This window comes from Penicillium pulvis (genome assembly GCF_028828015.1).
Source record: "Penicillium pulvis strain IBT 33274 chromosome Unknown contig_12_segment0_segment0, whole genome shotgun sequence".
Classification (NCBI taxonomy): Eukaryota; Fungi; Ascomycota; class Eurotiomycetes; order Eurotiales; family Aspergillaceae; genus Penicillium; species Penicillium pulvis.
Genome location: NW_026643072.1, coordinates 307,085 through 1,376,999, shown reverse-complemented (window position 1 = coordinate 1,376,999; position 1,069,915 = coordinate 307,085). Strand labels below are relative to the sequence as shown.

Genomic DNA, 1,069,915 nt, shown 5'->3' with positions numbered 1-1,069,915 from the left:
AAAAGGGAGCTAAACTTGTTGAGAACAGCACGGAGAATATCGAGGGAGAATCTTGTCAGCTTGTGCTTGTGAGAAGAAGTAGTGCCACGCTTTTCACCGCGCTTGGCTCCTTGCAGTCTAACCAAGAACCGCTCTTCAGTATAAGACCTGGCGGTAGCCTCTTTGCTGGGAGTGACATTTTCCTGGTAGGATTCCTTGATGACCTCGTAACAGAACATCAACAGATCACGACTTTCGGCATCGGGATTTCTGATAAGACCAATACCAATTCTGCGCATCAACTCGTCAATTTTCCTGACGATGTTGGAGTTGAGCTTCTCACGCAGAAGTGCTTGGAGAGGTCGAACGAGATTTGAAAGATTACGAATAGTTGCATTCTTAGCAAGAAGTTCCATCGAATCGTAACTCTTGCTGCTCTTTACTTCCGTCATCTTGCTGACGTAGTCCTCGGCTTCTTTCTCCTGGCCGACGGTACCAAAAATATCGTCCATGACAATTGCGACAAGCTCGTTTAAGCAATAGTCCAAGTCACCTTGTTTGAACTCATCCGTGGTGAACACGAGCATCGAGTGAACGGTGAAAGACAGGACGTGGAGCTGGTAACCTCGCAAGAGAGTGTTCCGCAATTCCTTCAGGATATAGTTGAAGTAAGAAGGACCCAGCAACAGCGCAATCTCGTTCAGTGTTTTCCGGGCAGTATCTCTGGAATCCTGCGCCTTACTCTTTAGAGTGCTGCAAACATCCAGAAGAACAGGAGGGAGACGAATAGCCATATCCTGCTCAGGAAGAATCTTGAGGAGCTTGATTGTAGTGATGGCAGCGGGCAGACGCAAACTCATTTCCGCCTGGTTCTTGTGGTGAAGGAAATCGGTCAAGAATGGAATGAAGTTGGCGATCAATTCTTTCGAGACTTGAGCAAGAGAAGGCGAAGTTTTGGCAAGCGTGCACTTGGGTAGCTCTGAAACCTCCATCGCATCGACATCGACGTTGGCATCGGTATCGCCATTGGTCTGCTCTTCTGGTCCCTTCTTCTGACCCATTGCAACAGACAGAGCATCCGACATCCGACCCATAAGTCTGAGGATGTTCTTCTCCATCTCCGGCTTACTCTGCATGTATCCACGATATCTCCGGAAGTTAGCACGGAACTGCGCCCAGTCAAGCCATTCCGCCAGAGAGCCAATGGTGGCGACAGCTTCAGCAATCAAATTGTGACCATTCTCATCGGAAGCCTCCTCGAAAGCGAAGTGTTCAATCAGAGGCAAGAAGATCTTGCTTAGATTTTCGGACTTGAGGTTTCCTTTGCTGGCTTCACTGGCCAAGCGACGGAGAGCGCGCAGACGACGGTGCTGCTGGATGTGAAGAATGTTGTTGAAGAAAGATGCCTCCTCGTCATCGCCGACCAGGAGCGCATTCATATCCTGCACAGAAGGTCGGGTAGGGTTCAGCTTGACAAAGTAACCCAGGACAGAGACGACCTCAGAGCGGATCAGTTCGGACTTCTGGCGAAGACCATACTGCAGCGAGGGAATCAGGACGCCATTCACAAGAGCCTCAAAGTCCTCCACGTCAGTCTCAGCGGCAGCCTTGTCAACAAATCTCTTCAGGCCAAAAGCAGCACTGGACCGAATAGCTAGCTCATCTTCATTTCGGACATAGAAGAGCATATTATACAGAATGGGTCTCCATTGCTTAGCGGTCAAGGTCTGGGAGAGATCGTCACTGATTTTTCTGAAAGCTTGCAGACGACGCTCATAATCGGGCTCAAGTCTCTTCATTGAGCGAGAGTTTAGGTCAGCGCACAGGGCAGCTACTTCTTGCATGTTCTCATCGTGAGCAGCAAGAGCCATGAAAACTCTTGATAGCACTTCGCGGTTCGTGTCATCCTTGAAGTAATCGAACAAGGAAGAGGCGGCTTCGAAGACCTGCTCAGAAAGGGCCACATCTTCCTTGGGATCGTAAAGAGGCAGGAAGTGCTCCAGAATCTTCAGAAGACCAGACTTGGTCTTGGGGTTGACACGGTCTGGGGGTTGGCGAAGCAAGTATGTTGCGATACTGATAAGGCTCGAAGTTTCACCAGATGACTCAACGCAAGGCGCGGTCAAAGACAAGGCGGTTACACCTGAGTACAGCACAGGCTTCGATGGGCCTCTCTTCAGAAGACGGCCAAGATGAGAAAGGGCATGCTCCAGGTAGGGCGAAAGAACCTCGGAACGAATTTGCTCAGCAGGGATGTCAGGCATTTCTTCGTCTTCCTCAAGCTTCTTGCCGCTAGCCAAGCGAACCAATGGTACAAGGACTTCATCCAAAACGAAGATCTTGACTTCGTCACGGGCCGATTCGACGCTGAGACAGTCAATGACCTTGTTCAGCACGTCTTTGTTGTGCTGCACAAGATACCCGGCGGATCTCGGCGAAGAAGCCCAGGTGTGGAACAGACGAAGCAGACCAGATACACCCTGGGCTGTCTCGATAGGGAATTGGTCGAGTCTGCTGTTGATCACCTCATCGAAAATAACTCTGACATATGGGGTCCAATCACTGTCTGATGTGACGGAAAAGACCAAATTTAGACAGCGAATAGCTTCTTGACGAATGTTCTGGTAAACACCCCGGAGACGCTCATCAACGCTGCTCTCGTCTTGAAGAGCCCTGCAAGCTCGCACCAAGCAATGAATGATAACGTTCATGGTTTGCACAGAGTAGGGAGCCATGCGACTCTGAAGGGTGTCAAAGACCGTTTCAATCATCTTGAGTAAACCAAGCTGTCTTCTCGGGCTAGTAAGCTCCTCGGAGAATGCCTTGTCGTTTGTTTTGCCGTCCTGGACAACTTGAACTTCCGCAAGGGGACCGAAAGAGAGGTGCATGAACAGTCCGAACTCCTCTTCGGAGAGATGCGAAAGGGCACGCAGGATAGCCTTACGTCTGCCAGCCTGACCAGCTTGGGTCGCGCTTGCACCGGCTTTGGAGATCATTCGACCATACAGTAAGCGAAGAAGAACAGGGAGCAGGGTCGGGCGGTGCTCTTGCTCAATCAAACTGTCATCGCCACCAACACGCACGAAGACTTGAAGCTCATCTTTGAATCTGGTTTCGTCCAAGATGTTGAGCAGATTCTCCTGGTATGGCAGGACGTGCGAGTTCTTCCAGGTGAAAAGCACCTTGAGAGCAGCTTTTTGGATCTCTGAGTTACCGTGACACAAAAGACCCAGGACAGCATCGTGGACCTCGGTAGCTCTGAAGAGGACAATAGGGTTCAGGAATTGCCCAAACAGACCGAGCATGGAAAGTCGGTCCTTGAAACCCCAGCGAATTGGAGCGTTCTCAGACTGAGTGTCAGGATCAGTACTAGCGGGAAGGTCGTCTTGGTCATCGCGCGATGCCCAGGTCAAAAACAGAGGCACAATTTGCCGTGAGCGCTTTTCCGCGATGTTGGGGACAGCATTCAAAACAAGCAGCGCATGGCTGCGAGGCCAAGCAGGAATGATATCCGCCTTTTTGTGGTCCTTCTCGAACTGTTGAGTTAAGATTGCAGTTGGGTCCTCCACGGTCTTCAAGTTGGCGGCAAGAACACTCTCCACCTTTGCAACGTTGAAACACACGAAGTGACCTGCAAGGTGGTTCTCCTCCGGCTCCTCTTCCACATCTCCCTCCTTAGCGCCAGAGTCCCGCTCCTGCAGCCACTGAATGGACAAATCTGAAACAATTTTCTCACCCTCGGGGTGCTCACTGATGGTTTTCAAAGCGGCAGCAGAGTCTTCCCAGAGAGGAGTCAGCTTTTTTGAAAACAGACCGAAACAAAAGTATGGAATCAGAGTAGCCATCCACTTGCGAGAAGCGATCTGAGGGTATAGGATCGCCAACTTGCGGACGTGCATTGAAAGGGTTCGGGCACTCTGCAAAGTAAGGGGACTCTCTTCAATCTCGATGGCCAATGAAACTGGTGATGGATCATCCTTATTGATGCGAGTAACCAGCTCGCGCAAAATTTGCAAAGATACTAGTCTTAGTCTGGCCGTGGGGCTTGCTAAGTTGAGGATTAAACTGTTGGCAAATCCGTCAACTGCGGAGTTTTCCAAATCTGCCGTGCTTGGAGCAGAAGAAATGAATTCAAGTACACCCTCCAGGAATAGAGACAGTCGAGAGAATTTGGTCGAGACTGTCAAGATGGATTCCCAGAGAGTCAAGTCAAGCTCTCCAGACTGAGTAGCCAATTCAACGTATGTCTTGAATCCCTGACCAAGATAGAATAACGATCCATCTGTTTCATTTGCTGTTTTGGAGGCATCACTGAAAGCAGACTTCAGGTTTCCATGCAATTTCTTCACGATTTCAGAACGAGCAGCAGAGTCGGAGAACATCGAGATAGCCTTTGAAAGTTTCACAAAGGCGTTCAACCCAAATCCATCAGTCGAAGGGTACACCAAGGAGGCAAATATACGGGATTTCAAAGCATCTGGACATGAGATGTAGCCAGGCTTTGAGACCTCCGGTGTAATACAACCAGCTTGGTTCAATCGAAGTAGCGTCAAGCATGTTTCCCACTCTCGCTCCTGCCAGGAAGTAGTGATGAACTTCTGGAAATGGGGAAGTAATATACTTTGGAAGCGTTCTGATCCCCATTCTGAGAAGGTGGTGCAAAAGAACAAGAAGTATTTCGAGAGGGGTCCTGTGGATACCAGATCCATAAGTGGGCGCACGAACCTAAGCATTTCATCCATTGGCGAGACCTGAAGAGCGTATGCGACAGTTGTTAGAAGTTCAAGGGTTGCTTTCGAATATTTCTCCGAGTTCTTCGACACTTGTTGTAGGAGTGATACCAGAGTCTGGTGCACAGACTTCCAGTCTCGGACTCGAACTCCCTTGCGAGTTGCCACGCAGATAAGCATTAAATGACAGCACTCCGGGATATTGGGGTTCTCAGAGCCTTGTGAGCGAGACTCAATAAATTCTCGGACAGTGTCGAGAATGGGCCCGAAGGTCTCTGGTGTAGTGTGGTGGATGAGGTTTGTCACCACTCCATACACAATCTCTGCCGGAGAATTACAGTTCTTATCAGCTGGAGGCATCTGGTCTAACGCGCAACGAAGAACATCCATTCCATTGGAATGAAGGCCATTATTCACACCCTTGATGGCATCGGAGAACATGACCATCAATCCCTCCTTGTATTTTTCGACATCTTTCCCATCTTCGGCGGTCTTAGATATATCGTCGTAGAGGTAAGAGAGGGCGTTCTCGAGTGGCGCTTTATTCTTGTAGTAGACGAGACCTGCTTTACGAATCAGGAAAGACATGGACTCGGCGGCGAATCGAGCCACAAAAGGCTTTTGGCGCTCCTTGCCCAGATATGGTGTCATGATGCTCAGTAGCTGTCGCAAGTCCGGCACTAAAAGACGGGACAGAAATTTGAAGATCCATGCCAAACAGGTGAAAGCCCACTCAACAACTTCGACGTCGGCGTGTTTTGCAGCAACAGATGCAACCAAGGTCACGGAAGTCGCGAAGTATTTCTCAAATCGAACCCCCAAGTCTCTGGCAAACTGAGCGAGCAAGCTCAGTAGCGGCTCCATGGAGTGTTCATCATTCTTCTCAATGAATTCCACCAATAGTCCCATAATCTTCTCTTCATGGTACACGATCTGGGCGAGGCTCTCGGAGAGGGGATTAATGCGGCGATAAAAGGTTGAAAAGTTTTCCGAGAGGTTCATATCCACCCAATGGTCGAGGGCAGACCGAAAATATGAAGTAGTTTCGTCTTCATCTTCGCCGAAGCTGGCACGGCGCACGCGGTGGATCGGGTCGATTTTGAGCTTTGCGATGCGCTGAGAGAAGGGCTCCCATCGGTGGTTCTTTGTGGTTTTGGTGCCATTTTGTGTTCGCTTTATATGCTTGTCTCGTGAACCTGGCACCACCATCTTGACGGTGTCAAAAAGCAGCAAGGTAAACGAGAAAGATATTCGGGGAACTTTTCTCTGCCCGCATGCTCAATACAAAAAAAGTTGATCGGCTCCCGGGGCTTCATTTATCCGATATGGAGTTCCACCCAACCAAACATGGACTAGCGTTGTCACGAGCTGGTCCAAGCTCCTTCAAGAAATGCGCCGCGATCCTCGTTGCATTTTCCCATTCAACTTTAACAAAGCGACCTCAATAGCAACTTACACCAAGAGCCTACCATTAAACGGCTTTAATTTTGGTGCAAATCTGGAGTGATTTCCCCTCCTCTTCCACGCCTCTGCAGAAGGCAAATCATACCATTATCGGAACATGGCTTCGAAGATGTAAGTGAGCTTTAATCCAGTCATTGGATAAGTATTGACCAGACAAATAGCATTGTTCTCGGAGGTGTAAACTGCCAGTTAAAAGCAGTGTTCACAAAGCTAGCCAAATTGCAGGTCAAACAAAATTTCGCCTTTGCAATTATCGTCGGAAATCTCTTCGGCGACTGCTCAGCAGAGAGTGAGCTGGATGAGATCTCTGCTTTACTCCAGGGGAGCATAAATGTACCCCTCCCAACATATTTCACAGTTGGCGATTTACCGCTTCCAACTCGGATAGTGGAAAAGATCGAAGCCAATGATGAAGTGTGCCCGAATCTGTACTTCCTTGGCAAGCGAGGCACCCTGAAAACTTCGGAAGGAATTCGTATTGCTGCTCTTGGTGGCAAGCTAGCAAGTGCAGATTCACACAAGCCTGAGAGCAATGCTAGTGGCAAATTCCAATCAACTTATGCCGAATCTGATGCCCGTGCCCTTTTCGGCACCCATAGCGCCGATATCCTTATTACCAACCAATGGCCCAAGGGAATTCGAGTCGGGTCGAAAGCACCCCTTCCAGAAGACCAGAGCGTCTTTCCAGCTGAAGTACAGTGTGTGGCCGACGTCTGTGCCACTCTAAAACCTCGCTACCACTTTTCCGCATCCGACCCATTCTTCTATGAACGAGAGCCATTCTTCCACTTGCCGACAGAAGACAGCCCTGATGTTAAGCCATTGACGCGTTTCATCTCCATGGCTTCCTTCCAATCGAAGCAGAAGTCGATGTATGCTTTCTCATTAGACCCACAGGCTGCACCATCGTACACAGTTCCGGTCGGTGCAACTGCATCTCCTCTTTCCGCTCCTCAATCTAAGCGCAAGGGACTTCCTACTCAACGGGAATCATTCCAACGCTTTGCACCAACAGAAGGTGAAGGCCATCGTCCATACAAGCGTCAGAGAGAGCGTGCTCCACCCCCAGGCCCTGACCAATGCTTCTTCTGTCTCTCCAACCCCAACATCGCCACACATCTCATCACTTCTATCGGCGACGAAAGCTATCTCACAACAGCCAAGGGTCCCCTCCCACCAAACGATTTCTTCTCTTCTCTTGGCTTCCCGGGCCACATGCTCATTATTCCATTTTCGCACTCCCCAACACTAAATTCAATCCAAGACCCGGAATCCCGTGCGTCTACCTACAATGAGATGCAGCGTTACCGCACTGCCTTGCACAAAATGGTCACAGATCGCTCAGGTGGCAAGCTCGGTGCCGTAACGTGGGAAGTCAGTCGTACGAATGGAATTCACACACACTGGCAATTCCTTCCTGTGCCAATCGACCTAATCCGTGACGGACTAGTCGACGCCGCATTCAAGGTCGAAGCCGAGAACCTCAAATACCCCCGGTTTTCTACCATCCCAGTGTCAGAATCAAAGGGCGCTGAAGAAGCAGGTGACTTTTTCCGGCTGTGGATCTGGAACTCTGTGGATACAGATGGGTCTGCAGAGGCTGACACAGCGGCGGGTGAGGAAAAGATGCTAATGCTGGAGCTATCGCAGGATTTCCGGTTTGATCTTCAATTCGGTCGTCGTGTAATGGCCAAGCTACTGGAGCTGGATAAGCGGATGAACTGGAGGGATGCGACCCAGACCGTTGAGGAAGAAGAAGCCGATACCGCGGCATTCAAGGAGGCGTTCAAGAAGTATGACTTTGCCCTAGAGTAATACCCAATAGTCTGAGCATATATGAAACTCCGGCCATCTAACCCAAGGCCGATTTGAACTTCTCAACCCGACGCCATTTAAACCTAAATTACTGACCACAAAGCGGAGCAAACCTTGAAATGACGGCGTGTATACTCACATAATACTACATAATCAAACATGTATGTGCACAGAAAGGCAAGGTGTCTAAAAATCCCATGCATTGGCGAAATGCTGTACCTAATATCCAGGGTAACAAAGAAAAAATGCCTCATAAAAACTGAGACATAGATGAATCATATACGCACAAGATATCCATCTTGTAAACAAAACCCCAAGTACGACATGAATAATCGTTTGAGATCAGAGGACATGACAAAAAGTAAGAGATGGTATCAAAATGAAAAGGAGACACTCCCTCATGAACCTGTCTGCCTCAAGCAGAGAGGTGAAAACGAACCGAAAACACAAAATTTTTTCAAGAAGATAATACGGAAAAACGAAAAAACGAAAGCATCATACTTTTAGTATGTACCGGTCCAGCCATCAAATCAGAAGTTCGTTGCGGGTTGCCGTCCACTCATCAATAAAGTCGGAGGGCGATTCCTCGCTTCCTGTGTCGGACTAACGGCCTGGCCAATGGGCTGGGCGCTGTAGTCATGGCTCTGGTAGTCATGCGGCGAAGGCGCAGGGAAAGAAGGCGGTGGGGACGCGGGCTGAGCGGGTGACACACCGCGGTATGGAGGCTGGGAAGTATATGTGGGTGGGTACTGGCTTGAGCCGAAGGACGGCTGGCGGGTGAAGCCAGCATTGTTGTGAAACGTGTCCTGGGTTTGCATTTGAGCGGAACCATAGTGTGTGTGTGGGTTGTAGGCTGCTACTGGGGGAGGGGGATGTGAGGCCATGGGCAGCATAGCCACCGGTAGGGTTGGCCATTTGGTTTGCGCCGACGGGGCTGTAGTCGTCGTATGGCTGAACGTGGTCATAAGGCTGGTGTTGATCGTAGCCCTGGTGCTGGTCATATGGTTGGCTGTTGTATGGGCTTACGGCACCGACAGGAGAGGTCAGACCAGGCGAGCGAGGGCCATAGGGATCCTGGGCGGGGGCATAAGCGGCATTGGGTCCTGGGGAGCGGCGAGCATAGGGATCTTGAGCAGCAGCAAATGCGGCTGCGGGACCGGGCGATCGACGTCCGTATGGATCCATAGCAGCGGCGGGGCCAGGAGAGCGCCGATTGTACGGGTCGATAGCTGCTGCTGCTGCGGGGGAAGTCACGCCAGGCGAACGTCGGCCATAGGGATCCTGGGTGGCCGCTAGAGCAGCAGGGGCTGGCGAGCGGCGAGCGTAGGGATCAGTCGGGTTAAATCCTCGGTATCCAGCAGCACTAGCAGGTGTGCTCGTGCCAGTACCCCGATCCGGTGGGTAGTCTGCGAACGTGTTGACATGCAATGGCGTACCAGCGCCATGCTTGCGATCCGCGGGGTTCAATGCCTCCATTTCCACGTCCTCGTGGGGATCTGTGTCCTCGACGTGCTTATCGACAGCATTTGCCCATGTGGGCATTTCAGGGAGCGCATCTTCGTTGATATTAACTGCAGGTGATTTGGCCGTGTCAAAGGTGGCAGTCTGCACGGCGCCACGGTACAATGGTGGTGCTGGGGTTGTGGGCTGCTGATTGTACGCGGGAGCTGGGTTGTATCCCGGGGACTGATTGTATGAAGGAGTCGGGCCTGGGGGAACCAATGGGGGGTCATCGTAATATTTGGGTTGCTTGTTCCTGCGGCGTCCAGAAGGACAGCAACAACCGCAACAGGCGGTGCAGCATCGGTAACCACAGCAAATACAGTTAACGATGCAACCTATGACCGCAATGAGAATAACTGAAACGACGATGATCGCAACAATGACAGGCCATCTAAATCGCGAAAAGATCAGTACATGGTCACCATACTCCTCACTCGGCCTGTGTCTTGCTTCTGATTGACCTACTTGCAGTATGATTTGGCCATACACTTGTCCCAACTTGTGAATGTCGCTTCAGTCGAGGCAAGGTCGCGCGCAAAGAGTGCCATATGGGCCGCGCCCATCTTAAGCGAAGGCATAATGTATACACCGCAATCAGCGTGAACACATTCGGAGATTCAAGTTGACTGTAAAGCGCCAAGTCTTTTCCATGCGACGCGCGTAAGCGAGAATTCAAGTAATAATCAGGCCAGGTAAGACGGCTGTGTTCGTGATGCAGTCCAGCTCAGCAACAAGTAAATCCGATAGAGCGCAATTGAGACCCTGAATCAACTGCCAAGCAAATCCGAGGCGGGGCGCGCACAGTCGGAACTAGTGACTGGAGACGTATTCACGGAATTGTGTTAGGGATTCGAAAATGGCGAATGGAAGGGGAAAGGGTCCGGGGGATGACGACGACTTCGAGGGTTGCGGGCTAAAAAGAGCGACCCAGGCAACAGGTTTCGTATGCAACTGGGATCTAAGCTGACAGTCCCAGGAAATGAAAGACTTTGAAGTGCCGGCCCCCAAGACTTAAAACGAGTGACAGTCTTGCGATTGAAGATGAAGTTGAAGTTAAGAGGGAAAAGACTCTTGAAACACGGAGAGGGGAATGGAGTAAGGGTTAACATGGCCCGCAATAATCTGCCTATCAGAAACTCCGCATACTTGAAACCGCCAATCGTCATTAACCATGCACCCGCCTCCTCCACCGTTTGCCGATCACGCAAATTTGACAACCTCGTTAAAGTATGCGGAGACTAGGAGTCTGGAATTTTACAAGGAAAGAGAAGCATTGTTTGAATGGTTTCATTTCTCACAAAGGGGACAACATATTCAACAGCCTCCTCAAGGCGTTTGGCCACAATTAACCCATTAAATCCCACCAGGATTCAACCTTCGGAAAGGTTCCTTCCTGTAACACTGCCAGGCATATTCGTATATGTACAGCTGGCTCACAGCCACTCATGAATGCACATGAAACCCCAGGATTCCCCCACAAAACAACCCCAATACAGATGGACAGGCAAAGGGGAAGGGGGGGACGATATTAGCAGAAGGGGCAAAGGTACAATGCAATGCATGCAAAAAAGCGCTCAAAAATAAGTCGCATCGCAATGAATATGCAATTCAAGGGAATGGAGGTCTGTTCCAGGAGATTGGTTTGAAAACTGTACAAAGAAGGGTGAAAAGTGCATTAAAGGGCAGTATTCGTGAAAAGAGATTAGATGGAGAGAAGGAAATGCCAAAGTAGTGGCGAGTTGGATGAAGCGTCTGTGGACGATCAGAGAGCATAAGGAAAGGTCCCGACGGAAAGACATGGCCCTTTGGGCTTCGTAAGCAATTCAAGTCGGTTCGATTGGTCGTAAGACAGGACATAGGAAAAAGTTGTCTCAGGGTTTCATCGCCTGAGGGTGGGTCATCAAATTGGGTTGCCCAGGCGTCGTCGGTAGTGCTCATGGGTAAAAGTGGCGTGTCTCAACCATGCGGTGAGAAAGATCAGATGTCCTGATATCATATCGGTGACAGCAAGGAAAATGGTAGAAAAAGGAAATCGCTGAATCGTGCAGGACTCTGAATGTCAAGAGTGAGCCGGAAAAAAGGAAAGGACGATATCACCAGCAGGATATCGTGGCGATGCTGGAGAAGATTCAAAGGGGAAGCTGTCGAAGACGGGTAGAAGGCGAAGTCAAGGGATGTGCGCTCTGCGCAGCTTCAAAATCGGTATCGCAAACCAGGGCTGCCAGAGTCGAGCATTGCGCTATGCCGATGCTGAAAATGAAAAGTGGTTCAAAAACTTTTTGTGGCCACCAGGGAAGAAGGAAAAAAAGCAAAATGCCACGAAGGAAACACCTCGCTCCGAGAAACAATAAACAATGGTATCCGTTGGGCGCCGTAAAGCAAATAAACGAGAAATTGTTTAGTAGGACAGCATCCGACGTCCAGGAGTACGATTTGGGACGGGACTGTCAGCCATGGAGAATGGAGAGCTCATCAGTCGATTGGTGCGCTCTTCATCGAAGCGGCAGCGACCAGTCGGGCTATCCTCCATCTGAGGGGAGTGCTGGCCAAAGGCGAAAGTCTGAGCGCGGTTCAATTTAGAACGCTGCTTGACCTTGCCAAGGCCACGCTCACACGCGAACTCATGCTCCTTCGCGTTCATCTCAACGTAGTTTTGAGGGTAGCAAAGGGCGCTGTGCTCAGCATAGAAAGCGCTGTATCCACCTTCCAAGATGTACATATCCGGGTAGGTAAGATGGGGATAAGAGTCAACATTGACGGCACGGTCATGGTGACGAATGTACTTGGCCATGATAGGCGCACGGTGGGCAGAATACTCGCAATGAAGGATCAAAGCGGTTCGGGACTTGGGCGAATTAAAAAGCTCACCAGCAAGGCGATCTTTATCATTGAAATTAACGGCGCCATCAATGTGGCCACCATCATACTCGTATTCGAAGCGACAATCGACAATCATTACATTGTCGAATTGGCCACGGAATTTGCCATCGAGAAGTTCCAAGAGGGTGTTTTTGGCGATGCGAGGCAGGCCGTCCGCCCGATCCTCAGGTGTGAAGTGAGGAAGCTGGGGCTGAGGAGCGGCTTCTATGTCACTGATGGACTGGAGGGACTGTAGGGGTGCATTTGTTGATACCTTAGCCTCTTTATCGGCAATAACATCCGCTGGGTTCTCAAACATGCTCAATGACCGACGACATTGCTTGCGAGGGCGCATCAAGGGGTGAGAGGGTTTGCGAATAGAGTTTGGAGCGGGCGAACCACTGCTGCGAGAGTGGGTGAATGATGGGCGAAGCCGGGGCAAAGCCAGGTTGCTCGAAGAGCTGTTACGAGAGACAGATCTTTCTTGGGGAGGTGAGTCACCGAACATATCCTCCAGCGAGGTCGAAGTGCTCAAAGACGTCTTGGCTCCCTGGGTGCTAAACCGGAATGCAGGTGCTTTGGTTTCCTGACTAGATCGGTTCATCCCAAGCTGGAAAGAAGCGGCTTTGCTTTTAGCCAGGCTAGGCCGAAGGAAGGGAGGGCGACGTCTTCTATATTAGTTATTAGCACTGACCGTCGGCCAAAGTATACTGCCACAACTTACTCAGGTGCAGCATACGTCGGAGCTTCCATAGGCGAGGCCTGCAAAGGGCTGGGAGCAGCCGACGTAATAGGAGAGTCCATGGGAGTATTCAATGGGGAAGGCGAGTGGACCTCGAACTCGGTGGTCATGATGAAAGCCGCCTTGTGCGGCAGCGGGCTCATTTCCATAGGATCGATACCGGGCGACGAGGGCAAGGGAGGCGTAGTCAACACATTATCTGTTCCACTGTCTTAGCAACTCCCACTTTATAGATCCATCCGAACTGAAGATTGCATACCACGTCGATTGGCCATACCCAACGCATTGGTCGAGAACAAAGACCGCCGGGGCGTTACCAACTGCGGACTAAATATAGAGTCAGTCTTCTTTGATGCTCTTCCCGCATGTAAACGAACGATCCATGGAACCAACGAACCTTTGATCAATGTGAAAGTTTTGGGACAGGTCAGCTGCCAAACTGGCAGCGGGCGAAGAACCCTGCAGAGGACCCATATTGAAGTAATCGGCACCAGACTTCTTCATTGAGATGTCTTTGAAGTTGAATGGGTTACTGCCAAACCCTGACAATGGGTACGAAGTAGGAGCCTCAGATCTGAAGCACCGCCCAAAGAGAGCAGGTGAAGGCTGCATAGCGGCCAACGGAGACGAATGTTCCATTTTGACGACAACCGGACGTAACTGGGCCAAAGTCCAACCTGCTACACACGATCCTCAAATGTCGAAAGACACGCCAACTTTAATTGCCGTCTTTCTTTTCCTTTTCCTTTCCCAGTATATCGTCCTTTGCGATGACAGTATCAATCGCAAACCTATCGGAGAATTTCCGAACCGAGCACCACCGATATCGTATTCCCAGCGAACCAGAAGAGAAAATCCCAGATCCCAAGCCCAAAATCCACCGGCGGCCGAAGATCTGATCGTAAGCTAGCGTGGAGAACTTAAAGAATCATGGCCGAAAAGTGCGGAGATCGGGGGGGCGGAAGCTGCAATTGGAGAGGGGCGGACAGCTCGTGGGCTGAGGGGGCGATGCAGAGTGAGATGTATCTAACTGGGTGAAGCAACTATGAACTAGAAGCCCGTCGGAGGGATACGAAGGCCACTAAAGGTACCGGGGGACGGTCGGAGGGGTTGTCGGATTGGAATGTCGTAAGAAATGAAGAGAGAAGAGTAGAGAAAAGGTGGAACAAAGCGACTTCAAGAAAGAAACTCGTGAAGCTGAAGGGATGGGTCTGTTGCAATGGCAACGCAAGTGGGGAGGATCTCCAGATAGTGTACGGTACAGTGAACGATGTATTATACCGGCTCCCCATACGTAATAATGCGGCGGTAACCCGGTTGTGTGCAAGTCGGTGATTGGAAAGGAAAAAGTGGGGACTTGGTCGTGCTGCTTCCCCAAATTAACTATAGAATAGTCATTTTTTTAAACATTCATTTATTTGATTTAATTTTATTGGTATGCAATGTAAAATCTGCCTCCGACCTGCAGGCTGAATCGAGTATGGATGTGCAGCTGTTTTCCCATGCTTTCCCTCCAGGGGGAAGTTTGGCCCCAGTCTGGTTGCCCGGGCTCCCTTGCCGCCCATCGTCCGGACTACTGGCTGCTCAGCAACCCAGCGCCTATCAGAGACCTTACTGTCTGTGTCCGCCTTCATTCCTTTCTGGGCACGGTTACCAGGGGAAAATCCCAAAATGACCCAAAACCTCTTGGCACCATGTGTCTCGGGCTATTAGCTACCTATTAGGCTCAGCTCTGACTGCGGACTCAGATCCCTTCCCCCTGGCCTACAAGAACCTGGGGAAAACCCTGGAACTCTGTAAATCAATATACTAAGGCGAGGGGACAAACTCGGTTCCATGAATTGAAAAACGGTTTTAGGGTTATTTCCTCTGGTGCCCACCCTGTATAGAAAAATTTTCAGGTACCATCGGGGCTTATACCTCACAAATGGATAGTTTCGGTGCGTCTTCCATGGGTCTTCGGTCTCCACTATGGAGTGGAAAAGAGTTTTTCTTTCGTCTCATAAAACATCCCGTGTGTGCCGTTGCAAACCTGAGCTGAAAAACGGAGCGAGATCGAGCCTAAGGAATCAGGGCTCCACTAATTCAATTTAGCGCTTTCCACTGGTTCGGAAAATAGAGCTTCACTACAAACGCCAAACGAGGGCTTGATGCAAGTGATCCCAGGATCGCCCATGCAAGGACAAGCATGAACTGGATACCCAATGCAATGGATTCAATGCAATAAAGGATCGAGAAACGGCTTGAATGGCCTTGTCTCTGATGTCATTCTACATTACCCAGCTCAGATCTTTCAAAGGGCACTCGTGAGAGCTCGGACTCCATTCGGCATGACCAAATAGGAACATCCAGCTGATTCCCTGAACCTCATGAATGGCGCGTTGTAACTTGGGGACGATCATTCCCGAAGTGAGGACACTAAGGAGGGTTTAGGGCCGATAAGAGATTAAGATGAGGAGATGAAAGGTTCAGACGAAAAGGGAAGAGGGAAATGATCCCCAGAGCATGTGTGCCTGGGATCGGAGATCCTAACCGAGGTGGTGATTGGTGTGATTTCAGTGATGGCGCATCATCGAGCAAAAGAGTTCGTCCCTGCATGATCATTACCCCGTTGGGCGGAAGAACGCGATCGGAGCAAGCTAGCTACCCCACCATCATGCCCCAGTTTCTCTACTTTCTGCACCTGCTGGACAGATATGGTTGAGCAAGGAATGGAAGGTTATCTCAAGTCCATGGAATTCAATCATAATCCCATAGTCCATGACGCTGCCCTTACTTGCATTCCAGTTGATCAAGGATCCGCGAGGAGATCTTTCAATGTCGCGCATCCCTTGAGCCCCTTCGTAGGATGTTTCTGGTATTAATTGCTATACTTGGGCCATTGGTTTTAGGAACCTTTATCCCGTCCTGCTGAATGTCTGGTCGCTCTTCAAACCCCGAAAAATGGATTTTCCGCAACGATATCAGAAATCGTCGGCTCCGACCGTGGGGCTGACGAATACAGAACTACAAGCTCCATAACACTATCGGAATTACCGCAAAACACTGGGGGCCGATTGATGAGATCACGTCACCGGCGCTTGTTGCTAATAAATTGCCCGCTAATCTTTTTTCAGCGTCAATAATGAGCCGATCGACTGGTGCTGAGGCACAATTGATCACATTTGGCGGCAAACCGACTCCATTTCTGGGTCTCATGGTAGTCTCCGGATAACCGATGCAGGATATCAGACGTGTGGGACACGCTAAAAGCAAATCAGCAGGTCCAATTGATCAATTTAATTTGCCACCACGCTGCAAAGCGGCTCTTCGTCGTGCTGAAACTGCTAGTCGATGGAGTCGGCTACATTCGTCCAGTCAGAGTGGGTTTGATGCATTGAGCCAAATCCTGCACCCCACGACTTGCTATTCTGGGAACTCAATGACCCCTCTTTCGTGAAACACCGGGTTGCTTCTGATACGTGAGCTCTTTGGGTCGAGCCACATGAGCCTGCATGACGGTTGATCCATCAACCTGCAATTGCTCTGTCCCATTGTCTGATACATACACCCCGTGGCAGCCACTATAACAATGCGGTGTGGCCTCGCACGCCCTCGGGTTCTCGGAGTAGCGTCGGGAAGATTTCAACTGCCTCAAGCTACAGGACCCCATATTGGTCCGTGTGCCTACGTCACACTCGCATCATTTCGGCTTCATTCTCATTTCAGACTTTATCATCCGGATCTAGACCATTTACTTGTGCTCTATCCTGTTGAACACCCATCATGACGTGCGTTGTTGATTGGAGTGTACGTTTGTTTTGAAAAAATTGACTTTCCAGACGCGTCGCGAATTGACCATCAAGTTGCAATGATAGCCTCGCCTAATGCACCCGCGCATGAGAGTGCTCCAATCATACGAGAAAAGTGGCTGCACCAGGTAAGCTGACTATTCCCTATCTCGTCTCTTGGGAACTTTGAACCGGGGTATCCTGTCGGTCAGTCCGGTCTGTATCTTGCAGGGCTGCGCCACGGCTGCAGTATTCCAAGCCCAGGTGGGGTTCGGGGGAAATCCACGATGATGTGACCCGTCATCTGCGTCACAGCGCCATGTGAAATGGGCCAGTCGTGTCGAGTCTCCAGCCGATGTGCCCTGTCGCAGCTGCGGGGTCGTCACATCGTGGAACATCCCAAGTGTCTGGGCCTTTCATTTTCCCCTCAATCTGCCTTATCATGATGTCAGATGTTGTGCCCATCTCGCGTTAAAAAGTAAACAAAAAGGAAACCTTGAACGCGAACCGCATGCGGCATCCCGTGACTATCACCAATCACTGACATCAGAACAACAAATTCGAGATCCAGATCTTGATTTCCATTATTTTGATCTCTCATCGTGATAATCCCTGTATTCTATTTTGGTATTCTTCGTTACTCGAAATACTAATACATCCAATTGTCAAGCATGTCATCACCTCAGGCTCCAGACTTGCCCCGGGGATTTGTCAATAAATTCTCCAGCGCGGCGTCCCCGATCTGCGGCGCTATTGAATGTCCCGGCTGCCACCACCCATGCGACCTAACCCACCTGGCCTTCGTGCCTGTCACTTTCCCATACTAATTTACCCCTGATCGTGGTGCTATCGCCAGTCTAACGACTACCCTACACCCTATCCAGCGCTGGTCGCACTCCACCGGTAGCGCACAGCCCCGATCGTGGCACGGGAGACCTAGCCTAGTAGCGACCGGCGCCTCACTCTGAGGTCAGATTTTAGACAACTAACAGTTTAAGGAAACATTTCCCCGGTTTGCAGACAGATCAGACAGACCACAAAATCCACAATTCTCACTAATCGCATCACTATTAAACATCGTATAGCGTCACAACTGACGTGTTGAAATTGATCCATCATCACCTTATTTTGGGCCTATGAACTCCGTACTCTATCGAACGTAGCACCAAAAAGCAATGCTGATCTTCACTCTCAATGCCTCATTTTGGTCTGCCGCTGCCAAAGCCTAGTCCATAGTGCCATCCACGCGGCGTTCAGTGCAGCGGGTGAGATGTATCATCTCCGGTACCTGTCATCCGCGCGGAAACGCATGGCGAACCGCGGACCGTCGTGTCACACTCTACGTGTCTTGTGCCACGGCGCTGCAGTATAAGGTTATTTTCTCAATGATTTGCAATTGCTTTACATTGTTTGCTTCTTTAACACTTTTTCCCCCTGAGCGAAGCAGAGATATATAAACCCGTTGCTGGGGTTTCGTCGGTGGATTTCTACACTTCACAATATATATCGACTTCACTGCATACTTACGGGAGTACTCCGGATACCCAACAAAGTTCCAATGCAATGAATGCATGGATCCATCGTTGCCTTTTGCGTTTAAAAGTACGTTTACGACTCCGCTGAGTGGGCAACAGATCATATTATTGGGGGCCATGCAAACATCGTACCGTTTCCCCCTTAATATCGGGCGTCTGGACCATTCGTGCTCCACGCCAAAACGATAGCCAATGTAGCTACCCTGACAACGGATTTTGGGGTCGAAGGAATCGGCCGATTGCAAAGCATTTGGGTAGCAAACTCGGAAACGACTATTGTATCGAAAAAGTTTGTTAATTTTGATTTTTGTGCTACGTGGAGTTTGCGAGATTGGTACGCTGTGGGGAACTGATGGAAAATCGTCGCTGTCCGGGAAACCGTGTTCAGAGCATCCATGGATCAATTTTTCGTACTCGAAACATCGAACGGGCCACCATTGCTGTCTTGTAAGACCCATCAATCTTTCAGCTAGCCTTGTTCGAGTTTTATTGTTCTCACAGCTACAGCCCTGACTACAGTAGGTTTCGTGTTAGGGGAGCCAGTGGTGATCAACTGCAAACCAATTCATGTCTTTCTTAATAAGAGATGTTCAAACTATCTATCTGCAGTCTGACTGAGCCGTCTCGTTCATGGGTCTCTAACTTGTCGCACTGGCCTGGCACGTTCCACTGTCAGATATCGGAATGGCTCTATGGTGTGGATTGAATGATTGTTGAGCGTTAGATTGAATTGACTCCAGTCATTTGGCTACTTAATTGTGCTATTTTGATAATAGCTTTTGATTATTGATGTCCCAGTGTTGCCTCGTCCTAAAAATTATTGTGCGAATAATAAAGTTGCGGGGTGTGGTCACTATATATTTTTGCAACACTAAGTCCCGCAGCGTTCCATAGAATTGCAGGTGAAGGGCTACTTGCCCAAGTGGGAGACAACTACCTAAGCAACACCACACTTTTCACCAATTGCTCATACTTAGATACTAATGACTACAGCTGTTATCATTTTAGCATGTAAAGACGCTTTTTCCAACTCAAAATTATACTAAATTTCATCTCTGTACAAATTATAGCCTTATCAGCTTATCGCATCGCGCTAGTCCACAAGGGGCAACAGCCTCCCCGAATTTTCTGCGCCGCGGCGAGCAATGTTCACTTGATCCAACCTCGCGAATAGCTCCATCCCGAGAGCTGCGACCTTGATTACCACCGCAAAACATTCTTGAAATCAATCAATCCCGCAACAATGCCGCCACACTTCGGCGGCCCGAAGAAGCGTCGTCGCGAAGGCTACAACATCGACGTGAAGCTCGTGGAGATCTATGAAGATCTGGCCAGCGAGAAAGACGAGATCCGGCTGAAGGCTGCCCAAAGCCTTGTATCGCAATTCACACCCGACCAGAACCCTACCGATGAACAGATTAAGAAGGTGCTGCAGAGACTCTTCCGCGGTCTTTGCAGTAGTCGCAAAGCAGCTCGAATTGGATTCTCCATTGCGTTGACCGAGGTCCTCACTCAGGTCTATTCTACTCCGCGCGACTCTGCGGAATTTAAACTGTCGGATGCCCTTCAACTTTGGCAAGTGCAAACCCACGCAAGTGGTGGCGAGACAGGACAGGTGAGTTAGCCTCAGAGCAATCCTCATATTATGATTAGCTTGGTGCTAATGGAGATCACCAATGCAGGAACAACGCGACCACCATTTTGGACGTCTATTCGGTGCCGAGGCGATTATTAAATCTACTGTTCTTTTTCAACCCGGCATTCCCTTCGAGTACTGGACCAAGGTCCTCATCCTGATCTTCGACCTTGCCCAGACCAAGCCATGGATTCGAGAGGAATGCGGTTGGATTCTCTACCGCTGTGTGTACGACCTGTCTGCTCGCTATATGGATGCCAAGTTCGTTGAGGCTATTTTGGAAGGCCTGTGCACTCACGAGGTGGCTCGATCGCCCGAGGGTGTTGCGGTCTGGCTGGCTGCCAAAGACATGTTCCCCAAGGTCAACTATCCCAGCAAGGTTTGGAAGCACGATGACCCGCTGGACACAAAGGAGCGCAATAGTCTGTCGAAGATCATGAAAGAGTCTTCTGCGGAGGAAGCTCAGGGCGAGAGCAAAGCCAAAAACTCTGGTGTCTGGAACTCCAAGCTTCACTTTGCCTGGGATGCCGTCATTTCCCGAACTGGCGAGAGCGACAAGTCAAAATCGAAATCCTCTCGCTTGTCATTCAGTGATTTCTGGACCGAAGTTGTGGACAATGGCTTGTTCGCCTCTGCTTCATCCGATGAACGCAAGTACTGGGGCTTCCTCCTGTTCACCAAGGTTCTCAACGAGGGTTCGCCTGAGCAGGCATCTCACATTTTCACCAAGAACTTGGTTCGCTGCTTGACAAATCAACTTGCCGTTGAGGATCGCTACTTGCACCGCATGGCCGTCAAGGCCGCTAAGGCAATTCAAACCCGCGTGTCAAAGGAGCCCGGGTTTGCATCTGCAGCTGTTTGTGGTCTCATGGGTAGCAGTGGCACAGTCAATTTTGACCAGGCCACCAAGACAAAGACCATCGAGAAGATCGTGGCAGATGCCAACCGCGAGGCCTTGGAGGATATCATTCCCCTGTTCGAAAAGCTCCTCAACCGCCCTGAAGCAAGCGACGAGAAGCTTGCGGCTTCAAACCGCCAATTCATCGCTGGTCTCCTCCTCTCAGTGGTGCGCGGCAAAGCTGCCACTGGCAACAGTGACGACTCTGAAGATGACTTCCAGTCCACTCTCGAGCAGATTCTGTCCATTCTTGTGCGCTTTGCATACTTCCCGAACACCAGCAACGCCTCCTCCGCTCCCCAACCTGCGCTCTCCCAGGCTACTCAGGAGATGCTGCGCAACCGTATCAATTCTTCATTGAACAGTCTCCTTACATCGCAGACATATGCCTCGACAATTCCTTACGCAGTCGTGAAGCAAATTCGTGATGCCGCCAAGTCCGAAGAATATGGCAAATTCATCATTAACATCGATGATAAGATTCAGGAGTCAGTGAAGACTGCTTTCAAGTCATTGAAGAAGCTCTCTACCAAGGAACAGAAGGGTGACACATCCGGAATTTCCGCCTTCAAGCTCCTCTACTCCATGACAGTCTTGCAAGTCTACAATGGTGACCCTGATGCCGTGTCGATGCTCGACGAGCTCGAGTTTTGCTATTCCAAGATCATGGATGACGAGGACTCGGAGGACGCCTCCGACGCGTCAGATGCCCTTGTTGAGATCCTCCTCAGCTTTGCTTCAAAGCAGTCACAGCTTTTCCGTCGCATGAGTGAGCAGGTCTTCGGTGCCTTTGCTGATCAGATTTCCGAGAACGGCCTGGAGTCGTTGATTTCCATCCTTGAGGCAAAGGAGAGTCTTGCCGGACAGCAGGAAATGTTTGAAGACCAAGACGAAGGTGAGGAGGAGTCAGAGGATGACGATGTCGAAGAAATTTCAGAGGGAGACGAAGACAAGATGGATGTCGACAGCGACGTCGAAGTTGTAGAGGCAGGCGATGACTCTGACTCCGAGTCAGACGATGAAGAACCCTCAGATGTCGACGAGGAAGATGCCGCTGAAGTCGCCGACTTTGAAGCCAAGCTTGCCGCCGCACTTGGTACCCATCTCGCAGACAAAGACGGAAACGCATCCGACTCTGACTCTGATGCCGACATGAATGATGACGAAATGGACGCCGTCGACGAGCAACTGGCCAATGTCTTCCGCGCTCGCCGCCAAGTCACATCCCAGCAAAAAGATAAGAAGGGCGCACGCGAGAACATGGTGAACTTCAAGAACCGTGTTCTCGATCTCATCGAGATCTTCGTCAAGAAGTGCCACTCTCGCGTCCTGGCTCTGGATCTCCTCCTCCCTCTCCTCCGTCTCTCGCGCCGCTCTTCCGTGAAGCAGATCGCCAGCAAGGCCAACAGCGTGCTCCGTGAGTACACCAAGCTATGCAAGGGATCTGCCGTCCCAAAGATCGATGGTGACACTGAGCCTGTTTGGGAACTGCTGCGGTCTATCCACAAGGAGGCAGCACACAGTGGACCTCAGACCCACGCCGCTGCCGCTAGCCAGGCTAGTTTGCTTGTTGTGAAGGTCCTCGTTGCGCATGACAAGGCTGATATTGCTGGCGTTGTCGATGTGTATGGCGAGACACGTAAGGCTCAGCTTTGCAGCACTAAGTGCCATGTTCAGCCTTCGTTCTTCACGGAATGGAACAACTGGTGTGTTTCGGCGAGCAAGCAGCTCAAGAACTGAGTCTCTCGTCTGATTAAAATTTATGTCTGCTTGGGAACTATATGGAGTTAATTGTAGATTTGGTGCCTAAAATATGGGCATAAAATGATATGACTATTGAATATTCCAACATGAAATGCCGCATCGGCTGGCAGAAATTCCCACGAGGGGAATTTAAGCTTTCCCTCGCACCTAAACAAACAGACAAGCACTTTTGCTCATCTTGATAATCGTACATGTCATCGAGCTTCTTGCTAAGCCTGCCGACAAGCCGTGGTCTCGAGAATATGTTCAGTCTCGACTGCAGTGCCCAACCCATCTTCCAGTGCCTTGACATATTTAGTTTAGAAAATAGAGCTTAGGAAAATGGGCTATCAATCTCGCCAGGTTGCCGAACGTGGAAACTTACGTTTGCAGCATTGTGCACCCGATGTCACACACTTTACAGCCTATGATCAACCCGTCCAGCTTGACATTGAATGTCCTCCAATGCCTTTGAGGCATAAATGTAGATACCACTAGGGAAGATCACCCATTTCAATAATTGCGCAGCATCGAAAGACGAAAGTTGCTTTGATCTAACTGTCCATTCACTTGGACTCGAAGGAAATCTTTTAGCACCTTTGATTCATATTGACAGTGTTTGGCAGGTACATAACCTGAAGGGTAAAATTGAGTCGACCTCCTCTATGTAAAACAACATGGAAGTAAGCCCTATCCGTAAGGTGCGCTCTGCATACATCTCCGGGTCCTGGCCATACGTAAATGTTGAAATACAATGCATACAATACCTACGTGACCGAATATATATCTCAGCTGAATCGCTTTTTTGAGGCTTTAATTTGGTTTGTGACCACACGACTAGCTGATGGATTCGATATTTTGTCGAGTAGAAGATATGGAAGTAGACTTCAGGTCGAGTAGGTAGTGTACGTTTGACTAGAGGAAACTGTACTTCCGTTTAACCCATACAACGCTAATAGGTAGAGCAGATAATGCCAGCAGGCATTGATACAAAACATGTGAAATTTTGTCCTTGAAGGGAGCGTAAATTTTAGAACACTTGTGGTAATACATGATAGCCTGAAATGCATGAATATTGCCTTTCTGTATTTAGGAGGGCCACTGTCACAACCTTGTCATGTATGGAATCTGGAGCCTCCATTTTCCAGGGGGACCTCCGGTCCAGAATGAGTAGTCGTTACCATTTGAACCTAAAATAGGAACTTGCGGGCTGCGTTGGCACCTCTGAATCTACCTCGCAGTGGAGCCTGCAACGCGAAGAGCAACTGCAAGTTAGAAACAATGGGAGATATTCACCGATATGTTACCGATAAAAGCCTTGTAAACTGAAGAGTGATGGATAAGGACAAAGTCAATTAATTATTCAAACAAAACACAACATCTAGCCACAGAAGGTAAAAAGGCATTAGCTACCTCGCCTAAAGACAGTAACTGACTTGTCAATTGTTGTTTACTGCTCAAGCACGGCCGGAATTCTGGTGTGCGTAGTGATATTCTAGATTTAACAAACGAAAGATCGCCATTGTTGCTAAATATGTGTACGCGAACCCACCTTTCTTGGGGATAAAAGGTGCTAGCCAGTGCATGGTCGTCGGGATGGGGATGCTGTATATGAGGGGCAGTGGGTCCACTAGTTTGACTAGAGCTACAGTAGGGCAAGGCAAATACGACGAATACGGATACGTTCTGGGCATGATCGACATTGGAAACTTTATACTACGACACTCGAGACCTGGCCATTATCCATTAAATCAATTTTGCATGTATTCCAGGAGAAGGAGTCATGATCATCAAGGCTTGTTGAAATTGATACCCTAGAATAGAATGATCTACTAAGACCATTGTTTCAGTTCAGACGACCGAATGAGATACCAGAGTCTCGAGGCTATACAATTGCTGCTTCGCAAAGATCAAACTAGCAAGAAATGCAAAAAAGCCTTGGAAGCAAGTCTCGAAATATAAAGAGTACCGAAATGCTATGCAGATACCTCTCCAAGGGCAGAAAGATCAAGGCCGGGGTCCCTAGATCGGACAAGCAACTCGACAGTCGGATCAGTAACAATCTCGCTGCCCATCTCAAAGCTCTTCGGCCGCCCGCTTTCATCTTTCAATTTCCAGTCATACTTAAGCAATAAATGAATTAGCAAGATCTTGGACTCGTTAGCCGCAAAAAAGCGGCCCGGACAAGCGTGGATACCGTGACCGAAGCCATAGCTTTCACGGGTAGTTGTCACGAATTGGTGCTTGTGCTCGTGACCTGGTTCTTGGCGCTTCTTGAGAAAGCGGTAGCCGTCATATTTCTCGGGGCTCGGATAGATGGTTTCGTCTTGGTTGATGTGGGCGGAGACAGCAATCATGGCACCTTTAGGGATGATTGTACCGTCTGATAGAGGGACTGCTTTCAGGGCCAGGCGATTTAGGGACGCTGCAAGGTATTACGTTAACTGAATTCTGAGTAATTGAAATATACACGACTTACTCATACTAATTGGGTGTGTGCGCTGCGACTCCTTCATCACACTGTCCATCAACTTCAGTTTCAACAAACTAGTCTTCTTGAGCTCACCATCCTCAGCGATGACGGCAATAATCTCGTCGCGGAGAGGCAGGAGGTATTCCGGGTACGCTGCGAGGTCGTACATGATGTTTGTGAGAAGATTCGAGGTCGTATGGATAGCAGCCAAGGACAGCGCAACTTGCCCACGTGTCATATCAAAAGGCATGTTGTATGCCTTAGATAGTTCCTCAAACCAGTCGAGGGCATCGACCTGGGCCTGAGGTGGATCATCCGGTGGCAATCCGCTATCGCGGATCATGTTGCGCTCCTCAATCTCTTGTTTCACAATGGCCCGGGCTACACCAAGATGGTAGCGAACCTTTTGGATGGATGGTAGGAAGTAGTGCACTACCGGTCGTAAGATGGACGGCCACAGCCGTAGCTCGCGGGCCCCGTTGAAGGAGTCGATCGTGTAATGAACGGCGACGTTGATCCAGTCCTCATTGCGGCAGGCTTTCTGACCGAGGAAAGCCAATGTGGAGATACGGGCTACCATATAAGGCACTTTGCGGGAAAAGTTGTACGGCTTCCATCCTGGATTGGAAAACGTAGTCAGCACTGAACGTCTAGTAGTACTTTCGCATCATGCCATACCATCCGATGGGGGAAAAGCGTCTTTCACAGTCACAGCAGTCTCTTTGGAGAGCGGTATTGTCAGGCCACCTGTAAGCCGATTAGAGCAGTCCTCGCTAGGGGTTGGACTCACATACCAAGGGCTTGAGTTAGCTTGATTCGCACCGAATCCAAGAGGACCCTAGATGCTCCATTCGCATGGAAGGGTTCGAAGCCGGCGATACGACCCGAGAAGAAGTGCTGAATTTTTATTAGTCTTCAAGACTCCAGAGTTGTGAAGGCTACTCTTACTTTTTGAGTAGCACCATCAAAGTCTAGGTGGGGATGACTCTTGATTTCATCGATATACTTTGGATGCAAGACAATCAATGGCCTGGTTGGAGCCATGACCTGGAATATATCGCGGCCCTTCTCTTGATCAGCATTCTGGATTCGGAGCACGAGAATCTTCCTACCTTGGTAAAGCCCTCCGCAATCAAAGCCCGCGCTGATTGACTGAATCTAGACTTGGCCTTCTTGTTGGAAAGATCCCACCAGCTTTTCCCAACCAGAGGAAATCGAGCATAGGGAATCTCATCAGAGACATCATCCCATACACTGGAAATAAACACCACCAGGAGCGCAATACAGATACTCTGAACAATATAAGGAGTGCTCAATAACTCGGTCACAAGCGCCATAGCTTCGATGAGGGTAGGGGGGGGGATGAAAAAAGCAATGATGCCGGTCAAAAACCTGCAACTTCTGGGCCTGAAGAGTTTATAAAACAAACCAAGGCAAACCTTCTTCGAGGCTCCGCCAGTTAGACGGAGTCATTTGTAGAATGCTCAGGTTCCACCCAAACATTCCGAAGTGGAGTCCTACCCCAGTCACTCGGATATGGCTTGGGCCGAGAGTCAGGGGAAAGCTTAGAGTTTTGCAGAGCTCAGGGGCTTGACCACTCCGAGAGGCAGCATCATGATTGCTTTTTAGTCGAGGGTAAGGAAATACGAAAACGAGAACCGATCCTTGCCCGAAAGGGTAGTTGGAGGATACGTCGCGTCAAGTTTGGATCCGTGCTTGGATGACTCGAGGCCAATCAACATGGATGAATTAGAATCGAAAAGTTTTCACGCCTGTGGAACATGAGGACAAGCTGTAACCATATAGTGTATTATCGGTATAGTAATGAATTATGAAGTTAAGGAGCAATAGAAGAGGCCAATCAGCGGTGAGAGATGGCAAGAATGTATACATAATCAACCCCCGCATTTCACTTTCCTCTGATCTCTCCAACTTCATTTGCCTCTTTTATATAACTCTGACCCTGAAACTTCTGACTTCTCATCATGGGTGACTATGGCCCCGCATCTAACCACTCCACTGAACCTTCGCTTGCAACCGCACCCGACATCTCCGTACTGATAACGGGCTTTGGCGTAAGTGATCTGCGCCCGGATCCAAAGCGTTTCCGAGTCCGATCTAAGACCTCACTGTGTAACTAGCCCTTCAAAACCAACCTTGTCAATGCTTCCTCCCTGATCGCCAAATCGCTTCCTGGCTCTTTTACCTTCCCAGGCCCAGGCCCCACGGACCGCCGTATCATTCTGCATGTCCACCCGGACCCGATCCCTGTTGCCTATTCGTCTGTTCGTGAATCTTTACCCGTAATCTTAAACGATTTCGCAACAGCCAATCAGGGCCGTCGACCAGACCTAGTGATTCATATAGGTATCGCCTCGCCAAGATTGTATTACTCGGTGGAGCATTTGGCCCACCGGGATGACTACAATATCACTGATATCGATGGCCGCTCAGGCTATGAGGACGGAGAGAAGAGGTGGAAGGAGCTAGGACTTCCACCGATACTCTGTCCAGGGAAGGCGTTCGTTGCCACTAAAGAACAGAAAGACCAACGGTCCCACAAGGGACCCAAGAGTGGCCCCTACCCACCAGAAGGTCACTTCTTAGAGACGTGGAAGGCCAATGCGTCGGCGGGTCTGGATCTCCGGATTTCCCATGATGCTGGTCATTATCTCTGTGACTTTATTTTCTATACTAGCATGGCCCTGGCTACGCAGCAGGGCCAAGACCGCAATGTCTTGTTTTTGCATGTCCCCGGTGCAGCGGAGGATGCTGACGTCGAGCGTGGGCGAGAAATTACCTTGGCTTTGATTAAGGCTATGGTGACTTGTTGGATCGATGAGAAGCATTGTGCATGAGAAGGACTGCATACCTGCTGTTACTTACCTAGGTATTCGCATTTTCACGCATGGTGTTTATATCTGGCTTTTCTTGTTATTGATATATCCTCGAGTTTAATGTAATGATATTCAACATCATATATGCTCATGCACCTGGATCAAATGAATTTCCATTTCTTAGAGAGAAGACATATATTGACGTAGTCATAGCTCAGAACAAAAACACTTCTCATCACAAATTAGAAGCATGAGAAATCACCGAAACCAGAGCTACTGGTAAAGCTTGGAAGACAATGGACACTCGGACCCCCGAGATGTGGCTATTGCATGCACGAGCAAGGGTTCGATGACTTGGCATTACTACTCCCCCTTGCCCCATCACACCGAGTCTTCAACCCTTTTTTCTTTTTGTCTTCTTATACCGATATGAAAAGACAATACTTAATCGGTGACTCCAATATCCAAGGCCGCACGCTCTTACTTTCACATGCCATCAAGCATGTCCCTAGAAGGAAATGCTGACCAAAGTCTATTAGACAATATGGGGAACCATGAACATCTAACACCCACACTCAGAGATGGTAAGATAGATTTATGGAACTTGAGCTGAAATATATAAGACCACGAAGATTTTCGGGATTGGCCCATGTGTGGCTTCCTTGAGCTGGTCACTCAATCAACCTCACGCTCTTGGGATATGAACATGTCGTCATATTGAGCTGAAATCGCAGGCGGCACAACGCGGCAGAAAAGGGCTTATCAATTCCGACAGAACTAGAACCCTATCTTTAACTATGAGTCTTCACAGCATTTAAGACTCGACCTTGTGTTTAGGTCAAGAATTTAACCATGAATATTATGATGGAGACAATACCTGCAACATCTGTCCTTATCCTAGGACTCGTACTTTTACTTCCAGTTCTACTCTTTCCCCAGCTGAAGAGATGGACCCATAAGTCATCACCGTCAGCAAGTTTGCTGCCGCACCTACGCCTCTGGAGTAGGCGTCCCAAGCAATCCAGTGAGATTATATCGCTGCGTATGTATCCAATCAAGTCCTGTCGGGGCTTTGAGGTGCATCAAACTACCCTCAAAGAGCACGGCCTTGATCTCGACCGGCGCTGGATGCTCGTCGACGCCTCAACAAACGAATTCCTGACCATCCGCCAAATCCCAAACATGACCCGCATCGGCACAGGGCTCAGCGCAGATGGCGAGAATTTAGTCGTGACAATTCCAAGTTCAGCTTCATCAACTCCAGCATCGACGCATCAACCTGATACAGCTTCTGATACTACCAAAACAATCCGCATTCCAGCCCACCCCACCCAAGAATGGCTACAGAAACACACTACCATTGCCCCCGTCAAAATCTGGGACAATGACACAGATGGCTATATCTACAATGACGAGATCAATGCTCCCTTCTCAGCATTCATGGGCCGCCCAGTTGCACTAGTTTATAAAGGCCCAACACCCCGCGTTCTGAAAGGCAACGGCGCGCCCAAACTACTGGGCCGTGTACAGACAACCGGCTTCCCCGATGTCTTCCCCATCCTCATCGCATCAGAGGCCTCTCTCGCTGAATTGAACACGCGTCTCACTCTCAAGGGCGTGGATCCCATTACCGTCGAACGGTTCCGACCGAATATCGTTGTCCGGGGAGAAACAGCGTGGAGCGAAGATTCCTGGAAACTGGTTCGGATCAGAGCTGGAAATGGCCCTAATTCCGACAAGAAGGTAACGCAGGCCCCCCTGGTTCTTGATATCGTGGCGCGTTGCGCGAGATGTCAGGTCCCGAATGTGGATCCTGAATCAGCGAATAAGCATAAAAAGCAACCGTGGGATACTCTTGTCTCGTACCGCCGGGTCGATGAAGGAATTAAGTACAAGCCTTGTTTCGGAATGCTGAGTGCACCGAGGAATGAGGGTGCTATTGAGGTTGGGATGATGTTGGAGGTCTTGGAGGAGACGACTGAGCATCGTTATATCACTGGGTTCTAAATCAGGCGAAAGGTTACAACCTTGAAACTTAATGTATCGATATTTGTTGGACTCTGCCGGCACAGAATAACGCTCGTAATTTCATATGCATTCTATTATGTATTCTCAATTCGTATGACACATGATCGTAACCCATATTAACATCAATGTCTTCCAATCCTCCAAAGTCAATCACGATGCAAATTAAGGGGGAAATGCCTCAGCTTTGTATGATCCCTCAAAGAGAACTGCAAAAAACCTCGTAGCTGTGGAACTCTTCGTCTCCACTTAGACAGGTGTTCAGCGCAACAGCCTGTCCACCAGCATCGCAAGAATCACCAGTGTAAACAGACACTGTTTTGAATCAGCATTATGATAAAAGCCAGTAACAGGGTGAAGAAACATACCAGTGCAGTTATTGATAGCATACTCAAAGCTCACAGACTCAACCTCATTATCACCAAAGCTTTGACAGCTATTCACATAGTCGCCGTAAACACCGAGTTCCCCAAGATTCTGTGCTGAGCATCCAGGTTCACCATAAAGGCGAAGTTGAACATAGCGAGTATTTGCCGGAGTAGCCGGAGAGGGAACAGCAGAGACGCTCATCGCGAGAGCAGTAACAGAGGCAACAAGAGTGGTGAAATGCATTTTGTTGGAAGAGAGACGACTTCGAGTGTGTAGTGGAGGGTGTGGTGTATTGATAAAGCTAGACTTGTGTAGATGTGTGTAGATGGATAACAAAGTCAGAATACCAGGAAAAACAACGCTTTAAGTACTTCACTGGAAGGCGCGGTGAAACATAGATATTCGCCTCCTAAGGGTCCAGCTTGGCGGTGATGTTATGATTGGGTAGAATGCGGGGCTCTACGTAGCCAACATGCCATGATCTGACTACAGGACTGTAAGTACTTTGAATCTTAGGCATGTCTCACACACTGCGCCCGTTTCTGGTGCTACAATGCCTTCTTTGATATTCTGGCACATGATGTGTTCACGGGACAAAAGAATACATTGTAAGCACAACAGTGACTAGGAGCGGGGGTTCGGGGCCCCCGGTAAATGGAACGTCATGTGTACACTGGCATCTTCCCTTACTGATAGTTTCCCTGCCGAAATCGCTGAATAAGCTTTACCTTACTGTGACAATGTGGGCGGTTCTATTTCTATCCTGGCTTCCTATTCGTTGGTCGCCTGCAGGATTACATCAGTTCTTGATGAGACTCAGCTAATCAATAGGTTCTACAAGCTACGTTCGGGACCGATCTGGACTCAATTTCGAGACAGAGATCTATGTAAGCCCTCAGCGTCAGATTGTGATTGCCTATTTACGAGACAATTTACTACAATGTCGGTGTGAGTAAGACCAAGCCCCAATGGCTAGTGCCGATCACCCCGCACGTATCCCGTATAGACAGCTGGCAAGACCCGATGCAGGCCTTAAAACCCCATTTTCAAGTCTGGTGATCTATAATTCAATGCTATAGCTCAGCATATGAATGCGCATGCGAATAATGGTCGGCATTGGGTTTATGTCAAGGTCTGTCCCGGGGACCCGAAGATTGACGATCTGGAACCGGATTTTTTCCAACGATAGATTGCACAGATCCACTTGAATGACTACGTACCCGCTATTCCGAGATCCAGTAGGAGTTGAGCCAACGCTGTCCAGAAAGATCGAAGTGGATTCGTATTGCCAGGTTCAGAATGACTGTTAGGCGAGACGTCCAGCCTCATCTGGAAGGTGTTTCGGGGCCATTCCCCACCTTATCGGGAAGTCGTTTCATGACGTGGGTATTGCCATACGAGATGGTGTTTTCATTTACCAGATATACCGAGTCTCGGATAGATGCAGATCAATCCAGATGGAAATAGAGGTGGATAGAAAGTCTCAGGCACTGGCGAGAGAAACACATGGTCAGTAAACAAATCACTGAGGCATGGCCGAATAGATGGATGAGATCGTTGATGGTACAACAAGGCAAGAGCTAGCCAATAAAGCAGTTGGCCAGCTCGTATTGGTAAATGGTATCTAGCAATAGTAATCCGACATAGCAAGCAGGCTAAGCAAGAAATTTCTGTTAGCCAGAAAATAACGAAGTCCGCTGTTCTACCGAGCATAGTGAATAAATGTGAGTCCAGGACCATACCTCCATGAATAGTAATACCGTTGATAATTCGGTCAAGGCTTTTTGAGACAGGAGAATCTAGGATGTGGCGATGGCGAGGTTCAGTCATGGGTGGATGGTGCCAATAGAGAACCAAGGAGATCCCTGCAACGAACAAGGCGCACCAAAGACATTGATGGCGGAGGAAAGCGAATGACATAGTAACACTGCTTGTCTCGGGACTCATTGTATGCCTCCCTGAATGGTGCACCAGAGAAGGCCTGGATCAAAAAAACATTCCATCTACAAAGGCGGCGAAGGAATTAAGGCTATCAAGTGAGAAGACCTCATACCAGACAGCTGAAAACATTCATACTTATGAGAGTTATGGTCTCTATGGAAGTATTGGGGTCAACCTTATAACTACGAGGACAAGTCTCGGCGATGAAGTTTTAAGCACAGTTATAAAGCACTGTAACCAAGGATGGCCAACGTGAAAGAAAGACCGTAATACAATCATACGCTAATTGTGACATTTGAAGGTGACAACAGAGCCAAGTAATGCCCCCAACCTAGATAGGTCGCCTTAGAATAGTAGGCAAATCACAAGTCATGAATAAGAAACTGAACAGAGCAATACGGAAAGAAGTTTGAAGAATAATAAGTTGATTTTTCGATCGATCCTAATACAGATCGATCATCAAAAGAAAGGAAGCTAAATAACACTCGCCGATGACGCCCAGAGCGCAATTGCAAAAGCAAAATGCGCAAGAAACAAAAGACACCGGCACTGGAGTGTTCAAATCTGTAGTAAAGTTCTGGTCTCGAAATCGAAAAGGAAGGCAGCCATAAGCAAACTCGCAAAGATTCCCCATTCCATCTCGGACACATCATTAACAAGCCTGGGAATCACGAGCGGTATCACAGTCGATGAAAGCGGATCGAATCGATCGGAATATGCAAAGCAAAGAACAGTACAAATCAGAACAGATCGTATTATCGAGAGGAATGGAATGAAATCAAATCAAATGGAGAAGAATGATAATGTGATAAAGCAGAAAAATTGGAAAAAAGGTACGCTGGCAAAGACAGAAGAAGAGAACCAAACGCCTCGCTTGCGTCTCGCAATGTCGTTGGCCAACTGCATTTCATGTGCGTCGTTTCATTTCGGTTCGTCTATGTGGGTTGCATATGTATCGTCGTGCACATTCTTCTTTTGGGAGGCGTAACATTGGTTTGGAAAATCATTTTTGAGCCCATCGGTGATGGGCGAGGGTAAGCCGAAGAGAAAATGGAGAGGAGGAGTTCAAGTCTTGTCAGTGGCCTTGGTTCAGGTATGTGGGACATGAGACATCCATAAGACAAGGTGACGACTGGACAAGACAGGTAAAAAGAAAAGAAATATGTAGAGAATGAATCGCGCCGTAGCGAGTAGTGTTTGAATGTAAAGTGTTCGGGTTTTCGGGTCCAATTTTCAAATGTTTTTGGTTTTGTTGTTTTTCATTGCCGAAACCACGTCTAGTGGATCGAGCAATCTGACAGGAAAAGGAAATAAATTTGTCGCATAGCGATAGGGAGTGAACTTGCTATCATGGAAGGTAAGGCGGTTCTAGCGGTGAGCCTTCTTCACTTCCAAGATGCAATGAGTGTAAGGGTGATAATGAATGTATGTCCTGGTAGGAGTCGAGAGTCTCCGCTGCACTAGTGGAAACAAAGAGTGTCGAAGAAAACAGACACAGGTGTCCAGATATTTCACCGAGTATTCATCTCGGCGGAAATACCAAAACGTTGTTGAGAATGGCATCAACGCGGTGGAGACGAATCAACTACCGTACCAGGAGGAAAGGGCCCATCACAATTTTCTCTTCGGAGTCGGGATCATGTGTTGCAAATTTCAGGGATTGGCGAAGTCAAACAGAAAAGTTCCGAGACTCCAGCTCAAATATCGTTACAATCATCAAAGGCCGTGGCTGTCATAATAGTAAAAAGGCTGCAAAGAGGGGGCGGCACGTAACCCCCTTTCATCTCGTTCAGGTCATCATGCAAAGTGAAAAGATCTCGCAAAGGAATCGACGCCACAATGGGAACGGAAATTGCAAAATTGGACAGCGGAAATGCGCATTTAATTGCGCATGAAAGGCATGCTCAGGATTTGCCGGCGAATTCGCTCAGCATCCGAAAGGCCTTCCTCAAAGGGATTTTGTAGAGGGGGAGGAGGTCCTTGAGGCTTGTCCAGTCCCTGCATGGGAGAAGGATTCATAGAGCTGGGATAAGTCGAAATACCACCGCTCGAGAATGGATCGGACAGCGAAGGCGCGTGCCTAATGAATCGTCCAGGGGTCGTACGTCGCTTGAACTGACCTTCCACCTTGAAAGGTGAGCCCAGGCGTTTGATATGCTCACCACCAAGATTCAACAATGGGTTGACAGGAGGCTTGGTGATGGGAGTATTTTCTTCGGGCTCAATCTGGGAAGAATTGAGGGATGAAGGGGGTGAGAAGAGCTGGCTGACATCCCGAGAACGGTCGGCAGCACCAGTTGTAGCACCGCGGCTGCGGATGCGGACCCGACCATGACCAATGTCTTGGACTTTGTTATCTCGGAGGTAAGTGTTCAGACGTTGATGGACTTCTTCGTCGGAGGGGTCTCGGTCAATACGCGCCTTGGGGGAGAACACATCATCTTGCTCCCGAGGAGTCATGTCAAAGTGAGTGTTACGCCGAGCCCGAGTCGGAGCGGGCATGGTCTCGCGTCGAGCAGAGATAGGCACACTTTCAACTGCAGAGCCCGAGTTTCCAGGGCCCCATGTACTGTACACAAACGGCGATCCTAGGCGCGGGATATTGCAGTGTTCGACATTGAGATGATTGTTAGAGGGCTGGACGACATGAGTTTCAACATTGTTTTGCACAGGGTTGTTGAACCACTCGGTCTTCGATTCAGGAACAGGTGCTTCGGCAAGTTGAGTCAACGGAGTCGGGTCGTACGAGGTGACAAGAGAGACACCGAGGTCGCGGGTGCCGTAGGCAGTAGAATTATCAGGTTGGTAGGCGCCATTACCCATATCTGGTGCAGGCTCTGGGCTGCAAGACTGCATCATGCGCTGATAATGAGGCATGATTGAGAACTTGCGGCGACACAGCATCTTCAGGCGGTGACGTGTCTTCGAATCAGACTTGGGCCATGGTGTTTTGCTGTCATCAATAGCCTTCGGGGTCGAGCTGCCGCTGCGGTCTGAGGCCTTGAGGAACAGGGACTGACCCATGCGGAGCTTCTTGTTCTCCCAGGTCTTTCTCGCTCTCCGTGCCACGCGTGAGGTAACTCCCAAGGGTGGAATGCTGCCTGGGGTCATCTTGAATGGAGTCATGGTAGGGTCTTGCAGATACATCTGATAAGTGTTCCACAGATGATTGTCCATCTCACGAGAGAAGATTTTTTCTTTGACCTGCGTTCGCTGGACTTTTTTCTTGGGCAAACTGGGAGACGACATCTGAGTCTCCTTGGTAAATTCGAGAGGGAAGTAAGAGTCAAAGATATCACTTTCAACACTGGAACAGCTTCCTCCTACAGATGCACGCGATGCAAAAGTTTCGATGGACTCGACAGATGAATCGGACATATCTGAACATGCTGAGCCCGGGCGTTCAAAGTTGTGTGGCATAGGAGTCTGGTCCCATGAGGGCCACGCCTGTGCCTCGTCGCCTGACTCAAATGAAGTCCCCCGAATCTGAGCGGGAGGGGTCTTGAAGACCATTCTCTGGCGCGGTGGAGCTAGGTAGCGTTCATCATTTCCGGGTTGCGCCGCAGGGGACAACTCGAGCGGCGCGTTTGACTGACCCACTTCGATCGAGGGCAGGGGAAGATCGTGGAGACCCTGGAACCGAAAAAGATCCAGGTCCATACGCGCGCAGACATCAGTACCGGAGCGGACTCGAACGCGAGGGAGACGGCAACTGGAGAAAGAATGACGCGGTGGAGGCGGAACGTCGATGTGGGTCGATGGGCGTTCGGGGGTCTTGGGTTCATCCGCGCTCAGAGATGGGAAAGTGAAGTTCTTCGGCAACGTCCGCGAGAGCTGACGTTGAGACATGATGATCGATGACTCGTGGTGCAGCTCGCGAATATTGTGGGGTTCAATTCAGGAATGTAGGAGGAGGGGAGTCTTCGACGCGTTCTAGAAGGGAGAGATCAAGTTGCAGCTTGGAAGTTCGCGGGCTTCGGGTTGAAGAAGCGCGCGTAAGTCGTGGTAAATGTTATCGTGAATCGTGAGGAAAATGAGAAAAAGGAAAAAGGTTGAGCGAAGGCGAAGACTGAAAGGCGGTTCAAAGGAAATCGAGAGTGTCGGGGTGTGTGATGTTGCGGAATGCGCCAACTGGAAATCGGGATCACCAGATCACTGCGGCTCCATCCCCACGAGTTTAGGAAATGAAGTATTTCGTCATCCCCTGAAACGCCGGGAGAACAAAAGCAAGCGCAGCTGCGATTCAAATCGCAGGCAAATTTGGGGAAAGGAAACAGTAGGGAAGGGGTGGGTGGTCAAGAGGTGAAGAGGAGAAGAGAGAGCGAGTGAGGGAGAGGAGTTGTGGTTGGGCGCTGGAGTGAGGCGCCGGGGGGGGGATCGAGTACCCTGTACTTTGGCGTATAGGCGTGAATCAATACCTAACTCAGGTACTCTGTACTTAGACCTTGACCTGCAGGCCCACCGCGAAATTCTACAATCTTGCGCTACTCGCGACTAAAAAAACCTGTAATCTCAGAGAGAAAAAAAAAGAACAGACTTCATGACTCTACGGAATGTCGTTGGGGGGCATATTTGTTTAGATTTTCTCGAGTCTTTCCCATCCGGAGGCTGCAGGTTGGACCTTACTTGATGCACGCTGCGTACTCGAGTCAGGGTAATTTTTTGAATCGTACATACACTGATCAGTATTGTGTATAGAAGGAAATGGGGGGCTGGGAGTGTAGTGGTCCTCCAATTGGACTAAAATCTCCAAGCTAACCCATTTAATGATAAATGTACAGTCGATCGTGCTTATCCGAGAGTCCACTTTCTCCCACAACGGAGTACATACGGAGTACTCCTTCAGTTCGTGAGCCCAAGTCCCGTGAACCATCTGCAAGGGCTACAGGATCTGCCGGAGAACGGGCACGCTGCGTGGTAATCTGGTGATGTCCATTGCAGAATCTTCCTATGCTTTTGCTGTGCCTCCTGACTTCCCAGCCCTCGAAAACGGCGTTGTTTTCCAGGGAGTATCAGATGTTTTCATCCATAAATAGTTTCGAAACCAGGAACAAGCCCACAAGCCCACAAGGCAAATGGGGGAATTTTCCCAAAAAAAAATCTTCATCTCATTGTGCGGTGTAGAGTGCCCGTGGACACTGAGCGTGGGGCCGGAACATCTTTCAATATAACCTCATTGGGGAAGAAAAAGGCACGAGGCACGCGTTTCTCCACTGACGCGTCGCGTCGCGATGTTTTATTACCAAGATTACAGCCACGGAACACAATACCATACACGCTAGTCCTATATCGAGAGCTTCCAAGGTTCCTTCGGGACACAATTCAGGTCCAACAACGCTAATCGTCATGACCCACTGGGAACGGGTCAGTCGCACGATCCACCTGCCATGGCCCGTGGCCCAGATGCCTCGACCTAGCCGAGTCGTGGAACCTTGTACGAGACTGAGACAAAGAACGCGGCTCTAGGGTACCTACATCAGGAGCCATGGAGCACGACAGTGTACAGGGATCAGGATCCGCAAATAGAAGAATATCAAAGTCAATTAATCTCAATTCTGTGACAATTGATACGAAACAAATTAAGATACCCTGACAAAATATGAACAGGTAATAAATCTCACACACACCACGGACCAGGCGCATTCAAAAAACATACTAGTAGGGGTATAATTGTAAACAGGTGGTTGGGAGACAAACAAAAACAAAAGGAATAAAAAGGTAACAAGGGGGTGATCAAGATCGTTCAAGCTTCTTCTTCCGCTCAGCTAATAACGCCTCGATCTTGCGGAGCTGCAGGGCAAGTCCCTTCTTTTCCGCATTTGCAACGAGCCAGTCTTCCATGTTGCGACGCACATGGCGCATAGACTGGAGTGCAGGCAGAATAGGCGATGAAGTGGCATCATTGCCGCCTTCACGTTCCATACGCGCCCACCGCTCAGCACCAGGGTTAAGAAGTAGATCAAACACCTCAGCCCACAATTCACGGTCCCAGTATCGCTTTAATGACTCGCGAATACGGTAGGTGTGAGTGGCAGAGGCGTCACCAGTACTGGTGCGGGCAGGCATGGACTCGATATGCTTGCCAAAGAGCAAGACGTGAATCGTACCAGCGATGCCATAAAGGTCGATTTGATGGGTCCAAGGGCGCGCCTCACGAATCTCATTACACTCGTGCGTCCCAACCTTCCAGTCCGCAATAAACTGCACGGAAGGTTGGAATGCGTGCATGTCAATACTGCGGCCAAAGTCAATGAGATCCAAGCCCTTGCTTCGCCAACCATAGTGCCCACTTGGTGAGTAGTATACGCTATCACGCTCCTCGGAGGGCTTCTCGTTCAAGTCAAGAAGGGACATCGCGATGGCCGAAGAACTTTCAGTGTTGGAGTCGTCGAGACGAACGAGGCAGTTGTCAGCTTTGATGTCACCGTGGAGAATTCCGTGCGCGTGGAGTCCTTCAACGGTGCGCAAGAGCTCAACAGTAAAAAACATGGCGAGAGATTCCTCCAGTCCACCCTCACTGTGGTGGTTGGAGGTAATGGGATCATTGCGAAGTATATTGACCAAATCAAGCAGTGTGCCTTGGCCTCGATAGTCCTCCACAAGGAAACTTTCGCGCTGGTGCACGTGCAGTTCATGCGCCCGCACGATGCTTTCTGCAGCCCGAGAGTGATCAGCAGAGTGCTGCAACCGGTCATGCGCAGTCCGAATCATATAAAATTCCCAGGCACTGGACGGTCCATTCTCAACCTTGATAGCCTCGAATGAATACCGAGGAGTTTGATAAGGGCTGGCTGTCTTCGAACGACTGCCAGAAGTTAGGTTCTCGTTATCTGAGTCAGAATCGTAGGAGTCAAGGCTGTCTACGCTCTCTGCTAGGTAAACGGGAGCATAAGCACCGGCACCAAGCTCACGTCGGACAATGTAGCTTCGCTCTGCCCCGGGAAACTCCAGTATAGGGGTATCGAAGTCCTCATTAACACCCTTAGAGCGTCTGATATGTGTCTTGACAAACTTTTGGATCATAGAGGCGTAGTTACTATCCTTGACGTGGCCATGATATCCGGCGTAGGCCGCAAGAGGCGGCTCCAAAGAGTTTAGAATGGTGTTTCGTATACCCTTGTCAGTTGGATTGCACTGAGCTTCCTTGATCACAGCCTCGCCTCGCCGACGGGACTTCGGGGCAAGTGCTTTGAAAACAGTCGGGCTGAATGGGACATCAGCTGCAGATGTAAAGGTGTGGTCTCCATGGTATGGTGTTGGCGCTCCTACTGGGCTAGAGAGAAGTAGATCACCCATCTGCGGCATGCCGGCTGGGGATCGTGGCTTCGAAGGCGTTTTGGCGCTGTACAATGCCTCTCGAGCAACTGTCTGCGAGGGTATCGAACATTCGGTCCGTTCCACGATGGGCGTCATGAAAGGCAGACGATTCTGCGCCATAATGGCAGGGTCCCTATACGTACCAAATGGCGGAGCATAGTCGTCGGGCATTCGGGGAACGAAATGATCTCTTTCCGGGGTTCCTAGGTTGGACTCATCCGCTACTCCTTCACTGTAGACTGATTGTGATGTGATATCACCAGTGTCATGTGCAGGAATATCCTTGCTGACACTAAACTCGGTCCAATCACCATCGCCGATGCTCTCGGCTCTTGTGGTGTCTGCGTATTCAGTATCATCGTACGACTTGTGGAAGGTTTGCGTTTCCTCGTTGCCAAAGTCGCTCGAGGCAGCTGACATGTGTCCAGTAACTGTGCTATCCGCGTTGCTAATGAGGTCATCGTCTTCATAGTCGCTGCCGAATACGCTGTCCTCTACATCCTCCTCTGCTTCCGCTTTCAAGGGTTGGTTGAACAGGTCGTAAATCTCATCGGTTGCGGCGCGGGTATGCATAGTCATCGTCGGCTCCCTGGTACTCTTCCGTCGAACCTTGGAGTTGGTGGGCGAGTCGAATTTCATTTTTATGGTCTGGGTCTGGGTTTCTCCTTTGACCTTGAAACGTCGTGCCTTCCCAGGTTTTCCCTCGGAAGATGCATTCTGCTCCTGGTCTTGGTCATCAAATCCCGCTCTGAGATCAGGCTCTGATAGATCCTCATTAGGATTGGTTGCCTTGAGCTTTGAGACTGGAGATTCAAAGCCTCCGGCGTTTCCGGATATCTGTTGAAGGGGCTCTTTCTGAGCCCGCCAATTTTTGCTCATCCATCCCCGTTGCATAGCTCGAAGCTCCTCGAAGCTAATCTCATGGGCAGGGTTCTGGCGGTCAGGATACACTGCCTCCAAGTCGACAAAAACACGCTCTCGACGACCTGTTCGTGGATTTACCGCTTCCCTTACATGGTGTTCCGGAACGTGCTTGGGAGCACTCTTTTCTTGAGTTTCTTGATGTTGATTTGGATTTGACTACATATAATCGAAGCACATGGGTTCAAGCCAGTAATTAGTCCTGCGATCGTAAATATATGGAGGTCTGAAAAGGGATAAGCAACTTGACAATTGCAACTCACCTCGTCCCGGAAAATAGCCATCTTTTGTGTAGGCGCTGCCTTCTTCCCTGCCTTCAAAGTCTCCCCGGCCCACGGCTTTGCCTCCACTCTGTTTTCCTTCTTGCGCTCCTCCATTGATCCAATATTCTCCCATCCCTTTGTCCTTCCACTCGTGGCTGGTGGACTATCACTTGCTACACCGGCGTCCGAGAAAATAGCCATCTTTGGCTTTCCAGACTTCGTTTTTGGCGCACTGGCGGCTGAAGGGGAGGGGCGTGCCGCCTGAGGGTCCGTAGGACCATCCGCTGGTGCAAAGGGGTCCATTTTCGCAGCCAGCGCAGGTCGGACTTTCGGCAGAGCTGGTGATGACGGCCCAGCATCCTGTGGCTGCATCTCATATCGTTGCTGGAATTCGCTGTATTTTCGCAACAATCGCTCAACTGGCCGAGCCTCCCGGTCCACACCTAGCCTGTAAACTTCGTCGGCCTGGTTCCAACGCCCCGCACCTTCCAACCAAGCAGCAAATTCTTCATAGAAAAGCGCCAATCCTTCACCGATATGATGACGGGAGAGGAATGCGAATGTCTCTCTTGGTGCATCAGAGAACAATCTAATGTAGTGTAGCCACAATCGCAGATATCGTGGGTCATTCTTGTAGTCCGCTGATGAGAGGAAAGATTTTGTGGCGCGTTCGAGTAGTGGAAGCAGACCGGACTCGGGGGTTGCTTGGGCGGAGGGGTACGCGTTCAGGGTCCATTTAACATAGCGGTCGTAAACATCGAGGGGATCGTCTGATTCCGCAATCACTTGCAATTCGCTTTCGTATTCTTGACGAATGGCATCATTCAGTGTCCTTGTGTCGTTTGGTGTTGGCGATGCGTATTTGTCGCTGGTATTGCTCCCGCCTGAGAAAATCCGGGCGAGCTCTCGTGCTGATCTCCCACCTGGTAATGATTGGACGTTTTCCTTCTGGGCCTCGATAATGTCGAAATCGATCAAGTCGGAGGAGGTCGTCATCCTGCCGAGATCTTCGCCGGAAACCTCTTGGAGGTATCGACAAGGATTTGGTGTGTGTGCTGTCGAGTTGAGGTCAAAGAGGGGACTTGTGCTTTTGTTGCGAATTTGGTTATCGATAAACATCACATGACTGTTGCTGTGGTGACACACACGTGATACGATTCTACGTCCATCTCCTTACTGTCTGACAGATCCGATTCAATTAAAATCATTATTATCTTGTTAGACGAGTTTTTGTTGCAAAGAAGTGTGCTTTGACTGAATAACACATTGTTAAGGACTGGTTTCAGCAATTTGCATCAAATCAATTAGTGTCCAGCAAGGCTTGGCATTATTTGGACATCCTCTGGGTCGGCACATCCAATCAGAATCAGGACGCATTAGGTTTCTGGAACCAATACTTCAACCCGAGGACAACCATCCTCATCCTTTCAAGCAACCAGTGCATTATGTGTGAGTTTCATGAAGACGATGAGCCTCAAGCAGCCTCCGAAATCAAGGGCCACAAGAGAAACCTCAGCAACAGAACTGCGGATGCTTCTCCAGTGAGAAGATCGAAGCGGCAAAGATCAACCATCAACCTCAAGGAACAGTCTTCTTCAGACGAATCCGAGGAGGAGAACGACTTAAAGGTGACACTTGCAAAGTCTAAACAACCGAAAAAGTCTCGGGCCCCTTCATCCTCAAAGAAGGTCGAAAGTCCCGAAGCAAAAGCTGTTTCTGATGTCACGATTGTTTGTAAAGAGCCAACTGAGGTCAAAGCCGAAGGCGACGCTACAGCCAGCACCCAGAAGGCTAAGCCTACTCCCGCTAAGAGAGGAAAGAAGACCAAAGAGCAAAAAGAGCTCGAAGCTATGCCTCTTGCGCCACGTACACAGGGGTTGAAGATGTTTGTTGGTGCACATGTCAGTGCTGCAAAGGGCGTCTTCAACTCGATTCACAATAGCGAACACATTGGGCAAGTATCCAGTGAAACCGATAGCTTCGAGCATGGACTAATTGATGCTGCAGAGGTAATGCATTCGCGCTGTTTCTGAAATCTCAGCGGAAATGGGACAACCCGGCCCTTTTGGACGAGCATCGTGATCAGTTCCGCAAGCTATGCGAAGAGAAGGGATATGACGCAGCCAAGTAAGTAATCCAAGAATTCCAAATTGACTATATGTTTTAACATTATCAGGCACGTTCTCCCGCATGGGTCGTATCTAGTGAACCTTGCCCAGGGCGACAAGGCTAAAGCCAAGCAGGCCTATGACTCCTTCCTGGACGACCTTCGCCGGTGCGAAGCGCTTGGTATCAAGCTTTACAACTTCCAGTAGGCCCATTACGTTGACCACCGAATCACAAACGTAATTATACTTACACCTGACCAGTCCGGGAAGCACCAACCAAACTCCCCTCCCAGACGCCCTCTCTCGCTTAGCAAGCACTTTAACCAAAGCCATCAGCGAAACTTCAACTGTAATCCCAGTTCTGGAAACAATGTGCGGCCATGGGAACACAATCGGCGGCGCACTTTCCGAATTCAAGGACCTCCTCGCCCTGATCCCGAAAGAACACCACTCCCGCATCGGCATCTGCATTGACACTTGCCACAGCTTTGCAGCCGGGTACGATCTCGCCTCGCCAAAAGGCTTCAAGGCATTCCTCGACGAGTTCGAAAAGCTTATCGGTATCCAATTTCTGAAAGCGCTGCATCTGAACGACTCCAAGGCACCATTCGGCAGCAAGCGTGATTTGCATGCTAATATCGGAACCGGATTCCTGGGTCTCCGGGCTTTCCACAATGTGATGAATGAGCCACGGTTTGAAGGGCTACCCATGGTTTTGGAAACGCCCATTGACCGCACTGAAGGGGAAGTTGCGGATGAGGGAAGTGAGAGTGAGTCTGGCACAAAGAAAAAGGGCAAGAAGGCCAAGCGACTTACTGGTGCGTCGGCACCAACTGTTCAAGATCCTGGCGTTTGGGCTCGGGAGATCAAATTACTGGAGTCATTGATTGGAATGGATCCAGAAGGGGAAGAATTCAAAGCTCTTGAAGCGAAACTTTCTGAGCAGGGGCGAGAGACGCGTGAGAAACAACAGGAGCAGCATGATAGGAAAGTTGAGACGGAGAAGAAAAAAGAAGCCAAGGAAAAAGCGAAGGGTCAAAAGAGTTTGGTGGATATGATGAAGGGCGGGAAATAGTCAACAATGCTACCAAGGAAGTCGAGGATATCAGAAGACAGGTCTCGCTACCGGATATGTCCATCTTGACCAGCTGTCCAAGATGATCTGATCGGCAAGACAAAGTTTACAAATATTATCTAGTGACTCGGAGTTCTCATCCTGACCTGATTCTTGATTGTCTGTTGTGTTCTTGAAATACCGCATGTACAAACTGTATGTACGTAGTATATAGTAGGCCTTTTTTCAAATGAATAGGAGGACCATAGGTCCTCAAGAGAAAAGAAATTGAATTGTGGTATAGTCAATGGGCCGCTCTGTCATGAACCTAAAAATCGCCATGCAAGGATAAAAAATCCATCTTCAGACCAACCTAAGTGCTCATTGCTCCATAAAACCAAAGGCATCGCTTACATCAAATATTGGTAAACAAAAGACCCGAGTGTTGGATGACCAATTCGTAAGCCCCGAAGGTAAAACCCCACGAGGAACTGAAACAAGACAGGACCGGGCAAGTCACAATACAAAAAGCACCCATTCCAAGATGGCGTATAAATAGATCAGGTTTAGAAAAATAAGTATCAAGAATGAAGGTTGAAAAAGGCTAGTGATTCATAGGAGTGTGCTGCCGCACCGGCGAGATGGACGAAGTAGAGTGAACGCCTGGGGATGCCTCCCGATCAGACTCCTGGAGATGTGCGGGGAATGCCTCGGACATGGAGGTTATGGTTGGAGGGGCGGATTTGATGGGCGACCCCGGGCCGTCATTCTCAGGGATCGTGGACGTGGAAATCGTGAGCCCTTGCATAGCACCGCTAGCACGGACACGGAAAGAACGCCGCTGATCGCCTGCCAGTGAAGCATGCATGTCGTCGTTGAAATGATCTGCGGGGACAGCACTGATAAGACCCGGCTCGGGGTCCGCGACGCGGTGGTAATCACTGTTCTCTGCTCCACTGAGTTCCGTATCCTCGGTGTCAGAGTCTGGGCTACCCTCACGACTCCAGCTTTCCTGTGCTTCGCTGCGCATCCGGGAGATCTTCATATAGTTGTAGCATGCGATGCTGCCAATTGTAACAACAAGGCCAGTAACGTTGACGGGAGTTAATTTGTCATGGAAAATGATCCCCGCAGCACTGATGGTCACTACTTCCTTGAAGATACCGCAGATGCTCAGAGTAACCACCGAAGAGCGTTTGAGTAGAGCGAATTCAGATGAAATCATACAGAATGCCAGAATCCCCGGGAATACTAGCAGACCGGCTCCAACTGCCGTTCCATGTTGTTCAGCAAGTTTGAGGAATCCTTGGTGGATCTCGTTGGGACCCTCCACAGTGAGGGCAATGAAGATAAGAGAAAGAAACATCACGGGCGTGAGAAGGAAAAGAGTAGAGAAAGGGTTTGAGGTTGCCGGATGACGAAGTAGGAGAATCTGTGTAAGACCCCATCGGAAACCGGAAAAGAACGCGGAAGCAATAACGAGTGTGAAACCGAGCGCATTGAATGCTGTCTCGCCGGCAACCATCATAACAACACCGATTGTCATTGCGGCAATGACTACGATCAGTTTCACCGAGGGAGACTCAAGGCGGAAAAGGAAAGCAAAAAGAAGAACGAAGGCGAGTGCAGATGACTTGCACATTGTGAGGAAGGTGAGGGAGATGAACTTCAGCGACATGTTGCCTAGACCGACGTCAAGGGAGGTCGCTGCCCCGCAAGGAACGAGGCGCGTGAAGTAAAACAATTTGGTGAGTACCGGCTCCCTTTTGAGGTCCTCGACGGGTGAATTTGTGGCAGACTCCGGGGGATGACTCGGGCGCAAGGAGGGGAACAAGTATAGTAAAAGACTGGCGAGTGTGAATTGGACAGCCATGTGCAAGCTGGTGGTGAAAAGGGGATACGGAAAGACGACGTCGCTCTCAGAGAACATCCATTTGTTATACTATGATAGAGAAAGAGTAAGCTTCATTGAGTTTGGGAGATAAGGACTTTGGGATCAACTCACGATGGAAATGGATAACGAGAAGAAATACCACATAAGAATTAGACCTGCGTTAGCCATGAGTTTCTTGACAACATTGCGATCAGCCAGACCAAGCTGGAAGATGCCATTGGTGGATTTGGTGTCGGCGATGCGAGCATCCAGCTTGCGGCGTTGCCTGCGCCGTCGACGTCGCTGACGTTTCTGATGTGCTGTAAGACCAGTCTCCTCATCGTAGTGATCATCATCTGAACTAATGTCTATCTCGCGTGTATCCATCGCCGCTGCCGAGACATCCGACGTATCGGTATCCTCAGCCGTCAACGGCTCTTGTTCATCCCATTTGTATCTGTCGTCTCCTGGCCGGAGACTGTCATCCCTCCGGTCCGAAGAGCCCGGCTGGCCCGGTCGAGTCGCCCCTGTGAGCATCGAGCTTCGCCGTCGGTGGTGATTCGAGGCTGGTAACCCCATATTGAATTTTGGGTTTAAAAGCGGGAGGGGATGGGGAAGAGGAAAGCTGTGAGCCCCATGAGGGTGCGACCGGGAGAGTTCACACGACCCTTTATTGACGTGGGGGGAGCCTCGAATCAGGATTGAGGACAGGGGTGGATATCTCCCAGTGGATTTAGCGAATGTCGGAGAGTTATGTTGGAAGGTTGGGGAAAAAAAAGTAAAGGAATGAGGTGTTGGTAAAAGCGGTCACGGTGTCGAAAAAAAGAAAGTTGCTGAAGAAACAATCGAGATTGGCGGTGATGGATCGCACCCTTTTCGCCGGGTGTTTTTCTTTCTCCTCTTCCCACTTCATTTCAACCTCGCGCTATTACTGGTCGCCACAACTCCACCTTGGCCCAGCTCCACAGTCCGGTCGATCCGGGGTCCAAGGGGAAATGCACACCAAGGAAATGCAGGTCAGGCCTGCTCGCGTGCCATTGGCGGGTTACGACCTCCGACTTCCATCTCCTAGGGCGATCTCACTAGGATCAGATCGATATTCAACTTTATGTTGACAGGGCCCAATGAGAAAGCTGCTGCCCGAGCTCCCAAGCGTGAAGATGCTTTGAAAGAGCGAATGGGGGTTTTTGATCATCAACTCCGGGAGTTGGGGGCCGATCACCTCCCAAGGAGATCACGGCATTGATCGTCCAAACCCCCGCTTGAGAGAGCTTTTAGTTCTTCCATAATGATGATGTGTATCCCTCCGAGCTCAGGAACCCATTGATCGACCCTTATTGGCAGAGCCATTCTACATAAATAGGCATGACCTCAATTGGGAGCCATTATCATCATCATGTCGTTGCTTCCTAGAACATCCGGCCAGTATGTGCGATCATATATTATCTCCATGGTCGGGTAGAAGCCTTCTGGGCCAATTTCTCCCACTTCTGCATCCAGTCTTGCATGACATTGGTATCAGTACTTTTGAATATTACTTTTTCTTGAGACATCATTCCAGTGCTGTATCACCACCATCATAATGGCAGAGTACACGTATAATGCCATTGAGGACTATGGTCTGATTGGCGATATGCACACCTGTGCTTTGGTGAGCAAGGGTGGCAGCTTGGATTACATGTGTTGGCCGGTGTTTGATTCCCCTTCGGTCTTTTGTCGTCTCCTGGATGAAAAGAAAGGGGGATTCTGGTCCATTGAGCCACACAAGACGGTGATCGATGCCCATAGCAAGCAACGGTATCTGCCGTATTCGAACCTATTGGAAACCCGATGGACCAATGAGGATGGCGTTGTGACTATGCTGGACTTTTTCCCAGTCACGCCCAAGAGAAACGCTCAGTCAGGCCGACTCTTGGGAGGATACTGTCCATGCAACGACCCCGGAACCAACCGCTTCAAGTCGGGATTGCAGCATTCGGGCGTGATCAGAAGACTGGAATGCGGTCGTGGATCAATGGAGCTGCAAATAGAGCTCTTTCCTGCTTTCAACTATGCCCGAGATTCGCACAACACCCGCGCAAAACTAGAGAACGACATGTACAAGCATCGATTGCAGACGCTTCATTTTGAGAGTCTGACGGAGCGGTTGCAACTCGAAATCTTTGCGGACTGTCGGGAGCCAGAAAAACTCGGATACCCAAAGGCTAAAATGACTTTGGAAGAGCGACCAGGCTTGCAGGGCCGTGGGCTGGTGGCCTGGGTCCATTTGTCTGAGGGGCAGACTTTGCACTTTGTTCTGCATAGCCCCGAGAAAGCGGTGCCCAGTTCCGCCATGATGGCTGCGTACCTGGGCAGGATGGAAGAAGAAACGTCAGACTACTGGACAGAATGGACTCGCAAGTGTGCCTTTCGTGGCCACTACCGAGAGACCGTGGAGCGCAGTTTGTTGATTTTGAAGCTCCTCACCTACAAGCCCACGGGCGCGATTGTCGCTGCGCCCACCTTTTCGCTCCCAGAAAATGTGGGCGGCTCTCGTAATTGGGATTATCGCTATTCCTGGGTGCGAGACACAGCTTTTACCCTGTACGTCTTTTTGAAGATGGGATACAGCCGCGAGGCGGAATCCTACGTAAACTTTATCTTCGAACGAATCTTCCCACATGCGGCTCAGGATATTGAGCCGGGGAGCAAACGACCTTTCCTTCCGCTCATGTTCACTATCAGAGGCGAGTACGACATTCCCGAAGTGGAGCTAGAACATCTCGATGGGTACAGGGGAAGCAAGCCGGTTCGCATTGGCAACGCGGCTGTTTTCCACACTCAATTGGACATTTACGGCGAGCTCCTGGATAGCATCTATCTATACAACAAGCACGGGAATCCCATTACTTACGATCAGTGGTCTTCTATTCGACGCATGGTAAACTATGTGGTTAGTGTGCGAGGTCAGAAGGATATGTCAATTTGGGAATCTCGTGGTCAGATTCAGAACTTCATCTACTCTAAGGTTATGATGTGGGTGGCACTGGACCGTGGCATACGTCTTGCAGAAAAACGATCTAGTCTGCCATGTCCGGATCGTTTCAATTGGATTCAGGTTCGCGACGAGCTTTACGATGAGATTATGACCCGAGGATTCAATAATGAACGTCAACACTTCTGTCAGAGCTACGAAAGCCCGGACGTTCTTGATGCGTCCATTTTGATTGCTCCCTTGGTCTTCTTCGTGGCGCCGAACGATCCACGTTTCATCAACACCTTGAAAAGGATTCTGCTGAACCCAGAGAAGGAGGGTCTCTCCAGTGCCAAGATGGTGTTCCGATACGACCATGAGAAGGCTAATGACGGTATGTACTTTCCACCGCAGACGTTTGACTATTACTGATGCTCGTGTTTCACAGGTGTGGGTGGAGGCGAGGGTGCTTTTATTATGGTTACCTTCTGGCTTGTTGAGGCCATGGCCCGAGTTAGTGTCATCCTTCGTGTTACTACATCAAATAACCCCTCATTGACCCTTTGATGTATAGGCTGCCAAATACGATGTTCCGATTCCCAACATCTGGAAGCTGGCGCTCTCCCACTTTGACAATATCCTGTCATATGCGAACCACTTGGGAATGTTCTCAGAAGAAGTGGCTATTTCAGGCGAGCAGATGGGCAACACGCCTCAAGCATTCAGTCACCTGGCATGCGTTAGTGCGGCTATCAATCTGGAGAGATTGGGTGGTGATGATTACTGAGGGACATGGAGCGTAGTCCGATGAGAGCATTGCTGCTCACCCTTTTCAAAAAAAAAATTGCTACCCGCGATCTGTTGCTGCAATTATAGAGTCCACTTCAATTTATAAAATCATGAATGCCATGAATATTCCCTTTGATTTGCAAGATGCCCCGTATACGTGTTTGTATAGTTCGTGTTGAAACTTGTGGCGCTTACCTAAACCCCTTCTGATGATCCGCAGCGGAGCGATCCGTCAACTAACTCACTAGCTTATCGCTTCCCCAGACCCCTTCCTTCTCTCTCGCGCCGACACGACAGTTGACCGATGCGCTAGCTGTCGCTCAAGTCCGGAGCTCTTCCTCCATTAGTATCAGGATATGACTTTCCACCCCGCCATACCACTCGAACCTGTTATCACTGGAACATTCTCCTGATGGCGGATACCAGCTCCGATGGGGCTGATCGGCCACGCTCCGACGGGGCCTTATCATCCGACGAAGAAGACTTCGTTTCGAGCCAAAGCACTACCTCCGTGGATCCGGAAGCTTTAGTCAAGCGCCACCTCTCCTTGTTTCCGAAACTGACTTTGGAAGCGAATTCATGCGAAAGCTCGGACCAGAGCGCGACTCGGACGTCCACACCTGGCACTGCAGCCTCGGTCTACACCGCGTCAAGCTTCAAGCCAACAGCTAAGAGCCCGATGCAGCTTCTGGAATTGCCTCTGGATGTGCTGAAGGATATAATCAAAGAGGTATGACGCGTATTCTCTCGTTTTCTGACGGGCGCAAACTAACAGTTGTATTAACAGGTCACCCAGACAAATGATCTTACCTCCCTCGCCTTGACATGCTCAACACTTCATGGCTTGGCAGTGCCACACATGTATTCCCGGTTTGACATCGTCTGGCCTGAATCCTTGAATTCTTCAGGCGATGACTATTCGGGGGTGGATGCCTTGTCGTACGGGCTGTCGACTTTGGTAATGGGAGAAGACGTCTTTCACCATGCGCCGTTGGCAAGGTTCGATCGACCTTCAGATGACTGCTCCCATTGCGGATGCGATAAACCACATCATCGGACACACCAGGCAGGCACCAGTATCGGGCGATCTGTAGCTCGACGAGGGAATCATTATGCACAATACACCCGCACCTTTTCCATCGGAAATGGCCCCCTCAGCTGGGTCCAAGAGTACTCAGTGAATCGAGAGGTTGGGAAGATGCTGGGAACACTGGTCGCCTTGGCTGTGGCGCGGATGATCAATCTTGAGGCATTCATATGGGATATGCCGACAGGAGTGGTTCGAGAAATATGGCTTGCCCTTGCCTCCTTGGCCGACGGACACCATGATAAGTGTCGATTGGAACGCATTTGGGTGCGGTGGCATGATAACTCTGAGAATATTCAACGCGTGTCAGCAGCGCTGAGCGGTAACAGCCGTCTGCTCCAGAAGTACAAGCACGTCGAACACCCCTCGCTATCAGTGCTACCACCGCTCAAGAGTGTAGCCGTCCTCGATATAGATGAGACGGCTTATGTTGAGGAGCTTGCTGTTCTCATTGAACGCTCTCGTCATCGTCTGGTCGAGTTACGGATCGGCGTTGCATTGAAGGCCCACCTGTCTCCCTGGGTGGTTTGTGCCAAGGATACCGACCCAGTCACTGACTACAATCTAAGTTGGCCAAAGGCTGGTGGGGTTCTCAGCATTCTATCCAAGCGTGACTCTTTGCCTCAACCGGTAACATCTTTGCTGCCCTCGACTTGCGACCTGCTGCAGTTAGACGCGTCCACGGAAAACGACGTTAAGAGTGAGGATTATATTGCTCGGCAGGGGTCTAGTTCCCCATCGTCCATCGATCAGCAACCTTCTATCCATGCCAATGATAGCACAGCATCATCGCCACCAGGCTCGAAGAACCTTGCTCCTAAGGCAAGCGGTCCCATCTATGGTCCACCACACACCAGTGATGAAAAGCTGAACCTTGAGGTCCTGGAATTGGAACGAGTCCCTCTCTCCATACCGCATCTTCTACCTCAGCTTGACTGGACTCGCCTCACCACTCTCACTTTGATGCGTTGCGAGGAACATGAGAATCTATGGAGGGCTCTTCGCCGAAAGTATGCGCCACCTCAGCCGCCGCAGAAACGACCACAGAAAGGGGAAAGACGTCGATCAAGCCTGAGTCGGTACGACTACTCGCTCAATATTAAGCATCTGCGAACAGATACCGTCACCCCATACCTGATGCTTTTCATCAAAGATGCCCTCGCTCCGAATACTTTGGAAAGCGTTTACTTGCACGAAGCTCCAAACTTTGAATCAAACGTCAATATCGAAGCTATCTACCGCCACATACTTCGGAAGCATCGTTTGAGTCTCCGGAAGATTCTTGTTGATGCCTCCGAGCGAAATGGAAACGTCGACAGTCTGAGCACACGTTGGCACAAGTGGATGTTTAACCAGGAAATGGTGTCTTTTGTCACTAGTGGACGAATGCCCCAGCTGAGAGAGTTGGGGATGGCCATGCACTATCGCGATTGGGTAAGGAGGATATTTCTGTGATGAGTCGGAGAGCTCCAGGCTAATTTTGATTATTCCAGCACTATTTCCTGCAGAGGTTACCAAAAATGCCTCAGCTACGCGCATTGTACTTGCCTCGTATTAGCCACTCCGTTCACCGCGATCTGAAAGAGCTCGCCTTACAAGTTCTCGATATCGTTAGCATCCGCCCCGATCTGAAAATCACCTACATTGGTTTGCAATCAAAATGCTACCAGATTCTTGAAAAGAATGGCCCGAACAGCTCTACGGATTCGGATGGCACCCAATCTGTGAATTCCAACTTCCACTCTGGCAATGATGGCCTCGCCGCTTTTGACGACGAAACAATGGATACCAGTGACGACGATCAGGATATACCAGACAATCATGAGCTTCTTTCTGACTTTTCTGACGAATCTGATAGCGAGCTGGAGGAGAATGGCGCTAGTCGCGTTCATTTCAAGCTACAGGAAATTCTCTTCTACGATGATAAAATATCCATTTTCAAGGCACGTCATGGTGTGATTTGATGGCGTTCTCGATTCGACCTGACATGTCTGCTTCCTTTCTCGTTCTTGCTACATTTCTTCCATGTTTACCTGTTTCTATTTCCAGGCGTTTGGGGCAGGCTTTGATTTGGCGTTGAGCATGCGTTTTAAGGTTGCTACTTCTTTTAAGATACCACATGATCATAAGTTCGCATGAATGACATTATCAACCTATTGGCTTACTCTGTGCAATATTCAAGAGCCAACTCTTTGTTTATTTGCACCGGCTCGTAATACCATTGTGGGGCATTATCATCACAGTAAAAACCCACCATTTGTTTTCGCGACAATCTCATCATAGTAAGGCTGGAATGCCAACCATCCTTTCTCCGGTCCTCCAACTTGCTTCGACGTAAACTCCGCCTCCTCTTCATTGATGATCTTCCTCTTGTGACCACTACCTAGCTCAGCTGCATCAACAAGAAGCTGCGCATGACATGTTTTATCCAGACTGATAAACCAGAACGCCGCCTCATCAATACTTCCACCAACCTAGCAATGAACATCAGCACTTGTCCAGAAAGGCGAGAACTCAAGGTATAACTCACAGTAAGCAACCCATGGTTCTGCAAAATAACAGCCTTCCCATTCCCAAGCGCCGCTGTAATTCTTCTTCCCTCCTCCCGATCCAGAACCACGCCCCCAAACTCCGCGTAAACAGCATGGCTTTTATAAAAGCGCAATGAATCCTGCGTAATCATATCCAGCTCCCGACCAAAAGCACTGAATGCCTTCCCATGAACAGAGTGCGCGTGACACGCAGCATTGACCTCCGGTCGAGCCTTATGTATTTCTGAGTGGATAGCAAAGGCAGCTCCGTTGATAGGTTCGTCTCCCTCGACAACTTCCCCGTCTTCGTTCACCAGAATCAAGTCTGAGACTTTGATTAGAGCAAAATGCATGGATAATGGGTTCAGCCCTGGAGCGTATTGTTAGTATGAGCTATCGCTTGTTTTTAGCATTCCTTTCTGAGTGGGGTCAGGTCATACAAAAGTGATCTGTCAAGATGGGGTCTCGGACGGAGATATGTCCTGCGACACCCTCGTCAAACCCTCGATCGGCAAAGACGCGAAAAGCTGCAGCGAGGTGCTGTTTTCGGTAAAGTCTTTCTTCGAGAAGGGTGTCGAATTTAGGGTATGAGCGGATTTTGAGCTTTCGCCCATCTTTGGCTAGGCCGAGGGCACCTGATGCTGCGTTGGTGCGGTCTTCATTTAGAAGAACGGTAGCAGTAGGCGCCATATTGAAGTATGAGGCAGCTGATCTTCGGCTGATTGATATTAGCACAGACTTCCAAGGGTTATTAAATTTTCCAATTTTAGCTCGGCGAGTCTGTGGAGTTGAACTAGAAAGTGAGGGTACTAGTTCCTATATAGCTTGGCTTTATGTTCTTATTCTTTTGATGGATAATTATCCGAGTTGAATCGATTGTGCTTATTTTGATTCATTTCTATTGGCTTGTTCCGCTACTACTATGGCAGGTTGCGGGGTCCCGAGGTTATATTTCGGGTTCTCCGAATCTAGTTTCGAATTCATTTAATCTAAGGATATTATGACAGTTTGAACTTCGATCAATCAATGCATCGGTCATTCAATGACCATGATATCCCCTTAACTAGAGCTCAATGCATAGTTCGATTGTAATCAATTCTACGTGCGTCAGTACTAATGATTTGTCTGGGTGCGCCTGGTGGACTTCAACCATGAAACATTCAGAAAAAATCATTTGTAGATTTGCGAAGGCAAGAATAGTAAAACTGAGGCGGCATATGAATGGACAGGGGGACTTCACACGTCCGAAGCTCATTAGGCAGTGACGCAGCACAACGGCCATTCCCTTGTTCCCCAAGCTTCTCTCCTCTATCCACAACCCAATGATTTTGTGATCCAAGACTCCCCTTCACTTTGACTTCGAGCATCTTCATAAGCAATGGAGAACTATGCTGATTGCCTCCATCCTCCAGACCTTACCTCAGTTGGTACTCACTAACTCTTGCGAACAGGTACATGCTAACATCTTGATATCAGATAGTTAAGAAGGACGCCGCTCAGCCTACAAAAGATGAACTTGGTGAAGCGCTGGTGAGGAGTCGAAAGTACTGGTTTCATCTGGCATCACTGGCCTATGCCCAACGAGATCACGGGCTGGCTTCAGATGACATAGACCCGCGCCATGCACTGCACAGAGTCCCAAAATCCCTGGCACGGCCCAAGGAGGTCCTCGGCTGCGCGTCCAGGACTTGTTCTAAGTTCGATCGCTGGGTAGACGCCTCTTCTACCTGGAAAGTGTCAGGTGCGAACTGCGATGGACTCGTAAGAGAAGTGTCAAGGTGGGCCAGGTTACAACTCGGCGTTAGTCGCTCTCTGCAATTGAAACTCGACGGAGAGGTATTTAGCTCGTGGAATGGGACCACGGAGGAGAAAAGCACTGGTCCCAATTATTTGGGAATCCTCACTCTTGGATGGTGCTATGTCCTTTCTGCACGCCTCCTGGAACTGAGGGGAGAGGATGCTTACATGCGATACACAGAGACCAAGACGGAATGCAATAGCTATACTTTCTTGGAAAACTCAAGTTCGCATCTTGTTGACATTGGAGAAGTGGGCGAAGATGTCGCTCGCTGGTGGTCCGCGATACTTGCTCCAGGCGAAGGCTGGGAAGCCTTTGTGACTGGAAAGCCTGAAGAGTCTCTCGCTCGGTGGTGCGTTGAACGCATATGTGAAACGTCCTTTTCCATCACGTATTCGACACTTACGCCAAGTTCACCTACCTCGCCTCTATCTTCAAAACGAGCCTTTGAAGCGCTTGCTGAGTTTGCGCTTTTACATGAGCTAGGCAGCCAATTTCCTATTGCGCTAGCAACTGCTTTAACATTTCCGTTGTATCGATATTATGCCCTGACTCCTCGCCTACCACTCCCGAGAGCATCATATGGGAAGAAGTCAACCTCTCCTATTGGGAGTTTGCCGCAAATGTGGCTGAATCTTTTCGAAGACCTACCTTATTACATGACTTTGAGCTGTGACCCGGAATTGATGATGGCGACTTTCTGTGGGTCCTTTTGGGAACCCGGGGTTCCTTGCAATATGGTTAGCCCATGGCTTCATCCGGCTCTAAAGGAAGTCCTCGCTGGAGAGTCAGCAGAGGACCAGGAAATTCTTGCTTTAATGTGCGCAATCCGTCGTCCAAGTATAAGTGCTCTTTGGCTTGGAGCTGCGATCGGCGGCTTAGGTCCATGGATTCTCCGAAATGTCAAAGGGGGACACTCTCCCATGCATCCAAATGGCTTTGCCTGGACTGGCTCCCTGCAAAGCTTCATGGACATTACTGGCTCGGGTCCTTACACTTGTCAAACCCCTGAATACATACAGAGGCAAGATACCTGGCGCTTGCTCCACCTCCCGACAATCGAAAATGATGACTTGCACTTCGACATTAGACCACTCGGCGGGCCGTGGGCACCCTGTGGGATATCTCCAATCAAACATTGTGCGCTTCGGGTTAGGTCACACCTTGCATGCAGTCGACATGAATACCAATATGATCACTGGAGCTGGGAGCTTGAGGATGGCGTTTTTATCAAGGACTACGGTTTTTCAAGAGACCTTCCTCCATCCAATCCCAAGAGCCTATGTGCTACGTTTGACATAGAAGCGCCCATGTTTTTTGAAGAAAAAGAGTTTGATGTTGCTCAAGAGGCTTCAGAAACAGCTTCAAGGCAGATATTCCATTTTTTTTTGTCAACGGGGAGGGTCTACCGCCTGAAGAGATCTACCATGATGAATGGATCAAACCCACATGGGCCGACGAAGAGAGTGAATATGGGGGTGATGAAGTTGATGATCAAAAATCCGAAAGGTCTGACAGTGGACTTCAGGATCAAGTTCAGTGTTGGCTCGATTCAACTATTCATAGTACTCTCGTAGACGAGCTTTGAAATACAGATTGACTTACTCCTTCGAGGCCAGATGGCTAGCCTTCATGACGAAACTAAATAAGTAAGCCCATGATCCTTTGAGGTATGTTATATGCGTTGCTTGTTGAATTGCAATAGTCATCTAGAAATAGCTTGATAGAATCCATTGGCTCAACAGCAGATAGACAAAGATAGAGGCAGAACGTTTCTCGACAACCACATCTTCAAGGTACCTAAGTAGGTGAAGGTGACAACATTATTTCAGGATAGCCTTGAAAAGTTCGAGAGTGTTTTTGATAAATATAAGCATTCATAATTATATGATTGTTTCAGCTCATATTCCGGTATGGCCCGTTTATTATTTGCCAAGTCGCATTCAAGAGAAGGAATAATTGGGCTAAGTCGGAATCCGTCTATCCCCGTCGCCCAAATATCTTGGGATAAATGCACAGAAGAAGTAATACAAGTGGCACCCTCGCGTTGGAAATGCACGATTTCCTCAATTAAATACATGCTGCAACCAGCTCGCATAAGCATCCCTAAACGGCGATTTGCTATCCGCCAAGAAAATCCGGTGAGCAAGTCAATCAAGCTAAGCTAGCTAGTAGATCTGGAATAAATTGCTTGCGATAGAAGTCTTATTTTGACTTTCAGAATTTCCATCGCATGCAGCTTAAGATGCGATCGAAGCTAGGCCGATTCACCATGTCAGCATTGCATCACTAGAGGACCCTAGAGTTTTTAAAAAAAAAAACTTTCATACCAAGCCTTACTTATTTCTAGGGAGAGCTAGGAGCTCCTTATTAGAAGAAAACACAACTAGTGGAAATGCATGCCCCCAAAACTAGAGTGGTAGCGGGCGGAAGGTTCACTAGTGAAAAAGCGGAGACGAAAGCCACCCCAGATGAATTGTGACGGGTCCTCCTTGCATGATAGATCAACTTGCAGTGACGCAGCCAGTAATCATCACGGTGATCACCTCGCCTAGCCCCATAACTTGCCACGCCCGCTCTCCCCACCTCGCAAATTTGTAGGGATTCCATCTCTCAACCAGAATGGAGACCGACACCAATGAACCTCTATATACCCGAATTTGACCAAAACAAACAATTTTGAACCGAACGAACGAACCGGATCTGAGCGAAACTGAGTAGATTGACGGCAAAATGCCTCATTCTCGAACTACTACATCCTCGACAATCGAGGCAACACCGGCGCCCGATTTCCAAAGAAACCCGACCTCAGACTCGAGCACGCGATCACAGAAACGAGGCTCCAAAATGAGATCCTCCTTCCAAAGGACCCAAAGCCGGAACGATGAGTGGTCTCAAGGCCCAGATGGAGGATCGGGCTTCAGCTTTGTAGGCTGGTTCCGATCCCTACGCTCGAAAAGAAAGGAGGGCAAAATGGATGACTTGGACACGCAGAACAGCGGTGTCGGGTCACGGAGTGACTCTCCTCCTCGGCTTCCCGAGCTGGGTCTCGATGGCACGAGGTTGGAGCTGCTAGCTGAGGAGACGGGATTTTCCGAAGTGGGACCGGAGAGACACGAGCTTTGAACATTCGTTCAGGGGGGAATAGCGGTGAAGAAGCTCTGATTTTTTGGAGCTTGTTGGTTTTATTTTGTTTTCGACTAGGTCTCGGCGAGATCGGATACCAATTGTGGATCTCTGTTTTTTTGCTAGGAACGTCTGGAATGAGTGGCTGGGAACAGCACCTGGGAAGTTAAGATGGATCGCTGGTTTGTGTCTGATTTTACATGTTTGACCTGGTCAACAACATGAGATGGAACTTCAGACTACGTTTTTATAGGCTGGAGCCTTCATGAGATTTCAATTGCAGCTTCAATTTTGGTGTGGATTTTCCAATTTGTTATCTGCGGTCGCAAGTGGAGATCGATTATTATGTATAGCGCCATCTCTAATGTCTTGCAATATTTACCTATGCACCAAATATCTTCCGATTATTGCCTTGCCGAGTAGAGCGGATGTCAACATGAAGATAGACCTGCACTCGTAGCCTGCAAGAAAGATCTATAAATTGACCATTTATGCAAATCAGACATGGTATACTTTCCTGTCTCAAAGCAAGCTTCACCTTGAGAGACTCCGCAACCGGTTAAAAGTAGGTGACCATTTCTGCCCGACCTTTAACTCAGCCCAGCAGTTCGGATTAGCATCTCCAGAGCAACGAAGACATAGTCTCGGAAGCGTGGCCAATAGAACACTCCGACAATATGCTGTTAAGACAAGATTGGTATAGGCGGCGCCCCACAGTCTTGATATGGTAAAAGCCTCCACTCTGTCTTGCGCTGGCGTGGGAGCCTAGAAATGCCTCTTTTGGTTAAGGACGTGTTCTGAGCCCTGCTGAGTTCCTACCCAGGGAACCCGTTGTATCAGTAACTCTTGTGGTCAGATTGCCGGGGCGAGACTAGTGTTACAATTTGATGAAGCAAAAGGTTCTATTCAACGTTTGTGGAAGAAGAAGAATTACAGTAATGCAAGGTTCTCTCTGCGGCTAGTGCCGTCATTCATTTGCTTCCATTCCATAAGCCAATATGTTCATGTCTCAATTGAGATGACTTTGAAACAATCATAATTTACCTCCGCAACTCAACCACAATAGCCTCAGTCGAAGGTATATCCAGATTCATATACCCACTCCTCGGATAAACAGACCAAGATTGCTGCTCACCGAACTGCCCAAGCCGTCCATCAGTAGTATAGTTCCAACTATATCCACCCCAGGTAATACCAGTATCAGAACCAGCCCCTGGCCCAGACAACCTCATAATTTCACCCGAGTGCACACCCCGTGGCACACTGAGAGAAACCTTTCGAGTGGGACGCGTATAGCTTGTTGTAGTGTTCCACTCATTTAGATTAATAACGACATACCGAGACAACACACCCGACTCATACACAGCATATGCGGACAAATCCCACAGACCGAGATCCAATGATTTGACTTGCACGTTGTCGTGACGACCAATTACGTCTGCAGCCACGAGCTGACCGTAAAGTGGTGGTCTAACTCCGGGAGTTTGTCCGTTGTATTCCACTGGGACCCAGGCTGTGTATCCGAAAGTTGTTCCTTGGATAAGATTGAAGCGGCTGATACTCTGCAGATTGATTAGCTCTCCTTACTCTGTTGTATTTGATGAAGGGGGGTCTGGCTTACCAAGCTCATGCCATAGAGTAGGTAATCGAGCAGCCAGAGTGAGCTACCAAAAACTCCTTCCACTTGCGCCATGTCTAGGTTCACGTAGTCGCTGTTTGTCTCGCCTAGCAGGAATGTGATACTTGGATCGGCGTCATGTGTTGCTTTCATATCGGGGATATATTGACTTAGGTTCCCAGTGATAGCGGTGTGGTTCATGAAGGAGTCTGACTAAATGAGATACTACTTCTTTCTGGTTTGGATATGAACTTACTTTGTAGTCGGACCCATGCCTGGTTTCCAGCTGCGTATCTATAGCCATTCAGTAGGCGCACGTGTGAAAATTGATTCGTAGTTTGACAAGGCATACTGGTGTAGAGAAACAGTCTTGACATGGCCAGACTTATCAATCCCATCCTGGAACGCCTTGGCCCTGTATTGGATTAGTGATACGCACAAATCAGCCTTAGAATTTTGAAACTCACGTAGAAAACCCATCACCCTTATCCACAAAGGTCAAAGCCTGAAAAAGCTTCCAATAATCTAAGCCATAAGAGTTCCCACGCAAAACCTCCTCAGAGATTGCATCAGCAAACCCTGTCCATTCCCGGACATAGTCTGCCGTGGAGTAATTTAACGGCCGCACGGCACCAGGATACAAGTCAGGCTCATTCCCAACTTCAAACGCCACCAAGTTCTCCTTAATATGTCTCAAAGCAACTCGTGCCTCTGAGAGGGCATTTTCCAAGGCGTCGCTCTTGTTATTTGCGAGATTAACTTGGAAAGTCCAGGGAACACCGGGGAAACTCTCAAATCCTTCGAAAAACGTTGGACCAACGTAGACTTCCAGTGGAATTCCATTGGAGTATTCAGAGGATAGAATGATGGACTCCATCTGTGAGGCATTGTAGATGGCTCGGTCGCTATGGTGGCTGTTAGAGATTGGTACCCTGCTTTGTGACTGGAAACTGCTCACGCTGATGTACCGCCAACACGAATGTGGGGATATGCGCCTGTCTTCTGATGTAGAAGCTCGATTATATCACGGGAGAATATGTTAGGGCTGCTTTTGTTGCCTAGAATAAGTCAGGGTGAGTTCATTTGAGAATGTAAGCTGAACATACCGGCATATTCTGCAAAAAAATGGATAGGTATTGAAATGGAGGCAAAGTCGTGCGCCACTGGCTGAGAAGTATCTGCGGGTACACTTGAAGGGGCATGTATCTTGATGTTTTGGCTCGTGGCGATGGCAGCAACGGCTGGAATGTATACAGCCCAAATTGCCTGAGAGAAACGCATGTTGAAGAGTTACAGATTTGAAATACGACAGATCCGTTTTTTTTTCAATGCGATTATATCCATTTGGACGAATGCTTGACTTGTTACTTTTATACCTTTCTTCTCCGCATTGTTTACCCCAGACTATATTGTCAAATCGGGCACTAAGATGGTGCAATGGGCTTTAGGTTCTCGCATCGCGATCCGACTTTCGCACGGAACTCGGCTCGGGTGTCGCCTAATATTGTTCAAGGTAAGATAAAAAACAAGCAACCTTGGAATGAATGTCTACGTAAGACAACTGCTTCGAGGTAGATTATATATTCATGAGTCATATTCCCCTTTCCATGCTACCTAATGATCATATACAAATTGCTTCGCTATCCCGCAAATCCTAAAATGCTAAAATCTAAACACCAACAAAGTTAAACAGCTCCATGATGAGGGCTAAGCACCTCTCGCTCCAAGAGCTCTGCTTCAATAGCAGTTCGGCGGGCCTTCTCATACTCACTCGAGTTATCTTTGAAGACATGGTCCATCTGTTCAAGTGTACGGCCCTTTGTCTCGGGCACGAAGTAGTAAGTCCAAACACCCGAAAGCAAACAGAAGACGCCGAAGAAAACATAAGTGCCGTAGCCGGTGTCTTCAACCAGCGGGGGAGTGATAAGGCCGATAATGAAGTTGTTCAGCCAATTGGAGCAGGTGGCTAGGGCGACACCCTTTGCACGAAGAGAGGAGGGGAAAATTTCGGATGGGATTGCCCAGGGAATTGGACCCCAGGAGGCGCCGAATGCAACCATGTAGAATAGTAAGAAGGCCGCACTAACCCATCCTTGAGCTTGGTGTGATGGCCAGTCAGAACTGTAGAGACCGACCAGGACTGCGATGATGATCATCGCGATGGCCATGAGGACGGATCCCATCATCAACAGCTTACGGCGACCGATGGTGTCCATTGTGAAGATACTGGTCGTCACACCGACCAGCTGCAGGACGTTAAGAACACCAGACATGACAAGTTGCATACTTGTGTCCAGGCCCATGGTGCCGAATAGGGTGGGAGAGTAGTAGATGAGAGCATTGATGCCCACAAACTATATATATATTAGCATTGCAATTCAGATTCTGGAGGAGAACGGCAATTTACCTGTTGGAAAAAGCAAATCATGACACCGACGTGGGTTCGTCGCCAGCAACCTTTCTTAAAGCAATCGGCCCAAGAAGCAAGCTCCAGGAGAAAAGAATCCTTGGTACTTCCACTCTGCAAATTGGGATGCTTCTCAGCGTTCATTTCCTGGTGGAATTGCACTTCCGCTTGGATATCCATGAGTTCCTGGCGAATGCGACGGTCTGTGGCAGGAAGATTGCGCAGTTTGCATAGACTCTGTAAGGCTTCTTCGTTGCGACCCTTGGAGGCAAGCCATCGGGGCGAGAATGGGAGCAACATCACACCGCCGACAAGAATAAATCCGGGAACCATCTGCAACAGAAAAGGGAGACGCCACGCCCATTCTCCCGCCATATACCGGGTACCATATGTGATCCAGTACGCGATAACGATACCGAGAACAATACACCATTCTTCAAGAACGAGCAGTGTTCCACGACATTCCGGGGGACCTGGTAAAGGGAAAAAATGTTAGTTCTCTCACTATTCCTCAAGTCTAAGAAGACCAATCATCAGCGGGGAAATCACGTACTAATCTCGGAGATATACAATGGTGCAACCATGGACAGCATGCCAATGCCCACACCACCAATCAAGCGAGCCACAACCAGCATGGAATATTCCACGGCAGCGGTCTGCAAGATGGATCCAACGGTGAAAATCGCAACGGCAACCAAGATCGAGTAGCGTCGTGAGATCATATCAGCGATCCAACCCTGATTTAATGCGCCAAGCAGTGCACCCAATTCAATCATGGCAGTCAGTAGACCCTTCCAGAATCCCGCACCCGAGCCTGCGACTTGCGGAAATTCTTCTAGGAATTGATCCATCACCAAGATGACAGACACGACACCTTGATCATAACCGAAAATCAAACCACCTAGTGTTGAGCATGCTGCACACATCAACACGAATGGGTTACTCGCCAGTCCCCGCAGACCGGGGGGGCCATATGGTTCCCGCTCCGCTGTGATGTCCTCTGCATGGTGAGAGAAGCCCTCGATAGTACCACCATCAGGAGAGAAGGTCTTGGAGAGTTCCGGCTTGTCTGTCATTTCTTGAGATGGGAACTATAAGTAAGGGAAGAGGGATTGGCCTCTGGATGACCTTTTTGAGAAGAGTGAATGCCACTGGCTCTGGAATGCTACTGGAATGAGCCAAGAAGGACTCTCCCGCACATATTTATACAAAATTCTGGTTACGCTGGTCCTCCTATCAGGTACCACCCCCTCATTTTCCAGACCTCTAAAAGGCTGTTTCATGATTGGACGGGTAAGCCAAAGGCCGAAGCTGGTTTGCGGGGCCCCATGTCGGGGGTTTTGGTGCGCGATGACGGCAATGAGCGGGTCAATGGTTGGGCCAACGGTGCTAGAACCATATGGGGGAAATACGGGGTTGATCAGCGACTAGATTTAAGCGTGGGGTAGCTTGCGGTGCTAATCGCGTGAGACCGATTCGAGTTAAGGAGCGGCTATTGGATAAAGTCAAAAACTTGGCTTGTGGTTGGATGGGCATTGCGGGTCGGTTGAAGGAACCGGGAATTCCCTGTTCATTAGGTTACACTTCTTTTCATTGACTATATCCCGCGTGTGGTCCACGATACTTGGAAAGGTTCCATGATTCATAGACAACTATTTAGAAGATTCTAGAGTACTTTGTTACGGTCATGGAATATCAGGGAGTGAATGGGTGGATGTTTCCGGCAGCTTCGAATCCTTGTCTAATCTCGGCCTCACGCCGAAACTCTTTCTTGCCCAGACCAATCCAATCCTTGTAAGGTTCTTGCTTAAAATTCCCCTGCAGGTCAGAAGGGCTATACGAATATCCGGTCACGTAGCCTTGGCCCGCACAGAAGTATGATGGAATCCCACGACAAAGCGGCTGACGAATATTCGCATATGATCGAATATGACAAAGATGTATATAACTGAGCATCTGCGCTGAGTGGATTAGAGACCCCCATGGGGTAGTGATATGAACGACCCGATTTTAATATTGTTCCATCTTGCCCCTCTTCCTTTCCGCCTTTCGGGTGGATCATTCTGCTTATTCTCAACCTCGGAACACGCAGCCCGAACTTCTTCAGTTCCCGCCTCATTTACGGATTCCAGTTTCCGCAACGACGTCACTACATTACACCACGCGCCTCTAAACATTATACCACCATGGCTTCGTTCGTGGAAGAGCTGTGGTCGAGCGTCTTCACGCCGGGCCCCACACCGACACTGTTGATCGCAACCAACGTCACCTTTGCAGCACTCCAGTTCGTCTTCTTCGTCCTCCTCCTAGCCACCCATAGCATCCACTTCGTCGTCCTTTCCTTCCTGAGCGCCGGGCTGTGGTACTCCATCAACTGGTTCGCGCAGGAAGTCAGCGCCGTGCAGCGAGCACAGGAAGCCGAGAAGAAAGCACAGGCCGAGGCAGAGACAACTGGGTCCGATAGGAAGAAGGATTCCGTGGACAGCGCCGACAGTGAGACAGAGACCGAATCCCTGTCTGGCCAGAAGCCCACCGCCGTCGCAACCGGCAGGGCTGCGTCAGCGAGACTCCAGCCGACCGACGAGGATCCCAAGAAGCGTGTCAGTGCAGGCGGCGACAGCTCTGGATACGGCAGCACCGATAGCGAGTGGGAGAAGGTGGAGGAAAACTAGACGAATGATCGGATGATGTCGTATCTGTTGGGATCTTGGAATGATCTACAATCTGGTTTCGATGCGGTCCTCGGATGAGGCCCTTTTTATTTATGTTTTGTTTATCCTCTACGGACTTTGATGTCCGAGGTGACACGATACCCCCTGTCATAAGTTCAGCGTTGCACCCGATTTAAGTTGTCGCACAGTGTTTGTTGTGTTTTGGCGTTATTGTTCCTCCACATCAGGTCATGAGCCAACCTCACGCTCTTTAGCATCCACATCCAGCGATTTAGAGTAAATAAAGCTTGCAGATCAAGTTTGCTTTATAGCATCCGAAACAATACATGCCTTCCAAGCTTTATGATACTGAGTTGAAAGTTAAAGAACGTAGCTTGAAACATCTTGTCAAAGAATGAGGCTCACGTGATCACGCGACGGCCATTATGGCGTCCCAAACTCCCATTCAACAAAACAGCTTGCCATCTCGGCCTGGTCTGGTTTAACTCTAGATCTTACACCTCACAATGCTGAAGTTACCATGAACACCATGTCATCCACAAATCCCCTCAGTGCGGGATGCCGACGCGTATTTGGCTCCGTCTTCTCACCCGCGTCACTCGAAGCTCGGCCACCACTCGCATGCAGCTCCGACGAGCAGACCCCGATCGCCTCCTTTCATTCCACCTCAACGGTTCAAAACGAGTCCTTTGGATCGGTTTACCAGCCGTCGAATAACGCGTCAGACCGACAAACATCGGACCAAGCCTGGGCTGCCGCGAAGGCCTTTCTGTGTGTACCGGACCGAGGGTTTGCGCCCATTTACGATTTCAGAAACACCGATGGAAGCGAACTTTTAAAGGAATGGAATCGGCTCAGTCCTCCTTCAAAGGAGACTGGGGAGGCATTGGCGTACTTGACTGCTGCGGCGCAACATCGACAATCGACTCAAAAGAATCTGTTTGATTGGTACCGCGATGAGATACAGAGGCATTTCCTCAAAAACCTGCGGACCGGGCTCTTTAAAGTATGACCATGCTTGCTATCGTATGGTCTTTTGCAATGCTAACTGGGAAATAGCTTCTCGGCAGTTCTGAGAAGGAGGGCCTGTTAAGGACCATTGTGGACTGTTTGCAGTTGGCCCGCCGAATCTACTTTGCACCGATCGTGCACTATGTGATGCCGCTCATGGGAAAACCCCACCAAGGGCGCGTTTTAATTGGAATGCAAGCAATCCTCCATGCAGTCGTTACATACTCCTTGCCTTGGGAAGACATCTCAACCCTTCTGGCTAGCGACTTATCACGAGATGCGCTTGTTATCCTAGGCATTGATACGCTGGTCGAGGATTCAAGCCCAGAGAATGCCAGTCATGATGATATGGAGGTAGATCGACAGTACTCGGTCTCATATGAGGACTGGAAACAAAGCGACTCAGACACTCGTGCACATATAATGACCGAGGGAGAGCCCCAGTCCGTGACTCAGGCTCGCGATCAGCTTTTAGCCTTCTTGAATGGCCTTCAACAGGTGGGACTAGGTGGTGATAGGGCCCAGAAAGTGTTTGCAAGTGTAATGAATACAATGTTGACCGAGTTCGTGCGCGCAGCATACACTGGCGCGGCTTACAATGGTCGGTGGGAGAGGCCGACGTCAGTTGCCCAACATTTGAAACACTGGGTCGAAAACATCTTCGCTCGGCTTGCAGTACAAGCGTTGGCTCTTATTCGCATGCCTCCCGTTGGTAAACCGTCGGCGGGCGAGCTGGAAGTCAGCTTTAGGGACGTGGAAAAGTGGCAGGAGATCGCCATTGCCCGATTGGGTGCTCTTCGGACTAGTGAGCTTTTCGATGTGATTGTGGAATGGCCTGTCAGCTCTGGTGCCATTGAGGATCTACGTCACTTTACGACGCATCCCAACGCAAGAGCACATGTCACACAGTCATTCATTGCCACCCTTAATCAGCGCCTTTTACACCCTGGCGCCTCCACGGTTCAGATTCTTCAGCTGTACATCTCGATCATTCGAGCTTTCCACCTGTTGGACCCGAAAGGTGTGCTCCTTGATCGAATCGCTCGACCCATTCGACGGTATTTAAGGGAACGTGAAGATACTGTGAGAGTGATTGTCAGTGGCCTACTGGCAGAGCCATCCGCCACTGCAGCCACCGAGGCATCGTCACTGTCATCGGGCGATACCCTAGCAGAGCTGGCGACGGAGTTGACCAGAGCGCACCAGCTCTCCATGAACCAAACCGATAGCGAGCTTGATTGGAATGACATGAACTGGATGCCCGATCCAGTTGATGCCGCACCCGATTATCGAAAGGCCAAAAGCTCAGATGTCATTGACAGTCTTGTTAGCCTATTCGACTCGAAAGAAACCTTCGTCAAAGAATTGCAAACTCTTTTGGGCGATCGTCTTTTACAGAAACGCGAGGATTACGATCAAGAGATATCGGTTCTCGAACTTCTCAAAGTGCGCTTCGGCGACTCGGCTCTACAGGCGTGCGAGGTCATGCTTCGCGATATTTCTGACTCTCGTCGTGTCGATGTCGTCGTACGTAACGACCAAGGATTTAACAAACCTCCCTCGCGCATGACTTCAAAACGACTTCCAAGACGGGATATCCCAGAGCTTCATACCAAGATCTTGTCCCGCTTCTTCTGGCCTGAGATCCAAGATCAGGAATTCAAAGTCCCCCAAGAGATTCTCTCCCTACAAGAGAAATATTCCGAGGGCTTTGAGGCTCTCAAACAGTCTCGCAAGCTGACATGGCGTAACGGCCTCGGTCAAGTAACCGTTGAATTAGAGTTGGGCGATCGTTCATTCGCGGATGAAGTCACAACCTGGCAAGCCACAGTCATCTATGCCTTCCAAGACGAGTCCGACGAGCCCGTTACAAGAACCGCAGCTGAACTCGCCGAAACATTAGAGATGGCTGCTCCTCTTGTCCGCAGCGCTTGTCTATTCTGGGTTAGCAAGCGTATCCTCACAGAAGTCCATCGCGACAGCTTCCGAGTCCTCGAATACCTTCCCACGGACGAGGGACACGGTGCGGGAGGTGAGACTGGCTCGGTGGCCGGAGACGACGGTCAATCTGGTGACGCAGAAAATGCTGCTGCCGCTGCAGAAGCTGCGGCCGCCGCCGCCGCTAAAGAAACAGCTGAGGCGGCCGCTATGGAGAAGATGAACCTGTACTGGCAATTCATTGTTGGAATGCTTACCAACCAAGGCTCTATGCCTCTCCAGCGTATTGTGATGATGTTATCGATTGTGGTTCCTGGAGGATTCCCCTTTAGCCATGAGGAGCTACGTGAGTTCTTGGCTGGGATGGTGTCAAAGGGGAAACTGGAGATTGTGAGTGGTGGTAGTTACAAGCTTTTGCATTAGGACAGGAGCAGTCTAGCATTTGGTCTGGCGTTGCTGGTGGTTTTCTTATACCCATGAATAATGAACTATCGTTTCAAATATCACCCGTGTCAAACCGATACCACATTAGGCAAAAGGAAGTGGACAAAATAAGAGACATAAAGGTATCATTCCAAAATTCAGATATCTACAAATAATTATCATCACACATAAGATCACCCGTGCCTAAGCAAGAGACGCCAAGTTTCAAACAAACACTTGAGCATCCAATGTTTACTCCGCATCAAGAGGCGCAACAGGGGCCTGGTCATCAACCTGAATACCACCTCTCTTCTTCTCATTAGAGTCCCAGAACGGCAACTTCCACCCGCCCTCACTCTCAGGTGTCGCAAGCCACAACCGCATGAGGTGACGACGAGGCGCAGGAGGGGCAAAATCCGTGTAAGAAGTACGAGCATGCAAGATATGCGAGTTGGCCAGGAACTGGATGTCGCCGACATCCAAAATCATGTGCAAAGAAAGTCTGTTACAGGTATCCTCGAGGACCTGGATAGCGTCGAGCTGGGCATCGCTGAGTGGGGGAATGATGCCCGCATCGGAGAAGCGGGTCAACGAGCGGACGTAGTAAGGGTCCCATCTGAAAGAACAATGTTAGTATGTTTCATGTAGCAATGGTGATTTGGCTCTTACTTGGTGTATACACGGCCGTTCTCGCCGCGCTCAAGGTACACGACGCTAGTCCGGATGAACTCTTTCTCGCCTTTGCTTGTCTCGCCCTTTCGGTCGAAATACCAGATTGGCTCGGTAAGAGTCTTTAGGACGTCGGGGCGCTCAACGGCGAGTGTGTTGTAGACATTGTGCGAGGAGACGAGGTCTGATTCGCCGCCTTCCATTGCCTTGGTGATGCACAGTAGGCCGACGATATCGGAGTCATCGGCATGGAAGAATTGGCTGAAGTATACATTAGCGCCTGATTATGTCTGTGTAACGCAGCGCAGCTTACCGAGCATTTGTACGGTAGATGCGGACCTTGTCGATCTGAGTGGAGTCCTCGCCGAGATCCTTGACGTGGCCAAGTACATGGCCGCGACTGTTCTGGCTCACGAAATAGCCGAGGTAAGTACCCAGACCCATGTAGGCGACAGCCGACTTGTGGTTACCCCATAGCTGGACGGGGAAGCCCTTGAAAAGGATGAATCCCTTTCCGTCAATGAGGTCGAGACGGAGTTTCTCTAGGTATGGAGCTAGGACTGGCACGCGGAAGTTGTTCTGGGGTGGTGGTTAATTGTATGCATGTATACGATTCTAGGCGTAGCACGGACCTTGGTAATACCAGTGAGCGGGGTTTTGGATGCGAGGAAAGCATCGGCCGCATTGCTCAGCTCTTCAATTTGGTCTGCGGTAAACTGATGTGTCCATTTCTCTGGCTTCGAGCGATATTCCTCTGGATTCCACACGGTAGGACCGGTGATCTGCTTAGGGAACTTCTCGAATGGTAGGATATGCTCGTAAAGAGGATCGTGCTGACCGGTTGTTCTCAGTCCATCTGGAAAGATATGGAGGGGAGCTTCCTTGACGAGATTGTGCGGCGCGGTGGGCGCAGATGCGGTGGCAGCGGGAGCCATGATGGATGATGCTTTTCGGAAGTAGAGGAAACTCAAGGAAATCGCTTGATCACAATAGATATAATAAATGACACGACAGGGTTGCTGAGCTCTATTTATGATTTATGTCTACCGGCCGAGACCTGCATATGTTCACGAATGGCGTTATGCTCTCCAACCTTGTCCTGTGCTGATGAATCTAGTGGGCAATATGGCGTGCGAGGCTTGCGGTCCACCCATGAGATTGCGAATAGGTAATGAAACCAACGTCCCAAAGACTTAAGTGTCTGAGCCAATCTTGAAAGTTTGTTACTACATAAAACAATTTTTGGTGCACGGGGCTGATTGGGGAATTGGTGGGCGATGGCGCAATATGCGGAGGTGTATGTTGTGATGGCCGTAGATCGCGGCGGATTTCGGCAGGTCTTCAAGATTGACATCTCGATTCAATACGCTTGAAGATTTGAACGTTGATAGCTGCATTGTGACTGAATTGACTTATGGGAAAGACTGATTTAATCAGTGATTTGTTGAAGAGGTTCGACGTTGAATTAAAGATGGGGACCGCGGTCGGCACCTCCACCCCTAACATCTGAAAGTCGGGGAAATATCCATACACATGTCTGCGACATCACTCGGCCGATAGATGTACCTCTCCATATCTCCAGGATCATCCGCGCGATCATCACGATCAAGTCGTGATCGCCGACGAGCCGATGGTTTGGAGAATAGTCGTCACGATCTGGATTTCGCGGAAAGAGCTTAAAGAATGGCACCCATTCTCCCTCGTGCGAGAGGAGAAGTCACTCTAGAGGTAACCAAGGAGATCAGTCGGTGATTTCAGAGTCAGGTTCGGAAGTTTGATTGCCGGTGCCGTGGACCTCGGTGTATAATGTATACTTACAAAGCAATTAGGGAACTCCTTTTATTAGTGTTCTTTAAAATAAGCAGGTAATACGCACGAGATTGATCGATTTTCTGGATATAAACTTATTGCAGTACTTTCGCAAATCTAAACATCACCAGAGATCAGAGGCTAATCTTGAGTCGCTTCCATCAAATAAGGATAAACTGTAAGACTTCCAAGGTTAGTATTTGCGTCTGTGCAGATGCTTATATGCAGCTGAGCCTCAACAAACACTGTTCTGCGTCTACGTACGAAACACAGTACAGTATACTTTAACAAACGTGAATTGAACTGTAGACGATAATCTATACTTAAATGTCAGATGAATGCTCCCTTCCAAAATATCGAGTAAATATCCCTATAGTAACCTTGGAATCTGCAGTCAGCAAGACAGGTACCAGTCGCCATTGCCACCACTTCTACCCTGAAATTCTAAGGCAGTTTCCGCAATTTCCTCGGCCCGTACTCGAAATTCTCATTCCATTTGGAATTGGATTTGAAAAATCCACTTACCTTTTGATTTATGCGAATAAATGTGTTTACTGGAATACCGAGATGACTGGCACAACATTTGGCTCGTGCGCTGCCGGGTGGCTCACGAAAGTGGAGTCCTAGGTTCCGATCGCTTGCAATTCCTAAGTCGAGTACCATACGGTCTATGGCTAGATACGATAGCGCGAACAATCGCCATGAAGAAGTTTGGATGTGGATAATGTCAGCCAGTCGCAAATTGTGGGCCTCAAGCCAGCATCTGAGGACACGATGTGGCAGACGTAGATAGGCCACTAGGATATTCCACCACCCAAGGGTCTTCTTAAGGTAGCTACACTTTCCGAGTAAAAAGTAATCTAAATGGAGCCAATTTTGTATCGATAGTTCATTTGAGCGCTGGCGATCAGTGCTACGTATCACTTGACTTGTCACACAATTTCACTCAGGGAGTTATGTAGATGTTCCTACTTTGATCGACATACGATCTAATGATTAGAAGCCCCTGCATCTAAGATATGAAAGATTGATAGTCAACATTTTACTGTAAGGGGTCTAGAAGATGGCGATCAGTGCTGTGATTTTGACTTGTCGCACGATCTCGCTAAGAGAGACATGTAGATCTTCCGATCTTCAAAGTATGATCCAAGATAAGAACCCCCCTGCATTGCACAGTAGCCGGGGCTGAAAGATCGGTCTTCAATTATGCACTTTCTGATAGCTTTGCAGCCACAAATCAGGACTTTTTGGGGAGCACCACATATTCCATTGATGTAACATACGTAGAGACTAATATTGCTGCTGACATATTCAAATATATAAGACTGTCTTAGCTTCCTTGTAGTATGTTACTTTGCTAAATCCGCGTAAAACTTCGAACCCCTATTTCAAACTCCAACGAACATGCAATTCATTTACTTTCTCGCCGCATTCCTCGCTAGTGCGATGGCGCTCCCGGTCGATGAGCGGCCGTCCCAAGAACTAAATAGGCGCCAGGTAGGTTGACACCCACCATACCCCTCTCCCCGAAAGCTAGAAGCTAACGTATGGTGATTGATAGGATGTAAGTGATGATTCGACTCTTCGAAGGACGATGACTAACTAGGGCTAATACATGGTAACTGATAGGATGTAAGTGATGATTCTACTCTTCGAAGGACGATAACTTGCTAGGGCTAATATATGGTAATTGATAGCCTGTAAGTAATGGTACTCCCCCTCGAAGAAACATAACTGGCTAGGGCTAATGTATGGCAATGCACAGAGGGTAAGTGATGCTTTCCCCCCTGAAAAGCGATGACTGGCTAGGGCTAACGTATAGCGATTATAAGCTTGTAAGTGATGCTTTGCCCCTGGAAGTACGATGACTGGCTAGGGCTAATATATGGCAATTGATAGGAAGTAAGTGAAGTATCCCCCTCGAAGAACGATGACTGGCTAGGGCTAACGAATAGTGATTATAAGCTTGTAAGTGATGCTTCCCCCTAGAAGTACGATGACTGGCTAGGGCTAACGTATAGCGATTAAAAGCTTGTAAGTGATGCTTCCCCCCTGGAAGTACGATGACTGGCTAGGGCTAATATATGGCAATTGATAGAAAGTAAGTGAAGTATCCCCTCTCGAAGAGCGATAACTGGCTGGGGCTAATGAATGGCAATTCATAGAATGTAAGTGATGCTTTCCCCCCTGAAAAACGATGACTGGCTAGGACTAACGTATAGCGATTGAAAGGCTGTGAGTGATGCTCCCCCCCTCGAAGAACGGTGACTGGCTAGGGCTAACGTATAGCGATTATAAGCTTGTGAGTGATGCTTCCCCCTAGAAAACGATGACTGGCTAGGGCTAATACATGGCAATTGGTAGTATGTAAGTGATCCCTTTGAAGAACGATGACTGGCTAGGGCTAATGTATGGCAATTCATAGAGTGTAAGTGATGCTTCCCCCCCCCTTAAAAACCATGACTGGCTAGGGCTAACGTATAGCGATTGAAAGGTTGTGAGTGATGCTCCCCCCCCTCGAAGAACGATGACCGGCTAGGGCTAACGTATAGCGATTTTAAGATGGTAAGTGATGCTTCCCCCTGGAAGTACGATGACTGGCTAGGACTAACATATGGCAATTTATAGAAAGTAAGTGAAGTATCCCCCCTCGAAGAACGATGACTGGCTAGGGCTAACGAATAGTGATTATAAGCTTGTAAGTGATGCTTCCCCCCTAGAAGTACGATGACTGGCTAGGGCTAACGTATAGCGATTAAAAGCTTGTAAGTGATGCTTCCCCCTAGAAAAGCGATGACTGGCTAGGGCTAAAACATGGCAATTAAAAGATTGTAAGTCATTCGTTCGAAGAACGATGACAGACTAGGGCTAATGTGTGGCTGTTGATAGGGGAGACCGATCTAATATGTCCGTTGGACCAAGGACCTCAGGGTGACTTTTCCGTGCGGCCTTGATGTAGGTTTTGTCCTATGTCCTAGGTTTCCCTACATCTTTATGTGAATGCAAAGGCTTTGACTTTAGTCGTTGAGATCCTTTCATGTGCAACATAGCAAACCGTAGAGCTCGGAGCTTAGACATCGTGGATCTGTTATGCAGCGGAGGTCAGTGAATTTCCAGGAAACAATAAATCATCGATCCTTTCGGTATTTAGTACAACAATTTTACTTCCTCGTAGTAGCAGCACAGTGAAAAGTAGCGTTGAAGATGAAACCAGTGGAGGGAAATTAGCAATAGAGGACGCTCGATTTACTGAAAGCCACATCACCAGAATTCCCAGCCCGTCGAGAACATTTCGTGAAGATTGGAAATATTTCATAATGACTGATTTGCGCTAAACAATCATACTGCAAAAGACAAGATGCACGCAAGTAAGGCTAGGAACCGAGAAACAATGCTCGTGACTGGAGCGGAAACCATGAATTTTCGAAAGCACTGTAACGGTTTTTCTCATTAGCCATTCTCATTCGACACAGGGACTTGGCTTCCTCTTCGGGAGCCTCTTCTCTACCAGATTACTCACAAAAACCCTTATCAGGCATGCCGATCCGACCCCGCCCTATCACTAATGCATTTTCCATGAACTGTTAATTCAACAATTAATTGAGTCATCAATAAAATTGATACATCCTGTCCCCCCATAAACCTATCCTGTATTCAATCAAAAATATCACCGAACCCCAGACCAATAACACAGTCCAATCCGCATACTACTACTGCATTTAGCCCATGGCACACCGAATCCATATCGCCGTTCTAGATACGGATGTTCCCTGCCAGACTGTATACGCCCAGCGCGGTCTTTACAGCTCGCAATTTCGAACCCTGCTCCAGTCCGCCGCAAAGCGCGTCAACGCAAATACAGAACTGCAACTCCAAAATGGGCCGCTAGCTGTGCATATAACGGCCTTTGACGCCGTGGGAGGCTCACTCCCACCTCTGGAATGCCTGCGATCTACCCCCCGGTCTCCAGCAGACTCTAAAGCCGGTGGCCCATTCAGCCCTATCGACGCAATCCTGATTACTGGATCTGCAAGCTCCGCATATGATCTTGACCCATGGATCCGGGAACTCGAATCATTCATCCAGATCGTGCACAGCGATTTCCCACTGATCAGGATGTTCGGTTCCTGTTTCGGTCATCAAATCATCGCCCAGGCTCTGCTATCAGGCTCGCACGAGAAGAATGGAGCCGAAGCTGGCGTTCACCCAACGTTCCACGTCGAGCACTCCGCCCTCGGGTTTGAGCTTGGTATCCAGCCTATCACTCTAGAACAATCATTCACAGCACACTTCCCATTCCTGGCACAACACACCTCACCCCTGTTCCCATTTCGCATCCAGTTAATTCACGGGGACATTGTCGTTCCCACGCCTGCCGCAAAAGCCGCAGCCTTGGTCTCCGGACAAGGCGATGTTCCGCTTCCCCCAGGTTGGATGAATATAGGCCACAGCGCTGCATGTGATGTCCAAGGCCTGTACTATCCGGGTCGCATCCTGACATATCAGGGCCACTTTGAATTCGACGTTTGGTCAAACCGCGCACTATGCATTGAGTTCGGGCGACGCGGGAATTGGCCTACCGAGTTAGTTCAACGATACATTGAGCAGATTGAACGCTCGCTTGTTCCTGGTGCAGAGGATAACGACGATGCAAAGCGTGCTGCAGAGGTTGTTTTGCTTTTCTTTGCAGGTGAAGATAACTCAGATGTTGTGCGGAAATCTTCTGGACTGGGCTTGGGTTTGGGGAGTCTTGTTGCGCCAAATGGGATGCTTACGCCTCCACTTGAATGAGTGGTCGGCATTGTCGGGATCTGGGTCTGTTAGATCCCGTGTTATTCACCGGTACGTTGTGGAACGTGAAACATGGTGTTTCAGTGACGACGGGATTGAGTTTGATGGCATGCATGACGAATGCGATGAAGCTTTTTGAGTAGGTTCCTAGGTCATTTTATCTACAGGCAACAGGAACGACAGCAAGGGCTGAGCTCGAGCATTGAACGGCGGAGCAGGCATCAATAAGCGGGACTGGGATTGATGGCTGCGCCCCTGAGCAGTGGCGACAACAGGAAAAGGGCTGGTTGCCTTGATGGATGACCGCTGACACGCAGCTGGTATGTTGAACCTGCAAGGAATTGGGTTGGTTTTTACTGTACATAGGATGGTTACTTGTGTGTACCGCTGCAGTACATACAGTACATACTGCCATTGGGGATAGATGTATAAGAATAGATTGAAATAGCATTATTGTACATACAGCTATGCCGCTCCAAGGTAGCTCCATGAACTGCAGGAGATCATCGGCTGTAAAGCTAGAAACGGTTGGAGCTCGAGCTCCGTAACGGTAAACGTAACGTGTTTCTTGTTTCTAGCTCGACACACGACACACGACACAGCTCCACCGGTCTCCGCTCCGCCGCTTCGGGACAAAGTCCACTTCGACACCTAAGCTGGGGGGCCCAGGTCGGGGACAGCTCTGTACGAAGTATAGCTGTGTGATACACAGGTCTACCGTACAAAAATACCTGAGAAAGGGGACCTGGGACCTATAGATATCCACAAATGTATCGCAGAAGCATCTCCATCGGAGCCGATTGGAAACGGCAGGCGAACAAAAAGCAGAGTTTTTCAGTTGGGAGCTGATCCCCCTCCTGCACAGCCATCCAGATCCGGGATGGCGCCCTTGCCGCCCGAGTCCGGTGACCAATGGCTGGACAGGTAATAGGCACAGCTGGACTCCACCGTGCGCGGATTCAAACCAATCAGGTTGCTTTGGCATGCTCTACATCGGCATGTGCCCCCGCTGGGGAGCGGTTATACAGCGTACCGGGCTGTTCGGTGTAATACGGGAGTCTTACGCCGTGACCCATTTAGAGTTGGAGCTGGAGTCGAAGGAGTGGTAACAAGTGAGCTTGTTGGAGATGAGGGTACAAGTCATCGTTCATTCAGTCCTTCTTTCCAATTTGGGAGATTGTTCTTTTTTCTGGAAGGGGAGGAACATAAGTTGGGAAATGGACGCGGAGGCAAGGTACACAGCTGCCTAGATGCTAAACAGCCTCGGTATGCAGGTCCAATCTAGAATGGCAATATCTTCTTTATTGTAGCTTCGGATCTATAGATCAGGAATTAATTTCTTTCTTGCTTTGTTTCATTTTATTCCATTTTTTTTCCTAGATGACTTGCGTTATCTGGGTTGTAATTTACGGTACCGTGGCGCTAAAGTGCAGGTATTTGCCACCCGGAGCTCCCCTCCTTTCCAACGCAGAGCTTCTGGAATCTCAAGCTCCAGCTGGGGAGAGCTTCGGAGGGGCCACTGATAGCGCCTATCGCAACTACCCCCAACATTCTACGCGAAGCTTTATGCCATGATTCCGGGATATTTACGGGACTTATGAAGCAAGGTGTTCTTAAATATGAGTAAGAGGAAGAAGGTCCAGAATTCCAAAATCGAAATTTTCGAAATTTTCCAACGCTACGGCGTGGCACCGAGCTTTCCGAATAGTTTGTCGGGCGCTGTAATTAAAGAACAAAGTGACCATACACTTATCTCTCGAATCTACAAGCTTGAACAACCCATGTCATGCATGCACCCCCTCTTTTCTTATAAACAGAGTACAAGACTCAAATATCAAGGGTCATCCTTCTTGAATATAGTTAGAAAGTTGGAAAGAATTCACAGTTACTGAGTAATCATAGAGATCATAATGAAAATCAAGCGGGGAATAGAATACGTTAATTACGGTAAATACCCACGGCTACAGGGAAGCACCGCACTACGAGGATGGCGGATCGAGTCCCTCAATGTACTTGTACACTTTCCTCTTTCCCTTTTCTTTCCTCTCCCATAAAGAAGAAAGAGAACAAGCCAATCCTGGCGATTCTTCAGCCCTTTTTCGAAGTGTAACTCATTCTCCCCTTGTACTTTTTGTTTCCCTTCTCTTCTTTCCCTTTTACTTTCCTCCCAAGTGTGAGAGGCAGAGGGTCCTTTCGCCCCATATATGCACCATGCCTCCCCGAAGCTCGTTGACCAGCTCTTTCTCGGTCACCGATGCCAACAATGAAGTCGTTTGTCCTTTGAAGAATAACGACGGTTCCAATTGTCGCAAGCGATGCTTGGGAGTGAGTCTTTTCCCCCTCCTTTCCAGCCCCACCTGTTATCGTCCGCTCGTCCACAATGCGGCAACCTTTCTAGGACGACAAAGATCCAAAATCTTGCTATGCATAAGCTGGAAATATCTATAAATCAGTCTGATAGACCTGTATCGGAGGTGTCTAATCATTTGGTTCCAACAGGAAAAGCGCTATCGCTCCATGCAGGAGCACATCCGACGTGCGCATCCGAATCACTACATCCCGAAGCTCCCGGCTACCGAAGAGAGCTTCCTTTTGATGGTCAACACCCCACCAGAGCAAAGGGCGCATCTTTCACCACCAGATCCTGCTCCACCACGACGTCGACATGGTTAGTTGGTATCCGTTTGTCTGTGGAGCTCCGGATGACTGACGGCTACCTACAGATGTGGCGGATAGGGACATCTACGTCGCTGACGCCAGCTCCCCGGCCACGCCGCGAGCTCTCGACGAACCCCACCCTGCTGCGGCCACCGCGGCTGTTGCGTTGGCACAATTGCACCACCATCGCCTAGCTTCCGACTGGGACACAGACATGGTACGAGCTTGCATGGTCTTTGCCTTTTTTTTTTTTTTTACTGCCCCGCGCGATCCCGGTCGCTGATCCGTCTCCCCGCAATTTCTAGGACACCCACTCCGACACCGATATCACTCAAGGTCCCATGCGCTCGTCTATTGAACTACCGTCGCTGCGCGACCATTTCAAACAAGAATCTCTGCCTCCATTCTCGGCGCGCCCGCGGGGTCTTCTTCCTTCTATTCTGAATCATTCGCCTCCCGGTCGCTCATCCACCTTACCCCCCATCCAGCGCAAAGACAAGCTCTCTCGCCCGCGCAAATCATCAATCTCGCAATCGGCCCGGAAACCTAAGCATGATCGCTCAAAATCAAAAGAGTTTGGTCGCCGACCGAGCCTGGGCGACCGTAAGGCGTTATCGGCGGAACCTCAAACGGCGGCATGGGCGCAAGGCAAGCGCTGGGAAGATCTGATTGAAGCGGCGACGTCGGCTACGGAAGCTGATGATGAACGGTACTCTGAGGTAAGTTGGAGTTTCCTCACTGCGACTTGATGTTCTTCCTGACACCCTCAGGCTGGTCGATCTCCGACTATTGCCCCGCTGCTCGCCAACGTCACATCGGCGCCATCTGGCCCTAAGAACCGGTCTTCACTACCCCCAGCTTTCCAAACTGGAGGACTTCCGCCTCTTGGGTCGCACAGAGCCTTCCCACCACCCTATGCTGCTTCGCCTCTACACAAGTCACTTACCCCGCCACCATTCGAGAGCCGCGGTCGCGACAGTGATTTGGAACCGTTCCCTTCGATTGAATCATCTCTTGACTCAATGTCGACAGCATCTGGAAAGAACTTCGCTTCGTCATCATCCGGAATGGCTCATTCTGTTAATTCGGATACCAGTCCGGTTCTTAATCTTATCCCGCCCATTTCTCAACGCCAGCATCATAGGTTCTCGAACCCCACCCCGGCCTCTTTCCGTAATAAGGACATTCAAATCTACTGTGCCCAGTGTAAACGACCGTGGGCTTTGAATGAATGCTTTGCCTGTACAGAGTGCATCTGTGGCGTTTGTCGTGAATGCGTTGGCATGTTTGTCGCCAGTCCGCCTACTTCCTTCCGCAGCCCAGGAAATGGTCACATGAACAACCTTCCACCAGCGCCGACAAGCTATCCGAGTGTCAGAGGTTGTCCTCGCTGCCGGACAGTCGGAGGGAGGTGGAGAGCTTTCCAGCTAGACTTCAAGTGATCCATCAACTTGATGAGCTCATGGCTTTATGCTTATTATGACTAACGCTTTATACATGGTCGTTCTTCCGTTCATTATTCAACTTATATTTCATGATCCTTCATTCGACGATATGACAAGACCAAGATCATCAGACTCGGCATTGTGTCGCTCCATTCATATCTTTTATTTTCGGCAGGTTCCTTGAACATCATGCAGAAGCTGGTTCTTTTACGCAGGTGGTCCTTCCTTTCATTTGGCTTGGTTTGGTTGAGTGGCATCTCAGGGGTTTGGTGTGTTCGTGTTTATGTGTGGTTTTCTCTTCTCATTTGAATGATTACGCAGGTTCTGGATTTCTGATTTAATGCCTATATGATGCAATCTTGTTCTGCAAATGATCATTATCGTGATAGAAAGAGATGAGGAGACATCATGCCTCCCTTAAAATAAGGGATGGAGATCGTCTCACTCAAGTCTCGAATTTACATTTCTGTCCAAAATTCAATTCAAAATACATCGACCTTCAATCGCAATGACAATTGCAATACTTGGGAGACCGTCTAATCCTCCCAAATAACGCTGCTCAATCCCTCTGCAGTTCCAACCTTCCCAGGCTCACCAACCTGCAGTACAGCAACCTTCTTCCCCAGATGTCCAGTTTTGTGGTCCCGCTGAACAATAGCAACTGTTGACGTGCTCTGATCCCCAATGGCAACCAGATCACCCTTCTTATTAATCACCACAGTCCGAGGCACCTTTCCATACGAATCGGTCTTCCCCTTCATGACCACAGTACCATTTCCAAGACGATCAAGCGTGACAATTGAATCATCCGGCTTGAAACCCTGATCACTGCGAATGGAAACATAAAATTTCTCCCCAACCATCCGGATCTCCGCGGGCGTCGCGCCCTTGGGCATCTTCCCGCCAGGGTAAGGGACAAGCGTCTGCGTCTTCTGCAAATCCAAACATCCAGATCGCGCATACGAAACATCATAACTCATCATTGTACCCCCAATCTCATTGACAAGGTACATCATCGTCTTTCCGACAGCTGCGACCTGACGCATGTGCGTCGGTGCCCCAGTCTTGGTATCTGCGTTCTTGGTCGTCGCGTCTGTCCAGAATACGCCGTGTCGCGGTCCTGAGCCAAAAGTCACGTTTACGGGCGGACAGAGACCCAGGTGCCCGGTTGTGGCGTCGATGCTGTAAATTCGGACAAGGTCTGCGCCTAGATCGGGGGATACGAGGAAGGAACCTGTTGGGTCCAGGAAGACTTCGTGTGGGTGAGGGGAGTCTTGTTGGGCCACTGCGCCTTTGTGCGTCATTTTGAAGGGGAGGGTTTGTTTGGCTTCCGAGTTGGATTTTAGGGGCAGAGCGAAGGTTGAGATGGCGGAGCCTTCACTTTTGGGACGTTAGTCTTGTTCTTCATATACATCTCAAATGTTGGTAGATTCCGGGTTGGTTATGTTGTTCGGCATCAGCGCGTGAAGGTACAGTCTATATCCAAGATAGATATGGATAGCCATTCCAACACAACCACGCGAAAAATCTCACCAACCAGAAACCACACCTTGGGTACAAAAAAGGAGGAACTTACTAATGCGCAATAGCAATATACTTGTCCTTCTTCCCCGCCTCAAAAATAACACTGTTAACCCCACCTCCAACGGTCTTTGTCTTCGCGATCTGCGCCAACTTTCCACCAGGCCCATCAACATGGTACGCAGTCAAGGATCCATGCGTGCTAGGATCAGAAGTTCCATTCTCATCCGAGCAGTAGAGGATTTTGCTCTCCGAATCAAACGTTAACCAACTCGGCATAGCACCACAAGTCTTCTGCGTATCGGCAATCGAAAGATTAGAGCCGGAGAGCGTGAGTGTATAAACATTGCCATTGTAGTGTGTAGCCCACAACCGCGACTCGTTCGCGTGCTTATGGGTGTGTTTTGGCTGTGGCACCTGAGGTTGGAATTGGGGAATTGATGAGGCGGATGTTGTTGTCAGGAGGGTCAGGATTGCCCCAGTTGCTGGTGCAAGGAACCGCATGATGAATCGCGTAGAAACGTGAATTCACCTATGACTTAAGAGTACCCTTTGAATTTGTAGAAAAGGCCAAGATGAAAAAAACTAGGGAAGATGGGAATGGGGTAGTATAAGTGGACTGGACTACCAAACAACGCGCCACGCGCTCCGAGATCAACCCATTCCCGTAGGATATTTTTCCATGCATCGGAATGACGAGTGCCGAGTCCCTGACTCTGCACAGCGGAATGGATCGACACGATTTTGGGCAGTTTTCTGCATTGTTGTGGAGATATTGTGGAGTCCGGGAGGGGGTTGGGGAGCCAAGGGGGATAAAGTGCACTTCTCCGGACTATTGTACTAGCAGGAACTGGCTACGGTGAAGAAATTGGTTTGTGCTGATTTTCGAGTGGCGTGTTTGATGTGCCTGGGCAGTGGGGTTAGGTTGTACTGCAATGTATACTACCTACCCCTCAAAGCTGGGAATATCGGAGTAACTGCGGTGAAGCCGTTGAGGAGGTAAGGAGGGGTTATGGTGATCGGCATTTGACTGCGGAATCGGAGACTGTCCCTGCATTTTTAGTACATTCAGTTCACGGCTAAATGAGCGATGGAATGTTTATTGGTCTTTGTAGGTAGGATTTCTACTGCTTCTTTGGTTGTTGTTCCAATGTTGTTTGATACAAGCCTCTCGAGTCACTGTGTCACTATCATGTTGGTGATATGTAGCTGAGCTTGGTACAACCTTTAAGCTTGGAAAGTCTTTGCACTGGGAAAACCTAACCTAGTCAAATGTCCTTCTTGACTAAATTCGATATTGGTAGCTGTTCAGTTACATGTTGTGTAAACTCGAGCAATTGGACCTTCCAGGGCTGGAACGAAGGTTGAGAACATTGCGTGTAGGCTAATTGGTGCCTTCTTCCAAACCGAGGTCAGCCCTGTAGACGCATATATATCTGAAATTGGGTCTTGAAGCCCCTAGAATTGGAATAAGATTATATAAATTCATCCATACAAACTGCTCCCAGCGCGGATACGAAGGCGGTAACACTAGGATACGCGTCCAATATAGGTTGACAACGCCATTTTGGACTACCACTGGCCAATACTGAATGGCTCAACTAGTTACTGAGATCCCAAGTTACGATGATCGAAGAGATAGCTTAAATGACACTGGCGCAATTGTTTTGACAAGTCAAGTTCCGTTCAACATTTCGCCATGGATGCGTTGCACGAACTCCGGAATTCGAAGCAAAGCTTCATGCGCGTCAACCGGCAGCGTGACAGCTCTGCTCAACGCAAGAGCAGGACAGTCCTCTCATGCATCCCATGCCGGCAACGCAAGGTGAAATGCGACCGTCTCGACCCCTGCAGCCAATGCACCCGCCGTAATGTGGCTGAAGAGTGTGATTATTCGCCCAAGACTGCCAAAGCTGAGAATGCGACTTCTCCTGTCGCGAATTTAGTGCAGAGAAATGCAGACATTCCTTTGTCATCATTTGTGGCTCCAGTGGATGAGACTCTGATCATCCCAACCGATGCTCGCCCCGCACCAACCCCCACATGCAATCATGATCTTCCTGCCTCAAGTCGGATGGGCACTGTTGATTCACTGACTCAATCTTGCTTCCATGGCTCCGGGACAAGGACCAGATACTTTGGACGAAGCCATTGGGCATTGACAATGGACATGGCAAGCTCAATGATTCCACAGCTGGCCACAAGCTGCTAACGACCTCGCAGTTTCCTGATCTGAAGGCCCATTTACAGAAGTACCACCATGTAAAGAAAGGGCCGGTTGAACATGGATCAGATCATCTGGGCATGAAACGCACGACACAAAGACGACTGGAAGCGACATATCAAACACAGCCACAACCAAATCTGCAACCACCCAGACTTGAAACTCTGGTCCCAGATCGCCGAGTGACAGACAAGCTTGTCAATTTGTACTTTTCTACCTTCGAAACGACATTTCGCATTCTGCATGTCCCTCAATTTCTAGCAGAGTATGAAGAATTTTGGAACTCAAGGGGCAATTCATCCCCAAATTTTTGGACCAGGGACGTATTCGCGGCCAAGTTACTCAGTTTGATGGCATGCGCCGCCGATGCTGGAATCACAGCCGAGGAACAGACTCCCCAGGCATCAAACCAGTCAGCGAAGAGTTGGATACAGGCCGTCGGGTCCTGGGTCAAAACAGTGACAACGTATGCGAAGCTAGATTTGGACTTTATTCAGGTTATGAGTCTACTACTAGTCGCACGACAAGCTACCGCCTGTGAGGGAGATCTTGCTTGGCTTGCTGCTGGGTCTCTTGTACGAGAAGCTATGATGATAGGGCTCCATCGGGACCCAATAAACTTCAAAGGCGTCTCACCGTTCTATGCTGAAATCCGCCGGCGGCTTTGGGCGACTATTGTTGAGCTGGACCTTCAAGCTGCTCTTGATACAGGTGTCACTGCGGGGATATCTCTAGATGACTATGATTGTGCGCCGCCATCGAATCTGGATGACGAAGATTTTTCTTTCAATTCAACTGCGATCCCTGCATCTAAGCTGAGCACAGTATTGACAAGAACGTCCTTCCAGGTATCCTTAGCGCAAACTTTAGATACTCGGCTGAGGATTGTCAAGATTGTCAACCAGATTCGCCTGTCATCAAATTATCAAGAAATTTTGGATCTCAGTCAAGTCATCACGACCCATCTGTCACAAACGCGACTTGCCATGGCCGGACAAAGTCTAGGCCAAGGTGCGCCTTCCAAATTCCAACAATCGCTATACCTCTTTCTTGTCTACCGATATCTTCTCGCTCTACACCGACCTTTCGTTCTCAGTCTCACCGAAAGCCGCAATGAGATGTACAGATACTCACGAGAGATATGCGTAAAAGCTTGTTTATCTCTCCTGTCACCTCTCAAACTCGCTCCTGAATCTGAAGCACGTCCAGTATATCCCCATATTCTCCGTCTGCGAGGAGGTATGTTCCGAAGCGAGATATTCCATGCAGCCGCGACACTTTGCTTCGAGCTGCGTCTACAAGTCAGAGACAGCACACTACCACTTCTTCCTGGTGCTCTGGACCAGACAGATCAGGTCAGCGAAAAGCGCGATCTCCTACTACGTACAGTTGAAAGCGCAATAAAGTACTTCGAACACAAAGTTCGGACAGAGAAACAGGCGTGCAAAGCATTCATGCTACTAAACATGGTCTATACCTCAGCTCAAAGCGAACTTCATTCGGGAACTCATACTTTGCATGTGAATTGTGGAGTGATGAACAATCTGACATTGGAGAATGCCTGCCCTCGTGCGGCTAGACGCTGTCAAGAATTGCTACTCGAAGGCGAAGGTCGGGCAGACTGTCAACATTCTGAAGAAAATTGGCTTGGTTACCCAGGAAATCCGTTCATGGTAAGTAAAATTTCCTGACTCTGATCAGTACATAGACTCACTATTGTTACTATGTGCAGAATAAAGAGGTTCCTGAAGTGGAAGTCGAGTCTCAAAGCACAGAAATCAATGCCTCATCGTTAGAACAGAGCACGAATATAGCTCCTACCATGCCTACAGGGACTTCCGATCCGGACTTATTTGTGAGTTCTCCCCCACCACAAAAGATAATTATGTGGCACTAATCCTGGACTTCAGGACCTTTCATTTGATTGGGGCATGTATCTGGATCCAACATATTTGAATGAGGCGGGCAACCTATGGCCGTTGATGGACCCATTGATATAGGTTACATCTTATATGCGCACTGCAATCTTCCATCTCATTTGATTGTGTGAGTGTATTTAAAGGATATCAATGGCTTCTACATCTCGTATCGACAAGGGGATTTGATGACCGTGACCCATCACCGAGATTACGGGACTCCTTTGCTCAATTAGGAAATCACGATCTCCGAATGTGGGTCTGAAGTGTAAAATCAGGAAACACATCAACTGTAAAACAAGGCACAAGGAAGTCAAAAGAAAAGAAAGAATTTAAATCTTATATCCTGAAAGCAAGAAGCTTTCACCATCCAATGTTCTTTGGAAGCACTCAACGGCAACATGTAAGCTCAAGACAAAAGCTTCCGCAACCAGATGTACAGCGATTCAAGGTACTCTCAAGACTCGTCCTTTGCTTCCTCCCTTGGGCATTTTTCTTTACATCGATCCCAGTACAGCTTTCAGCAACGGCTGGACTAGGACCTTCCTGTCGGGTATATGCCTCCGGTTGCAGAGTAATAGAATGAATCCCATATTCATGGAAACATTCCCTGATAGTCCTAGCCAGGCTTTCGAAATCAGGCATGATATCGTCATCCAACACAACGTGTGCAGATGCAAGGGACTTTTTCTGGTTTAAGCGCCAGATATGGAGTTCGTGAATGGCGAGGATACCGGGGATCTATACTTGTTAGCTTGTTTGCACCAGATATAGAATAGAATATTGAAAGAGCAAACTCATACCTTTTCAAGATCATGTTTCACGTCATCATAATCGACGCCTTGTGGTGCACTTTGAAGAAGAATGAGACCGGATTGTTTTACTTGTCTAAAGTCAGACAGGTCCAGTAGCATGTGTAGCTGTTGGGAAAGGTATACATACTGAGTGGAATGGAAGAAATGAAGATCATTATCGCAATGCCCATGCTCACGGCGGGATCGGCATAAAACCTTCCACCGTAGCTAGCAAACCAGATCACCGCTGCTGCGATGACAACACCGATGTTGTTCGCACAGTCGCCGAGTACATGGATCAAGACGCCCATCATGGCTAGGTCTCGGTTTTTGTGAGATGAAGGTTTATTTGTGTGGTGCTTGTGGTGCACATGCTGAGAACGGTAAGCCCAACTGAACAGAATCGTGTAGGAGAAGAGGTTTGAAATATACCTTTTCATCCACGAGACCAATGGACATTGGGTTCTCTGGGCTATCACTACTTTCACCGTGGCTGTGGTCGTGTCCATTTCCATCTCCGTGGTCGTGGTCGTGATCTGCAGAAAAGACTTAATACTGGATTTCATGGTTCAATGTTCTTCAGAGGCTCACCATGTAAGAATAATATGCTAATGACATTCAGTCCAAATCCAACACAACCCATGATAAGGACGAGCTTAGGTTCCTCGACGCCTGCCAAATATGTCAGCTCTTAATCAAGCGCAGCCGAGAAATAGATTACTCACGCTGTACTGAGACGAATCGCTCAATAGATTGCAAAAACACACTGAGTCCCAATCCAAACAATAGCACACCATTGAAAAAGGCACCTAGAAGCTGGATCCGTTGCCAGCCAAATGTGAGCGCTTTCGGAGGAGTCTTCTTTTCAGCAACCTGATTTTATGTCAGAGTGTTTTCTACATCAATGTTCGAGAAATAGTACTCACTATTGCGGCAGCTAGAGCTATGACGAATCCCACGATATCGTTTAACTAAAATTATTAGTTTGGGTCGCGGTCTCAGCTAAGCTTAACGTACATAGTGGAAGGCATCGGCAACCAAGGCGAGTGAGTGAGTGTAAAAGCCAACTTTGAAATCGCATCAGATCAAATCCCCAGCTGTCTTTGAAGGATTTCGTTTTCTTTGAGGTAAACATACTAGAGATCTCGGCTATGAAGAAACACAGCGAAATTCCGATGACGGCGCTGAGCCGTTGCACGCGGGATATTTTGAATGCCATGGTGATTCTGGGCAAGTCGCTATATGTGATTTAGGTACTTATTAGGCATGGAAAGTCACTCTTTATATCCAATGGTACAGGCGAAGCATGTGACTTGGACACGGAGTTCGGATATCTTTATTACCCTTATGGGAAACAAAGAACGCCGAACAACCTCACCCGCAGAGACAATTGTTTTGTCGGTTTTCCAACATCGCTATAGATTTTTTTTTGGATTTAGCAGCTTGGCAGTGGCTTGTACGAAAGTTTTCTTAGATTGATTCACATTGATCATATATCCATGGATCCGACCACCTGGGCAGTGGCTCATAAGTCATATTATAACTGTTAATCATTGCAATAGGGGAATGTCCGCCACATTGTCTCTCATTCATTATGACTAGTAGCATAAGAGATAGTCAAATAAAAAGCGTATCGTAAATATCTCACTTCATATGCCTAGAGCTGCCTAGAGATTCCCACTATCAATTATCTGGTAAGGTAAATTCATCCAGAATATGTGGGTTATGGCGAAAAGACGGATCACACACGATATGAATAGCAGGCGAGACATCACGCTCCCGAATAGATCCCTCCTGACCAGGTACCGATCGCGAACCCCCGTATGTTCGAGCCATGAAGCACATTAAACACTGTAATGCGACGATCTGCTCCTCTGCAGATGCATCACGCATAGCACGGGTTGTCTCCGCGAATAAGGCCGGCAAATAATACAGAAGCACAGCCTCGCCATCATCAATTCCATTAACGTTCATTCCATCAACAAGACCATGACGAGTTTGCTCTGGTAAGCCTTCGAACGCTTGCTGGAACTGCTCAGCCACTGACCGGTCGGCTACACGGCCTATGGCGAAAAGCCGAAGTAAGGCCCGTTCCGAGCGATCGGCGGTAGATAATTCAGGAAAGCCCTGCTTAAAGACCAATTGCCCACGATTCAGTAACACTTGATCATACGCCTCGCATAGCGAGGTAGATTCGGTGATTACACTCTGTAGAATAGGCCAGGCCTGTAGAAAAGATTGACAGACTGGCTCGATCATCCGATTCGCCCCACGACTATCACGATGAGCGCCGGCGCCAGACACATCGAAGATAGTCTCGAAATACTTGAGATAGAATGCCTCGGGACGACCACGGAACTTGAGGATAGGCTGTAGGCTGCCAGGGATATTTTCGCCTTGCATTAGTTGGGGAATATTTAATGTCGCTCCAATCTGCACTCCAAGGACCACCTCCTCACGCCGGGTTTTAGATAGCTGACCGAGGGCTCTATCTAAGATCCCGCACGCGACAGCATCGGCGAGTAATTGATCGTGGTTTTCGTAGTCTGTGATTCCGACTTGTGTACCCATACGCGCCGCGATCTCGGCAACAAGATGTGGGTCTTTTCCCATGTCACCGATAACAAGCGCCACGATCATTGCGAGGAGCAAGTCGGCATCTTTCAGGAAGGAGTCCGATAGGCGCCTCAGTTCTTGGAAGGTCTTTTGGGATAACCTGATAGGGGGAGGTTGATAGTTCACAAAGGAGCCATAGTCGTTCGCAAGCACCCATTTCAAAGCGCGAACATTGGTGATTGAGCGATTCACTTCATCAAAGTCGGTTTCGAATAATAATCTCGATGGACTGAGCGCGGTTTCGATATCTTTGGTAAGGTTGCCAAGAGAAGGGGTTTCACCTTCATCTTTCTCCATGGCATGTGGGACACGGGTCAAGTGGACGATTTCTGGGCCAAATTGCGCGTGAAGTAGTCGGACAAGATCTTCATCTTGTAGCGAAGGCAGCTCGTGGCGATGCACGATTTCAACAAGAGTATCCTCCATGGATAAACAAAAGTTGGATGGTATCCTTAGGTTGCGAGGCTGTTTAAGTAATTCGGCGGATTGGAGGCTGAGGCTGAGGAATATGCCTCTCAATCAGACAAGTTAAGAGTTTACGTTATATTTCACGATGTTTTGGAGCTCAGCCTCACGTAGGTGGAGTGGCGGGGCAGCTGAAATTAGCCTTGCCCACCGCTCTACGAAGATACATTTTCTGTAAATTCGGTCGTATTCTATGTACTCAAAGCTAAGGCGTGACAGACCAGCATTTGCTGAAATCTTAATTCAATTGAACTAGAACCAAATTTAAGATATAAAAACAAATGAGTATGATAATTCAGGTATCAAGTATCATTTTTACCAGATCTCCCACCTGGGCAGGTGAAACATGCACAGTTCTGGGGCCAAAGATACAACTAATGCCTCGTCAATAGTTCAGGTATCTACGTAACATTCTGCCATTCTATTGGTATTGTTCAGCCACACAACAGACTGTGCGGAGTCATGCGAACCCCCACCATAGATCATTAACTGGTTAGGATTCAATATTGCAACACGGGCAAAACCAGCATGATTTTCATATTTCAGGGATTTGTCGCTCGTATTTTTATATGATTTTCTCGAACTAGATCCCTGACAAGTCTTACTTTAAGACGTTCTATTTCCATCACTCCAAGACCTCGGTAGGCAGAGATCGGCTAGTGCATTAGTACAGATTGTGCACGTGCATGCCTTTACTGCAACTGCGTCAGAACTTCCCCACTAGACCCACCGAGCCAAAAAGGAGGACATAATGAGAGTCACCTTCTGCCATTAGCTGAAAAAGGAATAAAACATAAAAATAAAAGCGATCTACAGGAAGCATTAGGAGGGAGTATTGTTGGGCATGAACTACCTCTGATACAAGGCAACGATCAGCAGTTGCTGCCTGACGAACCCGCTCGGCTACAGTACCGTAGATTAGCCAGCTTTGGCGGGATACTATCAGACATCACATTGACCCACTCCCAGCGCTTAGGATGTGCAAACCTGCAAGATTCACACTTTAGCGCCATTAAGTGTGAATGTTTCATCTTGCGCGTCTCGCTGTCATTGCGCATGCGTGGAGTAAACCCCATCAGAATAATCACCATTGTACTTGGTTCGGCGCCAATTTATTTTCGAGCAGGGCTGCGGGGGCATTGAGTCCATAGGGCACATAAATAGTAGGACAATGATCGCCGTCTGGATATTCAGTCTTCATGATCTAGTTCATAAACACTGATTGATTTCCTCAAGCCTTGATCCGTTCAAATGTTCACATACGATTCACGGTCACTGGCAACACCCCACACCATTGTATGTCGTCCAGTGTCAAGATGTATCTTATCTATGAATCTAACCCTGGAATACCTGCAGCATCCACATTCTCCAATGTCTTCTATCCCGCTCTTTCTTGCCATAAGTAAGGGTGACGGCGTCTTTAAACAATGGAGTCTCTTCATCGATGAAGAAACCCAGAACAACAAAACTGTTCTCCAAGTCAAAGGATCGGATGGCCATTTCCGATATGAACATGAAACCAAAGATATACGAAAATCGCCCGACTTACTTGAGTTGGTCTATATTTGCAACGTGGACGTTACAAAAGCAAACGATATTCAAAAGATCGCAAGTGAAGCTGCTGTTCTCAATGATATTCGGGGGTGGAATTGTCAGGATTATGTGCTTGATCTTATAGAATTGTTAGAAGAGAAGAAAGTTTTGAATGGGGGTGATGGGGTGTATAGGATGCGGATGGACTATGTGAGAGGCATACAGGAGGGTTTGGCTTAGATGTATTATATGTGTATGTTTACTCTGTATTTCGTCATTGGTTCGCTTTCTGATTTCAAGGTATAGACCCGCTTATTACTACTTGGACCTGGACATATAATCCATTACTATGGCATCTAAGCATCAAGTGACGGAGTAAGATAGAAATAGTGAAACGTAAGAAAGCCTTCTGGCAAATCATTGTTTCAACGAATCAAGTCAAAAAGAATCCCTAAGCATAAGCATACCTAAAGCTTATTGCAGCAACACTGACAATAACAGATTCAACGCAGGCTCAGCCCAGCATAACGCCATAGCTCATCATAATCACGTCCCAAGCAAGGGCTGAATGGAAACAAGGAAAACAAGACAGGCAAAAAAACAAGGGCAGACCAATAATGCCCTGCCTACCCGACAAACGCTCGCTAGAACACAGAACATAAAATGGCACAGAGAGATAGAAGAAGCTGAAAGAAAAGACGAAGGGAGTAAAGTACCGAGGAAAGAGATAGGCAAGAATGAAACCTTTGACGGAACCTCCTGCGCCGGGGGTAATTCAAATCAAAGAAATGGAGAGAAAGAACCTAGCAGTAGCAAGGTCTGGGGTTGGGTATCATGATTGAGAGTTCCGTCGGGCCTGAACCCATTATGTCCAGATAAAGCCAGCCCGGATCGGATCACGCGTTCATCAAACACCTCAAACAAAAAAACAAGCCCAAGATTCCTTCCCTTTTTTTTCAAGTCGCCTGCGATCAGGATGTAGATAGTCGTACAGTACGTAAGACGTAACGTAACGGACAAGAGAGAGTCGTAAATGAATAATAGTACAGAGAAGAGCGTCAACGCTTCGCTAGCACCTATCGGCTGAAGGTAGTCCACACGGCGCTGAGCCATCCGGTGGGAATGCCGACTTCTGAGGGTTGGATCATAGACAATTGTGCCCAGTCCCCTCCGTCCAGGAAGGCCATGACATCATCACCGCCAAGACTGGTTGACATGAGACTGGTGTCAGGCCCCTCGGTCGAGGTCAAGGGTGGTGACGGGGCCAGTTGAACACCTGATCCCGGCGGTGGGAGGACGGGTACGTGTGGAGCAGTAGCATTGATGGGTGGCAGCGACTGTGAGTATGGAGGGGGTGCGTTCTGGCGAGTAGGGAGCCAAGAGTTGATGGGCTGCAGCCGATTGGTTGTTGCAGTGAGATATTGCGAGGGAGATTGCGTAGTGGCTACCAAGGATGGAAGGCTGGGAGGGGAGGTGTACATAGGTCCATCTGGGTGGTGCTGTTGTAAAGATGGTAAAGAATAAGGGGATTGCGATGGCATGGGGCGGTTGTTAGGCAAAGGAAGACTGGGGCGGCGGTCTCCATCGTGGCTAGGTAAAGGCAAGCCAGGACTATTGACGGGCACCCAGGATTCGCGACGACCACCGGCACCATCCAGTTGCTGTTCAATGGGATCCCCAAGTTCACTCTTAACAGCATTGCTGCCGGCGTCACTGAGATTTGTCATGCGGTCGGGCATCAACTCTCCACCCATGGCCATTGCAACACCATCTTCATCCATTGAATCCTGCAGCTGATCCTCAATGGAACCAAAGTCCAGGAACAGCTTCTCCAGAAGCTTGAATTCCTCCAAGCCACCGCCAAGGCCACCATCCCGAATTGGTCGAGCGCCGTTCACACCCCCATGATCAGACACATCCGACATACTATCAAGGCGGTTGCGAGAGTACCGGCGGAAGTCTCGCTTAACCTTGGAGAAGTAGCTGTGAAGACGGTTCAGAGTACGGAACCATCCACTAGCCATCTTGAGACGTGGCCGCATCTCCCGTAGGATATCCAGGGCCTTGCGGGACTGCACTGCACCGGGCAATTGGCTATCATGACTGGCCGGCGGAGGTCTAGCAGCGAGGAGACCGTCGGGATCCATGTGGGGGAAATGAGAGCTGTACACACCAATGAAGGCGGCATTGTAGATCGCGAAGCCAACAAGGGGATTCTCAACGAGAGCCCCGCGGCCTTGACAGGTTGCAACCAGGTCGATCATCTCACGAGCCGCCTTGGACAACTCGCGGGCACTGTCCCGCCAGAAAGCCTCGGGTGGGCCACTGGCTTTATCGGAAGGCAGCAAGGGCTCGTCCAAGGGGCCAATGGGCTCATTGCAACGGAGGGGCAAGAATGGAATATAAGCACGGTGTAGAACGATGACCGACAAGAAGTAGACGACATGCATGACAGTATAAGAGGCCAGCGTGGTCTTGTACATAATGTGGGTATCGGTATTTCGGACCGAGTATTGGAGATTGCGGGAGAGGCTGTCCTGGAACTCGTTCAACTGCATCCGCAGCGTTGCGAAGCGCGACTCGGGATGCCATGGGGGGTACTGTTCCGTTCTTCGGCCACCCGCACAGGACCATTTCGCGATGCTTCCCCAAATGCGAATTATGCGAATCACCCTACTCAGGACCGACTCCTCAGCACCAACCTCCCATCGATCGACGTCATCCTCAGTCGAGTCCTTGCGCCGTGAGATTGGCGACCAAGCTTTGCCATCAGGGGTACCGTTCGTAGGGGGGATTTTATCATCACCCAACCCTAAACTCTGCCGAATACTCGGGATCTGCACACCCTGGGCCCCGAAACTTTGTGGGCGACGCACAGTCGGCTCATTTAACCGGGCTGTCCGAACCCGCTCTCCGAAAGCAAAGGCATTATCACTCGGAAGTTGAATTCCGAGATCCTGAATGTTGATCATGCGCGGACGATACTTGCCGCTGCTCAGGCATCGGTCGAGAATGAAACATGCCCAAAAGGTCCGACGCTTGGTTTCTTGTGCAATTACATCATCCGATGTCTGTTCCTTTGGCTCCACTCGACGAAGAAGCCCGAAATGATCAGCCTCGGGCTTGAAGCCCGGGGACGAGCGGGAAAAGTCCCGCGAGGGAAACTCATTCTCCAGCTCAAATGGTAAGCCCATGCTCTGAGCAAGCCGGATCGCCATTCCAACATATACCCATGCGCTCTTACCACGGCACATACCCCATTCATGGAGTGCTAGCATGAGTAGTGCCTGAACTCGGGCCAGGTCGGGCACAGCCAGACTTGCGCCATCAAGGCCGGCCAGCCGGCTTCGCAAAGCTGTCGCGTAGAATTCAGATGCTGCCAGTGGGTTCGATGAGTGTCCGGGTGACGCGGGGGAGTGGAATGCGACGAGAGGAGGGTGGAACCGAGCGGTTAATGCGAGGACTCCCAGCGGGATTAGTGATGAGGACGGATCGGCCTTGGAAGCGACATTGCGCACAGCTTCCTGTCCCTCTACCTGGATCGGGGTTGGCGGTGCTGGGGTGGACAGTTGACGTATTTGCCCGAGGAAAGTGGCTGGGTGGAGGAAAGGTAGGTGTGTAGCAAAATGCGACTGGAATAGATCGAAGACGGCTTCCCATACTTTCGTGGTAAGAATTGAGGCATCGAGGGCATCGAGACCGGCTTTAGATCCTGGTGAAGACCCTGGGATTCCGGGGATTTTGCGCTGGCGTGGCCGCTTCGGTCCATCTCCCCAGTCTCCATTGCGATCCTCCCCATCAACGAGCGCGGCCAGATCTCGCTTATTTCCACTTATGCCGATGGCGGGGGTTGGGTAGACACAGTCTCGGCCGGAGGATTCGCACGCGCGGCAGGTGGTATCGATGCCGGAATTGACGCACTTGATTTTACTGCGCCGGCATCGAGCGCAAGCGATACTGGACCGCATGGTTGTAATTAGGCAGATCCCACGTCTGCGGGCACGATTTCGGGAGTTAAAACGCTCAATCTGGAAAGTGGAATCCCATTTATCACTGTGGATTGCTGTTAAATGCTTGTGGTTTCGCTTGGGTTCACTGTCCGAGTGAGATGGTAGCGATGAATACGGGGAGGTATGAATCTAGACCCTGTTCAAGTGTGTATTGAACCTGATCTATTACCGATGTTAGCATTCTAGATCATTTGCGCAACAATATGTTCCCCATACGTACCTATATGACGGTGTGGACAAGGAAAGAAACCCCAGGAGAGAAGAACCCGAAGGGGGATAGACGGGAATGGGCGGAGTGTGGGGGAAAAGAAAGTCCACGGGGCACCGGGACCGGGAATGCGACTGGAGAAAAGAAGATCGGAAGGGAACGGAGTATGGATAAATCAAAACGGTTTGGAGCCGAGAGCCGCTGGGGAACTGGGCATTTGAAATTGCGGAGGCCCAAGGTATGCAAGGACGCGCGCTGGCTTGATTCGTGGAGAGTGGAGCCCCCAGGTTTTCCGGATGCCGAGCTTTTTAGTTCAATGGGGCTGTATTTTTTACATCGACCGGTATAGATTACCCCATATTTCCTAGTCTTACCCCATGTTCACCTGAAGACCGATTGCTTAATTTACAAACCCGAGGCCGAAATTCAACCACGTAGTATTGGAGAGAGGTCCGAGCTGGGATCTCATGATCCTCTTTTGCTCAACCCAACTTCCCGACAGTGGAACATTTCCAGAGGGTGACACCGTGTTGGTCCAGGTCTAGATGGAACTGGCTCAAATACCAATCCCACGGTCACTTCCCGCTCCATACGGGAACTATTAGAAGCAAAGAGGAAATTGAAATCTGGTATGGGTGGGGAAAGACCCAAAATATGAGAGATCGGACGACATCACTTTCTCCAGGATCATCCCGTCCTTAAGGTACACGGACCCTGGTCTTCCGATCGGCAAATGGCTGGATCTCGTACAAAAGATGACAGCGTACATTTCCCCGAGTCGGGAAGTCCACATCTGGCTAACGGAAATGATGGACAAAAGTCGGAGGGTACAGCGAGAACGGTTAGACCCAAATGCACTCCACATGAGGGATTCTAGGGCTTAGACTCCCACATGGCCTGGGGAAAAGCCACGGAGCCACGGATTCATTGATATACCGAGGAGGCAAAGAGAAAAAGGAAAAAAAGAGGGGAACATGTTCGGACTTCCCATCTGTGATCCCTCGGGTAGACATTATCGTAACTTTCTTCCCCCCCCAGACTTGACAAGCACACGACCGGGGCTCCCCGCAGGGACAAGAAGATCCACGATTGATCCTCGTTCCTACACTCCGAGAGTTACATCAGTACTTGGTCCCTCGCTAGGATCGGCCTACTATTTTCGCTTGATTGACGGAGGGCTCCGTCATGTCATCGTGTCACCCCTAGGCACAGCTTCCCGGGCCCCCGGTCTTTCATTCTTTCGGTCCAACCAATATGGACGGAATCTCACCGCAATGCGATGATCATACCCTAGACCTCGTTCAAACTGCAGCAAACGAGAGAACCCGATGCCGAGCTGCATGGGTGATCCGAGAAACTTAGAACCTGTTTACAATATTATTATGTACGGAGTAGAGCCCAAGCCCGTAATCCACAAAAATGAAATAAAAATAAAATGCCCCCCTTGCTGTCAGGAATGAACGGGAAAGTCATACACCGAGCATTTTATTTTTCCCCCACGGCAGTCCCGTCGATTCTCGGCCCCGTCCGACTCACAGCTGTGATTGGTCCCCAGCCTCCGAAGCGTGAGCGAACCGACCCCGGCCAACCCCGCATTTCCTAATTTCATATTACGTAAGGCCGGCTATGGCCCGAAATTCCCTTACAGTGATGGGGCCCACTGGTATGTGCTGTTTTAGCTGTTTTAGGGAAATCATTCGGGTCTAAATGATGTCTCTTTACGTACCAGTGGAGAAAAACAGAAATACCGTAAAGCCATCATGTGCCAATCCCGAGACGGGATATTCCTTTTGCCTCGTGTCAAGCCCTCGGTGGGTCCTGTATTTGACTTTTCCCCGGTGGATATTCTGTTCCTCGCAAAAGGGCCGGTTCAGTGATGCGGAGAAACACAAAAAGCAAAGCTTAAAAGGGAAATTTAAGCGCTGCTTTCCCATTCCCCGGTCTCTGCAACCATAACCATGTTGCATACTGTCATTGTAAATCTTCCCCACATCTGACTCCGATGACATTGTTCTCTTGTAATTATAAATGAAAACTCGGGTCATTCCCCGACTTCTCGGCTCCCCATTCCCCTTTTCATTTTCCAAATTCCCTTATGCTTTTTTTCTGGTCTTGGCTTGGGGCCATGTACACCCACTCATAAGCTTGGGGGTAACCCAAACCCGGGTCAGAACCAAACCCCCAACATGACCCAATGAACCAGTATAAAACCCTCCAGCTGACCAGCAAAAAAAAAAAAAAAAGTGGCCCCCTCTGGAGATTTACCCAATTGATGATCCTTCTGCCCTTTACCCGATCCTCGACCGGGGCCGCGGCCCTGGCTCCATGAGAATCAGCAGGGAAAATCCCGCGCTCGGATTACCGAATCGGTCTGTCATGGCAAGAGAAGCCTGTTTGATGGGAGATCTTTACTTAAAACTAACCTCTTGATGATTTCCCTGCTGAAAATGCAGGTGCAGAATCGAGCTACAGGTGGATGCAGAAACTACGTGGACCCTGGTATTAACGTAATTCAAAAATCTCACTTGTTGTTTTCTCGAATCTAAGAACATCCGGAAAATAACCGATCGGCTTCTGCGGGATCCTATCCTGACGCGGAGCCGACTCCGACCGTCAGCCCAGGCCAGCCCGCGTAGCTTGACTTTCTCTCAACAACCCTGCCAAACAAAAGGGGCCTGTAAATACATAGCTATTGAATGCCAGTCCCAAATTCAACCATTAGCCAAGGTCATTGTCCTTAACCCCCACGTATGTCATCAGGATTCAGATCCCGATCGTTTGATTACATCCCACAAATCCCCACATCGGGTTCGGGTAAAAAAATCCAGGCACAGTGGGATCCCGATTCCGAGTGCCCCGATGGTTATGTCATGCCTACCGGGCTTGATTGTTTATCCATTAAATTTTCTGGCTTCGTCATGTGTGATGTTATCCACGTTTTAATGACTTTGTGCTTACGCCACGGTCGGCTATTGCTGGGTAGTGATTTTTTGGATTTTCTTTTTTTTTTTTTTGTGGCTATCGGACTCCGTGGACGGCTTGTGTGGACAGGGTAAGGCTTGTGTGTGGACAAGGCATGGCTTGGCGTGTGGACAAAGCACCAAATTCCACCGTAGCAACCGGGATAATTTAATTTGGCTAAGTTACGGAAACACATTAGCCTGCATCTAGAAGCCGTCCCGGGGCTAGTTGCTGGGCTCCCCGTACGGGTAAATTGACTACTAAATTAGTCTTAGCAACGTTTGAGTACGGGGAATTTGGGAATGGTCTCGTGCCTATCACTTGCCTCAGGTGTCTACCTTGTCACTTTCTCATCTTTTCGGATTTTCTTCACAGATCCAACTTATGCAATAGACCAGGTACATTGGCTGAGTAATAAGGAGCCATTCGAGTGAACGTCAAATTCAGCATGTCACTCCCGAGGTCGAGCAAGTAACAAATGACTATCTCACAATCCTTATCCAGGTACTTTTTGACCACGGCACAATCATCTTTATCTCATAATTATATATCACACTTTTCACTCGCATTCATATTGTATCAATAGGCACGAGATCGCCTTTCCGCGCTCAAATGCTAGCTGACGGTGGATTGAAGTCTCCCTCCAGAGCTCTCAGCTCAAAATATCTCGTTATAGTTCGAAGCGGTGCCTTTGAAGCTACTGTACCCTCAAAACAACTTGTAAGGTATGGTGCCGTTTGCAGAATTAGAAAAGCAGTTTCTTCTGCCATGGCCAGGTTCTTTTCCAATGAGTCAACCTGTGTGCCAGATAACTTTTGCTGGAGTTTGATCATTCCCATAAGAAGTTCCAGACGAAAAGACCAAAAGGCAATAGCAAGTCCTGCCTTTTGGGTATTTCGGAAGCGAACTTGGTATGTTTCAGTTGGGAAAGAGGGTATGCAAACTGGGTCGATGTCGACCAACTTGCTGGATATTGGGATATTAGAATGCCAGTACAGGGGACCTTGTTCAGAAGCTTTCCAGTTGCTTTCCCACTCTTCCAGTTGATCAAAGACCGCCCAATAGTCATCTAAAAGTGAGAGAGCGGTTTCTGGGTTTTCCCTCGGGGATTCTGAGAGGTCTGCGCGGCTGGAGTCGTTGGGAGCAGAATGTTCAAGCCCATAGAACCATCGATTTGTTTGGTAGAAGAGCCGTGGTATTTGCAACGCAATATCGTGGAGAAGCTCCTTTTTGGTCTTCCGAATATTCAGAAATGGGAGGCGAATCCAATCTGAATCGGCTAAGAAGGTTGGATTATGTCTGTCAAGTCTAACAGAAAGCTGTAGGATCGTTAGTGAAAGCAGAAGCGACGGATACTAGAGGCATACAAAGACCCCCCTAAATCCACTAAAAGCTTGTCGCATTTGTGGTGAAGAGCAATTGCGCGGCCCATAGAGCTCTAAGATGCTTAACACACCGCGGATGTGGGCCAAAAGGGCTACTTCTGAGTACTCATTTTCGTTCACGAACTAGAAAAAGTGTTTAGGAAAAGAAGTTTCGCTTCTTTCCTATTTGGGGACCTGAATCTCACCTCAAATACTAGAAAAGCTATAGCTAATAGCAAGATTAATTCAATGTTGGCCTTTTGTTGAGCACCGCGTTGGCCATTCTCTATGACCTGCTGGATATGTGGACGAGCCTTTTTCAAGGCGGACGTATACGATGACTGTGCGAGCTGTGCTAGCTTTATGTCGTTTTTCAGGTTCCCCATATAAGTCGTGAGGAGACTGAAGATTGGTAAAGCGAGCGAGTCATTCCGCAAGCGTGTGAGCGGCAGTAAAGCTCGAATGCACAAAGCTGCGCTCGAATAATTGGGGTCGGCTCGCGATATTCTATCGCCGCTGAAGATGCCCCCTTGGGAACCAGGCTTAAAGTCTTCAATAAGTGCCAAGAGCGTCAAGCGCCCAGGAAAATCAATGGATTTCATATCAGAGGGTAGACTTGGCTTAGCAGCAGCTGGAGTAGTTCTTCGGGATGGAGAATCATCCGAGCCACTTGAGCTCTCAACGCCAGCGGCGATTAAGCTCGACTTTCTTCTATTTTGTAATGCATGGACTAGCGCTTTTTTATCGCTTTGTTGGGTCAGATTTGCAGCGTTTCGATTGATGAATGTCCGTGAATCTTTCGGGCTGTTACATTTAATACCAGCTTTGCTGCACCGAAGACATTCAGGTTTGTTCAGATCACACTTGTTGTATTCAGCATAGCTACAGAGCTTCTCTAGACATGGAACAATATCCTTACCTTCTTGCGGCGTCGGCGGCATTCATCGCATCCTCGAGAAGCTCCGGGGTAAAGCGGCATGGCGCGACCTGGCCACTAGCAGACAGCCTGAGAGACTCCAACGTGGGCCACTTATTTCAATGGCGCTCAGTGACTGCCAAATATGTGTTCAAAGTAAGTCTCAAGAGATAACACATCTCGTAGAATGATTGTGAGCTGCGTTATCCACGGTTACCTCATGACGTCCGCCAGCGCTAGTCCCAAAATGGAAGTCACAGCGCCTCTACACAACTCATGCGTAATCTAGGGAGTCTTCCTTTTTTGTTGAATAATAATTTACTGCAACTCGCAATAATCAAAAAACCGAACACCGAAGGTTTATAAATCAGATAATGAGGGACAGGATATAAAAGTGCAGACTAGGTGCTCTGGTTTAACTTGCCTTGCATTACACAAACATTCCAAGGTTTTACTCAATCGTTTGCAACAATGAGCTCTCATACTGCTGTCCTTCTTATTGATCCGCTCAATGACTTTCTCCATCCCGATGGAAAGTTGTACCCTCTCGTCAAGGCTAGCTTGGAGTCGTCCAACTCTTTCGAACATATGAAGGAGCTGGTGGCCGGCGCAAGAGCAGCCCGCATTCCTATTTTCTATGGTCTTCATCAGATCACCAAGGATGGAACTTACTCAGGCTGGAACCACATGAATGAGTTGCATGTTCAAATCAAAGAGAAAGTGACATTCTCCGAAGATTTTGGTGGCCAGATTCTGAAAGAATTAGAGCCTCAGCCTAGCAATGGCGATGTAGTTGTCTCTCGACACTGGAACAGCAGGTAATTATTGGAAGACCAATATTTCGAATCCTTCTCTTTTTAGATAGCGATACTGATCCATATAACACTAGTTCCTTTTCAAACACTGACCTGGACTATCAACTTCGGCAGCATGACATAACTCACGTTGTGTTGGCAGGCTTAACCACCAACACATGTGTGGAGTCTACTGCGCGTGCTGCTCGCGAACTGTGCGTATTCTTCACTTGCCCGATTTATATGTTGGGCGCTTTACTAATATTGATTCCTAATTGACTAGTGGCTTCCATGTCACTTTGATGTGAGTTTCAATCTACTTCTGATGTTGAATGGTGAAGGTATTGTAACGAGGTTGCTAACTTTTGAATCAGTACCGACGCAACTGCGGCATTTTCGATTGAGATGAAAGATGCAGCAGTCAATCTGATTTGGCCCGCGATCGCTGACCAGCTTATGACTGCCAATCAGTGGATATCTTCCTTCTCAAAGGGGCGTATTTGAGTGTGGAAACTTCAATTAGGGGTCCAGTATATATGGACCTATGCTAGTCAATGTTTTGGCTCCAGTGCTCCGGTGTCATTTGTGTTTACCTGAACCAAGGAATGCAAACTTAGACTACTCTACATCCATGCTTTATAGACAGAGCATGTCTTTGTTGCCCTAAATGCTTGAGGCTTACTGACCCATGCTCGAATTGCCAAGCCGTAGAGTATGATGATCGCCATCGACTTTACAGTCACCATTCTTACCCCAATAATCCGTTGGTTATGCAGAAAACCTTCTGAGGCCCATAAAAGTATTCAATCCGCAAGTAAAGAGGGTCTCTTTTCAAGGTTGCTTACTCAATTGCTTTTCAGACCCTACAATAATATGCTGTACCTATGTGAGGAGTATATGCACTCGAAAGCCTCGAAATCTACAGTGCAGAAAAGGATCTCAGTTTCACGGGAGATCATATCCAACACTCAACCATTCCATGTTGAACAAATACCCGGGCTATAAGGCATTTCGGGGACCTACGATAGTTTACGGAATCAAGCATTGTATTATAATTTAGTCGCATAGATATTTTGAAAAGTTGTCAAGTAGTTATGAAATAATACATAAAGAATGGAATAGAAACCAAGAGATAGATTACCACTACTAGTCATGCAGCCATACACCTGGTGGCTACCAAGCTAATAGAACCAAGCAGCAAGGGCAATAAGCAAATACATAGTCATGAGCAAGACACCCTCAAGCCAGTGGGACTTGCCATCACCGATGAGGTAGTTGACCTTAAACAGTATTAGCTGGGAGATTTAAAGTTTCTTTGGAGAAGGGTTACTTACCAGAAGAACGGCAACGAAGAGCAGGATGACTTGGAAGTTGTCGAATGAGAGAGTCTGTTTCAGGAAGTCAGTGTCAAGTAAACTTAATATTGGGATCCAGACACAGGATTCGTACCATGTCATCAACACCCATGCACCATCCAATGACAACGACCAGCGGAAGCACAAGCAGGGCAATCTGCATACTGGATCCGACGGCCACACCGATGGCGAGATCCATCTTATCCTTGCAGGCGACTGTGACGGCTGTGGCGTGTTCCGCTGCATTACCGACGATAGGTAGGAGGATAAGACCGACGAAGGTCTCGCCGATGCTACCAGTAGCAGTCAAGGCACTGATGGAGTCGACCTAGGGAATAATCGTATTAGTCACACGCTTATACTAGATCGCTGGATGGAACCTTGCAAGCAAATGCATCTTTACTCACCATGAACTCGGCACAGACACCAACAAAGGCAGTTGAGATCACAAGTGTAAGCGCGGCAACCCAGATATGCAACTGAGGCTGATCGGGCTCATCATCTGGATCCAACACCTGCATTTGCTGTGCGTGTTCACCGCCCATCGTGCCGGCGCTCATCTTGCCGATTTGTGCAAGGTTACGGGTAGTGTCGCCTTCAGTGACCTTTTGGCGACGTTTCTCGACCTTCGGGCTGGGACGGTTGTAGATCTCAACATGAGACTTAAGTTGGAAGAAGAGGTAGCAGGCGTAAACGACGAGGAGGAGAATACTGGTGCCTCGAGACAGAGGTGCAACTTTATCCGCGTGACCTGTGGAATCTTGATAGATATTAGCTTCTGTTGATATTATTCACTGACAAATTGAGGGAGAAACTGACCGTCAGACCAGCTGAAGGCGGTAGGAATGATCAAAGCGGCAACGGCGATGGCGAGGATACTGGCGGCTGTTTGGGCCACGGTGACGTTGAAGTGTTGCTCCATGCGATTGATACCGCCGAAGAAGAAGCACATGCCCATGACGAGCAGCAAATTCGACAACATACTGCCGATGAGAGAAGTTTGGACAATGACGACTTCCTTCTTCACCAGCGCGATGATAGCGACGATCAACTCGACGGCATTACCAAATGTAGCGTTCAGAAGACCACCAATGGTCTCACCGGTTCGCAAGGCAATCTCTTCGGTTGCAAAACTGAGCATAGCAGCCAAGGGAATGATAGCAATGAAGTTAACCACGAAAATAGCAACCGGTTGCACATCAGCAGCATACAGCCCAATACCAACCGGCGCCGCAATGAAGAGAACATTGATCCAAGAATTGAAGATAGTCGCCCTCAACTGCGAAGCAACCGTAAATTTAGGAGGCTTTCTTTCCTCCGTCTCATCCTTCAATTCTTCCTCCGTTGACCCACGCTTGAATCGACCGAAGACACCTTTCCGCTGCCTAGTCTTGCCATTTCCTTCTTCAGTTTCCGGTTCAAGTCCCCGCTCCGAGGCAACGTTGATAGGGTTCTGGCTACCAATCGACGGCTCGTTGCGCTCAGCGCTAGCTGCCGTGAATTGATCGCTGCTGGCTGTTCCGGGTGGAAATGTATTGGCGTAGTTGGGCACAGTCAAACCGTCAGTTTCAAAGTCCTGCTTCCGGCGCTGGTCTTCTGATAGGGAGAGATCGTTCACGCTGCGCGTCTGAGCCTCTAGTTGAATAGAGCGCCTCCGTTGTGGGCGTCTGCGGAACTTCTTGAATGGATTGCGGGAAGGTTCTTCGTCTTCCCCGTCGTACCATGCATTTCTGCGTGCCTCGCGTCGATAGATATCTAAGGCCATCTTAGTATGGGTGTTGATGAGTATGAACCAAAGTGTGAGGTATGATAGTTTCTTGGGTCGAGCAACATTTGGTTATTAAAAGACAAAAAGCTTGAAGACTTACGCATTATGAAAGTGCGAGGTATCGATTGGGATATTAATTGGGCTTTGATATGATCTTTCTGAAGGATGTGTCAATGAATGTTCCTTACTCTCGCTTCGTTGTGTTTGTGCCAGATATAGCCCAACCTTGGAACCAGTAGAACTCTGGAAGGCGAGGCGCAGGGATCAGGTTTTATCAGAGAAAGCGACAGCCTGGTCAGACTGGCATCGCCTCACCGCTGGCGTAAGCGCGCGGAATAAGACTTACAAGTGTGAAAGTCTGTTTCAAAGAGGAAATAGCATACGAGGCTCACTGGGTGGAGTGAAGCTTGAAGGTGGCTGAGGGTCTCGAAGCCACAGGATGATATTATGGGGATAATCAAAGGATTCAGGTTCCAATTGAGATTCTCAAAGGTAGGGAATTCGCCAAACACCAATCCAAAGGGTGGAGCGGGCGAAGCAAGGGAGGGATGGGATCAAACAAAGAGCGACATTCACACCAAAAGTGCGAGAAAGAAAAAAGAGATAATCAAAGGGGCTGTCGGTAAAGAACTGGGGGAAATTGGGAAATTGGGTTTGTATGCTGTTGCGATTCCTTTGGATTTTCCATCCAGTGTGGCTGTGTCCCAGGGGCGATCGCAATCAGGTGGAGTTGAAGCTTGGCACTTCGGCACTATAGTCACTATTGCGACGCCAATGGAGTTTCAGAATAAATCATTTGAATTGCAAAGTTTTGTCTAATGAGCCCGTTAATATATACCAGATTGCGTTGTCCTCCTGGGAATCATGTATCAGACTGCCAAGGGAAAGAGTGCGCTGGCGGAGAGCCACCAAAAACCTAAATACCAAGAAATACAAGAGTGCTTCACGGGTTGAAGCTTCCTGTCCATATCTTGGGCTCTTGGCAGCCATCACATCATTATTCGGTAATGATCTCTGGGCCCAATATTCAGTGACAGGTTAGGTCACACCGCATGGATTTCAGGATTTGATGGCTCGCAATTGACATTTGTGGCACATTACACACGGCCACGCCATACCTCGGTCGCTGATTGGACATAGGGGTTTGCAAGACTTCCCTTCATTTGTTGTCCCGCTATTGGGTGGGTCCAAGCGGCGCATCGAGCAATCAGAACACGGCAATAGGAAGCGATTCCAGGCCAACCGCCACAACCCCCTTGTCCATTTCTGTAGAAACAGCCACGTCGCGTCCGATGAGAGTCACGTGTTCTTTTTTGTTCGGAACGCATTGGCATGCGTAGGCACCTGATGGGGATTGACCGTACTTATATCCATGGTGAATATAGTATCGCCCGGGTGAAATATTTTTCAATGTGCCTGCGATACGACTTGTCAGCATGAGGCTGCGAGTCGCAACACAAGATACGTCGGTGGCTTTGACATCTGGGGTGATCCGCTGTGAACGACGCACAGACGGGAAATACCGGAGTGGCAGTACAGTACAGGACAGCCCCCTAGCCACATTCCCCCAGAGCCCTTACACTGTAGATCATGTCAGGCGCCAAAATTCGAGCGATCGGGTCATCGTCTCTGCAGTCGACGAATCGAAACCCCTATGTGTGTTGGCGCCCGTAGTGATCAGCGGGCCCGAGCAGGCTTATGTGATAGCCTGAAGATGGGCATGAAAGCGTGATGAAAGGCCCAGGATTGATATTTCCAGAGGTCTTCAGGTGGAAATAAGCACAAGCGCTAATTGACGGACGCTGGAGACATTTATTCTACGATCTTCTTTGCGGGTTTTCTGCATTATGTTGCTGCCTGCGCTTACTATATTTAGTGTGGAGCACTTACGCAGCTAGAGATCTGCTTTCTACTGTACAGCTTATGGACCTATAAGATCGGGCCTCAATGACAAAATGTTGATTTTGGACCCTACCGCAAATACAGTACTTTCTTGTGAGAGTGCTTTAAATATGCCCAAGTGTATCAGTCCGGGTGCAGATATTGATCCCTGGATATGTCTTCCAAGATTAAGGGTAACATGGAAATATATATAGAATTATTTGAAACACCAAGTCCCAAGGTAAACATTCGACTTTGAAATTTCAATTTGGAACTGGACTGACATAACAGCATGCCAAATGCCAATCTCCAGCCTGGAAGGCATCCTAATCTCAGTAACAGACTGCCCAACTTTCTCGTCTTGATGCTTATTTTAATCGCGCCCAGGCAGACTTTCAGGTGCTAGCTTAGATTCGACGGAAAATTGGAATTTTAGGCGGAGATAGAATTTTGTTTCAAATCCACAAGGCCCTTTATTTGTTGAATAGCAGGGGAACAGTAGCGACATTTTAGAACCGTGGTAGGGTAAGAAGGATGTGGTAGAGAGACATTGTTCATTAAAACAGCGGATATGGACAGATAGAAGCATAATCGGGTGCTTACTGAATCAGACAGACCTGTTCTGTCATGCACTCAGGGTTGCCCAAGAAAATACGATACTTTACAACAAATGACACCTCATATTCTAAACACCAACAATCAGTGCAGACTAACTATGCACTGATGATCACAGTACGTAAAGGAACGCACTATCCGTACAAGGCACAAGGAATGATTTATGATAGACCAACGAGAATTGAATGAGTACGTGTTCTTCTATCCATGACCTCACATAAATTCACACCATTTTGAGAGTAGCGGAATATTTTGCTTCGTCCTGCAAACGAGTCCCCGGGTCTATAGAGCTTGGCTCGAATATCTTTCAGGCGGCCAATCGCGGGAATCGTCGTTATACTGTGTCTCGCCAGATCTCCCTAGCTGACGAACACAACATCAAGATAAAAAATGAAGAACTTGACCTTGACTATGATAAAGGTGATGCAGCTCACCCCTTCACCAAGTACAGCACCCCAACGTAGTCATTTCCTCGGTCGGAGGACCCATAAGACATAATCTACAAAGTCAGCTCGCACATCTCAACAAACCGTCACAAAGCAAAAGTCATTCTACCTAATGATGAAAACTCATCGCGTACCTCTTCCCAAAACTGGGCATCGAGCTATAAGATCAGTGCTGATCGCCGCGCCTCCGGAGATGAGAGCTTGATGCAGTGAGTTGAATTTAAAAGGAGGAAAATTGCACTGAACAAGACTTACTCGTTTAAGTGGCAGGGCAAGACGTATGCGGTAGCAAGAATGCGGGCTCGGAGACTGGTGTCGCTGAATTGACGGTGATACTACGATATTGTAATGTTGTTGAGAAGAATGAGTTTGTTGTCGCTACCTATATTGCCGAGAAGGCTTTGGGGAGAGGAAGGGCGCTCCTATGTTTCGAGAAAAAAAAATTGATTTGAGTAATATTGTTGTAATAGCAATTGCTAAACGTGTTTCCTCACAATGATGGAAGCTGTAGATATGTGCTGCCGATAAAGCAAACTTCCGTCATTTATGGCAGACCATTTTTGAGACTCCATTTTCTCAGAAGACTTATGTACTTTGACACCCATAGCGCAGTAGTTTCAAGCTAGAGGGTCCTGCACCTCTTCGAAGGAACATTTATAGGCTACCACAATCAAGGAAGGCCTGATTGATGAGAGATCCACGGTGCACAGGTAGACATAAGAAGTGTCACTTCATCAGCCCTGTAGGACTCAGAAATACGAATTCTGTCAGCTGGCCATGTCAAAACGTTGGAGCGAAAATAGACTCTAGTGCTATTCAACGATAACGATGACAGACTACCAGTATGCTATAGTGGACCAATGGTGCACTTTGATTGCACTTGGTATCACAACTTCATAGGGAGCTGCATTGAGGGGTTATCAACAAAAACCAAAAACTGGTTCGATCTATTCTTGGAGGTATAGTCCCACATAATGTAGACCTCAGGAGAGATTTATCAGTATCGGAATCAACTGGTAGGTAAAATTTGCCAAATATTGGTAAGGACATAGTTTCAAATATGGATGAAAGACTGGTGTCGGATTGAAGTATAAATGGATCGGAAAACAAACAACTCGGCCCCTTCCTTCCTAGGTTAGTTTTAAGCCTTGGGGATTGGGGATTGGCGCTGCTAGAGCTCCATTTGTAGATCACAAGCTCGCAATATTCAGGAGAAATAGACGAAGAGGGATCGAAGATCACAGTGTGTCCTACAAATCCCAAATTGATTTCCCGTGTTCTGCATTTTCAGGGCCATCTCCACTCGGGCAGTCTTATGATTCATGTATAAAGCCAAGGAGTTTCGTACTCCGGGATTGAGTGCGACCGTACAAAACCAACCAAAGTTCAACGAAAGATTTAGGGAGAGTATCACAGATATACTCTATTGTGCTACGTTATGGAGCAGACGCATGGTCGATCGTAGCTGACATGTTTGTGGCGGCGAACGCGAGGGATCACCATAATGATGTACTGATATGCGCGACCCACATTTATTACCCACAGTGATAGTCAGGGGAAATTCAAAGAGGAAAAGGCAGCCATTTTCTTGACCAGCCAAGTCGAATCATGCCTTTGCTCCGTGACGCAATCGGGGCCCTGAATCAACGCTGTCTACAAACACTTGAGCCGTCCCGTCAAGGCGGGCCAACCCACGCCCCACTCGACTTCCTAAGAAAAGGCACGCTTTTTAGAATATTTCTGACTGGCTCAAGTAGTACCCGCCAAAAATAAATGTAAAAAACAATGTAAACTCAGATCAATGTCAGAACGTTTCTGCCTGGTCATTCACATGGGAAATTCTGGAATGCAACCCGTCACGTCTCCGTCTCCATGGTCTCCATAATTTGGCAGAAAGCTAGTTGAGATAAGCGATGGCAGAGAGGGCACGGACATTAGACGCTTTGGCTAGGGGCAATGGCAAGGTGGTACATATTCAAGTCGGATCTCGTGGCACGGCGTGGCATGGCTATTCCAAGGTTGAGACAAAATGTGGAATGAGACAATGCTCCGACATCAGAGCCATGTTGGCATTCCTTTCGACATCATCGCGACATTCACCTACTCTGCAGTAGATCGCCTTGGCAGCGAAGGACAAGCTTTTTGGTGTTGCGACTCCAGGTCCAAAGGGGGATGGACAGGGGAAGATCTAGAGAAAAAGTGTATTTCCATGCATTGTTTTGATACGGGATCCATACGGTGGATGTATTTATCCGACACAGAAATTGGTCGATTCCATGGGTGCTTTGCCTGTTTCTATTTATTTATCAATCCCATAATTTCCCGCATAAAGCAGGATTGTGTATCGGAAAGTGGAGCCTAAACCCTTTGGCCACTCAGGGTCTTCCAATCCACTCGCAACCCTGGGCCCCCAAGAAACAGGACCCTCGAAAGACCCTGAGACGGCCCAACCAGGGTCCAATATGACCAGAGTGTGGGTCTTACGCGGCTTACTAGCGAATACAATGGAGGAGCAGGTCTCAGGGGTGCGCTAGAACGACGCAGGGTCATTGGTGCAGGGTCCGTTCGGGTGGATCCATCAGGGACCGAAACAATCAAATAACTCCTAGTGGAAGTGAGAAGTGGAGCTCAGGGACCAATGACCCTGAAACCCTCGATATAATCGGTCTCACATCTTTCGCGAGGCTGGATCCATGCCAATCATTTCAGTTAGAAGTGGCATCCGCACATCAATGGAGCTGGCACAGCCCACTGATGATGCGTCGTTACTTTGGCAGTCCTGTATGTACCTGCATAGGGAAAAGTGACCTATCATTGTAGGGACTTTCCAGCGTAAGGGCAAGTACCTAAAGCTCTCAGGGTACACACCCCGGACCATCCGGTGCCCTTTCCCTTTCCCGAGCCCAGACCCCCAACCCCTACTCTCTGTTTCTTTTTCTCTCCCTTTTCAACTTCTTCTCTCCCCTCTTCTTTTCCCCAATTCCATTCGCTTCTCTTATCCCACTACATCCACGAAAGGCTCTGTCCTCTCAGTCATTCTTTTGGAGTTTTTCTATTTTTCAATCCCGACGCTCGCTCCACGATGAAGTACTCCATCATCGCTGGTCTGTCCCTCTTGGGATCGGCCATGGCGACTGTGCCCTCCATTGAGATCAAGGGCAAGAAGTTCTTCTACTCCAACAACGGTACCGAGTTCTACATCCGTGGTGTTGCCTACCAACCCGACTACAACGCCCGCAATGGCGGTAGCTCCGACACCGACTACACTGACCCGCTGGCCGACGTCGAAAGCTGCAAGCGTGATATCCCCTACCTTACTCAGCTGCGCACCAATGTCGTTCGTACTTACGCCGTCAACCCCAACTCCTCTCACGACGAGTGTATGAACGCCCTTGCCGATGCCGGTATCTACGTTATCAGCGATTTGTCCTCCCCATCGGAGTCCATTGAGTCCAGCGACCCCATGTGGAACGCCGACATCTTCGATCGTTACTCCTCTGTCGTTGATGCTTTCGCTCAGTACCCCAATGTCATTGGTTTCTTCGCCGGAAACGAGGTCTCCAACAGCGTCAACAACAGTAACTCCATGGCCTACGTCAAGGCTGCCGTTCGTGACATGAAGACCTACATCAAGCAGAAGAACTACCGCTCCTCTCTGGCCATTGGTTACGCCACTGATGATGACGCCAGTGTCCGTGAGAACATTGCTAACTACCTGGTTTGCGATGATGCCTCTGACTCCATTGACATGTTCGGTTACAACATCTACGAGTGGTGCGGTGACTCTTCCTACAAGACTTCCGGATACCAGGCCCGTACCGAGGAGTTCAAAGACTACCCGGTCCCTGCTTTCTTCTCCGAGTATGGCTGCAACAAACCTAGCCCTCGTACCTTCACTGACGTCCCCGTACTCTACGGCCCTGATATGGAGAACGTCTGGAGCGGTGGTATTGTCTACATGTACTACGAGACTGACAACGACTACGGTCTGGTTTCCACCTCCGGAACCGTCGTCTCCACCTTGACCGACTTCGAGAACCTGTCCTCCCAGATGAAGAAGGCTACCCCCACCGGTGTCGCCATGAGCGACTACTCTGTCTCCACCACTGTTGGTCGCAGCTGCCCCACTGTCCAGGCTGATGAGTGGCTCGCCGCTAGCAACCTGCCCCCCGCCATCGACTCATCCCTCTGCTCTTGCATGTACGACTCCCTGACCTGTGTTCCCGTTGACGGCATCTCCTCCAAGAAGATGTCCAGCACCTTCAGCTACCTTGGTGGTGAGGATGGTGTCATGGACGGTGTCATTGGTAACGGTACCAGCGGTGTCTACGGTGCCTACAGCGGATGCACCGCCAACCAGCGTCTGGCCTTCGCCATGGACCAGTACTACAAGAAGAACGACAAGTCCGCATCTGCCTGTGGTTTCAGTGGTGCCGCTACCACCAAGTCTGCCACTACCGCCAGCGCCTGCAGCTCCCAGCTGAAGGCCGCCGGTACTGCCGGCACTGGCACCGTTAGTGGCTCCCTTAACGCTGGCTCCACTGCCACTGGCTCTGGCTCTAGCTCTGGTGCCACCTCCAGCGGTGCCGCTGGTGTTTCCACCTCCCCCCAGGCTGTCTTCATTGGTGCTTGGCAGACCGGTCTTTACGGCCTCGTTGCTCTTGCCACTGGTGCCTTTATGATCGCGCTGTAAATTTCAAATGACTTGCTTTATTTTCTTTATCCTGCGATGTGATTTGAATATGGTGCCCATTGTATCATTGATCCGCGCGCATAAAATGGCGCCTTTTCTTGTATCCGTCTTAGTTCGGCAATCTGTTCATATATAATTTTTTTTCGCCCAATAGCAACCTGGTGTTCATTTGTTCTCAACCATACCTTATCTGAATTATCTCTTTCCCGAACATATTTCTACATGCTTTATCTACGTAGCCTAGCATCAGGAAGCAAGTACGTGGGTATATACATTATGATATAACTCCAAACGTCGAATACTGCGCCGTTTCGAATAAGTACCCTTAATCCTGGAATGTGGTGTTCAACTGACAGTGCGTGACATTCAGTCAACAATCCCCTTTAAATTGAATAGAGTATTAATGTAGCTACTTAGGTATGAATAGAAATGAAAGAAACGAGACGCATCAGAAATCCGAAGAAACAAATCCGAAGAAACCAAAAAAGGCCAGATCATATAACAGCCCTGTCCTACACTCCCTCTGGCATCAAAGAAGGCAACATAGCCGCCACAGTCTGCACATCCTTATCACCTCTTCCAGACAGACAAATAACAATATCCTTGTCAGGTCCAAGCTCCTTGGCAACCCGAACCGCACCTGCAACAGCATGCGAACTCTCCAATGCAGGAATAATTCCCTCGGTCTGGCTAAGCAACTGGAATGCATCAAGCGCGTCCTCATCAGTAGCGGCAATGAATCTCGCTCGACCAGTATCCTTCCATGCAGATAACTCAGGTCCAACGCCAGGATAATCCAGACCAGCAGACACAGAATGGGTAGAGGTAATCTGCCCATCATCATCCTGAAGCACATAAGTCCTGACACCATGGAGGACACCAACACTTCCCCGTCCCAGAGTAGCAGCATGTCTGCCCGCATCAACTCCGTCCCCACCGGCTTCGACACCAACAAAAGCAACACCCTCATCTTTAAGGAATGGATAAAACATTCCCGCGGCGTTTGATCCACCACCCACACAAGCTACCAGCGCATCAGGCAGTTTCCCATCCATCTCCTCCATAAACTGCGACCGAGTCTCCTCCCCAATAACAGATTGCATTGTCCGTACAATAGTCGGGTACGGGTACGGACCGAAGGCGGATCCGATAACGAAATGCGTTGTCTTGAGATCAGTAACCCAAGTCCTGAATGCCGCATTCACAGCATCCCGCAACGTTCCCTTCTCGCCTTCATGAGCACCAGGAACAGGGATAACAGTCGCGCCGAGTAAGCGGATCCGGAAAACGTTCAAGGCCTGTCGGCGCACGTCTTCGGCACCCATGAAGATGGTACACTTCATTCCGAAGAGTGCACATAGAGTCGCTGTAGCAACACCGTGTTGACCGGCGCCTGTCTCCGCAATGATAGCTGTTTTGCCTAGTCGGCGTGCGAGAATGATCTGTCCGAGTGCGTTGTTGATCTTATGACTTCCTGTGTGGTTGAGGTCTTCACGCTTTAGCCAGATACGGGCACCGCCTGCGTGGGCGGTTAAACGTGACGCTAGGTGGAGGCTGGAAGGGCGGTTGGCGTATGCGGCGTAAGATCGGATCTCGGCCCAGAAGGCTGGATCGGCTTTGGCGTTTTTGAAGCCTGTTTCAAGCTCGGTGAGGCATTCCATTAGGGCTTCTGGGACGTATTGGCCACCAAATTGGCCGAAGCGCATGTAGTTGTCGGTTGTGCTGGTCTCTGGGGTATCGGCCGGAGTCGATGCATGCATCTCACCCGCTGAGCTGGGAGCAGAAGTAGGAGTAGCAGTAGAAGCAGGAACTTCTATGTTCCTCGCCTCCTTCCGTCCACTCACATACATACAATAATCTTTCACCTTCTCCGCTGCAGTATCTGGTTCGGCATCTCGCGCAACAGTAATAATCTTGCTCCCAATAACAACACCCTCCGCGATATTGGCCACATTGATAAAATGCTCCCGAGTATTGATACCGAAGCCCACAACGGCGGGGATTCTATTGTTGGTGTATTTATGCACTCGTGCAAGAAGACCCTCTAGACCTTGGCCTAGGGACTTGGTGGCACCGGTCACCCCCATTCGAGAAGCAACGTAGATAAATGAATCAGCTATCTCGCAAAGCATTTTCATACGGGAGTCTGGTGTTGCGGGTGCGACAAGTGGAATATAAGATAGCCTGTTATGCGATTTCTGTTAGTGGTTGCTCTCAATCTTCGAGTTGAGCAAGGCAGAGAAGAAGGTAGAGAAATAAAAAAGAGATAGGAAGTTGCATGGGAAGGTAGAGGGGGAGTAGAATCGTACCCATCTCGTCGACACAATTCTCTAAACCGCAAAGCTTCCTCGGGGGGTAGATCAACAATAATGAATCCATTGACACCTGCGTCTCGACAATCACGAATGATCTTCTCTTCACCGTATGCGCGTACGGGGTTATAGTAGCCCATGAACATGACAGGTGTAGTCAGTCCGAGGCTACGTGCCTCGCGGACCATTGAGAGCATGGTTGGAATTCGAACACCATTTTGGAGGGCAACAGCGTTAGAGTTTTGGATGGTCGTGCCATCTGTGAGGGGGTCTGTGAAAGGGATTCCAAGTTCGATGATGTCTGGGCAATTTCTATGTTAGCATAGTCACGAGTCGAGGCTATAAAGATCTATTTCTAGATCTAATAAGGGTTTCGGATCTCGGATCTCGGATCTTAGATCCGAGGTATGAGCTTTGGGATTGGAGGGTTTTATGTACCTGCACCACCAGCTTGCATGGCGAGCATGATCGAGGGGGTTTCCTCGACAGAGGGGAAACCTGCGGTCATATACGTGATCAACGCTGCACGTTGTTCATCTTTGCATCGTGCAAAGACTTGCTTGATTGCTTCCATTTTGGCGGCGACTCTGGTGAGTTCCAACCAAGCTTTATAATCGAGTCGTTGGGTGAGGTGGAATAAGTGGTGTAGAGGGGAAGGAGAGAGGAAGGTAAAGATTGTGCTTTAAGTACCAGTGCGATTGACATGACTTTCGCGTTATGAGTCACCTTTGTCATGGATCAATTAAGCGGGTCAGGGTTGAACCAGAAAGTGAGGCTAGACTGAAGGATTGAACTATACCAGAACGGGATCATTGGTCAATGGTAGGGCGATGTAGATATCTCGGTGGACCCACTTGTGATCACTTTGAAAGAACTCATGATACTGGCCCAATCAGGGATTGTCAGCCTGCATTGTTCACTAAATTTACTCAATGCTATACCAGAATGTAGCGCTTTGTGTCAAATACCAAATTTTACAGCACAGTGAGTCACAAACCCCTTTCCAGATCTGAAAATGGTAGCGATGTGGAGGCATGGTTGCGGCCCGCAGGTCGGCTCCGACCCGACGGCGGATAATGCACCAGCGACAACGATGTTGATTGACTCATAGCCAAGCCTGCATAAGCCATTTGACCTCCAAACTAATTGTATAGATTGCTTGTTTGATATGGAAAGTTTCAGGTCTGACTACTTGGTCGAATGTGTACAATTTAGTCGTGGATAGATCGGATACTTTTGTGCAACAATGAGGTTGATGCTCAGTGGTACAGACTAATAAGAGGCAAATGATCTTGCACCAGAGAAACTGACTTGGAATGCATGATTAAATTTTGTAAATGACACCCGAAAAACCTCACATATTATTTTAAGTATTAGCAGTAGTATAATCCAGCAAGATAGTACCCATCCAAGGCATGTATCTAGCATGTTCTTTTTGAGCCCCGATAACCCGCATTAGCCGAATCCCATCTATATCCATCCATATGCACTCAGTCTAGTACTCCTCCATCAACTTCTCACCCTCCTCACTAGAAGCCAGACTAGCAAACTGAATCCCCCGAATAGCATGCCCCTTCCACATAAGCAGCATAACAAAGAAGAACGAAAAGACAGCAAAGAAAGCCATCATGCCATAAACCCAGCCCACATCCACAGCCGCAACCCAAGGATTAATGTAAAAGCTAATAGTAAGCCCGTAAACAATGCGATAAGCACCAATAACAATACCTGCCTCAGCAGGGTAGTGCGTGAAGCACTCAACAACGTAGTTAACAGTAACAGGCACACTAGCCAGTGAGCCAATGGTCACAATAAACACACCGAGCGCGAGCACCATGTAGTGCAGATGATACTGGAGCGCAGCACCGAAAATGCCCAATCCGATCGGGTTCAAGATCAGACTTGGAAGCCACAAGACGTGCAGGCGGTATTCTGGTTTCCAGACACCGTTGTTGAAGCGCCGGGCCAGTGCGAGTGGGAGTTTGTCATTGAGCCAGTGGCCGTAGAACTGGACAATGATAATACCGATCCAGTGACAGAAGGTGAATGCGGCGTTTTGTTTTAGTGTGAAGCCGTAGCCACCTTCTGCGGCAGGCTTTTGGAGCCAGACAGGGGTCAGGGCGTTGACACCGACGTAAAAGCCGAAGGAGATGAGGGTGAAGATGCCCATGATTATTGTTACGGGACAGATGCCAATTAAGAAGGGCACGGCAGCGATTTTGGCCTGATTCTGGTTAGTTCATGACTCATCTGGGGTATTGGGGAAGAGAGACATACGGTTTCCCTCCAGGTAGATGGAAGAACGACTCTCTGCCCGAAGAGGAAAGTCGCGAAGCGATTCGCAACTAGGTTCTGGGGAACCTCAGGGTTTCTTTCGAAATTTACTCTATCAAAGCCTGTTTCTTCTAAGAAGCAGAAGCAGCAGATAAGAGTGAATCCGAGAAGACCAACCGTCCACCAGAACTCAACAGGGAAGAAGGCGTTGGCGGAGATAAAGCCAGAGAACGTCGGACCGGCGATAGTGCCGAACAGGAACGACATGTGCAGCGCCGTGAATGCCCGGCCACGTTGATGCAGGAAGAACAAGTCAGTCACGATGCGCGGACCAAGAACTGTAGGAACAGCACCGAAGAATCCGGCAAAAAGACGTGACATGATAAATGGGATGTAGTCGTCTGAGTGGGTCATGACGGCTCCCCAGATTTGGCAAATGAGCGTGCATAGTATGCACCAGAAGATGACCGAGCTGCGGCCGAACACATGAGAGATGGGAGCGAAGAAGAACGGTCCACCTGCCATGCCTGCCAAGGCGGCGGAATTCTGCGACAAGTTAGACGTATTCGTATGGAAGTATAGATCTGGAAACAAGTAGGTAAACAAGTGGGATTGAAAAAGCGAGAACATACCGCATATGCCTCCTGGATCTTCGTCTTAGTATAAAGCTTCTCCTGGTCTGCAAGGTTGAGCTGCCCGGACAGCGGCGCAACCGCGCCGGAGAAGGAGGCCAAGCATAGTACAGCCGCGATGATGTATTTCCGCCTCAGGGACCAATTCTGTTAAGCTTCCGATTAGAGCCTCATATATCCGCACATTCAAGCCTTGCAGCACATACCAGGGGGTCGCGGGGGTGGGTACTGGGCCGGGGAATCAAAACAACGTGGCCCTCGTGATCGGGACCATCTGGAGGTGAACCCGCGGCAGAAGGGGCTTCAATATTCTTTGGTTCCTTGATATCCATGATGAGCAATTCCTGGGCAGATTGACCTCATCCGGAGAGAAAAGCTCGTGCAGGGGTTTGGGCCGTCTCCCTTTTTCCTTTTTTTAAAATTAAGGCGTGCCAACAAGGAGCTGGAGCTGGATGTCTTGGCGGTCCACACTTCAATTCTTGCCGAGCTGGGGTAGACGCGTCAGCCTTCGTGCTCGGAGCTATAATTGCGCAATCAGTTAAGTCAGAACAATCTCAAAATGATTGCTGTGTTGATATAAATGAGATTTTTTTTTTTTTTTCCTTTTTCTGTTTAAAGTATAGAATTTTCATGGGTCTAGATTGGAGGGACCCGTATAGTCTTGGCTGCGAAGCTTGGCTGTTCCAAGGTTACAATAGGTGAAGATCAGCCTTGTTATTAACCTCATGAACTTGAATGATGAACGGATCCTGAACAGGGTCTTGACCCTGAAACGTGGAGCCTGCAGGGTTAGTGTACATTATTGTTCTTGAATGTTCCGGAATCAGGCACATTCGTCAACTGGTCATTCCAACTCGGCGAACGAAGCCGATCGCGGACTCCACATCGGAGACGAAAGCGAAGAAAAAAATTCACGACTTTTGAAGACCCACGATATCGGCGACAGGTCAAGACGCCGAAATGCCCTGAGTACAAAACTGACCGATCATACCCATCTTTTATCTTTCCAAAGGAAATAGACATAGACATGCGACACTGTTAAACCTTAATCCCTCGTTTTTTTAACCTTCAAAATGGAAGTCAAACCCACCGATCTGGAATCACAACCCACGCCAGTGAATTCCCCGCACGAGTCGGATACAGAGGAGCCCCTTAAGCCACAACCGCCAGCGGGTTACGCCATCCAATTTTGGCGCAAATGTCTCATCCTATTTGTCGTCAGTTGGACGACTCTTGCCGTCACATTTTCGAGTACCTCATTATTACCTGCAACACCAGAAATTGCTGAGCAATTCTCCACGACGTCCGAAATCCTCGATGTTATTAATGCGGGTGTGCTCATCGCAATGGGCTTTTCCTCATTCATTTGGGGTCCGTTAACTAATGTTTTTGGGCGGAGGAATGCCTACAATGCGGCTATTCTCGTTCTCTGTGCCTGCTCGGCGGGCACGGCTGCATCTATTAATTTAAATATGTTTATTGCTATGCGCCTGCTCAGTGGTTTTACGGGAACGTATTTTATGGTCGCGGGACAGACTATTATTGCGGATATCTTTGAGCCGGTTCGTTTCTTTCTGCTATTTGGGCGGATGTTGATGACTGACCTGTATAGGTTGTGAGGGGAACAGCTGTTGGCTTCCTGATGGTGGGTTCCGTTAGCGGTCCTGCAATTGGTACGTTTACAACTTAGACGACCATCACAACAAATATTAATAACCCTTCAGGTCCTTGTATTGGAGGTATTATTGTCACATTCGCCCACTGGCGCATCATCTACTGGCTCCAATTCGCCATGACTGCACTCAGTCTAGTGCTATCTCTGCTTTTTGTACCAAACCTGGAAGCAAAGAAAGAGAACAAGCCGCCGCGAAAACTGTCATACGTGTTGAGCATGTTTAACCCTCTGCGCATCTTCCGCCCATTCATTTACCCAAACGTCTTCCTCTCTGTAAGTTCAATCATATCTTTCACTTGATTCGTCCTAACACACAACAGCACCTCACGTGCGGTCTGCTGGCAACATTTCAATATGGTATCCTCACATCTGCACGCACTATCTTTAACCCCCGCTTCAACTTGACTTCGCCATTAGTGAGCGGTCTCTTCTACCTTTCGCCAGGTATTGGCTTCCTGGTTGGAAGTGTCATGGGCGGCAAACTATCCGACCGTGCTGTGAAGAAGTGGATCGTCAAGCGTGGCGGGGTCCGTCTCCCTCAAGACCGGTTGAACAGTGGACTCATCACCCTGTTCTTGGTGCTACCCATCGGAACCTTAATCTATGCATGGACTCTGGAAGAAGGGGTGGGTGGTATGCCCGTGCCTATTATTGCTGCTTTCTTTGCGGCCATTGGACTCATGGGATCATTCAATGGGTTGAACACATACTCAGCTGGTGAGTTTCGAGTTCAGAGTGTTGAGAATTCTTTTCTAACTAGATTCTAGAGGTCATGCCACACATCCGCTCTGAGGTAATCAGTGGCAAGTATGCTGTGCAGTATATCTTTGCTGCGGGTGCCACTGCGGCTGTTGATCCTTTGATCAATGCGATTGGAGTTGGTTGGACATTTACAATTTGTGAGTTGAGCGGAATGTGCTATTCCGACAATCTTCTAATACATATTACTAGGTGTCTTCTTCGCCATCATTGGCGGTTTTAATGTTTGGATAATCACGAGATGGGGACTCGATATACAGCGATGGGTGGAAAGAAAGTTGAACATTGAGGCCAAGCCTCTAGACTGATGATCATAATGACTTGATGACACGCCCTTTGGTACCACTCTTACGACATGAACGCGTTGCATAATAGAGATAGATTCTTAATAGATTGAACAGCCCTGGGGATTGTGAATACTTGGGAGTTGAACACCTAACTAACCACATATTGTGTCATACGGTGATTATTATCCAGACAAATTGCCCTCTCAAGTATTGGAAGACAAAACACGCTCGTTTGATTCAAGTCAAAATGTAAGACAATGCCTCATTCGGGTTGGAATATGCACTGGGATTTCATTCTAGGTAAAAGAGGCGCCAACTCTATAACTCCCTAATCACCTTCACATTCCCGTATAGTCTAACGGGTGACCTTGGAAGCAGGTACCTGAATATCTAATTGACAATATTACTAATTTAAACTTCGAGTATTGTGCCCTACCTGATATGTGTAGTGTTCAATCTATAATTCCTGCCAAAATCTGTACAACCGTCTTATCAGCCCCCACCCGGACACTCATATGATTGGTTCGTGGTTCGGTCAAAGTCTCCGAAGCCTCGGCCAGTTCTTCGAATGACCGACATACTCTCGAGCCAACGCTCTCCATCCCTCAACCAATCTCGAGAATGATAATGGGCCTGACAAAATGGCACGAGTAAGGTTGAAACGGTCTCCTCCCGAGGACGAAGACGACGCTCGGCGAAACAGGAGGAAATTTGTCGCGTAAGCTGAACATGCTGTCTGCGAAAGAATACCACTCATCAAAAGCTGAGCAGATGTCAGCGATGCCATTCACATAAGATTAAATGCTCTGGCGATCAGCCATGCAAAAAGTGTTGTGCGGTAGGCGTTGCCGATGAATGTGCCTATGCGTCTCGCGACCGCCAGGTCAAAGTGAGCGAGAAGTATGATCGTCTTTACCCGGAACTAGTGTCTCGGAAGCCTGTTTGTCGAGCTGACGAATACCCCTTTATAGCTATCTTGACCAGCTCGAGGCGGAGATTCGGCGCTTGAAAGAGCAATCGGTCACCTCGGCGGGTGCGACCGAAGCTCAACCTGCACATGCGGAACGGTAGGTCGCATTCTTGTCCGAGCCCACAGAGTCGGCAATGCTTATCAATGTGCACAGAACGTTATCTCGCCCGGTGGAAGCCCCAGATGCTACGAGTATCCAGAATCCCATAATAGGCGATCGTGCCTGGTTCCATCGTTATGACCCATCTTCACCGCCGATATACGTCGGCGAAGCGGCGTGTTCGGCCTTTGCGACACGGTTTCGTCGTTTTCTAACTGGCGACAATGCTCTAGCCCATATTGCGCGTACACAATGGACGCGTGAAGCAGCTATCGCTGCTGCTGCTGCTAGTGAGGCCGATGTCCAGTGGCCAAGTCTACATCATGCGAGGCTGCTGGTTAGGATTGCCATCCACCAAATTGGATATTTGTATCATTTGATGATGCGCAAGGCTACCCTTGATAAACTAGAAGAGATATACCAGGCCGGGGAGTTTGACTGTAAGACGAACAAGTGCAAGTTCTTCGCTCTGTTTGCTTTTGGACAGGCTTATTCAATTCGTGCAGAGCCTACGTCTGGTTCTCGCGTGCCGGGAACAGCATATTTTGCGAAGGCCATGAGCTTGGTTCAGATTCTTCCTGAGAGAACAAGCATCACTCACCTGGAGACTTTGTTGCTGCTAGTAAGTTGCAGTGCCTTGATTGCTGGCTATCATTAACATGTGCAGTCGCTTTTTTCACACTATCTCAACCGTCGTCACTCTGCATACGTCCTAATTGGAAACGCCATGCGAATGGGTCTCACGATCGGTTTGAATCACAACATCTCCGAATCCCAGTTCATCGACCCCGTGGAACGACAGCACCGAATCGAAATCTGGTGGACAATCTACATTTTTGATCGCATGTGGGGCTCCAAAATGGGTCTTCCCATGCAAATCCTCGACGAAGACATCCATGTCGACATGCCAACGCCCGTTTCTCCACGCTGGAGACATGAGGAAGAATTATCAGATACCGAGTACATGACTGCCAACATCAAACTCGCCCGGATTGTTGGCGAAACCATCACAAAGCTCTACAGCCGGCGCAAATACCAGGAAACATTCCTGCAGCGCGTGCAGAAACTCTTGAAGTCATTGAAGAATTGGGTGGATACATTACCTGAGAGTCTGCGGCTGAATATGGAAGATCTAGACTCTAGCAAGAAACCCGTTGTCTCATTGCATTTGGCGTTCAATCAATGCGTCATTCTCTCTACTCGGCCAACCCTCCTTCACCTTCTCATCACTCTCCACAAAGGTGGATCTACCAGCGCAGGCGGGGAAGCAGTCTCTCAACCTGTTCTGACTCTCAGCGAGGCGTGCATCCACGCAGCGCGTCATTCACATTCCATGATCCTCACACGCTGGATCAACGGTACGATGCCAACATTCGGGTACTTCCACGCTCACTATCTCTTTTCCTCGGCATTGATCTTAGCGATGTCCAGCTTTGTGCCCATCGGAAATCCAAATGACATGAGCGGGTTTGACTCAGCCCTAGATCTGCTGCGGTCGATGACAGAAAATGGTAATTTGGCTGCTGCTGAATTCTATCACAACTTGGAGCAGGTGAAGGCTTGTTTGGATACGTATCGAGCCAATGTCTCTGGCGAGCTACGACGGACTGAGGGAGGCCAAGAAGGCAATGCCAATACCAGTACATATGGTATTGCCGCTCCAGTCCCAGCCCCGGATCACAGTCCAAATATGGTGCCTATATCATCAATGCTGGCAGCATCGTCAACAACCTTGACGAGTGCTCTTTCCACCGCGTCTGCACCACAGATAATGCCAACCGAAAATGATATGTTAGCAGGGCAATCGAGTCATGGTACGGATATTTATGCCTTGCCTGCCAGGGATGCGGTCAATGGGTACACAACCGAAATGGCATTCTTGGAGCCTACCATGCAAGATTTCCTCGCGCAGTCTGATATTGATCTTGGTTTGCTGCACCCCGTGGATACATTTTTGAATGAAGCGGAGAATTTGTATACTTGCCATGAGCTTTAGTCACGAGGATTCAATTATGAGTTACGAACAGACGAGTTTTTTAAAAAGTACGTTATCAAGCTTACATCATCGATTGGCCTTTTGTATAGAGTCGCCATTGGGCGCATTACCGATTTTTTTCCATGCGAAAGATACCACATTCGGTACTATATTCAATTATAACTAAAAACAAAAATTATAAGAGGAATTTAAAAAATAATAGAAGAAAAGTCAACTAATTCACTAAAAGTCCAACCAGGCGTCGAACTCCAAAGCCATCCAGACATCAATATATCCATCCAGGCCTGATCCAGCGTGCCAAGCATGCTTAGGATAGGAAATGGTATTGTTCTTCCTATACACAGCTTTTCCGCTCTTATCCTCATGCCAGATTCGACCATGCTCCTCCAGTGGCTTCAGAGGACAATGTTTGTAGCCCCGAGGATAGAAGGACTCAAGTGCATACGAGTTTGTCGTGCATGGATCTGGAGCCCACATGCCCCCCATTTGATCATCAGAGCCCTTCGGCGTACCCTGAGATAAACAGGTATGAAGCTCCTTAAAAGCGTTATCGCTATGGTCATGCAATCGCGCATCAACGTTGGGGCCTGTCGGTAAAACTTTTAGTGAGGAATGCGCTTGCTATCAAGATCAAGTCCTTACCAGCTGTCCAGAATTGCATGTGTGCAATGTTTTGCTTATCTTCCAAGAAGCGAAAATGAAAACCAGTCATGTTGTAGAAGTCGACATCCTTAAATGGCGCACCCCACCACAGATCCTGTACCTGGTTAAATTTAAGACCAGGGAATTTAATGCCTCCTTCAGAAATGTCAAATGTGTTTTTCACTGGAACATCAACGGCTTTTTTCCAAGGGCCCAGTGTTATAGGATTCTGAACTGGAGCTAGACGTAGAATGACTGCGCCCTTTTCTTTGTCGGCGCTCATGCCCTTCCGCTTGTCCTCGGGGTCGGAGAGTTGATGTTTATTAGGAAACGGCGCTCCACCCAATGGTACCTCTTGAGTTTGGTCATTTTTAATCACTGACCCGTATAAAGGCTTAATTCCATCCTCCTTTGATCCATCTATGGATGCCCCAGGTGGATAGACTTCAACACTGATAGCGAAATTGGCTACCTCCAAGAGGCACTTGTATGCCAATGTGGTAATCGTCTCAGGTCGCGGAAGATAGACCATGCCCTCACCAGACCAGAGTGATCCAATTATCCGAGGTACGGAAGGAGAATGTAACTGGTTCTTGTACAATGTGACTTTGGGTTCCGCTTCTTGATAATAGTGCTCCACATTGTAGCTGACCGATGCGAGGTCTGCTCTCCCTTTGCCCATGAAGTCTCTACATGCCTTGCGGTTAACACACACCTGGAGGAGGGAAATATAAACTGGACATTGACTTACGCTATTGTGCATCTAGCGGAAGATCTTTCTGCAATATGCCACTTGGAAAAAATGCCCTTTTCCAGATCAATTGCTTTATAGCAGATGATCCCCTGCAGCCGTCAGTACTCCAGGCATCATAATTTCTGTCTGTTGAAGGAACGTTTTCTCTTCACGTACCTTGTTCGGCGACACTCCTGATTGCAGCGTGGGCTGGCAAATTGCATTCATTAGCGTTGAAAGAGTCAAGGTAGCATGTGAATAATACGACTTACGCCGATCGGGTTATTCTGATCATCCCGGTCGAGTGGCCCAAACAATGACACAAGGAACTCGTCATCGCCATCCCCTTTTCTAGTCAGTTTAAAGCGTTACAGAGCTAGATTGTGGGATAGCAAATACCGTCAATATCAGCACAGATGACCTGATGGCCCGGACCATCTCCCCACAGTCGCTTCTGAGCTGGAGTACCGTAAACATCCAAAACATGTCGTTTCCACAAGTTTCCTTTTTGCCCGCGTTCGTTTTGTGTATAAGCACAGATCTTGGGACCATGGAATGGGTCGATTGTGGCAACGTAGGCAAATGGATTAGCCCCAATCCTCCCAGCATCAGCACTGCCAGTGCCCCACATGTCTCCAGCACCCGGCGAGAATGTATCCACGCGTTGTCCAATTTTGGGTACCTCACCGGAAGTAATGTGCTCTCGCTCCCAGTGCCCATCCCTATAGTAAAGCCAGTGAACGCCTTCCATCGAGGCAACAATTAATGTGTCCAGGCCGAATGGACCATCAAAGCTGATCTGAGTTAGTCTTATAACCATTGGAAGTGACTAGTTGAGGAGCGTACTGCTTAGCATATATTTCATGCACCACTCTGAAATGGCCATCATCGACAATGTCCTTTCGCCATTCGGTTCTTCACAATCGAGGTCAGCTCAAATTATATATTCGTTAATTTCAAGAGTCTTACATATTATCTAAGCCAGGGTTGCTTGGTGCCTGAAAGCAGATAATTGGAGCTGGGGTATACTTTTTCTTTGTCAACAGAGTTCATCACAGCCTTGTGTATCACTTAGTGTCTTCTCACCTTATCCCTTTGACCGTGGACGACGGGGGCGGCGATGATCTCTGGGAAAGATCTTCAGAGTAATTAGCAAAATATTGCGTCTCCGAGTGCATATGGTTGATATATTACCTCTGAGTAAAGTACCCAGTTGCAAGTCGATGCATTGCCGGCCACCGTCCGATAAAGTGCTCTTTCCATGGCTTGTCAGGGCCTGCTGGACCGGGATTTTCAAACCAAACTAGTTTTCCTCCTGTTGGATTACAATCAATCATGGTGTTCCCGAACTCATAGCCGACGATAACGTCCGAATAGCCGTTCCCTGTGATGTCCATGGAAGCCGTAGGAACTGGCGTGGGAAGTTGCGCGATTTGATAGCATTTCCAAGCTTTTTCGTAGGTCAGAAATGTCCGTCGTTCCCATTTTTGCATAGCTCTTACGTGGATCCTCGTCGGTATCTGACTCTGCAGAAACTTCTACCATCCATTTTCAGTTGTCAGCGTCCACTCGGATCGTCTCAAGAATATTCACATAGTCGCTTTCACTCACTCTCGCGCCCCTCGCTCTCCAGGCTGGATGCATTATTGTTTTCTGCAGATCGACACACATGAACCCATTTGGCAGCGTTGTCAGCGACAACGCTGCCACCCTTTCTCAGTGGATTTTCCAGATACTCAACCTTGCCCGAATTGAGCCCCGACCTTAGACTTCGTCAGCTTGCAACAAGTCGCGACAGCACTGGAAACGTACACTACTAGTCCAGGAGCCTTGTCGTTTTCATGAAAGTGAAACTTATCGATCCAATAGCCATCGCAACGCTCCTGGATGGTAACTGGCGTGAACTCTGGGGTCTGAACCATATTTGTTAGATATTGTAAGTGCTTTACAACCGGTATGTATGATATTGTTGACTCAAGAAAACTGTTAGATCCAATGTGTGGTATTCTGCTTGACATTTATAATGAGCGATTTGCACATTTAGGGTATTTTCTCGCAGTATCATCGCCCGAATGTCCTGCGTCCGGCCTATGACGCATCAACTTCAAACAGCATGAGCGTTTATTTTGGAGATCCTTGTTCTTCCAAATTATTGCACGCGCAATCGATGATTCATTGGCTCAATGCAACTACTCGCTTAATTCGGATGTCAAAGCATGTGTAGCCCTGGTGATAGATCAACGTGTTTTACGGTGTCAATTATGTGGGTCTTCCGAAGCCCTCGGCACGGTACTACCCTCCCTGGCTACGGCCCGCTCCTGCCGTGGAATGACCACGGTATGTTCCAGTGGTAGCTGCATGGTAATAATGTAACACCAGCTTGCCTTCCGTCCCTATTTTGGCTCCATCTTTGAATTTATTGCATGCATTCTTTTGAAAGCAGATTTGCCCATGAATTATGAGTCTAATAATGGGTTTAATCCAACTCCCAAACGGTCTTAAACAGCGGTAGCTGTGAGCATCTAGAGGCAATCTGATGTGGGGAAATAGTATTTATCATTTCTTATCCATCAAGGCCCCTAATAAGTGGGAGGTGGAAAGTCGGTGGTGCTTGCCTTGTGCATTCATCTGATGATACCCAGTATTTATCGCCACAAACCAAGACCCATGGAATGGTGATTATCGCTCTTCACAACTTCCTTGTACTTTGTGACCCTCGTATCCGAAACCGTCAAATCATGAGTGGTATTCGTTTTCACGACCCCTTGGTCTAGACTTTCTGTCAACTAATTCTTGGTTTCGAGTTGATGATGCCTGTCGCTAGCCCCATCCTTGCTCTTATTCATCTACCATGTTGACAGTCTTGACCCCATTGATGTGGAGCGAGCTATTACATACATCATAATTCTCTCAACAATCAGGAATCTTCAGGTGGTCGAAGTCATCGACGTCAGACACTTGAATTCAATATCAATGATTCTCTGCACAATAGCGCTGCAACTAAATAGCAATATCTAGATGGTGATGATGAGGACGCTGATGATGACGCTGATGAGGACGCTGATGATGACGCTGATGATGATACTGATGATGTTGCTGATGATGTTGCTGATGATGATACTGAGAATGATGCTGATAATAATGGGTAGACGTGCCCATACAGCCATCGTTTTAAATGGTATATAAACACTTCGAGCTACTCGTGGAAGCTACGACGTCAATTCACCTAATCAAATATTGGACACTGCTTCATAAAACACAATTCTCCAGATGTATACTCTTGAGTGTGACGTTTTGAGTAGGATTTCCTTCTTGAGATGTTTTCCAGGCTCTAATATGCGGCAGTCATTGGCTCTGGCCCTCTTGGTGCGACCTATGCCAGGCAAATTCTGCAGCCTTATAACGAAAGCGTCACTTCTAATGGCGATCTACCCCGCATAATCATGCTGGAGTCTGGTGCTCAGTGAGTTCAGTCTCTTCGTTGGATTATTGGCGAGTTATCTAATGAATTCGAAGGGAGTCTAAAATTCCAGGCGATCATAAGAAGAACGCTGTCAGCTTTCAGAAGGACATCGACGCATTCGTCCAGTAAGTAATCACAAGGACTCATATGTATCATTGAACTGCTGATTAATTTCTCGCAGTGTTATTCACGTAGGAATTCTTCACTCCCGGCTTTTTGATCGCAGCGCGACGGTATTAATGATCTACCTAGGGGAGCCTCCACACGTCCTCCGTCCCCACTCAGACAAACCGGAACCTCACGCTTCCCCCAGTAGCTTGGTCTCCCAGGTAAGATCGTATCACTCTACAATCCCTTTTAATTAGACCATCCATTGACTTTTCGTACAGAGTGGAGCAAACCTTCAACGGTCAGAACAAGCATCAGGACCCATACAAGAATTTGGATGCCAATGGAGTGTCTCGCACAGTCGGCGGCATGGCCACCCAGTACGTAGGGCCCCACATCCTTCAGAAGAATAATTTGGCTCAATCTCCCTAGCTGGACATGTTCCACCCCACGTCAAGATCCCAGCGTGGAGCGCCCTAAGATTTATGACGATAAAACTTGGGATGAGCTCTACACCAAAGCCGAAGGTCTGATCGGAACGAGCGAGACGGTCCTTGAAAATTCAATCCGCCAACGGCTAGTCCTGGAAACTTTGCGCAACGCATTCCCAGACCGCAAAGTCAAGCCACTACCCCTGGCAGCGAAAAAGGTCGAAAAAAAGAACCTGATCACATGGTCCTCTGCTGCAACTGTGCTAGCAGATCTGGCTAAGCTCAATACTGATATACTGAGGCCAGTTTTTGTCATTCTAGATCAGCACATTTGCAAACGGCTCCACGTTGAAAAAGTGAAAGGGAAAAGTAATGGAGCAAAAGCTTCCATTAAGTATGCCGAGGTCGTGGATCTTGCAGCACCGGGTGGCAAGGATAGAAAGATCATCAATGCCAAACATTTTATCGTTTGTGGAGGTCCCATTTTGACACCGCAGCTACTTTACAAGTCCGGCTTTATGCCTGAAGACAAGATCAATGTCTCGGTGCCTTCGCACCTCCGACTCCCTCACTTGGTATGCAGTCTCATCTCAAATTCGCATCGTTTCAACGCTAAAGTCATCTGCCAGGGTTACAACCTGACTGAACAGCCTATGTGCTTCTCGCAAATCGTTCTAAAGGACAACCTTGTCAGGGAGCTTCAAACTCGTAACTGGGAGAGCGAAGAATGTGACGACCACCGCAAGAAGCACCCAGAGGATATTCTTGGAATTCCCTACGACGACCTCGACCCACAAGTCAGCCTACCTTTCCTTCCATCCAAACCCTGGCATACTCAAATTCACCGTGACGCCTTTTCATACGGCGCCGTGCCACCTGCGATTGACAAGCGCACCATCGTCGATCTCCGCTACTTTGGGCTGATGCAGTCCCAAAAACGAAACCGTCTTTGGTTCGCGGATGATGTGACCGACGCATACGGAATGCCGCAGCCTACTTTCGACGTCAAGCTTTCCAAGGCAGACAGGATTGTCTCACACAGGATGATGGAAGATATGGAAGCTGTTGCCGGCAGTCTCGGCGGCTATCTCCCCGGGTCTGAGCCACAATTTCTTGCTCCAGGTCTTGCACTCCATGTCTGCGGCACCACTGTGGCGGCAAAGCAGCGGAGTGGCGCTACGGAGACGGAAATGAAAGAAGAGTCTTGCTGTAACGAGAGCTCTAGAATCTGGGATACAACCAACCTTTACGTTGGTGGACTAAATGTTGTCCCCGGTCCTAATGCTTCAAATCCTACCTTGACTGCAATGTGCTTTGCTATCAAGGGGGCTGAGGCCATCAGGAAAACACTTGGTATTACTACTGTCACTAACAAGAACAACAAGAAAAAAGAGCAAAGGTGTGGGGCTTCTTACGATAAGGATGATGCTTTGGAAACTTCGGCCGATGACAACGACTCTGAACGCGACTAGTGTTAGATACTACTGAATGGCTCTTATGAGTGGGTGTCTCTATGAACTATGTGGAAGTAAAGGTAAGCGAGCTGCTTTTGTTTGTTCGTTACTGTTTCGTCTATTTTTGATATGAATTTACAAAGATAAATCGTACCACGTGAAGTGAAACAACTTCTTTTAATTCCTAATCAGGTCTATAGTATACTTAAGTTGGGTATTAATCATGGCTTAGTTATAGTTCAAGTCATATAAATAGGCTACCAGTGGTCTAGGAAGCAAACTTGGTATCCGCCACGAAACAATATATGTCTTACTGTTACGGCCTAGCTTGGATTTTAGGGCATAATAACAAGGCAGGTCGGCATAAAGCCCAAACGGGCCCGATTCCGTCCCGGAAAACACCTGCATGATACGCTTTTTCGGGCATTTACTCCTTCATGAAGGTTTCAATGCACTTAAGGAATGAATCACCCCCTTAAGGATTAGTCTTTATCTATTCTATGACTTGCTTTTATGTGACGACTTTGACCTCGCTTAGTCAACATCCTTTCTTTACCTTACTCTAGCTTTCTAGAAGCTAAGTTTCTTTTTCGTAGGCAACATATTACCAACAATTTTTTATACCTATTAAACAGTTTCATTCTGCATCTTGGCCCCTTTCAAATCTTTACATAAAAATTTCTTTAACTATCACCCACCATACCCAGTTCGAAAAGCATTCGCTTGACTAGAAGCCTATTCAAAGTTCCATCTTTCCCTCAAGACCTTCTAAAGGAACGAACTCGCAATCTGAAGGCTGTACTTCATTCTTCGATGGATAAGGCTTATATAGACACGCCTTGTCGTCCTTATGGTGGAAGTTAGCGATAACTGCTTGGCCACTTTCGCTCATCACCCACTTAACAAAGTCTCGTGCAAGATCTTTGTCTCGGGCTTTTCTCCCAACCAATAGATGACCAGGGCTAAGAAGCTTTACTTCACTTTCACCGGTCTTGTAAACCTTTGTCTGACCTTTCAGAGGTTTCTGTTGACCAATAAGGGTAAGATATGTTCCTCGGTCGGTAATCGTGAACTCCCCAAGACGTATCGCTATCTTTAGAGCTTGAAGGGGGTACGCTAGGTATTGATGATACCACCTTGAGTAGTCTATTGCCCATGGCACCTAAATATTTCCAATAATTCTTTTAGTAGATTGACAGAATTTATTCGAGGGAAAGACTCACCTGTCCAATGTTGATCCAGAGCTCCGACTCTTTGATATTTGTAGCAGATTTATCATAACGACTGAGAAATCGCACATCCGTGCTTTCATTCTCTGCAGCTGAATAAATTTTGGAAAACATTGAGAGAATGTCATCTTCCGGGTTGATGCTGTCTGGGAGGTCTTTGTGTGGGCCAACCAAATAAAAGTGATCTCGAAATATGTAACAAGGAAAATCATGGCTATTGTCGCAGCAGTCACAATTTCCTTCTGTGCCACAAAACTCTTTGTCCTCAACGAAGTTCTTATCACTGTTTCGACATTTTTCGCAAGCTAAAGTTTGGTTACAGCCGTGCGCAATACCACTCTTAATGGCAAGTTTCTCTGCAGCTGTGCTGTAGGTGATACCAATATCCACATCTCCATGTTGAAGCTTTTTAATAGTTTCGGTTGTGTCACTTTTGACCCACTCGACTTTGAATGGATTTTAATGACAGTCATTTGTCCGGTTCGTAATAAATTTATCTGCGAGTTCTATGGCTTTTTGTTTAGCGTTGAAACAAGTATATCGTATATGAAACACAAGCACATACTCTTTATCAAACCAGTTTGTCCAGCTCCACCATTTCCAATTCGTAATATTTTTGGTTCTTCTTTTTGAGGAAGACAACCCCCATCATATATATCGGCGACCAAAAGAGGCGCCAAACATAGTACCAAAGGGATTAAACCCTTCATAAGTCGCATTTTAAATAGTGTTGAGATTTACTGACTGGCAGTGGGTTATTAGCTACCCTTCGCCAACAGCAACTAGGTCACCTTAAATAGGTAACACAGGATAGATTTAAGGCAAGAAGTATAAGTCATGACGTTTTTTCGTGGAGGGAAATGGCAAGAATGACACTTACTACTTGCCTTGCCTTCATCCATGACTTTCCGAGAACGTCTAGCTACTGCCAAAGAAACACATGCAGTTCATGGTTTGCCTCTGTTGTAACCTAGAAGTGTGGAACACTTTAAAAAATCTGAACCGAAGGGCTTCACTCTGTGCTGGTCAGTCTCTCAAGCTCTCAACGTCATCACTATTGTCGCGTAAAAGTGCCATTCAAGATAATCTCACATTCTAGACTTTTTTTGTTGGCCTTTCTTTCTTAACCCCGAGTCACTATTTTAACTCAACAACCGGCAAGAGGAAGTGTACGCCAATTCTACATATTTCGACCTTGCCTGGATGCGATCACGTCAACCCGTTAGCTAATAAATAAAATCGACGAAAGCCTACCTAATTGAGTCAAAGTCCCATTCACAAGGTGGCAGTTCCAAGAAAGGTACCAAGGTGCATGACTGTGGAAACCTAATTCCGATGGGCCAGGTTAAGTGACCGTACCAAACCGATATAAGTGGGACGTGAGGCTAGAAGAACAGTCTTTTTCTTGATACCATTTGCTGTACATCTATATTATTCATGCCGTCAGTAAAAGATCTTAGATCGCAAGATCGAATTTTGTATGGCCAGAAGGTTACGAAAATATGGTCTTTCAGACTGGAACTAAGGGAGAGATGCCTGGATGAGGAACATTAGTGATACCTATGTATGACTTGCTAGGTGTGATATATACATTTTAGGGTGAGGGTCTGGTGTAGGGTAATGTGATCAATGGACGTAGTTCCCGTAATAACCTGATCCAAGGTTACCTAAACTCTTAGACCGGGAACTAGTCCTGACTAGGAAGAAGCTCGGAGTTCCCGTCAGCTAAGCTCGAGCTACGGTAATTTTCATTTGACGAAACATGAGCATTTATATAGAAGAATTCCACATCCCTGGTGGTTGATTAAGAAGATATATTTCTATGGATCGGCCACAGTCTTACCGTTTGCGGACAGGATTTTTAACCAGGGATATCGGTGTTCCAGTCGGCGAGCCCAAGTGGTTGCATTAGACTCGCATACTGATTCATTAGGTTTATGATCAGAAGTTCTAGATTTCTGCTTATCTATCCCTGGAAGCCCGCCTATAGATTTGGCTAGATCGAAATCTACGGGAGCAACCTCTACCAAACCCTTCTTTCTATCTCTTTTCAACTCTGTCATATTCAGACCCGTAAAGCAGACTTTTCTAGATTAATCAAGCTCTTTCCGTCGCTGAACTCTCTTAACACGTATTGGTAACAATTTATATTTAGCTCACCATAGCCTAGATATCGGGACTACTATAACTTAACAAGTTTTTTTTCAAAGTGCTTTATGGTTCATCAGTATTAGAATTCACACAAAGATGAACAGTACTATGTATTAACTACAAATACTATATCTTTATGAAAAATTAATTTCAAAATTAGGTCAAAAAGTAGGTAGTATGACCAAATATAGCTTTATAAATAGACTTCCGCAGGACCAGGACCCAACTCAGACCCAACCTTGGCTAGGTCTGTGTCTACGGCAAAATTCTTAAACCAGCACTGGGCTCTGGGTTACCTCCCTTAAATTAGAGCTATTGCTGGGTACCTAATTGGGCAATAAATAAGATAAACATAATCTAGGCAAAATCAGCTATGTTTGACCAAAATAATATTCTTTATAATTGAGGTGAAAATAATACTTAATTGATAAAATATAACTGGGAAGCTAAAATCTTACTAGTAACATCAAAATTCAAATATAAAAATTGTATGTTATTTTCATTAACCTTAGGGAAATGTATTGTTTCCAATATTAAAAACTTGCATTTTTGACATCATATCCTATAATTACGCTACTTAAGTCATTTAGCTTATTGAAGACTATTTATAGATGGAGACAGCTTATAATACTTTCGAGATAACACTCTCAGGCCAGAGAAATGAGTTTTCCAACAGGAAACACTAATTGAAAACAAAAATAAAGATAAAAATCGAACCAAAACACCCTAGTTTACCAATTAACCAATCACAAGGATATGATCATTTCAGAGGGGTTCACTTTGATATAGTCCCAAAAATTCCTGGGAGGAAGTAGTACGGCAGGTATTTTGGTGGAAATATATTTTTCTAGCATGACTATCAGACCTCAATTTGGCTTCCATAGACCTCTAACAACTAAGGTCGGAAATGCTGTTAGGATTAGTATTATTCAAATTCCATGAGATAGAAAAGTTTACCTACTGGTTCAAAAGTAGAACTTCAACCTAGAAATCATTACATCTGAATAGCTGTGAATACATTGACCGGAACAAGTGTATTTTACAGTATGTTCTTTAGATAAGTCATCGGTTTTTTAAGCAAAAAATGGAAAGCCTTGACGATTTGATGCAGATCAGGATCGAAATGAATTGATCATAATTCGCCCTACGTAGAACCGCGGTGCGTATCTAGATCGAAAATTTTGATCCACAGATCCAGCGGATCGGGGTTAGGATCTAAAAGTTCGATCTGGATCCGCCCCATTTCGAGGTATACTGACAGTAGCCCCTCTTTTGGCTGTGCTGAGTTGCTGTGCCCTTGTACCATAACAGTGGTCCCCTCTGAAACCAGCTGCTGAAATGGTATGGTATGGTATGGTATTAAACAATTGCTTGTTCTCGTAAAGGGCAACTTAAGTAATTGAATACTACCTTCATAATACTTTGAGAATAATATCATCTTACAGATAGTCACATTGATACGATGACGTGTTATGTAGATTTTGAGAATGTTATTCTCCCGCTAGTGAAAGATGATACCAAACCTATCGAGAAAAAAAGGGTCGTCATCGAGAGCTGGAAAAGTGTAAGATCCAGACCAGATGCAAAGATGCTAAAACATCCATGATCTAATGACACTAGAGGTGGGATAAGTACAAGTCTGAATCAGACATAACGGTTGAGACGTTCAAAAATTTGACTCTAGATCTGGAAACTGTCTTCGTCGACTACGATCTATTTACGAAAGATAAGATTGTGAAAATCAAAGATGACCTTGTCAATGTGAGGGCTGAGATTGCGAGACTAAAGACAATACTTAAAAATATCGAAATCTCTATGGTCGGGATGGCTACTGGGATGGCTTTCGGAGCGATTATCCTGATGGTAGGCTTGGCGACTGGCGGACTAGCGCTTTGGGTATGTTTTCTTGTATTAACACTCAGATCACTATAACAAGACGCGACATTGCTAATTTTCGTATAACAGATTGGCGGCGCCCTGGCGGTTGGATCATTGGGTACACTTATTGGCCTTGCTGCAGCATATCGTGGCAAGTATACCCAACTGCCACTTTGTCGGGAAGCAAGTATATTGAATTACAGACTAACATGTTCCTTACAGCAAAACATAAAGATCTCCTGAGGAACGAGGACGAGGAAAGCCGCCTCCAAGGTTCATTAAACGACCTCATCGCGAGCAGAGAGCAACCAGGAAAAGTTGTCTGACGGCACGAGCCCCGAAATTGTAGAATTTTCAATGCATATTAATCTAGTGTCTGCTTTCTGGACAGAGTTTTCGAACGGTGCGACAAGAATTCTGGAAAATATCGAAAACATAAAGACGCAGGTAGGGCTTGATTTGGGTGGTCGGAACGTGTCCAGGAGCTAACTTGATTTAATTAAGGACCTGCCATTGGGCATGCAACTGAATATGAACAAGGGCAAGAAACTGTGTAAGATCTCTCCCGGTATAGATTATGTTGATCTCTATTAATCTTTTGAAATAGTTACAAGATATGCAAATTATCTCGACACATATGCAAAGGGGATCGTTTAGGTTCTTCTGAAGCAGATTCCTGCCTCGATGCGGGTTTTAAACCTAGGCTCTATCTAGGTTTTCCCCATATCATGATGTAAATGCAGAGGCTGTCAGAATGTTATGGTATTATTACATTATGCATTAAACACGTTATATAAAATCTCTAAAATTTTATATTTGTTGTTCTTCCAAGCCCTGGAGGCTGATTTCTCGCCTCGGCCTCCCATCATTTGCCCCTATCAAAGAGAGACTACCGTGGTATCGGGTGTAGATTGTACAGGTATTCAGGCTTTATCCCGCTAATAGAGTTTTATTTCATGAATTTCAAACCCTCACTTGTAATCTCTCTGAACCTCCTCCATAGCTGGCAACTCAGTTGGAAATCCCTTATCAAATCGCGTGAAAGGCAAACCCCGATTAACCGCTGAAGTATCTGGTAATTCCACAGCCTCATTAAGACTCCTCCTATACTCCGTCCCATACGATGGCGCAATCGAATTCGTGTGTCCAGAAGAAGAAATAGAACCCCCCCACCTCGAAGACCCAGTCGGCGAATGAGGCAAAGTAGGCGACATCGGAGGCTGCATAGGATACTGCGTCCGGTCAGCCGGGTTGAAAGTCCTCAATGTCCCATCCTCGAACATTGCCTGCAAAACACCTGCATCGAGAAGCTCGGCCTTTTTAATCAGGCGATCAACCAGAACCTTCGACGCTGCTTTCAGCTGGCTTTTCACAAACGCCATTAGTGTGATGTTGCATTTTATTTCGACTTCCTCGAGGAGGTAGAGCCCGTTTGCCGGTGCGCCTGGAATGCGTTGTTCGAGATCTGGCCTGGATTTTGAATCTGGTCCGTCCACTTCGTTGAGCTGAGTTCCCTCGACGCGGAAGTTGCTGAGCAAGTCAATCCCCATTGGAGGGTATGTATGTGCTTTCACACCCCAGGGATGATTCTCGAAACAGCCCTTGAAGCTTATTTTCCCCGAGCCCATCTTTCCAAAGCCAGGAAGGTATTGTACGCGTTGAAATATCTCGTACCATGTTGAGTAGTATTCATCTGCTGAGGCATTGCGCGGGGCTTTGATTGGGTTGTGCGAGAGGACTAGGGGATTGAGAGTGATTATTTCGCTGTGGCTGTGCAGGATGTCTAGGGCTAGTTGGCGGGGTATATTTGGGGGGAGGGGGGTGATTTTGGTGTAAAATTCCTTTTTTGACATCATCTCATAAATGATTTCAGGATGTAATGACGGGTTATGGGATGAGGAGATGTAGAGGGGGGAGTGGGACAAGAAATAATTTGTAGAGTTTGGGGCCATATTGGTGGCTCGTATTCATCTGCTTACGGCAAATATCAGCTCCTGTCATAGGGCGCCTCGTATCCACATGCACATGTGCTGACGATTAAACTAAACTACCGAGTGGGTTTGTCTAGTCAGCTGTTTATCTCAGCCCTGGGCTCGATCAGATTATCTGTGCGAAATTGAGGTTTATACGATCTTGGTCCTTAAGGCTGAGGAATTCCGCCAAAATAAGGTTCAGCTGACTGTCATTCTGAATGTAAACACAGGCAGTGATCTTCCGTAAGCCAGATCACTTATTCATGAGTTTCGATCAATCTCTTCTAATTGTTGAATATTGGATATGTCCTTTACGAGGCATTTAATGTCAACCATAGATGCCTCCAATTTTCGCAAAAATGCAACGTGCACCCAGCTCAATAATTGGGCTAGTGTAAATGAATCCAAGTCCACTTCCAGACATGAAACCACTTCCCAAAAATTTGCTCTACCTTCTATAGTCATCAAGGTCTGTGATATATCCAAAGACCCTTAAATGGCTGGTGTGTGGTAGATAAGATCTGCGCTGGATGTGTATCTCAGACCCATATTTCCGACATAAAACCACATGCGAAAGTCCGGGCGGGGCCTACCCGAGCAGGCCCAAACGGTTGATGAACCCCGAACCCTAACTGCATCTGGACAATTCCCCGCAACAGGACATGGAATGCCGGCCCTGCATAATGTCGATCGCCGAGCTAACTTGCAATTATCTAAGTTTGGAATACAATGCCCGACCACGAAATATACAATCCCATTTTCGAGGCGCTGTTGCCTTGTCCATGTGTTGCCATATTTATGTAGCGGACAAATTAAAGTCCATTGAAAAACACATCAGATGATCTGCAAAAATCTGCAACACAATCTAATTATTCAGGCTACTGAGTTTGTACATGGCCAGGCTCAATAGCCTCTTCAAGATTGCGATCGTCATACTTCGAACCCGTTCAGGAACCGAACTTAGAGTTGTCGTATTATTAACGTATATGCATGCCTATTGTGCACTCATGCCGAGGATTTTAAGTACTTAAAAACGGGCATGTTAAAAACCCATATGAAGTGAGTATGAGCAGTGTGGATAGTAAAACTTATTTAAACCTCCTAACTCACCCTTTTCCATCCCTCAATTCAGCGACCAGCGCCATTTACCTTTATCACGATGTTGCCTTATATAATACCCTTGCTAGCTGGCCTCACCATACCAGTCGCCGCAACCGCAGCAGGACCAGCAGCATGCACAAAAATAGCAACAGAACTAGGCTCGGCCAAAGTCAACGCTAACCAACTGAGCTCGAACTATACCAACAGCCTCGAATACTGGAACACAATCCAGGACGAGTACAAACCATCCTGCATTGTCTTCCCCAGTTCGGCGCAAGATGTCTCAGTCTCTCTCAAAGCCATTCGCGCCGCAGGAAGCCGCTTCGCAATCAAAGCCGGCGGCCACAATCCCAACACATTCTTCTCCTCCGTCCAGGCGGGTGTCTTGCTAGATCTGAGCAGCATGACCGCCAAATCTTACGACCCGGAGACTACCCTGGCAACCTACGAGCCAGGCGGCGTCTTCGGCGATGTATACGAGTACTTCGCTCAATGGAATCGCACTGTCGTCGGCGCCCGTCTAGCAGGTGTAGGAACAGGTCTCGCCCTAGGCGGTGGAATGAGCTACCTATCCCCGCAATACGGACTTGCTTGCGATTCCTTCCGTGAACTCGAGATCGTGCTACCTGACGGCCAAATCGTGAAGGCATCGGACAAGGAGAACCCGGATCTCTTCTTTGCATCGCGCGGTGGAGGCGGAAATGCCTACGGCGTTGTGACAAAGTACACAGTTCAGAGCCGACCGATTGGCGAATTCTGGGCTGGCAACTTGATCTACGTTGCCGATCAACGGGACTCAGTTATTGAGGCGATTGGGAACTTCATTCAATATAATACCGACCCCAAGGCCGCGATTATCGGTACTTATGAGAAACTGCCGTTACCGGATTTGAATCTTAATCTCGATGAGGCAATTCTCATGTTCCTTGTTTATGATGGGCCGAATCCGGGTGACGCGTTCAAGAATTTTACTGATATCAAGGCTTTGATTGATACGACAGGTATCAAGAGTTACAACGAAGTCGTCAATATGCCTGTCCCGATGTCGACGGAGATTTCCCGTGGTGCGAACATGTTCCGCGTCGGCGTTCATCGTCCAGAAAACAATTCGTATGAAAATGCGCTCGATAAGTGGCGGACCTGGGCTGAAGACAACAAGGGGAGCTACGAGCTTCTTTCAATCGATTTCCAGCCCATTCCGAAGAGTCTTACGGATGCTAGTAAGGCTCAGGGTGGAAATGCGATGCAAATGCCTGATGGACCGTACTTTTGGTTGAATTATCTCATTACAACGCCGTCTGGAATGACTGAAGCCAAGTATAATGCTGCGCAGGCTAGTTACCGGGACATGATCAAGGAGACGGGCAATGATGAGGGATTGCCTCTATTTATCAATGATGCAAACAAGGATCAAAACCCGTTGCAAACTTTTTCGACTTTCAAGAAGTTGCAGGCTATCAAGAAGAAGTATGATCCGGATAACTTCTTTGCGGATTATACTGGAGGTTGGTCGTTTGCTTGAACATTCACGGGTTCTCCTCAAGCGCTTAAGACATTTTTGTCTGTGAAGGTCGCGAGTTGGATTTAGTGATTTGCAAATATTCTGCTTTGTTATTTACTTATGTTTGGAGGAAGTTTCCAGTCAATAAGGCTGAGCAGAAGCTAGTGTGAGCAGACTGCGAAACGATCAATGCAATTTCATTCTTGCTGTGTCACCCTTACTTCTTTTCAGATGCAATGAGGATGAATGAGTATCAAGGTACCTACTTAAGTAAATACGTAGTACCATCATTCTAGCTATCCACGAGGGCATGAGAGCTGCAAATCTGGTCTTAATGTGCTCGAATCTGGATATCGCTGTCTATCAGGGTCTGTGACCTTGAGTGGCAATTTACCTTGCGAACCTAAATTTAGGGACTGAAGTTCCAGGGGTGTTTTAAGTTATTTTCCTCGACATGATCAGCATTACTAGCTTATAGAAGATTGTTAGTGGCTTGATGATTAGCGGCTTGATTATTAGTGATTGGGTATTTGCTGAACACAAAGTAGAAGCCCTGGTGCAGGAATGGAGGCTGGAATTACTGAAGAAACAGCTTTATCGGATGGTAGCCGCAGACGGTTCCAATAGAGGTGTGTCTATTGGATAAGGCCCACGGGCCCTGGTACTTAATTAGCAGACTAAAAGGAGAATGCTCACGACAAAACAGATTATCGGCTGTACGCTGGACAAAAACAACCAGGCGACAAAGCATGGCACAGTAATGCAAGGACAAAGTCTCTCAAGATTACAGGCGAAGCAAAAATTTTAAGGTTGAGATGCCGAGATGCCGAGATGCCCACGTTGATGTCGGATATGCCAGGTATGTGGAGACGAAGAGACTTTGTGGAATCTAGAGTGCAGATCAACTGACTACCAAATGCAAGTCGAGGCCGCGCTGTGAGAGAATATCCACACAGACAGACCAGGCTCGCTGAGAAGATGGATCCCGCGTAGCCATTTCGCGTAACCAGTGAACCGCTTTTCGAATGTCATCTAGAAGGGCCGCAGCTTCAATTGTGCCCGACTCGGTACGCATAAAAAGTTCGACCAGGATGATGGTGATTGACTGCATGACGTAATGCAGGACACACCACCACGGCGAGATCTCAAACAGCAACGATGCGTCTGTCCTTTCAGGGAGGGTAGAGAGCATTTTTCGAGCCGCTTCCACACATATATTTGCCATAGCATCACATACAGGACCTGGAAACGTTGACCCAGGAGGCTGGTGGGCGAGACGGCGGAGACAAGGTTGTGAGATGACGACTTTGGTGGTGTAAAAGCGGAATGCGAGACTGGCACGTTGGCGAGCAAAAGGGTGATTTAAATTAAGTTGGGCGAAATGGAACTCTATTGGCAGACGAGAGAGCCAGTTATCGGCGGTTTTGTTGAAGGACGAAATTGCATTTTCCATCTCCCCCACGATCGTCGCGTCGCTCCAGGGGCGTAGAGGGTCTCAATGGCCTCCCTCATGAGAAACGCAAGGTCCACCGCATATAAAAAATATAGTGAGATATTGGGAGCGAGGGAATCAGCCTTGGTTGGGCTAGCCTGGGCACTTTGTTTCCCTTTCTCGGATCCAAAATTCGGTGACATTATATTGTCCACAGGGCTTTCGCTTGCTCCAGGTGAATTGCCATGTGAGAGGAGCGAACTCAATAGATTTTGTCGCATGGAAAAGTCGGTTATAAGTTGTTTGACCTCCTTGTCTCCAAAATCTTCCTCACGAAAGGGTATGGGCCGCGGCGTTGTACAGAAATCATTGCCATAGCTAGGGGGGCGACCGACCATCACACACACCAATGTGTCCAACATGAACAGCGCCCACCACACACGGTATCGAGTCTCTTTCGAGAAATGGGCAATATTAAAACTCTCGCTACGAAGGTTCAAGCCCATAGCCACCGCTGATCGAATCGCGATGCCAATCATTCGCCATGACCTAGAGGCAAAAGAACGCGATTTAGCGAAGGTACAATAAAAAAATATGTACAATGTTGCGGGCGGGATGTAACTTACCTGTTGACTTTCCCATTGGCAAGGAGATAAAAAGCTGTCAGACCCTCCACTTGAACCTGTTGAAGGTTCGGATGGTCCAGCAAAGCAATGTCACCCAGGCTCAGTCGCCATGCCCGGGAAAAATACACCATGTGGTCACCAATATCTTCCTGTGGCGGACTATTGACTAAAGTTGAGTGTTTTGCTGCGATAGCAAATACCAAGTTCAGCACCGCCTTCCATCGCTTGCCAGGGCGTGAGTTCGGGTTCGAGTAAAATGACCTGTATTGACTCAAAAAAACTCCCTTCCCAATGATGGGGAATGCAGCATGAACTACCCGGAGATAAATTTCGACGAGCTTGTCAGCAATGGGTTGAGGTGGTGTCTCCGATTCGTCGACAATCTCCAAGGGGAAAGGCTCCATATCTTCTTGAAAGTAGTTCAGGGATGACTTGGAAGATTTATTGTGGGTTTCTTTGATGGGTGTTGAGGTTTCCTGGTCGAGGTCGCGCTTGAGTCTATAAAGCCATGTCATCTCTGAGTGTTCTCCCACATATCCCATTGCCTGGTTTTCATCGCGATTGAAATCCTCTTCAGTATGATCGATGATGGCCGATGGGTGGCCGATGCCAGCTGGAGGCTCGGAGCGGAATACCGAAGAGCTCGATAACTACAGTGACCATGGTTGGGGACGTGAGTTCTCATAGGGAGGAAACAGGGAGGTCCGAAGGGGGTGGATAGTCAGTGTGGACTCACTCTGACTAATTGATCTCCGAGGGTCTGATCAACATATTGGGCTGACAACGAGTCTAACCTCGGGTACACCTCACGAATAATGGCTTCATAAGTCTGAATTTGGGTCTTTAAATCATCAATTTCCCTACAGCCCTTCAATTAGAGACAGTATGTCACAACTATGATTCGTCAACACACTTCATAATCTTATCCTTTTTTTCGATCGCTATAAGAACATCGGATCCCAGAATCCTCGCAGCGGTTGCAGGTGGGGTGATGACCACTGCATTTAGCCTTCTGCTCGCGACAATTTTCGCAAGCTCGACTAGTTCGGCCGGTACTAGTCCAGGTTGCAGCTTGTGCGGAGCGAGGGATTTGAACCTTTGCATTTATGGACAATTCCCCCGAGTTCGAGCCCACCAGGTCTTCGCGGGGAGAGATCAGCTCTGTATTGGCCGAAAACTCAACGGGAAGCGGCTGAGGAAACCCAGGTACGACCCAGTCATAAGTGAACGACGACGCCTCATTGCCTGGGGTATCCGAATGCTGGTCAGACTTCGGCAGGCGGGGGAATCGGTCCATCGCATGCGTGTGTTACCGATGAAGGTCAAGCGCGAGGTGGATAAAAGAGCGCCCTCTTCAAGCTAACGAGTTTGAGAAAATTAGCCCTACTTAAGGGGCTAAGATTCAGATCGAATCTGTTCTTCTCGCGCCTAATTTCCACCTTGGGCCCCGATTTGGATATGCATGGGGAAAAATAACACACAAAGTAGCCAGAAACGTACGGCAAAATCCGAAGTGGGTTCGACCCGCGAAATGCTGAGCTCTGGTATGCCGGAGCTGGGAGCCGCGTGGATTCGCCACTGAACCGTATCTGACAGTTACCACCAATGAGAATCGCCCGACTGGGTAAACTTGGCAGCAGAGTCAAAAAAGCAACAAGCGTGAGCTTTTGAAGCCATTTGACGTGCTCTTCCTTGTAAAATCAAAGTCCCGCTTATTTGAAACGAAAATTCAGATGATGGGTGGATCCTCGGTCAGCCCATTGTTCTAATAAGCACACTGTAGTGCAGCATCACATTATTGCTGTACTTGGCAAGGAACGTATGTATCAGGTGTGTTCGGCAGCACCCGAGCAGCGGACTGGAGACTGGATGCGTATCGTTCTTGTAAGGGTGGTAAGAGGAATGCCGTCACCTTGCACGATCTAGACCATGGAACTTGGTCAGGCACTCTTGTTCCCAAACCCTCATTGGCGACAGTGCAGCGATATACCGGTGCTTGCCGTTACTGATCGTGCAAAGCGCGTGGTGAATGGTTGGACCGTTCTTAGTATAAACAAACCCTCGATAATGAGCATGTGTAAAGACGACCGTAAGCGGTATTGATTCTAATCAAAGACCGAGGTCAGTCCGTATGACCCCTTGGGATCGGTAAAGACATCCGAATCGGCCGTTGCAAGCTAAGCCGTTCCTTGCCCTTGCAACCCACCCAACGAAACATGGTAGACCGTCTCTTTACCACAGCCTCGCGTTATGATCTCAAGCATCGCTTTCAATGGTTTTCTTCTTTCATTTGCGAACTGTCCTCCAATTTCCCTGCATGTTCTTCGATCGCTAGCAAGACAGATCCAGCTCCCTTAGGGGATACCTCCAGATTCCTGCCTATCGACAAACGAGCCCTTGAAAGACGAGACCTACCATGAAGCTGGACAATTTGCAAGCTCAGGCGCTAGAGCCAGCGTGTATCCTCAGAACCTGTTTGATTGCAAATTTCCAGACACTACAGGCTGGTGATGGAGGGCCTGGGTCAAGCAATCTGTCCCCGGGCACATTGGAAACAATGGCGACATCCAGCAGCAGGCGTGGAATCCTTTTATCCATTCAGACTGTGTTTGCCATAGATGGATATTAAAGAAACCTCAGCAGCACACGCGATGGTAGACGAAAGATAGTAGCCGACGCTCAGATGAGACCCTTCGGTAAGTGAAGCAGCCTGCACCAAGGTGCAGGCAAATTATACTTACTCCCTTCGAATCTAAGAAATCATCATTCACGATGCCCCTTTGCGAGCCCTCAACAAAACGAGCCTGGAAAAATTGACGCACACAAAGAAAGCTGAAAGCCTATCGACCAAACGCGAAGCCGACACGAAGCCGACCGGTCCCCAGGGCATACAATCGATTCTTCTCGCCCGTTTCATCAGCGACTCCACAATGAAATGAAGAATACTGGGGGAAGCAGTGCGGTATGGTTTTGGTCACCAAGATCGTGGGACGGGCCCATATTATCATCGCGATGCCCCCATTCTGCATCGACACAAATCAGGACACCACACTGCCTCTCATAAGCACTGAAACTAACTTGCACTTCCAAGACAAGTTTTTGCAATGTATGCTGGAGAGCAGATGCGACAAGTGATTGGGCTCTCTAGGTGAAAATATTCAGGTCGATTCTTGGAGGGCAGTGGGCTTGAGGATCGGAGCTTGCACAATTTGCGATAAGTCCATTACACCAGTCTGGACTCGTCGATACGCCATACTTTTTTATCAAAACCGCCCTCCTGATCAAATATTGCTGAGTCGGGTCCCATGTCGTAAACGCTCGGATGCGTTCTTCAGACGAGAAGTGTCACTCGGGATTTCGAGACCAATGCCAGCTGCGCCTTGTATTGACTATATGAATCAGCGTTGAAGCTGCCGATTTCAGATGGAGGCAGGGTGGGGATGTGGTGTTCTCGAAATGCTGTCTCATCAACTGGAAGATTTCGCAGACAGAGGCTCACCAGTGAACCCATCGGAAAGGCAAGACACTGAACGCTGATACCGGTTGGACCTCTGGGTGATCATTTTCAGATCTGAGTTATGTTGAAGCCGCCAAAAGCAGTTAAGGGTAGTACATGATGAATTGCCACGCGGTAGGTCTCTGTGTCCAAGAGACAGCATCATACCCCTATTATTCTCGAACAATCTTCTTGCTAATGGCCAGTACTAGACTCTGACAGATGCTCCCACTGCCAGCGGGTTTCCATAAAGGTCAATATTCCGACGTGTTTGTTGATCTAGCCATACTCATGTCAGCATGAGGCTCACAATGTCGTCATCATGCCGACCGGCTAGAAGGGGCAATAATTTTGGCATAGCTGACTGGAGCGACTGAGCACATCAATTGCTTTCCTTTCGCTGGGGAGATGTTCTGCAGTCTCCAAGGAACCTAATTTGAGGCTCCTGAAAAGAATGCATCATTTGGTGTAGTGTACTTGGGAGGTGGCAAAATCGTGTCGAGCGTGAAAGAGCCTGCGTTAAGCCAGCCAATGACATCGGAAAATACTTCCGTGAGCGCGGGGAAAGAGCAACCAACCTACACTCCGAGAAGTCTGGTGTTACTCCACTTCTGGCCTAAGATAAGGGCCTAGGATGAAATGGCTGACTTATTTTTTCAGGGGTCGGGAGCAGTTGCGGTCAATTAAGCACACCGCAGCTTACAGCCTTTCATAGGTCGATGGACTCCATGAACACCAGTGTCATCTTTGAACAATCACCAGGGGGCATGTCGCATATCGAGTCAGAGCATTGTGGACAATCTACCGGAGTCTCTAGATAGGACAAGAGCTATTTCTAAATAGCCACTTAAGGTCAAATCTAAGTTCGCAAAATCTGATATCAGATCTAGAAAGTTAGATACCTGGATCTTTTGATACCCAGCAGGTTTGGATAAAACCGAATGCACCGGCGGATAGCCATTTCAATGAACAAATCCCAAACCCCAGTCCTTTCATGAGCCATATTCATTTCTATGATTTTCATCTTTGACTTGCCGAGGCTGAAATTTGTATCAATTTATCTCTACAGAAATACATGCTGTTCAGTGCAAGGCATATCTGCACCATTCGTCGCTCAGCGAATCAGAGACAGGAGGTTCGGTTTTTCCACAAGAGTCATTGTCCAGGCTGCGTAGGGTGCATAAGGGGTGCTGTTTTGGAGAAGATCTCAAAGCCTGGGATGAAGACGGAGTTGACCACATCTAGGTCTGTGGAGCCTTGGCGGATGGCGATCTGCGCCCCTAAACTGTGGCTGATGATGTGAGCCGAGCCATTGAATGCGTAAGTGCGGATTAGGTCAGTGATGAGCCGTGCCAAGGGATCTACTGAAGATGGGCCAATCACTCGGGATTATCCGTGTCCCGGAAGATCTGGGCCCAAGAGGTGATACGAGCTGAGGGGATATGGAATGACCAGATCCCAGGGGAGGTCAGAAACCAACACGCCGTGAATCAGGACGACGGTAGCTTGGCCATCTGTATTATGTGTAGTAAAGTGCAGCGCAGAACAAGTCTCGTCGTCGAGAGAGGCAGATATTGATGCGATTTACCGGGCTTCGCTAGATATGGCAAGTGAGGTGTTGAAATGATTTTGGGGGTTTCAATTATCAATATTCTTTGACAGCGTTCTAATCCTCCCCTAATCAAAATATCAATCAAAGCTCAGCCCAAAGGAATGTTTTGTCGACTTTATGAGTGGCAGAACAGATCACAGTAATGGCATCTTGTCATAGCTCAATGACATATCCTCAGCCTTGACTACCCATGAGTTATCAATTGATTCCCCACTCACCGAACACAAACTTCCAAGGTTGTCTAAATAGACGGTCAACTTCCTTGCTCTCTCCTGGATCCAACCTTACTCCACCGAATGTCTCCAGGACGCCATCAATGTAGATCTGCACCGCATCTTCCAGCAACAATCAATGTTGGTTACCATTGTAGCAAAGATCAGTCAACGGACGAGCTACTAGATAGTTCAGAAGTAGATAGCCCAGTCAACTTGGTTTTGGGGTATGAGGGACCAAATCCAAACGAAAGCACTGAAGCAGGCTTGTTGTGAACACGATATCCCATTTCTAGTCCTTCTTCATGTCGAATTTTCGTTCCATGATCCGTTGGGAAGTTGCCAAAGGAACAGTAGTCTCTGATGCACCGAGTAATTGTGACAGGGAGCTTGCCAGATGAATTTGAATCACCACAGATGGGATCCGCCAGCGCATTACCCATTACCTGGCTTGCGTACCAGCATTGAAGGCTGGCATCGATCTCTTCAATCCATGGATGTCAATAGGTCAGCCAGTCTGATTTACCAGAACTAATATGGTGCTGCATCAGCAACCACGCATATCAGCTCATCCTGTAGAGGACAGAGTGACATTGACTTCTTCAACAGCAATTGAAAGGCATAAGCATAGAACCCTCGGAGACTTTAATTGCTCAACGATCGTGTTTGGAGTTTTACGATTCGTTTCACATTCGTCCCGGACGGAATGCTTAGGGCAAGCCGAAAATCCCTGATACTGAACCCCATTCACAAAAGGCGTCAACCATATCCGGAAAGGGTCGGGTCTCTGGAGCAAGCTTCAACTTCGAATCGCTGCCAGAATCAACATAGGCGTCCGCCAAAATCGAAACAATGCCTGCATACCTAACGGCGACCGGTATGAATTCACTGTGGGTCCAAGAAGAGGACCAACATTCTTAGCTTTGTTATCTTGACCAATAACCTGCCCCATAAGAGGGCTAGCTAGATGTGGAACGTTGACCCTACACAAGCTGCGCAGGGAAAACATGTGCGTTTCGCAGACGCATAAATGGAATCCTTACGAACGCCGTTAGGGCCATCGTCATGCTATGGAATGGAACAGCTGTCAATATCCTGTTCTCAAAGTCGAAATTCTTTGTAAATAAATCACCTTATTCTTGTGATCTGGCAGGCTAGCGGTGCCCCAATGAGAATCGCCCACCAACAGAAAACCTTCTGCTCCAACGAAAGCGAGTGGATTAGAGATTCGAAAACTTTGATCTACACTTATGCCAAGAGCAACGAAGGAGGAGCCTTGTCCCGAACTTCTAATTGGGCGCCTGTCCATGACACCAAAGGAGAACCCCACTTCGGCATATCCGACTGTCCACTGTCCACTGTCCACTTAGCCGTCTGTGGGGACAGCAGTCGTAGACCCCGGAATTTCCCCAGATTTTCTTGTTGGATACTCCGGCCTTCAATCCATTTAAGATGGCATGATTACCATTGTATCAAGTACTAGGACTATTCACTTATTCAGTAAATTAGTCCTTGAGATTCAACATGACCGACTATCTCAAGTCATCCACTGCTCACCTTGAGTGGGAGGAGGCTGGATTCCTCAAAGCAGATCAGGGATTGGGTTTGATAGGTACCATTAAGACCCATTGGAGAGCACTGTTGATATGTAAGATTTGATACATCTATTTTACATGCCCCTTGGCTAACCTCATGTTCAGGCAGTCTTTCCTTTAGCGCCGGCACGATGTTCGGCTACGACCAGATTGTGAACGGCGCTTCGATCTCTATGCCGGCATTTATGCTTTACTTCGGAGATCAAGATGCATCCGGGCTATACCTACCATCGTTGTGGACTGCATTATGGACATCCATGTCCTCCCTCGCTCAGGCACTCTCGGCTACCGGCACGGGCTTCCTGGCTGACCGCATAGGCCGTAAGTGGACAGGGGTTATTGCAGGTATCATTGGCTTGGCGGGTGCTGCAGTACAATATACTGCTCTCACACGGAGCTCGCTACTTGGTGGCAAGATTGTCGGGGGACTGGGCATTGGCATGGCTATGTCCACCGGTATGACATATGCCTCGGAGGTCGTTCCTCCAAGGCTTGTCCCTGCTGTTCAACAAGGATTCGTGGTGTTCATTCTTATCATGCAAGCCGTGGCAATGGGTATCATTCGAGTTTTTGTCACCGACATGACCGAAAAAGCGTTCCGTACAGTGTTCGCTATTCAATTTGGTGTGGGTGGACTTGTCACAATTGCGTTTGCGATCGCACCAGAGTAGGTTTTCGATATCTTTTATTGAAAGATCCTCGCTAACTATTCTTAGGTCTCCCGTCTACTGTATTATTAAACAGCGCGAGGAGGGTGCAAAGAAGCTGTACAGGTGGCTCTATCGTGACGATGCAGACCGCGAGGAGCGCTACAACCATCTGGTGAAGACTATCGAGGAGGAAAATTCTCAGCGCGAGGAGAACCAGTCAAGCTACATTGAATGCTTCCAAGGAGTAGATCTCAAGAGAACATTGACGATGATGTTCCTTTTCGGAATTGTCAATCTCGGTGGTGGTCCCTTCCTCACGCAGTCGATCTACTTTCTCATCTCCGTCGGCCTGCCCACAGTTCACGTTTTCGATATTTCCATTGGCGGCTTCGCACTGGCTATTATACTCATCGTCGGCAGCGGTATAGTCCTAAAAAATGTGCGGCGCAGGAACACATTGCTCTCGGGATGCATTGTTAACTTCGTCTTCAACTTGATTGTTGGGGCTCTTTATTGGGCCAATGGAACGGGACCCAAGTGGGCTATTGCAATCTTTATGTATGATTTGCATCTATCAAGCTTATCTGGAGACTCCATGCTAATACAATGATAGGAATGTCCTCATATCCTTACAGGCCTGTCTCATGCAAAGTCCCGGTTGGTCAATTGCAGCCGAAATTTCCAGTTACCGGCTGCGCGCCAAGTCCATGTCACTTGGTATCATGTCTCAGACATTCACAACTTGGCTCGTCACATTTGTGGTGCCTTATATGTACAATGTTGACTCAGGAAACCTGGGTGCTCGTACAGGGCTGGTCTTTGCCGGTGCTACGGTGTTGCTTATCTGGGGTGTATGGACCATAGTTCCAGATACTACTGGATTGTCAACGGAGGATATTGATAACCTCTACGAGGCAAAGGTGCCTGCCAGAAAGTTCGCAACTCACAAGTTGGCCATCACAGCGCCGGATGATGCTTGAACAATTAGCAATCGACAATCTAATGTTAGATCTCCGATAGATACCATATGTAAAGGAATTTGCAGTTGCTCCAAAGCGTACGTACATGGTGTTTACTCGATTCCCAACAACCCTTAGATGGCAAGGATAATTTTTCTTTTCCACCTGTATACACGAGCAGCCAACGGAATGAGTCATGACTCAAGTGTTCCGTAATTTGGCCGTGACTAAAGAATCGTGGAAAGCATCGTGACATGTGGGGCCCTACAGATAGATACCATACATAGAGTAGTCGTCAACTAGGGCTGTTGATCAAATCCGAACTTCGCGTTTGGATCTTATAATATGGATTATTAATTCAACTCATTGCGTAATAGCAAAGGCTAACAGGATGGCTATAATTAAGCATGGCCTTGATCCTTGCGAGTCGTACAGGCCTTCCCCCGATGACATAAGAGCAAAGCTAAGTTGAGCGACGCGTTCCATGGCGTCATCTTGCTAATCACATCTGCAGCGGCAAACATGATCAAGTTGGGTTGAGAAATGTTATCCTTGTGTGATCGTTGGTCCGAATCACAAGCCAAAGCCTCCTTTACAACAGCAAAGAATCCATCTGAAGCCCCAAACTCTTCCAATTTGTCTCTCAAAAATCCAGTCTGTGTTGAATCTGCACAGATCACAACTACCCAAACGAAGACCTCGCTGAGGAAGCAGGTGATGATCTCAGGGGGCTCTATCATTCGTGACTTCGATTCACCAATGGACAAAGTCTGCTGCACCCGCAGATCTCGGATGACTTCCAGGCTGTGTGTGAGTATAGATCCAACATTCTCAGGGTGGTTTGTAAGTATGCTGTGCATCATATTTATTGCAGGAGAGATCTCCGGTGTGCCTGACTTTCCTAGTGCATTTTGCAGATCCAGAATCGGGACGTGGACAGTGAGATGGGCAAGGCGAAGATGTGCTCGAGCACTCTTATGGAAATGCCTTGATGTTTCATATGCAGCCACATCGGGGGCCGGTATAAATGCGTAGGTTTGCTCCCAAGCGACGAGCATTTCTGATAAACGATTAGATTTTGATCATAACCCAATTCTGTACATAAAGCTTACTTAATAGAACATATTTGCGCTTCGCAAGTGACATGCACACCTCTTGTTCCGGAGGTGACAAGGCAGATTCTGAATGACGACCTGATAGAAACCTCGTCATCAGATAGGCATAATGCGGTTTAATTTCAGGTTCGATGGTGATAGAAGAAGTCGAAGCTGTAAGAGTATGCGCTTCCGATTCACTAGATATCTGCCATATCTCCGTATCAAGGCTTGCCTGAGAAATCATTGAAATCTGCAGTGATAGATCGTATATATATATCAGAATTGTAGTGAGAACAAGATGTCGAGTCCAGGAGTTGAGACCTATTGAAGAGGCAAAGGAGGTTTGTCCGGGAGTTCCATCTGAAGACGTGTTATATGGAGCGGTTCCCAGGTCCAAAGGTCCCATAAAGGGGCTCACGACAGAAGCGAATGTTCTTGCCGGTGGAACGGATGCAGAGCCAAGTAAAGACCTCCAACGATTGGCCGTTGCGGCATGCCAGAATTCCTCGTCACAGGGACACTCAACAGCCATAAACTCTGCCACGCTAATTGAAGGTGGCAGGTACAACAAACATGGAAACATACAGTCGAAGCTGTAGATAATCCACAATAGCCTCTTTCTGGACTCCTTCAGGATCCAGGCCTGCCATCGGCCCTCCATGCTATTGCCAAATCTCTTGAGATCTTCTCTTGCCAGAATGAATTCACTGTCACGTATCTGCCGGCAATATGTAACCACTGCAGCCCTCAGACTTTCCGATAGCTCGAAAAGCCGTTTGTTGCCACACCACAGGCCGGCATAGCAGATTAATGTCAAGGCATAGACAAACTTGGGATCTCTCATAAGCTTGTTGTTCATTTCAAGGGCAATTTGTGAGCTTAACCTTGCCATGTCAACGAGCACGATTGAGAAGCGGCAGGTGTGCCGTTCGCGGCTGTATATAGCTCCTATAGCAATCATTGCAGCAAGAAGAGGATCAGGTAAGTCATCACATGATTGTAAAGATGGACGATGTATGACAGGCATCTGGTATTCAAAACGCGTGAAAAACAATCTGATGAAGATATTCGTGGTCTCCAGGTCTGGAAAATGAAGTGAGTGAAAGTTGAACCCCCTTCTTGCTGGCTCCAAAAGAAATGCGGTCACCTTTTGGTACCGTTGGTGGGAGATATCGAAACGAATTTCATGATCACGTCTCAAGGGGTGGTTTCCGGGCAATTCAATAGGCTTAGCGGCAGTAATCGCTTGAGATGCAGGGTCCCATTTGTATGGCCATTTGTCTTCTTCAGACGCTTCATTTGGAGGGGATGCTGGTCGACTCATTATTCCACCCCCATCAATAGAGACGTCGAGATTTTGATTACTGTGATCAATTGCCATTTGATCGTAATCTAGATCCATGGCCAGGATTGGGGCGGCATTGAAGGGCGGCATTGACCCAGTATCCAGCAGCACTGCCATAATGTCTTCATCAAAGCGAAAATCCTCGAATAGACATGGTTCCCGTATCCACCGAAGCAGATCATCATCGAATGTGTTCTCCACGGATTGATTTGCCCAATGACGAGCGTGCTCAGTCGGAGCCTGAGCCGTGAGAATGTGGGTCGATTGTATGCCAATGTTTAATGAATTCATAGGACTCCAGCTATTGCCAGTCTCATGTTGCACATCATTTTCTGCAAGCGAGCTAACATTCAGAGAACCCAGACTGGCTGAACCATCATCGTTATGCGTTTTAACCGAGGGAGCTTCATGTAACGCATCGGAAGGCTGCGGTGAGAACACCGCAAGGTCTTTTGGTGATTCGGTACGCCTCTGCGGCGTCACAGTCACGCTTGGTGACTGCTGCGTCTTGTGAATTGCCTCATGGCGCTGGCGCGCGTCACTTCTGGTGAATTCCTTGCCACACACGGGACAGCGATGCAGCTTTTTTTGTTTGTCTACGTTGCAATCTAATAAGCATACACACAGTAGTAGTTTGTGGATCAGACACTGACGGATCCGAGCATGACGATAAACGTTTTCTCGCCGAGAAAACTCCTTTGGGCAAAATTCGCATCGAAAGCGAGGCGATGCCTCTGGCGTTGAAACAGACATGTGGGAAAGTGGACAGTGGACAGTGTCCACGAAATAATGTAGAGGAAGATGTGAAAATGTGGGGTAATCATGTGAGACTATGTAGGTGGGTAGCAGGTGCCTGTCAAGTGACTTTTGTCGGGGTAAGATGTGCCGATCGGAATGTCCGAGACTAGACTTTCGACCCCGGATTCCCTATATGAGCTACATGAGTTCATCGAAATCATATCTTTTTTTTGATTTGTGGTGATCTTTGATTACAAAATGGCCCCTGCTTGGACACAAACCCCACCATGGATCTGGCTGCCGACCCATAGTGAGGACGAGAGCCAGCCCGGTCGGTATTTCCTTTTCCGCAAAAGCTTCCAATGGACTCAGCCGTACGGGCTTCGTGAATTTCCCGTTCATGTTTCTGCAGATAGTCGATATCGACTTTTTGTAAATGGCCAGCGTGTCAGCTTTGGCCCTTGCAAGAGCTATCCGGAACGTTGGTACTATGAGACAATCGACATTTTACCTTATCTCACAGAGGGAGACAATGTCATCAGTGCGCGTGTCTTGCGTTACTCGTGTGTCAATACTGGATCGTCGTCCATTATCAGCACCGAATTGCCCGGTTTAATGGTGCATGCTGAGATTGAGGTGAGTACCAAAAGCCCCAAGAGTAGCGGTCAACATATATTCACAGGTCACTGACATGTTAGCAGGGACTATCGATCTCTTCAGATCCTTCATGGAAGTGCTTACAAGAAACAAGCCGCAAGATTATTCCTCACTCCGAGTGGAACTACCTTTTGGGTCCACCCTTTATGTCAAACAACGAGAGAGTAACAGAAGCCCCAAAGCTCTCTGGTTGGAAGCAAGCAGCATTCGATGATACTACCTGGGAGTCCGCCATTCTTCAATTCCGCCCTGTAAAAATGCTTCCAATTCAACGTCCGTGGAAACTGGAGCCACGTCCTATTCCAGAGCTCCCAGAGATTCCTGGGAGATTCGATGGAGTGGTGAAATGCGAAGGTTCTATCACAAATGCGCAGTGGAATAGCTTCATCAAAGGAGAAGGAGATCTGATTGTACCGACTGGAGAGACTGTCAGCGTGGACATTGAATGCGCATCGCTAACCACAGCATTTGTCAACTTTCAATGTGGTGGGGGATTGGGATCAATCATCACATTCCTATATTCTGAATGCTACGAGAAAGATCTCGGGGTCGAAATCGCTCCTTTTCCCATGCCGAGAACCAAACTGCTCAGATCGGACTCCAAAGGCCGGCTGTATGGAGTGAAAGATATATATACAGTGGCCGACGGCCAAGCGGAGCAGATTTTCGAACCATTCTGGTTTCGAGCGTTCCGATATGTTCAATTGCATATCAAAGCTTCATCGCAGCCCCTCACGCTTAAGGGATTCACTCTTCGCGAGACTTCCTACCCATTGGATATCTCCACTGAAATCCAGGCTGGACCAGAATTGAATAAGATCTGGGATGTCAGTCTACGTACTCTCCAGAACTGCCGACATGAGACATACGAGGATTGTCCTTTCTACGAGCAAAATCAGTTTGCATCTGATTCCCGACTACAGATGCTTTTCACCTATCAAGTATCATCAGATGATCGACTTGCCAGGAAAACTTTGGAAGAGTTTCACGCCAGTCAGACTCCTGATGGATTGATCAAGGCACAGTTCCCGGCCGGTTTCAAGAGTAAGCAAATCCCTCAGTTTTCACTATACTGGGTTGCAATGGTATGGGATCACATGAGATACTTCGCGGACAAGAAGGTAGTGCGGCGGTACTTGAGCACCATCGACGGAATTCTCAACCACTTCGACGAGAGAATCAATGATCTCGGGCTGATTGGTCGATTCGAAGAAGATACGTGGCCCTTCATCGATTGGGTATCTCAATGGTCGGTCCCAGGGAAGATTTTCGAGTCATGCATGCCTCGATCGTACACGAGAAATGGCGCGGCGACGTTCAACAGTCTTTTGTACATTGTTGCCCTGATGCAGGCCGCTGATCTATGTGATTTCATGGGGAGAACGGATACCGCTGCCGAGTATTCCACTCGAGCACAGGCCCTCCGGAATGCTGTGAACAAGCATTGCTTTGATGATGCTCTTTACCTGGATGGTCCATCAACAAAGGAATACAGCCAACACAGTCAAGTGTTTGCTGTTCTTTCTGAAACCATTACGGGAACAGCAGCTCGAGAGTTAATGGTTCGCACAATGTACAATTCCTCATTGATGCAATGCTCCAGTGCTCTACAGTTTTACGTGTTCCGGGCTGTGGAAAAGGTCGGTCTTTACAACAAGATGTTCCCCGCCCTTCTGGATCCATGGAGACGTATGCTTGCGGATGACTTGACGACATGGGCTGAGTTTGAGGAGAATCCCCGCAGTGACTGCCATGGGTGGAGTGCCTGTCCAGTCAACGAAATCGTTACCCAGTTGTATGGTATCAAGCCGGCCACGCCGGGTTTCAAACGTCTCCGCATCGAGCCACAGATGGACCTGCTTACAACAGGAGAGGGCACTTTTGTTACTCCAATCGCGAAGATCAAGTTGAAGTGGACAGAGGATGGGAACCTGGAAGTCGAGCTTTCTACAGATACCGTGGCAGAGGTTGTATTTGGAGGTTCTGTGTACATTGTCCGGTTTGTGGCTGGGAAAACTGTGTCTTTTCTCAAAGAGACGGAGTCCATGGTCATAATTTGATGAGCCATATTAACACACGCCGTGCACAAGCACAATGTCACGTTTCTTAGTGACATATATCCCTCTAAGCTGTATTATCCAGGACTACAAACAAATAGACAGCCTGGATTCTCGGGTCTTCTAGCTTAGTAAACAAAAGCTGGGCTTGTAATTGATCTTTGTCTTTATCAAAGCCAAAAATGGTTGAAGTATTGAAATCACCTTTTGGTCCCCTTTGCATTGGTCACCTAATTTATAAATCGCCGCCTGAGGCATCAGCTCCACACCACGTGAGCTGGCCGGGGATCTTATCGCGCGAGCTGGATCCGCATGATTCCCCAAGTCAAATTCCGGCCGATGCTAAGCTCCGGAGAAGCTGTCAATTTCTTTGCGATGCAAGGAAGCTGAAATTAAAACCATGTCTTTGCGCGGGCCCATGCGGCGGTCCCACCTTAGGCAGGTGAGCGCCGCCAGCTTGGAGACCCTTTCGACCATCCATACCGAGACATCGTATCGCGATCATGACCCCACGCCAGATGAACGAACCGTTCGGCTATCCGCCAGCTTGGCCCGCCACCAATGCACCCTCTGGGTCCACGACGAAATGTTTTCGAGGGAGGAGATATTGTTGAATCCGTTAGCGTTCGGAGAAAGTGGAATCCAGGTCGGGGATGTGGTCGAGATTCTACCCGTTCGAGCTTCTGGGGATGCAGTACACTCTGCTTTGAAGCCTGACGTGGGCGTGAAGATGGCCCGCGAAAGCCATGCAGACATAAACCTGAGCTCCCAGACCGACGGCACCTCCAAGTTCAAAACCCCATTGCAAAGCCGATGCTTATTTGTGGTGAAGCCCTTGCCGCAAGATGTAAAGATGCGACATCCCAAGCTAGAGATATCGGTCACCAGCAGCGTAGCCAATATCTTCGGTTTCAAGAACAGAACCCAGGTTACGCTCTCGATTGTCGACCGCGAACACTGCGCCGCGTCTCACGTTGACATCTCTTTCCGTGACCAGTATATGGTGCGGTCTGATATGTGGCGATTGGTCATGTCCGAGCTCGTTAATAAGATTGTCTACAAAGGCCAGAAAATCATGTTCATGGGCAGCATCAAGGCGACTGTAAAGAACATTTTCATTCGAGAGAAAAAGGTTCTTTCAGGGTACTTCGCGCCTCATACAATTCCTGTCTTTCGCAGCGAGTCAGCAAAGTATGTCTTGTTTATTCAAATGTCCAGGGAAATGTGGGATTTTGACTCAGAAGGATCTGGGGATATTCTCTTCAGTCGCGTGATCAATGGGTTTTTACCAGAGCTGTTCAAGCGATGGGCTAACTCTGATGCGAAACATTTGGTCACCATTGTACTCTTCACACGAGTAGAATACGATGTTTCTGCACATCCGAGCATATCTCAACTCAATCCTGGCTTAGCAGGTGCTTCAGGTCCGAATAATGTTCCAACTCGAGACTTTTATCGTGTCGTCGTGAACGATATGGCTAGCGGTCATTGGACCACTATCTTGGATGAGCTCAAGAAGAATTTTAGAACCTTCTTGAGAGATGTGTCGATTTTGAAAACGGACGACCTGGATGCTGCCACTGGAAGCGGCATCAAGATCCCTTCCAAGCCACATACCGCGACAATTGCCGGACGCCCCAGCACCGCCTTGCGAGGCAACATTCTTGAGGCCATTCATCTTGCCTCTGCTCACCTGGCCTATATGCATATCGACCGAGATATGGTTCATACGGGAACATCTATCATCGTAATTACCCCGGGGAGTGGTGTTTTCGAAGTATCATACGAGTCTTTAGCCTCTACCACAGAAGCTTTGACGAATCGTGGAATAGCCATCGATCTGGTCTGCCTGAGTCCAATGCCTCTTCACTCAGTGCCTCTCTTCAAATATCGAGAGCCGGTAGAGCGAGCGTCTAGTTCCCTCGAAAGTCCGATCGAAACGCCAAAGTTGTCGCCTGAAGTCCACCATTCGATATCCAGTCTTGTCAGTAGATCTTCTTACCTCTCCCCTGGATCTTATCTCTCCGCCACCAGGATGCGGGAGCGAGGTCTGCCTAGATCTAGAGATTGGAGCTATGGCATCCCCCACTGGCTGGATATATCATACTGGAATCCGGAAACCTATCGAGAAGCTCGGCGCATCTTGAAAAACGATCCCAATGCTCCTATCCCGCACACCGTCACCCGGCCACACAAAGCGTTTACTCCACGCGTACGTATGTATGAGATTCAAATGATGGGCGTCATGGAGAGCGAACAATCCAATATCTCCATCCCCTACCTTCTTGAAGGGCGTGATATCGTAAAACCCCGCACGTTACTAGGATCAAGCTCAGCAATTCGTGCGCCTCCAAGAACACGATTCGCCAACACTTCTTCCCTCAAAGCGCAATTCAGTGATAGCCTACGACCAGAACCGTTTCTTGAAAATGTGACAGATCAGAGTGAAATCCATACCAGAGAACAGCGAAAATCTCGAAAGTCTATCATGGCTTGGATGGATCAGTACGATGATAATATCTTCGCCGCGACTACCAAAAGAAAGGACACGCCGAGACCTAGAAACAAGCGTCTGAGTGAGCCGGAGGTCCAGGGCACTGGTGCGCATGAACGGATGTCGGCACGATCTGTCCTGCATCTACGAGAGCATGAAACTAGCACGGCCGAGGGCGGCCAAGCACCGCGGGCTGGTCCCCGAAGGATCGACGGATCTAGTCTTTCTCAAAAGAGCACAGTTTCTTCAAAGAGCACGTCACCCAAAAAGTCGGCGCTGAAAACCAAGCCCGCACCACCCGCCTCGCGAATTTCTCGAACAATCAGCTTTGCGCTTCGGGGCTTAATTTCTACTCCTCCACGGGCTCAGGCAAGCACTGGAGTCCATGTAGAGCACGCAAGCGCACTTCCGATGTCCAATCAAAGGTCCTCTGGAGGTACCTTTTCCGACACTAAAAGTATCATCTCCTTGAGTCCATCGGAAACTACATCAACGGCGACAGTCACAGACGGAGCATCCCCGCCATCTACACCCCCGAGACTTTCACAGTACAACCGATTGACTCCTTCTAAACCAATCTCTATTAAGACACCAATGAAGAAACCATCAGATAGCCCAGAGCGATTGGAACCTGGAAGAGCCCATGGCTCACTTTCAACGTCTGCAACAGAAACTCGTTTCGTCAACCGGGACGAGGGGCCAGGTCGGCCTAACGACAATAAAGTTGAGATCTCTCTCAACCACAATTCACGTGATACTTCAAGAAACTCGCCAGGCAAGGCTCTCTCGCCCTGGGTTCGATCGGTTAACCCTTGCAATACGCCGAAAGATGTATTGCGCAAGACCAGCTGGTTTGGTCGTTGGCAACATGCATATCCTCGTCCTCCTCACGTTGCAGTAGTCAAATGGAAGAGCTTAAAATCACCTGCAGTGCTTCCTCTGACTACAGAAGAATTCCCAACTTCAAGTGAACTTACCTCGGATTATCTGCAGACGCCATACCGCGTTTTCGCGAATGACGACACAGATGGTATCGAGGCACCAAAGACTCGAGGATTCCTCCTACGAGAAATGATCTCACTTCGATTGTCTCACGGCTTTCAGATTGTTGTGGGCCGAAATGTGGCAGAAGTCTCGGCACAACCGGCCCTTGAGTCGCTAAACGTATTTGACACCCGAGGACTTGAGCGAGATGGAGTTATTGTTTTCCTCTCTAAAGGCAACGCAATTCATCGACTCATCACTGTAGACGGAGGAGAAATTGAGGTGACTCGCTTCACACATCACACAGCGGCGGCTCTTTTGTCACCTAAACGAACCAATTTCACGCTGTATCAGCCAGCCATGAGAACTATTCTGAGCCAAGAGTATGAGATCAAAGACATCAAGCTGGACCCTACTGCTGAAGAGTACAATTGGAATCTTGCTGATAATTATCTGGCTGGCCACCGAGATTATATTCACAGCCCGGCCCAGCAGCTGCATTTCTGGCGGGTCCGATATGTGTTGATTCCGATGCAATTGCATCCCCACTCTCGGCGACATCTACAATCCTTCAATGAGGATAATGAAGAAGAGATCCATTTGCTCGGCATCAGCCAGCTAACTCATATCTGGCAACGAAACAAATATGTCTCTCCAGAGGAAAAGCGATATGAGTCTGGCAACAAAAAGAGAGATCAGAATCCGCTCAACATTATGTATCAAACACGAAACCCATCCGAGGTTGTCGCAGCTGAACTTGATCGTGTACTCCTCACTGACCCTGGGCTTGACAATCCGCCCACCCAGCTTTTACCTGAGGCTGATTTGCTTGAGAGGTCTGGCGACCTCATATTGCAACTTTCGCAGATGATTCAAGGCGAGAAGGGTGTGCGGATGATGGATCGACGATGGCATTGGAGGCTACACTACAATTGTTTTATTGGTATCGAGCTCACAACTTGGTTGATACAAAATTTCCGAGATATCGAGACTCGCGAGGAAGCAGTTGATTTTGGCAATGAGCTGATGAAACACGGGCTATTCCAACACGTCGAGAAACGACACAACTTCCGAGACGGCAACTATTTCTATCAAATTTGCGCCGAGCATCGTATCACTCGCCCTGAATCTCGAGGTAGCTGGTTTCCTCAACTTCGAGCAGACAAGTCAATGCCCTCAACGCCGGCAGTTGGGAAGGATTCTCCTTCCAGCCTTCGCGCTCGCTCTGACAGCATTGATGAGCGCATACCAACAACGCCGAGTACCCCGTCAAAAACCAAGAACAAGGTTGCAATCATGTTGTCTAAGACCTTGAAGTATGATGTAGACACTCGCAAGCGGTCAAATCGCCCCGAGGTGATCGATCTTCACTACGACCGGCTGCACAATCCTGAGAACTGCTTCCACATTGAGCTTAGCTGGATGAGTACTACACCAAAGTTGATCGAAGACACCGTGCATTCGTGGGCCTCCACTGCGGAGAAATTTGGTCTGAAGCTGGTTCAGGTACCCATAGCTGAAGCCTGCGCCATTGATAAGAAACAGCCTTTCCGAAAGCCTTACCGGGTCACACTGAAGGTTCCACCGCCCAAAGGACCGGTCCACACAGTGTTCAACAACGCGTCTTTTGCACAGCCAGGACCACCGGACCGCCTCTATTACCAAAAGTGTATATTACGCAAGTTCGACTTTGTCTTGGATTTTGAAGCATGCACCGCATTCCCGGCCGATGTCGAAGTCTCATTTTCTTGGGGCAAGCCCGACTACAAATACCCACAGTATATCCACCGCAATGGTAGTCTCCTTGCTCAGATCACGGATGAAGGAGACTTCCTACTTCTCGCAAACCGACTGGTCAGTACTCGTGGCGTAGCGAGCAGAGACGCAGGTCGCTATGATCATGGCCGATCAGATTATCGTGGCCGTGCACCAAATCACGATTCTCTCGACCGCCTCTCTCCACGCCTGTCTCCATTGATCCGTCCTTTGCACGACATTGGAAGTCCTCTGCCTTCGACAGCTGCACCCAGTATCGACTCGGCAAATTTGTATCGTGCGCCAGAGCATATTCTCAACAGCCTAGCTGATTTCTGCAAAGATGCAGCCGCGCTTGAGCAGTTCTACAGCGAGTCTCACATTCGTCCAGCCTCAACCAAGGTCGAGCCTGCCACTGCTCATCTCATGGATACCTCTATCCCATCACTTGAGCTTCCCGCCAGTGTCGTCAGCCACCACATTTCGCCTCCACCTGGTTTGCCCTCTAGAGTGGTTGGGGAGTCTCGCGAGACACGGGACGGATTGAAGTCGCCTGAGTTGTCCCGAACCAGGGCTCGAGGCGAGAGCATGAGCTACAAAAGCAGTCCACGAAGCGGTAGCCTCCGACCACTGCTTTAAAAATGGCTGTTTTATCCCACTACTGTATCACGCTTCTGATTATCCTGTACCTAATATGTCCTGAGATACTATGTATGATCAATAACCTCGGAAACATTTGATGCTGCATCACGCCATCCTTGCTTTACTTAAATTGTCAACCTAGGTAGGACCTCCTTTGAGCACGAGGTGGCCCGACAAGTCACTTGTCCCGCATGGAAATTACCCGAATGCCGAAACCGAAAGATAGGTGATGCGCTCAGATAGATACAATTTAGCCAAATAGCAGCCAATTCACCCGGATCAACCTTGGTCGGGTGGCTGCGCTAGTTGAAACTAGGCTTAGCTATACATTATGGAGCTCTTAGCTGTTATCATAGGTCCCCAGAAGCTGTGGGACGTTGCCCCGCCTGACGTGTTTCCTGCAAATTAGACCAAAGACATTGTATGCATAGCTAGCTGTGGATCTGGACTGTTTCTCCTGTCGGACGGTCGTCCGTGTCGAATGTGGCTGTTCGGGTTTAGAGCTGCTTGATTTTGGGCTTTAATCGTCCTCTTTCTTATTTTTCTTTTCTCTTTTCTGGTATTCTGATATTCTTCAATCGGGCTTCCACGTCTTTATCTTCTTTGCTTTCAATCCAAATCTCTGGGGATTCGGAAGATATTCCTGTTGCATCTACTTGGTCCCACTTCTATACTAACACCACCGTTTGTCGCAACAGCATACTTGACACGATGAAGTTCACGGCTGGCATGTGGTGCCTGCAAGTAAGTAAATTTCTCTTGCAAATATCTAGAACGAGAAACTAAATTACCCGGTGTGTTGTAGGAGGGCGTGCAGATTGATTGGATGAGCAACGTGGAGCGATTGCGGATCGAACAAGAAGGTGTCAATCTACTCCTGAACAAATTCCAAAGACACCGCGGTGATACCTTGAATTCACGTATGTGTCCATATAATTGAATTCCAATCCAGCGCCATAACTGACATTCTACAGCTACAATCTCGGCTCAGGTAACCTCTCCACAGGAGGGTATTATCGCCGTGAAACTAGTGCATTGGTAGATTCTCCACCAATCAAAACCTTGGAATTTACACTACCGATCCATGGATTCACTTTTCGTTCAATTTACTAACTTCTCATTCAGGGCCGGACAAGTCGACAATGGTCCTCATTACGAGATTAGCCAGTCCAACGGACACACAAGCATCAATCATGACGAAACCACCAACTCCCTCAACTACGGCAGCGGGCCTTTGCAACTCGATATCAACACCGCAGCCAACGAATTAGATCTCGTCTTCCGCTCTCCATCCAACAAGAAACTCACCGGTCACTCGGGCCGCTCAATTGGCTATGTCCGGGATGCTCGTAGTGATAAATACCGCACCGATGATGGTATCTACGCTGAAAAACAGGGGTACATGCTCATGGGTCTCGATGTAGGTGTGGGTGAGAAGATCTACGGATTGGGTGAGCGATTCGGACCACTTGCAAAGAACGGACAGACTGTCGATATCTGGAATGAGGATGGCGGTACTTCATCCGAGCTGGCCTACAAAAATATTCCATTCTATATGTCCTCGAAGGGATATGGTATCTTCATCAACCACCCTGGAAAGGTTAGCTTAGAAGTTCAATCTGAGCGCACGACAAGAGTTAATATCTCTGTTCCTGGTGAGGAGATTGAGTATTTCGTTGTGTACGGTGAGACGCCTAAGGATGTGTTGAGGCGTTATACCGGGCTGACAGGGCGGCCGGAACTTGTGCCATCTTGGAGTTACAATCTGTGGTTGACGACTAGCTTCACAACAAATTATGATGAGCAGACTGTGACTGGGTTCTTGGATGGGTTCCGGGATCGCGATATCCCGCTTGGTGTCTTTCATTTTGACTGTTTCTGGATGAAGTCTTACCAGTGGTGTGATTTCGATTTTGATACGGAGATGTTTCCTGATGCTAGGGGATATATGAAACGGCTCAAGGAGCGTGGTTTGCGCATTAGTGTGTGGATTAATCCGTATGTTGCACAGGCGTCACCATTGTTTGAGGAGGGGAAGAAGAATGGCTACTTCATCAAGGTATGTGGATTTTTACTCTTGCCTGCACTTTCCATGGCGATACTAAAATATCTAGCGCGATAATGGTTCCGTCTGGCAATGGGATATGTGGCAAGCCGGAATGGCCGTCGTGGACTTTACCAACCCGGCCGCATGTCGCTGGTACTCTAGTCAGCTAGAGCGTCTCATGGAGATGGGCGTGGACAGTTTCAAGACTGATTTCGCGGAACGAATCCCCTCAAAGGGAGTCAAGTACCATGATAACTCAGACCCTGAGAGGATGCACAACTACTATGCTCTCCTCTACAACCGCATCGTGTACGAAACGCTTGAAGCAGGCGTAGGCCACAATCAAGGTCTCCTGTTTGCCCGCAGTACCGCTCCAGGTGGCCAGAAATACCCCGTACACTGGGGCGGAGATTGCGAGAGCACATTCGAAGCGATGGCGGAGTCTCTTCGTGGAGGTCTCAGTCTCATGCTTTGTGGATACATCTTCTGGGCATCGGATATCGGAGGATTCGAAGGAACCCCACCACCAGCGCTGTATAAGCGATGGGTACAATTCGGACTTTTATCATCTCATTCCCGGCTCCATGGATCGTCGTCGTTCCGAGTCCCTTGGATCTATGGCGAGGATTGTTCTGCTGTGCTCCGGGATTGCGTGAAGCGGAAGATCCTTCTTACGCCGTATATCCTGCAGGAGGCATTGAGGGGACACCAAGACGGGACACCGCTGATGAGGCCACTCTTCTTGGAGTTCCCCGAGGATCTGAATACGTATGCTGTTGATACGCAGTATATGTTCGGCTCTAATTTGCTGGTTGCGCCTGTTTTCACGGAGGAGGGCGAGGTGACCTTCTATGTCCCGCAGGTTGAGGGCACTGAAGGGAAGTGGGTGTCGTGGTTTGATCATGACAAGTCTTATGAGGCAGGCCGATGGTACACCGAGACTCATGACTTTGATACTCTGCCCATTCTTGTTCGTCCAGGTTCGGTAACCTTGATCAATCCCACACTCAAGGCGCCGGAAAATGATGCACTATCCGGGATCCAAGTGTTGGTGAACGGCCGCTTGGATGCGAAAACAACTCTGGAAATTGTGGATCCGAGTCAAACGGACAAGATCCTGAAAACAATCCAGCTCTCGCCTGCTCAGGATGGGCAGACGGTTCAGTGTGAGGGGCATGCCATTGAAGTTGTAACTATCAAGGAGTAGTTTACTATGCCAGGCAAAATACTTTCATAGATAATTCTTCAGTTCAATAGCAATTTGAAATCAAAATATTCTTTGGTAATATTGAATGGAATGATGGGCCTAGCAATAGCTGCAAGGCCTTGACAAATAATGGGTATCATGGTCAGAATAAGAGACATATGTATGCAAATAAAGGAGAATCAGAGGTAACACCATCAGTCCTGCGGTGACCTAGCGCAGATGACTTGATGACTTTGGCAATGGAAACAATGCAACGTATGCTAGGGTTTGCGAAGGCTCGGAACGTGTACAGTCCAGCGTCAAACAAATTACCAGGCTTCCTCGACATCAAGGAGCCATTTCCGAATGCCCTCTCGTAGAGTGTTATCGGCACCTGCCATGGCTCTCCTCCGTTCTCGGTCGGCTAGCCCCAACTCACCGTCTACGTCGTCACGGCAGTGCTCAGCGGTGACGACACGGACAACCTCTTCAAGAGCACCAAGGACCATCTTGCGACACTCCGTACGGGGAACTTCGACTGGAGGATCTTCACCACGAGGGGTTGTCTGACCTTTGTCCTCGGCTCTGCGAGCACGTGTTGGGGATGGCGCCCGGGAGTGAGCAAGCGACGAGTAGCCGCTTTGACCGAGAACTCGCTCGACGGCATCAACAAGAATACCATCAAGGTCCATGACAGGCTCTTCAATAAATCGTTCCTCCACGTATTGAGGGTCGTGTCCTTCGAGAACGGTGACTTCTGGGGACTTGGCATACCCCGAGAAGAAGCCAGAAAATGATGTTGACGAGGCTGTGGAGTTGCGGGTGTGTCCAACAGCTGGAGAAGGGGGAGTATGACTTGGCCCATAGTGGTGGCCCACGACAATCTTGCGTCTCAATCGTAGACGCTTGATAGAGGAAGATCGAGTGTCCGCGATCAAGGTCGTTGCAACGTCCACCCATCGCTCTGATCCTTCTGCATCAGGAGTTGAGGGGATATATGGCGAGGGCTCAGCCTGCATCGCGCGTTTAATGTCTGCTTCCAGAGTAGCGTACGGGCGGACCGCTTGCAGGGAGAAATCTTCATGGAACGATTTCAACCATCCAGCGACGTGCGTACTAGGCCCATCACTGTCTTTTCCAGCATTGTGAAATCCAGAGCCGCTACTGTGTGTGGATGCAATGGCATCAAAACTGGTAATTGAGGTCCTTGTTTTCTTGGGTGAGGCAATGGTGGAATCACCCGAAGAGGAGAGCGACAGGAATCCAGGAAGCGGGAGATCAACATCTACAATCCCTTCTTCCGCCCGAACGGACAACTTCAAGGGTGATTCACGGGCTTGGCTCGTAAGTGATGATGGTTCTGGGGAATCGTCCTCAGCACCATGGGTGGTAGCAGCAGGGATCGAAATGTTCCCACTGGTGGGCGCAGTTTCAGGACGATGCTCAGGTATGTCCTCTGTGGCCTCTTTGACCATTTGGCTCAAGGTGGGTTGAGCCCGCATGGGTGGGCCAGCTATTGTAGAGACTGATCGCTTGCGCGCATCAGCCGGGGAATAAATATCACCGGCCTTGGTCGAAGACTCTTGCCGTGAGCTCCATAGTCCAGAGAACAAACCGCCCCAACGGCCTTCAGCAGATGGAACACTGCCATTAGAACCCAAGTTCGAGCTGTCACTTCTTCGCAAATTCTTCAGTAAAGTCTCCGATGCCAAGCTCTCATTGGTATTCGTGGCACTGTCAGAACTTCCTTGACTAGCGCGACTTTGTTGTGATGTGAAGTGTGGAACAGGAACCGTGCTCTTCTGGGTGATCATGGAGGTTGTTGCTCCGCTGGCAGCCTTTGCCCGTGGGTCCTTCGCCTGGATGGTAGCACTTAGCGTTTTGATTGAGCGAGCATCGGATCCTCTGCGGGCTGACGTGAACTCGGCTGCAGAGGGTTGGTCGATTCCATCAGATGACCGCTGGGCCGTGTCTTGAGATGAAACGCTTACTGAGCGCCGGTGGTGGCTAATATCGCCTTGACACATCCGCTGCGCACGAGCACGGCGTTCAATTGCTCTTCTCAAGGATTCTTGTCGAAGCACCGGTACTGTGGGCGGACTCTGGGAAACAGCGCGCATGGACGCGGATGTGCCAGGTCGTAGTGGGGAGGGCAGTGGCTCTATACGCTGCTTGGATGGGAGGAAAGCCGAGAGCAAGAAGATGAGACGGCGAGCGGTCATTTTGTCCGGACAAACAACCACAGTTCGGTGAGTCAGAACGGGATCAATATCCTGTTGAGCCTTTTGCTGCTGGTTGTGCCGACGACGGTACCACTCTGGACCGAGGGCATTGAGCCACTCCGTGTGATTGCCCAGGAATGCCGTGAGCAGAACTAGGAAGAAGAAATTACTCTCCTTGTCGCCAAGGCCTCGAACAATGGAACGACCTTCTTCCCGCCACACGCCCCAGCGACTTTGGCCGGTGACAACGTATGGAGTCTGAAGGGCCATGCTGATACGACGGCTACTGCGAATAGCCTCTTCCTTGAGTTTGGAGTTCACAGACAAGATGTTGGCAGGCAAATGGACAATCGTCTGGTTAGTCCGTTGCATATTGGGTGGTTTGTCAGGCTTTGGGTGTGGTCCTGACAACGAATCAACCTTTCTCAGTAGAAAGAGAATCTCGTTCCGTGCGAGTCGCTCTAGGTGGGACAAAGTTCTAGTAATGACATCCCAATGGTCGACCAACAGGTCCAACCGCTCATCCAAGCTTGCAGGAGGAGATGCGGATGACAAACTATCGTCAAATAGAAACCCAGGCCAGCGATAGTCAGAATCCAAAGAGCTGGACATCCCTGGCCGAGGAGAATCAGGACCGAGAGTACTGAATCGCGACACAGGCCGTGGGGCATTCCGTGCTAGTAAAGGAATTTGAATAATTATCGCGACAGCATACATTGGCGTTTTCTTCTCCTTTATCTTCTTCCGCTTTGAGATGTCTGGGAATGGAAACCCCATTTCAGGCAGAGACTCTTGATAAAGGGCACTGGCATAATCCTGCCGCTCAGCAGAAGCCTCGGCTCCCTCTGGGAGGTTGACGCTAAACATCCTAGTTACGAGAACGGTAACTTTGGAGGGTGGCTTGTCCGGTCCTTTAGCTGGCCCAAAATCTGCCGAACTTCCAGTAGTATAGGCCCGAGCAAGTGGGCTGCGCGCTGCAGGCGACATACTTGTCCCTGTTGGTGGGTCATCATCAGCAGAGATGATGTGCATTTTTGTGGAGGATCCACGATAGCTGAATGCGCTACTACCGAATATGCAATTGAGGAGACCAGTATCATTGGTGTCGGTTGAATGCCGTGATGTGCCGTAGTCATGTTGTGTTCCGGTTTGTGCAAGAGTCGAGCTGCGTCCTCGAGCTCTTGAGAAAGCACCAGAGCCCGCAGGTGTTGGCCTCCGTGCATCTGCTGCCGAGGAAAGGGGGCTAGATTCAACGACTGAGGACTGGGTAAGGTAGTTCCGACGAGAGCCGCGAGAGAGACTTGACACAGTTCGCGTATGTCTGGTGCCGGCTTGATCAAGACCGTGCGAGTCGATTCCGAGGCCCGTAGGTGACGGGTCCGATGCACGAGTGTCTAGCAAAATACACGCATCACGATCTCCCAGTGCGTTCTGGGCTATAACCACTCGAAAGTCCTTAATAGCATCTAATTCCATTCCTCCACGGTCATCATATGCACCAGCTGTTGAAGCATTTGGGGAGTGAAATGTGGTCTGGAGTGGGTACGCGTGGGTATTGGAACGGCGGAGCAGGCTGGCATCGGGGAAAAGAAGGCCGGAGGTGTGTTCTTCCTCGGTGACTGATTCGAGAGGAGATCCATTGTTTCGTGGATTAAAAGACGCTGGGTTCAGACTTGAAGCAGCCGTGCTTAAAAGTCGACCCAACATGTTGAAGTTGTACCACGGGAAAGCCCGGGATAATTGTCCTTGAAGATGCAGAGAAACGAAGACGGCCCGGTCAAGAAAAGCTGTGTAACGATGGGTATCAGACAGCTAGATAGAACTAGACTGCGTCTACCCATATCTTAATTCCACTCAACAGGTACCATCATCAACAGATGGTATGAGGGGGGAGAAAGCGTGTGATTGAGGGGAGAATTAAGTGGGATGGGTTGCAGGACAGAGTGGGGCGATTGAAGAGGCAATTAGGAATTGGCGGGTAAGGCACCCCACAAGCGAGCTGGGTGGGTAATATCTGACAAAAATCAATTAACCCCAAGGATTGGGACAAGGAGCAGTTCTTGAAGAAAGAATGTATGTGGGGAGGTGGACTAGAGAAAGGGTGGATGCCGCAAATCGAAAGAGGCGGTGAAGGAGCGGACAACGGGCATGCCACATGATCTCAGCCTCAAGGTGACACCGCATCGTGCATTTTTGGTTCGAGGTTACGCGGTTTTCGACTCGGTGAGAGCTTCTGATCGTCGGTCCTACGGTAGAATTGAAAGGGGGCGTGAACTCCTAGGTAGCTCGAAAGGAACATGAGACACCGCATTTTGTCCTAGGTAGCCACATATATGCCCGGATTTATAACTTGCACAAATACTGTACAGTTTCGACATACATTCGGACCTACGTAAATCTTCCTTGGAACACCTAGAGCCTAATCTGCATTGAAAAATATGGATATCATGAGGTTTTTTTTGTTATCCATATATAGTGTTGGACTCTCTCTCGGAATACATCAATGAAACTATCATGCCTTCGATTGCCGTTTGACCTTTTCCACCAGGAGTTTCAGATCCGAGCTAGGATCCTTCTTCTGCTTCTTCTTGCGGTCATTGGTAGATACTACCTCGTTTTCACCGTCATCACGGGCGTGCCGGCGCTTGCGGCCCTCATCGAGCAGGGCCTTCATGCCGGAAGTAGCCTTGAATCGGGGATTGGTCGGATCAATGGCAAACTCATGGCTCTCAAATACACGAGCAAACCGGGGATCCTGGGTATCCACATTGAAGTCATCTTCAACAACTGCTTGCTTGGGCTTGCCCTTGCCCTTGCCCTTGCCCTTCCTCCGAGCTTGCTTCTCGGCCTTTTCGATCTCAGTCATGTCAAAGTGTTTGATTGTCGCCTTTTTGTCGTCCACCATTAGAAGTTCAAGCTCAGCCCGCTGAGCAGCAGAAGCAGCCTCTTCAGCAGCACGTTCCTCACGCTTCTTGCGTCTTTCCTCCTTACGAATAGATGCAGAAGTGACCTTGCCATCAGGATCTTCGAAGAAGGGATCGTTGAAGCCAAGGTCTTCCGCCTCTTGCGGTGCCTCGGCAGCAACCTCATCATGATCACTGGCAGCCCCCTTGTTTTCGTCGGAGGGTTCGCCTTGGTTGCCAGACTTGAGCTTCTCCTTTCGGCGCTTCTTGCGCTCGCGCTCCTTCCGCACGTATTTATCAATCGTGCTCTCCTCGATTTCCGGCTCGTTTTCGAAAATGGTGTCCTTTCCTTTACCGCCTGCGAGACCAGATGTAAATGTGACTTCCATCTCACCGACAGGACCCTTGGGTTTAGAAGAAGGAACAGGCTCTGCGCTCAGACCCAGCAAAGCACGCATGCGCTGTCTCTCGGCTTCCCGCTTCGATAATTTAACGCTTGTACCTTCACCCGCAGTGTTGTCCATCACTTCTACACCGCCATCTTCCTCATCCTCGCTGTCGGAGCTGTCACTTCCCAAGTATGCTTTTAAGTCATTCTCTTCAATGTCCTTTCGTGAACCACCAAATGCGCGTGCTTGCACTTCCTTTCGGGAATTGTCGTCCGCATCCCATGTCAACTTGACTTTACTGTGCTGCAGGGCATCTGTCACAAACTCGTTCGGTCTGTAGCCATCGGGAATCCGATTGCAGGAATCTCGGGGCTTGTCGTCATCGAAATCGGTGTCCTCGGGAACGAAACGTAGATCAAAGAAGTTGGCGCTGGATAGGTACTCTGCACCATCCACGAGATCATAGACATGCTTGGCACTATCCTTGGAGGAGAATGTGAGAACAGCATAGTAGTAGCGTAGCCGTTCCAGCTGATAGCGTCTCAGTTGTGTTGTGTTGAACTCCTCGCCCTCGTCGCTCTTCAGCAGAGACTTCTTAATTTCTTCCTCCTCTTCGTCGGAGTCAAGCTCCTCTTCATCCTCGCTCGCAGCTTCTTGCTTCTTCGCGAAAATCTCCTTCGGAGGGCCCTCCACTTCTTCTCTCTCCATACGCTCCCTTCCAAACTCACTGGGGTAGACATCGACCTTTAGCACACGCCCACCGGGCGGCAAGAAACTCGAGAAGACAGCCATGAGGTCCTCCGCTCGAATATTATCCCAGTCCAAGTTAACAACGGCTATCCGTTTTGTGACCTCTCCCAGAGGGACATCAGCGCGCTGTTTATCGGGGAATTCGAGTTCGTCATCTTCGTTCTCGGCCTCCGCCTCTTCTTCATCATCTTCATCGCTGGAGCTCTCATCTTCGGAGGATGAAGAAGAGAAGCCACCGTCGCGGGCAGGATCGTAGCCAGGGACGTCAACCCGCTTCAGCTCTTTTTGAACCTCGTCATCGTCGTCGACACTGACGTTGTCGTCGTCGTCTTCGTCGTCATCCTCGTCATCCTCGTCCAAACGGTAGAATTTTTTCAATTGCTGCTTGGTATCATCCCGAGCCAATTTGCGTCCATAGCGATCAACGGCGGCATTGCGAGAAAAATCCTTGTCATCAAGCATATGCGCAAAACGCTTGTCAAGTTTGACATGAGTCTGGCGCTTGCTGGGGAGACGATAACGAGGATCGGATTGAATGCTGGCAAATCGAGGATCGGCTGTAGAGTTGGTCAGAATTAGACTTTAATCCTCTCATTCGTGTATTCCGTTCGGCGCATAGTTTAGTGAACGTACTGATCACCTTGCCGGCTTCGCCTTTGGCTCCGCCAGCCTTCTTAGACTTTTTCTTGTCTTGGCCTGCCATCATGCTCTCCGACTGCTCAAATGCAGAGGAAACGGCTGGGAACAGGGAAACAGGAGGGGTTTTTGAAATATGTATCGCAAAATAGAAGTTGGAAGGTGATCTGATCGTCTGCGGACTGCGGACAATTTTCTTTTTTTCTGCCGGAGTTTTGGGGCGGTCAGACAGCACGTGCACTTATCCTAGAAGGGTCTATACATGGTTCAAGAGTCGATAAGCTCCAAAACACTGGGGGGTATTTGGGAATTCAATGCGAAGTTGTTCATGTTTTCATAAATCAGGTGTATTCGTGTACTTCAATATGTGTAGTGGGCGTTTATTTACTTTATCACCCAGATAAATGTGGACGATCAACATCCAAAGTAGCGCTTCTCCATCCACCGCGGCTCGCCATCCTCCTCAATCCGACCAACAATGATATTAATCTTAGGGAATACCGCAGCGAGGCGCTTCAAGCCCGTCTCTCCGGCTGCGCATGTCACGAAAACGATCTTTTCTTCTTGGACACCATGGTCAATCAAGACACGCACAGCCATGAGTGCAGCTCCTCCACTAGACATCTGTGGGTCTAACAGCAGGATGCTGCTGTGCTCCTCCAACTGTGGTGGAAGCTTTAGGTAATGTAGTTCAGGCTCCTGGCTAGACTCGTTAGTCTGGATGAGAACCCGGCCAGTGATGCAGTCGGGAATGCTTCGCTTCAGGGCGGTTTCTAAGCAAGAACCGCCACGTAAGATAGCAACAGCGGACACAGCTCCTCGGGGACTAAGACCCATATATTTATTCCCCTGTGGAGTTTCCACGTTTATTGGGCCATATTGGGTCATGTCCAAGGCTCTATACGGCGACCGTTAGCACAGGTGAATCGAATCGTTGACCAGGGGCAAGGAGTGTACCGCTCAATCAGAATTGAGGCAAGTCGATCGAAGTAGAAAACGAAATCAACCTCCTCAGTCTCGGGATTTTGTAGGATAGTGTTCATTCCAACAATCTGGGGGGTTGCAGGTAGTACATGAACGTTATGCGGCAGTTCTACTTTTGCAGCGATGAGCCCGAGCCTGTGGAGTTCCTCGGTATGCGCTTCAGACTTCTCTTGAAGCTTGCGTTGGATGTGTTTAACAACCATGTCTATAGACAATCAGAATCAAGGGCTTAAACAACCTTTAGAAGCTCGTGGATTCTTACCAATAGCCGTTAAGTTCTCTATTCCGCGAGGAATGATGATGTCTGATGAAGTTAGGCCTCTAGTAGATATTGTAGGCAGACGTTGTATGAGGACTTACCGGAGACTCCCCGTTGAGGTGCAACAAATTTGGTGTAGGACGGCTTGACAAAGGTAAACCACTGTTTAACGATGCCTTCGATATCCCGACCTCTTTCCTTGACATCGCGAAGTACTTTATATTTGATAAGTCATGGTTGCAAGGTGATACGAGAAGATTTGACCTACTCCGACGGCCCAAGCAGACATCCATGTCAGCCTCAACGAAGATCTGCATTTGATATTAGTATCACACCGCCCTGGAAGGGTAATATATAAGTAATAGCTAGCGAACTTACTTTGACATCTAGAAGCTCAGCAATTCTAGGGTCATGCAGTGCCAGAATACCCTCGAGGATCAACACTCGAGGCGAATACAGAGTGGTGGTCTGGGGCTGACGCTGATGGTCGGCGAACGAATAGACTGGGATGTGGCTTTTCTTTCTATTCATTCCGTCAGTCAGACCAAAGCAAGTGAATTATAAACTCTTATAACTAGATGTGTTTACCCTTTCTTTAAATCCTTGAGAGTTTCGACCAAAAGATCAAAATCAATTGAGTCTGGACAATCGAAATCATATTCATTTTGATGGGCTTTGTGGTGCTGCTCGGGAGTCAAAGTCTTGTAGAAAGAGTCCTATTACAAACGTCAATCAGACTAAAAGCCATTCTATAGATAGTTGGTGAGGTTCATACCATGACTAAAATCACGACCCAGGGAAGGTTTAGCGACTTGACGATCTCAGCGGCCACCGAGGTCTTGCCAGACCCGGAGCTACCTGCGATGCCGATGATGCTCAGGTCCTGCCATGGCGGAGAGTACTTCACCTCCGGAGTAAGCGAATGGAAAGGTGAGGTGGATTGCATGATCTCTAAGGTCCTCCACCATGTACTACTCAAGATCTGAAGTGTGTATGTCGTTTTCGGTTTATCTCCAACTCAATGATCGATTGGGCTTAGCGCGTGACCTTCGCTTCGTGGGTTACATAAGCGGAGCTACCAACTATTTCTTTCCGCTTTTTGCTTTCTTCCTCCGTTTCTTTTTCTCTTCTCTCTACATGGGCATTGGAAAAATTCTTCCTCCATCACCCTCTTCCAGCGTTCTGCCTTTACTCCATGGCTGTCGTCTCTCGGGTCGCCCTCAGAACTTGACGGATAGCTTCGAAGCTCTTATGTGGCACAGCTTGCGTCATGTCATCTGCTAATCTCGTATGCGTTCTGCTGTCTTGACAGCCTGGTTGCTGAGTTTTTAACACCGCACAGATGTCTCGCACACCCTCGACGACCACGCCGACCTGGCATCAGTTCGAGCGGAAGGTCGACGAGGTGAAGCCATCCAAGACGTGAGTTCACCTCCCCCTCTCCAGCGTTCCCCATTTCTCCCCTTTGGCCCTACGCTGTGATATGATGCATCTTGAAAACCAAGTTGGGAATCTCTCCGAAAATACATGAGGAGAATGTGTTGACTTGTAATCTGAATCACCTACCACAATTATCTTTTGATCAAATTGGCTTCGTGGTAAACATTGGCTAATGACAAGCTTCAGTGATATCAATTACCTGGTCATGGATTATCTCATCACCAATGGGTATCCCGCCGCTGCAAAGAAGTTTGCAATCGAGGCCAATATCCAACGGAAACCAGATCTGGAATATATTCAGGAAAGGGTGGAAATCCGGACCGCAATTCACTCAGGCAATATTCAGTTGGCCATAGAGAAGATCAATGACCTTAACCCTCAGGTAAGAATACTGTCTCTCACGCCACATTTACCACAATCACACCACACCCCTCCCCCTGCTGTTATGATTATCAACAGTTTCATGCACCACTCCTAGAACACCCTTCGGGGAGTTGCGGATAGTCAAACATCTTCAGTCCTCAGTATGAACAACAGCATTGATCACATTCAAAATCTTTTCAATACATGTCATTCTTGGGCCATGACTAACAAGATTGAATAGATTCTTGATAGCGAGCCACCTCTTCACTTCGCTCTGCTGCGCCTGCAGCTGGTTGAGCTAATCCGGGCCTGCACATCAACTCCGAATGGTGACATAAGTCCGGCCTTGGATTTTGCGACTTCGCAACTAGCACCACGTGCGACAACCCGACCCGACTTCCTCGAGGACCTTGAGCGCACTCTGGCGCTCTTGATCTTTCCCAGCGACAATCTGTCACCCTCTCTCGCATCCCTTTTAGACCCCAGCCTTCGTAAAGATATCGCTACGCGTGTTAACGAGGCCATTCTTCATGATCAAGGTGCTGAAAAAGAGGCCCGTCTACGCAGACTGGTGAAACTCCGTGCATTTGCAGAGACGAAGGCCCGCGCTGCCAAGAAGGATATCCCTGACAAGCTGGATATCGGCCTCGTTAGCGATACTCATGATAACAACAGCATCAACAGTAACAGTAACGACCCAAGCGCTTCCCAAAACAGTGCCGCTGATACTATTATGGCCAACAATGGTGATTCTTCCATCGCCATGTGATTCTGCTGTCCCCTTTAGAAATATTCCGGCGCTGTCTTCTTTTCTCTGAGCTTTTAGCGAGGCGCCTTGGTGTACCAATATGGACTTGTTTCGATGGCGTTTGGGGAATTAGGCCCTTCTGATCAATAAAAAAAAAATACAATACATGCTCTATTCATATGATCTTGAATCCTTTACTAGTTCTTGACAAATAATGATTCTGTAAGTAAAAGCCAAGCATGCCTGAACAATCTGTATGTATACCCGTGGGCCTTCCAATATCAATTCCGGTCCTTAGATACATACACTCAATTTCAAGTGGACTCCTGGAAGAATTTTCAACGGCTAGGCTCAATAATAAGGGCAAAGACAGATTGAGCGATTCCCAGGCATTGCCACCGATAACGGAGCCCCCACCCGTCGACTTTGAAATGGAATGCAAGACTTAATGAAAAAGCAGAACGCTCAACCATTTCCTAAGCTGTCGGTAAAACCTAGAAATCAATGCTCTTTGGTCATAGTTCAAAACTTTAAAAGAAATAGGCCAGATTGGACCCAGGTCGAGGTGTATGTATGTAGAATTCAAGTCCTGAGGATGCTGAAAGCTTCTTAGAAGCTCATGAGATCTAAAACAGAGAGTAAGAAGACAAACGGTTAGTTATCTGGAAAAGGCAAAGATGTGTTTTTGAGATAGAAACATACCTCTTCCGAAGAGGGCACGCTTAGCCCAGTCCATCGCCAGCATGCAACGGGTACGGAAGCTGACACTCTGAGCGAAGTAAATACTCCGCCACAGATACATAGTGACGACACCACCGCTGAAGCTTAGTCCACCAAAATCGAAAATAGCAGCGTTACTGATGTACGCAAGACTGCCAAGGTGCTTGTACTTGAAAGCACGGTAAACAGCCTCGTCAAGGTCACCGTAATCAATCTCGTTGGCCTTCATACCGGGAAGGGCAGAGGCGATCTTGGTCAACTTGCGGCCCAGGTAGGCACCCTGCTGGTTAGCGCGCTGGGCAGTTGCAGGGAGGGAGGTGAGTTTCGTGTCAATTTGGTGGAGAAGCTCGGAGAGCTCGCCGTAGTCGAGGGTTCCTGAATGGTCTTCGTCGTACTGCTCGAAGAGTTTATCCAGACGGCGAAGATGGCTTGAGGCTTGCGGGAAGCGCTTCTTCACTCTGTTGGCAACATCACGCCATTCGTGGAAGGTCAGATGGACCTTCTCTGGGTCAAGGCCCTTTTCCCAAGCAATGGTGCGGAGGAAGCGGATGATGTTCTCAGCAACATTGTTTTGAACAGTAGAGCAATCACCGATGGCGTAGACGTCGCCCAAGGGGGAACCAATTACACGGAGATGGGAGTCGGTTTCGATGGCGTGCTTGTTGTTCTGGCCGTCAAGTTTAGCACACAGAGTTTCGCATATTTTCGCGCGAGCTTAGATATATGCATTAGTATTGTGCTTTGATAGAAACGGAACATTAGTGGAACTGACCGACTCCGGTAGACCACAAACAAAATGCGGTAGGAATTTCCTTAATAATCTCCTTGCCGTCTTCCATCTGGCTGAAAAGGACCCGGTCATTCCTGACCTCCTTGACTCGGGCACCGGTCAAAACTTCGACACCGTCACGGTCGAAGCGACCCTATATATCATATTAGTCTTATGTCCAAAAACTTGGCCTCCAAATATTGATGGAATTTACCTCGGCGTATTTCGAAAGTGCCTCATCATAAGTGTTAAGAATATGAGTACGGCTCTGGATAATATGTACGGATATTTCATTCCGAACAATTTTGGGGAACGAATGCAGCAGATCTTCGTTGAGCAGATCGAATAGCTCGGCGGCAAACTCAACTCCAGTGGGGCCTCCACCACACACCACAAACGACAGAAGACGCCTGCGTTCTTCATCAGAAGTGGTGGGCAAACAAGCCAATTCCATGTTGTCCAGGACCTGGTTCTTAATCCGGCGGGCATCATCGATCGTCTTTAAAAAGTTGCAGTTCTCCAGACCCTTGACACCATGGGGGTTTGTGATGCAGCCAACACCAACAACGAGCTTGTCGTATGGCAGATAGAAGCTCCTTGCCTTTCCATCCTTGTCGACCTGTGAGACCTCCACCAGTTTCTCTGAAAAATCGACATCTGTAGCCTCGGCCTTCAAGAAATGACCGTTCACACGATCAACAATGCGACGAACCGGTTCCACGAGCGAGCGGAGACCCAAAGTGCCCACCGTAGCAGAGGGTAACATGGGAGTAAACAGGAAGTAGTTTTGGGGGGAAACGACTGTGACATGGTAGTCGCCAGGGTTCAGACTTTTGAGCAACGCAATGCTACCCCAGCCAGTGCCCAAAATCACCAACCGAGGCTTATCTTTCTGCTCGACCATTGACTCAGAGTCATAATCTCCGACAAGGAAATCAGCTATAGGCAGGTTCTTTGGGCCTCCATGGCGGGGGTTCAGCGCTAATTCCGATACAGGGATATCCACCGCACTGGGGGTTTCACGATATGTACTGGCATCGTAGATAAAGAACCCAATAACCCAGATTGTTGCGCCAGCAAAGACAATACCGCAGTATGAGAATGTCTTGCCAATAACTCTCATAATGCGAGATTTTCTGGTAGGCACAGCTTTTCCGGCTGCATTATCGGACTTGAATCGAATCGCGATTGACGCTTGCAAGGTTGGACCGAAAGCATGTCGTGGTAGGGGGCGGCGAGGAACGGTATTCAATGAACGTGTGAGAGGGAGTTTAGTGGTAAGATGCCCTCTTGTGCTATTCAATCGAGCCGATAAAAGCCCAATTGACCGCAGCGCAGGGCCGTCCGCACGACTCCGGAGCAACGCCGCGCTCATGATGGGGGAAGCTCAGGCAGCGCAGATCAGCTGTAGCCAAGGAGAGCCAGGTTAATTATCACCTGTTTTGCGGGCAAGCGAAACAGACAAGGCTACAAGATGATCAAGAGAAAAGAGCGAAAGAATAAACCCCAAAGATAATTAAAGGAAGTAAAAAGGTTCGATAACAAGTCAGCCAGAATTCCGGCGTACCCAGCCCAGATTTAGCTTGCGCTCCGACGTCATTCCTCGGTCACGTGAAGCCGGCATTCGGCACGCGCAGCTCAAATTGGCTTCACCCATTGTACGTGTGGTATAAACCAGATTTGCAGATTTGGAAATAATCAAGGCTACATATGTGAGATATGATTCTATTATTTACTCATGAAGTAGGGGTAATAGCAAAGCGTCAAGAGATACCGTCCGGCCCCTAGGTAAGCGCCGCCCGCATGCAGAAAGATGGCCTGTATCATGACCTCCCCAGTCTTGGTCAAAATAAAATGAAACGATAGCAACAAAAACCTCCATTCTCCGTGGAAAATCGGTATCACAAAATAAATAACCAACGCCACTCTCGCCTGAAATGCAAATGAAAATATGGTCGTCTAAATAGTAAGGGATTTGAACCGATTCGTCGTTCGGCGATCCGCTAGTCCCAATCATCGGGATCAATGCTGGATCGTTTCTTCCCAACAGAGCCTTTGCGGCTCTTGGGACGCTTACTAACGCTCGTACTTGAGACGGAGCTTTTTCGTTTCATCGGACGAGGCCCAGAAGCGACACCGTCCAAGTCATCAACATCCCCCGTAGCATCGGGATCTCCTTCAGCATCATCATCCCGATCTACCTTGAATTCCTCGTCGATGGCGAGCAAAGTAGAGAACTCTCGGCATTTTCTCAGCATGTCGTCCTCGCTATTCAGCGAATTCATGTTTCTCGCAATGGCATCCCAGAGCTTGTCACCAGTCACCCCATGCACCTTCGAGGCAGTCTTATTGAGCTCCTTGGTCACGGGTTTGCCGTCTTTACCATGGGAGGGAACTCCATAAAGACGGCGTAAGAATGTCCGTGCTTCCCACAGCATGGAAAGCGATGCAGCAGCGGTAGCAAGCGATCGCAGGGCAGCAGGGTTGACGGGCTGGGGTATGGTGGAGAGCATTGGCACGGCTGGAGCCATCTCCATCATGCCGCCTGGAGTCTCGATCATAGGAGGACCAATAGGACTAGGAAAAATGTCCGTTTCGATGGCATGGGCAACAACAGTGCCAGTCGACGAGACGATGCGTTCCAGGACCAGAATAGTGGGTACCAGTTCAGCTAACTGGCCATAATCGAAGTGAGCAAGATTTTGAGCAATGAATCTTGTCAGTAAGAGATGTTCTGGTGGATCCCCATTGGAGTTAAGTTTCTTCAATTCAAAGTTGACCTTGCCACAAAGGTTAGAGAGAAACTTCTTCTGGTACCGGCTATTGCTGATCTTGACGATTTCGAACAATGGAGCAAGCTTTGAGACATAAGGCCGAGCATATGCACCTGTAGAGTCACCGACAACATTTTTTTGGTAGTAAAAGGCCTCCTGCACGGCGCGCATGTATTCTCGCTCGAACATTGATTCATACTGGGAATGGAGCATCTTGTGGGTGTCAAATGCGATCTTGGCGATGGCAGGTATCGTCGATGTCTCCAGAGAGACAAGAACACCAGCGCACTCTTTAGGGTGTACCAATCCTTGTCGGTTGATGCTTGCAATGAGTTCAATAGCGGTGAGGGAATATGTATCCTGTCTTGACTGTGCTATCTTCAGCATGTTTTTGAGGAAGTGCTGGGCGATCAAGGCAGCGGCACCATCGTTATCGCTAGCCTTGAGCGATCCTCCAAGTCGAGTAGAGTCCTCTTGAGAGCCCATATCTGAGGTCGGCATAACCGACTTTTCGGACTTCCCCTCGTGAATGGCGAAGAAATCTGCAAATGAGCGAAGCACGATATTGTGCAAGCTCGGGCTCTCTTCCCTAAATACCTGCGCAAAGGTCTTGCGCGTAGGCTCACGACCGAACTGTGCTGGCCAGGATTGGCAGATGGAACCTAAACTCTCAAGGGCCATAACTCTCAGCTCCAAGGGTTGATTGTGATAGGTGAAAGGAAGAATAGAATCGACCATCAAACCAGCCACATCGCCGCCATTCCACGTAGGGAATGAGTTCTTGAAATGATTGACATACTTTTCAAGATCACAGTGGCGTCCAACACAACCAGCAATTCGAATATAGCTCTTCGCTCGAGCCAGAATAGCAGCATTAGTAGCCGATCCCACATCGACGCTCTTGTATTGCTGCAACGGTTTGAGTACAGACACAGTCAGCTTCACCAGTCTGTCAGTATTCTGTAGAACGCCATTGATGGTCCACAGACATGCCATGACCTCATTTAGCTCTGAGCGAGCCAACTTGGCCACACTCTTAAAGAGGTCATTCTGTACCTCCTTCAAAAGAGTATTGTGGGATGTCGACATGTAGGGCAAGACACAGCGATAGATGACCACAACGGAACGGAAGATGAAAAGATCATCTGCGGTTGCGAGGTGGCCAATGTAGGGGTGCAAAGCCTCCAGCTGATCTGAGCTGAACAACTTTGCATTGGACTTGGCGAACACGGTTATCGTTTGCAAGAGTGCCTGTTGAGATTCTTTGCCAAGCGCATCCGCATCCTCAACGAGGCGTTGGAACATGATGGAAACCATAGTTTTGCACACTTTGAAATTCATATCTGCCGACTTGGACTTTTCCGAAAGAACGGCCTTGAGACAAGTGCTCAGTGAATCAAGGGCAGTCTCGCTACGCTGGACGAGACTAACAATGAGCCCAACTTGCTCTCCAAGTGCCATTTTGAGTTTTGGGGCATCAGAAGTCGAATTAATGGATTCGTGGAATGGAACCAGCCAAATTTCCTCGAAGGTCTGCCGAGCCAAGGTTGCAACGCTTTCCTCCAGATCACCAGTACGTTGAAGAAAGCTATCAAGGATGGCCAACTTCAAATCCTGCCGAGAGGTTTTGTGGTAAAGTTCTTTCAGCAACCCAATGCACCGTTTACGAACACCAGCGGTCTGGTCAGTTGCGCACGCAAGAATACAGCGACAGCCTTCTTCTTCGAGCTTTGGTTTGAGCCCAATACATTTGGCGATAAGAGATAACGCAGAATCTCGAACCATAGGTGAAGCATCGGTGGTGCAGCGAAGAATCACTCGCATAACAGAAGCATCTCTGTCAAGCAGGTTGGGGTCTTTCTCGAGCATGTAGATGACACTCTTCAAACTTCGGCTGCGAACTTTGGCCTGCTCGCTTGCAATAGAGTTTAGCAAAACTTTGAGAATGGTGTCAAAAGCCTTGCCAAAACTTGAGTTCAAAACGGTTAAAATGTACGCAAATCGCCCGTGAGCATTGGAGATGGTGTCAAATTGCCTGTGAGTCTCCAGCCAACGTGGATCAGAGAACGATCGTGACAGAAGAATCAGTAGCTCATCCGTCAGGTCATCATGTGCCAACATCTCTTTGTCTTCAGGATTATAATAGAGCATGCAGACTGTCTTTGCCCATTGCGCGAGATAGTAACCTCGTGCACTGGTTAGTTGCCAATTGTCAGAACTTCGGTCCTGCGACAGATACTCCAGGGCCATCCTGTATGGGCCTCGAGAGGTGATTAGATCCCGTGGATGCAAGGCTCTGGAGGAGGACTCCTCGAACTGGTGCTTGAGGAGGTCGGTAAGATCGCTGTCTGAGTCCTCCAGGGCAGGCAGCATGTGTTGCGCAGTAGCGATCAGATCGGAGATTGCGGATCCCATCCACCCCAGAAGCTCCAGGGCCATGCTCTTTGCTGTTGCTGGGCTCTTGTCAAGGTCTGCAATACCGACCATGTGTGATGCCATGATTCGAAGAAGCAGCTCAGCAGCGGGCCAATCGGTCGACCCGAGGACGTTGATTAAGTCTTCAGTGAACAAGTCAAGGATGTTTCGGAACGGCTGATCGCCGCTCTTGGTGGAGGTCATTGCTCGCTGGACTATGAACTTCACAATGTATTGCGCACTGCGCACTGCATTGTCATATAGTCGGTTAACTTTGGTCGCTAGGCGCTCCAAAGACTCGTCTACTTCGTCGTCATCATTTTCATCATCCCATCCACCTTTCTTTACACCGTCGCCGTCACCCATCAATTCATCATCGTCATCGCCTTGAAATCGACGTTTGGCTTTGGAACGTGAAGGTGTTTCTAGGGCAGTTGTTTGCACGAGCTGGAGCACTAGTGCAGTAAGAAGCTGTATATTCTTGCCGTCTGCAAGTTTAAATTGTCTGGCACTTTGACGTGTGGAGGGAAGCTTCTCCAATGAGATCAAGATTTCATCCAGGATGAAGGGTCGCTGGTCCGGGTATTTAGAAAAGATCTTTGCAAGCACATCCATTACGGCACGTCTGGCTGGTTCATATTTTTGGAACCCGACCGCAGAGTCCTTGTCGTTGTGCGCATTTTCAACAAATATCAGCTTGGTCGCAAAGAACTCAGCAGCAGTGATGGTCCCTTCAGAGACATCGATGCGCGATAAGAAATCGGCGAACAAGGTCAGAGCTTTTTTGCCTTGGTGTATCAAGCTTGCAATGATACGCTTCTGGCTCGAGAAGAATGCGAACAATCCACTATCTTTGCCACCGGAGCGACATTCCACGGCAGGGATGATGCAATGGTCAAAGACCTGGTTCAGAACAGTCGGGATAGCTTCAATAAGATCTTCTGGACAGAGATCCCGCTCCGTCCGACGCCCCGACATTGTCTGTAAGAGAGTTCCAATTGCAAGCAATGCATTCTGGATATCCTCGATTTTTGCCACCCACTCCTGCACCTCTGTTTCACTGGATGAGTCATTGAGTCTCAAATCTGGCGCTTGAGATGCAATGATGGGTTTTTCACAAAGCTTTTGTATCCGAGTGAGGTAATCTGATGGAATGTCCTGCAGACGATCAAATCCAACCACTTTTCGGATGGCCTTTTGCAGACGGTTATGTGCGTCAGTAGACAAGAGCGCACCATGCACGTCCAACGATCTTGCGCTCACGAAGATCGGATTCGGTCTGTCGGCAGATGGAGCAATTGCTTGTTCAAGCTCAATCTCATCTTCTGCTTCAAGTATCTCATGGAGAAGGTCTTGCAGCTTCAGCAGGGCATCATCAGCCTCCGCCTTTTGGTCTCTGAGGCGAATTGCACTCATAGATCCCTCCGGGTCTATAACAACCTTTGGCCTTAACGGGTTCACTTCCAGGTTCTGCTCAGAGAATGTGGGTTTTGAAGGCGATGGTTTCACTGGTATAACCACAGATAATTGGCTGGACGAGCGTTGAATCGGTTGAGGCGGTTGAGACGGTTGTGTCGGTGCACTCAATTGGTTTGAGGTGTAGATTGACGTGTTCGAAGCAACTGCCTGCTGATTCCACGCGGCAGCGGTGTCCCTCACGGCTTCTTTTGGCTCCGATTTGACCTTTTCGGTGGCTTTTGGTCTGGCCTTTGGCGTACTGGAGTTGATTTTGGGAGTAACTTTAAGGGCGGTCGTTGGAGACGATACTTCAGGATCTGCGACTTGATCAGCGAACTGTCCAGAACAATCCCTCGTGCTCATCTTTCTCTCACATCGAAAGGCTATATCTGTAGAGTCGAGCATCATTTTGGCAAAGGAACCGAGTTGATTGCGACCAAAGGGACGGCCATCGGGGACAGTCGATTGCGAGGTTTGGCTGCGGTTAAAGGCAGTGGGGAGCTTGAATTTGCTGAACGATTTCCTTTAGTCAAAGAAAAAGTGAACTAAGCTGAGAGTTTTCACTTACAATTCAGTTAACTGGTCGCCATCCAACAATTGCTGAAGGTATTCACGGGATGTTTCCAAGCGACTGGACTCGTCCTGTCCGGACTGGATCTCCGCGTCCAGCTCACTCAATGTATTGCGGCCCGCTTGAAGGACATGGTTGATCGAGGTAGTGGTTGATGGCCGGCCAACATCAGGGCGTATGATGCAATCTACAAGTCAAATTGCTTTGATCAGATCCTGAATCTCTGGGCCAATTGTTCTGAAGGTTGGGTAATAAGGTTAACAAACCAAGACCAAAGACAGGCGCGCTGGACATGGAAGAGTACTGCAGCGCCTCATCGACCGACAGCGGTCGAGATCGGTTCGACAGTGACATATTCGGTGCATGAGCGTGCTGCGACTGGGGATAGCCATTAACGATGACCTGCACGGCGGGCCCATTCTGTTCCATGATGGGCGGTTATCGGAGACCCGGAAAAGGAGGGCGCTAGTCACGGGAGAGAAGACCTGCTCGGGGCAGAGTCATGGCAGATGGGAAGCACATCTACAACATGCTTCGCAGGTTTCCAAAGGTGTTGTTCGGACACAGAGGTGACGGAGAGAAGCTCCCGATGATCATGCATTCGTTCATCATTTCATCCAGCATCCTGTACTGCCTTCCGCGACCGCCTGCGCGGGTATCGCGGTGGTCCGTGCACTTTAGAAAAAAAAAGTCCATACCGCACGGCATCTTGATCAGACCTAGGTTTTGCAATATTGGAGACAGATTTCACAGCTACACCTTGAGCCCGTTTTGCTGCATATTTCACAATGTCCGTCATTGGATCCTTGATTTTCTGCACGGATTGCGGCAATCTGCTGCGCGAGTCCACCGGAGATGCCAATGCGATCCTGCACTGCACTGTCTGCGGAGCTCGGAACAACGGTAAGTAGTTCGATTGGACTTTTTGAAGAATGCCTGTATTCCAATATCTAATCTCTTACTTTCTCATAGACACAATCCCGCAAACCATCGTCTCGGAATCCAAACCCTCCGCATTCCCGTCAGCCCTAAGAGCTAAGCGCTCTGCCGTCCAAGAGCTTTCCGCTGATGACCGAAAGACTGAGGCCATTGCTGAGAAACAATGTGTGAAGTGCGGAAGAAAGGAGATGTTCTACACCACCGTCCAGCTGCGCAGTGCCGATGAAGGAAGTACTGTTTTCTATCGGTGTGTGTGCGGTCACAAGTATGTCAACTCAATCTCCGCCGGCAATTTGCTACTAGGTACTAATCTTCCATAGGGAAACTGAGAATAACTAAGCGAGGGCAAGAGAGGCTGTACAAACGTGAAAAGGGTCTATGTTTTGGCTGTACAACAGAGCGCGATAAGAGTATCAAAATAACGACGTGACGACTTTTTTTATTCCATCCTTCCCAAGTTCCCTTATGCCGCAGGAACTGCAGTAGCATTTCCATCGGGCACCAGCGCATACTCAACCTGGCCACTCTTCTCAAACTCTGCCATGTCAAGCGCCACAATCACACTATCCCGCACCACTTGTTCGGGGTCATTTAGGAACTTCTTCAAGGTGTCCTCCACACCCTCCTCATCGCCCAAGCTACCAAGCGCCTCGGCGGCCTCGTGCCGCACCATACCAACCTCTTGCAGATCGCCGAGGCATTCTGTAAGGCAAGGAATGGAGGCGGGATGGCAGAGCTGTCCGAAAACGAAGGCGACTTCATGACGGAAAAGAGCAGAGGGGTCCTTGAGACCTTTGGCCAGCGCGTTCACGGCACTGACTGCTGTGGGGAGATCTGGGGGTGAAGCAAGGTCACGAAGGCCAAACATAGCCCGGTATCTTTGGAAGAGAGGAAGCTTTGTATCCAGCAATGTCTTCTCCAAATCGGGGATGGAGGGCTCGTTTGTTTGCATAGGCATGGGAGGTGCAGGGTCAATAGAGGTGAAGTCACTGCGAAATGAAACAAGATTAGCAACCCTTGAAAATATACGCCGTATGGAACGTAGTATCAGCCATAACGATCTTACCTAGCCTTGAGTTTCTCTGCCTTCTTCTCCTCGGAGTTCTCCCACAGAATGCGGTCAACTGCAATATCACAGGTCTCGCGGATAATTTCCAATTCATTCTCATCATCCCGCAACTTCTTCAGAAGGTCCAAGCTGTCGGGATATCCCAAAGCACCGAGAGCCTCAGCAGCCTCGTGGCGACACATCGCATCCTCCTCAACATCTTTCACAACGTGTTGCAGGTACGAGACGGAGTCGCGGTTCTGAGTTTGACCCAGGCAGTATGCAAGCTCGTGCTTAAGAAGGGCTGACCGAGATGCGAAAGCGGCGGCGATCGCTTGGATAGCGGGAAGAGTCTTTTCGGTAGCAGGCTGCAGGCAAGCCAGGTGCTTAAGAGAGAACAGCGCGCGGAACCGCCGAGCGAGGGGCTCAGATTCGGAGACAAGGACCTTGCGGAGGGTCAAGACGGTCTCGTCGATGCCCTCAACGTCAGTTGCTGAAGGTGCCATTGTGATAATGGTGTGGAGTAGATAATTTAAAAAGTGGTGGGTGAAAAAGTTGGAGGGACAATCTTTGAGATCTTATCATGATTAATTTTTAGAGTGGGGTGGCGGGGCTGCGACGATTCGGGTTTGATTGATCCGCGCAAATTTCACTTAGTATACGGCCTCTTCGTGGTGTTTAAATCCTACCCAGATTGGCTCTGTGGGAATTTTTCGTTATGTGTAGACTCGTAATTAATCCCATTGGCCAGTCATTACATATTGTCAATTCTGAATACCTGTATATAGTTCCAAGGTTTTCGAAACGCATTTACTGCCAAGACGAGAGTTATATATACCCAAGGTTATCTTTTCCCGTTGACACCGGAAACTTTTTATCCAATGACTAGTCAGGTACGGATTGATAGATTGGAATAAATAGGCACTAGGTACTTGTAGAAATACTCCGGGGACTGAAAAACGCCATGTGAGTAATTCATGTCTGGATCCTCGCCGACCTCCGGGGCTATAGCCTATGGGTTCACGACAAGCCTGTCTTTTTCTCCTAGTCAGCGACTTAAGTGCTAACGACGCCCTACCTTTGAGTTTTTGTATAAGCTGCCCAGGTGCGTGTGGAACCCAGTTGATATGGTCAATCAGTTCTTTTCGAACTATCAAAGCAACAACTTTCATTAAAGAATGTATATATATCCTACGCCCCCCATCACAGTAATCTTTGAACAGTCACCATCCATGACATATTCGTTTCACTTGAAATGTGGAACGACCTACATCAGATGATCATAGGTCTCGCCCTCGGCTTCCAACTCTCCTTCCTTGTGCATGTAGTCCTTGAACTTGGCATCATCCTTCTTCATGTGGTCGTTTATCTTGTCCATCTCACCCTCCTTTTGTGAATCCTTGGAGGGATCCTTAGCTTCATGCTCATGCTCTTGCTCGTGCTTGTCCTCGTTCTTGTGGCGATGAAGGATCCTGTCGAAAAAACTCTCGTGTTCATGGATAGGGCCGGTTTGCTCTGTGGAATTTCAGTATCAGGACCTTTATACTCAATGTTTGGATACACTCACTGTCAGCCATGATGCCTGTGGAATCCACACTAAATTCAATGAATTTAAATTGGTAAGTTCCGATGAATGATTCTCTAGATAAACATATATCTTGAAGAGGAGAAGAGGCGGGGCGGTACCTAACTATATATGCCGTCGTTGCAAGATAACTATGTAATAATGGAACGATGCCGTCATCAACCAATCAACCCCGCATACAAAGGAAATCTTCGTGGCAACTTTCTTATTATAGGCCACTATGATAGTGAGCGCATCATTGACTGAACTCCAGCGCCTAGAATGGGTAAAACGTGGAGTAAAGCGGTAGCTCCTGATGGACTCGGAAATCAGAACCATGTGGTTGGCTGGGCCTTCATGGTGGAATGCTTCCTTAACAACTTAGGAGTCAATAGAAGTGGAAACAATTATGAATTCTTGATTGTACTAAATGAAGATGTTTCATGAATGCACCTTATTTTGTTGGATATTCAATGGCCAACAAAGCACAAGGAAGCTCCAAAAAATTCCTCCCCGTTAGTTTTCATTTTTGGGATATATAGGGATATAAGCCTGTCGGGCCAATCCCGATCCGTTTGGCAGTTTCCAAGGTTCCAGATTGAATTTTAGACAAGGAGTGACAAGTCCCAAGATTCTTCGAGTGTGTGGGGCCTCTCAAAACAGCCATCAGAAAGCCTATACACCTCGGAATAAGAGGCTTGCAGCAGCAGTTGCGAGCCGCTTAGCAGCATTGATTGAACAAAATCTTGTGGCATAGGAAATTGACTGAAAGAAAACCTGCATTTATATGTACATAATACCAAAAACAGCACTCATTTGGTCTTGATGTGCTTGAGCTTCTTAGGCTCGAAAACGAAGTTGTTCGCATAAGCCTTGGGGGTGACGCGGCGCTCATTAGGCTCCTGAACGAAGTACTCATAGCCCTGCTTCTGGGCAAAGGCGATCGCATCCTCCTTCGACTTGAACTTGATGTTGGTACCCTGCATGCTATCCGCAGATGACTGCCATCCCATCAGAGGGTTCTCCCAACGGTGACCCTTCTGCAGAATATCCCAATCCATGCGCCAGTGGTGAGAGTGCCAGGTACCAGATTGAGTAGCCGGCTTTGCGGAACGGAAGATTCTGTTAATGAGCAAGTTAGCATGGGTTGTTCAAGCCATGCGGCTTGTAAGGGTTGGCTTAGTACCTGACAGTGCGGGCCTGGAGGTCGGTCGGGGCGCCAGAGAGGACAGCAGCGGGCAGAGTGTCACCAGGCTCACTTCCATCCATGACGCGCTTGGGAACCGGGGAGAATAGTCTATATTGACGAGAAAAGATTAGCGAGAGAGCACTCGTGGGAGAGACCGATTCTGGGGGTGGCGCACGAAGTTGCGTGGTCAATTGTGGCCTCATAGTCAGGCTGGTGACGGGTCATAGCCTCGGAAGGGTTCTCCTTGTTGATCAGAGAGCTACCACTGTGAGTCGTGGTGGGAGCCTCTGAGGCGTTGGTCTTGACGGCAGGAGTACCCTGGACGACATTCGAGGCGAAGCGGGCATTGAGAGGGACAAGAAGACGGGTGCTTCGGAGGCCAGCAGCCCCTCCAATTCTGAAGAGCGACATGGTAAATGCGGGAGAGTGGGGAGTGGAGAGAGAGTCGACACAGTGATTGTGAGGTTAATCGCAGACCGAGTGCAGGTCACGGCTCCACCCAAAATGGTTTAGCGCGCTTGGCTTCATCCGACCACCCGCTTCCCGGCCAAAGGTTCTCTTCCTCCTGCATCATCAGTCGTTCCTTGTTCACTTGCGCTGCGAACTACCGTGAGTTTCCTTTTTGGGCTTTTTCGAATCCACCGACACTACTGCCGTTAAATGCGACCAATTTCTGACCATATACAGTCCAGACAAGATGAGCTACATCGCCCGCCGTGGTCTTTCGACCCTGATCCCTCCCAAGGTACGCACACCTGAATTGATAGCTCAGAGCCGCTATATTTATCTTCATGACACTAATACTTTGATAGATTGCCTCCCCCAACGTGAGTAACCCGAACTCTTCTGTCGTGTGAGCCAGCGAACCTGGCACCCCTCCCGCCCCCGACCCTTCCCGAAGGCTTTTCTCGTGCGAATAGCAATCAGATACAACGTCATTTCTGCTCGGAGTCAACGCTAATAAATTTGTCAAGGCTATCGGTGCCGCCCAGGATGCCGCCCGCATGGAGCGCGTGGTGAACTTCTACGCCGGTTTGCCCCGTGGTCCTGCTCCTCAGGTCAAGGCCACTGGTCTCCTCGGTCGTTACCAGGCCCGCTTCTTCAACAAGAACTCTGGTGCTCGTAAGTATTTGCAATGTGGTGTTAAGGACGAGATATGGATTTCTGACATGAATAGCCCTCGCCCACGCCATTGCCGGTATCCTGATCATGGGCTACAGCATGGAGTACTACTTCCACCTCCGTATGTGACTCCTGAAAATCCTTACCTGAATGCCGTGCGATAATGGCAATTGTACTGATAATATCTACAGGCCACCACAAGAACCACCCCCACTAAACTTGTTTTACCTTTGAATGAATGGGAGGAGGATTGATGTATATACATCCTCTGTTCCCCCAGAGCAAGAAAGTGTGTAGGAGTTAGAGACTCGATTGAATCTCATTTTGTTTCATTATCATCTTTTCAAATCGTATGATCAGCAATGTCGTAGCTACCAAAAAAAAACACGCCGCCGAGTATACTAGCTATGATTCGCAGTAGATTGTGGCCTGTTGGGATGCCTCCATGCTTCCGTATTTTCTAGTTGCCCTGCCACTTTTTCGGCCGCTGAGGATTCTACTCTTGACTTTGATATGAAAACAATCTAAGCGCCACCAAATGGCTCTCATTTCAAGTTTGCATTCATGTTAGATAATTCAAGGTGGGCGCCAGTCATAACATGGCTGAGGCCTCTCACAACAGTCCCGGGACTGCGCTAACCGAAAACAGCCAACTCTCAGCTTCAAACCCGAGACCCATCTTCAACGAGCCTGAATACCTTCGTATTCATCATCCACCCTCGGACACATCTCCTTCTCCTTGTTTTCCTCCCTCCTATCCCTGTGAAATTAATTTCCTGGGTTGTGGACTCCTTTCCTACTTGCGCCAGCCCGATCAGCGACGCAACACAACCCACCCCCGTCACCGAATCTCCAACTACCCCCCGGGAGGTGGCCCGCACAACTCCCCTCTTCTGGTTGTGGAATCCCCGATCGTTCAGGGTGCAACCAGCCAAGCGAGCAGTTCAACCGTGGCGATTCTTAAAACCTGACAATAGGTACGGCTTGTCTCTTTCCCGTTAACATACAAGCTTGATCCGCGGCTGCCTCTCGCGTCGCATGATTCCATCCCACTAGGATCTCAATTTAGAAGTACCCAGTTCTGACATATGTTGCATTTTGTGATTTCCGCAGACTCGAGCATTGTTATGGCAGAGCAGAGTAGCCGCGATGTGGTAGATCAGACCCTGTCGGGCGGCGAGCCTTCGCCATCCGACGTTCCTGCGAGCACAACCGACAAGACTCCTGCTGGAGAGGACGCGGGGGAGACAAAACATATCGCACCCACTTCTGAAACCCAAATAATATCTGAACAACAATCCAACGACGTGACGAGAGATACACCTGAATCTCAAGGCAAGCGGACTGGAGGTGACAAGGATACCGGGAGCTCTTCGATGGTGGGTACCGTTGACGGGAAAGAAGAGAATGATCAGCTGAACTGGCTGCAGGATGCTTCAAAGCAAGGTGTTGGACTAGTTGCGTCCAGAGCTCTTGAGTTGAATGGACTAGGGTCGGCATCGGACGGCGGAGACGATACGGCTTCTCAAGGTGGTTCGGAATCAGATACCAGTCGGACAGATGGCAGACATCACACGCGAACAGGATCGGTGAAGAAGCCTTCGACTTTCAAGCCAATGTCTTTCACGAAGTTCACTGTGCCAAAAGCGCCGGGGGTCCCTGCCCCTCCCAAAGCGCCTGAAAAAGGTATTTTTGTATATGGCTCTGCTGTGGCCTGTCTCTAACAAAGAATTCTAGTTCCATCTGCCTCCACTACTCCCCTCGGAACACCACAGCCTAGTTCACGCCCACGCTTAGTTGCGAAGACTACCAGCGGTATGCGCGATTCGATCTCCAAGACTGGAGCAGGTGGTGCGAAGCCAGGCGGGTCGGGCCCAGACCCCAATCAAGTCTGGAATAAGAACCGACGTATGATCATGTGTTCCGAATGAATGATCACGAAAATACTGACTATGGTCAATATAGCTGTTCAGCCGCCGCCACAAAAGCACTTGACGGACGAAGAATTGAAACAACAATATGGTATTCATATGACATCCAGAATCCAAGAGGATTCTGGTGGGACTGAATCGAAATGGGCGGATATCGATGATGATGAAGATGACTGGGCGCCCGAGACAATTGAATGGACAGACGGAACAAAAGTCACACTTACCCATACCGATCATCCGCCGCCGTCAGAGGAAAGCGCCCCAGTGCCCAAGGAAGCGCCGCCGCCGGAGCATACAGTAGCGCAAGAGGCCCCGAGAATAGCTGCGCCGAAGCCAACCACCTCTGTGGGACCAAATCCAACGGTACTTCGGCTCGGAGCTAGCGCTGAGCGGCAGGCCAAGGCCGCAAGCATTTCATCTAGAGGAACGAATGACCGAATGGCGTCGGGCTCGACGAGTCCTGCACCTCTGCCGGCTAAGTCCCCTTGGGCAGCGCTGCCTCCTGTGGAAAGAGTATCTCCAGTCAACCCGCCTTTGCAACCGCCCCCTCCAGCGTCGCAGCCCCGCGGCCTCGCCAATTATCCCCACCGAGAAGATGGTCACCATGCCGGATTTCCTCCCCAGGAAATTGCAGCCGATGATTTCAATCGCACTTGGCGAGAAACGACTTCGGGGGCCCCTCGAGAACTGTACAACTCTCGATCTGGTCGATATGAGCCTGTGGCAGATAATAGAAGACCTTCTTGGCGGCAGGATCAGGGCCCTCGGCCCCCTGCAGTGCTCCAGCGGCCTAGCCATGGCGAACATGGTGGGCCTGCGGAACCATCGGCGGCATTCCAGACACATCGATCAAGTCACCAGGAAGGTATGGGTTGGAACCGTCGTCGCACATCGTCTAATGTGAGTGGTGGAAGTGGAAGCTTTGGTCGTCGTTTGTCCTTCGGTCGAGATGCGCCCCCCCCACGATACAATGATGCTCGGAGAGGCTCTCATGCAAATGGCATGGTTGACCCAGCGCTATCGGGTCGTGAGCACGGGCTCGTCCGTGAACCTTCTCCAAATCGTCAGCATACCGAAGCAGAATTGCCCGCACCGCCATCAGTGAGTATGGGTAGCGAATCTTCACCAGTGGAGAAACAGCCAGCTCCGGTTGTAGCACCGGAAGTGCCGCAGGAAGATCCCCTTGTTCTACAAGAGCGTATTATGAAGGAGAAGCGATTGGAGGCTAGACAGCGCCGACTAGAACAAGAGGAGCAGGAAAAGCAAGCTAGGGAAGAGAGAATTCGTCAGAAGCTTGCAGCATTGGGACCTCCCCCAGATAAGAAACGCAAGGATAGCATCGAGAGCCGCAAGCCTCAGGCGCCAGTGTCAAACACGTCTCCTACTGCAGTGATATCTTCACCTCCCAAGCCCCCTGTGCCGGAACCTACGGGGGAACCTAAGCAGTATGGGATGATGAAAGTTCACCATCCGGATTCAGTGAAGAAACTTGTCGCAGCTAATGAAAGGGAACGTGCTGCTGAAAAGCAGGGCGAGAAAACTTCACCTCACTTGCGTCGTGCTACTACTTCCCCCCACCACGATTCCTCACAACCTCCTACTGCCCCTCCCTCCATCCATCATCCACCCACTGAGCCTCGCTCTCAAGATCCCAAAGTTGATGAGCAAGACGGCCAGCGGCGAGGGAATCTGAACGTTTCCAATTCCTACGCTCCTTGGTCGACTGGCCCCAACCTTACCTCGACCCCTCCTTCAGTGAATAACCTATGGAAACCCTTGAGCAGTGACCGTACCCTTGGAAACGGTATCTTTGACCCAGGCCTTGGTGGTTTTCCTTCCCGAGAGCTTCCCCTACGCAACCAGCTGAATCTTGACCAACCCACCATGCCTTCTGGTCCGTCCTTCACTCCTCAGGAAGCAGCAGCTCCGATTCCTTCTTTGCCATCGCCTGAGACTAGACATGTCTCCTACGACCCACTGAGTCCCATCGGCCGCCCGGGTCCGATCGGTCCACCTAGCTCTCAAACCCCTCAGTGGCAGGCTGACCGCGTGAACGCATGGCAAAACTTTAGTCTCCTTGCTAAGGAACGTGAAGGAGAAGCCGGAGATAAATTTCGCCAGCAATTCAAGGAGACCCAAAAGAGACGACAGGAAGTACAGCACGCCAATCGTGATCAGCCTGCCAAGCCACCCTCGACAATCAACCACCTATGGAGGAAAGTTGTGATTGGTGAGGATGGAGTTAGACGCACGGTCACAGCTGCTACGACGGATGGCTCTAAGGCACCTGCTCAACCCTCAGTTGAGCCCCCTCTTGAACCTGTCGTTGAGCCTGTCGTAGAGCCTGCCACTCATGCTCAGTCATGGAAGCGAGCCCGAGTTGGGGACGACGGTGCTAGGCGCCATGTCGATGTCCATAATAACCAAACCTCGAAACCCGCTATGCCACCCTCGAATCCCTTGAACAGCCTCGAGACCCCTGCAGATGGCCTCTCGTTCGCGGATAGCCACGCCCGTCCCCTCACCAATGTGCCTGCCCGCAGCTCACGTTTCTTCCCCCATGTAACTGAGCAGCCCAAGCGTATTCCAGCGGAGCAAGTTGAGGCGCAGCGAAGCCCATCACCTCCTCCCCCGGAGGAATATTCTCACCCAGTGTATTCTAACGGGCCTGGTCGACCCCTGGTCAATTTCCCTCCTGCCAAGCCGGTTGTCAAGTTGCCACCCAAGGCCATGGCTACTTTGCCCGCACCACCACGGACATTTGCCTCCATGGCTGCGGCACCCCCGCAGGCTAGCCCTACCCCAGTAACTAATTCGGCGTCAATGTCCTGGCAAGAGAAATTCAACGGTCTTTTTGGAAAGAAGACTTCCCCGGAGAAGAAGAGCGTTTTGGCTGTTGCTTCTGCTACGAAGGAGCCTCTTGATGTCCAGCTGCCAGCTGCAGCAGTGTCCGTTTCTCTTCCCAGCCAAGTTGAAGTTGAAGTCAGTGTGCAGACTGGTGATGGAGACCTTGCTGCCCGCCAGGTGGCTGAAGCAGAAGCAATCTTTGAGGATCGCGAGCCAGGCTCGCAGCCCGGTGTTCGAGTCCCCAACATGGCTCCGCCCGCTGCCTGGCATGCCTCGGGTCCTCCCCCACCCTCTCGAACGCGGTTCAAGCAACTGAAGCCGATGCAGGTACAAAGCATTGACATGTACTGGTTTGGAAGTGGCGAAAGAGATCAGCACGGAAATACTCGAGTCTCTATACGGTTCCCGGGTCAAGAGACCTGCCAGACTGTGCTCATGCCTCGAAAGCCTGGTCAAAATCGTCATCGCAACTCGTCTAACCCGAAGAACGCTCGCAAGGGCCCCAAGCCACGCGATGCATCAGGGGGATCGACCTGGAACAAGAAATCCTCTTCTTCCCAGCAGAGCAATGCTCCAACCTCCTCCCCTCGTCACCAGTCGCGCAATGCATCATGGGGTCCCCGAAATCAGACTGGCTCTTAGTAAGATGCCATCATCTATTTTGTCTCTCGGGGTTCATTCAGCGGAGAGGAGTTGAAGGCGCCTTCTCACTATTTCGGCTTCTATGACTGTGAGCATCACGCCTGGAATCACTGCTCAATGCTCTTCTTAACCTTCCCCCCAATTGCTTCAACCACATATCCCAATCATGCTGATTATCCCCCATGTCTTCGATATTCCCATTGGCGTTGGGAAAATTCGACTACAGCGTGGGAACACAGCTCATTCTTCCCATATTCCACCCACTCCGACTCACCCCCATCTACAATATCCCGCTTTCTTCATGTGTGTACTTTTGTGTTTCCCAATTTCCTTTGCATACCTCGGAATCTGGCTGTGTGAACTGGAGTGTGATTGATACCGAGGATTCGAGGGCGCCGGTGTTCTTTACCTTTTTCGGTGATGGAAACAGGTATCCATTTCCATGGGCAAACCCCATTATGGGACTTGAATTTCTAGCAACTATCGTTGCTCAGAGAAATGTCTTTTAACCTGGGGAGCTGATGCTGGAACTTCTCTCGTGTATTTTATCTGCCTCCAATGTCTCCCGACATGTTACGTCGACTGTCACCCACGCACTTGTTTTCCCATTCTACCGGATTACCCATGGGCTGGGTTGTGTTTTGTACCATGCAGCCTTAACAATCGACTATTTTAAAGTCAAGTTCAATTTCCAGTTTATTTCGTAGAATAACCAGCATGATAAAAAAGTTGGAATTGACTCGTATACAAGGGAAATAGCTAACCACGCCATTGACTTTGCGGTTGTCGTTGAACGTCGTGAGAAAAGCATCGATCAAAGGACTCAGCCTGGCGGCTGCTTCGTGAGCTGATAAAGATTAGATAGTATCTTATTTTGAAATCTAAACGTACACTTGCCAGACCCAAGAGAAGTCCAGCTCGTCATGAGAAAAAGACAATCCCAACCAAAACACCACCTTAAACCCCCCCCGAACACCATGAAAAGAACCCATCTCCTGGTCATGCATCATTACTACCACCTAGTCCCAAGGCAATCAATACCAAGATCGAGACAAAGCAACGCAAACCCCGATAATACGTTTGCACTCCTTACCAGTTCCAGGTCCGACTGGAGGCAGTGAACACCGGGGGCTTCCACTGCAGACGAGCAGGATCGATTCTCCGAGCGCCCTTGACTTTTTCTTTTTCCAAGCGCTTGTTGTGTTCACTAACGGCGTAGTCTGTGAGAACGATGACCCAATTTCCTTTCTAAAGGAAAGTTAGCACTCAAAACGAACGGTAATACTGTCGAGATGGAATATTGAAGGAAATTGAGGTGAAGAACGTACATGGTATCGAAGCATATTGAAGACTACTAAAGTCTCGTGCACATCCTTCTCAGTCATAGCGGTAAGAACTGCAAGCTCATTCTCACTCATAGCCTCGCGGCCCGGCTCGATCAGGAGTTCAACAAGTGTCTCGCGCCAGTACTGACGATAACCGAGGAGACCCAAATCACTGAGTGGCTTTTCGGGGGAACCGAGCTTGTTTTCACGCTTGCTGAGCTCGTAGCTGAAGGAGATCAACAGCCGGCCGAAACCACGCCGCTGATATTGCGGGAGCGTCAAGATACAAGCCAGATTGTAGCCTTCAGCGGAGTCTTTTTCCTTAGAGAAGTAGCCGACGAGATGGCATCCGGTTTCGTCACGAGTGCACATGCAGTAGAACATGAAGGGATCGACGTCGTAGTAGAGAGTTTTGTGATCGAGGAAAAGTTTGCTAAGGAGACATAGGTTGCGACACCAGGTGCGTTGCCGACGACCGTCGACCTCAAAGAAAGAGATATTATCGTCGCGATAGATCTCGTTACCAGGCGGGTGTACGAGGGTACACTTGGCGCGATGGCGCTCGAAAGCACGCTGGTTGTCGAAGTAGCTGAGACAAAATTCGTCAATGTAGACTAGGTCTACGTCGGAGAAGGCATCTGGGTACGGCGAGAAGTACCAGGGCTCAATGTCGTACTTGCCCATTTGAAGACGGGTCAGGTTGCGCACTCGGTGAATCTCAGTCGGGTTCTGTGTCATACTACCGCTGGTGCGAAGTCGCTCAATCTCCTCTCCACGGGAAATTACCTCCCCAGAAGCTGTCTTGACCTCATCTTCCTTGAGCTCCTGCGCATCTGTCATATCCACATCCTCCGAGTCCCCTTTGGGTGTCTCGGCGGCAGAAGCCGCCTCCGATGGAAACAGGGATGCATCGCCAGGTGTCTGGACCTCGAGGTTCTCTTTGCCACCAGCCTTTGAGGGCCGATGACTCTTGTCAACATTTATGTTCTTGCCACCTAAAGCATCTGGTGTCCCTGATACCTCACGGCTATCAGCCCGTGGCCGCTTTTGGACATTTTTGCTGGGTGCCGCCTTGTTGGCAGCGCCGGTCTTTTTCTTCTCCGACTTCTCTGGCTGGGGCCACTCAACCTCCTGGGAGAGGTCAATACGAGAAGCATGAATCCATTCTTTGAGATATTTCATTAGTATTTCATATTCCGAATGACAGCTGACAGCACCCGTTCGGCGCCTCTAGTATCAACATACCGTCAAGACGCTTGTTGAAATCAACATAATGAACACTGCCATACTCGTTAGCAAGGCCAACCCAAGCATATGTGTAATTTAACTTACTAGAATGAAGGACCGTCCTTGCGTTGCCTAATAGACAAGATTTCCGCTTTTCGAAGTTCACCATCCTGTAGTCGCGATCAATATCATATCACGTGACATACCACCAGATTCTGCGCTGCCACGACTCACCTTCTGCACCATCGCCTTCACACCGATCCTGTACCACTGGTCAGTAAATGCGACCGAGAAAAATTGAGTCCACGGCCAGAAAAACGATTATCTGTTTTTATTAAGCGGTCAAAAGGACTTACCTGACGGTGTTGAGGGTGGCGAACCCCTTCTCGACGGGATCGGGCGTCCCCATCGCCTCGCCGTGGGAGTCCCGGACGCCCATCTTGGTAAACTGTATGCCGATGCGGGCTCAGTCTGGATGATGGATTTGATGGATTTGATGCGATACGCGATGGATTGAGGTTGATGGTCGTGGCGAGGAGGCAGATCAATGATGGGGATTAAGTAAGCGGGAGCCGCATCGGGTGATGACAGGGAATTGTAATTTTTATAGTGTTGGAAGTTGGCACAATCTGGAGTTCAGGGAGAACTGGATCAGGACAATAGTGCCCATGTGGCCATGTTATACATCCAAGGGGCTTTGAAACTTCAGATCAATCGGTTGTCAAGGCGAACTTAGTTTCAGCAGCCCCGGCGACTTGTCCACAGGCGCCCTGAGTAATCTAGTATGGAAGGCATAGCCACAACTTAGAATTTACAACTTATCAGTGCTGTCTACTTTGAGACTGTGTCATATATCTGTATGTTTTATATTGACTAGAAGTGTCAGCTCCTATATCATGGCCGAACTATGGGATGGATTGCATTCGCCGATATGACTTCAGGGTCGAGCAATGACTAGAAAGCCTCTCTCGCTGCTTTCTTCCTTGTCCATCTCTCTTGCTCACCCTTTCTGGAAATCCTTGGCTCTTGAGATTATTTTCAAGTTATCTTTTTTTCACATGGGCCCCAAGTTATCTATTATCTCGTCCCATACTATAAGTCTGTAACTACCTCACCAGTCTCTCTTTTGCTTTCTTCTTCCAACTCACAACTTTCTTTCTTGGAACCTACCCGAACTCAATTCCTTAGCTCCCACCTGGTAGTTCTGCTAAAGTTTCGTTCCTGTGTATTCTTCGGTAAATGACCAACCAGCTGACTTTAACAGTTCAGGTCCATAACTTTCTTTCATTCTCCTCCTTCCTAGAACACCTTGCAGCTTGCTACGTTCACTATCGACCTCGCACTTTCCACACAATCTCAAACGGCAAGTACCTCATCATGGCCCGCCAACGCTCTAAAGCCGCCTCTTCCAAGGCTATACCCCCTAAGAAGAAGAGTCCCAAGGTCCCTGCTTCTGTCAAGGATGACAAGATGATTCTGCTTTGGATTTGCCTGTCAAATCACTCAGGTGAAGTAAGCTCCCTGGTCTCCCAGCTTTTCATAAACGTTGTTGATTCTCCTAATACCAAATCTTTAGATTGACTTTGATGCCGTTGGAGCCGCATATGGCATATCCCGCAATTCAGCCCAACAGCGCTACTACCGGCTGCGTGCCTTCATGACGATGCAGACCCTTCCCGGTCAAAAAGCACCCGCTCAAGTGTCCACCGATGACGAAGAGAATCTCGAGGAAGTTGGCGAAGAAGAGGAAGACAAAGAAGGGGAGGATGACGATGAGATCTAGTGGAGAAGGACCTCACCCGACCACAGTAAATTGTTAAGATACCATAAATTAGTTTGCATCATTAAACGCATTGCACCCTCTTATCTCTACGCAGCAAACACATTCTTCTCCCCTTTCTTACACTTCAACATCATCAAAATCCCTCGTCGTACTGGGTCTACTAAGGAGTAACGCTGAGTGGCCGCCTCTTCTTACCTTGTAATGGAATATTGATGTATATCCCAGCTCGAATGAAATGTCACTATACATGTTGGCTTTAATTCGGGTCATTTGCTCTTCAATACTTGGAATACAGTATGTATTGAGTAAAGTAGCATTATGTCTGAATATTAATTACTGCGATACACTCAGTGTTGATAGGGAGGTGTTCAACCATCACATTGTGGTGGTCAATTACCACCTTCCATAAACAAAAGACCTAAGCCGTACCTTTCAAGAGTTCCATTTTCACGCAACATGAAATCTTCTCTTGACTATCCTATCCCTTTCTGCATTGCCTTTCCCCTCATCATCAAAGTTCTTATGAGTATAGCGAGAAGAGCTCTTATATGTCCAGCCAACATAAAACTCCAGAACTGATTCAATGGGATTCTGTCATACTAAGCTCGATAATTTTGATTAAATGCACGACATGGAGGACTCACGCCCTTGCCCTTTTCATAAATCCGGACATGGTGTAGTTGGCTATCGCATCTGACTGTAATAGATTTATAGTTTATCAGAAAGTCCGCGGTTCGATTCCGCGTGTCCGGATAGCTTTTTGTTTTTGATCGTATTTTATATACCCCAAAAACATACACGCCATGTCTATCTTCCCCCCTTCTTCTTCCTGCCCAGGGGTAGTAGGGATTGGAATAAAATGAAGTGTCAACAGATGATCAAGACCTTAAATCTCTGGGTAAAGTCAGATGGGGCTGAAACCTTGCACCTCAGATTTCACCTTTCCATACCCGAAAGCGGACAAAAATATCAGGCGGTGGATGTTGGCTGGAAAGTCGAGACCCCTTTGGTGATAATTCTAGATATTCCCGAAGGCTCAAAACCCAAAACAAATTCTAGTGCATGTACACAGTATATGCGGCTTTGCCTTCCATTGGATGATTTTCCCAGACCATGAAATACCTTCAGGAAGGCTTACTCGTACAGTCAATCTCCTGACAACCTGTAAATTGTCGCTTGAAAGCCTCGTAGGAATATCATTGCAGTACAAGATAAATCCCAAGTGCAAATACTCTGCTCAACGTTGGAGAATATTACATCCTAAAAAAAGTTGTTTCTATGGCAAGTTGCGACATTCGGGTGCACTACATGTCTTCGACCTCAGATGGTGGATTGTAGAAGTAAACACATTACATATGGGGCTTTTGAAATAGGCGGACGATGCTTTTTCAAGTCAGGGAGAGAAATGTAGGAAACACAAGCCCGATGTGTCGTTGTATGTGTATCCCCACGAATCAAAAACTAAAGAATCATATCTCTTAAAAACCATTTGTAAATATGCAAGGAAAAAAGAGGCAATCTGACAGCCCTGGGAGCTAAAAATCAAAAGATCGTGTATCCGGAGCTGGACCTGGAGTACTTCAGGTGTAGGGCGTTCATCTGTGATGCAAAATCGCAACGAAGCTGTACGCAGTTTTGCACTGGGCCGAAGACGCTGAAAATGAAAATGGAATGATATCAGTCTAATGTAAGCCCCTGACGACAGGATCAGATATTGGCACTGGGTGAAAAAAGCCGTTCAATCCTCGTTTGTGCTGACGGATTTGGGCTTGCCGCCGGTTACCTTGGAGTGGTTTGCTTGCTGCGCCTTAATGAGAAACCAATGATATGAGACCGGGACTCGATGGTTCTGCACAAGATGACTGGTTGAATGAAAGATCTAGCCCTACATCTCGGTCAAAATGTACAGCGCTCGAAACGAGTCTAGGCTGTAGATCACACCGATCGGCGGGCTAGTGTTCCCCTTATAGTAGATAGTCTCGAACCCATGCCCCTTCTCTAGTAGCTGTTCACTTATACAGCTCATGACGAACTGGAATGTGAAGCATGGAGTTCATTTCTCATATAAAAACCCTCCCCTCTGGATGACTGCTGTTTTATTCCAGTATAATCAGAGCATCCAATATCACTTTTGAACTACACAAGTCCTCTCGTTGTCCATACTTTTATTATTGTCCTTAGTTGATATCATGGAATGGCCTTTTGCTTCCTTTTCTCCCTCTGGAACACCTAGAAACTACGGAGAGCATCTAGCCCATGGATATCCATTATGTTCCATGCCGTCTATTGTCTACTCTTCCTCGTCTTCTGGTCCAGGCATTTCAGCCATGAGCCCGACTCTCTCCAACTCTATGGAGGGCAGTAGCACATTGACCAATCCCGCTCTCACCATGAACAATGATCTAATGTGGGCTTCCTCCAACATACCCAGACGCGTTGCGAATTCGGAAAATCTGAATGATCTTTCCTTCACCGGCTCCTGGGTCAATACCACTTCATACGATGTGCCACCTATGCACCCCACGGCTTCTGGAGAAAGCAGCGGGCAACAAGGTGCCTCTAAAGACACTGCTCAAAAAGAGATACTACATACTTATTGTCACAAATTCAAACGCCAGTAAGATGCTACCTTCCGATCTCTATATCCAAGTTGATACTTAACACGGCTTCTAGAGGTAAACAAGGACTCTTCGAGTGCAGGTGGGAAAATTGCAAGAGGCCAGGTCCATTCACCCGGAAATCAGTGCTGTTGCGCCACCTTGAGACGCAGCACATCTCTCCGGGCTCTTTTGAGTGCCCAGTTGAAGAATGCAAGAGATTATTTAATAGAAATGATAACCTTGACGAACACTTTCGGCGGCTTCATTGGGATTAGGTTTATGTTCATGCTATGCGGACCATACCAAGCTTGGGCTCCGCCACTCCTTTGGATAACATGCCTGTCAATGATGTGCTGAATGTTGGAATATTTTTGACATTTTATTGTAGCATTTTGCAACCTTCTTCATATACCAAGCCAGCCTTCTCCCAGGTACTCAACTTCTAAAGGGCCATTCTTCAGACTTAAACAATACTTCACCAACGTTGTCTAAATAATGTATCGCCGCATCGATAAGAAGTCTGAAGGCTTTATACCCTGCAAGAGCTGAGATGAAAAGCAGCACATGCTCCAATATGACGGGCGATCGTATAATTACTGTTACGTATCGGACGTTATTGTCGCTGAGATGACTCTGCGGAGGCTCGTTCAACGGCACGAAACAATTCTGACAAAACTCAGCACTCATCAGGATTCCAGCCAAGATGATAAACCCAAGATGCAAGACTTGGAAAAGGAAGTCGAAGGCCTTGCAAAAGAAATCCTACTTCAAAAGCAAAACCTCTACCAGAAAGAAGAGGGGATCCCTGGCTGGCCTACTGCACGTTTACGGCAGGCATATGATGCAGTGAGAAAGGATCCTCTATGGTATCTTCGGCCGGTGCTTGTTGAAGACTGCGAATCTAGAGTAGGGTGTTACAGCCGGAGCTGTGGATGTTGTCAGAAGCGCCATTTGACTCCCCCATGGAGGCATTGGGCACTGCATGATAGAATGTGGATGTTGTTTGAAAAGTTGGGGGGGTTGATCTTTCTCCGGAGAAAAAGGACCAAATGTTCGATGACCTCAAAGGATTACTTGAGATCCCAATTCCTGCTCATCTGGCTAGGATTGATGATGCGGACTTTGAAGTTCCCAAGTCAGAGCCACCCAAGCCCAAACCATCCAAGTTCGAGCCATTCGTGTCTGAAACATCCGAATATGAACAATCCGAATCCGAATCATCCGAGTCTGAGGTACCCGAGCCTGAGCCATCTAAGATCGAGCCTTCTAAAACCGAGCCATTTAAGATCGGGCCGTCCAAGATCGAGCCATCCAAATCCAAGCTGTTTTTCTTGAGTATACTATGGGGTTCGTCAAGAAAACGCCCACGAAAGTGAGCATCGCAATACATGGGTCGGGGGATCATAATAGCTTTCAATGACTTTTACTAAAAATGATGGCCTATGATGGCCTTATGTTGCTCAATTGCTCTCCATGGGCCTACATGTACGTACGTGTCTTACTTACTAGAAAAGAAAACTTACCCGTAGCATTGAACTCTTTACTGATAACATCACGTCGTTATAAATATGAACTTGGAAGATTGAGATATCTAATGGAATGACTAGAGCTACTCAACTGTATTTGCTGGGTCCACCAAAGACTGGGTATGTAAAGCTCCGAATGAATTTGCATGATCCTAGCAAATTAACCTTCCTAATGGTACACAAATGAAGCTTGCAATGGGTCATGATTGCAAGATAAAAAAAGAAAGTAATGGTCTCGATACGCTATAATTTCAATGCCATCCATTCACGGTGGCGGTACCAGCAACCAACTCATCCAGCTCATCCTTCCGTGTCTTATACAATTCCTGGGCCTCCCGCTCCCGACGCATGACAAAGGACACATCTTCCCGTAGCTTCTCTAAGCGCCGAGAAATGGCTGCTTCTTCGGAGATCTGGAGTGTGCGGAAAGAGTCCAAGTCGTCTTGGACCTTGGGCAAAGCGGTGCCGGCTTCAAGAATCTTGGCGCGGAGTGTCTTGGCTCGTTTCTGGTATCCGCCATGAACCTTGGCAAGCTTTCCTTCGAGTTTGTTGCCCTGCTCGGCAGTGGCGAGAAGAGATGTTTGAACGCTATCGAACGCTGCGATCATGCGTTGTTCCTCAAGGAATTGATCTTGCTCTTCATCGTCGGCGTAGCCATCGAGGCCCGGAAGGGCATTGGCACGAGTTGACGACCAGACATCGTCAAACTTCTCTTGCCACACCTCTTGCTGTTGCTGGGCTTCAGTCGAGGCCATTTCGGCCGCAATAGCTGCGCGCGCTGAATCCATGAACATATCGTCCGGACGTCCCAATTTAGGTGCCTTGCCCTCAACCTTGGCACCAGGCAACGGGTGCTTCCGAGAATCATATGCAATCAGTACAGCAGCTTCTCGGGCAATCAGACCCTCGATTGAATTGTTGACTTCAGAAGCACGCTTCATTAAAGCATCAATGTCAAGAACGACTGGTCGAGGGAGGCCACGCTGATAGACCTGTGACTGGCGCTTGAATTCAGCCTGGGCGGCCAGCTCCCGGGCTTCCTGCTCTCTGCGGTCCCGCTCAGCCGCATCTTCCTGAGTGAATGCGACAGAGTCTGAGGGCTCAGCTGTTTCAGATGGAAGCTCTTCCAATTCCCACTCTGACTCCTTGGGTTTAGGGAGCAAAGATAGCTTGCTGCGGATCTGCTGGCGCGTGAAATTTTCATGCAACTTGATATCTCGCGGTGTGCTGCCAATAAGCTGTCCAGCTGCGCCTTCTTCGTTCAAAGAAAAATGATCGCGCGGTGTGCGGAGAGGGGTAGCGCCAGGCCCAATTCCACCGTGCATAGGAGTTGCGCCCATTCCGTTGGCCTGTCTGAACGGGGTGGCCATAGGGTTGGGTGTGACAATATCCTGCCTCCGCGGAGCGATGCCATCGAAGCCAGTAGAGGAACCGCCTTCGTGGAGGGGGGTGTTTTCTCCACCAAGCAGAGAGGATTGTGTTTCGGTCAAAGCCCGAATGTTTTTGATCTCGTTTGCGATGCGGTCCTCTTCAGGGGCAGCACGTGGAGTACGAATGGGAGTGCCTCCAACAATCGATCCATATTTTCCAATGAGTCCCCGAGTGGCTTCCTCGTCTGAGCTCATTTTGCTTGCCTTTTCTCCGGCCATGCCCATCTTTATAATGTCTTCCATCTCACCTTCGCTGATTTGGGGGGCAGGCAGAACCAGTCCTCGTCGCATGCTGCTTTGCTCTGCTTCCCGAATCTTTTGCATTTGGCCCGCACGTGCGGCAGCCGCAAATGCAGCCGCGTTGCTGTTTTTGTCGTTCTTCCGTTTCTTGCGCTCGGCATCGTCATCTTGATCGCCCTTTCGCTTGTTGGCCAGCTGCTGCTTCCGAGGGTCGAACATTTCACGTTGGCGCTCATTTCGCACCTCTTCCTCTGCAGTATCGTAGAATCCCGGTGCAGCTGGCTTCTCAAATGGAATGTCTGCATTGTAGTCCATCTGGCCAGGCTTTCGAGTCACAACCTTAACGTTGATACCGGCGTTCTTGAGCTCACGGCGCTTCTGTAGCACTGCGAGTCGACGGGACTCTTCTAATTGACGTTCTCGGGCCTTTCGCTTGGCCTTTTTACCCTGTGTGTTAGCAAGACGCGCTCGCGCCTCGCTGAGCATTTCTTTCTCATCTTCATCCAGATCGATTGTGTCGGGACGCGCAGGCTTCGATTCTGGGTCAGGGTCCAGCTCACCGGGGCTGTGAAATTGTTACTATAAATGCCATATCGTGTGCAGAATAGATCAACGTACCGTAAGCGGCGAACATCATCCGCGCTGGGAGCAGAAGCCTCTCCACCCTCCGGTCCGCCCAAACCAAGATCATCGTTTTCACGGGCCTCAGCCTCGTCTAGAAGTTTTTGGTATCGTTCAAGACACTGTGTTGCGGTGCGGCCGACGATGGGGGCGATGGTACGCCATTGTGTGGGCATCAGTTTGGCAAGATGCAGAAGCTTCTCATCCTCCTCTCGCGACCACTCGACCTTGCGAATACCAGGATCCAGCCATTCGATCCAGCGCGCTTTGCATTGCTTCGGCGTTTTCCGAGCGAGGAGAGAGGACACTCGAGCCCATTGATTGAGACCATATTTGGAGACCTGTAATCGTGTAAGCATTGCGCAATCATTTCAAGGGTTTAAATAGAGGAACATACAGCTGCACGAAGCACTTCGTCCTCGATATTGGTCCTGCAATGCGGTTAGTAGCGATCATAGAAGTGCAGCGCGATGGTTGTACGTACCAGACACCTCCTTTGACTACAGGCATGATGCGCGATCGGGACCGGAATTCCAGTTGAAGCGAGCGCCAGTTAGTTCAGTTGAATGTCAATCTCCGGGGAGATGAAAGGTCGAGAGTCCCCGGGCTTGAGGTGACGCGCAGCAGTAGGTGCAGCCAGAAAAGACGGGTTATGCCAAGAGTCGAGGTCCTTCACCGCCCGCATTGACCGCCCCTCCTTAGTCAGCAGATCCGGATTTTTTGGGGCTTTTCACTTTTTTTTTAGTCTCGGGTTTTCAACGGACGATAAGAGCATCAACCATGTCCAAATCTGTGGAGGCCCCGAACCAGTTCAAGCAGCCCTCCCGTAAGGGCAAAAAGGCTTGGCGCAAGAATGTCGACGTTACTGAAGTGCAGGAAGGTCTGCGCCAGTTGAAAGATGAAGAGATCAAAGGGTATGTTTTTATCATTCTCTTTTTCCTAAACTTGGGCCTCCTCCGTGACCATTTGCTAATACCTTATAGTGGCCTTGTTTCAGAGAAGCCATCTGACGAACTGTTCATCCTCGACACCACTGGAAACGAAGATGTGCGGAGACAGATCTCTAAGAAGCACAAGCCGCTCAAGGCGGACGAGATTATCGCCCAACGGTCTCTCATTCCCGCCCTCGACGGTCGCAAGCGTGTAAATTCCAATGTCACCGATGGAGTTATTGAGCCGAAGACCAAGAAACACAAGAAGGACTGGGTCAGCAACAAGGAACTGCAACGCTTGAAGCAGGTGGCCCAGGACGGAACCCCTACCACCAAGATTAACGGATGTGATATCTACGACCCGTGGGCAGAGGATGCCGAGCCAAGTGCGTCAGCCGTTGTAGACGACCCTCGTTTCAATTTCTTGGTGAAGCCAAAGACAAAGGTCGCACCAGAGACCATTAAGCACGCACCTGTGTCGCTTGCCGCCAATGGAAAGCGCATCCCATCAGTTCGCACACCGAAAGGAGGTCACAGCTACAACCCTGTCTTTGAAGAGTGGGATCGTCTACTAGAAGAGCAAGGTGCAGCTGCCGTAGAGGCGGAGAAGAAGCGCCTTGAAGAGGAAAAGAAAGAAGAGGAAAAGAGGCTCCTGCAAGAAGCAGCACAGGATGATGATGGCGAAGTGAAGTCTGATGATGAGAGCGCTTGGGAGGGCTTTGAGAGCGAATATGAGAAGCCCGAGTGGCTGAACAAGAAGCGACCTGAGCGAAAGACCAAGACCCAGCGCAACAAGATCAACAGGCGAAAGGAGGCCGAGCGCCAGGCGAAGTGGGAGGCTAAGAAGGCTGCGCTAGAGAAACAGGCTGAGCAAGTCGAGCTACTCGCCGAAGAGGCCAGACAGCGGGCAATTAGCACGGCCAACGACTCTGATGCCGATGATGACGAAGAGGGTGATGATACTCAGCTTCGCCGCAGGGCGTTTGGAGGAAAGCTTGCGTACGTATTACTCTATCTAGTCTCTGCATGAGCTATTGCTAATGATTATTAGACCCCCGGAGAAGCCATTGGAGCTTGTTCTTCCCGATGAGCTTCAGGACTCCCTCCGACTGCTGAAGCCGGAAGGAAACTTGTTGGATGACCGGTTCCGAACACTGATTGTTCAAGGCAAGCTTGAATCTCGCAAGCCGATAACACAGGCTCGCAAGGCCAAGAGAAAGATCACCGAGAAGTGGATGTCCAAAGACTTCAAGGTTCCCGGCTTCGACTAAACTGTTGTTCTTGTTACTTAATACCTAGGTAAAAGCGTGCATTGGCGTTTGGACATACATAAAATTTTGTTTGCACAATCAATGGGTTTCAAATTCAGGTCCGCTTCGTTCAGGATTTCATGTTTCCAATGTCATAGTTTAAACTAGGACTTCGATAGGCTGTAGATGGACAAACACAGCATTGGGTCCCCAACCACGCATCATGATTTCCCATTCTTTGCCTTTTCTTACATTTCCAAAGATAAAAAACGCAAAGCCGTATCTGACAAGAGGACGACTGAATTCTAGTATGTTAATCTGAAGTGCCTGTTACGGTCTAGCTCTAAATGGATTATAAAGGCGGTGTTCCTATCAGCCTTTCTGCCAGAAAAAAAAGTTGACGGCAATCAGCCATCTCCAATCCCCCTCACCATGCCCAAGCCCTGATACAATAATTTCACCGTCGGAATGAATATGAGCGGCCTCTCCAGCAATTGGAAGAAGCTACAGGCGACACTGAAGAAGGATAGCCAATCTACCACTACAGGCACAAAACGCAAAGCCTCAGACCGTGATTCGGGGTCTGGTCCTGTCAAGAAGCACAAGTTTACCGACAAAAAACAGACAGACCGGGCGCCGAGTGCCTATAGACTACAGAGGATGGGCGACGCATCTAAAAGCGCAGATGGTGGGGACTCAGTTCCTTCTCTACGCAGAAAATCTAGTGCTGGTTTCTCCGCGCAGCCTGCGGCTGATGCTCGGAGTACCAAGGTGAATGAGGGCCGTTCAAAAACGTGAGTACTGCCTTGCACTCCTTCAACTGGTTCACCCGAAATGTCACTCACACTGTCTACTCCAGGGCCGAGCTCGGAAAATTCATCGCCATGGATTGCGAGATGGTTGGCGTAGGCCCCAACCCCGACCACGACTCCGTCCTTGCGCGCGTCAGTATCGTCAATTTCAATGGCGAGCAAATTTATGATTCATATGTACGACCTAAAGAGATGGTTACCGATTGGCGAACTCATGTCAGTGGCATTGCCCCGAAACACATGGTGGAGGCACGGAATCTAGAAGCAGTACAGAAGGAAGTTGCCGAGATCATGGATGGTCGGATCCTAGTCGGCCATGCCGTGAGCAACGACCTAGACGCTTTGCTGCTTGGTCACCCCAAGCGCGATATTCGAGACACTAGCAAGCACCTCGAGTACCGGAAGATTGCTGGTGGTGGTTCCCCGCGACTGAAGGTACTGGCGGAGCATTATCTTGGACTGAAAATTCAGGAAGGTGCGCACTCTTCGGTAGAAGATGCCCGGGCGACTATGGCATTGTACCGACGAGAGAAGGAGTCCTTTGAACGGGAACATCTGAAGAAGTGGCCCGTTAGGACTCCTGTGGAAGGGAAGGATAAGGGAGACAAGAAGAAGAAAAAGAAGAAGACCACTCGCAAGCGGTAATGCTGAGACTATTAGCATGAGGCATCGCAAGAACTGTACTTATTGTAGAGAAATTTTGTATACCCCAAATTTGCATCAATTTCAAGAATTCGAATATCTATTCAAATGTGACTATAAGCAACAAATCGATCAGTACAATTTTAAGGAGTAGTTGGTATTCGAAGATCTAGTTCTGCATAGAGTAGATCCCGCTCCGCCCAATTCCACTTAACGCGGAAACGCGACGCGCTTCAAATTCACCTCCGCAAACCCAGCCTCAACATTGATCACCAACCCCACAGAGGCGCTATTGATACTTTATATTTAGCTATCTGCTGCAATTATCTTTTGATACAAGACTTGAGACTAATATAGCAGCCTCTGCGCCAAATCAACCACGCCATCACTGGAACCCACGCACTCCAACTCAACTCACAACAATGTCAGACATGTACGCCTTCCAAGCAGCCCCTGGGCCGAAGACACAAGAGAAAGAAGAATCCTCTGCTCCTCACCTTACACCGAATATCCTCCCTTGCCAAATTCATCATGATGGCCCAATTGCGTCCTGCGATCGGTTTTGGACGCCCGTCACAGACGCAAAAGGTATGCCCAGAACGCCCCAACCCTCTCCCCTTCGGCTGGACCTCAGAAATGTACAAATCGGCTGACCCATTACGACCATCAGACAACACACAGAATGCATACTTCCGAGGGCGAAAACTCCGCGGACGACGCGTTACGGTTCCAGAGGGATATCAAGGTGTGAACATCGCCAATTTCGGACTACTGTGAAGTACATTGGCTAAGCAGGTACTTTCTTACAACAGGAGTCATCGCAATGCCCACGGATCGGATTTTGCCTTCTCAGCAAGCAGATACGGGCGAGGACGTGGAGATCCTCGAGAATGGGCCCGAGGAGCCGGTCAAGGTTCTCGAGACACAGGGTACATTTGACGAGATGATTTTATGGCAGCACGAGTTCCTGCCTGCGGCGGACGACACGTTCGTGAAGGGCATAGAAGAGTGGGTGCGGTTTGCGGAGACAGTATGTGTATTCCATGTCTTGTGGTCTTTGGACTCAACGTTCTAACCCTGAATTTTAGATGCATGTAACTCCGGTAGATGCTGCGAAATAGAGAAAAGAGTGATTGACTCTTGTGCAAGCGATTGTGGGGTTGGATCATTTTGAGTGGTAGATATACCCATGGAGTTTGTCTGGATCTGTTGGATCTAGCGACAGGAACAATAACAATCATTTTGGTCAGTTCTGTCCTTCGGTCCTACTTTCCTCGAAGAACCCGATACAGAGGTCATAAGGAATAGTGGCTACGCATCTTTCGTTCATTGGTTCGAAACCAAAGTATACGAAATTCGAATTATGGGAGTGACTAGAACTTAGAAATGCAGACGAACAATAAGATCAAACCAACGGAGTATAGGTATTGATTTAGATAGTAGACTTGACTAAGCCAGTCTAAAACATGTGGATATAGAGAAACCAGCATGAAAATTGTGAACGAAGTGAATAGTATTTAAACAAAAGTACCTTCTTAATTGCTTTGATTGATATCTAAGCCGTCAAAGTTTAGTTTGATACACAACTCGATCATTAGATGATGTTATATCCTCATTTCCTCTTCACAGCCTCTCAAGGTTGTCGAGCCAGACTCTTTGTGACCATGAAAAAAGCCTTGCACGATTGATCTCCATGTTACTTGTTAGATTTAGCTACGTAGGAGACAACGAGAATTCACATGATCCCACTTTTTATAGATGAGCTAATGTGGAGAACTCCGATAAGCCAAACCCCGCAAACAACCACAATCTCTTTCTTCACACCCTCTAACCTACCCATCTCCAATCTAAAAATCCCTCAAAGCTGACAAGCCTGTCCTCAGTCATGGCTGACAACCCCGATGTTCCAAACACCCAAAAGGCCTTCGTGCCCCTCGGTACATACCACAACCCCGCACCAAGCAACACAGCACAGCTAACCAAGCAAAGAAAACAACCCGGAAGTTATGTCCCACCTAGTCCACCAACTAGGTCTCCCACCAACCCTAGGCTTCACCGACGTATTCTCAATCGACGAGCCAGACCTCATAGCCTTCGTCCCCCGCACCTCCCACGCCCTTCTCCTCGTCTTCCCCGTCTCCCCAACTTACGAAGAATCCCGCAGGAAGGAAGATAGCTCCCTACCAGAATACACAGGCCACGGCCCTTCGGAACCTGTAACATGGTTCAAACAAACAATTCGCAACGCATGCGGGCTAATCGGCCTTCTACATGCCGTCTCAAACGGCGAGCCCCGGTCCCACGTTATCCCCGGCTCGGATCTCGATGTGCTTCTTACCCAGGCGCAGGATCTAGAGCCTGCTCGTCGGGCGGATCTGCTTTACGAGAGTAAGGCGCTTGAGAGTGCGCATGCGGATGCGGCGAAATTGGGGGATACGGCTGCGCCGCAGGCGGAGGATAATGTTGATTTGCATTTTGTGGCGTTTGTAAAGGTTGGGGATACGCTTTGGGAGCTTGATGGGAGGAGGAAGGGACCTTTGGCCAGGGGGAAACTTGGGCCTGATGAGGATGCGTTGAGTGAGACGGCGCTGGGATTGGGTGTTAGGAGGTTTTTGAAGATGGAGGCCGAGGGCGGGAATCCGGATTTGAGATTTAGCCTTGTTAGTTTGGGGCCTGTTTTTGATTAGGTGTTTAGATTTTTGCTAGTCCTTTGGGCTTTTTTTGTGGTGTGGGGGCTATTTGTGTTGTTCACATAGACTGAGTGGTTTCGCTGATGGGACTAGGCCGCTGGCTTTTGAAGGCAATTGGACGTGAGAGAGCTCGAGGGACAGTCAAAGATGTACAGTTGATTCCAGCTTCTAGAGCCCCTGTATCTGTATTCCAAATGGTATTCACATTATCTATTGGTTTTTGTTTGTATCCTCTAAAATTCCTAGGGCCGATGGTCTTGACCACCCATACCTAAATTCCCCTCAATTATGCTTTACTCCAACCTCCAAGGCTGGAGCCTCTGAGAGAATCTCCGTTCCAGGAGCCACAGGCGCAGAGCTAACATCGGTAATAGCTTTTTGCTCTGCTAGCTCATTCACACTCTCATCCCCCATCTCAGTGGGTGCATCACCTCCCTGAGTTCCCAACGTCAAGAAAGGCACCATGAAAAGGGAAGCACCAGCCGCTGCCGCAGCAAACCAATAGGCAGTCAGATAGGGTCTGATAGCAGGCGTAGAAGCAGTCATCTGATTAGCCATCGCGCTTTCGACGGAGGTAGCGATGCCAAGGCCTAGGTTGTTGCATAGTTTGCTGACTGTGTTGAAAATTCCACCGGCAATTGATTGCTGGTCAGATGGGAGTGACGACATGACGTACATCTAGAACGACGTATTCGTTAGCCACCAGAAATTAAGGTGTGAAAAGTGATGGAGACGGTAGAAGACATACATTTGTAACGTTGAACTGAATGTCTGCACCAACGACCACAAGTATCAGAGCGGGGAATATGTATTCCCAGTAGATGGCATCTTCCTTCATGAAGCTCAAGATCAGGAACGAGGCGGTATATGCCAGTGCACCGATCCCTGTCAACAAGCTGTTGCTAACACGGTGTAAGATCAGGCCACATACGACATTCACCGTGACACCGCTGACAACCATAGGCATTAATCGTGCAGTGATCTCCAGTGCGGTGAGATGTTTAACATTTTGCAGATAGAGGGACAGGTAAAAAGTGACAGCAGAAAAGCCCATGAAGCCAAGGCAAAAGATTGCCATGAGCTGCGGAGAGAGTTAGCGTTGATTTTCCTTTTTTTTTATTTTATTTTTCTATTGATATTGTGGGGTATAACATACCAGGGCGAAGTTGCGATCTTTCCAGACCCATAGTGGCATCAGGGGGGTTGCTGTGATCGACTGCCACCACAGAAAGGCGACAAGCAGGAAGAAACCCACGATGAAAAGGGCAAGAACATACCCTGTTTTCCAGCCATCTGGTGCATCTCCAGCAAGTCTATCCAAGTATTAGCAAAAGCTCCATCGGTATTCAGGGTGTATCCAAAAGAGAAGGTTCCAACGTACGAAAGAGAGCTAGAGAAGAACGCGAACCCAACAATCACCAAGGCCGTACCGAGAAGATCAAACTTCTTGAATGCCTCAACGCTAATTGGCGTCCTCGCAAATCCATCAGGAGGAACCGTCCACACAGTCAACGCTGTAAAGATGGCATAAACAACAGCAAGAGCCCAAAAGGAGGCACGCCAGTTATACTCATTTGACGCAACGCCTGAAATAATCATGCCACCTACAAAACCAAGCGGATTTCCGGCACTGAAGCAAGCGAACGCGCGATTCTTGCGCTTCGATGGCTTCTCGTACACGGCTCCTAGGGTACCAACTGCCGGGGGAACCACGGCGGCTGCGAATAGACCCAAGATACCGGAGAAAACGTCCATGTAGATAGCATTTGTGGCGAAGCCGGCGATTAGTAGGGAGATGGTGAAACCACCCATGCCAATGATGAAAAGCACTTTCCGGCCGAACATATCGGCTAGTTTGCCAAATGTCAGTAGGAAGGCACCGCTGCTGAGACTGTGAAGGGAGCTTGGTTAGCGAATTCTGGCGCGAAGAAGATGCGAAGAAAGACTTGAGCAAATGTGTTTTTTTCTTCTTTCAATTAACATAGGGGATGGTGTTATTGAGATGTATATAGTTAAAAAAAATGCACATACGAGGCGCCGGCATTGATCCAGGTGATTTCAGCAGAATTCATATTCAGATCAGATCCGATTGATGCAGTCACGCCAACAATGCAGCCTTGGAAAAAAGACTGCTGGCCGATGGCCATGGTGGCTGTCAGAACGAAGAGACATTCCTGGAGGGTTGAGTTGAAGCATTTGGGTCGTTGCGCATGGCTCAATTGCTCGTTAGCGGCCAGTGTGACCTCGGGGCCTTTTTCCTGATCTGCATAGTCATTGGATTGGGAAACCATGTCGCAGTTTACAACCTCACTTCAAGGCGACAGGTGAAGGAAGTGAAGAGATTACGAGCTAGGAACAGCTTCTAAGAAATTAGCCCTCGGGATTTTCCAGGGGGCGATATACGTCGTAGCCTCGTCTTGCCCGCCAAGTGGGTCACTGATTAGAACTTTATGTACGTTTTCCCTACTAAATTCCTCTAAATAGCGGCCGGCAGTTTTACTGTCACCGCAACTTTTGCTGAACAATTATGCCTTTGTAAGCTGCCGGAGAATTTCCGCGTCTGAATCACACCTGGCCCGTCGGCATTTGATTGGGCTCCGTAGCCGGCGCTCAGGCCTTAGCTTAGGCGTTTCTGAAACCTGATAAGATCCCTTAACCGCATGCTGGATAACACTGCAGGATGATGATATCTCACCTAAAGGAAGGGATGAATTGTCGGTCAGGTCGAATCATCATGCTCAACCCAACAGTCTCGGGCATTGAACTTCACTACCTCATTCCCACATGCCCACCACTCGGAAGTTAAACTCCGAGCAAACACCTCAAGCGCTGAATAAGTCTTGCGAGTAGATTCGGACGTAAAATCAAACAATATCCGCTCAAATGCAGGTTTCAGATTCGGCTTTCGCGAATGGAGATCCGGGACAGCTGCAATCACTCTTCTGGTAATTGTACTCGGGTCAACATCGAGCAGATCGGCAGTATCTGCATTTCTCCGCGATGTCGCATCGCCAAGGTCTGCTACTACTGAAGTCGGATCTTTCCGCCCTATGACAAGAATTTCGTATGGCTTTCGCCAAACCCCATTCAACGGACACACCGCCTGTCCATCAGCAGTGATCTTGATCCAAATCCATTCCTCATGGATACGGAACCCAGAAGCTAGCAAAGCTTCATAGGCGACTTTGCGAGCTTTTTCAGAGTTGGTGATCCAGATGGCTGCAAAAACGTCTTGGGAAACCTGTTCTTGAGCTTCTGGAGCCGTAATTGTGTCTGTACTCGTAGCTGAATTTTCTGAGAAATCATCAAGTGAACGGTAGGAATGGACACGTAAGATGTCCTGAAGTCGCTGACTCAAGATATCCATTTCGTTGTAAGAATGAGTTTGATACCCTCTACTTCGCCGAACAGAGCGATTTGGCCAGGGTGGGTCAAAGAGCATCAGATTGAAACGCTGACTGCTAGGTAACCCGGGAATAGGTGTCTCCAGGGGTTCTGGCTGTGATAGCGGTAGGTTGCAAAGCACAAAGGCAGATCGAGGCGGGATGATGTATTCTGAAGGATAATGCACCCCATCGTGTCCAACAGCACTGATTGATAATACAGCCTCGTCTGCGGATGGATTTTTCACCACACCTTCAAGCTCTGATGTAGAGCTGAATATGTTGAGAGAAGTCGATGAAAGGATCGTAGGCGGTGCAGTGGTCCATAAAGAATTCCCCATTTCTCCTGACTGATTCGATAGGGACCAATGCCCACCCTGTGGTTGCTCTAGTTTCCGTTTCTTTGAAGGCGGATCAGAGATATCCGATGCTTCCTTTCCGCGCGCTGTTTCATCAAGAACAGCTCTGGGAAGACACCATTGCGAGTCAGATGGCGAATAACTGGCCCGTAAATCATCTAACGCGTTCGCCACAAGTGGCTGGATAAAATTACCATGATATCGCTGCTCGGACAGCGATGTTCTAGACAGAACTTTTGCGCGCGCAGAATCTGTTTTTGGCTCCGTGGAAGATGGGTACGGCATATTCAGAGCGACGGTAGAGATAGGACACCTCTTTTGTATTTTGTGCCTCCTATTCCCTTCATTTGATATGGTAAAAGTCTGCCCTGTTGGTACGCATTCATCTTGACCTGGTGTAGACGTGGCCTGCAACAATTCTTGTGCTTGGGCAATAGATTCTGGGATGTCAACGAGAAAGACCGTGTTTTCATTGTTATGAAAGAGTATGGAGGGGTTATATGGGGAATTGACCATTTTCAGCAGAGGTATGTTTAGGTTCAGATGGCGGATAGCCGGGGTTAGGGATTTAAGCATCGATGCGGGCGGGATGGGCAGATCATGCGATCTATATTCTACATTTTACAACGAATACAACTCTCAGTGCAGCTGAAGAATTCCATTGGAAACAGCGCAAACCAAACAATCTGCAGTTTAGCCCAAATCATACAGAAAAAGGATCATCAGATCAGAAGATACATGTCATTTGAAAAAAAAAAAGAAGAAATGCTCGTCTCCATGAAGATACTTGAATGTGTCTCCCAGACACCAGGTCCTCCCAGACACCGGGCACTTTTTATCCCAAGCCCCAAATTCCTCAGCCATATCCTTGCTGCCCTGCCGGCGATCCAGCGTCCGATCAGGCGGGAGAAACATGGCTTCACAATACAAAGCTAGAGAACCCGCTTAATCTCCATGATACGATGGCCAAAGAAATAAAACACGGAATGAATTTGTACAGGTAGATGAAAGCAGGGAAGATTTGATTAAAAAAATCATATGCGAAAATCAACGCTGAAATGAAGTATTAGCCACTGTCATGGCGGGTTTGCCTAGGCATCGTAAAAAGAACTCACCCGTCCACGTCGGCCTCCGCTAGACTGTCCCTGGACAGACTGCGGCTGCTGGTAGTACTGCGGAGGGTATGGGTAGACCTGAGCAGGAGGCATCACAGGGCTGTACTGTTGGGAAGGGTAGTTGGACAGACCGCCCATGGGGATGGGCCCTGCTGACAACGGCGACGCCTGCGGGTTTTGAATAGATCGCAAGTGCTCCACTGACGGCGAGTACGCGAGGTTGGTTCCATTGGTCCCGTAAAAGCCACTAGGAGACACTCCCCGTCCTTGGAGGTAGTTTTGGTACTGCTGCTGAGAAAACTGGGCCACATGATCCGGTAATCCAGCACCACCACCAAGACCGTTCAAAGGGTTCGTGAACCCGTTGTTGCCATTGCTGGTGTATGGATCAAGTTGCGGGGCATTGTTATGGTCGGCAGGGAAAGGGCGGGAGTCAGGGAACTGTCCACTGTACTGTCTTTCCATAGGAGGCTGGGAGGGGTAGTTGGCACTTCCGTGTCGGGAGGATTGACGTTGTTGGGGCTTCTCAGGGGTAGAAGAGTGGCTTGCGCCGTGCTCCCGTCCATGATGATGTTCACGGCCGGTTCCACGCGAGGAGAGGCCAACTTCATCCATCAGGCGTTTGTATCCCTGGCTAGGAGAGGCCTTCAATTTTGTCAAAACCTTTGCAACGTTCTTAACTACTTCCGCACGCATGGACTCCTCAAAGAACGGAGTGGTCAAAACCTTGAAAATCAAGGTCGCACCGGAAGTCTGGTCACTCAAAATCTTCTCCAAGACTTCGTCACCAGGGCTGAAGAACAAGGCCTTCAGAATGATGTCTCTGGCCTCGGCCTCATTACGCTGGTTGATGACCTTGAGAACTGTGAGGTAGGCTACCTTGTGGGTGCAAAGGTGTACAAGATGAGGAACAAGTCTTGGAGCAAGAACAGTCCGACGGCGGGGGAAGTTGCAGGTGTCAAGGAACCAAGTGAGCAGAAGAGCCCCATTGGCATTGGTCACCAGCTGCACTGTGTGAAGTGCAATGGCTGCAGCAAGAGTCCGTTGCTGGTCCTTTGTTGCAAGGTGGCTTTCCAAGCAAGCGCGCATGGCTCGGGCGCCGAATCGGCCCTGAGCAACCTCCCACATCCGACTAAGCATAGTCTCAAAGATAAAATTGTTGTAAGGAGCACCAAACCGCAAGCAGCATTGGAGCACATAGTTGCCGTATTGATCAAGGAAGAGTGGAACAGTGTATGGACGAAGTGCGTCAACAATCATGTTCATCTGGGTAGGGGTCTTGGCAACATCAATGATTTTTTGTGCAGCCCAAGTTCCATTCTTGTGGACACCGATTTCCGCAAGATGAGGCGCAATGTGGGAAAGCATCTGTTCTTTGGTGGACTCGGAGCAGAACTCAAAGAGCTTTTGAACGACGGTATTACCCAGGTAATCAGAAGCCAGCTCTGCAATTTCAGGAAGCATTGCGCCAGCAGTTTCTTCAATCTCTTGAATGGAGCAAGTATTAGCGTCGATTCGCTTGCGAATGTCACGGAGACGAGGAGCATCAAACATCCGAGTCTGGCTCGGCTCAAGGACGGGAGGAAGTTCGTCCTCATAGTTTTGGAAAGAGATAGCACTTTGAATGATGTTTGTGATGTTGTGTGTGTCATCCTCGTTGGCCCCAAACTCCTGGACAATGTCCACCATCTCAGGAAGAAGATCATTGAGGGCGGGAATCTGGGGAACTGAGCCAGTCTCTGCCCGATCCAGGCCATCACCGGACGCGAGGTTGGACTTGAAAGTGGAATCGGGGGTTGGGGATGACTGGATACCATTTGCACCAGGAGTGCCTGTCGCAGAAGCACCAGGAACCTTGGCATAACCGATTCGGACAGGTCCTGCGCCTGGGAAGATCTCTTTGCCATTCAGAACCGACCTCGCCTGTACTGCACTTTCCAGACGCTCAAAGTTGACAAATCCACAATTCTTGTGAGTCAAGACACGAGTAGACTCAATTTTTCCGTACACACCGAAGATGGCTTCAAGGGAAGTGACAGTTGTCGACACGGGAATACTGCCAATCCACAGCGCTCGAGTAGGTCCATCTTGGTTGTTCTCATCTGCCATCTCACCCGTTGCCCGCATACCCATCGCAACGGCGTTTGCACCTAGTTGTAACCCTAGGACAGACTCAGACAACTCATCGTAATCATTCTCCCCAATGAGATCCTCGGCATTGAATGAATTGTCCAGACGCGAGGGAGTCGCGAGGTAATTACGAATGGATGATCGGGTAGGGGGCGCCTCTAGAATGCCGGCAGTCCGGGCTCGAGGCCGGCTAACGGAAGCATGAGAAGCAAAAGCCTGGACAGCCAGATTGTGCTGGTGGATTTGGGCCTGCGTTGCGGCTAGTTGAGCAGCTGTCGCAGCGGCAGATGGCGTGAGAGTTCCCGAAGGAAGCTGGGAGTAGCGACTTTCATATTCCATGTCTTCGTCATCCGCATACTTCTCTTTGGCATTAACGGAATAAGAACGGAAGCGGTTGTTGCTTTTCATCATTGCCATGTCAAAAAGTCCTGGCAATCCTGGCGCGTGCTGTTGCTGCTGTTGCTGCTGCTGCAAGAGAGCTTCCATCGATGGCCGTGCAAGAGACGCCCGTGCGGACTGGGGAGTCTCGGCAAGACCAAGGTAATCCAGAGTTCTATCAGAGTCCGTGAGCCCATCCCGCGAGAACGAAGAATGACTGGGTGAAGTTGGGTCTTCTGAAGATCGAATACTAGTCAAGGTTGAAGCACGATCGCGACCAGTTCCCCACGCCGAAGTGAACAGTGACGAGCCGAAAGGATTGCCTGATCCAAGCAAACCGCTCCTTTGCGGCATCGAGCCAGCTCGAAGACGGGACAACAAGGCCGGGTTGGGTGCACCCGAGCTGGCAACTTGCGCGCCCGTATCAATCCCAGAGACACCCGGGGGGCGGAATGGACTGGTAGATGGTGTGGGCCGGGAGGTTTGCGAGATGAATGGCTGCTGAAGGTCCATTTCACTGAGAGTCGCCATCGGTGGGAATCGGGAAGGCACTGTCCCAGCTCGAGCCCTGCGGCCGGAGCCAGACATGGACACATTGGAAGTAGGAATCAGGTCGGGGAAACTATCCTGGCTGGGTGATTCGGGGATGTTCTCACGAAGCGGGGTGGAATGGCCACTGGTCGGAGGGCCCCAGATATTAGGAGACACGCCTTCTTGCGCTTGGATCTCACGGGCTCTAGAGGGCAAAGACATTTGGTCAGCTCGAATATTCCCCATCATTCTGTTGTTGAGGAGTGCCTACCGCTTGGGGTACAAGCGTCCCCCCAACTCCGAGGGGGATCCAGCCCCCAGTCTCGCAGCACCAATGGACCCGGGGGGGCCAAAGGGTGCCTTCACCGTTCCGGATCCAGCCAAGTCGCTAGGTGAGCTGCGTCCTGTCGAGGTCCCGGACATGGGCTGGGAGGTCGGAATGTAGTTGAAACTCATCTGGCCTTCGGGTCGCGAAACCGGTAACATTATGGTGTTGAATGCCCCACAGTAAGTTGATCGCTTTATCTCCTGTCACTCTATTTATCCCAAGACAGATACCGAAAGGGACAGACAGAGTTAATACTCGGATATGGGTTTCCTGCTTATAACCGCGTGTGCGTCGCCTGCACCATGTGGTGGATATGGAATGGAAAGAAGGGTTTTTGAAGAGAAGAAGTCGGTGAGACTCAATGAGGTTGTTTATGAGATGAAAAAAAACCTCTGTGCCGAAGAAATATGAAAGTCAGTTGAGGCTTCTCCAAGTGTACATATTTGGATCATCGGGGCGCGGAAACGGGGGAGGGGTTGACAAAGCACTTTCAGCTTAGTAGAAAGGTGAACTGTCCGATGTGGAGATGGGCCGATGCTGTTCCATATGACATACCAGAACGAGATCACTGACCGAGAAAAAAAAAAAGTCCAGGTAACAGACTGCCAACGTTCACTGTGGGGTGAATGATGACCAAAAAAAAACGATGGAATCAAGCGGTTGGAATCAAGATCCTCAGTTCAATCACCTCCAGTGCGCCCAAGGGAGATGCATAAAATTGGGGTGGAAAAGTAGCCCAGACACAAATGAGCGTCAAGTGAGGACTAAAAGCCGACGGGATGATCAACGGGGGAAGGGATCGAGGTGGCTGGAGAAGCACGTTAGTTTGCGCGGCTCCAGGAGGCAAATCACGGAAGGGAGATGAAATTACCGAAGACAAATCGCATACAATGCAGAGGGAAGAATACAAAGGTAATAAAAGAAAGAGAGGGAAGAAAGGTGGAGGTGAGAAGAGAGAGAAGGGTGGAAGAAGGGAAGAGAAGATGTTGGGGGAGATCCGGATGCTCGAGGGAGTTTGTGGTTGGTGGAGTGTGTCCTCCTTCAGCTTCATCTGCCCTATTTGACTCACAATCCAATTGTTCTCTGATGCATGAGCCTCAATGTTCACTATTGTAAACAATCTAATGAGCCATGATCATATTCTACGGTTCATGGTTTGTTTTTCTACTATCTAAATCTGTACACAACATCATACCGGAAATCGGCAATGGAACACAGCCCCATCGATGTCATTTCTGGAGACCCAAATTTTTAGGTGTCTGCCGGGGGAACCATTATAAACTCTGGGGGAAATACTACAGAGTACATCACATCTGAAACGATGGGGGCCCGTTCGGTGATCCCCTTGTCATCAGTATCAGAAAGCGCCCTGTCATAAAAGTGGTGTTTTTCCCTTTCTACGGAGTACAACATATGGCATGCCATGGTGAAGACCAGTGGGAACCACCCAAAGCCCCGCATTTCGCTGCGTCATGTCTCTCCAGTCTCAAATGTGAAGACACCCAGATTCATGGAGATTTACTGTGATGGAACGGAGTGATGCAATTGGTCATGCAAGGGGACTTGGGTTATATGGTGCAGGTCCGAAACAAGTTGAAAGATTGGTTCTAAGTGGTGCGCCGCAAGGGATGGGTCAGGTACGTGTCCTAGATCTCGGGCGCTTGGGACGGATTGGTCATCATTGGATCACTGGCTGTGTGATCAATGCTAGGTTAAACCTCCATGTCGTGCAGATTATACAAAGCAATGTAGAAGACTCCTGAGCCTGCCAAGCTTTAAGCAAGAAGTCGGGTTTAGCACCGATACGGAACGACCGGGAGAGATGTGCAGGCACCGAACCCGATAGAGTGGTGACCAACCGGAAGAGTTTTAAGTGTCAGTAGAAGATGGTTTAGTCCCTGGGAGGAGTTCGGTCTTAACCCTCTAAACCTACTCGCCAATGTACTGATGTAGCTGCTAGTCAATCTGCTACAGTTCCTGTACAGTTGGACACGTGCACACTTTGATCTCGTTGCCTGTATAACCAGGCACCGATACAGCCACACGCCACACTTGATCTTCATTTAGCGCCGCGGAGGAATCTCCCGGTCGCGTCTTAAATTGAATCTCCCGTGTCGACCGCACGATTCGGTCCATACATCATAATCTTCGACCCATTACCACCTCATCATGGCCGACATCCTGGAAACTGACCCGGACTCGACAATGCAGTCCTCGGAGGAGGAGGAAGCAGAAGTGCTGCCAGAGTCTCTGGTATTAGGACGCGCAAAGCGAAGCACTGCTGGTCGGCACATGTCTGCCCTCATCGATGCCGCCGCCGCCGAAGACGATGACCTGACATTACTCTTTGAGGAGGTGGAAGATGATAATGAATTTGCCATGGAGGATGGGGCTGAAGAAGATGAAATGGGGCTGGACTCCTCATCAGACGACGAGGATGACCAGGGCCCCAATGCGAACAACGACTACGAAGGCGAGAAGGAACTACAAAAGACAGAACGCAAGAAGCGCCGCACACAAAACGACCTCCGCTTCCAAACCCTACGAAAGCGCGTCAAGATCGATCCCACCGCTACAACTACAATCCCAGCACCTCCCCGCCCCAAGAAGAAGTCTGAGCGGATCTCGTGGCTCCCGACCGTGGAAGATGGTCCGACACGATCGTCGTCGCGACGACAGACAATGGTCAATAAGGAAATGACGCATGCTCGTCTCAAAGACAGCCAGGAGAAGAGAGTCCGTATAATTGCGACCATGAAGGAGGCAGAGAAACGCAAGGCCCACCTTAAGCCAAAACAGATGACACAAGAGGATCATTTGGCGGTAGCTGAACGGATTGAGCGAACCAACAGCAAGAGTTTGAACCGATGGGAACAAGCAGAAAAAAGAAAGGCAGACGAACGACGGGCGAAGATCGAGGCCCTTCAGAACCGCCGCCTGGATGGACCGGTCATGTCTTACTGGAGTGGATTGGCTACGTGGGTAAATGGAAATCTCACACGAGTGGGCCAAGCGGATATCAAGATCAAGGACAAAGAGGTGCCCAAGAAGAAAAAGACGGAAAAGGAGGAGAAGGCAGAGAAGGCAGAGAAGGCAGAGAAGGCAGAGAAACCTGCGGAAACCCAGGGCATTAGCATCGCTCCAGGGACTGTGCCTCCTATCGATGCCTCATCTGCTCCTATAGCTCCTACTCTTGCGCCTGCTGAAACTACCAACACACCATCTCAGCCTGACGGGACGTTAGCTCCAACAGCCCCCGAAGCCACCACAGCCTCCGAATCTGTCAACCAGCCCGACAAACCAGACGACAAAGCCCCGGAGCAAATCTCTCCCAAACAGTCAACAGTTTCAATAGCAGCCCCCGCCGTCGATCAAGAAAAGGAAGAGAAAGGTGTCGATAAAGAACCAGAACCGGAGCAGAAACTGGGGGATGCCAACACACCATCAGAACCTCCGCGGAAATCCTCCCAAGGATACCCCTTGCCTGTCGTGGAGATCGTGACTCGACGTGACCCTGGTACCACTTCCCAGATCTCATCATCTGATGAGCCGGCAAAGTTGCCGTCTACGAATGATGCGGATGCCATGGATATAGATAAGCCAGAGCCCAAGGCGGGCGAGCCAACCAACACCCATGCCAACCCTCCCTCTATAAGCACAGACACACCAACGGCTTCAGAAGTAGCCCAGACCAAAACTTCCAGTGTATCAGGACCCTTGGCGGGGCAGGATACCCAAGCGGCCACGTCTGTGACCACACCATTGGCCCCTCAGACGCAGACCCCTCAAGCCCCTCAAGCCCCGGCTAATGCAGCAGCCCTGCCCGCGCCACCCGAGATTAATGCACTCGAAGGCCCTGGTGTCCCTGCTTTAGAAGGTGTCCAACCGCCTGCAATTAATGAAACACCAGCCCAACCTGAGGCCCCGTTGCCGCCACCAATCATCGAGTACACGGGGCGCAACTTGACGATCCTCGAGAATTTTGATGACAAGACCGCGCACAGCAAGAAATACAGCATTTATTTCAATGCCAGGCGGCCTGCGCGATTAGCCAGTACGTGTCTCTCCGATTTTGAAGGTAATTGGCCTAACTAATTATTTTTCCAGAAATCTCATCCTCTTTGTGTGTCATCACGTCATTACCATCTCGCTATCGGGATCCCGAAACCTCTCTCCCTTATGCCAATTCTTTCGCATATGGGCAAATCCGAAATCTTATATCCAAAGGGTACATCTGGAGTGCCATGCTAGGTTGTTTCGTAGGACCAGCAGAAACCGCTGCCCGCGGTGTGCCAGCCCGATTCTTAGGGAAGGAGAAGGGCGCGGACGACCATGACAAGGAGCAAACACCGGCCGAGTCCGTGGACAAGGCGGAACCAGCAAAGACCACTACTACTTCCGCCGAGCCGATGGATATAGATCGGTGAAGCCGTGGATCTGAGTCGGCGAGAGTGAGTGAAAATGAAAAGTTGTACGATACGTCATACTGTATAGATACCCAATCCAATGTAATCCAAACACGCTACCGAAACAAGCTCAATTGTCAACATCATTCTACTCCACATTGAATCATAGACTTATGGTGGTTTGAAAACTTTGTCTCTGGAAACCCCTTAACTGGTCAATTCGATGGAGGACTCCATCGCTGACCAAGGGAATTCTTGAAGCTCCCAGACCCATTAGGTAAAGTGGTCTCGAGGGAAAAGGTTCCCCCCTGGGCGGCAACGGAAGACAACGGGAGTCAAAACAATTCCGTATACAAAGAAAACTCTGAAAACTAGATCTGACGTGACACACGACTCATAGAAAAATTTCCACTCCACAACAGAATTTTGAGTTGCGTACACACTATAGCTACTGTACATGGAAACGTACGGTGACGCAACGTATGTTTTTCCACACCTTGATTTTTAATTGACCCTCTAGGTTCCACCCTGTTTCGAGAGTTTGGTTTGTTTTGACGTCTTAGATCTCAGGCAAGTTTAGGCAACACTACGGAGTCTTCTCCATAATGACTCCGCAGCCCCAGACAGATCCAGCGACCCGAAACAGATCAACGTAAGATCGACAATTAGCATGATCCAGACTACCTGAAGGGTTTGTACACGCTTCTCTGCAGAATCTGATTGACAGGGCTCCCGAGTCTAGAATTCTTATCATGTGGATATGGTGGCCAAGCAACACGCACCCTGCCAAGCATCCAAGCACGGACTCGACGTGTCAAGGGTGTGTCACAGTGAGAGTGGAGAAAGAATTGTTCTGGGGGTTCGAGAACGCCGATCTATTTTCGTACAAAGGTGCTTCCGAGTCTGGCACGCCATAGTCGTCGTCATTTGGATGGAATGTGATTCTACTAGAGCATTGTAGATTGAATTTATGGCATGATGGTGTGTGGGAATTTGTCTATTGATATTTGGTATGAGGTGTTCCTGTGTGGAAAGTGTATCTAGCTACGTGATAACCCCTCGATCACGCCAGATCCGACCCCTCCGGAGATTGGCTCCCTGCCCTATGCAGGCTCAGCACACAAACCGGGAAACTGGGCTGCAGAACTGCGTATCGATAGGGCACGGGCGCTACTAGAGGTTCTAGACTGGATCTGAAGCTCGTGCGTACACAAAGATTGTATGGGTACTTCTTTCGTACTCGATATTCTAGATTGCTTAGGAAGCCCTAGAATGAGAAGAAAAAGAATCAATGTGTGTGTCTATGGAGTTCCACTGGGTTAAATATAGGAACAAATAGAAATTGAATAAAGAGAAAAAAAAAAGCTATGACACCACTGTTTGCGGAGACTGAGTCATCCAAGTCTGGACACATTGCGTGTACCAAGTGAACCTTGGAGGAGAGAAAGTGGGGGGGAACCAGGGCAGATCATCCGAAGTCTAGAACGCGAGCACGTTCTTGCTCTCCGGATATTTATACTCGAGGTCCCCAAGGTCTTTTCCCCATTTCATTTCTCCAACATAACCTTGATAAACCCTCTTTCATATTAAGTGGTTTTTAGTTTGCCCCCTATCAGCATCCTATCGCACCATCCATAAACTTTCGATCGGTATGTCATTTCCACCTCTCTCGTTGGCTGCAGCCCTTATCTTTACCCCACTCACCGGATGATAATCGTCTCCCCCGGTCAATTCTCGCCAGAAAAAGTGACACAGACTGACCAGCCTTATCAGCCCCCTCTTGTGTTTCCTAGAGAACATACATATTTGCCGAATCCCAAAGAGAGAAAAAAGAAAAAGTGCAAAATTCCCCAAATCAAGGAAAATAAAAATCATCCTGCATCAATCCGAAATTCCTGAGCGGTCAACAAGATAATCCCTCACTCGTGCTCCCCTTTCATATCCGGACTCCACTTCCAGTCCAGGGCGCAAGGTACACAAGATAAGATAGTGAGGCATTTGAAAAGAAGCCATTCGGCTTCACCGCCATCCATATGACTCAGTCAACTTCTCACCGTCGTTCTCCTTCTGTTCCCCATACCAAGTCCAAGTCCTCTCGTCCAGGTTTACACCGGAGAGGCACATCAACAGTCAACGTCTCCATCTCCAAGTTGGGTGCTGGCTCGGGACATTCTCGGGGAGCAAAGGACGACGACGAATTCGACATGGCGGCCAGTTTCCTCAACTTCTGGTAAGTTTTGATTGTTTTCTTTCAAAAATTGGGTTTGCAAAAGACTCGTTATCAGTGGCCCCTGCAGGGGTTTCTTGTCCTTGCATGCCAATTGCCGTCATCGGACTGTTGTATAGAATTTTGAATTTTTTTTTAAATGGAAGGCTAACCCATCCACAGTGCCATGTGCGAGAACCAAATCACCGTCCCAAACAACTCTATCCTCTACTGCAGTGAAAGGTACGTGCCATGTTTCAGTTCTCCTATTGTGTCCTATTTATAGGTCATTGTCCACCCATCTTACACTTTGCCATTGCGCCTCCTATAACACACTATTTTAATAATATACTCGAAAACATCAAACTAATTCTCATCCAGCTGTCGCCGCAAAGACTCTTGCAAACCTCTCTCCGCCTCAATGCCCTCAATGACCAACATGTCCTCAATCACCACAACTCCTCCTCACTCTCCCCCTCTCTCCCCACGCACTATCGTTGCTCCAATGACGCCTACTCGCCCTATCCCGGGCATCAGGATACCCGACTACATGCACGATGGCAAGTCAGATCTTGACCCCACCGAATGGAAGCCAGTATTACTGTCTACCCGGTCATCCACCTCCCTGGCATCTTCCGATGCCTGGAACTATCTCTCCAAGTTCCACGGTGGCAACGAGCCCCTCTTAGCCCGTCGTGCTGCCCGCAGCAGCGCCAGCCTCCCCGCTCTAGTCGGCGGGGCCGGAGCAACCGGAGCCCACGTGCCATCGCTTACGCACACCCCGTCCACCGTCGCCAGCTCTTTCAGCAGCACGGCCTCCGATGAACTCGGAAGTATGTACGAGGTTGCGTCTGGACCGGCTCAGCGCCCCTTGCCTCCGCGTCACAACCCGTACTTCGGAAGTATGACTGCTGCTCACAAGAGCAAGGGTGTTGATCTCGTTGTCCCGCACATGGGTCACGATGATGTTCCCGTTGAGGTTGTTGATAGTACCGATGTCTGGGAGGATGCGCATGAGCGTGCCCAGAAGACGGCGCCGATTTCGATGGTGCGTGGCGGCGGGTCCGCGCGTGTTCGTTCGGCTTGATGGATATACGAAAATTCCTTTCTTGGATGAAACCGGCTATCGGTTTCTGTTTTAGCCTTATTTACTTGATGTATCCCTCTGAGCGTGAGGAGATAATTTTTATGGATTTGCTAGATGGAACTTGATCTTTGATTTGGCTAGTAGCAAATAGATTATAATGACTGCAACAACTATACATTCAATTCGGATTCTGAATATTCTGCTCTTGGTAAACTGAGTTACATTACGATCGGAATCTATTGACGTGCTTGATAGGCTAAATATTGTGTCTACGTACTATATCGCCACAGCTAGGGTGTATACATCCGAGCTACTCCTAAACGGGAAGGAACCATTTTGGCAATTGGTTCCGATGAAACACAATATTTACTCAGTGGTTACCCCATGGGGATGAGATAAACATCGGAACATTCAAAGATAAGAATAAGATTGTAGAATTGAAATGGAAACCAACGTCCCCAGAAAGGAAACAGATATCGGAGTAAAAACAACACTCAAGTTCAACCAAGTGTAAAACAACATATCCAAAAGAAATACAGCAAATCACCCCCGCCACCTTACTAAAACCAGGAAACGCCCCGAACTGGGGTAGACCTGGAACACCGGATGGGAGAGATTGTTACCATCCAACCAAGATAACCAAAACTGGCATGAGTGAAAAAAAAAAATCTCGGGGGCAACTTGAATACAAAGTACGTCATCAACTAGCATAGATACCATTTGACTCTCCAACTGAAATCCAAACCCCAAATCAAGGCAGGTAAACCTAAGCTCGGTCTAACAAGCTTAAAAGTCAGGCGAAGTAATACAGCATGTGTAGCAACCTGCCCCATCATTGTAAACAGGCGAAGACTAGATAACCTCGGTTAGCTTCACCAATTCAGAACATCCATCCCAGCCCGAGTTATCACACTTACGTATGGCTTGGCACACTTAGCCTGAGCAGGAGTCTCATAGCACTGTCCCAGACAGAACCCATTTCCCTCATCAACACCGTGCGACTTCTGAGGAAGAACAGGCGCGACATTGGAACCAGGAGCCATGGGGTTACCAATTGGCGCAATGTTCTGGCCACCAGGCGCAGAGTTAGGGATAGGAGCGATATTCTCATCGACGTTGGCCGGAACATGCTCGAACTCAGGCGTAGTAGGAGTAGCACTTCCAGTTCCACGCTGAGGACTCATCATCAACGGGGGAGTTCCATCGCTGCTTGAATCATCTCCGTGTGTCTGGGTGAATCCGTTACCGTTTCCACCGTGGTAGCCACCGTGCTTTGTAGTGGCTCCGTTGTAGCTTACGGAGTCACCGGCTTTGGGGATACCGGCTGGAGCGGCGAAGCCCTCGTGCGGGTGGGGTGCGTGGACGGCATGGTTTAGGCCGTGGACGCGACCAGCACGGGCGGAGGGGGTTGCCGATGCAGAGTAGGGCATCGAGGCAGAGGTAGATGCGTACATCGACATGTGCCTGCTGATGTAGTGGCTTGCGGAGGAAGATGCCATAGGCGTCATGTAGTAGTGGTTGACACCGTGGCTCTGTGCTGGACGCTGGGGCATCATTGAGGATGAGGGCTTTGCCATTGACTGCTGAGCGGCCATTGAAGATGAGTATCCCTGGCCGTTGATCCCGCCGACGTTGCTGTTTTGCTCGCCCGCTGGGACTGGGACAGAGCCCAGCCCGAAAGGCATCGGGACGGTTTGGGCTTGGGTTTGGGCTAGCACGGCGGCCAGGGTGAGGATGGAGTAGCGCATCTTGATGACTTTGATTCTCTTTTTTACTGGTTTCTTTGGATTCTGAATTGGCTTGTGTTAGGCTTAGCGGGGCTGCTTGATACTGCAGCTGTCGTTGTCGGTTGTCGTTGCCGATGGTCGATTGCCGGTGGTGTCGAAAGTCGTATTGGAGGAGAAACTACGCGAGGATGAATCGAGTACATATTGAAGTGATGATGCCTTTATTCCAAGGGGTGTGTTTTGGTTGCGCGTAGGTGCATAGTTGGGTTGCGCGGCGAGGAATGTAGGTTTCAAGTTTGTATACAGGTACACGGACACCAGGCGTACCCTCTTTGCTTGTACATTAAAAAATCCATCTCCAATTAGATCGCGGGATTAGGCTTTTTCTGTATGTTTTTCTCAGTATAGCTGGTATTTAGAAATAACGCGTGTCCTTGATCAATTCGATACTTGATTTCATACATTTCGGACTCGTAGGTACTGATGAACTCCATGTCTCCGTCTCACCATGTCCTGAATTGATAAATACTTTGAATCCCCACATTCCATGAATCAAGTGCCTAGTCAAGGCGATGCGTGGTTCAAGATGTTATTTAAATGAGGCAGCTCATTCGCTGTTTTGCCCTGTAGGGAGCGCGAGTTCCTGGTGGTGGTAGAGATGGATACTCAATGAAGTAAGTTTTCAACAAGCTCTAAGGTCATACTAGGAACGTGATCTGCTATTAGTCTGCTCACATGACTCTCGAGATCTGACATGCTTCAGGTCACATGGTCTAGGAAACCAAAGATCACTGTAGGGACATTTGAGCAAAATAATCATAGGCTACGCCAAGACGATCAATGCCAGTAAAATTTTGTCGAGATCATTGAAGTGTAATCATGACCAAACAATAGATAGATGTTATGCAGCCGTGGCTGACTCCATCATGTGCCACGGTACTAACTAAGCAGATTCGCGTTAGTGCCGGGACAATCTCGGCTCCTTGTGGCGCATGGCATTTCTTCAGGCCTCAGATCAAAGCTTAACTCAGGATAATAGAAAACAAATAGAGACATTAAACTAGCCAGACGCTGGAGAGTATCGTCATATAATTTTTCAGATATTGGCAGGCTGCAATATTCAAGATACGCCACCGGTAGCACATTTGAATGCCATTTAGGGAAGGCCGGAACGCCCGATGGCGATGTCCGGTTGATCACAGCCTCTTACCAGCTCACTGTGTCTCAGGCCGGTCGATGAATGTACATGTATACACAAATTCTGGTTTTCATTGTTGAGCAATTGTGTGCGATGTGCTGCTGATAAAATCAGCTGCCCTTGGTATTAGTATCGCTGATCGGGGGAACTCGTTCCCATGTACGTTTAGCGTTAGCGTTCTTGGTCAGCTCCAAAGTCAAAAAGTAAAGTTGAATGACATGCAATGAATTGAATGTGTTGCCTCGACTCAAATGCTCAATGTCGGTAACCCCTTTGCATATTTGCAGGAAATTGTATGAACCAAGTTGACGGAGCTGATTTTCGGGGTGTAGGAGCTGCAGAGTACAGCAAACTCGGGTGCCGTACAGCAAGACAAGACACTATCCGCAAAGTCCCTTTCAGACAGTGACGATTCATCACAAAGCCACAGCAACGGAAACGGAGTTCAGTTTCAACCACGAGAACTCGTTGGTTCCGGCAGTCCGGATACCTTTTCCTCGGCCTGTTGCTTTCTTCATTCTCATCTGAACCTTGCCCTCAAACCAGCAGAAGTCTCAACGGCATTTAGAATAGCGCCTATCGAGCAAGGAGTCCTTCCAGGTTATCCAGCAAGTAAGTAACAGCATTACATCGGCCTGGATAATATGGACTTCATCAACACAATCCCATCTTCCTCACGCACGGCTCGGTCTAGCATGTCAATCTGACGCCTGTTGTGGTCGGAGGTAACGCCAGTGTGGAGCCGTGGCCCCAATAAACTCGCCAGGAACCTTTTTCCATGACTGAGGCCAATTGCCGCCACAAGGAGGGACCATATTAGGGTTTTTCCCCCATCCTCTTCTCGCCCTTGATAGGCATACAGCAATCCTATCTCTGGGTCGTAAACGTTCTTCATTCATTAGGAAGCGGTTGGTACTCAGGTATGGATCGAGTCATTCCGGTCCTTTGCTGAGCATCTGAGTGATGGAAATGAGCGTCACAATGTGCTTAGGATGAGGAACTGGAGCATTGGATATCCAGAGGGATCAAGGCTCTTGAACCTCATCGCCCGGCTGCATTAACAACCCCTAGCCATGAATCGAGGCCGTTACTGACACAAATAGCCGCAGCGCACGTTGAAAAATCCAGGGGATCTTCTCAAAATGAATGCATCAGCAACCCCTGGTCCTGAATAGAGCCGTAACTGGACACTGGGAGACCCCTGGCTGAAAACACGCTTGCCGACCGAATTGCATGAATGAAATCTCCGCCATCGAGGAGAGCCACAAGTCGCTGACATTATTAACCGTCTTAGAAAAGTGCAGTTCCTCGATCGAAGTCGCTTCTTGCGAGCTGCAGAATGATGACCATCTCTCGCCCCCGGCACGTGGACCTCCCCATCCTGCAAATCGTACCCATATCCATGCCAGAACCCGCGAGGAACGCGATACCACACTTCCTCTGACCGATTCACAAATTGTGGGCATCGATATCGGCGAGGCACGCATGAACAGCTTGCCATTACCAGGCCATATACTGAATGGCCAACATCTAGGACAGATTAGGATTGAATCTCCCCATGACCACATCCGGACCAGTGCCGGCATCGAGATGGCAACAAAGCCAGACTGGAGTCCCACATGTCCCACTGCAGGCTATGATGATCCCTATTATGAGCTTCGGCAACAGTTGAGTCGGCATCTTCCTGGATCAAGCCATAGGGCACAGCCGTTCCCTGTCACTAAGACATCCGATGCATCCAAGGTGCCACGTTGCTCCAGTGTTGATGACACGAGATTCATCAAATGGGCATGGAGTATCAATCATATATAAGCCCTGGCCATATTGGCGGTTGTGCCTCACTATGCCTCACTATGCCTCGTTATAACATGACTCGACTGCATCTCACAAGGACTCTCTGGTCACATTCATAAGCCTGGGCAGGATAAAGCGTCGAATCTTGTGAGGGCATTTCTCGCAAACAACAGATGTCAACCCATAGATTATTATGCCAAATGAGATTAAGGGGGCAGGGACGGAAGGATGGGTTTGAGGATACACGTCGCAAGGGAGTTCGAATTTCAAGATCGCAATTCCGGGCTCAGAGTGGTGATGCAGACGCGCCTGCCGGATTCGACGGATTAGTTTTCTTTCTGAGGAAGGAACAAGTCAGCATTCAAGTCGAGATCAACGGATCAAGCGTCCCTTCACTTATCAAAGACTTCATTGTTGATTGCATCCCTGAAGTCTTTCAGGGTAGTGCAATATCTCACTCTCCTCCACTCGGGGTAGACTCACCAATATCCCAGTCAAGTGAGGTCAATGAAATTTATGGGGTTGCCAGGCGGAAAGAGCTATCGATGGATGCCCGGCAAGAAATGCTCGGTGACCGACTCTCGTTGAACCCTTGCTAGCCAACAGCGGCCACGGCATCCATTGGCCAATCTCTCCATGCAAGCTCATCTACTGATATAAAGCCCACAGCCTCAACACGACCCTCCACAGTCGTTTTTGGTGATATGTCCTCGGTGGCGAGTTGTCTCTAGGGTCGATTGTCTTCGCGATCTGTCCCTGGGAGATCAAGTCAATACTAAACAGATCGCAGCAGTCCACTGTTACCCTGAGTGATTATGACGAATCAATTCATGCCTGGGATGTAGTGAGTACCGCGGCAAGTATTGAGCAGGGCCATCGATCTTTCATGAATCCAGTACGATTGCAAGACGGTCCCATCTGTTTTGGTCCGAAAAGACCCCCGATCCACGCAAGATTGCCCAATGAGGGTGTCGGGACCAACATGCCAACCAATCACGTCTATAATCAGGATCGTCAAATCGAAAGGGATGGCACATCGAACACCATACGGATCGTGAAGCCAAAAGAAAGACGAAATTGACGCTCTTCAGGCGAGTGGTTGTCGATACTGCGTGGGTCCGAGAAGAAGTAGGGACCAAAGTCGATTGGTCGGTACTTTTCTCCGGAACCGACAACAGCTTACGATTAGTGAAGAATCACCAAGACATAGATCGGGCTCTCCATACAGTCAAATTGGTTTTATTTGCGCTCGGGACACCGGAGAAATTCACAACCCCAGGGAAATGGTCCCACTAAGCTCCCATTGAACAGACGCCTTGTCGGGCCAAGTCCTTGCACATCATATTTGGGCCATGGGGCATCGGTTTCTGGTCTGGCGGGGATTATCGATCAGCTCGGGATCGAGAGTTTTCGTCTTTTTGGCATGTCCCGCCTTTTCCTTGGAACTCTCCCTTGACTGCATCGTCATTCTCGGTTTTTCTCCAATTTCCGTGTTGTCTCCTGCACAGAACAGTTCTCTTTACCTGAGTGGAGATCTTTAAACAAGTACACGCAAATTGTATGGCCGACCGTGTTCTGCCCTCTACCCGTTTCCCGCCCGTTGAATGAATCTCATTTCTACGTTTCTCCAGTCCTTTCATATCTCCCTTCTCCATATTCATTTGATTCTATTCTACTCATTCTGTTATACGTGCTGTTTCCTCTCGTACTGACTGTCTTTCCGAAGACGTCTGTGATCTCACGAGGACAACCCATAGAGAGGGGTATCTTGTCCAGCATCCTAGCATCGTTTGACAGCTCCAAATCTGAGCCCCTCAGGTCCTTTCCCCGTAGATCACTTTGACGACATTCGACGCAACATGTCAGAGCGACGCCCCACGAACGATCTACCTGGTAGCCAGGGAGTCCCAGCACGGGACGAGCGAACGCCGCAAGCTTCGTCGGCAGGAACTCCGAGGTATGTGTGAAGTTTCATCTGTTGCCCTCTGTTTCTATCCGTTTTCTGTCCTTTCGGCGATGGCCTCGCACTTTGTGTGAAGCAGAAAGGCCCCGGAGATGCACATAAGGTGTTGGCGCAGTTTGTGTGAACTTGAGGCTGAAACATCGCCCAGCCTGAGTGTCCCGAGCAGCAGCGGCACATCTAGCGGCACATCCAGCGGCACATCCAGCGGCATATCCAGCGCAAGTCTAGCTCAAGAACCCCACGAAATAACCCACTATCGCTCCCTGGTCAACAGGCTGTTGGGCTTTATCGCTACCCGCGACGAAGAGGCAGTGGCCCGCATCATCTCCACGATTCGCTCCGGCGCCACGCACGACCAAATCCTCGATGAAATTGATCAGCTTTCCGCTGGCTCCGACCTCGCGAACGGGAACACTAACGGTACTCGTGATGGTCGTTCTTGATGAAAGTTAATCCTTGTCGAATTTCCCGAGTTTCCTACTTCAGGTTCCTTTGGAGAGAGGCTTGGTGGGATTGAGAAAATGCGTGCGAGTGGAAAGCCATGCCGCGTTAATGGTGCCACAGATCGAATCTTAGACTTTGACGAATGATGATATTCCTGCTGTTGGCTAGGATTGATATGATTGGGTCCAATGAGAAAGCGACTTTAAACAGTGGCGAGGACCGACAGCAGTTGACTTTGTCGATTTATTTATTTTAGCAAATGCGCGACTGGCTTTGCTTGAATGATTCCGTGTACTCAAGATTTCAAACTCGGATTGCAGATTGCAGAGTCCAAAGTATGGGTGTCGCAACAGTACTAGTACGAGTGCCTATATTGTTAAATTGACGCAGTATTATCCAGGCGGAAACTTGAGCCTCGTGGCGAACAAGCCATGAATTGGTATAACCTGAAGGTCGGATGGTGACAAAGATCAAATCACAAGGACAAAGTCAGGTGCGGTCAATAAGATGGGACGTGAGGGGAACATTCGCCCCTGATATCATCAACCTCGCGAGTGACTAACTTATCCATGGATGGCGCGTGCGCGCTATGACGAATCTAGGGTTGATAACTCCCTCCAGAAAAAGGCTTGAGTTCACATTTGCCATCGAACAACAGGAGAAACAACAGGAGAAACAACCTATGAGGAGCATGTTGCCCACAAACCGTGGCCAAGTACATGTAGACCCGAGACATCATCTGCCTCAGCATCCAATCAAATTCACATCAGAAAAGCCGAGTGTGTATGGTCAAGGACAAGGGCATTTGCAACAAAGAACACGAAACTTACCTACAGTACCCTTGTCCTGTCATCGATCCAGGATTACTCTTCGCATAGGTGTACGGAGCCGAAAGAAACAACTGCTTACCCTGGTACAACATAACATCAGGAAAAGAACAAAGGGCAGATGAGATTAGACCAGCCCCAGGCTGAAATAGCCTTGAATCTCCTTGACGACTGGGCAGCGGCGCGAACTTAAATCGGACAAACGGAATGGCTCCTGTGGGCTGGTACGGATTTTATCTCCGTGCATTTGGAGCAATGGCATCACGGCCTGTGGAGCATGCCTGCCGACCTCTGTGCGGCCAGTCATTCGCTGGGTGCTTTGCAGCCCTTTCTTTTCTGCAGTGCTATGCGATGACCCGACTTGCCTGGAGCTTGATGATGTTTTTCTTCTTTGTGAAGGTGGATTGAGCTTGAATCTGCGCCGCGTCTGTGAAGGAGAAGCGGTGGAGCCCGAAACACAAATCATTTCCAACTGATCCTTGAAGAAAATCCGATAATTCGTCACTGCGGCTGAGGCTAGGGGATGGCGACGGGTGTTGTCTATGCTTTTGGGTACTTTGTCCTTGGTCTACTCACTCTCTTGAGCTAGAAGGGACGTGTTTTATGTTTGGTATCTCGGACAATCTGTTCAATAGATGACACCGGCCACCGCTATCTCGAACCCTCCAGCTCCAGCTCCAGCTCAAAGCTCTCCGATCCGCATCTCGTATCCATCTCCCTAGAGAGACTACACCGCCATAAATCTACCGCGCCCGGCCCAATCGAATCGAATCGAAACACAACTGCGTATCTCATTGCCAACGATGGCATCTACAATTCACAACATTAACCTGTTGCAGCAAGCACAGGAGTAGCGACAACAAGGCCGAGGCCCCCTTGCTAGCTCTCGTCCCGGTCACTCATAGCAGAAATTGCATCAGCCAGGCCCAACCAGCTCTAACATTAGACATAGTAGCAATAACAAACACAGGCGAATGACCCAGAGCCACCACTAACACTCAACCCAGTCACAGATCCCACGCCGCACCAGGAAACCTAAGCCTACACACGTACACGATAACGACATTACGTTTCCAACACGTCTAAATCCACATCATACCCACATGTACCATGCAGCCTCAGCCTGAATCTGAGTCCCAAGCACCTGGTCCCCGGTCATCATGGATACCTTTTTATTCAGACGTTCTTCGGAGACATTCATCTACACTAGCACTAGCTACGTATCCGGGATTCGACCGCTTAACCCGATCAGTATGCCCTGCCGGCTGGACTGTGGTTCTACCCGGGCGGGTTTCATTGCAATTTGCGCGTCAATGTCGGATCATGTTGTTCTCTGTTTTGTCTTACTGATAGGGCATGGTATGGGGAAAGGATCTGGAAGGCTAGTGCTGCTGTGTCACATTGTGTGAGTGAGTGGATATGATTTTATCTTGGACTTCAATCGAAATGTATGTCAGGGAAGGTGGAAGAGAGAACTCTGCGAGGGTAATAGATTGATTAGGTAGTTTATTTGGAAACTGACGACATCAAGAAATACCTTAGAATTAACAAGGCTCTGGTTTCTTTTTCCAAAGACGTTGCATTCTAAGTGGTGCGTAGGTTCGTGCCCAATATCCCAGGCACAGTAGAAAGAGAGCCTAGAAACCCTCAGGTATATGAATATGCACAGCTCTACTATTCCATGGCGTAAGGACGGCTTAGACAAAACGATATCATCAACGGCTTACCCAATAAATTACGTTTCGGTGAATATAGGAATATAAACAACGTTAAATGCAATGCTCTAGCAGAAATTCTTCATCTGGTTGATCCAGCTCACTTTTAATATCCTAAACAAAATTTGAAATCTGATGCAATCCATAGATCTTCATAACTATACGTAAAAGCTCACCAGCTTACGGGGTGCAACGGCTAGTGAAGCGAGGGTACAACGAGCAATCACGGACAGTGTAGCGAGCGCACATCCAAGCCAGGAAACGCTCCAGACCGAGGCCGTAACCTCCGTGGGGAGAGGTACCGTACCTATTTAATGTTAGTAAGGGATTGCAAAGAGAGTAGGTCATAGATAAAACTTACTTGCGCTGGTCGGTGTACCAGTAGTAAGGCTTGGGGTCCATGCCCTCGTGCTTGTAGGCGTTCATCAACTCGTTCCAGTCGTCCATTCTCATACTTCCACCGACGATCTCACCAACACCGGGCATGAGAACGTCAACACTCTCAGTGACGCGGCGGTCCTCGGCATCCTTCTTCATGTAGAAGGCCTTGATCTCGGCGGGGAAGTGGGTGAGGAAGATGGGCTCGTTAATGATATCGGTCATGCGACGCTCAGCAGCCTCGGCAATGTCATCACCGAACTTGTGGGGCTCACCCTCCTCGTTGGGGATTTCGTGCTCGACCAACCAGGCAATAGCGTCGGAGTACTTCATGCGGCGGAAGGGGCGCGATGGGGCCTTGAAGTCAGGGTTGAGCTTCTTGATGTAGGCGGCGGTCTCGGGCTCGGCCAGGGTCAGGTCGATGACACGGCAAATCATGGCCTCGAGGTGGTCAAGCAGATCAGTGAAGGTGATGAAGTCCAGCTCGGCCTCAATGTGAGTGTATTCCGACAAGTGGCGACGGGTGAGGGACTTCTCGGCACGGAAGGAGGGGCACACGCAGAAGACGTCACCCAGGGAGGGAAGACAGGTCTCCAGGTACAGTTGGGAGGACTGGGTCAGGTAGGCGTTCTCGCCGTAGTAGTCGAAGCCGAACAGGGTGCTGCCACCCTCCACCTGGGTCTGGACCATCGCCGGAGGAGTGACCTCCAGCATGCGGTGCTCCTCGAAGGACTTGCGGAAGGCACGGAGAACGGCGGCACGAACCTTCATCACGGAGGACGAGGTCTCTCCGCGCAGCACCAAGTGGCGGTTGTCAAGCAGGGTCTGGGGGTCGGCGTCATGGGCCACACGGTTGGTGATGGCCTCCTTGTCACCAGCGGCCTTACCAATGATGGTGAAGAAGTCGGCGTGCAACTCACGGTCGTTGGGGGCGTGTTGCTTGGGGGGAACGGCACGCATCTCACCGTGGATGGCCATGGAGGTCTCCAGGGTCAAGGTCATGATGTCGAAAGTCTTGACCATGTCGCCAGTCAAAATGCACTGCAGGTATCCGTAGCCATCGACCAGAGTGATGAAGACATAATCCTTCTGCGCGCGCATGCGGTGAACACGACCGAGAACGCGGACCCGAGTACCCGGAGCATCAGACTCGGGAGTGCGCAGGGTCACGACCGCAGGGTCAACGTTATCCAAGCGAATGCGCACAGGCTTGGGCAGCGAAGCGTCCTCCTTAATAACGATCTTCTTGGCCTCCTCCAGAACGGCCTGGCGCTTGTCAGCCTCAGCCTTCTCCCGAATGGCCAGCTCGTGCTCCTTGGCAGCCTTCTTCTTGCGCTGCTCAAAGAGGTTGGTAGCCTTCTTCATGGCGGACTTGGTGGCGGGCTTCCACTCCAACTTGGCAGCCGGGTCCACATCCTCACCAGCGGCATCGGTCTGGGACTTGCGGGTCAGGTATTGGATGCCCTCGGTGGTGGGCTCGTGGTTGACCATGGCATGCACGAGGGTCTTGTAGGGAGCGGTCTCGGTACCGGTAGCGGTGGAATCGTCGAGGCCGACGTCCTCGTCAATGTAGATAGAGGGAGCCATGATTGCGATTGATACAGTAGAATGCAAATCAAGGATGCGCTCTACCAATTGAGTCTATGGAGAGGATTTGGGGAGGGAGGATGGGTCTGCGCGGAACAAATTAATATGGTTCATTTGTGAGTCATCGCAGGAGATAAGGGGATATGCAATGCAAGATAAAGCACACATCAAGAATGCTTACCAGACTGGACAGTTCCAATACCAATATACAGGAGAGGAAGCAATGGCGCCAGGCCGACTAATATGGAAATGCAGAGTATTGTTCGAGATGAGAAAGTTGGAGGGGTAAATTTCGATACCATTTCCCCACATGATGCCTCAGGCATCAATTTTTTAATTCTTTTCCGCTTGGGCTTTGCTTTAAAATTCAGCATTAAGCCTGATCGGATCAACTCAAAATGATCATGACTAGGGAGGTTTCAGATGACCGATCCATGGATCAAATTAATTCGGAGATTGAGGCTGTGGATTGGGTTGATATAAGCATAAATCCTCTGGTTGGTCAGAATTGATCTGCATCTATGATTCATGTTAAAGATGGAGTCGAATACCTGCATATTCGATAAAGAAATTGCCTCCACTGTCACGCCAGATGAATCTATCGAAAGCAGTCTAGTCTTAATATTCCAGTTCGCATGCCAGGGGCACCGAGTGGACGGTGATTGGTGGGGCCTGATCCAGTTCTGCAGGAGCCACGGAACGTTGGTTTGGGGGTGTAAACAGTGATATCAGGGGAGCATGAATGAATCTCATTATAAGCCACGAGAACTCATGGGGAACAATGATGCTGTACTCCGGACGTAAATCGCAGGTCAATGAATATAGATCAACATTCTATCTCGTGGGGATATAGGAAAGAATGACGGGTACATGGCCCCCCTTTCTTTGCTTTCTCTTGTCTCGTTTCTCCTTTTTTTTTCCCCATAGATTTCGGGCAATTTACCTTTCCCCCCTTTTAAACCTTTCATACCTTGCTGGGACTCACCTTAATCCTTACCTTTTCGTTCCTTTCTTTTCGGTTTGGTTTCGGTTCAACACGTAAATATCTCCTTTCCCCACTCCTCCTTTTTCCTCTGATCTCATCTCTCCCCCCCTTTTACCTCCAGTCTTGTACTGTTTGGGACCTTGTCCACTTATTCTTTTTCAGCTAATGACTGTCATTTGATCTAGTCTTTTTCTTTCTTTTTTCTCCTCGGCTCCGCACATCTGCAGGGTTGTTTCTTTTCAGGTATATACCGTGTGACATTCCCTTTTTAAAAAAAAAGTTTAGCCGCAGGTTCGTCCCTATCCCCTTGGCCCCGATCCCTAAATGGATGCACATTCCAATTGACATTGTACTAGACACGTCGCCTGGAGAAAGAAGCTTCCTTTCTACGCGCCGAACCTTTTTTTTATTCTATTCTTTTCCCTTTCCACTCCCTAACCCACCGCCAACCTCGGTGCACCCCCCTGAATGGGAATCTGATATATTCCTTTGGATTACCTTTTTGGTTTGGACTTCACCTCAACCCCTGAGGACCTATCGCGTCTGGGTAACAGGTGGATTTTCGCCTCGCCATGCAAACCTCGGATGCATCGAGCATCCCGAACAGTTCGCGTCTGATCCCGCCTTCCAAATACAACTTGAACGGTGACACCGGTTTCTCCCACGGCGCCTATCACTCCAACCAGAATCCACAAGGCTTCTCCAACCGCTCGCGTCGCGCCAATATCCCTGCTATAAATACCGCCGCCGGCCAACCCGCCGATATGAACTCCGGCTTCGATATGAATTTCACCCCCCTGCTGCCGTCGCAGTTGCTCGTTGGCAGTCCCTTCCAGCCTGGAACCCCGTCCGCCTTTGCGTCCCCCCAATTTGCGAATTTCGGTGGCTTCCCGCAAGCCAATGCCAACGGACACGGTCAGAACTCCCACCTGGGCAGCCCTACTCAGGGGATGCAGGGTATGCAAGGAATGCAGGGTATGCAGGGTATGCAGGGTATGCAGAACCACGGTCTGTACGGCGGGATGATGTCGGACGGGCTAGGCGCACCACAGCTGCTGAGCCCCCAGTCGCCGATTAATGGCCTGGGCGGACTTGGTAGTGCGGCCCTCGGAGGTCCTGCGTCGTCAGTCTCGCCGGGAATGATCTCGGGAACCAGTCGTACCGTGTATTTGGGAAATATCCCCGCTGAAACAAGCGCCGAGGAAATCCTGAATCACGTGCGGAGCGGGCAGATTGAGTCGGTGCGTCTTCTGCCCGATAAGAACTGCGCGTTCATCTCTTTCTTGGATAGCAGCTCCGCCACCCATTTCCACTCAGATGCCATCTTGAAGAAGTTGGCCATCAAGGGAAATGATATCAAGGTAGGCTGGGGCAAGCCTTCACAGGTTCCGACCTCCGTTGCGCTGGCAGTTCAGCAGTCTGGCGCGTCCCGCAATGTTTATCTTGGAAACTTGCCGGAGGAGACTGTGGAAGATGACTTGCGGGAGGAATTGGGTAAATTTGGACCCATTGACACCGTCAAGATCGTCAAGGAAAAGGCAATTGGCTTTGTTCACTTCCTCTCCATTAGTCATGCCATGAAGGCGGTAGCTCAACTTCCCCAGGAGCCACAATGGCAGGCCCCCAAGCGCGTGTTCTACGGCAAGGACCGCTGTGCATATGTCTCCAAGACCCAGCAGCAAAATGCAGCACAATTCCTGGGAATTGCACCAGGTTATGCGCATGTGCTGAACTCGGCAGACCGGGACTTAATCTCGAATGCGCTCGCCCAGCAGTCCGTTGCGGCAGCTGCGGTAGCCACCACAGCGGGCGGCGTCAGCAACCTGGGAAACCGAACTATTTATCTTGGAAACATTCACCCGGAGACTACAATTGAGGAGATTTGCAATGTAGTCCGGGGAGGTCTCTTGCACCATATCCGTTATATCCCTGACAAGCACATTTGCTTTGTGACCTTTATAGATCCTACCTCGGCCGCCTCCTTCTACGCCCTCAGTAACCTACAGGGTCTGATGATCCACAACCGAAGACTGAAGATTGGTTGGGGTAAACACTCTGGTCCGCTGCCACCTGCAATCGCACTGGCAGTGAGCGGTGGCGCATCCCGAAATGTATACATTGGCAACCTAGACGAGACTTGGCCTGAGGAACGCCTCCGCCAGGACTTTATGGAGTATGGAGAGATTGAGTTGGTCAACACCCTACGCGAGAAGAGCTGTGCATTTGTGAACTTCACCAACATCGCCAACGCCATTAAGGCCATTGAGGGCATGCGCAACCGAGAGGAATATAGGCGCTTCAAGATCAACTTTGGCAAGGACCGCTGTGGCAACCCACCCCGTCAGGCTGGTAACCAGGGCCAAAATTCACAGAACCGTAACGGTTCTGGCTTGGAAGGACCCCAATCTCCTCCGGCCCTGAACGGGTTCCAGCAGAACCTCAGCCAGTCTGGATCTCAGTCTAGTCCAACTCGCCCTGCTCTGTCCCCTGCACCTGGCTCCACTGGATCTCAGAATGGACAACAGCGCCACCCTCTGCAGAACGTGTCCTCCCCATCTGGTGTGCTGAATGTGGGCTCAAACAACCCGCTCACCATGTACCTCAACCAGATGTCAGCCCAGCATGCTCAGGAGCAGGAGAACCGTCTCAACGACCCCATGGCTTTGGCTGGCTTGCAAGGTCAGTCTCAGGGTCCCCAACAGTCGCTCTACAGTGGGGTCAGCAATGGTGACCTTTCGAATGGAAACATCGATGCGCCTTTGCACCAGCATCAGCACCAACACCAACACCAACACCAACACCAACACCAACACAAACCTTCTGCCAATGGCTACCTGAGTGTGGGTAACGGCTCTTCTGGTCCTGGCCACCATGCGACTGCCAGTACCAGCAGCCTAAGTGTCCCACGGGCACAGCACTCTCGGGCTGTGAGTCTGCCCTCGTTCTCTCAAGAGCCCTTCGGGCCTGTCTCTGGACAGCCTGGTCACATCCGCACTGGCACAACACACCATCCCCAAGGCAGCTTCTCCAGCTTCTCATCTGGCCTGGGTGGACTGAACCACTCTGGGTTCGGACTAGCCATTCAAAATGAAAACTCTCTGCCTGGTTGGGCGGAAGAGGAAATTGGCGCCAAATAATCACCTTTTCCCCATGGAGATGCATACCTCGACTCAAATTTCCTTGGCATCTTTAATTGCATTTCCCTTCTTTTCTTTTTTGATATATAGTTTCTTTGGGTTGTGTTGCCATCTTATCCCTTTCCGCTTCGATTCTTGTATTGGTCTTAATACCTTCACAACTTCAATCTTTGTCTTTCTCTTTGAACCATTTCTTTTTTTATACTGTTTTTGGCTCCACCCTTTTGTCGAAATCTCCTTCTGTTCACCGCCAATGACCTTTATCCCCCTTTAATTTCAACGTCTTTCTCCTTATCACCTTGTATTGCTAGCTGGCTATGAGTCTTTTCTTTTCTGTTCTCCTGATTCTGATTTTGTGAGTTGGGAGGCAAGGGTGAGCCGGTTATTTGTTTTCAGGGTATATCACAAGACGGCGGGATTTACCCCATCTCTGTTGTTTTGTTCTGCCCTTTCCTTTTGATCATTTTATTTTTGATTGCCGTGGGCAGGTTGCATCGGGTGGTAGGATCCCGTGGAAATACCCAATCTCTTGCTCTGCCCCACCTTTAGGGGTGGGCAACTGGGCTGTGAATGTGTAATTAGTGGAAAGTTGCCGGAGAAATGAATGAGTCGATGAAGATTGTGTACTAAAGTAGCTTGCTATATACCCGGTAGTCATGGTAAACATCCATCACTATCCACTCCAGTGCTTGATGAAGATCATCTACCGATATGAAACTCCAGGGCTGTCGCAACTCGAAGAATGATCTACGATACGAAGATTATGAAGGTTACAGCTCACCCCCAGCGCCGAAGAAGGCTCCTTGGACTCCAAGCATAATCAAAAGTTCAATATAAGGACCAGTCAATACTACTCTTCCAGACTTCAAGAGCACCACTTGACAAGCAAGGGTGCTACCGTCGTGGCCCATCCATGGATGTGCTATATGGGGTGGCCATGAGAATCGAGTATAACTGGCTCCGGACAGCTTGTTTGAGGGTAGGTATCCATGAATATGCCCAATAAATGCTGAAAGGCTCTGGTCGGATAGCTCCAGTATCCTGGTGGGGCGCGATCTCGGAGGGATATGCGATTGTATATATTTGTTCTGCCTGAGAGTGCCCACCAGGCCAGGTGTCAGGCCAGCTTGGATAAAACCAATGATTTAAGCTCTTGACCATTAAGCACCAGTCCGCTCTCATTTTGACCCTGAGTGAGATATTTATATCTGTGTTCTCTCGAGGTACAAATCAACTGGTGGCTATTTATGTGCTTAATTCTGATCGGAATCAGCAAGCCTTGGGATCAAATACAGTCGCGGAAAGACTGTCCACGACCATAGAAGTCAGCGCGCAGTGTCGTAGTAAGACCTTCATTTGACTTTGGAACTTTGATGCCGGGGTTTGTAGCTTTCTCACAAGTGGCTGACAATGAATGACAGTTGCGCGTATCGGATTAGCAAAAGATGGAGGACGTGGAGTTGTCAGAAACCCCTCCTCAAATGTCCAGCTGCAGTCAACTCTGGACTAATACCATCCACCTGGGCGGCATGGTAAGGCGGACTTCTAAAAGACCCGGAAATCCGACGAGCCAAGAATATAGATGACTTCACGCACTAATGCCGGTTCATCACCTAGATTTGGAATACATTCATGAGTGCACATAAACAATTCAAAGGCCCCACCCACGCCAAGCTCAAACTAGATATCTACATATTCTATATTGGGTATAGGCAGAGAAGCAAACAACATGACCTGAATGGTCACAATTTCACCACTTAATTCTCCGGTCTGGACACCCTCTCGTCATGCCACATTATCAAAGCCTTACCATGTCAGAAACCCCGACGGTAATTTAATCCTAGTACCACTATGTCAACGCCATTCCTCACAAGGCAGCCCATCAGCGCCAGTCCCGCACCCTACCGCCCATGTGGCGAACGTGACAGCAATACCATGTACACAATGACGCCAGCTAATGATCGCCAGACCAAGCACATTCCTCAGAACATGTTGGTCTACTGTTGGTGGCGGAGTCTGGAATCTATTGGCAGTGAAAACAGGTTCGCGCCGTGGCTTGTATACTTTGCGTACCTGAGCAGCCTATTAACTGTTTCCCTAGCCATCCTAGGTTATTAACAGTAAATATGTATCCAGTAAAAAAGGGCAGAGGAGGGGTTCATTGCAGGGTTTGGCGCTGCTTAATGGTCTCTCGGTACCCTAGTTCTAGTGTCGGTACCCAGTAAGGATGTCTTGTTGTATGTTGTTAGGTCACTAGACACCCTTCTTTGAGCCCCCACTTTAGGCTCTTTTCTCCGAGTGACCGATGCTTGAGGTCCCCGGGCGAGCGGTGATGATGCCATTATTAGGTAGGTTTTCGGTGTTCATGAAACGCCTGGTCGGAGATATACTGATTTGGACAGCTACAGCCACGTGGAGTGGAAGGGATGCGGGGTTTGATGGAGGTGAATCGGGTATTGTCGGTGGTCAAGAAGTCTTGAACCTCATGAATCTGATTGGAAGATTCCAAGGTTTTTAGTGAAGATATGGCAGGTGAGGGGCATGTCCGTGATTAAAAGCGGGAAGACTGAATAATGGCGGGAAGGTCGGGAGATGATCATACTGCTAGTCCAGGGACTAATAGAACGCCATACACCAACAGCGCCAAAAGCCAACAGTATATACTCTCTTCCAATAGGGCCCTGGACACGGCAGAGAAAGGGAAGGTGGTAATCATAGCTTGAAATCACTCCAAAGATATGCACGATAAACCCTCGCACGATCTATTTTGGAAGGAGTCTCTTCTCAGCCGGCAGCAGTGCCTCGACCAAGATGACGAATCAGGCAGCCTGCATGCACTGAAACAGTTTGCTCTGCATCATGCATCATGCAGCCGATCCCGTGACGCGAACTGAGCCCGCGATCTGGCGGCAACTGATCTCATTGTCTTGATTTCTTAAGTAGATAGAACTTCTTACGTATAGACCTACAGTAGCGTGTACGCCCCTACTAGTATGATGCGATGCTGCATAAGATCACCGATGCCCTGTACCGTGGTATGAGACGGTATTACCATGACCGGTACAGGTTGTTTTGTAACTTGGTAACACACGGATCATTATCGTTTTATCAACTCGTAGCGACCCGAGGTCAAAGTGTTATTCTGTTTCGGGGGAGATGCCGACAAAGCTACCGGGTGAGTCCGCTGAAGAAAATCCCGTCTCCGTTGCAGAGTGCCCGCGTTTGCCGGGCGCCCTCGGAATGTTGAGTGGGACAGCCCCGTGGATAGTTTTTCAATAATCCAGACGAGTCTCGGCTTTCACTCCTACCTAGGATAACGTTCAATGAATAGTGGGGGTAGTACGTGCATATTGATTCGGTTGTGAGGCTCTGCCAGTTTAGTCGTCCCGATACGACAGTAGCTGTAACAAAATTGAAACACGCCGTGCATACATTGTACTCTACTTTTTATGTAGCGCGTTCCGTGTACAAAATGTGTATAATACTTCGTACTCCGTTCCGCAAAAATCTGACACAATTACAAATACTTCAATTACGATTCCATGGTTCAAGATTATTCACGGACAAAGTTTATGGGGTTGTGCTCGCTCTTACTTGTCGAATCGGGCGTCAACGGTCTCGGAGGATCATTACTCGGCTGTCGCCCGAATTTACCGAATCCACAGTGTAAACTATTTGAAACTCAAAGTTCAAAGTTTCGAACATCATATCCTGAAGATCATGTAGTCAGGGGTGCAGACTCTGGAAAGTACAATACCCATGGTAATAAAAAAAAACCTTTCACGGCCGAAGACGGAGATCACCGGTGCCCATCAAAGTATGAGGTGCGAGAGAAGCAGTGGAGTCTAGACGGCGAACCATAAACCGCTTAATCTTGAAGGATTGCAATACCCGCATTTGTAGATTTTTCTCTCGCGCAAAAACAATAAATAAATCTGGACCATTACCTGAATGGGGAAATGAGACCTCAGTATCTTCGGAAATATTACGGAAAATCCCGTGAAGAAGTGTAGGATGTGACATCAATTTCGAAGCAACACAACCTACGCACTTACACAGACCCCTACGTAGAAATTGCCCCAAGTAGAATGTTGTCGACACACAGGCTGCCTTAGTTCCGCGCTAATGTCCCGATGACATGTCCGCGGTGTGATATGGCTGTACGTGAAGCATTAGTCTCTGGCCATCACACGTTGATTGGACCGCTCGTGGAAAGAGGTTGGCCACGCATGGTCGTGAGACATCATTGATCTCCCAACATTTCACGGGTTTCGCGGCGCGTACACCTGCGCTCATGACTATGAGGTATTGCAACCCACCTGGATTCTTATGATTAGTGGACTAATTCTGATTCGCATGGGACTTGGGCAAGTGGTCGTGATCCCTGTCTCACCGAAACCGGGTTCGGATTTTACGGGATATGACTTCTTCGCTTATGGATTTATAATTATAGTCACAGTCCTGCACGGCAACATAGATCAGGCCGTATCACATCATTGCCCCCGCTACGTGCAAAGTACATTACTCCCGTGTACATGTACTGGTGGATCAGCAAATCTTGAATCTACAGAAATAAACCGGGGGCCGGTGGCTCCATTATATATTTCTGGGGTGTATCCACGGTCCCTAAACATGGGGCTAAAATTTACGAACCAGCGAATGGAAAGCCACCTTACCACTTCCAATTCGGGTTAGTGTGAGGCGTGAAGCCCGCAACGGCAGCACTTGAATGTTTTCGTGTCTAGTAACTTCCACCCGAAGTTAATCATACACCGATCCCGACCTAATGAGAGGAGCTCTGAACTCCTTTTCAGTCTATCAGTAATACCAATCCAATCAAATATATTTCCGACCCAGTCTACGTATCAGAGACAACTTTCTTAGACCCACACTTGAGGCGCGGAACATCTGTGACTGTTAGCGGGGCAACAAATTGGTGGCGTGAGACTCGGCCGCATCTTCTCCAGTAGATCATGGTTCATCTGACACCTAAGGGACAAAAGGTAGGAACACTAATCCCTTATGAAAGATCCCCCCGACGTTGCTCTTGTCCTTCGGTCTTCATGTCGATCGAAATCCTCTAGGGACGGAAGGGTCAAAGAAACCCTAAATGGAGATATGATTCAATGTCCATTGTCATTCCTTCATCCCAATCTCTAGTAAAATATGACGATGGATACGACGATCGCGGCAATCCAGGTGATCCAAGCTTCTGCAATCAGGCAATCCCTCACCCGAAACCCACGTGTCCTTAGTGCCCTACTAGAACGGTGGTCGAAGCGCAGCCTCTTAGGAGCCAAGGAATTCGGGCTGAGTTAGTTTAGTGAATGCACCTAGTAAATAGGGTCATTTAAAATGCCGAAAGTATGTTGGCGCCTGTGTTACCTTAAGGTAAAGCGTCGGCCTCACCTTCAACACATGTGTTTTGCTTGTAAATGACGTAAAACCCTTCCTTCGGCCATAAACAGCCCACAGTACACAAGACAAGTGGGCCGGGAACTACCAGCCACTCCGTGTGAAGAAGATCAAATACTGAAGAGAACCAATGGCAATATCCGGATTAGGGCTCCTACTGAGTTTACTGAACAGTGGTCCTTAAGCTCTCGGAAGCTATGACCTTTCTCCGTTCTACTCCATAATTACGCCGTATTTTCTCCTTTTCTCCGTATTGAAAACATGAATTCCATCGTAATCATTGGTCAGCGGGGAGGAATACGGGATTAAATCACACCCGTTTTTTTTTGCTTTTGGCTTTCATCATTTGAGACATATACCCGTGCGCTTAGCCTAGCTAGGTAAGAAACGAGAAATGGTCTATGGAAGAATGGCCAGATTTAATTTAGAAAATGTAATTTCACACTTAATTACCCGGGTCCAATTTTTGATTTGCTTGCTCGCTTATCATTTTCCGGACTGATTTGCGCCGTCGATCGATTCCCTGACTTGTGCCGGAATCCGGAGTCTGAGGCCTAGTGCAACTCCTGGCTTCATGTCATTTCTTCCCCCCGAGATCTAGGCTAGAAGAAGTATCATGCAAAGTTAATCAGGTGCTAGCTGCCCTGAGCTAACGCAGTACGTGATTTCCTTTGTTTGGCCATTGTCTAGACTCGGACTTTTGTCTCTTCTTTTCCGTTCTGGAGATTTCCTTTTGCTGAGAACAATGCCCTGTCTTTTCCCCTTGTACCTATACTCCTGCATGACATGATTCTGCTATTTCTCACTGCTGACGGTAGCTTCTCAATCTTCAGCATTTAGACTTTTCTTCCACGAGTGTCAGCAATGTCAGAGTAAACTGTAATCGAGCACGACACCAGTTTCTGGATTGAGAGGGATCCGGGCCACATGGTGTCGGAGCGCAGCCGTGCATTCCTCTCTGGAGCTAGTTAAGATCCGTACGAGAGGTGGGGACGAAACCAAGTGGAGTCAATACGTAACCACCGAACGAACAGTTTTGAGTTCTGCACGCCTTGGTGAGGCTGAAAACCTGGCTGGTTCGGGGCCGAGAGGGTTTCGGCCGTACCGAGGTAACAATACAGCGAAGCTGGATATCAATGCGGGACTGGATATATAGGTAGGATGGAAGATGAACCACGCAGATGTAAGCAGGAAAAAGGTAGATCAATAAGTTCCGACCATGCAGCTTACATGCTACTCTTCGCATCCAATTCCATTGTCTCAATTATCCCTTGAGAGATGATGGGCACCAGGGCCAAGCCCAAGCCGCGAACAGTTGGCTCATTGAACCCCAGATAGGTGCCGGGGTGTCCCACTTCCGACGAATAAGATATCCGAAATCCATGTCCAGCCCTAGGCCACGGGCGCAACACCAACATGCCACGCGTACGAACATCAATGAACTAACTTTCAAGGATCTATGCAGGGTTGAATCGGACAACGGTGGCCCGTATCGAATCGTCTTAATCAAAAAAAATCGCGCGAACCTGAACCTGAAACGACATACCGTGGCCCCTCTCCTCTCCTGCGTGGTTATCACCATCTAGTCCGCGCTACGACAAGTGTGTGGGGATGAACCCCAATTTTCTTTTTTCTCCTTTCCCTCTTTTGCCTTGGTTTTTTTATTACTGTTGTGGTGCACTTACCTGTCTTAGTCTCTTAGACCGGGATTCGGTCCTGCCGTCCCTTCCACCATCTGCGCGGTTGCGCAGTCACTGCGCCTTTTCATCTTGCAGGGGTCCTGCGGTGTGGATTCCAATGACGACTCACATCATTCGCTATGTCTCCCGTTCTTGTTTTTCCCCCCAAAGTCCGCAGGGATCGTCGACCTCGTCTTCTTTTCGCACTGGTTTCCATACTGGTCGCCTTGTGCAGTTCCGGTTCGAAGGCACAGGGTTGTTTCAATTCGCCTCATGTTGCCGACGTAGTATCCGCTAGGCAGATTGCGTGCGCAACACAGAAACTAGGATGCGGGATGTGGATTTCATATCATCCTATGGTACCGAGTTGCAGACGGCGTCTATCGCTAGCGGGTTCTGGGGTGATGGCGTCCATATTGTGGATAGGATGGACTGGGCTTGCTGATCGGGCGCAGAGGGTCGATTATCCCAAATCAAGCCGTGCGCCCCGGCGATCGAGCCTGATTTGATTTGATGAGGATGTCTCAATCAAAGTAATCGAAATGAATATCTTCCAAGCACGATGTAAGGGAAAGTATACAGAGCAGGATCGACCGGAATTCGATACATCCTCTCAGCCCATCACAAAATAGTGAGGAAAGGATTTTACTGATTGGTGGAACGTGTCATTTTTTTTCTTCTCTATTACACGATTATTTATTTTCATTACACTGACCAGCCACGTTCCACCCTGGTCAAATGGCCGTTGACAATCGCAGACATGCACGACATGACTCGTGCGAAATGTGACGCTCATTTCGGCCACAATAGTCTGGCGGCCGATGCAAACCATGGTTCGGAGAAGATCAGAGTCCAAGCTGTTTCCTTATCTGTACGGTAATTTATGCTTTACTTGATTCATTCGGACACTCCGAGCGGGTATCCCCCCACACGTGACTAAATGTCGCTGCGGCTACGCGACTAACGCCGTTCTAGTGTAAAATGATTGGATCTAGTGGAGCGAATGTGGACCTGGAGACAAAGAAACCGGGCGGGGTCGCAGGGCAGGAGCCATGTTGATCTTGATCTGCACGGAACCGGGAGCTCTAGCCCGCTCATCGAGGCGTTACGGGGCTGCAGGAGGGGAAAAGGGGTGGACAAAGAAATGCAGGCAGGGATCTTGTTGTCGAGAAAACAGGATAGATGAGAAATGAGACATGAGAAATGAGAGCGAGAAGTAAAAATGGGGCGGCATTGCCGCTATTGAGCTAGAGGCGTCCAGTTGATATTTTGATTCGTAGTATTCTTAGCTACGAGATTGCGCGGTTACTGCACCTGCTTAGTGGTATTGTCAACAGCTGAAACGATCCCTAGTCTGTTGCGTATACGCTACGCTAGACACCGTGCACTTTCCCTTTACCTGAAGAAAATCCAAGCCGTTGCAGATGATCAGCAATGGACGATCAGGCCCCCATCGCATCTATGTGCACGCCTTGACTCTCCTGAACAAAGACTTTACCCAGTTTCGAGGCTCTGATTTTGATTCTGTCTGGTTCTGCTCAAGTTGATCCGAGGGGTAGAGTGGAGCTTGTGAAGTCTCGACTCTCCATCGTTCAAGGGTTGGGTGGGGAGTTGAGGAGCTCGGCTGGATCGCCTGCACATCCAAAGCCGAGCGGGAGACCTCGCCAGTAGGATTTCAAAGTGGAAATTCCTGGCCCCGGGTGCTGCCGATGGGGGGCCATAATGCGCATCATGTCCCCGCGCAACTTGCCAAAGTGGCACACAGCTTCAACCATGGTTCGCTTTATCTCGGACATATTGAAATCACATCTTGACCGTTTAATTGCGTGAGTTCTTTTTTTTTTCACGGAAAAAGTTAGACCTGGGGGAATTTTTATTGAATTTTGGTTTCTTTGTTTTTCCACTAAGTTGCGAGCCCTAGCGAGAAAATCAATGTACAGGGGGAAGAAGAATAGAAAATAGAAAATAGAAAATAGAAATAGAAAACAAGAAAAAGCCGCAGTAAAATTACTTACAAAACGGTGAAAAAGATGCAGATGCGTTGGCAGACGCAAAATCCCCACCCTCTGCATCTGAGGCCCAAATTGAGCCCGCATTAGCTCATTTCTAGGCTCATGCTGATTCGTCCCGCGGGCCCAGTGCCACGGCGGCGTCGCAACAGGTGACTCTTGGTGATCCAATAGACGCCGTGCGTTACTGTTGGTTTTTTTTTCTTTTGACTTCTTCCATATAACGTGCGAGTCAGTCAATTCGCGCCGCATATCCGCGACTGGAAAAAAAAAAAAGGGTCTTCAACGTTCTGGGTCAGAGCGTCTTACCCACCACACTAGAGCACTCTCCGTTACAGTCTATTCTGTACAGAGTACCTACTCCTGTTGCTCACATGAAAGTGGATTAGGTCTAGTAACCAAAACAGAAAATGCACGCGAGTACGCAGCTACAGTATTTCTGATTCTGCATGATTATCATCTCAAGGCCTATGGGATTGGCTCGCATGTTTCCCTACCCAATCTGATCCCTGCAAATTATTGCTCGGTCTCTGCACAACCATTGATGGATCCCCCCATTGCGTCGCTACACTTCTCGCCCAAGTTTTTCCAAGTAATATCGGTATTTGTAATTTATGCTCTTCATCCATGGATAGAGTATAGCTAGCTATTTCCTTGAAGAGATATCGGTACTGCCGAATACATACGTATACCAATTACACGCGCGTCCCCACAATTTGTCATTCTTTTTTGCGCGGGCGATGAGTGTAAAAGGCTAATGCTAAGATACTGTATTTTTGTCTGGCATTTTGCATAGTGGATTCCCCCCGCGTAAATTCCCCCATCCACTTCGTATTGACCGAAATGAGATCAAATAATCATTTCAGAAAAAAAAAAAAAAAAAAAGAAAAAAAAAGATCGTCCGTGCTAGATTGTGTCATCGTTAAAAAAGCTGTTCCACCAACGGACGAAAGTGCCGCGTCTCTTGAGACAAAGAAACTCTACCCACCTGGAATTAAAAAAAAAACAATTATGAAAAAAAAGTAGCCGATGACCTGAAGATAATATTACCCGATCCATAGAATTGAAAATAACTTCTTGACAGGGCCGAGTAAGGCCGTAGATCGCCACCAGAACATCTTCACGGAATTTGAGATATCAATTTATACAGTGGCGAAATGAACCATATCCTAAAGGTACCGGACACGGAGCACCCTGTCCGGTTCACCGAAGTAGTACCCTCTTTTTTACTTCTCTGGGGGTGGAACCGAATGTAGGTCCCCTGTTAGCCCCGAGAGGAGCCTTGTGTGTATCCGCGGTACAACTATACAGGGGGGAGGGGGCCAAAGGAGCGACGACCAGCCCGACCCGCGTAATTGGTACGCTGCACCCAACAGCACATTTAGCTTGGGACTATTATTTTCGGATTTTATTTTCTTTTCATTTAAGCCCGTGTGTTTTCCAGGTGATCTGCCCTTCGATCTATAAACCTTGGCTCCCTTCTTGAACCTGAAGGTTTTTATTTTTTTTTTAAAGATCTTATACTTCGATCCTCCACACCCTGAAATATCTTTTCCCTTTCCTCTCCCCTCCCCACCCACCTCAATACTGGGAGACCCATTGGGGACTGGGAACAACTTGATATAGACTTGATTTGTCTGATCAATTCCATCCTGTGGTGGGACAATCCGGGTTTCACAACTACCCAGCTTTTGGACCAGAAAGAAAAAAAAACGAAATCATCTATAAATCGACACACTGCATTTGTCTCCCAGTCTATCGCATTCTGCGTTCTACATTCTACCGTCTTTACCTGAATCAACACCACCAACATCCCCCAAAATGGATGAGCAATGTACACACCTGCCAGCAAGGCGACAAAGTCGCATGAGAATCGACTCTCTGCTAAACCCCCCAAGTGACGAAATGGAGTACAGCACAACGGACTCTCCATACTCGCAACACGCAACACTATCCACCTCGTCACACAATGCTGGCTACACAACTTCCTCAGGCTACCCTCCAAGCCCCAACCAATACTGGTATGGCCGATATGGTGGCTACCACGACACAAGCCCTGGCGCAGCCTCAACAGCCACGACAAACGTCAGTAGCACATCGAGCGGTAGCACCAATCCCCAGCACCATCACCACATGTTCCTGTCGTACCGACCTTCAGGCGGCAGTGGTGGACGACCTGGATCCGGGCACAGCTCTCCAGACCCGTATCACCAGCGCGAGCGTTACGACTCCGTCTCCAGTAGCTCCAGCACCAACGGGAGTGATCGTCGACGACCTCCGAGACCAAAGTATGAGGAAGAGGAGATGTACTTCATCTGGTATCACCGCGTGGATCTTGGTCAAGAGTGGAAGGAGGTGCGCGAGAGCTTCAATCACCAGTTTCCCAGTCGACAGCGGCGCGGGTTCCAGGGTATCCAGTGCAAATTCTATCGCTTCATTAAGGAGAAACAGTGTCCTACACTACGGGAGCAGCGGAGGATGCGCGATGGAGAGTTCTTGCGTGAGGGTGCTGAATCCGGTGCGCCGCGCTTTGGGGTTATCGAGTATGCGGGCGTTTGGTATCCCTGGATGCGCTGTGACCGCGAAACAGCATCGCGACTGTCGGCGGCGCATCAAGAGCGGATGGCAGCGGCGGCATAATATAATTTGATGCTTTTGGAGTTTTGTTTATATAATGATTGGGAGAGGCTTTTTGTTTCACGTTTTTGGGAGAGGCTGTTGTCTTGCGTTTCCACAAAGATACCTCATGGGAGTTTTGTTTCGGGAGGTTATTTGCCTTTTGTTTTGTGTTCGCTTGGGAATTGGAGGCTATCTCGTCTTTCGCTTTTACACGGCTGCTTTATTAGCCTTTCTATCTCATGTCTTCTTATCGACATCTACACTTAAAAATCGACATAAATGTCATATCAGCAATGATCAAGAGCTATTCCTTCTCTCAGTGCCCCGTTCATCTTCTACTCAGCCTAACAACCCCTTTCTCTTGACAAGAGTGACAAAAGTCCATACTTCCAACAAGTCAATCCCACTAGCAGCAACTCAATTACCAGATTTAGAATGCCAAGCCCTTTAAACCACCACCACATACTGTTTCTGTATCAAGATTCCGCAAAATACATTCCAGCTCAAACTCTCAGCCTTGCCAACCTTGCCAGCCCTGCGAGAGAGGTCAAGTAACCATACGGTAATAAAACAGTATTACCAACAGCAGCGGTGCGGGTATTGAAACGATACGATACACTCTCTTAATCAGCAATTATCAAGGGCCCGCATCTATACCAAACAGGAAAAATTAAATTATATTAAAAATCCAATAGGCAATGACAATGTCAATCATGTATAGCGTATAGCACAATCCTCCGTGCACAAGTACTAACAGGATGGACTTGCGCTGATCTTTAGATTTCCCCTTACAATGCAGATCCCGCCCACCGCACCGAGCCGAATGAATCCACTTAGGAGGGCCTAGCCAGTCACTTACCCCTATGAACAATTTACTTTCATCCCCTAAATGCAAAAGATGGTCCCCGGACGGATTGCTCAAGTGGAATTGGCCATCAAATGACCGTGCAGGATTCAATTTAGGAACGAGTCTAGAGTCTATCTCGACTGAAGATACTAAAGCTGGAGAGCGAGTGCGAGAGCGATTACCGGAGATTTCGGAAACTAACTGGGTCCCGTTATGCTTCCTCTTCGTACTTTGAAACTGTTTTGGGTGATCCTTTAGGGGGTACGATTCTTGTCAGGAATTGTTTGCAAAGCTATGAATAGTTATCTGCCCGCTTATTTGGCGTTGAGGGGTCACCCCTTGGATGTGTGACCCCCGGGGCCCGCGGGGCTGATTGGGGCTGACGGGGGAGATTGTGCATTGCACTCACGGATCTCGGTCGGAGATGAATGGGTGGCTCGTAATTGGTGTTGGATTTGATTATGATATGCGAAAAGGGTCGGGAAATTGCCAATTTTGTTCGTTTATATTGGGTTCCTAGCGAGAATGGTGAGCTATGAAAAGCTGCGAGCAGGCGCTCTAGACGGCATACTGATACCAACTGGTCTCAATAACAGTCCTGTCTCAACAGCCTTGGTATGTATGCATGATGCTCTATTTTGCAACCGGAATTGCCGGGCGGGATGTGAAGAGAGCAAATATCCTCCACGTGGATCGCGGCCCCCAAAGCCCGCAAAAGGATCTATCTAAATCCTTCTAGTCATTCCATTTTCCTTCCTTACCACGAGGTATATAGAGCTCCATGTGACCGTGCTAGCCTTGTACATGACAAGCGATACCCGTGGACTGGGGGTATGTTCAGGCCTGCTACATATTGTACTGCAAGTAATATTCATCCCAGGTTATGTCAAACACGTGTACATGGATGTAAGAGTGTAGGTACCTACAAGTAACTACAGGTACCTACCTAGATACAACCTCATGGACGGCAGGTGGCCGACTCTGAATGGGATGTATATGTGATCATCAACTAGGACGCCTGATAGCGCGCCTTGAAATTTGTAATTAATTATCATTGTCGGCCCCGACCCCCTCTATTCCAAATATTTGCCGCTAACCCGAGCCCACCGAACTCATGATCATGCCACTAAATCCCTCTCCACTGCACTACTACAGTAGCAGTCAAGAACGCAGTGGCGGAAGGGTGATGTGTCTCAGCCTCACCGCGATTTGCTGCAATCTAGCGAAACGAGCTAATGCTTACTACGGCAACATCAGGATTAGTGCAGTAGCTCGAAGGATTGCCATGTGTCTCGATGCAACGATTTGGGGGCCGTTCGGGATCCTTCACTAAGTTGCTACTATTTTGGCTCCGTGCGTGGGGACTGCATTACGAATCCCGCTGTCTGTTGGCTTGGTGGCTTTTGGCGTTTCCTGCAGGATTGTGTTGATTTGGTCGCTGTACCCAAGTACAAGCTACTCGAGCCTGTTGCTATAAACAGGTATTAAGTTGTGCGTTGGAAACACCTACGGTTGTCAGTCACTCGTTATTACTTACTATCCCAGGTACGCGATTCTGCAGATTACTGTACCAAGGTCAGTACTCCAGAGTGGATCCATGCCCCCGTTCCTCCTTCCTCGTTCCCTTATTTCTCGTATTGCGCTTACTGTGGAACGCCCACATCCACAATTGTCCCGGAATCCCGAATGTAATCAAGATACTCGAGAATAGAATTCCTTCACAAATTTACGTGGTTCATAAACACAGTATAAAAGTTCAAAGAGTCCGTTGAAAATCGGCACTAGTGCCAAATGTAGTAAGAGGGGCCATTGGGTCATCCTGATTCGTACGGAATTGTTGTCTGTGCTCCCGCCCATCGCCTCGGGTAAACTAGCACGATCGTGAGGAACTCATGCTGGTGCTGAGGGTTTTGATTTCCTCTTGAGGAATGTGGCGCGTCGGCTTATCATTTTATCCACACACTCACCTCATGTGGAGTATCATGATCAGAGAGGTTGTTATGGTTATTACTTGAAAGTAAAGCATAATGTAAAGTTTTCTGTATTCAGATGCTACCTAAATCATGGTTAAAATTGAAACGAACCTCTGAGACTAACAAAGTAGCTCAGATGGTGAAAAAGTCCAGAAATCGTGTCGCTTTGAAAGAACACACAGAACATTGGACTCCCACCCAGGTGCTCACAACCACCGTATGAAAAAGATAGTGGGGCTTCAGCCCAGTCTCTTCATATCAATAGTCCTTTCTCTCTTGTGCACGCCATATCGATGATACTTTATCTCCTTTCCATGTCACGTTAACCCTTACTCCCTTGTCCATGCCATATCAACGATCCTTCCTCTTCACCACATGATATCAATCCATTTCACCTCACAAGTTGACATGGGGTAGAATGACTGGACTTGGGGTTTTCAGAAAGGAACGGAGGGAACCGAACTCCAGTCGCTCTCCCTGGTACCCTCACTGTCACCGTCATTCACAACATCAAAAGCCTCTGTACCACGAGTCTCAACATCATGAGTCTCCTCAAAGACTGGGTGGGGCACGTTCCCAGTGCTGTTTCCATTGCTGCCTCCATTGCTGTCACCCTGGATGACGTGCTGGGCGGCGACTTGTTGCGGGCGGGGAATGGCCCGGCGTTCAACAGATTCGTTTAACATGGCTTCATCGAAGCCTGCACGAACCCCTGCGGCAATGCCATTCGTGATGTACCGATCACTGCTATCCTGTTCCACGATGTACTCCATGTACCCTGGCTCCTCCGGGAGAAGCTCAGACGGGATCTTGTGTCGCTTGGCTTCAAGCATCGGGGATCGGGGGTAAGTGTTAAAATGGAACGCCTTCTCAAGCTGACATCTAACCATCCAAAGTAGATTAGCCTATACACCATGTCCTAGAAGAGCACTGGAACAACTCACGGATCCGTTTCAAACTTGGGTACAGACAGGGGCCAATTGTCCTCGAACCACTTAAAGACTCTTGCACCATAGGAGATGCTTCTCAGGAAGTAAAACACCGTGGTGTTCTACAAGGAGTCAGTTGTTCATTCCGTTCTCATTCGGAAAGCAGAAGATGCTCATGGGCACTTACCAAGTCTGGGCTGGTGTGGCATACTATGTGTTCAACCTTGTCACGGTCGACCAGGCCTAGAAGCCATGACACAGGCTTATCTTCGTGAAAATTAACTCTCACGACACGAGACATTCCAGCCTTGTGCAGGGTCACCGGAGCTGGGTCTTCCTCGATGGGAAAGTCAACCTTGACCCCGATCGTCTGATCATCCATGTCGATGCCCCAGGGGTAAGCAGCGCCATATGCGATGCAGTCCTTTTCAAAAATGAAATCCACATGCACCTCATGGGTGTAGACCATGATTTGGTCGATAGGACCCCCGTGAACCAGACACATCACGTGCTCGACATTCCACCAGTACGGGAGATTCGAGAAAATGATACGTCGCTTTGAGGTTGGCACAGCGGGCTTTGGAGGGGTCTTCTGATTAGCCACCCTGAGCCTGGCAGCGTGTTCCAGGAATGCCTGTGCGTCGAGATTTCCACTGGCTTTGAATGGAACCTTGTTTGGGAAGAGTTCGCCCTTGGACTTTGTGCCGCCGTTGGCAGTAGCTTCTTTGGCCGGCTCGATGTCTGCATTGGCAGGGGCTTGCGGAGGGGGATATTTGGTAGGCTCCAGAATCTTCTGGTAAGCCCGCTAGGAGTTAATATTGTCAGCATATGGTTACCTGCGGAGGTAATTTGAGCTGGAGTCTAGTAGAAGGCCCGGCAGGACATAAGTAACGACGCATGTTATGACTCAAGTGGAGGAGAGCTCGCCAGGACATGATTGAGACAGCTCAACATGATGAGTTCACGATGAAAGATGCTCCTTCCTAGCAGGATTGCACGATAGGAAAGGCTTCTCCACAGCAATGCATGACGACTACTCGACATATGATGCATCTCAACATGATTATTGCAAGACATGATGTTTGCACAAAGAAGGGTGTTTCTCAACAAGAAAATTTCAAGACATGATGGCTACTCAACATATGATGCATTTCGACTTGATGATTGCAAAATGAGGGATGCTTCTCAACAAGATAATTGCACGACAGGAAGGGCTTCTCAACAGGAATGCTCCATATGACGATTCCACAACAGGATAGATGCTTTGGGAGGATGGCAGAAGGTGCCCATGCAACCTATGAGTTGGCGCTAAACATACCTTGGACTGGGCCGGGACGGTCCAAACGTGCAGCACGTCAGAGAGGAACTCGGCCATGTTGTGATCATGGATCATCTTGGCCATGGCCTGATCCATGATCAACGCGTTAAAAAAAAAAGAAATACTCGATCAGAGGTTGATTCAGACCAAGCTGTGGGGATGTGGAAATAAGAAGGAGCGTTGAGGTGGGAGAGGGAGAAAAGGGCGGAAGAAAAAAAAGAATGGGCGATATAGGAGGCGCAAATGGGAAGTGAGCAATAATCCTTGCTTAGTTTGCGGAGACACTCTCTCACCATGACATTATGCGGTCAAAACAACCCATCTCGCTCAGCAGCTGACTCATGGAGGATCTAAGTATGCTCTTTACTCTGCCATTTGCTTACTATCATGGACGCCCTTCGTGATTCAAGCCTCGGGAGCTTCATGCATTAGGTCTATTCCCGACAGCCCAGGGAAAGTGATCGATTGACGACAGCATATATGTGCAAATGTACAAGCATTGGTCCTCTTGAAACCCCTCACATCTTTTGAAACCCCTCACATTTGAATTGAGTAACAAAAATTAAGCTTTTATGTCATTTGACGGCTCAACCGAGGCCCCAGTCTATTCTGCAATATCGGACTCAGGAATACCTAGGGTAAATCCACATACTCTGGTGGTCTCCATGAGTGTATTTTCTTCCACGATGCTCTCTTGCGAGTACCTTGGTCACAGAAATTATTGGACTCGAATGGGCATTCAAGGGAAATCCGAGGATGGAGCTCAGTGTGTTTAGATATTCGTGACCGCATGTTTTTATACTCCGTGGAATTAGCTTGATGCTTGCGTGCTTTTACAGAGACTCTTCAGCGGACAAGTGATAATTTCTGGTCCTTCTATCAACTCTTTTATGAACCTTCGGGCTTGCGGGGGATTTTACTGGCTTTTAGAATTTTTCGTCGGAAGTGTAGATTCGAATTTCTTATACTGCGTGGGCGTAGAAGAATCGGGCGTGCCTGTTCCGTAAAGAAATCCAGTCGTTTCGTCGCAAGTCTGTCTCGTCGCAAGTTCTTTTCGTCGTAAGTTCTTTCATCGAAGTAAACATGGAATTTTCATACTCCGTGGGCGTAATAGGATTGCGCGTGCACGTCGCGTGAGTGATATCTTGTGGGCCCAGCAAGTATTAAGTCTCAGCCAAATCACATACTGCATACTACCTAACCACAGATGCAGTCACACATTTAATATATTTCTAGCATAATCGATGGTCCTTCCAAAGGCTGTACTTTCTCTCTTACATCAGCATTTGACTATCAACTGGCCTACTGAATGTAATTGGGGGTTTTTTGGGGGCAGATTCTACAGTTTTTGAATACCATGTACAGTGCATTCAGTTAGGTAAAAGAACGGACATTTCTAAGTGACCAATGCCAAGTATGTATGAAGCTCCAGGCTGTGCGAAGGGCATGCTCTAATCTTGTGAGGTAAAACTTTCTGAGGTTGAAGGAAGCCTTGGAATGGTCAAACGAGGCGGATTTTGGATCTGCTGTGTAGATCGCTGGGCACCCGATGCCTAGATCATCCGGATTCATGAATTGAGCCGATCGAAAAGAGCTACTAAGTGATAAAGCTCAGCCTCAAAATACTGGCTCGGAGATGTCGGGAAGTTAATTTCCCCTCAGCGGGAAGATGTCCATTCTCAAGGTCGCTGACGTAGCTAGTAGCTAGATTATGTGCTACTTAGTACATTCCAGTCCGCAGTACCTCCGAAACCCCTCCTGCAGAGAATTTGCTGCTTAGGATCTTCTTAGTCCATTCAATTTCACATACCACTGTGTTGTCTCGTATCCAAGTCTATACAGTGTTGCGCTGAGGCGATCCTTGGAAATTGGTGGCAACCCCAAACCCGAAACATCCTTACGGTCATCACAGTCAGATTTGCCTCTCAACTTCCCAAATACCTACATCTCACCTATCTGACTCAAGCCAAGATCTACAGATCCACCACCATGACGGGATTCCACATCGTCAATTCGAACGAGGCCGTTCCCGGTGCCGAGGCCCCACCCCCGGAATTCAGCTTGACAGCTCATCCCGCCACAGACGTCTGGTCCAAACCCCCCTCTACCAACGCATTCAACGCTCCAATACTCTACCAATCCGTCTCCCTCAAATCCTTCAAACGCGCCCGTGTCGCTGTCGCTGCGCAATGGACACAGAAATATGATCAGGGTGGCCTCATCATCGTCCTGAACAAGGCGGATGGATCCCAAAAGTGGGTGAAGACTGGTATCGAGCTCACCAATGACAAGCCACATTTGAGCGTCGTTGCGAAGGACCGTTGGGCGGATTGGAGCTTGCTCCCCATTCCCTCCGGAGGAAAATCTGCAACATTGGAGTTGGTCCGGGAGGCGGATGGCAGTTTGTGGATTTATCTTGTGGAGGGAGTGCAGAAGCAGCCTATTCGAGAGGTTACCTGGGTTTTTGAGGAGACAGATGTGCAGGAAACTTGGATTGGGGTATATGCGGCGCGGCCGTCGACGGAGGGTGGAGAGTTGACTGTCAACTTTGGGCATCTGGTTATCGAGTCTGTTGGGGATAAGAAATAAGTACTGGTGAATACTACAGGACTGTAGGGAGGCATTTGCAAGAGTCCGATTTTGGGAGAACTGTCCCGGTGGGTATGTTCCAGAGTTGCCGCATGTGGCTCTCGCTCTGCAGATCTGTAGATGGAATACATGGATCTTGTTGTTTTGTCGCTCCCTAGGCCTTTTTATCAGGCTAATTGTGTCAGGGTGATTGAATTCCCGACTGAAACCTAGACAGCGGCAGCTTTGACAGCACGGGCCCCAATGCCATGCCAGGGCCAGATGGCGCCATCGCCATCGGACGATCATGGCCGGGGCGTACGGGATCCATTGATCCCCCACTGCGGGTGATCAACTGACGTGGACCAGATTTTTGAGGATGATCAGACTCTCCAGGTCATGATACACTACGTAGGACAAACGGGTAGATGCCTCGGATGTAAGAAAATGCAAACATGCCACGTGCCGTTGTCACACAGTGAGACTCATGACCGTGGACTGTGCGGCCCCCATGTACTATTAGATTCTTGGATACATACTCATCCAACATTGATGATTATGTTGTCCTCATATTGATCAGGTTGAAGGGACTTTTGCTTATAATTCACGCATACAAGGCCCCACAGCTGCAGACCAGGGATGCAAAAACGCCAAAAAGCGGTTCCTTCCGACGAACCAGCAGCCTTGGGTGCATCTTATCGATCATATCTTGATGATAAGAGGCTCTGATTCATGCGTTCTGTCCTTTCGGCACCTCAGGAGCCCTCCGGCTGCTGATGAATGGAGATTATTTCCCCCGCTTTGACTCCTAGTGCCTGACGTGCCTTGATCCACTTTCTTTTTTCTCTTTTCCGCCAAGTTTCCACTGCTTTTCCCCTCCATCGTCATCAGTACGGGTTGGGTATTATTTCTCTTATTCGTTCCAGCTGCCTAATTGAATTACCACCTTGACTCAAATTGTCTAGGTGCATAAGCTGCCGGAATGCTGGGGCGCGCTGAACTTGGATCGCGCCTCTCATCGTCCTCATCTGCACCAACACCCCGTCGGCGTGCATAAGTGCGACCGCCGATCGTGACTCGGTGCCATTCCGCCTTCCTCGAAGAAGACGAGCTTTGGTCTTTCCGGCTGACCTCTTGCCCCTTACAGGTTGGCCCCTCTTTCCTTCACGAGAAGAAAAAGAGTCATAGTCGGATCTACCCTCACGGTTTCCGCTGCCTGGTCCTGATTTACCCAAGTGGATTCGCGGCTTGCTAGCCTTCTATGGGCATATAATCGATTACCGCGCTTGCCTGCTCCTTTGCGCCGAGTCGCTTCGCCCCATATTTGATTTAAATTTGAATTCGGTGCTACACGGTTGGCTCCATTTATTTTTCTTTTCTTTTTTTTTTCCCCTGGTTAATCTTTTGATCTACCTGATTTGCTGGTGCCTTCGTGTTTGCTTCTTTCCACTCAGCGGTGGATCTGACTGGCTCAGGTCGGCCCCAAATCAGCTGCTGCCCAAGCGGTGTTTAGTCAAAGCAGGATTACCATCCCCTTTTATGTGATACGCCCGCTGTCGCTTCTTATGTTGCATGAACTCTCTTTTAAATGCCCCTGCCGGCGGTTACTTATTATTTGACTCTTATCGAGATTGCCGTCTTTTTTGTGTATGGTTTCCTCCAGTCTCCGCAGCTTTGATTATTTTCCTGTACATGGACCGAGTCATCTTTAACTTGGAACCTTAATACGGTGGTCATGCCACTTCTCGACGCGCGCGACGGTCCTTCCTACGGTGCGATACCGCGGGAGGAGAACCATACGAGTATGGATTATGAGCGGGATCAGTTGCTGCAGGACGGCTATGAGACCGACGACGACTCGAGTGATATCTCAACCCTGGACGAAGCACAGGAAGGTGTGCGGAAAATCGAGGCGATAAATATGACTTGGACAACCCGATCGTTAATGATCGCCTACGTCAGGTTCGTTTGTGGCTTGCAGCCAATCCCTGTGACCTTGCTGACTTGGCACAAAGTATATTCCTCATGGCCTTCTGCACGTCCCTGGAGGGCCAGACGGTCATGTCATTGTCGGCATATGCTACCAGCGCTTTTAGCAAGCACTCGTTAATCTCCACCGTTCTTGTGGTGCAGAATGTAGTCAATGGTATGGATCATGCATATCTATTCACTCGATACCTTTGAACGGATGGCTAACTGTTATAGCCGTGATCAAACCGCCTATGGCAAAAGTTGCCGATGTGTTCGGCCGCTTTGAAGCCTTTTGTCTCAGCATTACCATATATATCCTGGGCTATATTCAGATGGCTGCGTCGACCAATGTGCAAACCTATGCATCCGCACAGATCTTCTATTCCGCGGGTTCCACGGGTCTACAGATTCTCCAACAGGTGTTTATCGCCGATAGCAGTGACCTTCTGAACCGTGCCTTTTTGGCTCTGCTCCCAGAGTTCCCGTTTCTAATCACTGTCTGGCTGGGGCCGACCATCGCAGGAGCAGTGCTTCAGTCATCATCATGGCGCTGGGGCTACGGGATGTGGGCGATCATCCTGCCCGCTGCCTTCCTGCCGCTCGCCCTGTCGCTGCTTTTGAACCAGCGCAAAGCCCAGCGGCTGAATTTGATTAAACCGACAAAGGCTAGACGCCACAGAAGCATATTTAGCGTTATTCGACGAACTTGGTATGACCTGGACGTGGGTGGGCTGACACTGTTATCCGCGGCGGTCACCTTGCTTTTGGTACCTTTGACACTAGCGGCCAGTTCCAAGAATGGATGGAAGACTCCGAGTATCATTATCATGATGGTAGTCGGTGTCCTCTGCTTGATCGCTACCCCATTGTATGAATCATCTAAGAAGCTGGCACCCAAACCTCTGCTTTCTCTGCATCTACTCAAGCAACGAACCGCCGTTGCCGGTTGTGCCTTGGCATTTTGGTACTTCAGTAAGTTTGATGTATCACATACGTCTGGTGTGCAGGACTACCAAGGACGCTAATCGTTTCCAGTGGCATTTTACTTTTCTGTTCAACCATACCTTTACTCCTATCTCCAGGTCGTTCAGAACTATGATGTGGCCACCGCTGGCCGTGTCACCCAGACTTTCGCATTTACCTCAACTATTGCTGCATTTACCGTGTCACTCCTTATCAAGTACACCCGCCGATACCGGATATTTGTGACCATTGGCTGCGTTATCTACATGACTGGTTTAGCATTGATGCTCATGTGTCGCCAAGAAGGTGCCTCTCACTTGCAAGTTCTGGGCACTCAAGTTCTTGTAGGCTGCGGTGGTGGCTTGCTCAATGTGCCCGTTCAACTCGGCGTCCAAGCTTCTGCAAGCCACCAAGAAGTCGCCGCAGCCACCGCGATGTTTCTCACATCCATGGAAATGGGCGGTGCCGTCGGTGCTGCCATCTCCGGAGCCATCTGGACCCATCTAATTCCTCGGAAGCTCATGCAATACTTGCCGGAAGAGAGCAAGTCACATGCCGGCGAGATCTTTGGCAAGCTGACAACGGCACTGGAGTACCCCATGGGATCTCCCACTCGCATTGCCATCAACCGCGCCTATCAAGAAACCATGAACCGCTTGTTAACCCTCGCCATCATCGTGACTCTGCCGTTGATCCCGCTGAGTCTTCTTATGGTAGACTATAAGCTAGACAAGGTGAGTACTCCAGCCAATACCGATGTTATATCTACAGGCAAGAGTGACTGACTCGTCAAAGATGAGCCCTGACAGCCACGATGATGGAGCTGAGACTCCACTGCCCGTTGAAGTAGAGCCCGAGACCGATGATCAACATCATAAACGAACCTAAGGCCATGCCCCATGTGTGCATAGGCCTAACCATATTCACGAAAGCGACGATCACACGACCTGTTCTTTTTTTCTTGTTCTGTTCTTGTCTGGTCTGGATTTTTGATCGTTATGTTTTATCTTATTTCCATGGACCTCGCTCCGCTGCATTGGGCAGACTCAGCAAGCCGGCGTTTTGGGTATTGATTGTGGACACCATATTATCCATATTTGGACATGAGTCACGTGTACGGTTCGATTCATTTACACATGGCGTTGATTAGAAGTAGACACATGCATTCGAGAATGAATCTCTGGTCTGATAGATTTTGAATGTTTGCCAAATGACATCTTCGATCCCGCACATTAGATATCATTTCCCTTACCAAGATGCCCACACATGCGCCTTTCACGCATGTGCAAGTTACCACGGATCATGTGCCACATTCAAATCCCTTATACGATCCGTGGAATTTGGGAAATATCCACTTGAAGAGCTTTCTCCCAATTGGACCACCTATTGAAAAACATAGAGCTGTTATTGGGACCAACAAACACCAACGCAACCGTCAACCGTATCCGTATATGCTTTCATCTATTCATGATGCCAAAACTTGAAGATTACATCATCACAAGCGCGAGTGGTGTAGTGGTAACATAGGGTCCTTCCAAGACCTTGCCAGGGGTTCGATTCCCTTCTCGCGCAGATACTTTTTTGCATTCTATTGGTTTTTTTTCTTAGCTTGCTGGTAAGCTGCAAGCCCAATCTCACCCCCGGCAGGTGCATAACAGGGCCGACCCGTGCCAAGACGAAGCTTGGAGCTGATCTCGATTTTGATTTCAGGGTTGCTGGGGAAGAGCCACTCTGCAGCATAAATGCAATACTAATGTGCCTTGTGCATATGTATGTCGATCCCTAGGATCATAATTCGATATACCCACAGTCTACTCAATTTGAAGCCTTCCCGTGAAATTTTGAAGATAGAGCGGGCTATCTATCGGTGTGCTGGGTGATTCATTTCACTAGCGCTTGCCGAGGATCCGGACAAGTCCCAATTCATCACCTAAATAACAGGGGGCGGTGTGGACAACATAAATGAGGTTAGCGTGTTTAGGGATCCCCTTAAGGGGCATGTCGTTTCAGAGCGGTACTGCAATCAAAATATAGGCGGTGGCTTTTTGGGAGCCTGAGGTGGACTGTGTATGGAGAAATACGCTGGGGACCGAACATGAGTTTCTGATTTCTATGGGAATTTAGAAAATCCGAAAAGGGAGATAGTTCTGGGATAGAGAATATGAATCAATAGTATATAGATTTTTAGATTTGGAGAATTACTCCGGATAGATACACTAGCAATAGCTACGGGTGGTCAACGGAGCTATAGCTGGGTGGGTAATTAAAGCCGGTGTTGCTTCTGTACTCAACCTGTTCTTCGGTTTGCTTGCGCGAAAGGAGCAATCCGGGGCCAGCTAATTTGTGCTACAAAGTTACAAAGTATCCTGCAAAGCTATTTGGTATATAACGAAGAACATGTCAAAGTTGTCATGGTCCAATTTTGTGGACCACAGCGCTTAGCCGACAGCGGGTGGTCGTCACATCGAGGACGTTCTTTGATACCGCTTCTTGGCGCGACCCTCGACCCGTTCGTATTAATGGTATTAGCTATCAGCTAAGGTTCATTTTTAATAGGGATAATTTGCATTGAAGCGAATCCCAGAACATACAATAAATGTGAATGTTATAAAGAGATAATTGTAGAATAATTACCAAGTCAAAGATATAACCAGAGCTTGAAAGAGATGGTACAGGCCGCGTATCTCACGAGACTAGCACTTGTCTAGACTCCATCTGCTCTGCGGGTTGCCCCATTCAATCCAGACCACAGCTTCTCTCCCTTTTTGTCTCCCACAGTCCGCCTTTTCCTTCCCCCTCATTCTCCCATCTCTCCATCTCCATCCTTCTTAATTACCATCACCTTGGTTCGCCCCCGGTGCTCACAAAAATGGTTGTCGCTACAATCAAGTACGAAATCCCCCCTCCTTGCCGAGGCGCCCCCTCTTTTCAACACTAACCCCGACCTCTAGGTGTGTCGTGGTGGGGGACGGTGCAGTCGGAAAGACCTGTCTGCTCATCTCGTACACAACCAACAAGTTCCCTTCGGAATATGTTCCCACTGTCTTTGACAACTACGCCGTGACGGTGATGTAAGTTTTCGTGGATCTCCGCCCCCGTGGGCGATATAGGAACGCGCGAACAGCGGCGGAAAAAAAAAAAAAAAAAGTGAACTCCTGAAATCCTGACTTTTCGACCTTTGGAATAGGATCGGTGACGAACCTTATACCCTTGGTCTCTTTGATACCGCCGGTCAGGAAGATTACGATCGTCTGCGCCCGTTGTCCTACCCCCAGACCGACGTTTTCCTTGTCTGCTTCTCCGTGACTTCACCCGCCTCGTTTGAGAACGTCCGCGAAAAGTGGTTCCCTGAAGTTCATCACCACTGCCCCGGTGTTCCCTGCCTTATCGTTGGTACCCAGACCGATTTGCGCGACGATGCGAACGTGCGCGAGAAGCTTGCCCGCCAGAAGATGCAACCCATTCGTAAGGAGGATGGTGACCGGATGGCCAAGGAGCTTGGTGCTGTGAAATATGTCGAGTGTTCTGCTCTGACGCAGTACAAGTTAAAGGACGTCTTTGATGAGGTAGGACAAATTTGTGATCTTTTGAGGATGAGAAGGACGAGAAGGATGAGCCATTTTTCTCCCGCCCTTTCATCCTTGCCTTTGTATCGCTCACAGCTAACTTTCTCATGTAGGCTATTGTTGCTGCTCTTGAGCCGGCCCCCAAGAAGAAATCCAGGGGTTGCCGCCTGCTGTGAACAAATACAATGGACAGTCTTCACAGGGTGGTTTCTGCGTGACATCGGGTTATCAGCTCGTTAATTTGCGACAGAAACCGCAGATACGATGGAATGAATCTGTTTTGTTTTTTTTTTCCCTTTCAAATTTTGGGAGGGCTATCTGGCTGGGACTTTCACTGGGATATCCACTGCAATATCGGATCAATGTTATGGGCTAGCGTTCCTATCTGAAGCGTTTCTTCTTCAATGACTCTTCATGGCTTCCAGCTCGTGGCTTCCGTTTGCTCGACTTTATCAGGGTCACTCTCTGGTCGCGATCGTCCTCTCCATACTTCCTTCACTTCTCTTGCCCTTGGGCTCCGGCGACCATCCGTCAACATGCGGATCTCGATTCCACCATTTTAGCTTCGCCCTCCATTTCCAACTTCCTCTCCTTCACGAACTACAGCGACTACGAGTTTCGACCTTCCCTTTCCCTTACTCGTGTACTCCCCAACTTTCCCGATTACCCGTTTGATCCCTCCCACGCTTGCAACTTTTTTTTTTCATCGTCTATCGGCGTTGGATGTCAGGGCGTCGTGTCTTTTGGCTGGTCGATGAATTTTCATCCCTGTTACCTCTATTCAATTCTTCCCTCGACCTTGCACTTCGGAAATATGAATTTGAGCTTGCTGCACTTTTCTCCCCCCAAATCCGAACCGCATGCGTGTCTTTTTTCTCCGTTTTCCCCTCTCCACGGTTCCAATTTTTCCAGATATGAGTACCTCTCTGTTGTCATCTGCCTGGTCTTATGCTTCGCGCCCATGATTCTGAACTGCGCAAAATCATCCCGAACCTTAGAACGTCACAGACAGTGGACAACCCAATTGACAAGTTCTATGATGGTTCTTTTGTGTTATGGTTGATCGTAGATGGGCTTATAGATCGTTAATACTGATTCCAAACCCTAGAAATGAGATAATGGATATATTACGAAAGCAAATCTGGACATCATCATGACATGGGCATTCATTCGTCGTCTATATACGGATCATGTTTCTCATACTACATGCTGCGAGACAATTTACAGCTCATCCTTGCCAACCTCAGACTCGGCCTCGAGATCCTCGGAACCCTCAACGACCGGGCGTCCATACCAACCACCGATTTCCTCCTTAACACCAGACTTAACCATGCTGGTAATAATTTCAAATGCAACTTGCGCCGCAGCCAGAGCGGTAGTCTCACCCTTGTTATCATACGCGGGCGAGACCTCAACAATATCGGCACCAACCAGGTTAAGCTTCTCCAAGCCACGCAGGATACGAATAAACTCGCGGGTGGTCCAACCGCCAGGCTCGGGAGTACCGGTACCAGGCGCAGTCGACGGGTCCAAAACATCAATGTCAACAGACAGGTAAACGGGCTGTTCTGGATCAAGACCAGTGCGCTGCATAATAGTCTCCACAACACCCATAGGACCAAGCTCATCAATATCATCCGCATGAATACGGATGAATCCCTGCTCAGGACCGGGGTTGGTATAATCTCCATCATCAACACCAGTCAATCTGGTCCGCAAACCCGCATGAGCAGAAGTCGAGTTGCAGATCAATCCCTCCCGGCTAGCCTTGTGGAAGAAACTTCCGTGGTTGAACTGCGTCTGCTCAGACTGCCAGTATGCACTATAACGCACAGGATTCCATGTATCGAGATGCGCATCAAAGTGCAGCACAGTAATCGGCTTCTGGTAGATCTTATGCAGAGCACGCAGAGCCGGCAAGGCAATACTGTGATCGCCACCCAGGGTCACCAGCTTGGGGTGACCAGAGCCAATGTTGCCCTTGCCATTCGGGGCCTCGTTTACCACCTTCCGCGATCCGAGCTCCAAGAAAGCTTCGTACATCTGGCGCTCGGCGAGTCCGTTGTCGAACGGTGTAATCGGGATATCGCCGCAGTCGGTGATCTTTGCCCACGACTGGTAGGGGTTGATACCCGCACGAGTGTTGTAGCTCGTACCGGACATCTGGCGGGCGCTTGCTGCGCGGATGGCACGGGGACCGAACCGGGCACCTGGTCGGTAACTCACAGCTGTGTCGAAGGGAGCGCCGATAACTGCGATGTCATATTGCTCCGAGGGCTCGACTAGACACTTCACTGGGCGGAGATGGGCGAAGCTGGCGATGCCGGAGAAGGACCACTATATGTATATTAGACATTGACATTGGCATTTAATCAGGTGCTTCTATCTGAGCATACCTCCTGGTCCCATTTCTTCAGCAATTCCTCGCGCTCGTGCTCGGGCACAACCTCGGTATCACCGTGGTGGGCACACGAGACCGCAGTACCGGCCAGCGCCAGCACGCTCAACAGGGATTTCAATGCAGGCATTGCTGTGAAAAATAATCCAAGTAGCTAGAGAACGAAAAGAAAAGAAAGAAAGATTCGCCGGGAGAACCGAATATATAGAAGCGCCTATTTTCTTCTCGCTTCTCCGCTCAGCTTCCTAAATCAGAGAGCTTTATCTAAGAAGGAAAGACGAGCAGATAGCGCCCCGCCTCTCTCCGCCCGCCAATTATCGGCAGTGGAACCGCGGAGTCGTGCAGACCTTCCCTTCTTGGCTTTACTTCTACTTCCTCTTGACCATCAACTTCTTCGGCAGTACTTTCTGTGATTTTAAGATACGGGATGCAATGCGTCGTGTTGTCGTTACGGGTTTAGGTGCCGTGACACCTTTGGGTGTTGGTAAGTTAAGTGTATTTTGTTATGTTTGCTATCCGTGTTCCCCTTGCTCTACGCCCAAAAATCCCAGGCAATAATTGAAAGTGTCAATCGAGTCAATATTATGCCAATACTCTCCAGAATGTGCTAGAGGTTCCCTTGTGCTGCCCCGGACTTGCATGAGATAAAAATCTGGCGGCAAGTCTCCACACGCCGGAAGGGGAAGGTCTTGACAGCCAATGACGGCACCTCAAACGCTTAGCCCGGCGGACTTGGGACCGCATATTCGGCATAGGTGCTACAGCAAACAGTCGAATTGACCTAGCGGGATGCAATCTCGAATGCCTGAGATAGTGATCGGCACGTTGCTGTTAGTTTTGGGTGGATGAGCTAATCGATCTATGTCTAGGTGTCCGGCAGACGTGGAAGCGCTTGCTGGATGGGCATTGTGGTATTGTGAATGTGAATCATCGGGATGACCGCTTTGCAGAACAGCCATGTCAAATCGCTGCTGTTGTGCCCGAAGGTAGTCGGGAAGATGGTGGGTGGACAGCATCGGAGTGGTTAAGTCGGGGTGTAAGTTTGTTCTTGATAAAGGAATCTTCTTGAAATGGGAATCAGAAGTTCTTTGGTTTGATGCTGATTTGTTTTATTTGCTGATGCATTGTAGGAGGAGCGCAAAATGGCTATGTTTGCCCAGTATGCTATGGCTGCGACGGAAGAGGCTCTTGAAGATGCGGGTTGGAAGCCGACCAAATTTGAACAGAGAGAAGCAACTGTAGGATTTATCTGGGGTGCATTTGGGCATCTATTGCGATCTGATATTGACTTTTGCCTAGGGAGTCTGTCTTGGATCTGGAATTGGCAACTTCGATGAGATCTATAACACTGTTGTGGCTTATGAAAAGGGCGTAGGTTCGATGTTGCTGCAAATAGAACACAGTTCTCAGCTAATTGATCTCAGGGATACAAAAAAGTGAATCCACTCTTTGTGCCAAAGTTATTGATCAACCTCGGGGCTGGGCACATTTCAATGAAATATGGATTCATGGTATATTCTGAGTCAATAGATGCAGCTTGAGCTTTGCTAACTGCCCCAAGGGCCCAAATCATGCAGCGACCACTGCTTGCACTACTGGTGCTCATTCAATCGGCGATGCAGCGAGATTCATTGCATGCGGTGACGCTGACTTAATGGTTGCCGGAGGAGCCGAATCGTGCATCCACCCTCTTGCCATTGGCGGCTTTGCCCGGGCTCGAAGTCTAGCCGTCGATTTTAACGATAATCCCGAGAAAGCATCACGGCCATTTGATGCCGATCGAAAAGGGTTTGTCGTCGGCGAAGGTGCCGGTGTACTCATCCTCGAGGTATGTCTTCTGTGGCTATTTCGACCATATATTCAGTGTGCTAAAACCAGCTTAGGAACTGGAACACGCCCGTGCACGAGGCGCACATATCTATGCAGAGCTAAGAGGGTATGGCTGTTCTAGTGACGCACACCATATAACAGCACCAAAAGAAAATGGCGAAGGTGCATTCATGGCCATGAAAAAGGCTCTCAAGCAGGCACAGTTGCCCCCCTCGGCAGTCGACTATGTCAATGCCCATGCAACCTCGACGATTGTTGGAGACGCAGCTGAGAATGCAGCTATCAAGTCTCTTCTTCTAGGTCCAGAGGGCAAGCAGAAAGCGGAAGATGTGAACATCAGCAGTACAAAAGGCGCTGTTGGTCACCTCCTCGGCGGCGCTGGCGCCATCGAAGCGGTTTTCAGCACTCTTGCAATCCAGGATGTGAGTTTGTCTAATCAGTACACCCGTTCAACTGGATTATATGCTGACCTAGGGAGAATGTTATGCCGCCTACTATCAATTTAGATCGTCTTGCCGATGGATTCGACTGCAACTACGCGCCAAAACATGCCCAACCGAGGCAGATAAATGCAGTTTTGACAAACAGCTTTGGGTTTGGGGGAACAAATAGCAGTCTTTGCTTTGCAAGGCATAAAAAATAGTCCTTGAGGGGACCAGCTTGACATGTACGATAGTGTGATCTAAAACCGTGGCCGATATGGTAATTATCAAACGCGCGATCAATCAACGTAAGACCCCAGTTCTATGCTAGATCTAAATTCGCCAGACCCATTTTCCGGCAAGGAAGTACCAATTTATTACTTCATTGGACCCTGACCCTTGGGCTGGAGTATGGTGAATGAGGCCTCACGTGACGATATCCAAATGCGGAGCCCCAGCCCGTCCTTCCATCTCAAGAGTCCTATATGAACACAAAACCCCTGACAGTATCCTCCTCACCGAATAAAAACCTACCGGAAACAATCATAGCGCGAACTACTGTGTCTGGAACACTCCATATCTGCGCTCATCATGGCGACGAACGGCGAGTCCGGTCGAGGTAAGCGCACCCGCTTTGTGAGCGTGACAAAGGAATAGCTGCGCCTCAAATTTCAGACAAGACGGTCGCAGATTGGTTCAAGTGCCATGGACTAATTCCGATTTGCGAGAATAGCCTCAGGAAGCTTGGTGGATGCCTCGGGCTACAAGTTTACGGAGAAGGATACAAAGCCCGGCAAGATGAAGGTCAAGAAGACCTCCAAGGCCTCGACTAAGAAGAAGGCAGACGGTACAATTCAATCGCAGCCTAATGACTCCGGGCCTTAGAACTAACTGGAAAATGCTACAGATGCAAAGGATGGTCCCGTTGAATCCTCGCCTACTTCTCCTCTGCCCAAATTGGACGACAAGCTCGCCACTTCTTTCCCGACTGGTAGACCACGCGAGGAGGATCTACTTGAGACTGTCATTTGCAAGCACTGCAAACGCCCCATTTTGAAATCATCTGCTCCGGAACATATTCGTGGATGTCTGAAGGCGAAGCAAGAGAAGGCGCGCAAGAAGAAGGAAGCCCGTGATGCTGCGAACAGGGCCAAGGTAGGTGATGGTAAGGATGACGATGATATCCGCGATAAGATCGACGTGGGTGAAGACGCAATGAAGGGACAGAAGAGCGCAAAGAAGAGCGCGGTCAAGGGCACCGCCGATGACGGCACGAAGAAGGGCAAGAAGCGAAAGGCCGACGAAGACGATAGCAAGGAGCCCAAGAAGAAGAAAAAGAAGGATGAGCCCAAGGCTAAGACCGCGAAGCCTAAGGGTCCTGTTGATGTTGAGAAGCAGTGTGGTGTGACCCTGCCCAACGGTGCCCAGTGCGCTCGCTCGCTCACTTGCAAGAGCCATTCGATGGGCGCCAAGCGTGCCGTTCCCGGCCGGTCTCTTCCATATGATATGCTTCTTCAGCAATATCAGAAGAAGAATCAGGCTCGCCAGCAGAGTATGTCGTCTCTTTCTTGTTTAACGAAACCCCCCAAGAAATCCCCCAAGAATACTTCCAAGAAATGCCACCCGAGATTCCTCACCCCCTCTTCGGACTCAGATTATGATACAGATGGTTGACATGTTCTTTTATTTCTGTTGTACAGAGGCTGCGATCGATGCCAATGCCCCGCTGCAAGACGAAGTTGATACGAATGGTCCGGTTGATTCGGACGAAGAGAGAGATACTGTCATGGCCGCTATTGCCCGTTCCAACCCCAAACCCCTCGCCGAACATACCCTCATTACCTCACGCACAAAATATCGATATGTTCGCATTAAAGAACAAATGCTACACGCAATTGGTGGACGTGGCGGTGGTCTTTTCTCCACTGATGACAGCCAGCCCTTGTTTGGTGGAAGCATATTCCAACCATTTGACCCCGATATGGATAGTTCATCCCCGATGCTCCCCAATGCTGACCTTGGCGATGGCTCCATTTCTGTGGATGGATCAAGAAAGACCCCGGTGCAAGGTGTACGGAAAACACCTGTTGCTGTTGCCTCTTGAACAGCGAGCACCAAATAATGATTTAACGACTATCTCCGGCATTCACCCCCCATTTTGTTTTTCTCGGCCTTTTGCGGTTTCCCCTATGCAGTGCTGGCGTTTGAGGGCGCGAGAACTGTGCATACCCTGCTTTGTTTGTCATTTGCCTCCTTTTCGTTTCCTGGCCATGAATTCTGGCGTGGAAATAGGCTGGTTCTATATTTGATTCGGTGATGATATGATACCCCGGTTACTGGCGTGATAAATTCGCAAATAGTGACCTCAATGGACGTTTGATTCTCAGTTTGAGCTTAATTAAGAACCCTGGTAGTCTGTGTAGTTCGCACACGATACAATCAACATATAGTTCGTGAGGTTGATGGATTGATTATGTGATATTGAAACCTGAGGTGTCGAAATGCATCTGTCCAGCTCCGTCGATCATGTCTTTGACAATACTCGCGATTCGCAATGCAAGCCTACTTTTCATGCCTGTTTGAGCTTTAGCCGCATTTGGCACACTTGATCAATTCCAAACTCGTATTTCCTGTATGGTGCGCGTGCCGGTCACCTATCTCCCCCAGTCGCATTGAGCTTCCTCGTGCTCCCACCACTCGGCTTCAGCTCCCCTCGTCACAGCCCTGGAATTACCGCAGAGACGTCGCAAGTAAGCGATCGGTCACATTCTACGCCCTTGCTTGACCCAAAGGCTCGCCATGAGTCACTCCGTTCCCGACCTCGATGTGATAGGCATCAAAGCCGAACACGACCTAGCAGACCAATTCCGTCGCGAAGTCGCCCAACTTCTGGGACGCACGAACCTCAATTTCCCCGGCGCACAACCTGTCAGCTTTTCTGCGAAACATCTGGTGGAGCTTCAAAAAGAGGATTACTATGTTTGCGAGAAGACAGACGGGATCCGGTGCCTGATGTATTTTGCGCGCGGTGATCCCGACTCAGAGTCTCCGGAGATTCACTACCTGATCGATCGCAAGAACGACTATCGTTTCGTTCCAGGCCTACATTTCCCACTGCCGAACGATGATACCTTTCAATCTTACCACGTCGATACACTGGTAGACGGAGAGCTGGTCAACGATGTATACGAGGACGGGACCCAGCAGCTCAAGTACTTGGTTTTCGATTGCCTTGTGCTAGACGGACAGAGCCTAATGCACCGTACACTCGACAAACGACTCGCATATTTCAAAGAAAAAGTACTGAAACCATATAATGCGATGTACCGCAAATTCCCTGAGGAAAAACAGCACCGCGCTTTTGCCGTCGAAGATAAGTCCACACAGGTCAGCTACGGCATTGAGATGATGTTCCGTGAGATCATCCCGGCAGTCAAACAAATCCACGGAAATGACGGCCTGATTTTCACTTGTCGAAGCACACCCTACCGCATCGGCACAGATGAGCACATCCTCAAATGGAAGCCTCCCGCCGAGAACACTATTGATTTTCGCACACGTCTCGAGTTTCCCATCCTCGAACCAGACACAGACGACGAAGCAGAAGGCATCTCAGAACCTTATCCTGATTACGATGCTATCCCAACCTTCCACCTCTTCGCCATGCTAAACGCGGGCGAGTACCGCCATTTCGCCGAGATGTACGTCACACCCTCAGAATGGGAGGATCTGAAAGCCATGCGTGTTCCATTAGATGATGCCATCGTTGAATGCTACAAAGATGAGCAAGGCCGTTGGCGCTTCCACCGTTTGCGCGACGATAAGAATGACGCCAATCACATTTCGACCGTTGAAAAGGTCTTAGAAAGTATTGAAGACCGCGTCACGGAAGAAGATCTTATTCGTCTTGCACCTGTTATCAAGACTGCTTGGAAAAAGCGACAGGCGGGTATGGGTTCAGGTGCGATGCCGCCAATGAACGGTGGTACTAAGCGAAAATTCGAGGAGTGATGAATAAATAAAAAGAAAGACATAAACATTTTCCAGTTATGTGTTATCTCGGTGGCCTTCGTATCATTTGCAGGGTGTTTGGCGTTGGGCTTTTTCCAAAACTTCTTTTTTCTGTTCCGGTATCACTCGGGTTCGGGTTACTGGTATGATTGATGGGATTTTTCAGGTGATGCGAGACAAGCATTATATTGGAGACGGGGTTGGAATTTGTTTTATATTCATAGGAATGGATAGATACATCACCGATCGATCTTCATGCCAAATATATCAAATAGATACGGCTTTTCATATCAAATCACACATCTAATGACGGGGTACTGGGTGTGTAAGGAATATTGGATTCGTTTGCGTATGCGTCATATGAAATCGATACAGGGGCTGCACCTGCCAGGCATCGCTATGGGGAAGGAACGATCATTGTGGTTTAGGAAGGCGCGATGCAGTCGACTATAAACCACCCCCCCCTCCTTTTCGAACGCCACACCTTCTCTTCTTGCTATCCTTGGTTATTCCTCATGCATAGACTCATACTCAGCTCCAGACCCGTAGATCCAGTACTGTCTTGTATTGATCACCACCTTTGTATTGCATGGTAATATGCTTCGAAGTTTAGTTCTTTAATCTCATGATTGGCTTTTGGCGGATGCCTGCTATACTTTCCTATTTCCTCAGCCATTGACAAGTGAGAGATCTGGAAATGGATCCTACAGTGAAAATTTGTACGACTTGAACAGCCGAGCCACGTAACGCTGGGGCCGAAAATCTACGTATAAGCGGATAAACGCACGCTAACACAGCGCCAAATTATGCGCTAAAATATACGAGCTGTTCCATCAAGGTACCAACTTTTTACTATAAACGCCGCCTAATTTTGGGTACCCACCAGCCATGTATAAGTATCGGGATAAGTACAGAATCCTAATGGTATCAACACAATCCTCAGTGACAGTGAATTACCATGCTACTCCTCCAATTCCTCGCTATTGCTGCTGGCCCACTGGCATTCGCCGGTGCCAGCCATGTACCAACTCGTCGAACTTCAAGCACAACATCTGCTCTCATAGCAACGCAGTATGGAACTGTTTTTGATGCTCCGGTCACAATAGGGAATCAAACGTTCATGCTCCTCGTTGACACCGGCAGTAGTGATACCTACGTGATGCAGACTGGGTATAAATGCGTCAACAGCACCGACAATCTCGTCATACCGGAACTTGACTGCCTCTACGCGAACAAGACCTACCATAAATCCAAAACATACCACCACGTTTCCAATGAGATTTTCGGCGTCCAATACGGCGCAGGTATTGCAAGCGGCCTCATGGCCTACGAGCAAGTGTCAATGGGCGGCATAAGTGTCAAGGCACAGAAAGTCGGCATCTCGAATGATTCCAACCCCATGGGTGATGGCGTGAATAGTGGACTACTCGGTCTGGCCTATCCGTCTCTCACGTCCGCACACCCGGCGAACCAGACATCCAACAGCACATACTGGCATGATCGTCTGGTGTACAACCCGTTGCTGTACACGATGCATGAGCAAGGTCTTATAGATCCATACTTCAGCCTCGCGCTCGCACACACACCGCAGAATGAATCTACATCCTTTGGAGGTTATTTGACGCTTGGTGGTCTTCCACCCGTCAACCACAGTTCCCACTTCTCGACAGTCCCCGTGGAGATCACAGATAACATTCCACTGTGGTTCACATCCGGAAAAAGTGTTCGGTCGTACTGGTCAACCACCGTCAAGAATATCACTTACGGCTCATCGTTGGATAATCTGACTACAAACTCAACTTCGTTTCAAGCATTCATCGACTCCGGTAATTATATTTCTTATCTCCCCGATGCGATTGTCGATCCGATCAATGCTCTCTTCTCGCCCCCGGCAACTTATGATTCTGATTCTGGACTGTATTTTGTCGATTGCTCGGCTAAAGCGCCGAGATTTGGATTGTCGCTTGGTGACCAGACATTCTACCACGATGGCTCGGATCTTATCTACCAGACCTCTGAGGGAATTTGTGTGTCCAGTCTGGCTTCGTCTTCAGAGGTGTCTCTGGGTGATATTACTTTGAATATCATTGGTGTTCCATTCTTGAAGAACGTTGTTGCTGTCTTTGATTTCGGAAAGAACGAGATGCGGTTCGCTAAGAAGTTGAGCTCGACGCAAAGTGTATCGGGGAACACTACATCAGCCCCACTGGCCTCTGGTACCTCGATGCAGCACAATAGCCGATACGACATTGTGATTGGTTTGTTCCTGGGGGTAACGATCTGGCAGATGGCATGAAAAGCCGAGGAACTTTATATATTACCTTCTTTTTTAAGTTTCCACCCCATCTTTCAGGCTTAGCTTGATTTTTAAAGCTTGTTTTTAGAATGAGGACCTGGGGCTTTTTCTTTCGTGGCTACCACTTCGCCTTTTGTGACCTATTCTTCTCTATGAGGCTTTCGCCCCCATTCAAGCCCTCTATATATCACCCATCGCGGCCCCTCTGTAATTTCACGGTCCAATCGGACGGCCCGTCACAACTACCCCTCCTTTCTTTTTCCGCCTCTTTTCTTTTGCTAACAGATTGTGGCTGGGCTTTCGTCGCCTGTTTTCGCCTTGCGACTCGTAAAAGTAATGATTTGGTCCACGTAATTGACGCTTTGCAAAGACTGTGTCTTAGTTTCCAAAAGCCTTTCCACGAATGCTAAATCCCGCGAATACTGTTATGCAGCACACTTTCTCCACAATACTGTATGATCAATGGGTATCGCCTTGAAGTATTATGGATGTGGGTGGAGAAGTTAGGTCATAGGTATCCACTATCTTCAATATCCACTTTGTGCAAGAACCCATAGTTGCTCATCCGGATATGCCCTAACCGGATATAGATAGAAGATGAACATTCAAATAGGTATGCGTATGCGGACTTCTAAGCGAATGACCTCGGAAATATGGAATTATTCCCATAGCAACTTTCGAATCGCGACTGTGGCCAGGAGAGGGAAGAATATCATTCAATCGATACATCCATAGATGTTCTTGTAGGCTATACGCCAACTTGAGAGAATCACGAGAAGAAAACCACACATCCAAACCTGATTCCCCCGAGTTGATACCTGACATTGGGGGCCCGATCATAGAGCCGAGACAAGCCCTACCAAGAATAAATCTTGCTGGCGAGGCTGTAGTAGCCGACCGATCCGGATCTTCCGGACCTTGGAAGCTTTGTGTCTTCTCCACCTGTTTGCTGACTCGATACGAGAATTGATCTTACTGTATTTCTCCCATGCGCTGAGGCCTTTGTAAATTCCCACTAGGTATGCACTAAATCTTGGAGTCGTCAGCCGGCATTAAAATAGAATATAAGCATATAATAAGCTGCGCTTTCCCCGTTTTTCCCCCAAAAACTTTCTGGTGTCTCCCGAGCACTGTACGCCAGCTATGCTTTCCCCGGTCCGCCTGCTTCCTCTTATTGGGAGTCTTCTTCCATTCGTCTCCGGACGGCCGTCTACGAGCTCATCTGTGGTTCTTCCTCCTAGCGAAGATCCCTTCTACAGTGCCCCTCATGGCTATGAGACTAAAATCCCCGGAAGCGTTCTGCGCATACGTCACGCCCCGGGAAATCTGACAGAGTTGGTCAGCAATGCCTCCGCAGCATACAACATTGTCTACCGCACTACGAATAGCCAATATCGCCCTTCGTGGGCCGTGACCACCGTATTCGTCCCTTCAATTCCTCGTCACAGCAAAAACTCTTCCTTGCTCTCTTACCAAGTCGCATACGACTCTCATGACATTGACGCCAGCCCCAGCTATGCGATGTACTCTTCTCCTCCTATAGATGTCTCTCTCGCACTTGAAGAGGGTTGGTATGTCAACGTCCCCGATTATGAAGGTCCTCTTGCCTCTTTCACTGCGGGCGTACAATCCGGCCACGCTACACTCGACTCCATTCGGAGCATTCTTGACTCCCATGCGACCTTGAACTTCAAGGCTTCGTCCTCCTCCATCGCTTTATGGGGGTACTCTGGTGGTGCTCTTGCCAGCGAATGGGCCACCGAGTTACAGGTACAATACGCCCCGGAGCTCTCTATTTCCGGTGCTGCCCTTGGCGGCCTCACACCTAACATCACTAATGTGATGGACACTGTTACTGGCACCTTTAGCGCGGGGCTCATTCCCGAAGCAGTCCTTGGTATTGCGAGTCAATACCCAGCTACCTACGATTATTTGGTTAGTAAATTGAACAAGGAGGGAAAGTACAATCGCACGACTTTCCTCGCGGCAACAAAAATGACACTCTCGGAGGCGGACGTCGCCTTTGTTGAGCAGAATATTTTTGATTACTTCGTCGATGGCCAAGATACCTTCAACGCCCCTGTTGTGCAGCACGCGCTGAATAGGGACGGATACATGGGATATCACGGTGTGCCACAAACCCCGCTTTATGTGTACAAGGCAATCAAAGATGAGGTTAGCCCTGTGGCCGATACCGATGCTCTGGTAGAGAGGTTTTGTGGCGTTGGGGTCAATATCCTGTATGAGCGGAACACGATCGGCGGGCACTCTGCGGAGGGTGTGAATGGCCATGCGAGCGCCTTGGAATTTATCTCCTCCGTTTTGACTGGGTCTTATGATCAGCTATACCAGACGTCGGGATGTACCATCAGGGATGTAACTATTAATATTACTAGCTCGGCGCTATAGATTGCTGCCGTGCTGGTTGATGACTTGATGTGTCTATATAAAACAGCCACTGGATAATAATTCAGATGAGCTGGAGATACCAAATGTACATAAAGGTCACTCTCTTGTGTTAGGTGGATATTTCAGGCAACATGAGCGGTCATGTTTGGCGTCAGTCTCAAATGCCCACATTTTCTAATTGTAGCATCTTGAATGCTTCTTCTAACCCACCTTCCGTATCCACGATATCAGAGCCCACGTACTCTAATTTGAAATCCATCTCCGGAACTCCACTTTGTATATCGTCTTCTGATAGCAAAGCCTTCACAATAGCTACAGCCGTTCGTGCGTCCCAAAGTCCATCACGGGATGTAGATGAAGACCCCTGCATTAAGAAGAGTGACCTGCGCAGGATACGGCGATCATTTGTTTTTAAACAGATCAAGTATAGCATCGCGATAATGTTTGTAGAAAGGGTGAAACCCCGCTTGGGAGGCGATGTCTTTCCAGAATCAGAATCACATTCATTGGATGATAGAAGTGTTGATATTTGGGTAAGCGCGAGATCGAATCTGTAAGAGGCATTTAGAGGGGTATTTGCGCCATCGAGGGTACAGGAGATGTTTTCCAAGAGAACCGCATGAAAAATAAGCGCTTGGCTTCGTAGTAGAATGAGTCGTTGGCGTTGCGAGGAATCAAATGATTGGAAATGTTCATTCGTCGTCATTTTCTCTACTTTTTCTTCCAACTTTTGGAGTTGGGACTCCAGGTTCAGCCTTTCCTGAATAACAACGGATGGCACTTGAGCTAGAGGTAGGTTCTTGTATTCCACAAATTCCGTTAGATGCCACAAAATCCAATTTTGAAGCACGACAAGTGACTTTTCCAGCTCAGGTAGATCGGAAATTTCCTCTACAACCGTAGGCACCATCTCTGAAACTTCTTTTGGCGAGGCAAGTCTCAGAACAGGCGTCCTGTCGAGGAATATACTGGCGTGAATGTCAAGCTGGGAAAATATCGCCATCAATTGCACATAAGACTCCTGGTCATTCGTCAGACACGGGTAATCAGGCTGAATACGTCGCAACATATTTAGACCTTGATCAAGATGCCATAACGCTTGTTGCACATTGCCGATCAGACACTCGAATGTATAGAATATAAGGCTGCAGATAAGTGCAACTTCAACTGAAGCGTCCCGGGCAAGATGCACACGGAGCTGAGAGTGTGATCTGGTAATGAGCTGAATATGCTTGACAGACACCTTAAGGCGTGGTGACTCGGAAAAACTGTAGTCGCGATACAGACAGCTAAGCGCAACTAGAGAACTGCGTATTACAGGCTGGTCTTGACTTCTCTGTAGAATGAGGTGTTTCCATAGTGTATTCTCTGAGAATCGGGAAATGGAATCTGCTGCTTCGCAGCAGTAATAATGAAGTAGTTCACGATCTGTACGACTCCCGGGGACTTTGAACGGAATGCTGTACATTTTGATTTTTGATTGAGAGTGGGCAGCTTGAGGGTATCCGGGACAGCTTCGTCCTGTAGAAACGCATCGGTGACATTTGGGACGCTGCTCATCGCATTTCACTTTGCGGATCCTGGTTTGGTTAGTGACGGGACTGGGTGCTAGGAAACTGACTCACTTGCAGGTGGTACACCCTGTTCGAACTTTGGGCATGCTGCGGCGTGCTTTGATGGCAATCATGTCTAGATCAATTGAATTGATGAGATTGACTGGGGGATAAAAGGCAAAAATCAGTCAATTTGAAAATAGATAAAAGATGCCAAAGGAGGTGGCGCAACACTATACCAAATTTAGTTTTAGGCAGACGACGACTCGAGTGCTTAGTGGGGGCCAAAATAGTACTTGTAAGCTGTTCCTTCTTCAAGATCCCAACCTTGAAAAGGACGCGTGGCACGCCTCATTGAGGACTATTGGGAACTTTTTCATGCTCAAAATATCTTCTTCAGACGCTGGACTATGAGATTGATTTGAAAAATGAGATACCTGCGTAGGTGAGTAGCGATCTATATAATTTTAAAGCCCTGACACGTAGACTCATATTGCCTCGTCACAACAACTTTCGAACCCAAGATACCCAATCAATTAGAAAGCTTAAAGCCACCCGGAAGGCCCTTCTGAAAAAGACCCTGCGGGTCATACTTCTTGCTCACGGCCTGTAGATTACCTTTGCTCTCATACCCATACCCATCGATCACAGCCTGTCCGGCTCCCGCGTAATTATAATATTTATAAGGGCGGTATGCCCCAGCTTCCTTGGTAGCCGCCTCGATATTCAGAATCAACTTCCTTGCTGCGAGATCGACGTGCTGATCGGCGGAAGTATCATTGTAGTAGGCTGTTATGAGGGCAATGCCGAGTCTTTCCTCTCCCGTATCCAATCCTAGACTGTTCACGCGGTTCAGAACAGGAGATGGTTGGAGAGTTAGATACCAGTTCATTGCGGGAACGCTGGTAATTCCTGCGATAGATGCGTTGTAGATCTTGTAAATGGTTGAGTAGATGTCTGGGGTGTGTGCAAACGTTGTCGTGTACCAGGTTTGTCTGTCATCAGAAGATTTAGCATCCTTTCTATTATACAGTAGTACCCCGATTATTCAACATTGTGCAAAAGCTGCTTACCGTTGGTTATATGACTGGTAGCTATCCGTCTCTGCAGCGAATGACTCCATAGTATCAATGCGCAAGGCATTGGAAATAGAGGTGGCATTGTTTGCAAGACCCTGGAAAGCAGCTGGATACGCCACCGGCTTGGTATACGCCAGACCATTGCTAATCGAGCCTCCATACGTAGATGACCAGCCATAACTCTGAATCATGGCGGCATGAGGATCATACGGCTTAGCACCCATGAACCTCGAGAAAGCCAATGTCTGCGTAGACCATTGGTCGGCCTCATAAGCAATGAAACCTCCCCAGAACTTCCCAAGAGGGTAGGTACTCATGGTATACTTGGTAACAATTCCAAAATTATTCCCGCCGCCTTTCAGCGCCAGGAACAGGTCAGGATAGGAACTCTCATCCACAGTGACAATCTTGCCACTAGCCAGGACAATCTCGTATTCAAGGATATTATCGCAACCCCACCCTAGGATTGGGCCCAGGTAGCTCAGACCACCTCCAAGGAGATATCCCCCAATTCCAACGTCCGAGTCTCTTCCTCCGGTAACAGTCACATTGTAAGGATCAAGTGCCTTCCAGACTTTCCTCCATTTCCCCCCTGGTCCAAGCTCAACAGTCTGGCGATCTGCACTAAGCTTGACTTGGTTCATGAGACTGAGGTCCAGTGTTACGCCTTTATCGATGTTGGCTGCGCCGGCGTATGGCGTGTGTCCTCCACCACGCACGGCAAACTGGACCCCGGAATTGAGAAATAAGTGCAACGTTTGAATTGCCGTCGATACCTCACTGGACTTCGTCGGTTTTATCACACATGATGGCTCAAGTTCTTGCTCTTCTCTGCTGAAATACGAAGCTAAAGAGTCGGTGTAGCCCGTCGACCCGGGGAAGTAGACTGCGCCCGGCAGTTTTGTGTGGAGGGTATCGCAGGCTACCCATGTTGCATTGGCGTGTGATTGGGCTGCCTTTGCGAAGAGAGCTATGAAAACAATGAAAGATCTCCAGGGAATCATGGTGAACAAACAACAATGAAGATGGACAGCTCTGTTGAGCAAGGGTGGCTCTTTATATTAGATTGTAAAAAGTATAAAGTCCATTTTGCATCCTACGAGGCTGGTACCTAATTAGTCTCAGCCACTGGAGCTTATTTACTGCAGATGTAATGGAAAGGAGTAGAAGCTAACTACTATAGTGATGATCTCATTTTGTCCCCCACGTGGATATCACGAAGGATAGTAAGCAAAGATGTACCAGGTACCCGGCTTGCCTACACACTTACCATATTTATGTTTGCTATCACAAGTACCCAGTACATTGGTTTAAACTTCTATGCCCCTGTAATTCCCGGGGCGAGAAGAGAGGGGATCCGTTTCAGGTTCACGCAAACGCTAGGTTAACTAAGGTGGCGGTCATTGGTTCGCAAAGGCTGCTAAGAACGAACTAAAAGTCAAACACCACTACCTGACCATTCAATTTCGGCCATAAGAAACTTGTTTATTGCGAATCATAATCAGGAACCCAAAAGTCGCAATTATTACTGCCCCATATTTCGAGGACTGAGCACCATCCTGATATCCTCGCCTTTGGCGGGAGATACAACGCCAGGAATAGGCTTGGAATAATCCGGTCGGGGGAACGACGCATTCTTCGGGTCTCGTTGCTTATTCTCTGTGGCCCCCAATTCCCGATCTAGATCTCCTATGCTGATGTCGTATCGGCTAAGTAACAATGCCACGACGGGGTAGATGGCCCCTCGGGCGTAAAAACGTCCGGGGCAAAGAGTGCTTCCACCACCGAATGGACGATAACTGAGACTGGATTTTAGGCTCTTGGTTTGCTGAAAACGATCTGCTTGGACCGCTTCGGGGTTAGGGCCCCAGGATTCAGGATTGAGATGTAGTTGACGGTAAGATATCTGGAGAAACAAGCGTTAGCCTTTATACTATACAGTGTGTTTTTTACGCCTTACCAGCATCTTATTCCCTTTGCGAAGTGTGGTTCCACCGATGCAAACATCCTCCATCACATCTCGCACGATGGGAGTGCTCGTCGTGATGCGCAGGACTTCCGACATTAAAGAGTCGAGGATTGGGCAATTTTTTGTCAGATGGTGATGATCAATTTGGTCGCCTTTGATCGCTGGTAAGATCTCATTGCGTACGATCTCGAGATCGCTGGGAGTATAAACTAGGTGAGCGATCAGCCAGAATGCCGACTTGTACATATTTCCCACGATCCTATTAAGCCGTCAGCATTATGCTTACCTGGGAAAGAATTCACTCACGCCCAGGTCTGAAGAGTCAATACTCGAGCGAGCTCCTCAGTGGTAAAATTCGACTCTCGCATATTGTCCTCTAGAGCAATCATCCAAGGGGCCGCGCCCGGTCGCTCACTACGAGGTAATGAACAATACTTTTCAAATAAATCAGTCATCTCCGCCTTGGCTGCAAGCATATCCTGACTCAAAAATCCGGGCAAATTGAAGAGAAGCTTCCAGTTGACTCTTTCCCAGAGCATGAACCAATGCACGAAATCAGGCTTGAGTTTCCAGATCGCTGGTCCATAAAATACTTCAAGAACATTGGTAATTAGCGCCTCGATACATAGCTCCTCGAGAGAGATAGCCTTCAGGCCGTTCTTTTCGCCCAAAAGCGCTGGATGGGGGCCTTCGCGTTCGAAATCAAATGCGCGACGGACCAGAGGCAGCGTGTTCTGGTCAAGGAACACATCTAGCATAATTCCAGGCGCCAGATGATGGCGAAGAGTATCCACCATCATCCAGATCGGTGGAAGTGGTCGGGGCTGCTGCTGATTAAACGAAGCAGATTCATCCACGGTGAATAGCTTGTCCACTCCCTTTGGATTCATCCCCACACCAGCATGTATGCTTCGGACGATAGCCTCATTCGAGAGAACGGCTTCTTTCCTGTAAGTCTCGGCTACATGCTTAGGATCGGTAATAATGTAAATCTTGACTCCGCCCGCAACGATTGCGAACGGTCGCTTCGAGCCGCCGAATCGCTCACTGTGTGGCTGTAAGTCTTTGAAGGCTCAAAATCTCCAAGAATAGGTAACCAACATTATGCGGGCTAGCGATCCGTTGAAGTCAAGTGCGAGTGGTATTGCATGACCTGAGGTACATTAGACTCATGCAGTGGTACGAGGTTGCAGGGGGCAAGGCACTGTCTGACCTAGAACTATTGGCGTATCACAAACAAGGTCAGTGATTGTGACTCAGTCTGAAAACGAATGCTTGCCTGCAGCAAGACTCAGAAACTTACAGGGAATCCAATATGGAGCTTCTTTGGGTTCGTTTGGATATAGTCTGGGGAGAACGGAAAACCTCCACAGTCTCCAAGTTAGTAAGAGACCAGCCCCAATTAACAGTAAAATCAAGGTTGTGCTGTCACAGATGCTATCCAGGACTTGTGCCCATAAGAGCGGTAGATTCGCCATTTAGAAAGTGGTAAGATGGATTATTTCAGAGATATTGAAGAAGCAATTGTTCATTTAGTTATCTTCAGTTTCCCTTCGTCTCTGAGTTCCAACACCTTTATACTATACTTGAGCGACAAGCCTATCGTAATTGCTTAATCTGCCACACTGAAGCTCCAATCCAGTGCAGTGGTACTGTAATCCTTCAAATCTCCCCTTGTCAAATAAGATGGTTTGCGACCCACTTCTTGGGGGCTGAATTTCGATGGTCATGCAGGCCTACAGATCTGCAGTGAGCGTCCAAGACCATTGGTGGGGTTACATACAGAAACGCCAATACTGTCCACACCAACTTGGAAGGTGACTGCAGGGATGGAAGGGATAAGATTCCTGCACGGATAGAGCGCGTGGCCCCCAGGATCAACACAAGCTATCCACTCCCCAGACTTGGCCCCCATTCTCTGCCCTCTTTCCACCTAATTGCCGAAACCAACTCGTGTTTATGGTGGGGTTATATAGAAGCCATGAGATATCTGCGCGCCGCGTGGTGATTGCCCACCGTTCTTCAGACTTCCACCTGGCCTATTTTTCGACTTTGCAGGACCGCCATGTCTGCAGCCGACTTGGCTAGTATGCCTGCGGCAACGCCGCCACCTGGCGTCACTGCGAATTTCGACAATCCTCCATCAAATGCTTACATTCTTATAATTGTGACGACTATATGCATGGTGCTCTTGTATATGACTATGACCATCAGTCTATATGCTAAGATCAACATCCGGAAGAAGATGGCTTTGGATGATTGTGAGATGCTTGCCTTGTTCATTGACAGCCGCGTGACCATGCTAATACCTCCAGGGACTCGATTAATTGCGACATTTGGTACAACAATATACTACATCGCCAGCGTCATCGGTACTGCTTCCAAATTCATAAATTCCTGATTTTGTTCCAGGCCATGGACTAACTTATTGTGCTATGTAGCTGTTACCAAAGGCAAATTCGGTATTCACATGTATGATCTCACAGCAGCCGATGCCATGTGTACTTCCTTCATCATCTCGGGGTTCTTCACAAATTGGTTAACCGCACTGGTATGGCCATTCGCCAAGTCATCCTTCTTCCTCATGTACCTTGAGATGTTCCGCACCGTACGCTGGCAGCGATATGCCAATTATATTGGGCTATTCGTAACCTGGGGCTTCTACACTGCTGTCTTGGTGGCGACTCTATCCTTTACAAGCCCAGCGCCCGGCGAAACATGGCAAAAATCTTTGACCTCCGCACGCTACGCCAAAATGGAGGCTTGGATCATGCCTATCGCTTCAATTAATCTCGTCATTGACGTCTATATCCTTGTTCTGCCTATTCTTCCGATCCTGGGTCTGAGATTGAGTACCAAGAAAAAGTTGGGGGTGCTTGCAATCTTTGCTACCGGTTTACTGTAAGTGAACACCCATTGCATTTCTATAGGATGCTAACGATGCTACAGTGCTTGTGTCGCCTCCTCACTGAGTATCTATTTCAAAATGGTCTTGGATTGGCATTATACCGACTACAGCTACTATACTACCCCTGTTTTGATAATGTGTCTAGTGGAAATGTGTGTTGGTGTCACGGCCAGCGCGATGCCATCGATGGCGCTATTCTTCCGACATAAAGGCGGCAAGGTGACGCGGGTGTTCTCCCGGTTCACGCGATCATCTCAGTCTCGGTCATCTCAAAATATGAATGCAAAGCGGGTCGAGTCAGCGGGTGATTCTGTCGACTCTGACCAGTGGCCCCTTAAGGATGTTAGCTCCTCCAAGAGCCACTACGACGGCACGGACGACAACAACCATCTCAACTCAGTTCAGACATTTATTCAAGCTGCTACTCCAACCAGCCAGGTGGACCGTGACGGTGCAATTTGCCTGCAATATGCGTTCAATCAGGGCTATGAACAGCGCGGGAAATCAGATCCTGCGAACCAGGTCTAGTCAACCGCTCAACACGAAGAACAATCCAACTTAGATATGGATGTATATAATGAAAATCTCATGACAACATACTGATTTATCTTTAATGTTTTTTTTTTCTTATTCAGTTGAAAACAATGAGCTCTAATGTACTCGTTCTACAGATTAGTACCCTCGATTACGAAACCCTCGGCTTATCCGTGTATTTCGCATGGAACGACGCTCCCGTACCAGGCACTGTACAGAGAATCCTTCAGCTGCAACCTCACCTGAATTAGCCCATGCTAGTATCACATATACTCAACCCTTGCAGATCTCTCCTGCAATTTAGGCTACCCCGTGCTGTCCGCGTGTCGAATAGGTAAGGAGAGACATCACCCCCACCCTCTCTACAACCTTGTGAGTGGAAACATTGCATGTTGACCAATCACACTATCACGCCCTTATTCCTGATGAATGTGGAATGCAGATCCTTCAATACATGGTCCCTAAATATAGATACAAGCATGATGTGACTTAACAAGCGCAAAGTTACCTTTACTCTGAGACTATGATTAGAGTTTCGGCGTTATAACTATTGCCCTTAGTGCAGAAATCTACATTTGGGGGCTAAACAAAACTTGGAACCTAGAGGTGTAAGCTTACAGCATACCAGCCTTGGCGCATGTGTTGCAAGGTTTACACCCTGTCACAGCGCCAGGGAAAGAAAATCGTGGCGGGAACTTTAATCCCAAGCTCAAATCTTTGTATCTCGAGGTTATATTGAGCTGCCGCCTGGAACAGAATGTCACAAAATCCCAAAAAGCTTCGCATGGTCTTGATTGATTCCAATCTTGGCACCTCAATCATTTGGCACCTCGATCATCGTGATTCTTGCATCAATGTCCCTGGGATCGCATTTTCCACTAGTCATCACTAGCGCATAGACTCGACATTGATTTCGGCTTTAACGAGAATTTTCGGTAACGCGCCTATTGATCTTCAGCAAGGACCGAACCAGACCGGGATTATGATCGGCCGTGACCTCATTGTAGAATACGTCAGTGGTGACTCCTTATCTGAATTTGGTTTCGGGGCCATTGTAACCGTAAACAAGGAATACTCTGTGACCTTGGAGCTTCTCTGCTGATCTCAGTAGAAATTTTGAATGGCGTTGTCACTCTTTTTCCCCCTTTTTCCGTTACGTGGCGAAGGGGCCGTTTACATGAGGGGATTACCAAGATTACCAATTGTCTGTACTCAAGTGTTTTCAACACAAAGTTCTGTACAAAGACATGGATGGCCTTAAGTAGAACCCTGAAGTAATAAGCTCAGCATAGCTCTCCATCATTCCCGTCTGCTCGTTATCAGGCAGCCCATAGCTCTCCATGCTCCACTAGGAAGCAGAATGAGATGAGACTCATGCATATGAATAAGATACTTCATAAGGGACCCCTCGCTTGGGAAGTATCCCATGATTTTGTGGCGCTTGTGAATGTGTACGCCAGGCTTTCTAGGACTTTTTTACATTATCATTGGACCAAGTTGAAGGATCAGCGCAATGGATGCCCTACTTGGTTAATGCAGGATGTCGCTCTTAGTGGTATCAGTCGCTCGGCTATCGCATCTTTCGGCCTCGCCGTTATGAAACAGCTTCTAAAGTCTATTTGTGTATTCCGATCGTACTGTCCGGTTGAAGCTTCGCTCATCTTGTCTCAGCGGTGGAGAAGATAGAGCGCATATGGTTCTGCGAGGATCAACCTGATAGGCCGCATAAAATAGCCAAACACTGCAGCAAGCCTTCAGGCAATCTCACGCGATGAAATCTGCTGCTTGTTGTTCTTCAGGCGGCCGCATGCCGTGGCTACCCGCTAGATTACAGTATATCATAGATATTGTAAAGCCTTCATTGGTTACTGAATTCTGAATTTGGGGGCCAGCCCTCGCGCTCTTCAGGGCCGGATGCCAAGGTGTTGTGCAAACGAGATAAATACCCTAGTAGACTAAATCTACTAGGGTAATTTTGGAAACGTTGATCGAGTCACCGGAGATCATATAACGTCATCTAATCAAGAGACGGGAATGCTACCACGTTGAAGCTCTTGTACTTATCATATCTCAGCCTACGTTCGCTCTTGCTTCCTTCAATCATTCTTACCAACAAGTCATTCATGGATTCTGATCATCTAGCTCCTTGGCTCTTTGCCGTGGGGTTGACTGTACTTGTGTTGGCGGAGCTATACTTTCTTGTTCAGGTCTCTACTCCACCCTTTGAATCCTTTGTACCTGCAAGGGGCGTAGCGCTGACTTTATCTCAGGATACGACAGACTGCATCAAATACAAGAATCACTCGGTCTACAAGATTAAGCAAACCTTTGAAGATTTTGTCAGTTCCAATTTCATCTTTTCGACTGAGCAACTAAGCTTATTTACCTTGTAGTCAAATGGCAAATTTTACAATCCGTGGGCAACTCAGCCCATCATCATTGAGCCTACGAGGAAGAAGATGATTGAACTGAGTGAAAATACTGCCTTGTCACAACGTGCAGTATACGCCGATGTACGATGAGTATCGCCTCAGTGATAATTCCCTGGCCCACCAGACATTCACTGATGGTATGCAGATGTTTGGATTTAAAAACACATTGAGCAACTTCAACCATAATGAGATTGCGGCCCATAGATCACGACTATTCTCGCTGATCCTTAGTGTCAGGGGCAAGGGTCATCTCCGTCAAGTTTCTCCATATCTTCACAAGAGAATGGAGATTTTTGTTGGATGTGAGTTGAGTCTGAAGCCAGTCATGGCTAACGGTAGGCTCATGCATTTTGCCTCCGTTATCTCTTTATTGAGGTGCTGATATATTGTAGGATCTATTAAAATTGGGTTGGCAGATACGTGCAAGCTGGTGAATTCCCGTCTTATGGCGGTAGCTTTCTTTGGTGAAAAACTCGGTAAGTGGCATTTTGATGTGAGTTTAGGATGTCAGTTTAGTATGGCAACTAACCTATGCGGCTAAGCATCTGAGCCCATATTTGCTGAGGCTATCTACCAACATCCCTTGCAAACTGTGACTTGTATGAGTCTGTTTCAACTTGCACCATCGTTTACGTACCCGTATGTCCAACTTCTATTACATGTTGATGTATTAGGCTAACACTAACAGATTTATATCCGCCATTGTGACTCGGAACGGGCAAGCAATGAAACAAGTTGAAGAGCGGGTGTGCCCCATCATCGAGAAGGGAGTGGACAGCTGGGATCACCCCTCACAAGTAGAACATGTTAGTTGAAGCTCCCTATCTCTAGTTTTGCATAGGCTCACATATCTTATAGACAATCCTCTACAACATGATCGAAGAAACGAAAGATAACCGCGGCTACTGGACCCCGGCCGCCGTCTGCCAGGCAATTATGGGACTTTGGCTCGCAGCATCACATCAACCATGGGTGAATCTGTATATTTTCATATATCAGCTTTGCACACATCCAGACTGGCAAGATATAATCCGAGAGGAATTCCGCGCAAACGGCAGTGGCATGGACTTTGACAGCCTTCAAAACCTCCCCCTGTTGGACAGCTTCATGCGAGAGAGCTCAAGATTTCACTGTTTGGATAAGCGTATGTGCCGAACCTCCTTTTAAGCCACCGATACCTAATGGCTGACTGGCCCTGTGTTAGTAAATATCCGCCGTAAGGCCATGGGCGACTACACCTTCTCGGATGGTTCGACATTCGCCCCGAAAGGGTCAACTGTCTGCGTCTCCAACTATGACGTATCGCACGATCCCGGGAATTACCCGAACCCCGATATATTTGATGGCTTTCGCTTCGTGCGTGGCCGATCCAATGACCGGACTACTGGATATGCCGATGTCTCCGAAAAGAATCTTATGTGGGGCTATGGCTCGCTAGCTTGCCCTGGGAGGGTGCATGCATCTTTCGTCATTAAGTTTGTGTTGTGCTCGCTACTTCTTCGGTACGACATGCGGCTCGAGCGGGAGAACATGCGTAGTCACTGGACATACGAATCGTTCAGCATGCCTTATGGGTCGACGAATGTTATGTTGCAACCCCGAGAGATTAGCAGTCAAGTGTAAAGTTCTTAAGTTCTTTTGTTCCTGACGAGATGTGAAGACTCTTCTGGACACCTTCAAATTTTTCAAGTGCTATACTGTTAAATATTCTGACGGCATGTATAATGATGTCGAATTTCATTTCGATTGCTACAGTAACCAGAATACGTCGTAACTGAAACTTCTTTTTGGCTTAGTATATGCCCCAGTTTTCACTTTTACGGGAAGCGGGATAAATATTAAGCCCTTTTATCCCCATGGTTTCCCCACATTTTTCACTAATTACACTAAGGAAACTTGGATTCGGACAATTCCATCGTGCCATTCGGCGAATTACCATGACAAAAAACTTATAAAAATACTATCGGAAGCTATTCGGGTATTGCTGATCTCTCATTGACAGCTGATCTATGCACATAATGAAGTTCCACCTTGCAAGTGCTGTACTGCTGGCTGCTACAGCTCAAGCAGCAACGGATCCTTCTTTGACAGTTCGTACTGTCACAGGAGCCTTTACTGGACTTCGCAATGCCAATTTCAGCGGGGTGCGAGAGTTTCGTAACATCCCTTTCGCTCAGCCCCCAGTAGGCTCATTACGTTTCCAACCTCCTCAACCGCTACCACCATCAACCCAGCACCACTACTCCACACGCTTTCCCCCATCGTGTCCCCAGTTTGTGTCTAGCGATGCCAGCTTCTGGAATCTCTTCGTTCCCTATCTACTAGTGGAAAATGGAAACCAAAACCATACCAGCGGTCTCACCTTACAGACTAGCTCGGAGGACTGTCTGAGTCTCGCCATCTGGACACCATACAATGTCTCAGCAACAGCCAAGCTCCCCGTCATCTTTTTCATGACGGGCGGTGGCTTTGAAACCGGCGGAATCGACATCGCCGGCCAGATCCCTGCATCTTGGGTCCACAGAACCCAAGAGCATATCGTTGTAACAATCAACTACCGCGTCAACATCTTCGGCTTCCCCAACGCAGGCGGCCTCAACAACCCCAATCCCGCAATTCTCGACCAACGCATGGCTCTGGAATGGGTTCACGAGAACATCGCCGCCTTCGGCGGTGACCCCGAAGCTATCACAATGTGGGGACAATCCGCCGGCTCACAAAGCACAGATTACCACAACTATGCATTCTGGGATAACCCCATTGTGCAAGGCAGTTTCTCTCAGTCTGGAACAGCACTGAAGGCCCTTCCGTCAGAGGACTATTCACACTCGAACTTCACTTTCGTCGCTAAACATCTTGGTTGTGACTTCCCGCACAATCCCACCGCAGAGCTGGAATGCATGCAGCAAGTCCCTATGACCATGATTGAGAACTTCGTCGGCCAGTACGACGGGGAACCAAGCCTTACCTTCGGGCCCATCGCAGATGATCTCTACATTTTCTCGGATTATCCTGCCCGCGCTGCGGAAGGCAAGATCTCGCCCAGACCGGCCATCTTCTCCGATGCAGCTAACAATGATGCGACGCTTGATACATGGCCGTCTGCCAATGTCACTGTTGGGCCATATCAGCCTACGGTCAATGAGGGCACGCTTAAGGATTGGGTTTGTCCTACTGCCAATACTAGTATTCTGCGTGCAAACGCGAACGTTGCGACATACCGGTATCAGTATGCTGGAAACTGGTCGAACGAGGATCCGTATGCTTGGCTTGGGGCTTATCATTCTTCTGACCTGATGATGAACTTTGGGACTTACTTTTACAACGTTACCAATGCTACTACTGGTCCCTCTGCTCGGGAGATTAAGACGAGTCAGGTCATGCAGGATCATATTTTGGCATTTATGAAAGATCCCGTGAAAGGTCCGCCTGCTATGGGATGGATGCCGTATACTTATGGGAGCAATGTTCTGCGATTTGGAGCGCATGGGGTGCCGGTGCAAAATGTTAGCGGATATGAGATTGATGGGCCATGCTTTGGGAATGGGACTTATAATCCTTTCCCTTGATTTTCATATATAATGAGACGATGAGATGATCTCAATATTGGGAATGACTTGGCTTATTGGATGTCGAGAGTAGCTAAAACTTGAATCTTCTACTATCTTTCGAAAATTTGAACAGCTCAGAAAGAACTTAATGTTGTATTTGGTGCTTCAGTCCTCGGACTTGAATATAAAGACTGGGACAGGTTCAATAAAAAGACAATATGAAACATGCTTCTTCCAAGACGCGCATTTAACGCTTCTTAATGCTGGTATCGATGCTGCCAAGGAACCAAATAGCAACAAAGAAAGCAAGCAGACCGCCGAAAATGGTGAGAGGCTTGCGGAAGGCATCCATAAGGGTGTGGTCATAGGTCACCTAAATGTTGTCAGTATGTCACAAAAAATTTCACGGAGAAAGAACTTACCACCAGCTGCGCGTCACGCGCCTCGTCGGTCAGACTATCAACCTCCAGGGTCAATGTAGTCCGGCCAAGAGTGTCCATGTAAGTCTTGAAAGTGGAAAGGCTGGCATTAACCTGGCTCATACCAGGAAGGCCATTGCTATTGGCGCCCTCAACAGTCTCGAAACGGACGTTGTGGGCACCCTCGGGGAGAACAACGCGGAGAACAACGTGCTCATACTGAACACCCTCGGACATCTTGGGACCCTGCAGGAAGGGAACCTTGAGGACATAGGAGTCCACACCAGTAGCCCTGCGCAAGAATCCAGAAAGGTCGTTGTTCCAGCCCACCTTGAAGCTGTAGTTCCAGCCGCCAAAGATCGGGTAGCGAGGCTTCAACTCCAGGTTGGCGGCGGTCTTGCCGTTGCCGGGGCGGTAGCGGCTAGTCGAGACGTTACCAATGTCATCGATGAAGTACGGATCCACAGAGCCGGGCTGCAGAGGGTAGGTAATTTCACGGACAGCAGAGGATGGCGCCTTCTGGTAGCTAGCGAAGGTCCACTCAACGCGCGAGAACTGGTTGGTCAGCTGCGAGGCGTTGTTGCGTAGCCAGTACCGCTCCTCAGTAGCCAGGTTGCCACCCCAGTGGGAGACCTCCAGATCACGCTCCAGCAGACTAATACTGATCACAGGGTTGGTGAACTGGTAGCGCACAGTGATAGGCTGCTCAGTGCCCGGAGCCACCTTGGCCGTCTCGTATGGTCCATAGGTATAGGTGGCGCCCTTGCGCTCCGGATCAGCACCAGACTTGAGTCCAGAGGTCTCGGTGTAGTCGGGCACGTCAGTGCTTGGGAACTTGAGCTTGGTCTTCTGGGTGACGGTCTGGTAGGCAGAAGGCACGTAGGCGGAGAAAGAGTAGGTAAGGTACTGCTTGTCGCTTTGTCCAATAGTCGCAGGACGTGGGCTCAGCGCGGAAAGGACGGAGTAGGAGATTCCAAGGGTGATCTGAGCTTTCGGGGCGAGAGGCTCAGCGAGATGAACAACGAAGTACTGGTTACCACTATTGTATTGAGATGTTGATTAGTATTGTTTTATTTGTTTCTTCGAAAGCCATTGGCATCCACAGTTGCAACCTACGTAGAGACAACAGGCTCAGTAACCTCCACCTCGAAGCGACCATTCTCAGTTGCCTTCTTATCCCGAACTTCGAAGCCTCCAACGCGGCCAAAAACATCCGAAGGGAAGGGAATATAGTAGTCGCTCTGCGGCTGCTTGTCGACATTCTCTACCACAACATTGATAGTCTCCCGGACGTATCCTTTTTCCAAATTGGTGTTCCGAACCAAATTCACGTTCTTGAAGACCTGCGGGGGCTTGAAGTCGGCCGGGACAGCGAGTTGAGTTGGAGCTGTAAAGCTCGAGGCGGCAGCCAGGCTGGGCACAAGCAGCCCAAGCACTGTGGCGGTGAAAAACCTCATCCTGAGTATTTCACGGAGCACACAATGTCTCCGAATTGAAATGGGGTATCAAAATTGACGAGGTTGATGTGGAGAGGTGGTTGGACGAAGCTGATGAGGTGTCCCGATCTGTATACGCAATACGGCGGGCGCAGCGGCCAGGGAGCGCACTCCGCTTTCTTATCAGTGATAACAGCTTCTCCTCTTTTTACTTCCATCACTTGGCGTTCTACATTCCTCTCTGTACGCCGCAATGTTTGCTTCGAGAGCTTCAGTCTTGTCAAGGTGCTGTAGGGGAATGAGGGCACCTCGGAGTCGCTATTTTCATGACCTGCCTAGCTCTTCTCAGAGCAAATTTCTGAAGGTATCAGAAGAGGTTCGCGATGCTGTTGCAACGGGCAAGCCGGTTGTCGCGTTAGAAACGACCATTTATACTCATGGTGAGTGCTGTTGCATCTTAGTTTTGGAGATTCATAGTCCGTTCGGTGAGCAGATAGCTTAAATTTCGCCAGGCTTCCCGTATCCGGACAACATCGCTTTGGCATCGCTGTTAGAGTCTGTCGTTCGAGCCAACGGTGGAGTTCCAGCAACTATAGGTGTGCTCGGAGGTATCGCCCGTGTTGGCATGAGTGCAGAAGAAATCATGGAACTTGCCTCTACAGCCGAGAAGAAGACTGCATTGAAGGTCTCCAGGAGAGACCTGGGCTACATCTGTGGCATGGTTGGTTATCCCGCAACTCATGCATAGGAACGTACTAAACCCGTTTCAGGGCCTTGCAGGAAAGCCAATTCATGGTGGTACCACAATCTCCGGCACCATGATTCTATCCCAGCTTGCTGGTATCAAGATCTTTGGAACAGGCGGACTAGGTAAGTTTGACCTAGCAATTCTGTCTGAATACCCAGTCTAATTAATCTCTAGGTGGTGTTCACCGTGGCGGTGAATATTCCATGGACATTTCTGGTAGGTTACACATCCCCCGCAAGCACGGGGACTGTGCAGCAACTGACTGATCTCTTCCTAAAACAGCTGACCTGACTGAGCTGGGACGGACCCCAGTAACGGTCATCAGTTCTGGGTGTAAGAGCTTTTTGGATATTCCCCGCACACTTGAGTATCTCGAGACTGAGGGTGTCTGTGTGGGTACCTTTGCCGATGGACGTGAGGGCTCCGTCGATTTCCCGGCTTTCTTCACTCGGGACAGCGGATTCCGCAGCCCACGCGTTATCCAGAATGAAGCTGAAGCTGCTGCGATAGTTTGTAAGTTTTAGTCATGGCTGGAGACTTTGGCTACTAACAAAGTTTACAGACGCGCAATCCAAGCTTCCCGTCACCTCTGGAATTCACTTTGCCAACCCCGTTCCATTAGAGGCCTCTGTTCCCAAGCCCGAGATGGATGCAATAATTGAAGAAGCTGTTCGCCTTGCAGATGTGGAGGGCTATCATGGTAGTGATAACACTCCATTTGTTCTCGCGAAGATTAAAGAATTGAGCGGCGGGAAGAGTGTGATTGCTAACCGTGCTCTTATTGAATCCAATGTCGAACGTGCGACTCGTGTTGCCGTGGAACTAGCTAAACTTGAGGAACTTGACCGCGGAGGCGCAGCTCAGTGAGTTAAGCTCTAGATACAAATACATATCAGCGCTAAGTCCGGACATTTGCTTCTACATAGACACATGCCTGCATTCCCGAATTTTTCTCGGTCAGATCAATATCCTCCCACGCAGCCTAATCCTGAGCCCGTCCCAGAATCTCCTAAGGAGCCTAAGGAGGTCTTTTCTGAGGCAGAAAATGCAGATGTTGTGGTTGCTGGCTCCCTTGCTATCGATCTGTCCTGTGACTACACGCCATTCAGTGATGAAAGCGTCCAGGTGACGCCTGTACCACACACTTCCAACCCCGCTGTCATCGGGCAGAGCCTCGGAGGTGTCGGCCATAATGTCGCACTCGCAGCCAGCTATGTCGGGAGTGATGTACTCTTCTGCAGCGTTGTAGCAGACGACCTCAGCGGTCGAGCAGCACTCGCATCACTCGAGACTGAAGGTCTTAGCACTGCAGGTATTCAAGTTCTTCCACCAACATCTGGTACTCGCACGGCGCAGTACATTGCCATCAACGACGCCAAAAAAGATCTCCTCGTTGCAATGGCCGACATGGGCATCGTAGAGCTACCGGAGAAGCAGCTCGACTTCGATGGCTTCTGGGAGCCTTTACTTCAGAAAACGAAACCGAAGTGGGTCGTTGTCGACGCGAATTGGCGCCCAGAGGTCCTAGCTAAATGGACTACTCTTGCCAAAAGTCACGGTGCTCGCGTCGCTTTTGAGCCTGTCTCTACCGCTAAATCTCGTCGCCTCTTTGCCCATGATGGCGTCAGCCCGGTCATCGGACCTGCACAAACCGTCCCCAACCACGCTATTAGCCTTGCCTGTCCCAATCGTCTCGAGTTAGCTGCTATGTACACAGCTGCCCGTGAAGCCCTGGTATTCGATTCTCCGGGTTGGTGGGGCGTTATTGATGCCATGGGCATGTCGCAGAGCGGATCCCGAGAACGGCTAGTCTACCTCACCTCAGCCGCCCTTGTCGATGAAGGTCTTCCCCAGCAATCAATCCAACTCCTTCCATTTATCCCCTGTATTGTCACAAAGCTGGGCGAGGCTGGTGCACTTTTGACGCAGCTTTTGCCTCCTGGTGATTCTCGTCTTACGGACCCTGATTATGCGCCGTATATCATTGCCCGCGCATCAGCATCTCCGGATGTCTCCTTCGGTGGAGTGTATATGCGTCTTTTCCCACCAGCTGCTAAAATATCCCCTGAGAATGTTGTTAGCGTCAACGGCGCCGGGGATACCTTGTTAGGTGTTTTGGTGGCTGGTTTGGCAAAGAAGGATTCCGCTATGCGTATCGAGGATATCCTGTCGGTGGCACAGGAGGCTAGTCGGCGAACCCTTGCAAATGCTGGGGGTGTAAGTAAAGAACTAGTGGGCTTGCGGGGCTCCCTGGGATTATGATATCCTTAAGATTCGGTGCATCCGTCATTTGCATAGGTACATAGCGCTTGTTGATATTAAAACATCTAATCAATGCATGGAAGGGTAAATATCTGATATTTTTTTCTCACTCTTTATCTACATCCATATTATTACAAGGTTGATAAAGAGCATATCAACCTATCACATCCATCTTCGGCACAAGTCCGGAATCCAAAACCCCAGCCTGTACAAGTACATCTGCCTGATCCCAATACAGACTCTGTCTCACAATACGATCCGCACGAAAACAAGCCACAACAACGATGTTCACAGAGATATCGCGATCCGTCGGCTGAACACCCGGTAACAGCCAAGGTACCTCAGCAGTATGGCAAAACGAAAAGCGGACCTCGTCCACAATTTTATCCGTGCCTACTGTTCTTGACAGAAGACGGATATGCTGACTAGGGGGTCCAGCGGGGATGAATACATCTTTGAAAAAGGACTGGAGGGTCTGATAATCGGAGCCTAGTAACATATCAGCAATAGAACAAGCATATATCAATATGACAGGAACTTCAAGATTCACCTCCTGCTTTAGTTGGAATGCACTCCACAGATAACCCCTCTTCGTCTTGATCCTCACCCCGTCCCCCCATAATCTCAATAGCAGACCTCGAGGTATCAATATTACCTTGCGCTCTGGACTGGTCCAGCTCGGCAAGTAGTCGCTGCCAATACTCTTCCCAGATCGTCTCAATGCCAGCAACAGGCCAGTTACTTCCAACTCCAAATGCGCGTGTTAAACAACCTAGTACCCTGCTCCAGGACAGATTCAAACTGACGTCGTCACTTGGTATATCTTCTTTCTCTCGCTGGATCTGATGTCTGTATTCCGCAAACCCGGCTTGTGAATCTGGGTACGTAAATACATGACACCGATGTCGCTTTTTGTACGTAACATCTCCCTCAGAAGATAATGTTATCCAGGGCCAGAATGTGCATTTGCTTTCCATTTCGCCTGGCATATGGATTTGAATTGGCAGGAAGTTTGCTGATGAGCCTGGTTGGAATATTGATTCGGTTTCTGAGCAAGCTGGAGTACCGCATAGGCTTTGAATATCCATGCTGGATTTATGAATGTATGTTGATGAAAGGGGGTAGTATGCTATTAGAGCACATAGTCGTGGGAAAGGGTTTGTATTGCTTGAGATGAGATGGTGGGATACTAGGAGGTAGTATGCTGGTCGATTATATGCTGTTATTATAGTTAGCTTGGACTTTTATAGTTAGATCATTGGTCTCAACGTTTATTCTATCATCTATAAATGGGCGGTTGCATTCCAACGTCTCTAGCCTTGGATATTTGAAGTGTAACTTACCAATTATAGCATACCTCTCCCCATGCTCCAAGTCATCTTCCCTCATTTGCACTTTATTTTCCAGTGCCTTGCGGTCTTTCTCAGCATCGCCAGTGCACATAAAAGGCATATATTCCACGTCGAAGGCCTCAGCCCGAAACTGCCGAATAATCTCCGGATCAAATTCCGGTGAATCAGATATCAAGATTAGAAGCCGTGGTATTGGGTCTTCTGCTTCATAGTCATGTCGACGAGCGCGCTTCACTGAAGCAGCACTGTCTTTTCTATGCAAGACATGGGAGTTAGATGAAATATTCGAATCTTGGCCTGCGCCGGTTGTTCCGCTCTCGGTGTTGGAGCCTGTCGCTCGTCTAGTGAGGCGCTGAAAGATGTTCACCATTATGGTAGTTGATCTAGAATGTAACGAACTTATGAGGACTACCTGGTGTGTCAAAAGGTGAAAATCAGATTCTTTGGGACCAGGGGTACATATTACATTGCGTTGTCAGTGCTTAGGGTTGTGACGTCGACGAGTACCGATAAGGTCCGGGTAGAGTTGCTCCGAATGCCCACCTGTATGATTACCAACAGCTTTGAGAATCCTTAACATAGGCACATCTATTTCATAAGTTCTATCAAATAATCCGGCATCTATATGCTGCTTTTCAAGGGGAAGCTTGATAACCACTTCCGATCTTCGGCAGCCTTCTCCGACGCGTGCCCGTCATCAACGAGGTACCGCTTGTACGCATCCCGCATAAGACTCTGTCGCGCAACTTCGCAGTCGATACGAATATCCTCGATCAGTGCATCCACCGAGACGTAATCGAATTCTGGCCGGATATATCCCAAAATGAGCAGGTTGAGGTGCGTATTGTAGAAATCGGGGAGACGGTTGAATTTGGGCTGCGGAACGGCTGTTGGAGATGGCTCGGTGAGAGAGGGTAAGATATGAATTTCCTGGGTTACAGTGTAAGCTATGTTCAAAACCGAAGTTTTATCGATGGGGAAAGGGTCAAGGCGAATGAGCTACTTACCACCGACCGCACGGTATTCTTATAGTAAGGATTGTACCCAATGCTCAGAACTGCCGGCTGCACAATAGCCTCTCTGGCTTTCTCCGTATCTCCAGTTAATCCATGTTCGTGTGCAAAGTCCTTGGGGTCAAGTGCTACGACTCCGTAGTAGACGCCTGTTGTCAGTTCTGGGTGTGTCTTGGATAAGTCGTCGGCGGGGATGTTGGCGGTTGGGATTCCAAGCTGCAGACTAAAGCTTAGTACACTTCTACATGGTTGAATGCAAGGAGTCCACGCAATGGAAGCTTGGTTCGGCATACATCTTTGCTACCTCGGCCAAAGCCTTTGATCACAGGCCCGGACAGTCGAATGGGGAACGGGGCGTCAGGGCCGGCATCAGGGCCAGCAACAGGATCGCGGGGCTTATCGGGTCTCATTGTGAACAAATTGGAGGAGAAATCAAATCCTCTACAGGATTTTCTGGCGATCGAGTGCGGTGATCAAGATTGTGCGACGTGGAGTCGGTGCGCGGGGCTGCGTAACTCCAGATAGCGTAGTTGGTAAATGGAGTTGGTAGAAATTGCGATGACAAGAATTTGACCAATCAATCAAATAGATAGTTGAGTGACGAAGCTTTCCAGGTATTAGTGAAGTGTAGTAGGAACCGACAATGACAAGGGAATGTCAGATAGAAGCTATTGGAAGCGGAAGAGCGGATTGATGGTGGGGCTACCGATAAGCAAAATCCCACACCTGAGGCATCTCTACCAAATGCATATGCAACTCAAATCCACTATAGTTAAACTGATATCCAAGTGATCGACATCTATACGGAAAGAAGGTTGCTTACATTGAAATATATGAACGCATTGACAGTCAAAGGATAAATGGCATTAATCTCGTAAAAACACAATCCCAGCCCAAGATATCATTTTTAGCCTTTTGAGCGCCAGAAACACAAAAAGAAGCATCCAGCGGCTCATGCTGGGCCATGAACCGCTGGGCCTGAAACACCATATGTATGTACGAGTAAGAACAAACACAGAATGGGGGGGAATCATACAGTCCCACAAGAAACCAAAATATGTACCGGAAGTCCAGATCAAAGAGACAAAAGACTAGGTTCGTCCTAGTCGAGGGTATGAAGAGAATAACAAGAACGGCCGGAAAGCGCAGTACAAGAAAAATGACAAACTATCATCCCCAAGGAAAGGACGGGAAAATTCAAATCAGGTAAAGTGGAAGAAATCAAATGCAGGGCAAGAACTATATGCATGATTAGTTCAGAGAGTCTCTTGGTGAAAAATCTTGGGATACTCACATTCATCACGATAAGCATCGGAATGTCGAACACATCGCGCTTAACTGTCCAGCAGTACGCGCACTCGACCTTGCCGTCCTTGAAGCCCAGCTGGTTCATCCCAGCCTCGCCGGCAATGCCACCTTTGCGTAGGTGGTTGTTCCATTTTCCATTGTCGTCCTGTCCCACCTCCATGTCTTCCTTGGTTTTGTACTTGAGGAGCTTGCAGCGGGTCATTACGCTACCGCGAGAATCACCAAATGCTAGACGTGCAAAATCTTCGTAGAATTCCACGACACTATCATCGTCAAGAAGTTCAGCCAGAAATACTGGTTGCGGCCGGCCGTTGGTGTTCTCTAGGGTCGAGCCTCGGGGTGTGAAGCTGCCCCGTGAGCTAGTGCCGGATGCCGGTTGGGATGTACCACCGGTGTTGACATTGAGATTGGCCTCTTTGCCTAACAATACATCCTTCTTCCATCCCGTCAGAATGCTAAACTCTTTTCCCACGGCGGCAATCTCTCCTGTGCGTCGACAGACAATTGTTGGTGTGCCGCAGGCGTTGATGAAGTCCTCATATTCCCAAAGCGTTCGTTGGAAGCATTTTTCCATGAAAATCAAATCATCCCGATTGAGAGTCTTGGTGGTAGCGATAAAAGACGGTCGAATAGATGCCAAAGACTTAGCGATACGCACAGTCTTCTGCGGTGAGAAACGACGCTGGATAAAGGCAGTGAGGTTGTGGAAACCACTCGTGTAACCGTATGGTTCCTTAACACTTTCATATATTGAGGAAGGATTCCGATGACGTCGCTTGGGCCCGACATGTAATTGTTGGTGCTTTAAGCTAGGCGTGGTAATCACCGGTCGTTGTCCATTAGGTGCAAGACTGTTGGACTTGGCGGTGTTGAAGGATCCATCGTCAAAACCAGAGGTAGCCACATGTGGACTACTCGCCGATCCGGGGCTGGTGAAGTTGGCGGGACCGCTTTCAATAGCAAAGGCATGTGGTCCGTCTGCTTTCATGTGTCCCGGGAGCATGCCATTCTGGCCATATACGCCGCTGACGTTCACATGCGGCTGGCCCGAGGCCTGTCCAGTTGACCACTCGTTCAGCAGGGGATCACCAAACATGAATGGTTGATTCCCTGGACTTTCGCCGAACCCAGGAGCTGGCGTGGAGAACTGCGCCGATCCGCTGCGGCCTATCGACCCTCGCTGCGTGCCCGAGTCGGTAGGCGAATCTCCGGCACCGGTCGCCATATGCCCTAACATCCCAAACTCAAGAGCACCATAGCGGTTTTCAAAATTCATGCTGGACAAATCAAAGTTGAAAAGTGCGGGGTCACTGGGGTCGAAAAATGGCCCCGCGAACGGATTTGGCGGTTGGGAGGTGTCCCCGGAGAGGGCGGTGCTGGGGGTAGGCTGTTGGTTCACCGTGGACGATAAGCTGGGGTTGCGACCATTCTGACTGGTCTTTAGGTTGTACGTAGGTGAAACAGGTGATTGGGTGGTAAAAGGACTTTGACTCATGGCTGTTTCTTGGTACATGTTATAGGACCCCTGCGGCTGGGGTTGTGGCTGAGGCGTGGGGTAGAAGTTGTTGTTCGCTTGCTGCTGCGGGGGTTGCTGGGGTTGCTGCTGCTGCGGCTGAGGCTGCTGCGAAGTGCTCGAATTGGTGCCATTCCTAGACATGGGCAAGCTGTTTCGCATGGGAGTGTTGGTAGGATAGAAATTCCCGGGCACTCCGGGCATCAGTGCTCCGTCCGGAGCATCATGAAGATACTTGGCCTTTTTACGGACCCCGTCATGACAAGCATCTTGTAGACCCCGCTTAATACAGCGTTGACATGGTCGCTCATCGCCTGATAATCGGGGATGTTAGCCAAGGAATTATTTCGTGCAAGTGTCTGTCGATCATCATGCTTACCGCACGTCAAATGAGCTCGCTGACAGGCAAAGCAAGCTCGGCGAGCCTTCTTCCGTCGCGGTCGCGATGGGTCTTTAGCATTCGCAGCTTTGCGGTTCTCCGCCTTCATATCGCCATTGCTCTTTTCTCTTCCGGAGTCCAGTGGCTCCGAATGTTCAGTGATGTCGGCGGAATCGCGATCGCCGTCCATGGGGACCGGGGTGCCGTTCTTGGCTTGCACGTTCATTTCGTCATATACCCCAGCACGGGGAAGTACAAGAGTGACACAGACGCGCTCCCAGGGCTTTAAACTATGCCCGGTCTGCTATCCGAAGAGCTATATCAGCGCCTTTCGTTCTTCGATCGCACGATCTCGATGCTGTGGCGACGGGACCATCCGCGCACTTGGATCGTCTCGGCAAATGGAGAGATGGAGACCGGGGGGATCCACGTGCTCGCGCAATTCTGGACCGAGCAAAAATATACGGTCGCAAATTGACAGCACTGTGTGTCGCGCCCCTACTATCCACCCAGGTTGTCACTGGAGCTTGCGGCGGTATTCGGCGTCTATAGTCGCGAGCGCGCGACCAGTTCTGGCGGGGGAACGGAAGGCAGGTATCGGGTTGAGTCACGGGTGTAACGAGGCACAATCGACTCGGAGTAAGACGTGACCGCAAAGATCTGACACATTGAAGGGTCGTGTAATTGTAAGCTTGTTCAGGAGTCCACGCGACGAGGAGAGAAAAATGCCGCAACGGTTTCGGACGCAGATGAATTCGGGAGTGGAGAGAATGAGCGGCAGACTCGTCGGCTGCGGGGAAGCGGGAATGTATTCGGTCCGCACGAGGCAGTAGAGGTCTCAAGGTAGACAACTTCAAAGCTGTCGGAAAAATCCAAGAAGATAACGAAAGCCTGTCAGCTTCTGCGCGGGGAAAAAAGATGAAGAAGGTGGAGGGTCTGAGAATGGTAACTAACTTCGGAATGTTCCCGTGACTTTGAGGTCTAAGCATCAACAGGCAGGACTTCAACTGGACCGATTGCTGCAAGAACCAAGACTCGTGTATAGGAACTAGGATACCTCTTCAATCTTTTTCAAATCACTCTTTTTGTATTCATCTTCTTATAATACTCTAACAACATGAACATTCTATGGAGATGCATCTTCAACGCGTAAGGCTACCAAAGTGGATATAGTTCGAGGTTTCGTAACACGCCCGTTTTTTCCCTTGTTTTACATAATTGCAAACGAATGAATATGGGATTTGATTCTCGTATAAGTCAGAATTACGAGTCGACTAATAGCAACATCACATTCTGTATTCTATTGTACTGGTTGAAATGAAATCTGTGTACACCGCGTATCATCACTTTTTTAATTCACATGCTGACGTTTGAGGCGTCAACGACTGGAGCGCGGCATTTGCAAAGTGGTACATCAGTTCCCATTTTTTTTACTAGTGAATTCTTACCCGGATTGGCTGCACCGGCAGATCGTACATCCCCACGACTGGGGCAGTTGTGCACGTGTGGAAAAATTATCTTGCTACACATCAAGAAATACCTTATTGTACTTGAAAAAGGGGTTGAAAGAATGGAAAAAAAGCCTCAATCTCTTCATGCCCCCGCTTATAACCTTGTATTGTCCTAGGGTTCCGAATTTCTCCCTCGAACAAATCCCGCTTTGTCCCGAGGCTATGTGTTAGGGAGTGCCTCGGTTAGAGGGATTAAGTTAGGCCCCAATTCGGTTCCTAAGTTCCAAGGTATCTCGTTCAATTGCCGTAAAGGGAAAATAGTACTAGAAATTCAATTCAAGTCCACAGAATGCTCGTGATCTTTGCAACTGGCCTAGAGCGGGAAGGGATGTCGGAGAATTGGACTTTGGCCCAAACCCACCCCAGGACAAGGGAATTGTGGGCCTTCTTGGCTTTGATCTAATCGCACCAAAACCTAAACAGTAAGACTAAGCCCGGATCAAGAGCCGAAGCCGAGAGTATATACAGTAGTTTTCAAAATCAAGCTATACGGTCACACTCCTACTACTCAATTCCAATTAGTCCAAAGACCGCTAATCCAGTTTAACTCACCGCTTTACAATTCAGGCAGAACCTTTTTCGAGATGTTTGTATCATGATTGAGCCATCGTTATAGTAGGTACCGTAACAATACATGAAACTCCAGAGAACCTGTCAGCTTCTCCGCTTCCCTGTCCGTTCAATCACGAAGTAAACATTGTTGGAATGCTTTACGCCAATCATTCATACCCAATTATCGCCCTCGTCACAATGCATAAGCCACAATGCCTTAGCTATGAAGATATGTAAGAGAATGAGCAACAATATTGAGTAGCTTCTTTATCTAGCCCCGCCAATGGAAAGCAGCACATCTTCAAGAGTATCGTGCGGGTCTGGAATATAATCAGGCATGTTGATTTCATCCCCAAAAAGGCCGAAGGAGGGCTGCATAGGGAGGTCAAAGTCTTCTGTAGTGCCTTGCTCAGGGAATTGAGCGCCAACGCTGGCGCTACGATCGTAGTCAAACTCTGGTGCCCCAAAGAATTGCGAATACGAGACTTTGTCCTTAGATCGGCGTTGCTGATGAGAAAGATCGGTTGGTACTGCCGAATATTGCACATTCGATCTGGTGTTCATGGGAGCAAACTCGTCAAGATCAAAGCCAGTGGGCGCGATACGACGAATGCAGTTGCTGCAGATTTCAAAAGCTCGGCGTGCAGAGGCTTCTGTTTTTCCAAGGCAGTATAGCCACTGCAGCGCTTTCCGGGCTGCGGTAAGAACAGCTTCGTGATTGACAGAATCCGACGCACCAGGCAATTGGCTAGCGCTTGAGCCACTGGTGGTATCATGGCCACCCAGTTTTCTGGACGCCAAGTCTTCAAATGAAAGGTTTATGAGCAGAATTGTGGTGGCTTGTACCAGAAAATGCAGAACGTTCCACCACAGGACGTGACAGACCCAAATCGAATCTGGCTGATCAGGAAAAATGGAGAGAATCGCTAGAGCCGAATGCAGGCAAGTCATCGCGCTCTCTTCCTTTGCCCAAGACCGATAAGAATTACTGATGCCGTCCCCAGCTGTCCTCGCTCGGGCGAGACAAGGTCTGTTGAGGATAATTCGAGAACTGTAGTAATGCAGAGAGAGAGAGATCTTATAGGCATTGACTTTAGACAAACTCTGTCCAGCATCAACTATCTTGAAATTGATGCTGTCAGGTAAACTAGAGCTCCACTCGTCCATTGTCTTATTGAAGAAATTAAGACGGCTTTGTATTGAATCCCATCCTTGCTTAACAGCATCGGTGCTATACACTCGCGTCGAAGCAGTGTGCGAGATTAGGACGATGTCCGTCAAACAAAAGAAGTAAAGCTCATCATTAGCATCCATGCATTTCATTGACGCTCGTTGTGCCTCAAGCTGCTCGTGTGACTGGTTAATTGTCCACTTCATGGGTGGGTTCTCGGTTGGCCGTTCTAGACGGACTTCTGGTGCGTTATCAGTAAAAATTTCCACGTCTCCTGCAACAAGAGGCGGGGGTGCAGAACAGAAGCTGTTTCCCAAGCCAGACGCCCGTCCAGTCATAACCGAGAGGAGGCTTTCCAGAATGAAAATCGACCACCAAAGCTTATGCCGGGCTTCCAGAGCTGAAGCGCTCAATTTATTATGCGTAGCTCTGAGATGTAGACCTAAAGCAATGGCGGAACGAGTAGCCGTGCCAATCATCTTCCAAGCCCTGTAGAAGGTCAGATAGTCATGTCGAAGGGATTGCCTGCTTCTACAACGTACCTGTTGATTTGTGAGGAAGTCAATAAAAAGAATGCCGCGAGCGTTTCCGCCTGCACTTGCTGTAGATCTTCATGGTCCTCCACTAGGCTTTCTGATATTATCAATTTTTGTGCACGGGCGAAAAATCTGTTCTCCCTGTTATGGGTATCTTGGCCGGCCATCTGACACAATTTGCTACTAATAGCGAAAATCAGGTTCAGCAGGGCCAGCCACTTTCTTCCAGGTTGTATCGAATTCCCGGAGTATAACGAATTGAACTGGTCTAGGAAGAGTGTCTGGCGAATGACGGGTAATGACGGTTGGACACTGTCTATGTATAGACTTAATAAGCGTTCGGCCAATGCTTTCGCTGGTAGGGTGTATGGATTTTCGTCTTCCAAATCGCTGCCGGGATATTTGGCAGATTCGATATGATAGTCCATAGAGGCAAATGAATCATCGATCGGTGGCAGTTGATTCTGAATGTCCTTGGAGGCTCCTTCCTTGCCTCGGTCAACTCCGGCTTTCAGTGCCAGACTTTGCATCCAAGCAACTTCGGAACTCTTTCCATGATAGCCCGTAGCTATGCTCGCTTTACTCCGGTTGATGTCTTCATCGAGTGTATCCAAAGCGTTCAGGGAGCCGATGGAAGATGTTGAAGATGTATTAGAAGCACTGCTTACTTCTCCTTGTGTCTCCTGGTCTCGGGGCGCAAGCCGCTAGACGGTAGTTAGCTTAAGGATGCCTAGGCATCAATCCAAACAAACCAAAGCTTTCGTAATTTTCCTCGCGACAGATATATCGACTTCGTGAGATATTTCTCGAAGTAATTCCTCATAACGTTCTACTTCGCTGTTTGCCGACTCCAACTGTGTCCGCTCCTTATCTTGCTTCGTCTGTGAATAATAGCATTCGTCAACTCCTGTGCTTACGCACTGAGTGCATCTCGGCCTTTCTCCGTCGCATTTTGTTTTGCGCAACCGACATTGGTCGCAAGCACGAGCGGTGCGACGCGCTGGCAAACTCTTTTGCCGATACGGCAAACGCGGGATTGGGATAGGGTTAAGCATTGCGTTGCTGCCCATAGCACAGTGGATTCCGTGTTGACAGGTAAAGCCTGTTTTCAATAGACGGGAAGCACTTAATTAGCGGACTGACCTGCATTGATTAAGGAGGCGATAATTTCAGCATTGTATGACAGGCGGCACTTACCCCCTCATTTATAATTTAGCGGCTAACCAGGGTTGGGCAGGATCATCGTCTACGAACCGATCTACAGGGAGCCAGATATGACGTAGACCCCCCGGGGCATTGCTACTGCTCAAAATTATAGACAATGTCGAATGTGCGCCTAGTGAAGAAACGCTTCACCAACTTACCTACAAAAAGAAGCGAAGTGGTTGATAAAAGGACCTTATCGGAAGTAGTGGGGGATAGCCTAGTAAGTTTGATACTTCCATGGTCTATCAAATCCCCGCAGCTCGCCCTGCCTTTAGCCGTGGGATCCGATTGAGTGGCGAATGTTATAAATATAAAGTCAATTTACCATCGCAATGCTCGACGTATATCATTCCAGTGCAGTGGTACCAATGGCTACCCCATAACCCATGTTCAATAATCACCGACGGTGCTTCATTATTGTAACTCGTCTTTTATTCCTACCTGTCAAATTCTAGGTTTTGTCAAGGTAGGAATCCTATATTTTCTGTATTTTCGGGTTTTCAAAAGTGTTACATTCGTATCTAGCTTACATTGGACACCCAATGCCGAGATGAATCAAATAGCGCAATATCCACATTGTATCCTTGACCTCATTGGGTCGAGGTCAGGCGAATAGGGCGGCAGATAGACCAATTTCACACCAGCTTCCGCATACATGCCTGCAAGACGGTCTGAATGCTGATATGGAACGTTTTCCATTACGAGGACTTTATTCAATTCTGGCCATCTTCTGCAATGCTAGAGTATCCTCAAACATCCCGTGGTATTCGTAGAGCGGCGGAAGACACGCAAAAAGACAATCAATGCTTGGCATACGTACGCAGTATTTGATATTGCTGGTCGCAATAGATTGCTTCCATTTGTAGTGGAGATTACCAAGCGGCGCCCAATCTGTCCGCCTTCACACAGCCCGTCTATCACATCAGGTTCCACCAACATATACCAAGTATATTGAGATTCCGACAGGTTATGTAGATAATAGTCCCGTAGGTCGGCATTTTGCTTCCTTGCGCGCTGCCTTTGGGTCTTCTAGGACCACTTTTTAACGACAAGAGCTCTTCTTAGGCTGAAAATTGTGACCAAGCTGCAGATTTCATGCTAAAGAAAGATAGTTATTCATCAAGGAAGAGACGGGGCATTTAGAGTAAGTGATCGAAGGATTGGAAGGGCTTCCACCATTTACAAATTATCTCTGAGTTATTCAAGCTCCCAAACTGCCGTAAGTGCCTGCGAATGTTGATCATTGTGAGTCTGCTGCATTCCGCTTCATCGGCCATCCGAGACGTATAGTAAGGACAGGCTACCTGCAATATCGCGAATGAGATGAGGCTGTGCAGCAAGGATCTAGGAAACACGTCATTTGGATCGAGCATGTGTGTCTTTGGCAGTAGGAAAAGACGCAATAGTGGCTGATGAGCAACGAAAGGGGGGCCACGGAGGTGACAAGTCTTTGGCAGGTTCCTGTTATTTACATTATATACCGTTCTAGCCTTGTATTGTAATATAGGATACTTTCTCAGGAAGCGGTCTGGTAGGCGGCCCGACCATCTATCTTCTATTTGGGACTAGCGCGAATCCTAAAATTGCTCGTATGAAGAATGCAGAGGTATGACTGATTTCAGGGAATACTTTGCCTCTAAATCCGGAAGATGAGTAGGGTCCCCACATCGCAAGGGAAGCCGTCTACGCTTTCTAATGTTATCTCCATTGTAAATCCAGCTGTGGGTAGGACAGCAGCTGGACTATTAGGCTTTGATTTTGAGGACCAACCGAATAGGATCCCTATAGTGTGAGGGGATCAATGTCCAGTGCAAAATTCGTTGTCACAGGATCACAAAGTAGACATGGGATGTTGGGGAGAGCGTTGAGCTGCAACGCTACCTAAGGGAATTATGCAGGCGTCCCTTTCAGACTGCGCAGTTGGGAGCAAAACCGTCTTGAATTAAAATAATGTACGGCATGTATGCTCAGAGCATCTCCGTACATGCAGCAATAAACTGATCTCATCAGGGAATAATATCACGTTTGCTGGGTGGCATAACGACTCTTCTTCCGAATACGACTTCCATATTGAAAGAAAAGGTACCTATATAGACATCAGTAACAGCCTTCAACGGTCATGCGAGGTGAGACTTCGGTTAGCCAACATCCGTGGCTGCATGCAGCTGGAATATCAAACCAACCCTAGACTCACTTTTCGTGGGCTTTTGATACAGGGAAAGCAAATGTGTGATGGCCATAGCGCAGGGAACCAAGCTGAAGGAAACAGGAGTAACAAATCAAACTTACGGAAAGGGAAGCATGACAAGGGTCAGAAAGGCCAGCAGTGAAGTCGCCCAGTGATACCCAAGATTGTTATACACTGTATAGCCGTTAGCTAGAGTTCACAGTATCATTGCTGTTTTGACGGGACACAAGATGGATACTGGCCTGTCTCACAAGGACGTCGAGATCGGCGCTGGACACACGATGCATGTCTTGCATTGCCGCATGTAGAGCACAGGCCTTCAACTCTGGGCATGAATTCAATAAATTGGAGGTCAACTTACTCTGGATACCAAACAGGGGAAATATTCCTCCAAAGCTCGAGCGCATAAAGCTATTCGCTGCTAAAGCACTGGCGGCAAAAGTGGGATAGGCATCAACCAGAAATGTGAAGATGCCCGCGTAGACCAGGATAACCCTAGTAGCACAGCCCGTCAGCACCATGTTCCAAGTCCTGGAACTGTCTCAAGATTATGGCAGGTCAACTTACCCTGCTCCGAACACAGCACTGCCGATGATAGGAGCGATCCAGTGCACGTCAGGATAGATTGTCCAGGCAAATATGAAAAGCCCGATGGTGACCAAAGGCCCACCGAGAATTGCTAGACAACCATATTAGCACTTGTCAAGTTTCCAAGGTCGCGGCTCTCACCTGGAGGAAGTCGCCATTCTGGCAGAAATTCATCGGACTGGTCTTTCTTTTTCAGGAAGTTCCGTTCCAGTCGCTCATAGTTGCGGCGCCAGAGCGGATCTGAAAGGATCGCAAAAACCATACCCACAAAGAGACCCAAGAAGCACAGACCCCGTTGCCAAAGCGGAAACCCATAGACATGTTCGAAGATCAGTTGAAAGGCGCCGAAAAAGAGGTAAAGAATTCCTAGGAGGATGGCTGAAAAAATACAAAGGCTCAAGCACATCGGCTCTAGTGCCAAAAGGAGAATGGGGCGATACATAGATCGCAAGACTGTTTGCGCTACAGAGCGATGTAGCTTCTCAATCGGAGCGATGTATCGGTCGTCTCCGGTTTCTTTGCGAAGTTTCTGAGCCTTGCGTCTTAGAAGCCTAGAACAAAGGTCAGAGGGTAGATTTCTTCGTCAAGAGCAATCTTGGAGACATACACTGGGTGATAAGTTTCCGGTACAAGGAAAATCATCGAAACAAGCAGCACGCCTGTCCAGATCAACAACACATAAAATGTCCAACGCCTGCCGGTGAAATTAGGTTGACTGTTTGACAGAATTCAATTAGGCACGTACCAGTTGGTGAACTCGTTAATGAAGCCACCGACCCTATTATGTGTCGCTGTCAGATAATGTTGCAAGCAGACATATTGATGAACTCACAAAGGTCCGACCTCGGGCCCAATGAATGGACTAGCAGTGTAAAGCATCATGGGAAATGCAAGTTCCTGTCGATTGAACATGTCGCCCACCGTGCCACCGGCAACACTGAGAAAAGCGCTTCCTGCTAGGCCATTGAAAAACCGGCAGACCAGCATAGTTTCGATATTCTTCGCCACGGCACATGGAATAAGCCAAATCAGAAACAGTGAGAATGAGGTAATGTAGATATTCCTTCGACCATAGAACTAGACATCGTTAGCTTTCTTGCTTACTGATAGGACAAGTCGGTCTCACTTCGGACAGTGGACTGAGAAAAAGCGGACCGATTCCTGGGATAAAACAATCAGCAATGAACCCCAAATGTTATGATATAAGACAACAAACCAAGGCCCCAGATAAAGAAGGACAGTCCGAGTGTTGCCACTTCCTGGGAGCAGTTGAACTCTTTCATCAACTGATCATATGTCGTTGTGTACATCGAGGATGTGCACGTCCTGCACGGGTCAGTCTACACTATTAAACCCCAAGTGATCCAAGGCGTACTCACACGCAAAGAGAACCAGTCGAAACAATGATGACGATCATCCAGCGTCTCGCCTTGCTCATGTTCCGCGGGTTCATGGGGTCATTCTCCTCCCAGCGTACAGTAAACCCCTGATCACTATCTGCATCTTGTCCCGCTTCATTGGCCTCACCTTCAGATTCGTCGCGGCCAATACTCACACCATCATTCAAAGACCAGCTTCGATCCAGGGAATGCGATCGGGAGCGGGAGCGCCTCGATAGCCGCTTTTCCGCCGCCGCATCATGTGGCTCTTCATTGGTCTTCAGCTGGGCGATCGGCGCGAAACCTATATCTTGAGTTTCGGATCTGATGCGATCAAGTTCTTCGCCGCTTTTCTCACTGCCAGAAGTGTGTTCACCGACCATGGTTGTCCCAATTGCTGCTTCGGCGATATTACGGAATGGCAAATGTGCGCCGCACGAGAATTGGAGTGAACAGAAGAACGGGTAATCGGCAGCCACGAGTGGGTGCCAGCGATTGGAAGGCAGATCAGCACAAGGTGAGTCACGTCCTTGTGATTAAATTGATTGAACTGAGGCTTCCTCAATAATCGGTCTACGTAGAGGCCGAGCTGATTAATCGCATCAGGACCGCGCGGGCCGCAGATTGCATCAGTGTTTAGTCCATTTTTTGGTTAGTGCGGGTCATAACTTAACCAAACCCAATTTTAGTTTGGGGTAACTCGGATCAAACGAGGTTGCATCAGGGACAAGACCATTGTCCTATTGTCCTAATTACATATGTCCCATGACTGAACTTCACCCGGGCATGCTTGTTTCTTTTACGTCGACTACAGAGAAAAAGCAATGAACTTGCATCCATTCTTATTCTCCGACGCAACTCCGATTCGCTAATAGAGATGACGCACAAAACACCATGAACGACGATCTATAGAATCCCTTCATATGCCTTACTAGCACATTTTTATTTACTTCTGCATGAAACATCTCGCTAGATGTTATTTTACGCCATTGTTAATTCTGGACTTACCAATCATTCAGATGAAGAATATTGTTGAGGCACTGGAGATATCTTCAATCCGAGGTGCCAGCTAACTAGCCCTTACTGTAAGCCTCTCGCTGCTTCGTAGCCGTCAACCTCCCAGCCAAGGCAGTGACTTGCGGTAAACATTCGGTAGAAAACTGGGTTGGTATTTCCAAATTAATAATCAATGAGGTCAATTGACCTGTGCATGGGGTTCGTCCAAGGTTTCCTTCGGCGTAGCTTCACGGTCAATGTACTCCCAACATCTGCATGGTCAACAACTACACCTACGCAGGCATAGAGATTGGTGGTTTGCGAGGTCCTATGAATACCTCTTGAGTTGCGATATTCTCATAAGATACTCAAGCCGTATTCTACAGAAGGCCTTAGATATCAAGTTGCACATGGTATGTTCAATTAACTATGTTGCTAACACTACGGTAAACCCGTTCAGCGAAACGCTTCAACAGAAGAAGAAACCAACAGGAAAGACACCATCAAACAGCAATCGCCCAAGCACCGTTCTCCAACCCAAGCCCAAACTCCAGACAAGCATCCAAAAAGGATACGATCTTCAAAATAATTATCGGATCTTCCAGCAACCCATAGACCGTAACTCAGCTGTACATGAATGTAAAAATAAAAGCGCCAGGGTATCCCAAACTTTTCTTCGGTTTCAGTATGGAAGATTTACCCTCTACAGAACCTGGCTCAGCTGGCTGGCAGCACCAGCAGCGTTCTCCTCGGCCCATGAGCCCCACAGCGCCTGCTTGCCACCGATTTTGAGAGGAGCACCAATCGACTTAGAGGACTGGTCGACCTTGACAGCATCCTTGGTGGCTAATACCAAGACTTCGAAGAACATTCTCGTCGCGTCGGCCTTACTAGAGCGCTGCTCGGGAAGCAGATCTTGGAACAAGACATTCTTCTTCTGAGAAGAAGCGTGGTCACCCAGCTGCTCGCGCAGAATGTGAACAGCATGCTTTGTACCAATAGATACAGGCTCGTTGTCCACGGGGCGAATGGTGTCTTCCATTTCATCCAGAGGCGCATCCATCCCTTCATCCTCACTGAGGTGCAGATCCTGGGCTTCATCTCCAGGGAAGTCAATTTCAGACCGCTGGTTGAGAGTTGTATCGAGACCAATGCCCTCGTCAAGGGCAACAATAGCTTCATCGTCACCGAGTTCCAACTCAGGAACATCAGCAGCTGCCACATCCATATCAGAGATACCACTGTCACGCTTTCTCTTCAGCTCGCCAGCCTTCTTCACCGAGTCTAGAGACAACAACCCACGCAGCTCAGGAGCCCACCCACGACCACGATCCTCGCCAAAGATGCTGGATACGAAATCGCCGTTCTGTTGGCGGGTCATAAGTGTGAGAAGAACAGGGTCACGAGGCAGGAAAGAGGCGGGCTTTAGGATGGCAGAGCGATCGGCTTGCTGCTCCTTAACCTGGCTATTAGAGAAATGCGGTTGTATGTCTGCGGGAATGAGATTCTGGACCTTCTGACGCTTGGCACGCTGGGCGTGCTGAGCTGCAGTAACTTCGGGTGTGGCAGAGATGTCACGGTTGTATTCCTCTTCAAGTTGATGCATTTGAACGGATCCTGCGTCAGACAAAGGGCTTTCGGTATCACGGTTGAATCGGTCGCCATTGGCGCGCGGGGTCTGACCCCCAAAGTCATCCTCGCCTCCAAAGTCCATCGGGGCATCCATAATATCATTCATGTGGTCGTCATTATCAATATCCATGTTATCCAACGGAGCACCATCATCGCCAATGTCGAGGGCCAGGTCATCATTGTCAATGAGCTTTCCAGAGTCACTGTGAAGGTCCTCTTCCATAGGTCGAGGTGCAGGTGCATCTCGACCAATTTCCATAGTCGTGTCGTTTCCGAAAGGCTCACCAAAGTCCAGGTCAACCAACGAGGGGTCTTCAAGACGGAGAGGCTCCTGGGACATGGATCGGCGGAAACTGCTATCTCCAAGTAGTTGGCTACCAAAGTCCAATGAGCCAGGCTGTTTGCCTGCAGGCTCCAGGTCTAGGTTCTGGGGGAAAAGAAGAGATGTATCCAGGTTGGTGAACAGATCAGATTCGGTCAGCACATCAGGCAGGGTGATGCCACCTGGTGCCACCACTGTTGTTGTCAAGTCATTGTTGTTTGTGAGTCGGAAAGCCTGTTCCATTTCCGTTTAGCAAACGCGACATATTTGACTGCTGAACTGAGAACATACCATTTTGATCTTCATCAAGGCTTCATTACAATCATCCAAAAGATAGCGCGCTTTACGGCTGTAAATACGCACAACACCAAGCAACAGCTGACCGCTCAGTCGCAAGGCCATGGGCGCTTGGCCCTGATCAACAATTGCATTGACACTGCTTTCAATGTCAGACTGAAGGATGTGCGACTTGGACAGTTTGCGCTCGATGTTGGCGGACAGCCACACGCGGGCCAGCGGGCCCGTTTTGGATAGGAGAGTCTCTGAATAGAACATAGCGGCAATCTATCGTTAAGTAACACTGTACAAGGACAAGTGGGAATCCCAACGATGTGGAGAGATGAAACCCGCCCGGCGCGGGGTGAGGCGTAGCAGGAAGTGACGCGCGTGAAGAGGCCGGGAAAACAAAATACTCAAGCCCGGGCTTTATGACAGATCGCGTTTTCACAAAAAAAGGATGTTGTGGAAGGACGGCAGGTAAAGATACAGATTGAGGAGCACGTCGCGTTAAAAGTCACGTCGTTTGCACCGAGCGCGAGGGACTAGTTGGCTGAGAAACCAAGAGGAACGAGGGATGCGCGTGGGAATTCGGGCAAGAGCAAGTTATGCTGATATAATCAGGCAGGAATCGAGGGGGCTGGGGCTTGATCTGATTGGCTGCAATCATCCGTTTGACGCTAGACCAGATGCAGGCATTCGGATCAACTATTTCTCCGGCTTTACCGGTCTAGTCCCAACTAGGTAAAGCATCATCATGGGACTTGGCTGTTTCCAACCGCTTTCGACGCTTGTGTGAGTCTCCAATGCGAATTTTAGAGATCTGATTTGTTTCTTTTGCTTTCTTGTCCCCTTATTTCTCTTTTTCTTTTTGATCTCCTGGGGTTCTCCGGGGGTGATTGGTCTTTGAAATTGTCGATCTTACGCGGTCCCCAAGTCCCCATCGGGTTCCATCGCCAGTCTGGAACACCCCCGTTTGAAGCTGCTGCCAGATCGCATCTCCTCCCGAACGTGATTGCGCTGCCCCCCAACAATTCCAATCTAGGCGGGATGAACAGTGGTTAACGACACATATAACGGTTTTCTTTTCATTTACATCGGGCTTTATTTCCCAATCTCTTTGGCAAAAGCATGAGAGATGTCAAGGTCCGCGACACCCGCGTTGCCGCTGCATAATGCACAAACCTCCGATTCACCGCGTCCCTCCTCCACCAACCCATTAGGTGGACGGCCCGATGCTCCGTCATCGGTAAGTGGAAAAGAAAGAATATGCCATTGCAACAGCAGTTGTTGCGGTTGGCTGTTGGTCGGGGGCGTCACACCGCTAACTTTCGACTTCCTTGCGATAGACTTCAACCTCCACATACTCATGGCTCGAAACTCATGAGACTGCTGAACGTTTACATACATCACTCCTGCATGGCTTGACGCCTGCTGAAGCAGAAATCCGTCTTGCCCGCGATGGCCCCAACGAGCTTCCACACGAAGAACCTGAGCCCCTGTGGCTGCGGTTCCTCAAACAATTCAAAGAAACCCTAATTCTCCTTCTACTGGCCTCTGCAGGTGTCTCATTCATCATGGGTAACTATGATGATGCTGTCAGTATTACCTTGGCAGTCACAATTGTGGTCACGGTCGGCTTCATTCAGGAATATCGATCGGAAAAGTCGTTGGAGGCGTTAAGTCGCCTTGTCCCACACTTCGCTCATCTTATTCGTGATATCCCACCAATCAGTACCGCTATCAACAATGCTACTCAGTCATCGCCTGGGCCCCGAGAGGAAGCTGAAGAGCTCAGGAGTAAGAGCCCGGGCGCCGCATCTGCCGCCATTAAAGCATCATCTACCGTCCCTGCAAGTGAACTAGTGCCTGGAGACTTGGTTCTCTTCTCAACTGGCGATCGTATTCCTGCAGATATTCGGATCACTGCCGCAACGGATCTCACGATTGACGAATCGAACTTGACTGGTGAGAACGAGCCAGTTGTGAAGTATACCGCGGCCCTTCGCGTCGCGCCCGGTGGTGCAGTACAAGCTCTGAAGAATGTCAATCCCCCCTCGGTCGCCTTTTTACGATGCTCCGGCCAGTGGTGCTGTCGGTGCAGATGTCCGTCTTAATGAGCAGCATAACATTGCGTTCATGGGCACTCTGGTTCGCTCGGGATACGGTCAAGGGATTGTGATCTCAACCGGTGCGAAGACGGAGTTTGGAAGTATCTCAGCCTCTCTTCAAGAGATCGAAAGTCCCCGGACTCCGTTACAATTATCGATGGATCGGTTGGGTCAGGAATTAAGTTATATTTCGTTTGGAGTGATCGGTCTGATCGTGGTCATTGGCTTGTTGCAGGGCCGCAAGTTGTTGGAAATGTTTACAATTGGCGTCTCGCTTGCTGTTGCGGCCATTCCAGAAGGTTTGCCTATCATTGTGACCGTTACACTTGCCTTGGGTGTCCTTCGCATGGCCAAGAGGGGTGCTATCATGCGCAGACTCCCCAGTGTGGAAACTCTTGGCTCCGTCAATGTCGTTTGCAGTGATAAGACTGGAACTCTCACGATGAACCATATGACTGTTACCAAGATGTGGCATTTTGATTGCGATGAAGCATTCGAGGTTCAGCGGGACAGTGCTTCAACACTTACACCTGGACCAGCAGCACGCACTATCCTTAGGGTTGGAAACATTGCGAACAATGCTCGTCTCTCGCGCACTCACGCAAACTCCCCAGCTAGCGCCTCTTCCGCGGCAGTCTTGTCCTCAACCGTTGACCGGGACTCGAGTGCTGTCAAGAGTCGATGGGTTGGTCAGCCTACCGATGTCGCTATTCTGGATCTGTTAGATAATCTAGGAGAAGATGATGTCCGTGAACGGATAAGCGCTCGTGTGTCTGAAACCCCATTCAGTTCCGAACGAAAGTGGATGGGTGTCATCATTGGTAGCGGGGCTCCTGGGGAATCCAATGGGGGGTCTAATGTGGCTTATATCAAAGGCGCTCTTGAGCAAGTTCTGGCCCGCTCGGATACATATCTGACCAAGGATGGCCGAGAGGTCATTTTGGACGAGCCTCGACGCAAAATCATCCGAGATGCGGCAGAGTCCATGGCATCAGAGGGTCTTCGAGTTCTTGCCTTCGCCAGCGGTACCGCACGAGGCGAATCACGGGGTGTGAAGGGATTTGGCAGCCGGTCTAGCACCCCTGTTTCCAAGTCCAGTAGCCCGAAGGACGACGATGATCGGTATAACGGACTGGTGTTTGCAGGTTTGGTTGGAATGAACGATCCACCTCGCAAGGATGTGCACAAGTCTATCCGACGTCTAATGGCTGGTGGAGTTCGAGTCATTATGATTACAGGTGACGCTGAGACAACAGCCGTGGCCATTGCAAAGAAACTGGGAATGCCAATCAATGAATCTGCCGGATCACGATCAGTTATGCGTGGTGATGAACTGGACCACATGACAACTGCGCAGCTCGCTCAGGCTATCTCCAACACATCTATTTTTGCCCGCACCAGTCCAGACCACAAGATGAAGATTGTCCGTGCACTGCAGTCCCGTGGAGATGTAGTTGCCATGACTGGCGACGGTGTCAATGACGCTCCTGCTCTGAAGAAGGCCGATATTGGCATTTCAATGGGTCTACTTGGCACCGACGTTGCCAAAGAGGCAGCAGACATGATTTTGACGGATGATGACTTTTCGACTATCCTTCGAGCCATTGAACAAGGCAAAGGAATCTTTTATAATATTCAAAACTTCATTACTTTCCAGCTCAGCACCAGTGTAGCTGCGCTAAGTCTCGTATTGCTCAGCACGACCCTCGGTTTCAAGAATCCATTGAATGCCATGCAGATCTTGTGGATTAGTGGGTGTCCCTTTCTCCGCTTCTTACTGTTTTCTCTCTCTAACTGTTATTTTAGACATTCTGATGGATGGCCCACCGGCCCAGTCTCTTGGTGTCGAGCCTGTTGATCCCATGATCATGAACCGGCCTCCACGACCGAAGACCGCGCGGGTGTTGACAAAACCCCTCATCCAGCGCGTCCTTACTTCTGCCATGGTAATTATGCTGGGCACTCTCTCCATCTACATCCATGAAATGGGGGATGCGACTGACGGCCAGCCACTTGGCACCCGGTCCGGCGTGGTCACCGCCCACGACACTACCATGACATTCACCTGCTTTGTTCTCTTCGACATGTTCAACGCCCTTACTTGTCGCAGCGAAGGCAAATCTGTGCTCCGAGGCGAAATCGAGCTATTCGGAAACAAGATGTTCAACTATGCTGTCCTCGGCTCATTGGCTGGTCAAGCCTGTGTCATCTACCTTCCCTTCCTGCAACGCATCTTCCAAACTGAGCCTCTCAGTTTTGGATCCTTGGTAAAGCTTGTTTGTCTGGCGAGCACTGTATTCTGGGTCGATGAAGGCCGTAAGTATTATCACGCGCTCCGTCGTCGGGGTGGCCTCGGCGCCGGGTATAGCCTCAACGTCTGATATGACTCTTGGTTTTTTGGGTGGTTTGTTGCACTGTGTTTGAGTTGGAATCCCAGAACGGGTGTGTAACAATTGGATGGGATGAAGTCCCTATACATAATAGAGTTGGGGAGAGACGCATGTTGTTGGCTCGTATACCTCGACAGACGGGCCTGTAAATCTAATGATATTCATGTTTGTTCCGATTTGATCCTACAAAATCGTATTTCCTGGCCTCCAAGGCTGTATTCTCCGTATGCGGTGTAGTGCAGCAAGGTAATGTCTGTGGTTCTTTACCAAGATAAGCTTATTATCAAATTCGTAATGCTTTTTCCCTCCTTCATGCTGGGTCAATCTCAACACAGCATGACAGATAAAAGTGCCCAATGGTGAGAATCATCAGCTCAGTTTTTTGCGATAAAAAAACTTTAACTCAATTTGCGACCAAGTTCTGATGACAAAAAATATTGTCTGTCTGTCCTCTTGCTTTAGTGTATCAAAAATTGATACAAAAGTCACCAAAAAAGTTTGACCGACGCAGGGGTCGAACCTGCAATCTCTTGATTCGTAGTCAAGCGCCTTGCCATTGGGCCAGCCGGCCTTGTTGAAAAGAGAGCCAAGCTTGGCTATAAGAGTGGGGACTCGGCTGTCGGATTTTTTCCCAAGAGTGCTTGCTATGTAATCCGCCTCGCCACTGCGCGATCGGGGTGGCAACCAGGTGGCAACTTTCCAACTTGTTTGGCTACTGTAGATTTCATCATTTAACTCCGTGGGCAATTTCTAGTTATTAGTTCGGTCTAAATCGGAGAGGATTGGTGAAGGCTTTCTCAGGTTGGGCAGTTCGTGGAATATGACTGACCTTGGAGCTACAGATTCTCATTGCATATCGGCTCCAAAATATATTTAGCATACCTCCAGGGCTGAAGGCTTCAACACAATATTCAAAAGTGTCAACAACCCGTGGACCCTAGCCATACCCATGGATGTAGATTCTCGATAAACATCCAATTACAAATTATCAACGGAACTCAACAGAGACAGGAAAAGTACTCAAGTGCAACAATGTGGATGTAATATACCAAGTACCTTGTGGTCTGCCAGAAGCATTATCTGCTGGGATGTACATGACCAATTGCTCTACAGGTCCACCAGTCATTGTGCTACTAGGCACAAGTCACATAGCTATTTACTGTCAATGGAACAGTCGAAAGACAAGAAGACCAATCAATAGGTAGCATGGAGCTATGCTGTACACAAAATGATTGGCACGTGGCAGGGGTATTTGAGATGCCTTGAACCCACGCTGAGCCTCATTCCCAGTAAATATATCCATACATCTAGACCCATGCACCCCAGATACCCCGGCACCGGTAGTATCCACCTCAAAAAGGCAGAAAACTGATAAGGAAAGTCATCACACTCCCCGTTAGTCGAGGGGGTCGAGCCTAAAGGTTCTCTTAGCCCCAGGATGCGTTGACCCACGACGGGCTCTATATTAGTTGTGATCAGATGATGCAGCTTGAGATCATAGCGGGGCAATGTATCCTCTTTTGTCTTATAAGACCAAAAGTGCAGAATTGTTAAACTGGAGGGCATTCTGATGCCATGTACTAGTATTGGCATTAACGATATACGATCCGAGTCTATCAAGAAGCTCAATTATCTATGAAAGCCAGAAGATTTTGATTTGTTTTTAAACCAAAGCAAGGACCATATAGTCGCATGTTTCTTTCGAGGGGGGCTTCATCTTCAGCATTGAGTGTCTTGGACCCAAGATTAGAATATGACTAGTTGAATGTAGTCACCGGGATCGGAGTATAGCGCTGATAAGGTCCGGACCCTTTTTTTAAGGTCCCACGCGGGCCGATCGATGACCATTTCATGTGCCATGAATGGACGCAAGCAATATTCAGTGAGTTATTCATCACACTACATTAAGCGGAATACAAATTCCAAGCACAACACCTTGAATATTCACGATCCCTGAATCCGATTTCAATAGCTCAAATTTCAAACGTTCAACCGCTTCGGTGCGATCCCGAAGATCGGGGCAAGACAGACTTTCCTGCATATCCCGAGAGTCGGGTTCTGCCGGAGCGGCAAATCGTGAGCTTATCAGGAGCCAATGGTAACGAACAGCAATATCTCAGCACTAGACTGAAAGCGTCGAGGCTTGGCGCAGCGGAGTGACCCACTTAGCGGCCGGTGGCAAGTGTTTATCTGTATCCAATAAGAGCGCAGATAACATCGACTCGGCTGTCCAATTGTTCGCCACGGATAGTGGATTGGCCCGCGAATGGAGAATGTTAGAGATAAGAGTACATGCATCTCTTCGGAACTGCGTTGGAGTTCGCCGAATGTATGAGCCTCTGATAAGCTTATCTGGTTGAAGAGGAAGGGACGATACAGCCATTTTTGGAGCTATACTTTACTCAAATACTATATAGAGAGCTAGAGGCACCAGGAAGAAGGATTGGGATTCTTTTCCCCCAATTTTCACCCCAGGATGACTTCCCCGGAGATACATCACTGACGAACCGGTATGAGGGTTCCCACCGGGGATCGATTGGGTAGAGCGCGGACTTTGTTTCATTGGAGCCAAGAACTAAAATTCGATTGGGACCAAGGAAAAAAGCAAACTGGGAAAAAAAGTTATTCCCGCCACTGGACCTCTTCTGGTCCGGTAGCATGCACCGGGAGGATTTCATGATGATGCGAATTGACCAAAATTCCTTCTGTTTTCTCTTTCTTTGTTAGTGTGTATAATCCCCCTACAATTGAACAAATTATTGAACTTGGAATATTTTTTACAATTTTATTTACATTTTTACTTGGTCCCTGTACTGCAGTATATAAAGGTTATCGGTGATTGGGGCGCAGTGGATGATCCCGATTATCCCATTACTGTTGTCATAATCATTTTTCACCACAACTACCTTCCCATTTCTTCTGTCATTATTCCACTTAACCGCGCCTCCCCCGGGTTTTTGCTTTAATCTCCTCGGACTAATCAATTAGCCCCTTCAAATTGGGTCTTTTGCCTTTTTCCAGTTATCTGGACCTCACAATTGCCTCGCGACGCCTTGTTCCGATTTCAGGCCCTGGTGGGCCCGTCGATCCAACTTATCGCTCTGGGACTCCGCAACGGTTCCAGTTTCCAGAATTCGTTTATATTCCTCGCGCCTCTCCCCCGTGGCGACTTTTCTCCTCTCCACAACCTCGTGCCTGCAGCTTTTCGCCATTTCTTTAGCTTGCGGTACTTGCATCGAATTTTCCTTCTCCCTTTCAACACCCACACCACTCGACTAGACACGCTCTTCACCTTAATTTCCTAGTCGACGAGCTCTTCGGAGTTCGAGCCTCACATTATGTCGACCTTCAGTGGGAAATATCCGTACTCCCCGGATTATGCGTCTTACAACTGGACTGGTGCTCCCTCCGATTACTCTTCGTTAACCACCAATGAAGCTCTCGGTGGTAACTCTCGTATGTAACCAATCCAATTTTTGGACTCTTTGGATCACAGTCCCTCACACTGGTTTCCGTTATAGGCACCGAGAACGTGAACAAATGGTTTCAATCTGGTGATCAGGCCTACATCATCGTGGCTTCTGCCATGGTGATGGTTATGGTGCCTGGTCTGGGTTTCCTGTACTCGGGCTTGGCTCGCCGAAAGTCTGCCCTGAGTATGATCTGGGCCTGTATGGCTTCCATGTCTGTCATCACATTCCAATGGTACTTCTGGGGCTACTCTCTTGCCTTCTCCCAGACCGCGACCAATGGTTATATCGGCAACCTGCGCAATTTCGGCTTAATGAAGACCCTGGCGGCGCCGAGTCCGGGTTCTCCACTTATTCCCGATCTTCTATATGCTTTCTATCAGGTACGATTTTATATCAGTCAAAACCGAGTCAATCCCTTATTTACATTCCTTCCAGATGCAATTCTGCGCAGTGACTGCTGCTATCGTTATGGGAGCTGTGGCTGAGCGCGGTCGGCTTCTTCCCGCCATGGTGTTTACTTTTGTCTGGGCTACCATTGTTTACTGTCCATTGGCCTGCTGGGCCTGGAATGTCAACGGTTGGGCTTACAAGTACGGTGTGATGGACTACGCCGGTGGTGGTCCCGTGGAAATCGGATCCGGTTTTACTGCTCTGGCCTACTCCATGGTTCTCGGTCGTCGGCAAGAACGCATGATGCTCAACTTCCGTCCTCACAACGTCTCGCTTATCCTTCTCGGTACCGTCTTTCTCTGGTTCGGCTGGCTTGGATTCAACGGAGGCTCGGCCTTTGGTGCCAATCTTCGTGCCACTATGGCCTCCTGGAACACCAACCTGACTGCGGCGTTCGGAGCCATCACCTGGGTCCTGCTCGATTGGCGCCTTGCTCGTAAGTGGTCGATGGTAGGCTGGTGTTCCGGTACCATCTCGGGACTCGTGGCTGCCACTCCGGCATCTGGCTTCATCTCCCCCTGGGCTAGCGTGGCTCTGGGCATCGTGACCGGCATTGTTTGCAATTACTCGACTAAGATCAAGTTCTGGATCCGCATCGACGACTCTATGGATGTGTTGGCTGAGCATGGTATCGCTGGTATTGTCGGTCTTATTTTCAATGCCTTCTTCGGTGATGATTCGATCGTCGGTCTCGACGGTGTCAACACTGGCACCGGAGTCGGTGGCTGGGTGATTCACAATTACAAGCAGCTTTACATTCAAATCGCCTACATTGTCGCTACCGCCAGCTACTCGTTCGTCATGTCCGCCCTGATCGCTCTCGCCATCAACGCCATCCCTGGTCTCAACCTCCGCGCCTCCGAGGAGGCTGAGCTGCTCGGTATGGACGACGACCAGCTGGGCGAGTTCGCATACGACTACGTCGAGGTCCGCCGTGACTACCTTGCTTGGACTCCCCAGCAAAAGGACCAGCTTGAAGATGGCCACCATATTCCCGCTGCGGAACGCTACGGTATTGGCGAGCACAGCGATATGATGATTGAAGGCCAGCCCCCGAATGGCCAGATCAGCCAGAGTAGTCGGGGCGGCAGTGAGGTGGAGGCTATCCAGGAAATCAAGGTGCCACCCACTCCCCGCCAAGCCGCCGAGCACCACGAATCCGACATTCAGCCATCCACTGAACCGCCGGCTAAGCTGAGACCTGTCAACGAGAAGACAGAAGATAGCTAAATGCAGCCTATCGCCTCTTCCACGACCTCCGCATCTCTTCCAGCCTTTTCTTTTTCGCATTTGTTCGATATCCCTCTGAGCGTTTCTGCCTTTCTTCATCAAAGCCTGGGGCTTTCTGTTTCTTTCCAACATAATCATCCTGTTCTTATATCTCGGCAACCTTCGACACCTCCATCCATATCTTCGACTTCCACCTCTTGTCTCATCAATCTCCCAAAAACACCTATACAACCTTTTCTAGAAGAACAGCATCTCATGTTATGGATCTTCATGACTCGAAAAAAGACCAACTGGGAAAAGCAATTTCTATTTGTGCTTCTTTCTGACCTGGCGTTTTCCTTGGTTTAGCGGTACTGTCATCATTTACACCTTTATACTTTGTCATGGGAATTGAACAGGATTGTAAATATTGTGCTTGGTCTTGTTTTTTTAACTTTTACTTTCCATTTGGACACTGCAATGGAGCTGGTTATGCCGATGTTTGGGGATAGGTACCTGCACTATAGACAATTTGATGTCAGACTACAGACCTTTTATCATTCTTCATCTGATTCTTTACCTTTATAGATATGCTTCGAAGGTTGTTGTGCACTCTTCAAGGCGATACATATAATGGTCTCTTGAAGTAATATGTAAGGGGAGATACATTAGCGATTCGACCGTTTATGCCTATGTATTCTGGGGCCGAGCGATCAATCAGTGCGAGAGGATAATTGACGGGAAAGCAGCAATTCAGAACCCCCTGGGTGACCCCCTTCTATGACTCCCATAAAGCAAGTGGTTAATCTGCCAATGAGACGAGCTCACTGGTTCCCAATGATAGTCAAATGCGAAACATAAGAACATTTGATATACGGAAAGCTACCCATGAGTCACTCACGTTTGACCAATACAATTATGTGTCCCTCACCGACACAAGAAAACAGAGACAACACTCGACTGGCCTAGACGACACTTCAGCGGAGTCGGACAGAACGAAACCTCCAGCCAGGTAGCGCCAACTAAGTTTCTGACGGTCGATCAACTTTGGCTATGGACTCGTTATGACGGTATCTGTTGTGCTTGGTCGTCATGTGATTACTCTCATCTGACCTGATATAATCCAAATTTAATGATTACAGGCACAACGGAACAGCAAGGCTGAAAAGCAACCCAAATCTGACAAGAGTAAAGCAACGAAGCAAGACAGACGAGCGATGGACAACGGATCAAAAGAATGATCACAACCCCAAAGAGGGCAAGATAATTGAAATGGCCTGGACTTGATTGGGAAATTGGTGGCCAACACTGAGCAGACAAGGTGATAAATATCGCTTTGAAGATATTCACCATGAGATAAATATTTTATACCAGATCAAGGAAATTTAAGACGAGCTCAACGTAGTGAGATGTGTGGCTCAAGACCAGGAACATATGGATATACTTTGGAAGCGGACCAATATAGGGATTTCTACGGCCAGCGACGCAATCATCAATGAAAATGACACAGGTTGACAGCGAGGAGATGGAGGTTTACAAACAGGAACCGAAGTTTTACCAAATGGAAGCGAAGATGCAAAGGAGAGAGATACAAGTCATAAGAAGAGACAGAAACAAAGATATGCCAAGAAAGCCTGACAGGGCCTCTGTCATCCCAAGAGAGAGGGTGAGTGAGATCCAGCGAATGATTGACGAGTCAAACCATTGCTTACTTTGAAGCAAAAGGACCAATTATCAAGCTGAAAACGTTCCCTCTATCCCTGAAAGCTTGTTGTTAAATCACCTAGTTGCCTGCATTCTTTCTTGTGAGTCTTATCGCATTGAGCATTGTCCAGTATACTCATCCATGGTTCAATGGGTTAGTACCTCCAGCGATAAGTACCAACATTGGAGTATAGGGGTGATCTCAAACATATACATTTACTAGTATCCATAAATTTCCAATGGCAACGCCTGAACTTTAGAAAAGCCTCAATGCCTCAATACCTCAATCGTTGGGGTTGAGTGATTGCGAATAACGGTACAAATAGCCCTAATGCGATCTCCGACTACATTATAGAGTATACACAAAGAGCCAGGTACCAAGCTACGGCTTGCTAGCTATAATGTCAAATCTGCATGAGTTATTCACAAATAGGCGGTTTGGCCGAGTGGTCTAAGGCGATTGACTCGAATATTCTTGTTATCAATTCTCTTCGGAGGCGCTGGTTCGAATCCAGCAGCCGTCGGTTCTTTTTTTGGACTTTCAATTTTCGGAAAATAGTTCATGCTTTACGTCATTTTTTGATTTTCTTAGTCATCACATCTAGGCGGTTTGGCCGAGTGGTCTAAGGCGATTGACTCGAACCTTTGTGTTATCAATTCTCTTCGGAGGCGCTGGTTCAAATCCAGCAGCCGTCGTGATTAGTTTTTGGTTCTTTCGGTATACACAAGCTGAGGTTACATATCATGTTCATCTTTAGTCATCATCAACAGGCGGTTTGGCCGAGTGGTCTAAGGCGATTGACTCGAATCTTCGTGTTATCAATTCTCTTCGGAGGCGCTGGTTCGAATCCAGCAGCCGTCGGTTCTATTTTTGCTGTTCTTATTTTTTGATATCTCATACTCCTGTCAAATTACCATTTGTTTTACATTTATTTTGGATAACTCTATCCCTGATGGGTGTGGTGGTATCTGCCTAGTGTCTGTTGTGATGATAGAATATGATGTATTATTACTCTCCCTTCAAACAAGTCCCTCTTATCATCGTATTAATATTATCCATTTCATGCATTGCACACATTCACCCATGATTTAAACATCAAACCACGTAAAGGAGTGACATTGTGAACGTGAACAAGAGACCCAGCAAACCTACTCGAGGAACATCCCGAGTCCGCATTGCGGCACTGTTGTGAACACTTGAAGTAGAAGAGATCGATGAACTAGTCCGGCTTCCGACGACCGAACCTGTACTCGAAATGGTACCTATTATTTGCGTTCCAGACTCGACGACCGTAGCCCCGGGGACAATTGTAGTTGATCCGGAGATAATAGCTGTTGAGCTGGGCAACGTGACCGTTGAACCGGATATAGAATTGGAATTCGAGCCGGATTCTGTGTACGTGGTGGCCGGGACAACCACAGTAGAACCAGAGATGATCAACGTTGAGCTCGGTAAGGTGACTGTTGACTTAGATTGTGAGGCTGTATCTGGGGAGCCAGATTCAGTGTATGTAGTGCCGGGGATGATAACTGTCGAACCGGATATTATTTCTGTGGAACTGGGGCTTGTCACTATTGAGCCAGAGGATGAAGTGACTGATTCAGTTATTGTTGAACCTGGTACTATCACTGTCGAGCCGGATATTATTTCTGTGGAACTGGGGTTTGTCACTATTGAGCCGGAGGGTGAAGTGGCTGATTCAATTATTGTTGAACCGGGTACTATCACTGTCGAACCGGAGACGATCAATGTTGAACTAGGGACTGTTAAGGTTGAGCCAGATTCCGAGGTCGTTCCTTGGGTGGCGGATAGTGTCTCTGTTGAACCTGACACTACCACCGTTGAGGCTGATACAGTGACCGTACTTTGTCCAGCTGATTGTGTTGTCTGTGCCGAGCTCGTTTGCTCGCTCTGACTTGACTCTGTTGAAGCACTAGTCGTCTGTACCGAAGTCGTTGGTGTGCTGGTGCTGGTAGACTGAATAGTCGTTATTGTGCTTGCTGTTGACTGCTGGCTACTAGTGGCAGTTGTCGGGGCTACAGTGCTACTTGCAGTCGACTGTGCACTAGTAGTAGTTGCCTCAGTGGTGGTGGTAGTCGCAGCTGCGGTGGTCGAGGTGGTCGACGTCGTCTGATCAGAACAGAAATTCAACCACTGTGCAAATGTAGGCAACAGTGTAGATGAAATCATGGAGGAGGCAGAATCACCCGCGTGACTGCTGATGCAATCCTCACAATAACCCAAGTCAACCAGGAATTCAGAACCGGCGTCACACAAAGAAGGTGTGCTTCCAGTTCTCTCTCCGTCAATTCCCACGACATTGCAATATCCATAGCAGGCACTGGGTATGTCATTTACGTCCACTCGCTTGGTCATTCCGCCGAGGAAATATCCCATAAGCTTGTCAAATCTGCCTCGAGGCGGGGGCAGGTCGATCTTGCTGGTAACACTAGACTCAGACTCTATAGCGCATTCGAAGATATTGTAAGTCAGGCCAAAGTCCGTTGGATCCAAGTTATAGTAGTTGGTGGAGATATTATAGCCAGATTCGTCGTTGAAAATCGGGACCGGGGCCACAATACAGTCGTCGGGGGAACAGATATAAGTATCGGCGGGAAGACCAGCTTCAACATTGCAGCCCGCGCGGTCACCGGTATGAGGGGGGCTACAAAGGTATCCCGGTGCACAACCCCAGGTATAATCATCTGGCAACTGAGTGGTAGGTGTGTAGGTCGGGTTGGTGATGAGACTGGAGCATACACTAACGGTGGTGATTTGCGTCTGTGTTTGAGTTGTGTCTTGTCCAGTAACAGTAACAGTTCTGGTGCTACCGTAGCTCTTTGTGAGCGTTGTCCCAGGCCTGGTAATGATATCCGTCACTGTACTTCCCACCGAGACGGTGGTTTCTGAACCTAAGATCACGTCAGCCTCTGCGATATGATTAGAAAATAGATGATTTACCTGAGGCTGTGATTGTGTCAATAATAGTCAGTGTACTTGCTAGCAACGTGGTTGTCACGGTTCGAGTTGAGGCCGGCAGAGTGGTGACAGTTCCTGAGATAGTCACTGTGCTAGCGGACTCGGTAGTAGTTGTCGTGATAGTTGATGCTGGTATAGTGGTTGTGACGTAGCTCAAAATCGTACCTGTCTCCACCTCTGTAGTCCCTGGACCTAATAATATATCAGTCTATTGAATAATAAAAAAAGACGGGGAGTGTTCACCTGTAGCAGTGATTGTAGCACCGATTGTCACCGTACTAGCTGGAAGAGTGGTCACCACGGTCCGAGTTGATGCCGGTACGGTGCTGACAGTTCCTGAGATGGTGACCGTGCTAGGAGGCTCGGTATAGGTTGTCGTGATAGTTGACGCGGAAATAGTGGTTGTGACGTAGCTCAAAATCGTATCTGTCTCAACCTCCGTAGTTCCTGGGCCTAATAATATATCAGTCTATTGAATGGTTATAAAGGCGTGGTGTATTTACCTGTAGCAGTGATTGTATCACTAATAGTCAGTGTACTTGCTGGAAGCGTGGTTGTCACGGTTCGAGTCGATGCTGGTAGAATGCTGATAGTTCCTGATATAGTGATCGTGCTGGGGAGCTCGGTAGTAGTGGTAGTGATAGTCGATGCTGGAATAGTAGTTGTGATGTAGCTCAAAATCGTGTCCGTCTCCACCAAAGTATCTGTTTCAACCTCGGTGGTCCCTGGGCCTAGTACTATGTTAGTCCCTTAGATCATAATAAAGATGTGGAGTATTTACCCGTAGCAGTGATTGTGTTACTAACAGTTACCGTACTAGCTGTAAGGGTGGTTATCACGGTTCGAGTCGATGCTGGTAAAGTGCTGACAGTTCCTGAGATGGTCACTGTGCTAGCAGGCTCGGTATAGGTTGTCGTGATAGTTGACGCGGGAATGGTTGTAACAGAGCCTGAGATGGTATCAGTCTCTACAACAGTGTCTGTCTCAGTCTCCACCAGGGTGGTCCCTGGTAGGTTTGAGCCTGTCAGGGTGACTGTCGTTTCTGCTCCCGATACAGTGACCGTTGAGCCCCCGAGAGTTTCGATATCCGTTGAAACCAGCGTGACTGTGGTTTCTTGTCCTGAGACAGTGATTGTTGAGCCCTTGAGCGTTTCAATGTCTGTAGAAAGCAATGTGACCGTTGAACCCCGGATAGTCTCGATGTCTGTTGAAACCAGAGTGACTGTGGTTTCTTGCCCCGACACGGTGACTGTTGAACCCCCTAGAGTTTCAATATCTGTTGAAACTAGACTAACTGTAGTTCCCTGTCCCGACACAGTGACCGTTGAGCCTTGGAGAGTCTCAATGTCTGTTTCTGTTGAAACTAGGGTGACTGTCGTTTCCGGTCCCGACACAGTGACCGTTGAGCCTTGGAAAGTCTCAATATCCGTTTCTGTTGAGATTAGGGTAACTGTGGTTTCTTGTCCCGACAAAGTGACCGTTGAGCCCTTGAGGGTTTCAATGTCTGTTGAAACCAACGTTACAGTTTCAACAGCTGTGTTGGTGACAAAGTCTGTTATATCACTCCCGGTGATAGTCTTTGTCTCCGTATCAGTGATAGTATCTATCACAGTGACCCTTCCCGCACTCCCAGTAACAGTTACGGTGCAAGTGTCGGTGACAGTGTCTGTTACAGTGACTCCTCTAGCTGAACCGGTCTCTGTCACAGTACTTGTAACTGTGACAATATTTGAATTGGCAGCCGTGACCGTATCGGTGATAATATCGGTTGTAGTGCGGGTTGTAGTATCCGTGACAGTGCACGTAGCTACTTCGCCTTCACCAACATAGATGGTAACGCCAATTGTGATTGTTATGTCCACATCACAATCTACCTCTCTGGCCCCCATCATCTTGGTGACCGCGGCCAAAGTTGGGACGGTCGCAGAAACGGCATTGCTTTCCGTTACCGTTGACAAAGAGCAAGCAGTTGTCGCAAAGAGCGACAACCAAGAGAGCGAAGGCCTCATCGCAATTGAGATGGTCTGCAAGCTCAAATTGAGGCTCGAAAATACACAAAGAAGAGGAATCAGGCACGGTAGGAAATAAAAAGAGCTTCAGTGCACATGCGCACGGTCCCCGGTTTCCTTAGTTCCCGAGCCACTTCATAGTACAGAGGCTCAACAAGCCAAGTCGAAGGCGGCCTTTCGGGGCTTTGACACCGCTTCTGTTGACATGGTCAGCCAATGCCCCGCAGACAAAGAGAAAGCGACCTAACCGAGCTCGGGCACAAAGACGGGACGAGAGCCTTGCCCGCAGACACGCATGTAAGGCCCGCAGGTGTGGATGCAGCTTAGCCAATTCAGCCGCGCCTACAGGGATTAGCTCATGTAACCCCTCAATAGATCAGCAGCCTCGTTGCATCTGGACTCGTATTTTCAATGATCATTACCCTGTAGCGGTCTGTTTTCCGTGAATTCGCCGAGCAAACGAGAAAAAAAGCAAAGCAAAGACAACAATAGCTAGGGCATTTGGGGAAAGGATCAGACCAGCTCACTCCGCCATGCAGCTATAAGACCGTGCATAACTACGCTTCTTTGTTAATGGTCGCTTTGATGCGCACGGGGCCTGGGACGCGGTGGGGGATTTTTTCATCTTGAACTGGTTGCATCAAAGAGAGGGAAACAAAGCCGCATCGCTTAATTTCGGAATTGCTGATGCGCCTGATCCCCATTTGCTTCCGGTAGTCATCTTATGACTAAAGTATTAGCTTGGCGATCTAGCGATTTCCGCCTTGTCTCAACAGCCCCATTGAAGATCTCGAGAATCTGCACGGCGCGAAGAGTTGCGGAAAAAAATGTATCTTTTAAGAACATTGCTGACGCTACTGACGATCATAGATCGCGCTGTGGGATCATGTAGTGTGTATCAGACACAGATCGGCTACTCCATGTGTAGCTGGCAATCGGTGCGCGGTAAGAGTTCAATTAATTCCTGAAATCATCCTGGACTTTTGTACTGACAGCTTTAGCCAACGTTATTCGTGATACGGTCTACATAGACGGAGGATATCTCTGGTATAAGCAGTATGAGAAGTCCTGGATGTGGAAAGAAAAGTATTGAACCCATGCTGACGTTTGCAGAATATACTCGGACAATTGTACAGGCGACGAGTCTGATGGTGAGAGACCTCGAGCCTCGGTCTGATAAGACAAGCTAACAGCATCAACAGGAAGTTTTGATGGCTCCGTCTATACTTTCAATCTTTCGTCCTCCTTCAATACTAGTTCCAATTTCTCAGATGTTCTCAGCCTGATGTCTATCGCTGGTGCTGGGAGCAATATAGATCCAACTTTCATTGATGGCGTGATGTTTGCCAACGATGGCGAATTCTACCTCTATGGGTTGGTACCATTCAAAGGTTATAGCATGCACACAGCAGACTAGAACACTGACATAAATTATGCAATATCTATAGTGGCGCCGCCATTCCTACCACCAATGACGAGGACGCGTCTGAAGATACGGTGCTTGGATACGAAGCCTTCCAGTATGATGGGATCACCAAGCAAGACTGGGAGCCCAGATTCTGGATCGATGACCTTCCCGACAATGTGACAACATATATCACTAATGGAGCTGGGGAATCAGCTCCTAGCGAGAACCTGGGCTTCTATTTTAGTGGAATGCATGTTCCGGGCTGGGGCGCCATCTCATATCCACCTCTCAAAGCCAACACCACAGCAGACACATTGATTACGGTGAACATGACGGTGATGGAGTCTGAGAAATGGGTAAATGACACGCTTCCGAGCTATATTCAAGGTCGTGCGAATGCCGAGCTTGTTTGGGTGCCAGTGTCCGAGTCTGGAGTCCTGGTGGCCATCGGAGGTGTGGTTGAGCCTGCTGGAACAATTGAAAGCCTGACCTCAACGCAGAAGGCGCTCAGCGAAGAAATCAGCCCAACATTCATGGAGACGGTTTCTGTCTACGATATCGATACCAAGACTTGGTACCTCCAGAACACGACGGGCGATACACCACCCCAGTTGACCGAATTTTGTTCTGTACTTGCGAGTGCAGAGGACGACTCCTCACACAACATCTATATCTACGGGGGCTACAATGGCCTCAATGTCAATGCAAATCCATCAGATGATGTGTATATCTTGTCCTTACCCTCTTTCACATGGGTCAAAGCGTACAACGGGACAAACACACACGGCCGGAACGGACATCGATGTATCGCGGTTTACCCAAACCAAATGCTCGCTATTGGAGGCTATCGCATTGATACAACACATTGTCTTGAGGGAGGTGTTATTGTCAACTTCAATCTAAACAACCTTAGCTTCCAGGATGCCTATGATCCCTCGCAGTGGAGCGACTACAAAGTGCCGGACCTTTTGATAGCTCAAATAGGTGGAGAGTAAGTATAGAAACAACAAGACATACGATCGCCAGAGCTTACAATTTTATAGCTCTTCAGGTGGTGCAACTACCACAGCTCCATCCTCTTGGACCAATTCCTCGCTCGAAGGTATCTTGAATACGAAATACACCAAAACCATCTCAACCTACTGGCCCTACAACACGACTTCCACCGATAGCAGCACAACGACACATCACAAAAAATTCCCGACCTGGGCTGCAGCCGTGATCGGCGTGCTTTGTGGCCTCCTCGTCATTGGACTAATACTACTCGCATGGTTTTGTCTCAGACGTCGCCAGAAACGCCAGCTTGAAAGGCAAGAAGAAGTCCATGAAACCGACGGTCGGGAGCGTCTTACATCCATGTACGGCGGTGGCCCAACATCGCCTATAGCAGGCCCAAGATCTGCATCTACAGGCCAGGAGACATCTATAGGAGTAGGCACAATACAGGAATCAATCGACACATCTGCATCTCCAGGAACAGTGGAATCAGGAGGAGGTGCTGTCCACGAGATGCAAGGTATGTTTCCCATTCGCAATTTCGAGCAAGGTACAATACTGAACTGAACTCCTTATAGACTCTTCGCCCGTCGAACTTCCCACAACATTCAACGTTTCCGCTGCCAATACCAATATCACCAGGGGGTCCTCAATGACTAGTATAGCACGGGGATCCTCTCCTTCGCCTATCTTACCTCAAACTCCCGAGTCGGAGATTGGTTCGTTCATGATACCGAGCCACCACCGTAGTTTGTCAACCCGGTCGATTGATAATGTGGTCACGGGCCGGATGTCACAATTTCATGAAACCTTCGATGGATATGGGCAGCACCATGGGTCTGAAATTTCCGAGGGGAGCTCGAATGAGAGAGCTGTAATTGGTGGCAGTGAGACTATCCATGAATGAGTAATGTATCTTATGAGTGCAGATTATACAGGTGTTCCTTATATCATAATATGGTGATCCTGGTCCTTGACCATGGGCCTTGGAATAATAGCGCTATTTCTGTTTGTATTTGTTTCTTATTTTTAAATACGTGCCTGGGTGCCCATGTCCAACTAGGGGGCCCGCAGGATTGAATTATGCTTCATCTCCATGTAAACCACACAAGATAATGAATGACAGAAACACGAAGGAATTTACACTATAACAGTCCCATGGAATTAAAATGCAAGGGCAAAGTAATTCTAATATACTATCTGCGCCTGACCATCGCACGAACACGCACCCTCTCCTCACGGGTGAGCTTGTCTACCACTTCTGCGGCCTCGCCACCCTGTAATACTTCATCCCACTCATCTTCGTCCATGCTCATGACCAATGTCATCTGTACACATCGCGAAAGCGCTTCGCGATGGCGGTAGCGGTTCGGTGTACCGGATCCATAACCGACATCGACGGCGGCACTGACAAGGCCAGCAATGTCGCGCTCCAGACGGCCTGCGCCGAGCGGGTTCACGCGGCCCTGATAAGACCATAAACGTTTCTCTAACAGACGGGCGAAATAAGCGATGGTTACGGTGAGGAGGCGGTCAAATGCTTGTTGTGTGAGGATACGGGCTATCGGGACAAGCATTTCTGACCAGCCGGCCGCAAAGCGAGGACGGACAAGCTCTTTGCTGCTGCCATCGTGCTCGTTGAAATCATCCTGATTGTCGATAGGTTGGTCGGCATCACTTGACGGATGGTATTCGATGTCGCGGAATGCATCGGCAAGTATGGGTCGGAGGCGGTGTTTGATGACGTTGTTGAAGACAACTTGAATGCCATCGGTGAGAAGATCGTTGACCTTACTTTCGAATGAGCTCGCGAGAGAGTAGAGCGTGTTTGCAACCTTGAGTGCGGATGCAGGAGACGGGAAGAGCGAGAGGAGATGTTCGGTGACCTGTGGTGGTTGCTCTTGGTTGCCTTCTTTGTAGGCGGGAAGAGGTTGCTTCAAGCCACTGGTGTTTTGAACAATGCGACGAATATAGTCGATTCCGACGTCAAGGTTGTTGATCTGCACTAAAAATGCAATAATTATCTGCTCTGGAGGGGAGGCTCCCTGCACAGGGGCGCGCGGGTAACATTCATCACGCATCTTGCGTTGGGTCATGCCGATGAAGTCGGATCCAAGCACACGAGACAGCGTGGGAACCACATTTGTGACCACAGCTTCCTGGGATGTGGCCAATGACTGTTGTAAAACCTTGTTGACAATATACATGATGTCATCCACAGCAGAAGTGATGTGGGGAGGGTCTGCTTGGAGTGGTCGTTGTAGACTCAAATTCAGGCCCGATGGCGATTCATCCAGCTGGAATGCCTTCTCTACAGACCGGCGGAAGAAGAAGGTGGTCATGGCATTGAATGGAGTCACAAGTCGATCGTTGACCTTGCGTGCTAGAGAAGACTCCTGCAAGAAGGTAGGGAGCTCAAATACTTTCTCATCATCCTCCCCTTCGGCGGGAGGCTGTAATAAAGTTAGCGATAGTAGCAAATCGAATATAAGTAAAATCACTCACGTTACATGTGTCTGCCAGGAAGCGACAGTATAAAGACCAGCGACCGAGCATAATACCCATCTCGTTGAGGATTTCATCAATTTCCTTCATGTCAACCCCCTCATCTTCAGAAGCTCTTGCACCCCCTGGTGCTGGAGAATGTGTACGAGGCTGACCTGGACGCTGTGCCGGCAGGAAGCTCTGCACCAGGAACGTAAATGCATATGATTTGATTTCCATCAACTTCCGATCAACGTGCCGCTCATCGCCCCAGGTGTCAAGAATAATGCCACCCTGTACATCGGCTTCAACCTGCAGCCGCTCAATTACACGTCCCATTTTCCGGGGGCCATAGTGGCGTTCGACTAGCCCGCCGTGGCCGTCGATGATTTGTGCAATATGTTCAAACAGCTTGGTCAAGGCATTGGCATAGAAGAACCCGTCCTTAGCCTGCGCCCCTGTGCTCGCATTGAGATTGCCGCGCGCTCTTGCAGCCACACCCTGGCAGACATAGCGACCATAGACATCCTGTCCAACCTCAGATCGACCAATGAGTGGGAACAGCTTGAAGAATCGGGTGATCTTCGCCCCGTCGTTTTCCTTGACTGCCTTGTCAAATTCCCGCAAGAACAGTCCGCATAGCGATTCCGCTGCTGTGTCCAAGGTCACACTTGGCGCATCGGGTACCTCTGCTGTCGGGACCATCTCTGCAGCAAACGCTCCGTTGATCACCGCTGGTGGGATCTGTGCAGCACGGTGTAGGTAGCTGGCCGCCGTCTCCCAATCCTGAGACGCGCCCATAGAGCCCGCAACACCCAGTGTGCAAGCCTTGAGCTCTGCAACCTGCTCCACCACCCCCAGTGTAGCTTTTACTCGAGCCTGCTCCAAGTCTAGTCGGCGCACGGCACGCGAAATCCGATCAGCAGTGCCCGCTGCCTCGGAAAGCATTCCATGGCTAATGGCTCGGGTGGTAGTAGATTGAGTGCCAATGTGGGCTCGCATCAGATCCAGCCGGCCGAGTTCCCGGGAGAGGTCTTTCTGTGAGGTCACCAGCGCATCAAGACGGGCGGTTACCGAGGCTTCTTGAGTGTGGAGGCGGGATAAAGCCGCCTTAATCTCGGCCACGGAGCTGGCATTGAAGATATCGGTTCGTGGGGACGTATCTTCGGTCGCAATTGGTCGTTCTGGAGGGGATGGAGATTCGTCATGGCCATTTGTGGCCAGTTGAGACAGGGCCATAGTTAGACCATACAAGCTGGTTCTTGGGGGTTCCGGGATCCAATGTTGATGCCACGCGATTGTCTAGGTGTCTCCGCGGGCGGTGAGTGGGGTGGGACTTTTTTTCAAAGAAACTTGAAGCTTGAGTGTTTGAGCCTCAAAGAAGCCAATCAATTCATAAGGAAATCTCAAAATCCAAGAGTTACAGTTTCAGCCGTGGCCTTGTCTGCAATCTCAACTATTTAATCCGGGACCAAGACATTCTTTGTGATTTGCTACAACGCAACGTCATCTATCCCCACGATTACTACTTCCTCACACATCTGTCTTACCAAAGCACCAAACACTTAAAGTCTTTGCTTTGTTATTTTTTGTGCTTTGCTTCCCTTCCTCTTCTTCACACACTTAGGTAGTGCACTTAAGATCAAGCTCCCGCAACCGGACGTCGCAGACCCCGCTATCAGCATCGACAGTTCCGCATCATGGGTAACGAAGAGTCGTCTATTGTGGATGACTCCACTCGTCCTTCAGTGTTAGATGGACGCAATATCGACGCGGTAGCCAAATATGTGAAGGATTACAACGTCCAAAAAGTTGTTTTAATGGTTTGTCCTCAACACTTCCCACATCTTGCAATAATGCTAACTAGAAGATAAGGTGGGAGCTGGAATCAGTACCTCTGCGGGGATTCCTGATTTCCGGTCTCCAGATACAGGACTCTATGCCAATCTGGCTTTTCTAGATCTGGAGGAGCCGGAAGATGTGTTTGATATTGGATTTTTCAGGCAGAACCCGAAGCCATTCTATGCACTGGCGCATGAGTTATATCCAGGACGCTATCGCCCCACGATCGCGCACTCTTTCGTCAAACTGCTTTACAATAAGGGCATGTTGTTGAAACATTTTACGCAAAATATCGACTGCCTCGAGCGCCAAGCTGGTCTTCCTGGTGATAAGATTGTTGAAGCCCATGGTAGCTTTGCTACGCAGCGCTGTATTGATTGCAAACTGCCTTTCCCCGATGATAAGATGCATGAAATTGTTGATAAAGCCGAGGTACCGCACTGTCTGGAATGCAATGGCCTCGTCAAACCTGATATTGTGTTTTTCGGGGAGGCTTTGCCTGCTGTATTCCACGAAAACCGCTCGCTGCCTGAAGAGGCGGATCTATGTATCGTCATGGGAACCAGTTTGACAGTACAACCTTTTGCTAGCCTGCCATCAATGTGCAGGGAAGGCACACCCCGTGTGCTTATTAACATGCAACGTGTGGGTGGTTTGGGATCGCGACCGGATGATGTTTTAGTACTGGGGGATATCGATGCTGGAGTACGAAAGTTTGCCCGGGCTCTGGGGTGGGAGGAGGAGCTAGAGGCCGTCTGGCAGGAGACCAATCCGGACCCTGAAGCAAGGGAGGAGGAGAATGCTTCCCCGCAAACCCGCGATGAACGACTCCGGGCAGAGATTGAACGCTTGACGGAGGATATTGACCGCACCTTAGGCAGGACGGACGCATACCAACAGCGAGTTCGTGAACGATTGGGGGACTATAGCGATTCAAGCAGCTCAAGCAGCTCATCCGAGAATGGACTGGCGCATGTATTCCCGCACTTGGCGCGTAAATCTCACTAGATTCGCACCTTGACCGCTTGCGGCATTCACTAGTTCAGTTGGAGATGCTTCGGAGATCAGTCGTCCTTTACTAGAATCATAGATACCAAATTCAGAATAAAGCTGGAAATTTACTGAAATTCTTGTAACAGAGAAGTGGGTAATTGACTGATTAAAACCCCTCTGATTCGTGGGCCGCCAGCGCTGCTAATAATATTCCAGAATTGACTTTCAAGCGTTTCTTACCGCAGCCAAATCAAGCAAGGCGATCTTTGCCCCACGTCTTTCATATCGTCATCCTCCCCTCCCTTGTTTTCCTTTTCTTTCCCCCCAATTTACCTCGTGAGAATAAAACATCCTATACATTCATCATGGTCGGACTCGGTCCTAAGCACCCGCCGTCCCGCAAGGGTGAGCTGCTGTTCCTTATCGCGAGCTTGATCGTGTGATGCTAATCATTCCCCCCACCAGGTTCGATGCACGATTTGCCGCAAAATCTCTTGAAGCAGATTAAAGACTTTGAAGAATACTTCACTGTGGACCAGGCCAAGCTCAAGCAGATTGTGGCCCATTTCGTCAAGGAGCTTGAGAAGGGTAAGTCTGGTCCCGCAGATCGCCTCGGTTGCCCACGCAATTTAAGCTTACCGTGATGTCAACATAGGTCTAACCGTCGAGGGCGGCAACATCGTGAGATCCACCGTAAACCCACCACCACGCGAATAATAATAACTAACAGCATGCTATAGCCAATGAACGTCACTTGGGTTATGGGCTTCCCCGACGGTGAGGAACAAGGTACTTTCCTGGCTCTCGACATGGGTGGCACCAACCTGCGTGTTTGCGAGATCACCTTGACCGATGCCAAGGGCGCCTTCGATATTACCCAGTCCAAATACAAGATGCCGGAAGAGCTCCGGACCGGTACTGCCGAGGAACTGTGGGAGTACATTGCCGATTGCTTGCAGCAGTTCATCGAGGTCCACCACGGAGATGAGAACCTCGCTAAGCTCCCGCTGGGTTTCACCTTCTCCTACCCGGCTACCCAGGAGTACATTGACCACGGTATCCTCCAGCGATGGACCAAGGGATTCGATATCGATGGCGTCGAGGGCGAAGACGTTGTTCCTCCCCTGGAGACTATCCTGAAGAAGCGGGTATGTCTTAGTCTGATTCCTTTTCCCTCTTGATCAGCTACCTAATGATCTCAATTTTAGGGTCTGCCCATCAAAGTTGCTGCCTTGATTAATGACACCACCGGTACCCTTATTGCTTCTTCCTACACCGATCCCGACATGAAGATTGGCTGCATCTTCGGTACTGGCGTGAACGCCGCATACATGGAGAACGTTGGATCCGTACCTAAGATTGCGCACATGGGTCTTCCTGCTGATATGCCAATCGCTATCAACTGCGAATATGGTGCCTTTGATAACGAGCGTGTGGTGCTCCCCCTGACCAAATACGACGAGATCATTGACCGCGACTCTCCCCGCCCTGGCCAGCAGGCATTCGAGAAGATGACCGCCGGTCTCTACTTGGGTGAGATCTTCCGTCTGGCTCTCGTAGACATCCTTGATTCGGACCCTGGCCTCATTTTCAACGGCCAGGATACCTCCAAGCTGCGCAAGCCATACTTGTTGGACGCTTCGTTCCTCGCCGCCATTGAGGAAGACCCTTATGAGAATCTGTCGGAGACCGTGGACCTCTTTGACCGCGAGCTTGGCATCCGTCCCACACAGCCCGAGCTGGAAATGGTCCGTCGTCTCGCCGAGCTGATCGGTACCCGTGCTGCTCGTTTGTCTGCTTGTGGCGTTGCTGCCATCTGTACAAAGAAGAACATCGACTCCTGCCACGTCGGTGCTGATGGCTCCGTCTTCACCAAATACCCCCACTTTAAGGCCCGCGGTGCCCAGGCTCTGCGTGAGATCCTTGATTGGGCTCCTAACGAGAAGGACAAGGTTACTATCATGGCCGCTGAGGATGGATCCGGTGTGGGTGCTGCCCTGATTGCTGCCCTGACTCTGAAGCGCGTCAAGGCCGGCAACTTGGCTGGTATTCGCAACATGGACGATATGAAGACTCTGCTTTAGAATAAATCCTTGAAGAACGATAATAATGAATTCCTCCAGATGTTCTGGAGCTTGATGGCATGTAACTGGGATATGCAGAACCTTATTCATATATTGAGTCGCTGGATTGATATTAAATGCTATATTTGCCACCGTCAATCAATAGAATTCCTTACGCTTCAAATCTCGACCCATGGAAAGACATCCTTGTCAGGTCGGGTGAACCTCGGCTCGGCATGCCGAATACCCTAGCATAACTCCGGGTCAGGTTTAATATACGTGAACTTCTTACTGTTTTCATTCAGAACGCCTGTAATAAAGGATCTAGATGAAAATCTTGCATGTAATATCATAGTAAAATAGACTAGATTTTCAAGGTTGTTCGGAGAAGATTTCAGACTACATAAAGATATCCCTGGCTGGGTTAGGAGCCGAGATCTAAGGAACGACTTTAAGCTTATTTTTCTCCTTTGACTTCTATGCAAGAATTTGGCGAAATAGCCCAGATTCTGCCTTAGTCCCTGAAGTCACTCAGGAATGGTCCGATTTATAATGAAGGGACGATATTTTTTTCAACTATTGGCTTTCAATACGCAATCGGCGCGGCGATGTCGTGATTACCTCCACCTATCGCGCGAGACCAAGGCAAGCCAAAACCTGAAAAGGAAGAGAAGAATGTGTCAAAGACAATTAGAAAGAAAATAGCTCGCAAACTATCATAGGTCAGTTCTGCTCACGTTCTTCCATAAACAGTCTCCATCACCGTCGTCGCTGCCCTAGTCAACCTTACGGGAGCTTTGGTCAAATCAGAGCACTCATTTATGCATTTGCTGGATAAATTGCCCTTGTCCCCTCTTTTATCCAACCCGCCTTTCCTCTGACATTCTCGTGTGGGGATATGGCGTGTATTTTGCCGTCTCCACACGGTAGTTCGTAGCAGATGTTTTACTATAAAACCCCAATCGTATCTGCCGGGTTGGCTTCTGGCAAGACCTCCTGGAAAGAACGACACATAATTTGACTCTTTGATCTCTGGTCTACGATAATGTCGGAGTCTGACGCTAAGATCGAGGCTGCAACAACCTCGGCTATATCGACTATAGTATCTTCTGATGTCGACGATAACTATGAATTCTTCTTGCAACATAGGGGTCTAGAATATACCCCAGAAGAGGAAAAAAGAGTCTTGCGAAAAATAGATCTGCATTTGATCCCAATTCTATTCTTTATCTACTTGCTACAGGTTGGTATATTCTTCGTTGTTGCTTTCATCCTGTGACTGACCATCGTGTAGTACCTTGATAAAAACAGCATCAATTTCGCTTCAGTGTATGGCCTCAAGACAGGAACCGGACTTACCGGATCAGATTATTCATGGCTCAGTATGAAATCTTCATACTTCCAAGCTTGATATAAAGATTTCTGACGACCTAGCAGGCTCAATATTCTACTTCGGCTACCTTATTGCGCAATACCCAGCCGGACTAGCGATGCAGAAACTACCAGTCGGAAAATTCTTAGCAAGCACAACAATAGGTATGAAGTCCATTCCCGATGTATTCCGAGCTGGTGGTCATCAAGCCCCTGAAATCTAACCAGAGGACAGTATGGGGCGGCCTCTTAATGACAACGCCAGCATGTCACAACTTCGCCGGAATCGCATCCAATCGGTTCCTCCTCGGCATGGTCGAAGCAGTCGTGAATCCAGGCTTCGTGCTACTGATGAGCATGTGGTATACATCGCGTGAGCAGCCTTTACGCCTGGAAGCCTATTATTGTACCAATGGAATTGCAACCATGTTTGGCGGGTAAGTAGCTCAACAGCCTATACGATACACGAAACTAATCCTTTTTTTGGTAGATTACTTGGCTATGCCATTGGACACATAACTACCGGATTACCTCGATGGATGTATGTCTTCCTTATTTTTGGTGCAATTTCCCTCGTCATCGGTATCCTGGCATTCTGGTTTCTCCCAGATCTCCCATCGACAGCCAGATTCCTTAATGAGCGTGAACGGGCTATTGCCCTGGATCGTATTGCGGGGAACAGACAAGGTGTCAAGAATCATCAGTTCAAATGGGATCAAGTGTGGCAGGCGGCTCGTGACCCGAAGACATGGCTTTTGTTTGTTATGGCTATAGGTGCGCAGGTGCCGAACTCGGCACTGACTAGTGTATGATAATCCATCCTCCCAGACTCAACTGCAAACCAATGGCTTCGGATATGTGCTAATCAGAAAGTATATAGTTCACATCAATAATTGTCGAATCATTCGGCTTTGATACACTCGGAACCCAGTACCTTCAGATTCCCGGCGGAGCGGTCAATTTTCTCACACTGATTATCGGTGGCTTCATTGCGACAAAATACCATGGAAGATTTCATTCCAGAAGTGCCTGCATGATTGTTGCCAATCTAACCTGCATCATCGGATCTGCACTCCTGGTTGGTCTATCGGACTCCAATAAATGGGGCCGGTTGGTCGCGCTCTGGCTGTGCTATTTCCAAGGACTGGGATTTAGCATGAGTTTGACGATTGTTAGTTCAAATATTGCCGGCTACACGAAGAAGCAGGTCACCGGTGCTTTGTTGTTCACCGGGTATTGCATTGGCAATATCATTGGGCCGCAAACTTTTAAGTCCAGTGAAGCTCCGGGGTATCATAGTGCTTATATTGCGTAAGTGGTTTTCGTTCTTGTTATGGGATGCTGTATACTGATTGATCTTTAGCATGCTTGTTGGATACACGATCAAATTGACCGCTATTGTTGCGCTATACTTGTATATGTACTTTGAGAATAAGCGTCGGGATCGTCTCGCACTTGAGAGTGGTGACTCGGAGGACGATGGTGTGGAGGCAGGCATGCTGGTATGTTCTCATACGAATTTGTGACTGATAAAAGACTAAATGGATATACAGGATCAAACGGAGATTGATAACAAAAGATTTCGATATGTGCTGTAACCGTATGGCTTGTTGGAGGTTTTTATATGTAAGGTGGTTCAAACCCAAAGATTTGAAAGCATGCCATTCAGCATGAGCTGTGGGAGCTTGATTAACCATAATGATATCTTAAGTTCCAGTGACAGCAGAGGAATGTGCACAAGTAACCTAAAAATAACCCTTAAGCTAATAGACTCAGGGTTCTAACAGACGCTAAACCCCTCAATCAACTTCCACAACATCTTTCTGTGTATCATATCGACCCCATGCAGCGCAATTATTTTCAGAAGACCCATAATGAACAAGACCACGAATTTCCTCCTGAAGTTCAATAAACTGCAATGCAAGCCTTATATTGACATGCCATCCGCTAGGTGGTAGGACAGCCTTGTCACGACGGGGATGATTTGTCGTGATCACGAAGCCATTGAAAAGAGCAGTTCCTTGAGCCAGAATACAACAATCATGACCGTCCACGGGTGGAGGTGAATTGAATGCGTAACGGCAACTATAGTATTGATCATGAAATATATATTTGCACAAGATCTCCCTATATTCGCTTGATTGGGTCAGATCCATGAATGGCATCCCTATGAAGGAAACATCTTCATAATGAATTTGAGAACTATCTGATTAGCCTTGTCATTATTTTGTGATCTTATCTTCGGAGAGTTTCCGCGTAGGTACCCACTACTCCATCAACAGCGGCTCAGGGATCTAGAGCTTCACATCCCCTCTTTCCCCTCTCTTGCTCGTAACGTCTAACCTTTGGAACTACCTCTCGAGGTCATTGAGATAACAGCTATCAACCCCATACACTTTAAGATCTGATTCTCTTCTACAATACCCCATCCACTTCGGAAAGCTGAACACAAGTTTTTAAGCTTTAAGTTTATCTTCTGAGTAACCTTCGCACGCCCCACGAACATCAGAATGGGTAACACACTCTCGGCATATGACCCGACCTCTCACGAGGTTGACCTGGGCCCTAAAGGAAAGATTCAGGGAATCCAATTCGACAACAAATCTCGACGGTATGCAGGCATCCCCTACGCATTACCTCCAACCGGCGCACACCGCTGGCGGAAGCCTCGTCCATTGCCAGCGACGTACAGCTATTCCCAGCAAGATGGAACAGCATTCGACGGATCCAGCTTCCGCCCTGTCTGTCCCCAAGAACCGTTCGCAGGCGGGGCAGAGAAGGATATAGGTCCAGATAATTACAGCGAAGACTGTCTGCTGCTTAACATTTGGACCCCCGTCGAAGATCCCGAGAATCCTGGCAAGAAATGGCCAGTCGTGCTTTGGCTGCATGGAGGCTGGTTCCAGTTGGGCGAACCCCTCCAAGAAGTGGGTATGGACCCCACCGAGATGATCTCCACCGGGAAACTAAATGCCATTGTGGTTGGAATTGGTTACCGTCTCAACATCTTTGGTTTCTTAGCTGGTGAAGCGCTATTGGAGGATAGTCATGGGGAAAGTGCTGGAAATTTCGGTCTTTGGGACCAGCGTCTGGCTATGGAATGGATTTACGAGAATATCCCGGCTTTTAATGGCGACGTGAACAACATTACCCTGGGAGGACGCAGTGCTGGTGCATATGGCGTGCATGCGCAAGTGCTTCATGAATTTCAGGGTGAATCACAGCGTCAGCTCTTTCACCGATTCTATATGTACTCGAATGCTATTCCTGCACAGCCCAAGGCGCTTGCAGATGTCAACCCTCAATTTGAGGAGCTCTGTGACTACTTTAATGTCCCCGGTGATCTATCCGGGCCTCAGAAAGTTGATAAGCTTCGTGAGATCAGTCATGAGGACCTTGTCGCAGCCATCAAGCATCTCAAGAATCATACCTTCCGCCCTGTGACGGATGGACTGTTCATTTTCCCAGGATTCACTGAATACCACCGGAGCGGTGCATTTGCTGAACAGTTTCGAAAACGAGGCCTTCGCATCCTAATTGGAGAAGTCCTCAATGAGGAAACACTCTATGCGACATACAACAGCCCCGAACCCAACATCGATTCTCTGCGTTTGCAGCTATCAAACTACTATGCTCCTAGAACTACCGATCGCATCCTGAAGTCATATACCCTACCTTCAACTACCAATGCAGAGGAATGGAAAAAAGTCTATGGAAATATCATTGCAGATGGTCAAGTTCGAGCACCTTCTCGCTGGTTGATCAACTCTCTCTACAGCCATGGAATTCCCTTGCGGGATATCTGGCGGTACCGGGTTGCATACAGGTTATCCTTTATCACGGATAAAGTTGCGCCACGAGATTTTGGTGTATCTCATGCTATGGATAAACCATTCTGGAAGTAAGTGTTTGATTGTTGTTTACCAAATACGGTACGTGCTAATATAGACTTGCAGCTTTTCCATCCTCCATGGCCCGACGGATGAGGAGAGAGGCCTGATGGAAGGGTGGATTCAATCATTTGTCGCATTTGTCAATGATGATTCACAGTATGCTTTTTGTACACATGATATTGATGAGATGAAGGTTGCTACTCCAGCAGGCAAGATTGAGATTCAAAAGGATCAGAGATGGGACGAGCTAGTCAAGCTGGGTGAGATCTTTGCCAGTGATGCTTAGTGCTGTAGAGACTCCAGGAATGGGACGGCCCAAAAAGCCATGGCAGAAACCCATGAAATATCTGTAAAGAAGAAAACAGAGCTAATTCATGTGTGTTCAATTGATTCAAGCTAATGATGATAATGATGGTGATAATGATGATGGTGAAAATGGTGATGATGCTGCATAAGCCCCGAGCCACCAGTACTCGACAATGAACCATCAGGAATAACTGGTTCCCGATGCGAAGACAGCACCTGATTAATGGCGGCTTGTTCCAGCGCGGGCTCCGGCCCTTCATCCAGCTCTGGAATGATCGAACCGGGTATGCCGAAAGGAGGATGCTGAGTCTGAGTATTCGCGAGATCGAGAGAAGCAATGTTATCCAGGTTGTTGCCTGACGGTGGGATCCATGGATGATAGCGGCGGCCATGCATAGGAAATCTCTGAGACATTGCCCTGGGGTTGTAGTAATCTGTTAACATGTTTGGTTCGGATTCATAGTTGCGATCTGGTAAGGCGAAGGATGGATCTTCTGAGGGGGATTCCCAAAATTGGTCTCGATGTCCATGGGATAATGAGTACTCTGGAAATTCTAGGCCCGGGCCATTGGAGGTTTGTGCGCTATGTATGCTCATGCTGTCCACTCCAAATGCGGATGCGCTGTGGATGCTCATGTCATCCATACCGTACATGGGCATTTGTAGAGTGGTATCTGGTAAAGCTAGCGATAGACTGGCAGATGGCACGTCAAAGCTTTGGGCATTTGTCAGTAAAGCAGGTGCCATTGGATATGAAATGTTGGTAAGGTGGCTGATTGATTTGGATCTTGTAGCTCTAGGCGAAATCGCTGCTGGGGCGATCGAATGAGGCTCGTTGGAAGTCGTGTTGGAAGTTGTGTTGGAAGTTGAATCGGGCATTCTTGACAACTCCTTTGAAAGTCTCCTCCATCGATTTCGACAAGTCAGAGGAGGACGACCTGGAAGCCCCGAAGAAATTGCAGCCCATTTGTGTCCGAGCTCCTGGACCTTCGCAGCTAAATACTGATCTTCCTCGGGTGACCAATTTCTGAGTCTATCTCTCACTGATGGATTTAGAATATCATTGTATCTTTTCGCACACTGGTCATCCTTTCGACCTTCAATAAGAAGAGCTATCCCATATCAGCACCATATAGGCTTTGACCTAACTCATCGGCTTACCGATATCCTTCCAAGCGGGTCCCAACCGCTTATAAGCCGCAAGTAACAGCTCGTCCTCCTCTTTGGACCAACGACCCTTCCGCAAAGCTGGATCTAGCGAGTGGAACCAACGTTTTCGACAATCCTACTTACACTTAGTCCCACTCTTGTGCGTGGAGACGGACTGGACTGACCTTATTGGATCGCCCCGGAAGGTGTCTTGAAATCTCATTCCAGTTCCCGCCCTCCTTGTCTCGTTGATCACCCAAATGCTCCACGAGAGACGTGAGCTTCTCATCTTCTAACTTTGACCACACACGACGGGTTGTGGCCGCAGAATCAGAAGCCATCCTGACTAGGCCCCTTTGATGGGTGTTGACTTGTTTCCCCGCACTATCACCTATCGCGCCATTACTCTTCGCTTATATCAGCCTTATCGCTGGATTGAGAAGTTCTGCTAAAGCTCATCTTTTCCGCAGCAACAGCTTAGCCAACTTTGGGCTATGATTTGATTTGCCTAGGCTGACATATTGATCCAAAGATGCTTTTGAGTGATTGTACCAGCCGTCACATTGGGTAACCATCAGATTGGGGAAATAGTTTGTTCATGTCTAAGAATCCTTGAATATAAATGGTATTCTAAGTTTAAGTTTTCCTCAGTTCAATTGGGCAGGTGGGCGCATTGCAACTAAAGAGAACAAAGTTGTAGAGGTCAAGGTGGATGGCAACTCCCGTTGTTGACGATCTCATTGTCATGAATATAGCTCCAGCTTCCCAAAACTTACGCGGGCAGCAACAGACTTGCAACGTTCAAACATGCAAGATATATTTATGCCTTTTTCTTTTTCTATTTTTCCTATTTCGCTGACATCCAAAGTGCAATCGCAATTCCGACTCCTCTGATCTTCTTCTAAGCTCTCCACAAGTCGGTGTTGGGTCGGATTCCAATAACCGAGTCCACTCAATAGCCGACAAACCCCGAGTCGGTATATCGCTACAATAGCCGTGATAGACGACAAACTTGGAATTCAAGAAGAATATTTATTGACAAATTGTCTGGGGAAAATTTCTCCTCATATTCTTCCCCGCAAATTCTTTTGTTGTGTTTTGAGGTTCCTCAAACCCCAGCGGCATACATAACCATACATCCTCAAAATGGGCAAACCAATCGTTCTCCAGCTGGGCGACGACATCCGCTGGAACCACGACCAGTATGCCAAATTCAAAGACCAATTCGAGATCAAGCGCTCATACAGTATGTCGCGACCGGAGTTCATCCGAGCACTGAAGGAGCGACAATTTGGTGATTTTGTTGCGATGTACCGACCTTTCTGGAACACCGGTGGTGAGATGGGAAATTGGGACGAGGAATTGATCTCGTTACTCCCGGATTCATGCAAGATCTATGCTAGTGCTGGTGCTGGTTTTGACTGGGTGGATACGGTTGCTTTGGCCAAGAAGGGTATGAAGTGAAATTAAAATAATCACGCCTTGTCTGTTCTTTACTGATCTGGTTCTTTACAGGTGTGATCTACTGCAATGCTGCCGCTGCCTGCACCGAGTCTGTGGCTGACGCAGCTATCTGGCTTATCATCTCTGCCTTCCGACTATTCTCATGGTCAGCGATGGCAGCTCGCGCTATCGATGCCGAACAGTTTGTAGATGCCAACCGCAACCTTGCTATGGTTTCTCATAACCCCAAGGGTCACACGCTCGGTATCATCGGTTTTGGCCAAATCGGTCGTCGAACTGCAGAGAAGGCATACAAAGCCCTCGATATGAAGATTCTTTACTACGATATTGTCCAGATGCCAAGGCAGCTGGAGCAAGTCTCCAACGCCACTTTCCACAATTCTATGGACACCCTTCTCGCCGAGTCAGATTGTGTAGTCGTGGCTACTCCTTTCAGTGGAGAGACTCTATTAAATGCATCTCTGCTAGCAAAGATGAAGCAAGGATCTCGTCTCGTCAATATTGCCCGCGGGAAGCTCCTGGACGAAGCGGCTCTCGTTGACGCCCTGAAGAGGGGCCAGCTCTCTGCCGCGGGCTTGGATGTACACTTTAATGAGCCGCATGTCAGCCCCGAACTGGCTAAGATGAAGAATGTGGAGATTCTCTCACATAATGCTGGTGCTTCTTTGGACTCGCACATTGGTTTTGAGCGCCTGGGGATGGAGAACATAGTTTCGTTCCAGCAAACTGGAAAGGCTGTGACACCAGTAAATGCTCATTTGATTAACAAGGCTTCAAAACTTTAGATATCAATATTACTGCCAATTGACGATCTACAATATGCTTTTGCTGATCATTTTCCAAATCGAAAAATCACAAACCTCGGAAGAAAACTTAGACCTCTCCATGACTTCGAGTCATGGGACAGAAGTCGAGCTGGAATACCGTCGAGCAGGTCTGGATGAATATAAGATCAGTTATGTACGTTGAGCAAAAGGCTTAATCTTTTGAGCGGTTTACGGTCTCTGGCCACGAGCTTTACAAAGCAACCGTACAATTATTTCGAAATATAGGTGTATGTCCCTAACGCGATTCTTTAAAGTCCTTGTTTACTAAGAAGAAACCCACCCAAAGGACAAAAGAAAGAAGTTCAAAAGCCTATCAGCAAAGTGATTGCAGTCCTGTTGAGACGATTGACAAAAAATGAGATAAGTGGAATCGAGACACGAAAGGAACGTCCAGATATTTGGATCATAAGTGAACAAAAGAAAAAGTAATCACTTGAACGAGCAAGGAGACCCAAGGCCAGATCGAGAAACCCCATGCACACAAAAGAATTCAAGACACAAAACTCCTTCACCCTAGCTCCGAGGGGAAACTATAACAAAGAAAACGCCGAAAGAGGATGAATGGAAAGAAAACATTAACGCCGAATCTCCACACCTGATCACTTGAAAGGATATCCCGAATAATCCCTTGCGTTAAGCAAAGGACAAGAACTTAAAAAGAAATAAAAAAAAATGGCCATTCTCCGCATGCCAGTCAGGAGTACTCTAATAATTCCCACGGCCAGGGCCTCGTGCCTAGCCTCGTCGTCTTCGCAGTCCAAATTCCTCTTCTTGAAGCTCTCGAATGAGACGTAGGCTCTCAGCATCCGTATCCTCTTCACCAATGAAATGCTTCGTATGCTTCAATTGGTGAGGAGACAATGAGGTAGGCGCATGGCGCTCAAAATGCCTCTCGACCATCGGAGAGCTTTTCTTTGCGTGGGAGGATGACGGACGCGACGAAGGCTTTTTAGATGAGGTCGCGAACGCCGGGGTTGTTCGACGGATAGGAGCCGAGGCTGGAATACTGACCGGCTTACTCACACGATGCGCAGTTGCTTCTGGCGCAGGTCGCTCACCATGTCGGGGCTGGTCACCAAGTCGAGGCTGGCGAGACGAATGGCGGGAGCTGGAATTAGGGGTGTGAAGCGCATTGGGGGCTTCGCCCTCAACGGATGCTAGTGCCTCGCCATCCTGCACCACATCCATTTCATCGGCCAGCGACGTGGGTGGAGACACTAAGGAGGCGGTCGGTTTCGACGAAACTGACATAGACGTGATATCCTTTCCTTCGATCAAGTCGACATGGAAAGCAGGCGGAGATGCATATAAAGCTGGGCCGATGTGCGGTTCACTCTCCTTGATAGGCTGGTCTTGAAGCTGATCCATAGCGCCAAAGCCAACGGATTCATCGTCGTAGGTTTTGACTGGCATCTCGTGTGCCATTATGCCCTCGCTTGCATTTTGACTGAAGAATGCTGGGTGTGCAATTGGAGACGTGCTCTCCTGCTTAGCTTTCTTGGCCGCGGCAGCCATGGCGTCATCTTCATTGGGACGGGGTCGCTTTGCGGAAGCAGTGCCCCGAGGTTTTGATCGTTCTTGGGCTTTGATCGGGTCAATGTTCCCACGATCATCATGAATGCAACGACGCTGTTTCGTGGGTTAGTTGCAAATCTCATGGTGAATAGTAGAATAGGGTTACATACCTTGCTTTTCCGACAGTCATCGCACGCTTTGCTTCGTCCCTTTTTACTACCATTGGCACCGTCAGGGCTCGCGTCATTTAGTCTATTGACAGCCGCAGTCGAGGCACCCATAATTGCCGAGTGAAAGGCCGAGCCATCGAAGTGTTCCAAGCCAGCCACGCTGTTGCCTTGGAATCCCGCCTGGGAAGCAATGGCAGCCAAGGAGTTCAGTGCAGAAACCGCATCTTGGGCGAGAGAAGATGGGGTGCTAAGACCAGATCCTGGGACAAATCCATTCATTGTCATTTGCCGACCTTGCATCCACTCATTTGGCTCATCCTTATGGCGGCACCGGATGCGTCGTCTGCGACAGGCATCGCAAGCGACACGTTTCGGTCCAAGCCCCGAGCCGCGTGGCGTAGACCGTGGCTTAGGAGTCATTGGCTCCTGAGTAGAGAATTCAGAAACAGGACCAACCGGAGCTGGCGTTGCGCTTTCAGATGGCGCGATGGTACCACCACTGCTCGCGGGAGGCACGGGAGTAGTGGCCTCCTCTGTCGGCCGTTGAACAGCTTGTCTTTCAGCATAGGTGCGCTGGCCGTCCACATTACGTTCAGAACGTCGACTAGGCCGACCAGCTGGTCGTTTTTCCGTGAGAGATACCTTGGGGTTGCTTTCGATCACCCCTGGACGGGTCCACTGGGGTGCTTTCTCGTTGCCACGTTTCCAGGCGACCCAGATACCAAATCTGCGAATGAAATCCACTGGATCTCCGACTCCCTTCGGAATAGAGCGCCTGACCGCATTGCGTACTTCCACTGTCACTCCATCAACGTTGTAAGAGCTTGCAATGAGAGCTGTCCGCAGAAGGTACTTGGTCAACTCTGGCAGGCCCTCTAACTCCGCTTGGGAATAGAACCGGGCGTTGTAGTAAGGGGAGCTAGGAGGCTCCTGGTTGGAACGTTCTCCAAACTCATAGTAGATAGGGTAGTGCCGGTGAAGCCGGAAGTTTTCGTCTTGAGCGAAGGCCTCCAGCACATTCTGCGGAATCGGGTCATCCTCCAGATACTTCAATGCCGTGTACCATTGAATCTTCTGGAAGAAAGGGTATCTGAACTTCTTGGGAACCTTGGTCTCTTTTTCGATATTTAGAATCTTGATCTGCATCCCGTAATTCAATCGAGTGAGAAAATTGCCACCAATGACTAAACTGTTCTCTGGAGTCCATACGGCATGGATCCAGCCAGACGGAATAAGCATAGTGTCCCCCTCGGACAGATCCACGCGATAGCACTCTTTGGTCTGATTGCCGAGGAATATTGAATCTTGCGCGGGAGAATTGCACCACTCCTCGTACTTCTTGAGATGCTTATCCTTGGGAGGTATAAAGAAGAAAGTCTTCTTACCCTTGAGGATATGATAGTACACCGAAGACCCACCAAAATCGATATGGAAGTCGGTATAACAGTCGGCGACAGACATGAGGCAATAGAATTGTACCTTTGGATAGTCGCCAATGGCCTTCAGTTCTTCGGGCCACACGGCATCTTGAAGATCCAGATCGCGTACAACCTTAGGCCGCTTTATAAGCCGGCCTAGCTTGCTTTGTGACACCTCCAGGCTAATCACATTTCGAACAGGCTTGTTTGGTTCAGAGCTCTCATAGTAGTCTGCCCATTTCTGCATGTTCCACCTCTTGTCTTCTCCTTGCTGGGACTTGACATCGATGACTTCAACCCTCTCCTCCGGGCCATAGAGCTCAGCCACCGCCCGGACAGTGAGGCCTTGAGGGATCACCATGTCTAGTTGATCTTGGCCACACTCAAGGTTTTCTTCAACGTCGATTTCCTGTTCAGAAACAACGTCGAGTAGGTCATCAAACATTTCCTGTGTTGCAGCTTCATGTACCAAAGCCTCTAGGTCCGCATCAACTTCAGGAATGGGGTCACGGCTATTCCAGCAGGCGGGAATCACAACAGGTTCGTTCCATCCATTACCTCGCTCGAAGTATTCTGCCGTGACCAGCTCTGGCTTCATGCGAGGGAAACTCTCTGGTTGGAACTTGATCTTCCCTTGACGAATAGGCTCCAAATAATGGTGCTCGGTAGAATCAGTGGCCGCTTTGACGACTCCCTGGTTCAGACCAGCATAATCAATCGCTGTACGAGCACGCGAGGATTTGCGCACAAAGGTTGTTTGGCCATGGATTGATCGACATGCACGGCATATGTATTTATCGACGGTGCGAACCTCCCGGTCGTTCTTGAACCCAGCACAAACGATGTGAAACCAGCGTTTGCATCCGTCACAACCAATCCAAGTGTCCTCATCTTGCTCCTCGGTTTCCACAGGGATCCGCACCAGGTGACACGCAGAGCAGCTTGCTTGATTTGTATCACCTCCCTCGTCTTCAACTTTTGGGGTGGAATCAGCTGTTTTGTGAGGAAGAGATTCTCGGCCCTGGGTAGATTGGTGTTCCCCATATCCAGCGTAGCGAGAAACGTCTGCTGGAGGGCTATTATCATTCTCATCTTCCCAGACAATCGGAGGCAATGTCCCTGAGCTAGTGGATGGACGTGTACCGCGAATCACAGGACGCGAGAGGAATGCAGACCCATCAGAACGAGATCTCATGCGTGATGATGGGACGCTGTCCTCTTGGTGCAGGAATTTCCCATCCTCTAGGCTAGCAGAATCTCCGACAAAACCAACTCGATTGTTTCGTATTGAGCCAGCGCCGTGGCTGTGATAGGTCTCGTCAATGCTGACCCGTTTTTTGCTATCAGGTTGGGTGTCGGTTGAGCGGGCCAAGTTGAGCAAAAGCTCTGCGTCGATCTGCATGCTGTCTATGAAGGTGGAGTGGGGGTTGCCCTGCGGAAGTCTCCGAGAGTGATGCGGTGACGGGTCTCTCTCTGACCGGGGACGTTTGACCGGGCGTTCGGAGTGACTATCGGTAGGGAGTAGGGGTGCGATGGAACGAGAATTAGGGGAGGGTGGCCGGTATGAAAGGGGTGCGAAAGTCGGGCTTGTTGCGAGGGCGATGGTCGCAAGCGTGTCGATAGTGGAATTTGACCGGCCATGGCCCGACCGATGATGGGAAACGGCATCGGCAGCGGCATTCCGACTATGATTTGATGGGCGCTGGTCGCGGTCAAGGCTTGTGGCCCGAGTGACATTACGCTCGGCCCACGAGGCAAGAAATTCGGTGGTGGAGGGTGTAATAGGTTCGACAGCGCGTCGCGGCGGAGGGGACGGAGTGCGGTATTGTGGAGGGCGCTCGCCCAGAGGGTTTAAAAAGGACGCAGCACTCATCATTTTCGCTCCCTCAGAGTGTAACTGGGAGAGGTAATTGGAGGAGACCGAGTTGGCGGTGCGAGAGGATGCGCTTGCGGTAGGTGGGTGCAAAGCGGGGATGTTTGACCACACGGACTAGCGAGAGGCCGTCGCAGGAGGAAGGAAAGTCATTCCTGGCAGGGGGGCATTCGCACGGAGGACCGCGAGATAGACTGAGATGCTCGATGAGACGATTGAAGACGACGGGAGGGCGGATGAGGGAGGTGAGTTGCGGATGCGCTCGAGTTGAGGGGGTTCAGTCGAGCGGCGGGAGGACAAAGGCGCCGAGAGTCGCGCCGCAGTCCGCGGGCAGAGAGGCAAAGCGAATCGAGCGCAATCCAGTCGGCAGGAGTGAGCTCCTGCGAACTGGATGACAAGCTGAGGATATGGGGATGGATGGAGCGTTTCCGGGGAGGTGTGGGTGGTGGTCGGAGGGTGGAAGATGTCAGGGCGTGAAGGAGGGAGAGTGGTAGGCCGAGTAAGTTCGCAAGGTATGTACGCGGAACAATCTGCGGACTAGACGATAGGTAATGACGGATTCGGTCCTCCCCATACCAGTAAATTGAAGGATATATTATTCTGTGGGAGAATAACGTTGTGCGATTCAATTGTGTCGAAGGAGGAAGAAGTCGAAAAGCCTCTGTTGAGATCCCCGACTTAATTCTACTTGCGACGAGAGCGTCGTTCGCCGAGCTGTCTCAGTATTACCATACAATACGAGACGTGGGGAGTGCATGTGATGTGCGATAGGCAATATTGATGGTAACGTATTTGGTAATATTGTCAGGTACGGTAAAGCGCTTACTTCATCCCGTCAAACGGCGGTAGTCGCTAAACCAAATTCGGCGATGCCAAGAACTTCTCTCGTGCATTCTGCGTGTTCTTGTTCCTCTTTGCGATCTCCTCCTACCACCGCCACGGCCCTCGATACCCTGGGTATCTCACTCCCCATTTATTCTTCAACTTCATCACCTTCCTTAAATCACTCCGAGGATGAGCCGGAAGCTCGCTCCCGAAGCAAATCGGTACGTGATTTCTCGTGCCCCTCCCTATCTCCGATGCCCATCCGCCACGGTGCGGACGAGGTCTTATGCTCTCATCGGGAATTGCATCTGTCGAATATTGAATGCTAACTTGAATGATTTTTGGTAGGATTCTCTTCGTCAAGAACCTCAAGTACGTGTCGTTGTCTCCCGCCGCAGCCCGCCGATCCCCCAGATTCATCACCTTCCGACAAAATATCATCTGCAGACCAGAGTGGATGGCTGACTTAATCCCCTTAGCTACAACGTAACGGCAGAGCAACTCTTTGACCTTTTCGGCAAATTTGGGCCTATTCGGTAAGTCCTCGATGCTTTACCTGATGGGCGAATTTGAGGTTGACTTTTTCTTCTCTTCGTAGGCAAATTCGCCAGGGTATCGCGAACAACTCCAAGGGTACGGCATTTGTTGTCTACGAGGACGTACACGACGCCAAACAGGCATGCGATAAGCTCAATGGCTTCAACTTCCAAAACAGATATTTGGTTGGTACGTCTATAAACAATCGCTCGAGCTTGGATTGGTCAAGAAGTGACTGGTGACTGGAGACTGGAGACTAATAAATGCTTTAGTATTGTATCACCAGCCGGAAAAGATGCTTCGTTCGAAAGAGGACCTCGCAGAGAGACAGGAAAATTTGGAACGACTTAAACAGCAGCATGGAATAGAATGACGTGACGATATTCGGCTCTAATGATGCCCTCTGCAAGCATTTGGCTGCGCATGGTGTTACAACGACTCCAATTCTTATCGAATTTGGCTTGGTTGAGGGGTTACCGGCGTTTGTTTATTCCCTGGGATTTCTTCTTTATTTTCTACCCTCGACTTTCAGAGGGTGACGAGGTTTGATGGGCATCATTTCTTGGTCCTCGTTCATGGTCGGGGAGCTCTCAGAAGACCCCGTTCGAACGAGAGATTCTTTTCTTTTCTTTGTGCATTCTATTATCATATTCTTATTTCTGGTGATCACAATACGAATCCCCCCACTTTGCTCAGCAAACTACATCTCGAAATGCCCTTTTTGTGAAGGGTGATCGACGATCGCACATTACACCCATCACTCAAATGGCTCCAGTTCTCCTTCTGATATAGGAATCAGGGTCCTGGGCGGTAAGGCCAAGCGTTTACTAGACGATCCACCTTTATGCAGACAAGGGGACCCTGTCCGCCCATCGTCATCGCTAATCTTTGGCCAATAAAGTCCGTACACACTTAGGTACATATCAAAGGCAATAGTAAGTCAGAAACTTTCGAACAACGAAGTTGTATAGCTTCCTATACCCGTAGTCACCCTTTGTTTCCCAAAGTATTTATACATCGTCAAGGAGGCGAAGCCTGATCTAGCCGTGTCGATCCCGTTGCGGGGGCGGACACCGCCTCCAGGCAGCTCGCTGCAACGCTGAACCACAAACCTCGCCTTATCTCCACCTCTGGACTCTCGTTCTACACTGCCTCCTCTCACCAGACAGGTCTTGTACATGGTAACGTAAAGGGTAACATACTTGCCATTCAAATCGATGCTTTGCGTATAACGTGCTGCCTCGGTGCCCAATAAGCCCCGGTGGCTCCTCGCCTGAACGTCACACAACAGGCATTCTCATACAAGTCACATTTCGTTGCCTTTAATCGATCAGGCATCAAAGACCTATCTGCTCCTTGCATAGCAACCATGGACGCGGATCTCGCCATGTCGATCGCTGTCAAGGCCTCTACCACCCTCATCGCTGCCACTTCATTTCCACAAGCGTCGCCAACACCGCAACAACACATGTTATACTATCATGGCGCCACCGTGACTGGGATGGGAGAAGACCCGAATGGAGAAGGTGGCGAATGCAAACTTCTCGGTCCTTTCTCTCTGGTTGTTCAGGCCGCCCTTGGGGCGCTGGCGCTACTGTCGTTGGTCTTTAAACGATGGAGAGAACGGCCCCAAAGGCCAATCAAGGTGTGGGCATTTGACGTTTCGAAGCAAGTGTTCGGCTCGTTCATGCTTCATCTGGCAAATCTTCTCATGTCCATGTTTTCGGCGGGTCAACTGGAGATTCGGATGGACTACAAACCGAACCCTTGTTCCTTCTACCTATTGAATCTTGGGATTGATGTGAGTGACCCCTTTATTTTTTCTTAAAAAAAAAAAAAAAAAAAAAGCTAAAATATCCTTCAGACCACTCTAGGCATTCCCATATTGATTGTTGCGCTTCGAATTTTGAACCTTATTGCATCCTACACCCCTCTCGCCAACCCACCAGAATCGATACAGTCTGGGAACTATAGCCACCCACCTCGCGCATCATGGTGGTTCAAGCAATCCATCATATACTTTCTGGGACTGCTCATAATGAAAATATGCGTATTCTTCTTGATACAGCTGTTCCCCTTTATTGTTAAGGTTGGGGACTGGGCTTTGCGATGGACAGAAGGAAACACTGCTCTGCAGATCACCTTTGTGATGCTTCTCTTCCCCGTCACCATGAACGCCATCCAATACTACATCATCGACACATTTATCAAGAAACCCATACCTCATGACTTCTTTGCCGATGATGTTTCTCGCGGCGACGCTGTTGCGGATGAGGACCTTCATCGGGAAGGTCTTCTCGCTGGTATCGACGATGCCTACTCATCCGATTCTGAGGATGATTCTTCCCCAGGGAAAAAATCTCCCCTTCCGGTACCACAAACCAAGATTTCCATCCAGGAATCAGAAGTAACTACGAACGAGGATCATTCATCACTCCCACCTTACCACCCACCTAGCTCCAGTTCTAGCGGCGGTCGTCGCGAACATGAGGAACAATCTAAGTCGGCCGCTTAAGTGTACCACTGGTAATTACCTTGATTAAGTTGTTTTACTGGTACTGGTCTTTTGATTTTATCAGCGTTAACGTTCTATGTGTACACGAATACTTCCTTGAAATACGAATAAGTTGCTTGATCTGTACATTTCTATTTACGCATTGAACACAGATCTAGATCTCGGGAAATGGTATCATACTTTGCTAGATATACCATTAATTTTGGCTTAAATTGGCTTACTCCAGATATATAAATTGTCCACTGCCATAATGGCTTATTTCTTGCGATCTAGAGCATCTAGAGCATGTGAGGGCGTCATCGTGACCTAGATAACCATGTTGGTTGCCTAAGGCAAGTACTATACTGACCGTCTCCCACACCGCCAATTTTTGCCGGCGTTGCAAAAATCAAAGCGAAAAATATTCCCATCCCGCTCCGCAAGCTTCAGATTGCCGATCGCAGTGTGGAATTGTGACGGAACAGGAGATCTCAGTTTCTTTACGACTCCAGAATACTGAGACGCCACTATGCCTCAAACTCGGCTAAAGGAAAAGACCAAGCGAACGGCCGCTTCGTCTGAACTCCCTCCGATGAACCTGCAACCGGTCGACGACATTGAAATGGACGATGAAACTAGTTCCGACGAGGAAGAACTTCCTGAGAAGGATGAGGCTGAACTGAAGCTGGAGCGCATGCTTTTCGGTGACGATGAGGGTTTTATGGGCGCATTGAAGAACCAGCAGGAGCGGGCGGATGCTATGCAGCTCACTCTGCACAGTGATGAAGAGAGTGGAAGTGGTGATGAGGGGGAGGAAGGCTATGAAGAGAATGTTGAGGACATGGCCGATGCAGATGTATGCAGCCCTCTCGAGTTCCTTCCTCAGTTTTAAATTGCGAAACGGTGCTAACCGAATTGGTTGTTGGCAGCTCTTTTTCCTCGACTCAGGCGTTGCACCCGAAAATACAGATCTCATTCCTTCACCAGAGACCCCATCCGACGATGAAGACGAGGAGTCCGCTCCTGCGATATGGTATGACAGCGACGATGAGCGCCTTGCCGTCTCGCTTGCAAGCCAGGCCAAGCTCCGCAAACTGCGTGTGGTCGAGTCCGAAGATGTTATCAGTGGCAAGGAATACACTCGCCGGCTGCGCAGACAATTTCAGCGCATGCACCCCACTCCTGAGTGGGCAAATCCAGAGCTTGCTGCTATGCGCCGCAACGCAAACTCGGACTCTGATGCCAGCGGAGAGGAAATGGATTCTGATGAGGAGGATGAGCAATTATCTATGCAGCCGCTGGCTAAGCTGCTTCAAAACGCCACCGATCTTACCCGTGTTGAAGACAATGCGCGTTCCGGCGGCAAGCGCAAGCTCCGACAAGAAGTTCTTGATATCCAACGTCTGAAGGATGTTGGCAAGGCACAGCCGGTAAGACGTTCTTTTTTATGCGTTTATACAGGAATTGTCCTAGCTAACAATTACATCTGCTCCAGTCCTCCGTTGACTCGCTCAACTTCCACCCACACTACCCGATCCTGCTTTCATCTGGCCCTGCCGCAACTCTCTTCATGCACCACATTTCTCCCTCAGCACCATCCCCCAACCCCCTCCTGACCTCCCTGCACATCAAGCGCACCCCAATCCACACATCTGCATTTGCCCCTCCCACGGGTAACAAGATCTTCGCCTCTGGCCGACGACGATACTTCCACATTTGGAACATGGACACCGGCAAAGTGGACAAAGTCAACGGAACCGCAGACCGAAAAGAAGAACAAAAGTCCATGGAGCGCTTCAAACTCTCTCCTTGCGGCCGCTACATCGGTCTGGTCGGTACATCTCGCAAGGGCGGTGGTCTGATCAACATCCTCGATTCCAGCACCGCCCAGTGGATTGCGCAGGTGCGTGTCGACGGCCGCGGCGGTGTTGCAGATTTCGCCTGGTGGTCAGATGGCGAGGGAATGACTGTCGCCAGCAAGAACGGTGAGGTTTCAGAGTGGGATGGTCGCCTACGCCGCGTCGTAGCTCGCTGGCTCGATGCCGGTGCTGTCGGCACTACTGTCCTCACTCTGGGTGGTCGCTCTGGCCGTCTCGAGCTCGGTGGAGACCGCTGGGTTGCTGTCGGCAGTTCAAGCGGTGTGACCAACATCTATGACCGCCGCGACTGGGCTGCTGCATATGCGAACGCCTCACAGGCTGAGAAGGATGGTCCTTCGCAGGCTGGTATCCCTCGGAGCCCGACTCCGGCGCGTGTGTTGGACCAGCTTACCACTCCTATCAGCCATTTAGTCTTCGCTCCTGATGGCCAGATGCTGGTTATGGCTAGTCGCTGGAAGCGTGATGCCCTCAGACTTGGTATGAATTTTCTTACTCGCACCTGCTTTGGAACTTTTACTAATTGCCTTCATAGTCCACCTCCCATCTTGTACAGTGTACCGCAACTGGCCCACCTCTAACACTCCATTGGGCCGTATCACTTCGGTGGCCATCTCGCCGAATTCCGAGCAATTGGCTGTCGGAAACGAACAGGGCCGTATCCGTCTTTGGGAGATTAGAGGATAGATATAAGCTTGGTTGCGTCTTAACCCAAACTCTTGTCATATTTACTGTATATCCTGGCGTCAATGATCTGCATACTCATATGTTCCGTGAAACCGCGCGAACATGTGTATTTATAAAGCATATTATACTATATCATGCGTATTTGTTCGAGCTGAGCTATTACGTACTAATCCCAAGCCCTGAAGGTTACGTAAATTAGCAAGTTTAAACCAATGTTTAAGTTGAGAGAACCAAAGACACTTGTAGAGACTGATTGTTCGTCTATTGCAAGGTATGTATAAGCAAGTTTTTCCGATTCCAACATTGAGATTCTAGAAAATTTGAGAGCAAAACACGCATAAGCCAATTACTTAATTCAAAAATGAAGTAGATCACAAGCTAGAGAATCAAATGTGCCAAAAGGTAGGCTAAGTCAGTTAAAGTCATGGTATCATGCCGTTCATGGCTGCGACTTCTGCGAAAGCAAAGTAAACGAAAAGGAGCGTGAATCGTGCAAACAGAATCTATACTTTCCGTTCAATGTTGAAATCAGGTAAAGCAATGAATACAAAAGGGGGGTATATAGTCAGCGCAAAGGGTAATCGCGAAAGGAAAACAACATGATATACGTAGGAATTGGTCGAGTAGATTGAGGGAGAGATCACTCTCCGGGTCCAGAGGAGCCCCATCTTGGAATTCGGCCTGGTTCACCAATCCAGTCTTTGATGACACAGGTTGCCTTATCTGAGCCCTGGCATACCTTGCGCCGATTGAGGTGTTTGAATCGGGGCCCAAGGGGACCGTTCACATAGTGATATTGTCCGGCGAATCGGTACTGGCGACTATCGCCCAGCGGGTAAAATTTATCGCCCCAGTGACCCCTGAAGTTGAACCATTCCGTGGGAGATGTGGGGGTAGCGGTAGATGCACGTAGTGTGTCGTTGGCGTGGTCATATGTATATGCATGCTTATTGAGTAAGGGGTCCCAAAGTGGACCTCGGTCCGTGACGTCGTGAAGTAGACCCCAGGGGAGAATGTATGGGTGCACGTCAGGTGTGGCGTACATTGCATGGCTTCCCTCGGCGGAATAGAGGACAGGCTGTGAAGATTTAGTATAAGTTTTGTTTTAGGACTATTTCGAGGTTGATTTACCCGTTGCCCGATCTTCTCCACTGCTTCATATCTATAAGCCTCGCCCGCTGTGTGGGCACTGAAAAACAAGGCCTTAGGCTGGCCATGGTGGAACCGCACAAGACAGTGCTCCCAATCACCGACATGGTTACCGAACCGCACGTTGACAACCGTATTGCCCAAGTTGAAACTGTAGAAGAAGAACCAAAACGCGTCCACGACCCCATGGCCTTTATCCATCACAAGTAAGATTGCGGGAGCATCACTGCGGCCCCCAACTTCGTTTGGGAGAGGTTCTTCGATCATCTTGCCGCCATACCGTTTTCGTAGCTCATGATGAAGGTATTTTTGTGCTTGTGATGACTCTCGTTGCATCGACTCTTGAGTATCGTCGTCGTCGCGTTCAATTTGACCCAGGTCAAACCATTTAGCCTGATCTTCCATCGTGTCACTCGGAATCTGGCCATCAACCCGACCATCCCAATCGGCCCACGACTGTTCCGTCCCGCCTTTTGCGGACTGAGGAATATTCTTGCCGCCTTCCAACCACGCCGGACGGGTCTGCACATTATCATTGCTAGTCAAGTAAACATGTCGGGGGGTCCACTGATTGAGTTGATCTAAGTTCTCCAGGGTGGGATGATCCCATTGGGCCTGGACCGGCGTGTAATTGAGCATGGGCGTGGTGTGGTACAGATGCTCCGCAATATCACCAGGCCAAAACTGCTCCCCGGAGTAGAGGTGAACAAGTGGGGCATAATCAAAAACATAGTCGGGGATCTCCCGCTTAGCCCGCTCCTCGGCATCCCACTCTGTTTGATTAGCCCCGCCCAGCCAGAACGACCGCCAGGGTTCGGCATCGCCAGTCTCCGACCGCTCAACTGACTCACGCTGACCGAACGGGACATGGGCAGTGTGGAAATGGGCTGCGCCGCAGATACTGAGCCAGCGACAGCTCTTGCGGTCGAACCAGGAGCGCGAGCTTGCGATCCAGCTCGCCTCCTCCCGGTCCTCGGCGTACCAAATAAATGAGGCTGGTCTGATCGTGCGGGCTAAACTATTGAGGGAGACATAGATGATCAGGGTCGACAAGGCCACAATGGTTACCTGGGCCTTGCGAGTCATCAGCTCAAGGCAATCGGGGTAGATTGCCTGTGTTGGGTGATTGGCAGTATGCTCATGGAGGGACAGGTCCTCAGGAAGAATCCCGGTCGACAGGGAATCAATGCAGGGAACCGATAAGGCTGATGGGCATGCCGGAGAATCTATGGGACGGGAAGCAACGAAGGAAAGGCAACACAGCAGGATGGGAAGGCCTATAAATTCTTAATCCATGTTAGTTTGACCGGGCTTTCCGATTCCTGCAAAACGGCCCCTCTTTTTTTTTTTCCCTCGTGAGCATAAAGGAAAAAAGGAAAATTGGGGATTTTGGAAAAAAACCTTGCCAAAATAAGCACAGGAGTCTCGAACAAGTCAGCGCCTGCACCCGGGAACGTGCGGAAACGCTTAGGTGACCCAAGCCGGAACACGATCGCCATAGGTCCCGGTCAGGTCTGCATGGCTCCCGGAGTTTCGAACGGAAGACTCGGATACTTACGAACACATGATGTTCTCGACATGACTAAATGTATTTCGTTCGTAATCCCAAAAGGTTCCGGTTCTGTTTGGCCGGTCAATGAGGGGTGGAAGCATAAGGCTGAAATTACGGGTCTAAAATATACGAGGTTGGCTTACACAGGGTTCAATTGAGGGGCCAATGTAGATCATAGATCTTGCGCCATCCTTGCAAATTATACCATTTGTGTTTGGCTTACAGCATTCTAGATGTTCTGATTTAATAATCGTTGAAATGATGTTTTTCTTATTTTGTCTCAATATTGCTGTACAAAGTACCAAACAACAAAGCGAATAGTTTGCCACCGCTAAAATCAATTCAGGTGGAACAGTGACCTGAGCTCCACTAATCTGGATCGGGCTAGAGACGGTGAGTTTCAGAAAAGTGTCGATGTTTTCACCGCCTCAATTTTGCCCCGCTTCACTGTGTCGAGATTCTGCTGCTGACTCAGAGCTATCTTATCGCAAAACAGCTTGCATATCGCAAAAAATCCCTTGAATCCCCCACATTATGGATTCTTCAATGGAGATGGACTCAGATGAATATGAATACGAGTATCATGATACAGAGACAGAGGTGCGTAATGACCCTTTTCTTTCTTTTGTCTGCGCTTCGTTGTGATCTCAACTGACACCCCCCTCAGAGCTTTTATCTAAATCTAGATCTTACCTCTGCCAACGGCCCAATCCGCCCTCCTCGAAGAAGGAATGACGATTCACACGACATATCTGTTGTAGATCATGAACCTTATGATGGCCCTAATGACCCCCCCGAGGGTGATGCCTTTGGACCTCTCGACAGTACCGAAGCAGCCACGTTGCCCGGCGAGCGAATCCAGCTCCTTGGCCTCCACACGTGCAACCCAATCGTCTCCTACCAGAACCAAATCTTCAGCTGCTCATGGGCCGACCAGATTGGTACAGAGCTAGTATTTACCCACCCAGATGCAGTGCCGGACACGGACTACCCGCCCCTGTGTCAGGGTCCTAGCTTTGAGCTGCTCGCCGCCAATAGTGTCAAGATCCTGGGTCGCAAAGCGAACATCATCTCTAGCTCCGGCCCCAGATTGGTCCCTGATAATGTCCATACCCCCAACTCTATTCCAACCGACACGGACCCATCCAGCACGTTGCCTGCAGACCCTGTGGGCATGACCCTTCGCCCTGACACCTCGACGCATCAGTCCAACTTCATCCAACGGCTACAGAATATGAAAACCGCACAGGGTGAGTCGGATACTGTGCGCACGACCATGAGTACCCGGCGCAACGTGAACTTTTCCGACCGTTTGAACGCGTGGGCTAGGACCGAAGCCCAAGTGGCGGAGATCGCCAGCTTGAATCAACGCGCTGCAGACGGAGACGAGGAGGCACTGGATATCCTGGAGATGATGATCCGCGACCTAGATGGTGTCAATGACACTCAAGATGCCTTGTGAAAGCCGAGCGGTCGCACATGTTACCAGGATCAAGTCATGGCCGAATTCCATATCGCTGGCCGGGACGATCAAAGAATCATTCGCTCGAGCCGCGGGTATTCGGTCCAGAACCCTATGATTTCATTGTTGATTTTCATCCGGGTCACGTGAAAACATCAGAGGCCTTGCGATGTTCTCATCCTCGAATTAAGAAATGCCTAAAGGATGTCAAGAGCTGCCACCAAACATACGATTCATATTGAATCTAGAGTGGATCGTTTGATGTCACCCGTCCCATTCAATATGTCAATATTGAATGCCAATACAGGTCCTTTCAACCATGGAACAACGTGTTGATCCCCGTGATCCGGTGATAAGGCGCTGCCCCACCCGGAGGAGCTCTCATTTAAGCCGACCATCAAAAGGACGGAAATTGTAACGCAATAAGCTCATCCTGACCTGTCGGGTCACGTCATACTAAACTCCCACTCTCGATGATGTGATGGGACAGGGCGAAACCCAAAGAACACAGATCTTGATACCTGCTCTCGACCTAACAAAGACTTTCACGATCAACTTATACTCAAGCCAATCTTACCTGCCTCAACAAAGATTGTGCAGCCCCCGATAGACAGAACCGGGAGTGCGCTGCGTTTTTTCCCGGGGGCATTCGTGACGTCGTGATCGGCAACTGATTCACATGGGCCAATTCTCCGGGTCTGACCGGTTCCCACTCAACAACATGAAAAGCAGGATATGTTCGTTTTGTCGGTGAGCAGAGGATCGGAGCCTCTTGTACCGTGTACATCTCTTCGATTGGCGTGGTTGAAATGTACCTCGCCAGACTAGGAAGCGTTCGTAGGGGAAGTCCGGTGGGTCTACGTACTTTTGTCAAAGGTCCCCATCCACTATGCACCGAAGCAACTAGTACGCAGCTAGAAGGTCGCTATAAGCGAAATTAATTTGTACTTTCGCCTTAAATTACCACGTTCTGAGATCATAAAGATGTAATCCACAAGTGGAGCCTTCTATGAGGAAAAGACTGATGCAGTCCTTATCCACTAAAATCTAAACCAAAACAAAGGTAATTAGAATAAGAAATTTTTATTGTTTCTGGAAATAAGCCGAGGGAATTCCAAACACCGAACCCCCCCCTAATTTTTCTGTAACCAACCCTCAAAAGAGAGAAAACAAGCAAAAACCCAGAGTCAATGAAAGCCTCCTGGGGTTGAAAGTGATTTCACGCCGCCACGCTGATGCAATACAAGAAGGGAAGTCAAAAGAAGAGCATCGCGATGTATCCCGGGAAGAACGAAGATTAATAAGTTTGAAGCACGATTCGATCGGTCCAACGGGGCCAGCCCTTGTCCCTTCGCCGTGTAACATTATCGAGTTGGACCATCGATATCCGTATTCGTATGTAGTCGCAAACGCTCATGACCCGCTGAGCATAAAGATAGAAAAAAAAAGTGGAAGGTGATGACAAGATCCACGTCATAGTGTTCGTACAGCGAGAAAGCAAGACTGTACACCGGACATCTGAGACCATTGTTTCATTTACTCAAGGCTGAGACTTGGGATTTTCTCATGCTTGATATTTGACGCTTTGCCATTGCTGTCGACGGCGAAGGAGATGGGCGAGGGAGGAGGAGCGGGAGGCATGCCGTCCTCGAGCTTCTTGGAAGATTTGTTGCCGGCCATGATGGATTTGGAGATGTCCTGAGAGAAGGACATCAGGGCATCAGAGGAAATTGGGGGAGCGAAGGACATGGGAGTCGACTGAGGAGTAGCGACGTAGGCCATTATGATTGATTTGAAGGTTGAGTGTTGAGTGAATTGGAGATATGGTTTGAGGTGAGGTGGAAGTAGAGAGTGGAGCTGGGGAGCTTGATCTCTTGTATGTTTGATTGCGGTGTGATACCTCGGCAACGAAAAAGCTGAGGCGAATTGCTGGAGCTTCGTTGAAATTCGGAAGTTGAAAATCTGGGGATTTTCGGGCTAAATAAGTAATAAGTTATTAGCATTTGTGGATGAATATATGGAGTGCGCTCTGTGGATCTTCCGAAACCGCCCGAGGGATGTTTTTTTTTTCGGTGGACCGGAACTGGGGGCGATGTTTATGATGTAACAAGCGTTAATGCCGAGAAGGATCAACTCACATGAAAACCACAATCCTTGAAGCAAATCACTTAGATGGAAAATCGTGGAATGAGCAGAGGTTGGTGGTGAAGAGCGAAGAAGAAGTTAAGGCTGACGGAGAAGGTCTGGGGGATGGAAGAGATAAGGAAGATAGTAAGCGGGCTAGACTGTGAGTGAATGAGAGAGTGAATGAAAGGTGTACACGTTGTGTTGGCTGAAGTCTGATAAGGGTCTGAGAGCAGTGAAGCAAAGAGTCTGGATGCCCCCCGGACGGTAGTTATATTACCTCCATCTCCCTTTTTTTCTTTTCTTTTTTCTCTTAAAATCCAAATTCTACTGAACAAATCACCCTGTGGAGTAAAGATATGGAATCAGAAAGTACCCGGTACCAATCCAAAGCACTAAATTAAAAGATCGTCTAAGCCAAGCCCGATCGCCTCATTCTCATCCATTGTACTGACCAGGGATTCCTTTCTCCGTAAGGGCGGAATACCCGCCCTCTCTAATCATCATCCCTCTGGGGAAGTCTGAAGTCTTGACGCGTTGCAAGTGTGGGGAAAAGGACCCATTAAAAAACCCAATTAGGACCCAGGGGGCAAGAAAAGTCGATGGATCAGCTCTTCTCCGGGTTTATGGGCCACTAGTCTGGCTTCTAGGGGCTCCGGGGAACCGGGCCTAGAATGCCGGCGCTTTCACGGGGGATTGGCAAGTCCCAAATTTTGTGAACTTGGGGCAAAGACAAATAGACTTGGTGGAAATTGATTTCCCTTCTACTGTAGCAGCCTTCTAATCAACCGGAGAAAAGCCGGCCTCGGCACAGTGATCTTCCCGTCAACCAAGCTGTCGGGGCGTACAACGTGTAAAAATCAAGGAGTTTTAATCAAACTAAGTTGCGACGGAGAACAACGACTTTGAATCGTAAGATCCATATCCAGGAGTGGTTTCGTCGGAGTGTTTCATATGGAACAGGGGGAAGTGTTACGCACCGTATGCAGCAGGAATATCCCGTGTGGAGAGAAGGGGCGGTTATAGCAAGTGGATAACCGGAGGAGCGGTGGAAGACCGATTCATAGTTTATCCGTCTGAATCGGGATTTTCATTGTCTTTGATTAGTTGAGGTTCTAGGCCATGATCAACAACGTCCCAAGATTTTGCTTTCCCCGGATTCAAGGGGCGTTGCATAGTGCAAGCTACTATTTAAATCTCCTGCAATGCACTCTCCTATTCAAGGGGGGATTCTGAAATGGGATTTCTGGGGGAGTCTCTGGGGGAGCTCCATACCAGCTCCAGCCCCAGCTTCGGATTTCCAGGATCCCGGGACTCCGTAGTACTGGGCGCATTCTTCGGCAAATGAGGGATATGGGGATATAGGACCGGGAATATGATTTCTAGTCCCCTATTACTATCCTGTTATCCTATTATTTGCCGTTCCCTGTTATCTGTCGTTTCCTGTGATTCCCTGCAATCTTTGTATATCACATTCTCAAATGACGAATCCTAACTGGTAGGCATCCGTGTCGGTCTGGAGTTCCCATAGTAATCCTTCACCGCATCACCGCTATGACCGTGGTGAGCTGTTCGACCAGGACGTACAACACACCGTAATGCATGCACATCAGCCCGTGTACTGGGTACTTGCTCAACTGTGACCCCTCCCTTATAAATGGAGATTAATTTCAGCGAGTATCTGTAAACAAGAAACCCATGTTGGTTGGAGAGATCCTTATCATGAACCTTGAAGATGCTTGGGGATGAAAATGATTTCTCTTCAACATTCCTTGGGCACTGGTAGCCTAACATAGGGACACTGTCCAGGGCATCTTTCAGGGGGTACGCTGTCCCGCCAATATTCTGATTCAGCTCCCCCAACGTTTCTCCCAGGTACCTTGAAGACATCACCCGACCACTTTCCCCATCAGCACAAAGGTTCCCATCTGGATATCGACCCTTCCCGTGTTGGGCGTTCGCAGGTGGTTTTACAAGGCGAATGGGTCCCCATGACCAATTGAGGCCATCCCGTAATGAGGTCTTCTTTTGTGCTCCCCCAGCTGTGAGTCACCAAAAAGTCGAATTGGCCTCATACCTCCCAGAAAAAACCTCATTATTCACGTCATCGGGGTCCGGAATATCCTTTCCCCTAGAGGATAAAGCCATTACCTCATCTCTCGCCGGTCGGAAGTGTCTTCCAATCGCGATCACGCCGAGCGCTATCGTTATCACGTAAAGGCCCCGCTAGGCTTGGGGGGCTTAGTGAAGACTCTGCAAGGTTCCGTTGGGGAACCAGCCACCAGCCGCTTCAATGATTCGCTCTGGGGAAGAAACGTGCGAACGTCCTTGGATCGAAAGTGGGCTTTACCCCGCATAGGACGATCCAGGTACCGGTTGGAGAGAAATGTGTCGCCGGGCCGGGTCACAACTAATCCTGAATGGGGAAGGGCAAGGGAATCACTGACTAAATCGCCCAGAGCTTTGCACTTCTAACGAAAATCCCCCGGACTTTCCAATGCTCGATCAGACACTAAACTGGTAAGGCTGGGGAAATCTTGGACAAACTAAGAATTGAGGCATTTAAAAACTGATGCCATTATTTTCCATGACACATCGCATTCCACGATGTTCGACGTAAATCACCTCATTATGCATTGGAACCACCATATACACACAACGTGGCAGGTATTAAGCTCGGCTCAGGTACAGTGTGATCATCTCAGGTGATCATTCAATTCCAGTAGTTCGTAATGGACTGCCCCATTTGATCTTGTCTAACTCTCTCCGCCACATTCTTATCTATCGGTTACTTTTTTTAGTATCATGTCTTTGTCTTGTAGCCCGCAGGTTTCGTAATTGGACTGTGCTAGTGAGGCTAATTTCGTCTATTATTCCAGTATTTTCATTGCTCCAGACCATGTGAGGCAATTCTTTTCTCTATTTTCGGCCCGCATGACGCAGCGGGATTTTTCCAGTCGGCTTTACCCTCGGAAGGAGGGGCGTTCGCTGCCAATCAAGAGCGCGCCTATCGCCGGATCTTAGTCATGAGGGGCATTGACCGGTGGAGTCGCCGCGGATCAAGGGCTTCGAGACCGTTCAGGCGTCGTTGGATCAGGTCGCCTAGCATCGGGATTCCAGGTTTTAGATTTTTTTTTATTTGAATTTTATTACATTTATTTCATTAATTTGTTTCCATGGAATTGGGGGAGGTATATAAAGAAGTCACGATTCCCCGGATTTCTTAGCTTCCATAACATACCCCTCGATCATTTTTGATCTATACATCTCGCCTTTAGTCCATGGCGACAGTAAGTTTAAACCCTCGCCCCCCCTTGCCTGTTATCTTTCCCAACCTGCTGGTTATCTTCCCTTTCCTACACCGGTCCGGGATCAATCCACAGTTTCCTTCCCGGTTCCACTTGGAATGGGGATTCCACTCCCAAACAAGCTGCAGCTGCAATCCGATAAGCGCGCATTCTTGAAAGAATCCTTATCTGTCCCCCACGTGCCTATCCAGCTCTGACTCTTTTTCTTGACAGCGTGCTGTTCTTTCTTCTTCAATCTAGAGTCTTCAGACCATGTCTTCCCCTGCCCCCTCCACCCCATTGTCGGAGGCCTCCAATGGCGCCTCTCTGCCTGCCCACCCATTGCCTAAGCTCTTCGACGGAAGCTCCGGCACTGGCACTCCCATCGGTTTCCAGCGATACCCTCACAACAAGCACCTTGATCATGCTGTAGGTGCTGCTTTGCGGCAACCGTCGCCGCAGCCCACTCACTTGGGTGTTCCGGGTACCCCTCACCGTGTACTGTCGGAGGAAGACCCGGGCTATATTGCGGCCACCTTCGAGGGCAAGCAGAAGCAGATGGAGCAAGGTAAGCGCAATCCTCATAATCCATGACCCGTCTCAAAAAAGCAAAAATCTAACCTTTAAACAGTGATGGATCAATTGGAGGAGAAGGGTTTCTTCCCCAGTGATTTCGTCATCTCCGAAACTACCTGGTTCTACAACATGCTGGGTATCGATGATACCTACTTCCAGACCGAGACCGTCGATGCCATCGTCACCCAGATCCTCTCCCTCTATGCCGCCAAGGTCGCCGCCTATGCTCGTGATGACAAGCAGCTCGAGATTCGTCTGGATAAGGAAGCGGAGGACCACGCCGTCTACATTGACACCAGCAGGCCCGGTGTCTCCTCAGTGGACGGTCCCCGCTACGAGCAGCGCATCGATGAGAAGTATATCAACAACTCCAAGGGTGCGAACAGCTACCGTGTCGAGACTTTCCGCTCGCCCACTGCCCTCCCCGGCAACAATGGACAGCAACTTCGTTGCTACTTCGTGTACAAGTGTCAATTCGCCAACCCCAACCCCGACCCGAATGAGACCGACATTGATATCATTGGTGAGAAGCGCTTCTTGCAGAAGGCCACCCCCAACACCAAGGCGATCTATCAAGAAATCATCACCACCGCTGTCAGCCGCACTGGTCCTGTGATTGAGATGTTCGAGATTGAGGGCAGCCGGGAGAAGCGCCTAGTCATTGCTTACCGCCAGGGCTCCGCTATGGGTTTGTTTAGCGCTCTGTCGGATCTGTACCACTACTACCGCCTGACCAGCTCGCGCAAGTACCTCGAGCACTTCTCCAACGGCATCACAATTATTTCCCTGTACCTGCGCCCCTCGGAGGGCGAGATCTCAGCCAAGTACCCCCCAATTGAGGCTGCGATCCATCAGATTATGAAGGAGGTCTCGCTTCTGTACTGTATTCCCCAAAACCGATTCCAAGCACACTTTGCCAGCGGCCGTCTCAGCTTGCAGGAGACCATCTACGCCCACTGCGCGTGGGTGTTTGTGCAGCAGTTCTTAAACCGCCTTGGCTCTGAATACACCTCTCTCTCCGCTCTCCTAGACACCAACAACAGTGTTCACGCCGAATTGCTCTCGAAGATCAAGAAGCGTCTGCGCACTGAAACATTTACTGCGGACTACATCTTCGAGATCATCAACAACTACCCGGAGTTGATCCACAAGCTCTACTTGGATTTCGCCAACACCCACTATGTACAGACCCAGGGCCCCACTGGAGATGACTTCCTACCCACCCTCAGTTACCTGCGTCTCCAGGTTGACGAGGTGCTGGACGGAGCCAAGCTGAAGCAGCTGATCCGCAGCACTACTATGAACGAGCACGACGAGATGGTTATGACCTCCTTCCGTGTCTTCAACTCATCCATTCTCAAGACCAACTTCTTCACCCCCACCAAGGTTGCCTTGAGTTTCCGCCTGAAGCCGGACTTCCTGCCGGAGCACGAGTACCCTCAACCCCTCTACGGCATGTTCTTGGTCATTAGCTCTGAGTTCCGCGGCTTCCACTTGCGATTCCGAGACATCGCCCGTGGTGGTATTCGTATTGTGAAGAGCCGGAACAAGGAGGCATACAGCATCAATGCTCGCTCGCTCTTCGACGAGAACTACAATTTGGCCAACACACAGCAGCGCAAGAACAAGGATATTCCTGAGGGAGGTGCCAAGGGTGTCATCCTCTTGGATGTGGCTCACCAGGACAAGGCGCGGGTCGCCTTCGAGAAGTACATTGACAGTGTTTTGGATTTGTTGTTGCCACCCGTTAGCCCCGGTATCAAAGACCCCATTGTGGACTTGCACGGCAAAGACGAGATCCTTTTCATGGGTCCCGATGAGAACACCGCCGAATTGGTCGACTGGGCTACCGAGCACGCTCGTGCCCGAGGTGCCCCCTGGTGGAAGTCTTTCTTCACCGGCAAGAGCCCCAAGCTGGGTGGTATCCCCCACGATGCCTACGGCATGACTACCCTCTCAGTGCGCCAGTACGTTCTTGGAATCTACCGCAAGCTTAACATCGACCCCTCCACTATGCTCAAGCTGCAGACCGGTGGCCCCGATGGTGATCTCGGATCCAACGAGATCTTGCTCTCCAACGAGAAGTATGGTGCGATTGTTGATGGATCTGGTGTCATTGTCGATATGCAGGGTCTTGATCCCCAGGAGCTGATCCGTCTCGCCAAGAAACGTGCGATGATCTCCGAGTTTGACGTGTCAAAGCTTTCTCCTGTCGGATACCGGGTTCTGGTCGACGAGAAGAACGTCAGGCTGCCTAGTGGTGAGGTGGTGCACAATGGTATGATCTTCCGCAACACCTTCCACTTGCGTTCAGAGGAGAAATTCGACGTCTTCGTGCCCTGCGGTGGCCGGCCCGAGTCTATCGACCTGTCCACTGTCGGCAAGCTTATCCAGGACAACAAGTGTATTCTTCCTTACATTGTTGAGGGTGCCAACCTGTTCATCACCCAGGACAGCAAGCTGCGCTTGGAGAAGGCCAACTGCATTCTGTTCAAGGATGCTTCCGCCAACAAGGGTGGTGTGACTTCCTCATCCCTGGAGGTTCTTGCCTCGTTGTCGTTCAACGATCCCGAGTTTGTCGCCAACATGTGTGTCGGTGAGGACGGTACTGTCCCTGAGTTCTACCAGGCCTACGTCAAGCAGGTTCAGGAGATCATCAAGTCTAACGCCACCCTCGAGTTTGAGGCAATCTGGCGCGAGCACGAGCAGACTGGTGTGCTGCGCAGTGTTTTGAGTGACCGTCTCAGCTTGGCCATCACCAAGCTTGATGAGGAACTCCAGCAGACCGAGCTTTGGGACAATATTGCTCTCCGCGAATCCGTCCTGAGCGATGCCTTGCCTCACCTGCTGCTGAACAAGATCGGCCTGCAGACCATCTTGGAACGGGTATGCTTCCCCCCCAATTTCAATTCACGACCATCAATTCTAACTGTGTCTTTTACAGGTTCCCGAAAACTACCTGCGTGCTATCTTCGGTAGCTACCTGGCTAGCCGTTTCGTGTACGAGTATGGCAACCACCCCAGCCAGTTCTCCTTCTTTGACTTGTAAGTTCATCCCTTCCCTTCTTCTTAACGTATGCTAACGGACCGCCACAGCATGACCAAGCGCTTGCAAAAGATCCAGTCGTAGAATATCTACGATCACTGTTGTTTTTGTTTCAATTTCCGTTGGCTCTCTTGTTCAGCTCAACTTTCCATGTCCGTCATTATTGATGGGACTTGATGCAAAAAACGAATATACCTAATACACGGGGCAGTCGAACAGACTGTATCTCTATGACGAATGTATGGTTTGGAAAAGTTTATTGGATATTCCAATTGAGCATTGGCGTGGTGTCCCCGATGGGGGCAGCCACATTTGAAATTCGCTGTAACTCTCGTAATGTAAATGCATCGTCTCGTAGTCGTTAGAAGTCATCAAGAATCATCGTCCCCATATGTGACTATGTTACTAGTTCGTCCTCATTCGATATTCATGCTTCACAGACTCTGCCAAAATGAGGACAATACTTGTCGCCTGCACATGAATCAGTACCATATAAAACCTTGGAAGTAAGGGAATAGTCTAGGTCACAACTCACCAGTAACAGATCGACTCCCTCGGCAACCTCCACCTCCCATTTCGGGACCGGCCCTGACAAGTTATAATCCATGACCTTCTCTCGCCGGACATGGATAATCTTTTTCTCCCCCATCATCACGGCTGCAAAGCTACTACTCTGCTGAACGAGCTTAAGCTCCACCTTGGTATCGATCGCACCTTCGGAGCGCGGTCTGGGCGATGACAAAGAAGACGAAGAGGCGGGGGCCGGTTCACCGGGTGGCTCAATGGCATCAAGCAGATCGCGCAACGAGTGACTCGAAAATCGGCGCATGCGTCGCACAGAGTCATACGAAGGAAGCGGGCAATCGCGTATACCCGCCTTCTCATCATCATCTGACAGAGAATCATCACTCTCAGTCCCACTTCCACCGCTCCCCCCGCCACCGCCACTCCCACTACTACTCTGCTGCGCATGGTCCTCGGCCATAACAATACTATACGGCGGAGGCGACCCGTGATCCGCATGATCATAGCTCGGCAAATTAGAAGTACCACCCGATACAGGATCCGGTTGCGGTTGCCGACGAGCACGGCTAGCCCTTAATTGACGATGTTCACCCCGTCGACTATAAGGACTACCGAGACTGAGGCTGCGATTATGACCACTGCGATTTAGATTCATATTCATCTCGGCAATTTCTTCTCGATCCCATGCGCCGCGCAGCAGCGCATTCTCAAATCTCACTCCCATCTTCATTCCTATTCCCCACCGCATCTCTGCGAGGAGTAGGTCCCCTCCGGATCCGCCTGCCCGTCGAACGGACCACTGGCCTTTCCACCAGAGGCGGCGGAGTTCAAGTAAGGGGCGCCCGCTAGTATCGCGGATCTCGCGTAACTGGGAGTTACTCCAGAAGCGACCGGAGACGGTAAAGAGGAGGGCGTGGCGCCTTGGGCTGTTGATTTCTTCATGTGTGCGTAGTTGGTGTACGCTGAAGTCGCGACCAGAGACGGTGTTCTCGCGGGTTATGCGGAGAATCGTGGGAGTGTTGGTTAATCTGTCTGGAGCGGGGGCAAGGAGGTGCGAGCGGCGGAGCGCGATGGGGTGGTCTGGGGCTTGGAGTGGTGGGTTTGGCATGATAGCATAGTTGGGATTGTTATGGTCAAGTTTGGGGGGGAGATTATGGGGGTAGGGGTGAGAAAGGGGGGAAGAATGTAGTATTATGTGATCTTTTTTTCTTCCATACTATGCTAGCTATGGTGTGGTGTGATATCGGACAGGTTCGAGCATTTGCCTAGGTGCGCGCGGGGGTGGAAGAGGGGCTGGTAACCTGCCAAGAGCTTGCTATCAGGATTATTACTGGAGGAGATTAATAGCGCGTGAGCAGGCAGCCACGATTTGAGGCGGTGCTACAGTACTCTGCTTGGTTTTTGAGTTATTAGATCTTGGCAAGTCCGTACAAATGAAATCATGATAACGGGGCCCGCGGACTCGTATATATAGTCGGAAGTATATTCAGCGCTGAAGAGTCCCACTCTAGGTTTGGATGTCGTCGGGATTGTAACGGGTCGGTAATTCCGTACATCCGGGCATGGGCGCCACGACGCTAGGGATCTAATTATATATACACATAAGTTCTAGAACTCTCTTATCGGAAGGATCCTCGGCTCTAGAGCCGCAGGAACAGCCATTTAATACTAAGAGATTTCTGACATGGTGGCTGAAGTTTACTGTAGTTCATGTACCCCATGAACTAGGAACTATAAAATCCGGATAAGTATCTCTCTCCTGATCGACACGGGAACTACCCGGTTTCCATTGATTTCAATGACGTGAAAGATGGACCATCGATTATTCCTAAAGTAGGCTTCACAGTACAAATATCCAATATTGCATAAATGGTTCTGGGCCCATGGATTGGGTGGGGCGACGTTGGTCCCACCGCACAGAATGAAACGCGCAAATTGGCCACAGAAAGTCCAATATTAGAATAGTACACAGTATTGGCCGGAACGTTAGTGGCAGTTGAAGCTTGTTTCTTTATGTGAGCATAAGACTGCATAAACCGAGGTTCATGAAGTACTGACATCTCCGAATTTCTATGTGATTCTATGGTATCCCCTCTCCAATATCATGGCCGAGTATAACCATGGATCTAAACCAGGAACAAGGGAACAAAAATTCTAAAACCACTAGAAGATTTTCAAAAAACGCCCCAGAGGGAAAAGGCGCCACGGGTGTTTGACTGACGCGTTCCCTTATGACTTCAACCTGCGTTAGCGACGTGGGTCTGGAAATTTAGACAGTCTGGTCCTAGCCCGGCTTCAATTAAATACAGCGCTTTCCCCACTTAGCCCCCTTTTATGAAGTTTGTTCTCTTGTCTTTTTTTCACCCCAGGATATGAAGCTGGCTAGTCTGTGGGGTTTTAGTCCTCGCGGCTGTATTTCTATTCTTCATCAACTCGCCTTTGTCATTTGACAACATACGTACTTCGTGGTACCTGAGCATAGTTATTGAGAAATCGGGTTTACCCCAGACATTCGACTTTTCCGAGGATATCCGCAGACCCAGTGAAAATAAGTTCAACATGCCCGAGCTATCCGATCCCCAGGAGAAAGCTCCTTCGTCCCCTCACCAACCTTCCTTGGACTCCACACAAGGCGATGAGGAAAGTTCTACAACCCACGCCGATATCCCCCAAATCGCCATTCGCGATGAAGTTAGTGAACAACCAAGTACATCGAGCTTCAGTCAACGATGGAGAACCGCCAGTCAACGCATCAGAAATCGAAGCCAAACAATAGCCGAGCGGCTGGGCCGCCCTCATGAACGAGAGGAAGATGGGTTGGAAGGCGCAGGCTTCTCCACGGAGTACTTCGGAGCAACTGACGACCTCCGAAGTTTCGCTGCTCGCCAAGCCAACGACGAGGAGGAACGATTACATTCTCATGATCACGATGCCCAGGCTCAACTATTGGTCCGGCATCTCGGTTTACCGGGGAGTCACCATCATCGACGAAATGCATCATCGGAAGTCCCGTCGGGCACGACAACCCCCGGAGATATGGGTGAATCGACTCCATTGAACGGGAGTGTGCTTTCGCATTTGCTGCGCGTCTATGCCAATAATCTGGAGAGTGCCAGCAGGATGAGTGTTGCGACAACTTCGTTTGAAACAGATCCTGAGACGGAGACTCTTCCGTCGAAAACGCCGGGTACGTCTACACCCGGTGGGACACCCGGTGGGACGCCGCCGCCGGGAAAGAAAGAAAAGATCAAGTGGTATAACAACGGAGAGGCGGGTGAAGCAGGTAGCAAGAATGGCAGCAAATTCAATCTGCCCAATCTGCCGTTGAAGCCTCCGATGAAGAAGAGGGAATCGAGTCATGCTTATACATCCTCGCTGATCTCGGCTTCGATGGGTATGGGTCGGGTTGGAGTACCCGGGGCCGAAGGGCCGGCACCTATGAACCCTAAGGAGAGAAAGAAGCAGAAGCGGAAGAGCCATAAGAATGTTAAGCTGACGGTACATATTGCTGCTATCTTGGCGCGGCAACAGTATATTATGCAGCTGTGCCGTGCGTTGATGAAATATGGTGCGCCGACTCATCGATTGGAGGAGTATATGATGATGACTTCCAACGTGCTGGAAGTCAATGCTCAGTTTATGTACATTCCTGGTTGTATGTTCATGTCTTTCGATGATCCGCTCACCCGCACTGCTGAGGTGAAGATTATTCGCGTCACCCAGGGACTGGATCTCTCTCGCCTAGCCGAAACACATAACGTGTACAAAAATGTGGTGCACGATATTGTCAGCGTGGACCAAGCCACACAAGACCTTGACGCGATTATGCAGCGCAAGCCACGATATGGACCGTGGACGCGCGTTCTCCTAACTGGCCTGGCTAGTGTTGCGGTTGGTCCATACTCATTCTCTGCCCGCCCAATCGATCTTCCCATCATCTTCCTTCTGGGCTGCATTGTGGGAGTTATGCAGCATATCTTGGCTCCATCATCAGCTACCTATTCAAATGTGCTGGAGGTGTCCGCAGCCATCTTGACTTCGTTCCTCTCGCGTGCATTCGGAAGTATCCAGCATAACGGCGAACGGGTATTCTGTTTTGCCGCGATGGCGGAATCCTCCATCGCCATGCTTCTTCCCGGCTTCGCTGTGCTGAGTAGTAGTCTGGAACTGCAATCACATCAGATGAACGCTGGCTCAATTCGCTTGGTCTACACCATCATCTACTCCCTCTTCCTGGGATACGGTGTCACAGTCGGCACCACGATCTACGGACTGATGGATAGCAATGCTACAACTCAGCAAACCTGTTCTGGTGCGGTTAACGACTGGGGCAACGAATACATCCAGCACTTCCCCTTCGTCGCACTCTTCTGTCTGTTCGCCGCCCTCCTCAACCAGGCCAAGCTCAAACAGCTGCCTGCGACAGTCTTCTTGGGTGTCTGCGGCTATGTGACCAATTACTTCAGTACGAAGAAGCTCGGCTCCAATCAAGTTGCCAACACGGTCGGTGCTTTCACTATTGGCTTGCTAGCCAATTTGTACAGTCGTATTTGGCATGGTCACGCTGCCGCCGCTATCATCCCGGGTATCTTCACTCTGGTGCCATCCGGTCTAGCATCTTCCGGATCGATTATTTCCGGGTTGGAGTATGCCGAGGAGGTCGCTAATGGAACTGCCTCCAGCACGACCAGTTCCAGTAATGAAACCTCGCTCCTTTCCCTAGGTTACGGAATGATCCAAACAGCCATCGGCATTTCAGTCGGTCTATTCGTTGCTGCACTAATCGTGTATCCGCAAGGAAAGAAGCGCAGTGCCATTTTTAGTCTATAATGGCTATCTACAAACCTTGCATTATTTTCGGAGAGTCCGATTTTACATATCTGTACATATTATACCTATCATCGCATTTTGGACTGCTTGACTTATAGCGAGTATTCATGTTATTGTCATATATATCTCAGCCTACTATTTATCAAAGTTGGTCTATGAAGCGGATTAACTGAAAAGGCCATCGACCAGGTAGCTTTCAAAGTGTGAGGTTTGCGAAGTCCCCAAAATGAATGCATCATACTCTTCGTGGGCCACTTGAGCCGGCAGCATTGCCGGCGTAAATAAATCCTTCGGCCGATCGATGTCTTGACTTTCCAGATGTGACTATGAATTGGATTGTAGAGACAGAGTTTTACAATGGATCCCATGCCATGTGTGAAATGTGCGCAGAAATATGTCCAGGTGCCCAAGTATGAAAATCGTATCTCTGTAGGTCAGCTACTCGCCAGTTGGCGAGAGACCACCTGAAGGAAAGCCTGCAAACCTTACACGGCTCCCTTTTGCCTCAAAACACCCAAGTCTCTCTACAATTCCTGGGTTGATGATATTTTTTCGCTATGTTAGATGTCAACCCGGATCCATGTTACTTCGGCATCCTATCTTCAGCTATATCTCCGTGGTCTTACCTCAGCGCTGTCTACAAAGGAGCTCTCTAGCCAGCGTTCGTAGGATCAATAGCAAGGCACAAGATCAGCTTGACATGAGATTTATAATTGAATTGCAACTTTGAACCCCAAATTTTATGATAATAAAATAATAATATACTTTTAAAATTTTTTGAAATAAAATCAAAGATACCCACGATTTCATCAAATTCGCTCTTTGTTCTTCTCTGATTAAGCATCAAAGAAAACCTCGAAGCTCGGCCTCCAATAATGCTGAATCATGTAGAATGATAAGCACCCTGCCCTGAACATAAAGCGGCTGTCCCTTGAGTACCAGAGCTTCCGTAGTCAGGACTCCCATTAATATAAAAGCCAGACTCACTGCGTTAGTTTAATGCTTGGAATCGTTCTGATTTGTGAATCGAGTCCAGTCCTGGGTAACTTTATCAACGGTCTCTTTCATAATACCGAGAGCTCTTTCATGGCTGAAAATGGCTCGGCTTTCGTCTCAAAGAAACTTCAGATTGTTATTTCTTAAGAGAGCTTCTGCTTCCGCAAAGACACGCTTCAGCTTGTATGCTATCTGCTCATGCTCCTTCTCTTGACCCCACTGTTGTCTTCGTTTCCATCCACACCTGAGAGAAGATGTCTGAGCCCCAGAACCTTGAGTACGAGGGAACTGGTAGCCTCGAGGTTGACAATGCCTTTATGCATGATTCGGATTCAGCGGATGCATCGCTTGAAGGGTATCCAGATGACCTTGTAATCTTGAGTCCCTGGGAACAATTCCTCAATTTTCTTGTCGATAAGCTCCGGCGCTACGTTTACGGCGAGTTTGGCTCGACCGATGCGTCGGCAATGCTCTCTGAGGAGGAGTTTCAGGAACTGCAGGAATTCCTGCTTGACCCTGGTAGAGAGGTTGCGCCTCCAGAAATTGTCATATACGTCAATCAAACGCGCCTGGAAACCTTACCAGTGGATATTCTGTTCGAAATGCTAGACAGACTCCTCAATTTCCAAGAGGACGACGAAGAAACACTCGAGATTGACATTATCCATACATTGCATGGCCTCCGTTTGATGAGTGACTACATGCGGAATGTAGTGGATAATTGGGTAAAGAGTTCCATGTCCAAATGGAAGAAGTTTCAGACTCATGAATTACAATGCTATCCCTCTCGAGCCGAGGTCAGAGCTGATGCCAATAGTCCATGGAATATGCAAATATTCCGGGTCCCAGGACTCGAAAAATCGAATGTCGCCATTCAAGCCGCAACTTCTTGTGTCGAATGCTTTCACTTCCTCGTGGAAACGAAGTTGATTCCAATAGGCGGATATGATATGAATGGAGTAAGTTTTTTGACTTGGGCAATCTTGGAGAATTGTCAGCCCGTCGTGGACTACATGCTTGACGTGATGCCTGTCGAGGACTTCTTCTATTCCACTGCCCTCCGCATTGGATATCAGGAAGATAAACATCCTCTCGCTACTCTTCTTGAAAGCGGCAACCAGAAGGGACTCGAGAAGCTTATCGACAAGTTGGCGGAGAGCAGGGATGTCGAAAAGTGGGATCTCGGCTGGTCATTGAAGCATCGTCGACTTAAGCTCAAAATGTGCGCCTTTCTATCCGCCAAACATGCGGATATGCTCTTGCAAAAGCTCAAAGTCAACATCGGCGATGTCGTGATGGATCAAGAAAAGGCCCATAAACGACCTATACCCGCAGTAGTAGATGAACCGAATCTCGGGCGTTTCACACCCTGGTTAACGGGAGCGGACACGAGTTCATGGCACGAAGCAGCCCGCCACAATCCCGACGGTGAAGCCTTCATGGAATGGCTCGAGAAGAATGCCAGATCTAAACCAACCAATATCAACAAGCAAGGCTATACCCCCTTGATGTACGCTGCACTCGGCGAGAACATCGCTGCATTCAAATACCTAGCGAAACACGGCGACCCGGCTGCACCCTTGCACTCGAGACCTAATAGCCGTGAGCCATATGCACTGCGAGCCGCCGCATTCAATCAAACCTTCCACAGCGATGAGATGTTTGAGGTAATCCTTGATGAGATGCCGGATGAGTTCTTCCGCAATTTCCCGCTTGTTAGTAATGTATTTGGTTGGATTATTGATGGACTCTGGTCTTTCCGGTTTAATCCCCGGGAGTTGAATCCCACCAAGCCGTGGCCGAATGATCGATTTCTGATTATGTTCCTTGCCAAGGAGAAATGTCAGCAGTTGGTGAATCGATTGCCTGATACCTGGGCGATGTCAATGTGGCAAATGGCCGTGCAGGAGCGTGCAAGAATTTATGGTTATGGCTTTCTTCCCCCACGTATGATGAGGCCAAGATGGAAGAAGCAGCGTAAGCCTAAAAAGCTCGAATTTGGGCTCTCGCAAGCGGTATCTGTGCTTTTCGGTCGATGATTTGAACCTTTGATGGGATGTTCCTGTTGATTTGTTGTCGTGGTATAGTTTGTTTATCCCGAAGGAATTTTGAAATCAGATCACGCAGAGATTAATCTGGTCAAACGGCACAACTTTATATTCATTATTAGAAGTCTTGAAACAACCTTGGGAACAGACCTGGTAATCCGTGTTATACAATTATGTAGTTTTCGCCACTGCGACACTGGTAATATAGGTAGTGTACACTGTCATCCTCGTCAAGCGTAAAGTATTTATACTAAACCCACACCTCATTCGTGATGCTATCAAATTTCAGTCCTTCCTCATGCTCGCTTCGGGGTGTTTCAGCCAAGTGCTTCCACTGTTCTGGGTATTTCTCAGATGCCCACTTCTCGACCTCATCCTTCCAGTACTGATACGGGATTGCATTATAGAACAGTCCAATACTACAAAAGTCAGCATATGCATGATCTAGATTTTGATATCGGAACACTCACGTAGTACTTGTAGGGGCCACTCCAATCTCCGCTTGCATATTGTTGATAGCCTCTGTCGCCATATCGAACTCGCATTGGGAAGCGACTGCTTCCATGTATGCGGTATAGAGTCGGCGGTCGATCGTAATCTCCAGCTTCTTCACCTTCGCCATCATTTTGATCGCCTCCTGTACACCATTGTGGTGCTTCTCACACACCTTGAAGAAGATCGCGATGGTCTTCTGTGAAGGCCCTTCATCCGATTGCAAGATCTGTTTAAAGATCTCCATACTCTTATCCGGCATCTCACAAGCCGCGTAGGCGAGCATCAGCCCGTTGAAGATTCGCGTGTTGAGTTCCACCTCCAGATCAAGCTTGAGCATGTTGTGGACAAGCTCCAGGTTAGCTGCGTCAGCCGTGCGGGCCAACCCCTGGAAGCATCGAGCATAGGTGTCTGGCTTGGGTCGGCGACTCAGGTCCTCGGCCTGGCGCATGTGTCCAAAGACCAAGAAAGCCAAGTCACTACGCTTTCGTTCGAAGAAAGAGCACATAATCTCGGTGCGCACGCTGACACCTGTCTCGGAGAAGGCGAGTTTGAGAAGCTGATAAACCTCCCACACATTGTCATCTGTCTCACCCATATCCATGATATAGTCTGTCAGCGCGGTACGGATCATTCCTTTGCCTTCACCATCCAGGCTTCCTAGTCGGGGACGAAGGAGCTCAGATACGGCATCCCAGTCGTGGCGATAAAGCAGCATGCGCGTCAATGCAGCAATGGTCTCTGCATTGAGCGTCACATTCTCCTGGAAAAGTGGGTCAAGGAGGGATGAGATTTGTTGAAATAACTCGTCTTTCTGTTCCGACAAGCAAAGCATTGTGATGAGTCTGTTAGCCAGGGGTAAATGGTCACTGGCTAGGATGCTGGGATCAATCTCATCCTCCAAAATTGCAAGTGCCTGTTCCACATTGCCAGCCTGTATGAACGACTCCAACTGCAGCAGATGTGTCTTTTCATCAGGGATGAGACCCCAGTGCTCCGCCAATCTAGCATAATCGGTAGCCAGCTGGGGGCTTGACACGGAGTTTGCATATTGGATAAGACTGTTTACATGGGCAATAGTAAGGGCCTCCTTTAGTGAGTTTGCCCCGGTCCAGGACTTGACTTTCTCTGCAAGTGACGACATACTACTGCCCTGGGCTGCATCCCAAAGAAGAGTGGTGCCGACGGTCTCCGGGCTGGGTTCCCGAGGAAGAGACTCGTAAATGGGCTTGGCCCAGGCAATCTCATCGTTGAGAATCGCATATTGAATGACAGCACTCTTCGCGGCAACAGAAGGTTCCAAATTTCCAGAGATCGGACACTCATATACCGTTTGAACTGCCGTGGGGAGGTCTTGTTCAATCAAAAGCTTGGTAAGTTCTTCGTGTGACGCTTGATCAAATTTGACACCATATTTCTCCAGTTCTTGGCTGACTTTTCGCAGCTGGCGTCGGTCATCCTTTAAAGCAAAGCCCTTCAGAACACTGAGCCAGGGCGATGGCTTTGCTCCGCGAAATTGACCTCCAAACTTCATGATGACATGACGGGCTTCTTCAGGATTGCCATTCGAGGCCATCAAGTTAATGTAGATTAAAAGTGCGGGCCGACTAATGGAGTTCGGACCAAAACCATGGTCAGCACAGAGCTCGAGATAGGCAAATCGTGCTATCTTAAGGATGGTGTCGCGTGCCTCGGGAAGGCACTGCGCCTCAGAGAGCACAAATAGCATTCTCTCCAGGTTCTCCACTGAGAAAACATCCTGCCATTCGCTCTCCTCGAGCTCGCTCTGTTGAGCTTTTAGGTGCTTCCATGTCATGGACAGCAAGCGGGCCTGGAATAGATTGATGACACCTGGGGTTTCAACGCGTGACGTGAAGAACAGCTGAAAAGCCTTCACCAGTGTGTGATTCGGAGGTGCTCTGCTCTTGTCCCCTAGTGACCGCTTCAAGTCGGTCATGGGCTTCAGACCCTTCTCCGTTGGCAACGTCGCTGGTTGATCCTCGCCGGTATTCGCCGGGTTCACGCTGAATGCAAAAGAGTTCGCCGCGGGACATAGGCAAGGCTGTAGATGCAAGGCCGTACTCGGGCGGGGGAAATGGTATGCAGCAGTTGGTTTCGGCGACATCGAGAAAAGTGTAGCGGCTCGTTGTTGATGATGGCCCGGAAGACCCGTTTCGAGAGATGAGACTGCATGGTTGAGATGAACAAGTCCTCCAACTCCAATTGGACTGACCTGGTCAAAATCGAAGGGAAAGGTTGGTACACTAATGGTTGGGGGTGAACTCAGATCAAAAAGTTCGCGACACGCGGAGAAAGCTGGTCTTAGGCGGGAAGGCGGTCTTGGCGCTACTTGCGAAAAAACGCTCCGCGTTGATCTCTTCTTTCCCGACCTGACTTCACGATCCCAATACCACCTTAATCGAGATCTTTTCGCCATGTCGTTGAATCTATTCTCATCGCTTCGCAGCGCTACTACTACAGTGCCTTCAGCATGTCGCTGGAGTTCGACCGCCGCCATGAGCGCCTTCACTTCCCAGCGATCCCCGTCAACATTCAGTATGCGGCTCCTCCGGTTTTTGAGGCTTGCAATTGTTTCAAGTCTTTTGCTAACCAGTTGATGCCAGAATCAAACTCAAACCAACGCATGCACCCCAACTACCGCAAGCGTTTCCTCGAAGACCAAAAGTCCCAGGGCGAGAGCAAGGCTATGGAGAAATTCCAGTCTCGCGAGTGGAAGGCCGGTGATATCTATGCTCCTCATGATCTTAGCCCGGCAGAGATGAAGAAATGGTCTAAGCGCAAGGCTCCTTCATTCGATGCCTTTGACGCCTTGAACCTGAATCCATTGGACCTGCACAAGGTACGTATACTTGATCTCAATAGCCAGCACTGCTGTGCTTTGCTTGCTTGCTTGGTTACTGACGTCCTTTACCTTAATAGAACTTCGCCATCATGTCCGAATACGTGTCGCCTCTGGGTCGTATCAAGCACCGAAACCAGACTGGTTTGCGCCCTGTCAACCAGCGGAAGATCGCAAAGGCCATTCGGAGGGCTATGGGACTTGGTCTTTTGCCCTCTGTCCACCGACACCCTGAAATCCTGGCATCAGAGGCCAGATCAAAGATGAGCTCTTTTTACTAGGATATGTTCATTTTGGGGGAGATTCATATCTGAGACCAATCATGGCATTATACCACTGTACAGATCAACGAGGCCTGGCAAGGAGCCACATTCTCATGTATTATTAGTTCTAGCGCGATCGAAATCAATTTCTTGACTACAAAGGATTTTTCATTTCCGAACTTGATCATCAAATTGACATACTTTTGGGGTAAGTAGCCTGCAATGCGGCAATGTGGATGTTGCTGAATAGAGTTAAGCCCCCGCCAAAGCTGGGCCGAGTACGTCAGTCCATAAACAATCTCCCCTCCAACTTTCCTGAAACACTTCCCCTCCCCCATACATTCCGGTATACCCTCAATGTCAATTACAAACGGTTAGCTCTCTTTGTTTGAAATTACTCCATTTATGCAACTGACACTTTTAAAGAGTCCATCTGGGCTCCTAGCCCCTCCACCACTCGTGGGCAACCCACCCAGCTCTCCTCAGACCCCAAGGGTGAGCGACTAGCCTATGCTGTACGGTCCTACACTCAAAATCCCTCCTTCCTTGTATAGCACCTGACCGAAACGATTGCAGTCCAATAAATCCATCTTTCTGCGATCGATCGACGACCCCGCAGTAGCCCGTCAATACACAGAACACAAGGCCCAGACCACCGTCGCTCGGTTCTCTCCCTCTGGATTCTATGTTGCAAGTGGTGATGCCTCCGGCACAGTGAGAGTATGGGATTGCGTTGGAGACGGTATCACTAAGGGCGAGTACAACATCGTCAGTGGTCGAATCAACGATCTGGCCTGGGATGGTGATTCGCAGCGGATCGCCGCCGTAGGTGACGGCAAGCAGCGATACGGCCACTTTATTACCTGGGATAGTGGAAATACCGTCGGAGAAATCTATGGTCACACGCAACAGATCAACTCCGTCTCAATCAGGCAGCAGAGGCCTCTGCGTGCAGCGGCTGCAGGTGATGACAAAAAGCTGGTCTTCTATCATGGAGCGCCCTTCAAGTTTAATATGGGAGTTGGAGATAAGCACTCCAATTACATCTATGGGGTCGGCTTCAGCCCTGATGGCTCGAACTTGGCCACTGTGGGCGGAGACCGCAAGATCTGGCTGTACGATGGCAAGACTGGGGAGACCAAGGGCCAGATTGGCGAGGGAGAGCACAAGGGTAGTATTTTTGGTCTCTCTTGGAGCAAGGATTCCCGGAAGTTCGTCACTGCCAGTGCTGATCGGACGGTCAAGATCTGGGATGTGGAAGCGGGCAAGTCTACCCAGAGCTGGACTCTTGGAGAGGAGGGCGCAATGGCTGTTCGTGACCAGCAAGTTGGCGTTGTCTGGCCTCCTGGACGAAGCGACAACCTGCTTATCAGTTTGTCTCTCAGTGGAGACTTGAATTACTTGGTCGAGGGAACTCCTGAGCTCCGACAGGTGATCTCAGGCCACCAGAAGAGTATCACATCCCTGAACCAGACGACCTTGGATAACAAGGAGACTCTGTGGACCGGCAGCTTCGATGGACGGGTCTGCAGCTGGGACGTGTCTTCGGGCACAGCGGCAGAGATTGAGGGTGAAAGCCACCCCGGCTACGTTGCTGGTCTCACTCCCACACCAGAGGGCTCTGGGCGAATCTACAGTGTCGGCTGGGACGACACCATTCGCTCCATCGATGTTGCCGCGAAGACCTACACTGGTAGCGCCTCCAAGCTGACTGGACAGCCGAAGGGTGTCGCCGCTGGCGATTCCACTGTCTTGGTTGGTACCGCAGAGGCTGTTGAGATCTTCCAAGATGGCAAGAAGTCCGGCGAATACAAACCTAAGTTTCCTGTCACTACCGTGGCCGCTCATGGAGCTGTTGCTGCCGTTGGAGGCGAAGATGGATCTGTCGAGATCTGCAAGGTCTCGAATTCTAGCCTCTCAGGCCAGACTGATATCAAGGCCTCCCGCAACCAAATCTCCATTCTTGCATTCTCCCCTGATGCCTCGCTTCTCGCAGTGGGAGACCTGCGAGGCCGCGTTCTGGTCTACAAGGTTGCAGATGGCAGCCTAGTCACTGACCGGTGGACCGCACACACCGCTCGGATCACATCACTTGCCTGGAACCAGGCTGGATCGCATCTGGTCAGTGGCTCGTTGGACACCAATATCTTTGTGTGGAGCTTGGCCAACCAGGGTGACTGGATTGAGCTGAAGAACGCTCATAAGGAGGGTGTCAACGGCGTGACCTGGGTCGAGGGAAGCTCGAAGATCGCCTCGGCTGGTGCTGATGCCGCGGTGAAGGTCTGGAAAGTTGAGGGACTGAAATGAATAGCAGGATGTTGAGCGTTTGCTATAGACGAATTGAGTGAAATTCATGTGTTCCTTGTCAAATATTTAGGAGTCTATAGAGTGTGCAGGTATTCATAGCCATATTTCAAGGCTACTAGCATCACGAGTACCCATGCATTCTATCCACACCGGTAGGTAGCCAAGAATGATATCTGTCGTGTCATCCCCACCTTCAAATTCCTAAGTTGAAGACTTTTTCCAAGCATCAGGTAACCTCTTGTAGCCTCTTGAGGGATCTGAAGAGCGAATCAAAAGGGAAGTGCAACGGGCTACCGAAATATTGAGAGACGGCGGTTTAGACATGAGAAACTGCCTTATGTATGCTGGAGATGCAAGGCCCTGGATGATATGATCTTAACGTCTTTGAACTGGAACTAAGCCATCGCCAAGTCCCAAGTGAACTTGGGGGAGAGTTATTGAAGGGCCATAAACCCAGACGTACACTTATACTAGGCCAAACCTTGCATTACTAGGGAATACCCACTTCTCATTCTTTTTGCGGAGTTTTGTAGAGGTGCGTTGGCCCAGCAAGAAGGACGTGGCCGTAACCCGCATTGATTAACCAAACAAATCCGTGCGTCTGCCAACTCAGCTTTTCCCCCACAAAAAAACCTGTACAACTTCGTCGATTTAAAGAAGCGACAGCGGCATTTATTGATTCCATGGGGATCTTCACCGTGAAGTAAGTCGCGCCGAGTCGGAGCGCAAGGCGAAGCTTAATATGTCACCATCTGGAGCTCCCAGTAGCTCCCGCCGCTTCTTGCGGCCCAAGGTACCTTGTCCACAGGCAGAATTCCCACAAATCGAACCAGAACCGCAGCTGACAGCTTGTGTAGCTGCGCCAGGCAACCTTTGTCCTCCCAAGAACCGGTCAGCGCCTCAAAGGCCTCGTGAACCTGCGCAATCCCACCGAGAGACCAACAGTGCCCGACGAAAATAATCATGAGGAGCTGCGCGGATTACTCTCTGGCGAAATTGAGACACATCATGATGGATTCGCTACACGGATCTCCGCGCGGGCACGAGAGCTGTGGGCGGGACTTTATGAGTTCATTATCTCCGAGCAAGGCATTGGCATACTAAAATGCGGTCTGGCATATTTGATCGGCTCGATGGCGACTTTCATTCCGATCATTTCTACGTACCTTGGCCATCAGGATGGAAAGCATATGGTGGCTACTGTGACAGTATATTTCCACCCGGCGAGAACCATAGGAAGCATGTACCGGGCCTTAATCTGCGCACTGCTTGCGTTTTGTTACTCCGCCTTCATTTCAATCACGAGTATGCTGCTTGAAAACCTCTTTCAGGATACACTGGATTTACCGGTGCTTGGCCATGCCTTGGTCCTGGTTGTTTTCGTCGGTGGAGGACTCGGGTTTGTCGGGTGGACTAAACAGCGACTCGGTGATCCATTGGTAAATGTCGCCTGCTCGCTTACGGCACTGTCAACCATCACTGTTTTGACCAAAGAAGGCGCCGTGCAGAGTGGTGACCTCTCCCTGGAGAAGATCTCACAGGTTCTGAAGATGGTCATCATGGGTGTTGTCGTGGCTATGGCGGTATCTTTTTTGATAGTCCCCATCTCAGCACGAAAGAAGCTTCGATCCAATCTGGTCATAGCCACGGACACCCTGGCGACCATGCTAGCTATCATGACAGATGCTTTCTTAAGCGGATCCGAAGAAGAATTGACAGTGGCAGAATTCGTTGATGCGGAAGCAAAGCATCGCAAGGCCTACTCCCAACTGGATAAATTAATCCGAGAAGCCAAACTAGAGCATTTCTTCGGAGGCACCGAAAAGGAATATCGACTTGAGAAGAAGCTTGTTCGCTGGGTGCAGGACATCACCCATAACATGGGAGGATTGCGCAGTGCCGCAGAGCTCCAGTTTAGTCTGATTCGGGAAACAATTTCTCGGGAATCTGGCTCAAGCGGACTCCCTACTCCTTATGCCGACTATGTTGCATCTCTTGAGCGCTCATGGTCTTTTCCCGATGGCTCTTTCCTGGAACCGATAGATGAACGTCCCGAGGCGGAATTATCGCCAGGTGGAAGCTATAACGCTGCAGCACAGCAAGACAAGGATGCATCTCTTCTTCCTGCGGACGTGTTTACTATCTTTATATCCCACCTTGGCCCTTCTATGGTAAGCCTTTACGAACTAGGAAACACGACCTGATTATCGCTAACCATTTGAAACAGCGGTCATTGACGTTCACCATGAAAGAAATCTTCAACGAGATCCCATTTGGCCCAGCTCCAAACTACAAGGTCTCGGTGGATAATCGGCTTCATACCAGTCTAGATCGTGCTCTTGATCTCTACCGGGAGTCACGACGAAAGACACTCAAGTCGCTCTACGAACAAACAGAAGCGATGAAGATGAGGAGCCCCGAAGCCGAGGCGGACTTGGAAGAAGTATCAGCTAGCTGCGGTCATTTTAGTTTCTCGCTTCTGGAGTTTGGAGAGCAGCTCCACGAGCTGTTAGCTATCCTAGACGAGCTGCAGTTAGAAACCGAAGAAAGACCCAATGGTAGATCTTGGTCTTGGATGAAGTTCTGGCGTACAGACAACAAAAGCGCGGATTCAGGTGTGTATTTGAGTACTTCATCTTCTGCCTCTGTGAATTTGAACACTAACGCATCTTTCCAGAACTATCTAGTGGTGCAGAGAGTTACCGACACCTGCAGCTCTCACGCAGTATGGGCTCAGAGGATAGATTAACGGCCGCATTGAGGGCTCGTATACGACCAAGCAGAGAAAGCACTGTGAAGGAGAGAATGGGCTACCGGCTTTGGAAGTCACTCGGAATCTTCCGAAGGGATGACACCAAATATGCGATCAAGGTTGGTGCAGGTGCTGCTCTTTACGCTTTGCCTGCCTTTCTTCCTTCTGCTCGGCCATTCTACCAGCACTGGAGAGGAGAATGGGGTTTGCTGTCGTACATGCTGGTTTGTTCCATGACAATTGGTGCTTCCAATACGACAGGCTATGCTCGTTTTCTCGGTACTTGTCTTGGAGCCTTGTGTGCCATGCTGGCCTGGTATTCCACCGGTGGCAATGTCTTTGGCCTTGCATTTCTCGGGTGGTTAATGGCCACCTGGACAGCCTGGATCACCATCGTTCGAGGCAATGGGCCCATGGGACGGTTTATAATGTTGACCTATAACCTGTCTGTACTTTATGCATACTCGCTTTCACAGAAGGATGCGGATGGCCGCGACGACGAAGGAGGCCAGAACCCAATCATTCCTGAGATTGCCCTTCACCGAGTCGTGGCAGTGTTGTCTGGCTGCATTTGGGGTATCATCATTACCCGCTTTATTTGGCCCATCCGTGCGAGAACCCGGTTGAAGGATGGCCTTAGTATTCTCTGGTTGAGGCTGGGTCTTGTGTGGAAGCGTGACCCGCTGTCGGCCATGGCCAGGAATGGCCGGTCCATGGTGTATATGACTGCACGGGAGAGACTTGAGCTTGAGCGATATCTCACTCGGCTTGAATCCCTTCTGGCTGCCGCACGCTCCGAGTATGAGCTGAGGTGTGCATTTGATGATGTCCCGTATGCCAGTATTATTCGGCGCACTCGCAACATGGTGAATGCATTCCATGCCATGAACCTGGAGCTGATGAAGAGTGACACTGCCACGGCGGGGGAGATCTGCCTTCTTCAGTATACAGCTGTTGAGCGGCAGCAGCTCTCTGCTCGCATCAGTCACCTCCTAACAGGTAAGGCTTGTTTCATGTTTTCTGTTTTTGAAAGCCAACCTTTGTGTCTTGGGGCTAACATTTGAATCTGTCCTAGTGATGGCGTCTTCCATGAAGCTCGAATACCCGTTGAGCGATGTTCTACCTAGTATCGACCATGCACGCGACCGACTGCTGGCTCGCATCTATCGCTACCGCCAAGATCATGAGGTTTCTCAACTGACCACAGACGAAGATTGTGCTCTGCTGTATGCATACAGTAAGTATCTGATCCAAGTTTAATTTATTGAGATAAGCTCCATTGCTGACTAGAACCTCAAGTCTTGGTGACTGGCCAGTTGTCGAAGGAGATCATGGAGATCATCGCGGATATCGGGCAGTTATTCGGAGTCTTAAGTGAAGATGTAGTACAGCTAGTGTAAAAAATCCAGCAGTATATTATTGAATGAAGGCATTGTCTCGTGAATGACGGTTCTTTGATTCTTTGATCTAGTATAAAATCATCGCTGGTTTCGGGACTGAAGGTGGTATCCGATTCTGGCGGGGAGAGACAAGGCGGAAACCTACACCTTCAACCCTTCCATCCTCATCATCCATCATCTCCATCCCAACTCATCATCAACTTCCTTCTCTTCTCATTCTCAGCCCGAGTCTGATGAATGCGTAGTCCCTCTCCCTACTTGCCGCCCTTCGGCCTCGCCTCGTCGCACTCCTGCGAGTCCTCCAGCCATGCAGATCGACCCGGCCGCTCTGAGTCGGTCTGACTCGGCGTCAAATCCAGCAAAGAGTGCGACACCAAATGCTGCAGCAACAGTGAAATCCTCTAGGGCCCTAAACTCCGTTCCGCGCCTCGACCTGGAGCATGCCTACACGGATCTAAAAGCCGCCATCGGGGACCAGTGGGCCGAGTACAAGGAATCCACCGCCCTGTTCTTACTAGGTATGACAATCCCTGCGCATACGATTCTCTAGCTCCGGTGCATACATGTTCTATTGGAGATAAATCTCTAACTCCCTGGCCCTGAATTGAGCCGCCTGTGTTAACCTCCTTGGCTCCTGCCTTCTAGGTCACTACAACCAAAGTGAATACGCGTCGCGAGTCGACTATATCCTTTGCGCCGATTCGAAAATCGAACATCTACATAATAATTTCGTCTGCGCGATTCTCGGAAATCTCACGCGAGACCTCCCCGATCATGGCGTCGCGAACTGGGTTTCGGCCAATGATAAGCCGTCAATGGTGTCGAAGCCGATCTCGGGCGATGCTGCGGAGCAGAGACTCAAGACGGAGGTGATGCAGCTGCCACCAAGAGACCGACGACGTATCAAGGCAATTCCAGAGGTATGTTACAAAAAATGACTCCTCGGGAGATGGATAGTTCTATGCCGAGGATGATACTAATGGGCCAAATTTCAGCGCGACCCCAACGAAGTGAAACCCAGTGAACTAGAGGAATACCACCTTGCGAAACAAATCAAGCTCCCAAGTCAGGTCCCAGCAAGTGCCGGTGGATTAAATAAGACCAGTAAGAGGCCATTCCACTCACAGCTCCAGATCAATATGCGTTGTCGCATTGCCCACTTTCCTACTATAATCAGGGTGATCTAACCGGTATGTTCAACCTTTGCAGATTGGGAATTAGAAATCCGAAAACGATATGCGCAACCACTTGCCGCCGAGACTGGCGAGTTCCCCGACGCGGAATCTATCTATGCCCGCATGGTCCCCATGTGCTACGAAGAGTCCCTTCCCGGCGGCGCCGGCCTTCCATGTGCCGAGTTCATGGCAATTGCAACAGAAACATTTGTGAAAGAAGTCCTATCTTCCGTCTTCGCACGCACGCGGTCGAACGGTCCGTCTGGTACAAGTAATGGCATGATGATGCGCAAGTACCGGCAACAACTGGAATGGGAAGAGCTGGCTTTCACCCGCGGCGAAATAGCCAAGGATACTGCTACCGGATTGCTTCCAGTTGAGGCTCGAGAAGCTGCCCTTCGCCGACCTCTTGGAGTTAGAGATCTGCGACTTACACTTGAGCTCAGCAGTGGGGTTCTTGGTCATATGCCGCTGATCATTGACCAGATCAAGGGTGGGTACTTTGAAGATGAGCTTGAGACTGAGAAGCAAGATCGAGTGGAGAATGGGGTGGGTCAGGTCATTGAGGTGAAGACTGCCGATGAGGATGAAATGGACATTGATGATGACGATGCGCTATCGGACTGGGAAGGAGGCACTGCCGCGGATAGAGGCCAATTAGGCTCTTTACTCGACGAGTGCTTGTCTATGGCTGCATGAAGATGATACCCCCGACCCACCTACGTTAGTTCTTATCCTTCTAGGTTTGATACCATGCTGCTTTCCTTCTTTTCTTGTCGATTCTCGGTCTTGGGTGGTGGGAGGATCATGGCGTCTGGGAATTACCGTGAGCCACCGTGTGGCTCCCCTTTTTATTTGCATATGGTTCCGGAGTTATTTGAAGATTTGTCGTGACGCCAGCCTCGACTATTTCGTTCTTTTGCGTTTCTTTTCGTTCTTCACCCCCTGCGGGCGGTGCCGAACTTGCGATGTATAGTAGCCTTTTCTACGAGTAAGGTGGACGCAATCGGGCAGGAGGGGATTATTTCATTATAGTATAAAAAGCAGACATGATGGCGATGGCCTCTACTGTGGGGGAAGTCAAGCTTGTTCTATACCCAAATATGAATTTGATTCACGATTGAAATATGCATTTCTCCCTAGGTGTGTTCCAGAAACGCCGCATGGTGGTACATCATAAACGCAGGTTCAATTGATCGTATTAGCAACGATTTTTAATATCTCGTCCGTTGGCGTGTGCGCATTAGCTGGGTCTTTGGAAATCGACTGCCACACCTCGCCGTGTTTGGGTTCGGTCGAGACACATTTGGAAACGACGTCGGATCGTTTTTCCTGTAATGAGGATAGATTAGTTAATGATAAATCATAGGATAATGCCAGCCTTGAACTAACCTCTGTACCGTGCTGCATCAAGAACTTGTAGTACCAAGCCCAACCATCACCATAGTCACTATCAGAGACAATGGCCTTTTCGAACCAGGTCATCGCCTTCTCCAGTCGTCGCTCACCCCAGAAAATGCGTGCCACAGTGATAAACAAGATCGGGTCATTATCCACCTTCTTAATAGCCTCCAAACTGCGAGCCTTGCGTTGAGCACGGGGCTCAAGATGCCAGATACTCTCGCTCCAGAGCAGGCCAGAAGCCGGGACCTCTTGCAGCGCCTTCGCCATGAGAACCTTGGCCTGACCAATATTGTTTGCACGTCGTTCCACGCGAACACTTTCTGTCCAGAGTTCGGCACTCTTGGGCACGGCTAAGCGAGCGCGATCCAGAACAGATCGAGCACGGACAACGGCGCCGGCCTTTTCCTCTAGTCGCGAGGCTAGAAGCCACAGCGCCACAGACTTAGAGCAAGCACGGGTACCTGTACCATATGCTTCTCGGGCTTGTGGGAACTTGTTTTGAACCTCGTAGATCTGGCCTTTCATCATCCAGAGCTTATCGGCCTTGGGGTAGAGCTGCAAGCCTTGGTTGACGAGATCCAGGGCATCGTCGATGTTGCCTAATTGCCGCTCGAAAGCAACACTCTTGATCCACACGCGATCTGTGCCGGCCTCGCGGCGAGCAGTGGCCAGTAATTCTCTTGCTTGGTCGGTTTGCTTGGCATCTGCTTCGAGCTTGACAGCCGCAAGCCAAATGTCTTCATTGTTGGGATTCTGGTTGAAGGCACGGCCGAGTACTCGGCGCGCATCATCGATCTCTCCAGACTGCCACTTTTCTTTAGCAAGCTGCAACCAGAGTTCTTCGCTCTGGGGGCACGCCTCGACAGCTTTCTCGAGGACCTGCCAGAGAGCCTCTTTATCACCGTGATTGCGTTCCAGATCAGCCGCCGCAATCCAAATTGATCGGCGGTTGATAAACACTCGCAATGCATATGCGTAAATAGCCCGCGCTGTTTCATACTTGCCGCGCGCAATGCTAGACTTCGCATCGTCCATCCAGATGTCCTTTCGGTCATCATCTTCGTCCAGACCCCATCCAAGAGTCTCGAGGATAATGGCGCCACAGGTAAGGATGGCACCTTCTTCTTCACAGCGCTCAGCCTCTGCGATCCATTCCTCTCGCTTCAACATTGCGTTCTCGCGAGCAAGAGATTGAATGGCACGCTTCATAACATTGACCTTCTCGAAAGTGCCCATTTGTTCTTGAAGACGAGCTGCTGCAATCCAAATCTCGTGACTTGTGGGAACAGCCTTACGAGCCGCATTCAAAACCTTCTGCGCATTTTCTGGCGTCTCGAGTCGAGCAAGAGCCAGCCATAACTCCACTGACAGCGGAATCATTTCCACGGCCTTGGCTAAAAGAAGCCGTGCATCCGCAGGATCTTCCTCCAGGTTGACAGCCTCTTTCCAGATCTGAACTGACTGGGGAATGTGAAGAATAGCTTGTCTCAGCACATTCTTCTTGGCCCGGGTATCTGTTTCAAGTTTCATGGCCTCAGTCCACAACTTAGTAGAATGGTCGTTGTTCTTAATGGCGTTTGCTGCAATGACCTTGGCATTGTGTCCTTCATTGATTCGAATGTTTTCCAGCCAAGCGTCTTCGCTCTTCGGACAAAGCTCACAACCCTTTGCGATAATATTCCTGGCCGCAACAATCCGGCCTGCAAGCTCCTCGAGACGCGCAAGCGCAATCCATCCAGGGGCATGCTTGGGATTCGTCTTGGTGACAGATTCCAGTAGTACACGCACTCGCTTGATATCGCCAACCTCAAGCTCTCCAGATTTCATTTCTGACTGAGTCAGGCTGGTAAGATAGCCCTTGGGGTCGATACTGGTCGCACTTCCAGAACTTTCGGCGGTAGATCCAAGTGCAGCCTGATCCAGTCTCACTTTCAAGACCTTATCACGCGCAGCGCCGATGTCTGCGAAATTCGTCATAGTCCCGTCCCCGCTGTCCTCAGTGCCGGGTTGCGCGCCGTCTTCGGCAATCGTCGTATCGAATTGCGCTGAGTCCCGAGCGCCTGCGATGACACTATCAGGAACGGCGTAGAACCGCTGTCGTAGGTTCTGTTTGGCTCGTCGGTTCTTGCCCGTCAGATCACCAACCTCGGGCAGATTGGACCAGTCCTCTTCGGAAACTGCAGCAAGCGATCGCTTCAGGTCGGCAAACTGTTGCTGAATTTTAGGGTTCTTTCGTTCGTAGTCTTCGCGTTCTTGTTGCTCTCGAGCTTCCCTGTAGGTGGCGAACGATTCAAGTCGGTAATCTATCCAAACAACCGGGGCTTGGCCCGATGAACAAGATGTTTCTTGTAAAAAGGGCATGGGGAATGCAACTAACCTTCGAATTCTCCGACGTCTGTCCATTTTCTCATCTACTTCTTGATAGATGCGATCTGCCTCGTCGTCTTCCTGGTCAAATTGTCCGTAGGCAAACAGACCGGTATCGTTTTCGGGATCCTGGAAACGTTCATCTTCCTCCTCTTCTTTGTCATCCTTTCCTCCCTTTTCGCGTGATTGATTGCCATATGCAGTGGGTGCAGCAGCTCCTAAAAGCTGAGCTCGTTTCGTCAGAGCAGCCTGGATCTGTTCGGGTGTCGGGCCTTCGCGCGCAGGTCCTAAGTCAGAGCGCGTGGTGAAACCTGTCGCACCACGACCCAGACCGGCGACATAGTTCTCCGGTGCCTGCTGGCTAAGAAAATCTTTGCGTCCGGACGCCATAATGGACACAGCAAGCTTGAGGTGTGTTTGAGACTAAAGAGCAGTAGAGCGGGTTCCGTAGAAAAGTAGATCCGATCCCGATAATCTTATCGCAAAGAAAAAAGTTGCCCACCTTGTTGAGTTCCCCCAAAAGTACTAAGTCTCGCGTTTGGAGATTTGAATACAATCCAAACCAGAAACAATTCACAGGCAGCATAGATCTGCCATTATCACAAAATGCCGAAGGCTATCAAACCAAAGAAGCGCAACAATGCGCAAAGCGACGCAGCTGCAAAGACCTCGGCGGCCCACAGTATCTTCAAGATGAACACAGATATCGGTCAGCACGTGTTGAAAAACCCGGGTATTGCTGAGCAGTAAGTGAAATCGATATGAAGTCGTATTAATCTGCGCTGACCGAATGTCTTCCTCTCTAGGATCGTCCTCAAAGCCGAGCTCAAGCAGAGCGATGTTGTTCTTGAAATCGGTCCCGGTACTGGAAACTTGACCACGAAGATTTTAGACCATGCCAAGAAGGTTATTGCAGTGGAATTAGATCCTCGCATGGCGGCCGAAGTTACCAAGCGTTTTCAGGGCACTCCGGCGCAGAAGCGTCTGGATGTGATTCTTGGAGATGTCATGAAGACCGAGCTTCCATACTTTGATGTCTGCATCAGCAACACACCCTACCAGGTATATACACTTTCGCACCCAAGTATTTATGGCACATGGCTGACTGTTTGTAAAGATTTCTTCCCCTCTTACATTCAAGCTTTTGGCTACACTGCCGGCTCCTCGTGTTTGCATTCTCATGTATGTTTTATTGCTGTGGCAATCATTCTTTGCCAATCAGACTGTTCTTTCATTACTATATGCTAATGTACTCTTCCTGAGTTTAGGTTCCAGCGTGAATTCGCTCTGCGTCTGTTCGCCAAGCCTGGCGACAAGCTCTACAGTCGACTTTCCGTAAACGCACAAATGTGGGCCAAGATCGATCACATTATGAAGGTTGGAAAGAACAACTTCAAACCCCCGCCACTGGTCGAGTCCAGCGTCATTCGTATGGTCCCCAAGGTTCCGCGGCCACAGGTCAACTATGAGGAGTGGGATGGAATGTTGCGCATTGCATTCGTCCGAAAGAACAAGACATTGCGCGCCAGTTTCCTGGGAACTACTAGCATCGTAAACATGCTGGAAGCGAACTACCGGACCTGGTGTGCTCAGAATGATATCCCGGTGGAGGATGGTCCCGCCGAGGATGCCGACGGCGATACAATGGATATGGGTGAAGAAGAGGGGGCAGATGTGGAGGAAGCGGAGGAGGTCATGGAAATGGACGATGACGACGATGTGCCGGATTTCTTCAAAGAGGAAACTAACGCTCGTCTCCAACAAGCACTCAAGAGCAAGGCCTCGCGGAAGAAGCGAGGAAAGGTTTCGGAGTTGGTGCGCGAGAAGGTGCGCCAGGTTCTGGAGGATGACACTGGTCTGGCGGACAAGCGCGCAAGAATGTGTGATGAGAACGAATTTTTGAAAATGCTGTGGGCCTTCAACCAGAAGGGAATCCACTTCAACTAATCAGGACTAAGTCTCCCTTGGGGCAGTCCCGAATAGAATGATGAATTATGATTACTATCAATAAAAGATACCATTTTCAGAAGGCGCATCACCAGAAGGCCGAAGATGAGCGGCAGAATCCTGGAAAAGGCTCTGCCAGATGAATGCCTCGCTCAATAAAAGCTCGATATCTTTCTCAGTCCAGCCTTTTGTGGGCAGAGCTTGAAGGAACATCATAACCTCCTATAAGATAATTAGAGTCATCCCTAATCCCATCAATTGTAAAACTACAAAACATACCTGAAAGTCCATCTTCACCAATTGGTCCGTCCATTTGACTAAGAATGCGGCACAGACATAAAGATGAAATCGTGAGAAGCCCTGCTCCTCGGCCTAAAATGTTCGTCAGAATCGTGAAGAGATAACGAATACTCAAGCGACGTACCATATACGTATCCCACATGCGTATCGTGTTCTTGATGCTCATTTCCCGCATGAGCAAACAGTTCATCCATCGGAAACTAAATTGCATAAATTCCACACCCTCTTGCTCAAGATGTTTGGCAAGGGCCGAATCTATCCGCTTTGTCAGGTCCCGCAGCGCTCGAACTTGTCTGTGGATACCTGGCTGAGCATAGATATAGTTATCTTGAATCCCGTCCAGAAGTTTTGTCAGACACCAGAACGTATCGGCCTCCACAGCATCTAGCACACTCCGGGGTAATTGGCCAGGATCCATGCCCTCTTCGACGTTAAGATCCGTAATGTATACTCCTAGGAAGACCTGGAAAAAAGGTGTCACCAAGTCGTTGATGCCCTGTACATAACCACTGGCCGGGTGTCGAATCGCCCAGACATATAGGATACGTTCCAAGGATCTCTGTGTCGCTTCGTACCCATAGAGTGGAATGTGAGGACTCGTACGCGGGACATCGATACTGATCTGGTGCCAGACCGCCTCATCCAGTCCCCTACCTCGTCCGGTGCTTGAGGCGGGGGGATTGGAGGTGGCGCCACTGCCCCGTTCAAAGGCCTGTCGAACCCCATCCAGGTATTCTTTGCGTTTTCTCTCCAGGGTCGAGATACGTCGTTCACTATTTGGGGGTAGATAACCAAGCACAAGTTGCCACGTCATCGGCCGAACCTCTTCGGGCACTCCAGACCATGCCAAATCTCGGAGTTCAGTAAGAGAAACGGTGCTAGCTTGAAGGATGCGTTTGAACTTATTGATTCGGGAGATACGGCTTGAATGAATCTCCCTCTCTTTGGGAGAGGCATTGGCGGGCGGTGCGGTATGACTGATGAGATTCAAAGCATTTGCAGGATCTGGCTCTCAAGTTAGTATACTTTGCTCATGATCGGGGACAATTTTTCAAACCTTGCAAAATATCCTTGTACTGTGGGCGAAGGATTTTCTCATCGCCCTTGCGCGCCGTTGGATACATGGGAGTGCCGCGTTCTTCAGCGATGTCCGAGCTGTTTGCTCGTTGACGATTGTTGGCGGAAAGTCCGAAGCCAAGGGAGCCAGGTTTGCCTCCCATAACTCCCCCGGAATCAAATTTCTTGGTTTTCATGTAAGGCGTCTTCTTCCTTCTCATACTCGCAAGACTAGGAAGCCCAAATTCATCTTCATCGTCATCATATACAATTTCATCATCATCATCGTCATCGTCACCTTCTTCAGTTGGATCTCGACTCCATTCGTCTACTCCGTCAGTCATGATGGCATATGGTTCTTTTGGAGAGGAGGCGACGTTTCCAGGTCGGTGAGCCAAATTCGAGGGCGCATTGGTGGCGGAGGGTTTGGGGGGCGTCCTGGGGCGAGAGTGGGATGATGTGCCTCTATCCATGATATGTCAGCATAACTCCAGTGCCGATCCATTGGGACTTCCGAGGAATTAAATGGGGAGGCTGACTGTAAGATATTGGCGTGGGAGTAGGAAGCGCCAACCACAGTGTTCTGACCATAGATCTTCGGGGACGACTGATTCAGGGATGCGGTTCGGCCAGGCCAGAAAGGGGAATCTGCACGTCTTCAATGGCCGTCAGTAAATGTTCGCGATAGTAAAGGAAGTAAGGGGGGTTTGGACATACTCGGAGTTGTCTGTTAACCATCGGGGAAGCTATGTTAGCTATGGACCCTGAAGAAAGCTGCGGCGGGGAACTACGCACCGACCTGGACCATTTCCTATCGCAAAGATTATAAGTATTTCACCCATTGATATTATCGCGTGATTTTAGAGTTTGGGAGACTTACCTGCTGCCCCTTCTTGTTTGTCATGGCTTCCACAAAGGTGATGAACAGTGCGCGCGCTCTGTAGCGGAGAGTTGAATGCGGGGCGGCCCAGTGATAGCGTTGTTGTCTCCTCCCACAGCGTTATACCAAATCAGTAAGGCATTGCGCTTCATTCAAGGGCCCGATAAGGAAGGATGTATCTGATACAATGATACCAATAAAGGAAGGGAGGAAAACCCAAGATCTGAGGTGTGTAGGTCTTGCCTCGTAGGTTTAAGTGAGACGTTTAGTTTCATAACGGGCCGTGCGTATGTAAGCCACGTCCTCCGCTTTCCTCCCTTCCAAGGTTCAACTTTCTTCAGTATTTCTCTTTTCTCCACCACTTCGTCACCATTTTTCAGTGGAGCTTCTTCTTCTTCTAATCCTGCGATTGGATATTGTACCATTGCTTTCCCCATTGCCACCTCTGCAATTCATTTGATACCCGTGACCTCTCTGCGCCATGGCCGACCCAGAGGGACTGGAAGATGATCTCTTCGCTGATCTGTATGGAGTCTGCTCTTCGAACCTTATTTTTTTTTTTGAGACGGAACTGACGGTCTTTTGATTCTCAGCTACGACGCCGATGAATCGACAAACCGCACGACTTCTGCAGTAGAGGCACCCAAGCCCGCAGAACCAACACCAGCAGTCCCTGCACAGCCTGCCATGGAGTCAACCCCACAGAGCTATGACCCTTCGCCAGTAGACACATACGCGACACAGTCTCAACCACAGCAGAGCTATGGCGGTGGTTACCACCAGAATGGCTCTGAGAGCGCTTACGCCACCCCCTCAGCCCCCGCCCCCGCAGAGAATGAGTCTCACGGAACGGGAATCAAGGAAGATGGGTAAGTGGATATTACCCCTGTTTTCATTTCATTCCATATCGAGTTTCTTGGCTTTGGGGTATCTGGCTATAACTTTCAGGTGCCTGGTTGGCGCCTGTTGCTATTCACGCAAATGCGGTTCTGGAGACCTGGGGTGTGATCTTATTGGGCTTGGATGCAAGCCCTGCGAGAAAGGAGTGGAGAGTACAATCACCATCACGGGACAAGGAAACAACCCATGATTCAGCATGCGAAGATGAATATCTCGCGAAGAACTCCATATTTTGCCGCTCTCGTCTCTGCGGCCTTTTCCGCGTCATCCTTGTGAACTCGAGGGATCAGACAGAAGTAAACTCAGAAAGAGGAAGAAACAGATCCGGGATCCCTTGAATTGAGGAAATCTGGGCGCATCTGCAAGACTTTGACAAAAATCGGTCTCCACCAAGCTTTATTGCCAGCGACTATATATAGTACAGCGGATACTATATAGCTTCTTGTCGATATACGTTGATAGAGCAGAGCAAGAAGTAGCAACGCTGTCTGATGGAAGTTTATCAACCCTGAGCTAGCTTGGGACTGTTAGACAGACAGACCTTCTCCCAGGGAGAAAGGAGAGACAGTGACAATTCACTTATTTCGCCTGAATTTCTCGCCCTTCGAGTCTTCTATTTTGCGCTCCAAAACGTGAAGCCCAAAAACAGAAAGAGGAGGGAATTTTTGAGGTCGATATCCAGGCTCGTGTAAACCAGGTGGAAACATGGGTTATGCGTGTCTGCGGTCATCGTATACCAACACATCAACAACCACTCAAACCCATGGGTCCAGCCAGTTCCGCATTTAGCTGTATTCTTGAATAGCAGCTGAGGCGCCCCCAGCTCTTTAGCCAGAGCCCATATCCAATATTCTTTGCTTTGACTTGTGCAGAGTGTTCATATGTGGCCTTGATACCACTGACCTGATTAATTACTTCGGTTGATACTAATTCATGATGGCTAGGAAAATGTTTATCGGTGGTTTGAACTGGGAGACTACAGATCGTATGTATCTTGTTCATCAACAAAAAATACATGAAATAATCATGTCTAACTTTCCACAGAATCTCTTCGGGATTATTTTTCGCAGTTTGGAGAGGTCCAAGAGTGCACTGTAATGCGGGACAGCGCCACAGGCCGCTCTCGTGGCTTCGGCTTCCTGACTTTCCGTGACCCTAAGACTGTGAACACTGTCATGGTGAAGGAGCATTACCTGGATGGCAAGATTGTAAGATATTCTGACAGGAACATATACATAAATCAGTCGCTTACAAGATTTTCTAGATTGACCCCAAGCGCGCCATCCCACGTGATGAGCAAGAAAAGACCAGCAAGATCTTCGTCGGTGGTGTCAGTCAAGAGGCGACAGATCAGGACTTCAAGCAATTCTTTATGCAATTTGGCCGTGTCGTGGATGCGACCCTGATGATTGACAAGGATACTGGCCGTCCCCGTGGCTTCGGCTTCGTCACCTTTGACAGCGAGACCGCTGTAGACAATGCCCTCTCCCGACCCCTTGAAATCTTGGGCAAGCCCATCGAAGTGAAGAAAGCCCAGCCCCGCGGCAATCTGCGTGACGAGGACCGAGGAGGTCGTCGAGGTGGCCGAGATGGAGGAGGTTATCGAGACATGAACCAGGGAGGCGAAAGTGCCCCCCAGCAGGGTGGCCAGCAAGGCATGGCCGGTGGAATGACCCCGCAGATGATGGCACAGTACTGGCAACGCATGCAGCAATACTTCGCCATGATGCAGCAACAGATGGCTATGGCAGGCCAGGGCCAGCCCCAGGGAATGGCCGGTGGCATGGGTATGGGTGGTATGAACCCGGCCATGCTCCAGCAGATGCAGCAGATGCAACAGATGAAGGGTATGGGTGGCAACCCCCAGCAGCCACAGGGCAGCATGAGCCCCAACCCCAACCCTCAGAGCCCTGGATCCTCCCAGTCCCCTATGCCCAACATGATGAACCCCGCCATGATGCAACAGATGCAAAACCAGGGCCAAGGACAAGCAGCCGCACCCGCTAGTGGTAACGGAAGCGCCAGCCCCGGCCCCAATGCAGCATACAACCGCCAGCCTGGTGGCCCCGGTTACAACGCCCAGGAGCAGATCGCCTTTGAGCAGCAGAAGTACGAGCAACAGCAGGTTCGCCGCCATATGGAGGGCCGCGCTTTCTCCCCCTACCAGCAGGGTGGCCCAACCTCGTGGGAGGGCATGTACGACGAAGTGCCCCAACCCAACAATCCCGGTGGGCAAGGTATGCATCACCGAACTTTTTTCTCCTTTCTTTTTGTACTAACGGACTCTAGATGCAGGAGCTTCTCAGATCCAGAGCGCTGCTCCAGCCAATGCTCCCACAGGACCGCGAAACGCCGGCAAGCCCGGTGCAAACTACCGCGGCGGTGGCCGAGGAGGCCAAGGACATCGCGGCTTCCACCCCTATTCCCGTTAATACAACTTTTAATGGTGGTGGATGACCGGTCTCTTCTATTCTCTGTTGTTCCTCTTCTCTACCATCTCGTGAATCTCTACCAACTACCTATTCGGAATCGATGGCTCTTTTCTGCTCCGTCTCTCTTATGGCGGAGTATATGGGATGTGGCTTTGTGGAGGTTCTTTCTTTTTCTTTCTTCTTTTCTTCTATGTTCTTTCTTCAAAATGATCGATTCTTCATTAAGACATGGTGGTGTTCTCAATCTTGTTCATGTCTGCGAGCACTTGAATACAAAAAAATTCCTAAAAATCCCATGGTAAGAAGAAGTCGGCCACGGAATGAGGACTTGGTAACTGAAGACTGTATTTTTGGACTGTAAATCCATTCAAAAGGCCGTCGCAAGTGCCAAGGTCTGCCCTTGGGCGAGAAACAGAACTCGAGCTTACTGTCAAGCTTGCGAGATAGTAGCTGCGTCTTTAGGCGGGGTGCATCACTATGCATGGCAGTTGGTCAAGTCATCAGTGAAGCTAGACTATCTCCTATATGCAGGAACCACCTGGACACGGATATTTTTCGTAAGATTAGGCTAAACCCTTATTATAACTATATCAGCGAAATGGCTGTTATTCACCTGGCCTCGTAAGCTAATCTTTCTATTTGATCCCCCGCCGGATACACAATCTAGGTAGCGGTTGACCTACGAGTTGAATCAGGCGCTGGATAATCTGAAAGTCTTGAAAGCAATATCTATGAAAATATACAAGAAATAATCGCAAATTTTTCACCAGGCTGTAGTAAGGACAAGAAGATTGGGAAATGGAAGGAAAGACATGCTGGATATAAGGAAGGTGAAAGTCCAATGTGGAGTATAAGGGACAAGAGAAGGACGTGGATATGTAGACGGAGAAGTGGTATGCCACAAACATCCAAGGGCGAGAATAATCATCCCCCATTCGAACACGCTAAGCGAGAAAAAAATGTCAAAAAACCGTCTGGGAGAAACAAAAGGCCCGTCAGGCGTTATAAGGGTCGAAGGAGAGAGAGAGAGAGAGAGAAAAGAAAGGCTTCTGAATCATGACTTCGGAGCGCAGGCCTACAATGCCATGCCATAACCGGCAGTGGTCGGATGACGGCCCTCAAGAGATGGGCTTCGGCGACCATGTCGGGATTCTTGGCTGGAACTACGGTTGTGTGCAACACCGTAATCGGCATACACCAATCGCTCCTTGCTGCCAGCGGAGTCAGGTCGTGACGGGTAGTCACGGTAAGACTCATACGGACGGTTGAAGTTGAACTTGCTGACTTCGGAGTAGTCTTTTCGTGGGGGGTGATCAATCAGAAGCGAGTCGCGGGCATCCAAGGGGGTCAGGTCATCGAGGTCACGGTTGGCCTTCTCGGCCTCCTTTCTCCGCTTCTCGTGGATGTTCTCACGGAACATACCGATGATCGCATTGACGACAATAAGAATGGCGAGAAGGCCAGTCAGCAGTGACTGGATAACGATAAGAACGATTCCAGTCACAGTCTTGGTGGTCTGAGAGAGTCCCAGCTCATCGACGAAGACCAACACGCAAGCAACTGACAAGACACGTACAATTTGGATGGTAATGTTGATTCCCATGGTTGATTTCCGGGCGTAGGGACGGTTCCATACCACAAGGCCCAACAACAGGACCTCACAAACCAATTGACCGACACTTTGGAACATTCCATGGCCCTGTGCACCGGCAATAATGCAACCCTTAACCAAAGCGTAGACAATGACCGGCACAAAGAGCCACCAGCAGTCTTTCTTGAGGTTGTCGTAGAAGAGACTGTACTTACGCCAAGTGTCTCTGTCGTCATAGAGACCCGAGGTATCTCCTTCCGTCTGCTTGTACTTGCGGGCCATCACGAAAATGCGAACGGCAAAAAAGGCCAAAATACCGGTGAAAACGACCAAAGTCACAGCAGCCAGCAATTTGGCTGCCCATGAGTCACCATTCTTGAGCTGGTAGACACAATACATAACCCAAATACTGTATAGAATAAGAATCATGTTGGTGATGGTCCGGGCCATGATTCCCCAATAGTCCTTTCGGAAATTGGTGAGCTTCTGGGGAAAATTGCCGTAAAGGGCCCACAGCTCCAAGATGACCTTGAAGAGCAGAATTCCAACAATAACAACACCAATCACAATTGCAAAGATCAAAAGCACCGTCATGAAAACGTTCGCGGAAGGGATCATCAGATCCTCGGCAAGGGCTTTGATCTTGTCCATGTCGTCGGAGGTGGTGCTGTTGGAGTCTGATCGAGCTACCAGCTTCACCGAGCGGCGCATCATGTCCAGGCTGCGCTTCGTTGTTGAGGTGTTCGAGGTTCCGTCGATGCTCCCCAGGTAAGACAAGCTGTTGTCGGTGAGGTTGCCGCCTGTAGCTTTTCGGAAGCTGTCAATCGAATTCTGCAAACCATCCCACGAGACAAGGCCAGTACTCCAGGCAAAGTTCTTGGTAAAGCTCGTGTAGACGGTGGGATAACTGACACTCAGCATGCCGTTGGTGGCCATGCAATTGAACCAACCCATCACGTCTCCGAATCCCGGGCTGGAAGATGAGGCACCTGGATGGGCGCCAACCGCACTCAGCGCAGAGACACCACTGAAAGCTAGCGCGCCTGCTGCAATACCCGCCGATGCCCACGAAACGGCCTTGAGGCTTGTTGTTTTTCCATTTGTTAAATCAGACTGCACGCACGCGAGATTTTCGGCTCCGTCGAGCGATGTCAAGACGAGTTTGGCCTGGCCGTCAAGATCGGGGATGCTGAACGCGAGGGAGGGGATTTCGCTTGCGTAGTCTTCGGGGACGGTGATAGTACCTTCAGCCGAGAAGTCGCCAGATGCCACTAGCACACGCGTTAGATTCTCCGGTCCACCAGTCATCTATTTAGGGAAGTTTAGCGATACTCACCTGGGCAGAGCTCGGCCACGTGGACTTTGGAGCCACAAGGTTCAAAAGAGTCGCTGTAGATTTGACTGCCATAGGCCGTCACGGTCAGTGTCGCTTTGACTTTTTGTTCCTTCGAACTGGTACCAGCCAGGTTGAAGACAAGTTCTCTCGTTGAGCGAGTGTAGGTGATGTCCAGGTCGGTGATGTCGATGCTCGAGTCAGTCATGCACAGGTCAAAGTCCTTGGTGCTGAGGGTGTCGGAAGCCAGCGCGTGAGGTACAACGCTGAGGCCCAACAGGGCCCAAAGGAGAGATCTCATGGTCCCAGAACCAGATAGTATATCGCGAAAGATCGTGTTAAAACGAAGTCATCAAGGGAGCGATCGCAGGTGGATAATTAGAGAATGACGATCAATTAAGGCGCAAGATATCGTAGGATCAACCTGACGAGACGCGCGAGTCGAAATATAGGGGGCAAGAGAGTGACGATTAAAGATTGGCGTGGTTACCTGAAGAACCTGAAGAATGAGAGATTCAGGAAGTGAGTGAACAGAACCCCTCTCTGGAATGGGGGAAGGACTCGAAGTTCTCCTGGAGCAGGTACAAGGAGGTGCTGGGATCAACCCCCTGACCTTGATTGGCTCTAGCCCGTTTCAGAGTCTAGACTCCGCTCCTCTTCTTCCTTTTGATTCGTTCTTTTTTAAACGCCGTTCATTTTCTCGATCGAATCACTTCTGCAAGATGGATTTGAGATTCTACATTTTAGCATTTTGACCATTCGTTAGCCTGACACCGTTATTATAATTAGGTAGTGTGATGACCTCGTGTGATAAAATGAAGCTAAAGCTAATAGATAAGTGGATAATTTTTCCAACCATGGTTAGACTCCCATTACCAAAGAGTTAAAAGAGTCTAAGTTGGGCTCAAGCCCAGCGCCACACCAAGCTCCACGCAAGGTGCCTCCCCTTTTGAAACGGTCCCATCCACGGTTGCATTCTTCATTACACGTTTGTGTGCCCTATACATCAGAAGGATCCAAAATAAAAACAGACCAGGCCTCGCCACACTTACGTGTCGATCCCCTGCATCGACTCGGTTCTAGACACTGTGGATCTTGCATCTGGATTTCAGGTCCAGAATGGTACACGAATGTAGAATCCATAATGAAAACCCTTCTGGTTCCACAGAAGTCTCGTCTCTAAATGTGCGTACATACCTGCTGCACTCTGTACTTCGTACCTGAGAGAATTTTTTTTTACGGGATTCCGGTACCCTATCTCCGCTCGTCATTAATCTGAGACATGGGCCAAGCGCCAGCCTCATACTTAAACTGATGTGGTGGCGCTGTCATTGTGGATGCTAATCTTCATAATTATAGCAATTAACGAGAATTTCATATGAATAATATCGCTTATATCGCACTATTTCGAAGCTAGAAGCAAAATCCCCATCCTTCTATTCCCTAAACGCCATAGTATAGAAATTTGTAGCATTTATTCCTAGTTTTTCAGCCCTGCCGCTATATAGTAAGCCGGGGCTGGCCGGCTTACGATATATTAACTCAATTGTCCTTTCAACAGCAATGGCTCTACCTGAGGTTGTGTGTTCATACTGTACAATCAACAAGGACATCCGATTGGATCACTCGTATCCCATGCTGGGACTGGTATGTGGCGTGTGAGATCACTGCAGATCGTCCAAAAATACTCAGTCCTCTGTACACACCGCGGCAGATGTGGATCAGGCAATATATTAGTTCCAAATAAGAGCCCTGTGCCGTAGGGTACCACCGAGCAATATTATTAAGTACATAGACCTCGGGAACTCTCTGCCCTGTGCGATCCATCCAAAGACAATCTAATTGTGTGAGATGTCTCAAACTCTGTAGGCCGAACATGACATCAATTTACGGATCATTTCTGTCCGGTCTTGCTCTGCATCTCTCGCATTGCAGCTCGCGCGCTGCGGCTTCCACCCAGCTTCGGTCCCTTAGGTGCTTCTGTCTTTTCCGCTGTGGGGCGGGTTGTTCGAAGCCGTCGCCGGGATTGAATAGCATCCATGAAGTCTTGACGGAACTTCTCGGCAATTCGGTCATCCGCCGCTTGATCATCCGGTAGCCCTTCTTCCTCCGGTTCGTCATAGATATCCACTGCGACAGTTAGCGTTGGTCTCCAGAGAATATAAGGAGTTTCCACGATCTTACGTCTGCTTTCACGCATGACCTCGTCCACAAGGCGGTCGCGTTCGATGTCAGCGCTGGTACGTCGCTTGCGGTTGCGCCATGGTTTATCGGGGCCAGAACGGCCTGCGTGGGGTTGAACCTCGCCGGGATTTGGAAAGTCTTCGTCACCAGCCATTCGTCTCCGGGCAGCTTCGGTGCGCGCAATATTCTGCATCGTCGTCTCCTGGCCAAGGTCGATTTCATGCAACTTGCCTAGCGAGGCGGGCGCGCGCTGCTGTTCTTGTTTCAACTCTTCGCTAGTATTTTGTGACTTAGCCAAGTTATGGGCTTCGGCATTGTCTGGTAGTGGGCTGCGTTGAGATCGCTTAGCCATCTCGGAATCTATAAAGGCCATCCTTATCTTGTTAGTCGGGTATTGAACGGGCAGCATCGCGCAAAATAAGGCCTCATACATGTGCTTATCCACATCCTCTGACTGCCCTGTATATGTCGTGAACCGATCACCCATTGCCTGAATTCTGTCCATCTCCATTTCGTCCGCAGATGCCGACGCCGTCTTTCGATTGCCGTCCTTTGATCGCGAAGTGGTTGAGAACCCTATGCCCCCTTTTCGAGATTGCTGCGGGCGCCGTAGACGAACCACATTTGTAGGCTGTTCACTCTGGTCTTCGTCCCCTGTGGATAGGACTTCAGGAGTTTGGTTGTCATTTCTGCTGGGAGTGGCGGCTTCGCTTGCGGCGCTGGAGTCTGTATCATTTATGCGTCGTGGGATGAACTTGCGTCGCTTTGCAGGGCGAAATAATACTTCAGGTGCAACATCAACTTCAGTATCCATTATGTTCTTAAGCGGTGAATAGAGGTGGTTAAAGAAAAGGTTGAAAGTTGACAGGTGAGGTCATTTAGTGCCAAGCGGACCCAATCAGTTCTCTCTCCGCCAAAGCTGCTCCCGCACCGAAAAGACCGCTTCGTCTCCCTACCCTCCCTTGTCTACTACGCGCGTGGTTTCGCAGGCCGTTTAACACCTCGGTCTGAATTATTTCTTTTGGGCTGCTTTGTCTTCCTGCCATATCGCCATGAACCCTTCTAATCCACCCCAAACTGCCGAATATGGCGGAGGTACGTGTCTCGCGATGCGCCCGCTCGTCGTCCCTCACAGGCCCAGCTCCGACCCAAATGGACATAGATTCAGACAAATTCTCAAGCAGCTGCTAACCAACGTCGCGTATAGATGAAGTCTCAGCCATTGTCCTTGACCCGGGCTATTCGACCACCCGCGCTGGCTTCGCTGGCGAAGATGCCCCCAAGTCGTTAATCCCAACATATTACGGCAAGTACAACGCCGATGGCCAGGAGAAATTCGTCTACGGAGATGATATTTTTGTGACGCCGCGCCCTGGTCTTTCCATCCACAACCCGATCGGCAGGGATGGCATTGTTGAGGATTGGGACATGGCAGAGAAGGTGTGGGAGCATTCGTTCACTTCCCGACTCACGGGCGCGAAACCAGGCAACCCATTCCAGAATGGATTGAACGATATCCCCAGCGAGGAACTCCCAACAGAGATGGAGGTTGAATCGGAAGAGAAGCCTTTGGCGGACAGCCCATTGTTGATGACCGAGCCCGGATGGAACCCGGCCAAGGCACGCGAGAAGACCATTGAGATTGCTATGGAAAAATGGGGTACCCCAGCTTTCTACCTGGCACGGAGTGGTGTGCTTGCTGCGTATGTATCCCCGACTGAGGCCCTTTGGTTTCTTTATCTTTAAAGCCTGCATTCTGCTAATCTCCATTGATACAGTTTCGCTTCTGGTAAAGCCTCCGCTCTCGTGGTGGACATCGGCGCCTCTAATATCTCCATCACCCCGGTTCACGATGGCATGATCCTCAAGCGAGGTGTGCAGCACTCACCACTAGGAGGCGATTATATATCCTCCCAAATTCGCGCATTGTTCAAGAAGAACTCCCCGCAACCTATCACCATCACGCCCCACTACTTGATCAGCTCTAAGAACGCTGTCGAAGCTGGCCAAGAACCCCAGGTCAAGTTCAAGACTTTCGCCGCCGACAAGGCGCCCGATGCTTCTTACCGCGCGCTCCTTGAGGAGCGCACCCTCTCCGAGTTCAAGGAGTGTGTCGTTCAGGTCTGGCCCGGCCCGAACAAGCTCTCTGCCACCGGTCCCAACGGCATTTCCAACGAAGATGCCGCACGCTCATCTCCCGGCCGACCCTTCGAGTTCCCGGATGGATACAATCAGGTCTTTGGTGCCGATCGCTTCCGCGTTGTGGAGTCTTTGTTCGATGCTAAAGCTGCCATCCCCGATCCCGACTCTCCCTTCCCTGTTCCTACCCCCGCTCAGACTCTTCCCGAGTTGATCAAGGCATCCCTGGCCGGTGTGGACGTCGACATTCGCCCCCACCTGCTCGCCAACGTCGTCGTCACCGGCGCCTCCAGTCTGCTTTACGGTTTCACTGACCGTTTGAGCCAAGAATTGATGGCCCAGTTCCCCGGTCCGCGCGTTCGTATCTCGGCCCCCGGTAACACTGCCGAGCGCCGCTTTGGTTCCTGGATCGGTGGAAGTATCTTGGCCAGTCTGGGTACTTTCCACCAGATGTGGATCTCCAAGAAGGAATACGAGGAGCACGGTGCCAACATTGTAGAGAAGCGCTGCAAATAATCCACCTCACCTCTTTCCTGTTTGTGCGTTACCATGGGCTCACGCGTTATGAACTGTGTCCATCCTGTGTTTTGGTCATTTTGGGCGTTTACTGCTTAGGCGCTTGCCGGGGCTCGAGTATGCGGATTTAGGCTCGGCCCTCGGGTCTGAAAAAATGAATGCTAGATATTCTTTTGGTCCCGGGTTCTCTATTCTGATTCTATTTTATACGACTAATGCCATTGTCCTTCGAAACCGGAATTGATTTGTTTTTGTAAGTTGATATCAAAGAAAAGGTATGCCAAGCCAAGCAATGTGGGTATAAACAACGGTAATAAAAGGCAATCACCAAGGATTGCAAACATAGTATAGATATGGGCATAGACGAAACCAGCCGTCATTCCCATTTCAACTTGAACTCGCAAGTTCGAACCAAGCCCAAGCTGAGTGTAATGATATCACATAGCATGCAGATCTCAACCTCGCGCACACTCAACAGTCCTTGGCCGACACTCCTGCGCAATAGAAGGAATAGTAGCAGGAGTAGGAGGTGGCACAGCCGGAAGCGCAGTAATAATAGACCCCGAATCACCATCAGGAATCTCATCCACACTAGCCCTGTGTCCACCACCCAGCTCATCATCATTCATCTCCTCGTCCAGCGTCATCTGCACCGAAAGCACATGAATCCGCGGCGACGTCTCAGGCCGCTGTTTGAACGTATATGTATTCAGCACCTCCGGCGCATCCTGCACCCAAGACATCTGTCTCTCAAAGTCCGGCGCATCACCCATATTCGTCCCATTCGAGCGAGCACGCCAGGCATTCGGTGATTTCGCCCGGAAGATACTGCAAGGCCAGTCCTTTGCGGTCTTGCTTAATGTCCGGCCGCATGTCCCCGTTTTAGCAGTCATGGTATCCCAAGCCTCGACGACGCGATCTGTCTTCAGGAATTGGGAGACTTGCTCTTTCATGGACTCGTAGGTTTCCTTTTCAGTGGGATCCTGTTTCGAGACCCGATGAGATTCTGGGATTGGGGGTGGGGGTGGGATGGGGTGCTTAGCCATGGACTGCTGTGTTCGGGGACGACCTGTATTCGCCCATAACGCTTTCAGTTGTTCCATGGAGACGCTGCGTGTCTTTAGGGTACGGGCTGGGGCCGAGGCGGGGCGATTCTGTGCAGTATCAGCCTTTTCGCCATCACTGAGTGATCTTTTTGGGAGGAAGGGCTTTGATAATTTTCTGCTCAGCCTGCCTGCTGTCTTGGGACGGGGGATTGGTGGTTGGGGGGTAGTGGAGGTGGAACTGGAGTCCATGGCCAGGGCACTACACGATTTTGCGCGGCTTAGGGCCCTGGGTATGTTACTTTCCCGTTTTGTAGCATTGGTAGTGCGACCCACATTGCCCTTTTCTGTACCTATTCCCTCCTCGCCCGACTTGGTTGAGTTCTTTGGTTTCAGTAGGGGGTCACGGGGAAGGGGTTTCTCGGAGGGTAAGGGGGAGAACAGTTTCCTGACTGATCGTGTGCGAGTTGCAGTTTTGGGGGTTTTGATGAATGAGCGCACGTCTTTCCTGCTTGCTACGCCCACTCGTCGTTGCATCTCTGTGACTGCTAGGGCAAGTTGGGCAAGGGCCTTTTGGAGGGATGTACCACGTCGACGGAGCTTGGAGAAGGCTTCGAGCCAGCCTTCTAGATTGTCCATCATCGCTTGATAGAAAGCTTTGAGGCTGTGGGTTTCGAAACTGCCTTCCCCCGACATCTCCAGGAGGTAGTGCCATAGGACACTGATTGCCTCTTTGCCCTTGCGCAAATCCCTAATGGCATCTGTGATGGAGAGCGTGAACCGGCTCACGGCATGCTCGATTTGGTCGTGGTAAGCCACCAGGGAAAGGCGAAAACTGCGATCTTCGAGCATCTGATCGAAGACATGCAGGTTCTGGAGGGGAAGACTTAGATATTGGATCCTAGTCCGAACATCCATGTGGATAATCATGAAATCCTCTGTCGTTCTTTGCAAAAAACCATCCATTTCATCGACATGGGTTTGCAGGATCTTCATAACCTGTGGTTCTGATATAGCAAGTCGCCTGGCCAGCAGATGGACTCCAAACACCATCTGTGAGATGAGCTTCCAGAAAGGATGATACCTGAGCATGTCAGCTTTGAAGCTTAACTCATTCCTATTGATCTGACTCCTCACTGTTCAGAGGCGCGTTGGCGCCATTTACGACCACAGAGCCGTTCATATTCATCATTTTCCAACAAGTCCCGACGACGGGACTGCGCATCAATATTGACCACCCATTGACTCGCAGATTGGTGCTTTGTTTCGCGAATCGACTCCTCAAATGGACCTTGAAGTTGAGCAATTGGATGCTCCGGCGAGGGTTCTAGTTGATCCTCCGTACCATCTGTCGAGTCCTCCTCTGAAATGGGAGTGATGGGACTAACAGGACTGCGCTCACCGGCCATGCCCAAATAGCCGGGAATAATCATAGTGAAATGTTGCGAACGTCAAAGCGATGGCGATGCGAACTCGAATTCTCCCAATTCAAGTATAACATAGAGAAATGCGAAAAGTCCAGACTTCGAACAGATTTGACGGTAAATTGGATCCGCACTTATGTGCTACAGCTAATTAAAGCGCATGCTAGCATCCATCGAGGACCGTTGGATATAAAATTGTGATCGGAGCTAAGGGGTGTTCATACTCGTCAGGCTGGGAGAAAGGCTGGAGTATGAATCATTCAAGGTCGAAGGGGTCCTGGTTGATATCAGTAATGTTTCTAGACAAAGCGGGTTGGAAACATACAGATCCGAAACAGAATGCGCCACTAAACCAGCCTTCTGGGTCAGACGGTCGAACCACGGATATCCAGTTTCAAGGCTTCGAAAACAAATCGAAAACAAAAATGCAGTTTCGCGATCGTTTAAAGGTTAAAGGGATTTCAGTTTTGACCCAGTAAGATTAAAAGTTTTGGAACAGATTAGAAAGCGGAGAAAATGCCATTCGCAGGTTAGATGAGTTTTTTCTTTAATTGCAATTCATGTGGAAATTTTGTGTCTTCAACAAATTTCCCCCTTTCAAGTGGAGCCCCCTGTCACCGACTTCGTTCCATGGACACAACCTTTGACAAATGACCAGCGCGGGCTCGGAACCCGATTCAAAATTAGAAGAACAAAGCGACGATCACGGTACATCCTACAACGCACTCGTGGGAAACCCACGCGTGCGCTGTGAACTGTGCCTGTCCTCTCCAGTTCCGGGTTTCAGAATGACGATCCCCATTTATTCTCCACATGTCGAGGCAAGCTAGCCCGAGTTCGTGCCGTATTGCGCATTTCGAGATCAGGCCCGGGTTCTAGCCCCGAACCAGTGGGAATTACTGGAAGGTGGTGATGCGGGTGGCTAAGGCGCAGGCCAAAGACCGCAAATACGATGATCGGCTATCCAATCTCCGGGCTACTGTGATTAATTTGCTTCAACATGACGAAATAGAATAATAGTTTATGTTGACTCTAGATATTCTCTTGCTTGAAATGGCCTTTTCTGAACAAAAAATACTTGAACATTGCTGTGGCTGATGTAAATACACATCCAGAGTACACGTATCAAACCAGTCGGAACAGGTCGCATCTGCCCAGATCTCCACCTATCCATGGATCGTGATTTTTCCAATAATAGTAACAAAACCACCTATAGGTATCATCTCAAACTTGAAACTCGATGCGTACAGAGTTTATTCCTGAAACTTTGCCACCTCGGAAAGTCTCGCAGCCTCATCCATGGAGTACGCAGACTGCGGTGATTTGTCACATTCCCCGCATTAGGGTATCACCCTGAGGGGCATGTGAGATTCGGACCTGGGAGCCAAAGACAGAATGCATGATCAGACCGGCTGAATAGTACTTTGGACATGGTCATCAGATCAACATCGGCCACAATCTGATGTCCGCATCAAAATATTGTATACTTCTGGTAAATATGCGCTAACTCGGCAGGAATACAGCCACGTGTACAGCGCATCTATTGTTAGAGTGGCCAGCATGCCACATAATGGATCCACTGAAGGCAACGATGTCTTGTTCAGCTAGAATACCAGCAAGAGAGTGCGAGGATCCATTTGATGCCAGCCAAAAGAAGTTTCTGTCACATCAAAGAAGACAGGACACTGAACATCTTAGAAGGCGTATTCGCAAAGGTCGACATTGAATGAGCGCTGGGGGTATAGGTCGAACTTTAGATAGTCGGATTACAACGTGATGGGGCGATTGGGTGCCAAGAACGAGAAGCAGATGAGATCAGATACTGACAGAACGGACCTCATCAATGTCAGGTTTCACCCAAGTCGTTAGGCAGAAAAGACGAGGGGAGAATGAGTGGAAGCATCAACCTTGGAATGACGAAATAGAAGAGAAGGTTTGGGATTCGAGAAAGAGGGGGGGGGGGTTTATAGTCAGCTGCATCGCGCCTTCCAAAAACGAATCAATCGTGCCTTCCCAATACGATGCTGCCAAATGCAATTTCAAATTGACTTTGTCTGAAATGCAAACCAACCCAGCACTTCCAACTTAGAGCCCGTCATGAAGTGTGATAGGATAAACTTGGGTTGCAATATCCAATGTGATATCGTTCGCATGGAGACCTTCGGAGCACCCAAATCGATAGGTAGAATCCGAGTTCGTCTTGTGGGCCTGAACATAGGCTTAATGGCCAAGCTGAACCATAGTGGAGAGGCATCATGGACATCCGTGTTGGCATCGACCGACTAATGAACTATAGTGAAGGAGTGCAAGAGAGGTCCCTGGCATTGTACAAAGATGGATGAACTAGTTCGCGTAAAGGAGGAATTAAGCACAGTGTGGGGGTGCAATATATTAACCAATCCTAGATTGGAATAAGCTTTCGAAACAACATGAACTGAGTTCTTCGGGAAACCATGATACCTATTTATCTGAAACCGCGAAGAGCCGACTATTAACGGCTTTGTGGTCAGCCCTACGATGTTACTTCCATCACTGTTCTCTAACGGATGTGGCAAAGATGATCGAGTCCAATCCAGCCAGAAAGCAAGATTTTCAAGAACAAGACAAATTAAAAGGGGCAGAGAAGATGTCATACTAAGGAAAACTGCGATTCGCCCCACATGCCCCTATCCCGTGGGGATCAAAAGGGCTATCGAGCTCATTTCGTTTATATTTCCTAAATTTCTAAATGACCACCACTCACAACTCTTGTAGAATAGACCATGGTCCAATCCCATCAATTCAAGGGCGAATACGGACGGGATTCGTTCTAGAGACATCCACCAGGGCAACAGAAGGATCTAGCGGTATGGTTGTCCCCACGCGGAAAACCGTCCGTAGCCAACGGCTGTTCCCTTGTACCCACCAGCTCCACTCTGGGCAACGGCTTGTGGTCTTCCATGGTTTCCTATTTGCTCACTGTTCCTTTCCTTGCTTCTAGGCTCGGCAATACGCCCTTTCTGACGGATGCTAGGATTTTAAAGTGGGATCTGCTGGAGTCCAATGTGTTCAAAGGTCCGATCCTACTGTGATGCGGTGAGCTTCGTCTCGCTCTTTTGATCCTTCTCTTTGCAGGTCATCTTTATTTTGATTTACGGTTTCGTCTTCGCTTTCTTCTTTCGAGACGTTCTTTCTTCGACGATGCTTTGATTCTGTTATACGTCGTTGGACGGACTTGGGTATAATGTCGGACAAGCATGAAAGTCGACAGGGGGAGTTTCGGGCTGTTACTATTGCCATGAGTGCGCTGGCCGCGGTTTTTGTTACTTTGCGATTCTTGTCCCTGAAGAGAGGAATGGGGCTTGGGATGGATGACTTTGCCATGCTGGTATCTTTGGTAGGTGTCGTCACCGCTACTTGGCGAGTTCATCTAACGGGTTGCAGTTTCTTTTATTTACAGTTGCAGGTCTCAATTTGACCCGTAAGACTATCACTGCCTGTCATATCATGGTCCCAGATCTAACAGTAAATAGTTATTCAGTTCGGCATGGGACTACATGCCAGCATTTTGTCAACAAATAGTCTCGTGAAGATTGCGAAGGTGGGTTTGCAATGATCGACTGACTAGCCTATCCAACTAACACGTTCATAGTTGTTAATAGCTTACGACTGTGTCTACTGCGCCACAGTTGGCATGATCAAGCTGTCGGTGCTATTCATGTATACTCGCATCTTTCCCAACCGAGAATTCCGCGTTGCCGTCATTGTCTTGGGAGTAATTACCGTCGCATGGATCGTCGTTATCACCTGCGTGAATGTTATACAATGTGCACCTATAGAAAGGGCGTGGGATACGTCGATACCAGGAGCATGTATCGATGCAAGAGACTTGTTTATCGCAAACAGCATTCCGAATATTGTGACCGATATCGCCATTATAATACTACCAATGCGAGCTGTGTGGAAAACAAACGCCACAGTCACCCACCGTCTGTCTGTCATTGCACTTCTTCTTCTGTGTTGCTTGTAAGTTCCACAGCATGATCTTCTAAGACACTAAACTAACGGAGCTATGCTTTAGCGTCCTTTTCACTAGTTCTTATCGTTTCAGTACTCTCTTTGCGTTCAAAGCTTCAGATAAATCCTGGACACTCGGCAATGCGTGCACCTGGAGTGTGATTGAGTGTTCCAGTGGCATAATCACAGCCTGCATACCCACCTTCTATCCGTTCATTGAAAGGATCTCGTCAAAATTCCCCACAAGATCCCAAACGAAAAGGGCAGATGTGATGATCTCGGGTAGAGCGGAATCTACTAAACCGGCTTTCCGGCCTCAAGACGAGTTCGTGGGGAAACCAATGATTCAGTTGGTAGTGACACAGCCGCAAGATGATTTGGGAGATGACGTGCCTTTGAATACTATCCTGGTGCGACGGAGTATGACATGGCAAGAACAAAATTGTGGGAGGGATTGTAGGTCACCTCGTCATTGGAGATAAAAGCTCTATTCTCTCATGGATCCACCAAATTCTATTGCTGTATATTCTTTATATCCCTCAGGCTTCGTGTACATAATTTTGCTGCCTGATCGGATCCCTTTCGCTCCGTTGGCTCCTTCAATGCCACCAGTATTATCCGTCCCATTCTATCAAACACTTCTAATTGTCTTCATCGACCATGTTCGTCCATCTTTCCAGGTGACTGTTATGATTTGACAGCCATGTGTAAATCAAGTTGGCGCAACACTTTTAGATGCTCTTTCTTCAAAGACTTGAACTCATGGTCCAGCTGATTATGCCACGGATATAAGACGAAGACCTGGAATGCCAACGCCGATGAGGCGACTGCAAAATTGACGAGTGAGATTCCGCGCGTGATCAGCATGGTGAACTATTTTCAGAGGTTAGTAATATTCCTTAGGTCTTGAAGAGTTCTAAAGTGGTTAGACTCACGATATTGTGAAGGATTGGACTAATTGGGGGGCTATGACATTAAAAGCACCGAACGAGTACGAGAGCCTAAGGGATGTGATGGTTTTTATATTTTGGGGGGCAAAAGGGGGTAGAACTCAGCTTTTCAAGGGCTGAATAACTCTAACTCGGTAAGAAGTCCGATCCGTACTCGTGACCAGATCAGATCGAAATTGAGGGCCTCGTGCTCATTAAAACAGTTTCATCGGTCATTATTTTGCTTTTCGGAGATTGTTCGTATCTGTCGGGTCCGAGACCCACCAGTTGACATTTTGCAACTTCACCCTTGCATCATTTGTAGTATATTACGCCAGTAATTGCCCTCTAAAAATGACCATTAATTGAGCTATTTGATGTGCGGATAAAGTAGAGATCCTTTTGGTACTTCCTCCGATGATTACCATGTCTGTTCGTCTAGGTTGAAAATATTTGTGCCATGGAAAAGGCTATCAAAGAGGGCTAAATCGATGCCCTGTAGATTCCAATCATCAACCCCAGGATCCATCGTGGTATGCATTTGCTCGTGTGAAATATCGCGGTTATCCTCGAGCCCTTTATTTGGTTCAGGGGGCTGCAGCTGTTCGTATTGCGATATCCCTGAGAGTGGATTGGCAAAGCCGAACTGATCCGGATTTCGAAGTGCGGACGGGCCATTTGGGCCTACCGGTGATCTATGGCTTTGCCCAATATGCTCGGGGAATGATACAGCCGTGGAATCTCGTGGGAGGGTACGGCGTTCGAAATTGATTTTGCCAAAGTAAGGGATATGGATATGTAAGGCCTTGCCCTCGTCCGCCAATGTGCCGAAGAATTCAAGCTCCCCCAGATCACCCTTAGAGGAGCTTGTACTGTATAAGTTGCCACTGGCAGCACTCTTCTCAATGATAAGCAGGTGGTGAATGATCTGGGCAAGCTTAGAGGTGATGCCATCATGATTACGGCTGGAAGTAGAATTCATGATTTCAAACGTGCGCTCCATCATGGCGCGGTCACTAGGGCGACTGTGCGCGAGAAAGTTGAAGACAGTGTCATCTCCGTCAGCCTTAAAGAGCTGCGGACACTGTCTACGAGAGTTCATGTGCGCGATGCACAATACAATGACGGCAATGCAAGAAAGACATTCGTCGCCGCGGCAGTAGAAGTAGACAGGGCTTGAAGTGCGGAAGGCTAGGTATCGCGATAGAATGTCTCGACTGGCGGTGATAGCTGTAATTTTGCTGTGATCATATCTGTTTTCGGGCGAGACGCGGAGCATATAGGGCAGATGTAGTCGGATCAACAGGTGGAAATGAGAGAATTGGTTCATGAGGCGAACTGTATCATCCAGCAGCTCGGGATCTTCAATGCTAGGTATGAAGCTAGGTGTTAACCACCACTGGGCGGGCATGTCAGCGGCAATCTCTTGCAAGAGCTTGTCGTCTTCGTGGGTTTTGGCGAGGTCGTTCAGATCAGCCTCGGTCCGCCGCAAAATGTGTTCAGCAACGATGCAGTGGATGCGTTCCAGGCGTTCCATGGGTTTGCATCCCTCCAGGGCCTTGGGTGTAGCAAAAGTGACTTCAAGAGATGTTGGAGGCAGACCGAGCATAAGCGAGAGGTACCGATCCATCTGTACTAATCGAAAGCATATTTGGTCTTCGTTGAAATTTTCTTTGGTGGTAGGCTCGACAAATTTCAGTGACGGTGACTCGAGACCGCGATGTATCGCCATCATTTGTGCAACTGCAGTGGCTCGATGCACAGCCATCCATGATCGATGGAGATTTCCGGAGTGGTTTTGGTATAAAGCCTCCATCATTATGCACTCTACTCCCTCGACGGAGCAAATGAGCTCGTCATTGGTAGTCACAAGTCTGATGGCCGTATCAATTGCTCGAAACATGATACCAGTATAGAGGGTACCGATGCTTCCCAGCTCTTGCATCTTAGACGGGGGAACACCACGGAGGAATGTTCCAAGCATGAGAAGCTTGCGCGCGATCAGGATCGGATGACAGCCTGGTGGAGGCAGTTGTAACATCTCTTTAGGCGAAATTTTGCGGCCCGGTATACTGGGGCATTGGGTGAGTATGTCCCCATTTAAACGCATTGTGGGGCCGCCTGGAAGGGTGCAGATGACTTCAAGATCGTCTTGGCTAGGCCATGCCGCGATGAGATCCCGATTAACTGCCTCATATTTGCCTGCGAGTCGTCTGTCCCAAATTCGAGGGGCAGCCAAGGGAGGTTCTTTGTGGCCATATGTCCTTTCTTGAGGACTCTTCAAAGTATCAGTGCTTAATTCAACGAGAGACCGACGAAAGAAACCTACTGGGGCAATTACTGTTGGCGGTACTGTCTTTCGCTGGAACCTTTCTTCATTCCCTTGCGCTACAAAATTCTGATGGGTCGGATTGCCATCCGTGGAGTTTTTCTGAGCGGTGTTTGTGCCAGCATTTTGGGCTAATAATTCGATAAGTTCTTCCACCCGACCAAGCCGTGAGTATACCTGGTTGTCAACGGGTGGCACCGGTGTATCTGGAAGCTCCTGGCTAATACAGGCAGTTCCCCGTCGTCGACAGTTACTGCAGATGGCGTTTTCGCGTGAAGCAATATTGCATCGGACTTTCCTTCGCTTGCACTCCCAGCAGCTTTGGGTGCCTTTACGGACCTTTCTCCGCTTGGGTTCGGCGCAGTCATCTCGGAGCTCTTCGGACATAGTTCGGCTGCACTGAACAGTGACTGTCTTTTCCGAGTTTGGTAAGCAATAATATGCTTGACTTAAACTATTAATTTTGGCGATGAGTGATGTTGGGGGATGAGGACGTATCACCGAGCTATCTCGGTCGAAATGTGGTGACGTGAGACGTGCTCCGACCGAGCTCGGCGGATGAACAACTTCGCATCCTTCCAACATTAGTCGAATAAGACAATCTCTGGCTTTCCAATCTAGTCACGCCCGTGGAATCTAGTCGCATTTCAATGAAAAGAAGAATATGACGAATTGTACTCTATTGTTTCGACCGAGGGCTCGGTCCTGGATTATAACATATATAACGTCTCCGCCATCAATTGCTATGGTCATTCCAAACAGCCATTTCAATCTGAACTTCGCTTCGACATATAAAAAACGCTAAAACCAGCTGAACCAACTCTCTGATCACCTAATAGATCAAGCAAAATGGTCAAAATTGCAGTTGCTGGAGGCTCCGGCAGTAAGTCTACTACCATCGAATGTATCCGTCTTCTATCGCTAATGCCTACCAGATGTTGGACAGGAAATCATCGATGTTCTCCTTGCTACTAAAAAGCATGAAATACTGCTGCTATCTAGAAAGGTTCGCAAACAAAGATGGCATGATCATCCCCCGTATACAACTAATCGGCCTATAGAGCGCTCCAGTGGACGGGACCGCCGAGGGTGTCACCTGGATCCAGCCAGATTATTCAGATGTGCAGCAGCTTGCGCAGATCTTGCATGGTGTACACACTGTACTTTCCTTTGTGATCGAGGAAGATCCCACTAGCCCGATCCAGAGAAATCTCATCGACGCTGCGATCCAAGCTGGCGTCAAGCGCTTTGCACCCAGTGAATGGTGCTCAGCTACCATGGCGCACATGAGTTGGTATGCATACAAGGATACAACGCGTCAGTATCTCAAGGAAGTAAACAAAGACAAGAAGGTAAGATTCGATGCAAGGTCAACATATAGCAGGAATTAACGAGCTTGATATCATTAGCTTCTCGAGTACAGCCTATTCCAACCCGGATACTTCATCAACTACTTGACCCGCCCCTACCCATCCGCCAAACACCTCCAACTTATTGACCTCCCCTGGGACTTCCAAAATCGCCGAGTGATTGCAGTTGACGGAGGCAACAATGCGCGTATCACCTTGACTACTGTGGAAGATCTAGCCAACGTGGTAGCCCGAGCCATTGACTTTGAAGGTGAATGGCCGGTTGATGGCGGTATTAGTGGAAATGACACGACAATAGGTGAAGTCGTTGCTCTCGGAGAGAGATGCCGCGGTACATCCAACATTCTCAATGAAACTGAACTTTTGGATGTGATCTGACCATGTGTATATTAGGTGGTAAGCCCTTTAAAATCGACAAAGTCAAAGCGGAGGACTTTGCGAGCGGGGACTGGACGACCCCATGGATGCCGACACTCGAGCACCCTTCTATTCCACGAGAGAATCTTGAGGCTATGGGAAGGATTGTTCTCGCTGGAGTTCTGTTAGCTGTTAATGCTAATGAACTCCACGTTTCTGATTCGTGGAATCGCTTGCTGCCGGATTATCAATTCACATCTGTCAGTGCGTTCTTGACTAAGGCTTGGAGTGGCAAGCCTTGATGACCGGAAGTTACACTGTTTAGTTTGAATACAGTCGTTACAGGGCTTACTGTCATTACATGAATAGAACAATGGAATGTTTTGGATTGTTCCATGCGCATTAGAGGTGGTCAAAGTGTAAGCATAGTTTCCTAGAACAAAGTCAAAGTGAAGACACAAACGCTTAAAGGAATCACATGTGCGGAGAACCTCGGCGCGTGCCGGTAAAGCTTAATTACAAGCAAAGTGGCAAGTCCCAGCGATTGCTACCATAGACCTATTCAAGTTAGCCTCAACCGAGGCTCCATGGTTACCGTGGTACTCCGTAGCATCTAGAGAAAAGGGGGGAAAAGTTAAAGCATCAATGCCCCAGAAATGCCTCAGCGATCGCGCGGGGTTCTCCATACCCAGATGCCGCGGGATCGTCCTACCATGTGGAAATCAGATGCCGACGATATATTGTTCATCTCGATCACCCCGCTCAGTGTCTCATTTTGGGGTCCTCGGCAGATGGACCGTTGGAAACATCGGCTGTTCGAGTGATGGTTCGGGACCACATAGAATTTGGTTGAGCCAGACTATCAATGGGATGCGGGGACGGGTAATAATTACCCAACACTTTCACTGCGTATTATATACGGAGTACAGGCATAGAGAAATCGATATTGCAATTTTCTATTACCATTCCACACCAAATATCTCCTCGGCATTGAACCCCATCTCCCCATCGCGTGGCAAAGGATTTAATCTACTTAATTTAATATACTCTGACCCTGGACCCTCTCCAGACTAACCGTAACCAGCAACATTCTGGAGAATAGAGATCCCAGAGTATAATGCCCATGCCAGGAGGCTTACGGTACCATCTCAGGTCCCACTCACGACAACCGCCGATCAATAGGAGAATTCTATGTATCGCTTATCACACTGTGGCTGCGCGAATGCGTAATGTTAAGGCCGGGAATATGCAGGAACGGGCGGTTTAACCTTTTTGGGATGGTCGGCTCGAGCCTGTTTGAAACATGAGATGGGACCTAAGTGGGGGGTTTTTTACGAGGTTCCCGATGCTCTAGATCGGTGGGGGGTTTGTCTTAGTTCCAATGGGTTTGTGACGTTTTTGTTCTTTTTTCAGTATACTTTGTGCTAATTGTTAGTGTGCGTTAATGTGACAATCTAAGTAAGAGATCATCTTGATTCTGGGCGTTGACGAATTTTGGAACCCACAGTGGGACCTTCATGCCGTGTTCGCGGGACGGGATACATGGCACAGAGTTTGTTGAATATTTTGGTTCAGATTATACAACTAGTACATGGTGATACACGAAAGAAACATCAACGCCATTGGTCATAAAATCAGAAAAGTAGGGCAAAAGTACACCTTTTTTGGAATCATTCCTTGTAACTTCGCTTGGCCTTTTAGCCCCCGCCCTTAACCCCCCGAGACATGACCCCAAAACCTTAGTCGCGAATTGGGTTTCAACGGCTAACACGACCCTGGGCAAATGTTGATGAAGGATCCCAGTCGCGACTAGTGTGTGACGAGCCAGGGGCCCGCGGGCCCGAGAAACTCGTAGAAGGAGGGACGTATTGCGCCTCTTGGCCGAAATGGACGTTTCGATCGAAGGTTGGGCTGGGGCTAGCCATCGGGCTCCGACTCTGACCGGCCATTTGGGCGGGGCTAGGCGATCGCATATTGTATGTTGGGTAAGGCTCCGGGGTCTTGGCGGTGGTGGTCAGCATCTCGAATCCTTCCTTGTTAGCGTAGCGATCACTGGCGTCGACGGAAATGAACTCGTGACGCCTTGCAAAACCGCGCCTGAAAAGGTCGAGCCAACCGGCGAACATTAGGGGGCGGGCGAATAGGATAAAGTTCCAGAATCCTACTAGGGATAGTAGGTAGACCATGGCCAGTAATGTGGCTTCGTTAGGTCCCATGCCCGATGCATCGCTCTTGCATTCCTCTTTGCTGCCTCCAGCCGCTAGACAGAGAAGCCAAGGCGCGGCTTTCTTGATATTGGCCGCGGTGGGGTTGACATCTCGGTCCAATTTGATGAAGACGATGGCGAAGAAAATCACGTTGCCGAGGATGATCATCACTAATGCGACTCCGCGCCATTGTAACTGGATGACGCGTTGGAGGCGACGCCAGGCCTGGCGGGCGGAGACGGTCCGGACACTGGAGGAGTAGGAGGGGAGACCGGAGCTGTTATCGGTGGTCGATGCGGATTTGTCGAAGAGCGAGCGCAAGTAGATATGCATACAGTAGGCCATGGTTGACACCTGCAGCACCAGGGAGGTGGCGGCGAAGGACATGATTGGAATCCAGTAATCCTTCAACCCATTGTCGATATTGATGTGACAAATATCGCCGAACCGATAAGAAACCCCCGTAAGCTTCAGCATAATGGCGAGTCCAATGGCAGGAATGCCAAACCCGCACACGAAGGCCCCCCACATGAATTTTGGCCCCAACACCACCTCCCAGCATACTTGCACATGAAACGCAATGGTGCGGATAAAACCTGTCAGCAGTTAGCGGTCGCTCTTATTTGTTAATATGTTGGCATGCATACTCCACATTACCACCATCCAGCCCCCAAAGAGTAACAGTGAACCGGAAAAGGCGCAAGAAAGATCGGAGTACATGTCATTAGGTGTGATATCATTGTAGCATTGGTTGGGTTTGGAGCCGAGGGGAACAATGAAGGCGATCTACCACTCTGTTAGCATGGTTTCAACTATATCCTGCCATCCCGACTTACCTCCATGCAGCAGATGCCAAGAGTAAAGCATATACTCAGGTAGTGACGATTGGTCCATTTGGGTGCAAGAACGGCGTATGAGACAAGGATGAAGACACAGAGAGGAAGAATGGCGACGCTGATCCAACTAGCTACTTGAACTCGTTGCGCAATATCTGGGTGTTGTTAGAAACCTGTCCGAACTACAACAGAAGGCATGGTATGACTGACTATCGGCATATCGCCAATTGGCGAGAGGGCATGGTAAACAGCATGATATGGTCTCATTACCGGCGGATACATCTTCGCAATAACGGCCTTCGATGACTGTAGAAGAGTAAGTTTATGATCACATCATCTCATTGGGGGATACATACATCCACCAGTTGTGGGAAATAGGCTCTCCTGCAAAAAGATGCTAGGGCAGTATCCGTTCAAGTCCACCATTATGAAGTCGTGACGCCCAGCGGCATAGGGCCTAGAAGGAATTCAACGCGCCAGCGCGACGAGAGACCGCGCTTCGCGCAGATAAGGAGTGTGATCTGGAAGAGGCGATTGAGGAAATGCAGACCAAGTGGGCACCACCCCGATATACATACCAAAAATCCCAGCGGACTGAAAGTGGAACCTCGAGGGGGAATCAGAGTCCCAAGTAGAGGTGGGTCTGATTTTTGAATGGGGACAGGGCTATAATAGGTTGGTCCTCCAAGCACACGAGCGGCCATGGTCGCCGCAGAGCCATTATTGGACTAGGGTACACACGGGGCCCTTCGAAAAAGTCAATGATAAACCCTGGTCGTGGCGTGAACAAAACGAAAAATACAGAAGCCAAGCGTACAGTTAGGAACCTGCAGCTGCATCTGGTACATGATCAGCATTGTAACAGGATCAATAACGACGGTGTTTGGTACGTAACCACGGTCACCGTACGGAATAGTTCTGGAAGAAGAGCCACCGAACCCAATAACCATGGTTCAATCGGTTTAGCTCATGTTGATCATGGAAGAACCACGTTTTGACCACGTTCGGGTAAAATGAGTTAAAATGCAACACTTCAGGGGTTGCAGATGACTGCGTAATTGTTCAGTTGTGTCTTAAATTCGTACGCACTTGGTATTCATGTCTATGTCATCAACGCGCAACCCTCAGATCCCACCATGTCCCCATAAATCGTCATAATGGCCATGTTTAGCCCCAAGCCACTGGGGTCTAGTTGTCGCGTCAAGTCTAGATCCAGGGGTTGCTTACTGCCTAGTGCAGTTAGCTCTGTGTATCAGTACCAACATACCCACAGTACAGGCCCACCTCCAATCGGTGATTGTACGCCCCCAATGCGCCGATATTAATAGTACGGGGACATAATACAATTTCCAGGTACGACATCTGCTGTGTACCTCTGGAAAAGTTACTTATATCTGATTCTTCTATCACCAACACGTTTCTAACGTTCTGATTCGCATATTCGATTTTCGCTATACACAACCCCAGCTGCCCTAGTCTTCTTTCAGGTGACCCATCGCGCCAAACCAGCCAATCGCTGTCGACAACCCATCTGCGACCGTGATTGACCCCAACATTCGTTGTACCTACGACCAATAATGTCTCATGCGGGCCTTTTCTGACAGTCGACGGCTGACTGTTCTCACATGACATTGGATCAGTCTAGTCTTCTTTCTACATTTGTCGATCTTTGGACCCCTCTTTTCCTACCAATCCCCGAATCTAGGCCCGTGCCGAGTGAGACAGAAAAGTGGGATACGATAGGGAACAACTCCAATAGTCACACCCCGCTACTCGGAATTTACGTTGGTCTATCAACCAATAAGCACCCATTAGATTCGAAATAGAACCGGTCACATATAGAATCACACTCCAAATGGCTATGCCTTCCACCCAATCCCCGGACTACACAGCCTGGCCAGACACTCATTGCGTACTCGATTTAACCCCTCTTTAAATCCCTTGCCAAGCTCACCATTCAGGTCAAGATCTATCTGCGATCCATGCACCATCAGTCCAACAACAATCGCCACCAAGCCCAGTCCAGCACCCACGAGTCGGCGATCCCGACGCTGATCCCGGGATTCTTTTCCTTCGGCGGGTAACCGCACAAGACTGCGCCCATACATCAAATCTCGTGACGGGATAAATACACTTCGCAGCCAATAATTGAACTGCCAATCCGGGTAGAGCATCGTGTTCCGTCCCGTTCGCGCGTCGACATACCAGCTGCTACATCCTGTGGCCCATACGAGTTGACTGGCAGCTTTCTGGATCCAGTTATTGTCTGCCTGCTCCGCGGTGGGTGTGACGGCGACTGTGTTTGGCGCTGGATTGAAGAGTCCCGAGAATGGATAGGTGAGTGCTGACCAGATTTTGGATGGGTAGAGTGAACGGAGGATCGGGCGCAGGATTCGCAGGGAGAAATTAATCTCACATTCGGTGGAGTATATCACAGACAAATGGCCGGTGGTAGTATTGGGACCCATTAGAATGAAGAAGTTGGGGAACTCGGAGACACACGTTCCATAGTATGCCTGGGCAGACCCAGATGAGAACTTCTCCCACTGTGGAAGGTTAGCACCATACATTAACACAATCAAGAAAAACATACATGTTCATTCAAAGTGACACCCTTTTCACCAACAATCTCCATGGGATACAACACCTGCTGCGTCTGGAATCCCGTTGCAAGGATGATAGCATCAGCATGCACTTCGCGTCCAGATTGAGTTCGCACGCCTGTCTCCGTGATTTCTTCAATCCCATCCGAGTGAACTAACTCCACATTATCCCGGTGTAAACATGCCAGGTACCCTGTGTCCTGGACTTTACGTTTACATCCGATCTCAGTGCGCGGGATAAGCGCTTCATGGTACTTTTCCGGTGCTGTTCGCTTTAAATACTCGATCTGCGTGCGCTTGAGGTTCTCACGGATGCGGCCTCCACTTTCCTGATAGAATCCGAAGAAGTCTTTCTCCATCATGGCGTACAAGTAGAACCGGTAGAGACGCATGGCCAGGGGTGTATAACGCATCATCAATTGGAATGTACGTGAGTAGGCCGGATTAGGCCGTTCTGCTAGCCAGTGAGGCTGGCGACTGAATTGAACAAGGTTCTTGGCTTTGTCAGGCCCTTCGCTCATGACAGGCACAAACTGGGTTGCACTGCATCCGTTTCCTTGGCCTGTTAGCTCGTCCCTCTGCAAAGAATCGCAGACTTACCAACAACCACTACTTCTTTCCCAGCCCAGTCAAACGAATGATCCCACTTTGCTGAGTGGAACAATTTCCCCTGGTATCGCTCTGCGCCTTTAATCTCACACTCGCGTGGCACAGAAAGCGCCCCAACAGCCGAAATAAGAATCCTTGATCGTTTCTGATGCAATGTGCCCGTTTCATCGACAAAAGTTACCACCCATGTACCCGTGATTTCATCAAAGACCGCACTCTGCACGGTGGATCCGAAGCGCACATGTCGAGGAATGTCATGTTTTCGAGCAACACCGAGTAAATAGTCTGCAATCTCACGCTGCGGAGCAAACTTGCAGCTCCAGTCCGGATTCAGCTCAAAGGAAAAGGAATAGAAGTGCGATGCCACCTAAATAGTAGGTTAGTTCTACGAGTCAAATTCACTTGTCAGGGTGAGCTATTCAGATTCTTACGTCGCATCCACATCCTGGATAAGTGTTAACCCACCACGTCCCTCCAATATTATCTGCCTTCTCCAAGATCTCGTATGTAGCTTGCGGATACAGCTTTTGTAACTGAACTGCGAAGCCAATACCCGAAAATCCTGCACCTATAATCAGGATATCGGAATCAACAGACATAGTGCCTGGTATTCTACAACTGCCAGAATTGTTCAGGTACCTGAGTCAAGTCCAGTCTAAGTCACCAAGATCGACCGGGACGGGTACCAGTCTTTCATTATTTATGCTAACATCTCCAACATCCCCCACGATACCCCGCGCCTAGAACATCTCAGAACTTATCGCGATGCCTACCGGGTTCATGGCTCGGCTTGCCTGGTAATGGCATCCCGGGGGTATTTCGGAGTGTGTCTTGGCATAAGCTAGATCCGATCAGTGAAAAGTGCGGAGGGAAAGCCGTTCGGGAAACCTTCCAATGTGTGGGGGTGTTAATGTAAATCAGTGGGGGCGTGACAAAGTGCAGAGTGGAGGATGTATTTGATTCGATAATATGGGGCTACTTACCCGTAGCTAATTAAGGGAGGGTAACCAGGAAACCGGAAAGGGGAAATGGAAAAGGGGAAGATCATATAGAATAATGAGTTTGGTAGCTTGAAGCTTGTGAATAATGACGTATGATTTTCGGGTTCTGAATCAAACCTGCCGAGTAAACACGGAAAGTGATGCAACATTGGTCTTGCAGAAGGAAACTAGTCCGAGCACTACTGCAGTCTCAAATGTGGGCAAAAATCATGGAAAAAAATTATTGAAGGCTATACTTGTACATTCTCATTTCTCTTATTATATGATTATGGCGGTCCTGGAGAAATTCCAGGGGATATGAATAGGTGGTATATCGTGATGTTTCGTTCGGTTCTGTGACCCTGCATGGGAATTTTCTTCACAGAATCGTTATGTGGGCTATGATCCCTGTAGCCCCTCCTGCAACTAGCTCTCGCTTTGAGGGCCCGAGGTGGTGGTGGATGGTCGCTATCCACGAGGCGAAGTCAACGTCCGTCTGAAGCGGTTTATATGGTTGGCATTCATTTGATGGAGACAAAGTTCGGGTGTCGGCTTGAGGTGATTCTACACCTTGAGTCGCAGATGCGATGGTGGTGGAGGTATTGGTTAGGTATATGCAATGCACACCTTTCAGGACCCTGCCGGCTGAAGAGAGCTCTCGTCCCAGTTCCATTCTTTGAGTAGCTGCTGGACTCGATACTCGGTGGCCCAGCCCAAGTCCGCCTCGATGGCTCGCAGCAACCGAATATTGACTCGACGTTCGCGCGGGTCGGTCAGACACTGGCCGCTAACAAAGAGAGGCTGCAGCGAATTGATGCGCACACTCCCGTCCGGACGACTAAGGCCGATTCCGACAATCTCCCGACTGTGAAAGCCGATCTCGGCTTCAATGGATCGATATGACTGGAGTCGCAGAGTGATTGTGCTCCGTCGACTAGTGGACTCGTGTGGCTTATTGATCAATAGCAGGATACGGGCCATGTGGTAATGCTGCATGCTTGAGGCGCACATGGGAATACTATGCCAGACTTCTTGCAAAGTGACCAGGTCTTTGGCTTCCGCAGTTGGGTAGCAGTGCGGCAGCTTGGAGGGTTCAACTCTCGCAGACGCTCCAAAGGTATCCGGCAGGCCTCTATACCAAGCATCCAATTCAGCTTCAAGCCGGTACCACCGCTCAAGCAGTGCCTGCTGGGAAACTCCAAGCGGTCCACTTTCGACAGAGTTGCTGTCGTTCAGGCCCAAATTGTCACCGGAACTAATGAAGTTGACGATCTTTGACAGAATCCATACCAGGGCATTGCAAATAAAATCTTCTTTCATGAAATCGTCTCCATCGGGGTATGCTGTAGCTGCCATGTTGCTCGGGCGCACAAATCCCATGTGGTCGAGTTGCAGACCAGCCTCAGTCCAAAGCACCAAATCTTCGGTGTTCAGCCTTGTGTGGCACTCATTAATGACTATGGTGGTCAGTGAAGTGCAAGCAGCAAATGACAACAAGTGACTCACATGCAGCTAGGTAATCCTGTCGCGCAAAATTCCAAAATGCTGCCTTTCGAGCCTTCGATAGGCCAGACTTCCTCATTGTATGGTATGGGCTGTCTCCATCCGATGATCGCGACTCTAGAGGCATGATCCCCACCTCCGCTACGTCAAGCAACGATTTCACGCCGCTTAAATGGCGATTCCATGCCGGACCGGTCGCATCCAGAAATTCATATACCGACAAGATGGCCGTCGCTGCCAGTACCTCATCTGAATGAACACCGCGTGACAGCCGACTATTTGACATTCGCCTGCGACGTTTACGAGAACTCTGCCCATCTTCGCACAGTTCGGCAGCCTGCCATTGTCCAAAAGCTTCAGGGGTGCTCAGTGGCGGTGGACCCTCTGCATCAGGCTGGAGCTCTTTCATGAGCAATTGAATGGCCTTTTCATAATATTTGGCACCGTGCCAGGTAAAATCGTCGTCTTTGCCGGGCCATAGCTCCATAGCAGCCTGTCTCGAGCAGACTCCACCCATCTTTGCCTTGGAACCTTTGACACGACCTAGTTGTTTTGCGGCGTATGCACAGGCGGCATATTTAAGAAGCGGGTTCGATTTTGCTCGTACTGGAACATAAGATGCAAAATATGTCCCCAGGTCAAACAAGTCCATCCTAGGGAATATTAACGGGGGCAACAGGCCAAGGTTTCAAGTAATCATACCACAATCCTGGTCCTTCTGTAAAATGACGCAGAAGGAAAGCCACCTCGAAGTCGGTTTCGGCATTGCTTTCTACCCGGTGCTCTGTTATTACTCGTGATACAGCAGGCCTCGAGGGGAGTGAGGCGCTTCTCTGATCAATTGCATGAAGGGTTGTGGAGTCGATCGATGGTGACATAGAGTGGGATGGGTTGAGGAGGAAGTTGATGTTGGTATTATTACTGCTGACCGACAAGGACATGGACGGTGATGTAGGAGGGGGCATCGCACTGCTTCGTGATTGGCTTGGGGAAGGGTAGGAGACACTGTCGGAGACGGACGGATGGTCCAAGGGAGAATATGAGAAACGATCATGACTTGCGACGGCGGATAAAGCCTCCAGACCATGTTGTTCAGCGTCACTTGCTCTTGACCCACTGGCCCATTGTTGGTTGCGCGACTGGGCCAGGGCCAGGGCACTGGATTCGGCTAACGAGGTCTCGAGATCATCGGCGTACGGGTCGGAGTTGTCGACGAAGATGACTGGAGAAAATTAACAAAAAGATCCCTCCGGTGAGATCCATTCGAATCCTACCGTGCTTCGGAACATCCAGCCAAACACTATCCTTGTCGAAAGTGTTCTTGTACGAATAGAACCCATTAAGATTGCCACGGCCTTCGGGGGACGCTCCAGACTCATTGTTCATAGACGCGTTCTGCTGATGGCGAAAGACGATACCTTCACTAGGTCGGCATTCTCGACCACCCTTACGACATTGTGAGCATTTGGGCTTTTGTTCGTCGCCTGCGAGCCAGTTAGCCGGGGAAGGTCAGGGCGGCGCGAAGGGATGGGGTACATTTGAGCTTTCGAGTTCGGCATGTCAAGCTGGCTATGTTAGTAGGATGCAGCAAATATAGCAGGTGAGACTAACCAGCCAGTTCTAGAGCGCATGCCGGGCGTAGCAGGCGCATGTGTGGGGGAGATTAGGCCATTACCAGAATGATTTCTTAACCCCGGAGGAAAAACGAAACCTGGAGTTCACTTGCGGGGAGACCAGGTGACCGGGGATGACGGCCCCCACACATTTCGAACTTCAGGTTTTTTTTCCCCCGTATCTACGAACCCTTTTACAAGAAGGATTTCGTCATATTTATTTCTGTAATTCCAATCTACCTACTTTAATGCCTCCCTATATTGATGGATTGATGATTGAATCTTCATGTCGGTCTTCTCTGCGACCGCACAGACACAGCACAGCCCCCGGGGCCAAAGCCACGCGACCGGTGTGGAGATTTGGATTATATCCATTTCTGTCAGCTTGTATATGCGGGCTACGCTTTGTTACAAGCCACAGACTATCATGCATGCCTAGTTGGCTAGTTCACTATAGTGGCATATCTGGCCGATCGATCTGACCCCACCGGACCTCTTCATTTAAACTTCATGTACGATGGCCCTAGTACCCACATAGGGTCGATATCGTAGAGTTTATCAATCCTAAGCTTAAGAAGGGGATCTAGTGGTTAGGACTGTTGGATTTTTTATTTGACTATAGCTTAGTCTGGTACTAGTGTATAGTAGGCGGTCTAAAAGACTGATTTCAAACTCATGCAACACTACTGTAGCTAGTTGGTGGAGGATTGTGTCTAGGTTGGCTTCGCTTGTCTATCTGGCCTTGATACTCTTCTGGCCCTCGGCGTCCCTTTCCTGCTCGCAGTCTATGGTCTGAATGATCTAAGATTTAATATTATGGGGGTCCAGAACCCCTATTCATTTTTTTCTGGTACGACATCGGTACGACATCCTGAAGAGCGTCCCCGCAAACCTCTAGCTACCAACCCTATATTGGTTAGCTTAAAGTCCACCTCTACCTAGGCCGACTCGGGTACTAGCTAGAGTTCCATGTCTACTGGTGAATCCATAAAGCGATTATTGTCGCCCATCTAGAACTGGTTCCTATTAATTATTAGGTTGGCCTACGTAGCGGACTAGATAGCGGGTGATCGGCCTTCTAGCTCCGCCGTTGCGTAGGCGGCCTCTCGTGGAGCGCACTGATCTTTCCACAGGCTTCTTAGCTTCATGGTGGTCTATTGGTTAAGGGGATTAAATTTCGGTTGATCGACGGCCTGATATTGGTGCTCCTAAAGGTCTTATATCAATACTCTTATATTATACGCGTAATGCTCTATTTTCCCGAACTTTAAGAGTCTCATCATTTTCCTTCGTCTTTTCTTCTCTTAGTTTCTCCTCTACCCTAATATACCGTCTTCTATTGAACTTCAACACGCATGATCTATGTTCAATTTCCTACACTATATAAGCCCCCTTCTTTTCCTCTCCCTATTCTTCACTTCCTTTCTTCTTCCCCACTCTCATGATTCCATTTGCTAAAATCCAATACTGCATCTCACTTCTATTTTAGTTGTTTTTCAGATCGTCGAACTCAGATCATTCATTTACTGAACAAGCTGCCAACCCGAGTGCAACAATTTCAGTTTCACTTAGGCCTCACTCTAGTGGGGTGATGCAGGACATATTCTTGTACATACATCATATGTGGTACGCTGTTAGGAATGTTCTCAGTAATGTTCAGTTTGTAAGTCCTACATGTTGAGCTTAATCAACTAAAATGTCAGGTTTTAGCTGGCAGAAAACAGGGCAGAATATTATGTAAGGAGTGAAGGGGGTTTCAAACTCATGTAACGCCACTGTATATCTCATGATGATGAGCAACTTGGAACTCAGTAGGCCTGAGCCTAAACTAAAAACTACTCCTCTTCTTCTCCTGTTTTGACGCGTTGTTTCTTTAGCTGCGGCTCCCATGCCATCAAAGTCGGTGACAGCCCGGATGCCAGTGACATCCACGTTGGCGTATGGAGTGTCTCTACTTGGGGCGATAGGAATTTTGTGCTCCTTAGGAAGCAATAATCATTGAACTCGGCTGCTTATGAGTGTCCGGACTGCAGGCTATGTGGTAGCCATGGAAGTGCCACAGTGGTGCGAGATAGGGGCCAGTAGGTATAAAGTACAGCGCGCAGGCACGATGGTCACCGACTGCGGTGTCTAGGAGACGAGTATGTTCCGCCTTGTCATCGGCCTTTGCCTTTCTCTTCAGGCAGGCCAGTTCACTCCCGATGGGTTCGTCAAAAATCTTACCGCTGTGGCTGTAGATTTGGCGATTTAAAGCCACCGGTTGGTTCAGGACGAAAGTATCATGGAGAATAACCAAGCCCCAGGCGAAGTCTGAAGCAGCTTCTTTGATTTCAACCTTTGGTGCGATCATGTAGCCGTTTACTGATGCAACGCGATTGCCTACCAATGCATAGTAACGGCAGTAGACGGGGGCCGATGTCAACCCGTGTAGTCGCCCGATTGGGGCAGGGTCCTGAGGGCACGGATCGGCCTGAATGTTTCCCGACCCATCAAAGTCGGCGGGCCAGCTCGCGTAGCGCTCTTTCTGTGAAATAAACTTAATTATATGGTAGACTAGCTCGTCCGAAAGCGCGACATACCGCGGTGGTGGGACAAACTTACCGACGTGGTCGAACTCAACTATCGTCTACAGTGGCAGTTGCTCGTTCTTGACCTTTTTTATGTCGTAGCCATCACCTGTGTACGGCGGGCGATTGAAGCCAATCTCCTTTGTAACATTCTTGCGCGACTTCACTTATAATAAACCCATGGTCGTCGCACCAAATGGCCTCCTCCCCGGGCAGGCAGAGCTGGTCGCTGCCAACGCTAAATGCGGTGGTAGAAAGCCTCTTCTTGCCACACAGAACTTTGTGACCGAAGTCACCGTTGCGGATTCTTTGATCTACCGGATTAGGTTGGTCAGGTTCTTTAATTTCATCGGTCTCGCTCCCGATGGACGATATTATCGAAAATGTTGCCACGTTCATGTCATCTTTCTCATCTATGTCAGGGCCGGCAAGGCTCTGTGTATCCTGAATCGTGTGTTGACCGGTTGTTCAGTTTTTGTAAGCGCACTGCGTATTAGTAGACCTTAAGCTATACATAGTAGGCGTCCTAAGGCCTGGTTTCAAACTAATGCAGCACCACTGTAAGAGGCACGCTTAGTGAGTATTCAATGAGCAGTTATTATGATTGGTTGCTCATATAGCCCGTCGATTACTCAGGTGATTATTGACCACCCAAAACCCCAGCCGAGGCTATGACTCCTGCGACAATTGTATCCATAAGTCATTGTCATCCCTACGCCTCCGTTCGTACCCGCAGCGTCTGCGGTCATGATTGAATTACTGTCTAGATTGCTAAGAAAAGAAATTCAATGATTGGATGACCTTCAAGTTTTAATGCTCTATGATCTCCAAATAGTCACGCTTTTGTTGCTCCAACAGCTGAATCATACACTTCTGGTGCTGTTGAGACTGGCTCTGGCTCCTCTGGCTCCTTGAACGGCACATATGCTAAGGCCTCGGCATCAGTATCGGGTTTTTACACATACAGTGCTTCCTCCCCCACTGCGCATAACACCTCTGGCGTTGACGCTCATTCCGGTTCATCATCATCTTCTACTACTAGCGCCGACAACTCCCTTTTCACCGGCGCTGCCTCTTCTATTCTGGTCTCCACGGGTGTTGTGTACACCTTGGCTGCCCTTATGTTCTCTCTTGTAATCTAATATGTTTCTCCTTATGTATGATATTATAATTGGGTGTCGGGATGAGATGCGAGTGAAACGATGTATATATGAGGATTATCTTCAAAGAATAAAGAGGATAGGCTTAGACACATGACCGGCTGTAATCTACCGTGGCCGTGTCCAATTCCGTTGTGTATGTTTACAGTAGTTGATACCTCCTGACTCTTCGAAGAAATCAATTTACCGCAGATAATATATCACCAATATTCGAATAATACTACAGAGGAAGTGTACTCCCGAGACTTAATGTCCTCTATATTCATGATAAGGATGCGGATAAGAAAAGTACATTCCAGGCCTGAAAGTACTACCTTTGACCATTTTATGCAGATGGGATGATGAAGTTCTCAATTTGAGCGAGTGTGACTTTAGGGTAGCGTAGTGAGATACGTTTTATTAGGGTAGCTCACGAAGCATAAGCAAAGCTTATTAGTGGGGCCAGTCGCCGCTTTACTCCCACAACTTCCAGCGTAAAACTTAGTCAGAATTCAGCCCAAACTAGCCTCCAAGAGCCTTAGTGTTCTTCTTAGTGTTCTTCCTTTGATTTTGGCAACTTACTCGTGCATCTCGTCTGTCCCCCCCCCCCGTTCCTCTTCTCCGTCTTCTCCCCACACGCACTCTTAGCTTGAGTTTAAACAATTTGGATGACGCGGTGGCTAGAGGCTAGGGTCTAAGGTGCATGTAGGTTTATTCCTGTGGCGTTGAGGCATCCATCAGTATTTTCAGATTTCACAGTTGCTCGGGTGTAGTCGGCGTTGTACAAGACAGGAGATTTGATATTATTGGAGCACTGCTGCCTGACTAACTCTTGTCTCACTCCTCATTAAAAGGAAATGCATGTTCCGATTAAAGGTTGATTCCAGTGTTTTGGGACGGAATAAGCCCAAGAAAAGATCGTCGTTAGGCTTGGAAGGTGTCGCGTTCACGGCCTTACCGACTTTCTTAAAATCCGAAAACGAAATGGATTACATGCAGGCTTACGCCCCAGGACTACGGAGAACATACATACTAAACTAAACCAGAAATGAACTCACCAGAAATGGCATCTCAGTCAACTAAAGATCGACAAATACAAGCGGAGTACACGGTGTACTACCGTACTCCGTAGTTAAATCCCGATGATAATCCTCCCACATGCCCCTCCTGGAATGACGGCTGCCGACATATTCTACCGCAGATTCTCGGAGGTTTTCCGTCGATCTTGAACATTTTTGATTTTCCCAACGCATGCATACGTATGCCCAGCCAAGTCGCGTGGGATAAGATCCATCTTGAATGGGGCCAAACACATGGCATTTTAGCCTTGCCGTTATGGTAAGCTCTTGACTGACGGCAGTGGCTTGAGGGCAAGTCTTAGTCATTGGTGGCCATTGAGGTTCTGGTTCTGCCGTTGGCTTTCCCTTAGGCAAACCATGGTTTGCCCCGTTTGCCCCAGGGGTTATGGTCGGTAAAATGGATAAATGTGGTGGCTACGGAATCTATCCGATGTGGAGATGAAAGAGGAGATTAAGTGAAAATGGCTGTGGGGCCAATTTTATTCTCTTAAAAATGTGAAAAAATGTGACTATCTAGCAAGAGACAAGAGATGATATCTAGAAAGGAAATAAAATGAAATATCCGACAGTAGTGGCGATTAACCACTAACACATTGAAGACAAGAAAGGAAATAATGAGCACCAGTGCACTCTATAAATCATCAGAACGGTCGTGACCTCTTGCTTTCCGTCTCCAGGATGGAAATGCAGGAAGCAAATGGGCCCGAATATACATGCCCCGTCCATAAATGGAATAATTACTCGGAGTGGTTGTTCTTCTCCTTCTCACTCTCGCTGCTCATGCCAATGTCGCCCTTCTCGCTATCACGCTCAACGTGGTGGCCAGGGACGTCAAGACCGAGCTCGCGCTGGTACTCGCCGATCTGCTGCACGGTGAGCTTGGGCAGCTCGTTGGCAACCTGGAAAGGCCATTTGCCCTCGATGTGAGCCTTGGCGAAGATAATGTCAATCTCCTCCAGATCACGACCGGCGGTCTCGGGGTAGAAGAAGTAGGCGAAGGGGAAAGCGATGAAGTTGACCAAGGCAAAGAAGAGGTAGATACCCCAGCCACTGCTGGCAGAGAAGACCGGGGTGAACATGACGACGGCGAAGTTGCAAATCCAGTTGGTGCAGGTCGAGGCCGAGGCAGCCATGGTACGGGTACGGAGAGGGTTGATCTCGGGAGGGTAGATCCAGGGCAGAGGCAGCGTAGTAAAGGCGAAGAAGCAGATGAACAGGAAGATACCGACGACGGCACCCTTTGCGTTCTGCTCGTTGTCTTTGATCAGACAGCCCATGGTGATGATGAAGGAGAGACCCTGGCCGGCGAAACCAATCAAGAACAGCTTACGACGACCAACGCGCTCGATCATGAAGAAGGAGGGGATGGTAGCCAGGGCGTAGACGGTAGCGAAGACACCACCCAGAATCAAGGGGAGTTTGCCAGTCATGTGCAAGCTCGTCTGGAAGAGCAGGGTGGAGTAGTAGATAGCAGCGTTACAACCAGTGAACTGCTGGAAGAACTGGCCGGAGCAACCAATCATCATACGCTGGAACTCCTGAGTCTTGCCAAAGGTGAAGAGCGTCTTCCAGCCGGCCTTGGCGCCCTCCATGGCCTTGAGATCGGCCTGCATGAGCGCAATATCGGTAATCACATCCTCTCCATCGGGGGTGCTACCGTGAAGAGCGGCCAGAACCTCGCGGGCCTCGTTCTCCTTGCCCTGGATAATGAACCAACGAGGAGACTCCGGTAGCAACAGACCACCAACGCTGACCAAGATAGCGAATAGGATCTGGAATGCAACGGGGAATCGCCAGGCAACGGAGGAATCGACGTAGGAGAGACCGAAGTCGAGCCAGTAGGCGATGAAAGTACCAACGGCAATAATGGCACCCTCGAAGCAGACGAGGAAACCACGGTTGTGAGCCTGGGAACACTCAGATTGCCAGACGGGGATAGTCGCAGTGTCCGCACCGTTTCCAAGACCGGAGATGACACGACCAATGACGAACTGGCCGAGACCCCAGTGAGGACCGAACGAAGCAACGGAGATGACAGTACCCAGGATCATAAGGAGACCACCGCCAACCAGGATAGGAGTACGACCGATGCGCTCACCGTACATGAGGGTGAAGATGGCACCGAAGAAACAACCAAGTTCGTAACAAGAGGTCACACCACCACGGAGGACCTGGGTGTGGATGTCATCACCGGCGAGAGGAGGGAACTCATTGTCGAATTCAGTACCGGAGATAATACCGGACATCAAACCCTGATCATAACCGAAGAGGGAGAAACCAACGACGGAAGTGAAGGTGATAGCCCAGTGGAGGTAACGGCCTCGCAGGCCTGATGTTCTTGTCCACATATTGAATAACCTCTACCTAGAGTTGCGTACTATAGGGAGGGATGAGAGAGACAAAAACGACACAGAAGGAAAGCTCGGACTCTGGGGATGGGCATTTGGAGCCTTATGTACTCCGGATATTGACTCGAGAGGTCGGGCCCATTCCCACGCGGCCCACCGTTGGTACATGGGTACGCTGGTACCGTAGCGCCAAGAGGGGAAATGGTCTAAGAGGGTGACGTCGTAGGGGGGGCTCCCTAGGCAAGTCGCGCGAGCCCGGGAAGGATCAGAAGCATAAGCGGCTCAGATTGCGGGATTCCCTATGTGCAGCGATTTGCCAAGAGGGGGCCAAGCGGCTAGTGTCTTTGAGTTTTCGGATTGGGGGCGCCACATACGTGTGATGCCGCATTCGGGGAACATAAGGAACAGTGGCGCTACCCTGGGGTTGGATGGTTTGCCAAGGTCAAGATAGAATATAGAATTTGAGATTCTCCTGTGGTTCATATTGGCGCCACAGGGGCAAAGTGCAAAGTGGTGTTTGCCATCGGATAAATCTAGAAAAGAATCAGGCACAAGAGACCCTGAGCCTCTTACTTTTTTGTGGGGGAGAGAGTATGAGGGGCGGTAGGATTAGCTGGGGTGATCAACCTTAAAATTGCCCCAAAGAGAAGCTGCTCCGACCATGAATGCAGTAGTGGGTCCCAGGGTCTGAGTTTTCTATTTGCTCCCAATCACCGATGAACTTCCTCTTTCTACACAAGAACAACCGAATAGCATATATCTCTCATGAAACTCGTTTCAGTTGCCTAATCTACTCTTGGCCCCCCGATGACCACCGAAGCCGACGGCCGGGTCATGGTCACGGTCCACTCGGGTCCATCTTATAGGTCCCGAACTCCTCCTTTTCCCCAAGTTCATTCCCCCGCGGGGATTCCCTGTAGGTACGGGATTACGTTGGGGGCGTTTTGACCTGATCACATCTCGGTATCCATCCCCACGAAACAAAAACGTGGGATTTTATTCTTTTCTCCTCCCCTGAGATTTTTTTCTCCAATCTCACCTACTGCAGGAATGTACCCCTAATATGCACATGGGTCACATCCCGCATCAAAATCCACTTTTGTAGTGTTACGTGATGCTAACTGGCCATTGGTCGGTGGAGCGGAACCTTGATCCCGATGCTCTCGTCTTATTAGCCGTTCGCTTAATTAACGTGTCAGCCGTGGATACATTGAAGTTCCGTGAGAAAAATTCGATAAAAATTCAAATTTAAATAAAAGTAAAAAATTTTAATTTGAAAATAAGACTTCCAAGACAGAACAAGAATCCCGAAGCAATCGGGCAAGGCGCACCGAGTGCTTAACCGCCACTTTGACGGGTGGCGTATGTAGAGTTTGACACGAGATAGAAATTACGGTTGTGGCAGACTATATTCCACGGTAAATTTAATAGGTACCGCCGAGGCACGACGTAGGTGAAAAAACCCTGAGCGCCTAACCACGGCCCAAACGGGGTGCATTATTAATGACAATACATTCATCTAACAAAGCACTTTGCTAACGTTCAGTACTTCGGCTGGGACCGGGATGGAGATTTTGAAGTTCATGAACCGCCCCATCTAGAGTCTAGCGATGTGGACCGCAATAGAAAATACCGGTCTTTGGCCTCTTGGCAACACGAGGACTCGCAGAGGGATTTGTTTGCGCTCTTGGCGACACGTTGGATGGAAGAGTGATTATCAAGACCGGCATGCATTGCAAGAAGTACCGAGTCTGACTGAGTCTCAGCCTTAGTCTGAGTCCGAGTACTGTGTTTGCTAAGTCTACTATGCATTTACTATGCGTTTACTATGCGTTTACTATGCGTTTACTATGCATTTCACTGCAGTTCCCCGTTATGTAGCCAATTTCAATCCAACTTATCAAAATCTAGATTTCCGGATAATAAGTCCCTTGTCTTGATAGGTCTCGGAGATATCTGCTATGCAATCGCCAAACTCTAAGAACGCGCGGGGATCTCCATGTCCCAACTGGGATGCCATCTTAGACTGTCGCGCGTCATCTCCGGAACACCTTCATCAAACAGACAGCAGTATGTCATAGGGTCATAGCTTTTAAAGAACACGGAATGTCCGCGTAAACAAACCCCGACCCTAGTGTCGAACAAATCAACGGTCAAGTACAAAGAGCCCCATGCACAAGAGATTCTCCGAGCGCCTACGATTTAATTAGTTGACTCGCGTGCATACAAAGAGCAGGTCTATCGGGACAGTCACATGGCGAATGGTTGTCTCTGAAATAAGCGTAAGACGGGATGCGACACAGAGCATGTGGTGAGGCTTATTAGGGCAGGTTATGCGCTCGGCTGTTTGCAGTGCTGACTTCTGCTTCCGGATATGCTAAAGCGGCGCGGGGCTGGGGCCTAATCCGGAAGATCCTTTCCCGCCAGTCGGAGACTTATACGAGCATTGTCTTAATGGAAATCAATTATAGGTTGGGGTCCACGACTAAGAAAAAAGGGGAATTAAAAAAAGGAAATTGGTCACTGGGCCAAAGATAACTCGGTCGTCCAAGTACCAAAAGCAATATGAAGTTCAGCTCAGCTAAAACCCAGCTGACAGTACAGCCTACAGGGTGACTACAGAGTTAAAAAAGGTACCCAGGTGGTACACAGATTGCTGGGCAACTGAGTTCACAATTTGTCCGATCCATTTCAAGCTCGATTTCCAACTCGAAATCCCAATTATGGCTGACCCTAAAATGACCTCGAAGCTACGTGAACGACAATTTTATGGAGCTAAGCATGCACTGGTAGATCATTGTATTATCCACGCCCCCAGGACGGAAACGCTAAGTTACATACAGGTGTGACACATATGCACAGGTAAATCGAGAAGTCGACAGATATGAGGTCACAATCAACCACAAAAAGCCAAACGAGATATCGCGGGAAGAAACCAGCGCGAAAGAAGAAGAATAGGGGCGCTAGCAAATCAAACATTAAGGAAGGATGGGTATAGCAACGTTGCTTCCGAAGAAGTGAGCAATAAAAAAAAACAACACTACGTTCACACAATACGGCGAGTAGATTTTGTGCAGAGAAAGGGGACATTAAATGGCCGGGGCAGTCGGGTTCGCCTGCCCGATGGAATTGAAGAGGTACTCGGGTGGTACGCGCTGCATATCGCTTGGCCGGTCAGTGCCAAACGATTGCGGGGCGGCAGAATAGCCCTGGCGGCGACGCTGGATCTTGTTCATGATCACACCGGCGGCGACGATAAGGAAGACGCAGCCGAGGGCACAGCAGAATGCCACCAGAACCACAATGCCATTGGAGTGATGGCTCGCTAGGGTCGAATTAGTAAAGATCGGATTGAAAGATTACACGAGGTTACTCACAAGTAGTGTCATAGGGGTTCTCGTTCTCAGTGAACAATTGTGACATGCTACCAGGTTGGCCATCATATTTCGAGGAAAGAATGAACGGGGTGACTGTAGTTCCGTTGTATAGAGCGGCCGACGCGTTGCCGAAGTCGGGAATGATGAGCTCGCCCATCAGTAAAAGTGTTTGATCGTCATTGAGAAGCGAAACCGATTTGTGATTTTGGTTGAGGGGAAGAACTTCCATGCCACGGATGACAGTGCCCTTGGAGAACAGGCTGCCGGGGGGACTGGAACTTGGAACCGTCGTAGTTCATGAAAAATGTAGAACCGTTGGTGAGTGTGCCGGCAATCCAGAATTTTGAAACATCTGTCGTGGCAGGAGCGAATGCAGTGAGGACACCCGGGATCTCGGACACAGTTGCACCAGAAACGGAAGTCCAGGCCTCGGTCTTCACATCAAATGTAGCGACGAGGGTCTGATTGCCCGAGACTGTCAAGTTGCCTGCAGCGTACAGGGTCTTGGAACTGGCCCAGCTAAGGGCAAGAGCAGTACCAGTGATGCTCACACCAGGCCAACTCCAAGAGTTACTCGAGGAATGCAAGGCACAGACAGTTTTGCAAGGCAATGAGCCGGCTGTATCGAAGTTGCCGCCAATGTAGACGTCAGATGTGCCCGGTCGAACAGCAATCGAGTTGACAGAGACATTAGACCCATGGAGCTCCCATGGTTGGGACGGGAATTTGTTGTTAGTCAAGTCATAGGTGAAGAAACCAGTCACAGACGAATCACTGATAGTACCAGTGATATTACCACCAGCGAAGAGGGTATCATTGTACACAACCATGGACAGTACAGTCGAGTTACTGTCCAAGCCTTGCGGCAGACCATAGATGTTGTTGGTACCGTTTACGATCGCAACGGCAGACATGTTGGAGCCGTTGGTGCCGGTGGCGTTGAATTGACCACCAAAAATGGTCTGGTTACGACTAGACCCAGTATCATAGACGCCGGTAACCAATCCAACACTGTTGCCAGTTTGGTCAATGTCCATTGTCAAAGGAAGCAGGCTGAGATCGTCGGAGTTTTGCAGCCACACAGCGTCAGAGGCAGTGTAACCATCAGTGGCCAGACTGCCAGCAAGAATAGATGTCTCGTTCACAGAGGCAACCGCAGACAGCTGCCCTCCAAATTCCATCTGGGTGACATTGAGGCTCTGAAGCCAGGTCTGGTTCGAGGGAAGCCAGATGGCAAAGCCAGGGACACTGACTGCCGAATTATCATCGAATGCACGGATCTCATTGAAATCACCGCTGACAGCAAGGGTTGTCTCGTTGACGGAAGAGGACACATTCAGGTCGATGGAATAAATTGTCGAAACGGGGCCATTCAACCCTGCTCCCAGAGCAGACCACTTCTTCGTCGAGAAGGAGTAAGCGGCGACATGGTATAAGCCGTCAACGCCACCGTCGGAAGTATCTGTGAAGTTACCCCCAACGTACAAAAACTTGTCCAGGGTAGCCATTGTCTGAACTCCGGCGTTCAGGCCACCTCCTGGCATTGCAGTGACATTACCATCAGTGATGGACATGATGTAACTGGTGCTGGTGTCGGAAAAGTTACCACCGGCGTAAATAATACCATCGTACTCGGCCAAGCTCAGGATCGAAGCATCTTTGTTAAGCGAGGTTCCGGCCGTGTTGATGTCAGATTTATCGGTATCAGTCGAAGTCGTCGAAGAAGGATTATAATCGTACAATCCATTCAAATCTACGGAGTCCGAGTCCGAGTCCGAGTCTGAATCCGAGCTTGATCCTGATGCCTTGGTCGTGTTGAATAGCGGGATGAATTTAGTGCGCCATGCTACAACATTGATGTCTCCTTGACCAGAGATGGGTCGGAGAGTAACGCTGGGGCGGAAAGAATCGCTTGCCTTGTCGACATGTCCAGTATACAAGACGTCATACTTATCGTCCTCGTTTGTCTGGTAAATGGTGGTGGGAGATGGGTTAGAGGCGTCGGTGCCATTGGCGACGGTGGCCGTGACATTGACCATACCACGAGAGGAGCAGGTGTCACTGGAAGAGCATCCAGGGGTGTAGAGGTAAATCTCGTATTTTCCGGATTCTTTCACGTCAGGCTGGAAGACAACAGAGACGTCAGTGTCGTTGGCATCGGTCACTTGGGCAGACAGATGAGTCGAAGCAACATCCCAGGTGCCGGTCACGATTGACTTGGAAGGGTAATCTATGTCGGCGCAGGTGGGCTCGTTAAACTTGTCGATGGCGTAGGAGAATATGTTCTCTTGGAAAATCTCGATTCCATTCAATCCAGCACCTTCGCCATACCAATCCAAAACTTCAATCTGGAGTCCAGACATGCCCACTGAGTTTATTAGGGTAAAGTCACGGTACTTTTCGCTGGTGCTGTTAGAGAGCGGACAGTATTGGTCGCAGTAAGCCTTGTTTCCCGAGGTGTCCGTATAAGTCATGTTCATGATTCCATCGTCGGGCAAGGCGCGGAATAAAAAGGTCTTGGTACCACGTCCATCCAGATGGGTGTTGTAAAGGCGAACCTTGGTTGGCTTGACCTCAAAGCCAAGCTCTGCGCGCCAATATCCAGGGGAGTAGTCGTAAAGCAACCAGGTTTTACCCTCGGCTGCCTCGCCGCTTGTGGAGCAGATAATGTTTCGAGGACTTTCGTAGCCGCTGAGAGAAGAATTGGCATCGGAAGTGATGGTCGCATTCTGCAAATTGAGAACCTGTAGGCCAGATGTAGAATTCGACGACGAACTCGACGAGTTGCCGGTTCCATCAAACGTTCCTCCAAAGATAATATGGCCATTTTCTGCCTTCAGGATCGATTTCACGGGGCCGTTGAGACCTTCAAAGTCAAGATCGGTCCAGCCATTGTCGGGACTCCAGGCGATTGCGTTAGAACTGTTCTTGTGGTCGAAGGTTCCGCCAACGTAGACGCGATTTGTACTCTGATCGCACGCCACAGCTGACACCGAGCCGTTCAATCCTGGCAAGGCTGTCACGGTACTGGAGTTCGGGTTGAACAAGGCCGCACCACGCGATTCCACACCACCTAGCGTCGTAAAGTTTCCACCAACAAAAATTCCGGCGAACGTTCCGTCTTTCTTCGTAAAGGAGCACATGGCCTGAATTTGGGCGTCGGCGGTAGAAAGGTTCGTAAGGATGCCATTTGGCAGGGGCGTTAGGATCGATGAGGAGCCGTTGGTTTGGGTGATCTCGGTTTGGCCCTCATATTCGTATAGGGACACGCCATCGAAATTACCGCTGATGGAGACCCGGCCTAAAGTAGACAGGTCCAGATCGGGGAGCGAGATAGCGTCGAATGACAAAGCGTTGACGGTCGGCAATAGTGTCAATAATGTCGACAAGCCAGCCGCCGCGGGCCCAAACAATGAGGATCTCATTGTTTAGGGTTGCGACGACGGACGGGGAGTTGGATCTTCCAATGGAGGGGGAAGGGGAAAAGCGAATGTGGGAAGACCGAAAAGGTGTAAGGCAGCAATTCAGGAGCAACGCGTAGAAAATGAAGGAAAGGAATGTGGCATGAGAGGGGCGAAAAAAGGCCAATTTAGAAGCAAAAGAATGTGGGATGCATATTGAGACCGAAGTCTCTTGCAGAAAGAAAGAATTCAACGAATGACTGAAGGTTGATAGGGGAAGGAAGAACTTGAGCAGGGGAAACGATGGAAATGGATACGGGGATTTACCATAATACTGATAATACATACAAACTTTTCATACGCGTGCTACTCAAGGGGGAAACAAACTAGTAAGGAGTGGATCCACCAATCTTAGCTTTTCAGCCAATCACGATCCCGGAATCCCAACCTCCCGTCCCAAGCTGCGGGTCTCCGCCCGTGGGTGATGTTATCACTGGTCATGTAAGAAAGCCCCAAGCAACAATTCGAGCATACAAGCCCAATTGCCTGATCTAACAGGTCTTGTTCCTTGGCCGCATCAATACAATGGTGTAAGTAAGCAGAATGAATGATCACAGAGAGAAAAGCTTTGCTCCAATTCCAATTACGTCGGGATGACGGCGGGTTCGTGATTGATATGAGGATCTGCAGCCAATCTGCCGTTCTGGTTGGCCCCCAGACTGGGATCTGCCCGGTATTCCTACCGTGGACTATTAAACTATAAAGTATCGCGACTACATACATATCAAGTCTTGAATTCATTTTGATGAAACAGGTCGGACGAACCCTCAGTCGCATTATGATTATCGAGTTCCCATCGGCACAGCCCTCTAGCCCCGATACGAAGTGGGTCGAAACCACCCGTCGCAGAACAAGATCGAAACATACGCCAATGTCTTTAAATATAGAAAAGCCAGGCCCACGGGTGGATCAAACGGTATACGCAGTGCACACGCAGGCTTCTGTGGCGTCTCAGATCCTGGGTCCGGGTTTTCCCAGCTTAAATTCCTCGGTTCTATTCTATACATATTTATGCCTGCATAGCGTGACCGGGGCATCGAAAAGCTGTTGAAGCCGGTTATTCGAGTTTCAGACTGAGACCCACCGAGGATATTTATTTTTGCATTGTATAATTTGTTAATCATTTCACCAGCATAGATGGAGAGGCCTTAGATGAGCCCTTGGAGCTGAATTTCGCATGAAGATAGCAACCGAAATGCATAAATCATCTACAGTCAAATCAAAAGGCTTCAATCATAATCGTAGTTCTCGTTATGGTCCGTCAGAAGCCAAGTGCTAGTCTATTTATGCAATATCCATATAGTGTCTACTCGCTCCGCTTCAAAACCGCAACTACACACCACCTCCTCCGACGCTCAATACTCTCATCATCCCGCACAGGCAGCCACTCCCTCCGAATCTCCTCACCATTCTCACCACGCTCAACCTGGTCCCGCTCAAAGATCGTCTCAATCTCAAATCCATTGTTGAGCGCTTTCTCAAAGAATCCAGCTACAATTGGGCGGCCCGTATGGAATCCGGCCACAATCCATACTTTGCCCCCAGGCGCCAAAAACCATTGCATGGTACGGGTAAGGTTCTCGTGCTGTGAGGCCATCCAAAAACAGTCTGCGGCGATGATGCGACTGTATCCACCTTTGTTTTGTTTGGCGAAGGTGTCTGTCAGCACTCCCCATTCATGTGGGTGGATCGAGACCTCTGTTGATGGCCGCGGCGTGCGCTTGCTCAAATTATATTCCATATTGAAGGCAATTGTACCAGTGAGTGCGGGCGAAGATGGGTGATCGGTGGCTGTAACCTTAGATGCGTTCGCGAGAGCACAGATGACTGAGGGAAGAGCGGCGCCTAGGTGTATATTATCAGTCCATGAAGCTTTTTTCTGGTGCGTGTTGTCCTTCCCGTCTACAGGCAGGACTCTGCGTCTTTAACGGGCATGTAGACACTTGACTTACCAGCGCCGAGTTCCAAAACACTTTCTCCCTTCACGTTCCAGATATCGATAGACTCTATTTGGGTCTCTGTCACTGCTGTACCCTCGGTCTGAAGAATGTCTGCATTCTCCACGCCTTCAGCGACCACTAAACCCGAGTTCCAGACGAAATGCGCAAATAGTTTGCGACTATCATCGACATCGTTTGCGTCATTCTCTTTTGCTTGAATAGTCGTCTCCGATGGTTTATTGCTTTGCTCTGGATAGGAAGGAACAGCGATCTCTAGGTCGCCATAGTGCGGGGAGGAGTAGAGGAGGTGCTGCCCGGGGTCTCCGTGCCAAGCAGTGGCATCATCGGGGCAGAGGTGGGCGAGAAAGCTTTCAAGTATGTCCTCTGGGGATTCATCCAGCTCATGCTCCGTGTTCTGGTCTTCGAGATCAGGTGCCGGGGCAGCTGGTGTGGTGGGATTGCGGCGGGGCAGTGCTTGCAAGCGCGATTGAAGCATGTTGCTTCCCGAGGTCTGGGGTAAATTTTATGGCGTAATTTTGAGCTTGTAGTAGATTTAAATCCTAGGATTTTCGGGTCTCGAAGGTCTGTACTTTATCTTATTTTCAATTCATAGCTTGACTTGAGGCTCGTCGGATATTATTTTGTGATAAAAATGGCGGGTTTGCATTGTTTGATCAATGTGGGCCTGTGCGGTTGGAGAACATACCCGGATATCACTGGTCATTGGTTCCTGAACTTGGGATTCTTTTTCTGCTCTGCAGGATAATAGAGTTAGCCAATCATATTATATCATACCATGTGACTTGGACATACCAGGCAAGGACTTGGGTTATATTCTATGTATGGATTCTGGAATCATACCCCTTACACTCATTAGTAAGTCATCTTATCTAGGGATAAAGTCAACGGTCATTCTGGCTGTGTAATCTTCGGACCGCTTATGGTCGACTACTGTTTGCAATGCGGCCTGCCGCTTGTATTGAAACTGTCTCCATGGTTATCCTGCCTGGAGTATGAAAGTAAACCCTACATAAAAACTATCATCCATGGATTTCAGTTTCTGAAAACTCAAGCATCTTGTTTGTCATTTGCGATCATGAAATTGATGCCCTTTGCACATTGAAGTTTCTTCGTGTACGGCAGGTATATATATTTGCACATTCTTCGGCCGTTCAACCCCAGAGGTCTTGGAAAGATCAAAGAAACTCTACATATCGCAAGTGAGTGGCAGAACATATATCTGCAGTACACAGCTTGAAGGAACATGCTTATGTTTGAAACCTTGTTTGAAAAAGCATGAACTGTGAGGATGTTTTGATTGCGGGCTGTTTTCTGGGGATTTGTTATTCAAACAGTTGAAGCCTCAGGCACCGACACTAGTCCATAATTGGGATGAAGTGGTCCTTTCTGCGGCGCGCGACAACGCGAGACTGAGAAATTCTGAGAGCTATCTAACCTCCTCCCCACACCCAATCTCCCTCCCAACCTCCCCCGCTTCTCATCCGTTCCATTTAACCTCAATTTTCGTGTTTCAATCCCATACAGACACTAACACTCCGAGAGCATCTCCGTCATGTACATATACCCCCTGTAGCACCCCGGGAACTTCAGCGCTGACTATCTCCCAGGGAGAGCTTTGACAATATCTACCTAGACCTCTCCAACAATGCCGGCAAGTGCAAGCTGGCAGAGAGCGGTCTAGGATGGCGCCCTGCTGGCGGAGGCGACACCTTCACTCTGGATAGTAGCAACATTGGTGGCGCTCAGTGGAGTCGCGCGGCAAAAGGGTTTGAGCTGAGGATTCTGTCGCGATCATCGGGTGTGATCCAGCTGGATGGCTTTGATCAAGAGGTATGGACAAATATACTGTGATGAAAGAGTCGGACTGACGCATTGGTCTCACTAGGACTTCGAACGATTGTCCAAGGCTTTCAAGATCTGGTACGGTATTAACGTTGAAAACCGCGAACACGCCCTGCGAGGATGGAACTGGGGTAAAGCAGAGTTTACCAAAGCAGAGCTTTCCTTCAACGTACAGAACCGGCCCGCCTTCGAGGTCCCATACTCCGAAATTTCCAACACCAACCTGGCTGGAAAGAACGAGGTTGCGGTGGAATTTGCGCTCTCCGCTACGGACGCGAATGGCACCAACTCCCAGCCTGCTGGAAGCACCAAGAACCGCGGTCGCAAGGCTGCCGCAGGCCCGGACGAGTTGGTTGAAATGCGGTTCTACATCCCCGGCACCGTCTCGAAGAAGGAGAAGGCTGAGGATGCCGAGGGCGATGAAGAAAACGACGAAGAGGTGGAGGAACAGAACGCTGCAAACCTCTTTTATGAGACCCTCATGGACAAGGCTGAGATCGGTGATGTGGCTGGTGACACATTTGCGACCTTCTTGGATGTTCTGCATCTTACGCCTCGGTCGGTCCTTTCCTCCAATATCGCGAGATTCCTACTAACTGTTGCTCAGTGGTCGTTTCGATATTGACATGTATGAATCGTCCTTCCGACTCCGCGGAAAGACCTACGACTACAAAATCCAATACACCGCCATCAAAAAGTTCTTCTTGCTCCCTAAGAATGACGACACTCACACACTCATTGTCCTGGGTCTTGACCCTCCACTGCGCCAGGGTCAAACCCGCTACCCCTTCCTGGTTATGCAGTTGAAGCTGGATGAAGAGATCAGCCTTGAGCTCAACATGACCGAGGATCTGCTGAACACGCAATACAAGGATAAGTTGCAACCACACTACGAGGAGCCCATTCACCAGGTGGTGACCAAAATCTTCCGGGGTCTGTCCGGTAAGAAGGTCATCATGCCGTCCAAAGATTTCGTCAGCCACCACGGCCATCATGGAGTTAAGTGTTCCATCAAGGCCAATGAAGGCCTCTTGTACTTCCTGGATAAGAGCCTGATCTTTGTGCCCAAACCGGCAACCTACATTCAAATGGAGAATGTGGCGGTGGTGACGATGTCGCGTGTTGGCGGTGCGGTCTCAGCCAGCCGTACCTTTGACATCACTGTGGCTCTGAAGGGCGGTCTGGGTGAACACCAGTTCAGCAATATCAACCGGTAAGTGATTCAGTCATGTTTTTTTTTTTTTTCTTTTTTTTTTTTTGGTGTCAAGTCTAACATTGCTATCTTCCAGTGAGGAGCAACAACCTCTGGAGGTCTTCTTCAAGGCCAAGGGCATTCGTATCAAGAACGAGATGACCGAAGAGACTTCTAGCCTCCTGAAGGCAGCCCTTGACCCCGATGAGATGATGGAATCCAGTGATGATGAAGGCGCTCGACCTGATCGTGGCTCGGCCGATGAGGATTCGGATTCCCCTGATGAGGACTTCAACGCATCGTCAGAGTCCGATGTGGCCGAAGAGTTTGATGAGGACCACGAGAGCAGCGGCGACAGCGACGAGGAGATGGGCGATGCGTCCGGTGATGAAGCAGCTGGATCGGACGGAGAATCACGGCCGAAGAAGAAGACCAAGACCGGCTGATAATTGTACAGCTAGTTTCTTTTATGCTTTACTCCCATCTGGATCTATGCTTTGTACATGGCGTTTGAATATGAATACCTTTTACTTTAACTAGAAACGAACCAAGATTTTAAGGCCATCTAGTATCCCAGTCATACGATTGGGCTGATCTTTGGGGACCCACAGTTATAGAGTGGAGTCTCACGTGAGAGTTCCCCCCCGTTTAACCCCTGATCCATTTATTTACCAGCTCCCGTATTCTAGGAAATCTCGTTGTTCCCGGAGATTGATAGCTGTACGACAGCCCTATAGAAGACATGGGAAGGGCAAGAAAGCTTGAGGGGATTCTATTTTGACGGGTTTATACCAGTGTAGGCTTGAATTCACTTGATTCGTTCTAGACCATTCAGTATACTCCCAGTAGCGACCTCGGACATTCCTCAGCAAAAATCAGCAATAGTAATTAGGACTGGGGGTTGGTGAAAGAGCCATGCAGATGCAGTTGGAACCCGAAAGTGCTTTTAATATTGCCTATATGTACTATACACAAGTGAAATGATGCATCTCTTTTTCCATCTTTTTCCAACGTGTATTTTGGCGCGGGTCGATCCAAACCCACTCCAGAATAGCTGGCCCGAACACCTCGACACGTCCCCCCCCCTTTCTTTCCCAGACTGGCACTTCCCTTCTCTCCAACAACTCCTTTCCTTTTCCTTCTCTTCAAAGGCCTCCAAGGTTTCTTCTATTCACTCGCTTGCTGTTTTTTGATACTATTCTGTGAAAAAAAGGATACCCCCCCTTTTTTTCTTCGTCCAGGTATGACCTCCTTAAACATTTCTGATTCAACCTGAGATTTTTTCCATCTTCCCCGGTCTCAATGGACCCCACTAGAATATCAATGCAGCTGCTGATGATTTGATTCACCGATAGGGGTTCTTTTAGTGTTGCCTTTTCCCCTAATTCCTCGTCTAATCGTTCACCATGTGTAAGCGGCCCCGGGGCGGAAAAGCGCCATCGAGCTTCCTCAATCCACCGAATCGAAGACTGATAGATTATGTTTAGCTTCGCCACCGCCTGCAAATGGTTCCCCCGTCGCGTCCCACGACTCCCCCACGCCCAGTAGCGGCAAGGAGTCGCCGTTCGTCGAGCGCAGCAACCCCATGGGTCAGGGTATCGCCCAGACTGTCAGCTCCCGTGACCCCAAGGCCGTCGCCCAGGCCGCAAGCGATATGAAGAACGTTGTCCGCCGCAAGCTTACTGGCTATGTTGGATTCGCCAACCTGCCTAACCAGTGGCACCGCAAGAGTGTTCGCAAGGGTTTCAACTTCAATGTTATGGTGGTCGGTACGTGAACACATCCAAGTCAATTCGGACCGGAAGACAACCACTAACACAACATAAAGGTGAATCCGGTCTCGGAAAGTCCACCCTTGTCAACACCTTGTTCAACACTTCCCTGTACCCCCCTAAGGAGCGCACCGGCCCCAATGCCGACATCATCCCCAAGACCGTGTCCATCCAGTCGACCAGCGCCGATATCGAGGAGAACGGCGTGCGTCTCCGCCTAACTGTGGTGGATACCCCCGGATTCGGTGACTTTGTCAACAACGACGACTCGTGGCGCCCCATTGTCGAGAACATCGAGCAGCGTTACGACACATACCTCGAGGCCGAGAACAAGGTCAACCGCAGCAACATTGTCGACAACCGTATTCACGCCTGCGTTTACTTCATCCAGCCCACTGGTCACTCCCTGAAGCCTCTCGACATTGAGGTGATGCGCCGCCTGCACACCAAGGTCAACCTGATCCCGGTCATCGCCAAGGCCGATACCCTGACCGACGAGGAGGTTGCCCTGTTCAAGGAGCGCGTACGTCTCACGAATCCTATGATCCCAACAAGTATAAAGTTCTAACAATTTTCTAGATTCTGGCCGATATCACCCACCACTCCATCCAGATCTTCGAGGGCCCCCGCTACGAGCTTGATGACGAGGAGACCATTGCCGAGAACAACGAGATCATGTCCAAGGTGCCGTTCGCCGTTGTTGGTGCCAACTCGGAGGTGACTGCCGCCGATGGCCGTCGCGTGCGTGGCCGTAGCTACCCCTGGGGTACCATTGAGGTCGATAACGAGGAGCACTGTGATTTTGTCAAGCTGCGCCAGATGCTGATCCGTACCCACATGGAGGAGCTCAAGGAGCACACCAACAACTTCCTATACGAGAACTACCGCTCGGACAAGCTCACCCAGATGGGTGTCGCCCAGGACCCGAGCGTGTTCAAGGAGGTCAACCCGGCCGTCAAGCAGGAGGAGGAGCGCAACCTGCACGAGCAGAAGCTGTCCAAGATGGAAGCCGAAATGAAGATGGTCTTCCAGCAAAAGGTATCGGAGAAGGAAAGCAAGCTGAAACAGAGCGAAGACGAACTCTATGCCCGACACCGCGAGATGAAGGACCAGCTCGACCGGCAGCGCCAGGAGCTAGACGAAAAGAAATCCCGCCTGGAGAGCGGCCGACCCATCGAAGAAAAGGGAGGCAAGCGCAAGGGCTTCTCCCTTCGTTAAGACTCTCATGCCTGCCATTGACGCCCGCTGATTCCCCATCAAACCCTCAACTCTCTCTATTTTTTTCCTATCTGTCTCACATCACACTCCCTCTTATCTCCTTGACGCGCTGCTCTATTTTATCTTCCACTGGATGGGCCTACGCATCGCAAAAAGAATGGTTTTGAATAATACGATCCGCGGGGGTTGCTTAAGACCTTTTCTTTTTATTAACTTCTTGTGATGTACTTTTTGCTACGCCATCTCTTGTTCTTGCCCGCTTTCTGTGTGCCCTATTACCCGCTCATTTTCTCGTTAATTTCTTTTGGGCATTTGGTTCTTTTTTGGCCGTCTGTCCGTGTGTTAGTCAATTGCAGCGCTTCGGCATTTCCTTAGTCCACATGAGATCTATGTAGAGCCCAATGACCTTAGATCCTGAGACTCTACCCAATAAGACCATACCTAGGCATGTACTTCGTAAGAACATACTTAGGCATATACTCCGTAAGAACATACTTAGGCATATACTCCGTAAGAACATACTTAGGCATGTACTCCGTAAGAACATACCTAGGCATGTATTTCGTAAGAATACTTAGGCATGTACTCCATAGTTTTCTTGGCTTGAGTCTTGAACCTTTCCCCGTCCTTTCTCCACACCCGGGACGGCAGTCGGCGGGAGTCGGATTTTCGCTATTACCATAGGCTGTTGAAGCTTTCCCCCTCATTATAGCACCATATCGCGTCATGGACAACTAGTTTCCAAAATGGATACTATACTACTTATAAAAAAGGCATTATGTCCAATCCTGTATTTTACAAATCTGTGAATCAAGGTTGATCTGAATTTTTAGAACAATATGAGGATACTCGACTATGCAGCTGTTTTATTAACAGTACTTCCTCAATATGCCATAAGTACGACCTCATGTGGCAATAATAGAGATATCTACAAAATTACTACCTGTACTCCATCTCAAAGAGCCCACGACCTTCTGTCGCGAATGTCATGGACAGAGAAGGTCAAACAACTTGGTGGTATCCGCCAGGTACTTGGTGAAAACATGTCTTTCAACAAGACAAATTTTGGTATCTTCAACGAAGCACAAAATGGGAATATAGGTTACTTATCCTGATCCTCCATTATTCACATTTTACCAGTCTAATACCAACAGGATATGGTAATCAATTCAATCCCGCTATCCCGGCCTTACAGCTGGTGAACGAGCTCCGTGAGAATCAGACTGCGTCAGGACTCGGTATTCCCTATGTCCTTGTGACAGATTCTATCAATGGGATCTATTTGTTTAATGGGACCTTGTTCCCCAGTACATTATCGATGGCATCATCGTTCAATGTTCCTCTCTATGGAGAGGTTATCGCTTCGATCCGAGAAGAGTGCAAGGCAATAGGTATCAACTGGGTTCTATCACCAGAATTGGATGTTGTGACGGATCCTCGATATGGTCGGGTGGGCGAAACGTGAGTCTCTGATATACAAATGCTTTTAGGCTGGTATTGATTAAGATCTAGATATGGTGAAGATCCATACTTGAATGGTGAATTTGGCTTGAAGTATGTTCAAACCATACAAGAGAAAGATAAAAATGGGTTTATGAAGGTCGCAGCCACAATCAAGCATTTTGTTTATGGCTGGGAGGCTGGAGGTGTTAACACGGCGCATCAGTATGGGGGAATCAATCATGTCTACAACGATATGCTGCCTCCATTCATAAAAGCCATATCCGAAGGTAATCCAGCCTCTTTGATGGTCTCCTATGCTAGTCTTGATCGGGTTCCGATGTCTGCGAACAAGTTCATGCTTCAACGGGTTCTCCGAGACGACCTCGAGTTCGAAGGAATTATCATGTCTGATGCTGGAGCACTGAATGACCTAGCAGGGGAGTTTAGAATCGCCCAGACTTCTCAAGATGCCGCGATCTTGGCTGTCAAGGCAGGTATGCAGATGGAACTTTCACCTGGAGAAGAGTCTGCCACGCAGACGCTGGTCAATGTGACAAACGACGCCGAGATCACAGCCTTGGTGTCGAATGCTACATTCAAAATTCTCGAGCTCAAATTCAAACTTGGACTTTTTGATTTACCTCTGCCCTCAGTCGAAAATGCTACCAAGATCCTGCGTGCACCGGCCCATCTCGAAGCAGCTCGCAATATGTCCCGCGAATCCATCGTACTGCTTCAGAATGATGGCCTTCTCCCTCTGAAGAACACATCCCGCACCGTCGCAGTATTAGGACCATATGCCTCAATCATCGATCCGGGCTCCTACGCTCCCCACAGTACAGCGGATGAAACCCACGGCAACTCCCTTCTCCAAAGCCTCCAAAACGCTCTCGGCTCCGAAAACATCATTCATGAACCAGGCGTAGATTTCCTCGACAGATCAAACCGCACCGGCATAGCCAGCGCAGTTACTGCAGCCAAATCTGCCGACTTGGCCATCCTATCTGTAGGCTCACTATCAGTCTACTCAAGCGATCCCCTATACGACAAGCGCACAGACGGAGAGTTTTTCGCACACGCCGACCTAGGTTTCCCAGGTCTCCAACAAGAATTGATAGACGCAGTCGTCGACACAGGCGTCCCTACAGTCATAGTTCTCAACGGTGGACAAGCATTCGTTCTGAACAACTCGACCCTCCGCGCAAATGCAATCTTACACACATTTTTGGCGGGCGAATATACTGCCGACTCGGTTGTGGAGATTCTATCCGGACAGGTGAATCCCAGCGGTAAACTTCCTATCAGTCTTCCGCAGGCGAATGGCGCGTTCCCTGTTGCGTATAACTGGTTACCATCTGATAACCACGGAGGATCTTCAGGCAGTCCAATCTATGGGTCGTCGGGTTGGCAGTTTCCGGCCATTACGATTGAGCCGCCTATGGCGTTTGGATTTGGGCTTAGTTATACCTCGTTCAACATGACGGCTGAGGTGAAGGAGGTCACGGATGGAGGTGATCCGACATTTCAAGTTTCGGTTAATGTGACGAATACGGGGAGTGTGGCTGGGAAGGAGGTTGTGCAGCTTTATTTCCGGCAGAGTTTATCGACGATTGAGTTGCCTGTTAAAAGGCTTATTCGCTTTGTTAAGATCGGCCTTGGAGCTGGACAGTCGGAGGTTGTCACTTTTGTGGTCCCGCAGGAAGAGATGGGGTATTATTTGAATATGGAGTGGACTTTGGAGAAGGGCAGTTATACTTTTTATGTTGGGTCTAGTTCAAAGAGTGACGATCTGCAGGAGTGGGATGTCGCGATATAGTGAGATTTGATACAATGTATAGACAATCCAATAGCTTCAATTCATAGTCCCATAACATTGAATCTCAGATCATTCAGACCATGGACTGCGAGCAGGTAAGGGAGCGCCGAGGGCCAGAAGATTATCAAGGCCACATAAGCGAGCGAAGTAAACCCAGATACAATCCTCCACCAACTAGCTATTCATTTATCAGCAAAAATCAAAATACCACCAGCGGGTTGCATACCCTCTACTGGTGCCCGAAAAGACATCTGAACCTTGCCCCCCGTGCGCAGTATAACCACAACATCATAAGCACAGTTACTGGCCGAATCCATAAGCCCCTCAACCCGGAATCTCTCAACCTGAGTCCGATCCTTCGACCAGATCTGCTCCATATCTTTCAGTGATCGACCCACAATCTCGCGGTACTGCCACCCACGCTCATCCAAGGCACTCTTGAATTGGTACTGGTATGACAATGGATTCAGATGGGGAGGTACTAGCCCCGCCATATATCGCTTGGCATATACCCTCGCAAGATAAAGGAGTACAATCACACCCACAGTCCAGTATGATGAAAAGATAAAATCTTGACGGAGTCCCGCTCTTACAGCTCCTTTGGGACTTTTCTCGCGCAGAAAGGTTTTAGATATATCCATTGCCTCTATGAATACCACAAGTACCATTCCAATCTTGGAGCTATGTTATAACGGATTAGCTGAACGTTCGCTGTGGTATCTCGGTTGTTGATTTGGTGTGCGAATCTTACGCGGTGCTCATATATCCTAGCCAGACGACAAAGCGGGTCCATAATGGTGCGCCAGAACGTTTTGTGAACCCCGAGACACCGTTGTAGTTTATACATCTGTCTTCTGGGATGTTAATGTCACTGAATGAGGGATCCATTTGAACGCCGCGACGGGCGGCCATTAGGAATTGTAGTGGTTGGAGGATGTCGGTGTCTTTTGTTGATCTGGGCGCGGTCTCGGCGTCGACCTTTTCGGTCGGGAAATTGGAGGTTTGCATTTTGCGGATTTTTTGATGCAAGATTGTCGGCGAGAAGAATAAAAGGAGACAAAGGAAAAGAAGTGGGAGCCTAGAGGGCGCTATTTTGGTTCGCAAGGCTGTGAGACACTAAGCATTGTGGAGCCTGAGAGGCTAACCTGATTTTATAGCGATAATCACTTATCTTGGAATTTAAATTCTCCAAATCAGATCATAGAAGCGATAAAATCTTTTGAATCTGATAAAGTTCTAAATCTTCCCTCCAAGGGAGATTGGGCTCCATATGACAATGCTGAATTGCATTTCTTCATTCTATTTGTCTCTTATGGGGCACATAATGCCAACAGAAATTCATATCAAAATATATCAACCAAGTCTATAAACAAATACTGTTTATCATGTCAATAACAAACAGTCTACAGCTTCGCCCGCTCCCCATTCTCCCCAAACTCAATCTTCTTCCCGGTGATCAACGACTCCTGCAACGCACACCCAATAGTAACAGCTTTAACAGCCGAATCCAACCGCAACGGCGGAGCAGTGTTATCCAAACAAGAAGCCGTAAACTCATTCGCCTCAGTAATGAACGCCTCCCGGAATCGTCCATAGTAATCAGCCGGAATCTCCCGACGGATACCAGTCGACTCGTACAGGTTCACGAGGTTCAGCTGAGGCTGTGTATTTACGGCGATCTTACCATTTGTACCAAAGACTTCAGTACAATCTTCTTGACCAGCGGCCATCATGCGTGAGCAGTAGAGTTGGGCGATTTTGCCTCCCTGTTTTCAATGAGAATTTGATTCGTCTTGAATGATCAAGGGAAAGAAGCTTACATAGAACTCAATAATCCCCAAAGCATTATCACGATCGTTGTGCTTCCGCAGATCGGGCTGCACGGCTGTAATACCGATAGCAGTAACACTCTTCACCTTGGTATCCTCGCCGAAGAACCATAGCGCAAGATCGATATCGTGAATCGAGCAGTCCACAAAGATACCACCCGAGAACTCGGCGTAGGCAACGAAGAATCCGCTCGGATCGAGCTTGTCGCATGTCTGCGAGCGGAAGACGGATGGGGTCCCGATGTCGCCGGATGCCATGCGTCGGTGTGCATCACGGTATGAGGCATCGAAGCGACGGGAGAATCCACAGATTACTTTTTGGTTGGGGAACTTTTGGATGGATCTTTTGTAGGTGTCGACCACTGATTGAGACTAGTTGAAAGGACTGAGTGTTAGAAAGTGGCTTGAGTTGATGTTTCCTGTACTTACAATCTCTGGACTGGTACTAATGGGCTTCTCGCAGAGAACGTGTAATCCCCGCTCAATGGCTTTGATTGCCTGCTCAGCGTGCACGGTAGTGGCACTAGCAACGACAACAGCCTGTAGAGACTTCTCCTGAGACAGCATCTGCTCGTAGTCAAGGTAGGTGCGCACGCCCTTGAACTCGTTCTTTGCGGCATCTAGTTCGGCTTGCACTGGCGAGCAGACGGCGATGAGCTCGGCGCGGGGAGTCAGAGTTGCGAAATGACGGGCATGGCGCATGCCTATTATTTAATTGATTAGCTCAGTCATGGTTGATACGGGATATTAAATTCTTACCCATGCGGCCAATACCGGCGACGGCAACTTGGAGCTTTTCGGTCATTGTGAAGGAATTGGTTAGAGGACTTTCTATAAGAAGTTGAAGTGTATAGGATGAAAAGGAATAGATTCAACGAGACTTATATAGCTAAGTTTGCAGCTATCGCAGCGTATACCCCTCATCGGAGAAAAATGATCAAAGCTGTTGCATACCTTGATCGAGTAGTTCGGCGGCGACGATTTCCTTTCACAGCGACTCCACTTCCCCGCACTCTTGCTCTCCACGATTGTATTAGTCCTTTCATAGGGAAATTACTGAATTAAGCAGGCTACGGCGAACTAATAAATAATGCTCAATTTGGAGGATTTTCTTTCCATTGAAGTCTCACATTAAAATCTCATAGATATCACGTGTACAGGTTTAAGTCATTACTGCATTACTCCTCATACCCCTCCCAGCCCCATGCTACTTTCAACGACGCCTGAACACTTAAAGTGGGATACGCATGCTTGTCCTCCAACTGGATCAACACACCAAGCAAAGCCTCCTGTTCAAGTTTTTCGGTAAACCTGTCTCCACACATTCCAATTGCAGCGGAGGCCGTCACCAGACCAGGTGGACTATGTTCATTGGAGAGCGCAATCCCACATAACCGCACAACAATCGACCGCAATTGCTGATCGACCGATCGCATTGCTGTGCGTTGACCAGGACCCAAACGGGGCAAGTTAGGATTATATACGATGAGCAAAATCCGGGCGAGTTCAAGAAACTGGAGGCCTGCAACATGGCAGTTGTTCAGGTACCACAGCTCAGGAAAGACCTCACCGCATGAGCGATCAGGTTCTCGGGAATAGATAGGTTTGAAACTGGGCGGACCCAGCTCAGCCCAGAGAGTTTCAAATGTGACGAGCTCCTCGTAGCGTGCGAGGCGCATGTCGGTTCCCGTCTGCAGGATCCCCATGCTTGAAGGATGTTGATCCCTGTGCAGATCTTCTTCAGATCCATAACAATATTGTAGAACATCGGCGCAGTGAATTACTAGTCTGTCTGCCCATACGTAGTCATCAGCAGGCTCGAAGGATCGATATGGCTCGCAAGGCCCTAGAGGGAGTCGGAAGGTTCGTTGTTTGCTAAATGCGGTGGTGATTTCTTGTCGCAGTGCAATCCAATAAGCCGCATGACGCAGCCCGTATCCAGACACTGCGGGTGCGATCTGGGCTTCTAGAAAGATCTGGATACCCCGCAGTGCACTTTCAGTGTCTTGGCCCATAGCAGGGACTTGATCAGAGTCAGCGGTAACCATATCATTCATGTAAGGAACACTCACAGTCTACTTCTTCATAAAAGCGTAAAATCACAGCCGCGGCAAGTAAACTTTCATCCTGGGCTTCCCGTGAGTGATCCGAAATTGAAACGAAATGGGCTATACATTCGTTGTGGTAGTGAATGGCTGTCTCCGATGTCAGATTTGGAAGGGCCTTGCCCCCGTAATATACCTGATTACCGCGCCAGTATTTTTTAATCCGACTTAAGTGTCTGGCAGAGGCAGTAAAGATGGCATTGAGTAAAGGGGGGCAAGTTCGAGCTCGCAAAGGCACTGTGCAAGCAAAATGTCGCTCCCCGTCGCAAATATCGAACTGTAAGACATTAGCTGAGTATCACCAAGATCATTGAGTACATACCCAGGGAGCAAGCTCAACAACAAAATATCGCATGAGGCAGGCCTCATGTTCATCTAGATTTGGTAGTTCTCCATTGATTGGATTGACATAATCCCTGGACCCTTGGGAGGAATGGCTATAATGTGAGAACTGTGGGGAAGCTGACAGCGGCTGATTTTCCGGTGACAGCTGCAAGGCATATGGCGAGTAACTCAAGGTAGAATCGGGCTTCTGCGACTGTATAAGTGAATCGCATACATTTGAAACCGGTTCGACTGTTTCGCTGAGAATAGACGACTCGGCAAGAGTCCGATGTTCAGAGACCCCGCTTCGGCGTCTCTCCGATGTCAAGGGAGATGTAGCGTCTAGACCTAGACAATAATGCCGAGCTATATCAGCTGTCTCATCGAAATACTGGTAGTCCACTATTGTCCTAATTAGTAACTTCAATGGGCAATTCATACCCGATGAACGGGATTTCAGATCTTCGCACCGTAACCGGCCGGTAACCAGGGCTGATCATCTGCAAAGTCATACTGGGCACTTGCACTAGATCCATGACGAAATCTTGAAGAAATAGCCTGCCAGAGGCAAGAAGTACCCGTGCGCTCGCACCGACGGCATTTAGGCTTCTGCCCATCGCCTAGATGACTTCAGTACCCTGCATTCGAACTGCTTTGGATGAACTCACACTTCAAATGACGGGCTGAAACATATGGTCAGCTAATAGCTATTACTCAGCTCAACGTATACCACTTACACCGGCATTCCTGACTATACCAATTTAGTCAGAAATTGTCACTGCATTATTTATGCGGGCACTCACCAAGGAATAACCTTGTTTCGCATATTGCGTATATGAAAATCGTATAATAATGAAGAAGCAGAGTAGATGGGATGATCAGAGACAAAGGAAAAAGTCGCCGAGCATTTCCATGCGGAGAAAGTGCGGGGTTGAAATCTGGGGACCGTCATTGGGTGAGGTAACGGCGAGTCTGTTCTTTTAATCCTGATATTGGGATGGATCATACATGATATGAGGTAAATCAGGCTCTCGTGTTTACATTCTCTTCAAAAATGCTTTGGGTTGAGGAATTGCAGTCTGTAGAGTTGAGAATCTGGGGTTCGGCCAGGACTTGTGATCCCTATGTTCTGAGGAGCTCTATAGCTATGGGCAGCATGATAAACGTAATATTAGGTAATGAAGTCATTTTTGTCAGGGATTTGATGATTAGTTGGGTCAATCGACTATGGGAAAGTGGGAGATGAGAGAGGAAATGATTGTATGTTAGTCTCGACACGTTCCTATGAAGACAAGCACTCAGGGCCAAAAAACACGAATGTTCCAACAAAGAGACATCATGGTCCCATGTGGCAGATAGGCGTATATAGTCTTACAGAAATGAAGATAGAACATGTTTCACTGGGCAAATGTCGCTAAACACCCTTCCGCCTAAGAGGAGATATCACATCGCATGCCTGCTCTATACCTCCCTGAACGCCGACAAGTCTAGCGATCTGCACAGGCACATTCTCCCTGGACGTTAGAACATTGAGGGTTCGGGCCATCGCAACAATATGTTTGATCGCATGGATAGGAGCAAATGTAACAGTCTATGTAATACATATCATTTAGGTTAACGATTTTTAGTAAAGAAAAAACAGGGAAGGACAGGAAAACCACTGGATCAGATGATACCTTCAACACCTCGATTTTGAAGAGGATTTGCGGGACTCAATTTGACAGTATCGATAGTTGTAACAACATTGGCTGTAAAGGGAATCAGTCTGTAAGCTGGAAATCTGAAACCAAAATTCACGAGAAAAGGGTGTAGTACCTCCTCTACTGGCTCGTTCAAAACTGGAACCGGTGACACAGTACGCAGTCAGGCACAAGATTATGAGGGTCTTGGAAGCTCCAAACATAGTGATCGTATTTTGAGGGTTGTGATGATTGTCACTGAGTGGATGCAAACAAGATTGTGTAAAGTTCCGTATTTGCTGTTAATGCTTCGAGATATCTAGCAGGCCGATATATTTATATTCAATATCCCCCTCGAGAATAAATTTGCGATAAGTCCCTTGCGTAAAGGCGCCTATAATCTACATTGCACGTCTAGGAGACGATGTCGCACTAGATCTTGATTATTGGGAAGTAAGGAGGTTCGTCTTTTACCCGATCTAGAATACCACTCAAGTTGAATCGGATATTCGTGATCGAATAAACCAATATTTTCCATTTTCGTCCAGAGCTCGACGAATTGAGCGAACTACGCGAGAGACAAAATACGGTTTTCAAAGGACTGGGATGATATCTGTATCATGGTTGTGAAGATGTAACTCATTTTCAACTACAATTGCAAGGCAGGAATGTTGGATGGTACATTGCCCTCGAACCTTAAAGTATAAGGAATCCAGTCGAATCAGATACGTGGGGCCTAATAGCAGCATGGAAGCTAGCTATGCATACCCACTGTGGTATTTTCTCGGGTAGGGGAGCATTGGGGGTGTCTCATAACAATACAAGACAAGCCCCCCCAACAAGCGTTTCTTTCATGTCTACTTTGCATGGTAGTGAGTACCCCGAGAAAGCATTTTTTTTTACCAAATTCACTAAAAACCTGCTTGGCCATCGGAAAAGAAGTGCCCCTGTAGTCTGTGTGCAAAAGAGCGGGGCTGATGAGATCAGATAAAAAACCGGACCGTCTCTACCGAGTAAGTTTGAGCTCAATCAATTTAGACCATGTCTATCACTATGATCATTACTGTCTTTGGTGTTAATTACGATCAGCCCCAGTGTATGATCGCGCGGCTGCAGCGGTCTGTCCATAGAATCAGAGAGAACCACCTCCGAAACCTCTGCTTTTGACTAGGATCTCAAATTGTATAGTTTAAGGTTCCGAATAAAGTGTGAAACAGGGTTTATTTTGGCAGTTTCAAGGGTCATGGATGGCGGTCTCAAAGTATGTCGAGTTATTCCGGGTGAACGAACAGCCGGTGATCTCAATCAGATAACGAAAGTCCAAGTAATGAAACTTTGTCTCAATGATCCCTGCCTCTTCGGAAACAACTCCACTCCAGCCACCCGTTTCATAGGATATTTCCCGATCCGAAACATGGGTCCAGCGGAGCAAATTTCCAACAAAACGGCCTCTCGGGAAGCCGTTGGTGCTCCGTGTGGAGCCATAAACGGCATTTGAGTGGATGACATACGCTGACAGAGAACAATAGACGTGCACTATTCTTCATTTGGCATGGTTCCAGAGTTACTGGCTTGGAGAATCCACTACAGGATCCATACCTCTAACTTGTATGCCGCTTGCTCAGCATTTTCAATCTTGCTCTAAGCAGATCTAGACCAGACCAGGAAGGTAGCCACACGATCGGGAATTATGACACAATGGGAGACTCCGGAGGTCGGTTTCGGGCTGAGAAACTTTGTTGACAGGCCACTTGATATAGAATGTCTAGATTATTAAAAGGATTCACGTCCCCTGAAAATGAATGCCAGATTTGACCAAACCTTGTTGATCATTCCGCAATGCGATTCTCTCGAGTAGGCTGCCAAGCAGCCCTTCTGGCGGCTGCTGGAACCCTGGCCTCAGCTACTACCTTCAAGAACGGCACTTATGACTACATCGTTGTCGGTGGTGGCCCCGCTGGTATCATCACTGCCGAGCGCTTCGTCGAGGCCGGCAAGAGTGTTCTCCTCCTCGAACAAGGTACCGGCCCAACAGTTGCAACCGGCGCGAACGAAACCCTCTCCTGGAACGATAACCTGACCTCAATCGACTTGCCCGGTCTGTCTGCCGATGTTGGCTCGCTTGATGTGTGGGATGAATACCTTTGCACCGATACTGTGGGATATGCTGCCTGTGTGCTTGGTGGAGGAGTAACTATCAACTACATGGTTTTCGTTCACCCACCAGAGCACGACTTCGACGACAACAACAACTGGCCCGAAGGATGGAAGTGGAAGGATCTCAAGCCTGCTGCTGAGAGACTGTACAAGCGCAACCCTGGTACCATCTTGCCCTCGGCGGATGGTAAGTACTATGACCAGGGTCTTTACAAGGTCCTCTCTAAGTTCCTGAGAAAGCTTGGCTGGACATCGGTCAACATGATAACCCAGCCCAACGAGAAGTATCAGGTCTACAGTCACCCAGCATGGAACGTTCAGGATCAGAAGCGCGCTGGTCCCGTCCGCACCTACCTGCCCCTGGCCGAGAAGAGCAACAAATTCACCCTGAGCCTTAACACCAAGGTCCTCCGTGTTGTGCGCTCTGGTAGCCAGATTACTGGTGTTGAGTTGCAGACTGCTTCTGGCGAGACTGAGATTGTGAGCGTTGCCGACAACGGCCGTGTCATTCTCGCTGGTGGTGCCCTCGCCACTCCCCGCCTGCTCTTCAACTCCGGCATTGGCCCCAAAAAGCAGATCGAGACTGCGAAGAAGGCCGGTATCACCGTGCCCCCTCAGGAGGAATGGATCAACCTGCCCGTCGGTGTCGGTCTCAAGGACCACCCTATCTTCACCATCCTGGCCAAGACCGAGGGTGACTTCGGTATCCCTGACTACGAGAGCATCCTGAACGGTAGCGATACCAAGGATATCGACCTCTACGAAAAAGGAGATGGTATCCTTACCCAGGGCAAGCACCGTCTGACTTTCTTCTCCTCTAACGAGCTCAACGGCCAGACTCGCTACTACCAGGGATCCTGTGCTCCCAACGCTGACTCTGTTCTCGATATCACTACTTACATGACTCACGGTCTCACCTCGTCAGGTGTCCTAGGTATTGATGAGAACCAGAAGACTGTCTTCGAGCAGTCTCCTTACCTGCAGACCGCTGATGACCGCAAGGCTGCTCGTATGTTCATCAAGTCGCTCGTCGATGACTTCAACAAGCCTAACTCTGGATTTGAGTTGGAGACCTACACCAATGTGTCTTCCATCATTGCCACTCTGTCCCCTGGTATGCACTACACTACTACTGCTAAGCTTGGTAACGATGATGGCCGTGACAACGGTACCTCCGTTGTGGATATCAACACCAAGGTTTATGGAACTGATAACCTAGTAAGTCACATCTTTCTCTTGATAGATACTATATCATTTGAAACTAACGAATGTCTTTGATAGTTCATTGTCGATGGCAGCATCCACCCTGACCTTCCTACCGGTAATATCCAGACCACCATCATGGTTATCGCTGAGGCCGCTGCCGCTCGCATTCTTGCTCAAAAATAGATGAGAGATATTTGTTTCCTATAGACAAGATTTTGATTTTCCGCTTGGAGTTATAAAGTTCATAGTAGACTCTCGTAAGAAGACCTTTGATGAGATCCTTATATTGCATGGATAAGGGACTGGTTCTAAAATTGGATGCACCTGAAGACCCTACACGTGGTGAGAAGAATCAAACTCCCTGCATCTTCTTTATCAGGCGCCTACCGAGTCGCTAGTACCTACACGAGGAAGGATTCCATATTCAAGACTGTACCATCTACCTGACCAGTCCAACCCGCATAATGACAAAGACAGCCTATGCTTGTGAGATTTTGAAATTCTATAGGCCTTCAGTATTGAGACCCTAGCTTCACTTGCGGCTGTCACGATTCTTTCCCTTGTGCGCGCATCATCCCCCTGAACAGTTGCGTCGCTAGCGTAAGGCATAGTGGACTTTCACTCAGCAGCAGCATGTTCACCTTCCTCAAGGTCCTTGAACCCATCTTCAGGGTGGATTGGGTAAAGCAAGGGAAACAATGCAAAAGCACGGTCAGCAATTTTCAAAAATTGGTCGAAAAGTAGTCGAATGGAGGCCAGCGGAACCCTCTCCTCGCTGCCCAGCTGTTCCTTGACTTGATCGAGGATTGATCTGGCCACGATGAAACTATCTTGAGTCGCCTGGATCCGCTCTTCAACGGACTGGAAACGATCAACCAATTTTGTAAGGATGTAATCGAGACCCCCAGCACTCCTGAGGAGACTGGCTTTTTCACTTTCAGACTTTAGGATTGTCAGTTTGTTATTGAGTTTCAAGAGTAGGCGAAAGGGACCTTACAAAAGAGGCTTCACCAGTGCTGCGCTGGTCGTCTAAGTCAGGCATGGCTGCGAGTCTGTTGAAAGGTGCTTCAAGTTGTTTTTTGAGGAAAAATCGTGGTTGAAAGGGCTGATACGCAGAGAACAATGCTGAAGAGAGGAAAGAAGGCGAGACCGGAAAATGGTACTAAGTGATAGAACGAAGCATTTTAGGTGAAGTGAAGGACTATGTTAGAGTCATCCCCATCTACTTTATTTGTCCATCGTCAATATTAGGCAACGTGAGTATAGGCAACGTAAATATAGCCGTGAACATAGCGAACATGACCCTAAAAATCGTGGATATGGGTAACGTAGATGCTAGACAATTCGCAACTCGGAACAATAAACCGTGACAAAGTGGTTTATTTGTGTTGCCTACCTGCTATGATACATTTGGACTCCTTCCGCAGGAAGCAAAGAGAAATGAAACTAGAAAAGATAACCCGCTCCCAAATCACCAAGCATCAACATCGAAATTCTCCTCTCCAAAGTAAGACACAACGACAGTTCGGTCCGAGAACTTACGGCCAGCCAAGGCCTTCAAGGCATTGGTCGCCGATTGCTCGGTGTCAAACTTAACGAAGATCTTACCGACACCTGATGTGCTGCGGCTGCCACCGCTGGGGCGGGGAATCTTGAGGCTCAAAACCTTTCCGTATTTTCCACACTCCTCAGTGACATCCTCCAAGATTTCTTCGTAGTCGTCATTGTCAAGTAGTTCATCAACAGTAACCATATTCAGAAGTTGCAGCACACGACCAGTCTCCATATCTTGGGAAGTAGTCTTTGCGAACATCGACATGGCATTGACACCCATATCCAGACCAGCTGCCTGAGTAGTACCGATACTGGCACGAACAACCTTAAGGTGACGGTCACCTAGCTCCATGCCGTTGAGACCTTCCACAGCGATGGGAGTTGCGGCTGGATCGGCATACTCACAGAAGGCAATGCCCTAAACGAGATTAGTTATGAAATGTAGAAATAGGCATTGAAGATGTACTCACCCGTGATTCCTCAGTCGAAGAATCTTTAACCAAGATGAATGACTTAAGCTCACCAAACGACTTCAGCAACATTGTGACAGGCTCTTCGGGAATATAGGATGGGATGTTGGACACGCAAATCTTGTTTGGTGAGTCTGGTACCTCACTGAGAAGCACGCCCTCCTGGTATTCCTGGTCTGCACTTCCATTGGGCACAATGTAATCCTTGGGTCGCCGGACCTCCAAACCCTTGTCACCGCTCTCAGCCATAGTAATGCCATCAAATGCCAGAGCAACAGTTGCGTCAGTAGGACTTTTGAATTCCAAGAGGGCGAATTTCTGATCTTCAGACACCTGTGCGGAGACACATGGGTCGACGCTCTGAACCACGTTCAAGCCGTTCAACTGCAGGTTGAAGAACGAGATTATGGCATCTCCGGTGGTACCAGGAGGGATATTGTAGACAAAGAGACGCTTGGATTGGCGGGAGTTGGATGGCTTGAGGGCGGTATTTTCGGTGGCACCGGCAGGCTGGTCCATGAAAGCCTGCAGACGGCTGGGGTCCATTGGTTGTTGGCGGGGAGCTCCGGGCAGAGGGAACATACCAGAGAGCTTGGCTTGCTCTGCAGTGACATTCTCATAACCTGGAGGCTTGATATCCCATTGGGTAAGACGACGCTTGCGTTCCAAGATTGACGGGACATCGGTCAAGTCTGGTGTAGGCTCCTTCCTCTGTGGGGGTGTTGCGGATCTCTTGCGCTCTCTTCTATCACCACCACGGTCTCCGCGGTCTCCACGGTCCCGGTCACCACCTCCAGCACCGCCACGGCGGGGGCGATCCTCAAAGAGGTCTCGTCTCGGAGCCCTCTCTTCAAAGTCGGGTCGGTCAGGTCGGTCAGGTCGGCGGCGGCGATCTCCACGGTCTCCTCCACGATCTCCTCGGTCCCCACGGTCCCATTCCCGGTCGTCTCTTCGGCTGCTCGAATAGCGGTCTTCACGCTCACGGGCACGGTAGTCGCGGCTGGAGGAATACGAGTTGGCTTCAGGTTCACGACGCGCGCCTCGGGGGCCGTAGTGAGGCGATCGCGATCGTCGTCGCTCTCCTCTCTCGGGTCTCTCAGGTCGCTCAGGTCTCTCTGCCCGATCACCCCGATCTCCTCGGTCTCGATCACGTCGCTCGTCGCGCTGAGATGGGTTAGTCGCATTCAAGCCACCTGTAACGTTGGCACCTACGTAGTAGTCGCGAGGGCGACCAGAGTCTACAATTGTTAGCTTAATTCCTAGAGATCAATTGTAGTAGACTCACCTCTGGAAGAATAAGTGTCGCCGTTCATGTTGAGCTTTGAAGTTGGGGAAGCTCTTGTTGGCTTCAGTGAAGGGGAAAACTGGAAGCTCCTGCACGGGGCGGTAATGCCTTTACCGCTTTCTATTACAGGAGTTAGCGGCAATTTGCGGCAGAACGACTTTCTTATCGTTTTCTATCGCGTCAAGGTTTCAGCGCAACAAAGAACCCCCTAAAGATGGCTTTCTCAGATTGGCGCAAGCTGCCGGTCAGCTTGTCAGAGCTCTGCATTAATACTACTCTACGCTGTGGTCAATCTTTCCGGTCGGTTTCTTCCAATTGCGTATCTCTCTTCAATAATGCTAACCTCCATGCAGATGGCATAATATTGCGGAAAGTGAAGAATGGCGATGTGTCCTGTATGGACGTCTGATTTCTTTGAAACAAGATTCAAGCTGTCTATACTATCGAACCTACCAGTCTCGGTCGTCTCCTTCTCTCCTAACCCCACCTGCCTCGGAATTACCCTCTCGCGCGCAATCAGATACAGAATCCAGTGACATTAAAGACGACCACACTCTCCGCATTATCAAGCATTATCTCAACCTGTCATCCAATCTGGGTGATCTATATGCACAATGGTCTTCTGACGATCCTAATTTCAAGAAAAAGGCTCCGCAATTCACCGGAATCCGGATATTGCGCCAGGATGCATGGGAGGCCTTAGTGTCATTCATTTGCAGTAGCAACAACAATATTTCACGTATCTCTCAGATGGTGGAAAAATTGTGTCTTCACTATGGACCATTCGTTGCTACAATTGAAGGTCGAGCCTACCACGACTTCCCAACACCTGAGGCATTAGCTGGCAAGGATGTGGAAAGCAATCTCCGCACCTTGGGATTTGGATACCGGGCTAAGTATATCTACAAGACCGCTGTCATGGTGTCCCAAGAGCGAGACAAGGGATGGTTGGATGGTCTTTCTAACCCCGAGTCCCCTGCATTCGGTACTGAGGCACAGCCGGGCGATGAGATGAAACCCGAAGGTCGACAAGGATACCGAAATGCCCATGAGAGTTTACTGGAACTTCAAGGTGTCGGGCCCAAAGTGGCAGACTGTGTCTGTTTGATGGGTCTGGGATGGGGCGAATCTGTGCCTGTGGATACTCATGGTAAGTTGCTCGAAATTCTGGCACTTGTACATGGCTCTAAATCATTTTGACAGTATGGCAAATCGCGCAACGGGATTACCGCTTCGGCAAGGGATCCCATAAGTCATTGACAAAAGCAACATATGATGCTGTGGCCAATCACTTCCGCAAGCTCTGGGGTCAGGAGGCTGGATGGGCGCAGAGTGTGCTTTTCACGGCCAATTTGCGGTCCTTTGCAGATCGACTTGCAGCAACGAAGGTAAAGGTAGCTGTGAAAGAAGACGACTCAGAGGTTGAGATTAAGACTGAAGTCACGACATCAGTGGCTTTGACAGCCCCTAAGCATGAGGATGTCAATGTGAAAGTGGAAGAGCCTGAGAGTAAACCTATGAAGAAAACTGGGAAGAAACGCAAGGCAACACCAGAAGAAGTCATTCATGCTTCGACGAGCGAGACTCGGCGGATATCCAAGAGACTTCGACGTTGATTTAATGAGATGGTCAAACCCATATGAAACCCATGAGTTCGACACTACGTCGGAATTACTTTGTACACTAGAGCATTATAGCATGTATGGAGATACCATAGTCGCTCATCATCGGAAGAAATAAAGTTGAAAGTATATCCATTGATTGCTATGCTAGTATTGTGCTGTGGAAAATCCTGTTGTCTAGAAAGCAGTCAGTAAGAAAGCTTCTCCGTGTTATGAAAGTAATTCATAGTATATTGTATTTAATCAGAAGTCCAGTTAGATCATCGAGACGCATCCCGAAAGACACGCCTCTGACATAAGAGGTACCAGAAAATAGTAAAAAATGTGTTTTTCATCATAAAAGGGGGAGAGTGTTGATAAGGGAGGGAGGCAAAACTGACCTGTTAGTAGGTGCGAGTCGAACCGATCAAGAATTTGTGGCGATAGTGATGATATTGGCGAGAGTGATCTTTGAAAGACATCGAACTGTCTGGAAAACATAAAACCAGAACAGTTGAAGAAGTTCATAGGCGGGCAATACGCATTAAATAGAAGTTGCGGAGCTGAGGTTCAGAGAAAATTCCTGCAAAATAAGCGAGCCACGTGATCCACACACATCCGTCGTGCGACCTTTCCAAATTATCTCCACTCGAAGAACTTCGATTTCCTCATCCACCTCGACAACCTCCGACCAGCTCTCCTCGCCGGACACTTCAGCAACAATGGGTCGCCTTCACTCCAAGGGCAAGGGCATTTCGTCCTCCGCCATCCCCTACTCCCGCACCGCCCCCGCCTGGTTGAAGACCACTCCCGACCAGATTGTCGACCACATCTGCAAGCTCGCCAAGAAGGGTGCCACCCCTTCGCAGATCGGTGTTGTCCTCCGTGACAGCCACGGTGTTGCCCAGGTCAAGATTGTTACTGGTAAGGAATTCTCGATCGGATTTCGCGAAAATTCGATGATTTGGGATGATTTCGACGGTCGCTAATATTTTTCGTCAATAGGTAACAAGATCCTCCGTATCTTGAAGTCCAGCGGTACGACTCCCATCGCCAACCCTTTATACCCTTCAATTGGATGAAATGAATGTGTGAAATTGTATGGGATGTCCTCGAGCAAAGAACCGAAATTTTCTTTGCCTTGAGTGTCATACCTGCAACGATCCATTCATTCTCCTATAACTCTGGTCGCAGAAATGCACCAGCAGCTAAGCCTCTGCTTGGTCAAGAACATGACTGACAGAGAGATTTTGGAATACAGGCCTCGCTCCCGAACTCCCCGAGGACCTTTACTTCCTGATCAAGAAGGTATGCCATACCCTTCCCCAAACCCTGCACTTTAGGTCGATCTAATTGTTGTAATCCTTAGGCCGTCGCTGTCCGCAAGCACCTTGAGCGCAACCGCAAGGACAAGGACTCCAAGTTCCGCCTGATTCTGATCGAGTCCCGCATTCACCGTCTGTCCCGTTACTACAAGACCGTCGGTGTCCTGCCCCCCACCTGGCGTTACGAGAGCGCCACCGCCTCCACCCTTGTCGCGTAAGCGTAGACACAGTGTGTTGGTTTGTGGTTTTGGAGGATCGTTCGTGGAGCAACAATGCTGGGTTGTGCCCAGGATTTTGATTTCATGGGCTAGATACGCCAGATAAAAAGAAGACTATTACGAGTTATACCCCTTTCATGTTTCAAGATTCCTTTTTCTTGCCAAGAGCAAGCTGTAGATTGTAGCCAAAATTCATCTATTCGTGTATCATCGGTAAGACATCAAGTATATGCATCGCGAAGATCAAGTTTGATCCTTATGTACAATTCATAGTATGCAGGCATATCACCTATTCCGTCCTCACTTCCCTCGCAACGGCATTGCACAGTTCGACCTGAACCCCAGCAGAAAGAAGAATATGTATCCATAACCGCTGTGTATCACTCAAGCGATCATTCTCAGACTTGACCTCCGCAAACATGACAATCTTCGTCTCGGGATTCCACAGAAAGAGATCGGGGATACCACCACCACGCTGTTGGTACTCCTGTGCCATGACCTTACAGATAGTAGCCAGTGCCTCACCTCGAAAACACCGCCCAATCTCAAGCAGATCCTCTAGCTCAAATGACCAGTCAATGCCAATAGCACAGGGCTGGGCAGCTCCTTCACGAGTATGAACCTCTTGAATGATACGCTCTGCGTCGCCATTTGTAATCTCGACTAGTCGGTGGTTTATCTCTGATGCCCGAGACGGGTAAAAGACGTCTGTATGGAGATCGAGGGGACAGGTTTGGAATGGTGTTTGGAAGACGTTAGGGACGTAAGTAAATAGGATATCGTAGAAGAGGATTCCGAACTGTGGACAAAGACGTTAGCACTTCCATTTACTTCTAGAGGAGGTTGGATTGACTTACCAGAGTTCGAACAATGCCTCCTTCGGAATGATATCCTTTCCAGCCGTGATCACGGTACCAGCTTAAGCACATGCTTTCCACTCGACACTCACCACCTTCCCTCTCGTCAATCCATATTGTAGCTTTCCCCTTCTTCGCGAGTTCATCCCGCTCGATACGGATCCCCTCGATCGTCCGTTCAGCCGGTTTGCTCAGCATCACATGGCCGAAATCATGCTGTTCTCGCTTAACGACTTTTAGGGCTCTTTCAAGCTTTGTTATACGTTTTTGCAGATCGTAGTGGTATATCAAGTGGCAGAGTGGATCTTCCAGTCCTTCCTCACACGTTCGCAACGCAATTCGTTTCCAGAACTTGCGTTGCTTTTCTTCATTTCGCTCTTCTGATGGTGTCAAAGCCCACATATAGTGCTCTTCTAGGAGTGCTTTACGCTGATACCAGGCGCCACGACGGGCAGCGTGAAATAGACGCTGGTCGAGGAGCTCAGTGATGACTTCATGCTCCCGTTTGTGTTCTTTGAATCGACCCAATGGATGTAGGCTTTTATGGATGATTCGTGTGTAGACCCATGCGGGAGAAAACCGGCGCAGATAAGCACCCTCGCCGCTGTCGTAGATGGAATCTTCTTTCTGCTGTTCTTCTTTGGCTAGTTCCTGCCATCGAGGATAAAACTTTTCTGCGAGATCAATGATGTTTTGTAATGACTCTGTGCTCACAGGGCCATTGAACTCCAGGATGTTGTCAATGGCAAATTGGGTCCGTAGAGCAGCTTCGAATTCCAATAGGACTGCCCTGGATGGAAAAATGGACTTTGATCGACATACGATATATTCAGGGAACTTTCTCCGCGAGATCTTCGCTAGAATGATAGTCGTGAGTGATTTCTCAGTCCACTCAGTTGATCTATAGAAGACCAAATGCACCCGCTCAAATAGAGTACGAGGTCCAGAGCAGAGCCGAATGCAATCACCCGTGTAATCCAGGATCTTTTCCAAGAAATGACTTTCTCTGTTTTCAGATGAGTTGGTGTCTGCCTCGTTCTTGAACCCGAGGCCTGTTTGTGTCTGGCTGGTCTCGCATAGAGCTGCCAGCAGCTCTTTCTTGTTCTTGCCCTGCACCTTGGCTTCCTTGGCAAAACCTTTCAATTCATCAAGCAATAAAAGTGATGATGCCTCTTCCAGAGTCTTGATCTCTGATGTCCCGTCGGCAAACCGAAAGCTCCCAGCCAAATCCAGTTTATTATGGTCTTGATCTTCAGCCTTGGGTAGTGTTCGGTCGCACTGAAGATCAACAGCTACTGCAGACAAGTCGGATATATCGGAATAGTAGCCCAGTCGATTGACTCGATGCCATGCGGAGGTCTTGCGCAAGAAAAGTCGCACATATCTGATACCATTAATATATGAAGAGTGACTTGATAAAAGTTTCATGAACATACAGATACTGCGACTCATAAGACAAGTCCTTCCACTGCGTAAACACCTCCATCTCGGCCTCACTAAAGAGGTGCGGTTCTTCCTCCAGCACGGTCTCAAGCACCAAGTTGAAAGCATCAACATAGATGGAGCTCTTACCCTTCTTCCAGACGCCATCACGCAATCTTACATGCAAGCCTGACTCCGCATCATCCGCGGCGTGTGATGTCTCATATTCCCGAATTGCCTGTTCGTCCGTCTCAATATCTGGCAACGAGGTCTCCAGTTCAGTTTGACTACTCATAAGCGGGTGTTCAGCCTCGTCGACTGGAGGCGTATCCACCGCCCCTGTGGACGGACTGGGGCTTCGTGGTGGCTTATCGCTCGCATTGCTATCCAGATCAACCTTCTCGTCCGATGTTTTCCTGCGTTTGGTGGATCGCTGCGTCTCATAATAGTGCAGCAAAGACATGCTGTAAAAGAGCCATGGGGCTCTCTTTCTGGTCAATTCAGCGGAGCTCAGTCTATAGATCGACTCGCGACCGCGTTGAAGTAAAACCCGATAGCGACACGAAGTCACGTGTGCACTTTGACTCGATCAAGGTGTTTGTTCTGTTTGCACATGAAGATCGAACCAGTACTTGAATCATTGAAAAGAAGAGGGGAAAGTGTGAAAGAAAAGAACAGAAGAATGCAATAGTGAGCTTCGGTAGCCACAATCCTATAATGGCCGATGTGGTAAGAAAAATTTCTGTGAAATTTATACCTTGAGATCCAAATACCCACCCTAGACTCAGTGTTGGGGAGCTTCCAGAAGCTCCACAGCTCCGCTCTGCACAACATCCGGAGACAAACCCAATCCTTTACTTTCCCAGCTCATCTTCCCATTCCTTCATCTCGCTTCTTAATTACGAGAAATATTCTCCCGATCTCATTGCTTCCTCCTGCTCAGCCTCCGCTTGCGACAGCGAATCAATCTGATCCACCTGCTCCCGTCAACGAAGCGCAAAAACCCACACCCAATTACAACACCATGGGCGAACCCAACGGCTCCCACACTCCGATGGCGGAGCTCTCCAATGCAGCCTCCTCACAAGTCCGGCCTGGGGGGCCCCAGCCCGGGAATACCTGAATGAAAAGATTGTACCATACCTACTGGAAGGAATGAAAGCTGTCGCGAAAGACCAGTGAGTGAAGATATGGCCACTGGAATCTGGGAAGTCATGCTGATGGTGTCAATTTGCTCTAGGCCCGCCAATCCGTTGCGCGTCCTCGGGGATTTTTTGATCCAGAAGAGCAATGAGGTGGAAGGCGATGTCGAGAAAGAAGAATAGAGAAAACTCCAAGGGATGATTGGATTTGATTATTACGGCGTTTTCAGGTGCTCTCGGGATGTTAGGGTTATGGCTTCTATGCCGGACATGTTATTGATATTTTAAAAGCCCTCTGTCTCGCCCCAATACGGTCTCCGGGTCAAGAGGCATTAAGGCTTCTACTATATGGAGCTACAGATGGGCATGGTGATACCCAAGAAATGAAGATACAATGACCAAAACTGCGCATGCAACGATATCTAGCTTAGAGAGAGCATAAGGTCATGCAGGCCTAGACAGCCCAATAATTGAAGTACAGGGAAAGTTAAATAGCATTTGCTATTAAGTACCAGATTGAATCGTAAGTTGAAAAGTTGACGAAATAGATGGTTCGGGATGCATCGCTAGCTGGGTATCGAAGTTCCTAGGGAATGGGAAGGGGGCAGTAAGCAGGACACTGGAGGTGGATAGCTTGCACCCCAGAGAATCTCCAGGGGTAGTGAATCAACCTAGTCAAGACAAAGGAGACAAATGCAACCGAATTTCAATCTGGACCACAAGTCAAACCCATGGTAATATCTTACCTTTTGAAGCCTGAGCTCGTCCATTATCGAGATTAATTCGCCCTGCAGCACTTTTGATCTTGGCGAATACTACAGCGCGAAGACGTGGCGAAGGCGAATGGTGAATGAAAAAAGAGGCGAAATTAAAATTGGTCGAATACAACCGGGCCGTTACTTGGAGTGTTGTGCATAAGGCGAATTGTTTTGACCGAGAGTGCTGATCCCAGATAACCGAATTACAGCGATAATTGTTTTCCTCCTTGCCGCTAGTGATTCCCGAAGTTGCGTCGCGAACAGATAAAAATTTGGAGCACATCATCTAGCGATCCAGAGATGACATGACGATAGGAATAATCGAGAATGTTGCCGAGTCGGTCGCAGTAGGCCGATGGCGCTCCGATTATCGTTTTTTTGGAGACGTGACGTGAAAAAGCAAAGAAAAAAGAGAACACAAAAAAGAAACGACGCCCGTAGCCCGTCGGTCAAATCCCGCATTAAAACAATTTGAGAAAGGAAAAGGGGGAAAGGTGAAGGGGGAAGGGAGAACAAAGGAAAGGTGGGCAGTGGAGCATTCAACCATGAAGGGAGACACCAGGAGCCGGTATCTCCTGCTTTTTGAAGGGGCACAGATACATTACCTGCTACCGTAACGCTCCTCACCACCGGCACTGCGGCCCTCGTAAGAGCGACTTCCACCAGCGTAGGCATCACGGGGCTCACGAGGAGGAGCAGCTTCGTAGCTGGGAGGGTTGGCATCGCGGTCGTAGTAGCCAGCACCGCCACCACCACCACCACCAGCAGCAGCAGCGGGAGCACCACTGCCTGCACCGCTACCTCCGCGGGCTTCGTCACCACCACCGGCACGGCGGTCATCTCCTCCACGACGATCATCACGGCTGTAGCGATCGTTGTAACGGTCAGGACCACCAGGGCCACCACCACCACGGTAGCCGCCGTAGTCATCACGGGAGCCACGGCGGTAGTCACGGTCACCGTAATCGCGGGAACGGTAATCACCACCACCACCACCACTGCCGCCGCCACGGCCATAGTCGCGGCCACCACCACCACCACCGCCATAGTCGCGGCGGTCATTGTAAGAGTCGTAACGGCCATAACGGTAGTAGTCATCATCACGGCGGCGCCAGTTACCACCACCACCACCAGGACCACGGCGGTCATCATAGCGCTCACCACGGCGGGGAGGGCCACGGCCACCACCACCACCACCACCGCCACCACCATCTAAAGTGGAAAAAGAATGAGTTTGAGAAGCAGAGAGCCGATCGAAATAAAGACTTACCACGCTTGGGAGGTCCAAAGTACTTGCCAGGGGTAGGAGTACGGGGACGGCCACGGCGAGCCTTCTCAATGCTGAGAGTGCGACCCTCAATGACCTCACCCTGGAGGCCCTCCTTAGCAGCATCAGCTTGCTCAGCAGTGTTCATGTTGACGAAACCGAAGCCACGAGACTCCTTGGTGTGGGGATCAAGCATGATCGAGCAGTTCTCCACGTCACCGTATTTCTCAAAGAGACGCGAGATGTCCGACTCAGTCAGACGGGGGTGAATGCCAGTGACGAAAAGGTTGGAACCAGTGTTGCTAGCTCCTTCCTCCTCAACCTCATCCTGGATCAGAGACTTGCGAATGGGGAGGGGACTTCAAGCTTATCAGCTGTCGATCTCGTTAAGAAAGAGAAGGAATGACATACCGTTCCTCAGAGCGACCGTTGGGGGAACGGCTACGGGCGCGGTCGCGGTCGGAGCGAGGCTCATCGCGAGGCGAGGCGCTGCGGTCGCGGTCGTACCGGGGCTCATCTGCACATACAGAAAAGGGATTGATTAAAATGGCGAACATCATTTATCAGATCGCAATACATACCGGCGTAGCGGCCGTTGTCGTTTTCGTAATCAGCCATGATGAATTGCAGAGAACGTGGATGAAGAGGGAAGGAAGGAAAGAGATGAGAAATCAGAGCTGATAAGAGGACGGGCGCTAAGACTCCGGAAGGGAACAACACCCCCGAGTGCAAGTTTTAAAGTTGCGCGTCTAGAACCACGAAAAGATCCGCAAAGTTGAGAATCGAGAGTTTTGAGGAGGGAAGAGAGAATTGAAGAAGAGGGAGAGAGCTGGAAAGGGGCGAGTGATTCACTAGGTTTTGGATCTGGCAGCACATGAGGAAGTTAGGCAAACCATGCAAGGCACTAAGCATACATGTGCCTAGTACTTTTTACCATGTACCTTGAATGTACTAGGTATATTGGGTACTGAAATACTTTTCTTTCTTGGCATTAGGATCTTACGCTCAGAATACATCAGATTGGAAGGACCGGTTGATCTGAAGTAGAGGCAAATTGCACGAATTTTCTTCCATACCTAGCGATTAACTACGGCTGCCTGAATATGACCTCAAAACTCCTGCCTGCGCCCGTTGCTCAAGAGACAATTAAAGCAAAATAATATATAATCACCACTAGCCACGCAACCGACGAGTGCGACGGACATTTTGTGGATTGTCCACCGTGTCAGGTGCTTTTGTAGCCGGGTCCAGTTCATCGTCCACTAAGTCTTTGAGTTCGTCCTCGTCCAACTCGCTAAGTTCCTCACTCATCCCACGCATAACATCTCGACCTGTCCACCGTTCCTCGTGAACAGTGGTACCGATGGGGTCAAAAGGCTGCATGTACCACTGGATTCCACCCTGAGCCAAAGGCAATTGCTGGTCCTCATCGCTCAATATCGGGGTGGGGTGGCGATGATAGGCTATGTTGATATTTGATTTAGCCTCGTCAGCAGCTGTAGGCTCAGCGGCAGGATCTTCAGGTTCAAGTTCCTTGGTAGACATAGCTTCATCAGCAGTCGGGCCCTCGGCAGAAGCAGTGGGAGCTGATTCCTCCCCACCCTCCATGGCCTCAGGCTTCATATCATCCTCCATCTCAACGTCATGGTCCCCTTCAGGCTCGAAGGACTCCCCTCGGCGAGACATCACGCTGTGGTCAAGTATCGCATCCAGCTCCTTTAGCTCTTTCTCATAAGGTTTGCGATTCAACTCGCTCTCTTTGCGAATCGCATCTTCCAGCTGGGGCTGGATGGACTTAATAATTCGCTTGGCCAGCTTTCTCTTCTCTCGTTGCTCCAGACTAAGCTCAGGAGCACGGCCACTAATCTGCGCTTGGAGTTCTGCCGTATCACCAGCAGGACCTACGCCAATTTCCGAGGTGAAAAGGCTCGCCAGATCAGCAGAGAAAGACGCCACAGATGGATAGAAACGCTCTTCGAGCCGTTTACGAATCGATGACAGCCCCGCCGCAAATACCCCCTTTCCATCAAGCCTGTATTCATGTTAGTTGAAAGGGAAAGACAATCCGAAAATAATCATGACTTACACTTGTGCCTTCTCGAATATTGGCCACAGCAAAGGGAATACAGGGAAGTAGACGATGTCGACAATGCTTCGAAGCATCTCGGCATCTTTCAATTTCTCCCTCTCACGCTTCTTCACCTCATCACACAGCATTCGAAGGTGGTCAAGGTCCTTATAGAGCCGCTCGCCGAACTCCATGCGGCGCTGCAACCGTTTGTGGCCGGTGACACCCATCGCCACATAGTCTCGTCGTGTCATTTCCATAGAGGAGAAGGTCTCAAGTTGAAGCTGGAGTCTCTTGAGCAAGGCAGCTCCACGACGAGCCTCGCGCTTAAGTGTCCAGTACTTGCATGCCTCCTCTGCATATTGTTTCCGACCACGAACAGTGAATCGCCCAAGGCATGCCACTACCGAATTCAGAACAACCTGTGGGATGACTGGCGCCCCGGAAGGTAGCTTCCAGATCGTTCTTGGGACACGTTTTCGCTTGTTGCCACCAACTGTCAAGGTAATGCGGGGAGTATGGGTCCTTTCTCCTTCTGCATCCTCGGCAAGCGCGGGTCCCATAGAGAGCGCCGCGGCCTGGCTGTCTCCCCACCGTTTACCTGACATGGTATTGCGGTAGTATTCGATCGCATCGGCAGTGGCGGCATCAGTGCCATGCTCTAATCGCCAGTCTGGCGGCACATGCTTGTCACAAAAGGCCTTCAGGAGATGTGAGTCCATCAGTCCATGGCCAATCTTCATCTTCAGGTACAGTTGCGCTCGGCGTGCACAGGACACATGGAATGCGACAAAACAGTTTTTGTTGCTACATTGAATCGAAGCACCCATTTTCTGCTTGCAGATGTAACACATCAACTTCCACCGACTGCGTGGCACCTTTTCAACATCTGTGACCGGCTCCATGAGCGACGGGTTTCCAATTGAAACCTCAGGAATCCAAATTGAACACAGCAGATGCGCCCATTTAGAAGAGGTAGTTTGTTTGAATGCACCCTCGGTGTTAGGGCAGAAGATACAGTTGGTGGTGCCTCGCCCCAGCAACTGGCACTTGCGACAAAGCCACTGTCCCTCGGGGATGAAAGGAACGCCATAACATTCTTGATGAACAGCCAGGTCACAACCATCACAAAAGACAATCGCATTAGAGTTCTCGCAGTCACCATCATCACAGATAGCACACTTGCTGTCTTGCTCTTCCCCAGGGCCAGCAGTCTCTCCATTCACGGCAGCAGCAGAGCTGGAGCGAGGACGCTGTGTTTGTGGAGGTTTGGGGTTTGGCTTGGGGATCCGCTTCTCAAGTGCATGCCATTCTTTTTCGATTTTGGTCATAGTTATTTCGAAAATGGCAGGCTTGATGGGCTCAAGCTGATCATCTCTACGCTTGGAGTTATGATCATCCAGCCATTTCTCATCCTGTTCGTCCATATCGTATTCCACTCTTCCACTTGTCGCGTTGACATCGCCCTCCGACACAACGGGCTGGATGACATCCATGTCATCTTCTTGTGCGCCTTCCGTCATGCGAATGAAACGCCGGTCATGGCGCAGAAACAAGTCGCTTTCTTGGTATCCGACACTGGCCATGGTTCGATCGACATAGTTCTGTTGGCCGACGCCCTTCTTCTCATAAAATGTAAAGGGATCTTGTAACCTGAACGCCGGCTTAGGTAGCGTCAATTTTTCCCGTGGGTTGGGACCCGGAGGTGGGATCACCTTCGGCCCTTGTTGTGCGAGAAGAGCATTTAGGATAGCTTCTGGACGGCGCGGCGGGCGCCCGGGCCTGCGCTTGAATGGAACGGGTGATGCGATGTCAGGGGAAAGTAGCATAGGTGATCCAGAACCATCAAAGCCAGAAATGCCAGTCAGCGCCTCCAATGTCAGCTGGTTGGCAGCAGGGTCAACTGTATCCACCTCCTCGGCTGTGAAGACAGCGAGTCTGCCATCGATGTCTAAATCGGGATGAAACTCCTCCCATCCTCTCTCCTCTCGTGGTTTGTATCCATCGCCCTGTTGTAGGGCAAGCGCAGCGGCTGTTGATGAGGTAAAGCGACCGCGATTCTGGCTCTTGTCTCGCCGGGGACGCGTCACAGACGGCGGTGTTGTTGGAACAATAGGCGGCGGTGGAGGGGCATGAATTGGATGGTCGATATCGCGCGGGGGGCGACCTCGTGCGCTTGTGGAGGTCCGTCTTGGTGTGCCATTAGTCTTCTTTGGGGGAGTCATCTCTTCCACTTCGGCGCCGTCGAAATCGATGAATCGTCCACCACCTCCCGGCCCGCCAGGCACATACCTGCGCTTCTTCAAAGGAGGCTCTTCGGGGGACTCCGCGATTCTACGCGACTGCTTCATGGATGATTTCGGGGTGGGCTGTGCTGATCTGCCTGAAATAGAGTGTCTGGACATTGGCGCCATGGTTTCCACGAAGCTGGGGCAGCTCCCGTGTGTTGATCGGCGCTTGGTTTGGGGCGATTAACAATCAACACGTCGGGTCGCGTTCAGGGGTGTTGTAAGATGCAGTTCACAACCGGTGATTTTAAAAAAGGTGTGAGGATTCAAAGAAATAGACCACCGCAAATGGTACAAATTGGAGAACCCGGGGTAAACAATCCGAGCGTGCTGAGGCAATCTGAAGTGACCTTTCTCCAAGGTTATCTTTGGTTCAAGGCGGAGACGCCTTGGTGGCCTTAGGTGTCGATCTCAACTCTGGCCACAGCTTCCGGACGTGCACAGCTTTCCCCGCATAGATTCCTCCTGGAACACCAGATCACCCACCTACGAGTGATTTACGTTGGGTTTCAGATATGAGTGGCTCCGGTGAAAACAGGTACCATATCCTCTGCCTTTTCCCGTTTCTGTTTCTGAAAGATTCACTAACTTCGCTTGGCTTAGATGGCGTGGACCTAGTCGCCAGTCGTCGCAACGCCACTCTGGCAATGGAAACCGTGACCGTGCAGCGGGTGGACAAGGTGTTGCCCAGAGTTCTTCTCAAGGTGGTTCTCAAGGTGGAAACAATGCCTGGAGTGGCTCTGGCCCAGTTCAGGACCTGCATGTTTCCGTCCGGGGCTTCAATGCTGCCGAGGCCAAAAATATTCTGAAGAGAGGTAGGAAGGGGACAAGTCATGTCCATAGGGAATCATTACTAACGAATGGTTTTTCAACTTATTCTACAGGCCCTGAAGGTTAGTTTTTAGCGCCTACCCCACTATCGCAAATGTATCATGTTCTAATAGATATGTCATCGCAGAAACCAAGCCAATCTTCTACAAGCCGACCGGCAAGGACTCGAATAACCAACGATCGGGCGGCCCTTGGGGTGCTAAATGTACGCTCCATATTTCGAACGCATGCAGCATTTGGAGATGATTACTGACATCTCCAGCGAACACGATGGCAAACGGAAAAGACTTCTTTATCGAACTACGGAAACAAGTTGCATCCTTGCAGAAGAGCGGTCCTCCCGTCGGAGGCTGATCTACGAAAGTTGTGATTATTTTCTTTCTTCTATTTTTGATGTCTGTACTGCACAGAGCACCGGTTATGGGTTTGGTTCAATTGCACGGATTAGAGCGGCGCATCATCGATACCCTACTGTGGCGGTTTCTGGGACGTGGGAGGACTCGGATTGAAAGGACCTTTACAGTTCAAGTGCTGTAACATTGCATCGGCGTCATTGATTCATTTGAGATATAGGTCTGCTGTCAAGTGTAAAGCATCGCTATGTATACCATAAAAGCATTGAATGGGATTGGAAACTCCAATGTGTTGATCACAAATAGAGTCTTGGGTGTTATACATACTATATACATCTATTTTACAGTGTTAGTGGGAGGGGTATCGGTAATATACACAATCAAAGAGCTGTTCCATCCATGATCCACCCGCCAGGCCCTAGAACTCCACCATCATCGGCCTGTCGATCAAGGGTCCATTTGCGGAGAGCGCGACAGCTTAGATCCGTCCGCCAACCAGCCTCAAACATTTCAATACCTGCCCATCCAATCATAGCAGCATTATCAGTACACAGATATGGAGGTGGCGCAACAATCTTCATATGTTCGTATCCGCGCACGTCTAAGAACGAGCGCAAAACAGCCATAAGGAACTTGTTCGCCGCAACGCCACCACTCACAACGAGTGTCTTGATCTCATTTTCGTCGCGGTTCCTCACTCGAAGAGTTTCCAGCGCAATAATAGTTCGGGATGCAAGGTGCTCAAAGCAGACACGCATCGCCTCCCGTCCAAGGTCGACGCGCTCATCGTGAGATAATTGGCCCTCCCTGTCTTTGACAATCTTGTTTACCATACTTGAGACAGACGAGAAGCTTAGTTGTAAAGTCCGGGTGTTGGCGAATGGCGTAGTCACGCTCCAGCCCCACGGGCTCTTGCGCTTGATTACCTCCTCACCCCGGTTCATTGGGGGGCGGTAATCCGCAAAATCGGCGGGGCCGTTGGGGAAGACAAACTGTTCCAAAGCTTTGCCATACATGGTATTCTTTGCCTCTTGTAGCAAGGTCGCAGGGAGGATCTCGCGAGCCGACTTGTCCAAAGTTTCGCCCATCGCAATGTCATCACTAGAAGCCATGATGGTGTGGTCTGTGAGAGACTTGGAGTGTACGAGGATCGAGTGGCCGCCCGAGACAAGAATGGACAGGAATGGGAATTGGGGTCCCACGGCCCCTGGTGTCACTGCGCCATTGCCTTTATTCAAGCATGATACCAGCCGAGGGGTCAACAAGTGTGCTTGCATATGGTGTACTCCGACCATAGGAATTTGCCAAGCAACCGAGAGAGCTTTCCCAGTGTCGAGCCCAACTGACAGGTTGGAACGCATTCCGGGCCCTCGAGTTGCTGAAATGAAATCCGGTCGCTGGCGGCTCGATCCATCCGCTAGGTTTATCGATTTATCTCCATCTTTTGAGGCCGGCAGGTATCTAAGGGCTTTGTCGACGAGGCTCGCGAGATTCTCTTGATGGGACTCGAGGGCTAAGATCGGATGAATGCCGCGGTGCGCTCGTGAGTCGCAGGTTATATTCTCAAGGAAGTGAATTTTGGCATTGCTAGCGACAGGGCTCTCATTCTTTTTCTCGACGATCGCGACTGATGTGTCGTCACTACCGTAGATGTCGGATTAGCTTGAGAACCTTTTGGAGTAAATTTAAGCTCACCATGACGTTTCGATTGCAAGAGTCAATAGACCCCGTCGATTCCGTAGAAACCTGCGCGACGCGCCTGCTGCTGACTTGCGTAAAGTCGCAACTGAAGATATTGAAAAGAACATTGGGAGGTTGACAAACCGGGGACACGGCGGCGACGGAGAGAAAAAGATTGGAACCGCACGGACCAGGAAGCCCTTAAAGTTGGCCCTAACAACTATACAACTACGTTCGCCAGGGTCTACTACTGCAATAGCATTGATTAAAATTATTACCGTATAATTTACCAAGTAAGAGTATGAAAGAGTATATAGAGGTGTCTGGACACCAAATGGCATATATTTCACAGTAAGGACTGAATAAAGTTAAAAAGAAAATCCATGCTAACATCCAAAGTCATCAATCGGAGGCCCATTAACGTCATAAAATAATCTCTTCCAACATTCGATACATTATACATCATCTTCTGACCGACTCAACATAGTAATCAAGACCCGCATGGCAAGATTAGGTCGCCAAAGTACCCGAGCAGCGTCAAGCTTTTGTCGATCTGCGTGCTGAACTTGGTGGCTCGGAGCTCGACTCAGGTGAAGTCCTGCTGCACCACCAATAGGGCTCAAGCCATAACCCTTGTAGATTGCCTAGAGTATTGTGTGTCAAAATTATAACAAGCCCGAGTGCACAGAGACTAGAGGTCTTTATCATCATGGGGCAGATAGCAATGACAACATGACAGGCTCCTAGTACAGCGCTTTAGCTCGCCGGGCTGGCTATGTCTTGAATTCAAAATTTCAGGGCAAAATCACTCGCGGACAGCCCATCGTCGTTCCTCTCGAGAGATCTTCGTATGTTTGCCGTAGTATTCATCTGGGTTTTCAATAGGTGTCACACAGTAGACTGTGGGTGCAACCTTAAATTGAATGCGTTTCTCGGGGGCTCCTGATTGTGCCGACTGTTGCTTCTTGAGAATGCTCTTCGACGAGCATGAGTTTGTGTAGCCATATGCCGGCACCTGGAGGGTCGAGAATCTCTGGGTTGTCGGACTCGCGGTAGCCACTGGCGAGAGAGGAGTTCGAGGAATGGGACCAGGGGACTTGAGCGACAATGACGGTCGGGGAGCAGTCTGCGCAGCAGAGATATTCAATCCCAACTTAGGTCGGGCGGCAGCACGAGCAGCGTACATTGTGACAGAGAGATCTTGAAGTTGAAAAATATGCAGATGATGATATATGGTAATGTTTTTGCAGAGGGTAGCTTTGATCAACAAAGGCACCCAAAGAGAAAGTGGTGGAGAAAAAAGTGATTATTTTGGACGTAGAGTCAACCAAGATACAATGTATAAAAAAAGAAGAGTTCGTTTGGACCAGCCAAAACGAAGCGCTTAACGAAAATAGAAGCAGAGAAAATAGAAAATCTCAAACACGGGGATGCAAGAAAAAGAACAACTTCAGTGGGGGGAAGTGGGCGGCTATATAAGTATAGCTTTGGGGAGTTGAGGAGTTCGGGCCAAGGGGCCACTTAGTGCCACTTGGGGCCAATCGCGAATCCTTCTGTAAGCGCCTATGCCATGCACCCTGACGCACTATCACTCTCCCCATCACACATTAGTCCCAACCTTGTAGGGGTTCCGTGTCTATCACCCAGCCAACCAGAATACCCTATCCAGTTGGTATCTTGTGGAACTTTACCACCAAGTGTGACAGGCTGTGATAACCCAGCATAATATGCAGCCAAGACCATCCGTCGCGAGTCCTGAAGCTTATAAGAAGAATTGCCGTTTCTACGGAGGCACTATTCCACTAAAAAGGACCAACCGTACACCATTCTCTCCCGTGCTGTGTGTGACTGAGGAATTGGCCCGTGTTTTCTGCAGCATGGTCACTATCTCCACACTATCACTTCTTCAACCTAATGATTGGATTTAAGTGGATGGGACGCAGACTTTATCCCTGCGGCCCTAAAACTGTTAATGAAGTGAGCATGCACGATATCGCACTACAGAAGGAAAATCATATTTTAGTCTCGATTGGTCTTGAAGACAATCATATGCCACCATACTATCTCGGTCCTAGTAAAATATCTCAATACCAACCATCCTTCTGCTTTTGGAGTGGAATAGAAATGATTCTTCTCAATGGGTAGAATAGATCAGAGGTTGTTCTAGCCAGAAGGTATGTTCCAGACTCCCGCATCCACCTCATGCCCTGACACCGCTCTACCCCGCCATCAATTGAAACTATTATATCTTCGGCAATAGCTGATTCATAACAAACCACTCATTCAGCTTCGGAAGCTAAATTAAAGCTTTCAAATTGAAAGCAAATGTTCGAAGGATCTCAAGAGGCCAAATCCCCTGTTCTCGATACGAGTCAACTGGTGGATATGGACTCATAATGTCTCGATAAATGAGAAATCTTCAGCTTGGGGACTAATGCTATCCAAGAATATATGCAAACCTTGGAATATACTTAGGCCCCAATATTGGGTGTGTCCACTTTCAGGGCATTCACTCCAGCCACTATCATCACCGGCTAGGTTGGGATTGCGTGGTCAAGGAATAAGGACCCATCTTGGACCCGCACACCCGGCCCAGCCGGATTGCGATTATGAAGCTCTTTCGATTTCAGTTCTTGCCAGATTTTCTTCTGTGGTTCGGCGACACTCTCCGTATGCTTTGATTGGATATATCACTTTGCATTTGCAGGCGTTTACTACTCGGTCTTTATATATACGGTACCATGGGCGCTCTCAAAAACATAGTGGAGCCTGGGGGTCAGTGAAGGAGCACCATCTGTGCACAGGCACGATACTGTTAAATAAATACTGAATTGTTTTGCAGCAATTGTTGCCCTCTTTACCCTCGGGACCTGGATCAATCGGAAGAAGAAATCACTTGATGGTTACGGCGAAACTCGCTCATTGCTGCGAGTGGACAATCCGGAAGAAAGAGACATTAGCAGCCATGCCGAAGCTCGCAACGCTAGAAATCGGGAATATATCCATTCTCGAGTATTGGAGCGGTTTCCGTTTCTTCTAGAGATCTGGTACTGGCTACTTATCTACTGGGTATGCGACGATTCCGATGTGCTGCCTCATTGAGACCTCGATTCTAAGATTCGGGAATAGATATACCAAGGCTGCAGAGCTATCTCTGCCCGACTCATTTCTGGGAATGAAGCAATCTTCCAGAATGCCGAGCGACATGCGATCCAAATCCTGACACTCGAAAACCGTCTTTCTATCGACGTTGAACTCTCCGTTCAACAATTCGTTTTGAATCGGTGTCCGTGGATGATGGATATCTTGGCCGACATCTATTACTCCCACATCGTACTTGGGGTCGCTTTCTTTGTCTACTGTTATACATACCTCCCTCGCGGTCGCTACCAGATTATTCGACGAACACTGGCCCTAGAGAACGTCATCGCATTCGCTATTTTATCGCTGTGGCGATGCAAACCGCCGCGTCTCCTCCCTGACGAGTTTGGGTTTGTTGATGTGCTTCATCGAGGCAACTCAGGTTCAGCATGGACACAGAATAAATTTCAGCTGACCATTGCCGCGATGCCCTCTTTACATTTTGGCAACTCCGTCCTCATCGCATTCTGTTTGGTGATATATAGTCCGCATCTCTTTCTTCGCTGCGTGGCGGTCCTCTGGCCTGTGATGATGGGAGTGACCGTTGTTGCGACTGCCAATCATTTTATTCTCGATGCTGTGGTGGGGGTTACTGTCATCATCCTAGCATTTTGTTTCAATGGGGCAATGTTGATTCTCTTGCCAGTGGAAAGAGGATTGCTGAGGTTGCTTCGACTGGAGAAGCCCCAGGGCGAGCAAACGAGCTAGAGTGGCAGGTACATCCCACGGGGCTGTAAGTTAGGTAAGTACATACGGTCAGCCACGCATTTCAAGTGTCAACCCCACCCATGAATCATAGTATTATTAATACTGTCTAGACCTCGGGAGCTCTAGGGCTCTATTGTATGCAGTACCCATAGAGCCTAAAGTGATCTGCCATTGGCGACCGTGCGCCGAGAACCAGAGACACCCCAATAGGCAGGTTTAAGCGTCCAGAACTTTTCCCTATATTCCTTCGTTTGGCTTGATGTTAGAGTAATGTAGTTGTAAATCCTGTTCCTCTTTCAGTTCCCCTTGTTAAATAACTTTGTAGCGGATTTTCTTCCCCTTTTCTTAGCCCTTCCTTCTCGAGTCAGTGCTCCCCTTTGCCGCGTTTTTCTCACCGAGTAGAACTGAGCGTGCAACTGAGCGCGCAACTAAGCGCCTTGTGTAAGCTATATCAATGAAACGGTGTAAGCTATATCAATGAAACGTAACACAGTAGCCTCATCACGTGTGAACTTCCTCTTCAAAGGACCCTCATCACGAAAGATCTAGCATCATGAAGATAGCCATTCATTCTGGCAGCATTTAATTGCGCCATAACGGAGTCTACTATTTGGTCACCCTAATTAGCATTACCATTTTATGTTACATGCTTTTAGAAACATATCGTCTACTAGTTCCAAGACCTCATTATTACGGCCCCCGTTACATATTACAAGCCCTATCATTACATACCCACATAAACAGAGCTCGGCTGTTCTGTGCTCTGAACTTCAGCATGTTTCTTCCCCTCTAACACTCACTGCCCGCCCTCTTCACTCCATGGATAGCAACAATGACCGATGACCCACAATTTCATCGCTTTGATCAGCTTCCTACCTAATTGAGACTGGTCGTTTGGCGTGAATGCCTTCCACACCGCTTGGTAGAACTAGACTATGCGTGGGACGAAGGCGCATATTTATTAATCCCTCCGACGCCATGCAAATCAAGAAAAACAACTAAAATTAATCGGAGACCACCAATCATCAGCTGGGTATGTCGCAAATCCCGCTCGATCGCCTTTGAAGCTAGTCACTGCCTTAATGTGGACACGGAGCCGCGTGCGAAATGGCTCTCTGACCTTCGGCTTAAGAAGCTACGGATCGATCCCTCACGAGATTCAATCCACTTGAATTGGACCCCTTGCTATGAGCCTCAATATCAACAGAGCGGGAGTGCACTTGATTGCCTTGCATCGAATACGGTTTCGATTTAGGGGAGGGGCTCTTTCATGTTCGATTATGATGATAATGCTTCTGACGGAGAGGCCCTAATAGAAGATAGGATTGGGGCCTTGCAACAACTGAAAAATGGGGCTGTTGTGATGCGTATTGTTGTTGTGCATACAACCTTTGAGTAAGCCATGAAGACAGGGTTATTTGGACTTCTTGGTGATGCACCTATTCAGCTTGTCGATATATCTGACGAAATATATCCCGCCATAATGTTCAGGTTTTGCCCCAATTGGTGCAACAACAAAGCCGAACCCGTTTCAGACTCGCGACCTGGAGTTCCTAGTGTTAAAGAAGACTTCAGGGATTTCTTGAGGTCTTTGCACTAGCTACTAAAGCATGTATCAAATCCGATCCCAATTTAGTGGCGGCACTTACATGGTGAAATTGTCAACGATATTGGAGTCCTTGACTTGTAAATTCTTTTGCATGTTGAGTAATAACTGAATTTCTGTTCATAGACGCCCTCTGGCTTGTCATTATTGATCTTCAAACTAAGAGGGAAGGAGAATCGGACGAACATTGAAAGCCAGTAGTCAAAATGATTACACAATTTAAATGCTCTTCTCTGACCTCTTAATACCCTGCGCCGACACTAGCTATAGGAACCCAGCTTACGGGACTGAACAAAAGGCATCTAGGAGAGGAAATACACTATGTAAAGGCACATATGGAGAACATCGAAAAGGAAGCTGAACCCTTCAAAGTCAATTCCTGGAAGCCGGTGAGGAGAGCTGCGGAGAAGCTGTGATCACGCGGAGTTAAGCCGAGATTGGACGGAACTGCGGAGAAGGGAAGTGGACCAATCACAATTTACATCTCCAACTTTTGTGCGCCTTTTTCTTTTACTCCAGTTTTGACTCCGCACACGGCACCCGATTTGCTTTGCCCTTACACCGGGCCCCGGTTTCACCCCTGCCTTTCGGGATGTCGGGATGGCTGATCCCCGGTGATCACCTGGGGATACTAGTTTTTTTCTTTCCGATGCACATCACGCTGACTGCATTATCTGTTCCGTCGATTACTCTGTTCCGTCAAATTTACCATTGGCTATATTGGGAGACTTCTCGACCATGGTTCATGGTGGCAAAATCCGTCAAAACCCACGAAAATAAAAAGGAACCTTAACAGCTATGTGGATTTCAATCACAGCTCTTTTACGATGCATTCGAAAAGCACAACAAGTATAAATGATTTCATGGGGTCTAACAGGGATTTCGGCTCCAAGTCCGGTTGCGGGTAAATCGCGTAATGCGCATACATAAGGAATCTTGAAATTAACCTTGAAAAACATATAAATACCCGTGATTTGGGGTTTGGCGGTGAAAAACTCCTCGCGTGGCCAAAATATACAAAGGAACAGGTACCGTTCGAACAGTGGAAATCCAATCAATTTAAACGGAAAATAAAAAATCTAGATTTAGATCTTTCCATCTCGAGAGATAAGTCAGAGAAAAGTGGAATAATTGTCATTCTCGGGGAAACATTGTAATTATTATCGCCCCGTCACTAGCTCATTCCTCTTTTGACTCAAACCTCTCCCTTCTCCACTCTCAATCATCCCCCCCCTTCAACCTCCTTCTTCCCCAGTGTTGTGCGGTGGATTTTCGCATTCGGGACATTCTGTACCTGTTCATACCTGGTTGTTCTACTCTGTACCACAATGAGTAGTGTTAAGGAAACCGTCAAGGAGAGATTGGTGGGCAGCACAGAGGAACCTCAGCTGTCGCACCAAGCCCGATCCAATTTCCTTCGTCATGCACAGAAGGACGAAAATGGGGAGCCATACATGACCGAGGACGACTTCATCAATGCTGTTGCCCCCAAACAGGAGGACTATGTAAGACACGTTCCCTTGAAAGTCCGAGAAAAGATGTAACTAATTCAGCCTCCACAATGACAGCACAAGATCAAGCGCGAACAGTATGGCATCCTGTTCCAGGTGGCAGACCGACGCAGACACGGCAAGCTCTCCCTGTCCGACTGGGCTACTTTCGAGAACCTCCTTACCAAGCCCGACGCCGAATACGAAATCGCCTTCCGCCTGTTCGATCTCGATGGATCCGGCAGTGTCAAGTTTGACACTGTCCAGGGTCTTTACAACTTGAACAAGACCGCCGATAGCATTCCTTTTGATTGGAACTCCGAGTGGGCTTCGCTTTACACTGGCCGCACCAAGACGCGCCATGACATGACCTACCCCCAATTCTCCCAGATGTTGCGCGGACTGCAGGGCGAGCGCATCCGCCAAGCTTTCCACATCTTCGACAAGGACGGAGATGGCTACATTGAGCCCGAGGACTTCCAGCGCATCATCCTCGAGACTTCGAAGCACAAGTTGTCCGACCATGTGCTTGAACACCTGCCCTCACTCTGCAACATCTCGGCCGGCACCAAGATCTCCTACGCTACCGTCCGTGCCTTCCAAAACATCATGCGTGAGATGGATATCATCGATGTCGTTGTCCGGGAGGCCACAAAGAAGAGCGCCGACGGCAAAATCACTCGCGCCGACTTCCTTAACGAGGCCGCTCGGGTCACCCGTTTCTCCCTGTTCACCCCCATGGAGGCCGATATTCTGTTCCATTTCGCCGGCTTAGATGCTCCGTCTGGACGCCTTGCCCAGAAGGACTTTGCCAAGGTCATTGATGCCTCATGGCGTCTCCCCATGGCTGTTGCGGGCCAAGCTGTGGGAGTTGCAGTTGAGAAGACCTCATCCTTCCTCCACAGCATGCTTGAATCGGCACACCACTTTGCTCTTGGTAGCATTGCTGGTGCGTTTGGCGCTTTCATGGTGTACCCTATCGACTTGGTCAAGACCCGTCTGCAGAACCAGCGATCCACTCGTCCCGGTGAGCGTTTGTACAACAACTCTATTGACTGCGCCAGGAAGGTTATTCGCAACGAGGGTTTCACCGGTCTGTACTCTGGTGTCATTCCGCAACTGATTGGTGTGGCGCCGGAGAAGGCCATCAAGCTCACAGTCAACGATCTGGTCCGAGGTGCTCTCACCGACAAGGATACCAGTAAGATTTGGACCCCCTATGAGGTTCTGGCCGGTGGTACTGCTGGTGCTTGTCAAGTGGTAAGTTGGAGCGTTGTGGTGATGACGTTATGAAAGTAGAATGTACTAAATTTTTTACTTTGTTAGGTTTTCACAAACCCCTTGGAGATTGTCAAGATTCGTCTGCAGGTGCAGGGTGAGGTTGCTAAGAACGTCGAGGGCGCTCCTCGCCGTTCGGCTCTGTGGATTGTGAAGAATTTGGGTCTCGTGGGCCTGTACAAGGGAGCCAGCGCTTGTCTCCTTCGTGATGGTAAGAAACAACATCTCTTGACTATCTGTGATAAGGATCTAACGCGGCATTAGTCCCATTCTCGGCCATTTACTTCCCTACATATGCACACCTGAAGACCGAGATGTTCGGCGAGACCGCCACCAACAAACTCGGTGTGCTCCAGCTTCTGACTGCCGGTGCCATTGCTGGTATGCCCGCTGCTTACCTGACCACCCCCTGCGATGTGATCAAGACCCGTCTGCAGGTGGAAGCCCGCAAGGGCGAGACTAAGTACACCAGCCTGCGCCACTGCGCCACAACTGTGTGGAAGGAGGAGGGACTGAAGGCCTTCTTCAAGGGTGGCCCTGCCCGTATCATGCGTTCATCGCCGCAATTCGGTTTCACTCTCGCCGCTTATGAAGTTCTGCAGAAGAGCTTCCCCCTGCCAGGCTCTCATGAGGATGAGACCCCCACCGGCAAGGTGGAGCCGGGTGTTGGCTTGACTGGTGCTACAGCTCCTCTCCCCTACCTCCGTTCAAGGAACGCTCTGAAGCTCATCCTTGACTTGGAACCCAACATTGGCCGCGTGCAGGTCCCTCACCCTGAGAATTGGCCCAAGATCCTCCAGGGTTCCAAGCAGTAATTTCTCTTTGGTTTCATATAGCGACGACTTTCATTTGGCCCTTGCCATCTTGACTTTTTTTGTGCTCCATTTAGCATCGGATTTTGACCACTTTCTTCTTTTTTCTCCTTTCGGGTTCCACTGCCAGACCCTTTCTCCATCTTGCTGCCAAAAGTGAGCTAGGGTTAACCTGGCTTTTTCAAAGCCTCTGCACGATTTATCTTTCATTTTGTTGGATGGCTGATGTGCATTGTACCACCAGCACATAGATTTTGAAAAGATGTGGGAACTATATAGAAGGGGTTGTTGTTGTCGCATCGTCCCTTGCGGATCGTCATACCCTGCAGGGTGCGTTTTGCTCTTTCTACGCCAACCCATCATGTACGGTACTATTTTTACTGTGGTTGTCTTTGAGCACTGTATAGTACCTAGATCTAGAGCAGATAAATTGCATTTTCTGTTTACAGATGAAGAACAGGATGTTTAATCTCATGAGTCTCCTCAAAATCGCTAACCCGAAACGAATATTTATACTGTACATGCAAACAAAGTAAAGCTCTCGCCCAGCATAATTGACCTGGGATCAGACTCCCCGTACAGGAATACTTTAGGAAGCGTATTATAATACATTTGTTCTTAGCAGCCTTCGCCAATAGGCTTTAAAGAACGGATGCGGATGAGGTTTTTAGGTATTTGAACTACCGTTGAGGGTCTTTTCTCATGAATGCAATAGCTAGACAAGACCCTCACTAGCTCTGTTTTCTTGTGTAGACCTCCAATCGCGGCGAATAAACATTTAGAAAAAGTTCAACTTCCGCTTGGGCGGCGTCTTCGTTGACTGTTCATCTGCACTTGGGGTAGCAGGTACTGGTGATTCTTTGGCTTCCGGGTTTTGTGTCACCTCCAGTTTGGTCTCGCTGCTTTCATTCTTCGTATCCTTGTTCTTTCTCTGCTGCCACAGTGTGTCTTCTTGCTCAATTTCTCTCAAGACTAGAGGGGAAGATCCAAATCAGTTACCAGAAAAACGGCTTGAGTTCAAAAAATCATGACACACCTTCTTCCCACTCTCGCTCCTGCGCGTTGTCTCCTGTCCCTAATAGCTTTTCCACGTCGACCTTCTCCCCATTCTTGATCCGTTCGATGACCTCCTTCAGCAGTTCAATCTTCGCATCCGTGGTGCGGGTGTATGTCGCATAGCTGTTCTTCAAGGACAGCATACGGATAGCTTGTGATCCGATCAGAGTAAACATAACGATGTAAAATGTGGCTGGGTTCCATTCCTTGGTTTTCTTTGTTCCGCGCGATTTGCGATCTCGAATAAATCTGGGTATCATCGACGTCCATACTGAGGCGTCTGCGATCTTCGGGAGACGGTCGGAAGTAGCGTATGACCGGGAATTAGACGCCGCATACCGGCTAGGGACTTTGGATGTGATCGGTTTGGAACATATTTGCCGACTCAGCCCTGAGGGCTTCAACCTGAGTGCCATCGCCATTGTCGTGACTGTTGAATTGCCGTGAGATCGCAATAAAACTCGCCCGCACTGGAACCCGCATCGACAAGAAGTGAGGTTGCTGCCTGAGGCTAAAAGGTTATCAGACCCAATCAGGTATAGCGTACAATGTTGCTACGACAACACACGCTCAATTGGGAGTCTTTTGGGCTTTGATGATATCGGCCTTTAAAGCCTCAATTTACCCCATTAGATGACCGCAGGCCAGCTGCTCGCCTAATATATCCGACATGGCGGTCACTGTTCTACCTACCAGCTCCATGTCCGACTCCGTCAAGCTGGCCGTCCGGTCAACAACAACATGTTCCGATACCACAGTGTTGTCCCTCCAAACCCTCCTCCGCGCATCGTCGAACCCATCCGAGAAGCCCGTGAGGCGCACAACAAAATCAGTCAAGGAGCCCATCAGGCCAACAAGTCGAGCAAAGACATCTAGGACCACCAAGACAGCCTGCGCGAACGACGCGTTGCAAGCAATTGTCGATCAAGATGCGCCCCTACTATCTCCCCAAGAGAAGCTCGTGCTCGCCACGGAGGTGTTCAATACAACATTGAAGACTCTCACGGACGCGTTGAAAGCCCCTACTACGAAACGTTCAACCTCTTCCGAGAAAGCCTCCACCAAGTCGACAGCAAGGTCCAATCCCACCGGGGTTGATGCGGGGGTGATTTCCGCGGCAGAGTGCGCTAGACTCGCCTTGTCGACATTAAGAGCTCTCAAAAATGAGCAGGGTACCAAAGACTTCCCGAACATGCAGCTTGAGCAAGGAGTATGCGTATTGGCGGGAAAACTGATATCGCTGGGACTGAATGACATGGCATGCAGGGAATTGAGGTCCCTGAAAGGCAGAATCCAGCACCATCTGGACCTGCAGAAGACGGGGAAGAAGGCGACCGGCTCCAATGATGTGGTGGATGACGAATCGGCGAAGGAGCGCATGTCTGACCTTCTGACTTTTTCGAACCTCTCAAATGCACAAGCTCTTTACGGTCTACTTGTTCCCTTCCAGGCAAATACGATGCGGCTCTTTGCCTCGGAACGCAAGGCTTCGACGGTCCAAAAGCTATACCCACTACTACAACTCGCCGAACCTAGCAGCCCGGCCCAGATTATCATTGCTGCTGTAAAGTCCAAAAGCTTATCGAACGACAAAGCCGCTCTTCAACTTCAGTTACTATCCAATACTGTGCTGTCTTTGTCTTCCGGAAAGGCCTCCGGCGATGAGTCGCCAAGAAGTAAAGATGCTCTGAAGCCAATTACAGCCTTGGGTCTCCAACTACTGTCCCTGGAAATTCGAAGCCTGGGGTGGAAATTAGCGGGCCACGTATGTGATGAGAGCAAAGAGGTCTTTGACCCTCTTCTTCGCTACCTTGGAGGATTCTCTCACCGCAGCAAAGGAATCGAGAAGGCTGAGTTTGGTGCAGTCTTCAAAGCGATCACTCGAATTCAATCATCGACCGCCGAGATCAAGAAACAACCACAAGGAACCAAGGATATCAATTCAACTGCCAAAATTATGACCCTTCTCGGCCAGCTTGCACTGGATGCTGGGTGCATTGAAGAATCCTTAAAGCTTTTCGGCAAAGCCATTACACCACTCTCAAACTCACAAAGCCTTTCCTTAGCCACTGTTCAATGTAAAATTGCTGCAGTCTCCTTTCAACGCTTGAAAGGATCTGGAAGGTTTTTGGATGAAGCATTGAAATCCGTATCAGACGCCACCAATGCGCTAGGGTTACAACTCCGAGGCAGTGCGACTGATTTGGATGAACTACTTGTTGAGGCAGCTCGGCTCAAGAAGCTTGCTCTTTCTTGGTTTGGTGAGTCAATCGCGAAGTCATCCGATGGTGATGAGCAAAAGAACGAAATTGCTTTTCAAATTCGGGAATACCTGCAAGCGTTCCTCAGGTTTCTCAGACGTTACATTGGACGACCTCCTGCAGAGGACAGCGATGAGAAAGAGCACGAAATGTTCAAGACTCGCATCTCTATGTCTAAAAGCATCGTTCTCGCCGCCGTCGATTCGGCTGTTGCTGTCGGGAAATTATCGATCATGTCGCAAAGACCACCATGGGATGACATGCTCCCCATTCTAGTGGACTGCCATCGCCTACTTACTTGTGTCGAAAGCCCTGGTGATACCAGCTCGGATGCTTCAAATATTGGTGCAGGACTAGTGAAAGTCTCCAATCTTTTCTGGTCTCGTTACATCAAGGAAAAGGAAGCTGGTCAAGGTTACCGCGAGTTACTCGCTCTTCTAAAGCAATCGACTCAAATAACCTCCACCTGCTCGCCATCTCTCCGCACCACTGCTTTTACTGCCTTGAAATTCGAAAGAATGGCACATCTTTACTTGGATGCTAATATGCTCGTGGATTCCGAGAAGTCATTTCGGCAATCAATCGCTGAGTATATTGATTCAGGTACTCTACAGCAAATAACTGACAGTGGAATGGGGGCTCACCCTATCTCAGGCGGCCAGAATTCCCAGAGTCCTGCTTTTATGCTGGGCCGGGTTCTCTCTACATTCCTGAAGGTGAATTTACGGCGAAAAGGGTCCAAGTCTTCCGACATTTATGATGATGTTGAGCTGGGATCTGAACAACGAGGCATGCTTCTTGAATGGCAAATGAGCCTTCTTGCTGAGCTGCATGCATACTCTTCGAGCGAAGAGGAGTTCCGGTCCACTTTCACCTCGGTGGTATCTGACCTCATTGATATCTACTCGACAGACCTTCATCCCATTCGCCATGGCCGAGTGGTTCTTTCTGCTCTTCGATACTTACTAGAGCATCCTGGCTGTTTGGATCCCACTCTTTCCGAAAGAATCATGGAGGAAGGCACAAAAGCTTTCACAGACGGAATTGGAGTTGGAGAAGACACTGATTTGGCACCTTTTATCCAACATATCACGAACTCTTTAAGAATTATGATTGGCTTCCATCACGGCCAAATGGATGCGAATGGCTTGGAAAACACCCTTGCATCATGGACCTCAATGATTCGACAATGTGCAGATGAAAGCTCTTTGCTTCTCTGCGTCAATGATATCGATTACTGGGTTCTTCAATTGAAGGCCTTGGTTGATTACACGGAAATCCACGGCCTTTGGAAATCCCAGCTTTCGGCCCTGGAGCTGATACTTCGAGTGGCTGAGCTTCAGAAGTCAACTGACCTTTCGGATGCAATCGCCATCCTTTCGCGCTTGGTGCTACAGCATTGTCGACTTGGGCATTGTCAGAAAGCAGGTGACCTTCTCTCACGCGGTGAACAGTATCTCACTCGACACAAGATCTCTTCCCTAGCGACCATTTCGTTCAAATTGGCACGGGTTGAATATCTTCTCGAGACAGGAGAGGCAGACAAAGCCGCCTCGGTTCTTTCTGCCACAAAATTACTGTATGAAAAAAGCCAGGACTCAGACGAGATGAGCAATTTATCTGTTTCATCGAAAATATCATGGGAGAGACTTATTGCGGATGCCACATTTATTCAATCCCGCCTGTCGACTGCTCAGGGTTCAATGACCAATGCTCTTTTCTTTGCCAAGCTGTCTGTGAGGCTCAACTGTCGGATTTGGGCTAAGGTTGAGAAATTAGCTCAACGAAAACAAGACAAGTCTTTGGTCACAGGAGGAAGCTCTGATGTTGACGCGGTCGCTGACGGCGTGGCAAAGCTTGACTTATCCCAAAACGGACCTTCTTCGGAGGTTTCAGCGAGCTATACCCAAGGTGCGCCATTCTGGCCACACCTCGGCTCACATCATACCTCCTTGTTGAACCTCGCAACATTGTCGGCCCACCATGGCTTGTTCCAGGACGCCATCTACTACGGACAGCAGGCATTGAAGATTGACAAAACGCTTGACGCAAACGTTCGTCTTGTGGCTGCACAAACTCAGCTTGGTTGCTACTGGACTCTCGGCGGTCATGTGGACGAAGGACAAGAACTCCTCGTCGCAGCATCAGAATCGGCAAAGCAGATCCAGGCTAGTATGGAGACTGTCTCGCTGCACATGGCTCTTGCTTCTCTTTACAAAGTGCAGGGGCAATACGACAAGGCATTCCATCTGCTACAGGAGGCTGATAAGGCCATAACAGCTATTATTTCCTCCGACGCAATCAGCATCTCAGAGGCCCCGAATGTTGCACTTCTTGAAGAGAAGATGGAGAAGTTGAAGGTACGAAGCAGTCGTCGAACACCGTCAACGACTACTGCTACCACCGCTCCCACCGTTGGCCGTCGTACTCGTGCAACTAGTTCTGCTACAGCAAGCACTGCTAAGAAGGTCTCAACGCCCAAAATCCCCCAAGTTGACGTCCAATCAAAGTCTCTCTTGAGGCTGAAGAGTGATATTCTTCGCCAACAGGCCGACTGCTTGCGAGCACTTCGAGATTACGAGCGTTCTGCAAGCACTCTCATGGAAGCTCGTCAGTTTGCTACGGCACGAGAAAGTAAAGTCTCTCTCCAGATTGGCGAAAGTGAACATTTGTTGGCCGAGGCCATTCGTCAGTTTGCAAGTCACGCTGTATACTGTGTTTTACCTGAGTCTACAATCTCACTGCCTTCCCTCAAGACACCAAGCAAATCAGCAGACGAACCAAATGTTCAAATGACAAAACCCACTACCAAGCGAGCAAGGGCACCTGCCAAGGGAACTCGGGCTAAAGCTCAAAAAGCTAGTGAAGATTTCTCCATCATGCTCACCAAAGCAAATGATTGTCTTACTGGGGTTTTCACTGATGTTACTGTACTTGGTTCCACCTTGGAGAGCCATGCAGCCTCTCGATTGATGAGTCGCATTTCTATGCTTTCGCATGCCACTACCCCAGGGAGTCCTGCAATCTGGGCGCAATCCCCGGCGACCATGAATGGTAAGTTCTTATGCGCGATTCGTGAACCCTACTAAATACTGACAATATTTTTCTTAGAAATTGGACGAGTTGGTGCATTCGCTCGCGAGCGTATGGCTATTAACTTTGATCGACAATTGTCAGACTTTGCTGATCCACTCATGTGGCCTACTTCTGCATCCTCAGCTGCCGGAATGGAAGCAAAAATCTGCTCAAGTTTCACTGAGCTTTATGTTGATATTCTACCCGAAAACTGGAATGTTCTTTCTTTATCTCTAAGTGCTGACGGGACCGAGTTTGTGGTCTCCCGGCTGCAGAAGAATCGTTCTCCTTTCCTGCTTCGTTTACCTCTCCGGAGAGGAAACGTCGATGACGATGAAGAAGAGCAATTCACTTTTGAAGATGGAAAAGAAGAGATGCAGGAAGTTATCAAGCTGGCCAACGAGAGTGCACATGCTGCCAAGGCTCAGATTGACAAGAAAATGAAGAAAGAATGGTGGAAGACTCGGGAAACCCTGGATCGTCGACTAGAAAGCCTGCTTCAAAACATCGAAAACCTTTGGTTTGGAGGCTTCCGTGGCGTCTTTTCACCGCTTGCACGAGATGCCACCGCGCTCTCTCGCTTTGCCAGTGCCTTCCAAGGAATCCTGGACAAGCATCTCCCCTCTCGCCAAAAAGGTAACAAGGCTTCTTCGCCTCGCCTTACTCTTCATCAAAATGTTCTGGAAATGTTCATTGGGCTTCGAGACCTCGAACAGTCGGAGGAGCCTGAGGATACATTGATGGATCTTCTCTACTTTGTGGTAGATATCTTGCAATTCCAGGGCGAACGTAATGCTTATGATGAAATTGACTTCGACATGATGGTTGTTGATACTCTCGATGCCATGCGAGGTTATCACGAAGCCGCGCGGGAAGAGCTTGCGTCAACCCCACCAAGCCATACGGTGCTCGTGCTAGATAAGGCTCTGCACTTGTTTCCATGGGAGTCCCTACCGTGTCTTCAAGGATACCCTGTCTGCCGAGTTTCATCACTGGAGTGTCTTCGTGAGCGGGTGCTTCAATTCGGTGAAAATCGATCTGGTGCGGTCGTGGATCGTACATCGGGCGCTTACCTTCTTAACCCTACAGGCGACCTACGTACAACCCAAACAACCTTTGAAGGGGATCTTTCGGGGCTGAAGTCTTGGACCGGGGTGGTCAATCGTGAACCATCAGAGGATGAATTCCGTGACTGCATAGAGTCCAAGGATCTTTTCTTGTACTTTGGCCATGGCAGTGGTGCCCAGTACATTCGCGGACGTACGATCAAGCGACTATCCAAATGCGCCGTTGCATTCCTCATGGGTTGCAGCAGTGGTACACTCACCGAGGCGGGCGAATATGAACCATATGGTACACCTATGAACTACCTTCATGCAGGCAGTCCTGCACTCGTGGCTACCCTGTGGGATGTCACTGATAGGGACATTGATCGATTCGCATCGTCCACTTTCGATTCATGGGGCTTGTTTGAGAGAGGGAAGCCCGACACTCAGCAGAGTGATGTTGGTTTGGACACTGCAATTGCAGGAGCACGGGGGTCATGTGTATTGAAATACCTGAACGGGGCAGCACCCGTGGTGTATGGAGTTCCAGTGTTTTTGGGATGATAGGATGGTGGGTTAGGAGATCATTTGATAATGAGTCCTTAGTATATGTATATTATTTTGTTTCTTTCCCCCTTTTATCTGTAGATATGGGTTCTCCACTGTGGGCAGCATTTGGATTCGTTTCAATCTTTTTTACTTTACAGGTGCTTATCTGGACCTTTTTCCCTATTCCATGCATAGCCGGTTGCTGCTTTAACATGGATATCCACTGAAAAGAGCTATGCCAGAAACTTTCCAAGCTTCAAATTGATGCTCTATATGCAATTTCGAGGTCAGCAAAATTGATTCTAATGGCAATAGAGTATAGCAAAAGTACAAAACAAGAAACAAAAGCGGCATGATTCATTCCCTAACCGGGAGAAGAACCAGGTGGAGCTTCCCCTCATGCGGGACCAAAGACCCCGCGCAAACGTCAACTTATATTTCTTCCCGCGAACTTCCCGGTTTCCAATTCTTCAAACTTCATAATGTCCGTCACCACCAAAGCTACCATCGCCTCTTTCGGCGGCAAGCTGCTTAAGCTCAGCCACAATGCCACTACCACTCGCTGCGAGATGTCCTTCAACCTCTACTTGCCTCCGCAAGCTCAGACCCAGAAGGTCCCCGTGTTGATCTATCTATCCGGTCTAACCTGCACGGCGGACAACTGCTCCGAGAAGGGTTTCTTCCAGCACGGTGCTAGCAAGAAGGGAATTGCCGTGCTTTACCCTGATACCAGCCCTCGTAAGTTCTTACTCAACCATAGTCCTCCGAAAAAATTTATATACATAAGATATAAAGGAGAAAATTGTATTAATTCCTGTGATCTATAGGCGGTCTTAACATTGAAGGCGAGAACGACGCTTACGACTTCGGCTCTGGTGCTGGCTTCTATGTTGATGCTACAAAGGCCCCCCTACGACCAGGGCTATAACATGTACAGCTATGTCACCGAGGAGCTGCCCAAGACCGTTTTTGCTGCTTTCCCACAGCTAGACTCCAACCGCGTCAGCATTACTGGTCACAGCATGGGTGGACACGGTGCTCTCACTTTGGTATGTCTTTCACTTTCTCTTCTCTGGTTCGGCCATTTGCTAACTTGCACAGTTCCTCCGCAATCCTGGCAAGTATAAGTCCGTTTCGGCATTCGCTCCTATTACCAACCCGATCAACTGCCCCTGGGGCCAGAAGGCTTTCAAGGGTTACTTCGGTGATGACCAGCAGGCGAAGTGGAAGGAGCATGATGCTACTGAGCTGATTAAGAAGTGGTCTGGTGGTCCTCTTGATATCTTGATTGATGTGGTAAGTTCATCGCCTTCACTTGCTTTGGTCACTATTGCTGTATACATGCTTCGATTCAATGTCTAATTCGCTTCAACCCTAGGGCACTGGCGACAACTTTTTCAAGCAGGGTCAACTCCTCCCCGAGAACTTTGAAGCCGCCGCTAAGGAAGCCGGTCTGAGTGGATTGAACGTCCGCTACCAGCCCGACTATGACCACTCGTACTACACGATGGCATCCTTTGCCGATGATCACATTGACCATGCGGCGAAGTATCTTCTTGCATAGTGTGTTTTTCCTTGTTTCTTATATCTCTGTATAGATGGGCTATGAAGTAAAGTATAGCGTGGAAACGGATTCTGATTCGGGTGATTTTTTGCTCAAGTGAACGACAGGCCGCAGTGAGGTCCGCTCTTTGAAACGATTGGATGCTCGGAGTGGGATACCTAATATTGGACTTGAAGGTTGGCCTAAAAGAATGAATGTCTATTACGTCTCAATTGTATACTTTTCCTAGACTTGCTCTCGTTTAGGTGTAATTCCTAGATCTACATGGATTCAGGCTTATAAGAGAACCAGTGTATTCATTGTCTACCTCTGTTGACCAGAATACCAAGCCTACTAACTCAACTTCAAGTAGATATGAAATCCTTCTCACTTTCCTTTAAAGAAATGATGGAGAGTAACAGATGTTCCAAGTGAGATGAGAGAACGCCCACGACGCGCAGCGAATGCAGGATGAAAAGGTAACAATCACTATGTACTCGAGCATGAACGCTTTTTTTCTCTCGCTTCCTGGGATTTATTCAATCTATGTTTGTTTAAGATTGAATGGCGTGTAATGCATGATAGGGTGTCCTTGAAGGGGCGAGGCAGGGAGGAATGGAAAATGGATATAGATGACATGTTCGACTGGGCGACAGAAATCACATCAATAGTCGGGACAAGGACTGACATCACCTCGTCTCCGTCAAAAGGGAAATATGGCATGGGGGAATCTAAAAAGCAGAATCAACATGAAAGGGTCGTAGAAGAGATTCTCATGCGCTCAATCGCTGGATGAATGACTATATGCAAAGTCAGTATGCGTGATCATACATGTTAGCAAATGGAAAGGATTCACTTACCGGGAAGAAATGCCGGAATCCCTTGGCGTCCGGCTGGCTCAGTGCCGTCAAAAACTCTTCAATGAGATCCCCTCCCATGCCCATGCCCGGCAGTTCTTGGTTCCGTAGATAATCCAGATACTCCCCACCTGTCTTCAGGTAGATCGTGCGCTGGAGTCCGCCTGCCTCGGCAAGGACCTGCTTGGCCTGGGCATCTTTAGAGTTGAAGGAGGGAGTCATTGGGAGCGCCCAGCATAAGGGTGAGAATCGCGAGATCATGAACCCACCAAATCCAGGCAATGTGGTCTGGTTCGGCGTGGTTCCATTGGTGGCGCCTGGGGCGATGTCTGGTCCTCCCCAGGAGCTGCCCATTTTGTGTAGAACGGAAAATGCCATTTTGGCAGTGGTAAAGTCTTCGATGTCCTTGGCAAAGTGCTCGATCGTGGTGATGACGGTTTCGAACATAGGTTGGTTTCCTTCTCGGGTCAGTATTTTGGGCACATTCAACTCTATAGGAATAACTTACTCTCGCTAATGATGACAGCACCGAGATCATTGTTGAAAACGGCGAGTAGGAAGTTCAGATATTCACGCTTGAGTTCGGCAAGCTGGATTTCGTCATCGGTACCAGTCGTGGGATCCGCGATGCCAGAGAATACTCGCTGCAAGAACGGAGTCAAGAGGGTGTCTAAGATGCTGAAAATTTCGCCCTTGAACCCGAAGATGACCTGGTCGAGAAGACGCAGGAACAAAGCCATCTCGTCTCGTGATGATGTCTGAGTTAAAAGCCCATCAATCCAACGCGGCAATTGAGGGAGAATACGAGCCCCCAGAACGCCAATAAGACGTGAAAAGGCGAATCTAGCGGCAGTGCGAATATTGAAAGAATTCTTGAGAGACTCGAGGGAAACTAGAGTCGCTTCTGCCACCTGGCAGAAAGCTTCTGAAACCTCCGGCGCCGGCAGGTTGGAAGGGGTGCTTGTACCGGGCATCCAGTCTGAGAATCCACGGGCAAGAGTTCCCAGAGCCATAATGTCATGATGAATCTGCAGCAAGGCTCGCTCATCATTTGACTTGGCTGCTTCAAGGTTTCGCTCCATGTCTGCAAAGATAGGGTTTAGCACCGACTGAGCGTAAACGACTTGTTGATCAGCCGGCACTCCATGAGTAGAGCAAATGATACCAACGGCCTCAAAGAGATACAGTTGGCTGGTGAAAACTGCGTCTGCGGAACCTTCATGGTCCTCAGAAGACATCTCATCGCCGTCATCTCCCTCGGATGGAAGCTCAGCTTGAATGACCAACAGATCACCAAGTGCCTCCACCATGGTTTGAGCCACATTGCCAATAAAGGTTCGGAGCTGCTTCACAAGACGCTGGAAAAGGTACCACGACCGAGTCTTCACCCTTCGGACTGGGTGGTGGACGAGCTGAAGGAAACTTTCCAAAACACCAGGGATGAGGTGTGTGTGGTGTTGGAAAAAGGCGCTATAACGCACGCAAATTTCCATGTACTGAAGTTGCGTGGCAGGGTGGGTGAACGACCGAATGTCTATTGTAAATTAGCTTGTATTTTCGGGATCGGGCTATAGTGAGAAGAGCCTACCGGATTCCACCATTCGGAGCATCATCTCAATGAGACGAACTGCAGCAGGGCCGGCGGGTTGGTTCTTCTGGTAGATTCCACCACGAGTGACGGCCAGATCACCAAACAAGAACATCTCATGCAAAGCCAAATCCAGGTCACGCCAGTCAATTTGGCCTCCGGATACTCGCAGGTTCTCAAATGTTGTACCCACAAGCTCTGAGATGGCGTCGATGAATAACTGTTCGTCCGCAGAAGCTACAATTTGCTGTAGAACACCGAGTCTCTTGCGCAATTCCTGGAACTCAGCCTCGTCTGTCTGCTCGTCTTCATCTCCCCAGTTGGAAGTCTCATCGTAACGCATCTTCGCAATGATTGCCTTCAAAACTGGGAGGAGGATAGCTTTGTTGCGTTCTTCATAGCTTGGGTTTGATTTAGAAACTTTGCGGAAGTAGGTGAGTAGGTCGTTGACGCAGGGAATCACGGTCGAGCAGACCTCGTCGTACTCATCCGAAAAGTAGCGCAAAACGTGCGGCAAGAAGACCTGCAAAAGCTCGTCCGCCTTATCCTTCACTGGGCCAGTATCAGTTTCCAAAACCCGCACGATGTCCATAACGGTGATGTTAACAAGCTTGGCAATTGTTTCCGCCAAATCGGTGTCATATTTGGAGGTGAATCGATTTTCCCGTAAGGGTGGACTGTTGGAGAGCTGAGTGACAATCGAGTTTAGATTCAGGAAGACAATCATTTCAATTTTATCGGCGGGCTTCATCTTTTTGCCGATGATCTCTGTGAAGACATCCACAGCTGCATCACGAACTCGCTGTTCACCCTCTCGCAACTCTTGCTTCTCGGCCCGTCCAAGCTGCTGGAAAAGAAGATCAAGCATCGGCTGGTTCACCACCAGACCAATGTCAATCCAGCTGACCCAGCTGCCAACCGCCTTCAAGCAAGCCTCCACCACTGTATCGTCTCCGTCGCGCCATTCTGAAAGAATCTCCTGCCAGGAGTTCGCAATTCTCTGCATATCCCGCTCGCGAATCAAATCCTTCAGTGAATTGGCCTTGTCCTGCTCTCCACGAGACCGAGAAACCAGCACATCACCAATCTCCTCGTGAATTGAGTTCACCACCCGCAGATAGAAAATTATTCCTAGCGGGTTGTCCCGGGTCGTGCTAGCGGAAGATTTGTATGTAAGGTTCAGAAGATCTTCGATACAAGATTCCCAGCCATTTCCGTATAGAGCGGAAAAGAGGTAGGTTACGGTCTGCGCAATTTTGTTCTGGATGTACGGTGCGTCGGGGGTGGCGGTCCCGTCAGGCCCATAAACCTGCCGCAAGTAGGCCAACAAGCTGTTCCGCACAACGCCCAGGGATGGGAAATCAATTAAGCCAGCCTGCGCCGCACTGTTGACGACTTCCAAGCTCACATGTCGCACAACTTCGGGCTGTTGTGGGGTTTCGGTGAAGAGGCCAAGGCAGACCTGCCATCCGGAGGGATCGGAGCGCAGCTGGTTGATGTAGTCGAAAGCTTGTGCTTTGAGAGTTTGGTCGGAGGCCGGGTTCCAGGCGATCTGAATAGCATTCGCTACCTGAGAGAGGGAAGTTGTCAATGCTTCATGTTGATCTGGTGACCCCTCGTGGAGGGGCTGACTTGGGGCAGTGGGGGAGGGGTTGTGGTATTTTTTTTTTAGGTGACCCCCTTGGGCTCGAAGGACCCAGTATGGGGCATCAGACTAACCTGTTCAGCCATCTTCGACCAGCCAAACTCCCTTTCAGACGTGGAAAGGGGAGTGACACGAAGGGGGTTGATGTGTGTTGGGTTCAAAATTGTTTTCGGTGGAGGAGCACTTCCATGGTAAGGTAATCAGATTCCCGTGCCTGGCTCCGCCCTCGCTAACTGCTAACTGACCGACTTGACTGAAAGAAAAGGTGATCAACTTTTGAAAGAACAATTTTGGTATTTGCCTGTTGGGTTTCTTGCAGCTAAATACCACCCTGTAGCCTAAACACGAAATTTAGTCATAACTCTTTGGTGCGAAACCTTGTCACTGAAGCATTATGTCATCCCCCCATCTGGGCACTTGAGCACGAGGATTGAAGATTTTACGGGTTTTTTATAATTATGTTAAAGCCACGAGCTATAATACTGTTTATAGCAGTCCTTTGAGATTCGTATTTGCCGAAGTTCTTATTTTTCCGGGCGTAATTTTGTGACGAAATTGGCATTCAAGTGCACCGATTCTTGCACATTAGAGCTAACTGTTTACATACTAAGTATGACATTAGAATCAGTTATTTGATTCCAAATGAATCACTTAGCGTCATTATAGGCCGAATCCATGTAACCTCCCTTCAATTTCTCCGCTTCGTTAAAGACTTGTCATTCCTGGCATGATGTAAATGGCCAAATTACATCCCAATGCTAGTTGACGAGAAATTGGGCGCCGAATAATGGTTATCTGGGAGTTTTTGGCGCCCCTATTACCAACATTTGAGTCATCATTGAGCCACGTGATATTATTAACCTACTTTTCCGGTCTACTCAGCGAGTACTCAGGGAGCATTCAGGTGACAGTATCCTAGTGTAGTGAGGAGCCCCCCTATTACTTGATTATACGGTCTGGACCGAATATGAATCTTCAGACCTGGTAATTGTGATGCCTGTTTTCTAGTACGTTGGCGTACTAGGCACGGCCGCAAGGGTAGTATATCTAGCTCGCAGACAGTTTTGAATAGTCTTGGAAACTTAGTTGGGCCTCCAAAAATTCCCCTGTGCACAGTATGCGATCTTATTATTTATCAGCCCCGGGGGTATGTAGCGTACATGTCGTTGTGCAATATTGAGCTATGTCATTCACAATCATAAGTAGTGGAAGTATAAAAGATATCGCTGTGTAAAACTCTTCATACTTCCCCTATCTTCCATTCCATACAACCAAGGATTTTTTCTTTGACATCAATATTCTATCATCAAAACTTTCTCATCACGAAGGAAGCTATGGCATTAACTGATCTACCTCGGGAAGTTATTCTCTGTATTGCAGACCACCTCAAGCGGAAGACTGACATCTGGGCTTTCACTCGAGTAAGCCGGGTTCATTATCATTGCCTTTTGAACTATTTTATCTCTCGTTTCCGACATTCTCTACTGGACGTCGCCCTCGAAAATGTCTGGGAGGACTTGCTTCGAAAAGTCCTCCGGACGTCTATCGATATCAATCATCAAAGCGAAGATGATTTTGAAACACCCCTCTCCCGTGCTACATACAAGAATCAGAGGAGTATTGTAGAAATATTGCTAGAAAGGGAAGACATCAATATCCACTGTAAGGGAGGCCTCTACTTGGGCGAGAGAACTCCACTGCAGTATGCTACTGAGACGAACAGAGAAGAAATCATGAGGATGTTGCTTGGTCATGCCAAGATGGACATCAGGCATGCTTCCGATGCTCTCTGGATTGCTGTCAACAACCGAAACTTGCGCCCTATGGAAGTTCTACTGGATTTTGAAGTTGATCCAAACAGAACAGTAGGTGGACGGTCTTTGTTGGAAACCACAGTTCGATCTCGCTTGTATGGTATGCGAAAGCTGCTAATTCAAGACGAGCGTGTCAACCTTAACTGTGCGCTCCGGACTGGTGAAGGAGATGAGCCTATCGTTTTGGCTATGATGAAGATGCGCTCTTCAAATTATTTAGATCAACTCACTGATCTGTTCAAGCAACGAGCCCGTATCTCTTTTGAGTCTTCAGACCATCAAGGCAACACGGCTCTGCATCTCATGACCAGCCAAGGACATCTTCAGTGGTGCGAGTATCTATTGCAAAGGTATCCCGAAATGCCATTCAAAGCAGACAAACATGGTAAGCTCCCAGTCTTTGAGGCTGTGTCTCGCCAAAGAGTGGACATCTGCAAACTTTTCTTGAAGCACTGTGCTATAAGCTTCCAAACACCAGATGCCGAAGGAAAGCTTCTAGTTTTCGAAATATTTCGAGCGGGGAACTTGGTATTGTTCAAGGCAGTTCTCGATTGTCTCGGCAAGGAGCTTCTTCGGCTCAGAGAACACAACGGCCGTACCCTTCTTGCCGAAGTGGCTGTATCTGGAGACCATGCACTTGTCACAGACTTAATAAGCCTCGGTGCTGATCCCAATAAAAATGACAAGGAAGGCTATACTCCATTGATGCTGGCGGTCAGTCGGAACCATGTCCAGGTCGTCGAGGCATTGCTGGGTATCGATGGAATTGATACCGACCAAGTAGATGAGAAGGGCTGGACAGCGTATGTTTGGGCAAAATTCCCTCCTCCGAGGTGCAAGAGACTTCTACCGCGATACAAGGCCATGGAAGACATGCTTGTTGCCAAAGGCGCAAGCAAAGGCCGACTGGATAATCTGAAAAGGGTGCGGTGGCCTAGGAAGATGTGGTATCCAGGATTCGAGCGCAGGAGTCTGATTTAGAACCCTAGAGTTCTCACATAGGTGCTTTTACTGAGAATGGAAATTTGCTTTCTTAACTTATATGATTTTCCATCTTCAATGGTCAGGGCTATACACAGTACAGATCTCTATCAAACCTGTCATGTCCGGGGGTATAACAGCCGCGCTAACTACCACTTACAGTGGAAACCGACCTTAAAAGTCTGTTTTCTAAGCTTTTAATATATCAGCCATCACTTAGCGCCTCTTGTGGGAGGTGTGATCCTCATGAGCATGAGACCCGGATGTGATACCACTGGAGGCATGGTCATGGTCATGATCAAGCTCGGGGTTTGCCCCAGAATCCTGGGAGACAAATTCCTCGGAGAACGTAAGCTCCTGCTCCTCCACAGGGATGAAACGAACTTTGACCCGTTTCACCCCACGAACGCCTGAGCCGATCGTTTGGCGGACAGCTTCTTCCACCACTCGGGAGCGAGTGATGGCCCAGGCCCCAGGCACGGCAAGTTCAATATCCATCAAGTAGTTTTGTCCAGACTTCATACCCTGGACATCGCGGATAATCACCTGCTCTCCGTCTTCAATCTCCTTTAGTGCCTTCGAAGCAGCGGTTTGCACGGATGTCTTGATTTCGTCGTCAACCGTGGTATCAGCCAGCTCCAACAGAGCGGTAATAGTGTTTCCCCAGCCGGCCTTAATAACCATCAAGGAAATTAAAAGACCACCAACCGGATCCAGCCAGGTGGCGTCTTGGAAAACGTAACTTCCACCAATGGTGGCCAGGGCAACAATACTGGTGAGAGAATCAATTCGGTGGTGGACGGCGTTGGACGCAAGCACGGACGACTTGCGTTCCTCGGCTACTTTCATGGCTAGTGCGACATTAGTCAATATATGTGGCTTTTTATACCCCGCAAAACAGGCTGTACTTGTACTTACTTGCACGGTAAAGCCATTCCTTGACCACAATTGACCCGCCAGCTATCCAGGCTGCATGAATACTGGGGCCCATTACATCAATACCATGACTGTGTGAATGTCCGTGTCCATGTCCAAATATTCCAATATGGGCGAGAGTTTCTGCCATTTCGGGGTAGCAGTGGGCTAGCAGGACCTGTCCTGCATTGAGACCCATGAACACACCACCGCATAGTAACAGCCCGCTCACGCCCAGGGCGCCGATGCTCTCCACCTTTCCATAACCATGGGGAAATTGTTCGCTCGGGGGTTTGAGGGACCATGCGACCGTCCCCAGGGTCAAGAAATCGGAGACCAAGTCGGTGAGGGCGTGGTAGGCGTCGGCGATCAGAGCTTGGGAGTGAAAGACGTAGCCTCCAATAAATTTGCTAATGGCCATTGCCAGGTTGGCGACCAGGCCAATCCGGGTAATGCGCACACCGGCGTCATTTTTGTTCGTAGAAGTCAGATATACATTGTCGTGATGGTGGTGGTGGTGGCCGTGGCCGTGGCCGGCGTGGCTTCTGGTTTGCGTCATGGGGAGTGATGTTACAGAAGACCGTCGAACATAGGAGGGAACAGATTTCAAAGAGATGAGGAGGGAAGGCAAGGAGGTAAGTACCCGACGCTGATCCGAGCCACGGGTGAGCTTGATTCGAGAGTGGAGGGAAGGACGAAGCCTGCAACGCAGGGGCTGTGTCAGCGGCATCGTTTTAGCTCGAGGCACGCGAGCACGGGCAATCGGGACAGAGTGTTCTCTTCTGGGTCTCAAGGTCCATAGCCCACCGAGAAATTCTAAATCTATAGTCGTTGAGAGGTGGTTGTAAAGAGAAAAAGATGAAGATCAGCTAATCCGGCAGTTACCGATTTCCAGTATGCGCTGATGTGCTCATACTAGATTACCATTCTTCCCTCCGTCTTCGTAGCCATCATCAATGACCTCTTGCTCCAGCGAATGGCTATTTGGCGTATGGCCCACTCATTTTTTCTTTTTCTCTTTTCGTTCTATAGTGTTCCCCTCTACTTACTTTAGGCTGATAATTTGTGCCGTTATCATTGGCTTACGGACTTGATATTTTCCATAGCTTGTTTATGCTGATGAAACTCCGATACCAGAAAGTTACATGTACCGTGACCCGCTGCAGCCAAGACCCTTACGCAATCAGAGAGCTTCCGTTCCCTCTCCGGACTCTCTGCCAAGAACTATACGAGCCTTGAGGATGCGTCCTCAATGACGACGACTGCAATTCGAATTCCCTTCACGGGCCCACTACCGCCGGCTATAATTGTTCCTCCGTCTGCCAGGACTATAGACGGAGCGATCAAAGCCATCGCTGCCTTCTTCACCGCTCCACCGTCATTGAACTTGCGAGGCATTGATGTTGGAAGGCATTCCCAAACTGTCTTACTGACAGGTGCCGGAATCTCGGTCGCATCAGGTCTGTCAGACTATCGGGGTGATCAAGGCACCTACCGACGAAATCAGTCCTACCGACCGATATACTTCCATGAATTCTTGTCACATCATGAGTCCCGCAAACGGTATTGGGCGCGTAGCTTCGTGGGATGGCCAGGCTTGGTGAAGGCACGACCAAATTCAACTCATCAAGCCATCCAAGACATCGCTACCAAAGGATACATCAGCTCAGTTGTGACGCAGAATGTCGACTCCTTTCATTCGCTCGCCCATCCAGAGCTGTCGACACTCGAACTACATGGATACCTACGATCGGTCGTATGTACCAGTTGTCGCAATCAATTCCCTCGGGCTAATTTCCAGTCGTCCTTGGAAAGGCTGAACCCCGCCTGGGCCGAGTTCCTCGCCCGCATGGTTGAGCAGGGTGCGCTTGACACAACTAACCCGGACGAACAACGGCGCAAGGGTCTGAAACTGAACCCAGACGGCGATGTAGATCTTGCGGAAGCGCCTTATTCTACATTTCGCTATCCGTCCTGTCCCACTTGTCTGGAGAACCCTCCGACCCTGAAAGATGGGACGAAAGCTCGTGTTGAAGTTGAACACGACGGTGCCTGGATGCTGCCATCCAATGCTGGAATCTTAAAGCCTGCGGTGACTATGTTCGGTGAGAACATCAATCCAGCAGTCAAAGCAGCTGCTGAGGAAGCGATCGATGATGCTGGGCGCTTACTGGTTCTTGGAAGCAGCCTGGCGACCTACTCGGCGTGGCGCTTAGTTGAAAGGGCCTATAAACGAGGCATGCCCATTGGTATTATCAATGTCGGTGGGGTCCGAAACGAGGCCATGCTGTTTGAAAGCCTGGATGCCAGTGCCAGTGCTCATGTCCGGTGCAGTCTTCCTACACAGTCGATTCTCCCGGCCGTGGTGTCTGAACTGCCTCGGAATACATTCTAGTTAGATGTACTCTCGGGCCTCCGTAGAGTCTAGAACCAAAATCACCGCACATGTAATAGTGATCTAAAAGCAATTCAACATAACATCAGTTTTTTTTAATCGGAATTCAATTAACCTATATGCACAAGAAAATTTGAAGATCAAAGTTAAGTCCAGAGTCAAAAGTGCAAAGCGCAGAAAAGCCGGTGGAAAGGTTCGAGTACATAAGCCGTGGCGGTTTGACTCGCGGCCCACCAACGCGGGGTCCCTTCCCATCACAGCATGGAGCGACTCAGGGATTCTGCAGGCCGCCCTTTACAGACTACACTCGTCTCTCCCCGTTCTTTTCTCTTCATTAAACCTGTGAAATCATCTGTCTCGTCCCAAACATTCAAAATGGACAAGTCCCAACAACCCAGCTCCTTCCAGCAGCTGGAAAAGGTTAGCCGCCCTTCCATGTGAAATCCCCAACCTGACTGACATCTTATCCTGGCAGCTCGGTGAAGGCACTTATGCCACTGTACGTTCCGACTCCTCAATGATCTCCGCATTCCAATACTCTACGCTCAGAAACTATTCCGCCCTTTCACCCTGAGTTTGTCGCTGATGTAGGATGCTCACAGGTTTTCAAAGGGCGCAATCGCCAAACGGGCGAGATGGTTGCGCTGAAGGAAATTCACCTCGACTCAGAAGAAGGGACCCCATCCACCGCTATTCGTGAAATCTCGTTGATGAAGGAGCTTAAGCATGAGAGCATTGTGTCGCTTTACGATGTCATTCACACGGAGAATAAGCTCATGCTGGTGTTTGAGTTCATGGACCGGGATCTCAAGAAATATATGGACACTCGGGGCGATCGGGGACAGCTGGATCCAGTCACTATCAAGTCTTTTATGCACCAACTGCTGAAAGGCATCGCTTTTTGCCATGAGAATCGGGTTCTCCACCGAGACTTGAAGCCACAGAATCTGCTGATTAACAAGAAGGGTCAGCTGAAGCTGGGAGATTTCGGCTTGGCTCGCGCGTTTGGCATTCCAGTCAACACTTTCTCGAATGAGGTCGTCACATTGTGGTACCGGGCACCCGACGTCCTCCTGGGCAGCCGCACCTACAACACCAGCATTGACATCTGGTCAGCCGGCTGTATCATGGCCGAGATGTACACGGGTCGCCCACTCTTCCCAGGCACCACCAACGAGGACCAATTGCTGAAGATTTTCCGGTTGATGGGAACACCATCCGAACGGTCGTGGCCCGGCATCTCCCAGCTGCCAGAGTACAAGCCCACTTTCCACATTTATGCGACGCAGGACCTGGGCTTGATCCTCCCCCAAATCGATCAGCTTGGATTGGATCTCCTGAACCGCATGCTTCAGCTGCGCCCAGAGATGCGTATCAGTGCCAGCGATGCGCTGCAGCACCCGTGGTTCCATGATTTGACTCAACTCCAGGCCCAGCAGCAGCAGCAGCAGCAACAGCAGCAGCAGATGGCCGGTTACGGGGGCATGGTCCCACCTCAGCCTGCCTACTAAGAGCTGACAACTGCGTATGACGAGATAATGAGCTCGATTTAGACGATCAGAAATGGAAGGGACTCGGCGTTGCACCCAGGTACTCAGTGTTGGGATTTTTAAATGTTTTCTTTTCTTTCTTGTGCCATTTTCGTTTTGCTCGTCCATTATACCAAAGACAAGGAGTGATTGGTCTGGAATCGCATTTTCCAGTGTATCAACTCTTTGCGATAGCAACTCTCGGCATAGTACTAAGCCGAAACATCTCCTACCTTTAAACGAACATTGATCGCCATAACCCGGCTTCTTACAGAGATTTCCCAAAATAGCATAGTTTTCTCGTTCCATCTCACCTATAAATATAGAGTAGGCGGAGTTGAATTAGGGCCGACCATTTTTGTTTCACGGCCCGGGCTTTGAGCTAAGCCCACTCATTTCCTCTCAAAACACGAGCCAGAAGGCGCTCCAAGTCAAGCACGGATCGGCTTTTATTTGGCAAATAGAATAGAGTCAACCATTCTAACCCAATTCAGAGATTCTCTTGTCGCGACGGACTCACAGAATTCGTGGGGTTCAATTTGGCCCTGCAATGACGCTCAAAAACTCATGTTATACAGAGCTAACATTTGAAGTTTGCTGTGTTTCGTCCTGGTCCAAATGGAATAGAGACTGTTGCATCCGGACTTCCCCTTCTTCAAGTACCGTCGTTTTACTCTGTACTTGAATTATAAGGCTGCTACCAAGAAGACGTTTCTTTTCTCGAGATATCCCCTATATAGTCCTTGACTCCTTGGTAATCTATTACGACAACAGACTTGGAACCCTCTTCGAGCTATTTATTTTCCCGGATGAATAAGTACCTAAGATGTTACGTGGGCCGTATGCATTGCAGGTTACAATGGGTGCGTTTCAAGATGTCTCGGCGCAAGATTCTGAGGTTTGACGAACACCATACGGACGCAGTACATTCCCTGTCACGACACTCAGGCTCTTACTAGTTCTTATTAGTATTTACCAAACCCTCAATTACTACTCAATTTTGGGGCTTATAAATAAGAATATAGCGCATGATATGCTGCGTTTAATCCTGCAAGTGGGGGCCGTGGCTTCTGTGAGTTACTAGTATATGGAAAGACCTATCCTATTATAAGGTGATGGATCCACTTCAGATGCAATTCACGGGTCTGTAGAACTAAGAACAGTCGATTTACCTGGCTACATAGCAGTGTATTACCGCATACCAATAACAACTGCCAATTCTCCTGCTGTGAAGCTGGACTTGATACGGCAATATTTGAACCGGGCTGGTCCCACATATTTTTTTTCATGTTTTGCCTCAATTGATATGCAGATGTAGCCACTATAGAATCGAAGGATCGCAACTAAGCAGGGTGGCCATACCCCACAGGAAATGTATTGGGTGTGTACCTTTCGAATGATTATCGGAACTGGTCATCTCTGGAATGGGTCTCCACTTGGGTAGGACATCGTGATCAGCTTTTTTCGCTACCCTTTCTGTGGGCATTAAATCATAAGGTGATATCCTGATGCTGCCAGAGCTTTTTTCAACTCGCAGATGTCATAGACCATGACATTGTCACCGTCCGAGCAACAATTGTTCGCTATATCGGTCACAGAGCGCGTCTGCTCTGCTGTCTCCCTTATCGGAACCTTTGTCATTGTCACGACTTTTATTGGATCATGCTCGTTCCGGAAACCAATCAATCGGTTGGTCTTCTATGCTTCTTGGGGCAATATCATGGCAAATATTGCGACGTTGATCTCACAAGACGGTATTCATGCTGGCGTTGAGGGCTCTTTGTGCCAGCTCCAAGCTTTTCTGATTCAATGGTGAGCTTCGGTCTGTCCGACAATTTACCCCACAATCTGATTTCTTCTAGGTTCATGCCAGCAGATGCCCTGTGGACGTTGGCCATGGCTTGCAATGTCTATTTGACATTTTTCCATAAATACAACTCAGAGCAGCTACGTCGACTGGAATGGAAGTATGTTCTGTGCTGCTATGGTCTACCATTCATTTCCGCATTTGTATACTTTTTTATCAATACCCAAGCCCGGGGTCGTGTATATGGCTCTGCCGTTGTAAGTAATATTATTCATCTATGACATGAAGTTCTCTACAGGCTTACTTAATTTCTCTACAGTTGTGGTGTTGGGTAGCTTTACCGTGGGATTGTCTCCGAATTATTGTTTTCTATGGCCCTGTCTGGTTTGTCATATCCTTAACGTTCGCCATTTACCTACGTGCCGGTTCAGTGATATATCAAAGGCGCCGTCAACTCCGGGACCTTGGGGCCATTGAATCATTTGATCCCGAAGTCAATTCTGGAATACCTCCCAAGTGTGCGGGTATTCAGGTCACTCGCGAGATTGCGTACTCTTTACCGGAGAGTCGATATGTGTCGACCAGCGGTGCCAGGACAACCCGGAGTTTTCCATCACCCTTCAATCCATACTCAGTGACAATTGAGGGTGGTCCTTTCGAACCCATAGCATTTTCCCAGTCCGCCCGCCCACGGCCTGGACCCAGTCCTCTTCGAACAGAGATGTCTCTCAAGGCGGTGCGCTCCGAGGGAGCCGACTCTAATTCCCAAAGACGAAGCACAGAAAACAATTCTGCAGCTTGGGCGTACACCAAGTATGCAATGTTGTTTTTCATTGCTTTGCTTGTGACCTGGGTATTCTTCCTACTCCAGCTTGCCCGGTAAAAATCAATAGCTCACAACGCTTAGGTACCTTCCACTGCAAACAGAGTATATGCTCTAGCTCGTCCGGACGATTTCTGTTTCGGTCTAAATTACGCTTCTAGTTTTGTTCTCCCACTACAAGGATTCTGGAACAGTCTCATATATGTCTCCATTTCATGGCCTGCGTTCAAAGCTCTCTGGGCAAACTTGCGTTATCGCAAGACAGTATTGCATAGGTTTTGCAAGTCCTAGGACGTGGAATTTTCATGCTTAAACCGACTCCATGATCCATGACTGTTCAGGATAGGAACTGGAGTTATCATCAGTTCGGTCCCAACGGTCTTATGATGCTGAAATGTTTATGATACCTAACATGAGAGCATTAATTCTATTGAGAAGCATTCAAATATCTCAAATGTTTTGTTTTCCTAGTAATACTACATCCAAAATCTATAGAGCCATGATAAGGTGGTGGGCCGCACGTGACCTGTCGCGTCGCGCTGCAAGTATCTCAAATCTAGTGTTTAAATTCCTCGCCAAACAACGATCCTCCTAAAGCCACGTCCGGCGCATTTACGCGTACATATTGAAACTGTTCATCTCCACACACCTATCACAAAGACCATGGCAGAATCAGACTCCAATCCAACGCAGCAGCAACAACCTGCATCAACCTCCGCTCCCCCACCTGCCCCGGAGTCGCAAATCCCCGGACCTCGCGCATCGCGGCTGATTCAGGTCTTTGACCAAGCTTTAGCACGTACCCTTCGTGCGAACTCATATTCCAATTTTGCGGGCTGTTTCCCCACGCCTGCCCGACATGTTCCTGCTAGCCTAGAAAGCGTGTGGAGGCAATTGAACGCAAAGCTGGAAGAGGGTGCTAAGGCAGAATTCGAGGAAATCATTGCTGAAAGAGAAGCCGTGAAGCATATCAATGAATTGGATCGCTTGGTCGCAGAGGCAAGAATCAGGAAGGATAGTGAGGGGGAGAGCGGAAATGAACCACAACCGGGCAATGCGTATGTTTCTCTTCGGATTCGTGAAAGCTACTACACTGGCGCTAATTATCCAATCTGACACAGCCCTCATACACTCGGAGCTGAAGATTTATACAAGGCACATTTGACGCCTTATCTTCAGGAAGCGCAGGCTACCCTGAACGATAAGCTTGAGGCTACACACGGTCAAAACGCAGAATTATCACAAACCGTACAGGCACAGAGATTAGAGATTGAGAAGCTCCTTTCTCATCTTGAATCAGTTGTTGCGGATGTCGAAGGTGCTGCGACGGCAGCCACAGAGTTCAGTCAGGAGCACCATATTCGCCAAGATGCGGTTCAAATGGACGAGGAAGTCAACCCCCGACCAACCATCTAAAAATTGGTGAAGCACGCGGATTTATTTTCATTCATTACTTTTTGGGTTCATGAGATCAAGGTACTCAATACAGTTCCCTCAACCAATCCGTCCTCCACCATTTCCTGGGCCACGCCTATCAATTTCTCCAAGCCCCTGGCCTTCAGCTGGTCCAGCTTGCTCTTATCACCTTCCAGTGCAGCTGCGATCGCCTCCTTGTACGATCCATCACGCTCTTCCTCCGCTGCTCCATCTCGACGAGCCAAGGCGGCTGCTCCTCGGTAGTAAGTCTGGGCGTTTCGCACAAGCATGGCCCCGTTCTGCTGGGCTATCGCGTGGTTCCACGGTTCTGTTCCGAGGCGCCAGCGGTGCATTTCGACATCTCCTCTAGCGAGATGGATTTTCGGCAAGTTCTCGGCACTGGGCAATTTAGTTGCCGCTGTCAACGCATCCAGGGCGACCGATAGTGATTGCCAGCGAATACTGAGGGAATTCTTGAGGTCTTCGGGTTCGTAAGGAGGAACGTCCGCAAAGGCTCCATTCATCGATGTCAATGCCTCGGCCTTGCTGCAGAGTCCTTCCGGATCGTCTGACACATCCAAATCCGGCCCAAAGGCCTGTCCAACTTCTTGTCGGTAGGTCTGCACATCGGTGTGCCCACCTCGGTAAAGTACCTCATGCAGCGCACAGATGAATTTGCTGCGCGCCAGTCCTGCCTCATACTGCCTATCTGAGCCTTCCACATAAGCTGGAAGTCGGGTTTGAATAAGCCCCGACGAATACTCTTGCACCCAACCCACGCCACCGCCATCGGGATTGAATGTCAATAGATTGCAGAGAGTGGTTAGGGTATTGATCTGTGCGACCGCTGTGTCGACCAGCGTGTTCTTGGTGACCGGCTCAACAATTGCAGCCCACTGCTCCTGCGGATCATCGTTTGAATCCGGTTGGCCGGGTTGCTGCTGCTCTGGCTGCGGTGCCGGCTCCGGAATCTGAGTCTCCGGGTCAACTGATTGCATTTCTTCAATCTGCTCTTGCATCTCGGTATACTTCATCTCCTGCAACACTAGACATCGCTGGAATAGTTCGATCGCCTCCTGCAGATAGGTGCTGGCCTGCATCAGTTGCTCCTCCCCGGGGTGCTTCGAGTCTGACAATATCTCTGCCAGACTGTTTAGCACCTGTCCGCTGTTGAAAAGAACATCTGGATTGTCCTGATCTAGCTTTAGTGCATCCCGATGCGACTGCAGCGCAACCTGCAGGATCTCTGCCTGGGGTGCGGGAAGCTGTGCCGCCAGCTTTGGGTGCTGTGTGATTTCATATTGCACACGAGCTCTATACTAGAATTAGCAATGGAGACACTATGAAACTTGAATTCTCAGTCGAAAAAGGACGATTTGTAGATACATACTTGTTGTAGGCCAAGTCAAAGGCCGCTGGATATTTTTGCAGACCCTCGTCATAGTTGGAGATGGCACGCATAAAGAAGCGCATCGATTTGGCGGCATCGCCGGCGCGCCATTTCTCGCCAGCCTCTTCTAATTCAACGCCCGCTATAGATGTGGGTTAGCGTGATCCAGGCTCATGGAATGGTCGATCATATCCTCACCAGCAAGAAAATCATCAGCTGTGACTGCTGCCTGTATTTAATTTGCTTTTAGTTTCTTACCCCCGCATATAAAATGATGGTTGATGTACCTGCTGTTTGGCGGCTTTTTTCTTGGGCTTGAAATCCTTGAGCAAGGCCTTGGGTTTACCCATCTTTTAGTTGTATTGTTGTGAACCCAATACAATCAATGGAGGGGTTCTGAACAAGTTTCGGGCGAATGAAGTGAGTGGAGTTGCTAGCTTTTGCGCCGGTGCCAAGACTTCGGGCTGGAACTACTCTCCTTTTTACATTACCACAACCTCGGACGTACGGCAGATATTCATTTGAGTCATGATGAGGTTCGCATTTCAAATGATATACGAGATCCGTGTACCGCAAACAAGCTAAAATCATGGGGGTAACTGGTACTCCGTATTTAGGCTCCATCTAGAGCTCTAGCCTTTGCTGTAAGTACTAAGCACAATGGAAAAGAACAAAGAAAAAGAAAAGAAAAAATCCAAAAAATCCAAAAATCCAAATCTAAAATCATACTGGCTGATCCGCACGTGGCAAAGTTCCACTAGGGGATTTTAGTGTTGAAGAGAAAGGGGAGCATATAGCTAAACTCATCCTAATGCCTTGCTTATCCCCTCGTTAAATCATTTTAATCGTTTCCATCGTATCCATCAAAAATCCCCTTGCTGACTTTTCCCCTTTATCGCATTTATCTCCTCCGTGTTGAAGGGATCGTCAATACCCTTTTGCCAGTACAGTTTTGCACTAAGTCGATCCCTCCGCTCCGTTTTCCCATATACCCCCACCGCCGGTCTGCGACCCACTCACGCCGTTTGGCGCCTCCTGAGTCGTCTGAGTCGCAAGCAGAAACTGGGTTCCTCCGTGGCTGCATTGGTGGTTTCAGTCCCGCCCTACGTGTTGGAACTTTTCCTCTTTCCAGACCCCATTCCCCTCCCTTCAAATCCTAAAGAGTCGTGGCCCGTCGGTATGTGATAAATTTACGATTTCTTGCAAGGGTTGACCTTGGGGGCGAGAGCCCCGACCCCGAACAAGATCGCTTATGCTAATCTATTTATTTCCGCAGTATTTCGCTCCATTTCATCACCGCAAAAACCCACCCCTAACGACTCCCTCAAACTCATCCTCTTGACCGACGGAAATGGCTCGCCAAACGTCCCTTGACTCCGAGCGGCCCATCATGACGAACTCGGTAGGAACCTTTACCCCGGCTCCCCCCTTTACAACCCCTCTCCTTCATTGCCACCCCGGCACCCACCAGGGCTTTTGATAAGCGCATTATGCCTCTAACACATCTTTTTCAGAACCGGACCTCAAAGCGATTCTCTACCGTCAGCGGAAGCCCCTCGCTCGCTGCCTCCGAACGCACGATTGGAAGCCTGCCCAGTGGAGACCCTAGAGTCGCTGACATCACCCACCTCGGTGATGGTCTGGAGCGCCTGGAGAACAAGCCCCTGCAAGCGCAACGCTTTGTGCCCACTGAGGAGAAGTCCGACAACTTGAACAAGTTGGCTCTTGGAGCTAAGGTGGAACGCGCCCTCGGACGACGAATGACCGGTCAGGATGCTGTGATGCGCAAGCCGCTCAGTGAGAAGGCTGCTGCGAGCACCACCGCTTAGACACCATTGTCTGTACAGCATGCCGAATTGAAAATGCTGACATCATCTGCAATGATGTCTCTGGATGGTTCGGGCTCATCTTCTGATGTCTTTTTATTCCTTGAGCACCCTTTATGCGCTTCTTGACTGAGGCTCCCCGATCGCTTTCATCTGTGACATTTGTTCTTTCTTTTCCGTATTTGTTTTTTTTTGATTGCTTTGCTCTCATGTTTTTTTTTTTTTTCATACCCCCTTCCTTCTTTTCTCGGTTTCCATGGCGTTGATCTGAATGATATTTGTATAACCTTCTTTCATCTCTAGTATATGTTCTCCGGACCTGATTCATGATTCATCTCCACAGCCCCTGTCTGACGTTCTTCGCCTATATACATACATGAAAATGACCAAAAGACCGAAAAACTCCGTCTTCACTAGTTACCGAATGACCGTTTTATGCTTGATGGCAAAGTCGAATTCATAGATGTTAGCAGTCGAACATCAACTCGCGTCGGCTCCAGCAAAACGATTTTGGAGATTGATTGGAAATTGAAAGCTTTGAGCAAGACGAAATGTACAGAGAACATCTCTTAATCATTTCAGCGACTTCTATATAGACTCTATACCTAGTTCTGCCGGGCGGTGAATGTGTGCCAAGCCCACCGAAACCCGCACGGAGTCGCAATCGAGGAAGTCGCTTTTTCTTCGAAGGCGAATTTCCCCCCCCCTCAGAACTTCATCTCATCTTCTTTTGTTCCCCCCGTTTCCTCTTCTCTATCCGTGTATACTCGATCTTATCCCCACGTCTTTTCTCCCCATTTTCTCTCGGTCATCTCTCCCGCGTGCACCCTTCGCAGAATCTTTCCCGTGGATTCCATTACAGCTATACTTCCCCGATCACTCCGCATCTCAATCGAGAATTCACCATTTTCTTCAGTTCTTTCGGCTCTCTTCTTTCACTTTCGTCATTCAATTGATTGCATTGGTCCCTCGTCCTTTTGCGCATTTGTGAGTCACCCGCGAGCCGAGGCCAAAGCATTGTGGGAGATATCGGAATTGACCATCTTTTAGTGAAGCGAGCGACAAAAAAGGTTCATCTAGATCTCACACACCTCGATCTGTTGTAGAGGTCTACTCATCGTCTTTCTCGGGTGCTTATCGATATACCTTCGACCCACTTCTATAATTTTCGATCCCGTTTTCACTTCAACTCCGGAACACCCAAGCCCCTCCAGCATCATGGCCGATATGTCCCAGGTTCCTGTTAACGGCAACTACCCTGCTCAGCACGCCTACCCCGAGGCTTTCAACCCTGCCCACCCTACCATGAACACCGCGGCCAACTTCCAGCCCGCTCAGTCTTCCACTCCTACGACCGCCACTCCCACCGAACAGAAGAATGAGATCACCAAGGATGAGGTGGGCTGGTTCTTCGTTGAGCAGTACTACACCACTATGAGCCGTAACCCCGACAAGCTGCCTCTGTTCTACTCTCGGCGGTCTCAGCTTGTCTTTGGCACCGAGGCCGAGTCGGTCCCCGTTGCCATTGGTACTAAGGTGCGAGCTTTGGACTGATCATATTCTCCCGCAAAACAATCTCATATTGACCTCTATTCATTTCATTAGGCTATCAACGAGAAGATCAAGCAGCTCGACTTCCAGGACTGCAAGGTGCGCGTCCTGAATGTCGACTCTCAGGCCTCCTTTGACAACATCCTGGTGGCTGTCATTGGTGAGATCTCCAACAAGTCCGAGCCGTCCCGCAAGTTCGCACAGACCTTTGTCCTCGCCGAGCAGCCCAGCGGCTACTATGTCCTCAACGATATTTTCCGTTACTTGGTGGAAGAGGAGGAGGAGGAGTTGCTGGAAGAGCCCGCTGCTCAGGTTGAGGCCACCGAGGTCCCCGAGCCTGTCGCTACCCCTGAGGCCCAGGTGACTGATGAAGTCGCTGCCTCCAAGGTTGACGAGAAGCTCGAGAACGAGACCAATGGTGTGGCCGAGCAGCCCGAGGAAGTTGTTCCCCAGACTAATGGCACCCCTGCCGAGGAGGAAGTCAAGGAGACTCCTATTCCTGCCGTTGAGGCTGAGGTTGTGGACGATGAGAAGCCTGCCACTCCGGAGCCCACTCCTGCCCCTGTGCAGAAGGAAGCCCCCGCCGAGAAGGAGTCTGCCCCTACTCCTGCGGTCCCCAAGAGCTGGGCTAGCATCGCCTCTTCCACCAAGCTGGGTGCTGCTCCGGTCGTCCCTGCTATCCCTGCTGCTGCGCCCAAGGCTGCCCCCGCTGCTCCTGCTGCCAATGCTCCCCAGCCCGCTGCTGCCGCTACCCCCGCCGCCGCCCCCGCTGCCGAGACCCGCTCTCAGGATGCTCCTTCCACCGACGCCGCTGGCTGGCAAACCGCCGGTGGCGAGCACAAGAAGACTCAGTCTCGTGCTGAGGAGCAGACTGTCTTGGGCTACATGAAGAACGTCACCGAAAAGGTCGACTTTGCCCTGCTCAAGCAGACTCTGTCTCGCTTTGGCAAGCTGAAGTTCTTCGATATCAACCGTCCCAAGGTCCGTCCATTGTCCTCCCTGACATATCTCTTTTTTGTGAAATTCTGGCTAATGTATAATATTTTAGAACTGCGCTTTCGTTGAGTTTGCTGAGCCTTCCGCCTACGCTGCTGCCGTCGCTGCCAACCCCCACCAGGTTAGCGGTGAGCAGATCGTCGTTGAGGAGCGCCGTCCTCGTGGCAATGCCTTTGGTGGCAATGGCTTCGCCGGCCGTGGTGGTGCTCGTGGCCGTGGTGACCGCACTGGCAGCCAGGGTCGCGGTGGTTTCCAGCGTGAGGGCCGTGGTGGCTTTGCTCCCCGTGGTCGTGGTGGCAACGTGGCCGCCAACAAGGGCCGCAGCCAGACCCAGGCTGCCTAAGTCTTTACATCCCCTGGATGATTTTTTCAGGATCTGTATTACTCCGATTTTGATTTCCTTTTTTGACTCTTGGGTGTCCCTCTTTTCCTAATGACATGTGTTATGTGACGTCCCCTCCCCTTCCCTTTCTTTCCTGTCACAGTGCATATTAGCGGTTGGGTCCGGGTTGGCTGGAAAAGTTGTGTCTCTTTCCTTCCCTCTGGGCATTATGTTTTGGTTTGGTTTTGCCTTTTCTTGTTGGTTACTGGATTTTCTATCTCTCTATTTCTTTTTTTCTTTTCTGGTCTGGGTTGTCTCGTGGCCATATTGACTTGACGATTCTTTTGACCTATATTTCCTCTTGTCTTGTGTCCCACAAGACCTATTCTCGCATATTTTATCTCGCATAGCAAGCTCCCGGATTTTGAAGTGTTGCACCATCTGGTCCCATTCTCTTTCTGTTTTGCCTTATTTTTATTTCCGGTTCATTTGATGTATTTTTTTGCTCTATGGGGACCATGGTGAGAGGAGATGTAAATGAAGAAAAAAAAGGAGAGATTGCAGGATATTGAGTATGCAATACAGGAATCTACGGAATAGATTCATCCGAGTACGATGTAAGATGTTTCTTTGTACTATATGAAACGTTATAAGAAGGTTCTAGATAGTGGATGCCTTAAGGCACCAACCCCAAGCTCCCCTCAATTGCGGGACATCGATTCGCACCGATTATCATAGAATCTCCTAGTCAACCAATGAATGGGGGGAAATTGGGGGGAATGCGAAGCTATACCTAAGAAACAAAAAGAAAAATGAATATTAGACGTATAACAAAATAAAATAAAGCACTAGGCCAGAAGAATCTAGAACTAAGAGTTGCCTGACCGACCGGGAAGAGGTGATGGAAGTTCCTGGATCATCGTGGAAACCCACCAGAGATTTCCTTAAGTCAAAAAGCTTCCCCGATTCCACTCTCTCTCCTTTCCATCATCTGGTTTGTGGTAGTTCACTTCTTTATAATTGGTACGTTTGCATCCCCCTTCACCGACTTCTTCACTTCACCTCTACATCCTACTTGTCTCTTGTCAAGAGCGAAAATTCAATTGTACCTTGGGAGTCATCCATATTTCTTCCACCCGTCGCCACCCAAACAATTCTTGCCTTTCATCGCTTTCTTCACCAGCGTCCTCTTTCTTCCCTCTAACTCTTTTTTCTCCATTATCAGAATTCTCCCTCCCACACCGCCACAATGCCTGAGACCTTCGAGTTCCAGGCTGAGATCTCTCAGCTGCTTGGGCTGATCATTAACACCGTTTACTCCAACAAGGAGATTTTCCTTCGTGAGCTTATCTCCAACGCCTCCGATGCCTTGGACAAGATCCGTTACGAGTCCCTCTCGGACCCCTCCAAGCTCGACTCGTGCAAGGACTTGCGCATCGACATCATCCCCGACTTGGAGAACAAGACCCTCACCATCCGTGATACCGGTATTGGTATGACCAAGGCTGTAAGTATCCATTCAATAAGCCATTGGAAAGCGAAACGAATGGAAAAAATCAGTTTGCTAATCTTCTACATAGGACCTCATCAACAACCTCGGTACGATCGCCCGCTCTGGTACCAAGCAGTTCATGGAGGCCCTGTCCGCTGGTGCCGATATTTCCATGATTGGCCAGTTCGGTGTTGGTTTCTACTCCGCCTACCTGGTCGCTGACCGCGTTACCTTCGTCTCCAAGCACAACGATGACGAGCAGTACATCTGGGAGTCCGCCGCTGGTGGTACTTTCACCTTGACCCAGGACACCGAGGGTGAGCCCCTCGGCCGTGGTTCCAAGATCGTCCTCCACTTGAAGGATGAGCAGCTCGACTACCTTAACGAGAGCCGCATCAAGGAGGTTGTCCGCAAGCACTCCGAGTTCATCTCCTACCCCATCTACCTCCACGTCCTGAAGGAGACCGAGACTGAGGTCCCCGATGAGGAGGCTGAGGAGTCCAAGGAGGAGGAGGAGGGTGACGAGAAGAAGCCTAAGGTCGAGGAGGTCGATGACGAGGATGAGAAGAAGCAGGAGAAGAAGACCAAGACCGTCAAGGAGTCCAAGATCGAGGAGGAGGAGCTCAACAAGACCAAGCCCATCTGGACCCGCAACCCCGCCGACATCACCACTGAGGAGTACGCCTCCTTCTACAAGTCTCTCTCCAACGACTGGGAGGACCACCTCGGTGTCAAGCACTTCTCCGTTGAGGGTCAGCTTGAGTTCCGCGCCATCCTGTTCGTTCCCAAGCGCGCTCCCTTCGACCTGTTCGAGACCAAGAAGACCAAGAACAACATCAAGCTGTACGTTCGCCGTGTCTTCATCACTGACGATGCCACCGACCTCATTCCCGAGTGGATGGGCTTCATCAAGGGTGTTGTCGACTCCGAGGACCTGCCCCTCAACCTGTCCCGTGAGACCCTCCAGCAGAACAAGATCATGAAGGTCATCAAGAAGAACATCGTCAAGAAGGCTCTTGAGCTCTTCACTGAGATCTCCGAGGACCGTGAGCAGTTCGACAAGTTCTACGCTGCCTTCAGCAAGAACATCAAGCTCGGTGTCCACGAGGATGCCCAGAACCGTGGCACCCTCGCCAAGCTGCTCCGTTACCAGTCCACCAAGACCGGTGATGAGGTCACCTCCCTCACCGACTACGTTACTCGCATGCCCGAGCACCAGAAGAACATGTACTACATCACCGGCGAGTCCATCAAGGCCGTTGCTCAGTCTCCCTTCCTGGACACCCTCAAGCAGAAGAACTTCGAGGTTCTGTTCCTTGTTGACCCCATTGACGAGTACGCCTTCACTCAGCTGAAGGAGTTCGACGGCAAGAAGCTGGTTGACATCACCAAGGACTTCGAGCTTGAGGAGACCGATGAGGAGAAGGCCGAGCGCGAGAAGGAGGAGAAGGAGTACGAGGAGCTTGCCAAGGCCCTCAAGAACATCCTCGGCGAGAAGGTCGAGAAGGTTGTTGTCTCCCACAAGCTGATGGGTGCTCCCTGTGCCATCCGTACCGGCCAGTTCGGTTGGTCCGCCAACATGGAGCGTATCATGAAGGCCCAGGCCCTCCGTGACACCTCCATGAGCTCTTACATGTCTTCCAAGAAGACTTTCGAGATCTCCCCCAAGTCCTCCATTATCAAGGAGCTCAAGAACAAGGTTGAGGCCAACGGCGAGAACGACCGTACCGTCAAGTCCATCACCCAGCTGCTCTTCGAGACCTCCCTGCTGGTCTCCGGCTTCACCATTGAGGAGCCTGCCAGCTTCGCTGAGCGCATTCACAAGCTCGTCTCCCTGGGCCTGAACATCGACGAGGATGTTGAGACCGCTGACGAGACTGCCACCGAGGCCGCTGCCCCGGCCGAGGCCACTGGCGAGAGCGCCATGGAGGAGGTTGACTAAATGTCTCCCCCTTCAACTTATTCTTGCTTAAATCAAAGTTCTTATGGGAAATGGGAAACGGGATACGACCCTTGATGTTTTTTTTAAACCTTTTTTCTTTACAATGAAGCTCAATTATTTCTTTCTTCCATCTTCCCCATAATATTTATTTGTATGTATTTGCTATAGAAATACAGCACCTGAGCAATTGCAGTATACTCCAAAGTAGAAGTACGTTACAGTAAACTCCACTCTCCATCTCAACCTAGTTTCAACCTTGTCATGATCCACAATGTCGGACTCACCTCGGGACCTTTCTCGGTGATTTTTACTCCACCAAACCCACCCGAACCCGGTTCACCGATGCAATTTCGGGAGCTGTGATATAAAGGTAAAATGCCCCTCTGCCCCGCTCGAGGGGTACCTCCATTGAACATACACACCACCCTCAGTCAAAATGGTCTACACAATCGTTGTCCGTACGTATACAATTCTGTCAAGCTTGTGCATTCATATTCCTTGATCCCTTGAATTCCTCTTGTTTCGTGGAGATAGCTCTTTTGAATCCCTTCTAACTGCATCCAGACATGCGCGCCAAGGCAGACAAGGAGTCCATCTCCAAGCTGCACGCTAAGCTCCTCGAGGCCTCGGCCGTTTACTCGAAGGATAAGGAGACTCTCTCCTGGTTCGTGATGCAGTCTGTGCATGACCCGCAGGATTTCACCATCGTTGAGCGCTACGAGCAGGAATCTTCGCAGCAGTACCACCTTAACAACCCGTACTGGAAGACTTTCGATCCCTATGTCATTCCTCTGTTGGAGAAGGATATGGACTTGAGACGGTTTGAGGAGTTGGTTGAGCCATCCTCTTAGATTGTGCTTTGTGGGATTGATGGTGGGGGTACAATTTATGCAATTGGTCAAAATGGAAATAAATGCATGAGGTAGTACATTATGAATACTACGAGTTTGAAGATGAATTCGTGGATGATTGTTTGGTGTTATTAAACCCAGCTAGTACTTTCTAGCTATCACAACTCATGTTGGTGCATGTGGAAAGGGCAAGAAACGTGTTGGGGAAGAATGTAGCGTTAAAATACTGATAATGCTAGGGGGAATAGGGGAAAGAAAGATCACCGGGAAACGAAACGCCAGCCTGCTAGCAAAAGATTTTCCTCGATCCTGATATGCATAAGTCCATGCTCTGGTGGAACCTGCGTCGCTCGTTCATGTCCTCAATCTTCATAACCGACAGTCGGCCATGATAGAATCATTGGGTATGAAGTCATCGCTCTAGATTTCCAAACCAGTACTCCACTTGTAGTTCAGATAAGGTACGTGATGGAAGTCCCCACGCACGAGCAAACCAGAAGGCCAGTCCACCAACAACCCCAACGCCGCCCACGACTTGCATAATTGCCCAGCTGTGTCGTCCGAGGTCGTCAATCCAGCCAACCACGCCTAGAGGGTCATGGCTGCTGAGACTAGCAACACGGTAAGTTGAAGGTGTACCCGGGTGAGCTTTCATGGCAGTGCCGGATCCCTTTTCGTGGGTAGGGATTTGGAGTCCGCAAAAACCCGGGGTTTTCGAGATGGGCACAAGCGAACCATCCACAACGCATTCATTCAGTTTCTCGGTGAGCCATATGGCGCGATCGCCTCTGGCCAGTGATGCGTATCGGTCACGTTCATTTTGCAGACTTCGGTTTAAGTCTGTTGCCCAATGTGCCAGCCGAACCTGGGCCATGTTTTCCTCATGTCTCGTATAATCTGAAATCCGTGCCATTGCATAACTTGGTGCCGACTCGCCAAATGAGATTGACGTATCCATAGACGAACCAGAGGCAGCTCTCCAGCCCGCAGTAGTACCAGAGAGTGCATTATGAAGCGGAGTTGTTGTCCGCGGGATGGGAGGAAAGTCGCCGCGTAGCTGCATTAATTTTTTGGCAGCCGAGTGCCGCATCCAGGCGAGGTTATCTCGGTCAAAAAGTTTTTCCACCAAGGTATCGAGTTCAGATGTACTAAGAGGCTGAACATAATCAGGACTCATGAGTGTGCTAGCATCCATGATTTCCATATCGATAGTCTTCTCAGATGACACAGTGTATGGTGGCTGAGGCTCCAACCCATGGAGTCCTCCATGTAGCACGTCATTAAACATGAAGGGCTTGATTCCGGCATCCTGTGCCTGATGATGGAATTTAGTCTTTAAAGACGTGACTTCATCAAAAGACAGAGTATCCGCTTTGGCCACAACCGGTATGACATTGCTTAGCTCGCAGAGCTTGCGAATACACTGCACGTCTGTCGTCAGTGTATCTATTCAACTCATTAGCGTCAAGTTCTTTCAGGGTGAGAGTGACCAGATACATACCATTTGATATTAGGTATAGGATAGCATCCACCTGGGAACCACCATTCCCTGCCAATAGATTCTGGAAATCAATACCAGGAACGGCAAGGGCTGCTGTTGCGCGCTGGAGTTGCTGTCGCATGTACTGCAGAACCACGTCGGTTTGACCCGCCCAGCTCAGTGACGTGGCAGGTTGATCAACAAAGCAGAGATTACGCTCCAACACAATTTCTCCAATACTCTTCCGACGCCGCAGTACACGTGAGTCCTCGAGGTCTGACCACCAGGAGGGATAGGGCTTGGTACTAGCGTATATCTCAGCGATAGCGGCCCCGCGAGTGGGGACTGAATCAGAGTGGGGGCGCGACGACCGGCGCCTCTCCAAAGACGAATCCACCGAAGGAAGTGAATCAACGTGTACGATATCTTCGCAGGTTTGAACAATGGATTTGATGAGGGATGTTTTACCGGAGCCTGTTGATGCATCGTTAGTAAGAGATAGAATACTCTAAATGAACTTAAACTTTTCCATAACCCACCTGGAGCACCAGCCAGAAGAATCTTGAACCGGCCCATGGCCTTTCCCCTCTCTGTAAAGGGCCGGCGACTTGGCATTTTTATACTTGGCATAATAAGTTGCGACGCTCCATGGGGCCCCAGGCGCGGCGAAGGCCCCGGCCTATACTCTTCGTCCGATTCAATAATTTGACTACCGGTTTCATCCGTGATCGAAATGTCGTCGAGGGGTCGGAGAGATTGGTTGGAGATTGATTTTGGGCTACTGGGAAGTGAAGATGGCTCATCAGGGTGAAGTGGGGTTAACGGACGAGATGCTGCATCGGTGAGCGATGGTCGCATCGATGATTCCCGAATCACAGAACCAAAGGGTTTCAAGGTCGAGCGTCGTCGGGCATTCTTTGACTCTTCCATATCATCCTCCTGCAACGACTTGCTCGAGGCTGGGTCCGGGTGGTCGCATGAGCTTGCAGCTAACTCCGACCGAGATATTGTTTCGTTTAGACTCTGTACCCCATACATACTCTCCTTGAGGTCCCCAGCCCCTTGTGGAGTAAGGTCCGGGTCTAGCCCGGAGGCATGCGGGTTCTGTGATAGGAAGAAGGTTGCGGGGGCAGTGCTGCGGGGATCAAGGGACGGAGAGGGAGCGTCAAAGGAGGATTTTCGAGAGTAAGGTGGTAGATCCGGAACGGGTCGCATGGTGGAAACATAGGACAAGGTAGTTTTTGGTCAAAGGGAAAGTAAATGTAGTGTCAAGAATACATTCAGATAAAACGCGGGGATCATGTCATGCTGCGTATGTAAGCCATCACGCGGTGCGGTGATGATAACAATACCCAAGTAGGTACCCAAGTAAGATAATCAAAACGTAGATCGTAACGTAATATTTAGGCTCACAGTAGGCCACAGGTAAAAGTTTATGGGTTAATTTAATTTATTTAAATGATCGAATGGAAATACACATATGATCTCTGATCAATTAGTGGGATCATGTCCAAGAAAGAATATATGGAACTATGGAGTATACCCCGTATGGTAAGTGGGTGCGTGTCGATCCACAGATATAGCGATAAGGTACAAGGGTCAATAGCCCGCTTCATGTAGTTTTATTTCTGGCCACAATACATCAACAGGCAAGATGGCCGAGTTGGTCCAAGGCGTGCGGTTCAGGTTCACCTGATCCAGATTTCCGCATCTCGTTTTCGGGGCGTGGGTTCAAATCCCACTCTTGTCATTTCTTTTTTGTCTCAAGGTTTTTCTTGCACCCATACATTATTGTGCGGGACCTAGTTCATTTTCTCTTCTTCTAGGATATGTCTTCTATTTCGGGCAGGTCATATAGTCATGTACATATTTATCTTCAACATCTTTACATAATGATCCACAGGTTTAAGTTTTTTTGATTCTGTGTACATAACTTTTTTCCAAAGGCTCAAAAACGCTTCAGAAGTGGGTTTATTTATGTGTCTTGTATTTTTCCTACATAATTTAAAATATCTCACCTCTACACAAGCAATTGGCAAGATGGCCGAGTTGGTCTAAGGCGTCAGGTTAAGGTTCACCTTGACATCATTTCCTGATCTACGTTTGTAGGCGTGGGTTCAAATCCCACTCTTGTCATATCTTTTTTTGATCTTTTTTTTCTCTCCCCTAGTCTTACTTGATAATTCTCAGGTTGATGAAAAAAGACTACAACGTGCTAGAAAACAATAGATGCAGATAAAGTAACTCCAAAGCAACTGCTCAGGTCCACGGGTGGGATCTTCCCCGCCATCAAAAATATACAAGTAGCCAGCTGAATATGTAAATATATCTAAGGATATATCCGGGCTACCGCTGGAGGGCTATCTATCCTCCAGGTACCTGAACTTCCAATATTGGTTCACGGGTACCTTCTCAGGTAGCATTGGACGGATTCCGGAACCTTGGAAGGACAAATGATAAAAATTGATAAAAGTTCATTCAAGCTCAATATACTACAATGCGCCCGGCTTAAGGCCAAAGTTAGATCTATGTACAAAACCCGATCCAGACTCTTGCTGGGCCGGTCGGTTCAACCACCTGGGCATTATGAACCGTGACAAGAGAAAGATATGTCTAGGGAGTTCCAAAACTACAGCTTGGCCCGAGGGGCAGATTGCTCCTCCAGCGCTTGAGCATAGAGCTGATCCAAAAGTCCGCGATACAGCTTGACAGTAGGAGGGCGCTTCAGTTTAAGCCTATAATCACAGTCAGTAAAGAACGAACATCTGGCAAATGAAATAGCATATAGGAGACTCACGTGGGAGTAAGTAGGTTGTTTTCCACGGTGAAGGGTTCCAGCTTCAGAGAAACATTGCGAACCCGCTCGTAGCCAGCCAGCTTGTGTTTCTTGGCCACGCGCTCAAGATCCCGGATTACGGCACGGCGAATCTTGTCATCTTCTAGAGCAGTCTTGATCGCATCCAGATCCGTACCTTCGATTGTACGACCAAGAACCTTACTAGCGAATGGAGCGAACAAGTCAGGTGCAACACCGAAAATGCCAACTAGGAAGGTCTGAACGCTGTCGCCATGAATGTAACCCTGGGCGAGGTAGCCTAGCTCCGAAAGCACGAGACCCTCCAGCCGCTCGGGGGAGATATATTCACCCTGAGCTAGCTTGAGCACGTTCTTGCGACGGTCAATGATGATGAAGCGGCCCATGGCATCCAAAGTGCACACGTCACCAGTGCGGAACCAGCCATCCTCTGTCACCGCTTTTGCAGTCTCTTCGGGGTTCTTGAAGTATTCTTGGAACATACTGTGGCCACGCAGCAGTAATTCTCCACGAGGGAAGGGCTTATCCTCCACCGAGTACTCCATGTCCGGCAGAGAGGCCAGGCAGGCCTCAATACATGGAGCCAGACGGCCACAGTTACCCGATGACACATCATCATCTGCTTGGGCAGTACTACAAGCATAAGACTCAGTCAAACCGTAGCCTTGAATAACCGGGGTACCAGTAGCGATACGTAGGAAGTCGTGCAACGAAGGGTCCAAAGGCGCCGAACCCGACACCATGTACTTTGCGCGGTCCAGCCCAAGTGCTGCAGCCACCTTCTTAGCCCATATCCGGTCATACAGTGCGTGCCGGAACGTAGCCTTGGATAGATCTGGATTCTTGAGATTGGCTGTCTTAGCAGCAACGATGTGTCGAGACAGAGCACCCTTGAAGCCGGGTGCCTCAATAGTGGCAGCCCGGACTGCTGTACCAAAGCGGTTGTAGAGACGAGGGACGGAAATAAAGCCAGTAGGTCTCAGCTGCTTTAGGTCATCAACCAGCTCCACAATGTTACCATGGAAATAGCCGATTCGGGCACCACCCCAGAGGGCTCCGTGCTCCGCTAGACGGGCATAGATGTGAGCTAGCGGAAGGTAAGAGCACATGGTGTCGCCTCGAGACTGGCCGATGGTGATGAGACCGGCCGAAGTGGCAGCCACAGCGCTTTGGTGGGTCAGAACAACACCTTTAGGTGGTCCAGTGGTGCCGGAGGTGTAGTTGATGGTGACCGTGTCCGAAGCGGAGGGCGGGTTGTATCCACGCTTTGAGGCTTCTCCCAGAGCCTCGACCTGGTCAATTGTGTAGATCGCAAGATCCTGGTCAGCGGCCATAGACTCCAGCAGAGCGCGCTTGGAATGACCATCCTGTTCACCAGCATCAAGAGGATCCAGGCTGACAATCATCTTGAGGTTTGGCAGGACTGATTTGAGCTTAAGGAGAGTGGGGATGTGCGGAAGAGAGGTGACGACACAACTCAGCTCCGCGTGGTTAATAATGTATTCTGTAGCGTCCGAGGCCAACACATCATAGATGGAGACAGTGAAGAGGCCCTGGGACATGCAAGCCAAATCTGAAAGATAAATCAGTTGCTGAGAAAAGCATCAACTGGCTAAAGTAAGAGCTTACCAGTGATCTGCCATTCTGGTCGGTTCTGGCACCAAAGACCAATTCCATATTGGCCGGGGCGGTGGCAGTCGTGCTTGACATGCAGCTCCACTAGACCAGCACCAAACGCCGCACGCCGCTTCTGTACAGTCTCATATGTGAGCCACTGATAATCATCGAAGGTCTTGGTTGCGGGGTTGAACGGGCGCCAGCCGAGGCAGTGGTTCTTAGGTTGGCGGTTGGCCGTCGATTCAAACATATCATGAGCAGTCACAACCTACAAGGCGGTGTAACGTTAACGATCCGACTTCCTTGTTCTCGTAGCGAAATAGTAGTCGCCTACCTGAGGATCCAGTGTCTTCAACAACTCCTTTTCAGAATGCCATGCGCGATACACCGGGCTGCGACCAGGCTGTTCGCTTCCGGGAATGGATATACAGTATGGTTTACCATTCGGGGGGTCCTTCTTGAGTTCCTCGGCCCTGGCGAGGTGAGCGGGTGGGGAGAAGAACATGATGATCTATCTGGTAGAGTTGCACTCTGACGGTCAGAACCCTGTCATTGCGGATAGACGGCAACCTCGGGAAGCACTTACCTCGTTCTGAAATGGACCTGCAAGTGAAAGTTTGAGGGATTTCTAAAGAGAGAAAATACAGAGACAAGAAGTGAAGAGTGTCCCAGCACAACGTCCACCTTTACAGGAGAGTAGAAAGTGTGGGGAGGGAGAAAGAAGGGGGCGGAGTTGTACGAAGAGAAATCCGGAGAAAGCGACAATGTTAGGCAATTTCTCCATCTCGTGTCAAGACCAAAGTGGACCCTGCAGATGAACCTCGGCTTGGGGGCGGGTACCTGTTGTACAGTGGGAGGCCCCATACATTATTAAGTACTCCTGCACTAGTGGCTTGCCACCCCTGTCCCGAACTTTATGCATGCCGATGTCATTCATGGATTCCACATGCGTTTCACATGGGGATGTCCCGACGTTTTCGGTCCTATGATACCTAATATTTTAGGTTTGCACAAAATTCGGTATAAATATGTAAAATTTAAATGTATGCTTCTTAGAGGAGATATACTATATAGACAAACTATATATAGGTAACAACTGATTGTATGTACTGAAACGCCGCACCCAATGCCAAGAAGCTCAAAACCAAAAAGTAAGTATATGTAAAAAGGGTTAAAAATTACTCGATCAATTATCCAGAGATCCAGAGCCACGCCTTGCCATACCAAGTGGTAGGCTCATTCGTTTCCCAAGTCTCATTGTCAAAGGTGGTTCGGCCCGTGTCCAGGTCGGCTTCAATAGGCTTGACGAACGGCGGACGGAAGATAAGCTTGTGGCCCACGTAAAGGACCACGAACAGGATCAAACTGAGATAGTCGATGAAGAACTCCTTTACCTGGAAGTTCGGGATAAACGCGGTGAATCCTTGAGTGAGGATGATCAGGACGTTGAAAAACAGCCCATACCACGAATAATATGGTTGCCACATAGCCTTGTACGGCAGCACATCCCGGGAGATGTTACGCGCCTTGAGCGCCCGCATGAAGGCAAGATGACAAAGGTTCAAAGAGGCCCAGGTGATGAAGCCAGCCACACCAGCAATCTGGAGCAACCAGTTAAAAACGGTCGATCCCGCATCCGACACATTTAGGAAACCCAAAAGGCCGAAGAGAGCGGTGAAGCCAACGGCATAATAGGGCACACCGCCCTTAGTCGTCTTCTTGAAGAAGCGCGGCGCGAAACCCTCCTGCGCCAGACCAATAATGATACGACTACCGCTGTAAACGTTCGAGTTGGCGGCGGAAAGCACCACTGTGAGCAGAACGGCGTTGATAATGCTGGGAAGCGCCTGAACTCCAGCAAGTCGAGCCGCAATCACAAATGGAGAGGCATTGGCGTTACTAGCACTGGCTCCGCTGCCCTCACTCGCCAGAAGACCAGGGTTATTGGAAGGCACGACGATGCCAATAAAGAAAATGGTCAGGACGAAGAAGAAAATGATACGGAAAAATGTCTTGCGAATCGCCGCAGGGACAGTCTTGCGAGGGTTCTCGGTCTCACCAGCGGCGATACCGACCAACTCAGTACCCTGGTAGGAGAAGCCAGCCTGGATCAAAACGGACCAGAAGCCGACAAATTTGGCCAGGGCGTCTTGGCCACCAATTTCATCGACCATGTAAGCAACGAAGGGTCCGGGGTGGACCCAGTAACGGAAACCGAGGTATCCCTGGGTTCCAACACCCGCATCGACGCAAATGGCGAAAATCATGAAACCGATCACGGTAAGAACCTATAGCTCCCAGTCAGCATTGAAAGCTCTGCTGAATAAAAGTTGCGAGATGCATGAATTTCAACAACGCAGGCGCAGATTTTAACTCACTTTGATGCTGGCAAACCAAAACTCGAGTTCACCGTAGAAGCTAACAGGAAGCATGTTCAAAATAATGATCACGACCCAGAAAATTGCGATGAAGATAGCGATGGGGATGGTGCTATCCCAGAATTGAATGATCAGACCGGTGGCGGTAAGTTCGAGAGCGAAAGTCGAGGCCCAAGAGAACCAATAGATCCAGCCCATGGCAAATCCCAAGCTGGGATCAACGAATCGCGTCGCATACGCAGTAAAGGCACCGGGGATGGGCATATAGGTGGCGATTTCTCCAAGGGCTGTCATGACGGAGTAAACGATGGTTCCGACGAAGATGTATGCAATGAGAGCGCCCACGGGGCCAGCATCTGCGATGGCGGTACCGCTACCGATGAAGAGACCAGTTCCAATTGTACCACCTGAAGAGAAAAAAGGAATTGTGAGCGTGACATATCTTGAGTCGATAGAGCGTCTAACTCACCAATGGCAATCATTTGCAAGTGTCTGCTCTTCAGTTTCCGTTTCAAGTCGGGCATGGGGTTGGAGTCCCGGTTGGCGCCATATTTCTCATAGTCTTGATCATCGTCGGCGGGCACCTGCGACGATGTAATGGGAGTCTCGTAATCCATCTTTCCCTTCTCAGACCACGGCGCACTCCAGCTCTTGCCAGAAGCCATACCTGACGTTGTCGATGGTGAGCGGTAATCGGAAGTGGAGGAAAGAAGGATCTGAATTGAGTCAAGAGGTCGCGCGCACCAGTCTCCACTTAGGACCGCAACCTGCACAGGAGCGGATGCCTCCGAGGGAAAGGCCGATGTGGAGAAACACGCGACGCTGTCAAACCCTACGTCCTAGATCGGCAGAGGGGGACAAAATCTTAGGTAAAAGAAACTCGATGCAACGTTAAGAGATTGATTGAGAGATCAAGCCTGAGAAGGATCTCTACTCCGTAGAAAAATCAATCTCGATGCTGGAACTTCAATCTTATCTATAGAAAAGTTTTTCTTTTCAATCAAAGTTTTCCCGTTCCACGACGAACTTTTTCAATGTTTCCCGTCAATGTGGGCCACGGTCCCCAACAGAGATTTTCCCTCTGGTGGCGACTGATTGGGAGTTCCAGGAATTCCTGCATATATTGCGTTACGTGGACTTTTCATATCAATACTTATTGATCAAGTGTATGACTATTGCTTATCAGTCAGAGTTCAAAAATCTCGATGTGACGCTACAAATATAACATCATGCCATGATGCTACAGATAATAGTGAGGAATTTATGTAATACTAATTTCATTATCCATTCTCTGGATCTGAGAGAGAGAAACGAATGAAAAGAATAGCCTCGACCAATGAACTCCACTGCAATTACGAGGATTTCGGGATCTCGACTTGAGGAAAAAAAATCAACCGTGAATTGGCCGCAACCGTGGATTCCACCGCTTCCGTGGGGCGATAAGCGCATTCCACTAATTAGTATGACATACAGCTTGGGTATCGGGAACGCTTAAACATAAACAAAATAAAACAAACTCGCTCTCACTTATTGTTCACCACACACGCATCAATATCCTCGGCCATTCAGACTCCAAGATGGGCATTATGAGTCTTTTGGGCAGTCTCGCCGCTATTGCGATGATTCATGAGATCGACAATGGCGAAATAAGTGGTTACCACGAAAAGGGCCCTGTGTCCGACCGGGTCAGCTGCTGATGAAGTTGAAGAGATTGGTAAAACTTACCATTCAAAAGATCCAAACACCGTCACGGCTTGGAGGGCACGACAGGTACTGTATGTGCAGCCGGCCGCGGGGGGTAATTCAGCACCCATGGCGATAAAGCCCGCGAACCAAAAGATCATTGTGATCACTTCTACAGCCGGAATCACATAGTGGTGGGCGAGGTGTGGCGCATAGATCGGCGCGGCTGCCAGATAAGGAGTGGCTAGGAATGTTGTCCAGCAGCCCAGGAACAGGTTGAAATCCACAGTACTGGAGTACGACCACCCGTTGAAGGTACTGACCACTAAAAAAAGAGGGTTAGTTGGTTAACGCGGGGAATATAGAGGCTCATGCATCCACGCACCATAGGCAGTCAAAGCTAATACGATCAGGCCAAAAATGATTTGGGCGATCCGAACGGCATAGATCCATGGTAAAGCCATGTTGGATGATAACTCGAAATTGCTGGAGATGGAAATGTGTCAACCTTGGGAAGAGCAACTCTAAGTAAGGTATATAAAGTTCTTCAAACAGGGTCAGCCACTGGCGTCGGGCAGGCGTCATCGGTGTCAGGCTAGTCAGGTGGCTTGCAGCCAATAGGGCATTGTCAAAACTATATTGCCTAACGAGAGCTATTCCATGAATTTCGATGCCATCCACTACCTCATGGAGTGTTTGAAGCCACTAACACTATCTAGATCAAAAAGCGCCATCTACTTAGCGGCCAAAATAGTCGCATGCCTAATCGGGATGTTTTGGTCTGATTTTGTGGGAGAACATCGACTCTAATCACTGCCTTTACGTTGTCCTTTACATACCTATGTATGGCAATCCAGTAGGTTGTTCCTGACTGCATGAGCTTGACTTGGTTGATTTTTGTCTTCGTGATGACGGTGGTTTGAGCTGTTCTGCCAGGTTAAACATGAGGTCCAGAATGATGACTAAGCACAAGATGATGCGACCTTTGGCCGTAGAAAGCCACCCTACGTCACCACTTATTTGAAGTTATTCCGTATATATATTGTTCATCGATTGAAAACAAAATGCAAACACTTAAAGCATGGCGACAAACATACCCAGGTTAATAACGGAAGATACACTGTCAAGCGAAAACCAGCCTGCAATGAATGCGATCCTCCAAGAACCACTGTATCCGGGGCATTCATATGGCGAGGCCCATGATCATGTGACAACTAGATTCAAGCATATCATGATTGAAAATGGACACGCCGTAATTACAGGAAGAGATGGGCCCATCTTCCAATACTGTGAGGACGAACCGATCAGGATACCTGGTGCCATCCAAAGTTTTGGTGTGATCATCGCACTGCGAGAGGAGTCTCCAAACCTATTTGCGATTCGGATTGTTAGCGAAAATTCATATGAACTCATGAGATACTCTCCCAACCAACTATTTGAATTGGAGAGCTTTTGTGATATCCTCGATGCAGATCAAGCAGACACACTGTTGTATCATGTTGATTCTCTTCGCGACGATATGCACGACACCACTGCAGATGGCCCTGAAGTTTTCTCCCTCTCAATTATTACAGGTCTTGGTCAAATCCGTCGATTTTGGTGCGCGGCACATATCAACCCAACTCAAAAAGACTTGATTATCTGTGAACTTGAACTTGAAGATGATGAGCTCAACCCACTTAATGTTGGTGGAACCGAAACAAGCCCAACCAGCAGCTCCCTGAGTGAATCTCCCACTATCGAGCAGATTACGACTACCCATATCAATCTCAGTCAGCCACTTCGGACTTTTCGTAATGCTCGGCGAAGTAGGGGCGAGGCCGCGGCAATGGAGGTTTTCGGTGCCTTGACTCAGATCCAAGAGCAGTTAGGCCTAGCTAACGATCTCAAGACCCTACTTCATGCCACTGCAAGCCTCATCAAGGATCTAACTGGATTCCACAAAGTCTTAATATATCGGTTTGATAGCAGCTGGAACGGCCAAGTTGTTACCGAGCTGGTTGATCCCCAACTTCAACACTCTGCTGATCTATACCAAGACTTCCACTTCCCAGCTTCCGATATCCCCCAGCAAGCCCGTGAACTGTACAGAATCAATAAAGTTCGGCTACTTTATGATCGTGACCAAGTTACATCACGGCTTGTATGCCGAACAATGGAAGACCTAAAAACACCTTTAGATATGACACATGCATACTTGCGTGCTATATCACCTATTCACATCAAATATCTTACCCATATGAAAGTTCGTTCATGTATGTCCATTAGCGTTAACGGTTCCAACGATCTGTGGGGCTTGATCTCTTGCCATTCCTACGGAAATGAAGGCATGCGCGTGTCCTTCCCCATTCGGAAAATGTGCCGCCTATTAGGCGATGTGGTGTCGCGCAATATCAAACGTCTTTCCTATACGTCTCGACTACGAGCACGGAGATTAATCAATACATTTCCAACCCAAACCAATCCTTCGAGTTACATTATTGCGTCAGCAGACACCTTGCTACGGCTATTCGATGCAGACTACGGAGCTCTCTCGATTCATGAAGAAACACATCTCTTTGGCGGTATGTATAACACTAACTCGCAAGAAATTCTCGCCCTGTTAGGATTCCTCCGCATACGCCAAACAAACACCGTGCTCGCCTCCTACGATATCATTCGAGACTTTCCCGATTTTTTTTACCCTCCCGGTCTGAAAATCATCTCGGGGTTCTTGTACATGCCATTATCGGCTGATGGTCGTGACTCCCTTGTGTTCTTCCGCAAGGGCCATCTTTCGGAGATAAAATGGGGTGGTGACCCTTATAACGTCGTAAAACAAAAGGGAACCGCGCGGTATCTGGAACCTCGTAGTAGCTTTGAAGCTTGGCGAGAGACAGTTTTAGGTCAATCTCGAGAGTGGACCGAAAACGACATGGAGATAGCAGCCATACTGTGCTTCGTTTACGGTAAATACATCAAAGTTATGCGCCAGAAACAAAATTCCATGCAAAGTCACTTTTTGCTGGCCAATTCTGCTCATGAGTTTCGAACGCCGCTCACTTCGATCATCACCAATCTTGAAATTGCATTAGGTGGTGCCCTTGATGCAGAAACTCGTGAAAGTTTGACCAAGTCGCATTCTGCCAGCAAATCTCTGATTTATGTTGTCAATGATCTACTCGATTTGACGAACACCGGGCAAGATCAAGGGCTTCTATACCTCCAGATGAGGGAGCTGTCAATTGGTGATGTAGGAACCCCTTACACCGTATTCAGTCCGGGTATACATGCATGGTGCGTCAATGTGGTCTACGAACCATTTTGCAAGCTGAACTTTGATCCACGGGGGTTCTTTTTTATCGAATGGCAATATTTCAATCTGCAAGGACAGCCTATGTAAGCATTTGCTGAACCGTACTAACTCAGGGCTAATATTTTTCAAAGAGACGAGATTCGCGGTGTGTGGGCGGCAGTGGATGGTAATCGCCTTTTTCCGACAAGCCAGAATTTTCCCGAATTGCTACAGGACCCAATGGTGATTCAACATATCAAAGATTCTGGATTGATCGGCTCCTTGTATATTGTTGGGGCAATGAAGTAAGTGCCAGGGCTCAGACCTTTTTGTTCAAACTGATCAATATATCTTCCAGTCACACCCAAACTTCGGCCAACCTCTTATCCTATTTGTGCGTTCATCACCTGAACTTACGATTAGGGACTCGCTACTAATTTCAAAAGGGCATTTTCAATACGACAAGCATATGTATTGGGCAAATTAAATCAACCTCCTATTGAGAATGTGGCGGATTGGAGAACCGTGCCAGCTAGTATTTTGAGGATATGCGGTTCATAAGCGCGTTGGTGATGGGTAAAGTTCAAAGAAAACTTACCAAGTGTACTTGAAGCAAAACTTGTTTTAGGCAAATTTCTATATTAATGATTAATGAAAATAAGGACGTTCACGTGTGGGACAAATAGCATCAGCCAGAATGGTTTTAAGAACAAACTCGAGGCAAATGCTGGATGAGCTACCATTAGAGACTCCCTTACTCTCTGGCCCAACCCATACCAAAGCAGTCCAAAAAAGTAAAGAAATTGTATGGAAAGAGAAAGTGTGAGAGGCTGCGAGGCCACACAACATATTCTTGTTATTCAGTGCCCTTCTTGCCCTAAAAATCAACCCCCAGTTATCAAATAGTCCAAGAAATATTGTTTCACGAGCATGGTGGCTGGAGGTGTGGTTGGATGAGAAGGCTTCAACTTGTTATGTGTTCCTGCAAAGCTTCCAAATGGAGCTCACTATTTGAACACCACAAAATCAGTTGGACACCACATCATTTCTATATCTGGTATGGCGCAGTAGTTGTAATTCAGTAAAAGAATTATCTCAATTATGGAAGGACATCGCATCACCCTCGCTTAATTCACTTCAATATGCGAGATGACGCTTCATTGGAGTCATCATATAAGTAAGCTTAGTGGGTATCAGTCTTTGATCACCTTCAAATTCCAGCGTAGTCTACAAAATAACGTGAGCAAGTAGGTACTTGGGTATGTACTCAATAATGTTACTCTCTGAATTACATTTACTACGCTTTCCCTAATGTGGCTAGCAGTAGTGTTCTTCTGAAATTGTGGTGTTCTTCCTAACTTATCGAGATCGCAGGCTCGGGCACGTTTCTATTAGATCCCACAGATAACTTCTTAGGAAAAAACGGTTCTTGTCAGCGCTACACGCTGGTCGAGGATCAGAGGAGAAAGAAAGAAAGAAAGAAAGAAAGAAAGAAAGAAAGAAAGAAAGAGAGAAAGCTAAAGTAGTATAGCTTACTGCTACAAGAAGAAACGAATTGATAGAATAATATAGTATTGAGGTATATAGAGGAGAGAAGAAGGGACAGAGGAAGAAGCGCCATCTATGTACGGAGGCTATAGGTCACCTAACTATAGGTAGACTCTAATACACCTTTATGGTGCATCAAACCTCGCGAAAATCCTCTATATATTTATCTCTATAATTAGTTAACTCGCTAAAGCCTAGAGTTACTAGGACCGTAGTAAGCCACGAAGAGAAATCTTATGTAAGAATGTTTGGTTAAGGGTAGCACCACCTTATTAGTGTCCTCATGGATTTTTATCTACCCACTAGCCTACGCAGGGTCCCGCCAAGCCAGCACTATGGTATTTCTATATCACACCAATTGTTGAACGCTATAGGTCATGAGGCCCATATGCTATAGGCAAGGGGTCGTGTTTTAGGTGCGTGCTGGTGTACGACCAGGTGGGGCATGTAAATCATCCTCGTGTAACGCGAGTTGGTGTGATTGTGGGGGCGGGTCGTATTCCTTGCTTGCTGAGTGTGGCGTAATTCACGCGTCAATTATTGCTGCACTAATTGCTACGTCAATTGCAGTACCAGAAATAACTCAGTGGGGTGTGTAACCGGGGCGATGTGATGCTGGGCGCTAATTGGTAAGGCTCGATCTCGGCGATCTCTGGCCGGCGAGCGGGAGTTGCCGTTGATCCTTCGTTCTGATTGGCTGATTTTGGGGTCTTTCAATTGAGGCATATTCGAAGTACGAACGTACCTACGAACGTACCAATAATCACCATGACCGAAGTTCGCGCAGAGAACCTTCGACAAAATACCTCTCAGGGAGCTGTTAGGGTCCAGCTCATGCCCCGGTAGATATGGTCGATTTCCCTGCGTTCTCGAGGTCTGGCATAAAGTGGTTATTGGTGCCAATGTCATTCGTTTTCCGCGTGCGCTATGTTATGTAATAAGTTGGTTGTGACAAGTAGGTTGAAATAATATCTTTTGTCAAAGATGTGGGGGGTGTAGAGGTATTGAAAAATGCACGGACCTGCAAAATTGGCGGAGAAGGGCTTGTTGAGTAGCCAAGCATTTATTATTGCAATATACTGTAGAGTAATCTCATTTTGACCAGGCCTCTTCAATTGCTTTTTCCCCACTGATCATTACTTGAATCCATTGTCTTTTACCAATGGTTGTCTTACATCAATCTCTGTCTCAAGACACTCTTTGCCTTAAAAGGAAAGTATAATGAATTCTTGTTTGCGTAAAACATTGTCCTTAACCTCGTCCAGTTATTATGCGCTATGGAATAAAAGCTATAGGTAGCGGTGATTAAATACTAAAGAAATTATGGTGTAGCCTGTCTCAAGACGACTTTTGCCTCAAGAGGAAAGTACGATGAATTCTTATTATGTAAAACACCGTCCTTAACCTTGTCCAGTTGTTATGCGCTGTGGAACAAAAGCCGCAGGTGGCGGTGATGTAGATTATTACAGACAATATGCACTATGGTGTAACTCTTAAATATTTTTCAATTGGCAATGACTTAATTCTCTCGAAAGCCGGCAAGCCCAGGTGGCGAAAACTGGTTCTAGCTTGCAGCTGAAGTGTGACGAACTACGCGTCGGGATTTGATGTAGGTGAAGAGAACTTGGGGACCCTTTGATTTAGTTTTTACTCGAATTGAGGTATAGAAGTATAAATACGGCTTCCATCCTTTGCCTATCCTTTCAACAACCATAGTCATTTTATAACACCTACTACATCACATATCATACAATATGGCTTCGACCTCACCCGCATTTAACAATGCCCGTATCCGAAACCACGAGGACAAGGTATTGCTGACGCGCATTACTGAGTACTTCGAAGCTTTCGCCAATGCCGATGCCACGAAAATGGATAATATGGTGGCTGATGATTATCACATGTCCGATATCCGTAAGAGCTAATTCCCTTTTCCCTTCTCAAATACCATTCTAACACTCTATTTCTATACAGCCCTCGGTATTGTGAGGTCACCTAAAGAGACTTGGTTCCAACAGAACAAGGGATTTGGCGGTCTTATGAAGGATATCTCAGTTGAGGCCATTTCGCTCCACGGCAGTTCCGAGCCCGGCTCGTGTGCGGTCTTGGAAAGCGTGACACGGTTCACATTGAAAATTGATCCCCCCGAGGCAGCCAAGCCTAACCTTCCCCCCTGGAATCAAGGCGGGCGAATCCTCGGGTATGATCATGCTATCGGCGATTTGGTGGGATGGTGATGGAAAAGTTGTCCGCGAACTTGAGTATGGAAGGCTTTTGTGGGAGGGCTTTGATATCAATGCCTTCAACAAATGGTGAGAGGAACAACGATGCGAACTTCCTGATGGACTCTGAGAAGTCATTTGAATATGACTAGGCCATTGGGTTAGTCGCAGAGTCGTGGAAACGGCATCAACAATTACCATGTTAAGGCCGGACCGGCTCCTTTTTCGGTTGTTTGAATATAGCTAGGCCATTGGGGAAGAGATGGTAGCATGGAACGTTAACCCAGTCAGTCATTACATTAGTCGCAGAGCCGTGGGAACGGCAGCAACAATTACCATGTTAGGCCGGATCGGCTCCCTTTTTGGCTGAAGATTTCTGCACTCGTAATGACCGCAAAGTAGTGATTGAAACAGGAACACAGATGCAATCACATCATCCCACATACGACCATAGACTTAAGGGAACTGGGCATCCCGTACGCTCTGCCATACATAGATTAGTAGTTGGGTCGGTGACCACCAACGAATACCAACTGTTGTATGATTTAGTTCATCTGTCTTTTTTGATTCGCTCGACAGCTTTCTTTTGCCGCTTTAGCCTTCAGCCACTTTTGGCTTTTTGCCTGAACGGCCCTGAAACTACTATTTTGCACCAGATTATCCCGCACACCCCTGAAGCACTGACGTGTCCTTCCCCTTCCATGCTGGTATCTTCTCTTTAGGTGCGTTTCTACATTATCCAAGATCTGGTCTAGGCTGGGGGTAGTGAAGATCCTTGAATAAGTAACTTATTGCCTATATAGAGAAAGGCACAAATAGCGAAAGCTCCATGGATTGTTAATCATTCAGCGTTCATGTAAGAAAAGGACCGCCAGAGAGAACGATATGGATTGAGACGTTGTTTCCATATACGGCTTCTATACCCATCATACTATTGAAACAAAATCCTAAATTTACCAAACCTTCCTCAGCCAAGTTATACCTGGATCTGCCTATGGATTTTCTACTCAGTGTGAAGAACTTGCAGAACACACGTACATACAAGGGGAGTTGGTAACATAAAGGCCAAAACTTTGAGATCGAATAAAAGTAAATGATCATCATATTAATGTAGCGAAGGGAACGACTGTTCTTCAAACAAAGTAGAAGATGAGCATTACAGACAGTTTTAGAAAATCAAAAATCAACCAGCATACTCATGTGAGTCACTCCCTCCACAAGGCCCGTAGATATGTCTCATCTACCGACGGGCAAATCGTCAAATCTTCCACACCGGCCAGTGCAGCATCAGTGCAGCTTCGATCCAACGCAAACATATTATGACCTTGCCGGAAGTAATCACCCAAAACCTCTCGGCGTAATTGCTCGTCCTCACCAGCATTGCCTTGAGTTGAGTGTGCAAGCCAGTCATCCACACTGACATGTTGCCCGATCTGATCTGGATTGTCATCGCCACGAATGAGCCCTGTCAGAGCTGGAAGTTGCTTCAGAGGTAGGGGCCTAGGGTTGGTGATGTGGAAAATTTGAAGGTCTGCAGTTGAGGAAAAGGCCTCCTGAGCATTCCTCCGTCGCATCGAAAGCCGGATGAGAACGTCGACGAGGTAGTTCACGGGAACGAAATCGACTACAAAAGGATGATCCGTTGTTCCGGCCTTTGGAATGACGTTGTGGCGAATCATATCCAGGATCAGGCCTCGGACGAAATCACTTTGAGAGGACGCGACGCCCGTGCTAGTGTTGCCGGTGCTGCTGGAGGCCCGGTAGATGGTGACCGGGAAGCCTCGATCTGCGGCTCGTGTGAGAAGCATTTCAGCTGCCCAGCGAGACTTGAAGTAGCCATGCTGGCTTGTGGGCTGGGGAGTAAAGTGACCTGCGTTGTCTTCCAGAATATTCATGGAGGGAAGGGAGCTTTGAGTGTCAGACCAGGATTGGAGGTGGGGAACACTCCAGGTCGACAGGTAGTGGATGTCGCTCCCTCCAAAATGAGACAGCTCAACGAGGGAAAGAATGGAGGTAGTGTTAATGTGTCTTAGGTCGTGGAAGGTTTTGAGCAAGGAGACCTCTGAGGCAAGATGATAGATGGTCGATATCGACCTTCCAAGATTCTCAAACTCAGAAGGCGAGAGCCCAAAATTGGATTCTTGACCCAAGAATCCAGGGATTACCCGAACACGAGTGAGAATTTGCTCACCCGTTAGCGTTTCGTTGATCAATTTGCTCTCCAATAGCAACGTAAATATGCGGGCGTGGTCGAGGGGGGAATGCGTGCCCAAGACGTGGATGATCACACCAGGATGCTGAACAAGGAGATGGGCCAACAGATGAATCCCCTGGAATGTGTCTGCGCCAGTTAAGAGTATATCAGTCATAGCTGACTTTACCCCGGAAGCCGAAGGATAATAACGAGTATGGTTGGGCAGGGTAGTCTCCATGATCCAGTCGACGTGATCTGTATTTTCTTCTTGGGAGGTAGTGGATCCAAGAACCCTTCCATGCAGCAGGTTGGCTAGTTGGATTGGCGTTGGTCCCCGAATCATGTCCTGCAAGCTGAGAGAGACATTCATTGCTGCTCGAAGCTTGGATTGGAGACGGAGAAGAAGAATGCTCGAGCCCCCCGTTTCAAAGAAATTGGCCGTCGATTGTACGGGGGTGTCCAGCTTGAGCACTTCTTGCCAGACTTGATTGACCGTCTTGATAGTGCTTTCACTAACCTGCTCAGCCGGCGCTTGGCTATCATGCAAAGAGGACTTCTGGCTTGAATTAATCGAGGCTGTGCCATCCAAATCTGGACGAATGAAATCCATGTCAAGTCCGAGAAGGGCTCGTCGATCTGTCTTGCCACTGGCGGTGGTTGGTAGTTTTTCAATAAATTGATACACGTTGGGAAGCATGTAATGACTGAGTGAAGACTTGGCGCGTGAGTACAGAAGCGTGGCGAATTTGGTCTTGTCAGCCATAGTGGCCATAGGCTGCTTGGGAACAATGAAGGCGACAAGCCAACGGTCGTCTGTCAGTGAGCTTGAGTCATCGCCCGTTGAATAGGCCACGACTGCAAGATCGACAACGCCTTGGGCCTCATCCGGTGATACAGACCGGTGCAGGACATGTTCAATCTCACCAAGATCAATTCGATATCCACGCAATTTGATTTGTTTGTCACCAGAAATGCGACCCAGGAACTCTAGGTTTCCATTGGGCAGGAAACGGCCTAAGTCTCCTGTTCGGAAGAGAGTCGTCCATCCACAGTCCTTGTCGTGCGCGGAGGCAAATGAGTTATCCACGAACTGCTTACGATTGACCTCGAGACGATTCCAGTACCCGGTCGCTACCTGGGGGCCTCCAATGCAGATTTCTCCGACGAACCCCGCTGGTAGGGGATTTATGCACCCATCCACGATATAATGTCGGCAATTTCCAAGGGCTTTGCCAATAGGAATGTTGATAACATCATCCTCGGGCCAGCGGACCGGATGGAGAGTAGTCTGGACTACTGCCTCAGTTGGGCCCCAGGCATTATACAGAGCCGCCGGGCATCCTAATCGGTAGAATGCATCTGCGAGGCGTGAGGGCAATCGCTCTCCACACAGCAACGCAATGCGATAGTCCGGACATGCCGTCAAGGCAGCACCGTTGTGCTCTATCACCAGAGCAAATTGAGTTGGGGTAAAGTACGTGACGGTTACAGACTCCTGGCGCATATATTCGCCGAGAAGCACAGGATCATGCCGTATTCCCATGCTGGCAATGCAAAGCTTAGCACCGATGGCCAGCGATGACCAAAGCTCCACCACAGAAAGGTCGAAAGAAGGTGAAATCTGGTGCAGAAACCGGTCGTCGGGGCAGAATTTGAACTGTTCCTGCATCGCTGCCAGCATTTCGTGAACATTTTGTTGGGAAAGTGGAACACCCTTGGGTGTACCAGTACTACCCTAAATCATCGGACAGCCAATGGTTAGCGCTTTTGCTCATTCTCTAGCTTACCGTGTGGGGTCAACTTACCGAAGTATACATCATATAGAAAGGATCACCAGGCAAAGACTGATGAAGGTCTGCCGGCCATTGCGAGCTAGTGGCTTTCTTGACGCTCATAGTATCGTAATGACCTTGAGCCTGGGATCGAATATTATATGCTAAGTCGCTGCACGCCTCATCGAAGAGCAGTAAATCCATGCCGGAATCGTCAGTGATGAATGCTAAGCGTCCAACAGCCATGGTGGGATCCATTGGAACATAGCCACATCGGTTGAACAAGACTCCCAGCATGGCCGTCACCATGTCAATACCCGGGGTTGCGAGGATTCCAATGCGTTGCCTGGGCCCGATACCTGCACTCTGTAGCGAAAAGGCTAGTCGACGAGCGGAGTCAACCAGGCAACCATAAGTAATGGTCTGGCTCTGTGACGTCGTAATGGCAATGGCATTCGGTTGCATCTCTGCGACACGGAGGATTTGTCCAGTTAGGCTCGGATGCTCTCGAGAATGAGATCCTGAATGGCCATTCCAGAATTTGTTTGCCAGTCGTTCAATCTCCTTGGGACCGGACATGATGACTTCATCGATCGGCTGTCGGTGGTCTTGAATAAGGCTGGAGAGGAAAGTCTCGAAGTTCTCAAAAAAGACTTGCATGTCGGTGTCTCCATACAACGCGGTGGAGTATTCCAGCTGCAGTTGAAGGGCGTTATCCGGGTCCTCTCGAGCTCGCAGATTCAATTCACAACCAGAAACCATATCTTGTGCTTCCGTCTTCTGGATTACAAAATCTTTAGTCTGATAAACGTCTTGGCCATCGGGTTGCTGATAATTGATCATAACCTGGCCCAATGGGAAGTGACCAGTACTTCGTTCTTGTTGGGTTTGGGTGACAATCACGTCAAATGGCACGGTACTGTGGGACATGGACTCTAAGATACGGTCTCTCGTAGATAACAAAAGAGCTTCGAAGCTGCTCTCACACGTGGTTTGGCAGCGAATCGGTGTCATGTTGACAAAGAATCCCAGCACGTCGCTCAAGTCCGCGTGGGGTCGATTTCCATCCACCATCAAGATCGTCAGATCTTTGTCTGCGGTGTAACGGTATAGAAATGCCCGGAAAGCGGCGAAAAGGAACTGGAAGGGACTTGTTTTGGATTGCAAGCAAATCCGCTTCATACGTTTGAGTTGACTTGGGTTTACCTCTGCCGTGGTGGTTGCCCGGCCATAATCATCCCATGAAGGCCGTTTCGACTTGGCAAAGGGTAGCAGCTCACAGCTAGAAGGCATTCCAGATAGCTGATTCTTCCAAAATTCGATTTCCGAACTCATGGAGCTGGTTGACAGTAAGTCATTATGCCACAGGGTGAAGTCTCCGTAGTTCAACTTGGGACTCGGGATTGTGCTGATGTTCCCTCTCTGATGGAAGGTGTCATAAATCGCGGATAGCTGCGTTATGAATGATTGTGTATTACTTCGGTCCGTGCAGATGTGGTGCATTATGAGCACCAAAGCAAAGTCATCTTCACTGATCTTGACCAAAGTTCCATCAATCACCTCTCCCTCTTCAATTTTCATCTGCTTCATCTTCAGAGCCGCAACAAGAGGCTTCAGGGCTTGGGTTGCCTCTTCGATTGGAGATATATCTTGAAACTTGAGAATGAATTCTCGGTCGTGCATTACTCTCTGCTCGGCATACTCCTCTCCCTCCTGATATGCGGTCCGCAAAATGGGATTTCTGGAAATCAGCTCCGAAAGTGATTTCTCAAGGATACTATGATCAGGCTGCCCATGAAGGTGCATAACAATTGGAAGATTCAGTAGCGACTTGTCTGCAGCGAGCATGTGAGAGAACCATAAGCGGGTCTGAAAGGTGGACAAGGGGGAGTGGCTGCGACAAGTCGGCTTTCGGGAAGTTCAGAGATGCTCTATCTTGCGGCGTAGCGCTAACTTGTGGTGAGGAAGCATTGGTATTCTGTGGCCCTGACCGAGGAGCCTTAAGTTCTTGCGTACCAAACAAAGTCACGCATTTCTCTACCAAGGCTCTGATAGATGGGGCTGCAAGCACATCAAACAAAGCTATGTCGACTCCCAAGGCCTTAGTGAACCAGTTGCGCAGCTCGATGGCCACTAATGAGTCTAGTCCATAAACTGGATCTGCCGGCTTGAGTGATTCGGGCGACAGACCAAGTAGAACGGAGAGCTTGTTGACAAATCGCTCCAGAATGAGATCGAACCGCTCCTGAGGATCTGTGACCTGCTTAAATACAGCCAACAGACTGATTTCTCCCCCAGCTCCTCGCTGGCCGGATTGCGCGTTGAAGTCATGGTTGCGATATAGATTTTTGAAGATGGATCTTTTGGCCCAAAAGACATCGTCACGCGCAAGAGTGACACCTGTCAGGGTCTGGTACAAGTCAAGTCCACTTGGAGAGACTTGCGAGGGGACATGTGGGAAGATGGCATTCTCTACTTGGTAGAGTAGCTCCTGACGGTTAACCCCTTCATAGCCTTGATCCTCCATGAATCGTTCCAGCGCCGCATCTTCAGCTGCAACGCCATGCCCAGTTATGCGCCCACAGTTCATAGTGGAAGCAGGTAGGCCAAGCTGTCGGCGATAGCCCATCAGGCTGTCTAGACAGGCATTCGCACCAGCATAATTCGCCTGCGCCTTACCGCCGAAAAATGCGGAAATAGAGGAGAAGCATACAAAGAAATCGAGCGGGATACCCATTGTCGCGTTATGCAGGTTATACGCTCCATGCACTTTGGGTTGAACGCATTTGTGCCATTGAGAATAAGTCATGCTCTGCAGCGGAGCGTCGGCCAAAATCATGGCAGCATGAATCACGCCCCCCAGATTCTGAATCTTGCTGATGCAGTTTTGTACATCGGTGTGATTGGCGACATCTCCTTTGTACACGGTGACCTTCACACCGCGTGTTCGTAGCCATGAAACTGTAGATCTTGCCTCCTCACGATCTTCACCAGATCGCGAGAGGATGGCGAGGCTTTTAGCTTGTCGCTGCATCATCCACTCAACCAAGGTGCGTCCCAAACCCCCCAAGCCACCAACGATCAGGTATGTCTTGTCTGGGCTGAGTTGATTTTTTGAGGTATTCCAAGTCGACGGGCGGACCGCAACTTCGACCTTGTCACTGTTGGCCACCAGAACCACTTTTCCAGTGTGCTGACCCATCTGCAACATTCTAAACCCCTTCACAGCCTCTGAATACGGAAGTGTGAAGATAGTCTCGGGTAATTTAATCTTACCTTCGTGGACTAGATTGCAGCAGTGGCTGAGCAGCCTGGCACCTAACTGACGATTCTGTTTGTAGATGGTTACCAAATCAACTGATGAAAACGAAACGTTTCGTCGAAATGGCTCCATCCCAATAGTCGAGTTCTCATGGATGTCACGTTTTCCAATCTCGACAAAGCGGCCAAATGTGGCTAAGCTGTTCCAAGACGCGTGAAGAAGCTTCCCAGCCAGACTGTTCAGGACCACATCCACGCCCCTGCCGCCCGTCAGCTTCATCACTCCAGCGACAAAGCTATCGTCTCGAGAGTTCAGAATAGCCTCGTCAGCCAGACCATACTGAGATTTCAATAGATCCCGTTTTGCGGGAGAGCCAACGGTGGCGATGATATTGGCACCGATCATTTGCGCAATCTGAATTGCTATCTGACCGACTCCTCCAGCTGCAGCATGAATCAAAACAGTTTCGCCTGGTTGTAGTCTGGCGGTATCAACAAGGGAGTAGTAAGCGGTGGTCAGAATCAAAGGCAGGGCGGCTGCCTGTTCGAAGGGAATTTGACCCAGCCGGTAGCAGTGGCAGGCAGGGTTTCGGACGACGGAGCGATGAGCTCCTCTCCCGGGTCGCAGAGCCACCACACGATCTCCAGGCTGGAAATCTGCAGGATCGACATTTTTTCCCACCTTCCGGACAATGCCAGCACACTCGTCGCCTAACATATAGTCATCGATAATACCCACAGCGGCAGCAATGTCTCGGAAGTTTATGGCGGAAGCGCGGACATCAATTTCAATATCATCTCCCGCGAGATCCTCGTTTATAATCTCAGGATCTTCCTCCCAGACAAGCGTTTCCAGTAAACCAACTTGGTCAATAGCAAGCCTGATGGGATGTTCGGAACTGAAAGGCTCGGCCTTGGCTCCTGAAGCCACGCCTCCTGGAACCATTGAATTAAGGCCGTCATCGTTCACAACGCGAGGAATGGAAAGTACATTTTCCCTAAAAGAGAACTCCTCTTCTTGGGTTGCGGGATCCAAAAGTTGAGGAATCAACGGCACAACCGACTCGTGAGACCATTCATCAGGAAGATCCAAAGTTAGCAGCCGCAAGCTGTCATTTTCGGACCGCGCGCTCCGACTCAACCCGATGATCAAAGCACCCATAGGGCTGGTCACGTTAGAGGTGGCTCCGTGAAGCAGCCATAGGACATTCATGTCTGGGCGAGTGAGCACTTCCCTGGTGGCATTGAAAACGAGCTCATCCTCCTGGTTCATCTGCGCAAATAGATCTTGGTCTAAGCTAGCCAAAATGACCAAGTCGGAGTTCTCGCTCAGTTTGCTTGGTAGCTCAGTGATCGAGACAGAAGAGATGGACCGCTGCTTGTTTCCAGCTTTGATATGCGATACCAGATCTAGCGTACGGCGGGATGGCTTGGGTGCCAGACATAAGAGGATTGGTTTCTGGTGGCATAGAGTCTCCGTGTTCTTCTGCCACACATTGAAGTTTTGCCCATCGAATACCATCTTCAAGTTCGAATGATCAATGCGGCAGCCGTCGGTGAGAACATAGCCGTCATCTTTGATGTAGGGTAAAACGTCTTGATCTCTGGCATTGCTTACAAGCACCAAGTCAAAACTCTGCTCTTCTGGTTCTTCAGAAAGAACAAGACCCGGCCACTCTTTTTGCAACACCGCTAGCTCATCTTGAAATTGATCATCGAATGATGTGTTACTTGCAACGGCTGTGATAGACTGGAAGACTCGCCGTTCGTTGGTCTTTTCAGTCAGCAAGTGTACAATATCCTTCGTATGCTTAATATCAGGGGTGAAATGGAGCATCCTTGTGTTCGGGTGCTGATGCACGAAGAGATGGAGCATGTGTTCTAGGCTTGCCTGGTGCAGAGCTGGTGAAGGCGAAGTCATCAGATGATCAAAGGCTGGTTGCCACCGTGTACGGAAGAATAAAGAGCGGTCATTGACATCGTCCCCATTACTCAATGAAGTAAGCCGAAGGCCAGCGACAGACACCAATGCCCGACCGGTGTCTTGATTGTAGACTACCAAGTCACTGACTGCAGCTCGAGGGCCAGAGAAATGAGCCGATGATGCCACCCATACCTCCTGCGGCCCCTTGGCATCCTTGATCGGTATCATCTCGGGCAAAATGTCCAATGATTGGAGGAAGGTGGGCACAAAGGCTACATCCAGGTCCCTTCCCACAAGACCCTCGAGAGCAGCAAATATGGTGTGAAATGTGGCATCTAACATGGTCGGGTGAAGAACAGTCACATCTGCAGGTTGACTTGCATATTGCTCAGGATTGAAAGTGAGTGTCGAGGAAGCGAAACCAGAACCACACTCTATATTCCCAGTAAGGAGCTGGAAACCTGCCCCGTACTGCAGTCCAAGGTCATGCAAATGACGGTAGAAGCCCCGCGCGGAGGAACATGAGGTGCTTTGCTTCTGTCGTTGTTCATGTTCCTCTCGTGACATCTGGCCACTCGCATAATCTCCAACTGAAACCAGACCTGTGCAGTGCTCCGTGCAAGTCTCACCACCAGCGGCATATGAGAAAATGGAGAACTCAAGCCATGTAGTGGACTTAGACTTGGCGGAAGTGGTTTGAGGGCGGATATCCAGGATCATCTCGGTACCCATATCAGAGTCGTCAAGAACCAACGCGGCTTTTATCGATATGTCGCGTAGAGCTAGACCACTGAAATCACCGACCATTCCCTTCGCTCGGATTGCAGCTTCAATGGCAAGGCTCATATAACCTGCTGCTGGAAAGACGACCTTCCCATCCACCACATGGTCGCCAAGCCAGGGTAACTCTCGAATCCTCAAGTAATTCCGCCAACGAGTATGTTTCTCAATTGAGCCGGGCATGATGGCGCCCAAAATTGAATGCCGATGGGGACGTAGCCGATGCTCGTGGATGATTCGGGTCTCCGCCCAAAACCGCTCGGAATGATCCCATGCATACGTTGGCAGGTCGGACAGCTTTTGTGGAGAGAATACTTGACGTGCAAAATTGTTTTCGGTAAGATAAATGTCACTATTAAGTGCTGACAGGTCGACTGGGTAGCCCAGTTGAAAGAGCTGGCCAGCCAAAGCCAGCATTCCCTCGAAGTCTGGGGCTCCTCGGGTCAAAGATGCAAGGTACGGCAGGTCCATGTTTAAGCTCTTCATCACCTGCTTAGATGGGCCCTTAAGTGCTGGATGAGGTCCAATTTCGATCAAGACATCGAGGTTTTCATTTTCCATATCGTCGAGGAGGATTCCGATCAAGGCATCAGAGAATCGGACAGTGCCAGTCATGTTGGCAGCCCAGTATTCTGGTCCCATTTTGTCTGATTTGGCCACTCGGCCAGTAACACTAGAGAACATTCGAGTTTCAGAGGGTTTTACCGCAAATTTAGGGCATTCGACTAGCGCTTTCTCGTACGCCGGCGCGAGGGGGCTCATGTGGTGGGAGTGGAACGCCTGTTTTACCTGCAAGCGACGGGCAAAAACATTTCGTGCTTGCAAGTCTTCATTGACAGCGATGATTGCATCTTCGTCTCCGGACAGAGTGACACTAGATGGGCTATTCACTGCGGCGATGACCACTCGACCTGGATAGGCCTTGATCTCCAAGGCAGCTTCAGCTTCCCCTAATCCCACAGCTAACATCGCCCCTGAGATTTCATCCGTTCCTGACTGTAGCGCTTTCTTTGACATGTGCAGACCGCGATAATATGCCACACACATTGCGCTGTCGAAAGATAAAATCCCTGCCGCATACGCACTTGCTACCTCCCCTGACGAATGTCCAGCACATGCTGTGGGAACGACCCCCCAACTCTTTAGGAGCTCCAAAAGAGCCAATTGCACAGCTGTGCAGACAGGCTGAGATAACTCGGTCTCTGCGAGCCTTGACTCTTCTTTTGTTCTGGAGAGCTCCTCCACAATCAACCAATTTGGACCATCCGGTAGACCGGATAGAACGCGATCGGCTCTTTCCAACGTCTGCCTGAATATCAAAGCCTTGGCAATCAATTCGCGGCCCATTGAATGCCATTGGGCACCCTGGCCGGTGAAAACAAATCCTAGTCGTAGCGGCTCTTTTTTGGCCCTTGTCCATGGGGGCACGTTTTCCAGCTTGTTCGCGACGTCCCCTGCGCTTGTTCCAATGACGAAGGATCGTTTTTCATGAAGGGTCCGACGATTGATCAGACTGTAAGCCAAATCGGACACGAGAGTCTCCGGCTTTTCTTGCAGATAAGCCGTCAGGCTGTCAGTCCACACCTTCCCTGCTTTCTCCGAGTGCGAGGTTAATGGCACCAGGAACGGACGACCAATGACATCAGCCTCAAAGGCTTTTGGAAGCATCGAGACTGGTTGGTCGATATTGTTGGGAAATGTATCATATGCTTCGAGGATCACATGTGCATTGGAACCACCATAGCCAAAAGAATTAATACTGACTCTCTTTGTACCCTGACTGTTGGTGGGGAAATCGATCAAATCCGTGGGCACTTGAATCCCCCAGTCGTCAAAAGCGATTTCTTTGTTCGGTCTCTTGAAATGCATATTTGGTGGGATTTTGCCTTTTTCGAGGGCAATTGTGGCTTTGATCAGGCCGGCGAGTCCAGACGCTCCTTCAGCATGTCCTATATTGGTCTTGACAGATCCAACGTATAGGGGCTGACTGCGCTGCTTGGAGGCAAAGCACGTACCGATGGCTCGCATCTCCAGGGGATCCCCACGAGCGGTGCCGGTGCCATGAGCTTCTACATATTGTGTGTCGGCGGGATCTAAGCCGCAGGATTGATAAGTTCGTTGGATCAGGGCCACCTGTGCTTCCGAGGAAGGCAGAGTGATCCCCTGTGTCATTCCATCGTGATTAGAGCCGGTGGCTTTCACAACAGCGCGAATCCGGTCTTCATGCAGTTGCGCCTGGTTCTGTCCGCGTAGGATGACGGCGCATATTCCATCTCCTCGCGCGTAACCTTTGCCATCGGCATCAAATGCCCGACAGCGTCCTTCTTCGGACAGCATGCCCAAGTCTGTCATGGTAATGAAGATATTCGGATCAAAATGGAGCGCTGAGCCCACAATAATGGACATGTCACATTCTCCATTCTGGATGGCTTGGGCGCCGAGGTGGAAAGAGACCAGAGAGGAAGAGCATGCAGTATCAATTGTGAGACTCATCCCTTTAAGGTTGAATGCATATGACACACGATTGGCGAGGATTGCATTTCCTGTTCCCGTGACAGTGTATTTGGGGTAGTACTCCAAATCCTTGGTGACCATGGAATTGTAGTCATTTGTAAATGAGCCACACAGGACCGAGGTGTTTGATCCATCTATCTCATCCAAAGTAAGGCCGGCGTCTTCGAGCGCCTCATACACCACTTCAAGAAGGAGGCGCTGCTGGGGGTCCATAGCCTCGGCTTCCTTGCCGGAAATGCGGAAAAAGCTACGGTCAAACACCCCTAGATCTTGATCAAGAAAGTACCCATGCTTGGCATTCGTCTGACATGATAATTCGACAGTTAGCAGTGCTCTTATCAACATCTTCCAGAGTTGTTATATTACCGTTCCCTTGTTTGTTCCTTTAGGATGGTAGAAGTTCTCAATATTAAATCGATTAGAGGGCATCTTTTGCCGCAGATCTCTCTGCTCGACAATGTTGTCCCAGAGTTTACTTGGACGATCTGCACCAGCAACGCGACAGGCATAGCCTATGATAGCAGCGTGGTTGGGCCCATCGACCGAGGACATCGACGATTGTGATGGACGAGAAGAGAACGGCGGCGAGACATTTTTACTTGTTGTCCCCGAGTCTTCGGATCCTCGAAGACCTCTCGCAGGGATTGATGCCATAGTGGGCGGTTGTAAATCGGGGCAAAGTCAAGTCGTCCACTTGAGAAGAGGTTTTTTTTTGGGAATGTTTAAGGTGATAGAACTCTCATTCATTCGCGGCAATACAGATTTCAGGCCTTATCTACTGTGCTAGTCATGCTTGAGAGCACATAAAAATGCCAAGATCTTGATCTATACCACGTCAGGGTTGAAAACGGACACATTACATATCATGATCTATGAATGTATAGTTTGGTACGTATGCGCATGAAGGGGGCAAAATGTCTCGTTCAAATTCGGTCAATATGGAATGGCCTAGGCGATGCTCAAGTGAAGAATCCTTCGTCCCACTATAATTCGATACCATGTCTCCATTCATAATTTACCATCGAAGTGCACAGCTTGTAATTTTGGGTCCATGGATCTCGTGCCCTATTCAGGTAGTACTTCATATCATTCCAAATAATGGCAGAATTAAGGCCTCCCAGTTTTGAGAATGTTATGGGACGGACCGTTATCTCCGCCCCGCTATGTCTCATTGGCAAATACTCCGATACAACCTCGGGTTCTATTCTAGTTCAGCAAACCTTGGCTCACTTATATCGAACGATTAGGCAACCTGAAGAATGGGCAATGGAGCGCTGCATAGTCCACGTCATTCGGGATCAACCCAAGAATGCATCTGGTGGATCTGCGGATATCTCCCCGAGGATGAATCATTCCACCCTGATCTATATCATACGCCCTTGGTTCTCTTCAGGACCGAACACGGCTGATCGGCCCACGGATATTTGTTGAATTTCTGATCCGTGGAACGCCTAAGTATAACACATCATAGGGTGTAGGGAATATCCTAGCCTCGAGAATGTTCCTTTTTCCACACATGTGGATGTGGTGCTCGAGAGGACTGGGCTGTCTAATTACAATTCTCACATAGAACGACAGCGTGGGTTGTTCCCTTGTCTGGCCTGTTTTTCTTCTCCTCCACCCAACCCTTATCGTGAATACCAGTCCCTTCACAAACAGCTAAAATGATCACACACATTTTATCTTCATCCGTACTTTCGGAGAAGCAGCTTGGCTGCGCATTTGTTCTGATCGGTGCACTTGTGTTGTCACTCGTTTTTCTTTCGTTGAGTTCTGAAGCTGGAAAGAAAAGTCCTCCTGCCCCAAATTTTGGAATACCGCGCATCGGCGACGCAGCTGCATTTCTGAAAGATCCTGTGAGGTTCATACAGAAAGCAAGTAAAAAATGTGGATCTATATTTCAGGTTAAGCTACTCTTTGCAAACCTCATCTACCTACGTGGAACCAGATATAACCGCATGTATACCGACGTGAAGGAGGACACCTGGTCATTCGGTGGTGGCATTGTAGGATCTTTATCATGACTGAACCAAGTTTCACCAGGCTAATGATGCTTTCCAGGGCTTGTTTCTTAAAAAGATTGCTCAACCGGGATATTTTGACCACCTCCGCACTCTGGTTTCCTCTTTGAACCGTGGCGTAAATCGCAAGGTCGCTTTGGATCACTACACCCAGTTGGCCGGGGAGGAAGCTGACAGGGTGCTTGAGATCTGGAGCAAGCAAGATAGGGTCCAAGTCTTCGAAGAAACCTCCCGTTTTGTGCATCGAGTAATTGTTCGGTGTTTAATGGGTCAAGACTTTTATGATAATCATGTGGACGAGCTCTACGATATCTTGCACCACATGGAGACAGATATAGGTCATCCTCTTAACATGCTTCTACCCGACTGGATCCCCCATCCACCATCGCGTCGACTGAAACAGCATAGAGACCGGTTTGGGCGAATTTTCCAACAGCAGCTTGCAGAGCGGCGCAAGGATCCTCAAGCATGGAAGGACTCCTTGGACTATATTTCATTTACCCTGGAGGATCCACGAACCGCCCATCTCGAAGACTGGCTCCCTTCCCATCATACAGTAATGATGTTTGCTGCCCATACAAGCACAGTGGCCAGCATTGCATGGACAATCATAGAGGTTAGTTACCCAAATCTCTACTTGAAGTGCTGCTCGAATCATTGATGAATATATGCCTTGTTTCTAGTTACTTCGCAATCCAGAGTACATATCTGAGGTGCGCAAGGCTTTGGATGCACATGATATGGATGCGCGCCACACTCCCGCGCTTCTAGCATGTATCAAAGAGACTGGTCGTCATTACTCAGGTGTCCACATGTTTCGCACCACGCATCGCCCTGTGGACCTAGATGAAGGCAAGTATACGGTCCCTCCAAATTGGATTGTCTGCATATCCCCTTACCTTACACACCATGACCCTGAGATCTACCACGATCCACAGAAGTGGCTTCCTGAGCGTTGGTTAGAGCACGATTCTGGCATGCGGAATCTAAACAACCCGCAGGAGGTCGCATTTCTGCAATTTGGCGCTGGCTGTCATCGATGCCCAGGGGAGGCACTGGCCGGAATTATCGCTCAACAGCTGGTTTCTCATCTCCTCAAGAATTATGATGTTGCCTTGGGGAACGACGACCCATCTCAGGACCTTTCTATGTTGGATTTCAGTAAAGTGGGGAGCCCTTGGCTTTTAGGGGATGCATATATTAGACTCAATCGCAGAGAGGAGTAGTGAGGTTATCAGTCTGTTGATCTTTTTATGCGCCAGTGTCAAAGAAAATCTTCAAAAATTGTGTGGATAATGCTTGAATGAAGCCACCTATGGATCGCTTAATGCGAGATCACTTCCGTGCATTGTTAATTATAGTTACATCACTCAATAAATAATGTTACAAAATCGTATCTCACAGTACGGAATGAAGTTACTCCTGGAATGACAGGCGTTACCGGATACTAAACCAGAAATTCTAAATATTTAAAAATTTACTACTCTTCTCCGTGCTGACATCATTCTTTTGAACTTATGGTTCTGGATTCTGGACCCCAATCCATATAGGTATGTAGACTCTTCCGAAGCGCAACGCAATTCGACTGGACCCATGGATACCTATTTATACATCCCTATACTCATGCTCCACATTGGATGGCATCCATACTTGCCTAGCCAGGTAATCTCAGTGGTTCCGTGCCGGCAAATAATACGTGAATACATGTATATATAGCAGGTATGCTCTAAATGCCCCTTAAATCCAACCAATCTTTCTTTTCTCTCCTGAGACCTTTTACATCGAAGAAATCCTACTCACTTCCTACATTAAATATCATGACCCGAGTCGCTCCAAGCACAGATGCCCAGGTCCTCATTGTAGGTGGAGGTATTGGAGGCCTGACATTGGCAGGTATCTGTAAAAAGCTTGGAATCAGCTACAAGGTGCTCGAACGCAGTGCCGAAATCACCCCCGTCGGCGCAGGGATCTCCCTTGCACCAAATTGCCTACGTATCCTGGACCAGCTTGGACACATGAGCGCAATCAGACGCAAAGGACAGCCTCTTCGCAAGATCCAAATATTCCGCGACAATACCTTGTGGAGTGTCGTTGACTGGGAATGGATTGAGGGCAAATTTGGGTACAGCGTCTACTCTATTGAAAGACATTCAATGCACAAAGCCCTCTATCAGGGCGCAGGGCCAGAGAATGTTCTACTCAATGCAGAGGTTGTCGATATTGAAGATCTGCCCACTGAGCCTACGGTCAAGGTGCGCCTGGCCGATGGTCGAATAATAACTGGTGAAGTAGTGGTGGGCGCAGATGGCATTAGATCAGCAACCAGACGCATTTTGGCTGAGAAAGACGGACTGGATGGCACCCACACCATCCGCTTTACTGGTCGTACACACATGACTGGTTACACCCATCCCTTGCAACATTTGAGCTCGCAGGACCTGGGAGTGGCTACTTGGGTTTTTTACGATGATGCCATTCTAACTTCGTGGCCATGCATTGAAAACAGACAATGGTTTGTAGGAGTCAAGGTATCATATTTCCCTTACATCATGCATGAAATACCCCAGCTGATAGTGTATAGTCATCAAAACTGAAAGATCCTAGTCGGTCAAGCTGGAAAGGAGCCTCGAAGGAAATGATCAATGATATCTATGGCGACCGATTTCATCCGTTTGGTAAGCACCATAAGGTGCGCGATGGTAATTTTCCTCTTACCCAGAATGTATCTGAGTAAACACCCTAATCTGGTATCATTTAGTGGTGGATATGGCCGAACGCGTGACAGCTAGTGACGTGTTCGAAGAGACGGCATTTCCCCCCATGGCTACTGGACGGGTAGCCCTTGTGGGCGACGGTATGATCTGTACCATCCCTTACCTTCTCGGCCCCCAAGGCTAATTTCATTTAGCCGCGCATTCCATGACGTCCTTTATCGGCCAGGTATTTGTCACACCCCCACTTCTGCTGCAGTTCCCATTGACTCAATGATGCATTACCAGGGCGCATGCCAAGCAATTGAAGACGCAGGCGAGTTAGCCAATGTGCTCAACTCGTACTTCCGTGATCGTTCAGGCCACCCGCAGGCGCTGCAGATGCGTCTGAAAGAATACCGCCAACGCAGGGAAGAGAGGGCCCGCTACGTGTTCGAATTCTCCAGTACTTTTGCCTCCCTGCACACCGGCAAAATGGCTTATGGATTGGGGCCGCTGCTTCGCAGGGTTGCATTTACCTGGGCCCCATTATGGTGCTGGGATCGTGCACTCACCCCCTTGTATGGCTACCAGCCTCACGTCGAGGCACTGGCGGAGGATTCGGGTTAGAATAAATGGAGAGGGAAAGGATCTACGCATAGGGCTAATTCTTAAACCACGGGACAATCTAATTCGAGAGTAATGCATTGGTACTGTTTGGTCACCTGAAAATACGCCGCATTTGGGGAGAATAGCTCTTTGTAATACCAAATATTCCTTACGAAAACACATAAGAATAAAGCTCAAGGTCGTAAGTGTTTTTTCGTCAATCATTCCTTGCCTCCATCCATAGTAAGCCCGCTTGAATCACTGTTTAATTCATCATGACTTCCCTACCACCCTCCCAGTGCTGTGCTAGCGGCTCACTGCACGAGGGTCAAAGTAAAGGCGAGATCAAGACCGTTGGGAACAGTATGCCGGTTTTTGTTCCCTTCCTGTCACCATCCCCTAATCTTCCTCCTAACTGAATCGCATCAGCCCAGGCATATCTTTCATACCCCCCGGACAAACAGACTGGCAATGCAATCTTATTCTTATCTGATATTTTCGGTCTTGACCTTGTCAACTCCAAGTTGATTGCAGACCAATTCGCAGCCAATGGGTATTTTGTCGTGATGCCGGATCTCTTCAAGGGGGACCCGGTCCCCGTGGACCACCCGGAAAGTTTCAGCGTCATGGACTGGCTTCAAGGCCACCTCCCTCAACACACTGATCCGATTATCACTGAAGTGCTCAAGGAGATGCGAGATTCTTTTGGCTGTGAGCGGATCGGAGGCGTGGGCTACTGTTATGGAGGAAAGTTTGTCTGCCGCTATTTACGTGCAGGCCAGATTGATGCCGGTTTCATTGCCCATCCAACCTTTATTGAGCCGGACGAGTTGAAGGCGATACAAGGGCCGCTGAGTATTGCGGCAGCCGGTAAGTATTATCTACTAGTTGCAGTTTTTCTCTGTTCATATTCCCCTCGCCATCATGTCTAATTGCTGATCTATATGGTCTAGCCGATGACTACCTTTTTCCGCCTGAGAAACGTCATGAAAGCGAAGAGATTTTGGCCACACTGGATGTGCCCTATCAGCTTAGCATCTTCTCAGAGGTGGAGCACGGTTTCGCGGTTCGTTGTGATATGAACAAGAGCCGGCACAAATTCGCCAAAGAACAAGCCTTCACCCAAGCGGTGGCATGGCTGAACCATTACCTCAGTAAATGAGCTCCCATGCTGCGTGGAGGAGTTGAAAGTATTGATGTTTACAATGAATGAAAACTTTTGTCTATCTCACAAAACCTATAGACTAAAGTAGTATTCTATGGAATGACAATGTAGGCTTTAGTACCAGGGAAGACCCAACAAGTCTCTTCCAAACCAGCCATCTGCCTTGCAGCCTGAACCTGTTGGGATAAGTGGCTACTCGCTTTTTCTCCTTGTTCTTTTTCTAGTTGTTTATTACTAGGAACGATTTGCTCTTCGGGCGAACATCGTACGTGAAAACTCGTTCAACGAATAGATGGTTGCTTTAAGTGGAGACATTCCTTTCATTACAGTGGCATTCTGAGTCCATTCCCACCTTCGGGCAAGTGATACGTATTACAAGCGATAAGCAATTGTTGGGAGCTTACTCTACTAACGATGAATGCGTATCCCTTCTTTTCCTTTTTCTTTTTTTTTTTTTTTTTTTTTTTTTTTTTGAGTTTGTGGTGGGTCAGAAGACTCCCATGACAGCAATTTTCGAAAGAGGTATGATATGTGACTCCTTGATTATTTTCTCCCGAGGAGCTTGCCTTGGGTCACAATGAACTGTAAACTGCAAGCGGAATATTACGAGAAGGAAGAAGGGGGAAGAACAGAGAGACCTTGGCACATATTCTTCGGTAGAATATCGCTCATATCGACCAGAAAAAGTACGCGTCCTGGCAGTTTACACATATTTATTAGGCCTCCCATTATCCGCATATGCCATCACCATACAAACCGCGGTTCCCCCATACCTTTGTCTGTGGCCCCTAGATTTAATCAGCACAATGGAAGAGCTGCGCAAACACCTCGAAGGCACTAATGCCGTCGTCTTGACGCCTGGGTCTGACGGGTATTTGGAGAGTATCAGACGCTGGAGTGACACATGTGAAAAAAAAGCTGTAAGAACACCGCTTAATGGAAGACAACAACCCTCGCTGATCAGCAACAGGCCGCCGTGGTCTTACCGACTACTACAGAGGAAGTATCATTGTCAGTCAATTTTGCAAGCACTCATCGTATTCCCATGGTGGTGCACAACGGAGGTCACTCAACCAGCGGGTCCTCTGCGACGGAGGGCGGGATCGTGATTAGTCTCGTACGCATGCGGCACGTGGTGATCGATCCCACTCGAAAGACGATTACGGCACAAGGTGGCACCATCTGGGAAGATGTCGACAAGGCTGCGGCAGTTCATGGATTAGCGACCGTTGGAGGCACCGTGAATCACACCGGGGTGGGCGGACTGACGCTCGGCGGGGGTTATGGATGGCTCACGGGAAAATACGGTCTCACAATCGACAACCTCCTCGCAGCTACTATAGTCCTCGCCAATGGCAACATCCTGGAAGCCTCTGAAAAAAACAACCCAGACCTATTCTGGGCTCTCCGCGGTGCGGGCCAGAACTTCGGAGTCGTCACCGAGTTCGTCTTCCAGGGCTACGATCAAATCAACGAGGTGTACGCAGGCATATTGAGCTGGACTCCCGATCGCCTCCCCCAGATCATTCAATTTGTCAATAAATTCGAAGAAGCCAGTAATACAGGGGATCAAGGCATATTTTTCGGTTTCTGCGGTACCAGCATTGTCGCAGCGATCTTCTACAACGGCCCTCGCTCCGAAGCAGAGAGCTACTTCGAACCCATCCTCTCCATCGAACCCACCTCAAACAGCTGTGATATGATGCCTTACTGCGAGCTAAACTCGATTCAAAACCCTCTGGCCACGTACGGTGGTCGGAAATCCTTCAGCGGAGCCTTCGTCAAACTCCCACTCGAGGTGTCCTTCTTCCAGGAACTATGGGCCGACTATACAGAAATGCTCAAAACCTACCCAGAATCAGCTCGGACGGCGGTTTTATTCGAGCTTGTCTCTCAACAACAGGTTCTGCGTGTCCCCAAGAATGCCACGGCCTTTGCTACTCGGGGGCCCTACTACAACGTCGGGTGTGTCTTTCGGTGGGATAACCCTGCCCTTGACCAGACCATGCGCATAATCCAGCGCGACATGATGCGGAAGGTCGGTAAGCGTGCTGGTGCGGGTGCCCATGCCCGGGCGTACGCGAATTACTCACATGACGGCCGGGCTGGGGAGGTCTACGGCGAGAACTTGCCGAAATTGCAAATGCTGAAGCAGGAATATGACCCGCACAATGTGTTCAAAAAGTGGTTAAATCTACTACCGAATTGATTGGGAAGCCCTTACATCAAGACCCTGCTGAAAATAATCGGCGTCGACTGCTGATTAGCCTTTCCGGTTATGAGGAAGCATTTAGGTTTCAGAGTTTCGGAACGGTACGCGAATCTTGGCAACTTAAAAAAGGACTGAAGCGGAAGATCCCGAGATAATGCTGTGGACCCGGGGATTGCCGCAAGGGATGGAAACGGTGGGGTCTCATTTCAATTCTCCAAGGTTCCTTCACGTGTGGACTTTTAGATACATAATTGGCTTCAACTGCAAGAGTCATTTTTCGGTCACCATTTTTTCTTTTTTTTCTTGTTCGTGCAAGAATGCGTTCCAGTGGATTAAATTGTGACACATATTGCAGATATTATATGCACATCTGATGCCAAGACGGGGCGCTGTGGATCTTTTAGTCAGCCACAATGACCCACCTACGCACCTTCTGATTGCTGGGGGTATCATGGATAGACTCTCTCTACTGTATCTCATGCTCGACCAGAACACAAATTATTTTCGTGGTCAACTAAGCTGGTAGAAATTACCTGAAGCGGACACTTTTGGAAACGAAATCTGAACATCAACCCAATAGCTTTCTAGCCTCCGTTTATTTCAAGGCACGTTTAAGCTAATCTCAGAAATGATCACTCCATAGACTATGGACTGAGAGGCTGCGTACATCAATGGAGAACTTTGCGGGAAGGTAGCATTCATGCTGATGTTGTCGAAAGCAGAGGACCTTAGAAAGAGACTGAATGAAACGTAAGTCAGGTGAAACGTGCGACGATCGCCGGATAGAGGATTCTGTTAGGGCGAGTCTAGACTGCTATCTGCTCAACCTAGCTGAGGCAGTCAGCTTGTACTACGTCAAAGTCATCGATTGGGTTAAAAAGATGGTACTGCAGGGTGTTTTAGGCAGCCAACTTAACATCTAAAGGAAGTCGTCATGACCCAAGAATTGGAAGCGTAGTTGCATGAATGACGACTGCTTTTTGGACGGCTGAAATTCGAATCAAAATTACTAGTGTACTCTATTCAAGTAGTCCTATAATTAGAGGGCGTCACACCCAGGGCAACTGGCGGTGAGCATGATCAAGAGCAAGAAAGAAAACAACATCAATCATGGCTCCATCTGTGTTTACTAAGGCTTTCCTGTCTCTATGGACCTTTACCTCTGCTGTCCGCGCCTATCCAAACGGTCCATGGTACCAGGTTCCATTGGGCGAAAATGTCCTGGGAGATCCCACAAGATACCCTACTGCCGACGACAAACACGTGGATTATGTCGTCGTGGGCGGTGGTGCATCGGGTCTCACTGTGGCCGCTCGCCTGTCCGAAGATCCTTCAGTCACTGTGGCAATTGTTGAGGCGGGTTCATTTTATGAACAAACTGGCAACCACAGTGAAGTCCCAGGATACGCTGCGGACTTCTTGAAAGGAAATATCCCCCCTGCCCTGGATTGGGGATTCAATACCACTCCACAGGAAGGTGCCGATGGCCGCGTGAAACATTTCACAAATGCAAAGACCGTAAGTTGACAAGGGCTTGAGACGAGAAATGGATGTAATGGATACTAACGGACCTTCACAGCTGGGCGGCAACTCTGCCTTTAATCTGATGGCCTACATGGCCACCAGCACGGGTGCATTGCAGAAGTGGGCAGATGAGGTTGGCGATGATTCCTGGACTTATTCAAATGTAGCCAAGTACTTCCAGAAGAGCTTGAACTTCACAGGCATTGATCCCAGCAAGCGACGACTCAACGCAACCCCGGAACTGGATACCAGCCATGTGGGACATGGTGGTCCCCTGGACGTCACATACGCTAATTACGGCCAGCCGTTCAGCACCTGGATTAAGAAGGCATTTGACCTAGCGGGTATGTTACCCGTCGGAGGTTTCATGTCTGGGGATATGTTCGGGAGCAGCTGGGTCTTGGACACAATCAATCACACTGATGGTAAGCGGGCGTCGTCGTCAAAGGCCTTTCTGCAGCCCATCTTGGGGCAACGAAAGAATCTGTTCTTGTATAATGTCACTTTGGCAGAGAAGGTCTTGTTCAATGACAAGACCGCGACCGGTGTGCAAGTATCCCGAGGAAAGACTACTTTTACCTTGTCTGCTGCACATGAGGTAATAATCACAGCTGGTGGATTGATGACCCCACAGCTGCTCCAAGTCTCGGGTGTCGGCGACGCAAATCTTCTCAAGAAGTACAATATTCCTGTCGTCCTCGATGCGCCGAGTGTAGGGCAGAACATGGAAGATCATATCAGCTTTGGAATCGGCCACAAGGTCGATGTGCAGACCAACTCGGCCCTGAAATACAAGGACCAATATGACGAGGCTGTGAAGGAGTTTCAAGGACAACAAGATGGACTCCTTTCCAGCCCCGGGCCAGACTTCGGCGGTTTCGCCGACATTCCGCTGGATCTGCGTAACTTCTCTGCGAGCACCAAATCAGGTTAGCCTATTTTCACTCCATTATGCACACCCATAACGTCCTTACTGACTGCTCGTTAACAGATCTGGCTAGCTTCCCCAAGGACTGGCCGGAAGCATTCTTCATCTCTTTCCCTATCGACATGGGCTTCCCGACCGATGGATACAACTATGCAATGTTATTTTGCACTCTCATGACCCCCATGTCTCGAGGAACTATCAGTATCAAATCAGCCTCAATGAAAGACAGCCCAGTGATCAACCCGCGGTGGCTCACCTCCAATACCGACGTTGAAATAGCTGTCGCAGCATTCCGACGTGTCCGACAAATTCTGCAGATGCCTATCCTCCAACAAAACATTATCGTCGGGTCCGAGATCACACCGGGATCCGACGTGAGGTCTTACGATGAGATTCATCATTACTTGAAGCAGAATTTTGCCTCCATGTCCCATCCGGCGTCTACCTGTCGAATGGGCAAAGATGGGGACAAGAATGCAGTGGTGGATTCCAAGGGTCGCGTTCAAGGTCTTGATCACTGTACGTTCTTTTCTTACTCATTCCTTCCTTCTCATTTTCATTTCTTTCTGCCTCAATTCTGTTTACTCTTCCTTTCCACTGGACTTGGAAGAGCTTGCTAACTAAGGAACGAAAAGTGCGAATCGCAGATGCATCGACCTTCCGGTTCTTGCCTCCTGGTCTTCCTCTGGGCGTTGTCTGTAAGTCATCCTTTAAATTGATGTCTGTCATGCAAGCAGGATATTGGGTTGACTGGTGTGTTTTAGACATGGTCGCTGAAAAGATCGCCGACGATATCAAGCACGCTCGTAGACAGCAGCATTCCGAGTTGTGAATAATACGGAGGTGAGAATACAGCTTACGTCTCCCGTAAGCTGAAAGATCGAGAAGGCAAGTCGGTCCTCAACTCCCCTTGTCGGTGCTGGTGATATTGTATTCGTGATATTATATGTAGTGGAGACTTCTTAAATACATAAATTTCATGGATGAATATATTGAAAAATGCGTAGCCACCCCTCAAGGATAGTGTATTGCTTAAGCAGGAAGGAAGGATAATACGTGTAGAGTTGGACCGTCACAGGTAGCCTGTCGCTTGGATCTTACACACAAACGGATTCTAACGTGAAAATCAAAAAGTCCCTATACGTTCCACTGTCAGGTGGCAATTTGTCTATACACTGCAAGGTTTCCCTATACAGAGGAGAGGTTTGAGAAAAATTGAGTCTTGAATGAGGGAGATGACGAGCTACCTGCAAAATCGAGCAACTGACTCCCTTGAGGCAGTCAGAGGAGGTAAGGCCCCCTTAGTAAGCGCAGTGTGGTCGTCACCACAGGCAACCCTAAGAGACTACTTCCGTTTTCGCTACAATCCAATAGAAAGCTGCTGCCTGCTGATCAAAATTTACGTTAGGGAACCAAACTAAGCAACGGACTGGAAACCGATTGCATACTTACAGTGTTCTCATTGACGGTGACGGTGACGGTGACGGTGAAGGTGAAGGTGGGGACGGGGTAAACAGAGTCTAGACATATGAAGCAATGATCGACGTCTTAGTTCACATATGTGGATCCTGGCGGGCCGAAGGCGGCCCGGAGCATATTGGTCAGTAGGATAATCAGTAGTCGGGTCACCAGGAATGCTCTGTACAAAAGTACGCACATATTTCGCTTGCGCAACCTTCCAAGATTGCAACCTTGCGTATTGCTGTATACTTGCCGTTATTTACACAGAGATTAGGTTTTGCTTTGTTCTAATACGCGTCCTAGAACTAATCTTTTTTCTTTTTCTTTTTTTATTGTCATGGATTGTCATGATTCACTGATTTTTCCGTTATCTAGTTATGAGTCATGCACATAGGATTTCAGCCCGTTTTGGCTATTGAAATGGTGTAGCCCCCTTGCATCTAGCGATATGGTAGGTAGCTGTAGGAAGACCTGCCCCTCCCCTTCCCCCCCGAGAAAATCTTTGGAGGAAAATGACTGCATATAGAATGCGTCGTAATCAGACTAATGTGCCCATTGGGGGTACCAATGTGGAGTTCGCCCAGGAGGGCAATGCAGGTTCACCCTCAACCAGGGTAGCGTCTTTTCAATGTCTACTCTGTAGCTGTAAGGGTTTTGGTGTTGCCCAGGAATGTCAGCATCTGTCTGTCTCTAGCTTTCATGTCCAGAAAAAAAAAAAAGTATTATTGAAATGAATCTGACTACTCACTCTCTTCCTTCCCCCTGCCTTCATGAAGCGTGATGGCTCACATCCTAACAAATTCGCCAATCGGCCTGATCGGCCGCTGGCTTTCGGGAGGACGCTTATTCCAACCCACCGAAAAAAGATCAGGCTTCGAGCTTCCACCGCCATATAAAGACGCTGCAGGTGGTAGAAATACCCCACTCGACTATTCGGACTCCTCAGAGGCTAAAAAGGAGATACGCGCCCAGGGTGACTCCATATCCGCTGATAGTAGGTTGATGTATCTCAACTTCTGGTAAGAGACAACACAACTGATGGTAAGAATAGGCTCCCAGACACACTCTCCGTCAAGCCAGCCAGAACTGGAACAACAAGGATCGCAGTCTCCATGGATCGAGCCAGCTATCACGCCCGACGGGGCAATTCAAGTCGATTGGTACTCCGACCAAGACCCGGACAATCCGCATAATTGGTCGTTTGCCGCGAAGCTTCTGGTATACATAGAAGTGAATCTCTTTACCTTCATAGTCTACATGTCAGTCGCTATCTTTGCAGCTGCAGAGGGGGAATTCATGACCGTATTTGGCGTGTCGCGATCCGTGAGTGTACTGGGCATGTCGACGTATGTGTTAGGGTATGGCACGGGACCCATGATCTGGAGTCCCCTGTCCGAGATTCCGTCTATCGGTCGCAACCCTCCCTATGTGATCTCCATCACGATCTTCCTTATCCTCGGCATCCCGACTGCGCTTGTCAACAATGTACCAGGATTTATGGTCCTCCGGTTTCTCCAGGGCTTCTTTGGTTCTCCCGGGCTGGCCACTGGAGGCGCCTCCATCGCTGATGTGACCGGGCTAGTGCAACTGCCCTATGGTCTATATGTTTGGGGCTTGTGCTCCATCGCAGGACCAGCCATAGCCCCGGTAATTTCTGGGTTCAGTGTCCCCGTGAAAGGCTGGCACTGGTCCATGTGGGAGGTCCTCTGGGCCGCGGCTGGCTGTTTCGTGTTTCTCATCTTCTTGCCCGAAACCTCCGGTCCAGCCATCCTGCACCTGCGTGCGAAACACCTCAGAGAACTCACAGGAAACCCATCCTTCCAGTCTCAGTCTGAGATCAAGGTCAAGAATGTCTCCCCTATGCAGGTCGTGTACGATGCTCTGATCATTCCCTGGAAGATTCATGCGCTGGACCCCGCCATCCTCTTTTCCACGGTATACATCGGGCTAGTCTATGCTATTTTCTACTCTTACTTCGAAGTTCTTCCGATCGTGTACATTGACGTCTACAAGATGAATCTCGGGGAGCTGGGTCTGATCTTCCTGGCTTCGGTTGTGGCCACCGCCTTGGTTCTCCCCCTGCTACTATCTGTTCATTCACTACTGTCTGAACGCGGACTTTCGCCGGGGGATATTCCCTCGGCCCGAAAAGCGACTCATCCCCGCCCTTTTTGGGAGTTTGATTGTGCCTGCTGGGCTATTTATGTTTGCGTGGACCTCGCGTCAATCGATCCACTGGATAGTGCCGACTATAGGTCTGCTCATAGAAGTAGCCGGTATGACGCTGGTCCTCCAGTGCATATTCAGTTATATTGCCGTCGCCTATACGCGCTATAGCGCGAGTTTGTTTGCGATGAATGATTTGTGTCGTGCATATCTTGCCTTTGCAGCCATTATGTGGTCTGGGCCCTTGTATGATACACTGGGTGTGGCTAGGGGAACGACCTTGTTGGCAGGCCTTACTGTAGGCTGTGTGGCAGGCATGTTCATGTTGTATTTCCTTGGGCCGGCGTTGCGGAAACGAAGCAAATTCGCTCAGCCTGATTGATTGCGGCCTTGATTCGCGTGCGTGTGTATGTGTTGAGTACTCCAACGTCGGAGATAAGAGCTTCTCGACTCACGAAGATCTTCTCTTCTGGACCTAGGTTCATAGCGCCTTGACAAATGTCTGTCATCATGGCTCTTCTACCCAAATTTCTTGTTACATGTAGTTTGTAAACGTTAGGAGGCTGTTGTTACTGGGAAAATGTAGCCACCAACAATCAAAATTCACTATCATGCTTCTATTCGCCAACTATTTTTGTCTCCTTCCAGCCCTGAAGCCTTTGGGGCTTATCATGACATATTTTTGAGTGAGTGAAGATCATTTTCATCCATCTATAGCTCCTTTTGTTAGTATTATTAATGCCCACGGCCACAAGGTATGGAGAACAGAGCGTGCCGCCCGCTCAGCTACACTTAGGCCTCACGCTGGTTAGTGAGTAGTATGTTGGGAGAACAAATCCGAAACTTAATTGTTGCGTGTCTTTGGCTGTTCGATTCTATTCCATTTGTTGGACTCAGAAGCTTTCAGATCATTCATACCGAAGCCCACAAAATTCGGACAATATTCAACAATCATATTTTGCTAATAATTTCCAGTAACACCACGAGACTAAAAATTCGTTGAAATTTAAATGAACTCATCCACTCCAGACAACCTCAATAATTCCTTCCGTAGCTCCCTTTGGTGCAAACATGGTCAGTATCTCAAACCGTGGATCCGCGTCTCGGAACAATCGTTTCCAGTCGTGATCTTCCCGCTCGTACGCGTTACAGAGGGTGAGCATGATCATATCCATCTCTCTGCATTACGTGTTGAATTATTATCCATTCAAAGTGTCAATCAGAGGAAAAGGTAGTACTAACCGCAACCTCTGCTCCTTCAAAGGACTCAAGGTCCCCGGAGCAGGGGCAATGTAATCATTGACCAGCACCTTCGCCCCAGTCTTCAACGCGGGAACTAATGCCCGCAGAATCTTGACCGCATTTGCATGCGACCAATTATGAAATACATGTCGATAAATGTACATGTCTGCCTGCACGTCCTGCACCTGGAAGAAATTATGGGCCATGAACTCTACCCGATCTTTGATTGTGGCCGGGATGCTCGCACTAGCGCCTTTGATCATGGCCGGAAGATCCTGGACGATGATCTTGAGCTCGGGGGCAGCTTGCGCAATCTGAATCGCGGTCAAGCCCCTGGAACCGCCGACATCGACGATTATGGCGGGTCCTTTATCCTCCTCTCTGCTGTTAGCTTTGCTGGTACTGGCGAGAGAAGACCACGGATAATTGTTCACGAGAACGGTGTTCGATCGGCCTTCGCGCTCAGTCTCATAAGCCATGGTGCTGAAGAATCGACGACCCGATTCCGGATTGGCATCATAGTAGTCCCACGGGCTCAAATTTGTCTCGTGGTAGAGATTCCACCCCTGGTAGTATTTAGCAGGTAGCTTGGCTGGAGATGAGGGGCTAGTGTTGACAAAACGTACGGTTTGGTTCGGCTCAGTTCCGCCATTGAATTTATCTATTGCATTGAGAGTCTGGGGAAAGCCTGGTCAGCGACCTCAGGGATGACGCAAGGAGAGAAAAGGACATTACCATTGCGAAGGAAGGAAAGCACTCCTCCAAATAATGAGACAACACATCACGCATAACAGGGTCTTCGGCTAACACTCGAGACGCAGCTGTGTGGCCCACATAGCCAGGTCGAGGCTCCTGGAAGACGCGATGGAAGACTATGGCGTAGCGGACGAATCGACGAGTGTTGATCTCACTGAGTCCGCATTCACGGGCGAGGTCGCCAAAGGAAATTTCCCCGTGAATGGGAACTTTGGTCGCCATGTTGTATTTAGAAATCGCTTGAAGGCTCAAGCCGTTGGGCTAAAGAGGTATCTTGGGTCAATATAGCAATCAGTGTATTATATGGGAATTGGGCACCAAATTGGTATACTTACAACCGGGTTCATGAATTGCAATGGACCTAGAAGCAAGCGCTGAAGCTCGAAGCTGAGGTTGATTGCCTGTTCTTGGGCTTTCTTGGTCTGTTCGCAGCGAATTCCAAAATCCACAGGCCCATCTTCGTGGAAAGAAGGCGATGGAAGATCATTTTCGCGCAGGTAGGCGTCAACCTTGGCCGTGTTTTCACTGATCCGGGTAGCTAGTTCGACGATTTTGGATACGGTCATTTCGTAGAATGGCAGTGATGATAATAATATGTCTGTCGAGTGGAAAAGGGCTATTTAGATGCAATTACAGCTAGGAGGGTTATTAGAAGGTAGGAGAATGGGCTGATCACTGAGCGATTCCTCTTTCTTACGGACATTCCTGCTACTTGTACGTTATGGGACTGGACCCACCGTTGGCACCGCCCCGTGGAATGATTTGCATGATGTCTACGAAAACTGGAACAAGCAATCAAATGCAAGGGATACCGTCGGGAAGCTGCTCCAGACTCAACCACAGTCCTGGTCACTCTACTTGTCGTGGGAATCCCGGATATGGGAATGTCTACTTTTCTAGGTTTCATCGCTGAAGCCCCGTATAGAATGTCTACTTCCAGGGTTACATCGCTGGGAAGCTCTAAGTTGTGGAGAAGTGGTAGCTCCGGCACGAACCGTAGAGAAAGACCACGGGGGGCCTTAAATGCGGGCCAGTCTGGGACACCCGGTTTCGTTAGCCTGGCTAAGAAGCTAATCAAGATATCGGTGCCCCAAAAACCTTGCAGGAAGTGCTTATGACCATATTATAATTGAATACGGGTCTGGCCATATGAATTTAGAATGAGTAGTTTTTGTTAAAAATCCCACATGAAATTAAGGTTTCGTTTTATTTTCTGGAACATTAATAGCAAAGTAAGATAGCTTATTTAGAATAAGTATTGATTAGCTAAGTGACATACACCTTGATGTCGCATTTGTACAAGTATAGATAGAATCTTTGATTCAGATATATAGCCTATCTATAGTATAACAGGCTAGCGCTAGAAAAGTATTACAGTTGTAACGCATAAAGCGTAAGAAATAGAACTATCTAATCTAGGTGCCCCCCTAAAAGTTACTTATACAAGCATAACTAGACCTCATATCCGCCTACCTATAAGATCCCCTTTCAAGGGTATCCATAGATCTAGTTTTGTGGACGGGAGATCACCGAGAGGACAGTGCTTTCACCCTTCGCAACGAGGCGCTCTCGGTAAAGCGTATCGGGGGTTTTGAGATTGAGACTTGTTTTGACCAGTCGGTCAAGGGACAATGCTGGTATCCCTAGGCTGGTGGTGCTGACCATGAATCAGAATCTACATCTGGCTGATATGGTAAATTTCAGTAGAGCCAGCTGTTTAATTGAGTGCTATTGTTTTGAATGATTTAACTTTCGTTGATGGTCTCCAATTCGCTATCAACTTCCCAACATACTGCCCACTAAAGCTCTCTGCCTTATTTTTCTGGATTATAAATAAAATATAGAACTAATTCTAGAGTAGAGTACCTTGAAAGATACCCTTCAATCAAAGACCTTGGTGTGTTCAACTTTATGAGCCGTTGAAAATGGGTGAAATACTATCTAAGCCCTCGTTTTCTGTCTCTTTTTTATTTACTTTGAACCTTTTTTTCTAGCTTCTCTCATTAATTGCTATCAACATTGCAATTCATTGGCACCATGTGCTAATCAGAACGGAAATCAGAGAATATAACACCGAAAAAGCCTACGTAGATACTGGCTACTTGATGGGCAGGATGAGATGGACAAACAGCACAATGTGATTTACTGTGCAGGATTATCTGGGAACGGATGAAGTAGAGGGAGAAGCGCTGGTCTATCTATTGAGCTGTTCTTGTTGTTATATAACTCTAATACTATCGAGATTGTGAGAGATATCAGGGGCTTATGTACCCTTGATGCTCTGCTTATGACTATGAGTCATCCCAACAATTCTTTGAAAGTTCCGTGAGGTGGTTTGAGCCTCGGCGAGGTACACATGGTTAAACAACTCACTCTTAGAGATGCTTTGTGATCTCCAACTTACTGCCGAGGAGTACGGCCTCGCCCAGGAATATTCCGAGTGCATTCTTGCTTCCTATCGCATATCTGGCCGGTCAGAGCTACAGTGGAATATAAAAGTATCAGTTATGAGCTTTAATTCTGCTGTAGGAACGCGATGTTCACGGGCCACCGAGGGGGTGAGCCGGGTCTTGAAGGATTACTATACGCGCTCCGGCAATAAAGATGCGTCGTTGAGCCGGGGAAATTTGTTTCAAGGTGGTGTCTGGTACTAGATTTTGTATGAAAGCGCAGGCGGTCCGCGTATAGGACGAGACAAAAGCTTGGGCATTAATATCATTCGCTCACTTTTTCACAACTATTCACCCGGCGCTCAAGACTCTTGCTTAACACATCTTTATTTGGCTTGTATATGATGCCAATTCACCTTCCAGTTTATGTTTATTCTCATATTATCTAAGAGCAGCAAAGGAAGGCCCAAGAATTTCAACGTCGCTAGATTGCGGTTCTTTAGGACATATGTCCTGTGGAGCGAGAAAAGAGTCGGAATACCAAAGGACCTCAACCAGTAACATATTGAAGGCTCTTTCGAGTATTTTGGGTTATCTTTTCATTGGTACTGTGGATATCAGCTAGATTGTTCTCGCCACCACCAGCTTCTTCTCAACGGAGTTGACAGCAAAAAAAAAGAAAAAGAAAAAAGACATTTACCATTGCCCTCCGCTAAGACTTTCTATAAACAGCCATTGATGATCTCATTATTGTTCCGATGGTCCGCTTTGGCAGTATCGGAAGTGTTGGAAGAGCTGCCACCAAAGAAAACGCGTCAGCTAGACATCTTCTACCTACCAGTAAGTACAGTGCTGGCGTTCATATTCATGTGCAAGCACTGCGATACTCCCCAATGCATGAAAAGCAGTCAAAGTAGACAACCTCGAAACTGGAGAAAGTGCACTCTGGGTGTTTCTGCATATTCCGTCAGATAAAAACATACCAATTTCAAGGATATAGGCTGATTAACCTGCCAACGAATTGAAGCTCTCAATGAAAAGAGAGCAAAAAGAAATGACCAGACTGGGGCTCGATCCCAGGACCTTATCGGTGTTAACGATACGTGATAACCAACTACACCATCCGGCCGATTGATATTCTGAGGCTCATAAACGTCCTACAATTCAGTGCGGAACATAACGAGAATTCGCTGACGACAACAACAAGCTGCTAAGCCCAATGTCGTGATTCACAGGTTATCAAGTATATGTGATAGCCGATTACACTATTCGGTCCGTCTCTTCTATTGAGGTTGACAAATTCATTATGAAGTCTATCTTCGATAGTGATATAAGGACCAGAGGGACATGGGGGGATGACTCGATAATTCCCACTAAGGGAAGCGCAAATACAATTCGATGGACCCTTCATTTCCAATATCAACTTGAACTAAGAAATCCAACGCTCTGCCCAAGTGGGTCATTGCAGAAATTGTCAACAAATCGATGGTGTTTGTGGGTCACGTGATCTCCAAGCACATATGTTTCGTACAGTGAGACCTTGGCCTTTCTCGTTCCAGTCCAATCCCCACGACATACTGTTTTTTCCGCTCCTTTTTTCCCTCGTAGATGTTTAGGCCTGAGCTAGCTGACAACAAGAAAATGGCAGTAGTAGGCATACGTATACTCTTTCTGAGCAAAGGCTTCGGCACATCCATCAACAAACACGAATAGTTCGTAACCGCAACGCGGGCCTATGTGGACCGATCAACAGCCAAAGCACCGGGTCCCAACTCAGCTACAGGCTGCTTGGATGCAAGCCAAAAGTAGAAAAAGCTTTGACGATTTGGTGACACCCTTGCGGGGTCATAACGTTCTCCAATAAAAAAAGGAAGTTGTACAATCATGACATTTTTGATTAGACGTGTGACACATGAGCCTTGCTTCGAATAAACTTGCTCACACCACACCTCGGTCCTTTGAAAATTTCTTGTACCAACATGGAGAACATAATTCTTGGGAATCGGAAGTTCAAAAGGAAAAGTAAATATCCACAGGATTATGCACTTGGCTTTCTCGGCAGAGTATCTACTCGCGCAACAAAGGTATCTATCAAGCTAGAGACTTCCACCTCATCAAGCTCAAATTTCTTGTAACTTGGCTTCTAATTTCTCGAGGCCGCCAATGACCTCACGATAAAAAGCTTGCTGGAGTCCAGGGCTCATAAAGTCACTGTCGTGGCCAAAGTCGCAGTTTAGGCATTTTTTCTATTATTGCTTTGAAATTCCCGGTGACTTTCCTACCGCTCTCTGCTACCCTGTGGGCTGTGAAGTAATCTGCAAATCCCTGCAGGCCGTCTTTATCGATGTCGACTGGTTGTTGAAGGACCTCGAGAGGAGCCTCGTATGCGATTTCGAGGAACATGACACCCAGACCAAAGAGGACGGGGTTGCGGACAACATGGTGGTAATGCAAAGATGGGGGCTGGGTGTTGTTGGGAGGTTCTGGTACTTGAACGGAAGTAGCCATGGCGATATATAATAGGTTGTGTGGCATCTGCCGAAGAGAGGAACCGTGACCGAAGAAGTGAATGTCCTCACTGCGCCATGCTTTGGTGAGCCACGGTGTGGCATGGTAGTATAGAACGGCAGTGGCGAGATACCTGCATAGTCGAATTTGCTCATAGAGACTCATGCATTCGGTCAGCTCGGTTCTTGATAAGGATATAAGCTGGGAGAGTGAGGTGGAGGTGCTCTTGTCATCGGGTTGGTTGTGCATGTATGCCAAATGGGTACAGATAACATTGTCCCCAAGTAAACCAATACACCTATTGCATTCTCGTTGATGTGAAAACCTCTCCATCAGAGTACAAAGATTACGCTGTAGGTGAAGATTCGGGACGCCACTGAATGATTCTTTTGGACATAATGACCGAATAGATTCACCTGAGGTTTGCGAACGTACTTCTTTGCGAACTTCCGATGGACTATCTTCAAAGTGCACTGATCTTTTGAGAGATCGTATTTCCCCTTGTATCAATAGAGACGTCGATTCGGGATTGACTTCGGGATTGACTTCGGGAGATTTAATCTTCGATTCGACTTTGATCCAGATTGCCTTTCCCGAAGTCATGGAAATCTGAGAATAGGCCACATTGAACTGCACCCGGGATAGTGTTTGATCAAGATCTGGTTGGAGGGATAGATGCACATTATGGACAGTATGTGCATTACAAGCCGTTCCAAAAGCATCATAGAGGCTGCAGGCAGCTTGTTGGACAATTTGAAAATGCTGAAACTCGCGACAACTCCTGGAAGACATGAATACTTTTGAATTCTCGATTGACCGAGGCTTTTTGGGTTGAGGCATCAAAGATACAAAAACGTGAACCAAAGAGGCTAGATCTTCGACTGCGTTCTAGAAAGCGGGTTAATGTATCTCCAGTAGTAAGTATTTTGATGAGTTTCTTCTTACTTTAAGATTGTCCACATCACTTCTAGATTGCGATTCCTCCTTTTTGGCAACAGGGAGGCTGTTGGTTATGTCTTCAATCTCCTCGAGCTTTGTTCGAATCGCTTGAGCCCCATCCAAGTGGAGCTTATTCGACAAAATCCGTTCATGGACTGCGTATTCCGAAGTGTTGGAGGATATATCTTCAAGAATCTCTAGAAAAATAACGCGCTGCGTCTTCAGTAGGCTCCGGAGATCAGCATCGCGAGGCAAATGCTTGCGGTTTACTTTGAAACATGCAAGTGCACTCTTAAAACCAAACTTAACCGCTGGCAAGACTGTGAATATTAGAAACGAGTAAGATTTTTAGAACATATGAGTCCATACATTGCAACAAGTCCCCATAGGTGGTATCATGGCTTCTTGGCGACGAATTGCCTTCATCAATGGGCGGTGGCCGAGGAGATGTCATCTCAGAACGAGTGTCAAGGTTATAGTAATGTTCTTGTGAGGGTTCTTTGTACCGTTCGGTACTTTCTTCTGCTGAATCGACAATTGCCCATTGTTCTAAAAGTGACCTCATACATGCAGCAGCTCTTCCGGCTGTGTACTTCTGCCAATGCTTATCCTTATGACTATCAGCGTAGTCGCATACTCCCTTTACCAAAACGAAGGGAAGGGCATGGCAAACTCCCGCGCCCTCCATTTCGAACGCAACCACTTCCTCTGCTTGAGCAATTTTGTCTCGCTCCAGGCCAGATTTCATGACTTTGTCCCCTGAAGCCATTCGTCCAAAGTGAATATCGGGCCTATCGGGGCAAGATATGGGACGAGCAACCAATTTCTTCTGATCACATTTCAACGCCTCACATGTGGCCTCCTGAGCTTTTTCACATAGCTCACCCTTTTCGCACTCCTCGCATCTTAAGGGCCGTTGATGCTTATGATGATATGTGTTCTCAAAAAGTCGATCTCTCGTTATTCCAGGGCAACTATAGCCGCTGACTCGTTTTTGCAACCTCGTAAAGTGATGGGTGGTTTGCTTTAGTAAGTGCTCCCGACCTTTTTGGCTTTTCAATTTCTGCAGAAAGGTCCTGACTTCGATGTTCACGGTAGAGTTGGTTATTCCCTCTTTGCGCCGAAACCCCCCTGGGTATATCCTGCCCAAATCATATATCACGATCTCATCGCTGATAATTATATCACCAAGAAAGATTCTGCTGCTGGTCCCGTCTGGTACTCCTCCGCAGATGCCAACAATCAACGCAAGTCGGATACCTTGGAAGCTCGATCGAAAACTCGACGCGACGCTTGCTGCATGGGCCTTTCCAATGCCTGGCATATATGCTAAAACGACGTTATGATTGCCGATAACTCCGGTTCGATATGCATTCTGGTCTCCGCGTGACTTTCCGTATCGATCGCCATCCTCTTCCCAGAAATGATCGAAGAGTGCCTCTACAGCGTCTGCTTCTACCTGTAATGCGCAGATGATCGCGATATCAAAGTCCTTCCGGGTATTAGGTGGTAGAGACATGGTCATTTTCAATGATTTGATAAACCAAGGCGCATAGTTTAAAAAGGCGAGATACTTATAAACAGGATGTCCCACGATTTGGAAGTTGCGGGGTCTGGACTTGGAGCTCAGCTGACTATGCCGACCACGTCCCCCCCCCCCCCCCTCTCTCACCTAGGAGAATTCTCGAAGACTGTATTTGCTTTTTACCCCCTCTTAATCTTGATATATCTGACATCTTTTTATAGTTGACTTTGTTTAGCTTTTACGATGCTATAAATATGAAGACGATAAATGAATCGGCAGAATTACTTGATGACTGGATCGACTCCCAGATCGAACACAGCGCTGATGACCCCAATGTTGGCTTCGTTGAAACTCTATACCAAGCATGTTTAGTCTCTTTAATCCACCTATGGCATTCTCGTCTCCAGTTCATGTCGCACGGTCCACGCCTGAATACCATGAAGAAAGATGTAGCAAACATGCGGCTATGGGAAGAGAACTTTCTCACTGGCCGCCTTGATATTATTCTTGGGCAGTCCAACCGTTTGAAGATCAACATGGTGGAAAATTTGAAAGGTATCGGTGAGATCCTGATATGCTATCTTTTGGGATCCAATGAAACTATTCTCAAGCCCCAGGTCGAGAGGAGCTCTATTCGGGATCTCGTGAAAGAACTCAGGAGCCTGTTAGATAATGCAGCAATCTTTCTTTCAGCCGAAGAGTCAAACTCATCCTCAGATGAAGACACATCTGACGACTCATCTTCAACCACCGGGCCCGACCGTGACCTGTATCGCTATGGACGACTCCACTCTTACATCGTCTGCTTGATGGACCTCGTACCAGCAATTGAGCGGCATGCTCTCTGCTTGCAGCAAAGGGTAACCCATCTACCCCATCTCAACGACAATGTGTTCTATTTGTCCAAAAGGGCGCTACCTTTTGCTACACGCATTAGTGATAGGTTTGTAAGTTACTCTGGATGTTTGGTCCTAGACTGACGGTTATGACAGATTTACCACTGCACCAACTTCTCTTGTAGAGAAGCTAGCAGAAGCTAACTGGGAAAGGTTCGTCCGTATCAGAAAGCAAGAAGAAGAGGACGATTGGGGAGATATTACTACTCGATTCAAGCCCTACTCCATTTTTCACGATTCTGGCATTGGAACATCCATCTTTAGAGGGTCGCAATATGCCGCTACTGCAGTCTCCCATAAGTCATTCCTCTCAAATGCTGAAGAGCAGGGTCACGGCCGCCCTCGCGTACCTAATCTACTACATGAGTACGGGCTGCCTTTCCAATGCGATTATTGTCAGGATGTCATAACCATGCGGAACAGGATCGACTGGAAGTAGGTATATTAGAATTCTGGTATGAATATAAGCAGAGCTAACTAAACAGAATCCATGTCTTCGCAGATCTACAGTCGTATGTATGCACGCATGCAGAGTGCAAAGATGCGCTGGAAACATTCACGAGCCGTGACACGTGGGCACGCCATGAGATCAAAGAACATCTTTCTCAATCACAATGGCGTTGCTACAAGTGCAAAATCACTACTACCACCCAGGAGGACTTTGCCAAGCATCTCACTATGGCCCACACCATCGGGCTGTCTGGGCATCCGTTGAGAGCGACGCTCACAGAAGCTGAGGAGATTGTCTTCAAGCCTGACTTGGAGGATCATAAGTGCCCGTTGTGCTCTCAATCCGACTGGAAAGGTTCGAAAGAGTATGCAACTCATGTCGGACGGCATTTGGAGGAGATATCACTGGCCTGTCTGCCAATGAACCAGGATTGTGATAGCGACGTTGACTTAAAGATTGATACATCGAGCAATGCGACGAAGGACAGCTTGCCTCCAATACGGTCAACGACCAACAATCATCATGATTTAGCATTGGCTGCTCTTCCTGACCTCGGTAGTTTTGATGCTTTCGAAAAGCCAAATCAGGGACAAGACGCCAACAAAGTCAGTAATAGGCAACTTTTTGGGGTCACTCCAACCCACCAGAGACCCACCACCAGTCAGATTATTCAATCTGATACAGGAAGCATTCTGCCTGACCATTATGGCCAGCTGGTACCGAGCTCCCATGCCTCTGTACCCAACACTGTCCATGTGAGAACGGAAAGTGCCAAGAAGAAGCCATTGCAATGCATCACATGTGGCATTGAATTCGGTACTGTAGGAGCCCTCACGCGGCACATTGAGGATCAGCACCACCCGTGCATCAAAATTTTCTGCCCTGAGCCGGGTTGTGAAGAGACTTCACGCAGAAGAGACAAGGCTAGAGATCACTGTTTGATTAAGCACATGTGGAAGCCAACCAACGAGGAGCTTAGCCGGCACACACAACCTCTCGCCTGTCCTCCTCGTTGCAGCAAGTGTAGTCTGGAGGTCAGTGATTGGAAATCATTTTATGAATGCCTCACCAGCCATTGCTCTACCAGCAACTTGGGCCAAGATGATAGGACACCATTTGAGAACGAACGATGATCCAGATAGTGGAGGCGACGGCAGGTTTCACCCTTCAAAAGTTTCCCCATCATACCTAGTAAGAAAACAGAACTGCCAAAGATGAAAGCCAGCGCCATTGATACGAGAGATTCTGGCTTATGGTGTAAATACTCCCCAACATTATCAATAACGCGGTATGGTGTTTTCAAAGAGCGCTGAGGTTTCAGTCCGCTGTCTACATAGATCCCAACCTTGGAAGACTTCCACGAGATTTCCATACTATGAAAAACTCTTCAGTGATTTCTTCTTCTCTCAAATTTGGACTACTCAAAATTCTGCCTCGCAGTCAGATTAAATTGAGCTGTCTGTTCAGATGCGATCATGGACTGGGTCTGGGGCAACAACATGGTTGAATCTAATGATGGACAATGCATTGCAAGGGATGGATTTGCTAGCGTGACCAGAATTACCAGCAAGGGGATTTACATGTCGAAAATTGTACAGCAAAATCAAGCCTTGAAGCAAAGGTGCAAGCAATCGCACATCGAAGCTGGCGCCAAAAACGAATCCGCTTGCAAAATTCTGAGAGAGGAGGTTTTGAATTTGACAGGAGATACTGATTGCTTGCGACGGAGTGGTGGATCGTTCGCACATCTTTCTTTTGTAGCACTTATATCATCTGTCATCGGTGTTTGCCAATTTTATTTCCAATAATAAACAGGCGGTTGTTCTAATACGTTAAGCTGGCATATAGATACTACGGCTCGTTTCGAAGAATATGACTTAAATTTAGTACAAGTCATACTTGCTCAAGATACTCGAACTTTATACAGTGATAGTTGCATAGGATGGCAATGGGTACCTTTGATAGTATTAGGTACTCAGAGTGGCTGTAGGATGACAGTGAACAGTAGTAAATGGATGTAGATAAGTAACGAGTATTTCAGACTATCAAATTCATTTTCAGGCATTCTTGCAGTTTTGGAAACAATTCACGGCCCTTCTATGCTAATGTACATAACCCAATAAAATTGTCATGCTGAATGTTCACGGCCCCTCCAGCTGCATCCTCTTCTCTAAATAAGGCCACCATCCCCGCACCACGCCCCACCTGAGTGGGCCCTATACGACCCCTAAAGCCACTGACGCACCGGGGGTCGGAAAAACTGCAGGGCAGTGACTTGATTAGGAAAACTCAAAAGCTTAACAGGGGGCCCCATTGGCCTGATTGAAATCGTGGGCCTTGAATCATGTTATTGTGCTTGATCGCCAGTCTTTCAACATGGCGGTGCAGCCAAACGGCCCCCTTTCGCATACGAGCCAGCCTTGCAACTTGGTCAGATTCAAGCTCAGGGCGCTGTGATGTGATGGCGGTGCTTTTCTCGTTTTCATGAACTTTCCTTTTCTTTTTCCTCTCGGTCTTCCAACTCATCTCTTGCCTGCGTTTTTCTCTACTAGAAATGCACATATATCGAAAATGACGGCCGCTTCTGCCAACTTCGGTCCTTTAACGACTACATTTACGCCCCTGCCTGATTGTTTCACCGAACAATGGATTAGACACAATACCAATTCGACCGTCCTAGCATGGGGTCCGACCTGTGATGGCGGAAAGATTGGATACGCATCATCTTGCTATCCTACCGGGTGGTCAGGCTCCAAATCTGACGACAGTAACCTCAACTACAAGGGGTTTTCACCGGGGCTGATCTGTCCGTATGGATTTACAGCGTCGTTTTCCGCAAGCCATATCCATCAAACGAAGTCTTTTCTTCTTTCGGAATATTTGACTAGTCTTGGGAAAGATGATATTGCTAGTGTCTGCTGCCCTTCGTAAGTGTCAGCCCGGTTGGTGGACAGTGGTTTGGTGTTAATATCTATTTAATCAAAACAGAAATTATAGCTTCAACGGCGATCTCTGCACCAGCAATGCCTACACCCTAGCTGCCCGCCCTATCCTCACAGTCACGAACAGCCAATGCACCACAATGACAGCAGCCGATTACAACGGCGGAATTGGGACAAAAGGCAAATCCGGTGACGCGACCTTCCAAGCAATGCCCGTAATCCTAATCCGCAACACCATATCTGATGCTATTCCTTCCTCAACAAGCAGCAGCTCCTCAGACAACAGTGGTAGTGGCGGATTATCCACAGGCGCCAAAATTGCTATTGGAGTCTGCGTTCCCGTTGCAATTATCATCGCTGCTGCGATTGCGTTTGTACTATGGCATCGACGTCGGAAGCGTGCCAGGGGGGCTGGTGCGGGCTCTGAGAGCGTGCTGCAAAATCCTACAGAACCGGACCCCTATCATGGGAAACCGGAGTTGGATGGTGGTGTCACTACTATGAGGAGGTCGCAGGAGAAGCTGGAGATGGATGCGGGGGAACAAGGTGTTTGGAAAGATCCTGGTCTTGCTGAGCTGCCCGAAGTTGCGCCGGTGGAGCTACCGGCACAGCAGAGTCCTACCTCGCCGCAGGAGTTGGCGGGAGATGTAAATGGGATTGGGGCTGTGAGCAAAGCAGGGAGTCCGACGACGGGAGGAAAGATAAGTGAGAAGGCTGATGGTGAGCTGGAACCTCCAAAGGACTCGCACACTGACGGCCATGATTAAAGCAATTGGAGATTTGCTACATTTTATTTATACCCTTTCACATCGTTACTCCATAGCTTACAGATTTCATAATACGATACGAAGAAAGCATATAGCACTTAAGCAGGAAAGCAGTAAACTTTATGATCAAGCTTCATTGTTATACAATTGATTGGGGTATATTGCAGTGCGTCGTAGCACATGCTCATGTCGAGTCATGAAGAGCATAAAAAGAACCAAAAAAGGAAATCCAAAACAGTCTCAATCGCCACAAGTAGTGAGATTTAAGATGTCATCATATCAACAAGAACCTATTTCACGTAAGGCTCAGGAGAGAAAACCTTCCGCAGACGGAAGTGAGACAGATCACGGATGACCTGGGCAGTCTGCTTCATGTTCTGCTTAACGATAACAGAAGTAGGCTGCGAGAAGAGCTCGTCGATCTCTTCGAGAGACTTGTTCTTGGTCTCGGGCATGAAGATGATCTGGTAGAACCAGCCGAGCACGGCAATACCACCGTAGAAACCGAGGGTCAAACCGATACGGCTCATGGAGTCCATCATGCGGGTGAAGTTGTAGGTGACGATGAAGGAGCAGAGGAAGAGGTTGGCATCAGCGGTGGTCATACCGTAGTGACGCAGGTAGGTGGGGAAGACCTCAGAAGGAATGACCCAGGTCAGGCAGGCGTAGGAACCAAAGAAGCCCATGTACAGGATGATACCGGTAAGGTAAATACCCTGAGCAGCGGCGGGGTACTTGCTATAGTCGATGGTGTAACCCACACCGACGAGAACGAGACCAATGAAGAAGCCGGGAAGCATGGCATTAGCCCAGTAACGACGGCCAAAGCGCTCCATGTACATGACAGCGGGGATGGCGCCGATCAGCAAAGAACCACCACCGACGAGGGACATGAAGACAGAGGTCTTTGCGTCGAAGCCGATGGCCTCCATGAGGGTTGACATGTAGTACATGACAGCGTTGACACCGGTGAACTGGCCGAGGAAGATCATCATGTTGGCGTAGACAAGAGCGCGGCGAGCACGAGGATTGGTGAAGAAGTCCATCCAGGCGTACTTCTTGGTCTGGGCCTGCTCCTCGCACTCTTGTTGGACGGCCTGGCGCATACCAAGGAACTCGTCCTTGGCATCGTAGTCGTTGAAACCACGAATCCGCTTCCAAACTCCGTATGCCTCGATTTCGCGTCCCTTGTGCATCAAGTAACGGGGGCTCTCGGGGAGGAAGAGCATGCCGACGAAAAGGATAGTCGAGAAGACGAGCGAAGAGCCAAGAATGTAGCGCCAGGAACCTTCAACGCCGATAAACATGGCGGCGACGGCATATCCAAGAACTTCACCAAGGGCAATGTTGAGCTGATAGAGCGAAACGAGGTTACCACGGATCTTGCTAGGAACTATGTTGTAGAAAAACGTTAGTATAGAGTACCTTGGGACGACAGAAAAAGAAAGCAAAAAGACTTACCAGACTCCGCAACATAGACGGGCACAGTACCACCCTCCAGACCAACACCAGCACCCAGAACCATACGACCAGCGAACATCATACCAAAGTTGATGGCACCGGCCTCCAGGCCCGCACCAATGGTGTACAGGACACAAGAGACAATGATAGACATGCGACGGCCGAGGTATTCGTTGCAAGGAGACAGCAAGATGGCACCAGCAACAGCACCAAGCGGCATACCACCATTCACCAGACTAGCCTCGCCGGAGCTAAGGTTGAGAGCAGTGGGGAGGGACAGATTCGCACCACTGATCAACGATTGATCGAGACCAGAGAGAAGACCTCCCATGGAAGCGAACGCCACCAGCATGTAGGTATACACAGCCGGATTAGAGAATGTCACCTCCCATTTGGGCTTGGGCAATGCCTGCAGTCGCTCCTCGAGCAGTTGTAGCTCGGAATCCATCACCGCCTCGCTGACTTCAGTGTCGACCTTATCGGTCACATGGTCCATCTCGAGGGCCATAGGAGCCTCCTTGTGCATGTCCGAAGGAGCCTCAATATCCTTGAGCTCAGACATGATGGAAATAAAGCCCTTCTAGGGCAAGAGATTGTATAAAGACGGAACTAAGTGTATAGATAATAATTAAACCGGGCGTCTCAGCCGGGTCCCACACAGTGGGTATATGAATAGAAGGGAGAAGAAAGGACGTCTAGAGAAAAATTGAAACCCAGGAATGGGGAATAGGGAGTATTTGAAGCCCGTCAGTTCTCAGACCACATCAACCCCGTACGGCGGAAATACGCTTTGGCGACGACTGACGCACGAGAGAGAGAGAAAAAACAAAGTGGGGAAACAACCAATTCACGGCGAAACTAAAAGTCTAAAAGCCGGCTGGGGATCCGTCCCGTGTTTCTGATTCGTGTCTGGAGTATGTACTCCAAGTTTTTCGGCTGTGGAGAAACGGGATCCGGGGGCCACGAGAAACGGATTGAAACTTGGAGGGGAAACAGAATGCGGGCTCACCGGCGCACAAACCTGGTCAAGACTGTCCGTATCAGTATCCATCTGCGTGCTTGACAAGGGTGGGAGAATGTGGAGAGGGGAAAACAGGCCGGGGAATTCGTTCATCGGGCGTTTGGACGAATCGCAGCCCACGGAAGCTTAATTGGTTTAAGTTCCAAGGTTGCAGTCCAGGGCACACGGCGTGGCGGCGATTCTCGCCCTGATCCTTAGAATGCTGTATTGGATGTCACCACGCATCCACGATCGGCATCGCACTTCTCGAAGATTCCCGGCTTCCCGTTAATTTGGGCAGAAGTCGGCCTGGCAAGTGGAGCTCTTCGTGCGGGTGAAGACAAAGCCGACTACGTCCCGAGACAAGTCGGCGATGTCATCTTGCCGATTAATGAGAAAACTAGGCGCGTCACATGAGGTGAAGTCTCGGAGAGTGTCCGATTTCAGGGTATGGGGCGTTACGCAGTACCTTGGGGTTCCCCATGGAGACTCCAGCGTCGGTGACTTCTCGGTGAAATTCCCCTCCACTCAGCGCACAGGTATCTCCGGGCCGGGGAGAGAAATCTCGGGGTGAAGTGGAGACGTGGGAACCGGATCCCGAGATGTTCCCGGGTTGTTTTCTTAAATGGTCGGGATAGAGCTTACGGGATCTCTGCCCATGGCTTTTAGTCTACGCCCCCTTGGCGACTTGACCGTGTGGAAATTGCGGGATTTTCCCGTTCGCAAGCCGAGGGCGTCATTCGCTGGCCAAAAGCATGGGGGCGTGGGGTTGGTGGCTTGGCCAAGCGGGATCTAAGACTTGAAATTAGCCTATATACGAGTCCGTGGAAAAATCAAAATTGCAGATCCAATCATCGTCATTCCGGCGCTCGCGTATCATGGCCAGGAACTTGTTGGCGTCTCAGTATGGTCAGATCGTCGCAGAATCCATGATATCATTGTTAAGGAAAGAATGAGCGAGGCTGAAAGTGATTCTAGAACAGGAATCACCTGACACCTGCATATATCTTGTGTAGTAATGAAAATACGGGCATTATTCCTGTTTTTTCCGACGCGAAATTGGAAGTGGGTCAAAAGTCAAGTCTGGTCAATTGGATTGTATGTACAACGGTCAGATAAAAGAATGAAAACTCCCGACACCATGCTCATGACTATGCAATCAATCCAATGCAAGCTTCCCCTTCTGTCTTACCACATTACCATCGGCGTTCTCCCACAGGCTTTCGTACACTAGGATCAAGATTGGCAGGACTAGGAGACCGCCCTCCCTGCAACCGTGCCCGCAGCCGTTCTTGCGCGGAACCACCTGATCCACCAGAGTTCATCCGTGTCTGATTTGACTGATATGATCCAGCTCGCTGGCTAGGCAAGGGCCGAGCTCCAGCAGGTTGAAGAGAGCCTGGAATGACAGGCGTTGTCTGGGCGTGTGTGAGCGGCGACCCAGTCGAACCCACGGGGCCTGAGGACGAGCTGTTGTTGGACGTAAGTGGAGGAACACTGGCCGCGCCTCGACCTCGGCGCAGACTGGCTGTTTGTGCAGGTGGAGGTTGAGGTGAACCCGAGTCACCCCACAGATCACCCAGACCGCCTCCACGGCCGTAGTTAGCACCAGCGGGGACCTGGCCCTGGCTGGTCGCGACGACACGGGAGGATGAGGCCGATGACGCCTTTGGGTCCGGAGGAAGCCATGCAGGGAATGGACGTCCCTTTTCGATGTAGTAGGCGCGGAGTGCGTTGGAAATATGAGAGCAGTCTTCGTTTTCCGGGTCGTCCGCTTCGTCGCCTACGGTGATGGCGCGGCGGAGGCTGTTAAGCCGCGAACCGATGACATTGGATATGGAGGATGAGGATGTTAGGGAAGAGAAGTACGAGCTCATGTTGGTTCCGCAGTCTGGGGTGGTTGATTGCCCAGCTATACGCTAATGTGAAAGAACAGCTTGAATGAGGGGTGGGGTCAATGGATGCGGAGCTGCTTTCTGCGGGAATGTAGTGCAGTAGTTGTCGTGGTTTCGGTGCGAGGGCCAAAGAATTGTAAGAATTGTCCAACTAAGAAGCTGGTGAATCACAGATAATTAAGTAGGTATTTCGCACAAGAGCCGGCTCCTGCAAGTTGAGTGGCGGAGGTAAAGACGAAACCCGAAGTGAAACAGGAGAGGCGGCTCCGGAGCACGTGATTCTATACATAGCGCCAACTCGCATTTTCTCGTTGTCTTTTCACACTCGGAAGTCTCAAACTGTGTCATATCTATTGGTATCTCCATTAGCCCGGCTTGGTATTTTAACTTTCTGTATGTCTTTATCCTATACAAGCTAATATGCAGGTCTGTTCAACTCCCGATGTCGCGCACGGTACACTATCAACAGATCCGACGATCTGTTTTACACTAACAATTCTCCTTAATTTCATCAAAATCGGGGACCACATAGGTAGGTACTGTGATTTCCGAGCCTTATTATCACCCATGCATGCACATGTGCGATCTCGGAGGTGAAGCACCCCGTAATTGTACCTTTGAAGGCTGCAAAGAACATGTGTAAATATATATATAACCACGATCCCTTCCCAAGCTTAGATAGCAAACTGGTGGATTCTGCTGGGTCCCTTCTTCCCCGCACTATGGCTACCAATCCGGCATAGCGACATACCTACACAAATGAGGATCAATAACCTTTAAAATGTAACGCTTCACCCGCCTTCTCTGGCTTTAAAATAAATTAGTGATCACCTCCATGCAGGCTGACTAGATCCTTTGATTTTCTTCCTTCAACATCATACCTATTAATATCATAATGCCGAATTCCACCACCATCTCCGCTATTATCAATGCCCGTGTATTTGAAGGCGAGAAATTTAAGATCCAACCACTGTCAATATCGATGGTGAAGTAATTGGTTCCTCGGATGTTGTCGCAAGTCGTATATTTGACGCAAAAGGTGCTTTCTTATTGCCTGGGCTCATCGACTCTCATATCCATATGATGGGTCCTGATGATCTCGCCACTATGGCCCAATACGGCGTCACCACTGCGCTTGATATGGCTACCTGGCCGATCGAGCGCCTAAACTCTTCTCGCAATCAGAAAGGCGTGACCAACATTCGGGCTTGTGGTATCCCAGCATGCGGTCCTGGAAGCGCCCATAGCAAGATCCCCAGTATGCCTGCTGAAGCCGTTGTGGCGAGCCCGGCTGAAGGAAAGCAGTTTGTGCTCTCGCGCATCGCCGAGGGCGCTGACTACATCAAGGTCATTGTTGATCTTCCGGGCTTAAGCCAAGAGACAATGGACGTTATAGTGGCAAATGCGCATCAGCATGAGAAGCTCGTTGTTGCGCATGCGGCTACAACGATTGCTACACGGATGGCGCAAAGTGCCGGTGTGGATATTGTTACGCACGCGCCTGTGGATGGAGTAATGACCCGTGAAGAGATCGCGCAGATGGTGGAGAGTGGTCGTGTTAGTGTCCCGACGCTAGTCAAGATGAAGGGGGCTTGTGAGAGACGGGGAGCAGAGTATGATAATTGTCGCAAGACCGTGGCTGCTCTTCATGAAGCTGGGGTTCCGGTTTTAGCTGGCACGGATGCTAATCGGGCGCCGGGTGTTCCTATGCAAGTTGCGCATGGTGCCAGCTTGCATGAGGAGCTCGAGCTTCTTGTTGAATGTGGCTTGTCGACTACAGAGGCTCTTCGATCTGCTACCAGTTTGCCTGCAAGGGTGTTTGGGTTGGAGGATCGAGGACGCATTGAGTCAGGTCTTCGGGCTGACCTTGTGCTGGTGGCAGACAACCCATTGGAGAATATCACTGCGACTAGAAATGTTTTGAAAGTCTGGGTTGGCGGAGAAGAATATACTCTGCCTGATAAATAATTCATTCTCTGAGCTATTGATTAGAATGGGATATACCACTTTCAATGTCCCTTTCCGCCTCTACTCGCCTTAGGCACTCGGTCCTCCACAGGCTTTTTCGCCGATCACAAGCCAGGTGGCCAGTCCGAATCAGTTCGTTCCGAGCATAAAGATGGGCTAAAATGGGCAATAATGGTCGAGAGCTTCCCGCATAGGTGTGGGATATCATGGAACTTGAACTGGTAAGATATACACATTGTTAAGCTGTGTCATTCTCCATTCATCTCGGTGTTTGACCGACAGGATGCAGAGTATTACCTGTTGGAACGCCTAGGAATTCAAAAAAACATTGAAAGAAAACAGGGAACCTTCTCCAGCCGCCTTCAAGTATCAACCAAATTAAGGTAAATGAATGCCTGAGGGACTTGAACCACTCGGCCAGCAGGACTTATATTTGAAAATCCGATGAAAATGGATCATTCTTTAGCCTTTGCTCTCATTTCTGGCACCATAAACCTACGCCTGCACTCTGCACCTGCACGCTCGTCCTGCATTATGTGTTTTTATTGATTGATGACCATCTATATGCCCGTGCAGGGGTATTTGTCATTTAATTCCAAGTTCGCGGCGGGCTCTTTGTAAGATGTACTCAGTGGCTTCGATGCTTCAAAAGGTACACACGCTTCCACCAAAGATATATAATTCAAAAAAAGAAGCCCTGGAGGCTAGTATTCACGCATATGCATCGTGGACAACACGCGGGAATCCGTCCAGAAAGTTGGGACTGAGTACGGTTGGCTTGAATGAAGTTGGAAAATAATAAATTTTTAAAGATAAAATAACAGGCCCATAAAGTGTCTTAACCCGTATTGACAAGATTCATCGAGCAGTAAATGCGATAGCTGGGTATGATGCCCGATCACAGTAGAACACACAAGACAGGAAAACCTTCAAACCGACAACGCCATGCAATCAAACTTTTCCCAATTGCCCAGAGAAAGTCAAGCTTAAGCCATAATAGTATCACGGTCAGCACCCTCGGTCTCGTACTCGATCTCGATACGGGGGCCCTTCTTCCTCGGCTTCTGCTGAGGAGCAGCATACTTCCGCTTAGCACTGGGCTTGGGCTTCTTCTGCTCATCATCACTCTCCTCATCCTCATCACTGGAATCATCACTGTCCTCGTCCAAGTCACTCGAGTCATCAGCCGAGTTCTCACCCAGCCAGTCCTCAATATCCTCGAGATCCTCCTCCTCATCCAAGTCACTAACGTACTCTACCTCACCAACACCCTCCTCCTCTTCCTCTTCCTCCTCGAGCTCTCCATCATCCAGATCCTCATCCCGCTCACCATCACCCGCGCGCTCAAGTCCACGCAAGACCTTCTTCCAAATACCCTCCTCAACATTAAGCGGTCGGTCGCCGTAGGCACCGGATCGCAATCGATCAATCAGTTCCCGCTCAATCGCCCTCTCAACCTTGGCAGCCGAAAGAGCCTTGCGCTCACGTGTCTCCTCTCGTCTCCGCACCTTCGGCGCAAGCTTCGGCACGATCTTCTCGCCCAGGCGGTCTTCTTCCTTGGCTATGTTCCTCATGCGGATGTTCACCTGCGTCAGGCGTGTGAGACGCTGCTTGCACTTGTGGGTGAGGAATTTAGGCCAGTAGATCAGGCGCTCATCGAGCTGTTCGAGGGCCTTGGCATAGTTGGAAGAAAGGCGAACTCGCTCCCACCATTTGCTGGGCATGTGGGAGCGCTCGATTGTCTTCATGTACAGGTACATAACGCCTGTCTCGGGGTCGGAGCGGACGGTTGCGTACCGCGAGTTGGCGAGAGGGCATGATTGCCGGTTGCAGAGACCGGTGACGTTGTATTCATTGCGACAGAAGTTTTGACCTTTGGTTGTTCTGTGATAGAGTGGTTAGTCGGGGACTTTTTGAATAGACTCGAAAATTTGAGATGCTTGCGAGTTGGGACAAAGATAGTGATAGATTGTAGAAGATTCGAAGGGTAGGATTAACGTGTAAGTGTGACTCACTTGAGTTTGTAGGAGCAAAACTGCTGGTTAATAACCTGCCAGACAATTTCGTCGGACATGGTGGGCTAAGGTGGTGAAGTGTACACTGAAGAGCCGTTACCCAGGTGTTGATCGAGATGAAAAAAAAAGTTGATGGTCACGTGAAATGCTTATCGATAGGCGTGCGGTGAGTGGTCCACTCGTCATGTATATGCTTATGTAATATACCCATCAATAGCAGAAAGATGTATTTTTTGGAGAATTACCACAGAAAAGAATATTATAATGGTCCACTAGAGGGATGAAATTATTCGCATGCCTACCTCCAGGGGCCAGGCCAGGTGCGCACGGTCCATTTCAGTATGTTTTAATACGTGTACATACAGTTACAAAAAAGATTTACGTGCAATGATCCTGAATCAAACGTAGCTAGCAGCAGATATGATCAAGTACTTTTATGGCACCAAATTGAGAACGTATATTCGAGCCTCAGTACCATCTTGATTTACCTTCTAGTATGTATTTAGCATCATGCAATGATTTTATTGATATTCCTAATCTCAAATCGTATTTCAATTGTCTTCATCTCTGCCCATGAGCTCCCATGAAATGCTTGCGCCCAGAGGATGTCCATGTTTGTCAAGAGGAGCATACTCACTGAGCATCAGATATCGTTGACCAGATCCAGGAAGAATATAGCAAGGAATCATGCTTCTTCCTCTTGGTTGGCGACAGGGCGTTGAACTGTTGATCAATCGCTGGTTCCGCTAAAGAGCGTGGGGAAATACCGAGTCTGATGGGAGGACGGAAGAATCAAAAAAATTGAAATTTGGGGAAATGAGAGGAGAGACGCAGCAGAGGAAAGGGTCATGGGAACTACCAGCCGACATGCCACGTGGACCAAATGTCTTGATGATTCTCATGACAGAAGAAACTAGGTAATGCTCATCATAACTGGGTATATGCATTTCATTTATGTTCCACTGCTGCACATCATGACCAGCCTTCCGTCTGCAATCCACCATCCCACTCCGTTCCATTCATCACGGGATTACTCATATCCGATTCATCCCCAACCATGTCATCAGTAAAACCCCAGCCCATCGACTCCAGCTCACGAACGAAGAAATCACGCTCCTCTTCCATAATGGCGGTACCTTCAGGGCCACCCATCACACCCTTGTACTGACGCAAATGCCACCAGTGCGTCAGTCCCCGAAGAGCCTGTTCCAGTGGCAAAGCCACCTCGACGTCACCTTCGACATCCGAACCTGCGAGCCAGTCATCCCGCAGTTCGGGTTTGCAGTACAAGTAAATGGCGGTGATAACGCGCATGTTACTTTGTCGCCATTTTCGGCCGCAGTACGGCACCTGTGATTTGAAGAGCTTGAGTGTGTAGAATCGGAGGTGGGGGTCAGGAATCTTAAGGCCCTTTCGTAGAATTGTGCTAGATTTATACTGCACAAGAAGCAGACAGCGATGTGCCTTGTCGCGCGTGATCTTTTGCATAATGTGGAGGTAATTAATGGCGGAGAAGAAATTGCGGAATGAGAAGACCGTTATTGGCTCCTTGGGGAGAGGGGCTGTGGGGTAGCCTAGTTCATCGACTTCGGGCCTAGCAGGGCCATTTGACCCGGCGGCAGTTTCCTCGGGCGAAAGGTTACGCACCGAGGTGTTTGCGCGAAACAGATTAGGGCGATTTCGGGAGATCGGTGGCGGCGCGGCTTCATCCTCGCTTTCGGTGTCTCCACAATCAGGCTCATCGATACCTGATGCATGATCGGTATTGTCGCGGCAAAAATGGAAGAAGCTGGCTATATGTCAGCAGGGTTAATCGGATATTATGTGAGCAGAAAAACATACGACAGGTCATCACGGTCGTTTTTCTGCGCCACCGTTTGATCCACATCTTGATGAGCAAACATCTTCAGGATCAATGGCAGGTAGTTCGAGTCTAGCAAGAGCTGGGTCATATACTCGAACTTTAAAACGTCTACTTTGCATTAGTAACCATATATAGACTGAACACGCGAGGTAAACTTACGAGACCGCTTGAACCATTTTACGAGAAGAAGTAAAGTGCCAGAAACGGCTTTGGAGGTGATTTCCCGCAGCCGGATGTTATCAAGCTCGTCGACAGAGGCGTCAGAGAAAAGCTCCGTCGAAGATCCATCAAGACCGTGCCCGTTGCTGTAAGAAATGTCAGAAGCCATCTTATTGTGTTTTTCAGAGTACCGACAGACATACCTCATAGTCTGGGAAGCTGCCTGGTTGACCACGGCACTGACATTGGTCAGAATGATCTTCAAAAAGACAATCGTAATCGATTGGAGGTGGACCAGTGTTTGAGCCTGCGAATAAACTATCAGTATATGACAGATCAATGCGCGAGCAGTGAGCTTACATAGAAGCTCTCCACGGCATCCAGTCGTCGTTGCGTATCGGGATCATCTGTTTGCTTTGTCGATTTCCTGGTCTGGGAAGCTTCAGGGTCGGAGGACATATTCAATTGATCCAATTCGTCACGTAGATCCTCGGGCGATAGATTCCAGCCTCGGTCGTACTTCATGAAGTTTTCACGCTCCTCCCACAGCTGTCTCATCGCCCGGGCCATTTTGACATGAGTAGAGAACAGTCGGCCAGCCTCGATAATTGAAGCGGGAACATCGCTTCCTTCCCATCGTTTTCCAACCAAAACATCCTGGCGTTCAGTCGTACCTTTGCCACCAATCTTGTTGCTAGTGTCATCTAAGGGAGGGTACATTAGGGGAAAGTTCTGGTTGGTCTGGTAATTTTGTTTCTTGCCACCTTTGCCTCCAGGGCCACCCGGTGATGGAGGCGGAGATGGTGCCGGGGTTGCAATATGAACAGCTTGTTGAAGAATAGAACCATTTCCGCCGGCAATGGATGGTCCGACTCCACAAAACAGACCGCTAGAGGTGTTACCCCTGGCAGGATGGTGTGGAAAAGGCGGTAAGATAGAATTGTTCTCTAATTCTAGAGGAACAATGGGGGGTGGAGGGTTATAGGCAGGGTATTTGGACGTAATTTCCTGGCGGAAAAGGTGGTAGTCGAGGGGCGATGCATGCAAAAATGGCCCTCTGCGGCTGATGGAATTCTCATCAGGAGACATAGATGGCTCCAACAACTCCTTGGCTTTCTTCAATTGAGCACTGCCACCAAACACCAGAAGCAAAGATTTCCATAGCAGAAGGATAATGCGAGTGAGAGGAATATTGGCGGTCTCGTCCCATCGAAGTCGTGCAATTATTTCCACAATGGTAACCAGCAAGCAAGGGTCCGACTCGCTTAATGCATCACGGATTAAAGTGAATTGGGGATCTCGGGCCTCTTGTCTACGGCCGATCTCAATCGAGAAATACAGTAATGTCAGCACCAGGTTGGCTTCACGTTCAGGTGCGGGGATATCGCCAGGGTGGAGTCGCTCAAACTCCGATCCATCTTGATCAGTCTGTGAGTGACGAGCGCGACCAAATAATTCTGACAGCCTCTTAACCAGCAACGGAATTCCTGCGCACTGCTGAATGAGTGAAACGTTCTTTTCGATCCATTCAATCTGTAGCGATTTTGACCGCGGTGTTTCTGCAGCGGTCTTAGTGTCTGGATTTGTGGGATAGTCTGGCATAGGCCTTCCAGCAGTGAGGCCCCAGACACCTGTCACAGCATAACAGATATTCTCCAAAGCCTCTATCCGTACCGATATCTCAGGGTATTGTAGCTTATCGAGAGACTGTACCATGAATTTTCGACGCTGATTGTCTGAGGCATCCACCCAAGATAGATCTAGGGCCTGTGATTCTTGATTCCGGCAGAAGATGCTCCACTGGCGATCAAAAGTCATTTTCATACCCTTCAACATGACACGGTCGAAATCGTTGTATTGGAACCACTCGTCCAATTCCTCGGGGAATGCCTGTGAGTCCGCATACTCAAACGCATACGCCGGTTGTTCCACCTTCGGCATCTCCTGGACAAGTCGTCGCAACTGTGCCAAGCTGAGAGAGTCCGTGGCTTGTTCCGCATTCTGCTGTACCGGGGCTGGTGGAGGTGGTTGGAGCGGCGGTGGAGGAGCTACTGGGTTGTCTCGACGCAACTCAGGTCGTTTCATGTTCTTTTCTGGCGGTGCATCATCCGATCCAATGGTATGCATAGCTTCAGCAGCTTGCTCTTGTACCTGCTCTTGTCGCAATTCCTCTGCCACTTCCTCCATCAGTTGGTCATCGGAGACTGGCGAGATATCGGTTCCCGTCTGGTCGACTTCATCGGCCTTGACAATATGGTGCTCTTCTGGCATTGTCGCGTCGCGTGATTCTGGTGAGATTTCCATCTTGGAAGGGTTATCTTGTGTTGACGCGGGGGCCGTTCTTTACGTCAATACCTTTGGGATCGCCAGAAAGGAGAGGCTGGCTGGCTGGTCACAGAACGAGAGACATTAGGAGATAATGAGGGAATTGGATAGAACACTTTTGATCAAGAAAGCCTCAAGGGGCTGGGTCATGGTGCAGCCAGAGCCAATGGTATACCGAAAGTCGATTGCGGAGTTGGGGAGATAGGCGTATCTCACGTGATTGACGCTATACCCGATATAGTATCACGTCAACTAACTTTACAATGTAAATCGATTTTTAGGTTCACGATGATTGCAAGCGCAATGCACTTGTTCATATGTCCTTGTATGTTCTACTATTCACAGTCAAAAATATCACCTCTAGCTAAAAGCAAAAATGTTGCGGAGACTACTCCGACTTGCGGACATCACTGCGGCGCTTCAATCTCAATAATTCCCATCGCTGCCAGCCGGCCTCAGCTAGGTCTTCGCTTACCACCAGGTCACGCACACGTAGCAGACGTGCAACTGTCATTTCAACAAACCAGTCGATCCATCCCCAGCGACGGAGCAAGCCAGTGATGATAAACCAGCCAAAGGCGCACACCACACCAGCTCCGCAGCCCGCTAGCACTTGACGGGTAGTGTGATAGTTCAGGTAGATACGGCTAGCAGCAACCGCACCTGCGACAGCAAGGAGAATCATGGTCACAGCGGCTCTCAGCAAAGTGCCCAAGAAAGGATAGGAGGTTGCATAGGCAGGAGTGTGTCGGAAGAGGAGGAAGAGGGTAAGGTAGACGGAAAAGAAGGTCATGAACTGGGCATGTGAGGAGGGCATTCCATAGCCCTTGCCAAACATTTCTGAAGAGATTGGTGTTAGTATATGTACGATGCTGTGGTGCCAAAATTCAAGCTAGCCATTCCAACATACCCTTTGGTCGTTCTTCCTTGATGAGACGCTTTAGCACAAAGTTCAATGCTTCACAGCCCAGCTGCCCTGCAAACATCAAAATGACCTCGATTTCCCTGGTTGCCCAGATTAAAGTGGTATATGAGACGCAGAGCGCCTGAGGCAGGAGGGCGAGCCATGCCGATGCAAACGACAGGGGATCCTCCGGGTTCTGTATTGATGTTTAGCTTTTATTCGCTATATTTGAGACCGCGGGGATATTCACATAGTGGACATGTGTGAGAGACAAGGAAGCCAGAGGTGTATCAGACATGGTGAGGACCTGGAGAGCGAACGTAGCTTGGAAACTTGCGAAGTGAACAACAATAAGAATCAAGGAAAGCACGGGCCACTTGTTACACAGGCTCATGATAAGATAAAGGTAACAAACATGACAAACATGTATAGAGTACAATACTTCGTACACAGAGTATTGTTACTTACTATAGGTATCCATTTATTGTAGGTAACTAGGCATTGACTTGGGAAGAAATGGTTGTTAGCCCTGAATACATACCAGGAAAATACACAATATACAAAGAAAACTGCGACACACATTTAAGTCCAGATCAAAATACCCTCATTAGGCACCAAAGACTGGGCTGCATTTGTGGCATTCCTTTTTCTTTCGCTTGTCTTTCCTTTCTCTTTCTCTTCATTTCTCTGTGCGTTCACTGCTACTGTTTGTCTGTTTACACCCAAATTGCCTTTACGTGAACTCTTTTGCTAGCAAACAATGACGCAGTCGCTATCTCTATATACTCCCGCTTTCCTGTTACATCATTTGATAGACCCCTCAGTACTCAACACTCGGGAGCACCTCCGGCTACTCTGCTCCAGAGTTCCTTGATCGACTGGTGAGTGGTATATGATTGGAGTAATTTCTTCCGTTCTGTTTCGCTGAAGAGTTTGTCCTGCAGGTAAATCCCATTTCTGCCCGATCCCGAGGGTCGCCACTTTTTTTTTTTGGTGGCCACGACCACCCATCCCACGCTCGCAATCCAAAAAATCTTCCAAAACCTACAAGTCTCCGACCACGTCGCAAGGTATGACCATCCAGGACTAGCACATCTGGTCAAGGTCGTTCCTATCGACATTGCGACCGCGACTCAACTCTACTATTATCAGATCTCCATCAACCCGGGCCCGGGATCCTCAGTTTCCCGGACTCTGCAACCATGACCGAAGCCGAAGACCCCGCCGAAGACGATCGTTCCGTCGAACTCTCTTCGATCGTCGCAATCTTTCCAGAGACGAAAATTGATCCGGATTTCCCGTTCAAGGCTGTGTTGGACCTACCAGTCACATTACCGTCGCCAACCCGTGTCATCTTCCAGCAACCGCTTGACGGCGGCCTCCCCGCAGCGCTGACACCACCGACTTCCGTTGACGTCTCCAAAGCCGATCTCGAACAGGCCGCCGTCAGAGATGTGCATATACTATCGCATCTACCACCGCTTAATCTTGAAATCGAACTACCTGATGGATACCCCTCCGAAAAACCCCCGCGGGTGAATCTCACTACCCACCCGCGATGGCTTTCTCCTTCGACCCTCACAAAATTGGTGGAAGATTGTGAACGATTATGGAATGAATGCGGTCAGGATATGGTTGTATACACATATATCGACCATTTACATCAACTAGCTGAAACAGCATTTGGAATCCAAGACGCCTCGGATGGTGAGCTTTCTCTATCGCGAGACTTGAAAGTTGCGTTACTAGACTTCAACAATAAGGCGGAGCGCGAGCACTTTGAGCAGCAGACATTTGAATGCGGGGTTTGTCTTGAACCAAAGAAAGGTGTGAATTGCCACCGGCTCTTGCGCTGCTCCCACGTCTTCTGCGTCCCATGTCTGCAAGACTTTTACAACACGTCCATCACAGAGGGCGATGTCGACAACGTTAAATGTATGGCACCAGACTGCGATAAGAACATGACTCCCATTCCTGCGCCTGGTAGTCAAGGCCAGACCCCACGGCGCAAGAAGCACGATACAACCCTTGGACCCAATGAACTTCTCCAGATCCCACTAGCACCAGAAACCGTGCAACGATACGTCTTGCTCAAGCGTAAAAAGAAGATTGAAGCCGACAAGACCACCATTTATTGTCCACGACAATGGTGTCAAGGTGCAGCGCGTTCAAAACGGCATCCAAAACCATTGGACCCGATGGCAGACGACCTTGAATCGTCTGATGAAGAAGAAGATCTCACATTCGATCCTACAGGGGATGAGGCTCAGCTTCCTCCTCCTGCTGACCGTGTTGCTATCTGTGAAGACTGCAATTATGCCTTCTGTTCCGTCTGCAGAGGTAATTGGCACGGTGTGCTAGTCCGTTGTTACCCCCGCCGCGTCGCAGAAAGGACCGAGGAAGAAAAGGCCACCGACGAATACCTTAGACTCTACACATCTCCTTGTCCGACCTGCAACGTGCCCTGTCAGAAGCTTATGGGCTGCAACCACATGCGCTGCCGCCAATGCGATACCCACTTCTGCTATCTCTGCTCCAGCTGGCTCCCAGTGGACAATCCATATAAACATTTTAACAATGGCAACAACGGCTGTTTTAATCGTCTCTGGGATCTGGAGGGCGGCGATGGCCTCAACCCAGTGGGTGCGGAGGCTCTGCACCGTATCCCTGAACACCTACTACACTTCGACGATGAAGACGACGACAATAACAGTTTACACGATGATGATAACGATGATGATGACGACGATGACGAAAATGAACTTCCAGTCTGGGACTTCGACTTCAGCGACGATGAAGCTGATCTCCGTCGTCGCCCTCCACCCCCAGCACCTGTTCCACCTCGTCCCCCTCATGCCGCAGCACGAGGCCCCGGCGATGACCAAGGCCGAGCTGCCCGTGCCGCAGCACTAGAGCGACAAGCCCAAGCTCGGGCCATCGCCGAAGTACGTATCAGGCAAGCAGGCGAACGGCCCCGACGCCGCGTTCGCCCTCTTCTTGCTGGCCGCCATCCTTTCCCAGGTCGTCCTGGTCCTCTTCCTGGCCGTCCTGTTCGTCTTGCTCCCGGTGCTCGTCCTGATCTGGAATGGCAAGCTGGTCTACAGCATTTCCTAGCGCTCGTACAAGACGATCGCGAAGATGAATGGGATAGCGACGAGCTGGATGAAGCTGACCTTTGAGGTCTGGCTGGTGGTGCTTTCGCTCTAATTGATACCCGATCTCTTATTTCCATGTTTTGCTTCTTGTCCTTATTTTTACTACTAGCGGGTGCAGGCCGTTTTCAAGCCTTGATGTTTGCATGAGAAATGAATCCAATGACACTGATACCGGTACATGGATTTTTTTGTTTTAATGTACAAAGATTGTCTCTTTCCAGATTTGTTCGTCCTTTCTATTAGCCTTTTCTCGCTTTCCTATCTTTCGCATTTGTTTTCTTGACCACAGTTCACCTGTCTTCCATTTTAAGATTCTTGGCGGTTAACAGTTTCTGTCTTTTTCAATCCTAGAGTCTAGGTGATGGAGCGACTGGTTCAGTGTTCTGTTATCCATAATTTCCACTCTTCATGTCTCATTATGCTTCTTTTGCTTTTTTTTTTTTTTTTACCTTGACAGACCAAGACTCTGATTTAAGAACTTACGAGCGTATGGTCAGAATTCCTTTCTGTAGGTTCAACCCATAAAAACAAGGCACGCTGTCTTAAGTCGACAGCGTCCTCCAGTTTGAAATCTAGTTTCGAGATCACAGCTTGGTGTAACAGTAATTCTCATATTCATACATTCCAGATGCAGAAGCAGCATAGAGGGGAGGGGGGCAAGGTTTGATAGGCTATTCAGGATCATACTCGTATATAATAGTCCTTAGATAAGCCCGGCAGATCAATGTCCATACTTTTTTTTGTTCAACTATTCCAGTCGCGCCAGAACTCGTAGCTCATCACGGTATGATCAGCATACAATAATAGAAGGCGGTAGTGTCGGGAGGGATGCGAGCCATGCCAGGGCTCATCGGGGCGGTAGCCCGACGAAGCTTGGGCGTGAAGCTCGGGCAGGGTATGTTCATGGCTGAAGCGGTCGGAGATTGAAATATCATCAGATGATTTATCTGCCTCCGATTCAGATCCAGGTTCGGACTCGGACACCGATTTTGATTTTGATTCAGGACCAGAGTCCGAGCTTGACATGCTCTGGTCTGTTGGATTGGGACGTGATACAAGATCTGACTTTTGATTATATGAGGTGCTGGATGAAGATGGCTGGGATGGAGCTTCGTCGTCTTCGTTCGCGTCAAGGGATCGATAGTTGAAAGAAAGCCAGTCGGCCGGATCGATTCCCTGGGGGACACAGGGGACGTCCGGTGGGTTTTCAAAACCTGGCATGGGACTCACGGCAAGGCCGAGTAAAGGAATCACAGGGCGTTGATTATGGAATTCTTGGGTGAGAAAAGGTACGATCCAATCAACTCGGAAGGCGAAGCCAATTTCCTGTTGCCAGGTTAAGGAGATGACGGCAACACGGCCCTTTTGCGACGCGGCAACCACAATACCGGCTTCTGGAATGTACTTGACCATGTTGAAGCGGTCACAGGCGGAGTGGATGTCGATAGAGGGGGATGATCGTTGAGCAAGGGGATTTTTGCACAACAAGTGATATTCGGAATCCAAAGGGTATGATGCCAGGCTAATGTGATGCTCGGAAAAGTGGATGACTGGGAAAAAAGATGGGGAGCGTGCTATGAATCGTATTAGTTAGGTCATGTTGCGGTGCGTTATTTACTAGAGCGTCCTTACGGTGAACAGCTTGATCTTTTAGAAGATCGAAATCAGAGTCAGAGAGCTGGTCATTGACACAGGAATAATGCAGGTGTGGTGCAATCCGGTAGTGTTCATTGTCATCTTCGAACAAACCTGATAATCGACTGTTATCGCGGATAGCATGAGGTAATTTGGATTCGTCTTCTGAGTCGGCATCTGTGTCTGAATTATCGTGGCGCGTAGCACCCTGTTCGGTGTTGCTTTGTTCAGAGGTTTTCGGATCCTGTCCGATAGGTGGGTTTTCGGAAAATATTTCATTGGGAAGTGTATAATCCTCTGGAGCCCTCGGCTCGCTTTCACCGAAAATGAAGACCTGGGACGCATCATTGATCTCCTCAATTGCTCTTGACAAATCGAGGATTGTTCGTTCCCCAATGATCTCAAATTTTGGTTCACAGCCACATGCCTCTTCTCTCGATTGGTGGCGTTTGAAGGTTCGTGGATCCAGCGGTAGCACAGTCCAGCCCCTTTGAGGAGGATTGTTCTCAGGGTGACCAGGGTAATATACCTGGTTTGGGTATAAGCTGTCCCAGACTCGCCAGACTATAACTCTATTGCTTATATCCGTGCTGACCATCCACTCTCCATTGGGATCCAGATCAAAGTTCGCAAATGAAATGGATGGGATGTTGTCAAAGTGGCCCCTGTAAGTAAGCCGCAAATTTCGAGATCGATGATTAACCGGCATGAACTCCCGCAGTTCCCGGAACTGTTTCAGGCTGTGTATGTGGACCCATGTCCGATCCAGGTGATCAAGATCTTGATCCGAGGAAGATTGTGGTCCATTTTTATCGTCGGCCAACGTAGAATCAACAAGTGCGAATGCGAATATCGTGATTTGGCCGGTATTGGCGCTGACAGCAATAAGACGAGCATATTTGTGCGTTGCCAGCCCCCAGGCACTCATGCCGACATTTTCCACAAAGAATGGTGTTACCTCTGAGCCGTCGAAAGGTCGCTTGTCTCCCCGACTGGCGCATCGGGTAATTGCGAAGTATATCGATTCCACATGGTACGCGCAGACATTGCCGGAGTCGGTGACAAGCAATAATATCTCATCCCGGCCAAGGTCGTCCACCAAAATATTATTGATAGTATGTGGATTTGATCGATCAATATATCCGCTTGCGACCGGATTTTCCATTACAGGACGGATGATCATCTCGGGGTCAGTGCCCAAAAGCTGGAAAGGCCCCGTCGGTACCCAGACGTAGATATCAGAGCCATATGCCGCAAACAATATGTTTCGTCTCTGTGAGGAAGCTGCCTTATCAACAGTCAGTCTAGAACGGAGGAGAGCTTGGAGATCCGGCCGGGGTAGCCTTACCAAATTAGACCTCCATGTCGCAATCGTCGGCGCAATCTGGTCATTTTTTCTTTGATTTCGTCAGTATTGGCACGTCCGAACTAGCTGTACATCGCAAGACCTACAGGGAGAACTGCTTTCATTAGTATCTTGACCCCACGTGAGGAATTTTGGTAGACTTACCCTGTCATTTTGCGTCTCAACGTTCAGCGCAAGAACCTGGGGCCTGATAATTTCTCTGCCATCAAATAAGAGCTCCTCATCGGAGCCCTCGCGGCTAGACATCGTGTGGTCCTCAAGCTGGGGCTGGTGGATGCAAGCAGTGGGGGACAGGCGACAAAGGTACTTCGTGCGTGGGGGTGAGGGCGGAGGGGGAACGTGGAATTAACGTGATCATTGCCGGGGAGCCTCTGGGACGTGAAGAAAAGCGAAAAGGGGTGAGGTGCAGGAGTACACATGGTCATGCCCGGCAACACAGAAGCATTATCATCGGTGAGGCTATCCACCCCTCATAAGCTCCACAAAAGAAGAGCAGTTTGACAAATCATTCCCGCGTCTGGACTAGCTCCATTAGCTAATTCCAATTGTAACGGGCTAGCTCCGCACCGTCACCGCCTTCGCGTTTGAGGTCCATAGCTTAACCTTCTTTGAACTGCCTCCATCCGCTCAATCATCATGGATTTGGTTGCAGGTGTACGCAAGGAAGGCAGCCGGTAGGTTTTCCTTCTGATCTTGAGACCCTTCCCCATTGCTAACTTTACTTTAGTGGCGGCCGCACCGAGTTTAAATGGTCGGATGTTCAAGGCTCCACCCATCGCGAGAACTACCTGGGCCACTCGGTGATGGCCCCGGTAGGCCGCTGGCAGCAAGGTCGAGATCTCCAATGGTATGCGAAAGGCGATATTGATGATGAGGAAGAAAGAATCCGCCAGGAGCGCGAAGAACGACAAAGAGTCAAGGATGCGGAAGAGGAAGCGATGGCCCTTGCACTCGGACTACCGGTACCATCGAAGGGCGACGCAAATGCGAACATGGTGCCACTGGGAGGAGTAGGGAAAATGGTAGAGAAAGACGAAGACAAGGACATGACGGGCGTTGAGAAGCCGGAAGGAGAATCGCGCGGGAGCCGACGACGCAGACGCAGTCGGAGTCCACGCCGAGAGAAGCGCTACGAACGCAGTGATGACCGTGGTCGTGATCGCGACAGAGAACGAAGACATCGCAGACATCACAATCATCATGATGAGCGGGACCGCGATCGTGATCATCGCCGCAGCAACCGGCACCGGTCTCGATCACGTTCCCGATCAAGTGCCAGAGAACACCATCGCGAGAAGAGACGGGCCCCTTCGCGATCTCGGAGCCGTCATGGTCACAAGGCTGAGGAGAATGTTAGACCCCGTCGAGTCGAGGGCAGCTACTCACGTCGGTCTGATCGAAGCTATTCACCAGCCAACCGCAGACGTGATCTCGAGCGACGTAAGGATCGTGATAACTCTGACCGGCGACACTAATATACGACGCTATGATAATGAAATAACTCTTTCCAAAGTCAAGTGACTCATTCGACTTCAATGATTTGCCTATATGCTCATGCGAATGACATAATCTTCGGTCTAATCTATGCCCCCTATTTTACATCCATCTCCACGAATTGACTATAGCTCATCGTGATGGGCTTTGGCCGACACGACCAGATCTGGCATGGACATAATGTTCACCACCATACTGGTCCAGCCGGTAAAGTGCTGTGTCCGCTGGCCAGCGCCGCTCTCCGGGTTGTACTGCTCCCAGGCAAATCCTGTTTTCTCCCACTCACGGAACACATTCTCCACCAGGTTCTTGCGCAGGTTGGAATACATCTCACGGGCCTGTTCCTGGTGGGGACCATCAGTGGTTGCGATAGCCTTGGATAGAAGAATTAGCCTTTGACATAAATTGAATACTCAAGGGAATAATACTCACATAAAGACTCTTCACTGTCAAGTAGTTGATAGGAACCCAGATAGGGCTGCGCCAGTAATTTTCTTCTGTGCCGTAGAGCTTATCCTTTTTGCTCAAGCTGCGAATACCATAGTCACTCCACAACTCCTCGGGATCATTGATCAGGTCCAAGATAGCCTTCAGGCGGGGACTCTCAGGACCAACCATACCCGTCAGGAACGGGAAGATGGAGATATAACCCTTGTGGCAGACATGCACGCTCTCCTCGAACTCATCAATGGTAGCATCGCAGAAAGTCTGCTCCTTTTCGTTCCAGTGCAAATCATCAATGTTGCGCGAGATGGCATTCTCGTGGTACGCAAATTCCTCGGCATCCTCCTGCTCACCCAGCGTCTCTGCAATGCGGCGCAATGTGCGGGTCATCATGCCCATCCAGCTGATTAGATCTACGTGCAGCTCACCGGGGTGCGGTGGCTGAGGACGAGGGTAGTCATCAATACCGGAGGTCAGAATGTGCTGAACGGAACGTCCGCGCCAGCGGTAGGCTTCCTTGGTGGAATATGCCTCACGATCGTAGCTCTTGATGTCTCCACGCTGAGTGTTACGGAACCAGTTGTAATGTCTCTTCATCAGGGGGTAGAAGGAACGAAGGTAGGCATCGGCCAGCTCGGGGTTGCGCAGAGTTGCAGTCCGGAGGCTTTCAGCGACATCGCTCGTATCGAGACTCTCGGACTGGAGGCTCTTGTTGCCCAGTGCCTTGTCCATGAACGCTTCTAGGGCCATGAAGAGAGTCGGCGGGTTGGCGTAATGGGGGTACTGTACAGTGAACTCAGGTGGCACCTTGCTGCGAGCTTCCATGCCGAGAATTTGTTCGCGGGCAATCCATCCCTCGTCATCCATCAGGTGGAACCAGCTCTTAATAATTTCAAGGCTGGGAGTGTCAGTAAAGAACGTATTCGAAGGTGCAGTGAGGAACGTACGCAAGGTCAGAATCGTATTCCATTACGGGCAACAGGTGGAAGCCTTCGTCCCAGAGGAAACCTCTAGGAAAGAATGGACGAGAGGGCACACAGGTGAAGAGATCCTTGGGGGCCTCGATGACAGGCTTGGCCATTGCGCGAGCCTCTGCAGTTTCCTCCCAGAAGCCCTCGTTCTCCTCCTCATAGGCAGGGTGCGCGGACCGATCGACGACACTGTCGCCGTGGAAGAAGCCAATGCCGCCGACCAGATTGGAAAGCATGGCCTTGGAAAATTCCAAGTACTTGGCCGAGTCGAAGGGGACCTGCGGTGCTAGCACCTGCTTGAATCTCTCGGAGAAAGATAGCGAGGATTCCTTGATTTCCTTGGTAATCGTCTCCGCTAGAAAGCTTGTCAGAAGTAATCTCGAGAGGGAATTCAAATAAGAATATCAGGACTTACATGTGAGGGGCTCACCAGCAGAGCCAGATGAGAAAAGAACATCGAACTAGGTCCATTAGCCACTGGAATTTTGCCGAACAGCGCCGATTCAAAATACCTCGAAAGGACCCGTGAAAACCTTCTGGACAAAATGAACGTTTCCATCGCCGGGTTGATGCTTAACAGTAAACAGCTGAGCAGGAGGTGGGGGATTGTCCGTTCCATATTCCTTGATGGTCGGTTCAATCTCCTCTTTCATTTGCAAGAACATAAGTCCTACTTTTGGTCAGTATAGCTCATACAAAGGACATTCACCGCATCTTACCCTTAGTCTGCCAAAGGTCCTCCTGACGCACGGTCTGACTAGACACAATACCCTTGCCCAAAGGCTTCGCCTCATAGCTCGGGTGGTTATGCTCGAAATAATCATTGGTATCTGGGCCAGTGGTAACATCAATAGAGAAGTCTCCAAGCTCGGAAGAGAAACCATTCAACCTGACGTCGCCCTCGAGCGCAGGAGCATCGCCCACGCTATCCATGTCCACGCCCAGTTGACCTAATCCCTCCAGAGTAGTATAGAACAGCATCGAGATAGGCTGGTCCGGTTCACCGTCTTCACGTGGAGTGCCCTTCACCCGGAATCCCCAGCTGCCACCATTCTGGCCACCGGGGACTTTGACAAAGTCGATAGTAAGGTCCAAGTTATTTCCAGCATCGTGAATAGTCTGGTGTCCTCCCTTGCGGATATCGTACTCGTCCCATCCGTACCCAGCCATCCCTTCATTTTGCTCGCAAGTGTGTCGGAAGTCTGAACAGTGCAATTGAAGTCAGTAAACATGCGCAGAACGAACCCTTGAAAGCGATTTGGCTTTGAGTCTGGAGAGGAGGATAGAACCAAAAGCATACTTCCTTGTGCGGTAGCAAAGTTATCCACCTTTGCCCACATCAATCCCGCAGCAAGACTGTTTGCAATTCGGGGACGCACGCCGAAATACAAGTTTGGCTTGTAGGGACCCCATAGCAGCGACTCGTTATTAGCACGCGCGGCCTCTTTAATCAAGACGGACACATCGTTGGGGTCTTGGGTTGCAAGAGTCCCCGTCGCATAGAGAAGCGATGTGAGGAGAGTTGTGATCCGGAGGTGCATTTTTCAGTAACATCGATCCGATTGAGGGGACATTGAAGATGTGGACAGTTCTCGGGGATTAGCTGTTCTCTCCGCAATGACGTGGCCCGAGCTTCCTTGCCGTTGCTTGTGATTCGGCCATTAATATGGACCAGAACAACGAAATAGAGTATTAATAGATATTTTTCTAGGAGTGACAGGTAGGTGGTTCCAAGATTTAAACTTTTGAGTGGTCATCCTATTTAATCAATCAATTCAGCTTAAAAGAACAGTCATTGTTGTTTTGGAAGTGCAGTTGTCTAAATGTGTATTCGGTACTAAGATTGATATATATATATGAAGGTACTGTATGCGAACCCAGTATGCGCAGTATTCATGGATCAGGCAAGACCAGATTAGAGCTGATCGCGAGGATCAAGAGACGCGATCTTCGCACTCTTAGCTTGACCATCGAATACAAATTCACTCATCAACTTCCCAGTTCCAGGGCCATTCTGAATACCCCAACATGTGTGACCCGCTGCCAAGTAGAGACCTTTAGTATGAGTGAGGCCCACCAATGGTCCTCCGGGGCCAGCACAGTTGGGCAGATAACAAGCCTGGCGTACACTGACCTCACCACCCCGCAGTTCATCCGAAATGCTACTCACGTGGTCAATGATCTCCTGGCAACGTTCCAAATCCACCTCAACTTCAGCAGATGTCGGTGGCAGCGGCACAGTCTTGTCTCCATCGCCGCAGGCGTACACTGTGTCATCGGGACGTGTGTAGATCTCCGGCGCGCCTACAGTTGGCCGGGACTTCTTGGCTGGATTGAAGTTGGCCGGAATTTCAATGTTGGTGAACAAGGCATATGCACTGATCGGTCTTGTTGGTCGAATGACAACACTGTGTGCGCGCATCGCTGTGATAGGTGCTTCTGGAAGTACAGCTTGAGTCCACGGACCGGCCGCGACAATCACATCTGTAGCGGGAATTGTGTGCGATTCTCCGGTTGCTTTGTCAGTATATGAGACTGATTCGATTTGGTCGTTTGGACGCGCAATGCTTGTGACATGTCCAAGGATGATCTCTGCGCCCTTTTCTTCGGCTAGCTTCGCCATTGATGTAGTAAACAGGTAGGGGTGCACCTGGGCCGTCTCGCCTGGTCCGCTCATTTTCTCGTAAGCTCGTAGGAGATCAGGCTCAATCCAGTCCAGATCCTGTGGGATCCTTGCGGCCTTTAGCTTGGACATGGCGGCTGCGCTACGCTTTTGCAGAGACTCATGCTTTTCATCTCCGGTGTCTTTCTCGGTCATTTCTGCCATGGTGCGACCTCGGACGACCAGCTGGCCACAATTGGTTTCTCTATACCCCCATCTATTTTTGCCATCATGTTCTTTTGCAAGCTGCTGGTGGAGTGGGTAGCTAAGGCCCACTAGGTTGTCCGGGTATGCCCATTGTGCAAGCAGCCCTCCAGCTTTTCCTGACGCTCCACCGGCAATATCGGAGGCTTCGAGGATTGTAATTTTGTGTCTAGCTGGGTCATAAGAAGGGTGTCTTGTAAGGAAGTAGGCGGAACAGCATCCAATTATGCCACCCCCTAATTTGAAAAGCCTTTGATCAGCATGCTTTGGGGTGCGGGGTACCAGTTTGGCGCAAACGGTCTATACTTACCAACAATGACAATTTCTCGACGGTCTCCAGATGCTGACATCTTAAATATCGGCGCAATTTTGCAAGCCAGAGGACGGATCAAAGTCACTTTGACGGGTAGTAGGAAGAGGGAGTTGGAGCACCGGTTTCAGTGAACGACGGCTACGTCACTTCTGTTGGGGCATGTCCAGTCATGTGCAGCGCTCATACTGTACTGTAATCATGTCAATAACCTGTAAGAATTCTGATAGGTGGAGAAAAAAGACAATGCATACTGCATATTAATTCGATATTCGATATTCGATATTCAATACTCGATACATAGGAAGAATTGAAATCACAAGTATTTGCCACACATTTGATAAATAACTTCTGGCTGCTATGCTCCGAGAATGCATTGTGCTAGGAAAACATGAAGACATTGAAGGAATGGAACTCCAGTCGATTTGGTGCACAGGCAAAACCTTCGAACCAATAATGAAACAATTATGAGCATATGTTGGGAAACAGCATCTATCGTGACGGGCTGAGTGGCCGGTTAAAACCGCCTGTACGGTTCATGTACTGGCGGTATTCCGTCTTCTTCTCCTTGCGCACACCGTAGATATCATTCCCAGGTACTTTGGTGTTTTTGGTGCTTCGGAACCTACTGAATCCCATAGCCTTTCTCATCATCGCTTCCATCTCGTCTTCATCCGCATCCTCCTTGAAGTCAATATCCATCTCCTCCTCTTTGGCATTGGCGCCATTGGCCTTCCGTCCATCTCCTTGGGCCCGGGGCTCTCGGCGACCAGGCCGACGGTCATCTTTGTTTCCTCGAGGCGGAGGTGATCGGGTTGGGCGGGAACCGTTTCCAGCGGGTGATCGTGAGCGAGAACGTTCGCGGAACTTATCGTGTTTGGGTGCATATCCTAGAGATTACTGTCAGCTAGAGTTACTTGGAATATACACAGCGGTTGCTGCATTGGTTAGAGCCGAGCCTACCTCTTCGATCTTGGCCACGATCATGGCCACGGTCTCGGCTAGTACTCCTCTTTCGTTCCCTAGGCCCCCGGCCATCCCGATCTCGATTGTCCCTTCTGTCACGGTCGCGGCGATCTCGAGACCAGCTCCGTTCTCGCCTTGTGATTGTTCGGTCTCGAGAGCGCGACCTGTATCGACGATCTTCACGCGAGCCTCGGGGCGCAGGTGAGCGCCTTTGGTCCGCCTCTGCACCTGAGTTTGTGGGACGAGTCTGGGAGTCATTCATTTCCCACATTGCATTGCTGTCGACGCGACGGGGTCGCTTTGCTGGAGGCTCAGTCATGGTTGGTGCCCAAGACAAGAAGCTGTCTCGCGCGAGTGGTTGTGTAGTGAAGTCAGGAGGGATCGAAGTGGACGTTGGGCGTTTCCAGAAATTTTAATGGAGAACAATTCAGACTTTCAGTTAGGCATCCTTCTTGTGAAGTTCAAGAGTGGGGTATCAAGTGGCTGTAATGGAGATTGTCCATTGTCCAGGTGCCGGCTCTGAGTTTATTCTGGCTGCCAGATTATTTCGGTTGCGGGTATAAACCTACAATGCAGTTTTATATACTGTCTTGCTCTGTCCAGAAACTCAACAGGACATATTGGTTCTGCCATTTTTATGAGCCCCTCAACTTTATGGCTGCAACGGATACAAATTTTAAGCTCTTTCAGATCACTAGTGGGCTCATGGGCATACAAACTAGTTAACGTTCAGATGTTGCTTCAACCTCAGGACGTCCTCATTCAGCTTCGAAAAAAGGCATTCAACATCAATATTTTCAATCTCTCGGACTTATAATGGTTGCAATAGCCCTGTAGTACTATGTTTCTATATAATTGCCTTGCAGTTTTTCCAAAGTTTTGTTCAAATGTTCATCACTGTAAAACAGTTTTAGCGAAAAACATAGGGAGTTTTTCAAAGCAATTTATCACTCAGATTATTTTTCATCTCTCAAATGCCCAGTTTTATGTTATTAGAATTGGTGCTGGAGAGTATGGTACCTATAGACCTTGGAAGAATGTGGACGAGCCACGTAAGACCCTTGTAGAGACCCTCTCGGTAGTGGCTTTGTTGGGCTGAATGAGCTGTCTTCTGGAATAATACGCAGCTGAAAGGATGAACCATGTTTGCAATGGCCTCGGACGTATCCGATTAGGGAAAACCGAGCATCAAAGTCAAAGTCAATTAAATTGGCCTCGTTGACGAATTCGAGGGTGAGATTGGTCGCAGCTTCACACTATTGCGTCGGATATGGACTGTACCGGTCTTCCCTTCCGGCTAGTCCCATCTGTAATTTTGGAAACTGCATGATAGACGTTTGGCTTCGCCTGCGGTCTGAACATCGAAGACCTTGGGCTGATTTGCTTTGTAATTCGTGACAACCTAGGCTCTCCTGATATGAATGAGAATGGCCTTTTTGGTGCACTGGGTCTATGTATGCCGGTGGAGACAGCAGGGAAGTCCTGATAAGTAGCGTGCCTGGATACAGTAAGCCTTTGACCTACCTCGCTTTATCTACTTTGCGAGGACTGCTCGTTGACTCCACCGCAAACAAGGCTTAATTCATGCAGAAACGCTATAGTTGCTTGGAGAAAACTTTTTCATTCATTATTGAACAAACCAACCAGTAAAGTCGCATCGCACGATGAGTTACCGCCCCCGCCTTAGCTCTTTGTTTCTCATAACTCTTGCCGGAGCCACGACTCAGCCTTTCTTTATCCCGGGCGCAGAATTTAACTCGGATCCAGCCGGTGGTCAAACAGCAAGGCTTGACGGCCATATTGAAATCGCCAGCCTTTTGTCGGAGGGTCAAGACGCGAGAGTGCCGGGTGGAAGACTGTATTTGGCGTGGTGCATTTAAATCGAGGTAATCGCCGACTTAGCTGCCCCTGTCGCGCTTAGCTTTAGTCGGTCATCCAAAAGCGTCAAGGGGTAGGCACTAAAAGGAAAGTGAACGCCATCTCGCATGGCCTAAATTTGATGCGTATGTAGCTCGCGGTTCGGCCCGTCGAGCCTCAACTGTAAAATTGCACGAAATTTTTGCTACGAAGCTTAACCCCACTTCAACCTCCTCATCTTCCAACAGCAGCCAACTCAAGTCTAATTCGCCGATCAAAATGGCTCCAGTCAATCTGTCTCACCGGAGAACTCATAATTTGCTCCTCATATCTAAACTCTTGAGTCTCAGAGACACCGCGTCCCCGCTAACACTGCTCTTGGACTCATTGGAGCAACCCGCCACACCCCTCATTCAAGAGTATATCAGACGCGCCAAGGCAAGTATATGTTTCAATCCACGACATATATCAATATCATTCGAAACAAATCTCATCCTTGAACATAGGCTTGTAATGCTAACCGTTTGCGCAGCTCTCCAAAGTTCATGTCACCCTTGTCGCTTTTGAGACGTTAAAGCGACCTGACGATTGTGACGCAATTGTATACACTCGTCGCAAAACCCCGGCTGAAATTATCAAAGAAGTGACTGCGGCATATCAGCCCGTCACATCGGCTGGCCCCACAAAGAGTGAGTAGTCATGTATCACTGTTGCCCATCCCGTTATATGTCAGTAACCCAGGCTAACCGATGCTAAAGGACGACTCATTGTCATTGACGCTATCAACCCTCTCTTAAGCTCAAGGACCGTGGACCCTTACTTCCACTTGCCATCATTCTTGGGTGCTTTCATTGCCCCGACCAACCCGGCGGCACTCAAATCCGACGCATCACTGGTGGTGACCTACCACCAAGATATTCCAGGATTCCCGCCACAAAATCCCTACTTGCCATCTCCATTTTCTGTTCTCACTTATCTCGCCACGAGTATCATCACGCTTCATTCATTCTCTCACATCTTGGCCCAAAAGGCTGCGCGCGATCGTAGTCTGGCTGCTCCGGTCTTTGGGCTTGAAGAGGAACAAGATGGTGTTCTGCTAGGTAGACTGGACAAGCTTATTGGAACTGGTGCTGCTGAAGGAATCGTTCTCGAGCTGGAGCACCGCCGCAAGAGCGGAAGAGGTGTCTTGGAATGGTACCTCCTGCCTCCTGCTTCACGGTACTCTGCAAACCATGTGAAGGAGATTGTCACTCTTCTTGATGACAATATTCTGTATAATCCTCCCATGGATTCCGCCTACGGTGCCGACGAGGAGCCCCAATCGACCTTCGAGCTGGGTCTTACCGATCGACAGAGGCGTGACAGAGAGGGTGTTGTCCTGCCCTACTTTGATGCGCAGCATGGAGATGGACCTGGCGAAGGAGGTCGAATCCTTTACGACATGGGCGAGGAGGATGACTTTGATGAGGAAGAAGATGAAATCTAGATTGTTTTTTTTTGGACTACAAAGCTTCTTGTATCTGCTTTGCAGTTTGCATGTGCTTCATGTGTGAATTCTGGGTGGATTGTGTCCTGCAACCACCAGGGGTTTATTAACTATGCATACAATCATACAAGGGAGCGCCGGCGACGGAAGGTCTCCAGAGATAGGGCATCAGAAGAATCGCCAGAAAAGGAAGATGAAAATCACAAGTCCGAGGCCAATGAAAGGTCCGTACTGTCATATGGTCAGAGAACTGGATAGATCAGGAATTCCAGAGTGGATCGTCTTACCTGCTTCACCAACAACTCCCAGTTGATGCGGACTGCTGCTTTCCGGTACTTCTTGCTGTCCTCCCGCAAACGGCCGGACAGCTCGCCCATACGCTCCAGACTATCTCCTCGGTACAGCAAGTCTTCGATATTCTTGGTCATAACCTGGGTGACATCACGCAGCTCGTCGTTCAGCTTATCGAGATTCCCTGAGGCACGGCTATCCTGATAAAGCTTTTTTGTGCGCTGGATGAAGGTGTCGAATTCGACAAATGCATAGGGGCGGAGGTTGGGGGATTGGTATTGTGAGGGGGAGTAGGTGGTCGTGAATTCGGAGGCCAGATCAGCGAGATAGGTGAATGCGAGCTTGCGAGGATAGGAGCGGTCACAAATGCACAGGAAGCAAATGTCATCCTTGATCAAATAGCTGTAATATTATGAGACCCAAGTACATTGTGCTGAGACATCGCGTTGACTTACTGGAGGTTGTATTGGCCCGACTCAATGCTTGCTTGTGGCGCAGCATTGCGATTTAGGCGCCGAAATATCATTTTAGCTTGGTTCTTAATCTCTGCCAGATCACTCTCGGCCTTTAAAAGCTGTCAGTGAACATCCAGAGTCACAAACATCCGTTCACTCTTTCGTACCTGCTCATCATCCACCGAGGCGGCCAGCATCAAGCCTAATCACGTCCAGTCGTTAGCAATAACATCTTTTACTTCTCTTCCAGGGCCTGACATACTGTCAATCCTTGCAATCTGAGTTGATTTCACCATATTGCCGGCTGTGAATTGTGAAAGAACGCTAGGAACCCTCTTTGTTTAGCTCAGGAATCACTGCGCAATCGGCCAGAATGGCCCGCAAGAGGGCGGTGAAGGGAGGCAGAACCAAGCCCTCGGGGTAAAGCTATCAACCTCTCCGCTTTGGGTGTTGTGTACGAGCGTATTGACTTCTAACTACGATCATGCTATAGACAAACCGCACCCAGCTCTGCAGATGCAGCGGAGGGTCTTTCCAACACAATGCCTCCTCAGAAACGATCAGGAGCGGGGTCCCCTACCAAGAAAACACCCCGCAAAGCCGCAGCTCGGGGAAAGTGGAGCGAGGAGCAGGTAATGACAAGTGAGAAGTCGGTTTTGATCGATGCAGACCTAGTGGTATGTCCCAATATGCCCAGGGGAGGCCATCAGATTGCAATTCATGAGCTAAATTTTTTTTTTTTTCATGTTCAGAAACTCCTCGCCAGCTCTGCAGCGTGGCATGCCTTGGATGAGGATGAGAAACGCCAAATTCTAGATCTTCTTCCCGCCGATACCCACCCAAACCCAGATCCACCAGCAGATGACCCAAGTGCAAAGATTCCACTACTCCCTGAGTCCTTTGTTCGGTATTCAAACAACTGGCGGGATTGCATCCGCCAGTTCCAGATTGACCTACACAATGGCCGCTATGACCCCGAATGGTTGCGGCAAGCAGACCAGGCACGACAAGAGCGGGAGAATGGCGACTTCGACTCGTTCAAGGAACGGGAATATGAGGAGTTCTGGGGCCAGAAACAGAAATTGGATAAGAGTCTTGCTTCGGGCGAAGCGAGCAGAGTGAAGCTGGTCACTTTGGTCAATGAAGGAGTGATTCAAGTCGGGGACGTTTGGAGATTCAACTATGTTTACGGCAAAGGAGCCGATCGAATAGTAATTGACAAGGAGGCTAGAGTATGGTTTACCCGGAGCGGTGGGTGGTCGGAAAACGTTATACTAACTATTATACAGGTCCATAAGATCAATGGCTCTAAACTGTCATTCGTACTGCCGGCTGGAGAGCGTGTCTTTCTGCAAAGTGCTTTCACCCAATCCCCCAAAGCCGAATCGTCAAGCCAAGGGGGTGGACCGCAGATAAGTCCGAGCAAGGAGCCGAATAGCCTGAGTAACAAGTCCGAGGAGGCATCAACTGATTCAGCTCAGAAAGAAAATGAGGCTCAAGTCATCGACAACAACAAGGAAGATATCATCCTTGATGCACAGATCGCCCGGTCTGAGACTCAAATGGACAACGACCACAAGCAGAGCCAAAAGTGGGACAAGGTGTCACGCGAAGAAGCGCACAGCATCGACCAAACCAAGAATGATCTTATCATGTCCTCTCCGCTTTCCACTCCGCCATATAGTCCAATTTCGAGCCGACCACCATCTAGTCCACCGGGCGAGCCAGTTTTCAAGCCACAAGAAAAGACACCAACGGTACAGGTTGTGATCATGAGCCCCGTTAAAGCATCATGCAACAGCCTGAAGCGCCCAGTTCCCCAGCCTGCAGCACGGCCTCCTGTCAAGCGGAAACCGGGCCGACCACCCAAAGTCCCCATCGTTGAACCCAAATTCGAAGAACAGCCCAAGACTGAATCGATGGATATACCCGCACGTCGGTCAACTCGGTCAACTCGGACAACTCGGACAACTCGGTCAACAGTGCAGGTTGTAATTCGGTCACCAGACCTCGAGCCCAGGCTAGAACCTACGTCAGATATGCATAACCTCGACAGCACAGTTGTACCAGACCCAGATTACATGACAGTGGAAACACCAAAACCTCCACTTGTCGCTGGATCTCCCAGTGCGGCAAATGCAGCCGAGGATTCAACTACAACCGACTTTACACCCCTCACCATGAAGTCGAGTTCTGATCCTACACTTGATCCTAACCCTGAAGCTGAAGTACAAACGACCAACCCCCTAGCTCATACCCAATCTCAAGATCCGATCTGCATACCAGACGAGGTCATCGTTCACGATATCACAGTACCACAGACACTAATCGGCCATATCTTGGCTGTTGATGGAAGAGCAAAAGGCAAGCGCACCGCGAATGCATGGCAAGAGTTTCGTTGCTACCGCAGAAACCAAGATATGGGTTCACTCTGGGACGTACGCCAGAGATGGTACTCCCGAAATAAATGAGTATCGCTTCTAAATTAGCGGAAATGCTCTCGCATTGGCTTTTTTTTTCTGGGGGCGTTGACACTGGTGTGGCTGATTTAGCGCGCGATGTACATTACTTTGAATCCGAGCCTCTGTGGATTGATCAAGTTGTAGTTCATTTGCACCCTATCGATATCTTTCTTTTTCGGCCTGAAGTGCCGTTTATCTCCTTTCTCTTGATTGCCAGTATAGATGAAATGGGAGAAAAATTTTTGCTTCTGCGTAGATTTTAGCCGTATGATTATGACCCGAATAGGGTCTCTAGTTTAAACGATTGGGGGCATAGGATCCGAGTCTGCTGCAACATCAACCGCAAAACTAGCCTGAATAAAATCTTCTAACTCTTCGCTAACTGTCTTCAATTTCTCCTTCACACTGGCAACACCTTCCTGTCCCACGATGTGACGAGATGGCGGATTTTCATGGCCGCCAATGGATGTGATGGCATATACGGTTTCAGCCACCAGAACCTCCAGGTGCGCCGAACTCAACGGCGGGTGCATAGAGACGACTTCTGGCACAGAGAATGGGCCATTCTCAATTGAGCTGACTCTCGTGTTCTCTGGATCGTCTTTCCTGGATGACGTGGGCTGGTTTTGTACGCCCTCGGAATGGGCGTCCGGAAGTCGAGGAACGAGGTGGTTGAGTATCCCGCGGAATAGGGGTGCACTGTTGTTTGATGGTGAATAGGCTGGGAAGATCGGCGGCACACTGGTGACGAGATTGGTGAGAATGCCGATTTCGATGCTGCACTGGAAAATGGTGACTTTGATGTTGAAGGGTGCGACCTCAAAGGCAAGGCTCTGATATATTATTAGCTAATACCTCATTGGCGACTGAAAAGCGTAAGCTTACATCGCAGAATCCTTCTAGAGCCCAACCGGCTGCGCAGTACATTCCAAGGCCTGGGGTGCCTATGTGCGCCGCTGTGATTTATCAGATATATAGTTGTCTTGTAAGGGAGCGGGAGGAGCTTACTGATTCCTGAAAGGATCATCACATGGCCGTTGCTCTCTCTCCTCATGTGTGGCAATGCAGCCTTGATTATGTTCAAAGGACCGAAATAGTTGATCTCGAATTGGTCGCGCACAAGGTTCAGGGTTTGCGCTGAAGCCGACAGCTCTTCAACAGTGCCAATCAAAGCTAGAAGGTTGTCAATGATACTCTCATTTATCATGAATGTACTCCATGGTGTTTTTACCTTGACTGGTGCAGCATAGAAGCATGTCTACCCGGCCGAATGTCGCCGCCGCTTCTGCGACAACTGCTTGGCATTCACCCATCATTCTATAGAACGAAGGCAATTAGTATGCTTTCAAGCTCTTCATGGACTAGTAAAAGCTCCGGCATGTCTGCGCGCGCACCTTATATCCAAAGGGACCGCTTTCATCCGGTCCTTCCATCCTTCGTCGCTGTGCTCCTCGATTTCAGCCAAAAAAGCTTCGAATCCATCCCGACGGCGATGATCTCGATCCAGAACTGTATGCGCGAGCCCCAGCAGAACGGAATCACCATGCGCAAGGACCTGCCGCGCGACCGAGATGCCAATCGGCGAGTCTCCGGCGGTGATTAGCCATACTCTTGGCTCACTATGCGATGGGAACTGCTGCGCGCGAAAGTCGGGAGAAGGGTGGTTGTCCATCGGGTCAGCGCCAGCACTGGAGTGCGATACCCATTGCGCGATCGCAAAGAGTTCGCGACAAGTATATAGGCGTTGCCGAGGTAGGATTGGACAATTGTGGAGTTGGAGAGTTGGAGTTGGAGGGGAACAGATGACTGAGCCACCGCCAATGCCAAGCCCCCGCGTCAACTTTCCCTGGGTTTCTAGCTCTCAGGCCCAGACTGACGGGTAAGACGTGCCCGCTAACTTCCATTCCGGCCGATTTGGCCTCTTCCCTTTCTCTTTTGCCATCTCTCCCTTAATCATCCCATCATGCCTGAACAGAGGCAACGAAGAGAGGAGGCGGCGTCGTCCAGCGTACGTGGTCTTGATTATCGAGGTGGATCCGAGGGTCTCGGTTTATTGACAATGCTATCTAGTCTGGCTTTAAGGGCGCTTTGCAAGGCCTGGGAATTTTCCTCCTTGTGCAATTCGTGATTGGTCGATTCTTCAACAAGGACAATGCATCATCCGATGTCAGCGTCAGCCCAGCCTCGGGCAAGATGCCTACCTTTGAGCATCGCCCGGACCCCAGCGAAGTCGCCGATCCTAGCATTCTCCCGGAAATCATTGCTCCTATCTGGGCTGCCGATACTGCCCTCGACATTAGCATCTATGTGACACCTTATCTCTCGCTGCCCTCACTCAAGTCCCCGGAAACTGTCCTCGTTCTGCAGGAGAAGAATTTCACCCTTGGAAACTACACTGATACCCGTGAGATTGATACCACCATCCAGGTACCGAAGCAGGTTCAGCAGAACGGTACACTCTGGGCGCATTTCTTTGTGGCCCGCACGGGACATGAACTTGATCCTGCGGCCAAGGGCTACAGTAGCGACAATGCTGTTCACTTCCAGCGACCCCTGAACCAGTACCTGGCCAAGAAGAAGGTCAAGAAGCTCAAGAACCTCTTGTCCGATGACGGTGAGGTAGAGGAGGAGGAAGACAATACCCCCAAAGTTTCAATCTCTTCCTACTACCACCCTAACTTCACCGTCTCCTTGATTCCCGATTCTGGCACCCAGAAATTTGCCCAGATGCACCCTGCGGTCCGCCAGTATGTCCAGCTGGAACGTACCAGTGCTCGCGATATTAGCGGCAAGAATGGCTGGTACTATCCTATTGTGTTTCTGAATACTTTCTGGCAGCTGCGCACTCACATGACGGAGTTGAATTCGACTGTTGAGAGTGTTCCTCTACGCATCACTCTCAACAACATGGCCAACTGGAAGTTTAGCATTATCACCAGCGTTGATGAGGGCTCCAAGCAGAGTGCTCGACAGGCTGCCCACGGTGGTCCCGTTCCTGGTGGCGGTGATGGTACTGAGTGGGAGATGGTCAAGGAGATCCTGCTCGATACCAACATCTATCTCCTGTGCACCACTGGTGTGGTCACAATTCTGCACATGCTCTTCGAGACTCTGGCGTTCAAGAACGATATTGTAAGTAATCTGGGCTCACTCAAAAGATGGACTGTATTACCGATGTTGTTGTCTTGCTAATCACGAATAATTTAGTCTCACTGGCGCAAGAAGAAGGACAACGTCGGTACATCTGTTCGCACGATCTTGGCCAATGTTTTCATGCAGGCTGTCATCTTTCTCTACCTCATGGATAACAGTGAAAACACCTCTTGGATGATTCTCGCTAGCCAGGGCTTCGGTATTCTTTTAGAGGCTTGGAAGGTTACCAAGACTGTTGACGTTCGTCTGCGTCCCCCGCCGGCTGATTCGTTCTTCTCGTTCCTGCCTTACGTCATTGTCTTCGAGGACAAGCACAAGCTCTCCGAGACTGAGAAGAAGACCCAGGAGTATGACGAGATCGCTTTCCGTTACTTGTACATCGTTGCAGTGCCTTTGCTCCTGGCATACGCTGGTTACAGCCTGGTCTACAACACTCACAAGTCCTGGTACTCGTACATCATCGAGACTCTTGTTGGTAGTGTCTACGCCTACGGATTCCTCATGATGGTTCCCAGCTTGTATATCAATTACCGACTGAAGGTAAGATACCTGCCCTTTGAAATAGTTTAATATATATACTGACATAAGATATTTAGTCTGTTGCGCACATGCCCGGCAAAGCCATGGCCTACAAGTTCCTCAACACTTTCATCGACGATCTTTTCGCTTTTACGGTCAAAATGCCTTGGTTGCACCGCCTGGCTACTCTTCGTGACGATGTCATCTTCTTTATCTGGCTCTATCAGGGCTGGAAATACAAGGTTGACTTCAAGCGTGTCAACGAGTTCGGACAGGGCGGTGATAGTGACGAGGAAGAGGAAGAGACGGCACCCGTCGTCGAGTCTGAGAAGCAGCCAGAGATTGCCACTCAGACCTCTTCCAAGGTCGACTCAAAGTCGTCTAAGCCTGCCCGCAAGCGTAAATGAGCGGTCTTTCCTTAGGGAACCACAACTTTACGAAAGCCGGAAACACAGTGACTCCATAAAGAGTATTGCTGTTATCAGTCTCCTTCTGACATTTGGTGCATATCACCTTTGCCAAGGAAGATACTATCTATTTTGAATTTCTTGAGACCAAAATTATTCTTTAGAATTTGAAATAATATTTTGTTTTTAATTTGAATAGCTTCGTATGTAGAAAACAAAGTTAGTGATGTCGTAGATGATGAACTTGCAAATTTTGCCCATTGTTATGGATTGCCCGATCGGGCTTAAGCGCGGCTTCGACGTTTCGCGCCCACGTTCTACTTTCTATGCCACGGTACTCAACGTTGTCCAAGGCCGTCTGATTGTTTCTGTATGAATGTCTAAGTTGATCATTTTTATTGGCTCAATTTCCCTCTGCGCCTTTTTCTGCCACCCAGACTTGGAGCGCGTCAATCGACGTGTGCACGCGCTGAAGATCTGGCGCGCATCCCCCACTCGACAGGCACAATAGAGTAGCACCTTTTACAACGGGACTACAGGCATTCAATCTCAATGGACCTTGACTCAGGTATCTTTCAATATTCAATAATATTGTGAATCAGAGCATCCACTGATAAATTACAGAAAGTAATGAGCGGGGCAGCTTGCTCGATGCTGTCAAGCATTTGGAAGCAGGTAGGGCATCCGGAAAGTAGTATTCAAAGCAGCAGAGCGGAAACTAATGCATTCCCAGTTGCTTTTGTCCCGTCCAAGCAAAGATATGCGGATGCTGGGGAGTTGGCTAAACAGATTGCGTCAAACGGGTATGAGGGTGGCATTTCATCTGATGCACTGGGCCGGCTGTTGAAGATCCTGACAACAAAAAACAATCTGGACCAAGGTACCACTACCACTCTCATCAAGAACCTGTACCCACAAGCCAGTGTCGTACCCAAGCATGTCACACGAGTCATCTCCTCTCTGGGTCCAAGCAAGTCCAAACCCAGCCCGGCGACGCAGTCTCTGCTTGTCCGCTGGCTGATCCTCACATACGATTTTCTCGAGGACAAAACTCACCTTGGAAAGCTTTATGCCGTCTTATTCAACCATCTTGACATGATTAGTCTGCGCAAGCCGCTCTGCCATCTTCTCTCGCTGATTACAAGAAGAAAACATGTAAAGCCATTCCGCATCCAGGCGCTGATGGAGCTGATTCAGAATGCGGGTGGAGAAGACAAAGAGCTGGTGACTCTACTCAAGATCTTCAAAAATTACTATCCTGAAATTATTATTGGGGATGTAGGTGGATCCAGAAGGGCTGCTCTGTTCTTCAAGCACCCCGATCTCGAATGGGCGAATCATGCAAAGGTGCTGCAGAATGCAAATTTGGAAAAGGCCGAAGCTGCGCAAGGCTCAAGCTATCAAGTTGTTCACCGGGGTGCAGTGAAAAGAAGCAGAATCGAAGTCGCTATCCCTGTTTTGCAAACATCGCGTGTGTCAAATAAACACACTTCCCTAGAGGAACTACGCGGTATCGAACATTTTGTTGACAAGATAGAAATGATCGAATTGCCCAACCAGATCATTTCAACGCTTGGTGATGGCATGGCTCAAAAATATCTCCATCTAATTCAGTCTGAAGCTGCAAATCATCGGCTTGATGAGTGGTTGAAAGCCTTTCTACAAGATAGGCTAGAGAATATTCAAGAGCGGAACGAGGATGATGAACCAGATCTCATATCTTATGTGCTGGGCTTTGTTGAAGGATATGCTGCATACACCAAGGTAAGATAGCTGATTTCGGTGTGATGGATTCAAATAGCTGATCGGAACCTAGCAACTCCTACCTTCGATCCAGTCGTTTCTGGAGTCGTACCTTGAGTCTTGGAATGGGCGAGATAATCGCGAACAAGTGCTGCGACTACTTCGATACCTCCCAATTGAAGCATACCACTCGCTCCGCACCAAAATACTATGGCCGCTGGAGGCTTCTGTGTTGGACGACTCTTGCGCCTCCAGGACGGATTTGCTTGAGTTTTACTCGGCATTGATCAATGAATGGGGTGTCAAGCTCCGAACTCAGCAGTCTATCTCAGAGGTATCAGTTCCTTTGGCAGAATTGATAGGACATGCCGAGCTTTTAGCATCAGCGATACAAGAAATTCATTCCGTTTCAGATGATGGCCAGATAGCTTCCAGACCAGCCATCTTGTCCATCCTTCAGTTCTACCAGTGCCTTGCAGACCTTTTCTCCCATGCATCCGAGAATGCTGGCATCCGACTGACAGTCCCCCCTGCCCCGTCAATATACACAATCACCTTTACACCCATCGTCTCCGTCATTTCAATCCTCAGCTCCATCCTGGCGGCATACAAATCATCATTTGAAAACTCCCTCACCTCCAAAATCATCAAATCAGCCAATCCTTCGGACCCGCTCTACGATCCTAAAGTCGTGGGCCAGTTCAACGGCTATGTTATGGACGCATGCAACTTAATATGGCGAAATCGTGCGCTCAACTCAGAGGACCCCAATGCCCGCGCCTGTCTTGTACCTGCGCCCAGCATATCGGTCTTCACAAACTATATCCGCGATGTTAACGAGACTGCTAAGCACTACGACCATAAAAGCGCTTTCCAATGCACATTGCCCTCGATATTCTCTCTCAGTCATCATGCCGCGCTCTGTAATCTCTCTGCGGCTTGCTTTGCAGATCTGGAAGATGATCAGCAAATTGCGGAGGATCGGCCTAAGTTGCGAAAACCGGTTGCCCCGAAGGCATTGCAGGCCCTTGAAAAGGAGGGAGGAGCAAAGATAACTTGGCAGGAGTACCGGGTGCATATGCTGGATTGGCTAGATGCAGTTGGTAGTACGGGCACGGGCGAGCTAATGAGAAGTACTATGAAAGCTCTGCGGAAGGAATGATTGGCATTTGCTTAGCTCAACGTGAGATATTCTTATGTGCTAGCATCAGATTTACATCGTTCAAATGTTGGTCTCCAGCCTTTGAAGTTCAGTTTGTCAAATAATGCCATGGCAAGTTTGTGTTCCCGGCCTATCAATGATATCTACATATATGTGTACCTCTATTATGCCCCCAGGGCTATTGTACAAGATATACACCTTCAAGCTCGAGATGTACTACCCACACCCGACTCAAAGCTTAATTTGAAACAGTTACCCTAAAGCTTGTCCAAAGTGTTCAGATAGATATCTTGTACACTTGGTTCATCACGCAAGGAACTAAGAAGGTTCCCGGTAATCTCGGCCTGCTCTGCATCCTGTACCTGGACCATGGTATCCTGATTCGGATCCCAGAAGAACTCCAATACCTCAATTGTAAGACCCGATAGGTTCGAGAACAACTCTCCGACTTTCTTAGTTTCCGACGGATCGGTGAACACGACTAGGCGGCCCTCTTCATCCGTGATAATATCCGTTGCTCCAGCCTCGATGGCCTGATCCAAGTAGTCATCCGCATTCAAGCCTTCCTTCTTCTCCATGATAACTCGGCCTTTCTTCTCAAACAAGAATGTAGTTGGTGTCACAGTACCTCCGAACGTTTTGATCGAGTGTCGGATGTCTTGTAGCACGCGCGCCTTCTGGTCCGTCTGGCATTCGACTACTGCTGCCACTGATCCGGGTAGCATTGCTTCAATTGTCAATGACTCCAGTGCTTGTCCGGTTACACTGAGTCCCTGTCCACGCGCAATTGCTGCTTCAATGATTATTTTGGGAATGGAGGCACGCTTCGCATTTGTCAAGGCGAGGGTGAGGCGAGGATTGTATTTCGGATCGGGGCCCCATACTACCGCAGAAAGAGCGATTAGTCACCTAGAAAAGATTTGTTTTGACTGATATTGAACGTACATTGTGTCGCATTGCTGATCTCCTTGCTCACCATCTGGCGCTCCTTGCTCTTTGACTTGTCATTCTTCGCCTTGTCATGTTTGATCGTTGACCATTTGCTGTGTCCGGAGAACGAGACCGGGCCTGAGCTGAACCTGCGACAGGCGCTGCAGACCGAAGTCGCACGGGGTTGTCGTAGTCTGCTCCATTGCAGTGCCATTTCCATCTCCCTTTGTTTGGTGTTTAACCTAATCTCAATCAAGAACTAATGCGGCGCAATCCATACATTCCAAAACCGGGCCGACAGATTATCCGCCCTCCGCTCCGCGGGCATCAGGAGGCACACATACATACATCGACCTTCGTGTTTACTGCCTTTCCAATCCTTTTATGGGGATTGCTAAATCCTCAATTTAACACTCTCAATGTCTTCCTCCGAATCCGCCCCTGCATCTACAGCGCCCGAGAATGCGGCTCCGGAGCTGGATGTCTCCAAGCTCCATGCTCTCCCCTCAGAACAACAGGACCTCTACTTGCTTACATTCACCTCCGATCTTGTGCAGTTCATCTGTGGTCTCGATTTCGCACAGCTCTCAGCTCAGCAAAAATCACTGAAAAAGGAATTGTTTAAAATCTTGACCCTTACCTCCCCCACGATTACGAGAGTCCTCCGCAACAACCTGGGACGATGCTTCGGTACTATTCTCGCGAAAGGGGATCGCGGCATCCTCTTCGAGACCATAACAGATTTACTTGGGCTTATAAATGCAAGCAAGAGCGAGGCAGATGTGAAGGTCAAATTCGCTGCGGCGCATTGTCTGGGTGAGGTGTTTGCTACAGCTGGTGACAGCGCATTCATGCAGTCCAACGTTGCAACGTCGGGCATGCTGAAGCTGCTCAAGTCTGCTAGTAACCATACGGGCCTGCGGGGTGTCATATTCTCTGTGCTTCGCAAGATTGTGGTAGGCATCGGTGTCCCGATCGATGAGACGACTGCCCGCGATATTTGGAAGCAGGCGCGCAATGCGGCGACTGGCGACAAGTCGACGTTCGTTCAAGTGCATGCATGCCGCTGCTTGGAACAGTTGATAAATACGACCCCATTCTTTGATAATGTGAACGACTTCGAGGTCTTGAAGACCATGATGTGGAAGGTCATCGATAGCCCCACTGCGCCGGTTCGCCATGCTGCAGCGGCTTGTCTTGGCCGTGCGTTAATAAAGCTTCATGCCACGGAAACGCATGTCATGGCGGCTCCAAAGCCAAAGTCCAAGAAGATGAAGAGGATGTCTAAGAAGCCAGGCCTTGGACCTGGAGACGAAGAAGAGGCCGAAATGTCAGAGTCGTCTGTTGCGCCAAAGAAGTCCGAATCTCGATTGTTCTTCCTTCTTCCAGATCTCTTGCGCCAGCTTTCTTCGCAGTATTTGAAGAGCACAACATCTAACCGCACGCGTGCTGGCATCTGCATGTGCTACAAGTTTGTACTACGAAACCTGGGAGATAAGATTGTCGAGGAGCGATATGGGGAAATTGCCTCCAACTTGCTTATTGAACTGCTCAACCACCCGACGGTCACGTACAACCGATTCCGCCTACTTATGACCCGCAAGTTTGTGAAGACCATTCTGGAAGACACTATTGGCCATGAGATGCTGCAGGAGAGCAGCCAGCTTAATGCTGCGAAATGGATCATCAACTATATCCTGAAGGACTACCCACAAGTGGTCCAAGAACGTCGCGAGCCCAGCAAGTATACGTTGACCAGCGCTGTCAGTACATTGTCGTCCTTGATCTCATCTCTCGGATCCGCCTTTGCCGTCCATGCCGATAGTTGTCGTGATGCCTTGCTCCAAGTTTTACCCCATCCCAGCTACACAGTCCAGATTCATACTGCTCATTGCCTGCGAAGCTTCGTGCTTGCATGCCCTTATCAACTTCTTGCTTGCGTGACCATCTGCATGAACAGTTTAAACAGGGAGATCGGGCAACTTGCTACACCACGACAGTCACCTCGTCGATGCGTTGGGTATGCAAACGGCCTTTCGGCGATGCTGAGTACTTCCCGCCTACAACCACTTTATGGAGCTGTCGACGTATTTGCGCGCATCTTCTCCCAGGCTACAGATCTTCTCAAGACTAGCAGCACGTGTGAGCTCCGAGTTGCAAGTACGCAAATACAGGTTGCATGGATCTTGATTGGAGGTCTGATGCCTCTCGGCCCGAGCTTCGTCAAAATTCATCTTTCCCAACTCATGTTACTATGGAAGAATGCTCTGCCAAAACATTTGAAAAAGGAGAATTCCGCCCAGCCAAGCACTTTAGAGACGAGCTTCCTCGCCCATGTGCGTGAATGTGCTTTGAGCGCCCTCCTGGTTTTTATGGAGTTCAACAGCAAGCTCATTACTGCAGATGGTGCGAAGAGAATCGCAGCTATGCTGCAGAACACTGTCGAGTTTTTGGATGACTTGCCACGACCCAAGTCCATGGAAGATATCTCCCAACGTCTCCATCCCTCCCTTCAGCTACACGACTTCACCACGATGGTTCGCCGTCGAGTTTTGCAATGTTTCTCAAAATTGGTGCATGTTCACCATCCTAGCCATGGTGACATCATTTCCCAGTCTAGCCTGCTCAGTCTTGCTGTTTCTTCATTTGCGGATCCAGATGCGCAGTACAGGCCCGTGGAAAGCTCCATTGCAGCTTCAACTGGCCAATTTGATGGCCTGTGGGATCTGTGCGATAACTACGGCTTTGGTGTCACTGGACTTGCCCGACAGTATATCTATGCTGCACTGTCAGGCACCCATGGAAGTGAAAATAGCCCTGCTTGGTCTGCTATTGATTCAGTCGATGAAGTCGTCGATGATGCCCTTACGTTCCCTGTATGCCAAGCGAGCGAGCATGACTCCGTGCTTCTCTACAGCCTGCGAGATGGCGATTCTCTCGTGGTGGATCCACCGACCACCGGCGTTGTCAACTCGGCAATTGATCTGTTCTCGGTTGCCATTGCTCTTCACTCACCTAAGATTCAAGAAAGTAGTGTGGAGCAAATTGCTTCATTCCTGACATCTCCGGCTCTCCAGAGAAACCCTGGACGGAAAGCTGCTTTAGGTGTCAACGTTGCTGTTGCTATTTTGCATGCCCTGAAAGTCGCCGTTAAGGAAACCGACTTCGTGGCTGGAAAGTTGAACGCATCGACAGAAAAGACCCTGCAGGAGCTCATTCAGAAATTTACTATCGACGCCGACCCTATAATAAGAACAATTGGCGTGGAGGCACTGGGTCGTCTGTGCGATAGTGCTGGAAACGCCTGCACTAATACACTGGTCAATTGGCTTGTGGACACCATTGTTGCAAACCGAGAGCCAAACGCTCGAGCTGGCTGTGCTGCTGCTCTTGGATGCATTCATTCCCAAGTCGGCGGTATGGCAGCTGGATTGCATCTCAAGACGATTGTTGGAGTCCTGATGTCTCTATGCAATGATCCGCACCCTGTTGTCCATTTCTGGGCTCTTGGTGGGCTGGAAAGAGTGGCCAACTCTGCCGGCCTGACATTCTCTCCATTTGCCTCCAGCTCATTGGGTATGCTGGCTCAGCTCTACAATGCCGACACCCACAATGAAGAATGCGCAGCCTTGGCGACATCCAATATTGAGATGGCATTTTTGACTCCTGTTGTCATTAGTCGATGCGTTGATTCGCTGATCAATGTTCTTGGGCCAGATTTGCAAGACATCGCAAAGACCCGCAACCTTATTCTTACTCTTCTACGCCAATTCCAGCTGGAGGAAAACACTGCTTTGGTCACTGAGAGCTCCAAGTGCTTGGATCACTTCTCTCTATATGCATCCAGCTATGTGGATATTCCTGGATATGTTAAGCGTTTGCAGAAAGAGCTTCGCGCAAATAATTCATTTATGCGAGACGTTGCTGTTCGTGGTCTAAGCAATCTGATGAAGCGCGACGCTACATCCGTGATCCAAACTGCAAGCGAGACTCTTGAAGACGACGTCTGGCTTGCATTCGATGATGCGCCGGATAACGTTCCCCTCAGGACTATGATTCATGAATGGTTGCAGCAAACAGCGCTCACAGAAACCGAGCTTTGGATTCAGCGCTGCCAGAATATCATGACCAAAACTCGCAACAAAGTGGAAGTCCCACCAAATACAGCAGTCCAAACAGCTGCGGCGGACATTCCAGACGATGAAGTTGCTGGGTTTGCCTCCGCGGTCGCTGGAGATGGTCAAGGTGACCCTACGAACGGAGCTATCGCAGGTCAGGAATTCCTGAAATGGCAAACCCGCAACTTTGCCATGTCCTGTCTCTCTGAGCTTCTCGCTACAGTGCAAGAAGCCATTCTGCCTGACCAAACTATTCCAGCTGAGCTAGCACTTCAGTCTAAAGTTGGCGATATCGTGAGAATGGCATTCTCAGCATCGACTGCTAATGTTATTGAGCTGCGTGTATGGGGTTTGAAGATCATTGACCAGGTCTTGACTGTACGTATCTTTCGTCCCTGTTTGATTACATTAACTTACCGTATTCCAGATGTTTGGCAAGACTCCAGACCCAGATTTCGCCGAGGCATCTTTGCTCGAGCAGTACCAAGCTCAAATCGGTTCCGCACTTACTCCTGCATTTGCGGCCGACTCGTCCCCCGAGTTGGCTTCGGAAGCAATCAATGTCTCGGCCACGTTCATTGCGACAGGAATTGTGACAAATGTGGATCGCATGGGAAGAATTCTTAAGCTTCTCGTACTTGGCCTTGAGAATTTTGCCAGTATGTTGTACCCTCTTAGTATATGTGAACCATGCTGATCGATACGTAGAAAATCCTGAAACTACTGATATTGGCGATCTCAAGGGCTTGAACTCAAACGCCCGAGTGATGGTCAAGTTGGCGCTATTTTCCGCTTGGGCCAGGCTTCAGATTGCCAGTATTGACCAAGAGTACCTCAACCAGGTGGTTCAGCCATATGTTGCCAAACTCACACCACTATGGCTTGCTTCTCTCCAAGAGTATGCTCGATTGCGCTTTGAGCCTGACATTTCTGGCGCTTTGGGTACAAGCACTCAGAGCAATGACTTGGATGAGGTTTACGCTGCTTTGAACAGAGAGACATTGCTCAAGTTCTACCAAGATACCTGGCTCAATCTCGTTGATGCGATTGCTGGACTGGTTGAAAGAGACATTGACTTTGTTTTTGATGCATTGGATGGCAAGCTGCAGCAACCAGAAAAACCCAGTAGCCCTGAGGATGAGACGAAAGAAGGCCAGGAACTTTCCACTAGCAAGTCTCAAGGAAAGGGCCATGACATCAACTATCGCGAAGAGCCTGTTGCGTTCTTCTTCGTTCTGTTTGGCCTTGCTTTCGAATCTCTGGTCGACCAAGGAACTTCACCTTCGCAGCGCCTCGCCATCCTCCAGGCTCTCAAGAGAATCCTGAGACCTGTCATCTCTGGTAATGCCATTTACCAAGATGCCATCTTTTCGGAGACTATGGATACCTTTGATCGACTCGTTCTGACTGAGAGCACACCTATACAGACAGTCATTGTGGGCATCGCGCAGAACCTCTCGCTTGACCACCCGGCAGCACAAAGCGAACAGGAGCGAAGTGATCATTTGTCGGATGATATCGAGCAGCTGTTTGAACTGACTAGAAACATCATTTTGGTTCTCGCGGGCATGCTGCCTAATCTCCGTGAATCGACTCCACTTGCACGGTTCAACGTTTCCACGGACGATTCCCTGGCCCTGATTCGCCTGGCACTGCGCTCTCTTGTCGATGTTGCGTCAGTCTTCCCTTCTATCATTCGCAACGACCTTCACGCTTGCATCCTCCATATTTTCACCACTATATTGGCAACTGGAATCTGCCAGACCGAAGTTGTACCCCAGGCTCTTCCGATTTTCCGACAATTCATCCACGGAATTACCCATTCGTCCGAAGATCAAGACGACATGGACGTAGTAACCTACCAGATGCGAGGATGTCTAACCCGCTTCTTGACCATCCTCACGATCGCCCAGCGTCGGGAGTCAGAGACCTCCATGCCTTGCGCCAAAAATACGTTGTTAGCTATTACTTTCTTGATAACAGCAGGTGGACATGTCCTCCCACCACAGGACCCACTTATCAATCGCGTTCTCGACGAGCTTCTCGATTGTCTCCAGGATGTCGGCCTGGCCACCGTTGCCGCTAGTTGTCTTCGTTCAATCATGCTCAAGCCCACTCCCCGTTATATGACAGACGATGTGGTTTCCCGATATCTACTTCCCCGTTTGATCGCCTTCCTTGTTGGCTGTCCATCTGACACGGGCGAAATCCCCACCGACCCAGAGAACTCGCGGGCTGTTCTCGCTCGCACTCTCGTGTCCTGTGTGCCCAACTCGACCTTCTCCCCTGCCGAGACCCCGGCCGCAGTCTCGCTTATCATGTCTGCCCTGTTAGCCCGTGCCAAGCGCGAGGGACAGTCAGTATACCAGGAATCCGCTGGTCACCTGCTCGAATTGGCCAAAGCAGATCAAGTCAGTTTCCGAACATTGGTGGCAAATATGAATGCAGACCAAAAGTCGCTTCTGGAGGAGGTTCTCCGCAGTGCGGGTATTGGAGCCAGCTCCTCAACGGCTGGTGAAGCAAATGAATACGTACCGCAAGCTGCGCCGACTATTGCTTTGCGCATGGATTTTTAGAGACCTGAACGTTGTCGCGTGTTGATGTGATATGATATGAATGCAATAGTGCAGAAATGTATAGACCACGAAATGCTATTTTCAATTTTCCTTTCCCTTCCTGAAAATGATAGACAATTTGACCTACCTAATGAGCTTTGGTCGAAGAATGTAGTCCGGAGGTCGGAGCTAGGATTGAGCTCTCAAAATTTTGGGGACCTGGAGTAAATAGTTCTCGTTGGGTAACTATGATGTAACTAATAGTACATACAAAGAGTCTAAGCGTTCCGAGGTTCCAAAGTTTTCATTGAGCTTTGAATGATCGAAAAGCATCGTATCAACGGTGTCCTGGAACCCGAGCAAGACCGAGATCTAAATAAATCGAACTCTATGTTAGGCAAGTCGTGGCACGCTTATGTTATCCGCATCAGGTGACGCAATATATATCCCTCGCCATCCTTCTTGCTCGCACTTCTTAGTGCACTGGAAATCAATTTTTTTTGTAATTTCCTGTGTGTAACGAAATTGAATATTTACTGCGGGCAGAATTCGCTCCATCATGCCGCCAGATCGAGGCCGGGCCTCCAGAGCGTGCGTTTCGTGCAGAAAGCAGAAAACCCGATGCTATGAGCCCAGCGTTCCAGGGAAAGCATGTTTGCGATGCGAAAGACTTCGCCAGAAATGCTCTTTAATACAGGCTATAGAACCAAGAGAGGATGAGGAAGCAGATACTCCTTATTCAAATACAGATGCGCGGTATGAATATATTCCTTCTGCCCCTCCCACACATGATTGAAATCGTTGACATCTTGATATAGCTTAGAACGCGTCGAGAAAACGCTGGCAGCTCTTCTCGATCGCCTAGGGGAGGGTCCGGCAGATCCCGACGACCATGAGTCTAATGGGGAAAGCGCACTGACGACCCCGGAAGCTGGGGAAGCTCCGTACAAGGACACGGAATCTTCCGCCGCCCCGATCATGGTCATCCGAGACCTGGCTACGGATACAGGTATCAAGTCTGTACCTGACACGAGGTCTCTCGAGACGGTCCTAGACGATCTTATCTCGCCTGACCTGGCTCTAACTTTAATCACAATGTATGCCTCGGAAGTTTGACCTCAAGTTAATCCAAGCCGGGCCTTTGGTATCATACTGACACGTATGCCCAGTTTCGTCGAGTACTATGGTCGGTGGATACTCTATGACCCTGAAGGTGATCCTGTCACTCTTCTGCCCCGCGTGAAGAGATCGCCCTTGCTTTTCTGCGCCTGCTGTTTAATCGCCGTGCGGCATACTTCCGAACAACTAGCGGCGGGTCTGGCTCCCAAACTTTACGAGTACGCTCGGTCCTCTGTTTCGAGTACCCTTCTGGTTGCACCTCAGTCTATTGAGTTCTTTCAGGCAGCTCTTATTCTTTGCATGTGGTCTACAACTGTCGGCCAGGTGCCTTTGAGCATTGATAGCTGGCTTTTGAGTGGGTTTGCCCTACAACACAGTCAATCCAGCCCCTTGTTTGCTGCGGTGACATCTCAATTCCAACCACCAAACAGGATGGATGAGAAGACCCTGGATCGGTGTTGCCTGTGGAACCATCTTTGTCTAGCACATTTGCACTATTGTGTTGGCACAAGTCGCAGATCTATGCTACAGGCTTGGCAGATTGAGCGTTGCCGGGCTATAATTGACTCCGATCATGCGACTAACTTTGAAGTTCGGATGGTTGCCGAGATACATCTTTACTGGACTGTCTACGGGCACCTCATTGAAGAATCAGTAGATCTGCTTAAGTCAGTCGCGGATATACAGGCGTGGAGGCGACGATGGGAATTTGTGATTGGTACGTGACCCCCATTTTATGCCGAACCAGCGGATACGAGGCAACGCTGACTCTTGGAATTTCAGAGCAGCCAAGATCTCAGTTTCTGCTAATGGGTTTCCATTTCTCCAATTTACTCTTATACGAGCATGCACTGAAATCAAAAACTGCTCGTGCCCAAGAGTCAGTGGTGTCAGAAATGGTCCGCCATTCAACAGCTATCCTGAATTTAGCCATGGATACAGTGGATGAGCGTACTCGCCATTTGACTGATCACATCTACCACATGATAACATTCGCAGCGATTATCATCTGTCGTCTACTCAACATTTATGAGAGCCAGTTGAGCAGGGCATGTGACACCAGAGAATTAGACTCTCTCATTCAAAGTCTGGTTGACTGGCTTCATTGCATTGGCTTACCCTGCCATGCTGCACATACCCTAGGAAGTATCATCGCCAAAGTACACCAGAAACTACGCCCTCGCATTGAAGTCTTGCCAGACCCGATGGAGGATTTCCCCGAAGAGAGCTTCACCAACTACTATTTCCCGGAGTTCTTGGGTATAGGGCCGTCCGCCGATGGAAACTGGGATCTATTGTCAGATTTGGGTTTCTTCCATCAAAGCCCTTCGAACAATTAACTAGCAAGTTGGAAAGTCGGCGCACCAAATGACCGAGAATCAAACAAGAAATAGTTCAACACAAGTTATTGAACGTCTAATACCTTCCGTGTCTTTTCTCAGCCCAGCGCAATAGTGGGAAAATGATGGCAGAGAATGCAAACGTCAGCTCATGCCCTATGTTCGCACCACTGCCTATCAACGATGCAATCGGCGCAGAGTACCACGTCACATGCATCCCCAGAGCAGCCCCGACGAATCCAAAGCAGAAAGCTCCAATTGATGCCCACCCAAACGGCAGAGCCGCCGGGTTGTTCCAGGCATCCAAGTCGTACGCTGACCACCGTCGGCGAAATATGAAGTGCTCCTCCATCACAACAGTTGCGTGGATCACGGTCCAATACCCGATGACACTGAGGAAGGTCTCTAAAGCGTCATCAAAATACTTTGCTGCACAGCAACCAATAATGACCGCTACCACGGATCCAAAAGTCACCAGTACAGCCCGCGGAATCTGGATGGCCCATGTGCCAAGATTCTGGGCATGCAACGCGAAGGAATAATTGTTCGGAATATTGTTCTTGCTATCCATTAGCCCAAGCAAGGGATTTGATTCTTGCAATCAGGAGTAAACTTACCGGAATCGAACTTAATGCTGCAAGAACCATCAGAAATTTACCAAATCCCCCAGCTGGCTCTAATGACATCTGCAGCAAGCCTCCAATTGAAGAAGTCGAATAAGCATCTTTCCACGCGGTACTTTTGACAGTTCCAGTATAGAGCGCCGCGCCGAGCGATTGCACCAAAACACTTGGCACGAAAATACCCACATACGTCGCACCGAAGATCTTCCAGCGTGGAGTGTCATGTGGCATACGAACATTATAATCCGCAGCACAATTCACCCACGAAAGTGAAAAGGAGAAGATGCTTGCCATGTATGAGAGGACAGCAGCCGCTCTATCGGCGCCTTGGAGATGTTTCGGACTTTCAGCCGTGAACGATGATGCGCCTGTCCCAGCAGCGACGCACCACACGATAAATGGTAAAACCCAGACGAAAGTATCTAGGCGATGAATCCATGTTATACCTAGTGCACAGACAATCCACACAAATGCACATATGATGATTACACCGGCCCAGGTGGGACATTTTCCATTCGATAATGCGTTGAGGACGGAAGCTCCTGAGATGGAGTTTATGGCGTTCCAGCCTGTTGTTGCGACCATGGAGAATATCACGACGAGCATATTACCCCAGTATCCGAAGGAGTATCGCCTGCGGGAGTAGAAAGTTCGTCAGTAGGTACTCAAGTGGATGGAATGTGAGAGTCAAAAGCTCGTGGCCGCTCAACAAGTCGAGGTAAACGGGATGCATGTATTGCTAGCTACTCACGAAAATGTTGTCATTCTCAAGCCTGTCAAACCAGCTGTAGCTGTCCATGCTGGGAGTAGATCACTGAATAAATTGACCACCACAATCACGATGAGGCAATCCCAGAATGCAAGACCCATGGAGCCTCCCAGTGATCCAATATTGAGTGTGGCGATGGCCATGTTGGCGCTGAACCTGTAACATCCATGATGATCATTAGAAAGTCCTCACATGGATTTCCAGATATCACATTTTAGACTGCACCTACCAGAATGTAGTAGCATGCCAGAACTTGGTTGTTTTCTCCTTTCTCTCCTCATCGGTGACTCGTTCAATGCCCCCCTCCTCAATGGACATTCTCCTTGAAAACCATGGTTGGGTCTTTGAAATATCATCCACCCCAGCTGACTCGAAGGCTTTATCTGTAGACATGATGAAGTGGTTCATAAACACACTAGAGAAATGTCATGTACTGGGGAACTTTCTGTACGCTATTCACGGAGGATAAGCCCTTCTATATCTACTCTACCCCCTGCCATATGATACAATGATATCTCTATGGCTCGATGATAAGCATATCGCAGGCGTATCTGACGCCATCACAACTATATTTTGTAGCTGCAAATGATATTGCTTGGTTTGATACTCGGACGACCCACCGGGTACATACCCCGGAACTACTCAGGTAGGTATCCACGTATGTATAGTTGTATTTGTACTAAAATGACAATAGAAGTCAGTAGACAACAGGGGTAGCCATCATGTTTCAATCTCGTATCAGAACAGCCTATCAGTCTCCTGCTTATTTAGCCCGGTGGGTCAATGCACCATCTTGGCCCTCCACTTATCTGCCGCGGCATCCCGCGGCATGCCGGTCCATCTTGCCCTAAGTAGAGCTCAGCGACGAAACCCTCATCATTGCGTCTTTTTGAAGATAAAATGCAAATCACCCGGCATTTCTTGGCCAAGTATCTTCATTCTTTCATTCAATCCTCTACACTCGCTTACAATGGAGCAGCAAACATTCCGCCGCCGCGGCCTGGGTCTCCGCGGGGTCGACGAGCATCGAGTCTCACCCGGCTACGTCCTCTACTCCCCCTTGACCTCCAACACGGCCCACCTGGTCTCAACAACCGGCGAAGAAGTCCACAGCTGGACTCTACCCCACCGTGCTGGTCGACACTCCCGTATCCTACCCGATGGCAATCTCGCCTACAATGGCGTGCACCCAGACGCACCCTCGCTATTCCCTATGTGGGCGAAATACCGTGGCGGCGTGATGATGCAGGTAGACCCTGCTGGAAACATCCTGCGGCAGTATTCCGATCCCTACGCGCATCATGATCAGAATCACCTAGACGACGGTACTATTCTCTACACAACACTCGAGGCTCTCACACCCGAAGAAGCGGCACGCGTCCAGGGCGGGATAGAAGGCAGCGAGGCACCTTCTGGTACTATCTATGCGGACTGCATCAAGCTCGTGGACCCATGGTCTGTCTCGAATACTTCGTCATCTTCTGACTTTGACGGCTCGGGTGGGAAGGGCGGTGCAAAGCTCCTATGGTCGTGGCGGGCAATCGACCATCTCGATACGACTGCTTTCGCTGCGCATGCTCACTACACCCGTGATCACTGGCCGTTGATCAACAGTGTCGCCTTCAATTCAGAGGGAAACATCATCGCCTCAACCCGGAATGCATCCACTGTTTTCGTCATCGAGCGTGCGACAGGCAAAGTTATTTGGACCGTATCTGCGCCGACGGTATGCCAGCAGCATTGTGCGCATCAGATCAACGAAGAGGGGGATATACTTGTTCTTGATAATGGCGTATTCAGACCAGGTATCTCGGTGCCGTTTTCAAGAGCTGTCGTTGTTTCCCCGGAGAAGGAGGTTAAGTGGGAATATAAGGATTTCTCAACTGGTGGTCTGGGATTTTTCACGCCATTTATGGGGTCTGCACAGCAATTGAAGAACGGGAATGTCTTGATTTGCGAGGCGGCTACTGGGCGTATTTTTGAAGTTACGGTGGGTGGGGATATGGTTTGGGAGTTTGTTGTGCCTCAGTTGCAGGATTATAAGGGAGTTATGGCGGATACGGAGTTGAAGGAGATGGAGCGCATTGGGTTTTCGAATCAGAGTAACGCGGTCTTTAGAGCCTACAAGTACCTTCCTGAGGAGGTTCGCTGGTTAAAGGCGAATTGAACGATGTAGTCAAATATAGAAAGTTGTTAGAAGCTTAATCATGTTGATGTTATTTCCCAAGACCAAATGCAGGCCAAGGAAAGCTTTCATTCAATTGAAGAGTCTATAGTATTTGTAGGTTTGTAATGTATAGTGTGGGTATCTGAATCTATTGGTACTGTACAGGTAGCTCATTCATAGAGCGCTTTGCAACAAAAGAAATGGTGTAAATAAGACGGGTGTTTGCGTGTTTTATAGTGGAGAAAAAGGGAAAACGAAAGGGAATTAGATCATGGTGATCAGCCCAGTGACTCTCCAAGGTGCGCCACAGCAATAGAAGGCACCTTAGACTGGCTTGAGGTTTCTTGGATGACCCGAGTTTCTTTCGTGACTTCCTTGACGGGTTTCTCAACCTCGGCTGGCTTGGCTGGCTCCTGCGGCTTGCGAGTAGAGGCGTACTTCAAAAACAGTATCATCATAACTGCAGAAATTGTTAGGATTGAGGATGAAAAGCTGTCTATGACAGAACTTACAGGCACAGGTAGCAACTGCCATAGCAGCACGTCTTGTCAAAATCCATCTTAGGCCTTCGATCTCGCTCTTTCCATCGCTGTTAAGCGAGACAGTAATCTTGTAGTTCAATTCTTGATCCGATGTGTCGATCACACGTTGTTGCTCACGAGTGCTCATCTTGTGGTCATTGAACATGCCCTTGATTTCATCCTTCATACCCGCAAGCTCCTGGTTCAGGCGTTGAGATAGTATATCCGTCTCATGTTCCAGCTGTCCCCGAGAAGCTCTTTGCCTTTGAACTTCCGATGCGCGGGCCATTTGAAGCGACTGCTGGAGCTCCGAGCAGGCTGCTTTGAATAGATACGACTCGTTTTCTTCGTCTGATTTGGAAGTCAAGCTCTGCTGGGCAAAGTCAAGGTTCTTTTGTAGAATCGTCCGTACGGCTTTCATGATTGTCGTGGATTGCTCATGGGTGAAGCCACCTTTAGACAGGTCTTGCACGAGGGAGTAGGTATCGAAATGGTGGACATATGGCGCTGGCGACATGTGTGGCGGTTTATGTTCGGCATTTGATGGATCCGTGGGAGTGAGATATGTCGATGGAGATGGCATGTGGTAGACTTCTTCGAATGAGCTGTTGCTGTTTGCATATGGACTTATGTGAGACGTTCCTTCCCCTACATCTTCAAACGGAAATGAAGCTGACGCGCTTGTTGTGGTCTCCGCATCCGATCCTTGCTCCTGAGGTTGCTCCGAGGCAGCGGGAGCACTTTTGGCAGAGTCAGCTGCAACTTGCTCCGATAAGTATGAAGCTGCAGCATCGGATGGGTCATTTTGAGACTCGGAAGCCTGTTCCTCCGCTTGTGCTTGTGGCTCTGGCGGTGTTTGCGAATCCGATAATGACTGCTCCGATGCCGAGCGATTTCCCTCTGTATTGTCTACGTCCTCACTAGCCGCCCCGGAGCCTGAGACATCTGTGGGTTGTATCGGGGGGTTCTCGTGTGAATGCAGGGATGGAGGTATACTTGGTTCCACTGCTGGGCCATATCGTCGCTGGTAGGATTGCTGTTTGCGGAGGTGACTAGTGTGAAATGGCCTTCGGGGCCTAGCGAGTGGGACGGCGTGGAGTATTCTTGGTTCACAAAGTCGGATAGCTCGCATGAAATTAGGGTAAAGGAACGGCAACCGAGGTGTGAGCATATTGAAGGAGAGGGTTGCAAGAGGAAAGAAACCTTTTCCGTCGGCGAAGTGAGTGACTTCATTCCCCCGCGGGAAGACATGATTACTTAAGCAGATTACTATGGAGTCCCCGGACTTCTTGCGTCATGATTGGCCGGTTGGCGGGTACACAAATCCCACCTGGACAGCCTACGGTGTACAGTGGATAGTGTCAGGTTATAGTCGAAATTGTTCGTAATCCATGAATTTTGAATAGATTCAAAAAGACTCATCGTGTTTTCAATACGTTTCCTCATTGAGCTCAGGGGAAATGATATTTGAGGCGAAATCGTTGCTAGGCTAGCCTTACCACAACTTAGAACATAGTTCTAGTAGCGTTCATTCACTCCGATACCCTCTCAATTGTCCATATGCATGAGTTCCTTTCAATAAAGCATTATAATCCCCACCTAATCAGTACATAATCACTAAAAACCGGCATAGCAAAACCCATTGCTCCTAAGTCCAAACGTTGAACGGCCACATGAACCCAGTGCACAGGAAGCAGTATTTTCTCCGCCGATAGCCTGGAATTCGGAAATTTTCTTTTGTACTAGCAGCGTTGAATAATATGAAACAATGATGGCATGCGCGTTTTGAATGAGATTGCCCAATATATTATAATGGTGTATGATTCACAGGCTGAGGGACATCTGGTGCATTAGGTATGGCTGTTTCAAGGATTTTGACCAATTCTATTAGCTGCACAATCTACTATTTCTCAAATCTCCAGATCTATATATTCTACTATTATTTAGTATCTGGTACATACGACCATAGGGTGTGGAAAACAGGGCTTCCCGTCCGCTCAGCCATACTTAAGCCACACGCCGGTTAGTTAGTAGTATGGTGGGTGACCACATGCGAATCCTGACTGTTGTATGTTTTTGTTGTTGGCGAAGTGCATTATTTTTAGTGAAATGTGAAGCGTTATGGATCGAATCCTGGAGGTTGGCTGAGAGAGGTGAGGACGAGGTAAGAATACCAACCCCGGCCTCTTACTTTCACTCTACCCAGTCTGCAATGACAAAAAACAGCCGGAGGGTGGACGTCCGATCTACTGTCCTAGGTTTCTTTTCTGCCCTACAAGTCGAAAGAAGATGCTCCCAGAAGCCATACGAAGAAAGCTTGACGAGGAAAAAGCACGTGCTATGATCCGTAGTTTCACCCGTGAGTATTAGGAAGGACGGGAACAACAGGACCATATTATATGCCCTAAGAAATAACAAAGGATTAAATTGAGCAAGCATAAAGTTTGGGCCTAGTGGTTGTAAAAATGCCTTTTGACTGTGTGCTGGACACTCCTGTCAGGTCTTGCGGAAGCCAGAAGACGGCGTCCTTGTCGGGACTGCGATCATGTTATATCGCGGGTTACACTCAATGATATTGGTTCCCGCTCCTGCTGTAGGTCCCACACTAGCAGATTTTGCTGGCTTCCATTACCTTAATAGCGTAGCGACTATCTGGCGTGAAAGATGCGTTGTATGGGCTTACCAGTTAATATTATTAGGCGGCTTGACCGAGGAGCCGCTCTTATCAGTCAAGAATGCTTTCGCACTCCTGTCGAGGCGTCTAAGATGTAGTGACCATGATAATATATCCCAGATATTCAGAAGATAGCGCCTGGCAGACTGAATTCTTAGACAAAAAAAGATGAAGAGAAATAAGTGGGTGAGACTGATGCCGGTCTATGGCTTAATTCTGGCAAATACAATTGACTTCGAACAGGATATAGAATCTGTTATATCCAGCATGTTGAGTTCTGACAGTGCACTATTTTCTCTTGTCAAACTCATGTGAATTTTTAACTTTCTGCAAAAGTGCTCTTCGATTGAAGCCACGCGCCGTACTCCCACAAGTAAAACATGTCTAAAATTCCCAAGCACGACAGGCCCGCAAGCAAGGAAACACCTCCCCCTATTCCCAATTTGCTGAACATCGGCCTTGCAAATAAAATACATGCAACAGCAAATAATGATCTGCAGAGATCGTTTGCCGCCTACAGAGAAGCTGAATATTTGGGATATGACATTGGAAGATAGATAAAGACGCTTTGGAAGATGATGAAATTGAAAGTTACCAATATCACAACTCCAATCAAGCCAACAATCTAGTAAATGTCACTTCGAAGGATCCACCCGAAAATGAAATAACCGACAGAGAGCGTTATGACGGGAAATAGAGCAGGAACGAGTCGATGCTCCGGGGCGCGTGGACCATGTCTCTCAAAATCCGGAAGTATGTAGCAGAATTGATAAGTGAAAAAAATGATAAAGATAACACAAGAAATTCCAATCGTAAGAAAGCACAGACAGGTTTCCTCTATGTTAAATCCATAAATTGTAGGATATACAAGCTGGAATACTTCAAAAAAGGAGTAATATATGACGTAAGTCAGGGAGGTCTGTCAAATGTTGCTTGATTAGAATACATTTTGCAATCCAGCAACATTGAAACTTAGCGCTTAGTGTTTAACGTACGTATAAGTTGGTGAAAAGAACCGCGGGATCCTTGAACATGGTTTCTGCCGGCTCCATGAGCGCATCCCAAACAACATCCGCAGTTGTCAGTTAAGCTTATGCGATTTTGCTTGGGGCAAAATGGTTTTTCGCCCTGTGAGTTTTTATATCCTTTGCGCGCGGCGTTGAAGTATGTTATCTGAAGAGGTTTCGGGCAGGGCGCAGAACAGTAGCAAAGATAAAGGTCCGGTTAACCAAACAATCTCCCAAAGTCCCCAGCGCCGTCCCTTTGCTTGGACAGCGAATCCGGTAACGACTGGTCCTTTTGCGGGTCCCCAAAACCACACCGCAGTCCACGAGGAGAGATATATCGGAATATGGAGTGTAGGATAATGGATTAAAACATTCTCTGTCAGTTCTAGTACACTGCTGGCTCTTTTACTTCACTCACGATATCACCAACCGATGCTCCTCCGTTTGGTTAGCAAGGACCACCAAAGAATCCCATGAGAAACCGCAGGACGAGCAAATCTGCACAGTTTCTCACCATTGCCGTTGGAATTGACAACACAAAGAATATGGAGAATGTCGGTATGTATACAAGCTCTAAATTAGATATTTCCTGGAAGTATAGGAGCTAAGCACTATATGATTTTTTGACGATTTCTTAACGTGATATTTAAAATACTTCGACGCGATATCTTTGATACTCAGTTACACTCAGATTCGAAATTAGCTTCCATGTGTTATAAAAAGGAATTGTTTCTAGAACGCCGAATCGAGACACACTATGCCAGATATATTTAGCGTAGACGCAGGAGCTTATTCGGCAGGGTTACAGAGTCATGTTCTTTCAAGACATTATTACGCTAGCTGTAATTTACTCGTACAAAAAACAGAAAGTCAATCGTTGTTGGAATGGAGATGTACGTCCAATTGGGCCCATGGATAGTTATCTAAGTTGGCATACTGGCATAATGCAAGGTAAAAGCTAAAGTCGCAGGATGGTCCGCACCGAGCGTTTCTTGCGTGTGTCCTTCACCTGCACTTCGAGCTGCTCGGCCTCCTCCAAGCGGCCTTGGTTCCTGTAGGTTGACGCGAGGCCGACCATGCTTTTTAGCGTATCAGGGTGGCCGGGGCCGAACTTTGTCTTGCGCGTGTCCATCACCTGCACTTCGAGCTGCTCGGCCTCCTCTAAGCGGCCTTGGTTCCTGTAGGTTGACGCGAGGCCGACCATGCTTTTTAGCGTATCAGGGTGACCGGCGCCGAACTTTGTCTTGCGCGTGTCCATCACCTGAACCTGAAGCTGCTCGGCCTCCACCCAGCGGCCTTGGTTCCTGTACGTCACCGCTAGGTTATTTATACTGGATAGCATATCGGGATGATCCGGGTCGAGCTTTGTCTTGCGAGTGTCTATCACCTGCACCTGAAGCTGCTCGGCCTCCACCCAGCGGCCTTGATTCCTGTATGTTACCGCTAGGTTATCCATACCGGATAGCGTATCAGAATGATCTGGGCCGAGCTTTATCTTGCTCGTGTTTATAACCTGCACCTGAAGCTGCTCGGCCTCCTCCCGGCGGCCTTGATTCCTGTACGTCACCGCTAGGTTTCCCATGCTTGATAGTGTATTCGGATGATCCGTGCCGAGCCGAGCCTTGCGAGTGTCCACAACCTGCACCTGAAGCTGCTCGGCCTCCACTAAGCGGCCTTGCTTCCTATATGTCACCGCTAGGCTGTCCATACTTAATAGCGTATCGGGATGGTCCGAGCCGAGCTTCGCCTTGCGAGTCTCCATCACCTGCACTTCGAGCTGCTCGGCCTCCTCCAACCGGCCCTTTTTCCAGTACGTCGATGCCAGGTTTCCCATGCTTGATAGTGTATGGGGATGGTCCATACCGAGCTTCGCCTTGCGAGTCTCCATCACCTGCACTTCGAGCTTCTCGGCCTCCTCCCACCTGCCTTGTTCCCAGTACGTCGATGCCAGGTTTCCCATACTCGATAGTGTATCGGGATGGTCCATACCGAGCTTCGCCTTGCGAGTCTCCATCACCTGCACTTCGAGCTTCTCGGCCTCCTTGCACCTGCCTTGTTCCCAGTACGTCGATGCCAGGTTTCCCATACTTGATAGTGTATCGGGATCGTCCATACCGAGCTTCGCCTTGCGAGTCTCCATCACCTGCACTTCGAGCTTCTCGGCCTTCTCCCACCGGCCCTGGTACCTATACGTCGACGCGAGGTTGCCTATGCTTGTGAGCGTGGATAGATGATCCGCGCCAAACTTCGTCTTGCGAATCTTCACTTCCCGTAACTCGAGCCGCTCGGCTTCCTCCCACCTCCCTTCTAGCCGATATATTGCTGCTAACATTGCATTGCTATTAAGGGTATCCCCGTCTTCCTCTCCAAAAAGCTGCAATCTGCAGTCTCTTGACCTAGACGCCATTTCCCGTGATTCTATGACATGCCCGCTTTCTTGCGCATACCACGCGCCTCGATAAAGCACAGTAGCCCATTGCTGAAGAGATGCTTGGGATTCTGGTTGGTGTAACGTCGCAGATTTGACGTGTGGAAAAAGTGACCGATGTCTTTCCCAATTCTCATATTGACCGGTGGGAAGCTCGGCGTATAAATTGTAAATGAATCGGCCCTTCCACTGTTCAAGTTGGTGATTGACCTTAAGCCATGTCCGTACAGTTAGCTGCACTAGTCGATGCATTGTGAAAGTGTGTCCATCCTCTCTGATCGATATCAATGAAAAGTCACTTAACATGTTAACATCCATGTTAAAAGCGGCATCGGTACTAGAACTAGATCCGTCATTGGAATCCCGGTCGTTAGAGCTTCCTTCTAATTTCTCCAGACATGAGTCCTTATATATATGCTGATTCAGCGGAACTCGAAGAATTCTTTGTGCGATCCCCTGCCGATCAAAAAAGCTCATGAGAGAGAGTAGATCAGTTGCAGACGGCCTTATCCTTCGAATATAGTCAAAAGTTATTTGCCACGTAAATAGAATGGAGTTTTTGGCCTCCCAATCCCGAGTAAGGAGGCCAGCCTCTTCGCGAAGCACCTGTACTGCTTGGCGGTCACTCCTCTGAATTTTTAGTATGTACTCTGATACTGAACAACGCTGTACAATGTAGGCGGTAGCCTGGATGATTGCGAGTGGCATAAACTCAAGCTCCTGAGCTAACTGCACCATTCTCGTATGCTCTTCCGGTGTGCTTAGCTTCTTTTGAATAAGACCTAATGCTTCCGTAGGGTTCATCGGTGGTACTTCGATAATGTTCTGATGTTTGACGATTTTCGATACAACTCCTTTATGACGACTAGTGATAATGATTGTACCATTAGAGTTGCCAAGTAGATACCTTAGTCGTGGTGGTTGCATTGGAGGATCGCTCTGCGGGTCCGTGTCGCTCTGCGGGTCCGTGTCGCTCTGCGAGTCGCTCTGCGAGTCTATATTGCCGGTGGTACCAATCACAGAAGGGTTGCGAAAAAGCTCGTCATCGTCAACATTATCCAGAACGAGAATCCACTTTCCGATTTTTTCGTCTTCTAGCCAGTTTCCGACGACTTGAAAGATATTGGCGTTGCGGTCCAGGCGCCCAGGAATTTTGGCTCGATCGGCAAGATTGCGGAGACTTTTCTCGCAGCGGGCCGCGTTACTAGCATGTACCCAGAAGACCCACGTGTTGGCGGATTGCTGTCGAATCTGGAAGCAGTATTCAGCGGCAAGCTGCGTTTTCCTGCTACGTAGTTAGTATCTGAGAACCTTCTCTCTGACCGTGATTCTCATACCCAACGCCACCGAGTCCAAAGAGGGCGACTCTAGATCCCGCTATCGATGCTTTCTCATGAAGTTGGTCCAGGATTTCATTCCGGCCAACAAAGTCTGGGTCTCGTGGGAACGGTACCGTCGATAAAGGTTCAGGGCGGGGTTCCGATCGTTCTGAAGGCGGAGCCATCTTGTCAGCTCACTCGACTCGTCAAGGTTGTTTATGTAGGGGCTTGAAACCCTACCTTGCAGGAAGTAGTTCTGTCCATTATAAACACCAATCTGAGTTCCTGTATTTACTCCGTTGAAATATATCGAGGCCATGGTCAAGATGCTGGGCATGTGAAGTGTTTGGGCCCTTACTCCGGAAGATTCAAGGAAGACCTGGAAGACCTGTTCCTAGCCCCACTTTAATATGTCCCCATTAGTAATGGATACCTATTAATATCTAGTCTCTGAACGGGGGATAGCCTCGGGTGAAGTTAGTCGTGGATAATAGGCGCGTAAATTCTCTGTTCCTATTTATGGCATAGATACTGTGGGCCATCGAAGGGTCGCTATTTAGACCCATTGATGTTTGAGCAAACTGACTAAACCACCGATTAATCCCTAGTAAGGGTATAGGCCCATCTGGGCACATATTATTAACCGCCTCCTCCTTAATCTACTATCTCGTTCTGTTTCTCGCGACTAACCTTTGTCGATCTTTATATAATCAACGATACTCTTTTGGCTTTGTCGACGCCTCAATAATTCTTCCCGTTGCTCTGCTCGTCCTGTTAGCCACTTCTCTTCTCCGTTATTTCTATCTTATTCTGCTCTTAGATTATATTCTGTGATGCTATCAATAGGCTTCTCGGTGGCATCTGCTATCTAGAGGGAATGTTGGCTTCTGTTATAGACGATGAACATACCTTCGACCCTCAGTTCCCTCGGCCGTGGGATAAGACTCCGTCATATGCCCTAAATCCTGGTTATATTGGTCGCGACTAGACACCTTTACTAGGCTGTGCTTCTCCTACAATCTAGTAAAGAGTTGATGGTGGCCCACGACTGACTAGTCCGGTCAACCCTTTACACCTGGTAGACGATGAAGGAACATCTAGTAAACAGCGGTTAGTAGGAGTGTGAACTCGTCGAATCATTCTCTTTTGTAACCGACTCATTTTAACGCGACTTACTAGAACTCTTCCTGCCGCTTGACCTGCTTAGGCATCTCATCGTTCAAGTCTATCAAGTCTACTCATAGGAAAAGGATAACCAGGTTTCGGAAATCTCATTTCTGATGTTACATACACTGGAACGTTCGTGATCTATCAGCTACATCTGAAGTCGGATGCTAGGGCAATCATAGTCGGTTTAGCGAACAATCCCACAGCTAGTTTTACGTCGTCAACTAATTGCCCCGAGGTCGGATGGCTTAGAGTTGTGGCCCAGCTTTTAAACCGGCAGAAAGATTTAAAAGAACTATCAGTTCAAAGGGGAAAATAATTAAAAATCAGAATCCACCAACTTAAAGCGCCCAATCCGTATGTTGACTTCCATAGTATATTGGCAGAATGAATGGATGTGCCCGAAGATTCAACTCTTATGGAGTACGTGTTATTAACCGAAAATTTTCGATGGGTATTTACGTTCATACCACGTCGAGGCTATTCCACTGTTCTACTAGGTGACATATGAGAATAAGAGGCTTTGCCTTCAAGGGTTTGCTACGAATCACCAGGATTATAGTCAATGTAAGAAGCTAAATGGTGCAAGTAACTGGTCGCCTATGCCAGTAGACCAGTCTCGCCCTTCAGATGCTCGGGCTGGAAAGTCACAAACCAACAGCCAACCTCTTCACAACCGCCTCTCTCAGCCCCTCACCAGTGTCCACCATTTCAACACCAAATTTCTTGCACACAATTTGCACATTCCCCCTTTTCCAATACCCCTCGGGACAGACAACGATAGCCTTTCCTGGTACCCGAGCACAGAGCCCCAATTCGAGCAAACTAACCGGCGCTTGGGTAGCTGGGTGGAAAAAAATAACAATAATGTCCGCTTCCTCCTGCTTTTCGAGTTCCCACTCCACCTGCTCGCGGTAAGGTGCAAAGTCGATGTCTTCGTGCCATGAGCCATCCCAATCAGAGCGGCACGGGTTGTAGATTGTGACAGGCACGTCGGAGAGGGCGGTAGATAGAAGCTCACGCCAGTCGCGATTGTCAACTTTGTTGGTGGTGCCAGCGAGAAAGACGGACTTCACGCCGCGCGGAGCTTCGTTTGAAGGAGCGTAAATGACCTGATTCTGTGTCCGGGACATTGTAAAGGACGAAATGACGCAAAGGTGATGTTGGGAGTCATGAGGGTGAAGAACACGGGCTCGAAACATCAACCTGGAAACCCGCTCCTTTGTGGAAATTGTCCCCTAAGGCAGACTTCCTTCCAAGTCGTGCATAAAGCCGGAATCCACTGACGGAGACCAGAGCTGTAGTCGGACGCTAAAGATTACTAGCTTGGCTTAGATGTAGAGCAATTCAAAGAAAGATATTTATTGGATTTATCCGGTTTCACTCTGGGGACTTTCACGGTATGAATGAGGAGCTAGTCTTGTTTAGCAGGAGGAAGCAATTCAAAGATGAGCACAGAATTCTTTCAAGGTGAGAAGGTCGGGAGACCTGTAAAACAATTCGGTGGTGAGCTTTGCTGACCTAGATGCGGAGTAACTGATGTAATCCAACTCCCCCTCTTTGCCGATCTCAGTCGATACGCGTAACTACAAATTGGCCTAATGACAAGTCCGAGCGTGCCTGGTGCCTGGTTTCTGTTAGCCAATCAGCCACCTATTATAATACTTTTTGTCACTACGCCGTGAACTAAACATGTTCGACTTGACTCAATTAAGCTATCCAATGTGAGATCGAGAGACCGGCATCCAGTCCACTGATATCAAGAAAGAGACCGAGCTAGATCTTCGTCGCGATCAATGACCCCTTGAAACAATTCAAAGGACGTCAAAATGTATTCACGGCAACATTTACTGCAAGATAGATACTAGAACTTAAGCTCTTCCTAGTCAAATCATGAACTTTTCGAATTCGTGCGATATGATGGAAGTAGTTGTACGTTATTGATTCAACCTTCGATGCGAAGATGTGGAGTATTATACAAATTAAGGTCACTTTTCCTAGACGAATAAGACAAGGAAAAGAGCGGCAAGAACCTTGGTCCACTCTGAACGAGTGGCAGATGCAGATCCTGCGTAGACAGAGCCCGTAGAAGTAGTAGCCATGCCAGGTAGCTGGGAGACAGAAGAAACGGTAGTAGCACTATTGCCGTAAACTGGGTTGCTAGCCTCGGTAGCACCTGAAGTGGAAGTCGATGTAAGGAAAGAGTGTGAAGAGCTTCCCGCAGATGCAGCAGGCGTAGAGTAGGGATAAGTTGAAGAACTGGCAGCAGAGCCAGATTGATCTTGTGAGGTCTGATTTGTAGTTGGGTGGACAACTATCTCCCCTGAAGTGATCACATTCTCAGCATATGCCAGTCCATCAGATGATGAGCTCGCCTGCCCAATTGATTCCATAAGTAGACCATCCAGTGAGACCCGAATTAAACTCCGGATTTGTGACAAGATTAGTCACGTCGTCGGTGCAGCTCACGGTCTGCGATGTCACCAACGCCGCATGGATCCAGGAGACCGAAGCGATGATTAAACCCAGACGCCTTATCATAATGGAATCGCCTCTAGGGGATAATTTCTGTGATCGTGTGCCCAATCAAGCTCCCGGGCAGCAGCTTTCGAGGGTAAAAAAGTAGGTTTAACGGTGGAAACCAACAGCCGGAAACCGAAAGACCTTACAGGCATTGGAGCTGTTACCTGAGCAATCATTTCTTTATGCCAAGATCCGCCTTTCTCCAATAACAAGACAAAACAAGCGACGGCTTAACTTACAGTATAGCTGCACAGACTTTTGGCGGACCCACTACGCCACTATTCAGGCACAATGTGGGTGGCTTACTCATTGACTCCTGAGCCTCAAAGATGATTGCATTGACTTGAGATATGACCAAGAGTTCGGTGTCGACCAAGGGACTTGTTGCCTTCATTCAGCGCATTTGTGCAACGTCTGCGACGTAGATTTCATCCATCGGCCATTTCTGCCCTGTAGATCTCACGACGACGGGATGTTGTCCGCTAGCTAAGTGGGGCTGGCCCCGGCTCGACAGTCCAACAGTTCCACGGAGTTGACTGAGCCCGTCGAGGTGCCTGTCTGGATTGCCCAAAATTTGCATGTCATGTCCGAACTGGGTGTAAATGATCCCTATAGCTTGGTGGGTGGTGTAGCTTGTTTCTCTAAGCGACTCGCACAGTCGCTGAGTAAGGCAGAAGCCACGGACGATCCACTTAATCGCCTAGCTCTTTTTCATTGCCTCGAGATACATTCTGGGTGGCAGTGGCAATTCTCAGTTGGGTCGAGCTTTGGCGTGCCTCTGTCGCTGTCATTGAGATGATCGGTCTTTCAATTTTGCAAATTATGTGAGTCGAGGACTAAGATTCTAGATATCTACCGACTTTTATGGACGTTATCTATTTCATCAGTCTTAAAAAATGAGATACACGGTACACGGTCCTTAAGTTGGTCATCTTAATTCCCATGCCAGAGCCTCTAGCCGGTGTATAAAAGTAGCCCTATAGCTGCATATTGACGCAGTGCTCTTTATTTTACCTTAGCACCAACACTACTTAACTGGCATTGTCAATATAGAATCAAGGGAAGATCCCGGTAGTACTGCAATAAAAGAAATCACTATTTGACCGATAATCGAAAGACTCGACGCTATGAATCCTAAGATTGCGATGTGGCATGGCGTCAGACAGCACATTATCAGGTATATATTGTAATCTAGTACATTCTCGAGTACATACGACCATAGGGTGTGGAGAACAGGGCTTCCCGTCCGCTCAGCCGTACTTAAGCCACACGCCGGTTAGTTAGTAGTATGGTGGGTGACCACATGCGAATCCTGACTGTTGTATGTTTTTGTTTTTGACAAAGCGTAACATTTTTAGTACATTGTGAAGCGTTATGGATCAGAATCCCAGACTGGGTGAAAGAGGTGAGGACGATGTGAGAACACCCACTCCCTGAAATATCTATCCATCTTATTACACAAATCTTATACACCATATTCAGGGGTGATGCATTCAAGTATTTAATGGATCAGGCGGCGGCGATGAGGGAATAACGTAGAGTATACTATATAATGGTGACGTATCTAATTACTTTAAACTCTTTAAGTCATTTAATAACCCAATTTATATGACTGTCAAGTTGAAGTCTCCTCTCCAGAAATACACCAGCCTTCACTAGCGACATAACTCGATATGGCTGCTGACAGAGGATGCTCGCTTTCCATGTCAATATTATCTTCCCTTATCGGGCTAGTCCTCGGGATGTTCATATTTGTTTTACTCAATCTTTTCATCAAAATTGCCATATACTGCACGAAAAGACAACATGGCCTAAATTCGAATATGGGTCTTGAGCATGAAAGCCACACGCTTGATACTCCGCTTTATCCGTTTGCCAACTTTACCCGTCGTCCAAAATTCATGAATTTTGAGACCTTGCCCGGACACGCCCTCTCTGATTTGGATCGAGATATGAAGCTTCATGATGTAGGTTTTCAAGATGTACGGGACCTTGAAGCACAATACCTCGGATGCACCAGCAATTATAATGTCATCACTCACGGGCGCAACGCAATTCTCTTTTTTGAGAACTTGATCCACTGAAATCGGCCTATCTATATACATACCTCTTGTGTGTAAAAGATTTCTTGGTTGAGTTTGATCATATTTTGACGATGTTCTAACGAAAGAGGAGCTCTACGCTTCTGAGAACACATCTAACGGGAATATGATGAGATAGACTGGACGCAAATTTTGATAGTCGATGGAGAGTTGGCTAAGATTGCGAGATCATCTGATTATGTAACATAAAGTGTGTCACGGAGAACGTTGCAATGGGAGCCTGATGCTATAAACTATGAAAGAAACAAAGCTTTAGATACATTGAGGCTCGTCTTATGATATCGAAGGACCGAGGGTTGTCGATGCGAGTGCTATCCCGCTTGTAAGCACAGCGAATGTGCAAGCTACTGTGTACGCATTCGCGGAAAGAGCAGCGGATCTCATCAAGCGGGAGTGGAAGAGCGAGTAAATGAGGCCTTGGAGAATGTCTACGTGTCTTAAATGATCGTTTTCCCTCACCTCGCATGGGACGCTATCACTATTCTTCTTCTTTTATCGCGTAATCTCTAATATGCAGTGGCCGGTGGCAATTATTTGACCATTCCAAATTTTCGTGAGCCCTCACCAACAAGAGACAATATCTATCTTCAACTGTCCCCTAGAGCATATCGAAATATATACTATTATGGACGTCGGAACCTCCGTTTCCCAACTTGCACTCATGGATGGCTCTTTCTAGGAGCTCTTGACCTCGGTTTCATTCAATACCTTCAGTACTTTTTGAACAGATGCCCGCGACATCATCGCATTCTACCACCGTGTGATATGCTGAAATTCCTCTGGCTGCCAAGCATGCTCACCCGTGCGACTAGCCATTAGAAAGGGTACTTGGAAGTTCCACATCACAAAAGACAAGTCTGCATACGTGCACTTGCCTCCGACCAGCCAATCTTGCTTGCTCAGAACCGTATCCAGGACACCCGCAACGCGCTTAATTTCCGCTTCATGGCGCACCTTGGCCGATTCTGGGGATTTGCCGTAGATCTTTTCGTGGAAGACGTTGAACCTTGTTGAGTCGCAGGTAAATATAAATACCTAAACAGAGATATTGTCTTGGTGAAAATTGAGTTCGACATACCATGCTGATAGTCCGAAATAGGGGCCTTGCCTCGAGGCTTGGAAGTAGGACCACTGGACTGATTGGTGCTTCTCCGGGAAATAATCGTAAGAGACTTTACGCTCTTTATCGTAGGTGTCGATGAGATACTGCATGGCCGTAAGTGAGCTGCAAAGTCTTTTCTTGCGAAACACGCGGGGGCTCTCACCTGCACGATAGCACCGGACTCCCAGAGAGTTAGCCATGTGTTGGGGTCGATGATTGTTGGAAACCATTAGAAAGGCGGTTTCCACCGCAGCCAGAAGAGAGTGGTAATCCGAAATACGGGGGACTCGTCCATTGAGGCTCACGTCTGTGAATGGCTTCTGCTTGAGTCCCTCCAGCTCAACCCAAGCGCTCTCATAGGGAATATTGAGTTCCTAGAGAATGATGAGGACTTTAGAGGGGTTGGGGACCTGGTCTGGGGTAGCGCTGTCAGTGGATCGCTCATCCGATATAAATTATCAATCCCGGTTCTCCAGTACAGTTTGATAGATTGCAGAGCCATGGTTATGACTTTGACACTCAATTTATGGTCAAGAGGGGGCGTGTGCCAGGAACAAGACATGGTCAATGTTATATGAAAAGTGAATTCAGGCTAGACCCATCTACTAAACATCAGAATAGAGCGGTAGAGGGCAGAGGAGAACCCCTGCTATGGTTGCGTTGGGGGCCATTTTCTTAACTCTGTTGCTCATCTCTGGTCTTCTACTCTTCACTACTCTTCACCATTTACTTCCCCACCAACAGGAATCAATTAGTAAGAATAACATACTTGGACCCCTTTCTTTTGGCCATCAAGAGGGTTGTTGAATGGCCCCCACGCGGGAAGTGCCTGATCGTAAATCCACTGAGCCCTGTTTGATTACAACGTGACTGACTCATGTGGCCGTAGAGAGAGTGATTTGGGCATTAGGGTGTTTCTACAACCATCTTGTCTCGCCGACGTGCTGTTGCTCTTGACTAGTGCTTATTTGCTTGCCCGGCCGATGTAACTCACCGTCATAATTAAGCCGCAAGTTCAGAAGTGGGGGAAATGCGTGGAGACATATTTCCTTCCCGTGGCAGTAATGATAGGACAAACAAAAGAATAGTTGTTACCTAAAGCTTGACACTAATCCTAATTCAGTTCGCTTTCTCAGCAACAAGAGGTGGCTGATTGCTCTTCGCTTTGCTTGTCTTCCTCCAAGAGCTCTCAATAAAGCTCGTAGATCACTGCTTTATCCTCTGGCCTCTTATTCGCTCCCGAGTCCATTCTCCACGGCCACGGCGCCCCACTCGCCATATCGATCCTTCTTGCCAGTCCGCATCAACAACCATGGGGATCGTCGCTGTCCTCATCCTTCTGCCAATCCTGGTAATGCAAGAAGTACCAAACCAAATTTGAAGACAAGGTTACTAATACTCCCCAGTACCTTGTTTGTCAAGTAATCAACAATCTATGGATTCATCCACTATCGAAGTACCGGGGCCCGCTACTATGGCGCGCATTTCGATTTCCTTTCCTTATCTCAATGGTGCGCGGTAATCTTCCTCATAAGATCAAGCGTCTTCATGAGCAATACGGCGAAATCGTTCGCGTCGCGCCTGACGAGCTATCTTTCATCAATCCCGACGCTTGGCGGGATATTTACAGTAAAGGGCGCGAGTTTGTCCGCCCAGACGAATACAAGGATCAACCGCCTGGCAAAACAGCCGCCAATCTGATCGCATGCTCAGAACCAGAACACGCTCGGCTGCGAAAAATACTCGCGCCTGGATTTTCTGAACAATATGCTATGGAACAAGAGCCTTTCATTCAGTCCTACGTTGATAAGTTATTTGAGAGGCTGGACGATCGTCTCCAAAATGAAAAAATCTCAACTGTTGATGTCATTGAATGGATCAACTATCTTGCCTTTGACGTGATTGGAGATTTAACATGGGGCTCTTCCTTTGGGTGTTTAGATGGCCTGACATACCACCCGTGGGTTCAAACTGTTGGGCAGTTCAAGGTTGCAATCATCGTAGGGGCACTCAAGTTCTACCCGCCCATCTACTCCTTTCTCATGGCAATCACACCACCCTCAGCACTACAGGCTGTAATGGATATGTGGAAACTGACAGAACAAAATGTTCGCGAACGAGTCGCCGGCGGCGCAAGCCGTCCCGATTTAGTTGGCACAATGATGGCATCTGAGTCCATGACTCAAGAAGAAATGGAAGTAAATTCCATGATGATTGTAGCTGCGGGAAGTGAATCCATTACCACAGTCCTGACCGGAGTAATCAATCATCTCCTTCGCAGCCAGGACAAACTCAACACGCTTGTCCAAATCCTCCGGACCACATTTCCATCGGAGCAGGAGATAACCGGGTCCGCCTTGAAATCGGTCCCCTATTTGGATGCAGTGTTATCTGAGGGCATGCGACTCTGCCCTACAATCCCAGATGGCATGCGTCGTAATGTGCCTGTCGGCGGAGCAACCATTGCTGGCCAAGTTATTCCTGGCGGGGTGGTGGTCTCGGTTCCCCCGTTCGCAAGTTATCGCGCATCGCGTAATTTCACACATGCGGAGGATTTTGCTCCGGAGCGCTGGCTTGGTGAAGATGTGCAAAGTTCAAAATTCCAAGGCGATAGCAAAATTGCGTTTAATCCTTTCTCATTGGGCGCACACAACTGTCCGGGGCAGAATCTGGCATGGTTGGAGCTGCGGATCATCCTGGCACGGTTGCTGTGGAGATATAATCTGTCCATTCCGCCTGGCGTTGAGCTGCCTCAATGGGAAGACCAAGGTATCTGGTGGTTTTGGGATAAGCAACCTATGATGGTGCGTTTCCAAAAGTTTCGGTAAAATCTTCGAGATGTGGCGTGAGGCTATTCTTGCTTGGTCCGCTGTCAACATGTGAAAAGACCAGCTCAGTTTGCTGTCTAGCATCACTCAGTCTTATTCAGCCATATAGACCTCCAATCAATCTTTTTATACAAAGTATGACGCATAGCCATAGATGAATGATACTCGTACTATTTTTTTTAACCACGTTATCTCGTATCCAATTCTCCAGTTGTGGAGATAGTTGAGTTTATAAAGATCAATGAGGATACATAAATGCAGAGCACGTAGAAAGACAAATTGCGCGAACCAGTTTATCTCTAGAGACCAAGAGAACTTTCCACCAAGAATTCAGGCAGTCTTTTCATAGGAAACTGACCGGGCAAATAAACTTTGTCTTCTGACACACGCTCCAGTACCTCCAAGAACCGTGCATGCTGGGACTCATATCCTATCATGCCAAGGTCTTGCAAGTCTAAGAAGAAATTTTCCCATTCATTCGAACTAGTTCGTCCCCTGGGTGTGTTCCTGCGTTTCATCTCCTCTTTGTAACATCGTTCCCCGTCTTCGTCCTCAAACCGGAAGATGTGAATCAAACGCCGAGCAGGTTGCCCGCGGAACTCAATTTCCCTTTCCATCCACGCACGTTCGTGATATAGAAATCCGTTCATAAATCCGCCTGTGACCTCTATTTTCTCCGCCACGATGATTGGCGCCTCCACAGGAGATTGACCGCAATGCCATTCTGAAGCGTCGGCATATTTATCATGCCATTGCCCCCCAGGGTTAGGGACTAATTCTTCTGGGAACACGCATTGAGGTGCCAGGCTTCTCAAAGTTGTCAGAGCAGTGTCATTCAGGTCCACCGGAAAGTACGTCGTTAAGATCTCATAGAGCTTTTGGGGTGGATAACGTGGGTCTGCACGAATTACTCGGTGAAAGTCCCAACAGTCGATTGGCCAGATCAACTCCTTCTTTGGAGAGCGGGGTGCAAGGGCCTGCGTTAAGCTCTCGGATAGTTCCGATTCGAGAAACTTATCTCTAGTTGCGAGATTCTGCCACTCTATCAGCTGATTAGATATGAGAGCCAGGAGTTCTTCACAAGCTTTTGAGCTTGAGACCACTTACCAACCACTAACCACTCAATTCCATTAAGCTCCGACGGACGTGCTCGCGAGACTACCTGGCAACCTTTCCGTCCGCGGATTCTTTGTAGAATAGAGAATAGTTCGCTCTTGTTTGGAATAACACCGTCGATTGGGTCTTTCATAGTTATCCATTCAATCAGTCGCTCGCGATAAGGAGGATCATGGATTATCGCCTTCTTTTCATTCGCCTTGGTGGATTTTGCCACGGAAAACCTTTTCTTGGTGGTATTTTCCTGGTTAGCCTTTGCCTTCATCATCCTTTTCCTGGTAGTCTTTGATTTCTTCGTGACCCCTGGCTTCGTGAGCTGGCCCAGGGCGCGTGCGGCCGATCGGGTGACTGCCATTCTCGATATCACCAGCTTTGAGATTCAAAAAGCTGACTTTCTTAGCGTGGAAACCTCAAAAGAAGCCGTTCAGGGGCCAGTCATTTCACCCCATCGCCCCACTTGTAGGCAACTCCGTCGAATCAAGTTGGTTGGAACATTCAAATTCAGGTATTGCAGCAAAAATCATGGACAAATTTTGAAATCTGTAAATCTTTGTGGATTTGCCTATTGTTGCAGTAGGTGTGAGTCGCTGAACCTCGAGGAGCAGAGAAGGAAAAATGCAGATCAGCGAGATTTCCCATGAAACTTTCAATGATTTTGACAAAGTGACGCGACGGACGAGGTGACGATTGATTGAAGAATCCAGGAATAGGAAAATCCAACAGTACCTGCGCAATAAGATGTACCAATCTGCAAGGTAGGAATATCGCTAACAACTATTTTTGAATGTATATCAATGTGGATAACAACATCTACTGCTCCCCTTGCTTCTCTGCCCTAACATCTCTTCCTCACGTTCACTACAATAATCACGATGAATCTAATCTGGCAAAAATCCCCTGTCAATGGATATTGTCTTCGTTCGAAGTCTCATTACTCGAGTGAAAATATTTCGATGGAGAGCGGCAGCTCTAAATCACGATGGCCGAAGAAATGTAGGTCTTGTTCTCCATTTTTCAACTCGCAAGCATATGCATGTCGCATTGTTCGGCAAGCACACCACCTGGCCGCTAATCTACCTGCATGGCATCTTAACTAGGCCTCGCTTAGCTTCAGCAGGAGTCACCACAATGATTCTCAAGGTACAATATGGGTTTGGGGGCGGATCAAGGAGGGGAAAAAGTGGAGGGGAGGCGCTTCGTCCGCGTGGGGGCTATTTTTTACGGCTAGGCCGGGTGGCTATAGATTCAATGTAGACCAACCAGTGGGTCTCGACAAGACAGATTTATGTACAGTGTAGCCGTGGATTGCGCTAGCGCTGTTTGAATCACCTCGTCACTAGGCTGCAAACTAAAGTTTCAAACAGGGGTACGCATTTTATTTCCAACGTTGCTGCCCGCACTGGTGAAGAACCTAGGTTCTTTCTACATGACTTCGGGATTAGGGATGCGTCGTCAATCACTCAACTGTAACTTTGCAGGAATTCGGCAAATGTATTCACCATAATGCAATTGGACCAAGAAACGTGACACTGTCCTTGGAATACAATACTAGGGCATACTGTATGGAGGCACCTAGCTAACAACTCCAGGCCACCCGGGATCCACTGATCGACATTACTAGTCCGGGAGGCTTTGTCCTGTGTGCTGTATGAGGTATAGCGTACACATACTGTACAGCATATGAAAACCCCGCCCTAAGCCGTTTTTCGTTTCTCAAAGATTCGTAATTTGCTCTCTTAGCTCTCACTATTGTTGCTATCATACTCCACAGTCAACTTTTATTCTTTTTTCCATCAAACACCTAAACAAGTTGGTACGCTATGGCTGAGCTGCACGGTTCCTGTCATTCTGCTTTTAATTCAGTGCGGGACCTTTTGCAGCAAAAGATTGCTGATGGTGGCGAAGCGGGTGCTTCCCTCTGTATCAATATCGACGGCAAAAATGTCGTAGATCTCTGGGGTGGCTACGCAGATGCGAGCTCTAGCAAGCCATGGGAAAAAGACACTATCACTGGAATTTGGTCCTCCACCAAGATTCTCACTATCCTGGCCGCTCACCTCCTTGTTGATCGAGGCCTTTTAGATGTCAATGAGCCAGTAGCGAAATATTGGCCTGAATTCGCAGCGAACGGCAAAGAGAATGTTAAGGTAATTCATGTCTTAAGCCATACCTCTGGAGTTGTTGCCTTTAATGGGGGGAATTACTATTGAGGAAATGCAAGATGAACAAAAATCAGCTCAGAGCATTGCTGAACAAGCTCCTTGGTTTACTCCATGATCGCAGAGCGCATACCAATACACGAACTATGGTCTTCTCGTGGGTACGATTGTCCATCGTATCACAGGAAAGTCTCTGGCCCAGTTCATCAGCGAAGAGATCACTACACCTTTAGGGGCTGACTTTCAGCTTGGTGTCTCGGAGAAAGATGAGGCTAGGACTGCTGATACTATCCCATTCCCACCGGATGCTATTCCTTCTGCAGAAGGCCTTGATCCTACCACTAGTATCCTACTTCGGTCCCTCATAGGCTCTTTAATGGATGCTTCAACTCCCAACAACCCAATTTTCCGAAAGTCTCAGAATGGTGCTATGGGAGGATTCTCTAATGCACGTGCACTAGCATCTGTCGGTTCTATCGTTGCCCTTGATGGTATCGTCAATGATAGACAGTATCTTACTTCCCACACTATTGATGAGATGCTAAAGGAACAAATCAGATCAGCTGATCCAAACATCATGACGAAGTCGCGCTTCGCCCTTGGCCTTTCACTGCCAGCTACCGACGGTGTGTTGCCTTATATTCCGGAAGAGGATGGAATTTGCTCCTGGGGTGGTTTTGGTGGATCTGCCGTCGTCATGGATCGCCGCCGGAGAATGACTATATCATATATCATGAACAAGATGGAATTTCGAGTAGTTGGCAATTCTCGGTTTGATATCTATTTCCCCGAGATCTACAAGGCTTTTGAGAAGTACAACAAGGCTTGACTGTGGATTCAAAGGGGGAGAGGGGTGCGAAGGAAGAGGGGCCGAATGTTGCAGATATTATCCAAAGGGTTGCAATCAATAATCAATAATACCGTGGTTACATGTGCTAAATTGAGAACTATTGAGGCAGCAAACTGTGACTATTGGAGCAAAGCAACCGCTATGGACTCAATGGAAGGCAAAAAATCTAAGGATCTAGATAAATCGCGCTTCATTCAAATCATAGAATACATGTCAGCTTCTTTTTCCTATTAAGGTTTGTGTGATCTTCTCGTATGTGCAAATGTGCAGTGGTGTTCCATGAGTTTGACTCGGTCGGCATAAGACTTTTGGAACGTGGTGGGGCTCGGTCCCGGTATTGAACGCCACGAGACTGTTGGCGCGGAGTCGTTCGCGCCCCACCCGCCACACGATGTTTATCTTGCCTATTGAAGAGGGGCAAGGCTCACAGCTAAAAATTTAATTTAATTTCCAGGAGGGTTAAGCATCCACAGCCGTCATCAAGTAGATGGGTTGAAAAGAAAGGGAAAGGCGCATTAGCAAATTCGTTGGGGTTGCGCATGAATGAAGAGATGGAAGAGTATCCGTCTGCTTATTAGCTATGTTACCACTACCTAGCGCGGGGAGGATAGCAATAGCCCCTCCGGATTTATGAATGATGCCAAAATGTGTATACGCGGTCGAAGGTCTCGAATGTTGGAGTACAAAGTAAGAAAAAGTGACACAGGGGGAAGACGTTTCTTCTACAGCCCCGCTTCAGTCGACATGCAGTGCCAAAGGTACTCAATTGAAAATGCGATCTGATCAATTGACTGTAGATTTCCAGCCTGCCAGTATGCGGGAATTTATGTACTCGGAGCCGATATCCCGAGGGTTTATCTACAGGATCTATCACGCGATAGAATGATACACTCGAGTAATCGTAAATTCACCTATTGTTAAAGTTACAAAATTCAATGATCTATGTTGTGATTGGCCACAGTGAGCATTTAATCATTTGAAGACAGACTAACTAGCGATGGAAGAGAGCAACAGTTTCATTAACTATTTGGCCGCATACTATATGTCCATCTGCAGGCTTCGTAGATCGGGTCACAGGGGCGAAGCGTTCAAGGTTTTCTTGGCACCTGGGCAAGACGCCCAAACGCAAAATCCAAATCGCACCAGGGAAGACGTTCTGTATCCTTTCTTCGTGCGTGCGGGGGCTTATGATGAAGGGGTTGCCCGGAATCAAAAGGCAAATAGTCACTGATTTCTGTTGTATATCAGGCCAGTGCAGATCAGGAACCTAATTGTATCAACAGAATTAATTCCCGAGATGTATATATAACAACTCGAGTTGAACGAAATCAATCTGATCACCTTGCTGCATATATTGCCTCATATATACCCGCTGAAAAATATGAACAGTGGATCTTCCATTGAACTGCAACACGCAATGCTTGGGCGCAAAATGACCTCGGGAACATTAATCCCTGAAATACGGGTCTGTTATTGTCACTGTGAACAGGATGATATTGCTAAGGTGGCCCTGTTGCGTCCTTATCAGCGGTCTGGAGACGCGGTGGCGCGATGCTTATGGATGCATTCTTATGTGAACCTGCAAATTGCCTGCTTGAGTTTCGATTGCATTGTCCGATTGCACATCCCAGGGTAGCGGTGAGGCCTCTTGAGTAGGTGACCTTCTGTCTCTCGGTATTAGTCTCGGCGTTAATGCCATATCACCGAACACTAATCAATTGTATGATGTCATTGGTCATCAAAGAGATTAGCTGAGTCCAAGAATGTGAGGGCCCTGATAGCAGCCCTATTGAGAATTATCAATTAAATACCCTCTGAGGTCCCGTGTCGAATCACAGGACAATTTTGAAGGAACAGTGCGAATCACTTCTCTTCGCAGACTGGCCTAAATCACTGACACAATGGACGGCATCGCAACTAATTTTGCCCTTCCTCTCCAAGGCAAGCTAGCAATAGTGACGGGATCATCACGTGGAATTGGTGCCGGTATCGCATGGGAGCTTGCCCGCCGTGGTGCAAATGTAAGGGACCTTTTCATGTTTTGGAAAATGAGAAATTGAAGGCTAACGAGAGCTAGGTGTATATCACCTATGTCTCAGACAACAGTGAATCTGCTGTTAACGAGCTAGGGGCGAAGATTAGCCGACTCCCCCATAAACCAATCACATGGACCTGCCAGGTCGATCTATCAACAACTTCAGGAGCACAGAAGGCCATTTCGCACCTTAAGACTTGCGTTGGCAGCAATGAACTTCAAATCCATATTTTAGTGAATAGTGCTGGTATCGAGACGGTGGGCGATATACAGAGCTTAACGATTGAAGATTACGATAAGGTGTTTAACCTTAACGTACGTGGTCTCATGCTTATGACGCAGGCTGTGGTTCCTTATCTAGCACCCAAGGGCCGAATTATCAACTTGAGCTCCGTGGGAGCACGCTTTGGCTTCAAGAATATTAGCCTTTATAGCGCTTCCAAGGCCGCTGTCGAAGGTTTTACGCGCACCTGGGCCAGCGAGTTAGGCGGAGATGGCACGACCGTCAACGCTGTGGCGCCAGGACCTGTGCCTAGCGATATGCTGGATAAGATTCCGAAGGAAATTATCGATATGCAGAAGGCGACGACGCCTATTGAGCAGCGACTCGGCACAACGGAGGAGATTGCGAGCATTGTTGGGTGGTTGGCAGGCCCTGATGCCTCATGGGTATCAGGCCAGGTTATTTGTGCAAGTGGTGGTTGGACAATGTATTAGCTTATATATTGTAGTGGGGAACCACCGCACTTCATATGATAAGACGCAACGGGTAAAAGGGCCGAATTTTTATACGTGAATGAATAGTCTATCTAGTATGTCTAGATAGTCTATGACCAACACGCCTCTATACCTCGTTTATCTGATCCATTTAAATTCATGCCCTTGATATTTCGTGGAGCCTACGTGTGCTCGTGTAATTGTTTTGTGCTGCTAAGTCGACTTGCACATCTACGAGGGTGCTGTCTCAAGCGTTTCCCTCTTCACTTAGCACAGAGACTGCTCAATTCAGCAGAGGGCAATCATGTTCGCTGTCTAGGCCTGCCCAAGCTGACCAATAAACTCAGTTACACTGGTCGCCCTTCAACTTGGGTTCATATACCTTTCCCACAAGTCATTGGCAATGCGCATGCTTTGGCCTTCTCTGCTCTTGTGGAAATAATCATCAAGTCCAAGCGAAAGATCCAAAAACTCCCTACATGCAACGGCACATACTTTTGTGGTCTATCTCTATGGAGCCTTCACCTGACACAAGAGCATTACAAAAGATTGTTGTGTCTGGTTTCAAGGGAATTGGAATCCCTCCATATATGCCTCCGCCTTTCTCAAAAGCGAGACCAGGATGAGATTAGTCTTTGCTCCCTTCTCGATATTCTTGTCGCTGCCGCGTCAACGCTCAAGACGCCAGTATTCTCTCAATGGATCCCAAAATATGAACTGAACCCACAGTACTGGTACTTTGAAAGTCTATCCCAGGGTGTACAATTCACGCAACTACAGGATCCCAGCCTTCAGTCGGTTGAGGTCACAGTGGATACGCTCAAGGCGTTTTTGGACAGTGCAGCCTCCACTTTACGGCGACTCAGTCTGAAATCAGTAGGTTTAAAAGATCTGATCGTCTCAGCGCCTGATCCAGGGTCCATGGACGGGGAAAGCGAAGGCCTTTCCTTCTCTTCAAAAAGTGCGGCCGAGATCACGAGATTCTGGCAACTAATTTTTCATTGGTTGGGAACCAACCTGAGGTTACAATATTCTCGGGTTCAAAATCCGGGCTATCGAGGGAGACATATGCGCTTCTGTAATAATCCTGTGGGTAGTCAGAGTGGGAGACCTGAATCAGATAGTACCTCAAGAGGTTCCGCTTGTTACGATGGTGAAAGGGCAACTGTTTCATTTGATACCTGGATCCAACAACTTCGGGTAGAGATGTCCCACCCCCGGATTTTGATGGATCTACCAGGGACAAACAATGGTCAGTGGCCCAGCCAAGTACCAGAAAACTTTATTAACATTCTGAGAGGACTAAGAGTAAGTTCAGATAGATTAGCTGGGGTGTCAACCCGCAGCCTTAGCTTTGCATATTTTCCAAGGGGTACACGCCCCCAAAGACGCCGGCAGAGATAACCAGTGCTAGTGTATCAAGCACCTAGATATGAATAAGTATTATCAGAGCCTAGAGATTAGGTTGTTGAGAGATGACATAGGGTTCTCGCACGTTGCTTTACTTATTTGCATTTTCATTTGTTATCTATCTCACTTTAACGAGGGCCTCGTGTCATTCAAAGTACCATTCTCTGCGAGAGATGAATCAACAATCCCTGCCTGATTTATGCCTTCCCATTTACGTATTCCTCATCTTGACGCGAACCTAATCTCATCAAACATCAAATACACAATTTAGACCTTGATTATCTGTTCTTTGATTCTGAGCATGTAAAACAAAAATGGTAATCATATTGCCGGAATCTGATATCTAATAACAATCTGCATCACCGACGTCAGGAAGCGAGGATAGCGCCAAACTCCAGACCCTCAGACACCCTGGTCACTACATAGACTCCCCTAGATACGGGAAGAGAGCGAGCTCCTCTTTTTCAATTACACCCTCCAAATACGTTGCTATCAGCGGGTGAATCCCTGCTTTCCTTGCTCGGGCAATCCAGTCGGGCAGCTCAAGCACTTCAAATGGCTCTCCACACAACTCTTCCATGTATTCAGGCCATTCATCTAGTGTTACTTTACGGCCACTTGAGTGATGGCGGTAGCGGATACCCGTGTTAGTCTGCCCTGCCAAAGAGATTGCCGACGAGACAATGTCTCGAGCAATGTCATCGACATTCTTGACGTCAACATATCCTTCAACGCGTGCAAAGCGCGGGATGCACCGCATGAGGCGTGTGTAGCGCAGTACACCGTTCAAGGCGTCCGAGGGCGGGGCGTGATCCCCAAAGAACAAACAAGGGCGGTGAATCTCAACCTTGAAGTGGTTGTGTCCAGAAAATCTGTGCAGGAATCTTTCGCTGACCCATCTCGACGCCATATAGCCCGTGTCTCCAGTTTTGGCAGGCTCTGCGAGTACTGGGACTGGTGGGAGGACTTTCATACCCGCTAGAGCAGGGACACGTTGGGAAGAAACATAAAGCAGGGGGATGGAACGCTGCATGCAGAGGGATGCCAGGAAATGGGTGGATTCCACGTTTGCTCGTCGTATGGATGTGTAGCTGTTCAGACAATGTCCGTTAGCTCCGGCGTGAATAACGACATCCATATCCGACCGCAGAGTCGTGCACTCAGATGGACTTAGGCCAAGGTTTGGGGATGAAAGGCTACCCGGGTAGCTTATGACTTTCTCAGAGGTCGGTATCCTTTCCTCGTCATCAGGGGAGATTGCGATGCAGTGAACTTTGTCGACAGCAGGATCTTGAAGAAGCGCGTCGAGAACAGAATTACCCAAGACGCCCGCGGCACCAGACAGCAGTACTTTCAGGTTCCTATTTGCCGGCTTTCTTATGCCTCTGGATATTTCCCCCGAAGCAGCAATAAGACTGTCTGGGATAGCTGTCTCCACGTTCCAGTCTATGTCTTCATCATTGGTGGATTCGGATCCAATTCGAGCCGCCATCTGTCGAAGCGTGGGAGCAGAGTAGAGTTCACGTGTAGACACCAGAACTCCTAATGTCTCTTTGATCTCGTTTTGCAACTTTGTTAACCGCAGTGAATTGCCTCCCTCGAGGAAGAAATCAGATTCGGCAGTCAGCACTTGATATGGATCCGGTAAGACACGGCTCCAGAGCAGTTTCAGTTCCACTTCGCGAAGACTCAGCTCAGAAGTAGATTCGTCAGCACTGAAATCGCTGCCAGGAAGTGGTAGTTTCATAACGGCCTGGCGATCAATCTTTCCAGTGCTCGCTCTGGGGAGGTCATCGACAACAATGACTCGCGCTGGATGCATATACTGTGGAAGACGGAGACCCGTAAGAAGTTTCCTCTTGATAGTATCGCGGTCGATGTGCTTTCCAGGATTCTGGATAACGTGGGCGATGAGGTCTCCATCTCGGACAGTCACTACTGCTGTAGATAGCAGATAAACCCCTGATTTCAAAAGAGCGCCCTCAACTTCCGCGAGTTCGATGCGTTGGCCTCGCAGCTTCACCTGCGTGTCACCTCCGAGCCGCCCAAGGAATATTACGGTGCCGTCAGACGCCAAACATCCCTGGTCACCCGTTCGATACCATCGACCAGCAGTTGATAATTCGTTACGGGAGACCGTGGTAGGATCTGGAATGAATTTGCCATCAGTCTCAGCAGACATTTCCCAGTAGCCTAAAGCGACACCGGCACCCCCAATGCAGATTTCCCCACGGAAACCAATAGGGACCGGACGCTGGCTCGCATCTAGAATGCAGATCGAATAATTGGGGTGAACTTTGCCGATCGGGCTTCCGGAGTTGGTATTGTCCTCGGCATCAAGGGACACAGGTTTGGCAGTTGCCGTGAAAGTAACCTCCGTTGGGCCATAATTGTCGCTTACTGATAAAGCCGGGAGTTCCAATCGTCGGAGCTCACGTTTGAGTTGATGAGGAAATGTTTCTCCACCCATCCATGCCAAGCGCCATCTCGTACACTGCCTGAGAGATTCTCTACCATAGCGAAGCCACAAGAGATACTCGGAGGGTACAGCAAATGTGCACCCAATATCGTGCTGATGAATCAGTCGTGCGATCTGGGAAGGGTCCCGTCGCAGTTCTGGTGGCACGATAATCAGAGTACCACCGGAGGACAAAGCACAGAATATCTGGATTAGAGACATGTCAAAGCCGAAGGAGCTCTGTTGGAGAACAGAAGCAGGGGCCGTATCGAGATTATATGCCTTGATCGCATGCGCAAGCCAATTAACGACGTTTCCCTGGCACAACACGACTCCCTTCGGCTTGCCCGTTGTTCCGCTCGTGTAGAGAATAAAGGCGGGAGAGCTAGGCTGGGCTAAGCAGGGAACTGATTCATGGAGATCTTCGACCTTGTCAATTCTGAGGAGGATAGGCAGGATTGCTGGACATTCATGCGCGAGTTGCTCAGCTGATTCGATTGTACCTGCATCACAGATTACCAAGCCCGGATGGCAACTGGAAATGATTTCCGCGTGACGAGAAGCAGGAAGACTGACATCTAACGGAACATAGATGGCACCAATGTGAAGGATAGCAAGAAGCGATGCTATGAGATCATTTGACGGTTCACATAGAACCGCGATGCGAGTGCCGGTACCGTGACCCGTATCTTGAATTGCTGCTGCGATTGAGTTCACGCGCGCCTCTAGCTGCTGATATGTCAGACCAGACGATTCATCTTGGACAGCAACTCTGTCCATGCAGTCATGGCAAACTGCTTGGAATTTTTCCGAAACCGTTGCAGGCCAATTTGTGTTAGCTTGTTTGCCTTGGCCAATTTTCACAGCCTCGGAGACTGCTTCTTCATTGTAGATCTGACACTCGTTGACCTTGATATTCACGTTGCGTGCCAGCCCTTTCAGAAGACTCATGTACATGTCAATGAGCCTCTCAGTGCCCTCGGAGTCGTAGAGAGATTCCAAGCAATCCATTGTAACCCCGAGGCCTTCAGACTGAGACTCCAGGAAGCTGAAAGTGACATCGTAGGGGTTCCGACCCTCTTCCCCATCGGTTATGGTCAGAGAGCTATTGCCGAAGGGAATGCTCTTTGTCATTGCCAATCTATAGTTGACCAGGACCTGGAACAACGGTGTATGGGATGATGAACGAGCAATGTTCAGCTCGTCTAGCAATATGTCGAACGGCACAGACTTCTCGAAGGCGGAGCCCATCTTTTGAGCTGTGCTTTGAGCAGCCTGAGCAAACGTGATGCCAGCAGGAATTTGAAAGCGGACCGGCAGCAGATTCAGGAAAAACCCAACAGTGTCCATGAACTCGGCATCCGGGCGGTTTGCGTCAGCCACGCCAATGCACAAATCGTCTATTTCGAGGGATTGCGCCAGCATAATTTGAACAACGGTCAGATAGAACTGGAAAGGAGTGATGCCAAGTGCCTGACATGCTTGTTTGACCACTGCAACGGTATCCCCGTCTATCACGCGCGACGCGTGGACGCTGACTACGCGCTGCGTATCTGGACGGACTGTGGTCTTCGACATCGGCAGCAGTGGGAGCACATCGTGGAGAGGGGAGTATTCGCTCCGCCAGTACTGCAAGTGACTCTCCAAAGCGCCTGATTCCCGACTCTCCTGCTCTCTGCGAGCGAACTCGACGCAAGTCCCGCCGGTCATCTTTAGTGGTTGCCCGTTGTAGGCACAGTTGAGATCTGCAATAAAACGTCGCATGCCAGACGCGTCCAGAATGATGTGGTGATAACCCAAGACCAATGTGTGTCTCTGAGAATCTCGGGATAAAACGGTCAGGCTCAGCGTCTCTCCGTTTTCGATATCCCACACCTTTGTTCTCGCAGCCTCCAGTTCAGCGGCGATATCCTCTTCTTTGGCATTCGGGACATACTTAAAACGGCGGACTGGGAAAGACAGAACACCTTGGGTGGGTTGATTGTCTTCCCGGCGAGCGAAATAACAGGTTCGAAGGGACTCGTGGTGCTGCATCGTGGTTGTCAGAGCATTGCGCAGCCGCTCAATATTAAGCGTGTCTTCGATATCGTATCGAATCATCAAACTGTAGGCAGTTGGGTCATTCATGAGACTGGACAGCACATAGATTCGCGACTGGGCCGCAGACATTCGTTCCGTGTGAATGATGTCCTGATCAATATTTGCAGCAGATTTTGTAGCGGGTTCAAAGTTGATTTTTCTATGCTCGTCTTTTTCCTGCGTGACATCGACATCTTCAGGGCCCGGAGCTGCCTGTTCATCATCGGTGCTAGGTGGAGTAGCCTTTCCTGACTGAGAAACGTCTGAAGCACCAATGTCAGAGAGGGCATGAGATTCACTGGAAATTTCCGGCTCAGCATCGCCGTTCTTTGGGATTATCCCCACTCTTGTTGCCATGATCTCCTTAGACGCGTCCGTACAGATTTGGGCTACTGAACTCCTTCCCAGGATCTTCACGACTGGGACATCGATGCCTATCTTTTTCGAAAACCATCCTCGAATCTCCACAGCCACGAGGGAATCAATTCCCAACTCAGTGAGCAGCGCATCGGCATCGACACCTCCTGTGGGCAGTTGCAACGTTGTCTCGATCTTGGCACACAGGGCTTCCTGCACGACCGCGATGACTTCATCTTCCGTCTCGGCTTCCTGAATCTGCTTCTTGATATCATCACGGCCATATTGGGCACCGTCCTTCTTATCATGAACATGGGCTGTCGGCAGGTAGTGGGAGAAGAGAGGATCAGATGACCATGCAGGTTCCTGTCCTTCTTCAAGTGGCTCAACACCCACCCCAACCTCGCATGAACGCTCACTATTAGGCTTGCCTGCAAGAACGGCTTCTGCAAAGGCGTGGTGGATATCAGTCTCTGAAAGAGGCGCGAAATGCATCCGTCCAATATATTCCCTGGAGCTCTTGTCGACACGGGTGAAGTACCCGACGTCAGTGACGTATCCGATATGCATCACTGAGGCTGGACGTCCGCTCTGCCTGCGCTGTGCAGCTAATGCGGTCATGAACAGGTTAGCTGCGTGATAGTTTGCCGATCCTTGCCCACCGGTGATGGAAAGGGCAGAGGAGAACATGATGAAGAAGTCCAAAGGGGTATCTGCTAATATCTCATTTAGATACTTGGAGACGTTAACCTTGGGTCTGAACGTGTCTACCACGGCGTCAACATCCATATCCACAAACAGCTTATCTGACAAGACCATGGCTGCGTTGCAGACGCCACCCAGGGGAGGTAAGGTCTCTCGAATAGCGGAGATAGTGGACTCCAGCGATGCTCGGTCAGCTGCATCTACAGACCGCACTTGAATCTCGGCCCCTAGCTTTCGAGCGTCTGCTAGCCATTGCGGGTCCATGTTCGGCTTACGGCTAGTAATAACAAGCCGCTTGGCACCGTGCTGCAGAGCCCATCCACAGACGGAAAGGCCAAGGCCACCTGCCATACCAATCATTAGATAAGTCTTCGCGCTGTCGAACAGGATCGACGTGTCAGGCGGTTGGATGAGCAAGGTTGGTGGCCGAGTTGTCTCCCAGCAGGTAATGTGAGCGCGGTCAAGGATCGACGCGTTAAGTCTGGCAATTTCTGCGATATTCAACACATCAATCTCACAGTGTAGCGCGTTGCTGCCAACAGAGTTGGTCAGATGGTCTAGTAGCCCCGCGTACGCAGCTCCGAGAGACATCTGGATACTAGGACTGGAGCCCAACCCGCGCCGGAACAAGCTGTTGTCCCATCTGTACATCTTGCAGCCCGATGGTAGTGCGGATTGAACAGTTTTTATTGTCAAGTTTGAAGAGGTTGAACAGTCAAGGTACACGGTAACATTCTGTGGTAGCAGACGCTGGACAGCACGGACAGAACTTTGTGGGTGGATATATACCCAGCCTTGAGGGACCGTAGTATGAGAGGACGCACAAAACGACTCCAGTCCACACCGACGCGCTTCAGCAGCGAAGAACGCGGCTAGGTTTGCTCTGGGATTGTATATAAGAGCCGAGCCGCCCTCTTGAACGGAGCTTAGAAGTCCGGCCACCGCGATTTGATCGGCTATTCCCTCAAGAACGGCCCCGTTGCAATGCTTATCATCAATAAAGGCAATATCCTCTGGGAGAACCCTGATGATGGATGTGTTCCTCTCCGAAACAGCCACGATATGCTTATTAGAGTGAAACAACTGGCCCACACTAAGATAGAGCTCCTCTCCTTTCTGACCGGGGAAAGAGAGGGAATATTGAACTCTGACACGCACGCGCTCTACACCGTCAAACGATCCCAGTGCCGATTCAACCAAAGCCAGCTTATCTCGCTGACGAATAAGGGCAATGGAAGTGTCAGGACTCGCGAGCTTGTTCATATTTCGGAATCTAGCATTGTAACGATCATTGAGCTGCTGGTCGGGCCTCACACGTGGAATGAGCGTGTCGGACCCCTCCAGGACAAGCTCTGGCTCTTGTGGCCACATAAGGGGGGTTTCATCGTGGTCGTGAACCGAAAGTGTCTTCAATCGGATGAAAGTCTCCAATATATTTCGAGCTGCTAGCGATGGACTGGCGATTGAATCCAAATCCAGAAACTGTATATTAACGTGGGGCAGCTCCTTGCTTATGGCTCTTGCCATGCCCACCATCATGTTAGCCTGGGGGTTATCGGTTCTTCTCTTGGTGGTCAACCAAAGCACATTGCGGGCTGCCACGATCATTGTTTGAAGGGCTTTCAGTCTCCTGAAAGGGATTGTTTCTGAGAACAAAGTAGTGTCCAACTCCTGCAGGCACAAGACGTCCGCCTGTGTTCCGACGCGGGAGAAGTCAATTGCTTCGATATCACTTGCAATTGTGATGCGACTACTCCATGCCCGGCCCACCAGTCGTTGGATGGCAGTCACTGTCTTGGACACAGGCAGCGTCTTTCCACCGACCACGAGGAGAGACTTTATTTCGGGTACGTCGGCAAGATATTCCAAGGGCTCTCGCAGTTGCTGAACTGTATGGTTGACCGCTTGGGTGGCCATGAAAGACATGCAGTGCTGTCTTGGGTCGGGCATATCATGGAATACCAAGTCGACGCCCGAGAAGCCTGTTTCCTGAAGTGTATTGTGCCATTCCTCAGTGGTCATTCCAGGATGCAATCTTCGTCCTTCGCCTGCACCCAGCCACCATCCAGGCAGGCCTCCCACGCAGAACGTAGTTCGCATGATCTCAGTACCTGTAATTTCGACAAGAAGCAAGAAGCCACCTGGCTTCAATAGAGAGCGTGCATTTTTCAAAGTCTCTGCGATGTGGGCCGTTGCGTGAAGTACGTTAGAAGCAACGACGACGTCGTAAGCATGCTTCTGGAAACCTTGAGGACCAACATCCTTCTCCACGTCGAGAGTCTTAAACATTATCTTGCTGCGGAAGTCGCTAAACCTATCGGCTGCGTCACCGAAAAACCCCGGGGAGATGTCCGTGAAAGTGTATGAGTAAAATGCGCTACCAATAGTTCGCAGAATGCAGTCAGTCTGTGAGGCGGGTCAGCACATGTTGAGGTTCACAATATACAAAGAAAGCATTTATACTTACTGTAGATCCAGTACCGGCTCCAATTTCCACATATTTTGCCTGCGGAAATTTGTGGGAAATCTGTTGGAGAATGCCAGACATGCCTTGATTGACCTCGGCGAGACCGCAGCCCTCGCTGTATAGCCGGGTAGCTAGGTCGTCCTTCATAATTACTTCTAAAAATGACGTCCTTCTCTTCAGGAAGTCGAGCATGTTTTCTCCAACAAGCCGAACACTCTCCAGATCAACCGTTCCTGACCATTTCGAGAGGATCATGTCTAGAACTTCGGGCTGATCGGCAATCCAAGATTTCTCTGCGACTGGGTGATGTCCTTCCTGAATTAGCTGTAGGGAGCTCTCAAAGGACTCAACCAGCCGCTGATGATACCACGTCAAGCTCGATCTTTCACTTGGAGGCAACCCTTCCAGCACACGCTGAACGTAGAACAGAACTGCTCTCTCAATATCTGCAGAAAGCTCCTTGACTCTTTGACCTCGTTTCGGATCGAGTATCGGCTCGATCAGACTTAATGAAGGGTCTGGCTTGTACACTATGTCAAAAAACATTCGACGATCTTGCTCTTCCGTCGGTGGCGCAACAGGCTCGAGGGACAGCGACTCCATCTGTACCGCTGCGAGACCAGAAGAAAAGTTGTAGATGTGCACATCGCCAGCAACGGCCGCGCCGTTGCGGCCAGTAACGAACGATTCTGTTCTTAGTTTGAAATTTTCCGCCTCAGCCAGTCCCACATGTGGGTTCACCGTTACCCGCTTGATGCGCACCGGGAGAATGGCAGTAGGAATCTTTCCCGCTCTTGGGTCTGCGCGAGCATGGAATAGATTCTGCCAGCAAACATCCAACAATGCTGGATGTAGAACGTAGTCTCCCACTAACTCGTCAGCAGACCACTCAGCCGTCGCAACAGAATAGTCAAGTTTGCGCTGAACATCCTGAAGACGGCGGAAAGCACCAGAGTATATCAACCCATTCTCGGCGAACACGTCGTAAGCTGCATCGCTATCGACAGGATGTAGGTCCGGTCTGGGGACTCCGCACGGGGCAACTCCTGCTCGCTTGCCTCACCAATATGTATGATTATCCTGCCGCTACAGGCATGGATCATGGACCCAAGACGTGTGTCGGAATAGTAGTAAGAAAACTCCCCGGTGATGTGAATCGAATCTTTAGAATCCTCCAATCGCACTGTAAAGGTGGTTTCAAGACCTTCGCGGGTATCAGGAACAATCACCGGACGACGGATATCAATGTCTTCCACCTCGATCCGCCGAATTGGTCTCGCTTTTGCGATGATTCTAGCTGCCTCGCATGACAATGAAACATACGATGCCCCAGGCAGTAACACCTCTCCTGAAACAACATGGCCCTGCGCCCAAGGCAATTCGCTGATCCTGAGAACGTTCCGCCAGCGCATTTCACGCTCATTATCATCTGGAACACGACGTCCAAGCAACTGGTGACGGGTATCGTTGCCTTTCCTGAAGTTCCGGGAAATCCGAGACTCCTGCCAGTAGATGCGGTCATGGTCCCAGGCATAGGGCGGAAGGCCTTTTAGTAACTTGGCGGTTCCAGAGACGTTGTTGGAGACGAAGACTCGCCGAAACCCGTCGAAACTAATGAAAGTTGGGCCAAGGTGGCACCAGGTAGAGCCAATCGTCTCCCCAATTGCATCTACATCACTGGAGTTGCGCTTCAGTGTTCCAATATAGGGTGAAGCAGTACCTAATGCAAGCTCCATAGTCTGCTGCGTTGGTCCTCGAAGCGTCGGGTGGGGACCAATCTCGATGGCCAGGTCAAAGGAACCACGATGCTCAATTGCGGACTTCACTGCAGGGGAGAAAAGAACTGTCTGCAACATATTCTGAGCCCAGTATGGGCCTTTCAGTGACTCCAGGTCGCCTTGGAGAAGCTGCATGTTGCCCTCAACGCTAGAAACCCACAAACAACCATCCTTTGGGGGCTGGACCTGTATATCGCAAGCTTCGAGAGCCTTGAGATAGCTGGAAACGCAGTGCTCCATGTGATGGGAGTGATAGGCGGTGTCCACCTTCAGCAAACGTGCGAAGATTTGTTTCTGATCAAAATACTCCTTGGCCTGCTGTACAGCCTCTAGGTCACCAGAAAGCGTTACGCTCTGCGGCGCATTGCTTGCCGCAACACCAATACGACCTTGGTACTCAGGCTGTTGGCAAAAGGTCTGCGCATTATCTTGATCGATCCCGACTGCCATCATCCCACCTCTCTGACCGTTGGAGCCATGAGCTAGGTGAGCGTATATGCCTCGATAGTAGGCGATCTGCATAGCAGCAGCAGCGCTAATGATCCCGCAAGCGTAAGCTGCACCAATCTCACCTGAAGAATGCCCTAGGACCGTATCGAAGCGAACACCGATCGCATTGATCACCTCGGCAAGAGCTAGTTGAATAGCTGTGCAGAGAGGCTGCGAGATAACTGCTTCGCCCACGCGTGAGCTCGAAGAATCCTTCGACAGTTCTTCAACTAGAGACCACTCCGGGCCATCTGGCAGGGCTTTGAGTACCTCGTCGCATTGTTCTAGGACTCGGCGGAATAAAGGAGACATTTCCAGTAAACAGCGGCCCATGGTAGGCCACTGAGCACCCTGTCCAGTGAACACTCCCAAAATGCGCGGCGAGTTTTCTGGGTCAATAGGTCGACTGCGAATACCAACATCGTCCTTACTAGTGGATTTACGGTGCTGTGAGATAAATTTCTCCAATTCCTGGATCAGCCCATGACGGGTTTGCGAGTTGAAAAATGTTCTCATGCGATGCGCAGTCCGCCTATTCTGGAGAACCCAGCTGAGATCGGTCAGATCGATGGATGGGTTATCATTGAGGTATTTCAGCAACGCCTGGGAATTTCCAAGAAGGGACGATGCAGACTGAGCCGAGACAACGAAAGGACTCAAGTGAGCCCCTTTGGCTTCGGTAGCGGCGACAGTTCCATTGCTACCATGCGGTTCATAGCTCTCTATAATGGCATGGGCATTGGTGCCTCCAAAGCCAAAGCTATTTACACTGACGCGCAAAGGCTCTCCCGGGAACAGCTCAGGCCAAGGAAGAGGAGAGGTCGGTATCTGGAATCCGTCATAGTATGGCTTGATCTTCGGGTTCAATTCGTTGAAGAGAAGGTTGGGGAAAATCGTTCGATGCTTGATAGAGAGCAGAGCTTTCAAAATCCCCGCCAAGCCTGCACCTCCTTCCAGGTGCCCGATCAACGTCTTGATGGATCCGACATAAAGCGGGGTTGTTGGTTCTGATTCTCTGTCCCGTATCATAGCCTCGTAGATGGCACGGGATTCTACTGGATCTCCGGCTGGGGTTCCGGTACCATGACATTCGAAATATTGGCACCGATCCTTGATGGGATCCAGCCCAGCGCGACGATACGTTTCTCGAATGAGAGCTGCCTGAGCCTCCACGGTAGGCATGGTCAGTCCAGGACTCTGTCCATCGGAGTTCACGCCCGTTCCTCGGATGATTCCTTCAATGTGGTCATTGTCACGGAGTGCCCGGTCAAGAGGCTTCAGCACCACTACTGCTGCACCTTCACCTCGCGCGTACCCGTTTACTGTCTTGTCCCACATGCGTGACTGAGAGTCCGGTGACAGCATATGCAGTTTGGACAGCATGACATACAACATAGCATCGAAGATGAGGTTCACTCCTCCCACGACTGCACAGGTTGCATCTCCAGCTTGAAGCCCTTGCACCGCCTGGTGCAACGCCACTAAGGAGCTGGAGCAGGCGGTGTCGAGAGTGACCGATGGTCCGTGGAGATCAAAGGCATACGAGATGCGGTTTGATAAGATACTGCGAGCCACACCGGTACCGGCATATAAAGGCAGTGTCTCGGTATCTCGGGTTTGAATATCGTAATAGTCGCTTGCCATAACACCAACGTGGACAGAGGTCTTTGACCCTCGCAGCTGGTCAAGTGTGTAGCCAGCGCTTTCAAATGCTTCGTATACAGCTTCCAGCATGACTCGTAGCTGAGGATCCATGCTCTCGGCCTCATATGGGCTAACGTTGAAGAAAGAAGCATCGAAGACTCGAGTATCCTCGGCTAGTAGGTAGCCCTTGTTCTTGACATTGGTCGAGCCCGGGGCATCGGGGTTGGAGTCATAGAACCGTTGCAAATTGAGAATTTCGGGATTAAACTTTCGACGCACATCTCGAGGCTCTCTTAGGAGATCAGCCAACTTTGATGGTGTACTTGACTCCCCGGGAAACCTGCACGCAGAGCCAACAATGGCTATAGGTGTGGAGAAGACTCCGTTGGTAGACATTGTGAGAGAGACTTTGTGGATGTTTTTGAATCTTTGCGTAGAATTCCTTTTTTTCCTGATGATATTACCAGAATCTATACAGCTTCCTACTGAGAATTCCATGCCTTTTATGTGTCCCAAGGACATGTACAATGTCTTGCGTCCACGTGTATGAAGGATGCATTGCCCCTTCTTGGTGGTAGGTAGGTCGATCCTTCTCCTGGGGTCTCCATAATTGCGATTGTCGCCAGTAACCATCCGAAGAAGCTCGTGTAAAATTTGCTTGGCGCGCAATATGCAGTAGATTGTTTCCAATGTTGCAGTTGCGTATCAATGAGATATCATCCTTCCGACTGGACCTATGAGACGATAGTAACCACGTCAGCTGGGAGAGGGGATCATGCTATTCATTGCAAATATGCGGTCATCATTATACAATGGGGCACCCCAATGGCGCAAGGCTGTTGAATGTCTTAATTTCAGATTTACTAAAAGGATATGGGAGCAGGAACTGACGATATGCTGGCCACAGGCCCGGGCTTCTCTTAAAACCCGGCGCAGCAGATATGTAATTTGATACTCCAAATATCATATGCTCGTTGGTTTATCATGATGAACACTCTCTACAAAAATTGGATTGTCTTTGCTAGGCTTACAATATCATTGGTAGTCTAGACTCTATAGTTCTGTATTATTACAGTTACCTAGGCTTACGGGCTTACGGCCCGGCCCTAAGCCACGGCCCCAGGTCCTAAGGCTTGAAACTGGGGCTTTTGTTTCTTACTTCCACACGTGGGCAGAAACACTCAAAGTAGTTTCTTCGGCCTCCGGCAACACTCGTATATGCACGTACTTCTTGGCTGGGGCAAACACCATGTCAGACTTCCGATAGCTTCACCTTCCCATGACGTTTTCCCATCAATGCACACATCTCATTAGCTACACGTCCGTCTACTTCTAGTAAGCGACTATCACACAGAAGGCCTAATTCGGCGTATCTTGCGGATATTCTTTACCCCGCAATCCTTCACGGTCATCTGGGAGCATGAACATCGGCCCACCTATACAATGCGCAACTTCCATTATCAAGCGGGGGCCATTTACAAGCGAGTGTACATGATATATCATCCGGATACCAGTCAGACTGATATCATATCATTGCATTAATAATAATATCAATTAGTGTAATCAATTTATAAGATTTACACATCTCAAGCATCTCTCCTTTATTCTCCTTTTTCAACTTCAATACAAAGCTCGCAAATTTGTATCTCCGCAAGGGTCTACTACAATGAAGTACTCACTTCTGTCACTCTCCCTTGTCGGTATACTTGTCTATCTCTTTTTTCGATCCATCAAACGCCTCTACTTCCACCCTCTCAGCAAGATCCCTGGGCCCAAGCTCGCTGCCATATCCCACATTTACGAGTTTTACTACGATGTAATCAAAGGCGGAACGTTCCTTTTCAAAATCGAAAAGATGCACGAACAATATGGTACACACTTTTCCCATATTGGACCCCAGGATGCCAAGACTGATATGCAGATGATAGGACCTATTGTTCGCATCAATCCGCGTGAGATCCACATCAAAGACCCCTCCTTTTATGACGAGATCTACGCCTCGGGGGGTAGAAAGCGCAATAAGGATGCTCAATTCCTCAAGGCGTATTCTGTCCCAGGGTCCATGGTGGCCACGGTGGATCACGATCAACACCGCTACCGTCGAAACATCCTGAATGGATTTTTCTCCAAGCGTTCCGTCAATGAATTATCCCCCGTTGTCGAAGAAAAAGTGCTAAAGCTGATGCGGCGCTTTGAAATTGCGTATCGAGCAGAGTCAATCATGCGTCTAGACGATGCCTTTTCCGCACTCGCCTCGGATGTCATTACACAGTACTCCTTCGGCAGAAGCTGGGACTTCCTGGATGACGCGGATTTTAGAAGGGACATTAGGAGCGCGATCACTGAGACAGCTAACGTTATTCACATTAACCGCTTCTTCCCTCTATTCTCACGGACGCTCCGTATGATCCCCAAGTGGTTGGTATGTAAAATACAACCAGGAAAGGTAGGTTTGTTTGCGTTCATGAAGACTATTTATGAATTCACTGCGCAGTCAATGCAGATCGCAGAATCCAGTGTTCCTGCGAAACGAGATTCCAAGAAAGGAACTATTTTCGAAAAGTTGACAGATCCAACCCTCCCACCTGAAGAGAGAACTTTCGCTCGCGTACATGACGAATCGGGCGTTATTCTTCAGGCTGGAACTGAGTCAATCAGTCGGTCATTGACTATAGCTGCCTTTCATCTTGCTCATCAGCCTTCAATGCGGGAGAAGCTACGTGAGGAGCTGCGGTCCATTCTACCGACACCTGACAGTACAGCGACTTGGGCACAGCTGGAACAGTTGCCGTACTTGGTAAGCATCACTTCACCCGAAGATTCGTCAGCGACTGGCGTGATTAATAATTTCAGACTGGTGTTATTTACGAGTGCCTCCGTCTCTCGTATGGCTTGATCATCCGTCTCCCTCGATGCGCCCCTTCGGAGACACTGAAATACGCGGACTATGTTATTCCACCAGGGGTATGTCCTCTGTCTTTTTCTCTTACAAGAGACATTGGTAAACTAACAACCAAAACAGACACCAATGAGCATGTCGTCATACCTCGTTCACCACGATGAAACCATCTTTCCCGACTCGTATTCTTTTAAACCCGAGCGCTGGATCGAAGTCGGAGAGAAGTCAGACCGTCTCACGAAGTACATGGTCTCGTTCACTCGAGGGAGTCGGGCGTGCCTTGGCATGAAGTAAGTCCTTTCTTCTATCCCTTCCTGGCTACATTGATTTTAATCAAACAGTCTATCGTATATCGTGCTATATATGACGATCGCGAGCTTTGTCCGTCGGTTTAATATGGAACTTTACAAGACGAAAATTGAGGATTTGACTATTGTGCGCGATTTCGGACTTGGAATCACCAGGAATGGGGAGGTGGAGGTTTCTGTCAAGATGACGGATATGCTGAAGGAGTAGTAGCATGGCGCTGAGAATGCACGTGGTATATATTTGTTCGGTAGCTTTTTTCAACACAAAGTATCGACAGCAAGATCCAACGTGGCCTCCATGGTTACGACTATCTCTGTAGAGCTGGAAAACAGGGAAATCGGAAAGGGAATTTCAGATGATCTATCAACTAGTGTTTTGGTTTTCCACTGCATAATCCAATAGAATAGCTGAAGGTCGATTTTGTATGTTCCAGGGCGGGTCCACGAATACATATGGTACCCTGTTAATCTGGACATAAGTGCATAAACAAGACGCGCTCCGGGCTATAGCCTTGGAGTTAATCTCTCTCTTCTTTCAATGATTAGTCTCAAGGTTGGCTGTGTTAGGCTTACTCACTTCCAAAATAGTTTTGCCTCCCTGTGGCGTGGAATGTCCGAGTTCACTAAGTTTGCCATGTTGCAGACTGGAGGGAAACTCAGGGAGCAACGATACGTCATGCATGTACCGTATCGGTCTGGTTCCGTGGTAGTTGTATGCTAGCACACGTAGGGCAAGTAGCGAAATCCTTTGTCAGTAGTGGAGTCGGGTGAGATCAGTTGTGACATGCCCCACAGTACCCACAAGCCCAGCGAATCGGATGGTCACATTCTACCATACCAACACCATGCATGCAGTCCATAATAACATCTTCACCCCTGGAAAAGTATAGATCACTCCCTTAGGCCCCCTATCGCCGCCCCAGATTGATGTTCGTTTCCTAGCAATTATGTCCCAGTCGGAATTAGGGGGGTTTAAGGAGTTAAAGCTTAACGCCGAACTATTCCAGTCCACAAACATCATACCGTGGTGACTTCATAAGTATCATAAATTCTCCATTTTAGTCGTATTTGTGTCTCAATCTGTTCATATTATTCAATTATTCACCAGTCTTCTCATCCAAATCGTATTTCTCACCTCGAGTGACATCAGGCACTTCGTCGATCATGTCTGAGCAGGATCAATCCTCATCTCAAGACCTTGAAAAAGCAGACTCGGGCTTCACCAGCGACGATGTGAAAGAGAATGAAGAGAGAGGACATGATGCAAAGGAACAAGGTGTGGGCTTGGAGGAGAACGGTCAACAAGAACTGGAAAAATCAGGAACGGCTGAATCTCACACTTCCGAACGAGATCCCAAATTGGTATATATATGTTGTTTCCCATGCTCCGATAAATAAACTGATCAACCACACAGGTAACGTGGGATGGTCCTGATGACCCAGAAAACCCCAAGAATTGGCCCAAGAAGAGGAAGTGGATTACCATGGGAATCGTCTCGATGTTCACACTGATCTCTCCCGTGTCTTCGACGATGGTAGCGCCCGCTCTGGATGCCATCGCATCTGACTTGCACATCACAGCAGAATTCGTATCTCAGCTCACTTTGTCCATCTTCATCCTCGCCTATGCTATTGGTCCTCTTTTCCTTGGGCCGTTTTCGGAAAACTATGGTAGAGCCATTGTCTTGCAGCTCGCGAATATGTTCTATCTTGCTTTCAATATCGGCTGTGGATTCGCGCAGACCACAGGGCAATTGATCGCTTTCCGATTCCTGTCCGGACTGGGTGGTAGTGTTCCGCTGGTGGTAAGTTTGGATAGACATCTACAGGTGAAATCATCGAACTGACACTCTGCGGCAAAGGTCGGTGGAGGCGTCCTTGGAGATAGCTTCCGCCCTGAAGAGCGCGGAACAGCCAGTGCTATCTTTAGCTTGGCCCCACTCCTTGGGCCATCTATTGGCCCCATCGTGGGTGGCTTCATTGCGGAGAACACCACTTGGCGATGGGTCTTTTGGGCAACCTCGATCGCAACTGGGGTCATGCAAGTTGCAGGATTATTCTTTCTCCAGGAAACATATGCTCCACAAATCCTCAAAAAGCGGGCGCAGAGACTTCGCAAGGAAACTGGCGATCCCTCGTACCAGACCGAAGAGGAGCGACAGAACAAGACACTGCCCCAGGCTTTGCGAACATCGCTCGTACGGCCCTTCGTCCTTCTTTTCACACAACCTATCGTTCAGGTCCTTACCCTGTACATGGCCTATATTTATGGACTCATGTACCTCTTGATGTCAACTTTCCCTACTCTGTGGACCGATCCTAAGTGGTACAACGAGTCCACAGGCATTGGAGGATTAAACTATATCTCTCTTGGTCTAGGATCCATGCTTGGCACATACCTCTGCGTTTTCTTAAACGACCGCACCTATCGCCATCTCAAGGCCCGCAATAACGACACAGGCAAACCTGAATACCGTCTACCTTTGCTCGCTATCACCATGATCTGCGTTCCAGCTGGTCTCTTCATCTACGGCTGGACAGCTCAGACCCATCAACACTGGATAGCCCCCAATATCGGGGCTTGTCTGTTTAGCGTGGGCAATATGATGACCTTCCAGTGCATGCAGACCTACATCGTGGATACGTATACGCGATATGCAGCCAGTGCGCTGGCCGCGGTATCAGTTCTACGATCTCTGGCTGCGTTTGGGTTTCCCCTATTTGCTCCATATATGTACAACGATCTCTCCTATGGGTGGGGTAATAGTGTACTTGCATTCATTTCCTTAGGGATAGGGATTCCGGCACCCATCTTTCTCTGGAAATATGGTGAGAAGTTGCGAAACCACAGCCCATATGCCACTGGTTAAGTGGGTGCTAGGAAAGGAATCAGGGGCGGTGTGATAAGTGTAAAAGTAGTTGAGTCGGTAAGTTTGTCAGACTGCAGGAAAGGTTCGAGTGCGCAGTGAAAGAACACTAGCATCGGAAATAATCAGGATAGAATAATTGGAAACCAATCACAGGCTGGTAGATATCAAAAGGTGTATCGAAGACCTCTAGATTCTTTTCTCGGAGAATGATCTAAGAATACTTAATCAATTTTCCTCTCGATTTACAACAATTTAGCCCGGAACTTCGAATGGTGTCTATCAATCAGTAAGGAGCGGCCTACTATCATGACTGCATCTCTCTCGCCTTCGACATTACACCACAACACCTTGCTAGGCACTAAAACCGTGTTTAGCTTCCATGGAATCCAGTGCTCTTCCAGTTTTGGTCTATTTTTAAATTCTTCTATCTTAGGTCCACGTGGCCTTTGGATTGTGTGTTCTTTGGGCTATCTTGATCGGGTTCAGAAGACCATATTGAAAACTAGGCCTCGAGTAATCTAACGACACTAAAGAGAAAACCCTACCTTACAGAGTGCTTAGTCTTATCACCACGAGCATTATTGTGCGAAGAGCTATTACTTTATTAAATGCTCCGATATACAGTCGAAAGAAACACACTACATTCTACTTAGTCTATAGGAGTGACTGTCAACCCGATACTATCACAGACGAAAAAAGGATTTATGAATTAATGCAACAATAGCTCTTTTGTTACATTTGTAACTTGCTTTACCACCCTTTTTAAGATGCTCTTATAGCAGGGCTAACCAAAAACGTGAGTACTTATGAGTGCTTTCAGCAATCTTGTTCAAAAACTGTAACATGAGCATCTATGGGATATGGCTGGTGTTTTGTAGACATGAACTGAAGACAAGAAATCCTAGGACTCGGCTAATTACTTTAAAGTATTGGTTATGCAATGACCTGAATATGGTGTAGTAAGAGCTATGTGTATCTAACAAACTGTCAAGCGCACACGTATGGATAATATCATTCTAAAGCCTTGGAACCTTCATTTATCTAACGCATGCTTGAGCCACTAAGCAAGCACTATCCCCATTAGCTTTTGGCTAGCGTATGCTGTGCGGCCCGCTGGAAATCAAGCATAATTTGAATGGCTTCCAGTAGCGATTGGTGTGCGATCCTGCGAAACCTTGGAAGGGGTCCAGGCGCCAATCCCAAAGTCATGCCTGAGAGATTATGCACATGCTGAGGCCTTCCGTGGGGCTTTGGGGCGACACCTCGGTTGTATACCATTGTTTAGGATTGCTTTGGTTCATTTTAGCTTGCCCTTGAGAAAGAAGTGACTAAAACCATACGGATATCACGACGAATATCTTGACCGATGAGGTAAGACCTCTCTAGTTGGGCAAGAGTAACGAAGCTTCAATGTGCTTGGATTGATATTCCCGGGTTGTATTTCAAAGAGCTGGCAAAAAGCTGGCGATCCGGTGTAGGCAATGCAGATGATGCAGAGGCGATTTACTAACAGGCTTCAACATTGATGGCGGGGATCACAATAAATCATGTGGGCACATAGATCATTTGAAAATTGTGGAACAAGCGCTTCCAAGGTCTATTATGCTATAACATGGTATAGAATGGAAGAAGCATGACTGTCATTCCATCTATCTACAGGAAAGCTTCTAACGATCACATAGAAGACCAAATAGCAGCTCAGTGCGTTTCCAGTACTCTGCTGCACCCTTGTGGATGCTCTTGGCAGCTTCGGTTTTTAGCTCCGCACTGTTTCGGATGCGCTCCGCGACACCAGCCAGCTGGGTCGGGTCGCCTAGCATGTTTGCTAAGTAGATCGTATCAAAGAGAAGTTGGATCTTCCAGTCACGCAGGGTATCAGCATGAGCTGCAGCATCCTCAGTCTGGACATTCGTGGGTTGATCTTGTTTTTCTGTTTCTTCCTCCCCGCCGTCTTTCTCGCCCTTTTCTACATTCTTTTCGGAATTTGGCGTAGTTTGATTTTGAGTTTGCCAAGTTCCCATGCCATCGAGCGTAGATCCGATGGAATTCTCCAATTGCTTTTGCAGCTCGCCCTTCAGAACTTTAACGGTTGATGGATCCCACAGGTCAAATCCGTTCTCATCCATATTCGCAGTCAGGTGACGCAAGAACTTGAATGTACTTGGAGACGGCTGTACCGGTATGACGGGCTCGCCCTCCCATAACGAGCGGCCGGGGACAGTCTTCAGCTTATTGGAATCGGTCCGGGTCCTTGATGAAGGTACAAGAGACAATGAGCCGCTTTGTGCGACAATATCAGCTGCAAGCAGCTTCTGCAGGTCTGGAACAACAGCTCGAGATAACAAGAAGTCCTGTTCGACAAAACCAGAAGGGATTTCTCGGCGTACGAGTCGGATGAGTCGTAGGAGGAAGGTGGCTTTTGCGCTTTGATGATTACTGCCAAATTCCTTGAAAGCGTCGGTGACCGATGTCTGGAGCACATCAAATGCTTGTTTGACAGCTAGATGAAGAGCATCAGATAGAAGTTTGGGGTCGTCATCATTCAGGCGAGGCGTGATGTCGATATCTTCGTCTTCTACTTCACCTCCAACGAGAATATCAGTCCATTTCAGTCGGCGCAAAGAGGCTATACACTCGCTTCGTTCTTCAATGGCCGAAAGCCAAATCTGATACTTCCTAAGGACGGCGGAGACATCGTCGTCGCGGCCCAGAAGTCGGTCTGCTACAACTTGCTTAAATGCTGTTGCGCCATTTGAGTAGTCTGCAGCAATCAGATCAGAGTCCCAGAGGGATCCGATTTGACTATGGTCTGTATTATCCCAGCTGGAAATAGTAGATGAAATTTGGGTTCTGATTTCATCAATGGTTTGAACCTGCGATGTCAGGACTCGTATCAAGTGGTCGTTGAAGATATTGCGTAGGCGTTCCAGGACATCAACGGACCGATGCGTGATTGTTGAGCCCCAGGATGATAACCAAAGTTCAAGAGTTTCGGCACGTAGAGATAAGAGCTCGGAGAAGTCGTTGATGTGCGCCAAACTTTTATTGCAGCCTTCACAGAATCGCTCAAATGCTTGACGCGACCAACCCTTGATCGATTCCACACCCTCACTTCGACTCAGTTCACTCATCTTGATCCAAGGCGTAAAATTATTGACCTCCGGGGCCACCCATCGGCCCAGTACATCAATTTCCAGCCCATCCAAGCTGCGGATCTCTGGATCTGACAGAATCGGCCTAGATTTAAGCTTTGAAAGAACATCTGGGAATTGGCGCGATCGCAAGGTCTTGGATGTTTGTAGCGTACGAACAAATAGTCGCAGAGCCTTGGGAATATTCTCGCACGATACCTCCAGCTGGCTGGTAATCACATCTAGACGTGTCTTCTGGAAGTGATGAATGGCATCATCAGAAGATGAGTTTGTTGGGAGACAGTAAGCAGCCAACGATTCAATTATACTGTCCTCCGTAGCATTCGCGGATGCTAGGCGCTTATTGATTCGTTTCAACAGGGTGCGCTGAAGAGAGGCAAGTTGCTTGCGAAGATCGTCGAGGAACGGTGGGGTCGATTCGTGTTGCGATAGATTGTTTTGCAACACTCTGGAAACAACAAGGATCTTTGCAACAAGTAGCAATGAGGCGCGTCGGCGAAGAAGTCGAGACATAGATGTAGTGCAACGGTGAAGAAGAGCAAGTTGCGCTCCGAACGCGTGCTTGTCGGTATCTGCGCAATGTTAACCATTGGACTCCAATTCACACACAATCGCAAGATGCAATTTCCAAACCTTTTTCCGCTGCATCGCTTTTCATTTGTCGCGCATATATATGCTTCTTCTCCATCAATCGCGGGTTGCATCGACGTCCAACATCGGCCAAAATGGACTCGATCTCTTGTATCTCCGAATTCATTGTCACGATGGTCTCAGCAGTTCCAACAAGCTCTCGGTATCGTGTACTGCATCCGATAAAAGCGCTGTTAGCAAAGCAAATCAACAACAATCCAAGATCAAGCAGCCTACCCCACGAGAGCTCGGAGCTTCTCCTTATTGCTGGCGATATCCCGTCGCAGTTCCTGCTCCACACGGCGAACCGTTGGAATCGGATACTGGAAGGCATCGGCCCATGACTTGAGGCTCTGGGGATCTGGAGCCTCCGGCGCCATTGTGAATGGTGCTGTGAATGATGTTGAAGTGTGAGGAGGCCATTTGGTCCAATGGGACTGGCCAGCTGCCTCAGGCGTGCAAGCGCTTATGTCATATATCCTTATCATCTTATCGGCCCGTGACTCAAAAAAAGAAAAGCCCCGCCATGGTTCTCCACGCTTTTCTTTTTATATCTTACAATCAACTATACTCAAAATGCCCCTAATGGAGCCAGATGCTGTGCCAGCTGATGCACCATCCAATGATCTACCAGATCGTCTACCATTCCCGCCAATCACCTATTCCCACATCCTCAACTGCTCATACCATAGCTGGCATCCACGGTATTTCAACCTTAAACCACCGACTTTAAGATATGATTCTAACGTTGCCGCATAGATACCGCACCCTCGCACCTAAATCTCGGGTGATCCCGTTATCGCCCCAATTCATCACCTATCTCCGCGCCGATGGCATCGTGCTCCCTCCGGAGCCAGTGCGCCCAAGAGATGACGACGACCTAGACACATTCTCCGACTCGGGAGAGGAAGCTGAAGATCCCTCAACAGAATGGGCCGATATTCACACGCAAGTCAAGGACACAATCGCCGAGTTTGGCAAAGTCACCCCAAAACTAAACTGGAGCGCCCCCAAAGACGCAACTTTCATGTCCGCCACAAACGATACCAAATGCGCTACCCCCAATGACGTCTACCTCCTCCTGAAAAGCAGTGATTTCATCACTCATGATCTGCAGCATCCTTTTGATGACTGTGTTTCAGATTCTACCACAAATGGTGATGACCCTGAGGCTCCGGCACTGGATTCGCCAATCCCGAACGTCCCCTACCACCTCGTCCTACGCAAATATGCCAACTTCAACCCATCCCTCGAGTTCCGGTGCTTCGTTCGCAATAGAAAATTGCTTTGTATGTGCCAGCGAGATATGAATTACTTTGATTTCTTATTCGACATGCGTGATATGTTCCGCTCGCGCATTCAGTCGTTCTTTGATGAGAAGCTGCGCGACACCTTCCCGGATTCGAACTTCGTGTTCGATGTCTATGTCCCTGCACCGCATCAGCGTGTCTGGTTGGTTGATATCAACCCCTGGGCGCAGCGGACAGATTCATTACTGTTTAGCTGGTTGGAGATTTTACGAATGAAGGATCCCATCGGCTTCCAGGAAGAAGAGGATGATGATCTCAATGGTGGATTCGTGAGGATCTCGCTTCGTGATGGTAGTATAATGACTTCCGACGAGGTGACGAGTGGTGTTGTTGAGGAGGTGGAAAATTCCGAAGATGAAGAGGAGAATGTGGAAGAGGGCGACGATGATCTTGCACCCTTCCTGCCGGAGGTTCGTCTCGTGAAGAAGAATGATCCTGAGGCATATCAATTCTCCACACCCCAGTACTCGGCTCACAAGGTCCCGAAGGACCTAGTCGATGCTTCTCTGGCGGGCCCGGGTGGCATGAGCGAGTTTATGGGCAAGTGGCAGGAGATTCTGGCCAGGCAGACCATGCAGCAACAGCAAGATGGCAGCAGTGACTCAGAATAAATTGTACATTAGCTATGACCTCTTAAAAGGAGTGATTTGTTGTTTGAGATGATATGACCCTGAATGACTTCTTTCGAAGAATGTATTGCGCATCATGTTTTAAAAAGCACTATGCACCAGATTTACAATGCATCCTCGAGTATTCCGACAATTGCTATCGAAAAATGAGACCAGCAATGGTATTAAATATAGCGTTCAACATCGACATGTTTCCCAGGATATGTTGGGAATCACTAGCAAAACGTCCCATAAGGCTATAGTTTGAGTCCCAGGTATAAATCGTTTTCTCTCGCGCTGCCATTGGTCAGAATTTGACAAGTGGGGCCAAATGTATGAAGATACTCTCTAGTCTGGAAGTAATATTGTTCGAGAGCTTAATGCTGCGGGTTCACCAATAAAATGTCCCAGGAGGGTCTTGGCGAGCCGCTCCAAGGTATAAGCACAGTTCCTGCTTTGCCATTTGTTGAAATTTCCCTGCCTGAGAAACAACCGAGTTATCTGGGGTATGAAAACCTCACTTTTTCTCCCCAAGCTCAACTTTCTTGCTCCTCCAACTCTCCATTTGCCTTTGGACCTTGATCTCTTTCCTCCTCATGTTGATCACATTATCTGTAACACCCTTTTGTGTCTTTCGTCCTTCATCAATATGTTGTTGCACATTTCCCTCACAACCCTTATGACCTCCACCCAACACAACAACATCGTGTTTACATTTCTTCTTCCTTGATCATCCGCTTCTATTGTTACTCGATGACTTCAATATCTATGATTCCCTTCATGCCTTCGGTCTTTCGTGAAAACATTCAAGGCTTCCTTCATGGCTTCCTTTATGGTTTCGATCCTTCATGAGTCCATTCTTCGTCTTGGTCCGAGTCTTGTTTGAATAGACGTCACTAAGCACAAGTCTTCAAGCTATGTGTCAGGGCAAATTCAGACAAGACTTGGCCATAACACATCGACACAACAACCTCCATTCATCTTTCCAACCTTCATTCAACTTCAACCTTCCGTCTTGGTCAAGTCTTCTCTGAAGGGCATCGCTCAGCTACAACCCTCAAACCACAAATCAAAATGACCAGGCTGAGTGTCAGGACAAATTCAGAGAAGATTTGGAACATGTCCAATTAACGCAACAACATGTTGCTGCATACGCCTTTATCAACTCTTCCAGCTCACTTCATCCCCATGGTCCAAAAACAACACAACAACACAACACAACAACACAACACAACAACAGAACAGAAAGCAGGTGCATTAATTGCTCCGCTATTCGTTCTGCTTCATGTTCCACTGCGTGTTCATTTCACTCTTCTTCTTCTTCTTCTTCTTCTTCTTCTTCTTCTTCTTCTTCTTCTTCTTCTATTATAAAAGTCTGCAAAAGATTTACTCCGCAATTCAGATTAAATATGCCCATGGGAATTTCAAAGCCCATGCCTTAAAATTGTTTCTTATGTGTACCAATCTCCATGTGTAAGTCTCAAAAGATCTAAAGCTTATGCCTCTTCTCTCCAGAAGCCAACTTCCGGAACTCCTCCTGGGGAATTCCACTCAAGAAGCGCTCCAATCCCATGAAAGCCTCAAGCCCATTCTGACGATCCAGAATCTCCCGCTCAGGCCGCCTAACAAGCTCCTTAATCTTCACCATACTCGACTGGTTCAAATGAGTACCCATTGAATCCTCAACCTCCACAAGGACATTCTTCAGGAATCCCGCAGAATCATCTGTCTTGCCCGAATCCGCCTTGATGACCTTATTAACGAAGCCGGTCCTCACAAGATCCTCACATGGTATCCGCTTGCTCAGGATAAGAGCCTCGTTTGCCTTCGCGATACCCATTCGCTCAACAAAGGCACGGCTGGCTCCGCCCTCGGCGACAAGTCCGAGCGAGGAGAAGGGTGTAAGCACGAAAGCGTGCGGAGCTGCGTAAATGAAGTCTGCGTGGGCGATTAATGCAGCGGAAAGACCAACGGCGGGACCGTTGAGAGCCACGACGAGGATCTTGGAGTGGTTGTAGAAGGCGCGGGTTGTGTCGACGTTGTTGGCGACGAAGCCGCGGACGAGCTCTTGGCGGACTGTTGAGCCGAGGCCGCCGCTATCGGCATTTCCAGCACCAGGACGGGCGCTGTTCACATCTGCGCCACTGTTTTGGGAGATTTCGGTCAGCTTTACGTGGACTGGGTGGGTGGTGATTGGTCTGCTTACGCGGAGAAGAACCGGCCTGTGCCTGTCACGACGGTGATATAGATGTCATCTCGCTTCTCGATTTCACGTAGTCGCTCGGCGAGAGTGTAGTAGAGTCCAGCGTTCAGGGCATTGAGCTTGTCGGGGCGGTTGAGCGTGACGATCGCGATGCGATCCTGATAGGTCAGGGTGATGAGCTCCTCGTTGGACATATTTTTGATATATTCAGAAAAAAGAGATAAGATATAGGATCAATGTTTGAATTGCAGCCTTGGGAACGTTGATCTGCTCAAATTAGCTGATAGTTAATCAGTCCGGGGCAAGATGGCGGTTAGGGAAACAAATAACAGCACGCATGGTCCCCAGATTAGTACATCTTTCTCCGAATACATTGCGGGGAATCGCAAGCCGAGGCCCGCGGCAGGTCAGGTGATGTATAGCCACTAAGCCGTATTGCCTTGTTTGTAAGGCATTAATAGCTGAGTAACGCATGAATGCAAACCAAGCAAATAATCATCAGCCCATATTATTTCCAGACTGCATTATTCGTCGATCGCGAAGATCCAACAACCGAGCCAGCAACCTGTTGGTTCCATTCTATACCTTATTACAAGAAATATAACCTACACACATCAACATGCTTCCCAACCCCCTCCGCCGACTCCAGGGCGGCAACCTGGAAGTCTTCAAGGTAAGAAATCGATCTTGAAATGACGCAGATACATACCTATATGCTTCTGTCTACCCACTGGGTTCTGTCACAAAGCTCGTCCATACCCAATGGGCATAGGCGCTTACTGCATCCAAAGCAGTCCGTTTAATACAATCAATCGCTAACCACTTTCCTATGTTCTAGTTTGGCATGTACGTCCTCTTCCCCATCGGTTGGATGTACTACTTCGGCACAAACCTCGACGACCGCTTCAACGTCAAGAACTTCTGGCCTACTGCCGAGCAGTCGCACAAGATCCCGATCGACAAGGAGGAGATTGATAAGGAGTTGGCGCGTATGCGCATGGCGGAGTCTGTGCGCCGGGAGCGGAGAGAGCGGGAGGTTGCTTTGTTGCAGGCCCAGGCTCAGGCTCAGCAACCGGAGTCCAGCGGACAACAATAGACCTTTTGAAAAAGTGTTTGACGTCTGGCAAATTTACGCGGATATACTGGGGATGGAAGGGCATGTGGATTCGGCTAGTGGTTTGATATTCATCCTCCGATGAGGTGGTGACGCACTCGGAGATTGAGTCCTGCATCGTGGTGCAGGGTCATATCCCTCGAGTCAACATGGGTTGCATCTGTTTGAAGATGATTTGTACAACACTCTGCTCTGGGCATTTACGGCGTTTGGGGAAGGGAATATCTATCTCAACTATTTCAATTGTACAGTATCCAAGACTGGAATTTTGCATTTCTTTTCTCATATATCTTATCTCTCGTCTGTATTCATATCCTTAATTATTACTAGTATATCTGATAAACTGTACCATATTAAAAAAAAAGTTTCGTCAAAATTATGTGCATTGTCCAAACACCAGGATCAGAGAAAGGGTCTCGAGCTCAAAAGAGTCCACGATCCCTCTGCAGTGACTGAGGCACAGGTAATGATATTTTGCACAGTGAACAAGCAATGCCACGCTGTAAAAAATAACCGGGGTACCCGGAATGTCCAATGTTCCGCCAAATAGCAGAGAACCGGGGGCGATTGATCGACTTGACGGTCGATGACAACCGAACTGAAGCAACGATGGAAGGAAGCCAAAAAGAAACGCCTAGGATGCACCTGCTGGGGGACTGGAAGCGGAGCAGGAAATGATAAATGACAAAGGCCTGCTCCGACTCTTTTTCTTCCAGCGATGGATGAAAGTGCCCGAACAACTCCGATACCACACCTGTTTCAACTCCGTCTCAATCCGATCAAGCGTCCATTGAATGAGAAGACATGTTGAGTCAGGGTCACATTACAACTCGCCCATGTGCTGTGTCGTCGCCGCAGCCGCGTTCTTGGCTGTTTGGTACATCACATCAAGGGTCTCCGTTGCTTCACCAAATACCGCGCTCATGGATGTGAGTCGGGAAGAGATGAATGGCCGCTCGCCAACGGCGTAGTAGTACATGTGGCCGTAGATCGTACGGAGGTGGTTAGGGAGGTAGACGTAGATTCCGGTGGCGATCATAGTGATCAGGGTGAGGAGGAGAGAGTCTGTACAGAGAGGAAATTATTAGTTTCGTTTCATGGTAATAGAATGGCATGGCTCAAGGGTCAGGGGCACGTACTGAAGATGAATTTTTCCGTCGGGGTAAGCATGTAGATGGCGAATGTGACCTCATACTGGTAAATCTTCATACGAACCCAGCGGACGAAGCTGCTGATGAGCCAGAGGATGGAACCCATGACTGCGAGTCTGTTGTTCTTAGAGTTGACGTCTGTTTAGGCGTAGGGAAGGTTTTGTCCCTGAAGGCGGCTGTCCAATCTCAGGCGCGTCGTCTTTCGTCTTTATCGGCCCCTTGAACAGAGCGAATGCAGTGTCACCGTGTTCCGCCAGTCAAATTTGGGCGCAAGCTGTCACAATGTCTTGGCACGTTTCCTTCCTTCGGTCTTGCGAGGATCGAGAAGTTCAGGGGTCTTGGTCTCTTGTGGCGTTGCGGGACTGCCGTTACTTTGAGGGGGGTGTGGGGATGGAAGAGACGGATCGCCCGGTGCGCTTGGTGCGATAAGAGGGTTGAAGGATAGGTAAGAGAAAGGTTGACGGGCGAAAAGAGTGTCTTAGGGTTTTAGGATCGGGATCGCTAGGGGCGGAGATCGTGGGGATGTGGATGCGTGAGACTTTTTTTTGGTTGGGGGAACCGTTTTGAGCCCCGATTGCTCCGGATCAGAAATCAGAAAGCACGATTTGCTCTTTCTGATTCTCCAAATGCCCTAACAGGTATCGACAATTGGCAACTGGCAATTGGCAATTGATAAATCAAAAGAGGCAAAAGATGAGACTTGAGCAAATAAATATTGCATGGTTCGGGTCCGTTTTCCTTCTGCTTTGCCACTGTCTCCTCAGGTCCTTTGCTACTATATGTATACATGTCTTTACATTTTATTCAAAAGAGCGAAACCCCCATTTTATTTGTACTAATCCACTTCGGCTTTCTCAAAGCTTGTCGACTGCGGACCCAGTGGAAGACGAATTTTGGAACTATATTACACAGGCTGCAGCATTAATCGCTGGCATCGGGCACTATAGAATAAACTGGCTAGTAACCAAACTGACCTTGGTAAAGAAACCATTAGATCAAGAAGATAAATGGTAATTCAATACCTGATAACCAGAAAACATGCCAATCTTCCCGACAGATTCTACTATAGCAACTTATGATGTAGCGCAAAACCAGTCATGTTACATATATCCCTTATCGCTTATCGCTATCTTATCATTGCCAAAAACATCATCGAAACCACCAACTTCACCACGAATGCGCAATGCTATGCCCCAGACCTTGGCTAGGGGCCCTCCAAGCCCTCCCCAGATTACCACGACTCTCCACCCAACATCGAAGCTTCAGCATAACACCCAATCTTCCCGCAAAACCCCTACCACCCCGCCTCAAGATCAACGATGCCGACCTAACAGTCTCCTACCTCAAGGGCACCGGGCCCGGCGGACAAAAGATCGTGCGTGATTCCCCCGGTCAGAATGCTGTGAGATACAGTACTAATACTTAAACCAACCAGAATAAAACCAACTCTGCGGTCCAAATCATCCATCATCCCTCTGGCATTGTCGTCAAGTGCCAGGCCACGCGGTCCAGGTCTCAGAATGCGAAGACTGCGCGCTCGTTGCTTGCTGATAAGATTGAGCAAAAGGAGAAGGGGGGTGGGAGTCGGGTTGCGCTGAAGGCGGAGATTGCGAAGAAGAAGAAGGCTAGTAAGATGAAGAAGACTAGGAGGAAATATCGGGAGTTGGAAGGGAAAGAGGGGGAGGTGCATGAGGAGGAACTGGAGGAGGCTGAGGAGGGATCGGAAGAGGTCCAGGCTGTTCCAAAGGTTGGAGGCTCAGGGGAAATGACTGGAGAGAAAGGTCCGGCTTCATAGATGTCGGAGTCGTTCTGACAGTTGTATGGTTTTTGCTTCTGGGCCTGTATATATATATGTGATAATCTATGCACCTCCAGGTGAGGTTTGTATTTTTATGTTTGAAATTTTCAACTTATCTGTCTTCATCTCTTGATTTATCTCAAGTAACTATAATTGCTGTCGGGAACCTTGGAGCCGGGATATCTGAAACTGTGAAGTCCTGGAGGGCTCATAAACATTTGTTGATGCTCTCCATCCTCCGACCCTCCGCTCCGACGATCCGTGGTGGATCCGCAAACTATAGACCAAACCCCATCCAGCCCGTAGGCATATAAAAACGCCGGGAGCTAGTTCATAGAAAACTTTTAAATGTCAAATAAGTCAATGTTGAAGTAAGACCATCCGTTCCGTTCCTCCGTCTTGATTCATACATAAAGCGCAAACCTGGCCACATAGAGATGCATTGAACCCCTCTCACAACCTTGGAATGGCGGCAATGCAATCCCATTACCTTTTGCAAAAACCCCAAATTGGTCGCATCTCAATTAAAACATCGTCTTTCTTCCTCTCATCGCATCTAAAGCACATACGCACCCAAAGCATACGGAGCTCCTTCAGCACGCGCCAAACACCCAAAAGCCACAAAATGTCTTTAACCTCCTCAATTCCGATCTACGACATCATAATATCGGGCGCTGGGCCTGTTGGCCTCCTTCTCGCCACAGAACTTAAACTTCAAGCCCCCGATGCTCGGGTCCTAGTTTTGGAGCGCAGAATTTCACCCGATACAGCGATAAAGGCAGCTGGCATCAACACTGCTTCGCTTGAAATGCTCGAGCGCCGTGGTCTTCTCCCTGCCATTCAGTCCACGAGAGCTTCATTCAATGCTGATAAAAACAAGGGTACTCGGGAATGGAAGTTGCCTTTTCCGAGGTCTGTTGGCCATTTTGGTGGCATCCCTGTTCCTGCTGGTCCTGTTGATAAGGAGGATGCTTTGTTACGTGGAAGGGGGGAGCAGGGGTGGTATACGCCATTGCCGCAAGTTGACCTGGAGAATGTTCTGTATCAGCGGGGGCGGGAGTTGGGTGTGGAAGTTTGGAGAGATGTTGAGGTTACGGGACTCAAGGCAAATGAGTCTGGCGTGACTATGGAAATTGAAGGAGAGGGAACAAAAGGAACATGCGGAGTGCGTGGACACTGGCTTATCGGCTGTGATGGAGGACATAGTCTTGTGCGCCGTCTAGCAGGTTTTGACTTTCTAGGCACAGATCCGAAGATCACGGGCCGGGCAGCTATTGTCGAGATTGAGGGTGCTGAGCATTTGGGGGAAGGATGGCAGTGTACACCACAGGGAGTTTATGTGTTCACCAACGCACAGGGACTGGGGCAAGTGCGCACGATTGAGTTTGATGGTCCACCTGCGGACAAGTATGCACCGGTAACAGCCGAGGAGATGGAGGATAGTTTGCGGCGGGTTACTGGTTCTGAAGGTATTCGCATCTCGAAAGTCAATGGAGGCACGCGGTTTACAGACAATGCACGCCAAACGAGTACCTACCGGCGTGGAAGGGTGTTTCTCTGTGGAGATGCGGCGCATGTGCACGCGCCGTTTAGTGGACAAGGATTGAATCTGGGTCTTGGGGATGCTGTCAATTTGGGCTGGAAGCTTGGTGCGGTAGTGCAAGGGTGGGGAACTGAGGATCTTCTCGATACCTATACCAGCGAACGACATCCCATTGGTGTGCGAGTCTTGGATTGGACTCGAGCACAGACTGCTGTCATGCGTGGTGATCCTGATGGCTCAGCGTTAAGGGGTGTTGTGAGCGATTTTCTGGGAACGAAGGATGGAGCGACGCATTATGTAAAGCAGGTATCTGGATTGTGGCAGCATTATGATCTGGGTGATGGACATCCACTCGTTGGTATGACAATGCCTAATATTCAGTTGCATGACGGTAGTCGCCTTGCAGATCATGCCCATGAAGGTCACAGTCTACTGGTCGATCTTGGGGGGAACGACAGTGCTGCGGGCCTAGTTAAGAGATATGCTGGGCGTCTGAAGTTGATCCGAGGAAGGTCGACTATTGCTGCGGTTGAATGTCTGCTGGTGCGCCCCGATGGCTTCGTGGCTTGGGCTGCTAGCAACGGCGTATTTGATATTAGGGAAGTCGAGGCTGCCCTAATTCGATGGTTAGGTAGCGATAATCACCATCAAAATCCCTGATTATTATTCATGGAACCAGGGTGCAAATATGAAATAAGATACAAAACCATGAGCCTTGAGAAATGTTTACCTTCAGGGCTGGGAATGATCATATAAGACTGAGACCAAGGGCGAGTGACCATTAGATTGTTTTCATGTCATGATAGAGATATAAAAAGGATAAAAGGTAAGAGAATTGGCACATTGATCTAGTAGATTCGTTATTTCAACTGCACTGGCCTTGAAGCTCAATCCTACAGGAAAAGGCAACCGCCACTCTCAGCTAACTTTTTTTAAGGTTCGTAAAATGAGGATAAATGGGGGAAATCCAGATCAAGCAATGTAGCTACCCAACACCGTCTTAGCCTGATCGTCCAGACGCTCCTGTGCAAATTGCGAGATCCGACCTCCGTGCTTCTTGTCCGCCTCCTTCAGGTATGCACCGACCCACTTCTTCAGGTCAGCGCCAGTCTCGGGCCACGGGTCCTTCTGCTGCGGCTTGATGGTGTTCAGGGGAGTGAAGCCCACGCCGAAAGACATCTCCTCAACATCCATTTCCGTCGCAAAATCATCCTTGTGAGTCACATCAGGAGGAAGCTCAAGGAGCTTGAGTAGTGTATTACAGGTGAAGCCCCATCCCTTGGCGTACCGGGTGGCAAAGGCTTCCGAGTTGGCCAATGTCTTGGTAAGGGAAAGGACGGCAGTTTTACGGTCCAAGGGCCGGGCAAGCTTTTGTGTGTCCTGAAGAATGACGTTGAGGTAGACAGGGGTGAACAGGCTGCAAAATAGAGGTTAATATCTAACCAAACAAGAAAAGCTTGGGCAGGCGGAACTTACTTTTGTTGCACCTTCTCTGTCACCTGCATGATAAAGTCAGGGTTGTATCCCTTGTCATCGTGGGCAGTGATGAAGTGGAAGAACCGAACGAAGCGAATTGACAAGTTCTCGGTCTTGGAGTTCTGCAGACGCTGCAGGATGATCTGCATGATCATGATGAAGTATTGTTCCAGAGCGGCCCTATCAATCCAAGTTAGTATATTTGCCCAAAATGACGTTGGATGTGGGACATACGGTGGGAAGGCTGCGACAACTGTCTCCAGCAAATCGAATGCATAGCCCTCATTGGCCTTGGTGGAGACGAGTTTCTGGAAAATACCCAGAATAGGCTCAATCTGGTTGTGCTCAACGATATACTGAGCTCCACGGGGGATAATCGAGGAAAGCAAACGAGCAAGGGCAGGAATGTTTCCTCGAGAATCCCACATGACCGGCATCAAAATAGGAGCAATCAACTCCTGGTAGTAGGTAGGCAGGTTAGCGGCAGAATTTGCCTCCAACAGGGCAGCAAACAGCTGGAAAACATAAGGCATGAATTCTTGAAATGGATCGAGTTAGCATGGAACGGCAGAACATATTGGAATAAGCTTACCTTGCACATCGTTCTGAAGAATAGCGGCGAACGGAGCATAAAGAGCCTGTTCGAGCTTGTCGGGGTTGGCAGGAGCAGCATAACGAACGAAGGCACCCATGGCCTCGAAGAAGAAGTAGTAGAATCGCGGGTTACTGGGGTTGGAGCTGATGATCTGGGTAATGGTGATGAAGCGTTGCAGCACAACATCGGTGTAAGGAACCACACCCTCACGGATGACAACCAAGACGCGCATAACGCATCGCATCAAGAACTCGTTCTCCTGCACCTTCTGGGGAGCCGGATCCCTCTGAATAAGCTGGAAAATGTGCTCCAGAAGGTCATTTGCGAGAGGAGTAATCTCAGTCGGGGGAATGACTGGTTGGCCCTGGCCATCACTGAGGAACAGTGCTCGCTCCACAGCAATGGCAGCGTAGGTGTATACGACGTAGTTGGGGGAAGCCAGGTGCTTCACAAGAACAGGCAGCACCTGTTGCCACTGCTCCTTTGTAATGATGCTTCGGAAAGTGTACAGGTACTTGATAGCATCGACCTTGAGGATAGGATGAATGCCATCATCGGAGATCAGGTCGGCGGCAAGGTGCTGCTGGAAAAAGTCGGTGATGCTGACCAGGCTGTTGGTAGCGGTAACACCGTGACTCGAAGTTGCCACACCCTTGGCTGCCACAGCGGAGTAGAGGTAGATGGCCGTATCCTTCGACTTCCAGTTTGATGAAGGATCCTTGGTGTACTCAGCGAGGTAGTGCTCGGTATACTTGAGGACGACCTTCGTCACTGAAGCTTCAAACTTCTCCGCCAAACGTCGGAGGAAGTCTGTCGCAGCACGGCGACGAGTCTCACTATCAGACCCCTCAAGATCTCTTCGGATGAACTCGATAGGCTCATCCTCAAACAGCTCCTCGTCAGATTCGCGCAGGCTCACATTAGGCAGGATAACCTTCTCGATGATCTGACCAAGGGTTTCCTCCGCCTGGAAAGCAGCGGCATGCTCGGGCATGCTAGCCACAGAAGTCAAGAAATGCAGGGCTCTGCTCACAAGGATGTCGTACTTGGTCTCCTGACCAATAGTAGTCAAAAGGCCCCACGAGCTCTGAATGAATTGTCCAACCTCGGGTCCGAAGGCATCCAGGAACTTCTGGACGTAAAGAGTCAAGACCTCAAAAATCCCAGCCCGGACATACTCCAGGAGACCTGCCTCCGTATCGTCATCGGTGTGAAGCAATTGGTTGTCATATGTCAGGTATTTGTGTAGAATGCCCGCAATTGCGGAGATATTTTCTTCAAACATGGGGGGAAGGTCGTGGCAGGAGAGGTCGTAGAAAAGCTTTACCATAAGGTTGAGCTGGGTGAAACCTTGGGTCAGGTTTTCTTTGTTGTTCTTATTTTGCTCGAGGTAGCTGTCCAGTCCCTCGATCAGGGCCAAGAATGGGTTGCCGAACTTGTTGAGAACATGGTTGATCTCAATGTAAAGCTCGTTGGATTGGAAGAGCGGTCTCCAGCGCTTAAAGATGGAGTGCGCAACCTGGAGGACACCGATGTTGACGGCAGGGTTGGATGGCGATAATTTCGACACAAGGTCCTGGACGGAGAAGAGTACGGTTTAGCTAGGGAGATCAAAACTTCATAACACCACTGATCGCTTACATCCACAAGAGTATCCCATCGCTCCCAGAAGTCACTGTCGGCGATCACACTGACAGCCTCACCAAGCTGAGTCCGGATTGAAGGAGGCACGGAGATCATCAAGGTGATTAGCTCGCGCTTGATGGTCGTTACCTCATCCAAAGGCAGCTTGTATTCTCCATCCTCGTTGGTCCAGCTACGCTTGATGAAGTTTTTGAAACATAAGGCGCTCGCAAGACGAAGATTGTTGGGCTGGGAATCAGACGCCGTAATTTGGAGAAGCTGTAGAGAAAAGCCGGGCTTCTGTTCTTCCTGACGAAGGGCGATCTCGGCTGGAAGATGGCAAAAAAGAGTGAGCAACTGATTCCAGTATCATCAGTGTGACTTAATTGCCTTACCTTCCTTGTTCCGTCTGGGATCCAAGCTCGCCTCCAACAAAGCTCCAAGAGCCTCCGCCATTTTCACCGGTACGTGGGGTATCAACACAAGCGAGGGAGAAGAGATTGGAAGAGAAAGCAATCAATCTGGGAAGAATTCCAGAGTTGAACGTTGTATGCGGTCCACCAAAAGATACAGATGGAATGTCACGGGGACAGCAAGGGTTGGGACACAGCAAAGCTCACAGGACAAAGAGCATAACAAATAATGAGGGCGCTGATAATTGTACGGGCAGCCCACTGCGTCAACAGACTAGTCCCGATAACGTTAGAACATCACATGTTGAGCACTATTCCGTATTAGGAAACATCATACCTCAGGCATGAAGGAATATATTGCCTTAGTGCCTTAGTGCCTTAACATCTGCATGCCTTGATGATGCCTGAGAGCTCAGTCATGACTAAGACCTCGGGACCGGCCACATCCATGCATCCTAGGGCTAACACGGTAAGTGGAATGAATGAACTTGGGACGGTGCATGTGCAAAGTCTCATTTTGAAGGTATCTTGGCAGTTTCCAAAATCATATCGCACATTTTGGAATTCATTAGTCGACTTGAAGTAGGGTGACTTTCATGGAAATATTTTGGAGCCGCTTGAGCATTAAATATGTATATACTGTAGCCGTGAAGACAATGTTGATTTGTCGATAGAATGGATAGCTTGAGAGCTATCATAGTATGCCCACGGCCCTGCAGTTAATGCAAGTAGATCTAGATCCCAAAGGTAATCAAAGGTCCATTCGGGTGGACGTAGGTAGTACTTCATGTCTTTCAAAGGTCCAAGACCAGCTTACGGACGTCGGCTAAATTTCTATGAGGAAAGATAATGCTTTCATATAGGAGAACACACTTCTTTTTAAAGGCAGTTGTGAGTCAGTTATAATACTGCAGTAGTGCGTAAAACCCTCATACCTTCGCGGTAGTGCAAATAACCATGCAGCTTCCAGCTCGCAGCTTGCAGGTAATCTAAAATCTCCCATTTGTTCAGCAAGAATAGTCACTATACTACCTCAACTGCAGATCACTCACGTGGCCTACTGTTACATTTCGGCGTCTCCGGGACCCGGGGTTTCCATCTCAGCTGAAGTTGCTTTTTCGCTGATGAGGTACATGAATATACTGGTCATTCCAAGAGACCCTCTCTCCTCTATGACTCCTAGCTGCATGGCCACCCCCTTTTGAAAATCCACACACTATTCAATACTAGCAGTAGGTGTTTCCGACTGGCCCTAAAGATCCACTGTCATGCTAGTGAGAAGACTAATTCCCTGCTGGTACCGAGTCAGATTCACATATGCATATCCACAAGTGGACCAAGCGGAGACCGCTTACATAGCTATAGCCTCTTGATTCCAAACAATGTTTCGTAATAACACTTGCGTACGATAATTTCATCTTTTCAACACGTGGCTGAAAGATCCACCTCCCGAGTGGCTTTTAGAGGCTTTCGTTTTAGTCAATTCCATGTAATATCCGGGGACAGTGGCTGGATGTGTAGATTCACTTACAGGAAATGAATGGAGTGGCTTTGATGTTTATTCCGATGTCATGCCTTTTGATTACACCGAGCAGGTATGACACAGGGTGTTATAAAGACAGCCAACTTCGATAATGCGTTGTTGGGTGATCTTGAAGATCTAAGGTTCCTTCCTAGCTGTCACTCACAGATTCCCACAGCCAGAAATAGTTGTGGGCTTGCGCCAGACTCGAGATGCACTCAGTCTGATTTGGAAACGCTAATTTTCTTCGAATAAGGTTGTTTGTCAAAGCATCATCTAATGACCCACCTGAAGCATTGCCTACGAATAATCAAGCTGAAGAATTTGCGGCTGCTAACCGTGTATGTTACACATCGTGGGGCTAATTACTGATGGGTCGTCATTCGTATCCAGGAAGCCCCATTGAACTCTCAGCTTAAAGCTATCAAGATATAGGGTCAGGAATCTCTCCCCCGCAGCATATTGATACGCAGGACGGGGACTATAACACGTATATCATCAGACCTTGAGGGTGCTCGTGAGGTATCTAGCTTTAGGCTACATGTAATGAATCGATCCGAGTAATTGGGAGCCCTTCTATTGGTTTAAAATGCATATGAGAGGCCAATTGAAGTTTCTTTCCTCATATGGGACTATTTCTCAGGGATTGAAGCTTCTCCCCTTTTCCCAAAAGGGCCAATTCGATATTACATAACCAAGGACTGCTTGGGTTTCTTGATCTTCTCAACAAGTCTTGGCTACACGTCAAAAATGCGTAAGTTGGATTGTCATGTGGAATATTTCTACACTGAATGTTACATGAATCAATTGTTCGTGTTTGGAGATGGTAAATACGTGATCGTCGGTCCAGACATCGAAAACCTGCATCTTCCCCTCCGTGGCGACCACGATATGCAGCTATGAAACTATAATTTTAGAAGTTTGTCACCTGGAGAGGAATTACGCGATAATCATCTGGAGATGAATTAGAAGAGAGGGAATATTCCGACAGTTCAGTGGGCAACCAGCTGGGATGCATGCACAGCTGAGCCACCTCGGGTCTAGGCAGGAAATAGTTGCCGAGCGAACGCAAAGTACGATGCATATTTCCATATTTTCATATTCTCATGATTTGGAATTCCCAGACTTGGAATCAATTCGAAACTACGTAGTCCCTAGTCGCATTTGAGCACAGTCTCAAAATTAAGTTCCGAGTTGACACAGGATACTGCTTCTTTTATTTTTGATGTTCCTCCCCACCTATGTCGTGTGAATGACGAAAATGAAAATTTCCGGTGATATGTGTGCGTACAGTACACATCGAGTTACACTATGGAACCTACTTACCGAACCATTCCGTATGCATCTCTACGGAGTACACGTGCGTGATGTTGATCATATACTATCGTGTACAGTAAGAAATTCGGGTGGCGCACGAGTTCTGATGCCACCATTCTTGGTACAGGGCATGTATCCCGAGGACCCATTATTCGCGGGTAAGCTACCAAGGTTGAGGAAAAGAATATCGTATAAACTAGGTATTGTAAAGTCCGATGCAGAGGGTTCTATACATGCATAGGTGTTACGTATGCGCTTATGTGACAAGCAATTCAGTAGAAATAAAGGGGCCTCAATCATAGACAAACCTAAGGGGATCTCACATTAAGGAGCATAGTTCGAGAGCTGATCCAGGTAATAGATCTAGCGGAAGCAGCCAGTGGCGCTTGTTTTTTTTTTAGCAGCTTTTAATTTCCTGGCACAAGATGAGGGGGTGTTCGGTATCGGCAGAACTATGAAGTGGGGACCGTAGTGGGTCTAGATGTTCAGCTCGCCAGTCTTTTGTCATTCCGAAATCGCCTTTTCTTGCCCGCACTTGACGAAGCGAATCTTGGTGCAGCGCGGGTGGATCCGCTAACCTTCCGTGAGAAACCAGTTCGATTGTTCATTTTCCCTTTTCTCCCCACAAGACCCATTATGCTAATGCACGTCGATTAGAGGAGTAAGGTGAGACTCAGCTCGCAATTTGATTTTGTTTGATTTTTCGCGGAGTTCACCGGAACGGGAGGACAGGGGTCAGGGGTGATGTGTTAGTTGGGAAGCTAGATCCTCAGCCCCTGGGCCAGAACGAATTGGTTCCCATGGTTCTCAAGATAAGCGCCGCTGTCACTTATCCAGCCTCCCCCGGGGAACCACATTCTTCCATCATCCCAAGTCGATGACAAGTGGCCCGAGTGAATCGTTCGGCAGATCGGGAGCATTATTATGGGGCAGACGGAATCTAAGTGGAGCTCATTTCGTCAGTGATCCTGCATGAGTTCATCAAGGACCCATTTTCGATCGGCGATGGCTGGTGCTGGCGGGATCCAGTCATCGAACCCCCCCGCTCCCAATAGAAGGCAGACAGGTGGGTGGATGCCAATCGATCAAGTGTTCGTCCGAAACAGATCAAGGGCCATTTTCCTGCCCCATTTTCGCGATTGTCACAGGCTAAGCCCCCAGAAATGACCCCCCGCACACTGAAAAATTTTCCCTAGGACCCGATGTCCAGCCAGCCATGTGTGCACGGTGCACAACCTGTCACTCCAGCTTTGAACGGCGCATGCGGGCGGGCGCCAAATATCACAAATGAAACAGAAAGGCAACTAGCTTGTCAGAAATGCCCGCTTCGAGGTTAGCTAGTGCCGTCTTTCCTAACCGGTGACTCCGGAGCTTTTCTTGGAGCTGGCAAGATTGTCAACTCTGAGACCGAGTCTAGGTGGATTCGGATGTGCCGTCTTTCATCATACTTGGAAGATTTATGGGGCAACATGGTGCCCTATGTGGAGAGTTCAATTCGAACCATCCTGCATCGGTAGCCTTGCCTTGCAGGTGCCATTTTGATGCTCCACATAGCTGACCACCCCCGTGGGATATCTGTAATCGGTACATACCGACTTGGAATAATACGATACAATTACTTTACGAAAAAACTTCGTATCCGTGGAGAAATCGCCCATTGGATTCTTGAAGCCCCAGAACCACCAGCATGCAGCTAACGACTAATGCACGTTTTGGCTTTCGCATTGACAGCGATTGACAATGCGGGCAGGCTTGCTTTGGGGATTCAATTGCCACCTTTGATGCCACACCAAAGATAGGGAACCCGTAGCTATGGTTCGGCAGGTCTGTGTACCTGTAGAAGGCTAGTGGGTGTGGAGAACATTATCCAAAGCTGAAGCTCGTCCCCACTCGATGATACAATCTGTAAAAGACGTAATTCAACCCTGGAGAGCTACATACCTCCACTGAGCCATTTCCTAAAAGGAAAGACTAGGGTTTGACGATGACCGCCACCCGGGCTGGAGCTGCTACAAAAGCCCGGTAGACCCCCTTCTTGCATGGGACCAGGTCCAGCTTTCTATTTACTTTTACCCTCCATTGTGCTTGAATGCCCCTGTACATCTATACTCGCATCTCGCACTGAGACTTATCGCCGGTTTGTCTCGCCTATTTTGTTGCTTCAAGGGCTGCTGCTCAAAAGAAAAACATCTATCAGATCTTAATTATCCGCCACGAGAAACGTCCTCCCCAAGAACCCATATTGATACCAACACTCGACAAAGAGCCTCGATTCCGATAACTATACCCAAGCCTTCGAATCCTTCCCCAATTGAACAAACAAATACCATGGCTCCTGGTCTTGTTTCACCCGTTCCGGGTAACCTATCCTCTTCCTTCTACAACGAGCGTCCTGGTAACTCTCGCAATGTCTCTGCATTCTCTACCCACTTTGACAGTGATACCTTCTCTCAAAATGGTCGTTCTACACGCCGGGAGTCAGGCATCCTCCACCGCAATATGAGTGGTGCTGGAGGCTCCAACCTCACTAGCCTGGTGCACTCCTTGTACCAGCGCAGTGGCAACGAGCTTGGTGGCCATGCATCATCCCGGCTGATGAACAGCAGCTATGAGTCCCTCAAGGAGTGGATCCGCGTTCAGCGTATGAGCCACCTGCCCCCGGAGGGAAGCAACTATGATAAGGTGCTGTCCTGGGCACTTCTTTTCATTGAGCGTTTGCACCACTTCGACTCAAACATCAATAAATTTGCTGGCGACAGCTACCTCGCCACTCAGCTGTCGTACGGATACTGCGGCATGCTCCTTGATGTAAGTTGGCTTGTCCAAGACCAATCGCATGAGTCAATGCTAATTAAAATTCTATAGCTCGGCAAGGAGAATGCTGAGGCGCTGATGACCTCTTTTGGCTTCTTCTACAGCACTTCCTCTACCCTGGTCAACCTTCTTGAGCGTACCGAGTTGTTTGATGTCTCGCAGGAGATCAAGGAACAACTCATCCTGGCTCTCGCTGATCTGGTGACCCTGGTTTCCAGCGTTTCTACCCACTTCCACCAGGCTATCAGTGGATTGACCAAGGCTTCTGTCTCTGTTCACATCTACGATACCTTCCGCGGTCAGATCCTTGCATTCAAGGAGCGCTGCAGCAAGATCTCCGAGGCAATGTGGCGCCACCAGCTTGTTCGCGACAACCTTAGTGCTGAGCGCGTCTCCGTCGTTCGTGGCGTTCGCTCCTGGCTTGCACCCGAAGACCGTGTTCTGGCTCACCTGGCCGAGAACACCTCCCATCTTGCCCATGAGCGCGAGGAGATGACCTGCCTCTGGGTTTCTCAGCACCTGACCAACTTCCTGAAGAGCCAGAAACGCACCCTTGCCATCACTGGTAAGCCTGGGTCCGGAAAGACCGTCACTGCTTCCGTCATTATCGACCGTCTTCAGGACCCCATCGCTGGTGTCTCCTACAAGACCCTTTACATCCCCATCAATGCGCGCGTTCCAGCAGAGACTACGTCTACTGCTATCGTCAAGACTATCCTGTACCAGCTCTTCGAGAAGCGCATTGGTAACACTGGGCTTCTGCAGATCATGGAGGAGGCTTATGAGCGTAGCAAGAAGACTACCGATGCGGCGCAGTATGATACCATTCTCTGGACCGCATTGGAGCGCGCTCTCGACGCTGCTCTGCAGAATGCTAAGGAGCTGGTCATTGTCGTTGACGGTGTTGACGAGGCCACTGGTGGCGAGGCTCCTTTGCTCCAGAAGCTGCTTACTGCGACCGGCCATGCTAACGGTGTTAAGCTCATTACCCTGGGTGCTGAGCAGCCCAAGGCCGCTGAGAGCCTTGTACACCTGCCGATCACTGATGATCGCATTGGAGATGATGTCTCCACCGTTGTTCGCGCCAGCTTCGAGGAGTACCAGATTTTCTTAGACCTGCCAGAGATGGAGCAGGAGATCATCGTTGACCAGATCACTGAGGGGGCTCAGCGCTCCTTCCTTTGGGCTAAGTTGTGCTCTAAGCGTGTCCGTCAGGAGAAGACCCCGGAGGCTTTCCACAAGGCCGTTGAGACTATCGTGAACAGCAAGCTCACCGTCACGGATTTTGTCCTCAACACCGTCCAGGCCCCTGATGTCAAGGATGAGGCTCGCCAGATCTTGCTGTGGCTTGCCACTGCTGACCGTCCCTTCACCTTGAAGGAGCTGACCCTTCTGTCCGCCATTGATGTTACTAAGCAAACCATCACCGATGGTATTGTGAAGCCTCTGGACTTCCTGCGTCCTGTGAACAACCTGGTTTTCGTGCAGGATGGTCAGGTGTATCTGCGTCACGGCCTGATTCGCACCTCCCTCCTGGAGATCCAGTCTAAGGGCAAGCTGGTGCCTTCCATCAAGGACCGTCATGCTGACTTTGTTACTCGCCTCTTTATCTACATCAAGAACGTTCTCCCAGAGCAGCACGAGCCATCTCTTACTCCCCTTGATGGCCATGACACCACTTCATTCGTGCAGAGGAACCCCTTCCTCGACTTCTGTGTCCGATACTGGCCTCGTCACCTCACGCAGACCACCGTCTACACTACCGGCGGTGATGCGCCTACTGCTAAGGAGTTCGCCAAGATCTTCCCGGCTACTATTACCTTGCTGCTGCTCCAGAACACCCTGTGGCACACCATCATCACTCCAACTCTGGTCACTTACCAGACCACTGTCACCAACTTGTGTCGCAACATTCTGTCTCCCAAGCATGTGGTAACTCTCCAATCCATCATCACCTTGGCCTTCCTGCGCCGTGATATTAGTCAGGTTACCGATTGCATCCCACTCTTCTACGAGATCACCATCCTGAGCCGTGATCTGCTCCTCACCAAGCACCTCATTACCATGAAGATTGCCAACATCTTCCTTGAGTTGACTTCCATGCACACCACTACCTCCCGCACTGATATCATGATCAAGCGTGAGGAGATTCTTCTGCTTGTTGTTGAGTGCTATAAGATCCACTACGGCAATTCTTCTGAGCAGGTTGTGACTACTCTCAAGGCCTTGATCGAGCACTACCGCTTGACCAAGGAGGAGAAGAAGATCCAGGAGATTACCACCACCATCAACACCATCACCACTGGTTATGAGGCTGGCGATGGATCTCGCGGTGATCTCCATCTCCACCTGAAGGGCCACAAGCGTGAGGAGAGTGAGGGTGGTATCCTCTTCATCTTGGATGCCGAGGAGGATGAGTCCATCGATGAGAGCTTTGACTATGAGGCGCTTATTGCACTGGCCGAGAAGTACCGCGCTGAAGGCAAGATCACCGAGGCGGAGCGAATCTATGTTGAGATCTGGCAGCGTGCCAACCGGGAATGTCGTATCCAAACCACCTCTTTCTGGGAGGAGATCAAGTTGAAGGCTGTTGTCGCCTACTCCAAGTTCTTGAAGACGGAGAAGCGTGAGTCAGAGGCCTCATCCATTCTGTCCAGCGTTTGGGAGGAGCACCGTCACACCAGCCTGGCTATCTCTGAGAAGTCTTCCCACCACTACGAGGAGATCGCCACTGTTATGGCTTCCGTTGGCCTCTCAGCTGCTGCTCTGTCCATTTACAAGCAGGTTGCCCACTACTTCCAGAGCACCAGCCAGACAAAGTCTTCCCGCTTTGAACAGATCCAGAAGAGCATTTCCAGCACTTCTGAGCAGGTCATAAAGTCGAGCCACTCTTCTCAGTCGAGCGTTTCTGAATCCACTCTGGAAGAGATTATCTACGAGTCCTTCTCCTCCCAGAAATTCGACGAGAGCTCCTTCACTGCTACTGCGACTTTGATCACCCAGTTCACCTCCCAGCACCGCTGGAAGGATGCTACTCGCGTGATCAAGAAGGTTCTCCTTCAGGGTCTCTGGCCTGACCTGTTTGCTCCCTCCATTGAGGATGTGGTTCTCCCCAAACAAAGCGCCGACAAGGCTATCGAGTATGCCGAGCGCCTTGGCCAGTGCTACCACTACCGCCGTCGCTTCCCCCGCGAGGAGAACATCCGTATTCGCGTTTACCGTGCGGTCCGTGCTGGACGTCCTGTCGATGACAAGGTGCGCGAGCGTGTCACCGAGGCTCTGATTCGCTTCTTCGAGCGTAATTCCCAGCCTGACAGTGTCATCACAACCCGCCAGGAGACCTTGGATGACTACATCAAGCACTACGGCCGTGACCACCCCGTTGTAATCAAGACTCTGTGGACCCTCGCTGAGCTGACCCGACCTCGTCCCATCTTCGTCGAGTACTACCAGCGTATCATTCGCGCTCTCAACAAGGATGCCCCTACCTGCAAGCCTGAGGCTCTAGAGCCCCTGGTCCTCGTTGCTACTGAGCTTTGGACTCAGAGCCGCTACTCTGATGCCGTGCCTTACTTCACCTTGCTGTTCACCACCTTCCTCCACCAGCCCAAGCAGCCCCGCTTCGAGAACCCTTCCTTCGTTCAGGAGATCTTCACCCGGTATACCCACTGTCTGCGCTCCGTTCGCACTGACTACAACGTGATCCACAAGGTTACTGTTGACTACCACTCCAAGGTAAAGACCGTGTTCTCTGCCACTGCTTCGATCACTATCCAGGCTACTCTCACTCTTGCCAAGGTGTGCCAGGAGTCCAAGCGCTACGAGTCTGAGGCCATCGCTCTTTATGAGGAGCTGCTCAAGATTGGCTCCAAGGAGCTTGACCTCGATGAGATCTCTGCCACTTTGGACGGTATCTACGAGGAGCAAACTGCTATTGGCCTTCACTCCGAGAGTGCGTCTAAGCAGCAAATCGAAACTGCTTCCAAGGTCTTGCGCAAGCGTGTCACCACCATTCGTGAGAGCCACGGCTGGGCCCACGAGGAGTCTATCTCTAAGATGAAGGAGATCGTCGAGTTCAACTACAAGCACAGCTCTGCAGAGTCTGTTCACAAGGAGCTCAAGGAGTCGACCATCAATATCCTGAAGGAGTCTACCTCGTCCACTCTCCTTGTATCTGCTGCCATCGCCATTGCCAGCAGCTACATCGCCGCCAACCAGGTCCACAAGGCTACTGAGATGTCTGAGGAGCTCTACCGCCAGGTCATCATGAAGGACACCACCAACATCAAGACCTCTCAGTTTGATCTGACCTCCAAGGGCCGGCAGAGTCTGGTCTTCCTGGCTCAGCTCGAGCACAGCCTTCGCCAGCAGACTACCAGCGTCACTGAGATCCTTGCTTCTCTGACTACTGAGTACGTGTACTTTGAGGAGTTCCGCAGCTCCACCTCGAGCAAGAGCGCCACCTTCCATAGCGTCTCCCTGTCGGCTACCCGCCTGTACCACTTCTTGCTCCGTGCCAACCGCCAGACCGCGGCCGCTCATGTCTTCAACGAATATGTTGCTTACTTCGTGGCCACCGAGGGCAAGCGCACGAAGCTGACTGATGCTGCCCAAGTTAAAATCTTCCTGACTGTTATTCTGACTCACTTCAACACCCACCAGTCCTCGAACTTCGTTCGCTCGGTTGGTATTGCCAGCAACCTGCACGTCATCAAGCTGCTCGAGTCCAAGAAATACGACGATGCCTCCAATCTGGCCCTCGCCGCTTTCCAGTACATCTCTGCTCATGATGTGTTCCGCACTGCCGAGATCGTCAAGTTTGTCTTCACCCTTGGTGTTTTCATCACTGGCCGCACCATCACTCCCCAGCCCGACGCTGCTACCCAGAAGAAGCTGCACGGCGTCTCCTCTGTCATCATCAAGGAGGTCTTGCGCGTCATCAGCGACCTGCAGATTAACCTGTCCCAGATCAGTCTGGACTACCTGAACATCCTGATTGGCCTCCTCGGCGAGCAGCAGGACTACAAGACCCTTGTCTGGCTCCTCAGCGGACTCTGGACCAGCCGCAACAAGCAAGCTACCTGGCCCGCCCAGGTCATTCTCAGCCTTGCCCGCCGCTACATTCTCGCCCGTTATCTCGTCGGCGATTCCCTCAAGGCTGTTCGTCTCGCCGAGGACATTGTGTACAACTGCCGCCGCGTCAACGGTCCTCGCCACTCCAGCACCCTGGAGATGTCCACTCTGCTGACGCAGCTGTACACCGGTATTGCCCAGCGCTACCAGACCACCAAGGGTGGCCACAACATGGCCAACAAGTACTACAAGAAGGCCGCTAGCGTGCACGAGAACTTGCTCCGCATCTTCATCGACCCTGCTCTTGCCGATATTGAGGGTGGTCTCGAGAGCAGCTTCAGCCTCGATGGATCTGCCTATGACTTAAACATCGAGGAGACTTCTAATGGTTCTACCATAAGTGAGGGTGAGCACGCTCGTCAGCATCTCCACCTCCTCAAGCTTGCTGTCCAGCGTTTGGGTGACTGGCCCAAGGAGTATGTCGACTATGAAAACCTGAATGCTGAGCTCTTTGCCAAGTTTGGCTCTGAGCTCCAGGGCTTTGAGGGTGTTGAGAAGTGGAACTTGAAGGGCTTCGGCTCTGGCAAGTCTTCTGCCAACGATGATGTTTTGAACCTTGAAACTATCTCTTGGGAGATTGATCTTCACCAGCCCACTTACTACGAGGAAGAGGAGGAGCTCTAGATTGTTTCTTGATTGTTTTGAGCGTTGATTAAACTTTGTTCCCACTATTTCTTGTATACATTACTGAGGAGTATATAGTTAGCTGGACCCTAATCTCTATACCGACTTCTGCTTGTTCAATATCGGTCCACTTGTAGACTTTCTTCAATATGATTACCCGTTGGGGACCGTGAAAGTCCAATCTTCTCACTTTACTCAGCGCACGACTCACAAGACGCCGTGTACCCTCATGCAGGGTCCTCGCTTCCGCATTTGCTGATACGACCTATTTTCTCTGGTGAAATAGGCGATTGAAAGACGTTTTTGCAAGCGGAAAACATCTCGTGTCAATGTCAGGTTATGAGGAAAGAAGGTTTTGCTCAAGTTTCTGGCCGATGTTGATGATATTCTTCATAGTCTGTCGCCTTAGTACTCGGTGAGGGGACAGAATCGAAGATCCCGGGTTCGATTTCTGCGGAGGTCGATGTATCTCTTTTTTTGTCTGATGACGTTTCCTTGATGGAATCTTTGTTGATGCGTTTAATATCGTTCCAAAATGGCTTTAACTATCTTGCAAGTCATTTTAACACTTCCAGCGAGAGCTTCCCTTCTTGCCTGGATGGTGGGAAACGTCATGAGAATCGACGAATCACAGGTGCTCACCGCCCCCCACCTAAGCTGTGGAGTTTTTTGCCCCAACTATTGGGCGGTGAATATATATTGATGACCTATCAGGTGACTTGGGCTGGAATAACCTCATCCCCCGTGATCCCAAGACAAGTTTTTACACCAACCGTGCTTGTGCCCCTCTTTGCACATTCGAGGATATTACACTTCGTGGAGCATCGCTGTGTTGCCCATATTGCATCTGTGACCCCTGCGCAGCTGCTCAATTCCTTGTGGCTTGCTCCACCCGGGTCCCGCTCTGATATCGACTCCCGAATCGTACTTTTGTCACGCCTCATTTTGCGTCATCCCTTGTCCCTGAATGTACAGCGCATTCCTTTGAGAGCTACCCTTGTGGTATATAGCTCTTTTCAAGCTCTTTTATCAAGGTAAGAACTTTCACAGGGCCTAGCCAAATGACTCATTCGCGTATCAGCTCTCCTGATCGCTCATCACCCAACCATGTCATGCGACTTTTGACGCTGATTGTGTGACACGAATGAACAGATATACCCTTCAGCCACGAAAATAGCCTCCGCCTACCGTCACAAGGCGGATGTCTTCCGACGATGCCCGACCAGTACCTGAACACAAACCTTCTTCAACTAGCTTTGCAGATGTGTTCAAAACGTTAGCCGTTGGTCGCCCGAAATCGCACTCCCCTGTATCGATCCCGGAAAGCAATAGCGACTCGATATCACATAATCGACAAGTTCTTGGGCTCGAATTCATGCATCGAGCAAGTGTGGTGTCCAGTTCCTCGGACACTCCGAGTGCTCCGGACATTGACAGTTCCTTTCGGAACTTGTCGCAGAAGCAGAATGTCCACCACGCCATTGACGAAGCTGAATCTATATCCAAATCCATCTCATGGTTCACTCCGGAGCAATCAGTGGGGCTGTGGGAAGCGGCGGAGTACCTATTGCATCATGAATCCCCCGATGCCCAGAAAAGTGGGGCGAAGTTGTTGGAAGCAGTTGCGGCTCGTCAGGATCTAAGCCCATCGGCCAGGCGTTTGATATTTGAATCAATTGCTTGTCCCACTGAAGCAGATGTTATTGCCTCGCGTGTTCAGTCACTGATTTCGTTGTCAGATCATGGCCGGAAATTGGATTTTACCACCACGTCCATTCTCCATATCATCTCCTCTTGGATTGTGCCTCTTTATGGTGTCATTGCCACGGCACGTGCCAAGACGAAGAAAGGAAAGTCAGGCCATCCGAATGGACTTGTACATGAAGAGATTGTTCTCGGAGATCTTTTGCAATTTGCAGTAGATTTGGTTACACTACAGCGCAAACCTCCAACTCAGGAGGAGGTCGAACTACTCCTCACAGAAACCTTCGCCGTCTGCAGGAAGACTAGTGTCGCAAATGACATCAAGAATGCCCTGTCCGTCTTTGATGCCGTGATCGTTTATGCAGACGTGCCTGACAAGAGCTTTACCCCTCTTTTGGAAGTTCTTTGCAGCATCCATGCTTCCGTCAAATCCCTTTCTGGACCTACTTCTCGATCCGTGCGTAGCTTGGCCAAATCTCGAAGACAGTCAGAGATGCTCAACACTCTCCATGGCTTCATGAGAGAGACCTCTGGTGGCGACGCATCCCGCAATTTGAATGTCATTCGGGGCACACTTTACGTCTTCTCTGACCTTGTTCACGCCTATGGGCAGGGCGGCATGCCCCAAATTCCTTTTGATCAATTGGTCGACTCACTTATGATTGTTGCCCACAAGGACGACCGTCGGGTCGATGCTGAAATCCTGGACCTATGCCTGAACATTCTGGAGGGAGATTACACCGGCATCGCTTTGAGATGTGACTGGACAAGCTTCATCAGCCTTCTGGTTCTTTGCTCTCGGACAGTCTTCCAAGATGCTGAAGATACAATCGCCTCGCCAACAAGCCCGCAGCAGACACCTGCCAAGGGTACGCACGATGATATTAAATCGAGCATTTTGGCAGACATAATCCGAATCGCTTCTGTGATCGAGTCTCTTTGGGAACAACTTAACAAAGAACAAAGACATCAGGCTGTCCGGTTCTTAGCAAAAAGTCACCAGCATATTGAGCCTTCCCAGTCTGAGCTAATTATCAACATGATGAGAGAGGACCAGTTTTGCCGTCCTGCTGAAGGTGCAGTTTGGGTGAAACGTTGTCGGGACCTGATTGAGCGCTTCATACAGCCTCGAAAGCAGTCTTCTGATATCCGTATTATGGCCCTCGACACCTTGAAAGAATCACTTTCTGGAAATGAACATCTCATTTTCTCCGAGGAGCATGGTCTTTTAGATCTCCTGCTGCAGGATTTTTCGGCTGAGCACGATTTGCTTTTCTTGGAGTCTCTCGTCTCATTTTTAACCGAGCCTGCCATGCAAATCAGCGACGACGGCGTGTTCAAACGCTTAGTGGACACTATTAGCTCGCCGATGAAACATGACCTCATCAAAGATGATCCACGGCATAGTACGAGCTATGCACCTTCATCTCGCCGCACGTCTACAACAAGTGTCCTGGAGCTGACCTTGGCGAATGTATGTGCCGTGGGTCTTGTGAAAATGATGCTCCGTGCTTTGAATCATTCTGCCACGAAGTCCGTCATTATCTACGAATCGCTCTTGCAAATCGCTCAGTCCGCAGATCGCCCAACTGATTCCCGCCTCAGTGTTCTAAAACTGCTGTTCCGGCTTCGGTGCGACTCTGCTGGTTCCGTCTCCGTGGTATCGACCTCGGAGGGTGATTTCTTGATGAATGTTTTAGGTCGTAACATTGAGGTCGGCTCTAAAACGCGAGGTCCCGGCGATAGCCCGTTGAGAGAACCTCAGACTGAGAACGTGCCGCCCCTTCCCAGCAGCAAACTTATTGGCAAAGATCTCCCCGCTTCCGTTTTGTCGAAGTCGGCTCCAGGTCGAGGCTCGATTTCTTCCCGCTCATTGAAGCTGACACCTCCAGTCTGGACCTACGCGTTGCCGCAGGTCCTTCCCGAGCAACCCCCTGGAGAATCTAGTCCGCTGGTGTATGCCCACACGCAGGCAGATGCAGAGGCCCAGAGCCCCGTTACTGAGATTGTCCCCGCACAAGTGGGTGTTCTTAAAGTCAATATGTGGCTTGAGGTCGTGATTTTACTGCTCCAACGGGAAACCGACTGGGATGTTTACAGCTACGTACTCACCCACCTCGGCCCTCAGCTTGGTAACAAGGAATTTTTCAAGAGCTCCAGTCCACAAATCAAGCTGCTGCGCAGCATTCTGTGCGACCAAGTCAAGAATGAGACTTTTCATGAGCCCCCCGGACTTACTGGTCTGAAAAAGAGCGATGTGGCTGCTTGTATCTTCGATGCGTTATGCATGCTTATCAGCTATCATGAGCATTTTGCCAAGAGCGAAGAAGATGACCTCGTCCGAGCATTTATGTCTGGGATCATTGGGTCTTGGGGAGCCACATCTCGTGGCTGCATTCAGGCGCTCTCCCTTTGCTGTCACGAAATCCCAGCTTCGGTGACAAAGTCTTTGATGAGCATTCTCGACAGAATGTCCAAAGTCATTACTATGTCAAACCTAGCTGTCCATATATTGGAATTTCTGGCTCTACTTGCCCGTCTGCCTGACGTCTACATCAATTTGCGCGAAGAAGAAATTCGAACTGTTTTTGGTATCTGTATTCGCTTTTTGCAGACCTCGCGGGAACAGCGTTACAAGGCTGCCGAATCTCCCACTTCCCGTGCTCCTCAGCCAATTCCTTCCAGACTCAGTGCTGGTGCACGAGAAATTGCTACAGGCGCGGCAGAAGCAGCGGACAATTTCTCAGCTGATGCCATGTCTAGTTACATCATGAGTCTCACGTACCATGTGATGATATTCTGGTATATCTCTCTGAAGCTGCAAGACCGTGCCAAGCATGTCAACTGGATCACTAGCCGACTCGTTTTCCGTGACGAGCAAGGCAAAGAAGTGGTTGAGGAACAAAGCCAGGTCTTCATTGACTTGATGCAACGCGTTGCCTTCTCGGATTTGGGAGAGACTGTTCCCTTTGAAACATTCCCTCCCACTCCTGAAGACGGCCCGGTGTCCAAAAAGTCTTGGGTCGTAGGCCTGAGTATCGTGACCGTTGAGACTGCAGGCGTATCCGGGCTGACCCAGATATCGAAACGCCAGGCTTCTGGAACAACTTACATCGTGTATCAGCAGCGAACGGCACCTGTTCTGCCACACCAAGTTCCCCCTACACCAGATGCACATTTGCACTCTGACGATATGCGCACGGCGGTTCTCCCCAGTCACATCATGCTTCAGATGACTACATCGGCCTTCCCAACCCCCATGGTGATTCAACCCATTCCTGTCCCTGAGGACGACATCACCCGGCGAGCTATCGGTAGCTTTGATAGAACCGATATTGTGGACGGGCATCGGGTTGGAGTCGTTTATCTAGACAATGGTCAAAGCAAGGAAGCCGAAATCCTTGCCAACACTGTTGGCTCTCCGGACTACGAATACTTCTTGTCTGGCCTGGGCACGAAAGTATCGCTTCGGAATGCCCAGTTCAATACTCAGGGCCTGTATGCCGACACCGATGGCGAAGCTACTATTGCTTGGCGAGACCGAGTGACCGAAATTGTCTATCATGTCGCGACGATGATGCCTACGAACCTCGAGCACGACCCTGCGTGTATTAACAAAAAGCGAAACATCGGCAATAACTTCGTCACCATCGTGTTCAATAAGTCGAACCTCCCTTTCAACTTTGACACGATCCCGTCCGAGTTCAATTCCATCAACATCGTGATCACCCCTTCCAGCCGCATTGCTTATGATGAGTCCGGTGCCGCCAAGGGAGAAACAGACCCGGAGAAACTCTACTACAGTGTACGAGTGATGAGCAAGCCCGGATTCCCTGACGTCTCGGCCGCAGCAACACCCAAGGTCATTTCTGGAAAGAACCTGGCATCGTTCGTCCGTATTCTGGCTCTTAGCGCTTCCTCTTTCTCCCTCGTCTGGAACAACAAGGGCGGCGAACATACCTCGTCTTGGCGTGCCCGTCTCCGCGAGATCAAAAAGGTCCGCGAACGTGCCTTAGCCGCACAAGCCCAAGGCTCCGAAGCTGCTGAGGGCGCTTATCCTGGCCTCCGCCGCAACACGAAGCCCAACATCTTCTCCGAGGAACTTCCCACGCGCAACACTCCCGCGCGAACAGATCTCGCCTCGGAATGGGAATCCGCTTCAGAAGGCAATATTCTCCAGAACCTGGATTTCTCTCGCTGGGGCCGTTAATTGGCTTAGCTTCCTCCGACCGAACCTTTCATCCTTCCTCCTTTCCCTCTTTTCTCCCTTTCTTTTGAAAACACACTTTACACCCTACTTTATCCTTCCCCTCATCAGATATCTATGTTATGCTCCACCACCATCCCGACTCAATCTCTCCCAAGAAGAAAAGAACGACAGAATCCCACTACGAACGACCCCACGTCACGATTTCATGTACATCAATTTGCTTCTTGTAACGCAGCACGGCAGCATTTGTGAATACCCCCATTGCCCCCAAAAGTTATGTTTGTTTATCTGTTGTATGTTTTCATTTGTGTTTTTTCTTTTGGAAAATCGCGCTCAAGGCCCTGTCTTTCTTATTCTTTCCTTTAGAACAGAAGTATATTCTATTCTTACATCAAGGAGGGCTAGGCCTCTTGAGAATCAGATAGCAATAGCAATAACAGATTCATGTACTACGATGATTGATTTCGAGTAATGAAAGATGGAGTAGGTAAAATGTCAGGATATATTGATTCTTTATGTAAATTACATGTAAATTTTGGATAAGACTGGAAGGAAATAGAAGGAGGGTAAAAGTGGGAAGATAGTAGGTAGACATCGTAGTCAGCGGGGTGAGTGTGGGAGAAACTACCATCTCCAAGGATTTGTAATATCCTATCCCAATCGATTTCCAAATCGATATTCAGGATTTAGATTAAGGCTCAAGCTCATGTTCAAGCTAAACTCAATCACCAGCCAAAGATCTCACCAACACTGACTGTGCTAAAGCGCACACCAGGAACAGCAAAGACCAAAAGGACTACATCAATAACGCCCAAGACAAGAGAGCCCATCATCCAACGAGGGCTGAAGATGCGGTACAGCATCAGGTGGCGACGGAGGTGGCCAGCCCACATGGTGGTGGCAAGGTTGATAGTAGCCAAGTAGAGGATGTGAGTAGAGACAGCCTGAATAACGTCGGAGAGAAGCTTTGTAGCAGGGTTTGCAGTTTTAGCGGTAGAAGAGGTAGAAGAGACACGGTCGTGTGTTTGTAAGGGCCGTTTCCAGAGAACGGTGAGGGGGACGGCGAGGGCGGCGAGAATCTGGGCGCCGAAGGTGTTGAGAACGACTAGCAATGGGGACCAGGGGTATTGGATTGTAGAGAGAGGGATGAAGGCTGTTTCCCATTGGATGCTGCTTAGGGTGGCTTGGTGGCCTGTTTTGAAGAAATAGAATGATCCCAGAACGCCGAGAATAACGGGGCCGATGGAGGAGTTGGTGAGAGTAAGAGCATTTGTGTCGAGGATCTCGAGGAGGGAGAGGATTTGCCAGAGTAGAAGGGCGAGTGCACCTTGACCCATAGGCTTTGACATTAGGATGATGGCGAGGGCGAAGTTGATTACCATGAAGAAGAAGCGAGTACCGTACATGTTGCCGAAGCCGAGAACGGTCACGGTGGTTCGGGGCTTCTGTTCCTGGCCGAGGATGAAGGGAGCCGGCGGCGCGTTCGGGTCCTCTTGGGGTTGGCTCACGCTGATGCTGACACAGGGCTTAGCGTAGAGGAATGCAGCTGTGCCTGCAGCGAATGCTAGAGCAAGCACCAACTGGGCTAAGAACACACGGAGTGACTTGAGGGTTTCCTTGCTCAGCGGAAGCCATTCACCATCGTCAGCGCCTTCTAGCATCCAGAAGACCGAAGTAATAAAAAGGCCAAGGCGGAAAGCGAAGCCGATCCACAGCGTAGCGTTATCTTCGTAGGACTTGGATCCAATGTAGAAACCCCGCACGACACTAGGAAGGAATAGCATGACCACAAAAGGAATGATGAGCTGCCAAGGGGCAGAGGTGGACGAAGTCGAAGAGGCGTAGTAGGTCGAGCGGCAAAAAGGCATCTGCTCCTCGCGACAGAGACGGGAGAAAGATGCAACGCGGCCCAAAATAACAAAGAGAAGCGAATGGTACACTCCCAAAACCCGGTCCGGCGTGGATTTCTGGCGCATGGACGAGATACCGGCACACACACCAAAGGTCGTGAGGAAGAAAAGCAGGATTTCATCCTCCCAGATGGTATAGGAGTTCGATGCAAATCCAAGAGACTGGGACACAGTGAAGAAGAAGGCAAGCCATCCCCACATGCCGGTGGGAAGGGGCAGAGTCAACTGCGCTGACTTCCTTGCCAGAGCGAGAAGCCCACCAACCATGCTTCCACCAGCAGCCACCAAAATGGCTAAATCAATCGCTGCCATGTCAGTGAGTCCAGACAACGCCAAGACGGAACCGGCCGCGGCACCCACGCCAGACCCAATACCAACAAATGACAGCAGTTGGGAAGTGAGATCAGTCCGGTCTGCTTTCATGCCACGAGCATATAGAACCAGTAAAGCAATGCCACCGAAGAGCAGCAGAACACCTTGAATCATGCTAGGAACATCGAAGCGGGCCCAAAGTCCGCGACAGATGTCCAGGGTATGTCGCTGGTACTTGCGGTAAAGGTCATAGCTGGCGCGAATGTTAGTCGACTTGGAAGTGAAGCCCTTGGAGGCAGACTTCCACTCTGCTTCTGCGGCAGACCAAAGATTCAACGATTCTTCGTCGTCACCTGCTCCATGGGTGGTAGTGTATTCATGCTGGTATCTCTGAATCTGTGCCGCTGTCAACCGGTTGACAGCCAACAAGTTCGACCAGTCATTACCACTCGATCCAGCAAAGGCTTCCTCAATAGGAGAACCCAAATTGTTGAACGGGACCGGCATGCCAAGGAGAAGAGACAGAGTGGGAACAAGGTCGATCTGGGGAACTGGACGCACACGAGCGTGCTTTGGTGGAAGCAGACTTTCCTTGCTGGTACGTCCGAAGATTCCTCGTTTGGAGTACATCCACAGAGCCGCTTCTACTTCGTCGTCCGATTCGCCGCCATGGTCACCCTTGATATCCATTCCGTGATCACCCATAACTACCAAAAGGGTATCATCGTCCAAGGAGGTGATGATGTTGCGAATGACCTTGTCCATCTCCTGGAGCTTGCCAGCCATGGCAGCGTGGTCCGGTCCATAACGATGACCAGCGTGATCAACTCCGAGGTAATGCCCAAAGATCACGTCCCACTTACCCTTGTTCTCGGGGCGAAGAAGCGGGAAGAGGTGCTCGTTGACACCATTGTCAACTGTGTGCAGGTCCCACACGTTAAATGAGTCGTATGGGTGGGTGAGGTTCTCATCGAAGTACCCTGGAAACAAGGATTGCCAGGTATCGTCGCCAAGCTGGACTAGTGTCTTCCCGGCGTTGTGCAATTGGGCAACCAAATTGTCCTCGTCGATGGCAGTTCCGGCAAAGTTGGAACCTGCATCAATGAAAGTAGGCAATGTACCGGTGGTTAATCCCTTCAGGCGCTGCAGGGTTGTTGTCGGTGGATCGGCGATGAAGGGCAACAAGAACGCATTGGCGGGATTCTTGACAGCCGTTTCATAGAGAACCGGAATATTGTCATGGAAAAGGTGAACCTCTTCGCTCTCATCTTGAGAGGCGAAGGGCACAGTAAAGTCGTATCGGAGAGCGTCAATAATGATCACAACGGCCTTGTCGAATGATTTCTCATGCCAGCACCCTTTTCCATTTGTATTTCCAGCGACTTGATGGTTCGAGTTGTCGAAGGGCAGAATTTCACATGAGGATTTGTTGTCCAGTACCATGCGCGTAAGGAGGAAACCCTTGGTGAAGAAGTAGATACCAGCAAGATGTAACAACCTATGGGCGAAAGCGATCTAACATCAGCCATTGTTCACATTGAAGCACAGAGCTTCAGAAAATATCCATCGCATTCCACAACAACTCACAGTACCCATGTTAAAACACCCAGCACGCCAAAGTGCTTGCTCTTGAACTCCGACTCAAGCTGCAGGGCCTTGAAATCTGGTACACCACTTTGTTTTCCCTTTGGCGAGGTTTTGGGTCCGCCGAGCGGAGAACTTCCCCCCGCAGGGCCTGTAGATTTCGGTGCCATTTCCGACAGGTATCTGGACTAGCTACAGTCCACAACTCGCGATGACACGCTTCGGTGCTTTGTTTGCGGCGCAAAATGCAGTCAGCCGGCGAAGCGCGGGGCAGCAGGAAAGGTGTGCACGGGCGCAAGTCGACTAGATGGTAGGGAAGCCGAAAACAAACACGAGTTCAGACAATTGACCCGCCTTCACAGTCGCACTTAAAAGGGGCGCGAGGGAATGAGCGTGGTGGATAGGAATAGGAAGGCGGTTTTGCAAAGCTTTGCCCCTGTCTGTGCTCTGCTGGCGAGCGGCTTCCCGAGATGAAGACACTAAAAGCTGCACATATCTTGTACAACCAACGATGCTTAAACAGGATTGGTGTAAGGAACGTTTTGGATCAAAGGCGAGAGGAAATGCGAATTTCTGATGTCGCGGAAGCGGCGGGTTGGGGAGAGCTGCGGATCGGCATTTCTGATTGGCCACTTGGGCCCGGGTGGACCTACACACAAAGTAACGAATCTCTAACTACACGTAGATGCACTATTTTTTTATTTAAATGTCAAATATAGATTGCATGGACTTGCCTAGACGTAGAGAAAGTTAGGAGGACTAAATACATACATTATCCAGCTGCCGGAGGTACCAATAAGGCACAAGAAAGTAAGGGGACATATGAGCGGGTCCGTAAGGACAAGAAAATAGACGCCGCCTTGAAAAGGTGTAGATGAAGAGAAGATAAAATCAAAGAAATCAAATAAATCAGAAGATTGCCTTACGTCTTTCAAACACCCTAGGAACGTAACAGGGATGAGGGTAACATAGACCGCAAGAGTGAAACGCCATGAAAGTCGAAAAAAAACATTGAAACTCTCCAAGTAATAAGCGGCAGGCCCTCGCTATACACAATCCAATTCTCGACAGATCTCTCCAGAGGAACAACAACAGTATATCTTGCAGGATGAGAGTTCACCTCGGAGAGCAAATTGCTTGTCTGGATGTAAACAAGCAATGAAACGGGACAAAGTATGTGCAAGCCACGGGGGGGGCAGGTTCGAGAAAAAAATAGGTATATGGAAAGGAAATGGAGATGAAAAAGAGGTTCGCCAAGATGCTCGTCATGCTTTTGGGTCGTCGAAGTGAAAAGGTTGAGTGGTGACGGGCGGAGATTGTCATTTGGGGACGGTGAAAGACAGGGACATTTAGTCACAGGGGAAGTTCGCCGGGATGATTATTGACTTTAGGAGTAATGTTCTCCCTTCTCCTTCAATCCACCCATCCGTTCAAGATCGAGGGACTGGAAGCGACCGGTATCGGTGGTTTGGTACGGGGGCAGATCCTCATGGCAAGGTTCGAGACCGATGCTGCCAGCATCGCTGATGCGTACGACGACCATCCGGCCGGATTGACGCTTGCCAGACGCGTCTTCCTCTTCAGGGAAAGTGATGCGAATCTCGGGGACTGGACTGGGTGGGGGGCTGTCGGAATTCTCCATCAAGCTGCGCTTCTCATCATACACGAAAACCGAGTCGGACTTATTGGTGGTAATGGTTAAGCGGCGTTGGTGAGAGGGGGCTTTGGCCGTTGTGAACGGGGAGGATGGACTGTTTCTGGGCTTGACGCTTGCGGCGGATGAGAAGAAGTCCACCAACCAGAGCGAGTGCGATCAGTATCAGCACCAGCAAGGCGATCAGCAGATCAACCATGGGACCAGAAAGACCATCGTTGTTGTTGTTGTTATCGCGAGCCACAATTCGGGGGATGATATTGATCATTTTGTCGATCGGGTTGTGTCGGATGTCGGTGTGTCGTTGATTGTCGATTGCTCGAGATGGAGACTCGAGATGTGTCGTGGAGTGCCGACAATGATCGACCAAGTTAGATTGCAAAGAGCGTCGCGGATATCATCCGGGGTTGAAAATAGAGATTGTAGGAATGAGCACTCGAAAACGCTAGTCGCGGACAGTCGGGGTCGAGGCTGGTCGGGAAAGAATGGAGGTCGTAGGAAAGGGAGTGCCTAGTTTGACCGAAAAGAATGAATGGCAGCACAGCTGAAAGAGTGAAGCTGACACTGCAAAAGAAAAGAATGGAGGGGAAGGGATGGTTGGAGAATGGAGGAGTGGAAAGGGGAAAAAGGAAAAGGGAGAGCGGTTAGGTTGCACTAGTGCGCACAAGCCTAGACCTGACTTTGCTTCTCCAGTCTAAGTCTCTTTATTTTTGGATTTTGACCTTTCCTGTTCGCCCTAGACTCATCGGGGTCTAGCTGTTCGAACGGGGCGTGTGTTTGTCCGTGATTATTACCTCGATCATCCAATGGCAGGGCAACGGTTCCTGGGCGGGCGGCAGCGGTGCAGCGGGCGGCGCGTTCTTACTCGTCAATGGGAAATGATTGGATCCACCAAACTATGCCCTTTTGTTTTGGTTCCTGTGGCCCCTGAACGGTCACCAGGCATTTCTAGTGAATATCAATTGGACGGTATGCGCATAACCTGGTTTCGAGATCAATAGAATCCAATAAGATCCCACCAACTCAGGGCTATACGAACAAATAGCGGGCGCCTCTCTGGTAAAAATATCTGTACAACGTACTTAGTGGAGCCTCAACGTATGTAAGCTGATGATGCAATCCGTAAAACAAGATTATTGCACACGAGCATTTGATTAGCTTAGGGTTCTAGAAGTTGCAGACCTCCCGAGGTCTGCGGTGGGTCACCTAGATACAAGTGAATCAAAATAAACATTCAGGGTCTGATCGCTCCATCAGTAAACAAGACTTGAAACAACCTGAATGAACATTGGAGATTACATGTCTCAGGTCCATTGAAATCAGCATTTTAACTTTGCATGTGTATACATTCAAAACGTGCCTTCAAAGCCAAGGTCAATTATGGGGTACAATCACTCCACATCTACATCAATTTTCTAGATGTTGCTACCTATCCCTGATTCGGCCCCAGAGAACCATTCTTAGCATGTCCACTGCTGGTCTATGATAGTCTTCTAAACTCCAGTGCATAGAGAAAATTAAATATCATGGCTTCTAAATTTCTTTCTTTTGATCTATCCATGGAACTTGGTATAGTTGTATGCCTTAAGTGACGGTCGGAGCTGAGGGTAATCACCGCAGTATATATATCTGGAGAACTCCGTGGCCCACCCATAACCCCGGACTTACCACAGTGCCAAGGCGTCTCAGCTTCCAAACATATACATTTAGGCCTGGTCTTACTCTAAGGAATTTACTAGACTAGATCAGAACATTCTGACACGTATCTGCCAAGTCGGCACGACGTTCTGTTGAGGTCTCAAGATCCTCGGATACCCGCAGCCAGATGGTATCATTTCAAGACTCAAACTTCTGAATAATATCATAAGGCTTGTTATAACTCAAATATCTGGATATTACAAGATCTATTATTTGATATCCTCTGTTACGCATTCAAATTGAACGAGTCAGGTTAATATGGGAACGGTGGAGTGACCTCGGGCCTCGCCCATGACACTAAGAATGTTGAAAAGTATATACTGTACCTAGCAATATAGATCTATCTGACCAACCGTATATCTCGCGATTGTTTAGCCAATTAAATATTGATAGATGCTTATATGTCAATGTATTCACTGAAAGAATTGGAGGAGCACCACTGCGAGGTGCTGTTCAAGGAAGTTTAGTGACATGGTTGCCCGGTCATGTATATATGTTTGGCCCCAAACCATACCTGATTATCGACCCCAACATTAATGTGACATATTGATCAGATCAAGATGCACTCCTTGTTTTGCAAGGTTAAGGAAGGTTGATATATTTAACACAGCTTAGATACAATGTGGAACGACTAAAATGGCCTGGCAACTCCGTTACTTGGACAGCAGTCACCACCAACCCAGCCAAGCATGAACTCCTCTCGTCAAGTTCGGGAGAGGACAGCTTTTATAAACAATTCTACCGGCCAAAACCCTTAAATGTGATACATCATCCGTCGGGGAAGAAAATCAATAAATCAATAAGCTCAAACCATAAAAAAGAAACTAGCTGTCATGTCAACCAAGAAACCTGAAAATGATCTACAGGAATCGAAGCCCTGCAGCCCCCCACTTCAACTATCTATCTCCAGCCGAGCAACCAACCAGTCCCCTACCGCGATAGTCGCCAAAACACACGGTCGCCCCGGAGAAGAAGAGAGGGGTCCCAACAGCCTCCTACGTAAACGTACGGGCAAGGCAAAATCAGACCCCCTCGAGTCAATACATACATTAGATCCGGGGAAAATCGAACAATTCTGCGAGTGATAGTCTGACGGGCTTGTGTGTGACCCCTGTGCAAGGATTCGGATGTGCGTTTCCTTGCTGGACGAGGACTGTATTACTTTGACTCCGATCATGTCTCGGGCTCGTTGGAAACCCGCCGAGGCGGAGGTTTGAACTGGATGACTTGTAACGGTGAGTGTTTACACGATGGGCGAGAACCCAAGTTCTGCCTACCTGTAGTTAGGGTTCCTGGTCAAAATGCCTCGAGTGATAACTACTTCGTTATGATTTACTAGCTTGGTATAGATGAATTATGTTGGGGATACCATCTCCAGGGCATCTTAGATTCAATTGTGATGCCGAAGCAAGGGGTTGGAACAGCGAGCCGACATTCATAGCCCCAAGCGCAGTATTGATGACCGAGCACACTATTGTGAGACTCGCAGGGTTGTCATTGTCATTGATTTCTGACTTGGTTTTTGGATTTCCATATACATGCATCTTTGCTCTCTTTTCTTTTCTTTTTCTTTTTCTCAATCAAGTTTTGAGTTGTTAGATACAGTAGACTATTTAGTTTAGAGGAATTCAGATCCATCAAGGGAGTCGATCCATGTCCAAGGCCCCATTGAGTTTCTGACCGAGTGGAGATCAAAAAGGAGCCAACGAGACCCCGGGCCTGGAATGGGAAGGAGTTCACAGTTAGAAAGGTGGCGGTCCTTGGGGTGTTGGCATTTTAGCTTGTTTTCTACTCAAGAATGTTCTGTTCCATCATTGACCGGCAAAATCATGAATTAGTAAATAACGGATGAATCTTCCGACACCGACACCGATATACTGTAGTCTGAAGAGTGGGTGTACCTACGCTCAGGTCCAGGCTAGGGTCCAAGTGGATCCGATCGGAGTATCTTACGGGGAATTAATTTGATCATTGACCCTGAACCTATTATTATCCATTTGTATGGCCCCCATGCAGGATATTACTGAACCTCTCTCTTTACAACTGCTGGTATGTAATAGGCGCATAGGCATAACCCGGCTCTGTCGGGTGCCCAAAGGCTAACGTGGCCGATATGCTCTGACCCTGACCGTCATAGACCATGGTTGGAGGGGTCGGGTAGAGGAAATGGATAGGAACTGTTGCCCGAAGCAGAGTGACATCAGGCTTTCACGTAGAGTTATAGATGGAGGGTTTCTGTCCTATCTAGTGAGTTTGCTTTCCGTGGCCATGTCAAATCTAGGCCATGGAGATGGCGGTCAGTGGGGACTACGTGCAGCATTAACTCATTTGGGCTGATTTTTGTGTTTGAACAGGAGGGATTGGACATCATTGAGAAGAAAGCCAGAAACATACAGAACGAATCAGAATCGAAATCTATCATCAGTGTGATGAGCATATACAAAGTAGTGGAGAGGGAGAAGCTCGGAAAGGTGAAGATCCAGTGATCGACTGTGACAATACCGTTACCCACAACAAACGTCTAAATAACTTTTGAGGGGCCAGAAGGGTACCTCCACGAACGTATCATAGATGGTGGCGTAGTAGGTACCAACTCCAATTGGCCCCGTTTCAAGGCGTCATCGGGCCTGGTAATACGGGGACAGTACAGGCGGCTGATCTGCTCATCTCATTCTTGACCATAACTAAAAAAAGCATAAAAAGTGTTAATTCTTATCTATCAAGTTTCCCTGAAATCATTTCTTTTTTCTTGTTCGTGTAACGCTTGTTACTCGCATCATTTCTCTTTACTTTTCTTCTCTTCTTCATTCCTCTCTCTTTGCAGTCCAACAGGCTCACACACCGCAAGAAAAAAAAAATCGACCAGCTTTGGCTGTCATGCTGGCGCTTGTGTGACAGCTGGAGACTACATTTAATGCCGTGCTTTGTCTCTCTTCCACATTCCCATCCATCGACCCACTAAATCCCGGATTTTCCATCTTTTGCGCAACCGAGCGCATTCCAGTCTATTCCTTTTCTCCCCCCGAGTCGAATCGCCCCCCCTCTCGCAAAATCGCAAACCTCCCATCCCTCTCCCATCTATTTCCTCCACCCCTTGCGCAAATCCCATCCAGGGTCCTCCCAAACGCTCTTCCATTCCCGGAGATCTGCCTCTCCACAAGGCACATGAGGACGATCGGCAAGCTGGGAGATTCCTGGAGCATGCACGGAGCAGAGTAACGTCGCGTACCGACCTCACACTGCCCGCTGCAGCGACAAACGAAGGGAGAAAGGAATACCTGAGATTTTTCATCCTCTCAATTCTTTGTCGCCTTGCATCTTCTTGCTCGGCCGTTCCCGCATTTCTTCCTTGACGTTCAACACTCTCGCCCTTCTTATCCTCCACCCCTTCTCTCACTTTTGAGTCCTTCACTTTCCTCCCCACACTCCTCTGTTACCTGTACATGTCAAGGGCTCGTGGTTTTTGAGAAAAGAAACAAGGGACTTCAAAACCAACCGTTCTTTATCTCTTTTTTTCGTGTCGCTCGTCGCGGAATCCCTACACTTCCCCTCCTTTCGTGAGTGCTCCTCGCAACCCTATATGCCTTAGCTGGGGAGTTCGACCTGGGACCCAAGCAAGATCCTACCCTCCCCACAGATATCGATCCATTACTAACAAGGGCACGCGACATCAACAGTCTTTATATTCCTTCGTGTACGCCGTTTCTGGTGCCTGGTGCCCATCTGCAAATACCGGCCGACAATCACTCGGCTTCTGTGATTTAGTATCGATTCGCTCGAACTTGCAAATAATCGCCCCGCCCGTTCGAGTACATATCTTAGTCGATCGTTTATCCTGGAATGGCTTCTACCATGGCAGCGAATGCAACCAATGTACACAACGTGAGTGGTGGGGAGTATATGGATGGCACTGGACCGACATTGACAGCTCGACAGGTGCGATCAAACCGTGGTCCCAACATGGGTTCGTCCGGCATGAACAACGATCGCTCGCGTGGATCTCACAGCAATGGCGTCGGGAAAGGATTTGGTGGTAGCAAGTCAAGCTGGAACAGCAACATCTGGGGTGACTCCAATCTCGGCAGTGGTTTTGATGGTATGTGCGATGAGCTTTATCTTGCGGATGCGCGCTTTGAATCGGGGCTGATAATGGGTCTAGACCAACAAATCGGTGATGGTGGATTTGAGGCAAAGTCAGGCTCGGGCTCTCTTTTGTCGACATCAGAGTCAGATGGCTGGGCTGGTCGCCCTAATCTTCCATGGAGCACTGTTAACACGCAGCTGGCCATGAACCAGAACCGCGGCATGTCGACATCTCCAATTCAGACTCGCTCCAACGATCGCAGTGCCCCGCCCATGAACGAATCGTCAGATGGATCATACTTCAACCTGCCTCGGACTTCGGGGATGACCAACGCTGCAAACACGGTCAGCCACCGACCGTATTTGAATGCTGGATCTGAGGGTGTTTCTCCCTCTGGAGAAGGTATCGCATTCGGTGGATTCCCCGCACTGCGAAACGGTGATGGGCGTCGACAGATGAGCACCACCGGTCTCGGTGGCAGCCCCGTGGGAGCTTCATTCCCTGTGAAGGCTGGATACAACGGCGCGATCGATGGGCAGCGGTCCGAAGACATGGCCTCAATGGGCATGTCATTGGCTTCAGGAATCCAGGACGGCATTTCTCCACCTCAAACTCGCAGCGGACTTTCCCACATGCCTCACAACTCTGCTTCCTACGCTCAGCGACCCGTGCACTCCTCCAACCCTTCTTTCTACTCCGACAACCACAGCATTGATGGTCGTTATGGAGGCGGCTCGATCGATCTATCCGCTGGATTTAACAAGCTCCAGATAAACGAAGGTGGATACAGCACACAGGTAAACGCCCAACGGCCACCGTTCATGCCCCATGCGTCATTCGATGGATCTCTTCCCCGGGGCAAGTATCAGAATGACGATGGTTACCAGTCGTTGGCTGGTTACAGTGGAGAAGGTGCAGACATGCATCTTCAATACCACCCACGCTCCCGTGGCGATAATGGCTCTATCTCTCCCTCCGACTACGCTCGAATCGATAGCCCCATATACGCCGGCCTCGATGTGGCCACTCAGTACCGCAACTCCGGTGGCCGCATGTCTGATAGCCAGGCTGCCGCTTTTGAGCGCCGCCTGCGGCTCCAAGAGCAGGAACTCGCTCAAGCCCAGGGAGGCTCTGTGCCGCGCATGCAGATGCCCGCCTATGAATACGCCAACTACCAAAATGCTGCCCGAATCAATGCACTCCAAGGATATTACCCTATGGCACAGCTAGGCGGTATTGGTGGAGCAGCGGCTGCTGCATCGCGCGCGCAACGCGAGCAGGATCCCACCCAGGTGGTTCGCAGCCCCTTGCTGGAGGAGTTCCGAGCGAATAGCAAGGGCAACAAGCGTTACGAGCTGAAGGATATCTACAACCACGTCGTTGAGTTCAGTGGTGATCAACACGGCTCGCGGTTCATCCAGCAAAAGCTGGAGACTGCCAACAGTGATGAGAAGGAGCAAGTCTTCCGGGAGATCCAGCCCAACTGCCTGCAACTGATGACCGATGTGTTCGGTAATTACGTTGTGCAGAAGCTGTTCGAGCACGGCAATCAGACTCAAAAGAAGATTCTCGCCAATCAAATGCGGGGTCATGTCCTTGCCCTGTCGACGCAGATGTATGGCTGCCGTGTTGTGCAAAAAGCTCTTGAGCACATCCTCACCGACCAGCAAGCTGCCATGGTTAAGGAGCTCGAGAGCCACGTTCTGAAGTGCGTTCGTGACCAGAACGGCAACCACGTTATTCAGAAGGCGATTGAGCGTGTGCCATCGGAATACGTTCAGTTCATCATCAATGCCTTCCGCGGCCAGGTGAACCGACTTGCTGCGCACCCCTACGGATGCCGGGTCATCCAGAGGATGCTTGAGCATTGTGAAGAGATTGACCGCCAGTCTATTCTTGCTGAGCTGCATGCCTGCACTTCTAACCTCATTCCCGATCAATTCGGCAACTACGTGATCCAACATGTCATTGAAAATGGCGATGAAGAGGACCGTAACCGCATGATCATCATTGTTATGTCGCAGCTCTTGGCTTACTCCAAGCACAAGTTTGCCAGCAACGTTGTTGAGAAGAGTATTGAGTTTGGCGAGCCGAGCCAAGCTCATCACATTATCTCTACCCTCATCTCTCCCAATGACCGCGGGGAGAGCCCCCTTCTTGGCTTGATGCGAGACCAGTATGGCAACTATGTCATCCGTAAGCGCCCCTCCCTGTCTTTGACTTCCCCTTTACATCATTGCTAACATTTCACAGAGAAGGTCCTCGGTCAGCTGAAGGGAGCCGAACGCGAGGCACTCATAGACCAGATTAAGCCTCTCCTGAGCCAGCTCAAGAAGTTCAGCTATGGAAAGCAGATCGTGGCTATCGAGAAGCTCATCTTCGACCCCAACTCCCCAGCCACTGGCCCCTTGTCTCACAGCACTTCGGCTACTCCTCCTCATTCCCACAAGTCCTCCCCTCAGCCCTCCAAGCGTTCCATTCCCACCATGGAGCAGCCTCGTGCCTTTGTCGGTACCGCCCCGCCAACCCCTCCTCCGACGGACCCCCAGACTACCGTCGATGGTTCTCTCGAGCCAAAGGGGCTTGCTAAGAGCACTGTGACCTCGGTGTCCAGTCCCGAGACGGATAACACCGGTGTTCCCGTCTCGGTCGATGTCACCAGTGCTCACTAATTCGTTGCATAATTTACTTTGCTTGCCCACATAATTGTTTTAATGCCGATCTGTGAACCGAGTCATTTCTGCTTTATCTAATATGGGCGTATACATACAGGGGGTCCGGCGGGATATATGAGTTACCAAACGTCTATGTGTTTACCCTTTACCATGGCTTGATGGCGCAAGAATAGGGCCTCATTGTTTATCTTTTCTCATGGTGATCTCGGACCAGTTATTCTTCTGTTCCTTCATTTCTCTCTCTTTTTCTTGTGTTTCCTTGACATGTGCTTCCACTGTTTATTTTTTTTCTTTCTTGTGATGGTGTTGCCCCTCCCCTCCCACATATCTCTCATTGTCATTGTCACCGTCAATGGGTATTGTGGGTCCGAGGATCGACCCCCAGGGGGAACTCGGGCGTTCTGTGTGTTTTTATGGGGGCATCGGATATTCGCTCTTCAACGATCTTCAGCATATGACATGGGAAAATCGAATCGGTTCGGAATGGAAATACGGGAGAGAAACAACCTCTTTGCATGGCACGGTCCTTATTGTTTTTTGTCGTCTTTTGTTTATTTCTACTTTTCTTTTCAAGGTCTATTATTTTATGTCTCCCCGCTCGAGGGTCATCTTTATTTGAGATGCACAAGATATCCGTTGTGGGATTTGCTATCTATCTATGTTCGTGAGGCGTACAGTCTGCACTTCAATTGAAAGTGTTGCTTATGCCTGCACTGATATGTTGATACCTTGCTTATGGCTGATGTAACCAATATAAACAATTTTGACAGCCATCTTCACTTTCAATCAGTCTTGTTCAGAACAGAGTAGAGTCGAGTGCAGTCTGGATTATCTTGGAAATCAATTATTTCCATACAGCGGAGACGCGATATCATCACGTGACCGATAAGCTTTATCAATTCGCTCCAACCGCAATCTTCTCTCGAGCTTCACGTACCTCGACCCCAACTCCAAGTCTCCTCAAAGCTGTCAGGTTGACTGAAGAGATTCAATAAGAATCACCACACAAACTACGATCATTCGATCACCAAGCGCCTGTCGCGCGAAGAAAACCGTCCACTGAGCCTAAAATCAACCGCTCTCAACTTCTCCAACCACAAAACCTTAATACGCAGTCCCAACTACCAGTTACATATTCCAATCTCCGAACACAACCTCACTGAACGACGTTCTACATTATGTCCTCAAACGTCGGCCTATCCACACCCCGCGGAAGCGGCACATCTGGCTACGTCCAACGTAACAACGCCTTCATCAAGCCCCGCAGCACCGGCGCCCCTTACCCACCTCTCTCAGGCGCAAATGGCAGCGGCCCAGACCACGGCTTCAAGCAACGTCTACCAGACAAGCAGATCCTCGAACATGACCGACGCCGCGCAATCGAGGTGAAGGTGATGGAAGAGCGTGAGCGACTTGAAGAGGAAAACGAACGTATCGAGGAGGAAGAGGCTAGCAATAAGAAGAAGGGAACAGCCAAGAAGAAGGTTGCTGATGAGGATAAGGAGGAGGGTGAAGAGGATGCTGAAAATGATGATGCTCCGCGCGTGCTTTCGGAGGAGGAGATTGACGAGCGCTGTGAGGTTTTACGGCAGAAGCTTCTCAAGGAAATGGAGGAGGATGCTGCTGGGAGGGATCGACCGGGTCCTGTAAGGACTGGCAGAAAATGGGATTCTGCTGTCGCGAAGGATCGTCGGATTAAGTCTTATCAGGTTCATGAGCTTGCCGAGGCTAAGATTGAGGAGAGTGAGAGGTTGCGGAGGGCATTGGGAATTCGGGAAGATAGAGAGACGGGTGCTATTAGTAGTACGAGGGGGGAGAGGAGACCGAGGGATTCGCGGAATTGATTGATCGCTCTATCTTATTGTCTTATTATTGATTAATGGGTGTTGGCGTTATTGATAGCCTGGGATATCTACGTTGAAAGGCATCATTTTACAAGTACAATGCAATGAAGATACAAGATGCAACCAATGCGCGTTGGATATCATAATCGTCTATACAAAACACTATCACAGGTGATAACTATCAACCAACAAACTTCTCAATAACCCATCCCTCCTTTGGATCCTTTTTCTGCACAACCTTCTTTGCCGGCAGAGGCCACCCAGTGCCACCCGCATCTCCAACTAACGAGGGAATGACCCAGCAAGCTCTACGTTGCGGAATACCTTCCAATGTCTCAGTCTTTCCAATCGGCTTCCCGTAATCAATAAGCGGGGTATCATGCGCCAGCGCAGAAAGCTGCAGTCCGCTCGGCGCAACAAGCGGGAACATTCTGATCTTCGGCGCCTGGTCCGAGAGCACACTTGCAGAGGACTGCTGCAGATGCGAGTAGATGATGTACTGAGGCATCTCCTTAGGCGAAAGCTTCGACATGATGGAAGACGGGTGAATGAAGACAGCGCGCTGGGCGAGATCATCCATTGGACCCTCTCTTGAGCGGAAGAGTGTCAGGTAAGGGACGTCGATTGCGCGACGGGGTGCTCGAGGGTTCTCAGGTGGTACCGGGGCTAGATCAGCGCGGATAGCGACGTGATCGATGAAACCGGCTGTGACGATCTGTTTCAGGGCCTTGACTTGCTTCGCGGATGGCTCGGGGAGACGAGCTTCGTAGGCGTTGATTAGGCCTGGGTTGTTGGCGCGCACGATATCGGTTAGTTGGCGGCGGAGCTGGGTCGCTTCTTTGAAGGCCTTTGCGCGGAGGAACATTTGTTCGCTGAAGGCTTCGCCGTCGGAGGCGTAGGCGTAAGCACAGATAGCTGAGAGGAACTTAAGGGCGTCGGATGTGTCGTCGTGTTTGCTGAGTAGGCGTTGGACGCGGTTGTAGTTCTTGACGCGTTGTTCGCGCTCTGTATCCTCTATCCGGTCTAGGTTTGTGTAGACTGGTCTTTTGTCGTCATCACTGTCGCTGTCGCTGTCGTTATCCTTTGGCTTAGGTTTCGGGGCGAAGGCCGTGGGGTCGACTTCGTTTTGTGAGATGAATAGATCGCCGACTGCGAGGGCAGATACTAAGGCGATGACGTATGGCATGCAGCCATGCTGGTGGCCGATGTGAAGCATTTTGCCGAATCGGGGGGAGAGAGGGTATGTCGCGAGACGGCGACCGATTTGTGTGACTTGGCCATCTGGAGTGAGGGCGCCCAGATTTCTGAGGAGCTTCTCTGCCTTAATGAGGCCTTGGCGGCTTGGGGGTGTGGGGAATGGGAAGTTAATCACATTGTGTAGACCCATGCTCTTCATCTGGAGAACGACTCCTTCGATAGGAGTGCGCAGAATCTCGGGGGCAGTGTATTCGGCGAAGTCGGCTTCGTACACGGCCGAAGAGTACAGACGATAGCAGTGACCAGGGCCTGTTCGACCAGCACGACCGGATCTTTGGCTTGCACTGGCTTTGCTGATCCAGCCAACCTGGAAGCTTTGGACACCGGTGAACAAATCGAATTGCTTATCCTTGGCTCTACCGCAGTCGAAGACATACTTGATACCAGGGATTGTGAGAGATGTCTCGGCAACGTTTGTTGCGAGAATGATAAGACGTGAGCCATCTGGTGGCGGCTCGAAGACCCTCATCTGCTCTTTTGTCGGAAGTTGCGAGTATAGTGGCAAAACGTGAACCTTTGTACCCGACTCCATTGCATCTTCACCAAGGTCAAAACCCTCGTCATCCTCAGGATCGTCCAGGCCGGTGATCTCTAGATCACTGTCATCGTCGTAACCGTTATCGTGCATTTCGGTACCACCGAGCTCCAGATCCTCTGCCTCCAAAGGCGCATCATTAGCTGTGAATTGCACCTTGGCTTGTGTGGTATCCAATCGCTCGGTAGGCTTGAAAGCCTGCTTCAGTCGCTTGGACAATTGGCGAATCTCGTTCTGTCCAGTCAAGAACACGAGCATTCCACCAGGGGGCAGTTTGCGATGACCTCGCGAGACTTTGCGGAAAGCCTCTTCAACATAATCACGGTGTGTACGACGGGCAAAGTGCACAGTGACAGGGTATTGCCGACCTTCGGCCTGAACAAGGGGAGGAGGCCCTTGGCGGAAGAGGCTGGCGTTCTCAGTAAAGTCCGAAATTCGAAGAGTGGCAGACATGATGACGACCTTCAATGGTGTAATGGTCGGATCTTCCTCACTCATAGACTTGCGCAAGTCCACAATACGGCTGACCATTCCAATGAGGATATCAGTGTTCACACTGCGCTCGTGCGCTTCATCAATAATGATCACGGAATATTTGCGCAGAGAGAAGTCATCCGCGATCTCACGGAGAAGAATACCATCGGTCATGAACTTGATGGCCGTGTTTTTAGAAACGGTTGACTCAAACCGAATCTGATATGAAACTTTATCCGAGTATTGACCAAGTTCCTGGGCGACACGGTTTGCCATACTGACAGCGGCGACTCGGCGAGGCTGAGTAACACCAATCAAGCCCGGGTTGGGACTATCTGGGTTACCGAAGCCAGATTCGAAGAGGAACTGCGGAAGCTGAGTTGTCTTTCCGGAACCAGTAGCACCCCAAATGACAATGGTCGAATTGTTGTGGATTGCCTCCATGATCTTCTGCTCTTCACCGACCACTGGCAGGCCCATACGTGCAGTCTGAATCTCCTCTGAGCGCTCCACTGCGACGCTGAAAGCCTTTCGGTCAGGGTTATTATAAGTCATTGCAAGCTCTGCAGGAAGAGGGTCTTCGTCATCAACAGTATTCCGTGGCTCTTTTCTGGGAGGAGCAAATGCTTGTTGTGCTTGGTCGTGGATAATTGGGCCGTCAGTTGGCTGGAAGCCAACGGCCTCATTAATTTGTTGGATAGCCCATGACTTGAACGCGGACTCTCTAGGCCGGATTTTCTTCTCGGTTGATTCATCATCGTCTTCATCTTCATCTTCATCTTCGTCATCATCCTCATCCTCGTCCTCATCGTCTGAATCTTCAGAGGACTCATCGTCGTCTTCAGAGTCATCCTCGGGACCGCCTTCAGAAACGTCCGACTTGTCGTCCTCGTCCATCTCAGATTCCTCATCACCAGAGCCAAAACCTTCCCATTCGACTTCTTTCGCGGGTTCAGGAGCAGGCGCAGGAGCAGATTTAGCAGAACGCTTCCGTTTCTTGATGATTGGGAATCCATCGGGTCCAAGATCAAGAGGACGCTTCAATCCACTTCCGGTGGGTGCTAGGGGTTGTTGAGGCTTTGGCGCAGTAGCCGGGTCTGTCGCAGGATCGGAAGCCTTAAGATCGGCATCGGAATCATCGCTGTCGTATCCGGAGAAATCTTGCGCTGGTGCTTTGCCAGCTTTGCCAACCTTGACCACTGGGACGTTGTCTCGATCCGGTCGCTTCCGCTGTCCCAATTCCCTTGAGCTCTGAAGGCCAGAAGTATCCGCATTCGCATTCGCCTTGGCGAGTTTTTTGATGAGTTCGAGGTTCTCTTCTTTCTTCAATTTATTTTCCTATGGGATTGTTAGCGATGCGGTCACAGGCTCGAAAAACTTCACTTACAATGTATTTATCCAAGCGCTTTTGCTTCTTGGAAGATACATTGGTATGCTGGTCTCGTAACTCAGCACGTAATTTCTGCCTCTTTGCCTCTTTCTCATCTTTGGAGACAGGCGCTAGCTCCGCGACATTGGTGTCCACCGACTGATCAGGTTCTTGCTGCCGGTGCTTCTGCTTTCGCAGACGTGGAACAAACTTGGGCGGCATCTTTACCGATCCTGTCTCCAAGCAAGAGACAACAATCAGGCAACGTGTTTGGTCAAGCTGTTGCTCGTTCTCACGAAAAAAAATTGAGGACGGTCAAAGGGCGGTGTGATATTGCCGGACAAAGGTGTGGGGCGGGTCAGACCGCCTCGGAGGGAGCAAAGCATCAACACGCAACGACTTCCTTGTACATTCAATATCAATCATATCGCCATGGCTTCAGTGGAGAGCGTGCTGCAGGATTCCCTCAATCTCCCATTTCCGGCCCCCACAAAGCAAGTGGCGGGACTGGTGGATGGGGTCAAAACTGATGTCATGGTCATGAACTTCAGCGATAAGATCATGGTTACCATCTCCCAGGAGGGCCGACTTGCACATTGGGTTCGTCAATACGTACCGGCATTGTCTGCACAATACTGATAATATTACAGCTACACGTACCACTCGGGAACCCAAATCCCGGGACTGACGGCATGCATACATTTTCCGAGGGCGCAGACGACGGTCTTTTACCCCTCAGTGCATTGACAGCAACATCTCTACTCGGAGGTCATGCGCCAGGCCAAGATACCATCGGCCAACTCTTAGCCCGTCAAATTGGGACTGCTATCGCCACTAAATCGCCCGCCGAGCAGCGTTTGCTCGTTGTTGGCTTAGGACTGGGCAAGACGGGCTCCGATCGTGATTCCTTCTTTGCAATCATCGACCTTGTCCTGCAATGCATATGATGGTGCAGTATTTGAGAAATCTGAATTGCAGACTTCATAAAATTCACGAGACAAATGCTGCTTTACGATACATGCGGGCTCTCCAAGACCTGTCTGTGCTTGCTACTTGACCATGAACCCTTCAAGAATTACAAAATAATACCCATGACCCGATGGAGAAGACTACGTGGTCCTTTTTGTGACCTATCAGACTAGAAAGCCCGGGGATCCCTTTTGTTTCAAACTGATCGGATCTCCCTGTATGAGCTGCGGGGTGAGGCGGGGAAAGTGGAGTGGCAACCCCATAGTCCTTAGGCTTAGAATCCATTGAAAGGGCTAGATTCGAGCTGCCAATTAGGACAAGTCAGACTGGATTGGAGCTGGATCCTGCCCAGAGAAATGTGCATTGGCACAGGAAAATACCTTGGATTTTCGGCCGAACACCGTTGTGGGGGAAAACAAAATTAGAATCTATGTGGGGCCGGAGTGTATATTGACATAGACACGCAAAACAAGTTCAATCCTCGCTGATGGCAGCTGCATAGAAAGATTCAAGACAATACTGGCGTAAACCAACTATTGAACAAAGGGCGGACATGTTTGCACTGGCTATATAGGCCCTGGTGCTTCAAGTCGCAGATAAAGCGGTCTTTATTTTGTATCCCGTCGTACTTCATGCTTATCTTACTCAAATCCCGACCAAGCGCAATGTCACAATGAAGGTTACGTACCCCACACCGGGAGATCTCCCCACAGAAGGCGGGGAAGCTTGGATAGCACCTAGGTGGCTATAGTAGATCACTGGCTGAATAGAACCCTGCACCAGTGCCTGCATGTACCATCCTGAATTCAGCCATGTTGGTATTTATCCACCAACTAAATGAACCAAACCAAAGTCGAATACATCATTGTGCTTTCAGCTATTCCCTTAGCCCGGCAACATCCCCGGATGTGAGCAGCCGAAAACTCAATTTTACCAAAGAAGTAGCCCGGTTTTGAGTACCCATTTTGTATGATATTCCATGTTGATAATGAATTTACTTTGTTAAAAACCCTTTAGAGAACTGGGACCGGTAACTAATACCTGTGATTATAGCTTGAAATAAGTCCCTGTGATATGCCGATCACACATGAGTCCCGTATCAGAGTATTCCAAGGCTATGAGGATGTTTTGTTGCCGGAGCGATGCCCTAGGAAACTGGTCAAAGATAAGACAGAGCGCTCCAGATTCTACCATGAATTGTGCTCTCTCCGAGCCTATCATGCATTGGTCTTATTTCCTGGAATAGAACCTGACATAAAGCAAATCCCGGTCCATTAGAGTTTAGAGAGCCTGGGGTTCGATGACCAGCGCAGAAGTAGACCCCACATTGAGCATCATGGTACCTACCTGTTTAGTTGTCTGTATCCTTGAACTGAACTGGTTGAAGTTTGGCTTGGTTTGTCCAATTGGCATTTAGATACAGAAAACGTAAAGGACAAAACACATACACCTCGGGGGACCGGGATGACCTGTGAGGCCGTTTTGTCCCCAGAAATGATAAATAGGACTTTCCTTAAAAGCAGACTGCCCAGATGACCATAGGGACTGCTTGTAGTGCCACTTTTCAATTTTCATTTCCCGAAATGATATCTGGCCTCGGTAGAATCAGGATGCCACGCAAGGAAGTAGCCGCAATCTAGAATGCCTGTAATGCGCCTCATATTTTTGGCCATCAGTTATCCCTCATATCTCAATTAATGATTTCAAATCCTCCCCGCGCGCGGGGTCAAGCCATGTAAAAATCGGGGTTGATCTACTTTGCCAAAAGTACTAGATGGTACCAGTAAGAGGTAGCACAGACAGAATCCCTGCGAAACATATAAAATGCTCCAGAGCACCCCGTCAAAACGATAAACCAGCTCAATTTGATGACTAGCTAATTGGCACTGGGCTGCCAATCATCTACAGCGATGACTATTCCGGACGAAGTTGATATCATCATTTGTGGTGGCGGCAGTGCAGGATGTGTTCCTGCTGGCCGCCTCGCCAATCTCGACCATAACCTTTCCGTTCTTCTGATTGAAGGAGGAGAGGATAACCTCAACAACCCATGGTATGTCCTAAAATCAGTTCTTGTGTGTCAATGTTGCTCACAAGATTAGGGTCTACCGCCCTGGAATCTACCCGGTCAATATGAAGCTTGACTCCAAAACGGCAACGTTCTACAATTCGCGCCCTTCGGAGCATTTGGATGGACGCAAAGCTATCGTGCCATGTGCCAACATCCTTGGTGGTGGTAGCTCTATCAACTTCATGGTATGTTATCTATTCCAGGAATGTTTCTTGATGCAGGCTAATTTTGCCAAGATGTATACCAGAGCCTCAGCCTCAGACTACGATGACTTTCAAGCCAAAGGCTGGAAGACTGAGGAGCTACTTCCGCTGATGAAGAAGTACGAGACCTACCAACGTGCCTCTAGTAACCGCGACCTGCATGGATTTGGGGGTCCTATCAAGGTGTCATTCGGGAACTACACCTATCCCATCGCCCAAGACTTCTTGCGTGCTACTGAAACTCAAGGAATTCCAACCACTGATGATCTTCAGGACTTGACGACTGGGTATGTAAACGAAGCACCGCCTCATTTGAGCAAAAGGCTAATCGGATAACCTACTATCAGTCATGGAGCTGAGCATTGGCTAAAATGGATCAACCGTGACACAGGTAAGTAAGCCCAAATTGTCAAAAATGTATCAATCTCCTTCTAATGCGCCCGAAAACAGGCCGACGAAGTGATGCAGCGCACGCTTACGTTCACAGCACCAGAGCTAAGCACTCAAACTTGCACCTGAAATGCAACACCAAAGTGGACAGAATCATCATCGAAGATGGCCGCGCCGTAGGAGTTGTGACTATGTCTACCAAGCCTCTGGATGGCGGAGAACCAGTTCGCAGAATCTTCCGAGCACGAAAGCAAATTATTCTAAGCTGCGGAACTCTCAGCTCTCCACTTGTGCTTCAGCGATCGGGAGTCGGTGACCCAGAAAAGCTGCGCCAAGCGGGTGTCAAGCCCCTGGTGAATCTTCCCGGAGTCGGACAGAACTTCCAGGATCACTACCTGTTTTTCTCCGGTTACCGGGCAAAGCCCGATGTTGAATCCTTTGATGATTTCCTCCGAGGAGACCCAGCAGTTCAGAAGAAAGTATTCGACGAGTGGAACTTGAAGGGAACCGGCCCCTTAGCAACGAATGGTATTGAAGCTGGTGTCAAGATCCGTCCCACAGAGGACGAGCTGAACGAGATGAAGAAGTGGCCAACACCAGAATTTGGAAGTGGGTGGGATTCTTACTTCAAGAACAAGCCTGATAAGCCTGTTATGCATTATGCGGTCATTTCTGGATGGTTCGGTGATCATATGCTTATGCCACCGGGCAAGTTCTTCACCATGTTCCATTTCCTGGTGAGACCCCGTTAAGGAAAATTTTGTCTGCCTGAGTATACTGACTAGAATTATAGGAATATCCATTCTCGCGCGGGTCTACTCATATCAAATCCGCTGACCCATATGAGGAACCTGATTTTGACACTGGTTTCATGAGTGACAAGCGGGACATGGCGCCTATGGTCTGGGGATACATTAAATCTCGTGAGACTGCTCGACGCATGGGAGCATATGCTGGCGAAGTCACCTCAATGCACCCTCATTTCGCCTACAACTCTCCGGCTCGGGCGTGCGATCTGGATCTTGCGACCACAAAGGCTTACGCCGGGCCAAATCATATCTCTGCTGGTATTCAGCACGGTAAGTTAATCATGACTTCGTTATCCTCCCCCATTAAAGAAATTAGACTGATGCCAAGGATGTAGGTTCATGGTCTGAGCCCTTGAAGCCAGGTCAAACGGCTTCAGCCTCAAGCTTAAACTCTAGCAGGCACGAGGCCCGGGAACCCCTTGAGTATACAAAGGAGGATATTGAGCATGTTGAGACGTGGGGTATGTTTTCTCGAAAATTTTGCATCTCCTTGTTGGAACTTTGCTTACAATTACAGTTAAACGCCATGTTGAGACAACCTGGCATTCTCTTGGAACGTGCAGCATGGCTCCACGCGAGGGCAGCGACATAGCCAAGCATGGAGGTGTTGTGGATGAACGACTGAATGTTCATGGAGTCAAAGGACTCAAGGTTTGTGATTTATCTATCTGTCCAGACAATGTCGGCTGCAATACCTTCAGTGTAAGTGTTCTGTCTTCTCCTCTATGATCGAAATTGAACCTGACATATTTGGGCAATAGACTGCGCTGCTTATTGGCGAGAAATGCGCTATGTTGGTTGCAGAGGATTTGGGCTACTCCGGTGATGCTTTGAAGATGGAGGTGCCTGCCTATCATGCACCGGGTGAATTTGCCAACCTCTCGAGGCTGTGATGGGATTACATGAGGCCGCTAATCTATCGTAAACTTTGATTGGATTTTATTCTTACCTTTTTATGTTTTATGCAGGTGAGAGATAGCCAATAGCATCTTCTAGCAGAATGTATGGCCTGAATTTCCAAGGCTGAAAACAAGTTTCGAGTCCCATCACGGGCCAGACATAATTGCGTATGAAAGTGGAAATTGCCACCGAAGAATGAGGCTGTATCGTGCCAAGGTGGGGGACGGGAGGGCCTTGCGACCGCATAAATATTTTGAGTTATTGGATTCAAAGTCCCGAACCTTGGAAGACCAAGCACGACCCATGGATGAATTGCATATAATATTCAATGAGACGGCAGTATATGCAAGTACAGAAGAAAAATGGGGAAAAGAGAAATAAATAACAGTAAAAATCTGCATGAAGTCATTCTATAGTATGAGGCTGACTTCTCGTTCACATGGAAATCATCCCGGGCACACGGGCAAGGTTTCACTAGTCAACTAGTCAGTGGGGAATGATATCATCCAAAGCACAATCAAACTCCCCCACTACTGAAAAACTTTTGTGTCGGATTATTTAACGGTTTGTGCATCTCCTTGCCTGCAGGTAAATGCAAAATCCTACAGCCTCTACTGCATCCCGGGTTTATCAACCCTCACAAACCATTAAGAATCATGAATTCGGGTTCTGCTAGAGATTACTATTACCCCAGCCAGCCCGAGCCGTACCGTGACTCGAGGGACTCGCTTCAGCACAGCCGGAACCACAACCATCATCATAGTGGTTCAAATAGTCACAGTCATAGCCACAGCCATGGTGACCGCAAAAGCTCACACCACCGGAAGAGCTCCAAGAATAATCGCAATCCTCACCACGATCGCCATCTCGCCGAAGGAGCCGCAGTTGCTGCGGCGGTTGCCGAGGCCGTTCACCATCACCGAAAGAAGGAGGGAGAGGACGTGAGCTCTGGATTTGGTCATATTATTCGAACTGTGGGTGCTGGTGCGCTTGGAGCTGTGGCTGCCAATGAAATTGAGAGAGCACATGATGCGCATCGCAGCAAGAGAGAACATTCATCGAGTGGACGTCATCACAGTCATGATTATGGGCACCATGGGCACCATAAGAGATAAGCGGTTGATTCCGCTCTCTGTGCACATGGGAGTGAACAAAGTTCTAAAAACTTGGACCTATAATATCGGGATTATATCGGATTACTATTGCCTGGAGCCTTTATGCGAAGACCTGTTGATGTAATGAGAATTTATGTGTACCGGATAATGAAGAAATGGATCAATGACTACTACATAAGTTGATAAACAAAGATCACCGAAAAAATGTGGTAAAAATAGAAAATACAGGAGCGAGCAAAAAGATCCTTGTAATAAGGCAGACAGATATTCGAATATTTGAAATACCTAAGCATCAGATGACAAGGACACCTGGCATAATTGCAAGTACTCTCAAGTGCTGACTATCGTCTGCAAATTTGCTCGAGACAATCAGTCGAGCAGCTAGTACCTTCACCTGGCTGCATTATGCAGCTCACGTGTGACAAACTGAACTTTTCAGTTCGCAAGCCACACATCTTGCTTCTGACCATACCCAAACGGAATCCACGAATCATTAAAATACCGCTGAAGAACAGTTTGCGTGTAGCTCATATCATCAACACAATAACCACCGCCAGTAGGACCGATATGCGCACAATGAATATCGGGTCTATACTGCACCATATGATCGTGAACCTCACGACACAAAAGTGTGTTGCGACCCAGTTCATAACTCTGCCCGAATCGAATCTTTTGGGTCAAATAGTCATAGCAACTGACGCCATCCGCGGGATATTGCTGGTTATCCCCAGTGCAATACTGATCATGAGTCTTGCAGATATCCTTGGCAAGGATATCAGTAACGATTGAAACAGCACCCGCGGAAGTAGTGTTGTATTTAGTCGCAGTGGATTCCAGCAAGTAGTTCAAGAGATAGTCGAACCAGCGGAATACGGCATCGTACTGTGCAATTTTGCCATCTTTGTTGAATTCCATCCATGTGTCGATTGTGACGGGGATTGTCACGCCGAATGTGGTCGCGTTGAATGTGACGACAGTTGTCGCTGAGGCGATGTTGTCGTTTGCTGAGAACTGGGTGATGCTGTAATCAATTGGGATGCCCACGAGACTGATTGCGGTTGGGTCTGCGAAAAGGCCGAAGATGTATTCGCGGTTTAGTTCGTCGCCGTCGAATGTTCGGGTAATGTCGACGCGACCTTGTACCTTTATTTAATGAATTAGATTAATTATATGAGAGAAGTTAACATCCATCTGAGTAGAGTCTTACATCGGATGCGAAGATAGTGGATGCATTTCCTTGAATCTGGATTTTGTTTGCGGGATAAAGAAAAGCATCCCAGAAGGTTTTCTCAAGGTTCCATAGTTGGTCGTAGGTGAATGTTGACTTTGAGTGATCTTTTTGAGAGTCGTGGGTCGATTCAGCGCCACTTATCAAAAGCGCGTAGACAACCGTAATAAAGAAGGAGGTTGAAAAAATCATTGTGAGTTCCTAGTCTGATTATCACTTTTTGGACATCGAATCTTAAGCTGATTATGTATCCAGTCCAAAATTTTTCGCCCCGACAGGTCATATATTTTGAAGGCGCCGCCACGGGGCCTAATACTCGTGTTGTGTAAATGTACTGGGGATAGTATACATTTCTCAGGCACTCTACGAGGTAACCCTGCTACGATTTGATCAAGGGAGACATCTACAGCAAAAATTTGAAGCCCCCTCGGAGTACACGGGAATAAACAGAGTGATAATTGGCTTGAATCCTGATCCTTGAAGGGAATATCGAGATCGGCAGTTGAAATACAAACTCCGTCCAAGTTTAGCCCTGCATACAGCAATAAAGTATTGGAATTTCAGCAACTGTTTGATGGTTTAATTTTCCCCGTATCGAGAAGCCTTGCCGCAGCTTGGCAATCCCAACATTGGTTGCCTGCATATACTGGCTTCTGATTGGCCGTTCAAGAACCCGTTCATTCCTGCTCCTTGCCTACCCAATTGGGAAAGGTGTTGCCATTCCTCGATCTTCCGCCCCACCGATCATCTCACACGAGGGGGCTGACTGGAGTGAATAAAAGGGGAAAGTGTAATCTGCTAACTCGCGTCGCGTCGCCCAGCTTGCAAGTCGGTTAATCATCCCCGAGCTTGTTATCGTTCCTTCAAGGTTCTGGCTCAATGTTTAATAACGAACACGAGAATGTGACCCCTCGACCCATGACGTAGGATCCTAATAAGTCATTTGACACCATAAAAGTCTGCCTTCATCTTGAAGCGCTTAGCGGGATGTGCCCAGGACCAAGAGCATGAGCTCGGTTGTTCGGTCATCCAGTCTCCCGATCGAGCCCGCTTCGGGGCAGCTAGGCAATTGGCCCCAATACTGGCCCGCCTATACAAAGCTAGAGCTTGGTGGAGCTGGTGAACCATGGGTAGTATAATCAAGATTTGAATATAATATCGCACTCCTGGGAGTGTATATAGCAGATCATTCAAATCATTCACTTTAATAAAAGCAATTGCCCTACATCTTCAATCATTCCAAGTTGATGACGGTTTTGCATCCACTTGAAACCAGAGTGGCTCTGTTATCTGCACTATTTTTGCCGACTTAGGCCTTTCCAGAGAGTTTCACATGAGAGGTGTTACACGCGATGTGATTTGACTCCAAGTCTGAACCTCCTGTCTGAGAAGCCTGTTGGATTAACGGAATTCTTTACCCTCGACAAGGACAAATGGTAAATAAAGATAGCTCATCCGGACTTGTTTGTTACTCTACATCATGTGACCATTTGCATGTAGTATGTAAGCTTGTATCTAGACAAAACGTTTTCTTCTTCATCATACTTCTCCATTTCAAATCTCATATCCCACAAAGTCCGGGGCGCCCATACTTGAACGGATTCCCCCATCTCTCCACGATGCAAAGCCATCTTACTTATTGCTCTATCCCTTCCCTCGTTGTGCTTTATATCTATATAATATAATTATTTATTCTTCACGTGGACAGGATTCCATGTCGATACACGCAAAGACCGCTTTGAAGGCACACCGGCAAAAAATGTCTCCCAACCGAGGTATCTGTGTCAGAATACCTTGCAATAGGTATCAGCAAAAGAACGCTTCATGAAAACGGACTGATTACCATGAAATGACGCTTGGGTATGTAAAAAGGCATATGAAAGCAATATATTCTGGTTCTGAGAAATGAGCATGAAGGAATGGCTTCACTAGCAACTGATACCAATCGGGTGCAAGTGAAGGTGTGGTTCCAGTTTGGCAAGTAACTAATACCATGTCTGGCTCACAGGTCTTTTCCACCCCGCAGCTCGTATACATCAACTTTCGATAGCTTGATTATTCTCCTTCTTCCTTCATCCTTCTCAACCACCACCCCGAGCATCTTCAAGAAGCTTTGGAGTTATAAGGGGTAGCTCAAAATGGATTCCAACATTCCTTGGGCCTATTGGAAGCATCTATCTACCAGTCATTTTAAGCACCAAGGTGAGTAGCAAATTTTGAATTCAAGCAAAATATTACCATGATAAAATAAATCTAATAGGTTGATGGTGGCTAGAGCATACATAGCTGAGTTCAGTCAAACCTGTTTAAATAGGTACGCCAACCAAATCCAGTCATGGCTCAGCCCCATGGCAGGTGGCAAATACATTACGATCATCAGCTCGCAAGAGGAGGATAGTGACTACACCTAGTAAGTTGAATCTGTATATCCAAATAGACTACCAAAAGATACTAATCGGCAGCATCGGTGATGTAGTCAATCCTCAGCAGGCAATGCCTTGTGAAAGACGCAAAGAGATACGAAACTCAGTGGCAGCCCTTTAATGCTCAACGAAGAGACTGAATGTTATAGTACTCATCAATTACCTGCCACGACTAAACTCCTTCATTTATAAGGCACCAGGGATTGATGAGGAAAGAACAATTCGAGAACCTGCAATGGGGGATGGGCAGTTACTGCAAATTGAATGAAGGGGCTTGGGCAGTCCCGTTGGACCGACATATATGGGTCTACCCATTCGTTCTGACCACTGCTAGGCAGTTGAGTCTAGCCGACTGGTTTTAAGACTGGTTCTCACAGTCCCAAATCCATCGAAGCTGATGCCCTGTATTTGCTTGCTGTGCTACCCACATGGCGGTGCATGGAGAGCATTCACTCAACTGCCAATACGTAACGTCAACAGAGGGATGTCGGCTCTGTGCCCCACGCGGAAGTCCCGCACTAAATGCTTCCAATTATGTGAACAAGGGGGTTACATTGGAATTACGGGGCTTTCACGCCAAGGAACCTCGGGAAAAGTCTCACCAAGTGCTGCTTTTCTGGGAATATTTGGTCACTGACTATTTCACACCCACTGGAGAAGATTCGCCAGTCGTTCAACGGGAAGGAGAGGGGGCACTGCGGAAAAGAGGCAGAGAGTGAATTTGAAGACGCAAAGAGCTCTTCTGGAAGTCGAGGAAGCCGCGAAGATCAAAGGTGACACAGGGTTGAACAAGATGCAGAAGGCACGCAGAGAGGTAGCTAGGGAGTTATAATTTGCTGACGTGTGATACCATAATTTCTGTATACAGCACTTCTTGCTTGTAGCTTTCTTCTTTTTCTACCAAACTACCCATAAAAAGAGAAACACAAAGCAATACCATCATCTGCAGTTCACCCTTGATGAGCGTAAACCTTCCCAGAGACTTTCATGCTTCCAGGTTATACAGGAATGGTAATGCAGAGTGCCCACAAAGATCATATTGGTATGAGTAGCTCAGTCCTGTGGATCTTCCGTGATACACCTTTTTCCAGAATCGACAATCTAAAGGCCTTGGAGGCCTTTGTACCAATATGTACTAAGTAAATGTTAAAGTCAAGTTTGAAGAATTTAATGTCTTGAAGAGGGCCTCATGTGTCTTTTCATATTTCAGTGGGAGATCCCGCCAGCGGCAAACTCCAGAAATTCGGCATTATTTAATGGTACGTCGACCACTGCATGATTGTGATCAAGCTACCAACAACACACATCTTCTCTCCCCACCTCGCAACCCCAATACCTTTCCAACTACAAGCTTCGATCTACCTACAATAATGGACCCCACTGAAGGAAGACTTGTAAGTTTGATACCGTGACAGACTATTCAGCGGCTGGTGACATCCCATGATTCTATCAATATTGTTACGGGATACCCCGACGAAGCAGCTTTGTCTTTAATGATCACCTGGTCCCTCCCTCTCCTTTCTAAAACTTCCGCTCCTTAGAACAGTCGGTCATGATTCATGATAAAAGCTAATCGCACAACGTGGAATCCTAGGGCCCAGCCGAGATGATGGCGAACGAGCACCAGAATGTGACAGCAGCCAACCAGCCCACGACTAGCCAGAATGGGATAAGAGAAGGCGAGGGAGGCGAGGAGAAGATCAAGGCTGAGGAGGAAGAGCAGGAGCCAGGTAAGAGCATGCATAGCCTTCTCTATCGCTTGCGATACTTTGACGGACATTATCATTTTGTTGGCCACAGCAGATACTAATGTGAATTAGTTCTTCCTACCCTGACGCGTGAACAATTCATGGATGCAAGCTTGGATGTCATAATCCGGCGCAATGCTGCAGCTGCCGAGCTTGAGTATCTTGAGCGCCAAGCCCTTACAGGGCTGGAATCTGGAGAAACTTTGAAGGCACAGAGCGACCAGCTCAGGGCGCGCCTTGAAGCTTTGCTTTCGGAACAACTGCGACTCGCGAGCTACAATCAACGTCGCCATTGATTCGAACAGCGCGAATTGACAGCAGAGGAAGATGGATCGACAGCGCAACAGACTTTCATGAGTGGAAAGTCCGAGCGGTCAAGCCAGCTGTGGAAGACACAGTAGAAGGAATCTGCTAGGGACGTTGTGTGCTTGAGGTGATAGCAGGCATGGTGACAATTTGTCATTTTAACAGTTGAAATGCAACCCTGATTACTTTTTTTATTATGGCAATTAGGCCTAGCCCTTCGCACACAAGACACTTAGAGGTTCTGCTAATCGATAGCAGAGGCAATCTTAGACAGCAAAGATAAAAATCGGTTATGTTCAACGGAGCAACGCCACCTATTGAGGGATGCACGTAGCAGAGGAATCAAGCTGAAATCAGGCTTAATTTATACATGGAGCGGCGATTTTGGCACTCTCGTGGCTGGAAGGCACAGGGTATTACATTAAACCAGCGCCAAAACAATGGCGCTGATACAAAAGACCACTGTGGAACTGGGAAAAGAGACTGGCTTCTTCCTTTACCGGATAGATTTTGCACGTATGGAATAATTCAAGAAGCTCAATAATTGAACATCACAACATTAGTTGGACACCACGGTATTTTCATATCCGACATGGCGTCGATATCTTAATTCAGAAGGTAAAACACCATTTCGGGCTACTATAGGTTGGAATTTTAAAAGCAGAATTAGTTGAATACCCCTCACTAACCGCATGTTAGATTAGTGCAGTATCCAATATTCAAGGAGTAACTTTATTGAGTACAAAACCAAGTACCTACTTGCCCACGCTACTCTATAGACAACGCTAGAATGCAAGGCGATTCAAGAGTGGTACTCACTAAACCATCTTTTTTTACCTATATCATGGCTCTAATGAAGCTTTATCTTGTAAATTAATGTGAAGTAAGCGAGATGATGCGATGTCCTTGAATGCTTAACATAACGTTTTTTCTGAATTACCATTGCTGCACCATACCGGATATAGAGATAAAGCGGTGTTCAACCAATCTTTTGGTGTTCAAATAGTGAGTACCTAATCAAATGTTCCGCTCCAGTAGAGGAATCGGCTGCAATGGTGTACATCATGGTCGCGTTGACGTAAACATCACAGCCGATTATACTGAGATGGGTGCAAAGTCATATTAAGTGAAGGGGATACATGGGACTGGAGTAATCGATGAGCGGTGAAGACTTGAGATTCGCGAGCAGTGGGTGCTACGTAGTGGCAGGAGATCCAGTAGCATAAGGCCGGGAACCCAAATTAAGTTCCAAGGTTCGGGCTTGTTCCCGGCTGCCCAGGTGAGACCTGAAAAGCTTGTTTGGACTGCGCCTTGATGACGGAACATAAATATGTTACTGTACCAGAGGGGCTATTGGAACCATTGTGATTTGAAAAGTCATAGGTGTTCTCAAAAACCTATCATTCAAATTATGCCGTAATGCAGCGGTCTAAATACGAATCACTATTTACTCTTCCCTATGCAGCATTCCTGATGAAAGTATGACAAGGCTTGAGTTATGCTATGTAGAAAAAATGGGTTGACTAAATAGGTATACTGGATACTTATAGCCTCGCACGAGAGTGAACATGGATGTCCCTCATCTTGCTTATGATTCGCAGGGTCAATGCCGCACACACAGATATACCTCGCCCAGCCTCAACATCGGCAGTAGTACTATTATGCTGAGCAGCAACACGTGCGCTTATGCCTTGCCGTAGAACACTCATTCTAAATAAGGCGAACGCATCTGCCCACCTCATTTCTGCTTCTGGGTTCCACCCTGCCACCTTGCTATACCAAGTGAGACAATCAGAGATCGAAGGCAGACCCACAACACTAGCCGGGGACCGCGATGGCAGTGATAGTACCTCAGCTGCAGCTGAAGACATCTCGGAGACTGTCCAAGGTTGCAAAAGATTCGCAAGGTCTGAGAGTGGATGGCCGATTGTGGAGGATTCCCAGCTAGGCGAAGGTTAGCACTTGAGTAAGGAGATCAGTGAGGATCTTGGGTGTGCGTACTTCAAAATTCCAACCACTTTGGGCTCTGTTTTATGGAAGACGATATTCTTGATTTTGAAGTCACCGTGTATGAGAGAAGCGCGATTTCTTGGTTGGTAATCCCCGTCAGAAAAGAACTGAATCATTTCCTCCACGCCAGGGACCTTTCCAACAGGTCTGTGGGTGTTGACATCAACTGCCACTCGCTGAGACTCCTCTGAGTCCTGCAAGTTCTGAATTTGACGTCTGTAAAAGCCACTTCGGCGGCCAAGACTATCCAATCCCACTACATCGATGTTGACATTGTGGAGCTTCGCCAATGTTGTTATCACTTCACGCCACCTAGATTGATCGAAACGAATAAGCTTCGTCTTCAAATCGAGGGCTTGCAAGTTGTCGAAAAAAATGAAAACCTACATTTGATCTCGCTCTCTCGGTGAAACACCGGGTAAGCTCGGATCGTGGAAGGTTCGGCCATCCAAGAACTCCACAACGGAGAACGATGTTCCAAGAATGCTAGGATCTTCACATAAGCAGTAAGGCTTTGGTGCAGGGATCTTCGAATTTTCCAAGGCGCGTAGAACACGGTATTGGCGTTCGAGTCTACGGGTAGTATTTTCCACAGACGATCCTGGTGGGTATTTGCGCATGACCAGTTGGTGTCCAGCGCGATCATGGATAAAGTATGTCGGACTGAACTGGCAAACACCAACCTGGATCAATATAAAAAAAAGGTCAGAAGCGCACCTGTAACACGAATCCACATCGAGATTAACATACCTGCGTGACCCAAATGGGACCTTGGATGCTTGGTAAATTTTGGCAGAGATACTTCTCCAGCGCCGCAACGTCGATGGGCTGGAAAATTGAATTTGACATGGCGGGAAATTTCGAAGTCATTTTTCCGGTCAGATAGAGGAAGAAAAAAGGAAGAGAAAAGTGGCAGGAAAGTCATGATATCTACTTACCAGTTGCATGATCAACCTACCCCGCAGCATTTACCCCGGACTTTTCTCAGCCAATCAGCGCATCCAAAAGAGCTCGGCATTCGCCGCTCCCCCACCATTAGTGGCTCGATAAATGTCACGCTGTCATACACAAGCGAGCTTCATAGAATGGAAATTTGAACCGCGGTAAATTTGCATGTATTTCCAATCCATTGCCACAGCCATCCTGCGATTTCAAATTGGATGCTCAACAACAGACTTTTGCATGCTGGCCTTTCCAGATCCAGAGTCGACCATGGCACGAATACTTTCTTCCCCACCCTTGACCACCACAACCTTGGGCATGCAGTATCTACTTCCGTATTTAGAAATGGCCCAGTTGGTAGCTTGGTCGATTTTATCCTGCATACCTTGATTCGCTGCGAACTTTAGTCCGTGTCCATTAGGGATTTTGAGTCCACGTCAACGTTTCTACAGGCAAATGTACCACTCCAGTGGTTCTTCGCATCACTTGTAGCAGGGAACGGCGAGGTGAACCACCATTCAAGTCACTCACACAAGCCTCACAAAGAATGGTCGACGAAGGCTCTCTGCGGGACACAACAGAATCGATCACCCGCTTCAATGGCTTGTTGGTGTACTTCAACAGAGCCGATCGGATATTCTACACAACAACCTGATTATTGTGATCAAGACCTCTGTTGCACCAATATCTGGGAGCTTGGTGTGGCTCTTTGGAAAGGAGAGGCAGTTGTAAGGATGGGACAATATACGGCCTTTTTAGTGAGTTGAATACTAGCAGTTCCAACAGCACTCGAACTACCATTGAGATCAAAAATAGATGTTATAAGATATCTAAAAGTTTTAATAAGAAAAGCAAACATCAAGAACGTTAGATTAGTAGAAGATTCAGATTTCTTTACTGTTAATGATTTTGATTTTGACGCCGGTTGCTTCAGAACTGAAACACGGTCATGTCGTTCGATTTTTCCATCGAAGGATAGAGCGCGCCATATATTCCAGGCATAGGGGCTTGCCCTGTTAAGCATACGAGTTCTAAAGACCCTTTTCAACAAGCCCGTGACAGTGAGTGATGTAATTTTATTGGCAGCTATAAATAAGCTCTTCTGCACCTGGTTCCTTTTCTTTTCTTCAATATATCATCACATCAACATGATCCTCTACTTCTTTGTCATGCCTTGACCCTATATTATACAAGAACCTTCAAGATAGAGACGCGTCTTTCTCCACACTTCCTACTGTGTTGTATATGATGAAGCAGCACCATATTTATGCCTAAGTATCGGCAGACAGAGTCATACAGTGAGTTCAGCAATTCCAAGGATCCCATCTCCTCAGATGGGCATGACTGAACAACATGTCAAAATACCAAGATATATATGATAGTACCGACCTGGAGTTAGCAATCCTTGGATATTGGCTTTATCAAGGAAGTCGCGTCACGACCTGGGGAGTCCTCCCCGTCTACGGGTCGGTCACCAAGAAAAAGGTATCGCAGCACTGAGATCAGTCCACGCGGCAGCGACTCAAAGAAGGAAATTTGCGCTGTGGACTCTGTCAAAGAAGTCGCGAGACTGGAAGTCTTCCCCGTCTACCGGTCGGGAATCAGCCAATCGGCCTCGCAGGAGAGGGCGCGGTCCACGAGGCAGCGATTCGAAGAAGGAAAATCCCGATTTGGCGTTATTTGTACTTAAGATCGAGATGCTCTAGACTTCTTACGCTATGACGGAGGAACACCTGTGCAAATTGAATCTAGCCGCGTTGCAGAGAGTTATCCAACATATAGTCATCATATCATAATCTTCGATGAGCCTGAAAGCCTCAGACGCTTTTTCATACGAATAGAAAAGAGCAAAAATTAGAAATATAGAGCGAGAGAATTGTCAAGAAATAAGATTTCCAAGGCCTTCTAAGCCCTACTCGACGCAGATGATAACACAAGGCTTCATGTGCCTGCTAGGGTAGAGCTGTGGTGTTCATGATGAAGCGCTTTGATTCACACAGGGTGTTCTACTGTCATAGCCTCAAGGTCCGAAAGATAAAAGCCATTACCTCAGTACTTTCTGTGACACGTCATTTGTCGCTTGCAGGTTCTGATGGCGCTCTGCACAGGTAGCGTGCTTCTTCAGAAAATTCTCTGAGATACAACCCAAAAAGGTCCCTTTCTTCTTTTTGAACGGCGTTCAACCGCACTTCCAGGGCAGCGAGCTGAGCTCCGAGAATATTTATTTCAACATCCACGCAATCACGGCGCTGGTAGATCGATCTTAATACATTGGCAAAAACAGCCAGCTTTCGACCATTCTCAGAGCCTGCCGTTATGTCAGCTCTCAGTGCAAGAAGGGCAAAATAAGTAACGTTGTAGGACTTATACTCACAGGTTCTAGGAATGAGAGGCTCTGGTAGGAAAGTTGGCCTGTATTTATTTTCATTCGCGCCCTCGACAGAACTGAATACATCTTGGGTGACGACTTCCTGTCCAGGAATAATTATTTCTTGAGTGACGCCGCCCTGTTCGGCCATCTTGGCTTTCTGTATCTTGGCCTTTTGTCGCTGTCGCTGTCGATATCGCTTTCTTCGTTGTTTTGATAAGGGTTCGCCCATTAGGTCTTGCTTCTTGGTGATGGCCAGAGTCTGGAGTTCATGATTAGTATCTGGGTTGAAATTATGCATAACGAGGTTATTCAGGTGTGAGATATCCGTGGGGCTGGGCTGTGGGGATAAGCTTCAGGATACAGTACCGTACTGATAATGACGAAGAATGCAGGAAGAACAAGATCCAGGAAAAATCAAGTGGATTGACGGAAACAATGGGATTGGGGATGGCAAGGAAGGAAACAAGTGGACGCGTTTTGATCTCTTATCCCGAAGTGAACGACATAGGGTCTGAAGAGCTACAATTAATCATGGTTTGTAACTAACCTGATCCCCATGAGCTGTATCCATGCCTAGAAGAGTACCCACAGAACAATCGCTCTTGTTGAATGGATGCTGTGGAGAAGGGGTTGACAGACGCGAGAGAAGGAGAACATGTGTGTTAGAAGTTTATTTATGCAAAACGCTGCACACGAAAAACAAAAACATGTGTGTCCAGGTATCATTGAAAACCGAAGTAATCAACTGAATGCATCACTTAATCGCAGCCCACACTCTCAGCCGTAGAGCCAGCTACTCAACGTGCAAATAGAGTTCTTCTGGTTTTCTTTCTCTACTGTTCATCGACTGAGAGAACCATAGATAAATCGAAGTCCTGTAACACGGAATTGAAAGGTTGCATTGGGTATCAATATTTGGCGTCTGTTGTCTTTCAGTGTTCGTGGGTCCAGGTCAACATAATATGGACCAAGGCGCATATTTCCGAGAGATGTTGCTATAGAAAACATGTAGATTGATCTGCACGGCAATATGGAATAATGCACGATCATTCAACCAGCTATAAAGGCAAGTGGGAGATGTTTCATGATGTCCGTACGTGGCGTGCGGGGGGAGGGGCGTTGAGACCCCGCAAATATATTTGGTACATGGATTCGACGTGGGACGAGTGTGTCCTACCTTGAGTAAAGTCCACGGGCGCATCCTGAAGACTATTCTTTCTGCTGGGTTTATAAGGATAATCCACTGGTCGCATTCGGAAATACTATTTCCTGCTTTATATTCATTTATCCTATTGAGCGATATTGCCCCAGAGAGCGTTATATGGATATATCCTACCACGATGCTGTCGAGCTCGATTACTTTCCAAGCAGCACCGGGCTTCAGTCTCAGTCTGCTTCCGCTCGCCATTGTTGGAATCTTTGTTCGCATGCTGTATAACCGATATTGCAGACCACTTTACAGATACCCAGGACCTTTCCTTGCTTCCTGCACAAGATTTTGGCTAGGTACGGCTGCGAATATACACCTAGTATTCTTGGACGAAATTTAATAGTGCTGTTGCAGTCTATATCGCATGGACTGGTCATGTGGAAGATTATTACCTCAAAGTTCATCAAAAATATGGTATTCGACACAGCATCTCTCATTATGTATCGCCGTTCAATGCTGACCGCGACAACAGGACCCATAGTGAGAATCGGCCCCAATGAACTGTCTTTCGCATCTCCCGAGGCTGCTATAGATATCTTCCGGACTGGACGAGGATTCCACAAAACAGATTTCTACACAGTCTTTCTGCCTGATGGTATTAAGGATATCTTCACAGAGGTCCGCGAGAAAGTGCATGGTAAGAAGAAAAGATATGCCGGCCCCCCTTACAGCCTCGCATCAGTGAAGAAGCAAAACAAACAAATTGAAGGTGTTACATTGGATTTGCTTTCAATCATGGACTCTGTTGCGGCCAAAACTCAAGCGGAGACCTTCGATCTCGGTAGCTGGCTACACTTCTTCGCCTTTGATGTGGGTACATTGAATACTTTCTTTCAGTCGCATATTTGCTGAGACGATTTTAGGCTCTCGCACAATTTGCATTCGATCGTCCGTTCGGGTTCTTGAAGCAAGGCAAGGACGTTGATCAGTTCATTTCTTCTATCAGCCAATCGACATACGAAAGTTCCTTTCTCGCTCAAGTACCCATGTTTGAACGCCTGACACGGTCCAACCCGATCTGGAAGTACATTCCCTTCTTGCCAAAGAATAAACTGAGGATGATGCCTGAAACCGCCGAGTCAGTCCTGAAAGAATTTCAACCGACTGACAACGAAAAGGCGAAGTCGGCCGTTTGTTTGTTGAAATCACTTTTAGATGCACATGTCAGCAGCCCAGACCAGTTTGGAATGGAAGATGTAATGGCGATTTCTATGGGTGCTATGTATGGGTGACCTAAATGCAAACTTTGAAGTCGTAGCTTAAACGGAGACCGATCAACTAACAACCCTATAGTGCCGCCGGTTCGGATACTACTGCATCAACAATGCACAGTTTTTGCTGGCACGTATTGGCGAATCATGACGTTCACCGCAAACTAACAGCCGAGCTACTCAAAGTGCAGCTCTCGCCTATCGTCCAATACGATGAAGGCATAGCACTTCCGTATTTCCAGGCTTGTCTCAAAGAAACTATGCGATTGCAGCCTGCCCTTCCCTACAATATTACGCGTACAGTGCCAAAGGGGGGTGCTACCGTCAATGATACAGTTTTGCCTGGGTCAGTGCGCGTTGGTGTTAGTGCCTGGGTCATGCACCGAGATGAGACAGTGTTTGGGCCCGACAGCAGGTCTTTTAGGCCTGAAAGATGGCTTGAAGCCGATGCGGACAGGCTGAAAAGAATGGAAAGATGCATGTTCCAGGTAAGATATATCTTTTTCTTCAGATTCAGTCCTTTCCCAGATCGGTTGGAAGACGTTCATATCCATTAGATGCTGACTGATTCGGATCGAATACAGTTTGGTGGAGGGTCTCATGCCTGTATTGGAAGACATCTAGCCCTTTTCGAGTTGAACAAGGTCCTGCCGCAGATCTTCCGCCGGTATGAGATGGAGTTGATCAATCCAGAAAGGCCTTTGGAACACTTCACTGGGTTTTTCTACAATCAGAAAGGGCTTTGTGTCTATTTGAGAATGCGAAGTACACAATGAGATACCCGCAGCTCTGTATGTTCCAAGATTGCCAGACTTAAGGGTCATTTGATTCTTTCGAAGTTTCTAAAGTCAATATGAGAAATAACAAAGAAGAATGATTGTTTTCTTGAAGCCTTGCAATAGAGTAGACCATAGATCATGGCCATAAACTGTCTACCTATACCCCATTATGAAACAGTAACATAAGAGCTTTGTTGGGCAATTTCTCACAAAGCCCTTACTGACTGCGATCCTCAGAACTCAAACGATGCGAGAGGTAGTCAAAATCCACACCCACAGGCCTCTTGGAAAGGTCCCTGGCGTGGGGGAAATGATTCAATTCTTTTCTGACGGGGATTATCAACCAAGAAATCGTGCTTCTCTCATCCACGGTGACTTTCAAACCAAGAATATCGTCTTCCATAAATTGATCAAACTTCGGACCTGTCCACGACCATTTGGCCTTGCCTCTGCTGGCCGGGCATTTTACCGTGGGCTCGCGTAGTAGCGGCAATGTTATCAACGAGTTGAGCAGTGTTCCCAACATTTTGCTTTGCCGTTTGCAGCGATCCTATTGGCAGTTCTTGGCTCGGTTTGCCCAAACGCCGGGGAGCACACTAGTGCTCTCTATCGTTGGGTCTGTCAGAAAGTCAAGGCTGCTCATTGCTGAACCCTTATCGCGTCCTTGTATAAGACAAGGTGTTTGATTAGCCCCTTATAACGTGATCAATGCTTATTTCAGTTTGAAATCTAGATGGAAGTAGCGTGTGACAAGTTCAGGACACATATTTACGTATATCCTTGATTTAGCCCGCCGTTCCATAAGAATCGACGGCGCCACCTTCCCAAACTTACCATACTTTCCTCCGCCAGTCGATCCGGAAACTCACCCAACTCTTCGATCTACTCAGCTTTGACCTTTATCTGAGCCCACTGATTTCACATTGATCGATTAATATTCTTGATCAGCATCATTCTGGAACTGATTTCATAAACACTTCGTCCTTTTGCCTTCTTGATTTGTGTGTCTTGTTTTGCTGGACTTCGAAAACCATGGCAACTTCAGTTCGCTTATCGCCGCAGGTACAGCGGCTGCAAACGAGTTCGCCATATGTTGATATCTACACCAGAGCTTTGCCCAATCCTCTTCGCTCACGACCAACCGTGAAGCCCCTAGCGCCGATAACACACTCTCATTCGGAGCCAAAACGCTGGCAGAATCCTGGCGGTTGGGGAGCGCGCCACATGAACGATAGAGCGCCGTTTACACTTTGGGACGAACATAATCGAGAATTTCGACTCCCAACGCAGGAAGAGTCGGCTTGGATCCGCAACAAATTTGGGGATGGAAGACGCGGGGCATCCGGCTGGTTCATGTGGATTGAGACTAATAGCCCACCACAGCCAGTACCTCTTACTGTCGGCTGCATGCCAGTGTACTTTGTTGGGACTGGCGAATCCCACTTTGAAAGCCTTCCTCGCGCCCCTTATCCAAATCCTCGGGTCCTGGACCCATATCCTGCGGCTTTGCGCTGGCCCAAGATGCAATTCCCAACAAAGGAACAAAGGATTGCCATGTTGGTCGCCCTGGCACCACTCGCGGATGTGCGAGCAATCCTCTATTTGCCCAACTGGACAATCGTGGAATTGACACACGGAGATGGCCGCAACTACAAGCCAATGTCACTGCCGGGTGTTGTCGCAGGTCGGACAACCCTATACCACCATGAACCAGAGCCATTCTATATGGCGATGAAAGATCAGAGCCGAATGCGAGTAATAGATCCTCAACAGCACATGGATGCGAGTCAGCCTCTGCCCCAAGACGACGCAAACTATCTCAGAGATTCATTCCTCACACCAGGCTGTCGCTTAGAGTGTGGGTTTGGCGATCCAGGATCCGCGAACGAATTTGCGAATGTTGCGACAACTTCGGGTGTGAGAATGGTTAATTCTCACGGTGAGTATGCCCTGACAGTTGCAAATCATGGTTTCCTACTTTCAAATAAAGTATATCACCCTCGCGCGACCGCCGACAAAATCGGTGAAGTCTTCGATATAAGGCCTGAGCTTGACATCTCCCTCGTCAGTCTAGCACCAGCGGCAGCTGAAAGCTACAAGAACAATTCATATTTCCAAGCCGAGCCTCCTAGGTTTCTATTGGGAGGTGACCAGATCGAGCAGGGTACATGGAGTGAGATTGATGGAATGAGCTCAGGCCTAATCACTGTGATAGCGTATGGAATTATGGATATGAAGCCAAAGCGCCCCCCGGGACATCCACCATTTGATTTCAGAAAGTGGCAGGCTTATACTATCAGTTCGTTGTTTGGGGGTATTAATAGCGCTATTTGCGAAGGTATCTGTGGCGCACCTATTGTGAATTGCGATACAGGTGGAGTTGGCGGCTTTTTCCATGTGTTTGATGGAACCAATTGTTTGACCGCACACCTTGATGATATGGTTGCTGAAGGGTGGCAATTAGTTTAAACTTCATCTGTACCTTAAGTCTCTTTAATTGCATGTCATGTTTGCTCCGATTCTCTATCAATCCAGATAACTATGGGGCAAGGCATAGAATAACATCTCTACGTACCTATTAAGGAGCGTATCCCCCAGAGGCATCAGATCTCACATTGGGATTCTTGTTGGACATTTGACGATCTGAAGCGGACACTCTGGCCTCTAGTTGAACAAGCGAACAGCCTTTTACCGGCCCACGGGAAAGTCTTTGCAAGTCACATTGCTTTCGCCTCTCAAGAGAAGAAGCTTTGCTTTATCACCTAAGGGAACGCTCCGCAGACGCGAAATTGCCAAAATATACGAGATCGACTTGGCCGAGCTTCATGCTCCCAAGAAAATTGAGATGCAACCTAGGGAGATTGAAGCGGCCCCAGGATCGCAACTCTCGGAGATCCAGCAGTGGATTCAAGATCAGATTGCGCAAACTCTTGCTCAGGACACTACCAGCTCAGAGAGTGACCAAGCCGCTCTAGGGATGGATTCGCTTCAAGTCGTCCGGCTTGCTCAGATTCTGCAACAAGCTGGAAATAAATTGCATGTGAGTACAGAGAGGGAGGATTGGACTAGTGCCATGATCTACGATCTGGAAAGTGTCCCATTGCTGGCCCAGACTCTCTTTCAGCGCATTCACGGGTCCACCCCTGCAACCGATTCTCTTCAAGCCCAGGTCTGGTCACGGGAGGATAATATAACAAAATCAACTGGCAACAAGCACAGTTCCTTGGCTCTGGTGGGTTGACTGTTGTCTTGACCGGTTCTACTGGTGAGTTGGGTAGCTATATCCTCAATATGCTATTGCAGGATCCATCAATCACGCAGATATATTGCCTGAATCCAACTGCGGATGCAGCAGAGCGACAAGTTGCAAACTTTGACAAGAAGAACATGTCTAGCACCTGGTTGACAGAAACATCTCGAGTGCAGTTCTGGCTGAGCAGCCTAAGGGACGAAAACTTGGGCCTGACACCAGAGAAGTACAGTTTTCTCAAGAAGAACATTGATATTGTTATACACAATGCCTGGCTTGTCAACTTCAACCAGCCAATTGCCAGTTTTTGCGAGTCACATCGTTGGCGTGCGAAGACTATTGAAGTTGATTGAACAATCCTCTCACAATGCAGACTTTCATTTCGTCTCTTCTGTCTCAGCCGTCATGTCCCAGCCTGTGACTCTGGGTTCAACTGTTCCAGAGACTCTCCCGGGGATACAAGGCCCACTTAGGCAGAGGGGTACGGAGAGTCGAAATTTGTTGGCGAAAATCTCTACCAAATTGCATCTGAACGTAGCGGGTTGCGTATCGCAATCCATCGTGTCGGTCAGCTTGGTGGGCCGTCTCACTCTGAAGTAGGCATGTGGAACACATGCGATTGGCTTCCGTTTCTGGTACGGTCGTCGCAAACCATGCGCAAGCTCCCTGATAGCTTGGGCCCATTTAAAGTGGACTGGCTTCGGATCGTACGTGATGACTGCAATCTAGACAATGCACCTGTGGAAGGATCACTGACATTCTCTAGGATGCTGCTGCTCAAATTATGACGGAGATTGTCCGAGATTGTCGTTACCGAACTGACCCTGGATTGACAGTCTACAATATCACAACCTCTGCAGCCACTGAGTGGCAGTCGCTTACCGGGCTGGTGGCTAAACCATGCGATGCTAGCGTGGTTGCCCTCGACGAATGGGTACAAGATATGGAGCTCCTGGTTAAAGGCGAAAATGCCGATCTTCGTGAGCCTCCTGCTGCGGGACTCTTGGATATCTTCTGGATGCTTGTCAATTGGCAAAATGATACAATGCCAGCATTGGACGTGACAAATGCTCAAGTGGCCTCGCCAACGTTGCAACAAATTGGCCCTGTTGGCGAAGAAATCATGGAGATATGGCAAATTATATATATCTACTGCCTTATGAATTAACAATTTTCCTTACTTTTTAATAGCTTATATATCAAGTAAGATACGCCCCTCTTACTCTACTTATTTTTGACGATTTTAGGAGCGAATTAGAGGTATGGTGGTTGGTTGAAGAAGAACGGGCTGATTAATTGACGCGTTTTGGTTGGGGTGTTCCGCTCGCTAGGGAATTACGTTATTAGAAGCATCGCGATGACATACCCCCTATTATTTATGCTGTAAGGACGAATAATGGTATGTAGCTACGAATCTAATGAAACCAGCTCACGCTAAGTGAAACGAATTTGACATTACTCTTGTTTTAATGATTTCTCGATAGTGCGACACAAATGACCAAGCTGGAGTGCGTTTATAGTAATGATCTACAACCGTAATACTATGTGGGGAACCCCGTCGGCCCCGTCGGCCCCTCGCTGGAGAAATGAAGTAACTCACAGTGACTAAGCGGAGCTTACAACTCGCGAGTTCACTTCCGAACCACGAAACCGAAAGGCAAAACTGCTATTACGGGTACTGATCATCGAGCTTGTATCCAAGTATGTAGCCTGTTACAGCTACTAGTGTAAGGGGAGACCCACTGGCTGCAGTCTGCATAGTGACGAGAAAGTGGACTACGACTGGGCATTGACAACGCAGTCTGGCCAAAGTGGGGCAGATCGGTGCATAAGAGTGTTCATTAAATGCGAAGGTTGAAATTGGAAAGGGGTCGCCAGCAAGTCCGCTCATTAGCCTTAGTTTCAAATTATAGTGTTAAGTAACGGTCTCATTCGTCGCAGCCTCCACGTCGGCAAATGACGGGGCACCACCTTTCAATATTTGATGCAATGAGTGTTTGATAGCCTCTGCCTGGCGCGACCAAGCTTTGTCGTGATTCAAGATCCTCATTGCTTCTTTGATGATGCGGGACATGCTATCCTGGCCGTTGAGGACCCCTATTCCACTGATATGAAGTTGCTTGCGCTTTGTACCCGCAATCCATTCCTCTTGTAAATCTCCGTCGATATTTTGATCGATTCGGAGAGTTTCCTCGTTGTCTCCGTTCCAAGGGGAATGTGAAACCACGTATTTGTCGTAATTCCATATGTATAGAACAACCATAAGTAGAATAAAAGAGTCGAAGGGGTCGTATTGACGCTGGGAACGAATTATGCGGAACAGCTGGGCAGCATGTAACAGGCCCTGACGAGCTTTGCTAGGTTCTGCATGCAATAGCTCGTCGATATGTTGCCTGGCGGCACGAACCTCCTCGGCTTGGGCCATCCACCCCGAAGAGAGATATAATGGGCGGTATTTGATGAAGCGGAGCATCCTAAGGATGAGAGACAATTTTGCGACAATGGGACAAATAGCTGAGTTGTGGTGGCATTCGGTAGCAGAATATTGCAAGCTACCAAGAATGGTATCGACGGTGTCTTCAAGCCTGGCAGCGTGGACTGATTCTGTAAAATCCACATTCTGGTGGTTCGGTATAGTGTGTGTGCCGGATAATAATTGCAATGATTGCTGCTGAGAAGCTTGCCTATCGGCAACGTACACCGAAACGGTCGATATCAAAAGCGCAGGATCGCTTAGTTGGTCGATGCGCTCATGGTCAATAACATCCATCTTGAGTAAGGAAAGAACGCCGGGACATTCCTGGGGATCTGATCGGGCCAAGTCAGCTACAAATTGCTCTCGACCGCATTGATGTTCTAAATTACCTCTGTTAAAGGCTCTGGCCCGCTCCCACTCATGCAAGCTTTCACACCGCCATAGTTCATCATGACATGGCATACTTATATGCAGGTCACTAACCGCAATGATAGTTGGAAGATCTAACAAGATCAATTGGAAGCATTCCATCACTTTCGAGTTCTGTGTCAATTAAATGTAACGGGACATAGGAGATAGAGTCACAATAAAGACTTGACTTACACCATGTGAAGTAAATAACCCTCTTCCAAGCCTCGGTCGCAACCCATCGACTCCAATCTACGTTCGGTACGCTTGTGTTCGATAATATCCAGCTCTTTGCGAACAGGATTCCGGGAACAAGAAGAGGCCGACACATCGTTACCAGCACATTTCGTTGGTATTGCAGATGCATCATGCCTTCGCGTGAGCCGCCGAAGAGGAGGGCAATGTTGAATAAGAGGGTTGTTTGGGCTAGTTCAAGATTGTTTTGCATCGTCAACGCGTAGTTGAGCTGTTGTTCTGTTTTTAGAACAACTCTGATGGTATCGTACTGAATATAAGCTGAGAACATACCTTTTGAAGCAAGGCTACTCGAACGATCTTGACTAGATCAGCGAATAATTTTGCCCGGATTGAAAGTCGTGAGTACTGACTACCCACAGCGGCTATGACAAGGTACAGCAACCATGACGAGCTTCGAGCCTCAAAGGTACCTTGGTGAAGGATTGGAAAACACGGGTGAAAATGTTCAAAATACAGCTGCGTGCATGCGTGGATAATGTCCAGCGAGGGGAGGCTTGGCAGACATGCTTCAGGGGAAGACCGACTCACATCAGCATACAGAACACGCATGCTTTCATAGATTTCGTTGGATGGTTTAGTGACGTGTACATAGTCCTCGGAAATTAGAATGTCGCGGTCCTCCTCTGTGAGGTCAATTCCTCGTAGAAAAGTATCCGACTGGCCACTGGAGAGGGGCATTGAATCCTCGGCAGGATGTCTTGAGGGCTCTTTAAGAACATTCCTTAACCCCATGGCCGTCCCAGTTCCATGTGAGATTGCTGGTAGTTGGGGTTGTGCGATTGTCCCAGTGGGTCCAGGTGTCGTCTGAAGACTGGAGTGATTACCAGTCATATTGTAATTCTCAAAGGCATCATCCATCGGCCAAAGCATGAATGCTTCAAATAAAGAAGGAGCATCATTGTATTGCGCTATTTGCTCGGGCTGGTTTGGGACAACAGGGTCTACATATGCCACGCCCGGCAAAGCGACACTGCCTGGATCTCTGGGATCCGAATAAGTTGTGCTTGCAGGGGAGATCGCAGATACAAGCGATGGCTCACAAAGATCATTCAGCAATAATCTTCGATTATTTGGAATGCTTATCCTTGGTTCAGTGGTCTCCAGAAGGGTTTCTTGTCCTCGCGGTCCCGTTTCCTTTGAATTGCTGGGAAACTGGCAAGTCCAATTTTTATGACTGCAGCGATGACATGGATGGGACTCAGAACAGCGCTGTTTAGACTTGGCACAATTGAGACAAGCACGTGGTGCCCTTGACAAAGGCTTCTGGACTTTTGTTGCTACCTGTCCATGGATTGCTGTATGGCGTTGCAATGTATCTCTAGAGACAACTGTAAGTCCATCTGCATGCGCCTGGACTAGCGAAACGAATTACCTCCTCGTAAATTTTTTATCGCAAACATCACATTTGAAATCTTTTCTTTTAGAGTGGCTCTGAACATGACGCTCAAAGTGCTCACGGCGATGGAAAGACGTGGAGCAGACGCTGCAATTGTACCTTCTCGGTAGAGAGGGGATATCATTGGCGCTTGGGGGTGAGTAAAGGTATGATGCATCATGTTGGTAATTTGATGAAGACCTTTGAGGTAAATCTGCCATTGTGAAAGAGCAGGGCAGTGCCCATGTAATTAGGCGCGAGTTGAGGCACCTTGAAGAGCGGCTGGGCATGCGTACTCAGCGGATCCGCGGAACTGCAGCCCTTGAGGTCACATGACCTTCAAGCGGGGAAATGCCCCACTACAAAAGTTACGTCTCTGCGCTTCTCACTCATATTACCTATATTAGAGTAGCCTACAGGTAACCCCGCTTCGTGGCGCAGTGGGGAAATTTGTGGCTTAAGGGGTTTATCAAGGGTAAAAGCAGGTTCCAACGTTATGTAGGTAGGGGTTCAAATTCGCAGTTGGAGACAAGCTACCTGGGCTAATATTATACATCCAAGGAAATTGGGTTTCTTCTTTTGAAAAAAAGCCAAGACACTCCAAGTCTCAACTTTGTAACTCGCTTGTGTCGAGGGCTCAGAGGCTAACCTTCCAAGACAGGCCGAAATACCCGCGGCCTCCATGATCACGCCCCATATGCTTTTACTGGCGAGGCTTGAACACAACAGGTAACCCGGGCTTCTGATACGCCAAGGTGAAGTGGTCAAGGGCATCTGGCTTAACATATCCCTTGGGAAGACTTAGTTCGTAGTTACGGAACAAATAAGCGAATGCGAGAGTAATCTCAGCGGGCGCAACACTGCAATGATAAAGATGTGAGTCGATGTGAAACAGGATATAATTATGCAATTTTTCGAGATTTTATAGACTTACTTCTGCCCCAGACACATTCTTGCGCCTTTGGAAAACGTGCACATCCACTGTTCCAAGCCCTTGGATCCGGGCCCGATCCAACGGTCCGGGTTGAACTCACGGGCATCGGGTCCCCACGCATCCTCAGAAACGTGCATGGTATATGTTGAAATACCAACAACGGTCTATAATTCGCAGGGGATATTTCGTCAGTATTATTCACAGTGCAGTAAATAAACATCTATTACAAGCAAGACTGAACTTACGCCCGGAGGAACAACTTTGCCCTCAACAACGAATGGATCACCATGTGGAACAACACGAGGTAGACGACCTGGTACGGCCATGCCCACTCTGATTGACTCCTTCACACATGCCGACTTGAAAATTCTCAGCAGGGTTCTTATTGGGGTTCTTTGTCCTAAGATCGTCACATACCAAATATTCTACTTTCTCCAGGGCTTGAAGAGAAATTAGCGATCCTGTGTCTGGCATCGCTTCATCAATGGCCTGCACAAGACGGCTTTTGATTTTGTCATTGGACAGGATATGAATGAATCCAGTCGTAAGAGTAGATGCAGTGGTATCAGCGCCGGCGATTAGAATATCCATTGCTTCAGAAATCTTAGCATCATCTGAGATTGACTTCAGGCTATCAAAGATGACGGGGAAAGAAGAGGTCCCAGACGATGTCTGCCAGTATCGCATGCAGCTTCCCGCGAACTTGCATGTGTATGTCAGTATTGCTGATAGAGATATAATGGGGTTGCAATACTATACCTCCTGAAGATCAAGAATAGAGCGAAGTTGGGGATTCAGAAATTTCACCACACTAGCTGGAAGAATCGAAACGATATTTCGGAGGACTGCATTGTACTGTAGATCGACGATACTCTTGGAGCCGACATCGAAAGCGTCAAGGAACCATGAATCCATTTCATCCCCCCTCTCTTCAATGAGATTAGGCGATTTCGCAAAGGCAAACTCTGTGATGATTTCTGTGGTTAAGAGGCTGCCACGCGCAGTTAGAGTACTGTTACTTCGCATGGGGTGTTTGAGACTCACCGAACTGCGTTGTAGACGTCAATTTCCTTGGTCGCGCAAAGCCGAGTGATTTTGGCCGATAGCATATAGATCTTCTCGCAGATAAGAGGTTCCAACTTGTAAACACCAACTTTCGAGAACAAAGGATTCAGCATGCGCCGGCGCTCCTTATGTAAAAGAGGATCGAGCTCAGCAAAAACAGTGTGCGGTGTGCTGAACCCATCGTAAAATGGGGCATGCTTGAGGAAGGGTTTGGATTGGTTGTAGATCACTTTGTACAGCTCAATATCGGTAATATGCAACTCGTTAGGTCCAATCCGAAGCGCTTTTGTGTCTAAATTTGAAATAAAAGATCAGCAGCTTCCCGTTTGGGCAGAAAATTAGCAGAACACATACTGTACTTTTCGTGAAGAGCTTCGAAAGTTTGTTCTGCTCTCCCGCTTTTTGTTACCCTGTACAGCCAATTTTCCGACACGCATGCCTCTGGAAGTCCCTTGAAGGAACTCAAAGGATGCAATTGCGTGCGGTATGTCCGAAGCGCAAGCCTAGCAATTAGCGCCACAAAGATGACCACAGCTACAACAGTGGCCATTCCTGTATATCCCACATCGGAAACACCCCATAAAGATGATAAGATTGCCTGACTGGCCATTTTGTCTTACTATCCCCTGTATCGAAACGGTTTTGTGTTGAAGAGATCAGCCATGATGGCGGAAATTATGCTTCTCTTATGGCATCGATTCTGGCGGCCTATTAGAAGAGTTTTTTTGGTCACTTGTCCCGCTGCAGAATAGTACGGTACAATACATCTTCCAAGGTTTCGGTCTTGGGCCCAATACGTCACTTTAAACGGGGACAAATACAGAACCTGCCAATCAACACGAGTGATGAGTGGAGACTCGGATTCCCCGTCGGCCCCGTCGGCCCCATGAGAAGGGATCATCCTCGGGTTGCCGTTATACCCGATGCCGAATTTATCCAAAGTGAAATCAGCGAGAACATATGCACATACTAGAGGATTTTAGGAATGGGCCACATAACTGCACAACTCGTGTGGGGGCCATTGGGACAGAAACTTTGTCAGCGGGCGGATTTTGCTTAAGCCGAAGGAGAGGGAGCTACCCAATTGATAGCTGGAAAGAAGTGGACCACAACAAAGAATCCTGTATGATGCACTAGACATGGAACATGAAAAATAGCAGAAGTGAAAAAGGGGCTAATAAGTTCCCATCCACATTGGCGACACGGTTCTATAGAAGGTAACATGCCGGCCCTTGGCAATAGGCTCCCAACCCCTGGAGTTTAGTCGTCATGCCACGAGATTATTTTTCTTGCTCATTGACAAGACTTGAGATTTTGGGGTACTGTCCATGATTTGAGGTAGCCGTGACGCTATACTAAGTACATGGTACAACAAGGCAAGAGCTGTCATCTCCTCTATCAAGGCAATGAATGATATGAGTTCCAGTATTTGTTCCCTGCAAGGGCTTGACACCCGGAATTGGAAATGGTAGCACTGGATTGCCTGCAACCGTAAGCTCCATAATGTCATCTTTCTAATGTGCAGTCAGCGGTCTGTTTACGAAATGCCACAGTTTGGCTTAGCGTAGAGCGGTACGTACCCTCCAATACATCCCGTAAGGACGGAGTGGAATCTCCACGACTCGAACCTCCCCTTTAGTTAATGGAACACGGTCGACATGGGCATAAAGCGGCTCGAAAGAAGTAGCATGTTCACTGAGTTGGTGGGCATGACTGACCCGGAGTTGGCCTGCTGGTCCCCAATGGAACAACATGCCAACTCCCTGAAGGCCAACTTGCCAGTCATGCAGCAACTTCAACAATTTAATCACCATCATATTGTCAGGTCGGATGGTGAGAACACCCTGCTTGTATGCAGAGCGACCACGAAGACAGCACACCTGAGCGAAAAGGTCCATATCATCGCTGGATGGGCAAGACACTGCGATGCGAGCAATGAAATGTCCTGTAGTCTCCATGTCATGGGGTACGCGATACCGGAATGTGGCTTTTCCATTTTTGGAGTCGTATGTGACTTGACCCGACTCGGTTGAAAGTGATGGGCTCATCTTTCCGTCAGGTCTCAGATAAACTTTCTGGTACTTTGTTCGAGCCAGTGGCCAAGTAGTCTCCGCCCTGTTCAGGGTATCATCCAGACCATCTAGCCCAAAGTTTAGGACACTGAGTCGGATCTTAGGCGTGTCAAGCCAGCCGTTTTCCACCCCCTTTAAGAAGTAATCAAAGAATCTCTTCAGGTCACGGCAGCTGGAATCTGCATAATAATCTGGCCATTCCTGTGAGTTGTGCACTCGAAGCCACTTAGGGACGGATTCAGGGATGCATCGGTAAGCCCTCATCGTCCCCGGGGTATGAATTGGGTTCGTCCAGGAGGCAGCCACGTACGTGGGAACGTTAATTTGCTCGCATTTGGCTCTCTTGTCTTCCCAGTATTCGGTGAATAGGGGATACTTAGCCAGAACACTAGGTGGGTCCTCAAGCTTCCCGTAGCTAGCGAGGGTATCTGTCTGTTGTCAGCATTGTTTCCACATGAAAGACGCTGATGTAGGATTCTCTGACCGGCAACCGAATTATGGAATTCACCGGCAGGGATTCCGCCTTGACACGTGTTGTCACGATACATATCCTGTATTCCCTCCCATGGCGCGAGCGCTTCAAGGCCTTTGGGTCGCAGACTTCCGATCTTCCACTGCGACATCGCTAGCCAACTATTGCCGGTGAGCCCGACTTTGCCATTGCACCAGGGCTGCTCCGAAAGCCAAGTAATGAATTCTGCTCCATCTTGGGCTTCCTGGTAGCCCATTATTTCCAAATCACCCTCGGAGGTGTAGGCGCCACGTGTATCCACATTAACAATTGCGTATCCTTCAGCACACCAGAATCCAGGATCGGGCCCTTCCCATTTGTGTAGACCTGACAGCCAATGCTTGGGTACTCCGGCACGGAACGGAAAGTCGTCCAAGAGTGTCCCGCCCTTCTGCTTGCCATATGGACTCCAGGCAACTAACGCGGGGATCTTCTTGTGCTTGTCAACGACTTCAAGGTTCTCGTAACCAGCTGGGAAGAAGATATCGTAATACAGTTTGGTGCCGTCAGAAAGAAGCATGGGCATGCTTTCGTGCATAAGAATGTCAACGGGCAAGGGCTTCGCGCCTTTTTCCACTTGCTGTCCAGCCTTGTAGGTAGTAAGTCCCTGGCGAAACCCCGGAAAGCGCGCCTTAGGGTCTTCTGGAGACAAGGCAGAACGAAATTGAATATAGTCTTTTGCTTTCTTTCTGTTCTTTTGACATGACGCCAGGAAATCGGCGTGGGGTTGGATTTCAACCATCATGTAGCTGATGAGGCGGAAAAGGGAAGTTTGACAGTATGGAGCCGTCGAGGCAGAGTGGTTGTGAACAGGAGTAGGAGACCGTGAGGACCTAGGGATGCTGAGATTGTCTGAAAAAATAGCCGAGAGAACAGGTAGGTCAAATCAGAGCTCCAATCCATAAAGAATCATTTCGTAAAGTCGAAGTCACGTCTCCACTCAATCCTCAATAGAGCTCAGCCAGCACTGTCGATCTCGGATGCAAGTGCAAGTGGGGCTCCGACGGGGTAAAATGGCGGGGAAAGCGGGGAACATGGCAGGCCGACGGAGGTGGTTTTAGGGGCGCATGATACATTCGGGTACGTGGGTCGTACTATGGTCACCAATCAAATGTAGACATGATCGATCCAGGGAGGGAGCTTAAAGCGCGATTAATACCTTGACTAATTGAGGGCCTGACTTTGTTTCTTCTCAATCTCCGTCTCGCCCTTCACTTCCAGTCCCTCGCATTCTTTTGTGTCGAAACAAACTAGCAGAAACAACGACGTCACTTACGATCATGTCGAAAAGCCTCAGAGTTGCGGTTCTGGGTCCCAAAGGGCAATGTGGATCGTGCGTTGTGGACGAACTCCTATCCAGAGGTCACAGTGTGGTCGGAATTTCTCGTTCGCCTCCTAAGACATGGCCCAAGTCTGGAGAGTACGGCGGCATTCCCTGTGACTTCAGCGACATCAAAGGTCTGAGCAAGATTTTATCTGATGGCGGTTTTGACGCAGTCGTCTCCGCCTTTGCTCCTCCCTTGTCCGACTTTGAAGCCGTCTATACTGTAGGCGTGGAAGGCCATGGTAATATCAAGATGGCCATCCTCAGATCGACCTATCGCGGTCCTTTCATCATTATTGGTATGAGTGTGATCATACTATGGCAATTCTGATGCTAGTCTAATTATCCGCACAGGTGGCGCTGGATCGCTCTATTACAAGAATGGTGTCCAATTGTGTGATGATGAAAGCTTTGCATTCAAGCACTGGTGAGTTTAAGGAAACGCATGTCAATATTATGTTGCTGGAGACAGTCACCAACCACTTATAGGTACGCATGGCCCGATGTTCATCTCGACTACATGGCTACACGCATGTTTGATCATGGGCAGCGAGCATTCGGTACATTCATTCGTACGTTCAAGTGGGCAAGATCAAATCGTGAGAATCCTGGCTGTAAGTTCCCCCAGTATTCAGTTTCTGGTCCCTGAGGAAATTTGTTGAGAAATCGTATGATCTGCAGGGTTCTCTTGGCTGTTCAGGCCATTTGCTAGCTGGTTCTTGCGGTCCGCCAAGAAAAACCTTACCCATCGGACTACGGTTGGGCTTATCTTTTGCTCTCGAGCAGCGCTCACCATGTGGGAAGGCGTACAAGAGACCAAATGGAGCTTTCTGTCACCCCCTTGGCAGTTGCGTGATAAAGGTAGTTACACATTCGATCTTTGGGCCTTTCAAATGCTAATCTCCTTGCCCAAATAGGAATTCGAACTGGAAAGTATGAGGTACATGTGGATGATACTATGGGCTCTGCTGAGTATGGGATTGACAACGGGATCTATAACGAAGATATGGCGGTAGCCATTGTGGACGAGGTTGAGAACAATAAGTTGACCCACAAGCATTGGACATGTACCGGGCCCATTGGTTTGAAAGATTGGTAGGCTGTCTCTTGCTGCCAAGTCTTCCGGTTGTATCTTTTTAGTACCCATCAGGTCCTAGATCTCGCTCTTTCCATGTATCCAGTCTTCATTCTCCATTCCTTTATCACGAAATCGGGAAATTTTCAAGCTATTGTAAACCCAGAATGCCGAGGAGAATTTTCAATTGTCTATTTTCACCCGATGCATGACCAACGTCTCGGATACTCATTTCCGCCGGCTATATATAAGAATTGTCCTTCAACGTTTGGATTCCAAACTCTGTAGCTCAAGTTCGAGAACGTACCGACCACGAAGTTGCTACATACCCCCGCTTCTCTACTCGATAGCCACACGTTAGTCCCGCGTTATTGAGTTATGACGGGGTGAATATGCGGGGCCGATAATTACCGATAGGCTGTCGCCCCCCCACGAGCTCAAAGTAGTCCCAGCTTCAGGTTTTCCCTTACGACGGCTTGGGTGGCTTACTGAGCTGTATTATGCCGTTATGTGGTTCTTCCCGGCGGGGGAAATTGGTAAATGAGACAAGTTTGGCACCCAGGAAATCGCGGGGAAATGCCCGTCGGTTATGTTTACCTACTGAAGCTTACCCCACAAAATGCACATGATCCAGTTTCTTGATCAGCAGACTGTTTTGTTATATATATTGCTAAGTAGTTTGCAAAGTGCATGCCCAGATTCCAGATTCCTACATTCAACTAGCCAAGCTGAATTGAAACCCTTTTACAGACTTATTCATATTCAATATCATCTCAAGGTTCTTCCTTGCCTCAACATGCCTACCCCAACGGACAATATAGCAGTGAATGTTCCCGACGTAATGACCCGCCCCAAATTACCAATTTATGGATCTCAAGTGTCATAGCTCATCATGTTCAAGCCAAACCATCTTCCTGATAAAGTCGGCGGACCGAAGACGACTGGTATGGTCGGCCGCACATTCGAGTACCAATATCCCACAGGCCCACAGTATCGCATCAGTTTCAGCCAGGAACTAGTCTACTTCACGGTTCCACCTCTTCCGGATGGAACTGAAGTACTCGCACTTCCCTACCAACAGCGCCAGATTCGTCCGGATTTGTTTTTGGTACATTGGATAGGGCCCGGACGACAAGGGCATGTAGCCTTAGTGTTTGATCTAGAGCAAAAGAGTGTTGATTGCGCGGCATTGATGCCGGCAGGTCTGTACGAGCTCTTTGATCGTGCGGTCTTTAGAGAAGTCTACGAGAATGGCAAGTCCGCGTTGTATTTACCATATGAGTGAGTGATGTTATTCAGTGACATGTGTGATTTGAAATGATATGATATTGAGCACCTCAGTATGTGCATTCGTAATCCTTATCTCAAGGGTTGGTTTGCATAGTTTCTGTATCATGATGATGAATAATAGATTTAGACACTTGGAGAAGCTTCCAAGGTTTGGACATGTGGAAATATAAAAGAGCGGCTTCCTTCTCAGATTTCCACCAAGGGAATGATCAATTTGCTCTGGTTTGCGCCTCCACAATGAATGTGATGCTGTCCCACGTTGGCATTGGGTGTTTGTCCTCTCAGTGGGGGGAACTCAGCCAAAGTCATGTTGTGACCCGATACTTTCAGGATAAGCTTCTCGCCTGCATCAAAGACAATCCCAGTCTGCCATATTCCAATATCCAATTTCACAATCTTTCCCTTTGGCACAGGAGTTCGAGATGAAAAGTCATGCTCAGGCCAAGATGTGGTGGACAGAGCTTGGTCAAGGGCAGCGTGGCTAGCACGAAGACCCCCGGGTGGACCAAGGTACTTCAATGGATTAATTGATTCGACGTCTTTTGCTTCAATCTTCAGATCTTCTAGAGGGATATTAATATTCTCCAGCAGATTCCCGTCTGCGTCGGCCTTGCGTAGCTGGACGAAAACGTCCATGTCATCCGAATCATCACAAGACACAAAAAGGATTGCTCGCGAGCAGCCTAGAATGCAACCTTTCTGAGGGAACGTATACTCGAATGAGAGCTCTTCGGTATCGGTGGCCATCTGCAGGCTTTTGACGTCTGACTGGTACGAAATATCACCCGCAGCGGTTGGAACCGCCGAGGATAAAAGACCGTCTACGCCAAGATACAACTCCTGAAAGGTAGTAGATGGAGCAGGCCAATTTTCGAGGACATGATTGATGATAGGATCCTATTCTATTGGTCAGCAGCTCCTTGATGCTTGTATTGGCTTCCATACCTGATTGAAACGAAGTAGAGAGACTCGGACTTTTGGAGTCGATTCCCAGCCATTGTCGAGCCCTTTCGTGTATTTATCGAAGAACTTCTGAAGTTCATCATTGGTACTCTCCTGGTAAAGATCATACCATTCCTGAAATGGATGAACCCGTAGCCTGTAATGTTCATGAGATCGAGTGACAACATAAAAGAAAACTTGACAAAGAATCTCACCATTTTTGATCATGACTGATTTCTTCGAATGCTCTGAAAGAGCCCATTGTGTGTAGGAACGTAGAATAGCTCGCCAGAACATAAGCAGGAACATTGATTTTGTCCATCTTAGCCCGCTTGTCTTCCCAGTATTCGTTCATCAAAGGATATTGGTCGAGCATACCCTTCACATCCTCCTGCTCATTTCGACCTTTTTCCGGAGCATCAGTGGATCTGCATCTGAAGATTCGTTCTTCAAAGGGAACTTACCACACATGGTCTGAGCTACAAAGCCAAGAAATGGCCAAGTGGGTATTCCACCTCGACAGAGAAGTTCACGATATATGTCGCTGGCCCCCTCTAGAGGAGCGATACACTTCAGGTGTGGCGGACGCTCAGCTGCAATGAACCATTGTGCGATACTAAGCCAGGAGTTGCCGACAAGCGCAACGCTGCCGTTGCACCAAGGCAGTTTTGCAAGCTCCTCCACAACGTCATATCCGTCTCTGCCCTCGGCTGAACCCCACCAGCTACGTGCTACTTAGCATGGGTGGTTACTTCAACCTAGAAGAACTGCGCAAGACCAAAACGTACCGAATATCTCCCTCGGAATCATAGACACCCCTAGCGTCAACATTCACAATTGCGTAGCCACGGGCAGTCCATTCGGCAGGATCAGGTGCTTCGAACTTTTCAAAGCCTGAAACTCTTGATTTTGAAACACCAACGCGACCGGGAACAACATCAAGATTGAAGTGACCTGCGTAGGATTCTTAGCTCAAGGCTTGCCGTTCGCGGAGCCATTGACATACCTCGACCTGTTTTACCGTATGGACTCCAGGCGATCAGTGCAGGAACCTTGACATCATCGTTAGGACGGAAGATGTCCGCTCGGATTTTTACACCGTCCCGTAGACTGAGTTTGACATCTTTCTCAAAAATAGTGGCAGCTTGGAAGGCTGCTGCATCCGGATCCTTCCTGAATCCCTTTTCTAGGATTGTGAGACTTGGCTCTGGGCCGTCATATCGGGGATCTGAAGATTCGGGGTCCTTAACTGGACACTGCAAGACTTCAATGGAGCCTACTTTTAGCGACATAGCTGAAATTTGATTTCTGGTGAGGATCAAAGGGGGGCGTCGAAAGAAAGGGTGGAAATACTGATGGAATGCGGGGCGATCTCAGCACAACATATTTCCGTGGTCCCGCCAGCATGATGAAGTTGCCTCAAAAGGTCGGCTCCCCACAGGTGCGAATATTCTCAACTCCACCAGCAACACTTTTGCGTTTCAAAACACCTTCCTATCTGCAAATTCTCCTATGGAACTTCATTTAATGAACAGCTTTTATATCGGGGTGGTACCGACATAGATGATAAATGGCATACATTCCTGTCATTTTTGATACAAGTCATCCGAGCTACCCGTAGACATACATCACGTCACTCGTGGACGGCGACGTGGGGTATGGAGATCTCCCTAATACATTCCCTCGTTAGGATCGCGATCTGCGCACATATTCCCGTTAATCCTGATTCTGACTAGCCAGTTCGGCCGTAAATCCGATTCTTCCGGTCCCGCGTGGTGGGACCCGATCATGATCGGGATTAGATCTCAACAACAAAGTAATGGCATTTCCAAAAATATAGCTCACACACTGAAAATGTCCCTTGGCGGTCAGAAGACTTCTAACATAAACATCATTGCCTGTGGAGTACCTATCAGTCACGTTAGTGTCGTAAACAGCGCGTGTTTACAATTGACCCGGTAAATCCGAGTCGGCGGAACCTGCAGAAATGGCCCGCTCCCGCGGCCGAACCCAAAGAAATTTGGTGTTAACGACAACCCTGTGGATTTGAGCCTAGAACAATGGGAGAAACATACGGACAAGGCTCCCTGCGCTATTTCTTTTGCCATGGGAACCATGGGGATGCTCCAGTTCCCGAGCAAATGACTGTTGAAGCCAACATCGTGGTTTTCACGGCGCAAGGTCGAATGTACGTCTTCGCCCCTCTTTTTCCACTTTGTGTCTGACAAAGCTAGACTCTACGGTCGAAACTCTCGGGATGCCTCGTCACGTTACGAGTTTCGCGATGGGGTATACAATGACGTACATGGCAAAAGCGAAGGCCGCCTTCCTGCAAAAGCATTGGTGGAAAGACTTTTAAAGAATGTGTCTGTGCCATCCCTTGTCGCAGCCGAGATACCTAAGTGATTACCCCCTCTATATGTTTTGCGCTGGTCGCTGACGAACAGTGATCAAATCGGAATGGATTTTGATGCACGGGATCCGTTTCTTTACATGTACGCAACTTATCGTGTTCGTTCTTCTGCTGTCATAACTAAACGCTCTCTGTAGTTCCATTCTCGTTCTCGGGAGAAGTGATCTTCGCTCTTGCACCGCAAGCGATAGAGAATATCTCGGCGTCATGATGCAGGCATTCGTTCCTCGCCTTGTGGGGGTGATGGCTCCAACCGCTAACGAATTTCTACCCGGTGACGCTCTCAATTTATCCACTCATATGGCCCGTCGTATGGAGGCCATTGAAGACGACTTGGATTATCATACATTCATTGCAATGTATCGAGGACGTTATGTTCAAAAGTCACTACCACAACGCGCAGTTGTGGAACAATGCTTGGTCCATATATTAAAAATGCCTTTCGAATTGAACTCCTCCATTCAGAGTAGGTTGATTCGGTACTGATAATATACTTTTATCGCAAGAAAATACTATCATGCTCACCATATACCCCTCTGCATTGAGCAACAATTGCCAATTTCTTTTCACTCGTAGACTCTGCTGAAAGCGGCCTAATTAAATACCAACATATGAAGAATATGCTCAATGTGGGCCTCATTGTGTCCCTCGAACATTGGAGATTTACCGCGAATTTAGATAGTAGTGGCCAATGGAACTCAGCTGGCGTAGTCCAACATCAAAGCAATAGACTCGGCCAATGCGTTCTGAATGTTTGTTGCAAGACAGGAAAAGACCCTACAATCTGGTACATGCTTGATTAGCCCCACAGACCGTACAGATAACACTTGGCCAAGCGGGGTACCTGGGGGTAAAGGCTCAGTCAGAATTCTATTCCATTCATGCATTAGTCGCATTATATGAATCTTCAATTGTTTTATCCGTCGTATAGTCGGTAGAGCTTCCTTTCCTATCGCTCAACTTTCTAATTTCACCGAGGCGTTATGCAACGCGTTGTGATTATCGGAGGAGGCCCTGTCGGGCTGGTTTCTTCAATTTTGTTATCTCTCCAAAATATACCCCACCTTCTTTTTGAACGCCACCCGTCCACTTCGATCCATCCTAAGGCTTGTGGCTTGAACCAACGCACCATTGAAATCTTCCGACACATCGGTATCGAGCCAGACGTTTTGAAACAGGCTGCTCCAAGGGAAACTTACAGTCGCACTGCATGGTATACCAGTTTGGGACCGGATGGGAGGGAAATTCACTCACGAGATGCGTGGGGTGAGGGCGAATATGAAGCTGCCTATGCTGCTGCCAGTTCTTCGCCGTATGTTATACTTCCGCAAATCCGTCTAGAGCCGATCTTGCAGCGCCGCGCACTGGAACTCAATCCGAATGGTGTGAAGTATGGCAGTGAAGTCCTAAGTTTGGACGAAAAAGATGATCACGTTGTCTTGAATGTTCGGGGTGCGGATGGGGTTGCATATGATGTTGAAACGAGATATGTCCTAGGTGCGGATGGAGGAAGAATGGTGACAGATTGGCTTGGAATCCAATGGGAAGGCGAGAGGGAGATATTTGACATGGTTTCAGCACATTTCCGGGCACCTATTTTGAAGCACCATCCAGACCCTAGGGTTTTCATCAGCTGGTTCATAAATCCGGCAACGGGAGGTAGTATCAAATCTGGTTATTTATATCATCTGGGGCCTTATCCTTCGAATCCAGAAACTGAGGAGTGGTGCTTTGGATGTGCGATGCTTCCAGAGGATCCCGAACGATTCGATACCCAGTTGACGGTGGAAAGAATTCGCCGAACGCTAAACATTGATGACCTTGACATCGATCTGCAGAGTGTCAGTCATTGGTTTGTGACTAGCATTGTCGCGGAGCGATTTAGAACAAAGGCTGGGAATGTCTTTCTAGTTGGTGACGCCGCCCACCGCATCCCACCATGGGGAGCACTTGGTCTCAATACAGGCATTCAAGAAGCCTTTAATCTAATATGGAAATTAGCTTTCGTGCTGAGAGGCCATATAAAGTCACCCGATACTCTGCTCAGCACATATGACCAAGAGCGTCGCCCCATTGCCCAACGCGTGGCGAAATCTAGTCTCCACAATTTGAAAAGTCATGGTGGGGTTATGGACCGGGCTGTCGGTCTCTCTATAGACAAGACTTGCGAGGAAAACCAAAAGGCCATTGATGTCTGCCTCGATCCCACTCATGCGGATTATCCCCGAGTCAGGGCGGAGATCGAAAACGCTCAACGGGTGCTGGACAGCGAATTCAGTGCACATGGCACAGAGATGGGGTGGTTTTATCCTTCGGCAGATATTGATTCCGAAGGAGGACGAACAGGTTATGATAAACAAATCAAAGCAGATGAAACTCTCAATGATCTTGTTTACCAACCTTCCACTATTCCTGGACACCACCTTCCTCATGCCTGGCTTCAACGTGGGAGCACAATTTCATCCACCAGAGATCTCCTCCAGCATCATGAATTTGTCTTGCTTACTGAGACCACCGACAAGTGGGATTGGGTTGCACAGCAATCCTGCCTTGTCAAGATCGAGATCATCGATGGCAACAAAGGGTGGACTGACCGTGATAGAACTTGGCGGGAACTATGCGGCGTAGAGAAAAAGGGAGCTGTCCTGGTTCGCCCAGATGGAATAGTCGCGTGGCGTGGCGAAGAACATGATGCCAAGCTTTCATCGTACCTTGATCGCTTCATTAATGCAGATAGTGTATAATCACTTGAATGGAAAGTAACGGCTTATCAATTTTATTTTGGACACCAATATATTGATTGAGTGTCCGGAACAGGATCAATCGGTTTAGGAAAGAATATGTATATCCCATCATTGCATATGGTTGATCTTAACATGCTATACAACAAAGGCCACTGCTATTATGTATGGCTTTGAAATATATCTTTGAAGTCAAACTCGTTGAAAAGCACAGATGGAGCAAGGCCTGCGAATTTCCACGTCCCTTCTATTTTCCGGTAGTAGAGCTCATTGGTGGCATGGGAGTGACCGCGCCTGACTTCCTCGGTCAAGGATTCATCCTTGTAACGAAGATGGGCTGCACGAATCTGGTGGTGTCCAATGACCTCAGTCTCGGATATTCTCTCCCACCACGTTGCACCGATAAGGTGTTGAGTCCGTATAGAAGGATTCCCTAGAAGCTTAGGATCCGACATCTTCGCAACGAAATCATCGAGCGACATTTCGGGCCAGTAGTCGTCGGGCCCTAGGACCTCTCGATAGTCAACCTGGAAAGATAGTGAGCATTGAAGCGCCATTTAGACCGGAACAGAGGGCAATTAAAGCATACCTTCAGTTGGGCAGCCGAAATGCCGCGCAAACGATTCCAGTCCTGGTGGGGAGGTTAGTCATGCTTCAATAGAGCCCAAGAAACACACCTTTTGATCATAACTGTCTGCCCAGTCGAAGACACATTTCGATAGTTGAAGATGGTCTACTACGTGGAAATCCTTGATCAGAAATGCACACAGAAATTAAGGTGACAAACTCCAGACCTTCGAACGAAATAGAATGACTGTCTTTTCTCATATCGTGATGACTAGTAGCGAGACCGATGGTGTTATATGATGGGGAAAGCTGAGTTCGGTATCGCGACGTTGAACTATAATCGCTTGTCTTATCTGCATTCACTATTGCAAAGGGACGACAGTTTGTCTAAGAGAAAACACGCGCATCGCCCCCTCATGGAGAAATCCCCACGATGTAATCGCGGCTGCTATAATGATTTTATCTAGCCTACGCCACCTTACGTGGCGCTTCCATGCCTTTCCAATGTTACAATTGGTGTATTGAAGTTCCCCAGTCCCGAGTCAATTCCCGATCCATGCGAAATGTGTCTGTGGCACCCGAATACTGAACCGGTTCCCCACTTGATTTCTTCGGCCGGCGTGGGACGACCGAATGACGATCCTCCGTCTGTCGGCTTTGTTCGCATCTACTATGGGTTTAGAGTTGAATTTATGCTCTGTTTGAGCGCCACCAAAATGCGACTTTGAATATAGACCATCGCCCTGATCCACTATGAATCAATTGTCATGATTTTTTGAAAGCCGTCATAAACTGAGTCACACTGTTCTGATATGATACCTGCTTTCCAATCCCCCGAGGGATTTTACGGGCGATAGTATTTGATCAACGCTAATAAATACTGGGTGTTCATGACTGAAGGTGAGACAAACGAATCAAATTATGTATTTTTGACTTGACCTACACGACCAGAGTCACTATTTCTCAATAATGTACCCCGCTATTTGTTTCTCGGCTCCCCACATTAGAACCTCGTGGGTTGCGTAGTGGTATCAGGCAAGCCATATTAATATCTAGCAACTCCAGCCAGGCCTCCAAACGTTCGCGTTACCATTACCCTCCAATCTGAACCAGTTCCATCCAACGCATTTCACCATGGTTGACCTGAACAAGCCAGGCTCCATCGAGCGAGTCATCGCTATTACCGAGATCGAACGAATTCTTAACAAATACTGCATAATGGCACGCGAAAATGCCCCCTTTTCTGAAATGGCAAACCTATTTCACTCCAATGGCATTTTTCGTCTCCCGAATGGAGCCGAGGTTCCCCCGTCAGAAATGGGTACCGTCGTCCAAGGCAAACCACCAACCTTTATCCGCCACCATCTCACCAGTGTGGATATCGAATTTTCAAGTGAGACGGAGGCAAAGACAAAATCGCTTTTCTTCGCTATGACTGGTACATCGACAATTGATCATTGGGGCCAGTGGCAGGATGTCTTCCGAAGAACTGAAGACGGAAAGTGGTTGATTGAAGTTCGGGAGATCGTGGTTGAAGGTCAAGATGCCAATGGATGGTACGCGGCCACATATGGCCAGTGATGTTACTGCTCGAATTCTCACTAGCACATGTATATATGAAAACAATATCTGTCGGATATCAAGGACTCAAGTTTTTGATGACGTCCGCCATTCGTGAGGCACTCTTATACTGCTTTTCCATCCTCCTTAGTTCGTTTTGAAACGATCGCAAAAGTCGACGACGAGCCGGTACTGAATTTTGAGCTCCCTTGAGTACTCCTCGGTCTTGATCCTCTTGCATGCGAGCCCATACTGCAAGGCCCGCGTAGAATACAACCAGTGGAAGCCAGAGGGCAATCAAAGAGTCGTTGTTTGTGGTCTCTGTGTAGATTGAGCCACGCTCATCATCATCCAATGCGTCTAGGACCTTCCAGGCGCATTCAACGGCAGTATCGCTGATATGGATACCAAGACGATGGGGCTGCTCATCGGGAGGAGAATGGGGGCTTTGTCCTCTGGATGGCAGTCCATCGTAGCCAGCAATATTTGGCAGTTCCAATGCTCGCGGGCCAATTTCCAGTAAGATGCGACAAAAATATGCCAATGGCAGGACACTTTTGTGCACCCTGAGAGTATTGGAGTTGAAATCGCCTTCGGAAATAGCTTCGAAGTGTTCACCTTCGCTGAGATCGGCGGGATTGTTATTGATAACCGAGCTGTGCCATACGTCAAGTGATTGTATCAAAGCCTCTGATTGCTGTAGATACTCGCGGGTCGCGGAAGACGGAAGATAGGGTCCTTTTATGCTAAATGTAGCTCATTTAGCCTCATGTGCACGTCATTTTCCGACCCACTTACAGATGCATAGTTGGGATATCTCCCGTCCGATTACTTTGGATTGTCTCGTCGGCGAATGGCCCGAGGAATCGGAGAAGTTGAACTGTTTCCGACAGAATACACAACAGTGCCAATAGATATTCATCTGGAGATAAACCTCGAGGGAGGCTCTGGCGGTTGACAATAATTTGTCTATAAAGATCCTCAAACCTACCAGCCGAGGGTGTTGTGAGGGGGAACGATAAGTCTGTCTGGTTGAAGGATGGAGGCGTATTTAAATGGATCGCCCGTAAAATATCCACCAGAAAATAAAACGAGGTTATTCTGCTTCATTAGCAAGATCACGATTCAGCCCTCTCCCTCGAGTGTGTTGAACCTACAGACTCATATCTTGATAGTCGAAGGTTGCATGTGAGTCGATGATCTTCAGAAAACCGCGGCGTTTGTATGGCTAATATTGTCAGAACAGCGAGTAGGGGGTATTCAACAAAAGGATTGTGACCATACCGCCAAGAAATATCCATTCACCATCGTAGTCGTCTCCCAAAGTGCAACATCTGAGTGTAGCGTCCCGTATATCACTAACAGTATTCCCTTTCGTCTCATCGTTAGTATTTGTCTTATCTTTTCTTTTTTTCAGGTCAGACTTCGTGAAATGTCATACTTACCGCTTCATACCAGTGCATATTCCTCGATGTCCTATTATCAAGCTCAACTGAGCCTACAAAGAGCTTCAAGGCTGTTTCGTAGAGATTATCGGCCCAAATACGATAGTCAAGGCGCTCGGAGACCAACGTCCCAATCAAAGCTCTGCTAAAGGCAAGATATGGAGGGACTGGAGCTCTTCCCGTCAGTCCAGCAAGGATAGGGCTGTCTAGATTCGATAGACTCGATAAAAAGGGCGCTTTCTTCAGGAAGCCAATCTCGAACGTGCGAGTGAGGTCCTCGATGATGCCCGCGAGGGGAAGTTCCGGAAGGCCATCAAATAGAGAAAGCGGATAGTTTAAATCACTAACGCCCATTGAACCAATTCCAGGAACTGTTTTTGAGGTGTTGATGGGTTCACAGTGAAGTTCATTATCACTGTCCACGTCATGATTGACACCCGGTAGTTGCCTGGAAGCCTGTACGTGCAGGGCTGGTGTATTCGTTGCTGAACGACTTGAGGCTGGAAGCGCGAAAGAGACAAAGTCCACGGATCCAACAAACCCTTTGTAATCCGCGAGCAGAGATTGCTTGAATGTCCTAAGGAAGTCATCCGGCAGCGCCGCCCCTGCGCGAGCTGAGTCGGAGAAACGCGGATGATACCCGTCTATGAAATGTGAGAAGATTAGAAACTTAATAGAATGAGTTTCTGCCCACCTTCAGTGGTCATTATGCCTCAGCTAGCATGAGTGAAGTTTCACGCGTGTTGGGAGTTCCCTGTGCGGTGCGCCACAAATCGTTGAAATTGCGGGGAACCCCACACGAAAAACCACGCACACTCAACCACTACCTGCAACCATTCGCACCGATGAAACCCAGGCGCGAGTCTGGACCATCACAGCTAGGATGTCCCTATTGCGATCGCACATTTATGCGGCAGGAGCATAGAGAGCGGCATATTCATTCGCGTAAGTGATCACCCGGTCGCTAGGTTGATGGGCTGGCGCTAACCTAGTCAGACACCAAGACAAAACCATTCACCTGCGAGGTGTGCAAAAGAAAGTATGGCAGACGGGATGTCTATCAACGTCATTTAAGGTCCCAGCATCCTGAACAAACTTCTCTCCTGGCGATTGACAAGAGGAAAGGACAAGGCGCTTGCGACAGCTGCCATAGCCGCAAAGTGAAATGCAACCCGGCCGAGCATTCCTGCGAGCGCTGTCTTCAGGAGGGTATCAATTGCACGTTTCTACGCACTTTGGGTAACCAAACTACCCATGCCTCATCCCAAATAAACTCTGTTCAAGATTCAATCCCTCATGCGAATTTTCTTGATCTCCAAGGACCTTCAAGCAATCCGGCTTGGCATCAAGACAGTGGCGGTAGCTCACAAGGGGCTCTGCTTTCAACCCCATCCGTCAACTTGCCGTTCCAAGATGTCGGCTTTGCGGAAGATTTTACTCCAGGATTACTGGACTTTGACTTTACGCAAACTGCATCATATTTTGACTTCAATATCCTGGATCAAATACCGCCATTTCCCTCGCTGGACCTTTTACCCACCCCTCCTGTATCCGAAAGGCCACCGGAGCCACAGTCGTCCCGTGTAAAGGGTGCATATGCTCGCCTTCAGGCTTATGCATCTCCAACAGACCTCTCGCGACCTGCTTCTCCAGCAGCCAGGGCAGATCATGAAAGCTGGTTGCATCGCTTAGGCAGGAAGCAGAAAGTGCAGTACGATCCACTGGTGATAAACGTATTTCTCAACCTCTTCCGAGTCTATATGGCCACAACTTTCCGGTGCTTTGATGGCTTCGCAGTTACCGACTCTACCCCCGTAGAACTCTGGACGTCAATGGCATCCGTCGGGGCATTATATTGTACGACGCCAGGTTCTATAAAGATTGCAAAGTCGCTTTATAACCACGCACGTATTTTACTCCTTTCAAAAGTATGAACACCATCTGTTCCCATTACTCAAGGACCTCAAGCTGATTCTCTTCCCAGGTACACCACAGAATTACTTCGCCTAATGATGACCAGCTGGGAACTCTACAGACGGTAAGCTAGAACAATCATCGCATGTAGATAGTATTGGAGACTTGCTGATTGATTGGACTTCAGTACATGCTCCTCGAGTTGTTCGGATATTTGAGTGGCGACGATAGGTTCCACGAAATTGCTGAGGTTTATCACTGGGAAATGGTCCAGGTTTGCATCCAAATTTATCCCTCTATTTCACCAAGCTTAAGACATTAACCCTTCTGGCAGATTATCAGTACTTTCAAGTTATGGTCACCTTCAAATTCCGAGCGGGAAGCAGAGCGCAAAACGTAAGGCTGTCTGTTGTCAATGTCTAGACCCTAAGGAAGCTCACAAATGTTGTTGCTTGACAGGACGATCGAAGGTATATGTATTCTGGAATGCTATCGAGTGACCATTCTCCATGGTTCTGCCACCTTCGGTGTGCCGCCTCCGGGTGTCTCTGCAGGGTCTAGTATCTCTATATCGGCGAATGGACAAGCGGGCCCAAGTGATGGAGGTCTTATGGCGCAACTGCGGTGGATAATGTCAACCAACCCGACAATGCCACCACCTGAAGATATTTTTAACCCCGCCGAGATATATGATATGTGGAGCTTATGCTGTTTATCGCTACTTTTACCTTGGGCTGCGATAAAGACTACAGTTCAAAATGACCAACCAACCTTTGACTACTCTCGCCGCAGAGAGGTCCTCGAGTCGGCTCTTCACAAATGGTTCACTATCACCAGAGGCCAAACGCCTATACCAACTTTGATGCTATTCCATATGGTGTCTCTCAACCTTCATGTGAGTGTGAGTAAGATCCAAAATTTAGCACGCCGATATTGCGGTGAGCCGAAGCCTTCGCCTGCGACCACCTCATCGATGGGTTCTGGCACGCTGTCATCAACCGATATCTTTCCATCCAAAATTGATCAACTGAATGCGCTATGGCACGCAAAACAAATCATCGAATTGGCTGTCAGCTTAAGGCAGGACATTTCCAATTCTATATCGGTTGCAGAAGGTCCTCATTTCAGCTACTGTGTTTACTTCTCAGCCTTAACCCTATGGTATGCAGAATGGCATTCTTTATCTCCCGATTTTGAAGATCCGAGATCCCAAATATCCGAGAACGGTGCGGCCGCCTCGTTGAATATAGCTATCGATGTTCTTTCGGCATCGCCGGTGCAAATCGCGAAAAAGTTTATTCCTACCCTGCAGTCACTGGTTGGAAATGTACCGGGCTAATCATGTTATGTATAACAAATGGTTCGTTCTATTGGTTCTCTCCTTCTATAACCTTGTATCAAGTCACCCAAACTCGCTCGGTCGATACTGCCTTGTCTTCATTGCTTCCACTTCATCGATATGTCTTTGCAATATATCATTGTAATATATTAGCGGCAAATGAGAACTTTAGATGGCCCAAGCATGATCATCCTCTTGCAATGAACTGTTCCAGCACAAACGCGAGCCGGTCGGGCTCAATCTCCTCCACGATATCCCAAATGAACTTCCTGCGACCGCCCGAAAGAGTACCATACTCTCTTTCGAATGCTTCATGTCTATCGAACGCCTGCCAAGGTTTCTTGCCGGAAACAAATGTCAGCAAGTCTCGGGTATAATCACGGCCGGCTTCTTTTTGTTCTTCAGTCAAGAACTCATCAAAATTGTGCAAAAGCATAGTCAGGTCGGTTATATGCGAAGCCTCGCCTTGCCAACGTCCTTCCCATGGGTTCCGTGAATTGAATCGATAGACATAGGCGGCTCCATCCTTCCATGATTGGGCCAGGTAGACAGTTGGGATATAGAAAAATACATCATTCAACAGACGAAGAACCCCGTGCAACGAATGGTCATCATTATTCCCGCTGTTGATGGTGTAAGCCGAGAGGATTTTACCCGCCAAGCCAGGAATGTCCTTGACTTCCTTCTCCAAGTGCTCGCCGAATGCTTTGCCGATGCCTGATTTTCGGTGGTCCAAGGCACCTGCCATAATAGATCCCTAATTCAATTGTCAGTGGCTTGTCGGAGGCTAAGCAAGGTATGTACTCACATCGAATTGACAGTCCCCGATAAACAAGTCCTGACACCACCCTTGATTTAGCGTGGTTGGGATTCCACCGGCGACAGCCTTCACTGAAGGCATCTCAAGGCATATATCCCCGTCAACAATCGGACGAGATGGGAACGCTGAGATTTTTGCCACCTCATCTGCATTCAATCCTTGTATACGAGACACCCGTTCACTAGGTGATAGGTTATCTAAGCCGAGAATTCGAACAGACTCGGCATAGAAATGTTCATGAACCGGATCTGGGAGAGGCTTCACAGCCAGGAATTGACCACTTAGACAGGCTACACGTTTGAACAGTGGCTCTTCACTGGCAAGATGCAAAGAGGCAGAGACTTCGACTGTTAGCATAATTCTGTCGCTCTGGGGAAGTTCAAAGATACTTACCACCTCCTGCGCTGTGTCCAACAAGTGTGATGTTTTCCGAGTCACCGCCAAAACCCTTGATGTGAGCTTTGATCCACTGCAGCGCGACACGCTGGTCACGAAGACCGTTGTTGGGGGTAAACCCAGCGTCGCGCAGCTCTTGGGATGTCAAAAACCCCGCTGGGCCAATCCGATAGCTGCATTCATTAGTTTTCAACGGTCGGTATCATTGATCAAATTGGCAGCTGACTGCGACTTACTTGATACTAACTCCAACCACAGGAAGCCCCAATTCACTGGAAATGGATACCAGATTGGCAAGCTGATTCTGCGGCCATGAGGATGATCCAGCGCCGAAGCCGCCACCATGGAGGAAGACTAGAACTGGCAGGCTCTTGGAAGAGTCATCTACACTGGGCAGCGTGATATTGAGATTCAATCCCTGCGTGGCAGACTTGGCGAAGTGCGTGCGGGGAAGTTTGTGTTGGATCAGGCCGAACTCCGAGTCGCATCCATCGACACCTCCCACACTTGGCCTAGAGAGAAATGTTAGAGAACGTTGAAATTACCATAGATGATTGGACTACTGCAGTTTGAAACAACAATAACATGACTTACCCATATGATGTAGCGTTGATTGATTCATCGGAGTCTTTCCGGTCGACGGGAACGGGCGGAGCGAATTGGTGTGCGAGAGTCGCGTACTGAATGCCTAGAAATTCCACCAGGCCATTTTTCTTGTTGCCTTCAATGTGGCCTAGAAGAGGGTGTTGAATCGTAGCCATCGTAATAAAGTTGAAGATTGAAATCCAGAACTACTTGCTACATATGGGTATGCTTGAGTTAAGTATTTAAGTGTGGGATGTGGGGAGGACCGATCATTCGGGATCTCCACTCTCGATTCCTAGCTTGAATCGCTTCAAATCATAGACCAGCATCCTTGGCTACGGCTCTCATGTTGGTCCTCCAAGTCTCAAAGTATGGCTTAGCTCCCTTTTCCATCTCCTCTGCGGTCGGGTTCTGCAAAGCTCTCAAATAGTCATCATCCTCTGCCGCAGTTTCGCTTGCTAGGTGAAGACGGAGTTTATTGGCTGTCGTAGTAGGGTCAACGAAGTATCGGAAGACCTTCCTGCGGGCGTCCGAGTAGCTTGTGAGAATCTTGTCTGATCGGCCTTCGTTAAGAATCATGATCAGGGCCTCTGCGAGAGCATCGCCATCCAAAAGACCAGTGTTCAAACCCATGGCGCCATATGGCTGCAAGATATTAGGATCAATTATTTGTTACGCGCAGGGGAAAGGATCTACTCACGTTGTTCATGTGCGCCGCGTCTCCGGCCAGTACACATCGACCTTTGCGCATAGTCGGGACCAAGCGTTGGTGAATGCGATAGACTGCCTTTGCCTTGATCTCAGCTGGAAGTGGTCGTGGACCAGAGACCACTTTTTCGTAGAAACCCTGAATGACCTCCTCTTGGAGCAACTCCTCATCGGATCTTTCATCCTCTGGGGGAACAGCAACGGTACACCTCCACAGGCTCTTTTCGCCAACAATTGGGTCGGTCAGAGGAGTCATGATGGTATAGTTTTTCGTGCCAATAATGTAGCAAGTGTGCCAAACTGGATCAACATAGTTTCCGAGGATAACATCTGTGGAAATGAGTCTCTCAGGCCAGGTGTGTCCGAGGCAAGGCGTTCCGATGAGTTTGCGAGTTTTCGATCTGCCACCGTCGGCGCCAACAATGTAGGAACCCGTGACAGCCGGGAGATCTTTGTTTTCGAAATCGATGGTGACTTTGTCGTCTCCTTGTTGGATGCTGGATAGCTCGCTGTTGAATTGAATCTTCACGTTGCCGGTCTTCAGCGCCTCCTCCAGAACCAGCTTTGTCAGCTCAGATTGGCGAAGGTTGAGCAGGCCAGACGGGCAGGCTTTAACAGGATCACTGGGGTCGCTAAGTGGTTGCGCAGCGAGTAGATCGCCCAAGCGCTTGCCTCCCTTGCCGTCATCGATAGGAAGTGTGCGCCAGCATAATCCAGCAGTCATGAATCCTTCCGCCCGAACGAGATCGTACAGTCCAGTTTCTTGGAACACGACCTGTGTTGCGCCATAGTAGCCAACAGCTCTTGGTGTATACGGGAGGGCGGACTCTTTCTCAAAGATCTGGACTGGGATCCCTGCCTTCCCAAGCCGATAGGCGATGAAACATCCTACAGGACCAGCTCCCACCACAAGAACGGGAAGTTGCTCTTTAGCCATTTTGCGAATCAATTATTGGAGGAAGTATCGGGAAATTATAATATTCGCGAGCGAGAAAAGAAACATAGAGACTCTATTTAATTCACATCGGCGCGGAAGCCCCGGTTGGTCACATAGGTGTCCCTTGCTCGATCGTGAAGCGGCCGACCACAAAGTGGGCATCCCGAGAATGTGGGGAATGCCGCGGCCATTAGTACTTTGTCCCCGTCACTGGATGCCCCAATTATCAGGCCAAAGAGTCGAAACCGCGTCAGTCCGCCCCCACCCCTTCTTCCGTCCGAAACTTATATACTGTATCACCTAAAAGATTGACATTCTGATGGTAGATACTACTGTTGGTTTGAAGTAGCTACCCGCATTATGTGACTATGTACAAACCTGTCTGGATAAATGGTACATATTTTCTCTGCAGGACCATCAGAATATATATTCGGGCACCAACACATTTTTGCGCCCATAGGAAACGTCCTCGTATTTACGAGAACGGAATTCCAAGGTTATCATGAGCGAATGGAACACTGGAATAAGCAAGTCTGTGAAGAATTTGCTGGGCAAAATTGAAGGATACTTCCAAGGTTCGGGGTTAATATACGTACATTGTGGACCACCCTTGAAAGTCCCGATATCCACCAGGCGGCATAGATTACATGCAAGCTGATGAATGCCAAGTTTGCAGGCCAAGTTTTGAGACCAGTAAAATGGCAGTTTTAAAGACTTGCAATTTTGAACTTATAACTGGCCGGGTTAGTTCGAATTTGGATGGCCCCGACTGGGAGTCCACTAGTGCACTATTAAAGTCTCATTACCGTGGGCATGAGAAATGCTTAGTCACATACACATAAACAACAGGCAACATTAGAAAAAGTATATTTCAGCACCTATGTAAAAACAATTGAAGACGAGACGTTGGCTAAAGTGTATATATAGACTGTATCTAAACAACGGGCAAAATAATGCGGCTCCTGTACTCTCCACCATAATGGATTGTGTGAGTGCCAACGTTGCCCTTATATCCTCGAGGGTTTGGCTTCACCTCCTCAGTGTAATCTTTGAACAGAGGATATTGTCCTGAAACCTCCAAGCTAATGCTCTCTCCCTCCTCATACGCAATTCCCATGGCCCAAAGGCCAATTTGGAGCTCCACAACTTCACCCTTCTGTACTTTTTCCACCCGGTCATGAGTATGGAAGGGATATTGGGAGTGCATACTTTGGCTTTCGTCAATGTGGCGGTGGGAGGCCTTCAGAACACCGAATGGTCCAAAGTAGAAAAGCAGATTGTGGTGATCCTTAGGATCCAGCTCGTCAAAGGAGTTGATGGGGGCGTTCTCCCATGGGATGTTCAGGTTGAGAAGGGGTTTGCCGTTCTTGTCCAACTTGCGAAGGAGAACGTAGATGTCCATGTCGTCTGAGTCTTCAGTACTCATGTAGAGCACGGCCTTGGGCATGCCGGCAAGTGTTGTCTTCTCCGTGAATGTGTGCTTGAACTTGGCGATGTCAAAGGTTTGACCTTTGAGTTCAGAGTTGTAGGAAATTGTCCCAGAACCGGTGGGAGGTGTCAAAGACAGGGAACCTTCCTGCTGAATAAAGAAATCGGTGTACTTTGTCCGCGGAATAGGATAATCTTCTTCAACAATAGGATAGATAGGGTCCTTATCTCCGAATTGAAGAATGGTCATTCGCATCCGAGGTACCTTCTCAAAGCCATTGTCATCTCCCCGCAGGAACTTTCCAAAAAATGCAGCAAGTTCATCGCGGGACTCCTTCACGGTCCAAAGATCAAACCACTCCTGGTAGGGATCCCATCGCAACCACTTGTCCTTTGTGTCAACATCCAACCATCCTCGGATCGAGCCCATCGTATGAACGAAAGTCGAGTATGAAGCGACAACGTAGGTCGGGATGTTGATGTTCTTGATATTCGCTCGCTTATCTTTCCAGTAGTCGTTTTGTAAGTCGCTCCGTCGATACATCTCGGCGAAACTCTCGAGACCATTGCTGCCTTGGATGATGTGTTGTGTGATGAAGTCGAAGAGTCCACTGTCCCAGACACCTCCTCGAACAAACTGCTCTCGGTAAAGGTCGCCTGCAGCCTCCCAAGGGGCAATGGCCTTGAGGGAAGGAGGTCTCAGAGAAGCAATGAACCATTGGACAATTCCAAGATGGGAATTACCCGCCAGTCCAACATTGTCTGAGCACCAATCCAGCTTTGCAATTTCTTCGATCACATCGTATCCATCCTCAGCTTCTTGTGTACCCATAATGACAACAGAGCCATCGGAATTCCCCGATCCACGAGCATCGACATTGACAATAGCAAAGCCCTGGGGGCAGTACTCCGCAGGGTCTGGACCTTCAAAGCGCTCCAGTCCACTCATTGTTCCATCCGGAATACCCACGCCCCAAGGGAGCATCTTCAACATTGAAAGGCCGTTGAACTTTTTACCGAACGGACTCCAGGCGATAATAGCGGGGACTTTTTCGTTGGGGCCAACGTTGGCCGGACGATAGATGTCGCAATACAGAGTGCATCCGTCGCGAACTTTGATGCCGAAATCATGCTGCGCGATAATGTCGCAAGGGAGTGGCCGTGAGTTGTAGCCATTCCACCCGGCAGGAAGGACTTCAGTACGAGGGTTGAAACCCTGGTAATTGTTCTTGCCTTCGGTGGGCTTGCTGATTGGGACCACGCCTAGCTGAACGGGGGGAGGCATAGTGTAGAGGGAAGGAGTGGAATAGGGATAGGAAGAGGAGAGTGAGACAATTGGAGCAAGAACGCGAGATTATTGTTTTCAGTCGGTTCTTAAAGACCGTTCGACTTTCTTAAAGAATTTCTACATCAACAATTTTTCAATTACCCCCCACAAGCTATAGCTTCCCCGCGTGTACGAGGGGCATGAGCTATCGCGCGAGTATGCGCGAATCCAATACTTCGTTGGATCCATAGAGATTGGTGGGGGTTTTGTGGGGAGCCGAACAGACCCAAACCGCCAACTTGATGCTAGCGCTCTCCCACTCGCGCGAACTCGCGCGAGATGTCCTCACAGTATTCTCAATTCGGGAATCTGCGGCTGTTTTACGCTGGCGCGAGCTCGTGCGAGGATCGAGGGGCGCGGGAGAGATTTAATCGAAATCGCGAGCCTTAAGAGTCAAGACCATCACAACTTTCAAAGCCTACACTACAATTCACACTACAGAGCTTATAGATTAAACTGCAATTATGTCTGCTACAATTACTGAGACGAGATCCACAACCCTGAAGCCATCGCTTGAATCGAACTCTCGAATTCAATATGGCGATTGGCGGGACGACTTCTTCAAGCAGGGCTACTACGTCTTTAAGAATGCCGTCTCTGCCGACAAAGCCACAAACTACTACTACGAGAAGGCGCTGAGCTGGCTGGAGTCTTTTGACAATGACTTCGACCTCAAGAATCCCGAGACATGGACCAAGGACAACCTTCCTCAGAGCTTCAAGAACATGTATCTTGGATACTGTGCCGCCCACGAGAAGTTCATGTGGGATGCTAGAACGTAAGGCTCATACTTTTCTACGTTTCACAAGCATCGTGTTACAGCCAGGCTAATTGATTGAGAATAGAGAGCCGAACGTTATCAAACCATTCGAAGAGCTCTGGGGCACCAACGAACTTACGGTTTCCTTCGACACCTTCAACGTGACACTTCCCGATCGGAAAGACGATGACTTTCGCCCATGGCCGCACGTCGACCAGGCCCCAGAGCGCAAAGGCCTTGCTTGTGTTCAAGGCCTCCTGAACTTGGCCCCAGCCGGACCGAAGGATGGCGGACTCCTTCTCATGCCCGGCTCATCTGCTCTTTTCGAGGAATATTTTGCCACATTCAAAGCCCGCGATCGCACGGCCGTCGAGGCAAAGCACTACGATTTCTACATGTTCCAACCAGAGGACATTGCATGGTTCAAGTCCAAGGGATGCCACCAGATCAAGGTGAACGCAGACCCAGGTGACATGATTCTTTGGGATTCTCGTACCATCCATCATGTTGCAAAAATCGAATCCGACGTCATCCGCAGTGTTCTTTATATTTGCTTTACACCGGCGGCACTGGCAGCACCGGAGGATATTGCTTACAAGGCCGAGCTATTCAAGCGATACGAAGCCACGACTCACTGGCCCCATTGCAATATTTGGGGACATGGGAAGGCAAAGATTAATGGGGAGATTGATCCTATGGAAAGGGATGAGCCACTGGAAAAGCCGATTGTCACGGACCAGATTCTGCGTCTTGCCGGTGTCAAATCTTACCAGGAGGTCTGAATATTCTTTCGTTGCTCACAATTGTACCTGTTATAACCTTCTTGTCTGTATACCATCTGTATTGAATGTGTTGTTCCAATTTTACACCTTCATCTCTCTTGAATCATGAATATGACGAATATTAAGAGCTCAGAACATCCAGATCCTCAGTACCATCACCTACGGCTACTTTTGTGCCAAATTTGAATTCCCTGGTACCTTGGCAAGGTACAGTCAATCCATTAAATTATCTATTCCGGGCCTGTAGGGAACATAATAGTATCCATAATCCAGTCAAAGTCCGATTGTTCATACCCTTGGAGTGCCCCTGGTAACATCTCTGACATTCCTGGGGAAAGTAAGTTTTGACCATGTGGGTGATAGCTATCTCCATTACCCAGCACTGGCCAAAACAAAGACTGATGGTGGCTTATAGTAGTCTCTACCACATGGCTTTCTGAAGCTTGAGCAGAAGAAATGATTGTTTGCATAATGTCCTGCCTTCTTACATGTCCATCATGTTGAGCAGCTTCCAGTTCGAGCAGCCATCGGAGTGCTCTTGGACCTTCCTTGCAAATATTTGTCTTGTGTGCATAAGGAAGCAGAGTGGAAATACATAGCTCAACAGCCTGTCTGCGCTCTTGGACCAGGGCTGGATCTTGGCGTTGATCGGAGACAAGGATGTCTAGACAAAGGAACACGCCGGCAGCGATGGTAGCCGAGCCAAATATCCTAGGACGGGTTTTTAGCTTTACAGTCTCACGGATTTCAAGTGGTCATGCATACCACATTAATCGGTACACGTGTGGGATCTCGCTCATTTGGACAGTTTTCAAAGCTGCACTGATAGCTTGAGAGCGAATCTCTGACCACACTGGTAGATCTGAGATACTGGGTTGCAATAATATCCGGGATAGACTGAGGCGGAGGTAGTTCAGGGTGCATAAATAATGGGATCTCTGGCCAGAGACCCAAAGTGGCTCTCGTATTGAGTTGTTACTCCCAGCAGCGAAGCTATTCGAAACACTTTCGAATTTTCGCACAAAATCCGATTCCAACTTTTTAAGCTTTCTCAAGAACTCGCATAGCACAGTTGGTGACTTTTTGCGAATTTGGAGGTATTCGTAAACTTGCTGTGACACCTTTGCCAGCTCGATGTGATGTGATAGTGGAGAAAACATAGAGTCTCCATCCGAAGATGAGATTCCATTCAAGATGACGTTGTTGTCAAACTGCCCAATCGATACGGTGCAGTCAAAACTATCGGAGGGAATGTTGGGGTTCATCCCTCGTAGGGCAGCAAGCCTATCGACCGTAGATTAACATCGTGAAAGATGCGTCCAAATGAATGAACAGCGTATCTTACCAGTCACAGATAACCAGGGTCCACCATAAGCGCCTTCCCAGTTCTCTTTTCGCTCGGCTATCCCACTCAGGCATTCGCCTAAGACGAGAGGGAAATGATGATTCGGTTCCGAGACGGTGCATATTCAGCTCTCTTGCAGTATTTATCGCCTGACTGGTAAGATTACTTTCTCTAAAATTTTCGCCAAAGTGGGAGTTGCAGAGGGTGAGGATGGCAGCAACTTGGACGAGGTATAGCTGAGGCCTGGCCATGGCATTCGACAGTTCTAATTGCCTGATTGCCGAGTCATACCATGTGTGGCAGATCTGCAAACGATCTAATGGTTGATCTTGTGCATCATGAAAGCCGAGAGACGAAAATTCTTCGTCGTCCATAAAAAATAGACCCACCTGTTACCATAAGTATCAGAGAAACATGATAGGAAGAATGAACAAACTCACCGTGAGTAAACTGAAGTAGATTGCCATCCACCCATGATCGTGAAGACCTTGTAGATCACCTTCTGCTATGGCATCTTGTAAGATATCGTGGTCTGTAATGAATTGGTCTGCACGGACGGCACAATGAATCCATCCAAGCATTTTCAAGGAAAATTGCAAGATCACATTGCTGTCCACCCGATTTGGTAACGATCGTAGGGTATCCAATGGCTGCGACGCCCCAGTGTTGAAACTGTCATCTGAACGTCGACTGCGCTGTACAATGCCTAGATTCCAGTCATCTAGAATCGCTCCAACTTCTTCGAATGCGGTAATATTCTCAGAGCTAAAGGTTGAAGATGGCAATCCAGACGTTGGACGCGCTTGAAGACCAGCCCGATCTTGCAGGCTCATCACAAGAGCTAGTTCCAGCTCAGCAACCCGTTCCCTCAGCTTGGAATTCTCTTGAATGATATCTCCATTGTTTGCTTCCACGGGCGTGGCCCTGTTTAGACAGACCAATGTTATCAGTGGGGATCCACGTGAAAGACAATCGCCCAATCAGAGATAAGGGGGGAGGAAACAGGGGACATACACAGTGAGCTTTCCCCGGACACGCACAACCTCTCGCGTGCATAAATGGGCTCGATTCTTGATAATGCATTCTCCACAAGGAACTTTCTTGTTGCAGCGGACGCGTCTCCTCGCGCATTCCGTGCATCGCTGCGGTATGCGCTGACTAGTGCGTGGATCAGCCATTGCGGCCAAAAGGGTGAGAGAATGTTGAGGTCCGAAATCAATCCCGGCTTCCCCACCATGTCGCCCCCATGTCTTTCCCCGCATATTTTAGGTTCTCGGAGCTTCCCCACACTTCCTCGTTGAGCCAAAACTAACTTTTTTTCAGCCAATCAGAGTCCTCACATTGTCAACTATAGTAGGTATGCTTAGCGTTGGTCTGGACTGGCGCAACCTCGCGCGAGCTCGCGCGAGATATCGGTAAGTTAACCCACAATCAAGTCGCTTGCTCAACCTTTAGCAAGCCCCAGCTAGCGATATCCGGGGTAGAGGGTCTCAGTTTCACGAATGGTGACGATCTCGAATATCATGCGAACAATATATATTTTGTCGATATCTCACGGTGCTCAATGATCATCCAGGGGAAGGTTGATTGCGCCCGACTGCCTTCTATCATCTTCTGCCACCATGACTTCCTCTGATGATTCCCCGATGGATACCAAGGCCCATTTGACGGAAACGAACCTAGAATATGCCATTCCTACAACCACCAAGTCATGGTTCCGAACACCCCATCTGTTGCAGCTGAACATCTGTGTTGGAATTGTTTTGATCTCGTCTACCACGATGGGGTTCGACGGATCAATGATGAACGGACTGCAAAGTCTTGACACCTGGTTCACCTATTTCGGGTCCCCAGATGCCACATGGCTTGGTTTGATGAATGCTGTTATGCCCCTTGGAGTCGTAAGTTTAACGTCCCGTGACGCTGCGTGTCAACATTCTCACAATTCCAGATTGTCTTGTCTATTCCAGCTGGTTGGATGTCCGACGCCATTGGTCGGCGTTACACAATGATGTGTGGTATTGTCGTTCTCGTCGCGGCAGCTGCGATGCAAGCAGCTTCCCATAACATCGCAACATTCATTGTAGCGAGGTTCTTCGTCGGCGCAGGAATCGAGCTATCCTGCGTCCCAGCCCCCGTCCTGATTACCGAAATCGCATACCCTACCCACCGAGGGAAAGCAACCAGCTTATTCCAAACCTGCTTCTTCCTTGGAGCCATTGCATCTAGCTGGTGCACATTTGGTACTTTCAACATGACGAATTCGACCTGGAGCTGGCGCATTCCATCTGCCCTGCAGGCGTTTTTCCCAGTTGTCCAGTTTATGGGCCTGTGGTTTGTGCCCGAGTCTCCTCGTTGGTTAATTGGCAAGGGTAGACACGAGGAGGCCCGTGCATTTTTGCTCAAGTATTATGCCGGGGGTGATGAAAGCAACCCCATCGTCGATCATGAATACCAAGAGATATCATCGCGCATTGAGGCTGAGCAGGCCGCGGCTGGAATGGGATGGTCGTCGGTAAGAACCCTATCACATTAATTTCCAGGCATATTTAGCTAATGATTCAAGCTCTGGCAAACTACTGCGGATCGAAAGCGATTGGCTATTACCGCGTTCACAGCATTCATCTCCCAGTGGGCTGGCAATGGTATCATCACCTACTATTTGTCCCTCGTTCTCGATTCGGTTGGCATCAAGGACTCTTTCACAAAGACTCTGATCAACGGAATCCTCCAAATCTTCAACTACATCGTCGCCATCTGTGGAGCCCTTCTGGTAGACCGCGTAGGTCGTCGACGTCTCTGGATCTTCTCCGCGATTGGCATGCTGGTGACCTATAGCATTTTCACGGCATGCTCAGCAGTGTTTGCGGAGACTGAGAACCACACAGTTGCTATGGTGGTAATTGTATTTATTTTCCTGTACTATTTCTGCTACGATATTGCTGTTACGCCCCTCACGTTTGGTAAGTCATACCTTGACATACTATCTTCATCTTCAAGTCGAGCTAATCCAGTATTTAATAGCCTACCCCGCTGAGATTCTTCCCTTTCATGCTCGGCAAAAGGGAATGGCCGTATGTAATCTTTGCAATGGTCTAGCTCTCATGTTCAACTCATTCGTCAACCCAATCGCCTTGGAAGCGATTGCTTGGAAGTACTATATCGTTTACATTGTCCTTCTGTTCTTCATTACGATCGTCGTTTATCTGTTCTATGCAGAGACGAAGGGCTACACTTTGGAAGAGATAGCGGATGTTTTTGAAGGGCCCGCTATTGTTGCTGGGCGGTTTCGTCGGCCCAGCAGTCCGAGGCATGAGCACCCGGTGGACGTGAAAGAGGCTCCGGTGTCTATGATTGAAGACATATCCAATTAAAGGTACAATTTACCAGACTTGGGAATGTATCTTCGTTCATTCTGTGGGATTGTATCTAATTGAAATTGAGGACATCTATAACAATTCACAAATAAAATTTTCATGGATGTCATAATCGTGTACCGAAGGCACTTCTGCGGTTTATTCCAAGCTGAGTGAAGCTCCATGTTTCTTCAGCGCTGTAGACGTTGGAGCACCAAGACCTTGAAAGGTCGGCAAGACGATACATTGAAACACGAGGTCATAGATAGGCCAAGTAAGTATCAAGACCCTCATGTGATTCACAATATATCCTTAGGTAGGTTTTTGATGTCATTGTACATACTCGGCTCACTTGGCCATATCATATCCTGTCCGGCTGTTGACTTACCAGCTCTTGGATGTGGCGATGTTCCCCCCACGGCCACGCAATCATCGCCGTGAAACCATCGCCGACTACTTTCAAAGTGCGCACATCCCTGGCTCGCACCTCAACGTGAATATATCCTTGAAGATCATTTGGACGGAGCGCCACGCTAACTTTTATGGCGTCTGTGTCACTCCCTGACCTTTTCTTTATGCTGTTGTGGCGTGGACCGAGCCTCTGAGGACATAATTAGTGTACTGGAGGCCAAATTCCAATCTAAAAAAGGACGTACCTGATAGACACGCTCGTCCAATTCTTCCCTTTGCAGCATTCCAGCGCCAGAAACTCAGTCTTGGTCATCAATACCTTCACATCAACCCCATTATTGGCCGGGTTCTCCATAGATATCTTCAAGCCGGGTCCTCCCAGCTGTTTCCGATTCTACCGATGGCTCCCTCCCGTTCCTCACACCCAGGGTGTTCGGTGCCCAGGTCCATTCCGACAGGTGCTCCTGGCAAATTTTGAGTCACTTACTCGGTATGACACACAATGACCGTGATGTTTTTCGCGCCGTTTGTCCTGCCATGTATGAAGTCTCTGAAGATATAGTTAGAGTACCGCGGATTTTCATGTCCGGGGAGGAGGTGTAGCTTTCAGCGGCTTACCAGTCTCATACGCCAACAACAAAACAAAAGTTGAGGCAGGTTCTGATGAGTCCTATCGGCGCCGCCTCGTTGGCGGAGTGTTTCTATAAGACAACGCTTTATTCAATTCCTCGGCGCTAGGCTGCAGGACACTACGTCCTGTGACCTCCAAGTTACCAGCACCAGCCTCTTCCACATCCATGAGCATGTGTATTTTCGCGCCTCTGGGACACACGATTGTGTGGCTGTGATCTGGTCGGCCGCCCAAGAATAGTTCTCGGGGTTGTGCTATTACGCATGAAACGACAAATGTCAGTATTAACGCTCGGGAGAGTTTCGTAACAATGTAACACATACATGGTCTTGACCTGGCTCTATGCTTGAAGCACAGCAGCTTCTAGTGCCAGATTCGTGATCATGCCATAATGTTGTGGTTTATGAATCATGATCCATGGCCTTTGGTTGAGGTATGAGTAGTGATCACCAAGGAGGTAGGTATATAGAGACTGGTAAGCTATTCAAGCTGTTTAGAAGAGCAGATGAATATATAGGGTGTGATAAATATTAAAAATTGGAGAATATATAGACATGGCAAGTGTAGAAGGACAAGGGAGCTAAGGACTGCCATTATATGGGGAGTCACTGACTAATGAACCGCTTCCCGTCGGAGATTTCCTATGCCGTGGATGTTTCCAAGAAAGCTAAAACCAAACTCGTGATCAGACGCGCGAGAGTTGAGCAGAGCTCGTCCAGTCATATCTATCATAGTAAGTATTTCAAAATGCATCTTAGGCGTAGCTAAAATTGATATAACCCATTTTTATAGTCGTTCTGGGGCGCAGGATTTGGATGAGGTTGCTGTTTCTACTTGTTCTACTGAACTTTGCCGTTTCTACTGGTTTATGTGAAGCAGCTTGCTGGATCAGGCAATTTCTGCTAAGTTGTGTCAGAGCGCGTTGCTAGAAATAGGAGTACCGCCATATAGTCATGAGCGGCCATAACTGGTAGTAAGCGAGCTGCGTGCTGCCTACAGTTAGATTGCATGGACACAAAAAGTAAGACGTTGTGGGTTGATGCCCAACAAAATTCATAACTTCCCACCAGCTCCCGTTGTCAAGCTCCCCCTATATGCCCACCCACGCGATCCACCTGCAACAAATTTCGCTAAGCTCTGCCATGGCCAGGTTTGGCTCGTTCGCATCTTCCGTCAGATATCAGACCTGCCTTCGTGTGAATGTACATCGCCCCTCTCTTCCCCAAAACCTGGTGCAGAATCGAGGTTCAAATCGATTTCTCAGTGCCCCATGTGCCGCTTTGAAATGGGTGGAATCGGGCGTTACAACCGTTGGGATCATCGGTGTTAAAGGGCGAAAGGGCGGCAATCAAAAACCTATATTTCTTGGTGAGCGATAGGGTTCAAGTCGTGATTGGGCTGGGGTTAAGTCTCCACTCTTCTCCACCGAGATCGAACGTCTCCACTTCCCTGGTGCAAAGTCACGATACTGACTGCGTTGATCTTGTTGTTTCGAGCAACCATTTTTCGGGGACATTCTTGACAGTTCGTGATAGAGATTGTCAAAGGTTGGAACCTTGGAGTCACACTGACGAATGTGATGGTTGGAGATCAGAATCTCGTTCGAAGATACATGTCGCTCGGTGTTCCCAGTGTTTTTTAGCCTTCGCTACTCTCCTTTTGAAAAGAAGACTGCCTGCAGTGCCTTCACTAAAGATTTTCTCGCGTCACGTCTTCTATCATAACTGGACCGTGAACACAGAAAATCCATACACCGTACCTGTACGTGTCCACGATGCCATATTCAATTCCGGGCCGATGAGTCACCAAAATCTGCAAGTCAGTGAGCACGCTTCCCTCCGAAAATTTGGGAATACGCTTCCTGGCTGTCGAAAGATCCCCGGACAACGGAAGCCTTGTGACACAACTCTTATACGCATCGAACACCCACAATCTAGCGATCCAATTTCCACAGAACGAAAACGACGAACTCGACGATCCCCCTGTCAGCTCGCCACTCCCAGTGACACACTTCTTGCGAAGGGCCAAAGCTGAACCAAGGGGATCAACGGATTTGCGGCTAGGGAGGTTTGCTAAGGGAGTTGCAAAAAGCCCAATACGCGGACAAAACACTGAAAAGCCTGAGATCAACACTGGAGCCCCTGGTCGGAATCTAGTATGGCTCAGCAAGGGCGAAAGCAGCATCCAATACTGGTATTCGATGTTGACATGGCTCGTGCCGAATACTCAAAGCGCTTTGGGGATTGAAAGCAAGGGCGATAAGATGGCTGGCTGTGGGTAAGATATCTCCTACATACCTACCGACAAGCACGCACACAGCTGACCGACAACACCATTTGATAGTAGGCCTGGACACAGATCTCGAGGTCGACATCAGAGATGCAATGGAGTTCGTGTTATATGGCGCCTGCGGAAGCTTACTTCTTTTTCCGACACCCAAGCCAAAGACTGGTCATCCCGCTTAGCCCGAATACCAACAAGAGGTTTTACCGCATATCGATACCGAGCAATAAGCCTGGTCTTCGAAATCGCTTTTGCCGCCAGGCAGTACACAGAGAAGTTGCGAGCATTTCATCACCTATGCTGAAAGTGAGGGACTTTGAAAGACACAATGACTATTGGCACTGGAACGCGTCGACAAGCTGAACCCAGAGCACCCGTGTGAGGCTCTGAGCTCTGGTCTATCACTCGCAAAAATCTTTCTTGCGTGTCTACCTTTCAGGGAGGTTGTTTTCGAACTTTCCGTCTCCAATGGATGTGTCTGTCGGAAGAGTCGTTGTGTGAATTTCATTTCTGTGAGATCGATTGACGAATTTCAAGATACTCGGGAGGTTATCATCATGAAACTTTGACTTTGGCCCCGAATGTTGGCTAGTGGGAGTTATAATACGGTGGAGAGTTCGATACGACAGGCTTAAAGATTTTGAATCCTGCTATTCGAATGTAAATGACTACATCCCCAAACCTTGATTTGAGATGCTAGACCACGATATAAGAGTAGATGGCATCAAGGGCCAGTCTCTTTAACAGGTATTACAGATCAATACGCTGATTTAAGCTTTTGCCTTCGCAGATTTCAAATGGTTTAACGTGGATGCAGAAGTAGATTCAGAAGTAAAACTGCACACAAATGGGATGACCTGGCTCTAGAGGACCTATTAACATGAAGCTTCCTCTACAATGATGCACCAAAAGCTTGAATTTCTCTAGCTGACTGCAAGAGTATTTTGGATTGATGATTAGAACTGACAAACTAAGAGGAAATAAGAATATCAATATACTCAAAAGCAGTGTTCATGAATCTGCTCTCTGAATAAAGCGTAAAGATGCAATGAAAATGGAAAAACCCCGTTAAAAATGACAGAATAATCAAAGATCATCAACAGCCATAATTGTCCATGATGGCCCGGAAGGAAGGGTCCTTGAGGAGGTCTGCTGCGGTCGGGCGCTCCTCTGGTCGGTAGGAGAAGACCCTGGACATGACAGAATGCACATGGCCTTGCTCAATTTGATCGGCATCGGGGCGAAGGAGTGCAATTTTGGCAGGAATATTCCAGTCCGTATCTGGTTTTTGAGATTGATCATACCAGGATTCAGGAAAACCTTCTCCATCTTCAAAGTCAAGGAAAAGTCCCCTCCACTCCTCAGGCAAGGGGCCCAACTGTCGGACAATATCACCCATTACTCCATCCTCGAATGCATTGTAGAAAGGGGGGATACCGAGGTAGAGTACGGAGAAGACAACCATGTAACTCCACATGTCGCAAGCAAAACTTGGGTCTTTCCCATGGATGCGTTCTGGGGAGCAAAAGTCTTCCGGGGGATAGCCAAGCTGAGTTGTTGGGTCGCCAACCTTCTTTGCTATGCCAAAGTCACTGAGATAAAAGTCCTCTGTGCGGAAGGCTTCGGGAATCTTCACAGGAGTGACAAGCTCTCCTTTCTTCCATAAGTCGGGGCCGGGTATTCTTTGTTTTAAAGGGCGACCGAGTGCCTCGTATTTGGCACTCCTATCGAGATGATTAAGAGGAGCCATTCCCCACATGCAATTCCTGTCGTTCACATCTAGAAGGAGCTTTAGTAACGACTAAAAAGCGAAGTTGGGACTGGTTGTGAATATTAGATGATGCTTACCGCGGTGAATGATTCCGGCTTCATGTAAATTCTCCAGAGCCTCCAGTAATTGCCGAGCAGCGGACATTCGACTGGCCATAGGAATGTCCCGATGCTTTCCGAAGTCACAATATGGGCCCAGAAGGGGGAAGACCAGAACCCTGTGCTGGATAGATCTCACATCCGTGGGCAGGAGGAAGGTCGTCAAAAATGTCGCAATGTGAGTCGTATCTTTCACATTTTGAAGGATTTCGTGTTGCATGCGAAGTTCGTTCTCCCCCCAGCCCCCCAAAGATAGAACCTTGAGAGCCACATCCTTGAATTCATGGATATCATGGGCCATCCAAACGGTAGACCCACCCCCAAAGCCGAGTTTGTGCTCAACAACATATCTCCCATTGAGGACCTCACCCAGACAAATGGGGTAGAGGACACGGGAGTTGTCATTTGGTTGATACTTCTCCCAGGGCTCGGCCATATCCTCAATTTCTGCCTCCTCAAGCCAGCCGTTGGCAAACTCCCCGAGCTCCGGCTCGCCGGGGACTGTGGTAATGTCATCCATTTCGGGAGATAGTGTATTCATCCGAAACGAGGGCGAAAGTGAAAATCCGATTTGTGATACCAAGTTTAATAACCACGGGATGGCAAAGGGACGTTAGGTAGGGGTGTGTCAGGTAAGATGATGGTAAGAGGAAAAGTCTGTCGGGAATGGCTTTGATATTCATGGACAAAGTGAAGATCTCCACTAGACCCCGGGGAGGGTACTTCCTATCGAGGAAACTACCAAAGTGAATGGATTTGGATATTCACTTCCTAACCACTAAAGTGAATGTTTTTTTATATTCACTTGCTTCACACTCTTCTTAAATCATTGAGTTTTTTCTCCTCTAGCCTCAACCTTTTTACTTCTCACCTTCCTCAACCTCTTGCCAGATCCATATCTGATACCTACGACCATGTTCGCGGTAAGTATTCCACAGACAGGCTGCTTCTCGCCTCTAAGACTCTTTGAAACATCTTCAAGTCTAACCTTCAATTCTCTCAGAAATCTTCACCTTGTGCAGCCACCCGATATTCAGTTAATCGTCACGAATAGCTCAGTAGGTATTTTCCCCTGTGCCCTGTGGTCGTGGGCGTTGATTATACTTGATGCTCATCGGACCTTATTACATGTCTAACCTGCCTTTTATTAGCCCAGAACCGCAGCCATGGAGGATTGGACTATCCCGTACCTTGGACCTGACGAATGGGAGAAGGACTGTGATGGCTTGTTCATCAAATGGTCCCCCAAAGCCCGCGAGAACTTGCAGAATGATGCAATCCGTCTTAGGCTTGACGTGAATACTTTGAAGGCAGTCGCAGAGAACCTTGCCTGGTACTCTGCCAACAGGCATGACGAAAAGGAAGTCTTGATTCGGTGAGTCTTTTTTGGTTTTGGATATTTCCCCCAGTACACTAAATACACCCTTAGAGGTTCCGTTCACTCGTTCACAACGAGTACTCGGACCCGGCGAACCCGTCCGGATGGCGAACACGTAAGTGTGTCTCTTCAGGGAGGTTGGCTTAAAGGTCACATCTACTTCGCGCGGCAAAATGGAGATTGGAGCAATCTAAATGTCGTAGGCGAGAGTTTCACAAGGGACGGCATGACTGGAATGCACAAATGGACATGGGGCAAATGGCGCTCCTCAAGAGCTGGTAAGTATCGCCTGACTGAAGGAAACTTTCTTCTGGATGGACTAAGATCGTAGGCTTACTTGCCTACTATTTACTAGGCTGAATCTTGCTTCGCGCATGCGCGTTGGTTTCTTCTTGTCGGGGTCTTTTTCTCCCTCGACTTTTATCTTCATGAAGAAGTCTTTCTTTTGATATTTTTCATTCTATTTGTCTTTTTAACGCGTTTTGTCCCTCTTCCAATTCGCTGCTCCAAAACTTTCATGCGCATCAATAACCGAACACCATGAAGTGACTTGAACAACCTCACTAACCGCATTCAAAATAGTGCAGTACTAGATATCTGGCGAGTAATTACCCCGCTACCTACTTGCTCATTACCCACACCACTGCGTACACTATGCTCAGAAGGCAGTTGAACTTCTTCATCCAAAACGCAGGTCAAATTGACTACGTAGAGGTCAAGGTGGGTACAGGGCCGCCACATAATGCAAGCGGTCGTCATCGACTTATTTTAGAGAAATAACTTCATGATTGAGCGCTAATGAATAGGCGACATATCGGATTATGTTAATGATGGGGGGAAAACAGTATCCTAAAACTGGTCAGACTTAGAGACTCCTGTTGCCAACTGAACGAGTCAGAGCCATCGATACAACAGCGCCAGATTAATCAAGGAGGTGCGCTATCCTAGACATGAGCACCAGGCTGGTGTACGCCATGTCCAATAAGGCGGTTTTGATGAACCCCGGATTCCAGGACAGTCACGTATTTGTGTACGTTTGTAGCTCTAGGAGACAATACCAGGCTAATGCGAGCACCATTCCCTCGTATTCTTTATGCTACGTCGGATGTTCTAAACGTGGATCAAGTCTTTGATGATAGTTTGAGCTCCCTGCGAGACTTTATCCAAAGGTGGGTAATTCTTATAAAGTATGGATTTCAATATGCCGAGTCATCAGGGGCATCCTTCGAGTCTGTGCCCAGGTTACATATGGCATAGCCTCACGTAGCAAGTATATGGTAGGTGGAAGCTACTTCAACTCCATGTCGTCAACTTCCTTCTCATCGGATTTGGTAAATATGTGGATCTCTGCTTGTAAACAATATACCACTGTTCAAGTGTGGCATGGGTCGGGCTTTCTATGGCTGGTGGTTTGTTTTGTTGTCGTTGGGTGGTCGTTGTCGTGTGGTCGTGAAGGGACGCCTTAATTAGGTTATCAGTGTTTTGAGACAGGTCATTTAATGGTAGGTAGCACTTAATATTTGGGCCACATCACGTGCCATCGCTGACAAACTAAGGTTCCCATTGGACTTCGAATTTGAGTTTACGTATCTACCACGCGATCATGATTGGATGCCGAGATAGCATGCAAAGCAATGATATTCCGGCTTTCTGTATCGGGACTAGAGAATGAAATTCATCGAATCGGAAAGGCTGCAATCGGATCAAGGGTCAAGATAGCATCCTGGAGCCAGCCACCCCCTCCCAGCCCCGGAGAAGTCGCTCACCCCATGACAAGACGAGATTACTACATTGCCAATTCACGATCCAGACAAAATGATGGACACCATTTGATAGGTCGCGGCGGGGGCAACGGACGCCCTACATTTTGATTTCAAAATCCATGATAAGGAACTTCTGTGTCGGCAACAAGCATGCTGTTTCTGATGAAATGATAAATATCGCGTGGTTGGGTGAGGGGTAGCGGACGCATGAAAATTTCAGTCCACACATCCAGTTCTTCCATTAGCCAACAAGATTCAGTTTGTAACTATCTCACACCGACACATTCGCGTATGAATCAGACATCGTGATGGAGATAACCATCAATGCCATCAAAAGGCATCTTCGGCCAGCACCATTTGAGCCAAGCGAGACCCAATTTCCTGGCACCGAGATTGAAAAGGGTGCCGTGGGACAGGTAGTCGAGGCGGAAGCTGGTGTCTCCGGTATCGAGGCGGCCACTGCTGTATGGGGAAAGAAAGGAAGATGGCTTGTCATAGTCGGGTATGCTTTGTTTTGATGAACCGTGGACCTTTCATGAAATTTCACTAACTCTATCTTCAGATTGGCGATGATTATGGTGATTTAGTAGGCGATCATTTTAAGTAATTATCAGCATGCCAATATGTTACTGATTTCATTCGCTAGCGAGCTGGATAACTCCACTGTATATGTCTACAACAACTACTCCACATCATCATTCGATGCACTTTCAAAGCTAGCAACACTAAGCACGGCTGGCGCTGTCCTTTTTGCTGTGATAAAACCACCAATAGCAAAAGTATCCAACGTCATGGGCCGTGGTGAAACTTATATGATGACAATCAGTCTATATGTGCTATCTTACATCCTGATGGCATCGGCCAAGACACTCAACACATATGCTGCGGGATACGTTCTATACGTTATGGGGCAGTCAGGAACTAACATCATGAACGACATCGTCATTTCGGATATAAGCAACGCGCGCTGGCGTGGTTTTGCTATTGGCATTTCTTTTACCCCCTTCCTTGTCACGCCTTGGGTGTCTGGCTTCATTGTTGACAGTGTCGTGGACGGGATCGGCTGGCGGTGGGGAATCGGCATGTTTGCCATCCTCATGCCATTCGGCGCCAGCTTCATCATCTCAACACTCCTATACTACCAGATTCGTGCCAAGAAAATGGGTCTGGTCCTCCGTCAGAGAATGACAGTTTATGATTTCTGCTCGCAGATTGACTTGGGCGGCGTCATCCTCTTTAGTGGTGGCTTTGCATTGATCTTGGTGCCACTGACACTGGCCGCAACAACGACCAGTCAATGGAAGACGCCATATCTTGATGCGCTGATCGCTGTGGGGGCTGTCATGCTTATTGTCTTTCCATTCTACGAGAGTCTGGTATCCCGCTACCCGTTCATGCCGCCCTCATACTTCAAAAACCCGACCATCAGCCTTTGCTTGTTCCTTATCGCAACGGACTCGATTGGCTTCGCATGCACTCACACGTATTTATACACATGGGCCACAGTGGCCCGCAACTTCTCGGCCCGCAACGCGACATTCTACAACTCGACCAATGGCGTCATGCAGTGCCTTTCAGGTATTATTGCGGGTGCATTGATGCTGTGGACACGGCGATACAAGTGGTTGATTGTGGTTGGTGCAGTGGTCCGTCTAATTGGTTACGGCGTCATGATCCGACTTAGGGGAGCATCGAACTCCACGTTCGAGCTCTTTTTTGTGCAAATAATACAGGGCATTGGATCGGGTATCATGCAGACTAACTTGTTAGTGCCGGCACAGATATCCGTACCTCACGGTCAAATGCCACAGATAACAGCATTGGTGGTCTGCTTTTCATTCTTGGGCTCGAGCGTGGGTGCTTGCATTGCTGGCGGTATATACACCAATACTATTGGAGAGGCCTTGAAGAACCGGCTTGGCAATAAGGCAACCGCTGCGCTGATACAGACTCTGTCTAACTCCATTACTGGAGTCGCCCCAACTTGGGGCTCACCAGAGCGCATTGCCGTCAATCTGGCTGTAAGTCTGCAACATCTGAAATCCTTCATAAGAAGACGGCTAACGAGTGTGGTCATAGTTCTCCGATGTGTTGAGATATATGACATACACTGCACTGGCAGCCTCCGTGCCAGCGCTTGTCCTGGTCTGGTTCATGCCAAATCACAAGCTCCCGTGAGTACCTTTGTCCTTGTGGCCATGTCTACGACTAACCATGCACCAGCGACCGTAACAATTTGGTTGAGGAGTGACAGAATCACATTCTGCCATTGATACCGAACCAACTCTCTGCCTCTTTTCAAGTCTTTCACCCTCCTACGAGCTACCTTTGGTGGCTGGCCGTATTGGTGGCTGGCCGTAGATCAACAGTCTTTATATTTTGCATTTCCATCTGTAGTCCCAAATTCATCAAATATACCTAATCTCGGGAAGCATATGCATACTCGAACTATAGTTCATGTAGAGAAAATCTTTTTTATGCCCCTTTAATTAATATAGATGTAGAAGCCAAGGCTGTGAGGAATCAATTTGGAAAAGACTTTAAGCAAGTTATTGTGACAACCTGTAGTTAGAGAGTATATCTGTCGTGCGACTTCAGTCATTCTCCGCACAGTGTGGCTTCCATTTGGTATATCTTCTGAATTTGCAGTAACTTGGATTGTGTTATTAGACCTCAACAAGGCACATAATTCCTCCACGCACACCTATCAAACCCGCCTGCGCATTTTCGCTGATCATTGTTTTGATCGCCCAAGCCATTCCTCGGAACGCTGAGCACATCGGCTCTCACATGTTTAACCACGCACATGCTCCCTTATTCTTGGCTGGAGGCCTAATACAGGCATGCATATTCGCTGTCCGGGTGGCTTGGGCTTCGACTCCGCCACATCTAATGCAAGGCTCTCGGTCTGCACCCCAGGCCTTTCGTCGGTCAATAGCAGCACCGTCAAGTCCGACTGCCGTCCGCTGATCACATAAGTGGGTCGATGAACACCAAAACACGAGCTTCCATTCCTTTAGGTTTTACAAGATGAACAAAACAGAAATCCGCGCTGCATTTGCAGGACTACTGTCCCCACTTCCTCCGACGGGAGACAATATACCCCGCACCCGCGATATGGAGCTCCGGCCCTAGGTCTGCAAGTCAGACGCTGATCCGGCTGTATTATGCATTGTCTAGTTTGAATCATGTCGAATCCTCTCTCCGCTTTAGAGTTGTGGCTGCGCCATCACATACATTATGCATACCGGTTGTCGTTGATTCGCCAAACCCCGATTCTGACAGACGCCCCTCCCCGCTTCGCTTTGTATTTGTGTACACAAACTCGCACTACAAGAGATTACGAATCCACAATGTGGGATACTGAGGTTTATCAGCATTGATCTATTAGGTCTGGCTGGATCGGATACCCTGATCCGTTGATCCGATGGACGGGACTGTGCTTTCTCACACTTTTCTCGCCACTTGTCCCCACTTTCATTGTGACTGGTCCATGGTGATAAATCAGTGGATGCTGTGCAGGACTATTCTTATGTGTATAAAGCCTTCCCTGTTGTCTCCAAACAGATGTTGTGCGGCATTGAAAATATCACTGCTTTTTGGAAGTGTCTACGGTATACCATCATGAATTCAATTAAGGAGCAGCCAGAACTAGTTTTTTCTACCTCTAATCTACCCACCCAACTCTTCATCAATAATGAGTTCGTCGACAGCAAGAGTTCAGATACCCTATCTGTCCACAACCCGAAGGATGGTTCCCTAGTGTCAGACAAGGTATCCATTGCCGACTCAGAGGATGTTGACACAGCCGTCGCAGCAGCCGAAGCTGCATTTCCCGCCTGGAAGGCAGTCTCCGCACTACAACGACGCGAAATCCTCTTGACCTTCGCCTCACTGATCGAGAAACATATCCGGGGCTTGGCAGAGCTCACCCGAATAACTCTCGGGGCTCCATTTGAGACAATGGGCAAGTTTGAAGCAGGGATGTGTGCCGAGACATTTCGGTACTACGCTGCCTGGATCGACAAGTTTGCAGGGGAGTCATACCCACAGCAAGACGGATTCATGCGCATTACACGAAACGAACCCTTGGGCGTGACCGCGGGTATTGTTCCCTGGAATGGTCCGCTTGGAGTTGTCGGACTCAAAGCTGCACCAGCGCTAGCGACTGGTAATTGCTTCATTCTGAAGCCGTCGGAGAAAACCCCATTTGCTGCCTTGGCATTGGGTCAGTTAATCCGAGAAGCAGGATTTCCGCCCGGTGTATTTCAGGTGCTTTCAGGAGCTGGAAACACGGGCGCTCTTTTGGCACGTCACATGCGTGTCCGGAAGATCAGCTTCACAGGGTCGATTCCAACCGGGAAGCTCATCCAGAAAATGGCTGCCGAGTCTAATCTCAAGCGTGTGACCTTGGAATTGGGAGGTAAGTCCCCAGCTGTTGTGTTCGACGACTGCAATTTGGATAATGCAGTGGAATGGTGTGTCAATGCAATCGCCACAAACACTGGTCAATTGTGCTATGCTGCATCCAGATTGTATGTGCAAGATGGAATCCTGGATCGATTCACAGAGAAGTACAAGGCTGCTCTGGAAGAGCGTGCCAGGGCCGTCGGTGACCCAGACAATGATTCGACGCTGGTCGGCCCGCTGGTTGATGAAGCCCAATTCCATCGCGTTACTGGATTCATTGAGCGTGGCTCTCAACAAGGTACTCTGTTGACGGGTGGCAATCTTGTCCGAGACAAAGGTTTTTTCGTCCAGCCAACCGTCTTCACTAACGTGAAGCCGGATGCTGAGATCTACCAACAAGAGATCTTTGGCCCTGTCTCGATCCTGAATTCCTTCACGACAGAGGAGGAAGCCTTGCAAAAGGCGAATGCAACCGAGTATGGCCTAATGGCAGGTGTATTCACACAGGATATCAACAAGGCTATGCGGGTGGCCGCTGAATTTGAATCAGGAATGGTAGGGATTAACTGCATCAGCATCACTTTCATGAACACGCCCTTTGGCGGTAGTAAGCAGAGTGGTCTTGGTCGCGAGTGTGGTCGAAATGCACTTGAGCATTATACTGAGCCGAAGACCATTATGATCAACCTCAACTATTAGGTAGACAGCATGAAGGTCTATCAATAAGTTTTTCAGGATACAGTCCGTGCTATTCGAGCACATATAATGACATAACAATGGAACAATTCAAGCGAAGATACATCTATGAACATGGTATTGAATGATGTGTATACATGCGAATAAGTAAATTGGGGTGGAGTGATAACAGGGAAATAGAAATGTGTGGTTATACGACAGAATCAGACTGAGTGATATGTGCCTGGGTATACAGACCAAAAGGCCGTTGCCCAAGACAGTGATCGAAACGTCATCATGTTGTGCCAACAGAACAAGCCAACGGAACACAGGAGCGAACAGAACACAAGAGCCAACGGAACAGAAGCCAACATATTTTATCTCGGACCGGTACCGGCCGATACCGGTCTCGTCCGGAGGGAAGGTCTCGAGGGGGGCGGAAGGAGGTAATCAAGAAAGGGAAAAAGAAATTCGAGAGTGGCGACATGCAGGGAAAGAAAGGTGGAAAGGAAAGGGGACAAAAGAAGAAGAAAGAGATATTGGGGGTATTCATAGTCTGCTCAGAAGTAGTGAATGATGGAAGTAGTCTAATGGGAAGAAGGCATTGTTTTATTATTTCCTAGTGTCTCAGATCAGCCGGTGTTGCCTGATGCGTGAATTTGTCTTAATCAATTCTCAGTCTTCTTGTGAAACAATGATGCCTTGAGAAATTTGATGTTTGGCTTTTTGATGCCGAGTACTTGAGGCTCAAAATTATGTCAGGCAAGTACTACCCTGAGGCATCAAACCCCACGCCGTCACCTTGTCAATCGACACAGGTGTTCTTTCAAATGTTGTTCGTGTCCTTTCCTTTTGCTTTTCCCTTTCTCAAAATATATTCATTTCCCCGTGTACCAATCTTCAGACATTATATTGCTAGGTGTCCTGGGCACCTATTCCCCTGACCAACGTCGTGATACTAGTCTTCACATGAAGCAGCCCTGGATCGCAGTCAAACTTTATATTGATGTTTTATATTGATCGAACACTCCTTTATTGCCCAATCACTTGATCCCCTGCAACCACCATATATATGATATATCCTACCCTAGGTACCTCCATTTGAGTACTGAACAGCATGGTCGTGGCTGTCTGCCCCCTCATCCTCCAGGACTCAGATTCATCAAACACAGATCCTTGTAACTGCAAGGTAAGTCAAAAGCTCTAAAAAGAGACGACGTTTTCCTACAGTTGTCTTCCTACCTTCGACAGAATCTCGTTCCTCAAGAAGGTCTCATCTGCTAAATACTGTCAGATCTTCAGCAATGGCCAGTCATGCCTCCCCCGAGTCAGCGTGGCCCGAGATACTGGAAAAAAACCGCATGGATTCTGATACTTGGAAAAGTGTAGTCAATGGTGTGACGGTGCTGTGGCTCTCAGCTGCTAGAAACTGTCTACGAGAAAACGCTGCCTGATCACCGAGAGGTTTCATGATCTACCGGATCCAGGTGGCGCCTTCTCCCGAAACTCAAGGAGCCAGTGGTACTGGGGCCTTAAAGCGACTTCGACTGAATATGGCCAGTCCCTTGCGCGGATACTCAACTTTTCGCAGCTCCGCCCCCGAGACCGCAACTAACGCCGATGGGCCTGTCATCCCTGGCCGATCAACCAGCCTGGCTCCCCAGACCTACAATGTCTCCATGGCTGATGTAAGATTCAATTGTCGTGGAGGATACTTTGGCAAGACTTTCATGACTTAAAGCAAGAATACCAGAGAAGAAGCGCCAGAAACAAATAGGTATGGTCCATTCCTATCCATGCTGATCATGTAGACTAACCTTTCCAAGATGACGAGCATGACTGAAACTTTGAGGACCTCCTGAAAGATACAGGCTATTCTTGGTCGGCCGCCGAGGGCCAGTTTCGTGGTGAAGCCATCCCGACACAGGCTACCCCAAGCAGGATCAGCCTAGCTCGAAGCCTCCCCAGTGATGGTGCCGTGACTCCAAATACTGCTGGCAATGACCGACACAAGGCTTCTGGGCAGGCTTCTTCTTGAGTTTAGAAGTCGAACTTCAAAAAACCTCAAGGCAGATCCACAGGCCGCGACCGAACAACTCGCTTACCAGAGTGCGATTTATCAGAGCGAGACTAAGGCTCAAATAATGTCCGTATTACACGTGTGAATCAAGTCTCCCAGAGCACTAACAATATTATTAGCGGGTCTTTCTAGCACACGAGGAAAGGGAGCTCTAGCGAGATGGTGGAAGATGATCCGAATATCAACTTAAGTGTCTTTCCAGCGAGGCGAAATTGCACCCATCTCTGTTCAACGTACACGTCAATTGTGATTCCACGGGCTCCCATCTCACTGCTCATGACATCTTCCGTTGCCTACGTTATATATCACGCCTATAAATCCACAATTCAAATACCCGAAACGGCCCACGAGAAGGAGGGATCCTAACATGTCGCAGCACTTTAAGTCTAGGCGCAAGACATACAAGCGCAATATATAAGAGGTGCCGCTAATAAGGGAGCTGCTTATTGATAGCCTGCGAATAGGTGCTTTACCCGCCCAGAATTCATAATAGACGATAATCGGCGATACACAAAAAACCAGGAGATATCAGTTGCAAAAGGCCATTACCTAGGAGCACGGGCTCTGAAGATAGAGAGATATGTTCTACATACAAAAACAAAATGGAATACTGACTATTCACTGCCTTTGTAAGACTCTTCATCGGACTGCTTATCCGGCGTCGAATGCGTAACCGTGTACACCATCAGCCTGGAAATTTTTCATTGATTAAAGGAGCAAGTCGGTTACCTCATGACACTGATATAGTGGCAATTAGATCAGACCTACCAGCCAGAGCATGTGACAGAAGAAGACACTCAGTTCGCTATTCCTACTTTGGCATTACCGCCAGGACACTGATATGTAGATTGCTGAAACTCTGTGGCCTTTGGAATATGTAGTTTATTTGTCATAGTTCCACGTTGGCAAAGTGTCCAAGGTGGTCAGAGGGGAGCACCGACTTTGAAGTCATTTCCTATTTGCTCTCATTTGCAGCGCGGTCATGTTGATCATGCTTGGAATTTGTCTTACGTCATGTGTTATCCTTTCCCAGGCCCGAAATTCAATAAGGATCGCCATGTCTTATCACTATAGTTGCTTGAGTCCCTAATTTGATGACTCCAGTAGAAAGTGGGGAGATCAGCGCGCACTGGTAAGGAACGCGCATCAAAGCTTCCTCAACACGGTCCATTGCACCACACTGTTCACCCCCTGACATGAGAACTAGGCCCATGAAGACCATTTTAAGACCCTTGCTGATGGGTTTGTTAGATCTGCTCACTGTCAGTCCCGATGGCCTAGCCAGAGGCTGCTGATGGGACTCTCAGCGATACTTCTTTGCTTCCCGCGAAGGCCCACCGGCAGCTACGCCAGCATACAAACCTATCAATCTCCAAGACCTGCGTAGTCAGCTTGATCTTCCACAGAACCCATTCAAACCAAATCGAGCTAATATTTTGCACCTCTGATTTGGTCGGCGGACTTTTTCCGAGAACATAGGGTAATAGCATACGTAGTGCATTGTCCCGCCAAGGAAAATGATCACCGTCATGGTTCTAGGCTAGGACAAATATACCGATGGCTGATATCTCACCGAACAGACTAGCAAAATCCTATCCATCAGATATCTTGCCACGGTGGTTGATTCGCTAGTGGCAGATGGGTGGCTTTTTTTTGGAGCAAGCCGAAGCGATTCTTAGTCTAGTCTTGAATTCTCTGCAAGTGGGGCTCGTTCTGATAACCTCACAGGCCCTATACTAGAATACATCGATCGAATAAATGAATCGAGCGGCGATCGTCCTTTTTGCAAGGTTTTCGTGGGTCTAAATATACTAGCAAAAAGGGAGATATAACCTCCATTCGCAATCACAACACATAGGTATGAATATCAGAAAGATCGGAAAACATACCCATTGAGGAAATTGGTTGGACCTTGGAACGCATTTGCGGGATGTGGAGACAAAGGAACCAGGAACCGTGCGATCGGAAAGGTACAGGACCGCCTCGGTACCAGTCCCGCCGTCAAGCTTCTGGAATTCACCGTGGAGAATACATCAGTCCATGCAGTGGGTATGAAAATGGGCTGAATCTTTGGCTCGCCAGTCATGGTGTGAGAAGCTCAGGGATGTGGAAGCAGTAACCATGAACGGACCAGGTGTGGACTCCGAAGTGGTTCCAGTAGGTAAATAGCTTACTTGCAGACCATGGAAATAAATTTTGGTGTCTTTCATGGACTAGGTGATGGCCCTACTAATGGGTCTGTTGGTGCACGGGGTACATCGACACCGTGAAATCGAACACCTGGATTCTCAACCATGGAACCAATATGTAGATCGCTATGTGCGTAATGATCACTTTTCGGCTTGATTTGTTTGGGAAAAGATTTGTCAATGGTCAACCTGGGTAAATGATAGAGGGTCATTACCTGCATGAAATTGGCCCGAGGCTCGTCAAGGGGTTGGACGCCCTGTTTACTTGTCATGTGATCAGAATGAGACGCGACCTTCACTGAAACTTTCTCCACAAAAAATCTCTGAGTAAAGCCCTTAACGCCTAAGCCCGCAGACCTCCTTATTCATGCTTCGTTCCCCGGGTTCGCCACCACATGGTGAGACACGGCGCTTGGATCGGCAATAATGACCGATTTTTTTGAAGAATGAAAGGTTAAAACCACACTGAAGAGCTATCATGCAAAGGTTAATTAACGCCTCAAAATCTAGCAACGAGACAATATCACCAATAGCTAGGACATTCGCAAGACTAGCAAGCTTATCATCCCCGGGCCTGATTTTCAGACGAACTAGTCATTAGAGAATAACAAGGCAACTGTGCGGTTACCGTCTTGACTCATTTCGCATTGCGTATCAGACTTGCCTCCGGTACGCTGAGTCGGCAGCCATGCCGAGACCCACAAAACTAGTCTTGCAATGGAGCAGCAGCGGGGCCAATCGGAAATATCCGCCTATGATAGCCCTGACAATACGCAGCTAGCTTGGCAAGCTTAAACAGGGATATTGTGAACCTTCAATCCACTCCACTTTCAAGGATTTCTTGACCATTGGCTAGATGGTGTCGATCGCCCACAATGCGTGGCTCAAAATTCAGTCTCAAAGACCACGAGGCAGCTTCTTGGCTGCATGACATTCGAGCACACTTTGTTTTCCAAAGTTGGCCTATCTGGTCTGGGTCTCAAGTACGTGTAGGACTACAGTAGCGGAATCCTATGCACTGTTGTTTTAAGCCTGATATGTCACTGATCCTGCAGGATCATGATGATCTGCTGGGATTTGCGCGCTGCACAGGGACCACTTTTAATTGCGCCTCCGGAGATTTACGCTCACCGAAATTACTTTCGCTCCGGCTTCCATGCTGAACATAAACTCGTTAAGCTTTTAATCAGACTAGTGGCTGAGACTAGTGGCTGAAGAAACCCACCATAGGGGGGGGGTCATGGAGAAGGCGAAGTGGACAAAACTTTGGTCTTTTGGATGTTAGTGATCGATAGGGCAGGAAACCCCGTAAATCTTCCCGCGTCAATCAACTGTGGTCTCGAATGTTCTTGCTACTCAGAATCAGCGTGGGGCTGCGGGTTGATAACCAATCCTCAGGGGTTTTTGGTCCAATCTGAGAACAGCGAATCTTCTTAAAGATGCCCTGCTGCCTGTTTCCACAAGGTTTTCCCACTGGGTCAATCGCTTGAACCACACACATACAGCCGCCATGTCGAGCTTGATGTCGAGTTTGTTGGCACAGTGGGTGCTGAATGATAACACCTCTCAGGACATCCATGGCCTCAAACCCCGCGAATTCGACTCGATTAAATCCGTGGCGGCAAACTCTGCCAATTCGGCTGCTGGATCATGGATTATTGATCCGCTTCCAGCGCTTCAGCGGCGTGGTTTGATTGCCATTGCAGCATTGTCCCTGATTTCTCTCACTTCGACATTTTCTTTGCTTTGTTTCTTTACCTATCGGTTCATTTTCTGGAAGAAGTACTACAAGCGCTACATTGGATACAATCAGTATGTCGTGTTGATGTACAATTTGGCCTTGGCAGATTTCATTCAGGGTCTTGGATTTATTGTTAGTCTGCGATGGATCGACCAAAATTCTATTCATGCAGAAGACCCAGGCTGCTTCTTACAAGGCATCTGGCTTCAGATTGGTGACCCGATGAGTGGAATGTTCGTGTTGGCCATCGCTCTGCACACCTTCATGCATGTTAGTCTGGGTCGCCAGATCAGTCACAAGGTATTTGTATCACTTGTGGTCGGTCTCTGGATCTTTGGGGTCATCCTTGTCGTTATTCCAATTGGCATTTATGGCAGCCATGTCTGGATGCCTTCTGTCGCATGGGTAAGCATTTTCTATTACGCTCTTGTCAATCTCTGAATGTCCTTGATTACTGACGCCTTCTCGTTCAATAGTGTTGGATGACCACTCAACACCCGGTTCTTCGTCTCTTCACCCACTACTTTTGGATCTTCGCAGCCCAATTCATGAACCTCCTCTTATACGCCATCATGTTCGTCCAGCTCCGACGCAAGATCTCCCAATCCAAGATTCTGGGATCCAGCTACACCGAGAGTCTCAAACGCCTCAATCGAGTCGTCTCATACATGGTCCTCTACCCGATCGTCTACATCACCCTGACACTGCCATTATCTGCCGGTCGCATGGCATCCGTCAGCGGAAAATCGCCAAGCGTCACATACTTCTGTGTGGCAGGTGCTTTGATGACCCTATCCGGAGCCTGTGACGTCGCACAGTACACCCTGACTCGCAAGAGTATTGTGCTGGAGTCGGAGACCCGATCGAAGGAAGCTTCGCGCGATAAGACGAAGCAAGGCTACGGCAACATCTATTCCCAGAACACGGAGGAGAAGGGTCCATTCACTACCGTTTGTGCTGCACAGGGTGGCAGCTCGACTGAAGCCATTGTCAACCAGGAAGAAGTTGAACTCACCACCGTTGACCATGTGTTCCAGCACACGACGATTACTGTGACCCACGAGCCCGCTTATTAGGATATTTTCAATGCCCCCGACTTTCTTTTTTTACGGACTACATATACGCTGGATTCCAACATACACGCTGATTTCCAACATACGATCTTTTAATCACGTTCCATATTGTACATATTTCATCTTCATGATACCCTATTTGTTTCACATAAACCGTCCATCATCAGATGTCTTTGATGATTGGAGCCCCGGTTTAAGCCGCCGTTTCGTGTTTGGAGTTGTACTCCACCTTGTCTCTGATCGGCAATTCAATTATGCAAGGGGCAAAACCTCAGCGGAATTTCCGTTGGATTGCCATACGGCGAGCGAAGTTTGATATCCCAATTTTGTTCATTTAGCTTCAATTCAATGACATCCAATCCCTCATCGTTTGCTAGCCTAGAACCACTTTTCTTTTTTTTTTTTTTTTTTTTTTTTCTCACTTTTCACTTTTCAATTTTCCAGAGGCAACACCTGAGGAATCAATTCAGCTGAAGATTTTCATACAATTTGGAGGGGATTATCAAGGCCATCTATTGTAATAGGTGGTGTGTATATGTATGTACAAACGACGGTCTCGTCTTGTGCCATATAGATGTCGGTCGGGTCGGGTGACACTGGCACGGATTTTGAATTTGTCTTAGAGTCCAGAATCGGCAGTTTGCCATCGCTAAATCAAGCTTCGACATTATTGTAGTACTTTTGTGTATAAGAGATCGCAAAGTAGCTTTAGCGCGGGTTCAAAGTCGTCGTGACGAGATAGGAAGGTGGAGATGTGGGGAATCTCAGAAGTTTGTCGGCTCTCCGCATCGGCCCCCCCGCATCCTGGTATACTTTCATACAGCAGAAAGAGGGTACACTGCCAAGGGGTCAATATGCGATTGCCCGCCAATCCATTTGCAATGTAGTCTAACTTCGTTTGTTGCTGCGAGTTTCACCTGGTGCATCTGACCGTTCGGTTGACCTCAAAGTTGCAATAGCCAATTTTGGAGTAAATATCAATAATATTGAAGATAGAGCTCAGTGTGGCTATCTAGGGACTTCTGTAGGCGAGGCCTCATTAACAAGTTGACCAACGCAAATAATCAAACCTTTACGAAAAGTAGGCCATCCTGTCCGAGATCCAAGCACCCGTAAAAGTTCCTTTACTAAGCGTTGCGCAGTCCCGGAAGCTGATAACATCCCAACACCCGTGATATGAACCAATATACCAGGATTACCCTGGATCCAGCACTCTCTTACACTTGGGTCGTGCCGCTGGTCAATCTTGAGGAGTGTGCCGATTGTATCGAGTTGGCAGTGTTGTTCATGTGCCGTAGAAGCGTCAGGCTTCAATCGCTCAAACGTCCATAGGTATAGGAAAGCTATGAGTATACAGAAGTAGTGATAGCAGGCAGTGGTGGGAGTTGATCGGATTTGCCGGAGTATGGCCCCCGCATGTGCGACACAGTTCCGAGCAAGAACGGGATTATCTCGCATCCAACCGGCTAAATAGGTCCCTGATGCCGCGATATCCTCCTCTGAGGCATACCATCCGGAATAGGCATATAATTGCTTCAGTGGGATATGTCTGAGGATCCCAAGTAAATGGAAAAATGTGTCCCTTGCATCTAGAATGCTCGTGCTTGCGGATGTCAGGGATTCACCTGTGGTTGCAAGCATCTCGTACTTCCAGTCCAATGTTCGGTATGATGTTGGTGGTCGCATGTTTGTGTCCAAGATTCGATCCTCGCGACTGAAGTCGAGAAGTGCACAAGAGTTGGATGCATCTATAGCTCGTCGTTCTTCCACAAACAACACAAGATGCAGTACCAGTTTACTGAAGTCGGACGAGTAGACAAAAGCATTGTTCGCAGTCCATCTCAAGGAGAAAAGCTCCCTGAGACTGAGCGGCTGTGGGGTATCTGGCTGATATAAGCTTATGAATGACTCAAGGAAAGACGTGGGTGAGTATTAACCATTGCCTTCCCTCAAATGAGAACTCCACTCGTCTTCATTGCGCATTTTCCACAATGTATCGGCTGAAGGAAGAATTTGCTCGTAATCTTTTGCCGAAAATGTCGGTTGCATCCCCAGAAAGATGAAGAAAAAGCAATCCAGCACTACAAAAGGAGACCATGTCAGCTGAACGGAAGAAACAACAGCAAATATATGGGCATTGTGCCCCAGTAATCAACCAGATATTCTTTTTACTCACCCGCAAAACAGTAGACAAGCCTCCTCTTTGATTCACGACGAATCCACAAATGCCATTGTCCATCGGGTTGAACGCTGCTTGGCTCTGTGGATAGTAATGAGTCTCGAAATTCAGCAGAAGTAAGAAATGGCCGCATTAGTGTAGCAAGCCAGGCTCGTTGAACTTGCAGACGGAGCACATGGTCTTTGAAACCACTGAACATGAGGTTGACTACATTTAGCAAGAAACACTGTGCTAGTAGCATTGTATCGCAACCCCGGGATTGCAGAGCCTGCAGGCTAATCAGTAAGATATACACGCAAATTGACTAGTCACCACATACATCTAGAGGAAGAGATAGTGTTAGAAGATCGGTAAGCATAGATACATATGTGTCCCGTTTAGCGACGTTGGTATATTGACATCCAACAGACGCCACAGCCAGGGCAAGCATCCAAGGTGTATCTGCTTGCTCTAATAATGACGGATGAATGAAGGGCAATTGGTCATCAAAATGCTCATAGTAGAGCTGGATGAACGAGTTGAAAAGAGAAATGTTGGGGAAAGGAGCTTCCCGAAAGCGAGCATCGTGCTGTTGCTCGTAAAAGGCGAAAACAGATTGGTAGACAGTATTCAATGGCACATTCACATGACAGAAATTTTCCGCCATTATAATATCGTCGTCCGTAGCTTGCATTGCGAGAGTCTGGACGGGAGTTGATGACCCCAGCTGACGCAGATCTTGTATTCTGATTGTTGGACAGGACCTTTCACCGTCGCTCTGAAGATCTCGCGCTCGAGAAGGACCCCGTGAAGGTGTTCTATTGGGACCACCGTTTGGATTGCTTTCCGTATTAGAGGCAAATGGAAGTAGTGGAGATTCCAACTGGGCTATTGTTTCAAGCTGGGGATACTGGAAAATCAGATGACTCTCAGCAAAAAAGTCGGTGTATTCGAGCGTCCAAGGGAAATCGGCGCTCATGTCCAGGGCGACCGTCGAAAAATCCTGGACATCGGAGAAAGCCGCTTGGTTGCTCAGGGGGCCTTCTAGGCCATTCGTGTTGAGACCTAAGCTGGTCGAGTCAGATGTCAACTCCGGTACCGACAAGGGCCCATGAACGGTATCGATGTTGCTCGGCGAGGTGACAACAGCGGGAGAATCAGGGCTGGAGTCAAAATTTTGGATCATCAAATTATCGGAGCAAGATAAACTGCTCGATGACTTATTCCGACCCCGTTGAAGGCATCGGCGACCTTTATTGAGACAGCGGGCACATGGCATTCCACTGCACTTCACTTTGTCTTGGGAGCAGCTTTGACAGGCGTTGATACCTCTTGTGCGGGTAATAAAACCCTCAGCATCTGCACCGTGCGTCACCAGATGTCTGTTCAGCGTGTCTCTAAGATTAAATGAGTGAGTTTTGTTTGACTGACACGATTATTCATAACCGGAAGCCTCACTGCCTTGAGAAAGCCCGTGAACATATTGGACAGGGGTATGGCCGGGCCCCAGAATGGCGACGAAGATGGCGATCAAGGTGCTCACGGCGGTTGAACTTTTCATGACAGTAGCGACATTCCATCTCGTCGAAAAGAGATGTTGAAGTCGTTCTTTTGAGTGAGCGACCCCTTTAATTGATCCTTGCCGGCCCATTTACCAACATCGGGCGTACATACAGACTTGGAAACAACAGTTATCAAATGAAAGGTAAGACAAGCTTCAGCAATTGTATTACAGAAAGTGAGGGGCGACGTGGCTTTCACATGTGGTGGTATAGGGAAATAAAAAGACTTTTTTTACCGTGAACATAAGGCGGTGGAATGCCCCACTTCAGCCGCTAGCAATTACTTCCCCGCATTTTCTCGGTCACGTTGATTCCAACGATACAGTGGACCACTATCATTAATACGAGCAACCTGTGAAAGTTTTGGTCATCAATTGAAGTCAATAGTCAATTATTTGGAGTCTGATGGATTATTCATCTGTATGAAGGCGTTTCAGCGATCTATATCTATCCATAATTGATTTTCAAAAGTGGTGAAATACATATATATATTCATGAATTGGGATCTAAAATACAACAACATACAATCGTGTGTTTCAGAAGCAGAAAGCAAAGGTTGTTGGCGAGCAATTGAAATTAACGCCTTCAATCAAACCTAAGATAACCAACAGCCAAAGGTCACCAGTCAGACTCCTTCTTTTCCGACGGTTTGAATAGTGGCACCCGAAGAAAGGCAGAGACGACGGGCACAAGGACTTTCCCAGAGATGGAGATAAACTTGCCCAAGTATCCATCAAAATCCAAATTCTAACAAGCAATCGCACGGAGAGTTAGCTAGAATACTCTTGGGGGAGTTAGATCTTTTACGCACCGGCATCGAAGCTCCTCCGCTTTTCGAAACCCAGGTAAAGGCTCGCTCAATCATTGCCGATTCATACTTTGCACATGCCGACGAGATCTCTTCGCCCGTAGGGGACCTTCCGGTAGCGGCAATACCGTTCAGCTCTAGCAGATTGGGGAGGATATCCGCACAGTCATGCATTGCTTGATTTCCACCCATCCCTCTGTTGACGCGAAGTGTCAGTAACCCTCCTTTATTTCAAGTACCTAGACTGCATTGGGTCTCGAATCTTTGTGAGAATGGAACTCGTACCTATTTGGCTGCATCGCGTGCACCGCGTCACCCAAAAGCCAGACACGAGAGTGCCCTTCCTGTTTCCCTTCCTGGCCCTCCTCTTGGAGGCGTGCTCTCCAGTCTGCCACAGGCTTTGTACTGGCTCGTAAGGGGGTGATGTAGATATCAGAGGATGGTGTGTCATCTTGGCCTGTCATGATCAGAGTCTTGCTATTGAAGGAAAACAGAATCAGTTAATCAACAAAATGAATGCTTGTCAGATGCATGGATATGCTCTTACAATTCTGGTGCCCAGTCGCGAATGATGTCAAGGCAGAACTCCAGGCGGTTTGGAATATCTGCATAGTCTTGATATTCAGTTGATAGACTTTTAGGAACATTTAATCCCCAATAGAATGAGGCCTCTGTCTCGTCGTACTCGATACTATCACTTGCAGACTTGTCTGTGTCGCGCTTCGCGGGCATATATACTTCAGGATCCTTGTTAGCTCTAAGATCTGGAAATGAAGGATATATCTTACAGGCATAGAAAAAGGAGATTCCTTTTGCGAACACTATAATGGGCCCCTTTTGAAGCTCGACAGGTAGCTTGCTCAGTCGGTCTTTAGGAAGGCTTCCTTTGGCCAAAAAGGACCAATGTGTGTCAATATTAACCAGATTGTTGAGACCAAGTGCTTTGTTAACCCGTGAGCCGCTGCCATCGGCTCCAATTAGAACATCACACTCGTCGGATGTACCGTCCGTAAAGAGCACCCTTACTTTCTCACTGCTATTGGACGGGTCGTGAATGATCTCATAAGAAGAAAAGGCCTTTTCGTAGCAGATATTTCCACTTGGTCTCACAGGGTTGAGGAGCAAGTTGCGACAGACTACCCGATTAATCGCAAAGGATTTCGAATACGTAGGTAAGCTGGTAAGGTCCAGAATGGGTTGAAAATGGCTCGTATAGAGACAGGGAGCCGCCGCTCCTGAAGTGGCAGACTGTCCAAACTTTTGAATAATTGCGTCAAAATCCTCGTCGCGTAGACAAGCTTTGAATCCGGTCACAGCCGAGTCTCCCAAGCGAATTTGGTAGCCTTCTCGCTTGGAATTCTCTACCTCGCGTTCATAGATCTTGAAGGAGACATTGTTGTTAAGAAGTCCATTGGCAAGCAAAGCGCCTGCCAGGCCAGCGCCAATAATGATAACTTCGAATGAGCTTGACTCTGACATCTGGGCTCGAGTCGCCTATAGGCATGAAAAAAAAAAAAAAAAAGATATTGTGGAAGCAACAGCTGTATCATAGAAAGCTGATCACTGTATTTAATTTTGTTTTCTGATGACTATCGAATATCCGCGTTTAAGGGTGATAAGCGGGCCCGCGCTTGGCGGAGGCAAGTGAGCTCCTTGCTATGACGATTGCGGGGAGCCGATGCCCCATGATCAACTAGTTGAATGGAGTCTGCCACATCCCCAGGGTAATTGCCGGTCCCTCCACTCATTGAGAACTTGCTTATGGATTTCTTTGTGGGGCAAAGGGACGCCTCGGGACTCCGCTTAGCCAGTCTGTCGACGCTCTTGATGCGTATTCAAAGGTACATTTTCCTTGTCCATTGATCACATACTATTCATTTTGGACGAGATGTGCATTGCGACAATGGAAAACAAAGCAACTCTAGAATACTTTGGTAATTTCTCTTCAAACTGTGTGTCCTGATACGGTCTAATCCTATCACTTTAGGCGCCACAACCTTTCGCCTTCGCGCATCAGGGCTAACAATATTCCACGACACGTGGTTGGATCGGCCTTCATTGATGCCCAAGTACCTTAACATAAACGATGTGACTGACGCGGATTACATACTCATCTCTCACGCACACTTTGACCAGTACGTGCAATCAAACAGAAGTTATATGGGACAAGATAACTGATTTCGTTTTTCTTGAAAGTCTGCCTGGAGCCGACAGAATTGCCAAGCAGACAGGAGCTATCATCATCGCAAACTGCGAAGCCATCAATCGCCTTCGCGATGCCGGCGTTCCAGAGGAGCAACTTGTCCCTGTCGCTGGAGGTGAACGGGTCCCTCTGTTTACTAAAGCTGTACGCGCTGCAGCCAAGGCAGGAGAAGTAGCTCTACGCGGAGGTCCTCCAGGTGCACCCCAAGAACCTCATCATACACTTGCTACTGCCGAGCTCCATATCTGGCCAAGCCTTCACTGTCTCATCCCTGGCGATCACTCCACGTTGCCGGACATTTTCGACTCCGGGGCTGAATACATAGGCGGTAATACGCCATTTGACAGTACCTTGGATATTACCCGAGGAATGGAATACGGGATATTTCGCATGAAGGAACTCATAGGAAAGAGCAATATGGATGATAAGACTGCATCCTTTACGAGATGGATCGAAGACAAAAAAACGAATGTCATGTCCGCTTGCGATGGGGGGCAACTGATGTTCAACATCCTCCTCGGAGAGAAGGGTGGAGAAAGTATGAACATTTTGTTCAATGCGCATCTGGGCGCATATGAGGGAATCGTTAAGTGCATTGACCCCAAGCCAGATGTCGCGGTGCTTGGAATCGCAGGCCGCGCCAATCTCAACGGTAGGCCTTGGGATGGATCCGCGGCGACGTTTGCGACGAACCTGGTCAAATGGATGGGGATGCCGGAGAAAGTCATTTGGTGCTTGCATGACGAGTGGTGAGTTCTTCTTATTGATGTGAAGCTCCTATCTTACTGATCATTGGCGCATAGTCTCATTAAACCCTATGAGGTTGATACGAGAGCTGCGACAGAATTAGTGGAGAAAGAAACCGAGTCCAAGGTGGTGGACCTCCCTCATGGCTTGCCATATGAATTGTTCTCTAGTTGAAGAATGCCGTGTATATAGTTCAACTGTGGACGGGACATGAATTTCCTCATGTTATTTTTGTTGCAATCTCCCGGTACAAAACCGTGTCGGTGACCACTGGGGTGGCGAGAGGCGGGGCGGAGGGGGACCGATTGCGGAGAGCCGATGTCGATCACCTAGGCGCTTTGGAGACCTTTAGCCAGTATCCAAGTAGCGCAGGGGGGTGGGGAACTGAGGCATTGAGCCGGAAAAGCAAGCTTCTGGAGGTTGAATTCTATTATTTGTGGTCCATGCAGTGGCCCATATATATGTCTTTAGTGAAATGTCAAAAACAGTCTTAGAGGTTATGAGCTGATCAATGATGTTCATTCTTCTTTATCTTGCCACTGCCTTGGTAGTTCATCTAGTGATATCAAAGATTTACCGGATTCTATCTAGCCCTCTTCGCACTGTCCCGGGTCCCTTTTTTGCTCGGTGGACTCGACTGTGGGAGCTTCTCAAGGTATGCCAGGGTAAATTCGAGAAGACGAATATTGAACTGCATAAGCGCTATGGTACACTTCCAGCTTCCCATAATCATACCTTGGACTATCATGAATAATAGAAATACAGGCTCCATTGTCCGGCTTTCCCCGGATACCTACAGTATCGATGATCCAGAGGCCATTCGTCAAATTTATGGTGCTGGATCAGCCTTCACGAAAGCTCCATTCTACTACGCTTTTGGAAACCCAGACAAAATCCATGCAGACTTGTTCTCCGAATTGGACAATGGGCGGCATGCAACCAAGCGGAGAAAGTTGGCATCGTTGTACTCAATGAGCTCGCTAGTAAACTACGAAGCCACCATTGATGAAATCAACAGTGAGCTATGTGAGAAGATGAACTCCTTTGCCACTACAGGGACACCGTTTCAATTCCCGACGTGGATGCAATTCTATGCTTTCGATGTCATCGGAAAAATCACAGTCAGCGACACCGCCATATCAACATTTTTTGGCTCTTCAATTTGACTAATATCATGCTCAGGTTGGTGAATCTTTCGGCTTCCTCCAAGCCGGATCAGACTGGAACGGCATCCTGGGTGCTATCCATGATAGCATGGTTTACGGCAGTCGGATGGGAATATTTGCTGAATTCCATTGGATTCTCTCGAAAATTGCCCGATGTCTCAGAATCCCTATCCCGTTTGATCTAATATCCAACTATATTATAGGGCAAATCAAAGCAAGGTCAAACTCTGATGGTACATCGGACAAGCCGGGCACGGACTTTCTTTCCCAGCTCCTCATTCGATTTGATGCCGATAAAATAAACTATACGGATCTTTTCAATTCGATTGGGGCGAACATTGCTGCTGGCTCCGATACCACGGCCATCTCATTGAGTGCAATATTTTATTACCTTCTTAAAAATCCAGAAAAGCTCCTGAGACTTGAAGAAGAGGTTGACACGGTAATGCTGGGACTTGGAAGATCTAGGGGTGAACCTGTTACCTACCGTGAGTCCCAGCAGATGGCTTATCTTCAGGCTTGTATAAAGGAGGCACTACGCCTTCACCCTGCGACAGGCTACCCTCTCCTACGTGTGGTTCCGCAGGGAGGAGCTACTCTGGCTGGCAGGTTCTTCCCCCAAGGCGTAAGATGACCTATATTATTCCCAACAGTTTTAATCAAGAGCGAATATTAACCCTTGCTTTAGACATTGGTCGGGGCAAACCCTTGGGTCTCGCAACAGAATGAAAGGATATATGGACCATATCCTGGGTCTTTCCGACCCGAAAGATGGTTAGAAGACAAAGACAAGGTTTCAATCATGGAAACAAACTTTCTCTCTGTAAGTTTCCTATTTTCAATGATTACACCGCGGATGACTAGTCCAACGCTAAATAAAAATTAGTTTGGCGCCGGGGCTCGAACTTGCATTGGGAAGAACATCAGTCTTTTGGAAATGTCAAAGGTTATTCCTTGTATTTTAAGGAATTTCCACATCCAGCTGGAGCAATCTGAGCAGCCCTGGGAAACCAACACTGCTTGGTTCGTCAAGCAGAAGTTTCGATGTCTAGTAAACCTGAAAAAAGATGGTTTAGGTTCGAATGGAAAAGGGTTGGAGGGTTAAATCCCGCCAATCAGGACTAATTCATCGTTCTCTAATATGCATCCGTGATATTAAAACTGTCATCGTCTTGCGGGCTCAAAACGATGCCAACTATTTGCAACGTATTGATAAATGCTGGTGCCACTGCTGTGCTGGAATCCTCAAATGAGATTGCAGAAATCGCTAAGAACATGCGTTTTTAAAAGAGATTGCATATACAATTTTCACCGTCTGGGGTGAGGATGATGATGGGAATCGTGCTGAAGAGGATCCTGTGAGATTTTGTTGTTGTGGAAAACTGAATATTCATCCTCTTCTAAAAACGCATATTTCGCTACCAACTAGTGATAATATCCAGCCACCTTCCTGAAGCCGAAGCAAGCGTTGATAATACAGCCAGGTATTGCAGGATAATATGAAGCAGCGTCTTGTCTACGCTGAGAAAGATATTCCGAATACTTAGCTTTGGAACTCTAAGTGAAATATTAGTGAATCAACTTTAAAATGGTACTGAATCGAAATATGCCCGAGTTACCCGCTTCTTTGCTGTCAAATTATGCTCAGCACGATCATTATTAGAGAGCTTTCAAGCTTCAATCTTTCAAGCTTCAACCTTCCAAGCTTCAATCTTTCAAGCTTCAACCTTTCGAGCTTCAACCTTTCAGAGCTTCAACCTTTCAAGCTTCAACCTTCCAAGCTTCAATCTTTCAAGCTTCAATCTTTCAAGCTTCAACCTTCCAAGCTTCAATCTTTCAAGCTTCAATCTTGCAAGCTTCAATCTTTCAAGCTTCAATCTTTCAAGCTTCAATCTTTCAAGCTTCAATCTTTCAGAGCTTTCACCTTGAACGAAATTCATCTTCCGCCCAGTCTTCTTTCAGCTCACTCTCAGCACTTGTGGGGTCCTAAAATTTCGCTGCCCATTCAATAACGAGGCTGAAATCAGCTGCATCCCCTAACATTCTAGTCTCCACTTATTCGCATACCTTTTCGGGAGAAATACAAAAATCGCACAACGCAGCAGTTAAACCTCGATATGAGGAGATCACAATCGGCTCATCTGGATCAGCAAAAGCTTCAACTCCAGCTACATCATCTACTGCAGATTACTCTGGAGTTTGATTGCCTTATTGAGTGCCTTATTAAGCACGAAAACATTTTGTGATATGAAAGTGATACGAAATTGAAGTGACATCTGAGAGCAAACTGAAAAGTTAAATTTGCTATATGCCACTTTCCAACATATATTCATATCATATTCTTTGATACAGCTTCCTCGAATTTCCACCCTCTTCTATCATCGTGCACATTCGCACAGATTTACCAGTGATAGCAATTGCCTCCAGGACCAAGGCAACATTGATACCACTTCTCTCGCGACAATGCCATACAAGGAATGGAAGAACAGGTTCTCGTTCGATTTCGATTCTCACGGTGAACCACGTGGCTCGCGAGTCCCTAAGGACCCCCCAATGATCATCTGGGCCCACGGCCTTCCCTGGTTTCCGGTTTTCAAAGACGTTTACCTGTTAGTCGGCTCTTGGTGTACCGCGACTGGGTACATGATCCTGACACGACAAAGGGCATCATCGATGTCGGAGCCCTGACAGGTCGACTCATCGTGCACATTCGCACAGATTTACCAGTGATTGCAATTGCCTCCAGGACTAAGGCAACATTTATACCACTTCCCTCGCGACAATTTCATACGAGGAACGGAAGAACAGGTTCTCTTTCGATTCGATTCTCACGGTGCCCACGTGGTTCTCGAGTCCCTAAGGGAAACCCTCCCATGATCATCTGGGCTCACGGCCTTCCCTGGTTCCCAGTTTTCAAAGATGTCTACATCTTGGGCGGCTCTTGGTGCAAAGCGGCTGGGTATCTACTTCAGACACGGACCCCAAGGAATGCAAAAAAGGACAATGTTTCAGACACCATGTCCCTTGGATATGTCCTGGCTCCCCCCGCCGCAGTGGAAGCATCAAAGGCGTTCTCAAGCACGATGCTTGAGTTGAGGAAATATTCGTCCATTTTATACGACCCTGACATCACAAAGGGCATTGTCGATGTCGGAGCCCTGACAGGTCGACTCGTCGTGCATGTGCGTACAGATTTGCCTATGATAGCAATTGGCTCTAAATCCAAGGGCGACATTCGTACCACTGCTCTCAATTCAAGCTTTCCAGCCTTCAGTCGCCGCAGGCGAGACTCCGACTTTCTCGGACCAGGATTTTGTCTCTCAGGGTTTCGCAAATACAGCGGGAAATACCTTCGTTAATGTCGCGACACAAATCGGCACTCCCGATCCTCAGGGCTCCCAGGGTGACGGAACAGAGGAGGGGTCTGACGATTCTATGGGTAGCGAGGAGCTCGCGGAATTTATAAAAGGCCCGGGTCTTCCCCCTAAGTCTCCTCCTCCCAAGTCTCCTGGTTGCAGGTCTCCACGTTCCAAGTCTCCACGCCCTGCGACCTCTCAGCATGATAAAACTACGACAGAAGACAAACCCCTGACGAGACTAGGATGGTGGATCGTGAACCAGAAATTTTCTGCCAAGGTCATAGAATTGATCCGTTATCGCGTCTCGCTGCCAGAGCCAAGAGTCAACTTTCTCATCTCAAATATCAGAGAGGGGGACCCAGAAGAGTTATTACGTGCCCTAAGCCTCAGCAGTGAACTGCAGGTCATGGGTGGCTTGATAAACGATTCGTCCCAGTCTTCAGGCATCAAAGATGCCATGTCCAAATCTTGCAGTGCTTTAACGGCAGACTTAATAGGCTTCTCTACCGAGGAGTTGGTCCAACGACCCTAGGTACACTGTCTCATACTATCATTACAAACCCCCACTGTCTTTACACACTGAAATCGTCTTTCTGAATCTCGTTTTTTACATTGTCTTTACGAATCGTGCATCATTTTCATCTCTTTACAATCTCTTCAAATGTTCTTCGACGTCATGTTTATGGCTTGCGACTTCAGTTATTGACTTTTTCTGCCTTACAATCGTTCTTCGACCTCTGTTGCATTGCTTACGTGCGAGTTACATGACGTTTTTCGTTTTCTTTATTGGTTTTTTTGACTTTCCGCGTTTGAAAGGGTGCCAAATTGCCTATCAATATGACCTAGCGAGAGCGCCAGCCTCTCAGAGCGAGGGATGTTGAGATACCATAACTTAGCTTCGTACCCGGAGCGCGATAATTGAACACAAAATTGTTGAACGCCTTACGTAATCACATTCAAAGTCACCTCGCTTAGTTCACATCAATATACGAAATAACGCTTCATTGGAGCCATGATATAGGTAAGAAAAGGTGGCTCAGTGGCATCACTCTTTAATCACCTGCACGTTCCAGCGTAGTCTATAGAGTTGCGTAGGCAAGTAGGTACCTGGGTATGTACTCAATAATATGACTCCCTGGATCTTGAATACTGCGCTACTTTAAATTCGATTAGTTGAGGTGCTCAACTAAAGAGGATTCTCCGAGTCAAAATGGACTTTGACCTAGTCGTCAATACTATACGTCGGAATCCACAACAAGTCTTTGTCATCGTCTGGATCATCCACATCCTCGGAATTGGGAATGGTCACCTCAATTCCTGTAATCTCCTTGATCCCCGATGAGCCCGAGACAAATGACGCGACCAAGGCATCAATATGTGCATCCCACTTCTTGCACTTTCCTTTCTCGTACCCCCGAATGCAAAGATATTCCAGACTCTCGGGGAGAGCCTCCGGCAGCAGGAATGGTTGTGTTGGCTCGTTATTCTCTCTGACACCCATGGCAAAATATACCAAAAACCCGATGCCCACACTCAATCGCTTCAAGGCCCGAAACTCCTTCAGTGACCCGCTGTTACTCGAGAGTGACTGGAGCATTTGGCGTTCATCATCTTCAATATCACTTTCGTGCGCTCTTTGCTGTTTATCAATTTCCTGGTCAACCCGATCCTCCTCGAAACAAGATGGGTTGAAATAGTGCATGTTGCACTCGGCGTCGATATCCAGGATTTCCAGTGTGTCTTTGTGCGGGCAAATCGATTTGATGAAGGTCTTGGCATCGAACGGAGCAAACCAACCTCCTAACACGCACCGGCCACCCATGGAGTACTGGAATTCTCGCAGTACCTTGCAGGACTGAATGAGAGAGACAAGGAAATTTGATGGGAGGGCAGAGTGGTGGATCTGGAATCTGCTAATATTGGACGATCTGGGCTCTAGCACTACGCGCGCCTCGCCTTCTTCATCGTCACAGAGGGCATCGGTGCTAATGGATTCAATAGACGGGAGGCAGTCGAAAAGTGTTGCGCATTCCAAGAAGTCCATGGGCATGTAGAAACGGTCATCCATGTTTTCATCGTCGACTATCATGTACACCTTGCGAAGATTGTGAAGATACGGAGTACTAGCCGGTTTCGCATTGGCCCGACGGAGAAGTCGATCGAGGGGAAACTGAACAACATCCTCTTGTGGCCTCTCGCGACCCCTGTAGAATCCAGAGAATACACTGAAAGGTTGTGTCATCACTAGGGACTCCAGATTGGGTGATACCGAGATGAGAATCGCGGCCAAAGCCTGTGCAATGAAGATTCCATGAATCTGACCATGGCTGTTCATCTTGTGAGCGCTCAGCTAAGCAACTTGCTAGGAGGTGAAATTCTTACTCGAATCCATAAGCGGTATTTGGGAACCTGAAAGGCTCGCTGGTTTCACCTGGAGGCTTCTTGGTGTTTTGCATAAGCATGTTGAGTACCGCGCTTTCTTGGGAGCCGGCAAACCCCGCCTTTCGCACAGCCACGTGGAGGAGATCCCTATCGCCTACACTGAGGTCGCACTGCTCTGCCGTCTGGACGTAGTGGTGCTCCATACTGGGCTGTCTAGTCTGCACGATCTCCCGTACATAGTTCCCCAGCTTAGGGTTCTTGAGGATCTCCATCACGAGGTCAAAAGTCTTGTTGATGCTGGAGTCTTTCTGCCCGACACGGATCTGGTAGAACCGTTCGCGTGTTTTCATGTCGCACAGGCGATGTATTGACCGACATGACTGCGATAGAGCGGCCAGATCACCAATCGATGATACACGGGCAATAATCATAACCTGTATCTCGAGAGGGAGGGACAGGACTTCCATGTTGGCAATGTAGGATAATTTCTTGCAAATCAGGGTCGCGGGTTTCAATTTATCTGGGGTTGCGCCCCGTGGATGCACTAGTCAAGGCATCAGTCTAGGCATCCGTATCTCTGCCTTGGAAAGGTCCCGCGGAAATTATGTTTTATTTGTCTGTATCTGTGCTGGATGATAGAGCTGCGAGGAATCTTCATACCAGGCACCTCGTGGTTTTAAATCCAGAGCTAAATCTCTTATGAGTATTGCACACTCTAGCTAGTTTTGGATTGCTTCAGAAAATCCAGCACTCAGCTACCGCATGATGGAAACTTGAACCCGGCCATAGAAGCTCCTTAGATACTCAAACTGTTATCATCGTGAAAGGAGTGTAAAGCATCCCCAAGGAAGAAGAGGCCACTGAGGAACCTATTAACATCATTGTGTGTTGGCTTCCACCAAGTGTGTTACAGTGCGTCAAGAAGAGAGGACTGCGGCTAACTTGTGGCAGATCGCCAGATTCCCGAGGCTCCTAGGTTTGGTGTTTGACTTGTTTGCATTTCTATGGAAATCATTAGCTCTCTTGATCCGCCAGTCCAGTCACGAGACGAGGCACCGTATTTAGATACAAATGAATCACGGTATCGAGATCGGTATGAGAATTTTGATTATTCCGGGGCTATCTCTAATATGCGGGGCTACAGAATTACTCGAAGAGTGTGGGCAGTTGCACTAGCTTCGGGACGTGCTGTAATATATATTGAGTTAGCTATCGGATAAAGTCTCAAATAATCGCTCGGTAAAATATGGTTCTGCCCAGCTATCCATCAATTTGCAACTTTGAAACGTTATTCCGCACATGAACCATTTTCCGCGGTTGGCTTAGCAGTGAAGATGTTGCCATTTCTGGTGCTTTGTAACGCTGACATATTCGGCCGGGATGCAGCCAACATCCGATTCGCTTACAAAACTCCCGACAGCCGCAATCTTCTGATTGGACGATTTGCGCCGCATGTTATGATCCGGTGGAGATATTGCGAGCACTTGACAAGCTTTATTGGCTTAGTCTTTGACCGGACTGGATTAGGAACCAGGGGAAAGAAAAATCCCACATTGACATGTGGGATAATGTAATTCAAGCAGTGCATACGCATCTGTTAGTAGAGCACAATTCTTCAGTGCCACGTAGTATAGATACGGCCCACAACCCGTTACGATCTCTTTTTTCCCATCTAAAACATTTCCACCATCAATAAAACACCCAAATCGACTTCACAATGGGCTCCACCGCTGCTGAATTCAAGAACCCGGCCACTACCACTCTTCTTGAGTTGGTCAAGAGCCGCCGCACTTACTATGGTCTTAAGGCCGAGAGCCCCATCTCCGATGATGCCATTGAGCGCATTGTTGAGGACTCAGTTCTCCATGTCCCCAGCTCATTTAACACACAGACCTCCCGTGTCGTTCTTCTCTTGAAGGAGGAGCACAAGAAGGTGTGGGATATTGCTATTAGCGCCATGGAGGGCCTCGTTGCTGCCGGTGTTCTTACCCAGGAGGCCTATGAGGCTTCCACTAAGCCCAAGCTCAATGCTTTCCGTGCTGCCTACGGAACTGTATGTATTTTCTCATCATGCTCTACTGGACCAATTGGCCCAGCCTATATGATCTTTCAGATCGCTAACATGAAAAAAGGTTCTGTTCTTTGTCGATTACGAGTCTCTCGCCACCATTAAGGAGCAGTTCGCCATTTATGCCGACAAGTTCGACCCCTTTGCCCTGGAGTCCAACGCCATGTCTCAGTACCTCGGTAAGCTTTCATGAACTACTGTCGCCTATTGATTTAGGTGACCGTGACAAGTCATTATGATTCTAACACCCATTAGTCTGGCTTGCCCTTGAGTCTGAAGGCTTCGGTGCCAACCTCCAGCACTACAGCCCTCTGATTGATGCCGAGATTACCAAGACCTGGGATTTGCCCGCCTCTTGGAAGCTGGATGCCCAGCTCGTTTTCGGTACTCCCACTTCCGAGGCCGGCGAGAAGACTTTCCAGCCTCTTGAGACCCGCCTGAAGGTCTTCGGCAAATAGATAGATATATACCTAGAATGATTAGATATTAGGAGTAGCTTCATACACCCTTTTCTCCTTGGCTCTGTCTTCCGCTTCCATATTATTATATTTTAAATCTTGACACTCCAGATTCTTCTAGCTCATATATACAATGCCATACCGCATTTTTGAGGGAGGCAAAAGATTACCAGAGCCGCGCGTCGCTCTGTGTAGTGGATGACTTGCAGATCGAAGCTTCTACTCAATGCTGCCTACCACATATGGCACCTTTATAACTCCAGAACTGCTAGATCCATGTGTATAAACGAAGCTTTACGTACTTCCTATTCGTAGTATGATATGAGGCCCAAACGAGGACGTAGTGGTGCGAAGGGTGTGGGAGGTGCGGCGAAGTTGCGGGCGCAGCAGGTGCAACAACCTCGAAAGGAGTTTGGCAGACACAGCAGGCCTCGCAGAAAGACTGGAAGCTGGTGGCTGTGTTGCTGCGGCGGAGATCAACTTACTTTGATGCTCTTTCCTTTGTTTTGCTGTTATTTTATTAATTTCTTTACTCGTGGGCAGCTGAGGCGAGTGGGCAAACCCTAAATTCAACTCCATGCCATGCATACCCGGGTGCTGCGCACCATTACCTCGCTGCTGGCAGGCTTAGCAGCACCGCACATATTAGCCATTGCTAGAGGCAAGCTACACTGGGCAAATGAAAGCTATTACTACTATTACTGCTATGATGTAAGGCCAATCACTAACAAACAAGACGTATATTAGCGTCCTGTGCTTGAATTTGGCTTAGGAGCACCAGTTCGCTTATCAGCAAACGATTGCCCGTACCTTGCTGGAAGCTAGTACTTTCCAGTCTAATATTATATATAGTTTAATCGACTTATTCTCTTAAACAGTGGAATCTGGCCGGATAGCGCTGGTAGGGATGGAAGAACCAGCTCACTATATAATGAACACACATCCCTTGACATTTGTTGATTAGGATTCGTGTCACCACCTCCTTGTCCTTTTATCCTCATCCATTAAGCCATACAGCGAGTGGCCCGTTCCGTGACCATGAGACGGAAGTGGGTGTTCCTATCGGGCAACCTTTCGACGGGTCCTAACGAGACAAACAAGCCTTCTTGAGGATCCCTGTAGGCGGCGACGAAGTTGTTGGTTGAGAGGGGCATTTGGCGTTCAACGTCAGCAGGTGATTATAAACAACCATACACTAGACTGAGAGCGGATTCGAATTCTGCCTTAGAGGTTAATCAACTTGGTGAGGGCCAGGGTAGAGGATTGCCCAAGTGTAGCGGCCCGCGAGCGAATGCATAGATCGGTCGTCCCATAATGTATACGGTCAGACCAGATCAGTTGATCTGGAAGTATTGATCCAACTTTGCCTTCAGAGCAGCCAAAAGAACCGGTTTCGACAGGTAATCGTTCATTCCTGAATCCAGACATTTCTCCCGGTCGCCCTGGATCGCCGAGGCTGTAAGGGCAATAATCAAGATACGCCTCACAGCATCCACCGTATCACTGCGCAGACGACGTGTGGCAACATAACCGTCCATGACAGGCATCTGGACATCCATCAGGATCATGTGATACGGTTGCTCCTCACTAGCCTTTTTTTGGATGCCCTCCACCGCTTCAAGGCCGTTATTATAGGCATCTACTAGGGTAAATCCTAGCTTTTTGAGGAACTGCAACGTGATTTTCTGGTTGATGAAATTGTCTTCCGCGATGCAGACGCGAAGGTTGGAGATGGGGATTTGGGAAAGGCCATTGCAATCCGGAGCTGCTTTGTTGAGCGAGCTTATTGAGTTGTCAGGGAGCACGAGCGTTTTTGGAGTACTAGTCCCTGAGCAGCCGGGATTAACCTTCTGCACGATGATCGAGAAAGACACATTCGTGCCGACTTTGTCGACGCTCTTGAGTTCGATATTGCCTCCCATCAGATCTACAAGAGATTTGCAAATACTGAGGCCCAAACCACTGCCTCCGAAGCGGCGTGCGGTGCTGGCATCAGCTTGGGTGAACGGCTTGAACAAGTGCTGTACGAGTCGCGCTGGGATGCCAATGCCCGTGTCTGTCACCCAAAAAGAAAGACAAACAGAATCCTCGGTTTCATTGTCTGCCCTGCATCCTATCGTGATGGACCCTGTATCGGTGAACTTCAGGCTGTTGCCGAGTAAGTTGCACAGAATCTGCTGTATTCGCAAGGGATCCCCATACACGTGGGTTTGGGGTGGCTTGACATCCTGTACAATGCGGACACCGTTGGGGCCTTGTTTACTCCTACCGACAGCCGGCATTGATCGAACGACCTCCCTGACCAGTTTTTCGACATCAAAGGAGACGATATGCAACTGCATTTTGTTCGTTTCAATTCTGGAGAAGTCGAGGATGTCATTGATCACGGTAAGCAGAAGATTCCCTGAAATTCGAATCGAATCTGCTATTTCCAGTTGCTGCTCCGATAGTGGACTGCCAAGCAGAAGCTCCGAGTTGCCAATAACACCATTGAGTGGCGTTCGTAGCTCATGGGATATATTGGCGAGAAATATGCTTTTGGCCTTGGCGGCCTCTTCGGCTAGCTGAGCATGACGCAGAGCCTCCGCGGTAGCAATGTTCGCCTTTTGCTCGGCCTTCATCGCTTCCGCCAATGCCTCCTTCTGAACTTCTACCATGGATTGGTTGATGGTGGATACCCGTTCGACTTCCCTGAGGGTCAGTGCATTGGAATAGCTGATTCCGAGTTGGACGACGAGCAACTGTAAAACGACGCGATTGCGATACGAGAAGGCGTTGGGCGGTCCTTCCAGATACAGAACAGCGATGGGCTCATTCTCTTCGCCACCGTAAGAGATGGGCAATGCCACGACGGATTTATTAACGGGATTGTGAGCTGCCCACGCTTCACCAACGTTGCTGAATCGTGGATCCTGCAATACATCCGGTAAATACGCAGACTCGCGAAAGCGAACGCAGTAATTCACAATGCTGTTCGCGACAAGATGGGATTGTTCAACCGGTGTCGGGGGATCATGTACTTTTATGGTGCCAGCAGCGTCGCCACTGGCTGCCACGGCCCACCCATTTGTCAAGTCCTCCTTGGTAATAATGGCCGCCATAGTAGCAACACCATGGCAACTCTGCATGATGATTTTGCACATTGTCCGGAGCAGCTCATCAACCCTTAAAACGCTAGATATCACTTGCGATCCTTCGAGGATGGAGGTGAGATCAAGAATATGGAGGTCAGGCTCTACCATGAACCCTCCCGTGTTCGGTGTTTCGTCAATCCGAGGGTCGGACACCTGAGGGCCACTCCGTGTAATATTGTCGTTTGATTCAGTTTGAGTAGCGGCTTCTCGTGTCATCATTTTCTTCTGCTGCTCCAGATCATGGGAATTCAGGATATAATCAGCCACTCCCGTAGCCCCGATTCGTCGGTAGAGGCCAGCTGCCTCCTTCAGAGTCAATGTGCCTAATAGTGAAGAGCCTTCACGCATCAGATGTCCAGCTAACAAATGATGGCCAAGGGCTTCTTCGAAACCAAATCCATGCTTTGAAGCGTGGTCTATTGCCTCTTGATAGTAACGAAGAGCAGCGCTTTGGTCACCCTCCATCTCGGCGATTTGAGCGCCCAGAAGTTTAGTCCATGCCAGATAGTTCACGTCTGTGATGACCTGCCACTGTTCAATCTTGCGCTTAAAATATCGCAACATCCTTGCTAGGCCTGTCATCTCTTCCTCGAAAAACGTCTCGAAAGATCGCCCATGGACGTCGGACGCAAGCTGGGGGGAGCATGCACGGTATGCGGGATTGAGTTGTTGCTGCTTCCGGGTCCAAACACATCCGGCTAGGGCAAGGGAATGGAAGAACATGAGAAATCGTGTTGTTCGTGCGGACCAAATGGCGTTGATCTTTTTGAGACAAGAATTCCCCAGTGCTACTGCTCGCTCATAGTGGCCGTACAGATATAACGGTGCGATCTCCATGCTCTCATAGAGCATTAGCGGCCGATCGCTATTGTTGATGGTTGTCACTAGCCAAGACTTATATGCAGCCGAATTGTGTTCTTTGTCACTCATGACCCTGAACGGGTCATGTGTATATGTTTTCCCTTGCAAAGCACGACTGAGCTGGCAAATTGTGATCAGGATCGTACCGCCGGCAGTATCTGTCTGCCAGGAGGGGATATCCAGACAGCTGTCGACGCAAAAGGTCTCCAGCTCGGCCAGGTTTTCGGAGGCAAAGAACTTCATCGTAGCCAAGAATCCGGAGTTCAAGATGGTGGCAATTCGGTCACCAGCACGGATAGAGGAATCCACTGCCCCTTCTAGTTGCAATATTGAAGACTGGACATGATGTTGAATATGGCCGACAAAAGTGGAGTATAGACCAATGCCACGTCCTACAGTATGTGGGTCTTTGGACTGTTCAATCAGTGCCAGGGCCAGTTCCCCACAGTGTTTTGCGAATCCGAACGCGTTGTCTCGAGTGATTGCTAGCATAGCCAACTGCATAAGTCCCAAGCCTGCCTGGGGAAAAGGACCACGCGAGAGGTAGGCGTCAACCATGACAAGTGTCATATGGTAGAAGGTCAGCGTGTCTGACCAGAAAGCCGCGCTAGTAGCCTCCAGGAGAACCGCCCCAGCAGCAGCCAAGGCGGGATGCTCAAGAAGGTCCGTCTCGAAAACGGCTTCAGGTTGAACAGCGGAAACGGCCTCGCATAGCCGTCGAAGTTCTTTGTCACATTTAGGAAACGTCGGATCTTCATCAATCGTGATGTCTAGAGCCATGAGGCATTCCCTCAAGGAATTGAAAGCACCAGTAGAGTCACCCAATTGTGCAAGCATTCGAGATTGCAAAATCCAGGCGGGAGCCTTGTCCACTGGATTCCGAGCATTGGAGAGTATAGCATGCAATAAGTGGCTAGCTTCGTCATGCTGTCCTTGAAACAGGTAGCATTCAGCAGCAGACGTGAATAATTGCAAAGTCTCACCGTAGCTCACATCCACAATGTCGTCTTTCCATATGTCGTCTTGGAGCAGTACGATGCAGCTCGCGTACGAGTTTATAGCAGTCGAGCGTAGTCCAGTCTTACTTGCAGCGTTTGCGTACTCGATCAGGAAGTTCCTGAAGGGCTTTCTTGTTGCAACGTAGCCTTTGATGATCGGTGCTGATTCGATAACCGCCGATGCCAACATGCTGCGATATTTGTCGTCATGAATATGATATTGAAACAGCACTTGTGCTATTATGAAATTCACATGATCTTTGTCTCTCGTGTGGAATGACGCTGCGAAATGCATGTAATGGCTATAGGTGAAGGCAAATACGTCATGTTCCTTTGTGGGCACAATCACGTGGGCTTGAATGATCGTCTGCAGACCTTGATACACTTCTCGCTCAGGCAAGCCAGAATCGGAAGTCGACCGATCGGTTGCGAGAAGCCTTTGGACCAATTGGAACGAGAAGGTCATGCCTAAAACGGATGCCCAGGCCAAGATGGACTTGCAGATAGGCGAAAGACTACTTAAGCGCCTGCCTAAGAAATCATCGAACGCGGCGTCGTCGTAGCTGTCCGCCTTGAAATGCTCCGAGATACGCCTAAGATCAAATATCCAGAGCCCTTCATGGAAATCATAGCAGATGAATCCATGTTTGTGACAATCAGTCAAAATCTCACGGACGTAAAAGGGGTTCCCATTAGTCCTTGATTGAATGAATGCCCCCAGGGGCCAGATAACAGGGACAGACAAAGACAAAGTATCTGCTACATATTGCATCACGTAGTCTTCACTGAGCGAATTGAGTGGGATGGTAGTAATGGCTACATCCCTTCCAGTCAGAACTGCTATACTGGTAAGCATGATAAATCATAATAAGACAGACAGCAAGTGGTATAATAATCAAGTTGAAGAAAGAATGTGGGTGATTTACCTTCACTGTTATGAGATATCCGCTTCATCAGATCCGAGGAAGCAGTTTCGGGTCGAGACGCCAGTATCACCACCATTCTGATTCGAGCAGACATCATCTGGGTGATGAATTCCAACGATTCTTCATCCGCTAGGTGAACGTCATCCAGGCAGAGACAAACCAACTTATAACGCGTGAAAACCCGCAGAATGTTCAGTAATGTCCGTGCAAGTGGTAAAGACTTGGTAGAGGATCCAGTCCGGAGAAATTCCCGAGAACTCTTCGTACCAGCATTCTCGGGTGATGAACGGCGGGTGGGTAATACGAGATTCGTATGAGCATACTTGTTCGGCACCTGTTCTGGCAAGTTGGAGCCCGAACCGAGAAGAAATCTGGGCAGGCCTAAGATCTCATGCAGAGTGTTCCATGTAGATCCAATGTGATTTCGCAACATTGGCAGGAAACTAGGCTCATTCATATTTTCCGAGAATGCCTGTTGGAACAGACTGGAAAACAAGTCTAAAACAGGACGCATCCGCTCTTTGTCTGAGACATCGAATCGAGCGCTGGCAAAGAAGCCTTTTCGCCGGGCTTCACTCTGAACCGACGCGATCAGCCGAGACTTGCCCAAACCAGCCCCTCCCTCAATGCTGATGATCTCGCATAAACCTTTCGGCCCCGCTATGCCATGAGAACTTGCCCTTCCTGCATTGTCACTTGATCGGGTGCTACCTTCGCCACTGGAGCTGTCGATTGAGGAGGTTGACAATCGCTTCTCTAGTCCCTTCCTCTCTAGGAGGGCAGGATCGGACTCACTACCATCGCTTGAGGTGCAGACCGAATCACTGGGGGAGCGCATGCGGCTCGTATTAGCTAGATATGATTGGGTGACCGCAGCGGATGTCTCGCTCATGGAACTGGGGAAGCTGGGAAGTTCATCGGCCAAATCATTGGCTACCCCTTCCCCGGGAGTATTTCCGGGTGACGGAGGGACGGTAAACGTTGCAAATTGGTCCTCCGGCAGTGACGACAAGTGAAGATCTCTGCCTCTCTGATACAATCTCAGAGTACGATCCAGGACCTCGACAATTGCATCCCGCTCGACTGCCCGACCCACCATCGTGCGTGGGAGTCCGAAAAACGGGGAAACATCCTTGCCGGCGACTTCCCAGCTCTTCAGGACTGCCGCATCTCCCGCTGCTAGCAATTCCCGTACCTCCACAAGGTCGTGTCGCAGACCACGGGCAGAGTTGTATCGTTCCGAGACACTCTTTGCCGTCGCCTTGGCGATGATTCGTGCAAAGACCTCTGGCACGTCGGATCGGAAGGTTAGTACTGATGGTAGCTCCTGTCCAAGCACCTCCTTGATGATTGCCATGGGAGACTTGCTCCCGAACGGAGTCTGGCGGACGAGAGCGTTCCAGAGGACGATACCAACGGAGTAGATATCGGCGCGACTGTCAGCTTGGATCAGCGTCCGGCCAGTTTGCTCGGGACTCAAATAGGACATATGCACCGTGGCATCGTTCTGGTTCTCCAAGGCTGACCAGTCGGCACTCACCCGTCTAGTACCGTAGGACTGGAGACTCGCTCCGAGATGGATCAAGCGCACGCGACCGGTCTCCTGGTTGAAATGAAATGCCTCTCCCCGAATCTGCCCATGGACAATCTCCTGGCTATGCAGTATTTGTGTACACTCTGCCGCACCTATGGCAAATTCCACAAATGTTGACAAGGGCATAAGCTCGTCCTGATCGGATCGACGCGAGTCCGTGTCATGGGTCTCGTTGTGACTCGCTTCTTCAGGGCGCAACTGATACCAGGTCGCGCCGCAATCGACGTAGCGCAGAAGATCATTGGGACCGGGATCTTCGTAAATGCAGATCAGGAGCGATGACATGTGGTCATCATCGAGATTGGGTATGCGCTGCATCTCTACGGGCCGCAGAAAATATTCGCGGTGAGGAGCGGCAACAGATGCCAGCATCTGATACTCCTCTTGCATTCTTTCTTCCTGGACCCGATTCTCACCAATGCGCGCCACCACTTCGATCGTTTTTCCTGCTCCTCTGCGCTGGTCCTCGACGTCGCCATCCCTTCCTAGACCATATGGGGCAGATGTACTGCTCAGATCGCCGGGAGAGGACACATTTCGGAGGCGACCGGGATGAGTATCATCCGAACGAAGGGTATCGAGGTGCTTGGTACCAAATACGTGCCTAAGAGACGCTTCAGCAAAAACTTTCTTTTCGTCTGGAAACTGGGATTTGGTTCACGCACCATACGCCATAGCTTGAGCGATATTGCCTCGACTCATCCCAGGTATAAGCCACCAGGGCATTCAATTTTTCCATCGGTCTAGTGGGAGGCTTTGAGCCTGTTTGTGCCGCAAGGGCAAACGGAGGGCTGATAAACGGGTGGAAGGATCAATTTGCGGACGGTGTCATGGTCGTCGTGGTTTTCGCGTGAGACCAGGTTCTCCCGCTATTAACACAGAAAAGCAAGCAGACCAGTGTGATTGACGGTGGAAGCGAAATAGTCCGTTCGATTATTTGGCATATTTGCCTTTGAAGCGAAGACGGAAAGTGACAGGCAGAATAGCGGAGCGGCAGAACGATTCGGAAAACCGGTTTTGTTTTTCTTTGTCCGTTTTTTTTAAACGCCACCCAATGCCACCGAGGTGGTTTTTCCCCGCGAAACGATAACCGTTGAATGTTGGATCGCGTGGTTGAGTCTCCCAAGCCTTGCACCCGCTCTGGTCTCTACACTCACGAAGAGACATGAATAAGAAAAGCAATCTGACAGGTCCTCGAATTGCCAATATCCACCTTTGCCGACTACTTGCGATCTTGAGTGGGGAAGCGAATGACAAAGATCGAATCTAGAACCGGCAGTTTCCTGATCTTCCATCTGAATCTGAAAGTGTCCATTCTCCGTCCACGATTATCCTTCTTGTATTGGTCACCTTAATTAGATCTTGATCTTAGCCTCTTCTTCCTCCCTTGTCTTCTAGCTCACAGTCGTCGCCACCCCCGCAATGTCAGGAGAGACGAGAGCCGCCCCGTAAGTGTGAAACTTCTACTTATCCCCTCCGGCATTTGTTTTCTGCCGTTACACCCCTTCCCCCACCAAGACAAATGGTTCCCTAGCCTCTTCCTTACCCTTGCTGTCCTGTCATAATTCGGTATTTCTTGCCAACATCATCAAGTGATACCTGAATTCTAACCTCCTGCGCCGTCTACTAGTCTCCGTTTGGGGTCAATTGCCCCCAACTTTCAAGCGGAAACCACTATCGGGCCCATCGACTTTCACGAGTGGGCGGGCACCGACTGGGTGATCCTGTTCTCTCACCCGGAGGATTACACCCCCGTCTGTACAACCGAATTAGCTGCGTTGGCAAAGCACGAGCCTGAATTCACCAAGCGCCACGTTAAACTCATTGGACTCTCGGCCAACTCCATTGAGTCGCACGATGGCTGGATCAACGACATTTCTGAGATTGCGGGATGTCCCTTGACCTTTCCCGTTATCGGCGATAAGGATCGCCAGATCGCTTTTGCCTATGATATGTTAGTGGCTTCTTTTTTTTTTCTCTTTCGCGTTCGCAGCTAGGTACTCTTAACACTTACACACTCAATTAGGTTGGATCACCAAGATACCACCAATGTGGACTCCAGAGGAATCGCCTACACCATCCGGTCCGTCTTCATTATCGACCCAAACAAGGTCATCCGCCTGATCCAGGCCTATCCCGCCTCTACGGGGCGTAACACGCCCGAACTGCTCCGCGTTATTGACTCTTTACTCGCTACCGACAAATATTGCATCAACACGCCCGTTAACTGGCAGCCCGGTGACAATGTGGTCGTCCCTGTTAGTGTTAGTGATGAAGATGCCAAGACCAAGTACCCGGATATGACAGCGGTCAAACCGTACTTGCGATTCACCCCGTTGGCGAAAGATGACATCCTCCCTCGCGAGTAATGTCAAATAAGGATAGGTAAATTTATAGTGTGACTGGCGATCGTAACGAGACATTTCTGGTCGAACAGGTGGGTGAGGGACGTCAGCTTCTATAGTATTTTCGAGTTCTATTCACAGGATGGATCGAATTCGGTTACTCAGAGATTCTTTCGCGAAATTTCTTGCTCAACGAGTTATACTCATTATTGTCACGCTGCCCTGGCTTCCTGTTCTCGGCAGTATTCTAATACAGATGGAAAAAGCTTGAAATATCTTTCCAATCGTATTAGGCTGGTCTCGAAAGCTTCTAGATTCTCGTACATGATTATGACTGACGCATATATTACAGTCGTCTTATTGACCCTGGCCCTCTTGTTGCGGCTGGCTTTCTCTCGAAGGGCATCTTGTAGGTTCTTGGAAGAACCGCCAATCGATGGTCGCGGATTACACGGAATGTCGGTATCCCCCAGAAATACCGAAGCTCTTTCTTCTTTTAACAATTGGAAAGAAGATCAAAGAGATTGAGGATTGGACCGCCGGGGTAGTGCGTAGATGTCATTCATCGACCTTTGCTTTAGAGCCTTCGACTTCTATTGGGCGCTTTCCTTTCTACCACTATCAGTGTCGGCAGAGAGACAAAGCAAGCTTCATGAGCGACTTAAAGTTTGATCTCGATGGCGTTGAAGAACGGTTCTAAAGAGTCGTCGGATCCACGAAAGCCACAGCGAGTCAACTGCTACGACCAGGCTGGGCTAGTGCCCAGGTGAATTGTTCGTTGTTCCTCGGATACCCGTATAAATCCAAGGGAGGCCAGGAAATGAAAGGTTTACCGGACTGGTTGAAGGAAGATGGCAAGAAGATGGGACGTGCAGTAACGAAATGATCATATTCAGTGGGCTGAGCAACCTTGGAAGTTACAAGGTGCATCCATAATCTTCAGTTAGGTGGCCACGAAAACGGGCGTGAAGAGACAATAATGTTCTCATCGTGTAAGCTCTGGAGGCTATATATATTTGCTCGAGAAAGTTATTCAATGCAATCACTTAAAAGCAGAGATATAGTCATATTCTACCATTCTATCTCGGGGCGGAAAAGGCCATGGTGTAATAGAGGAACACGCGACCATTGATCGATGAGCAGTAACAATAGTATATTTCGGAAAGAGTGAGGTATGTCATGGGATTGAGGCGCCCTAGAAATCCTTTCAACAACAAAGACATTGCTTTTAAGAAGAGAAGGATGTGCCCTTTGTGTGGTGTCTGCGCCTTGCCACACTAACTACCATACACTTGATACATAATGTCATTTCCTGCTCGCTCCTTGGCTCCTTTTTCAATCAATACCTTGCGTAGTCGGCCAAATTCTGGAGCAGCATATTTCCGGTATATGGCAGTCAGGATTTCCAGGGCAGAAGCTGACGGATCAAATTTGGTCTCAACAAGCAACCCATTCGGGTCGGCACCGTGCTGAATGAATAGTGAAATGATCGCCGACAGACGAGAGGCGCCATCTTCACTGGTGTCATAGTACCCAATCCACTGGCGACGATCTGCCTCTCTGAGATAATCCAGGACAACCAGCCATGGCGTCTGGGATTTTCCATTCAGACCTTGGTAAGACTGGTTCGGATTGGCACCACTCGTGAGAATTTCACCGACTATTTCTGGACTGGATAAAGGGTACACGCTTTGTCGCCTACTGGCGAGAAGCTCGATGGAATGACTGAGAAGGGGTATCCCGCTATCACTGCCTTGCGATATGCTATCATCTTCCCAAATGCGTTCACGTATCAGGGTTGCTAGGCCGAACTTAGCAGATAGTGAGAAAAATGCATTAGGAAAGCTCATATTCTTTCGTTTCTCGTAAGATGAAAAAAGGCTTCGTGCCCAATGATCATGTTCAATCGAACTGCGAGACACCCAATGCTGACACAGGACTCTGTCCAACTCGGGAATAAGTACCAGCTGCGACTGCCAAGTATTTGGGGACAATCGTGCATGAGTAAAAGCAAGGATTATGTTGGGCCATCGGTCGTCTATCTGTCGATTGGGATGGAATTCATCTAAGGGCCATTTGAACTGGAAGATAATAGAGGAGAGAAGCGACGTATGGGGCTCAAAACTGGATCCTATCATGGGCTCCAAGAGGCGGGATCGAATAGGAGGTAGTGAGAGGAAATCCTTCACGGTCCTATGGACGTAGGATACCTTTTTATAGCCTAGTTGCTGTGCCAGCGATGGCATATTGCGCTGAAGTATGCTTGTTGACAAGCCTGAGGTGTGAGTCACTATCAACCCTGCACATTCCCTAGACAGTCGACTTTCGGTTACTTCAACTATCCGGGTGATATCTTGATCGCTTGCCTGTTGCACATCTTTTGGAATATGATCCACAATTTCCTCGAATTGGTCGGCAAGAGCAAATTCCCAGAGGTTCGTTGATGCTGTATCTTCTTGTCGAGTAGCATAACAAGCCTCTTGTCTAGCCTGAATGAGCTGAAACAGGCGTGAAGCCATCGAAGTTTGATGTTTCGATGCAGAATCAAACACGAAGTATGTGAATAGGTCATCCAAGTCGGTGGGATGTTGTCCCAGAAATTCATGCATTTGCCAAACATCTCGATAGTTTCCACGGCGCAGTAGGGATTGAACCACAAGCACAACCCAGAGAAAAACACCTTCCGCCCCCGTAACAACGCTCTTGATAAGCTTTGATGCCGCTTCTTCATCTTTGGAGAGGACTTGGCTGATCAAGGGGTCACCATGTAGATGATCCTGGGCAAAGTGAAGCATATCTTTACGGGTCAATTCGTGGAGCTCAAGGCCGGGATTCGTTCCAAAAGCCGCACGAAAAGTGGGAAGGGGTCGACTAGATAGACAAATTTTGACGTGAGGGTACGAAGCAACGCAATCCTTGAAAAATTCCACGATTTGCTGATGGTCGCCTGCGAATTCATCTAACCCATCAATGAACAAACAAACTTTGCCTCCCCGGCCTGCGTAATCCAAAAATGATTTTAATGCAGCTGTAAGCTCAAGAAGGTCCCATGAGATCGAGGCCTTCACGCGTTCCCGTGTACTCAAAGATAGAAGGTGTTCCCATCTCACCGGAAAGACTATTGGGATGAGATATCTTTGCTGGTCCAGTAATTGGGCTAAAAGATGGCGTAGCAAGCCAGTCTGAGACCTCTGCTCCAAGGTACCGCTAATCCAGAAATAAAAGCCGGCGGTGATGAGTCGCTCATTCCGTGCCCATGAGCGAAGTAAGCTCATGGTTCTGGCATGGTGCATCACAAAACGCATTAAGGTAGACTTTCCGGATCCTGCTTTGCCGCTAATCCAGTAGATACCCTCTTGGTGCTCACCATCTTGTAACCAGCCACTGAGAGAATTCCTTGACTGCAACTCTTGCAAGAGGGGGTTCTGTTTATCGGAGTCGAATATCCAGTCAAATGTCTTGCTATGTGCGACAGCGACACTTTCCTCTCGATCAGTCATCGATGAAAATCTTATAGCTTCCATCAAAACATCTTGGATAGTAGTCTCGTGGTCTGTAAATACCGTGTCCTCTGAGTAGACCTTATCAACCTCAAATTCCACTGCGTTCTGACCACTCGCAGCATCTTTGCCGATAATTGTCACAATGCTAGGTTTGGAGGACCTTTCGTTTATCTTTGGTCTTTTGTCTTGTGTATGAAGGTTTATAGGCGTTTTTCTGCCTCGACTAATGTCCAAGTAGAGGAGTGCGTCACTATCAATGATTGGGCTGTTTGTTCAATGCGGTTAGTCATCCAAAGGTCTATTCCGCGATAAGAAATGATCTAGAAACGTACTTTTGCGCTGACAGAGTCGCCTCCTCCAATCTCAACTTCAGTAAAATTATGCGGTCTTCCAATGCTTCCACGTCTTCTCGAGGCCAAAACTTCTGCAGTTCCCCGACATGTAGGGGTGCATCGGGCCCGAGGTCCTGTATCAGCCCCAGGCGAGATAAAATAATCAGGAGAGTGAGTTGACAGGTGGTGCGGAGGTCATCCAGTGCCTGGTGTTGTTCCGATAGCGGTCCAATATTCCTTGGACAATCATGCGCTATGCTGTCGCTCAGAATGGTCAACTGGGCGTGCAGGTTGCATGTATCCCATCCCTCGACAGGATCTTCATCAATTGAAAGACTATGGATTCCATAAAGTTGGCCGACAAGATGAATGCCGGCATGAAGAAACTGTACAACCAGTTCTGGAGCTGTCACTGATATGGCGATCTCCTGATCGACTGTGGCCATTTTGATTTCGACCCAGGGTCCTGGGCTCCTCTGCAAGTACTTAGAAGTTCTCGGAGTTATTCACGACTAAAATGAGATTCTGGAAAGATGCAGCTAGGAGGGTGGAGAAATGAAGTTCTCGAGTATGTGACAGCTAGAGAAATGAGGGGACAGAAGGGCTGATCTGGACTAGACTTTGCTGCGTAATGTGTTTACAGTTAATCTAACTACGGTGTCCGATAGTCGCCTCGAGGTCGGATGACTAATTTTGCATTTTGGCCTGATTTTTATGCTGGCAGAAAGGTTAGAATACTGGAATTACCAATACATAGAGAAAGATCAGTCAAAATCACCAAGTCCAACGCTTATATAAGCAAGAAACCCCCATTCTGATTGCCATAGTAAAATTGCAGGTTAAATCAAAGGTTGTGGAGGCTCAAATGTGCGATTTTTCCTACAGTTCTACCTGCAGTTTAACCTACAATTTTACAATTGCCCCCGCTTAGTAACATAGATCGCACATGCAATTCGGACTATCAAAAATGAAGTAATTAAACCCCATACAAAACGTGTAATCTCGAGTAACTCAGGAGGTTAGGCCTCGCTTGACTGTAGGTGATCTATAACCCGTCTCCATAGACTACGGCGAGCGGGTGAGGTAGTAAGTGCTCGCTTCTAAGAGGACCTCGCTAGCGTTGCTCGCTAACCCCTCGCTAGCGCTACTTACTAACCCCTCGCTAGCGCTGCTCTCTGACCCCTCGCACTTACTGCTCTCTAGCCCCTCGCTAGCGCCTTTAGGCCCTTGATTAGCGTTGTCATTAGCGAGGACGTTGATACCTCTTATAGAGAGGGTGACGAAATAACCAAGGAGGATATTAGCCTATATTCCCTACCGTCCCGTGCTATCCCTCTTTCCTTACGCTCTATATCTACGGTCTCTACATCCTCTACTATAATAAGCTCGTTAAGCCTAGTATTAAAGACTTAGTTATCCTTAATAACATCGATTTATAGTATCTACCAACGCACTAAGAGCATAGTAAATACCTTCGTCTTAGCCTTATTAATAAGGTCCTTAATAGAGTAGTATATATACCTATTAAGACCTATTATAATATAAGGTATTAGCTTCTTTCCTCTAGATAGCTTCTTAATTATACTAGCGAGCTTAAGCTTATCTATATATCTTAGCGTAAAACCTAAATCGTCTACTAGTATGATTAGAAGGATTTTCTATATTATAAACTCTTTAATATTAAGGATTCGATTAGCTAGGTAAAGTATCACTAGGAAGATAGCTATTTAGAGTAGAAAGCGATTAGTATATATTTTCTTTATCTCTTATTCCTATATATAAAGCCTAGACCTTTAGAAAGTATTTTAATTAGCTTAAGACTATCCTAGAGGTAAAAAGATACTAAAATTTATATCTCTTTAGCTTATAGGCGTAGAGACTTAGAGATTTTAGTTAAATTTGAGTTTATATATACTACTATACCTAATCTTATCGCACTAGCTATCCTAGCTTATAGAGCCCTAAACCGCCCTTTAGAGGTAGCTATAGTAATCTGGGTAGCTATAGGTACTAGTAGAGTTATTACTACTAGAGGTGGAGATAGAGGTAGAGATAGAGGTAGAGATAGAGGTAGAGGTATAGGTATAGGTATAGGTATAGGTATAGATAATAAAGTTAGCCTGATTTTAGCGAGAATTCCCTCTAGCGTAGATATCTCACTTAGCGAGAGCGCTAGAATCAATATTTTAATAGTTATTTATATATAATTTATAAGTAAAAATATAAAAGATTCCTTATATACTAGAGTCTCTATATTATTTAGAACTATATGATTTATTTAAATAATAATAATTAAAGTCTTAACTAACTACCTATAGTATCTAAGATATCTTATATATATCTTACTATATCTTATACCTCTTACTATCTAGGTGACTAATTAGATACCCTAGTCAGCTTTATATATATATCTAATATTAGGTTATTACCGCTTTTCTAGTAGTTATATACTTATATATAAAGCTTCTTATATACCGCTTAGTATAGTTACTTTAGGTTACTAAGGAGCTAGAGATAGGGCTCTTTAGGGTTAAAGGGGGTGCCTATAAGCTTAAGTCTAATATTCTATAGTTATACCTAGTACTATACTAGTATAGGTAGTAGAAGATACTTATTAGGGTCCTATTCTACTACATCTTACTATAGCCTCTATATAAGCTCTAATTTAGGGTTTAATATATACTTTTGGTCTTATATATACCACTAGCGTAGGTGCTCTACCTAAGGGTAGAAATAGTTTATATATAGCACGCTAGTTACTATATCTAGCTAGGCCTTTTACTTATAAATTATATATATATTCTAGAGCTTAATCTAGGAGTAGATTCGTCGTTAGACTAGAGGTATATATAGCGTAAGAAGTATAACTTAGTTAGATATAGAGTCCTTAGATATAAAGAGACCCTCGCGTATAAGATTATAGAAGTACTCCTATATATAGTTAGTGACTTCTACTTAAGTTAGGTAGAGTTAGCGAGACTCGCCCGCACGAGCTTTATAGGAGTTAACTAACTAGAGATAAATAGAATTTGTGAAAATATATATAAAATAGGCCTATATAAGCCTTTAAGAGGTATCCCCACTATAACTTAATTCGCTAGTTATCCACACTATAACCAAACTAGTAGTACTTATGAGGCTCGTCAACTATAGGATCCTTAAAGCGATGTATCTTATAGTATATATTAGTAAGAAGTTAGGTCTTTATTCCCTAGTTAGAGTAGATAATCTTTAGTTAATAACCTATATAGGTAATAGTATTAATATACTAGCGCATAACGCTTACCACTATATATACGCTAACGCCTACGTAGACCTATATTATATACTAAGAGTATCTATTAATAGTGGTATATATCTCGATACTAAAAGGTTTAAGCTTTATATACCTATCTATATACTAGATATTATTTAGACTAGATAAGACGTATATGCCCCTCTCGCGGGTAGATCTAGGTCGTCGCCTTATAATAGCGTCTAGCTAGATTTCCTAGGTCGCTATAAAGATATCGTTATAACGAGGGAATAACCTTATACGTTAAAGGTAGAGATAGGTTATTCTATCACTAAACCTCTCGATTTCTCCTATAGTATATTCTTCTAAGATAGCGTAAATAGTCGTTAACGTTTACTAAATCCGCTCTTCCTGGTTATTTACTTAAAGGCTCACACCTAGTCGCTTATAGGTCCATTAAAGCGTTCGATCTAACATTAAGAGGCCCTTAGCTTTAAGAATTATATAGATATACTTAGATTTAAAGCGTAGAAGTAACTAGTCTACACGCTCTTAAATAGTAGCTGATTTACGGGCCTTACTTACTATACTACCCAGTCCTTAAAGACCCTATTCCTATATATATAATTTAAAGATAGTATAACCTATATAAAGCTAAAATCTATCACGTAGGATAGCGCGGATATTATTATATATGCGTTCTTACTAAATAAGCTCGTTAATGAGCTCTTTATAGGCGAAAAGATCAATCCTGGGCGGCATTTTAGTAGGTAAACATAGAAGAAAACGGGTAAACTTACAAGAATCAAGGACGGGTTTGATTAATTCAAAACAATTCGAATATAGGCCGGTTGATCACGAGACTACTATCAAAATGATCAAGAAAGCCTGAGGATTCAAAAAAATCGCTCGGAATTGTCATACCATGCATGATGGTCAAGATACGGCAAGGTGAAGTAGGGGGGTGTGGTGGAGGTTGTTGTGTTATTGTACAGACCAATCAAATAGTCTTAAGATTACAGCCTGCCATACAGTATCACGTAAATGCGGTGGATAAAGCGGTCAAGCTCAACCTTGGAGCTAAGCCAGATCTAGCTAAATCAGGCAATAATCAGGCCAGAATCAGGCCAATAACTACATCCGACCTCGAGGCGACTATCGGACACCGTAATCTAACGTAAGCATCGTAGAGTTTCATACTACAAAATTACCATGCCAAGAGCGATAATCAATTCAGCGATGGTATTGTACACCGTAAATTACCAGCGAGCAACAGCCCAATCAAACCCTGGTCTTGCTAATCGCCTTTTGTTGCCTGCTTCCCCATCTCTTAGGGTCCTACAGGTTCTTCCTATACTCTCGCTAGTCACCAAAGTTTTTTATCGCCAACCTTCTAGTAACCGGATGGAATCTTTCGTGCGGATACGGCTATTGTATGCACCCGGTTTGAATGGAGATTCTTCGAAGAGAGAAGGCGTCTCCTGGAGAGGTAAACCGGAACTGTCGTCCAGGGTCGCTTAGTTGATAGAGATCTTCGAGATCTTTGTACATTTCCCCATCGTCAAACTTCAACACCAAGTCTGCTTCAGACACTGACATCGTACTGGGGCTAATCATCGCCGAATCGTATAGTGCATACATAGCGCTCGCAATGCAATTATGACTTTCACTAAATCTGTCGAAGTCAAAGTCGAAGTTGAAGTCGAAGTTGAAGTCGTAAAAGTGTCAATTCTTTCTCTTTTAGCTGTTCAATGACTGTTACGTAGTCAGTGGAATGTGTTTCTGGGCCCTGGAGGCTTGTTCAAAGGGTTTCAATCGTTCCACAAAAGTCATCGTCGATAAAAGGATCAGTTAAAGTACCATGCACTTGCACTGCTTCCAGAATTAATCACGAAGTTCCTCATAGGACATGAGTTGACCCATCAGGTACATAAATGCTGCGCATGGGGACTGGGCAAGCCTGGGCTCGGCCATTGTGGTGTACATTGAGATGTACTCGTCAAGAAACCTTGTCGCATTTGGATAGTCGGACAGCTTCATGGAATTAAGTTTGTAATACTGCGTGATTTCGTCATGCAAGTCGCGCAGATCACGCAGATTCATCTCTTCGTACATTGGATGATGGATCTCATCTGCGAGGATGGCCGGACCGTAAGTCTTGAAATTCTTGAGAATCTTCGGTCGAAGTCATCGTTGTCTCCAGGGAGCTCGAAGGTGTGTAATTCGTTTTGATCGTCATCTATCGAGAGCTCACCGAGAAGGCTGCTGAGCTCCTCCTGATTGGGCATGATTGTGGGTGGAGAAGAGATAAGGTTGTAAGGGTGGAGCGTGAATGCGGAAGTTTGTGGGTCCTTGCGACTGGATGGAACAAGAATAAAAGACGACGTGTAATGATGGATGACGCGATTGAGATAGATAAGGGTTGATAGTCAATAAGATACCGCAAGTATGCATAGACAGACACGCTCGCGAGAGATCACTCGCTGCTGAACAACATTCGCGGATACGTCAAAACGTCGTGGTGTAAGGCTAATCAGCTGTTGAATGGACGGGCTTTAGTGGAACGGCATTGATGTAAAAGGAAAGCCAACGCGAAGCACAATCTTCAAGCAGGGACATGGGGGGACTTGGAGATGAAGTTTCACTTGAATTGACAAACATATCTGAGCATGTTCAAGTATAGGTACCTGTTCGGGGGTGTCTCGTTCCCGGCCTTGAGGCATATTTACGTGTTCGTGCGGCATCGATTTCTTTGCTTCCCGTTTGTATCCGAATATCATCTGAAATTTTGAAGAGAATCCTACGAAGGAGGTCTCGTAGTACTAGTCTGTACAAAAGTAGACTTGACGGAAATTGAGTGACAACGTTTGTAATCGTCCACTTCCGAAGCAATTGAAGAATTCATCCCTTCATTTGAAGGAGAACCAACGTAGTTAGTCAACCCAACTTCGTCGTCATAAGCTTGTGTCCCCAGGCTGGTCAGGCCGTAATCAAAATTGGGTTCACGATCGCCAGATCTTTTCTGCCTTCCAGAGCCGCTACCCAGCCTCTGTGCTTTTCCAGACGCTCGCCCGGCTCCGGTATTCTCTGAATTGTAGGATGTCATTTTCCGAGTTGCCAGCTTGAAAAGCGGTGCAAGGTGAGGCAAACAGGCGGTGATAATGGCGACGCCCGGCTCGACGGTCGACCAAATGAAAAGGGGTCCCATAGCCCAAGTCACATCGGTAGTTATGGTGTATTTCCAGAGAACCCAAATTCGGATGATACTCGCGATGCAGGCGCTGTGTTTAAGTGGTCAGCTTCTATTCACGTCCGTCCACATTTCTCACAGTCATCAGGGACTTAACAATCTTACAAGAACCCGACTGCCATAATACCACCGATAGCAAATTTTTTCTTAGTCGACATTTGGAGCTTGGCAATTCGAGGAAACGGGATCATCAGGAGGATAAAGTCATTTAACATGTTCAGTATCCCTGCCGCAATGAAGAACTTGGCAACATCGAGGCAAGTCCCAGTCACAGTACCACCAAATTGAAGCCAGAAATACTTCCGCGGGGTACACAAGCAACCCATGCAGATCCAGAGGTAGATTGGATAGGTTATTGTCTGAAACCAGCCAAACACGACAGACCACTTCATCCAAGAATCGAATGGCGAAAATATGCGGTGGTAGAAGATGAGGATCGAGATTCTGGTTGCGGTGCATGCTCCGGCGTAGATGTAAGGATAAATGTAGAGGAGCTGTAAATCATGATTAGGTTAGTACCATCACAGTTTCCACAGATTTATTCACACTCACGTAGTAGGTCTCCTCCAGAGCTGACAAGGAGATTGACCAGACATGGTGGCCAGCGCCATAGTTACCCCCTGTGACGAGTTTCAATATTGTGGAGTTCTCGGCATTCAGCGTGGTTTGTCTTACCTGCAACACTGATTCCCGCTGTGGTACCTATACAAAGCTGAAAGATGCGTAATCAGCCTTTGCAACACAAGACACGAGTCGAAGACTTACAAGAGCGACAATGATGATATAATCATCAGCCAGAATCGGGGTTCGAAATGTTATGCGAGTAATGAAGCGAGTGATCACAGCAAGGGCAGCCAGACATAACATAGCAATGACCCCTCTGTTATTCTTGCCTACGGAGGTCTCATCGAGATTAATATTCGAAGGCGGCGAACCAAAGAGCGCCTTAATGGCAGGGTCCACTGTCATTGCAAACATTCGTTTCCGGCAACTTGGGCAGAGGGAAACTGGCCAACGATCTGGCAGCACAAATGGGAAATCTGGTTGTATAACAGCGAATTCCATATTCTCAATGAAAACTGTGCGCGGGATGAACCGCCCCTTCGCAGCTCCTAATTCGACACCAATACAAAATCTGATAAGATCTGCCGCCCCTGATATTTCGCAACGAGCCAAACGTCCGCTAAAGCAGAAGGATGAGCCAAGATCATCAATACTCCCCTAAGCAAGGTGGGGGTAGCAGTCTAAATACAGTGAATTCGCTGGTCTTCATATCAATGCCAATTTGTCCAGAATATATCCATCGCAACGGCTTTCGAACGTTTCACTAGTGGGCCGCGTAACACGGAAAAGTGCACTTAAAGTTGGAGGATTTGCAAGTGGAACAGGAAGCTGTTCCTATTCGACTATGTTGGTCAGTGACCCACCTTATCCCGCGGAGACAGAGGGGCTAACTTTCTTAGCTCATTTGAGTGGGCGTGGACCGAAGGCATGTGCTTTCTAAAATCGTTACGCTAGTTACCAAATTTAGCAACTTGCATATGGCGAGATCATCGGTGGAATTCATAATCAGGGGTTTAAAGGTTGAGAGACTCGGGGAGGAGATTCCATTCCCAGGCTTCCCTTCCCGCCTTTTGACAGCTCCTTTTGTGGTGGCTTCCGCCTTAATGCAATTACCTCCGCCTGGGCAATTCGCATACTTCTCTCCAGGTACTCTATTTCCGTCGGCCAAATATGTACTTGGGTCTATGCCGTATTGTCAATCGAATGAAAGGAAAGGCCATTAGATCCTCGACAGACAACGGATGGTACTTTGGCTAGAGTCCTTTTGTTACTCGAGCCAGATTGATCTGTGCGCTTCGTTCCTTCGGGTAATAATGGCTAATCCCTGTAGCACTAAATGGCCCCTGTCCTGGCGCAATGATAGTCCTGGACTCTTTCCCAAGTTGGACCGCGCAAGTCTAGGTTGTCACTAGGCCAAAGGCCATAAAGAGAATGTTTCCGAGAATGAATTTCGCACTTTAGGCAGATAATCTCCCTCTTCACGTCTCTAATTATCTTGAACTTATTTGTTACCTCATTACCCCACAATATCTGCAGCTTAGCAGATCAACTCAGTCATTATGGGCTCCATTGCTATCGACCAGGGACTCCCTCAGCTCACAGCTCTTGAGCGTATTGGGCCCAAAGGATATTTAAGATACATATTCCCTTTCCAGCTAAAAGAGAACTATGACATGACTGAAGTTACTCGCGTCCTCCAAGCTGGATATGATGCTCTCTGTGCAAGATTGCCCGAGGTCGCATGCGAAGCCGTTCCCGATACTGAATCCAAGCAAGCTGGAGTTTTGAAATACGTTAAGCGATATGATGGCGAAAAGGCATTCATCAGCAAGGATCTCCGTGGTTCATACGTACCAACATACGCAGAGTTGAAAGAAAGGCATTTTCCCGTCGCTTCCTTTGATGCTGACATCTTTTGTTGTCGCGACATCTGGCCTCAACCTGGTGACCGGCTGCCAATTGCACAGGTCCAGGCCAATTTTATTCGCGGTGGTCTTATTCTCAATTGGAGCATCCTGCATTTGGCAGGCGATGGCACATCCTTCTGTGTCTGGACAAAGATCTGGGCAGAGGGTTGCCGACGCGCACAAGGGGACTACACAAGCCCTCTTAATCTTCCAGAGGCCATCTGGACAGGCCGTGAGCAGGTCATGAAGCCCTCTGGCCGCAACCAAGGCAGACTTGAGAATCATCCTGAATTTACACTTCTGCCTTTCACGCCCCCTGGAATGCCGCCTAAAATGACTTCTACCAACCATCGTGGCCAGATCTACTACTTCTCTCCAGAGTCTCTCGCTGCACTAAAAGCTGATGCTTCTCCGGCCAATGCTACTCAGCCAACCGATCAGAAGTGGATTTCGACCAACGACGCTCTCTCGGCTTTACTCTGGCGTACCGTCATGGCAGTGCAGCATCCCATCGAGGAATTGCAAGGTGAACCTGTCTCTGTTTTCAACATTGCCTTGGACGGTCGCCTGCGTACTAGTCCTCGCATTCACCCCAGTACCCTAGGCTGCTTTCTAGAGTGGTTTGCGCCTTCGGTATCTATTCGTGAAATGCTCGACTCGCTCAACATCGCTGATTTGGCTGTGTTAATTCGCAAGACCCTTAATCGCGTCGATGATCAATTCACTGATGATCTAGTAACCTTGGTGGACTCTATTAACGATGTCGATCGTTTTGTCGCTACTGCTTTCCTCGATGTTCCGGGTAACAACTGCTGCCAGAGTTCATGGCTGGGCTTTGAGCTGTATGGTATTGAGTGGGGGCCTATCTTGGGCAATAAAATCGAGGCGGTGCGACTTCCCCATGTTGGTGTCATTAATGGCGCTCAACTTGTTCTCCCACAGCTGCCTAATGGTGGTATGGAGGTTCTCGTTGGAGTGGAGTCAAACTGCTTGGACAGACTGTTGAGCGATCCTTTGCTCAACAAGTATGGTGTTGCTTGGTAGATCTTAATTGCCAGGACTCCGTGGAACTATATTTATCACCCTGTCTACAATTCTACTGGTTATTCACGTAAATAGCGCATAACAGTTGACAGTGTGAGTTTGCTCTCCGTACTCATACATATCTGAGGTAACTGTTTGAATTTTCTTCGGTCAGCCCGAGAACTTCCATGGACTCCTATACGATTTAGATTTTCCTTGGTATGAGGAGCTCATGCTCATATCCATGTCTCCGTACAAACTTTTAGCCTTCTAATTTTGGACCAGCTATTGAAATAATTCAGATTGGCGCTTTGACAGCCAAATGTTTCGACCATGCATAGCATCCCCAGACTTTTCCATTACTTATGCGTGGAAGTATATATCTCTAGTCCGTGCCCTTGGAACCTCAACTATCATTTCGCACTTACCATTCTACAAGGTTCAAGGAAGAGAAATCATAGAAGTTTGTATCAATACAGAGTAAATTGCAAGCTTTAGAAATGCCTAAGAAAGCTTCCAATCTGCTCATTATTCAGCACGAATGTGCATCATATCGATTAACCCGAATTGGCCTAGACCTGCCGCTTGCCATGTAACGATGTATTGTAGATTAGCCAGACGGGACCTACGGTATACGATGTCAATGATATGGGAAGTTTGCCCAGTGGCAGATTCCCTTGGAGCAGCCCCCCCCCCCCTTGGTGCCCCCTTAAGGTATGATCCTTGCTGTTCTCGGAGACCTGACTGACTATATTTGGATGTTCTAGACCCCAGATGTACTCGCATTCAATTAATTCAGAGTTTCAGTATCATAAAGAACAACAGTCACGGCTCATCTTCGGTGCAGTTGAAGCTATTCCCACACAACTTTTGATTACTCGGTGAGTTGCGGCAGAATGGATACAACCCAAGGTTGGTTGCAGCTCCGTCGAACTATAATATTTTTTCCCTTTGTCACCTCCCACGACTCTATAAATGACCTAGTCACCCTCAAAATTGATGGGATCTGAAAGATAATAAGAAAATTTTGCTAGAAGAAAACAGCTTGACTCTTCAGTGAAACTTGGTATTGCCCTTGGTTTCCATGTCGACCCACAAGAACCAATCATAAAGCTTAGGTTTCAAGCTACATTTAAGCTTCTCTGAGCATAGTAGCTACGCGAAAGTGCGCTTACCTGTTCCCTCGGCACCTTCCTCTGGATTCAAGCTGTTCGGATATCCCGGACGCCACTAACAAGATTCAGCGAAGTATCGCCGGCAGTTGGTGCCAAGTAAGCACGGCAGACAGCCGAGATCGAGAACGAGTGGGCTCGAGTGGGTCTGTTCAGGTACAAGACCCTGACCACACCCCGTTTTCCAAGTCACAAAGAATTTATTTACACGCAGATTGTTCAAGTCTAGCCGCACGAGGATGATAGCGCTTCGCAGCATGAGATCATCATTCACAATCGAGGCAATCTTTCCTACCTGGTGATCGTATAGCATCGAACCCTGGACTATCCGTCCTGACGAAAATTACGTAAAACAAGGCTTTGTCAGGGGTTTTACTAGTGCCAAACAGCCCAGTGAGCCGCCATTGAAATTATAGTGTGGCTGTAGCCTGGAAGTAATTTGTCAAGATGTCCTTGCCATTGGTTCAAATCATCAATCTGCCAGGGAAGTGAACCCGGTCCAAAACTACCGACCCACTGTTCTAATCTATAGAGTTTATACCGTATTCGTGTCTCGACTCCGGTCTTTTCGGGGCCATTCGGCTTCCAAAGCTTCGATTTGGACACGCCAAGCACAAAAACTCCATTCGGCCCGAACAACATGCATCCTGTTCGGTAGAACCTTTGCCGAGTAGGTAAATTTAGAGAGTCCCACCTATGAGGTTCAATATTTCGGTCGGCATTGGTTTCCGGGAAATGATTCTTTAGCAAACTCTAGCGGGAGAGATAGGGATTACCGGCATGGGGAGGAGTATAAGATCGTCGAGTGGCCCTGCAAGTAATATTCAGCGGATTGCATACACTCTTTTGGCACTGCTCCTCTCTCTCGTTTCTGTTTCAATCTTACACTAGTCATTCCTTATCATAATCGGCCGTCATGCGTCTCCTTAGCCTTGTAGCAGGAGCAGCCTCTCTTGGGGTTGCCGCCGCCGGAGTGATCCAGGCCAAGTCCAACGAAGACACCTGTGCTAATGTTATCAACACTGGTGAAGTCTTGCACCTGTCTGTCAACATCGTTGAGTACCCCGTCATTGTTGATGTTGAGCTGGAAGAGGATGCCGTCATCACCATTGATAATACTATTCTTATTGAATGTACCAATGCCCCCACCCACCTGCACACGACTGTCTATGCTTTCGAGACCACCACCGTCACCAAGACTATTTCTACCGCCACTGTCACTGCTGAAGCCACTGCGACTCAGGCTGCTGCTTCCAATGAGAATGGCCGTACTGTGATCACCAAGATCGCTACCAAGACCAAGACCTCTAACACGTATGTTGATCTTGATACACAGCTCGAAACGCATAGCTCTAACGGATATTTTCTAGTAAACCCACTACCCACACCAAGAACCTTGCCCCAGTTGCTGGCGGCTCTGCCGTCGGGTCGGGTTTCAACACTGACCTGAACACTAAGCCCGCTTCTCAGACCGCTGTTCGCACTATCGTCCGGACCGCCACTCACCACGGAACTACCACCACTAAGACCTATACCTCCACTGTCGCTTCCACTACTGCTACCATTGCAGCGGGTCAGTACACCAATTGGACCACCTACAAGGCCAACGGTGTCAACCTCGGCGGCTGGCTCGAGCAGGAGCAGGTCTTCAACCAGTACTGGTGGGACCAGCACGCCCCCGAGGCCGATGATGAGTGGACCTTCTGCGAGACCCTCGGCTCCCAGTGTGGCCCTGTACTCGAGGAACGCTATGCCACCTTTGTCACCACCGCTGATATCGACAAGATGGCCGCTGTCGGTAAGTCATGTCTATATCCGCCCTCCTTGGATCACAGCAAATCCTAACAAACAATTTAGGCGTCAACACTCTCCGTATTCCCACCACCTACGCCGCTTGGATCAAGGTCCCCGGATCGGCTCTGTACCACGGAAACCAGCAGGACTACCTGAAGAAGATCTCCGTCTACGCCATCGAGAAGTACAACATGCGCGTCATCGTCGGCCTGCACTCCCTCCCCGGTGGTGTCAACAACCTGGACATCGGTGAGGCTGCTGGCCACGACGCCTGGTTCTTCAACTCTACGAACCTGGAATACTCCTACCAGGCCGTTGACCAGATCCTTGCCTTCTTCGTTGAAACCGGATACCCCTGGGCTTTCACTATTGCCCCCATCAACGAGGCCTCCGATAACCCGACTGCTTTCGCCTCGGCCAACACTTTGACCACCAACGGCACAGCCTGGATCGTCAAGTACACCCAGGGTGTTCTGAAGCGCATCGCCAAGGTTGACAAGCGCATCCCTCTCATGCTCCAGGACTGCTTCGTCGGCGAGGAACACTGGTCTCCTTACTTCCCCACCGGTACCAACATTGTCATCGACATGCATGTCTACTACTTCGCTGCCTCGGGTGTTTACTCCCAGTGGGCTGATGGTGCCATTTGTGGTCAGGCTTCTGTCCTCGGTGGTGATGGCAAATTCCCTGTCTTTGTTGGTGAATGGGCTTTGCAGACTCTTTACAGCAACACATATGCCAACCGTAAGGATCTCTTTGATACTCAGCGGTATGCTTGGAGCTTGTATGTTCAGGGTGGATCTTTCTGGAACATCAAGCATAACAGCAGTGTTGCTGTTGATGGACAGGGTACCCAGAAGGATTACTGGTCATATGAGCGTCTTATTGATGCCGGTGTTATCACCAAGGCTTCTTCAAACGCTACCTACTGTTAAAAGGAGTCGTCAATCTGCCTTAGTTCTTTCAGGGATAGTAATCTGGGGAGTCGTTCCCAGATAGGATAAATATAGCTACGTTTTCTTAGGTACCTAATATATATTGATTAATATTCACTACGTTCGGTCACCATAGTTTTACGGCCTGTGATCGCATGACTCTATTATTCCTCTTGGAAGAGGAAAAAGCAACTCATAATCGTAAAGTTTAACAGATAGGTACCCGCATCCCGACACCTAAACACATTTAATGAACCTGCTTAAACGCCCTTTGAGCAGCCATCCCATATTTATAAAACGTCCACTTCTTCCCAGTACAATGCCCAAACCCAATGCGCTCATGCGAAAAATTGAAAACAGGCTCGAACCGAGCAATGCTTAATCGGTCATAAGAAGAAACCGCCGCATCCATGGACGTATTCCGACAAATCTGCTCTGCCAAATCCCACCCGTCCTTCAGCGCCAGGTTAGCGCCTACATACTCAAAAGCGCTGAGGATATGATTTGCGTCACCGATGAAAATGACACCTTTCAGCTGAGCATCGTGTTGGAAGGCGGACTTCTCCTTGGCGGGACGGATAAATGCGGTGCCAGGAATAGTGGCCTCGACGACTGTTTTAAAAGGTTCTTGAAACATGGATGCTGTCTTGAGTGCCTCCTGCTTCAGTGCCAAATATTCCTGAGCCGTGAAGTCGGTCTTGGGTTTTCGTTCAGGTCCGACCGTGCTCACTGCCCAGGCTACTCGTTCGTTGTCAAAAGGGTTGTAGATACAGCAGACTCCTTCGCCCGAGGACATTTGTAAGCCGTAGTTCTCATGGATCGGCTTGGGAACTCCTGCTGGGAGATGGGATATGCCACCAATCTGGGATGCGCCGGCATAACTAGTCTCCGTGTCGTTGGGTCGGAAGCAAGCTCGCATGTTACTGTTTGCGCCATCTGCGGCGACAAGCAGGTCGCAGTCTTGGGTTGTGCCGTTCGAAAGCGTGACTCGTATCTCACCTCCGGGGAGCCTTTCGGCTGATTCGCAGGCTGATCCCCAGTTCAATGTTGTCTTAGTTCCCTCTGCCTTTTCTATGAGAATGCGCTTTAGGTCGGCGCGTGTGATGCGCATCGTGGCAGCGGGGAGGCTGCCGTAGGCACTTGGGTTGATAGACGAGAGCCATTTCCAGTTGTCGGACCACACTTTAATGTCACCCCCATTCAGAGTCGCATGGCTGCGAATTCCATCTAGTAATCCGAGCTGTTGAATGGCGACCAGTCCGTCATCGCGGCTCGCTCCGTTGATGTTCAGCACGTAGGGGTCTTTATTGATTGACTTGTTCCGATCGTCTCGCTCGTACAACGTGACTTCGGGATGCTCTAGTGAGGGGTTCCACAGCTGATCTAGGGCGATCACGAAGGACAATGCTGCAAAACTCCCACCAGCGACAATAATGCGTTTTCCCGCGAGAAATTGTCCGGGGTTCGACATTTCGAAAAAAGGGCGATGTCTGTGCTATCTGGGAATTTTCTGACGAAAGAAATAACGAAATGAAGTCTTGGGGCAGCTCTGAGCTATTTTCTGGGAGCTGTGGCTCTTTGGCTATATACATAGAACAACTATTTTCCGTCGGATATTCTATTGTACGGATAAAGGTTTTTATCAATGTTACTTGTTGGCGAACACCGTACCAAGACAAGCTACTATCCTGAGGATTCAAAATTTGAAACCCGAAATCCGATTTTTACCACTGAAATGCATCAATCCATTCCCTCTTAACATGATGTGCCAATGGCGCTGTCAATTGTGTCAAGAAAGGGTCCGCAGCAGCAATTTCCGATGAACCAATCAGCAACAAGCAAGGTGTCTCCACTTCCAAGGTTGTGCATCTTACTTTTGACAATACTTTTATTTATCTGAGATTAAGATTTTCATGTACATCTGTACCTAATATCTCTCTTTCACCTGATTGGTCACATATCAATAGCGATCAAGCCATACGGGCTCTAAATGCCGAGTTTCCCACGTGTCAAAGTTAGGTTGCTCCAATCTGATTGGGCAGTTCATCTGTCTGTACAAAGCTTCACCAATTCAATGCGCGGTTTTTTGGATAATGCAGCTATTAGCTATCTAGGTACAAGCGCTAACCTAATTAAACTTTAAGACTGAGCTCCCCCTCTAGAAATATATTGCTGGGGGAGAGTTTGGCATGTATCGTGATTGGTGTATGTTGCCTAAGGCCGGACAATTGGATGACAAACCAGGCTGAGCCTTTAACCGCGGCTGCTCCGTGGCTTCGTGTATATTGGGGATGAGTGTAACGGTGAGGAGACTTGATTTCCTGTTTTGAAGGGTGTTGGGCCCGGTGCGGGTGGGCTCAAGTTTTTCCCGCACTGAGAATGGACAAGGGCTTTTATCCCGTGAAAGAGCAACGCGGTATATTGATATTATCTGTTCAAGAATGGGATTGATGTTTTGAGGATGTCTTACGCAGCTGCTGGTGAAATTGGGGACTAACATTGGCATGAACATGTTTGGCTAGTATCATTTAGATTCATGTATGTTGGGGGTAGTGGAATGAGTCTTAGCTCGTGAGTAAACAGAGGAAAAAGCACGCTTATTATTATATGTATGATTTTAAGAGGAAATTGAAGCAATCGAGGGGGACGAAAAAAATCTTCTCTTTGCCAAGGGGGTTCCTGACCGCACGGTGTTCTCCGCATTCTTGAAGTCTCAGGAAAGTCATACGACAGAACAAAACTCGTATGGAACTTGCCCGTTCACATTCCCCTCGGCTAAACCTGCCGTGTCTTGGCATTCTTCCCCGGTCCTTCTCCAGGGGTGAATAATCGGACTGGGTCTGGAAAGAAAGCCACAAAATCAAAAATGACGTGGAACGTTACAACTGGCTGCAACCCCATGAAGTGACGTGCAGGCAAAGCGTTCAAAACAAAGTCCCCGGACAAAAGGTGGGGGGTGAACTCACCGGTGAGCATCTCTCCGCATTACAGTGCATTTGAAAGTGACGAAGCTTTGTGGGATTGAGAAAGTTCACCATAACCCCGGAGACAGCCAAGGTCTGTTTCTCATCTCGACCCGATTTTCCACGCACTGACCGGCCCGATCAACCAATCACCCGCGCAGAACCGGGAACCACCAAAGTCAGTTTTCCGGTTCTCGGAGACCCTGCACCCGAAAAAACCTGCCGTGGTGCGTCCATCCCGACGCCAAGCGTTTATCTCCACTGGGGCCCCCGCAAAATTACGATAATTTCAGCGTGGGGGTCACCGGGGTTTGTACTCAAGCAGATTAGCGTGGGGTGGGGGAAAAAGGTTTTTGTGTGACTGTTGGTCATAAGAGGGGATTTCTGCTCCTTGTTTTCACTTCCTTTTGTGCAACTGGGAAGAACACACATCATGGCAGACGATACCTCACGAAACAACGACCGGATTGAGACTGAGGTCGAGAAGGAGGGGACTGAGAACTTGGAGCATGTGACTGAGATTCAAAATGTCGTTCCTCACATTGATCCTGCTCGCAGGATTGTCGTTGAGAAGAGCCTGAAGCGCAAACTTGATGCCCGGTGCAGCTTGTTTGTTCTCATCTACATCATGAACTATCTCGACCGCAACAACATCTCTGCGGCCCGATTGAAGGGTCTGCAGACTGATTTGAACCTCACCGACACACAGTACTCGACCTGTCTGAGTATTCTATATGTTGGATACATCTTGATGCAGGTGCCCTCGAACATGTTTATCAACCGCATCTCGCGCCCATCAATCTATATCGCCTGCTCCATGACCCTGTGGGGTCTGATCTCTACATGCTCCGGATTGGCAAAGAACTTCAGCCACATGGTCGCTATTCGATTCCTGCTGGGTTTCGTTGAGGCTGCCTTCCTCCCTGGTGCTCTCCTTATCCTCTCGAAGTGGTATACCCGCAGGGAGTTGACTACCCGAAACGCTATTCTGTTCTGTGGTAACCTGATTTCCAATGCCTTCTCCTCGCTCGTCGCTGCTGGTGTCTTGTCCAACATGCAAGGTGTCCTGGGCCACGCCGCCTGGCGCTGGCTCTTCTGGATCGAGGGTGCTATTACCATGACTATTGCCCTCTCCTCTGCCTTCATCTTGCCTGATCTGCCTACCAATGCTCGCGGATTCACCGAGGAAGAGCTTCTTGTTGCGCAGCTTCGTATCATGGAGGATGTTGGTGAGGCTGATACCGATTCCAACGAACAGAGCCCCTACTCTGGACTCATTATGGCCCTGAAGGATTTCAAGATCTACGTTATGATGTTGTCTTTCACTGCCTATGTCGTCGGACTGTCCTTCAACGCCTTCTTCGTAAGTTCAGCTTTTGTGCCCAGTCGTGACTACCACTAATTTCTTTTCTCACAGCCCACTCTCACCGGCACTCTTGGTTTCTCATACGTCCCTACCCTGCTCATGAGTGCTCCCCCATGGGTCTTCTCCTGTATCTTCTCCGTCCTGAACGCCTGGCACGCAGACAGAACCCAAGAAAAGGTTAGCTACACCCCTCCAACAAATCCACATCTAACTCTCAACTAACCAAACCCCAGATCTGGCACATCTACGGCCCTCTATTCATGGGAATCGTCGGTTTCGTCATCAGCATGTCAACGCTCAACGTTGCAGCCCGTTATGTCGCCCTCTTCCTCCAAGCAGGCTCCTACGCCGGCTTCATCGTTTTCTACTCCTGGATCAGTTCCTCATTCCCCCGACCTCCCGCCAAGCGAGCCGTTGCTCTCGCCCTGATCAACGCATTCAGTCAGCTTGGTAACGTCGCCGGCTCGTACGTGTGGGATCTCTCCGATAACGGATACCGCAAGAGTTACGGAATCGTGACTGCTATGTTCGGTATTACTATTGTTGGCTTCTGGGGATTCAGAATGATCCTTGTCAACCTCAACAAGAAGCTTGAGCAGAGTGAGGCTGAGTATAATGCTGGGCATCCTGATGCCCAGACCAGTGGTTCGGACTTTATTGAGAGTGCCGATGAGTCTTTGCGGGTGCGCAAGGGTTTCAGGTATCTTGTTTGATTATTTCCTCGTTCTATGTCACATGTACCCTTCACCAATCGAAGGTGTTTACAAATGCTATCGTATGTCTACGACGTGCATGTTCTTTTCCATGTGGAATGCAATCATGCTATATGAATCATCAAAGACTGGATCTTTCGTAAATGTTCTGTACTGTAGTGGTATCTCAATTTTCCAAAGTGCGCATAGACCTAACCCTGGCAGGCACATATATAATCCTTGATACTCCTGATGATGAACCCCCAAGCCAATTTCAGCAAAGCAAATGGTATAGAACAAAATAAAAAAGGAAAAGAGGCCCCGACCATTCCCGCTAAAATCCGAAAAACTCGATTTAAATTATGACCCGAAATCATGAGCCGGGAACATGACATCCCCCCACGCAAAGTCTGCCAAATTCGTTGGGGGTGGGTCCGACTGCTGACCCATCTCTTTCCCAAACGAATTCCTTTCCCCATCACTGCTACTCCACACACTCGAAAAGTGATTAAGCGCAGTGACAGATGCATTAGTTCCATCTGGAAACTCCCTCCAGAGCCCGCTATCATCCATGTTTACATCAGTAGTCTGTGAAGGTTGAATCAAGATATCGCCTGTTGATGGTTGAAAGGCTGACCAGTTAAAGGGTACATCTGACGAAGGGGATGGTTTTGAGCTCGAAGTAGTTGTATCAGTACCACCCTGAGATGAAAAGAAGGGCTCATCTGCGGCAGATTTTAAGGACGGAGAGACCGTTGGGCACTTTTGCGATATGTGGCTGTGTGTTCTGGATACTGGGTTCGACGATGTGGGATCTAGCTTCATTACTAGCCGGATGATCCTGTCTTCGAAGTCGGGTAAACGCTTCTCAAGGCCTTCTATGCGGACCATACACTCCATTAACTTTGGGGATGTTTCACTGGAACTGGTAGAAGGTAATGAGGGGGCTAAACCAGATGCGTTTGAGCTAGGTTCTGTGTTGGTTGGTGCCGGCCCGAGGCTAGTGTTTATTCTTGGAGGGGGGGTTCTTAGTCGAGTCGACTGGTCTAAATTTGAAAAGCCATTAGTACATTCATTCTGTTTTTCATGAGGCGTGCGATTAGACATACATGGATCTTCTGGGACTGGAGCACCCGGGAACCGGGCACGGTAGAGAATTTGCCAACGTTCTTCTTGGGAGCACCGGAGCCGAACGGTACAATGCTCGTAATGGTTATGACGTTGCTCGTCGTCTGCAAACTGTTCAAGGCAATTGCCGCAAATGAACTCATCGTGGTTCCGAGCGAGATGGCGGCTGGAGAATGTTAGAGACAAGTAAACAATTTGGTGGATCATGGGTACTTACACAAGCTCAGATGTAAATTTGAATCCGGCTCCCGCACACACCAGATACTTCCGGTTATTGACGCCATACGTGTTCGGGTCAAACTTGTGATACACACACGCGAATCTGCGTCTTTCGTCTCTGTCTGGGGAATGTAGGCGCTTCCTCTTTCGATCTTGGTTGCCGTCGTCATCGCGTCCCGTACCTCTGTTATCTTGCGGTGGAGGGCGACCGCCCTTTTTGGGGGGCGATTTTTCCCCAGAATCATTGGTGTCTCCAAAACCCGAGGGAATCCTTCCCCCGTTATTGGCAGCTGATGAGTCATTGTTGTCCATCTCCTCGTCCTCCATCGGGGTATCGTAAAGTTGGTATCGTATCAAATGCGACCCAGAAGTGTCTGGCGGTGTCGGCTGAGTTTGAGAGGGTATCTCCTCAATCCAACGTCCGATTTCTTCCCTCTGCTGCATATTGACGGGCTTCTTTGACTTCCTCACATAATTCCCGCGCTTGAGTGAACAATTATTGCTGGCGGGACCCGGTTTCGGACTGTGAATGGGCCACTCTGAGGTAGTCGAGGAAAGAGCCGATGATGAAACTCGAGTCTCGGCCAGACGCGAGTTCGAATTCTCCTGTACTTGGGTAATGCTCGAGATTGGACTCGCAGTCATACGCCTCGGTGACTGAGGAGCAATTGATGACATATCGAAAGACATCCTTCCACCAATGTGAGTCGGATCAGGTTCCAGCTCCATGTGGAAAGATTCATCACGCTTGCGTGGGATATCCACGTATTTTGGGGGAGGAGTACTGGTGTGATTATCATAATATGAGGATTCATTTGGCAAATGTAGAGAAAACGCAGCAAATGAGGTGGGTGAGAATCGGTTGGGCGACTGTGGAGATATAGGAGAGACCAGTGTCAGTTCCGACATAGAGAAGGGTCTTTCCGTGTACCTCTCGCCTTCGTGGGTCTCAAAAGTGGTTATGGGGGATACGGAGTATGTATTCTCCCAAGACCCACACTTTGGCTTCGCGACACAACTTTCCGGTAATTCAGCATCCATGCATGATGCGGGTAGTTCTGCGAGATCCTCGGGAGGGAATTGTATTTCATATTCTGTACTCCTGCTCATGCTGTTGCCAGTGCTGATGCTGCTGATGTCAGTGCTAGTGCTGGTGCATGACACCTCTGTAGAACTTCGCTGCGGCGGTCCGTGTGCACTTTCCGTACTGGAATCCACCGCAGTACTAGTGTCCGATAACTCCGGAACATTCCATCCAGACTCTGTGTTCGTGTCTGACGATGTGCTTTCTGCGGTACTGGCATGCGCGGTACTGGTGGGCGCGGCGAAGCTCAGCAACCATTTCACACTCCTCGTCCTGCTGATTTTCCCATTGTGGCATTCAATCAGAGGTCGGAAGATGGGATTTTTCGCAAGCTCTTCAGCGACAATTTCTTGCCAGCCCGAGTTTTGGTGGGTGCGATACCAAGCGTTGGTTCGCATGATTTCCTTGCAGATGCCTCTTGTAGATTGTTTGTTGGACGGACTGTTTTTGATCGCTTCTTGGATCATGGCGGTGAAATCCACACAAATGTGCTTCATGAAGTCTCCCGGGGTGAAATCTGGCTTCTCCAAGGTGAACTCTGGGTTTGCGGGGACGCTGATCGTTTTGCGGGGAGTGGTGTGAAGCCATTTTTTGATGAAGTCCTTCTTTGCAATTTTGGTTGCAATTTTTGTCGTAGAGAGCTAGAGTCGGGAAATACGAGATAAGCATAAAGCCGTTCCGTGGATTGGAAGGCGGAAAGAGTTGTTTACCGTGGAATCTCTTCTATTATGGGGGGCGTGAGCCACGATTGTGCCAGTCTTGTCCATTGTAGTCAAGATGAGCAAGAAACCTCAGATGGAAGGGGAAAAAAGTTGAAATCATATTCCTCTGGCTATTAGTTCCCAAGTGCTTATGTATCTAATTCCCTGACGTAGAGAACTAATCAGCCGCCTCATCCTCGACAACTGCGCAGCTGTCAAGCCTCCACCCGAGCTCGCCCAATGAGGGCGCAGGGCGTCGACCGCTTGGCTTTTGCCTAGGCACCGTCAATCACCTTGTCAAGGGCCTTGACAATTGGCAACCCTCTTGCCAGATGCGTGAAATCTGGTCAAATGCGCAGATCCTGTCAAATAGCGCAATTATATTTAAGATGGATGCCTTCTTAGTTCTTAGTTATGACTTGCCATAACAACACCAAAGATCCCCTCCAGTCAAAACAATTCCCACCTTTATCGATCCCAATCTCCAGTTCCATTAAATCCATCATTCTCTCTATCTACTTGCACCTTCATTATGTCATTTTACCGAAATGCGTTTGGTAATCCAGTCGTCGCTGAAGCTCCCGGTTATGGTAACGCCAACCCCCTCTTCATCGACACTCGCTATTACACGTCAGTTCCGGAGCTTTCACCCGACATCTCGCCCCAAGAGTATTATGGCCCAGAACCTAAATCGAACGCGATTCCCGAGCAAACCTATTGGCATCCACAAGAGAACCTTATCTACCGAACGCCTCCGGCGTCAGGGTCAATCACCCCAGTCGAGCACCCCGGTGCGATCTCTCCACATGAGTCATCAGCGATGAGACAGATCAACGAGATGCCACATCACCGGTAGGACAACCCCTGAATTGATTTTCTGCTTTAGCTAACCCGGTCGCAGGGAGTCACAAGATTCTCCGCTGGAGTGCAGATGGGCGGGCTGTACTTATGCGGGGCACTTTGCCCGACAATCTACGCTGCTCCGCCATATTCGGCTGATGCATTTATCTCCGAGGCAGTATCTTTGTCCCGTCAGTGCAAAATGCAAGCCTTTCAATCGCAAAGACAATTTGGTCTCGCATATCCGATCGGTTCATAATATGCATCATTATTCCAAGGGTTCAACATCACCAGTGGAATCGGCCTATTCTCCTGGCAGTATATAATCAACTTGTCTCTGTCCATTTCGGTTCTACATCATGGCGTTGTTTACTGGGAAAATTTGATCTTACATGGGTGCATGTCCGTTTTTTCCATAGCAAATCTACTTTGTCAAGGCAACTTTCGCGTTACTGCGAAATCTAATATCTGGTTGCCTGAAGGTACGAGCTGATTACCGTATCTGGTTTGATCATGCATGCGGTAGAGACTTCCCATGTTTCAGGTCTAGACACTGCAAGGCGCAGGGGTAACTAAAGCCCGCACATAATCCCCGAGACACAGCCACAGAAAGTGAGGCGCCGGAGCTTGAGGTCAGTGCAAGTGATACCCTGACTGCGCCTCATGCGGAAGATGTGAAGGCTTAAGCTGAGACTCTGCCATACTTTCTCAATGCCCCATAAATCAAGATTTCACCTGGGTGAGAGGTGTACAGCGAGGCATCACCCGGGGACTGTTCAGCTGATCATTTCAGCCACCCCCGCACCCAGGTGTTCGGCACATACGCCCGGGCAAGTACCTCGATAACTCAATCCTGCGTAATCGTAGCAATTATCTGTATGGTTAAATATTGTTGTTTCTCCAAACGAAATGATCAGTTCTTTGCAGTCTCCTCGGGTCATAGAGGATATGGCCACACGGGGAATTGGCGACCGGGGCATTATCATGACAGCCTAAAATCCTTTAGGTCAGCTGAGCGGGCAGGCTGATTCGAAGGCAGTCTTGCTCGCCTAACATGCACAATGACGCAGAGGGAACCACCCGTAGAACAGTCCATCTCAACGTGCGTCCCAACGAACCAGAAAAAATTAACACCATTGAGTTCTAGATCTCTGTTTTTGTCGCTTGGTCTTTTTAGACCGAGCAACGTTGTATGACCAGCCCTTTCCTTTGAGTGAACGAAGAGATTGCAAGCATTGTGTCTAATTTACAATTACTAAGCCAATCAAGGTCGTAGTATGTATTGAACACGTGGACACAGATTTTCAAGGACATGATGATAGGAAACTGACTACTGAGAGGATAGCAGAATTGGAAAATGGAACTATCCTAGCGAGACCAAAAATAACTAGAATGCATAGACTCCGTAATGATAGAAGGGCGTAAGTCCAAGAGACTGTTTTGACTCTGTCCAGAGCAAGAGATACAAGGCACCGAAATTAGAATTGTATCAGAAGTTCCTCCAAGCTGTCCTCATCGGCGAACAGAATCAGGTATCTGGCATTGAAAATACCCGCGTTGCAGAATGCAGTCGATCCATTCAAGATGGCTGTGGTGTCCAGAAAGAAAGACTCCTTCATCATTGTAGTTCTTCTGATCATCTTTCGAGTTTTGAGCCATTCCTACTCTACGTCTATGGTTTTTACCTAGGCCACGTCACCGGTGGCCACTTCCATCTTGGAGTTTGAATCATACATTGAATAAAAAGGATAATTCGAAGAAGATGCAGAGTTGCCTTGTGACTGAATGAAATGAATCATCTCAACTTCGAACTTTTGGTCTCAAGTAGCAAGAATGTTTTATCATAGTCAGCATTATCCTCGCCCAAAAGAGTGTCATAATACCAGGTACATACGAAGATATTTTGTGAAGTTTAAAATTCAAACGGCATTGGAGATTATACTGTCTGCTCTAAACTGTCAGCTCTATACTGTATCAGAATCAATCTCATGAATATCTACAATTACTCATGTTTTAAGACAGCCTGTTCGCCACAGAAACTGAATAATGCGAAATCGCAAATCTACCATTCGTCCAAGTCATCGCTATCGGCTAGACCAAAACGCAAGGGCGATGAGAATCATGCATTTGGTGTATCCAATGTGATTGATAGATAACCGTACATCATCGCTGATTCGACAGCGTTGCAAAGTGGGGCCGCAAAGCAAAATTGCGCATTTACCCCGATCAAACAAAAAAAGGCGGTTATGGTATCATCCACCACAGCCTGAAAGACTACACGAGACACATTTGGCTTCAATCATTATCACTGCCTCCCGAGTGATTCACTTTTTATTCATCGCCCTCCAGAATCGATCAGCTCATCATGCCTATCACAAGAGCTTTCTCCCCACCAGCCAACGCCCGGCTTCTGGAATTACCCGAGAGCAGCCCCAAATTCTTCATTGCTTTCGTGTCCTCAGATGACCCTATCACGTCGCAGCCTTGGTGCCCCGATGTCCGGGCGGCGTTGCCCCATATCAACACCGCCTTTGCGCCTGCCGATGCACCTACTGTAGCTATTGTCCCCGTTGGACAGAAACCAGAGTACGTTTATTGAATATGTGGCTTTTTGAAGTTTGTTTATATTTGGATAAACTTCTTCGAAAAATGTGTCATGGAAATCAAGACTGACTTTCTTCTTAGATGGAGGGATCCCAAGAATGTCTATCGCACAAATTGGAATGTTCACAATGTTCCTGCGCTCGTACGATTTGAGCGCGTTGATGGAGAGGTCTTGGCTACAGGGAAATTGATTGAAGGCGAGATCTTAGATAAGGCTAAGCTCGGTGCGTTTCTCGCTTGATTGAGCATATTTTGAGGAGCAGGGTTGAGGGATGGGCATCAGCGGCAAATTTGAAAGTATTACGATAGTCTGATACCATAACGTCCATACAATGCATTTTATGTTACTCAAGCTTCCATCAAGCCTTGTGTGCTGAAAAATACAATAGTGTGCGAGTTCATTTCACATTTGATTCTATGCCAGGTAGGTATGATTGGGATCCGTGGATATAGATCTGTATTATACATAGTTTCGGCCCCGCATTCCACCACAGCAACTAGCACTTCTTCATGCATAGGCCTATTCACTACGTCTGGGTGACTCGAACACCTTCAACAGGACCTGAGGCGATCACAATTTCCCTGAAGATAGTCTTTTTCTGCATCTCTGTTTTCAGGTGCATTGCATGGGCCTCATCCTTCGCCAGGAAGGCGCATGTTGACCCAGAACCACTCATCAAACTTGCAACTGCGCCATGCGACCTCCCAGCCTCTAATGCAATGCCTATATCCGGCAACAGTCTTGTCGAGGGTAATTCGAGATCATTGACAAGGAAGGGCAGCAATTCCGTCGGTGAAGTGGTACCCCAAGCAACATCAATACACCCTTGCCGTCTGCGAAGGTATTTCTCCTCCTCTTCGGATAAAGAACCAGTCAAAACTTTATCATGTTCCTGGAAGACAGCTTTTGTCGACAAACCACGGAACGGGACCGCCAACACCCAGATCCATTTATGGTCTGCCACCTCCAGGCTGACGAGTGGCTGTTTATGGCCCAAGCCAATCGCCATCATGCCCTTGATAAAGAACGGCACATCTTCCCCGATCTGTGCACCTAGTTCCATAAGAACGTCATCATTGACCTTGGATCCCCACAAGATATTGCATCCCACGAAAGCAGCTGCGGCATCAGCACTTCCACCTCCAAGACCTGCTTCAGAGGGAATGCACTTCGCAAGCTCGAAATGAAAACTTGGTTCAAAACCAAATTGTTTTCCGAGGAGAGAAGCTGCTTTGATCACCAGATTACGATTATCTGCTGGGACGCGGTCACTATCCATGCCGGTCACATTCATGCTGGGGCCCTCCAAATTTTGAGAAATAGTCAAGGTGTCAAAAAGCGATATGGCCTGATAGGCCAAGGTGATATCGTGGTATCCATCCTCTCGCAGGGGCCCCACGCGAATCTGAGGATTGATTTTGGCAGGAACTTGCAGGGTAATTTTTGATGGAGTCGAAGTCATTGTGCTATCTGCCTGCAGTCACGTACGCCAATCAGAGTTGCAGTCGGATGCAAGGAAATAAGGAAGCGGTGGAAGAATGGAAAAGGAAACAAAGCACGCGACTTGCGAGTATGTAAGGATCCAAGGATCAATTAAATGAATGGTTCGTGTGACGGGCCCTGCCGATCAGATTGTGGAGGGGCAGATCGTGTTACATCATTTCCCACACTGATTCTCCTTTGTTTACACTCTCCACTTAATCGCAATGCACCACCAACAATCAAAAGTGTCATTTGGTATCGTTATCCCGGCTGCTGGTAGAGGGACACGAGCAGGTCAGGGCTGTCAAAAAGCCTACCGTCGGATTTCGGGAGATACTGTGATCAACCGTACTGTCAAGCTATTTCGCTCATGGAACGCGAATTGTCCAATCGTGATTGTTCATCATGCTGATGACACTGCCTTACTCGAGGCTTCTATCGACCGCGACAGCAGCATCTACACTACGACTGGAGGCGCTGAGCGAGGGGAATCAGTTCTGAAGGGCCTTCGCTTCCTTTCTACATTGCAAGACGCCCCATCACATGTCTTCATTCACGACGCAGCACGACCATTCGCCTCGCACCAACTGCTAGACAGTGTATCAAAATCTATCCAACAGGAACCTTCCGTTGGGGTGATTCCCGGCCTTGCTGTTGCCGACACTCTCAAAAAGGCCGACTCAAATGGCCTCATCACAGCAACCGTCCCTCGAGATGGTCTCTTCCGTGCCCAGACACCGCAAGGCTTCGAGCTGAAGTTGATTCTCGAAGCGCATGAAAAGGCCGCCGCCGCTGGAATGAATTACACCGACGATGCCGCCTTATTCGAAGAATTGGGATTCCCCGTGCGGATTGTCCCTGGGGAATCGGAAAACATCAAATTGACCTACAGCTTGGATTTTGACGAGGCAGAGCGATTTCTGCAAACGAAACGCCCTTCTACAAAAACGCCTTTACCAGATGTCCGAGTCGGTCATGGCTACGACACACATCGGCTTGTACCCGGTGAAGAGATCACCCTGTGTGGCATCAAAATTCCGCACAAGGCAACACTACTCGGCCACTCCGATGCGGACGTCGGACTACATGCTCTGACCAATGCATTCCTCGGTACGATTGCAGCGGCTGACATTGGATTTCATTTCTCAGATAAGGATCCTCGGTGGAGGGGTGCTTCCTCTGATAAATTTCTGCAGCATGCTGCCAAGCTTGTCGCCGAGGCTGGTGGTACTATCACACATTGTGATTTGAGCTTTGTGTGCGAACTGCCACGCATTAGTCCCCATCGTGATGCAATGAGGGACTCTGTGGCGCGCATTGTCGGGCTGGATCGGAGTCGTATTTCTGTTAAAGCGGGGACAAATGAGAGGAATGGATTTGTGGGACGCGAAGAGGGTATTGTGGCTTTAGCTACGGCTACGGCGGTTTTCCCAGGTTCTGTTTGAGTGTTTCTTCACATGAACATAGTGTTTCAATATAGTTTTCTGCAGTTTGAGAGGTTTTCTTAAGAAGATTTGCACATTTCGAGCTTTGGAATATTCCGCTTCAAGCCATCAGGATAGCTATAAGTGGATACGACGCAAGATTTGTGTGCTCAGCTGAAGATCCCGACAACACGGGATGTATCCACCACAGTCCGATCATTTACCCTTTCAGACCAGAGCGGTGTAAACATTCGCTCAAGAACGCCAGATCTGTCCCATTCAGCTGGTAGCGAAACTAAGACAGGCGCTACTACTGACCAATCGTGCAGAATCTTGAAGATCATGGATTCGGAGGGGTTCATGCAGATCTCGTGGGGTTTTCCAGAACGCCATAGCTGATCGCGTGTCTAACATTCTGTCCAACACATCCCCGTCCAACCCGCATATTCCTCAATGAGAATCTGTGTATTTCAATCCTGCTTCGAGGAGCTCCAAGCTTCAGTCGGTGAATCGGAGTCACAACAACTATGCATGAACCCCGGGGTGTTTACGACACAACACCATGTATCCCACAAGACCATCCACAAGAAGACAGCTAAGCAGCAAATCGATGAGGCAGTAGCCGAGGGCTATGACTTCTATATGAACTTCCTTTGGGGGACACATGACGACTCCCTGGCAGGTATTGATGCAAGTCAATATTTTGAATCCCTCAATCTGCCACACGCCGGTGTACAAAGCTCAGAAAGAGAGCAGTCCAAATGGGACTTTTTCGCCGAAGCCAAGCGAGCAGGGAGCCCGCTCGTGCCTGGCATAGAGCGCTTCCCGTTGTTCGTGAAGCCTGCTTCCAGCTATGGAAGTATGTTTATCGATGAGCATTCTCTGTGTCGCGATGAAGCCGAGTTGGAGAGCTGCATCCAGCGTTTGAACACACTGATGCGCCCTGTACGAATTCAACGAGCGCTGGCGCTAGGACATCGAGACGCGGAGCAATACGCCAACGGCTGCGAAGCGGCAGGACGAGATAGCACGGATATCGTTGTTCAGGAGTTTATCGCTGGAGAGGAGTACTCAGTCGTGGTGATCGCAATGGGGGAAAGTCCCGTTCCGCTGATCCCTCAGCGCGCAAAATATAAAAAATTTGGCGATAGCGCGCGAATCTTGACACTGGAACTGAAATTTGATGCGGAGTCTGGGTATGAGCTCATGTCCGAAGATGAGGATCCGGCGTTGTGGAAACATCTCCAAGAAACAGCCGTGGAAGCATTCACCACTAAGAAGATGTACACGAACGGCATGGGATGCGATGTGGATATGCGAATCGGTCAGGATGGGAGAGCTTATGTGATTGAAGTCGATCCTCTTCCTGTGTTTTTCTATCCCACTGGGTCGCAGCTTGAGGACACGGATGTCAAGCACGGATTTCCTGGAGCTTATAGGGCTGTTATCAACACTTATATCACGAATTACTTCCTCAAGAATACGGGTGCACGAGGAGCCCGCGTCGCCGAGCTGGCATCCCTTTTTGATGGGATGCCTGTGACAGGTAGCGCTCTGGGCAAGGATAAAGACAGCATTGCACTGTCACCATTAAAAGGTAGTGCAATCGATCTCGGGTGCGGAACAGGAAGGTTGGGCCGCGCTTTGAAATCCAATCCGCAGAATCAAATCACCCACCTCGTTGGAGTCGATATCTCTAATAAGAGGCTGGATATCTGTCACCGAGAAGGTGGATACTGTGATTTGATTCACAAACGCATGGAATCTTTCCTCGCCACGCGAACAGAAAGCGTCGATCACATATTCTGCGGCTCAGCATTGGAGTTCCTTCCCATGGAGGAAGTGGATTTCGTTCTGGCACGATGCTTCCAGCTGGCCAGGTGCTCTATAACAATTGTTACCGAGAATCCCGAGACGAGCCAGAAGTACAATTCCGCGCCGTGGAATGCGGTCCAGAAGTACACCACGGATCATTCTGAAAGCATTAGGACATTCCAGATCCAGCGTGGATGGAATTTGCGTTCTTCAGCGACAGGTGATGGTCGCTCGGTGTTTCATTTTCAGCGGCACGAGGATGTATAGAGCACGCCTCTAATGTTCATAATTCCGTTCCAGGCTATTGACCTAATTTCATCTTCGGGGGGGTGAACATCAACTCTTCCACGCGTACAAGGCGGATGCGTGATCCCCATATCAACACAAAAGCCAACCACGACCCAACACAATTTTGATTCCCAAGTTTGGAAAGTACAATCCAAATGCCGCGTCAAACACCGTAGGGTAGACCATGTGCCCAATCTGCCGAGATAAGGCCCCTTAGCCTAATCTCCAATCTCCAATCTCCCATCTTCCTTGCGGGGATATCTCAGCCGCAAGTTCCTTTGCTTTCCAGAGATGGTAGGTCCATCCAGATTGCATTTATCTTTCGTGTATTCATCTCCGATCGATCGTCAGTACCGGTATTCATGGATGTATTGATCGTTTCAGGGGTGGATAACAAGGTTGGACTGCCCGTTTAGAGATGAGTCCCACTTAGAGGACTCGTGTACGGCAGATCTGTCTCCATGTGGAAGATGAAGCGGGGATTTCGGACTGGGTCACGGAGAATGTGGTCATGGGGCTGGGAGGCGTATCTAGACTAGGTTCATGCGATGGGTTGGCCGGGGTCGATAATTAGTTCGGCATTGACTGTAGTAATCTTATGCTTGATCTTGATCTTATCTAGAACTATTTTCAGGGTACAGCGGTAAGCTGAATGATGTGCAGATTCAATCTCTATCGTTTTTGATGATAGGGGCAAGCCAGGACAAGGGGGGTCATGAGACTCAGCTCTTATCTCGAAGCGAGCTGATGCGGGGAATCTGAGATAAGGCTTAAGCGTTTCGGGAAGAGGCTTAGCGTCGTCTTATCTAGAACGCTTCTCCACCGGACCAAGACCCTAAATGGGATATGATGGCCGAGCTTATCACGGATCTTCAGGATGATGTTTCAATGCAAAGAAGTAAATGGGTATTCGGGCGACTTAACGCCCGCGCTGTCCAATCTAAATAAATGCAGAATGCAGTAAAGGAATGACAAGAAAAGAAGGCAAATCGACAGAAAAAGCACGCAGAAACGTAGACAAGAATTATGTATACATAATGCCAGAACCAATAAGATGCGATCAAGTCGCTAAAAAGCTGCAAGAATGCAGTATATACCAAGCAGAATTATCCCAAGCAGATGTCACATCTTTAAAGATGACCATCGCGGATACGGAGGAAGTTCTCGTATCGCTTCTGAGTGAGTCGACGGCATTTCTTTCCCCAGTAGATCATGGGTGCTGTAGTCATGAGGAAACCCCAGCTCAGAATACCAAGGGCGATGAAGACCTGAGATAAAGTCTGTGCGTCGATCCAGTATTGGGCGGCGAAGGTGAAAATGCATCCGATCGTATTATTGATCACGGACACACCCACCATGCCCTCAAGAACCATGTCCGGGTATGCGTCCTGGAGGTAGGCCATGCTGAGATCGCCTGCACAACCCCAGCCGAACCCAATGAAGCCCAGTCCCACGTAGGGCCATGGCCAGTTCCAGCCTTTGTCGGAGCCAATACCGAACAACATGAGACCTGCCGGTCCGATGAACGCAACGGGGAAGAGGAGCCACAGGCGCTGCTCCGCTTCGAAGATACCGCCGTTTCGACGAGCCATCCAGGTGACGAAGAAATCGGAGAACCAACCACCGTAGATACAGCCAATGCAGGCACCGATCAGAGTGGGCACGTTCATAATGCCCACTGCGGCATCAGTGTAGTACCAGGGAGCCTCATACCAATTATCCTCTTCAATGGTAAGATAAAAGGTCAGCCACGCATCCTGGGCACCCCATTGCAATCCGGAGTAGATCACTGCGGGGAAAGTGAAGATGCGCAGGGTGTGCCAGATGCGACGGTAGTACTGCTTGAAGCCAGTCCCGATCAAAGTCGGAGAAGGTGTGATCAACGCGATGCGTTGCCAGTAGGTCTTCCCCTTCTTCTGGCCACTTTCCTCGTCTGTCGCGTTGTTGACCAGAATTGGCTCGACATTCGGGGGACGGTCGGCCTTTTCGTCCGAGGGTGGTCGGCTTGTGGTCGTACCCTCCGGGCGCACGTCCAAACCCTGAAGGACAGCCTTGCGATCAAAGAAAGTCTCTTCCAGCCCGAAGTAGAAAAGGATGACCAAAAATCCCGAAATGATGACCGCGAGCCATCCTGCCCATCTCCACCCCATCACCGGGCTATCGGTGATAAACCCGGCGACCAGTGGTCCCATGAACGTCCCGATACTAGTCGCAAGAATGTAGAAACCCAGGACCAGACCACGATTATGTTGGTAAAAGATATCCGACAGGGATAACTGGGCCATCGCTTCGGCACATGACTCCGACGCGCCGACGAACAATTGGTTCCAAATGTTGTCCTGCACGGTCTCAACGCGCGCAAACCAAATGGAACCGATGATCGAGAACATCAAGCATAGCAAGTAGGAGATGCGGCGCCCGTAGAGGAAGGGGGCCGGACTCAGAAGCAAGGTGCAGTACCCGATACCGATGAACAAAACACCGGCCGCAATATTGATATCATCCCAGCTGATTCCCAGCTGCGCATTCATACCATTTCCAGCGGTGCCAGCATCGTTGGAGGTTGCGGCGGTGAACGCGACGATGAATAAGATCAGGAACGCGTGCCAATAACGGCGCCACGTGCTCCAGTTCAGTGGATCATCGGGAGAGTTCGTCGGGGTGGGAATCAACGTGACGTCTCCGTGTGCATCTGCCAAGCGTTCCGTACCATTCAAAGGTGCTTCTTCTTGCTCCATGTCGGCTGGAGTATCGACTGGAGCAGGCTCCGTCGATGCCCATGTTGGTGCATTTAAGTCAACGTTCATCGGATTTACACGTCCCAAAGGATCACTGGGGCCCGGGAAGGAGGAGAGATAACAGAAGCTTAACGCTTCTGTCAATCCGCAAGGACTTGCTTAAATATGACTAGCACGGGACGTGCTCATGCGGGTGTGAGAGGTTGAAAGATTAAAAACTCTGTAGGGAAAACAAAAGGAAAAGGAAAAAAAGAGGGGCGATAGATAAGGCGCGTTATCTTTTTTTTTTCTTGTTTTCTTTCCCTGGTAGTTAGTGCGGGACTTTTTGGTCTAATGCTACATTTTAGTGGCTTCGCGTCGTTTTTTAGTGAAAAAATGACGAAACAAATTAGAGCAAGTGGAGCAACTCACACCCGTAACGAAGCTTGAAATGAATTTAAAAAAATCGGAAATAAATGTGGCGTGGATACTGTATCCATACCCGTACACATCGGTTCCGTGGATGACTCCCCCAGGGCTAAAATTTATTAGTACTTCGATCCCGCCACCTTCTCTTTCCTCCCAATCATCAACTTCTCCAACTTGCAGTTTTGCAACCGAATGTCAACTTGTCAACTCAGAATGGCTCAAGCATTTCACGTCTCTTCTTCCCTGCCCGGCAATGGTCCCTTAAAACCAAGTAATTGTGGCTCCGACCTGGCTGCGCGCCTCAACGCCGCGACTCTGGTGGAGTCTGCGCCCGATGAGGCACCACGCACAGCAAGGTCGGAGCCCAAGAAGGTGATTGTGGTGGGTGCTGGAATTTCAGGTCTTCGGGCCGCTGCGGTCCTGCAGCGTCATGGCTGCGAGGTCGTCGTGCTGGAAGCTCGCGATCGCATCGGTGGCCGAATCCTGACCAGCCGGAATGGAGATCATGTTCGAGATATTGGTAGGGTTCCGAGGTTACGATGAAAACCGGTGGTGACCCTGACCTTCCAGGTTTCGTTTAACGTGGCGACAATGGAAAAAAAGGTGTGCTGACGATCATTCAGGTGCTGCCTGGATGCACGAAACGTCCCAGAATGGCCTGGTGAAACTCATCCCAAGGTTAAACATCCCCTATTACTATGACGACGGCGCCCCGCTTTATTTTACCCGAGAGGGTCGTGCCGGCTCGCAATTCAAGGCGAAGAAAGTCGCCGATGAATTTGCGGATTACTGCGAGTGGTATTACGAAACCCACCCCGACGCCGAGGATCGTCCCGTCGACGAGTTCGTCCGGGAGTTCGTCCTCGAACACCAGCTGATCACTGATAATGATCGCATCTGGGCCCCCCAGGCGATCCGAGAGGTGGAATTGTGGCTCGGAACCAGTACGAGCTTGGCCTCTTCGAAACATTTGTCTTATTTTATCACGGAGCGGAACCTGTACATGAAAGGCGGGTACGATCGCATTGTAAACTGGACCGCCCAACCCCTCAACGAAGTCCCCAACACTATCCGACTCAACCATCACGTCGAGAGCGTCGAATGGAACGAAGAAGGTACAGCGCCCGCGCGCATCCAATACAGAGATGCGACCGGATCCGCTAGGACGATTGAAGGAGACGCCGTGGTGATGACCTGCCCATTGGGCGTCTATCATCACAACCTGATTAATTTCAACCCGCCCTTGCCGAGTGATATCCAAAAGGGCATGTCCAAGTTCAGCTACGGCGCACTTGGCAAGGTCTTCTTCGAATTCGCCGATGTATTCTGGGGCAAAGACAACGACCAGTTTATCTTCTACCCCTCCCCCTCAGAGGAAGATCTGGATACTATGTCCGGGTCCTCCGTCGAGTCATCCAGCAGCATGAGCTCCATTCCGGAAAAGGATAACATCCTCAACTACGCCACCGTCACTATCAACCTGTGGATCATGACCGGTGGCAAGGAACTCTGCGTGCAGATCGCTGAACCCCTCACTCAGCGCATCGAAGCGATGACCGACAAGAAGGAGATCTATCGCTTCTTCGAACCCCTCTTTAAACTGCTCCGCACGGAGCCTTACAAAGCCCTTCCCCGCCTGGTCGGTGTTGAAACTACACACTGGACCCAGGACCCGCTGGCCGGGTACGGGACTTACTCTGCCGACAAGGTCGGCGATGACCCGGAATCTCTAATTGAAGCATTTGAAAACCACAAGGACAGCACCTTGCAGTTTGCAGGTGAACATTGTACCATGGTGGCAAATGGCTGTGTGCATGGTGCGTATAAGACGGGTGAAACCGCTGCGTCTAACCTACTGCACAGGTTTGGTATTCCGTATGATGGACATGACGCCGTCAGTGACGCCGTTTATGCTATTCCCAAGTAAGTATGTCAGGTTTAAGCCTTTGGAGGTGATTTGAGAGTCACTTGGCTGGTCCTGATATTCAACATTATCACTGGAGTATAACCAGAGAGCGCCGCAGTGCACTCAGTACAGCCCTGGAGGTTTTGCATTTTCATAGTTGAGCATTTAGTTTTACATATATCATATAGTATCTAGCAACCATATAGTGATCAATTGAAGCATGTGGATGTGAGATAGAGCCAAGAGAACCTGTTTTGAATGTTTCCGTATGTAAGTTTCCAAACTGAGGCAGATCCAAAGATCAAGTTAGGATATAGCTCTAGTTCCGATCTGCACGTAACAAGCCCCCATGTGGTACCTGCATGTCATTCGCAAATTAGAGTTTGGGGTAAATGATCTATAGACAGAGACCGATTGAGGGCCTTGCTCCCGGGGATTGACCAGGTTAGGAAGTCCAAGGCACTTTACCACTGTGTGACCCATTTGAGCCGAGGCTCAGAATTGCCACAAGTCTCTGTTGATAATTGGACCATCTGTTGCTATACACTTGGATTTACAGCGGTATCTGGGTGCTACATAGTATTATTGCCGTCCCGTAAGACAATAACAACCTTGCTACTCATTATCACAGGGAAGACACTTTTCTTCGATAGCAGTCAATATAGCCGAATCTTGTATTGCCTCATGGCGATCTAGTCATACCGTTTGATATGGGTATCTGCAGATTATATTTGACCCGGGGAGTACAACGCACGAACACATGTTCTCCTACGGGTCGCCACGCCCGGCAAAGCCGGTGTTATCGCCGCTCTAGCCCGTGAGCCCTGGACATGTGACCGTATTTGGCCGACCTAGCAGCTAGCGCGATGGGTTGTGGATCCAATAGTGGAGCTCTTCCACACGCGACCAAATTTAGGAGTTGACGTGCCGTGGAATTAAGCCGCATTTTCAGAATTTTACTAAAGAATTGAATTTGTTGGCATGTGATTGTTGGCATCGAGCTTTGGATGCTGTAAATGGTAATGCTATTGATGCGGGTGGGAGGCTTATCTTGTGGGTAGATGAACTCTCTGGAGATAGCGTCAACTAGTTCCAACCGACAATCCGTTTCTCTGCCCAGGTGGCAGGTAAACTTGTATTAGGCACATTAGTTTTCAAGTAAAAAGGCAGGTAGCTATACAAATATGTCATGTCAATAGTCATCAATGAATGCATTGAAACACTTGAAGCACACACTGTATTACATTTGATTCCTTATGCTGACTGGGAAATATCATGAAAGGGTGGACATGTGTATTGGTGCTCATCATATCACAGTTTGATCTTGCGTAGAGTACATATGGGAGATGGAATTCGATCTATGTTTAGAGAATGTAACGACATTTGAAGAATATCTCTGTTACAGGCTTCATGAAGATGAAGTTTGAAATAACACTTGATGGCGAACTATATTTTGGATTCCGGTAATACAAACGAGCCAGGAGTATCAGTTGGTTCATTTTATCAATATTTTGTGCAAGAGTATTGGTATAAATTCAACACTCGGTACTGAATAATTAGAATCAGCGGGTGGAAAGCTTATCTGACATCAGAGCGCCACATGGAGATGCAAGATACTGCGGGTATGAAGTCGAACCTTGAACAGTGCATGGCCACAGATAATCCCAACTTTTGACTGAATGGCAGCTGTCTATTTTGATTTCCTATGGCAGTATCGTGGTCATTGCCGAAGTGAAAGCTGTCTGATTTGAACGGATCTCGCGGATATGGATCGAGGGGTTCTTTGTCTGCTAGCATATGAAACCTCAACGTATTGGAACATATTCCGAAGCTATTAGAGTTGCCAGAACACAAGACACATACATTGTTGTCCCTTTTAAACCCTTACCCACAACCCTTGTGATGCACCCACCTAGCAGTCCCAACAAACAATCACTCGATAAGCCTTTTAGCCACCTGGACCCACCTACTGACAGCCGATTGATCCACGGAAGCCTCCGCTATCCGAAACCCACCCAAGCCATCCAATAACAGCTAGGACTGACGAAGCTAGCATAAATTTATCCAAGTGGGGAATCTAGTGATCTTGAGTGCTCAGAACCCAGAAGGACGCGTAATAATGGCTTACGATTTTCCTTAGTGGGTTTTTGCCTGTCACCACTCAAAAAGTCATCGTTCCTCAGGAGTTCTGCGGTAGACATGATGTCCTACAGATCTTATAGACGTCCTCGCGACACCACGATCGAGATATGAGATCTATGACAGATTATGTCGTGCAGGTCTGCCAGCGATACCATGCCAACCAGCTAAGGCGCAGCCTGGCCATTATTTGTGTCTGCGCTGTATTTGCTATAATTTTGCTTTTTCCAGGGGTAAAGGAGCATATTATTCCCGTTAGCCCTGTTAGTCCTGTTAGCCCCGTCCAGGAGCCAGTGGAGGTTGATCAACCAGCGTAGGTACTTCTGAGAGGTTTGCTCCACAGCAAGTTTCAATTTGAGACCCACTAACATCTCCCAGTCCCATCCCCGAGGCGAGCTTCTATGTGATCGATAGTTCCACAGGTGGCAACGATACGGTGGTACATATTATAGAAACCGAACAGGAATCGGATGCAATCGTCTATGATCCATATCCGGACTATAATAGCGCCACCTGGAAAGCGAAATGGAAAGGCTCGTATCAGCAGTGTGTTGGTCCGAGCGGGACAATCTTGGACAGAGATAACAAAGGCTTCTTTATGAAAGGATATAAATGGAATGCCTCAAGTACGATTGTCAAAGTATCTAATTCGTTCTGTGGCGTTTCCGCTAATTGCGACAGGCTTTCCCGAACCCGCATTTGGTTCATACGAGGCATGGAATCTCGACAACAGTCTTTGTACTGATCGCTACTCCCAATATGGCGCGTATGGCTACGGCGATGAAAATAATGAAGTATGGGCGAGCGTGAACTTGGGAAACCTGCAAAAAGACTGTTTAGAGCTGAATGCCGAGAGATATCAACGTCACAATCCCAAGGAGAAAGCATTGACCCTCGACAAGATCCACGATGTGCATGAAAACGAAGACGATCCTTCGACGCTTGATGACAGCTTTGGGCCAGATTACCACCCTCGCACGGCAGTCATTCTACGCTCATGGATCAACAAAGTTTACACAGCAAATGACATCCACTTTATTCGGTCCATGGTGATGGAATTGTCGCTACTCTCCGGCGCCGAATATGAAGTTATCCTTCTTGTAGACTCGACCGGCTCTGAACTACCCAGCCCGACAGACCAAGAGGGCATGGATCAGTTCAAGAAAGAGCATCTCCCAGAGGAGCTTCAAGACATCGCAGTCTTCTTCAACGAGAAAATCCTGGCTGACTGGTACCCGAAGATCGATGTCCATAAGTAAGTGGCCCTACATGGTCTTTCTCGCATTACGCTGACAAAGCCCAGGGCGATCTTACAGTACTTCCAACCAATCCAAATCTTCTCTCGACTGAATCCACAGTACGAGTACATCTGGCAATTCGAGTTGGACGCACGGTACACGGGACATCTATATCATTTCCTCGAACAAGCAGCCGCCTTTGCCAAAAAGCAACCCCGCAAGTACATGTGGGAGCGCAACTCCTACTTCTATATTCCCGCCATCCACGGCGACTGGGAACAGTTCATGGATAATGTCGATCAAAGCATGGGCACACAGGAAGGCATCTGGGGCCCTAAACCTGCTTTCGGCATCAATGTCGAAGGGGAAGCTCCAATGGTGCCTACCTCCGGCGACCAGGATAACCTGTGGGAATGGGGAATCGGTGAAGAAGCCGACGTGATTACCTGGATGCCCCAGTTCAATCCCAAGAATACTGAATGGCCCTTTCGCGACCGGATCTTCAATTTCTTGCAGGGTACTCGCACGCCTGTTCGCGCATCCCCTGTTGCTATGTCGCGTGTCTCGGCAAGGCTGCTTAGACTTATGCATAAAGATAAAACGCGAGGCGGCTTTGGTCTTGCGTCGGAGATGTCGCCGGTTTCTTGGGCTTTGTTTTATGGACTGAAGTCTGTTCAGGTTCCGATGCCGATTTATCATGAATTGAAGTGGGACCCTGTCGAGCTGAATCGCAGGGCTAACCCTGGGAAGCCGGGTGGTATTAATGCGGGCAAGAAGAGTATCTGGAGCTGGCAGATGCATGATGACATTATGTTGAAGTTGTCTTATATGTTTTCGTCGGACTTTGCTGGGAAGCTTTATAGAGCTTGGTTGGGACTTGATGATGCTGTCGAGGTAGGCTTTCCCCCCAACATGCGTGAAACGATGACAATGCTAACGGTTACTAGTGGGAGAAGGATCATCGCCGCCTTTGCCTGCCCCCTATGCTCCTGCATCCAGTCAAGAAGACTGAGTAAGGGACATTGATCGATATGCCGATTTTCGTCTTTTCGGTCACCATTTACCAAATTCGATCGCTGGATTCGGAGGCCTTCGGAGTGTTCACATTTTGCTTGATTAGTACTACATACTATCAAGTCCAATGATGTCCGTAGCTGAAGGCTCTTTTCCCTTCCAAGATTACTTCACAGATGCCATTTGTATTAATAATTAGATCTTACCCCCCGACACAATACCATCTAGGATCAGGATGTTCACATAATAATATATCATGCAAAACTATGCTACTACTTTCCTATTGAGAAGATTGGTGTACTCTCTCACAAACATCCATTAGCACAATAGGCCAAGGGCACATAAACTGGAACCCCCGGCAAATCGGCGAGTTGGGATCCCTGACACCGATCAGATTTTCTAGTTCCTCGGCCTCTTTCCATTCCAAGTCTATCAGAACCCCGTGATCCTTCTCGATTGCCCGTTTAGCTTCAAGGTATAGCATTTTGTAATCCCACGAAATGTCCCTCGAACGGCACTTTTTTCGAAACAGTGCCAATGCTGCCAGTCGGATCTGGAGCTTGTTGCATTTCATGAGCATATAATACAGAATCGGAGAAATTTCTGTACTGGAAAGGAATTCTCCAAGCTTCGAAGTATTGACCCCAGGCACCCCGAAAGTAATGTTCGATGAGAATCGGAACATTTCGTCGGTTATATCGGTCGCGTTTTCGTAAAGGTCAGCATCTGTCCAGATTTTGCAGACCAACCATCGAACCTGCAGCATTTGGTATGTGGTTGTTCCTTGGACAGAGTCAGAGGATGTCAATAAACCTGCATCGTGCGACCAGGCATCCAAGTCCGTATCCAATGCAGATTTCATCAACTGAGCCTGAAGAAATGCTTCCTGATCTAATGGATCTGCGGCGCTCTGATCTAGCGCAAACGCAACTTTCATGGACCGATATGTAAGCCAATCAAGTGTCTCTTGGGCTTGGATCAGAGTGACGAATGGAGGAGGGGGTGAAAGGTCAGCCAGGCTCAACAGTGGTAGGCGTAATGAATCGGACAAATAGAGCGCAAAGACATTTAAATGATGGAAGATATTCAATAGCACGGGAGAGGCATTATACGAGGCCAAGATTCTCCTACCGTGTTTATAGTGAATCATCGCTTCCGTTGGACAACCCCGTAGAAGCTCAATACTCATAAACAGAATGGAAGCTATGATCGCGGTGTCAAGACATCCATCATTAGATGTTGCAATGTGTCGAATAGCAATGTTGTAACGAGAAATGGCGAGTCTGTTTGCTGATTGGTCATTTGCGCTGATATTCTGGAAATCTTCAAATAGGGAGCTGATCGACACAGCTGCGTATCGGATTGCAGGTTGGTTGTGGCTCATTTGAACAATTGTATGGGTCCAGAATGAGCGCGGCATGGGTCCGGCTAGTACCGGGGCCACCATTCGGCGATAAAAGTCCAAGCTTCGAAGGTCGGGAGCCTTTGCGCCCGGGAAAGCGGAGGGCTGGATTTGCCGATATGCTTTTGGGATCCATTCCTTGTAGCCCTGACACTCCCGGTCAGATGATTGACATCTCATGCAATGTGGGTGAGTTTCATCGCATTTGACCCGGCGGGCTCTGAAAGATCAATAAGTTGGAGTCAGGGGCAGTGCGTGGCGGGGACTGACTTGCAGGTCACACACCCAGTGTGAGTTCTACGAATGCCCTTTGGAGGCATTAGTACAGTAATAATTCAATGCGACGGGCCTGCAAGGTGGTTTGCGTATGTGGTCAATCTTTGCTGTGCATATGCGAGAATGAAGACAAGCTCTTGCCTTGCAGGTCCACGTCAGAGAATTAGTGTGGTACAACTGACAGGGATGCGGCTGCGCCTCATCAGCCCCCTACACGCCCTCCTGCGGCTGGGTGGCTAGGTGCATTGCACTCCGTACCTGCGTTTTATCTAGCTGCATTATATACTGTACTGTCACCGATAGCTCGTTTGACTTGACTGGTGCAAACCGTCGCAAATATATTAGAAATGCCATGCGATGGTCAGCTGTAGTCACCATACCTTTGATCAAGACTGGCCAGAACTTAGTCAAAGATGCATTCTTCTCCATATGGTGATTTTTCGTGACATTGTGTTCTTATGGACCAAGCAAAAATTCAGGTGTTCCTCTATTTTCAGAACATGGCAATTGCCGCATTTCCTTTTCTGCCGGTCATTCAGGGCTCCCACGTGGCCGCGCAGTCTGACTGAAGCCACATAAACCTTAATCTATTTTGAATTGGTCTAATGGCAGCTTCACATAAAGGCAATTGATCCTCTGGAAACACCGGCTTTACCGCAGCTGTTGCACAGTCAGATTGGCTCTAGACTCGACTTGGTATTCAATGTGGGTCTTCCGCGGATGATGACTCAATCTAACCGTTCTTGGGAGACTGATGACAACGGACTAACCTTAACGGGAACTTTATTCAACAATTGCATCATGATTGTATAATGTCTACCGTGAAACCAACGAGATCTTTGCCATGACACATGAATTTTTGAATTATAAACGAAGGCACTAGAACTTGATAACCATGGATTTTTCGCAGCTGATATCCTCGCTGCCAACTTAAATACCGATAGTCCCGTACTTGACCTCCACCATCCATTTCACTTAACCTTTCGTTGCTCAAAATGGAGTACTTTCGAACAGTGTGCCCTCCGGCACCGACCTTTACAGAGGAGAATGCTCCTGATCAATCTGGCAAGGTAGGACCATCTCCCATTTAATATTTCCGAAACACAATCTGACACCTTTTATTGATACTAGATTTTCCTGGTGACTGGGGCCAACTCAGGCGTTGGCGCTGAGCTTGCCAAAATCCTATATGGCAAAAATGCTACTGTATACGTTGCTGCCAGATCTAAGGAGAAGGCCTTGGATGCCATTGAGGAAATCAAGGCCGCACATCCCGAATCTACCGGCCGACTCATGTTTCTACACTTGGATCTTTCCGATTTGACCACAATCAAATATTCTGCTGATGCATACCTCGCGGCGGAGTCCCGTCTTGATGTGTTGTGGCTTAATGCTGGAGTAAGTTGTGTCATGTGCCAAGTTTAAATTATATCTAACCTTTCTATTAGGTCATGATGCCACCCCAGGGTAGCAAGACCAAGCAAGGATACGAACTCCAGCTCGGTACCAATAACCTCGGACACTTTTTGTTTGTCAAGTATCTCCATGATATCCTGAAAAAGACGGCAGTCACAGCACCCAAGGGTAGTGTTCGAGTTATATGGGTTTCTTCTTCCGCTATCTTGATGGCGCCGAGTCCACCGATTGACTTCGATAATATGGACTACCATAAAGATGAAAGCGCAATGAAGAAGTACTCTCGCAGTAAAGCTGGGAATGTCATTCACTGCGCTGAGTACGCCAACAGGACTGCTGGAGATGGGGTACTTAGCCTGGTGAGTCATTGTTTCTCTGTTGCGGAAATGCAGGCGTACAAAGAAGACCGGTTTTCCCTGCGGTGTGTTATAACCTGCTAACTCGCGCGATGTCAATAGTCATTGAACCCAGGCAATTTGAAAAGTGGACTGCAGAGACATATGTCTAAAATGCAGACTGTGATGGCTGTATGTTATTTGTATAAATTTGGTTGATTCTACTTGCTGATTCTGATTGATAGAACCTGATCCTGTACCCTCCAATTTATGGCGCTTACACAGAGCTCTATGCAGGGTTAAGTGCTGAAATCACAGAAGATAACAATGCTTCCTTTGGTAAGAACCCTCATGACTACCACCCTTATCTAGCTAATTCTCCATTAGTTGCTCCATGGGGGAGAGTAATTCCTATCCGAAAGGACCTTTATGATCCAGAATTGACCAAGAAATATTGGGAATGGTCCGAAGAGCAAGTTCAAGGCTACTAATTCACAAGCGAGGAATTTGTTTTATTGTAAGAATCGACATGAGTGTCAATCTATCATGTACCTAACCTGTTTAACCATTAATTAATGCTATGCAAACGGTCTCCGTGTTTTCGTCCAATAAAACCTTTAAGTGTCCATGTGTTCGCGGTTTGCAATAGTCCACGTACACAAATCACGCGGCTCAAATATTTTGGTCGGATGTTTTCTCCCAGAATTTCTTCCTTCACCGCCTCCCCCACCGCCTTTGTTTACATCTTCACCAACCCATCAATTGTGACACGTAACGACAACGGTGAGCTTCATTATAACTTAGTATGGCCTGTCACTAATTCAGAATGAAGAAATGGACCCTTATGGGTTCTGGCCATTTCCAGGTGACCTGCCTATTGAGCAATTTATGCTGGTAAGTGCTGATGCGCAGGTCCAGGTACGAATGCGAATACGAAGTATATGCTAACAAGGGCAGCGAAACTGGGATTATGGTTGCCCTCAACCCGCCAGCGTGCAACGCATGCACCTTATTGCTGAATTCTTGAGACAGCCTCGAATTCCACGATCCTGGTACCACCCAGAGAGAATCATCCGACCTACTGAGGCTCAAATCGACCTGATTTTCCGAGGATGGCGAGGTGAAAACGTTCGCCTGCTTGCTTGGTTCCTTTGGCAAGGAGCTCACGAGTGGCCTGTCCTCATGAGAACTCACTATGATCCAACCCAGCCCCACCATGAGTTGATGATGCAGCAGTGGATCGCACTCGGTGAAAAATACGACACGGGTCATAATCGCTGCTGGAACGTGATCAACCACCCCAGCTTTTTCGGGATCCCCGAGCGGATTCCTCATGAGTTTCCTGACTGGCGTCGGATTTTCTCTCTGCTCCCTGAGATTGCGGGCCCAGCAGCTGTTTTCCTTCCCGACTGTGACACGATTCGCTGGAGTGATCTTCCTCCATGGCACAAGTATCGGCGCGATCTGTTCAAGCAGCAAATCCTGTTTGAGAAGGAGTCCAAGCCACGTGAGTGGAACGAAAACCCATTCCGGGTTATTGAGAGATGCGCCGCTGGCCTCCAGTATGCCATGGCTGCGATGTTCATCATCGTCGTTGACCAGCAAGCCTTCGTCACCGGGCGCCCGATGTTGCTCTACCTCGACCACCACGGGAATGAAATTCGCTCAACTCGGTTTGAGTTCACCGAATTGACGCTTCTCGGCATCACCAGCGACTGGTTTGCCGGCCACTTGACTCCTTGGATGTGGGAGAGCAGTGAGGTTGGGGAGTGTTACGAGGTCCAAGGTGAGGTTGGTCGAGTTTTGTACCAACTCGACGAGCTTGACCTGGCCCCACCTACTCGCCGTGGATAAGAGGGTCTTTCTTCAGAGGTTTCCCTCTGACTTGCACCTTGATGTGCCGTTATTACTATGTCGGTCTCGACTTACTTGTTCGCCAAGGCCCATGACCTTTTGCTTTATTCTTTTTGTACCTCGACGTGAGCGTACAGGCTCGTGGCATTTTTGTTGATATTTTTATGTGTAGTCGGACCTAATGCACATGCCCATAGCCTAACTTGAAAAAAGTCTCAATTGAGTTTGACCCATCTCCCCTTGTATAAGTATATTGTATCTTCATACACGTTGTCACATTCTTCCGTGATATTGAACGTACTTGGGAACGTACAGAGCGACAAATCGATTACTTTGTGATGCGTTATGCGAGACGAGGACCCCTAAGCAGATCGAAAATATCTGAGGCAAATTATCTGGCCAAATCTATCACATCTTGCGGTAAAAAGACTCTTTACCGAGCCCTACGCAGACATGAGATCCGCAGCCTTCTCAGCGATCGCATAAATGGCAGCCTGGTAATGAGCTGCCAAAGACAACGGAAGCACACTCGCATCAACAACTCGCAGGCCCTCGACTCCATATACCCGCAGCTGAGTATCGACTACCTTACCCATAGCCGCTGACCCAGCTGGATGATAGAACGTCGCACCCCCAAGTTTGATCGCCTCATCAACCTCCGCATCTGTCGACGAACCACTCAAAGGTCCAAGCCCAGGACGAGGAACTTCCTCCGCCACAGTATCCCGACCCTCGGGTGTATCCATGAGCAACTTCGTGACCTGTCTCACACCGGCCCGCAGTGCCGCTCGATCGACCTCTGTCGCATAGTAGTTGGGATCTATCAATGGCGCGACAGTCGGGTCCGCCGACGCAAGCGTGATGCTTCCTCGAGAAGTAGGAACAATACCCAACACGGCAGAAGCAATATGAGTTCCGTCCATAGGGACTTCCACTCCGGCTACAGATGCACCGGCAGGGGCATATACAACCAGAGTTTCGACATGGGCGAATTCTGGAGCTAGGTACGGATGGCTGGATGTCTCTTTCACACCGTCTGCTTGCAAGGCACTCTTTAATTCCTCGCGTGGTGTCTGTACAGTAGCAACCCAGCTACTAGGAAGTCCGAGGCCATATGCTGGACTGCTCCAGAGAGGCGTTCCGACCGACAAGCCTTTTTCTGGGTTGCGGAGCTTCCACCACTGGTTGAAGGAGAAGTGATCGTGGAAGTTGCGACCTACTTCTGATGCGTCTACTTGGACAGGGATGTTGTGTTTTGCAAGCTCGTCACGAGGCCCGATGCCTGAGAGCATTAGTATTTGTGGGGTACGGTAGGCTCCTGCGGAGACCACGACTTCGCGAGATGCGTGGAATTTCGTTCCGTCTAGAAGCTCGACCCCAGCTGCGACCTTCTTTCCTGTTCCCTCTGAAAGTAGCACGCATTTCACTTGTGTCTCGGTCTTGATAGTGATGTTTGGCTTGTTGGCTATTCCGTATGCTTCACTCGCGAGTTGGCGTTGGCCGTCGCGCCAGTTCTCAGTGAGCTCTGCAAGGCCCAATGGAGAGCCACTATTTCCATCCGATATGGTCGGGACTCCCAATCTACCCCATGCTTCTTTCAACGTATCGCGCAGTGGATATTTCCGATCCGCACTGCTGGAAGCAACTGTCGCATTGTGAATGGGGCCTGAGCGGCCATGAGCCGACGTATCGGCATTGGGATCCCAGTGTGTCTCAGTACGCTTGAAATACGGCAGTAGGGCCTTGTAGTTCCAAGAATCATCCTTCACCATCTCCGCCCAGAGATCATAATCGGCGGCATTTCCTCGTGTCCATGTGCCATAGTTAGTGGCGGTGCCACCACCAAGCGCCTTGCCGGCAGCTGCGTAGCATCGACGACCGTTGAGGTGAATCTGCGGTACAGTGGTATATGCCCAATCAATCGGTGATAAATGAGCCCCAAAACAGGCGAGTGGGGAGCTAGTTAATGGGTGTCCGACAACGTTAGAGCCGGCTTCCAGGACTAAAATTGATCTTGAGGGGTGATGTTCGGCCAGGCGCCCGGCTAGAGCCGAGCCAGCAAGCCCGCCTCCGATGATGACATAGTCGTAAGTTTCGTTGGCAGACATGAAGATATCCTAGAAGTTGTTCAAGGAGCACTGAATAATGTCAGTCTTGGGATTCATTTGGTATAAGTATCCTGGGTGCAGCCAGCCTTGTTTACACAGGTCCATGTGCGGCTGGTCACATGTTTTGAATAACCCCACTGGCGATCAGCGTAATTTCATCGCATGCTTTTAATTCGAGGAGAACGGGGCCAAAGCGTGTCTAGCCTTAGCTGATTCATGGGGGCCAAAAGCAGGCATGTGGGCAAGGCTAGATTGCTATTCAGCTGCTTACTGGATTTCAAAGCTCACCTCGTGTTATCAATTATTAATTGATCGTATTAGATGGGATCTAGTGGTTCCCATGAAGTCTAAATGCCGAGCAGGCGCAGTCATGGCATATCTGTCAATCAAATGGAGACCATCGATTACGCTTTACTTACCCTCGCGTAGTGATGTCACATAGAATTTCTGATTTAATTCTACAATGAACAATGTTTCATGAAAGACCATTATTAATGTGGGGATCATCAATGTAGATCCGGGGTAGAGCCATACAGTCGGACCGCTTAAGCTTTCTTTAAAGTCAATCCACTTCGCGTGACCGTATGGTGACATACAGTGTTGATGTCATCAAGGTGAACCCCACATTCGAACAAGGGATATATTTACATTAGGATCTCGTATTCTAATCTTGTTCCAAATAAACTACATCGACTAGGTCCAAAACTTGCAATGATCCCCTGGCGTCCAACTTCGCGTCTGATTCCATTTGTGAGTATTACCTCGCGACTACTGGGAGGCCGAGGCTGAATGTCGAACAGGCTCGAATCCCTTTTAGGTCCCAGAGAAGAGGGCTGGGACTATTGGAATTCAATTCCCACAAGCTTTTGAGACATGTAGGATATATCCCAGTATCCACAACATGAATCCTGTTGACCTGTAGCCAAGTTCGACATTCCAGTGCCGAATGGGCATGTGGTCACGAATCCAGAAGAAGCCCAGACGGTGGTGTCTACCATTCGTAGGTTTCCATTGTCTACCAGTAATCTATACTAACCGTTATAAAGATGCACCGTCGGTAATCAAAGCCCAGGTTCTAGCAGGCGGCCGAGGGAAAGGAAAGTACAACAGCGATGGCAAAGGAGGAGTGCGCATAGTCAATACGTATATACTCATTCCTCTTGAAGCTGATACTCTCTAAGTTTTCCACAGACCCAGCGAGGCATATGATAGTGCCAGTAAAATGCTCGGATATTACCTGACGACAAAGCAAACTCCACCAGAGGGCCTTCTAGTGAAAAAGCTCTACATCTACAAAGCAGTGGACGTCGCTCAAGAACTGTACGTCGCGTTGACATTCGATCGCGATCGCGGCATGCCTGTACTCCTCATATCCGATGAGGGCGGAGTCAACATCGAGTCCAATGTCGGCAATCTCCAGAAATTCTGGTTCCACATGCCACACGGTATCGGCCCAGAGATAATCGCCTATATCCAAGCGCAGCTGGGATTCTCGGATTCCGAAATGGCCACCATGTCGCATATTATCCATCAGATGGTTGAGCTTTTCGAGGAAAAGGATGCCACGCTGTTGGAGCTAAATCCCCTTGTGCGAACACCTGAGGGTGATTTTGTTTGTCTCGATGCGAAGTTTACTTTTGACAACTCGGCGCGATTCCGACAACATGGTCTTTTTGGCTTGGAGGAACGGTCCCCGGAGGAGGACTTGGAGTTTGAGGCTTCACAACTGGGCCTTTCGTACGTTAGGCTCGATGGTTACATTGGTAACATTGTTAATGGTGCTGGGCTCGCTATGGCGACTAATGATTTGATTGATTTGTGTGGTGGCAAGTGTGCTAATTTCCTCGATGTCGGTGGGGGAGCCACAAAGGAGACTCTGTCAAAGGCTTTTGAGATTTTGAACAATGACTCAAGGATAAAGGGAATCTTGGTTAACATATATGGTGGTAAGTGAGTTTTATCGGTGGACCTATCATGATGACTGAAAAATTACCAGGCATCGTCCGATGCGACATGATTGCCGAGTCTATAATTGCCGCGGCGGAGGAAAGGGGTGGATTCAAGGTGCCGGTCGTCGTGCGCTTACAAGGCACTAATTCTGATAAGGGTCTCAACTTGGTGAGTGCTGCCCGGGATTCCTATACCTGCATTGCTGAAATACCCAAGATTGAAAACTCCAACACGGGGAATCTCACGGTGGAACCCGATTTCGAGGCCGCTGCTCAAACGATTATTCAGCTCACTGGCAAGTCTGAGTAGGCACAATGTATTGAAAGGTTTATAGGCGAAATAGCGAAAGCTCTAATTGCGTTTGTGCAAAATATGAGGCTGCAACCGGTTCTTATAAACAGCCGCCCAAGCAAAGGTTCTGGCCAAGAGCTCACAAACACAGGACTGGATACCTTTATGGAAGGAATATATGAAACGCAATTTCAGTTAGCCGATTTTGCAGACGATTTATCACAGCGAGATATCTCATAGTACTTATGACATGAGGGTGCTCCCGATCAAGTATTTGTTGAATGCCCTGCAGCACCTCTTGACACAGCTCTTCAGCCTCAGACAAACGACCCAGGGATTGGTAGGTCAACACCAGATTTCGTGTTGAGAGAATGGTTGTGAAATTTGCAGGGGACTCTAGAGCTTGCAGTCGCTTTCTCAATTCAAGGATTTCCAGTCCCAGTGTCGCTGCATCCTCCCATCGCCCTTGGAGTTGGTATATCAACGCTAGGTTCCCCATGCTCATCAGGGTGAGAGAAGAGTCGGGGCCAATCACTTTCTTCCGTATTTCAATCGCTTTTAATGCATGCGACTCGGCTTCCTGCAGTCGTCCTTGCTCTTAATACACGCAGATAAGATTGTTCATAGCGGTGTGTGAACAATAATCATCTATCCGGCCGAGCCTTTCCTCGACTTCAATTACTTTTTCGAATATCGCTTCTGCATCCGGATATCTGGCAAGCTGCAGATAGGCAATCCCGGTGTACATGGCACTATATATGGTCATGTAGTTCTCTGTGCCTAAGCATTGCTCGAATGCCTCCATCGAAGCAAGGGATATCGCCAGCATCGCTCTTGGAGATACTACCGCAGTCAAATGCACCGTTGTTTCAAAAAGGAGGGATCCTCTATCAATCATGACCTCATTTGATGAGGTCCGATGCATTAGTGCCGATTCAATATGGGGGAAAAGAGACAGGCATACTACCCGACTCTGCTCATCCACTTCCTTTGGAATGGCATTTGCAAGACGGCGGATGAATGTTTTCAACCACTTCTCGGTTTGTCCGTGAGCCTCTAGCCATTTTCGTGTTGCCAGCTGCACTATCCTGTGCATCTCAAAGAGGGTGTGGTCTGGGGTGATAGACAGAAGTGAATAATCTCTCAATATCAAAATGTCATCTCTTAGCGTGTTCTCCCTAGACTTGATGGTATGCTCCAGGATAGTGTCTTCAAGAAGTGTTCCTACTTCAGCGGGCTCTGGATTTTGGTGGTCCTGAGAACGGGCCCCAGCTGTCCAGAATGACGGTCGCAGCCAGTTGAAATGATCATGCAAAGCTTGCCGGACTCGACCTCTAATGGGCGTTCGAACTTCAAAGCAGGTCTCGTCTTTATTTGAAGTCGAGATCGGGCTGTCGTCCATGCTAAATTTATCATGTTCAGTCGACTGGATGTGAAGTAATGACTCTGGAATTGCCTGTCTGTCAAAGAAGCTCATGAGGGAAAGTAAATCCGCCGCTGAGGGGTTCTCGGCTCGGATTTGGTCAAAGGATAATTGCCAGGTTACTAAGATGGAATTTTTGGCTTCCCAGTCACGGTAATGGCGACCGGCTTCATGTGCAAGAAGCTTTAGTCTCTCACCATCATTCCTTCCGAAGTCTCTGAGATACTGCTGGATCGAGTAAAGCGGAAACTGCCGCCTGATGTATGCTGCAGCTTGCTCAATAGCGAGAGGCATGTATTCAAGCGTTTCAGCTAGTTTTAAGACATCCGTCCTGTTAGGCTCTTTGCCTTGTTCTCCAAGCATTATCTCAAGCAGAGATACTGCATCAGGTTGAGTCATCGGATCAATTTGAACAATACAACTGTCAGTCACAAAGTCAAGAGCCACACGACGATCACGGGTTGTGATCATTATACACCCATTGGCACTGTGCGGCAGGTATTCTATGGGCGGCATCTTTGCACCTCCTTGCCCGCCCTCCAAGTATTGAGGCTCGTATAGAAATCGATTGTCATCGAGGTTATCAAGGACTAGGTTCCCTACTCTTTGGATCCCGAAGCCAATTCGCGACAGATCTCATCAAATTCACATTCGATTCCTGGCACCTGGTAATCTTGGCTTGTTCAGCTATCTTGCGATAATCCTGCTCGAATCGGGCGGCGTTGCTGGCGTGAACCCAAAAAACCCATGTTTCAGGCGACGTCACACGAGTGCGGTAGCAGTATTCGATTACCAATTGCGACTTCCTTTTGAACGTTAGCAATGATATCCCATCAACAGTCAGCCCAACTTACCCGACTCCACCCATCCCGACCAGAGCCAGCCTCGCATCTGGGGCTGAACATTTCTCATATATATCTGACAACAGTGTTCTACCCGCCAACAGTGACTCACGGTCAACAAAGTCCGGATTTCGAGAAAATGGCACCGTGGAAAGAGGTTCAGGTGGTGTGTGTGCGCGTTCTGTGGGTCGTAGCCATTAACTCCATCGCGAGTCCACAAAACCATAAGAGACTTTACCTGGAGGAGAAAAATACTGATTCATCTGGCCAGAGTTGAGAGCCACCTGCATCCCACTATTCGCGCCCGTCATCGATATATTGGTCGTCATTTTGGTAACTCACTGGATGGTGTGGGTGAGAGAGACAGCAACAAGGAAAATGAGGCTGAACTTCAACTTCACCCCGCAGCGGTGACTAAGGTATCAACGTCTACATCTGCAAGCTATACACACTCCCCCAAGTAATCATGGAACATTCGAGTGGGGCAATTATTGCTATTTGATTACTCGCTACTGACCATAAATTATAAGGATTTATCAGAGCATGTTATTCCATCGATCTGCCGCGCAGACAGACTGTCACATAATGATCATTCAGCCCAACAATTACACAAATCAAAGGTTCAAGGGTGAGAAACTTCTATGGGCTCGCGTGGACTGGTGAGAACCGATCACGGATGACGGTAGATGACTGTAAAGCCATATTGGCGTGGCTACAGAGCATCAGGACGCTTGTCTTTGCGCCGTACGCGTTAATATCCGAGTAATTTTGTTCTCTTGGGATGTGAAACGCATGGTAAAACAACTCTTCACGTCCTGAGCTCACATTTGCTGGTACGTGAGTAATCATGAGTCTAACCTCTAGCCTTGTAATTTACCAGACTACTTTGGGGAAGTGAGGGGCGTCACATCCATGTATAGTCGGTCTTCTCTTATTCATTGATAGCCATGCCGGCGTTGGAATTTAGGAGGCATAGATATTGGGATTTAACGCCTGATGGGATTAGAAAGATACTACGAGATGGGTTGCAAAGGCAGCCACAGTGGGGGTAAATCCCGTGGTACCGCTCAGCCTGGGCGTATATATAGTCCTGAAGGGGATGCCTGGGATTTCAACCTGAAAAGTCTGGCAACATCCACATCGCTTCCTTAAAACTAGAAAACAATGGCGAATCTTTGGCTCAATCTCTCTCTTCTCAGCCCTTGTACTTCCTTGTGTACTCCTAGGTAGCTACAGCATATTGTTGAATCCTTATACGAAGAATACATTATCTTACTAAGATGGATCGGCGTTCACACAACAACCTACCAGACTATTGGAGTCATGTTTTTGAATCGAACAGCCACTCCCACAGCCTCAATGATTCAAAAAGGATCGAACCCCAGCGGCCTATCTGCCCAAATACCCTATCCGCGTACTTTCTGGAAAAGCCTTCCTCAAATGGTCTCTCTTTTCAACCCTCCTATGCCTTGCCTGACTCCGGTCTATCCAATATCCGCACTCGAAATTCTCCCATGGACTTCTTTTCACCTTCAACCAACATATATCACGAGCCTTCCATGGCTGATTTTCTTAGCCAGACCAATATGATATCAGCCCCGCTTGCCTTTCCACACTTAGTATCCGACACCAGTCGAACACTGGCCACCTCTGCGGCAAGTGAGCTGTCAGTCATGAATGACCGTCCCAAGAAGCTTGAGTAAGACTCCAGTGACTTACCCCTGTCTCAAGGCAGACAGTCTATGTATGCTTGCATTTATGTCTAACTTTGGGGATTTTAGTGAGGGAATCAGCTCTTTCATATGCGAATGGAAGAACTGCGAAAGGAGCGGGCCATTCTACTCAAAGGGAAGTCTGATGCGGCATATCGACACTCAACACGTGGCTCCGCGCTCATACAAATGCTCGGATAGATCGTGTAGAAAGACCTTCAACCGTAAGGATAATTTGGAAGAACATATCCATCGTGTTCATAACAAGTGTGTACATACAAGGCGCTGAATGGATCGCGATGGGGAAGGCTTGTGTTTTTGTCCCAACTCTGGCTTGATTGATGATAATTTGAAGATTGTCAGAACGTATTCGACATTATTTGATATAAATCACCCCTATGTGTAGATAGCCAGCAGCATTCACTTTCCTTCCATTTCGTCTGTTCACATCCCATCAACATGCTTTCACACAGCCATAATCTCGATTGATTGGCCTTGGTTTCCTTTTCCTTTCTCTGGCGACGATCCTCTTCAATGAGTCCACTCGATGCGCCGAGAGAAGTCGTTCCATTTCCTGTCAGATAGAACAACCCTTTGACCCGTTCAGATGGAAAAGCCTTTTGACTCGTGACTCATGCTTCTAAATCCTTAAGCGAGTTATTTTAGATTGTATTAATTCTTGAGTATCCAATCAAGCTTACTTCAAATTAGTTTATGTTCTTGGTAGTGCCGATACAGAAAATATTCTGGCAGTCGTTGCATGCGCTACCAGTGAGAGTGTGCTCACTTCCCGTGCAACCCCTCGCTGGAGCCTATTCTGCCATGCCATTGGCTTTAAAGGCCATAAGTCTGGACACCATGAGCCTTGACTGAGCTACTAAGGATCTCGCAAGCCATTTTCACGTTGTCGGCAAAGAAATCCGGGTTGTGGGCTGCTGGACAAGCTTTTCGAGATGTGAAAACTCAGCGCTCAAGTCATCGGGGCAGCAGCGGAGGAAACTATGAGGTGAATTGCAGGGTGACGGCAAGGAAACGCATCTTGATGGTGCTTCGAACATAAGAAAACTAATGAAATTTTGAATAATCCAAGAATTGAAATGCTGATGGATTGAAGTATTATACATGGGGGCACTGTAGAGTTCTCAAATGTTGAGACTCTCTTCTGTGGACCCATCTCATGTAGTTACCTAAACACGCGGCCCGACAAGGCTGAGAGATCTAGACTATCTCTGATGCCATCCAGGATGCACTTCATACTTGGTTCTGTGGACGGGCTACTCCACACTGAGAGCCTAGCCACTATACTTGCAACCAATCTCGTGGGCCTGCAGCCCGGGACCCCGCCAGAAACGAGCTTGGAAGTGTTAAATATCAAGTGCAAGGATAGACTAGAAATTGAACCGTCAAATCGGGTGGACTGTTCAATACGATTTACTGCGTGTGTATCATCATCACGTGACAACCCACCTGATTGATCGGGACGCGTTATCCAATCAACAAAGGATTGGGAGAACGATGGAGAGTCAAGAACAACGCAAGTCGAACTTCACTTTAGATTTTGCACTCACCACATTTTGTTTGTTTGATTATCAATCCACGCTGAGGGTCAAAAGGGAAGACCACGTGCTTCTGTTGATTCAGTCAACATCATACATCCCTCAACCATCAGCCACCTTCCCATTCGGCTCTCTCTTACCTCTAGACCGTTCTCTACAACCATCTTAAGCCATGGATCTCGACGACAAACAGGATCCTTTGCTGAAGGCAGCGATTGAAGCGTCCCTCAGAGAGGAAAATGGCAATCCTGGCCCATCTTTTCCCTCGGAGCCGCCAAAGGAAGTAGTCGACCTGACCTGCGATTCTGATGATCAATCAGATGTCAAAGAAGTCTTTACAAAGTCTACTTCTGTGGTGGACTCCGATAGTGACGATGAAGTCGAGCAAGGAAAGCACGACGATGAGGCTGAGCTGAGGCGAGCAATCGCCATGTCGCTGCAGGACTTGCAGTCAGACGCTGAGCCAGTGGAGCCTGTTCTGAGAACATCTAATTCTCCCCCACAGGGTCTCTTGGGCCTCAATCGAAAGCGAATGGAGCAAGAACGTCTCGCCCGTATTCAAAAGCGCAAGGCCCGGGAATCCGTGTCTCCACCAGGACAGCCCCGAGCCAAACTTTACAAGACCCAGCCAGTGACAACTGGTACTTCTTCTGTTTCTGTCTCTCTTTCTAAGCCTTCCTCTTTACCACAGTCATCAAGCGACTCGACAGCCACTGTTAGACCCACTGCACGACCGGCTCTTCAATGGCCGCAGGGAATTGTCAAAAAGACGCACGTGGCCAACACCATCCGTGGTGACAATGAAATCACCATTGAAGAGGTTATTCAGCGAGGAGACCTTGAACTTGGCGTCTTTAGCTCATTCCTCTGGGACATGGAATGGTTCTTTACAAAGTGTGACACGTGGAGGACGAGATTCCTTCTCATCATGCATGCCAAGGAACAAGAAATGGTGAGATTGAATCTCTTCATGACCATGATAAGCAAGAAATGACACAGTCGGGTAATGCAGCGTGATACAATGGTTAATGATACCAAGGATATGAAGAACCTCCGACTGTGCTTCCCACCCATGGATGGCCAGATCAGCACCATGCATTCAAAATTAATGATACTCTTCCACCCGGAATACGTACGCATTGCTGTCCCGACGGCTAACATGACAATGACCGACTGGGGAGAGAACCGCTTGATGGAAAATGCAAGTTCAATATCCGCAGTGGTACCTTCGGTTGCTAATGGTATCTAGACTGTTTTTCTCATCGACCTACCAAAGAAGTCGAACGACTTCGATTGCCCAAAGACATTCTTCTATGAAGAGCTGGCCCACTTCTTGAAAGCCAGCACGGTGAATGAGAACATTATTGCTAAGCTTGAGGGCTTCGATTTCAGCGAGACAGCTCGTTATGCATTTGTGCACACAATGTCAGTTCAATACCCACCCCTTGATTTGATTTAAAGCAAGAACTTTTAATCTAACGAATCTCTTCAGTGGCGGGTCCAGTGGGTCCACTAACGAGACGTGGAGACGTACAGGATACTGCGGTTTAGGTCGCGCTGTGAAACAGTTGGGCTTACGAACCACTTCGCCCATCAATATTGATTACGTGGTAAGTTGTCCCAAGGAACGAGTGTGGCTCAAGGTTAATTCGTCACAGGCGTCCTCTATTGGGTCACTCAACGATGAGTTTCTTCGTGCCATCTACCTCGCTTGCAAGGGTTTGTCTCACTGTTTGAACTACTTAGACGGTCGGTCATCAACTAATTGGAGATAACAGGAGATGATGGCCTAGCTGACTACACAATCCGATACGCAAAGTCCGCCTCTCATTCTACAAACCCTGATCAAGTCATGATGAAGGCTGGCGAGGAATGGCAAGACCGCTTCCTGGTGTACTTCCCCTCAGATGATACTGTCCACTCTGCACATGACGTGCCAGAAGATACTGGAGGCACTGTCTGTTTCCAGTCGAAGTGGTGGCGGGGTGCAAAGTTTCCCAAGCAAGTATTGCGAGACTGCATTAGCAAAAAGTCTGTTTTGATGCATAACAAGGTACGAGCAACCCTCTAAGTCCACATCGAAAGTTCGTGTACTGACAGATCACCAGCTCCTCTACGTTTGGCCTTCCGAGCCAATCGCACTCCCGAATAATCGCGAATGCAAGGGCTGGGCCTATGTCGGAAGTGCCAACATGTCTGAAAGTGCATGGTGAGTCTTGGTAACCAGTCTCCTTTGGAGAATCGCGGCCTTGGTCACCCACAATAGCTAATATGATTTTCAAGGGGCCGCCTTGTCAAAGATCGTCAGACAAACAAAGCGAAGCTGAACTGCCGTAATTGGGAGTGTGGTGTGCTTGTTCCCGTTGAAACGCCTATTCGGCAAAATTCACAGGGTCTCAACTGGAAATCTGAGTACGAACACCTCCCTGCTGAGGTCTTTGAGGATACCATTCCCATCCCCATGATGGTTCCTGCGCCCCCGCTGACAGAGGAGAACAAGCCGTGGTTTTTCATGGGCGACAAGTAAATCAGGCTGTGTTCAAGCCAGATCTTCAGAAAAATTTGCTGACACTTTCATTGACACTGTGGGAAATTGTTGCGGTGGTGCATTTTCGAGGCCTTGTTTTTTTGCCTTATGCTGGTTTCATGGCGGCGGATCTAGGGCGTTCGGAAGGTTTTATGAATTTACATGGATCTATTAGGAAGTATCGATAGCAATAAGGGACAAATCTATCAAAAATTAAAAACTTGTTCTCATTCTAATTATGTACTTTTGTCAGTCGCCAGTATGACCTTGACACTTTAAACCATTTTCACACCGATGTCTAAGAAAAAAAAGGAAATCTAAAGTAGGAAAGCAAAGGATATGCGCGCCAAAATGGCATCATGTCCTCGGACATGCTGCACACGCTCCATGTAAATGCAAAGTAGGATTCAGGTATTCCCAAATGAATATCGAAACCATGGACCAAATGTGGGAAGGTAGAAGGAATGAAGAAAACAGAAGCATCCAAATTACTGCTGATTATCCTTCTTCTTCGACCCAAACAGCCGCTTAACACCCCCAACCAGCATTCCGCCCAGACCAAACACGTGTCCGAGTCCGAAACTCCAGCGGCGGACACGAACAGTGTAGATGAAGAAGTATACAAGCGCCCAGTTGATAATGACGAAGGCCAAGAAGATACCGAAGCACCGCCACTTATCTCCTTCGTGCACGTTCAGCTGTTGCATGTACTCTGATCCGTTACTGTAAGCACAGTACTGGCATTCGGTGGTGGAGGAGGTATCAACCAGGTACCCCTGTCCGGCGATGTTCTGGACATAGTCGCCCGCGTACTGGCCACATGTCTGACCGGATGGCGGGGTGAATTTTGTCGTCTCGCCTTCTGCGCAAGTGACTTGCACGGATGGAAGAATGGCGGAGAGAACACCGCGTAGCCACCAGGTTACCGGGTTGACGTAGTACATCCAGTATTTCCAGAAGACGGGGTAATCGGCGTAAGGACGAACGATACCGTTGAACAGGTTGACCATGACGAAGAAGAAGGGGAGGACGTTGGAGATGACTGTGAAAGAGGGAGCGAAGGCGCAGATCCATTGTCCCCATGATGCTTGGAAGAGGAAGAATAGCATCGACATCAGGAAAACATAGCCTGCGCTTGAGGAGTCGGTTGGAAGACCGACGGGGTAGTACCATAAGAGCCAATAGATGAGGCCAGTGATGATTGCGGCGGGGATTTCGCAGACGACGTTGGCTGTGCAGAATGCTACCCAACCGTAGATGCGGGAGGGGTATTCACGAGCTTCCCAGAGGGCACGGTTAATGTAGAATTTCGGGACGATGGAGTTCATGATGATTGGAGGGATAAGAATGATCACGAAGCAGGAGAACATGCGGTCTTGCATGCTTGCCACGGTGTTAGGGAGCATCCAGAAAGTGAAGCCGTTGAAGATACCGATGATCACACTGACGAAGATTTTACCATAGTAGTATGATGGGTCGCGCCAGTAGTTGATGAACAATCGCTTGGTGAGGAGTACGGTTTGAACCATTGTTGGCGCGGCAAATTCGTAGTGTGTACTGCCAGACTCGTCGACAGGGATCTTGCTGCGTTCGGTTCTGATGCGGTCGATCTCGGTAAGGATCTCGCGGTTTTCTTCGGAGTTGAGCCATTCCTCGTTCCAGTCGATTTGCTTGCCGTTTCGCTCGGTGGCCTTGGCGGCGGTTTCAAGGATGAACTCGGCGACGTTCTTTGATGGTGGGCAGACGAATCCACGGGCGGCAAAGTACTTGATCACTGACGCGCCCTCTTTTCCAACGGGTCCAAAGTAGAAGGTGTTGCCACCGGGGTTGAGGGCAAGAATCATGTCGAATTGTTGGATCAACATCGATGAAGGCTGATGGATTGTGCAGACAATGGCCTGGCCGGCCTGAGATAGTTTTTTCAGGAAACGAACAATAGAGTACGCAGCCTGGCTGTCAAGGCCAGAGGTGGGCTCGTCCAGGAACAGGAGAAGACTGGGCTTCGCAGCAAGCTCAACACCAATAGTGACACGCTTCTTCTGTTCAACGTTAAGGGAACCGATGATCGCATCCTGAATGTCTTCCAATTCCAAAAGGTCAATAATCCGGTTAACGTAGTCAATCTTCTCCTCGCGGGGAATGTGTCGATCTTGACGAAGAATAGCTGAGAACTCGAAGGCTTCGCGAATGGTGGAGGTGTTGTCGTGCAGATCCATCTGCTCACAGAATCCAGTACCACGTTGGAAGTCAGTGCCAAGTGGGTGGCCATCAACAAGCATATCGCCCTTGACGATACCCATCTTCTGGCGCTGAGCCAGAGTGTTGAGCAAAGTAGTCTTTCCAGCACCAGAGGCACCCATCAGAGCAATCATGACACCAGGCTTGGCGTATCCGTTAACGTTGTTCAGAAGCCTACGGGTTCCATTTCCATATGGGACTGTGTATTCGACATTCGACCAGGTGAAGCAGCGCTCGCTGGAGAACAAGCGATTGAAACTCGCGTCATTGGAGCCCGAAGAGGCTTCACCGCGGGTCACGGCAGCATCGTCACTCGACTTACCCACCTTCTCCTCGTCATTCCCGGAGTTGGTCTGGGCAGCGATCTGCTTGGAGCGCTTGGACTTCTTGAAGACCAGAGCACCACCACCGCCACCCACAAAGGAGAGGAACTCAGCAGCCCAAATTGTGACCAGAATGTAGAGAACCGCGAAAGCAATAACAACACCAAAGTTGCGCCAGAGGTGGGAACGGGTGAACTGAAAGTTTGCTGTCAAGTACTGGGCACCCGGAACAGAGATCTGGTTAACAGACGAGCCAGTCAAGGAACACCCCTGATGCCCTGCAACGGCACCAGGTCCGGAGGGCACAAGCTGAGAGGCAGCACAGTCCATGGTCCGATCAGCGAACTCATTAGTAAGGACAGCCTCGTAACTGTAGGAGATCGGGTTCACATAGAACAGCCATCCGAACCAGATCGAACTGCCGATTAGTGTTTGCTTTGGAATCACGTAACCAACGAATAGAATCAGCAGGTTCAGCGCAATACCGGCAAAACGAACAGCGTCATCGATGGTCGGCGAAAGGGCTGCAAACATGCGGTACATCGAGGTGATACAGAAAGTGGTGGTGTAAACGAACAGGAAGTAGATGAAGAACTGGGAAGCAGTCACATCCAAACCGGCCATGAAATAGACGATGATACAGAATGGAACTACCATGCAGAAAATAGCAGGGAAATCCATCACCACACGGGCGATCGAGACAGCAGAAGGACGGTAGAAAGCGTAATCCTTGTGACGGGCGACGATACCTCTGCCAGAGACAGCGGGCATGAGTTCGGTGAGTTGCAACCAACCCAAAAACAGGATGGAGAAGAAGAGAGCACCACCGCGGGAAAAGGCACCGCTGGTGTCCATTGCTTCACCGTAGAACAGAGATGAAACGATAAGACCGTTGGAGACAATGATGAAGTATTTAGTGTAGAGCGAGGTCTTGTCACCCAACAGAAGCCAGAACTCGCGCTTAACACAGGCAGCGACCTGGCGGACAAGAGACACAGTGTAAGGAGACTTCTTGGAGACAGTCTTACTCTTGGACTGGGCAACACTGTTCTCAAAGCGGCGGGTGTCCTCTTGCTGGGTCTCCTCGAGCTGCTTCTCGTAGGCGCTGACATTATTTAGAATGTGCTTGTAGGTGTCGCTGCTCTTAAACACCCGTTCAAGTTCCTCGGCGGTCTTGGGAGTGGATGCCTCGCGACCGGGCTGGAATTCGCGAGCATTGACATCACAGACGGAGGTTAGGAAGTCGGCAGTTGTCACTTGGTCGGAGCAGTAGAATCCAAGGTCCAAGAAGTACTGGCGCGCTTGGTTTGCGGGGCCCTGGTAGAGCATGCGGCCCTCATCGATGACCAGCACCTTGTCCATGAGCTCATAGATGCTTTCTCCCGCCTGGTAGAGGGTGACCAGGGTGGTGCGCTTGCTGACATCGGTCATGATACGGAGCGACTTGGCGTAGTCCAGGGCCGTGCTGGCATCAAGACCACGGGTAGAGTTATCCCAGCAGACCACAGTTGACTTGGTAGCCAAGGTCTCTGCGATACTAACACGCTTCCTCTCACCACCAGAGACACCACGAACATACTCGTTACCAACCAGAGTGTTCTTAGTATGACTGATACCAAACATCTTAAGCAGCGCATCAATGATAACCGGAATGCTATCACGATCATGCTTGCGAGTCTTGTTGGTAAGGGAGAACTTCAAAGTCTGCCAGACCGTAAGCGAGGGGAAATGCTGGTCATCCTCGGGGTTATAGTTGACTTCGCCACGGAAATGACGGTTCTGATCCTCGGCGGAGAGACCACCATAGCTGACCTCGCCATTGACTCCAGCAAAAGCCTGACGATCATTGGCAATCGCTTTGAGGAAAGTGGTACATCCCGCACCAGGACGTCCAAGAACAAGCATCATCTCACCTTCGCGCACGGAGCCACTGAAATCGCTGATCAGCTCCCGAACCGGCGGCTTCTTGCCGACCCGCAGCTGCGGCACGAAGCGACAGATAACGTTGTACAAATCAGGGCCAAATGTGCCCACCACCGCATGGGGTAGTGTACGCACGAAAGATGCGCCAGTCTGCACACCCATGACAGTGAGGTTTTTGAAGACAACACCGACCCTCTTGGCGGGTTCGCCAGCAGTAGTGCGGCGCTCCAGGTGTCCGCCGATAAGGAATTCATTCAAATCAAAGCCATGGTCCTCCGACTCGGTTTCCTCTTCAAGGGCCTTTTCTTCATCATGGCGGCTGGCACGAGATTTGAGGCGGTGCGCACTCTTGGAGGTCGCTGAGCGGGTGCGCTGCAGACTGAGACGGGTCAATTCGCGGCGCATCTCCTCCAGATCTTCCATTGCGCCTCGCCGGGAGACAGACTCGCCGACCTTTTGTTCTCCCCAACCACCATCGGCGGTTGCATGAGAAGATACAGAAGACGATGCGCTCGAGATAATGGGCTCGGCGACCTCGTGTTGATTGGCTTCTTCATGATTGAATCCATTGCTGGATTCCACCATATTGCTAGAACTGGATTGCTCAGTAGTTTGACCATTGGGCTCAGACATGTGGGAGCTCGTGGTTTGGTGAGTCGATTGCTCCGAATGGTGTTGCGCCTCCAGCGGTTGATGGTCGGAATCCATCTCGCCGGAGTCAAAGTAGTTGGGTCTACTCAGAAGCCTCAATTGCAGGTATTAGGTATATTAGAGGGAATCAGGTGTGTATATATACAAAATCCACCGTGAAAGAAAAGCAAACGAATGAGGGGTGAATGACGAAAAAGTCAATATAAAAGAAATGCAATCATGAAAACTGGCTTAAGTCCGGGATCCATTTTGGATTTGTAAGACCCTAAGATTCGTCAAGTTTGAATGCGACCGAGGAACTAGGGTGTGGATCCATGAGTAAAGATGATTCATGGTCTGGGCGGCATCAACCGCAAGAGAAGAAGAAAGAAGGTTTTTTTTTTTCGAATTTCGAATTTCTCATTCGACCTGGTAAATGGTCGGAGATAGTACCGGCGTTTAGCCGATGACTGAACCCAGTCAGCGTGAGATCACATGCACTCTGATTGGACAGACCGAACAAACTCTCGGAATATCGAATTCCTAGCGGGATCCGCTTCCAGTCTAGCGTATCATGTTTGCGCTGGGAACTTATATTCCGCATGAGTAATGCGTCCTGTTTTACCTTTGTGCCTATAGCTCCCTTGAATCAAGTCCACGCCTTCGGCGACTTTTCAATGCACCTTTCCATTTCGGCTTTAGGCTTATCCCCACCGGTACTTTTTGACAAATCCAAACTCTAGGAACCAGCCTGTGGATGATTTAGCTGAAATTTGCTTATCAATCCCAAGATTCTTAAGATGGTATCCACATACAAAATTTGACGACTATTTACCCACTTCGGTTAGCCCTGACGAAGGTGAAACTTCCATTTGCCGACCATTGTGGATTCCACACATAGGGGGTTATCCCGACACTGGGATCACCCTGGAAGATTGGGTTTGTTTACGCCCTTCGTGACAGACATGCATGCATATTCAACGGGCATGGTCCCCGAAATAGTTGGATCGAGACTCTGCCTAAAATGGAAATGTGATGCTGGTACAAGGAAAAATCGCCCAATGCTACTGTACATAGATCGAATAAGATCGGATTTTTTTTTCACGGCTTTCTCTTCGTAGCCGCTGCAGCGATCCGTTTCTGGATCTCCTCATTGGTAAGGATCTTCACCGCATTGTTGGACAAAACATAGCTCAGGCCCGACCAGATGGTTGTTCCCGCCACAAGGTACCTGTAATCGTGGTTAGTAAGCCATTTCAACCAATCATGAAAATGAAAAAGCGCATGCATCCAGGCGAAAAGACACGTCAAGCCACCATTGAAAGAAAGGCAAAAATCTGTAGGGAAAGGAATTCGGGGGAAAAAAAACCAAAAAACATACAACAGTCAGGATTCGCATGTGGTCACCCACCATACTACTAACTGACCGGCGTGTGGCTTAAGTACGGCTGAGCGGACGGGAAGCCCTGTTCTCCACACCCTATGGTCGTATGTACTTGGTGTTTCATAGAATTGCCTTAAGGGAGGCACAGGCCCACCCCACAGGTCCAGGCAAGTGTGCATAAATCAAAAAGATTTGGGATATGATTCAAGGGGTATCACTTACTGGAATCCAGTCATGGCCTCCTGCAAATGCCAAGCACTAATGAAAGCCTCGGGAACCACAGGGAGTCCAATTGCAGTGCCCACCAACACCAACTGCAGGGCAGTATTGATCTTGGAGATTTCTGTGGGCTTGACCTCGGCGGATGGAAGCGAGAAATCCCAGTACCGAGCCATAGTCTTTGGGGCAGGAAGAGAAATCCATCGGTAATAAATAGCCGAAATGGCCAGTCCAATGTCACGACCAAGAATAATCACGGCCAACCAAACTGCAACAAGGGTCAGATTGAATGCAAGACACGACAGGAAGACATACATACTAGGAAGAGACCCATTCACCGCCAGACACGCCACTCCGATTGTCATCAGCAGCTTATCAGCCATGGGGTCAATGATGGTTCCCACAACGGTCTGCAGGTGATACTTTCGGGCAATCCACCCATCAACCAGATCGGTAATGCCTGCATACGCAAACAGGGACAAAGCGGCTGCATGGTAGTCGTGGACAAGCAGATACCCCACCACGGGTGCCGCCACTAATCGAGTGAAAGTGAGAATATTGGGAACGGTGTAGATGTTCTCATGGCTCTTCCCCATGGGCAGCTTGGACAACAGGCGCTTTGCTGCAGTTGTGGGTTTAGAGCTAATTTGGTCAGTTAGCACACCCACCATACCGATGTTGACATTTCCAACATACTCTTCTGATTGAGGCTCTTGGGGCTCGCCAGATGGCTTCGATGATGTCCATCTACGACTGCCCAACAGCGATATCCTTGGAACCGAAATTAGGCATCCCCGGGGTTGCAAGGGCCTTGGCAACAGTCAGCTCGGACACTTGAGGACAAGCAAATCATCATACCTGGTTGAGCTGGTTGATGACTGGGCTGGCGAGGTATTTCTCAACGTAGATATGCATTGAGGGCGCAACGCATCCCGTCGAGTCTGCATATGAAGTCGGAAAGGGCCGCAAAGGGGCCGAGAAGCCCGAAATGCCGGAAAAGGCCGCAACATTTGCGATGCAGTGATAGAAAACATGTTGATAGAAAAGAAAATAGCCTGCAATGAAACACCCGATCTCCTGTGAAATGCCCGGTGGAAAAGTGGAGTGTAAATGAATGAACTCGGCAAGAATCAATCCAGCAAATAGCCCATACCCTCCTTGTCACTGGCTTTGAATCAAAAAACCCAACTTGAAAGCTAATGTCCTGATATCGGTGCCTTATACAAAGGAAAATGACCACTGGAAATGGCAATGGCGATCACACGGTCACACGATCAAAAATCAACTTCGGATGTTATAATACAGCCCAGTGGGTTGAATAAAGAGGCCCAATAAATACTGTTCAGCAAGCCAAACTGAGCCAATGATCCCACCAAGCAAGACTAGAATTGTGAGTTGTGTACGTCTTGATAGAACCGAGGTCCCCGGATCCTTAGGAAAAGTGACGCGGATTTCCACCCGGATGAACTGTTCCTCCGGGTCCCGACCCCAGCTCTCTGGGGATCCACCACAGGGTCGCGACTCACAACAACTATCTTTGACCATCATCCCAGTTTTATACTTTTCCTTGCATCTAATGACTTATTCAGAACTATAACAGACCAAAGCATTTTCTTCACAATGAGATATGCCAAGGACCTTTCAAGTCATTGTGACTGTCCACACTGCCTCACTCACCTGATAGCTGATCTACACATGACGAACCGCCTGATGGCAGGCATCATACTAGACCTTGGGAAATGGCTTATCCTTTTCTGCACTAACTCACGCACTAACTCACATTTCAGATACAAATACTTTGACAAGGCTATGCGGCTGTAAAGTCCAAGCTATCTACTGTGTCAAAAAAAAAAAATTCCAGATGGAGAGCAAACGGCAGCCTTTAGCAGGGGATATCGCGGGTTGTCTTACGGGTGGCACCGACTCACGATGGCTACTTCACTCCCAACCAAAGATGGCTCCCAACCTCCTCCTGTCGCTGGTCCAGTCAATTCTGGTACTGATCAACCAGCCAAAAAGCCTCGCGACCCCAATATGTCGGATCCTCGTCTTTTTGTTAACCGGCCTTGTGTCTACGAGCGCCGACTTCCCGGTGATGCGTACATAACGGCGCATGTCCAACGACTCCAGCATGGCTTCTATGCCAGTGCTTCAGTCTCAGACATGGATGCGGAGCATGTTGACTTTCTTGCTATTAGCTTTGTTTTCCACTCTCCCCATACTCTGACCCACCGCTTCAAGTCTGCTACTATTCGGGCTGCCATTCGTGGAAGCCATGAGCCATTCACCTCTACCACCTATCCTCGGGGATATTCGCTGGGCAACCCCCACTTTCTGATGCACGCCCCTCATCTTATCTTCGGCACCGTGTCCCCCGAGACCATGCAATGGACCTTTAGCCTGGCCGGTTCCCTTGGAATCTCCGAAACCCCAGTCAGCGCCAGCTTAATTCCATCTGGAAGTATGAGCAAGTCATTCCGCCGCTATGAAATGATGCGCATTCAAGGTTCTGCCCGTACGCTGAAGAGCACACTGGGCCCCGAGTTCGATGTTGAAGCAGGTGAAATAGTTTGGTCGCTTGAGGAGAACAACCTGCAGCGCTCCGGTCTGCCTCGCGAGTTTACTTTCATCATGCTCATTCAAAAGCCGACCGCGGATACCACAATCAACCTGACTCTCGACATCGAGCCTGTTCTTAAGACGTGGTATGGTAGTTATCCCAGCATCATGCTTTCGCTGCCAGCCTACCAGCCCCAGGCGCGTCGGCCTGTCAATTTTCGTCAAGAGGTGGGCCAGAGGTTTGAGCCTGCAGAAGCGCAACGGGGTTTCAATTTTGCGGCTCTGGAAAGTTCCTTTGACCACTATATCGCAATGCCAGGAAGAAAATTCACGCGATCAGTACGTCCCCTCAAGGATTGAAATGAGAGGTATAAGAGAAACGTGCTGACCCCTATGACAGATCGAGATTCCCCCCGAGAATTCAGCATCCCAGAACAACGGCTTGTCTGCAAACAACGGCTTCCCTGGAAACAACTTCGGGCAGAGTTACCCACAATACAGCAATGGACAATATGTTGGTCGCTACGGGGGCATTGGCCAGTATACCACTGGCCAATACAGTACTGTGAACCCGGTGCAGGCGCTGGAAAATGAGGGCTTTTCGTTCCGCGACAACTATACGGGTGGACTTCTCCAGTCCCAGTTGCACCAGCTGCAGACTGGGGGTCAAAGTGAGTCCACTACGAGCAACGGTGGGACTTCAGCTTTGCCAAGCTCCATGGCCGCCACAAGCGCTTTCAACGCGCGACTGTCCGTGGATCGCTATGGCGCGATGTTCCCCACTGCCCCGTCCTCTCGTCTAAGAAACCTTTACACAGAAATGAACAATCCCATCGGAGTAACTGTCGGCACTGACAGCGATGAAAATACCGCTGTGGCTCGGGGGGACACCATCGAAGAGACCGCAGGCCGGATCACCCACCTGCATGCCAACGATGAAAGTCGCGCGCGCGTGATCGGAGGAAAGGTCTACGAGGAGGAGGTGCGTCGCCCCCGACCGCGTCGGCTTCGTTCTGCCTCGACGTCGGAGGCATCAGGAAGTGTCATGATGCTGGCCAACGTGCCACTCACCGAGAACTTGCTTTTGGCCCTGGCCAGAAACCTGCCCGGTCGTTGAGGTCTTCAATTATCTGTGGAATATCGCCTCTTCGGCTGATATCCTGATATCTCAGTCTCGTCTCCGCTTATTCCCATGTAGAAATATCTTTATATCTTTAGCGATTTACTTTTCGGTCCAAAATTAAGAGTATTAATCTACTTTACCTTATCTCAATAGTATCTCACATTCAAAGTAAGCTTGCCGTCATCATGCTTCAATTACAAGGCACCAAGGTGACTGGGCAATAACCCCTTGCCGCTTCCAATCTTTGTTTTTCACCATCACTTCCAACTGTTACTCGTCTACCATCTCCTGCCCAGGTGCATCCTTGACTGCCTCCACTAGTTTATGTCCACAAGTTTTATGTTCTTGCCGATTCCAGCAGTCCATTTTTTTACGGCCTCGGGTATAGTCAATACTCAGTTTTATGCGTTCCTTAGCAGCATTTGCCGACTACCAAATATATATCTCTCTCATCTCTGCCTAACTACTATACTGCAGGTCTTTTACGAGGTACAGTATATGAGTCACTACGAGCAAAGCTTAAAACTTGACAGCAGATAGATACTCAAGCCGGATTGGAAGTATCCAGCCAACCAGAATTTCTAATCACAGGCACGGGCAGTTTTAGTTGTCATGCATAGCCAAAGGAACACGTGAGACCAAGGCACATCAAAAGACGACCAGTATTCTGACCTATAACCGATCATCTCGAAATGCTCCCCCCATTTTTTAGTTTCGATTTAATGGGAGGTTGGTGCCTTTAAAGGAATCAGCGGCCTGCTGAGCCATGAATCCAGACCTACAGTGGCGTTTGCACTGCCCGTTTAGCCTTCAAGGATGCGGAGTCGTATCCAGTCAAATGCGATTGTAGGCCTCCCCAATGGACTACAGAGATACCTTTAATCTCGGCGAATCCTTGAGGTCGGACGTGGATACGGGCTCACTCGTGATTTGCTGGATAGTGGCTGCCTAACTTCGGCAATGCTAGTGCCACATCCAATCAAAGGCCACTGCTGGCTTCCCCCGGCCATATTTAGTTTGGATTTTCAACAACCAATCTTGGTTGAGCCATAATTTACCATTTGGGGGTCAAACGTCTCCCCCTCGTCAGTGTGATTTTATTCTCAGTAACTACCTAAGCCATGATTCCTTAAGGGTAGTAATGGATACTTCAATAATAGCTGGTATAGTACCTAGCGGGAAGTCAATTTAGGCATCTACTGGCCATGGTATCCTTTTTCGTTTGTTTGAGATTCACAGGTGTCACTAAGATAGTGTCATGTTATTGCATACACCCACATAGTACAGCAAGCTTCAACTTGGATTATTTTAGCGGCCATTTCCATAGATTGTTAGCCATTCCATTCATGTCTCGTACCAAACTGTTGTGCTTAGACCCGCTTTCATGCTTTAACGGACGGGATGATCTCCAACGAATAATGCTTGGAGGTCATACACAAGGGTATTTTTGACCGATAAGTATCATCAAGTAGAAGTGGTGGCCGTTTCAGGCAATTCTCTTGCTTCAGGCTAATTGAGCAATGATTCGTGTAGCCAAATTGATTACTGCTGACCATGCAGCTCGCGACGGTCAGTTTCAAGATAGTCGGTACAAGTTGATCTACTATGAAAGCATTTGCAGAGCAGGAATTCATTTTGTTACCACCGTCTAGAGAGAGAGAGAGCGTGTGCGTGAGACTTTATCTTCAGCCAAACTGAGCTATCCATTATTAAATGGTAGGATTGATGCTCAATCAAACTAATTGATACCCCGTAATCGATCCTGGGTACAAATCCTGGCTTTGGTATCATGCTAGAATCTTGCGGCGAGGCCCTAAAGGTCTCTGGAATACACTGTTCTGTCGAGGTGCAGGAAAGCGGGCTTTACTGGATATTGACCAATGAGAGTGGTTATACGCTTGCATTCATATCTGACTCTCAAAGAAGGAAAAATTGGAGAAGCGGCGACAATAGAGCTAAGCCGTGGGGTCTGTATGTATTGACCAATGAATGGGGGACTATCTATCTCACCCCCAGATTTTAGTTTCAAGCAAAAAGGACCAGTTGGGCAGTGCTGATGTAGCTGAGCCATGGGGTCTGTATGTACTGACCAATGACTCTGGTCCTATCTAGCTCACCCCCAGATCTTAGTTTCAAGCAAAAAGGTGGGTTGGGCAGTGCTGATGCAGCTGAGCCATGGGGCCTTTTGGGCACTTACCAATCAAGGTTATGCCAAAGAATTTTTATCAATATCCTGAATTCGAATTGAATTCCCAGTCGGTTTGAAAGTGTTCTGCTGCCGGGTCATGGGGCTTACTGGGTACCAACAGTGCTTACCAATGAGTGTATGAGACTGTATCTCGAGTCCAAAATGACTAACTCGGTCTCCACGCTGACTTGTAGATAGTAATTGCTAAGCTAATGAGCAGCCATAGTGATATCGCCATCTCCATACCTATAACCATGAGGCTCTAAGCGGTAGCGCAGGTGGGTTTATCTGCTAGCGGCCAATCACAGCGATATCAACAGCTCACAAATATCTTGGTTTTGGATTCTGCACGTCTACGCAACACAGATTTACGGCGGAGCCATCAGTAGTGAAATATTGTCAATCGTAAATCAGCCCTCCACTTCCAGTCGCAGACCCAAATCCCCCGGTATCTTGTACACAGTTGCTTCTCTATCCCACTGGCATTTTTAATGCAGAGTTGTCGGATCCTGCGTCATCGAATCGACTTCAAATAGATCCTGCTCAAGTTAGTGGCTGCTTGCGTCTTCCGATAGTGGGACTGCATTACCCGCAAAGACTGAAGCCTATCAGCATTCCTGTTGTTCTCCTTTTGGAACCCGCCGCCCGCAATTTGTATTTTCTTGCGTTGACGTGGAACAACATGCGTCTATCCAGGTTAGATATTATCCTAAGCAGGTTGTTGGTGGGTCAACGAACCTCTTCCACCGTGCCTTTCATTATATATCGAACGATTGTCACGCGGGAAAGCTGCCCCAATCGAAGCGCTCTACCGGTTGCTTGGTCTTCAATGGAAGGGTTCCACTGAGGCTCAAGAAGGTAAATGCAAGATGAAGATGTGATATTCAGTCTAATATTCCGGGTCAGCAAGATCGTACCATAAAGTAGATGGATGGATCTACTCACCCAACAGCACCCGTGCCCAGGGTCATGAGGAGCACGTTCGTATCTGGCCCCTCGTAAGTCTTCAGCTCAGCTATTCGCCGGGATAACGGCAATGATCCATCAATCATGCTATATGCGATGCCCTGGCTGATGAGCATCTCGGCGACAAGAGTGAGACTTTTCTTCCAGCTCGAGAAAACAATGCTATACTCGGAGAATCAGTGTGTGGGAGATTAATCAATGATAAATGGCTGTCGTACCATTTTTGAGAAGGACTTTGCATTATGTCCGACAAGAGAGCGCGTAACTTGGTCGAATATTGTGAAAATGGACGACTTGTGGGCTCACCCGGACGTCTTGCCATTTGATTTCTGGCTGCGTGAGTTGGTTGGGACTGTATGTTACTAGGGCCACAAGTTGGGCACTGCTTGTTGTCCATCAAGTGCTGTGGCATGCAGCCGTGGCACACAATATGTGGGCAGGAGAGAATCATGGTCCCTCCATCAGTTTCAGGAGTTTCACTAAGGTGGAGGATCGTGCTACCACAGTAGACACAGTGGTCCTGATCGAGCTGTTGAAGCAGGGACAGAGCTTCATCCATATCAGTTGGTGCTCCCTCTTCCGCTTTGCCATTATTGCAAAAGAGGCGAAGGGCTAGAAATAGCTCCAATATTGTCGAGTTGAACCTTCCCTTTCGGTGTCCAGAGACAACCATCTCGATGCGCATTTTGCATTTTTGAAATAGCTCTCGATATTGTTCAAGCTCCGATGGAGCCATGACCAGGGTTTTTCGGGTCTCAATCGGCTCGGGAATATTCAACAGCTCCCTTGTTCTCCGGATACAGATGGAGCGAAGAAGGGTTTGAAGGTTATTGAATCGATCCTTGACATTCAAGGATATCGGCGATGATATCAGCTTCCTGAATGATGCCGGGCGTTGAAGGATCGGCACCCTGACAAATGCGACCAATGCTCCGAGATCTTCAATATCGTTCTGGATTGGTGTTCCGGTAAGGCACCAGTAGTACTGGGCGGAAAGACTCATCACGGCTTGAAATTGCTTCGTGGAACGATTTCTAACATAGTGCGCTGTTTTTCTAGCTCATCAGAAAAAATTGTCCATGGGGCCAAGTCTCATGCTAGCATACCCTCGTCTAGAACGATTCTGAACCATTCGATGGTTGACAATATGCTCTCTCTATCCTTTCGGTGAGCCTCGGCTGCTAGAGTTGCATATGTCGTAAACACTATATCCTTCTCCTTCAACAACTCTTTCTCGGCGTGACGCTCCCACCCAATGTGCTGATGAGAGAACAATGTTGCCGAGAAAATATGCCTGGGGAGAAATATCAGTCCAGCTATAAGAGCCCAAATTTGATGAACGACTTACCGTTGTATCTCCTTTATCCAATTATCGATCAAAACTGGGCATGTTAGCTATGGCTGACTTGACGATCTAAGTGGATATGAGATTCTCCAGTTCTGAGTGGACTTACAAGTTGATGGCACAATTATAAGCGTCGCTTTGGATGGAGTCCGGATTTGTTGTTGAGTCTTTTGTGCGCCAAACCGTCGGGCCTCATCTAAGGATCCAGCAATCACCGATAGAATCACCAAAGACTTCCCAAGGCCCATCTCATCAGCCACAATTCCACCTTTGGCATGATCTGGTTCTCGACGTCTTTCGCCGTTGAGAGCATGCTGATAACTTATCAATCGATTAGTTGACTTCCAAGCCCCCCTATCTGCAGTTTGTTCACATACAATGGCTCATCCTCATCTGTATCATTGTATTTCCAAAGTCCTTCCAAATCTGCTCCGCCTTTCTCATGCTGAGAGATAAAATCAATCGCTTCTTTTTGGTGCCTAGCAATTTGTTAACAATCTCCTCAACGTTATGCATATAAAGACCTACTGTAAAAGGCTGCTCTTGACTCGACGATCGATGGAAATGTTTGTTGTTAGAATGTGTTGCAATTGCGAGTCAAGTATTTGTTCTACATCAATCGGGTCATCGCGAGAATTGTCTTCTCCGCCAGGGGATTCCGAAGTCTGATCTTCTCCACTTTCAGAATCCAGATCTAAAATTTCATGATCGATTGAAAAGCCCGGCATCCGAAGAATATGGGGATTGACATATTTCATTCCCCCAGCTCCAAAGCGAGGCTGTTGGAGGAAGTTGCCCGATTTGCTCAATCTCTTTCCAACTTTTGCAGATTCGCCTTCAGGTCCGTATATGTTGATTTCAACGTTTATCGCGTTTCCGGAACGCCATGATTCAGAGCCTATCACGAGGTCTTTTCGAGATAGGTAGGCCTTCAACCGCACAGTAGGGAAATCTTGGAGTAGCTCACTCAGATCTTTACTGATCAATTTGTTTAGGCGTGCAAAGCTCTCTTTCTTGTGTTGAAGTAAGAAATATCTGCCTTCTTGACGCACTGTGAACGATTGCGAGGACCTGGAATCCAGTGAAAATCCATCGAGCAAGCCAGAGCCTTGAAGTTGAGTTTTTACTCTCACAAGCTGCTGTATGTTAGATCAAAGCTCAGAATCTGTAGTCAAGCTAGGCACTTACGCTTCCAAAACACACCTTGCCCTCAGAGACCTCCTCTGATACACCTTCCGAGGCTCCCTCTGATGGAGAGGGTGTTGGAGAGCTGTGGGAACCATCCTCTTCAAAGGGCCATTTTCGTTTTAGCGTCTGATCTAGATCCTCTGGGAAATTAAAGTCGTCTTGGTACTGGTCTTGATATTGGTCTTGGTACTGGTCTTGGTATGGGTGAAATTGATACATTGGGCTGGGCTGCTGGGTATATGGTGTTGTAGACGTGTAGATTAGCTATTCAGGATCGGCGCACTGTGGTATAACCTTGGGAGGTATTCAGAGGGAATTATTTCTCTACTATCTGGGTGTAATGCTATTGTCGTGGACAAGGCATATGTTCTCGTTCTCGGGCGCGAAGTGAAACGTGGCTGGGATGAGGCTCTTATCAGGCCGGCGTGCATATACGATTGTGGCTGAGTTGTCAGCCCCGACAAGGCAGATTCGTGCACTTTTAGAAGGCGTTAATAACAAAACTCCTATTCTCCCGTAATTGACTTGGATGTTCTTTTCCAGTTGACACGTCCATGGCCCAAAATGGCCCAGAATGTACCTCAGAATGTACCACAGTCGCCATTTGACCGCGCGCTCAACATCTTCAAGAAAGACCTGACCAAGCGGGACAAAGAGAATTTCAAAATAGCAACCTTTCAAGACCTTCAAAAAAGCATCGATGATCTTCAGAAAACACATCAATCGACACGTCGGATTCAAGACCTAAGTCGGTTGGGCGTCTTTCTAGAGGCTATTGAGCAATACACCAAGGTCGTGGAACCATTCTGTAACAGCAATGAGATTGTAGCGTTTATTCTGGTGAGATAGCTTGCTCAATCAAGTACTCCGAGGCTCAAGCTAAGTGTTCCTAGGGGCCTATTAAGTTCCTATTGCTGGTATAACCCTTTAGTCTCATGGCCTATATCATATCGTCCACTAAGAAATACCAGGTCGCAAGTTCGTACCAGAAAGCATTCCAGGAGCTTGTCAACACCTATGAGTCTCTTGGGGATAGTATTCCTCTTCTACTTCAATACCAGGAACTCTTTCGCACCAAGCCTCACATGACCAGAGTGCTGTCGCTCATGTACGAAGATATCCTCAGTTTTCATCGACTTGCCATGAAATATTTCCAACAACGTCGTACGTGTTCTTCCTCTTGCGAGTTATTATTTGATTTAACTTGAATAGTATGGAAACAACTCTTCGATGCAACTTGGCCCAGTCATAGGTCCCGTTTTGCATCCGTTATCGAAAACCTGGCTAGACATCGGACGTTAATCGAACGACATGCCACACTCTCTCAAATCGAGGACTCTCAGGAATCACAGCGTCTGGCAAATGACCGGTTTGATATAATGATGCAGAACGAAGACATGACACGAGCGGTTGTGGTTTCCCAATGGCTGAAATCTCCGCATACGGATGTTGATCAGTATAATTTTACCAAAGTCCGGTTGGATTACCCTGATTCTGGCAAATGGCTACTCGATAACCAGTCGTTCCAAGAATGGTTTGATCCTAGTTTTCCTAAAATTCCCCCTCTTCTTTGGATTAGTGGGATTCCAGGATCAGGTACGTTGCAGAGTGATCTTTAGCGAGAGACATGCTGATGGAGTGTTTAGGTAAAACCATTCTGGCTTCTTCTATCGTAGAACAAGCCCAAAGGCTTTCTACGAAGCCCACGGTTCTCTTCTTCTATTGTAAACATGACGATCCTGAGCATGACAACTTCCTGTCGCTTGCACGCGGAATCTTGGCTCAAATCCTGCACCAAGACAAAGACCTGCTGACTTATTTCTATGAAGAGCGCAGCAAGAGTAAAGAGGCGGTCCTTTCGGTTCCGGATCAAGTTCGGAGACTTTTGGCCCTTGCATTCCAAAGATGCAAGAATACATACATTATCCTTGATGGACTGGATGAGTGCAAGCGCGATGATCGCAAAGAGATTGTACAGTGGTTTATCAGACTTGTCGAGAAACTTCCGGTCAACGAGTCATCCAGAATACGATGTCTCTTCACCAGCCGAGATGATGGTCCTGGCCGCAAGGATTTCGACGGCATGTTCTCTTTGAGTATTCGACAAGAAGATATGCGGGAAGACTTGCAGCACTATTGTCATTTTCAAGCTGAAAAGTTGAAGACAAAACTGTGGTTGTCACTAGACAGGACACAGGAGATTTCCGAAACTGTTTTCAAGAGAGCTGGAGGTAAGCTGTTTGCTTTAACTCCCGCATTCAAGGTACTAAGTCAAGTGATAGCAATGTTCCTCCTCGCAAGGTTGATCTGGGACTCGTTGCTGGAAGCCACATCCATCGAGAGCTTGGAGGAGCAGTTGGATCCGACCAGGCTCCCGGTCGATATTTACGATGCGTATGTATATCCGACTCATTTATCATGTCAATTTCTAACCATGGAGCAGATATCGCCGTATTATTGACAATATGAAAAGCTCCCCAGGATACATGAAACTACTGCGGTGGCTCGTTTTGGCTAGAAGACCGCTGAAGTGGCGCGAAATTCAGGTGCTGAAGTCAATCAACCTTCATGCGCGGCGTGTTGACTTTGAACGTCAGATGTTCCGGGTGACCTCTGCAAAAGATATATGCGGATCTCTGGTCGACGTTCGGGAGGATGGAACGGTGGAGTTAATTCATCTGACAGCCAAGCAGTATGGCACGATTCCTTTGCACTTGGTTTGAGTGGTTTGGCTGACATTTTGTTCAGCTTCCTCGTTGACGAGCGGATTGTCGACCCATTGTACGATGATATAGAAATGGGATCTCTATGCCTCAGCTACCTGAATCTGCCTGTGTTCATGGATTCCATCACCAGCAATGCTGCTTCCCAAGGCGATTATGGTCTTATGGATTATGCGGTCATCTACTGGATCAAACACCTTGATGGCGTCATTGGAGAGGCTAGTCGACGAATGACAAGAGCTAAGCTGCAGGACAGTCATCGCGCTCAAGCCATCTCGCAAGAGCAAGATAGGTCTATTATTTACCCAACTTTGCAAGAGGATAATTATCCACAGGCCATATCTCCCTTTGCTGAGGCTCTGGGTGTCTTTGTTGACGAACATTGGGTCGAGCCCAAGATTTCACTAGAGGTTTCTTCGCGGAACAAGAAGAAACTGCAAGTCTTCGAAGACAGAGATTTTTACGAAAACTTGGAACAGATATATGTCTTCACGAGGAAACAACTTCACTCCTTTGGCGCTCTGAAAAAGGACGAAATCTCCACAGATATCGCTGACATCGTGCGTGAGGTCCGGGATGAGATTGAAAAGGCCTTCACCAGTGCCATGGACAAGTCGTCAAAGGATTCAGTTGTTGAAAAATACGGCGAGAATCTGTTCAAATGCCCGCGGCTAAGCTGTCGGTCATTTACATCCGGCTTTGCCACTACCGACGAGCGAGATCATCACGTTGAATGGCACGATCTCCCATTCAGATGCAACGACAAAAACTGCATTACCGGTTTTGACATTGGCTTTGCCAACCAGACTCAATATAAAAGGCACATGAGGATCTATCACCAATCCACATTTCCACAACACGAACAATTTCCAACAGATAAGGAGATCCAGCAAAGCAAGCAGGGAGTAATACAAAATAAGCAGGCCAGAACACAGCCTGCCCCAGCTTCAAGCAGTACCCGCCCGCCAGATCCAACCCTTCAAGGGGACACGGCAGCCATTTCAGGGCCAGAAGAATCCTCATCTTCAGACTCAGAGCCACCAGAAATTCGGCCTCTCCCACGGGTCGAACTACAGCCCGAAGATCTCAAGTGTCCAACTTGTTCCCGCGAGTTCACAAAACTATATAACCTCCGTTCACATATGCGTGTCCATCAGACAATTCGGCCTTTCTCGTGTGAATTTTGTCCGAAGACTTTTACCAGAAAGAATGATTGTACTAGACACAGAAAAATTCATTTGGGAACTAGGGATTGGGTTTGTGGTGGGTGTCAGCAAGCGTTTTCGCGGTCAGATGTGTTGAATACGCATTTCCAGTCCCAGAAAGGTCAGGCCTGTCTTCAAATGATTGCTCAACAGCAGCAAGAGAATTAATTAATACTCTTGTTTGATTTAATAATGGAAACTGAATATAAAATGTGTGTTATACCTCCTTCCAAATCATAAATGTAGACTGAAGTTCGGTTTATACGGGTATAGAGTTGAGTTGACCAATAGACTAGCGAGGAAGATTTCGTCTCCCCGTATTTGGTTTCATCTTCACTCAGCCTTGTTTTTCCTGCACCCAGCTGAGCCATTGAAAATTTATTTTGACTTTATCAATATTTTGAATTTTGGAAAAGGACTTCACTGTTCAGATGTGGCATCAAAGTATTTAGTACGAAAAGGTCTATACTGTAAACATATTTCCATGATCACGTTGGATTGGTGAAGAGAAGAGTAGATTCATAATCATATTGAAGCTAGATGAGCGGAGAGAGAATAATGTACAGCACGCTCACTTTCGAACGAACAATCAAGTGCTAATGAAAGGCAGACCTCCATAGCCTCCTTCCAAACTCAAAGCCAAGGATCCCACGTCCAAACATGTGCCCAAAGATAAGCGGAAGGCCAAATTTCAACCATGTGAAAGGCTTCCAGAGTCTCGGTCCGGCCACCGTAATCAGCGCCTTGACACGCTCACTAGCCTCGCGAGTCCCCCGATGGCCTGTGAACGCATCGACAGCCTCCAGCATGATCTGTACTGTCGCCTCAGGTTGACTCAAAAACGGTGAATGGCTCGTCTGCAGCTCCCGATGCTCCACAGTACAGCCCATTTCCCTCGCCATGCCGATTTGCGTCCGTTGCACCAACACTGGTAACCCCCGATCTTCGACGGTGCCAATATACCAAACGGGTACATCTCTCCAGCCAGCATAACTGTATTCACCACCCTCATACAATGATTTCAGGCTCTGTGGTGTAAGCTGAGAGACCCAGTATTCTGCCTCTTCCTGCGGTAAGTCGTGGTAGAACATCTCGCGGGGGGGAGTGACTAGCTCGGCGAAACCGGTCTCCCAATTGGCGCGCCAGGTAGGCGGCGGGATACCAAAGAATGGGTCCATAAATGCCATTCCTGTGAACGTAAACCCTGAGGCGACCAAGATGAGCCCGATCACGAACCCTGTCGTCGGTGACTGCGTTTGGCTTGTCTTGTCTCGCATGAATCCCTTGATCGCGCTGTTGGCAACCATCCCGCCGTAAGAGTGCGCAACGACCACGACATTGCGCCCGCTGGTTACCTCACTGGAGATGGCTTCGCGGGCGGTATCAAGATCATCTTTGAAGGATGCATCGGGGTTTCCTGCCGTGGAAGGGAGGGTGATTGAGACACACTTGAATTTGGGCTGCAGGAGTTTGATGATCTCGCGGTAGCAAACAGGTTTATGCCAGGCACCAGGAACAAAGACGAAGGTTGGTAAATCAGCCATGGTTGTGCTGTGAAAGGGAGGAATTCTCGTGTTCGTATGCGGGGGAAAACTGCATAGAATCAGGTGGAGACATCCGTATTCGGTTTAGATCAGATCCACTTCATGGCTCAGCTGCATGTGCTACCGCTTAGGGGGTTTGACCAATCACCCATTCTTATTCTTGATACTGAGGCTCTGGGTGTGCCATAGCTGTTTTGAAACCAGAAAATGGGAGGCCCTTTCACTCTAGATACTCTGATTGGCCCCTGTGGGTCATGTCACAAAATTCGATATCTAGATAGAGCCGCAGACCAATGTTGCTTTACTCTTTACTTGAAATCTGTGATAACGCGACTTGCAAGTATGGCAATGAGGAGAAGAACCAAAGACGAGATTAAAGAGAAGAGAAAGGCTGGAAAACGAAGGAAGGGGGTTTATAGTCGGCTGCATCGCGCCTTCCTAAAAGAAATGAATTGTGCCTTCCCAATCCGATCTGAAAAACGCAACAAACACAATTTACCGAGAGAAAGAATGGAAACTGAGAATATTGACATGCAGACCGACATATGTTTCAAGAAGTATCAAGGGAATCCGACATCGCGTTTGGAGGGTAATGACAATGTGCAGTTCGTGGTCGAGGGTCAAGGTAGACGTGCCAAACGTCGGTCCCCGCTGCTCCTATATTTAAGGGTGATTGAAGGGAACAATGCCAATGACCTCGCAAAAGAGATTTCCCAAGACAGTCGCTACGACTAAAGGACGTATTCAAAACCACGAATCACCCACCTTGGGCATATACATGACAAAAAAAGGGCAAGAATCAGCGAGACCCGGAATGGCCATCAGCCACACGAACAGGTGAACATCGGAATGAGGTGGAATCTCATGGTGGATTATGGCTCAGCACATCTACTCACCAGATTTCAAACTGTTTCTGAATAGCGGGGGGCCTTGCCTGACTTGATGCTCTGATTGGCCATACATGTACATTCAAGATCATGTACCCGCCGCGCGGCTATGTGGCTCAAGTGCTTTTGGACGTATTATTCTGATAAGCCGATCATTCATGAGTTGCTACTGGAAAAATTCTATAGTTTGGTGTTCATTGAAAGGGAATTTACTGGGGGTTCTCAACCTGGTTATGGAAATGAAAGTTAAAAGGTTTTTTTTTTTTATGGATGTGGATCCTATTCAGTGTGAACGACCTTCGAGAGTTATGAACGGTTCGAATGTTTATCTCACCCTCCTATCTTATATCATGAGTAATTGGAGGGTGCAGTATTTCAGCAACCATATTGGTCTTCTTAGGTGGAGTTTGGTACAGACAGCCGGAATATCCCGGCAGATGGGTTATGATGGGTGCCCAGGTGGATACTCAATACCTGTGGTGACGATATCATGGATATATGTATACCCCCGGGAATTGGAGAGTTTGACGGGGCCGCAAGACTGATAAGGTTTCTAGGGTCAAAGATGACAGTCATTATGGTGATGGATAGCTGATGATACCCAGAGATGTTTCCCTAGGTATCATTAAAACATTAGGGCAAGAAGGCATCATTTTCATTTCCCAGCTCAACTATATGATTCAAAGAACCCCCCCATAAATGAACAGCCAAATCAACAAAGCTATCCCAACAGATCCAGTCAAGCTCACGGTACGGTACAGAAGGGGCATCCACCCAAACCTAGTTAGTCATGGATATTCGACCCTGCATTATATCATTAAAGTTAAGAGTGGAGAATCCATCAAACCTTCAGGATATTGCACAGGACCCAACCCCCATAACTAGCGGAGCTGCATAAAGGCAAAGCCAAGCCAAGCCAAGCCAGCAAAAAGGAAAAAAAAAGAGATTTCGGTAGGAGAAGAACATTCGGAATCGAATGAGGATATAGAGAAAGAACAAGTTTTGTCGGTTGCATCACATCGTCAGGGAATCACACAAAACGCCGCCCATATGGGGTTGTTACCCCCGATATCGAAACGTGGAATCAGAACAGAAAGAAAGCGTCACAAGGTAAATCGAAAATCAGAGTCCCACCACAGAAAAGAGAAGAAGAAAAAAAAACTTGACAAAAAGGGCCATATAGACAGACATGAGTACACTGCACGGAACGGGAGAACCAGGGGCTTCAGGGGCTCAAACTGATTCCAAACCGCGTCCCAAAAGCCATAGGTCTATTCGCCGAGCAAAACAAAATCCACGAAACCCGTCCCTAAAAGCTAGAACCAAAACAGGGGTAATCGAAAGCACAAAACCGCCCTAGAAGACTCCCCACGCTCCCAAATATCCTTGAAACTTGGAAATGACCATCGTGGGAGAACAATAAAAGATAAATATAAAGAAAAGTCCCTTGCACCTTCAAAAACAAAACACAAGGTCGTAAAAAGCCCCAGGCCAACGCCAAACAGTACGTTGGATTTGGTAAAATTAGATTTGGGGCTGGGCCGGAGCGGTGGTTGTCCAGGCCGCGTAGTGGGGGTGGTTGACAGGGGCTGCCGCACCGACGTAGTATTGCGAACGATCGGGAGGGGCATAGTAGGAGGGGTGAACGGGGTTGGATTCGCGACGTGGTACATTCGGGTCGAGAGGGCCGATGCCGCGAGAATCAAGATGAGTGTTGTCCATATGGCTAGGTAAGCCGAAGCTGCCTCGTGAATACGTGCCCGGGGTCGAGGGATCCATGGGAGACGTCGCGTCGGTTGCGACGCTTCGAGAAGAGATGGATGAGTTGCGGTATGCAGAAGGGCTATGGTCTGAGGTTGAGCGATTGCGCTCGCTAAGAGAACCGGACATGCTGTTCATCCCCCCGGAATGGATGAGGACAAAGCGCTGTGAGCACTCATGGAATCCATGCTTCCTCCGTATGGTCCAGCCCGGAATGCGTGGTAGTCGTCTTGCTTCGGGGCCATCGTGGCTGCCACAGCGGGCGATGGAAGGTATGGGTTAGGTGCTGGTTGACCGGGCATGTTGCCACCCATGGAGTATCCGGCTATGGGGCCTGGTTGCGGAGCGTGGCTGGCGGCATAGTGGTTGGCGTGCATGTAAAAATCGGCTGATGGGTTCGGCATTCCATAGGCAGGGGGTGCCATCATCTGGGGGCGGTATCCGTAGAGGGCTGCATGAGACGGATCATGAGGAGCACTCTCCAACGCATTTGACTCCAGATCGTCGATGGGGGCGCGGAAACTCTGTTTCTGGGTCAGGTCGATGCGCGGTCGAATGTAGCGCAACGACTCGACCATCGAAGGTGGGTTTAGCACCCCGCGCATCACATCGTCCACGCTGTAATAGGAGACCAGGTGGTGGGTAATCCCCATCACGGTCACACTCATGGTCTTCTTGACCAACCCCGAGTCCTTGAAGCCGTACGAATCTACCAGCGACCCCACCAATGCCCGTTCCACCTCTGACTGATGTGTTCGTTCTCCAAAGGCCGCTGGAGGTGATGTCGGGGAATAACTCTGACCGTTGCTGTCATGTCGCGGATATGGCTCTCCAGGTCGAGTGGGTGGCACCGGCCGTCGATTGGCCTTCTTCATGGCGCGTTTCTTCTCACCGGGCGGGAATGGTTTGTCCAACTCCCGATACACCAAGAAATTGCCCAGAATGCGACTGGGGCTCCAAGTCACACCGTCAGTCCATCGTTTAATTCCCGATGAGTTCTCCTCGTAGATAAAGACGCTCCCACTGCGCACTAAATGACTTCGCTCCCGGTCGTGTGGTCGACGAGGGACATGATGCAGCACACCTGTCAGACAGGCCTCGAATAGAATCAGCGCATCTTGAGTCGTCGCCACATAGCCTGTGAATGTGGGCTCTAGCACCGCCGCAGTCCCGTTCACCATGATGGGAAGGCGGAGATGTGTGTAGTGGTGGGATAGGGATAGGGAAAAAATAAGCTAAGGAGATCGACCAGGGTATGGAGAAGTGGGAGCGGAGGGAGTGGTTTTGAGTTGAGTTAACCCCTCCTCTTGGAGTCCAGGGATCGCCCAGGGAAAGCACGGACCCAAGTCAGCCTGCGTAGGTTGCACCGATCTGGATATGGGGATCTACTCGAACTCGGTTCCACGGATCCTGCGGTAATTCCAAGCTTAGGAGAACAAGTTACGTATAAGACCTGGGGTAGTAATCGAGGGAAACATGTAAAAAAAAAATTTAAAATTAATATAGCAAAGGGGGAAATCAGGGGGCCAAGAACTGCAGAAAGGATCGACGGACGGTATGGTAATCAGTTACGGAGCTAAATGTTCAGAAATATCGGAGGGTTCAAATTGCGGGGCGAACTGGCTAGTCAAGATTTATCTGACAGAACTCTGTATCATATCTAAGTACCGAATTTTGAGTCCACAGGGAGCGGAGAAATACGGCGGTGATTTCATTCGGAAGGAAACGAAGATAAAAAGAAAAAAAAAGAAATGAGAGAAATGCAAAGTCAAATAGTAAGAATGACCAAGCAGGTACCGAGTTTATTCTTTATTCCGTCATGGGTTTTTCGTCTATCTAGAAGATCAGAAATGCAATCATCATCGACGTGCCATGGACGATCCAAGTGGAGCCCCCTCACCACGTCTGACTCAGCCACCTAACCACCTTCTTATTTAAGCATCGGTCATCCTTGGTGGCGGTGTAAACAGTACTTGAGGATTGTAGGATGTTCGCTCTTAACCTTTAATCTCTTAACGTTAACGTTAAAATGTTAATGTGTTACAGCAGGGGGATTTCGAGACCAAACTCATGATCTTCGTTGATTGGTCGGGCCCCGAATTATCTCTACTCCACTTCCTTCTTTCACTCCATGGTTCAGTCCTTTCCACTCACAGCATTCGGTGTCAGCAGGGTCCGATCGAGACTCTCGTCTTATCCAATCATTGTCCTTCCACTTCTCCCTAACGGCCCAGTGGAAGAAAAAAAAAAAGAAAATACAGAAAAAAGACACGAAAAGAGAGAGAGGGGAAATCCCCAAGTGGGGAGCGCCCGAGTGGACACTGGCCAGTGCACCGGAACTATTGAAAAATGGAACCTCCACACACCATGGGGCGGGACATGATCACCCAACGGCACGTCAGAGAGATCGGGGAATGACCTAAAGTGGTGAAGTGATGCTCATCATGACTGGCTTTGAAGCTCTTCCGAGGTAAATGGTTCTCGGGCTCCCCCTAACAGAAATGCTCCCCGAGAAAGAAAAGATACACTCATCTAGGGAAAAAAAAGGATGTCGTCAGCGAGTCCCAAAGGGATGGAGAAGATTCCACTTTCTACGAGGACTGAGCGTAAATTGGTTTCCCCGGCTCATCTCCGTTCAGGCGTTTCCAATCAGCACTGACGGATGTGCAGAACCGTCCACCACGCGTCGCAAGGTTTGAGCACTTGTTTCCCGGTAACTTTAGTCCTCAGAAACCTTTCCCTCTTCTGGGTTTCTGAGGGGCAAGAGGGTCCCGTACCTGATGCACTGGGGCTCATTGGATCCTGGTTGAAAACTTTCGCGGGAGATCCTCAGCGGATCCAGGCTCACACTGCCACCTTTCTTTCTGTTCTAGCCTAACCCCCCCCTGTACTTACCGGGCTTTGTGATTTTGGTTTTTTATTTTATTTTTTGCAGAGCAAATCAGATCCCGACCTTGGCCAAAGTCCGAATTGCAGATCGACATTCCCCACTTGAAACTTTCTTTTTGGGTTTCAATTCTCGTGACTGCTTCTGTGCTTCTTCCACACATGGGAGATTTAAGACGGAGAGCGTCGTTTCAGGTTTATCGGCAAAAGTCCCAGAGACGTGGGTGAACAGGAGATAAATTAGGTTGGCGCACGCTTGTAGAAACTCAATTGACGCCCATGACAGATGTCACCTGTGATGAGTCTTATCACACCGACATATTCTCAAAAAGGAGTAGAGGGGGGTTTCTACGTACTTGGTCTCTCATCACTCGCAAGGATACACGAAATCGAGTTAGCCTAGGGCTAGTACATATGTATCATAGCCTTGTGTCGGGTACAGGGCAGGTATTGTAAATTTGACATGATTAGCTGCCGCCCATTCCCGTGCAATTAGGTAGATTAACCCGACCCAGATTCTTAGATTGCACGGGTCGATCAAGCCCAATGATGTTCTGGACCCAAGCGAAATGATGACCATGTTATGGGATATACGGAGTACAAACACGACCGAGGTCCACTAGCAAAAGTACCTATACACCTCGTAAATAGACGGCGTACTCCGTAGACTCATAAGCGCGAGGCGGAGACGGAGTACACGACTATGCTCCGCCCGGTTACGAAGTCTCGAAAACTGGACGCGCCAATCTCGTTTCCCCACACGATCCAACCACCAACCAGCGATGACCCAATTCTGGGAGTACTTGGGATGGCTTAGCTTACTTCTTGGTTCCCAGCGCCTATCTTTCCTCGATTTCCCGATTTCCGATTAACTAAATTATTTATCGAATTATTGGAATTATTAATTCCTTTCTACTTTCGCACTAAGAAATCCATAGCCACGGACGGCGCACCACCTGTACCAGACACTCGGGCCAGGCATCCGTGCCACATGAGACAGGTGGGGAGTCGTGCAGGTCTGCGCCCCCCGTACTTATTTCTAATCCTTGTTCTCCTAGACTCAATTTAATTCTAGTATAGGGATCTAGTCTACTCTGTATAGTATTAGATCATCGTGGGCTCATAGGGGGGGGGGGAAACAACTTTCCATGCTTATCTATGGTCAACTACACTGGGTCACGGTCGATCTTCGTATTTACGCCACTAGAGCCCGAGACTAGGCCAAGGCCCAAGCCATAACCCGAGGTTATTGAGATCAGACCGGAACAACACGCAACCAAATAATCCCAAAACAATAAATCAAATAAAATGCAGCGGGGCCACGCAAGGCCAGATGCACGTACCTCGAACGGTTCAGAATAGAAAATAAAATAATAATAAAAAAACCCTCACACTAACGCACCGCAAGGCCCTGTGCTGGGTGGCGTTGCGTTCGGTCTTTGCAGCCTAGCGCGTAACTAAGAAATCCCGCAAAAGGCCAAGCACAGGGTCTAGGATGATCATCCTCGACCTAACTGTTTACTGAATCGGCCGAGCTATTTTATTTTTATTTATGTATTTAATTTCACTTTTCGTAGAAGATCCGGTTTCTTGGTCCGGCGCTATCAATGATTGATTCTGGTGTTTGGTTCTGGTCCTAGTAGTTTGTACTAGTTTCGTTAAGTGGGAATCCTTATCCCGTTGTTGAGCTCTAGAATCTCGAAACCATTCTCCAGGTGGTTCACTGTGGTGGGACGGTGTATGCAGGTGCCTGGCGCATGTGAATAGGAAAACGCCAAGTGAACAGGGGAAGTGTGATGCGACCCCCAACAAGTTCGGTGTTCTCGGATGCCCCCTATTCTCCAGGATTCCCAGATTCCAGATTCCAGATTTCTCTCGGATAGGTAGATCACACTGTCACCGGCACTGACCTTCTATGGAAACATCCCGAGCGATTGTCCCGCAAATAGGAGATCGGGGGAGGTCAAAGAACACGGATCAACACGATCGTCTATTTATTCCGTCTTGGGTGTTAGCTGGAATCGTACGGAGGAGAGGACCCATTTAATCCCTAAGAATTATGGAGTCCACTAGTTATGTCACTGCAATAAACCCATCTCTTTCCACGGTCAACGGGGTGGATCCCTAGAGCTGGGGAAAATAGGATTGACATAGATCGACCATCAATCATTGACTTTTCATCTTGACGATTGACGATTATTTACGTACCGTAAAGATCTAATGGATGAACTCTATGTTAAACCTAGCGACAAAACCCGAGCGTGAACCACTGGCTCGGGTGCGTGACTACCCTGACTTAGGTTATTATAGCCATGCGAATGTTATTCTTAGCTTCGTGTTGACTGCTTAGTTATAAAAAAAAAAAAAAAAAAAACATATATCATAACGCTCAATTCTCGGTTATGCGTCCCCACGTCCATGTGGCCGCTTAACTTCAAGTGCGACGTGCCATCCTGCGCACGTACCGACGCCCAGTTTCGTGTCGTACGATGCTGTCATCGGGCCTCAACCTGTTTGGTTGCCACATTGTTGACGTTTCTCGTTGACGCAAGGATGTTCCCTCCGAGACATGGCGTGTTCCAACCTCAGTTTCGCATGTCCGGGTTCCCGGGTCTAGACTTGAGTTAAAGTGATGTTTCTCGAATGCCCTAGTTTAGACGGATTGGTCATGCTATAGTAGGCAACTGTAGCTTGCCTGGATTTAGATATCTACTAATATGTCTAGTATAGGTAACTGCTCTTGAGGAAACCTGCATCTCTCACATTCGGTACCACTATCTCATATCATTCCCAATTCTCGGGCCCATGTGCAGTATGCTCAATGCATGCACTGCGCTGCGCTGCATCTGTACACGCACCTGCTAGTGTAATAGGTACATCACACCCAAACTCTGCATCCTTCTTGTTAATCTCGATGTCTTTGTCTTCCGGGAAACGCCGTGAGTCTTATCCCTTGACTCCGCATGGGCGGCTAACTTGCGACTGTGGGTGAAGTGGCGGCTTGTGATTGAACCATCACGCCGATCGGGTCACCTGCCGAAAAGCCCCTGCGGGCTAGTCACTTTGGTCAAGGTCAGAGTGCTCGTATGCGAGATCAACTAAGAACTAGTGGTCGTGTTCGTTGGGTCAAGGGTCTTGGGAAGGAAGGGGGAGAAGGCGAGGATAGCCGCAGGGATGTGATCCCTGTAAACCTTGTTTTGTCTCTTCTCGTTGCTTTGTCACGCCTTCCCAAGTTGAGTTGGTAAAGCACGATGGTCATGGGCTTATCGCAGGCTAGCGGAATTGATTCCCCAGTTACCTCGCTAATTTGCTCGTTTCTGTCCACATTCTCTTGTGCAGAGATCGATGTTCGGTATGCGCATGATCTATCATATTTTTCTCCATGTAGATCTGGGATATCAGCGTATCCCTATCTCAGCCCCCCCCCTATCTTCACCTCATGGGGCTTATCGAATGAACAGTGTCATATGTGAGTAGATGTCGAAACTGCAAGTGATAAAGCCACAAAGCATAAACAACCCAGAAGGGAATGGAAGAAGTGTGATCTACGAATCATGTCTGTGCTGACTTCCAAGTATCCCTATCCTGGTCATGATCGGGCTCCCCTTGCGTAGAATTCCAGTCTGGCGGTATTTGTTCGCACGGTTGGGTTCGTTTCGCGTGCTTGGACTCTGGGGAAGAGCGTGGAATGTGGAATGTGAGATGCATGGGGCTTGCTTTTGCCTTTCTAAACGGCGACGGTTGTTTTTTGCTTCTTCCCAGGGGTTCCCTTGTCCCCCAGGTCAAGCTTTGGATTAGTCGATTTGGGCTTTATTCTGTATATTTGTTCTCTATTGTTATGGATTATGTAAAGTGGGTGAAGTAACTAGTTACGCATCCTTGAAGCCGTAAATCCCAGTATCGTATACCCCCAAACCGTCTCAACGCACACGCTGTCATCAATAAGAACAAGCATCTTGGTTAAGGATCAAGTTTCTTTTTCAATTTGACCATCCTTATTCATCAGTACTTCTTCCCCAGGCTAATGTGAAACTTTATTGAGGCCAACGTATTATTCAAAGCTTTTCCCATTGAGACACACATAGAGTCAAAGCATGGATATAGAGATCTTGAACGATGTGGATCTCAGGTGTGTATAAGAAGACATGAAGCAGAGAAATAGAAAGTTCACACTTGTAATACGCTTCTGTTGTACAGGGCATTGTTGCCAGTAAATTATCCGCTATGTACCGCAATACTACACGGAGTAATCCAATAGAATACATATCCAAATGTCGAGAAATGTTCAAACCAACCCTATTATACACTTTACCCAAGCGCCGTATGTTGCTTCGCTAATGCCAGCATATGCTATATATCAAAACATGTAAGAAATTGACTGCTTTCAAGGTGACGACTGCAAAACTTCCGCCACAGCAGGATCCTCGTCACCAGCCTCTTTGGTAAAGCCAGTGCCTTTGCGGACGTGCATTAGCAGACGCAGTGCACCGGCAGGGGTGACACCTTCAATCCGCCTTGCCATACCAACACTGACAGGCCGCACACGTTCAAGCGCTTGTTTCTCTTCGTTGCTGATCCCATGGATCATGCCGTAATCAAGATCAGCCGGCAATAGGAGATTCTCATCTTGCAAGAACCGCTTGGCCATCTTCTCCTGGCGCTTGAGGTACGGCGCATACCGACCTTCAATGGCCACGCGGGCCCGGATAACTGGATCAAAGGAATCAGGGACATAGGCAACTCCAGGCGCAGACTCAATGTGTGGGATCAAGGCGTTAATGTCCACACCGTCGAGACACAGAATTTCTAGTGCTGAGCGGATCGAGGTGTCGGCGCGCACCTTGAATCCCTTTCGAGACCAGGCAGAGGACGAGAACTTTGTGTTGGCAAGTAGAGCTTGGAGTTCTTCAATTTGCGCTTCTGCCTCTGTGAAGTGGCGCCAACGCTTGTCCGAAACGACACCAGCATCGCGAGCCATGCGTGTCAGGCGAAGATCAGCATTATCAGATCGGGTGGAGATGCGGTATTCACTTCGAGTGGTGAACATGCGATATGGCTCAGACACACCCTTGGTGATGAGGTCGTCGATCATGATACCGATGAATCCGTCCGATCGAGTTAGACTGAGAGGCTCTCGATCCTGTGATTCCAGACCGGCGTTCATGCCTGCAATGATACCCTGTCCGGCTGCCTCTTCGTAGCCAGTTGTGCCGTTGATTTGACCCGCAAGGTAGAGACCGCTGATGAGCTTGGTTTCCAAAGTGGATCGCAGGTTGCGTGGGTCAATGTAGTCGTATTCAACACCATAGCCCGGTTGCAGCATCTTGACGTTCTCAAGACCCTGTACAGTACGCAGCATGGCATACTGCGCATCTGCTGGAACGGTCATAGAAATGCCGTTCGGATATATCACATCGTTCGGGGCAAATCCTTCGGGCTCAAGCCAGATTTGATGCCGTGTCTTATCCTTGAATCGCATGATTTTCGATTCCAAAGATGGACAGTAACGAGGCCCCCGTACAGTCTCTCTGATATGGATAGACTTGTCCAGGTTTGCACGGATGATATCATGGGCCTTTTCGTTGGTATGGGTCATCCAGCAGGTGAGTTGTCCCTCATCTCCGACCTCGACCGTTTTATTCAAGTATGAGAACGGCTGTGGAGGAGAGTCACCACGCTGAACCTCTAGCCCTGAGAAATCAATGCTCTTCATATCCAAACGTGGTGGTGTGCCGGTCTTCAATCGTCCCAGCGAGAAACCCGCATCACGGAGAGACTTGCTCAGCCCATAAGTTGGGGCCTCTCCCATCCGGCCAGAGGGGTACGCCTCGAGGCCAATGTGGATCTCACCACCCAAGAAAGTCCCAGTGGTGATAACCACACGGCCAGTAGGGATGACCTCGCCAGACTCCAGTCGAACACCGACAATCTTGCCCTGTGCACCCGGAGTATTTTCTCCCCCCTCTTTGGAAACCACAATGTCCGCCACCTTGCCCTCCACGATGTTCAGGTTCTCGGTGCTGACCAATTCCTCTGTCATGTACTTCCTATACAAGTCACGGTCGATCTGCGCGCGCGGCCCCCACACGGCGGGACCCTTGGAGCGATTCAACATCCGAAACATGATGCCCGCTTTGTCAATGATTCGGCCTGCGACACCATCCATTGCATCCACCTCTCGGATCATTGTGCCCTTTCCTATTCCACCGAAGCTGGGGTTGCACGAACACACGCCAATGTTCGATAACGAGGGGGTCACGAGCGCAGTGCGTGCGCCAGAACGAGCAGCAGCAGCACATGCCTCCGAGCCAGCATGACCGCCGCCAATTACAACGACATCGTAGGGTCTATTCCAGAATAGGATTCATGTTAGCGATGGTTGAATCTGATCAGGAGAGATCAACTTACCGGGAGCCCTCGGCCACAGTTGCCAGCCCACGGAATCTGCAAATGGGTAAACGGACCCCGATGCGCGGGCGCAACAGAGTCACAGGCCGAGCTCGAAACGCCATACTGAATTCGTGAGTTCCAAAATAGCAAAACACGAACGAAACGAGAGTTTGCAACATTTGTTATCGCGATAAGACATAAAAAAAGTTACCGTGGTCACGTGCAACGATAAGACTCTCACATAATCATCTTGCGCCATCGGCCAATTGCGGGGCTGCTGATGTTCAGCGAACCCTTACATTCTTCTCTTTTCCTTCGTCTTGACCACAATTGTTTCATTTTCCTTCAGCATATAATTCACCATGAAGGCGTACTGGTACGACAACAAGTCGGTAAGCTTCACCGCCTCATTTCCCATAAAAACTGACCCGAAACCTTCAAATATATCACCGATGACGCAAATGGATCAACTGTGGATAACTAAATAATTTTACGCAAAATGTAGGGCGACCAGCGTGAGCCCCACGACTCTGGTCGCGCCGTGTCTGAGGATGTCCTTGCCAAGCTTGGTGTCCTGTATAAGCACTGCCCAACGATCGAGGACGTTGACAGCATTGCGTCTGAGCGTGGCTACAAGAACCGTGACCAAATTTGCGTCTCGCCGCAGACAATGGGTGATGTGTACGAGGAGAAGGTGAAGACATTCTTTGCGGAGCACCTGCATGAGGATGAGGAGATTCGCTATATTCTTGACGGCGAGGGATACTTTGATGTCCGCGGTCAGGAAGATGAGTGGATTCGTATCGACCTGGTCAAGGATGATATGATTATCCTACCTGCTGGTATCTACCATCGTTTCACGACCGACGAGAAGAACGTATGTAAAGGAACATCTTTGACTTCTTCAGAAGATTCTATGAATGTATAACTTACTTGTTCTACAGTACGTCAAGGCTATGCGTCTCTTCCAGGAGGAGCCTAAGTGGACGCCGCTTAACCGTGGTGCTGAGGTGGATGTGAATCCCTACCGCCAGCAATACACAGGAACCTTCCTGCAGTCGGCTTCCGCATGAAATGACATGGTCGAATGGACACTTGATGCTTAATGACCGAATTGACTTAATGGAAGAGAATGGATTTAGTTCATTCAATACATATATTCGCCTTGAATAAGGTGATCTTACACGTATATTTAGTGTTTTATTGGACTTTACAAGGCTGTAGAATATGATTCTACCATCATGTATTGACGGGCAGACTACTTCGTTACTATACAATATTGAGACAAGCACGATGACGCAGTAGTAAGACCTGGCAAACATAAACATTGAATGGTGATCATAAATCTCTGCCTGCAGTTACTCCACCGGGCATACCACCCGGCATGGAGAACTGGTCGCTTGCACCACCAGCACTGTCCTGCCGGGTCATACTCGGGCTCCGCAAGCTCCCCATATCAGCATTGAAGCTGCTACTGCGCGAGCCTGCACCGAGTCCTAAACGAGGATCCAAAGGCAAAGGTCCACGGAACCGTAGCCCCTCCGGTTCACGGCCGTCGGAAAATTGATACGGGCTCGCTCCTGCCTCGGCAGAGCCAGCGCTGCGTGGAGGTGCAGTAGACCCGGCATCGGATTCTTCGCCAGGCCTTACGCCAGTCCTACCCATACGGGGCCATAGATCTGGGAGTCCCACAACTTGCACACGGGGCTCAACCACACGTTCTTCAAACCACGCGTGAACTCGGGCCTCAACCAGCTGGGCAATTTTGGGCACATCTTGGAGACGGCTGCGCGAACCAATGAGAGAACGCACAGAAAGATCAAGTCGGTAATCTGGAAGGAATGAGAACGCGACATTGCTCTTGGGACTGCTTTTGGGTGGGTTCTGATCCTGGGCAGACCCGGTGGCTGTATTGGAACCTGGTTCCACTGTAGGCTCGGGTGTCTTTGCGGGCGTATCAAGGGGGTCCTCTGTTGATGCCGGAATCAACGAAATACACAGAGTTCCTGAAAATCGAACAACGGAGACCGACAAAGCAACCGGTAAAATGGCAGAGCGAGGCTTGGGATAATTGAGTACCATAGAAGTTTCTACAGCAATTGAGAGGTTGTCGTCGCTAAGGTCCACATCCAATAGGGCTTGTAGCCTGCCACCGTCGGAATTGGGATCGTCCACCGCGATAATGCGACAATTGCTGAAAATGGGGAATTCCTCTCCCAATGAGATATCGGTGACCGTAATCTTGTCAATGAAGGATGGCTTCTTTTCCGGGTTATTCATAGCGGCATTCAGGGAGCTCAAGATCGAGGCTGTGGGCGAGTCCTTCAGAACGTAGGCAGTTTGCCTGTACTGTGCAATGGTCTGCGCAATCAAGACATTGAACCAGTCCAGTGACTCCGGTTGGTGGGACGAGTGGTGCATTCGATGTCGGCCATGTTTGGACGGATTAGTAGGAATGGCGCTGTAGTAGGTCTTTCGGAGAATAGAGCGTGTATTGGTAGAGGAGGCAGGCACCGGACGAAGAACATTTGAGTTTGAGGGTTTTTCTCGAAGTGTCTTTTGATCTTGCGGAGGGTTGTAAACTGAGCTGTAGCGGCGGTGGGATGTGCGGTTGGATAAGCCTCGGGAAGGAGGCGGTGGGGCTTCACCGAAGATGAAGAACTTGATGAATGCGCCGATCAATAATACTACAGAGAGCTGTCCTAGGAGAAAGCCCTGGGTGAAGGACAAGCTGATCGAGGGGTTAGCGATCTAGATCTCATTCATATCGTCATAAGTCGGGCATACGATGATTGAGGCGCCAAAAGCGCTGGGTCGGCTAGAGAATCATCAGCACAAAGCATTCAGGTTTCAAGGTTCTTCACACGCACGTTGTTGGAGCGCCATCATCAGCGGTGGGCAATGCCTACTTGTGGTGCACCCATCCCCACTGTCAGTTGGAGGTTCCTAACTCTCGGCGAGTGGATCTTTTTCTTGGCCCGAACCGCTTATCGATTATCGCTTATCGCTTATCGCTCTCCTCAGGACACGCTGACTTGGAAGGTACTCCACCCCACTGACGTACGTGCAACAGCTATTATAGCTATCATTTATAAAGACCAACCATCTTCACGTACCTACAATCAACTGTACCAGTCTACACGCGTGCTAATACATACTGGTTGATCCTAAACATAAAATGCGCGGGCTTACATCTGCCATCACCGCGCTGCTGCTCACCTCATCAGCACTATGCGCGACACAGAACCCACCAAGCAAAGATGCCATTCTACTCTCCAATGTCAACACTCTGACACTACGTGCAAACCGCATGACAAACTCTCGTCGAGTCTCGCCAATCCCACAACTTACCTGTGTTGGCCCATCAAAAAAGATATGTGACCTCTACCAGCCAGAGGTAATGCGATGTACGAACCAAGGCTATGACTACGATGAAGAAGATGTACAGTGGACATGTGAAGCATCACTTCCGTCCGAATTCAAGCTTGGTGCGACAGATGTTATGTGTGAGGGGTATCGAAATGCCAACGACAAATGGGTTCTAAAAGGAAGCTGTGGTGTCGAATACCGGATGCTATTGACGGAGCATGGTGAAGACCGCTTCGGAAGATCTGCCAACAAAATGATGGCCTCTGATCAGCCGGTGTGGGAATGGTGGATGAGCCTTTTGTTTTTCACCTTCACCTTTGGAGTCTTCGGGGTGATCATTTGGCAGTTGTGCTGTGGCCCTGCCTCAACTCGAACGCCCAGGGGTCCACGTCGGACAAGAGGGGGATCTTGGGGTGGTGGCGGTCCCGGTGGTGGAGGAGGTGGAGGCGGCGGCCATGATCCTTACTCAGGACCACCCCCTGCCTACGGTAGCTGGTGGAATGGGGACAAGCCTACAAATGGAGGACGATCTTCTCAAGGTTGGACTCCTGGGTTCTGGACTGGTGCTCTTGGAGGTGCTGCTGCTGGATATGGAATGGGGCGACGACGTTCAGGTGGTGGATCGTCTCCGCGAGGGCCGACTGGGCGATTCGGTGGTGTCAATGCAGGCGAAGGCAGTTCGAGAAGTCGCTCACCACCCCAGTTCTCGAATTCATCCAGCAGTACTGGATTTGGCTCAACAAAACGCAGATAGTGGATGACGGGTATCTGGACAAACTGCACAGATGACGGTGCCAACAATATTCAATACGAAATGTAGCTTTTGAAGCCGGATCCAGGCCTTGGAATCATGGAAGTCAGCGTTGTGAATTATACATAACATATGATTTGCGAAAAACTTCCTAGTATTCTTCTCTATGCAAACAGACTATATAGCTGTGAAACTCCATTGGCATACCTCCCTGTGTATCATTCGCTGAATGCAAAGAACGCCGGTAAACCCTCAAAGCACATTCCAGTGCTAGCCACCCGATCAAATCTTAAACGCCCGCTGAAAATTAAAGAAGAAGAAAAGAAATATAAGACTAATCATCGATGGACCCCAGCACCTCCTCTGTCCCACCACCTGCACTCTTGATCTGCTTCTTGCTGTTGCGCTTGCCCTTGATGGGTGCAGCGTTGGCTTTATCATCAGCCTCCCCTTCGGCGTTGGTAGGATTGCGAATCATCTCTTCTTGTAGTTTTTTCTCTTTCTCGTGCTGCTCTTCAATCTTCGCCTTCTCGTCATCCAGCTCTTGTTGGATGACCTTGGGATCATCATATGTTTCATTGGTCAACAGCGAGTATGCTTCAATATCGATGATCTCACGGGGGCCAAACAAAGCGTCATTGATCCGCTGAGCATCCTTTCTCTCTTCGTTGTTGTACTTAAGCTTGATTTGCCGGCGGGATCGCCCAGGGAAAAGCTTGCTAATGACCATGAAATCGGTGCCGAACATGCGGAGGCCACGGTAGAACAGATCTGTCATCTCCTCATCCCAAGTTTCCGTCTTTGATCGCTTGCCATAAGTGGCCTGATTAATTTTCCGGGTGAGTTGGTTTTCCTCCACGACGTCCATATCTCCGGCGTCCCGAGCTGCATCCGCATGTCGATCTACCTGAAGTGAGGCTGCATCAAGCACAATTTCACCGTTGACAATACGCATGACAGGGCCAGTTGCCTTCTCAGGTCTCTCCGGCTCTTTGCTAGCCTCTGCTTTGGAGGTCTGAGGCGTTGCAGGTGTTCCATCCTTTTCCTTCTGCTTCCGCTCTTGCTCTTCCAGCTCTAGTTTTCGTAATGCAATCTCACGGTTCGACTTTTTGCCTGTCTTCAAATCCTTGCATAGTTCTGACATCTTGATAACGTTCGGTAGAATTTCCACCGTGTCTGCACCTTCAGGCGTAGTTTCACGCTTTCGTCGGCGAATCTTTTTCGGCTTTTCGGCGCCATCGACGTCAGACGTTCCTGCTTTTGAAGCCTTGCGCTTTCCCTTTGCCGATGCCCGACTTGGCTCTGGGGTTGAGAGTGCTACGGAAGAAGCCGCCACGGAATGCGCTGGGGTGTCACTGGTACGCCGGGTAGACGGAGGAGTTGCGATAGGTCCCCTGGGGCGTGGCTGAATCTTCGTCTTGGTGATTTCAGAGCTTTTCTTTGCCCCCTTCAATGAGATAGGAGGTGTTGCCTGGGACTCAGCACCCGAGTCTTGAGCAGGGGGTGCATCGATGGTGACGGTATCTGTGAGATGTGCCGCTTCCAAGGCGGGCTGATTCGTGGCAGTCTGTTCAACGTCATGTTCAATAGACTGCACGATAGTTGGTTCCGTAGTGAGAGTGCGGGGAGATGTTGGTTCATCGACGGTGGAGGGCGGGGTTGCTGTATAGGTGACTGAAGGATTTGGCACAGGACTTGGTACCGAGACGGGAACTTTGATTTTGGGTTGAGGGGTTGGAATAGATGTGACCGGCTTCGGCACTGTTTGCACTGTCTTTAGAGGCTGGGGTGCGGCGACGGTTGTTTCTTCGATAACGGTTGATTTCTCGGGTACGGCTTGCGAGGCGGATGGTGGGGGAACGGGCGGTTCAACGATAGTCGCCTCCGGACTTTCTTTCTCCTGTTCAATTGCCTGTGAAGCTTGGGCAGCTTGGGCTTGGGCTTGTTGAGCGGCACTGGGTCGCCGCGCCGGCGCGGCAGGCGCGCGACGAACAGGCGCCTTCGGCGCAAATTTCTTGCCCGACTTATCTGGAACGAATACTGTTAGCAAGGTGGCTTGTAGTACTTGAGGGGGATGTTTGGACACGTACTGATAGCAGAACTCGAAAACGACTTCATGACTGCCCATAACTAAGGTTATCGGGTGGGGTTCAAAGATAGAAAAAGTTGACGACCCATATGCGGGTTGGATCACGTGAAGCTTATGTAAGGATGACGCTCAGATGAAGGCAACTCCAAGAGCAGGAACAGGTATTCAGGTTGAAGCATCTGATCGGAAGTGAAGGGAATCTGACCAGACCATCTCCAAGGTTTTGTATGCTGGGATTGGTATAATTGCATGTAAGATGTGCGGCAAACCGCTAAAACATATTGCGTCAACTAGTCATAGTTACACGTAAGGTCATGATTGACTAATTCAATGCAATAGGAACGGTAAGATACACAATGATCTCAGTCTCGACTAGGTGATATCGCACGAGAACACTGTCAATCTGCTACAGTTTCTGGTCAGGGTCCGTATGTATTCAATGGACGAAAAACAGATGACTCGAGCTCATAGCTGCAATGAGTGCCGAGTCATCGATCCACCTTGGCACGTGCATTATATTCAATAGGATCATTGTCTAAAGAACTATAAAATGCTATCATAGATTATCAGGCATGAAAGGGGCCTAATGACATGCTTCGGACCGGGGAGATGTTTCCCCTTGGTATGAACCATACAGCGTCCCGCTCATGGCGTGATGCGGATACATAAAGAAGCTCTGAGATGAATGATCAACGACTTAAGTATGCAAGAATATTCTCGTGTGTAATATCTCTTCTATAGCCTCAAAATCAAGTAAAAACTAGTGCCCAAGGAGCCTTGAATCATACTATAAAGTCACCTGATTGTTATCAAAGCCCACGAGACTCATTTCTCGTCATGTAATTTACGGGGAAATCTCTGTTCTCTACACAAGAATCCAATCTCACCCAAGAAATTTCTTCAGCCCCTTTCAATTTCGAAAATCTTGCCAGAGTTCTTGTCGTTGAATTTTCTTTCTTTTTTTCTTCATTGTTTCTCTTCTTCCCTTTATTCAATCACCTAAGAAAGCCCTAGATCGTCATTGTTCCCCACTCGGCAGGCGACTTATCGCGGGACCCAGAAACGCGCTGAAAGGCCTTGCGTCCCTCTTTCACCTGACTTCCTTTCTCCTCTTCCACCCATTCATCTGGAGCTTCCCTCCGATTCCCCTCCACCTCTCCCCGCTTTCATATTTCAATCCGTGCCATTATGGGTCAGACCTTGTCGGAGCCGGTGGTCGAGAAGGTGAGTTGCAATTTTCCATTGCCCCTGCCCCTCCCCACACTGTCAAATGGGATATCCCGGCCTTTTTCTTCGCCCGAGGCACATCACCACCACCTCGGGCCCGCAACACCCTGATGCACGGTCGTATATCTGTTTCGGTGACTTTTTTGATGGGCCACTGCGATCTACAGGGTCGCAGTCCCGTCGCTCATGGCCAGAATTCCACTTTTTGAGGATCGGCCATGCGGGGTCCTGCTGACTCGGAGGGGCTGAGATCGCTTCGATCACATATAGGCCCCTGCACTCCTATTATGGCTTCTTTCCACTACCGCCATAAAACTGCTTGATAGCTTGACTGACCTATTCTTGTTTGTTCTTGATCTAGACATCGGCCGAGGGCGGAGATGATTGCTGCATCTACGGCGTGTCTGCCATGCAAGGCTGGAGAATTAGCATGGAGGATGCCCACGCTGCTGTGCTCGATCTCCAAGCGAAGTACATCAACGAGGACAATAAACCGACCCCTCCGGACCAGCGTCTAGCCTTTTTCGGTGTATATGATGGCCACGGTGGAGACAAAGTGGCACTATTTACTGGGGAGAACCTCCACAAGATCGTTGCCAAGCAGGACGCATTCTCCAAGGGAGATATTGAGCAGGCGATGAAGGATGGTTTCCTGGCTACTGACCGGGCAATTTTGGAAGGTTCGTGGAGGTTTTGACTCCAGAGAGTAGATGGATTGAGCCCCTTCTATTCTATTTTCCTGCTTTACCCTCGGACTTCGTTTCTAACCATGATTGTTTTCCCGGTGCAGACCCTAAATATGAGGAGGAAGTGTCCGGCTGCACTGCTTCAACTAGCATTATCTCGAAGAATAAGATCTGGGTGGTACGTGATGCATGATAAGGGCTACGAAAGGATCGGAGAATGACTAACATGGGTAACAGGCAAACGCCGGTGACTCCCGGTCTGTGCTGGGTGTCAAGGGCCGCGCAAAGCCCCTTTCATTTGATCACAAGCCCCAGAATGAAGGTTAGTGTTGATTCGTTTCCGGACCCAAGCCCCTCTGCTCACACCTCACATAGGCGAGAAAGCTCGCATTAGTGCTGCGGGTGGCTTCGTTGACTTTGGCCGTGTCAATGGAAACCTGGCTCTGTCCCGTGCCATCGGTGATTTCGAATTCAAGAAGAGCCCTGAGCTGTCGCCCGAGCAGCAGATTGTCACCGCATACCCCGATGTGACTGTGCACGAAGTGACCCAAGATGATGAGTTCCTTGTCATTGCTTGTGATGGTACGTTCAATCGTCTTGAATCTAAGGGAGATCCCATACTTATATATGATTTCAGGTATCTGGGATTGCCAGTCCTCCCAAGCTGTGGTTGAATTTGTTCGGAGGGGTATCGCTGCCAAGCAGGACCTGTACCGGATCTGTGAGAACATGATGGATAACTGCCTGGCTTCCAACAGCGAGACTGGTGGAGTTGGATGCGATAACATGACCATGACCGTCATCGGATTGCTCAACGGCAAAACCAAGGAGGAATGGTACAACCAGATTGCAGAGCGGGTTGCGAGCGGAGACGGTCCTTGTGCTCCGCCCGAGTACGGCAAGTCTCACGAGGAATCCGAAGGAAGTACCTCTTCGTGCTGACGGTCAGAGTTGCGCACAGCCGAATTCCGAGGCCCTGGAATCCGGAACCAGTTCGAGGATCAGCCAGATGACTATGACTTGGAGATGGAGCGCTCGCGGGCTTTTAGTGTTCGCTCGGCCGGGGGCCGGATCATTCTGCTTGGCGATGGCACCGAGGTCATCCCTGATCAGAACGAGGAGGAGCTATTTGATCAGACGGAAGACCATGATCTGGTTAACCAGGTGCATCCGACCGATTCCATCCGGAATGACCGCGAGGCCACCCCTGGACCTCAAGGGAAACATGATACCTCTCAAATATCCGAATCTCCAGCCTCTACGGACGACAAGTCGACCGCCTAGGTTCGGATCCTAGGAGGACCCATGGGCCGATCTATCTCCTTTTTCTATCAAACCTCCTGTCCTTGTTTGGCATTCCTTTTTTTTAACCTTCCCGCCCGTTTTTGTTTGTCTTAACGATTTCCTGCCACCCCTTACGAACCATGCTTCCGCTTTCTGTGCCCTTTCTCTGTTTTGTCTTTGTTTCTTAGTCATTTGTTGGGCCAATTGAGTCCGTTCGGTGCACTCTCGCCGTGGGATTCATGTCAGCGTGAGTTGGAAAGAGAGACAGGGTTTGGGAGGAGGAAGACAGGGTTGATCATAGGTATGAGGGAGGCCCTTCGCCGGGAGCCATGGGCCTTCATGAACACGTCTTGTCCCTTTTTTTATGCCTTCACACCACGAGATACCGCAGAAAATGCCTCGCTATTGACGAACCATTACACTTTATCCACGCCGTGCCGTTCTACATTTTATACTTTATCTGCTTTTTTTTTTCAAGACCTAGTTCCTAGACCAGATCCTAGGTAACTGGATCGGGGGGGACTACATGGGAGTGAACACAAAAGAGAAGGGGATTTTGATTTCCACTCTGTTTATCTGGTATATGCTTGAGTGGATACCCTGGTAGACATTTGACTGTTTATTGGAGTTCCGGGGAGCTGTCACATCTCGGTACAAATAAGACCTTTCTTCTAATGATCTTTCGTAAACCCTCGAAATAAAAGGAGTGATAGATCGATCTACAGGGTCTGTTAGTTTTCAGTTTCATAACAAGTGCCGTCATCGGCAGCCCCCACTTGTGCCCCAAAAAAGAAAATTACCCCTAAAACCGGATCAAGCCGCTTACACGTTGACATCTCTCTTTCCATCTCTCTTTCCTCGAGAGAACTAGAGAACACACTCCCCTTGTCTCCGTCATGTCTTCCACTTCTCCCGCTGGTAAGCGCAAGCGCAGCGCTTCCCACCTTCCCGTTCCTCAATCCACAACTGAGCTCCAACCTTCTTCGCGCGACGCGTCCGGCGAAGAGGGCGGCGAGGACTCGACCGGGCCTACCAATGCGCCACCCAAATCCAAGACACAGGACTCCACCACTTCCTCTCACAAAAGGGCCCGCAAGAGCTCCGGCGCAGCATCTGCGACCGCCAACGGTGCCGACATCCCGATACACAAGGAGGATCCTGGGGAGCCTTCCGAGACCACAGTGGCTTCTTCCGACATCGAGAACCCTCCTCGAAACCGACCTGGTCTTCACATTGACTTGCCCAAGGACCAGGATTCTATGCCCCCGCCACAACGTGGTGTGTTGCAAGATCCGGTGGGTTACAAGACCAACCCGCCGCCGACGGGACGGCCAGTGCGAGTCTACGCGGATGGAGTCTTTGATTTGTTCCACCTTGGGTATGTTCCAACCACAGTCGATGCTTTGATCCGAACTCGATCGCACATTGAATTATGGGGGAAATAGAGGTCTGTCTGGACATATGCTAATCTCGTGGCAGGCATATGAGACAGCTTGAGCAAGCCAAGCACGCTTGCCCCGATACCTACCTGATTGTCGGCGTCACTGGTGATGAGGAGACTCACCTCCGCAAGGGTCTTACTGTGCTCAGTGGTGCCGAGCGAGCTGAGACGGTGCGGCATTGCAAGTGGGTGGATGAGGTCATCCCCAACTGCCCATGGGTGGTGACTCCGGAGTTTTTGTCGGAGCATCAGATTGACTACGTTGCTCACGATGACCTGCCCTACGAGGCTGCGGAAGGCGATGATATTTACGCGCCCATCAAGGCCCAGGGCAAGTTCCTGGTTACTCAGCGTACAGAGGGCGTCAGTACCACAGGTCTTATTACTCGGTAGGTGGTGACCGGTATTTCAGATTCGTTCCATTTTCACTTATTAACGAGAGGTCTTTTTAGCATTGTCCGAGACTACGATCAATACATCTCCCGTCAGTTCAAGCGCGGTGCCTCCCGCCAGGAACTCAATGTCTCTTGGTTGAAGAAGAATGAATTGGAGATCAAGCGACACGTGGTGGAGCTCCGGGACAATATCAAGAACAACTGGACTATGACCGGTCAAGAGCTGGGTCGGGAACTGCGACAGATCTGGCAGAACAGCCGGCCCAGTAGCCCGGCGCCTAGTACCCGCAACAGTGTGGATTACGGCAGTGCTCGTGGTCCCCTGGCCAGCCCTACTGGTGGTAGCAAGTCGCACTTGTCTCGTGTGGAGGCCTTGAACCGCCCCGACAGTCCGATGGGTGGTGCCCGGAACGAGGACTTTGCCACTGGTTACAGCCTGGGATTGATTGGAGGTGTACGAGCATGGGTAAATCCTCCCTTTCTGTCCTTCTACATGAGCGATCATTAACTGTCCTTCTAGATGATGCGTAGCCGTCTTTCTCTCCAGGAAACTCCCAGTCAAATGCACTCCCCCACAGAAGAGGAAGAGCCTGGATCCGAGCAGACCAACGGCTACGATGATGAACTTCGTGGCCGCGTCGGCAAGGACGTCTCGGCCCAGTAGGGAAATGGATTCGATTCCTCTTGCATCCAACATTTGCATTCGGTTCTTGTCTTATACTTTTCTTGTGCTTCCCCAAATTGCGATCTCCTTTGTCGGGTGTTGTGGCGTCCCTTGCTTTGTCCTCCCTAATACTCCGAAATTGAACCAATTTCTGTTTGTCGGCTGTAGCTGTGGCTATATGGATTGGCTCAATTCGTTATGCATCGTTTTGCTTCATTTGTTTGCTCGAAATCGAGTAGCGTGAGACCATGTTGGTCCAAGAAAAGCTTGGGTTGGCTGAAAGACTAATGGAATGGGATTTGTATAGATTGCCCTGGGTATCCCCGGGTATCTGGGTTTGGTATCTCGGTAATAATTCGAATATTAGCAGGGATTGTCGATTGTGTTAAAGTTATAGATATAGACAAGTAGAGCACTGAGTATATCAATTTATAACATATGCAACGCTGACTCTTTCAACTGTATCTCTCTATCACAGACTCTTATGCAGAGTATCAAAATGGGTATCACCAATGAGACAAGACACGAACAGAAACAGAGGTATATAAGGAACAGAACCAAAATCAAGCAGTAATAGCTAGCTGCCTCTTCCTGATCGGAACCTCTCTCAATGCCTCCAAAGCCCCCGCAAAATCTTTCAATCCCAATCCCTCAATCTCTTCCAATGGCATACCAACAGGTGAACACATCACACACCTCAACTGATCCCTCAGCAACGCCGCATCCCTGACCAGATCCCCTTCCAGGACCCCCTTCGCCGCAGGATCACACCGCGCCGTAACTGCCATCTCAAACCCCTGCAACCCCCGAACCTTCAACAATGGCAATAACCACGGCTCAGTAAGAATGAGCGGAATTCGCTGCTGTCCACCCGCAACAACCACCACCCCACCCCCCGAGACCATACCCGTGAACCGGCCCAAATCAATACTTAATTTGAGTTCGGACAGGTTCGGCAATTGCGCTACTATATCCCAGAATTGGATCCACAGTGCATCGCTGTGGGTATGCGCGTAAATGGAGCCTTTGTGATCTTGGCCGGAAAGTGGTTGCCACACTGGCATCCATTGCACAGTCAGACGTCTGATGGAAGCTAGATGCCTTTTTCCGATGCTTTGTGTGAAAGCAATGAATGTATGTAGATCGTCCACGTCGAACGTGGCGTTTCGGTAGAGTAGATCTGATGCTTCGGCGTAGATGGCTTGGCAGCTACGGAGTAGGGCTGAGTGGCTGTTGCTTAGGTTTTCTGGCAGAAGATCGTGGGTGTGTGGGTATAGTAGTCGATCTGAGTGGCCTGGCACTCGGCCGTCGTAGATACGCCACCGGGCTGGTGTTAAAGGACAGCAGTGGCGGTGTTGAGGGAGAGAGGGATTCTCTTCGGGACAGCGGACATGTCGGAGTTTGTTTTTGATTGTTACGAGGTGGATTGTGTTTGAGCCGAAGACGTAGGTCCATATCATTTGACGAACTTCTGGTGGGAGGCGATGGAGAGAGCTGGTGATTTGAGAGTTCATGGGTTGTTTGGGATTGATCGGGGGCTCATTGGTCATGGTTGGTGAGCAGATCTTGCGTTCCTGAATTAGGGATTGGACGGTGTCTTGCCATCGTTGACCGGTGGAATAGTAATGCCAGATTGAATAGGGGTCTCGAATGACCCAGGTGTCGAAGTGGCGCATGTCTAAATGATTGACCTAGTATAGGGACATGTAGTAGATATAGGCATGGAAGAATGATATGCAATATGCAATGGTTTCTATAAAAGAATTGATCTGACAGGTAAATCCGGGGATGAATCCACTAAACCGGGGCAAAGTGGACTCTTTAATAGTCTCCACTATCTTTGACCAGATGAAGCCATATCTGTACCCAAAACTACTTTCAGATTCGATCCAATAATCAGTCTCGGGCGAACTCGGATTTGGCGTTGGCCGCTGCAACCTTATGACGTCGAATGCACTGATGCGGGTTTATGAGGAGCAGAGTGCTCCGGTTCAGATATGCGCAGTGGCGTAATCAATCCGAACACAAAGATGTGCGCCATTTAACTCTTGCTGAAACTCAATCCCTCGGTTACCTATCAAGCCTCCTCGTCCACATCCTTGTAACGCGGCTGATCAACAACCTCCTCAGCTGGTTTCGGCTCCGATCGTCCTTCCTGCATAACTGCTACATAAATTGCACACGCAAGGATGAGCACCGACCCCGCCGCACTCACGAGGGACAGTGTCGTTCCCCAGATCATCTTATCGTAGAAGAGTGCAAACACAACCTGCGTGTATACCATGCTCGTCGCCCGCGATCCTTGTCCGCCTTTACTAACCGACACCTCTGCCGGTGGCACGTACGACAGACCCGCTGTCAAAAGGAACTGCAATAGGAACCCACAAACACCCAACCCGACCATAAAGGACCACTCGAGTGTGTTACTAGGCAACCGGAATGGAACCCCTGGCACCGCAGCCATCGCGACAAGCGAGATGATCGTCGTCACACTGGAAAAGTACGTCACCGAGACGAGAGGGTGCGCACGTCGCCCGATCATGCGGATGGACGTGTATGCGCCCGCGGCTCCGATCACACCCACAAACGCCACGATCGTCGCTAGGACGTGGTGATACGAGTCTGCCGAGCCGGGACTGTCACCGTTGCCGCCTTCGCGCTTGCGAAATGGCTGCGCAATCAGGATCACGCCTCCGAGTGAGACAAGTGCGGCGAGCTGTTGCCGGGTTGAGAATGTCTCCCCGGGAATAAGGAGCGAGCAAGCATAACAGGTCATGATAGGCGCCAAGAAGGTGATCACCGTTGCTTCGGCTAGGGGGAGGTACTGAACTGAGTAGTAGATTCCGTACACGCCTAGGAAGCCAAATGTGGCGCGCGTAATGAGTAGGACTAGGATGGGCCGTGTGCCGAACGGAGCGGGCACGCGAGCGTACCACATGTAGAGGTAACTTGCTACTGCTGTTATGGACATGCGGGCGAATAGAATCTATGTATGTGTCAGTATGGTATGTTATAGAGAATTTTCTTGGGAGATATAGATCAAGATGTGAGGTGATCATAACTTGATCGTTGTCAATGGATTGATATCGCACTTACCTGGAATGGATGCATAGAGCTATTGATCTCCAATAATTGGGTCATAACATTCATTGAGGCGCCAAACATCTGCGCTAATAGCACTAGGAACATGCCCTTATTCTTCAACCAGAATATGCGCAACTTCGCATGCGCTGCGTGGCGAGGCCGCGAATCGGCTGCGGCAATTTCGGATTCATCGTCTTCGATCGGATATGGTTCATATGCTACTAAGGACCGGGGTTCATCATCACTGTATTGCTCGATCGGCAGGGGTGCATCGGGGTGATCTTGATCGGCGGCGTTATTGGAGGATTCAGGCTGGGGTGCCATGCTTGTTTCGTGACGTCGTGACGGTCGTTTCATTCGTTTCTCTATTTAAATAGAACTCTATTTTAGGGAAATAATGAGGTGGAACAAAGGAAAGATCAGATAACAGAGGTGAAGAAAGTTGTCGAAGTGAAGAAATGAAAAGCTGAATAGCGCGCATGACAAGTGGATCCACTATCAGGGTCAACCCAGTTGATCGTAGAGTACAGAATATCATGGGTTGAGCGATTTTCTCGATTTTTTTGCTTTTTTTCTAGTCAATCTTGACGTGCGTTGTAACTGCATGTAATGAGAGGGTATTTGAGTACAGGTATCGAGTATACAACAGGAAGGGTAACGATCTACATTACATTCATCTCGTCTCATCTATCTATACAAAAGTAAATGTATCACCGCCCTTTTCACGCATCATATTACCAATCCGCTGGGTTCCAACCACTCGCTCCAGCTTCAGTGCATCCCACTTGGAGAACAGCACCCGCACGCCACCCTCTGCGGCCTCAGCCAGCTCGGCCGGATCAAGTCCCAGGAAGCCAACAATCTCCTGGTAGAAAACAGGGTTCTCCGGCAGACCATACATAATAATGCGCTTCACTCCACGGATATGGTAGCGACGGAAATGGTGGGCACGTTCGGTGTACAGAAGCACGGAATGACGACCACTCATGAAATGACTGCGGGCCCGCGACATCTCGCTGGTCTCACTGTACTCGGAGATCGCGCCGAAGGAGACGTGCGTCGTTTGAGCCGAGGTGGCAAAGTGGTTGCGCACGCGCACAAAATCCAGGTACGAAGGAACGAAGATCAGTGTGCCCGAGCTACCCTTGCCACGTCCCGTGATGTTCTTCACTAGCGTCGAGAGCACGGTCGAGGTGAAGTGCTTGAATCGTGCGTCGGGGTCCTTGGCCGGGGAAAGACTGTCGATCCGGGAGAAAGTTTGTTTGACCGAGACTGGGAGGGGGAGCTCGGTGATCGCGCCGGCGTGGGTGGGTGTGGCTTTGAGGCGACCGGAGGCATTTTGCATTTGGGTGGAGAAGAGTGAATTAATCTCGGGTGTGATGAAGGATGCAAGCATGATGGTCTGTCGCACGTGTCGGGCCTGGTCGTCAAGGTACCAGTTGCGGACACGACTGAAGTCACAGCCATGGGCCTCCTTGGGTTGCATATTGAGGTGCTGGAAGATATACGACACATGGTCCCAGTTCTGCATGAGCAAGGCATCGGCGTGGTCCACAATTACGACTTCGATAGAGGACAGGAAGTCATGGTCTCGCTTCTTGGCACTATGCAAGGATTAGCATGGTTTGTACAAGCTTATGCATAAAACGGCACTTACTCTGCTTGGTCCATGATTGTCCGCATGCCCAGTGGACTAGCCAGAATGATGTCGGAACTGTAGAATTGCGAAAAGTACTTCACCGTCTTGCGGGTGAACTTTAGTCCCAATCGGAACATATCGTCGTTGTTGCCGCCGAACAATTCCCGAGCATCCTCTGTCTTATGATCCCATCCCTCACTGGATGAGGAGAAGGTATCGAGGAAACGCTTTTTGTTCTCCTGCTGGTCGACCTGGTAGAACTTGGTGATTGAGTTGACGACCCGGACGCAAGCCTGTCGAGTCGGTAGAAGGTAAAGAATCTTAGGTCGAGTAAATCCCTGGTCACGACACTCAACATCGGTGTCAGGGTCCTTGGCCAGACGAGCATTGTTCTTCAGCACCTGGTCTCGGGTCTTCATCAGGTGGTTGACGGCGTGGAGGGCCATAACATCTCGCAAAGCATCTGCGGTATCGGTAGATCGAGCGCCGTAGAGAACATCCTGGTAGTCAAACACATATGGGGCAATCTGCTGAACGTCCCCCTGCAGGGTGGGCAAAGACTCTGTGACGCGAGGCTTCAGCTTTTGCTTGACCTGGAAAAACATTAGCTACAATGCTCGTATGTCTACAACACATATACCCTACCTTAAGATTAGCCGTAGCTTTCATTGCTGGAAGCAGAGATGTAGTGCCATCACCCAGATCGGGCACGGTGCGCACCAGTCGCAGCCCATCCACTTCCTTCTTAGTCGAGGACCATTTGTTGGCTTCGATTTGCGCAATCTTCTTGGTAATTTGGAATCCCTCTCCAATATCAAAGTGTTTCTCGAACGGTCCAACCGCATCTTCATCGTCTTCGGCTTCGGCTTCGGCTTCGGCTTCTTGCTCCTCTTCCTCATCGTCCGAGGGTGCTTGAGCTTCCAAGTCGTTGGCACCTCCAGACTCCCCCTCGTCCTCTTCTAGCACATCTTCTGTTTTCGATTCAGCGAGCTTTCTTCGCTTCGCAGCTGGTGGCTTCGAGTCTGTGTTGGCTTGGAGGAGTTCGAGCAATTCGTTATATGGGCGTGCTGTGGGTTGTTCTTCGTCGTCGTCGCTGCCAGATGATACCTCATCCATCATGGTATCGTCTTCAACCTCCTCCAATTGATCATTGTTAGCTTCGTCCCCGGAGGATGCTTCCGATCTAAATTTAGTTAGCTACTGATATTGTATGAGCTTGCGATTCCGGGACTTACTCAATCTCGTCCAATCGTGACGATGTGAATCCTCTGCGACCTGCACCACCACGGCCACCACGACCACCACGGCCGCGACCACGGCCGCGAGAGCCAGAGCCACCGCGACCTCTGAAGGACATTCCACCTCTTCCACCTCTGGGAGCAGGCATATTGAATTGTTGGATTTAAAGGTGGTTGTAAATGAGGTTTTTTCTTTGCGAAAAAGAGGTGGTCCGGCTTATCTTATCTTAGCGCGAAAATTCCCACACACAAAGAATCGGAACAACCAAGTCACGGCGCACTCCACTTGCTCCAAGGAAAAATTGTCCCTCCGAAGTCTCCAAATCGTGAGAGAGTGTCGAAAAACCTCCTCACCCACATCCACCCTTCAATCCCACCATGGCCGAAGACTCCTTCCTGCACCTCGCCCGCCCCCTGGGCCCTGTCTCTGTGGGGACCGCTCCCACCACTGCCCCTCTGAACGTGGTGATCCAGCCGCAGGTACGCAGATGAAACCCAACATCAAATCATATCCAGGTCTCTAATTTATCTCTTTTCCAGGCCATCTTCTCCATTCTCGACCACTCGCTTCGCCGTAATGCCGATCAGGAACGGGTCATCGGAACGCTGCTTGGAACACGATCGGAGGATGGAGGCGAGGTCGAAGTGCGCTCCGCGTTCGCCGTGGGTCACTCCGAGGCTGAGGACCAGGTTGAGGTCGACATGGAGTACCACAAGCAGATGCTGGCTTTGCACTTGAAGGCCAACCCGCGCGAGGTTCTGGTCGGCTGGTATGCCACCGCCTCTGAGCTCAACACTTTCTCCGCCTTGATCCAGAACTTCTACAGCGGTCAGGGTGATGGTACATGGCCTCACCCTGCCGTTCACCTGACTGTCTCGACCGAGCCCGGCAAGGATCTCGAGACCCGTGCCTACATCTCCGCCCCCGTTGGTGTCACCGCTGAGCGGGCCGCCGACAGCGCCGCTTTCATTCCCGTCCCCTACGAGCTCCGATACGGTGAGGCCGACAAGAGCGGTCTCGAGGCCATTGCCAACGCCAAGGATTCCGAGGAGCGCTCCGCTTCCATCACCTCCGACGTTGAGGCTCTGGAGCGTGCCATTGAGGAGGTTATTTCCATGATCGACCGTGTGTCACGATATGTCGAGTCGGTCATTGATGAGGAGGCCCCTGCTTCAACTGCCATGGGTCAGTTCTTGCTGAACGCTCTTGCTCTGGCCCCCAAGGTCGAGCCGGCTGACATTGAGCGCGACTTGTATGTTCCTCCCTCTTTTGGTCTCATTCTCTTTCTTTTCCTTCTCTTTTACTAACGGCGCAACAGCAACAACCACATCCAGGACGTCCTGGTTGTTTCTTACCTGGCCAACACCATCCGCACACAGATGGAGCTGTCCAACCGGCTAGCAACTGCCCAGCTGACCCTGGGTAGCGGTGAGGGTGCCAACGCTGAGGGCCGCAACCAGCGTGGTGGTAAGGGTGGCCGTAACCAACGCCAGGACCGCCCCGCTGAGGAGGCTCGCGCATAGATTATGACGGAGAAACGATGCATGTGATTTCAGTGGAGCTCCAATCCCCTTCCCTTTGATGTTATGTCTCGATTCCTTGTTCCAACATCAATGGATTCGTGTTTGTTTGTTTCTATCTACGTTTTTTTTTATTTCTCCTTTTGGACCTCCATTTTCTTTATGAGACAGGCATTTCTTGGAGACACATCTCTCCGTCTGCTTTGGCCGTTCTCGCCCAGACAGCCCGATCAGACCAAAAAAAAGCAAAGTGGCGCATCGGAGTCGATCTGGCTTTGTTCAGATAGAGCTGGGGTATGTGATGGAGGTACTGCGAGTAAGCAGAGAGACTTGGAAGAGAGTCTGCAGAAGACCATGTCTAGAGGACAACCCGGGCTTTGTTACTCCCGGTTTCACGAAGTCGCATCTTACTTGGGCGCGGCGTTTAGTTATGATGAAATGGACATAAAAATGTTACATCTTGTGCAAGTAGCAAGTAATGTGGTAGCAGTATGTATAGGTATACTTCCTCTACAGTTTTAGTGGCCTAGTCACGATCTATATGACAGTAATCACAAGGTGAATATCATCCTTGGATATATTTACGTTACATACGTGTTTAGATTAGCCGGAAACCTCCATTCTGCTCATGTTTGCCAGCTATACGAAGACTCGATTATATCCTCCCTTGGCCATTCTCCCTTGACTCTCTCCATGCTCTCTCATAGCTTCAAGATTATGCCCCGAAAAGTTCGAACCCCTATCCAGGTCGTCCTTATAAACGAAAAGTTTGTGTTGAACTGGAAGCCAAGGGCTAGGAGCTATGTCAGGGCAAGGGTGTCATTGGACTGTGGAACGTCGACTGGGTCCACAGGTTCTAACTACCTGAGGCTTGGATATTCGATGTAAGCTTGTGAACATTGGATACTTATCCTTTGGTGGGATATCAATTTCCACGAGTATTTACATATCTGGTTACTTTGTGCTGGCTATAGCCGCCTCCAGGGCTGGATATACCAGTTCTCAAGATCAATCAAAATGAAAATTGTGTTCCAATATGGTACAATATGTGCAAGCATGTGCAAGGATATCAGAAAATTTATAAAACAATGCCATATACTAAACGCCAAAATCATGCACCGAGAAACATGAAGGTGGCCATGCCCACCAACCCTCCAACAAAAATAATAGTCAAAATTCCAGCTCCAGCTTTATCACCGGTGGTAACCGGTTTCGTTGTCTGGCCGCTGCCCGCATCTTCGTTCTCACCAGCATTGACGTTACTGCTACTATTGCCACCCGTTTTCGACGTCACAGGCGGTCCGTATTCGGTGCCGTTAATCCACGGTAGCATCTGTACGCTGAAGGCATTGCTGGCACTGATTTGCTGTTCCATTCCTTGTAGTCCATCCCAGGTACCTGTTGTCCATCGGACACCGCAAGTGCTGTTGCTGTTGCCCGTGCAGGAATTCGCCGCGCCTTGGCCGGTGGCTTGGAGTTTTGAGAGGATCTCGTCGTATAGTGATGGGATGAGGAGGGCGGTTTGGGCCAGCCAGCTGGCTACGAGACCCTTGAAAAGGACTTCGTTGTTGTTGCAAATTTCGCGGGTTTCGCACTCCCAGTCTGAGATGATGTAGTTGTTCTTCTCAGTAAAAAATGTTGACCAAAGCGTGTTTAGGAGTCCTGTGGTACAGTTGAGCCAATACTCGTCGTTCGTCTATTCTTCTGTTAGTGGATGTTCCAATCATGGTTACGAGTAAAGTATAAAAGAAAGACTTACCGCGGCGTATAAGTAGGCGCAACCGCCAAAGTAAACACCGTAATTGTAGGTCCATCGGACCTGGTCACCGTTGGCACATTGTTGCTCGCCGTTGGTCGAATCGTCAACGGTCCACGTGCTGTTATCGACCAGTGGTACGGAACAGGACCACTCCCAGGTTTTCTTCGCCCAGGTGTAATATTCTTCATTGCCGGTGTAACGATAAAGGCGAGCGGCCAACTGGAAGAAACCACCATTGGAAACCGCGTTCTTCATATAGTATCCACTGCCCTCGTAGATGTAGATTTGCCAGCGCAGTCCACCACCGCACATGGTCGTGTCCCATCGGGCCTTCTGTGTGTTGAAGACACCCTGGGCGAGCGAAAGCCAAGAGAATCCGGTCGGGCGATCGGGGAGCTTGTATTCAACGGCTGTCATGGCGGAGAGACCCCAAAACATTTGATCGTCGTTACCCTGGGAGCAAATGTATCAGCATCTCGAGCGCGATCCTAGCCATCGTCCGTCGCGGGTTGCTATCAGTTCTTACCAGGAAACTACTGTAGTTCGTCGGCATGTAATCTCCGTTCGTACCACTCTGCCATTGCAAGGCAACACTGAGCTCCTCGTTGTAGTAATCATCCCCCGTAAAGTGCCAGTAGTTGAGCAGCGCCAACAGCAGGGCTGAACCTTCCCACCACTTGCTAGGGAATGCACCGGGGATCCCACCGGTCTCATTACCGGTATAATAGGTCATCATTCCGTATGTCGCGGTGCTGGCGGCATTTTTAATAGAGTCTGTGGACGTGTCAGCGGTATTGACCCGATCCAAGACCATTTATCTTCTCATACCTTGACTGGTGGCGACGAGTTCAAGCGCTAGGGCTTGTCGGCCAAGCGCCAGCACATACAGAATAACTGCACATATTGACCTTGTGCCGTTAATCTGCATGACAGGCGTAGGAAGCGAGACCAGAAGCGAAATCGGAATCGAGATCGCTAGAGCGATGGGGCGGAGAGTGCCGAGAGGTAACGGGCGTATATAAATGGATAAGGAAATGGATAGCGTGGTCTTGGGCTTGGAAATCAAGCATTAAAGTCAATGCGATGGGAAAGGGAAAAGACAGCAATCAGGTAAGCCCCAGTTTGCCCCGCGAGCCTCACATAACAGGGCCTTGGGCCCTGGAAATTAGGATAGACCCTGACAAAGTGGAGTCGCTTTCCAGTCATTGTTTTCACTGGTTTAATTTCGGTACAGAAGGGTCTGTTGCGACCCACTTTTCACCATGGGATGTGGGAAATTGGGTGATTTTCGCCCTTCGCACAAAGCGTTCAATAACTGGGAGATCGTCAGGAGGAATATAGGATACACGTATGGTATATTGTAGCCTATATCCCGTTTAATAAATTTCATACTGTACGAAGTTCTCGATTCCCAATCTCTCACGGATGTTTCACACAGCCTATATTGATCCCTAGTATGATACATAAACTTGGAACCCAATCAAAAGTCCCTCTCGCACTGATTGGTTTTAGGGTAAAAGGGGGCGATGGAATGGACCAATCCCAACCTTCTCTAATGATCTCACCAATTGAATTGTTCTTCTATTTTTGGTTTAGCCGATCTCTCGCCAGGAAAGGCAATGCTAACTCCTGACATCATTCTTGTTCTTGGCAGTTGCCTACGTGATGCTTAGCTAAGTTTTATCATGATAGGCGAAGATGTGATTTATGTATAATCTTGTGTATATACATGGAGATCTCGACCCAGGCGGATCTACAATAGAACGAACTATACTTATGTCGTACTAGGCTCGTATTCAGGGTCAGGGTCAGGGCCAGGTACAGACCCTTGCCCCTTCTAGCGCGTATTCGTACTAAGGACACTACAGGTTAGCGTTTAAATAATTATTCAATGCCCTTTCCATAGATTGTATTGATCTGACTGGCTGATTCGCTTAGACTGGAAATCAAATCTCGCATCGACTTCTACACGTTTAGATCAAAGAAACAATGGTAAAATTTGATTCGACTATATCCATGGGTATTTTTGTTCCTTGTCATGTTCCGTACGCCATATCCATAAAAGCAAATCCAGCGCCGATAACGAATGTCCAAAAGTGGAAAATCTGATAATGAAATCATCCGATGGTTTTCCTCTTCTTCGAGACCGACTCCTCAGTAGCATCTGATCCTCTCCGGGTTGCAGCTCTCTTGCCTTTACCCTTGGCCTTCTTTCCAGTCGGAGCAGGCAATAGATCATTCCCAGCATCCGCATCATTGGCTGGGGCTGCCCCCTTCTTCCCAGCATCTTTAGCAACCTGATCATCGTTCTGATCAAAGGCCTTCCGCGCCTCCTTGAGTTCACGCTCCATGCGCAACAGCTCTTGCACACGACCCAGCTTATTCGGGTCTCGGCGCAGCGCGAAGCGGAAATCGTCAACCTTGATCTTTTGTCGGCGCGCGTGGTGTGCGACCTGCGCGGCACCGTGGCAGAGTTCGAGGATGAAATCCGTGACAATTTCGTCGAGGACGCGCACGGTTTCGGGAAGGGGCTCGGATGAGAATGAGGGATGGGGACTTGGGTCACCGTAGGCGAGAAGTAGTAGTCGTACTGGATATCGATGTTAGGGTTCCGCGTTTGAGAATTGGATACAACTGTAAACCAGATTCGGAGGAAAACTCACGCTCAGACGAAAAATTCATCTGGCCCTTGTGCCGGGCGGCACGAGCACGGGGTTCTGCCATCCTCGATGGAGGGGGCAATTGTCTGGTTTTTGAGGTTGATGGTTTAGAAGTGGATATAGTGGGAGTGTCTATAGGATTCCAGCCGGGTTTGTAGCCCGCGCGGATGAGATTGGTGTCCTGGGGGCTATGTGGCCAAGGTGGAGAGAAGTCGCCGGGTACGTAGGCCGATAAAGATCGAGATTGTGCAGCAGGTGTCGTTGACAATGGGCGACAAACTGCAGACGGGGTTGGGACAGGAGCCGAGTTGGGATTGGGAGTCGGCATCCTCAATCGGAGCTTCAGACTTCCCCGTTGGCCCGTGCGTTGAGCGGACATGGTGGGCAGAATGTCGTGAACGATTGGTGAACCTTCTTCCTTCTCTGCGTCTCACTTCGATCTTTTGTATTGTTCCTTGAAGGGACGTGGGGCATCGCTTTTTCAAGATGGTAAGTCTGGTTTGGGATTTTATCTTGCTCGAGGTGCTGAAGGTCGAGTGTCGAGCTGTCGAGCTATGACGCATATCAGCATACTGTGTACACTTTGTATAACCGACATCATTACTCACCACGAACATCCACTTAGACGGCCCTTTTCAACCTTCAATCACTGGTCTTGGTGATTCTCTTGTTGATCTGCACGAGCACCTATGCCCACTCGATCATGCCAGGGATCATGGATCGCAACCAGAACGGGTAAGGACCCTCGAGACTTGGCCTGGCGGGGAGATAAAGAAAGTGACAAGAACTGATTATTTGGTTGTTACAGGATTTTCGGTATCTTCTGGAAATGTGCACGCATAGGAGAGCGCCTCAGCCCCTATGTCAGCATATGCTGTTTTATGATGGCGGTAAGACTCTCTGGCCCCTCTTGTAGAATCCAATGCTCACTGGTGATTCACTTACAGGTCTCGATCTTTGTCGGGGGTTGAACATGTTCCTGGTCGCTTTTACTCGGGTGAGGTATCAACAATCAGAGAAAATGAATGGTCAAGGAAGATGAAACAAAGAGACAAGGTTTACTGGCGCATCTTCTAGTCTGTCTATGAAATATTTCAAGCGCATGGCAAATTGCCATAATGATTCTATGTATAGTACATGAGCCGAATTGACATTATTTTCACGAAATCAACGCTTGCCATTGGGGGGTCGAGCCAAGGCCTCCATATGCGATGCATGTGATACAAAAGGGTATGATACAAGAAGTTGAGAGAACGAAAGGCAGTCTCACAGCTGGGGCTTCATCTTAGATCCCAGCTTTTCTAATCCGCTGTCAATCAGCTGGTCGCGCTCCTCTTGCTTTCTACCTGTAGACTCGGGCTCCGGGGTATCAAGCGCCAGGCTCGTCTCGGTAGCTTTGCGGTCCAGCTCATCAATAGCGACCCAAAGCCGCTCTGGATCACGGAGATAGCGCAAGCTTTTCATCGTGTAGGAATCAATGGAGAAACCTTGCTGCTCCATCGACTTGATAGCAGCAGCCGTCTCGGGGATGTTCTGCGCGTTGGCATAGCCATTGATGATGATATTCCATGTCACGTCGCTGTATTGAACATTGTGCTTGTCCATCATCTCCCGGATCTTTTCCGAGGCGTGGATCTGCCTGTGGAAAATGAAGGAGCCAAGTAGCAGGGTCCAAGTGCGCACAGAGGGCTTCACTGGGACAATGGTTTTGTCAATTTGATCAAGTTGCGGGCTTGCTGGATGGAGCATGTCCTCAACAAGCTGAACACAAGATCGCAAGCCACGCGGACTGTTACGGAAAGCGATTAGAAATTCATTGTAGGTATGATCGGTCTCCACCATGGGAGCGATAGAAGGATGTCCCTGAGCGACGAGCTCACGGAATCGACCGTAGATCCGTTGGACGTTCGCGAGACGATTTTGACAGCGGAAATAGGTTGCCAACATGATGTATAGGGGGATTGGAGAAGGAGGCGCATTAGCACCGTCACTTCGAGGGATGTAGCGAGGGGGGATGATGGAGAGTTCTTTGAGGGGTGTGATGTCATAAATGTGGTTGTACATGTCAAGCATTGAGTAGAAGATGCCCGAGGGGTCAGCATCTGCATCCATATGTTTGACAGTGAAGATGTAATGAGAGTGGAAGATTTTGCTGGCGATCCATGGATTCTTGCGCAGCTCTTCCTGCGCCTCAACCTCGCGGATGAGAGAGTCGACTTTACCGCGGTCTCCACGGGCGACTGCATCTTTGAGCAAAGTCAGATAACTGTAGGAGTCAAGGTCATGGCCGTGGTTCTGCATGAACTGCAGGATATCAGATCCCAGCTCGCCATTGGTCTTAAAGGCATTGGCAAGCACAACGTTGAGCATATCTCGGTCTGGTGTAATGCCCATCTCCAAAAGCTGCGGAAGGATCTTAAAATTGCGCTCGCCTGTTTCTTCTTCAACAGTGTCCAAGGTCAAAAGCTTGCAGCAATGCCGGTGAACACCCTGAGAGTCCATAGAGAAATCATCATCCTTGAGTTTCGGGATCATTGCGAGAGCCTCCAGTGCTCGGTCCACATCCTTGAATTCGGTAAAACGCCACACAAAGCACAATGCTGTTTCACCTCTAAGAAAGAGAGATCTTTCTTGGGCAATTTTCAGAGCCAAAGAAACAGCCTTGTGCCCTGCGCGTCGTACATATAGCCGAGAACCCTTCTGCGGTAATGAAAGTATAGGCCATCGGGTTGGATGTAGGCATGATTCAATCACGGATTGATAGGTGCAGATACCACTCCGCCAATCCTTCAACCAGTCTTCATAATAGAAAGTATCCAAGTACATCAGACAATCAGCAACCATGCTAAAGTCCGGCTTCACCTGACCTTCTGTTGTCACAATGAGAAATTCCAAAAGCAGTTTGGGATCATTCTGCAAGAGCCAAAAGGCAAGGCGTTGCCAAGCTTGTGCTTTAGCATTCTGGTCCATGGCTTGCCATTCTTCTCGAAAGCTTCCCAGGCAATCAGTCTGGACCTTGGCCAGCAGTGCCATCCCTTCTTCCTTCAGTGCTAGTATAGAGCTTTTGTTCTGTACTTCGCGCCCGTAGTGCTTGGCTTTGTAGATCTCTGAGTATCCGTCCTTCCATTGCTGGAAACCCAGGTGTCGAGAATAGAGAGAGTTGCCACGAAGCACCACCGCTAGCCGCAACGTCTTCTGATCAATAAATCTATCCTGACCCTTGTTTTCGATTTCGGCGTTCAACCAGCGAGATACGCGATCACTAAGGCTGGGACTCAGGTTATGAGCTTGAAGCACAGAGCGGATTTTCGTCTTGGACAGTGGACGCGTGACGAGGCCCCGGCGGTGGAGCTGTTTCATTTCTTCATTTGCGAGGCTTTGTGTATTTTCCGGTGGGTTGTTCAACTGTTCCTGGGGCTCTGTCTGTCCTGACTTCCCCGTCAAAGCTTGGCTGGTCTTCGAGTGTGAAGTTTCAGGCGATACATGGCTGGCATTTGGTTGTGAGGCGTCCGAGACTGGAACATTTAGTCCTTCAGCGACTTCTTCTCTCATCAACGGGGTATCAGTCGACACATAGCGAGCTCCACGTGCAACAATCGGTGTCTTTGACCTCCGATATACGCCGGGAGTTCTACATGATGCCGACAACAGCCCGTTGAGCCGAGCAAGACCGGTTGAGTGCGGACGCAATGACATTCAGGGGTTTGCGATCGGCGACATTAGGGTATTAGGCATGAAATGAGGAGAGCGAGGGCGTAAATGTGGTGTAGAATGGCGGATAAAGTTGAAGTTGAGAAGCGCGCGATCCAAAAGACTGAGAGACCGCCCGATTTTGCTGTGGCTAGTGTGTGGCGCATCGTTAATCGTTATCGCAACATCATCAATCGCTACTCAACTTTTTCAAGCAGTGGAGGACTCTAGGGCTTCATTTGACGTCGCTTTTTCGGTTCCTCTCTCAATACGATAATTCCAACAGTCTCCATCTTTTTCTCATTTATTGCGCTTCGCTGCCACACAATGTCGTCAAACCACGCCTCTCTGGATGCAGCATCCAGCGACCGCAAAGCCCGCCTCGCCAAGCTCGCGGCGCTGAAGCGCAAACAACCCGAGCCCGATACTCAGGAGTCCGGCACAGGCAATGACGAACCAAGTGAAACTATCTCAGAAGTGACAACCAAATTCCTCTCCGGTCGCAACTATGACGCCGAGACCCGCGGGCCAAAACTAGGCTTTGAGCAAGGCCCCCAAGAGGGCCAAGTGACCGTGGAAACGCAGGCAGCCCAGATCGCAGAGGCTATCAAGGAAGAATCCCAGAAGGAGGAAGATGGCGACCAACCCGTTGATCTATTCAAGCTGCAACCGAAAAAACCCAACTGGGACTTGCGACGGGATTTGGATGAGAAGCTCAAGACTCTCAATGTGAGAACGGAGAACGCAATTGCTCGCCTCGTTCGACAGCGGATAGAGACTGCACAGCGGGCTGCAAAGGAGCGAGGGGCTGTTTCCAATGGAGATGACCAAGGGGAGGAAGTGGGCATCGAGGGCCAGATGCTGGTGGAGGGGATCCATGTCCGTGAACGGGAGGAAGAGGAGGACGAGGATTGATTTCAATTGATACCCTATACTGCTCAATTACGCGCATGGACTCGCATTTACCCTGCTCTTCTTGTACTTGTTTTATCTCTTTTTTCCCTTTTCTTTTATGTCTATCTGCATGTGGGCTTGATTTCATTGTTTCTTGTGGGGCGTCTAACCAGGGCCAAGAACACCTGACAGACTCAGTATGGGGGCGTTGGAAAGGGTCTGCACATTGGGATGAATGGATATGGTAATAATACAAAGTTGTTCCATTTGGAACGCGAAAGTCGGCAATGTGTGTTCATCAAGAACCGCAAGTTGCATCAATGAAAAAAACCCTCCAAATTTGTCCAAACAACGAATAACAAAACTAAGACGCTTCCTTGGTAATTCCTTTTAATTCATGGCCTTGGTCAAAGCAAGGCGTTTGCTGTATGGACTCATACTGCGTTCTCGGGGTGGCCCTGGTTTGGCCCGGGGTTCCTGTCTTGATCGTCCTGGTTGAGGATGCGCTTGAGGATTTTCTCGATCTCGGTACGACCGTTGTCCAGAGCGATCGTGGCCAGTTCTGGGAGTCATGGACCGTCTCTCCTTTGCGACTTGAGCATGGTCTACACTTGGGCTGCGACGGTGGTCTTGCAGTCGGAGATCTCTGTGTCTTCCACGTTCGTTGGGGCTGCTTTCGCGGCGTCGTCGCCGGATATTTCTATCTTCAGCCCAGTCTCGAGATCTAGATCTGGGTCGCATTCCCGAGTAGGATGATCCAGAATAGCTCTCGCCAGAGTCGCTTAGTCTTCTCTTGCGCGACTTGTCGGCATGTGGTGATACTGATTGGGTTGCGCGGTCCTTCGCAGGTGGCCTTGGCTTATTTCGGCGATCAGGCGACGCTGAAGCGGAACGGGTTGTGGAAATCGTTGAGACCGAATTTGTAGAATGAGATGAAAGCGACCGTGCTCGCTTCGGTGAGTGTGGATGACGGTCTGTATTCTCAATATCAATGTCTCGTTTGCGGCCACGCTCCTCCTCTCGCTTGGCCAGTATTTCGTCCGCGATGCCATTACTAATACTCTGTAAGCCTCTCGACCTCGATTTGAATATCAGTCCCAAAAGCCCAAATGGGCCCCGGGAATTGTAATCAGACTACTCACGTTTGAAGTAGGACATTCGGATTCTCCGTTGAGAGTTTGGGCATTAATCGTGGGTTTTGCAGTTGTTGAGTCCGCGATGGTCGTGCAGTATATGGGCGCTCTTGCGCCGTCGCCTTGCATTCATAGCTATAGTGTCGTGCGCCAGAGTCAGTATTTAACCATTCGAGGGTAGACGTCACGGGGAACATATCTCGTTTTAGACATTTTTGGCATAAGGTATTGGCCGAAGCTTTACTGGGGCCTCGCAGGCTGGGAGCATTCCGGTAACGATTCATGGAGTTTGAAGGTCGCACAAAGCAAGATGGCAAACGAGGTGAAAGAGTGAAGTTCGATCAATATCAAAGAATTTCAAGCCCAAGTGTCTTTGGTCCACAGCGCATCCACAGTCACCGCGGCTGTTGAAGGAAAATGTAGGCGCGCGGTAGAAGCGGTCGGGCGCGGCAATTAAATCGCCCACTGAAACTCTTCGGGCGTCGAAGATTCGGAATTTCAATCTCCCAACGTTCCTTCTCTTATTCTCCCTCACTCGGAGTCTTATCGAGTATTGCACTTGGTGTAGTGCATTCCGGTATTTGAGTGTTGTTAGTCATCTCCACCCCTGGCGAGAACGCTTCTCCCGTCTCAATTCGAGGTCTATCGTCCTGACCATGATCCAGATCTGACATCGTGTAAGACCCGCTTATCATGTCAACTTCCTGCTGGACACATTCTCTGCAGGCATGAAATAGCCCTTGAATAAATTTTAACATAGGTTCTTCTCGCAGCTTTTCCATATGGCGAAGGCCCTGTACCTGAGATATGTCTTTCATTTTGGGCTTGTGTGAAACGGGATTATCCAGTCACCTCATTTCGATTCAATCGCCAGTTTCTACGGGTCAAAATACCAAAGCCTGTTAATTAAAGCTTTGCATTGGCTTGATTTTTCCTTGAAAATCTTTGAAGAAGACAAAACCCCGTCTCAATACCCATCCCGCGGGCTGCATTCTGAATATGGCATCAACAAGTACATCGCAGGGGGACAGCCATTTCTCCTTCGCAAAGGTTTGCCATCCCCTGAATATATCTTAGGCTTCAAGGCTAATTTCCCGCCATCAGATCGCTGCCATGCCTGCACCCACTGAACCCCAACCATCCTCGATATCCGACGTCAGTGACAATGCTCAGCCGGAACACACATCGAATTACCCGGAACCACTTGATGCTGGTTCCTCACTACCCAGCTCGCAACAATTCATTAAAATTAACTCGGAGAGCTCCCCAGTGGACCATGTTGTCCATGGCCTACAGAGGGCTGTGCAGGACATTGATATTAACCTGCGAAAAGACCAGGAAGGGTCATCATCCTCAGTAGAAGACCAAGAAAGCGGCCTTCCTAAACGAGACAACTTTTTCGACGATGATCGCACCCATCTCTCTACTTCCTCTACCAAAATGAACAACTTCGACTCCAAGAGCCTAGCCTCAGTGACCACGTTTGCAATGGATGAAAAAGACTCTGTTCGACCTGATGACAGTGCCAGCGTCCAGGCTATTGATGAGGAGGAATCTCTGTCAGGACTTGCATCAGGGGCACCAAACTCAGTCACAGGCTCTGAGGCTGGTGGCCGCGGATACCGTGATCAGTTCCGAGATGGCAGTGGCCAACGAGCCCGTGGCATTCTCACTGTGCCTAACCTTTACAATGGTGGGATTCAGCGGGCTGTTGGTACCATTCCTTCAGACTCCGTATCCAACAATTTCGTGGTCCCTGCCAACCCTGGCTGTTTGCCGGATGACCAAGCCTTACATGGATTTCCTCTCGAGCCCGATGAGAAGCTGTTAGAAGCGATGAAATCCCCTAAGGATCGTCTCCTGATTCTTCAGTTGGAGGACAGGATAAGGTGTTTTATCCAAGACGATAGGTATTTTGATCACCACCGGGCCCTGGATATGAATGACACCCTTGACTAATCTTCTCTCCAGTGAGCAATCACTAGAACTGCCACCATCTAATGCATTTGGACGGCTTCTTGCACATAAGCTGGGGGATTATTACCATCTTACGCACTTTGTGGATAACAATGTGACATCAGTCCGGCTTCATCGGACACCTTTTTGCCGACTGTAAGCAAACCCGGATTTGTCAAAAAATGGGATTATGCCAGAAGCTAACTTCCAGTAGCCCCACGCCTTTATCTGAGATACATGCTGCCAACAATGCTACACCCCCTCCAACCCTTCCGGCTATGAAAATCATGCGTCGAGCAGACTTAGAACGGCCTTCTGTTGAGGGCAGTGTAGCAGCCAGTTCATCTGCCCCGTCAAAAGCCCCATCTGAAGCTGGCGATGGGCAAGATTCAGGATCCTCCGGAGGATCCCCGGCCAAGGATCGCCTCGCGCTGACAAGAGAGGAACGCGAAGCCAAATATAATCAGGCTCGTGAGCGAATTTTCCGGGATTTCCCTGACAGTGCCAAATCGGACCCGGCTAGTGGCGATTCAAACCCCAACATGTCTCGCTCTAGCTCAACAACTGGACGTAAAAAGAACAGCAGACAGCGGACGCCTCACGATGACGGATTCGAGGCCCGTTCTCAATTCAATGCCTACTATCCAGGTGTACCCTACAGCAATGGCTCGGCCCAATACGGCGGTGGAAGTATCAACGATGCATCTTACAATAACCAGGTACCTTACCTGGTGGGACCGGGTGTGCAGCCACCAACTAATGGCTTTGTGCCTTCTGGTGGGAATGGCACGGTGTATCCTGGAAATATGGGCACTGGAACCATGGGTGGGAACATGGGTGGGAACAATGTGCCACAGTATCCAGTGGGGATTTCACCGCAAATGGCTTCTAATGGCTCGTGGCAGGGAGCAAACATGCCGCAGCAATCTCCATACCCTGGATACGCATCGATGAATCAGTCTGGCATAATGAGCCAACAATCATCCACCAAATCGTCGCCGGCCATGGGTAGCTTTGCCGTCCCTCAGTCTGCTCCATACCAACAACCCCCAGTCTGGAATGGCCAGTCTTATCAAGGGAATTACCAGCAAGTTCCCCACCAACAAGCTCCCCATCAGCGGACCCAAGCTCCTGTTCACTGGCCCAACTACCCCCCTACTCAGTCGATGACCCCCAATATGGCATCCTATCCTTATGCCCAATATCCTGGGCAGCATCTGAATTCTTCTATGCAGAACCCCAATGGTTCTTCGATGCCGGGAAATATGCCAAGATCTCACTTCAATCCTCAGACGCGTTCGTTTGTCCCCGGAGGTGCACCGGTACCCCGTCATCCAATGCCACCATATCCTAACATGGGCCCCGGAGCCCAAGGCCAGTGGAATGGATACCCTGATCCCGCCTTCAACCGCAATATTGACCACGGCAACCAAGGCCGTCCCTCCACCATCTCCCGCGATTCGATCGCAAAATGGGGTACCCCTTCTCACCTTCCCCCTAAACCTCCACCATCTGAGGTCCCCTCTGAGTTCGATTTGAAGCATCGAGCCGGGCCCACCGTCATGTCCACATCCCCATCCTACCCTAGCGGAATAGTCGGGGCCAAAAACGGCCCTTTCGTGGTCTCCGGAGGCAACTCCATCCCGAAGACGCACTAGGCTTGCCCGATAGCTCCCTCCCACTTCTATTTTTGCGGGCATTGTGCCAGTCTGTGATTTCGGCCGTGAAGACTGATTATGGTTCGTGGTAGTTGTCTGGAAAAGGTCCTTACGATGATATGGTCGCCAGTATTGTACAGTCAATAAACTGCATAGCGATCTGGGTGCCCGGGGGTGCAGCTTGTCTGTTAGCTATGAATTTACATATCCAATTCCTAGTTCTCAGGTTTCGAAACTTGGTATGCACTTTTTCATACATCAATTAATTCGACAACTCCTGTAGTATAAGAGTGCTGGACTCTGGAACTAACTTGGTACATCCATGTATATGCACCAATATAATTTTGAAAATTGAGGTGTACGTTAGGAGATGGCTTGTAGGTATGCATGCCTAGTGGGTTCAGGTATTTAGCTCCATATAGGTAGGTGGTACAAAGTATGTCCCTAATTTACTGCAGTCACGTTAATAATCAGACGTGTGGATCTCAAGACGCATGGTCCAGCTAACTTTAGAAGTATATTATGCCCCCCTGGATTCGGTCTCTGCAAAATCAAGGATTTTGTATATCCACAGAAAGACTAAGGTGGTTGACTCTCAAGAGCAACTTATACATCCGAAGGGTATAAACATAAAGTTAGGGCTTCCTCGTATTCGAGCCGGCCCTCATATGCTTCCGAATGTCTGAGACAATAAATTCCACATGCATAGATATACTCGGCTCTGCATGATGAATGACTTTGATCTCGAACACAAAATATGAATAGCTGACCGGAAACAGTGAAGCTCTGAAGTCATCGCCATAAGAAGGGGAAAAGAATCCAAGCGCGTCCACGAGGTCGCTTATCTAATCTACGTTGACGTCTTTCTGCTTGCGGCCATGGGATTCCATTAGCAATAGCATTTCCAGTTTCGTGTAGAGATCAAATTGTTTTCACCTTGATTGACTTTTCTACACTCCTTTTCCGTCTCCAGAATGAATTAATCCTTCTTTCCTAATCTCTGAAACAAAGCACGGATCTCTCCGCAAACCCCAACCCCGGCTGCCCTGGCACAAGCACACTCCCCGGGGTTCCTCTTAAGGCCTTCATACTGCTTATATCCTCTACCGAAGCTCAAGCTCGTCCGAGGATACTACAGTTACTGTGTTCGTATGAAATTATCTCAAGAACAGCGCCCACAGGCCCGTCTAATCGCTTATCAGTAGCCTGCCCCGCCGCCTTTCAACTGTACCCCCTGCACCGTGTACACCGCGTCCCTCGGGTCGACGATGATGCGCCGTAACTCCGACATCGAGATCCAGCTTCCTGATTCAGGCCCAACGCCGCTCTCCCCCGACTCCTTACCCGAGACCGACGTGGAAATGCTGTCCGAGGAGCCGGTGCCTCCGCTGACCCTCCCAGCACACATCGCCGCGCGATTCTACCGCCGAAGCAGCAAAGTGCGGCGCTCCTCGACCGCTTCCTCGCGACGAAGCTCTATATCATCTCTTCATTCACATCACTCTAACGCATCCTCCACTGGCGCGCCAAGCGCGGACCACATAGCTCAACACCTCCGGCGCACATCTATCCTTGAAACCCGTAAAGCGCGACTGGCTGACCGGGCGCTGCACGCTGACAAGGTTAGGCTGCGCGCTGCCCTGGCAAAAGCTGCGACAAGGAATTTGCAGATTGAAGAGCGAGCTTTGGCTGCTCAGCAGGCTCGAGAGCGCCTGTTAGCAGACATTACGGCCAAGTGCGAGGATCAAGTCAAGCGGGCCAAGAAGAAAGCCGAGGATCAGCGGGAGAAGAAAGCCGCCGATTACGCACGCCAGAGGCTGGAGATGGCTGAGAAGTTCGCAGAAGCTGAAAAGCGGCGAGCCCTTTATCAGCAAACGCATCGGCGCCAACGCACTAGCAGCCTGCCAGCTGCTGAAGAGAAGAAGATGGCCCGAGCGGTCACGAAGTCGCTCACTCGGGATGCGGCTGCTCGAAAGATCCAACGAGTATGGAGAACTCACCATGCGAAGCAGGTCATGCAAGAGTTCCGTACTCTGAATTTGTCTGTGGATCGGATTCGTGAAATGACCTTCGAGGACGTTGGGCGTTTCGTCTCAAATCGGGAGGTGCTCGATACCATGACCAAAGTGCTGAAACTCTGCTGTTTGAATGACATGGAAGGCGGGGCGATGGGGGAACGAGGCGCTGTGCGCACATTCCTCAGCAGCTATCTCATCGTCACCCATCCCGATGAGGTCTTAAGCGGAGATGGCGAGCAGGAGCAAGATCTAATCTCGAAGGCTCGTGATCTACTCGTGGCCTTTGATCAGGTTGCGGGATTGCTCTCTTCTGGCTGCTGCTCACCCACCGTGATTACTGCGGACCTGCAGATTTTGTGCGAATCCCACAATGTGTTCTTCTCAGCCTTCCATGCGTGGAAGTCTCATGACTCTACTGTACTGATTGAGATCATGCTTGCCCAATTTGTCGAACTGGAAATGATCTGGCAGACGGTCAAAGGTGATACAGCTGGCGGCGTTGCTGAAGACTACCGAGAAGGTATTCGTCAGAACCAGATTCTTCTTCTGGCCCGTCTTAAGCGCCTTGCAGGATCTGACCGCGCTATGCAGATGGTTCGGGATTCACTTAAGAAGGCCAAGCGTGAGAGGAAAAGATCTGCCTCGAAGCAGGCCATTCCTCGATCGGCTGAAGTAGCACCATCGTCGGGGGATGTCTTGACCGAGAGTGTCACGTCCCCTATCAGCGAATCTTTCAACAATGTTGAAGCCGCAGTTCTCCAGGAGCTAGAGAAGCAACGGTCCTCTCCGCATGAACAATTTACCAAGATCCTCACAGCACTCCCAGAGAACCGGGTCTTGGTGCATGAGCTTCTCCTCAATAAGGAATACAAGATCGAAGAATCTACGTATGCCGACCCTCGAAGACGAATTATGGGGCACATGTGTGAGCAGATGAGACGAGATGTTGAGGCTGGACAAGGAATAGCTTGGACAGTCTCCATGGCCACCGTAATTCAAGATCGTCTCCTACGCTCCCTTCGACCGGGCAATTCTCTGTATGTGCTAATCAGCGAAGTTCTGGATCCAAAGCTTGTTGAGAGTCAGTGCAAAGCTGGATCGTTCTCTTATGAGAATTTCTTCGATTTTATGAACAACATCCTACCCCGTCTTTGCGCTCCTTACCGCGACCCCGCGGTTAAGGCATTTGCAGAAGACACTTCAGGAGACGCTATTGATCGATTAGCAAGGCTGATGAGCATCATTGATCTGCTCTCCCTAGACCACACGAATTTCATGATTCAGGTGGCTGCGCCCCAATTGATCCAAGATGCTCCCGGGTATGAGCAACGTACTTTTGAACGGGGAGTCACCGATGGCTCGATTACGTTGGGTAAAGTCCGGCGGTTCTGGCGAACGCATCGCAAGATTATTGTCGATGAAATGAAGAAGCGAGACCCTGAGAACATCCATGGAGAGCCCCTTCCACCAGCCACACGAGTCTATGCCCATGGCCTCACAGACCTGGTGTTTAGCAATGCTACCGTATCGGAGGATCTGATTCCCGAGACCTTGGCGCTGGACCATCAACGACTGGAGCGTCTACACGCCAAGGCCTTCCAGATCGTGGCTACAGCATCCATCCTCCTGACGGCTAAGAATCTACTGAAGCGTGATGCGCGGTCCCAATGGAAGCCCGAGGCCGATCGCATTCTCTCTTTGGACTTCAATGAAATCCGGGCCGACCGCGTACAGTCTATTCTTGAATCAACACATCCCATGCCACCCGCTGCAAGTGCTCAGCTTGCCGCCACAATTAGACGAGTGCTGGCGCCCGTCGCGACCGCAAGCACTGCAGCTGCACCTCAGGCTGCTGTTCATGTTCAATACGATACCTCTTCTGGCCCGGTCCCGGAGCCCTCCGGCAATGGATCCCCCGCACCCAGCTTCACGGACCCGGTTGCTCGGTTGATTCTCTCCCGCCTCCGGAGTCATGTACTCTCTCGATTGAGCGCTTCAAGTGCTTCGGAGCGAGTGCGTGCCACAACAACGGCCAGCCAGAGCCTGGCTGGAGCAGGTATGCCCGAGTTTGTAGGCGAAGTTGGGCAGCTAGTAGAGGAGCTAGAGAAAGTACGCGAGATTGACTGGCTCTGCCACGGATCAGTTTATGAGCGTTTATATGAAGAAGGGGCCTCACAGTAGTGGCATTATTGGAAGGCATAGTTCTATTAATCATGTGTGGTGTTTTCATTTCTGGTTTTTGGATCAACTTCTGTGGACATAGGCAGATTGGCAGGGCTGCCCAGGTGGGCATTATGGACTATATGAGTAGTAATTGAATAGGCAGTTTGAATGACATTGAGCCTACCTCGAAAAGGTTCTTCTCTATGCTGATTCTACTATTACACCAACAACAGCCTTCAACTGCTTATCCTTGCAGGTGTCTTCGATAGACTACCCTAGTATATATTGTCCTTAGAAAAATTACCGGTATGAAAAACCTCGAAAATCCAGTAAACCAGTGTGATCCTGCAAAAAATGATTACATAGAAAGCTCCTACCCTGGTTCGAACAGGGGTTTACAGAAGACATGATATCAAAATCTGTCGGGATGACCACTACCCCATAGGAGCATTTTGACTTACTCTCGGCTTTTCTTTCTCGTCTATAAACCATGAGTCTCATAACGCAATGGCAGTGGATTCATTTAGCTTGGTTACTTGACTTGAGCAGACACCTAACGTTCTGTCGATATTAAACTCTTTTCCAATAGTTAACTTAGATAGATTCCCTTTTAATAAACTATATATTAGCTATTACTCTAGTTAATTACCAACTTTGTATAACTTTAGAATGCGAAGCTGGGCATATACTGTACTCAGAGGGGATATGGCGATAGCTCACTATCTAATCAGCACCCCACGTACCTAGTATCGACCGCAATCCTAAAATTTCCCCTCCACCACCTGCAATCCCAATTCCTGTTTCCGTCCTACAACCAATATGACAGAATCAAAACTCTCCCTACTGTCGGACTTGACACCCCCATCCCTAGAGCGCACGTGGCTTACCGCACCACACCCCACCCTCCCCATCGTCGCGACCTGCAGCTCCGACAAGACAGTGCGGGTATACTCGCTAACGAACTTCAAACTCCTCTCAACCATCACAGGTGGACATAAGCGCAGTGTCCGAACAGCGGCCTGGAAGCCGCACGTGCAAGGCGAAAGCGTCCTAGCTACCGGTAGCTTTGATGCTACGGTTGGTGTCTGGCGACGATGGGATAGCTACGGGCGCGCCGAAGATGGTGCCGGGAAGGACAATGCCAACGTGGACGGAGAAGAAGACGTTGATGGTGCGGATGAGGAGGAAGAGTGGCGCTTTGCTGTGCTACTGGATGGACATGATAGCGAAGTGAAGTCCGTTTCGTGGTCGCCGTCCGGCATGTTGTTAGCGACCTGTGCGCGTGATAAGTCGATCTGGATCTGGGAGGATCTGGATGATGGGGATAACAACTTTGAGACTGTGGCCGTTATGCAGGAGCATGCTGGGGATGTCAAGTGTGTTTCGTGGCATCCTGTTGAAGAATGTCTCGCGAGTGCTGGATACGACGATACAATTCGACTGTGGCGCGAAGATCTGGATGACTGGGGTCAGGTGGCTTGTATTAAGAAGCACGAAGGAACGGTTTGGTTCTTGGACTGGGAGGGCACCGAGACAACTCCAACTGTTGCGGACGGAGCTGATGCCGCGGCGTTACAGAGCCAATGGCGTGAACAGCGTGCACTCTCTGGTCCGAGACTGGTTTCTTGCTCAGATGATCGTACCGTCCGGGTCTGGCGCCGTCTGCCTAAGGAGAGCGCGCAGCTGGGTGCGATGTCTTCGGCTGCTACTGGGATCCCGAGTATTATCCGACCAACCGGCACAGATGAGACATGGGAGGAGGATGCTTTGCTACCACATGCACACGAATTGGCGATCTATGCGGTTGCTTGGAGTCGACGGACTGGTCTTATTGCGTCTGTCGGTGCCGATGGACGAATCATCATCTACCAAGAACGTATTGTTTCTCCCTCCGCTGATGTGGATGCCATGGAGACTGAGCCAGTGGAGAGCAAGGCGTCCCTGCAGACGGAGTGGACACAACTCGCAGTGGTGAACGGTGCCCATGGTATCTACGAGATCAACCACGCTGCTTGGGCAAAACGGGCCGATCGTGGGGCTGTGGAAGAGGAAGAAGTTCTGGTGACAACTGCAGATGATGGCAGCGTCAAGGTATGGACGCTACAGCAGTAATCTACATATCCATAACCCGTGGAGTACATACTTCATCATAGCCACTCGGGCAGAAGTCAAGTGGCTTCACATATAGATGAGGAAAAGGCCTGTGGTCTAGTAATTGGCAGAAATGCAGCTAGAATCAAAAATACTACATGTCCCATTCAAGACAAGATCATATCAATATTGTCATTTGCCTTGTAGTCTATGAGAGATCCAGAAGTATACGCCTTTGTACAGATGCAGCCAATCCACATAGAATGGAAATCGGTTCGGGGATAACGTAGCAAGAACATCAAAATTCAATACACCAACACCAACACCAATGTACGTGCTACTTCTTATCATAAGGGTTCACGATGATCGTTTTCCACGGTAGGCTGCTGAGAGCCACCGTGGGGACTGACATGGTCCTCTTCATCGCTGATATCTCCGACCGCGTATTGATCCCGATCGAGACCAGGTAGATGCAGTTCATCTAGCTCTGCCTCGTCAAAGTCACCGGCCTCGATATCGTTCGTACGCTTGTTCTGGAATCGGTCTAGGACAGATCCAGCCCGCATATCCATATCTTGAGAATGGACCCCACGGTAACCCCGGCTAGTTCGGCGACTGCGCCAGATAAAGAAGCCCCAGACGGTGACACCGATGATGACCACCACCAAGATAGCCTCACCGGACTTGGTGTAGGCGTGCATTTCGGTATCCTTGATCTTTTGCTTTTCTTCCTGTTCGGCAGCAGTGCTGTTAGGGTGACCACCAACCGAAGTCTGGGGCAGTTTCTCGCCGTCAATACGCGAATCAGCCGGCCGCCCACCGATACTAGCAATGTCCACATTCATGAAGCGGTCCAGCATATCGCGAGTCTGGCGAGGTGCGTCGAAGGGAACCATATGGCTGGCATTGTAGAAGAGGACGTATGTCAGGTTGCGGGCATGTTGATAGATGCCAGCCGGTTCACCTTCGAAAGTCCAGTCATGGCGCGGAGCCCACTCGCCTGGCGCGGTCTCGAAGCCAGTGGCACCCTTCCACTTCAGGCCATGGATGTAAGTCTCCGTTCCAATATGGTTACAGATCATGTCCTTGTCACCACTGAATAGAAGCACGTTGACTCCGGATTCAATCAGACCAGGAATCAGCTTGCCAGCTGCCTGGGAGTTGGAGGCATGGAAGGCTTTGCTCACGCCACCGGAGCACTCCTGCCAGCCAGTCATCTTCGCAGGGTTGATATTCAAGGCCTTCATCACGTCTTGGCGCTGCAGGTACGGTGAAATGAAAGTCAGGTCTGGGGGCCAGTTCATGCCACACGCAGGCCAGCTGTCTTTCAAACGGACATCGTACACGTTCATGCACTCGCCATCGAATTGGCCGATTGCGAGCATGCTTTGCAGCACCTGTTCGCACTCAGGAACGTTAACATGATTCATAATCCCTGGCGTTTCCAGCTTGGACAAGCAGACAGCGTTCACGGCTTCGATTTGTTGGTAGAATGATGTTCCCTTCTGGATCAAACCTTCACGCTCGGCAAATTCAAAGTACGAGGGATACTGTTCTGGTGAGATCCAGCCGTTTCCGATCAGCAGGCCCTTGAGTGGCCACTTCCTTTGTCCATTTTCCTCGGCCACCTTGTTGCGATCTTTGATGGCTTTGGCGATGTAGGGGATATGTTGGCCTGCGTAAGATTCGCCAGCAATATAGATCTATTGAGGTCAATTAGCATGAGTTTCCTAAATCCCCAGAAAGAACAGAAAATGCGGGAAACACATACGTCGTCTCTTTCATACTCCGGAAACAATTCAAAAAAGCGGTTCAAGAAGATCATAAAATGGGCCGCCATTTCATCCAGCTCATGAAGATAGCTGTTCGTATTGGCGTAGCTGAAGCCGGTACCGACGGGCTGATCAACAAAGAGCAGGTTGGCGAACTCATCCCACGAGCCCTTGTTATATTCCAACGTGTGATCGTCCTTGAGTCGGTATGGACCAACCTCCATCAAGGCACCGTCCATGGAACTGCATCCTGGTCCACCATTCAGCCAGATAACCGTGCGCTGTCGGTTCGCGATATGCCGATTCTCGTAATGCCAGAAGAATAGGTTGCCGTTGGTCTCCGGGTCGACTTCAATGTGTCTAAATGTCTCCGTAATTAGCCCGCCAATCCACTCTTTCGCAGAATTTTGCTTTCGGAACTTACCCGGCGTGCATCTTCAATAGGGGTCCTTCCGGAGCCCCCGGTAGATCGTGCACATAATAATCCGCTGCTGAGGCCGCGGCCGCCAGTGTCGGACCTAGAACTAAGGAGAGAGTCCATGACAGAATGGCCAGAGCCCCGCTCGAGCGAGGGCGCAAGGGCATCGAGAACATAGTCTCCAGAGCTTGCACCCTACTTGATGATGTTTAAGTTTGTGTATGGTCCAGCGAAGGAAGCGCGCAGTTGTTGGAGGTCCGCGACGGACTAATAATGACGGGATCAAGTGTTCATCGGAATATGGGTACAGGTAAAGGGATGGGACGGAAATGCGCAAAAGAGTTGAGAAGAAAAAGAAGAGAGGAGTATCCGTTGACTCCACTTCGGATCCCCTGAATGTATAAAGATCAATAGAAAGTGGAAAGAGAGCAGAAGAGGAGCAACGGAGCGGAATTGCTGGCGTGGCCTGGACCCGGTCAGGTATTATCTCTGGTACATGTAATGTATGTAAAAAACAGCTTTTAAAGTGGTGTTTTAGATAGATTAGTCATGTCATACATGTATGATACCACACAGCCGCGTTGCCCGATAAGGGACTCTATAAGAGCGGATTCTTTGTATTGAAGCATTTATTTTAAAGGTTAAGGTTCATCATTCTACTCTAGACCCTCTTACGATCTGTATTAAGCTTGGAATGAATCATGGTTCATGGTATTATCATATATTTGACGTCACTTTTTTTTTTCTTTTGGCATTTGGCCTTTCAGAAGAGATCACCGACACCCTTGTCGGCATCATTTTTAATCAGATCCACCATCCCCTGAATTGGTATTAGCCAGGGTCCTTCTCTACTTTTGGGATTTTGCTTACATCGGGCATGATCGGCTCGCCGCTAGCATCTTTCACGTAGCGGAACGGCATTTCAGTCCGCTCATGTTCATTGATCAGAATTTCAGGGTAGTCGACATAGGGGATCTCCTCCAGTGGGACTATTGCAAAGAGGTTAACCGAACAGAAGTTAGAGTCAATAGGAACAAGCACTTACTCTTTTCATGCACCACCATGCGAGTCACTCGTACTGCAGTATCAGTGGTCATCTGCTTGGGTCCCAGACGTCGACCGACGTAGCCCTTTTTGCGCAGCTCAGAAGTGCGGTCTACTTGCTATTAGTATAACAATGCTTCGTAGAAAGAAGAAACATACCTCGTGGTGGATCATCGCCTAACAAAGTTACAATTTAAGTTAGCCTTTTCCTTAGAGAATCCAGGTTTTTGGTTTTTTTTTTTCCAATCGCGGGGGACTTTTAGCGTGAACGGAAAAGAATGATCCATACCGAGAATACCACCGAACAAGAATACGTCAAAGGTCTCTCCATCTTCCGGACTCAATTCCACCTGGGCCGACGGATCCAATAGACAGACCCTGTCCTTGCGGTCAGCAAAGATCTCCTCGACACTGCGCTGCTCCACCTCCAGGCCACGGGTGGCGGCCAGGTCGGCGGGCATCTGCAGCTCGGCGGGCACGGAGCTCAGCAGGAATCGAGCTCCGAGGTCGTGCGATTCGCGAGCGATAGCAGCATATTCCAGTGCAGACCATGGACCCAGTTCAGGATCCAGGTGTTCAACCACAAAGGCTCGGGTCTTCTGATCAGCCATGGCGGGGGTGGGATGAAGGTTAAGGAAAAGAGGGAAAAATTGTAGAGTTTGGTCCCACTCGGGATTGACAATTGGATTATGGGAACTTATGGATGCGGCGATACGACTTTAGGACTTTACGACTTTTACTGGGGACATTGGGCATGAATCTATCTCTGGAACTCGCTTCTTCATACTGATCTCCATGCCTTTCCTTTCTGCGGAAGATGAAGCTCGTCATGGTGATGACGTCGCCGCACACAACCTCCCAGATAGCAAATAAAGCAAAGTAGCATTCTCCTTATCCATGGAATCAGAGAAACAGATGAAGATCAGATGACTGTGCATTATAAAGTTGACCAGTGATATACAAAGGGATGAAGTAACCGAAACCCCCATTTGCTCACAGATTGGGCGCGGATAAAGCGTTATCGATAGAGTAATCAATCCCCGACCTTTCACTTCTTCTTCTTCCATCGCTTTGACTGCAAATCTTGGGCTTTGCAACTTCGCTGCTTTCTATCTCCCCCAGACTCCCATTCATCATGAATCCTCTTAAGCAGAATGATGTCGACGTGAGCGTGAGTCGTTGACCCCTCTTTGGTTTTAGAGTTCCATACCTAACCCCGTCTACTTTCTAGAAATTGAGCCCCGATGAGCAGCGTCTGTATGCCTTGTACGGTAAAAGGCCCAACAAGAAGGACGTACTGCAGAACAAGCTCAAGGTAAGTTGTCGACTTCTCCCATGCGAATCCCCTCGAACCCTTTCACCCCTCTACCCCTCGACTTTTGGGTCTTCAATTCCACCACCTTCTTACATGAAGAACAACCATGATCTGATTATTTTCATCTTTTCATTAGGAGCGCAAATACTTTGACTCGGGTGATTATGCTCTGAGCAAGGCCGGCAAAGCTTCGGACGTCGGCGTCACCAACATCGGCTCCCGCCACCCAGTGCCGGAGAACATTCCACACCTGACAGCCACCTCCCCGGGTGCTAACAACCCCACTGGGACCGGGAATGGCGGCAGCATCAGTTCTCAGGGTCAGCAGATTCCTGGCAGCAGTAGCGGCCACCCTAGCTCGATCGGCTTCCAGAGCCGTAGCCCCATCAAGGAGGGTAGCTTCCTTCACCGTGGTACTAGCATGAGTGAGGGCTCCCTGGAACCGGATGTCCAGGATAAGGAGCCGAGTGTGAGCCCACCACCTGCCCGGGAGGGGGTGCCCATTCGCCGGTGATTGACACGTTCTCTTGATGCATTGCATGGATATCTCATGGGTTTTACTTTTCATTCTCCGGGAGGGATTTGCTTGGATTTCGTTTTCTTTTTCTTTCTCCACCTCTATTGTTCAAAAGCCTGGCGCTATGGGATCTTCTCTGGGGATGTGCACTGCGGGACAGGCCCCAGAAAGAACAGAGAAGGTGTGACCTATACAAAGACAGAAAAAAAAAATAAGCAAAAGGGAAAACACTGCAACTTGGGGGGACTCGATACTTGACTTCGACATGAAGTTGAGTCTTGATACACCTACATAGAACATCAGCGCATCCTTTGTTATCCTTTGGCTTGTTCATATCATTTAGTTACAATCTTCGTCTGCGTGCAACTTCGCGTTTACCTGCACTTGCATTCCATTCTTTCCGTACTCGTTCTCTTCTTATTTGCTTGTCTTATACTTCAAGCTTCCTTCCATGTCTTACCATAGTTTGATCCATTCGAAATACGTACTGACATTCAATCCGGCTTATGAACTTCAATGACGATAATCGTTTTGGATCGATATCATTTCCTATTGATATAATCGGTCTCTAATTTGATCATGCCGCAAGGACAGGAGGTAGCACGAGAAGCTTCCAGGTATTCTATGTACAGCGACAAGCAACGGTCAAACATTACGGCGAAATACTCCAAGGTTCAATTAGCCGGAGCATAGAGAAACATGTCAGATAAAGTCAGACCAGATGAATGGCAAAGGGTATAGGAATCGGGCTAAGATAGGATGACAATGCGACAGCGAGAAAATTGCAACTGGTATCATGGGGTCATGACAACAACAAGTGGAGAAAACCTAATTTCCCGGGTAGAGAATAGATGGAAATGCCGAGGTGAGGTAGGGCCTAAAATCAAGCCCAATGGATCGATCTCTTTCAGAGGTAGTGCTCCTTCAACCTTGGAGCAGCCACATAGCCAAAGGCTGAGGGGGAAAGTAAAGGGGATGTTCCAAGACGCCCGTGTATAGCACCAGGGAAAGGGGGAAGTATTCAGGTCGCCATGGAGTGGAAAGGGTAAGCAAATGACCTCCATCTGAATTGAGACTGGCACATGGCAATTGACTTTCCCGGAAAGGTCCCAGAAGGAGGCCGGTTCTTCAGTCCCTATGGTGGGGGTGCTCGACGGTCTGAGTTGAAGAAGCGTACACGGTATGGCATTTGATGACAGCCATATTTGCTCAAGGGGTCGCTTGGTTGGAAGTTGGGTACGTCGACCTGGAACTACAGAAAGCATCGGAGATCACTGCTGTAATTCTTGGGGACATGACCCAGTATAAGACAGCAGTTTGCGCGCTCCAATGACTTTCCAGACAGATGGGATTTCAATCGGTCTTCCAATGGCCAGTCAGCCCATTGTCAAGATCGTTATGTTCCCCAAGCCAAAGCTCAACTGCATATAATGCCGTAGTGCAGGCCAGGTTGATCCAGCGCCAGAGGTTGCTTCCACCTGCGCCTTGAGTGCTCCACCATTCGCCAACACCTCCCATTGCTTGTGAGGTGGACGAGAAATGCTGCATCAGAAGACTGGTGTAAACAGCAATGAGGATCGACGGCGAAAAGTAGCTCAGGAATGCCAGGACTTGACCAGCGGCATCGGAGTCTTCGAGAGAAGCCTCCTGGGAGAGCGCACGGGCTCCGGATTCACGCACCGCCGGAATGATACGTGTTGATGCATACAGCACAAGGAGACGGTATGCGAGAGAGATCAAGACTGACGGAGTGACCGCGCTAAAGACAGCCGTGATGACGTTGAAAGCGGCGTGGATGATCGAGGGTAGTAGAGACAAAGCGTGCATAAGAGTGGTGTATGATGCCATGAAAATGGGCGGAAGCGGGGGAAGTCGCCTGCTTGCGCAGGAGACGGAATTTGCTCGACCGGGTATGACGGTTGGTAATCTGTAAAGATCTGGTAGATACAGAGGACGATGTAGGCGAAGAGCAAGGAGCTCTCCACTGGGTTTCCACGTCCACTACCTATCCCCCAGGCGCACAGAATGACCGCGCAAGTAATGGAGACGCCGATCAGAGCTGCATCGACATTGGAAATCTCGGGGAACTGAAGAACGCGCCAAAGGAAGTAGACGGAACTAGAGATCACAGTAGCCGATAGAACGAGCAGACCGATCTGTAAAAGTCAGTGTTCCTGTTAAAGCGCAAAGGGGAAGACGGGGAGAGAGAATATACCATCCAGCTATCACTGCGCCCGCCTCGGTTCACGAGCCAGCGGGTGATTTGGCCGGCGGCCTGGATCACCAAAAGACTGCAGAACCCCTCCGCTAGCTGGAACACAGGTGTGGACCATCGCAGAAGTCGGTCCCAGTTACCCAGAGTGACTGTTTCGACCAAGCCATCCCGACCGAAGAGCCATTCCTGAATGGAGCTATCCTGGGCTCGGTTCCCGCTGAAGGTGCGCTCCACCCACCCACTGCTATTCTCCGGGTCGACCGAGAACCGATTCAGGGACCAAATCAACAAGATCGGAATTATAATCCATTGCGTAGAGCGGATGACGGCGACAAGCGATGAGCGAAACCATGAGCGCTCAGGGGTGGCGAGGCGCAACAGCGAGAAGAGGAAGTAGAAGGTTGCGAGCGATAGGGAGAAGGCCAGACCACATGTCTTCCCGCCCACGTCAAAGGCCAGAGGGATGGAAGAGACCGTGACGGCGAGGAAGACGGCCGACGAGAAGACTCGAAAGAGCCACATTCGGGGAGGAAACGCGCAAGGGCGCGTAGAGCAAGTCGCGTTTTTGGTGTTGATGAAGAGAATGGGGAAGAGAGGGGGGAAAGGCACACGATCGGTTCTTTTTTTTCTTATTTTCCTTTTTCCTCAAGCTTATCTCTGGATTTCACGTGGGAGGGGGTGCAGCATCAGAACAAAGAAATGAGAAATTGTTCCACAAAATTAGGAGATTTCGTAGAGGAACCTGAATACTTTGACTAATTCCAGACGCTTTTAGAATAATGTGCATGGCAACTCTGAGTGTGGTGTCGTGCTAGGGCAGCAAAGCCTAGAGTCTGGACTGGCGGTCAGAGCGCCTGATTCATGACATGGAGTAGAGACTTAATTAGTATATGGATTGTATAAATTAGCTACGTATATATCATATGGACATGGAAGCTATGTATATATTGCTATGTTTAAAAGAATCTATGATCGTCTTGTGATAATGTGATTTCAAGTTGATAACGCCATTAAATGTTGTCTTGTACTAGATACTTGGTGATAGGCGGGTGCATACAATTACCAGGAAGTATCCAGTACTTGGTGTTTATCTTCCCCAAGAGGCGGAACCGGATACCAACCAAAAGTATCAGTGATAAGCAGTTGCATCTCCAGTCTTGACTGTTCACATTCACTTGTCAATCATTTCATGCATTAATTCAACCTGAGGAATATGGCAATCATCACCTGAGTCAACTCAACCCTATTACTAAGCCCTGGTTTCCCGATACAGCTGTCCCGCAGATAAGCTTGACCATCCAGATCAAAGCAAATCATAATCGTCTTTTCATACATGCTACGTTTTCGTACCTTATCCAAAATGGCTGAAACTGTTGCAAAGAAGCTCAAGACTGCTCCCGTCATTGGAACCCATAAGTGTGTTTCCCTCCAATTGAGACTTACCATGCCTTGAAGAGTCTGCAACTAATAGCTTCCAGTGGTCACTTCCATGCCGATGAGGCCCTGGCGGTCTACTTGCTCCAGCTTTTGCCCACCTATGCTTCCTCTCCGCTAATCCGCACTCGTGATCCGGCTCTGCTGGAGACCTGCCACACCGTGGTCGATGTCGGTGGTGTGTATGATGCTGAGATCAACCGCTACGATCACCACCAGCGCACCTTCGACACCACCTTCCCTCAGCACGGCACCAAGCTCTCATCAGCTGGTCTGGTTTACATGCACTTTGGTCGTGCCATTATTGCCCAGAAGCTGTCTCTGCCCCAGGATCACCAGGATGTGGACCTGCTGTACGAGAAGCTGTACACTGACTTTATCGAAGCCATTGATGCCAATGACAACGGCATCTCCGCATACGACCCTGCTGCGGTAGCTGCTGCCAACCTGGAGAAGCGGTTCAAGGATGGTGGTGTCACTCTTGCCTCCATTGTCGGCGACATGAACAACCCAGACCCTACCAGCCCACCTGGTGAGGCCCAAGACGAGGATAGCCTGTTCGGTCGCGCCAGCAAACTCATCGGCAATGTTTTCGCTCGCAAGTTGCACCACGCTTGCCATTCATGGCTTCCTGCTCGCACCACTGTCGGTTCTGCATACCAATCACGTCACGAGGTTCACTCCTCTGGTCGTATCGTTGTTTTCCCCGAGGGCGGTGTTCCCTGGAAGGAGCACCTCTACAACTTCGAGAAGGATGCCTCCAGCGGCGAGGGTATCGATCCTGCCGCGCAAGTCTACTATGTACTGTATCCCGAAAGCGCTGCCTCGGACTCCAAGTGGCGCGTGCAGTGCGTTTCCGAGTCTGAGGGCAGCTTTGTGTCCCGGAAACCTCTCCCCGAGGCCTGGCGCGGCGTTCGCGACCAGGATCTTGATGGATTGATGGCCTCTCAGGCTGAGCAGGCCGGCCAGGAGAAGCTCCCCGCAGGTGCTATCTTTGTGCATGCCAGTGGGTTCATTGGTGGCCACAAGACCAAGGAGGGTGCTCTGGCCATGGCTATCCGCAGCCTGGAGTAATAATGAAATACAACTTCGGAAGGGGTTACGAATATCAAAAAAGTTCATCATGGTTATCTGTCGTGATGTGAAATGGTTCTTATTATGATATTAAAAGCATAATTTTGTCTGGGGTTTATAACACAGACATATCAATCAAGGAATTTGACTGCCGTGGCTTCTCATGTAATTCTCTATGAAAACATTGTTCAATCTTGTATCTTTCTGAATTTTGTCCACACTTATTCTATTCGCTGGCCCCGGTCATGCTGCGTCTGGTCAACATTGGAACAAGATGCAGTCAGCCGGGCAACAACCTGAAGTATGAACCAACAAGCTATAGATTCCCAAAAAAGAAACTCACGTGCCTCAATATAAGATATCTGTGGCAAACCTGGGATCCCCGATGCAACGAAAGGGCTAGCCAATGGATTTCATTGGAAGAAAGCCCATTCTGGGAAATGTCGTGTTTTGGGAATCCTCTGTGGCTTTATGATCTGACCAGTTTGAGGACACCTGGGCTTGGAATTGCGCCAGGGCCGGGGAGCAATGCAATGGAGTGATAATTGCTGTTCGATGTTCTGTTGATAAGCATTTCCCGGCTTATTTGAGCCGGTTTGTATGCCATAAGAGGCGAAGGTAAGCGGCACAGCAAAGACTATGGATCTTTGAGTGAGATCAATGGCGGACATTCAACGAGCTGATATCTTCGATGCTGCCAGTACCATCTCCAGGCTTTGTAACGTCCTTGGCGTAAGATTGAGCGCCAAGCGAATCTTCACCTTCGCCCATGGCTCGTTGGATGAGCTTGGCTTTGACCGCGGCACCTTTCAAGCGCTCGTCAACGTCGTTCACAGCTTCTTCCGTATTGCTCATATCCAGGGAAGCTGGATCCACTAGCTCCAGCAAAGTGGCTAGGTTCCTTGCCAGGCGGGCACTGTGCGCTGGTATCTTTGGCATTTCTTTGCAAATGGATGAAGGATCGAGAGATAAGACGTCTGACTGGTCGACTTGTGGCGTCGACTGCTCGCATAGCTCGTTCGGTTTGGCATCAGCCAATCGCTGGGCCCAGACGAGAGCCTTTCCATACAATCGCCCCATTTCCACAAATTTCTCAAAGCCCTTCTCGACGGCGAAAACGCTACCTTCCGTGTAGCCGGCTTCGGCGCCGTCGGCGACACCCAACTCGTAGCCTTCGTTGTAGAATTGCTCCTCCAGATCAAGAAGACTGTCTAATAGATTCGACTCCATGATTATCTGTATGAAATTGGAGATGTCATAAAAGCAAGGGGGTGAGTATGAAAAGGGATATTTTTTTTCTTTGGCTGATACAGTTATGCGGGGCGGATGTCACGAGCTGATAAAGCCCACTTTTCTCGATTTTCCGGCTTCCCCTCCATCTTTCTCATCTACAAACCACAATGGCGGCTTCAAACCCAATTTTGCCCAAGAAGGGCGAGCGCAATATCCTCATTACTAGCGCATTGCCATACGTTAACAATGTGCCTCATCTGGGCAACGTTGTCGGCTCTGTGTTGAGTGCTGATGCTTTTTCGAGGTATGACTCAACGCACGAACCCCACTATGATCAAAGAAAGCTGACATTTGAAAATCACAAGATACCACAAGGCTTGCGGTCGTCAAACACTTTACATCTGCGGAACGGACGAGTATGGTACAGCAACAGAGACCAAGGCGCTGGAAGAGAAGGTGACTCCCGAGGAGCTGTGCGCCAAGTACAATAAGATTCATCAGGAAGTGTACGAATGGTTCAACATTGGATTCGACCACTTCGGCCGCACCCCGACCCAGCAGCACACCGAGATCTCCCAGGCGATTTTTAAGCGACTTGAGGAGAACGGTTTCTTGGCTGAGCGGACTGCCGAACAGCCATTCTGTGAGCAACACGGCTCGTTCCTGGCGGATCGATATGTCGAGGGCGAGTGCCCCCGGTGCCACTATGATGATGCGCGTGGAGATCAGTGTGATAAGTGCGGTCACCTCCTCGATCCTTTTGACCTTATCAAGCCTCGGTGTAAGCTTGATGGAGCCACCCCGGTGCGCCGCGAGACAAAACATATCCACCTGCTGCTTGACAAGCTCCAGCCGGAGGTTGAGAAGTGGGCGAACGAGTCAATTGAAAAGGGTCAGTGGCCTAAGAACTCACGGATCATCACCGAGTCGTGGTTGAAGGAGGGCTTGAAGGACCGCGGTATCACTCGCGACCTGAAGTGGGGTGTCCCCGTCCCGCTAGAGGGATTCGAGAACAAGGTGCTGTACGTTTGGTTCGAGGCTTGCATTGGATACCCCTCTATCACTGCCAACTACACCAAGGACTGGGAGCTTTGGTGGCGCAACCCGGAGGATGTGCAGCTGTACCAGTTCCTGGGTAAGGACAACGTGCCTTTCCACAGTGTCATCTTCCCTGCTACTCAGATCGGTACTCGGGACACCTGGACTATGAACCACCACTTGAGCGCCACTGAGTACCTGCAATACGAGGGCGGTAAGTTCAGCAAGTCTCGAGGAGTCGGTGTTTTCGGAACCAACGCCAGAGAGACCGGTGTGCCCGCAGATGTGTGGCGTTACTACTTGCTTAAGAACCGCCCTGAAACCGGAGACACTTTCTTCGAGTGGCGGTCATTTGTTGATGCCAACAACAGCGAGCTGCTGGCCAAGCTTGGTAACCTCGTTAACCGAGTCATCAAACTCGTTGCGGCCTCTTACGGATCCGTTGTCCCTGAGTTCACCATCCCCGAGGACTTCGCTCCTTTCCAGGAGGAGGTTACTACTCACCTGCGCCAGTACATTGAGGACATGGAGAGTGTTCACCTCCGTGCCGGTGTGACCACTGCTATGCGCATCGCTGAGGCTGGTAACGGTCTGATCCAGGCCAATCGTCTTGATAACGCCCTGATTGCCAACGAGCCCGAGCGTGCCGCGGCCGTTGTCGGAGCTGTCTTGAACTTGATCCACCTGCTCTCCGCGGTCTTCTCCCCGTACATGCCCGCTACCTCCAAGTCGATCCTGGAGCAGCTGAACTCCCCGGTCCTGTTGATCCCTACCATCGAGGAGCTCAAGGATGGATGGAAGCCCAGCAGCATCAAGGCTGGCCACAAGATTGGCAAGGCTCAGTACCTGTTCTCTCGTATTGATCCCAAGAAGGCCGATGAGTGGCGCGAGGCTTTCGGTGGCTCCCAAGCTGACCGAGCCAAGAAGGCCGAGGAGGCTGCTAAGGCCGCTGCCAAGAAGGCTGCTGCAAAGGCGAAGAAGCTGGCGAAGAAGGAGCAGAGCAAGGCTGCTACTGGTGTGGAGGCTACTGCCAAGGGTGGTGCAGAGGGCGTTAGCGTGACAGCTTCCAGTTCTCAAGATGAGGCTGTGCAGAAGGTCACCGACGGTGTCGCACAGGTTACCCTTCCCTCCTCGTGAAAGAATTGCATGATATAAAGTCTTTTGTTTTGTACGGAGGCTGAAGCGGCTGAGATAGCGACTAGCGATAACGAGTGAGTTTCCAACTGCGGCGCACGACATGGAGGGTTCGGGTCATGGTCACGGTTGGGTTGAAGTGGGCTTGGTCTTGATATACTTGATGTACGACTGGCATGTCGATCATAAACGCATGAATCTACGAGAATAGGTGTTTTTTTGGAGAAGTATATCCTTGGCATGTGATTATCTGGCTAGTGTTTATACCCCCTTGTGCATAGCAAAACCCACTCGTAGTCTACAGCATAGAATAAACCCAATAGGTCTTACTAAAGGGACAAAGTCCTAGTATGCAGATTTGATTCTACTAGTTCTATGCAATTCCATTTGTATCGCTATCCAAAGCTAAGAAGACTTTAATACTGAACTACAGCAGAACTACGTAGATACTCAATCAGGTTTCAAATATCCCCATTCGCAATTGTCTTAAAAAAATACACGCCGATATGATAAAGTTTCATTAAATGCTCATAGCGCCAATCGCTCCACGACGCGGGAAGCAAATCTAGCCCCTTTCCCTTCGCTTGCAACCTCGATCACCGCTTCCGAGGGTTTGGTCGAGGCTTAGTTTCCTCCGGCCCCACGGGGTGCAGCATAACCTTGTTAGGAGTCTGCTGGGTATTGGCCGAGTAGCCCTTGCTCCAGTCGTAGCTGACAGCGTAAGCGAAGATATTTCCATCACGGCTAAAGGCGGTGCTTGAGATAGGACCGCCAACGGCCGGGTAACCCTTGAGACGATGCTTGGCATCCTTATCCCAGAAGTGGAAGGTGCCGTCACTACCGGCAGTGCTGAAGGTTCCGTGGACGGGGTGGAAGCAGATGGAGTTGACGGAGTAGATGTTGCAAATGTCGCGGTTGTTGGCTGGGGTTTCACGGTGGCACTTGAAGGAAAAGTTGGAGGCGGAATCTTTCTCCTCGACATACTGGATGGCACAACGGCCCTCAATACTGCCAACGGCAAATCCGGAAGCATCAGCAAAGCAGCTGACTACCCGCGTCTGCCACTTGAGGGGGGATTGCATGGTCTTGTAGAATTTGGTTGGCTGGTCGAGGTTGACGATGTTGATGTAGCGATCAGCAGTGCCGATGACCAGCAGCTTGTTCTTAACATCCATTGTGTACACGCGCTCCTGGCAATCAATATTGGCGATGGGGGTTTGTTGCCGCAAATCCCAATATTTGACAGTTTTGTCCCATGAGCCTGTCACCAGGAGCGGTGACCCGCCTTGTGGGTTGGGGAACATATGACAGGCGCGAATTGGACCATCGTGTTTCGCAACGGGAGTAGTGGTACCGGAACCGAGATCGAGGAGTTTGGCCATGTTGTCTGCACCTGCACCGACCACTTTGGATCCATCCTAGAGAACAATTGCAATGTTAGCTTGCTGTATGACAAGACTGGAACAAAAGACCATGACCAAAAAAGACCTACCGGAGACCAGCAACAATTCAAAACAGGCGCATCTGCGTTCAATATCGCCTTTCCTTCACTTTGGCCAGTGGGGCTGATCTCATAGATTCGGACCTTGTTGTCCCAGGACGCGACAGCAAGATGTTCACTGGTGGGCGAGAATCGCATATCCGAGATACTATCCTCCGGGGGCTGGTTGAGTGTGACATCTTTGGAAATGTCACCAGTGGTATTGGTTTGTCCGGCTGTTGTCGCCGCCGCAGCGGGAGCACCAAAGAGAGACATTGAGAAGGGCACGCGAAAGAGAGAGCTCCTATGGGTGATGGTGAGAGAGTTCGGAGATGAGGAGGATAAAATTGAGAAATTTGGGTTCTTTTACAGCCACTGAGCTCCAGATGAAAGGAGGCGGCGTAGGAAGAGATAGAAAGGGTGCTGTGAGCAGCGTGGAGAAAGCTGGAAAAAGTGACTGCGCGGATCTGGAAGTTGATCGAGATGCGTGAATGCAGCGGCAGAAAAATACACCTGACCGCCTTAAAGACCTACAGTAGAGAAATTCGATAATGGAATCAGATTGAACGATTATAGACTTAAGTATAATTGAATGGATTAAAGAGTGCGTATCAGATTTTTCTGGGACCCCGGGACACTCAGTGAATTTCAATGCTTTATGGTGAGAGCAGCTGTACCACGATGTCGTTACTATATCATCTGCCGCATATCAGATCTTGAATTTTACTTGGGTAGTGCTGATTAGATGAACTGCCCGGGGTTTTACATGATTATGTAGCAATTTTCAAGATTGATCCAAGACTGAAAAAGAATAGGAAACTGTATATTTGCAACATATTGAACTCATAAATTGCGGCTCATGCGGTAGTTGAATATGAATATATATATATATATCCGTAGACTCGAGAGAGCACCTCGTCGTGTCTAATAGTACAGCTATTGACTTTTTACAGCCCGGAGCACGGATTTGATCTTCAATTGACTGATCAAAACAGGATCTTAGTGCCCAGGCCCACGTTATATGGGTAATTGAGAATACCAACCCAGGTAAGGGAACTATTGGTAGCCACATGTGCGATCAGATATTCCATATAACTAAGTAACATGTATCATTTAAATACTATTGGAATTATCATCCCACTAATGAAGGTGCAGAACGTCTGGAGTAGGAACTGTTGATATTTCGGTCAACAGGCACCTAGGATCCTCAATCCCTCTACAACCGGTCACCACGGGACTCAGTACTACAGCAATGACCAAGGCAACTCAAATGCTTATATCTAGATGCGGTATGTAGCACATTCCCTGTCATTCTGTCATTGCTATCAAGTGAGTAATAATTATCCCTGTATCCTGATTGGTTTTTATAATTCACTACTGTGTCGTCAGTAAAGCTAGGCTCCTTTGATAGATTGTGCTTGTTATAGATATAGATGTATAGATATTTCCACTCCAGGATGGTTCGCAATGAGTCAAAGTCAGAAGGTCGGTGTTCTTTGCAATTGCTGAAGGCCCATTAGAAGAACAATGGCTATATGCGCGGTAGTTATGTGGCTTGGGCCCGATGTGGGGAACGGAGGATCCACCCGCGACCCGGGCCCATCAGATGATCAGCAGCTCGGTGGAATGAGCTCGGAAGTGTAGGAACCATCTGAAGTCATTGCTCTTTCCAATAAAGGGGACCTGGAAACTCAGAATGGCATGTTGTGAGCTTCTCAAAGATGGGCTGATGATGTCAGGTGATCGACCAGGCCTTGAGGGGTTTCGTGCATCAGGTGGAATCCAAGGGTTGACGAGGAATTGAGCGCATGAGAATAACCATTCTCTCTTCTCTTGCTCTGAATTTCACTTTGCATCCATTCTCATTCTCATTTTCGAGGTTCTGAGTGGAATGGACGCAGAAATAAAGCCGGGTGGAGTAGAATGCGGGGTGCAGCACCCAGATTGGCCCACTCCCGCCCCCCTGATGTCAGTTGCTCGTGTGATCCGGGGATGCCGTGTACAAGCAATACGAAACGTTTCCTTTGGGATTGTTGATTTGGGTCTGGGGAAATGAAATCGTTCTGTTGAAATCCACGAGTTGGACAGGGATATAGACATTGAGATTGAGATTGAGATTGAGATGAGAAGATAAAGCTGATGGAGAAGGGAAGCTGGTTGTAGAAGTACAAAGTACAGTATATACGGAATGACATCCTTGACTTGTAAACCCCCGCTCTTCTGATCACCTGCTCTTTCCCCTCTTCTCCTTTCTCTTTCCTTTTCAATACTTCTCCTTTCCATCATCCTCACTGATCTCTCAACCATCAATCATGTCTGTTCCACTTACCAAGGTCGATTCTGCTATCGCTGGCTTGTCCATACAAGATGAAAAGCCACTTGCCCCAACAGAAACGGAAGTCAAGAAGGAGAAGAAGTCCAGGCGACTCTCATCTCAAGCCGAAGATGTCTGGAACATCAAGGACCTAGGTAAATTTGGTAATGAATCATCGTCTGACATCTTCACTAATGCAAGATTATAGAGGAGCAAAAGATTGAAATCACCCTACCCATCGAGACCCAGAAGACTGGATGGTCAGTGGTCTGCTATTGTCACAACTATTATATTCACTAATATCCCCTTCAAGGAGACTCAACACATCACCAAACACAGTCGAAGACAAGGACATCCTCAAGCTTAAACTCACAAATCCGCCCGTGAAGAAGATTGACCTGCACTTCCCCTTGGGCCTGGAAGTCACCGCCCGGAATCTGAAGGGTGTCACAATCAAGGACGCGCTAGAAGCAATCCACAAACAGTTCAAGAAGAAGGTACGTTTTTCACCCTCCGCATCTCCATATAAGCCACTGACTAGAACCTTACCCAGGCCGACGATGAGTTGGAAAAACCCTACCTCGCTGGCTTCGAGTGGGACAAAGAAGAGTGCTGGACACGGTTCATCGTGCACCAAACCGACAAGAACACCGCACCACACCAAAACGAGAATAGCAAGAAATCCAAGAAGAAGAAGAAGGACGAAGAGTAGATCGATCCAACTCGATCCTCAGGGGCCAATGGCACCCCGTCTTATCTCTATTATTTGATGCTTCTTTTCTTATCTGCAACGACAAAGTTCAACCCACTCCTCGGCTATATCTTTCTATTGCCCTTATGATCTAACGGTTAGCCTTTCTTTTGACCTTATCCCACAGGATCCCGACTTCTGCAATCGTGTGTTTCTCCTGGTTCTGGGATGTAGAAGCAAGAATTAAGAGGACGCGGGCTGAAGCTGTGCTGGTTTTCATCTTATTTTATCAATCTTCTTTCATTCGGGTCCTATGTATTTTTCTTTGTTTGCGTTTTCTTGTTCCACTCCGGAATCATTCGGCTCCGAATGTTCCATGACCTGGGTGAGACCCGATGATCGGAGAAGTCTCCTGCATCTGTTCTTTCATTTTTATCTCACTCAGATAATCCAACTAATTTCCAATGATTCAAATGTTGTGTAGTATGACGTCGGGAGTGAGCATTGCGCTAAGCATGGTGGATCCACTAGGGGCCCACAACCCGCGCCTTAGCACCCTTTTTTAAATTGCTCCTCTGAGCGGCTTTCACGCAGGCTAAAATACTATGTTATTGGCATAATTTTAAAAGACCTTAATATTGGGTGTCATTATGTACCAGGCACCAGGTGCGATGAATATTGGTATGTACAGGAAAGTTCAAAGGAAATGGAAAATAAACAGGGCTTATGTGGATGGGGAGAAACAAAACGTTCGCTAGATCAAAATGTCATGAGTGATTCTTGAATGCAGGCAGAAACTAACGGGGGCGACCGGGCTCCCGACTGCCAAAAAGGGCCAGAACGATCTCATCGAGAAGAGTAAAGGCCAGGTGGGTATTGAGAGGTTTATTATTCAAGGTAGCGAAGAGTCGGCGCGAAGCAGCTTGGGCATTGGCGCGACCGACAACATTGGCTGCCAGATCTGGGATCAGAGTAGCCAGGACGACGGTGGCCTCAGTGCGGCTTTTGTGACGATCCGCCATAGACCTCGGTAGGAATTTGCGCAAGACACCACCGGGCCAGAGGGAATCACGAGCAATAGCAAGGTATCGCATCATAGAGTCGTCCTGGAACAAGGAACGGGCACTATCCCGGACCTTGCGTTCAATAGTACCACCGAGAAGCTGGTGCAGAACAACAACGACGGCGCGACCGCGCAGCCAGTTGTTCCCACGGTTCAGCTCAAAGGCTTCTAGGAAGAGATCGCATATGGGTTTGATAAAGGGCTCGAGCTCACGGTCTTCAAATGCGTTCAACTCCGCTTCAGCCTCGGCAGTGGTGACAGCATCTTCAGTGGCGAGGGCGGGATCATGGGCGGTGCTGGCGTTGATGTTCACCTGGTTCGTCGCGGCTGAAATGAGATTCTGGCCGGCCGTGGATAATTGATCGAGGACACCAAAGTTGCCGAGAAAATCATCCATTCCATCGGCGACGGAATTATAAATCCGCGTGACCAGGTCCTTGGTATCACCCTCGCTACTGCGTGAGTCTTCTCTAGGCAGTATTGCCCTTTGAGAGAGAAAGGCTCGCAAGTCACGACTGCGGCATACCTCGGGTAGGTGAAGCAACTTCTGAAGATATCCCTCTAGAGCTTGCCGCCGTTTCTGAAGGAATTCCTTTTGGAGCTTCATGACCACACGCCGCCGAGGAAATTCCAGGTGTCGAACAGAAGGATAGTTCATACGCAGCTTCTGATGAAGTTCGTGGAATTCACTGTAGCGGCGAGGAACCGCCCAGGATGCGGCAGGCATCTGTTCACCAGCATTTCGTTGAACTTCGATAACGTCTGAAAGGAAAGGTTAGCTCACGAAGCAAAGAAAGACCTAAGAAACCACTTACACATTGCAAATTCCCGGCCATCCTCCTCCTTGCCGACCATGATAGATTTGATGCGGACTGTAGACCGGCCGTAGAGACTGTTGTCACTTTCTTGAATGATATACTGCTGCCGCTGCATCTCTTTGCGATGGACTTCACGTTCAATGCTGGCTTTGGACTTGCGCAATATTCTCAATTCGGCCGTGTTGTTCGTCAGTTCGGCCTTTCGGGTCAACGCCTCGACCACGGAATCTTGCGCGGTCAATTTGTCGATTTCGGTAGTTAGAACCTCAATCGCTTCAGTAAGTCCAAGATCGCCAGGTGCAGCTTCATGTACCTCGTCTGCTGGGTCCTTGTATTCCCCGCCAACTGGTTCTTCATATTCATCCTCGATGAATTTCTGCTGGTCCGGGAAAAGATCGTCGTCAAATACACCAAGTCGTGATGCATGGTCCACGAGACCCAGTGATGCGATGCTTTTCTTCGCCTTTTCATTGATGCGCCCATCAACTCGCGGGGTCTCGGGTGAGCCCCGGGTGGAGGCTTCCGAATGGTTTCCAAAGAGAGAAGAAGAGGAGATATCACTGCCCTTGAGGTCCTCCACTCTTGGATTCTTGGGCTCATTGATAATGATATCATTGAGAGCGGCTTCTATGGTTTCAAGCACATGACTCTGACTTGCATCGTTATCGCCATTTTGGGAATCCTTTCCTAGGCTGTTGGTGGACATGGCAAGCTGATCCGTATCATAATCTTCGTCAAACAGAGGTGCCGATCGCTCCGAATCTATAGATCGTCGTGGTGAATCTTCATCCTCAAAAAGCTTGCCCATACCTCGCACATCGCTCGATGAAACGGCGGCCCTACGAAGGTCCATAGCCGGCTTGCTGGCCGGCTGTGAGGCTGTGCGAGCTGTTATAGGAGGAAGAGGCCGCCTTTCGCGGGGCTCAAGAGTGGCTGCTGGTGGAGAAGGAGGGGCCACCGGCCGATGAGAGCCCGAGGCCTCATCCGACGCAATATATTTCCAGTACAAGTCTGATTCCTTGAACTTAGGATAGTAAGCACTCTTCATATGTTCCAACACAGCTGATTGGGTGGTCAAGACCACAGTCCGAGCCTTGCGGTATTGCTCTGGAGTTGCTCGCTTCCCTGCGCTTAGGAACGTCTTGACTATCCGACGCGACTCATCGGAGACATTAAGTTCTGGCTTGGTGAGATAAGTTTCACTCAGAAGCGCCAAATCATTCCTATCGGCCGTCGTCCATGTCACTGAGGCCGCCGTCTCGTCTCCAAAGTCATCTTCCAGCGGATTTCGAAAACCATCAACCACTATCCAAAACTGAACCAGGGGCATTAATCGTTGACGGTCCATGAACTCCATGAAATAAGATAAACCAGCTGCATTGTGCAGTACATCTACCAAGGAAGACTCGTGGGCTGTAGACGAGCTACCATGCCGCACATGCCTCGCTGTCACAGGAGGCATATGAGAAGACTCCCCTGGCACAGCAAGCTTGGCGACCTTTTGATCCAAAACCCTTTTACCTGTTTCCAGGCGTCTGAGGTAGACCTGATCTTGCCCATCCACCATACTCTCTCTCTTCAATTGGCTAGAAACTAGTGCTCGAAACCGACGGGCATCAGATAGATTATTGCAACGTCTTATAGCTCGAACAAAGCGCTCAAAGGCTCTTTCGGAGTCATTTGCCGAAAGTTTTGGGAAGGGTTGCCCCCGTTTGGATTTGGGGGCGGGGGAGGCATGCTCATCGAGTGCAGCCCGTAATTTGCGCACAGTTTTCCTATCTTGCAAAGCCGAGCGGCCATAAGCCTCCATCAGCTGATTCCAAGTGTCGGGATCAGACAACGCCGTCACGGCTGGCAGGAGGACTGCACATGATATAATCTCACGTATCAGAACAGAAACGGCCCTACTTTTGAGCGCACTCTCTGGAAACAGCTGGGGAAGGAATCCCACAGTAATCTTTCTGAGGTACTCTTGTTGGAGCGATTTCTGGTCGACCGAGGAGAGACCGACTGCCGGATGAAGGCGGCCCTCGCGGAACTTGTTGGCAATCGCTAAGTCCAGCTCCTCCGATTCGGTCACATTTCGACTCAGGTTGCGTCCACGAACAGAACGCTCGGCAATGTCGAATTCTTTGAGGTGGGAAGTTAAGATTGGAAATATACGGGACACGATCAGTGAGATCAGGTCTTCCGCAAGGAGTCTATCTCGAAAATTCTCCAGGGCAATGCGAATGATTTTATCGATTTCATTTGCAAATATAGGGCTTGGGCTAATATTTTGGTACCAGGACGAGACAAAATCCCGAGTCACAAGAGACAGCAGTTCGTCAATTCCTTCGGACACCACAAAGGACTCTGGATAGAGGGGTCGCGGTCGGTATCGGGTAGTCTTCCGCGCATTGAAAAGCTCTTTGCGCCAGTTATTAGGTTTGATAAACGCGACCGAGACTTCTTTTGCGCTGCGGGTTTCGGTTTGATTTCGCGTCGTCAAGAGCACCAGAGCCAGGAGACTGGCGGATGACAGTGCAACCCCTAGAGCTAGTGCATATCCCAGATAACGGAGGATTGGTAGCCAGCGCACTACCAGACCCCAGGCAATAAATCCACCAATACTGGCTAAGAGCAGATCTCGACGGTGAAGGGCCATTCTCCCCAAAGACGCACCAGAGCTCTACCTCTCATGACGGCAAGTCGCCGCAAATCAAGAGGGGGGAGCTTGACTGGACATTGAACAATAGGGCGTAGGGTAGAACAAGGAGAGAACAGTGATACTGATATGTCGAATCGAAGACAAAATGACCAAAAGGGCAAAGATGAAATGATCGCCAGATGGAATCCCGTGACTGCGGAGAAAACGTCACTTTTGTTTACTTAAGCTTGCGATCTTCCGCTTCTTCTCTTTCCTCAACCCAGTTTCCCCCTCTTTTTCACGCACCTCGGTTTCCTCCCGTCTGTCTTCCCTCACGCACCTCCATCATGGCTACTCTCACCGACATTGTCGATTTGTCGTCCACCTCACTATTGTGTATGTAATGAACTGTTATTGCTTTCTCCGCATTTTGCATGTGATGCGGGAGCTGACCCTTGCAGTGTCCGCGGCCAGCATTGCCTTCAATCCCATTTTCTGGAAGTGAGTCCATAATCTCCCCTGGAATGATGCTATGCACGTGGACTGACCTTTTTGCAGCATTGTTGCCCGTGCAGGTTAGTCGATGACACGCTTCATCTATTTGCACACAGCTAACAACGCCAGAATACAACAACCATGTCCTGACTCGCATCTTCGGTGGAGCCTACAGGGGGTGCTATGCTCTTGCTTTCGCCATCTTCTCCCTAGGTATCTTGCGTGATCATTTGTACCAAGTCGCTCTGGATGAGCAGCCTTTCTACGCTCCCGTACACCAGCCCATTATCGGTGGCATTCTATTTGTGGTGGGCTCCGTGTTGGTCCTGTCTAGCATGTGGGCCCTTGGCGTGACCGGAACTTACCTGGGTGACTACTTCGGCATTTTGATGGATGCCCCCGTCACTGGCTTCCCGTTCAACGTGACTGGTTCGCCGATGTACTGGGGAAGTACCATGAACTTCTTGGGAGTCGCTCTGTACAAGGGTCGTGTGGCCGGTCTATTGTTGACGGCCCAGGTCTTTGTGCTGTACTGGTTCGCTCTGCAGTGGGAGGAGTAAGTTTTGATTATTATACCTCATTCCTTGGAAGAATTTACTAATGCATGCCTATTCAGCCCCTTTACTGCTGAGATCTATGCCAAGCGTGAGCGTGAGCGTGCCAAGAAGCAGGGAGGCAAGAAGCAGTAAATGCAGTGCATGTATAATAGGGTTGGCTGGGACTTTCAACATCCACGATCCGCACATGACAACTTCTCGGCCAGAACGAGATATAACAGCCCGAACCCCTTAAACCCGAAAAGCTACATTCCGGGGGGGGGGGGGGGGGGGGGGGGGTGGCAGTGATCTAGCACACGGATACATCCGAATCTTCAACGATGCTGGGACAAAAAAGTAGACGATAGACATTTGCTTTGCCCCATGGCTTAAGCATACCGGCGACTAGGGCTGTCAACTGCCCTTTAGCTTTCTCCCTCACGCGACCTCAAAGATATCCACCCATTGCGCCAAACCTTCGATCCATCTCCCGTCTTAGCACAGTACATTTCCAGGTAGTAGATATCTTGTGGCATTAGGTCCATTTGATGAGAAGTCAATACCCTTTACAAATTTCACCAAACATATTCGCATTCCTTAATGAGTTCAATCGACCTCGAGTCACGTAGTTAATTGGGACAACCGCTGCTTCAGCAGGGGAAGAATCCGCAGTGCATTTTCTCTTGTGACCTGTGCATTGGCTCCTTCCAGATGCTGATAAGATTTAAACTGTTCTTTGATTAGCTGAATACTGGGCACAGGCACATTCGGATAGTCACAACCGAAAAGCACATGCCTGGGGTCCGCGATCTTATACAACAAATCCAGCATGTCATGGGAAGCTGACAATGCAATATCAAAGTAGAACTTACGTGCCTCGCCCAGGATCTCTTCAGTAGAAAGTCCAATATCCATTGGTGTGTGGGGAAGCAGGGCGGCAGAACGGTTAATCAACTAGGGCAGAGTCCCGTCAGCATGGGAGAGAATAATCTTCATCTCGGGGTAGGCACGCAGTATGCCATTGGGTGATCATAACCATGGCTGTACGGCCGGTCTCTTGTGGGTAATTGAACATTGACTGTGGTAGATGCGAGTTCACAGGGTTTGTATCGAAGGCGTGGGTTAGGTGCACAAACACTACTACCTGTCGCCGGTTCAGCTCTTCCCATGTGGGCTTGAGATCCGGGTGTCCGAGGTAATGGTTGTCTATGCCGTAGCGGGTGAAGAGAAGCACCCTGTCAGTCCCGAGAATATCTAGGCTGTACGCAATTTCATCAAGAGATGCCTTGGTGTCCAAGAGGGAGGGCAACAAGACGAAGAAGCCATAGTATTTTGGGTGTGCGTCTCGGATTGCTGCAGCGTACTCGTTGGAAGCACGGGCGAGATGGGCTGCCGCTACTACATCTTTCTCGATGCATGCACCTGGGGCAGTCATGAAGAGGATGGTGGTGCCATTGCCAATTGCGTTGCCGAGTTTCTGGTCTGCTTCAAGAGACCATTCGGGAATATACCAGCCTGATGGATCACCGCCTGATTTTTTAAGAGCTAAGCATTCTGTTAGCTGCTTCTTGATCTGTTGTAATTAGGTGAACAAAAGAGCCTTACCTTTGGTGAAATTCGGAGGATAGAAGTGGTGATGAAAGTCAATCTTATACATTGTGGGAGATATAGGATATATAGTCCTGTGAAGTGAAAGATATCGACGTGGAATGGGTCTCCATGTGTTGAGACACGAAACTCGAACTTCATATACATGACCCATTTTGGAGCTCGCGCTTGATCAGAGCCGAGTGTCGATCTACGGAATTGCGGCATTAAGTCAACAGAGGGGCACTCGGATATCCGTTTCAGGTGACATATTTGATATGTGTCAAGATATCGCAATTGACTCCCGGTGTGAGAATGGCGTTGAGGTCATTCTCCTGTAGACGGCTTCTACAAAGTATATCAACATCTATATACGCAGAAAAACACGATTTCAACCACTTGAAAAGATAGAAACTCAAATGAAATAAGAAAAGCAGTACGAGACAAGATTTTATTCTCCATTGTCCAAGGGGTATATTGACACCGACCATGGCCCAATGCACGAGTCATTCTGCATGGACCGAATACCACCAACACCACGCTATGAGACTGAAAAGGGACCGAAAACAAAGAACAAATTAGGCGTGGCAAAAATCAGAGTGATGGCGTTATGCCCGCCGTCCGCGACCTCGTTTGGCCGTCGTCCGACTGTCATCCACTGTTTCCACTTCGTCTTCGTCGGTTCCTTTTTTGAGGTCCTCACCTTCGGCCAGACCCCATTTCTCACGATCATACCAATCCTCACCATCGCTCATCTCACCCACGTGGCCCTCCGCCTTGCACCATTCAAGTACATTGGCCTTCATGTGGCACGCCCGGAACAAGGAGTTGAGCATATTCTCGAACCCCCGCACCGTCTCTTCTTGTTTTTGAATGTAGGACCAGAGAAGACGACGAGTTTCCTCTGCCTCGGTGGCAGGGAGACCAAAGTTCGCATCTGGGCGGACGTTGTCCGGGATAAGAAAGAGTGGGTGCGGGGTGAGAAAGCTGCTAGCAGTCTCCGAAGATGGAGATTGGTTTTCATCTTGAGGATTGGCTGCATTAGCCCGGGCCCGGGTCGTCATACGTCGGGGTGGCTCAGGTGATAAGCCGTCGTGCATCTCAGCGTCTTGCTCAGTTTCGTCGTGTGTTTCGTTCGAATCCCCAATTGTACGCTTAGCATAGACCTTCTCTCCATCTTGAGAAATGTCCATTTCATCTGGTTTGTCATTGGCAACATATCCACCTCGGCTGAGATTGTTCCCATTCCTTTGGGGCTCATCTGCACCCGTGGGGTGGGGTGGAAGGTCGTTCACCGTCGCATCAGCTTCTTCTGATTTGAGCGCCTTATTGGGTTCCCTAGTCTCAAGGTTTGCTGTTGTTTCCCCAGAGCCAGCTGGGTATTCAGCCATCTCCACGTCATTCTCTGTGGTCTGGAACTCGCCCTCCATTCCATTGGGGGTGTGATGCGCTTCCCTGGATGCCATAGAGGGTATCTCAGGGCCCCCGTTGATATCTCCATTGGCTGTTGAAGTTGCTGCAAGCCTACTTGGTTTTTGTTGCCCCGAAGATCCATGGGGGTTCTCATCTTCAGTTCTAGGCTCAAAAATGTACCGGTCCTCAGGCGCTTCGACAGCGCCACAGGGCATCCATCCCGCGTCCCCCAGAAACTGACGATGAAGGTTCCTGGCACGCCATAGGAGAGCTTTCTCTTGGCGCAGCTTCTCTTCGACAGCACCTGCCATCTGTTCTAGGGCTTGCGAGGTGTACGCTTGAGACAGCGAAGGGTGGGTGGGGAGTTCGGAGGGGTGTTTCAAGGGACATAAAAGTGCTGTTCACACCACATCAGTCAATATATAAAAGGAGATAAGTTGAAGGCATGGAAGAGATCACCCACTTTCTAGTGCAATCCCCGAGAACGGGTTCTCTTCGGCCGCGGCGGTGTCTGCCTCAGAGTCTTCATCCTCCTCGTCGAGTTCATCCCCCTCTGAATCATAACGAATAGGGTTTCGCTGTAGAATATGGCGGGCGTAGCCTGCATGTTCGATCTTCTATTGACCCGAACAAAAGTTATAGGTCAGTCTTCGAGTCTTTCCAGTCGCCACATTTGTGCCCGCGGAGGGGCGGTTCCAAACGAATAACATACCTCTCTGTAAAACTCCTCTGCATGAATGAAGCCCATTGCCCCTTCCCGAACATACTTCGCGTTCGCTTTCATTTTATTCCCACGGTTCGTGGGCTGCATGATAGGATCATCGGGTCCAGAGTCTGCGAGGGACAGGACGTCAGTGACACGATTTGACACGATTGCAGAGAAATAAATCACATACCATCACGCTCTCGGCGCAAAGCTCTCTTCATCCCGATGATCGTATCGGCAATCAACGCAGCCTGAGTCGCCATGGCTACGGGTCTGCGACAGGGCCGTGGGATCAGACACGTGGGGACGGATGTAGGAACGGGGTTTGGAGAGTCAAGTTGAGATAGATGCTTGCAAGTGCCAGCAGGGCTTTAGAATATGCAATTGGAAATCAACAAATTCAAAGATTTCACAGGGATTACCCATCCGCAACAGCGGCACAAGTGGATGTGACGAAGCTCGGCGGAGAAGCTGCGACGCCCGATAAACGCTAGCCGCTTTTGGAAGGAACGGTGATAAAGGGACTGTGCACGTGACGCTATCGTCAAGACATCAAGGCCAACTTGATCGTACTATATAGTTCACTATCGTCATCAATGGGGCAGAATCTGGCTTGTCGAGAGTACGCCCAGACTCTGCCCAGACTCTGCCCAGACTCCAGGCCTTCCCAGTGCTATACACCCTGATAACAGACAGATTGGTCGCACAATTCCCTTCATCTGAAACAATGTCATCGTTTTTCTGCATAAATGTAATGTGAAACATTCAATACGGAGGTTTTGAAACGTTGTGTGAACTGCCATGATATATTTGATACATTGAGGGCACTCTATCGCTCCCATCCATTCATACTAACTCGCCCATAGGTACACCATAGATTCAACATTCATGTACAGATATGACAACTAGACAGCTCTCAATCCGACCCTCATTTGCCCCTTGCCACCTCGATTGGCTCGTAGGTAATATGGAATGAAACACAAGTTCCTTCGTTCTTTGACAGTCTCCGTATGAGGCTCAACTGCAATTTGCCTACTCCAGTCCGAGGTATCTAGCTCACCTGCAACCCCGTCCACGGCGACAATAGCAATGTAGGAATCTGGTTCAGACCGTGGCTCCTCCAGCAAGGTCACACTAGGATCAAATAGAATTTTCTGCGTTTCTCACATCAGTGCTTATCTCTGCATGAAAATGGGCTGCATTACCTTGAAATGATTCGATTCCCAAGGGTGGTCAACGTCCTCAACGCAATAAACAATTGGTCCCCGTCTGACATATGCCACGGGCTGTAGGGTCAGAGGGTTTGGTCGCACCACTTGCGGTTGCATAGGACAAGAAAGGCGGAAATGCGAATTCTCTTGTAGCCACTCAGAGCTCAAGAACATATATCCATTTCGAACATGAAGCTTCTCCGGAGAGGGAGTGACCTGCTATGACGATTAGCTCTCAAATTATCTTATCATTGGGACTGATTTTACCTTCCAAGATGTCGCCCATCCCGGAATTCTCAATCGTAACTCCAGACCAACAGGCGGCCCATCAGTGTGAATATCAAAATCCACATCACCATTCCATGGCCAGTCTGTTCTCTGCGTGATGTTCATTGTGGATGAGGAGACTTTGAGACTCAGCGTCGCCGATGAATACAGATGCACATTGACAACGGCACTCTGATCCTTCATAGTGTGGCTCCAAAGGTATCCACCAAGAAAACCCAATGTTCGGGTGACATTGGGTGGACAACAAGCGCACTCAAACCATTCATGGCGCTCTGAGATATCCTGATCGGAAGACGCGAGTTGATTTACATAGGTGAACGCTTTTCCATCCAAGCTCATACCCGTCAGAACTGCATTATAGAGACATAGCTCCATGATGTCTGCGTAGTGGCTGTCTAGTTCAATCTTTAATCGTTTGATTAGTGACCATCGTAGCTGAAACGGGCAAGGCATACCTGTAATAGTCTTTCGGCAAGCATCATCACTCCTATCGCGGCGCAGGTTTCGGCATAACAGCCTCCTTCATCAGTACCTTGAGGTAGGAAGTAATCAATTCCAAACCCTTCCCACTTCTTCATGGCTCCGATACCCCCCGTCACGTAAGACTTCTTTTCCACCATATTGGACCATAATCGATGTACAGCTGGAAGGAACTTTATCCCAGTTTTACTGTTGGGTTGGCAAATTCGAACCAGATCTGCCACTGCCGTGAGGAGATACATAGCGCGGACAGAGTGTCCTTCAATTGTCTCTTGATCGACAATCGGAACATGGGCTTGTTGATACCAATAACTTCTTGCAGCAGGGAAGTACATGGGTAGGTCATGCTCGCTCTCGCCGCGGGCCTTTGCTTCTGCATCAAAGTAATGACATTCTCCTTTCCCACCCTTCGGGTTCCCTCTTTCTTCTATGAAGAACTGAGCCAGCTGTAGATGCGCTGGGTTTCGTGATACCTTATATAGGCGCAGGAGGGCCAGTTCGACCTCTGGATGGCCAGGATAGCCAGGAATTTGGCCTTCTTGAGCACCAAAAGTAGCAGCTAGAAGATCCACGTACTTAAGAATCGGTGACAGCAGTTCATCATTCTTATAGAGAAGATGATGGGCGAGGGCTGCTTCAATAAGGTGACCTGCATTATACCTGCATAGTGAATATTCTTCGTGAGTTGCCAAAGTATATAAGAGGGGCCTCCAGAGATCTTACAGCTCATGCATGTCTCGCAAATTGGTGAAGCGTTTGCCGGGTTCCACCACCGAGTAGTGGATGTTAAGATAACCATCTGCCTTCTGAGCCCCTCGGATCATCTGCACTAGCTCTTTCACCGCCGCATCGATTTCCAAGTCGAATTGGTCCATAAGCAAGTAGCAAGCGCCTTCAATCCACTTAGCCACATCGGAATCCCAGAATTGGTGATTAGGGATGGGATAGACCGTTGGAGGGACCGAGTAGCTAGGATGCCACTTTAAATTGAATGCCTCATACCGGCCAGTCTCTTTAAGCATGTGAAGCTGATGTTGCAACGTTTGAATCCGTACCACTTCACGGCGACGAGCCCAAAATGAATTTGGGGCGAATGTCGTCGCAACAAAGCTCTCTTGTGGATAATCCATGATATCCTAAACGATTACGTTGGATCAGAGATTAAAGAAGAAAGCTTTCAATGAACCGTCCTTATACGTACCTCGGATCGGGGAACCCCCTCGCCGGAAGGGAAATCGGAGTTTGAGCGAGTTCGGTTGGTATCAAAGTCGTGTTCTTTCCGGTATCAAATGTGTACTCCGGGATGTTCATATTCGGCAGGAAAGACTCCGGTGGGGTTCCGGTGGGGGAGTTAACCCAACACACAAGGGGACAAGGGTATGGAAGCTTATCCGCTTGACTAACTCCTTCGACCCCACATTTCAAAACCGCTTAAGCTGTGAGTTCCTGGCGATCTCGCACCCCAGGCCATGTAGGATCCCGAAGCTCCGGGGTTGCACGTCCGTGTATATACCAGCTGGACGGATCATCTGCTAAAAAATGCAGGGGATTGTGCTGCGTTTCCAAACTGATAAAACTTCTCGTCCTCAGGTCAGTACGGGCATCGTGGAGAAGTTTTTCCCCTGAGGATGACAGGCGAGTGTGAAGGAGGCTTAGAGAAGTGTGAAGGAGGCTTAGAGAAGTGTGAACATCGTGCTTTGGTCACCAATGATGTTAAACAGAAGGTCTCCATCAGTCACTAAAAGAGCACTCCTGTCGGGGTCACTGTAACGGAAAGTTTTAATGGCCTAAACTATAGTAACATTGAGTTTAATGCCCTGGAAAACATGAGTAAAATGATAGTGTGAAATTCCTCATGCTTGCTCTCTATTTGTGATGCCAGTACGAATGCTAAGTTGAAAGTTATGCGTATGCCATGCCAATGCAAACCGGCTTTTAAATCGTTAGATTAACCCAAGAACTCATGTCGCCATCCTGGCTGTCACGTCGTTGGCCCAAGTTCGGCGCCAAATGTACCTGGACCAAGTCTCCAATGAGAAAGAATTTGCCTAACCCTCGATGCCAAAAATCCGGGTTTGGGGATATCCATCATGTGTGTGGTGTTGCTTGACCATTTTATCAAAGCTTATTGAGATCATCGGTGACCAAAAATGTCCATGTACTCATCCTCTTCTTCGTCATCGTCATCCTCCTCTTCTGATGCCGAACCGTCCGTGGACTCTGCCTCGTCTTCTTCATCGACTTCTGACGGGCCCTCGGCTGCCGTATCACCGGCAAGGAATCCATAGCGATCTCGAAGTTTCTTGCTTAAGAAATTCAAAGCTCCATAATCTGTTTCATTATCCGCTCGCGGTGGGCCGCCGAAGAAAGGTAAAGACGAGGGCTTTTCAGGTTCTCGCTCCGGAGGGAGGCCGAAATAATTACTGACGACCGGGGAAATTGCACGGCCGTGGGCCATATTGTATGGCACAGAGCGCTGGTCTGGTCCAGCAGGTGATGGAACACTGAGGCGTGACTCGGGTGTTGGGTTCGTATTTAGGTGGAGTGCTCTCAGTGAGGTTGTCGTCTCCTCACTGGCATTCAAAGATGATGATCGGGTCCGCGATGGGAAGCCACCGACGCCCTCCTCCGCAAGCACAGCAGAAACATCTCCTTGCAATAGTCGGATTTGAGCTGTATTGTAAGATTCGCACCTGCGTTGATTAGCTTACATCCAGCCTATCAAACTTGTTTTCGAGACCCACAAATCACATTTTAAGCCAAGCCAGTGGTACTTGACGACTGATTTGGCGCCGCAGTCGTTACAATAAATGAGACCTTTCGTGTCTTTGAATTCGACAGGCATGGGCTGGCTCTCGATTGTGCGATCCAGGTTTCTGAACGTCGATTCCATGTTGGCGATAGTCTTGTTGCAGACTGGACAACGGAACGAGCTCTTTGAATATTCTTCTAGACATTTACGATGCATGCTATGACCACATCGCATCACGACCACTGTTTCTGGAGAAGTGAACATGTAGTCACCACAGATGGGGCAATCGCACTGGGTGGATCTTTCAATACACCGATGCGTGTCTTCGATCGAGATAGGCAGACAGACGCAGCAAGTCTATGGAAGAATAAGCATTTCCGCCATATTGAGAGGAGCTGCTAACTCACCTTGCAGTGGAAGAAATCTTTTCCAAGCCCCTGGCCAATCCGGCATATGCCACAATCATTACAATGATAGATGCTTTTTTCGCCATCGTTATCCCAGAGCTTGCAGATATCACAATAATATTGCGCACTCTGTTCACCACACTGCCTACAGTGCTGATCCGCAGGCTGGGGATGGCCACATAGCATACATAGCATATTTTCCGTGTCTCGGCGAATCAAATGGTGATCTTCAAACTCATCATGGCAGAAACGGCACGCATACCATTTTTTACAGGTGAAGCACTGAAGCTTGACATTTCGCATGTAGTGCTGGCAGCCTAGTAGCACCCCGTTCAACTCTTCGGTATCTGGATCCTCCTCGCCTGTCTCGACTATAGGTGATTCGGGTTCGACTCTCGGCACATATGAAGGTTGTAAATCTTCGGCTGTGAGATTGAACAAGCTTTCATATTGGGTATTGGACGCGGTCAATGTGGGGCTCGTTGGCTTCGAATTCACTGGGTTCACTTGAGGGGATAATGGGCTTGCGGGTGCATCCAAGCAAGAAGAAGTAAGAGTTGGGGAGTTAGGCGGTAATGGTCGAGTAGAGTTATAGCTTTCTGTCATGAGGTAGTGAACCCTTCGTGCCTTTTCATCGTTATTGAGATTCAAGTCCCGTATGGCGTGGATTTTATTCCTGAGTAACTTCATGCCATCATCCGCCGGTAAAGAGGTTTTCCCCAGCTCATCAATGTCAAAAGTCTGACGCGGACTTTGTTGAGTGCCGTGCCTTGTTTCATGTCCCAGGCTCGGGTCGGTACTGGTTGGCCCGTTCGTTGGTCTCGCCGAATCGTCGTGTTGAGTAGACAAATCCTGATGAGTCATAGGGTTGTGGTCTGTATTTGAATTGCTTACATTGTCGGTTCGATCCCCGGCCATGAATTCGCCGGTCAGAGGTCGAGTGACCGACAGGTCTGCGGTGCGGCCATCCATGTCTTTCGGTAAGGTTTGAAAGAAAGGAGGGCTGGGCAAGGACCCCGCATCTCCGGCAATAGACTCTGAGGCTCCACGATCGGATTTTTGGTCGCTCACGGTGGGTTGGCTGGGTTCACTCGAGGATGACTTTGTTTGTCCGCTTTGAGGGAACTCCGACTCGGGTTGAGGGTGGCGGGGAGGTGTGCGGGTAAGAAGTCCGAGGTCAGTCAGCAGCGAAGAGATGAAGCTGCTCATGAAGGGCTGGGATCACATTTAGAATTATCAAACAACGTTTCTAGGAGTAAAAGCATAAATTCATATAAAAATCTCGAAAGATCAAAGATTGAAGATCGTGTGTGGTTGGATAATCATACTCAAGTGCTGGCATGTGATTATGCTGAATCATCGCTGTGGACAAGGATGGTGTACTGCCAATGTAAACTATACAATGGAAGCCAGGACTATGAGTTTATGGAGTTACAGATTAAAGCGTGAGGATCAAAAATATTGGAGCAAGGTAAATATATTAGAATATCGTCAATTCTGAGGACAAATCAAATATCAATATGTGGTTTTTTGGTCCATTTAGGCCACCAGGCATGCAGCACGATGTATTCCATCTCGTGAATCTGGTCATGCATTGCAATTTCCCATATATGGAAAAGCCCGATGGAAAGCCTGTTTGTCCTCGTCGAGTGGTTCAGGACAATGGACCTTCGAGGCGTGGATTACCTCATCCACACAAGTTCAGATGCGAAGTTGAGTGGGAAGAGCCCTCTTCCAGGTCGAGAAAAGCAGAGGTCAGGGAAAGCACCCATATTCCCGTTTTGGGAGAGCTGCTTTGGCGCCTCATTTGGCATTTATGCCCAAAGTCGACGTACGGGCGCCTGACGGAGGATCTGTGGTGCAGCGAATCGGAGAGGCAGTGGATCTATCTCCTCACTTCAGGCATGTCCCCAGGCTCTCGTTCAGGCGTTCAAGAGTCAAATTATAATGCTCATAAGCATTCTTGCGTAATCTATCTTCTGCTTTGCCGAGACCTAGAACTTTTAATCTGCGACCAAGTCAAAATTAAACACATTCCGTTCTCTGACGCTATAATGGGGCCACCTACACGCGTGACTCTCTGGCAATATGGGGCTGTTCCCAATATCTCGCTAACATCAAGTTCTTCATAATCTTGTGTTCTAGACCGCGGACGTCGGTGGCTCGTTCCAAAAAGAGTAAAGTGTTGGCAATCTTAGAGGGATCCAACTCGGTGTGATTTGAGCGAAAGGCACTCCGCATGGTGGATCGTAAGACATGCCGGGCGGGAGTAGAATATCGGATGGCTTTGAGGGCCTGTCGGTAAAGGCTTCGATAGGCATGAATGATAGGTTGATGGGAAGGAACGGTCATAATTGTGGGGGAGAAAAGGACTTGAACGAGAAGAGAAGTAATACGCATGCAGCTATACATGCCGTGTTTCCAAGGTTTCCTTACAACTGCCGCTTTGATGCGCCCAAGCTTGGGTCACGTGAATATTGCTTTACTTGAAAGTAGCCCCGCAGACTCATGGTGTTAGGTGGTTGACATAGCATTTGGTTGACATAGCATTGAGTCGAGTGTTTGGTTATTGCTGTTTAAGCATATGGGTCATGACGATTCCAGAGCAGTTAAGAGCTATTCATGGGGTTCTGATACTATGATACGGGCATCGGGCATCCATCAAGCACCGTTTAGCTGGAACTGGGACAGAGACAAGCCTCTTGCAAGTTTCCTCTCTCCGTTCCACGCCAAACTTTCGATCTTGCGACATAAAAGCAGCAAGAGACAAGCACTAAAATGGAAGTATGCATAGTATCAGAATACCGAAGACAGTTTTCTGATACACTAACCAATCTCTAGCTGCAGCCTCAGGCCCCACTTACCCCAAAAGAAACAGGAACAGGTGACTTTGGGCCGCAACACTTCATGCCTTCTCTCCCTCTTCCATTCATTCTCCTGTGAGAAAAAAAGGGAAAGATTTAAAATCCCAATATTTCGACAAGCCCCGGTTCATTTGTATGAGCTGGCTCCAATCATCTTATATCAGCATTTCAATCTGATTCTCTGTACTTGGTCACCACCAAAAAGTGGTGGTTTTTATATGACCTGACCGCCCTGCTCTCCAATCTTCCCTCCGACCTTCCCTCCGCGTCGATCCCTCCGGCCTAGAACCATGTGTTGAAACTTCCCAGGTGGTGTGGTATCAAGTGCCAACCGTGGGAAATCAAAAAGAATGGCCCGAGTTGTGAGGAGAGCTGCTTCGGCTGCGGCCTGGCGCGCCCCCAGCCGGGCCATCCAGAGGAGAGCTCGAAAGCACAAGGTTATCATGGAGTCGGTGACTCAGGAGAAGAAAAAGCTGCGGAGCGTTGTGCGTGGCTTTCTGAATATATGTTGTTATGGGGGAAGCAAGCCTAACAATTCATATAGATCTGTTTCGAGGCGAAAGCACCCACGGGTTATACTTTCATTCCCGCAGGAAACCCACTCTTAACTACAGCTTGCAAGGAGCGATGTCGGCAAGAAGGTTCCCAGATTCATGCAGTCTCAGTAAGATGCACCCTCTCTTCTTACTTGGATCCAGCTTCCAGGACGCAGCTCATTGATTTTAGACAACCCCTCATATGCACACTCACAATCTCTCACAACATGTCCACCGCATAGGCTATCATTTCCCCAGCACGGTGGTCGCAGCAGTATGCTCGGAGCTCGGACTATATCTGACCAGTACAGGAAAGGCGGTCTCCTTCCATACACTTGGTACTGTGGGTGATCGTCGCCCGCCGGACTCCGAGGTTTCCCAAGAAGTGATCAATACAGAGGCCAGAGATGCGATCAAGGATCTGTTTCCCAACGTCCCAGACAAGGATCTATTTCAGATTATCAAAACTTCATTTCAAAAGGTATGTTCATTGAAAGTCTCCAATCGCAAGTGGTCAGATCGGGGAGGCCTGACATCGTGGATGTCAGGGTCAACGCAAAGTCGGTACAGCATCAGAACTACCTTTAGCTCGCCGAGCACAGTTAGCAGTGGTGGCCCATGTCCGCCACCTCTACACTGACTATGACCGACTTCTTAAACAGGGGTCATTCCAAGAGGCCAGATCTGCGGTAGAGCAACCCACCCTGGCCAAGGTTGTTGCATGGCGTGGTGATGATGAGAATGGCGAAACCGTCCTGGAAGATGTTTTCCGGGAGGTCATTGTCATATCAGATGATGAGGACAGTGAAATCGAAGAAGAATCGACCACTACCGACACACGGGACTACAGCGTGGAATTTCTGTCGAACCCAGCCAGGACCCATGAGATTCAGACTCAACCTATAAGTGCGGACCTTTTGACCAGCCAAGATCCTAACCGCGATCTCTCCGAGGAAGCGGGGCCTAGTTTCCGCATTATCTCCGAAATGCCCGCTCAGAAGACCATCGATCGACGAGGATTTAGCAGATACCAAGCCTGGAACCGCGCTTTGCATAGATACCGAGCTGAAGTTCAACGCACCGAGCAGCCCCGGCTTGGTGACGTCTCCCCGGAACAGCAAAGTCCCCTATATGCGAAGCGACCTGCTGTCACCCAGGAGAGCTCGGAGCCTATCAGGCGCCGGGAAATCCCTAAGCCCATGGAATCCACTCCCAGAGTCATACCAGGCCCTATCTACGGGGAACCACCGGTTCAGCGATTGCTCGCAGGCAGGAGTCACGTAGGTACTCTGGAAAGGCGTGTTCCACTAGAAGGCGAACGCCTATTATCCCAGTTTGGGCCCACGGGAAGGCCCCAAGCACTAATCACACAGAAGCCGCATGAGTTACGTCTTAGGGAAACCACTCCTCGCTGGAACGTTCATAACACTCACCCTCAAGGTAAAACCCAGTCGATTGTTGACTCAACGCGACTTGAAAGGAGTCACATGCCACCCAATGACCGTGCCAATGTGCCCATGTTTGTGAGCGGGCCTTCGGAATTGCAACAGCAACAGAGCAATGAAAGCAAATTTGGTCCTAGGCCTGAAGCTCCGATCCCTTCCCAGGTCCGACCAGCGGTAATTGCCCAGGATCATGTTCTCCCTTCCATTGAAGCTCCTTGGCCCTTGGAAAAACGGCGCCCGGAGTTCCGTTTAGAGCACTTGACTAAAAGGATGTCGCTCCGTTCTGTAACACCAGTTCACCCACAAGGAGATGACCATGGCAGTGGATCTGGCCCAAATAGCCCGGATGATCAAAACTGCAAGAGGAGAAGATTGGCTTACTACGCTGGTCTCCAGCCTGATTCTCGTCCCGATACGTGGAATGCAAGATCCATTGGAAATCCCGTCTCTGAAGAACAAGGGCCAAAGGTCCAATATCGCCGCGATGAACTCGGACCCGAGCATCGTCAACAGGATGTGCAATATCTCCGTCGAGACCATCTCCTTTCAGGGGAGCAGCCTTTGCGTGTAGGACACCTGCGGGAAAGACAAGCGGGCCTCTTTGCTCCACATGTCACCAGTCTGGATTCTAGACGGGACTTGGATCGCGTACGTCCCGTCGACCAATTGGGACATGTGCCCATGCACCCCTTCCAGCCCTCTCCTGGAACCAGTGGCACGGTGACAGCTGGTGATCGAATATTCAGAGCGGCCCCGGATGTCCCTCGCCCGGAAGTACGCTCGTACTATGGTGATCGTAGCCCCCACATGGACCAGAGCCGTCCCTCCACCCTTGAGGAATCGCGTCCTTCCCCCTGGAACCCCCGTATTAATGGTGACCGTCCTCTGGCTCATAATGCTCCCCTTGGGAAACAGTACGCCGATGGCTTTGTTCGTTCCGTTGATGCTCGCGAGGCTCGTCCGGCTGACTATTTCGTTGAACGCCCACGACCTCAATCTACTCGAGGGGAAATTCTTCTCCAGCCAAGCCGGCCCAGGAACCCCGACCCATTGCTTGCCAATGATCTTAACCAGCCTCGGGCGTCTTCCGAGCAACGTCTCCCAAGTCCTCGGGTGACGCATAGTTCTCACCACCAGACATTCAACCATCTAGAGACTATTCCCGGGAGCCGCCAGTCTCACGGACGTGTGCCCACCCCCCGGGAGAGACGGCCTGGCAGCGGGCTAAGCACCATGCGGTAAGCCTTCTATTTGAAATCGAAAACCAACCAGCCGCACATATCCTTCTCGATCCTGTTCCGCTATAACTAACTGGCTCCGCAGACGTGTGCATGACCCCCGAACATTTCAAATGGCGGAACAAAGCCGCCCTATCTATGTGCAACGAGTTGAATCACAGCCACCTCAACATCCTATGTCTGATGGAAGGCCTGTGCTCGTCATGGACTGAAAGGGGGGGGGTTTTTTTATATTTTCCTATGAATCATGGAATTTCGGCGCATCTTCCTTTGTCTTCATCCAATATTTCATGATACCCATCTGCATATTTTTAGAACGCCTGCGTTCGTGGGACTTTACAATGCAATCCTTCACAATGTCTATGGTCTTGGAAAGAGGCTTGCGAGATTATCTACTAGCATCGATATCAGAGTTAATGATAACCCGAAGGGGTGCAAACGGTATATTGCGCTTATAACAAAAGGAACCTTGTAGCCAATCCATCAACATCATAGACGCGGGCTAGAAGCCAGTAGTTGCCCGATGGTCCCGGAGTGTTATCATTCTCAAACACTCATGGTCTGGCCATCTGCCTCACCGCTGTTCACGGTCTTTCCAGTCTTCTTAATCGCGGCCAGCACGGTATCATAGGAAACAGTAGGCTCGGTGGAAATGTTCGCTGTCTGGGACTCAAGGTTGACGTCGAAAGACTTGACACCTATTACCAGATGATCAGTTTTGTCGCGATCCAGAGCGAGGTGATTTTACCTTCGAGTTTCTTCAGGACGCGCTCGACAGCGCCTGAGCAGCCGCCACAGCTCATGGACACATTGAATTTGTATTGGTGATCGGACATGATTTGGAGAGATAGCGGGGAGTGCGGGGGAAAAGGAAATGGCAGAAAAAAAAACACACACAAAGAGGGTGATGGAGAAAGTGGAGTTGGTTCCGTTCAAGCTTGGAAAGGAAGGAAAGATGAAAAAGAAGAGCAGATGGTGGATTTATAATCGTGATTCATCCCTTGAGCGATTTCTGCGATTGGTTTTCCCGCTTCAAGTGGGTTTGCAAATAACCGCCGTACTATATACACATACGGGTATAATGATGATATTATAGAACTACACTGTTTTAATTTTGTATCTTTGATTATATCGGCTAGAACCCTTCGGCCCGCTTCCTCTTCTTAGTACTCTTCAGTTTCCGTGCGCCAAATTGTCCTCGCTCGGTCTGAGTCATGAATTTGTCACTAATCGAAGGCTGACTGCTGGCCGGGAACCGTTGGTCAGGCTGACTACCCCAGGTCCGAATCTGGGGAGTACTGGGTATGCGCAGGGATGGCGGGGCGACCGGCGTCTGCGATAACTGGGATTGCCGTGATCGCTTCTTGCGCACACGATGTTGAGGTGGTCCACCCTCCTGTGCCTGTGTGACTTGTCTCCAATTGTAAGTGGAGGGATCAGCCCCTACCTGCCAATGGGACAGCACGTTGACAACTTTTTGGCGCAAGGGGCGGGGCTTTTTGAAGACAATAAATCCAGAAAGACTACGGAAGTCTGCAGGAGCCTTCTCATTTTCCGGCCCTTGCTGAGAGCTCCTGTACTCCAATTCTGTATTTTGGCTTGAAGGAAGCTGTGAGGATGCTGGTCCGGCCTGAACCATGTCCTTGGAGGATTTCGCAACCTTGGCCTCCTTGGGAGTTTGAATAATTCTTGCCAAGAACATATCGAGGGCGATGCCACGAATTATTCTCTCTTTCATCCGACGCGTCCGGTAGGGTATTGTAGGTGGGAGACTGGTGAGCCACTGGTCAATGAGTTTGTCATAAATCTCCAAGAAATCCAGGCTTGACTGCTTGGCCTGGGAAGCCACTGGCATGCCTGAAATCACATCGGAAGATGGAAGCCTTAAAATCATGTATGGTTGATGGGGTGTAAGATTGGGGTGCTCAGGGAGAAGGATTGACATGAGCCGTTTCGTGTCATCAATACTTTGCTCGATATCATTTGACATTGGTCGACCGCTAATCTGGAATCTGGAATCAGTGAGTCATGGATATCGGGTTTGACTCTTGAATAGAACTTACATAGATTGACATTGCCGTTTTGCATTCGCTGTTTTAGCCAAATTACGAAGAATTCGGTCAAAGCTAGGCCGAGACCGTTCAAGCTTGACCTGAGCAACACAGCCAGCAATCCCCTTCAAGGCATGTTTATAAAGGGGAGTAAAGTTCAGAGTCCAGCGCAAATCTTCGTAAAGAGTTTTGGGTTTAATCAGTCGGGCTTTTCGTGCCCTAGTCTGGGGAGGCCTTACATCCTCGTTCCAGTCGTCAACCACGAAATCGTCGTAAATGCGGCTCAAGACTCTCGCAAAGGGGCTTTTACTCGCACGAAGGATATTGCCGTTGACCTTCTCTTCATTGCGCTTTCGCATCTGAGCTGGGCCCTTGAAAAGCGTTTCATGCACGGCGAGAGATTTATCCACCCAAAAAAGCTTGATAAGAGTCATTTCAGGATGGGGTGCGATTCCAACAGGGGAATAAGCGACTTCTTTAAACACGAATGTGGAATAACGGGGCGGGTTATCAAAATGCTCGCCTTCTATAGATTCTATAGAAGACGGGTCTAGTGGTGGTTGGAATTTCAACAAGAAAGAATCTGGACGGACAAATCCCTTCGTTTCAGTGTATGGAAATACTCGAACCATCTCACGACGGCGGGAGTACAAGACGAGATACAGATCTGTTTCAGTCAGCATTGCATTCATGTGCACAAACGACATACGTACAGTCTCCGATCAGTAAATCACTGAGCCTTGAAGTCCTGTCACAGACATATCCATCAAAACGCCAGATCAGGGATGCTTCTAGAGGCAAGGGTCTACCCTCTTCATCCCTTGCATTTCTCATGTCGAAGAGCAGAAGTCGGGTCGATGTGAGAATAAAGAACAGTGATGTGCGGTGGGTGCTCTTCTTCACATCCAGGATCAATTCAAGCTGGCTCTCCATGTCAGCATCGCTTTCAATTTCAGCGTCGGTCTCCAGTTCGCTGTCGCTCTCCATTTCGAACAGGCTCTCCATTCCAAGCTGACTCTTCAATTTCAATTCGAGAGCGCGGGATTCATTTCCTTCCAGATGAAAAAGAACAGCAGTTCGACGATCAGCAACCAAAACTGTCGAGGCATTGACCCACTGAATGGATCCCCTGCAACGATGCTTATTATTATCGGTCCCTATTGGATCGAGTGATGACATCGAGCCTCTAGGGCCAGCAACGACAAATGCATTGGCTTTGCCTTCTTTGTGTTCGGTCTCAATTTCCCAAATACTCCAGTTGCCCTGAACGTCGATGATGGCCAATCTATCTTGATGAGGGTTAAATGCCATATCAGCATGCGGGTAACCCCCGGTCCATGTGATCGGTATCTCGACAAGGGGATTCGCATCAAGACGAGACGTTCGTAGCAAACTGGGATTAATGCTATGGTAGAGGTTGGCAGGTGCTACTGGAGCATTCCTATATAGAGGCCGAAATAGCATGGTCGAGTCAAGAAGGCGAGCAGCCATCAAAGTTCCTTGTTTCTCGCCCTCGGGCGGCCGTGCAAAACAAACTTGTTGGATCAGAGCTCCTGGTCTTGACCATTCTGTCGTTTCTTCATCGCTGATGGCTGGCACACATACTGCAGATCTATCACGCGACAGCTCCCAAGTATCCTCAACTATGACGCGCAGTGAGATAATATTTCTACCTTCTCCGGTCACCGTCGCTGCGATCGAGATGTGACTGGAATCCCGAGGAGGGAAAATTGCGGCATACCCTAGGTCCAGTAGTGAAGATACGTGGGACGTGTAATTTTCATTGCTCGCTGGCAACAATTCGGGAAGTTCGCGAAAGTGCCCAGGGAAGCGCTTACTCCAAGGGTAGTGCTGACTCCAAGGGAAGCGCATTAAACGTAGGTCCGGGTATTTCTTAAGAATCCGTTTGATACCTTGTGGTCGATCAGATGTATTAAGTGGCTCGGGACTGGAGGTCCGTGGAGGCGATGGAATCACCGTCTTCGTCACTCCGGTATACGAGAATGATGGGGCTTTTGACGGTCGTGGGAAGCTCCAGGATTCGGTCTTCTTCACGTAGTGGATGGGCCCGAGGGTAGTCTGAAATTCGAGATCCATCGGGTCTTTCATCGGATCTTGCTGTGCTTGCGTGCGCAAGACTTGGCCAGATCATGTCGGCAGGGAAGAACGACGTCTGAATTATAGATGAAGCTTGAAGGTGAATCTTTTTTCCTTATCGTGCTTATCGATACGATAAGACTCCCGTTGCGCCGCAACCCAAACATTGATCACTCTCTCCCTCTCCACGCGATCTTCAATATAATCTTCGCATCAACACCAACATGACTTCATTTGATCCATCGCTCTCAACGAGTGGCATGCGCCCTCCTCTCGCCTCGGCAGATGCGCCATCCATGGCAGACTCCCTACCTAGCATCAACTTTGGATTTGAGGATCTGCGCAATCGCATGGCACAGTTTACTGTGAAATTCGACGCGTTCATTGAACGAGGGCGCAAACAAGTTCTCGAGGAGCGAAATCAGTTCCATATCAACCTTGCTGAATTACAAGGTGCGTTGAGTGATACCCCACTTTTTGACCCCTCCCTGACTGATAAACATAGAGGACGAACGGATGCGACAACGTGACATTGAAATTCTGAACCTCAAATCCCAAACTCATGAACAAACTCTTCAGAAAGAGGCGGCGGAGGCGGCTGAAATGCACACGGCCATTTCCTCAATCACCATGGAGCGCGACTCTCGACTCACCAAGCGAGACCGTCTCAAACAACAAATTGCGGAGACCCGAAAGGCAATCAACCAACGATTGGAGGCACAGAAAAACCACGCAAAACATCTAGACGCGCAGTCTCGGCTCAACAATCCGGAGTTAGAGTTCTGGCAGGATTACCTCTGTCTACGGATTGAGGGAGCAGGCCGAGAGGACCGGTTGAAATTTGTCTACAGTCATATAGTCGAGAAGGACTGGGAAGCGGAGGCATGGTTTGAACTAGGAACCGCCAGTCGTGATTATGAGGTGTTTCACACCCGACCAAAGGTGAATCGTGAAGCTCTGGAGCGCGAGGTTGACCTTGTCAATGAGGACCGAGACTTTGGCGCATTTCTCAAGCGAATGCGCAAATTATTTGTGGAAACGATGAACTGAAGATAGATTTTCAGAGTGTATGGATATCTGTGGTATGAAATTTATGAGCTTTAAAGATGGAGCATTACCACGTTTCGCCGAAATCATCAAGCCTTCGTAGGCCACTGGCAAAGGCAACGCGATTTTTTTACCCCCCGGTAGCCTCGCGGTAAAAAGCAAGGCTCCTGTTTGCGCCAGCAGTCACAAAGGCCTCGGACCGGCTGCTCTTGGGCAGCCAATTCACGCTCCAGACGGCCTTTTCTGTCTCAGATTGGGTGGCGACGCACATCTTGGTATCCATGGACCAGACCTTGGCTTTCCCATCAAATGAACTGCGGAAACGGGTTAGTAATAGACTTCTTCGTATGGTCAAAGGATCCTATGGATATTACCTGCTGAGAAGATACTCCCCTGTGGAGCTCCAGGAAAGAGACAATACCCACGCAGCATGGCCTGCAAGGTTTGCAATTTGTTCCCCGGAGGATGTGTCATACAGCACGATCACCTTGGAGTCTCCAGCTGCTGCCAGGATCTTCCCTCCGGGTGAGAAAGCCACTGATCGAACTGGCTTCACCAAGCCTGCATATCTTGTTAGGTCTTGTAGAAGTCTCCGAGCATATTGCACCACGTACCGGACAGAGAGAATGGCATGCGGCCTGTTTCAGTACTGAAGATGTAAACGGCACCATTTTCATGTCCACTGGCAATGAACCGGCCATCGGGTGACTAGAAGTGTTAGCAGAGGATATGATGGGGCATTCTTCAAGGACATACCAGGTCGATACAAGTACCGAAGCTGCCCTTGGTCTCGTGGTCTCGGATTTGAGCCCCGTTCGCACCTAGATCCCATACTCCAACTCGGCCATCTTGGGAGACACCGGCCAAGTACTGACCGTCCTCGGCCAATGCCACTGCCCACACTCTCACGTTGGCTAGGTTGGCTAGTAATAGGTCAGTATAGATCTCTCATTCAAAGTGAAAATGGTACCTGAAGAAGTCTCATCAGCAGACCAGTGGCCATCCTGGCAAGACCAGACTTTGATGTCGCCTGCAAAACCTGCACTGATGGCGCGGGAGCCTTTGGCATCGGTGACCACATGGTGGCAGCCCAAAGTGTGAGCTCCTTCGATCGATTGGACTAACGGGAAGTCTGCCTCAGTGGTGGAATGCACCTTGAGAGACGGGGAACCCGAGGCAGACAGGACCTGCTTGTCCGTTACTGCCAGAGAGAAGATATCCACGGGGTGCGCTGGGTGAGGGGTTAGCTTATTTTTGTGCAGCCTGATAACCATTCGATGATCCCATCACTCACCATTGTCTGCGGAGCCCCACGCGAGGTATTGTCGCGACTGTCGAATTTTAGCTAGGAATAGATAGCAGATTCATGAATATTACCATTGTTTGGAACAAAATGCTCGAGTTGGTTGATTCGAGATTATCGCCGCGGTTACGGAATGACGTTGGTTGACTTTGCCCGCATTCCGCCTTTTCGACCCCAGTTGACATGCGTCTGCACTTCACGATTACAAGAATTGTTTCACAATCTACTCTAGGTCATCTTCCTTAATTATACTCTGGAACTGAGAGTTGGTCAATTGGCAATTATCGCAATTGATTGGAGGCCATTCGGACCTTTGGAATAATACAAGCTTTCTTTGTCCCCCACGTAACCAGACGCCAGGTGCCATGCAGCAGATAGATTATATCTGCAGATCCCAAAAAAAAACATATAAGAGAAATCAACTCTAGAAATACACAATTCTTCTTTTATCTTTCCATTGTTCGCGTCAATGGTACTCTGGTACTCGACCACACAGAATCCGGGACCATTGCTAATTCATGCGGTTTGGGCCGACTTCCATGATTGCTGGATATCTATTCTCGGCATTAGCTTCCCAATTCCAGCTTGCTTTACCCTTCTTGCCTTCTTGTCTCTGAGACAGAGAATCCAATATGCATCGCTAGAGCTTGGCGGCATGGCGACCAACATCCCTCCACACGCACACACGTACCTTTCACGCAATTGGGACACAACAGATGAGCTCGCTTCACCTGGCCACAACCTGGACACTTGTTGAGACTTTGAACATCCTTCAGAGCTTTTCCAGCCATTTGGCGATGACGCTTTTTCATGTGCGAGGTCTTCTTCTTCGGGACGGCGCGGAGGACAGAATCCCAGAGATCGGACAGTAGCGGCGGAACAGTGATGGAGATGGAAGGTAAGGCGATTGCGGCAGAGAGGAGGCCAAAGCGAGGCAGCTGAGGTAGAGCCCGAGAGAGCGAGAGGGACGCCATGGTGGAGTTGTTGAACGTCGTGGTTAAGAGGTTCCAAAGCCAAAAAGAAACCAAATCGCGGTTTGCGCAGTCTCCACGCTAGTCCGAATCAGGAATAGCGTCCACCCCTGAGTTGTCGATAGTGAAAGAACAACTTAAGGGGCTTCACCTTGATTGCTCTTGAGGTTCTTGCTTTGCTTTCTGGGGTTTATCTTAATTTGTTCTCTTGCAATTCCTTTTTGACACTTGACTTCTCCCCCCATAATGGCTGCCGCTACCACCTCTGCCACGGGTCAACAGCCCACCGTCTTCCCCCACAGCCATGTCGGTTTCGATAGCATCACCTCCCAGATTGAGCGGAAGCTGTTGAAGCGTGGTTTCCAGTTCAATGTGATGTGTGTTGGTACGCGCGGATCCATTCTCACATGGTTTATCTTAAACATTGCTAAACCTTTTATATAGGACAAACTGGTCTGGGCAAGTCCACACTGGTCAACACCATCTTCGCGTCCCACCTGATCGACTCCAAGGGCCGTCTTACCCCCAATGAGCCCGTGCGCTCCACCACCGAAATCCAGACGGTCTCGCATAGTATGCTGTCAATCTGACGAGGAACTTCTTTGACGCAAGATCGCAATGGCTCACACGTTCACTAGTCATCGAGGAAAACGGCGTGCGTCTCCGCCTGAACATCGTCGACACCCCCGGTTACGGAGATCAGGTTAACAACGACCGTTGGTACGGAGCCTCCCACCCACATTTTCTATATTCTCCCGCGCTAACATGGCACCAGCTGGGACCCCATTGTCAAGTACATCAAGGATCAGCACTCGGCATACCTTCGCAAGGAGCTCACAGCTCAGCGTGAGCGTTATATCCAAGATACCCGTATCCACTGCTGCTTGTTCTTCATCCAGCCCTCTGGTCACGCGTGAGTCTCTCCTGGAATTGGGCAGAAGCTTCGATCTTCCAATTTAAAACGCCCCGGCTAATCCATGGTGGTTCATTCAGCCTCAAGCCCATCGATATTGTGGTTCTGAAGAAGCTCTCCGACGTTGTCAATGTCGTCCCCGTCATCGCCAAGGCCGATTCTCTGACCCTCGAGGAGCGCCAAGCTTTCAAGGAGCGCATCAAGGAGGAGTTCGCCTTCCACAACCTGAAGATGTACCCCTACGACAACGGCGAGCTGGACGATGAGGAGCGGGCTATCAATGCTCAGATTAAGGTAAGACAGGGATACTGGGGACTTGAAATATGATCTGTGGGCATAGGTATTGACCATCAATTTGCAGGACATCATTCCCTTCTCGGTTGTCGGCAGTGAGAAGACCATTGTGGTCAACGGCAAGCAGGTTCGCGGCCGCCAGAACCGCTGGGGAGTCATCAACGTCGAGGACGAGAACCACTGCGAGTTTGTCTACCTGCGCAACTTCCTGACCCGTACCCACCTTCAGGATCTGGTGGAAACCACCAGCCAAATCCACTATGAGACCTTCCGTGCCAAGCAGCTGCTGGCTCTGAAGGAGAGCAGCGCTGCTGGTGGCCACACCGGTGGCAGCCGTCCCATCAGCCCCTCGGCGGATCGGGAACTCAGCCGCAACTCGCAACGTGCGGCCATGAACGGATATTAATTCCCTGATGGCGAGTGATGTGTAATGGTCATGGACATCATTCTGAAAAATTAACCTGTCCCTTTCGACGGCCTTTGCAGATATCCCATTTTTCCTTTGCGTCTGTTTTCGTCTTCATTCCCGTTTGACATGACTTCGGGCTTTTTCTTATTACCATTTCTGTTGCGGGGGAAAGTCTTTTTGGTATCCAGCGCTTGTGCTATCTGGTTTCCTCCATGTACTTAGTTTCCTTAATTATCCCGAAGAAACTCTTATTGGTCCGCCTTGTTTTTCATTGCTGTTTAGAGATCTTTCAAGTCATCCCCAGGTAAAGCTGGTCCAAAAGGCAACGGGGTTGACATCTGCGCTTTGCAAACTGGAACTGGGCAGAGAGCCAGGCACTGATGCCGAGACGGCCATATACCTCTTGATGTCCAGGGTACTGCCGCAACTTGGAAAAGATAGATCACCAGAGGTTGTTGTTTACCAGATGTATACGGAGATCTGATTCACAGAAAAGAAAGCCAGGGAAAACATGAAAATAAGAGAACAATGCCTGCAACGACATGACATGGTTATGCGGAATGCTATACCAAGTATTTTGGAGCGTTCGTTTCTATACAACTCAAGACCCAAGAACATTATGATTTAGCAGGTCCTGGGTGACTTCCTCGTCTCATCGCGTTCAGGTTGCCCACCTCTGCTTCCTGCTCCAAAAAATTGGACCATAGCTCCGCTAGCGTTTCCTTGCTAGAGACTCCATTGTCCATGAATTCGGCCAGGTTGGGTGTACTAGGAGTCCGTAGGGGAGTTCCGGGCACCCGAAGCTTACCAGGCATACTTGACGTACCTGGTCGAGCGAGCCCAGCTTGCTCTCGTTGTTCTGAACACATTCGTAAGTGACTGTTGGATAGAGTAGCACTGGATAAGAACTCACCATCATCCCAGCCCAAGAGGGCTGCTATGAGTTGCAGGATTTGGAACTTCTTGGGGTCCGATCGGTCCAACGCAAGAAAATGCAGTAAATGATTGGTAACAATATGGCTAGGGACATCAGCATAGAAGAAAAAGTGTGGAGTTTGCAAGCTCTTGGGGACTCACCGGTCCACATTATCTTCCGGCTTCCCCTTCTTGAGGAATCGCAAGGCCTTGGTAAGGTGGTCGTTCAGCGTGACTGCTTCATGACGCAGCTTTCCGATGAGAAGATTCTTCTCTTTCACCTCCTTCTCGAATGGGCGCACTCGATCCAATTCTTCTTGTGCGGCCTTAATATTCTTGTCCGCATCGGTGGCTTGTTGCTGTGCCTCTCGGAGCGATCCTCTTAACTCCTCCAGCTGTGTATCTGAGCTTTCTACCAGCTCACGGAGCTCCTGTTTCCGTGCTGATTGGATCTCCTGCAGTGCCCGTTGCAGACCGTCGACGGTAGATTGCTGGGTATCGCGTTCATTTGTAGCCTTTTCGTAGGCATCGCGGAGGTTGCCAAGCTGCTCCTCGAGATCAACGACCTTCTCGCCCAGATTCTCCCGGATTGACCGTTCCTCCATTGCAAGTACTTCCCAGTTGTGCATGGCTTCCTTGGCCTGTTCAAACTCGGATTGCAGATAGGACTCCTGCTCGATCAATTCTTGTCGCTCCTTCAGCCAATTCTGCTGGGAGAGGGTTGTCCGGTCTCGAATTGTAGCGATCTCTTTAACTTGCTGTGCTGATTCGTTGGAGAGGTTCGCAAATTCCGTTGATTTGGATTCGAGCTGTGACTTTAAGCTTGCATTCTCATCCTCGAGTTCCTCGATCTGGGATCGCGCTTGGGTCAATTCCTCCTACAAGGGCGGTATGAGCAAGTGCGCAAGTCAGTGAGCAATGATTGAGTTGATGCACGCACCTCATCCTCCTTGAGTCGCTCTCCCAATTGAGATTTGATAATATTCACCCGCTCCAACAGCTTCTGGAACTGGGTTTCTGCCTGTTCCTTCTTGGACTCTGTATCGTCCAGTTTCTGCTGTAGGGCCTCCATTTCCAGACGGTGTTTGGTCTGGATCTCCTCCAGTGATTTCCGCATGTCGGTGACTTCGGCCCGTAGGCAGTCTCGGTCTCGAACCAGCGCATCGAAACGGTCATTGGGCTCAGGCTCCGTCTCGGTCTCGGTCACCGCCGGGTGGATGTCTTCAGTCTTTCGAGATACATCGCCGGATACGTTGTCATTGGCAGACTGATCGAGCGCGCAACCATCGGGTGGAGGGGCATCGGTAGAGGGGTTTTTTCCCTCGTCCGGTCCATCAGGATCGTCCTTAGAATCCTCAGCACGGAGTTACAAGGGAAGAGGAGAGTATCTATGACGCACCTGGGTGGCGTCCTCGAGTTGTTCAGGAGCGCCTGCCGACTCGGCGTCGGCATCGGCATCGGCATTCACCTTGGCTTGCGCGGCCTTCTTCTTGTTCTTCTTGGCTTTCGCGCCTGAAAGGGTATGAGTGGGGGATCCAAGATTGGAGAGATTCGAGCGCGCACCTTGAGTGGAGGGAGTAGGCATGCTGGGTGGTTGTGGTGAGGGAGAGCGGGATTGAAGGGAAGCTGTCAACATCTGCCCTTTCCGCCCCGATGATTAATCCACCAACGTCAATGATATATACGAATAATATCTATGGAATCATGATTGATAAAGGCTGCACGGTACAAATGATGAGATAGCATGTACTAGAATGTATTGGAGATTTGATCTACTGAGGTGCTCTATTTGCATATATTGTACCTGAACAATCCCGTGGTTCAAGTCACTTCGATATCAAGTATAGATGATAACCTTGGAACGCAATATGATTGCATAGGCATAGATATCACAGATTGACCCTACCAAGGCCCTATAGAAGCGATCCTTGGACAGTAGCAACAAAACTTCTCCAGTTTCAAGAGATGAAGATAATCGGAAGTGGACCGAATCAACTCAGCATTTCCGTCGATTTTTCCTTGTTTGGGGAGCGGACCGGTTCAGCCACGTATTAGAGTTGTATGTGGAGTCTTTCTCACAACCTCCTTCCTGAATTCTTCCTCATCCACAGAAGAAACAGTGCATTTGTTGTGGAGCAAGCAACTGGACTTCAATTCCGGCGCAATAGCCTGTCTGGGCTCTTGCTTCCGGTGAGGGGCCATAGACTTTTCAACTGCTCATTTCCTCATTTCCCGGAACTTCCTTGTTTTCAGGAGATCAAGCAGTTCGCCAGCTCCAACCTTAAAGCTCCATCGATCGGAACGCGAGACATTCTGAAACGGTCTAGGATTGCGCATCCGAGATGGAGCAGGGTGCCCATCCATAGTGGAGAGAGGGAGAAAGCCCCCGAAGAGGACGATGACCAGATCCGACACAATGGAGCAATCTCCGAGTTGACTTCACCTTGAGCTGACTCGAGATGATAGTTGCCGAGGTCACCATGGCCTGATGGGAAAGGAGAATCTAATGTCACGGAATAGCCGAATCTAGGAGCCTCAAAGAGCAGTGGAGTATTCTCCACTCAACTGATGCACCGGACTTTGCACCATTCCTGCGAGTTGGATTGGTCGCGTCTCCAATCTAATGGGCTTAAGCGATATGCCTTACCCTTGAACCCTCCCAAATGAACGAATCAGAGACCAGACTACGTGGACTCGTCTCGATCCCCCCCGGCTTAGTTCGATCCTAAGCATGTCATTTCGCGAAACCGTTACGCCAGTGTAAACGCTCTTCTACGGCCGAACCCGTTCTATGGACCCCACTTCAGCTTCATTCTGGATTTAACGGCCCTATTTATTTTCTACAATTTATTTTTCCCGTTCTCGTCGGCATGAAGGCCGTTGTGCGAGTATAAGTACTAAACTCATAGGTCCTCCGAACCTTGACACAGTGATAATCTCGGGTTTACTGAGCCGGGTCCCTCACACACCCCCCCTTTCTCTCTTTCCCCCCCCCTCCTCTCGGGGCTCCACTTTGTTTCCATTTCATGATTGAAAAGACTCGGGTTTTCCTGCTTGGTCGCATGTTGGATTTTACCTCTGTCTTTACTTTCGCCCTGGGTGTATCCTAAAAATCCCGGCTCTTCCCAGCATTGGAGGAAAGCCATCTTTCGCCATGCCCGAGTCCCAAGATCAGAGCATCCGAACAGCCTTGGATCGCGCCCGCACAGCTGAAGCGCCTGTGGATGCTTCAACCTCTAGAATTCTGGAGGCCGCCATCGCCGAGCTATGGACCCGGATCCAAGCGGAACAAGACACCATTATCTTGACTCCAGATGAATTCGCCTTGTTCAATTATTTTCTAGGCCGCTATCGGGTCGACCACGAGTCGATCACTCAGCGAGTCGTGAATCGATATTGGAACAGTTTCCATGACTCCAAAGGCGCCAAGAAATAACCGGGCAAGCTGAATATACCAGCTGAATAGGCCAGGGCAGCTCCGTGACATTGCATTGGGTCCTAGATGGGTACATCTGCGCAATCCAGTCGAGAGGGTTGCAGTGACGTTGACTGCTTGGCCCTCTGTCAGTACCCAGACAAATCAAGCGATGTTTGTCCGGCTTTGTTAAATGCATTTCTCCATGTCACTGTTACTACACCGACAGTTTCTCCCCAAGCCAGTGCAGGGGTCCTCCGCTGGCTATGAATGGGAGACTCTAGGTGGAGCAAGGATATGTTTCCCCCGGGTGGATCGCCCCCGTCCCAGCTCGCCTATAAAGGAGGGGTTTGGTTGGGAAAGCATGCAGGCCGTTGCGCTTCCAGCGGGATTTGGGGTATATATGCATGATACAATCCTCCCAGTTGGGACCACATGCATTCCCGGGTATCTTCGCATGGGACTAATTTGAAGTATCTTCCTGGGACATGGATGGGGGGAAAGTCGAAAAAGACCGGAATCATTAATTTGGCAGGATTGGGTGGAGAGCGTGTGACGCTGCATGGACCCCTTAGCAATTCTCCGACTGGTTCTGGGAAAAATGGGGAAAATCGTACTATGGTACTTTTGACCTGGGACCTAGTGGCCTGATTCTGAAGATTGCTCGGTTTGACCTGTATATTAATGTATTTGTTTCTATAGATGTCAAGGAGTTACTTGGAGATTTGGTATAGGAGTTGAACGGTGCGTCAAGTAGGTAGTCATGATTACATGCTTTGTGGTATACCAAGGGACAAATAGGCCACACCGAGAATCCTGGGTTAAGCCCCGATATTGGATTGAACGGAAGGATTTAAACTTTTGATCTTTGAGTTTAATTGGATATTCCTCCTGTTGAAAGCTTGAATGACAGATGCTCACGAAAGGAGATGGGTTGCATAGCAAGTGCCACCCATTGCTTTACGTAAATTCTGGTAAATGGGTCAAAGGGAGCAAAAAAGACCGATGATGCACTGACTGCTGTCAATATCAGAATTACTGGGGCCCGTTGGTACTCACAATGATCAATGTCAGAATAAGTATAGGTTGCCGAAGAATGTTATCATCTGTCTCCGCATCAAACATAATTCCGATTTGCGTCAAGCCAGAACATGCGTGGAAGATTGAATGAAACCCCAATGACAGATCGTGAGCCCTATAGAGATCATTAGTTGAAGGACCATGGGCCGAAGCAGGCAGAACACACCAGGCTGAGCACATTCTTGAAAACGGGGGTTCTGGTGCCCCCAGCCATGAACAATGAGAACACGAAAAGAGATAGATCACTATGTGTCTCGAGCTGTAGAAGATTTGGGATGCATGGATTTAGTACCACAAAACGCAAGAACGTAGATGACCTTGACTGTAATATGGGCAGATACCCACCCCCCAACAAAAGCCGAGAATGATCTAGTTAATGATCTGCTAGGGACTCTAGCTTCTAGACCCGTTACCGTTGGCATTGCAACTTGGTGAGTGGTGGAGACCTTACGAAACACTTTTCCCACGGAGCCGTGGACAGGGGTCGACGATGTCATTGCCCACAGAGAAATAGAGGGCGATTGCTGAGACCTTATATAGGATCACTTCACAAGTCTGCAGATATGCCAGGGCTTTGGGGAGACCTTTGACTACTCTAAATTCGGAGAAGAGAGTGGAGAGGGCAACATAATCGGCAAATGCGACGGTAATGTTGGCAATATCATGGCAGATATAGATTATTATAGGAACTGATGGAGCTGCAGGTGAGGGAAAGCCAAACCAAGATGAAATCCGGTCATGACCACTAACACAGTCATAGTGATGCTCATAAACCTGCCCGATAGGTAGGATGGAAGTGCTAGGCAGGGAGTTAGGACGAATGCCACAAGCGCCCCAATAGATGCATACAGAATGGTACAATTCGCATGCGCCGCGAGAACTTTCATGAGAAAAATATATCATGCCTATCAGAAGATCTTCAGCATCTGCCATGCTGTGGATTTGCATCGACCATTATCTCAGATAGCGAACGGGACCCATGGCACAGACACTTGCAAAGCATATGCGTTAGCACCATTCCCCGGTCAGGGAAGGTGAGACTTATCATCGTCTTTCACCCCAGTATCACAAGCTGGGTTTCTGATTGCAAGATAATCTTTGCTATCAGCAAGATGAAAGCCGCACAGAGACAAAGGAGGGAGTTTACTACACAGGCACTGAGGGCCTTGCATCATTATCGTATAATTCATATACCACTGGCGTCAGGAGGACCGCTGCGAAAATAAAGTGACATTTCTATTTGTACAAAGCCGGTTCTATTATTTCACGTCTATTTGTTGAGGGATGCAGCTTCGGGGCTGGGGACGATCGGGTAAGTGACAGCATCACTCTTCAGAATATCCGCTGGTGGTTCTAAGAGGTTGTCAATATAATGAACGACACGCAGAGACTATGAGGGTTCAAGCTTACCAGTTCGGATCACGGCCTTGTGCTCAATCTCATCAAGAACCTGGACACGGCCATTCTGAACATCCTCGCGAGACAAGCTCTGGAAGTTCTTAGGAAGTCCCATCGAACGGAGATAAGACATGGAGTCCTTCCATTCCGACTCCTTACGCTGGTTGCTCCAGCTCAATTCCTCGGCCATCAGGTCAATGACGGTCGGCAAGGCTTCCAGAGCGGCCTCGGCGTTCAAGAAAGCCAGACGGGTACGGCGGGCAATAACATCGACTGCAGTTTGGGCGTACTCGTGACGGATGGCGTAACGGACCTCACCATCCACGAAGGGGTACAGGGCCGAAATGCGCTGACCGCGCACGGGGAAGCGAGCATTGGTAGGCGAAGAGAGAGCCGCGACCTGCCAGGCACGGTCACCGTACGATTCCGTCAGGTGCTTGGCAACGTCGGTCTCTAGGCCATAGTGCTGAATGAGGTTGATGAAGAGGGTCTTGGAGAAACCGTGGGCACCAATCAGGCGGACCTGGTGTGTTTGGCAGCTGCCGTCCAGGGTAGCACCATCCGCGACCAAGCCACTGCCACCGACACCGCTGATGTCCGGAACCGCGACCGGCTCACCGGGCTTCAACTTGAACACATCGATGGCCTCATCCACCGCCTCCTCCGCCATTTGGCGGTAAGTGGTCCACTTACCACCGGCACAGGTCAACAATCCGGAGGGGGAAACAGAGATCAGGTGGTTGCGAACCAGCGCCTGAGAGCTGGTCTTGTTGGGGTCGCGGACTAAGGGGCGGATACCAGACCACGCAGCCAAGACATCGCTTCGATCAACGTTAATGTCGGGAGCGAGGTAGCCACGGATCTCCGACAAGATCCAGTTGATGTCCTTCTCAGAGGGTTCGGGGTGAGGAGTGATCTCGGTAGGGGCATCGGTGGTACCGGCAATGGTGTTGCCCTGCCAGGGCAAGAAGAAGATGACACGACCGTCGGAGGTAGATGGGTCAATCAGACCCATGTTGGACGGACTGTAGTATCCAGGGAGAATGATGTGCACACCGGAGCTGGGGGCCACAATCTCCTTGGTCTCGGGCTCGTCCATCTTGCGGATTGAGTCCGTGAAGGGACCGGTTGCATTAATAATACCCTTGGCGCGAATTGTGAATTCCTGAGCCTCTTCACCATCCTTGCCCGGGATCACATCCTTCAAGCGAGCTCCATTGAGCTTGCCGGAGGCATCTTTGGTCAGCCCGGTGACTTCCATGTGGTTCACAACCGTGCTGCCGTAGAGGGCAGCAGTCATGGCGAGTGATACATTCATTCGGGAATCGTTGTGCGCACCATCTGCAGATCCAGTCAGTCTCTCCATCGCGACGTTCTGCGGAGAGGGATCAGGGGGTTCATCTCACCATAGTAGACCATTGCTCCAACGACATTGTCGCGCTTGAGCATGGGGAAGGAATCGATCGCCTTACTCTTGGTCAAGAAGTATGAGCTTTCAATACCCTCGGAACCAGCCAAGAAATCATAAGCCTTGCAACCCGCCCAGAAATAAGGAGCCTGCCACCATTTCTGGAGCGGTACCATGATAGGTAGCCATTGTGAGAGATGGGGGGCTGTGTTCAAGAAATACTTGCGCTCTCGGAGCGCCTCCTTCACTAGCTTGTATCTGTTTGATGCAATGCAGCTTGTCAGCGAACCACACCTCCACCTTGTTTTGTTGGACTCTCAGGGGCCAACTGACTGGTTGTAATCCAATTCCCAAACCGCCTTCTCCAAATATCGCACACCACCGTGTACGAGCTTAGTGCTCTTACTACTGGTACCGGCACTGAAATCATCTCGCTCCACCACAGCGACCTTTAATCCTCGGGTGGCTGCATCCAGAGCAATGCCAGCACCGGTTGCACCCGCACCAATGACCAGCAGGTCGTAGGACTCCTCCTCCGCCTGGCTGCGCTTCAAGTCTTTAATCTGCTCGATACGCGATTTGATCGTGGGGAAATTCGGGGGCACCAATTTGCCCTCATGGTAACCGGGCGGGGGTACCGCAGGGGCCTCGAGACCGGGGATGTTGCGTGGACGGTAAGAGATGTAGAGAACGCCGGCTCCGGCGGCAGCGGCGGCCGAGGTATACAGCAGCGGTCGCAGAAACCTGCGCGAGTGACGAGCGGCCATTATCCGCGGGTATGATTCGAATGGATATTAACGGGAGATTAAGCTTCTGTCCCAATTGGACTGATGTCAATGGGGTGGGAAGGGGAGAGAGTCGAGGAAAGGGGGGAAGTGAGAATGGGAAGGGAAAAAAAGGAGGCTTGGGGCAAGATATACGAGATAAGTTTGGCTTTGAATTCCAGGCAGGATCTGCGTACAGATCGAGACCACGTCGCTATACCTTCCGCAAACCGGTTCACATTCAATGGCAATCCTGCGTCATTTCGGTGGAGCAGAGCAGGAGTGGTGAATTCCCACCAATCAAAAGCCTGAACAGTGACATTCGGATTTCCACTCCGCTACATGTGACCAACAGGTTTTTTTTACGATGCATGATACCTCTATATTCGACCGGATTACCTATCCTCGCACTTCACTATATCAATATATCAACATATCACCATGTCACCAGGCTATATTTAAAAATGCAAATCTCTGCATGAGCAGCTGACTTGCGGCTCCGATCCACTTGATCGCGGCCCCATCACCCTTGGCTCCACTCATGAGCTCAGTGCTCGGTTTCTCCAAGTTTCCCCTTTTGCCCTGCCCGGTTCACCCTGGGAGTCATCGCAAATATCAGGTTCCCGTTCTGGTGTCCCACGTTTCCCCCCCCTGTGGAATGCCAGGGACATTCCATGATTCATTAAGTGGAGAACAAGTGTAGTACAGGCCCACGGGCCACAAGAAAGCTCGACGTGTGGAGCAGACGCTGATCCACTAGCTCCATTACACTAATACTTTCTTTTTCTTTTTCCTGTGCCCCTTAGGGACGTCCACTTTGACGCAAGTCAAAGCCAGAGGCGTCTTTCATCTGAAGACCCTGAATAGGAGACAGTGGACTCCAGGCGGATCAGTGGCTCCACATGAATTGTCCCCCTTTTTGTATATATCTTACTATTTTTTGGACTCTATGTACTATTAAATTGGCATCGATATCGCATGCATCTAGCGCGCACAGACAATTCTGCAACTTCTTTGCTCTGCAGGGGGGACATACAGAGTCATGACCAAGAAGTAGAAACCACTTGATCATATCCATGGATGTTGTTATCAATAGGCGATATATATACAACAGTACTAGATGGACAGAGTACTAGAACATACCGCGACGACACAAGCCCGACATTGAAAGTCATTAGAGAAAAATAAAGTTATTCTGGAAGAAAACTCATACCTTCACTCATTTAAGTGGACTAAAGGACCGCGCACTATTTCCGAAAACGCGGAGGAATTCCGTGCGGTAACTCGGCTTGAACAGTTGCGAGCTGGGGAAAGTGTGGGGTTGACCAACCAAAACTTTCAGTTATGCGACCAGCTATGACCTAGATGCTCTAGCATAACAATGAAGTCTGAGTACGGAAATGTTCCACTGTAAACAGCCGACCATATATGCGGGGAGAAAAGTTATATAGGAGGCCATGACCGTCTTAGCCAATACATCAAACACCTGCACACCATGGCCATCGTATCGACCCTGTTGGCCCTGCAGAAGCTAGTGATCCACAACCCAGGGCAGTCCTTGGCGATCACGGCTTTCTTCTTACCCTTCCTCTATGTGATCCTCAACGAGTTTATTCGGGCATCGGCCCGTGTCAAGGGCATGAAAGGCCCCCGGGGTTTGCCGCTGATTGGGAATCTGGCTCAGATTCGAGTTAATGCGGCCGAGCAGTATCGAATTTGGTCCAAGAAATTTGGTGCCGTTTATCAGATTCAGCTGGGGAACGTTCCAGTGGTCGTGGTGAACTCGGCTGCGTCTGCCAAGGTGATCTTTGGCCAAAATGCCCAGGCACTAAGCTCGCGGCCAGAGTTCTATACTTTCCACAAGGTGAGTCTTGATCAGAAACCTCTCTCATCATCCTCATGCACTAACCGCTGAGGGGGTGCCTATTGGTGCGTGCCCCGTTGCGCCTAATAGATTGTCTCAAATACTGCCGGTACCACCATCGGAACTTCACCCTACAGTGACTCTCTGAAGCGCCGCCGTAAGGGTGCCGCCTCCGCCCTGAATCGACCTTCGGTTGATTCATATGTCTCCCATCTGGAGGTCGAATCAAAGGCCTTTGTCGAAGAATTGTTCCGGTATGGAAAGGGTGGTGCGACGCCGGTCGACCCCATGCCCATGATTCAGCGCCTGAGTCTGAGTCTAGCCTTGACGCTCAACTGGGGAGTACGGGTGGCGTCGCAAGAGTCTGAACTGTTTGATGAGATCACCCATGTGGAAGAAGAAATCAGTAGATTCCGAAGTACCACGGGAAATTTGCAGGACTATATCCCTCTCCTCCGGTTGGACCCCTTTAGCAGAAATTCGAAGAAGGCAGCAGAGATGCGCATTCGTCGAGACAAGTACCTGGGCTCCCTCAACCGAGACCTGGATGATCGGATGGAAAAGGGTACCCACACGCCCTGCATCCAGGCCAATGTGATCCTGGACAAAGAAGCCAAGTTGAACACGGAAGAACTCACCTCAATCAGTCTCACCATGCTCTCCGGGGGTCTGGATACCGTCACCACCCTCGTCGCATGGAGTATTGGTCTGCTCTCCACACGCCCCGATGTGCAGGACAAGGCCGCCAAAGCGATCCAGGAGATGTATGGCCAGGATGAGCCCATGTGTTCGGCCGATGATGATCAGAAGTGTACCTACGTTGCTGCGTTAGTTCGGGAGTGTCTCCGGTGAGTCTGTTCATGGAGAATGAGAAAGATTCCACGTCTCAAGTCTGACCAATTCTGTGATTTTCTTGTAGATACTTCACAGTTCTTCGCCTGGCGCTGCCCCGAACGTCAATCCGGGAGATCACCTATCAGGGAATAGTGATCCCCAAGGGCACCGTATTCTTTCTGAATGCCTGGGCCTGCAACATGGGTAATGTTGAATGCACCATGATCCGTCGTCAGCACGCTAACGTTGGAATCTGCAGATCCCGATGTGTGGACAGACCCGGAAGAGTTCCGACCGGAGCGGTGGTTGGAGCAGCCCGACGCGCCAATGTTTACCTACGGCATGGGCTACCGCATGTGCGCCGGCTCCTTGTTGGCCAACCGAGAACTCTATCTGGTCTTCATGCGGACCCTGAACAGTTTCCGGATTGAACCGCACGATGACACTGACTGGCATCCGGTCCGTGGGAACTCGGACCCCACCAGTCTGGTGGCCATCCCCCAACGGTACAAGGTGCGGTTCGTGCCCAAAAACGTGACTGCCTTGGGCAAAGCGGTGGCGCACTGATAAGAGCCACTGACGAGACGTGGCGACGTGAGAAAGGATGGGATGATCAGTGGAGCATGAATTTTGGCATCCCCACTTGTATACAAGCGCTACAGTGACGCATGATTGTCCCATTCTTCATGATAATTCTACATTCTGTATTTGCAGGGGAGTTAAAATCACAAAAATCCAGAGATGCCAATTTCCCAAGTTCTCATGGAACAGTCCCGGTGTATGATGCCACTAAATCCAACGCCAATATATCACAGTATCACAGAATCACAAAGTGAGTATTATATAAAAAGAGTCAAAGGAGACAAGGGTATAGGGGGTTCGTGAAGAGCGAGAATAGATCCGATAATATCCCATTTTCCAAATTGGGTTTTTTTTTAATTTTGGGAAGCATTGACGCCTGGTTGGTTTTTCCCCTCGAATGATGCAATGAGTCGCTGAAGTAGATGATCGATTACCATGTGCAGATGATAAAGGTTAAAGTCGGTATTAGGAGGTTGTCAACCGTCGCTTGAGGTCTCGCACTGGATCGAAGGAGCTAGCATAATCTCGTAGCTCGTCTTGTAGGTGATCGGAGGTGGTACTGGAAGCATGGCTCCGTAGTGACGAGAGAGATGTTTGAGAGGAAGACGAGGATAGACTGCGAGCCGATCGAGTTTCAGGCTCAGAGTCGAGAGTAGAGGACCGTGAGTGGGAGGATTTGTGGAAAGACTGCGAGTCATCGTCGGGAGTCGGACGATCCAACTCAGCTAGACGACATGATTGAGAACAATAAGGGCCTCCGAGAGTCTGCCGATCACAGGCCAGACAGAAATCTAGAGACCATTCCGTGGACATGATGTGTGTATGAGAGTGAGAGTGAAAGAGAGGATATGTGGATATTAAAGGAAGAGAGGTTGAAGATGAAATATAACAGCATCAGCTCGCATAACATGCCACAAGGACCTATCAAGATGATGCATTGCGGGGGCCATTATGTCGTGGCTCGGGCGCTTAGGACGAAAAGAAAACTCGCCAACAACGTTTTAAGAGGGAATTATGCGAGCTGCAGGAACCTGGAAGGGGCAACCATCGACGGTCTCCACTTCAATCCGGGCATCATTGGTCCAGTCCAATGGTCTCAAGCCCGTCATCTGCACCTTTGAGGTCTGAGCGTTCATTTCGTGTGCCTGATCACTGGTAGGGACATGAACGAATCAGACCTTTCCTTTCTCGATTACTGGCTGATCCCTCCTAGAATCTACTTAAAACTAGTTCCATGCACCATGATAAACTTAGCTGCAGCTGGTTTGACAGGGGTCACGCGAGAATTCATTTCCCCTCCCAAAAATGCGGGGAAGATAAAGGGAAATGTATGAGGGAAATGGAGAAGACAAAGAGGAGCGTGCGAGAGAATGACCCTATGAGATAATCCTGGTAGAAGATCTCCCCATGCAAAAGGGGCTTTCGCTTTAAATGGCCGCTTATCTTGCCCTTTTCACCATGAACCCTTATGAGATCGGAGGAGGGGGAGGAAACTTTCAAGACGCGCGTGTAAAAGAATGATTCGTAACTGCCGTGTGTATCGTAATGGCGGAAGTTTCATTCACTCTGAGCGGGGATGCGAACCAAGGTGGCTGGTAAAGTAGAATCATTTAGGTCCTCGGTTTGATCCGGGTGAAGCCCACCAGCTTTCTCTGCATCGGTGTTAGTGGAATGTAATCGCTGATAAGCCCTATCGCGCAAGCTTACTGGAGGCGAGACTAATGGCGCGGAGAACATTATCCCAATTGGCAAGAACGCATGCAACAGCTGGGAAACAGATTAGTCGGGCGACACTCAGCCGGGCAGATTAGGACAAACAACCTTCAGTGCCATCCTTCAACGTGGCAATCTTGCTCTCAAGCGCCTGCATTTGCATGGCGAGGGTCCCACTCAGATCACGGAGCTGCCGCAGGTTCTCCAGCTCAGCCTTTTTGGCGGCAATGCGGGTGGATAGAGCCGAGGAGGGCTGGGGCTGACGAAGCCCCCCAGGAAGCATGGAAGGTGGTCGCGACGAATAGGCCATTGGAATGTGACGCGCTCACAATTGATGTTTGATGATCATACAAACTGGATCACCCAAAGTCAAATAAGACAAACAGGAAATCACGGGATCCACCCGTGGGTAGGCATGCGCTAGTCCCAATACAGACAAACGTCAACAATCATGTTTACTTGGGGCAAATCACCAAGTTTCATCATCATTGTTTCACCCCCTCCTCTCCCAACCCTGGTGGCCATAGACCACCATGGCTCGGCTCAATGATTACACGGCTCCCCCCGAGTCGATCGAAGCTCGTAAGTAGAAAGAGACATTAATTCATGCTCCTTGCTAACGCGGTGATCCTCCCTAGTCAAGCGAAGATTTGTGCGACAAAATAAGGAGATCGCGCGGGTCAACTCAATGCAATCCCTTCGGATTCGAAGTCTGGAGTCGGAAGTTGCCCATTTACTTGCAGAAAACGTCTCTCTACGACAGCAGGTGATTAACGTTACTCAAGAGACCGAAAGGTTGGAGGCGGCGAAAATGCTCCATGCTGGGGTTTATGAGATCAAGTCCCGACTAGACGCCAAAATAGCAGAACTGAATGACCTTGCATCTGACCTGGGCATGCTTCCTCGCAAGTCTAGCAAGCTGGAAAAATCGGGCCCAAATCGCCCGAAAGCGGCCGAGTCGCGACCGCAAGCTATGGACCTGGATTATACCGGGGAGGATGGAAGGCTACCTGCCATTCTGGAAGATAAATGCTACCCTCGGAAAACTTTAGGGTATGTTCCCTTGCTCTCAGGTCATATCTAAGTCATCGCTAATCTATGTAGAGCACAAGAAATCCAGAATCTCGTGCAGGCGGATTCGAGCCCTGCTCAGCCTGTGTTGGAGGTTGATCTAACACAACAGTCCGTCACGGTGGAAAGTCCATCTCCTAGTATAACGCTCCACAAATTCCTGCCAGAGGGCCAACTGGATCACCCCCCAATGCCCGATCAATACCTCCCACCCACGCTCGAGACACGCAAGAAGAAAAAGGTGACAGAACCGCCGACCTCCGAAAAGAGAGGTTTCACCCCACAGGAACAGAACGCTCCTGGCATCAACACCACCCGGCCGACGAAGTCAGGATCTAAACGTAAATTTAGCCCCGACGAGGATGGAGCCCTGTCGGATGGAGAGGGACTTCCAGACTGCGACGAGTTCCAATTCAGCCGACCGAGCCAGAGTCCTCACAGGCATACCGACTTTTTGCAGTTAATGCACCAGGATACATCACCTACCAAGACCCCCGTGAGCATTAAACGAGGATCGGCCACTGGAACCATGAAACGAAAAGTTCTTGAACCCAGTAAGAAACCCACTTCCAATATCACCAATTTTATAACATGTGCTGTGTACTGACAACCAACCACCAGAGAGTGCAAATGCCAGCTTAAGCTCGCCCAACAAAGCTCGGGCATCGTTGCATCCGGATAAGAAGCTTTCGCTGCCGATGGTCGGTAATGAAAATACCGTGTCACCCCAGAAACCAAAGCAGCTCGAGAAACCTAGAGGCCGTAGCTTGAGTCAGGCGGCACGTCGACCTCGTCCAACTTCTGACCAAAAAGAGAGACATTCTCAACCCCCAGTCCAATCTGAGCACCCGACTCTTATACCGCTCAAGGATTCTCCAATCGTCCAGTCTGATATCATGGCTAGTGGTGCGGATGTGGCAGCGACGTCCCGATCATCCCGACGCCGGGGGGCAGTGGTCAGCTACGCAGAGCCCAACCTGCGGGATAAAATGCGTCGCCCAACCAAAGAACTGATTGATGCTGTGGGACAGAATGGATCTCGCCGATCCTCAAGCTTCCTGCTGGACCCGCAGAGCTTGGATGAGGCAGGTGGTATGCCTCACGCAGAAGAGCCGGCGATCAGCCCATGTCCACAGCTGAACAGAATTCCGGTAAACCTAAATGCCGCTCATCTGGTCACTAGAGACGAAACATCACACCAATTATTGGAAACCGTGTCCCAACGGAGGCAATCACGGAGGCACTCGTCTAACCCAAAAACCACCACTCGTGCCACATCGCCACCGAGGAATATCTCCGGGACTGGGGGGTCACCATCTCCCGTGTGGAAAAAATCTCCTCCTAGTACAAGTTCATCTTTCACGCCGACAGATGGGTCGGAACATGATGACCTTGCCTGGAAGAGTTCAGCCATGGATGCCGGCTACCGCCGAGAGACTCGTGTGGCGGCCAGAAGGAAGAGTATGATGGTGTAAAAGGTCGTGGAATGCATGGCTTGACATTCGGTTTTTTCTTAATCGTGTATTTAATCTTGTTCTTTTTCTCAGCTGTGCTTGGTGCAGTCATGATACAGATACCCAGTGGCGTTTGAAACTTCTGAATTGACAGGTTTTGTTGTCTTTGTGCTAAGCTGATGGACCCTAAAGTCTTGGACAAGAAAAACTAGCTACACACATACCTCAATAGCTATTGATCCTAAGAGAGCCCGCCTCCATTACACCCCGCAGGTGGGTCGCATATCAGTAGATAGTACCCGCACCATATGATGTGACCTTGGACCTCGTGGAACCCCTTTTCCTCAAGGTCGCATCATTGCGCGGTCATGATGAGTGCAGATTTTTATATCGGCTTCGAAGATATCACATGTTGCACACCTCCTATCTTTGACCACAAGCGCAAAAAGTCTGCGCTTCAAAGACCCTAGGATCGGGTTACTTCGCCGGGGTGTTACTAGATCATGTTCCTCGCGATGAATTCTTCGATGATCTGGGCATCTTCTCATACGCATTAGGACTTGGCTTCCTCTTGGGTTTGGATTGGCGATGGCGATGTTGATGTTGTGTGCAAGCATCTGAAGCCTGGGCTTGTGGCTGATTCGATGAACCCTCCCCTGCTGGTCCGCGTCCTCGGGGATGCGAGTGGTGATGGTTTGGCCTAGTTCCGCGGCAGTCGGTCTCGCTTTCACTGTCTGAATCGGACGAGCTGGAAGACTCGGATTCGGAGCTACTCTCGCCCACCGGTCGAGCTTTATGGTAGATACAGCATACTGCGCGAGGGTCAATTTTATTCTTGCAATGGACAAAGAAGAAGAACAGAGAGAGATTCACCCTTGGAGCTCTTCTTCCCCATGCCCTCATTGTCTACAACATCTTCACTCCATCTGATGCGTCTAGAGGAGGATGGCTCGGGGGTGACACTGGGAGCATCCTCGCCCCGCAACCGAAGGGTCCCCGGAACGGACAGGTCTTGAGATGTTTGGATAGCTGTCTGGTGTCGTGAATTTCTTGGCTGACGGGTTTGAGACATGACTGAGACGAATGCACTCCAAGCAAAGAGATACGTGTAGAAGAAGGAAGATAACTTTTTTTTTTGGTGGTTGAGGTCAACCTCGATAAGTGATGTAGCCGATAAAGATCTCTCACCGCCCGTATAATATGACGGTCAGATCGATAAGCTGGGCTAGCTTGACTCTACACTGATTTCTGGTACATCAAAGCAAAATGATTTATTCAATTCTGAAAATTTTTCCTCAACGGAGGATGTTAATTTTTTTTGTCAATAAACCAGAGAGAAAAGCTATCTTCTTCTTCTTTAACAGATATCAAACAAGACCACCCTTGGCAAAAGGCGTGCAAAAGAGGATCAACGGGTTCATCGTCGCATGGTGGAGCTCACCGCAGCAAAAATGATTCAAGAAAGCAAGGTGAGGTCTATGATGTATGCTCCTTCCCGACTCCAGCAAAATACAGGCTGGTGCTATGGTCTAGAGCTCGTAGAGAGACCAGCCATCGAGGCCGTCATTCCTTGATATCGACGTCGGGTTCCCCGTCCCTTCAGAGGAGCTACTTGGCACGTAATGGGGGATCTCCGACCGTAATTCTTGATCCAGTCACAGTTCGTCTTCTTGATCCATCTCCGATGGCTTCAGCAAGCCTCCTACCTTCATTGCACGACTCCTCTCGGCAGTCTGTGCATCCCGGACAGCCTGTTCCCGTTCTTCAGCATAGAGTTCGGCATTATCGTCAGAGAACTCCTTCAACGAGATGAGGAAGTCACGCAGGTGAGTCTTGAACTTGTTCAGGTCTTCGGTGTAGGCGAAAAGCCCGATCACAAATTGCTGTATTTGCACTCTGCTTACAGTTAGTATCCATGGCTTGACTGCTACCCGTTTCAAGCAAATCCGAGGAATGAGGGACGTACTCTTGCAAATTCTTAAATGCATTCTGCAGCAAATTGGCGACATACTGCTGCAGGAAATCCTTGTTCGAAGTGCCGGCAGGAGCCTGGTCAGGAGTGTAGATGGGCTCAGAGATCTTTTGAGATTCGATAAAGTAGAACATGCGGGACAAAAGCATAGCTTGGGATTTGAAGCCTGCAGAGGACCAAAGATTAGTATTGCGCAATGAGGGAGGGGATAAAGCTTTCGACACAGAGAGAAAATACGTACCAGCCTTATGGTCGCTGTCGGTCAGAACGAAGAAAACATCCTGAAGAATGGGTATGTAGAATTGACGGAAGAAAATGCTTGCAGTCTGTACGTCAGTTTCGGCCATATTGTTCATCAATTCCAGGCACATGGTGAGACCCGTGTTCTCGACCTCCCTGTTATCATGCTTCGATGCCCACATGCAGGAATCAATGACAAACTTGAACTGAGGGCCATCAAGCTTGAGTAATGCCTGGAAGCAATATAGATTGATCGCCTGGAGCAACTTGAAGAACTGAACACGATGTTCAGGATACTCATGGAAGTCCTTGTTGATCATTTCCAATGTACAGGTAAACACGCTGTCCATGATGGCGGGAATTTTGTCTTCCATCAGGTTCTAGGTGGCAAGAATAGGTTAGCTGTATGCAACAAGAATTCCCGACCTTTGGGGAAAGACGGGGGCACATGAACAATATGGAACGATGATCACGTACATGAAGCTTGTGGATAATAGTTGTCATGACGTTCAAGACCTCTGCTTCACGTGCATCCGGGACGTTGCGGTGATAATCAATTAGAACTGCCTCAAGAAGGGGCGGCACCATGCTTGCATTGACCATTTCGAGATCATCCGACTTCTCGACATAGGTATCAATGAGCTTCAAAATCTCCTTTTTGATGGTGCGAAGTCCGCGAACTTTAGGTGTTTTGGGAGCGATTTGTCCTATGGCAACGTTAGCATACTGGTGAATTGAACGATGATGAAGGTTAGAAAAGACAAACCGTCACTGGCCACCGCATCGTTGATCAATTGACTGGAGGCGCGGTACATGTTCAACATATCGTGGAAGATGCGGCCAATCTGGGAATAAAAGTAGGTTCCAATAGATGAGCAAGCTGCAACGTTGGTCTTCATAATGTTGCCAATGATTTTGATGGTGTTGGCATCCTGGAGAATCGCAGCATTTTGGTTGGCTTCCGCAATTATCTGGTCCCAGGCCGAATTGGGCAAGGCCATCAGATTTTCAGTCAAGCGATCCTGAAGGCCCTTCTGGCCTTGTGCAGAGATCATATAGCCACATGCTTCATAGAATGTGTGGATCTGCTGAGGAGAAAGATCCATGGTGATTTTTCTCATGTTCCGGACAATTTCCTCGATGAAAGGCTCATTCTCCCCGGGTTGCAGGGCCACAAAGTGTCGTCGGCACTTGTTGGCGATCTTGATGAATGTATCACAAGCCATGTCCTGGACACCTTCGTGTGTTTCATGCATGAACTCAAAAAGCTTGTTCACCACGGTCTTCAGGAACTTCCAGTGGGCTTTCAAGAATCGGGGGTATTGGCCCACAATGTACATAATATTACTCGCCACCACGGCTTTGTTGTCCTTTCCGCGCTTTTGCTCCGTTAGACCTAAAAGGTCTTTGATGACAGTGACCAGGAACCGCTTCTCCGTTTCCTCGTTCATGGCTCCGGAGATTGATCCAATTGCCCAGCACAAGGTATTGCAATTCACCCAGGACCATTCAGTTCCGTCAACTTGCTTCGCCAGTTTCTCAATCATAATGGTCTCGGTATCCACCACATCCAAATGTGTGAGATAGACCAAGCACTCTCGGATGGTTTTGTAAAGCTGGATTGTATCACTCTCCTTGACGAATTCACGTACAATCTCTCCCTCGTCATTCTCGACGATTAGCACCTCCTCGGGGCGGACCATCTTCTCGATCATAACCGTGCGAAGGTTCGAGAGTACGGTTTCGTACTTGTGCTTGCGGAGAGGGTAGTTGGCCAGAGTACTGGGGTGAGGCGCTCCGCCGTTCGCCAACCCACTTACACCCATCGTCACGAGCGGATTGATATCGGTGATGGGGAGTTGTTGCATCTCCTCATAAAGTTCTTGCACCAGTCGAGTCCAGTAATCCAAGCAAATCTTGAACACCTCCCGGTCGTCGATCTGGCTGACGCGAATCAGGTAGAAATGGGCGTGTGTGAGATAGTCTTGGTTGGGTAGCTTCTCAATCAGCTATCAAAAAAGGGCAATAGCGTTAGTACTGAGCAAGATTTGCAGAGGGGGCGCGGGAAATGGGACGGGGCGGTCAATTGGTCTACATACGTCCAGGTGGGCGCTGAAAAAGCTGGACAGGAAGAGTGCCAGATTCGAGACAAACTCCTGATCCCTGCCGTTGCTTTGCGCGTATGTCTCCTTTAGATCCATCGAGAGGGGGATCACGGTGGAGACAGTCGTCAAAGTCTCAGTAAACATATGAACCAGCCTCTCATCATAGTTGTACGGAGCGCCAATTTGCAGGCCGCCGATTTCGGTGAGACACTTGAGAGTGACATTTCGGAATTCGGGGGTTCCCAAAAATCGCGTCAGGAGGGTGTTGATGATGGGGGTTTCAAAGATGTATCCCAGAGGGATCCAATTCAAGAAGCGCAGGAGTGTTTCCAGGGTCGCCTTGACCAGACTCGGTTGGTTAGCGGTGTTGAGGACCTCGGAGCAAAGTTGGAAGATGGAGGCAAATTCCTGGGTCATGGAGGTCTTCAAGTTTCGAGCCTTGACCGAGGTCATCTGATCTTGTGAGAAATCAAAAACTTCCTCGGATAACAGGCGCAGAATGGCCATGTTGTTTTCGCAGATGGAGAGACTGGAATGGCAGGAAGAGATGATTTCGTTGATGAAGGTCGGCCAGTTGTGAGGCCATTCCTGCTTCAGGATCGAGACCAGGACGAGGTTTAGTTTATTCACGAAGGCCTTTTCGGTCCGAAGCTTCTCCTCAGAGCCAGAGTTTTCGATGATGAAATTGACGATGAAATTCCGAATCCCTGAGAAGGCAAACCAAGAAACCCATTAGTGAGTGCCATCCCAAAACAACAGAGAAGACCTCGGAGGGAAATAAATGGGATGCGTCTGATGCTTACCTTGGCACTGGTCTCTCGGCAGGACCTTCCATCGCGTCATGATCACATCGTCAAGGACCTGAAGAGCGATATCTGATGATAAGGTTAGGGTACATCGCGATCCGAGCTGCAGTAGAAAAAACACGCACATTTGGTCTGGGGATAGGAAGCTTCTTGTAGGATGTTGCCAACAGTTACCCAAGCATCGGGATTTTGCTTGAACTAGATCGGCTTGTAAGAATTGAGCAAGAAATCGCGTCGTTGATAAGGCATGCTTACTTCAGTGAGGGTCTGCTGAGCTTGTTTTTGCTGCGCATCGTCAGTCTTCAATCTTTCCGATTCCAACAAGCCCGGGACTTACCACATCGCCCTTGCCTTCAAAGAAGGCGCGGACTGTGCTGTCCAGCTCTTGTACAGAAACAGACATCCCGCCGCAAATACTGGCGCAGTCGCCGGGATCACGAAGGCGTCACGTCACGGCAATCCCTCCCCAACGAAAAAAAAAAGGGAGGATCAACGGAGGTCTCCAAAGGAGTAATTGACAGGGACCTTTAAGCCCACGTCACCGCTGAGGGTAGAGAGGGAAAGGATGGGAAAAAAGAGAGGGGGGGGGGGTAAGATATTAGGTAGGGAGTAGGGGAGAGAGAGAGAGGGGAGAGGACTGGTGGGGTAGCAAAGATGAACTCTTGGAGGGGCTTGGAGAGTCAGCAGATTGTGCTCTCTCTCATACACAAAGGAGATCACCTAAGCTTTCGCAGAAGTGATCGGCGGGGACTCCCAGTAGCTGAGGCAAATTATTGTGGGATAGAAAAGACAACACTTATCAACACTGGCGGTGAAGCGCGTCGTTTCTTCGTCTTTTGGAAGGGGAACTCGGGATCTTAGTCATCCGAGCTCTCCCGGGCGCTTCCCATGGTTCTGTATTGGATGACGATGTTTATGAACAGGGAGAGAGAACTGGAGTAGAAGACAATAAAAAAAAATATAACGAAGAATAAGTTAAGGAATAGTGAGAAGACAGAATGTAGGGGATAAAAAGAGAGAAGAGGAAATATATGGAGAGCATAGATCTATAACTACAATCTTCTTACAGTAGGTTATGATGATTTCAAAAGCAGCGAAGGCAAACATCTACCTTACTAATTATTTTACTCTTTATTTCAGGCTCAATTCTAGATTTTAAGCTTAGTTGGTGAAAGTACCCCAAGTTTGATGTAAGATTAGATTTAGAGAATAAGAACAGAAACGTTTGGGGGGGGGGGGAAAGTCATAGGCATAGCCCCCTCTTGGGTGTTGGACCGGGGGGGAAAGAGAGTTTCCACTAGAGAGAACGAAGAGTTACATTATCATAACCTGGGATGTTGTTATTGGTGGCACCAATTATATTATCCCATATAATATGACATAATATAATCCAACCAAAAATCATCAAGCTCATGCACCATCTTTTTTCAAGGGAAACAGAAAAGGGGGGAAACAAAGAAACAGAAAAAAAGAAAAGAAAAAGAAAAAAGAGGGGAAAGACACTAAGATGTGACTACGGAGACCAAGTGCAGCGCGTGGTGACCAGCTGATAAGCGATGCATAACCGCCCAATGCGCCCACGCGGCGCCAACGGCGAATGTGGTATCGCGCCCGCTCCAGACCACCCAAAGCCGCCCAAAACTTGCGCGCCCCACCAGGACACGGGGCGCCTGGGAACGCGCGCCATTGTCGCTCCGGTCGTTTGGGAAATGATGGTGTCTCAGACCCGCGCACACCTCACCTTCCTATGGCGCCTACGCCTTCCGATTGGTAGAGTATGTGACGCCGTCCTTGCCGATCGCGCGCCAACTTCCCTTTCCTTTCCATTTCTCTTTTCCCCCGTCCTTTTTTTACGGGTGAGATTCGATTGGGGGCCATTGGGGATCATGTGTGAAGAGAGAAATAATAAAGAGAAAAAGGATGGGAGAAAGGGAAAGGGAAGAGGGAATGGACAGATGAGAGGGGAAAAGGGAAAAAGGTTCTATTAGTCCTCTCTCGCTCTTATACTTGTAGTAAAGTAGTCTCTTTAAACCATTGCTATTATTTTTAGCCCCTCTTCCTTTTCTTTCTTCTCTTTCTCTCATATATTCCTTTTCCTTTTCCCTTCCCCCCTTCTATCTTCCCCTCTTTCTCCATCTAGTTCCCCTTTGCTCTTCCACGAATATTCGTTTTCGTCTTTAATCTCTTGGAGAACGGCTGGGCTCGATCCTCTTGGAATCTTCCATCCCCGGTAAAGCGCGCCTGGTCCTGGGGGCCGCACGGAAACCAGCCCACATCTCCCACGCCCCACCCCAGACGAGGTTGCCGCGATCTATCTGAATAATTAAGAGAACTCAAACCGAGATCTGAACACTCTCCAAGAAATAGAGAGAGAGAGAGAGAGAGAGAGAGAGAGAGAGAGAGAGAGCAAGTCAAGAGAAGAATTGACAAGCGCGGGGATTCAGAACACCCCCGTGTTTCTTCTCGGCAACTTCCCGGCGCGCGTCTGCGGGTGAGACCGTGGTCCAGCGCATAGCATTGACAGGGCAAAGTAAAAAGCACAACACAACAGACAACGCAACGTTACCTCTCTGTTGAAGCTCTAGAACAGAAGGAGGGGGGGGAAATGACGGCCATCGCTACGGCCCCAGTCATGAGCAGCCACGATTCTGGAGTAGAAGCAGGAACCGAGCACAGTCCATCCCGCTTTACTGCAGTCAATGGGAAGGACTCATCCATCTCCGCCAAGATGGGAAGCTCCGTCCCGCCGAGGGAGAGAGCGCCTTCGGGGTCAGGTGTTCAGGAGAGATCTAGACCAGAAATCCCGGAGCAAGAACATAGTCCGGAGGACCACGGGTCGCAACGATCATCGCCGGAGACATCGACTCAAACCCATAAGCGCAAAAGATCCACCTCCTCCTCCCGGGAGCATGGGTCGCGACATCCATCAGAACTAGGGGGGACGGCCAGAAGTTCCACGGGCCATCCAATTGAATTCAGTGCGCCCCCAAATTCCAACGGCGCAGGTCCGGGATCGGTCTCGGACATGGAATCGGGCCCCAATGGGCCCAGCCGATCAGACCTCCACGAATCTTCCCAGATCTCGTCTAATGGGCCATGGCCTGAATACGATAGTCAGTTGGTGAGCCAAGCCCAACGGGCCCAACAGATGGATGCCTCCGACGCTCAACTGGCGGATGCGCTTCAACGAGAGGCGCATTCACAGGACCCTAGTCACCGAAATGTGAACGTCTCTCGGTCCACCCCTGCCCCTACGGTGCAATCCTCCTCATCGCCGGCCTACTCCTCGGAGCGACCGACGACGGCGGTCCAGGTGGCACCCAAGCGCAAGCGGGTCTTCAGCAACCGGACCAAGACCGGCTGCATGACATGCCGGCGTAGAAAAAAGAAGTGTGATGAACAGCATCCAGCTTGTAAGTATTCCCTGTCATCCTTCCCTGTCTTCCTCTCCTTCTCTCTTTCTCTTTTCCTCGTCCTTCTTCTTGTAGTAAGGAGATTTTTTTATTTTATTTTTCATTATAAACATTCTCACGTTTTGTTTTCTTGATGCCCACGACATTATCCCTGTGGAGGACAGCTAGGCATAGTAGCTCGGTTTGGGAGAACCTCATGCTAACAATGGCACTAGGTAACAACTGCCTCCGTGGCGGCTTTTTATGTGAAGGGTACTCCTCGCGGAGCACATGGCAGAAACCCTCGAGCTCGAAGGCGCCGGTTCCCTTGCAGTCGAAAGAAGGGTATCCCGAAATCAATGGCCAATATGTACCGGAAACACATCATGACCGGCAGTTGGCAGAGCACATTGTAGATTCACGGAAGATGCGACCAATTGTGGTGGAAGACGAGCGAGCTGCTCCACAATATAACACTAGCCCCACCGAAACGGGCTCCAGTCACCACCCATCGTGGTCTAAACGACCTTGGCCCAATACGGGTCACTCGGCGCCTGCGTATCCATCCGAGCACGTCGCTAAGGGGGATTATCGAGAGGTTCCATCCATTCATGAACTCCCGCGGGATACACTAGCTAAGCCAGATTATCCCGCGGTGCCTCCGATTCGTGAAATATCGCATGGACCGCCCCCCAAGGCGAACATGCCTCTGTTGTTCCAAGGAGCTGTGGCGCCGCCAGTACCCGCCACGGCGATGGATACAAATAGCCCCCAGGTACAAGCTCGAATGGCCCTAAGCATTGAAAACCAGTTGTCCAGTCGCACGGCAAGCAGCGACGACACTGAAATGGACAAGATGATGAAAGGTGACCTCTACCGCCCATTTGATGTGCAGCTGGTGGAGGAAAGAGACCGATGTCGTCGCGCACTCGCTCGATTCAACAATGCTTGCAATCCTCTGAGCGGGCTCAGCTCCAAAGAACAGAATCGCCTCCTTAAGGAGATAATGGCTGCTCAGCCCACTTGTACCCTGAAGCCCCCGGGCTCTCCGGGTATGTCCACCCCAACCATGCGTCGTCCAACCCCTAGTCTTGGGCCGGGGGCAATAGTGGAGTCTCCCTTCACCTGCCACTACGGTTACCTTAGTATTGGAGAGGACGTAATGATCTCCCATGACTGTGTTTTTGTGGATGACTGCTTTATTTTCGTCGGTGCCCACACCTGGGTGGGACCCAATGTCACCATTCTCACCACGATGGCACATTCCAGTATGCAGGAACGGAAAGGCACACAGAGTCGATATGAAGGTCGCCGAGTACGGATCATGGAAGACTGCTACATTGGGGCTGGATCTACTATCTATCCCGGCGTGACACTTGGCCGAGGGGCTTATATTGCGCCTGGAGAGGTCGTTCGAAGTGATGTGGTTCCTTATGGCTTTCAAGGTTTCAAGCCAAATTACATGTGAGATGTCGGGATGTTTACAAGCCACGGTTCTTATGGTCAATGATTCCCGGACATCTTCATCTCTTTCTTGTGACTTTTTTCCTTTTTCCTTTCTTTATATCCTTTTCTAGCCTTTTTGGTTTTGTTTTTCTTCTTCTTCTTCTTCTTCTTCTTTTCAAGGTACATGATTCCGTGGCGCTCTGGGGATTTCGGGGAAACGGAGCGAAGCGAATTGTTATGCAGTACATATATAATCCCCTAAGTTTTTCCAAAGAGGCATTTCTCTGTTTTTTGGGGAATTGTCAGCTTACCACAAGCTCTTGAATATATTATGGAAGTCTTGTTCACGTTATGATCAGATATTGGTGTGGAGATTCATGATGTGCTAAACAAAGGAGGTACGATGTACACCCTCAAATGGTTTCTGAAAGATTGGGACCGAGAAGGAGGAAAACAAGTCGCAATGGGTATCTATCTGTGTTTTGAGAGGGAAGAGAGGATTTCGGGCAGTGCACAAAGTCTACCGAGAACATCGGGCCATGACCAGTCTTCCACTGCCCTGGAGCATAACATGGCGAAAACTGAAGCTTAATGGAAGTCCTTTGCGAGAAAGAAGCTCCTTAAAGCCAGTCCAAGAATTCTGGGACAAAATAGCTGACCACAATTCCCGCTCCGGCCCTAAGAATCCCTTCCGTGCTCTCAAAGGCCATTGCTTTCAAGTCGAAAACGCCCGCCTTCGCGGCCGCATGTATCATGGCAAATTCCCCACTAACCTGGTATGCCGCCACTGGAAGGTCCTGGGCGAGGTCTTTGGCGTCACGGATGATGTCCAGGTAGCTGCTGGCCGGTTTAACCATGATAATGTCCGCGCCCTCGTTCATGTCACGCTGGATCGCCCGTCGGGCAAGGCCTCGACCACCTGGGGGAAGTTGGTAGCAGCGGCGATCGCCAAACGAAGGACATGACCCGGCAGCGTCACGGAAGGGGCCATATAGACAGCCGCTGAACTTGGCACTATAGGACATCAAGAGCACCCGATGGGCCAGGCCAGCTTCAATCAATTTGAGTTTAATTCCACGCACTCTTCCGTCATTCATATCAGACGGGGCAACGCAATGGGCGCCCGCGACAGCGTAGGCCAATGCCACATCAGAGATGCGGTCCACGGATTGCGCGTTATCCAGTGTCCCATCCTCCCGGAGGATTCCACAGTGGCCATGAGATGTATATTCACAGAGACATACATCTGTTGTGATATAAAGTTGAGGAAGACGAGACCTCAGCAGCCGTATGGCCTGGATAACGGGGCCTGATGGATCGTCCGCAGCCGTTCCAAGGGCATCCTTGGCTGATGGATGTAAGGGGACACCAAAGAGCATAACCGAACGAAGCCCTTTCCGGACTAGAGGGGCCAGGAAAGGAATTAGACGATTGACGCCCCGACGGTACTGGTTAGGCAGAGACGGAATTGGGGTCTCTTCGTCAGGGTTGTCAGTGATGAACAGTGGGTAAATAAGCATTTCCTAGAGACATCTTGATGAGATTGAATATAATCGAGGTAGAGGGAGCTTGAGGACTGACCTTGGTCAACTGCCTCTCTGCCTGCCATGATCGAGTCAAGGGATGGCTGTATCCAGCATGGAGCTGGCTGGAAATATCTCCGGAGATGCTGACACTCGTGGCCGTGGTGCTCGTGTATGAACGAGCGGTGCGGGATTGAGCATGCGAAATCTGCGAACCCCGCTCATCCGCGTTGGAATCTCGGAAAGCGAGATCAGAGACTAGGTTGGAGAATGACATGATTCTTGAGTTGGGATTGTGTGTGACCACAGAATCCTCGAGAGAAGAATTGGAATGTTTAGAGGAAACGCAGGTGGCGGAGTCGGAGTTGCGGGTGAAAAGTGATCTGTCAGCCGAGGCGCGGGTAAGGCGAATGGCAATTAACGTGATTGGCTGTTATTACTAAATGTTTCTCATGTTCTTTCTCATGGTAAGATAGTTATAGTGAACTACGAATTATCTAATAGTTGATCTTATTGCCTCAAATCCAACTTGGTTCGTTTTATTACAATTGATTTGTTTATTCTTATTGCGGTATATAAAATGTCAAAAATCCGTAGATACCTTCACTAATTTCACCATAACACAAGAGCGCTTTCAAGGGGATTAAGTTTCCACGAAAACAACTCATAATATGCTAAGAGAAATGATCAAGATATTCCTTGGACACTACGAATATTGCTTAATTGTCACAAAAAGGGTGCTCCTTGAATATACCCTTGCTGAATAGAATCTTACTTAATTTTCCTTATGAAAATGATCTTAGGAATATACTTCTAATGATAATAGTAGTAGTAGTAGTAGTAGTAGTAGTGATAGTAAAGCTATTTTCTGTTTCTTGTTGGTTTTTATTATAAAAATGCAAAAGTAGTCTATACTATTAGCACAATTCATTGATATTAAGGGCATGTCTCTCGTTCTATTATCTTTCCTATTGATACTACATGTTCTATTAATAATACCTAAGAGATTTAATCTAGAAATTACGTATCCTTTTGCTTTATACGTACACTATATGGTTAATTACTATAGCCTTATGCCTAGGTTATTTTTGTCTAACTT

General features: G+C 49.0%; 388 protein-coding genes across 388 annotated transcripts in view; 197 read left to right on the top strand and 191 right to left on the bottom strand.

Annotated features, from left to right (window-relative positions):
* The window catches only part of N7503_001724 (uncharacterized protein), a gene marked incomplete at both ends in the record, with an annotated part of 7,863 nt that extends 1,945 nt beyond the window's left edge, over positions 1-5,918 (bottom strand). The window contains one exon of the mRNA XM_057061271.1: positions 1-5,918. This exon is cut by the window's left edge and continues 1,945 nt beyond it. Coding sequence (XP_056925233.1) covers positions 1-5,918 — 5,918 coding nt within the window.
* A 352-nt stretch (positions 5,919-6,270) lies between these two features.
* Positions 6,271-7,988, top strand: N7503_001723 (CwfJ domain protein; the record flags this gene model as incomplete). The annotated part of the gene is made up of 2 exons (XM_057061270.1): positions 6,271-6,284; positions 6,335-7,988. The coding sequence occupies 2 exons, from the start codon at positions 6,271-6,273 to the stop codon at positions 7,986-7,988; spliced, it is 1,668 nt and encodes a 555-aa protein (XP_056925232.1).
* A 530-nt stretch (positions 7,989-8,518) lies between these two features.
* On the bottom strand, positions 8,519-10,069 carry N7503_001722 (uncharacterized protein; the record flags this gene model as incomplete). Its single annotated transcript, XM_057061269.1, has 3 exons — positions 8,519-8,847; positions 8,888-9,882; positions 9,957-10,069. 3 exons carry the CDS (start codon positions 10,067-10,069, stop codon positions 8,519-8,521), a joined length of 1,437 nt encoding a protein of 478 aa, XP_056925231.1.
* Positions 10,070-10,990: 921 nt separating this feature from the next.
* nimT (putative tyrosine protein phosphatase MIH1) lies at positions 10,991-13,828 on the bottom strand. Its single transcript, XM_057061268.1, has 4 exons — positions 13,490-13,828; positions 13,352-13,419; positions 13,075-13,291; positions 10,991-13,021 (listed from the first exon to the last, which is right to left on the bottom strand). The coding sequence occupies exons 1-4, from the start codon at positions 13,729-13,731 to the stop codon at positions 11,890-11,892; spliced, it is 1,659 nt and encodes a 552-aa protein (XP_056925230.1). The 5' UTR covers positions 13,732-13,828; the 3' UTR covers positions 10,991-11,889.
* A 5,800-nt stretch (positions 13,829-19,628) lies between these two features.
* Positions 19,629-22,671, top strand: N7503_001720 (DNA-directed DNA polymerase POL5; the record flags this gene model as incomplete). Its single annotated transcript, XM_057061267.1, has 2 exons — positions 19,629-20,012; positions 20,080-22,671. Exons 1-2 carry the CDS (start codon positions 19,641-19,643, stop codon positions 22,669-22,671), a joined length of 2,964 nt encoding a protein of 987 aa, XP_056925229.1. The 5' UTR covers positions 19,629-19,640.
* Positions 22,672-24,650: 1,979 nt separating this feature from the next.
* Positions 24,651-26,484, bottom strand: N7503_001719 (cytochrome P450; the record flags this gene model as incomplete). Its single annotated transcript, XM_057061266.1, has 6 exons — positions 24,651-25,099; positions 25,154-25,765; positions 25,826-25,894; positions 25,942-26,044; positions 26,096-26,212; positions 26,260-26,484. 6 exons carry the CDS (start codon positions 26,482-26,484, stop codon positions 24,651-24,653), a joined length of 1,575 nt encoding a protein of 524 aa, XP_056925228.1.
* Positions 26,485-27,132: 648 nt separating this feature from the next.
* N7503_001718 (putative pyroglutamyl peptidase type I) lies at positions 27,133-28,005 on the top strand (the record flags this gene model as incomplete). Its single annotated transcript, XM_057061265.1, has 2 exons — positions 27,133-27,222; positions 27,289-28,005. The coding sequence occupies 2 exons, from the start codon at positions 27,133-27,135 to the stop codon at positions 28,003-28,005; spliced, it is 807 nt and encodes a 268-aa protein (XP_056925227.1).
* Positions 28,006-28,836: 831 nt separating this feature from the next.
* Positions 28,837-29,991, top strand: N7503_001717 (MOSC domain-containing protein; the record flags this gene model as incomplete). Its single annotated transcript, XM_057061264.1, has 1 exon — positions 28,837-29,991. One exon carries the CDS (start codon positions 28,837-28,839, stop codon positions 29,989-29,991), a length of 1,155 nt encoding a protein of 384 aa, XP_056925226.1.
* A 217-nt stretch (positions 29,992-30,208) lies between these two features.
* Positions 30,209-30,671, bottom strand: N7503_001716 (uncharacterized protein; the record flags this gene model as incomplete). Its single annotated transcript, XM_057061263.1, has 2 exons — positions 30,378-30,671; positions 30,209-30,324 (listed from the first exon to the last, which is right to left on the bottom strand). The coding sequence occupies exons 1-2, from the start codon at positions 30,619-30,621 to the stop codon at positions 30,209-30,211; spliced, it is 360 nt and encodes a 119-aa protein (XP_056925225.1). The 5' UTR covers positions 30,622-30,671.
* A 3,529-nt stretch (positions 30,672-34,200) lies between these two features.
* On the bottom strand, positions 34,201-36,168 carry N7503_001715 (uncharacterized protein; the record flags this gene model as incomplete). The annotated part of the gene is made up of 1 exon (XM_057061262.1): positions 34,201-36,168. The coding sequence occupies one exon, from the start codon at positions 36,166-36,168 to the stop codon at positions 34,201-34,203; it is 1,968 nt and encodes a 655-aa protein (XP_056925224.1).
* Positions 36,169-38,052: 1,884 nt separating this feature from the next.
* Positions 38,053-41,816, bottom strand: N7503_001714 (putative checkpoint protein kinase (SldA); the record flags this gene model as incomplete). Its single annotated transcript, XM_057061261.1, has 2 exons — positions 38,053-40,716; positions 40,821-41,816. The coding sequence occupies 2 exons, from the start codon at positions 41,814-41,816 to the stop codon at positions 38,053-38,055; spliced, it is 3,660 nt and encodes a 1,219-aa protein (XP_056925223.1).
* Positions 41,817-42,265: 449 nt separating this feature from the next.
* Positions 42,266-44,003, top strand: N7503_001713 (DNA-(apurinic or apyrimidinic site) lyase APN1; the record flags this gene model as incomplete). The annotated part of the gene is made up of 4 exons (XM_057061260.1): positions 42,266-42,705; positions 42,828-42,947; positions 42,997-43,131; positions 43,190-44,003. The coding sequence occupies 4 exons, from the start codon at positions 42,266-42,268 to the stop codon at positions 44,001-44,003; spliced, it is 1,509 nt and encodes a 502-aa protein (XP_056925222.1).
* A 583-nt stretch (positions 44,004-44,586) lies between these two features.
* Positions 44,587-46,668, bottom strand: N7503_001712 (putative nucleotide-sugar transporter; the record flags this gene model as incomplete). The annotated part of the gene is made up of 2 exons (XM_057061259.1): positions 45,988-46,668; positions 44,587-45,924 (listed from the first exon to the last, which is right to left on the bottom strand). Exons 1-2 carry the CDS (start codon positions 46,432-46,434, stop codon positions 44,587-44,589), a joined length of 1,785 nt encoding a protein of 594 aa, XP_056925221.1. The 5' UTR covers positions 46,435-46,668.
* Positions 46,669-47,437: 769 nt separating this feature from the next.
* N7503_001711 (glycoside hydrolase family 15 protein) lies at positions 47,438-49,595 on the top strand (the record flags this gene model as incomplete). The annotated part of the gene is made up of 3 exons (XM_057061258.1): positions 47,438-49,202; positions 49,257-49,321; positions 49,383-49,595. The coding sequence occupies 3 exons, from the start codon at positions 47,438-47,440 to the stop codon at positions 49,593-49,595; spliced, it is 2,043 nt and encodes a 680-aa protein (XP_056925220.1).
* Positions 49,596-50,009: 414 nt separating this feature from the next.
* Positions 50,010-52,648, top strand: N7503_001710 (uncharacterized protein; the record flags this gene model as incomplete). Its single annotated transcript, XM_057061257.1, has 3 exons — positions 50,010-50,327; positions 50,385-52,118; positions 52,178-52,648. 3 exons carry the CDS (start codon positions 50,010-50,012, stop codon positions 52,646-52,648), a joined length of 2,523 nt encoding a protein of 840 aa, XP_056925219.1.
* A 273-nt stretch (positions 52,649-52,921) lies between these two features.
* Positions 52,922-53,905, bottom strand: N7503_001709 (class II aldolase/adducin family protein; the record flags this gene model as incomplete). The annotated part of the gene is made up of 3 exons (XM_057061256.1): positions 52,922-53,158; positions 53,215-53,585; positions 53,656-53,905. 3 exons carry the CDS (start codon positions 53,903-53,905, stop codon positions 52,922-52,924), a joined length of 858 nt encoding a protein of 285 aa, XP_056925218.1.
* A 688-nt stretch (positions 53,906-54,593) lies between these two features.
* Positions 54,594-56,082, top strand: N7503_001708 (uncharacterized protein; the record flags this gene model as incomplete). The annotated part of the gene is made up of 3 exons (XM_057061255.1): positions 54,594-54,642; positions 54,696-56,000; positions 56,036-56,082. 3 exons carry the CDS (start codon positions 54,594-54,596, stop codon positions 56,080-56,082), a joined length of 1,401 nt encoding a protein of 466 aa, XP_056925217.1.
* Positions 56,083-57,746: 1,664 nt separating this feature from the next.
* N7503_001707 (uncharacterized protein) lies at positions 57,747-58,139 on the top strand (the record flags this gene model as incomplete). Its single annotated transcript, XM_057061254.1, has 1 exon — positions 57,747-58,139. The coding sequence occupies one exon, from the start codon at positions 57,747-57,749 to the stop codon at positions 58,137-58,139; it is 393 nt and encodes a 130-aa protein (XP_056925216.1).
* Positions 58,140-59,179: 1,040 nt separating this feature from the next.
* On the bottom strand, positions 59,180-61,038 carry N7503_001706 (glycosyl hydrolase family 79 C-terminal domain-containing protein; the record flags this gene model as incomplete). The annotated part of the gene is made up of 7 exons (XM_057061253.1): positions 59,180-59,701; positions 59,761-59,966; positions 60,014-60,051; positions 60,110-60,172; positions 60,225-60,662; positions 60,716-60,815; positions 60,864-61,038. The coding sequence occupies 7 exons, from the start codon at positions 61,036-61,038 to the stop codon at positions 59,180-59,182; spliced, it is 1,542 nt and encodes a 513-aa protein (XP_056925215.1).
* A 404-nt stretch (positions 61,039-61,442) lies between these two features.
* Positions 61,443-63,240, bottom strand: N7503_001705 (sugar porter family MFS transporter; the record flags this gene model as incomplete). The annotated part of the gene is made up of 3 exons (XM_057061252.1): positions 61,443-62,111; positions 62,165-62,637; positions 62,718-63,240. The coding sequence occupies 3 exons, from the start codon at positions 63,238-63,240 to the stop codon at positions 61,443-61,445; spliced, it is 1,665 nt and encodes a 554-aa protein (XP_056925214.1).
* Positions 63,241-64,350: 1,110 nt separating this feature from the next.
* On the top strand, positions 64,351-64,836 carry N7503_001704 (V-type ATPase assembly factor PKR1; the record flags this gene model as incomplete). Its single annotated transcript, XM_057061251.1, has 1 exon — positions 64,351-64,836. One exon carries the CDS (start codon positions 64,351-64,353, stop codon positions 64,834-64,836), a length of 486 nt encoding a protein of 161 aa, XP_056925213.1.
* Positions 64,837-65,356: 520 nt separating this feature from the next.
* N7503_001703 (anaphase promoting complex subunit 2) lies at positions 65,357-68,208 on the top strand (the record flags this gene model as incomplete). Its single annotated transcript, XM_057061250.1, has 2 exons — positions 65,357-65,842; positions 65,896-68,208. The coding sequence occupies 2 exons, from the start codon at positions 65,357-65,359 to the stop codon at positions 68,206-68,208; spliced, it is 2,799 nt and encodes a 932-aa protein (XP_056925212.1).
* A 252-nt stretch (positions 68,209-68,460) lies between these two features.
* N7503_001702 (TauD/TfdA family dioxygenase) lies at positions 68,461-69,812 on the bottom strand (the record flags this gene model as incomplete). Its single annotated transcript, XM_057061249.1, has 4 exons — positions 68,461-68,824; positions 68,878-69,138; positions 69,191-69,456; positions 69,510-69,812. 4 exons carry the CDS (start codon positions 69,810-69,812, stop codon positions 68,461-68,463), a joined length of 1,194 nt encoding a protein of 397 aa, XP_056925211.1.
* Positions 69,813-74,412: 4,600 nt separating this feature from the next.
* N7503_001701 (type 1 glutamine amidotransferase) lies at positions 74,413-75,477 on the top strand (the record flags this gene model as incomplete). Its single annotated transcript, XM_057061248.1, has 1 exon — positions 74,413-75,477. The coding sequence occupies one exon, from the start codon at positions 74,413-74,415 to the stop codon at positions 75,475-75,477; it is 1,065 nt and encodes a 354-aa protein (XP_056925210.1).
* A 2,211-nt stretch (positions 75,478-77,688) lies between these two features.
* On the top strand, positions 77,689-79,577 carry rfeD (uncharacterized protein; the record flags this gene model as incomplete). Its single annotated transcript, XM_057061247.1, has 5 exons — positions 77,689-77,802; positions 77,977-78,145; positions 78,201-78,352; positions 78,441-78,854; positions 78,906-79,577. 5 exons carry the CDS (start codon positions 77,689-77,691, stop codon positions 79,575-79,577), a joined length of 1,521 nt encoding a protein of 506 aa, XP_056925209.1.
* A 539-nt stretch (positions 79,578-80,116) lies between these two features.
* Positions 80,117-81,605, bottom strand: N7503_001699 (uncharacterized protein; the record flags this gene model as incomplete). Its single annotated transcript, XM_057061246.1, has 2 exons — positions 80,117-80,960; positions 81,157-81,605. The coding sequence occupies 2 exons, from the start codon at positions 81,603-81,605 to the stop codon at positions 80,117-80,119; spliced, it is 1,293 nt and encodes a 430-aa protein (XP_056925208.1).
* A 1,195-nt stretch (positions 81,606-82,800) lies between these two features.
* On the top strand, positions 82,801-85,325 carry N7503_001698 (transcription factor domain-containing protein; the record flags this gene model as incomplete). Its single annotated transcript, XM_057061245.1, has 4 exons — positions 82,801-83,170; positions 83,296-84,998; positions 85,058-85,180; positions 85,236-85,325. 4 exons carry the CDS (start codon positions 82,801-82,803, stop codon positions 85,323-85,325), a joined length of 2,286 nt encoding a protein of 761 aa, XP_056925207.1.
* Positions 85,326-85,631: 306 nt separating this feature from the next.
* Positions 85,632-87,254, bottom strand: N7503_001697 (cation diffusion facilitator family transporter; the record flags this gene model as incomplete). The annotated part of the gene is made up of 9 exons (XM_057061244.1): positions 85,632-85,982; positions 86,045-86,124; positions 86,184-86,409; positions 86,468-86,571; positions 86,627-86,707; positions 86,761-86,908; positions 86,962-87,006; positions 87,053-87,102; positions 87,173-87,254. The coding sequence occupies 9 exons, from the start codon at positions 87,252-87,254 to the stop codon at positions 85,632-85,634; spliced, it is 1,167 nt and encodes a 388-aa protein (XP_056925206.1).
* Positions 87,255-87,718: 464 nt separating this feature from the next.
* On the bottom strand, positions 87,719-89,077 carry N7503_001696 (uncharacterized protein; the record flags this gene model as incomplete). Its single annotated transcript, XM_057061243.1, has 1 exon — positions 87,719-89,077. One exon carries the CDS (start codon positions 89,075-89,077, stop codon positions 87,719-87,721), a length of 1,359 nt encoding a protein of 452 aa, XP_056925205.1.
* Positions 89,078-90,487: 1,410 nt separating this feature from the next.
* On the top strand, positions 90,488-90,889 carry N7503_001695 (uncharacterized protein; the record flags this gene model as incomplete). The annotated part of the gene is made up of 1 exon (XM_057061242.1): positions 90,488-90,889. One exon carries the CDS (start codon positions 90,488-90,490, stop codon positions 90,887-90,889), a length of 402 nt encoding a protein of 133 aa, XP_056925204.1.
* An 836-nt stretch (positions 90,890-91,725) lies between these two features.
* Positions 91,726-94,617, bottom strand: N7503_001694 (putative C6 transcription factor; the record flags this gene model as incomplete). The annotated part of the gene is made up of 1 exon (XM_057061241.1): positions 91,726-94,617. One exon carries the CDS (start codon positions 94,615-94,617, stop codon positions 91,726-91,728), a length of 2,892 nt encoding a protein of 963 aa, XP_056925203.1.
* Positions 94,618-98,436: 3,819 nt separating this feature from the next.
* N7503_001693 (uncharacterized protein) lies at positions 98,437-99,794 on the bottom strand (the record flags this gene model as incomplete). The annotated part of the gene is made up of 3 exons (XM_057061240.1): positions 98,437-99,147; positions 99,196-99,336; positions 99,399-99,794. 3 exons carry the CDS (start codon positions 99,792-99,794, stop codon positions 98,437-98,439), a joined length of 1,248 nt encoding a protein of 415 aa, XP_056925202.1.
* Positions 99,795-100,579: 785 nt separating this feature from the next.
* N7503_001692 (cysteine hydrolase family protein) lies at positions 100,580-101,406 on the top strand (the record flags this gene model as incomplete). The annotated part of the gene is made up of 4 exons (XM_057061239.1): positions 100,580-100,926; positions 100,998-101,117; positions 101,186-101,206; positions 101,277-101,406. The coding sequence occupies 4 exons, from the start codon at positions 100,580-100,582 to the stop codon at positions 101,404-101,406; spliced, it is 618 nt and encodes a 205-aa protein (XP_056925201.1).
* Positions 101,407-101,963: 557 nt separating this feature from the next.
* N7503_001691 (hydrogen/calcium exchanger domain-containing protein) lies at positions 101,964-104,022 on the bottom strand (the record flags this gene model as incomplete). The annotated part of the gene is made up of 5 exons (XM_057061238.1): positions 101,964-102,182; positions 102,237-102,290; positions 102,352-102,585; positions 102,665-103,017; positions 103,077-104,022. 5 exons carry the CDS (start codon positions 104,020-104,022, stop codon positions 102,084-102,086), a joined length of 1,686 nt encoding a protein of 561 aa, XP_056925200.1. The 3' UTR covers positions 101,964-102,083.
* A 6,027-nt stretch (positions 104,023-110,049) lies between these two features.
* On the top strand, positions 110,050-111,660 carry N7503_001690 (glycoside hydrolase family 72 protein; the record flags this gene model as incomplete). The annotated part of the gene is made up of 1 exon (XM_057061237.1): positions 110,050-111,660. The coding sequence occupies one exon, from the start codon at positions 110,050-110,052 to the stop codon at positions 111,658-111,660; it is 1,611 nt and encodes a 536-aa protein (XP_056925199.1).
* Positions 111,661-112,172: 512 nt separating this feature from the next.
* Positions 112,173-114,604, bottom strand: N7503_001689 (tryptophan synthase; the record flags this gene model as incomplete). The annotated part of the gene is made up of 3 exons (XM_057061236.1): positions 114,411-114,604; positions 113,970-114,273; positions 112,173-113,844 (listed from the first exon to the last, which is right to left on the bottom strand). The coding sequence occupies exons 1-3, from the start codon at positions 114,544-114,546 to the stop codon at positions 112,173-112,175; spliced, it is 2,112 nt and encodes a 703-aa protein (XP_056925198.1). The 5' UTR covers positions 114,547-114,604.
* An 863-nt stretch (positions 114,605-115,467) lies between these two features.
* Positions 115,468-117,210, bottom strand: N7503_001688 (Major facilitator superfamily domain general substrate transporter; the record flags this gene model as incomplete). The annotated part of the gene is made up of 4 exons (XM_057061235.1): positions 115,468-116,196; positions 116,250-116,792; positions 116,879-117,025; positions 117,085-117,210. The coding sequence occupies 4 exons, from the start codon at positions 117,208-117,210 to the stop codon at positions 115,468-115,470; spliced, it is 1,545 nt and encodes a 514-aa protein (XP_056925197.1).
* Positions 117,211-117,951: 741 nt separating this feature from the next.
* Positions 117,952-119,620, top strand: N7503_001687 (putative MFS transporter; the record flags this gene model as incomplete). Its single annotated transcript, XM_057061234.1, has 6 exons — positions 117,952-118,440; positions 118,491-118,551; positions 118,603-118,826; positions 118,874-119,270; positions 119,321-119,452; positions 119,505-119,620. The coding sequence occupies 6 exons, from the start codon at positions 117,952-117,954 to the stop codon at positions 119,618-119,620; spliced, it is 1,419 nt and encodes a 472-aa protein (XP_056925196.1).
* A 620-nt stretch (positions 119,621-120,240) lies between these two features.
* On the top strand, positions 120,241-122,665 carry N7503_001686 (transcription factor domain-containing protein; the record flags this gene model as incomplete). The annotated part of the gene is made up of 5 exons (XM_057061233.1): positions 120,241-120,317; positions 120,371-120,499; positions 120,571-120,666; positions 120,724-121,291; positions 121,337-122,665. 5 exons carry the CDS (start codon positions 120,241-120,243, stop codon positions 122,663-122,665), a joined length of 2,199 nt encoding a protein of 732 aa, XP_056925195.1.
* A 222-nt stretch (positions 122,666-122,887) lies between these two features.
* N7503_001685 (uncharacterized protein) lies at positions 122,888-125,962 on the bottom strand (the record flags this gene model as incomplete). Its single annotated transcript, XM_057061232.1, has 10 exons — positions 122,888-123,252; positions 123,308-124,022; positions 124,218-124,250; positions 124,313-124,386; positions 124,440-124,869; positions 125,127-125,178; positions 125,235-125,490; positions 125,543-125,578; positions 125,652-125,803; positions 125,853-125,962. 10 exons carry the CDS (start codon positions 125,960-125,962, stop codon positions 122,888-122,890), a joined length of 2,223 nt encoding a protein of 740 aa, XP_056925194.1.
* Positions 125,963-127,310: 1,348 nt separating this feature from the next.
* N7503_001684 (uncharacterized protein) lies at positions 127,311-129,514 on the top strand (the record flags this gene model as incomplete). Its single annotated transcript, XM_057061231.1, has 8 exons — positions 127,311-127,338; positions 127,386-127,503; positions 127,557-127,628; positions 127,685-127,694; positions 127,756-127,832; positions 127,893-127,991; positions 128,044-128,617; positions 128,672-129,514. The coding sequence occupies 8 exons, from the start codon at positions 127,311-127,313 to the stop codon at positions 129,512-129,514; spliced, it is 1,821 nt and encodes a 606-aa protein (XP_056925193.1).
* Positions 129,515-130,235: 721 nt separating this feature from the next.
* On the bottom strand, positions 130,236-130,839 carry N7503_001683 (uncharacterized protein; the record flags this gene model as incomplete). The annotated part of the gene is made up of 2 exons (XM_057061230.1): positions 130,236-130,589; positions 130,720-130,839. The coding sequence occupies 2 exons, from the start codon at positions 130,837-130,839 to the stop codon at positions 130,236-130,238; spliced, it is 474 nt and encodes a 157-aa protein (XP_056925192.1).
* A 3,499-nt stretch (positions 130,840-134,338) lies between these two features.
* Positions 134,339-135,080, top strand: N7503_001682 (uncharacterized protein; the record flags this gene model as incomplete). The annotated part of the gene is made up of 4 exons (XM_057061229.1): positions 134,339-134,440; positions 134,497-134,772; positions 134,842-134,872; positions 134,977-135,080. 4 exons carry the CDS (start codon positions 134,339-134,341, stop codon positions 135,078-135,080), a joined length of 513 nt encoding a protein of 170 aa, XP_056925191.1.
* Positions 135,081-135,725: 645 nt separating this feature from the next.
* On the bottom strand, positions 135,726-136,706 carry N7503_001681 (uncharacterized protein; the record flags this gene model as incomplete). The annotated part of the gene is made up of 1 exon (XM_057061228.1): positions 135,726-136,706. The coding sequence occupies one exon, from the start codon at positions 136,704-136,706 to the stop codon at positions 135,726-135,728; it is 981 nt and encodes a 326-aa protein (XP_056925190.1).
* Positions 136,707-137,886: 1,180 nt separating this feature from the next.
* Positions 137,887-139,350, top strand: N7503_001680 (FAD-binding oxidoreductase; the record flags this gene model as incomplete). The annotated part of the gene is made up of 1 exon (XM_057061227.1): positions 137,887-139,350. One exon carries the CDS (start codon positions 137,887-137,889, stop codon positions 139,348-139,350), a length of 1,464 nt encoding a protein of 487 aa, XP_056925189.1.
* An 880-nt stretch (positions 139,351-140,230) lies between these two features.
* N7503_001679 (putative C6 transcription factor) lies at positions 140,231-142,684 on the bottom strand (the record flags this gene model as incomplete). The annotated part of the gene is made up of 6 exons (XM_057061226.1): positions 140,231-140,718; positions 140,766-141,310; positions 141,388-142,037; positions 142,124-142,247; positions 142,301-142,458; positions 142,523-142,684. 6 exons carry the CDS (start codon positions 142,682-142,684, stop codon positions 140,231-140,233), a joined length of 2,127 nt encoding a protein of 708 aa, XP_056925188.1.
* A 5,547-nt stretch (positions 142,685-148,231) lies between these two features.
* On the top strand, positions 148,232-149,932 carry fmqE (MFS-type transporter fmqE; the record flags this gene model as incomplete). The annotated part of the gene is made up of 4 exons (XM_057061225.1): positions 148,232-148,355; positions 148,408-148,969; positions 149,019-149,510; positions 149,566-149,932. The coding sequence occupies 4 exons, from the start codon at positions 148,232-148,234 to the stop codon at positions 149,930-149,932; spliced, it is 1,545 nt and encodes a 514-aa protein (XP_056925187.1).
* Positions 149,933-150,312: 380 nt separating this feature from the next.
* N7503_001677 (fungal specific transcription factor domain-containing protein) lies at positions 150,313-153,018 on the bottom strand (the record flags this gene model as incomplete). The annotated part of the gene is made up of 3 exons (XM_057061224.1): positions 150,313-150,971; positions 151,024-152,935; positions 153,007-153,018. The coding sequence occupies 3 exons, from the start codon at positions 153,016-153,018 to the stop codon at positions 150,313-150,315; spliced, it is 2,583 nt and encodes an 860-aa protein (XP_056925186.1).
* Positions 153,019-153,349: 331 nt separating this feature from the next.
* On the top strand, positions 153,350-155,808 carry N7503_001676 (uncharacterized protein; the record flags this gene model as incomplete). Its single annotated transcript, XM_057061223.1, has 2 exons — positions 153,350-153,727; positions 153,793-155,808. The coding sequence occupies 2 exons, from the start codon at positions 153,350-153,352 to the stop codon at positions 155,806-155,808; spliced, it is 2,394 nt and encodes a 797-aa protein (XP_056925185.1).
* Positions 155,809-156,205: 397 nt separating this feature from the next.
* iml1 (GTPase-activating protein IML1) lies at positions 156,206-161,677 on the top strand (the record flags this gene model as incomplete). Its single annotated transcript, XM_057061222.1, has 1 exon — positions 156,206-161,677. The coding sequence occupies one exon, from the start codon at positions 156,206-156,208 to the stop codon at positions 161,675-161,677; it is 5,472 nt and encodes a 1,823-aa protein (XP_056925184.1).
* Positions 161,678-162,391: 714 nt separating this feature from the next.
* On the top strand, positions 162,392-164,934 carry N7503_001674 (putative sugar hydrolase; the record flags this gene model as incomplete). Its single annotated transcript, XM_057061221.1, has 5 exons — positions 162,392-162,424; positions 162,486-162,600; positions 162,655-162,718; positions 162,806-163,739; positions 163,795-164,934. 5 exons carry the CDS (start codon positions 162,392-162,394, stop codon positions 164,932-164,934), a joined length of 2,286 nt encoding a protein of 761 aa, XP_056925183.1.
* Positions 164,935-165,242: 308 nt separating this feature from the next.
* Positions 165,243-168,842, bottom strand: N7503_001673 (uncharacterized protein; the record flags this gene model as incomplete). Its single annotated transcript, XM_057061220.1, has 1 exon — positions 165,243-168,842. One exon carries the CDS (start codon positions 168,840-168,842, stop codon positions 165,243-165,245), a length of 3,600 nt encoding a protein of 1,199 aa, XP_056925182.1.
* Positions 168,843-169,647: 805 nt separating this feature from the next.
* Positions 169,648-171,883, bottom strand: N7503_001672 (pre-rRNA-processing protein ESF1; the record flags this gene model as incomplete). Its single annotated transcript, XM_057061219.1, has 2 exons — positions 169,648-171,734; positions 171,811-171,883. The coding sequence occupies 2 exons, from the start codon at positions 171,881-171,883 to the stop codon at positions 169,648-169,650; spliced, it is 2,160 nt and encodes a 719-aa protein (XP_056925181.1).
* Positions 171,884-172,227: 344 nt separating this feature from the next.
* Positions 172,228-174,002, bottom strand: N7503_001671 (uridine kinase family protein; the record flags this gene model as incomplete). Its single annotated transcript, XM_057061218.1, has 8 exons — positions 172,228-172,711; positions 172,771-173,002; positions 173,060-173,101; positions 173,158-173,271; positions 173,325-173,367; positions 173,435-173,579; positions 173,645-173,772; positions 173,832-174,002. The coding sequence occupies 8 exons, from the start codon at positions 174,000-174,002 to the stop codon at positions 172,228-172,230; spliced, it is 1,359 nt and encodes a 452-aa protein (XP_056925180.1).
* A 199-nt stretch (positions 174,003-174,201) lies between these two features.
* On the top strand, positions 174,202-175,628 carry N7503_001670 (glucose-induced degradation complex GID8; the record flags this gene model as incomplete). Its single annotated transcript, XM_057061217.1, has 4 exons — positions 174,202-174,344; positions 174,399-174,478; positions 174,683-174,878; positions 175,101-175,628. The coding sequence occupies exons 1-4, from the start codon at positions 174,327-174,329 to the stop codon at positions 175,626-175,628; spliced, it is 822 nt and encodes a 273-aa protein (XP_056925179.1). The 5' UTR covers positions 174,202-174,326.
* Positions 175,629-176,216: 588 nt separating this feature from the next.
* Positions 176,217-178,471, bottom strand: N7503_001669 (putative NADH-ubiquinone oxidoreductase 64 kDa subunit; the record flags this gene model as incomplete). Its single annotated transcript, XM_057061216.1, has 4 exons — positions 176,217-176,233; positions 176,310-177,041; positions 177,100-177,250; positions 177,311-178,471. 4 exons carry the CDS (start codon positions 178,469-178,471, stop codon positions 176,217-176,219), a joined length of 2,061 nt encoding a protein of 686 aa, XP_056925178.1.
* A 628-nt stretch (positions 178,472-179,099) lies between these two features.
* N7503_001668 (putative sister chromatid cohesion protein Mis4) lies at positions 179,100-184,743 on the bottom strand (the record flags this gene model as incomplete). Its single annotated transcript, XM_057061215.1, has 4 exons — positions 179,100-184,060; positions 184,118-184,254; positions 184,312-184,501; positions 184,581-184,743. The coding sequence occupies 4 exons, from the start codon at positions 184,741-184,743 to the stop codon at positions 179,100-179,102; spliced, it is 5,451 nt and encodes a 1,816-aa protein (XP_056925177.1).
* A 340-nt stretch (positions 184,744-185,083) lies between these two features.
* N7503_001667 (DNA-directed RNA polymerase I core subunit RPA12) lies at positions 185,084-185,592 on the top strand (the record flags this gene model as incomplete). Its single annotated transcript, XM_057061214.1, has 3 exons — positions 185,084-185,217; positions 185,287-185,518; positions 185,574-185,592. The coding sequence occupies exons 1-3, from the start codon at positions 185,103-185,105 to the stop codon at positions 185,590-185,592; spliced, it is 366 nt and encodes a 121-aa protein (XP_056925176.1). The 5' UTR covers positions 185,084-185,102.
* A 124-nt stretch (positions 185,593-185,716) lies between these two features.
* N7503_001666 (deoxyhypusine monooxygenase) lies at positions 185,717-186,807 on the bottom strand (the record flags this gene model as incomplete). Its single annotated transcript, XM_057061213.1, has 2 exons — positions 185,717-186,242; positions 186,320-186,807. The coding sequence occupies 2 exons, from the start codon at positions 186,805-186,807 to the stop codon at positions 185,717-185,719; spliced, it is 1,014 nt and encodes a 337-aa protein (XP_056925175.1).
* A 761-nt stretch (positions 186,808-187,568) lies between these two features.
* Positions 187,569-187,878, bottom strand: N7503_001665 (uncharacterized protein; the record flags this gene model as incomplete). Its single annotated transcript, XM_057061212.1, has 2 exons — positions 187,569-187,816; positions 187,869-187,878. 2 exons carry the CDS (start codon positions 187,876-187,878, stop codon positions 187,569-187,571), a joined length of 258 nt encoding a protein of 85 aa, XP_056925174.1.
* Positions 187,879-188,677: 799 nt separating this feature from the next.
* Positions 188,678-189,465, bottom strand: N7503_001664 (ETC complex I subunit; the record flags this gene model as incomplete). The annotated part of the gene is made up of 3 exons (XM_057061211.1): positions 188,678-188,987; positions 189,052-189,162; positions 189,230-189,465. 3 exons carry the CDS (start codon positions 189,463-189,465, stop codon positions 188,678-188,680), a joined length of 657 nt encoding a protein of 218 aa, XP_056925173.1.
* A 93-nt stretch (positions 189,466-189,558) lies between these two features.
* N7503_001663 (F1F0 ATP synthase subunit f) lies at positions 189,559-190,393 on the top strand (the record flags this gene model as incomplete). Its single annotated transcript, XM_057061210.1, has 7 exons — positions 189,559-189,561; positions 189,632-189,663; positions 189,742-189,799; positions 189,867-189,881; positions 190,029-190,176; positions 190,232-190,297; positions 190,368-190,393. The coding sequence occupies 7 exons, from the start codon at positions 189,559-189,561 to the stop codon at positions 190,391-190,393; spliced, it is 348 nt and encodes a 115-aa protein (XP_056925172.1).
* Positions 190,394-191,264: 871 nt separating this feature from the next.
* Positions 191,265-195,596, top strand: N7503_001662 (uncharacterized protein; the record flags this gene model as incomplete). The annotated part of the gene is made up of 4 exons (XM_057061209.1): positions 191,265-191,555; positions 191,607-191,862; positions 191,914-192,084; positions 192,142-195,596. 4 exons carry the CDS (start codon positions 191,265-191,267, stop codon positions 195,594-195,596), a joined length of 4,173 nt encoding a protein of 1,390 aa, XP_056925171.1.
* Positions 195,597-196,685: 1,089 nt separating this feature from the next.
* N7503_001661 (NuA4 histone acetyltransferase complex catalytic subunit ESA1) lies at positions 196,686-198,587 on the bottom strand (the record flags this gene model as incomplete). Its single annotated transcript, XM_057061208.1, has 6 exons — positions 196,686-196,844; positions 196,925-198,087; positions 198,167-198,201; positions 198,254-198,318; positions 198,383-198,410; positions 198,505-198,587. 6 exons carry the CDS (start codon positions 198,585-198,587, stop codon positions 196,686-196,688), a joined length of 1,533 nt encoding a protein of 510 aa, XP_056925170.1.
* Positions 198,588-199,525: 938 nt separating this feature from the next.
* On the top strand, positions 199,526-199,931 carry N7503_001660 (uncharacterized protein; the record flags this gene model as incomplete). The annotated part of the gene is made up of 2 exons (XM_057061207.1): positions 199,526-199,660; positions 199,725-199,931. The coding sequence occupies 2 exons, from the start codon at positions 199,526-199,528 to the stop codon at positions 199,929-199,931; spliced, it is 342 nt and encodes a 113-aa protein (XP_056925169.1).
* A 3,649-nt stretch (positions 199,932-203,580) lies between these two features.
* On the top strand, positions 203,581-203,907 carry N7503_001659 (uncharacterized protein; the record flags this gene model as incomplete). The annotated part of the gene is made up of 1 exon (XM_057061206.1): positions 203,581-203,907. The coding sequence occupies one exon, from the start codon at positions 203,581-203,583 to the stop codon at positions 203,905-203,907; it is 327 nt and encodes a 108-aa protein (XP_056925168.1).
* Positions 203,908-204,308: 401 nt separating this feature from the next.
* On the bottom strand, positions 204,309-206,858 carry cef1 (putative cell division control protein (Cdc5); the record flags this gene model as incomplete). The annotated part of the gene is made up of 4 exons (XM_057061205.1): positions 204,309-206,292; positions 206,346-206,689; positions 206,746-206,779; positions 206,833-206,858. 4 exons carry the CDS (start codon positions 206,856-206,858, stop codon positions 204,309-204,311), a joined length of 2,388 nt encoding a protein of 795 aa, XP_056925167.1.
* Positions 206,859-207,128: 270 nt separating this feature from the next.
* N7503_001657 (ribosome biogenesis protein NOP53) lies at positions 207,129-208,551 on the top strand (the record flags this gene model as incomplete). Its single annotated transcript, XM_057061204.1, has 3 exons — positions 207,129-207,262; positions 207,332-208,279; positions 208,332-208,551. 3 exons carry the CDS (start codon positions 207,129-207,131, stop codon positions 208,549-208,551), a joined length of 1,302 nt encoding a protein of 433 aa, XP_056925166.1.
* Positions 208,552-208,998: 447 nt separating this feature from the next.
* On the top strand, positions 208,999-209,987 carry rex4 (putative 3'-5' exonuclease; the record flags this gene model as incomplete). Its single annotated transcript, XM_057061203.1, has 2 exons — positions 208,999-209,324; positions 209,390-209,987. 2 exons carry the CDS (start codon positions 208,999-209,001, stop codon positions 209,985-209,987), a joined length of 924 nt encoding a protein of 307 aa, XP_056925165.1.
* Positions 209,988-210,406: 419 nt separating this feature from the next.
* N7503_001655 (ribonuclease H2 subunit C) lies at positions 210,407-211,105 on the top strand (the record flags this gene model as incomplete). The annotated part of the gene is made up of 4 exons (XM_057061202.1): positions 210,407-210,572; positions 210,655-210,729; positions 210,797-211,014; positions 211,073-211,105. The coding sequence occupies 4 exons, from the start codon at positions 210,407-210,409 to the stop codon at positions 211,103-211,105; spliced, it is 492 nt and encodes a 163-aa protein (XP_056925164.1).
* A 764-nt stretch (positions 211,106-211,869) lies between these two features.
* Positions 211,870-212,671, top strand: N7503_001654 (ubiquitin carboxyl-terminal hydrolase; the record flags this gene model as incomplete). Its single annotated transcript, XM_057061201.1, has 2 exons — positions 211,870-211,921; positions 211,974-212,671. The coding sequence occupies 2 exons, from the start codon at positions 211,870-211,872 to the stop codon at positions 212,669-212,671; spliced, it is 750 nt and encodes a 249-aa protein (XP_056925163.1).
* A 285-nt stretch (positions 212,672-212,956) lies between these two features.
* On the bottom strand, positions 212,957-214,965 carry N7503_001653 (uncharacterized protein; the record flags this gene model as incomplete). The annotated part of the gene is made up of 5 exons (XM_057061200.1): positions 212,957-213,352; positions 213,423-213,755; positions 213,831-213,987; positions 214,056-214,565; positions 214,706-214,965. The coding sequence occupies 5 exons, from the start codon at positions 214,963-214,965 to the stop codon at positions 212,957-212,959; spliced, it is 1,656 nt and encodes a 551-aa protein (XP_056925162.1).
* Positions 214,966-215,393: 428 nt separating this feature from the next.
* N7503_001652 (MT-A70 family) lies at positions 215,394-216,701 on the bottom strand (the record flags this gene model as incomplete). The annotated part of the gene is made up of 1 exon (XM_057061199.1): positions 215,394-216,701. The coding sequence occupies one exon, from the start codon at positions 216,699-216,701 to the stop codon at positions 215,394-215,396; it is 1,308 nt and encodes a 435-aa protein (XP_056925161.1).
* Positions 216,702-217,463: 762 nt separating this feature from the next.
* Positions 217,464-221,056, bottom strand: N7503_001651 (putative RNA binding protein Jsn1; the record flags this gene model as incomplete). Its single annotated transcript, XM_057061198.1, has 3 exons — positions 217,464-217,469; positions 217,532-220,775; positions 220,842-221,056. 3 exons carry the CDS (start codon positions 221,054-221,056, stop codon positions 217,464-217,466), a joined length of 3,465 nt encoding a protein of 1,154 aa, XP_056925160.1.
* Positions 221,057-223,067: 2,011 nt separating this feature from the next.
* On the top strand, positions 223,068-225,325 carry N7503_001650 (putative signal transducer; the record flags this gene model as incomplete). Its single annotated transcript, XM_057061197.1, has 2 exons — positions 223,068-224,952; positions 225,006-225,325. The coding sequence occupies 2 exons, from the start codon at positions 223,068-223,070 to the stop codon at positions 225,323-225,325; spliced, it is 2,205 nt and encodes a 734-aa protein (XP_056925159.1).
* Positions 225,326-227,337: 2,012 nt separating this feature from the next.
* Positions 227,338-228,597, top strand: N7503_001649 (uncharacterized protein; the record flags this gene model as incomplete). Its single annotated transcript, XM_057061196.1, has 3 exons — positions 227,338-227,534; positions 227,694-227,753; positions 227,892-228,597. The coding sequence occupies 3 exons, from the start codon at positions 227,338-227,340 to the stop codon at positions 228,595-228,597; spliced, it is 963 nt and encodes a 320-aa protein (XP_056925158.1).
* A 786-nt stretch (positions 228,598-229,383) lies between these two features.
* On the bottom strand, positions 229,384-230,345 carry N7503_001648 (uncharacterized protein; the record flags this gene model as incomplete). The annotated part of the gene is made up of 2 exons (XM_057061195.1): positions 229,384-229,449; positions 229,515-230,345. 2 exons carry the CDS (start codon positions 230,343-230,345, stop codon positions 229,384-229,386), a joined length of 897 nt encoding a protein of 298 aa, XP_056925157.1.
* Positions 230,346-232,755: 2,410 nt separating this feature from the next.
* N7503_001647 (uncharacterized protein) lies at positions 232,756-233,334 on the top strand (the record flags this gene model as incomplete). The annotated part of the gene is made up of 1 exon (XM_057061194.1): positions 232,756-233,334. The coding sequence occupies one exon, from the start codon at positions 232,756-232,758 to the stop codon at positions 233,332-233,334; it is 579 nt and encodes a 192-aa protein (XP_056925156.1).
* Positions 233,335-235,175: 1,841 nt separating this feature from the next.
* On the top strand, positions 235,176-235,722 carry N7503_001646 (uncharacterized protein; the record flags this gene model as incomplete). Its single annotated transcript, XM_057061193.1, has 2 exons — positions 235,176-235,273; positions 235,428-235,722. 2 exons carry the CDS (start codon positions 235,176-235,178, stop codon positions 235,720-235,722), a joined length of 393 nt encoding a protein of 130 aa, XP_056925155.1.
* Positions 235,723-238,332: 2,610 nt separating this feature from the next.
* On the bottom strand, positions 238,333-240,288 carry N7503_001645 (asparagine--tRNA ligase DED81). The gene is made up of 2 exons (XM_057061192.1): positions 238,627-240,288; positions 238,333-238,572 (listed from the first exon to the last, which is right to left on the bottom strand). The coding sequence occupies exons 1-2, from the start codon at positions 240,228-240,230 to the stop codon at positions 238,446-238,448; spliced, it is 1,731 nt and encodes a 576-aa protein (XP_056925154.1). The 5' UTR covers positions 240,231-240,288; the 3' UTR covers positions 238,333-238,445.
* Positions 240,289-241,787: 1,499 nt separating this feature from the next.
* Positions 241,788-244,352, top strand: N7503_001644 (putative differentiation regulator (Nrd1); the record flags this gene model as incomplete). Its single annotated transcript, XM_057061191.1, has 1 exon — positions 241,788-244,352. The coding sequence occupies one exon, from the start codon at positions 241,788-241,790 to the stop codon at positions 244,350-244,352; it is 2,565 nt and encodes an 854-aa protein (XP_056925153.1).
* An 8,686-nt stretch (positions 244,353-253,038) lies between these two features.
* N7503_001643 (uncharacterized protein) lies at positions 253,039-253,242 on the bottom strand (the record flags this gene model as incomplete). Its single annotated transcript, XM_057061190.1, has 1 exon — positions 253,039-253,242. One exon carries the CDS (start codon positions 253,240-253,242, stop codon positions 253,039-253,041), a length of 204 nt encoding a protein of 67 aa, XP_056925152.1.
* A 2,034-nt stretch (positions 253,243-255,276) lies between these two features.
* On the top strand, positions 255,277-256,095 carry N7503_001642 (uncharacterized protein; the record flags this gene model as incomplete). The annotated part of the gene is made up of 1 exon (XM_057061189.1): positions 255,277-256,095. The coding sequence occupies one exon, from the start codon at positions 255,277-255,279 to the stop codon at positions 256,093-256,095; it is 819 nt and encodes a 272-aa protein (XP_056925151.1).
* A 3,236-nt stretch (positions 256,096-259,331) lies between these two features.
* Positions 259,332-261,237, bottom strand: N7503_001641 (uncharacterized protein; the record flags this gene model as incomplete). The annotated part of the gene is made up of 4 exons (XM_057061188.1): positions 259,332-259,776; positions 259,839-259,945; positions 260,011-260,628; positions 261,142-261,237. 4 exons carry the CDS (start codon positions 261,235-261,237, stop codon positions 259,332-259,334), a joined length of 1,266 nt encoding a protein of 421 aa, XP_056925150.1.
* A 1,893-nt stretch (positions 261,238-263,130) lies between these two features.
* On the top strand, positions 263,131-263,730 carry N7503_001640 (uncharacterized protein; the record flags this gene model as incomplete). Its single annotated transcript, XM_057061187.1, has 1 exon — positions 263,131-263,730. The coding sequence occupies one exon, from the start codon at positions 263,131-263,133 to the stop codon at positions 263,728-263,730; it is 600 nt and encodes a 199-aa protein (XP_056925149.1).
* Positions 263,731-265,444: 1,714 nt separating this feature from the next.
* mirC (siderochrome-iron transporter MirC) lies at positions 265,445-267,531 on the top strand (the record flags this gene model as incomplete). Its single annotated transcript, XM_057061186.1, has 5 exons — positions 265,445-265,671; positions 265,725-265,855; positions 265,915-266,652; positions 266,716-267,377; positions 267,439-267,531. 5 exons carry the CDS (start codon positions 265,445-265,447, stop codon positions 267,529-267,531), a joined length of 1,851 nt encoding a protein of 616 aa, XP_056925148.1.
* Positions 267,532-269,512: 1,981 nt separating this feature from the next.
* On the top strand, positions 269,513-270,385 carry cdc42 (Rho family GTPase CDC42; the record flags this gene model as incomplete). Its single annotated transcript, XM_057061185.1, has 4 exons — positions 269,513-269,532; positions 269,595-269,714; positions 269,831-270,209; positions 270,323-270,385. The coding sequence occupies 4 exons, from the start codon at positions 269,513-269,515 to the stop codon at positions 270,383-270,385; spliced, it is 582 nt and encodes a 193-aa protein (XP_056925147.1).
* A 971-nt stretch (positions 270,386-271,356) lies between these two features.
* On the bottom strand, positions 271,357-272,858 carry N7503_001637 (agmatinase). Its single transcript, XM_057061184.1, has 2 exons — positions 272,606-272,858; positions 271,357-272,546 (listed from the first exon to the last, which is right to left on the bottom strand). Exons 1-2 carry the CDS (start codon positions 272,735-272,737, stop codon positions 271,431-271,433), a joined length of 1,248 nt encoding a protein of 415 aa, XP_056925146.1. The 5' UTR covers positions 272,738-272,858; the 3' UTR covers positions 271,357-271,430.
* A 181-nt stretch (positions 272,859-273,039) lies between these two features.
* N7503_001636 (putative beta-ketoacyl synthase (Cem1)) lies at positions 273,040-274,943 on the top strand (the record flags this gene model as incomplete). Its single annotated transcript, XM_057061183.1, has 7 exons — positions 273,040-273,091; positions 273,477-273,643; positions 273,738-273,845; positions 273,907-273,978; positions 274,032-274,118; positions 274,169-274,435; positions 274,491-274,943. The coding sequence occupies 7 exons, from the start codon at positions 273,040-273,042 to the stop codon at positions 274,941-274,943; spliced, it is 1,206 nt and encodes a 401-aa protein (XP_056925145.1).
* A 507-nt stretch (positions 274,944-275,450) lies between these two features.
* N7503_001635 (deubiquitination module subunit SGF73) lies at positions 275,451-276,963 on the top strand (the record flags this gene model as incomplete). Its single annotated transcript, XM_057061182.1, has 4 exons — positions 275,451-275,478; positions 275,593-275,706; positions 275,767-276,411; positions 276,560-276,963. The coding sequence occupies 4 exons, from the start codon at positions 275,451-275,453 to the stop codon at positions 276,961-276,963; spliced, it is 1,191 nt and encodes a 396-aa protein (XP_056925144.1).
* Positions 276,964-277,658: 695 nt separating this feature from the next.
* On the top strand, positions 277,659-278,870 carry N7503_001634 (mRNA guanylyltransferase; the record flags this gene model as incomplete). Its single annotated transcript, XM_057061181.1, has 1 exon — positions 277,659-278,870. The coding sequence occupies one exon, from the start codon at positions 277,659-277,661 to the stop codon at positions 278,868-278,870; it is 1,212 nt and encodes a 403-aa protein (XP_056925143.1).
* A 958-nt stretch (positions 278,871-279,828) lies between these two features.
* Positions 279,829-281,166, top strand: N7503_001633 (pepsin-like aspartic protease; the record flags this gene model as incomplete). The annotated part of the gene is made up of 1 exon (XM_057061180.1): positions 279,829-281,166. The coding sequence occupies one exon, from the start codon at positions 279,829-279,831 to the stop codon at positions 281,164-281,166; it is 1,338 nt and encodes a 445-aa protein (XP_056925142.1).
* Positions 281,167-282,309: 1,143 nt separating this feature from the next.
* Positions 282,310-283,575, top strand: N7503_001632 (secretory lipase-domain-containing protein; the record flags this gene model as incomplete). Its single annotated transcript, XM_057061179.1, has 1 exon — positions 282,310-283,575. The coding sequence occupies one exon, from the start codon at positions 282,310-282,312 to the stop codon at positions 283,573-283,575; it is 1,266 nt and encodes a 421-aa protein (XP_056925141.1).
* Positions 283,576-283,732: 157 nt separating this feature from the next.
* Positions 283,733-285,043, bottom strand: N7503_001631 (uncharacterized protein; the record flags this gene model as incomplete). The annotated part of the gene is made up of 1 exon (XM_057061178.1): positions 283,733-285,043. One exon carries the CDS (start codon positions 285,041-285,043, stop codon positions 283,733-283,735), a length of 1,311 nt encoding a protein of 436 aa, XP_056925140.1.
* Positions 285,044-285,660: 617 nt separating this feature from the next.
* On the bottom strand, positions 285,661-287,211 carry N7503_001630 (FAD-binding oxidoreductase; the record flags this gene model as incomplete). The annotated part of the gene is made up of 2 exons (XM_057061177.1): positions 285,661-286,123; positions 286,202-287,211. The coding sequence occupies 2 exons, from the start codon at positions 287,209-287,211 to the stop codon at positions 285,661-285,663; spliced, it is 1,473 nt and encodes a 490-aa protein (XP_056925139.1).
* A 521-nt stretch (positions 287,212-287,732) lies between these two features.
* On the bottom strand, positions 287,733-289,654 carry N7503_001629 (cytochrome P450; the record flags this gene model as incomplete). Its single annotated transcript, XM_057061176.1, has 5 exons — positions 287,733-288,113; positions 288,168-288,435; positions 288,483-289,223; positions 289,278-289,329; positions 289,480-289,654. 5 exons carry the CDS (start codon positions 289,652-289,654, stop codon positions 287,733-287,735), a joined length of 1,617 nt encoding a protein of 538 aa, XP_056925138.1.
* Positions 289,655-290,241: 587 nt separating this feature from the next.
* On the top strand, positions 290,242-291,612 carry N7503_001628 (uncharacterized protein; the record flags this gene model as incomplete). Its single annotated transcript, XM_057061175.1, has 4 exons — positions 290,242-290,437; positions 290,492-290,548; positions 290,618-291,077; positions 291,126-291,612. The coding sequence occupies 4 exons, from the start codon at positions 290,242-290,244 to the stop codon at positions 291,610-291,612; spliced, it is 1,200 nt and encodes a 399-aa protein (XP_056925137.1).
* A 2,721-nt stretch (positions 291,613-294,333) lies between these two features.
* N7503_001627 (cytochrome P450) lies at positions 294,334-295,673 on the top strand (the record flags this gene model as incomplete). The annotated part of the gene is made up of 6 exons (XM_057061174.1): positions 294,334-294,385; positions 294,443-294,526; positions 294,593-294,689; positions 294,739-294,856; positions 294,909-295,194; positions 295,255-295,673. The coding sequence occupies 6 exons, from the start codon at positions 294,334-294,336 to the stop codon at positions 295,671-295,673; spliced, it is 1,056 nt and encodes a 351-aa protein (XP_056925136.1).
* Positions 295,674-296,068: 395 nt separating this feature from the next.
* On the top strand, positions 296,069-297,619 carry N7503_001626 (carboxylesterase; the record flags this gene model as incomplete). Its single annotated transcript, XM_057061173.1, has 1 exon — positions 296,069-297,619. The coding sequence occupies one exon, from the start codon at positions 296,069-296,071 to the stop codon at positions 297,617-297,619; it is 1,551 nt and encodes a 516-aa protein (XP_056925135.1).
* Positions 297,620-297,734: 115 nt separating this feature from the next.
* On the bottom strand, positions 297,735-299,556 carry N7503_001625 (dolichyl-diphosphooligosaccharide--protein glycotransferase subunit OST1). The gene is made up of 3 exons (XM_057061172.1): positions 299,137-299,556; positions 298,024-299,059; positions 297,735-297,974 (listed from the first exon to the last, which is right to left on the bottom strand). Exons 1-3 carry the CDS (start codon positions 299,475-299,477, stop codon positions 297,849-297,851), a joined length of 1,503 nt encoding a protein of 500 aa, XP_056925134.1. The 5' UTR covers positions 299,478-299,556; the 3' UTR covers positions 297,735-297,848.
* Positions 299,557-299,709: 153 nt separating this feature from the next.
* On the top strand, positions 299,710-302,466 carry N7503_001624 (pseudouridine-5'-phosphate glycosidase/carbohydrate kinase family protein; the record flags this gene model as incomplete). The annotated part of the gene is made up of 7 exons (XM_057061171.1): positions 299,710-299,896; positions 299,969-300,177; positions 300,227-300,326; positions 300,379-300,420; positions 300,487-300,717; positions 300,767-301,067; positions 301,131-302,466. The coding sequence occupies 7 exons, from the start codon at positions 299,710-299,712 to the stop codon at positions 302,464-302,466; spliced, it is 2,406 nt and encodes an 801-aa protein (XP_056925133.1).
* Positions 302,467-302,620: 154 nt separating this feature from the next.
* N7503_001623 (dienelactone hydrolase) lies at positions 302,621-304,188 on the bottom strand (the record flags this gene model as incomplete). The annotated part of the gene is made up of 3 exons (XM_057061170.1): positions 302,621-302,955; positions 303,017-303,685; positions 303,810-304,188. The coding sequence occupies 3 exons, from the start codon at positions 304,186-304,188 to the stop codon at positions 302,621-302,623; spliced, it is 1,383 nt and encodes a 460-aa protein (XP_056925132.1).
* A 200-nt stretch (positions 304,189-304,388) lies between these two features.
* Positions 304,389-305,241, bottom strand: fmn1 (riboflavin kinase; the record flags this gene model as incomplete). The annotated part of the gene is made up of 3 exons (XM_057061169.1): positions 304,389-304,748; positions 304,826-305,047; positions 305,125-305,241. 3 exons carry the CDS (start codon positions 305,239-305,241, stop codon positions 304,440-304,442), a joined length of 648 nt encoding a protein of 215 aa, XP_056925131.1. The 3' UTR covers positions 304,389-304,439.
* Positions 305,242-306,052: 811 nt separating this feature from the next.
* On the bottom strand, positions 306,053-308,257 carry N7503_001621 (uncharacterized protein; the record flags this gene model as incomplete). The annotated part of the gene is made up of 3 exons (XM_057061168.1): positions 306,053-306,070; positions 306,126-307,966; positions 308,032-308,257. The coding sequence occupies 3 exons, from the start codon at positions 308,255-308,257 to the stop codon at positions 306,053-306,055; spliced, it is 2,085 nt and encodes a 694-aa protein (XP_056925130.1).
* A 66-nt stretch (positions 308,258-308,323) lies between these two features.
* On the top strand, positions 308,324-308,509 carry N7503_001620 (uncharacterized protein; the record flags this gene model as incomplete). Its single annotated transcript, XM_057061167.1, has 1 exon — positions 308,324-308,509. The coding sequence occupies one exon, from the start codon at positions 308,324-308,326 to the stop codon at positions 308,507-308,509; it is 186 nt and encodes a 61-aa protein (XP_056925129.1).
* A 1,852-nt stretch (positions 308,510-310,361) lies between these two features.
* On the bottom strand, positions 310,362-312,752 carry N7503_001619 (fungal specific transcription factor domain-containing protein; the record flags this gene model as incomplete). The annotated part of the gene is made up of 3 exons (XM_057061166.1): positions 310,362-311,754; positions 311,808-312,505; positions 312,723-312,752. The coding sequence occupies 3 exons, from the start codon at positions 312,750-312,752 to the stop codon at positions 310,362-310,364; spliced, it is 2,121 nt and encodes a 706-aa protein (XP_056925128.1).
* Positions 312,753-315,026: 2,274 nt separating this feature from the next.
* Positions 315,027-317,545, bottom strand: N7503_001618 (MFS transporter; the record flags this gene model as incomplete). Its single annotated transcript, XM_057061165.1, has 11 exons — positions 315,027-315,093; positions 315,297-315,369; positions 315,557-315,690; positions 315,763-315,874; positions 315,925-316,334; positions 316,391-316,477; positions 316,529-316,561; positions 316,616-316,860; positions 316,910-316,944; positions 317,000-317,109; positions 317,163-317,545. 11 exons carry the CDS (start codon positions 317,543-317,545, stop codon positions 315,027-315,029), a joined length of 1,689 nt encoding a protein of 562 aa, XP_056925127.1.
* Positions 317,546-318,861: 1,316 nt separating this feature from the next.
* On the bottom strand, positions 318,862-320,667 carry N7503_001617 (kleisin alpha; the record flags this gene model as incomplete). Its single annotated transcript, XM_057061164.1, has 2 exons — positions 318,862-320,346; positions 320,404-320,667. The coding sequence occupies 2 exons, from the start codon at positions 320,665-320,667 to the stop codon at positions 318,862-318,864; spliced, it is 1,749 nt and encodes a 582-aa protein (XP_056925126.1).
* Positions 320,668-321,415: 748 nt separating this feature from the next.
* Positions 321,416-324,880, top strand: pmr1 (Ca(2+)/Mn(2+)-transporting P-type ATPase PMR1; the record flags this gene model as incomplete). Its single annotated transcript, XM_057061163.1, has 4 exons — positions 321,416-321,637; positions 321,738-322,378; positions 322,431-324,250; positions 324,306-324,880. The coding sequence occupies exons 1-4, from the start codon at positions 321,527-321,529 to the stop codon at positions 324,878-324,880; spliced, it is 3,147 nt and encodes a 1,048-aa protein (XP_056925125.1). The 5' UTR covers positions 321,416-321,526.
* Positions 324,881-328,227: 3,347 nt separating this feature from the next.
* Positions 328,228-330,042, top strand: N7503_001615 (ammonium transporter; the record flags this gene model as incomplete). The annotated part of the gene is made up of 3 exons (XM_057061162.1): positions 328,228-328,345; positions 328,411-328,742; positions 328,798-330,042. 3 exons carry the CDS (start codon positions 328,228-328,230, stop codon positions 330,040-330,042), a joined length of 1,695 nt encoding a protein of 564 aa, XP_056925124.1.
* A 2,939-nt stretch (positions 330,043-332,981) lies between these two features.
* On the top strand, positions 332,982-333,641 carry N7503_001614 (uncharacterized protein; the record flags this gene model as incomplete). Its single annotated transcript, XM_057061161.1, has 1 exon — positions 332,982-333,641. The coding sequence occupies one exon, from the start codon at positions 332,982-332,984 to the stop codon at positions 333,639-333,641; it is 660 nt and encodes a 219-aa protein (XP_056925123.1).
* An 18-nt stretch (positions 333,642-333,659) lies between these two features.
* On the bottom strand, positions 333,660-336,714 carry N7503_001613 (beta strand repeat-containing protein; the record flags this gene model as incomplete). The annotated part of the gene is made up of 6 exons (XM_057061160.1): positions 333,660-333,703; positions 333,775-334,638; positions 334,688-334,897; positions 334,949-335,158; positions 335,209-335,436; positions 335,487-336,714. 6 exons carry the CDS (start codon positions 336,712-336,714, stop codon positions 333,660-333,662), a joined length of 2,784 nt encoding a protein of 927 aa, XP_056925122.1.
* Positions 336,715-337,634: 920 nt separating this feature from the next.
* N7503_001612 (uncharacterized protein) lies at positions 337,635-340,025 on the top strand (the record flags this gene model as incomplete). The annotated part of the gene is made up of 7 exons (XM_057061159.1): positions 337,635-337,659; positions 337,716-337,770; positions 337,828-337,865; positions 337,917-338,088; positions 338,163-339,113; positions 339,166-339,638; positions 339,697-340,025. 7 exons carry the CDS (start codon positions 337,635-337,637, stop codon positions 340,023-340,025), a joined length of 2,043 nt encoding a protein of 680 aa, XP_056925121.1.
* Positions 340,026-340,314: 289 nt separating this feature from the next.
* On the bottom strand, positions 340,315-342,841 carry N7503_001611 (Golgi transport complex subunit COG4; the record flags this gene model as incomplete). Its single annotated transcript, XM_057061158.1, has 2 exons — positions 340,315-341,571; positions 341,624-342,841. 2 exons carry the CDS (start codon positions 342,839-342,841, stop codon positions 340,315-340,317), a joined length of 2,475 nt encoding a protein of 824 aa, XP_056925120.1.
* Positions 342,842-343,302: 461 nt separating this feature from the next.
* Positions 343,303-344,452, top strand: N7503_001610 (SIR2 family NAD-dependent protein deacylase; the record flags this gene model as incomplete). The annotated part of the gene is made up of 2 exons (XM_057061157.1): positions 343,303-343,425; positions 343,478-344,452. The coding sequence occupies 2 exons, from the start codon at positions 343,303-343,305 to the stop codon at positions 344,450-344,452; spliced, it is 1,098 nt and encodes a 365-aa protein (XP_056925119.1).
* A 350-nt stretch (positions 344,453-344,802) lies between these two features.
* On the top strand, positions 344,803-346,521 carry N7503_001609 (putative hexokinase Kxk; the record flags this gene model as incomplete). The annotated part of the gene is made up of 5 exons (XM_057061156.1): positions 344,803-344,842; positions 344,903-345,025; positions 345,093-345,118; positions 345,178-345,585; positions 345,646-346,521. 5 exons carry the CDS (start codon positions 344,803-344,805, stop codon positions 346,519-346,521), a joined length of 1,473 nt encoding a protein of 490 aa, XP_056925118.1.
* Positions 346,522-347,545: 1,024 nt separating this feature from the next.
* Positions 347,546-349,469, top strand: N7503_001608 (putative MFS transporter; the record flags this gene model as incomplete). Its single annotated transcript, XM_057061155.1, has 8 exons — positions 347,546-347,743; positions 347,795-347,882; positions 347,938-348,036; positions 348,107-348,308; positions 348,362-348,677; positions 348,752-349,182; positions 349,235-349,373; positions 349,425-349,469. The coding sequence occupies 8 exons, from the start codon at positions 347,546-347,548 to the stop codon at positions 349,467-349,469; spliced, it is 1,518 nt and encodes a 505-aa protein (XP_056925117.1).
* A 912-nt stretch (positions 349,470-350,381) lies between these two features.
* N7503_001607 (uncharacterized protein) lies at positions 350,382-352,050 on the top strand (the record flags this gene model as incomplete). The annotated part of the gene is made up of 2 exons (XM_057061154.1): positions 350,382-351,772; positions 351,828-352,050. The coding sequence occupies 2 exons, from the start codon at positions 350,382-350,384 to the stop codon at positions 352,048-352,050; spliced, it is 1,614 nt and encodes a 537-aa protein (XP_056925116.1).
* N7503_001606 (uncharacterized protein) lies at positions 352,047-353,560 on the bottom strand (the record flags this gene model as incomplete). Its single annotated transcript, XM_057061153.1, has 4 exons — positions 352,047-352,111; positions 352,250-353,182; positions 353,232-353,355; positions 353,405-353,560. 4 exons carry the CDS (start codon positions 353,558-353,560, stop codon positions 352,047-352,049), a joined length of 1,278 nt encoding a protein of 425 aa, XP_056925115.1.
* Positions 353,561-354,365: 805 nt separating this feature from the next.
* On the top strand, positions 354,366-355,468 carry N7503_001605 (D-mandelate dehydrogenase-like dehydrogenase; the record flags this gene model as incomplete). Its single annotated transcript, XM_057061152.1, has 2 exons — positions 354,366-354,672; positions 354,735-355,468. The coding sequence occupies 2 exons, from the start codon at positions 354,366-354,368 to the stop codon at positions 355,466-355,468; spliced, it is 1,041 nt and encodes a 346-aa protein (XP_056925114.1).
* A 777-nt stretch (positions 355,469-356,245) lies between these two features.
* On the bottom strand, positions 356,246-360,489 carry jhd1 ([Histone H3]-lysine-36 demethylase; the record flags this gene model as incomplete). The annotated part of the gene is made up of 2 exons (XM_057061151.1): positions 356,246-357,139; positions 357,196-360,489. 2 exons carry the CDS (start codon positions 360,487-360,489, stop codon positions 356,246-356,248), a joined length of 4,188 nt encoding a protein of 1,395 aa, XP_056925113.1.
* Positions 360,490-361,500: 1,011 nt separating this feature from the next.
* Positions 361,501-362,221, top strand: N7503_001603 (putative pre-mRNA branch site protein p14; the record flags this gene model as incomplete). Its single annotated transcript, XM_057061150.1, has 5 exons — positions 361,501-361,532; positions 361,660-361,683; positions 361,791-361,847; positions 361,910-362,037; positions 362,121-362,221. 5 exons carry the CDS (start codon positions 361,501-361,503, stop codon positions 362,219-362,221), a joined length of 342 nt encoding a protein of 113 aa, XP_056925112.1.
* Positions 362,222-363,217: 996 nt separating this feature from the next.
* Positions 363,218-364,410, top strand: N7503_001602 (STIMATE family protein; the record flags this gene model as incomplete). The annotated part of the gene is made up of 2 exons (XM_057061149.1): positions 363,218-363,649; positions 363,713-364,410. 2 exons carry the CDS (start codon positions 363,218-363,220, stop codon positions 364,361-364,363), a joined length of 1,083 nt encoding a protein of 360 aa, XP_056925111.1. The 3' UTR covers positions 364,364-364,410.
* A 384-nt stretch (positions 364,411-364,794) lies between these two features.
* On the top strand, positions 364,795-366,932 carry N7503_001601 (WD40 repeat domain-containing protein). Its single transcript, XM_057061148.1, has 4 exons — positions 364,795-365,198; positions 365,272-365,772; positions 365,838-366,699; positions 366,755-366,932. The coding sequence occupies exons 1-4, from the start codon at positions 364,872-364,874 to the stop codon at positions 366,904-366,906; spliced, it is 1,842 nt and encodes a 613-aa protein (XP_056925110.1). The 5' UTR covers positions 364,795-364,871; the 3' UTR covers positions 366,907-366,932.
* Positions 366,933-367,546: 614 nt separating this feature from the next.
* N7503_001600 (uncharacterized protein) lies at positions 367,547-369,330 on the bottom strand (the record flags this gene model as incomplete). Its single annotated transcript, XM_057061147.1, has 2 exons — positions 367,547-367,984; positions 368,038-369,330. Coding segments are annotated over 2 exons (1,731 nt in total), but the record flags the coding sequence as incomplete, so codon positions are not given.
* Positions 369,331-370,141: 811 nt separating this feature from the next.
* On the top strand, positions 370,142-371,069 carry N7503_001599 (TFIIIC subunit 6 family protein; the record flags this gene model as incomplete). The annotated part of the gene is made up of 2 exons (XM_057061146.1): positions 370,142-370,207; positions 370,275-371,069. The coding sequence occupies 2 exons, from the start codon at positions 370,142-370,144 to the stop codon at positions 371,067-371,069; spliced, it is 861 nt and encodes a 286-aa protein (XP_056925108.1).
* A 1,536-nt stretch (positions 371,070-372,605) lies between these two features.
* N7503_001598 (uncharacterized protein) lies at positions 372,606-372,851 on the bottom strand (the record flags this gene model as incomplete). The annotated part of the gene is made up of 1 exon (XM_057061145.1): positions 372,606-372,851. The coding sequence occupies one exon, from the start codon at positions 372,849-372,851 to the stop codon at positions 372,606-372,608; it is 246 nt and encodes an 81-aa protein (XP_056925107.1).
* A 3,558-nt stretch (positions 372,852-376,409) lies between these two features.
* Positions 376,410-380,239, top strand: N7503_001597 (glutamate dehydrogenase (NAD(+))). The gene is made up of 5 exons (XM_057061144.1): positions 376,410-376,483; positions 376,715-377,048; positions 377,112-379,942; positions 380,001-380,101; positions 380,153-380,239. Exons 2-5 carry the CDS (start codon positions 376,754-376,756, stop codon positions 380,184-380,186), a joined length of 3,261 nt encoding a protein of 1,086 aa, XP_056925106.1. The 5' UTR covers positions 376,410-376,483; positions 376,715-376,753; the 3' UTR covers positions 380,187-380,239.
* Positions 380,240-380,422: 183 nt separating this feature from the next.
* On the bottom strand, positions 380,423-381,735 carry N7503_001596 (uncharacterized protein; the record flags this gene model as incomplete). Its single annotated transcript, XM_057061143.1, has 2 exons — positions 380,423-380,573; positions 380,638-381,735. The coding sequence occupies 2 exons, from the start codon at positions 381,733-381,735 to the stop codon at positions 380,508-380,510; spliced, it is 1,164 nt and encodes a 387-aa protein (XP_056925105.1). The 3' UTR covers positions 380,423-380,507.
* A 1,451-nt stretch (positions 381,736-383,186) lies between these two features.
* Positions 383,187-385,457, top strand: N7503_001595 (threonine/serine exporter family protein; the record flags this gene model as incomplete). Its single annotated transcript, XM_057061142.1, has 1 exon — positions 383,187-385,457. One exon carries the CDS (start codon positions 383,187-383,189, stop codon positions 385,455-385,457), a length of 2,271 nt encoding a protein of 756 aa, XP_056925104.1.
* Positions 385,458-386,707: 1,250 nt separating this feature from the next.
* Positions 386,708-388,492, top strand: N7503_001594 (uncharacterized protein; the record flags this gene model as incomplete). The annotated part of the gene is made up of 1 exon (XM_057061141.1): positions 386,708-388,492. The coding sequence occupies one exon, from the start codon at positions 386,708-386,710 to the stop codon at positions 388,490-388,492; it is 1,785 nt and encodes a 594-aa protein (XP_056925103.1).
* A 259-nt stretch (positions 388,493-388,751) lies between these two features.
* Positions 388,752-391,118, bottom strand: N7503_001593 (uncharacterized protein; the record flags this gene model as incomplete). The annotated part of the gene is made up of 2 exons (XM_057061140.1): positions 388,752-388,920; positions 388,972-391,118. 2 exons carry the CDS (start codon positions 391,116-391,118, stop codon positions 388,752-388,754), a joined length of 2,316 nt encoding a protein of 771 aa, XP_056925102.1.
* A 310-nt stretch (positions 391,119-391,428) lies between these two features.
* N7503_001592 (mitochondrial 37S ribosomal protein bS18m) lies at positions 391,429-392,134 on the top strand (the record flags this gene model as incomplete). The annotated part of the gene is made up of 3 exons (XM_057061139.1): positions 391,429-391,549; positions 391,618-391,853; positions 391,934-392,134. The coding sequence occupies 3 exons, from the start codon at positions 391,429-391,431 to the stop codon at positions 392,132-392,134; spliced, it is 558 nt and encodes a 185-aa protein (XP_056925101.1).
* A 339-nt stretch (positions 392,135-392,473) lies between these two features.
* N7503_001591 (WD40 repeat domain-containing protein) lies at positions 392,474-394,423 on the top strand (the record flags this gene model as incomplete). Its single annotated transcript, XM_057061138.1, has 3 exons — positions 392,474-392,489; positions 392,543-392,631; positions 392,693-394,423. The coding sequence occupies 3 exons, from the start codon at positions 392,474-392,476 to the stop codon at positions 394,421-394,423; spliced, it is 1,836 nt and encodes a 611-aa protein (XP_056925100.1).
* Positions 394,424-395,165: 742 nt separating this feature from the next.
* N7503_001590 (FUSC family protein) lies at positions 395,166-398,575 on the top strand (the record flags this gene model as incomplete). Its single annotated transcript, XM_057061137.1, has 6 exons — positions 395,166-395,216; positions 395,281-396,594; positions 396,651-397,038; positions 397,101-398,174; positions 398,251-398,412; positions 398,475-398,575. 6 exons carry the CDS (start codon positions 395,166-395,168, stop codon positions 398,573-398,575), a joined length of 3,090 nt encoding a protein of 1,029 aa, XP_056925099.1.
* Positions 398,576-398,882: 307 nt separating this feature from the next.
* N7503_001589 (TADA1 family protein) lies at positions 398,883-400,449 on the top strand (the record flags this gene model as incomplete). The annotated part of the gene is made up of 4 exons (XM_057061136.1): positions 398,883-399,093; positions 399,221-399,495; positions 399,571-399,679; positions 399,785-400,449. 4 exons carry the CDS (start codon positions 398,883-398,885, stop codon positions 400,447-400,449), a joined length of 1,260 nt encoding a protein of 419 aa, XP_056925098.1.
* Positions 400,450-400,938: 489 nt separating this feature from the next.
* Positions 400,939-403,911, bottom strand: N7503_001588 (U4/U6-U5 snRNP complex subunit PRP6; the record flags this gene model as incomplete). Its single annotated transcript, XM_057061135.1, has 2 exons — positions 400,939-401,082; positions 401,143-403,911. The coding sequence occupies 2 exons, from the start codon at positions 403,909-403,911 to the stop codon at positions 400,939-400,941; spliced, it is 2,913 nt and encodes a 970-aa protein (XP_056925097.1).
* A 159-nt stretch (positions 403,912-404,070) lies between these two features.
* Positions 404,071-405,468, top strand: N7503_001587 (dimethyladenosine transferase; the record flags this gene model as incomplete). Its single annotated transcript, XM_057061134.1, has 4 exons — positions 404,071-404,267; positions 404,328-404,583; positions 404,639-404,703; positions 404,790-405,468. The coding sequence occupies exons 1-4, from the start codon at positions 404,128-404,130 to the stop codon at positions 405,466-405,468; spliced, it is 1,140 nt and encodes a 379-aa protein (XP_056925096.1). The 5' UTR covers positions 404,071-404,127.
* Positions 405,469-405,525: 57 nt separating this feature from the next.
* Positions 405,526-407,728, bottom strand: N7503_001586 (GTPase-activating protein GYP1; the record flags this gene model as incomplete). The annotated part of the gene is made up of 8 exons (XM_057061133.1): positions 405,526-405,690; positions 405,748-405,840; positions 405,893-406,773; positions 406,826-407,289; positions 407,364-407,480; positions 407,542-407,551; positions 407,620-407,635; positions 407,705-407,728. 8 exons carry the CDS (start codon positions 407,726-407,728, stop codon positions 405,526-405,528), a joined length of 1,770 nt encoding a protein of 589 aa, XP_056925095.1.
* A 457-nt stretch (positions 407,729-408,185) lies between these two features.
* N7503_001585 (RNA-binding protein) lies at positions 408,186-411,036 on the top strand (the record flags this gene model as incomplete). Its single annotated transcript, XM_057061132.1, has 6 exons — positions 408,186-408,229; positions 408,298-408,573; positions 409,549-409,589; positions 409,649-409,812; positions 409,869-410,841; positions 410,894-411,036. The coding sequence occupies 6 exons, from the start codon at positions 408,186-408,188 to the stop codon at positions 411,034-411,036; spliced, it is 1,641 nt and encodes a 546-aa protein (XP_056925094.1).
* Positions 411,037-412,111: 1,075 nt separating this feature from the next.
* Positions 412,112-414,641, bottom strand: N7503_001584 (transient receptor potential ion channel family protein; the record flags this gene model as incomplete). The annotated part of the gene is made up of 2 exons (XM_057061131.1): positions 413,964-414,641; positions 412,112-413,898 (listed from the first exon to the last, which is right to left on the bottom strand). The coding sequence occupies exons 1-2, from the start codon at positions 414,259-414,261 to the stop codon at positions 412,112-412,114; spliced, it is 2,085 nt and encodes a 694-aa protein (XP_056925093.1). The 5' UTR covers positions 414,262-414,641.
* Positions 414,642-415,854: 1,213 nt separating this feature from the next.
* N7503_001583 (telomere length and silencing 1 family protein) lies at positions 415,855-416,958 on the bottom strand (the record flags this gene model as incomplete). The annotated part of the gene is made up of 3 exons (XM_057061130.1): positions 415,855-416,090; positions 416,145-416,518; positions 416,576-416,958. The coding sequence occupies 3 exons, from the start codon at positions 416,956-416,958 to the stop codon at positions 415,855-415,857; spliced, it is 993 nt and encodes a 330-aa protein (XP_056925092.1).
* Positions 416,959-417,196: 238 nt separating this feature from the next.
* Positions 417,197-418,799, top strand: N7503_001582 (actin family protein; the record flags this gene model as incomplete). The annotated part of the gene is made up of 3 exons (XM_057061129.1): positions 417,197-417,239; positions 417,352-417,847; positions 417,923-418,799. 3 exons carry the CDS (start codon positions 417,197-417,199, stop codon positions 418,797-418,799), a joined length of 1,416 nt encoding a protein of 471 aa, XP_056925091.1.
* A 455-nt stretch (positions 418,800-419,254) lies between these two features.
* Positions 419,255-421,275, bottom strand: N7503_001581 (uncharacterized protein; the record flags this gene model as incomplete). The annotated part of the gene is made up of 2 exons (XM_057061128.1): positions 419,255-420,926; positions 420,980-421,275. The coding sequence occupies 2 exons, from the start codon at positions 421,273-421,275 to the stop codon at positions 419,255-419,257; spliced, it is 1,968 nt and encodes a 655-aa protein (XP_056925090.1).
* Positions 421,276-424,489: 3,214 nt separating this feature from the next.
* Positions 424,490-425,744, top strand: N7503_001580 (uncharacterized protein; the record flags this gene model as incomplete). The annotated part of the gene is given in 5 exon segments (XM_057061127.1): positions 424,490-424,688; positions 424,706-424,770; positions 424,787-424,846; positions 424,898-425,262; positions 425,327-425,744. The coding sequence occupies 5 exon segments, from the start codon at positions 424,490-424,492 to the stop codon at positions 425,742-425,744; spliced, it is 1,107 nt and encodes a 368-aa protein (XP_056925089.1).
* Positions 425,745-426,612: 868 nt separating this feature from the next.
* N7503_001579 (Zn(II)2Cys6 transcription factor) lies at positions 426,613-428,907 on the bottom strand (the record flags this gene model as incomplete). The annotated part of the gene is made up of 1 exon (XM_057061126.1): positions 426,613-428,907. One exon carries the CDS (start codon positions 428,905-428,907, stop codon positions 426,613-426,615), a length of 2,295 nt encoding a protein of 764 aa, XP_056925088.1.
* A 462-nt stretch (positions 428,908-429,369) lies between these two features.
* On the top strand, positions 429,370-430,549 carry N7503_001578 (NAD(P)-binding protein; the record flags this gene model as incomplete). The annotated part of the gene is made up of 5 exons (XM_057061125.1): positions 429,370-429,403; positions 429,456-429,526; positions 429,582-429,872; positions 429,930-430,221; positions 430,284-430,549. The coding sequence occupies 5 exons, from the start codon at positions 429,370-429,372 to the stop codon at positions 430,547-430,549; spliced, it is 954 nt and encodes a 317-aa protein (XP_056925087.1).
* Positions 430,550-432,004: 1,455 nt separating this feature from the next.
* Positions 432,005-433,716, bottom strand: gprM (the record flags this gene model as incomplete). The annotated part of the gene is made up of 5 exons (XM_057061124.1): positions 432,005-433,050; positions 433,102-433,240; positions 433,291-433,445; positions 433,501-433,596; positions 433,647-433,716. The coding sequence occupies 5 exons, from the start codon at positions 433,714-433,716 to the stop codon at positions 432,005-432,007; spliced, it is 1,506 nt and encodes a 501-aa protein (XP_056925086.1).
* Positions 433,717-435,149: 1,433 nt separating this feature from the next.
* Positions 435,150-437,101, bottom strand: N7503_001576 (flavin-containing monooxygenase; the record flags this gene model as incomplete). The annotated part of the gene is made up of 4 exons (XM_057061123.1): positions 435,150-435,836; positions 435,884-436,449; positions 436,494-436,869; positions 436,934-437,101. The coding sequence occupies 4 exons, from the start codon at positions 437,099-437,101 to the stop codon at positions 435,150-435,152; spliced, it is 1,797 nt and encodes a 598-aa protein (XP_056925085.1).
* Positions 437,102-438,112: 1,011 nt separating this feature from the next.
* Positions 438,113-440,639, bottom strand: N7503_001575 (uncharacterized protein; the record flags this gene model as incomplete). Its single annotated transcript, XM_057061122.1, has 6 exons — positions 440,597-440,639; positions 440,522-440,550; positions 440,260-440,469; positions 439,688-440,207; positions 438,989-439,638; positions 438,113-438,939 (listed from the first exon to the last, which is right to left on the bottom strand). Exons 1-6 carry the CDS (start codon positions 440,614-440,616, stop codon positions 438,113-438,115), a joined length of 2,256 nt encoding a protein of 751 aa, XP_056925084.1. The 5' UTR covers positions 440,617-440,639.
* Positions 440,640-442,579: 1,940 nt separating this feature from the next.
* N7503_001574 (uncharacterized protein) lies at positions 442,580-443,914 on the bottom strand (the record flags this gene model as incomplete). The annotated part of the gene is made up of 3 exons (XM_057061121.1): positions 442,580-443,224; positions 443,283-443,479; positions 443,896-443,914. The coding sequence occupies 3 exons, from the start codon at positions 443,912-443,914 to the stop codon at positions 442,580-442,582; spliced, it is 861 nt and encodes a 286-aa protein (XP_056925083.1).
* Positions 443,915-446,120: 2,206 nt separating this feature from the next.
* On the bottom strand, positions 446,121-447,731 carry mfsA (glucose-inactivated glycerol proton symporter STL1; the record flags this gene model as incomplete). Its single annotated transcript, XM_057061120.1, has 1 exon — positions 446,121-447,731. The coding sequence occupies one exon, from the start codon at positions 447,729-447,731 to the stop codon at positions 446,121-446,123; it is 1,611 nt and encodes a 536-aa protein (XP_056925082.1).
* Positions 447,732-450,820: 3,089 nt separating this feature from the next.
* N7503_001572 (Rax2 family protein) lies at positions 450,821-451,265 on the bottom strand (the record flags this gene model as incomplete). Its single annotated transcript, XM_057061119.1, has 2 exons — positions 450,821-451,056; positions 451,109-451,265. The coding sequence occupies 2 exons, from the start codon at positions 451,263-451,265 to the stop codon at positions 450,821-450,823; spliced, it is 393 nt and encodes a 130-aa protein (XP_056925081.1).
* Positions 451,266-451,284: 19 nt separating this feature from the next.
* N7503_001571 (uncharacterized protein) lies at positions 451,285-454,533 on the bottom strand (the record flags this gene model as incomplete). Its single annotated transcript, XM_057061118.1, has 1 exon — positions 451,285-454,533. The coding sequence occupies one exon, from the start codon at positions 454,531-454,533 to the stop codon at positions 451,285-451,287; it is 3,249 nt and encodes a 1,082-aa protein (XP_056925080.1).
* Positions 454,534-455,875: 1,342 nt separating this feature from the next.
* N7503_001570 (putative nicotinamide N-methyltransferase) lies at positions 455,876-457,005 on the bottom strand (the record flags this gene model as incomplete). Its single annotated transcript, XM_057061117.1, has 2 exons — positions 455,876-456,414; positions 456,522-457,005. 2 exons carry the CDS (start codon positions 457,003-457,005, stop codon positions 455,876-455,878), a joined length of 1,023 nt encoding a protein of 340 aa, XP_056925079.1.
* A 1,077-nt stretch (positions 457,006-458,082) lies between these two features.
* Positions 458,083-460,010, top strand: N7503_001569 (FACT complex subunit POB3; the record flags this gene model as incomplete). The annotated part of the gene is made up of 5 exons (XM_057061116.1): positions 458,083-458,099; positions 458,138-458,360; positions 458,416-458,930; positions 458,980-459,585; positions 459,662-460,010. 5 exons carry the CDS (start codon positions 458,083-458,085, stop codon positions 460,008-460,010), a joined length of 1,710 nt encoding a protein of 569 aa, XP_056925078.1.
* A 562-nt stretch (positions 460,011-460,572) lies between these two features.
* On the top strand, positions 460,573-462,951 carry aspB (septin AspB). The gene is made up of 5 exons (XM_057061115.1): positions 460,573-460,805; positions 460,920-460,974; positions 461,052-461,333; positions 461,393-461,859; positions 461,916-462,951. The coding sequence occupies exons 2-5, from the start codon at positions 460,971-460,973 to the stop codon at positions 462,552-462,554; spliced, it is 1,392 nt and encodes a 463-aa protein (XP_056925077.1). The 5' UTR covers positions 460,573-460,805; positions 460,920-460,970; the 3' UTR covers positions 462,555-462,951.
* Positions 462,952-463,537: 586 nt separating this feature from the next.
* On the top strand, positions 463,538-465,813 carry N7503_001567 (uncharacterized protein; the record flags this gene model as incomplete). The annotated part of the gene is made up of 3 exons (XM_057061114.1): positions 463,538-463,655; positions 463,709-464,015; positions 464,067-465,813. 3 exons carry the CDS (start codon positions 463,538-463,540, stop codon positions 465,811-465,813), a joined length of 2,172 nt encoding a protein of 723 aa, XP_056925076.1.
* A 41-nt stretch (positions 465,814-465,854) lies between these two features.
* N7503_001566 (uncharacterized protein) lies at positions 465,855-466,821 on the bottom strand (the record flags this gene model as incomplete). The annotated part of the gene is made up of 3 exons (XM_057061113.1): positions 465,855-465,991; positions 466,040-466,494; positions 466,565-466,821. The coding sequence occupies 3 exons, from the start codon at positions 466,819-466,821 to the stop codon at positions 465,855-465,857; spliced, it is 849 nt and encodes a 282-aa protein (XP_056925075.1).
* A 395-nt stretch (positions 466,822-467,216) lies between these two features.
* Positions 467,217-468,447, bottom strand: N7503_001565 (uncharacterized protein; the record flags this gene model as incomplete). Its single annotated transcript, XM_057061112.1, has 4 exons — positions 467,217-467,579; positions 467,634-468,014; positions 468,072-468,346; positions 468,402-468,447. The coding sequence occupies 4 exons, from the start codon at positions 468,445-468,447 to the stop codon at positions 467,217-467,219; spliced, it is 1,065 nt and encodes a 354-aa protein (XP_056925074.1).
* Positions 468,448-468,820: 373 nt separating this feature from the next.
* On the bottom strand, positions 468,821-469,690 carry N7503_001564 (uncharacterized protein; the record flags this gene model as incomplete). Its single annotated transcript, XM_057061111.1, has 1 exon — positions 468,821-469,690. The coding sequence occupies one exon, from the start codon at positions 469,688-469,690 to the stop codon at positions 468,821-468,823; it is 870 nt and encodes a 289-aa protein (XP_056925073.1).
* Positions 469,691-473,589: 3,899 nt separating this feature from the next.
* On the top strand, positions 473,590-475,296 carry N7503_001563 (putative cellobiose dehydrogenase; the record flags this gene model as incomplete). Its single annotated transcript, XM_057061110.1, has 2 exons — positions 473,590-475,125; positions 475,189-475,296. 2 exons carry the CDS (start codon positions 473,590-473,592, stop codon positions 475,294-475,296), a joined length of 1,644 nt encoding a protein of 547 aa, XP_056925072.1.
* A 435-nt stretch (positions 475,297-475,731) lies between these two features.
* N7503_001562 (uncharacterized protein) lies at positions 475,732-476,155 on the bottom strand (the record flags this gene model as incomplete). The annotated part of the gene is made up of 2 exons (XM_057061109.1): positions 475,732-476,055; positions 476,111-476,155. The coding sequence occupies 2 exons, from the start codon at positions 476,153-476,155 to the stop codon at positions 475,732-475,734; spliced, it is 369 nt and encodes a 122-aa protein (XP_056925071.1).
* A 429-nt stretch (positions 476,156-476,584) lies between these two features.
* On the bottom strand, positions 476,585-478,450 carry N7503_001561 (splicing factor u2af large subunit; the record flags this gene model as incomplete). Its single annotated transcript, XM_057061108.1, has 4 exons — positions 476,585-477,085; positions 477,138-478,301; positions 478,350-478,375; positions 478,423-478,450. The coding sequence occupies 4 exons, from the start codon at positions 478,448-478,450 to the stop codon at positions 476,585-476,587; spliced, it is 1,719 nt and encodes a 572-aa protein (XP_056925070.1).
* Positions 478,451-478,636: 186 nt separating this feature from the next.
* On the top strand, positions 478,637-480,038 carry N7503_001560 (8-oxoguanine glycosylase OGG1; the record flags this gene model as incomplete). Its single annotated transcript, XM_057061107.1, has 3 exons — positions 478,637-478,722; positions 478,776-479,572; positions 479,626-480,038. 3 exons carry the CDS (start codon positions 478,637-478,639, stop codon positions 480,036-480,038), a joined length of 1,296 nt encoding a protein of 431 aa, XP_056925069.1.
* A 641-nt stretch (positions 480,039-480,679) lies between these two features.
* On the top strand, positions 480,680-481,714 carry N7503_001559 (40S ribosomal uS15 domain-containing protein; the record flags this gene model as incomplete). The annotated part of the gene is made up of 4 exons (XM_057061106.1): positions 480,680-480,947; positions 481,029-481,061; positions 481,285-481,331; positions 481,393-481,714. Coding segments are annotated over 4 exons (522 nt in total), but the record flags the coding sequence as incomplete, so codon positions are not given.
* A 141-nt stretch (positions 481,715-481,855) lies between these two features.
* Positions 481,856-484,308, bottom strand: N7503_001558 (fanconi-associated nuclease 1; the record flags this gene model as incomplete). The annotated part of the gene is made up of 3 exons (XM_057061105.1): positions 481,856-482,365; positions 482,424-483,807; positions 483,860-484,308. 3 exons carry the CDS (start codon positions 484,306-484,308, stop codon positions 481,856-481,858), a joined length of 2,343 nt encoding a protein of 780 aa, XP_056925067.1.
* A 1,322-nt stretch (positions 484,309-485,630) lies between these two features.
* Positions 485,631-487,708, bottom strand: N7503_001557 (RNA recognition motif domain-containing protein). Its single transcript, XM_057061104.1, has 4 exons — positions 487,594-487,708; positions 487,424-487,529; positions 487,016-487,371; positions 485,631-486,957 (listed from the first exon to the last, which is right to left on the bottom strand). Exons 1-4 carry the CDS (start codon positions 487,628-487,630, stop codon positions 486,347-486,349), a joined length of 1,110 nt encoding a protein of 369 aa, XP_056925066.1. The 5' UTR covers positions 487,631-487,708; the 3' UTR covers positions 485,631-486,346.
* Positions 487,709-488,185: 477 nt separating this feature from the next.
* N7503_001556 (putative PHD finger domain protein) lies at positions 488,186-491,494 on the bottom strand (the record flags this gene model as incomplete). Its single annotated transcript, XM_057061103.1, has 2 exons — positions 488,186-489,044; positions 489,099-491,494. 2 exons carry the CDS (start codon positions 491,492-491,494, stop codon positions 488,186-488,188), a joined length of 3,255 nt encoding a protein of 1,084 aa, XP_056925065.1.
* Positions 491,495-491,883: 389 nt separating this feature from the next.
* Positions 491,884-492,553, top strand: N7503_001555 (uncharacterized protein; the record flags this gene model as incomplete). Its single annotated transcript, XM_057061102.1, has 5 exons — positions 491,884-491,906; positions 491,972-492,183; positions 492,253-492,261; positions 492,327-492,404; positions 492,462-492,553. 5 exons carry the CDS (start codon positions 491,884-491,886, stop codon positions 492,551-492,553), a joined length of 414 nt encoding a protein of 137 aa, XP_056925064.1.
* Positions 492,554-492,932: 379 nt separating this feature from the next.
* On the bottom strand, positions 492,933-494,360 carry N7503_001554 (N(6)-L-threonylcarbamoyladenine synthase family protein; the record flags this gene model as incomplete). Its single annotated transcript, XM_057061101.1, has 2 exons — positions 492,933-494,193; positions 494,248-494,360. The coding sequence occupies 2 exons, from the start codon at positions 494,358-494,360 to the stop codon at positions 492,933-492,935; spliced, it is 1,374 nt and encodes a 457-aa protein (XP_056925063.1).
* Positions 494,361-495,037: 677 nt separating this feature from the next.
* On the bottom strand, positions 495,038-495,418 carry N7503_001553 (uncharacterized protein; the record flags this gene model as incomplete). The annotated part of the gene is made up of 1 exon (XM_057061100.1): positions 495,038-495,418. The coding sequence occupies one exon, from the start codon at positions 495,416-495,418 to the stop codon at positions 495,038-495,040; it is 381 nt and encodes a 126-aa protein (XP_056925062.1).
* Positions 495,419-496,973: 1,555 nt separating this feature from the next.
* On the top strand, positions 496,974-498,081 carry N7503_001552 (phosphatase PAP2 family protein; the record flags this gene model as incomplete). The annotated part of the gene is made up of 3 exons (XM_057061099.1): positions 496,974-497,007; positions 497,075-497,301; positions 497,362-498,081. 3 exons carry the CDS (start codon positions 496,974-496,976, stop codon positions 498,079-498,081), a joined length of 981 nt encoding a protein of 326 aa, XP_056925061.1.
* Positions 498,082-501,015: 2,934 nt separating this feature from the next.
* Positions 501,016-503,270, top strand: N7503_001551 (citrin; the record flags this gene model as incomplete). The annotated part of the gene is made up of 4 exons (XM_057061098.1): positions 501,016-501,192; positions 501,256-502,437; positions 502,504-502,666; positions 502,720-503,270. 4 exons carry the CDS (start codon positions 501,016-501,018, stop codon positions 503,268-503,270), a joined length of 2,073 nt encoding a protein of 690 aa, XP_056925060.1.
* A 775-nt stretch (positions 503,271-504,045) lies between these two features.
* On the bottom strand, positions 504,046-504,745 carry N7503_001550 (DUF5321 domain-containing protein; the record flags this gene model as incomplete). Its single annotated transcript, XM_057061097.1, has 2 exons — positions 504,046-504,239; positions 504,304-504,745. 2 exons carry the CDS (start codon positions 504,743-504,745, stop codon positions 504,046-504,048), a joined length of 636 nt encoding a protein of 211 aa, XP_056925059.1.
* A 248-nt stretch (positions 504,746-504,993) lies between these two features.
* N7503_001549 (Peptidase C50 separase) lies at positions 504,994-511,269 on the top strand (the record flags this gene model as incomplete). Its single annotated transcript, XM_057061096.1, has 2 exons — positions 504,994-509,638; positions 509,696-511,269. The coding sequence occupies 2 exons, from the start codon at positions 504,994-504,996 to the stop codon at positions 511,267-511,269; spliced, it is 6,219 nt and encodes a 2,072-aa protein (XP_056925058.1).
* Positions 511,270-511,736: 467 nt separating this feature from the next.
* Positions 511,737-512,182, top strand: N7503_001548 (uncharacterized protein; the record flags this gene model as incomplete). The annotated part of the gene is made up of 2 exons (XM_057061095.1): positions 511,737-511,992; positions 512,082-512,182. The coding sequence occupies 2 exons, from the start codon at positions 511,737-511,739 to the stop codon at positions 512,180-512,182; spliced, it is 357 nt and encodes a 118-aa protein (XP_056925057.1).
* N7503_001547 (S-formylglutathione hydrolase) lies at positions 512,142-512,818 on the top strand (the record flags this gene model as incomplete). The annotated part of the gene is made up of 3 exons (XM_057061094.1): positions 512,142-512,303; positions 512,356-512,550; positions 512,633-512,818. 3 exons carry the CDS (start codon positions 512,142-512,144, stop codon positions 512,816-512,818), a joined length of 543 nt encoding a protein of 180 aa, XP_056925056.1.
* A 752-nt stretch (positions 512,819-513,570) lies between these two features.
* N7503_001546 (Ran GTPase-binding protein LOS1) lies at positions 513,571-516,973 on the bottom strand (the record flags this gene model as incomplete). Its single annotated transcript, XM_057061093.1, has 5 exons — positions 513,571-513,597; positions 513,658-514,112; positions 514,163-515,188; positions 515,243-516,812; positions 516,962-516,973. The coding sequence occupies 5 exons, from the start codon at positions 516,971-516,973 to the stop codon at positions 513,571-513,573; spliced, it is 3,090 nt and encodes a 1,029-aa protein (XP_056925055.1).
* A 1,248-nt stretch (positions 516,974-518,221) lies between these two features.
* On the top strand, positions 518,222-519,682 carry N7503_001545 (ankyrin repeat domain-containing protein; the record flags this gene model as incomplete). Its single annotated transcript, XM_057061092.1, has 1 exon — positions 518,222-519,682. One exon carries the CDS (start codon positions 518,222-518,224, stop codon positions 519,680-519,682), a length of 1,461 nt encoding a protein of 486 aa, XP_056925054.1.
* A 216-nt stretch (positions 519,683-519,898) lies between these two features.
* On the bottom strand, positions 519,899-521,438 carry N7503_001544 (cation diffusion facilitator family transporter; the record flags this gene model as incomplete). Its single annotated transcript, XM_057061091.1, has 2 exons — positions 520,601-521,438; positions 519,899-520,533 (listed from the first exon to the last, which is right to left on the bottom strand). Exons 1-2 carry the CDS (start codon positions 521,325-521,327, stop codon positions 519,899-519,901), a joined length of 1,362 nt encoding a protein of 453 aa, XP_056925053.1. The 5' UTR covers positions 521,328-521,438.
* Positions 521,439-521,849: 411 nt separating this feature from the next.
* N7503_001543 (putative SIR2 family histone deacetylase) lies at positions 521,850-522,992 on the top strand (the record flags this gene model as incomplete). The annotated part of the gene is made up of 1 exon (XM_057061090.1): positions 521,850-522,992. The coding sequence occupies one exon, from the start codon at positions 521,850-521,852 to the stop codon at positions 522,990-522,992; it is 1,143 nt and encodes a 380-aa protein (XP_056925052.1).
* A 247-nt stretch (positions 522,993-523,239) lies between these two features.
* N7503_001542 (cyclin-dependent serine/threonine-protein kinase phoA) lies at positions 523,240-524,503 on the top strand (the record flags this gene model as incomplete). The annotated part of the gene is made up of 3 exons (XM_057061089.1): positions 523,240-523,412; positions 523,468-523,491; positions 523,595-524,503. The coding sequence occupies exons 1-3, from the start codon at positions 523,254-523,256 to the stop codon at positions 524,501-524,503; spliced, it is 1,092 nt and encodes a 363-aa protein (XP_056925051.1). The 5' UTR covers positions 523,240-523,253.
* A 1,567-nt stretch (positions 524,504-526,070) lies between these two features.
* On the top strand, positions 526,071-527,442 carry N7503_001541 (putative cAMP receptor-like protein; the record flags this gene model as incomplete). The annotated part of the gene is made up of 4 exons (XM_057061088.1): positions 526,071-526,333; positions 526,384-526,585; positions 526,648-527,207; positions 527,256-527,442. 4 exons carry the CDS (start codon positions 526,071-526,073, stop codon positions 527,440-527,442), a joined length of 1,212 nt encoding a protein of 403 aa, XP_056925050.1.
* A 372-nt stretch (positions 527,443-527,814) lies between these two features.
* N7503_001540 (PMF1/NNF1 family protein) lies at positions 527,815-528,567 on the top strand (the record flags this gene model as incomplete). The annotated part of the gene is made up of 2 exons (XM_057061087.1): positions 527,815-528,209; positions 528,273-528,567. The coding sequence occupies 2 exons, from the start codon at positions 527,815-527,817 to the stop codon at positions 528,565-528,567; spliced, it is 690 nt and encodes a 229-aa protein (XP_056925049.1).
* A 47-nt stretch (positions 528,568-528,614) lies between these two features.
* Positions 528,615-530,307, bottom strand: N7503_001539 (uncharacterized protein; the record flags this gene model as incomplete). Its single annotated transcript, XM_057061086.1, has 4 exons — positions 528,615-529,881; positions 529,958-530,099; positions 530,156-530,186; positions 530,245-530,307. 4 exons carry the CDS (start codon positions 530,305-530,307, stop codon positions 528,615-528,617), a joined length of 1,503 nt encoding a protein of 500 aa, XP_056925048.1.
* A 1,001-nt stretch (positions 530,308-531,308) lies between these two features.
* On the top strand, positions 531,309-531,786 carry N7503_001538 (uncharacterized protein; the record flags this gene model as incomplete). Its single annotated transcript, XM_057061085.1, has 2 exons — positions 531,309-531,359; positions 531,472-531,786. The coding sequence occupies 2 exons, from the start codon at positions 531,309-531,311 to the stop codon at positions 531,784-531,786; spliced, it is 366 nt and encodes a 121-aa protein (XP_056925047.1).
* Positions 531,787-533,001: 1,215 nt separating this feature from the next.
* Positions 533,002-534,673, top strand: N7503_001537 (NTF2 and RRM domain protein; the record flags this gene model as incomplete). Its single annotated transcript, XM_057061084.1, has 3 exons — positions 533,002-533,319; positions 533,389-534,315; positions 534,383-534,673. The coding sequence occupies 3 exons, from the start codon at positions 533,002-533,004 to the stop codon at positions 534,671-534,673; spliced, it is 1,536 nt and encodes a 511-aa protein (XP_056925046.1).
* A 935-nt stretch (positions 534,674-535,608) lies between these two features.
* On the top strand, positions 535,609-538,278 carry hsp90 (chaperone Hsp90). The gene is made up of 3 exons (XM_057061083.1): positions 535,609-535,675; positions 535,878-536,159; positions 536,233-538,278. Exons 2-3 carry the CDS (start codon positions 535,902-535,904, stop codon positions 538,084-538,086), a joined length of 2,112 nt encoding a protein of 703 aa, XP_056925045.1. The 5' UTR covers positions 535,609-535,675; positions 535,878-535,901; the 3' UTR covers positions 538,087-538,278.
* A 186-nt stretch (positions 538,279-538,464) lies between these two features.
* N7503_001535 (putative quinol monooxygenase) lies at positions 538,465-538,937 on the top strand (the record flags this gene model as incomplete). Its single annotated transcript, XM_057061082.1, has 2 exons — positions 538,465-538,544; positions 538,651-538,937. The coding sequence occupies exons 1-2, from the start codon at positions 538,523-538,525 to the stop codon at positions 538,935-538,937; spliced, it is 309 nt and encodes a 102-aa protein (XP_056925044.1). The 5' UTR covers positions 538,465-538,522.
* Positions 538,938-539,349: 412 nt separating this feature from the next.
* Positions 539,350-541,632, bottom strand: N7503_001534 (uncharacterized protein; the record flags this gene model as incomplete). Its single annotated transcript, XM_057061081.1, has 3 exons — positions 539,350-540,383; positions 540,439-540,891; positions 540,957-541,632. The coding sequence occupies 3 exons, from the start codon at positions 541,630-541,632 to the stop codon at positions 539,350-539,352; spliced, it is 2,163 nt and encodes a 720-aa protein (XP_056925043.1).
* Positions 541,633-543,046: 1,414 nt separating this feature from the next.
* N7503_001533 (putative AMP-binding enzyme) lies at positions 543,047-545,354 on the bottom strand (the record flags this gene model as incomplete). The annotated part of the gene is made up of 4 exons (XM_057061080.1): positions 543,047-543,152; positions 543,215-544,805; positions 544,862-545,117; positions 545,184-545,354. The coding sequence occupies 4 exons, from the start codon at positions 545,352-545,354 to the stop codon at positions 543,047-543,049; spliced, it is 2,124 nt and encodes a 707-aa protein (XP_056925042.1).
* Positions 545,355-546,039: 685 nt separating this feature from the next.
* Positions 546,040-547,892, bottom strand: N7503_001532 (putative arginine transporter; the record flags this gene model as incomplete). The annotated part of the gene is made up of 3 exons (XM_057061079.1): positions 546,040-547,137; positions 547,228-547,634; positions 547,697-547,892. 3 exons carry the CDS (start codon positions 547,890-547,892, stop codon positions 546,040-546,042), a joined length of 1,701 nt encoding a protein of 566 aa, XP_056925041.1.
* A 900-nt stretch (positions 547,893-548,792) lies between these two features.
* On the bottom strand, positions 548,793-549,463 carry N7503_001531 (MARVEL domain-containing protein; the record flags this gene model as incomplete). Its single annotated transcript, XM_057061078.1, has 3 exons — positions 549,296-549,463; positions 548,953-549,235; positions 548,793-548,898 (listed from the first exon to the last, which is right to left on the bottom strand). The coding sequence occupies exons 1-3, from the start codon at positions 549,372-549,374 to the stop codon at positions 548,793-548,795; spliced, it is 468 nt and encodes a 155-aa protein (XP_056925040.1). The 5' UTR covers positions 549,375-549,463.
* Positions 549,464-550,054: 591 nt separating this feature from the next.
* On the top strand, positions 550,055-552,292 carry N7503_001530 (CheY-like superfamily; the record flags this gene model as incomplete). The annotated part of the gene is made up of 1 exon (XM_057061077.1): positions 550,055-552,292. One exon carries the CDS (start codon positions 550,055-550,057, stop codon positions 552,290-552,292), a length of 2,238 nt encoding a protein of 745 aa, XP_056925039.1.
* Positions 552,293-555,486: 3,194 nt separating this feature from the next.
* Positions 555,487-555,969, top strand: N7503_001529 (uncharacterized protein; the record flags this gene model as incomplete). The annotated part of the gene is made up of 2 exons (XM_057061076.1): positions 555,487-555,646; positions 555,707-555,969. The coding sequence occupies 2 exons, from the start codon at positions 555,487-555,489 to the stop codon at positions 555,967-555,969; spliced, it is 423 nt and encodes a 140-aa protein (XP_056925038.1).
* A 1,190-nt stretch (positions 555,970-557,159) lies between these two features.
* N7503_001528 (non-ribosomal peptide synthetase family protein) lies at positions 557,160-561,603 on the bottom strand (the record flags this gene model as incomplete). The annotated part of the gene is made up of 2 exons (XM_057061075.1): positions 557,160-559,883; positions 559,954-561,603. 2 exons carry the CDS (start codon positions 561,601-561,603, stop codon positions 557,160-557,162), a joined length of 4,374 nt encoding a protein of 1,457 aa, XP_056925037.1.
* Positions 561,604-561,703: 100 nt separating this feature from the next.
* On the bottom strand, positions 561,704-569,053 carry N7503_001527 (type I polyketide synthase; the record flags this gene model as incomplete). Its single annotated transcript, XM_057061074.1, has 2 exons — positions 561,704-568,702; positions 568,766-569,053. The coding sequence occupies 2 exons, from the start codon at positions 569,051-569,053 to the stop codon at positions 561,704-561,706; spliced, it is 7,287 nt and encodes a 2,428-aa protein (XP_056925036.1).
* Positions 569,054-570,357: 1,304 nt separating this feature from the next.
* N7503_001526 (cytochrome P450) lies at positions 570,358-571,646 on the top strand (the record flags this gene model as incomplete). The annotated part of the gene is made up of 3 exons (XM_057061073.1): positions 570,358-570,405; positions 570,461-571,036; positions 571,104-571,646. 3 exons carry the CDS (start codon positions 570,358-570,360, stop codon positions 571,644-571,646), a joined length of 1,167 nt encoding a protein of 388 aa, XP_056925035.1.
* Positions 571,647-572,237: 591 nt separating this feature from the next.
* On the top strand, positions 572,238-573,740 carry N7503_001525 (FAD-dependent oxidoreductase; the record flags this gene model as incomplete). Its single annotated transcript, XM_057061072.1, has 4 exons — positions 572,238-572,932; positions 573,025-573,095; positions 573,179-573,274; positions 573,391-573,740. 4 exons carry the CDS (start codon positions 572,238-572,240, stop codon positions 573,738-573,740), a joined length of 1,212 nt encoding a protein of 403 aa, XP_056925034.1.
* Positions 573,741-573,994: 254 nt separating this feature from the next.
* On the top strand, positions 573,995-574,881 carry N7503_001524 (dienelactone hydrolase family protein; the record flags this gene model as incomplete). Its single annotated transcript, XM_057061071.1, has 3 exons — positions 573,995-574,082; positions 574,149-574,589; positions 574,673-574,881. 3 exons carry the CDS (start codon positions 573,995-573,997, stop codon positions 574,879-574,881), a joined length of 738 nt encoding a protein of 245 aa, XP_056925033.1.
* An 809-nt stretch (positions 574,882-575,690) lies between these two features.
* N7503_001523 (FAD-binding oxidoreductase) lies at positions 575,691-577,093 on the top strand (the record flags this gene model as incomplete). The annotated part of the gene is made up of 2 exons (XM_057061070.1): positions 575,691-575,804; positions 575,855-577,093. 2 exons carry the CDS (start codon positions 575,691-575,693, stop codon positions 577,091-577,093), a joined length of 1,353 nt encoding a protein of 450 aa, XP_056925032.1.
* Positions 577,094-578,206: 1,113 nt separating this feature from the next.
* On the top strand, positions 578,207-580,380 carry N7503_001522 (GMC family oxidoreductase; the record flags this gene model as incomplete). The annotated part of the gene is made up of 5 exons (XM_057061069.1): positions 578,207-578,614; positions 578,676-579,549; positions 579,612-580,067; positions 580,184-580,246; positions 580,313-580,380. The coding sequence occupies 5 exons, from the start codon at positions 578,207-578,209 to the stop codon at positions 580,378-580,380; spliced, it is 1,869 nt and encodes a 622-aa protein (XP_056925031.1).
* Positions 580,381-581,789: 1,409 nt separating this feature from the next.
* Positions 581,790-583,346, top strand: N7503_001521 (MFS general substrate transporter; the record flags this gene model as incomplete). Its single annotated transcript, XM_057061068.1, has 2 exons — positions 581,790-582,003; positions 582,061-583,346. The coding sequence occupies 2 exons, from the start codon at positions 581,790-581,792 to the stop codon at positions 583,344-583,346; spliced, it is 1,500 nt and encodes a 499-aa protein (XP_056925030.1).
* Positions 583,347-583,495: 149 nt separating this feature from the next.
* N7503_001520 (uncharacterized protein) lies at positions 583,496-583,684 on the bottom strand (the record flags this gene model as incomplete). The annotated part of the gene is made up of 1 exon (XM_057061067.1): positions 583,496-583,684. One exon carries the CDS (start codon positions 583,682-583,684, stop codon positions 583,496-583,498), a length of 189 nt encoding a protein of 62 aa, XP_056925029.1.
* A 507-nt stretch (positions 583,685-584,191) lies between these two features.
* On the bottom strand, positions 584,192-585,739 carry N7503_001519 (O-methyltransferase-like protein; the record flags this gene model as incomplete). The annotated part of the gene is made up of 5 exons (XM_057061066.1): positions 584,192-584,354; positions 584,418-584,983; positions 585,044-585,094; positions 585,153-585,434; positions 585,509-585,739. The coding sequence occupies 5 exons, from the start codon at positions 585,737-585,739 to the stop codon at positions 584,192-584,194; spliced, it is 1,293 nt and encodes a 430-aa protein (XP_056925028.1).
* A 4,032-nt stretch (positions 585,740-589,771) lies between these two features.
* N7503_001518 (5'-methylthioadenosine/S-adenosylhomocysteine nucleosidase family protein) lies at positions 589,772-592,529 on the bottom strand (the record flags this gene model as incomplete). The annotated part of the gene is made up of 3 exons (XM_057061065.1): positions 589,772-590,959; positions 591,017-591,330; positions 591,380-592,529. The coding sequence occupies 3 exons, from the start codon at positions 592,527-592,529 to the stop codon at positions 589,772-589,774; spliced, it is 2,652 nt and encodes an 883-aa protein (XP_056925027.1).
* A 260-nt stretch (positions 592,530-592,789) lies between these two features.
* On the top strand, positions 592,790-594,916 carry N7503_001517 (uncharacterized protein; the record flags this gene model as incomplete). The annotated part of the gene is made up of 3 exons (XM_057061064.1): positions 592,790-593,478; positions 593,528-593,866; positions 593,917-594,916. Coding segments are annotated over 3 exons (2,028 nt in total), but the record flags the coding sequence as incomplete, so codon positions are not given.
* A 1,537-nt stretch (positions 594,917-596,453) lies between these two features.
* Positions 596,454-597,591, top strand: N7503_001516 (uncharacterized protein; the record flags this gene model as incomplete). The annotated part of the gene is made up of 2 exons (XM_057061063.1): positions 596,454-596,809; positions 596,871-597,591. 2 exons carry the CDS (start codon positions 596,454-596,456, stop codon positions 597,589-597,591), a joined length of 1,077 nt encoding a protein of 358 aa, XP_056925025.1.
* A 290-nt stretch (positions 597,592-597,881) lies between these two features.
* On the bottom strand, positions 597,882-599,614 carry N7503_001515 (putative MFS sugar transporter; the record flags this gene model as incomplete). The annotated part of the gene is made up of 2 exons (XM_057061062.1): positions 597,882-598,984; positions 599,053-599,614. 2 exons carry the CDS (start codon positions 599,612-599,614, stop codon positions 597,882-597,884), a joined length of 1,665 nt encoding a protein of 554 aa, XP_056925024.1.
* A 1,634-nt stretch (positions 599,615-601,248) lies between these two features.
* Positions 601,249-601,929, bottom strand: N7503_001514 (uncharacterized protein; the record flags this gene model as incomplete). Its single annotated transcript, XM_057061061.1, has 1 exon — positions 601,249-601,929. One exon carries the CDS (start codon positions 601,927-601,929, stop codon positions 601,249-601,251), a length of 681 nt encoding a protein of 226 aa, XP_056925023.1.
* A 1,098-nt stretch (positions 601,930-603,027) lies between these two features.
* N7503_001513 (amidohydrolase family protein) lies at positions 603,028-603,915 on the top strand (the record flags this gene model as incomplete). Its single annotated transcript, XM_057061060.1, has 1 exon — positions 603,028-603,915. The coding sequence occupies one exon, from the start codon at positions 603,028-603,030 to the stop codon at positions 603,913-603,915; it is 888 nt and encodes a 295-aa protein (XP_056925022.1).
* A 986-nt stretch (positions 603,916-604,901) lies between these two features.
* Positions 604,902-605,989, bottom strand: N7503_001512 (ribosome biosynthesis protein MAK16; the record flags this gene model as incomplete). The annotated part of the gene is made up of 2 exons (XM_057061059.1): positions 604,902-605,799; positions 605,931-605,989. 2 exons carry the CDS (start codon positions 605,987-605,989, stop codon positions 604,902-604,904), a joined length of 957 nt encoding a protein of 318 aa, XP_056925021.1.
* Positions 605,990-606,902: 913 nt separating this feature from the next.
* On the bottom strand, positions 606,903-610,257 carry N7503_001511 (FAR11/STRIP family protein; the record flags this gene model as incomplete). Its single annotated transcript, XM_057061058.1, has 5 exons — positions 606,903-607,719; positions 607,773-607,902; positions 607,954-608,099; positions 608,157-608,260; positions 608,314-610,257. 5 exons carry the CDS (start codon positions 610,255-610,257, stop codon positions 606,903-606,905), a joined length of 3,141 nt encoding a protein of 1,046 aa, XP_056925020.1.
* Positions 610,258-610,666: 409 nt separating this feature from the next.
* On the bottom strand, positions 610,667-611,480 carry N7503_001510 (phosphatase PAP2 family protein; the record flags this gene model as incomplete). The annotated part of the gene is made up of 3 exons (XM_057061057.1): positions 610,667-611,118; positions 611,189-611,378; positions 611,433-611,480. 3 exons carry the CDS (start codon positions 611,478-611,480, stop codon positions 610,667-610,669), a joined length of 690 nt encoding a protein of 229 aa, XP_056925019.1.
* Positions 611,481-612,384: 904 nt separating this feature from the next.
* Positions 612,385-614,361, top strand: N7503_001509 (RBR-type E3 ubiquitin transferase; the record flags this gene model as incomplete). Its single annotated transcript, XM_057061056.1, has 1 exon — positions 612,385-614,361. The coding sequence occupies one exon, from the start codon at positions 612,385-612,387 to the stop codon at positions 614,359-614,361; it is 1,977 nt and encodes a 658-aa protein (XP_056925018.1).
* Positions 614,362-615,081: 720 nt separating this feature from the next.
* N7503_001508 (uncharacterized protein) lies at positions 615,082-617,584 on the bottom strand (the record flags this gene model as incomplete). Its single annotated transcript, XM_057061055.1, has 5 exons — positions 615,082-615,911; positions 615,970-617,260; positions 617,321-617,369; positions 617,425-617,432; positions 617,483-617,584. 5 exons carry the CDS (start codon positions 617,582-617,584, stop codon positions 615,082-615,084), a joined length of 2,280 nt encoding a protein of 759 aa, XP_056925017.1.
* A 390-nt stretch (positions 617,585-617,974) lies between these two features.
* N7503_001507 (MMtag domain-containing protein) lies at positions 617,975-618,813 on the top strand (the record flags this gene model as incomplete). Its single annotated transcript, XM_057061054.1, has 2 exons — positions 617,975-618,012; positions 618,066-618,813. The coding sequence occupies 2 exons, from the start codon at positions 617,975-617,977 to the stop codon at positions 618,811-618,813; spliced, it is 786 nt and encodes a 261-aa protein (XP_056925016.1).
* A 144-nt stretch (positions 618,814-618,957) lies between these two features.
* cwh41 (mannosyl-oligosaccharide glucosidase) lies at positions 618,958-621,788 on the bottom strand (the record flags this gene model as incomplete). Its single annotated transcript, XM_057061053.1, has 7 exons — positions 618,958-619,206; positions 619,265-620,174; positions 620,224-620,602; positions 620,663-620,708; positions 620,760-620,917; positions 620,967-621,449; positions 621,548-621,788. The coding sequence occupies 7 exons, from the start codon at positions 621,786-621,788 to the stop codon at positions 618,958-618,960; spliced, it is 2,466 nt and encodes an 821-aa protein (XP_056925015.1).
* A 374-nt stretch (positions 621,789-622,162) lies between these two features.
* On the bottom strand, positions 622,163-623,463 carry N7503_001505 (FAD-dependent oxidoreductase; the record flags this gene model as incomplete). Its single annotated transcript, XM_057061052.1, has 2 exons — positions 622,163-623,349; positions 623,424-623,463. The coding sequence occupies 2 exons, from the start codon at positions 623,461-623,463 to the stop codon at positions 622,163-622,165; spliced, it is 1,227 nt and encodes a 408-aa protein (XP_056925014.1).
* A 452-nt stretch (positions 623,464-623,915) lies between these two features.
* N7503_001504 (SNUT3/LISCH7 family protein) lies at positions 623,916-624,708 on the bottom strand (the record flags this gene model as incomplete). Its single annotated transcript, XM_057061051.1, has 2 exons — positions 623,916-624,313; positions 624,387-624,708. The coding sequence occupies 2 exons, from the start codon at positions 624,706-624,708 to the stop codon at positions 623,916-623,918; spliced, it is 720 nt and encodes a 239-aa protein (XP_056925013.1).
* A 1,817-nt stretch (positions 624,709-626,525) lies between these two features.
* Positions 626,526-627,732, top strand: N7503_001503 (Elongator subunit IKI1; the record flags this gene model as incomplete). The annotated part of the gene is made up of 3 exons (XM_057061050.1): positions 626,526-626,684; positions 626,779-626,935; positions 627,005-627,732. 3 exons carry the CDS (start codon positions 626,526-626,528, stop codon positions 627,730-627,732), a joined length of 1,044 nt encoding a protein of 347 aa, XP_056925012.1.
* A 168-nt stretch (positions 627,733-627,900) lies between these two features.
* On the bottom strand, positions 627,901-628,774 carry N7503_001502 (SNAP receptor SEC22; the record flags this gene model as incomplete). Its single annotated transcript, XM_057061049.1, has 5 exons — positions 627,901-627,963; positions 628,020-628,425; positions 628,479-628,588; positions 628,646-628,680; positions 628,741-628,774. 5 exons carry the CDS (start codon positions 628,772-628,774, stop codon positions 627,901-627,903), a joined length of 648 nt encoding a protein of 215 aa, XP_056925011.1.
* A 77-nt stretch (positions 628,775-628,851) lies between these two features.
* Positions 628,852-630,949, top strand: N7503_001501 (uncharacterized protein; the record flags this gene model as incomplete). The annotated part of the gene is made up of 4 exons (XM_057061048.1): positions 628,852-628,898; positions 628,972-629,155; positions 629,231-629,710; positions 629,768-630,949. The coding sequence occupies 4 exons, from the start codon at positions 628,852-628,854 to the stop codon at positions 630,947-630,949; spliced, it is 1,893 nt and encodes a 630-aa protein (XP_056925010.1).
* Positions 630,950-631,209: 260 nt separating this feature from the next.
* On the bottom strand, positions 631,210-632,704 carry N7503_001500 (short chain dehydrogenase/reductase family protein). The gene is made up of 5 exons (XM_057061047.1): positions 632,335-632,704; positions 632,172-632,257; positions 631,949-632,113; positions 631,826-631,896; positions 631,210-631,773 (listed from the first exon to the last, which is right to left on the bottom strand). Exons 1-5 carry the CDS (start codon positions 632,610-632,612, stop codon positions 631,237-631,239), a joined length of 1,137 nt encoding a protein of 378 aa, XP_056925009.1. The 5' UTR covers positions 632,613-632,704; the 3' UTR covers positions 631,210-631,236.
* Positions 632,705-632,903: 199 nt separating this feature from the next.
* Positions 632,904-635,019, top strand: N7503_001499 (CLPTM1 family protein; the record flags this gene model as incomplete). Its single annotated transcript, XM_057061046.1, has 4 exons — positions 632,904-632,948; positions 633,011-634,072; positions 634,148-634,633; positions 634,690-635,019. The coding sequence occupies 4 exons, from the start codon at positions 632,904-632,906 to the stop codon at positions 635,017-635,019; spliced, it is 1,923 nt and encodes a 640-aa protein (XP_056925008.1).
* Positions 635,020-635,571: 552 nt separating this feature from the next.
* N7503_001498 (Mis6 domain protein) lies at positions 635,572-637,924 on the top strand (the record flags this gene model as incomplete). Its single annotated transcript, XM_057061045.1, has 4 exons — positions 635,572-635,587; positions 635,644-635,694; positions 635,753-636,783; positions 636,836-637,924. 4 exons carry the CDS (start codon positions 635,572-635,574, stop codon positions 637,922-637,924), a joined length of 2,187 nt encoding a protein of 728 aa, XP_056925007.1.
* Positions 637,925-638,181: 257 nt separating this feature from the next.
* Positions 638,182-639,068, bottom strand: N7503_001497 (post-initiation translation factor DPC29; the record flags this gene model as incomplete). Its single annotated transcript, XM_057061044.1, has 2 exons — positions 638,182-638,807; positions 638,870-639,068. 2 exons carry the CDS (start codon positions 639,066-639,068, stop codon positions 638,182-638,184), a joined length of 825 nt encoding a protein of 274 aa, XP_056925006.1.
* Positions 639,069-639,273: 205 nt separating this feature from the next.
* Positions 639,274-645,548, top strand: N7503_001496 (AP-1 complex accessory protein LAA1; the record flags this gene model as incomplete). The annotated part of the gene is made up of 3 exons (XM_057061043.1): positions 639,274-643,350; positions 643,400-643,631; positions 643,681-645,548. 3 exons carry the CDS (start codon positions 639,274-639,276, stop codon positions 645,546-645,548), a joined length of 6,177 nt encoding a protein of 2,058 aa, XP_056925005.1.
* A 538-nt stretch (positions 645,549-646,086) lies between these two features.
* Positions 646,087-647,986, top strand: N7503_001495 (Zn(II)2Cys6 transcription factor; the record flags this gene model as incomplete). Its single annotated transcript, XM_057061042.1, has 4 exons — positions 646,087-646,283; positions 646,346-646,624; positions 646,697-647,364; positions 647,430-647,986. The coding sequence occupies 4 exons, from the start codon at positions 646,087-646,089 to the stop codon at positions 647,984-647,986; spliced, it is 1,701 nt and encodes a 566-aa protein (XP_056925004.1).
* Positions 647,987-648,062: 76 nt separating this feature from the next.
* N7503_001494 (purine-cytosine permease family protein) lies at positions 648,063-649,771 on the bottom strand (the record flags this gene model as incomplete). The annotated part of the gene is made up of 4 exons (XM_057061041.1): positions 648,063-648,545; positions 648,604-649,243; positions 649,361-649,534; positions 649,608-649,771. The coding sequence occupies 4 exons, from the start codon at positions 649,769-649,771 to the stop codon at positions 648,063-648,065; spliced, it is 1,461 nt and encodes a 486-aa protein (XP_056925003.1).
* Positions 649,772-650,348: 577 nt separating this feature from the next.
* Positions 650,349-651,545, top strand: N7503_001493 (uncharacterized protein; the record flags this gene model as incomplete). The annotated part of the gene is made up of 1 exon (XM_057061040.1): positions 650,349-651,545. One exon carries the CDS (start codon positions 650,349-650,351, stop codon positions 651,543-651,545), a length of 1,197 nt encoding a protein of 398 aa, XP_056925002.1.
* A 278-nt stretch (positions 651,546-651,823) lies between these two features.
* On the bottom strand, positions 651,824-653,237 carry N7503_001492 (uncharacterized protein; the record flags this gene model as incomplete). The annotated part of the gene is made up of 2 exons (XM_057061039.1): positions 651,824-652,005; positions 652,058-653,237. 2 exons carry the CDS (start codon positions 653,235-653,237, stop codon positions 651,824-651,826), a joined length of 1,362 nt encoding a protein of 453 aa, XP_056925001.1.
* Positions 653,238-655,878: 2,641 nt separating this feature from the next.
* Positions 655,879-656,264, bottom strand: N7503_001491 (uncharacterized protein; the record flags this gene model as incomplete). Its single annotated transcript, XM_057061038.1, has 2 exons — positions 655,879-656,036; positions 656,207-656,264. 2 exons carry the CDS (start codon positions 656,262-656,264, stop codon positions 655,879-655,881), a joined length of 216 nt encoding a protein of 71 aa, XP_056925000.1.
* Positions 656,265-656,705: 441 nt separating this feature from the next.
* On the bottom strand, positions 656,706-659,679 carry N7503_001490 (tetratricopeptide repeat protein; the record flags this gene model as incomplete). Its single annotated transcript, XM_057061037.1, has 2 exons — positions 656,706-659,460; positions 659,513-659,679. The coding sequence occupies 2 exons, from the start codon at positions 659,677-659,679 to the stop codon at positions 656,706-656,708; spliced, it is 2,922 nt and encodes a 973-aa protein (XP_056924999.1).
* Positions 659,680-661,308: 1,629 nt separating this feature from the next.
* N7503_001489 (nucleoside 2-deoxyribosyltransferase domain-containing protein) lies at positions 661,309-661,794 on the bottom strand (the record flags this gene model as incomplete). Its single annotated transcript, XM_057061036.1, has 1 exon — positions 661,309-661,794. The coding sequence occupies one exon, from the start codon at positions 661,792-661,794 to the stop codon at positions 661,309-661,311; it is 486 nt and encodes a 161-aa protein (XP_056924998.1).
* Positions 661,795-662,658: 864 nt separating this feature from the next.
* Positions 662,659-663,054, bottom strand: N7503_001488 (uncharacterized protein; the record flags this gene model as incomplete). Its single annotated transcript, XM_057061035.1, has 1 exon — positions 662,659-663,054. The coding sequence occupies one exon, from the start codon at positions 663,052-663,054 to the stop codon at positions 662,659-662,661; it is 396 nt and encodes a 131-aa protein (XP_056924997.1).
* Positions 663,055-666,036: 2,982 nt separating this feature from the next.
* Positions 666,037-666,588, bottom strand: N7503_001487 (glutathione S-transferase; the record flags this gene model as incomplete). Its single annotated transcript, XM_057061034.1, has 2 exons — positions 666,037-666,292; positions 666,365-666,588. 2 exons carry the CDS (start codon positions 666,586-666,588, stop codon positions 666,037-666,039), a joined length of 480 nt encoding a protein of 159 aa, XP_056924996.1.
* A 1,308-nt stretch (positions 666,589-667,896) lies between these two features.
* N7503_001486 (cytochrome P450) lies at positions 667,897-669,216 on the top strand (the record flags this gene model as incomplete). The annotated part of the gene is made up of 1 exon (XM_057061033.1): positions 667,897-669,216. One exon carries the CDS (start codon positions 667,897-667,899, stop codon positions 669,214-669,216), a length of 1,320 nt encoding a protein of 439 aa, XP_056924995.1.
* A 299-nt stretch (positions 669,217-669,515) lies between these two features.
* On the bottom strand, positions 669,516-670,687 carry N7503_001485 (uncharacterized protein; the record flags this gene model as incomplete). The annotated part of the gene is made up of 2 exons (XM_057061032.1): positions 669,516-670,258; positions 670,324-670,687. 2 exons carry the CDS (start codon positions 670,685-670,687, stop codon positions 669,516-669,518), a joined length of 1,107 nt encoding a protein of 368 aa, XP_056924994.1.
* A 1,465-nt stretch (positions 670,688-672,152) lies between these two features.
* Positions 672,153-673,320, top strand: N7503_001484 (serine hydrolase domain-containing protein; the record flags this gene model as incomplete). Its single annotated transcript, XM_057061031.1, has 2 exons — positions 672,153-672,479; positions 672,616-673,320. 2 exons carry the CDS (start codon positions 672,153-672,155, stop codon positions 673,318-673,320), a joined length of 1,032 nt encoding a protein of 343 aa, XP_056924993.1.
* A 1,922-nt stretch (positions 673,321-675,242) lies between these two features.
* N7503_001483 (SDR family NAD(P)-dependent oxidoreductase) lies at positions 675,243-676,093 on the top strand (the record flags this gene model as incomplete). Its single annotated transcript, XM_057061030.1, has 2 exons — positions 675,243-675,362; positions 675,419-676,093. 2 exons carry the CDS (start codon positions 675,243-675,245, stop codon positions 676,091-676,093), a joined length of 795 nt encoding a protein of 264 aa, XP_056924992.1.
* Positions 676,094-677,921: 1,828 nt separating this feature from the next.
* Positions 677,922-689,876, bottom strand: N7503_001482 (polyketide synthase; the record flags this gene model as incomplete). Its single annotated transcript, XM_057061029.1, has 3 exons — positions 677,922-685,508; positions 685,570-686,566; positions 686,614-689,876. 3 exons carry the CDS (start codon positions 689,874-689,876, stop codon positions 677,922-677,924), a joined length of 11,847 nt encoding a protein of 3,948 aa, XP_056924991.1.
* Positions 689,877-691,146: 1,270 nt separating this feature from the next.
* Positions 691,147-692,895, top strand: N7503_001481 (cytochrome P450; the record flags this gene model as incomplete). Its single annotated transcript, XM_057061028.1, has 4 exons — positions 691,147-692,277; positions 692,334-692,444; positions 692,503-692,669; positions 692,721-692,895. The coding sequence occupies 4 exons, from the start codon at positions 691,147-691,149 to the stop codon at positions 692,893-692,895; spliced, it is 1,584 nt and encodes a 527-aa protein (XP_056924990.1).
* A 956-nt stretch (positions 692,896-693,851) lies between these two features.
* Positions 693,852-695,557, top strand: N7503_001480 (MFS transporter; the record flags this gene model as incomplete). The annotated part of the gene is made up of 3 exons (XM_057061027.1): positions 693,852-694,049; positions 694,103-694,492; positions 694,550-695,557. The coding sequence occupies 3 exons, from the start codon at positions 693,852-693,854 to the stop codon at positions 695,555-695,557; spliced, it is 1,596 nt and encodes a 531-aa protein (XP_056924989.1).
* Positions 695,558-697,224: 1,667 nt separating this feature from the next.
* On the bottom strand, positions 697,225-699,719 carry N7503_001479 (COG1/VPS51 family protein; the record flags this gene model as incomplete). The annotated part of the gene is made up of 3 exons (XM_057061026.1): positions 697,225-699,281; positions 699,343-699,512; positions 699,577-699,719. The coding sequence occupies 3 exons, from the start codon at positions 699,717-699,719 to the stop codon at positions 697,225-697,227; spliced, it is 2,370 nt and encodes a 789-aa protein (XP_056924988.1).
* Positions 699,720-699,901: 182 nt separating this feature from the next.
* cdc123 (cell proliferation protein CDC123) lies at positions 699,902-701,260 on the top strand (the record flags this gene model as incomplete). The annotated part of the gene is made up of 2 exons (XM_057061025.1): positions 699,902-700,043; positions 700,099-701,260. The coding sequence occupies exons 1-2, from the start codon at positions 699,916-699,918 to the stop codon at positions 701,258-701,260; spliced, it is 1,290 nt and encodes a 429-aa protein (XP_056924987.1). The 5' UTR covers positions 699,902-699,915.
* A 1,486-nt stretch (positions 701,261-702,746) lies between these two features.
* N7503_001477 (dodecenoyl-CoA isomerase) lies at positions 702,747-703,654 on the bottom strand (the record flags this gene model as incomplete). The annotated part of the gene is made up of 2 exons (XM_057061024.1): positions 702,747-703,401; positions 703,464-703,654. The coding sequence occupies 2 exons, from the start codon at positions 703,652-703,654 to the stop codon at positions 702,747-702,749; spliced, it is 846 nt and encodes a 281-aa protein (XP_056924986.1).
* Positions 703,655-704,053: 399 nt separating this feature from the next.
* Positions 704,054-704,631, top strand: N7503_001476 (uncharacterized protein). Its single transcript, XM_057061023.1, has 2 exons — positions 704,054-704,133; positions 704,299-704,631. The coding sequence occupies exons 1-2, from the start codon at positions 704,080-704,082 to the stop codon at positions 704,554-704,556; spliced, it is 312 nt and encodes a 103-aa protein (XP_056924985.1). The 5' UTR covers positions 704,054-704,079; the 3' UTR covers positions 704,557-704,631.
* Positions 704,632-705,379: 748 nt separating this feature from the next.
* N7503_001475 (serine palmitoyltransferase small subunit family protein) lies at positions 705,380-705,841 on the bottom strand. The gene is made up of 2 exons (XM_057061022.1): positions 705,714-705,841; positions 705,380-705,639 (listed from the first exon to the last, which is right to left on the bottom strand). The coding sequence occupies exons 1-2, from the start codon at positions 705,829-705,831 to the stop codon at positions 705,398-705,400; spliced, it is 360 nt and encodes a 119-aa protein (XP_056924984.1). The 5' UTR covers positions 705,832-705,841; the 3' UTR covers positions 705,380-705,397.
* A 1,067-nt stretch (positions 705,842-706,908) lies between these two features.
* N7503_001474 (peptide chain release factor family protein) lies at positions 706,909-707,520 on the top strand (the record flags this gene model as incomplete). The annotated part of the gene is made up of 2 exons (XM_057061021.1): positions 706,909-707,100; positions 707,161-707,520. 2 exons carry the CDS (start codon positions 706,909-706,911, stop codon positions 707,518-707,520), a joined length of 552 nt encoding a protein of 183 aa, XP_056924983.1.
* Positions 707,521-708,148: 628 nt separating this feature from the next.
* Positions 708,149-709,726, top strand: N7503_001473 (uncharacterized protein; the record flags this gene model as incomplete). The annotated part of the gene is made up of 1 exon (XM_057061020.1): positions 708,149-709,726. One exon carries the CDS (start codon positions 708,149-708,151, stop codon positions 709,724-709,726), a length of 1,578 nt encoding a protein of 525 aa, XP_056924982.1.
* A 175-nt stretch (positions 709,727-709,901) lies between these two features.
* On the bottom strand, positions 709,902-713,380 carry N7503_001472 (uncharacterized protein). The gene is made up of 6 exons (XM_057061019.1): positions 713,156-713,380; positions 712,779-713,089; positions 711,135-712,713; positions 710,777-711,080; positions 710,543-710,722; positions 709,902-710,483 (listed from the first exon to the last, which is right to left on the bottom strand). The coding sequence occupies exons 1-6, from the start codon at positions 713,214-713,216 to the stop codon at positions 710,039-710,041; spliced, it is 2,880 nt and encodes a 959-aa protein (XP_056924981.1). The 5' UTR covers positions 713,217-713,380; the 3' UTR covers positions 709,902-710,038.
* A 4,960-nt stretch (positions 713,381-718,340) lies between these two features.
* Positions 718,341-724,583, top strand: N7503_001471 (NACHT domain protein; the record flags this gene model as incomplete). Its single annotated transcript, XM_057061018.1, has 2 exons — positions 718,341-718,820; positions 718,878-724,583. 2 exons carry the CDS (start codon positions 718,341-718,343, stop codon positions 724,581-724,583), a joined length of 6,186 nt encoding a protein of 2,061 aa, XP_056924980.1.
* Positions 724,584-725,784: 1,201 nt separating this feature from the next.
* Positions 725,785-730,497, top strand: N7503_001470 (putative GTPase activating protein (Tsc2); the record flags this gene model as incomplete). The annotated part of the gene is made up of 1 exon (XM_057061017.1): positions 725,785-730,497. One exon carries the CDS (start codon positions 725,785-725,787, stop codon positions 730,495-730,497), a length of 4,713 nt encoding a protein of 1,570 aa, XP_056924979.1.
* Positions 730,498-731,222: 725 nt separating this feature from the next.
* On the bottom strand, positions 731,223-734,473 carry N7503_001469 (mannose-ethanolamine phosphotransferase GPI13; the record flags this gene model as incomplete). Its single annotated transcript, XM_057061016.1, has 2 exons — positions 731,223-734,217; positions 734,307-734,473. The coding sequence occupies 2 exons, from the start codon at positions 734,471-734,473 to the stop codon at positions 731,223-731,225; spliced, it is 3,162 nt and encodes a 1,053-aa protein (XP_056924978.1).
* Positions 734,474-735,690: 1,217 nt separating this feature from the next.
* Positions 735,691-736,225, bottom strand: N7503_001468 (uncharacterized protein; the record flags this gene model as incomplete). Its single annotated transcript, XM_057061015.1, has 2 exons — positions 735,691-735,984; positions 736,043-736,225. The coding sequence occupies 2 exons, from the start codon at positions 736,223-736,225 to the stop codon at positions 735,691-735,693; spliced, it is 477 nt and encodes a 158-aa protein (XP_056924977.1).
* A 5,270-nt stretch (positions 736,226-741,495) lies between these two features.
* On the top strand, positions 741,496-744,411 carry N7503_001467 (mRNA-binding protein PUF3; the record flags this gene model as incomplete). Its single annotated transcript, XM_057061014.1, has 4 exons — positions 741,496-741,537; positions 741,592-741,751; positions 741,815-743,935; positions 743,993-744,411. 4 exons carry the CDS (start codon positions 741,496-741,498, stop codon positions 744,409-744,411), a joined length of 2,742 nt encoding a protein of 913 aa, XP_056924976.1.
* Positions 744,412-745,592: 1,181 nt separating this feature from the next.
* cwc21 (U2-type spliceosomal complex subunit CWC21) lies at positions 745,593-746,258 on the top strand (the record flags this gene model as incomplete). Its single annotated transcript, XM_057061013.1, has 1 exon — positions 745,593-746,258. One exon carries the CDS (start codon positions 745,593-745,595, stop codon positions 746,256-746,258), a length of 666 nt encoding a protein of 221 aa, XP_056924975.1.
* A 181-nt stretch (positions 746,259-746,439) lies between these two features.
* Positions 746,440-750,115, bottom strand: N7503_001465 (ATP-dependent RNA helicase ECM16; the record flags this gene model as incomplete). The annotated part of the gene is made up of 2 exons (XM_057061012.1): positions 746,440-749,862; positions 749,912-750,115. 2 exons carry the CDS (start codon positions 750,113-750,115, stop codon positions 746,440-746,442), a joined length of 3,627 nt encoding a protein of 1,208 aa, XP_056924974.1.
* A 210-nt stretch (positions 750,116-750,325) lies between these two features.
* Positions 750,326-750,840, top strand: N7503_001464 (uncharacterized protein; the record flags this gene model as incomplete). The annotated part of the gene is made up of 2 exons (XM_057061011.1): positions 750,326-750,493; positions 750,544-750,840. The coding sequence occupies 2 exons, from the start codon at positions 750,326-750,328 to the stop codon at positions 750,838-750,840; spliced, it is 465 nt and encodes a 154-aa protein (XP_056924973.1).
* Positions 750,841-752,772: 1,932 nt separating this feature from the next.
* N7503_001463 (GMC family oxidoreductase) lies at positions 752,773-755,228 on the top strand (the record flags this gene model as incomplete). Its single annotated transcript, XM_057061010.1, has 9 exons — positions 752,773-752,915; positions 752,965-753,118; positions 753,170-753,423; positions 753,484-753,527; positions 753,587-754,263; positions 754,320-754,605; positions 754,671-754,796; positions 754,853-755,037; positions 755,097-755,228. The coding sequence occupies 9 exons, from the start codon at positions 752,773-752,775 to the stop codon at positions 755,226-755,228; spliced, it is 2,001 nt and encodes a 666-aa protein (XP_056924972.1).
* Positions 755,229-755,891: 663 nt separating this feature from the next.
* On the top strand, positions 755,892-756,350 carry N7503_001462 (uncharacterized protein; the record flags this gene model as incomplete). The annotated part of the gene is made up of 1 exon (XM_057061009.1): positions 755,892-756,350. One exon carries the CDS (start codon positions 755,892-755,894, stop codon positions 756,348-756,350), a length of 459 nt encoding a protein of 152 aa, XP_056924971.1.
* Positions 756,351-756,785: 435 nt separating this feature from the next.
* On the bottom strand, positions 756,786-757,770 carry N7503_001461 (uncharacterized protein; the record flags this gene model as incomplete). The annotated part of the gene is made up of 2 exons (XM_057061008.1): positions 756,786-757,493; positions 757,558-757,770. 2 exons carry the CDS (start codon positions 757,768-757,770, stop codon positions 756,786-756,788), a joined length of 921 nt encoding a protein of 306 aa, XP_056924970.1.
* A 3,601-nt stretch (positions 757,771-761,371) lies between these two features.
* N7503_001460 (uncharacterized protein) lies at positions 761,372-762,045 on the top strand (the record flags this gene model as incomplete). Its single annotated transcript, XM_057061007.1, has 3 exons — positions 761,372-761,395; positions 761,596-761,731; positions 761,822-762,045. The coding sequence occupies 3 exons, from the start codon at positions 761,372-761,374 to the stop codon at positions 762,043-762,045; spliced, it is 384 nt and encodes a 127-aa protein (XP_056924969.1).
* A 1,554-nt stretch (positions 762,046-763,599) lies between these two features.
* On the bottom strand, positions 763,600-764,914 carry N7503_001459 (phosphotransferase family protein; the record flags this gene model as incomplete). The annotated part of the gene is made up of 4 exons (XM_057061006.1): positions 763,600-763,999; positions 764,057-764,377; positions 764,453-764,748; positions 764,816-764,914. The coding sequence occupies 4 exons, from the start codon at positions 764,912-764,914 to the stop codon at positions 763,600-763,602; spliced, it is 1,116 nt and encodes a 371-aa protein (XP_056924968.1).
* Positions 764,915-767,076: 2,162 nt separating this feature from the next.
* N7503_001458 (uncharacterized protein) lies at positions 767,077-767,676 on the bottom strand (the record flags this gene model as incomplete). The annotated part of the gene is made up of 1 exon (XM_057061005.1): positions 767,077-767,676. One exon carries the CDS (start codon positions 767,674-767,676, stop codon positions 767,077-767,079), a length of 600 nt encoding a protein of 199 aa, XP_056924967.1.
* Positions 767,677-769,026: 1,350 nt separating this feature from the next.
* N7503_001457 (cytochrome P450) lies at positions 769,027-770,575 on the top strand (the record flags this gene model as incomplete). Its single annotated transcript, XM_057061004.1, has 4 exons — positions 769,027-769,398; positions 769,452-769,810; positions 769,882-770,287; positions 770,384-770,575. 4 exons carry the CDS (start codon positions 769,027-769,029, stop codon positions 770,573-770,575), a joined length of 1,329 nt encoding a protein of 442 aa, XP_056924966.1.
* A 1,035-nt stretch (positions 770,576-771,610) lies between these two features.
* Positions 771,611-774,181, top strand: N7503_001456 (uncharacterized protein; the record flags this gene model as incomplete). Its single annotated transcript, XM_057061003.1, has 3 exons — positions 771,611-772,936; positions 773,247-773,747; positions 773,798-774,181. 3 exons carry the CDS (start codon positions 771,611-771,613, stop codon positions 774,179-774,181), a joined length of 2,211 nt encoding a protein of 736 aa, XP_056924965.1.
* A 300-nt stretch (positions 774,182-774,481) lies between these two features.
* N7503_001455 (NRPS-like enzyme) lies at positions 774,482-774,996 on the top strand (the record flags this gene model as incomplete). Its single annotated transcript, XM_057061002.1, has 2 exons — positions 774,482-774,535; positions 774,595-774,996. 2 exons carry the CDS (start codon positions 774,482-774,484, stop codon positions 774,994-774,996), a joined length of 456 nt encoding a protein of 151 aa, XP_056924964.1.
* Positions 774,997-775,743: 747 nt separating this feature from the next.
* Positions 775,744-777,801, bottom strand: N7503_001454 (fungal specific transcription factor domain-containing protein; the record flags this gene model as incomplete). The annotated part of the gene is made up of 3 exons (XM_057061001.1): positions 775,744-776,636; positions 776,908-777,178; positions 777,241-777,801. The coding sequence occupies 3 exons, from the start codon at positions 777,799-777,801 to the stop codon at positions 775,744-775,746; spliced, it is 1,725 nt and encodes a 574-aa protein (XP_056924963.1).
* Positions 777,802-779,048: 1,247 nt separating this feature from the next.
* N7503_001453 (cytochrome P450) lies at positions 779,049-780,954 on the bottom strand (the record flags this gene model as incomplete). Its single annotated transcript, XM_057061000.1, has 7 exons — positions 779,049-779,205; positions 779,280-779,443; positions 779,525-779,638; positions 779,697-779,981; positions 780,039-780,270; positions 780,324-780,636; positions 780,699-780,954. The coding sequence occupies 7 exons, from the start codon at positions 780,952-780,954 to the stop codon at positions 779,049-779,051; spliced, it is 1,521 nt and encodes a 506-aa protein (XP_056924962.1).
* A 745-nt stretch (positions 780,955-781,699) lies between these two features.
* Positions 781,700-783,669, bottom strand: N7503_001452 (alpha/beta-hydrolase; the record flags this gene model as incomplete). The annotated part of the gene is made up of 3 exons (XM_057060999.1): positions 781,700-781,858; positions 781,925-782,844; positions 782,901-783,669. 3 exons carry the CDS (start codon positions 783,667-783,669, stop codon positions 781,700-781,702), a joined length of 1,848 nt encoding a protein of 615 aa, XP_056924961.1.
* Positions 783,670-784,207: 538 nt separating this feature from the next.
* Positions 784,208-785,350, top strand: N7503_001451 (NAD(P)-dependent oxidoreductase; the record flags this gene model as incomplete). Its single annotated transcript, XM_057060998.1, has 4 exons — positions 784,208-784,550; positions 784,606-784,678; positions 784,741-784,823; positions 785,169-785,350. 4 exons carry the CDS (start codon positions 784,208-784,210, stop codon positions 785,348-785,350), a joined length of 681 nt encoding a protein of 226 aa, XP_056924960.1.
* An 868-nt stretch (positions 785,351-786,218) lies between these two features.
* Positions 786,219-786,611, top strand: N7503_001450 (uncharacterized protein; the record flags this gene model as incomplete). The annotated part of the gene is made up of 1 exon (XM_057060997.1): positions 786,219-786,611. The coding sequence occupies one exon, from the start codon at positions 786,219-786,221 to the stop codon at positions 786,609-786,611; it is 393 nt and encodes a 130-aa protein (XP_056924959.1).
* Positions 786,612-786,802: 191 nt separating this feature from the next.
* On the bottom strand, positions 786,803-788,850 carry N7503_001449 (CocE/NonD family hydrolase; the record flags this gene model as incomplete). The annotated part of the gene is made up of 6 exons (XM_057060996.1): positions 786,803-787,513; positions 787,562-787,715; positions 787,774-787,963; positions 788,023-788,282; positions 788,347-788,512; positions 788,565-788,850. The coding sequence occupies 6 exons, from the start codon at positions 788,848-788,850 to the stop codon at positions 786,803-786,805; spliced, it is 1,767 nt and encodes a 588-aa protein (XP_056924958.1).
* A 768-nt stretch (positions 788,851-789,618) lies between these two features.
* N7503_001448 (uncharacterized protein) lies at positions 789,619-789,964 on the top strand (the record flags this gene model as incomplete). The annotated part of the gene is made up of 2 exons (XM_057060995.1): positions 789,619-789,746; positions 789,793-789,964. The coding sequence occupies 2 exons, from the start codon at positions 789,619-789,621 to the stop codon at positions 789,962-789,964; spliced, it is 300 nt and encodes a 99-aa protein (XP_056924957.1).
* Positions 789,965-790,954: 990 nt separating this feature from the next.
* On the top strand, positions 790,955-792,715 carry N7503_001447 (uncharacterized protein; the record flags this gene model as incomplete). Its single annotated transcript, XM_057060994.1, has 1 exon — positions 790,955-792,715. One exon carries the CDS (start codon positions 790,955-790,957, stop codon positions 792,713-792,715), a length of 1,761 nt encoding a protein of 586 aa, XP_056924956.1.
* Positions 792,716-792,873: 158 nt separating this feature from the next.
* N7503_001446 (Scytalone dehydratase) lies at positions 792,874-793,540 on the bottom strand (the record flags this gene model as incomplete). Its single annotated transcript, XM_057060993.1, has 3 exons — positions 792,874-793,239; positions 793,302-793,343; positions 793,481-793,540. The coding sequence occupies 3 exons, from the start codon at positions 793,538-793,540 to the stop codon at positions 792,874-792,876; spliced, it is 468 nt and encodes a 155-aa protein (XP_056924955.1).
* An 873-nt stretch (positions 793,541-794,413) lies between these two features.
* On the top strand, positions 794,414-794,860 carry N7503_001445 (uncharacterized protein; the record flags this gene model as incomplete). The annotated part of the gene is made up of 1 exon (XM_057060992.1): positions 794,414-794,860. The coding sequence occupies one exon, from the start codon at positions 794,414-794,416 to the stop codon at positions 794,858-794,860; it is 447 nt and encodes a 148-aa protein (XP_056924954.1).
* A 58-nt stretch (positions 794,861-794,918) lies between these two features.
* Positions 794,919-796,991, bottom strand: N7503_001444 (uncharacterized protein; the record flags this gene model as incomplete). The annotated part of the gene is made up of 6 exons (XM_057060991.1): positions 794,919-795,585; positions 795,638-795,719; positions 795,831-795,940; positions 795,997-796,067; positions 796,285-796,928; positions 796,979-796,991. 6 exons carry the CDS (start codon positions 796,989-796,991, stop codon positions 794,919-794,921), a joined length of 1,587 nt encoding a protein of 528 aa, XP_056924953.1.
* A 138-nt stretch (positions 796,992-797,129) lies between these two features.
* Positions 797,130-799,537, top strand: N7503_001443 (Cys6 transcription factor domain-containing protein; the record flags this gene model as incomplete). Its single annotated transcript, XM_057060990.1, has 6 exons — positions 797,130-797,229; positions 797,281-798,212; positions 798,269-798,322; positions 798,386-798,472; positions 798,533-798,594; positions 798,658-799,537. 6 exons carry the CDS (start codon positions 797,130-797,132, stop codon positions 799,535-799,537), a joined length of 2,115 nt encoding a protein of 704 aa, XP_056924952.1.
* A 187-nt stretch (positions 799,538-799,724) lies between these two features.
* On the bottom strand, positions 799,725-801,514 carry N7503_001442 (uncharacterized protein; the record flags this gene model as incomplete). Its single annotated transcript, XM_057060989.1, has 5 exons — positions 799,725-800,294; positions 800,346-800,698; positions 800,751-800,926; positions 800,990-801,265; positions 801,348-801,514. The coding sequence occupies 5 exons, from the start codon at positions 801,512-801,514 to the stop codon at positions 799,725-799,727; spliced, it is 1,542 nt and encodes a 513-aa protein (XP_056924951.1).
* Positions 801,515-801,653: 139 nt separating this feature from the next.
* N7503_001441 (FAD-dependent oxidoreductase) lies at positions 801,654-802,983 on the bottom strand (the record flags this gene model as incomplete). The annotated part of the gene is made up of 2 exons (XM_057060988.1): positions 801,654-801,983; positions 802,039-802,983. 2 exons carry the CDS (start codon positions 802,981-802,983, stop codon positions 801,654-801,656), a joined length of 1,275 nt encoding a protein of 424 aa, XP_056924950.1.
* A 934-nt stretch (positions 802,984-803,917) lies between these two features.
* Positions 803,918-805,696, bottom strand: N7503_001440 (uncharacterized protein; the record flags this gene model as incomplete). Its single annotated transcript, XM_057060987.1, has 1 exon — positions 803,918-805,696. One exon carries the CDS (start codon positions 805,694-805,696, stop codon positions 803,918-803,920), a length of 1,779 nt encoding a protein of 592 aa, XP_056924949.1.
* Positions 805,697-806,202: 506 nt separating this feature from the next.
* On the top strand, positions 806,203-807,280 carry N7503_001439 (uncharacterized protein; the record flags this gene model as incomplete). Its single annotated transcript, XM_057060986.1, has 2 exons — positions 806,203-806,516; positions 806,584-807,280. The coding sequence occupies 2 exons, from the start codon at positions 806,203-806,205 to the stop codon at positions 807,278-807,280; spliced, it is 1,011 nt and encodes a 336-aa protein (XP_056924948.1).
* Positions 807,281-807,701: 421 nt separating this feature from the next.
* N7503_001438 (fungal specific transcription factor domain-containing protein) lies at positions 807,702-809,803 on the bottom strand (the record flags this gene model as incomplete). The annotated part of the gene is made up of 6 exons (XM_057060985.1): positions 807,702-807,716; positions 807,769-807,991; positions 808,046-808,564; positions 808,626-809,014; positions 809,066-809,549; positions 809,640-809,803. 6 exons carry the CDS (start codon positions 809,801-809,803, stop codon positions 807,702-807,704), a joined length of 1,794 nt encoding a protein of 597 aa, XP_056924947.1.
* Positions 809,804-810,247: 444 nt separating this feature from the next.
* On the top strand, positions 810,248-811,999 carry N7503_001437 (sugar porter family MFS transporter; the record flags this gene model as incomplete). The annotated part of the gene is made up of 4 exons (XM_057060984.1): positions 810,248-810,526; positions 810,577-811,140; positions 811,192-811,588; positions 811,650-811,999. 4 exons carry the CDS (start codon positions 810,248-810,250, stop codon positions 811,997-811,999), a joined length of 1,590 nt encoding a protein of 529 aa, XP_056924946.1.
* Positions 812,000-816,402: 4,403 nt separating this feature from the next.
* Positions 816,403-817,695, bottom strand: N7503_001436 (uncharacterized protein; the record flags this gene model as incomplete). Its single annotated transcript, XM_057060983.1, has 2 exons — positions 816,403-817,085; positions 817,155-817,695. The coding sequence occupies 2 exons, from the start codon at positions 817,693-817,695 to the stop codon at positions 816,403-816,405; spliced, it is 1,224 nt and encodes a 407-aa protein (XP_056924945.1).
* Positions 817,696-818,341: 646 nt separating this feature from the next.
* Positions 818,342-818,554, top strand: N7503_001435 (uncharacterized protein; the record flags this gene model as incomplete). The annotated part of the gene is made up of 1 exon (XM_057060982.1): positions 818,342-818,554. The coding sequence occupies one exon, from the start codon at positions 818,342-818,344 to the stop codon at positions 818,552-818,554; it is 213 nt and encodes a 70-aa protein (XP_056924944.1).
* Positions 818,555-820,624: 2,070 nt separating this feature from the next.
* On the top strand, positions 820,625-822,567 carry N7503_001434 (uncharacterized protein; the record flags this gene model as incomplete). Its single annotated transcript, XM_057060981.1, has 5 exons — positions 820,625-820,818; positions 820,879-820,902; positions 820,963-822,337; positions 822,396-822,490; positions 822,540-822,567. 5 exons carry the CDS (start codon positions 820,625-820,627, stop codon positions 822,565-822,567), a joined length of 1,716 nt encoding a protein of 571 aa, XP_056924943.1.
* A 1,373-nt stretch (positions 822,568-823,940) lies between these two features.
* On the top strand, positions 823,941-825,425 carry N7503_001433 (uncharacterized protein; the record flags this gene model as incomplete). Its single annotated transcript, XM_057060980.1, has 1 exon — positions 823,941-825,425. One exon carries the CDS (start codon positions 823,941-823,943, stop codon positions 825,423-825,425), a length of 1,485 nt encoding a protein of 494 aa, XP_056924942.1.
* A 1,529-nt stretch (positions 825,426-826,954) lies between these two features.
* Positions 826,955-827,439, top strand: N7503_001432 (uncharacterized protein; the record flags this gene model as incomplete). The annotated part of the gene is made up of 2 exons (XM_057060979.1): positions 826,955-827,089; positions 827,254-827,439. 2 exons carry the CDS (start codon positions 826,955-826,957, stop codon positions 827,437-827,439), a joined length of 321 nt encoding a protein of 106 aa, XP_056924941.1.
* Positions 827,440-831,180: 3,741 nt separating this feature from the next.
* N7503_001431 (uncharacterized protein) lies at positions 831,181-832,487 on the top strand (the record flags this gene model as incomplete). The annotated part of the gene is made up of 2 exons (XM_057060978.1): positions 831,181-831,816; positions 831,888-832,487. The coding sequence occupies 2 exons, from the start codon at positions 831,181-831,183 to the stop codon at positions 832,485-832,487; spliced, it is 1,236 nt and encodes a 411-aa protein (XP_056924940.1).
* Positions 832,488-834,078: 1,591 nt separating this feature from the next.
* Positions 834,079-834,300, top strand: N7503_001430 (uncharacterized protein; the record flags this gene model as incomplete). Its single annotated transcript, XM_057060977.1, has 1 exon — positions 834,079-834,300. One exon carries the CDS (start codon positions 834,079-834,081, stop codon positions 834,298-834,300), a length of 222 nt encoding a protein of 73 aa, XP_056924939.1.
* Positions 834,301-834,967: 667 nt separating this feature from the next.
* Positions 834,968-835,828, bottom strand: N7503_001429 (uncharacterized protein; the record flags this gene model as incomplete). Its single annotated transcript, XM_057060976.1, has 1 exon — positions 834,968-835,828. The coding sequence occupies one exon, from the start codon at positions 835,826-835,828 to the stop codon at positions 834,968-834,970; it is 861 nt and encodes a 286-aa protein (XP_056924938.1).
* Positions 835,829-836,822: 994 nt separating this feature from the next.
* N7503_001428 (uncharacterized protein) lies at positions 836,823-838,491 on the bottom strand (the record flags this gene model as incomplete). The annotated part of the gene is made up of 4 exons (XM_057060975.1): positions 836,823-836,951; positions 837,016-837,208; positions 837,298-837,489; positions 837,560-838,491. The coding sequence occupies 4 exons, from the start codon at positions 838,489-838,491 to the stop codon at positions 836,823-836,825; spliced, it is 1,446 nt and encodes a 481-aa protein (XP_056924937.1).
* A 582-nt stretch (positions 838,492-839,073) lies between these two features.
* N7503_001427 (MBL fold metallo-hydrolase) lies at positions 839,074-840,136 on the top strand (the record flags this gene model as incomplete). The annotated part of the gene is made up of 3 exons (XM_057060974.1): positions 839,074-839,147; positions 839,209-839,964; positions 840,019-840,136. The coding sequence occupies 3 exons, from the start codon at positions 839,074-839,076 to the stop codon at positions 840,134-840,136; spliced, it is 948 nt and encodes a 315-aa protein (XP_056924936.1).
* Positions 840,137-840,708: 572 nt separating this feature from the next.
* N7503_001426 (cytochrome P450) lies at positions 840,709-842,233 on the top strand (the record flags this gene model as incomplete). Its single annotated transcript, XM_057060973.1, has 4 exons — positions 840,709-841,083; positions 841,145-841,753; positions 841,817-841,951; positions 842,015-842,233. The coding sequence occupies 4 exons, from the start codon at positions 840,709-840,711 to the stop codon at positions 842,231-842,233; spliced, it is 1,338 nt and encodes a 445-aa protein (XP_056924935.1).
* Positions 842,234-843,591: 1,358 nt separating this feature from the next.
* On the top strand, positions 843,592-845,019 carry N7503_001425 (uncharacterized protein; the record flags this gene model as incomplete). The annotated part of the gene is made up of 3 exons (XM_057060972.1): positions 843,592-843,741; positions 843,792-844,310; positions 844,396-845,019. The coding sequence occupies 3 exons, from the start codon at positions 843,592-843,594 to the stop codon at positions 845,017-845,019; spliced, it is 1,293 nt and encodes a 430-aa protein (XP_056924934.1).
* A 185-nt stretch (positions 845,020-845,204) lies between these two features.
* N7503_001424 (F-box protein) lies at positions 845,205-847,336 on the bottom strand (the record flags this gene model as incomplete). Its single annotated transcript, XM_057060971.1, has 3 exons — positions 845,205-845,235; positions 845,741-846,814; positions 846,870-847,336. 3 exons carry the CDS (start codon positions 847,334-847,336, stop codon positions 845,205-845,207), a joined length of 1,572 nt encoding a protein of 523 aa, XP_056924933.1.
* Positions 847,337-848,586: 1,250 nt separating this feature from the next.
* Positions 848,587-849,395, top strand: N7503_001423 (uncharacterized protein; the record flags this gene model as incomplete). The annotated part of the gene is made up of 3 exons (XM_057060970.1): positions 848,587-848,922; positions 849,002-849,116; positions 849,193-849,395. The coding sequence occupies 3 exons, from the start codon at positions 848,587-848,589 to the stop codon at positions 849,393-849,395; spliced, it is 654 nt and encodes a 217-aa protein (XP_056924932.1).
* Positions 849,396-850,729: 1,334 nt separating this feature from the next.
* Positions 850,730-857,647, bottom strand: N7503_001422 (ATP-binding hybrid sensor histidine kinase/response regulator; the record flags this gene model as incomplete). Its single annotated transcript, XM_057060969.1, has 3 exons — positions 850,730-855,225; positions 855,315-857,512; positions 857,574-857,647. The coding sequence occupies 3 exons, from the start codon at positions 857,645-857,647 to the stop codon at positions 850,730-850,732; spliced, it is 6,768 nt and encodes a 2,255-aa protein (XP_056924931.1).
* Positions 857,648-858,330: 683 nt separating this feature from the next.
* On the top strand, positions 858,331-859,277 carry N7503_001421 (peroxiredoxin; the record flags this gene model as incomplete). The annotated part of the gene is made up of 3 exons (XM_057060968.1): positions 858,331-858,356; positions 858,539-858,862; positions 858,935-859,277. 3 exons carry the CDS (start codon positions 858,331-858,333, stop codon positions 859,275-859,277), a joined length of 693 nt encoding a protein of 230 aa, XP_056924930.1.
* A 1,253-nt stretch (positions 859,278-860,530) lies between these two features.
* On the bottom strand, positions 860,531-863,534 carry N7503_001420 (uncharacterized protein; the record flags this gene model as incomplete). The annotated part of the gene is made up of 2 exons (XM_057060967.1): positions 860,531-863,021; positions 863,089-863,534. The coding sequence occupies 2 exons, from the start codon at positions 863,532-863,534 to the stop codon at positions 860,531-860,533; spliced, it is 2,937 nt and encodes a 978-aa protein (XP_056924929.1).
* Positions 863,535-868,422: 4,888 nt separating this feature from the next.
* Positions 868,423-868,611, bottom strand: N7503_001419 (uncharacterized protein; the record flags this gene model as incomplete). Its single annotated transcript, XM_057060966.1, has 1 exon — positions 868,423-868,611. The coding sequence occupies one exon, from the start codon at positions 868,609-868,611 to the stop codon at positions 868,423-868,425; it is 189 nt and encodes a 62-aa protein (XP_056924928.1).
* A 512-nt stretch (positions 868,612-869,123) lies between these two features.
* Positions 869,124-870,542, bottom strand: N7503_001418 (uncharacterized protein; the record flags this gene model as incomplete). The annotated part of the gene is made up of 4 exons (XM_057060965.1): positions 869,124-869,604; positions 869,679-870,067; positions 870,126-870,275; positions 870,339-870,542. The coding sequence occupies 4 exons, from the start codon at positions 870,540-870,542 to the stop codon at positions 869,124-869,126; spliced, it is 1,224 nt and encodes a 407-aa protein (XP_056924927.1).
* A 1,154-nt stretch (positions 870,543-871,696) lies between these two features.
* Positions 871,697-873,088, top strand: N7503_001417 (Transferase; the record flags this gene model as incomplete). Its single annotated transcript, XM_057060964.1, has 1 exon — positions 871,697-873,088. The coding sequence occupies one exon, from the start codon at positions 871,697-871,699 to the stop codon at positions 873,086-873,088; it is 1,392 nt and encodes a 463-aa protein (XP_056924926.1).
* Positions 873,089-875,155: 2,067 nt separating this feature from the next.
* N7503_001416 (uncharacterized protein) lies at positions 875,156-876,968 on the top strand (the record flags this gene model as incomplete). The annotated part of the gene is made up of 3 exons (XM_057060963.1): positions 875,156-875,553; positions 875,610-876,037; positions 876,097-876,968. The coding sequence occupies 3 exons, from the start codon at positions 875,156-875,158 to the stop codon at positions 876,966-876,968; spliced, it is 1,698 nt and encodes a 565-aa protein (XP_056924925.1).
* A 247-nt stretch (positions 876,969-877,215) lies between these two features.
* Positions 877,216-878,439, bottom strand: N7503_001415 (uncharacterized protein; the record flags this gene model as incomplete). Its single annotated transcript, XM_057060962.1, has 1 exon — positions 877,216-878,439. The coding sequence occupies one exon, from the start codon at positions 878,437-878,439 to the stop codon at positions 877,216-877,218; it is 1,224 nt and encodes a 407-aa protein (XP_056924924.1).
* A 1,925-nt stretch (positions 878,440-880,364) lies between these two features.
* N7503_001414 (uncharacterized protein) lies at positions 880,365-882,010 on the top strand (the record flags this gene model as incomplete). Its single annotated transcript, XM_057060961.1, has 3 exons — positions 880,365-881,294; positions 881,349-881,474; positions 881,531-882,010. 3 exons carry the CDS (start codon positions 880,365-880,367, stop codon positions 882,008-882,010), a joined length of 1,536 nt encoding a protein of 511 aa, XP_056924923.1.
* A 339-nt stretch (positions 882,011-882,349) lies between these two features.
* On the bottom strand, positions 882,350-885,187 carry N7503_001413 (uncharacterized protein; the record flags this gene model as incomplete). The annotated part of the gene is made up of 4 exons (XM_057060960.1): positions 882,350-883,035; positions 883,099-883,283; positions 883,335-885,061; positions 885,131-885,187. 4 exons carry the CDS (start codon positions 885,185-885,187, stop codon positions 882,350-882,352), a joined length of 2,655 nt encoding a protein of 884 aa, XP_056924922.1.
* Positions 885,188-885,653: 466 nt separating this feature from the next.
* Positions 885,654-885,977, top strand: N7503_001412 (uncharacterized protein; the record flags this gene model as incomplete). Its single annotated transcript, XM_057060959.1, has 1 exon — positions 885,654-885,977. The coding sequence occupies one exon, from the start codon at positions 885,654-885,656 to the stop codon at positions 885,975-885,977; it is 324 nt and encodes a 107-aa protein (XP_056924921.1).
* Positions 885,978-888,326: 2,349 nt separating this feature from the next.
* On the top strand, positions 888,327-888,806 carry N7503_001411 (uncharacterized protein; the record flags this gene model as incomplete). Its single annotated transcript, XM_057060958.1, has 2 exons — positions 888,327-888,547; positions 888,647-888,806. 2 exons carry the CDS (start codon positions 888,327-888,329, stop codon positions 888,804-888,806), a joined length of 381 nt encoding a protein of 126 aa, XP_056924920.1.
* A 286-nt stretch (positions 888,807-889,092) lies between these two features.
* N7503_001410 (Ribosomal protein S5 domain 2-type fold subgroup) lies at positions 889,093-890,028 on the bottom strand (the record flags this gene model as incomplete). The annotated part of the gene is made up of 1 exon (XM_057060957.1): positions 889,093-890,028. One exon carries the CDS (start codon positions 890,026-890,028, stop codon positions 889,093-889,095), a length of 936 nt encoding a protein of 311 aa, XP_056924919.1.
* Positions 890,029-890,272: 244 nt separating this feature from the next.
* N7503_001409 (4-diphosphocytidyl-2C-methyl-D-erythritol synthase) lies at positions 890,273-891,493 on the top strand (the record flags this gene model as incomplete). Its single annotated transcript, XM_057060956.1, has 1 exon — positions 890,273-891,493. The coding sequence occupies one exon, from the start codon at positions 890,273-890,275 to the stop codon at positions 891,491-891,493; it is 1,221 nt and encodes a 406-aa protein (XP_056924918.1).
* Positions 891,494-891,925: 432 nt separating this feature from the next.
* On the top strand, positions 891,926-893,554 carry N7503_001408 (uncharacterized protein; the record flags this gene model as incomplete). Its single annotated transcript, XM_057060955.1, has 1 exon — positions 891,926-893,554. One exon carries the CDS (start codon positions 891,926-891,928, stop codon positions 893,552-893,554), a length of 1,629 nt encoding a protein of 542 aa, XP_056924917.1.
* A 1,151-nt stretch (positions 893,555-894,705) lies between these two features.
* On the bottom strand, positions 894,706-896,382 carry N7503_001407 (uncharacterized protein; the record flags this gene model as incomplete). Its single annotated transcript, XM_057060954.1, has 1 exon — positions 894,706-896,382. The coding sequence occupies one exon, from the start codon at positions 896,380-896,382 to the stop codon at positions 894,706-894,708; it is 1,677 nt and encodes a 558-aa protein (XP_056924916.1).
* Positions 896,383-896,883: 501 nt separating this feature from the next.
* Positions 896,884-898,874, top strand: N7503_001406 (flavin monoamine oxidase family protein). Its single transcript, XM_057060953.1, has 2 exons — positions 896,884-897,241; positions 897,345-898,874. Exons 1-2 carry the CDS (start codon positions 896,914-896,916, stop codon positions 898,646-898,648), a joined length of 1,632 nt encoding a protein of 543 aa, XP_056924915.1. The 5' UTR covers positions 896,884-896,913; the 3' UTR covers positions 898,649-898,874.
* A 2,002-nt stretch (positions 898,875-900,876) lies between these two features.
* N7503_001405 (DUF3405 domain-containing protein) lies at positions 900,877-903,020 on the top strand (the record flags this gene model as incomplete). The annotated part of the gene is made up of 5 exons (XM_057060952.1): positions 900,877-901,079; positions 901,145-901,392; positions 901,448-902,021; positions 902,070-902,898; positions 902,952-903,020. The coding sequence occupies 5 exons, from the start codon at positions 900,877-900,879 to the stop codon at positions 903,018-903,020; spliced, it is 1,923 nt and encodes a 640-aa protein (XP_056924914.1).
* Positions 903,021-903,298: 278 nt separating this feature from the next.
* N7503_001404 (C6 zinc finger domain-containing protein) lies at positions 903,299-904,438 on the bottom strand (the record flags this gene model as incomplete). Its single annotated transcript, XM_057060951.1, has 1 exon — positions 903,299-904,438. The coding sequence occupies one exon, from the start codon at positions 904,436-904,438 to the stop codon at positions 903,299-903,301; it is 1,140 nt and encodes a 379-aa protein (XP_056924913.1).
* Positions 904,439-905,691: 1,253 nt separating this feature from the next.
* Positions 905,692-906,938, top strand: N7503_001403 (uncharacterized protein; the record flags this gene model as incomplete). The annotated part of the gene is made up of 6 exons (XM_057060950.1): positions 905,692-905,766; positions 905,828-906,094; positions 906,145-906,471; positions 906,571-906,639; positions 906,693-906,786; positions 906,835-906,938. The coding sequence occupies 6 exons, from the start codon at positions 905,692-905,694 to the stop codon at positions 906,936-906,938; spliced, it is 936 nt and encodes a 311-aa protein (XP_056924912.1).
* A 343-nt stretch (positions 906,939-907,281) lies between these two features.
* Positions 907,282-908,301, top strand: N7503_001402 (uncharacterized protein; the record flags this gene model as incomplete). Its single annotated transcript, XM_057060949.1, has 2 exons — positions 907,282-907,341; positions 907,405-908,301. 2 exons carry the CDS (start codon positions 907,282-907,284, stop codon positions 908,299-908,301), a joined length of 957 nt encoding a protein of 318 aa, XP_056924911.1.
* Positions 908,302-908,744: 443 nt separating this feature from the next.
* Positions 908,745-910,409, bottom strand: N7503_001401 (GMC family oxidoreductase; the record flags this gene model as incomplete). The annotated part of the gene is made up of 1 exon (XM_057060948.1): positions 908,745-910,409. One exon carries the CDS (start codon positions 910,407-910,409, stop codon positions 908,745-908,747), a length of 1,665 nt encoding a protein of 554 aa, XP_056924910.1.
* Positions 910,410-911,120: 711 nt separating this feature from the next.
* N7503_001400 (succinate--CoA ligase subunit beta) lies at positions 911,121-912,668 on the top strand (the record flags this gene model as incomplete). The annotated part of the gene is made up of 6 exons (XM_057060947.1): positions 911,121-911,159; positions 911,227-911,284; positions 911,332-911,409; positions 911,456-911,552; positions 911,601-912,355; positions 912,406-912,668. The coding sequence occupies 6 exons, from the start codon at positions 911,121-911,123 to the stop codon at positions 912,666-912,668; spliced, it is 1,290 nt and encodes a 429-aa protein (XP_056924909.1).
* Positions 912,669-913,248: 580 nt separating this feature from the next.
* Positions 913,249-915,244, bottom strand: N7503_001399 (uncharacterized protein; the record flags this gene model as incomplete). Its single annotated transcript, XM_057060946.1, has 5 exons — positions 913,249-914,677; positions 914,739-914,879; positions 914,928-914,970; positions 915,028-915,096; positions 915,154-915,244. 5 exons carry the CDS (start codon positions 915,242-915,244, stop codon positions 913,249-913,251), a joined length of 1,773 nt encoding a protein of 590 aa, XP_056924908.1.
* A 3,111-nt stretch (positions 915,245-918,355) lies between these two features.
* Positions 918,356-920,710, top strand: N7503_001398 (uncharacterized protein; the record flags this gene model as incomplete). The annotated part of the gene is made up of 8 exons (XM_057060945.1): positions 918,356-919,135; positions 919,196-919,405; positions 919,433-919,608; positions 919,676-919,793; positions 919,842-919,902; positions 919,962-920,236; positions 920,292-920,392; positions 920,467-920,710. 8 exons carry the CDS (start codon positions 918,356-918,358, stop codon positions 920,708-920,710), a joined length of 1,965 nt encoding a protein of 654 aa, XP_056924907.1.
* Positions 920,711-921,198: 488 nt separating this feature from the next.
* Positions 921,199-925,902, bottom strand: atrF (ABC drug exporter AtrF; the record flags this gene model as incomplete). The annotated part of the gene is made up of 1 exon (XM_057060944.1): positions 921,199-925,902. The coding sequence occupies one exon, from the start codon at positions 925,900-925,902 to the stop codon at positions 921,199-921,201; it is 4,704 nt and encodes a 1,567-aa protein (XP_056924906.1).
* A 1,023-nt stretch (positions 925,903-926,925) lies between these two features.
* N7503_001396 (cardiolipin synthase) lies at positions 926,926-928,461 on the bottom strand (the record flags this gene model as incomplete). The annotated part of the gene is made up of 5 exons (XM_057060943.1): positions 926,926-927,055; positions 927,431-927,695; positions 927,747-928,069; positions 928,124-928,237; positions 928,286-928,461. 5 exons carry the CDS (start codon positions 928,459-928,461, stop codon positions 926,926-926,928), a joined length of 1,008 nt encoding a protein of 335 aa, XP_056924905.1.
* Positions 928,462-929,356: 895 nt separating this feature from the next.
* On the top strand, positions 929,357-931,103 carry N7503_001395 (uncharacterized protein; the record flags this gene model as incomplete). Its single annotated transcript, XM_057060942.1, has 2 exons — positions 929,357-930,325; positions 930,387-931,103. The coding sequence occupies 2 exons, from the start codon at positions 929,357-929,359 to the stop codon at positions 931,101-931,103; spliced, it is 1,686 nt and encodes a 561-aa protein (XP_056924904.1).
* Positions 931,104-933,785: 2,682 nt separating this feature from the next.
* N7503_001394 (uncharacterized protein) lies at positions 933,786-937,015 on the bottom strand (the record flags this gene model as incomplete). The annotated part of the gene is made up of 11 exons (XM_057060941.1): positions 933,786-933,836; positions 933,887-933,985; positions 934,036-934,186; positions 934,243-934,425; positions 934,482-935,310; positions 935,370-935,557; positions 935,612-935,645; positions 935,718-935,929; positions 935,986-936,087; positions 936,137-936,744; positions 936,797-937,015. The coding sequence occupies 11 exons, from the start codon at positions 937,013-937,015 to the stop codon at positions 933,786-933,788; spliced, it is 2,676 nt and encodes an 891-aa protein (XP_056924903.1).
* A 345-nt stretch (positions 937,016-937,360) lies between these two features.
* N7503_001393 (C2H2-type zinc finger protein) lies at positions 937,361-940,892 on the top strand (the record flags this gene model as incomplete). Its single annotated transcript, XM_057060940.1, has 7 exons — positions 937,361-937,636; positions 937,690-937,713; positions 937,768-937,960; positions 938,009-938,392; positions 938,443-939,027; positions 939,079-939,216; positions 939,490-940,892. The coding sequence occupies 7 exons, from the start codon at positions 937,361-937,363 to the stop codon at positions 940,890-940,892; spliced, it is 3,003 nt and encodes a 1,000-aa protein (XP_056924902.1).
* Positions 940,893-941,320: 428 nt separating this feature from the next.
* On the bottom strand, positions 941,321-942,268 carry N7503_001392 (alpha/beta hydrolase; the record flags this gene model as incomplete). Its single annotated transcript, XM_057060939.1, has 1 exon — positions 941,321-942,268. One exon carries the CDS (start codon positions 942,266-942,268, stop codon positions 941,321-941,323), a length of 948 nt encoding a protein of 315 aa, XP_056924901.1.
* A 2,411-nt stretch (positions 942,269-944,679) lies between these two features.
* N7503_001391 (camp independent regulatory protein) lies at positions 944,680-946,097 on the bottom strand (the record flags this gene model as incomplete). Its single annotated transcript, XM_057060938.1, has 2 exons — positions 944,680-945,028; positions 945,076-946,097. 2 exons carry the CDS (start codon positions 946,095-946,097, stop codon positions 944,680-944,682), a joined length of 1,371 nt encoding a protein of 456 aa, XP_056924900.1.
* A 5,988-nt stretch (positions 946,098-952,085) lies between these two features.
* Positions 952,086-954,340, bottom strand: N7503_001390 (tRNA modification protein MTO1). Its single transcript, XM_057060937.1, has 2 exons — positions 954,211-954,340; positions 952,086-954,149 (listed from the first exon to the last, which is right to left on the bottom strand). Exons 1-2 carry the CDS (start codon positions 954,312-954,314, stop codon positions 952,187-952,189), a joined length of 2,067 nt encoding a protein of 688 aa, XP_056924899.1. The 5' UTR covers positions 954,315-954,340; the 3' UTR covers positions 952,086-952,186.
* Positions 954,341-954,554: 214 nt separating this feature from the next.
* On the top strand, positions 954,555-955,265 carry N7503_001389 (acireductone dioxygenase (Ni2+-requiring); the record flags this gene model as incomplete). The annotated part of the gene is made up of 3 exons (XM_057060936.1): positions 954,555-954,584; positions 954,698-955,069; positions 955,137-955,265. The coding sequence occupies 3 exons, from the start codon at positions 954,555-954,557 to the stop codon at positions 955,263-955,265; spliced, it is 531 nt and encodes a 176-aa protein (XP_056924898.1).
* Positions 955,266-955,530: 265 nt separating this feature from the next.
* Positions 955,531-957,115, bottom strand: mmm1 (ERMES complex subunit MMM1; the record flags this gene model as incomplete). The annotated part of the gene is made up of 3 exons (XM_057060935.1): positions 957,063-957,115; positions 956,980-957,010; positions 955,531-956,923 (listed from the first exon to the last, which is right to left on the bottom strand). The coding sequence occupies exons 1-3, from the start codon at positions 957,079-957,081 to the stop codon at positions 955,531-955,533; spliced, it is 1,443 nt and encodes a 480-aa protein (XP_056924897.1). The 5' UTR covers positions 957,082-957,115.
* A 255-nt stretch (positions 957,116-957,370) lies between these two features.
* On the top strand, positions 957,371-958,315 carry N7503_001387 (DUF1183 domain protein; the record flags this gene model as incomplete). The annotated part of the gene is made up of 1 exon (XM_057060934.1): positions 957,371-958,315. One exon carries the CDS (start codon positions 957,371-957,373, stop codon positions 958,313-958,315), a length of 945 nt encoding a protein of 314 aa, XP_056924896.1.
* Positions 958,316-958,646: 331 nt separating this feature from the next.
* N7503_001386 (transcription factor TFIIIB subunit BDP1) lies at positions 958,647-960,430 on the bottom strand (the record flags this gene model as incomplete). Its single annotated transcript, XM_057060933.1, has 2 exons — positions 958,647-960,340; positions 960,403-960,430. The coding sequence occupies 2 exons, from the start codon at positions 960,428-960,430 to the stop codon at positions 958,647-958,649; spliced, it is 1,722 nt and encodes a 573-aa protein (XP_056924895.1).
* A 1,159-nt stretch (positions 960,431-961,589) lies between these two features.
* Positions 961,590-963,598, top strand: N7503_001385 (PP2C family serine/threonine-protein phosphatase; the record flags this gene model as incomplete). Its single annotated transcript, XM_057060932.1, has 7 exons — positions 961,590-961,625; positions 961,990-962,308; positions 962,419-962,492; positions 962,552-962,636; positions 962,690-962,896; positions 962,952-963,239; positions 963,288-963,598. The coding sequence occupies 7 exons, from the start codon at positions 961,590-961,592 to the stop codon at positions 963,596-963,598; spliced, it is 1,320 nt and encodes a 439-aa protein (XP_056924894.1).
* A 749-nt stretch (positions 963,599-964,347) lies between these two features.
* On the top strand, positions 964,348-966,566 carry N7503_001384 (choline-phosphate cytidylyltransferase). The gene is made up of 4 exons (XM_057060931.1): positions 964,348-964,976; positions 965,078-965,428; positions 965,492-965,900; positions 965,955-966,566. The coding sequence occupies exons 1-4, from the start codon at positions 964,495-964,497 to the stop codon at positions 966,096-966,098; spliced, it is 1,386 nt and encodes a 461-aa protein (XP_056924893.1). The 5' UTR covers positions 964,348-964,494; the 3' UTR covers positions 966,099-966,566.
* Positions 966,567-966,661: 95 nt separating this feature from the next.
* Positions 966,662-967,774, bottom strand: N7503_001383 (uncharacterized protein; the record flags this gene model as incomplete). Its single annotated transcript, XM_057060930.1, has 1 exon — positions 966,662-967,774. One exon carries the CDS (start codon positions 967,772-967,774, stop codon positions 966,662-966,664), a length of 1,113 nt encoding a protein of 370 aa, XP_056924892.1.
* A 369-nt stretch (positions 967,775-968,143) lies between these two features.
* N7503_001382 (DMT family transporter) lies at positions 968,144-969,570 on the bottom strand. Its single transcript, XM_057060929.1, has 2 exons — positions 969,195-969,570; positions 968,144-969,084 (listed from the first exon to the last, which is right to left on the bottom strand). Exons 1-2 carry the CDS (start codon positions 969,537-969,539, stop codon positions 968,176-968,178), a joined length of 1,254 nt encoding a protein of 417 aa, XP_056924891.1. The 5' UTR covers positions 969,540-969,570; the 3' UTR covers positions 968,144-968,175.
* Positions 969,571-969,873: 303 nt separating this feature from the next.
* Positions 969,874-972,208, bottom strand: N7503_001381 (UTP25 family protein; the record flags this gene model as incomplete). The annotated part of the gene is made up of 4 exons (XM_057060928.1): positions 969,874-970,786; positions 970,840-971,414; positions 971,467-972,004; positions 972,057-972,208. The coding sequence occupies 4 exons, from the start codon at positions 972,206-972,208 to the stop codon at positions 969,874-969,876; spliced, it is 2,178 nt and encodes a 725-aa protein (XP_056924890.1).
* Positions 972,209-972,437: 229 nt separating this feature from the next.
* On the top strand, positions 972,438-973,583 carry N7503_001380 (eukaryotic translation initiation factor 3 subunit F; the record flags this gene model as incomplete). Its single annotated transcript, XM_057060927.1, has 3 exons — positions 972,438-972,539; positions 972,600-973,312; positions 973,379-973,583. The coding sequence occupies 3 exons, from the start codon at positions 972,438-972,440 to the stop codon at positions 973,581-973,583; spliced, it is 1,020 nt and encodes a 339-aa protein (XP_056924889.1).
* A 1,108-nt stretch (positions 973,584-974,691) lies between these two features.
* N7503_001379 (glycoside hydrolase family 76 protein) lies at positions 974,692-976,267 on the bottom strand (the record flags this gene model as incomplete). Its single annotated transcript, XM_057060926.1, has 4 exons — positions 974,692-975,276; positions 975,340-975,792; positions 975,866-976,113; positions 976,168-976,267. The coding sequence occupies 4 exons, from the start codon at positions 976,265-976,267 to the stop codon at positions 974,692-974,694; spliced, it is 1,386 nt and encodes a 461-aa protein (XP_056924888.1).
* A 1,189-nt stretch (positions 976,268-977,456) lies between these two features.
* On the bottom strand, positions 977,457-978,378 carry N7503_001378 (putative transcription initiation factor TFIID subunit 13; the record flags this gene model as incomplete). The annotated part of the gene is made up of 2 exons (XM_057060925.1): positions 977,457-977,929; positions 978,003-978,378. The coding sequence occupies 2 exons, from the start codon at positions 978,376-978,378 to the stop codon at positions 977,457-977,459; spliced, it is 849 nt and encodes a 282-aa protein (XP_056924887.1).
* Positions 978,379-978,433: 55 nt separating this feature from the next.
* N7503_001377 (S-adenosylmethionine-dependent methyltransferase) lies at positions 978,434-979,002 on the top strand (the record flags this gene model as incomplete). Its single annotated transcript, XM_057060924.1, has 4 exons — positions 978,434-978,488; positions 978,625-978,734; positions 978,808-978,889; positions 978,947-979,002. Coding segments are annotated over 4 exons (303 nt in total), but the record flags the coding sequence as incomplete, so codon positions are not given.
* A 263-nt stretch (positions 979,003-979,265) lies between these two features.
* On the bottom strand, positions 979,266-981,695 carry N7503_001376 (pentatricopeptide repeat protein; the record flags this gene model as incomplete). Its single annotated transcript, XM_057060923.1, has 1 exon — positions 979,266-981,695. One exon carries the CDS (start codon positions 981,693-981,695, stop codon positions 979,266-979,268), a length of 2,430 nt encoding a protein of 809 aa, XP_056924885.1.
* Positions 981,696-982,016: 321 nt separating this feature from the next.
* Positions 982,017-982,604, top strand: N7503_001375 (CCDC12/cwf18 family protein; the record flags this gene model as incomplete). Its single annotated transcript, XM_057060922.1, has 1 exon — positions 982,017-982,604. The coding sequence occupies one exon, from the start codon at positions 982,017-982,019 to the stop codon at positions 982,602-982,604; it is 588 nt and encodes a 195-aa protein (XP_056924884.1).
* Positions 982,605-982,915: 311 nt separating this feature from the next.
* On the bottom strand, positions 982,916-984,000 carry N7503_001374 (zinc finger CCHC-type containing 10; the record flags this gene model as incomplete). Its single annotated transcript, XM_057060921.1, has 2 exons — positions 982,916-983,637; positions 983,726-984,000. 2 exons carry the CDS (start codon positions 983,998-984,000, stop codon positions 982,974-982,976), a joined length of 939 nt encoding a protein of 312 aa, XP_056924883.1. The 3' UTR covers positions 982,916-982,973.
* Positions 984,001-984,829: 829 nt separating this feature from the next.
* N7503_001373 (putative R3H domain protein) lies at positions 984,830-987,330 on the top strand (the record flags this gene model as incomplete). The annotated part of the gene is made up of 3 exons (XM_057060920.1): positions 984,830-985,626; positions 985,688-985,828; positions 985,887-987,330. The coding sequence occupies 3 exons, from the start codon at positions 984,830-984,832 to the stop codon at positions 987,328-987,330; spliced, it is 2,382 nt and encodes a 793-aa protein (XP_056924882.1).
* A 1,268-nt stretch (positions 987,331-988,598) lies between these two features.
* On the top strand, positions 988,599-991,529 carry N7503_001372 (IQ calmodulin-binding motif domain protein; the record flags this gene model as incomplete). Its single annotated transcript, XM_057060919.1, has 1 exon — positions 988,599-991,529. The coding sequence occupies one exon, from the start codon at positions 988,599-988,601 to the stop codon at positions 991,527-991,529; it is 2,931 nt and encodes a 976-aa protein (XP_056924881.1).
* An 801-nt stretch (positions 991,530-992,330) lies between these two features.
* On the top strand, positions 992,331-993,623 carry cia1 (iron-sulfur cluster assembly protein CIA1; the record flags this gene model as incomplete). Its single annotated transcript, XM_057060918.1, has 1 exon — positions 992,331-993,623. The coding sequence occupies one exon, from the start codon at positions 992,331-992,333 to the stop codon at positions 993,621-993,623; it is 1,293 nt and encodes a 430-aa protein (XP_056924880.1).
* Positions 993,624-993,802: 179 nt separating this feature from the next.
* On the bottom strand, positions 993,803-996,041 carry kexA (serine-type carboxypeptidase kexA). Its single transcript, XM_057060917.1, has 3 exons — positions 995,799-996,041; positions 995,374-995,734; positions 993,803-995,305 (listed from the first exon to the last, which is right to left on the bottom strand). The coding sequence occupies exons 1-3, from the start codon at positions 995,966-995,968 to the stop codon at positions 993,950-993,952; spliced, it is 1,887 nt and encodes a 628-aa protein (XP_056924879.1). The 5' UTR covers positions 995,969-996,041; the 3' UTR covers positions 993,803-993,949.
* A 514-nt stretch (positions 996,042-996,555) lies between these two features.
* Positions 996,556-997,447, bottom strand: N7503_001369 (SAM-dependent methyltransferase; the record flags this gene model as incomplete). The annotated part of the gene is made up of 5 exons (XM_057060916.1): positions 996,556-996,612; positions 996,663-996,781; positions 996,838-996,948; positions 996,996-997,013; positions 997,126-997,447. 5 exons carry the CDS (start codon positions 997,445-997,447, stop codon positions 996,556-996,558), a joined length of 627 nt encoding a protein of 208 aa, XP_056924878.1.
* A 375-nt stretch (positions 997,448-997,822) lies between these two features.
* Positions 997,823-998,768, top strand: N7503_001368 (endosulfine family protein). The gene is made up of 3 exons (XM_057060915.1): positions 997,823-998,007; positions 998,068-998,151; positions 998,288-998,768. Exons 1-3 carry the CDS (start codon positions 997,972-997,974, stop codon positions 998,663-998,665), a joined length of 498 nt encoding a protein of 165 aa, XP_056924877.1. The 5' UTR covers positions 997,823-997,971; the 3' UTR covers positions 998,666-998,768.
* Positions 998,769-1,000,021: 1,253 nt separating this feature from the next.
* N7503_001367 (ICE2 family protein) lies at positions 1,000,022-1,001,405 on the bottom strand (the record flags this gene model as incomplete). Its single annotated transcript, XM_057060914.1, is given in 3 exon segments — positions 1,000,022-1,000,605; positions 1,000,617-1,000,824; positions 1,000,884-1,001,405. 3 exon segments carry the CDS (start codon positions 1,001,403-1,001,405, stop codon positions 1,000,022-1,000,024), a joined length of 1,314 nt encoding a protein of 437 aa, XP_056924876.1.
* Positions 1,001,406-1,002,146: 741 nt separating this feature from the next.
* N7503_001366 (MYG1 family protein) lies at positions 1,002,147-1,003,391 on the top strand (the record flags this gene model as incomplete). Its single annotated transcript, XM_057060913.1, has 2 exons — positions 1,002,147-1,002,299; positions 1,002,362-1,003,391. Exons 1-2 carry the CDS (start codon positions 1,002,217-1,002,219, stop codon positions 1,003,389-1,003,391), a joined length of 1,113 nt encoding a protein of 370 aa, XP_056924875.1. The 5' UTR covers positions 1,002,147-1,002,216.
* Positions 1,003,392-1,004,048: 657 nt separating this feature from the next.
* On the bottom strand, positions 1,004,049-1,004,621 carry N7503_001365 (Yae1 family protein; the record flags this gene model as incomplete). Its single annotated transcript, XM_057060912.1, has 1 exon — positions 1,004,049-1,004,621. One exon carries the CDS (start codon positions 1,004,619-1,004,621, stop codon positions 1,004,049-1,004,051), a length of 573 nt encoding a protein of 190 aa, XP_056924874.1.
* A 170-nt stretch (positions 1,004,622-1,004,791) lies between these two features.
* N7503_001364 (methionine--tRNA ligase MES1) lies at positions 1,004,792-1,006,799 on the top strand (the record flags this gene model as incomplete). Its single annotated transcript, XM_057060911.1, has 2 exons — positions 1,004,792-1,004,928; positions 1,004,990-1,006,799. The coding sequence occupies 2 exons, from the start codon at positions 1,004,792-1,004,794 to the stop codon at positions 1,006,797-1,006,799; spliced, it is 1,947 nt and encodes a 648-aa protein (XP_056924873.1).
* Positions 1,006,800-1,007,392: 593 nt separating this feature from the next.
* On the bottom strand, positions 1,007,393-1,008,552 carry sonA (putative nuclear pore complex protein (SonA); the record flags this gene model as incomplete). Its single annotated transcript, XM_057060910.1, has 2 exons — positions 1,007,393-1,008,214; positions 1,008,289-1,008,552. The coding sequence occupies 2 exons, from the start codon at positions 1,008,550-1,008,552 to the stop codon at positions 1,007,393-1,007,395; spliced, it is 1,086 nt and encodes a 361-aa protein (XP_056924872.1).
* A 1,823-nt stretch (positions 1,008,553-1,010,375) lies between these two features.
* On the top strand, positions 1,010,376-1,011,392 carry N7503_001362 (uncharacterized protein). The gene is made up of 4 exons (XM_057060909.1): positions 1,010,376-1,010,745; positions 1,010,799-1,010,850; positions 1,010,904-1,011,087; positions 1,011,144-1,011,392. Exons 1-4 carry the CDS (start codon positions 1,010,589-1,010,591, stop codon positions 1,011,300-1,011,302), a joined length of 552 nt encoding a protein of 183 aa, XP_056924871.1. The 5' UTR covers positions 1,010,376-1,010,588; the 3' UTR covers positions 1,011,303-1,011,392.
* A 623-nt stretch (positions 1,011,393-1,012,015) lies between these two features.
* rgsC (putative intermediate filament protein (Mdm1)) lies at positions 1,012,016-1,015,809 on the bottom strand (the record flags this gene model as incomplete). The annotated part of the gene is made up of 2 exons (XM_057060908.1): positions 1,012,016-1,013,106; positions 1,013,160-1,015,809. The coding sequence occupies 2 exons, from the start codon at positions 1,015,807-1,015,809 to the stop codon at positions 1,012,079-1,012,081; spliced, it is 3,678 nt and encodes a 1,225-aa protein (XP_056924870.1). The 3' UTR covers positions 1,012,016-1,012,078.
* A 227-nt stretch (positions 1,015,810-1,016,036) lies between these two features.
* On the top strand, positions 1,016,037-1,017,106 carry N7503_001360 (bifunctional phosphatidyl-N-methylethanolamine N-methyltransferase/phosphatidyl-N-dimethylethanolamine N-methyltransferase). Its single transcript, XM_057060907.1, has 5 exons — positions 1,016,037-1,016,187; positions 1,016,253-1,016,292; positions 1,016,350-1,016,366; positions 1,016,416-1,016,842; positions 1,016,903-1,017,106. Exons 1-5 carry the CDS (start codon positions 1,016,139-1,016,141, stop codon positions 1,016,973-1,016,975), a joined length of 606 nt encoding a protein of 201 aa, XP_056924869.1. The 5' UTR covers positions 1,016,037-1,016,138; the 3' UTR covers positions 1,016,976-1,017,106.
* A 440-nt stretch (positions 1,017,107-1,017,546) lies between these two features.
* Positions 1,017,547-1,018,479, bottom strand: N7503_001359 (uncharacterized protein; the record flags this gene model as incomplete). Its single annotated transcript, XM_057060906.1, has 4 exons — positions 1,017,547-1,017,551; positions 1,017,695-1,017,776; positions 1,017,859-1,018,367; positions 1,018,428-1,018,479. The coding sequence occupies 4 exons, from the start codon at positions 1,018,477-1,018,479 to the stop codon at positions 1,017,547-1,017,549; spliced, it is 648 nt and encodes a 215-aa protein (XP_056924868.1).
* A 538-nt stretch (positions 1,018,480-1,019,017) lies between these two features.
* N7503_001358 (RXT2 domain-containing protein) lies at positions 1,019,018-1,020,791 on the bottom strand (the record flags this gene model as incomplete). The annotated part of the gene is made up of 4 exons (XM_057060905.1): positions 1,019,018-1,020,219; positions 1,020,286-1,020,439; positions 1,020,535-1,020,656; positions 1,020,719-1,020,791. 4 exons carry the CDS (start codon positions 1,020,789-1,020,791, stop codon positions 1,019,018-1,019,020), a joined length of 1,551 nt encoding a protein of 516 aa, XP_056924867.1.
* A 912-nt stretch (positions 1,020,792-1,021,703) lies between these two features.
* On the bottom strand, positions 1,021,704-1,023,637 carry N7503_001357 (glycoside hydrolase family 127 protein; the record flags this gene model as incomplete). Its single annotated transcript, XM_057060904.1, has 4 exons — positions 1,021,704-1,021,955; positions 1,022,007-1,022,432; positions 1,022,483-1,023,167; positions 1,023,231-1,023,637. 4 exons carry the CDS (start codon positions 1,023,635-1,023,637, stop codon positions 1,021,704-1,021,706), a joined length of 1,770 nt encoding a protein of 589 aa, XP_056924866.1.
* A 1,004-nt stretch (positions 1,023,638-1,024,641) lies between these two features.
* Positions 1,024,642-1,026,875, bottom strand: N7503_001356 (RING finger and CHY zinc finger domain-containing protein; the record flags this gene model as incomplete). Its single annotated transcript, XM_057060903.1, has 3 exons — positions 1,024,642-1,025,200; positions 1,025,252-1,025,616; positions 1,025,667-1,026,875. The coding sequence occupies 3 exons, from the start codon at positions 1,026,873-1,026,875 to the stop codon at positions 1,024,642-1,024,644; spliced, it is 2,133 nt and encodes a 710-aa protein (XP_056924865.1).
* Positions 1,026,876-1,027,559: 684 nt separating this feature from the next.
* On the bottom strand, positions 1,027,560-1,028,018 carry N7503_001355 (uncharacterized protein; the record flags this gene model as incomplete). Its single annotated transcript, XM_057060902.1, has 2 exons — positions 1,027,560-1,027,674; positions 1,027,735-1,028,018. 2 exons carry the CDS (start codon positions 1,028,016-1,028,018, stop codon positions 1,027,560-1,027,562), a joined length of 399 nt encoding a protein of 132 aa, XP_056924864.1.
* An 862-nt stretch (positions 1,028,019-1,028,880) lies between these two features.
* Positions 1,028,881-1,031,961, top strand: N7503_001354 (DUF2293 domain-containing protein; the record flags this gene model as incomplete). The annotated part of the gene is made up of 5 exons (XM_057060901.1): positions 1,028,881-1,029,015; positions 1,029,075-1,029,194; positions 1,029,257-1,029,547; positions 1,029,615-1,031,749; positions 1,031,835-1,031,961. 5 exons carry the CDS (start codon positions 1,028,881-1,028,883, stop codon positions 1,031,959-1,031,961), a joined length of 2,808 nt encoding a protein of 935 aa, XP_056924863.1.
* Positions 1,031,962-1,032,295: 334 nt separating this feature from the next.
* Positions 1,032,296-1,032,585, bottom strand: N7503_001353 (copper metallochaperone ATX1; the record flags this gene model as incomplete). The annotated part of the gene is made up of 2 exons (XM_057060900.1): positions 1,032,296-1,032,447; positions 1,032,498-1,032,585. 2 exons carry the CDS (start codon positions 1,032,583-1,032,585, stop codon positions 1,032,296-1,032,298), a joined length of 240 nt encoding a protein of 79 aa, XP_056924862.1.
* Positions 1,032,586-1,032,884: 299 nt separating this feature from the next.
* N7503_001352 (uncharacterized protein) lies at positions 1,032,885-1,035,909 on the bottom strand (the record flags this gene model as incomplete). Its single annotated transcript, XM_057060899.1, has 3 exons — positions 1,032,885-1,033,761; positions 1,033,813-1,034,467; positions 1,034,514-1,035,909. The coding sequence occupies 3 exons, from the start codon at positions 1,035,907-1,035,909 to the stop codon at positions 1,032,885-1,032,887; spliced, it is 2,928 nt and encodes a 975-aa protein (XP_056924861.1).
* A 177-nt stretch (positions 1,035,910-1,036,086) lies between these two features.
* N7503_001351 (kinetochore Spc25 family protein) lies at positions 1,036,087-1,037,035 on the top strand. Its single transcript, XM_057060898.1, has 2 exons — positions 1,036,087-1,036,350; positions 1,036,403-1,037,035. Exons 1-2 carry the CDS (start codon positions 1,036,122-1,036,124, stop codon positions 1,036,945-1,036,947), a joined length of 774 nt encoding a protein of 257 aa, XP_056924860.1. The 5' UTR covers positions 1,036,087-1,036,121; the 3' UTR covers positions 1,036,948-1,037,035.
* Positions 1,037,036-1,037,074: 39 nt separating this feature from the next.
* N7503_001350 (SKI complex subunit WD repeat protein SKI8) lies at positions 1,037,075-1,038,324 on the bottom strand (the record flags this gene model as incomplete). The annotated part of the gene is made up of 7 exons (XM_057060897.1): positions 1,037,075-1,037,258; positions 1,037,319-1,037,505; positions 1,037,559-1,037,652; positions 1,037,701-1,037,867; positions 1,037,915-1,038,175; positions 1,038,239-1,038,275; positions 1,038,322-1,038,324. The coding sequence occupies 7 exons, from the start codon at positions 1,038,322-1,038,324 to the stop codon at positions 1,037,075-1,037,077; spliced, it is 933 nt and encodes a 310-aa protein (XP_056924859.1).
* A 439-nt stretch (positions 1,038,325-1,038,763) lies between these two features.
* Positions 1,038,764-1,039,221, bottom strand: N7503_001349 (mitochondrial 54S ribosomal protein bL32m; the record flags this gene model as incomplete). The annotated part of the gene is made up of 2 exons (XM_057060896.1): positions 1,038,764-1,038,801; positions 1,038,939-1,039,221. 2 exons carry the CDS (start codon positions 1,039,219-1,039,221, stop codon positions 1,038,764-1,038,766), a joined length of 321 nt encoding a protein of 106 aa, XP_056924858.1.
* A 243-nt stretch (positions 1,039,222-1,039,464) lies between these two features.
* aspD (septin aspD) lies at positions 1,039,465-1,040,831 on the top strand (the record flags this gene model as incomplete). The annotated part of the gene is made up of 6 exons (XM_057060895.1): positions 1,039,465-1,039,603; positions 1,039,663-1,039,791; positions 1,039,857-1,039,938; positions 1,039,994-1,040,131; positions 1,040,212-1,040,425; positions 1,040,493-1,040,831. The coding sequence occupies 6 exons, from the start codon at positions 1,039,465-1,039,467 to the stop codon at positions 1,040,829-1,040,831; spliced, it is 1,041 nt and encodes a 346-aa protein (XP_056924857.1).
* A 620-nt stretch (positions 1,040,832-1,041,451) lies between these two features.
* Positions 1,041,452-1,043,334, bottom strand: N7503_001347 (putative Golgi matrix protein; the record flags this gene model as incomplete). Its single annotated transcript, XM_057060894.1, has 6 exons — positions 1,041,452-1,041,693; positions 1,041,748-1,041,854; positions 1,041,912-1,042,627; positions 1,042,690-1,043,094; positions 1,043,149-1,043,261; positions 1,043,313-1,043,334. The coding sequence occupies 6 exons, from the start codon at positions 1,043,332-1,043,334 to the stop codon at positions 1,041,452-1,041,454; spliced, it is 1,605 nt and encodes a 534-aa protein (XP_056924856.1).
* A 1,569-nt stretch (positions 1,043,335-1,044,903) lies between these two features.
* On the top strand, positions 1,044,904-1,045,185 carry N7503_001346 (uncharacterized protein; the record flags this gene model as incomplete). Its single annotated transcript, XM_057060893.1, has 1 exon — positions 1,044,904-1,045,185. The coding sequence occupies one exon, from the start codon at positions 1,044,904-1,044,906 to the stop codon at positions 1,045,183-1,045,185; it is 282 nt and encodes a 93-aa protein (XP_056924855.1).
* Positions 1,045,186-1,047,444: 2,259 nt separating this feature from the next.
* Positions 1,047,445-1,049,918, bottom strand: N7503_001345 (glycerol-3-phosphate dehydrogenase GUT2). Its single transcript, XM_057060892.1, has 4 exons — positions 1,049,384-1,049,918; positions 1,049,049-1,049,308; positions 1,047,655-1,048,983; positions 1,047,445-1,047,597 (listed from the first exon to the last, which is right to left on the bottom strand). The coding sequence occupies exons 1-4, from the start codon at positions 1,049,815-1,049,817 to the stop codon at positions 1,047,515-1,047,517; spliced, it is 2,106 nt and encodes a 701-aa protein (XP_056924854.1). The 5' UTR covers positions 1,049,818-1,049,918; the 3' UTR covers positions 1,047,445-1,047,514.
* Positions 1,049,919-1,051,309: 1,391 nt separating this feature from the next.
* On the top strand, positions 1,051,310-1,053,079 carry N7503_001344 (cytochrome P450; the record flags this gene model as incomplete). Its single annotated transcript, XM_057060891.1, has 4 exons — positions 1,051,310-1,051,678; positions 1,051,769-1,052,526; positions 1,052,598-1,052,716; positions 1,052,772-1,053,079. 4 exons carry the CDS (start codon positions 1,051,310-1,051,312, stop codon positions 1,053,077-1,053,079), a joined length of 1,554 nt encoding a protein of 517 aa, XP_056924853.1.
* A 480-nt stretch (positions 1,053,080-1,053,559) lies between these two features.
* On the bottom strand, positions 1,053,560-1,053,907 carry N7503_001343 (uncharacterized protein; the record flags this gene model as incomplete). Its single annotated transcript, XM_057060890.1, has 1 exon — positions 1,053,560-1,053,907. One exon carries the CDS (start codon positions 1,053,905-1,053,907, stop codon positions 1,053,560-1,053,562), a length of 348 nt encoding a protein of 115 aa, XP_056924852.1.
* Positions 1,053,908-1,054,651: 744 nt separating this feature from the next.
* Positions 1,054,652-1,055,117, bottom strand: N7503_001342 (DASH complex subunit DAD2; the record flags this gene model as incomplete). Its single annotated transcript, XM_057060889.1, has 3 exons — positions 1,054,652-1,054,746; positions 1,054,802-1,054,861; positions 1,054,913-1,055,117. The coding sequence occupies 3 exons, from the start codon at positions 1,055,115-1,055,117 to the stop codon at positions 1,054,652-1,054,654; spliced, it is 360 nt and encodes a 119-aa protein (XP_056924851.1).
* Positions 1,055,118-1,055,340: 223 nt separating this feature from the next.
* Positions 1,055,341-1,057,353, top strand: N7503_001341 (shugoshin family protein; the record flags this gene model as incomplete). Its single annotated transcript, XM_057060888.1, has 4 exons — positions 1,055,341-1,055,389; positions 1,055,446-1,055,860; positions 1,055,912-1,056,432; positions 1,056,500-1,057,353. 4 exons carry the CDS (start codon positions 1,055,341-1,055,343, stop codon positions 1,057,351-1,057,353), a joined length of 1,839 nt encoding a protein of 612 aa, XP_056924850.1.
* Positions 1,057,354-1,057,833: 480 nt separating this feature from the next.
* Positions 1,057,834-1,058,404, bottom strand: N7503_001340 (PPP1R11/YPI1 family protein; the record flags this gene model as incomplete). Its single annotated transcript, XM_057060887.1, has 2 exons — positions 1,057,834-1,058,144; positions 1,058,206-1,058,404. 2 exons carry the CDS (start codon positions 1,058,402-1,058,404, stop codon positions 1,057,834-1,057,836), a joined length of 510 nt encoding a protein of 169 aa, XP_056924849.1.
* Positions 1,058,405-1,058,987: 583 nt separating this feature from the next.
* N7503_001339 (exportin CRM1) lies at positions 1,058,988-1,062,858 on the bottom strand (the record flags this gene model as incomplete). Its single annotated transcript, XM_057060886.1, has 10 exons — positions 1,058,988-1,059,228; positions 1,059,299-1,059,470; positions 1,059,546-1,059,924; positions 1,060,022-1,060,251; positions 1,060,311-1,061,553; positions 1,061,644-1,062,356; positions 1,062,453-1,062,524; positions 1,062,581-1,062,653; positions 1,062,711-1,062,740; positions 1,062,793-1,062,858. The coding sequence occupies 10 exons, from the start codon at positions 1,062,856-1,062,858 to the stop codon at positions 1,058,988-1,058,990; spliced, it is 3,219 nt and encodes a 1,072-aa protein (XP_056924848.1).
* A 2,229-nt stretch (positions 1,062,859-1,065,087) lies between these two features.
* On the top strand, positions 1,065,088-1,067,315 carry N7503_001338 (uncharacterized protein; the record flags this gene model as incomplete). The annotated part of the gene is made up of 2 exons (XM_057060885.1): positions 1,065,088-1,065,868; positions 1,066,084-1,067,315. 2 exons carry the CDS (start codon positions 1,065,088-1,065,090, stop codon positions 1,067,313-1,067,315), a joined length of 2,013 nt encoding a protein of 670 aa, XP_056924847.1.
* Positions 1,067,316-1,067,913: 598 nt separating this feature from the next.
* On the bottom strand, positions 1,067,914-1,069,093 carry N7503_001337 (porphobilinogen synthase HEM2; the record flags this gene model as incomplete). The annotated part of the gene is made up of 2 exons (XM_057060884.1): positions 1,067,914-1,068,816; positions 1,068,875-1,069,093. 2 exons carry the CDS (start codon positions 1,069,091-1,069,093, stop codon positions 1,067,914-1,067,916), a joined length of 1,122 nt encoding a protein of 373 aa, XP_056924846.1.
* Positions 1,069,094-1,069,915: the final 822 nt, after the last annotated feature.

Bases quoted from the DNA above. Each gene is read 5' to 3' on its own strand.
- nimT (XM_057061268.1), bottom strand. From the start codon at position 13,731: ATGGAACATTCGTCTCCGTTGGCCGCTATGCAGCCTTCACCTGCTCTC. The intron at 13,420-13,489 runs GTTCGTTGGTTC...CTCTATATTTAG, and splicing joins AACTTTCACATTGATCAAAG to TCCGCAGTTGGTAACGCCCC. The intron at 13,022-13,074 runs GTAAGTTGTGGC...TAACTAATATAG, and splicing joins CCGACGTATGCTGCACCTGA to AAGACGTCGCCCTCCCTTCC.
- N7503_001645 (XM_057061192.1), bottom strand. From the start codon at position 240,230: ATGGCTCCCTCTATCTACATTGACGAGGACGTCGGCCTCGACGATTCC. The intron at 238,573-238,626 runs GTAAGTTTTATC...AACATTAAATAG, and splicing joins TGGTACACCGACCAGCGCAA to GTACGGTACCTCTCCCCACG.
- N7503_001637 (XM_057061184.1), bottom strand. From the start codon at position 272,737: ATGCCTGCATTGAAATCCCTGTTGAGCGTGCTGGCGCTGGCCGGTACT. The intron at 272,547-272,605 runs GTATGCTCAGAT...ATATACATATAG, and splicing joins TGAAGAAATGGGACCAGGAG to TGGTCCTTCTCCGGCATCGC.
- N7503_001625 (XM_057061172.1), bottom strand. From the start codon at position 299,477: ATGAGGTTTTTCACCGCCACAGTGCTTGGGCTGCTTGTGCCCAGCCTG. The intron at 299,060-299,136 runs GTAGGTTGCAAC...TCAATACAATAG, and splicing joins ACTGAGCCTGTTGTCTCTAC to TGGTAACCAGTACTTCGTTG. The intron at 297,975-298,023 runs GTAAGTTCTTTC...GACAACATTTAG, and splicing joins CGCGTGACGCGCAGCTGGTG to GTGACCTATGACCACACCCT.
- N7503_001601 (XM_057061148.1), top strand. From the start codon at position 364,872: ATGCCTCAAACTCGGCTAAAGGAAAAGACCAAGCGAACGGCCGCTTCG. The intron at 365,199-365,271 runs GTATGCAGCCCT...GGTTGTTGGCAG, and splicing joins AGGACATGGCCGATGCAGAT to CTCTTTTTCCTCGACTCAGG. The intron at 365,773-365,837 runs GTAAGACGTTCT...CATCTGCTCCAG, and splicing joins ATGTTGGCAAGGCACAGCCG to TCCTCCGTTGACTCGCTCAA.
- N7503_001597 (XM_057061144.1), top strand. From the start codon at position 376,754: ATGTCTTCCCCTGCCCCCTCCACCCCATTGTCGGAGGCCTCCAATGGC. The intron at 379,943-380,000 runs GTATGCTTCCCC...TGTCTTTTACAG, and splicing joins TGCAGACCATCTTGGAACGG to GTTCCCGAAAACTACCTGCG. The intron at 380,102-380,152 runs GTAAGTTCATCC...GGACCGCCACAG, and splicing joins CAGTTCTCCTTCTTTGACTT to CATGACCAAGCGCTTGCAAA.
- aspB (XM_057061115.1), top strand. The intron at 461,334-461,392 runs GTACGTGAACAC...CACAACATAAAG, and splicing joins CTTCAATGTTATGGTGGTCG to GTGAATCCGGTCTCGGAAAG. The intron at 461,860-461,915 runs GTACGTCTCACG...ACAATTTTCTAG, and splicing joins TTGCCCTGTTCAAGGAGCGC to ATTCTGGCCGATATCACCCA.
- N7503_001557 (XM_057061104.1), bottom strand. From the start codon at position 487,630: ATGGCTGATTACGAAAACGACAACGGCCGCTACGCCG. The intron at 487,530-487,593 runs GTATGTATTGCG...CTGTATGTGCAG, and splicing joins CGACAACGGCCGCTACGCCG to ATGAGCCCCGGTACGACCGC. The intron at 487,372-487,423 runs GTATGTCATTCC...ATAAGCTTGAAG, and splicing joins AACGGTCGCTCTGAGGAACG to TCCCCTCCCCATTCGCAAGT.
- hsp90 (XM_057061083.1), top strand. From the start codon at position 535,902: ATGCCTGAGACCTTCGAGTTCCAGGCTGAGATCTCTCAGCTGCTTGGG. The intron at 536,160-536,232 runs GTAAGTATCCAT...TCTTCTACATAG, and splicing joins GTATTGGTATGACCAAGGCT to GACCTCATCAACAACCTCGG.
- N7503_001500 (XM_057061047.1), bottom strand. From the start codon at position 632,612: ATGGACAACCACCCTTCTCCCGACTTTCGCGCGCAGCAGTTCCCATCG. The intron at 632,258-632,334 runs GTGCGCGCGCAG...TTCGTTCTATAG, and splicing joins GCGGTCCCTTTGGATATAAG to AATGATGGGTGAATGCCAAG. The intron at 632,114-632,171 runs GTAAAAACACCA...ACAACCTTCTAG, and splicing joins TCTATGCTGCACCAGTCAAG to CTTTGATTGGCACTGTTGAA.
- N7503_001476 (XM_057061023.1), top strand. From the start codon at position 704,080: ATGCTTCCCAACCCCCTCCGCCGACTCCAGGGCGGCAACCTGGAAGTC. The intron at 704,134-704,298 runs GTAAGAAATCGA...CCTATGTTCTAG, and splicing joins GCAACCTGGAAGTCTTCAAG to TTTGGCATGTACGTCCTCTT.
- N7503_001475 (XM_057061022.1), bottom strand. From the start codon at position 705,831: ATGGGTTCCATCCTCTGGCTCATCAGCAGCTTCGTCCGCTGGGTTCGT. The intron at 705,640-705,713 runs GTACGTGCCCCT...CTCTCTGTACAG, and splicing joins GACGGAAAAATTCATCTTCA to ACTCTCTCCTCCTCACCCTG.
- N7503_001472 (XM_057061019.1), bottom strand. From the start codon at position 713,216: ATGGCGGAGGCTCTTGGAGCTTTGTTGGAGGCGAGCTTGGATCCCAGA. The intron at 712,714-712,778 runs GTAAGCGATCAG...TTCTCCGTCCAG, and splicing joins GATGGGATACTCTTGTGGAT to GACCTTGTGTCGAAATTATC. The intron at 710,723-710,776 runs GTATGTCCCACA...TTGGATTGATAG, and splicing joins GTTGTCGCAGCCTTCCCACC to GGCCGCTCTGGAACAATACT.
- N7503_001406 (XM_057060953.1), top strand. From the start codon at position 896,914: ATGTCAACTTGTCAACTCAGAATGGCTCAAGCATTTCACGTCTCTTCT. The intron at 897,242-897,344 runs GTAGGGTTCCGA...ACGATCATTCAG, and splicing joins AGATCATGTTCGAGATATTG to GTGCTGCCTGGATGCACGAA.
- N7503_001390 (XM_057060937.1), bottom strand. From the start codon at position 954,314: ATGGCGTTTCGAGCTCGGCCTGTGACTCTGTTGCGCCCGCGCATCGGG. The intron at 954,150-954,210 runs GTAAGTTGATCT...ATTCTGGAATAG, and splicing joins ACTGTGGCCGAGGGCTCCCG to ACCCTACGATGTCGTTGTAA.
- N7503_001384 (XM_057060931.1), top strand. From the start codon at position 964,495: ATGTCTTCCACTTCTCCCGCTGGTAAGCGCAAGCGCAGCGCTTCCCAC. The intron at 964,977-965,077 runs GTATGTTCCAAC...ATCTCGTGGCAG, and splicing joins TTTGATTTGTTCCACCTTGG to GCATATGAGACAGCTTGAGC. The intron at 965,429-965,491 runs GTAGGTGGTGAC...AGGTCTTTTTAG, and splicing joins ACCACAGGTCTTATTACTCG to CATTGTCCGAGACTACGATC.
- N7503_001382 (XM_057060929.1), bottom strand. From the start codon at position 969,539: ATGAAACGACCGTCACGACGTCACGAAACAAGCATGGCACCCCAGCCT. The intron at 969,085-969,194 runs GTAAGTGCGATA...ACACATACATAG, and splicing joins GCTCTATGCATCCATTCCAG to ATTCTATTCGCCCGCATGTC.
- kexA (XM_057060917.1), bottom strand. From the start codon at position 995,968: ATGTTCTCGATGCCCTTGCGCCCTCGCTCGAGCGGGGCTCTGGCCATT. The intron at 995,735-995,798 runs GTAAGTTCCGAA...GGAGACATTTAG, and splicing joins CTATTGAAGATGCACGCCGG to ACACATTGAAGTCGACCCGG. The intron at 995,306-995,373 runs GTATGTGTTTCC...TGACCTCAATAG, and splicing joins CGGAGTATGAAAGAGACGAC to ATCTATATTGCTGGCGAATC.
- N7503_001368 (XM_057060915.1), top strand. From the start codon at position 997,972: ATGAATCCTCTTAAGCAGAATGATGTCGACGTGAGC. The intron at 998,008-998,067 runs GTGAGTCGTTGA...TCTACTTTCTAG, and splicing joins AGAATGATGTCGACGTGAGC to AAATTGAGCCCCGATGAGCA. The intron at 998,152-998,287 runs GTAAGTTGTCGA...TCTTTTCATTAG, and splicing joins TACTGCAGAACAAGCTCAAG to GAGCGCAAATACTTTGACTC.
- N7503_001362 (XM_057060909.1), top strand. From the start codon at position 1,010,589: ATGTCTGTTCCACTTACCAAGGTCGATTCTGCTATCGCTGGCTTGTCC. The intron at 1,010,746-1,010,798 runs GTAAATTTGGTA...GCAAGATTATAG, and splicing joins CTGGAACATCAAGGACCTAG to AGGAGCAAAAGATTGAAATC. The intron at 1,011,088-1,011,143 runs GTACGTTTTTCA...AACCTTACCCAG, and splicing joins ACAAACAGTTCAAGAAGAAG to GCCGACGATGAGTTGGAAAA.
- N7503_001360 (XM_057060907.1), top strand. From the start codon at position 1,016,139: ATGGCTACTCTCACCGACATTGTCGATTTGTCGTCCACCTCACTATTG. The intron at 1,016,188-1,016,252 runs GTATGTAATGAA...TGACCCTTGCAG, and splicing joins GTCGTCCACCTCACTATTGT to TGTCCGCGGCCAGCATTGCC. The intron at 1,016,843-1,016,902 runs GTAAGTTTTGAT...ATGCCTATTCAG, and splicing joins TTCGCTCTGCAGTGGGAGGA to CCCCTTTACTGCTGAGATCT.
- N7503_001351 (XM_057060898.1), top strand. From the start codon at position 1,036,122: ATGACTTCATTTGATCCATCGCTCTCAACGAGTGGCATGCGCCCTCCT. The intron at 1,036,351-1,036,402 runs GTGCGTTGAGTG...TGATAAACATAG, and splicing joins CAACCTTGCTGAATTACAAG to AGGACGAACGGATGCGACAA.
- N7503_001345 (XM_057060892.1), bottom strand. From the start codon at position 1,049,817: ATGGCCGCTCGTCACTCGCGCAGGTTTCTGCGACCGCTGCTGTATACC. The intron at 1,049,309-1,049,383 runs GTCAGTTGGCCC...TGCATCAAACAG, and splicing joins TGGGAATTGGATTACAACCA to ATACAAGCTAGTGAAGGAGG. The intron at 1,047,598-1,047,654 runs GTAAGCTTGAAC...ACAACCTCTTAG, and splicing joins CAAGGCCGTGATCCGAACTG to AACCACCAGCGGATATTCTG.